Genomic DNA, 1,018,797 nt, shown 5'->3' with positions numbered 1-1,018,797 from the left:
AACTTTTACCAAAGTTTTCGCCGTTAGGAACTCGACATTATCCACATCTTCGACCATCCTTAAACTTCCCTCTCGGCAGTGTCCATCAAGCATGGTCATCAGAATTTTCTCACTATTACCGGGTATGGTTACGTCGCATGTAGTAAGTAAGCGGATGACATCTTCTTTGTCGTCGTGAAAGGGCAACTCTTCACCATTGATCTTGAGAACTCCATTTTGAACATCCAATATTGCCCCCACTTTCCTTAGTACGTCCATCCCCAATATGAATTCGTCGGAGATCTCGGCAATTAATACTTGATGTTCAACTGTGGTCTGGCCAATGGATACTGACATATTAGCCTCGCCATATGTATTAATTAGCTCACCAGTCGCTGTTCTAAGCTTTACTGTTGCAGGTGATAATTTATTGTGGTCTCGTACTACATCTGGACGTGCGATAGTTCTCGTTGCACCCGTATCCACCAAAAATGATCTACATCTATTATTGATACGACCTTCGATGTATAAGTTGTGGATTCCACCGGAGGACGTAAGGTTGACAGTTACTATGGGGGCTCTAGTTCTCGAGGTCGGCAGTTGCCCCTTGGTGTCGACCCGCTCTAGTTTTCCGACGGCTGTACGATCTTCTTACAATTACGACGAATGTGGCCTACGTCTCCACAATTCCAACATCTAGGCTCGCGTCTCTTTGGCATCTGATTACTTAATACTCTCCGTATCATTTCCTCCAGACGTTCATCGTTGTGTTCGTCACTTTCTTCAATGGTTCTTACTCTATGGCCTCGTGAAGTTTGACTAGCCGTTTCGTGTTCCAATGCAATAGCAAGTGCTTCATCTAAAACTTTCGGCCTTGCTAGTCGTAAAGCTTTCTGTAGTTCATTATCTTTCAGCCCATTGACGAAGGTATCTACTGCAATTTCTTCTAAAACGCTGTCTGGCACCTCTGGATAAGCCAACCGCACCACACGAGCCACATCTGCTTCAAATTCTTGCAGATTCTCACTTGCTCGTTGACTTCTACTTCGCAGTTGTGCTTTGTATACTTGTTGTAGATGGGCATCTCCATAGCGTTTTTCTAGACGAGTGAACAAGGTCTGGTAACAATTTTCTTGACCCTTAGGAATTGATCTTAATATATCTGCAGCATCACCTCGCAAAGCAGCAGTCAAGGAAACAGCCTTTTCCTGTTCGGTCCAATGATTGGCGGTCGCAATAGCTTCAAATTGTCTAAGATATATGGACCAAGAGGACTTTCCGTCGAATGGTGGTAATTTGAATCTCATATTATGCGACGTTTCGTCTCTCGGTAGTTCATCTTTCACTACCGGATCTAACGCTGCTGCATTAACTGATGGTTGTACTTTTGTATCGGTTATCATGCTCTCTAGTTGTTTGATCTTTTCTTCTACGGTCTCTACACTTTTCTGCATCTTATCGAATGTTCTAGAAACTTCTTCAAATTTCCCGTCATTCTGTCTACAAACGTCTTTAATTACTTGAGAAACACTTTCAAATTTCTCGTCGCTTTTTCTACTAACTTCTTCAAGTTTCTCGTTGTTCTTTATAGAAGTTTCATCGATCTTTTGAGAAATGGTTTCGAATTTCTCATTATTTATCTTAGAAATATCATCGATCGTTTGAGAAAGACTTAGACTTATCTTAGACGTTTCATCGATCTTTTGAGAAACACTTTCAAATTTCGATAAGATCGCTTGTTCTGCTGATTGGAAGTGGAACGTCTTTGGGTCATCTCCATTCTTCTTGAGGACTTCCTCGAGTCGTGATTGTAGGACTATCTTGAGCCCACTGCTGTCCACGTCCCGTTCCTCTAGCTGTTCACGGAGCTGTTTTACTGTAAGTTCTTGTAGCAACATCTTTGGTCGGCACAAACGTACTTTCCAAAAGTCTTTTAAAAGTCTTTCCGAATACCGAACAATCAACGCACTTTAACTATTCCCGACGAATAGAGTCCAAAAGTCTTTTAAAGTCTTTCCGAATACCGAACAATTAACGCACTCCGGTTATTCCCGACGAATAAAGTTCAAAAGTCTTTTAAAGTCTCTCTGTAATTCACTTATTTATATCGCACTAACTTTACCCCACACCTGACACCAACTGTAACGTGATTAGTGTAATTACTTCTAATTACAATAAAACTAGCGGTTCGTGTATTTATATACGACTTTATTATTTATTTATACAAGTTTACTTTACAAACTTTAGCTTAAGACTAACTCTATTCACAAAAATTATGCCTTATATATCCTAGTCGTTATTCTCGATCATTCCGGGCTAAGCCAGCTCTCCGACTATCGTGTGACCTTCCAACAACCGCGCATCGGTTCCACGTATAGCGTGCTTCGATCTAGACTTTTCTCGGCTTACGCCTTGCGGCTGGTGACTCATTGTTTTGCTACAATATGTATAATGGGGTATTTTTCCCGTAAATAAAATTAATTAAAAACAATATTATAATATGTATGTACCTACAATATCTACAAATAGTTTCGATTTCAAACAAATGATCTAAAACAGTGGTTCCCAACCTTTTATGTCTGGCGACCCACCTTCTCATGTTTTTTCATATTCGCGACCCATCCCTCACTCATGATGATATAGAATGTACATTATTCGGCTACTGTAAGAGCCACGCCTCGACTCACCTAAAATCCGCGCGCGACTCACTAGTGGGTCGCGACCCACCGGTTTGGAAACGCTGATCTAAAATGATCACGCCTTGAAAAGGATCCGGAAATCCTACAGCAATGCATTATGTAAACATCAAATATTTAAGTGAACTGCTAAATATTATTAAGTCAATATACGAACCAATTTTTTTACTAAAATGATTTAGTCGTTATTGTTCACACTATCATCGCCATCGCTGCCATCGTCATCGCTGTCGTCACCGTTAATTGTTATTATGATTGGGCTTATTTCGTTAATTTTATTTTCACGAATCCACCAATCCTCAATTAATTTTTCGAACTTGGATATACAGTTCCGCCATACTTCTGGAGTTGCAATTGAAAGTGCTTCTCGCCAAGTTTCCCAAACCGCTTCGTCAGTATAACCATTAGGCCCAATATGGTTATAGTAATATTGTTTTGCTGTTCCCCATATATATTTGATGGGATTAAACTGGCAGTGGTATGGTGGAAGACGTAAAACTTGATGCCCGTAACTTTCAATAACCTGATCCACCACAAAGATTTTTGGTTTCGCATGTTCTTTTGTAAAACGTAACAACTCAGACTTAAATATATGCTGTGGAATAGATATGAGTTCATTTGTTAGCCATTCTTTAATTTGATCTACATTCCACGAATTTGTTGGACTTTTGTTTAGTATTTCTGAATGGTAAGGCGCATTGTCTAAAATAATTACGCTGGGTTCACTAAATCCGGGAAGAAGTTTTTCACTCAACTATCTCACAAACATTTCCGTGTTCATATTGTCATAATAGTCACTATTTTTTTATGTAGACGAAAATATTAAATTAGCACTTTCTACATATAAAGCCTGTCTTCTATAAAGCCACTAGTATGCTTTATCGATTTTATGTTGTCATCTTGCCATATTCTCTTGGTAGCACCCTTAGAAAATATCCATGTTTCGTCTAAATATACAAGATTTGACCCTTTTTCTTTAAATTTGTTATATTTTCTCAGAAACTCAATTCTCTTGTGTACAACAGAACTTCTTTCACAAAGCGCTTTTCTGTTATCCTCTTTTTTACACTCTAACCTAGTATGATATGTATGCCAAAATATCATAATTTAAAAACAAAAATCGGAATCTTTCGGGATTTTCCCTAATATCATCGGTTTACGAAATAACGAATTTATTCTTTTCATTTGCACCCTACTGTATATACGAGTAGATGCAAAATTTACTGAATGCATTAACATTATTTAGTGGTGGCCGCATATCGAAATAACTACTCTGTGATAGACCACATAACGAATTAGCAATTAGCTACTCTGCGGTGGACCGCATATTGGATGGTATACCGCATTTCGAATCGGCACTAATCTATATATTTTTTCGTATTTAAAATATTACTTGCGGGTAAATCCTAATTGTTCTTTTAGTCAAGGAAGTTTCTTCGCTCGGGAAAATATTTTAGTCAGGTGTTTTGCATAATCTTACTCCTAAGTAAGTATTAAGTTTTTGCTAAGAAAGGTATTTCTAACAACGGTGCATTGTGTTTTATTATCCATCTTATTATTTTTCCTTAAGTTATCTTGTTTATTAAATTTTAACCAAAAAATTACTAAAAATTTAATAATTACATAGATATTGGCCCTCTACGCACCCGAGGTCTACGCTTATGCTACTGGTATACCTAAAATATTACAATCGACCTGCCGATTCGTTTGTTTCTTTATTAATCCCTAACCGTTGTAAGTTGTAAGTCAACCGAATAGACAGTACACATTATACACTCATCGGAAAATAACCGCCCACCTTAAAAATGGTCATTTTTGATTTCTCGAATTTCCTAAACCTGTTGTCCGATTTAAGTGATTTTTTAATATGTTATAGCCTTATTATTTAATAATATCGCTATAATAATATTGTTGTTACACAGGAAAATTTTCATTGTATACCGGGTGTACCAATAAAACTGTGTTTTTTTCTCAAAGTTCACCACAACGTGTGGAATATTCTAACATTTATAAAATACTGAAATTAAAACCCAACTGTAGCCTCATGTTTTCTCAACATTCTGTTTTTTGATTCATTTTTTTATGAAGCTACTTGAACAACTGGCCATGTTTTTCATCAATACGGGGCGTTTTTAAATAAAGTATGGCAAACATTAAGGGGTAATTCTGCATGAAAAATGACAGTTTACTTTATAAACGTATGTCCGCAAATACTTCGTTTTTCAGTTAGGGGTGTTGAAAGTTTTCTTAAAAACTAACGATTTTTATTTATTGCGCTAAAATCGGTTGAGATATGCAAATGAAATTTGGTAGGTTTAAGACGTAGTTATTGCGCATTTTTTGACATACAATTAAGAATTTTATATTCGTCATTAGCGCGCATAATTATTAAATTAAATATCTCTAGAATGAAACACTATAAATAGTTGTCTAACTTCACAATACAATAAAATTAATACAATAATCACATACTCCATCATAGTAAATCAGTAAAAGAGTGACAGGTGTCAATAAAGAGCGGTTTATTTAAGTGGATTTGGTTGTCACTCAGAAGAAAACATAAATCTTTTTGTTTTGAGTTTTCTCCGAATAAACACATGGATTAGATAACTGATTTATTATATATTTGATTAAATATAACATGTTTTAGCCCGATCAAAGAACAATCTGACCCCAAAAAGAAATAAAGAAGGACGAAAATTTGGGAATAGGTAGTTGAAATTGTATGTTATTATATAAGAAAAAGTTTACAATTCTGCATCCCCTCAATTTTTCAAAAATTAGGAAATACCCTCTTCTCAGGGGTGAAAAAATATACATTCAAAATAAGTCCGGAATTGGTTAAAATGACCAATTCTATGCAACTTTTGTTCTACAGAGTTTTTTCACTAAGTCAATACTGTTTGAGTTATTTGCGAGTGAATATGTTCATTTTTAACAAAAAAAAAACATGTTTTGGACGGTTTTTCGCAAATAACTCAAAAAGTAAGTATTTTATCGAAAAAATTATCTTTTAAAAATAGATTACAAAGAAGTGAAAAAAATGGTGTATGTATGAAGCCTGTAGACCCAGTAGAAGCAGAGTTGTAGCTAATGAAAAGTAGGTTCTTATTCGTCAAATTCCAAATCGAATATTTCAACGTGAAATAACCAAAAAACGGAGTAATTTTCGGGGAAAACTCATTACAACTTTATTAAAGTGTTTAAAAAAGGCTTATTTCTCTTTAAAAAAAAACTTTCAGTATTAAAAGTAAGTGAGTGACGATCAAAATATTGTTGGTCGCTTATATTTTTTGGTAAAAATAATCGCAAAAATCACCCCCTAATTAGCATCCCAAGTAAAATTAATCGTTACCGCTTCACAAGGTATTTTGCTTACCTATGTATTCTTTATATGATCTATTATAAGTTTCATCGGTTGAAAGTGCTTATTTTTGAAAAGGCTGTAGTTAAAATGGCTTGAACTAGTCACTAACCACGAATGTATGCAAATTTTGAACAGCTATAGCATAACCAATTTTTGTCTAACAGGAAAACAAATAATCCAAAATATTCAGAAAAGCAAAACGTACATTTTATTATTCTTTGAGATTTTTAGTATTACTTATAATGTTTAAATTATATTAAAAAAGAATTTTTTTTCAGAATAAAAAAAATTCCTTTAAAACCAAATTTTTTTAAAAATGAGCACTTTGAACCAAAGGCCAATTGCTTGTTTCAATCTTAAATTAGTTTCTTTCATTATGAAAAAAAGATTCCTTTTGTTATTGTTCTTTTAACTAATTCTCCATCGATGTAAGGAATTGGGGATGTGTGAATTCGTTTAAGACAGGGGTGTGTATTGTCAATTGTCACCACTACTATTCAATGCATACTCTGAAGAAATTATGAAAAGAGCTCTTAAGGGAGAAACAGCAGGAATAAAGGTCAATGGAACGCCAATTAAGAACATTAGATATGCGGACGATACTATCATAATAGCGGACAACCTCCAAGACCTCTAAAAGCTAAAGAACAAGATAGTTGAGTATGGAGAAGAATATGGATTATCAATAAACACCAAGAAAACTAAAAAATAATGATGAAAGTCGGAAAATTAACGGTAAAACTTTAGAACAAGTTGAAAACTACAACTATCTTCGCACAATAATTAATCACACAAACGATTACTCCAAATAAATCAAAGATAGAATAGGGAAAGCACGAATAAACTTCAATAAAATGAGAAAGGTACTTTGTGCAACAGAACTGAAATTAGACTTGAGAGTCATGCTGGCAAGGTGTTATATTTTCTCGACTCTGCTTTACGGGATAGAAGCATGGACACTTAACGTGTCTACTGCTAAAAAGTTGGAAACATTTGAACTGTGGGTGTATAGAAAAATCCTGAAGATATCATGGACCGAATATGTAACAAACAACGAAGTCATGAGAAGAGTCAACAAAAGAATGGAAATATTGGAAACCATCAAGACACGAAAGCTGCAATACCTAGATTATAATACAATATAATAATAGATAATTATACAAGAGAAAATCCAGGAGGCAAGAGAAGTGTAGCAAGGAGAAGAATTTCATGGTTGCGTAACTTGAGTAAATGGTACGGACTACGGATTCACATCAATCAAACTATTCAGAGCAGCAGCATCTAAGATCAGAATGGCCATAATGATTGCCAACCTCCGTCGCGGAGTAAAGAAGAAGAATTCGTTGGTGAATATAAATTAGCAATATTAAATATAAATAGGATAAATTAGCAGTATTACAAATATAAGAATTAATAAAAGGATGAATTATTAGCAATATTATTTTTTTCATCTCCAGCTTAAGTTGACCGATAATATAATTATTTCTTAAGGTAATTAATGTGTTATTATTATTAATATACTTAATCTTTAGATTATTTTAGGTGTACTAATAGTACAGATGACTAGATCAAAAAGTTTTTTGACTCACTACTTAAGACAATAAAGGTTCGTGGAACATGAAATATTGACATTAATTCAATTGACTCCATGACGACTTGTGGAGGTGATTCGAGCCTTTTTATAAGATTCATTAAATCATCAAGAACAATTACTTTCAATGAGCAGCAAAGATTTTTCTTATTTTTTAATTATACTCGAAGTAGAGGTGCTGTTAATTTAGCAAGACAGAAGAAAACACACTCACCCATACATACATTATACACTCACCGGCACGAAAAACGGAGCATTTGCATTTAAATAAAAATTTTTAAATGAATATTTAAAATGAAAACTGAAAATTTTAATTCTCTTTAAAGTTAAACGTAATAATAACGTAAACACCTACGAAACAAACTGTTTTAAGTAATTTTTTATTAAAATTTAACTTTTGAACAAAGAACTGTTCAGTAGATAACAATTTAAAGATTAAGGAAAAAAACCTTTATTTTTTAAATAAATATTTTTCTCTATTTTCTGGTAATAGTAAAATGTATTTTGAATTAAATAAACTACATAAATTCTTCAGAAATTATCAGGGTACAGAATGGGCGAAGAAATTATCTCTATACCTAGTATGCTATGCAGATGATGCCATACTTATTGCAGAGAGTGAAGATGACCTTCAAAGACTTTTATATCAATTTAATATAACAGCAAGAAAGTTCAACATGATCATCATCATTCTCTTTGCCTTATCCCTATGCGGGGTCGGCTTCCCTAATTGCATTTTTCCACACAATTCTATCTTGGGTCATATCAATGTTAATCCCCTTTACCAACATGTCCTGCCTTATCGTCTCCCCCCAGGTCTTCTTTGGTCTTCCTCTCCTCCTCCTTCCAGGGATCTGAACTTCAGCTATTCTTCGTATTGGGTGATTAACGTCTCGAGTTTGAACATGGCCAAACCATCTGAACCTATGCTCTCTCATTTTGGCATCAATTGGTGCCACACCTAGACTTCCCCTAATATACTCATTTCTAACTTTATCCTTCTTTGTCACTCCACTCATCCATCTAAGGATTTGACCAAATTTTAATTACTATTTATTATTTAGATATCATTTTTAATCATTAATATAAAATAGATTTAAAATAAACTGGATATTTTAAAACCAGACTTCCTTATTTTCGTTATTAAGATCATAATCCATTTTGACTCAAAAAAAACTTATACTTTCCATTTTGTGAAATTTTGCAAAATATGTATATTTATATTATTTTGATTTTTGAATTTTATTCAACCTATTTTAGGTACACCACTGGTAACGTCAATTTGACGTAAACAATGCGTTTAAACGAGGTAAAAATTTAAAACAGATCGGCTCCTAGATACGTAAGCCTGTAAACTATTCAATGGCCGTAACTGTACATGTAGGTGGCAAAATGAGTAGAGGCTTAGACTTCAAATCCTAAGCGCCCAAATAAACGCGGGTTCGAATCCCAATGCAAGTTTTTATTTTTTATACATTTTATGATTGTAAGTATATTTGTTATTTAATTTTTTTTCAGAAAATGCGTATTGAGTTAAAATTTTTGCCAACAATTATTGTTCAGAAATCATTTCTTTGTGGCATTTTTCAATGTGTTTGTGTGTGTTTTATTCTTTTATTTTTTTAATTTTTGGTATCGTTTAATAAAAATTTTTGGAAAGTAGTAAGTATTAAAATTACTTTAATATTTAAATAAAATATAAATAAACTGTTTAAAGTACATATTAATTTCGTTGGAATCTATAATAGAAGTATAACTTTTTACTTGCGTACAAAGTACACACACATTCTTTTTCTTTTTAACTAAGCATTAAATTGAAATTATTTTTTCCACCTACCTCTACCGAAAGTATACTTTTCCGGACCTGATTGTAGGGAGCAAAGTTGTACTTTTCCTCCCTAGGGAGGAAAAGTAAAAGTGACGTCATGGTATTTCATTCATGAAATATAACTTATTGACGCCCTGTACAATATCTATTTTCTATTACGTAACTATCTATACATTTTAACGTTTATTTATAAAACACCCTATATTTTGCAGAATGGTAAAAAACAGTAAATTGTTATTTTGATTTAGCAATGTTTACATTAATAAGTTGAATTATATTTGACAGCTGACAGTTATATTGTACCTACTTATTAGTTTTAGTTCTAATAAATTTTGTTGATTAGTTACATAAAGAAATTAAGTAAAAATTAAAAAATGACTTGTTATTTGAGGAATGTGGAAAAACCATATGTATAACATGGGAGTAAAGTGCCTTTTCCTCCCTTGAATGACTACTGCCCTCCGCTACGCGTCGGGCAGTAAACTTCATTCTCGGGAGGAAAAGTATCACTTTCCTCCCTTGTTATATAAATAGCTATTATTTATGGAGAGGTTAGATATTTTTCCACCTACCTCTACCGAAAGTATACTTTTCCGGACCTGATTGTAGGGAGCAAAGTTGTACTTTTCCTCCCTAGGGAGGAAAATATTTTTCCTCCCTAGGGAGGAAAAGTAAAAGTGACGTTATTCATGAAATATAACTTATTGACGCCCTGTACAATATCTATTTTCTATTACGTAAGTATCTATACATTTTAACGTTTATTTATAAAACACCCAGTATTTTGCAGAATGGTAAAAAACAGTAAATTGTTATTTTGATTTAACAATGTTTACATTAATAATTTGACTTATATTTGACAGTTGACAGTTATATTGTACCTACTAGTTAGTTTTAGTTTTAATAAATTTTGTTGGTTAGTTACGTACATAAATTAAGTAAAAATGAAAAATGACTTATTGTTATTAATTTGAGGAAGGTGGAAAAACCATATGTATAACATGGGAGTAAAGTGCCTTTTCCTCCCTTGAATGATTACTGCCCTCCGCTACGCGTCGGGCAGTAAACTTCATTCTCGGGAGGAAAAGTAGCACTTTCCTCCCTTGTTATACAAATAGCTATTTCTCTGAATTCATTATCTTCCTTTTGTTTTTCCTTTTTCTTTGTGAAACACAAGCGGACAAAAATATAGGTATTCAATCCACAAGAGATGACAAACAAGCATACAACAAATCAATTACTGGAACTCATCGGTATTTCTGAGAATCTTGCTCCCACATCTTTTTCAATACTCAAAGAATAAAAAGGAAATTATACACCCGATGCTGAAATGTGCGCAGCTTTAACGGAAAAGTGAACATGGTGACGTAAAGTAGGAAAGAATGGCGTGAAAAATATTCAATAAACATAACATAGTTCATGTTGTGAGGCCGCCCTCATTTGAAAAAGTTTTTGATTCGGTTTCTTTGCGGATTCCTATTCAAAAATGCCCAGAAATTGTTTAAACAATTTTTTAAATAAATTCAAAAGATCAGCTCTTTGGTACAGAAAAGATTTTTTGGATCATTCTAATCAAAAAAGGTCTCTCTTCATTTTTCTCAAAAGTTGATAGTTTTTGAGTTATAACCGATTTAAATCTTAAAAACGCAAAAAGACGCATTTTCGAAGCTTGGAAACTCATATGCAAATTATTTTACAGTAATTTACTATTCTAATTGGGAAATAAGCCACAATTTAAGTTGGAGAATGATTTTATTGACGTTCCGACTTCCACTTCGGAGGTCGTTATCGAAATACAAAATATTAATAAATTAAACAAATTCTGTTGCTTAGTAGCTGCTTAGTAAAAATAATTTAATTTAATCTGACTCATTCTTATCGGCAATTCAGACGTATATTATACATTTTAAAGTAGATGATTTTGACAATATTTATGAGTTGCGTTCCTTGGACGACTTTATTGAAAGATATTTCATTCGATTATATAAAATCAATAACTTAAGAATATAGGTCTTCTTCTTCTTGCAGTACCGTCTCCTATCGGAGGTTGGCTACCATCACAGCAATCTTAACTTTGTTGGCTGCAGCTCTGAACAACTGTATTGAACTGCACCCATACCACTCCCTTAAATTTCGCAACCAGGAAATCCTCCTACGTCCCACATTTCTCTTTCCCGAGATTTTTCCTTGGATTCTGAGTCTTAGCAGAGAGTACTTTTCTCCTCTCATTATGTGTCCTAGATATTCCAGTTTTTTCGTTTGTATGGTTTTTATGACTTCGCATTCCTTATTCCTTCCCCATCTTCAGCAAAACATCTTGATTTGTTACTCTTTCTGTCCATGGTATTTTCCACATTCTCCTGTAACACCACATCTCGAATGCCTCAACGTTTTTGATGCTTATCTTTTTCAGTGTCCAAGCTTCCATGCCGTACAGCAGAACGGAGAAAACATAGCACTTTAACATTCGTGTTCTTAAGTTTATACAGGGTGTTTCATTAACAATAATTGTCCATATCGTAACTGGAGAAACCTTAGCAAAAAAGAAGAAGATTTAGACCAAAACATTTAAATAAAATATTCTTCCTTACCGAGATACAAAGTGTTTTATTACAAAATGTTCTAAAAGGATTTTAGCCCATTGTTAAAGTACCTTTTAATATTTTTTTGTTCAAACTTGACACACAGTTTACACATGTTAGGGTACTTTAACTAGTCTTAAAATACAGTTTTCCGCTGTTACCAGAGACGTGCTGTAGGGATATATACTTCATTTTCGCCCCTTTTCCCCCTCACAATCTACGCCACTGTCGTAGTAATCATTTCAGCATATTTTTTTATTCCTTGTTACTTTTTACATAAATATCATCCTTTTTTCTCATAGCGATAAAGTAAGTAGTTTTCAAGTTATTTGCGTTTAAAGATAATGTATTCCATAAGACTATGTACTTTAAACTACATTCAATAAGATTATGTGTTTAAACTACATACCGTAAACATGGCCTACTTTGCCCAGTGGGTTCAACTTTGCCCACTGTAAAGGTTATAATATTTGTAAAAAAAATACTTAGGCAACATAGCAAAGTACCACAGACGTTTACGCGCGCACTAAGAAACCTGCAGAAATCAAGACAGTGTGATCTAACCTGTGTGACTGAAGTGTAACGCTCGTAGTAAGGTAAGAAATTTGAACACGTGTTTGTAGTTTTTTTAGGGTAAAAGCTAAGCACTGCTGGGTATACACCAGTAGGAATATTAACTAAATATTTGTTGATACGTCTTATTTAGTACTGTTTTAACTGAATTTGCGATGAAACGTTTATCAGGGATTACATGTTTCTTCTTTATAAAATAAAATCCAAGTGGGCAATGTTGTCCTGTCATTTGTCTTTCATTTTAGAATTTTTTTGTTTTTTTATATAAAATGTTTTAGAGGCACTTAAAAGGAAACGGAAGTGTGCTTTTGAGTTTAACGTCACAAAGTATTAATTTTTACGTAAAACAGCATGTCAGTATTTACCTAATTGTTTTTTTTTCGTTCAAGGACCAATCAGAATGCCAACAAAAAGCAGAAAAAAAATGGGAGCAAGGCAGTATGTAAACTACTCTGAAGCCATGCTTGAACGAGCTGTGGAAGCAGTGAGAGGAGGTTTAAGTTCTAGTCAGGCAGAAGAACGTTTTAAGGTGCCACGCCAAACCATTCTGAATAAAATTAAACGAACGCATGTTTCCTTCATTGGCCATCCCCTTACACTCACTAAAATAAAAGAACGTCATTTAGTGGATGTTGTTATAGCAAGTGTAGAATATGGTGCTCCTTTAACAAGTCTAAAGATTAGAATGCTTGTCAAACAATATTTAGATGCCAGAGGAACTCGTTGTTTATTTCTCTAACAACAATTTTCCTAGTTGTGACTGGGTCAAGGCTTTTTTGTCACGACATAAGCACATTTTAACTCAAAGGCACTGCCAAAACGTTAGAAGATCCAGGGCAGCCAACACTGAAGAAATCATAGAGGGATACTTTTATAATTTAAAAATAACACTTGAAATCATCGAACCTCAAAATATCCTAAATTATGACAAGGCAAATCTGTCAGATGACCCTGGTACCCAAAAATGTGTATTTCGACGAGGGACAAAATACCCGGAAAGATACATGAATGCCACTAAAAGCGCAGTGTCTCTAATGTTCGCAGTTACCGCAACCGGAGAACGCCTACTACTGTATGTCGTTTATAAAGCTGAAAGATTATATTATAGATGGATAACGGGTGGTCCCCCTCGTACATTGTATAATAGAACAAAATCTGGATGGTTTGATGCATCAACTTTCCAAGACTGGTTTTTAAAAGTTGTTTTACCTTGGTCAAAACGGGATAACAGCACAAAGGTTTTGATTGGGGACAACTTGTCCTCACATTTGAATATTGAGATAATAAGGGCTTGTCAAAGGGCAAATATAAGGTTTGTATTTTTGCCACCTAATTCTACAGGGCTTACACAACCACTTGATGTTGGATTTTTCCGGCCTTTAAAAAGAGCCTGGAAAAAGATCCTTACTGATTTAAAAACTAGTCAACCTAACTTAAATTCAATTGAAAAAACCATCTTTCCTCAATTGCTAACAAAACTAATAGACGCGATTGAACCAAATTTTCAAAAAAATCTTCAAAGTTTATTTCGTGCAACTGGAATTTGTCCCTTTGACCCACATGAAGTGCTAAAAAAGATGTCAAATGAGAGATTTGCCAGAAGAGTAAGTTCTGAAATTGATAATGCATTATTAAATTTTTTACAACAAAAAAAGAAAGGGGATACCATTAAAAAACGAAAGAAAAAGTTGCTTAATACTGAACCCGGTCAATCAGTTCAATTTAAAGAAATTGATCAGAATCAGGAGAAGAGTGGGAACGAGGATTTAGAAGAAGAAATAGAGATGGAGACGAGTGACAACGAAAATGTAGCAGAAGAAATGGAGATGACTAACATTGACGATGACATTGGTGGGGAGGTAGATGAATTACATGAAGAAGAGCAGGATGAAATGGTTGAAAATATCGAGTCTGATGAAAATATCGAAGTAGATGGAAATAATTTAAAAACTGATACTTTTGTGGTGGTCCAATTTCTTACAAAAAAACCGTTAAACATTTCATCGGAATTATAGTAGAAATAAACGACGACAACACATACTACACCGTAAAATTTTTAAGAAAAAATATAAATGGTTTTTTTTATCCAAATATATTCGACATATCGGACGTCAATTTTGAAGACATTATAAAAATATTAAAGGAACCATCCAAAAGTAGAAGAGAATATTTTTCTTTTAAAGAAAATTTAAGTTGTTTTCAGTTATAATTTTTCGTGTTTTTTTTTAATAAAGTGTAATATTTTTTTTTTCTATTTTTATAATAAAATTGTAATAATTTTTTTTCTAATTTTTTAATAAAAGTTTCTCCGAAATTGAAGAAAACTCTGATAAATAGAGCTTTTTTGTTCTAGTTTTTATTAAAAAATAAAATTAAAAACGTATATCGTGGGGATAGTAGACAAATTAAAACGTATGCCATGGGCAAAGTAGTCCTATTACGTTTTAATTTTGCCCTACAGTGAATTTAAAACAGGTGGGCAATGTTGAACTTTTCCGGGGCACTTTGCCCACCTTGTATTTATTTTTTTTTCTCGGCTGTGTTACAGATTTTTATAAAAAATGATAAGAACATTCTCGGTTAATATTTCGAGAGTTCTCAAAATAATTTTTGTATTTATTTATATGTGCTAAGAAAAGAAATATTTAAATAAAACTGAAATTTGCTGAGCAAAGTAGGCCATGTGTACGGTAATCTTATTGATTCCATTACATTAAAACGCAAATAACTTGAAAACTACTTACTCTATCGCATTGAAACAACGGATGATATTTACGTAAAAAGTACCGAAGAATTAAAAAACATGCTGAAATGATTATTATGACAGTGGCGTAGATTGTAAGGGGGAAATGGGCGAAAAGGAACTATATATCCCTACAGCACGCCTCTGGTAATAGCGGAAAACTATCTTTTAAGACTAGTAAAGTACCCTAGCATGTGTAAACTGTGTGTCAAGTTTGAACAAAAAATATTAAAAGGTGCCTTAACCATGGGCTAAAATCATTTTAGAACATTTGTAATAAAATACTCTGTATCTCGGTAAGGAAGAATATTTTATTTAAGTGTTTTGGGTTAAATCTTCGTATTTTGTGCTAAGGTTTCTCCAGTTACGATATGGACAATTGTTAATGAAACACCCTGTATTTATGTCCCGGCTGCATAGGAACTTTTTCATTTTGACAAACGATTGTCTCGCTATCTCTATTCGCCTCTTGATTTCTCTTGTCTGGTCATTAGTATCAGTGAAGCAAACCCTTAAATATTTGTAGGACGTAACTCTTTCAACTGGTTGATTAATTATTTACGGTTAAATTCACATTGGTATATAGGTTCTTCGTTACAATCATGAATTATGAGTTTAGTCGTTTTGATGTTCAGTTTTAGACCATACTTATTGGTATGAGTGTTTATGTTTTCCATCAAATACTGTAAATTTGCTAGGTTATCTGCTACAATTAGCGTGTCATCAGCGTATGGAATATTGTTAATTAACTCTCCGTTAATGTTCATACCAATGTTTTTTCTAGGAGCGCTTCCTGACATATTGTTTCGCTATATACATTGAATAGTAGTGGAGAAAGCACACAACCCTGACGCACACCTCGACGAATCTCAATTTCTTCGGTTAACTCATTATAAACCTTGATTTTTGCTGTTTGTCCCCAGTACAACCTGGATATGATGTTAAAGTCGCGACTGTCGATGTTTTTTCTTCTTAGGATTTCATACAGATTTTGGTGTCTGACTTTATCGAAGGCCTTCTCAAAATCTATGAAACCTATGTACAGGTCTTGGTTTACATCCAAACATCTTTGCATTAACACACTCAGACCAAACAAAGCTTCCCGTGTTCCCAGTCCACTTCTGAATCTAAATGGTGTGGCGCTTATGTCCTCTTCTAGTTTATTAAATATTTTTTGTGAATTATTTTTAAAAATACTTTTAGTGTGTGGCTCATCAATGCTATAGTTCTGTGGTCTGAACACTCTCTGGCGTTATTCGTCTTCGGGATTGTGACAAAAGTAAAGTATGATGCCTGTTCTATAAATTGTGTTAAATAGGTTCACCATTATTTTAAGTGTGTCGTCGTCTATAAGTTTCAACAATTCTACAGGAATTTCATCTGGTCCTGCAGCTTTACCCCCTTTAGTGTTCTTTATAGCATATTATATCCCGCTTTTTAGGATTTCAGGCCCTGTTGTGTCGTCTGTAGGTTCTGCCACTGCTATTTCTGGTCTTTCGTCTGCAAAAAGTTCTTCAATGTATTCTGTCCATCTTTTACCTGTACCTTTTTTGTCTTTTACGATGGATGCTTTCTTTGATCTTTTTATGCATGTTAAAGTGATCGTTCTTTCTTTCATATTCTTCTATTTCCTCGTAGTTTTCTAGAACCCACTTCTCTTTGGCTTCTCTAATTTTTCTCTTAACTTCACGGTTCACTTCTTTGTATTTTGTCTTGTTGGTTTTATTTCTTCGCCTTTCCTCCATGAGGTACAAAATTTCGTTTGTCATCCATTCGTTTTTCTTAGTTTTGCTTGGAGCTAAGGAGCCTTCACCAGCTGTCATAAGGGCCTTTTCTATCTCCATCCATTTGTTCGCTACATTGTCTCTGTTCCTATTTTTTGCAGCGAGATTTCTAAGATTGTTGTTTACCTGTTCTCTTGTCTTTTCCAGTATAGTTGCGTCTTCCAGTTGCTTAACGTCTATCTTTTGTTTAGCTGCGTTTTTCTGTAGTTTCTTGAATCTTATATTTACTACAGCCACCACCGGATTGTGATCCGATTCGGATCGCAATCGGATCACAAGAATATAGGTAGTAAAATGTTATTTGCAAATTAGGGCTGCATCCTCAGAATTATTTCCTCATATTCGATAAGCTGTTATGAAATACTTTGGAATGCCTACACAAAACCGACCTAATCCACCACTAATACTGTAAGAAAAGGAAAACCAAATATTTTGCGCACTTTGCAAATGTTGGTTATGCATGGATCCTATCGTAGCCTGCTGTGAGAAGTGTATTCACCAAAAAACTTAGAAACTGTCCTCGTGATTAAATTTTCTATTTTCTGTGTATTTAATTTTGCTGAAATATTTATGTTTTTTAGTAGAGTTTGATTATTGTTTTGATCAGGTTTTGTTAAATGGAAGAATAATTTGATTTTTTGTAAGTGTGTTAAGGTGTCAAAATTATGATGTGAAATAAACTTACGTGCATAGAAATCGGCCCACTTAAAAATTTGGTCATTTTTGAAGTCTCGTATTTCCTAAACCTGTTGGCCGATTTAAGTGACTTTTTTAATATGTTATAGCCTTATTCTTTAACAATATCTATGTAATAATATTATTGCTAAACAAGTAATTGTTATTGTATACCGGGTGTAACAATGATAGTGTGTTTTTTCCTCAAAGTTCAGAACATCCTGTGGAATATTCTAGAGTATCTATAATATTGAAATTAAAACTCAATTGTAGCCTTAGACTTTCTTAATATTTTTCTTTTTGATTCATTTGCTTATGTTGGATAATAAAAAGTTAGGTATTTTAACAACTAGCAACGTTCTTCATCAATACATGGTGTTTCTAAATAAGTGCTACAAACTTTAAGGCAAAATTGTGCATGAAAAATAATGACCGTTTCATTTATAAACATATATCCGCAAATCCTTCGTTTTAGAGATACGGGATGTTGAATTTTTTCTTACCAACTGACGATTTATTTACTGCTCTTAAACCAGTTGAGATATGCAAATAAAATTTAGTAAGTTATAAGAGGTAGTTATTGCGCATTTTTTGGCATACAACTAAGAATTTTATATTCACCATTGGCGTGCATACGGTTAATATGACCGGGTAATATGACCTGTATGCACGCCAATGGTAAATATAAAATTCTTAGTTGTATGCCAAAAAATGCACAAAAACTACTTCTTGAAACCTAAAAAATTTCATTTGCATATCTCAACCGGTTTTAGAGCAGTAAATAAATCGTCAGTTTGTAAAAAAAAATTCAACATAACGTATCTCGAAAACGAAGCATTTGCGGAGATATGTTTATAAATGAAACGGTCATTATTTTTCATGCAAAATTTCCCCTTAAAGTTTGTCGCACTTATTAGAAACACCCTGTATTGATGAAGAACGTTGCTAGTTGTTAAAATACCTAACTTTTTTATTATCCAATATAAGCGAATGAATCAAAAAGAAAAATGTTAAGAAAGCCTAAGGCTACAGTTAAGTTTTAATTTCAATATTTTATATACTCTAGAATATTCCACAGGGTGTTCCGAACTTTGAGGAAAGAACACACTATCATTGTTACACTCGGTATACAATAACACTTACACGTTTAGCAATAATATTATTACAGCGATATTGTTAAAAAATAAGGCTATAACATATTAAAAAAATCGCTTAAATCGGCCAACAGGTTTAGGAAATAGGAGACTTCAAAAATGACCAAATTTTTAAGTGGGCCGATTTCTATGTACGTAAGTTTATATGTTCACTTGTTTTTGATCTATTTTAATTTAATACAAGGTAGGCATAAACGAACAAAATATTTTCATCAGGAGGAAGAAAACAGCATATAAATAATTAGGTTCACTCAAAAACAAATAATCAAAAATAATTTAGTATTGCTTAAAATAGTTTTTTATGGTTTTCTCAAAACTTATTAAACGTAACTTGTCTCCTTTCAACAGTAGACGATTCAATTATTTATAGGCAATTTGCTTGATTATTAAAAATATTGGTGTAACTTAAACGCAATAAAACGACGGCTCGCGGCTCGAAGCAGTGATACACGTACGGGCTACGAATAAGATTTCAAACCGGTTGGATCGACGGCGTACTTAAAGTACCCGTACCTATAGACGGAGAGCTAGAGCCGAAAAATCATCGTCATAAGTAATATGGAGTTTTTCCCGTGAAATGTGTCCATTGTATATTGACAATTATGAACCCTTTCAGGCTGACACCTCAGTGGATACAGGAAGTAGCAATATGGGGATGAAAGGGGAAAGTTAGTGCAGTCATTAAAGATATTCACCTCCTATTTTGTTAAACCTCCATCGATTTGCATGAAAATTGGTGACTAGTTAGAGCATACCTCAAGAAATAAAACTGATTTGGTACCAACTTGCACTTTTACCCTGGTGGTGAATACCACCCCTTCCCGCGGGTGAAACAATTTTATTAAAAATAACCCCACAAATCGATAGAGGGACAAATTTTAAGTAAAATTTGTTATATCATGTTATTAAAATAAATTAATACTTTGTGAGTTATTAAAGATCAAAGATTTGTCTATTTAAGAGCATATGCGTGAAGTTACAAATGATAAAAAGAACATATTAATTAATTGTATGTTAGTAAAATATTATTTTTATATTATGTCGATATTTAATTGAATTTTTTCTATTAATATAAACTGAAACTGGGGGTGTCCAATAATGGGTACATTTGACATATTCGAATACACTTTTGCTAAATTTATAATATCGAAATAATATAAACATAATATTTTAGTAACATACTATTAAATAATATGTTCTTTTTATCATCCGTAACTTCACGCATGTGCTCTTAAACAGACAAATCTTTGATCTTTAATAACTCACAAAGTATTGATTTATGTTAATAACGTGATATAACAAATTTTACTTAAAATTTGTCCCTCTATCGAATGGTGGGGTTATTTTCAATAAAATAGTTTTCACCCCCGAGAAGGGCTGGTATACACCCCCTGCGTAAAAGTGCAAGTTGGCACCAAATCATTTTTATTTCTTGGGGTATGCTCTAGCTAGTCACCAATTTTCATGCAAATCAATGGAGGTTTAACAAAATAGGAAGTGAAAACCTTTAAAGACTACACTAACCTTCCCATTTCATCCCTTATTGTTACTTCCTGTATCCACTGAGGTGTCAGCCTGAAAGGAGTCATAATTATCAATATACAATACACACACACATTTCACATGCCAAACTCCATATTACTTATGACGATGATTTTTCGGCTCTAGCTCTTACACTATTACGGTGACACACGTGCTAAAAAGGTCGTCAAGCCATAACTTCGCGGATTTACTCGCGTGTCTGTCACCCCTTTTAGCATCTGTGCATGTGTATAGCCACTACAAAAGCTCACTGGTTTTAACACTCTGGTGTCCAAATCTGTTAGTACATATTTGCAAATGTACTGTTTTTCCAAAACGTCACACATTTCAACACCCTGGTGTCAACACACGCTAGCATGTGTAAATATGCCACCCGGCATTCTTCTGATTTATTTAAAATAAAGGGGATATATTTTCGATAAGGAATCCGCAAAGAAACCGAATCAGGAATTTTTTCTTGCGGTAGCGGACTCACAGCATGGACTATATCGACTTACAATTATTATTTCTCGGCGGTGGTTAAAAAAATGTCAATTGTGTTCAATAATGCGCATAAAAACACAAACATGTATTTCATTACCACAAATAAGTGCTTAAACAGCTGTTTTACGTGCATGTAAATAGTGGCCGGCATTGAATTTAATAGATCAAAATCTTTTCTTGACATGTTACATTTTTAATATTGGTTGAGCTTGATCTAGTGCTCTTGAAACTTTGCACAATTAGATTATCAGTAATTGAAAATGCAGTTGTACATTTTAATAGACCAGTAAGACCAGTCAATATATTTTTAATTTTTTAAAGAGTTCGTGGTTGCTTTTGTGGATAAGTCTAAGGCCGATGCCACATTATGCGTTTTGAACGGATGCGGTGAAAACGCATCCGTTTCCAACGCAACCGGACCGACCTGTCACACTATGCGTTTAGTCTGGTGCAGGTAGTAAGCGCGTACCGATGACTCAAAACGCATCCGCTTCCAACGCAACCGGACCGATCTGTCACACTATGCGTTTTCACCGGATGCGTCGGAAACGCATCCGGTCAAAACGCATAATGTGGCATCGGCCTAACTCCGCCATTACCTGGTCCCAAGTCCAGGATGAGAAAGGAGGGTTGTTTATTAGGGCCAAACCAGACGGGCCATTCTGCAGCGCTACTCTGTGGATCCACAGAGTGGCTGAAACAGGCGATTAGAATGGTGCGGCGTTTAATGTGATGGGTGAGAAAAAAGCAGTAAGTTTAATCAAATGATTAAAAATTTGCCGCCTAATATTTTTTTAAAAAAGTGTGTTCGTCAAAATCAGTGTTTGTAATGTCCATAGTTTTAAATATTTTATAAAATTTCAACGCTTTTGAAAAAATACCAATAAACTCCATAAGTGGAATTAAGAAGAACCAGACAAAAGCAGCTATATCACAGAAAGAAGCACATAAAAAATCAACCAGTACATCTGGTATCCTACAGCCGTAAAATAGTTTGATACAACCTGACAACTGAGTAAAAGTGAAAAACATGTTAGCTTGCAACCCCCTTTTAACTGATATCTTATCGTTTTGTTTTCAACAACAAACAATAAAACCTTTTTTTACCTAGGATGGGACCCCACTATTTAACATAAACAAACAAACAAGATTGTAAGTATTTGTTTTGTTCAGTTCAAATGCATCCAATGTACAATAAAATGTAAATATAAATAGAAAAAATATTGCTTATGGGATTTATTCTTTTCGATAGGGCTACCTTCTTTAAAATCAGAAACAAATAATTCAAAGATGACGTCCCACGCTTTTCCTTTTAATGCCCTATAAATATGCCCTCGGGTTCTTGTATCACATATATCCGGTCTGTTTTGCAGTTCAATCAAAAACCGTTCCGAATCGAAATTCATTTAAGGTGCTCACCCTATAAATTCTCGTAAACATCTGCGGCAGCTACAAAAGTGGTCCGTCTGCATGGCGTTTTCCACTAGTGGACGCCACAGCAGTGAGGCTCGGCCACTGTGGCTGGCCACAGTCGCTCGTCTGGGATGCGACGTCCACTTCACATAAGAGCCCACGGTAAATCATCGGACGCTGCTTTGTGGATCCACAAAGTAGCGCTGCAGAGTGGCCCGTCTGTTTTGGCCCTTACACTGTAACTTACAGCTCGTCCACCTGACGGCGGTTTGCCAACGTCGACGTCGTGGTTACCTGAAAAACCCAACCTCCGCGGTTCAAGTTGCCAAAGAACAAATGGAATCGTACACATGCAACCGCTCCGTCGTCAAACCGCGGCGGTTGTAAGTTACTAGGGTAGGAATGGGACCACCAGTGCACCAGCCAACCGCTCTCCTGCGTACGATACAAGTCGGCTAACCGCGGCGTCAACCGCTGGCAAACTGCCGTCATATGGACCAGGGCCCCCGCAAGGCTGATTGGCGCCCGCGTGCGGGATATATTTTAGCGCCCTTTAAATCTACTATACAGGGTGAGTGGGGAGGAACGTACCAAACTTTAAGACTGTATAATATTCGTAAAAATAATCAAAAATAACTCATATGTTGTTCTTCGATTTTCATTTGTTTCCGAGATACGGGGTGTTAAAATTTTTATTACAAACTGACGATTTATTTATTGCTCTAAAACCGGTTGAGGTGTGCAAATGAAATTTGGTGGGTTTTAAGATATAGTTGGTGCACATGTTTTGACACACAATTAAGAATTTTATATTCACCATTGGCGCGCGTACGGGTAATAGTCTAAAATTTTTGAAACGAAAAAAATAGTACGCCACGGAGATATTTCAAATTAAAAATTTATTTTTGAATTCACTGTTCAATTTCTGACAAACAATCTATCTTCATGGTTTCATACGACGCTTCATTTTCATACAAAAAATAAAATATCTTAACGCCTACAAAGTATTCGAAATAAGTCAGTTTCTACATGTTCATATAGAAACTTCGTCGAAAACAAGAAAACAAGAAGATAGATTTTTGTCACAAATTAAACGAGGAATTCAAGATTTTTAATTTGAAATATTTCAGTGGCGTACCATTTTTATCTTTAAAAAATTTCAGACTATTACCCATACGCGCGCCAATGGTGAATACAAAATTCTTAATTGTATGTCAGAACATGCGCAATAACTATGTCTTAAAACCCACCAAATTTCATTTGCACACCTCAATCTGTTTTAATTATTTATATGGGAAATTTAATTATTTATATGGGAAATAAGGAAATTAATAGAGGAGTACAAAAAAGGTGGTTTGGAAATAAACATAAAGAAGACCGAATATATGTGTATCGGTGGGACACAGCAGGACCTTACACTGGGGAATGGCGAAATTATTAAACATTGCGACGCATATAAATACCTTGGTATGACCATCACACAAGAAGGAAGCGTAGACCGGACGATAGAAGAAAGAAACAACCAGGGAAGAAAAGCAATTACCCTTCTCAATAGCATCCTCTGGGACCAGTCAATATCAAACAACAACAAACATAGAATATACAATACAATTGTTAAGAGTATAATCACTTACAGCAGTGAAGTATGGCAAATAAAAGAAAGATACAAGAGAAAACTTGAAGCAACAGAAATGGATTTCTGGAGGCGCTCAGCAGGAAAATCAAGATTAGAAAGGGTAACCAACAACAGAATTAGGGAAATAATGAATGTGAAACACACAATAGTAGATGACATTAGTACCAAACAGCTTAGATGGTATGGACACGTACAAAGAATGTCCGAAGAACGACTCCCGAAACAAATCCTAACGTGGACCCCTCATGGTAGACGAAAAAGAGGAAGACCCCGCCTGAGTTGGAGAGAAGGCATAAATCGAGAAATGAGAGAAAGAGAATTGGATCAAGACCTTTGGATGGACCGAAGTGAATGGCGACTAGGCATCGGAAGACGTAGGAGAACGTTTTAAAACCGATATATATATATATATATATATATATATATATATATATATATATATATATATATATATATATATATATATATGGGAAATAAGCCACAATTAAAATGAAAATAATAATTTTATTAACGTTTCGACGCCCAAATCGGGTGCCGTTGTCAAAATACAAAATATTACTAAGATAAACAAAAGAGTTGTTGCTAAGCAAAAAAATTCTTCTAATAATTTATTTAATCTCACTCATTTATATTGGCAATTCAGACATATATTATACATTTTAAAGTAGAAGACTTTAAAATGATATTGCTAATATTTATGAGTTGCGTAAGTATAAGGTATGTAAAGTTCCAAAAATAAATGCAATCATGAAAGGAATATTTTTGAAAGATGAAGTTTTCGATCCTAATAGCACTATTAATAATATTTAGAAAATATTAAAATATTACTAAAAGATTTTTAAATCGAAAACTTATTGGTCCATTTCCTTGGTAACACCTCCAAGTCTTCTAAAATTTGCAAGCCAAATGGATGCTGAAGCGTAGAAGACAAGAGGGAATTCAAAAAACTTACAATTCACGACCCCATCTGTTCAGCTGGTAAATTCCAACAGAAAATGGACCTAGTTACTCGCAGGAGTAAAGACCAATATAAAAATAAAATAAAATTTTTATTTTTAATTCAGTTGCAATGCGAAGGCAAAACAATCTTACTTTTCAATTACTTTATTATTTTTTTTTAATTATTTTTTTCATTTTAATTGTGGCTTATTTCCCATATAAATAATTAATCATAAAAATGCCACAAGGAAATAGCTTCAGAACAACATCAATCTGTTTTAGAGCAATAAATAAATCGTCAGTTTGTAAGAAAAATTTTAACACCCCGTATCTCGGAAACAAATGAAAATCAAATACCTAACAACATATGAGTTATTTTTGATTATTTTTACGTATATTATACAGTCTTAAAGTTTCGTGCGTTCCTCCCCACTCACCCTGTATAAAACTAATAAATATTTTTGAAAAATTTAAACCCAGAATGAAAGACTACCTTATTACTGAGGCCGAAAGTCTTCATTCTGCGTTTAAATTTTTAAAAAATTCTTAGTTTTCTCAGGATTCGAAAAAAATTAATACATTTAAAAGACATTGAAAATTTTGACAGGCGACATTTTGCGCCTTTCCCCTTAAATTTTTTGCAACATTAATGAAGCACCCTGCATACTAAAAATATACATTTAAGTAAATTAACAATAATATTTTGTCATTTCAAAGTTTTCAAACAAATTTTATACAGGGTGTCTACATAACTAGGAACCATATGGGAAACTGTTTTATTATTAATTTTACGAGAAAAAGTTATTCTTCATAAAAAGTTCTGCATTGTCTAGAACTCAGAATGCAACCATCAAATATCAAATTTTATGAATCTTATACGATGTCATGTCAAAAGATATGAATTTCGGTCAAGAGCAAAGTACGTTTAGTTTTCACAATATTGAAAAGTTGTTATGAAAAGTTGTTCAGTATTAAAAACTATGTTTCTATATGCAATTACATCCTTCTAATTGAAATATATTGTGATCTAGAAAGGCACTTTACTTTAGATCGAAACTTATATTTTTTTACATATATCTCATATAAAATTGAAAAAAATTTATAGGAATTAGTCACCCATTTATGACTTTTCAAGTTGGGTTGTTCTTTAGTAGTATTGAATTCGGCAATTTGTGGCAGGTTGTTATTCGAAAGATATTTAGGCTCAAAGTGTGATTTCATTCTAATAGTTAGTGTTTGTGCCCAGTTCGTCATTACACATAATGTTCCCCAGTTCGTCAAAAAACATCAAATAAGGGAATAAAGACCCTGAGGAAACTCTTTTGAAATGGTTTGATGAGGTAGAAGACGACATAAGCGAAGTGGAATCAATTTGTGATGAAAATATTGCCACTGACTACCATTGCTACCCTGTGCTAACTATAGTACCTGTCAGTTATTTGTTTTAACCTTTTTTAAAAACCTTTTTATTTTCATTTTTCTTACTCTTTGTTTAACTGGATTATAAATTTTTATTAGGATTCTTTAATTTGTTTAATTTTATCACACTTTTTTTCGGGAGTAAAAAGGTACACAAATAATCCTTCCATTCTTGTTATAATGTTTTTTATTCTAATAAATACAGAAAAACTAGATTAATTACTGTGTTTTTTAGATAATCAATACTTTCAGTAAGTAATCGAGATATCTTTTTGCATTAAAATATTTGACAAAAACAAAAATTACCACTAAAATGCTAAACCCGCCTGCCAGGCGGTTAGTTAGTGTTTACGTCATTGATTTAAGATGTTAGTACTTAAGGGTTAAAATAAATATTTCTTATTTACGAAACCTTCGGTTTGGCGCCCCTTTGGGGTTACGCCCGCGTGCGCCCGGTAACGGGGGCCCTGATATGGACAAGCGCTTACTTTATAACTTAAATTCTTGGAGAACAAAACACATATTCCTCTTCACGGTCTCGTTCTCCTTTATATTAAGCGTTTAAAAAGGGATGAAGTCACGTCGAACACGTTCCACGCGACGCTGGTTTTCCAATAAGCTATGAAGCAAACGCTGTAGAATGTGTATAGGCTGTTTAAATACGGGGTTAAGCAGGGGCGTCATTTGGGCGTCCAGGGGGGGGCATTTGCCCCCCCCTGGCCCTAAAAAATGACTGAAATTTACAAAAAATACATCAATATTCATCATAACATCATATATAATGTATTGTATATATAGTGCTTGCCCCCCCCAAACAAAATTTCAAATGACGCTCCTGGGGTTAAGGTAAATAAATGAATGGCCAATTCAAAAATATTTAAAGATTAAATTACCGTATATTCGTGTATTTTGGGGGAGTTTAGTACCTAATCATCACACATACACACATCGGAAAAGTCTAGGGATATTTTTAAAAAGATATTTTTAAAAAGAGACGGTATTCCTTTTTAAATCGTTTGGAATAATAATAATCGATTTTTCGTGATTACTAGTATTTAATATACAACAAAATTTGTTGAAATGTCAAAAATAACGAGAATACCTTTCATAAATGTCAAAAATATCGAGAAGGTAATATCAAAAATTAAAAAAAATCAGGTCATCCGAAAATATGATCGTACTAAAAAAAAAACAAAATTAATACACAGTATGAGAAAATGAGACTGTCCCCGTTGAGGTACGTTTGCCCATTCTTCTGTCCACCTCTGTAGGTGTAAACGTTCTGGACATTTCCAGAACTAAGCGTTCTATATTTTCAGATGGTCTCCTTACTCTTACTAGATGAGAATTTGGATCAAAAATCATATCTAGGTTCGTCCGAGAATAAAACTGTAGCTTAATCATTTGCATCCCATTTTTGATATTCTTGGCACCACTCTAATCTTGCAGCGCGATAACCTCTGGAGATAGGTGGACATCTCAATGGCCTTCTATTATGGAGATTGGCTTCATGGAGACGATTTCTTAGAGTATCACAGCCCATGGTTATCTGGTTTGCCCGCTACAGGTCGCTAACCAATTCAGGTGCCGTAACTGTTGATTGTTTTTTAGCGGGTAACACTAAAAAAGTCTTAAGCTGCATTTGTAGCATGCTCACGTCCTAGATGACGTTCGGCTGGACTTCCAGTGTCACAAAAAGGACGCCACAATTGACTTGTAACACTTTGGGAGAGTCAGGTTGCCGCATACCATATTGAAGAAGTCTTACATCCCTATTTATGTCACCCAAAGTTAAATGGCGTCGTTTCATGATAAAAAACAATATTTTCAATCTTCTTTGTCATGTACCATGTCCTTTAGAATGTTGGTTACCATCATAGCTATCTTAATTTTATTCACTGCCACCCTAAATAGCATACTTGTATCAACACCATACCAATCTCGCAAGTTCTTCAACCATGAGGCTCTTCTTCGTCCTGGACTGCGTTTGCCTGCTATTTTTCGTTGCATAATATTTTGCAGCAACTTATATTTGGGACCTCTCATTACATGTCCGAGATAAATCTTCCGGCTTTCTCTGCTTGATGCTTTTTATCATCTCAGTAGTCTTGCTGAGACGTTCTAGTATTGTGGAGTTTCGAATCTTCTCCACCCAAGAAACTTTTAAAATTCTTCTATAGCACCACATTTCGAAAGCCTTAAGGCGATTTCGAACGATTTTATTCACAGTCCAGGACTCAACACCATAAAGTAAGACCAAGAACACGTAGCAGCGAAGCAGGCGGATCTTCAATGCCAATTTTAGGTCTCTGTTACATAACACCTTGGACATCTTTCTAAAAGCGGCTCTGGCCTGCTCTATCCTAGACCTAATTTCGCCGTGACTTTCTGCATTACAATTTAATTGCTGTCCAAGGTAAACGATTTTATCAACTTGCTCAAGTTTGGTATTATTTACATATCGCACACCTAGATCTAAAGAGAGTTAAGTCAAAAATATGTGAAATTGAGTTAAGCTCACCATTTAATTCCCTGTACGGATACCTATCGATAAATAAAAGAGATTTAAAAATATGTGCAAAATTCAACGCTAGATGGCACTTAGAGTCTCTTTTGTTGAACGAGCGAGCCAGATCCCACCGCGCATAAATGGGAACAATGCTAGATGCAATCAGAATTACAAGCGCAGTGCAAGTGTCCTCCGTAAAAAGTATGGAGTTAATTTGAGTTGTACCTATTTAGTTGAAATTTGAAGCAGTATTATTTTGAGTTGTCACCTTTTAAATGGTTAGTGCTAATTACAAGGATACAACAATTTGAGTTAAACCTGTATCGCTGGCAAGGTAAGTAAAGATTTTATTTTTATTTTTAGTTGTTACCCTACTCTTGAAACATTTTCGATATTGTAGTTATGTCTGTTTTGCTGAGTCATATTTGATACTTCCTTTTTTCTGTAAAATCTTATCAAAATTAAACTTATTTCGTTATTGACGATTCGAGTTTGTAGGTCGTAGTACAGTTTAATGTTTACGTTACCATTAACAATATTGGTTTCTCTTTTACTGCCAATTTTTCAAGTTGGATCCCTTTAGATGGTTTCTGACAAATTTATCTTTACAACATAGCCAAACAGATTAAAAATGTCTGTTGTGGGCTTTCTAAATTGATTTGTGGCACATGACTCTGTAAAATAGTAAAATAAACATTGTATATTTCAGGAAAACAATGAATCGCTGGCGATTGTTAGTAAGTATGATAGAACAGATGTTATCAAGTGATAAAGTTCCATCCAAAGAAACTCATGCTGTTTCTTTGGATCAACTGACTTTTTGAGCAACTAACAGTGCTCAGCTGTTCACGTGAACTCACAATGGTTTGACGCAGCCATGTTGTAGTTTTAAACTAAAATAGAATTTAGATGTGATAAACTTTTAATTTTAAGGGCTTTATACCCGAGATCTGTGGCCTTTGCCCAGTATCCATGATTTATCATGTGAATTTTAACAATTGCTCTTCTATGAAGGATTTATAAGAGGACGTAAGTATTTTCAATCTTTTGTTTATAAAAAATCTCTTATCTTAAATGTCCTTTTAGGAAACTCTGATGATGGCACGTTATGTGTTGAAAGTACTTATCCGATTATTAAAAATTTTTTTACACACTTTCAATTTTTTTGAGAACATACACCTGTTTGCCGGTTTGACCTATTTAGGAGTGTGTACAAGTCATATAGTCTGTTTCAATTCATGCTGTTTTGACACCGGTTAATACACCTATATATAGCACATCTAAACAGCAGCCCCGAACTATTGTATTTTACTTAATTGTAGCGATGAAAGTGATATTGACAACTAAGATAAAGATCCTAATTTGCAATTGTTAAAGAAAAATGCGCATCGGTAAGTTGATCCAGCAGCAGCAGCACCAGTGCATCGGATACCGAGGATGATAGTGACAAAGTTGGCCCAGAAGGTGTTATGGTTCCTGAAACTGCTACTGAGATTGAGATAGATAAACTACCCTGTCAAAATCTAAAACACTAATTCTAGCAAGAATGGTTGGACCACCCTGTGGAGAGAAATTTCGCCTAAAATGCAAAGATAAAGTGGACAAGATGTCAAGACAACAGGACTTTGATGAATATTGGGCACTCGGTGATCTTGGAAAGCAAAAAGAATTCTAAGTACCCCACTCGCAACAAATAAAGTCTAAATATCGGTACTTAGTACACACAATTTTAGAGCTCTCAACAATCCATTTTACTTTGAGATTAATAGATTCAAAATACAAATATGCAAGGCATTTTTCAAGCCGATTTAAGAAGAAAACAATAATCATCATTCAACCAAATAGTCACTCCGTTCTAACTAAATGAACAACGCCTCTTCAAAAGAGAGGCAACTACAAACTTAATTCACCAACACAGACTTAACTCAAATTAGTATAACAAATATATATATATATATATATATATATATATATATATATATATATTAATAAGCAAAAGGGAAATAATTCAAAAATATCGATTTTTAGCCTTAAAACGTGTATTAAACATTGAAGGACTTCAACATAATATTCCGGTGTATAAATAAAACAAACCATAAAAATAAAACACTCCCGTAGTGCACATGGACCCCGAAAACAGTTTTTCGTGTTTTTTGAAAAAGTGCTTTTTTGACTTAACTCTCTTTAGATCTAGGTGTGCGATATATAGACAGTTTTATATTCTGTTGTTTACATATTACAAGTATTTTGGTTTTCCATATGTTCAGATCCAGACCTGCATCCCTACAACTCTCAAAGACACTATAAAGTAGTGTTTGCAGATCTTCTTGAGTAGAAGCTAGCAGTACTGTATCGTCCGCATACCGCAAATTATTGATGACTTCACCTTTCACAATTATGTATTCCTTCCTGTTTTTCAGAAAGTGCATTTCTGAAAATTATTTCGAAGTAAACGTTGAAAAGCAGGGGTGACAAGAGGCATCCCTGCCGTACTCCTCTTTTAATATTAAGAGCTTGTGATTCCACACCATCTACTAAAACTGATGTTGTTTGATTCCAATATAAATTTGCAATTATTCGAACATCTCTGCCGTCTAAGCCAATGTCTTTTAGAACTTCGATCAATATAGAGTGCTTAACACGATCAAATGCCTTTTGGAAGTCAATAAAACAACAGTATATGTCTACAAATATGTCTCAACATCTTTGGGCAAGTACGTTCATCCCAAACAATGGGTGGAATGCATAAAACATAGTACCTGCTAATGATTTAAGTATGCACTACATTTTTGAAGATTTTACTAAACTTACAAAGCATTACTACACTTACAAAGCATTTAAAATATTCAAAAATGTAGTACATATTTGAAGCATTAGCAGGTATTACGTTTTATGCATTCCACCCAATGCCTCCTCGTTCCAAACCCGTTACGGAAACCAAACTGTGTGTCACTTTAGGTATTCCTCGCATTTATTGTAGATACGACCATGTATTACCTTCAGAAAAACTTTCAATAAATTGTTTAACAAACTTATGGTTCTATAATCAGCACAGGTTTTCAATGCACTAAGTAAACAAGAACTTTATAGCTTGAACAAAATCGAAACGTCGAAACTAGCAGAATATTTACTGCAGTATAAAACCTATAGTTTTTTCCTCTCCTGTAAAAAGTTTTGTCAAATATTCGTTATCACTTTTGCCGTTATCTTTTACTCACAAAAATCTACAGGATGAGCAACTGTACAAATTTAATTGAAATTAGGTGATCACGAGAATTTATTTTTATTACTTTTATCATGTTATAAAAATATCCTTACACTTTTCCGATGTGTGTATGTATATAGGGTGTCAATTTAAAAAGTTGCCACCCCTATAATTTGGTCCCTATGGAAAATCTAAAAATATACAAAAACACAATATATATATATATATATATATATATATATATATATATATATATATATATACGGAATTCTGAGGTTATTGGGATATGCAGCGGTGAAATAAGTGTACTCTTTTAACTAAGTTTCAAGCTTTCGAAAATGTTTATTTTCATCATCAGGAATAACTGAAATAAAGTGCTACTGTTAGTACAGCATCCTCGAAAACATACAGTACAAGGTGTAAAGGTTTAAAAACTTACGTTATTGAGATTTGCTTTCCGTGGATGTTATACTCACAGGTGACAAATTCACGCACCACTCATTGATTGAGTCAAATATTAAAAAATACATGGTGTAAAAGACCAAATTGACAAATTATTTTCTACACTAACACATAAGAAAAAGACAATTAAAAAGGTTTACATGCCACGTGTGCCGGCAAGTGTGAAATGTGAGGTTAGAAGTCAATGTCATTCCTGGACATACGCAAATGACACCACTTCTTCTTTTTTCTTTGTCTTATGTAGTACTAATACTTTAAGAATACACATCAAAAAATTTACCAGAGTTTTGTTTGAAGTTAAAAACCAAAATTATAAATAATTTACATTTCAATGTACTGAAAGCTGGAAACTTTACAATGAATCAGTTGATAAGACATCATTGAAATGAGGATAGTTGTCCAAACATAATAGATATGAGTAAATAGAGCTTAATTGATTTATGTCACTCCTTTTGTTCATTGCATTAGAATTCTGCGAAATGAAAGCCATCTCTAAGAACAGTCTTTTAGTATAGTTGGATTCAGAAGCTAAAACTCTGACCGATTCGTAATTCATTTTGTGATGTTCTTTATTAACATGTTCGGCAAGAGCAGATCTTTCAGGATATAATCTGCTATCACTGCGGTGACTAACTAAACGACTACCTAAATTGCGTGCGGTTTGTCCAACATATACCAAATTACAGTTGTTACAGGGAATCTGGTAGACAACGTTAGAACAATCCCTAATGTCGCTCTTGTCCTTAACCTTTGAAAATATAGATCGTGAAGTTAAAGATGTTTTAAAGGCTATTTTCAAGTTAGGGATGTCTTTAAACAGTCAGATTGAAACAATAATATCAAATCAACAAATTACGATAAATTTATTGAAGGAACAACTAGATTTATTTAAATATATGCAAATAGCTGATCAGTCGCCATCTACAAAACAAAATACGAATTCAATCAACCATTCAAACAGAGACCCAAATTTTGAACGACCGAAACAGTCTAGCAGTAAAATATATCCAAAAAACGAAAACACTACACCCGCAAAAAATGTTGCTGTAAATGAAAGTCTAGTTGTTGATAAAGAAAGGAGTTCCCCAACAAAAACTCTATTTAAAAATAGTACCAATAAAAATAAACAAGTTGTTTCCTTAATCGAAAATAATAAACAATTATCAGCTGATATTTTAAGAATACAAACGGAGGCAAAATGTTCAGATATCATTAATTTAACAAACGATGAGAATTTGATAAATACTGAGAGTAAAAATTCGGTTCCAGTTCCAAATAATAATGGGCAAGAATGGAAAACTGTTAGGTATAAAAGAAGGAATGGACCTATTGTTATTGGCAATAATGAAAACTCTGAAATCAGTGGTGTCCCAAAATTTAGTCATCTTCATGTTACTAGGGTAAACCAGCATACGACGGCAGATAATCTTAAGAAGATGTTAGAAAAACACTTTCCAGAAGTGATATGTACGTCCTTAACGGCTAAGCATCCCAACATATATTCATCCTTTAAAGTCTCAATTTTTGAACAACATTTTGGTTTAGCGATGGACCCAAAACTATGGCCCGTAGGCTCTTATGTAAGCAGGTTTTTTGTGAAGCGTCCAACACATACTCAAATAAAATGAAGGATGAAGAAACGACCGTTAACCCTCCATCAAATTTTCAAAATAACCTAATTCAACAAGGCACGGTAAGCATGTTTCATGTCAATTTACAGTGTATATCAAATAAAGTCGATATGATCAATGCTTTTCTTGCGGATAAAAAGTTCTATGACGTCATATGTTTTTCAGAGCACTGGCAAACTGAAGAAAATCTAAAATTAATTAACATCTCCGGCTTTTCACTAGCTAACTTTTTCTGTAGGGTTGAAAAGAAGCAAGGTGGCGTTGCAATTTATGTAAAAGAAAATCTTATGTACTCTTCTCTTAATCTAAATGAATATAACGTAGAGCAAACTTCAGAGTTTTGTGCAATTTATATACCTTCAATGAGAACCAATGTTTTAACTGTATACAGATCAGGTAATGGTGACTGTGACTTGTTCTTGGTGAATTTTGAGAATGTTATAGCATTCTTACTTAACAAAGCAGACAAACTGATTATACTTGGGGATTTTAATATAAATTTTAAAATTAAATCTGACTCTTCTTATGATATTCAAAATCTGTTAATGTCTTTTGGTCTAGAAATAACGATAAACGATTATACTAGAATCACATCTCAATCCAGTAGTTGCATCGATAACATTATGACTAACTTTTCTGAAAATATCTACAGGGTGGGCGTATTTGAACCTTGTTTCTCTGACCATCGAGCACAATTTATATCTATTGATTCTGATCTTAAAGTTGTTGACACTAATCAATCACTTCAACGGTCTATTACTTCTTCTGGTTTGCAGAAGCTTAAATATGCACTAGCTAGTACAAAGATGGACTTTTTCTATGACACCAATAACGATCCCGATGTCTTGATGTTCTTTTTAACTGAAACTTATAACAACTTAATATTAAAGTTTTTTCCATTAAAAAAAGTACGACAAACTGCTAAAATAACACCCGTGCAATGGTTTAATGACGAATTAAGGTCTTACAGATCTAATCTTTCTCTCATTAAACACATTGCAGATGTCACTAAGGATCCCGATATTTTCAAACTATATAAACAACAAAAATATGAATATAATCGGCAGTTACAAAATGCTAAAAAGTCGGCTTACTCTGGTTTTATTGCTAACTCCAATAATAAACCTAGAGACTGCTGGAAAATATTAAACTTCGAAAGAGGCAATACAAGATCCAGTTCGGTACAACCAGATCTATCTCCAGACGAAATAAATCAATTTTTTATTACAATCGCAGAGAATATAATTACATCCCTTCCCACTATTAATAACGATATCCTCTTCAGTTACAGAAACTATCCTTCCCCGAGTAAGTCCTTTTGTTTCCGACCCGTTGTGGAAGATGAGATCTCTCAAATAATTAAATCTCTTAATAATTCCAATTGTAAGGACGTTCACGAAATTAATAGCAAAATTTTAAAAGAAACTTACCAAATAGTTTTAACACCTTTCACTCATCTTATTAACTTAATTTTATCAACTGGAGTATTTCCAGAAGCACTAAAGTACTCAAAGGTACTACCTATCTATAAAAAAGGTGATTCCTCGAAAGCTGACAATTACAGACCCATAAGCATTGTTTCTACATTCGGGAAAGTGATTGAAAAGGTGATCAAACAACAATTATATTCTTATTTTGAGTCTAAAAGTTATTTTAGCAACTCGCAATATGGATTCAGAAGTGCTCGTTCTACTACAAACGCGGTATATAATATTGTGAGCGAGGTGATTGAGGGGCTTGAACGTGGCAATCGCATAGCAATTTCTCTCTGCGATTTGTCGAAGGCTTTTGACTGCGTTTCACATGACATTTTGCTCCACAAATTAAACTATTATGGAATCAGAGGTATCCCTCTTAAGCTTATCTCTTCGTACCTATGTGGTAGACACCAGGCTGTAGTGTCTAAAGGTTATCTCTCCGATTTTCGACCCGTAAAACATGGAGTCCCACAAGGTTCGGTCTTGGGACCTCTTTTATTCATTATATATGTCAACGATTTGCCTCATTTCATATCTCCGTACAAATCAGTACAATTTGCGGATGATACGACATACATAATATCAGGTAATAAAAATGAGGATTTAAAAATGGCTTACGAGGAAGTCTCTGATAAATCTAGCACATGGTTTGCTGCGAACAAACTAAAACTCAATACTGAAAAAACGCAGGACTTGATTATATCTGCAAGTGGTTTACATGGCGATCCAGATGACAAAGACACTGCTAAACTATTAGGAATAACCATAGACAATCGATTGAACTGGTCGGCTCATATTTCACAAGTAAAGGCGAAGCTGTCTAGTTCATTGTTTCTTATTCGTCAACTAGCAAGGGTTGTCAACTTTGAGACATTGAAGGTGACATATTTTTCTTTATTTCACTCACACCTAAGCTATGGATTAATCTTATGGGGCAATTCAACAAATGCTCTTCAAATTTTCAGGATGCAAAAGAAAGCTATCCGGATTTTAGCAGGGGTTAGTTATCTGGAACATTGCCGACCTCTCTTCATCAAATTAAAAATTATGCCGCTACCTACTCTGTTGATATATCAAGTTCTGACTGAAATTCACAGAAAAAGGTCCCATTTAACAAAGCAGTCTGATGTTCACGTTCACAATACGCGATACTCTCACTATTTACGAACAAATCGCTCTAGATTGCGTCTTTCAGATAAAAATTGTCTTAATTATAACTACTACAATATTTTACCAAAAGATATTAAACAGCTAAGCTGTAACAGTTTCAAAAAAGTAATAAAAAGGTATCTGTTGAAACATTGCTTTTATTGCTCGGAAGAATATATGACTCATTGCAGAACATCTACTGAAATGCTTACCGTGACACAAAATATTTTTTGTTAATCTATATTCTTGTTTGTGATACATATTTATAAGTTGTGTTTTATATTTCTGTTTTATATACCTTGTGATTTTATATACCTTGTAATTTTTATATTCCTTATTTTGACTTTGTAATTTTGACTTGCTACAAACAATTTTTTTTTTGTAAAGTAGTTAAATAAATCTATCTATCTATCATGTCTAGCCAGTCTGGGTGTTATGCCTTTCACGTATTTTAAAGAAGTATATAAACAATTGGCATTTTGTTCTCCGCTTGTAACAGTAATTTGCAACTCATCATTATGGCGTATTATGTCAGGGGTCAAACTGAATAATATCTTGGTGACTAGGTGTTTTGGATAAGAGTTGTCGATAAAAAGGTTAGACAGGATTCTCAGGTTCTTCTGATGGCAAGAAGGATCACTGATAGCTATGATTCTAGCCTTCATTTGCTTAATCAAGTTGATTTTTATTGAGTGTCGATGATATGACCAATAGTTAAGAAAACGTCCAGAACTATGAGGTTTTCTATGCCAGTCAATTCTCAGGGAGTTGTTATGGGTTCTAATGAACCGGGTATCAAGAAAGGGGACTGAGCATAGATCATCCTCATGTTCAATTGTGAACTGTAATAGAGGGTCATAACTATTGAATACTTGCAAAATTTCAGCTGATCTATTGCTAGGAATAGCGAGGATTAAGTCATCCACATACTTTTTAACAAAAGGAATATAGAAGGACAATTCTGGGATCACCATATCCAGTAAATGATCCATCACATAACTCTCTCTCATTCTGGCCTGTTATGTAATCTCTCCCATTCTGGCCTGTTATGTGATGGATCATTTACTGGATATGGTGATCCCAGAATTGTCCTTCTAAATTCCTTTTGTTAAAAAGTATGTGGATGACTTAATCCTCGCTATTCCTAGCAATAGATCAGCTGAAATTTTGCAAGTATTCAATAGTTATGACCCTCTATTACAGTTCACAATTGAACATGAGGATGATCTATGCTCAGTCCCCTTTCTTGATACCCGGTTCATTAGAACCCATAACAACTCCCTGAGAATTGACTGGCATAGAAAACCTCATAGTTCTGGACGTTTTCTTAACTATTGGTCATATCATCGACACTCAATAAAAATCAACTTGATTAAGCAAATGAAGGCTAGAATCATAGCTATCAGTGATCCTTCTTGCCATCAGAAGAACCTGAGAATCCTGTCTAACCTTTTTATCGACAACTCTTATCCAAAACACCTAGTCACCAAGATATTATTCAGTTTGACCCCTGACATAATACGCCATAATGATGAGTTGCAAATTACTGTTACAAGCGGAGAACAAAATGCCAATTGTTTATATACTTCTTTAAAATACGTGAAAGGCATAACACCCAGACTGGCTAGACTGTTTAAAGACATCCCTAACTTGAAAATAGCCTTTAAAACATCTTTAACTTCACGATCTATATTTTCAAAGGTTAAGGACAAGAGTGACATTAGGGATTGTTCTAACGTTGTCTACCAGATTCCCTGTAACAACTGTAATTTGGTATATGTTGGACAAACCGCACGCAATTTAGGTAGTCGTTTAGTTAGTCACCGCAGTGATAGCAGATTATATCCTGAAAGATCTGCTCTTGCCGAACATGTTAATAAAGAACATCACAAAATGAATTACGAATCGGTCAGAGTTTTAGCTTCTGAATCCAACTATACTAAAAGACTGTTCTTAGAGATGGCTTTCATTTCGCAGAATTCTAATGCAATGAACAAAAGGAGTGACATAAATCAATTAAGCTCTATTTACTCATATCTATTATGTTTGGACAACTATCCTCATTTCAATGATGTCTTATCAACTGATTCATTGTAAAGTTTCCAGCTTTCAGTACATTGAAATGTAAATTATTTATAATTTTGGTTTTTAACTTCAAACAAAACTCTGGTAAATTTTTTGATGTGTATTCTTAAAGTATTAGTACTACATAAGACAAAGAAAAAAGAAGAAGTGGTGTCATTTGCGTATGTCCAGGAATGACATTGACTTCTAACCTCACATTTCACACTTGCCGGCACACGTGGCATGTAAACCTTTTTAATTGTCTTTTTCTTATGTGTTAGTGTAGAAAATAATTTGTCAATTTGGTCTTTTACACCATGTATTTTTTAATATTTGACTCAATCAATGAGTGGTGCGTGAATTTGTCACCTGTGAGTATAACATCCACGGAAAGCAAATCTCAATAACGTAAGTTTTTAAACCTTTACACCTTGTACTGTATGTTTTCGAGGATGCTGTACTAACAGTAGCACTTTATTTCAGTTATTCCTGATGATGAAAATAAACATTTTCGAAAGCTTGAAACTTAGTTAAAAGAGTACACTTATTTCACCGCTGCATATCCCAATAACCTCAGAATTCCGTTTTCTACGTTGTCAGCAAAGACTTCTTTTCCTTATATATATATATATATATATATATATATATATATATATATATATATATATATATATATATATATATATATATATAAATAAGCAAAATCATTGGCTAATACTCGTAAAGTGAATGTGAATTTAGTTGGAAATATATAAAATGATGAAGGGTCATCATTCCATACATTTCTGTGCAACTATATACACCGGTGTTTCGGCCTATTTGGGCTTCGTCAGTATAGTGTAGCAAGTTAAAAAAGTTGTTTGTTAACTTGTAAAAGGATTACTACAGGAGCAATTATATATATATATATATATATATATATATATATATATATATATATATATATATATATATATATATATATATATACAAACTATACAAAAAATGTCAAATTTATTTGCGAGGGGGATATTTTATAGACCAGTTTTCAACTAAATTACACTAACCCTCTAGTGGGGGCGGACACCCACATAACAATTTCATGTTCTTAGTAGATTCATAGAACATACTTTTCAGAAAAAGTATATACTGAGAATATGCGTAATTACCATTGCGAATGTGCAGAGCACATACTGAGTATATACTACATTACAGTACTTAAACGTTCGATGTAAATACTTAGAATGTACTACCGCACTTTTTTCAGTATATACTAAGAATATACTTTTTAGAACATTCCAAGGAAGTGCTATAAACCTTCTATTTATATACTTAGAACGTACTGCCGCACATCTTTTTAGTTTATGCTAAGAACGTACTTTTTAGAATATTCCAAGGAAGTGCTATAAACCTTCTATTTATATACTTAGAACGTACTACTGCACATCTTTGTATCAGAAGAATATATTTTTAAGGATATTCTAAGAAAATGCTATCAAGTGCTATATTGCTCAGAAGTATGTTTTCAGCATCACCTAATCTCATCTTAGGTTCTACCGGTTCTACCAAATACCTATTATTTTTACATATTTTAGTGGCAAATGAGAATGTAGTTAGTACCTACATTCTGCAATATTACTTAAAAAGTAAGTACATATTTATAAATTTTAGTTATCTATATAAACTATTATATTATAATATTTAGCTGAACTAAACTATGTATGAGTAACTAAAATTTATATACTTATATGTATGTACTTACTTATATGTATTTATTAAATAATATTGAGTTACCAAAATAGATTATACCTATTTTGAACCACCGCAAACAAAATAAAGAAATTATGTATGTTCTTTAGTCCTAGTACTTTATCATTTGTCTTCATCCTTAACACTGCATAGATACAAATAATGCCTATTTTCGATTTCATATTTTACCGTTGTTTCCTACCCTGATCCATTCAGTTAAGAAATGGTCAGAATAAGACAAGACGGGGATAGGGGGATATGTATTCTGGAATAACAACATCGGTGCACCGGTGGTTAGTGTTGCCAAACGGAGGGAAATTTCACTTTTTGCGGGAATTTTCAACATAAAAGGTAATAAAGGGAAAAGTTAACTCAAAAGGGAATTTTTGTTCCTGTCCAAATTGTATAATATTAAAAAAAATCAAAATATTTGAAAATAACTAAACATATCTTCTCAGATTTTGTAAACAGGAGGGAATTTTTTTATAAAAGTGGGAATTTTTAAGGTTGACGGAAAAAGCTTACTCGACGGTTGGCAACACCTTTGGCTGTGGGATTTGGCATGCTTTGGTCTGGAATGGCCCGTATTAAATTGAATGTACCAATTCAAATTCCAACGATGTAAAAATACTCATGATAAACTCGAAATGGTAAAGTTATTTCAATTATGAAAAGGAATTTTTAATAATAAACGTTAATACAATTAATGTTTAAACTTTTTTACCATACAACAATTTTGAAATGAAATTCATCCAATACTACCTACATACATAAATTTTATTAATTAATCTAAAATATAACGAAGTTGATAATCTATAAGGCTAATATTATACTCCCTATACATACATATTATTTTTAAGATATTTTAAAAGTATCTACTTAGTAGAGTAAAAGTATGTGTTAAGAATGTACTTATAAGTATGTGCTAAGAATATTCGATAAAGCTGTATTCTAAGAATAAACTTTTACGAATATTCCGAGTTACTACGTACACAAATGTACTCAGTATATTCGGTGCGAGAATATAATTTAAAGTATATGCAAAGAACATGAAATTTAGAATGTTTTTTAAGGTACATGCTATGCTTGTACTACGCATATACTAAAAAGAATATACTCCGACGAATGTTGGTAGTATATGCTTAGAACATGATACGAACATCATTTTTATGTGGGCACAACCCTCAAAATATTTAATGGAAAGGGGGTTGAGTGATACCCCCTTTGAGGATCATTTTAAAGGTCGTCCGATTACCTTTTCAAAAATACCACATACATTATATTTGTTTTCAGTAATTTTAATTTTTTTATAATAATTAATTTTAATAAATAAATATCGAGTTCCGAACTCCAAAATTTTTTTTGGAGTATTGAACTCCAAATTGAATTTTTTTTGGGGTGTTGAAGTATTTAGAGTATTTTTAAGTATTTTTGGAAAAATCAAGTAAAACCGTAAAGATATTAAGTATAGAGTTCAGAACTCCAAAATTTTTTAGAGTATTGAGTCCAAGATTTTTCCAAAAGTACTGAAAAGAAATATAAGGCATGTGGTATTTTTTGTGGTATTATTATCACACAGTGATAAATATTTACAGCGACTAGAAAACCACCCAAATGTGTTAGCGCTAAATTTATTAGGCAATAGTCAACAAATTAGACCCCTTAAGTAAAAATTTCCATTAGATTTATTATTCTTAACTCAAGAAACACTAATTTTAAATGTAATTGTAATACTCATGTAGAGTAAATATTTATTGAAATATTTCTCTTTGGGCCATTGTAAATTTCAACAAATGTGTTTATGGTCTGTTTTTTTAGACTGATTGCACAGTAAACAAACAATAAAAAAAATGTAGTATTTTTGAAAAGGTAATTTAATGACCTTCAAAATGAGGTATCACTCAACTCCCTTTCCATTAAAGATTTTGGGGGTTGTGTCCGCCTCTGCTATAGGGTTGATGTAATTTAGTTGAAAACTGGTCTACAAAATGTCCCCCTCACAAAATAAATTTGACGTGTTTTTGCATATTTTTAGATTTTCTATAGGGGCCAAATTATAGGGGGTGGCAACTTTTCAAATTGACACAGTGTATGTATATTATAATAGGTATAATAGGTTAAGAAAAACGAAAAGAAAACTTACAAAGTTTTATGATTTTCAACTATGTAGTTGTCAAAATTTAGGTAAACGAGGAAAAAAATATAGAAACAGGAATATGAAATGGTTTTTGAATACCTTTCAGACGAGCATTTGTAAATTAAAATCTTTCTGGATATTCGAAGATACAGCTGTTTAAAAAATAGCCAGTTTTTCGAAAATCGCATTTTTTTGTAATTTGTAAATTGATAGTACTTTTGCCTTACAACGTTAAATTGCCTAAAAATTTAGATAAAGGTAGTTCTAGATGTATACAACAATCTCTACTTATTGGATTTTTTTGGCCCAAAAATTTAACTCTATGTTTTTACCGCCAAAAAATTTAGCTTTATGCTTCATATGTAAGCCAACATACGTTGTCTTTAATGATTTCTTTCATCTGTTTGGTTATTCTGGAGTATTTAAATTCCACAAATTATTAAAATAGATAGAAAAACATAAATTTTAAACGCCTAAGCAAAGTTTTCGGTTCTCGAGAACCAAAGTTATAGTAGAAGATCCGATATAAGGTCGATTTGCACCGATCTGTTTAATTGATAAAAATTATTGATGTAATTTAGCATGTTAACAATTACAAAAACAAGGGTTGGCCGATCTAATCTTGTTCTAACTATAATTAATTAATAATTAAAAAATTACATTTTTTTTATAAATTAAAAATTTTTTTCGACCTTGGCAGATATTATTTCAGATTTTTTGGATCGTTCTAAACAAAAAAGGTCTTGTGCAATTTTTCTCTAAAATTGATCGTTTTCGAGTTATAAACAATTTAAAACTAAAAAAAGAACGAAAGATGACAATTTTCAAGGCTCAAAAACACAAGTAAAAAATATCATTTTTGTAATTATCAAGTACATAAATTCAAGTTCAAACCTTTTTCTCTCAGGTCTCGATAAGAATTTTAGGCATGTTTTGTTCTAAAACATATTTTTTTAATTGTTAATGAGGAAGGTTACTTATGGGGAGACGGGCATTAACAACTAAAAAACAATGTTTCAGAATGAAATAAGTCCAAAAGACTTATCAAGAACTGATAGAATAAGGTTTGAACTTGAATTTAGAAAATTCGTAATTTCAAAAATGATATTATATACTTATGTTTTTGGGCCTTGCAAATCGTCATATTTCGTTCTTTTTTCATTTTTAAATTGCTTATAACTAGAAAACGATCAATTTTAGAGAAAAATTACCAAAGACCTTTTTTGTTTAGAATGACCTAAAAAATCTGAAATAACATCTGCCCGGGTCGAAATTTTTTTTTTAGAATTAACATGCTAAATTACATATCCAATAATTTTTATCCATTAAACAGATCGGTGCAAATCTACCTTATATCGTATCTTAGAATATTATGGCAGTTTTAATTTTAACTTAATCTGATGTATCAAATACGTATTATACACGCTAGTATAGTCGGCTCGGAAATTCGCTAGAAAATTTAAACCGAATGTAACAAAATTCAGTTTGGCAACACTGTGTGAATACCAACTCTTCTAGGATGTCAACAAAACCGTAATTTAGTCCAGACAAATTAATATATTTTTTTACCAATAAAAATGAGGTTGTTTTAACCAAATAATGTTTCAAATATTATGTGATGTGCAAAATAATTTTAAATTCGGTTGACTTTATCGTGATTATTATTTTTGGTAAAACTAGATTTTTTAATGCTTTATATATTTCTGTTGTTTTTATTTAATCAGAAGTTTGCTTAAAACCTATGAAGATTGCGATTGTCGGTTTATTATATTATTCATGACTCTCTTACTAGTTTGTGTATTTTGTCTGTAAGCTGCGCTCCTCCATAATTTAACATTTCCGTTGTTACAGAATCACTTCCAGGACACTTGTTGTCCGTCTGTCCGTTCGTCCGTCCGTCCGTCCGTGAACACAACTCCTGTTGAGGACACAACAACACATGAGGTATCGAATGAAAGCTTATAATCCAAGGATGGTACCAAAGGTGAGAAATTTGACCTAGAACTTCCGGTTTTAGAAATGCAAGACTACAAGCATATACTACCAACATTCGTCGGAGTATATTCTTTTTAGTATATGCGTAGTACAAGCATAGCATGTACCTTAAAAAACATTCTAAATTTCATGTTCTTTGCATATACTTTAAAGTATATTCTCGCACCGAATATACTGAGTACATTTGTGTACGTAGTAACTCAGAATATTCGTAAAAGTTTATTCTAAGAATACACCTTTATAAAATGGCATTAAGACTTTTATATTGCACGAAAAGTTGAGTAAAACATTCCATATAATGCACAAAAAATTGTAAGACGATTCGTCAATTAGTTTAAATTTTATTCAATTTGTTTATCGCAAAGAGCTTATTTTTAGCTATGTTATTGTTCAGAAAATAATAATGACATAGCAATTCTGTGGAAACCACATGCAGGAATAATAGTTATATTTTTAAATATTGAAAAAATCGTTAAAAAGTCGTTTTTATCACTCCGAAAAAAGTTTAGTAAAATATAGTCGTTTTTGGCTTCTAAACAATTTGAATAACTTTGTTAATATTGACTATAGAGTAAATCTACTTTAGGATTTCAAAAGCTGGTATTTTTATACGAATTTTCAGAAAAAAAAACATTTTGCCTTGGTTAATTAGGTTCAAAGTTAGCCACTTTTATTATTTAATACGCAGTTACTTCTATATACATCAAATTCTCCTGTAACAGTGTTAGTTACATTACTACTCCGAAACGGCTTGGCCGATTTTTATAAAATTTTACACGTTTATCCTGTAGGACGTTGAAGAGGTTTTAATCTATTTTTATACCCATAAGTTACAAGGGGGGTTGCCCCCCTGATATATTTTTTTATTTTTTTGGACAAAATTATCTACCTTAATTTTATATGATGTAGAATTAAAAAATACATACCACCCTTAATTTTCAATATTTTATCACCAACCCCTATTTGTTAATAGCCATCTATATATTTACATCTATAAAATAGGGTGGTTCGAAAAAAACTTTTTTTCTTATTTCAGATCGCTATAGTGCGCAAAAGTTGCCATTGGTATAGACTTGAAAAAAGGACTAATTATTATTCTTTTATTAATTTGTCTTCCGGTCGCGCAATGCCATCAAAGTTAGCAAAAATTGTGAAAAACCTTAATTTTTCAAAAATTATTTTTGAACAGGCCAGATGGTTTTAATTGCGTTCCTATACCATGAATTAACTACTAAAAGTATGTAAAATCAATATAAATGCACTTATTATACATTTGTTTTATATCTCCCGGTCGCGCAACGTAATACAAAATGAGTAAAATTAGTAGTTTTTGAAAAATTTCAAAGTTTGACTGTTTAGTACAATTTAGTCATCAATTAAAATAATATATTTAAAATCCAAGCATCTAAGATACATTTTGATATTCAAGTGGAATTAGGTAGCGCAGCTTCGTCAAAAATAGCAGACTACCGAGAGACGAGGCGAAAGGCACAAATAGAGATACATGTGGGAAGACCTCTACAATTGAGTATTGGTCTTCTTCATTACAACGAACTGCCAATCCGCCACCTTTTCCAACACTTAGATGGAAATACGACAGGCACTATAAGATATCCGGACCGATTGGAAAGCTACCTAATTGTGAAAGACTACCAGTTGTTGTTGATTTTAATCGTTGGCATCGCTGAGCGGTGCAATAATGTGGTTCTAATATAGCCGTCTCTGGAACTGTGTCCACACACTTTACTTGAAGCTACGGTCACTAGCTTAACGCATCTTTTAACTGCCTGTGTATTGTGTATGGCATGGCAAAGTATCTATACTCATAACAGGCCTGAAGTCATTGCTCACATACTGTTTTATCTCTTCATTAGTCAATGTTATTAGCAGTAGAGGAGAGTCAGTGTACTGGTGTTCCATTTGATAATTTCGTAATACAATTTAGCTTCAAAGTTTAAGTTTGGTGGTTTAAAGATTCTGATAGAGTCACTTTCAGATATTGCTTGCTTTTCCTTCATGATACGCCTAAAGCCCAGCTCTCGGATATGGTTTCTGTCATCAGTTACCATAGCCAAAAGTAAATTTTCGGGATGGGCAAAGTCAGCATTCCGTTGTAAAACGGGATCAACAACTTGAATAAGCTCTTCTGGTAAGTACCTTGAATATTCAATGATTTTGTAATCATGTCTAGGCTCATCTGTGGATTTGTGGTTTATTTTTGTGGCAAACCACATAGGCATATTATAACATTTGAGAATGAATGTGACAATCTCTCTCAGATTTTCAGAAGGGTTGGACACACTGATGTAGAAACGCAAAACTCGGTTTGCAGTAGTAAGCCATCTTGAATGTGACGATGGGATAGGATCACGTACCCACTACAAAGTCAATGTCCTGACTTGATGACTTCTGACATCTCAAGCAAGTACAATTATTGGTGCTTGCTAAGAATACCTTTGTCAACTTTTGGAATCTCACAATCAATAGGATTAAAATCAATAAATGGTAGTCTTTCACAATCAGGTTGGGCCTTTCCAATTGGTCCGGAATATCCTATTGGGCCTGTTGTATTTTCATCCAAGTTTTGGAAAAGTTGGTGGAATGGCAGTTCATTGTAATGGAGAAGAAAAATACTCCATTGTAGAGGTATTCCCACATGTATCTTTATTTGTGGCAGCTCGCGCTTTGCTGCTGTTTTTGACGAATTGCACTTGAATATTAAAATTTATCTTATATGCTTGGATTTTAAATATATTATTGCAATTAAATTAAACTATACCATCTCTAAAATCGTTTGATTAAATCGTACCAAACAGTCCAACTTTGAAATTTTGCAAAAACTACTAATTTTACTCATTTTGTAATATGTTGCGCGACCGGAAGATATGAAACAAATGTATAATAAGTGCATTTATATTGATTTTACAGACTTTTAGTAGTTAATTCATGGTATAGAAACGCAATTAAAACCATCTGGCCTGTTAAAAAAATATATGAAAAATTAAGGTTTTTCACAATTTTTGCTAACTTCGATGGCATTGCGCGACTGGAAGACAAATTAATAAAAAAATAATAATTAGTGTTTTTTTCAAGTCTATACCAATGGCAACTTTTGCGCACTCTAGCGATCTGAAATAAGAAAAAAAGTTTTTTTCGAACCACCCTACTATAAAATTCTCCTGTCAGTGTTAGTTTCCATACTCCTCCGAGATCGCTTGACCGATTTTTGAAGTTATACTTCTTTAGACGCGATTGAGAGTAAAATTTCATAATTCTGCGCGCATGCGCACACAGACAGTATAGTATAAACGTTATACGGGATCTGATTGGGTGTTAAAATCATCTGTCAATAATTGTTCAATATGGAGATTTTGGATAAACAAATTAATGTTGTGTATATTAGTTTTTATTGTTGTGATGGCAGAGAAAAATGCAAGTTTATAATATTGTACTGACTTTTTAAATAGTTTTTAAAAGCGACAGGTACGTAATAATTGTAAATGTTTCAGTATCTTAATAAAAAATTTCATAGGTAGGAGCTACCTATTTGGAAAATTTAAAAAGAACCTACTAAAATAGTATGTAATGCTTTGATTTACATAATATGAATACCATCAAAATTTCTATCAATATTCACCTAATATATTGTTTTCTTACTCTATGTTTTGTTGTATTCTAATATTTCTTTCAATTCTAAATAATTTCAATTCAAAGTCAAAATAATTTAGTTAAATTCAGAACCGTCAAAAGTTTAATCCGTTTAATTAGTTGATCTTCGCACATGATGACACATGGTCTCCGTGGGTAAAAGTTTAAGGTGAATGAATTTCAATACTAACTGCTCTGATAAGCGGGTTTGAACCCCAATGGAAGCTTTTATTTATTTTATTTTTTGCAGTGATACTTCTTTACGATCGGGGGTGAAATTTTATAATTCCCCGGCGCATGCGCAGACAACCAGGGTCAGGGACAGGGACAGGGACAGACGCGTTACTAATCTTTCAAATTATGTATGTATCAGCGCAAATAAGTCATCAAAAGAATATATTAGTGTTATTAATCTTCACCTTCTTCTTCCTTCTTTTATGTAGGCTTTAAAGCCCGTTTCTTCTTCAATATTAGCCTCCTAAACTGTTTAAGTTATCGCACCATCTTTTTCTTGGTCTGCCAATACTTCTTCGTCCATTTGGTGACTTATCTCGTGCTATTCGTAATATCCTATCCTCTGCCATTCTACTAATGTGTTCGTTCCACACCTGTTTTCGTTTTGTCACCTATCCATTTATGTCTTCTACATTGCATGATCTTCTTATGTTTTCGTTTCTCTCCCTATCCAACAGACTTTTCCCTGATATTCGTCGGAGTATTTTCATCTCTGTTGTTTCTAGTAGTCGTCTCGTTTGAGATGTGTCAGGTCTTGTATCCGCCGTGTATGTCAATATAGGTCTAATTGCTGCTTTATAGATTCTTAGTAAATGTTCTTAGTATAGTGTTCTATTCTGGTAGACGGCAAAGAAACATACAAAATTTGCATTCAAAGAGGTGTCAGACAGGGTTGTGTGTTATCCCCAACTTTGTTTAACGTATACTCAGAAATAATTTTTAATGAAGCCTTGGAAGGACAATGTGGAGTTCGAATCGGGGGTGAAACTATTAACAACATCAGATATGATGTTGACGCCGCGATCATGGCTGAAAACATCGAAGATCTTCAATTCCTTATAGATCGAGTCACTAGAGAATGCTCCAATAACGGACTTAATATAAATGCAACAAAGACAAAGTTACTTGTGGTTAGTAAACAAGACGTCGGCCCTATGCAACTAATTGTCAGTGATGAATCAATAACAAAAGTTAACCATTTTAAATACCTAGGATGTTGGATAAACGAGACACTAAATCCGGATGAAGAAATTAAAACTCGTATAGAAATTGCAAGAGGAGCATTTATGAAACTTAGATCTATTCAGAGCAACTCTCAGCTGAACTTACAACTAAGAATCAAGTTCCTAAAATGTTATGTGTATCCTGTATTACTATATGGATGTGAAACCTGGATCATGAAGGTTAACATGATGAACAAATTAGAAGCCTTTGGGATGTGGTCATATCGTAGAATGCTCAGAATATCTTGGGTTCAACGCATTTCTAACAGAGAAGTCTTAAACAGAGTAGGTCAAGGCGAAGGTGACTTAATGAAGATGATAAAAAAGGGAAAACTTGAATATCTGGGGCATATAATGAGAGGTAGCAGATACAGGATGCTGCAGTTAATACTCAATGGAAAGATCGACGGAAAAAGAGGAATTAGTCGAAAAAAATATTCATGGCTCCGAAACCTTCGTCAATGGACTGGCTTATCAGCAGATCAATTGTTACATGCCGCACAAGATCGAGAACGATATCGGCAAATTGTTATGGAAGCTACCCACGCCTAAAAATTTGGGCACGGTACTTAAAGAAGAAGAAGATACTGTTCTTAGTAAATGTATTATTTATTATAATTTTTGTGTCTTTAGATTTGTCTTCCGCGAGCGTAAGATAATAAAATATCTATTTTTATACTTCACTTTGATCTATTTGTCACCGAGATTTGTAATTAAATCCGACACGTCAATAGCACGGGGCTTCATAGCTTGGTATAGCATTGGACCAGAGATCGAGAGATCGCGGGTTCGAATCCCGGATGATTCATATTCATATTCATTTTTTTTGGTATTGTTAAGTTTTCGTTAATTTTTGGTAATTATTGTTAATTTTTGGTATTGTAACTGTTAAGTATATTTATTTGGTTGAAATTATAAAATATAATAGAAGTATAACTTCTTAAGTGCGTACAAAGTACTCACACATTCTTTTTTATGAAATTATATATGTATATTCGGTAGGTCTTAGAATCGGTCGTAATCTATTTTTCGTATCCCTGAGTGATAAGGGGAGTTCCCCTTAACATGTTGTAATGTTAGGTGGGGTTGTGTGTACATAATGTACTCTATAAGACTACGAGTACATACAAATTAAAAAAATTATTATCAAAATCCATCAACAAGTTCCAGCGATATTAATCGCAGCATATGTTTGCAGAATCAGTTTCATTTTTTGAGTGCACGTATTTTAGTAATTACCCTCCACCGACCACGAATTAATTCCGTTCGGACGCCATTTTTAAAGCTTTATTAACCACTCTGTTGAGGTTCAAAGTTTACTCAAACTTTTACACATAATTTATGTATCTTCAACTTCAAAATGGCTCTAGTTAGGTTGCTTAATTGTTACAAACAAAGTAGCCGTCATTTAAATAAAAAAAGAATGTGTGTGTACTTTGTACGCACGTAAGAAGTTATACTTCTATTATATTATAATTTCAACGAAATAAATATACCTACTTAACAGTTACAATACAAAAAATTAACAATAATTACCAAAAATGAACCAAAACTTAACAATGCCAAATATTAAAAAAAAAAGAAAAAATATGAATCGTCCGGGATTTGAACACGCAATCTCGCGATTTTTTTATCTCGGGTCCAATGCTCTACCAACAAGGCCATCAAGCCGCATGCTAGTTACCTTTCAGATATACATAATTATACATCACGGTGACAAGTGAAATATAAAAATAGATGTTTTATTATTTTACGCCTAAGGAAGACAAATCCAAAGACACAAAATTATAATAAAAAACCTTTTAAACCACCTTTTTCAAATTGCGCAAGTTGTATTATTAATATTAATGTTAATAAATGAAATATAAATATTTTGACGTTTCACAATTTGACAATTCACTTTTAACTGTAGTGCCTTAAAAATTTTAAAGCACTATTGCCTTAAAGTAGCATTTTCAACGCTCCTATGGAGTCCTAAAAATTGCATTTTTAACACGTTTGTAGAAAAATATATTTAAAAACACTAATATATTCTTTCCACACCTTTTCTGGACTGATACATACATAAATTAAAACATTTTGAAGTATAACTTCAAAAATATAATATGAAAACTATTTAAAAAGGCAGTATAACTATTAACTAACCTTTGTTGCTTCTCTTCCCACAAATTTTAAAACGCAACAACCATACATAACCAAACCGTCAACCGTCCAAACCACAACTGCGCTACAGCTGCCATATTGGATAATTTTTGACATGTCATTTGAACATCCAATCAGAACAAAGTTATAATGCGCATGCGCCGGGATCGTAGGTTTTAACATATAAAAATTCACCCTCATATCGCGCGTAAAGAAGTATAACTTCAAAAAAGTGGCTAACTGTGACCGTAATTAATCTAGGCGAAAAGTTTTTCTAATGACTAAAATGACTCTATTTTAGTAAAATGTTTTCTGAGTGATTAAAATGACTTTTTAATGATTTTTTTAAATGCGTTGAAAATATGACTATTCTTCTTTGATGTTGTTTTCACAGAATTGCTGTGTCATTATTATTTTCTGAACAATAATATTGCGAAAAAAAGCTCTTGGGGATAAACAACTTGAATAAAATTTAAACTAATTGACACATCGTCTTAAAATTTTTTGAGCATTGTATGGACTATTTGTCTCAACTTTTCGTGCAATATGGAAGTCCTAAATTCATTTTTGCAAAAGTTATAGCAAATTTTTTATTTTCGAAATTTTAGTTTTATTTTGCAATATCCGAAGCAAAAGATAATCGGACCAAAATTCAAAAAACGCTATTTTAAACCTTGGCTCATAAGACATTTAGTTACCCTATTTTTACCTGTAGCGATTTAAATGAAAAAACTCTCCTTTTTGACTCTTATTTGTTAATATCCAAATTTCTCGTCCAAACTGTGACGGGCATTTTTGTATTTATGATGTATTAGGTATATAGTACCCAAAAAACCGATTTGCAACCTGGCTGCTCAAGTGTCCCGGACATGGTATATTTTTGCCTTAGTTCCCTGGTGTATTATTATATTATTCAAGACTTTGATCGCAGCGAACATACCTTTAAAAAAATTGCAAAATTCTCAGTTTAGAGGATTCTTGCAAAAATATTGTAAACAAAGCATTCCTAACGCAGCCATGCTTAGAAAGAAAAATGTCCATTCAGTATATGAAACGGTTTTGAATGAAATTAGACATTGTTGTTGATGAAACCACAGATGATTGCGGCAGTTGTATCGCACATCTTATGATTGGATCTTTGCAAGAAGATAAAGCACCAAAACCCATGTTTAGTAGCTTCTAAGCAGTTCGTCTTCTTCTTTAAGTACCGTGTTCAAATTTTAGGCATGGGTAGCTTCCATAACAATTTGCCGATATCGTTCTCGATCTTGTGCGGCATGTAACAAATTGATCTGCTGATAAGACAGTCCATTGACGAAGGTTTCGGAGCCATGAATATTTCTTCCGACCAATTCCTCTTTTTCCGTCGATTTTTCCGTTGAGTATTAACTGCAGCATCCAAGCAGTTAGACAAAATAATGTGACCGTAACCCGATTTATTCAGCAGTCTCTATCGAGCTTTTCCTTACCAAATTCAGTCCCAGATGAGAAGTTTTTAGTGTTTTTGAGTGATGCAGCGCCGTATATGGTAAAAGTATGCAAAAACTTAAAAATCTTTTACCCGAATATGGTATATATGACTTGTCTTTTACATGGAATAAACCGAGTCGCAGAAACCTTCAGGAATGAATATCCTTTAGTAAATAAATTAATTTCAAATGTAGAAAAAATGTTTCTAAAAGCACCTCTAGAGTGCAGATGTATAAGGAGAGATTACCAGGAGTTATTTTACCTATAGAACCTGTTATTACCAGGAGGGGCACATTTAAGGCCGCAATATTCTACGCAGCAAATTTCGAAGCCATTAAAGAACTAATTTTAGATTTAGATGATGATTCGCAATATGTTGTGCAAAGTACAGAGTTGTTAACAACATTCCCAGCAAAGTAGGAGGTCAAGTACGGAACAAATTGGATTTTACTGTAAAAAAGCCTGAAGGATTTAAATACTTATATATCTATACATTAGCACTTCGAGCCAAGCAGGCTTATGGCTTGGTTTACAATCTTCCTCCATTCTTGCTTGTTCTTCGCTTTTTCTTTCCAATTAGTTGCATTGAGATACCTCAGGTCATCATTAACTTCATGGCTGCATCTGGTTCTAGGTCTTCCTTTTCTCTTTTTACCACCTATTGTAGCGCTTAACATGATTTTAGGCATTCTAACTTGGGCCATTCTTTGGACATGTCCTAACCATCTAAGTCTTTGTGATTTTACAACTGCAATTATATTAGGCACCTTATACAATTCTTCTAACTCCTTGTTTGTTCTTCGTGTCCACTGATTGTTGATTATTTTTCCCCCAAATATCCTTCTAAGTATTTTTCTTTCCCATACTTGTAACATTGATTGCTCGGTTTTTGTCATAGTCCAGGTTTCTGAGGCATAGGTAACTATTGGTCGTATCACAGTTTTATACGTTCTTAATTTAGCTGCTTTGGATATATTTTTGCTTCTGAGTATTCTATTGAGTGCATACATGCAACGATTCCCTGACATTAGTCTTTTGTGTATTTCTTCCCGGATATTTGGTCTACTAGAAAATAAGGTCCCTAAATATTCAATCTCTCTACCTTTTCAAATGTATATATTGTTCCTTGATTCGTTGTTATCATTAAATATTGCCCTTGTTCAAATTTTTTGTCGGTTCATTCCATGTACTTAGTTTTTGTTTCATTTATATAAAGTCCTTTTTCTCGAGCTGCCTTTTCTAGTCGTTCTACTACCTCTTTTAATTGTTCCTTGCTTCTGGATAGAATTACTACATCATCCGCGAATGCCAAACATTGATGTTTTTTATGATATATATGTCCTGGTCTGCTAATATTAGCCTCTTTTATTATCATTTCCAATACCACATTAAATAACAGTGATGACAACGGATCCCCCTGTCGTACTCCTTCTTTCACTTCGAAATTTTCTGTGAGTTTGTTATTTACTTTTACTCTATTTTCTGTTTTCGTAAGTTAAGTTTTATCATTCTTATTATTTTTGGTGAAACTTTTAGATTTTTTAACGCTTTATATATTTCTTTTCTTTTTATTATATCAAAAGCTTGCTTAAAATCTAAGAAGAGTGCCATTGTTGGTTTATTATATTCATAGCTCTCAGCTTGTATTTCTCTTAAAGTAAAGATGTTGTCTATAGTACTCCTTCCTTTTCTAAAGCCACACTGGTATTCACCTATGCTATTGTTAAGACTTTAAATACTTAACTGCAGTAAAAAATATTTATGAAGGTGAAGCATCCAACGAAGTTATATATTGGCGTATTACTTTACTGCCTCAGTTGCATTTGAAAAATATTTAGTAGATAGTAAATGCCTTTTGTACCATTTCAGAGTTCAGTTTTCAGGTTAAAAAATTGTTTACTTTTATTTCTCTTTGTGTTTTTAATTTTTTTTTGCAATAATAGTTATTTATGTACCAAGTCAGTAAAGAGTCTTTACTGACGTGGTGCATACAAAATTTTATCGCCAACATAATTTGATTGGAAATCAACTTGGAATTTGCATTCCGACGATTCGCACCTTAAAGTTGTCTACTTAAGAGTTTGGGCTCTGTAATTATTTAAAAATAATGTAAAATTTATAAAATAAATTGAATAAAAATCTGTCGTTTATTTAACTTCTTTAAAATCTCATTACAACACTACACACTTTTTTTAATTTGATTATCTTCATTATTTCATAAAATTAATCATCATCAATTTTAATAATCCCTGAATGAAAAACTGGAAAATGAAGTACTGAAAGCCTGACAGCTTGAATAATGCCAAAATATATTTTATCTACAATTTCACTTTCTACAATAATTTGATATTGATTTTAACATTTACTTGCAATTTACAATTTAAGAACTTTTAAAATTTTAGACGTAATAATAATTTCATGACAGTGAATGACTAATGACTATTAGTAATAAATAATTATGCAAAAGTATCGTAAATGATTCCTTATAAACTTTTTGAAAAACTTTTTTCAAAAAAATCTATTTTTTACCGTGTTTTAGGTGCACAACTACTAAGTAAGGTTATGTATATAGTAATTGATGAAAAATTGCAATAATTTATTATATAAAAAAATAAAAAGTTTATAAGGATAATTTTACCTTACTTTTGCATAATTATTTATTACTAATAAATGCATTTTCTATTCACATTTTATAAACCAATTTGAAAATTTATCTCATTTGAAACCTGTAGAATGGTTCTAACATTATTTTTTTCTGACTTATGTTATTGCAAAAAAGCTCTCTGGGATAAACAATTTGAATAAAATTTAAACAATTGAATGAATCGCTTTGAAATTTTTGTCACATATTAAGCACTAAAGATCCCTCATTTGACAAATATTTTAAAGCTGTACACTTATTTTTACAATAGTTATTGCGAAATTAATTTTTTTGAAATTTCGACCTTTTTTCCCAATTATATTAACAATAAATGAGTATATTAAACTTCGTAGTACGCCATTTTAAAGCTTTTTCCATTCTCTCGAAGATTTTTGTACTAAGAAAACCATAAGTTCCAGTACTAAGAAATCCATTAAGTTGAAAAACGGGAATAAGGCCGTTTTTTGACACTAAATTGTTTATAAATAAAAATGGCCGCCAGATTCTACGCAGGAAATAGGTACAATTTGGTCTTATAGGTATGTATTACCTGTCGAAAAAACGCTTGAGTACCTACCCTGGTTGTTGAAGTGTCATGAAAAAAACCTTATTACCCTGGACTAGTCGTAATAAATTAACTAACAACTACAAACTAAACGCTTAGAAAAAGGAAACAGGTACATCTAACTAATAGTAATAATTAATTGGCAGTGATTTCTCGCCCAATACTAAATAAAGTGAGAATAGTATAAATTGTTAAAAAAAAATAAATAACTATGAGTATTGTATCTGAGGCTGAGGGCAAAGCTCCAAAAGAAAGCACCGGCTTAAGAGCTTAAGCGTCCATCACATCACAAGCGCAACATTTAAGTAATTAATAAAAGAATGTACACATGCACCCACAGTGTTTTTCTAATTCCGTCAGATTATGCAGTCACTGAGAGATTTCCAGTCCTCTATTATTAAATAAGACTGCGGCATGATACGATGGTCAGTGTTTAAAAGTGAATCAAACCGAAAAGATCAGAGTTCCGTTTAATGTGAATAGCGCACGCACCTCTTTCTAAAATGTTAATTGATAAAGCGAGAGTCATTTCCGATTATGGATCTTTCGGCGGTCAAAGGAAAAGCTTATTTTCCATTTTTGCCGTCTCCTTTTTGTACGTGCTAGTGGTCGTTTTGTTCGTTTTTAACTTTCTTATCATAACTAAGGTAAAAGTGTTGGAAAACGAAGTGGAAACTCTCAAACAAACCCTTTATAGCGTGAAACTGTTCGATGATAATCTGATGAAGGATTTGATTGGGTTTGAGGATGAAGAAGTGAGTATTTTTTACCCCTCTTGTATATAAATATATCTTGTATATATATTTTTATGAACCTTGAACTTATCAGATATTTCTAGAATTCTGAAAATACTGATTTTCAGTATTTATTTTTAAAATAACATTTTTATTTTTGATATTTTGCTCTAGATTAAAAATATTTAGTGCTACCTTTAAAACTGCGATTTAATATTAAAAATATAAGTTAAATATAATACAGTAAAACCTCGACAAGAATAAAAAACCGCTAAACGCCGTAAAAATGAGTAGCGCACACAATATTCCAGCTACAAAAGAGCTGTTATGAATATTACGTGCCGCAAAAATTTACTTAAGCAAGCAAGCATAGTGATTTAACCCAGCCTGAGAGACTTGCTCACCCCTGGAGAATGACATTTGGGTGATACAATTCATTGGGGCGAGGAGGATTAACTCCCGTAAGCAGGAATCACTCCACCCCGCTTCAATGCTCCAGACCATCCACTTACCCCCCAATAGCACTCTGATGCGCTATAGGGGCTCTCAATCAGCAAGCAAAGTTCTTATCATATGGGAGTCTTGGGTACACGGACTCCCATATGAAATCCTACCCCGATCAATGCAGGCCAGCGTGAGGCGCTCTATTCCCGCTATCTCTAGTGACTTATCTTCGATCTGTTTTGCTTGCTCGGGCGCCGAGTCCCCGCTCTGGGCTATGTCCAGTTCGGTGACTCGGCGCTCGAGGATGTGGGCCCCTCATGTCCGTTTTTTGGGTTTTGTTACTAATATTTTTTTGTGGCTTTCGCCTATTATTAATATTTTATTGATTTGTTTAGTGGCTGAAGCCGTTTTGAAGTTTTTGTATATTTTTTTTTGAGGGATGTCTGAAACGTATAAAAATCAACATTAATAAATATAATGAGATGCCAAAGGTGAGCAAGTTGTTTTCTTTTGATAGAGCTACGATTACCTAGCCTTTATTATATATTAACTAATATTTGCTGTTTGGGTCTCCTGTGTTTCCATCTATGGTACACATCATACCTTAATATCTCTTGCAGGATCCGGTTTGGGTGGTCTTCTAGCTCAGCAAATTTTGTTCTGGCTTTTTCCTCCATAATATCCAGTACTCTTATTTGTTTTAGGTCTCTAAATAAGAACCGTTCGGCGACATATCTGTTTGACTTGTTTGAAAGATTTATAGGTTCCAACAACTTACTTTTAACATAAAAAACATATTTTGAAAAAATTGTCACATAGACCCTTCATGCACGTGTGTCTTCAATTATTGATATTTCGTTTTGATGTGGTTTTGGTTTCCAGAAAAATAAACGGCGTATCCGTTTGCTATCAAATTACCTGTGTTTGGTTATCTTGTTTCACTCACTCCCATGCTAGTAATATTTAATTTATCAATTTCAGATAGATTTCTCAGCTTACCGGCTCCATATAAAGTTGTTACATTCCAGGTTACTATTCTGTACGGATTCTTCATTTGCATCTTATGTCTGATGATGTTTTGCTCACAGAGATTTCTCTGGCTATCTACCTGGGACCTGGGAAACCTTGTGGTTAAATTGTGTATTTCTTCCTCTGCCGGATATTGAGTTCTGCTGCCCATGATCAGTAATATTACTCGTTTCACTAATCGATGACATGATAACTTTACTAGGGACTATATTTGGGTCTTTTCCCGTTGCCTTCCCCATCGCAGTATCTTAGTCGTATCAACCTAATATGGTAATTGTCGCCTAAAAGTGTTCCTATTAAACCGTTCCGAAACTTTCTTCTCCACCTTAACAATGAAAATGTTGCTTCCCATTTTCATGTGCTAGTTTTTGTCCACCCCGAGTATTTCATTTTCTCGGGACCACCCTTATCTGATAGGCATTCCTCTATCCGCCACCTGGGAAGACGCCCGATGGTGGATTTAGTAACCACACACAAGAAAAAATCTGTCCTTTTTAGCTTGTATAGGAGAACTTCATGCTATACCTTGTAAAATGCCTGCCTAACTTCTAGAAACGCTGCTGAACCGCTTGGCCCCAAAATCGGCATTTATATGTTTTACCACTCTGTGAACTTGTTGAATTGTTGAGTGAAGAGACTGAAATCCAAACCGGTGCTCTGGAATTAGATTTTTGATCCAGGGTTCGAGTCTTTTGACTACTAGTAGTTTCTGGGATACTAATAGAACCAAAACACATAGAATAGGATACATTGATTGATTATCTAAAAAAGATCTATGCAGAGGAAGAACAAATGAAGAGTACAGGGGAAAAACAAGGAATGTCACTTTTTCATGAATTTTGGCATTTCTCGCCATGTGGTAGCAAAAACTGAGTACTATCGACTAGACTTTCGATTCAGAACAATAAAGAGAAAGATCAGTCTATATAAATTTTTTAAGAATTCGTATCCAGGCGAAGGACCAGGGTTGTCCGCACGCCACTGTAAAAAATAAGGAATGTTAGCAGTTTTTTGGTGCATTATTAAATTAATAAATTAATAGATGAAGTACTTAGTTTTCAATCCTAATAACAATATTATTAATATTTAAAAATATTAAAACATTACTAAAAGATTTTTAAATTGAAAACTTATTGGTCCATTTTCTTGGTAACACCTCCATGGCTTCTAAAATTTGAAACGCAGATGGATGCTGAAGCGAAGAAGACAAGAGGGAATTCAAAAAGTTACAATTCACGACCCCGTCTGTTCATCTGGTAAATTCCAACAGAAAATGGACCTAAGTTACTCAAAGAAGTAACGACCAATATAAAAATAAAATAAAAATTCCATTTTTTATTCAGTTGCAATGCGAAGGCAAAGCAATCTTATTTTTCACTTAAAATACGGAGAGCAGTCCAGCCCTCTGAATCGACGATTTTCGACTTTTTTTGGAGTCTCATCGGAGAGAACGTAGGCCTGCTTCTCCATACTTTAAGCGATCAACACCGAGAGTTCATCCCCCACACCGCAACTGACGGTGGAGAGTTCATCCCCCACATCGCTTAAAGTATGGAGAAGCAGGCCTACATACTCTCTGATGAGACTCCAACAAGAGTCGAAAATCGTCGATTCAGAGGGCTGGACTGCTCTCCGTATTTTAAGTGAAAAATAAGATTGTTTTGCCTTCGCATTGCAACTGAATAAAAAATGGAATTTTTATTTTATTTTTATATTGGTCTTTACTTCTTTGAGTAACTTAGCTCCATTTTCTGTTGGAATTTACCAGCTGAACAGACGGGGTAGTGAATTGTAAGTTTTTTGAATTTCCTCTTGTCTTCTTTGCTTCAGCATACATCTGGCTTGCAAATTTTAAAGCCATGGGGGTGTTACCAAGAAAATGGACCAATAAGTTTTCAGTTTAAAAATCTCTTAGTAATGTTTTAATATTTTTAAATATTAATAATATTGTTATTAGGATTGAAAACTACTTCATCTTTCAATTGCCAGATGACGCTAGTCACCTAGTCCGTTCACGTTAGTTGCGGTGTGGGGGATCAACTCACTCTCGGTGTTGATCGCTTAAAGTATGGAGAAGCAGGCCTACGTTCTCTCGGATGAGACTCCAACAAGAGTCGAAAATCGTCGATTCAGAGGGCTGGACTGCTCTCCGTATTTTAAGTGAAAAATAAGATTGTTTTGCCTTCGCATTGCAACTGAATTAAAAATGGAATTTTTATTTTATTTTTAATAAATTAATATAGATTAATATTATATTAAGATTAGAGACCAATAATTGCTAGAATTCTGCTAAGAATCTCCTAAGTAGTTTTTAGATAACATAAGAATTAAACCTTTATTGGTGTTTATCTCAATATGTATAAAATGTGACATTCCTTGTTTTCCCCCTATACTCTTCAAATGATGTTAGAACCGGAACACCAGAAATTACCACAAATGAAGATGTTAATACATATAAGTACAAAGGAAGTTCGGAAAACACTTGAAAAGCTGAAGAACAGAAAAGCTGCAGGTAAGGATGGAATACCAAACGAATTACTGAAATATTGTGGAGCAGCAATGACAGAACAATTAATAACATTAATAATTAACAAAATCATAAAACACAATAAAATACCGGAAGAATGGAGAACGAGCGAACTAATTCTACTATTCAGAAAAGGAGATAAAAAAACAGCCATAGAACTACACAGGGATCAACTTGTTAAATACTACCCTAAAACTTACAACTAAAATTTTACAAGACCTAATGAATCAGAAGATGAGTTTAGCAGATTAACAACAGGGTTTTTGTACTGGAAGATCGTGTAGAGATGCAATATTCGTCATAAAGCAAATTACTGAGAAATCACTAGAGTATAATAGGCCAGCATTTGTAAGTCCGATTGACTTGAAGAAAACATTTGACAGAGTAATGCCCGATTTCACCAACGATACCTAAATATTTAAGAATTACCTAAGTGGGTTTAGGTACTTCCTAACTCTAAAACGGATTTCACCATACGACAAGAATTGCCTAAACCGCTTAATTGCCTAAAACCCTTACGTTAGGATACGGATTTCGATCTCCCTAAACTTTAGGTATTACTTATCGTTGACAGTCAGGTTATATTTTTACAATTTTGACTAATGTACTTGTGACGTTTGTCAATAATTTGCTTCTTACTTTAATTTTTCTGTAATTCTGTTATTCTGTAATATTAGGTATATTAACTTTGTATAGTAATTTTGTATTTTCTTTTATATTATTAATATAATATGTGTTGGAAAATATAGAAAATCCTTTGGAGCTTTTTACAGGTCTATTGACAAAATTATGTAGTCTACCTACTACCTAACAAACTAGTGTTGTGTTTCAAAAACCCATTCATGATATAACTAAAAGTGTGTCATTAAAAAATTAATAATAAATAGTTATTTTCGTAACAAGTGCAGAAAGTCATTCTTTTCCGCACGCGACTGCAGTTTGCCGAACGACGCGAAGCGGGAGTTCGGCAAGCAGTCGAGTGCGGAAAAGAGACTTTCTGCAAGAGTTAGGAACAATATTTTTTCTACGAGTCTTTAAAAAATTACCAAATTTTAATCAATTAATTTAATTAATATGAAAATACATAATCAAATTAATTCTTTGACAAGGTTGTCAAAACCAAACTTTCAATATAATTAGTTAGCATGACGACGATCTTGGTTTCCATAACGATGATTCAAAATGACTGTTATTGTCTACCGATTTGACTTTCGAATATTATGTCAAAATAATTTTATTTCATCGAATTATCGCGTTAATTTCATTAAAACAGAACCACAATAAGATATATTTGAAATAAATTAGTAAATAATATCTAAATATTAGTCTATTGCATGTATTATAATAACTTAAAGCCATATTAACATATCTAAATTAACACGCGTGCGGAAAAGTAAAAACCGCGTGCGGAAAAGTAACACGCGTGCGGAAAAGTGAAACTTTCTAAACTAAAATGCGTGCGCGAAAGTAGACATTTTTGCACGCTCGTAGAAAAAAGCAATTTTCAACATATTATTTATTTTAAAATTATTTCATTAATGACAATTCAACTAACTTCAATTTTTCGTCATATGTGAAATTTACAACTCTTTTCTTTTCCTCAATTTCACTGTGCATATACAAATAACATACAAGACTAATATTTATTATATACAAACTTAATGCACAAATAACTAACTACTAAATAAAATAACTATAATAGTACAAGACTGAATAAAACCAAATTGGCAAACAAACAATAATGACAAATAATCGAAAAAGTAAGGAAATGCCATCTTATTCTTCTTTTTATTTATCAAAAATAGTTCAAACGTACCCTAGGTAATACCTAGGAAAGCATTTCCTAGATAAGCAGTTCTTTTAGTTGTGAAATGCGATTGTTTCTATTCTAAGTATTGACTTACGAAGTTCCTATCGATAGGAATTACTTAATAAGGCAACTGTTTAGGTATCGTTGGTGAAATCGGGCATAAGACTCAAAGATGTAATCCATCTTCTGTATAATAGAAAAGTCCCCCTAGATATCATAAAAACTATTGAAAACATCTACCAAAACAACAAAATGGAAGTCAGAATAGATGGACAACTTACAGAAGCTATAGATATAGACAGCGGAATAAGATAGGGCGACTCATTGAGTCCTATGCTCTTCAATTTGATCATGGGTGAAATCATCAAAACGTCAACAAAGGAAGAGGATATATAGTCCAGAGAAATAAGGTTTTTGTCGGGACACTTGAGCAGCCAGGTTGCAAGTGGATTTTTTGGGTACTAGTACTACATACCTAATACATTATAAATACAAAAATGCCCGTCACAGTTCGGACGAGAAACTTAGTTATTAACAAATAAGGGTCAAAAATGGCAGTTTTTTCGTTTAAATCGCTACAGGTAAAAATAGGGTAATTAAATATCTTATTTATAATATTCTTCTTTTTGTAGATGAGCCAAGGTTTAAAATGGCACTTTTTGAATTTTGGTCCGATCTTTTTTTGTTTCAGAAAGTGGAAAATAAGACAAAAATTACAAAAATAAAAAATGTGCTATAACTTTTGCGACAATGGCTTTATACTGCACGAAAAGTTGAGACAAACATTCCGTATAATGCACAAAAATTTTTAAGACGATTCGTCAATTAGTTTAAATTTTATTCAATTTGTTTATCGCCAAGAGCTTTTTTTCGCAATGTTATTGTTCAGAAAATAATAATGACATAGCAATTCTGTGGAAATCACATGCAAGAATTATAGTTATATTTTTAAAGTAATCATTCAGTATCATATATCTTTTAAAGTAATCATTTTAATGTAATCATAAAGTAATCATCATAAAGTAAAAAATCATTAAAAAGTCGTTTTTATCACTCCGAAAAAAGTTTAGTAAAATAGAGTCATTTTTGGCTTCTAAACAATTTGAATAACTTTGTTAATATTAACTATAGAGTAAATATACTTTAGGATTTCAAAAGCTGGTATTTTTATACGAATTTTCAGAAAAAAAAAACTTTTTGCCTAGGTTAGTTAGGTTCAAAGTTAGCCACTTTTATTATTTAATTCGCAGTTACTTCTATATACATCAAATTCTCCTGTAACAGTGTTTGTTACCATACTACTCCGAAACGGCTTGGCCCATTTTTATAAAATTTTACACGTTTATTCTGTAGGACGTTGAAGCGGTTTTAATCTATTTTTTATACCCATAAGTTATAAGGGGGTTGCCCCCATGACATTTTTTTTTATTTTTTTTTGACAAAATTATCTACCTTAATTTTATATGATGTAGAATTAAAAAATACATACAACTCTTAATTTTCACTCTTCTATCATCAACCCCTATTTGTTAATAGCCATTTATATATTTACATCTATAAAATTTGTTAATAGCCATTTATATATTTACATCTATAAAATTCTCCTGTCACAATGTTAGTTTTCATACTCCTCCGAGACCGCTTGACCGATTTTTATGAAATTATATATGTATATTCGGTAGGTCTTAGAATCGGTCGTAATCTATTTTTCATATCCCTGAGTGATAAGGGGAGTTCCCCCTAACATTTTGTAATGTTAGGTGGGGTTATCTGTACATAACGTACTCTATAAGCCTACGAGTACATACAAATTAAAAAATTATGATCAAAATCCATCAACAAGTTCCAGCGATATTAATCGCAGCATATGTTTGCAGAATCAGTTTCATTTTTTGAGTGCACGTATTTTAGTAATTCCTCTCCACCGACCACGAATTAATTCCGTTCGGACGCCATTTTTAAAGCTTTATTAACCACTCTGTTGAGTTTCAAAGTTTACTCAAACTTTTACACATAACCTATATATCTTCAACTTCAAAATGGCTTTAGTTAAGTTGCTTAGTTGTTATAAACAAAGTAGCCGTCAATTAAATAATAAAAGTGGCTAACTTTGGCCGTAATTAACCTAGGCGAAAAGTTTTTCTTTAAAAATTCGTATAAAACTACCAGTTTTTCAAATTACATTGTAGTTTTAGCCTACAGTAAATATTAACAAAGTTGTTCAAATTGTTTATAAGACAAAAATGACTCTATTTTAGTAAAATGTTTTCTGAGTGATAAAAATCACTTTTTAATGATTTTTTTAAATAAGTTGGAAACATTACTATTCTTCTTTCATGCTGTTTTTACAGAATTTCTGTATCATTATTATTTTCACAACAATAACATTGCGAAGAAAAAGCTCTTTGGGAAAAACAAATTGAATAAAATTTAAACTAATTGACGCATCGTCTTAAATTTTTTTGTGCATTGTACGGATTGTTTGACTCAACTTTTCATGCAATATGAAAGTCCTAAATTCATTTTTGCAAAAGTTATAGCAAATTTTTTATTTTCGAAATTTTAGTTTTATTTTGCAATGTCCGAAGCAACAAATAACCGGACCAAAATTCAAAAAACGTTATTTTAAACCTTGGCTCATCTACTAAAAGAAAAATATTATAAATAAGACATTTAATTACCCTATTTTTACCTGTAGCGATTTAAACGAAAAATCTCTCATTTTTGACCCTTATTTGTTAATAACTAAATTTCTCGTCCAAACTGTGACGGGCATTTTTGTATTTATAATGTATTAGGTATATAGTACCCAAAAAAACCCATTTGCAACCTGGCTGCTCAAGTGTCCCGAACATGGTATATTTTGGCCTTATTTCCCTGGTGTAATAGAATGGGAAACAAAGAGGTAAAAATACTCTGCTACGCAGACGACACAATATTTATAGCCCAAGATGAAGACAGTCTGAAAAGATTAGTCCACAGATTTAACATAAGAGCAAAATAATTCACTATGACAATTTCATCACAGAAAACTAAAACAATAGTAATCAGTAAAGAACCATTCAGATATAAAATAGAAATTGATGATATCAGTATTGAACAGGTAATGGAAGTAAAATACCTTAGAATTACATTGTCAAGTTACGGAGACCTAGACAAAGAAGTGAGAAATCAAGTACAAAACGCACTAATAGACTGGCAGGATGCCTTAATAACACTATATGACGAAACCGACATAATATTAACACTGAGATGAAGTCAAGAATTTCTAAAACCAGCGTAAGACAAATAATGCTGACATAGTAATGACATATGCATTAGAAACAAGACCACAACACAAAGACTACTAGAAACGGAAGAGATGAGAGTACTGAGAAGAATTACAGGAAATACGCAGTTCGAAAGAGGAGTGAAGACATCAGAAGGCAATGTAACGTACAGTGTATAAACGAATGGACACTAAATAGAAAAAAGTGGAATAACCACATAACTAGAATGGGGGAGACACGTGTGGTCAAAATAGCAAGAGACAAATCATCAATTGGTAGAAGAAGTATCGGCCGACCGCGCAAAAGATGGAGTGACAACCTTCCATAGAGGTATCAATCCGCCAATGAACAAGCAGAATTGCTTTTAAAGAGGAGGAAAAAGAAGTTTCTCGAATACTTTAGACATGATTGGCAAGAAGCTGGTTGGGCTGTAAGATGTAGTTTCTTCTTGAGGTTTTCCCGGTTTTAGAATTATTATCATCTCAGATACCTTCCATTTCTCGGGAAAGCAACCTATGTTTAGTATGGCATTGAATATAAACGTTTTAAGCATTTGGGAGGGGATTGTTTCAATACTTTTCCACTGATCAAGTCGTATCCTGGAGATTTTCTATCATTTAAAGTATTAATAGAATAGAATAGAATAGAACAGAATACTTTATTTGTCCTGCAAGATCATTTACATGATATAGGATACGTCAGTATAAAATACAAATATATGCATATATAAAATATCACTTAAAAATCATTATAAGATAAAATTGGAAAGAAATCCTTTGTAAAAGGTATAAATTTTTTTTATTAAAAACCCCTTAAAAGGGCTACATCACAACATGTTGTGATGTAGCCCTTTTAAGGGATTTTTAATAAAAAAATTTTATACCTTTTACAAAGGATTTCTTTCCAATTTTGTGATTGATGGTATACAGCCAACTACAGGAAAACTTTTTCTTTTCCTTGTGGATATTATAAGATAAAATACAAACAGTACATAGAATTAATTATTTACATCACCCATATATTCGCTTACACTATAGAAACAATTTTGCAATAGGTACGATTTTAGTTTGCCTCGAAATTTATTTGGGTTTATTTCAGATCTAATACCATTGGGAAGATGATTGAAAAGTCTTATACCCATATAATACTGGGAATTATCGTATCGTCCAGTATTATGTTTTGGTAGTCTTATAAAGTCATTTTGTCTAGTGGGGTATTGATGATAATAAGAGTTTGAATGAAACGTAGTTATATTAGATTTTACATACAGTCTTCTTCTTCTTTAAGTACCGTGCCCAAATTTTAGGCGTGGGTAGCTTCCATAACAATTTGCCGATATCGTTCTCGATCTTGTGCGGCATGTAACAATTGATCTGCTGATAAGCCAGTCCATTGACGAAGGTTTCGGAGCCATGAATATTTCTTTCGACCAATTCCTCTTTTTCCGTCGATCTTTCCATTGAGTATTAACTGCAGCATCCTGTATCCTTACATACATTATACATTTAAAAATATAAATAGAAGGTACTGTTAAAATGTTATATTTTTTAAAATATTGTCGACATGAAAACCTGTATGGCAAATTGAAAATTAATCTAATTATCCTTTTCTGAGAGACAAATACTCTTGTAGCACTCACAGCACTACCCCAAAGATTTATATTACAGGCCAAGTGAGAATACACAATTGCATAATAAATATTCAATAACTGTTCAATTGTAAAAAAAACTTTTTAATTGTAAAATTGCGTAATAGCTACTATTTATTTTCTTGCAAACGTGATTAATTTGAGATTCCCAGCTCATATTACTATCTAGATACAAACCCAAAAGTTTAGTGGTAGTTGTCGAATGAACCATGCTATCATTTACTTTGATAGAGAACTGATGACTTGAGTTAGATCTATAGTAGAATTGCATGCTAGTGGTCTTTTTAGCATTAACAACCAAAGCATTCTTTTTACACCATCCTGTAAAGTCTTCTGATATAACATTTAGTAAGACAGTTAATTCCTCAACACTTGAAGCAGATGTAGCAATAGTTGTGTCATCTGCATACATAAATATGTTATTTGATCTGACATATTTGGGCATATCATTAACATAGCATATGAATATTAAAGGTCCCAGTATTGAACCCTGAGGAACCCCAATATCAACATCACCATAATATGATCGACAGTCATTAAGTTTAACGAGAATTTTCCTAGAATGTAAATATGATGACAGCCATAATGAGAACTGACCCCGAAAACCAATATTTTTTAACTTCTCTATAGCAACTCTTACGTTTATAATATCAAATGCCTTTGAAAGATCAAAGAAAAGTGCACCCACAAAATCACCCCGATCCAGTGCATTGTGAATGAAACTGAGTAATTTAGCAGTAGCACCCTCTGTTGATCTTCCAGGCAGAAATCCGTGTTGGTTAGAACATAATATATTGTATTTATTAAGGAAGCTATGCATTCTTTTGTATACACAGATATAGCTAACATAACTTCAGATGATTTGAATTCCGGAGTAGGCAAACAAACTCATTTGATAAGGGCTGTTAAAAAATGAGGATACGTCTACTTCCATAGGTGAATCCATCAGATTGGACGTAAATAGTTCGAAAAAATGCCCTGGAAAACAACATGCTTTCTTTTGTGCACTTCGAGATTTCCAGCCCTCTATTATTATATAAGAGTGCGGCATGATTCGATGGTCAGTGTTTAAAAGTCAATCAAACCGAATAGATCAGAGCTCCGTTAAAAGTGAATAGCGCACGCACATCTTTCTAAAATGTTTTCCGTCCAAACGAAAGTCACTTCCGATTTTGAATCTTTCGGAGGTCAAAGAAAAAGATCATCTTTCATTTACGTTATAGCGGCCGTTTTGTTCGTTTTTAATTTGCTTATCATAACTAAGGTAATTGTGATGGAATACAAAATGGAAGCTCTCAAAGAGTGGTGCAGTGATGAAGGAGTAAGTATACTTTAATCATCTTGTACATTTTTATAGACATTAAACATACTTAGATTTATTTAATATATTTCTAGAATTTTCAAAATACTGATTTTTAGTATTTATTTTTAAAATAATATTTTTATTTTTGATATTTCTTTCTAGATTAAAAAAATGTATTGCTACCTTCTAAACTGCAATTTAATACTAAAAATATAAGTTAAATATAGGGGGTAAATAAAAAAATGTGCATTTTTTTTAAATATAGACAATAGACTTAAAAATTTGTTGTTGTTGTTTATTTGGGTTTATATGACTGCGGACACTAAATCCATTCGCCAATTTTACTATTTTTTATTTTATTAGTAATTTTTTCGTATCTTATCCTAAAACTAATACTAATATTAATCTCTAATAAACAATTCTACTAATAAATAATTATTTTTGGATTTTTTTTTTAATAATTTTTATATTATATTTTTTTTATTTTTTTTTCTAAATGATGTTCTCAGAGTTCCACAGTAAAAACTGCAACATTCTTCTTTTCTTCTTTAGCCCTCTACTTAATTCGAAAGCTTTTTACTATGGACTGTCCAAGTTCGTCATTCATTTTTTTTATTATATATTTTTTTATTATATATTTTTTCTATTATTTTTTTTTATATTTTTTTTTATATATTTTTTTTTATTTTTTTTCTTTTTTTTATTTTTTTTTCTTTTATTTTTATTATTTTTTCTTTTTTTATTTATATTTTTTTTCTTTTCTTTTTTCTTTTAATATATAACAATTTACAAGAAATACTTAAACTATATTTTACAATTACAACTTAAGTTTAATATCTAAAATATGTTTATACAATAGTCGATATACCAACTCATTATTTTCTAATGTTAATAAATAATTTAAATTAATGGGATGGTGGACATCAGACAAAGAATACAGTGAATTTAAAAATATATTAACTTTATTAGAAATAAGAGAACAGGTCAAAATTTTGTGTTGTAGGTTACCAAACTGACCACAAATACATTGAGGGCTATCAGCTATATTAAGTTTAAATATATATGATGGTGTAAGACAGTGGTTAAATCTCATTCTGCATATGGTTCTTGTCATATCCTTTGTCGACTCCATTTTAGAAAACCGAGGTTTATTTGTGATATAGTTTCTGATTGATCTGTAGTGGTTTCCTGTATTTATGTTCTCATCCATCAATATACCTTTCTTTCCATTCTTTCTTAAGCTCCTTGAATAAATCTGATTCAATATCTCCAGACGTACAAAGATAATGTGTTAATACTCCTTTTGTCACCGCGTTTTTAGCCAATTCATCTACCATTTCATTTCCAGTTATTCCAAAGTGGCTTTTAACCCATGTTAACTTAACAGACTTTCCTTGTTGCTGAAGTTCTTTAATTTTATTTATTATATATAATTCAATGTAGTTCACTTTTGATTTAGCATTTATAGCACTAATTTTACTTAGAGAACTTTTACTGTCACTATAAATTATAAACTTTGAATGATTTATATTAGATAAATATTTTAGTGCTTCCATTATCGCTATTAACTCAGCTGTGTATATACTCATAATAGAATTTAGTTTGAACATTTTGCTAATTTTATTACTGCTATCCCAATAGGCACACCCCACACCTTCAATATTTTTTGATGCATCTGTATATACCATACAACAGTCTTTGAACATTTGTGAACTGTCGGATATAAACACTAATTTTCTTAAAGATAGAGACAAATTGCTATAGTCCCTTAAAAAGTATACCTGAACTTGTTCCATAGTATTAAAGTCAATATTATAATTTGGGTTTATGTCATATTTATAAAGTTGTTTATTATATATTGTCATTTTTGAATATAAATTTATTATATTTAGAGTTTTCTTTTTTATCCAATATTTTTCTGTCAAGTCTGCTAAAAACAGTTGATGTATTTTGGTAATTAAATTTGCCTTTTTTTCATATAATCTAACTAAAAGGCTAATGCCAAGTTTTTTTCGTCTTATATCCATCGGCATTTCACAGCATTCAACTTGTAGATTATTTATCGGTGAACTTAAAAATTTAGGCTATACTGTTGTATTTTTTTAAACTTTTCACAACGCATAAAAACCCATTCATTAAATAAAACAGAATCTAAAACTACAAGATCTGAAAACGTAGTAAATTGCAAATTTCTTATAGTCTGATCTTTATAAATCTTACAGGACAGCGGAATACTTTTTATTTGGGATTGAACTTTTATAAATTTTTTGCAATACTGTCGTGGAAGTTTTTCAGCATTATTGTACAATTTTCGACTAATTTATACAGGCGCTAAAATAAGGGTAGCTTTTCAAAGAAAAATTTTTTAATTTAAAAGAATTTTACAATCTATTGAGTATACACAAAAGTAGTGACATTGAGTAATGATAAGAAATATTTTACTCACTGATCAAAGGAAAATATATTATAAAGTTATATTGGAAATAGATATACCACACGACCAAGCTTATATGGAAACATCTGATATATCTTATTATTTCGTGCGGATTTAAAAAAAACTGACACATGAAGTCAAACAATATTTATTTTAAAGCAATTTAATAACAAATACGTAACAATTAAATAACACAATAAAATATTTAAAAAACAAATTGAAACTAGTTGTTTTAAAGTCAATAGCATTAATAATTTCAATGTGACACGAATAATGTTTAAATTGTTTTTATTTATTTTTTCAGTTTTTTTGTAGTCAGTGTTATCACCTCTAGTCCTTATGCAAGTTTCAGTTTGCGTGGGCACGCTCCTAATCAAATTATCAACATTTTGTTGACGTAGGTTGCTCCATTCTGCAAGAGCAGCTTGTACTAGCCGTGCGGTGTTTTGTGGATTTTCCCGGCGAACTCTAATGTTTCTTTTAACCGTATCCCACAAATACTCAATAGGGTTAAGCTCGGGTGAGCAAGCAGGCCACTCCAAACAAGGGATAACTTCTACTTCAATTATGTCTCCAGTCACTCTAATGGTTTGTGGAGGTCCATTATCATGCATTAACATTAAAATTAAATTTTCTCCTGCTGCACCTCTCAAGATCCTAACTACAGGTTATCAACATACCTGTGAACAGTTAATTGGATGAAAATTAAAGGAGTTTTATTACGGATCACCATTCCTCTCCAGAACATTACACTTCCCTTTTTATATTTGTGACAGTTTTCGTTCTTGCTTGTCTTCCTCGACCTCTAAGTACACGATTTCGTGGGTCATCTGATTTTACACAAATCCTGACTTTTTCTGAAAATAGCACATTTTGTCAATTCCCAATGTTCCAGTTTTGGTGGTGAAGACACCAATTTAGGCCATCAATCTTGTGCTGCCTGGATAACTCGGGAACCCATAACTGTCTCCTGCTGTATGCTTCTTGGCACGAACTCCTCTTCTTATCGTTTAAACTGAAACAGTTACACATGTAGCTCCCAAAAGCTGCATTTGGAGCTGCTGGTGAGAAATGGTTGGGTTTCTTCCAGCTTATTGGACAATTAAACGATCGTGGCGAGCCTTTATTACTTTTTGGCGACTTTCCCTTCTTTATTTTTGAGTTTTCCTAGTTCCTGTTACCTAGCATAGGTTTTAGACAGAACCAGGGCCGCGTTTAAGTCAATTGGCGCCCTAGGCAATTCTCTAGTAGCCCTTCAAGCATGTACCATTTTTGAAGAATACATAAAAATTGACATTCCAGTTCGATCACATCAGATTTTTTTCTTGATTTTTCTTTGGAAAAATCATCTATAATGTCGTCATAATTTATCGCCTTTGTGACGTCACTTTCTATGGACAAAATCGACAAATTGTTAAGACGTTCTTGCGTCATACTTCATCGGAAATTATTTTCATGACTATTTTAAATTCTTAACCTTTTCGAAGATGACCTTTCAGCGGACACGTTGGTTGGCAACTAGGAGGCACAAATAAATGCGCAAAGCAATATCAAAATTAGGGAAAATATCTTTCAATCCACTCTTCTTTAAATATTTAGGTATGTCAATTATTGGTGATTGGTGATTTTACTGTGGTATCCAAATGAACCTTTAAGTGAATACATTCATGTATGAATGATGTAGGTATCTATTAGTGCAGTCAGTGAGGGTATTTGGCTCCGAATTCCATCCTACTGCATCAATTTACTTGATATTTTCACTGTAATTAGGGAATAGCTCAAGAAACAAAGTCTACGCTATATCCTATGACGCTTTTAACTTAGGGATGGTTCCCACCCGTTCTCGGGGTGTGGAAATTTTTTTTATCAAACTAACACTGGAAGTGACCAGAGAACCTAATTCTAACCAATATCTGTTTTATAAATTTTTTTGAAAACTCAATACTTTTTGAGTTATTCATGGTTAAAATTTGCCATTTCCATTGAAAAATGACACTTTTCGGAGACTGTTTTTTGGGAATACCATAAAAATTGTGCATCTAACGAAAAAAACTTTATAAAACATCTTTGTAGTTTATGAAAAATCAGAGAGATTCATTTTTCATAAATCTTCTAGTTTTAATAAAAAAAGAGATGGTAAGTGAAAAAAGATTTTTTTTTTGTGCATGCTCAAATCGGTGTATTTAACTTAAAATAACAGAGAAATTGTCGATTTTAGGGGTATAATGCTACGAATACCTTTTCTAATGCTTAAAAAGACCTTTAAAACTAGAACTGTTAAATGTCGGTTGCATTCAAACTAAGCAAAAAGACTTATGACTAATGTATTTTAAGGAAAAATGAGAAGTATATTTAGCCCCTCAACCACCAGAACTTAAATGCATCGTTTTTCTTTTAGAATACCTTCTACTATAATGTTATTTCTATATTCAAAAAGTTGGAAGGGTTTAAAATGAATGGTTTTTGAAAAGAATAAGATCAAATTATAGAGCGCATTTTTAAATTTTCTCTTCTCCATGTAATTCGAAAGTGATAAGAGATACGTAAAAAAATACCTTACAAAAATGTAGGTTTTCTTTTAGATAACAATTTTATTATTCTTTCATTACTATATCTCATTATCATTTTCGAGTTACATGGAGAAAAAGGAAGATTAAAAAAAATTTAAAAATGCTCTCTATAATTTGATCTCTTTTTTTTTCAAAAACCATACATTTTGAACCCATCCAACTTGTTGAACATAGAAATAACACTATAATAAAAGGTATTGTAGAAGCAAAACGATGTATTTAAATCTGGTGGATGAGAGGTTAAAACATACATATGTACTTTACATTTTATCTTAAAATAAATTATTCATCTTTGTTTGTTGCACCATATCTCGCTTAGTTTGAATGAATTTGAGATTTAACAGTGGGGTCGTTTTAAAGGTCTTTTCAGGCAGTACTTACAAAAGATATTGATAGCATTATACCCTTAAAATCGACCAGTTCTCTGTTATTAAGTTGAACACACCCATTTGACCATGCCCAAAAAAAATTCTTTTCACCTACCATATCTCTTTTTATGTTACCACTAGAAGACTTATGAAGGAACGAATCTCTTTGATTTTTCATAAGCTACAAAAATGTTTTATATAGTTTTTTTCGTTAGATGCATAATTTTTAAAATACTCGCAAAAAACCGTCTGAAAAGGCGACTTTTTTCAATGAAAATGGCAAATTTTCAACCACGAATAACCGAAAAGGATTCAGTTTAAAAAAAATTATAGAACAGTGCGTCCGCCGCCTCTGCGGTGCTGCCGACGGCACAATAATCCCTAAATTTACGACTTCTGTCCTTTTTGAATGAATAGTGTTAAGAAAATGCAATTTGTTTTCTAGAAATAAATGCCCACTTATATTCCATTGATAGATGTACGATGTACTTAAATGTTATTCGATTTTAATTTCTATATACAAATACTTTTTGTACAGTATTTTTGCCGCCCTCTCATAATTTTCCACCCTAGGCAACTGCCTATATTGCCTAATGGATAAAGCAGCCCTGGACAGAACGCCCTGTGTTACACCTAGCTCTGCAGCTATGTCCCTCTGAGAACATTACTTGCTCCACAAGACCAATAGTCTTTCTCCGTTGTAAGTTCTATAACCCCACATGAGGTATATTTTCGTTTTTGGACGCAAAACTTAGTTTTGTTTTATTTTTATTGAAATTGCAATTCAATCAAATAACCTATACCGTACCGAGCTGTACTATCTGATTGTCTTATCGATTTGTTTATTTTCAATAAAACCCCTTATTCTTCGCAACAATAACAAGTTTTTTAAAAGAAATAAATATTGCTTTGAAATAAATGGTGATTCCATATAAGTTCGGTTGTGTATACATGTTATAACTATTAACTAATTAGTTTACAAGTTTATTCTAACTAAAAATGAATGGGTTGCATGTGTGAGTCCATACTATTGTAGTAAAGAAAAGAGAGACGTTCTCACAAACAATTTATTTTACAACTGACGACCGGTTTCGCTGTCTACAATATTCACAGCATCTTCAGGTCACGGTAAAAGTAAAATTAAATGCTACAAATAACAAAAAACCAGAGTTAGTTAAGTGGTCTGGTTGAAATCAAAGAGTAATGATCAAGCCAATATTAAAGTATATATATTTATGCATACATATAAATACTAACATGTACGTAAATATGGTTTACAACCCTCACACTCACATACAAGCACGCATTCAAATGTAGTGGCAACAAAAGTATGTTAAGTATAAGTATAAAATATACACTTACTTTCCGGTATAAGGGAAGAATATAGTAGTATTCAATATCATACTTTTTCTCTATATTATGCTAAAGGGAGAGATGGTAGAGGGACAGATTTGAATGTAATGCATTAACAAAACAAAATAATTGGCAGGATCTTGAGAGGATTAGTAAGGAAACACGACATTAAACCGTGAAACCAAAAAAAATTGTTAGTTATATATAAAGTGATGTTATTTTTATATTTTTAAATTTTTAATTAATAGTGTATATTTTAATTTAGTTGGGATTAATAGATGTTGTTCTGGATGTTCAAGAACTAATAGATGTAAGATTGGTTGTGCAATTTTCCTAAACCAGAATTGGTCAGTTGTGTATTAGTTGTGGTGTGATTGTGAAAATGTTTTAATTTGATTTGTTGGAGATATTGAAATTAAATTGAACAATAGTAATTAGGTAAAAATTTGCTAAAATTTTTTAAAATTAAAAGTGTCAAACAATAAAATCATTAATAAATAATTCAGAATTAAATTTATACAAGTGTAAAGGTAACTGTAACTGTACATGAAATTAAATTTATAGTAATATAAAGTTATGATTATTTGTGCAGCAATGAGATTTTATGAGATATTATTAAAAAAGTTAGAAAAAGGCTAGAAAAAGGCAAATATGAAAAAATTATAATAATAGATGAAAAAATCATTCATTTATGTTAATATCTGTTGCATGTAATAAATAGTTGAGTATATTGAAAATTAATCTCAAAAGATCTTTGAAAAAGTTACCTGGTTGAGCTGAATTATATGGTTTCTTTGTAAAGTTAAAAAAAAAACAAAAAAACGACTTTAAAACAAAAAAAAATATTTCAAAAACTTTTTTTTTAACTTTACAAAGAAACCATATAATTCAGCTCAACCAGGTAACTTTTTCAAAGATCTTTTGAGATTAATTTTCAATCTACTCAACTATTTATTACATTCAACAGATATTAACATAAATGAATGATTTTTTCATCTATTATTATAATTTTTTCATATTTGCCTTTTTCTACCCTTTTTCTAACTTTTTTAGTAATATCTCATAAAATCTCATTGCTGCACAAATAATCATAACTTTATATTACTATAAATTTAATTTCATGTACAGTTAGTTACCTTTACACTTGACTTTAATTCTGAATTATTTATTAATGATTTTATTGTTTGACACTTTTAATATTAAAAAATGTTAGCAAATTTTTACCTAATTACTATTGTTCAATTTAATTTCAATATCTCCAACAAATCAAATTAAAACATTTTCTTAATCACACCACAACTAATACACAACTGACCAATTCTGGTTTAGGAAAATTGCACAACTAATCTTACATCTATTAGTTCTTGAACATCCAGAACAACATCTAATAATCCCAACTAAATTAAAATATACACTATTAATTAAAAATTTAAAAATATAAAAATAACATCACTTTATATATAACTAACAATTTTTTTGGTTTCACGGTTTAATGTCGTGTTTCCTTACTAATCCCCTCAAGATCCTGCCAATTATTTTGTTTTGTTAATGCATTACATTCAAATCTGTCCCTCTACCATCTCTCCCTTTAGCATAATATAGAGAAAAAGTATGATATTGAATACTACTATATTCTTCCCTTATACCGGAAAGTAAGTGTATATTTTATACTTATACTTAACATACTTTTGTTGTCACTACATTTGAATGCGTGCATGTATGTGAGTGTGAGGGTTGTAAACCATATTTACGTACATGTTAGTATTTATATGTATGCATAAATATATATACTTTAATATTGGCTTGATCATTACCCTTTGATTTTAACCAGACCACTTAACTAACTCTGTTTTTTTGTTATTTGTAGCATTTAATTTTACTTTTACCGTGACCTGAAGATGCTGTGAATATTGTAGACAGCGAAACCGGTCGTCAGTTGTAAAATAAATTGTTTGTGAGAACGTCTCTCTTTTCTTTACTACAATTTATTCTAACTGTTTAGAATTTATTTAACCAACTTTGTCCCTGGGAATTGGCTAGGTGCTTTTCAAAAAGTGCAAACTGTTTTTCCTGACCTTCCAGTAAATGTATTGTTCCTTGGTAATTTATGCAGTGCTCCGTTTTTTGATGACCTCCTGTACCATATCTATTTTAAGGTAACGATGAATAATATCGTTGTTCATGTACCACGATACACTGGTGATAGTTCGGAGGATTTTGATTGAAAGCGTTGAATGATTTTGATGTTGGAGTGACTGGCTGTTCCGCATATTTCCAATCCATATGTTCAGTTGTGGATTGGAACAGCAAGTATTGTCTTATAGAAGAGCAATTTGTTATCCAGGAATAACCTTGATAAACGAATTGGAGACCTAGTTGCTTTCTCTTGGTCCAAATATGTTTCCTCCATGTGAGACTTCTGTTCAAATGAATACTAAGATTTTTTATCTGATTGGCTGAAGGTAATTGATGATTATTTAAAGTTACAGGGAAGCAGGTTTTTTTTTCGTGTTGAAAATGTAAAATGAATAGATTTTTCTTCGTTGACTTTAATTTTCTATTCCAAAAGCCAATCTTGTATTCTGTTTAGATACGCTTGAAAGAAATGCGAGGCATAAGTAGTCAGCATGTGAGACTAGGATTTTAGTATCGTCGGCAAATGTTCCTAGTATCATTTCTTCTGTTGGTGGTATCTCCTCTAGTGGTTCTTCAGGAGTTGTAGGTATATCTGAGGTAAACAAGAGATACAAGGTAGGTCCCAGCACGCTACCCTGTGGTATGCCAGATTTGATAGAATAGAGTTTGGAAGTTGCATCCTGATATTGAATGAAGTAACAATTAACTGACAAATATGAGTTGAGAAAAATGTAAAAGCTGTCCGGTAATGTTCTTTTTATATTGTATAGGAGGCCTTTATGCTAACGTCCCCAAACGTTGCTGAACAGGACCTTATTTGGACAACATTGGCAAAAAATTGGTTGGTCTGTAAGATGTAGTTACCTCTTGAGGTTTTCCCGGTTTTAGAATTTTTATTATCTGAGATACTTTCCATTGATCGGGAGAATAACCTAAGTTTGGTATAGCATTGAATATAAAGGTTATAAGTTTTATGCCTTTGGGAGGTAACTGTTTCAATACTTTTCCACTGATAAAGTCATATCCTGGAGATTTTCTATCATTTAAAATAATAATAGGTAATATGACTTCAGACGATTTGAATTTCGGAATAGGCAAACTCATTTTATAGGGGGTTGAATAAGCTTTAATGCTCTTGAAGTGAGGCTACGGCTGCTTCCACATGTAAATCGATGTGATTCACATGCGATGGGAACTAATACTTCGGAGAAATGATCTGCAAAACAACATGCTTTTTCTTGTGTTCTTCTAGATGTCCAGTCCTCTATTATTAAATAAGAGTGCGCCATGATAATATGGTCAGTGTTTAAAAGTCAATCAAACCGAAAAGATCAGATCTCCGTTAAATTTGAATAGCGCACGCACATCTTTCTAAAATGTTAGTCGGCAAAGGGAAAGTCACTTCCGATTTTGGATCTTTCGGCGGTCAAAGAAAAGGCTTAATTTCTATTTTGGCCGTCTGCTTTTTGTATGTACTAGTGGTCGTTTTGTGTGTTTTTAACTTTATTATCATATCTAAGGGAAAAGTGTTGGAAAACGAAGTGGGAACTCTCAAACAAACCCTTTATGGCTTGAAAGTGTTTGATGATGATCTTATGAAGTATTTGATGGGGTTTGAGGATCAAAAAGTGAGTACTTTTTACTCTTATTGTACTTTTTTATGGACCTTGAACTTAGATTTATTTCAGATATTTCTAGAATTCTGAAAATACTGATTTTCAATATTTATTTTCAAAATAACATTTTTAATTTTGATATTTTGCTCTAGATTAAAAATATTTAGTGCTGCCTTCAAAACTGCGATTTTATATTAAAAATATTAGTTAAATATACGGGGTAACTTAAAAAAAACTGCATTCTTTTACAATATAGACATAGACAATATACTTTAAAATTTAGACTATACCGTTGTGTTTTAGTTAACTCTTCACGATTTTATGGAACAGAAAAAATAACTCCATTCAAATAAATAATCTGAAAGAATAATCTAAGATTAGTTTTCAAAACGTACCTAGTAAATTTGAAATTTGTTGGAGTCTGATCTTATAAATCTTACAGGACAGCTAAATACTTTTTATTTGGGGTTAGACTTTTAGTGATTTTTTGCAATTTGCTCGGTATTGCAAAGTTTTTCAGCATTATTGTACAATTTTTTCGACTATTTTATACAACCGTTTAAATATGGGTAGCTTTTCAAAGAAAACTGGAGTTAAAAAGGTTTAATTGTCTTATCATCATCACACAGCATTTTAAGGACTCCATTTCTAGTCTTGCCTAGGGTGTTCACTTATTTGTACTGGTAGCTAGTTTTTAAAAAATATCTTTTAAGAGTAAATTCATAACAAATTAGCAGCATTTTTGTTAACTAAATTTCATATATTTATATGAAATTAACTGAATTTTGTTGAAATTGCTGATGGCTTTGATTATTGGATTACAATTTAGCTGATGTGTAGAGTTATAATAATTCCTTTGTTCCTTTTACTCTTTCGTAGGCATCTAGAGGTATTCCTCTTTGCTCCATCTTATAAAAGCTTTTTATTTTTATTTAAGCAACTCAAAGAATCATAACTCTGATGTTTAATGACTTGCTAATGCTGTCCTACTTTTTACTGGTTTTCGGCATACATTTCTTCTTCTTTCTTCCTATTCCCCCGTTTAGTATTCTTTTGGGTAATCTCGTGTTTGGCATCCTTTGGATATGTCTCAACCATCTCAATCTTTATGATTTTATGATCCCTAGGATATTAGGTTCTCCATAATATCTTCTCTAGTTGTATACTTATTTGGTAAAGGAACTACAACATTAACGAGGTTTTATTGTTTCATATAGTCAATGAACCTCTAAATATGAAAAAACCGCGGAGTGCTGCCATTTAAAGAGGTGCGTTTTTGAGAAATGGGTGAATTAGTCCCTAGGCACAGGGTAAATTAGGATGAGTTCTATGCACGTTTGGTACAAACACGTCTACAGGAAAGTTGTTCCAGGTTAAATTTATTATCGAAATATCATATTTTAACGTCAAAAATATTTTTTTACAAAAATATGTTCAAAATAAAAGCAAGAAAAAACACGAAAGATAGCAATTTTGTTTTTTGCCTCATAACTTTTTTCCACGGGGATATAGGTATAGGCATTGCTTCGCAGGAAAAATATTTCGTTCTTTTTCTTTAAAATGGCGTTTGTTTGAACTCTCTATGGTTTACAGTTTCTTAAATATGATTATTCAAAGTTAGCCACTCACAGCGATTTTGGGCCATTTTCCTGTTACTTCGCAAACATTATTCTGTAACTTTTTTCTAAGCAACTTTGGGTATATGCAATGTTGCATTTAGAAAAGTCAATTATCTTTAAAATGGTTTATTGTATAAGGCTGTATGACTATTTTTAAGCAAGATATGGTTTTTCAAAATTTTATAGTTTTAATTATTTTTGATATATTTTACGATTATTTTTAAATATTTCATTATAACTTTTTTATTGTATATTTAGGTATATAGGTACATTTTCGAGTAAAAAAGGAAGCTTATTTTATTTACTTTAAAATGGTGTATTGTAAAAAATTCTAGGACTATTTTTAAACAAGCTATGCTTTTTCAAAGTGAGACATATACACATGCAATAGGTCCCACTAAACTGGAACCATATGGCAAAATTTTTATTATTAACTTTATGAAAAAAAAATGATTGTTTATAAAATGCTCTGCATAGTCTAAATCATCAGATATAAAATTTTATCAATAGTGTACGAGCTATGTTAAAAAATATGAATTTCGTTCTCAAGAGTAAAGTACTTTTATATTTCAAAATATCGAAAAGTGTTATTAAAAAAAGTTATTTGGAATTAAAAATTACGTTTTAATATTCAATTATATTCTTTTTTATTGAAAAAAATAAAAAATTGTAAACTTTTCTCAAATTAGGAATATCCTTGGATATCCCACGCATATTTTGTTTAAAAATAGTCCTAGAATTTTTTGCAATACACCATTTTAAAGTAAGTAAAATAAGATTTTTTTATTCCATAATGTATATACCTAAATGTACAAGACAAAAAGGCATAATGAGAAATTTAAAAAATAATCATAAAAAATATCAAAAATTATTAAAAGTATAAAATCTTGAAAAAGCATAACTTGCTTAAAAATAGTCGTACAACCTTATATGATAGACATAGACCATTTCAAAGGGAATTGACTTCTCTTTCTATTAAATGTACCATTGCATATACCTAGAAATCCGTAGAAAAAAGTGTGCAGCGCACAGCAAATGCTGTGAGCGGCGAACTTTGAAAAATCCTATTTCGGAAACTGTAAATTCTAGATACTTTTACCAAACGTCATTTTAAAGAAAAAAGATGGATGTTAGTTTTCGCTGAAGTAATGTCTATACCTGAAGAGTGTTAAAGTTGGTGTGAACACAAGTTGATTTGCTCTCTGGTGAAAAAAGTTGTTTTAGTACGGAAGTAAACATCGGTTTTTGGTGAAATTTTCACAAAGTGTGTGGTGAATTCAACATTTCAACTGTAAGTCATCTTTTTGTTAATTTGATGCACGTAAGAGAGGAGATTTGCAATAATATTATTCAGAACAATATTTTTTTAAGTTACAAATACAACAAACATTGAATATAACAAAAACGTGTATAATTAAACATTAATGAATATTTAATTACTGAAAGCCATAAATAAATTAGCAAACAGAAGTACGGCCAAATATTCTGCGACGTTGCCGGCGTGTGCAAAATATATGAGACCTTACCAAAACGTAATTAAAAATAAGATAATAATAATAATAATAATTACTATTAGACACAGGTTACATTTTCCTATTTTTTGTGTATATTATAAGCTTTAAGTGAACTAAAAATATATTTTTCTCGCATTATATTGATAAAGATTTTCAGTCTAGAAAACAAACAACAAGACAAATAGATGAACAACGAAGAAAATAAAACAGAAGGGAAAAGACACAAATCGGAGCACGACAGCTCGATTGAAGAAGACAAAGAAGAGCAACATAAAAGCAAAAAAGCTCCAGACACGCGCATAAAAAAAGTAAGTACAATATTAACGGACATGGAGGAGATTAAGATATTGCTGAGCCAGATGAGGCAAGAAAGTAAAGAAGATATTCTGGAAAGCAAAACAGAGATTAAAGATGAAATCAAGGATATGAAAAACGAACTGGAAGATATTAAGCAGAAGCTTAAGCAAAACAAAGCAGAAACAGAAAATTTAAAAAGAGAAGTAGAAAAAAAAAGAACAAAAATGGGAGAAAGAAAACGAAGAACTCAAAAAAGCGTTAACACTCATGGAGAATAGATTAGAGAAGATCGATAAAGAAAAAATACGCAATAAATTAATCATAACAGGAATTCAGGTAGATCTGGAAGATGAAGTTAGACTAAGAGAAAACATACAAAAAATGATGGAAACAGAGCTGCAATTGAAAATAGAATATCTACTTAAAGTAGATGTTTAATAAGTTCGAATCCTTGTGTGCAATCATTACACAAATGTTAAAGGTTTTTCGCTATAAAATCAATTACATACTAGTAAAAAACATATTGTCCATGAATCCCCCTGTACATATAATACATTTAACACAATAACAAATATTTTTCGCTTCCGCTGGTAAAGAAATCCAAAGTATGTGTCAGGAATTATATCAAATGATGACAATGAAAATATTTGTATAATGAATTTGATGTTTGTATAAAATAAAACTATCTCGTGTTGATAAGAATTGCAGAATTAGACATTGTGTTGCCAGATATGATTTTCCCATGAATCAAAACATCAAAGAATTTTATTAAAATATGTTATGTATTTTATGTTAAAGATGTTAAAGTTGCATTTTATGTTAAAGTGTAAATACCGATCATTATCCAGATTTAGCCATGCGGCTCACACTCCCTCTAAGGGGAAAATTCACTCATCCCAGATACCTAGGGTATCAAAAGGATTGAGCTCTGGTGGGACTCTTTCCGTGTTATCGAGCCCTAGGTAACTTGGACGCCGCAGTATCTCCCAAAAATTTTACTACGCATCTGGACATCGAGAGTAGCACAGCTTTCTGCATAGTCTTGTAAAGATGTTCATTTAGAGCCAGCTTTTTGATGTTTTCGATGAGGTTCTTCGAAATGACTCCAGTAGTAGAAAGAATAATAGATATTGTCTGGGTACTTTCCATTCTCCATTGTATCCTTATTTGTATTTCGAGATCTCTACAGGGTGATGGTTAGTGGGGTAAAGCTCAATAGATCCGCTATAGTAATAGATAGCAATATAAGTTAATAATAAAAATTGTAGTCAACCTTGAGCTTCACATTTTAAAATTAATTATAATATCACAGGGTGTTCGATAACATCGTGGCAGACCAAATTTATGTTTTTTTAAATGAAACGCCCTATATTTTATCTTATATTCGAAATCCCCTTAACTTCTCCATCACAAAAATATAAAGGTTTTTATGTTATACAGGGTATTTACAGAGTTATAACCAATTTAAATGAAAATCGTAACAAGTTCAGCTCCCTGTATAAATAAAAATAAGCACAACGGCAATGGTTTATTAGAGAGATTTTGCACCCCTTATTTTGCAATTCCGTTATGGTTATCGTTATACTACGTCTGCGCAGTATCGAATATATGATCCGTTATCGTTATTAAACATAAGGGATTCCGTAATTTACGGAGGTTTAAAGTAGTACTTATCGTTATCGTTATAGTAATGGTTACATTGCTTTGTTGCCAGAATGTAAAAAAATCAGTAAAATTACATTTACATAGATTCTAATTTTGATGACCTATAAATTAAAATATCAAAAACTGTTCAAGTATATGCTTAAAATTACAATTTAAATAACGATAACGATGACACGAAAAACCTACTTGACAGGCTGCAAAAACTCTGCTTTTTAACGTTGCCGTAATCGTTATGCTTAATAAAGTTAACCATTGCGGAGCCAAAATCAGCGGTTATTTTAAGAGGTGCAAAATCTCTCTATTGATGCCTTGTTTCTTATTTATTGTCAAAATTTTTAAAAATGATTGACATTGCTAATTTTCTTTATATCGAATACAGGGTGAGTCCAAACGCAAGTACATTATTTTATCAGTAAATTTAAATGGAACACCCTGTTTTTTATATTACTATTGAAAAGTACCATTCCATTATCAATCTTTAATTTGTATATAACATTCCCTATGTCTAAATTTATTAGTTTTCGAGATATTTTCATATTTCAATAGCGTGGCCACCCAGACCACCAAAATTTAATAAACTGGACTGATTTTTTTTTGGGGTTACGTTAAGAATGAAGGTTATAAAATTCCTCCAACAACAAGGGATGAAATGAAAAATAGAATACAAGGTGTATTTCAAAGTGTTAATTTACAAATGCTTCGTAGTGTACATATAAGTAACTCATTCACTTAACTCATTTTGAACACCTTATGTAATTAAATATATAAAATATTTTACTAAAAGTAACTTTTCAATTTTTCAAAAATGTTGTATTTTGTGTTCATGTTTTTTTGTAAAATTTTTAACTGATAAATTATTTTTTGTTCTTTATTTGTTACGTTGATACATTTACATACAAAACTAGTTTTTAATTTTGTTCTGAAGCTATTCTTAATGTCACCGTTGCATGTGGTTGTCTTTTTAAAGACATATCACATGCTATGATTTTTTTGTGACGGATATTCTTGAGTTGGGGTTGATTTCATGTAAACGAATGAACTATCTTTCAGTAAAGTCGTCCCAGGAACGCAACTCATAAATATTGGCAATATCATTTTAATTGATGGATTCGACCGTTACTTGATGGAAGTTCATTTTATCTAACAATAAAACACTGAAAACGTTTGTTTTCTATACTTCCACAAAATTTATTATAACTAAGTGACTACAGCTGTTTCGGCGGAGTGCCTTTCTCAAGTGATATAGTTTACAATGTTTACAATATCATTTTAAAGTCTTCTACTTTAAAATGTATCATATTATGTATCTGAATTGCCGATATAAATGAGTCAAATTAAATAAATTATTAGAAGAATTTTTTTACTAAGCAACAACATTTTTGTTTATGTTAGTAGTATTTTGTATTTTGACAACGGCACCCGATTTGGGCGTCGAAACGTTAATAAAAATCATTTTTTAATAATATTGTGGCTTATTTCCCATTATAATTAGTTTTTAATTGTTTTCACAAAATGTTGTATTTTGTGTTTGTTTTTTTTTGTAAAATTTATAACTAATAAATTATTTTTTTTGTTTATTTGTTACATTTACATACAAAAGTAGTTTTTATTTGTTTCAAAAATGTATGTTGCGGGTGGGTTTTTTTTTGTAAAATTTATTACTAATAAAACATTTTTCCTTCTTTATTTGCTACATTGCTCTATTGTTACATTGATTACCGGATTGATAACCAGTAATCTTAAATTATCAGTTTTAAAAAATTCAGTCATGGCTTATTTAAAATTTGGAAACATTTAGACTCCTAATTAATAATTTGCTGTGAAAAATGAAAATATCTCGAAAACTAATAAATTTAGACATAGGGAATGTTATACAAAAATTAAAGTACGGTAAAGTACGGAAAATAATGTAATTGTGTTTTGGCTCACCCTGTATTCGATATAAAGAAAATTAGCAATATCAACCATTCTTAAAAATTTTCACAATCAACAAAAAAATATGGCATCAATAAACCATTGCTGTCGTGCTTATTTTTATTTATACATAGAGCTGAACTTGTTACGATTTTCATAGAAAATTGGTTATAACTTTGTAAATACCCTGTGTAACATGACAGACTTTTATATTTTTGTAATGGGGAAGTTAAAAAGATTTCGAATATAAGCTAAAATATAGGGCGTTCCATTAAAAAAAACATAAGTTTGGTCTGCCACAATGTTATTTAACACCCTGTAACATTTTAATTAATTTTAAAATGTGAAGCTCAAGTTGGCTACAGTTTTTGTTATTAACTATTATTTCTATCTATTACTATAGCGGATCTATAGGGCTTTTCATCGATTGTCATTCGTTTCGAGCTTCTGTCATATGTTGTATAATCTTTGTATAATATTAATACACACGGATTATGCGACATATGACATAAGCTCGAAACAAATGACTGCCCCCACTTTAGCTTTACCCCACTAATCAATCACCCTGTATACTTGGCGATCTTTTAGTTTTGCTTAACACGCAGATTATTGTTGTTAGTTATCACCACCTCTATTAATGTTGTTTGTCTAGTAAGTTTATTAACTAGTATTAGATCCGGTGTATTGTGTGCCACTGTTGGCTAGCTAGTTCTTGATGAAGAATCCTTCCTGCTGAGTCGTGGCGTCCTTTATAATCAGTTCCGACAAACGCCTGGCAGCCCCCGGTAAGATGTTGGATGGATTCTTGGGCTTGACATCCATATCGGTATTTGTCGTTTTGGACCTAAGGATCTTTGACAATGTACTTCAGGTAATTTCTAGTTGGGATAACCTGATCCTGAATGGCCAGTAGGAAACCCTTTGTCTCGGGAAATATCTTTTCTGATACCAACCAATAGTTCGACGCTCTAATGCCGACATATTCTTGGTTGACTTCATTGAGATACCGCCCATGCAGAGGTTTGCCCATCCAGATGCTCATCATCAATGTATTGATTTGCGTGAAAGATTTGGTGTGCTTTGTTGAAATGCTTACATTGAGTGTCCCCGTTTAGGATTTTGTCCTCTTCAGGGTTTGTGGTGAATGTGTATTTGTAACATCGAAAAAATGGTCGCAAAAGCAAACAGTCCGAAAACACACTGGGGTAAGTGTGGTGGTCCTGGTGTTCCTGGGTTATGCCGGACGGTGGTGGTCCAGAAGACTATCAGACAACAGAGAAGAAAGAATGATGGAGTTGGTGTTGGTTTCATTGACATATGTGTGTACTGTCCGTGCTTTGCTCTAGACCAATCTCCCTAGAAACCATTGTACGCCAACTGGCAAAGCCAGCGGCCCTCGTCGGCGGTCAGGAGGTGGCTTTTGAGCGCGGCGTGGACAGTGTGAGTTCGAATGTAGAAAATAGTTGCGGCTATTTTCTTGGGACGAACAGGTATAATTGTGCAATGAAGTTGGGAAACCGCAAAAAACCAACTTCTCCCTGTTCGGGGTAAGGATGAGGATTAGATATGGAGGGTGCGGAAGGCTAGCGGGGTAGCCTCGAGGATATTTTCGTACTCAGCCGGGAGATCGTCAATGCATGATTGCATTAGAATGGACGGTGGATGTAGTTTTTTCCGTTTGGGCTTTCGGCTGCGTACGTGGCCAGAAGAAGAACAGGAACATTTTAGAGTGTTTTGGGTGTCGGATTGGGGACCGTTGATAACTTTTGTTGTGAAGTTCCTGTTCAGTGAGAGTATCCTCTCAGTGATTTTGGGGACGTTTGAAATGTTATGGATTTCGTTGTTGGGATATCTCCAGGGCTTGTAGTTCACTGCACATAGGATTATACGTTCCGCTCGCAACAAAGCGCGATTTTGAATACGATTGAATAGGCAGTAAAGGCCTGATTTGTATTCGATGACGGGTCGAATATAGGCTTTATAAGTGCGTATGAGAGTCTTTCTGTGTGTCTTGCCAATTGCCCCAGCGAGAGGATTAAGGAGTCTGGCTCTATTTCTTACCCTATTTAAAGTTGCCTTTAGGTCTGCGTCCCAGTTGAGAGTCTTGGTGAACAGGACTCCCAAGTAGTTAGCAGTCGGGCTGAGCAAGAGCCTTTCTCCCATCAAACTCAGTGGGTATTGGTCGTGATCATTTCTGATGATTTTGTGTGACACAGAGGGAGCGCGAAACACAATGGTTGTTGTTTTATTCGCGTTTAGTGTGACTCTCCACTTATTGCACCATTCTTCGACCACGTTCAACAGAGTCTGTGCTCTTCTATGAATAAGTGGTGGGTTATATCGCGAGGTTGTTGTGAGCAGAGCCGTGTCGTCAGCGTACAGGAATAGACGAGTACCTGGGATATTTTGATTTGAGAGGTCACTGTTGTAGATGATGTGCAACACTGGTGCTAGGACTGAACCCTGGGGGACTCCATCTTGTGGAGTAAAGGGGGTAGACTTGTGATCGCTTACTTTTACTCTGACAGTTCGGTTGTGAAGGTATGAGTGTACAATTTTGGTAAATTGTAATGTTAGCCCGATGTCCATAAGCTTCCGAACAAGTCCGTCGTGCCAGACCTGGTCGAAAGCTTTCTGCACATCTAGGAAGGTGGCTATGGCGAATGAACCATCGTTGATGGTTTGAGAAACTTTAGTTGTGAAATCGATTAATGCATGTTTAGTAGATTTACCGGTCTGGAATCCATATTGATATTTTGATCCAGATGCTCACTTTTTCTTGCTTATACAGGGTGTTTCATTAATAATTGTCCATATAGTAACTGGAGAAACCTTAGCACAAAATACGAATATTTAACCTAAAACACTTAAATAAAATGTGCTTCTTTACTGAGTTACAGGGTGTTTTATCTAAAAATTTAAAAACTATTTTTGCTCAGCATTCTAAAACTATTCGACGTATCCTTTTCATACTTAGCAGGAAGTATAAGTACTGTACCAACTACTAAATTATGTTAAACAAACGTTTCTGGCTATTACCAGAGGCGTACGACGGGGGAAAGTGAATGGTTGACCCTTTCCAAATTCTACGCCACTGGTGAAATTGCTATTTTAGTTCAATTTTTGGATTTTCCAATACTTTCTATGAAAATAATATACTCTTCATTCGTAACGATAAAGTCATTAGTTTTCGAGATCTTTGAAGTTAAAAATGAAACGACACGGTTATTTTGATTAATTTATTGAGTGGCTTCATTTTTAATTTCAAATATCTCGAAAACTAATCATTTTATCGGTACGAATGGAGAGTATATTATTTACATAAAAAGTATTGCAAAATCAAAAAATTAAACTAAAATAGCAATTTCGTCAGTGGCGTAGAATTTGGGAAGGGTCATCCAGCCACTATCCCCTGTCGTACGCCTCTGGTAATAGGTAGAAACGTTTATTTATCTTAATGTAGTAGGGTGTACAGTACCTACACTTTCTGCCAAGTATGATAAGGATACGCCAAATAGTTTTAAAGTACTGGGTACTAATAATTTTTAAATTTTAATCATATGAATCATATCATAAATTAATCAAAATAACTGTGCCGTTTCATATTTAACTTCAAATATCTCGAAAACTAATGACTTTATCGTTACAAATAAAGAGTATATTATTTACGTAGAAAGTATTGGAGAATCTAAAAATGGCACTAAAGTAGTAATTCCTCCAGTGGCGTAGAATTTGTGAAGCGACAACCATTCACCATCCCCTGTCGTACGCCTTTGGTAGTAACTAGAAACGTTTGTTTATCATCATTTAATAGGGTGTCTAGTAGTCGCACTTTCTGCCAAGTATGAAAAGAATACTTCGAATAGTTTTAAAATGCTGAGCAAAAATAGTTTTTAAATTTTTAGATAAAACACCCTGTAACTTAGTAAGGAACCACATTTTATTTAAGTGTTTTTGGTTAAATCTTCGTATTTTGTGCTAAGGTTTCTCCAGTTACTATATGGACAATTATTAATGAAACACCCTGTATAGGTGGTTTATGCGCATTTCTTGTTACCTCAGTTTAAGCGAGGTTGAGTCATCTACGGCGCAGATTGCACGATATAAAGTAGATGTTTCAGCCTGCGCTGGCGCCTGAAAATAAGTTTTCAAGTTAGCAACTTGTTTATCCAATTGCTCACCTATGTCCATGAGTCTTCTTCCCCTTAGATAGCGCGGTAATGTTGTTCTCTCTACTGCACTGCGGGGATGATGTTTTTGTGCCTTTGTGAGAAGTGTTCTTGATTTCCGCTGAATACTTTCTAGATCCGTTTTTAACCACCTGATAAAACCAAATGAGTAACTAAGCGCGTAAAAGGCGTACGTATTTAATGCCTTAAACAAATTTTTACTATTGAGATATGACCAATTAAGCTGCCTTGCCCTTCGTACAAACTCAGAAGTTAGTTCATACCGAATTTAGCCATACGGCTCACACTCCATCTAAGGGAAAAATTTACTCATCCCAGATACCTGCGGTATCAAAAGGATTAAGCTCTGGTGGGACTCGTTCCGTGTTATCGAGCCCTAGGTGACATGGAATGCAGGTGTATCTCCCAAAAATTTTCGTACACATCTGGCCGTTGGGAGTAGTACAGCTTCATACCGAATATTATTATTAGAGCAAAAACTGTTACTAAATAAAATAGAAGTAGGTTAAATGCTCGAGTATATAGAATTTATAGGAATAAAAGGCAGATTTCGAGCATATATTTTAATCAAATCTTGCCCAAGTATACTTTCGCTAACTTAGCATCATTAGGGACATTTCGTCAAAACAGGAAGATATCCCAACAAAGTGTAGATAGCATTTGTACGGCAACAAATTAGGTAATTTAAAGACTTATAAATAACAATAAACGCACTCTGGACGAAGGAAAAACAGATCAAAAATTAGTCAATATTTGCCGGATATTACATCTTGGCAAAAAAATGTGAGAAATCTCACATTTTCTTGCCAAGATGTAGTATCCGGCAAATATTGACTAATTTTTGATCTGTTTGTCAAGATTTCCCACATTTTTTTGCCAAGATGTAGTATCCGGCAAATATTGACTAATTTTTGATCTGTTTGTCCTTCGTCCAGTGTGCGTTTAATGTTATTTATAAGTCTTTAATTAAATTACCTAATTTCTTGCCGTACAAATGCTATCTACACTTTGCTGGGATATCTTCCTGTTTTGACGAAATGCCCCTGATGATGCTAAGTTAGCAAAAGTATACTTGGGCAAGATTTGATTAAACTATATGCTCGAAATCTGCCTTTTATTCCTATAAATTCTGTTACTAAATATTCCACTGAAACAGTTTTTTTATTGTAATTACGAGTCTATCAGATCTGCCTCATATTACAAAACAATAAATAAATGATCTGATGGTTTACCATTTTTGAGGTTTACCACATTGTGTTGTGATTATGAGTTAATCACTTCTGTTCAGTTGTCGTGGTTTTCAATTATTTATCAATCTGCAATCAAGACACTTTTTTACCGAAAAAACTTGTCTTTTGTTTGTTAAGCTACATGATTGTTAACATTATTGAGAAAGTCCGCGTACATAGGCTTTAAAGTTTTCAGTGTAGTGTTCCATTTTATTTTTCTTCTTCTTTTTCTTCTTCTTTTTATGTGGGCATGACTCTGTCTGTTTTTCAATGTGTCTCCAGTAAGTTGTCGTTATATCGTTTTCGTGGTCTTCCCACTGATCGTCTTCCTATTGGGGAACCGTCTCTCCCCGTCATTACTAATTTACTTGCTGTCATTCGGATTATGTGGTCGTTCCATTATACTTTTCCGTTTTTTACCCAGTTATTAATGTTGTCCACCTTGCATCTCCATCATATATCTGTACTTCTAGCTCTATTCCATAGTGTCTTACCATCGATTTTTCGAAGTGTTTTCATCTCTGCTGTTTCTAGTATTATTTTTGTCATCTCTATCAGGTTGTGTTTCTGCCGCGTATCTCATTATTGGTCTGATGACTGTTTTGTAAATTCTGGCTTTCATTACTTTCCCGATATTTTGATTTCTCCATATTGTTTAATTCAGGCAGCCTGCGGCTCTGTTTGCTCTATTCGCTTGATCTTCCACTTCTGTTTCCAGCCGTCCCTAGCTAGATAGTGTGATGCCAAGATATTTAAGCTCCATCACTTGTTCTATTATCTGACCTTCCAGCTCCAATTTACATCTTATCGGATCTGCTGTTATAACCATTTATCTCTGTGAGATAAATGGTTTATTTATTTAATTTTTAATTAATTAATTTATTTAATTTATTTAATTTATTTATTTAATTTTTATATTTATATTTATATATTATTTTCATTATAAATATTTCACATATCTTTTTCCTATTGTCGCATACAGGGTGTTTCATTAATAATTGTCCATATAATAACTGGAGAAACCTTAGCAGAAAATACGAGGATTTAACCTAAAACACCTAAATAAAATGTGGTTCCTTACTGAGTTACAGGGTGTTTTATCTAAAAATTTAAAATCTATTTTTGCTCAGCATTTTAAAACTATTGGACGCATCCTTTTCATACTTGGCAGAAAATATAGGTACTGTAAACACTACTAAATTATGTTAAACAAACGTTTCTGGCTATTACCAGAGGCGTACGACGGGGGAAAGTGAATGGTTGACCCTTTCCAAATTCTACGCCACTGGCGAAATTGCTATTTTAGTTCAATTTTTGGATTATCCAATACTTTCTATGAAAATAATATACTCTTCATTCGTAACGATAAAGTCATTAGTTTTCGAGATCTTTGAAGTTAAAAATGAAACGACACGGTTATTTTGATTAGTGTATTGTGTCGCTTCATTTTTAATTTCAAATATCTCGAAAACTAATAATTTTATCGTTACGAGTAAAGAGTATATTATTTACATAAAAAGTATTGCAAAATCAAAAATGTATACTAAAATAGCAATTTCGTCAGTGGAGTAGAATTTGGGAAGGGTCAACCAGCCACTATCCCCTGTCGTACGCCTCTGGTAGTAGCTAGAAAAATTTATTTATCTTAATTTAGTAGGGTGTACAGTACTTACACTTTCTGCCAAGTATTATAAGGATAATCCAAATAGTTTTAAAGTACTTTGTACAAATAATTTTTAAATTTTAATCATAAGAATCATTTTATAAATTAATCAAAATAACTGTGCCGTTTCATATTTAACTTCAAATATCTCGAAAACTAATGACTTTATCGTTACCAATGAAGAGCATATTATTTACGTAAAAAGTATTGGAGAATCTGAAAATGATACTAAAATAGTAATTCCTCCAGTGGCGTAGAATTTGAGAAGGGTCAACCATTCACCATCCCCTGTCGTACGCCTCTGGTAGTAGCTAGAAACGTTTGTTTATCGTAATTTAGTAGGGTGTCTAGTAGTCGCACTTTCTGCCAAGTATAAAAAGGATACGTCGAATAGTTTTAATATGCTAAGCAAAAATAGATTTTAAATTTTTAGATAAAACACCCTGTAACTCAGTAAGGAACCACATTTTATTTAACTGTTTTAGGTTAAATCTTCGTATTTTGTGCTAAGGTTTCTCCAATTACTATATGGACAATTATTAATGAAACACCCTGTATACCTACCATCGGAAATTATTTAGTATTTTCCATACAGCATTTTGCGATTAAAAATAATTGGTACTGTGCAAATATGATCCAAATAAGAAAACATAATAATATACGCCAGATAAAAGTTGACCGCTTGCAGGATGATTCAACAAGGTTTCTTTTACAAAAAAGGATAACAAAAGATGCAGAAACATATACACGGTGTTTCATTAATAATTGGAAATATTTTAACTCTAGATTTCTGGGCTCAAAATATTAGGATTTAACCCAAATCACCTAGTCCTAAAATGCTTCCTAGGGATCTATACTCCATCTAATTTACTTACCGTTGCACGTCATCTGCGTCATAGCCCGTGACGTCACATGATACCAACACGAAATATTTAGGGGGTTGGTGTGATCTTTTTTAAAATCACTTTGCCGAGTACACTGGCATTACATCCATTAGACATATTTTATTATATACGCCTAGAAATAATATTTAAAGATTTCTATTAATGCTAACTTAAAGAAATACACAATATTATGTTTCATTTAATTTGTATAAATGGATTGAAGCACATTTGTTCGGAATACACTGTAACTATAATCGAACGAAGGTGATATTTTGGCATAAATTGGTAACATTTATTTGACAATTGCGGTGATGACACTTCATATGTGTTTATATTCTTTACTATAAGTATTTGTTTCATTATATTTACTGTTTTTATTATGTACTTTAATGTAAGATTATAACTTAATTCTTGTTTTCTATTTCTAAAGTTTTCATTTATTTACATTGAATATTAATTTGTTTTGCTGTATAATCCACTTCCACAAAAATTGTGTGACGTATTTGATTTAAAATGAATTTAAGAATTTTTTGTAATTGGGCAACAATGTCAACTTGGATGTCTAACGTAGATAATGACGTGCAACGGTAAGTAAATTAGACGGACTCTAGAGCTCTTTGAAGATACGACTTGTAATTCGTTTTTTTTAAATACCTTCAGAACGCTTTTATTTAGAAAACCGAAAACTAGTACACCTATTTATCTTCCAAAGATAAATCGATTTCATAAATGTTGGTCTTTGTAGTACCGGTCATAGGCGTCCCTTTTAGGTAGGGCAACGGTTATTTTATCGTATAACTTTTTTGTCTTTAACTTTTAGGAATTTTTGACACTGGATTATTAAATTGTGAGGTATTTATATATTTAGTTTATATATACTAAAAGGTACTCTTGCTTTTTTAAGTCGGGAGGAGAAACTTGCTTATAGAAAAATCGATTTGAAAATTTTGCGTTTTTTGAATTTGAAAAAAATTTTCAAAAAAAAATATTTAGAAAAACGAAAACTTTTATTTGTCTTACAGAAATGAACCGATTTCATCGATTGAGAATTTCTAGTACCGCTGTCTTAATTTTTAAGCATTTTTTTGAAAAAAAATTTCAAACTCGAAAAACGCAAAATTTTCAAATTGATTTTTCTAGAAAGCTGTGTATTTTACCGACTTAAGGCAATAGTACCTTTTACTACTAGAATACCTCACAATTTAATAATCTAGTGTCAAAAATGCTTAAAAATTAGAGACAAAAATCCATATCCAAAATGGACGCCTATGACCGGTACTAGAAATTAGCAATTTATTGATCGATTTATCTCTGGAAGATAAATAGACGTACCAGTTTTTGTTTTTCTAAACAGAAGCGTTCTATAGGTATATAAAAAAACGAATTACAAGTCTCCATCTTCAAAGAGCTTTAGATCCCTTAGGAAGCATTTTCAGACTAGATGATATGGGTTTTTAATACTTTAAGCCCAGGAATCATCAGTTAAAATATTTCCAATTATTAATGAAAAGGCCTGTATATCTGATATAGAAACTGGATGGATTTCCATCAGCCGAGACGTTATAATGTTGTTATATCACCACCAGTCTACTAATATTGGTTCGGATCAGCGACGAACGCAGTGTCCAGTATCTTATGTTGGATTAGTCAGTGGTTCCCAACCTTTTATGGCTGGCGACTCACCTTCTGATGTTTTTCATATTCGCGACCCATCCCTCACCTCCATCGGTTGTAAGCCAACCAAAAAGACACATTTGGACCAATTTAGTTCCATTTTCTCCAATAAAAGGAATCGAAAATGTCTTGGCCAGTTGTAGTGTTGTTTAGTGTGTGGCAAAATGTAATTTCTTCTTCAACTGATCCATTGAAACTAAACCTTACTAAGCATAACAAATTAACTTTGTCAGCAATATCTGCACTTTGGTTTAATTGTAAAGAATTAAAGGTCGGGTGGTTCGACGCTGACATTTCTCATAAACCTTTTCCTTGATTTAAGTCGGCTGGTTTCTGGCGGTTCGTCAAACCCGTATAATTGGTGCCTTTCATCGAAAGTTTGCCTGAGCTTCTCCACACATTGTGAGGCGCATCTACGGTCGTCTGGTGATGCGAATCCAGCTGCCCGGTATAGTATGGTAGAGGGGTAGGTTTTCATACAACCGGTAGTTATTCTAAATGTTTCATTTAACGCCGTGGTGACTTTTTGGGCGCGTCTAGATCTACTCCAGACGGGACAAGCATATTCCCCTGTTGAGAAACATAAGGCCTTAGCTGTTGACTTTAAGACCTGGGGATTTGCACCCCACTTGCTCCCTACAAGTTTCCGGAGAAGGTTGTTTCTCGTACAAAGCTTTATATTATGTTAGTGACCGGTCTAGTATTACTCCAAGATATTTGGGCCTATCAGTATGTTCCAAGTGTTGTCCCTCCCAAGAAACATTCAGTTTTACATGCGCCAAATGGTTGTTGAGATGGAATGCACATACTTGAGCTTTAGTAAGGTTTAGCTTTAATGAGTTTTGTTTGAAGTAAGTTGACTTTCCATTGTCGACTCTACTTGTGTGAGTGTTTTTCCCTTTACGGCAATACCAAGGTCGTCAGCGTAAATAAAACTCTGAGTCTGTTGGTTGTTGGTGTAAATGTTACATAGGAACGGCGCCAGAACGCTTCCTTGGGGTAGGCCATTTTTTTGGGTTCTCCATCTGCTTTTCTTTTCATTTAGCATAACGTAGAAGCGTCTATTACACAACAATGAACTAATAATATTTACCAGGTCATAGACAAGAACAGTGTTATAGATATTAGTTAGCAAGGTTCTGTGGTTTATCGTATCATAGGGCGCTGTGAGGTCTATCAAGGCTACTCCCACTATCTCTTTCTGTTCAAATTCCTCCTCAATGTACTCTGTTAGGTTCAGCACTTGGCCTGTGCATGATTTACCTGGCCTAAAGCCTGGTTGTTGTGGCATTAGTTTTGCATCTAATTTTTCCTGAATGCGGTTCAAAATGAGTCGCTCGTATAATTTATACAAATGGCATAGCTGAGATATCGGACGATAGCTACTCGGTAGTTCAGGGTCTTTCTCAGGTTTCAGAATGGCTACTACTTTTGATTTACGCCACAGTTTTTAAATCTAGTAGGTAGAGCGACAGATGTTAAATAGATCGAGCACCCATTGTCTCGCTTTTTGTCCGAAGTGTTTTATCTGCTCCAATAGTACTCGTTAAGTACCCCAATGCACAACTTTGGGTGAAACACCAAAGTTGTGCGTTAGTTTTAATAAAAATTATTAACAGCAATAAAAAGAGCAATAAGATATCTGTTTGGCCTTAGAAGATCTACACATTGTACACATGGCAGAAGGTATTTCAGAAATCACGAAATTCTAACACTTCCATCTTTATATATTCTAGAAACGGTTTGCTTAATTCGTAAACACCTTCATGTCTTTCCAGCAAGGCCCAATCATATTTACTCCACCAGAAATTCAATCTTTGATATTTATTTACCGATCCCATCCACTGAGTTAGTAAAAAAATCTATATTATATTCCGCAAAAAAACTTTACAACCATCTCCCTTTACAACTTAAATCTGCAACATCTTTCCCAAAGTTCCGTAAAATGACCAAAGCCTATCTATCTAAAAGACCATATTATTCAATAGAAAAATTTCTTAATGAATACGCAGCTTAAACTGTCAATTCCTAATGTTGTATTTTATTTGTTGTAAGTATGTTCAATTTGCAATTTATATAAATTTAGCAATTAATTGTTTTTTGTCTTTGGTTTTACATCATATTTACTGTATATTGACGATTTATCTAATTTTAGTAAATTGTAGTTTTTATTTGTTATTTGTTGTTGATATTATTTTTCTTTTGACTGTATGTAAGCTTTGTCCATAAAATTGTAAAAATTTTCAGTGACAATAAAGCATATTTTTATTCTATTCTATTCTATTCTAATAAATAACGATTTTGCAGTTTCCGAAGCAACAATTTGACTTTTTAATTTAAAAAATCGACATTTTGAAGCTTTTTCAATGTTCTAAAAAACTGAATTTTGCAATATTATTTCAACTATTTTGCTTTTTAATGGAGTGACTTTTTTTTTAAAGCGTTTTTTGCACTAAACTGTTAATAATTATTAAAAAACAGCTCCAAACTCTAGACAGGAAACAGGTAGGTTTTCTTCCTATTGGTTTAAAATAACTAAAAAGTTGTCAGATACCTGCATAATTCAGTGTCCTGAGAAAATCCTTATTTTCCTGGACTACTATCCCTATCGTATTCAGACATTTTCTTAAAAATATTTAATCTTGAAATTTGTCAATTTGTCAGTTTAAATATAGTGAACTGTCAAAGCGAACGCATTTGACTTGACATTATTCATTCATTACGTATGTGTCACCTTAATACAGAACTTCATAATTGTGATTCTATTGGTTAAAAATCTCTATTATAATGAAGTCCATTTGATACAGGTATTGAAATTGTAATTGATATTTTAGAGGATGAGAGTAGAAAAATATATTTTTCAATAATCTATTTCCTGCTGCGTACTATGAAAACCACTTCCATTATTTATTATTTTAGGATTCAACTGTTATGTCGTCGGCGAAATAAGTTATTTATTTTACTGATTGAATTTTAAGTATCAACATCAAACAAAGATATTTACGTTGTCCATTTGTGATGACAATTTTAAGAGACTAAAAGCCATTTAATGCCGATGTTGATTATTGTTTATTTTTTAATTTAATATCTCCTGATTGATTTGGAACATTTTGTTATTTGTATATAATTTACTCAACGAATAAAGACGTTGGTACAACTTAATTGGATCGTTTCGTCATATCAGTTACGGAAGTAGGTACTTAGTTGGCGAAAGAAAAATAAAGTGTCCCCAAGGTTAAAACACTCTATAGTTTGTGCAGCAGTGAAGAAAAAATGTATCGCAACGATAAAAAAAATCATCATCACTTAAGGCAAGCGTCCACAGACCCGCATCGTACGCATCGGACGCATCGTACGCAACGGATTTTAGTTTGCCTTGTACAGAAACGTATGTAACCGCGTCCACTGATCCGCATCGTACGGATCGCATTATCGATTGTCAAACTAAAATCCGTTGCGTACGATGCGTACGATGCGGGTCTGTGGACGCTTGGCTTTAGAGTCCGGATTTCTAAGCATAATGCTTATGGTAAATAATACAAGCAGGACTATTTTCTTTTTAAATATGAACTAAATATGCAAAAATAAGTCATTTTGACAGCCCTTTTTTATGCTTTTTTGCTTTTTTAAAATTATTATGCCTTTTTTGAATTGTTGTGCTTATTTGGTGCTTTTTTATATACTATTATCATTTTTTGCATTTTCGAACAGCAGCTATGTAGTGCAATTGTGGACTCTGATGTCCCAATAAATAAATTGCAAAATGAAAGTTTTAAATCATTTTTGGAAAAGTACCTACTATCGAAGACATGTGCCGGATGAAAGTACTCTGCGAAAAAATATGTTAATTGCATTTACAAGAAGACCAGAAAAAAAGTAAAAACACCAGTGGGAAACAATTACATCTGGTTTGCTGTGGACGAGACTACGTATATTTGTGGAAGATACGTCGCTAATTTAATCATAGGCGTACTTCACGAAGAAACCTTGACGAAGGGTTATTTAGTGTGCTCAAAAGAACTAGAAGCAACAAATAACAATACAGTTCCAAGATTCGTAGATGACGCTTTAACAAATGTTTATCTTCCCGAGGTTGTGCCCACCAACAAAATAGTATTAAAGCTTTTCGACGCTGCACCATATATGATCAAAACAGCATCAAATCTTAAAGTGTTTTATCCAAATCTAATTCACTGTACGTGTCTAGCACATGGCCTGAATCATGTTACTGAGCCTATACGGCTGCAATTTCCACTTGTTAATGGGTTGATAAAAAATCGAAAAAAACATTATTAAAGTTCCTTTAAGGGTGCAACTTTTTAGATACAGATTCCCTAACACTCCATTACCACCGAAACCAGTGTTAACTCGGTGGGGTTGATGGTTAGATGCAGCTTTATACTACGCCGAATATTTCAAACATTTTAAAAGCTTCGTATTGGAACTTAAAGAGACTGCTAGCAAATCGATAAAATATTGTCAGGATGTTTTAGGTGAAACATAATTACAAAACAATCTTGCTTTTATCAAAAGCAACTTTTGTTCTGTGAGTGAAACAATAAAATATTTGGAGAAACAGCAAATGTCATTAGTTGAGTCGATCCAAAAAATAAACAGTTTTGAAAAGAAGATGGAAGGTATCCCTGGAAAAATTGGTCCGATAGTATTAACAAAATTCAAAGATGTATTAACAAAAAACGAAGGATTTCAAAAGATGAAGAAAATATTTTCAGTTTTAAATTGAGAACACGTTGAAGATATAAATATGGATCCGGCAGTAGTGGCAAAGTATAAGTATGCAACGACAACCAGGCCCTGGATTCCGTGCACTGTAGATATCTACAGTCGCCTTCTATCGATGTCACGTGTCATGAAAATATTTGAATTTTTAGCTTTAATTGAATTATTTTCTAGTTTTGCTAGGCTATACGCTAATTGATGCTGAAGTGACACTTAGTAAAACAAGAAAATATTTGAATTAAAACTAAAAATTCAAATATTTTCATGACAATTGCCATCGACAGAAAGCGACTGTAGATATCTACAGTGCACGGAATCTAGGCCCTGAACCAGTGTGGACGTTGAAAGAAGCTTTTAGATATACAAAAATGTTTTGAGTGATAGGTGCCGAAACTTTACGATGGAACATTTAAATGAGTAATTAGTTATTTTATGCTTTAAACAAAAATGATATATTTTCCTTCATATAAAGCGTGTCGATAAAAATTAGGTTAAAGCATTTTTGTTTTAGTTATCTATTTCTTTTTTTTGTATATTATATTTTACTATTAAATTTATAATAGGTCTTTACTAGTTCTTAAGCTAAGCCTAGAGATAATTATACAGGGTGTCCAGAAACTCTACCGACAAACGAAGACAGGAGATTTCTCAGATAATTTTAAGATAATTTAACCCAATTCACCTAGTCCGAAAATGCTTCCTAAGGGAGCTAGAGCTCTTTGAACATGGCGTCATGTAATTCGTTTTTCTTAAATAACTCCAGAACGCTTCTATTTAGAAAAACGAAAATTGGTATGCATATTTACTTTCCAGAAATGAATCGATTCCATCCATTGCGAATTTCTAGTACAACTCATAGGCGTCCGTTTTGGGTAGGGCAACGGTTATTTTATCGCCTAACTTTTTTGTCTTTAATTTTTAAGCATTTTTGACTCTGAATTATTTAATTGTGAGTTATTCTAGTACTAAAAGTTACTCTTAGTTTAAGTCGATAGGATAAACCGTTTGCTAGAAAAATCGATTTGAAAATTTTTCGTTCCTTGAATTAAAAAAAAAAGATACAAAAAAAACTATTTAGAAAGATGAAAACTGGTACATTTATTTATATTCCAGAGATTAATCGATTTCATTAATGGCGAATTTCTAGTACCGGACATAGGCGTCCGTTTTGGGTAGGTCAACAGTTATTTTATAGCATACCTTTATTGTCTTTAATTTTTAAGTATTTTTGACACTAGATTATTTAATTATGAGATATTCGAGTACTAAAAGTTACTCTTGCTTTAAGTTGGTAAAATACATCGGTTTTTTTTTAATTTTTTTTAACTTTTTTTTTCAAATTCCCAAAACTAAAAATTTTCAAATCGATTTTTCTAGAAAACGGTGTATCCTATCGACTTAAAGTAAGAGTACCTTTTAGTACTATAATACCTCACAATTTAATAATCCAGTATCAAAAATGCTTAAAAGTTGAAGACAAAAAAGTTATGCGATAAAATAACCGTTGCCCTACCCAAAACGTACGCCTATGACCGGTACTAGAAATTCGCAATGGATGGAATCGATTCATTTCAGCAAAGTAAATATGTATACCAATTTTAGTTTTTCTAAATATAAGCGTTCTGGAGGTATTTAAAAAAAACTAATTACATGGCGCCATTTTCAAAGAGCTCTAGCTCCCTTAAGAAGCATTTTCGGACTAGGTGAATTGGGTTAAATTGTCATAAAATTATCTGAGGAATCTCCTGTCTTCGTTTGTCGGTAGAATTTCTGGACACCCTGTATATATTTTCTTAAAAAAAATGGTTTGTCAAAATTTATATGCTTATTTTCATGCTTTTTTTGTAGAATAAAATGCTTTTTTTCGTAAAATTGTTATGCTTTTTAAGCGCTTATTTTGCGTTTCTTTATGCTTTTAAATCCGAACTCTACGTAGCTCGACAACCCTGGATGGGTCCTGGCTGACTGTACAACTTTCTTCCAATTTGTTCGGTCTTCCATTAACCTAGGGTCAAATGGCATGTTCATTTTCCGGAGATCTGCTTGGATGTTATCTCTCCATCTCATTCTGGGACAGAATGTTTCTCCCATACCAGTCTTACAAGTCTCTCGTTATGAAGCCTGTGCACGTGGCCTTTCCATCTTAGGCCGATGTAAGATTATGCGTTTTGACCGGATGCGTTTCCGCCGCATCCGGTGAAAACGCATAGTGTGACAGATCGGTCCGGTTGCGTTGGAAACGGATGCGTTTTGAGTCATCGGTACACGCTTACAAACTGCACCAGACTAAACGCATAGTGTGACAGGTCGGTCCGGTTGCGTTGGAAACGGATGCATTTTCACCGCATAATGTGGCATCGGCCTTAGTCGCTGTGATTTAATTTCTTGGACAATATCAGCTTCGCTGTAGAGGGAGCGTTCAAGTATTACGTAACGCGGTTTTTGAAGATGTTTGACCCCCCCTCCCCCCTACGTAACGCACCTTAATGGGGCGTTAACGTATTACGTAACGCAATTTTTGAAAATTTTTACCCCGCCCCCCCAACTTGCGTTACGTAATACTTGAACGGCCCAAGAGTACTTTTAATTCGATATTGGTTCTGATCCTATACTGGTTTGTGGTAATGTCGTGATGAGGCCCGAAAATTTTTCGTATTTTTCTCTCAAAACGTCTGAGATTTTCTTCGTTTACTTTGGTCATGGTCCACGTTTCGCATCTATATGCTAGCACAGGTCTGACTATGGATATATAGATTTTGATCTTTGAACTTCTTGTAAGATTTCAGTGCGAATAGACAGCGACTTGTTTTCTGTCTTTTATTTCTTTAGTAACATCATTGACAGCTGTGAATACAGCCCCCATATACTTAAAACGTTGTACTCTTTGAAATTGAAGATGTTGACCGTCACATTTTGTCATATCCTGTCTCTTCGTGTCGTTCTAGTTATATACATATATTTTGTCTTCTCTTCATTAATCTTCAGCCCTACTTCTCTTGTTGCTCCTTCCACCTTGTTGAGCATGTCTTTGATGGAGAGGATGGAGTCTCCAACGAGATCAATGTCATCTGCGTATGCTAGTAAAATAGCTTGGGACCTTGAACCGATAGCAATTCTCTGTTTGACTAAAACCGGCTTGATATTCTCCTAGGAGATTTTCAGCATAAGGGGTTAGTCTACATAAATGATGTTTGACAGGATTTTATGTGCCGTGTTTAGGAGTGAAATTCCTCTATAATTCGAGCATTCTGTTTGTCCCCTTTTTTGTGGATCGGCACTATGATGTTTTCCTTCTATCTTGCTGGTATCCTTTCGATAAAAAACGATAATATTTACGTGATATACACTCACCGGCACAAAAAACCGCCACCCCCAAAAATGGGTCATTTTTAATGTCTTGTATTTCCTAAACCTGATGTCCGATTTAAGTAATTCTTTTAATATGTTATAGCCTTATTCTTTAGCAATATCGCTGTAATAATATTGTTGCTAGACAGGTACATTGTCATTATATACAGGGTGTACGAATCAAACTGTGTTTTTTTCTTAAATTTTGGAACACCCTGTGGAATGTTCTAGTTTTTATAAATTACTGAAATTAAAATCCAACTATAGCTTCAGGTTTTGTTAACATTATGTTTTTTGTTTCATTCGCTTATGTTGGATAATAAAAAAGTTAGACACTTTAACAACTACCCCTGTTTTTCGTCAATATAGGGTGTTTTTAAATAAGTACGGCAAACTTTAAGGGGTAATTCTGCGTGATAAAATAATGACAGTTTGCTCTATAAACGTATGCCCGCAAATGCTTTGTTTCCGAGATAGGGGGTGTTTAAATTGTTCTTACAAACCACCGATTTATTTATTGCTCTAAAACGGTTTGTGATATGCAAATGAAATTTGGTAGATTTTAAGAAGTAGTTATTGCGCATTTTTGGCATACAATTAAGAATTTTATATTCACCATTGACGTGCATACGGGATATATCTAAAATGTTTATACCCGTATGCACGCCATTGGTGAATATAAAATTCTTAGTTGAATGCCAAAAAATGCGCAATAACTACCTCTTAAAATTTATCAAATTTCATTTGCATATCACAAACCGTTTTAGAGCAATAAATAAATCGTCAGTTTGTAAGAAAAATTTCAACACCCCCTATCTCGGAAACGAAGCATTGGCGGACATACGTTTATAAAGCAAACTGTCATTATTTTATCACGCAGAATTACCCCTTAAAGTTTGCCGTACTTATTTAGAAACACCGTGAATTGATGAAGAACATGTCTAGTTGTTAAAGTACGTAACTTTTTTATTAACCAACATAAACAAATGAATCAAAAATCAAAATATTAAGAAAACCTAAGGCTATAGTTGGGTTTTAATTTCAGTCTTTTATAAATTCTGGAATATTCCACAGGGTGATGCGAACTTTGAGAAAAAACAGTTTGATTTGTACACCCGGTATACAATGAAAATTTACCTGTTTAGCAACAACATTATTACAGTAGTATTGCTAATGAATCAGGCTATAATATGTTCAAAAAATCACTTAAATCGGCCCACAGGTTTAGGAAATATGAGACATCAAAAATGACCAAATTTTTAAGTGGGCCGATTTCTATGCACGTTAGTTTATTATTATTAACAATACATACATATACATACAATATATACAGACCAGTACTTACATACGGATGTGAATCCTGGGTACTAAATAGACAACAGAAAAGTAAGATACAGGCAGCAGAAATGAGGTATCTACGCAGAGTTCAAGGAGTCACTAGAAGGGATAGGGTAAGGAATAACTACATAAGAGAAGAACTGAAAATCGAGACAATGATGGAGTATGTTGAAAAAAGACAATTAAGTTGGTGGGGCATTTACAACGACTACAGAAAGAAGTACCAGTTAAAAAGATATGGGAAACGAAGGTGTAGGGAAAAAGAAGTAGAGGAAGGCCGAGAGAGACATGGAACGAAGTGATGGCAAGGATTCTTGACAAAAAAGGAATATCATGGAACGAAGCAAAGGCTATGGCACAAGACAGGAAGCAGTGGAAGAGATTTGTGCACTGTTAACAGAGCACACGTTAATACCTACACCCGAGAGGGTAGAAGGTCTAAAGATTGTATGTTATTAACAATCTATGTATAGATTGTTATATATAATATAACACAAAATGTTAACACATTTTGATCTGAAATATCTTTTTTATTTCATCATCAATAGTGCTATAGCCCTATGAAAGAGCCTCGACCTTCCCAAGTCACTCCTATCCATTTCCAACCGTTGCCAGTTTGCTGCGCCTATTTTTCTCCCATCCTCATCTACACCATTCTTTCATCTGAGTTTTGACCTACCCCTGTTTCTACCTCTCACAGGACGGATGTAACATAAGGATTATTCTAGAAGGGTTATTCTGCTGTGATCTTGCTAGATGTCCTGCCCATCTTAGTCTTCCTATTCTTATAAGAGTTACTACATCTTTACCACCAAATATATGTTTATATTTGTGATATACCCCGTAGTTGTACCTCCTCCACCAAACATCATTTGACATGACCGATGTTTTTGACTCTATTGTGGGGTGTTGATGCCATCATCTTAGTTTTCTCCTCATTTACTTGCAGGCCCATATTTTTTTAGACATTTGAGAAGGTGGTATACATTTCTTCTAGCTTGCGTGTTGTGCGGGCAACTAGGTCCACATAATCTGCATATGCCAAAATTTGGGATGATTTATTAAAAATATTTCGTCTGTTGTTTATTCGGGCATCTCTGACCGCCTTTTCCAGAGCTATACCTCGTCCAATTTACTTACCGTTGCACGTCATCCGCGCCATAGCCTGTGACACGATACCAACACGAAATATCTAGGCGGTAGGTGTGTTCCCCTTTAGAATCATTTTGATTCTAAAAAAGAACACACCCACCGCCTAAATATTTCGTGTTGGTATCGTGTCACAGGCTATGGCGCGGATGACGTGCAACGGTAAGTAAATTGGACGAGGTATATGTATGTTGAAAAGGAGATACGCTAGTGCATCTCCTTGTCGCAGAAAAACATGTGTTTCAAATGCCTGTGATTGTTCGCCCTGTATTTCGACTTTTTAAACAACTTTACGCCTTGTAGCTTTAACCAATTTTATTTATTTATTATTTATGGACCAATTTTGTTAATTTGGGGATTTATATAAATTATACGAGGAAAAACAAAATTATATTTATATCATCCAGTTTTAACGGTCGGTGGAATTAGTTGGTTGTTTATTTTACTGATTGAATTTTAATTATCAATATCAAACAAATATATTTTCGTTGTCTATTTATGATGAAATTTTAAGAGACCTAAAAATCTATTATTGCTGATGTTTAGATAATATTATTGTTTATTTTTTAATTTAATATCTCCTAATTGACTTCGGATGTTCTGTTATTTATACGCAATTTGTCAACGACTAAGACATTGGCATAATATCTCAATTGGATCATTTCGTTATATCAGCTAAGCAATTAGTTCGCGAAATAAAGATAAACAAAAATAAACTGTCCCCCAGGCAAGACGAAAGAAAGATAAACAAAAATAAACTGTCCTCAAGGCAAAATACTCCATAGTTCTGCGCCGCAGTAAAGAAAAAATGTTAACGTAAAGGCGAAATTACACGGCTCAACCGAATGGAATTCACTTTGGTTGAATGGAGCAGTAGTGAAAGCAATGCTATTTACATGGTATCTGGAAAGTGGACTGTTCAACATATATTCTTCGAAAGATGTTGTCGAATGAATTCATGCGTTTAGGAGTTGCATAAAAAAATTATCTAACAAGAAGCTAAGGAAATGCCGTCGTTGCTGGGTGCGATCATGGGTATTAAGAAGACAAGCCTAGGAGCCGCTTTTGGTCGATCGTTTTATCTTTGTTAACTCGTAAGTATAACGGAGTATAGTGCGTGTACTCTTTCTTCTATATTAAAACGTAGTAAAAGTGAATCGTTCAATTCTTGTGTTTACACATTCATTTCTCGTTCAACGCGTTGAAGATTGAACGCTAAAAGTGAAAATATTGAGCATGTTCAATTCTTTCAACGCCATTGAACGACAACATTTAATGACATGGAATGATTCACTTTTATATTTACATAGATCAATTTTGTTGATTCATCCAAATTGAATGGCAAAAGTGAACCGTGTAATTTCGCCTTAAGGCGAAATTCACCGAATTGTTCAATCGAATTGAATTCATCATCATCATCATCATGACTTATTCACTTCTGGCAGAGTGTTTGCCGCCCTTTTGGGCTCTCTGATTCATTTATTGCGGATAATCAGTCCGCTGTTGTCTTTTATTATTATAGCAGCGTGTGTGACTTGGCCCTCTCTATAATTTTCTTTATGTCTCCTAAGACTTGATCTCTCCGTCTTGTTTTGGGTCTTCCCTTTGGTCTCTTTGTTGTTCTTCTCCAGCCAGTTATTCGCTTTAGCGTAGAGTCTGGGTTAGCTCTCTCTGTGTGTCCCAGCCACCTGAGCCTTTGCGCCTTCGCGAACTTGATTATGTCTTCACCCTGGATGACTTCTTTAATTTCTTCATTGGTTAATCTTCTAAATTCGCCTACACTTATCCTCACCGGTCCCATTATTGGTCGAATTATTTTTCTCTCTAAGATTTCTATCCTCATTTCATCTTTTTGTGTTAGGCACATCGTCTCTGCACCATAGGTGATCACTGGCCTGATTGCAGTCTTGTAAATTTTTAATTTGGTTTTCTTACTGATATGTGCTTTTCTTTCAACAATTTTTGGTAGTTGCAGTAGGTTTTATTACCCAGTAGGATGCGTTCATTTATTTCATCCGTTCTATCATTTCTGCCATTCACCATCACTCCCAAGTATTTAAAACGGTGTACTATTTCAAATGTATATGCACCAAGCTTAATTTCTGCCTCCATGTTCGTAATCTTTCTTGAGCACTTGAGTTATTTCGTTTTGCTTTGGTTTATTATTAGCCATCTGTTCTGTGCTTTTTTATCTAGTATTAATATTATATTCTGCATGGTTTTTAAATCTCTAGTAACCAGTGCAATATCGTCTGCATACGCTATCAGTTGGGCTGAAGATTCGATAATAGGTCCCATAATTTTGGCTGCTCTTAATGCCCCCTCTATGGTAATGTTAAATAATGTTGTTGACAAGGAGTCTCCCTGTCTGACACCTACCTCCATTTGTACCTTCATCTGACGGGCTTTTCCTGAGAGATGAATTATTAAGGGTAGTCGAAGACTTCTTTTCAGAACTATACAACAGCCAAGAAAACCATGATGAGCCACTAGAAGAGTCAGGAAAAAGGTTGGTCAACCAAGGATCGGAATTGATACCTGATATATCAACAGACGAAATCAGGAACGCATTGAGAAAAATGAAAAGAAATAAAGCTCCGGGAGAAGACAATAACGTTATAGAAGCCGTTAAGATTGGAGGAGACAGACTTTTAAACAACATAAAGGTTCAACATAAACAACATAAGTTCAACTTATGTCTGCAGCAAAGTGAAACACCTACAAGATGGCACAGTGCACTTACATTACACAAAAAGGGCGATCCAACAGACCTCGAGAATTACCGGCACATAAGCCTATTAGACCACCTCTACAAGTTATTCACAAGAATAATAACAAATAGACTGGAAACAAAATTGGATTTTTACCAATCTAGACAACAGGCGGGTTTTAGGAAAAACTTTGGCACTAACGACCACCTACACTGCATAAAAGGAATTATAGAAAAATCTATCCAATACAACCGACCATTGGTCCTGCCTTTCGTAGACTTCCCAAAGCATTTGATACGATAGGAATTAACAGCATAATGAGAGCATTGGAGGAAAGTCGTATAGATTATCGGTACTAGAAACTGATAGCGAACATATACAATAATGCAACCATGACCGTCCGACTACACAAAGATACCAAATCTATAAAAATCAAACGAGGAATTAGACAGGGAGACACGTTATCTCCCAAACTCTTTACGGCAGTACTTGAACATGCTTTCAAACAATTATTGGAGTGGGACGCCAAAGGAATAAATGTCGACGATGAAAGGCTCTCCCACCTATGATTCGCAGACGACATAGTTCTTATAACAGACAACTTAAAAGAGATTAGAACTATGCTTACGAGTTAGATGCCGCCTGTAAAAAAGTTGGTTTAAACATAAATTTTGGAAAGACACAATACATGACAAACATGGTACCAAACGAAAATCCAAAAGTCGACGTCAACGAAATAGCATTGGTCCATAAATACTTAGGGCATGAAATCCAAATTGCCAGGGACATTCAAACTGCCGAATTACAGAGAAGGATCACCTTAGCATGGGCCGCATATGGAGCTCTATCAGACATCAAGAGCAACTTGCCAAATTATTTGAAAAGGAAGACGTTTAACCAATGCGTGCTTCCAGTCATGACTTACGGCGCCGAAACATTATCGTTAACCCAGGCCACAGCAACGAAACTTAGAGTTGCCCAAAGAAGAATGGAACGGTCACTTCTTGGACTGACTCTCAGAGACAGGGTCAGAAACGAAGAAATCAGAAGAAGGACAGTCGTCACAGATGCCATAGAGCGACTAGCATGGCTGAAGTGGAATTGGGCGGGCCATGTAGCCAGAATGAAGAAAGGGAGGTGGACCCAAAAAATTACAGTGTGGAGACCTAGAGCAGACAGAAGAAGTAGAGGTAGTCCACCTACACGATGGACAGACGACGTCAAAAGGTTTGCTGGGAATTGGTTGCAGAAAGCCCAAGATCGACAAAACTGGAAGAAATTAGGGGAGGCCTATGTTCAACTTTGGATGGAGAAGGCTGGATGATGATCATGATGATGATGATGATGATGATCATGATGATGATGATGATGATGATGATGATGACAGACTATTTTCTATTCACTCGCAAGTTTGAAGGATTATCTAAACAGGCGGGGTGCTAGAGAAATTAGGATAAGTGAATTTTTGTTGGTATTAATGGGACGGAAGGTGAAGGTCAGCGGATTCCTGCCCCTTTTATTCTGCTTTTACGACAAGTTTCATTGCGAACTATTTCATTGAAACGAACTTCATCACTCCAATGTAAAAACCAACTCGCAACTCATTTTTACATTATTAAATGTAATATAACTAAACAAATTACATACAAAAATATTCCATCCCATAATGTTCTTAAAAGACGCTAATTAAATCTGAGACGTTATAAAGAAGATATAGATCCCACGATGGCATTTTGCCAACCAATTAACAAATTTATCTATTAAGTAACCAATTACTTCCAATCAAATTAAGAGTAATATTAGTCCCCTCATTTAATAGCTTCTTAAAAAAGGCATAAACAGTTTTATCTGCTGCATTTTGTGTTCCATCCACTTTACTTTATTAACTTGCAATTTTCCGTAGAAAAATTCTCTTAGACAAATTAAATTAACATATCTTCTTAATAAACTGCTCGTCAAAAGTTAGGGATATAGAAAATTATGATCATTTTCATAGTTGATTTTTTCGTGAACAGAACGGATTCCGATATTTTTTTATTTTAGATTTTTCTTTGGTATTTACACAGTGGGGCAAAGGTTTACTTAAACTTATTTTTTGTACTTATACCGGGTGGAAGAAAAGAAATAGTTTTCTTATGTTAAGTTTGTGACACCCAGTAGAGAGGATGAGATACAAAAATGTTATAAAATACATCGGAATCGTATTGTAGTCTTTATTGTTTGTTTTTTAAATGTCCCTGATATCTTTAGAAAGATCTTGGGTCCTATCAATATCAATCTCCCTTACCGACATGTCCTGCCTAAGCGTCTCCCCCAGGTCTTCTTTGATCTTCCTCTTCTGCTTCTTCTCGCTCATTTTGGCATAAATTAGTGCCACCTCTGGACTTCCCCTTATACAGGGTGTTTGGTAAAGAATGGGCCATAGCTTAACCTTAGATTCCTGAGGTTAAAATAAGTCGATTTAAGCTAACTTACCTTAGTACAAAAGATGATAATAACCGAAATACAGGGTGTCAAAGTTAAACTTTTATTTTATTTATTTTTGAATAATTCCTGACAGACATGGGACAACAACACGAAATTTGGTAAGTAGTGCTGGAATTGTACACCCACCCTATTCAATTATGTTAAAAAAACGTTTCTGGCTACTACCAGAGGCGTACGACGAGGGAACGTAAATGGTTGAACCTCCCAAATTCTACGCCACTAGCGGAATTTCTATTAATATACTCTGCATTCGTAACGATAAAGCCATAAGTTTTCGAGATATTTGAAGTTAAAAATGATTACACTTATGACACTTATTTGAATTATAATTACACTTATGACACTTATCTTATTACACAAAATGAAAACACTTATTTTGATTAATGTATTATGCTCCTTCGCTTTTAGCTTCAAATATCTCGAAAACTTATGGCTTTATCGTTACGAATGAAGAGTATATTATTTGCATAGAAAATATTGGAGAATCTAAAAATTGCACTAAAATAGAAATTCCGCCAGTGGCGTAGAATTTGGGAAGGGTCAACCATTCACGTTCCCCTGTCGTACGCCTCTGGTAGTAGCCAGAAAAGTTTTTTTAAGATAATTTAGTAGATTGTACACTACCAGCACTACTTACCTTTAGTTTAGTGTTGTTGTCCCATGCCTATCAGGTAATATTCAAAAATAAATAAAATAAAAGTTTACCTTTACCCTGTATTTCGGTTATTATCAACTTTTGTACTAAGGTAAGTCAGCTTAAATCGACCTATTTTAACCTCAGGACCTCCATTCTTTACCAAAGGGCCCGTTCAAGTATTACGTAACGCAGGCAATCTTCAAAAATTGCGTTACGCAATAGTTAAATGCCCATTAGAGTGCGTTACGTAGGGGGGGAGAGGTCAAAAATCTTCAAAAATCGCGGTACGTAATACTTGAACGCTCCCAAACACCCTGTATACTAATTCCTAATTTTATCCATTTTTGCTACTCCACTCATCCATATAAGCATTCTCATTTCCGCCACATGTATTCGCTGTTTCTCTTTCTTCTTAACTGCCCAATAGTTACCTACATCATAGCCGGTCTTGTGGCTGTTTTATAGAATTTCTCCTTCAGCTTCATTGTAATTTTTCTGTCATACCACACACCACCCGTTTCCTTCCATTTTATCCATCCAACCCTAATGCTGTTGCATGCATATCGATCTATTTCCCCATTACTCTGTAATACCGATCCTAGGTATATAAAACTCCCACTTTTCACATCATTTCACATTTTCACAATATAATTTTATTTGTAGTAACTCCATCTTTAAACGAACATCCCAAATACTCCGTCTTTGTCCTACTAAATTTTCAACCTTTTTCCTCAAGAGCTTGTCTCCACTTTTCCAGTTTTAGTTCTAAGTCGCCTTCCCTATTTCGCACCAACACACCACATCATCAGCATACATTCAGTACCAGGGAATGTTACCCTATAGTTTCGCTATAAGTATCTGATCTAAAACAAATGAGAATAAATAAGGACTTAGCACTGAGCCTTGGTGCAATTCTACTTTCACATGCAATTTATCAGTCTCTCCCACACCTGTCTGTCCTAACTTTAGTTGTTACTCCCTCATACATATCTCCCACAATCTTTACATATTCACCGGGGGCCCATTTCTTTCACCTTTTATTTATTTAGTGCCCACCATAGAATCTCTCAAGGAACTCTATCATACGTTTTCTGAACATCAATGAATACCATATGAGCCTTTGTTTCTTTATTCCTGGTCCAACATTATTGAAATAAATAAGGACTAAGCACCAAGTCTTGGTGTAATCCTATTTTCACGTGAAATTTATCAGTCTCCCCCACATGTATCCTAACACTATAAGGTAGTTTTTTTGTTAGTAATAAAGAAAATGGAAAAGGAAAACGGCGACTCAAGTAAAAGGATCTGCGACAAACAAAAATATCATATTTAAAATAAGAGAAATATTTGTTCAGAAATATTTTGTTTAAGCTCCTAAAATTTAATGCAGAAGAATTGCAGAAATTTATTAGACGTGTTATTTAAGAAGAGCGGAAAATGTGGAAATGATATTTTTTATCAAAAACACCCTCCAGCTTATTTTGATTAACTTACTCAAAGACGGCGAGGCGGTTCATCAGCATTTTTCATTTCAAATGAAGATTATTATTAAAACGTGTTTACTTAACTAGATACTAGGCTAAATATAAATATAAATTTAAAATATAACACAGATGCATTAAAAACGACAGCTTTAAAATGTTAACACATTTTGATCTGAAATGAAATATCTTTATATTTATGGGCCAATTTTGATAATTTTGGGAAGAGATTGTAGAAAAATCATCGCAGATTATTTTCTGTCATTCAGATTTTCGAATACTGTTGGATTTTATGAATCATATAAGGAAAAACAAAATTATATTTGTATCAATATAATGTAAATTTATAGGGTTTTATTGATAACTTTTCACCTCAACTACTTCTATTCGTTTTTATTTTCACAACGTATTATGTTTTCCGTCTTTTGCGTTATCTTGACGCTTATTAGCGCACTCATCACATATTATTAATGCAAACTTACTGCATTTAGTTATTTTTATTACTGCATTTAGTTATAAGGAAAAACAAAATTATATTTGTATCAATATAATGTAAATTTATAGGGTTTTATTGATAATTTTTCACCTCAACTACTTCTATTCGTTTTTATTGTCACAACGTATTATGTTTTCCGTCTTTTGCGTTATCTTGACGCTTATTAGCGCACTCATCACATATTATTAATGCAAACTTACTGCATTTAGTTATTTTTATTACCACCCAGTTTTAAGACATTATAGCGATAAAGAATTTTTACAGAATTGTTACTTCACTGTGGCAAATATGCTAGGAAATGGCTGGTTGATTTCTACACAAATATCTTAAGATCAGGAGAAGTCCCCCACTCACTTAAAAAGGCCTCCAAATCAGGAAATGCAATGATCAGCCTCAAAACTACCGACCGGTTGCATTTGCATTGCTGAACTGTGTCTATAAACTGTTGGAACGCTTAATCTACACCAGAATTAGTAGAAACATTTTTGAAGTCATACTCATTGAACAATCAGGGTACAGACCTAACCGTACTTCCTATCCCAGATCCTATCCCTAACAACACATATCGAATCAAGTTTTCAAAGGAAGCTAAAAACATCCGTTGCTTTCATTGACCTATCAGCTGGATACGATATCATCTGGAGACAATGACTAATCTGAAGACTACTCCGTGTAATTTCGTGTCAAAAATAAACAAACTTATTGATAGTATCCTCACCGACAGACACTTTTAAGTCACAATGGACAATTTTAAAAGTGTTCAAATGAAGCTGAGCAATGGACTGCCGCAGGGGTATGTTTTAGCAACCTTACTCATTAATTTATATATCACGGACCTGCCCAGGAAAACTTTGCAGAAATTTGGCTACGGTGGCGTCAAAAATTTGGCTACGGGTCATTGCAGCTAGACATAATAACATGAGTGCTACAGAAACAATAATAACAGATGAACTTGCCATTATGGGAGAATACAAATGGAGGCTACGACCCAATGAAACCAAAACCAAAGTGTGTTACCTAACCTAAATGTGTAAACCTAAATGGTGACCAAGCCAACAAAAAACTCTCCTTTCACTTTGAAAACAGACTACTCTCTCATAACATAACTCAACACCAAAATATCTTGGAGTAACTCTTGACAGAACTTTCAGTTTTAAAGAAAACTTACAAAGAACGGCAACAGAATTAAAAACGCGAAATAATAAATATTAGTAAATTAACTAAACTGCTAGGCAGGCCGCACATCAAAGAAACATGAAACGTAAATTACGTTTCATGGAAATAAACCACTGCTAAACAAATATATGTCCGGCCATTTATGAAACTCTCCGAAAATAAAAATGTGTCATGAGCATGAATCACATTCGTTTCATTGGTAGGCGGACTTTGAGATTTGTTTAGCAGTGTTTTCTTTTCATGAAACATGTTTTTCGTTTCATGTTTCATGTTTTTCGTTTCATGTTTCTTTGGTGTGCGGCTTGGCCTATACATAATTGTTTTTAGTGACATCTAAAAGCTGTGTTTCACCACAGGCCACAGGTTGTCTAAACTTAGATGACAGAAACATAATATAACAAACATTTTTATAATTAAATCGAATAATATATTTGAAATGAAGAAGACGATGCAAACATATTTACCAAACTAACCTATTGCATTCCGATTATACAAATAAGGGTTAAGAATATTAACCTTTCTTTTCTTATACAGCTTACATTTCTTAGCCTATTCATTAATATAGTTCTTGATAGTTCCGGAATATTTCAAAGTCAAAATCTTGTAAAGCTGCATGCAATATTAATATTGATAAATAAATGTAACTAATCACATTGTTTCTGTTGTAAACGGATTATCAAAATTTAATGTGTTTATTTTAAAAGAATCAGTTACACAGAGAGCATAATCCCGGAAAAGATTTAATTATTTATGAACTTATCTTGTTTAATAATAAACATTAAGTACAATGAATTCTTCGTAAGGTTTTTAATGTTTGAGATTAGAATACGATTATTTTTGGTGTTTGATTTACAGAGTGGATCATAACGAATGAATCTTTTCTTCTTTTATAATTAATTATATTTGTTCAAGAAAATACCCGAAAATTTAGTACATTAAGTGATGTCATAATGGTTCATTAACCTTTAGATACTCGCATGGATTTTACATACATACATGTTCGCATGGCGTTTCACAGGCACCAAGGTTTAGTATATATGTTATAGTCAAAGCCCGAATTTCAGGCACTCCTAGGTTTGACTAGGCAATCCTCAGGTCTGACTGACGGTCTTAGTCAAAGCCCGAAATAAATTACAGTTTCGGCCTTTGATTAGTCAAGCCTAGGAGAGACTAAGTTGGTCAGGCAAAGGTCGAAATTTAATTTTATGAAATCGGGGTTTGACTAGTCAAACCCCGATCAGCTATTGAAATATCGTAATTTGTTTGATTAAGTTTAATAAAACGTAATTTTTTTAATTTTAATGTTTATTTTTTTTTTGTATTGTCGTAATTAAAATACTAAAATTAGTGTTTATTTTCACATGTTGAGGCATTGTGGCATTTAGAGTTACACAATACGTTAGACCTTTTACAATTACATAATTTTGAAGAGAATTTCTTATTGCAGTAGCATTTTATAAAGTCTTGACTTTCAATTTTAGAATCTTTTGTACTAATTTCTCTTATGCTGGGGTCACAGTAACGTCTAATGCCGTTTATTAACGAATTATTAGCCATCTCTGTAATGCAAATAATGCGTTAATTAACGGCATTAGACGTTACTGTGGCCCCAGTATTAAAGACCACTTAACGTTTGAAACATCTTCGAAATTAAGAAAATTGTCTTTGCATTCTTTTATTTGATTTCTTGAAAAAAGTGTGTTTATCGCAAACAGATTGAATGGGAATGTTATTGTCAACTGTGAAAGAAGATATTGCAATCGGAGAAAAAACTAAGGATCACCATAATACTAACGATGCCCCTTTACCGTCGTCACTAGGAGAGGAAGAAAATTGTCAAACAATTCAGATTACTTCTTTAGATGTGGTTTGTTGTATTTGCCAAAAAGAGAGCTCTGACGCACATACGTGCATAATTTGTAATCAAGTGGTACACGTGGTGTGCGCTAACAGCACACTTATTGGTGCATACTATGAAGCTTTTAAAAGAAAAGTTACATGCATGCGTTGTGCACAGACAGAAAAGATTAAAATAAATAAAGGAAAGGCGATTAAAGGTGTCCCCGGCTAATGTTATGAAAAAATTAAGTTAAAAAAAAGTTTCCCAAAGAGCCAAAGAAGATGCTCAAAATATTTTGAGTATCATACAAGATAAAATAATTGACGGTTTATATAGAGTTGGTACGGAATACGGAACAATAAACACATTTTTTCAAGAAATCAAATCAGAGAGTGCAAAGAGAATTTTCTTAATTTCGAAGATGTTCCAGACGTTAAGCTGTCTCTAAGAGAAATTAGTACAAAAGACTCTAAATTTGGAGGACAAGGCTTTATAAAATGCTAATGCAATAAGAAATTCTCTTCAAAATTATGTAAGTGTAAAAGGTCTAATGCATTGTGCAACTCTAAATGCCATAATGCCTCAACATGTGAGAATAAACTCTAATTTTAGTATTTTAATACGACAATACAAAAATAATAAACATTAGAATCAAAAAATCACGTTTTATTAAACCTAATTTAACAAATTACGACATTTTAATAGCTGATCGGGGTTTGACTAGTCAAACCCCGATTTCATAAAATTAAATTTCGACCTTTGCCTGACCAACTTAGTCTCTCCTAGGTTTGACTAGTCAAAGGCCGAAACTGTAATTTATTTCGGGCTTTGACTAAGACCGTCAGTCAGACCTGAGGATTGCCTAGTCAAACCTAGGAGTGCCTGAAATTCGGGCTTTGACTATAACATATATATACCAAGGTTTACAAACTAAAAAATAAATATCAAGAAGAAATGATACAGAGGCCGCTAGAAACAAAATGGGAAACCTTTAAAAATATTTTATTACAAGCAGCAAAGGACGCCTGTGGGACTTACAATAAAGACAAAAATAAGAAACAAACATCTTGGTGGACGAATGAAATTAAAGAACAAGTAAGAAAAAAGAAGAAAATATGGAAAGAATATTTAAATAATAGAACAGAAGCAAATTATACAAGCTACAAGGAACAGAGAAACATAGTAAAACAAATGGTAATGAGCGAGAAACAGAGAAGTTTGACAGAATTTGAAGAAAAAATGGAAAGAGATAATAAAGGTAATCAGAAGCTATTCTACAAAGTACTCAAAAATCTTAGAAAAGAAAAAGTAGATATAAATGCAAGCGCAATAAAAAACGAAGCTGGGGAGATACTGATCTGATCGAGGAGGAAGAGATAATGGAAAGATGGAAAGAATACTTCAAGAATCTACTAAACACAGAACAGAAAGCAGAAAATCAAGATGATAAAATGGAAGAGGAAGAATGGAATATAGAAAGAGAGGTAATAAATGAAGAGATAACTAGAGAAGAGTTAGAAGAAGCTATAAGGAGTCTAAAGAACGGCAAAGCACCAGGAACAGATAATATAACATCGGAAATGATAAAATATATGGGAAATAGTGGAAAACTAGTATTATTAGATATATATAGACAAGCATGGAAGGAAGAAACAACGCCTGAAGATTGGAGAATGGGCTTAATATTGTCAATACACAAGAAAGGTGATAACAAAGCACAATAACAAAAATATACGAGAAAATAATAGAGAAAAAAATGAGATTGATCATAGAAAAAACATTAACAGAATCTCAACGTGGATTTAGAGAAGGTAGAAGTACACAGGATCATATTATATTATTCACTTTGAAAGAAGTTATTAGCAGGAAGTGGATGGCAGAGAAACCCATATATTTAGCCTTTATGGACATGGAAAAGGCATTTGATAAAGTAAACAGAGCAACAATTTGGAAATGTTTAAAAAGGAAAAATGTAGATCAGAAACTAATAAGGGTAATACAAAGTTTATGTAAAGAAACAAATAACTGTGTAATAAGATATAATATGATATCAGAAAAAATTGCTACAAATGTAGGAGACAGGGAGGGGGATTGAGTCCGCTTCTATTCATAATATTTATGGATGAAATAATAAGAGAAAGGAAACAAAGAACTAAACCAATATACATAGGATATAGGAAATTAGAACAAATAGGGATGACAGAATGTGCATTTGCGGATGATGTGGTTATTACAGCAGGAAACGAGAAAAACCTGAGAGAAAGCTTGATAGTATGGAATGAGGTATTAACAAAGTACGGTATGAAATTGAATAAGAGTAAGACAAAGACAATGGCAATAGATAGAAATAGGAAAAGGATAAATGTGCAAATAGATGGAGTACAAATAGAACAAGTCAGTAAATATCAATACCTAGGAGTAATATTTGAAGAAAACGGAAAACAAGAAATAGATATAAATTTTAGGATACAAAAAACAAATAGACTATATTATGCAATAAACAGTGGATTTGTAAATAGACGAGAAATATCAAGAAAAACGAAAATTAGTGTATACAAAACTGTGTATAAACCTGTACTCATATATGGATGTGAATCGTGGATATGGACAAAAAGGGATAAAAGTAAATTGCAGGCAATAGAAATGAAATATCTAAGAAGAGTAATGGGAGTGACAAGAAGAGATAGAGTTAAGAATATAAAAATAAGAGAAGAATTAGAAATAGAACCAGTAGAAATTTATATAGAAGACAACTGGGTTGGTGGGGACACCTTCAAAGAATGGGTGATAACATACCTGTTAAACGAATCTGGGAAAGCAAAAATATATAAAGGAAAAGAGCGTGGTAGACCAAGAAAACAATGGAATGCAGTAATAATGGATATTTTGGAAAAGAGGGAAACAACATGGAACGATGCCAAAAACTAACAGAAAACAGAAAGATATGGAAGAAATTTGCGAAGAACAAAAAAGAATAAAAGAATCAGAAACAGATCCCTACACCTCAGGGTAGAAGGGATAAAGATCATATATACCAAGGTTTACATACAAATGTTTTGTTGTATAAAATAACATTTTATTTTTTAAAAAACGTTAAACGATAAACAAAAATACTAACAAAAATATAAAAGAATAAAATTAATAGATACTTTATGATTGAAAAGTACTAACATTCAATACAGATATTTTTTATTTTTTACCTGTTTAGGACGGGCGGTTTTTCTGCAGTTTAAACATATTTTTTTGAATGCTGATTTCTTGATATTGGACGTAGTATTTTTGTCTTTAACCTGTGGTCGGCAGTTCAACTGCTTCTGGCTTTAACCGTTCAGAAATTAATTTTCTAATTTTTCTTGGAAGTTGCGGACTATCCAAACGATTATTTTAATACTCTTTTACTAGCTCCCTTTCCCAGTTATTTTTAAAAAAATTTTCTCTGCATCGAGGGACTTAATTTTTATGGCTATAAATGATGATTTTTTTTGGCCAATTGCGCTATAGAGCGCAAATTTTGATCAAATGGAAAAATAGAGCCAAATTGTTCTTAAGATTCTCTAAGTTCTCTGCCAAAAATAGAGCCAAACCCTTCTTGTTCTTCTCCCCATATTATATGTAGCACATAAATTTGTCCTTTTAAAGAATGGAATTTTTATTTTTTGTTAAAAGTTTTCACAAACATTGTACCTTCATAGGAGACTCTACAAATTTTCAAAAATATAGTTCAAATGGTTACTAGGGGGAACCTACAAATCCACCGAGTTCAAATACCGAAAAAAGCAATTTCAAACTAATAATATTTTCTATATTTCCGGATCTACTCAATGGATTTTGATCTTTCTTTTTTTAATGTGCATGTAATTTCTACGTAAATTATAAATATGCAATTTGTTTATAAATTTATTAATTAATAAACAGTCTAATTTGTTTAAACAATCCTTGAAAAATGGTTTTTTTCCAAAAATCTATTTTTTTAATCATAGTATCATTAATAATTATAGAAAAAGTTAAAGTACACTTTAATAAATAAATAATTTTTAATAAATAATTATTTTTTGAAGATCATTTATTTATTAATGTATACCTTAACCTTTTCCATGATTAATAATGATAGTATGATTTAAAAAATTTTTTTGGGAAAAAAATATTTTTTCAAAAATTGTTTAAACAAATTGGACTGTTTATTAATTAATAAATGTCTAGACAAATTGCATATTTGTAATGTACACAAAAAGTACATACAAATTAAAAAGAGAAAGATCAAAAAAAGAAATTGAGTAGATCCCGATATAAATATGATAGTAGTTTTAAGTTGCTGTTTTAGTCTTTGAACTCGTGCATTTGTCGGCTCGGTACCCCGTCAAAATAGCCCCGTCAAAAAAGCTCCGACAAAATAGCCCCGACATAATATCCCGCACACAAAATAGCTCCGACAAAATAGCCTGCAGACAAAATAGCCGCGGAATAATAGCCCGCCGACAAAATAGCCCCGAAAAAATAGCCCCGACAAAATAGCCCCAACAAAAAAGCTCCCTTCAGAATTCATCATGAAATAATTCCTTAAAAATACATTTTTTCGGAAATGGTAATTATGCCCTATTCAGATGTTTATCTTAACCACATTAAATAAAAATGGTCTTTTCAGAGAACTTGAGTCCTGTCTTCCCTGCCTCTTGGAAGTTGGAACATTTAAGTTAAGCGAAAATCAATGTTTATTTATGATAAAAACATTTTTTTCTGTTTTTCGGGCAGCAGTAAAATGCATTTTAAATTAAATAAATTAAATACATTCTTCCTTTTTGTTAAATAATTTAAATTAAAAAAAGATTTTGGACACCTTGTATAAATAATTATGTAATTGTTTATAAGAGGCTGTTTTAGCCGGGGCTATTTTAGCCAGGGCTGTTTTGACCGGGGCTATTTTGTGTGCGATCTATTTTGTCGGGGCTATTTTGTTTGCGGGCTATTTTGTCGAGGCTATTTTGTGTTCGGGCTATTTTGACGGGGCTTTTTTGACGGGGCTGTTTTGACCGGGCTATTTTGACGGGTCACGTGTCGGCTCCCAGCTAGCCATTCACTTACCACAACTAGTCACCCTTTGAACCACACGTGTAAACTACACGTGAATATGTAAAAAAAAATTCTACTACTAACTAAAACTTCAACTCTAAAACTTTTCAAAAAATTGGCATTAGGATTTTTGACAATATTAAATAATTTGTTTACCTTTTTTTAATATATTTTCGTAGTGTCACCCTTCTACTTTTATTTGGCGTACGCAGAATTGTCCTATCTTCATTATTTTCTGTCTGATGTTATTGCAAACAAAGGTCTCTGGGATTGGGATAAACAAATATACATAATAACTTTTAAAGTAATTAATAGATCGGTCTCAAACTTTGAGGGTTTGTTATGTACCCCAATACCCAACTTTTGGCGAATACTAAAGTTTTAAGTTAGTTTTAGTAAAAGTTATTAACAAATAACGATTTTCACTTATTTTGCAGTTAACGAAGCAACAAATTGACTTTTTAACTTTCACAAGTCGCCATTTTGAAGGGTTTTCAATGTTCTAAAAAATTAAATTTTTGTACTTTCATGTCAACTACTTAGCCTTTTAATGGAGCGCAAAAGATAAAATCGCGTTTTTTGCACTAAATTGTTAATAATTAAAAAACGGACGCCCACTCTAGGCAGGAAACAGGTAGGTTTTCTTCCTATAGTTCTACAATAACTAAAAAAGTCAGCTATATGGATATTTCAGTGTCCCGAACTTGGTCTATTTCTTGCTTATTTCCCTGGAGTACTAGGAGTGCTGGAACTACGAGGTTTGACTATAACAGTTAACAAACTATCATACAGGGTGTTTCATTGGGAAACGGAAATACTTTAATTGTGAATAGAGGTCACCGAGGCGGTTGTAGGTATACTGCATTTTTTGCCCTACCGACTTTTATAACCGAGTTACAGGGTGTTTTATCAATTTTGCCAATTTTTTCCTAAGCCATAACTCTAGAACCACCCTGTATTTTTTTTTATATTTGGTACACATGGGTCTCATCCAAAACCCAAACGGCCGACATACTAATCACAAGAAAAATCCAGGTCCGGATTAACAAAAAATTATAAAGTAATTGTGACCTTAAAAAAACACCCTGTATATTGAAATTCTGAAAATCTGTTTGCATATTTGAAAAGAGCACAAAAACTAAGTCTAATCGTTCGCTTCAATTTTTCGGCCAGACAATTTTATGACTTTAATTTTAAAATTATATTGAATTTTTTAAGAACTCTGACATTAAAAAGAAGGTATTATTAACTTTTAATTATAAATTATTAAAGCTATTGGATAAATACTTATTTTAAAATTAATCAATACTTATTTACCACATTGGAACGACCCGATTATTAATCACAAGAAAAATCCAGGTCCGGATTAACGAAAAAAAAATAAAGTAATTGTGATCTTGAAACAACACCCTGTATATTGAAATTTTGAAAATTTGTTTGAACATTTGAAAAGACCACAAAAATCTGTGTTTATCGGTTTGCTTTAATTTTTCGTGAAGGAAATTTAATGACTTTAATTTTGAAATTAAATATATTGATAATTTTAAGAACACTGAAATTAAAAAGCAGATTTTTAAAGCACTTTTAACAATAAATTATTAAAGTTATTAAATAAATATCCATTTTAAAAATAATCAATACTTATTTACGACATTCGAATGACCCACTTACAAATCACAACAAAAATCCAGGTCCGGATTAACAAAACAATATAAAGTAATTGTAACCTTGAAACAACATCCTGTATATTGAAAGATTTTCAAAATCCGTTTGCACATAGGTATGAAAAGATCACAAAAAACTAAGTTTAATCGTTAGCTTAAATTTTTTGGCCAGACAATTTAATGAATTTAATTTTGAAATTATGTCGAAATTTTTAAGAACTCTGTGAACTCATAATAAAAATTTCGATATAATTTCAAAAGTAATGTTATTGAATTGTCTGCACAAAAAATTAAAGCGGGACATTAAACTTAGTTTTTCGTGCTCTCTTCAGGTGTGCAAACGTATTTTAAAAATTTCAATATACAGGTCTTTTCAAGGTCAGAATTACCTACTTTGTATTTTGTTGTTAATACGGACCTGGATTTTTCTTGTGATTAGTAAGTAAGTCCTTCTAATACTGTAAATAATAACTGATTATTTTTAAAATTAGTATTTATTCATTAACTTGAATGATTTATTAAGAAAAGTGCTTTAAAAACCTGCTTATTAATTTCAGGGTTCTTAAAAATTTGAATATATTTCATTTCAAAATTAAAGTTAATAAATGTTTGCACAAAAAATCAAAGTGAATCTATAAACTCGGATTATTGTGGCCTTTTCAAATGTGCAAACAATTTTTGAAAATGCCAATATACAGGGTGTTGTTTCAAGGTCACAATTACTTTATGTTTTTTTGTTAATCCGGACCTGGATTTTTCTTGTGATTAATAATTGGGTATTTCCAATGTGGTAAATAAATATTGATTCATTTTAAAATGAGTATTGATTCAATAAATTTAATAATTTATAATTAAAAGCTAATAATACCTGCTTTTTAATATGGAGTTCTCAATATAATTTCAAAATTAAAGTCAAAAAATTGTCTGGCCGAAAAATCGAAGCGAACTATTAGACTTAGTTTCTTGTGTTCTTTTTAAATATGCAAACAGATTTTCAAAATTTCAATATACAGGGTTTGTTTTAAGGTCACAATTATTTTATAATTTTTTGTTAATACGGACCTGGATTTTTCTTGTGATGATATGTCAGTCGTTTGGGTTTTGAATGAGAGATATGTGTATCAAATATTAAAAAAATATACAGGGTGGTTCTAAAGTTATGGCTTAGGAAAGAAATGAGCAAAATCGATAAAACACCCTGTAACTCGGATATAAAAGTCGGTAGGGCAAAAAACTTAGTATACCTAGAACCGCCTTGGTGACCTCTATTCGCCATTAAAGTATTTCCGTTTCCCAATGAAACACCCTGTATAATATATACAATTTACGTCCAGAAATAAGTTATTTGCGTTTAAATCGCGACTTATGATGTTTACGTCGTGTTTTAGTTGGTTTTAAAATAATTCCGACTTTTTAATATACAGAGAGAGGGAGAGAGAGAGAGTAATGTTAATTACATTTTCCCCAAGGGCCTTGTTGATTAATAAACTTTCAGTGGTAGATCATATCAAAGGTTTGTTATTCGAAATGAAACAGTTTCCTCTTTATTTTAAGCAATCAGTAACCGCATACTGTGTGGGAGATCGCTGCATATCAACTTGCTTCTCCGGACAGCTCATTTTATGTTTGGGGTCCTGACTACAAGCGATTATAGCCGATGTCCAACTCCTAAGGCCTATTTCATACTTTACGACTGCGGTCGTCACGACAAACGGTCGTACGACCGTTTGTCGTGCTCATCGGACTTTCACACCTTACGACAGTATTCATCTTATTGTCGTAGAGGGCACAGGGCGTAAAATGAATCGGGCAAAAATTTTGGCTTTATGGTTAATTTATCGCCGTAAAAAAAGACAGAGACGTAATCGCCTACATTGGGTGCATCCAATTAATGGAAGAAGAGAAGAAGTAGGTTTATATCATACCCTTTTTGGAGATTAAGAAATTACCAAAATATATTTATTAATTATTTCCGCATATCAGTGACAAAGAGTTTCTTCGTCCTTCTTATATATTGGTAGTGTTAAATTGTTTTACCAATCTTTTGGGATCCTTTTCTCCTTCCATGCATCTTTGCATATTGTCCACAGCCAGTCTTTCTCTTTCTCTCCTGAGTATTTGATCATTTCTGGTGCAATTTACCTATCTTTAATGTAATGTATAATCGGAAGTATTGCGAGAAATGAGTAAAGAATGCGAAATAATAAACATAATAAAAATAAGAAAGTTACAATATCTGGGACACGTAATGAGGGGACCGCGATATGAAATGCTACTAAGGCTGATAATACAGGGAAAGCTAAGAGGCGGAAGGAGTATAGGAAGAAGGATTCATGGTTGAAGAATTTAAGGGACTGGTTTAAATGCAGTTCTATAGAACTCTTTAGAGCAGCGGTAGATAGAGTAAAGATAGTGATGATGATATCCAACCTCCGATTAAGAGACGGCACTTGAAGAAGAAAAAGAATTTTCGTATCGCTTCTAGCAGTTCTTCTCTTGAAATCTCTCTTAATTGTTCCCTCATGTCATTTGTTTCTCTCAGCCTTTTTTGCGGTGTACATACTTCCAAATTTTTCTTCATACAAGTTATCAAAATACAAAACGTTAAATTACATAAATTTTGTTTTTGTTCGCCATGATCATTTTTGATAATCCCAGATTATTAAATTAAATGCTTGCTTTAAGGATTGTTGACCCATTTTTGTTGTCCACTAATTAAATACAATTTAATTGGTGAACTAATTACTGTTATATGGCTCAATTTTCACCTCAATATTTAAAAGATCCGTCTAAAAAACTGATTTTAGATTATTTAATATACTGATAATATTAATATCTATACTTATTTAAATAATCGTTAAGAAAACACGAAAATATATCAACGTTTATGTCAATGGACACTAAACTGTATATAAAAGAATCTTTAAATGAAATTTTAGATACTCCCGATGTAACATTTATGATTTTAATTTTTATAATAGGGTACATTGATAATAATGCATTTTATAATAGGGTCTATTCCTCGGCACATTGACAAATTCATAAAGATTTTTGTCCTCGCAATAACATAATACCAACCAGATGCTTACCTATGTATTGTATCTATGTAGGTAAAAATTACCCATCTATATTGTCTGCCATTATGTACGTGTCACTGGATTCATTGGTACTACACGACTAACTGTCGTTAAGTATGGAAGCACTAATTCATGCCCGTGGTTCACTGATAGCACGGCACGACACGAACGTCGTCCATTGCATGACATTGGACGACAGCCGAAGAGCAACGGCACGACAGTTAGTCGTGGTCGTCCTGTGTGAAAGGCTCCGTATATTGCTGTATTGGACTAATGGAATGTACGACAAACTGTCGTTACGACCGTTTGTTGTGACGACCGAAGTCGTAAAGTATGAAATAGGCCTAACTATACGCGGTCTTCTTCTTTAAGTGCCGTCTCCTAATCGGAGGTTGGATATCATCATCACTATCTTTAACTCTATCTACCGCTGCTCTGAAAAGTTCTATAGAACTGAATTTAAACCAGTCCCTTAAATTCTTCAACCATGACACTCTCCTTCTTCCTATACTCCTTCCGCCTCTTATCTTTCCCTATATTATCAGTCTTAGCATTTCATATCGCTGTCCCCTCATTACGTGTCCCAGATATTGTAACTTTCTTATTTTTATTGTGTTCATTATTTCGCATTCTTTGCCCATTTCTCGCAATACTTCCGTGTTCGTTTTCTTCTGTGTCCATGCTATTCTAAGCATCCTTCTGCATTTTCATTTCAAATGACTGTAGTTTATTTATGTGTTCTTGCTTCAATGTCCAGCTTTCAAGTCCATATTGTAGTATCGAGATCACGTAGCATCTCAAAGCTCTTACTCTCAGTTCTAATCTAAGGTCTTTGTTGCAGAGAATTGTTTTCATTTTTACAAACGCATTTCTTGCTATTTCTATCCTGATCCTTATTTCTATTGTTTAATCATTTTTCTCTGAAAGCCAGGTTCCTAGGTATTTGCATTTATCAACCCTTTCTATCAGTACATTTCCCAAAAGTATGATTGTTTGTATGTTTGTTTCCTTAGTTATTATCATGTACCCATTTGATCTTTTTTGTGTTCATTTTTAGTCCATATTCTTCACAGAAACTGTCTTGTTTAGTAGTAATTGGATATGTTCAGCAGAGCTTGCCATAATCACGGTGTCATCTGCATATCTTATTATGTTGTTAATAGATCTTTAATTATTATTCCTTCACTTTGAGATAGTAATGCTTCTTCAAAAATGGCTTCATTAAATACATTAAAGTGATTAAAAAGTAATGGCGACATCCCTGTCTAACTCCTCTCCTGATTTCAATTTCTGGACCGGATTTGTTATCTAGGTATTACAATGTGTGCTATTTGATTCCAGTAAAGGTTTTTTAACATTCGTAAGTCCCTTTTCTCTATGCTTTTTTCTTTTGAATTTGGACTAATGTTTCATGTTTTACTTTGTCAAATGCTTTCTCAAAATCAACGTAACAAACATGCACATCCACATTCATTCCATGCATCATTGAGCTAACGCATTAAAAGCAAATACGCCTCTCCGGTTCCTAGTCCGTTTCCGTTTCTGAACCCAAACTGACTATTCCTTCTATTCCTTCTTCCACTTTTTTATTTATACCACCATGTATTATTTTCAAGAATAATTTGAGAATGTGACTTATTAATGATATTGTTCTGTATTCACTGCAATCTTTAGCGGTTGTATTTTTAGGGATACTAACACAAAAGGTGGTGATTAACCATTGTCTTGGTATGTTTCCTGTTTTGTACACTGTGTTAAACAAGTCTACAATAATGTCAATGTCTAAGGTTTCATCATTCATGCATTTTAAGCTTTCTATTTGGGATTTGGTTCGGACCTACTGCTTTACCATTTTTTATATTATCTTTACTTTATATCTATGTTATTTTAAAATATATGTAAATAATATTAATAATACTTAAATATATAAATAATAATAAAATATAAACAATGTATCCTCGATATGTTGTTGACTTACTAATCGTGGTATTTTCTTTCTATTGATTTATTTTATTATTTTATTAACTTCAATAAAATTTATTGAAGTAAACCAGTAAATTATATGTTTTAAGTAATAATAATCCACAAGGAAAAAGTTTTCCTGTAGTTGGCTTTATACCATATAATACAAAAAAACCAATAAAATCCTTTATAAAAGGTATTTATTTAAAAATCCCTAGAATGGCTACATGCTACATCACAGAACTAGTTTTCGATTGGTTGACCAATCACCATCAGTGCTTACGTGATCTAACATGCTAACCACCAAAATACAATATTACAAAAATATGTGGGTAAAAAAAAAACCCTTTAAAAGTAATCCGTCAAGGAAACATCGATAAAATATGCTACATACTGTCATCATGTGAACAAGTCGAATCAGAGTTCAGATGGTACCTAGAACGTATTACATGGAATATATTTTAAACATCCATGTTTCATCGATGTTTCCTTGACGGATTACTTTTAAAGGGTTTTTACCCACATATTTTTGTAATATTGTATTTTGGTGGTTAGCATGTTAGATCACGTAAGCACTGATAATGATTGGTCAACCAATCGAAAACTAGTTCTGTGATGTAGCCCTTTTTAGGGATTTTTAAATACATACCTTTTATAATACTCCGGTCAACTTGCACATCCGAGGTTACAAAAATTACCATCAAGCTGAAAATTGGCAGAATTGTTCAAAATACCATCATAAATGAAATCTAAAAAGTCCTCATAAATCCGACCCGAGCTAAAAAATTTACGCGGGGTCAAAGGTCACCAAGTATAGTTTTTAGCGATTTTCAGCGAAACGGTAAGTTTTATCATAAAATTAGCTCTAATAAAAAATGTAGATTAGATAATTATCTATAAAAAATGTCTTATTACTTTTTTTCCTAAGAGCCACCGGTTTTGAGATACAACGATTCAAAAATTTGTAATAATATGCGCACACGTTTCCACACCCCCTTTGAGGTAGTGTACTTAGCGCATTTTTTAACGTGGTTTCCCCAGTAGGCCTATTCCACGGAGCTGTTATGATTCTGTTTAATTTGAAGCTATTGAATAATTGATATTGGCAAGGGTTAAAAATGATGAACTTATAAAAAGTGGTATAAATTAAAGAAAAGGGAAATTTATCGGTTCATAATTTTCTAATACTTCTACCTCCTCTTCTCCGTGTTCTTCTTCTTATTCTTCTTCGCCTTCTAGTTCTTCTTCTTGTTCTTCTTCTTCTTGTTCATCCCCAATCTTTTGGATCTAGCTGATAACCAAGCCACACTTGAACTTGGTAATATACCTGAAAAATATGTTGATGAGCAGCCGCTGTAAGGGCGGATCCAGGGAGGGGGCCATGGGGGCCATGGCCCCCTCCGAGAATTTAGAATAATATAAATTTAAATATTTGCAGTTCAAATATTTTTAATTTCAAACACATATATATGTACAAAACAGGGGATAAATACGTTTTCTGGACTAGAATTGAAAAAAAGAAGTATCGGAGAAGCTTCAAGAATGACTTTTGGGTTTTTTATAAATGAAAATGTTGATAATTTTACAGAGTGCCAATTGTTAGAACGATCTTGACAGCCATCAAAATCGTATAAATTTCCATATTCTATACACACAAAGAATAAAACAGAAGTGAAGCGTTACTTGGGTCACTAGCACTTAGAACAAAGGAGTTGGTTGGTATTTTCGCACAGTCAAAAGGAATTGTTTTACAAATATTACGTTTCATTTTTATAATGAAAAATATGGTCACAATAACGGGATGACAGCCCAAAGCCTTGTCACGAAACCTTTCGCCAAACTCATGAGCAGAAACGGAGTCATATAAACCCATGAAAAACATCATACCACAAGGAGTGCGTTCAGGTTGAGCTGGATTTTCTAAAAAGTTATCGCAACCCTCAAAAATCAGTCATTAACCAGATAGACTCTCAGAGGTCTAAACAGAAACAGAAAATAAAGAAAGACTACATACGACCAATAGTAGGGTCTATAGTGTTCTTAGGTCGACAAAATATTCCTCTAAGAGACCATCGTGATGATGGCCTTATGCTTCTGGACGAAGATGCTGGACCTAGGAATGAGAGGAATTGCTGTGGTACTATGTCAAAAATTATCGATTTTTCGTTTTTAATGCCAATATGTACATTGAGCGATGAAGAATGTGATGACAAAACCCTACATGGCTAAACCATCCATGTAACCAGTAGATAATAAAATTATTTCCGATATGTCCACTATTACAACAACACCGCGAACTTTTAAAATCATCTGCTGCAAAATCACGTTTTTTGACATATCGGGTTTTGCCTTAGCACCACAGTGTTAAGGTTTAAAAGCGCATCAGGAGATAAGACTCTTAAATAACACCTATCCACAGCATCTTCCTGAGCAACATGCATTAGTAGGAGCAGTCAAAATCAATTAATAACATGTTGTGGTGAAGAAATAATTGAACAAATAATATTTGACGAAACGACTGACATATCCCACGTGGAACAGCTTTCTCTAAATTTGGGATACATACACAATAACAACATTCATGACGACTTTGTCAAATTCATTGACGCTTATGAGAACCTAAAAATAATTAGTAAAAATCAAGAAAGAGGGAAAGAACAAGGCCTGACAGGAGAAGCATTGGAAAAAATAGTATTAAACTTGTTGAAAGAACTGAACTTGGATCCGAAGAAATGTGTAGGAATCGGTACTATGGCAAGAATGGTGAGTTTTAAGGCACTTCTCAAAGTGTGTGAAAAGTGATTTAAAACTCACCATTGTATCCCTAATTTTTAAAAATTACCCCCTGTACTTCTGGTACTCCTCCCCAAAAAAAGTTTATGGCCCCTCCCGAAAATCGGTCCTGGATCCGCCTTTGAGCCGCTGAGGTTGGAGGAAGACAAGATAATTGCACTTGTTTTTTATTCTGAGTATTTTTAAAGAAATATGTATATCGAAACTTCTCTAAGCACGTAGTTTTTTTAGGCGCTCCATACATAGAGAGAAGAAAGCTAATTCCGTTGGAAATAACTTCTTGTGGAGTTAAATTAGTTTTTTTTTTAAACTTCAACACATTTAAGTAAATAAATAGGTTTAACACGTATTTTCACTCCGGAGTAGTACTCAAGACTAATTAATACATCGAGGGTGTCATCTACCTGAAGGATTTCGGAAGATAACGGTGTAATTTGCATAATAGTAAACAAACTAAATTTGCATAAAGTTTATTGTATATTGAAATGTTTATTAGTACCTAGCAATAAACATTTTGCCTAGAGAGTTGGCTTTCATTATTTTGTTCAAACCCTTTTGAGAAAAGAATAGGTAGGGTGATTAGATTATCCGACGTACCGATAGAACGTGTTTATTCCGGCAAAACCCATCTTTACAAATTGAATAAGACGCATAAATAAAATAGTTATTTATGAAACAGTTTGTGAAGTATGGACTCACTGGAATTCATTTCTATTCTACAATTTTTAGAACTTTGACATTTAAAAATTCTAATTTCTTTCAAACCACAAAACTGTCAAAAATTTTTGTTGTAATGCTGTTTCTCATTATGTCATCACTTAGAATTGTATGGAAAAATGCAATTAGGGAAGCCGACTCCGCATAGGGATAAGGCAAAGAGAATGATGAATACATTGCTCATTATGTCATCACTTAGAATTGTATGGAGAAATGCAATTAGGGAAGCCGACCCCGCATAGGGACAATGCAAAGAGAATGATGAATATGTCATCACCATGACAACGTGAAAGTTAAGGATATTTGATTATATGAAAGTGTGTCAAAAACAGTGCGAAAAAGTAAATCCGATATAATATGACGTAGAGTAGATAAAGAATTATTATAAGTTAATACTTTGTCATATCAATTTACTATTTTTGTTGGGAATAAGCCGTAAAATTGAAATAATAATTCTTATTCTTTTCGCGTTACATTCACTTTGTAAAGATTTTTTTCTTGGCACTGTAATATAATATAGCTTATACATTGCATCCCTCGATAGACCGCAAGCTGTATAGTAGAAACATTATCATATTTATCATATTTGAATCGTTGTATCTCAGAAACGGTGGCTCTACGAAAAAAGTATTAAGATATTTTTTATAGATAATTATCTAATCTACATTTTTTGTTAGAACTAATTTTATGATAAAATTTACCGTTTCGCTGAAAATCGGTAAAAACCATATTTGGTGACCTTGGACCCCTCGTCAATTTTTTAGCTCGGGTCGGATTTATGAGGACATTTTAGGTTTCATTTATGATGGTATTTTGAACAATCCTGACAATTTTCAGCTTGATCGTAATTATTGTAACCTCACTCCTATTTTTGAGTCTAACTAGATCGGTCTATAAAGGATTTTATTGTTTTTTTTTTTTTAATAATAATCCATTCGTACCGCGTACAGCTGGGAGCTGGAGTCGGCTATAAACGCTTGTAGTCAGGACCCCAAAAATAAAATGAGCTGTCCGGAGATCGCTGCATATCAAACACAAGGTTTAAATAAACCGATGACGGATTTCCTAGATAAAATGCTTCTTTTAGATAAATGATGGTTAAAAATTGATAAGCCAGCAATGAAGATAAATGGTTCTGGGAACAATTATATCATAAATTACCAAGTATTGAAGTTACTATTAGACTAAGAGCTGGTATAGGTGAAATTTTCTAATCATTTTAGGCACGATAAGAGTCCTTAACTTAAATAGTAGAACCTAAAAAAAAACGTATGAAGACTGTGCCGTCACTTTTTAGTGGCACATGCGTCGACTGTAGCGCATCAAACTTTCCACTTATCGACGGGATGAATAAATTTATCGCCAACCGTCACTACAGTAATTCATTATTGTACTACTCATTTGCCCTCATTTGCGGCAGTAAAGTAATACTTTATTGTACTGAAAGAAGAATTTTACTTTACCTGCCGCGATTAATCAAATTAACCGAGATTGAATGCACCTAAGTGGTCGATGACAGTAATCGAATGGCGAGTATTTGAGTGGACTTAAAATTTATTTACTTTAATTATTAAAAATATTGTGCGCAATTTGCGATATTATCAATTAAATTTATGTCAAAAAGTGAAATTCTGTACTATTTTGTAATTATATTCATATAAAATAAACTAAAACTTTACCGATTTAGTAATTATTCAATATTGATAACTATCGATTAAAAATCGAAAGCAGCCATCTTGCAAGTTATCTGCCATCACTGCCATGAAATTATTATGACGTCTAAAATTTAAAAAGTTCTTAAATTGTAAATTGCAAGTAAGTGTTAAAACCAATATTAATTTATGTTGGCAAATATTATTTTATATCAATAAAACATATCTTAATAACCGATTGTCAAATATACCAGCAAACGAGAAGTAAACTCAATCTTCCCAGGGACATATCTGAGCTTCTTAGACACAATACAAATATGTATCAACAATATTATACAGTTTTAAACGGAAATAGGAATAAAAGACATTTAATTGTATCACAAATTTTTCAGGTATACTTTTTGTTAGTACATGTGTAAGTATCTACTTAATATTATAATCTCTTTATTTTTTATATGTATTTTCCATTGTTGTCGTTTATAACCCCAGTGGTTCGGACGGCATTAAATTAAAAAATAATATGTTGGCGATACAATTTTGTATGCACCAAGTCAGTAAAGACTCCTTATCGAACTCGTCTGTTACTCGCCTCGCACGCTACGCTTGCTCTTTCCGTGATATCAGACTCGTTCGATAACGAGTCACTTTACTGACTTGTTACATAAATAACTATAATGTACCTTCCCTCACTCCCAGAATCCCACCATAAAAAACTTCATTTTTCGTTTTAATTTTTTAGGTGGGATGCAATGAATTTTAAAATTTCAAAAAATTCACACGCATAGCTGAGGCTTTGGCAAAACATGTCTATTTTTTATAGACCCGTAGGATGAGTACACATAACCTCAAAAAAAAATATGTATTTTCTTTTTTTGGAAACAACCGTTTGCAAAAAAGTATAACTTTTTTGGAGATGGTTGCAGGTCTATTTTTTTAATCTTGTGTATTTTATTAAACCCTATATGTATTTCTAATTTTTCAGGTGTTTCCATAAAGTTCGTCACCCGTCAAAAATTCGAAAAACTGTTTTTAGGGGGTTTTGGGGGATTTTCCCTATTTTATAGACATTAAAGTAGATCAAATCCTTGTTTTTTATAGGTTATATGGAAATTGAAGTAACTGAGTCCTGTAGAACATTTAAAAATGGGATAAACACGTTCAAATCCCCAAAATGCCTCTAAAAACAGTTTTTTCGATTTTTGAAGGTGGCGAACCTTACAAAAAACCTGAAAAAATTAGAAATATAGTGTTTAATAAAATACACAAGATTAAAAAAAGTAGACCAGCAGCCATCTCCAAAAAAAGTTATACCTCCACTTTTTTCCAAAAAAAAATAAAAATTTATTTTTGAGGTTATGTACACTCAACCTACAGGTCTATAAAAATAGCACTGGCGAAGCGTCAATGTAACCACTGTTACCATTGGTAACAGTTAAAAATCTTCCAAATAAATATTTTATGACGATGAATAATTCTATTTACCAATATTTTTACCAATAGAAATATATTATTATATTATGTGGTAATAGTACCTAACTCAGTAAATAGCCAACTACAGGCTACAGTAGACACGAAAATATTGGCGAGTTTATGTGACTCAGTTGCACTTTATTATACTCTGTTACCAGACTCATTTCTGGTTTCAATGGTTATATAACCACGCTGGCGCCCGGGACCGGCTAGTGACTCAAAATTTTGAAGAAGCGACGGCATAAGCGCGCTGTGTATCAGTAGCGCTGTTACCAGATTTAAAATTGGTGACAGTACCTATAAAAAGTGTGCGTGCAGTTAACCATGGATGAGTGTCGCTTCTTAATCGATCAACTACTTGAAAAGTAATTCTCCTTGAATAATTTTGAAGAAAAAAATGAGATTAAAAATGAAAGACCTATTTTAAACAATTTAAAAAAGGAATCAACAAAAGTAGGTCGATATTTTAAATTTAGTTGGTACAGTGAAAATTCTTGGTTATATTATGGTTGCAAGAAAAATATACTGTATTGTTGGCCATGTCTTCTGGTTTCTACAGAAAAATGTGTGGACCAGGTTCACGATTTAAATAGTGTTAGATTTTTAAAAAGGAGACATGAAATTTCTCCGTTACCTACATGTAAGATGTATACCCAATTTGATTCAGTTTGGCAAAACAAAAATCAAAATTTCTCTTAACCAAGCTTTTAAAGCAAATATTGCTAAACATAATGAGTTTCAAAAATTTGAATAAATCCTTTGTAAAAGGTAAAAAATTTATTAAAATCCCTAAAGGGCTACATCAGAACAAAACGTTTTCGATTTTATTACAAAATCATCATCAGTGTAAGACAGTCTGGATGCTAGCTGAGCCACCAAAGAAATATAGGGGTAATAACCCTTCAAATATAAAATGTATGCTTTACAGATGCATATTTACTTAAAATGCCTTGTGATGGGCAAAAGGCAACAGGAATAATGCCCTAAGGTAAGGTATTTAAATTCCCAACATGTGGGATGCAAAAAAATTGAGTTTACATTTCGATGACTTTATGGCAACTGAGTATGGCAATAATGAGTTTGTTAAAAAAATTGATAGGTATATCCTTAGCACACTTATAATAGATACTGTATGTTTTTGGGCCAAACAAGAACTAGCGTTTCGTGGTCATTTTGAGTGCGACGACTCTGACAATCCAGGCAATTACAGGGAATTGTTAACATTAATTGCCAAAAAAGATCAAAAATTTTGTCAACATCATCTAGAAACATCTGTTTTTTCGAGAGTTTCAAGTGACATACAAAATGATATTATGGAAGCTATACATACATTTAGCCATATCTTCATTTTTTTAAATAAGATTTTTTGCATCTGGCTTTGGTAACACTTCAGAAAAAGTCACGAGTCGCCACTGAAAAATAGACATGTTTTATAAAAGCCTTAACTATGCGAGATAATTTTTTGAAACTCTAAAAATGATTGCATCCCACCTAAAAAAAATAAAAACAAAAAATTAAGTTTTTGATGGTGGGGAAGGGGGAAGGGGGTGGTGGGTTAAAATTAAGCTGAGTCTTATTTTTTAATCACATAGAACTTAAAAAAATGAAAAAAAAAATCTGGTAGTGAGGGAGGGTACCTTTTAATTTATTTATCCCATCCATAAGTGGAAAGTTTGATGCGCCACTGTCGACGCATGTGCCACTAAAAAGTGACGGCTTAGTGTTCATATGTTTTCTTTTAGGTTCTACTATTTAAGTTATTGACTTTTATCGTCAGGAGCCAATTACGTGTCAGGATATCTGAGGGATGTCATCTGGAAAGACAAAGATATGAGGCTGGAAGGGAAAGTAGGTATGCATATACAAATCATGTGTAAGACCGATCATGACGTACGCGATAGAAACAAGATGTGACACAGCAGAAACCAAGAGGATACTAAGATCATCATAAATGAGAACGTTGAGGTCAATAACTGGGAAAACACTGAGAGACAGAATATCGAACGACAGAATAAGAGATCTCTGTAACATACCAGATATAGTACGGTGGGGAAGACAGAGAAGGCGAGAGTGGAATCAGCATGTGACGAGAATGGACAGCGAAAGAATAACCCGTATAGCCAGGGATGTGAAGTCAACAGGCAAGAAACCAATAGGAAGGCCCTTTAAAAGGTGGCGAGATAGCTGGCAGTCAACATCACAGCTGCGAATACAAGCTCAAAATCGGTTAAGAACAGGCCAAAAGGCCTAATATAAGAAAGAAAAGCAGAAGAAGACGAAGAAGAAGAATAAGAAGAAGAAGAAAAAGAAGAAGAAGAAGAAGAAGAAGAAGAAGAAGAAGAAGAAGAAGAAGAAGAAAACTCTTATCGCGCCTAAAATGGTTAACAACTTTCACGTATACCGGCTCCTAGTCTATATTAGTTCGACTTGAATAGTTTATATCGTTTTGTGTTTGTAGACGAACACTTCCTGTAAACAATTGCCTAATTATTGAGTCCCATAAACCTCATAAATCGAAATCTATCTCTTGCTAAAAACATTACAGAAAATACAATTATGATGCAATAGAAGACCGGAACTTCACAAGAAAGTGTCCTAAATTCAGTTTAATATACCGGGGGTCCAGAAACTTTACTGACAAACCATAAGTAAGAACAGGGAGTAACTACACATAAATTGTATACCTTGGTCTTAAGATGTTGTGGATATCTTTTGTTTTTAAGCATCTAGCTCAATTTGCCAAATGCCGCTCATGTTAGTTTACCTCGTCTTTTGATCTATGCTGTTTGGTTTTCCGTGTTAAGTTTTATAATTTGACCCAGATATATAAATGGTGAACTTGTTCTATTTCATCTTGTCCGATTCTCATTGTGATGTTCTCATCTGTATTTATATTTTGGTCTTGCTGTAGTTCATATTAAGGCCTATCTTTCCAGCTTCTATGTCCAGTTATTTCATCTTTCAAACAATTCTTCTTTTTCGTCGGTTATCAATACGATTTCATCAGCGTAACTTAGATGGTTCAAGCGTTGTCCACAAATTGTTATACCTTTTTCTTCCCATTCTAATCTTTTAAAAATATATTCCAGAGCCTGATTGAAAAGTTTCGGTGATATTGTGTCACCCTGTCTCACGCCTCTATTTATTTGTATTAGTTTTGTTGCTTCATATACTTCATCTGTTGTTTTGGCTTCCTTATACTATATAATATAATATATATTGGCTATTAGATCTGAATATCTGTGGTCAATTCTGCTGTTAATCAAATAACTTTTCACTGCCCAATGTTCGACACTGTCGAAAGCCTTTTCGAAATCTATGAACTATATGTAGAGGAATGTGGTATTCATTTGCTCGTTCTATAAGGATTTTCATACTTAATAAATGGTCACTTGTGCTGAATCCCTTTCTTAAACCAGCTTGTTCTTTCGACTGGCATCGGTCGATTTTTGTCGTCAATCTATTGGTTAAAATTGCTGTTAGGAGTTTATACATTACATTGAAGAGTGTTAGTTTTTTTATATATTATGCTTTGTCATCTTTCTTGTGTACGATAATGGTTACTGATTTCTTTCAGTTGTTTGGGATTCATTTTTCTTTTATTAATTGGTTAAAAAGCAAATGGAGAGTATATAATTACCACTTTTACACCATATTTAAGCATACCTGCAGCTATTCCGTCTTTTCCAGGCGATTTCTTGTTTTTCATTTCTTTCAATGCCTTCTTTATTTCTAATTTGCTTATTTCTGACTTAGTTGGTTTTTAATTTCTTCTGGTGGTTCCTTTTTTGTTTTCTATAATTCTGAGTAGAAATAGTAGATTATATTTTTATGATGTCATCTTTAATGTGTGTTTCTAATCCGTTTACGTCTTGTATTTTGTTTATTTCAAATCTGTCTAGTTTCGGTCTTAAGCATTTCATATTCTTGTTGTTCTGTATTACTTCGTCTATTTTCATTTCTTGTTCTTTTCTCTTATTTTCTGTTATTATTTTGCTCATTGTTTTATTGATTTCTACATATTCTATAGATTTCCTTTTGTCTTCTTCGTTTAGCTTTCTACTTTTATCCATAAGCTTCTTTGTTTCTTTTGATACATCGTTGTTCTTTTTTACATCCTTTTTTGCTATTTCTTTTCCTGATGTAACTATCGTTGCTGTAAGTATGTTGTTATTTTGTCTATACCTTTATCATCACTGTTTAATTTTTGGGTAATTTGTTCTTTTAACAGGTCTTTGTATTTCTTTTTATATTTCCCTAGCTTGTTTATATCTACTAGATCCCCTTTTCTTATTATTTTTCTATTCATGTCATAGTTATCGTCGATACTAATTTTTGCTCTGACCATCCTGTGATCGCTACCTGTGGTGAATCTGTTAAGAACTGGGACATCTTGCCTATTAGTGCACCCTATGTAACGCACAGCTGAATCTTATGTTTGTGCGTCACAGTGTTGCCATGCCATTTCTTTCATAATTTCAATCAATGTTAAATGTACCTACAAGTATAATAGAATAAGAACGTTTACTTATCCGTCATTATACTAGGTAGAATGACAAATGAGGTGTCAAATGAAATCTTATAATCCAAGGATAGTACTAAAGGTGAGAAATTAGACCTAGATTGTCTGTCCCTCAAAAAATAAGCGTTATATTGGGGATTTCTAATGTCGACATTAAAAGTTGCACTATTTTTTTCTATTAAACATTTTGATCTAAAACTTACCAGAAAACTTCTTTGTACTCTCTACTTTCAAATAAACGTGATTAAGAAGCTAAATTTTAAACTTCGTCACACAACTTTTGAGATTAAACTTTGCAATGCACAAATCCGCACCTTTTTCTTTGAAAAATTCATAACCTTTATCATGATAAGAATAAAAACTTGAAACAGGTACCTTTGTCTTCAGAAATGTTAGAGCTATATACTGTAAAAATTTCAGAAAAAATATTAAAATGGAACAGAGTTGTAGCAAGGTAAACGCACAAAACGTGATTTCATTTTTTTTTTATTTTTAGGTTAAAATTGCGATTTTGACAATGTTCCCCCACATAAAATTCAAAATAAACCTCATTTTCGTTTTCAGCACCCTTAAAAATATAAAGTATGAATAAAATTAGCCATTCAGCACTCCGTGGTCAGTATCTCGAAAACTAAGCGATTTTTTGAGGGTGCCCCGCTCGTGTATAGTATCTATCACAAAAAATTGTAACGTGATAGTATGAAAAAATAGAGGATACGGCAACGGTGTTACAAGTGACGGTCGGATCCAATGCCAAAATCTGCACAGACATATTAGGGTGCACTAATATCCAAGATGTCCAAGAACTGTTAGACCTTTACTGATATATGGTTCCGTGGACAGTATGTAGTCGATCGTATTTTTTGTGGATCCATTAGGGCTGATCCAAGAGGGATATCCTACAAATATTTAAAAAGAAACGAATTACAAGGCGCCATTTTCAAAGAGCTCTAGCTCCCCTAGGAAGCATTTTCGGACTAGGCGATTTGGGTTAAAGCTTAATATCTTGAGACAGGGAATCTACAGTTTAAGTAGTTCCAATTATTAATGAATCACAAAAAAATTTGTGAAAAAATCGCCCGTTTTTCTTCAGTTTTTCATGGTTAAAACATATTTATATTTTATTTCTTGGTCAAATTGTGGTAAATTGTCACGTAAGAAACCTTCCTTTTTTAAATGTAGTACGATTTTTTTGTTTCAGATATCAGAGGACTCGAATTTGCGCCCTCTACAATATTAGTGCACGTGCATAAATGAAAAAAATATATTTCTTGTACTCTCTAAGAGTTAGATATTAATGTGTAAAAAGTTTTATGTTCATTTTTAATACAGGCTCTGAGAAAAAAATGATGATTTTTGGTCTTCTAAAATGTACTAGTACCTTAAAGTGTATACACAACGCGATTAGACAAATTCTAACCTCACTCTGATATTCGTGGTCGCGGTACCAAAAATCCCAGTCACAGTGCACGCTAAATAGTGACGTCACTGACTTGATGACGTTTAACTCACGTGTACCTAACTTTTTTATTTGCGTACACGTTAGCGTGTACCTACACACAGCGTTAAAAAAATGACTGAAATGGGGGGGGGGGGCATGAGTTGCAATTGCGGCGTCGACATGAGAGAGGGCCTCCGCTGTAAACGACGCTTAACAACGAAGGGGAGGGAGGGTATTAAAAAGTCCAAATTTTTTACGTAGTTGATGATTTTCCCCTATTAAGTGAAACTGAATTTGCTTTTTTTATTTATAGGATTTTGAAGAATACGACATTGAAGACGAGCCTCAAGTAGTAGTGCCCTACGAATACGATTCGGATCCGATCGTCCAATACGACATTAACGACTTTATTCCCGACAACGACACCATCATAGCCCATAAAAATTACTTTGCAAAATTGATGCAAAAACTTAATTGGACAGTTCCCAGCGATGACAAGTACCAGTCCGCTGCCAATCTGACAAAAGATGCATCATCACCGCAGAGATCTAAAAGAAGTGTTATAGCAGCTACTGATGATGGTGTTATTATAAACAGTGAGTCTTATGCTGAAAGGAGAGCAAAGAATCTGAGTTCAAGATATACACTTAAAGGAGGATCAGTTACACAATATCCTGCCAGACCATCATCCATAGGGTAAGTATTTTTATCTTTAAGTATAGTAATTTGTGGCTATTTTGCAAATATCTTCTAATATTTGAAGCACCGTCGAAGACAAGCAAAAATATGGTTTTAACTACACAGGTTCCGCGAGATTTAAACGGATCATATAAAATTACATGTATTTCGGGTCAACTCAACTCTAGGCGGTTGGCCAACAAAAGGTTTTCAAATAATTATATTATAAAAATTCAATACTTCAGTCGACTGCTGGATTCTGAACTAGTTCTAGGCAAACGCAAGAGCCCGCGTCACATTTCACCATTTTAGTCTGTTTTAAATTTGCCGAACGAGTCGAGAGGAGGACTAAATTGCGATAAAGTGATATTTTATGCATTGTGATTTTTATATTAGTATATTAGCATATTAGTATGTTAAACTCCGAATAAAAAGTGTTACCACTATGGACCATCATAAAATTCTACACGTGTTATTATTTTGTCTGGTCACTATTTGGGTTTGATAGAACGCTTAGCATGCCGCCAGTGCCAAACAAAAATGAAAAATTTAGTAGTTTATGGAACGTTTTTATAGAAGTGGATGATAATTATGCATCATGCAATATTTGTAAGATAAAGCTGTCTTATAAAACGAGCACATCTAATTTAAAAAATACATGCAAGTACGCAAGCAGTCAAGTGACTCTAAAATTAAAAAATATAAATGTTAAACTGATTTGACTTTTTACCGACAGTATTATCATTATCATTATCAAGTAGATACACAGGGGCGTAACAGAAGCCCCCTCTGCATGAAGCTTGCAGGGGGCCCCAATCGATCAGAGGCCCCATCTTGTCGTCTGATATTATGTAAAAATCTGTTATATATTATTTTACGTGTGTATATATCCTTTCCGGTCTCTCGAACTTTTATGATGACGACAATAAACTATAATGCTTTGTACGTGACTATTGAAAGATTTGAGAATTGCAATTTGCCGAATTTTAGAACAATATTTCTAAATCTAGAAATGGGTTTCCTCTTTAATCTCACCTACGTTTAGTATTTCGATACATACAATTATTCAGAGATACATACAATATGTCAGGGGCCCATCTTTGGTCTAATATATGTAAAAATGTATTATTCGCATACATACGTTTTTTAAGCAGTGCAGTATTGCAAATGAAGTTGCCCATCCGAATTAATAAAATTGTAGATATATTCGCTGATAGTAGTGCACGAAGAAAGTTGTTCTTCTCATAGAATAATACTATGTACTAATGTAATCATTTAGTAATTTTTGTTCTATTTTATTCTATACCAATAAAAATAAAAAATATAAGTCGTCATAAACAATGCATGGATACACCAATAGTTCAGTAAATCACAGTTTTGGAGTGAAATTATCAGCGTCACGACGGACGTATTTGATTGACAATTTGGATTTAGGTTCAAGTTACACTCAACTTCAAAGTTGGTCTTATGCCATTGGTTGCTTCTACTTCCGGGGGTGACACCACTTCTTTGGGTCAAAAACATAAGTTTAAAATAAGGCCGGAAATGTATAAATTGACTAATTATAAGCAACTTTTGTTCTATGGAGTTTCTTTATCTATGTTAATACTTTCCAAGTCATTTACGAGTGAAAATGTTTATTTTTCAACAAAAAATCACGTTTTCAGAAGGGTTTTTTTTTCGAAAATAACTCAAAAATATATCGAATTAAATATTAGATATCTAAAAATATTTGTAGCAACAATGTAGCATATAAGATACAAAAAAATGGTGTACTTATTTATGAAGTCTATCGACACAGTAAAACCACAGTTGCAGCTCATGAAAAATGATTCTTATTCTTCCAATTCCAAATCGAATATTTCAACCTAAAATAACCAAAAAATTAAGCACTTTTCTGGACAAACTCATTAAAACTTTTTTAAATGTTACAAAAAAAAGCTTTATTATTTTTTAAAAAAGTTTCTAGCACCAAAACTAGACGAGTTACGCTCAAAATAAAGTTGGTCCCTTTTTGGTAAAAAAAAAATCGTGAAAATCTCCCCCTATTTCACACCCCAAATAAAATTTATCGTTAGCGCTTTACCATTTACTTTAAATATTTATTGTTTATATGATCTGTAAGTTTGACCGTTTGAAAGTTATTATTTTTGAAAAAATTTGATTTTATAGTAAAAAAAACTTTTTTTTTATTTTGGAAAAATGCCTTTTTTTTTAAATTATTTAAAAAGTATTAGTGATACGAAAAATCTCAAAGAGTAAAGAAATGTGGATTTTGCTTTTATAAATATGTTGGCTTTATTCTTAAAGACAAAAATTGGTTAATATATGGCTGTTTAAAATTTGCATATAGTCGTGATTAGTGACTCGTTCAAGCCCTTTCAACTAGAACCCTTTCAAAAATAAGCACTTTGAACTATTGAAACAAACGGCCATAAATGCTATGAAAAAAAATTTAGACTTTTTTTAACAAATAAACGTAACATAGAATCACAAAGGAAACATAAAATAGCATTTACAAAAATTTTTACATCCATGAGAAAAAATCGGCAAGGGGTAAAATTATCACAAAATTAAATGGCAATTCCATTTTTGCCAAGTGGCCTCAAAATTTTTATCGTCAAATTTAACCTTCATTGAAGGTCCAGGATGACTTCCACAGTCATACTTTTTTCCTAAAAACTCCAAAAAATAATATAAACATTTCAGATTTACAAATATAGTACCCATATAAAAATACTTACTTAACACAGACATCCGGTAATTTTTACCGGTTAAGATTTTTTATGTGTGCTGGAAAAGAAAATATTGACAATACGCACTACACGCTTTGACTAGCATTGTTATACAAACTACCCGAGAGGTACCGAGACACATGAACTTGTAAGTGGTGAAGTTACCATGAAATCCACATTTTGGGAATGGCCGCCGGTAAAAAATACCGGATCTCTGTAGTTAAGGGTTAAACCCCATAAATGTTTGTGTACGTTCCAATTAAACCATTATTGTGGTACCATTAGTTAAACACACAGTGTTTTTAAAACTTCTATACCTCTTAGTATTTTTTCGGTAAGCCACCTTTTATCGTTTTTAATACGTTTCAAAATATTCCTATAAATCAAATTATAAATAAATTTTCAGATTATTAACAGGTCTCTATTATAATCGTACTTACATATAATATATACAAATGCATATTGTGGTATATGTTGACAAATATACAAAATATCTCGATAAACACTGGCTTATCGAAAAAGTACTAGGAGGCAAAAAGTTTTAAAATATGGTGTTGAACTAATGGTACCACAATAATAATTTAATTGGAACGTGCACAAAATTTTGGGGGGTTTAAGGGAACAAAACCCCCATAAAATTTTTATGGGGGTGCACAAATTTCACTATATTTTTTTCATGTTCCTGCCATAAGAATGCCACATGTCCATTTTCAATAAAAAATCTACAGTAGTTTTCGATTTATTGAAAAAAATCGATTTTAATTTTGTAACTTCAAAGGGCTGTAACTTTTTTTATATGCACATAAGGTAAATTAGGTTCAATTGAACTATTTTTGGTCCCAGAATATGTGATTTAATTTATGACCTGCATTTTTGTTACACCCTGTATAATAAGAGCTCGTGGTTAAATATGTTTCAAATTCATTGATTGAATTAGAATCTACTAATACTTGTAGAAAAAAAAAAGAATAGGTATTGTAAGATGTGTCTGCTTCAACAAATTTTTTGCCGTTTTTTCTCGGATGCGGAAATTAAACCCATATATTTTGTAGGTCTCCTTGGCCTGTGTATCCGTATCCTTATGCTTCAACGCCTTCCTATAATAAAGCCAGCAGATCTAATACCAAACGGACAACGAAAACTCCCAATGTATTCTCAAGACGGTCAAGGGTAAAACACCATGAGGATGGCAACCGCCCTTTCAAGAGGGTCGTGAAGGTATCGAACTTGAAGCAAATGGGATCTTATCTGGACTCATATGTGAGTAAACATGTTTTATATATAAAGCGTCGTTTAGACACAGCGATAAATCCAGCAACTTATCCATATCAGTCGAGCTGTTGCAACTTATCGTTGTGTGTAAACGGTGCATCCAGCGATTTATCAAAGTTGGAGTTGGGTTGAAGTTGGTATCGGGTTGAATCAACTTAGTATCGATCGAGTTGTTTTAAATTTATCGTCGTGTCTAAACAGTACAGCGATTTATCATTGGAGTTGGGTTGCATCAATTTAGGAGAATCTTACCGTATTAGAATTTATTTACATATCCAATTAAATGTACAGGGTGATTGATTAGTGGGGTAAAGCTACGTAGATCCGTTATAGTAATAGATAGCAATAAAAGTTAATAACAAAAATTGTATCCAACTTTGAGATTCACATTTCAAAATTAATTAGAATGTTACAGAGGGTGTTCGATAACATAGTGGCAGAACAAACTTAATTTTTTTTTATTGGAACACCCTGTATTTTATTTTATATTCAAAATCTTCTTAACTTCGCCATTACAAATGTAAAGGATTGTTATGTTATACCATTGTTATACAGGGTATTTTACACAAATATAACCAATTTTATATGAAAATTGTAACAAGTTAACTCATTGTATAAATACAAATAGGCATAAAAGCAATGGATTATTGATGCCATTTTTTTTATTTATTATCAAAATTTTCATAAATTATTCTTCTTCTTCTTTTTGTATAGACATGACTGTCTGTTTTTTCAATGTGCCTCTAGTAAGTTGTCGTTTCATCGTTTCCGTGGTCTTACCACTGATCGTCTGCCTATTGGGAAACCGTCTCTCGCTGTCCTGACTACTCTGTTGTCATTCGGTTTATGTGGTCATTCCATTCTATTCTTCTGTTTCTTACCCTGTCTTCTGTCGTATATCTGCACTTCTAGCTCTGTCCCATAGAGTCTCACCATCGATTTTTCGAAGGGTTTTCATCTTCGCTGTTTCGAGCAATCTTTTTGTCCTCTCTGTGTCGGGTCGTGTTTCTGCCGCGTATGTCATTATTGTTCTGATGACTGTTTTGTAAATTCTGCCTTTCATATCTTTTTCGATATTTTTATTTCTCTATATTGTGTCATTCAGGCAACCTGCGGCTCTGTTTGCTCTATTAACTTGATCTTCCACTTCTGTTTCGAACCTTCTGTAGCTAAATAGTTTGATGTCTAGGTATTTAAACTCCATTACTTGTTCTATTATCTGACCTTCCAGCTCCAATTTAAAGCGTCGTTTAGACACAGCGATAAATTAAGCAACTTATCCATATCAGTCGAGCTGTTGCAACTTATCGTTGTGTGTAAACGGTGCATCCAGCGATTTATCAAAGTTGGAATTGGTTTGAAGTTGGTATCGGATTGAATCAATTTGTTGTGATGATCGAGTTGTTTTAATTTATCGTCGTGTCTAAACGGTACCCCGATTTATCGAAATTGGAGTTGGATTGCATCAATATGGTAGAATAATACCGAATTAGAATTTATTTACCTATCAAATTAAATGGTTACCATTAAGGGGATGGGTACGAACTTTCGGTACGTACTTTCGGCTTCAAAGCTATTTAAATGGGATTCATTTTTGTCGAAACCTGAGAAAACTAATAAGTATTTTTGAAAAATTTAAACGCAAAGAAAAATAAAAGTAAACTAATAAATTTAGACATAGGGAATGTTGTATACAAATTAAAGTACGGTAATGGTACTTTTTAATAGTGATATAAAATACAGGGTATCCCATTTAAATTTTACTGAAAAAATAATGTACTTGAGTTTTAACTCACCCTTTATTAGATATAAAGTAAATACGCAATATCAATCATTTTTAAAAATTTTGACAATAAATAAAAAAAATGGCATTAATAAACCATTGCCCCTGTGCTTATTTTTATTTATACAGTGAGTTGAACTTGTTACGATTTTCATATAAAATTGGTTATGACTTTGTAATTACCCTGTATAACATACCCAACCTTTATATTTTTGTTATGAAAAAAGTAACAGGATCTATTTGTTTAGGATGAAAACTAGTTATAATTCATTGAAGGGTCTAAAATGTACACAATGCTCCCCTCTTCAACTTGTTGTGGTCAATCACATCCCGATAAATCCACATCAACTTATCGCAGCGTCTAAACAGCGTTTCAATCATCAAAAAATCACAGCAACTTCATCGCAACTAGTTGCTGTGACTTATCGCTGTGTCTGAATGCCGCTTAAGGCAACGTTTAGACGCCGCGATAAATGCGAGCAATTTATCGTAACGATCGAGTTGTTTCAATTTATCGTTGTGTGTAAACGGTACATCGCAGCAATTTATCGCTGGTATAAATGCGAGCAATTAATTGTTACGATCTAGTTGTTTCAATTTATAATCAATCGAGACAATATTTCGCAGCGTTTAAACAAGCTTTCAAAAGAATCAATAAAACGTAGCAATTTATCGTCACAATAAATTGTTTGCATTTATCACGGCGTCTAAACGCTACTTAACATAAATAGTCTAGGAATACCGAATGTAATTTTTGGCCTTTGTCTAGTTTACAATATACAGGGTGTCCAGAAACTCTACCGACAAACGAAGACAGGAAATTCTTCAGATAATTTTAAGACAGTTTAACCCAATTCACCTAGTCCGAAAATGCTTCTTGAGGGAGCTAGAGCTCTTTGAAGATGGCGTCTTGTAATTAGTTTTTCCTAAATACCTCCAGAATGCTTCAATTTAGAAAAACGAAAATCGGTACGTTTATTTATCTTCCAGAGGTAAATCGATTTCACCCATTGCCAATTTCTAGTACCGATCATAGGCGTCCGTTTTGGGCAGGGCAAAGGTTATTTTATCACATAACTTTTTTATTTTTAACTTTTAAGCATTTTTGAAACTGGATTATTAAATTGTGAGGTATTCTAGTACTAAAAGGTACTCTTGGTTTAAGTCGGTAGGACAAACGGTTTTCTAGGAAAATCGATTTGAAAATTTTTCGTTTTCTGAATTTGAATAAAAATTGAAAAAAATTTCAAAAAATAACGGTGTATTTTACCAACTTAAAGCAAGAATAACTTTTAGTACTAGAATACCTCATAACTTAATAAACTCGAGTCAAAAATGCTTAAAAATTAAAGGCAAAAACGTTATGCGATAAAATAATCGTTGACCTACCCAAAATGGACGCATATAACCCGTACTAGAAATTCGCAATTAATGAAATCGATTCACCTCTGAAATATAAATAAACGTACCAGATTTCGGATTCCTAAATAGTTTCTTTTTGAAATTTTTTTTGGAAATTCAAAAACAGAAAAATTTTCAAATTGATTTTTCTATAAAACGGTGTATCCTATCGACCTAAAACAAGAGTACCTTTCAGTTGTAGAATACCTCACAATTTAATAATCCAGAATCAAAAATGCTTAAAAATTAAAGATAAAAAAGTTATGCGATAAAATAACTGTTGCCCTACCTATATCGGACGCCTATGACCGGTACTAGAAATTCGCAATGCATGGAGTCGATTTATCTCTGGAAGATAAATATGTGTACCAATTTTCGTTTTTCTCAATAGAAGCGTTCTGGAGTTATTTAAGAAAAACTAATTACAAGACGCCATCTTCAAAGAGCCCTAGCTCCCTTAGGAAGCATTTTCGGACTAGGTGAATTGAGTTAAAATATCTTAAAATTATCTGAGGAATCTCCTGTCTTCGTTTTTCGGTAGAGTTTCTGGACACCCTGTATAACCTTTAACAAAACTAATATAACGAATACATATTAAATCAAAAATTATACAGCCTGTCTGCGTAACTTGAACCATACGGGGAACTTTTTTATTAAACAATTTCACGAAAAAAAGATATTTTTCATAAAATTCTCCGAACAATGCCAATAAAACGCATTTTCGAATTTTAAATCGCTTATAACTTTAAAACTGTTAACTTTTGAGAAAAATGTCAAGAAACTTATTTTATTTAGAATATCCCAAAGAATCTAGAAAAAATATCTCTCGGATGAAAACTATAGATTTTTGAAATAGAGCGCGCCGCACCGGCAAAAAAATCGGATGGACATGCATATTTAACAATTAAAAAACAACGCTTTAAATTAAGGTTAGATACAATCACTCTTCAGAATCTTGAAGCTGAATGTTTAAACTTTAATTTAAATATCTGGCAACCTCAAAAATACTAATTGAAATATCAGTTTTTAGGCCTCGAAAATGCGTATTTTCGCATTTTTCAGATATTAAATCGCCTATAACTCGAAAACTATCAATTTTTGAGAAAATTTACAAGATAAGTTTCTTGTTTATAATGACCCACAAAACTTAGAAATATATGTTCCGGAGCAAAAAACGTGATCTCTTGTATTTGCTTAAAACATTTGTTTAAACAATTTCTGCCCAAAAATTCCGCCCGGCACCCTTCAGATTTATTTAAAGGGGATATTTTTTAATAGGAATTCATAAAGAAACCGAATCAGAAATTTTTCCAGACGGGAGCGGTCTCATCACATGGACTAATTATAAAAAAGTGAAAAAAATAGTGTATGTGTGAGGTCCGTAGACCCAGTAGAAGCGGAGTTGTAACTAATAAACAGCAGGTTCATATTAGTCAAATTCCAAATCGAATATTTCAACATAAAATAACCAAAAAATTAAGCACTTTTTGAGGAAAACTAATTAAAACTTTTTTAAAGCTTTAAAAAAATTATTCTTGTTTTTTGAAAAAGTATCTAGTATCATAGTATCAAAAATAAGCAAGTTACGCTCAAAATAAAGGTGGTCCCTTTTTTTTGTAAACGAAACGGGAAAATCACTCCCTAATTAGCATCTCAAATGAAATTAATTGTTACCGCTTCACATTGCTTTACTTATGTTGTATTTATATGATCTGTAAGTTTCATCAGTACGAAAGTGCTTATAAAACCACCAAAAGCTTGGTTTTTTGTTGACAAATGAACATATTCACTCGCAAATAACACGAAAAGTATTGACTTAGTGAAAAAACTGTATAGAACAAAAGTTGCTTAGAATTAATCAGTTTATCCACTTCCGGACTTATTTTAAAGGTTTATTTTTTCATCCCCAAAAATGGGTGAAAGTCACCCCCAGTGTAAAATCACACATCGGCACAATATCAGTTGTTTTGTTTGACATGTTAACTACGTGTATGCCAAATTTCATGCCAATCCAGACCTCTTCCTGCATTTTCTCTAAATAAACCTTCGTATCTTCATATTTTTCCATTCGATTTTGAAGTTTCAAGAAATTTTCTTTTTATTGATTTTATTATCTCATTTCGTTCTACTATCTGTTCATTGTGTTGTTTTTCTTTTAAATTTTTTAAAGCGAATAAAAAATAAGGTGATTTCAAAATTTTTTTGTGTTGTCAACTAAAATCAATATGTAGGTTCAAGAAACTTCAGTCATAGAATCCATTAAAATGCGTTTTCAAGGGGTTAAATATCAAACATTTTTCCGGACCCCGCCTTCCGCTGGGGGGTAAACCAGGCAGGGGGCCCCCAGATCACCTTTGCCCCGGGGCCCCTAAAATCGTAGTTACGGCCCTGAACGGCGACCACCCTATCTGTGATTATTAATCGATCCAGTTTGCCAGAAGTTACGTTAAAAATATGCGCAATAGACAAAGTCTGCAATTTATATTTATATTTTTATACAGCGTGTCTACTTAAGTTGGAAACATATGGGAAACTTTTTTGTTATTTATTTTACGAAAAAAAGTTATTCTTTATAAAAAGTTCTGCATGCTCTAGAACCTAAGATTCAATCATCAGATATCAAATTTTGTCAATATTATACGAGGTATGTCAAAAAATATGAACTTAGTTCAAGAGTAAAGTACCTTTATTTCTCTCAATATCGAAAATTCTTATTATGAAAAGTTGTTTGGAAATAAAAACTAAGATCAAATGAAGACCTTGGGACCAGAAGGGGGCATGCCACCAAACAATATTTTGGAGAAAACATCATTTTAAACTTATTTTCAAATCCTGAAATCCAATTTTTAAATTTTTCTTGGTAGTAAGGCCCATAATCGTTTGGTAATATGATAATAAATACACAATAAAAGTAACACAAATGTTTATTTAACGGTTTTTGAGTTTTTGAACATTTTTTGAAAAAATATGAGGCTTATCCCCTTTTGTATAAAAAATTATATTCTAAAATATTGACATAAAATGCAACAATAAAATAATTCAGTTGTCAAAATTTTCAATATCTGAAAAGTCGTCCAAATATTTAATGTCTTCCAGTGGTCCATTATTCTCAATATCTGGTAGAATCTGTTGGCAAGCACCAATTTCTGCCTACACTGTTTTTTGCAACCGCAAGGTGCACCGAATTTTTTTGGTTCTATTTTCTTCCCTTTTGTATTTATATACATATTTGTAAACTAGATTTTTTTTAGTCTTGCGCTTAATTTTTATGCCGCTGGGTATCCTTGTGTCTCCGTCTAGAAGGCGCCTTTTTTCTGGAGTTGGCAAGAGAACTCGAGAAGTTTGTGGGGTATAAACCTATTCATTTTCCTATAATAAAGTAGGTATTTTACTAAAAAGGGATAAGCCACAAAAAACATTTAGAACAATCCTAATATTTTTAGGTTCGAAAAATATAACATAAGGGGACAAGCCACACGTTTAATAAACTTACTGGTCCTGAGTTTATATTTTCCCAATCACTGCTACTTCCGGATACTGTATAGTCTTTGTCATCTTCGCTTTTATTTAAAAACGAATCTTGGTCACTGTGTTCAGAATTAAACTCAGAAAAGTCTATTTTCCGTTTACATGCACGGGAATGTTCCGCCACCAAGTCGATTACTACTGTGGCTTGTCTCCTTCTGTTGAAATATAAAGTAATGGTGACACAACGGGACTTAACTACAGCTGCGCCATCTATGAGAAAACTGCTGAAATTTTCTGTTTGGGACATTAATATGGTCTTAAAGTGTGCGATTTCTACTTTAACTCATTTTTGACGAAATTGTGGCTTGTCCCCTTCTGGTCCCAAGGTCTTCAAATATGCAATTACATGCTTCTAATTGGAAAAAAATATTTTCCAAATTTTTCTCAAATTTATTGATACTTCGTTTTTATTTATTACACATACGATAACTGTTTTATTATTACTTTTACGAAAAAAAAGGTATTCTTTATAAAAAGCTCTGTATGTCCTAAGACCGAAGATGCAACCATCAGATATCACATTTTATTAATTTTATACGAGGTATGTCAAATAATATGAATTTCACTCAAGAGTAAAGTACCTTTATTTTTCACAATATTGAAAACGGTTATTAAAAAAGTTGTTTAGAATTAAGAACTGTGTTTCAATATGCAATTACATCCTTCTAATTGAAATATTGTGAAATATAAAGGTACTATAATCTTGAGCGAATTTCACATTTTTTGACACACCTCGTATAAAATTAATAAAAGTTGATATATCATGGTTGTGTCTTAGATTTTAGACCATGAAAAGTTTTTTTATGAAGAATAATTTTTTTTCGTAAAATGAATAATAAACGAGTTATCATATTTGTAATAATTAAAAACGATGTTGGGTATCCATAAATATGAGAATTTTTTTTTTTCAATTAGAAGCATGTAATTGCATATTTGATCTTAGAAATTGATCTTAGATATTGAGAGAAATAAAGGTACTTTACCCTTGACCGAAATTCATATTTTTTGACATACCTCGTATAATATTGAGAAAATTTTATATCTGATGATTGAATCTTAGGTTTTGGGGCATGCGGAACTTTTTATAAAGAATAACTTTTTTTCGTAAAATTAATAATAAAAAAGTTTCTTACATGTTTCCAACTTAAGTAGACACGCTGTATATGTAAATATATTCATGATGTATTATGTTATAAAAACCTTTGCTACTTTCAAAGCCCAAGAAAGATTCCCTACTTCTGCATTATACTGTATAATAATCTAAGTAATCTATAAATTTCATTGTTTGCTGAAGAAACATACTAAATCTTGCAAATTCAACGCAACAAGACAACATTCAAGCACAGCATTGCAGCGCTAAATCTCTCCCATTACTCATTCCATACGGAGTAGCTCGCCATTGCTCGCGTCATTGGAGAGAACGGCATTTATTCCCGTGGGAAGTAGCGAACTTGAATGGCTAACGTCGTTATGCATTATATTTATTGATCTAAACTGGGGCCTGCCTTCGAGGCTTAAAAGCTCTTAACACGCCGAACTGCACAACCGAATTGTGGAAAGTAAAATTCCACAGATGACGTCCGTAAATAGGCCAGTCGGCTGGATTTTTCGGTGTCAATGAGATCAACGGGATCTTAGGATCAAAAAATTAGCACAAACAGGTGTTTTCAAATACACTGACCTGCAAAAGTAATCAGACTCGTCAAACTTCATAGTCTTCTCCTTTTAGTTTTATTGAATTTCCCTGTACAGAGAGAGTCTGTAAAGTGGAATAAATTCAATATCTCAAATACTAATTGTTTTTTTGGAAAATGCTCAGACCCGTCGATTAGTATTTCAAATTGTCCTTTTTGACATTCAATAATAATGTATACAGGGTGTCCCAATTTAGAGATATGACGTCATCGTCGATTTTCTTAAATGGCAACACTGTCATTTTGATAGCTAATTTGATAGGGTTTGTAAAGTTATACATAACTGCAAAATATCAAATTTTTATTCTCTACCATTTACAAGATAATAGAAAATAACAAAGTTATATCTGTAATTTGGAATATATTCAATAATTAAAATACTAACTGTTTTTTTGAAAAATTCTCAGACCCGTCGATTAGTATATCAAATTGTCCTTTTTGACATATAATAATAATGTATACAGGGTGTCCCAATTTAGAGATATGACGTCATCGTTGATTTTCTTAAATGGCAACACTGTCATTTTTATAGCTATTTTGATAGGGTGTGTAAAGTTATACACAACTGCAAAATTTCAAATTTGTATTCTCTACCATTTAGATGATAATAAAAAATAACAAAGTTATGAAAAAGAAGTAATCAACTAATAATTGAATTTAATTATTTCAATAAATTAAGCAAAAACTCATAATGTTGCCCTCAATTATTGTCAAATTGTCAATGGGCAACGTTATGAGCATTTTCTTAATTGAAATAAATAAATTCAATTATTATTTGATTACTTTTTGTTCTTCATAACTTTGTTATTTTTTATTATCTTGTAAATGGTAGGGAATAAAAATTTGAAATTTTTCAGATGTGTATAACTTTACACACGATATCAAAATAGCTATCAAAATGATAGTGTTGCCATTTAAGAAAATCAACGATGACGTCATATCTCTAAATTGGGACACCCTGTATACATTATTATTATATGTCAAAAATGACAATTTGATATACTAATCGACGGGTCTGAGCATTTTTCAAAAAAACAGTTAGTATTTTAATTATTGAATATATTCCAAATTACAGATATAACTTTGTTATTTTCTCTTATCTTGTAAATGGTAGAGAATAAAAATTTGATATTTTGCAGTTATGTATAACTTTACAAACCCTATCAAATTAGCTATCAAAATGACAGTGTTGCCATTTAAGAAAATCGACGATGACGTCATATCTCTAAATTGGGACACCCTGTATACATTTTTATTGAATGTCAAAAAGGACAATTTGAAATACTAATCGACAGGTCTGAGCATTTTCCAAAAAAACAATTAGTATTTGAGATATTGAATTTATTCCACTTTACAGACTCTCTCTGTATAATAGTTACAAGAATAAAAAACCGCTAAGCGCCGTAAAAATGACTGGCGCATAAAATATTCCAGCTACAAAAGAGCTGATTATGAACATTACGTGGTGCGAAAATGTCTTTTCATTTTATGGAAAATAAAATTCTAGTTTTATTTTGAAAGATTTTTTCGATAATATTTGCTAAATTTGAAGTAAAACACGCCACAAAAGAGAACTTTGATACAGTTTTCATTTTGAGGCTATTTTGGGCGCATTTTACTTCAAAGGACATCACACACATCTTATGGAAAATATAATGTCACTCAAATTCAATAAAATTTATACGAATAGATTCGTTTTAAATTAACGGTCAAATCTTATCATTGTGTCAACTCCATATTTTCAATAATAAGAGCAGAAATTAATATAAATAAATCTGAAATCAAATGGATACGTACATAAGTTAGAGAGAGAAAAAATATTTTATAATACCCAAATTGTCGGTACTCCATAAATCAGCGGATTAGTTTCACTAATCCGCTTAGGCCCAGCGGGGATTAAGCTCTTTTGAATAGCACCCAGAGCAATAGTGATTGTAACTGACACTTTTACTGACTAAAAAATTTGATTTCGATAAACTTTAATTGCAATTTGCGACGTAATTAATCATAATTAAGAGTTGGCACAATGATAAGATTTAACCGTTAATTTAAAACGAATCTATTCGTATAAATTTTATTGAATTTGAGTGACATTATATTTTCCATAAGATGTGTGCGATGTCCTTTAGCAAATAATATGGAAAAAAAGAATGTGTGTACTTTGTACGCTCGTAAGAAGTTATACTTCTATTATATGATTTCAACGAAATCAATATACTTTAAACAGTTTCTCTACTACTTTCCAAATATTTTTATTAAAACAATACCAAAAATTAAAAAGATAAAAGAATAAAACACACACAAACACATTGAAAAATGCCACAAATGATTTCTGAACAATAATTGTTGCCAAAAATTTTAATTAAATACGTATTTTCTGAAAAAAATTATATAATAATGCATAATACAATCATAAAAATCTATAAAAAAAAATAAAAAAAATGATATAACTTGCTTTGGGCTTGAACCTACTTCCCGTGTATCCCGCCGTACGAGAGTCGAAGCGATTTCAAACTGCATCACCTTCGCGTATACGTCATGTGGGAATATAATACACAAACTGAACAACTTTTTGACATTTTGTTTGTATGAATTTTTATTGGTTTGATTTTTGTCGAATTAAAATACAACAATATATAGAGTAAGAAAACGATACATTAGATGAAAATTTGTAGAAAGTTTGTTCGTAATCAGATTATGTAAATTAAAGCATTGCCTACTAGGGGTATAGCATAGCAAGTACTAGGTAAGTACATTATTTTTTTTACATTTTCCAAATAGGTATGAAAATAATTTTTTATTGGAATACAACTGAAACATTTAAAAAGTCACTATAATTATAAATTTGATTTTATTTCTGTCCTTACAACAATAAAAACTAATATATTATACAACATTTTTGTTTACCGATAACCTCCATATTGAACAATTATTGACAGATCATTTCAACACCCAATCAGAGCCCGTATAAAGACTAATACAAAACTGTCGGTGTGCGCATGCGCGCAGATCAATATAAATTCACCCTCAATCTCAATCGCGCCTAAAGAAGTATAACTTCAAAAATCTTTCAAAATAAAACTAGAATTTTATTTTCCATCAAAATGAAAATACATTTTTGCGCCACGTAATATTCATACCAGCTTTTTTGTAAATGGAATATTTTATGCGCCACTCATTTTTACGGAGTTTAGCGGTTTTTTATTCTTGTATCAGGAGTTTTTCAAAGTTTTTTATAAATTAAATATATGAAGTTGAATGTAATGTTCCTCGATTACACGTTAAGCGTTGTAAATGGTCGCCTTTGTCACATTCTCCCCCAAATGATCTAGTTATTACGACACCAGACTTGTGATAAGACAATCCGAGTTCATATCCCAGCCATCCTAATAATTATGACCGGCAAGTGAACTCGGATTGTCCAATAAAACTTAGCGTCGTAACCACTATAACTACATAAACCATTTCGGCGATAATGTTTAAATTTATTATATTTTTGGGGCTCGATAACTTCTGAACGGCTTCACCGATTTTGATCACTAAACATGAGTTTGCAACGTATTGACAAGTAGTATCTGATGTATCCAAGGTCAAATATGATAACTGAAGGTAATACAGGAATTATTGAGCTTGAAAACCCGTTTTTCCCATAAGAAATAGATTTGATCATACTTTTAAAGCCTACAACTTAAAAATTAGAATTTTCCCAGATATGAGGTATACACAGATAGACGCGTCTAGAGTCCTCCTACAAACGCCTAGTTATTGGCACAATTCGTAGGTTAAATTTTTGAGTAATTGTCGAAAAACCAAAATTTTCAAAGTTTAATTTTTCTATTTTTCGGCTGTACTGAGCTGCGTGTAGGTACGATCTTGACCGCTTAGGCACCATTTGAAAGCTTAACTCAAAGCTATTGATTTGGTGTATTTCTGGTTTTTCTGTCTCTCCTTGAACCTAAGATATGTACGCCCAAAAAATATGCAATTTTGTATTTTCCTAGCCCTATAGCTGGCTTATAGGTGGTCAAAAGTCACAAACTACACCGGTTCTGAATCGGCCCTGACCCCCTCTTGAAACACAGAAAAAAATTCAGATCGGTGTAACTTTTCCACACACATAAATATACATACATACATACATACATATACAGAGAGAGTCTGTAAAGTGGAATAAATTCAATATCTCAAATACTAATTGTCTTTTTGGAAAATGCTCAGACCCGTCGATTAGTATTTCAAATTGTCCTTTTTGACATTCAATAATAATGTATACAGGGTGTCCCAATTTAGAGATATGACGTCATCGTCGATTTTCTTAAATGGCAACACTGTCATTTTGATAGCTAATTTGATAGGGTTTGTAAAGTTATACATAACTGCAAAATATCAAATTTTTATTCTCTACCATTTACAAGATAATAGAAAATAACAAAGTTATATCTGTAATTTGGAATATATTCAATAATTAAAATACTAACTGTTTTTTTGAAAAATGCTCAGACCCGTCGATTAGTATATCAAATTGTCCTTTTTGACATATAATAATAATGTATACAGGGTGTCCCAATTTAGAGATATGACGTCATCGTTGATTTTCTTAAATGGCAACACTGTCATTTTGATAGCTATTTTGATAGGGTGTGTAAAGTTATACACAACTGCAAAATTTCAAATTTGTATTCTCTACCATTTAGATGATAATAAAAAATAACAAAGTTATGAAAAAGAAGTAATCAACTAATAATTGAATTTAATTATTTCAATAAATTAAGCAAAAACTCATAATGTTGCCCTCAATTATTGTCAAATTGTCAATGGGCAACGTTATGAGCATTTGCTTAATTGAAATAAATAAATTCAATTATTATTTGATTACTTCTTGTTCTTCATAACTTTATTTTTTATTATCTTGTAAATGGTAGGGAATAAAATTTTGAAATTTTTCAGATGTGTATAACTTTACACACGCTATCAAAATAGCTATCAAAATGATAGTGTTGCCATTTAAGAAAATCAACGATGACGTCATATCTCTAAATTGGGACACCCTGTATACATTATTATTATATGTCAAAAATGACAATTTGATATACTAATCGACGGGTCTGAGCATTTTTCAAAAAAACAGTTAGTATTTTAATTATTGAATATATTCCAAATTACAGATATAACTTTGTTATTTTCTATTATCTTGTAAATGGTAGAGAAAAAAAATTTGATATTTTGCAGTTATGTATAACTTTACAAACCCTATCAAATTAGCTATCAAAATGACAGTGTTGCCATTTAAGAAAATCGACGATGACGTCATATCTCTAAATTGGGACACCCTGTATACATTTTTATTGAATGTCAAAAAGGACAATTTGAAATACTAATCGACGAGTCTGAGCATTTTCCAAAAAAACAATTAGTATTTGAGATATTGAATTTATTCCACTTTACAGACTCTCTCTGTATACATACATACATACATACATACATACATACATACATACATATCTACAAACATTTTCCCCTTTTTAAATAAAAATTGAGTCATACTTCTGACCTCGGTAACTTTTGAATGGTATAACCGATTTTTAAAATTAGACATGCGTTGGAAAGGTAATGATCAGTACTATCAGAAGTCGCATAGGTCGGACTTAAATTTTTGAAATTTTTGTGAGTTTTGGAGACGAGAACGAAAAACAGACCTAAATGGGAAGGGCCGTAAAATCCACCACTTGGACCAAAATGGAGGGTTGACATATGGATGGGCGAGTCTTTTCCTAAACTTCAAGATGGGATTTGGCCCAATTTTCAATTTAGTCAGATTTAGAAAATCGAAAATTTCGTGTATACAGGGTGTCCCAGACTAAATTAGCCAGGCTATTTCTCTTAAACGAATAGAGATTTTCGAATGGGACAAAAACTGATCTATTCCATTTGTAATACACTGTAATATGGCGTGGAAAAAATCATCCCCTAAATATTCATCCCTTAGTTACAACCCCTAACTTAAATTTTTTTAATAGCACCCTGTACATTTTTTTATAGTTTTGGATGTGGTCTTCGATCGTCTATTCAACACATTTTTTAAAAATAAAATCGGTTTGTAAATAATCAAGAAAGCATCAGTTTATTTTTGTTAATTATGTGTCACAGACTAATTTATCCAGTCTATATTTCTTAAACGAATAAAGATTTTCGAATGGGACAAAAACTGATCTATTCCATTTTTAATACACTTTAATATGGTGTAGAAGAATAACCATCCCCTACATATTCATCCCTTAGTTACAAGGTGCTATTCAATACAAATTAAAGTTAGGGGTTGTAACTAAGGGATGAATATTTAGGAGATGATTTTTTTCTACGCCATATTAAAGTGTATTACAAATGGAATAGATTAGTTTTTGTCCCATTCGAAAATCTTTATTCTTTTAAGAAATATAGCCTAGATAAATTAGTCTGGGACACATAATTATCAAAAACAAACTGATATTTTTCTTGATTACTTACTAACAGATTTTAGTTTTAAAAAATGTGTTGAATAGACGATCGAAGACCACCACATCCAAATTTATAAAAAATTGTACAGGCTGCTATTAAAAAAATTAAAGTGAGGGGTTGTAACTAAGGGATGAATATTTAGGGGAGAATTTTTTTCTACGCCATATTAAAGTGTATTACAAATGGAATAGATTAGTTTTCGTCCCATTCGAAAATCTTTATTCTTTTAAGAAATATAGCCTAGATAAATTAGTCTGGGACACATAATTATCAAAAACAAACTGATATTTTTCTTGATTACTTACTAACAGATTTTATTTTTAAAAAATGTGTTGAATAGACGATCGAAGACCACATCCAAAACTATAAAAAAATGTACAGGCTGCTATTAAAAAAATTAAAGTGAGGGGTTGTAACTAAGGGATGAATATTTAGGGGATGATTTTTTCTACGCCACATTACAGTGTATTACAAATGGAATAGATCAGTTTTTGTCCCATTCGAAAATCTCTATTCGTTTAAGAGATATAGCCTGGCTAAATTAGTCTGGGACACCCTGTATATAGTGTCGCATGTAGGGGTATTGTGCGCCACTGACGAGAACTGCCGTTCTCTGGTAAAATTACCGAGGCTTGTTCAATTGAAACGCATTTTTGATCCAGAAAAAAAATTATTGACAAACATCATCATTCCATCTTCGCTTGTCCACTGCTGGACATAGATCTCCCTCATAATTTTCCATCTATTTCAATCTTGTGGCTCTTGCATCCAATTCCTATGACAACGTTTTAGACCATCAGTCCAACTTGTTGGTGGACGATCTCTGCTTCAGTAGGTATCATCTCTTGGTCTCCACTTCATTATCCAATTTCTTTAGTGATACTATACTTGTTTGAAGACGCTTGTGTATAATCAAGCCGGTTCCTTCCAAGGAATTTTGTCGTCACCTACATGGTACAAATTATGTCCGGATTTTAGTTTAATTAATTGTTCGCCACGTCTTCTGACTTCGCTGAGACCGACTATGTCTCACTTTGTTTTCTAGTTGGCATTCAAGTTCAGTAAATGTCATTTTATGCGGGTAACTTTTTCCTGTCTTTGTCAATTTTTTGTCCTCCCCAGAATCCGAGTCCATGGGACAGACTGATAATTTATCAGTACAAGACTCTCGAAATAATTTCCTACTTGCCTGGGGTATTTGCTTCTTTTCAACTGACATTTTCATGAGGGGTATTTATCCTTTAAACACCACGCTGGCTAGACGTGTTGGTCAGTTTTGGTTTCAGCTGCCCATTCTGGGTCCGACGGTGTTTGCGGCCGCCCACTCTGGATCAGGCGCCGCGGTTGTGATCTTAATACTATCCCTAAAATCAAGGGTTGCCAACTCCGCCATCTTCGCCGTACCGAAAGTATTCTTCGTCGCCTTGGATGCCGTTCTGGACTTCATCCGTGACCCTGGACAAGGGACCCTTAGCAGGTGCTAGCTTCTCGAGTCAAGAGCCTCCTGGAATCTGCAAAGGGCAGGGATTGATTCACTTTCCCTGATAGGACTATCCAATAGAATCCAAAAGACTCCAAAGGAGTTCCTACCCGCTACCCATTTGTTAATAACAGCTTATTAATGTCCATACAGAAAAGTGAAAAAAAAACCTCTAGGAATAAGAGATGCCCCTTAAATACATTTGTCAATAACGATTCAAGTAAACTGTTTACCTAGGTATCTATAAAAAAAAATACCAGACGGGCGACGCTTAGGAAAATATTCCACCAGCGCATCTCAGTTTACTCATCTGAATCGTCATCTGTGTGTACTCTAATACGGAGAATAATGGTGGAATATTTTCCTAAGCGTCGCCCGTTTGGTATTGATATACCTGGGTAAACAGTTTACTTGAATCGTTATCGACGCTCATTTCCTCTTTCTCCATTAGGGGTCGTTCTAGGGGTCGTTCTAACCATACTCCGTCTGTATCCCTTCTACCCTGAGGTGTAGAGATCTGTTTCTGATTCTTTCATTATTTTTTGTTCTTCCCAAATTTCTTCCATATCTTTCTATTTTCTGTTAATTTTTTGGCATCGTCCCATGTTGTTTCCCTCTTTTCCAAAATATCTATTAATACTGCATTCCACTGTCTTCTTGGTCTACCACGTTTTTTCCTTTCTATATTTCTACTTTCCCAGATTCTTTTAACAGGTATATTATCGCTCATTCTTTGTAGCACCAACCCAGCTGTCTTTCTTCTATATAAGATTCTAATGGTTCTATTTCTAATTCTTCTATTATTTTTGTATTCTTAACTCTATCCTTTCTTGTCACTCCCATTACTCTTCTTAGATATTTCATTTCTATTGCCTGTAGTTTACTTTTATCCCTTTTTGACAATATTCACGATTCGCATTTATATGTGAGTACAGGTCTATACACAGTTTTGTATACACTCATTTTCGTTTTTCTTGATATTTCTCTTCTATTCACAAATCCATTGTTTATTGCATAATATAGTCTATTTTTTGTTGTATCCTATAGTTTATATATAATTCTTGTTTTCCGTTTTCTTCAAATATTACACCTAGGTATTAATATTTACTGACTTGCTCTATTTCTACCCCATCTATTTGTTCTATCTGTATCTATTACCATTGTCTTTGTTTTACTCTTGTTCAATTTCATACCGTATTTTGTTAATACCTCATTCCATACTATCAAGCTTTCTCTTAGGTCTTTCTCGTTTCCTGCTGTAATAGTGCACATTCTGTCATCCCTATTTGTTTTAATTTCCTATATCCTATGTATAATATTCTTCAACTTATTATGATGGGTAAAATCGAAGGACGCAGAGGAATTGGTAGAAAGCAGGCCTCTTGGTTGAAGAATATCCGGGAGTGGACAGGAATAAAGAAAGCAGAACACCTATTTAGAATAGCTCGAGACAGAGACAGTTTCGCCATGTTAATCGCCAACGTCAAGGGGACTTGATAGGGCACGTTAAGAAGAAGATATCCTATGTATATTGGGTTAGCTCTTTGTTTACTTTCTCTTATTATTTCATCCATAAATATTATGAATAGAAGTGGACTCAATCCCCCCCCCCTGCCTATAACTCCTACATTTGTAGCAAATTTCTCTGATATCATATATCTTATTACACCGTTATTTGTTTCTTTATATAAACTTTGTATTACCCTTATTAGTTTCTGATTTACAATTTTCTTTTTTAAACATTTCCAAATCGTTGCTCTATTTACTTTATCAAATGCCTTTTCCATATCCATAAAGGCTAAATATATGGGTTTCTCCGCCATCCACTTCCTGATAATAACTTCTTTCAAAGTGAATATATTATCCTGGGTACTTCTACCTTATCTAAATCCACTTTGAGATTATGTTAGTGTTTTTTCTGTGATCAGTCTCAATCTTTTCTCTATTATTTTCTCGTATATTTTTGTTATTGTGCTTAATAATGTTAGTCCCTTATAATTGTTACAATCTTTGTTGTCTCCTTTCTTGTGTATTGGCATTATTAGGCCAATTCTCCAATCTTCAGGTGTTATTTCTTCCCTCCATGCTTGTGTATATATATCCAATAATACTAGTTTTCCACTATTTCCCATATATTTTATCATTTCCGATGTTATATTACCTCTTCCTGGTGCTTTGCCTTTCTTTAGACTCCTTATTGCTTTCTTCTAACTCTTCTCTAGTTATCTCTACATTTAGTACCTCCTCTTCTATATTCCATTCTTCCTCTTCCATTTAGTTACCTTGATTGTCTGTTTTCTGTTCTGTGTTTAGTAGATTCTTTCCATCTTTCCATTATCTCTTCCTCCTCTATCAGTATCTCCCCAATTTACTTTTTCTTTTCTAAGATTTTTGAGAGCTTTGTAGAATAGCTTGTGAATTCCTTTATTATCTCTTTCCATTTTTTCTCCAAATTCTGTCCAACTTCTCTGTTTCTTCCTTATTACCATTTGTTTTACTATGTTTTTCTGTTCTTTGTAACTTGTATAATTTGTTTCTGTTCTATTATTTAAATATTCTTTCCATATTTTCTTCTTTTTTCTTACTTATTTAATTTCATTCGTCCACCAAGATGTTTGTTTCTTATTGTTGTGTTTATTGTAAGTACCACAGGCGTCCTTTGCTGCTTGTATTACAATATTTTTAAAGGTTTCCCATTTTGTTTCTAGCGGCCTCTGTATCCTTTTTTCTTGATATTTATTTATTTCTCGCGATACTAATATTTAATTATTTATACTGACCAGTCCGGTGCGTTTTGGTTCAAATCAGTTTTCTTGCAAAGCCTCTTTGATAACGGATAAACCTAGAAACACGTGCCAGGGAATGGCAAGACACTCGATTTGAATCAAAACGAAACATTATTTGCATTTAAAGATATTATAATAATACAGTTACAATTATATAGAGCGAGAATTATATTAATAATTTATGTATCTAATTTAGGAAGAATCATCCACATCTAGCCCAGACTTTACAATTGTTAGAGACACAGGCTTCACTAAAAGAAGACGACCCCTCAAACCTTTAGCATCTGTCCATTTTAACGGCGATACTTCAAGCTATGTGTATGGTCAACATTCTAATTATTTGGGTAAGTCAAAATAAACATTAAGAAACATTTAGTATTGTATTATACAGAGTGTAACAAAAAGGTAGGTCACAAATTAAATCACATATTCTGTGACCAAAAATAGTTCGATTGAACCTGAACCTAACTTACTCTAGTATCAATGTGCACATAAAAAAAGTTACAGCCCTTTGAATTAACGAAATGAAAATCGATTTTTTCCAAAATATCGAAAACTGAGATTTTATAGTAAAAATGGACATGTGGCTTTCTTATGACAGGAACATCTTAAAAAAAAATAAAAGTGAAATTTGTGCACCCCATAAAAATTTTCTGGGGGTTTTGTTCCCTTAAACTCTTAAATGTTTGTGTGTACTTTCCAATTACATTATTATTGTGGTACCGTTAGTTAACCTTTATCCGGGCAAGACATTTTACTTACGTAACCGGCCAACTCGGGTCCGTTGGACCCACCACTGTTGATTTTGTTGATTTTTTATTGAAGTTAAATTTAAATTGTCCAGATTAAAAAAAACCACAGATGAATCAATTATTTTTCTTTATTTTTGTTTATTGCAATATTCACAAACTTTTTTAATTATAGGTACACTACAGTGCTCGTTACATACATGTCTATTGCATATATCGCTTTGTTTCTGTTTCCTGTTCTTTTGTTAGGCACATGTGACACCTTTGCGTTACTAAAAGTGAAGATTTTTCTAGTTTTGGCGTTTTATTATGTGGATCAACTTCCTATACTTATTTTAATGCAGTGTTTTGTTTCCCGATATAGTCCCCATGATTTTTCTTCTTAAAATTTGAGGCAACACTAGTTGTTCTGCTGTCGTCGTAAGAAACAATATTTGCTTTTCATGTTTGTTTTCGTTCGATTTTGGATGTAAATCTGTCCAAGTAATAAATGTGACTACCCCAGCCACTTGTAAAATATTCATAAAAAATGCAAAAGGCCAGCGGTTTGTTCGTCTTTTGCATATATACATTTTTATGAACCATATCGACACCAGTGGCGGCTCGTCAGAGGAGGCAAGGGAGGCTTAGCCTCCCCATAAGTTTTTTACACACGCTACACTGTTTTGTTTATCTTGAATCGCGAAAAACAACAAGCACTCTCACTATTATACAACTGTAAATTCCATATTATCACTAAATATCCATACGCATGGATCATTAGCATTAGAGCGCATGTTTGCGTCTCAGTTTTTTATTATTATGGTAGGCAGGACCCTGGGTTATAACGAGATGCATGAACGGAGCCGAGAAGCCGGCCAGCCTCCGTTGCTAATGCTCCGCGCAGCGCAGCAGGCGTTTAAGGAAAACCGGTCTCCGAACAGTAGCATCTACGGTGCCATCACACGCTGCCCGGAGATTTACCAACGGAGGCTAACTAGCTTCTCAGCTCCGTTGCCGTTGCGTGCATCTCGGGACAACGAATTTTAGGGTCCTGACTAAAAATAATGAAAAAACTAAAAGTGTAAATTTTGTTATGAAATTTGGTATTTGGGGTTAGAATAATATTTGGAACAACTTGTTCAAAGATATTTTTCCGATATTTGTAACGCAAAACAAAATATCGGTAATTTATCATGTTTTTGGATTCGCAGTAGGCCGCGTTTAGAATTAAAAAAAATTCAGTTGAGTATCTTACAAAATGTGAGCCTTTAACCTATATGGACTGCAAAACTTCAAATCTGTATTTATTTTGATATGCATATCTACTTACAAAGATGGAATTGTTAGCAAATAAACGACACAAAATTTGGTATTAAACTTTTACAATTAGACTAATTATTTTTAAAATGATATGATATTATGAAATTATGAATTATGATGATAATATGAAATGTAAATAAAAAAAAGAATGTGTGTACTTTGTAGGCACGTAAGAAGTTATACTTCTATTATATGATTTCAAAGAAATCAATATACTTCAAACAGTTTCTCTACTACTTTCCAAAAAATTTTATTAAAACAATACCAAAAATAAAAAAAAAATAAAAGAATAAAACACACACAAACACATTGAAAAATGCCACAAATGATTTCTGAACAATAATTGTTGCCAAAAATTTTAATTAAATACGTATTTTCTGAAAAAAATTATATAATAATATACTTACAATCATAAAATCTATAAAAAAAAATAAAAAAATGATATAACTTGCATTGGGCTTGAACCTACTTCCCGTGTATCCCGCCGTACGAGAGTCGAAGCGATTTCAAACTGCACCACCTTGGCGTATACGTCATGTGGGAATATACACAAACTGAACAACTTTTTGACATTTTGTTTATATGAATTTTTATTAGTTTGATTTTTGTCGAATTAAAATACAACAATATATAGAGCAAGAAAACGATACATTAGATGAAAATTTGTAGAAAGTTTGTTCGTAATCACATTATGTAAATTAAAGCATTGCCTACTAGGGGTATAGCATAGCAAGTACTAGGTAAGTACATTATTTTTTTACATTTTCCAAATAGGTATGAAGATAATTTTTTATTGGAATACAACTGAAACATTTAGAATTACGTACCTGTGGCTTTTCAAAACTATTTAAAAAGTCACTATAATTATAAATTTGATTTTATTTCTGTCCTCACAACAATAAAAACTAATATATTATACAACATTTTTGTTTACCGATAACCTCCATATTGAACAATTATTGACAGATCATTTCAACACCCAATCAGAGCCCGTATAAAGACTAATACCAAACTGTCGGTGTGCGCATGCGCGCAGATCAATATAAATTCACCCTCAATCTCAATCGCGCCTAAAGAAGTATAACTTCAAAATGGTCAAAAAATGGGGCCTTACATTACATTTTTTTGCGCATTTTTTTGCTAGTGCAAATTTGTCTAGATATTTTAGAGTTAGGTATAGCCTCCCCTATTGTAAAAATCACGAGCCGCCACTGATCGACACCACATTTTGTACTATGATAATAGAGTATCATATCTGGTTTTTTGTTAACATCTTCACAGTCAACATTGTGATGCAAGGTAGACAGGACTAGGACCCTTCTTTGTTTTTTCGGAATGTAGGAAACAAGAGATGCTTTTGGAGCGAATCCGAAAATTGACGATTTCTCTAAAAGGTTCTTGTTTGGTAACAATTTTCGAGGAACAAATCACTTATTTTTTTCACTGTGCCCACCAGAGTTAGTGAGTTTGCCAGTAATTCATGTGCAAGAGCAAGATCAGTGAAATAGTTATCGCATGTCACATTCCTGTTGGAATTATAATAAGGCTCATTGTGCTGCTTTCCAACTTGAGATGCATGGCCTTTTGCTACTCTATTTCCGTTTTTTCCTCTATATGTTAATCCACCTAAAGGGTAATATATGTTTCCGAGTCACAGGTCCACCATCTTTTCATGCCATATTTATCTGACTTTAAAGACATATATTGCTTGAAAGGACACTACAACAAGTTGCTCATCTACCGTTATGTTTTTTCCTGGTAAATAGTATTTCTGAAAGTTCTGGTTTTGGATTCCATACATCGCGTATTGCTGCCAATTTATCGTTCCTTCTTCTTTCAGACCTCGTGTCTTTTATTAGCAAATATTAGCAAATTTTTTAATCGCATTATCCCCATGGTTACTTTAAATATCGGAGGTCCATAAAACTTACTCCAAAATTACACTCCAGATTAAATTTTGTAACAAAGATTTAGACTTTATCTACAAACACTAATAGGGTCTGACAGACCCGGGCTACCACTTTAAGTAACAAAATTATTTCGACGCATTAATTTAAAAAAGATAACGAATATTTTGAACTATGACTATGTTGGCGGAAACATACTTTTAAACAAATTCATTAATGCATAAAAGTTAATAAATTTTTTTATCAGATTATAAAAGAAGTGGCGTCTCGGGCGTATTGGACCCACCTTGTCCGGATAAGGGTTAAACAAATTATTTTTAAAACTTTTGTCTCTTAGTACTTTTTCAATAATCCAGTTTTTATCGCGATATTTTAAACATTTGTAAAATCGACCAAATATTTTTAAATGGTTCAGTAAGATTATAGAGACCTAAAATTTATTTATAATTTACATATTGTTAGGTAGGTACTCAGAAATTTTGAAAAATATTAAAAAAGAAGCCGTATCTCGATGAAAACTGACTTATTGAAAAAGTACTACGAGGCAAAAACGTTTTAAAACCATTGTGTTTAACTAATGCTACCACAATAATAATTTACTTGGATCGTGCCCAAACATTTGGGGGGTTTATGGGAAAATCCCTCATACATTTTTTACGGGAATTTTATCGCTTGGAATTATACATAATAGTGGACATTTATCATAATTTTAAAACATTTAAAGGGTTTTTAAGAATGTATCTTTATTGGCTCAGCATGTGATTATTCTGTAACAACACTGATGATGATCTTTTTAGATTGAAAACGTTCTGTGATTTTGATGTAGCCCTTTAAGGGATTTTAATAAATATATACTTTTTATAAAGGATTTTCAATAAACTTTTTTTATGTTTTCAATTATGGTTTCTCAGTTGTATTTTTAAAACTCATCATCATCTACAGTATTTTTTCTAACAAGCAGTGTATATTATTTATTACATGGCAATGGCGTAAATTTGTTGAAACCATATGTTTTTTTTATTATTTTTAGTCTGTGTTGACATCTACATGTGTTACGCTAAAATATTTTTAATATTTTTATCCTCAGTGCATACCAAAAATCATGCAGAGTTTGTTTAGCAAAAACTGGCTGTTTATACCATTAATGTTTATTTTTATTGGTTTTGGCAGCAAGTTGCTGCACTTCTAGTAAAACAGCAGTTCCAGAAATAGATTCAATGTTTATTTTTAAAAGACAATGTTTTTAGGTTTTTACGTACCGGGTGTCCCAATAAGAATGGCTCTCGGCCATATCTCAGAAACCGTTTATAGTACAGCTTTGAGAAAAGATATTTATAACAAAAGTTGCCTCGATAAAAGCCTGGAAATTATTTTCATAACTGTAGGTCCACCGCTAGAGGGCGTAATTGAATATCAAAAATTATAAAATCAAAATTTTACAAAATTTGCCTAATGAAAGGGCACTGGAAATCCAACCATCGTATTCTTCATAAAATTCTGCGCATATTTGATTTTACAAGTTTAAGTCTACCTTTGCAAATAAGAGGTGGGGGTGAGTGGGAACCTTCTTATGAAAAAATGGCTGTAAGTCCGGTTCTGCTAAATCGAATTTTGCATACTTGGTCTTGTTGAAAACAGCTCTTTTTCTTTAATGTAAGTGTCTTATTTTCGAAATAGCCTAATAAGTAATATGCAAGCTAGGAGGCGTTATTTAATTATTTTCAGAAATATAGTTTTCTTTGGAAAATATTAAATGCAAGTATGCATTTTTAATCCTATATTACAAAATAAAACCGAATTAGCAACATAAAACCGAAAACTGCATGTCGATACCTTTTTTATATCTCGAGATATCTTAAGAAATGTGTAAATTTTAAACATAGCTGTTACTGTAACCGGTAAACGAGGTTAAGGAAAAGTAGTGTGCTATGGAAAAAACAAATAAACATTTTCCAGATGTAAACGATGATCATTTTCGATGCAATCATTTACTCTTTTAAGAGTAGATTGAATAGGAACAGATTTAACTGTTTTAAACTTTTATTTATGGGGACGGATTAAAGACGTTGTTTTTGTCGCTAGGCCCACTACTCGAGGAAACATGATCTAGAATCTAGAGAATACGAAACGCCGTTCAAAGCATTGCGAAAGCAGAAATTGAGACTACTGTTCAATCTACTCTTGAAAGAGTAAATGCTTGCATAGAAAATAATGGGCAACCATTTAGGTCGTCACTAAGTAAGTAGTTGCTTTTATTTCTTTGTTATATTTTCTAATGTTGTTTGACTTATTGTTGTTGTAATTAATTATATACGTGTACATCTTGAAAATGTTTCTTTGTTTTTTCCATGGCATACTACTTTTCCTTAACTTCGTTTACTGGTGACATTAGCAGTTGTTTAAAATTTACACGTTTCTTAAGATATCTCGAGATAGAAAAAAGGTATCGACAAGCGGTTTTGGGTATTATGTTGCTAATTTGGTCTAATTTTGTAATACAGGATTAAAAATGCATACTTGTATTTAATATTCTCCAAAGAAAACTAGATTTCCAAAAATAATTAAATAACGCCTTCTAGCTTGCATATTACTTATTAGGCTATTTCGAAAATAAGACACCTACATTGACGAAAAAGAGCTGTTTTTAACAAGACCATGCATGCAAAATTCGATTTAGCAGAATCGGACTTACAGCCATTTTTTCATAAGAAGGTTCCCACTCACCCCCACCTCTTATTTGCAAAGGTAGACTTAAACTTGTGAAATCAAATAGGCGCAGAATTTTATGAAGAATACGATGATTGGATTTCCAGTGCCCTTTCATTAGGTAAATTTTGCAAAATTTTGATTTTTTAATTTTTGATTTTCAATTACGCCCTCTAGCGGTGGACCTACAATTATGAAAATAATTTCCAGGCTTTTCCCGAGGCAACTTTTGTCATAAATATTTTTTTCTCAAAGCTGTAGTATAAACGGTTCCTGAGATATGGACGAGAGCCATTCTTATTGGGACACCCGGTACAATGCTTCAAGCGAGATAAACAATTTGTCGCTAATGTCGATAGAATAAAAACGCTTTGTTTGAAGTTTTTCTTTTTTACCGACACTTTATAATAAAATCTAAGAGTAACCATAATATAATTGTACTAATTCTGACATAAATTTAATAAGTAAAAAATCCGTTATATTATATCCGTGTATAAAAGACCATCTTTAGAATGATTTATAAACATATATTATAAGACCTCTAAAATCCAGTTTAAGTTATTCAAATGATTCATAAATTTTTCTCAGAAATAATTATTATTATTCTTGTTGAAGTTGTAGTAAAGTATAATACAATAGTGTATTTTTTAATTAAAAGTTATTTCTTATTTTTCTATTTTTTAATTTTTCTATTTTTGAATTTTTCGTATTTTTGGATAATAAGTAATTTCTTTCGGTTTTTTATAGGAAATGGTCATCTAAGACATCCTCAGAGTCGATTCATAGACTGGAAGGCAGCTAATTGGGTACATTCTTTGGGAATGGACTCTCACTTCACCTTAAACAACGGATATCTTACTATTAAAGACTCTGGACTGTATTTGGTCTATTCCCAAGTAAGTTGGTTCACTTTTATTATAATATTTACAAGGTGTGTGACAAGAAGCGGAACGGTCGAATATTTCGCGAAATCAACATCGGATCGAATATACAGGGTGAGTCGCCACTAACGGGACGGAAGATTACAGCGAAATGGTAAAAAATTTGAAAATAAATTTAAATTAGTAGTTTGTAAGTTGATAAAAGCTACCTTTTAAAATTATTTTGAAATATACAGGGTGTCTCAATAAATGGCGGCGTATCAAAGTTATATTTTTTCTAATGGAACGCCCTGTATTTTATTGCATGTTTTAATTGTCCGCAAAAAATAAGGTATAGTTTCATAAGGCCTATACCTATGTACAAAGTGTTTTGAGTTATGTTGACTTTTCTTAAAATTTAAAGTTTTAAAAGAAGGCTTATTCTCAAGTTATTTAAAAAATTATAAAAAAAATTACTTTTATATCTTAATAATGGAATATTTTTTGAATGTATTTAAGGATTTATTATTACACATTTATTTACAGGGTGTTCAAAATTTACAGTTTCATTATTGGATTATTCAATGCGTCAAATCATCCTTATTTTAAATGGAATACTATGTATATTAATAAATAATTATACTAAACAAATTTACCTCTTTCGAATGGTATTTGGATGTCCTACACCTAGGTCTCATAGTTTTTGCATAATTTACAATTATTAAAATTCTTAATCTGTAAATCGATTTTAAAACAAAAGATGTACCTAGTTAATTAATGGCATTGTATGGCATTGTCATTTTATTACAGTACGGTCTGGTAATTATCTTATAATTAATGTATTAAATGATTCATTATTACACATTTATTTACGGGGTGTTCAAAATTTACAGTTTCATTATTGGATTATTGAGTATGTCATGTGATGCTTCTTTTAAATAGAAAACCATGTATATTAATAAATTATGATACTAAACACAGGTTCCTTTTTCGAATGGTATAGGGATGTTCTATAACTAGGAGTCATAGTTTTTTGCGTAATTTACAATTTTCTTAAACGGTAAATGGATTTTAAAAATAATAATTATAGTCACTCTCGATTTTTAAACCCATCATCTTGGCATAGTTGTCAGAAATGAGTGTAGTTGTAAATAAATTACTTTACTTTTAGTGCTGATTTGTAAAATAATTTTTTTCATTGAAAATAATTAAATACATAACGAGACATAAAGAATTTTATTAAAACAAATACATAAATAATACAAAATGAATCACAACTGATTATATCTTCAAATTTTTTGCTTACATTATTTAAAATAGCTGTTGTTATAGACGCAAAAAGCGTTCGAAATTCTTAATTTCCTATCATCTGGAGTAGTAGGAAATGTAACATAGATCTACAATATTTTTAATATAACCCCATCTAAAACCCCGTAAAAAATCCATGTTTGTCAATCCTGGTGACCTAGGTGACCAAATATATGGACCGCCTCTACCTATCCATTTATTTTTAAATTTTCTGTTAGGGTAGTTCTTAACATCACGTCAAAAATGAGCAGGAGCTCCGTCCAATTGGAGCCACATGTTTGTTCGGACGCTAAGTGGAAGGTTTTCAAGAAGGATCCAAAAATCTTGTTTTCAGAAATTTAAAAAGTTGTTCCATTCAAATTTTTGTCAAAAAAATACGGGTCGATAACGTACTCGCCCAGAATACCGCCCCAAACATTAACACTCTATCGGTGTTGGCGATCAACAGTGGGAAATAAATGTTTGTTTATTGTATCATAATGAAATGAATATTATGTCTATTTACTAGACCAGGGGTCACCAATTAGTTTCCCTGGGGGTCCGTTTCCGGGGTCCGGATTTATGCTGCCTGTGCCTGACTGTTCTGATTCGGTTTCTTTGTAGATTCTTGTTAAAAAATATATATATATATATATAACAGCGCTAACAGGCCTTATAGGCCTACGGCTTCTAAATTCTGGATAATATTTCTCCATTCTGTTCGGTCCTCTGCACTCTTTCTCCAGTCCTTCACCCCGATTTCTTCCAAATCCCTCTCTGCAGCCTCTAACCATCTCTTCCTTGGTCGACCTCGTCTCCTTTTTCCCAATGCTCTGTCATTCAATATTCGTTTGACGTTTCTAGTTTCTGGCATTCGAGTAATATGTCCCAGCCATCTAACTCTTTGGGCTCGTATTTTTGTCGTTATTTTTGGTCTCCCATACATCCTCATTACTTCTTCATTTGTTCGTCTCCTCCAGGTTTTCTCCGCTATCTGTATACCTCCAAAAATTTTTCTCAGGATCTTCCTTTCCCATATCTGTATCTTCTTCTCCTCTTGTTGATTCATTACCCACGTTTCGCTCGCATACAACACTGTGGGCCGTATTATCGTTTCATACATTCTGATTTTCGCGTTTATTGATACATTTTTTGCTTTTAATATCGTGTTTAAGGCACCCACAACTCGACTTCCCTTCAATAATCTTTTATCTATTTCTTTTTCTTCCCTTCCAGTACTGGTTACAGTCACTCCCAGGTATTCGAATTCTGCTACTTCCTTAAATTTATATTCATCTCCTTCTCCTTTCATTTTTATATAGTTATCCTCTTTATTTATATCTCCTTTCATTACCATGTATTGTGTTTTTCCTTGGTTGATTCTTAATCCATACCTTTTTGCTTCCGCTTCGAACTTTTGGAATATTTTTTGGAGATGTTCCTTTGTTCTTGTTAGGATGACTAGATCATCAGCGTAAGCTATAAACTGCTGTCTGTTGTTAAATATGGTACCGCTTGTATTAATTTTTATCCTTCTTACTATGTGTTCTAGTACCAAGTTAAATAAGTCTGTAGATAGAGGGTCACCCTGTTTCAGTCCTTTATTCACTGTGAATTGTTTTGAAAAATTTCCTTCCAGTGTTATCCTGTTTTTTGTATTGTTGAGCGTCATTCTCACTAATTTAACCAGCTTTCCTGAAATACCCAAGGATCTCATTGCTTCATATAGCATATCTCGGTCCACTGAGTCGTAAGCCTGTTTAAAGTCAATGAACAACATGTGTAGTCCCAAATTTTGTTCGTAGCTGTTGTTCTGTATTAGTTTTAATAAACATATTTGATCTGTTGTTGATCTTCCTGGTCTAAAACCTCCTTGGTATTCTCCAATGATCTTATTTACCTCCTTTTGCAATCTATTTCGGATGATTTTTGCAAGTATTTTATAGGCCACTTCTAATAGCGATATTCCTCTATAATTTTCGCAACTTGTTTCATCACCTTTTTTGTAGATTGGACAGATGAGTGCATTGTTCCATTGTTGCGGCATTTCCTCTTTTTGCCAGACTGTTAATATTAGTCGGAAAATTTTTTCTTGCAGCTTTTCTCCTCCTACTTTAAAAATCTCTGCCGGAATTCCGCTTTCTCCTGCGCTTTTGTTATTTTTTTGCTTCAATATTGCTTCTTTTACTTCTTGTAGTGTAGGTTCTTCTTCACGTTGTTGTTCTGTGTTATCCTGTTCATGTTGTTTTATTTCCTGGGGTTCTGCTTGTTTATTTTCATTTAATAGTTCTTCAAAATACTCCGCCCATCTGTTCAATTTTTCTGTTGTTTCTCCTAAAAGCACACCGTCTTTACCTCTACAATAACTTGTTTTACTCTTTGCAGTTCCTCGAGATTTTTTTACTTCTTGGTAGAAATTTCTTATTTCCTTGTTTACGTATGATTCTTCTATTGTTTTCAACTGTTTGTCAAGATGTTCTCTTTTCTTTTTTCTGCAGATTTGTTTTACTTCTCTTCTTGCCATTTTATATTTTTCTGTAGTATCCTGTGTATTATTTTTGTCTTTTTCTATTTTTGCTTTATTTCTACGTATCAATGCTATTTTACAATCCTCGTCAAACCAGTCTCTTCGTTTCTCTGCTTGTACTTTTCCTAGACATAGTTCCGTTGCTTCTGTCATCGCTATCTGTATATTCCTCCATTCTTCATCAATATCTTCTGCGGTGGGGTAACGAAGTCTTTTATTTATCTCTGCCACAAATTTGTTTGCCGTTTTTTCTTCTTTAAGTAATTCTATCCTGTATGTTAATCTTTCTTTTGCTGTTCTTGGGTTTCTTGGCAGCTCTTGTTTAAGTTTGGCTATCGTTAGAATATGATCGCTATTGGTATCTGCCCCTCTGTAGCTTCTGGAATCGGTAATTGCTCTGATATGTTTACTTTCTATTAATACGTGGTCTATCTGGTTTTTTGTCCTTCCATCTGGAGATATCCAAGTTATCTTATGAATATCCTTATGGTCAAATCTTGTGCTTACAATTTTCATTTTATTTTCTGTTGCAAATTCAATTAATTTTTTCCCATTTTCATTTGATTCCTTATGCAAACTTTTTCCACCCGTTATACTTCTGTAAATCTCTTCTCTTCCTATTTTGGCATTCATATCTCCTACGATTATCTTTATGTCATATTTCTGAATTTTATCCATCAAATTACTTAGCTTCTCATAGAACTCTGTCTTGGTTTCTAGGTCTTTTTCTTCAGTGGGGGCATGTGCATTAATGATGCTAATTTTTCTGTACTTTCCTCTTATTCTTAAATAACATATTCTATCTGATATTGCTTGGAAGTCTATAACTAATTTACTTATTTTTTCTGTCACCATAAATCCAACTCCAAAATATCTGTTTGTCCCGCCACTCTTAAAAAAGGTTCTTTTTCCTATTTTGACTATTTCAGTTCCCAACTGTTTTGTTTCTTGTAAGGCCAGGATGTCTACTTTGTAATTCTCCATAATATTATCTAAATTTTTTAAGGCACCCTCTTCGTACGTACTTCGTACATTCCAGGTTCCAATTTTTATTATTTCCTCATGTTTTTCTTTATTTGTATCGTTTTTTCCCTCATTTTCCAAAGTCGTTATTCCTTTTTTTGCCATGTCAATACCATATTTCAGCCGCTGTTCTTCGTTTATTAGTTTTTTGAATTTTCTATCAGCTGGTCTCTCTCCTCGTCCCATATCCAGATTTTGCCATTTACTATTAATTTCTTGTAGCCGATTTTCGTTTGCTTACCTTTGCTTCTTTCTTCCTTTGCTATTTTAGTTATTTCCTTTTGTATTTCTTTTTCTTTCGATGTCAAATCGTTGTTTATATAGATACGGTCTTTATGCTGTTTTAGTTTACTTTTCTTGTTTAGGATTTCCATTTTATCCGTGAAAGTTTCTGTCTCTATTGCGCATACTGTTTCTCCTATTTTTGTTGCACTTCTTAGTTTTATTTGTGTTTGCAACTCTTGGGCTATGAAATTTTCCATTTCTTCTTTTAATTTCTTATCATCATTTGTTTGTACTTTCAACCCAGTTACGATCAAGCTTTTCTTTTTGCTAAATTTCTCCAGTTGCTCCATTCTTTCATGTAGCAATTTTACTTCTTTTTTTAGTTTTTGATTCTCTACTTTTACATCCATTAACTCTTTATTGGTTTGTTGTTGTTCTTTTCTTATTTGTTTTATTTCCTGAAGCATTTCATCATTTTTATTCATGAGCTCTCTCATCATCGTAATCATAACATTTTCCATGTCTTCATTTTTTTCGTTGCCTGCTTTGCTTGGTGACCGTTTTGTAATTTTACTTCTATTAAAACAATCATCCAAGTTTTCTCTTTTGCGTTTCGTTTCGTCATCGGTTTCACTTCCTGTGTCATTATCCTTTCTTTCCATTTTCTAAAAGTGCCCCGCTAAATGTTACAATTAGAAAAATCTGTATAGAATACAATATAAAATATAAGGTTAGTTTAAAAAATAGACCTATATTAGACACAATCTATAAACTTAATTTAGAAATTAACTTTAAGCCAGTTCGTAATCACCGTAAAAATTAAAATTATTGATTTTTAATTCTCGCACTATTTTAGATTTATTTTATAAGTCCGACTCTGCACTGCGAAAATAAATCAAGTCTGTTTGACCCATCAAAACTTGAATTTCTTATCAGTGGTTTTATTTTATTTATATTGTTCGAATAATTATTGGCATCTAAAATACCTGTTTACAGTAAATAATGGAGAGATCTTACTTTTTCGATGCTTTGGACGATTTATTTTCACTCACTAGTGCACTTGTACTTTTATTTACACACTGTGTTAACTTGGCGATTTATCTATTCGTAATTCCAATGGAAATTGGATTATTCACGGAACAGACGTTAATCAACCTCACAATTTGCCTACCAGGACCGTTCTCCTGTTAAAAAATATCCTCTATAAACAAATCAGAAGGGTGCCGGGCGAAATTTTTGGGCAGAAATTGTTTAATTTTTTTTTAACGAATTCAAAACGTCACCTTTTTTGTCCGCGAAAATATGTTTTTAGCATTTTTGGGTCATCTTAAATAAAAAAGATCTGTCATTTTATTAAAACTTAAGAGTTTTCAAGCATCGCAAACGCATATTCTCGCATTTTTCAGATTTTAAATCGCTTAAAACTCAAAAATTATCAACTTTTCAGATATATCACAAGAGACCTTTATTGTTTATAATTACCCAAGAAACCTAAAAATACATTTTCCGAGGCAAAAAAGTAATTTGAATTTGCTTAAAAAATTGTTTTACCCGGCACCCTTCTGATTTGTTTAAAGGAGACATTTTTGAACAGGAATCCGCAAAGAAATCGAATCAGAAACATTTTTCATACGAAAGTGGCCTCACACATGGACTAATATGGAAAGGACAACTAATAATATCTGATTGTTTTTTGGTTACTGTATACTTTTCTGTAAGTTTTCCTGGTACAATAAATAAAATATAAATTCATTGTGTATTGTTTTGATGTTATTATCAGTATCTTTTGAAAACAGCAGTATTGTAAATTGTTACTGCGAATATTTTAAAAATTAGGAATTTATATTTTGAATGCGAATGAAGTTTTTAGACATCTTCAATTTTGTAGAAAGGGAACTGAGGAATTTAAAATAAATAATCATAGTACAAAATGCTAATTAACATGTTATCTTTTCTACATTAGTTTCAATGCAAGGTGACTATATAGGTATAAAACGATGAGTATAATCTTTCATAAAAGTTTTCTTTTTGTTGTTCTGAAGCTATTTTCTTGTGGCATTTTTATAATCAAGTATATTCAAATGGGAAATAAGCCACAATTTTACCTAAAAATGATTTTATTACCGTTTCGACGCCCAAGTCGGGTGTCGTTGTCAAAATACAAAATAAAACTAAATAAACAAAAATGTTGTTGCTTAGTAAAAAATTCTTCTAATAATTTATTTAATCTGACTCATTTATATCGGCAATTCAGACACGTATTATACATTTTAAAGTAGACGACTTTAAAATGATATTGCCAATATTGATGAGTTGCGTTCCTGGGACGACTTTACTAAAAGATAGTTCATTCGATTACATGAAATCAATCCCAACTCAAGAATATCCGCCACAAAAAATCATAGCATGTGATCTGTCTTTAAAAAGACAACCAAATGCAACGGTGGCACTGAAATTCTCGCGTTAGAGATTCCATAGTAAATCACGAGATAAAACCAGGAAAAACCTCGTGATACTATCCCGACATCGTAAGTATTTGGGTTTACATTTAGTTTACTCTCAAAACTAATACCAAATTCTGACTTGATATTTTAAATTTTAAATAATACTAAAATACTAAATATGTACTAACTCGATATGTTACTGATTTACTAATTGTGGTATTTTCTTTCTATTGACTTCCTCCTTTAATATGGGTAACCACATCCTACTGCATTCTACCGAGGAATTTGCGACACAATTGGTTTCATTTAGCATAATTAGAGCCGCTTCTTTGATTTTTCTCTTTTTACTATCTGCTTCTTTTAGGACTATACTTGAATCTCTCCACTTTATAAATAAATATTTATAAATAAGGAATTGTCAAGATTGGATCGAATGGAACAGAACAACTTAGAACGGGATCCTACAACATTCACAAGAAACAATACGAGGAAAATATCAATACCATATGTTTCTCGGATAGTCCTTTTACATATGGTATTGATATTTTCCTCGTATTATTTCTTGTGAATGTTGTAGGATCCCGTTCTAAGTTGTTCTGTTCCATTCGATCCAATCTTGACAATTCCTTATTTATAAATATTTATTTATAAAGTGGAGAGATTCAAGTATAGTCCTAAAAGAAGCAGATAGTAAAAAGAGAAAAATCAAAGAAGCGGCTCTAATTATGCTAAATGAAACCAATTGTGTCGCAAATTCCTCGGTAGAATGCAGTAGGATGTGGTTACCCATATTAAAGGAGGAAGTCAATAGAAAGAAAATACCACAATTAGTAAATCAGTAACATATCGAGTTAGTACATATTTAGTATTTTAGTATTATTTAAAATTTAAAATATCAAGTCAGAATTTGGTATTAGTTTTGAGAGTAAACTAAATGTAAACCCAAATACTTACGATGTCGGGCTAGTATCACGAGGTTTTTCCTGGTTTTCCCTCGTGATTTACTATGGAATCTCTAACGCGAGAATTTCAGTGCCACCGTTACATTTGGTTGTCTTTTTAAAGACAGATCACATGCTATGATTTTTTGTGGCGGATATTCTTGAGTTGGGATTGATTTCATGTAATCGAATGAACTATCTTTTAGTAAAGTCGTCCCAGGAACGCAACTCATCAATATTGGCAATATCATTTTAAAGTCGTCTACTTTAAAATGTATAATACGTGTCTGAATTGCCGATATAAATGAGTCAGATTAAATAAATTATTAGAAGAATTTTTTACTAAGCAACAACATTTTTGTTTATTTAGTATTATTTTGTATTTTGACAACGACACCCGACTTGGGCGTCGAAACGGTAATAAAATCATTTTTAGGTAAAATTGTGGCTTATTTCCCATTTAAGTTTTCTTTTATTTAAGTTATAATGTGGTATATTTTCCTCGGAAGATGTTTTGCAACTTTCTGTTTCAAATACGTCATGGGACAAGCTTTGGTTCTCAAAGCCTTACTTCCGATCAATTTCGCATACACTCCCTAGAGGCCAAACCATTAAACTTACTAGAAGTTGAGTTCTACAAAGTAATCATGCGGGAATACTTGATCAATATAAGACGAAAAGGAAATTAAGACCATAAAAATCTAAAATAGTTAAAACGAACAGGTAGAGTTCTAAAATATCAGCGATTGGTCTGATTTGTATTCATTGTTAGTTTACTTTTACAACTTTTACTTGTAAAATTAATTCTCAAATCTATAAAATACGGATTGCCCTTACTGGTCTTTTTATGCCTTTTCAATTCTGATGGACGAACTCAACGGTTTCTGATGAATTTTTGGCTGCTGATTACGAATTTCGAGAGTGGATTTCGATCCGAGTGGTCAAAACATTGTTATAAATAATTTAATTGTTCATAAATTGTTTATAAGGCTCTAGCTCATAAACTAAAAAAGATAAAAAAAAATTTCAAATTAAATTTATTCCTTAATAAAAAACAAAGAAAATAGCGTTTACCAAACTTAAATCCAATAATCAGAACTCAAGATATTATAAAATTAGTGCCTAATTCAAATTGCAAATTGTCAAATAGCTATTTTTCGAGGCTTTTTCGATCATAATTCGGCTTTTATGCTTGCAAATGAGCTTTACAAAGTCTCATTTTGAAGCTTAAGTCATAGACTTCCAAACAAAGTTGGTTAAATTACTTTGTCTTTATTTGTGTTAAAATTATACCTGTTTGAAGTAATAATTTTCTTAAAAAGGTGTACATTAATTTGTTTATAAAGATTTTAAACAAATTTGAGTAATAAACATTTTAAGTAAAATTAATAATAGAAGAACTTAAAGGGAACATTTTGAGCTTAGGAAAATTTTCGTAGGTTTTTTGGGCCAAAATATCAATATTTTAATAGCGCGCTTTGAGGCGCAAGATCGGCTCACAGCGAAAAGGTTCGGGCGCTAACCTCTCGATACAAATTATAATTTATATATGTATACGTTATCTTCATTTTTCATTTTTGAAGATCCTAATACAATTTTATTATATAATTATTTTAATTAAATAATCATAAATTGCCTGGTATCACCTTTCATTATATTTACTTTTTCTTCGATTTTTTGTACTGAATGAGAAAAGAAAACACGAAAAACATATTTCAGAAAAATAACTTAAGGAAGTTATTCTTATTTATTAGTACAATTTTTACAAACATTTTCTTTCGTACACCTTCATCGAAATATACAGGAAGTCTCAGCTTTTTTACATCTACATTAGTTTTTAGAGCAATTTTTATAGTTACATGGTACTACTAAGTCTGTTCTTGGAGTCATTAAAATTAAAACTTTTTGGGGCTTCAGAGTCTCATTATCTATATGATATCCATATAAAAATTGATATAGTTCTTTTGCAAATCAAGGCACCTTAATTGTGTGTACGCCACAAACATGAAATGCTCGTTTTATATGCAATGATGATGCTGCAAAAGAACTCGGTCCACTTTTATATGGGTTATAGATAATGAGACTCTGGAGCTCCAAAAGTTTCAATTTGAATGTCTCCAATAAGAAGAAATCTAAGATTTCCTGTATCTCAATGCAGATGCACGAACGAAAATATTTGAAAAAATAGTATTAATACATAAGAACAACTACTTTCTTTCAGATTGTATTGCTAAAATCTTAGTTTTTCATGTTTTTTTTTCTCATTTAGTACAAAAAATCTAAGAAAAAGTAAATAGAATGAAAGGTGATACGAGGTACTGTATGACGATTTAATTATAAGAATTATATGATAAAATTGTATTAGGATCTTCAAAAATGAAGATAACGTATACACATATAAATTATAATTGGTATCCAGAGGTTAGCGCGCTAACCTTTACGCTGTGCGCAGATGTTGCGCCTCAGAGCGCGCTATTAAAATATCGATATCTTGGCCAAAGTACACCTACAGACATTTTCCTAAGCTCAAAATCTTCTTTTGAGGTTTTCTATCATTACTGTTAATTAAAGTATAAATGTTTATTGCTCAAATTTGCTTAATATCTTTATAAACAAATTAATGTAAAATTTTTTTAAGAAAATTATAACTTCAAACGGGTAAAACTTTAATACAAATAAATATAACGTAATTTAATGAACTTTGGAAGTCTATGAAATAGCTTTAAAACGAGACTTTGCAACTAGTCCAGGGCGCATCTGTTTTGAGATGGACGTTGAGAGGTGACTCAAATTTTTTTGCAGAAATTGCTTGAAAATAGCTCAAATAATAATATTTGAGTTATCCTCCCACTCAAAATGGCCCGGAACATTGTTTAAATAATCAAAATGTCAAAATATGAAGGAAAAATTCGTTTTTTTTTATTAGATTTTTGATTATAACTTTAAAACTATTAATTTATGAGAAGAGTTGTACTGACGTAAAAGTTGCGTAATAAAATTTCCTATAATATAGAATTGGTTAAAAATTTAAAAAATAGTCACCCTTGTTGCAAAATAGCAATAATTGCGAAAAAACCCATTCAAAAACAAGTATTCGCATTTTACGTTTTTCAACCGTTTATGCTATACTAAGGACCTTCATATTTTACCCAGAAAAACTTTATGATATAGTTCAACAACTCTGTAAATTTCATTAAGATCGGTTTAATAGATTTTGCAAAATAAATTTTGCAATCCAGCTTTCGCAAAAAAAATTCATTTTTTTTTAATGTTGCAGGACTGAAAATAAGGCAGATAGCAAGTTGAATTTTTTTTTGCTTATAGAAGTGTACTGTACCTTTCATTTGCAATATGCAAAATTAAAATCGATTAATTATCACGGCGTCAGCAAATTTTTTAAATAAACATTAATTTGATTTCCACCAATATTTCTTCCAATCTTTATCTAATATATTATTTTCTTACTCTATATTTTGTTGTATTTTAATATTTTAATTCCACAAAAAGCAAACTAATTGTATTATTGTTTGTTAAATATTGTTTAAACAATTGCATATGTTTAAAAATAATAAACTTTTATTCTCTAAGTTAAAATATATGAAAAAGAAAGTTTTTGCTAATAAAAGTGTTATTTCAAAGGATAGAGTATGTGTTTTTATTTTGCAATAAACAAATTTATTTATTTATATCGAACTATAATAAAAATTAAAATGTATCAATCATTATCAAAGGTCATTGGAATGCAAGATCAGAGCAAACTATCCGCTGTCCTGCGCGTAGCACCAATAATTAATGTTTATTTAAAAAAATTCCTGACGCCGTGATAGTTAATCGATTTTAGTTTTGAAAATTGTGTATGAAAGGTACTGTATACTCCTATGAGCAAAAAAAAATGCTTGCTCAACTTGCTATCTAATTTATTTTTAGTCCTCTAACATTTTGAAAAAATGAATTTTATTTGCGAAAGCTGGATTGCAAAATTTATTTTGCAATATCTATTGAATTGATCTTAATGAAATTTACAGTATTGTTTTATTGTATTATAAAGTTTTTCTGGGTGAAATATGAAGGTCCTAAGTGTAGCATAAATGGTTGACAAACGTAAAATGCGAATACTTGTTTTTGTATGGTTTTTTCGCAATTATTGCTATTTTGCAACAAGGATGACTATTGTTTAAATTTTTAACCAATTTTATATTGTAGGAAATTTAATTATGCAACTTTTATGTTAGTACAACTTTTCTCTAAAATGAATACTTTTAAAGTTATAGTCAAAAAACGAAGAAAAAAATCGAATTTTTCCTTCATTTTTTGACATTTTGATTATTTAAACAATGTTCCGGACCTTTTCGCGAGGGAGGATAACTCAAATATTGTTATTTGAGTTATTTTCAAGCAATTTCTGCAAAAAAATTTGAGTCACCTCTCAACGTCCAAAAGTACTAATATTTTTACTGATGCGCCCTGGTCTAAACGCTTATTTTCATGCGTAAAAGCCGAGTTCTGATCGAAAAAGCTTCTAAAAATAATTATTTTGCAATTTGCAGTATAATGCACTAATTTTACAATATCTTAAGGTCTAATTGTTGGATTTAAGTTTAGTAAAGACCATGTTCTTTGTTTTTTATCAAGAAACAAATTTTATTTGAAAAATCTTCGTCATGGATATGTCAAATAGTTTTCAAGTATCATTTTTTTTAAATAATTTATTCTTTATGTAAAAGTTTACGAACTATTTGTATTCAGTAATTTAAAACTATTTGATATATCTGTATCATACTTGGCAGAAAGTGTAGGTGTTGTATCTACTAAATTATGTTCAATAATAGTTTCTGGCTACTACCAGAGGCGTATGACAAGGGATAGTGAATGGTTAACACTTTAAAATTCTACGCCAATGACGGAACTGCCATGTTAGAATAATTTTTAGATTTCCCAGTACTTTATATGTAAATAATATACTCTTGAAGTTAAAAACGAAGGGGCATAATACATTAATCAAAATAAATGTGCCGTTTCATTTTTAACTACAAATATCTCGAAAATATTACACTAAGTTCTTAATGAGACACCCTGTACAGGGAGTTTGGTAAAGAATGGGACATAGCTTAACTTTAGATTCCTGACCTTAAAATATGTCGATTTAAGCTAACTTACATTTACGAAAATTGATAATAACCGAAATACAGGGTGTCAAAATTAAACTTTTATTTTATTTATTCTTGAATATTTCCTGACAGGCATGGGATAACAACAGGAAATTTGGTAGGCGGGGGTTTTTTTGGAATGAGAAATCTAAATTCGCTACCAAAAATGATGTATTGCCCAGAGGGCGCCACATACGTCTTTCAGCGCTCATTTAATACGTTCAATTTTTTTATACATCACTCTACATACTTTTTGAATCAAAACTGTTATTCTCTTAATATTTTTACATAAATAAGATATACTACATTCATCTCGCTAAACTCAACCGTTTTCGAGATAAACGCAGTTTAAACTGCTATGCAACATAATTTTTTGCATAATATCATTGTAGTTACACCCGAAAAATAAACTTAAAACCATAATAATTTCCAAAAATGTATCGCAAATTCTTTTAAATGGGATTTGCGATGCAATGACATAAATATGAGAACTTGCACAATTATTATGGATTCAAGTTTATTTTTTCCGTTAATTTTATTTATTATTATAGTGTAACTACAATGATGTTATGCAAAAAATTATGTTGAACCGCAGAATTAAAATGCGTTTATCTTGAGAGCAGTTGAGTTTAGCGAGATGAATCTAGTATACCTTTTTTAAGTAAAAATATTAATAGAATAAAAGTTTTGATTCAAAAAGTATAAAGAGTGGGGGATAAAGAAAATTGAACGTATTAAATGAGCGCTGAAAGACGTATGTGGCGCCCTCTGGGCAATACATCATTTTTGGTGGCGAATTTAGATTTCTCGTCCCAAAAAACCCCACTGACCAAATTTCGTGTTGTTATCCCGTGCCTGTCAGGAAATATTCAAGAATAAATAAAATAAAAGTTTAACTATGACACCCTGTATTTCGGTTATTATCAACTTTCGTACTAAGGTAAGTTAGCATAAATCGACCTATTTTAAACTCAGGAATCCTATATATCCTTAAACACCCTGTATATTATTTTAAAAGATTCGTTTGAGATTCATTAAAACCACTGTCCTAAAGGCGGATATACATATGCGCTCTGCTCGGTGTGCGAGCCGCTCGCGCGCTGCATATTTGTTAGATTAGTACGTGTTTTCAAGTGGCACACAAACGGCTCGCACACGGCGCACCACGATCTAACTTCTGTCGGCTTTTTAACAAATGCTTTGATGGTTCGCAATACGTATTTGGACGGGTTTGCGAGTGGTTTGTTGGTTTTGGGGCGCCTGAGTTGAATATTTGTTAGTAATGGAGTGGTCGGAAGGAAATATCAAACTTATTGATGTTTACCGTGGAAAATCATTATTGTGGGATCCTCAACAAAGGACCATTTAAAAAAACAACTTAAAGCCGATATCTGAAGGGAAATAGAAGCTGAAATAGAAAATATACATGCGGACCAATGTAAAAAAGGTCATTTCATTGTTGTCTTCTTATCGGCGTGAGAAATACAGAATTAGATTTCGACTTTCACTTTGGAAATCGTTATCAATATAACAAAAACATTCATAAATTAAAAATTTAACTTTGTTTCTGGTGAAGCAAAGCAGATGGAGCAAGCAGATATATTATAATTGTGTCACCGGAAAGCGAAAAAGGTAGTCCCTAAAATTTTCAGGAAAATCCCTTAAAATTCGAAAATTTTTACGATTTTAACAAGGTAAACATTTGGTCTTAGGCCGCACCTACATTGGATCCGTTATTCTCCGATCCGATCAGATCCGATCCGATCCGATAGGCGGCACCTACATAAGGCTTTTCATTCACAGTCATTTTTTTCGAGCTTCTGTCATATATCGTATAATCCGTGTATATTAATATTATACACAGATTATACAACATATGACAGAAGCTCGAAACAAATGACAATCGATGAAAAGCCCTATTGGGTCCATATTTCTCCGATCAGATCAGATCCGATATAGGCCGATTTTCCTGCGAGGGTGCTTACATTGGTTCCGTTAACTTCCGACCACCGACCACCGACAATGAGTTCCGATGAAGATGTGTTAAGGAGATGATGACATTGAATATATTTAAACATGTTAGCTTGCAATCCCCAACATGCAACCAACTTGCAACCCCCAACATGCAACCAACTTGCAACCCCCAACTTGCAACCAACTTGCAACCATCTTACAACCAGCTTGCAACAAACTTGAAACTCAACTTGCAACCAATCGGAATGAAACCAAACATTTCTCGATGAGAATAGGAGAAGCTACTCCCGACGTCGGTCTGCCGATATCGGATCTGATCTGATCGGAGAAAAATGGATCCAATGTAGGCACCCACATTTAATACTAATTATCTACAATTACTAAATGCTCGTAAGTTTCCTCTGGATCGCGGAAGGTTCGTCAAAATGAAAAATTTTAACGGACATTAACCGCGCCACGAACGCACGGCGCGGAGTTCGCGGCGCGGATATGTATCTCCTCCTTAAGATTCTTTGGATCAGTAATAATATTTTTAAATTTTTTAATTTCAGGTTTACTATCTGGACGAGCACGATGTTACTGGCTACAGAGTTCTTAAGAACGACCAAATGATCTTCCAATGCACCAACACCATCCACTCCGCAGAGAGAAAACTCAAAGGCCACACATGCTTCACAGGGGGTGTGGAACACTTCTCAGCTAATGATAAACTCTCCATTGAAGACATAACCGAAGGAATGCTTTCAAAGTTCGAAACTGGCAAATCCTTCTTTGGCGTCATCAAGTTGGGGGACGCGAGAGTTTAATTCATTAAGTGTTTAAATGTATAGTTCCTATCAAGATATTTGAGAGATCCTGAATCTTAAGATTGTTACAAAGTCATTTGTATTTGAATAAAGTGGTTAAGTTTCCGGTAAAGGGAGAACGTAATCTCTCTATTGTAGGTACTATCTACCCAAAGTCAATTGAAAATTGAAATTTTACGAGGAGGTTCAAATATATTATTTAACAGATCTGTTTTACTGCACGAAGCACTGAACGCAACGTAACCACACGTAACCAAGCTATGCACGATATTATCGTAATTATTCTCGTTGCACGGATTGAGGTGCAGCGATAATACGAGGATCTTCTAACAGTTTGGTTACGTTGCGTAAAGCGCTTCTTGCAGTAAAACAGATCTGTTGAGTAATATTATATTTGAACCTACTCGTAAAATTTCAATTTTTAATTGATTTTGGATAGACAGTACTTTGAATTATTATATACACCTCCTATTCAGTATATTTACCTCTCTAAATTTAATGATGCTACTCAAATACAAATGACTTTGTAATAAGATTAAGATACGGTTTTATCAACTAATTTGTTGGGAAGTATATTGTTTCATTTTGTTATTTTGTTCATGTTTTGTGATTACTAATGGTTGTTTCTTAGATGTCATGAATTGACACAAGTTCGTGGTAAGAATAAACCAGGTTTTACTTAATAGTTCTGGCATTATAGGCCATGCAAGACATTTGTCTTGTTCGTATTATTCTCTTAGAGTCGTAGTTTTTTAGTTATTAGTTTTGTTCTTGTTCGTTTCGTTTCTTAGATTCTTAGTATTGTTCTTATATATCGTATTATATCCAGTAGTTGTAGTTGAATCGGCCCAGACAATTTCTTCCCTCTGGTTTGCACTGCTTTAAGTTTTTGTGTACATGACTAAAAAAATTTTATTCATAAAAGAACAAAACTTATCATCTGATTATTGATGGATCAAGTATTTAAAATTCTTTTGATCTTGAATTGTTTTGATTTAGTTTTTAGTTCGTCAACTAGGATGATTACTATGTTCTTTCGTGCTTTTTTTTGTTATATCTAGTAATCTCGGTTCCATGGCATCTCGTGACGCGACATTTCGTAACCGTACAAATGGTAACGGCTAACTCGTAACGGCTAACTCGTAACGACGACAATTCGTAACTATACAAATTCGTAACGGTACAATTCATAACGTCAAAATTGAATTATTCTGTTTATTTTTGGTAACATGGAAACTAACTATTATTAGTTATACATAATTGAAATTATGTTTATCAATTTAATGAATCAGCATCAGGATAAACATTTTTAACATATTTCATATTGCGTGTTATATATTAAAAGTATTTAAACACAAACAAATATTTAAATACTTACCAACTTTTAACAATATTTTTGCATATTTTGGAAAAGCAAAAGGAACAAGAAGAGGGATAAACTTTTAAAAGTATTTTTAAAAGTTTGTATGTAAGTATTTAAATGTTTGTTTGCGTTTAAATACTTTTAATATAATTCTGAAACACGAAATATGAAAGATGTTTCATATTTCAAGGAGAAAATTTAAAAATCTTTATCCTGATGCTGATTCGTTAAATTGACAAGTATAATCTCAATTATAACTGTAATAACAGTTAGTTTCCCCGTTAACAAAAATAAACAGAATAATTCAATTTTGACGTTACGAATTGTAAACTTACAAATTTGTATAGTTACGAACTGCCACAGTTACGAACTGTTGCCGTTACGAGTTGACCGTTACCATTTGTGCAGTTACGAACTGTCGCATTACGAGATGTCTGGTCACGATTAATCTCACCAGTTGCTCGTTTTTTTTTCAAATTTTTTCAGTGAGTTATGCCATAATGTTTTGATATTTAGTTCAGTCAATGCCCAGATCATCTGACCACATTACCAGTGCCATAATAACTATTTATAAGTTTGTAAATATAACAGTGCCATAATATAATTTATATTTTTATGTGATAAAAAGAAATTTTTTATCATTATTTTGCTACCAGTTTAGTAGAGGATTCTATGTAAGCTCGAACTGCACCGATCTGTTTAATGGATAAAAATTATTTGATTATTTAGTATGCTACCAATGATAAAAAACAAGGGGTGTCCGATATAATCTTGTTCTGATTTTAATTAATTAATAATTAAAAATTACTGTTTTTTTAGAAATAAAAAAAAATTCGGCACCGGCAGATATTATTTTAGATTTTTGGCATCATTCGAAACAAAAAAGGTCTTTTGTAATTTTACTCTTTTAAGCTGATCGTTTTCGAGTTATAAACAATCTAAAACTAAAAAAAGAGATATGACGATTTTCAAGGCTCAAAAACAAAAGTAAAAAATATTATTTTTGTAATCATCAAGTACTTAAATTCAAGTTTAAACCTTCTTCTATCAGGTCCCGATAACAGCTTTTGCCATATAATATTTTAAAATATATTTTTTTACTTTTTAATGAGGAAGCTTCCTTATGGGAAGACGGCCGATCAGGGCCGGATGGGAAGACGGTATTAACAACTAAAAAATAATATATTAAAATGAAATGAGTCCAAAATACTGATCAAGATAGAATCAATAGAATAATGTTTGAACTTGAACTTAGGTACTTCGTAATTTCAAAAATGATATTTTTACTTATGTTTGTGAGCCTCGAAAATCGTCATCTTTCGTTGTTTTCTCAATTTTAAATTCTTTATAACTCGATCACGGTCAACTTAAGAGAAAAAATACAAAAGACCTTTTTTGCTTCGAATGATCTAAAAAATCTAAAATAATACCTGTCCGAGCCGAATTTTTTTTAATTAATAAAACAAGTCATTTTTTAATTTTATTATTAATTAATTATAGTCAGAACAAAATTATATCGAGCACCCCCTGTTTTTTATAATTGTTAACATACTAAAAAATTACATATCAAATAATTTTTATCCATTAAACAGATCGGTGCAGTTCGACCATATATAGAACCTAAAGGCGCGTATCCACTATGTTCGCGAACCTCTTGCGCCCGCGCTCCCTGCATCACCTCTACTATAAACCGCCACCGATTGAAGCGCCGAGCCGGAGCGCACACTGTTGTACTATGTAGAGCAGTTGCAGGAGCGCGGAGCACAAAGGAGCGCGAACATAGTGGATACTTACTTTAGAGTAGTTAATAAACTAGTGTTTTTCCTGCTTCAGTTGGTCATTTGATCTGTTTAGAATCTTAAATTTTCAAACTGCAATTGCAAAAGAAACAAACCTGCAAAATCAGTGGAAGAAGTAACTAGCTTATTGTTTATTTTAATAAATAATACCAATGACTAGTTTTATAATAGGCCAAAATGTGTACCTTAATTTATAATCCTATGATAGGTGCCATATTTATCAAAGCTTTATCTTTATATGTTATAATGTTCTATCCTAAAGTGGATTTTTAATGTTTAAAAGAAAAATACGTTTATATTTTTGTAGTATAGTAATATATTACTATTAAACATACCTACAAGTGTTTTATTCTATAATTTTCGTTGTGAATTATATCCGTTGTGAATTTGTGATGAACTTATGATAATGAACATAGTTAAAAACTCATGATATTGTTCAAAATATTGTGAAAATTTACCAACGAAAAGAAAATTAAAGGACTAATCTCAGAGTCCGATATTACAATACAAAAACAAAGAACAATCAAGAAGAATAGAGTAAGATTAAAAGGTTGACAGAGGAAACGGCTAAGATAGATAGGAATTAAAAAAAACATCAAAGAAAAGAACTTTGGTTTGATGAAGACTATCAACAAGCAATAGACAAAAGAAATGAACTAAGTGTGCAGTCTACTCAAATAAGAACAAGAGAAAAGGGCAAAACATTTAGAGACAAACGAAAAAAAAGCAGACAAATTATGCAAAAAAAGAAGAGGAGATACGAAAACGACCAACTACTAAAAATGAAGGAAGATTTCAATCAAGGTGATCCTATAGGAGCAACTAAATTCCTGAAACAACTCTGGGAGGAATATAAACCATACACTAATCTTTTTTAAAATAGTGAAGGACAACCACATTCTTGTATATCTTTATACATGAATATGCCGACGGATCAGAAGATGGAGAAATACAGAATAGAATACGCAAGCAAACAGAGCTTATTTTGCCCTCTCCCATATATTTCGGTCTATAAGTGTCCACCGAAATACAAAGATGAGAATCTATAAAACCTTATTTCGGCCAATAGTGCTATTGGTCGAATCCATGGCAGTGAAGCATGGGTCCTGAAAGAAACATCCAAAAGTAAACTCGACACATTCGAAAGAAAAGTAATGAGGAGAATACTTGAACCTGCGAGGGAAAACGAAATCTTCTGCATTCGATACAACAACGAGCATTATCAACTACTTCATAAGGAAACACCCCTGTCACACTTCATTAGAATACAAAGATTGCAATGGGCCGGACATAAGATAAGAATGGGGGAGGATAGGCTACCAAAAATATCACTGAACGCTAGAATGCAGGAAACAGACCGGTTGGAAAGTCAAGAAAAGGCGGGGAATACTTTTAAGCAGCGATGCACAAGCACTTTTAAGAGTCCGTATATGGAGAAGGATTACATATCATCCATTATATCTGTGTCGCTGTTTGGAATTCAGGAAAATGGCCATTTGATTGGTGTACCTCAATTTATATCCCGCTACACAAAAAGGAACTACTACCAGATGTGAAAACTACCGCACACTGTCACTAATAACACATGCTAGTAAAATCTTGTTACACATCATCAAAAACAGATTAGAAACCTATCTACATTACCAAATACCTCAGGAACAAGCGGGGTTTGTAAAGGGTAAAGGTACAAGCGGGGTTTGTAAAGGGTAAAGGTACAAGCGAACAAATACTGAACCTGAGACAACTCACTGAAAAGTCTAGAGAATTTCAAGTATCTATGATTACATGCTTCGTTGACTACCAAAATGCATTTGATTGTGTAAGCTGGATAAATCTGTGGTCAATTTTAATAGAAATGGGCGCACCAATGCACCTGGTGACACTTATTAAAAATCTGTACCAGTCTAATATAGCGACAGTACGACTAGATCATAAGTTCAAACCAATTCAAGACCGAGAGAGGTTTTAGATAAGGATGCGTGTTGTCACCTGACTTATTTATCATTTATGGTGAACATGCCATGAGAATGGTTTTAGAAGGATGGGCCGGTAGAGTAACAGTAGCTGGTAGAAAAATCTAAAATTTAAGATTTGCTGATGGCACTACACTTATAGCAGCAAATGAGCAAGAAATGTTTGATCTCCTGCGAAGAGTTGAGTACGAAAGCAATAAAGTGGGTCTAAAAATCAATAAAGCTAAGACAAAAATAATGGTGGTCGACAGATTCGACACTATTCAACTGACTAACATGTTACAAGAATACCAGATAGTAATGTTACAAGAATACCAGATACCCTTATCTATCTCGGGTCTACTATAACTAACGAGGGTAACTGTGAAGCAGAAGTTCGGAGACGTATTGGTATAGCAAAAAATGCGATGAGTCGCCTAACTAAAGTTTGGAAAGACAGATCTTTTTCTCAAAATATCAAGATGAGACTGGTGAATGCCCTTGTATTCTCAATATTTCTATACGGAGCAGAGACTTGGACTCTTCCAGCGCCAAAAAATTGATGCCTTTGAGATGTGGTGCTGGAGAAGAATGCTTAGCATACCTTGGATATCTCATAGGACAAACGTTTTCATCCTAAACCAACTTAAGATTAAAACAAGGCTGTCCACAATATGTCTTCAACGAATACTGCAATTCTTTGGTCAAGTGGTTCGCAGAGGTGATGACAGTTTGGAGAGATTAATTGTTTCTGGAATCGTTCCGGGGAGAAGATCAAGAGGACGATCACCAACTAGATGGTCCGGCCAAAGAAATAATTCAGCTGGAAACTCATTCTGCGAAGCTCTTAGAGCAGCTGAAGATAAAGACCAATGGAGAAACATTGTTAGAAATATTGGAAGGAATTACGGTCCTCAGTAATGGGGAAACGACAAGAGAGAGATATATGGAGAAGAGCAGCCACACAAAGACAAGGGGGGAGGCAAAAAATAAAGGAGGCCAAGGCTCAATTTGAGCCGTAGTGCTGTAGAAGAGGAAAAGAAGAAGAAAACTCAGTAAAGAGCCTTGATGCAAACCAACCGCCACTGGAATACTTTTAGTCCATCTGAAAAGTCCAGTATCTTTGCCAAGTAATGAGCGCATCATGACACTAGCTGCTACAAGTTATTATATATGGAAAGATAATAGCAAAACGTAGCGTTGAAGCAAGATGGATGTCTTGGCTACCCAATCTCAAGGAATGGTTGGACTGATCGTCTAAGAAGCTTTCCAGAGCAGCAGTAAAAGGTGCAAATAATAATGATCACCTGATAGCATCTTCAGAATAAAAAAATATTACTATTGGGATCTAAGTGTATTGCTACCTGTTCTATTTTTTATATTATGGACCTTGTTTTGCTGGTTTATACCCATTGAATAAGTTATATTTTTATTTAAATCAGCAGAAAGCGGTCTTCAATTAAAACATAAGAATCCTGCAATACGATGTTATTCTCTGTACATGCCGCCCACTTATATTAAAGCGTAATTAGGAATTTTTTATATAGATGATATCGACCAGGGAAAAACGGCATGCGCAATGATATAAACAATCCGGTCTTTCTGGGTAATACTTCGTCAGTTGAAATCCCCTGTGCCATTCGACTATAGTAAGCAAAGTTGATAAGTTTCATGAATTACTAACTGTGAGTATCTCCTATATTACTCTTTTATTTGTTATCTTATAGAAATTTTATCATTATCATCGCTACAAAAATAAATCAGCTCATTTTTATCACGACGGCCATTCTTAGGTTCTTCCATTATTTTCTAACTTCCCCTAATAGCTAAATATGTGAGGATTCGTGCCGAATTTGCTGTTATATAAATTTGTATGTGCAAAAACTGCAAATTTTGAAGTAAAATCACGCTTTTGTGGTATATTTAAACATGCAATATAATTCAACAGGTTTGAGTAGGTGGTTTATTGATTTTGAGTGCCTTCCGAGTTCGGGTGATTATGACTGAAATCACGCATTCCAGGACGATATGATGTTCTTCGAATATCCTTTCAATAAAAAATTTAATCATAACTTTTCAGGACTATACAGAGTCTAAAATTTCAAAAAGATTTTCCTGATGTTGTTCTAAATTTATTTCTGTCTGGTATCTCAGTGTTTTCAAAAATATCATTTGGAATAAACAGCAAATATTATAATTTTTCCTCTCAACTTAAAATAGTAAGATGTTTTGAAAAGACAACTTTAAAATGAACAAGCTGTTTGTTTTGTTACGTTGGAAACAAAACAAACAAAATGTATCTCTTAATTTACTCTTAGATATATTGTCTATTATACAAAAATTTGGACGTTTTATTATAATATTAAAACAAAATATTGTTGAGGTTCGCTTCTGATACGAGCTTATTTAAGGATAATTTATTTATTTATACGAAATAAACTTTACTTTATCAGACTAACAATAATATCTTAATATTGTTCTGAAGCTATTTTCTTGTGGCATCTTATTCAAAATATACTATTTTAATTGGGAATAAGCCACAATATCAGAAATTAAATTTATTTGACGTTTCGACTTCCACTTCGGAAATCGTTATTAAAATATAAAACATTAACAAATTAAACAAGTTTTGTTTTTGTTGCTTGAAAAAAAATTCTTCTAATAATTTTATTTTATTTGATTCGTCCATATTGTCAATTCAGACATATAATACACATTTTAAAGTAGGCGGCTTTAAAATGATATTGCCAATATTTGTGAGTTGCGTTCCTGGGACGACTTTATTGCAAGATAGTTCATTCGATTACATGAAATCAACTTTCTTCTTCTTCTTGTAGTGCCTATCCGTTTCGGATGTTGGCGACCATCATGGCAATCTGTACTTTGCACACTGCTGCTCTGAAAAGATTTGTAGTGGTTGTGTTGAACCACGTACGTAGATTTTTCAGCCACGAAATCCTTCGCCTTCCTGGTCCTCGCTTTCCCTCTACTTTTCCTTGTAAGACCAGTTGCAGCAGTCCATATCTTTCACTGTTCCTCATGATGTGACCGAGGTATTCGATTTTGGCTGTTTTTATTCTGATTAACAGCTCTTTTTCTTTTTGCATTCTCAGCAAAACACCCTCATTCGTAATGTGGTCGGTATATGATATCTTCAGGATTCGACGATAAAGCCACATCTCAGAAGCCTCAATTTTCTTGCAGGTGGCGTCTGTGAGAGTCCACGACTCAACTCCGTACAACAGTATAGGAAAGATATAACATCGTAGTAATCTGACTTTTATGGGTATCGACAAATCATGACATTTGAACAACTTTGACATTTTTTGAAATGCAGATCTTGCTTTCTCTATCCTACATTTGATTTCTATAGAATGGTCCCAATTTTCATTGACGTTCGTACCAATGTAGGTATATGTTTTTACTCTTTCTATTTGTTGACCATTCACACTGATTCGTCCAAATTGCTGTTTGTTCTTAGAGATAATCATACATTTTGTTTTCTTAGTGTTTAGTGAAAGTCCGTATCTCTGACTGACCTTCGCGATTCTGTTCATTAACTCCTGCAGGGCTTCAGAACTGTCAGCGAACACCACAGTGTCATCTGCGTATCTTATGTTATTGATATATTCTCCGTTAATTCGAATTCCGGCCTCAACATCATCCACTGCTTCTTGAAAGATTTCCTCAGAGTAGATGTTAAACAGCAGTGGGGATAGTATACATCCCTGACGGACCCCACGTTTGATTTTGATATCGTCGGATTCTCCTGCCTCTGTCCGGATAGAGGATGTTTGATTCCAGTACAGATTGCTGATAATCCTTAAATCACAGGTGTTAATTCCAATATTGGTTAATATCTCCATCAGCTTGTCGTGCTTTACTGTATCGAACGCTTTATGGTAATCAATGAAACATGCATAAATATCGCAATTTACGTCTCTACATCGTTGAAATAGCACTTGTATACTAAATAGAGCCTCTCTTGTACCCACTGCATTTCGAAAACCAAACTGTGTTCGGCTGATTTTTTCTTCGCACAGTCTATATATCCTTTGATGTATAATTTTTAAAAATAGTTTTAAAATATAGCTCATTAAGCTAATGGTTCGGAAATCACTGCAGGATACGGACTTTGTTTTCTTTGGTAAAGCAACAAACGTCGACTTCAACCATGTTTTTGGTATTACTCCGCTTAAATATATGTCGTTAAATATTTTGGTTAGGCGTTGAGTACCGTCGGTGTTAAATAGTTTTATGAGTTCAGCATATGAATTGTCAGGTCCAGGAGCTTTGCCATCTTTTAGTTGTGATATTGCTCTTTCCACTTCATCTGATGTGATTGGTAAGTGGTCATCACATATGTAGGATGGAGGTTGCTCGGATCTAGTATCATCAAAGAGTTCCTATATGTATTTTGTCCATATGCTCATTTCTTGATTTCTGTCTGTGATGATATTCCCCTGTTGGTCTCGCAATTTGTTATATTGTTATGTTATGTTCCATCTTATGGAACACCCTGTAAGATTGTAACTAATTTTAAAATATGGAGATTAAAGCTGCCTAAAATTTTTGTAAATAATTTTTTTTGTAATTTTTACTATTACAGATATACTGAGCTTCCTCACACTAATCAATCACCCTGTTTATATAAATATATTATTTCCCATTATAAATAGTTAAAATTGTAAAAATGCCACAAGAAAATAGCTTCAGAACAACATATTGTTTTTCTTCTAAGAATGAATTTTCGTTAGAACAAATAATTTTGACTCTATCGTATCGTATCGGATTAGGATTTAATGATTGACGTTGCGATTTGAGTAGTAATTTAGATATCTGTTGGTGTGTGTTGGCTTTTTATACACTTGAGTCTCATATCCAGCATCCTTCTTATAACACGACTAAGATATATTATAATAATAAAAATAATATTCATACCATTTATAATATCGTATGTGTGCTACATATAATTTAAATATAAGGTTTAATAGTTTATATCTATTTATATTAATAAAATCATCAAAATAAAACTTTAGCTAGTAACTCCATTTTAACTCTTTCACCACTGATTTTTTTTTAAATCTTAGGGACTGGAACTATTCACTTTTATAATCAGAATAATTTGTCCATTTATCCATCCAAGGAGGTGAGAACTTTTACCCACAACACTAGTTTTGACTGGGATTATAAGGTCATATAACAGACATTTTTATTTAAAAATAAGGTATCATTTTAATTACAATTGCATTATGAGTGGAATGTTAAAAAACACTTTTTGCATAAAGGTACATTGCATCTATATTAAAATCACAATAAAGATGCACTAGAAATAAACAAACCAAGACACGTTGGATGTTACGAGAAGCACTCCTAAATCATGACGTACAATGTATAAACTTTGTAAATCATGATTTGGGAGTGCTCCTTATAACATTCAACGTGTCTTGATTTGTTTATTTCCAGTGCATCTTTATTGTGATTTTAGTATATCACATAAAATTGTGTACCGTTTTCCTTTTCTTTTGGGAACAACTGGAACATCTTCTTTTATTATTAATTTGTTTTGGAAAGTGATTTAAATATTTGTTATAAGTTCTTAGATTTTTGTGTGCTTTGGATCTCACCATACTTATCAGCTTTCTAGCTCTACATACTAAATAACTAAAGAGGAACTTTCTTCCTTTAATTCTGAATCTCCGAAAATATTATCCATACAAGAATTAAAGATGTCATTAAAAATGATGTCATTACAGATGTCTCTATTATAGGTGGCAATCTTTTAATCAGCCAAATCAACCTCTTCCATCTGTTAATTGTAAAATGAAGGGTGAAGGAAAAAAACAGGGAATGTCACATTTTATGCGAAATTGAGATATTGATACTTTCTAACAGATATTTTATGTATTTACTATTTACAGTAGAGTGGTAGATAATAACTTGGACCGTCCGATAAATATGCCTGTTTAAAATAGTACTGCGAAGGAAAAAAAACTGGAAATGTCCACGCGTGAAAGATAAAAACAAGGAGAGTCCACTTGAACAAAAACAAAAATTAACTAATTAATTTGTTTTTATTGCGAGTTTAATCGTTTAGTTTCCTTTGTTTATGTTTGTTAGAAAGTTTTTCTTCTTCTTCTTAAGGGTGCCAGTCCATCCGAACGTTGGTGATAATTCTGGCTATGATGACTTTGTTAGTTGCTATACGGAATAGGTGTGTTGAGATCTTTCTACACCATACTCTCATGTTAGCAAAGCAGACTATTCTTCTTCGTTTTAGGCCCTGTTTCCTTCAATTTTACCTTGTAACTGCATTGGAGTAGCTCGTATCTGCCTTGATTTCTCAAGTCCTAAGTACGGCCCTTCACGATGTTGACTAAATCTGCGGTTGTGTTCATCCTCCGTAGCTGTAGTACTTCTTCATTGGTGACTTTGTCTGTGCATGGTATCTTTAGGATCCTTCTGTACAGACGTAGCTCAAAAGCCTGAAGTGTTAGAAACGGCACGGCCTATAAAGCTAGAATTAAGCCTAATGGAGTTTCTCAAGACATTAATGTGTGTTTTAAAGCATTCGTGTCAATACATGGTGTAACAAAGGGCAAAATTGAAAACTTACAAAAAAATTTAAAAGCTACAGGAACTTCTGGACAATACAAACGTGGTAAGCATGGTCCCCAGCATAGAAAGTTGCATCCAAAATCGCGTGAAGCAGTATATAACCACATAAAGTCTTTTAAAACTAGAATATCCTATTACAGTTTACACGAATCTAAGAAAAAGTATTTACCAGAGAGTTTGAACATTACAAAAATGTTCAACTTGTTCAAAGAAAAACATCCGACTATTAAAGTTTCTTACGTTACATATCAGCAAATTTCGTTTGCCCTTTGGTTACCCAAGATCAGACACATGTTCAGCATGTGATGAATTCCAGGCGAAATTAAAATCATTAAATTATTATAAGGTTGCTGCAGAAATTCGCAAATTAATAATTCAAAATGAGTTACACAAACGTAAGACACAGATATTCTATAATTTTAAAAAGGCTGCTCTCAAAAAGTCAAAAAAATCAGGCGACCATTGCATTAAACTATCAAAAAAATAATGTATTTCCTTTTGTTATAATTTTTATTGCCATTATTATTGTCATAATTTTGTTTTCAGTCTTTCTATCAGCTGGTGCAACTAATGTTTGTAACGTAAAATATAACGTGATGTTTGGACAGTCCTTGTTTTTTTCAGATTTTATTTGTAGTTAGCTACTTTTTAATTTTTTTATCTCTGTTCTATAAAAAATTGGTTGAAATGTGTTTATGTATTAAATACAATGTACTTTAAGTTTACTAAATAAACATAATAAATAATAAATAGTATTTCTTCAGTGCAATGGTTTAAAGATATGTAGTCACAAACATTAAATTTCCTATTTTCTCAAAACAAAGATAACGTGACATTCCTTATTTTTTCCCTTACCCTTCAAATACTATAGCTTTAGGGCAATTAAAAGTACATTTTTGACATCTTTTTCGTTTTCTTTCAATCTATGATATAGATGGTGAGTGGCAGTTTGATAAACGTAGAATTTCTTTAGTATTCTGCCAGTACACCTTTACCATTTACCAGTGAATCAGATACACCTTTAGATAGTTTCTTATCGATAAAAAAGGAGAGTATTCTTTCTGTGTTTCACGTATGCACCAACGCATGGAAACTTAAAATTATTCCAAGATATAGGTACCTACTCTCATCAAGAGTCCCACCTAGTGGTATGATTTTTTTACTGGAGTAAATTTTGAAGTCGTATATAATATAACCAGTCATGGAATCGTATCGTTGGCATAATTTGTTATCCCTCTTGATTGGTTTGTTAGGTATGTTTGAGAGATGACCAGCCATCGACTTTTACCATCGTGGATGGATTGGTAAGAAGATTCACTCTTGCCTTTTGAAATCACGTTTTTAAACATTTCATGACGTCTTCTAAATCGTATGCTTTAGAACACTGTTCAGGCTATGTTGGGTCAGTAGTGAGTATAATATGTTTTTAAAGTAGGGAAGTACTTATTATCTCTATCGATAGCAACTTTTATTATATACAGCAGTAATGATAAAAACTAGACACCCCTATCACAAAAGTACAGCTAAATACAGTGTGCGGCAAAATAAAAAGTACTGGAATGAATATTGAGATGTCTATGATTATTTATATATTTAGTATACATGATATAGCCTTACAAACATTATTCAAAACATATGTTAAACATTCCCTCTGGCACGAAAAAAATCTTTAATTCTAGTCCGCAATTCCGGCGTGTCAAACGGTGGATGGGTCTGCCTTTTTCAGCATTCCCCATATGTTCGCATCAGCAGGTGGCGTTAGGTCTGGTGAGTGGTGATCTTCCAAAATGATTGAGCAGTATCTTCCTCTTCTTCTTCTTCTTGTTTTTCTTAACTCAGGCGAGATTCGTTAGTCTCTGGCACTTGGTCATAAGACCTTTGTACCAAACCCTGTTCTTCTCCTTAAACTTTAATAAGTCCTGTGGTCTCAACGAAGGCCAACAGTTTTCTTATTGGTAGTTTTAGGATCTCTTCTGGTTCAAACTTCATTTGACCAGTGAAGTCCTGCCTTACATCACCTAGCACACTGCAATGGCATAGTATGTGTAAAATGTGTATGGTAGTATCTTCTTCCATTACGCACTTTCTGCACCATGGTTAATTCACCTTACCTAGTTTGTATAGGTGATTTCTTAAACGGCAATGTCCATTCACCATTTCAGTGACCGTTTTGATCTCTCGTTTATTGAGGTTCATCAAACTGTTTGAGAATTTTTTATCAATATTCTTGAGTATTTTTTTAGTCTCGATTTGCATTTGAGTGGTTCTCCATTTATTTTGATGATTCTTTATCAGACATTTGTGAACCTCGTTTTTCATAGCATCTTTAGTGATGCCACATAAAGGTTCTGGGAGTTCAAAAGTTTCTCTCGAGCCTTGTTTCGCTAACATATCTGCTCGTTCGTTCCCATACACCCCTTCATGACACGGCACCCATATTAAAGACACTTTATTGTCTTTTACCAGGTTATTGAGTAGATCTTTGTAGATCACTAGTTTTGATTTGGTGAGAGGGTTCTTTACAGCCAGAATAGCCGATTGGTTATCTGTGTAAATGTCGATTCTCTTAGCTTTAGGCTCTTCATCAATGATTTTATCAATGCAGGCCACCAAAGCAAAAACTTCAGCCTGGAACACAGTTGTGTGTTGACCTAGGCTGTAAGATTTATTGTAGTTACATGTTTGCCCAAAGACTCTTGATCCAGTACCATGGGCAGTTTTAGATCCATCAATGAACCATATTAAGTCCCCATTAATATTTGGGACTTTTTGTTCTCTAGATGGTATAATTGTGTTAATCTTCTCAGTGAAGATTAGTTCTGGTGTCATCATATCTGAGTTCATCATAAAGTGGATTCCTCAAGTATAGTACCAGTAATGTTTGTGTGGCTATTCAATACATAATTCGACCTTCAAGTATTGTTTGCTTTTAGTCTCAGGATGATCATAAAGGTTACCGCCGAAATATATAATTCCAGCAGAGGGAGACCTGTGATAGTCTCTAATGAAGCTGTTCCTGTACTATTCAAGGCTCCTGTTATATTTAGAAGCGCTTGTCTTTGTAGGGTGGTGAGGGTGGTCACACAAGATTGCAAAGCCGTCTTTCTCCACCAGAGTACTGACCCATAAGTGACTGTCGGTCATATCACTGATGTGTATAACCAAGAGATCACCTTTGGTTTCAATCCCCAGGTTTTACCTACAACTAGTCTGCACTTCCAGAAGAGTCGCTTAGCCCGATTGGTTATATTGGTAATATGAGTATTCCAATTGAGTTTCGATTCCAGGGTTACCCGTAGATACTTAACCTCATTGGTTCTTTCCAGTACATCTCCAAATAATTTCAGCTCACTCAGTGCAGTAAGCTTCCTCTTATTTGTAAAGGTTACCAGTTTAGTTTTAGAAGGGTTAACGGAGAGATTCAAAAACTCTCGAGTAACGAGTTTAAACTAATTATATGATAAATTACCATAATACTCTAGAGGAAGACGTTTATTACACCCGCTGCAGACACCAGGTACTTTGCACACTCTCGCCGACCTCATATTCATTTTCAGCGACCCCAAAAACCCCCCGAGTTACAAGTTTGGGCCAATTATTTAACAAATTGCCATAATACTCCAGAGGAAGACGTTTATTACACACGCTGCAGGCACCAGGTAGTTTGCACACTCTCGCCGACCTCATATTCGTTTTCAGCGACCCAAAAAACCCCGGATTAAGAAAATTTACCGAGTTGCAAATTTATAATAATTCCCTATTTCAAAATGCACTTTTGAAATGCATTTTTCTTATGCACAAATGCAATTTCAGATTTCTTATTCATTACATTAGTTCACAAAATTTCCTGACATTCTCACGAATCCAACGCACCAATCCGCATTAAAATCCGTCTTACTACAAACAAAACGACACTTCAATCCTTCAATGCCTCGACTAAAATACATCTAGTTCAGATTATTGCCAGTTTAATTCCAGAAGATTTCTTTGAGCAATGTTATTCTAGGAATAAAATTTTTCGAATGTATTTTCCAAGTTACAACGTGTTTACATACGGATTCAACTTTACCATTCCCATTTCTACGTTCTTCATTCGATGAATTGAATAGCGTTCATCATCTCTGCTTATGTCTGATCCTTCAGTATCGCTGTTACCTTCCTCCTCTTATATATAGACCTTCCTCCTCAGTAATATAGTCAGACTCATCAGATTCTGTAAACGGTTCTTCTATTGAGTCAGTTACATTATTTACAGCTTATTCTAACTCTTTTTCACTAAGAAGCCGGTTTCATCTCATATCTGAAAGAGCAAAAGTTTATTACTGATAATAATTCTGATCCCACATAAAATTACGGTACCTAGGAAATAAACTGTCTCACTAGATTATTGTTTGCAGAAACACCATAAATTTCAATTACTATTTATTATACTTTACTTGTTATAATTTTAACGTCTGGCACGCTTTATTCTTTAATTTGAGTAGAAATAAGTTAAGTTCATAAATAAACAGTTTCTTGAAAGTTCATAAATAATAGTTTAGTCGGCCATGCACGTTCTACAATAAATTGATGTGACGTTCGGTAATTTCATCGTTTTTTGATACTTTTATGTTAGTGCAACTTTTCTCAGAAGTAAATACTTTTAAAGTTATAATCAAAAAAACGAAAAAAAATCGAATTTTTCGTTCATTTTTTAACATTTTGATTATTTAAACAATATTCCGGACCTTTTTGAGTGGGAGGATAACTCAATTATTATTACTCTTTCTCCATTTAGAAGGATGCCTTCGCCTATTCCGTATAGAGCATCGATAAAAATTATCTCTGACAAACAAATTTTTTACCATCAGCTTTTTCAGACTTCTTATCGGAATTTTTCTAATTATGCAAGTCATTGTATATCGCAAAGCCCCAGTATGTTAATATTCATTCTGCACATTTCCGACACAGCGTTATCCAGTTCGCCTGATTGGTATAAACTTCTTACGTTCCATGTTCAAATTTTGAGAGCTATAGAGTTATTCTTATTTGTTTGACAGACATTTGCCTTGGTGATGACCTTAGAAACCTTATCGTCTAAATCTGATTGTCGTCCCATGCCGGATCAAGGATTTTGAGCACCATGATCATTAAGATAATTATGGATTAGTGGGTCCCTGATAATACTAAGGATATCCATGCGGATCTTTAATATGGTGTCCCGTGGTTTTCCTCATATCAATGATGTTAATGCTGTGTTTCCTCATCGCTTCCGTGGAAGTGCCCTACCACGTGTCGGTTCTTCCATCCGTACCTGTTGACCATCCGGGTCTGCTGACTGGACACTGTAGACTCAATAGACACTTGAGTCTCATAGGCCTGACAGAAGAGGACACCTGTCGGTTCTGTCTAGAAGAAGAGGAAACCGCTCTACACCTTCTGTGTCATTGCCAAGGTCTCGCACGAGTGCGGTTTCTAGAACTTGGTGAGGAAAAACCGGAAGCACCAGGCTACATGAAAAGGCCACTATCAATGCTGTTAAGTCTCATTAAGAGGACTAAGCTAGATGAAGTGCTTTAAAAGAAAGGGGAAACACAATAGATCTACTAAGGTCGCAGTGTATCAGCCTCTATTGGCCGCCCCATTTTCTACATTCTACATTCTAAATTCTACCTGTTGACCAACAAGTGGGGGATTATTTATACCGGTAATCGTTCGCTTAATTTATAACCCCTTGTGTCCAATAATAGACCGATCCAGGATTATTTTCCTTACGCTCTATCCTGGTACTTATGCTGCTGCTGCTCGACATCCAAGTATATGAGAAGGAAAGCTTTGGTAAGGGAACATCCATAAACTATGTCGTTCAAAATGGGGTGGGGGGATTTTGCTTATTACGATGGTATACGACAGGGGGGAGGGGGTCGTTTGGTATATTTAAATTTGTCACTATTGTCTCTATAAATATAATTTTTTACTAGCTTCTACCAGAAAGCAGCTTTTTTTTAAAGTATCAGATAGATAATCATATAGAAACGTAAAACTTCAATGCTAGCTAAGTATATAATATTAATTTCATTATATAATATGCTGATATAAATGAAATTGAAAATAAATGAAAACAAAAGGTTCGCTAATATAAATATACCCTATTTTAGAATTAAATTTCATTGCTTATATCGCATATTTCGTTTTTATCAATCATAGCCTTAAATAATATTACTAGCACTTTTGTACAGATAGTGCCGTCGCCAGGAGGGTACAACGGCATCCTTTATTTAAATGGACTTATCCAAGTTTTTTATGTATTTTGACCCGTAGAACACGATTTTTTTGGGTAACAGTTGATCCGGATGTCGATAAGATTGTTATAAACAAAGAACTTGCAGAATTTCATAATACATAACAATTTTTCGCAAAGCAAAACTTTTTTTGTATTTTTTGGGTTATTGTAAGCAAAAATGTTCTTACAAGTTTTTTCGTAAGATGCATAGTTTTCGAGATAAACGCGGTTAAACTTTCAAAAATCGAAAACTTTTATTTTACCCGAATAACTTTTGATTAAAAAATAAAATATCAATTCTGCTTACCGCATTTGAAAGTTCAAGTCAAATTAAACCGGTTTTGATTATTTTCATTGCTAAAAATTAATTTTCTTATTGTTAAACAAAGCTATAAACAAATAGTGTTTAATGAAATGTGAAGAGCGTTTTGACCCGTACCCAATGCATGCGTTTTAATGCATGCTACGTAGAAAAAGCTTACTTGTAGGCGCTTGCACTTGTACCTACTCGTTCGATTTTAAATGAGAGATGCATTGAAAAAATCACTCAAGCACTATCTGTTTATAGCTTTGTTTAACAATAAAAAAATTAATTTTTAGCAATACAAATAATCAAAATTGTTATAATTTGACTTAAACTTTCAAATGCTGCAAGCAGAATTGCTATTTTATTTTTTAGTTAAAAGTTATTCGGGTTCAAAAGTTACAATTTTTCGATTTTTGAAAGTTCAACCGAGTTTATCTCGAATACTATGCATCCTACGAAAAAACTTACTTACTTCAAACAAAAAAATACAAAAAATACAAAAAAATGTTTTGTTTTGCGAAAAATCGCTGTTATGTAGATAGTTCTGCAAGTTCTTTGTTTATAACAATCTTATCAACATCCGGATCAACTGTTACCCAAAAAATTCGTGTTCTACGGGTCAAAATACATAAAAAAACTTGGGTAAGTCCATCTAAATAAAGGAGGCCGTTGTACCCCCACCCCCCTGGCGACAGCACTAAAAATAACGAACAACAAAACATTGTTATTTGTGTTTAAACAAACGCTTCTATACAGAACAACGTCTGGAAGCAATAAATATTAAACTGTTAGTTCATGTATTTACTGCTTACTATGTATGAAACAATTCTAAAAGAATAAATAGAAATAAAATATTCTATTCTATTTAGTTAGTACATGGTATCTATACTTATAGTCTAAGAGCTAGTGAACCCTCCGACTAACAGTCGTCCTGTAAGGCTAGAAATTTTTCTAGTGATAATTCATAGCACACCAAGGCTAAAAACCATGACCTGGCAGGCCTCAGTGGTGCACGTGTATCTACCAGGTGAATCGAAAAGTGCAAATTTAGGGGGTAAAATAAACTTTCTCCTGTAAGGTTTAAATTTAAGTATGTGTTTGAGTAAGTCATTCAGAAGAAATGTGTACAATGACAGGCGATTCTGAAGAGCATAAGACCTTGCCAGGCGAGGGGAAAGATTAGGGGGTGTTTCCTAAAATTATTCCTTTTGCATCGAACAATTTTTTTTTAGGTTTTTTGAATCATTCCAAACAGAAAACGTCTTTAGTGATTTTTCCCTTAAGTTAACAGTTTTTGTTATATAAGCGATTGAAAATTTTGAAAATTGCGAAATCGGCCATTTTTAACCCTAAATCGGACATTTATCTGAAAATTTCAATGTTGCCAAGATACGTAGATATTCTTTAAACATTGATTGATGAAATTCCGAAGAGTTTTTTGCAATAAAATATCGAAAACCCCTTTGTTTTTTAATTGCTAATCAAGCAGGTGCGACACTGTAGTATAAGTGAGGACGTTTGAGTTTGCATAAATTCATTATCTCGAGAATGGGCAAATTTCAAGAGAAATCCTCAGACAGGTCGATTTTTATTTTTAAATTAGGACTTTTTGGCATATATATAATACTAGTGACGTCATCCATCCGAGCGTGATGACGTAATCGATGATTTTTTAAATGATAGTAGGGGTTGTACGATAGCTCATTTGAAAGGTTATTGAATTTTCTATTCACTAATATAAACATTAACATAATTATTTATACAGGGTGTACAAAAATTTTTTTTTATTAAATTATTTTTGATTAAATTTGACAAATAAAAGAAAAAAATTTTTTGTACACCCTGTATAAATAATTATGTTAATGTTTATATTAGTGAATAGAAAATTCAATAACCTTTCAAATGAGCTATCGTACAACCCCTACTATCATTTAAAAAATCATCGATTACGTCATCACGCTCGGATGGATGACGTCACTAGTATTATATATATGCCAAAAAGTCCTAATTTAAAAATAAAAATCGACCTGTCTGAGGATTTCTCTTGAAATTTGCCCATTCTCGAGATAATGAATTTATGCAAACTCAAACGTCCTCACTTATACTACAGTGTCGCACCTGCTTGATTAGCAATTAAAAAAAAAACAAACGGGTTTTCGATATTTTATTGCAAAAAACTCTTCGAGATTTCATCAATCAATATTTAAAGAATATGTACGTACCTTGGCAACATTGAAATTTTTAGATAAATGTCCGATTTAGGGTTAAAAATGGCCGATTTCTCAATTTTCAAAATTTTCAATCGCTCATATAACAAAAACTATCAACTTAAGAGAAAAATCACTAAAGAAGTTTTCTGTTTGAAATGATTCAAAAAACCTAAAAAAAAGTTGTTCGATGCAAAAAGAATAATTTTAGGAAAAACCCCTAATCTTTCCCCTCGCCTGGCAAGGTCTTATGCTCTTCAGAATCGCCTGTCACTGTACACATTTCTTCTAAATGACTTACTCAAACACATACTTAAATTTAAACCTTACAGGAGAAAGTTTATTTTACCACCTAAATTTGCACTTTTCGATTCACCTGGTAGATACACGTGCACCGCTGAGGCCTGCCAGGTCATGGTTTTTAGCCTTGGTGTGCTATGAATTATCACTAGAAAAATTTTTAGCCTTACAGGACGACCGTTAGTCGGATGGTTCACTAGCTCTTAGACTATTAAAAGAAATGACATTGAAATCAAAACAAAATAAGTATTAAGATTTATATGATGCAGTTAAGAAATCTTAGGAACTCCGGTAAGTGTTATCTTTTGTCCAAATAAGGCTAATCCGTTGTCCAGTGAATTAAGAGAAAAAAGTACGCGGATATTAATGAGCTACATAATAATACTGATTTGGATACCTTCGTAAATAAAGTTTGAGAGTTAACTTAAAAAAATCCAGAAATAACACGGAATTTAAAAAAAAATCACTAAAAGGGTGTTCATGGGTTGAAATTACGTCGTCGGCATGAGGGGGGCTGACTGTAAATGAAGGTCATCACATACGACGGAAGTGAGGAAGGGTATTAAAAACTCCAAAATTTTCACGACGTAGTTTATGGATGTTCCCTAATTAGGAGGTTTTGGACATAATTCCTCCCAGGTTACAAGAGATTGGAAGATAATTTTGGCTCATGTGGGCAGGGTTGCATCCCTGAATAGATTTATCTTTTGGAACATAAAAAGTATCTACCCACTAGGGGCCGTTCAAGTATTACGTAATGCAGGTTTGGGGGGGGGGGGTCAAAAATCTTCAAATATTGCGTTAAATAATAGTTAAACGCCCATTACAGTGCGTTACGTAGGGGGAGGGGGTCAAAAATCTTCAAAAATCGCGTTACGTAATACTTGAACGCTCTCCTACCACCGTTCTATGAACGGGTCTTCTTTTTAACGACGTAGGTTGATTGCCTAAATTTCGAACACTTTTTTTATCTGGGCTCAGAACTGACTGTCCTACTATTAAGCGATTGACCTAACCCACAAGTAGAGTTATATTTTCTTTCATTTCAGCTAATTTAAAGTTAATTAAAACACTGGGGTTCTTATCCGGCGGCCATTTACTCTATCTCATATCCTATATTTTTGTTATAGGTTTTCCGTTGAACTATGCGGGCTGAGCTTTGGATACTTGTGGGAATATACCTTTGCAACACAGCGTCTGGACAAGGAGATTCTCTCCGCAGCGCTTTGAATGCAATTAATAGACGAGAAAAGGACTTAGATCGTGACTATGACGAAGGCGAATACGGTTACCCTATAGAACATCCCGAGGATGTCGTCTTTCTCAACCCTGAAGGATATGTTAGAGGTAAAATTTAATATATATGTTTAATAGTTACCGCGTTATTTTTTTCTATACTTTATTTGGTCGCAACTGGCAGCTAATTACAAATGCAAATCTTCACTAATCTGCAAACAGCAGATAAAGTGGTCAAACTGAAGTCACTCAAAATAATATCCTCTCCTCTTCAAATGTAGTTTTACAGGTTAAAAAAGGGGACTCCCATATATAAATGGGAGTTATAGGTTTAAGTTAAATCGGATACATCGTATTGATATCTATCATTTAAGCAATGTCCGTAAATTAAAAACTTACTGATTTACTTAAATTATAAATTTACATATAGGACGCTGAAGAAATGCCCCAAGATTGGCACAAGTCCATTGTAATGCCCATACACAAAAATGGAGCTAAAATTGAATGCGCAAACTACAAGGCCGTATTTACAGGGGGGCTTGAGGGGCTATAGCCCGAAGCGGCAGATTTTAAAAGGCGGCAATTTTTAGCACGAACTTTTTGGTGGCGACGGCGATCTCAAAAAATTGCGAATTTTAAAGATTTACTAACTTATCTTGTCATTCTTGACAGGCTTCTGACAGAGATGACGAAGCGAAAGGAAATATACGACGAGGTGTCTGCACGGTTTGAGCTTCTTTCTTCAGGGGTTGGCTGGGAACGTGGACAAATCACTATAAGTGCCAAAAAGCTCTGCAACGAATACACTAAAGATCTCCCAGATTTTGAAACATTTGCTAACGAATGTGTCCACTTTTTTGGTTTTGTCAAAAGTGTTGACAAAGAGCCACCAAAAACATTTGTTGAGCTTCTGCAGTTGGTTTACAACACAGGGTTACAAGAGTTGTGCCCATACATGGACATCGCACTCAGGCTATTTCTCACTACACCAGCGTCAAACTGCTCTGCAGAGAGATCGTTTTCCGTGCTGAAAAGAATTAACAATTACCTCCTATCATCACAGACACACGAACGCCTCAATGAGATGGCAGTATTAACGATCGAAAGAGAAATTACGAAGTCACTTAACTTCGACGATGTGATTGACTCGTTTGCCCAATGTAAATCACGGAGGAAGAATCTGTAATTTAATAAAACAGTTTTCAACCAAATGAATTGTTTAATTTAATTTTAAAATGTATAGGTACTTTGTTGTTTTGTAAGTAAGTAAGAACTATGCTATGAGATTCACTAAAATTATGCATCATCTGTTTCTGTTGTACATGCTCATATACCTAAAGTTATTACTTTAATTAAATTATGAATTAGCAAAATAACGTATTTTTTATTAAGTATATCATACTGTACATTACATTATGAATCAAAATAAATAGGTAGATTCAATATTGATACTTTTAGATGTACCCCAGGATTATAAAGCTGATATTGCGCTACGTATTAATGCTAGAAAATCATGAATGAGGACTTCCTGGAAGTCCAATTCCTCCGGGATGGAGAGAGTATAATTTTGCATTATTTAGCGTTTTCTATGTTTACGTTAAAAAGGCGGCAAAATCAAGATAGCCCGTAGGCGGCAAAATCGTAAATCCGGCCCTGGCAAACTATAGAGGAATATCTTTGTTAGAGATAATATACAAGGTGCTTGCCATATTAATCAAAAAACGACTAGAAAACTATGTGAAGAAGAGTCTAGGAGAATACCAGGGAGGACTTTGGTAGGGGAAGATCAACAACCGATCAAATTTTTATGCTGAAACAAATCCTGATCAATTGCAATGAATACATTTTTCCAGCACAAGTACTGGTTATTGATTACAAGGCTGCTTACGATACAATAGACAGAAGTAAAATAATAGAAACGCTAAAAGGGTTCCAAGTACCAACAACAATAATAAGATTAGTAAAAATGACACTAAGAACAACCATTTGTGCTGTAAAATGCAATGGTTGGTACAGTTTCTGAAGAACTTAAAGTGACAAGGGGGTTCGTCAAAGAGACCCATTGTCCACTTTGTTATTCAATATACCTCTGGAAAAAGTTGTGAGGGATAGTGGGATAATAGGTCCGGAACCTTTTTCTACAAGGAACACCAATGCCTGGCGTATGCTGATGATGTGGTTCTTATTGCACGAAGTGGAGAAAAACTGGCAAGCAAGGCAAAAAGGTTGTTTCTGGCTAGCGCTAAGATCGGATTAAAAGTGAATGTCAATAAATCCAAGTCAGTACATGGAAATTACGAGGAAAGAAAGAAGGAAACAGCATGGGACAGTTTAAGTTAGAGGTAGAGGTTGGATCAGAGATAGAATTTGAGAGGGTGGATGAATATATGAATTTGGGTATAGGTACCTACTTATCGATTCAGGTATCCGCAACAACAACAGACCATCCGAATGAGCAGATTGAAGACTTCTACGATGATATCTCAACGGCACTGAAAGAAACACCAACACACTACACGATTATATGCGGCGACTTTAACGCAAAGATCGGTCTAAAGCAGGATAAACAGAAAACATCACTAGGTTTTGGATCCAAAGGCAGAAACGAGCGTGGACAAACACTACTAGAATTTCTATTAAAACAAAATCTATACCAGATGAATAGTTTCTTCTCTAAAAAAGACCACAGAAGACAGACGGGGAAAAGCCCAGATGGCAAAACCAGAAACGAGATAGACTACATAATCAGTGACAAAAAATATATATTCAACGATGTCACAGTCCTTAATAGCTTTACCACAGGCAGTGATCATAGAATAGTAAAAGCCAAAGTAAAATTAGACTTAATAACAGAAAGATCCAAAATGACTAGGAAGAAAGCCAACCCAATATGGAACGACCCAACGAATTTAAATGAATACCAGGGCAATATCAATAAAATCCTACAACAAAATGAGTGCATGAATAATGTAAATGCTCTAAACGAAAATATCGTAGAAGCTATTCGAGAGGCTCAAGTAAAATGCTGCTCTAAAAGACGCCAAGATGAAAAAACAACCATTGAAACAAAGCTACTAATGGAAACTAGAAGAAAAATCAAAGGAAACGAAAGCATTGGCGGAGAAGAACTGCGAAAAATAAATAAAGAATTATCAAAAGCTATAAGGAAAGATTTAAGGAAATTTAAGAATGAAAATGTCCACCGAACTATAGAAGAGAATATATATATAATCATATCCCTTCTACCATACAATGGTGTAGGATTGCAACATTAATCTACCAAATTAACATATCTAGTTTTACATAGGTACTTACAAATATACAAATTACACTTTTACATCTAATTCTACATTTCTAAAATTAATTTCATTAATTCTATAAAAGTATCAGTTATCTATATACAAATTTTTTCCACTCTTTTCTGTCTTGTGCTATGGCTTTGGCATCTGTCCAGTTTGATCTTTTCTTTTGCAGAATGGCTCCTATTGCTTTATCCCATGTTTGTCTGGGTCTTCCTCTCTTCCTATTTTTTGATATTTTTGCTTCCCATACTCTTCGAACTGGTCTAGTTTCTTTCATTCGTTGTAGATGTCCCCACCAACATAATTGTCTTTGCTCTATATACTCCAATGTGGATGGTATTTTTAACTCTCTTCTTATGTCTACATTCCGTAGTCGGTCTAATTTAGTGACGCCTTTTACTCTTCTCAGGAACTTCATTTCCATGGCTTGGATCTTGCTTTTTTGTCGGTTTGTTAAGACCCAAGATTCGCTGCCGAAGGTTAGTACTGGTCTATAGATTGATTTGAACACTTTTATTTTTGTTTCTCTTGAAATTTCTTTTCTACTGATAAATTTTTTATTCATTGTATGGTACAGCTTTATTGTTTTGTCTATTCTATTGTTTACTTCAGCATCTTGAGTGCCTGCCTGGTCAATTATTACACCTAGATAAGAGAAAGTTTTCACTTGTTCAATTTGTGTTCCTTCAATTTCTATTCTTAGCTCCTGTCTCTCTTCACCGATCTGTAGTACTTTGGTCTTGCTTTTGTTTATTACCATTTCATTTTCGATGAATACTCTGTTCCATATTTCAATGTTGTGTTGTAAATCTTTTTCACTTCTTGCAATTAACACCAAGTCGTCTGCAAACACTCCTTCTGATATTTCTACTCTACGAAGATATCTGTGTCCAACATTTAATTTTCTGCTTTCTATTGTGCATCTTTTAATTATTTGGTCCATAAACAATATAAACAGCGTTGGGCTAAGAGCTCCGCCTTGTCTTAGTCCTCCTGTTACTGTGAAAGTGTTTGATCTATTGTTGTTACTAATCACCGAGTTCACATTCTGACTATATATTTTCTGGATGATTCGTATCATTTTATGTCCTACACCTTTCTCTCTTAGCACTTTCCACACTCTCTGTCTGGGTACTTTGTCGAAGGCCTTTTCTAGGTCTAAGAAGGCTAAGTATATGTTCTTTTTCTCTTGAAGCGCTTTTTCGCCTATTTGTTTTAGCGTGAATATATGATCTTGTATGCTCCTTCCGCTTCTGAAACCACTTTGTGACTCGTCTAGTGTATCTTCCGCGATTATTCTTATTCGTTTATCTATGATTTTCTCTAATATTTTCATGGATACACATAGCAATGTCAATCCTCTGTAGTTATTACATTCTCTTTGGTCACCTTTCTTATGTATGGGAACTATCAATGCGGTTTTCCAGTCCTCTGGTAATATTTCATCTTTCCATACTTTATTCATTATTTCTAGTAGTATTTCAGTACCTTGTTGTCCCATGTTTCTTATTATTTCCACCGTTACTTTGTCAATTCCCGGAGCTTTTCCATATTTTAGCTGTTTTATGGCTTCTTGTAGTTCTTCTAATGTTATTGGTTCTTCTACATTTTCTTCAGGTGTTTCTTCTGGTTCAGTATTGGTTTCTGTATTGTTGTCATGGTTCAATAGTTCTTCAAAGTATTCTTGCCATCTATTCATTATTTGAGTTGGTTCTGCTAATAAGTTTCCATTTTTACTCTTAATATTGTGTTCTTTTTGTTTGTTCTCTGTTCTTAATGTTTTTAGTGTTCTATAGAAGAGCTTTTGATTACTTTTACTGTCTTGTTCCATTTTATCACCAAATTTTGTCCATGTTTCCTTTTTAGCTGCAGTTACTAGTAGCTTTACTTTTTTTCTTTCATTTTTATAAATGTTGTAGTATTCGTTTGTCTTGTTTTGCAGATATTGTTTCCATGCTTTTTTCTTAGCTTTTACTTGTGTTTTTATTTGTTCTGTCCACCAAGCTGTCTGTTTTTTCGTGGGATTTGTTTTACTTATTCCGCATACTTCTTTAGCTGAGTCTAGTAATAGGTGTTTAAACCAATTCCACGCTTGGTTTATATTCTCTTCGTTCGTTTCTATTTTATTATTGAGTTTTTCGTTTACTTTCTTCTCATAGTCTCTTGCTGTTTCTTTATTTCTGAGTTTATAAGTATTAATTGTCTCCACCGTTACCATTGTTTGATTATCTGGTGGATTAACTTTTATGTCTATTGTTTTCTCTCTTATCTTTGCAACAACCATATAGTGATCACTACCTATTTCTGGGCCTCTATGTACTTTAGTATTCATAACTTTTTTTCTGTCGTTGCTTTCAACTAGTAAATAGTCAATTATGGATTTTTCGTTACGGCTCTTTACTTCTCTTGTGTACATATGGATATCTTTGTGCTTAAAAAATGTGTTAGTTATAATCAAGTTGTGGATAGTGCAAAATTCAAGCATTCTTCTCCCATTATTATTTCTAGTCTGCTCTCTATACTGTCCTATGCATCTTGTGTATAACTCATCTCTTGTTCCAACTCTACTATTGAAGTCGCCTATTATGTATATCTCTCCTTTAGCGCTTTCTGTTATCAGTGTCAACTCATGCCAAAATTCATCTTTGTTGTATGCTGTGTCGTCTTCGTTTGGGCCATAAACTACTATTACAGTTTTTATGCGATTATTCTCTGTATTATTAATTTCGATACTCAATATTCTTTCGGACCATGCTTTCCAATCACCTATTTGTTTCTCCATACTTTTATGTATTATACATCCTACTCCTGCAGCTGCTCTTTGATCTTCTCGGACTCCACTATATATCATTGTGTGTTCATTCTCTAATTTTATTTCACCTTTACCTTTTTTCTTAGTCTCAGTTATTGCTAGTATGTCTAATTCCGTTGTTTCAAATTCTTCTATTAGTTCTATTTCTTTCCCAGTTATACTTTTAATATTCCATGTTCTAATTTTCCAATATTCACCTTTATTTCTTCTTTGCTTTGATGTTTTGGTTATGTTTGTATTACTGCATGCATTTACCATTTTCTTGTCCTTGTTCATAGCCAGTTCCGTTCCTTTATTTTCGGTCCGGCAGTTAGTTAGTTTTTTGTGGCCTTATTGCTTATTAGATTTTTATTGAGCTCAAGTTTTTCTTGAGATCTATTCCAGGTCCGTAGTTCATCATTTATTATGAGTTTATTATATCTAATAATGACTTTATTACCTTTGGCTCGTTCTTCTTTTCCTTTTTCTCTTATATTTTTTTTGTATTTTCCTCTCGTTGTAAGTTAAATCATCATCAATGAATATGTTGAGTTCTTTTACTTGCTTATATTTTTTCTTATTTTGCAGTATTTTTATTTTGTCTTCGGTGGTATTCATTTCTACTTTGCAAACGTTATTTGAGAGTTTCGTAACCTTTTTAATTTCTGCCTGAACTCCTAAGTGCGATACTATATTATTGGATATTTGTTCTTTCATCTGGTTATGGTCATCTCCAATTATTTCTAATCCTTTGATAATGATATTGTTTTTTCTTTCTCTTTTTTCTGCAATTTCTATTTTCTCATGTAGTTTCTCTATCTCCTTTTTCATCTCAGCATTTTCAGTTTTAAGATTAATTATTTCTGATAAATTCCAATAATAAATTAACTAATTATCATTTGAATGAATGACAGCGCTCAGCTGTTCACGTGAACTCACAATGGTTTGACGCAGCCATGTTGTAATTTTAAACTAAAAAAGAATTTAGATGTGATAAACTTTTAATTTTAAGGGTTTTATACCCGATATCTGTGGCTTTTGCCCAGTATTCATGATTTATTATGTGAATTTTAACAATTACTCTTCTATGAAGGATTTATAAGAGGACGTAAGTTTTTCAATCTTTTGTTTATAAAAAATCTCTTATCTTAAATGTCCTTTTAGGAAGCTCTGATGATGGCACGTTATGTGTTGAAAGTACTTAGCTGATTATTAAAAATTTTTTTACACACTTTCAATTTCTTTGAGAACATACACCTGTTTGCCGGTTTGACCCTTTTTTAGAAGTGTGTACAAGTCATACCGTCTGTTTCAATTGATAAAATAATGACAGTTTGCTTTATAAACGTATGCCCGCAAATGCTTCGTTTCCGAGATAGGGGGTGTTGAAATTGTTCTTACAAACTGACGATTTATTTATTTCTCTAAAACGGTTTGTGATATGCAAATGAAATTTGGTAGATTTTAAGAGGTAGTTATTGCGCATTTTTTGGCGTACAATTAAGAATTTTATATTCACCATTGGCGTGCATACGGGTATAAATATTTTAGATATATCCCTTATGCACGCCAATGGTGAATATAAAATTCTCAATTGTATGCCAAAAAATGCGCAATAACTAGCTCTTAAAATCTACTAAATTTCATTTGCATATCACAAACGGTTTTAGAGCAATAAATAAATCGTCAGTTTGTAAGAACAATTTCAACACCCCCTATCTCAGAAACGAAGTATTTGCGGGCATAAGTTTATAAAGCAAACTGTCATTATTTTATCATGCAGAATTACCCATTAAAGCTTGCCGTACTTATTGAAAAACACCCTGTATTGACGAAAAACAGGGGTAGTTGTTAAAGTGCCTAACTTTTTTATTATCCAACATAAGCGAATGAATAAAAAAACAGAATGTTAAGAAAATCTGTGGCTATAGTTGGGTTTTAATTTTAGTATTTTATAAAAGCTAGAACATTCCACAGGGTGTTCCAAAGTTTGAGAAAAAACACAGTTTGATTCGTACACCCTGTATACAATGACAATGTACCTGTCTAGCAACAATATTATTACAGCGATATTGATAAAGAATAAGGCTATAACATATTAAAAAAATTACTTAAATCGGACATCAGGTTTAGGAAATACAAGACATTAAAAATGACCCATTTTTTGGGGTGCCCGTTTTCTCTGCCGGTGAGTGTATGTCTCGGTATTTAGCCGCTATCGCTGTGTCATCGGCATAAAGGATACGGAGCAGAAACTCTCACGCTCATAAAAACAACAGCACTAAAAATGCGAATGGCACAAAGGCGCATGAAAAGATCGATCCTCGGCGTGACAAAAAAAGACAAAATAAGGAACCAAGACCTAAGAAACAGGTATCACTGATGTCGTCGAACGTATAGCCAAGCTGAAATGGAATTGGGCAGGTCACATAGTGAGATTAAGAGAGTCAATATGGACCAGAAAACTAATTGACTGGCGCCCAAGAGAAGACAAACGCAGCAGAGGACGACCACCAACACGCTGGATGGACGACATTAAACGAATATCCAAGAAATGGCAACAAGACGCACAGAACCGTGCAAAGTGGCGAAAAATGGGAGAGACCTACGTCCAGCAGTGGACAGAAGAGGTTGCATGATGATGATAATCGATCAGACATGTAAGGAAGAAACAGAAATCCAGTTAAGACTGACCAAGAGTAACAGATGCGCTGCGGATATGAGCAAAATAATTAAGGCTAAATAAATAGCACGTAATACAAAAATAAGAGTATACAAAACGATTATTTCATTCCTAGGAGATTCTGACCAATAGAAAGCTACAGAAATCTGAATTAAATCGATAATTTTTGATAATTACCCGTCGTTAAATATATTACGTCAGATGCCCTTCGTTGCTACGAAAAAATACATTCAGTGACATTAATGACAATTAATGTTTTAAAAATTATAAAAGTGATCACTTTCAATCGTCAAATATTTATAAAAACTTTGTGTTTAATTGTACTAATTTGTACTTACATAAATAAATTAAAATAAAATTTTGGTTTTGAACAGTTTTATTCATGAAATAATCACAACAAATTGCACTCGAACTCTAAAATTAATATAGAATTTTAGAGCTCTTGTGCAATTACTACTGACAATTAGACCCACAATGCCATACGGGGCGAGACGTGGATTATGAATAAAACCATGCAGAATAGATTAGAAGCCTGGGAAATAAAGATACTTCGCAGAGTATTTGGCGGAAAAGTAGTTGAGGGAGAATGGAAAAGACGAACGATCTAAGAAGTGTACCAACTCTATGCTAACCCGCTGATATCAAAAATAGTGAGAAAACGCAGACTAGAATGGCTCGGTCATCTAGAAAGAATGCAGGATGGCAGACAAGTCAAGAATATTAGTTGAAGAGCATCGGAGGGCAAAAAAAAGACAAGAAGGAAATGGAGAGATGCAGCAATGGAAGACGTCAGTGAGTTGGCCATCAGAGATTGGACGCAGACAGCTAAGAACAGAAAACGATGGAAATTATCCATCCGGCAACGGGCCAAAAAGGCCTGTTATTGACGTTATACATACATACATAGATTTACATCCATAAATTATGGATTTCCAGCTCTTTCTCTTCTTCTGTGTCAGATTCTTTTAAGTTCTTCAATGTTATTATCAACAGTCCACAATCTTTCTTCCACTTTTTTACGTGGTTTACGGCATTAGTCCAGTTATCTTTCGTTGCGTTTTTTATAGAATTTAATAAAAGTTGTTTGACATCCTTCAATTAAAAAATGTATTTTGTCTGGACACTTCATCTTTTACTTGAGCCCATATTAACTCTATAGGACTTTTCATCGATTGTCATTTGTTTCGAACTTCTGTCACATGTTGTATAATCTGTGTATAATATTAATATACACGGATTATACGACATGTGACAGAAGCTCGAAACAAATGACTGTGAATGAAAAGCCCTATTGGATTTAGTGATAAAGTGGCAAACGTAATACCGTTATTCCTATTGTTTTTGCTGTTTCGTCGATAACAAATTTTTTATAGTACGATTTATGTTACCTTGCAATTCATAATAATTCCCTTTTAAGCCTAGTCTGATCATGTATTTATTGTTTTGCGTTGGAGCCAATCAATTATATCTACTTTTTTCCATGAGACCGTTGGTAACTTTTGAACTAATTTTGAGTGATAGCGCTATCGGAAACAACGACAACATTATTCTGGTAGAGAATTGAATACCTGAAACGAGTAATCCTCAAAAACATCGGAGTCCATTTCTTTGTGGTAATCTTTAGTGCAGAGGTTCTCAATCTGTGGTACATGTACCACTGGTGGTACATATCATAGTTTGCGGTGGAACACTAAACACAAAGACACAGCCAAAATCCAGCATATTTGTAGTTAATTATATTACCTAGCTAAGAGATAGGTATTTGTTCTCTCTTCAATCCTAACCTCCCGGAGGGAGTATAGAGGTCGACGTGACATCGTGTATTGTCCGTCTCCAAAGATCTCTGTCTCTGGTCATTTCTTTTAACTCATGCATAGGGATTTTACATATTCCTGTAAATTGATCGATCCATCTTGTTGGGGATCTTCCTCGTGATCTTCGGCATTCCAACTTTCCTTGTATAATGAGACTTTCCATGTTTTCTGTGTTTGCTCTCATAACATGTCCAAAGTATTTTAATTGTTGGAAATGGACTTTACTGGAGAGTCGTTGGCTAACTTTAAGCTCTCTTAAAATTGAATTACATATTTGTTCTATGGTCGGTCCAAGGAATTCGTAACATTCGTCTCCAACAGAACATTTCAGTGGCGTCTATCTTTCTTCTTTCCGAATTTCTCAGAGTCCAAGATTCACATCCGTAGGTCAGTATTGGGAATATTAAGCAGTTGATCAACCTCATCTTTAACGCTCTTGAAATTTGACTGTCCTACCATATTGTGGTCATTTTTGCTGTGGCAACTTTTGCTAAATCACATCTTCCTTTTTATTTCTTCCTGTAGTGACCCTGTGTTTGTGATTAATGATCCCAGATATAAGTATGAGCTCACAACCTCAAACCGGTCAATGTATTTGTTAGGTTACCAAAAATAAATAAAACGAATTTTGTGGAACATGACTCAAAAAGGTTGAGAACCACTGCTTTAATGGATTTTGAAACGAACTCAAAGAAACCATTCTCCACAAAACCATGTTCGCTACCAATGTGCGTGATTATTAATCTTCCAATTAAACCAGTAGTAATATCCTTTTAAAAATGCTTTTGGAGAACTTGTAATATTTTTATCTACCTATACTTTTGAAGCGGTATAATTTTCGTTTAGCCAGTTTTTTTTTAATAATGGCTTTGACGTAGCCAATTAGCCAGACTATTTGTTTTTTTTCTTCGTTTAAATTGACAGGTAAAGGACAATTTAGAACAATTAACTTTTCATACATTAATTTAATATTTTGTCTGTACTGTCCACACTCCAATATGAGGTGCTGTAGATCTCCCATTGCACCACATGCGCAATATGGGTTATCACTGATACCTATGCTGTGTTTGTATGCTGGGGTTAGTGCGTGATTTGACCTCATTCTGTTTATTGTTTTTATAAATAGCCTATTTGATTCTTGTTTAAACCATCTCTCATTGGGAATTAGTGGTTGGCAATTTCTAAAATTTATTCCCGTTGTACTTTGGTTATATACACGTTGCCAATTTTGTTTGCAATGGTTTTTACTGATATTATCTATATCGGTTACTGGTAGAAGTATGTTGTTTATGTTTCGTTTGGTTAAAGCTGCAGATTTAGCTAATTTGTCGACTTCTTCATTTCCAAATATTTCAGATTTTTAATGCCAGATTTTTAATGCCGGATTTATACTCAGCTATTCCCATTGCTGCTGTCGTTGACGGAAATATTGCCCGAAATATGATATCGACGCGAGTGAAGTGTTCACATCAGTTCCTCGCCAATGTCCTCACAACTCATTACCGAACGACTCACAAGAAAGGAATGTGACAACAGCATCGTCTTGCTCCCTTACTCACTTGCCGCTTTGCCGGCGGTAAGTGAGAGAGAGAGAGAGTAGCTGAATGTAAATACCCACTCGTATTGGCGCTGCCTCTCTTTTGACTTCCGCCACAAAAACCGACTCTTTGGGTATGTAGGTGCAATGGCAATAGCATGACGAGCAGCAGCGCGAGTGAGCTATTTACACATTCACGCTGCCCACTTCCCTGCCCAATTCCCTGTCCAAGAGGACTGAGTATAAATGCGGTAAAACGCATGGACTGAACTGTTTTTGATACCACGGACGGTATCAAATTCGTCACAACTTGTCCTTACTCGACCAGCAGATAGACAGGTAAAGGCCATAGATGATTTTTGTCAAATTCGTTAGTCATTAATAAAGGATTATCTCCTAATAGCCCAATAAAATAAAATAAAATCAAAATGTTATTCCGTACAGGTTGGAATAATTTTTTTATCAAAGTTTAGGTCAAAACAAAAGATATTTTTAAGTAAGTATATGATTCATATGAGGGGATCATTGTTTAAATAATTAAAAATGGGTAATTTTTGCACAAAATTTACTTTATTAACTGCTGCGGTAATTCATGTTCTTATTAAGGTTTTTATAATTTTTTTCTGCAAAGCTGAAGAATCAATCTTTAATATAAGACTTAATAAATTAAATTTAACCTTTGATTTATTAAAATAATTGTAAATCAAAATTGAAAAACAAATTTCCAAAAAAAATATTATTTGCATTATTAAATAAGCACTATAAAACATTTTATTTTGCAGAAAAAGTTGAGTTATGGTACCAGCATAAATCGAAAAAAAATTTGGTTGATAAATATTAAGTAGTTTATGAGATATTTAATTTGTTTATTAAAAATTACCACTTTTTAAATTGCAAAAACGCGGTTGTTGCCGATAGAGTACACAATTTTTTAAGGTCTCAATTTTTTTGCTTTTATATTATATTTTAGATCAATGGATTGACAAGTCAATCTACAATTTTTATTATGTGTATAAATGGCATTGTTAAGTAGTAGAGTTAATAGATGTACTAACGCAGTTTTAAATGTTAATAATTTGTCAATGCATTGATCGAAAATACACATAAAAGCAAAAAAAATGAGACCTTAAAAACTTATATACTCTGTCGCCAACAACCGCTTTTTTGCAATTGAAGAAATGGTAATTTTTAATAAACATATTCAATATCTCATAAACTACTTAATACTTAATGTTCGTCCGCTAAAACTTTTCCCATGCGTCACGATTCATTTTCAAACAAATTAAGTCAAAACATAAAGTGAAACGTACGCCGATGTGTGTATTATATACACTCACCGGCACAAAATTCCGCCACCCAAAATTTTTGATTAAGTTTGACAATTTATAACTTTATTATTTGTACTCCGATTTTCAAGATTATTGCACCAGTTTGTAGGTACATATATTGACATCTTTTGGTATTATTCCGGTAACACAAGAATTTTGCTTGCATGGCATTATACAGGGGTGAATGAAAGCGTTGTATTTTCTCCTAACTTTAAAACATTCTGTGGAAAAATTGAAGAGCTGATTTTGTTTCATAGTCCTGTCATATTATCCCGGAGGCATCACTAAAATTTTGTTTTTGAATTATCCGAATATCTCTTTTCTTGTAAGAGCTGTACCATTTTTTGTAACTAAAAACACTGATTTACTCATAAAATATAGGTTGGATTGATAAGATTAGAATGGCCCGCATGCTGCCCAGATCTTAATCCTAGGCCTTCAGAAAATTTGGTGCAGTTATGGCCTTGGTAGTGGAATATCGGGCTATTCCCCGGGCAAGGATAACACATCCTTATACGATGCCAAACAGATTGCGAACAGTCGTTGCTGCAAGAGGTGGACATACCCGCTATTGAATTGTTTTGTTTTGTTGTTAATTTTGTTTTGTTTTGTTAATTTTAGTGCGCTTGATATTTTTAATTAAAAAAACCTTCAAAGTAGTGTTTTTACTTACAACTCTTACAAGAAAAGAGATATTCGGATAATTCAAAAAAACAAAACCTTAGTGATACTTCCAGGATAATACAAAAGGAGTATGAAATAAAATTAGCCCTCCAATTTTTCCACAGAATGTTTTAAAGTTAGGAGAAAATACAACGCTTTCATTCACCCCCGTTTAATGCCATCTAAGCAAAAAAAATTTTGTTACCGAAAAAATGAAAAACACCACCAATACACTTACCTACAAACTGATGCAAGAGTTTTGAAAATCAGAGTACAAATAATAAAGTTACAGATTTTCAAACTTAATCAAAAATTTTGGGTGGCGGAATTTTGTGCCGGTGAGTGTATATAATACACACATCGGCGTACGTTTCACTTTATGTTTTGACTTAATTTGTTTGAAAATGAATCGTGACGCATGGGAAAAGTTATAGCGGACGAACAATATCAACCAATTTTGTTTTCTATTTATACTGGTACCATAGCGCAACTTTTTCTGCAAAAAAAATGTTTCATAGTGCTAATGTACCTATAATGCAAATAATATTTTTTTGGAAATTTGTTTTTACATTTTGATTTACAATTATTTAAATAAATCAAAGGTCAAGTTTAATTTATTGAGTCTTATATAAAAGATTGTTTCTTCAGCTTTGCAGAAAAAAAAATGATAAAATCCTTAATAAAAACATGAATTACCGTAGCAGTTAAAAAAGTAAATTTTGTGCAAACATTACCCATTTTTAATTATTTAAATAATGATCCCCTCATATGAATCATATACTTTCTTGAAAATATCTTTTGTTTTGACCTAAACTTTGATAAAAAATTTATTCCAACCTGTCCGGAATTACATTTTGATTTACATGTATTGTAATATTATTTGATCGGTATATAATGAGACAAAGTATTCTACTAATGTAATAGTATAGACACGTATAGATATACAGTATAAATCCAAAAGTAGTACTACTTTAAAAGAGAGTAGTAATTATCTGCTTAAGTTACAACCTTTACAAAATGTATGCTTTCTATTTTCTTATTATTATTAGTTAAGAGTTTTTAATTTAATAGGGTCTTTTTTTAAGTATATGTAACTACACAAATGAATGCATAACTCGTAATTTTTGAAGATTTGCATTTTTAACGAGCTGCCAGTTGCAAACAAATAGACTTTAGAAAGACATCAATCACTATTATTTCAGAGGACGATTATGACAAACCACTCTCTAGTGCTCTTGACAACAGATATGATGTTGGTATGAACAAAAGAATTTCTTCAGCCTTTCGTGAGAGACTAGAAGAAGACAATCAGAAACAACAACTGGAAGAAATGGCAAGGTCCATCCTTTCGCAATTAGAAAACACAGGCAGGTACAATGTGGAAAACGAAGATTACGAAGAATTACTAAGAGAATATTTTGATAAATACAGAAGACCCTACGAAATAAATAAAATAAATTCAAATCAAATAGATAAAAGATTAATGTACCCCAAGTTTGGATTAGATAGTGTTGGATTAAAGAAAAGAACAAGTGAACTGTATGAAGACGGTTATCCTCAAAAAGACGACTTTTATGACGGACAAGATATGGGTGACTATGGTTTCTTCAACAAAAAACACTTTTATCAAAGTAACAAACTTAAAAGGATCCGGCAAATGTATAGCAATCCTTATTCACCAGCCAAAAGGTTTCCAGTAACAAAAAGAAGCAGTGATTTTAAAGACTTTGACTACAAACCGTCTATTCCCAAAAAACAAACGGATCCTAAGGTAGAAAAGGAACTTAGTCATATTTTTGGTACTCCAAAACTAGAAGAAAAACCTGCAACCACAAAGAAACCGATCTCCACGAAACCAACTACTCCTAAAAAGGAGAGTGCAGTAACAAAACCTCCTAAAGAGGACAAACCTAATAAGAAGGTTGCCTCAGTAAATAAAGAAGAGTTTACTCCAGTTTCTCTGCCAACAGAAAAACCTTTACAGATAAAAAAGAAGTCCGTAGATTGGTCCGAGTATTTTGGTCTTGATAGGCGCAAGAAATCTTCTGAGCCAGATGATTTGGATAAAGAGTGGTTGATTGAACGGTATCACAAGTCCATAAAAATGTCCAATAAAAAGAGAAATGCCGAACTGCCTCTTTCATCCTTTCGTAACCACGAGGAACATAGAAAAAAAGCGACTTCAACTGAAGAAAAATCACTATCAGAAGAACAGAAAATAAATGACATGGATAGTAAACTACAAATCATGGAAGATAAGATTGTGGATGATGCTTTGAAGTATACAGGATCTCGTGAAGGAGAGTCCGATCCTAAAGAGGTCCAGGAAATTAAGGACAAAGTGATATCTAAACTTGCCGCTGCATATAGTTTGGAAAAAATGAGAACTGCGTTAGGAGAATACAGAGTAGCCGTAGCTAAAGAGAGAGAAAGACTGAGGAATAGACGCCCTATGACTGAGGATGATGACATGTTTTTAGAAGAAAAGAGATCTGTACCGAGGAAACAAGTCTCTGACAAAGATATTGAGAAACTGACCAAAGGAGATAACGATATTAAATGCGCTGAAGGAGATGAGGACTGCCATGAACAAAATTATAAAACCCCAGTAGACATTATCGAAAGCCACTACGGAACAGGTAAGCTAAATTATGGAACGGAGTGGTTTGTGCTTTAACGATTATTTTTTCTCAGAATTGTGCCCTTCAATTGTCAGAAGCTGCAACGAGTATGCTGTTGGAATGTATGGAGAACTCTTCAAGCCAGCTTGTCATTTGTACCAGATGTGTTTACTATGCGTAAGTGAAATTAAATATTCTACTATAGCAGAGTTACAGTATTGTGAAGAATTACAGCATACCGAGTCGACTGTCCACGTCCAGTATACTGGACGCAAGGGTTTCTACTGAGAGCCCACGTCCAGTTAACTGGACGCCCAAATATACTCACTTCTTCCTTTAAACAGTGGGATGTAGCGCTATACATATTTCATATTTTGAAATAGTCCAGAGAAATAAGGTTTTTGTCGGGTCACTTGAGCAGCCAGGTTGCAAATGGGATTTTTGGGTACTATGTACCTAATACATTATACATACAAAAATGCCCGTCACAGTTTGGACGAGAAACTTAGTTATTAACAAATAAGGGTTAAAAATGGCAGTTTTTTCGTTTAAATCGCTACAGGTAAAAATAGGATAATTCTAGGATAATCTTATTTATAGTATTCTTCTTTTAGTAGATGAGCCAATGTTTAAAACGGCAGTTTTTTAATTTTGGTCCGATCATTTGTTGCTTCGAAAATTGCAAAATAAAACTAAAATTTCGAAAATAAAAAATTTGTTATAACTTTCGCGAAAGTGACCTTACGACTTTTATATTTCACAAAAAGTTGAGTCAATGAGTCCATATACTGCACAAAAAATTTTAAGACGATTCGTCAATTAGTTTAAATTTTATTCAATTTGTTTATCCCAAAGAGCTTTTTTTGTAATGTTATTGTTCAGAAAATAATAATTATATAGAAATTCTGTGAAAACCACATGAAAGAACAATAGTATTGTTTTCAAATTATTGAAGAAAATCATTAAAAATAATTTTGTCACTACGAAAACATTTTACTAAAGTAGAGTCATTTTTGGCTTGTAAACAATTTGAATAGCTTTGTTAATATTGAATGTAGAGTAAATTTACCTTGGAATTTTAAAACCTGGTATTTTTACACAAATTTTCAAAAAAAAACTTTTTGCCTAGGTTAATTACGGTCAAAGTTAGCCACTTTTATTATTTAATTCACAGTTACTTCAATATACATAAAATTCTCCTGTAACAGTGTTAGTTGTCATACTCCTCCGAGACCGCTTGAACGATTTTTATGAAATTATATATGTATATTTGGTAGGTCTTAGAATCGGTCGTAATCTATTTTTCATATCCCTGAGTGCTCCCTGGAACTCCCCCTAACATTTTGAAATGTTAGGTGGGAATTTACGTACATAACGTACTCTACAAGACTACGAGTACATACAATTTAAAAAAATTATGATCAAAATCCATCAACAAGCTCTGGAGATATTAATCGCAGCATATGTTTGAAGAATCAGTTTCATTTTTTGAGTGCACGGATTTTAATATTTCATTTCCACCGACCACAAATCGATTTCGTTAGAACGTTATTTTTAAAGACTCATTAACAACTCTGTTGAAGTTTAAAGAGTACTCAAACTTTTACACATAAACTATATACCTTCAACTTCGAAATGGCGCTAGTTTGGTTGCTTAATTGTTATAAACAAAGTAGCTGTTAATTAAATAAAAAAAGTGGATAACTTTGACTGTAATTAATCTAGGCAAAAAGTGTTTTTTTGAAAATTCGTAAAAAATGCCAACTTTTCAAATCCCAAAGTAGTTTTAATCTACAGTCAATATTGAAAAAGATATTCAAATTGTTTATGAACTAAAAATGACCCTACTTTAGTAAAATGTTTTCGGAATGATTAAAACAACTTTTTAAAGATTTTTTGAAAATACTTTGAAAACATGACTTTTCTTCTTTTATGTAGTTTTCACAGAATTGCCATATCATTACTATTTTCTGAACAATAATATTGCGAAAAAAAAGCTCATTGGGATAAACAAATTGAGTAAAATTTAAATTAATTGACTAATCGTCTTAAAAAATTGTATGCATTATATGGACTGTTTGCCTCAACTTTTCATGCAATATGAAAGTCTTAAGGTCATTTTCACAAAAGTTATAGCAATTTATTTATTTTCAAAATTTTAGTCTTATTTTGCAATTTCTGAAGCAACAAATCATCGAACCGAAATTCAAAAACTTTCATTGGCTCATCTATGGCTCACCTTGGCTCATCTACTAGAAGAATAACAGTATAAATAAGATATTTAATTACCATATTTTTACCCGTAGCGATTTAAACGAAAAAACTGCCATTTTTGACACTTATTTGTTAATAACTAAATTTGTCGTCCGAACTGTGACGGGCATTTTTGTATGTATAATGTATTAGGTATATAGTACCCAACAAAACCCATTTGCAACCTGGCTGCTCAAGTGTCCCGAACATGGTATATTTTTGCCTTATTTCCCTGGAGTAAAACGGGCACTGGCCTTACATTCGTGCTAGAAATATTTTAGACAACCGATATTTTCGAACTTTGAGCTTTCTTTATTTTTTGCTCTATTTAGAACGTTATTTTTAATTTGGTTTTTATTTAAACTCTGTTAATTTCCTTAGTTTGTTTTGTTTCTTGATTAATGTTTTTTGCAAGTTCAAATAGTTGTTTTTATTTCTTGTTATACCGGGTGTCCACTTATATTTTCCCCCATTTTTAATGCCTATAACTTCTAAACGGCTCAAGATAGAAATATGCGGTTTTCGCTGAAATGTTTTATTTTATTAAAGGTTTTGTCTGAATGGATGGAATTTTTTATATCTCTTTCAAATACGAAATAAAAAATGGCGGATTTTTGAAAAAAACTTTGTTGACTTTTTATTAATGGAACATCCAGTATATTTTTTTGTAAATTGAAAGAAAAGTCATTTACCTATCCAGTGATGTAAAGTATTTTAAAATCGGTTGTCAAATCACTGAGTAATTAATTTTTAAAATGAGAGGTGCAATATGGATATCATATACCTAAATAACATAACTAAGCAAATTGATATTATGTTATGTGATTTCCACATTGCATCTCTCATTTTAAAAATTAATTGCTCAGTCATTGGACAACCGATTTTAAAAAAATTTATATCGCTGGATAGGTAAATGACCGTTTTTTCAAGTTTTTTGGTAAATGACCATTTTTTATATCGCTTTTAAAGATTTTTGAAAAAAAAAAAAAACGTTGTTGACTTTTTTATTAAAACATACAGTATATTTTTTTGTAACTTGAAAAAATGGTCATTTACCTATCCAGAGATATACAATTTTTTAAAATCGGTTGTCAAATGAGTGAGCAATTAATTTTTAAAATGAGAGATGCAATGTGGAAATCACATAACATAATATCAATTTGCTTAGTAGTTATGTTATTTAGGTATGTGATATCCACGTTGCACCTCTCATTTTAAAAATTAATTACTCAGTGATTTGACAACCGATTTTGAAAAACTTTATATCGCTGGATATGCGAATGATCTTTCTTTCAATCTACAAAAAAATATACTGGGTGTTCCATTTAAAAAAAGTCAACAACGTTTTTTTTAATCCGCCATTTTTGTTTTCGTATTTGAAAGCGATATAAAAAATTCAAATCATTCAGACAAAACTTTTACTAAAATAAAACATTTCAGCGAAAACCGCATATTTCTATCTTGAGCCGTTTAGAAGTTGTAGGCAGTTAAAATGGGGGAAAATATAAGTGAACACCCGGTATTCTAAATACTAATGAAAAAATCAGCTTTTCTATGTGTCTAGTTGGACACTGGACGCTGGTAACTGAAATGAATATTGACAAAATATACCGCCATAACTGGACAGTTGTCTAAAGCTGTCAATTTGACAGATATCTTCCAAACATGTCAAAACTAAGTCGAAGGTAAGATATTTTATACATCTATTGCAGAAATAATTATTGGGTTCTGGGTAGACATTGCTCTAACCAAGTTGGCACTGAATCTGATAATTAACTTTTAATTTCCTCATAGAAGAATGGTCCAATATGTTGTGTCTGAATATTCCTACAATCGATTTGGAAATGTATGATAGCACAATAATTTTATTAGAGAAAAAGAGTGAATAGTAGGGGTGACAAAACGTAACCCTGTCTGACTCCTTTCTCTATTGGAAAGTTATGTGTAGTTTCATTTCCCACTTTCACCGATGCTGTTTGGTTTAAGTAGAGGTTCTTAATGAACCTTAAGTCATTCTGGACTATCATTCTATCTTGTAGCAGTTTTATTAGCTCTATATGTTTGACACCGTCGAAGGCTTTCTAGTAATTAATGAAGTGTATGAAAACATTTTTGACCTGGTCTCTGCATTTTTGAAGCATTTTTGAAGAGTACTGGAAACGGCAGAGATGAGCTTATTACGAAGAATTACACAGGAAATACGATGAGAGATCGAAAGAGGAGTGAATACATTAGAAGAAAATGTAACATACAGTGAATAAACGAATGGACACTAATACAAAAAAGAATGGAATAACCTCATAAGCAGAATGTGGGAGACCCGTGTGTTCAAAATCTATCTATCTATCTAATCAGCCCTAAACATCCATCCTTGGATATAGGCCTCCTCTTCCTTCTTCCATGCCTCTCTATCTTGGGCAATTTGCATCCATTTTGACCCAGTGTGTTTTTTCAGGTCATCCGACCATCGCATCTGTGGTGTTCCCATTTTTCGTTTGTGGTTCCACGGTTTCCAATGTATAATCATCTTAGTCCATCTTTCATCCTTCTGCCGTAGGGTGTGTCCGGCAAACTTCCATTTAAGCTTTGCTACTTGGGTAGAGACATCTTTCACTTTTGTTTTGTTACGGATCCATTCGTTACTTTTCGTTACTTTTCCTGTCTGATAGTTTAATGTACAGCATTTGTTTTTCCATGGATCTTTCTGTCTTTGCTATTTTTTACATATTTTCTTTTGTAAACGTCCATGTCCATATATTAGAACAGGGAGTATGCACTGATTGAATACTCTTGTTGTTAATTATTTTATTCAGTTTTCTGAATGATGCCCAGGGCAATCTTATTCTTGTCTTTATTTCTTCGGTTTGATTTTCTTTATTTAATCTAGTGATTTGTCCTAGATAGGGCTTACAATACCGGAATTCCGGGATCCCGAATACCGGGATCCCGTACGATTTTTGTCCGGTATTCGATACCGGTATTTATAATAAAAATACCGGTATTTCGGTATTAGCTTAATTTATAAAAAGTGAATTGATGCACAATAAAACTTTCTTCTAAGATATTTTTTGCTATTACACGAAATTATTTTTGAAGATAAAAACCAATATCATTGTAAAAAATATTTATTAAACACGTTTATTACACATACAAGTCAAGTATAGCGCTTTCTAAAAGCGTGAATGTCGTTAATTTAAGGCGAAGGATGATATCAGCTTCTACAACCAAATTATTAAATCTCGTTTATAGAAATACATAAAATTAGTTATACAGGGTGCGCCAAACCTCTGGTCTTCTTTGATTACGGCTAAACTATGAGATATACAAAAACATGTTTATAACAAAACTAATGTGTATCAAAGAGGTCTATAATTTAAAATTATTTTCAATTATACAGGGTGAGTCAGAACGACGGTATGAACCAAAGTTTTATTTTTTTAAATGGAACACCCTGTATATTAAATCATTTTTGAATATATTATTTAAAAATATGAAAAATTTGTATCAAGTCTTATAGGCCTAAAGTTAATAATTTTCAAAATATTTACATCTTTATTGAGAAAAATGGTAATATTTATAGGGTTGTGGATTATGTTTCCAAGGAAATAAAAATTTAGGTGATAGGTCAAAGTTTTTAAAATACAGTGTTATTTTTAAATAATTTAATATTTTTACTTTTAGCCATAAAATATACAGTGTGATCACTATTTGCAAATACAAAATTTTCTCATTTTTTTTAAATGGGACATCCTGTATATTAGTTTTGCGTTTGGTAGTAAATATTACAACCTTTCAAGTTTGGTATAAGGTTGTATGTACCTAGCATGTTTCGTTTTGTAGATATTTAAAAAAAAACTATAGATTTTACGTTTTTGCGGATTTTTTATTTAAAAATTTTTTTGCAAAAAAAATAATTATAATCTGGTTTTAGAAACATACACTAAAATATAAAATATGAAAATAAAAACGTAATTAAAGATTAAAATAAATCGTATGCTAGTACAATTCAATTGAATTTAATAACTTTAAATTATTTTACAAAAAATATTTTACCTTATTAATGAATACATAAATTAGTTACTAAATTAAATAAACAACCAAATTTTAAATCAATCGTAGTAATTCTTCTACCGCAGCAACTTTCCTGTACCAAATTAATTGTTCGTTATATTGTATTTACGAGTAAGATCAGTTAATAACTTTTTAATTTACCTACATCTTGAGAACGTATAAAGTATGCTTTGAAACAAATGAACGTTATGGAAGTATATTAAGAAGTAAATAGTATCTATGTACCTACTCGTGTCACAAAAGCTGGTAATAATTTCTAATGGTTTCGCCCAAAACAAAAGTCATATCCAAAAATTTTTCGGTTAAAAAATTAAAATTTAAAATATAAAAAATTGTTACAAAAATTTCAACTACAAAAGTATTACCAGTTTTTGTGTCACCAGTAAATACTATTTATATTAATAAATAATTTGGATGATACATTTAACATTCATTTGTTTCAAAGGATACTTTATAATAATTTTTATATTCTCAAGATGTATGTAAGTAAATTTAAAAGGTAAATTAAAAGTTTAACTAAATACAATTTAACTAACAATTAATTTGGTACAGGAAAGTTGCTGTAGTAGAAAAATTACTACGGTTGATTTAAAATTTGGTTGTTTATTTAATTTAGTAACTAATTTATGCATTCATTAATATGGTAAAATATTTTTTGTAAAATAATTTAAAGTTATTAAATTCAATTGAGTTGTACTAGCATACGATTTATTTTAATCTTTAATTACGTTTTTATTTTCATGTTTTATATTTTAGTGTATGTCTCTAAAACCAGACTATAATTATTTTTTTTGTAAAAAAAATTTTAAATAAAAAATTCGCAAACACGTAAAATCTATAGTTTTTTTAAAATATCTACAAAACGAAACATGCTAGGTGCATACAACCTTATACCAAAAGAAAGGTTGTAATATTTACTACAAAACGCAAAACTAATATACAGGGTGTCCCATTTAAAAAAAAAATGAGAAAATTTTGTATTTGCAAATAGTGATCACACTGTATATTTTATGGCTAAAAGTAAAAAATATTAAATTATTTAAAAATAACACTATATTTTAAAAACTTTGACCTATCACGTAAATTTTTATTTCCTTGGAAACATAATCCACAACCCTATAAATATTACCATTTTTCTCAATAAAAATGTAAATATTTCGAAAATTATTAACTTTAGGCCTATAAGACCTTATACAAATTTTTCATATTTTAAATAATATATTCAAAAATGATTTAATATACAGGGTGTTCCATTTAAAAAAATACAACTTTGGTTCATACCGTCGTTCTGACTCACCCTGTATAATTGAAAATAATTTTAAATTATAGACCTCTTTGATACACATTAGTTTTGTTATAAACATTTTTTTGTATATCTCATAGTTTAGCCGTAATCAAAGAAGACCAGAGGTTTGGCGCACCCTGTATAAAAATTCTTAAATATTTAAAATTAGATTACTTTATTCTACAAATAAGCCGTAAGATTTATTAATCAGAATTGTTTTTACATTTTCAGATCTATTTTTCATTTTTTTGTGTATTGTGGTGTATAAATTAGGCTAACTTATTTTCTGAATTAATAGTAATAATTGAAAATATATAGCGGTCTAAATACAGAGTAATCTATATAAAATATTTGTCACAGTAAGCTAATCTTTGTATTAATATATTTTAAAGTTAAATTAATTTACAAATAGCAAATTTCATAAGTAAAAGTACTATCCTATTATATGCAAAATTTATCCTAGAATCAAATTATAGTTTTTCTAGTTTGCACATTTTTTGTATCTATTAGACCAGGACTAATCTGTAAAAAAACGTGTATTTTTGCATGTGAGAGGTGGCATTCGGATTTTTGCAGATAAAGTTAGGTGACACCTTCAGTAATAATAATTGACTTATGCTCCTTCTCAAATATGCCCGAAACATTAATAAAAAAATTAAAATATTTAAAAATTTCGAAAAACATCGATTTTTTTTGCTTTCTTTGCTTATAACTTTAAAACGGTTCGTTTTGGAACAAAGTCGTACAGAAATAAAATAGAGATAATTGAATTTTGTATGATATACGACTGGTCAAAAATGTCTTAAGGTATTACCTTTTCTGCAATATAGCAATAAATACAAAATAAGGGGGCAAAATACGCCTGTTGTTATTCAATGTTTCTTAACCACTTTGGTGGCACTTAGAACCTTAGTAATTCGCTTAGAAAATTCTTATAACTTACTTACATGGTCTACCAAATTTCATTAAAATCGACCTAATAGATTTTGCATAATAAATTTGCAATATAAATCTTTTTAAAAAAGTTCAAATTTTTTAAAATCTTTCTGAACAAAAAGTAGACCATTTAGAAGTTGGCTAATTTTCTTACATATAAATAGGTACTCTATATATCCTGTACACTTTACAGAATTAAAATCGGATTATTTAAGGGGCCTCAGCAATGTTTTAAAATTATAAACAATTTTTTGGCGTATAAAATACAAATAGTTTTGTTTAATACTAAAAAAATTAATTTTTAGCAATGCAAATAATTAAAACCGGTATAATTTAACTTAAACGTTCAAATGCTGTCAGCAGAATTGCTATTTTATTTTTTAATCAAAAGTTATTCTCGTTCAAAAATTGCAATTTTTCGATTTTTTGAATGTTCCACCGCGTTTATCTCGAAAACTATGCATCCTACGAAAAAACTTCTAAGAACATTTTTTGCTTAGAATTACCCAAGAAATACAAAAAAATGGTTTTTGCGAAAAATCGATGTTATGTAATTCCTCAAGTTCTTTGTTTATAACAATCTTATCGACATCCGGATCAACTGTTACCCAAAAAATTCGTGTTCTACGAGTCAAAATACATAAAAAACTTTGATAAGTCCATCTAAATAAAGAAGCCCGTAGGACCCCCTCCTGGACACAGCACTAATTTGTTTATAAGCCAAAAAATTGTTTATAACTTTAAAACATTGCTGAGGCTGCTTAGATAATCCGATTTCAATTCTGTAAAGTGTATTGGATAGGTGGAGTGCTTCTTTATATGTAAAAAAAATTGACAAATCTTTGTATGTTCTAGTTTTTGTTGTGCAAGATTTTAAAAAATTTTAATTTTTTAAAAAAGTTTAGATTGCAAAATTATTATGCAAAATCTAGTAAGTCAATTTTAATGAAATTTGGTGGACGATTTTAGCACATTACAAAAATTTTCTAAGCGAATTAGGAAGGTTCCAAGTGTAACCTAAGTGATGGAAAAACATTGAATACAGACAGGCTTGTTTTGCCCCCTTATTTTATATTTATTGCTATTTTGCCGCAAGGGTGTTAAATTAAGACATTTTTAACCAATCATATCTGATAGAAAATTTAATCATCTTCGTTTTATTCCCATACGACTTTGTTCCAAAATTAATCGTTTTAAAGTTATAAGCAAGAAAAGTAGAAAAAAAACTTTTTTGAAGAAATGTTTTGAAATTTTTAAGTATTTTATTTTTTTTATTAATGTTCCGGGCATATTAAATATGCTCAAATTTATATATCCCAAATATAATAATAAATAATATATCTCAAATTTTGAGAAGGAGCATAAGTCAATTATTATTAACGAGGTTATCACCTAACTTTATCCGCAAAAATCCGAATGCCACCTCTCACATCCACCTAAAAACAGATCCTTCCTAGTCTAATATGCCCACTCTCTATGTAATGTTATAAACAACATCTCATTTCAAAACAAAATTTAATAGGTTTCATATAATTATTATTTAATAACAAGTCGATATAACAACTGAGGATAGTATAAATATGTGTATATTTTTTATTCATAATACCGGTTTTAATACCGGGATTCCGGTATTTGAAATTTTAAATACCAAATACCGGTATTGAGATTTTGGCTCGGTATTGTAATGCATTCGCGGGAACAATACACGAATAGTCATTAAAAAAAATTTTACGTTTTTTAATTGTTTAAATAAAAAAACGATTTTAATGGAAAATACTTTAATTCTCTTGTTTTTTACAATGTAGAAACTTGAAGCTTTTACGGATTGTAGTTAATGATATTAGCTATACATAATTTCACTTTTTACGTTAATTGTTTACGTTATGCTTCATAAATCAACAATAAAGTTTCGAATTTTGAACGCTCATATATTTGTTTATATAAAAATCGGCGCTTATTCGTGTCAAATTTCAATACTATACGAAACAAAACTTCAACCAAAACTCGAATTCAAAAAATTCATGTTTTTATCGTAGTCTTAGAAAAACCACCGGTAGAGACGTTTTGTGCTACAATTAACATTAGCATTCGTTTTGTCGTATTAATTAATGAAACGCTTTTCTTTAGTTCAATCGTTTTGGTCAAATCCTTGGACGTTAATTTGACTGCCTTTTCTTCAATGCAAATGGCTAAAAATTTGCAGACATATGCATTCGCGGGAAAATACACGAACAGTCAATAAATTTTTTTTATGTTTATTAATTGTTTAAATAAAAAAAACGATTTTAACGGAAAATGCTTAAATTCTCTTGTTTTTTACAATGAAGAAACTTGAAACTTTTACAGATTGTAGCTAATTATATGATCTATACATAATTTCACTTTTTACGTTAATTGTTTACGTTATGCTTCATAAATAAACAATAAAGTTTCAAATTTTTTGCCGATTCCGACTACTTTTCCTGTTTGTTCATCATATGTTTTATACATATTTTAATAAACATGACGATATATTTTAATGTTAAAAAAGTGTAAGACTAAAAAGTAAAAAATAAAAAATATGAAAAAAAAAATTTAAGAAACGCTTTTCTTTGGTTACGAGTGACTAAAATTAAAAATATTATAAAAAATCAACTAAAAAGCAAAAAATAAAAATAATTAAAAAATCTAACACATTCGTTAAAGAAAAGCGTGGGGCGAAAACCGCTTATTCAATGAAGACGCGTCACGCTTTTCTTTGACGAATGTGTTAGAACTTTTAAATCTTTTGTATTTTTCGCTTTTTAGTTGATTTTTTTAAAATATTTTTAATTTTAGTCACTCGTAACTAAAGAAAAGCGTTTCTTCAAAAAATTTTTTTACATTTTTTATTTACTAATAGTTTTTCCTTTACAAACACTTTATACGTGATTGGCAAGAAGTTGATTGGTCTGTAAGATGTAGCTTCTTCTTGAGGTTTTCCCGGTTTTATAATTGTTTTTATCTGAGATACTTTCCATTGATCAGGAAAAAAGTTTAGTATGGCATTGAATATAAACGTTATAAGTTTTATGCATGTGGGAGGTAATTCTTTCAACACTTTTCCACTGATCAAATCATATCCTGGAGATTTTCTATCGTTTAAATTATTAATAGCTGGCATGACTTGTGTAGTTATTAGTTTAAAAATAATTATCTTTATATCCTATGTCAGTGGTCGGCAAAGTGCGGTTCCGGAGCCGCATGTGGCTCTTTGGCTCCTTAGGTGCGGCTCTAGCACAAATATCCACGGAAAGCACAATAATATTTTAATTAAAAAAAAAACTTGGTAGGAAAAACATTACCTACATCTTATTCTGATAAATTAGCTTTTATCAAACTTACAAACTTTAGCATTTGTCAAAAATCCTCTTAATTCTACGATAACCGAGTTGAAATTTTCTCCTTTTGAAATTGACGTTTTTAATAGCTTTGAAATACAATTTCTGGAATTAAGAACAAGGAGGTATAGCGCTCTAAATTAGATCGTCTTTGTGTTGATTTGGAAATATTGGAGAAGAAAAAAATGTTCACAACACAAGTAGTCTGCTTTGAATCACCTGGGGAAGGAAAACATGAATATTTTCAATGATTGGAATAGTATTCCTGATTCTTATCATTAGCTCAAAAAGCTCACGTTGCTGTTCTTTCCCTTTTCGGTTCTACATATCAACATTAAAAAAATGGATTTTGCGGGAAACAATTTTGTAAAAAATGCAGTGTTGTAGTAAATAAAACCTCATAAATAATAACCAGGAACGCCACTCATAAATATTGGCAATATCATTTTAAAGTCTTCTACTTTAAAATGTATAATATATGTCTGAATTGCCGATATAAATGAGTCAGATTAAATAAATTATTTGAAAAATTTTTTTACTAAGCAACAACATTTTTGTTTAAGAATTCATTAATATTTTTTATATTTTGACAACGGCATCCGATTTGGAAGTCGAAACGTTAATAAAATCAATTTTTTAGTAAAATTGTGGCTTATTTCCCATCAAAACCAGTTAATTACAAAAATGCCACAAGAAAATAGCTTCAGAACATGTGACGGATATTCTTGAGTTGGGGTTATAATAATAATATCGTATGGCATTTTTGCCGGGGAGATCCTTTCGGACAGTTCCGGCGCCATTTACATCGTTAACCCTGTTTCAAGTAACTAGTGCCGATGTACACTAGCCCAGGGGGACCGACGTCTTAACGTGCTCTCCGAGGCACGGTGAGACGGCTCGTGTCATTATTGGAAATGAAAATGGTTTGTCTTTAGCAGGGCTCGAACCCACGTGCACTGGCGTATGAAGCCAGCGATTATGCCGTTACTCCACGGCCGCTTGAGTTGGGGTTGATTTCATGTAATCGAATGAACTATCTATCAATAAAGTCGTCTCAGGAACGTAACTCATAAATATTGGCAATATCATTTTAAAGTCTTCTACTTTAAAATGTATGTATAATATATATCTGAATTGCCGATATAAATGAGTCAGATTAAATAAATTATTTGAAGAATTTTTTTACTAAGCATCAAGATTGTTGCTTAATTCATTAATATTTTTTGTATTTTGGCAACGACATCCGATTTGGAAGTCGAAACGTTAATAAAATCAATTTTTTAGTAAAATTGTGGCTTATTTCCCATCAAAACTAGTTAATTGCAAAAATGCCACAAGAAAATGGCTTCAGAACATAAATAAAACCTTACAAAACGAAAGAAGTTTCTACGATAATTACAAACGAAGATATTGCCAAAAAACGAAAAAGCAAGTTTTAATTTTTTGGGGGGTTATGGATGGGGCTAGGGGTTTAAAAATTTTTTTGGTGGAATACTTTTTGATGTAGAACATGTGTTTTTTTTTATTTTTGTAATATCGCTGGGAGCATTTTTCACTATCTTAACCAACTAGGCCCTTTAGTTTTATTTAGTGTAATAAGAGTTTGCTGAACAAACAGATTTGGCTCCCATTTTTTTTTAAATTGTTATAATGTTCATATTTGGCTCTTTGGCTAAAAAGTTTGCCGACCACTGCCCTATGTGAAACGTTCGCGAACGTGAATTCACGTAATTCAAATTCAAATACACGTGCGAGCTAATTCATTAAAATTATTTTTATCTTTCGACTGTCATTTTCAGAAACTCAACGTCTCTCTTTAGATTCAGATTTTCTTCATTGATGAGAAAACGTTTAATTAACTACGTAGTTAACGTGACAATGACGATGTTTGGATTCAGTTATCGAATCAAAACGAACTTCATACATGTCGTAATAGACCAGGGCGCATCTGTAAAAATATTAGTACATTTGGACGTTGAGAGGTGACTCAAATTTTTTTGCAGAAATTGCTTGAAAATAACTCAAATAATAATATTTGAGTTATCCTCCCTCTCAAAAAGGTCCGGAACATTGTTTAAATAATCAAAATGTCAAAAAATGAAGGAAAAATTCGATTTTTTTCTTCGTTTTTTGATTATAACTTTAAAAGTATTCATTTCCGAGAAAAGTTGTACTAATATAAAAGTTGCGTAATTAAATTTCCTATAATAAAGCGTTGGCCAAGAATTTATAAAATAGTCACCCTTGTTGCAAAATAGCAATAATTGCGAAAAAAACATACAAAAACAAGTATTGGCATTTTACGTTTTTTAACCATTTATGCTACACATAGGACCTTCATATTTCACCCAGAAAAATTCTATGATACATTAAAACAATACTGTAAATTTCATTAAGATTGGTTTAATAGATTTTGCAAAATAAATTTTGCAATCCAGCTTTCGCAAAAAAATTCATTTTTTCAAGATGTTACAGGACTGAAAATAAAGCAGATATCAAGTTGAAATTTTTTGGCATATAGAAGTGAACTGTACCTTTTATTTGCAATTTGCAAAATTAAAATCGATTAAATACCACGGCGTCAGGAATTTTTTTAAATAAACATTAATTATTGGTGCTACACGCAGGACAGCGGATAGTTTGCTCTGATTGGGCATTCCAATGACCTTTGATAATGATTGATACATTTTAATTTTTATTACGTTTCGATATAAATAAATAAATTTGTTTATTGCAAAATAAAAACACATACTCTATCCTTTGAAATAACACTTTTTTTAGCAAAAGCTTTCTTTGTTCATATATTTTAACTTAGAGAATAAAAGTTTATTATTTTTAAACATATTCAATTGTTTAAACAATATTTCACAAACAATAATAAAATTAGTTTGATTTTTGTGGAATTAAAATATTAAAATACAACAAAATATAGAGTAAGAAAATAATACATTAAATAAAGATTGAAAGAAATTTTGGTGGAAATCAACTTGTGTGAATCGAACACCGCTGTCCTGCGCGTAGCACCAAAAATTAATGTTTATTTAAAAAAGTTCCTGACGCCGTGGTAATTAATCGATTTTAATTTTGCAAATTGAAAATAAAAGGTACAGTACACTTCTACAAGCAAAAAACAATTTAACTTGCTATCTGCTTTATTTTCAGTCCTGCAACATTAAAAAAAAAATGATTTTTTTTTGCGAAAGCTGGATTGCAAAATTTATTTTGCAAAATCCATTAAACCGATCTTAATGAAATTTACAGTGTTATTTAACTATATCATAAAGTTTTTCTGGTTAAAATATGAAGGTCCTAACTGTAGCATAAATGGTTGAAAAACGTAAAATGCGAATACTTGCTTTTGTATGGTTTTCTTCGAAATTATTGCTATTTTGCAACAAGTGTGACTATTTTTTAAATTTTTAACCAATTGTATGTTGTAGGAAATTTAATTACGCAACTTTTATGTTAATACAACTTTTCTCAGAAATGAATAGTTTTAAAGTTATAATAAAAAAACCAATAAAAAAATCGAATTTTTCCTTCATATTTTGACATTTTGATTATTTAAACAATGTTCCGGACCATTTTGAGTGGGAGGATAACTCAAATATTATTATTTAAGTTATTTTCAAGAAATTTCTGCAAAAAAATTTGAGGCACCTCTCAACGTCCATCTCAAAACAGATGGGCCCTGGACTATAAGGACTGTCTCAAATTTACGCCCATACCGTTTGAATTTAATTTGATGCGAATTAGGCAAAGTGATGTGTTTATCGATTTATACGGCTAACTAATCTCGGGCCGTAACTAAGATGCTGGGGGCCCCGGGGCAAAGGTTATCTGGGGGCTTCTGCCAGGGGGTCTGGGGTTTACCCCCAGCGGAAGACGGGGTTCGAAAAATGTTTGATATTTAACCCATTGAAAACGCATTTTAATGGATTCTATGACTGAAGTTTCTTGAACCTACATATTGCTATTTTAGTTGACCAACACTAGTTATTGATGATATTACTAGAACATGATCTGAGTCAATATCCTGGCTTTTACATGTTTTTGTGTTCCTCAAGCACTCCAAGTGGCAAAATATATATTTTTACCAAAATTTTCTCCTACTTGATTTTTAGGGACAATCTTTATAAAGAAATCTACCATGTCTTCCAGACATTTAGCATATTTTCGTAAACCTGTTAATTAACTCATGCATGAGGGAATAATACTAAATACACTTTAATTAAACAGTTTACAAGCTTGAAGTAGTCACCTGACAAACTTTATTGAAAGCAGGAGCAAGTTGCTGGAATAATCTGCGCATTAAATCTTCCCTGAACAGCTGTTTATTGAATTTTCTTTAGTTAAACTTAGAACAATTGTGCTAGAGATCGATTTTATGCCAAATGGGGAAGAAAATTTATCATCGCTACATCAATAACATTGAACAAATCAGTACAAATTGTCGGATACGCAGACGACATAGACATCATAGGTAGCTCCACAGAATCTCTGACTGAAGCATTTCGGTCGTTAAGAGCATCTTCATAGAGAATGGGACTAAATATAAACGTTCAAAAGGACAAATATATGTGTTTTGCCCTAGGTCAAGCAACCCGACACCTACAAGAATAATAATTGACGAACTAGAACTGGAAGGTGTCGGCACCTTCATTTTCTTAGGCCTGCTGCTAACTAAAGATAACAATGTCAGTGAAGAAATTAAAAGAAGAATAGTGCTCGCCAATAAGTGTTACAATTGCTTAAGAAGACAGATGCCTCAAAAATACCTAGACAAATTGACTGTCTACATAACACTAATAAGACCAGTGCTAACATATGGTTCAGAAACTTGGGAACTTACACAGAATGACCAAGAACTGCTCAAACTTTTTGAGCGAAAAATCCTAAGATGAATATATGGAGACATAAAAGGCTTGTGGCGCAGGCGTTACAACTTTGAGTTGTATAGAAATTTTGGAGAACCTGACATTCTAAAACTCATTAAGGTAGCACGCCTTCGATATATAGGTCATGTAATCAGGCGAGAGGAAAATGCCAGAGTCAGAAAAGTTTTTGACTGAAGAGGGCCGATAGGGCAAAGAGCATGAGGAAGACCGAGACTTAGGTATCAAGACAACTTAGAAAATGATTTAAAATCTATTGGAATTAGAGCATGGAGAATAGTTGTCAGAGACAGGGGCGAATCGAGAATTGTTCTGAAGAAGGCTTTGGCTCATAAAGAGCTCTAACGCCGCTGATGATGATCTGGCCTTTACATGTTTTTGTGCTCCCCAAGCACTCCAAATGGCAAAATATATATTTTTTTCCAAAATTTCCTCCTACTTGATTTTTGGGGACAACCTTTATTAGGGACTCTACCATGTCTTCCAGATATTTAGCATATTTTCGTAAAGCTGTTAGTTAACTCATGCATGAGGGAATAATACTAAATACAATTTAATTAAACAGCTTACAAGACAAGCTTGAAGTAGTCGCCTGACAAATTTTATTGAAAGCAGGAGTAAGCTGCTGGAATAATCTGAGCATTAAGCCTTCCCTGAACAGCTGTTTATTGAATTTCCTTTAGTTAAACTTAGAACAATTGCGCTAGAGATCGATTTTATGCCAAATGGGGAAGAAAATTTATCATCGCTACATCAATAATAGCGTCAGTTTCTTGCTCAGTGATAAGATGAAAAATTTAAGGTTTTATTATGAAAGTCACGATGGATGGGAGTTTGAAATACTCTCTACAGTTTGGAGTTTAATTAGTAACACATAAAAAATGCTTTCTAACTCTTAAAGAAACATAATATTTCTTAAAATTTTCTTATGGTACGAGTTGTTCTATAAGAAACTAAAATCTATATTAATGATGATCTATGGAAAGAAAATCATGTGTCCAACTTTGGACATAGATCTCTCCCACTTTTGTTTATTCCTCTCTATGAGAGTTTACAATACCTACTCTCTACAGATTAGGGATGGCGGTTTTTGACAAAACACCGGTTTTCGGTTATACCGTTTTTTTTGCTTACGGTTTAACCTGGCGGTTACAACCGGCCAAAAAAAAACGGTTTTTGGAAAAACCGGTTTTCGGTTTTTTTTAATCCAATAGGTTACAAAGTTATATTTACAATGCACTTTAGTTTGCAATACTCCATTCGACTCGATATCAATATGATCAAAATTATATTAGTAGGTACTATCGAAAGAACATAAATATCAATATAAATAGAACACAATTTTTAATAAAACCATTTTATTCTATTAATTAATATATTTATTTATTATTTTATTATTATTATATATTTATTGATTATTATTAAATCTAATATAGCGTAATTAATATATTATATATGTTACCGTTAAAACCCGATTTCAGTTAAAACCCGAACTTACTAGGAAAAACTAGTTTTAACTAAGTGCTTTAGACAATTCTAGTTTTAACTAGTCAAAACTAGATTTGACCGCTAAATTCAGTTAAAACTAGAAATCGCGAACGGATTTCATTTAGAGTAGTTTATATGCGATTCTCTTGTGATTGCATATCGATCAAATCTACCTGACAGCGACTATTCATTTCTGAATGCAATATAGGTTTGGACACAAGACCTCTTACGTTTTGTTTTTATATTTTTACTCTTCTTCCGTTGGCAGGTTTCACACATTGGTATAAAATTATTGATCATATCAATAAAAAGTTATATTTGCTTATTTCCTGGCAGTTTCAGTCTTCAACCTATCCCGATTTCCATGAAAAATAGCAACATGCTTCAATTATGCCAAAAATATTTTCGACAGGTATATAATATTTGATGGGATCAATTTTATTTTTGAAGCTAACTTTTTTATTTCGCCAACTTCAACAATTCTAAATCATTTTAGTCTTTGATTTTGTAATGGTGTTTTCTTGGCAGACGGTTCCGCATCTTGTACTTCGACCATTAATTTATTATATATGCTTTTGGTCACAACATTGTAGTGACTTTCTTTCTTCTCTGTCTCTTCCATTTGTAAAATAATTTCCAAAACACGTACTTTTCACGTTCTTATATCTCTGCTCTCCAAAAAAAAAACTACTTTGAACTAGTATAACCTACCCCAGGGGTGGCGAACCTTTTTATATTAGAAGGCCAATTTTCATTTTACCATTTTTGAGAAGGCCGCATCCATGTATACGATTTAATTAAAGGGATTTATATGCAAAATTAAAATACATAATTTTCTTTGCAATTAAATAGTTTATTTTTTAAAATGACATACAATTAATAAATTCCAAAAAATTTGACATTTAATTTTACGATCCAGAAAATTTAATGGGATTTCTGTGGTTGTTTATTGGATGACAAAAAAGAAATATTTGGTTCAATTGACGTGGTACGTAATTTAAGTTGATCTTCCAAATGAACATCACTTATGTGACTTCTTAGACGGGTTTTAATTTGAGTCATGTATATTTTTATAATTTTTATTTTATGAAAAGGCCACAACTTGGGCAAGAAAAGGCCACATGCGGCCATAAGGCCGCACGTTCGCCACCCCTGACCTACCCTAAATGAAATCCGTTCGGGATTTCTAGTTTTAACTGAATGTAGCAGTTAAATCTAGTTTTGACAAGTTAAAACTAGAATTGTCTAAAGCGCTTAGTTAAAACTAGTTTTTCCTAGTAAATTCGGGTTTTAACTGAAATCGGGTTTTAACGGTAACATATATATTGGATCGAAAAAAAATTTGATTTGTGTGAATCCCAAAGATTTGTGAATGTCAGTAGTCAGATGTAGAGAACAGTAAACCAAAATTATTATTATTATAATACTGCTCAACAGAGAGCGCTGAAATAATTCAGGTTCTATAGTCATTGTATATTATGAGAGTAGAATATAATATGCAATTATTGTATTCAATTAATGATGCAAATGTAATTTGCCATTTAAAAATATAATCCTCTAAAATACCCACCAATTTTCCTTTCCTCAAGGGAATATACAAAGGGAAATTACAAATACCTTTTCAAGGAAATATTATAATAAAACTTATAAATAGTTTTCGGCTGATATGAGATTGCACTTTCAGTTTGCTTCTGTATTTATAAAATAAAATAAAATTTGAATTATGGTTTTGTTTGGAATAATTAGTTGAGAATAATAATTATGATTGGGTTCCAAAATAATACCTAACCTAATCCTAATCACCGTGAAAACCTAGTAACCGGTTTTTACTTTAAAAAGAAAAAACCGGTTATAACCGGGACAAAAAAAACAACCGGTGAAACCGGTTATTGCGAAGTAAAAAAACCGGTTTTAGGTTTTAACCGGTAGGTTTTTCCCATCCCTACTACAGATTGGAGTTTAATAAATTAGTGGTACATAAAAAATGTGTTTAAATCCTCAAAGAAACAGAATATCCCGTAAAATTTTCTTATCGTACGAGATGTTCTACAAGAAAATAAAATCTATGTTATTAATGGAAAGAAAATCATACATATCCATCTTTGGAGATATGTAGCTATTTCCTTCTTCTGTTTATTCCTCTCTATGGCAGTTTAAAATAATATCCATAGTTTGGAGTTTAATTAGTGGCACATAAAACATCCTTTCTAACTAGCAAAAGAAACAGAATATTCCGTAATAATTTCATATTGTACGAGATGTTCTGTAAAATCTATGTTAATGATGGAAAGAAAACGATACGTATCCATCTTTAGCCATAGATCTCTCCCTCTTTTTTATTCCCTCTATGGAAGGTTGAAATACTCTTTACAGTTTGGACTTGTAGGACATAAAAGGGTGGTACATAAAAAATGTGTTCAAACCCTCAAAAAAAAACAGAATATCCCGTAAAATGTTCTTATAGTACGAGATGTTCTATAAGAAATTATAATCTATGTTAATGATGAAAGAAAATCATACATATCCACCTTTCGATATAGATTTCGCCCTCTTTTGTTTAAATCTCTCTATGGGATTTTAAAATACTCTCTCTACAGTTTACAGTTTAATAATTAGTGGTACATAAAAACTGTTTTCTAACCATCATAGTAACAGAATATTTCGTAAAATTTTCTTGTGGTACGAGTTGTTATATAAGAAACTAAAATCTATGTTAATGATTTTTTTTAACTCCTTTATTCTGCAATCTATCAGTAATGACAATAAGCGTCTTTGTTGATAAATGATTATGACATCTACAGGATGCTCCATTAAGCACCCTGTTTTATAATGTAGCTATTGCTAACTTTGTGGCATTAGCTCTAATATTTACAGTATGTTATTATTTACAAAAATATGTATATTACTAATTACTTAAACCTATTAATTAAGTCTCTTGGTTTGAATTTTTTTAATCTTCTTTCTTCATGTTCATGTAAGTCTTCAAACAACCGCTTAGCTAACTCGTTAGGATGTTCAGACACTCTTTCGCGATATGTTGCACTATATTCACTTATCACCTCTTGCACTGTTGGAACTGCTAAGTCTCGTTGGATCACGTAGTTGGGTACGTAGTATGGGCATCAAGAATCAGCCTTATCGTCTTGTTTTGGAACCTCTGTATTATATTTAGGTTGCTATTAAAAGCTGCTCCCCAGAGCTGGATACCGTAGGTCCAAATGGGCTTTATAATGGCTTTGTAGACCAGTAGTTTGTTTTCTAGAGACAACTTCGAGTTTCTGCCGATAATCCAATATAGACGGCTTAGCTTTAGTCCTAACTGTTTGCGTTTAGTGAAAATAGGTTTTCGCCATGTTAGTCTTCTGTCTAGGCGGATTCCCAAGTATTTTACATCTTCGGCTTGAGGTAAATTGTTGTTGTTAAGTTGTACTGGTGGGCAAGTTTCTTTACGGAGTGTAAATGTTACATGTGTACATTTTAGTTGGTTAGCTTTCATGCGCCATTTCGACAGCCATTTTTGTATCTTGTTAAGGCAGATTTGAAGTTGTCTTGATGCAATCTTTGGGTCTTCGTGTGAAGAGAGAGCAGCTGTATCGTCCGCAAATGTGGCTATTGTAACCATCGGTGTAGTAGAAAGATCACTTGTGTACAACAAATACAGGATAGGTCCGGAGTACACTGCCCTGTGATACCCCTGATTTTATGGCGTTCAGAGAAGAGTATTCTTGGTTTTGTCTCACAAGGAAGTGTCTATTGGTTAGGTATGATTTTAGTAGCAGGAAGTGGGGATATGGAAGTAGCTTCTTAATTTTGTAGAAGAGTCCAATATGCCAAACTTTATCGAATGCCTGTGACATATCAATAAATGCAGCAGAACAATAACGTTTTTGTTGGAAGTCATCGTTAATCTTGTTGACTATTCTATGTAATTGTTCGATAGTGCCATGTTTGTTTCGGAATCCAAATTGGTAGTCTGGAATTAAGTGCATTATTTCTGTTATCGACTTCAGCTTTTTGACGTATATTTTCTCGAAAATTTTGGAGATAGTTGGTAGCAAGCTAATAGGTCGATAAGAGGTAACTTCTTCTAATTTTTTGCCTGGTTTAGGGATCATTATTATTTGTGCTACTTTCCAGATCTTTGGGTAGTACCCTAGTTTGAGGACGGCATTGAAGATATATGTTAGTAATTTAAAGCATTTGGGTGTTGATTCCTGAAGCACTTTTCCTGTGATAAGATCATATCCTGGTGCTTTTTTAATGTTAAGTTCATTCATTATTATATTTCTGGTTTCACTTACTAGAATTTTTTTATAGGCAGGTCCATTTGGAAGGGTGCATTAAGTGTTTCGTCTATTTCTTTATCTTCTGAATGCTGCTCTGGATCGTATGGATGGAATACTTTTTTTAAGTGTTCAGTAAAGGCTTATGATTTTTCTTTGTCATTTCTTGCCCATTTATTTCCGTTTCTAATTGGAGAATTAAACTGTTGAGGTTGTTTAAGCTTTTTTTAGCCCTCCATACTCCATAGTGCGTAGTCTGAGGCTTCCGTTGGGGTTAGAGATTCTAAATAATTCTTAATGTTTTCATTTTTACTGTTCGATAATGTCTGTTTTAATTATATGGTAGCTCTGTTATATTTTCTTCTATTTTCTAGTGTTCTGTTTTTCATCCATTGTTTTCTCAGTTTTCTCTTAATATTTTTTTTCTCTTTAATTGATTGGGGTAGTTCGTTTGCTTCTCCTTCTCGGTATATTATTGGAGTTGCGTTCCATGCTGCTTGTTGAATTTTTGTCGTTAGGTCTTGTGTCGCGACGTCTATATCATTTTCTGTTTTAAGTGGTATATTTAGTGATATCAGGTTATCTAAATTGTTTCTCTATTCATCCCAATTGGTTTTTTTATTATATAATGTAGGGGGCATTTCTTTTTTTTTAAGATCTTTGAAGGTATTGTGATTATTATCGGGGAGTGATCGGAGGACAGGTCATCAGATGTGGTCATCTTGCATTTTTTAATATCTAGGCCTTTGATAGTTGCGAAGTCTAACAAGTCTGGAAGTTTATTGATGTCTGATGGCCAGTAAATAGCTTCATTAGTAGATAGGCATTTGAGGTTATTTGCATTCATTGCCTTTAATAGTTCTCGGCCTTTAGTGGTTGTTATACGTGATCCCCAAACGGTATTTTTGGCATTGTAGTCTCCGCCGGCTAGAAATTTATTGCCCAATATCTTGAAGTATTCTTCGTATTGTTCTTGTTTATTGTTGTTAATGATGGAAAGAAAATCATATGTGTCCATCTTTGGACACAGACCTCTCCCACTTTTGTTTATTCCTCTCTATGGGAGTTTAAAATACTCTCTACAGATTGGACTTTAATGTGGTACATAAAAAATGTGTTCAAACCCTCAAAGAAACAGAATATACCGTAAAATTTTCTTATCGTACGAGATGTTCTATAAAAAACTAAAATCTATGTTAATGATGAAAAGAAAATCATATGTGTCCATCTTTGGACATAGATATCTCCCACTTTTGTTTATTCCTCTCTATGGGAGTTTAAAATACTTTCTACAGATTGGACTTATAGTACATAAAAGAGTAGTATATAAAAAATGTGTTCAAACCCTCAAAGAAACAGAATATCCCGTAAAATTTTCTTATCGTACGAAATGTACTATAAGAAACTGAAATATGTGTTAATGATGAAAGAAAATCATACATATCCATCTTTGGACATAGATTTCTCCCTCTTTTGTTTATTCCTCTCTATAGGATTTTAAAATACTCTCTACAGTTTACAGTTTAATTAGTGGTACACAAAAATTGTTTTCTAACCACCAAGGAAATAGGATATCCCGTAAAATTATCTTATCGTACGAGATGTTCTATAAGAAACTAAAATCTATGTTAATGATAAAAGAAAATCATACATATCCATCTTTAGACATAGATTTCTCCCTCTTTGGTCTATTCCTCTCTACGGGAGTTTAAAGTACTCTCTAAAGTTTACAGTTTAATTAGAGGTACATCAAAACTGTTTTCTAACCATCAAAGAAACAGAATATTCCGTAAAATTTTTGTTATCGTACGAGATATTCTATAAGAAACTAAAGTCTATGTTAATAATGGAAAGAAAATCATACGTATCCATCTTTCTTATGTTTATTCCTCTCTATGGGAGTTTAAAATAATCTCTATGGTTTGGAGTTTAATTAGTGGTACATAAAAAATGTGTTCAAACTCTCAAACAAACAGAATATCCCCGTAAAATGTTCCTATCATACGAGATGTTCTATAAGAAATTAAAATATATGTTAATGATGAAAGAAAATCATACATATTCATATTTGGACATAGATTTCTCCCTCTTTTGTATATTTCTCTGTAAGGGATTTTAAAATACTCTCTACAGTTTACAGTCTTATTAATGGTACACAAAAATTGTTTTCTAACCCCCAAAGAAATAGAATAACCCGTAAAATTTTCTTATCTTACGAGATGATCTATAAGAAACTAAAAGCGATGTTAATGATGGAAATAAAATCATACGTATCCATCTTTGGAGATAGATATCTCCTTCTTGGGTTTATTCCTCTCTATGGGAGTTTATAATAATCTCTACAGTTTGGAGTTAGTAGTGGTACATAAGGAGTGTTTTTAACCCTCAAAGAAACAGAATATCCCGTAAAATGTTCTTATCGTACGAGATGTTCTATGAGAAACTAAAATCTATGTTAATGATGAAAGAAAATCATACATATCCATCTTTGGACATAGATTTCTCCCTCTTTTGTTTATTCCTCTCTATAGGATTTTAAAATACTCTCTACAGTTTACAGTTTAATTAGTGGTACACAAAAATTGTTTTCTAACCCCCAAAGAAATAGAATATCCCATAAAATTTTCTTATCGTACGAGATGATCTACAAGAAACTAAAATTTATGTTAATGTTGAAAGAAAATCATTCATATCCATCTTTAGACATAGATTTCTTCCTCTTTCGTCTATTCCTCTCTACGGAAGTTTAAAGAACTCTCTAAAGTTTAATTGGTGGTACGTCAAAACAGTTTTCTAACCATCAAAGAACAGAATATTCCGTAAAATTTTTTTATGGTACGAGAAATTCTATAAGAAACTAAAATATATTGTTATGATTTACTTTTTATTACTTTAATATCAATTAATCTTTATTTGATTACTCCAATTAATTATTTAATCAATTATCCAATTGTCGCAAATCATACAAAAAAATTAAGAAAAAATCTCAGGGTGCCTTTTTATAATACAAAAAAATAATCTAAATTATCTTATGTTATACTTATCTTCTCTCGTGGTTTCAGTATCTCTTAGTTGGTTCTAATCGGGAAAAAATATTAGGAAAGGGAATTAAATAGAAATATAAAATAAGCATACAGAATTGTATTTTATTATCAAAATCAATACTCTAAAAATCGATCAAATTTAAAACCTGTGGACACAGCTGTCCCAATGAAATTTTTACCACTTAAATTTATTCTAGTTAAAAAACAATTTATCGGTTTGTTCCCGATGACTTTGATAAAACAAGCTAAACAAACAAATTTAGGTATTCGCAAAATTACCTATACTTCCTATTTACTTTTTGAAATATTGGAATCTTAATTCATATGCTTTTACTCAAATTTTTAGTTTCCGAACATAAAAATATCTTTCACATAAATTGACTGACCTTTTACTTCACTCAATCTGATGTCTTCTCTTGACCCAAAACAGCTCTCCCTCGTTGACTATGTTAGGCTACCTATCAAAGCCCTCTCCGTTCTCAAGCTTCAAATCTATCAGCATACCAGCACCAATTCTCCAAACGAGCCAGGCCTTTTTTAACCAGTACTCGATTCAAACAGACTCCAAAAATTCTCTCCTCTCCTTCTCACAATAATACAGAATCAAAGAGGTATTTCGTCTCAATTTGGTCTGTCTCTCGTTCCACTTTTCAGCTCTATTCTCCACTATCACACAACCACTGGTACTTGCTATCTAACTATCCACGAAAACGTTGACTGCTCTTCAGCGATGCCAATAACATAATAATCTTTTCTTTCTCAAACTGTCTCAACTTTCAAGCTTCTCTTTCCCCATTCCAAATTTCCTAGCCAATCAGAAACATTTATCTCTCCACCTTCCTCTCTTTTCATTCGAAAACAAACAGTCATTCTTTCAAAAATATTCCTACCATCATAACAATTACTTTCGGGGAATTCTACAACATTTACTCGGGGTTAAACAAAAAGTTAAAATTCCAAACTTTCTTTGAAACTATTTTTCTAGAAACTTATAATTACCTCTACCTGTAGATTCTACCTGTCCCGTAATAAACAATCTTTTTACATTATGATCCTAAACAAATCTTCCTTTCACTTTAATTATTCACAAAAGTCTTTAATTCTTCATCGAAAAGCTCATTAAAGGAGAGACCCACTTACATGCTAGCTAACTTCTAATAAATATTTACAAATCAATATACAGGGTGGATCAAATTTATGTGCCCGTGTTATACAAAAAAATAAATGTTTTATTCTATCTTTGATTGATAGATTGATCCACAATAATATGTTAAAGATGGAAAGAAAATTATAAGTATTCGTCTTTGGACATTAACGTTGTATTTCCTTTCTAAAATACAGAATCAGTAGCATAATAAAGAGAAGTAGGTGGAACATTATGTGAATTAAGAATAAGTGATAAACAGTTTTTTAAGAGGTTGTAATTTTAAATAATAGTCCCATTTTTCTCAAGAATTCTTTTAAAGATTGAAGTAATAAGCATTAAGCTTTTTAATGGTCATCACTATGTTATAAAACCAACAGATTTGTGCCTCTTTTATTCATGTTTTCAAGGTTTTATACCTGCAACTTCAGAGTTTACGATAGATCGTTATTTTAAAAGTTTTTACTTTTAGCTTTACAATGTAATCATTCTACAGCCAGTGCAGTGTATGTACTAGAGCAGTTTTTAAAGTTTTATAAAACAAGTTTGACTTGAAATACCTTTTATAGCTTTTATTTTTGCCTTTGTATACCTGGGTTGTTCGTGTTTATCACGTAAGGGTGTTTAATACTTAGCAATAGTCAGCAACTTAGCAGTAGTTGGCAACAATTACCTTTTTCATCTTTAATTAACCAATTACCCACTCAACATAAGTTTTTCCCAGAGACAACTTTGAAGTTTTTTGAATTAAAAGTAAATTTATTTGGCATTGACAGAGCCTGTATTATATCAAAGAAACTAGCAAATAAAAAAGCCTTTTTTTGTGACACTTTTTGGTTCAGGTGTCTAACAACTGCATTTGATCAATTTGATGATAACCATATTACGTAAAACAAACAAAATATAAACAAAATACAGCTTAGCTTCGCTTAAGCCGTCGTGTTATACCTTACGGTGTCGAAGTAAATGGACTTAATTTAATGGAGAAATCAGACGTTTCCATGCCTTTCGATTAGTAGCTAGTCTCTCTGCCTCCCTCCACACAATATTTCTTTTTGCGCAAGCCTTTCTAATATCTGCGTTCCATGTTCTTGCTGGCCGGCCTCTTCGTCGTTTTTGTCTGCTGCAGTTTTCCATACCCTCTTTGCAGTTCTACCTTCACTCATTCACGATAACTGTTTTCTTTCAAGTCTTTCTAAGGTTATTGCGATACCGCATATTTCACGTATTTCTTCGTTTCTAATACGATCACGTGTGGTCACCCCGATTCTTCTTCTTTAGTCCATTTCTATCCAACTTTGGCTGCGCTTTTCCAGTTAGTTCCTGCAGCTTTTACAACATCGTCCTTCCATCGCATCTGAGGTCTTCTTCTTCCTCTTCTTCCAGTTCACCGTCTCCAGTTTTGTATTTCAGCATTCCATCTTTTATCGCATTGCAAATATCTCATTTCGCATGCTTGAATTTTACTCCGAATTTTGTCGTTCGCTGTCCACATTTCACTACCGTAGAATAGCACCGGCTCGTATACAGTTTTAAATACTTTCATTTTTGTTTTCAGGTTTACTTCTTTTTTCCTAATGAAACTCTTATTTAGTGCATAGTATACTTTTGTTACACTCATTACCCTGCTATTTATTTCTGGTTCTATATTTCCTTGTCCATTCATTGTTGATCAAAGATACTTTAAGTCCTGTACTTGTGCAATAGTCTCATTATTTAGCTTTTATTGCGTTATATTTAATTGCCGATATTACTAAAGCTTCTGTTTTTTCAATATTTATTTTTATCTCGAATTTCTTAAAAACTCCGTTCCAAATATTCACAATCACTTGCTAGTCTTTTTCTGATTTGGCCACAATTACCATATCATCGGCATATGTCAACTCTAACACGTATACTTGTTGAAGCTTATTATACACCCCAACCCTAATTCTGTTTACCTTACCCCTGTATTCTTTTGCAATTTTGTCCATTAGACTGATGAATAGCAAAGGACGTAGGACACCACCTTGTCTTACACCTGTCCTTGTGTTGAATTCTAGAGATGAGCGGTTGTTCGTTGTTACATTATTACGTGTACATTCATAATATATTCTTTATTATTTGGATGAGCTTCGGTTTCACATTTCTACGGTTTAATATTTCCCAGATCTTGGTACGTGGTGCACGATCAAAGGCTTTTTCAAAGTCCACAAAACAGAGAAACAACTTACTGTTATGCTCTAAGCATTAAGCTTTTTAACGGCCACCTCTATGTTACAAAAACAAACAGATTTCTACCACTTTTATTCATGTTTGCAAGGTTTTATACTTGCCACTTTTACTTTTAGGCTTTGGCCACACGGGCGATTTTTTACGGCGCCGTTAGAGCTGCCGATAAAATGAATTCGTTTGTGACACGACACCAAAGATGGGCCGGTTCGATGTTGCTGCGCGATATTTTACAGCTCACTCTGACCATCTACTATTCTCACCGTGGGACCCATTATCGCGCTTATTTTTACGGCTCTTACGGCGCCGTAAAAAATCGCCCGTGTGGCCAAAGCCTTACAATGTAATCATTCTAAAGCCAGTGCAGTGTAGGGTAAGGAAAGGTATGTTGGTGATGAAAATGAAAAATACTAATAATATAGGAATTTGACAACTAAGCAAGAAATAAATTTTGCTTTATTATGTTACTTGTTATTATTTGAAGTAAATGTTTGGAAGAGTTAGGTAATTGAACAAAAAATTAACAATAATAATAGTAAATGTCAAATTGACATACAAACGTATGTGGGTAAGTTGGTGACACGGTAAGGTATATTGGTGATAGTGGTTAGAAAATTTGGAGACACAACCGCAATTTAAGAAATTTAACTTACCTTGGCTAAATCACAAATTCAATGAAGCTTTTTTATTGATAATTAGTTTATTGAATGGTTGTATAAAGTTTTATAAAGAAAACAGCAATTTTTCCAATAAATGTGTAACCGTCTCTCCCACTCAATAAGAAATGGCATCAATGTCGACTGTCGCACAACGCAACAGTCAAAACAGTCTTGTTTACTAAAAGCGGGTGCGAGCATAGCGAAATCGTAATACATTTTTCTCCTTGCACTCGTAACAACTTACTAGCGCTGTGTCATGAATGTGCTTGCATAGGGAACTGTGTGGTGATCTGATTAAAATATATCACCAATATACCTTTCCTTACCCTATATGTACTAGAGCACTCTTTTAAAGTTTTATAAAACAATTTTGATTTGAAATGCCTTTTATAGCTCTTATTTTTGCCTTTGTATACCTGGATTGTTCGTGTTTATCACGTAAGAGTGTTTAAAACTTAGCAATAGTCAGCAACAATTACCTTTTGCATCTTTAGTTAACCAATTACCCACTCAACATAAGTTTTTCCTGTACATCTTTGAAGTTTGAATTAAAAATAAACCGTATTTGACATTGACAGTGTGAATAATGGGTGACACTATAGTATGCGGTTTACCGTCGCGTTTCTGCTATAACTTACGATCAACCTGTTTGCACACAAGAATGAAAAGCAGCAAATCGTTTGTAGTTGAAACTTATTTCTTTACTATTATACAGAGAGGGTCAAAATTATGGAATAAATTCATTTTTTCGAGAATGGGAGACTTTGGAGAAAAATCTCGAAACAGGCCGATATTTATTTTTAAATTAGGATTTTTTGGCATATGTATCATACTAATGACGCCATCCATCTGACCGTGATGACGTAATCCTCATTTTTTTTTAAATAAGAATTAATTCTCTATTCATTAATATAAACATTAACATAATTATTTATACAGGGTGGCCCAAAAAATAATTTTTTAATTAAATTAATTCACACAAAAAGAAGAATGTATGTAATTTATTTAATTCAAAATACATTTTACTGCTGTCAGAAAACAGAACAAATGTCTATTGACAAAAAACAAATGTCTATATGAAATAAACATTGCTTTCGGCTTAAATTCAATGTTAAAGGTACACCCATCTGCCTCTTGACAGTTTAAACACTTAATGTAAGCTAAAAGCAATGTTTCTTTGTCAATAGACATTTTTCCGTTTTCTGACAACAGTAAAATGTATTTTGACTTCAATAAATTACATACATTCTTCTTTTTGTGTGAATTAATTTAATTCATAAATTTATTTTTTGGCCACCCTGTATAAATAATTATGGCAATGTTTATATTACCAAAAAGAGAATTGAATAACCTTTCAAATGAACTATCACACAATCCCTATTCTCATTTAAAAAAAATATCGATTGCGTCATCACGCCCAAATGGATGACGTCACTAGTACGATATATATGCCAAAAAATCATAATTTAAAAATTAAAAATCGACCTGTTTCGGGATTCCTCTCCAAAATCTCCCATTCTCGAAAAAATGAATTTATTTCATAATTTTGACCCTCAGTATATCAGGGTGTTTCGTTGGGAAACGGAAATACTTTAATGGTGAATAGAGGTCACCGAGCCGGTTCTAGATATAGTACATTTTTTGCCCTACTGACTTTTATAACCGAGTTACAGGGTGTTTTATCGATTTTGCCCATTTCTTTCCTAAGCCATAACTTTAGAACCACCCTGTATATTTTTTTGATATTTGGTACACATATGTCTCATTTAAAACCCAAACGACCGACATACTAACCATAAGAAAAATCCAGGTTCGGATTAACAAAAAATTATAAAGTAATTGTGACCTTAAAACAACACCCTGTATATTGAAATTTTGAAAATCTGTTTGCATATTTGAAAAAAGCAGAAAAAACTAAGTTTAATGGTTCGCTTCAATTTTTCGGCCAGATATTTTATGACTTTAATTTTGAAGTTATATTGAATTTTTGAAGAACTTTGACATTAAAAAGCAGATATTATTAACTTTTAATTATTAATTATTAAAGTTAATGAATAAATACTCATTTTAAAAATAATCAATACTTATTTACCACATTGTAACGACCCAATTACTAATGACAAGAAAAATCGAGGTCCGGATTAAGAAAAAAATACAAAGTAATTGTGGTCTTGAACCAACACCCTGTATATTGAAATTTTAAAAATTTGTCTGCGCATTTTAAAAGAGCATGAAAAATTGTGATTAAAGGCTTATTTTAATTTTTTCGCCGTTGATTTAATTACATCAATTTTGAAATTATATGGAAATTTTAAAGAACTCTGAGATTAAAAACCAGGTATTGTTAAATTTTAATAATAATTTAATGTAATGAATCAATACTTATTTTAAAAATACTTAATACTTATTTACTACGCTGGCCTCATAGATTCTCTGGATTTGTAGCTATATGCACATCATTAAAAATTAGAATTGCGAGAATTGGGATATTTTAATGATTTAGTAAAGAATTAAAAAAAACTGCTATATCTAATAAAACAAAAATTCGTTACAATTCAACAATTTAACATAAATTAAAAATGTTTGAACTATAACAGTTGCTCAAAATGTCCGCCATTTTGTTCGATGCATTTCCTTGCTAGTTTTAAAATATTTCGAATCGATTTTCTAAGTACATTGGGATTGTTCTTCATTTTTCTGGTAGCTTCTTGTGACCTTGACAGAATTAATCAATATGATTTCAAAATTGCCGTAATTAAATTATCTGCGCAAAAATTTGACATGCACCTTTTAACGCAGTTTTTATGCTCTTTTAAAATACACAAACAAATTTTAAAAATTTCAATATACAGGGTGTTGTTTCGAGGTCACAATTACTTTATATTTTTTTCTTAATCCGGTCCTGGCTTTTTCTTGTCATTAGTAATTGGGTCGTTCCAATGTGGTAAATAAGTATTGATTATTTTAAAATTAGTATTTATTCATTAACTTTAATAATTTATAACTAAAAGTTAATAATATCTGCTTTTTAATGTCAAAGTTCTTAAAAAATTCAATATAATTTCAAAATGAAAGTCATAAAATTGTCTGGCCGAAAAATTGAAGCGAACCATTAAACTTACTTTTTTCTGCTCTTTTCAAATATGCAAACAGATTTTCAAAATTTCAATATACAGGGTGTTGTTTTAAGGTCACAATTACTTTATAATTTTTTTTTAATCCGGACCTGGATTTTTCTTATGGTTAGTATGTCGGTCGTTTGAGTTTTGAATGAGACATATGTGTACCAAATATCAAAAAAATATACAAGGTGGTTCTAAAGTTATGGCTTAGGAAAGAAATGGGCAAAATCGATAAAACACCCTGTAACTCGGTTATAAAAGTCGGTAGGGCAAAAAATGTACTATATCTAGAACCGGCTAGGTGACCTCTATTCATCATTAAAGTATTTCCGTTTCCAAATGAAACACCCTGCATAAATAACACCATAATCTTCTTGGTTAGGGTACCTGCATAACTTTTTTGCGAAAAGTTTGCGATTTTAGGGTTATGCCACTAATGAAGTCGGAGTGCGATATGGTGCCAGACGAAAACGAAACACAGGCATTATTTGAGTTTAAATACTACAGGTGAAGACAGGTAAATTATATTTAAAAGTGACACAAACTATGACATTTTTTATTGGCAATAGAAGCCAAATGGTTTTAAAGCCTTGCAATTACCTATACATTAGTCGTTAAATTTTTAAATCGGTCCAGTACTTTAGTTGATTTATCTAAAAAAATAAACAATTCGACAACTCGTTGACGTAAATTTCCTAAAGACACGGGTGGTGTTTTATAGATTTTATTTTTTAGGTTTCTCCTCAAAAAAATCCAAGAGAGACAAATCTGGTAACCGAGAAGGTCACTCGATGCTGCCTCTCTTTCCAATACCATATCGTGGAACATTTTGGTCTAAATATTCACGAAGAAGTAAATCATAATGCAGTGGAGGAGCACTGTCCTCCACTGAATTGAATCTAGGTTAACATGTCATAATACTGCAACTTCACTAGGTTTATTAACTACAGCTACCTACTTTAATTTCTCGTGTTTTATTACCTACATTCCCAGCTTCCTGAAATTTTTTTACTGACTCCAAAACATACTTCTTACTGAAATGATTGTCGACACGAATCAAGTTCTCTGTTAATCCAGATATGAAAATATCAAAAGGCGCCGCTAGGAAAATATTCCAACATGCGATCTCAGAGAACCCATAGGCAACGAGTCTTTTGTACTCTAATACAGAGTATGGCATAAATAAAAATAGAAAATAGACGGTTTCGTTTTGATTTAAATCTGTCTCCTGCCATCCTCCGATAGCTATTTCTAGGTCTACCCGTTGTCAAGGAGGCTATGTAAGAAGACAAATTTACATCAAAACTTCCGATCTTCTCGGTATAAAATAAACTATTTATACCTAGTAAGGTTAGAAGTTATTTTATACCTATATCCACAAAGAAGAATTTCCTGTATATGGCTGTACTTATACCATTAATTACAAGTAAAATTTAATAAAAAAATGTTGTCCTGGTAAAAGGTATATTATCTAACAATAAAACACTGAAAACGTTTGTTTTCTATACTTCCGCAAAATTTATTATAACTATGTGACTACAGCTGTTTCGGCAGAGTGCCTTTCTCAAGTGATTTAGATTACTATGGGTTTGTCTTTTTAAAGTCTTTAACTGAAGATGTTGAGGAGTGGGGAGCTGTTTGTCTCGAGTTGGTCATTCAGAATATCTGTATTTTTCAATTTATTAATTTCCACAGATTCTAATAAAGATAGTTTAAGGCCTTTATTTTGAATATGTAGAATTTGAAACTGTGCATTAAAAGAATGATTATGATCTAGAAGGTGAAGTGCGTATGTTGAAGTGTCTGTTTTTCTATTGTTGAAAGCCCTTTTGTGTTCTGCTATCCGTTTGTCAAAGGTTCTGCCAGTTTGACCGATGTAAGTTTTCGGACAGTCACCACAAGTTAGTTTGTAAACACCACTCTCTAGTTGTTTTCTCTTTCGGCTCTTATTGTTCTTAATATATTTGCTTAAGTTGTTCTTAGTTCTGAAAGCTGGTGTTATTCCTTTTACTCCGGTCAACTTACCCATCCGAGGCTACAAAAATTACCATCAAGCTGAAAATTGGAAGGATTGTTCAAAATACCATCATAAATGAAAGCTAAAAAGTCCTCATAAATCCGACCCGAGCTAAAAAATTTACGCAGGGTCAAAGGTCACCAAATATAGTTTTTAGCGATTTTAAGCGAAACAGTAAGTTTTATGATAAAATTAGTTCTAACAAAAAATGTAGATTAGATAATTATCTATAAAAAATGTCTTATTACTTCTTTTCCTGAGAGCCACCGTTTTTGAGATGTAACGATTCAAAAAGTGGTAGTCGTCATAATATGCGCACACGTTTCCACACCACCTTTGAGGTAGTGTACATAGCGTGTTTTTTTTATCGTGGTGTTTTAACAATGGCTTTTTCACGCTCTTCATTACATTCCTGGCCGCAAAATAAGCATTAAGCATTGTTGTTTAAAACAAAAAGCTGATTCACTTACACGTGCTCTAGTAAGATGATGAGTTTTGGTCGATGTACTGGCTTCTTGTTTTTCATGTTGTCTTTTAATAGCTGCAGCAATAGAACACTTTCGAGTATAACTTTTACGACACTCCACATGTGTAGTCACAGATTTCTGCTCTTTAAGAAATTCTAAAAATGAATCAGCTCTTTCAGTACTTGCATTGATTAAAATGTTTTTATACCACTTTCAACGGTAACAATTTCACCTTCAGTTAAAATTTTAGCGCAAATAAAACAATATTCTGATATTTTTGTTATGACAATGAAAATAACACAAAATAGGTTAAAAAATATAGGTTTAACACGTATTTTCACTCCGGAGTAGTACTCAAGACTAATTAATACCTCGAGGGTGTCATCTACCTGAAGGATTTCGCCACCCAGGAAGATTACGGTGTAATTTGCATAATAGTAAACAAACTAAACTTGCATAAAGTTTATTGTATATTGAAATATTTATTAGTACTTAGCAATAAACATTTTGCCTAGAAACTTGTCTTTCATTATTATGTTCAAACTCTTCTGAGAAAAGAATAGGTAGAGTGATTAGATTAGCCAACGAACGTGTTTATTCCGACAAAACTAATCTTTACAAATTGAATTAAGGCGCATAAATAAACAGAATTATTATAAGTTAATACTTTGTCATATCAATTTACTATTTTTGTTGGGATTAAGCCGTAAAATCCAAATAATTCTTATTATTTTCACGGTACATTCACTTTGTAAAGATTTTTTTGTTGGCACTGTAATATGTATAATACATACATTGCATCCCTCGGTAGAACGCAAGCTGTATAGTAGAAACATTATCATATTTATAATCTTATATTATTATGTGTAATATAAGTTAAGTTGACCGATAGAATATTATGTTTACTTGTATTACAGCTTCAGTGATGTATATACCTGGTGTACTAATACATATTATATTATGACGATTAGACGTCTTTCAACTCTTTGAATCGTTGTATCTCAAAACGGTGGCTCTTAGTAAAAAAAGTATTAAAATATCTTTTATAGATGATAATTATCTAATCTACATTTTTGTTAGAACTAATTTTACGATAAACCGTTTTGCTGAAAATCGCTAAAAACCATATTTGGTGACCTTTGACCCCGCGTAAATTTTTTAGCACGGATCGGATTTATGAGGACTTTTTAGATTTCAATTATGATGGTATTTTGAACAATCCTGCCATTTTCAGCTTGATGGTAATTATTATAGCCTCACTCCTATTTTTCAGTCTAACTAGACCGGTCTATTTCTCTTTTATGTATCTGGCTATTTTTGTTGTTATCTTGCCAGTATACGTGATAGAGCAGAAGGTACTGGGTTCTTTCTGTGGTGGTGGATAGACTAATTTCAGGGCTTTCTTATGGAGTTTTTGGTTTAAAATTTTATTAATTGTTTGTTTGTTTGTTCGTTATAAAAATTTTAAACCAAAAACTCCATAAGAAAGCCCTGAAATTAGTCTATCCACCACCACAGAAAGAACCCAGTACCTTCTGCTTTATCACATATACTGGCAAGATAACAACAAAAATAGCCAGATATATAAAAAAGAAAGGAATAACACCAGCTTTCAGAACTAACAACAACTTAAGCAAATATATTAAGAACAATAAGAGCCGAAAGAGAAAACAACTACAGAGTGGTGTTTACAAACTAACTTGTGGTGACTGTCCGAAAACTTACATCGGTCAAACTGGCAGAACCTTTGACAAACGGATAGCAAAACACACAAAAAGGGCTTTCAACAATAGAAAAACAGACACTTCAACATACGCACTTCACCTTCTAGATCATAATCATTCTTTTAATGAACAGTTTCAAATTCTGCATATTCAAAATAAAGGCCTTAAACTATCTTTATTACAATCTATGGAAATTAATAAATTGAAAAATACAGATATAATTCTGAAGGACCAACTCGAGACAAACAGCTCCCCACTCCTCTACCTCTTCAGTTAAAGACTTTAAAAAGACAAACCCATAGTAATCTAAATCACTTGAGAAATCCACTCTGCCGAAACAGCTGTAGTCACATAGTTATAATAAATTTTGTGGAAGTTTTATTGTTAGATAAAATGAACTTCCATCAAGTAACGGTCGAATCCATCAATTAATTAAAAGGTATATTAATTTAAAAAGCCCCTATAGGGCTACAAACATAGAAACAAAACGTTTTCGCTCTGTAACAAGAGCATCATCAGTGTTACAAGAACATGGTGAGCCACCCAAAAATACAAAGGTAAAAACCTTTTAAAAATAGACTTAAAGTCTTATATGTGTAAAAACATAGTAAAATCCAATGGACATACATCTTTGTTACACATATAAGACTTTTAGTCTATTTTTAAAAGGTTTTTACGTTTGTATTTTTGGGTGGCTCACCATGTTCTTGTAACACTGATGATGCTCTTGTTACAGAGCGAAAACGTTTTGTTTCTATGTTTGTAGCCCTATAGGGGCTTTTTAAACTAATATACCTTTTACCAGGACAAAATTTTTTTTATTAAATTTTACTTATTTTATACCGTTATTTTATACCGAGAAGATCGGAAGTTTTGATGTAAATTTGTCTTCTTGCATAGCCTCCTTGAAAACGGGTAGACCTTGAAATAACTATCGGACTATGGCAGGAGACAGATTTAAATCAAAACGAAACCGTCTATTTTCTATCTTTATTTATGCCATACTCTGTATTAGAGTACAAAAGACTCGTTTTATATGGGCTCTCTGAGATCGCATGTTGGGATATTTTTCTAGCGGTGCCTTTTGATATTTTCATATCTGGGTTAACAGAGAACTTACTTCGTGTCGACATTCATTTCACTTATTCCCTGTTAGAGGTCGATCTAACCTTACTATGGTATAAATAGTTTATTTTATACCGAAAAGATCGGAAGTTTTGATGTAAATTTGTTTTCTTGCATAGCCTTCTTGACAACGGGTAGACCTAGAAATAGCTATCGGACATATATATAGCGGACATATACAGCAGGACATATATGTCGGACATATATAGCAGGAGACAGATTTAAATCAAAGCGAAACCGTCTATTTTCTATTTTTATACTTCTTACTGTCCTGGTTATCTTGATTTCGTTCATTAAATTGCTGAGCTATCATATTGGCCCATTTACTGTTCATAAAATATGTATAAATTAAAAGAGGAAACATATAAGAATAATTTCCAAAAAAAATTAGATAGATATAATTTTGAAAGGTAGGGTAAAAAATACAAATATAGAAGAAAAATGGGAATATCTCAAAACCAGCATAATCAAAGCAGCTGAGGAAACTTCCGAGGAGGCAAAAATAGCAAATACTAACATGAGGAGAACGGAATGGTGGACGGACGAATTACGAGAAAAAATAAAGAACAAAAAAGACAAATGGAAGAAATACCTAAGTACAAAGCACCCGGAAGATTACGACGGATATAACGAAAAGAGGAAAGAGGTTAAAATAGCGGCGAAAGCAGGAAAGGAAGGGTCATGGGAAAGGTTTGGCCAAAAAATGACAAAACATTATAGGGAAAACCAAAAACTCTTCCATGGCGCATTGAAACAACTCAGACAAAAGAAAAAGTACACGATGCCGAATATAAAAGACAAGAATGGAAACGTACTAACAGAAGAAAAACAAATAACTGTAAGATGGAGAAAACATTATTTCAAAGAGCTAACACGCAGACATGGACAACATAGTGGAGGTACAAAAAATAAATGAAGAAGAACAAGTGGAATCCATAACAAGAGACGAATTAGAAAAAGCAATAAAATGAGTAAAATTAGGCAAAGCACCAGGCAAGGATCATATCACCCCGGAAATGACAAAAATTCATGGGAATAGAGGGAATGAAAAAAAAACATGAGAAAGAGCTAATGAATGATATCATAAATAGAGTAGAAATACCAAAGGACTAGAAGAAAGACATCAATACACAAAAAGGGAGACAAGAGAAACTGTAATAATTTACCGAGGTATCACTATATCAAGTACCCCTGGGAATGTATTCGCAAGAATAATAGAGACAAAAATAAAAACCCGAATAGAACCAACTATGTAAGATACACAGTGTGGATTCAGGAAGGACAGAAGTACGCAAGACCTAATATTCACAATAAGATAAGTAAGTGAGATGGTAATCAATAAGAATAGAGAGATACAAATATGCGTCATCGACCTGGAAAAGGCGTTTGACAGAATATGAAGAAAGGGCGTATGGAAGACACTAAAAGAAAGGGAAGTCGGTAGGAACATAATAGAAGTAATAAAGGATATGTACAAAACTAATACAAATACAGTAAGAACCAATAACGAGGAATCCAGAGAATTTAATACAAGTCAAGGCGTCAAACTGGGATGCGTGTTAAACACTGCTATTCTCAGTGGTATTGGATGAAGCAATAAAGAAAGCCAAGAGAAGAATGAGAAAACTAACATTAGGATACTGGAAGATGAAACAGACTCTCAACTATCGTAGCTACTATTTGCAGACGTATGGTATTGATAGCAGAAAACAGAGAAACTTACAGAACAATCTTAAAAATCTTAAAAGAAGAACTATCAAACATAAATATGAAAATAAATACAGAGAAAACAAAAACAATGATAATTTCAAATACGAGGAAGACACACGCAATAGAATTAGGTGAGAAGCAAATAGAGCAAGTGGAATATTTTAAATACCTAGGAGTAATAATTGAATCACCTGGTAAACAAAACATGGAAATAAATGAGAGAATGGGACGAACAGAAAGCTTATTTAATACTATGAAAACAACATTTTTGAGGAAAATAGAGATACCGGAGAAGGTAATCAATTTTCAAAGACTACAAATTACAGATTACAACTAATATTCACATTAATGTCATGTTCATTATTTGTTTTTATCATATTATTTACTTAGTGTGACAAACGTGACAAAAAAACAGAAAGCTGGGTGACGAAAAAAATTAAAATCCAAACAATGTGCGTACTAAATCAACTAATCAAGCAGATAAATAGTTTATAAAAGTCTTTTTAAAGAAATAAAATAAAGTATTGGACTGAATTTAAAAATTTAAAGACTAATGTATGTACAGGGAATTGCAAGGACTTTAAATTGATATATTATTTGTCGCTGATTACCATTAAACAATGTTGGGGTGATTTTTACCCTAGCTTAGGGGTCAGTAGTGAAAGTAAAATAACCACAAATACCGGAAAATGTGTCCCCTTTAATCAAAAATTGACTTCTTGTTGGGTTTTTCAAAATTCTTGTTGTAATTTCCAATAATGCTTCAGTTTCGTTTTCGTCCGGCCATCCTGGTACAGCTTTACAACCTTCAACATTTTACGAATCTCGATGACCATTCCCTGTCTTTCCAAGCTTCTATCTTGTATTTCCAAATGCAAAAATGCAAAATTTCCAAATGCAAAAATTTCTGGCAATTTTTCATATACAGGGTGGGGCATTAGTGTAACAAAGTCTAATTACTCGTAAGAGATACGAAAAAAAGTTATTTAAGTAAAAGTTGGGGTATAGATAGGTCCATAATTTAAAAATATTTTCAAATATACAGGGCCACCCGTATTGGCAGGGTGGCACAAACTTAGGTTTTTTTAAATGGAACACCCTGTATATTTTTACAGTTTTGGATTCTCCTCGATGCCTTCTTTCATAAAATATAGGGTTTTGTAATATTATACGAGGTAGTTTAAAAGATAATTACGTTTTTTTGTTAATTTCTTAACAACATTCACACCCTGTAGAATTGCAGTGATTTGACATCAAAATTTTTATTTATGTTCAAACGATTTTTAATATAGTCTACAAATGTTAAACATTATTAATATAGCGAAATGTTTAATTTTAGTATACATGGTTAGTCGAAACCCGGAATGAGTATTTTCTGAGTTTTCTTAAATATAACACCCTGTATTTTAGTATTGTAATGAAATTATATTTAATTCTACTTTCTTATTTCTTAAGCATTCCCTATACCTAAGTGCTTTAATTTGTGAGTTATTCGTGATTTTCTAAGCCAAACACTAGTTGCAACAAAAATTACGTGAAATTTTATTACAGTAGGAAAAATGAAAGAATACCCATGAACGAACATATAAAACACTCTTTATTTTCCTGTCACCGTGTCACACAAAAAATTGGCCAGCGCAGGTACATGTAATAATTATTGTTACATGTACTTGCGCTGGGCAATTTTCTTTGTGACACGGTGACAGTAAAATACAGCGTGTTTTATATGTTCGTTCATGGGTATTCTTTCATTTTTCCGACTGTAGGTGGTCGTGAAAATATTTAATCAAAAATGATTTTTCAAAAAAATCTAGATCAATCTAGACTGATCCTTAATTTATTAATATTAGATGAGATATCAAAAAACCTATGTAGTTACGCTTGTTGGTGAGTAAAATATTAATACAAAAGTACAATATTCTATCTAGTTGGTTACGACACTAAATTTGCGTAAAAATTTTACATTATAATAGTATTATGGTTCCTGTTGCTTTGTTACCATTACTGATACGAATTTGTCCCATCGTTTTCCAATAAGGAACTGATTAATATGGTTTTTGTTCTAGGAGAGTATAAAAAAGTGTGCTACTAGTAATAAGAATTTATCACCAGCAATCCCCTGATAGACGACAACCAAGAAGAGAAACCTTTGAAAGTATGTATACTAAAACGGTTTCAACAGACTAGACACTTAGATTATGAGAACGGTCGTACTAATATGCAGCTCTTCAGTAACACTAAGGATTACATTTAATTCATTTTATTCATTTAATAGTTTTTTTTCGATCAGTTTTTTCTCGTAAAAGTGAGTCTAAGTGTCCAGTCCGTTGAAACCGTTCTAGCAAACTTTCAAAAGTTTCTCTTCTTGGTTATCGTCTATCAGGAAATTGCTGAAGATAATGTCTTATTGCTAGTAGTACATTTTTTTATACAGTTCTAGCACAAAAACCATATTAATCAGTTACTCATTAGAAAAATTCATATTAGTAGTGGTAACAAAGCCACTAGAACTATACAAATAGTATAATGTCAAATGTTTAAGCAAATTTAATGTCATAGCCAACTAGGTAAAATATTGTACGTTTTTATTAATATCTTAACTACGAAGGTATTTTGACATCTCAATATATATTAATATATTAAGGATCAGTCTAGATTAATATGTATTTTCTTTGCGAAAAATTATTTTTGATTTAATATTTTGACGGCCACCTAATAAAATTTCACGTAATTTTTGTTGCAATTAATATTTGGCCTAAAAGAATCACGAATAACTCACAAATTAAAGCACTTATACTTAATTCACAGTCAAGATGCAGTGGAAATAAACAAACCAAAACACTTCAATGATACGAGGAGCACCCTCGAATCATGATTAACAATGTCTAAACTTTGTAAATCATGATTTGAGATTTATACAATGTATATACGTTGAGAATTATAATTTGGGAGTGCTCCTCGTAACATTAAAGTGTCTTGGTTTGTTTATTTCTACTGCATCTTGATAGTGAATTTAGTATAGGTATAGGGAATGCTTAGGAGATAATAAAATACCATAAAATATCATTTCATTACACTACTAAAATACAGGGTGTTTCATTAAAGAAAACTCAGAAAATAGTCATTCCTAGTTTCGACCAACCCTATATAGGGCGAGGCAGATAAAGGGCCTATTAGAAATATCTCCAGAACTAAAGGTAACTGAATTATGAAAATTGGAACAAGGGGGTTTTGAAGACTGATCTATTTAATGAAAATATTTTCATCTACTTGATACTTCCGCTTATACCGGAAGTTGCTTATAACTTCGTTTTTTTTTAATGGGACACCCTGTATATTTTTTCATTTTTTGATTCTCCTCGATTTCTTCTTTCTTAAAATATAAGGTTTTGTAACATTATACAGGGTAGGTTAAAAAATAATTACGTTTTCTTATTAATTTCGTAGCAATATTCACACTCTGTAGGATTGTAGTAGTTTGACATAATAAACTCTATTTATGTTCAAATGATTTTTAATATAGTCTACTATTGTTAACAATTATTGGTATAGCTAAACTTTAATTTTAGTATACAGGGTGGGTCGAAACTCGGAATGAGTATTTTCTTAGTTTTCTTGAATGGAACACCCTATATTTTAGTATTGCAATAAAATGATATTACACGGTACTGTTTTATTTCTTAAGCATTCCCTATACCTAACTGCTTTAATTCGTGCTTAATTGTTAATCGCACCAACAATCTTAACTTCGATTGTATTTTGATAGCTCAACCATTATTGGCAATTTTAAGTATCAGTCTAGATTAATATGTATTTATTTCCAAAAACTTATTTGTAATTGAATATTTTCACGGCCAACCTAATACAATTTCACATATTTTGTGTTGCAATTAATGTTTGGCTTGAATCACCAATAACTCACAAATTAAAGCAGTTAGGTATAGGGAATGCTTAAGAAATTAAAAAGTACCATAAAATAACATTTCATTACAATACTAAAATACAGGGTGTTCCATTTAAGAAAACTTAGAAAATACTCATTCCGAGTTTCGACCAACCCTGTATACGAAAATAAAAAATTTAACTATACCAATAATTCCTAACAATAGTAGACTATATTAAAAATCATTTGAACATAAATAGAGTCTATTATGTCAAACTACTACAATCCTACAGGGTGTGAATGTTGCTACGAAATTAATAAGAAAACGTAATTATCTTTTAACCTACCCTGTATAATATTACAAAATCTTATATTTAAAGACAGAAGAAACCGAGGAAAATCCAAAAATGTGAAAATATATAGGGTGTCCCATTTAAAAAAACGAAGTTACAATCAACTTCCGGTATAACCGGAAGTAGCAAAGAGACCAAAATATTTTCATTAAATAGTTCACACCTCAAAACCCCTGTATTCCAATTTTCATGATTTTCTTACCTTTAGTTCTCGAGATATTTTTAATATGCCCTTTATCTGCCTCACCCTGTATACTAAAATTAAACGTTACGCTATATTAATAATGTTTAACAGTAGTAGACTATATTAAAAATCGTTTGAACATAAATAGAAATTCCGATATCAAATCACGGATTCTACAGGGTGTGAATATTGCTAGCAAATTAACTAAAAAACGTAATTATCTTTTAAACTACTTCGAATAATATTACAAAACCCTATATTTGTTTAAAGAAGGCGTCGAGGAGAATCCAAAAATGAAAAAATATACAGGGTGTTCTATTTAAAAACACATACCTAAGTTTGTGTCGCCCTGTCAATACGGGCCCTATCACAACATTTTTAAGTGATAGTACTATCTGTACCCCAACTTTTACCTTAATAACTTTTTTGTCGTATCTCTTACGACACACGAGTAATTGGACTTTGTCACACTAATGCCCCACCCTGTATTTAATTTAATTTTTAATATAATAATATTTAATTAAAAAGCTATTGATTTTCATTTCAGAGCAACTTCAACCTCTCACCCCCCATCCGGCCATGCCAGGCACTCTTCGTAACAAAGGTCTTCGAACTAGGCAAAGATTTAGGCGATAATCAATGACAAAATGCTACACAATATTCTCTGCGTTATCTCAATGATATCACCTACAACTTTCACGGAGAAGATCAAGAGTTAATAACAGAGTGCGATAGAAGCTGTGCAGATACCCGGTCTCTTCTATTGTTTCTTCCTCCAGTCCAGCTACAAGAACTGGACTCTGGACTGGACTGGATTACATCTCTCTTTTATTCATCTATTCCACATTTCCACAACTTCTTTTGGGTTGCCCTGGTCCTCTTCTTAATAATACTTGCCACACTTTTCAAATGGAATATATTCTTGTAATTTTTCATATGTTTTATTTAATTTTTTATTTATTTAATTAAAAAACTGTTGATTTTAATTTCAGAGCAACTACAACCGCTCACCCCCTATTCGCACATGCCAGGCATTGTTCGTAGCAAAAGCCTTCGAACTGTGTAAAGGTATCGGCGATTATCAATGCCAAAATGCTACACAATATTCTCTACGTTATCTCAATGATCTGACCTACACCTTTCACGAAGAAGATCCAGTGTTAATAGCTGAATGCGAGAGAAGCTGTCCAGAAACAGGGGCTCTATTAGGTTAAACTGACTGTCCATTTTCAGGTGGATTGTATTTCGTATCCATATATTTTTATGACAAACTTAAGGATTGTTAAAGGTTTTGATACCCATTTAATAATCTCAAACTAACATTTTTAAAGCCCTATTTCATTTTTGTCTTCTATCATCTGTAATTCATATTTTAGTTTAAGATGTCGTTCATAATTTTTAAAAGCACCAACATGATAAAACAGAAAGTGACTTTGACAATAAATACAAAAAATGAAAGCTAAGTAGTGCAAAATAATAAAAAAATGTGAATTATTTCCAAATAAAATATTCTTATCAGTGATTAAAAATAAGATTTTATTTAATAATCTGGAACAACAACAGTCCAAGTAAAAGAGGTGAGCAATGAAGCCAACAGATTGATTGTGTTTGTAAACACTGAAAAGAATATTTTAGACAAGAAAAAATATGTTTATGGTCACTAGCGTTTTGTGGTTTTCTTTAATTAGCAAAAGAATGTCAATCTTACAACCCATAAAAGCGTTTTTTTTTTCACATGCAAGGAAAAAGGATTCATAGAAAAATATGTCAAAACTATAAGTAGATCCTATAAAAAAGACTGAGCAAAGACTGAATTTTGGCAAGAGACGGAGAAAAATGTTTTTCCACCTACCTCTACCGAAAGTATACTTTTCCGGACCTGATTGTAGGGAGCAAAGTTGTACTTTTCCTCCCTAGGGAGGAAAATATTTTTCCTCCCTAGGGAGGAAAAGTAAAAGTGACGTCATGGTATTTCATTCATGAAATGTAACTTATTGACGCCCTGTACAATATCTATTTTCTATTACGTAAGTTTCTATACATTTTAACGTTTATTTATAAAACACTCTGTATTTTGCAGAATGGTAAAAAACAGTAAATTGTTATTTTGATTTAACAATGTTTACATTATTAATTTGACTTATATTTGACAGTTGACAGTTATATTGTACGTACTTGTTAGTTTTAGTTCTAATAAATTTTGTTGGTTAGTTACATAAATAAATTAAGTAAAAATGAAAAAATGACTTGTTATTTGAGGAAGGTGGAAAAACCATATGTATAACATGGGAGTAAAGTGCCTTTTCCTCCCTTGAATGATTACTGCCCTCCGCTACGCGTCGGGCAGTAAACTTCATTCTCGGGAGGAAAAGTAGCACTTTCCTCCCTTGTTATACAAATAGCTATATTCTGTTATTGGATTCGTTGAACAGGGATTATAATATGTTTACTTAGTCCAATAAATCGCATTAAAGACCATGGAAACTTTGATGACAAGAGAAGCGAATAGGTGTAAAGAAATGTATATAAGATGTGATAAAACCATATTAATCTACTACTTTCCTCTTGGTATTTTTTGGTATTTATGTCTCCCAATATCTCATCTAGCCCATCCACTTCGATTTGAGTGGTCTATGCTTCAAACCACGCGCTGGTCGTATGGAGCTGCCTAATAAATGCTTAAATTGGTGTGTAAGACCTTAGATTTTTGAAAAAATCTCTCCTGAAAGTTTTTTTAATTAGTATTTGAATATGCTTCAGCTGAAAAAGATTGAAAAATTAGGGAAAAATTTTAGAACAAAGAATTCACGTTACATTCCTCTATTTTACTATTTTATCTCGAATATCGTGGAAAGCACTATATATGTGAAAAATAGATTGAATTAAAGTTTTTCGCACATATCCAGGATAACCGGTTGACAGATAGGTCAGTAACTTCGATTCTTTTGCGCTAAAATTTTTCCTAAATTCCTAAACAGTTTCAACTGGAATTCAACTCAAATTTCAATTATAAAGAATCTTTTGGAGCCATTTTTACAAAAATTTAATGTCTCACTCACAACAATCAACATACAGCTCGCGACTGGAGACATAAAAATTTAAAAGTAGTAGTTTAAAATACATATCTGCAACTTTGGACTGGGATGGCCATAATGGATGAGCAGTACCGTAAGAAATGGGAACTTACGGCACGGTGTCACTCATTGACCCGGAATATACCGAACACCGGGATACAGATAGATATTGTTTCATACTACGATAAGCTGAAAAGTAGGTATAATGAGTTTAGAAAAAGAAGAATCAGTATTATCTTATTTTTTGTGCTGGGAATGAAAAATCACAAAAAATGCACAAATAATGTGGGCAAATTTACAATGTGGGCAAAGGTCGTAATACCAAATAAATATTTTAATTGGAAGTATACAATGAAAGGATAGTAAACAAAGGAATCCAATACAAGGAATATTAAGATATAGGCATTAATTATTTGTCATAAATTTTTCCTTTAAACTGTGTAAAACTGCTGTCAAAATACCCTCTTCAAAATACCACGTAGTTCACTTCATCTGTTAACATCACAATCATACAGTATGGTATGGTGCAAATGTCTGGAATAAATTCAATATTTCGTAAACGCGACTTTAAGAAAAAATCCCGAAACAGGTCGATTTTTATTTTTAAGTTACGATATTTTGGGGTATGTTTCATACTAGTGACGTCATCCATATGGACGTGATAACGTAATCGATGATTTTTTTAATGAGACTAGGGGTCGTGTGGTAGCTCCTTTGAAAGGGTATTCAATTATGTATTCAGTAATATAAATATTAACAGAATTGTTTATACACAGTGACAAACAAAATATTTTTTTAAGTTAAATTAATTGACAAAAAAGGAAGAATGTATGTAATTTATTTAATTCAAAATACATTTTACTATTGTCAGAAAACAGAAAAAAATGTTTATTTAAAAAATAAACATTGTTTTTCGCTTAAATTCAATTTTCAAACCAGCTCCCGCCAACCACCTGCCTCTTGGAAGTTTGAGCATTTAATTTAAGCGACAAGCCATGCTTATTTGTCAAATGAACATTTTTTTTCTGTTTTCTGACAATAGTAAAATGGATTTTGAGTTAAATAAATTACATATATATTATTTTTTTTGTCAGTTAATTTAATTTAATTTTTTTTTGGACACTGCGTATATAAACAATTATGTTAATATTTATATTACTAAATGCAGAATTGAATACCCTCTCAAATGAGCTATCATACGACCCCTAGTCTCATTTAAAAAATCATCGATTACGCCATCACGTCGATGACGTCACTCGTATGAAATATATGGCAAAATATCGTAATTTAAAAATAAAAATCGACCTGTTTCGGGATTTCTCCTTAAAGTCACCGGTTTACGAAATATCGAATTTATTCCATACATTTGCACCATACTGTATAATTTCAGTTCGTACGCTTTATACGACCAATATATTTGTTAGGTTGATGCATAAAAGCAAGCTACAAAATGCTTATAGTTCCAAAACAAATATGGAAATACATAACTGCTACCTTTAGCCAAGAGGAATAAGCAAAAAATATCCTGTTGCAGACTGATCTGGTCAAGTATTTAACATAGGGCTCCAAAACAAAAACCTTTACTTCCTGCAGAAAGTAGATAAAGATAGCATTTTTTGAATTAACATAAGAGTTGTTTTTAACATAAAAGGTTTTTGTGTAAAATCTGAGAAAGCTTGCATTTTAACGGAATCATCCGCGAAGCTTATAAACACCGAATAAAGAAATCCAAAATGACAGGATTCCACGTATAAATTACAAAAAAAAAAACAAAAATGAATAAACATTTTCAATTTCGTTGCAACACGAAACTACAGCCGCATCATTATTCCAGTTCAATCAGAGAGTGCAGCAAGCACCTCTACCGGTTTCAAAACTTATTAGTCTCTCATCAGGAGGCACATATGCTGCTCTCTCTCTGACCCAACTAGAACAAACCCAGGCGTGTAGTCACGGATTGCAACGAACGAAATGGCAGGGATGCCCTAGCGACAACTGTTATCAAAAAACTAAGTTTTCAATCTAATAGCACATAAAACAACATCCAAAAATGTTATTCTACATCCTGCCAGACTGAAAACAATGGGAACCTTCTCTAGTAACACCTCCGAGGCTTCTACAATTTCACCTTAGGCTTCTCGGAGGTATTACCAGGGAAGGCTCCCATTGTTTTCAGTCTGGTAGGATGTACAATAACATTTTTGAATGTTGTTTTATGTGCTATTAGATTGAAAACTTAGTTTTTTGATAGCCGTTGCCGCTAGGGCATCCCTGTCATTTCGTTCGTTGCAATCCGTGACTGCACGCCGGGGTTTGTCCTAGTTGGGTCAGAGAGAGCAGCATATGTGCCTTCTAATGAGAGACTAATAAGTTTCGAAACCGGTAGAGGTGCTTGCTGCACTCTCTGATTGAACTGGAATAATGATGCGGCTGTAGTTTCGTGTTGCAACGAAATTGAAAATGGTTATTCATTTTTGATTTACATGTTTACTCCGATTGGAGTACGAAGGGAACCATTCTCGTTGGAACTTTACCGCGCTGAGCAGATGGGACGTGAATTATAAATTGTAAAATTCCCTCATCTTCCTTAGTCTCAGCATCCGTTATGGCTTGCAAATTGTAGAAGTCTCGGAGGTGTTACCAGAGAAGGTTCCCATTGTTTTCAGTCTGGTAGCATGTAAAATAACATTTTTGGATGTTGTTTTATGTGTTATTAGATTGAAAACTTAGTTTCTTAGTTTTTTTTACCAAAAAAACCTTTGTAAAAGGTATATTTTTTTAAAATATCCCTTTCGGGTTACATCACAGAACGTTTTTGGAATGAATTTTCCATCTTCAGTGCTACTACAAGGTATACATGTTTAAAATCATTAAATACATGGATGAAAACACTTTAAATGTTATAAAACTGATGTTATTAGTTATATTACATTGTTGGTGATAATTTTATAGGATGTTTAAATTTTAAGATGGTTCACTTCATGGCAACTTAAAACTTCCAACTAGGGGTTTGCTGGCCCGGAAAAAACCTCTCTGCACGAACCTTAGATAGCAACTCTAGCAACTCTCAGTTGCTATCTAAGGTCCGTTTAGAGAAGTTTTCTCCAAGTTAGCAACCCCCTAGTTGGAAGTTTTACGTTACCATGAAGTGAACCACCTTAAAATTTAAACATTCTATAAAATTATCAGCAAGAATGTAATACTAGGGTCATTCCTATACCCCTGAGAAAGAGTGCGATGTGCTGGGCGAAATCTGGCAACAATGCCTTACATATCAACTCTCCCTCTCTCTTACCTCACCACTTTGGCCTCACTGCATTGCTCACTGTTGGCCTAGCAGCCTTTAAAGATGGAGTTCACGGTCGCTGTTCCCCCAATGTGAAATTCATGCTGTGATACGTTTTTTAAATTCAAAATGGATTTCACCTATTGACATTCATCATCAGTTAATCGAAATTTATGGGTAAAAGTGCATACCTGTGCAACATGTTAGCAAATGGTGTAGAGAATTTAGTGAAGGCCGAACGGAAATTCACGATGCATCTGAAGACCTTCCGCACCCATCTTCATCGTGAATTTCCTTTTGTTGCAAATATCTTGAACAGATATGCACTTTTACCCATAAACTTCGATTAACTGACAATGAATGTCATTAGGTGAAATCCGTTTTGCATTTAAAAAACGTATCACAGCATGAATTTTACATTCGCGGTAACAGCGACCGTGAACTCCATCTTCAAAGGCTGCTAGGAAGATATTGAGTAATGTAGCTCCAGGATTTGACCTGATCAAAGGCCGTCTTATTAAAAAACTCCCAAGAAAAGGTATCGTGCTAGTAACAACAATATTCAACGCACGACTATACTACGACTAGGATACTTCCCGGCCCAGTGGAAAGTCGCCGAACTTATACTTATTCTGAAACCTGGAAAACCTACAAATGAAGTAACTTCATACAGACCAATCAGCCTGCTGCCAGTCCTTGGTAAACTCCTAGGAAAACTACTCATAACCCGATTTAATCCCATAATAGACGAAAACCACCTGATTCCTGAACACCAATTCGGATTCAGAAAGGATCATAGAACAATTGAACAGATACACAGAGTAGTGGACGAAATAAATGAAACATTTAAGCAAAAAAGTTACTGCACGACTGCTTTCTTAGATGTGAGTCAAGCCTTTGATAAGGTTTGGCATGGTGGTCTACTGTTTAAATTTAAAAAATCACTCCTCCAAACACTGTACATTATTATGGAATCCTACCTAAAAGAAAGATATTTTACTGTGAGGTACAGACAGACAACATCAGAAATCACATTGATAAAGGCAGGGGTACCACAGGGCAGTGTTCTTGGTCCACTTCTCTATTTTATGTACACAGCTGAACTTCCAGTAAGCAACCCAACAATCACAGCTTCCTTTGCAGATGATAAAGCGATAAATGTCAAACACAAAGACCCAGTCATAGCTGCAAGAATTCTACAACAACATCTAGTGAAAATTCAGGATTGGACAAGAAACTGGAGAATCAAAGTCACCCAAGTAAAATCAGTGCAGGTTACATTTACCAAATGCAGAGGTACAATGGTCTTTTACACTAAATGAACAAAATCTGCCTCAATCTGACAGCGTCAAGTATTTAGAGATGCACTTAGACAAAGGACCTGGAGAAAACACCTTTTCAACAAAAAAAAACAACTTGGCTTGAAACTCAGCAAATTCTATTGGCTACTGAGACGACAGTAAAAACTTGGTTTGAAAAACAAATTATTGGTTTATAAAGTAGCCTTAAAACCAATATGGACCTATGGTGTATAACTATGGGGTACGGCCGCAAACTCAAACATAGAGGTATTGGAACGCTTTCAGTCAAAGCTACTACGGACTATAACAAATGCACCTTGGTTTATACCAAACAGAGAAGTCCTAGACGATCTTCAAGTAGCCACAATTAAGGAAATAGTAAGTGAATACAGCAGCCGCTATTTGGTAAAATTGGAAAACCACCCAAACAATCTTGCACTAAACCTGCTAGATAATAGTGAGCAGACTCGGAGACTGAAGAGGCACAAACCATTGGAGCTACCACATAAGTTCTAAGCAGCAGTGAAGTGAAATGAAGTGAAGTACCTAGCGTTAAAGGCACATTTCAACAATCAAAGAGACTAGTGAAGTTTTTTGTTTTCGCTGGATAACAAATCCAAATTTATACATAAACCCTTTTGTACAAACAAAAAACATGCTTATAATTTTTATGTATTGATTGCATGTAGTAAATAAACTTTAATAAAAAAAGGCTGCTAGGCTGACACTGAGCAATGCAGTGAGACGAAATTGATTGGTAAGAGAGAGGGAGAGTTGATGTGTAAGCCAGTGTTGCCAGATTTCTCCCAGCACTTCGCATTGTTTCTCAGCGGGATAGGGAACCTTACTTTGCGAATGACCCTCGTATAATACCAATTTTATAACATTTAAAGGGTTTTCACCCTTGTATTTAGTGGCTTTAAACACGCTTACCTTATAGCAGTACAGAAGAAAGTTTCATTCAGAAACCGTTCTATGATGTAGCCCGAAAGGGAGCTTTTAAATCAATATACCTTTAATTATTTGACGCTTGTAATTATTAATAACTAAAAACTGCAGGAAAAGTATATATTTTGTCCAAGAGGCCCATTTGCTTATAAAACTTGTTATATATGTTAAATACCTAACTGGTCAGAATTGTGGGCAGATTATTTCTCTGAGCTACTTTGTCGTTTTTATTACCTATTATATCGTTTCTTAAGTTTGGTGTAAAATATATGGAATATGCAGTATCATCTGAAGCAGCTGGAAAGATTGATCTCTTCTGAATATCACCATACCCTGTTATAAGAACTTGTTGTATCTATACAACACTGAACGCAACGTTCAGTGATATTTATTATCATTGTAACCTGTATGTACCTATATAGTTAAATGTAGCTTCACCAGAAGTACTATTTAAAAATCGTTGTCACTTGAAATATATAATCTGACTCTATGAATTATTCTTATTTACAAAACTGTTTAAATATTTATTAATGTCGAAGAATATTTTGACTTTTCAGAGTTATTAGATTTATTTTTGTAACAAGTTTTTGTTGTTAAGGTAGCATTTCCAATGTAGATTTTAAAGTTTAAAGTATTTGTCAAGAACGAAGTGCAGATGCTACTTTAAAAATAATCTATTTTTTAGTATTTTCCATAGTTACATTAAGTTTATCTAAATATTTTGTAATGTTAAACTTTTATTAAATGTGGAGAAATGCATAACTTTGTGTTTTAATTAGTACAAACTTTATTATCGTATTAACGTATCCGACAAGGTGATACGTTGTCACTTAAACTTTTCATATCGGCTCTAGAAAAAGCGATCAAAACCCTCGAATGGAGTGACAAAGGAATAAAATGTGGACAGAGAGATGCTACACCACCTAAGCTACGCAGACGATATAGCCTTGATTGCAGATAGAGCGGGCTGTATCGTCGCCCCCGTTAGCAAAATTATTCCGATTCGATTTTTTTGCACAAACTTACTCAAAAAGAGGTCCTTGTAACAAATCCACAGGGTGCCAGGCGGTGCCGTAATCGAAAAATTGTTTAAACAATTTCTTTCAAACAAATTCACAAAAATAATATTTCATTTGAAAAATGCGAAAATGCCCATTTTCAAGGCTTAAATGGATGACTGATGAAATTCTGGAATTCATTGAGCAGAGAAGAAAACTGAAAGGTAACAAGACAGAATACAAGGAAAAACAGAAACTAATTAAACAAAAAATAAAGGTGGCTAAAGAAAAATGGATGGAAGATAAATGCAAGGAATAGGAAAAGCTGTATGAAAAACATAATACGTTTAATATATTTAAAAAAGTTAGAGAAGTAGCTGGTCATTATCATAAGAAAACTCCACATACTATAACCGATTCGTCGGGAAAAATGATAATAGACGAACATGAAGTTCGAACAACCTGGTGTAATTATATAAATGAACTGTATAATGACGATAGACCCGAAGAACTGGAGACTTTAGATGAAGATGAATGACCAGAAATACTAAAATCAGAAATACTACATGCTATAAAATTGGCAAAAAACAAGAAAGCCGTTGGCCCTGACAACATACAGCCAGAGATGTTAAAGCTCATAAATGAAGAAAACATTGGAATACTGGTCAAACTTTTCAATGATGTTTATTCGAGTGGTGATATCCCTGTAGATTGGTTAAAGTCCGAATTCATAATCATACCAAAAAAGCAACGTCCGAAAAACTGTAGCGATTATAGAATGATAAGCCTTAGCGAACGGCTCCACGAGCGACAAATTTACGCCAGCAGTAGCCGTAAAACGAACTTAAGGTTCCGCGGAACGGAATAGGAATAGCCGAACTGAACCGACTACGCACAAGACCTGTAGTCGGTTCAGTTCGGCTATTCCTATTCCGTTCCGCGGAACCTTAAGTTCGTTTTACGGCTACTGCTGGCGTAAACTTGTCGCTCATGGAGCCGTTCGCTTATGAGCCACACTTTGTAAATATTTCTACGTATCATCCACAGTAAAATCAGAGATAAATGTTAAGAAGACCAGGGTAAAACACAATTTGGCTTCAGAAATGGACTGGCAACCCAGGACTCACTATTTGCACTAAATGTATTATTGCAGAAATGCCGAGATCAAAGGAAAGACGTATTTTCTGTATTTCTTGACTATGAAAAGACCTTTGATCGAGTACAACATCACAAATTAATTAAAATATTAAAGGATATAGGAGTTGATAGTAAAGACGTACGAATCATAGAAATATTATACTGGCGTCAAACAGCGACAGCTTGCATCAATGGAAAATCAACAGAAATATGTAAAATACAAGGAGGTGTCAGACAGGGTTGTATACTGTCCCCACTGTTGTTCAATTTATATTCAGATATAATATTTAAAGAAGCGCTGTATAATTTGGAATAGGGCGTGAAAGTTAATCGAATTCTGATAAATACAATCAGGTATGCAGACGATACAGTTATTTTAAGTGATGACATGAATGGATTACAATGCCTTTTAAATGCCATTGACACAGTGGAAAGAGAGTTTAGCCTAAACATAAATTGTTCAAAAACAAAATATATGGTGTTTAGCCGTTTGGCAGATCAAGTTTCACGGTTGTATGTTGATGTTGATGGTCACATAATTCAAAGAGTACCCAGTTTTAAATATCTTGATTGCCATATTACTGAACAACTAGATCCAGATAAAGAGATGAAATACAGAATCGAGATAGCCCGCACATTTTTAAAAATGAGGTCATTCTTCTGTAATGATAACTTAAAACTTCAACTTCGAAAGCGCATGATTAAATGTTACATTTGTTCAGTCATGGATATTAAAAATATACACCATTAATCGTTTGGAGGCCTTTGAAATGTGGCGTACACTAAAAATACCATGGACGGACGCGTGGAGGCCACAACAAGAAACACTACGAATCAGGGGACGCCACAACCTCAAGCGTGTTATCAGCAACTGGATACAAGCCACACAAGACAGAATCAGATGAAAAGAGCTGAGGGATACCTGTGTTCAGCGGTGGATGCGAGCTCGGGAGCCAGTTAAGGTGCGCCGATCAAAAAGTTACATATTGAACTTATTACACATAACCAAACTTATATGGAATCATCTGATATTTCTTTTTTCTTATTTCTTATTTCGTGCGAATTTAAAAAAAAACGAACACACGAAGTCAAACATAATTTAATTTAAAGCAATGTAATAACAAATACGTAACAATTAAATAAAACAATAAAGTATGTAACAAACAAAATAAAACTAGTTGTTTTAAAGTCAAAAGAATAAAAAATTTCACTGTAAAACTAATAATGTTTATTGTAGTAAAGAAAAAGAGAGACGTTCTCACAAACAATTTATTTTACAACTGACGACCGGTTTCGCTGTCTATACTTTGCACAGCATCTTCAGGTCCCAGTTAAAGTAAAATTAAATGTTTACGGTATCAGGAATGAATACCGGAAACATTTAATTTTACTTTAACCGGGACCTGAAGATGCTGTGAACGGTTAAACATAATCCGTTAATCAAACTACGGAGAACAAAGAACATCGACACACGGGATATAAGAATAATAAATAATCTGTATTATGAACAAGAAGCTGTCATAAGAAAAAAAATTTAAACACCAATAAAATCAAAATCAAAAGAGGCGTTAGACAGGGCTGTGTCTTGTCGCCATCACTCTTTAATGCATACTCAGAAGAAATATTCAAAAAAGCATTAGAAGATGAAGTAGCAGGCATAAAAATAAATGGCCTACCCCTATGTGAAATTAGATACGCCGATGACACAATACTAATAGCAGAAACTATTACAGATCTACAAAGAATTTTAGATAAGGCTGTTGCAACGAGTGAAGAATTTGGTCTATCACTAAACATAAAGAAAACGAAATTCATGGTTATATCAAAGAAAAATATTATAAACATCAATCTACACGTAAATAATAAGACGATAGAACGAGTTCAGAATTATAACTATTTAGGGACAAACATTAGTGAAACAAACGATTATACCAAAGAAATCCGAATTAGAATAGAAAAGGCTAGAAGTGCATTCACTAATATGAAACAAATATTATGTAGTAGAGACCTCAGCCTAAATCTTAGAAAGCGAGTACTAAAATGTTATGTATTTTCTGTTCTTTTGTATGGTGTGGAGACATGGACTCTCAATAAACAATGCGTCAATAGATTGGAAGCATTTGAGATGTGGACGTATCGAAGAATGCTGAGAATCTCCTGGACAGACAGAATAACCAATGAGGAAGTACTAAGGAGAATACAGAACAGCAGGGAGATACTGGATTCCATCAAAATAAGAAAACTTCAATACTTGGGTCATATAACACGTGGTGACAGATATGAACTCCTAAAATTAATTATGCAGGGAAAGATTCAAGGAAGGCGCAGCATAGGTAGGAGAAAAATGTCCTGGCTGAGAAATCTCAGAGAATGGTTTGGATGCACCTCAGCTGAACTCTTTCGGGCTGTAGTGTCAAAAGTGAGAATAGCAATGATGATTGCCAACCTTCGTCGCGGAGATGGCACGTAAAGAAGAAGAAGATGCTGTGCAAAGTATATATAGACAGCGAAACCGGTTGTCAGTTGTAAAATAAATTGTTTGTGAGAACGTCTCTCTTTTTCGTTACTACAATAGTATGGACTCACACATGCAACCCATTCATTATTTTAATAATGTTTAAATTGTTTTTATTTATTTTTTTTATTTTTTTTGTAGTCAATGTTATTACCTCTAATCCTATGTAAGCTTCAGTTTGCGTGGGCACGCTCCTAATCAAATTTCAACATTTTGTTATGGTAGGTTGCTCCATTCTTCAAAAGCAGCTTCTACTAGCCGTGCGGTGCTTTGTGGATTATCCTGGCGAGCCCTAATTTTTCTTTAAATCGTATCCCACAAATATTCTATAGGGTTAAGCTCGGGTGAGCAAGCAGTCCACTCCAAACAAGTGATACCTTCTGCTTCAATGATGTCTCTAGTCACTCTAATGGTATGTGGAGATCCATTATCATGCATAAAAATTAAATTTTTTCCTGTTGCATCTCTACGGACCCTAACTACAGGTTACTGACATACCTGTGAGCAGTTAAAGTTGATTGGATGAAAATTAAAGGAGTTTTTTTACGGATCACAATTACCAATTACTCTCCAGAACATTATACTTCCCCTTGTATATTTGTCAACAGATCTGACAGTTTTCGTTCTTGCTTGTCTTCTTCGACCTCTAAGTACCTACACGATTTCGTGGGTCATCTGATTTTACACAAATCCTGACTCTTCTTCTTATCGTTTCAACTGAAAAAGTTATACCTGTAGCTTCCAAAAGCTGCCTTTGGAGCTGCAGGTGAGAAATGGTTGGGTGTTTTCCAGCTGATTGGACAATTAAACGATCTTGGAGACCGTTATTAGTTTTTGGCGACTTTCCCTTGCTTTACTTTTAAGCTTTCCGAATTCCTGTCACCTAGCATAGGTTTTGGACAGAACGCCCTGTGTTACGCATAACTCCACAGCTATGTCCCTCGGAGAACATTACTTTCTCCACAAGACCAATATCTTTCCCCGTTGTAAGTTCTATAACCCCACATGAGGCATATTTTCGTTTTTGGGCGCAAAAGTTAGTTTATTTATTTTCGTTCAATTTGCAACTCAAGCAAATAACCTATACCGTACCTATCTATACAGGGTGTAACAAAAATACAGGTCATAAATTTAATCGCGTATTCTGGGACCAAAAATAGTTCGATTGAACCTAACTTACCTTAGTACAAATGTGCACGGAAAAAAAGTTACAGCCCTTTGAAGTTACAAAATGAAAATCGATTTTTTCTAATATATCGAAAACTATTAGAGATTTTTTATTAAAAATGGACATATGGTATTTTTATGGCAGTAATATTTTAAGAAAAAATTATAATGAAATTTGGACACCCCATAAAAATTTTATGGGGGTTTGTTTCCTTTAAACCCCCCCAAACTTTTGTGTACGTTTCAATTTAATTATTATTGTAGCGCCATTAGTTAAACACCAGTTTTTAAAAACCTTTTTGTCTCTTAGTACTTTTTCCAAAAGTTAGTTTTTATCGAGATATTTGAATATTTGTGAAATCCACCACATATTTGTATATGGGAAAGTACGATTATGGAGACTTGGTAATAATATGAAAATTTATTTATGATTTACATTATTAGGTATATTTTGAACCATCTCCAAAAAAGAAGCCACATCTCGATAAAAGATGCTTTATCAAAAAATACAAAGAGGCAAAAAAGTTTTAAAAACACTGTGTTTAAGTAATGGTACCACAGTAACAGTGGTGCACCCAGGGGGGGGGTTTGGGGGTTAAAACCCCTCCCAGAGGATATAATAAAGATATATAAAGAATAATAGTAAATCACTAAAATCGCCTAAACCTGTAACTGTTTTAAAGTAAGACGGATCCTTATGAAACCTTTTGCATTCAGGGAAATTCTTGAATACTTGGCATGAATAATTACAAATAAGAATTGCATTCTTGTAGACGGAAAATCCATTTTCCAAAGTGCATTTCAAAGTTTTTACACAATAAAAATTCACAACTTCGAAAATAATCATGAGAATGAGTTTAATTTTCATATTCGGAGGATTTTGAGGTCGCTAAACAGGAACATCGGGTCAGCGAAGCTGTAAGAGGTACCTGGTGCCAAAAATCTACGCCATCTCTACGAGTTTTATAGAAATTCGTTATTGAAAATAATTTAATTATCTCGGAGTTTTAAGATCGCTGAATAAGAATATTGCAACGAAGATGCTGTTCGAGATACCTGGTGCCCTGTATCTACGTTGTCTTTGGGAATTGTATGAAAATTCGTAATAAAATTTGTTGCCCCTTGTTATTCCGGGGTTTTAAAGGTAACTAAGTTTTAATCATATACTCGGGGTTCTGGCATCAGTATATCTAAAAAAATTATTATTAATAGTAAAAAAAAATTCGAATTATTTTTTTTTATAATTTTCGCTCTGAACTAAAATAATTTACTGGTATTGTTACTCACCGTTGAATTTTATAACGAATTTCTATAAAACTTCAGAAGACGAAGTAGAGTCCGGGCACCAGGTAACTCATACTCATACAGCATCCTCCATGCAATATTTATTGCAAAATTCCAGGAGATAATATAGATACCGGGCACCAGGTACCTCCTACAGCATCGTCGAAGCAATATTCGGGTTCAGCGACCTCAAAAACCTCGGAATAAGTTTCAATTATTTTCATAATGAATTTCCATAAAACTCCTGCCTATTGGGATACCGGGCACCAGGTACCTCTTAAAGCTTCGCCGAACCCAGATTCCTGTTTAGCAACCTCAAAACCCCCGAGTATAAAAATAGAACTCATTTCCATGATTATTTTCTGAGTTGTGAATTTTTATTTTTTGACACATTAAGAAGCACTTTGGAAATACTTATTTATGAAACAGTTCGTGAAGTATGCTTTTCGCGAACGCACGCGATGTTTAGAGAACGAGCGACAACGGAGCGAGTGCTATACATCGCGTAAATTCGCAAAAAGTACTTCACGCACAGTTTGATATGATATTTTATCTACGATAAACAAATAAAAAAACTGCAACTCTTCGTCACTCGAATTCTTTTCTATTCTACAATTTTTAGAACTTTGACATTTAAAAATTCTAATTTCTTTTAAAACACAAAACTGTCAAAATTTTTATTGTAATTTATTGCTCATTGTGTCATCACCATCACAACGCGAAAGTTAAGGATATTTGATTATATGAAAGTGTGTCAAAAACAGTGCGAAAAAGTAAATTCCATTTAAAATACATTGTTACTTCACGCACCCTGTAAACCCTTCACGAACACTTTAAACCCTTCACGCACTGCTATCTATAATGACAATTTTTACTATACAATGTATATATACAATGTATTTATCTACTATATGTCATATTATGTATAAGTTTTTAGTTTGTGAAAACTGTCATTATAGATAGCAGTGCGTGAAGTAACAATGTATTTTAAATGGGATTTACTTTTTCGCACTGGTTTTTGACACATTTTCATATAATCAAATACCCTTAACTTTCGCGTTGTCATGGTGATGACATAATGAGCAATACATTACAACAAAAGTTTTGACAGTTTTGTGGTTTGAAAGAAGTTAGAATTTTTAAATGTCAAAGTTCTAAAAATTGTAGAATAGAAATGAATTCCAGTGACGAAGAGTTACAGTTTTTTTATTTGTTTATGGTAGATAAAATATTGTATGAAACTGTACGTGAAGTACTTTTTGCGAACTTACGCGATGTATAGCACTCGCGCCGCTGTCGCTCGTGCTCTAAACATCACGTGCATTCGCAAAAGCATACTTCACGAACTGTTTCATAAATAACTATTCTGTTTACAACAATGCAATTTTTATTTGTACCTCATGCCGAGCATTCAAGAATTTTCCTAATGCTCTCTCGAATCGAACGCAAAAGGTTTCATAACGTAATGCTTTATATCCTCGCCTACAGGAAAATGTAACTTGTTTTTCACAAACAATACAAAACAAATCTGTGTCTAAGTCAACCCCTCCCAGAGGAAAATTCTCGGTGCGCCAGCGCACAGTAATAGTTTAATTGGAACGTATACAAATATTTGGGGGGTTTAAAGGAACAAAACCCTCATAAAATTTTTATGTAAACATATTAAAAAAGAAGCCGCAACTCGATAAAAACTGCCTTATCGAAAAAATACTAAGAGGCAAAAAAGTTTTAAAAATATTTAATGTAACTAATGGCACCAGAATAATAATTTATTTGAAACGGACACAAAAGTTTGGGGGGGTTTAAGGGAACAAAACCCCCATAAAATTTTTATGGGGTGCACAAATTTCACTATAATTTTTCTTTAAGATATTCTTGCCATAAGAATGCCATATGTCCATTTTCAATAAAAAAGCTCTAATAGTTTTCGACATATTCGAAAAAATCGATTTTCATTTTGTAACTTCAAAGGGCTGTAACTTTTTTTGTGTGCATATTTGTACTAAGGTAAATTAGGTGCATTCGAACTATTTTTGGTCTCAGAATATGTGATTTAATTTATGACCTGTATTTTCGTTACACCCTGTATAGTACCTATACTATCTGATTGTCTTATCGATTTGTTTATTTTCAATAAGTTTTTTTCAAAAGAAATAAATATTGCTTTGAAATACATGGTGATTCCATATAAGTGTGGCTGTGTGTATTTGATGTGTACTTTAGTATACATCAAAAGATAAAAGCCCCTTGATATCTAAAATGCGGTGACACATCTGATAAAAATTATTTACTTTTTAGATAAAAATTGAAACATATATTACAGGTAGAAAACAATGTGCTGAACTAAATTATTTTCATAGATTAGATAAATGATGACAGATTATCGATAACAACAATACCTACTTTTTCATTCTATTAGTCTTTTGTGTATTGGTTTAGTGTACTTTAGCTTGTAATTGAAAATGCAGGATGAAAATCTATACAGTAACATGGAAAGTAAGTGTCTAATTTCCTTTAAAATATCTATCGTTCGGTTCAATGTTTTCTAAGGAAAAAAAAGGTCATACGCAGTAGATTTAAATTATGTCAAGAGTGTTTTTAGATCTAATGGTTTATAGACATGTAAGAACATATCGATAACAAAGGGTTGTATTTTTGCAGATATTGAATTAGACCATTTTTCCAGACAACAAAGTAATTTGACAGGTAATGTTTTTAATTGATTTCATTTTTTTCTACTGATATTAAAACTCTAATCTTTATTAGAGTTCTAATCAAATATTATAATCATATTAGTTTCTTTTCATTAAACTATTTTTTAAACTGTCAAAATTGTGCAATACTGCAAAACGTTGTAGCGGTGTTTTCAAGACTAGAAATTGTCAAACGAAAGGAATAAAAATAAATAGAAAATATTTAAATTATGCACCATAAGTTTTCTTGGTGGAGATTATAAACAAGCATGAAATATTGACTTTAAGGTGACAATCAGAAAATGCCTATTTTTAGACATAGACACAGACCTCCTCATATTCTTCCTTACTAATATTTATGAAGTACCTACATATTGTCGTCATTCATATATTCAGTACATGTATCCATATAATATGTACTGATGTCCATCAGGGAGTGAGACAGGAATATATATGTTACCGACCAAACCCGATTTCAGGACAAACTAGTTTTACCTAGGCCAAACTGGTTTATCCTGATATTAATACGGATACTGCCGGATAAACTAGTACGGCCTATTATAAACATTATAATATACCTATACAGGGTGTTTTATTGGGAAACGGAAATACTTTAACGGTGAATAGAGGTTACCGAGCCGGTTCTATATATACTACATTTTTTGCCCTGCCAACTTTTATAACCGAGTTACAGGGTGTTTTATCGATTTTGCCCATGTCTTTCCTAAGCCATAACTTTAGAACCACCCTGTATATTTTTTTGATATTTGGTACACATATGTCTCATTCAAAACCCAAACGACCGACATACTAACCATAAGAAAAATCCAGGCCCGGAATAACAAAAAATTATAAAGTAATTGTGACCTTAAAACAACACCCTGTATATTCAAATTTTGAAAATCTGTTTGCATACAAAAAGAGCACAAAACAGTAAATTTAATGGTTCGCTTCAATTTTTCGGCCAGACAATTTTATGACTTTAATTTTGAAATTATATTGAATTTTTTAAGAATAATTCTGACATTAAAAAGCAGGTATTATTAACTTTCAGTTATAAATTATTAAAGTTAATGAATAAATACTCATTTTAAAAATAATCAATACTTATTTACCACATTGGAACGACCCAATTACTAATGACAAGAAATATCCAGGTCCGGATTAACAAAAAAATATAAAGTAATTGCGACCTTGAACCAACACCCTGTATATTGAAATTTTGAAAATTTGTCTGCACATTTTAAAAGAGCATAAAAAACTGTGATTAAAGGTTCATTTTAATTTTTTCGCCGTTGATTTAATTACATCAATTTTGAAATTATATTGACATTTTAAAGAACTCTGAGATTAAAAACCTGGTATGTATTATTAACTTTTAATAATTTAATGTTAATGAATCAATACTTATTTTAAAAATACTTAATACTTATTTACTAAGCTGGCTTCATGGATTCTCTGGATTTGTAGCTGTATGCACATCATTAAAAATTAGAATTGCGAAAATTGGTATATTTTAATGATTTAGTAAAGAATTAAAAAAATAGCTATGTTTAATGAAAAAAAAATTGTTTAAATAATTCAACAATTTAACATAAATTAAAAATATTTGAACTATAACTGTTGCTAAAATTGTCCGCCATTTTGTTAGATGCATTTCCTTGCTCGTTTAAAAAGATTTCGAATCGATTTTCTAATTACATTGGGATTGGTTTTCATTTTTTGGCAGCTTCTTGTGACCTTGACAGAATTAATCAATATGATTTCAAAGTTGCCGTAATTAAATTATCTGCGCAAAAATTTGACATGCACCCTTTAACGCAGTTTTTGATGCGCTTTTAAAATAGGCAAACAAATTTTCAAATTTTCAATATACAGAGTGTTGTTTCAAGGTCACAATTACTTTATATTTTTTGTTAATCCGGACCTGGATTTTTCTTGTCATTAGTAATTGGGTCGTTCCAATGTGGTAAATAAGTATTGATTATTTTTAAAATGAGTATTTATTCATTACCTTTAATAATTTATAACTAAAAGTTAATAATATCTGCTTTTTAATGTCAGAGTTCTTAAACAATTCAATATAATTTCAAAATTAAAGTCATAAAATTATCTGGCCGAAAAATTGAAGCAAACCATTAAATTTACTTTTTTATGCTCTTTTCAAATATGCAAACAGATTTTCAAAATTTGAATATACAGGGTGTTGATTTAAGGTCACAATTACTTTATAATTTTTTGTTAATCCGGACCTGGATTTTTCTGATGGTTAGTATGTCGTTCGTTTGGGTTTTGAATGAGATATATGTGTACCGAATATCAAAAAAATATTCAGGGTGGTTCTAAAGTTATGGCTTAGGAAAGAAATGGGCAAAATCGATAAAACACCCTGTAACTCGGTTATAAAAGTCGGTAGGTCAAAAAATGTAGTATATCTAGAACCGGCTCGGTGACGTCTATTCACCATTAAAGTATTTCCGTTTCCCAATGAAACAAATATAACCAAAATAAATAAATAAACTGAATAAAATACTGTGTACTTGGAAAATAATCATTTTTATTAAGACAATATTGATTGGTATTAAAAGTAATGGATACTTGGTAATAAAAAAATCATATCCTAAATAATAATCAATGTATTTTTTTCAAACAATCAGTGTTTTTTATAAAAGCAATAATTGTACGGCAATTATAAAAATTATTATTTATTTTTCCATGGAGTGCTTTAGTGACACTTAGAATTGCGAGTATCCTTGCCTTCTTGCACTTGCATCTGTTCGTGGAAAAGTTTTTGTTGCAGCTGCATTTGACAAAACATTGTACTAATTCAACTGAAACTCTCGTAGCAAACCCTTACTGATATTTTAGAGCCTTAGTTTATATCTGCGACCTCTAAAAAAGTTTGATGACAAATCAAATCGAATCATGTCGAATTCAAATCTGAAAAAAATATTTAAAACGTATTAGGGACCTTAGTACCCCAAAAATTTGATAAATTATTAATTAATAATTAATAAATTATTAAATAATACCCCAAAAAGGAAGAAAAAACAAAACGTTGAACATAATTTCTGAAGTACACCAAGTTTGGTGCCAACTTAGCAGGTGTGTAAACCAAGACTCTGAAATATCGTTAAGGTTTGCAGCTACGAGAGATTTAGGTCGATCGGGACAAGGTTTAATAACATAATCGGGACATAATCGATGCAACAGAAAAACGTTCTTTCTTTGATCTATACAGGGTGTCCCGAAAAGATTGGTCATAAATTATACCACAGATTCTGGGGTCAAAAATAGGTTGAGTGAACCTCACTTACCTATATACAATAGTGCACACAAAAAAAGTTACAGCCCTTTGAAGTTACAAAATGAAAATCGTTTTTTTTTAATATATCAAAAACTCTTAGAGATTTTTTATTGAAAATGGACATGTGGCATTCTTATGGCAGCAACATCTTAAAAAAAAATTAAAGTGAAATTTGTGCACACCATAAAAATTTTATGGGGGTTTTGTTCCCTTAAACCCGCCCAAACTTTTGTGTACGTTCCAATTAAATTAGTATTGTGTTACCATTAGTTAAACACAATGTTTTTAAAACTTTTTTGCCTCTTAGTACTTTTTCGATAAGCCAGTGTTTATCGAGATATTTTGAATAATTGTCGAATCCACCACATATTTGTATATGGTTAAGTACGATTATAGAGACCTGTAATAATCTGAAAATTTATTTATAATTTACATTTTTAGGTATATTTTGAAAAAGAAGCCACATCTCGATAAAAGGTGACTTATCAAAAAAAGACTAAGAGACAAAAAAGTTTTAAAAACACTGTGTTTAACTAATGGTACCACAATAATAGTTTAATTGGAACGCACACACTCATTTGGGGGGTTTAAAGGAGCAAAACCCACAGACAATTTTTATGTAAATATATTAAAAAAGAAGCCGCATCTCGATAAAAGTTGGCTTATCGAAAAAATACTAAGAGACGAAAAAGTTTTAAAAACGTTGTTTTTAACTAATGGTACCACAATAATGAATATATTGGAACGTACACAATTGTTTGGGGGGTTTAAGGGAACAAAACCCCCATAAAATTTTTATGGAGTGGACAAATTTCACTATAATTTTGTTTTAAGATGTTCCTGACATAAGAATAATACATGTTCGTTTTCAATAAAAAATCTCTAATAGTTTTCGATATATTGAAAAAAAATCGATTTTCATTTTGTAAGTTCAAAGGGCTGTAACTTTTTTTCTGAGCACATTTGTACTAAGGTAAGTTAGGTTCAATCGAACTATTTTTGACCCCATAATGTGCGGTATAATTTATGACCAATCTTTTCGTGACACCCTGTATAGTTCTGTATTAGCGTTTGCATGCTAAAGATGGCCTCTCTCATACCAAAGTAGAATATTGGATAGGATGTTAAGAGAAAAAGCAGTGTAGACATGATTTCCCCAAGGTCAAAGGTGATTGGGGAAATTCATGAGCTCGTATAGTGAGGTTTGCTATTACTGGAGTAGATATACCTTCCATCTAAATAGCAGAGGAGATTCTACCCGCTACCCGAATCTATATTTGTTATGGTCTTCAGTTAGTAGATTGTACATTAAACGGGTACTTTCTGTAAACACGGTTATAATTCATTTTTAGAAAAATCTTAACTAAATGACCCATCAACGATATTAATAGAAATCCTTAATAGACATTATTTTGCATTAGCTGTTTTTGGTATTGGAACAAATGTGGACAGCCATCCTTGAGGAATAATATCATTGTCGTCTATGGCGTTAAGAAGATGTAATATTATTGTAATAGAGTTGTCGTTCCCAAGTTTTAATAGTACTGTAGGAATTTCGTCATGCCCACTCGCTTTTCCATTTTAGTAATTTTTATTGCGCTTTCTATTTCTTCTTTTAATATATCAGGACCGGTTTCGGTTTCACTCTTTATTTGTATTATATTATTTCTATTTTCAAAAAACGATTCATTTATGTATTCAGTCCATCTAGAATAGTTTTTAAATCAGTGATTTCGAAAGAGTACAGAAAATATGCTATCTGCTAATAAAAATATATTAAGGATGCTTGGGGTGATAGCTACGAACTATAAACTCGGATTGAAAAAGCCAGAAGCACTTTTAAGAGTCTTAGGCTAAGGCTCCACGGGCGAGAAATTCACGCTAGCAGTAGCCGTAAAACGAACTTAAGGTTCCACGGAGCGGAATAGGAATAGCCGAACTGAACCGACTACGCACAAGTCCTGTAGTCGGTACAGTTCGGCTATTCCTATTCCGTTCTGCGGAACCTTAAGTTCGTTTTGCGGCTACTGCTAGCGTCAATTTCCAGCCCGTGGAGCCGTAGCCTTAGGAAGATTCTTTGCCACTTATCTTTAAGTATCAATATACGCATAAGAAATCTCAAATGTTGCGTCTTTAGTGTTCTCCTCTACGGAGTAGAAAGCCCGAAGTCTTACAGAAGATGTCATAAAACGGTTAGAGGCATTTGAAATGTGGTGCTACTACCGACGTATCTTGAGGGTCTCATACACCACACAACTAACATAACTATTCTCCAGAGACTAAGAAAAGGCAAAGAAATAATTAACACCGTAAACAACAGAAAATTGGCTTACTTCGGCCACATTATGCGTAATAATAAATACCGACTTCTACAGTAGATTCTACAAGGCAAGATTGAGGGCAAGAGAGGCTCTGGACGTAGACGTATATCCTGGCTGGCCAATCTTATTAAGTGGACTGGTCTAACGTCAACTGATCTATTTCGAGCTACTGTGAATAGAATAAGATGGGTCAATGTGGTCGCTAACATCTCCAGAAGAACCTTTAGAAGATTTCTGTCACAAAACTCAAAGGTTTGACTTTTGAAAAGCTTGTTTTCTCAGGCCCCGGGCTATAAATGGGCAGACTGAGTATTTGCTCAGGGCGCCAAATTTTTAGGAGAGCAAAATAAAAGAGATAATAAAAATGAATTAGAGAAACAAATTACCCACTAAAAATATCTGACACAAAATTTTCAAAAATTTATAGAACAGAACAAGTAAATATAATACAGGCTACCGGAAATGTAAAATAAAAATAGTAAGAAACATAATAATGATAAGTTAATATCAAGCATTATTATTCATATATTAACCCTCGTAAGGCGGTGCGGGGTGCAGCTGCACCCTAGACCTCGTTTTTCTCACCTATCTTTTTTTAAAAAAAAAATTTTATTTTTGTCCATTTTTTTATTCGTATTAAATTCAATTCTAAACGTATTCCACCCATTACAGCATTTAAAACTCTTTGCGTTTACGTGCTTTTTTCAAAAAAATGACTTTTGGGTGCATGTGATGAAAATTTCGTATCCTGAGTTGGACGTTTCTGATGTTCCAACTGGAGCTAACAGAGCTACGGGACAAGGTCGGTGTTACTTATGTCAGAGAAAAAAGACCGAAAGTCCCGGCATAACTGTATTGTGTGTAAAAACTTTGTGTTGCTCATTCTGTGAAAAATTTCATGTGTTTGTCTTGCGACTATAATAATTCTTTTTAAGAAGAAATGAGTACTTTATTGTAAAATTATGTTTCGTACTATAATAAATAAGTCCTAATTATCTTTCAAATTAATTTCCCCGACGTTCACATATAAAAAAATGGATATACAGATGGGGTGCACATGCACCCCGCACCGTTGTTTACGTAAGAATCTAAGCACCGCCTTACGAGAGGTAAATAATAATAATATTAGAGCTGGTAACACTGCAATCAGTTAATACGCTGTTGGCAGTAAGTACCAAGCAGAGAAACTTTTGCGGATGAAACCATTGGTAATGAAAATGAATCTCATCTTGATGGAAGAACAAGGTTCAAAACTTCAAAACTCTGCAAACAAACTTTATGCCTCCTACCCTAATGACATTGGAAGTGAATTTGAAAATGAATGTCTGCACTTCAAAATGTATGTGGAACAGAAAGAACTTAGTGGAATCCATGACGTGTATGAATACATAATAAAAAATGAATTGAAGAGTACTTTCCCAAATCTTGAAGTGGCTGTTAGAATTTTTCTGACCTTACCTGTCACCAACTGCTCTGCAGAGAGAGGATTTTTCGCATTGAATCGTCTGAAGAATGTTAAGAGATCTTCTCTTTCAAACAGCAAGTTAAATTTTCTCATGTTACTGTGTTGTGAAAAAGACTTAACCCTAAGCACAGATTTTTCTGATGTAGTAAACAAGCTTGCCAAATTGAAGGCTAGAAAAAAATCTGTCACTTAAAATGCTTTGTACAAAGTAGAATCTTAAAAATATAATTTTAAGTTGTAATCTTTGCTGGAAGTGTGAATTATGTAGAAATAAATGTCTACAGTTTTGTGTGTGAAAGACGTGTTTTCTTGTTATTTACTTTACTTCATAAAATATAAGTAACATAGATTATTTGCTTTTACATTATCATTATAGTAATAAAGGGGGCGCCAGTAGACCATTTGCCCAGGGCGCCAGTCACCTAAGCCCGGGGCCTGTGTTTTCTACATTATACACCTGTGAGGTTTCTAAACAGACCAAACCCAATAACAGGTGTTTTCACAATCGTTGAAGCTGTAGTAAGCATTTTTATTAGAATAAATTAATTAAACTATAAATTTTTTCTAGAAAAAACTTTAAATGCCACTGGTTTGTTATCTTTTCAGTGTATGTTTTTATTTTCTACCGTTTTCTGTTAACGTTTTTTATCTTCTCCTGATTCTGCAAAATGGCGAGAGATCTCATAAAGGGCGATTTCTTTACTTATAATTTTTTTCAGTTTATTCCCGAAACGGAGAAGAAAGTGCCATAACTCAACAACCCACAAACAATGACGGTGAGTAACATTTTAATCATTAGATTAATCGGTGTCTGTCGACAAGAGATAAAATATGTTTACCAATTTGCCAATGTTTTAAGTATTTGTGCTACCTTTATCATCTATCAGCTTTGTTTAATAAAAAAGTACTCCCTGATAAATTTAAAGTGTTTATACAGGGTGAGTCATGAGGAACTGTACATACTCCTATCTCGTATGGAGTCCCCTATGGGGAATAAGAAATGACCATTAAAAAGTGTCTGCTCCCATTGTTTAATAATATACAGGGCGAGTTTCGCATTTTGACAGAAATTTATATTCGTCATAATTTTTGAACGGTCAGATCGATGTGTCTCTTATTTTGGTCAATCGTTACACTATTACCACCTAATCAACTGATTTATTCAAACTAGAAAAAAATCAGGTCCGGTTTTAAAAAATTAGTTTGTTTGGGTCTTAGAAAAAATTTCACCCTGTATACGCTTTTTGAAAACTCTAATATTAATTTTACAGATTAGACAAATAGGCAATTAAAATGACATATTTATTTTTTTCCCCACACGATTACTTAATTTTTTATAAAAAAATCAAATTTGACTATGAATTAAAAATTTGATAAAGTGAACCATAGATTAAAAAAAAAATTAACTTTTATTACAAAAATTAATTTTTTTAAACAAATATTTGATTTATGTTACCACCCAATCAACTGATTTATTCAAACTAGACAAAGATCAGGTCCGGCTTTAAAAAATTAGTTCGTTTGGGTCTTAGAAAAATTTCACCCTGTATACGCTTTTTGAAAACTCTAATATGAATTTTACAAATTAGACAAATAGCCAATTAAAATGGCATATTTATTTTTTTCCCCACACGATTACTTAATTTTATTGTTGTTTATTGTTTTAATGATTATTAAAAAATCAAATTTGTCAAAATCGTAATTTTACCATAAAAATAAAAAAAATTAAACAACGTTTTTCTTAAAATTAAAAGTTTCACCATTTTTTTTTTTTTTTTTTCTATAACACGTCTAGATCTAAAACTCCCCATAACACTTCTTCTTGGAACACATTTTTTCACTTAATTTTTGCGATTTTTAAAAATTCATAACTTTTATGAGAAGAAGACTGAAAGTCTACAACAATTGTCATAGTCTTCACAATGGTAAGAGATATGTGCTATAAAAATTTCAGAAAAAAAAATTAAAATGGAACGTTGTAACGAGTTAAATCGTGATTTCATCTTTTTTTTTTTTCCTTTTTAGGTTAAAATTCCGATTTTGACAAATTTGATTTTGTAATAAAAAATTAAATAATTGTGTGGGGAAAAAAATAAATATGCCATTTTAATTGCCCATTTGTCTAATTTGTAAAATTCATATTATAGTTTTCAAAAAGCGTATACAGGGTGAAATTTTACTAACTGTAACGAAAATTAAGAAGAAACCTTGCGGCAATTAATCACAAATAAATGGCTGATTTTTTGGTTAAGGTTTCATTTAAGAGCAATTGCAAATTTTTTAATTACAGGGTGTTACATTTAAAAAAAAACCCTTTTTATACCATCTTAACCGCCTATGCTAGAGTAAAAAAACTTTCAGCGATTATCCATGTACTGGTGTTATTTACAAATTTGTATAATGCACCCCCATATTTTCCCCGGAACTACCCCAAAAAAGGAGAATTAATAAACAAAATAATCAAAAATTGATTTTGGGCCACCACTGTGGCTTTAGGGTGCAAAGAAAATAAAATATGAATAGGTCATAATGTGTAGCAGACAGCGTGTTCTTTTATTTTCCATAAGTACGTTATCAATAAAATGAATAGGTGACGAAAAAAAACAAAAACTGGAGCCCACCAAAGCATTTCTGAGGTTTACGGCGCCACTGTGCCGTAACGGTTGCTTATACATACCTACGAAAAAAATGCATACGACCTTATTTGTATAGAAAATAGTGGTCTTTAATTCTGTATAAGTTTTGTTTTAAAAAAATGCATAGGTAATGATAAAATCGTAAAAACATGCTCTCCAAGGGATAGGGGTAGTTTCTGCAGTTTATTTTCAAGGATAGGGGTAGTTTCCGCAGGCATGTTGCAATAATCATATGTATTTATGAAAAACCCTATTGATGGAGCATATGTCCATAAGGGTTAAAAAGCAAAAAAAATTTCTTTCAACCCCCCCCTTATTTATTTTTTTACAGGGGTTGCATCAAGAAATCGCTTTTGGTGTCCATGCATGGGTAATAAGAACGTGCACAAAATGATATAATATGAAGTATTTTAATAAAGGGCATGGTGGGTGAAGGATTCCAATAAAATCGCTTTTTTTATACATTCTCCTTTTTTTTTGGGGTGGTTCCGAAAAAAAATGGGGGTGCACTGTAGAAATTTGTAAGTAACACCAGTACATGGATAATCGCTGAAAGTTTTTTACTGTAGCATAGGCGGTTCAGATGGTCTAAAAAGGGGTTTTTAAAATGTAGCACCCTGTAATTAAAAAATTTGCAATTGCCCTTAAATGAAACCTATACCAAAAAATCAGCCAATTATTTGTGATTAATTGCCGTAAGGTTTCTTCTTAATTTTCATTACAGTTAGGGAAAAATTTTTTTTTTTGAAAATCATCTTTTTTTAAAATTTGTCAACTTTGGGGTGCCACTCCCGCTAAACAGTGGGTGATAGACATATAATAGACTGTCGGGAAATAAATAGTAGGGAATATAGTCCTCTTCATTTTACTATTAAATAAATTTTTTGCAAAACGTACATGAAGGGCTACGTTTCGCAAAAACCACAAATTACCCCCTTTAAAGGGATGAAAAGGGGGTTCCAGGGCGAATTTTTTTAAGAAAAAGTTAGTCTAATCAAATAAGCACCCCTTGATATACCAGACAAGAAAAATAAAACCAGACTTGTGTCCATTTTGCGAGGTTCAACCTCTGTTTTCTACACTACTTTGCCACTTAACAAAAAGCATATACAATGTTTCTCAGTAATTTGTTCTAGAATCTTTATATATATATATATATATATATATATATATATATATATATATATATATATATATATAACCGGTTCTATAGCGTTCTACGCCTTCCGGTACCCAATCGCCAAGCCTGTCGATCTAGCCAGTCTCTTTCTTGAAGATTTCTTTCTGACATGGCTTTTGTAATTCCTTGTTTCCAGGAGGTCGGTGGCCTTCCTCTTTTCCGTTTTTCTGGCGGTATCCATCTCATTGTAATTTTTGGTAATCTTTCATCTCCCATTCGTTGGACGTGTCCATACCAAGTAAGTTGGTTTCGTTGTACCTCGTCCACTATTGTTTTCTTCTTACCTACTTTTTCTCTGATCTGTTCATTTCGAACATGGTCCCATCTCGATATTCTGGCAGATCTTCTAAAAAAATCCATTTCAGTAGTAAGCAGCTTATTTTCGGATTTTTTTGTCATTTGCCACACTTCGGAGCCATACGGTGAAATTGGTTTCAGAATAGCGTCGTACATTCTCATTTTTGTATTTAAATTTATGTTATGTTGCCATAAGACAGGGTTAGGGCTCTAGTAACCTTTCTAGCCTTCGTCACTCTATCATCTATACTGGGTTCCGTTCTTCCACTATTTGTTAATTTAATCCCTAGATATATATATACTCTATACAACCCCTGACGTAGTCACTTCCGTCAAGATCTAGGTCCTCCTGTTGTATTTGGTTACCGATGTGCAGATATTGTGTTTTTCTTATGTTTACCTCTAAACCCCATTTCCTGTATTCTTCCATCAATTTTCTCGTCATATATTCTAAGTCTTCCTTATCTTGGGCAACTACCACCTGGTCGTCTGCGTAGTTCAAAGTGTATAATGTTATGTCTCCGATTGGTATAGCCATACCACTGCATTTCTGCTTCCAAAGTCTGAGAGCATCGTCGGTATATATATTGAAAAGAATGGGAAATAAGCAGCACCCTTGTTTAAGGCCTTTTGTTACTTGGAAGCTAGATGACAGATGGTTACCTCTCTTTACCCTTGACATAAAATCTTTATAGAGGCATTGTATGGCTTTGATGACAGTTGCAGATATGTGTGTATTGTCCAAAACCTCCCACAATTTTTTCACGGGCACTGTGTCATATGCTTTCGTTAGGTCGACAAAAATATATGTGTGTCTTGTCCACGTTCTAGTCTTTTTTCCATAACCTGTGTTAGACAGAATATATTATCAATCGTAGATCGACCTGCCCTGAAACCACACTGTTCTTCGGATTCACAGGGATGATATTCTTCGCAAATAATGGTTTTCAGTATTCTGCCATATAAACGGCTCATTGTGCTTGTTACAGTTATTCCCCTATAATTGTTGACATCACTTTTACTTCCCTTTTTGTGTATTGAAGAGATCCAGCCCTCTTTCCAGCTTTTCAGAACTTGTTCTCCGTTAATAATTCTGTGAAGGAATTCTGTGATTATTCGGATTAATTTCTTTGAAAGTGATTTTATTAGTTCTGCGGGAACATTGTCAGGGCCAGGTGCCCGACCATTTTTTAATTGCGAGATAGCTTTCTGTACCATTTCTGTTGTTATTGTTATTTCTTCACCTTCTACTATTACTGAGTAGAATTCTTCTCTAGAATCTTTGTATTATTATAATTATTATAATTATATTGCTTGATCTAGCACATCCCATAGTGAGCATCCATATGTCCATACAGGTCTCAATATTTGTCTGTAAGTAATAACTTATTAGGGATCAACAGAGTAGAGTTTCTTCCAAATAGCCAATACATGTTCTTATACTTTATGTCCTTATATCTAGTTCTTTCCTTTTTTCTTGACGTTATACCTAAATACTTAGCAATATCTGCATAATATGATACTGGATATTGTTGATTATAACTGGGATATATTTTATGTTTTGTTGGTAATATTGCACATAACCATGATTGATTTATTCAGCCTGATTCTTCATTTTTGTGTTCATTTATGGATTTGGTTAACTGCTATTTGGACTTTGTTGGTCGCCTCTTCACTAGTGGTGCCTACTGCTTGGATAGCCGTATCATCAGCAAAGGTGGCAACTATGTTATCTTCCAGTACAGGATGCAGATCCAGGGTACAACTAAATCACACGTGTGTAAGCAGGTATAGGACCGGACCCAACACACTGCCTTGTAGATACCTGCTCTCAATTCTTTCTTCTTCTTCTTATTTTATATAGGCAGTACTGCCTGTTTTTCTTCAACGGTGACTTTCATTATGCCCCTAAATTGTCATTCCATCTTTTCATTGGGCGTCCTATACTTCTCCTGCCTAACGGTGACTTGTCCCTGGCTATTCTTACTATCCTTGATTCAGACATCCTGCTTATGTGTTGATTCCTCTCTTCTTGTCTGTTCTTTACACAGGTATTTAAGTATATTGTCTTCCCCACATATGCGTCAGATTTCCTCACTTCTTACCCTGTCCTGTAGTCCTTTTCCAGCAATCCTTCTTAAGATCTTCATTTCGTTGGTCTCCAGATGTCTTCGTGTTTTGCTTGTATTTGGTCTTGTTTCGGCCGTGTAAGTCATAACTGTCCTAATAACTGACATATATTCGGGCCTTTGTTTCCAATCTAGGTGTTTGGAGGAATCTCTAAATTATTTAAGCCTTAAAAATAGTCTTTGCTTAGTTCTAAAATCCTGTTTATTTATATACAACTGTAAAAATTGTAAAAGTATTGTTTGGACAAAAAACTTTTTAATTTATAAAAAAATAAGTTTTCAATCTAATAACACATAAAACAACATCCAAAAATGTTACTCCACATTCTACCAGATTGAAAACAACGGGAACCTTCTTAATTTGCAATAACGCAAGCCATAACGGATGCTGAGACTAAGATAGATGAGGAATTTTACAATTTATAATTCACGTCCCATCTGCTCAGCGCGGTAAAGTTCCATCGAGAATGGTTCCCTTCGTACTCCAATCAGAGTAAACATGTAACTCAAAAATGAATAACCATTTTCAATTTCGTGCAACACGAAACTACAGCAGCATCATTATTCCAGTTCAATCAGAGAGTGCAGCAAGCACCTCTACCGGTTTCGAAACTTATTAGTCTCTAATCAGGAGGCACATATGTTGCTCTCTCTGACACAACTAGGACAAACCCCGGCGTGCAGTCACGGATTGCAACGAACGAAGTGGCAGGGATGCCCTAGCGGATGTGCTATTAGATGTAACATTTTTGGATGTTGTTTTATGTGCTATTAGATTGAAAACTTAGTTTTTTGCTATTTCGTTCGTTGCAATCCGTGACTGCACGCCGGGGTTTGTCCTAGTTGAGTCAGCGAAAGCAGCATATTATTATGTGCCTCTTGATGAGAGACTAATAAGTTTCGAAACCGGTAGAAGTGCTTGCTGCACTCTCTGATTGAACTGGAATAATGATGCGGCTGTAGTTTCGTGTTGCAACGAAATTGAAAATGGTTATTCATTTTTGAGTTTTTAATTTATGTATTAAACCTTCATTCTGGATGAAGTAGTTTTCAACTCTAATAGCAAAATTAATAATATTGAAAATATTAAAAACATTACTAAAAGATTTTTTAATTGAAAACTTATTGGTACACTTTCCTGGTGACACCTCCAAGGCTTCTACAATATGCAAGCACATGGATGCTGCAGTGAAAACAAAGGGAAGGAATTCTACACTATGCACTTCACATCCCCCGTCTGTAGCTTGGTAAAGTTCCAACGGAAAATGCACCTGGTTACTCTACGGAGTAATACGACTATAAAATAAACATGTATACCATTTTTATTCAGTTGCAATGCGAAGGCAAAACAATCTTACTTTTCAATTAGAATACGGAGCGCAGTCCAGTCCTCTGAATCGCGATTTTCGGCTCTTATTGGAGCCTCATCGGGAGAACGTAGGCACTGTTCTCCATACCCTAATTGACCAGCACCGAGAGCTTTTCCCACCCATTGCAACCGAAGTGAAGGTATTAGGTGACTAGCGTCATCTGGCAATTGAAAGATGAAGTAGTTTTCAATCCTAATAGCAAAATTAATAATATTGAATAGCAATATTAATAATATTAAATGTTCTCTCCGATGAGGCTCCAATAAGAGCCGAAAATCGCGATTCAGAGGACTGGACTGCGCTCCGTATTCTAATTGAAAAGTAAGATTGTTTTGCCTTCGCATTGCAACTGAATAAAAATAGTATACATTTTTATTTTATAGTCGTATTACTCCGTAGAGTAACCAGGTGCATTTTCCGTTGGAACTTTACCAAGCTGCAGACGGGGGATGTGAATTGCATAGTGTAGAATTCCTTCCCTTTGTCTTCACTGCAGCATCCATGTGCTTGCATATTGTAGAAGCCTTGGAGGTGTCACCAGGAAAGTGTACCAATAAGTTTTCAATTTAAAAATTTTTTAGTAATGTTTTTAATATTTTCAATATTATTAATTTTGCTATTAGGATTGAAAACTACTTCATCTTTCAATTGCCAGATGACGCTAGTCACCTAATACCTTCACTTCGGTTGCAATGGGTGGGAAAAGCTCTCGGTGCTGGTCAATTAGCATTAGGGTATGGAGAACAGTGCCTACGTTCTGTCCGATGAGGCTCCAATAAGAGCCGAAAATCGCGATTCAGAGGACTGGACTGCGCTCCGTATTCTAATTGAAAAGTAAGATTGTTTTGCCTCGCATTGCAACTGAATAAAAATGGTATACATTTTTACTTCATGCTAGACTTTATCGCAAGCCTGTGCAGCATCAAGGAAGATAGTTGAACAGACTTTCGTTTTTTCTGGCGATTTTTAGATAATATTTGTGATTCTGTACACCTGGTTGATTGTTGAATGCTTATCCTAAACCCGAATTGATGTGTCGAAATCAATTTTTTTGAGGAGAAGTTTCTCAAACAACTTCGATATTACAGGGGGCAGAGATGTCAGTTTGTATGACGAAACCTCATGTACTAGTTTTCCTGGTTTAAGAATCATAACTTCGGCATTTTCCATATCATTGGTACATATTTTAATCTGAATGCAGCGTTAATTAGGTTTGTTAGTTTTACGATCGCCTTTCGGGGAAGATTTTTCAGCAGATCCTTTTCGGGTTAATATTTTCCTTTTTTTCTTCAAGTACTTCTTTTGATGTAGTTAGCCGAATTTCTTTCTCTCGTTGAAGAGCTTACTTTCATCTTTCTTCATTCTCTTGACATGCATTTGGTTTGAATGTATTTTAAGATAGTATATAGCAAATAGGTCTGCTTTTTGTGCACTACATCTGGCCCAGTTTCCATTTTCTAGTTTAATAGGCAGAGAGGGAATATTATATTAGGTCTTTTTAGTCTTTTAGTACCTTTCCATAAGGAATAATCAGTGTTACAGTCATCTGTTAACTCCGGTAGGTAAGAATTAGTTGAATCATTCTTTAATTGTAGGAAAGTCCTTTTGAGTTGTTGTCTTGCAAAATTTAGTTGCCTTTTTTTTGAGGAGTTCTTGTTTGTTACCAAATTCTACACAGCTTTCTTTTCTCAATTATCCTGTTCTTTACTTCCTCTGGATAAGTGTTTCCTTTTAACCTAGGTTTCAATGTAGGAGTATTTTCCCATTCTACTTGTTCAATGTTGTTCACCAACAATTCTGCTTCTTTATAATTCCTCTGCGTTTCGTAGTGAAAAACTAGATTTATTTTCTCTTCAAGGGTGAGCTTAAAACTTGCCCCATCCGTCAATTTGTTTGTTAATGTAGGTTTACCAAGTAAAATCGTCAGGATGTTCAAAATGACTATGGATAACTCCACAAACGAAATAGCATGGAAGGGACATAAATCAAATAATTTTGAAACAAAGGAAAGATTAAGACAAGGAGACCCACTATCAACGACTCTTTTTAATGTAATACTAGAAGGAATAATTAGAAAAAGTAAAATAAACACACAGAAAACGATTTTTAAAAATGGCCATCAATGTATAGCATTCGCAGATGATCTAACACTATTAACAACAAGTAAGAAAGAGCTAAAAAAATTCATGAGCAATATAATAAAAGAAGCAAAAATTTTTGGTCTTCTCATAAATAAGGAAAAGACAAAATACATGATAATGGGAGAAACAGATAAAATAAAAAGAAGACAATTTCACATTGGAGATAGAAGGAGAAAATTCATGCGCGTTTAAAAGAGTTTCAGAATTTACTTACCTGGGTGTAAAAGTAGATGAAAAGGGACATGGGGAAGGGGAGATAAAAGCAAGAATAGCAAAAGCAAACAAAAAGTATGGAGCATTGCGTCCATTAATACAATCCAAAGATGTCTCAAGAAAAACAAAAATAAGAATCTACAAAACAGTTATCAGACCTACAGCTACATATGCATGTGAAACATGGGTGTTTAAAAAAATTAGAAATAGACCTTTTAGAAAGATGGGAGAGGAAAATACAACGAGCAATATAACGAGGGCAATGAAAGCGCAGAGAATCCGATACTTAGGACACATCGAAAGAATAGGAAAGGCGAGAATGCCAAAAATGGTTCTATTACGTAAACCAATACAAAAAAGAAGAATAGGAAGACCAAGAAGGAGAAGGAAGGACAGCGTATATGAAGACTTAAAAAAAGTAATATTGTAAACTGGAAAGAAAAAGCTTTGGACAGAAAACAATGGAAGGAAGTGGTGAAGAAATGTATGAAAAGACTATAAGGAATATTTAGTGTAGTATTAAGTGTTTTATATAAACAAATGTAATATTGTATATATTATAGTAGTATAGGATATAGCATTATATATAATATGTAATAGTAATTGTAAGGAAAAATTAAATCTTTCAGCCCTAGGCCTTCACGGCCTGTTGAGCTTAATAAATAAAAATAATAATGTAAGTTTACTTTCTTTTTTCATAATCATGTCATTCATGATTAGTACTATGGACGAAGGATCAGAATTTATGTTTCAACATTCATCAATGATAAAGAAGTATATTAGATCAAGGGTCTTGTTCTTGTTGAAGTTATACTTCTTTACGCGCGTTATGAGGGTGAATTTTTATATGTTAAAACCTATGATTCGGGCGCATGCGCATTATAACTTTGTTCTGATTGGATGTTCAAATGACATGTCAAAAATTATCCAATATGGCAGCTGTAGCACAGCTGTGGTGTGGACGGTTGACGGTTTGGTTATGTAATGTATGGTTGTTGCTTGTTAAAATTTGTGGGAAGAGAAAGAACAAAGGTTAGTTAATAGTTATACTGCCTTTTTGAAGTTATACTTCTTTAGGCGCGATTTCATTGAGGGTGAAATTTTAGTAATCTGCGCACACAGGCAGTATGGAGTTCGTTACTAAATGTTTTAATTTATGTATTTATCAGTCCAGAAAAGGTGTGGAAAGAATATATTAGTGTTTTTAAATATATTTTTCTACAAACGTGTTAAAATGCAATTTATAGCACTCCATAGGAGCATTAAAAAATGCTACTTTAAAGCACCGGTGCTTTAAAAATTTTAAGGCACTGCAGTTAAAAGTGAATTGTCCAATTGTGAAACGTCAAAATATTTATATTTCATTTAGTAACATTAATAGATATTAATAATACCTATTTACGAATGTTTCTTCTAAAATTTAGGAATATATTAATTTTATAATACATTTAAGTATGTAGTAATTTTCTTTACAATTTTTACTTATCAATTTGTTTTGTTTATACCTAATATCGCTGTTGTCTAGCAAGTGTCTGCGTAGATTAGTGGTATGTGTATTTAGCTACGGACCCGTTAGTACTTGGTTCGATTCCCACATAAGGATTTTTTTTTTGTTTATTATTAATGGTTATTGACATCTTAGACTATTATTATATGGACTTATAAATGATTAAAAATAATTAAAAATAATTAAAAATAATTAAAATAATTAATCGGGATGTTTTCTTATGCACAAATGCAATTTCAGATTTCTTATTCATTACAATAGTTCACAAAATTTCCTGACATTCTCACGAATCCAACGCACCATACTGCATTAAAATCCGTCTTACTGCGCCAAAAATCGAGAGTAAGGCCTTTTTTTGTGCTTCAATGCCTCGACTAATTCGGCCAGAGATCGAGAGGTCGTGAGTTCGAATCCAGTGCAATCCTATACTTTTTTTTATTTTTTTGAAAGCGGTAAGCACCAAATTAGTTTGGTGTTTAAAAAAAATTAAAACAAACTGTTTAAAGTATATTTATTTTTAAGAAATCATATAATAGAAGTATAACTTCTTACGTGCGTACAAAGTACACACACATTCTTTTTTTCTATCCGTAGGCCAGTAGGTTTGTCTCCCTGTTGATACTGATTCAAACCTATGTTCTATAATAGCTAATAAAAACTCCTTGCCCTTAGTAAAATTTTCTTGAACATTATGTCTCTTTTTTATTGTATAAGTATAATATTTTAACTGAACTGAAAAATGTTACCTAATTAGTCAAAGTGACTCGTAATTGGGCGCTCCTTTCTGGACAAAGATTTTATAATATTGAGAGCAGCAACAAGAAAATTAGAATATTGTACAAATTAACGCTAAAAAAACTTTGTTCTTCAGATTATCCTGGTTTCCGGAGACCCATACCAGTTTCCATTATTGACGAAGACTACAGAAGAACTATTGCTCCCACAAGTGGTCTAGGTTTCCTCCTTGATGTCAACGAGTTGATCATACAACAAACTATTGAACTTGTAGATTGTAAGTATACTTAAAATAAATTACTTAAGAAAATTAATCCATTACATAACGAGTACAATATCAACAAATGTAGCATGTAATTTTTCGAAAAAATCCTACGTTGTTTCTTTTTATTGTTGATAATGTCACGATCTATTATTCTTGTAGGTACATTTAACATTGATTGAAATTATGAAAGAAATATATAGAAAACAGCATGGCAACACTGTGACCCACAAACATAAAAATTCAGCCACATTCAGCTGTGCGTTACATAGGGTGCCTTAATTCCAAGATGTCCAAAATATGAAACTACAAACCGACTAAGGCCGATGCCACATTATGCGTTTTGACCGGATGCGTTTTTGCCGCATCCGGTGAAAACGCATAGTGTGACAGATCGGTCCGGTTGCGTTGGAAACGGATGCGTTTTGAGTCATCGGTACGCGCTTACAAACTGCACCAGAGTAAACGCATAGTGTGACAGGCCGATGCCACATTATGCGTTTTGACCGGATGCGTTTTTGCCGCATCCGGTGAAAACGCATAGTGTGACAGATCGGTCCGGTTGCGTTGGAAACAGATGCGTTTTGAGTCATCGGTACGCGCTTACAAACTGCACCAGAGTAAACGCATAGTGTGACAGGCCGATGCCACATTATGCGTTTTGACCGGATGCGGTGAAAACGCATCCGTTTCCAACGCAACCGGACCGACCTGTCACACTATGCGTTTAGTCTGGTGCAGTTTGTAAGCGCGTACCGATGACTCAAAACGCATCCGTTTCCAACGCAACCGGACCGATCTGTCACACTATGCGTTTTCACCGGATGCGGCGGAAACGCATCCGGTTAAAACGCATAATCTGACATCGGCCTAACTATAATACCTACTAATACAGCAGTTGTCAGAATGAGTAGGCTGCGTTCCAAAATACACTTGCTATGCTATCATACGCACTATGCCATCAAAGGCAACTTTCCCCTCCTCTTTCCTCCCTCCTTTTCTTAAAATATTTTAGTTATTTCTCTTGTATTGTTTTCTCTTATTAGTCCAGGGCGCATCTGTTTTGAGATGGACGTTGAGAGATGACTTAAATTTTGCAGAAATTGCTTGAAAATAAATCAAGTAACAATATTTGAGTTATCCTCCCTCTCAAAAAGGTCCGGAACATTGTTTAAATAATCAAAATGACAAAAATTGAAGGAAAAATTCGATTTTTTTCTTGCTTTTTTGATTATAACTTTAAAAGTATTCATTTCCGAGAAAAGTTGTGTTGTCATAAAAGTTGTATAATTAAATTTCCTACAATATAAAATTGGTTATAAATTTAAAAAATAGTCACCCTAGTTGCAAAATAGCAATAATTGCGAAAAAACCATACAAAAACAAGTATTCGCATTTTACGTTTTTCAACCATTTATGCTACACTTAGGACCTTCATATTTCACCCAGAAAAACCTTATGATACAGTAAAACAATACTGTAAATTTCATTAAGATCGGTTCAATAGATTTTGCAAAATAAATTTTGCAATGCAGCTTTCGCAAAAGAAATTCATTTTTTCAAAATGTTACAGGACTGAAAATAAAGCAGATAGCAAGTTGAATTTTTTTTGCTTATAGAAGTGTACTGTACCTTTCATTTGTAATTTTAAAAATTAAAGCGATTAATTACCACGGCGTCAGAAAATTTTTGAAATAAACAATAATTTTTGGTGCTACGCGCAGGACAGCGGTGTTCGATTCACACAAGTTGATTTCCATCAAAATGTCTTTTGCCATTTTGCCAATCTTTATCTAATATATTATTTTCTTACTTTATATTTTGTTGTATTTTAATATTTTAATTCCACAAAAATTAAACTAATTTTATTATTGTTTGTGAAATATTGTTTAAACAATTGCATATATTTAAAAATAATAAATTTTATTATTTAAGTTAAAATATATGATCAAAGAAAATTTTTGCTAATAAAAGTGTTATTTCAAAGGATAGAGTATGTGTTTTTATTTTGTAATAAACAAATTTATGTATTTATATCGAAATGTAATAAAAATTAAAATGTATCAATCATTATCAAAGGTCATTGGAATGCCCAATCAGAGCAAACTCTCCGCTGTCCTGCGCGTAGCACAAATAATTAATGTTTATTTAAAAAAATTCCTGACGCCGTGGTGTTAATCGATTTTAATTTTGCAACCTTGCAAATGAAAGGTACAGTATACTTCTATAAGCAAAAAAATTTTCAACTTGCTATCTGCTTTATTTTCAGTCCTATAACATTTTAAAAAATGATTTTTTTTACGAAAGCTGGATTTCAAAATTTATTTTGCAAAATCTATTAAACCTATCTTAATGAAATTTACAGTATTGTTTTATTGTATCATAAAGTTTTTCAGGGTGAAACATGAAGGTCATAAGTGTAGCATAAATGGTTGAAAAAGGTAAAATGCGAATCTTGTTTTTGTATGTTTTTTTCACAATTATTGCTATTTTGCAACAAGGGTGACTATTTTTTAAATTTTTAACCAATTCTATATTGTAGGAAATTTAATTACGCAACTTTTATATCAGTACAACTTTTTTCGGAAATGAATACTTTTAGAGTTATAATCAAAAAACCAAGAAAAAAATCGAGTTTTTCCTTAATTTTTTGACATTTTGATTATTTAAACAATGTTCCGGACCTTTTTGAGAGGGAGGATAACTCAAATATTATTATTTGATTTATTTTCAAGCAATTTCTGCAAAAAAATTTGAGTCACCTCTCAACGTCCAAATGTACTAATACTTTTACAGATGCGCCCTGGTCTATATGTCATTTCGGATTGATCGGTGGCTATCTATCTCTATTTAATGTCTTCAGTGTTGTGGAGTTGGAGTTGTATTTTTCCATCAGCTGTCTTCTTTTTCCTATTAGCTCTTTGGTATTTTGGCTTAGTTTTTCTTTATGGGTCACGACGGTCGGTCAGCACTTCCTTTTCGTTTCTTTAAGTGCCTCTAGACTCTAGACTGGTTTAAATTGGTTTTAAAAAACTTGTTAAAATCCTCGCCTCTAATAAAAGTTTTTAAATTTATAATAAAATATAAGTAATACTTACCTATTGGTTTTTTGTATTTTAGTAATTTCCAATGTTTCTTCAGAAAACAGGTATACAGTAAAAGTACCCAGAGGTGATACAATATATTACGCGACAGAAAGTTCAGCAAATTGTCACAGAACGTGTTTTGGATCTGGCAGGGCATTTAGCATGAGATTGTATGACAAAACTCAACAGGAAGCTCTTATACTTGAACGACGATTGGCATGTGGAAACTGCACATTTTGTTGTTATCTTCAGGTAAAGTTTCCTCTCATATACAACATAGACGTATACAGTGATAAGCGCGCTAATAACTTGCAAAATAACGCAAAAGAGGGAAAACATCATACATTGTGAAGTAAAAAGAGATAAAACTAGTAGAGGTGGAAATTATCGATATAAACGTATACATTAACTGATGATAATTGATGGATTCGACCGTTACTTGATGGAAGTTCATTTTATCTAACAATAAAACACTGAAAACGTTTGTTTTCTATACTTCCACAAAATTTATTACAACTATGTGACTACAGCTGTTTCGGCAGAGTGCCTTTCTCAAGTGATTTAGTTTACTATGTGTTTGTCTTTTTACAGTCTTTAACTGAAGAGGTTGAGGAGTGGGGAGCTGTTTGTCTCGAGCTGGTCATTCAGAATTATATCTTTATTTTTCAATTTATTCAACAGACACAGATCTTTATCAACAATAGAAAAACAGACACGTCTACATACGCACTTTACTTTCTAGATCATAATCATTCTTTTAATGAACAGTTTCAAATTCAAATTTCATATTCAAAATATGCATATTCAAAATAAAGGTCTTAAGCTATCTTTATTAGAATCTATGGAAATTAATAAATACTGACAAAAATTCCCATGTCAAAAAATAACTTCGAGATTGAACTGAACATCATTAAACAAATAGCAGTAAACAATGGCTATAACGAACAAACAATTAACAAAATTTTAATCCAAAAACTCCATAAGAAATCCCTGAAACTAGTTTATCCACCACCACAGAAAGAACCCAGTACCTTCTGCTCTATCACATATACTGGCAAGATAACAACAAAAATATCCAGATAGATACATAAAAAAGAAAGGAATAACACCAGATTTCAGAACTAACAACAACTTAAGCAAATATATTAAGAACAATAAGAGCCGAGGGAGAAAACAACTAAAGAGTGGTGTTTACAAACTAACTTGTGGTGACTGTCCGAAAACTTACATCGGTCAAACTGGTAGAACCTTTGACAAACGGATAGCAGAACACAAAAGGGCTTTCAACAATAGAAAAACAGACACGTCTACATACGCACTTCACCTTCTAGATCATAATCATTCTTTTAATGAACAGTTTCAAATTCTGCATATTCAAAATAAAGGCCTTAAGCTATCTTTATTAGAATCAATGGAAATTAATAAATTGAAAAATAAAGATATAATTCTGAATGACCAACTCGAGACAAACAGCTCCCCACTCCTCAACCTCTTCAGTTAAAGACTTTAAAAAGGCAAACACATAGTAAACTAAATCACTTGAGAAAGGCACTCTGCCGAAACAGCTGTAGTCACATAGTTGTAATAAATTTTGTAGAAGTATAGAAAACAGACGTTTTCAGTGTTTTATTGTTGTATAAATTAACATTACATTACATAGTTTCCCACCTTTAGACGTATCGAAGGAGTATGAGAACTGTCACTGTGACAGTAGAATTTTATAAAATACTCCTGTCACAGACGTCTAAAGGTGGGAAACTATGTAATGTAATGTTAATTATTTATACGTTGATAACGATCATTTTTACCTCCACTAGTTTCATCTCTTTTTGTTTCGTAATATAGGTATTATTTTTTCCATGCGTTCCTTTTGCGTTATTTTGCCGGTTATTAGTGCGCTCATCACTGTATACATCTATGGTATAAAATAAAAGTTTTAAATAACTCTAATCTGTCAGCTGTCACAATTTTTGGTTGGTAATACCTAACGACGCTTATGTCAAATTCAAATCTCGAGTGAAGTTTGGGATATCCATATTCTTAAATTTTTAGAAAATGGAAGTTTGGATTCCACCTGGAGAATTAATAGGTACGATAAGCCAAAAGATGTCTTTGACTATGAAAGCTAGTTTTAATGTATATAATAAGAATAACGACATAATAGCAGTGATAGAAGGACCAAGTTCGTTTGCGTGTATGTTCGGAAAAACACAAAATTTTCAGGTAAGTTTTTTTGTTAATTTCTTCAATATATTTTTCAGAATATTTTTTGAATGAATGGAAAAAAAATATGTATTTTTGAAGTGTGTAAAAGTAAAACTATTTAATTGCTAGATGAGCGCTTTCGACTTACAAAGCCGTCTTCTGACGAGTGTGCTTTTTGCTTATTGATCTATGCTACTGGCAAGGATCACCGTGTCATGGGCATGTCTTATATTGTTCGTTAACTCACCGTTTATTTTTATGCCCGCATTTCATTTTCGATACATTTTTTAAATAATTCCTCGGAATAAATATTGAATAGAAGTGGGGATAAGATACACCCCTGCCGGACACCTCTTTTGATCTCCAGACTTTCAGTAAGTTCGTTGCTAATTTTTGCTCTTGCTGTTTGACCCCATAGCCCGATCAAGGAACACAAAATTTTACGAAAACCTCCAAAAAAATAAAGAAAGGATGAAAATTTGGGAATAGTTAGTTGAAATGGTTTATTATTATATAAGAAAAAGTTTACAATTATTCTACATCCCCTCCATTTTAAAAAAATTGGGAAATACGTGGTGAAAAATATTTTCTCGGGGGTGAAGAAATATACGTTCAAAATAAGTCCGAAATTGTATAAAATGACTAATTCTAAGTAACTTTTGTTCTATAGAGTTTTTTCACTAAGTTAATACTTTTCGAGTTATTTGCGAGTGAATATGTTTATTTTTAACAACAAATGTGTTTTTCGCAGATAACTCAAAAAGTAAGTATTTTAGGGAAAAAATATTCTTAGCAAAAATATAGCTTATAAAAAACTGAAAAAATTGGTGTATGAATGAGGTCTGTAGACCCAGTAAAAACAGAGTTGTAGCTAATGAAAAGTAAGTTCTTCTTCGTCAAATTCCAAATCGAATATGTCAATTTGAAATAACCCAAAAACGGAGCACTTTTCGGGGAAAATTCATTATAAATTTTTTAAAGTGTTTTTAAAAAGGTTTATTTTTGTTTTTTAAAAAAACTTCTAACATTAAAAGTAAGTCAGTTACGCTCAAGATATTGCTGGTCTTTTTTATTTTTTGCTAAAAAAATCGCGAAAATCACCCCCTAATTAGCTTCTTAAATAAAATTAATCGTTAGCGCTTTACAATTTCCTTTACTTATGTATTGTTTAAATTATCTATAAGTTTCATTGGTTCAGAGTGCTCATTTTTGAAAAAAAAAATGGGTTTAAAATAAAACATTTTTTTTTAATTTTGAATAAAATGGAAATTTTTATGGAATTAACTTAAAAATTATTAGTAATACCAAAAATCTCAAAAAATAATAAAATGTTCGTCTTTGCTTTTCTGAATATTTTTGATTTTTTGTTTTCTTGTTAGACAAAGATTTTTTATGCTATGGCTGTTAAAAATTTGCCTAAACTAGTTACTCGTTCAAGCCATTTTAACTAGGTACAGCTTTTTCAAAAATAATCACTTTGAACCGATGAAACTTACAGATCATATAAATAATACATAAGCAAAGTAACTTGTCAAGTGGTAATAATAAAATTTATTTGTGATGCTAATTAAGGGGTGATTTTCACGATTTGTTTACCAAAAAATAAAATGGACCAACAATATTTTGAGCATAACTCACTTAATTTTAATGTTGGAATTTTTTTAAAAAAACAAAAATAAACCTTTTTTTAAACACTTTAAAAAAGTTAAAATTAATTTTCTCTGAAAAGTGCTCCGTTTTTGGGTTATTTCACATTGAAATATTCGATTTGGAATTTGACGACGAAGAATCTACTTTTCATTAGCTACAACTCTGCTTCTACTGGGTCTACAGACCTCATGCATACAAGATTTTTTTCATTTTTTTATAAGCTATATTTTTGCTAAGAATATTTTTTTCGGTAAAATGCTTACTTTTTGAGTTATCTCCGAAAAACCGTCCAAAAACATGTTTTTTTTTTGTTAAAAATGAACATATTCAATCGCAAATAACTCGAAAAGTATTGAATTAGCGAAAAAAACTCTATAGAACAAAAGTTGTTTAGAATTAGTCATTTTTTACAATTCCGGTCTTATTTTTAATGTATATTTTTCACCTTCGAGAGGGGGTATTCCCCTCCATTTTTGTAAAATGGAGAGGATGTAGAATTGTAAACTTTTTCTTATATAATAATAGACAATTTCAACTATCTATTCCCAAATTTTCATCCTTCCTTTATTTTTTTTGGGGTCAGATTGTTCCTTGATCGGGCTACCAGTATAGGTTTGCCACAATCTGAATATCCTTGTAGTCAATACCTGTCTTCCGCAGAATATCTATTAATTGTTCATGAATGACATTGTAAAACGATTTTCTAAAATCCACAAAGCACAAATACATATCCTTATCAACGTCTCTACAACCGACAACGCTGTATAAGCACCTGGATAGCGAAAACTGCCTCTCTAGTTCCAAGTGCTTTCCAAAAGCCAAACTGCGATCTGTCAATATTTGACTCACATTTATCATAATATATTCTTCTATGAATAATATTGGTGAACGCTTTGGTGATTTGATTGATCAAGCTTATAATTCGGTAGTCGTCACAGAGCTGGGCATTTGGTTTCTTCGGAATTGTAATAAATGTCGACTGCAGCCAGTTCTCCGGGATTTTACCACTATTATACAGGGTGTCCAGAAACTCTACCGACAAACGAAGACAGGAGATTTCTCAGATAATTTTCAGACGATTTAACCCAAATCACCTAGTCCGAAAATGCTTCCTAAGGGAGCTAGAGCTATTTGAAGATGGCGTCTGGTAATTAGTTTTTCTTAAATATCTCCAGAACGCTTCCATTTAGAAAAACGAAAATCGGTACGCGTATTTATCTTTCAGAGATAAATCAATTCCATGCATTGCGAATTTCTAGTACCGATCATAGGCGTCCGTTTTGTGTAGGGCAACGGTTATTTTATTCCATAACTTTTTTCTCTTTTACTTTTAATCATTTTTGACCCTGGATTATTAGATTGTGAGGTATTCTAGCACTAGAAGGTACTCTTGATCCAGTAGAACACACCTTTTCCTAGAAAAATTGATTTGAAAATTTTTCGTCTCTTGAATTTGAAAAAAAAAATCAAAAAAAAACTATTTAGAAAAATGAAAATTAGTACGTTTATTTGTACTCCAGAGATAAATCGATTTCATTAATTGCGAATTTCTAGTACCGGTCATATGCGTCCGTTTTGGATAGGTCAACGGTTATCATAACTTTTTTCTCTTTAACTTTTAAGCATTTTTGACACTAGATTATTAAATTATGAGGTATTTTAGTACTAAAAGTTACTTTTGCTTTAAGTTGGTAAAATAGGCCGTTCCTTTTTGAAATTTTTTTCAATTTTTTTCAAATTCAAGCAACGAAAAATTTTCAAATCGATTTTTTTAGGAAACGGTGTGTTCTACCGACTTAAAGCAAGAGTACCTTTTAATACTAGAATACCTCACGATTTAATAATCCAGAGTCAAAAATGCTCAAAAAATAAACAGGAAAAAGTTATTGGATAAAATAACCGTTGTTCTACCCAAAACGGACGCCTGTGACCGGTACTAGAAATTCGCAATGGATGAAATCGATTAACCTCTGAAAGATAATTATGCGTACCAATTTTCGTTTTTCTAACTAGAAGCGTTCTGGGGGTATTTAAAAAAACGAATTACAAGACGCCATTTTCAAAGAGCTCTAGCTCCCTTAGGAAGCATTTTCGTACTAGGAGAATTTGGTTCAATTGTCTTAAAATTATCTGAGGAATCTCCTGTCTTCGTTTGTCGGTAGAGTTTTTAAACACCCTGTATAAATATGTTTTAAAAAGTATAACCAGATTATCAAAGAATAGTTTGTCTGATTTACATACTAGGATCTTTAATATTTCGCAGGGTACATTGTCCAAACCTGCTGCCTTATTGTTTTTTAGTGCTGCAATGGCATCTTATATCTCCGATTTAAGGATAGAAGGTCCTGTTTCTCCTTCTCCATATATGTGATCATCAGTCCTGTCCGATGCAAATAATTTTTTGTGTAGGATTTCCATGTTTCTAAGATCCCTGATGACCAGAGCCGGATTTAAGGCAGTGGGGGCCCCTGGGCAGAATTAGTATGGGGCCCTACCTCCTACCAATAAATAAATTGTTGTTATAACTATGGTATATAGCCAAATGCAGGATTTTCCCTTTTAGAAATTAAAAAAATGCTGATCTACTTTTATAAATATATCTTTAAATAATAAGAAATACAAGAGAGAAAAAAAATAAAATTTTAAAAATAAACATAGTAATATGCAGAGGCAGGCAAATATGCAATAGTGCATATGCATTTGCATATTTTTGTAATTTCTTTTGAATTTTGCATATACTGGTATATTTAAAAATAAAGTGCATATAATCGGTCTTAAAAGCAAATTTATTTGTTTATTCATGGTTCAAATACCTTCGTTCCTGATATTTCTGTGTGGATCAAGACATCCAGAATTAGTCATTGATAGGGGAACATTATTATGCTCAGCATGCAGTAAGTAAATACAAAGTAAACCTTAATATTTTAAATTGCATAAAAATAATCAGAAAACCAAAAAATATACATTTTTAATTTAAAATGCTTTAAATATCCCCCGATCTAAAAATTATTTAGTTTACCGTAGGAATTTTTTTGCAGATTCCATGCGAAAAAAAAATACAAATAGTCCAGCATTGCAAAACTGCTTTACAGACCGGTAAAAAAAAGAATTTAGAATCGGGAGAGAAAAAGTAAGATTCGATATCTAGGTGCTTAAAATCAACTAATCGGAAATCAAGTGAGCAAGAGACATTTAACCATGATTTGTTCGAAGCATTGTTAAACTAAAATATATCTTTGTCCAAATTATCAAACGAAAATTTGCGAATGTTTCTTGGAAAATACTGCAAATGGAATATTCCAAGTGAATGAAGCTTAAGAAGAAACGAGGCCGATTCTGTAGGTATATTCTGCGGTACTGAGTAAAATACACTTAGATATAGGAGACAATTATTATTATGTATGTGTGGATGAAACAATTGATTCTTCTGGACGTTACATCGCACATTTATTAATCGGATCTCTTAAAAATGAGCAAGCTTGTAAATCGCATTTAATTGCATCCAAGCAGTTGAATAAAATCAACACACTAGGCAACAGTTTTAAGGGTTTTGCAAGACAGTTTAGCTTTTCTTCCTTTAGCTGTTCCCAACGAAATTTTTTTCTTTTTCTTTCAGATGCTGCACCTTACATGGTTAAAGTAGGAAACAATTTGAAAAATTTTTATCCACGTTTAGTACGGGTCTACTAAAAACTTGCCTAGCACATGGTTTAAATAGGGTCGCAGAAGAAATTAGAAATAAATTTCCTCTTGTTAATAATCTTATTTCAAATATGAACAAATTATTTCTTAAAGCACCTATAAGATATCAATTGTATATTTGTAAAGAACATTTGCCGAATTTTCCTCTTCCACCAAAACCTATTGTTACTAGATGAGAACTTAATTAGTGGCTGCAATGTTTCATGCAGAAATTTTTGCTGAATTGAAGCCAGTAGACTCTTCCGAACCACTTATACTTTTCAAAGAATATGGTGAAAAATAAAATTGTACCACAGCAACTTTCATACTTAAAATATTATGTACAGGGTTATTCACTATATTTTGACCCCCCTGTCAAACTGCTTCATTTACAGAATTAGAAAAAAATGTTAAATACAAAAGTTATTCGATTTTAATATTATGATTTTCTGACATATATATCATACTAGTGACATATATATCATACTAGTGACATACTAGTGATATTGCTTGTATTCAAGAAACTAGGTGGAAAGGACAAAGGGCGAAAGAACTAGGTGAAGGATACAAATTGTGGTATGTAGGGAGTAGTAACACTAGAAATGGAGTTGGTATAATTGCTGATAGTGAAATGAAAGGTAACGTAGTAGAAGTTGTAAGAACGAGTGATAGAATGATGTCAGTGAAATTTGTAATTGATAAAGAGGTATTGAATGTTGTTTGTGTGTATGCTCCCCAAACAGGTCTGGGTGAGAATGAAAGAAGAGCTTTCTATGATCAATTAGGAGACGTACTGAGTGATATTCCAGCAGAGGAGAAAGTTATAATAGGAGGTGATTTCAATGCACATGTGGGCCAAACCAAGACAGGATATGAAACAATACATGGGGGATTAGGCTTTGGAACTAGAAATGAAGCTGGAGATGACATGCTTGAATTAGCAACAGCATTGGATATGGCGATTGTTAACACATTCTTTAAAAAGAGAGAAACTCAACTTATTACCTACAAAAGTGGACAACATCAATCCCAAATAGACTACTTCATGATAAGAAAAGAAGACATACGTGAATGCAAGGACTGCAAGGTAATAGTGAGTGAGACAGTAAGCCAACAACATAAGCTGCTTGTTCTGGACATCGAAGTAAAAAGCGAAACTAAACAAAAATATCGTAGAGGACCACAAAAAATCAAATGGTGGCTGCTGAAAGGTGAGAAAGAAGGTCTATTCAGGAGAAGAATAGTAGAAAAAATATGTTGGAACATGAAAGGAAGCCCTAATACAATTTGGAGAAAAATGGCCAGTAGTATTAGAGAGACTGCTATTGAAATACTTGGGAAAACGTCAGGAAAAAAGTTTGAGGATAAAGAGACTTGGTGGTGGTCAAACGAAGTACAAGGAAAAATAAAAGAGAAGAGAAAATTATATAAAAAGTGGCAAGAAACCAGATCCGACACAGATCTTCAAAACTATATGGTGGCGAAAAAGGAAGCGAAAGTAGCAGTAGCAAAAGCCAAAGCAGAAGCGTATTCAAACCTATATGATCAACTTGATACCAGGGAAGGCGAAACGAAGATATATAAAATAGCCAAACAGAGAGCAAGGAAAGCAAAAGATTTTAATCAGATTAGATGTATCCGAGATGAAAATAATAAAATACTAGTTCACGAAAGGGAAGTCAAAAAGAGATGGAGAAAGTACTTTGACAGCTTATTAAATGAAGAATTTGACAGACAGCCTGTAGAGTCAACGGAGACAGTAGCAGCAATGGTCACCAAAATAACCAACGAGGAAGTGGCTCAAGCGCTTCAAAAAATAAAGAAAGGAAAAGCGGTAGGACCAGATGATATTCCTGGGGAAGTATGGAGAGCATTGGGAGAGACAGGAACAAGGTGGCTAGCAGGTCTATTTAATAGAATTATGGAAGTCGGACAAATGCCAGACGAATGGAGAAGCAGTATACTCGTACCTGTTTACAAAAACAAGGGAGATATACAACAATGTACAAACTACAGGGCTATAAAACTGCTTAACCACACCATGAAAATATGGGAAAGAGTAGTTGACAGACGGATACGTGAAGAGACCGAAATATCCGAGAATCAATTTGGCTTTATGCAGGGTAGATCAACAACAGATGCAATTTTCATTATAAGGCAGTTGATGGAAAAATACAGGAGTAAAGAAACAAACGCTCATATGGTATTCATTGATCTTGAGAAAGCATATGATAGAGTTCCTCGAGAGATTCTGTGGTGGGCACTCAATAAGAAAGGAGTCCCTGGTGAATATGTAAAGATTGTGAGGGATATGTATGAGGGAGTAACGACTAGTGTTAGGACAGGTGTGGGAGAGACTGATAAATTTCATGTGAAAGTAGGATTGCACCAAGGCTCTGTGCTTAGTCCGTATTTATTCTCATTAGTTTTGGACCAGATAACAGCGAAACTACAGGGTAACATTCCATGGTGCTTAATGTATGCTGATGATGTCGTGTTAGTAGGAAATAGTGAAAGAGACTTAGAACAAAAACTGGAACAGTGGAGACAAGCTCTGGAGGAAAAAGGTTTAAAACTTAGTAGGACAAAAACAGAGTATTTGGAATGTTCATTTAAAGATGGAGCTACTACAAATAAAATGGTATCTTTGGATGGTGAAATGATTGTGAAAAGCAATAGTTTTAAGTACCTAGGATCGGTATTACAGAGTAATGGAGAAATAGATGGAGATGCATGCAGTAGAATTAGGGCTGGATGGATGAAGTGGAAAGAAGCGAGTGGTGTGTTGTGTGACAGAAAAATTCCAATGAAGCTGAAGGGAAAATTCTATAAAACAGCCATAAGACCGGCTATGATGTACGGAACTGAATGTTGGGCAGTGAAAAAGAAAGAGGAACAACGAATGCATGTGGCGGAAATGAGAATGCTTAGATGGATGAGTGGAGTGAGAAAGAAGGATAAAATTAGAAATGAGTATATTAGGGGAAGTCTAGGTGTGGCACCAATTGATGCCAAAATGAGAGAGCATAGGTTAAGATGGTTCGGTCATGTTCAACGTCGAGACGTTAATCACCCAATACGAAGAATAGCTGAAGTGCAGATTCCTGGAAGGAGTAGGAGAGGAAGACCAAAGAAGACCTGGGGGGAGGCGATAAGGCAGGACATGTTGGTAAAGGGGATTAACATTGATATGACCCAAGACAGAATTGTGTGGAGAAATGCAATTAGGGAAGCCGACCCCGCATAGGGATAAGGCAAAGAGAATGATGATGATATCATACTAGTGACGTCATCCACCTGAGCGTGATGACGTAATAGACTATTTTTTTAAATAAGAATAGAGATCGTGTGCTAGCTCATTTGAAAGGTTATTCAATTCTCTATTCAATAATATAAACATTAAGATAATTATTTATACAGGGTGTCCAAAAAAATTTTTTTAAATTAAATTAATTGACAAAAAGAAGAATGTATGTAATTTATTTAATTCAAAATACATTCTACTGCTGTCAGAAAACAGAAATTAATGTTTATTGAACAAATAAACATTACTTTTAACTTAAATTCAATGTTCAAGCTGCCACCCATCTGCCTCTTAGCAGTTTAAACATTGAATTTAAGCAAAAAGCAATGTTTATTTGTGCAATAAACTTTTATTTCTGTTTTCTAACAGCAGTAGAAGATATTTTGAAATAAATAAATTACATACATTCTTCTTTTTGTGTCAATTAATTTAATTTAAAAAAATTTGGACACCCTGTATAAATAATTATCTTAATGTTTATATTACTGAATATATATATATATATATATATATATATATATATATATATATATATATATATATATATATATATATATATATATAAATAAGCAAAATCATTGGCTAATACTCGTAAAGTGAATGCGAATTTAGTTGGAAATATATAAAATGATGAAAGGTCATCATTTGCGACTGCGGGTCTTCTAACAACCTGACCAAAATTGGTAACCTTGCTCCTGTAGTAATCCTTTTACAAGTTAACAAACAACTTTTTTAACTTGCTACACTATACTGACGAAGCCCAAATAGGCCGAAACACCGGTGTATATAGTTGCACAGAAATGTATGGAATGATGACCTTTCATCATTTTATATATTTCCAACTAAATTCGCATTCACTTTACGAGTATTAGCCAATGATTTTGCTTATTTATTTTTATATTTGTACTCGATTATCCAACATCATTTTATTTAATAATGTTATGGCTTTTCATTTCCTCAGGTAGCTTTACCTCCTTGGCAATGTTAGTTGTAGCCTTGCGACTGCGGGTCTTCTAACAACCTGACCAAAATTGGTAACCTTGCTCCTGTAGTAATCCTTTTACAAGTTAACAAACAACTTTTTTAACTTGCTACACTATACTGACGAAGCCCAAATAGGCCGAAACACCGGTGTATATAGTTGCACAGAAATGTATGGAATGATGACCTTTCATCATTTTATATATTTCCAACTAAATTCGCATTCACTTTACGAGTATTAGCCAATGATTTTACTTATTTATTTTTATATTTGTACTCGATTATCCAACATCATTTTATATATATATATATATATATATATATATATATATATATATATATATATATATATATATACAGAACTGGATTCGAAATCCGATGTATTTATCGACCGTGCAAGTATATTCTATAACACTATAAAACAGTGTTGAAATTATCGGGAATTGCGGTCTGTGGCTTAGATTGAAACTACATTTAATTCTGTTGAATTCGATATTTCGATGAGTATTTATTAATTTTTCATCTTCATCAGGAACAAACTACAAAATTAACTAACAGTTAGGTACAAACATAATATTACAATGATATAACTTACGAATTGTTGTAGGTATGTTATATAAAGCAATTTAACTTAAAGCTATGCATGTCGTTTCACGAGAACGTCGAGGGCGCCACTGAGTCAGGTATCTTTTCTCACATGTGTTAAGGGTCAAAAGTTCCAATATCGAGCCCTCTGTTTAATATTCTGCTATTTTTCGAATTTTAAAACATTGCAGTAAATTTCGCTTAATCTACTTGTGTCTGATTTGTAATTAATTGAACGTTTATTACTGTTTATGTGGTACATCTCGAGAAACAATCTTTTCTTATAATTGCTTTCTGAATCTAAGATCTTGATATCTGACAAATTAAATTGGTGTCCTGTTGTTATGGAATGGTGTGCTGCTGCACAAGTATTTCTGTGTGTTTTACAATCACTTTTGTGCTGCGTTATTCTTTGTTTCAACCATTGCGATGTTTGTCCTATATACTGCCCATCACATTCGAGACAAGAAAGTTGATAGATGATATGACTCTGATTTAGAAGCGGTGTCTGGTCTTTAAGCTTCGAGAATAAGCTATAGTTGGATATGCTATTGTATTTCGCTATTTTGATTTTAGGAATTCCGTTCAGCAGCTTGATTATATTGTTGGTTAAGCCATTTATGAAGGGCAACTTTTTGTAAATCACGGGATCTGATGGTCTGTTGTCACGTTGCCCGTCGTATAAGTCTGAGTTATATATCAGTTGCTTAAGAATTTTACTTGGATAGCCGTTGTTCAAGAATATGTTATAGAGTGTTTTTAAATTCTTTTGAGTGAACAGGTCATTGCTGATGTGTAAAATTCTGTTTTTCATTGCCACAACAGTGTTGTGTTTTTGGCTTTTCGAGTGCTGAGAGAAATAATTTATATATCTTTCAGAGTCAGTTGGTTTCTGATACCAATCCAAAATTATCTTGTTCTCTGTTGTTCTTATCACCTTAGTGTCTAAAAAGGGCACACTTTTTTCTTTCTCCTCCTCAACGGTAAATTGTACGTGTTTGTGAAATCCATTGAAGAGGTCCAGTGTAGTTTGAATAGAGTCCTCGGGGATCGCACTTATCACATCATCCACATATTTGTATATAAACGGTAACTTGAACGGTAGTCGTGGAATTACTATATTAAATAGATGATCTAAAACTATGGTGGCTAGAATGGGGCTGATAGGAGAGCCCATGGGAGTGCCAATGTTCCTCTTCGCCCTATCATCAGCTCAATCAACTCCACTACATACAACATCTCGAAATACTTGGCAAACATTCTAACTGCCACTTTTGAATATCAAACTAATTATAATGTGAAAGATACATTTACGTTTGTAGAACTAATTAAGAATGTTACAATTCCTCAAACCTATGTGCTTATATCCTTAGATGCGGTATCGCTTTTCACGAATATTCCTCTCAACTTGATTATTGAAATTTTAGAGCAAAATTGGCACTTAATAGAACCCAACACCACACTAAGTAAGAATAACTTCTTCAAACTAATCGATTTTATTTTTTCTAATGTTTACTTTTCTTTCGGTGGAACTTTTTACTCACAAATCTTTGGTACATGGTTCGCAGACTGAAGCGTTATAAACCAACTGACCCATCAAGTAGATTTTATAAAAATTATAACTATTACAAACGGTAATTTTATTAAGTACTATCTATACATTAGTTGGTAATTTAGAAAGGCTACATCCCCTCCATTTTACAGAAATGGAGGGGTATACCCCCTTCTCGGGGGTGAAAAATATACATTCAAAATAAGTCCGGAATTGGATAAAATGACGAATTCTAAGCAACTTTCGTTCTATATAGTTTTTTCACTAAGTTAATACTTCTCGAGTTATTTGTGAGTGAAAATTTTCATTTTTAACAGAGAAAAACATGTTTTTGGACGGTTTTTCGCAAATAAATCAAAAAGTAGATAAGTACCTATGTTGTCAGAAAAATATTCTTAACAAAAATATAGCTTATAAAAAAGTGAAAAAAATTGTGTAAGAATGAAGTCTATAGAACCAGTAGAAGCAGAGTTGTAGCAAATGAAAAGTAAGTTCTTCTTCGTCAAATTTCAAATCAAATATTTCAACATGAAATAATCAAAAAACGGAGCACTTTTCGGGGAAAACTCATTACAACTTTATTTAAGTGTTAAAAAAAGGTTTCTTTTGGTTTTTAAAAAAACTTCGAACATTAAAAGTAAGTGACTTATGCTCAAAATATTGTTGGTCCCTTTTATTTTTTGGTAAAAATAATCGCGAACGTCGCGAAAATCTAATTAGCATCCAAATAAAATTAATCGTTACCGCTTCACAGGTTACTTTCCTTATGTATTGTTTATATGATCTATAAGCTTCATTGGTTCAAAGTGCTCCATTTTGAAAAAAAAAATGGTTTTAAAATAAAAAAAAAATTAGTTTTGAAAAAATGTCCAATTTTTGTTCAAAATAACTTAAAAATTATTAGTGATACCAAAAATCTCAAAGAGTAATAGAATTATTATTTTGCTTTACTGAAAATTTGGATTTCCTGTTAGACAAAAATTGGTTATGCTATGGCTGTTCAAAATTTGCATAAACTCGTGATTAGTGACTCGTTAAAGCAATTTTAACGACAGCCTTTTCAAAAATAAGCACTTTGAACCGATGACACTTACAGATCATATAAAGAATACATAAGCAAAGTAACTTGTGAAGCGGTAACGATTAATTTTATTTGGGATGCTAATTAGGGGGTGATTTTCGCGATCCTTTTACCAAAAAATAAACAGGAAGAAAAATATTTTGAGCGTAACTCACTTACTTTTAATGTTAGAAGTTTTTTAAAAACCAAAAATAAACCTTTTTTAAAACATTTTAAAAAAGTTGTAATGAGTTTTCCCCGAATAGTGCTCCGTTCTTTTGGTTATTTCACGTTGAAATATTCGATTTGGAATTTGACGAAAAATAACCTACTTTTGGTTAGCTACAACTCTGCTTCTGCTGGGTCTACGGACTTCATGCATACACCATTTTTTTCACTTTTTTATAAGCTATATTTTTGCTAAGAACATTGTTTTCGATAAAATACTTACTTTTTGAGTTATTTGCGAAAAACCGTCCAAAAACATGTTTTTCTTTGTTAAAAATGAACATATTCACTCGCAAATAACTCGAAAAGTATTGACTTTAAGTGAAAAAACTCTATAGAACAAAAGTTGCTTAGAATTAGTCATTTTATCCAATTCCGGACTTATTTTGAATGTATATTTTTCACCCCCGAGAAGGGGTATACCCCTCCGTTTCTGTAAAATGGAGGGGATGTAGAATTGTAAACTTTTTCTTATATAATAATAGACAATTTCAACTACCTATTTCCAAATTTTCATCCTTCCTTTATTTTTTTTGAGGTTTTCGTAAAGTTTTGTGTTCATTGATCGGGCTATGAGAGTTACCTTTTAATACTTTTTTTTTCAGATTTACAGCCCTGATCGCTCAACTCAAGTAGGAAGTATCATTTATCAGTGGGACCAGGTTCAAGTCTCTTATAACATTCTATTAAAAATGATGGGTCATATTACTGAAACAAAGCACAAAGCCCTTTTATTGGGATGTGCGTTTTTGTTGGTAAGTACTTTAGTCTTTATATAAGTATCATACATGTCATTAGTCCAGAGAAATAAGGTTTTTGTCGGGACACTTGAGCAACCAGGTTGCAAATGGATTTTTTGGGTACTATATACCTAATATATTATAAATACAAAAATGTCCGTCACAGTTCGGACGAGAAACTTAGTTATTAACAAATAAGGGTCAAAAATCGCAGTTTTTTCGTTTAAATTGCTACAGGTACAAATAGGGTAATTATATATATTATTTAGAGTATTCGTATTTTAGCAGATCAGCCAAGGTTTAAAATGGCACTTTTTGAATTTTGGTCCAATCATTTTTTACTTCGGAAATTGTAATATAAGACAAAAATTTCAAAAATAAAAAATGTGCTATAACTTTTGCAAAAATGGCCTTAAAACTTTCATATTGCACGAAAAGTTGAGTCAAACATTCCATATAATGCACAAAAAATTTTAAGACGATTCGTCAATTAGTTTAAATTTTATTCAATTTGTTTATCGCAAAGAGCTTTTTTTCGCAATGTTATTGCTCAGAAAATAATAATGAAATAACAATTCTGTGTAAACCACATGCAAGAAAAATAGGTATATTTTCAAAGTGTTGAAAAAAATCATTAAAAAGTTGTTTTTATCACTCCGAAAAAAGTTTAGCAAAATAGAGTCATTTTTGGCTTATAAATAAATTGAATAGCTTTGTTAATATTGTCTATAGAGTAAATCTACTTTAGGATTTCAAAAGCTGGTATTTTTACACGAATTTTTAGAAAAAACTTTTTGCCTAGGTTAATTAGGCTCAAAGTTAGCCACTTTTATTATTTAATTCGAAGTTACTTCATATACATCAAATTCTCCTGTTACAGTGTTAGTTACCATACTACTCCGAAACGGCTTGACCGATTTTTATGAAATTTTACACGTATATCCTATAGGACGGAGAAGAGGTTTTAACCTATTTTTGTACCCATAAGCAATAATATACAGCGTGTCTACTTAAGTTGGAAACATATGGGAAACTTTTTTGTTATTCATTTTACGAAAAAAAGTTATTCTTTATAAAAAGTTCTGCATGCTCTTAAACCTAAGATTCAATCACCAGATATCAAATTTTGTCAATATTATACGAGGTATGTCAAAAAATATAAACTTCGTTCAAGAGTAAAGTACCTTTATTTCTCTCAATATCGAAAATTCTTATTATGAAAAGTTGTTTGGAAATAAAAACTAAGATCAAATATGGAATTACATGCTTCTAATTGGAAAAAAATATTTTCCAAATTTTTCTCAAATTTATTGATACCAACTTCGTTTTTATTTATTACACATACGATAACTCTTTTATTATTACTTTTACGAAAAAAAGGTATTCTTTATAAAAAGCTTTGTATGTCCTAAGACCGAAGATGCAACCATCAGATATCACATTTTATTAATTTTATACGAGGTATGTCAAAAAATATGAATTTCACTCAGGAGTAAAGTACCTTTATTTTTCACAATATTGAAAAGCGTTATTAAAAAAGTTGTTTAGAATTAAAAACTATGTTTCAATATGCAATTACATCCTTCTAATTGAAATATTGTGAAATATAAAGGTACAGTGGAACCTCGATAACTCGGATTAATCGGGACCGCGGCCGATCCGGGTTATCGAAAATCCGGGTTAGCCGGAGAATATAGTAAAAATTAATAAATAACCTCCATTACAATTACAAAAACATGAAACACATATGCACAGTACACATCTAAATTACGTATAGTTGTATAGAGTGTAGAGTTTTGTTCATTTCTTGGTAAAAAACTCAGTCATACTGTAGAGATGTACCGACACCATAATATGGTAGGTCTGGATCCTGCGTACAAAAAAAAATTGATAAATAGCAAGCTGAAAATTTGTTATTAGCTTAAGGGTGTCTAGTCGGACAAACATTAATATATGGGAACACTGGAACAGGGGAAGTTTTAACTATGGAACAGGTTAAAAATTTGGAACGGTCAGACCACGAAAACGGCACATGTATTTTTTCCGACAGAACAGACTTAAACTCTCCGAACAGAGATTAAACTCTCATGCAAAAATCAGACTGCTATTTATCACCAAATTGGCGTTTTAATGAGTGGAACATGTAGAATATGTCAAATGACAGGAATTATGACAGGTGATAAATAGCAGTCTGATTTTTGCATGAGAGTTTAATCTCTGTTCGGAGAGTTTATGTCTGTTCTGTCGGACAAAACAAATGTGCCATTTTCGTGTTCTGACCGTTCCAAATTTTTGACCTGTTCCACAATTAAAACTGCCCCTGTTCCAGTGTTCTCATATATCAAAGTTTATCCGACTAGACACTCTTAAGCTATTAATAAATTTTTAGCTTGCTATTAATCAACTTTTTTTTCATACGCGGGATCCAGACCTATGGTAGCATAATATCATATTATGATGCTGCAATAAATTTATTTTAAAGATTCGTCTTTATCAATCCTACCTAATGTTTCTAGTTTCTTTTCCATTGTCACTGCAACATTTTTACGTTTTGTTACCATTACGTAGACAAAGCAAACACAATCTGAAGCACGATTACATTACAGAACGGAAGTGATTAATAGGCTGTACTACACACAATAGTCACGTCTTTTTTAAACAATGCTAAGACAGTTTGACATAAATAAAGAAAAAGGAATACAGACAGGTGTCTGTTCTTTCCGATAAGCTGAGACGGTCGCTCTGGCTGCCGCCGTGTGCATGAATCATTTTTACTATTGTACTTATGTGTTCAAATTACACAAATACACATTATCTCTGAAATATTATTTGGCCTACATACATTTTTATTTGATAAAATTGTTAAATTGTTTATTTGTTAAATTTTTGTCTGATGAAAATCGGTCCGGGTTAGCCGGACTTCCGGGTTATCGGGGGCCGACTTATCGGGGTTCCACTGTACTATAATCTTGAGAGAATTTCATATTTTTTGACACACCTCGTATAAAGTTAATAAAAGTTGATATATCATGGTTGTGTCTTAGGTTTTAGACCATGCAAAGCTCTTTATGAAGAATAACTTTTTTTCGTAAAATGAATAATAAACGAGTTATCATATTTGTAATATTTAAAAACGATGTTGGGTATCCATAAATTCGAGAAAAAATTTTTATTTCAATAAGAAGCATGTAATTGCATATTTGATCTTAGTTTTTAATTCCAAACAACTTTTATCATAAGAATTTTCGATATTGAGAGAAATAAAGTTACTTTACCCTTGACCGAAATTCATATTTTTTGACATACCTCGTATAATATTGAGAAAACTTGATATCTGATGATTGAATCTCAGGTTTTGGGACATGCAGAACTTTTTATAAAGAATAACTTTTTTTCGTAAAATTAATAATAAAAAAGTTTCCCATATGTTTCCAACTTAAGTAGACACGCCTGACATTTTTTTTAATTTTTTTTGGATAAAATTATTTACCTTTATTTTATATGATGTAGAATTAAAAAATACATTCAACCCTTAATTTTCACTCTTTTATCACCAACCCCTATTTGTTAATAGCCATCTTTATATTTACATCTATAAAATTCTCCTGTCACAGTGTTAGTTTCCATACTCCTCCGACACCGCTTTACCAATTTTTATGAAATTATATATGTATATTCGGTAGGTCTTAGAAACGGTCGTAATCTATTTTTCATATCTCTGAGTGATAAGGGGAGTTCCCCCTTAAACTTGTAATGTTAGGTGGGGATGTGTGTACATAACGTACTCTATAAGACTACGAGTACATACAAATTTAAAAAATTATAATCAAAATCCATCAACAAGCTCCGGCGATATTAATCTCAGCATATGTTTGCAGAATCAATTTCATTTTTTGAGTGCACGGATTTTATTAATTCCCCTCCACCTACCACGAATTAATTCCGTTCGGAGCCACTTTTAAAACTTCATTAACCACTCTGTTGAGGTGCAAAGTTTACTCAAACTTTTACACATAAGCTATATATCTTCAAATTCAAAATAGCTCAAGTTAGGTTGCTTAATTATTATAAACAGTGCCGGATTTACCACTAGGCCGAGTAGGCCGCGGCCTAGGGCCGCAAGCAAAAGGGGGCCGCAGCGTTTTGTAAAAAAACTTTTTTGGTAAAAAAAATGTGTTAAAAATCCGTGTCCGAATATGGACACGGCTTTGCGCATTCTACTATGCATGATGACATCTAATGCATCTGGAAAAAGATCATTCAGCGTGTTGAAAAGAATCAAAAATTGACGAAGATTCTAGATTGTCTAGTTTGGTTAGTTTTGTTTCAAATGCTAAGAGCTTTTTCAAGTCCTTAGACTTTAAGGTCATCGGTACATAATTCGCAAATATTTTACGGCAATCCCTATTTTTACGGCTATTCTGTCTTTACAAGGCAAATTACGTGTGGTAAAATTCTCACTGGTATGGATATGTAAATATTGCTACTTGACAATGTCATCATTAACTTTAAAGAGATGGCTTTTGAATGTTCTTAGATAACTGTTACTTGTATAATTGCAAATTATTAATTCAGTTAATAAATATGATTATTTTTTCACTAATTATGTATTCAGTGATTGTAATAATTTATATACTGTACAACAAAAACCAATACTCAATCGAGAAAAGAGAAAAAGTGTTAGTGATTTTTTAATAATATATTGTTACTATGGAACGCTTACAATTTTGAACATCTTTAACAACAAAATACTTACATCACAGATTATATCCTTGTCAATTCTCTGCTTGGATCGTCCATAAATAACAAACAATTCACTTTTTATTAAGTTCACGTCTTGAATCAATTATTTATCAAATACACTATCAATATTAGGTATTTAATCAACAACTCAAAATAGTCCCGATGCCATGTCAAATATTTAAAATTGTCACTGTCTTATCATCATATTCTATTTGACTCAGTGTGTTGTATGACAAAGATAGCGAATGTTCGATTTGGAAAATATCACCACGGACATGGTGTCCATTTTTTTCAAATCCTGAAAAAACTAATAAATATTTTTAAAAAATTTAAACGCAGAATGAAAGACTTAATTATTATCGAGGGCCGAAAGTCCCTTAGAATAAATAAAGAGCTTCTTTGAAACGAGATATTTGAAATGAATAATCACACTACATTTTCTCTTAGTTTTTCACCCCTGTAACTTATTAAAATAAACATTACAGAAGTTTTCAGGGACTTTCGGCTCTCGGTAAGAACGTAATCTTTCATTCTGCGTTTAAATTTTTCAAAAATACTTATTAGTTTTCTCAGGATTTGAAAAAAATTAATCCCATTTAAATAGCATTAGAGCCCAAACTACGTACTCATCCCCTTAACTATTTGCAGCAAAAAAGCTAGAAAAGTGAGTGTTTAGAGTTTAGATATTATGAGATTTATTATGAGTATGGACTGGAGTGAGTGTCAATGTTAATCACTAATCCAACTTTATCCAAATTAAGAACATGACATTGACGTTTTTCATTATAAGAGAATATTGTGACAATTTAAGATCTAAAAGTTTATTTGTGGTATGTATTCTTAATATTTTTATTTTTCAGTACCGTAGCCTATTACTGTTATACAGTTCATATTATTTTGCTTGTTCTTTTACTTATAATGTCTTTTCAACTCGGCTTTTTTAGTCTTTTGCTGTCATCTGTATCTACTTTTCCCCCAGATGAAACAAATGCTATTTAATTTTAACATAAAAGGGCAGAGGCGCAAAATGTCGCCTGTCAAAATGTTCAATGTGATTTGCCAATGTACTTTTTGTAGTACTAGTGTTGTACCAATTTTAAAAAGTAAAATTAAAATAAACGTTATGTATTAATATTATGTGCTTTATGCTTTAATTACATAATCGTGAAGTTATCGGGGGCCGCTCGCGGTAATTTGGCCTAGGGCCGCAAGTACTCTAAATCCGACACTGATTATAAACAAAGTAGCCGTCAATTAAATAAAAAAAAAGTGGCTAACTTTGACCGTAATTAACCTAGGCGAAAAGTTTTTTTTTGAAAATTCGTATAAAAATACCAGTTTTTCAAATCCCAGTGTAGTTTTAGCGTACAGTCAATATTAACAAAGTTATTCAGATTGTTTATAAGCCAAAAATGACTCTATTTTAAAAATGACTTTTTAATGATTTTTTTAAATGCGTTGAAAATATGACTATTGTTATTTCATATTGTTTTCACAGAATTGCTATATCATTATTATTTTCTGAACAATAATATTGCGAAAAAAAGCTCTTTGCGATAAACAAATTGAATAAAATTTAAACTAATTGACGAATCGTCTTAAAATTTTTTGTGCATTGTGCAGACTGTTTGACTCAACTTTTCATGCAATATGAAAGTCTTAAATTCATTTTGGCAAAAGTTAAAGCAAATTTTTTATTTTCGAAATTTTAGTTTTATTTTGCAATATCCGAAGCAAAAAATGATTGGACCAAAATTCAAAAAGCGCTATTTTAAACCTTGGCTCATCTACTAAAAGAAAAATATTATAAATAAGATATTTAAACACCCTATTTTTACCTGTAGCGATTTAAACGAAAAAACTCCCATTTTTGACCCTTATTTGTTAATAACTAAATTTCTCGTCCAAACTGTGACGGGCATTTTTGTATTTATAATCGTATAGGTATATAGTACACAAAAACCCCATTTGCAACCTGGCTGCTCAAGTGTCCCGAACATGGTATATTTTTGCCTTATTTCCCTGGTGTACATATGTTAGAAGACGATCCATATTTTTCAACTTGATAAAACAAGAATGGGTAATAAAAAATTATGTTCTTGTTCCGGTTCTTATTTTCGTGTCATACATCTGGATGGGTCTTTACCTGTCTGGCTATGTCCTTCCATTCAGACTTCTCTTGTGCTCTTCTCCTCCATTGTCCTATATTAATGGTTGTCATGTCGTTTTCCACGTCATCCAACAATCTCGTTTTGGGCCTTCCTTTTTTTCGTCTTTCTATCGGTTTCCATTGTAATATTTTCTTTGTTTTTGTACCTTAATTCTTGCCTCTGAACATGTCCCAGCCATGACAGTCTTTGAATTTTCACAAATCTTACAATAGTGTAGGTACCCCTAATTCATTAATTTCGTCCGTTCTACTGATTCTCCGTGTGTCGTCTCCCTCTTGCACCAGGCTGTATACTTTTCCTTTGAGTTCCTAGTTCTTCATTTCATGGTTTATGCATCTATCTATGTAATCAGCCCTAAACATCCAGCCTTGGATATAGGCCTCCTCTTCCTTTTTCCATGCCTCTCTATCTTGGGCAATTTGCATCCATTTTGACCCAGTGTGTATTTTCAGGTCATCCATTTTTTGGTTAATAGTTTGTACATAACATTTAGTAAAGTTAAGGGTCTGTAATTCTTTAGATCCTTTTTATCTCCTTTCTTAAATAGTAACAGTGTTATTGCTTCGTTCCAAGTGTTGGGTATTTGTTTTGTCATTAATATTTTATTCATCTTCTTCTTCTTCAGGTGCCATCTCCGCTACGGAGGTTGGCAATCATCATAGCTATTTTAATTTTTGAGGCAGTAGCTCTAAATAGTTGTTTCGAGCTGCATCCAAACCACTCTCTCAGGTTCTTCAACCATGAAATTCGTCTTCTTCCGATGCTTCTTCTGCCATCTATCTTTCCCTGCATTATGAGTCGTAGGGTACCATACTTCTCGCCCCGCATCACATGTCCGAGATACTGTAGCTTCTTTTCTTTAATTGTAAGTTCAACTTCCTTTTCTTTACCTATTCTTCTCAGTACTTCATTGTTTGTAACTCTATCTACCCAGGAAACCCTCATAATTTTTCTATAGGTCCACATTTCAAAGGCGTTAAGTCGTCTCATTGTCTCTACATTTAACGTCCATGATTCCACTCCATAGTATAGAACACTGTAGACGTAACATTTTGTTAGGCGTACTTTAAGAGCTAATGTTAAATCTTTGCTACATAGGACCTTTTTCATTTTTATAAAATTAGAACGTGCTTTTTCGATTCTGACTTTTATTTCTGCAGTGTAGTCATTATTTTCTGTTATAAGTGTTCCTAGGTAAGTGTACTTTTTTACTCTTTCGATCTGCTGGCCCTCTACTATCAAGATTTCGTTAGTATTATGGTTGTTTTTACTAATTTTCATAAACTTCGTCTTTTTGATATTGAGAGAGAGTCCGTACTCCCTACTACACCTTACTATTTTACTCATGAGTCTTTGCAGGTCTTGTAAACTATCGGTTATTATTACTGTATCATCTGCATATCTGATGTTGTTAACTAAGACTCCATTTACTCTTATGCCGACTGTTTCATCTTCCAGAGTTTCTCGCATTACCTCTTCAGAATAAGCGTTAAATAATAGAGGTGATAGTATGCAGCCTTGCCTGACTCCTCTCTTTATTTCCATTTCTTCAGATGTTTCTTTTTCAATTCTTACTATTGCTCGCTAATTGTAATAGAGGTGTGTTATTAGTCTTAAATCTCTTTCATCTAGGTTTTTATTTTTTTAGGATTTCCATGAGTCGATCATGTTTTACTTTATCAAACGCCTTATTGTAGTCTATAAAACAGACGTAAAGAGGATGGTTAACATCCAAACATCTCTGTGTCAGCACGTTGAAGGAGAATAATGCCTCTCTGGTACCCATACCATTGCGGAACCCATATTGAGTGTCACTAATATCCAGCTCCAGTTTAGAGTGTATTCTGGCGTGGATAATTTTCAATAGAATTTTCAAGGTATGTGACATTAAGCTTATGGTTCGGTAGTCACTGCATTCTTTTGCATTCACCTTCTTTGGCAAACACACAAAGGCTGATGTCAACATTTCTCTAGGGATGATTCCAGTAGTATAGATAGCGTTGAACAGTTCTACTATTATGTCCAGGTTTTTCTCGTTGACCAACTTTATCAGCTCGCTAGGCAATTCATCTGGACCAGCAGATTTATTGGTTTTCATAGAGTTTATTGCCTGACTAACCTCTGATTTGGTTATCTCTGGGCCTACATCTCCCGTTTGGCTATCTACGGATGTACTAGCTTCTCTCTGGTCATGAAATAGTTCCTCGATATACTCTTTCCATCGTCGTAGTTTTCGTTTTGTCTCCATTATAATATTTCCATTTTTGTCGAGCAATATATTTGAGGTTCTTCTATTTCCTATTCCGGCTAGTTCTTTGACTTTTTTATGTAGGTTGAAGTTGTCATATGTGTTTTGCAGTTCTTCTATTTCTTTACATTTTTCAGAGAAGTAGGTTTCTTTAGCCTCCCTAATTTTTCTTCTTATTTGATTTTGAAGCTGTTTATAGCGGGTCTTATTAATGGTTTTGTTTTTTCTTCTTTCATTCATCAAGTCTAGAGTTTCCTCCGTCATCCATTCTTCTTTCTTACATTTGGTTGTAGTAAGTACTTTCTTACTTGGTTCTAATATAGAGGTTTTGAAGAATTGCCACTGCTGTTCTACGTTGCAATTATTTCCTGGGTTTCTGTCTAGATTTGTGTTGATTTCGTGTTTCAGATTTTCTTTTGTTTCTTCTGACTTTAGTTTCTGTATGTTAAGTTTATTGTTGTTGCGGCTTTTTTGCGTCTTTTTTAGTTGAAGTTGAAACCTAGCAATAAGAAGACTGTGATCAGAGGATACGTCTGCTCCTGGATATGCCTTTACTGCCTGAATTGAGTTTCGATATCTGTGCTTTATTAGGATGTAGTCAATTTGATTTCTGACAATTTTGTGCTCTTTGTCAGCTGGTGATTTCCATGTATACAGGCGTCGCTTGGGTAATTTAAAGAATGTATTTGCGGCTATAACATTATGCTCCTGGCAAAATTCTATTAGGCGATCTCCTCTGTCGTTTCGTTCGCCAAGCCCATATGATCCTACATTAGGGTAGCATTTTCCTTCGCCAATTTTTGCGTTGAAATCACCCATGATCACTGTTATGTCTCTAGATGCTGTGAGATGTAATGTTTTCTGGAGTTCGCTATAAAAGTTTTCTATTTCTTCTTCATTTTTGTCAGCAGTTGGCGCATAAATCTGGATTAGGTTCATTTTTCCATGGGTTGTCAATAACTGCAACATTATTATTCTTTCGGACATCGGAACGAAGCCTGTTACTGATCTCGTTACTTTTTCGCTGAGGATCATAGCAACTCCATATCTGTGTTGGGTGTCGCTGCTTCCAGAGTAATAGATTCGTCCATTGTCTGTATTGAGTTCGCCAGAGCTGACCCATCTTGTATCGCTTATTCCTAATATATCGATATCTAGTCGCATCATCTCTTGCTGTATATTCTTCAGTTTCCCAGGTTCATACATACTTCTTACATTCCATGTAGCGATTTTGTAGGTGGATTTGTATATATTTAGTGAACAGGGATTTCGCTGACTAACGGCCTGGGAAGCCCTGTCGTTACTGTTGTTTCTTCCCCTGCCGAATCTTGGCATCCGAGAACCATGATTAGTAGGTTGTTGGTTGTCATTTCTGTGAGCCATGACGATTTCTAGGGATACTCCATGAGTCTTTAATGCAGTGGTTTCCCGTTGCCTTCTGCATCCTTATACCGTTGACCATTCTGTAGGGTTCATCCGCCTTCGAGACCGATTTCTCAGTCTCAGGACAAAAGAGTGCCCTGCCACTTACCAACTCATCCGCCCGAAGCCGTTGGTCAGTAAGTGGGGGGATTGCTTATACCGGCAATCATTCGGTGAAGAGTAGGTATGTAGTAGAAAGAAATATAGTGACCCGTCTGCCCTCGGAAACCTAATAGCCATTCGGGGTCGGAAGAACAAGAGGTAGCCAAGAGAGGCCGATAGGAAAGATTAAAGACATTTTACTCAAGACTAGTTGAAAAAGAGTAAAATGTGAAGGCCCTTATGATCCGCCAGGTGCGTTTCATAAGCGTATGAGTATTAGTACACTTTGTATTCCCGCTCATACTTCGGGGTGTTGACTACAGGCTGTATGGCTCGTCCAGCATGCCATAGCATGGAGGATAGGGTGCACGCCATTTTACAATGTAAACACCCCAACTCCATGGCCTGACCGGTCATTCATAACCGGATTTTATTCATAAGTATGTACAAAACTTCTCTAGTTGTTTTCCCACCATTTTTTAGCATTTCTACAGTTATCCCGTCTTTTTCTGACGATTTATTATTCTTCGTCTCCTTGAGTGCTTTGTTTATCTCATTCTTACTGATTTTCTGGTTATTAGTCGGAATTGACATTTTTTATTTGTAGTTGCTTAAGGATTTCTTGTGTTGGTTACTGTTTTGTATTGTAGAGGTTTTTATAATATTCTTGCGTTACATGTACCTATAATTTCTTCTATATTATTGGTCTCTGTGCCTTCTTTGTTCTTTATACTATTAATCTGTATGCTTCCAAGCTGTGGTTTTAAGCACTTCATATTTCTATTTTGTTCAATGGTTTTTTCTATTTTTTCTTCCTGTACTCTCCTTGATATTGCTTTGTTTACCTCTTCGTAATCTACTATGTTTCTCTTATCTTGTTCTATTAATGTTTTTCTTTTGCTCATGAGGTTTTTTGTTTCCTGGGATACATAGTTCTCCTTTTTTATTCTTGTTTGTGCTACCTCTTTTCCAGCATTTGAAAATGTATCGGTTAATAGCTGATTTATTTCATCGATATGTTTGTTTTCCAAATCTCTAGTGACCGGTATACTTTCCCTTATTTTTTGTTTATATTCCTCTTTTCTTGCTTAAGTTTTTCCATATCTAGTTTCGATCTATTTTCAATTTTCATTTTTGTTTCGAATTGGCTATTAATGCTGAGTTTGGCTCTGCCAAGTCTATGAAAACTACCGGTTCAGTACTGTAACATCTTTGATGATGGCTTTTTGTGTTGTAAGGATTTAATCTATTTCGTTTTTAGTATTACCTTGGGACTTATTCATATCCATTTTCTTTGCGGTTTTTTGTTAAAAAACGAGTTCATAGCAAAAAATTGTCTCTCCTCCAAGTAGTTCATTAATGTATCTCCTCTATTATGGTTTATGGATATAATGCCAAATTTTCCTCCAATTTATCATAGTAGTCCTACGCCTCTTCTTCCTTTCTGTATTTTTTTACTTATTTGGTTAGTCGATTTTCTTCTTCATCATCTTAATCTTTTTTTCGACAATCTTCTATAGATCCTTTATCCCAAAAGATCTACAATTCTCTCCCTGTATCCTAACATTTGCGTTTAAGTTAGACATTGTCATTCCCGTTAATAAAATAAAAAATATGAAAAAAAAATTTTAAGAAACGCTTTTCTTTAGGTACGAGTGACTAAAATTAAAAATATTATAAAAAAAAATCAACTAAAAAGCAAAAAATAAAAAAAAATTGAAAAAATCTAACACATCCGTCAAAGAAAAGCATCGAATAAACGGTTTTCGCCCCACGCTTTTCTTTAACGAATGTGTTAGATTTTTTCAATTTTTTTTTATTTTTTACTTTTTAGTTGTTTTTTTTATAATGTTTTTAATTTTAGTCACTCGTACCTAAAGAAAAGCGTTTCTTAAAAAAATTTTTTTTCATATTTTTTTATTTTTTACCTTTTAGTCTTACACTTTTCAAACATTAAAACATATCGTCATGTTAATCAAAATATGTTTAAAACATATGATGTACTAACATGAAAAATAGTCGGAATCGGCAAAAAAAATTGAAACTTTATTATTTATTAATGCAGCATAACGTAAACAATTAACGTAAAAAGTGAAATTATGTATTGTTCATATCATTAGCTATACAATCCGTAAAAGTTTCAAGTTTTACATTGTAAAAAACAAGAGAATTTAAGCGTTTTCCATTAAAATCTTTTTTTTTTATTTAAACAATTAATAAACATAAAAAAAAAATTTTATTGACTATTCGTGTATTGTTCCCGCGAATGCATATGTCTGCAAAATTTCATTCATTTGCATTGAAGAAAAGGCAGTCAAATTAACGTCTAAAGATTTGACGCAAACTATTGAACTAAATAAAAGCGTTTAATAAGCTGTTCTTTTATACAAACTCACGCATTTATTGGTATAGTATCTACTATTCTCTATAGTAACATTTTGCCAGAAAAGAAGTAAAAGTGCAATGCAGTGTCTGTAGCAGTGCGTCACCACCATTCTTGTAAAGCTCACTGCAACTTTGATCAGGTCTTGATTATTATATTTAAGCTTTTTAATGGATTTACCAACCTCCTTTTGTTTGGGTTGAATAGATTCTAATCAGTCCGATCTACTAGTGTGTTATCTACTTCTTCGATACGATGGCCATTAAATTTTGCGTCAAAAGTTCAAGCCATCAACTTTTCCCATGCTTGTTGATATGTTTGCTTATAATTCTTTCTATTTAACGTACGTTTTCGTGCAGGGCCCCCGTAAGGGTTACTGGCGCCTGTGTGCAAAAGAGGATTTTGGCGCCCCTAAGCCCCTTAACCCTTAAACGCCCAAGGGTGGGTAAAAAATGTCCACCTAATGCGTATTCCCTTGTTACATATTTATTACGTGTTTAAAAATTTTTTAAAAATTATTTATTGTTAAAAAGACAGCCCTTTATCGAATGTTAATTTGGTTCTACCGATATTTTTGAAAATAAAAGTAGCATCTTGAGTTAAATATGGGTGGGCATAAAAAATACACCCTTGGTAAAACTTGATACTAAAGGTTTCTATATAATTTCTCGTTGGCAGGAAGATCATCCATATAATTATCGACGTATAATTACATAATCTACATAATTATCTGCCAATGAGGAGGTTTAAAAGAACAATGTGGAGAAAATCGACAAATTTGAATCACTGGCTTTTATTGGTATGTTAATTTTGAAATACATTGTAATTTTGTTGTAAGATTTGTAAATTATTCATATTTGTATTTTAAAAGTTGCTGGGTTTATTAAGCATAAGATTCTTAAGTTTAATCCATTTCCAACAACTCTCAATAAATATATTAGCTATTTTCAAGGTGGACATTTTTTACCCACCCTTGGGCGTACATGGAACCTAAAAAAGGTTGGGCGTTTAAGGGTTAAGGCATTTTGGATCGTGTTATTTATTTATTTTTTGAAGTTAGGTAGGTGCTTGAAATAAACCAGAAAACTGAACTTTGGAATGTGAGTTTCGCCCCTTCTCGGGGGTGAAAAAACAAGTTCAAAAAAGTACGGAATTGGATAAAATGACTAATTTTAAATAACTTTTCTTCTATAAAGATTTTTCTCTGTACACTTTTCAATAGTTTTCAAGTTATGAGTCAATTTATGTTAATTTTTCAACAAAAAAAAAATAAGTTTTTAAACGGATTTTCGTAAATAACTCAAAAAGTTAGTATTTTATCAAAAAAAATATAGCACTAGAAGCAGAGTTCTAGCTGATGGAAAGGAGGTTCTTATTCGTCAAATTACAAATCAAATATTTCAACGCGAAATAACGAAAAAATCAAGCACTTATCAGGGAAAACTCATTACAACTTTAAAGTGTTCAAAAGAAGCTATATTTTTTTAATATCAAAAGTAAGTAAGTTAAAAATAATGTTGGTCCCTTTTTTTGGTAAAAAAATCATGAAACCCACCCCCTAATTAGCATCCCAAATGAAATTAATCGTTACCACTTCACCACAAGTTACTTTACTAATGTATTGTTTATATATGATCTGAAGTTTCATCGGTTCAAAGTGCTTATTTTTGAAAAGGCTGTAGTGAAATGGGCGAAAGGGCTGAACCAGTCACTAATCATGAGTGTATGCAAAATTTAAACAGCCGTATCTTCCAATTTTTGTCTTACAGGAAAACTAAACATCCTAAATACTCAGAAAAGCAAAAGCTACATTTCTTACTGTTGAGATTTTTGGTATCACTAATTAATTTTAAAGTTATGTGGAAAAAGAAATTTTTTTAAGATTGAAAAAAAATTACTTTAAAACCAAATTGTTTCAAAAATGAGCACTTTAAACCGATGAAACTTACAGGTCATATAAATAAAGTTTTTCTTAAACATTTTAAAGAAGTTATAATGACATTCGATTTGGAATTTGACGAATAAGAACCTACTTTTCATTAGCTACAACTCTGCTTCTACTGGGTTTTGCAGACTTCATATAAATTATTTTTTTCACTTTCTTGTAAGCTATATTTTTGCTAAGAGTAGTATTTTTTCGATAAAATAATTATTTTTAATTGCGAAAAACCGTCTAAAAACGGGGTTTTTTGTTGAAAAATGAACATACTCACTCGCAAATACGAGTAACTCGAAAAGAATTGACTTAGTGAAAATCTCTATACAACAAAAGTTACTTAGAATTAGTCAGTTTATCCAATTCCGGACTTATTTTGAACGAATGTTTTCTCACCCGCGAGAGTACCCCATCCCATCGGCACAGTAGGTATCATTTCTTTTCTTGTTAGCTATGTGTATGACAAATTTTATGTCAATATAAGCGGTTCTTTAAAATCTACAACAAAAACCGTGAAAAAACCATCGAAGGACGTCCGTTTATAGTCCGTGGCCGTTAGGACTAAACCTGGAACTATTTTGGGCAACTTCAAAAAGATGCGTTCAAATGCTGAGTCCGAAGGACGTCCGTTTATAGTCCATGGACGATAGGAACAAAAATGGACCTAGTTTGGACGTCCAGTGTGCTATTAGGGTTCTTTTCAACTAGGTACTACATTTTCCGCTTGTTGATTACATCGTCGTAATTCTTTCTTTTAATCTTATGTATATTTGCTTCTCAAGTTTTTACTTATTAAATAATATTTATTTTTTAGGAGTACATGTATTTTGAGTATTCGAAGAAGAAGACTGCTTGTAGGTGCATATGTTAATAGATTTTAGGAAATGTAGGATTTACTAATATTTTTTATGAAATGGATTTATATTATAAGAAACATAATAATATATTGTTTGGTTATTGTGTTTTATTTCTTAAAAAGCAGGTAGGTACCTCATATCCAAACCACTAGATGGAAATCAGTATATTGTACTGTAATTCTAATAAACTAATTTGGAGATATTCTCACTCTTGAGGGATAAACAAGGATTTCCAATAACATGTGTATTTGATGCTATCTCCGGAAAAACCGGTGTTAAACAGCATGCTTCTTGAATCGAAACCTGATCGACGCGAATAATTGTTTCAACCGTGTGACTATTTCTAGAGACTGTCAAGTTACTCTGTATAATATATTGTTACAGCCCTGAATATTCAGCATATACATCTGGCAACACTGTAAATGAAGAACAAATGAACAGGAAATGAAGAATTTGACAGAAAACCAGTTGAGTTAACGGAGGCAGTAACAGCAATGATCAAAATGACAAACAAAGTGGAAACACTTCAAAAAATAAAGAAAAGAAAAGCGGTTGGATCTGATGATATTCCTGAGGACACGTGGACAGCATTAAGAGTGACAGGAACAAGTTGGCTAATAGGTTTATTTAATAGCGCCATAAAAGGAGACAAGTGCCAGTCGAATGGAGAAGCAGTATATTAGTAACTTTATAAAAACTAAGGTTCATATACAACAATAAACAAACTACATGGCCCTAAAATTACTTGACCCATGGGAAAATATGGGAGAGAGTAAAGACCGCGTCCCACCATCAAATAATTTGATCAAACTGGTTTGAGCAAACTGAAAGTGACAGTTAGTGACGTTATATCCTGAGTGTTCATTGTGGATAATAATGAAAAATTTTAATTTTAAATAAAGTACAAACAAGTTAGACAACTCAATACAAAAAATTTGATCAAACTAGACTGATAGTCTAGACTGATAGCGATCGGACCAGATGGGATTTACGTAGAAACACTAAAGCTTTTAGGTGCCGAGGGCGGCGGGCGTAATTTCGGCCGGTAATCTCTTGGCCTACCCGCATAAATCAAGGGGTACCATTTATGACAGGGGTAATTTCGGCCGAGGGGTTGATGTTTACGATGAGATTAAAATATTGGTAATTACACTCCTGGGGTACTCTACACTCTAATACCCGAAAGTTAGGTTTTGACGAACGTTAGGTCTTCCTCCTTTGAAAATTGTACTGTGTAATATATAATATAATATATTAATTTTTTAAAATTAGCAAAATTTCGGTTCAAAACGAATAAGAAGTAATTAAGAAGCAACTTAAAACCTCCGGCCGAATTTACCTACCGGCTTTTAGTACCTGCCCTTTTTCCGGCCGAAATTACATCCGCCCGCCGAGGGCATTAAGATACTTACGAAATTGTTCAACTTAATCTACGAAAGCGGAAAAATTCCTAAAGATTGGCTTAAATCCTCATTTGTTGTACTACCAAAAAAACACAGAGCCACAAAATGCAGCGACTATCGCACCATCAGCCATGTATTGAAAACGTTTCTCAGAATAATTCATCAAAGAACATATAGAAGAATTGAGGAAAGAATCTCAAGTACTCAATTCGGTTTTCGCTGTGGCCTTGGAACGCGTGATGCACTATTCGCAACTCAAGTTTTAATTCAAAGATGCAGAGATGTAAATCATGACGTTTTCATGTGCGCGATTGATTTTGAAAAGGCCTTTGATAAAGTTCGCCATGAAAAAATGCTACATATTCTCAAAACTACCGGTCTGGACGGTAGGGACATTAGAATAATCGCAAATTTGTATTGGGGCCAGGCTGCATGTATTAGGGTTGCGAATCAGTGCTCTGAAGAAGTAAAAATCAAGCGCGGAGTTCGACAAGGCTGTATATTGTCACCAATGTTGTTTAATCTTTACGCTGAAACAATCTTAAATGAAGTGTTGGAAAACGCAAAAGAGGGAATACTCAGTAATGGTATGCTTATGAACAATATCAGATACGCAGATGACACCTTGTTGCTGACTGGATCAATTGAACATCTTCAAGCGTTATTGAACCGAATGGTGGCATTCTGCGCGATATATGGACTCAAACTCAACGCAAGAAAAACAAAGTTTATGGTTATTAGTAAACAGGCAGCCGTAAATAATAATAACTATAACGTAACAATCGGTAATGACTCAATTGAACGAGTAAGTAATCTTGTATATCTGGGTAAGTACTCATATTAATGAAAGCTGGAACCCTAGTACAGAAATAAAAAGTAGAATTGCCAAAGCAAGAACAAGTCTTATGAAATTTAAGAAAATCCTGTGCAGTCATGATCTAAATTTGGAACTTCGCATAAGAATGGTCCGATGTTATATATTCCCAGTACTACTTTACGGGGTCGAAGCATGGACACTGACAGAATCGCTTTTAAAAAACCTAGAAGCATTTGAAATGTGGGTCTACCGCCGTATCCTGAAGATCAGTTGGGTAGAAAGAGTCACAAACGAAAGGGTTTTGCAACGTTTGAATAAAAGTTGCGAAGTAGTGAACACGGTTAAAAGGCGCAAATTGGAATACTTTGGTCATATAATGCGTCACCCAGAAAAATATGATATACTTCACCTTGTCATGCAAGGTAAAATAATGGGAAAAAGAAGTGTGGGCCGCCGTACAACTTCTTGGCTTAAAAACCTACGCCAATGGTTTGGGAAAACTAGCACTGAACTATTTCGTGCGGCTGTAAATAAGACAATGATTGTTAATATGCTGGGCAACATGAGAGCCAACGATCGACAAGCGGTCTCGGCACCTTAAGAAGAAGAAGACTGATAGTGAGAGCACAGATTTTTAGAATTTCAAAAAAACTGCAATTGTGACGTCACTTTGACGTACTTCCGGAGTTTGCTCAAACTGTTTGATCAAATTATTTGATGGTGAGACGCGGCCTTAACTGATAGACGGATACGTAAAGAAACCGAAATATCCGATAATCAGTTTAGCTTTATGCAAGGCAGACCAACAACAGATGAAATTTTCCTTCTAAGGTAATTTCATATGAAACTAGGATTGTACCAATAGTCCAGGCTGTATCGTCGCCCCCGTTAGGTAAATTATTCCAATCGATTTTTTTTTTCAAAAACTTACTCAAAAAGAGTTCCTTATAACAAATACACAGGGTGCCAGGCGGTACCGTAGTCGAAAAATTGTTTAAACAATTTTTTTTAAACAAATTCACCGAAATATTTTTTTACTTCGAACAATTTTTTTTAGATCATTAGATCATTCTGAGCAAAGTCTCTTGTGATTTTTCTCTACAATTGATTGTTATACGCGATTTAACATTTGAAAAATGCGAAAATGGCCATTTTCAAGCCTTAATAACTCGGTTAAAATTAATTATTATGAAAGTCAAAAAGTGACCAAATCAAAGTTTAAAGCCCCCTCTACAAGATTGTATAATCCTAGGGCTCAGTGGAGGCTGTTCTTCAGATAAGGGAAACACCAATAGCGATAAAAGAATTTATTTATAAAACCGACACTAGGGTAATTACCCCGGGAGAACTTTGAATACTGACTTGTTACTGGTACACGTTTAGTTGAAGACTCTAATGATACTACATAGTGATTGAAGTTAAAGGTACCTCTGGCCTGGTCGAAGTGATTCTTGAGAATGATTCTAAATTGTATTATTTCTTGTTGGCAACATGAATTGGGTCATGGGCCACACGACAACAAAGTTAATTAGTCAGCTAATTTAATGTTCATTGCCAAAATATAGTTTATAAATTACGACAAATAAACAAATGAAATATCCCGCACATGGTTGAATATGATAACAAATTGGTTAATATAATGTACGGGGTGATAAAAATATACTGTTCAATATCGAATATGAATTCTGAATATTTCTTATTGGACAAGATCCTGAAGAAACTTTTGTCATTATTTTATTACTAAGCTGTTATTTTTAATTATTAACAATGAGCGCTAAGTGCGTATTAGGCGGCCATCAATCGTGAGTGCGAAAGAGATGGACTATTCCGGCAGTCAAACGGTACATCTCACTCACATTGACGGCCACGATTTGCCATTGACACGTTTAGCGCTCATTGTTGATAATTAAAAATCACGTCTTAGTAATGAAATAATGACAAACATTTCTTCAGGATCTTATAGAAGGGGCTTTAATATTTGATTTAGTCAGTTTCTGACTTTCATAATAATTCTTTTAACTGAGTTATTAAGTCTTGAAACTGGTTATTTTCACGTTTCTTAAATTTTAAATCTCATATAACTTGACAACAATCAATTTTAGAGAATAATCACAAGAGACCTTTTTTGCTCAGAATGATCCATAGGATCTAAAAAAATTGTCCGAAGTGAAAAAATTATTTTTGTGAATTTGCTTTAAAAAAATGTTTAAACCATTTTTCGACCACGGTACCGCCTGGTACCTTGTGGATTTGTTATAAGGATATCTTTTTGAGTAAGTTTATGCAAAAAAATCGAATCGGAATAATTTACCTAACGGGGCCGGAGATATAGATAACATCGAAACTACAGTGTAATATTCCCTAATGTTTAATGTATGCTCTGATGATATGGTATTACTAGGAAACAGTAATAGCTATTTAGAACAAAAACTGGAACATTGGAGACAAGCTCTTGAGATAAATGGTTTAAAACTTAGTATTACAAATACACAGTATGGAGTTACTACAAATAAAATGATATCGTCCCTGCCATTTCCAACTATCGAATGTGAAAAGTGGTACTTTTCAGAAGAGCAAAATAACTCTTTTTTAGAGACTCCTAAATCAGCTCACTGACAAATGGGAAAATTTTTATATTTTTTGTATGTAATGTTATATTGATAACAAATTTGAACTGCTTATCATTTTTTTTTCTTTCCAAAAAATCACATTCGTTACTTTGCTTTTTGTATTAATCAAAGATTTGTTTCGTTCCGATGATTCAAAGGAGCGAATGTATAATAGCGAATAACTGTACATATAATCAAATAATGAAAATCCGTTAAAATGAAATCATAAACTGCCTCACAAGAATTTCTTGGAAGCGATACTCAAACAAAATTCGCACTAATTGTAAACACGTGCATTTTATTCTTCTCAGCAGTTTAGCATTATCGACAGTTTACAGATTATAATTGAATAACTGTTGAATAAATTACAACACCAACTAACGAATGTGACACATTCGACATTTAGTTATATTTATACAAGGGACCGTTCAAGTATTACGTAACGCAGGTTGGGGGGGTCCAAAATCTTAAAAAATTGCGTTACGCAATAGTTAAACGCCCATTAGAGTGCGTTACGTAGGGGGGGTCAAAAATCTTCAAAAATCGCGTTACGTAATACTTGAACGCTCCCCAAAACAAAATATCGAATATAACCATTTTCGTCAGTTTGCAGTCAACCAAATGAAAAAATGTTCATATTCGATGGTTTAAACAGCATATTTCCCGCGCTCCTAATCAAGCTACAATAACGAGAATTTGTCACAAGATGTATCACGTATAATGCGAGGGCAAGGTATCGAATCTGAAAAACCCGATTTTTCACATTTGATCGTTGGAAATGGTAGGGACGAATATGATATAAAAAAATATTGTGAAAAGTAATAGTTGTAAGTACCTACCTAGGATCGGTATTACAGAGTAATGGGCAAATAGGTGGAGATGCAAGCAGAGAATTAATTGGGTGGAAGTGGAAGGAAGCGAGTGGCGTTTTGTGTGATAGAAACATTCCACTAAAGCTGAAGGGAAAATTCTATAAAACCGCCATAAGACCGGCTATGATGTACAGATCTTAATGATGGGCAGTTAAAAAGAAAAAGGAACAACAGATGCATGTGGCCGAAATGAGCATACTTACATGGATGAGTAGAGTGACAAACAACGCTAAAATTAAGAACATAATTAGACAGATTTCTGTCTGTTGCCTCAACTCCATCCAGATGGTTGGGAGCTTGCACCTGTACCATGAACAAAATGGTATTTGTGGAGTCTCTAATCAACTATTTTCAATGGGAAATAAGCCACAATTTTACCAAAAAAATGATTTTATTAACGTTTCGACGCCCAAGTCGGGAATCGTTGTCAAAATACAGAATAATACTAAATTAAACAAAAATGTTGTTGCTCAGTAAAAAATTCTTTTTTTTTTTATTAACTCCATCGAGTACAACAATCTGCCCATTGGGCATTAAGCATTTGTTATGGTAAAAATACAGACATGTAGAGAGTTACTCCAGTGAGTAGCCTCTTTACAATTCTAAAACTAAAATTTTATCAGTCTGAATACACTTTTGATTACATTCAGTTGGTTAAGTCGGACGGCAGTTGCCGTTTTACTCTACGCACTTCAAAGACGTCCCCACATTTAATTGTCTGGCAAACGCATTAGGATGCACTAACACTCGTTCAAAGTATTTAACACTAAAACGTTGTATGGCTTCTTTCACGGATTCTAGGGGGATGTCGTGTTGAATCACCTCGTTGGATACATAGTATGGCGCATTGACTATGGAACGCAGCACCTTGTTTTGAAATCTCTGTAAGATGTTTGTATTGGAGACGCTAGCAGTGCCCCATAGCTGAATCCCATAAGTCCATATGGGCTTGAGGATGGACTTGTAGAGTAAAATTTTGTTATCCAGAGATAGTTTGGAATTGCGTCCAATGAGCCAATACATATTTCTCAATTTAAGTCCAAGCTGTTTTCTTTTTGTAAAGATATGTTTTTTCCAAGTAAGGCGGCGGTCCAAGTGCATGCCAAGATATTTGGCGTCCTCGGATTGAGGAATTAGACAATTATCAATATATACAGGGGGCATGTTTTTCTGCGTAGCGTGAATGTTACATGTAATGATTTAGTTCCATTAGATTTGATGCGCCATACTTTCATCCATTGCTGAATTCTATTTAGGTTTGATTGAAGATTCCTTGATGCTGTTGTTGGATCTGTGTGGGATGCCAGGATTGCAGTGTCATCTGCATACGTTGCAACTGTAGTTGTACTAGATGTTGGAATGTCCGCTGTGTATAAAAGATACAGAATTGGGCCGAGAACGCTGCCTTGTGGGATGCCTGAGTGAATAGGATATATCTTAGTGTGCTCGGTCCGTGCTTCACAAGGAAGTGTCTATTTTCTATGTAGGATTTTAAGAGCTGGAAGTGAGGATAGGGTAGGAGCTTCTTTAATTTTATTTGTAGCCCTATGTGCCATACCTTGTCAAAAGCCTGAGATATGTCAAGGAAAGCAGCAGAACAGTATCTTTTGGAGTTAAAATCCTTGTTTATTTGGTTGACTAGCCTATGCACTTGTTCTATGGTTCCGTGTTTGTCTCGGAAACCGAATTGGTGTTCTGGAATCATTTTATTTTCGTCTATTATCGTTTTCAACCTTTTTACGTACATTTTTTCAAAGACTTTGCTAATCATAGGCAAAAGGCTTATAGGCCGGTATGAAGATGCATTTTCCGGTCTTTTTTCCTGGTTTAAGGATCATTAGGATTTGTGCCACTTTCCATGAACTAGGGAAGTAGTTTAGGCGCAGAATTGCATTAAATATAAAGGTGATTAGTTTTATGCACTTATCCGAGACTTCTTTTAAAATCTTGCCAGAGATTAGGTTCAGATTAGAAAAATTCTTCTAATAATTTATTGATTCTGACTAATTTATATCGGCAAGTCAGACATGTATTTATACATTTTAAAGTAGAAGACTTTAAAATCATATTGCCAATATTGATGAGTAGACTTAGGCAAATATGCAAATTGCATATTTTGCATATTATGCATAAAAAATGCAAAAATTTCCAATTTTGCATATTTTTATATAAGTGTGCATAAAGTGCATATAATTTGTAATTTTGGTTGTAACTATAAATATACCCTATTCCACGAATATACGACGCTGTTGGATTATTTCGACAACGAATATTTTATTGTGCAAAATATGAAGAACGAAAATAAATTGCAAATTACATTGCTGTTTATTGGACTAATTATCAGTAGTAATTGCACAAGAGCTCTAAAAGTATTGAATTTTTCCCGAGTGTCACTTTGGCAGTTTTAATTTCATGAGCCGAAGGCGAGTGAAATTATATCAAAGTGTCACGAGGGCCAAAATTCTATATTAATTTTAGAGTTCGAGTGCAATTTGTTGCGATTATTTCATGAATTATTTCCTCCCTAGGGAGGAAAATATTTTTCCTCCCTAGGGAGGAAAAGTAAAAGTGACGTAATGGTATTTCATTCATGAAATATAACTTATTGACGCCCTGTACAATATCTATTTTCTATTACGAAGTATCTATACATTTTAACGTTTATTTATAAAACATCCTGTATTTTGCAGACTGGTAAAAAACAGTAAATTGTTATTTTGATTTAACAATGTTTACATTAATAATTTGACTTATATTTGACAGTTGACAGTTATATTGTACCTACTTGTTAGTTTTAGTTCTAATAAATTTTGTTGGTTAGTTACATAAATAAAGTAAAAATGAAAAAATTACTTGTTATTTGAGGAAGGTGGAAAAACCATATGTATAACATGGGAGTAAAGTGCCTTTTCCTCCCTTGAATGATTACTGCCCTCCGCTACGCGTCGGGCAGTAAACTTCATTCTCGGGAGGAAAAGTAACACTTTCCTCCCTTGTTATACAAATAGCTATTATTTTGACGATTTCATTTTTGTTGTAAAATAAGCACTGTCTTTGTAATTGTGAATAATTAATGTGCTTTGAAAATGCCGAAAATATACAGTTCAGTACCATTCATAAAATCAAACTATAGTTTTGTCAGAAAACTATTACCCAATTAGAATCTTCCGAATTATCATAGTTTTCGACAGTTTCATTTTTAATAAAAGTATTGGAATCATTGTGTCAAAACATTAAAAGTAATACATATTGGGAAGGAAATTTTCCAAAAATTTAAAGCAACCATGGAAATACTCAGTAGTTACCAGGTTCTTTCTGAAGTGATACAAGTACAAGCTGGAACATTTTCCAAACCACTTAATTTAGAACCACCTGTTATCTTCAATTTAAAAAGAAAATTTTTGAACAGCATTTGATAATTTGTTGTTACCACAATTCGAAATAATATTATTTATTTGTTGAAATACTTAAATATTTAATTACATAAGCTTGGTTTGTAAAATCCATAGGTAGGTACATGTTAATTAATAAAACATGTAAAGATATTGTAAATATTTTTGTAAATAAAACAATATTGGTTTTATTACATGCATATTTTCTAGATAAATATGCATATTTTTGGGTAAAATACTGCATATTTATGCGCATATTTTATAATTTTTTATTTGCATATTTGCCTAAGTCTATTGATGAGTTACGTTCCTGGGACGACTTTACTAAAAGATAGTTCATTTGATTACATGAAATCAACCTAACTCAAGAATATCCGCCACAAAAAAATCCTAGCATGTGATCTGTCTTTAAAAAGACAACCAAATGCAACGGTGGCAGTAAAATTCTCGGGCTAGAGACTCCATAGTAAATCACGAGGGAAAACCAGGAAAAAACCTCGTGACAATAAAAATACTTACGATGTCGGGATAGTATCACGAGGTTTTTTCCTGGTTTTCCCTCGTGATTTACTATGGAGTCTCTAGCGTGAGAATTTTACTGGCACCGTTGCATTTGGTTGTCTTTTTAAAGACAGATCACATGCTATGATTTTTTGTGGCGGATATTCTTGAGTTAGGTTGATTTCATGTAATCAAATGATATTTTAGTAAAGTCGTCCCAGGAACCAGAGGCGGCTCTAGCCCATGTAGCGCCCGTGTGCAGTTGATGCCCTGGCGCCCTTTTAGTCCTTGGGCCCACATATAAAATTATGACCACACCGTCGAAACTTTTTGTACTTGTTATTTGGGTGGAGTCGGCAAATTTGGAGCTTGGCGCATTATGGTAGTGGGGCGTTTGTCTGTCAAGCTGTCACGAAGTTATCAATTTTATGCAAGAAAAAAATGTGTAACCACATTGGTCATTTTATTTTAATCAATGGTTTTTATCATATAAACAGCGAAAACAATTTTGCCGGACAAAAATATTGGGCCATATATGACGCGTTGGACACGCTAAATTAAATGTCAATTTATGAAAATAATAAATTTATTATCACATGACTAACTTTAACACAATGTAACAAACACAATCCAAAAATAATGGGTCCAAAATTTTCAAAAAATTTTCCGAAATTTTCCCTTTTGTCGGATTTTTTTTTTTGAAAGTTCGAGAAAAGAAACTACAGAACGATGTTCGTCATTGTTCAAGGAGTATGTAAACAAATTTTCAGATCAAGATTTTTCCAAAATTTTCCCTCTTGTCGGAAAATTTTTTGGAAAATTTTGTGTACAACTCTATGTCACGCTCTTTTAAATGTTGTACTTAGTGTGTGTACCAATTTTCAGCTAAATCGATTCAAAAGTAACCGAGAAAAACTGTTTTAAAAAATTTTTTGACAATGCCTCCTCTTAAGGGCGTTGATAACCTAAAAGAATTAAGTTTTCTGTTCGTTTGCATAACATTTTTGTCACACAATTACATTTTTAGTTTAAGAATATATTTACTTGTAACCTACTTCTTTTGTCGGAAAAATGGTTGTGAAGATAAGATGCAAGAATCTAGCATAGTTTAAAAGTATAGTTTACTAATAAAAATTAAACTTTTTGTCCGACTGTCGATTTGCTCCAATATTTTTGTCGGACACTTAGATTTTTGAGTTAGAATATAATTACTTATAACCTCCTATTTTTGTCGGAAAAATGGTTGTAAATAAAAAATTCCACGAAATTGACATCTTCGGCGCATCCGACTGCGCATAAGCCCCGTGAAAATTGTCCGACAAGGTATTGTAGAAATGTTTTATGGTGGATTCTGTTAAAAATAGCCATGTGGTAATAAATTTATTATTTTCATAAATTTTACATATTTAGCGTGTCCGACGCCTCATATGGCCCAATATTTTTGTCCGACAAAATTGTTTTCGCTGTTTATATGATAAAAACCATTGATTAAAATAAAATGACCAATGTGGTTATACATTTTTTTCTTGCATAAAATTGACAACTTCGTGACAGCCTGACAGACAAACGCCCCACTACCATAATGCGCCAAGCTCCAAATTTGTCCGACCCCACCCAAATAACAAGTAAAAAAAATTTCGACGGTGTGGTCATAAATAATAATTTTATATGTGGGCCCGAGGACTATTTGGTAGACGCGCAGTCAAAATGGAATAGTGTACAGAGAGTGTTATGTACGTTTATAATGTACACAAAAATCCAGATGCAAATAGTGCAATATAAATGATGTAGGGAGCCAATCTACGATGAACTACGTATTTTCAGTATTACTAAAAAAAACCATCAGCAAATTGTTAATACGGATAATTTTTGAGAAGCTCTGACTCTGCTGAAAGTCGCAATAATTGTGGTAGTAATAAAAGAAAATCTTCCTTTTAAATAATTTTAATCAAAAGAAAAGCCGCTTTACTCTATATTTACATGTTAACTTAAATATAATACACAATCCATTCCGTCAGCGCTTATTTCGCAAAATTACCCCGCGGCACGTGTACAAACGCCTTTGAAAATGCCCGGCAAGTTCCAAGCAATTTGACCTTTATAGGTTCCACAACCTATTTCGAAATTATTGTCGATATGTCTTCAAATGAATCAAAAGATTGTCCATTGGAGCGTTGGACGGACAGACGGGCGGGCGGCAATCTATAAATCGCGCCTAATTGCCAATGTAATTTTTCATTCATCGTTTTAAAGCCCATTTTATGTTGAAACAAAGTAAAGGACCCGCTCTATGGCGCTCGGAGCCCCCAACATGCCGGCGCCCGTGTGCACCGCACACCCTGCACAATAGGTAAAGCCGCCTCTGCCAGGAACGCAACTCATCAATATTGGCAATATCATTTTAAAGTCTTCTACTTTAAAATGTATAATACATGTCTGAATCGCCGATATAAATGAGTCAGATTAAATAAATTATTAGAATTTTTTACTAAGCAATAACATTTTTGTGTAATTTAGTATTATTTTGTATTTTGACAACGACACCCGACTTGGGCGTCGAAACGTTAATAAAATCATTTTTTTTTTTTGGTAAAACTGTGGCTTATTTCCCATTGAAAATAGTTGATTATAAAAATGACGCAAGGAAATAGCTTCAGTCTCTAATGTACTGTATTAGATATTTTTTCGATAACTTTCTAAGTTACTTGTTCTACCTGTTCAGGTGTACCGTACCTAATAGCGAGTCTATGTACCAATGCTTAAGCATTGTCAGTCTTTGTTAGCTTATATTTTTTTTCACGTACCGAGGAGCTAACGCATCATGACATTTCGCGTAGTAACGCGAAACCTCCCTGACGTTTTTGTGTAGGGGAAAAGGGTAGTAGTATTAAAGAAAACAACTTGAATCAATGTTTTATTTAATTGCTTGTAGGACCACAGCTACAAATAAACTTTAAAAACTATCAAAATATGAGGTTAAAATAATTTAAGGTAAACAACAAAAATGTACATATATATAAAATATTTTTAACTATTTTTTTTTTCTAAATTACATAAAAAACAACAAACCCATATTGAGTGAAAACAAAAAGCAAGTTTTTTAGAATGACCAAAATTATTTAATGATGGTTTGTATTTACATGCTAATGTACAGTGTATTACAGAACGACCAAAAAACTACCTCTAAGTAACTGACAAAGAAATCATATTTACAGGGTGATCAAACCATATTTCCGAGTCTTATATCTCACTTGTGAAGAGAGATACAAAAAGAGTTGTGGATAGATATATTGATCAATTGTGTCTATAATTTTCCTATAAAACTATTTTTCTCCGTCATTAAAACGGAGATGCCAATCTCAGAGTATAAGTTGCTCATCCTGTTCTATTTTTAAAAGAGTATATTTGTATTTTATATTTCACAACATTATAATTACATATATTAGCGGCTACTTTTTTGGCCTATTCTGTATATATTTGAATCCACTATGTAATTATACAGAATGTAAAGATAGTTAAAGCCTTTGTTTGCAGAGCTCAGATGATATTTAAGTCGTTAAGAGATAAAACTTAAATATAATGATATAAATTCTTAGTGGTGTATTTATTGGGACATACATTACAAAAAGTGAAATATTTTACAGTCAAAATGTATCCTAGTTAATAAAGACTTTTCAAAAGTGTTGTCACAAGATTTTTTTAACTACTAGACTTATAATGCCATTAGGATCTTTAGAGATTGTGTCAAATTAAGTGACTTGAGCGTTTAGTGTGTATGATTTCAATTTTTTTAAATAACATTATCGTCTTTACTACCCAAACCAATTTTGTGCTGTCTTGTTTAGTTCAGTATTTTTAGAAGAATACGTCGTTCGGTTTGCTTGCATTGAATATTTTGCTCCTGCTTCTAAACTACTGGGAAGTGCAGAGAGAACAGTCCAGGTAAAAAGTGCGTTGGTTATCCTAAACTAAAGAATTTTCTATTAAAAAAAATAAATGGACTGCAAACACTGTCACGATTTTTAAAAAACTATGGGCACGTACTATACAATCACAGATGTATGAAGACTATTTCTTAACATAATAGGGTTCTGATAAGGGTTAAATGAAAGATCTGGCTCTAAATCTGGATCTAGATCTGAAAGATCTACAATTGAACGTCGCGATAACCAAGTATCTTAAAAAATGTCATAAAAGATCTCTTTACACGAATATCACACTGAACAGTAACCATTTCGAATTCTTAACTCCTCTTAAGATCTTTGAAGCTAACTAAGTTGGGTGTTGCTCCCTGAGCAAAAACTCTGAAGTTGAATAAAGGGGAGTCAAGATCTCCGAGAAAATGAGAGTTTAAGAAAGGTAATCATGGTGTTTAGAGAGCCTAAACTAGTAAATAAAATGAAGGCAGCTAGGCTACGATGCGCCAGTCACATAGGAAGAACGTCACAAGTCTGTACTAGGCACATATGAGTAAAAACACTAATAACATATTCAAGAGGCGAGGTCAACTAAGTTTGATCTGCCGATTGCTGATTCACCTCCATTTTGCATTCGTCTGTTACAAAATATCTTGTTCCAAACTTTTTTGAAGCCTTAAACATGGATGTTTTGCACTTATACAACAAAATTTCAACCGTTGTCTGCAACTAAAACTCACATATTTGGATTTACAAATGGTTATTGCTCATAATTTATTTTTAGATTTCAACGAAAAGCAGGTGTTGGTAATACAACAAAACCAAACGTTACTTTGTGGTTACGGTTGTTGAAAGTTGGTTGTACAATTGAAAACTGGCGGAACTGATTTGTATCCTTCGAGCATTGGTGAATATATTGATTGTAGTTGACATGCGCTGATTTAATTTTTGTACAAATCATTTCTTATTAAAATGAATGTTGTCAGATTAATATAATACACTATATTATATATAACAAATTGGACAGAATGATTTAAATTGGACAGGAAAAGGTCTAGTATTTTATTTTGTTGACTGGGATCACTGACGGAGGTTATGAGAATGATAAGTTATATAAAACTCAAACTTGAGCAGGGTTTGATGTGTTAAGATATTTATTTCTCAATCAAATCAAAGATGGCAATTAATTACTTCTTTTCCTAACTATTAACCCATTCGCTGTCTATTGACAAGGATGGAACTTGGCTAAGGAACCATTCTGTTGAACAGCACCTGACTGAAGTAACCATACCACGCGCTGGCGCGTGAACGGCACCTGACTAAAGTAACCATATCACGAGCTGGCGCGTGATCGGCAGCGAATGTGTTAAAACAGCTAAAAATGAATAAAACCTACCATGGTTAGATAAACAATAGGAATATTGTTCAATTGTCTGTGATATATAAGTTTTTAATGATGTTTACAACTTACGTAGAGGAAATAAAAGTTTTATTAACAATTTGACTTGAAAATTGATTGATTTTAAGAACTCTAGTTCTGATGGTGTTCTCGCTCTTATTTCTGTATTGTAGAGCTGAAATCAGCACTGATTTCATATAAATATAGTTTTTTCTTCACTCATATGATAATATGATTATAATGTATCAAAAGATTTATTCAATGCACGTGGTCTCATGTTCTTTCCCTTTTTTTCGGGTTTTTGGTTTTGATTGCCAACTTTCTTTCATTATTTTTTCTTTCTTGATTTTATTAAGTTCAGACCTAAAATTTAGCCACGATACAACAATTGTTTGTCATCATCATCATCATCATCATCTTGGTGCTACAGCCCTTAGATGGTCTCGACCTTCTCAAGCTTTCTACGCCATTCTGTTCTGTCCCTTGCTTGCATTTTCTAGTTGACAACTACAAACAATAATTGTTTGTAGGCTTTTATTTTTCTTCGCCGTTCTTTTTTATAAATACACTGCGGTGCAAAAAAATCGATCCACTAAAAATTTTGTCATTTTTGAAGTTTCGAATTTCCTAAACCTGTTGTTGGATTTAAGTGATTTTTTTACCACGTTATAGCTTTATTCATTGACAATATCGCTGTAATAATATTGTTGCTAGACAGTCAAACTGTGATTGTATACCGGGTGTACGAATCAAACTGTGCCTTTTTCTCAAAGTTCGCATCACCCTGTGGACTATTCTATCATTTATAAAATACTGAAATTAAAACCTAACTATAGCCCCAGGTTTTCTTAACATTTTGTCTTTCGATTTATTCGCTTATATTGGATAATGAAAAAGTTTGGTACTTTAACAACTGGCCATGTTCGTCATCAGTACAGGGTGTTTCTAAATAAGTGTGACAATCTTTAGGGGGTAATTTTACATGAGAAAATAATCACAATTTGCTTTATAATCATAATGTCCGCAAACGCTTCCATTCCGAGATACGGGATGTTCCAATATTTTTTTACAAACTGACGGGTATTATGACCCATAATATTACCCGTACGCACGCCAATGGTGAATATAAAATTCTTAATTGTATGTCAAAAAATGTGCAATAACTACGTCTTAAAACCCACCAAATTTGATTTGCATATCTCAACTGGTTTTAAAGCAATAAATAGTCAGTTTGTAAAAAAAATATTGCCGCTTGGCAACATTGACTTTGGGCGGCGTTATGGGCTGTGGCCCTCTGAAAAGGAGACAGATAGTTGAACGATATTTTATACAATGTGTATTAACCTGGTATGGATATCTGTGTGTCGAAGTTTTATATTGGCCCACTATTTTAAATGCAGTTCAACTCAATGCAATGTTCCGAAATTTTCTCGTTTATTCTGTATACATTTACCAAAGTTGGTAAATCAAAATGATGGAATTACTTTCAAACAAAGTTGCTGATAGGTGAAAAAATTACAATTTTATTAAACTGTAGTCAGACGCGGATACAGGGTGGGGGGGTCAACGGGTCCATGGACCCCCTATTGTATTTAGTCTATAAGTATTTTTTTATTATTTATTATTTTTTCTATCAACTCTAAACTTTAAGCCATCAGTAGAACACTAAATTACACAACCGCTTCCAAAGAATTGAAAGAAGCCATAAAATCTAATAAAACATCCTCCTCTGAAAAATAAACTGCAGGCGCATTTGATTGGGTACCGATGGAACCATAAACAACGGAACTATTTTTCTCAGTTCAAAGAATAACAAAAATGATATTTTAAAATGCAAATACATTACACAGGGTATAAACCTTATCCCATGAAAAGTCACGTTTCAAATTTGCGATACAATAAAGATATACAAATTTGAATTTTACTAGATATTCCAGGCGTACCTACCCATTGATGGTAAAAAGGTTAATCTTTACACCTACAGTTGGTAAAGAGCGACAAGTGAGATTAATAGTCGTGAATTGTTGTCTTTCAATCGATGGCTATCAATCCTTTTGATACCGTAGGTATCTGTGATTATATAGTGTATTTTATCCTTAGAGTAAGTGTGAGTCGTATGGCTAAATCTGGACATATAATATTTGAGGTAAGTCTGCCCCGCCCCCTATTATGAATTTCTAGATCCGCGCCTGCCTGTAGTTATATCTATCCAGAATCAGTCCAGCTAAATAGCTGATAATATATTAAGTGAGCCAATTGAGCTTGTATTTTTCAATACATAATTCTCTATACAGGGTGTTTCATTAATAATTATCCATATAATAAATGGAGAAACCTTAGCACAAAATACGAAGATTTAACCTAAAACACTTAAATAAAATGTGGTTCCTTACTGAGTTGCAGGGTGTTTTATTTAAAAATTTAAAAACTATTTTTGTTCAGAATTTTAAAACTATTCGACGTATCCTTTTCATACTTGGCAGGTAGTATAGGTACTGTACAAACTACTAAATTATGTTAAACAAAGGTTTCTGGCTATTACCAGAGGCGTATGACGGGGGAAAGTGGATAGTTGACCCTTTCCAAATTCTACGCCAGTGGCGAAATTGCTATTTTAGTTCAATTTTTGGATTCTCCAATACTTTCTATAAAAATAATATACTCTTCATTCCTAACGATAAAGTCATTAGTTTTCGAGATCTTTGAAGTTAAAAATGAAACGATGTGTCGCTTCATTTTTAATTTCAAATATCTCGAAAACTAATCATTTTATCGTTACGAATGAAGTGTAAAATATTTACATAAAAAGTATTGAAAAATCAAAAAATTACACTAAAATAGCAATTTCGTCAGTGGCGTAGAATTTCGTAAGGGTCAACCAGCCACTATACCCTGTCGTACGCCTCTGGTAGTAGCTAGAAACGTTAATTTATCTTAATTTAGTAGGGTGTACAGTACCTACACTTTCTGCCAAGTATGATAAGGATACGCCAAATAGTTTTAAAGTACTGGGTACAAATAATTTTTAAATTTTAATCATATGAATCATATCATAAATTAATCAAAATAACTGTGCCGTTTCATATTAAACTTCAAATATCTCGAAAATTAATAACTTTGTCGTTACCAATGAACAGTATATTATTTACGTAGAACGTATTGGAGAATCTAAAAATGGCACTAAAAGAGTAATTCCCCCAGTGGCGTAGAATTTGAGAAGGGTCAACCATTCACCATCCCCTGTCGTACGCCTCTGGTAGTAGCTAGAAACGTTTGTTTATCATAATTTAGTAGGGTGTCTAGTAGTCGCACTTTCTGCCAAGTATGAAAAGGATACGTCGAATTGTTTTAAAATACTGAGCAAAAATAGTTTTTAAATTTTTAGATAAAACACCCTGTAACTCAATAAGGAACCACATTTTATTTAAACGTTTTAGGTTAAATCTTCGTATTTTGTGCTAAGGTTTCTTCAGTTACTATATGGACAATTATTAATGAAACACCCTGTATAAATTAGCAAAGTTCTCAAGCTTAAATATCTAAGAAATTATTAAAATCACATATAAGGGTGCCAATTCCAAAGTAAGTTTTATATTTCCACAAAAATGTCTAATGAATACATTTAAGTTCTTGGAACTGAACCTAAACTCTAAATGCTGCTGTTTGCAGTGAGTGAACTACCTTACTACCACTGGATAATCGATATCGACATTCTAACGTCTTCGAAGGCGTCCTGTAGAATGCAAAGATTTTTTCAACACTTTTGTAGAAATGCTGGTTTCTCCTTCGAGTGTTTTGTCTGAGAAAAAAGTTTAATGATCATGTCACTGCTGTCTTTCTTTGGTCTTCTTCTTGTTGGCATCATAACACTGGATGGGTCTTTGCCTGTCTATCTATGTCCTTTCATTCAAATCCTCCATTGTCTTATATTCATGGGTTTCAGGTCATCTTCCACGCCATTCAACTATCTCGTTCTGGGCCTTCCTTTTTTTCGTCTTCTTATCGGCTTCCATTGTCAGCAATCTTCTATTATCATAGTATGTACAATTCCTGCTGGAAATATTCTTCTAAATACTTAAGGAATTCTTCTGATTGATTTCTGTGCACGGATATGTGAAGGCATCCACATGTTCAATGGTAGGTATAGAGTTGTTTATTGCGATAATATTTTTATTGTCAGGTGTTCTTTTGACGGACTTTCATGTTGTACAGGATTTATATTAGCATTCGAAAATAAGAGCAATTTATATCGATTTAATTTTTAAAGGTCTTAAACAAATATTATTGTTTATAGTAAAATAACTGGGTGACATTTATTTCATACTGTAGGCCAATCGGTTCGAGAACACCTCAGTCAGCCATTTTGATATTATGAGTATTTCACGGTCACAATCGTGTCGTCAAAATCAAAACAAAACAATTACGAGTTTATTTATAGATACGGAGTAAGTATTGCACAGATCATTCTTTATTCATCATTCATTATTTAGACATCAAGTAGTTAGAACATAGACTTTCGTCCACCAACTAGTTACTAGCGTATATAGTGATTAAATAAACATAGTATGAGTAATTAGTGTATTCCTGATATCCAACCCCTAGCAGAGGGACGTTCATCTCTCTTACAACGACATATTATGTTATAATGTACTTCGCTTTTGTTTTGTTTATTTTAAGCTCTCTTTTTTGTGCTTCAGGATCAACTTCCTTGAACGCTTCCATTAGTCGTTACTTACTCCTACTAATGATAGCTACATCGTCTGCATACGCAGTAATTTATACTGTTTTGTTGTTTCGTTTTCACCCACTACAATTCTTCATTTCTGTTGTCACACACTCATTGGAATGCAGTTATTTCTCGACTACTTCTTTGTTTTCATTCACAGAGTATCCATTCTAAGTTCCTGTTGTAATACTGTTCAAACTCTACCTAAACTTTAGATAAGGCTATGCGTTTATTAAATTTACTTAATATAACCTTGCCACCTTTTTGCGATTGTTAAATTGACAGTCTTTATCATTCTTATTACTTCGGCCACAGTCAATGGACGACTAAACCTCACAATCACTGAGCAATAAATAAACCATAGACTAGATTATATTGCAATTCTACAATTAGATAATTCTTTTGGAATGTTAAAATTTTTGAGTAAATTAAACTGAAGTGACACGGTTTAAAATGTCTGCTAGTCTATTATGGAATGTTAATTAGTAAAACAAGCTTTGGTCAAAACAGCGTCAAAACTTCTGTATAAAGTAGGAAAGTCTCAAAAATTAAGTACTATAATACTCTGTAAAATCAGTCATATAGGCCTGGCGCATATTGAACCCAGTACAGACCCAGAACACGCAGAGGCCATGCATGTGTTCCCCATGATTTTTTAGCGCAACTCATATTGAACCCAACCCATGACGTTGGCATGGTGACTTCAATGGAGGACTATTTGTTGTTAATAGATTCTGAATCTGAAGATGAAATCATACTCTTTGAGAAAAGCAGTAGAAGGATATCACCATCGGTATTGCTAATTATTTGACAAATTTTCCCTCACAAACTATCCTTCAATTTATACAGGGTGTCCCCGAAAATACTGCGTTCCCTTAAGATATGGATATAATACACAATTTACAACAAAAAAGTCCTATAACATTTTTTTCTAAAGTTAACCGTTTCCAAGAAAAAAATTACATTGTTCTGCATATAAGCGAACTTTTATTTTCATAAATTTTAATGACATGGCAACGTAGCCTAGAAGAACTTGCTGTGACTGTGGAAATTTAACCTAATAACCCCTTGTTTATTTACTTTGAGGTGTGATTTTTTGGGTTGTTGACATCATCATTCTCTTTGCCTTATCCCTATGCGGGGTCGGCTTCCCTAATTGCATTTCTCCACACAATTCTATCTTGGGCCATATCAATGTTAATCCCCTTTACCAACATGTCCTGCCTTATCGTCTCCCCCCAGGTCTTCTTTGGTCTTCCTCTCCTACTCCTTCCAGGAATCTGCACTTCAGCTATTCTTAGTATTGGGTGGTTAACGTCTCGACGTTGAACATGACCAAACCATCTTAACCTATGCTCTCTCATTTTGGCATCAATTGGTGCCACACCTAGACTTCCCCTAATATACTCATTTCTAATTTTATCCTTCTTTGTCACTCCACTCATCCATCTAAGCATTCTCATTTCCGCCACATGCATTCGCTGTTCCTCTTTCTTTTTCACTGCCCAACATTCAGTTCCGTACATCATAGCTGGTCTTATGGCTGTTTTATAGAATTTTCCCTTCAGCTTCATTGGAATTTTTCTGTCACACAACACACCACTCGCTTCTTTCCACTTCATCCATCCAGTCCTAATTCTACTGCATGCATCTCCATCTATTTCTCCATTACTCTGTAATACCGATCCTAGGTACTTAAAACTATTGCTTTTTACAATCATTTCACCATCCAAAGATACCATTTTATTTGTAGTAGCTCCATCTTTAAATGAACATTCCAAATACTCTGTTTTTGTCCTACTAAGTTTTAAACCTTTTTCCTCCAGAGCTTGTCTCCACTGTTCCAGTTTTTGTTCTAAGTCTCTTTCACTATTTCCTACTAACACGACATCATCAGCATACATTAAGCACCATGGAATGTTACCCTGTATTTTCGCTGTTATCTGGTCCAAAACTAATGAGAATAAATACGGACTAAGCACAGAACCTTGATGCAATCCTACTTTCACATGAAATTTATCAGTCTCTCCCACACCTGTCCTAACACTAGTCGTTACTCCCTCATACATATCCCTCACAATCTTTACATATTCACCAGGGACTCCTTTCTTATTGAGTGCCCACCACAGAATCTCTCGAGGAACTCTATCATATGCTTTCTCAAGATCAATGAATACCATATGAGCGTTTGTTTCTTTACTCCTGTATTTTTCCATCAACTGCCTTATAATGAAAATTGCATCTGTTGTTGATCTACCCTGCATAAAGCCAAATTGATTCTCGGATATTTCGGTCTCTTCACGTATCCGTCTATCAATTACTCTTTCCCATATTTTCATGGTGTGGCTAAGCAGTTTTATAGCCCTGTAGTTTGTACATTGTTGTATATCTCCCTTGTTTTTGTAAACAGGTACCAGTATACTGCTTCTCCATTCGTCTGGCATTTGTCCAACTTCCATAATTCTATTAAATAGACCTGCTAGCCACCTTGTTCCTGTCTCTCCCAATGCTCTCCATACTTCCCCAGGAATATCATCTGGTCCTACCGCTTTTCCTTTCTTTATTTTTTGAAGCGCTTGAGCCACTTCCTCGTTGGTTATTTTGGTGACCATTGCTGCTACTGTCTCCGTTGACTCTACAGGCTGTCTGTCAAATTCTTCATTTAATAAGCTGTCAAAGTACTTTCTCCATCTCTTTTTGACATCCTTTTCGTGAACTAGTATTTTATTATTTTCATCTCGGATACATCTAATCTGATTAAAATCTTTTGCTTTCTTTGCTCTCTGTTTGGCTATTTTATATATCTTCGTTTCGCCTTCCCTGGTATCCAGTTGATCGTATAGGTTTGAATACGCTTCTGCTTTGGCTTTTGCTACTGCTACTTTCGCTTCCTTTTTTGCCACCATATAGTTTTGAAGATCTGTGTCGGATCTGGTTTCTTGCCACCTTTTATATAATTTTCCCTTCACTTTTATTTTTCCTTGTACTCCGTTTGACCACCACCAAGTCTCTTTATCTTCAAACTTCTTTCCTGACGTTTTCCCAAGTATTTCAATAGCCGTCTCTCTAATAATATTGGCCATTTTTCTCCAAATTGTGTTAGGGCTTCCTTTCATAGGTACCTACCTTAAAAATAATGGATATGGGTTTGGTTGCAAGATGCAACTGACCTACAAACCTACTTTTTTAATCTTTAGATTTTTGAGTTGCGCGTTGTTGCCAGACTTCAATTTGCATATCAAAATGTATTTTCGTTTTTTGGTCAAAGGGATCAATTTAGAAAAAAATGTTTTATAAGACTTTTTTGCTCTACATTGTGCCTTTTACCTATACCTTTAAGGAACGCACTATTTTCGGGGACTTATAGTGAGGATAACTAGTATCATCATGATTATTTCTCAGAAGTTCGATTAACCTTTCTAAATTAGTATTACTTTTTCACTGTTTGATGTATGTTGAAACCTCTCTGCCCATGTGCTGCTAAAACTGTGCTCTATTTACAAACGTGGAGCCCGCATGGGCGGGACATGGATTGAATTCGCTCTATCCTATCCTCTACCCGTGCTTCACAAGACAGTCAACGCGTGGCCTCGGCGTGTGCTGGGTCTCGGTTGTGTTCAATATGTGCCGACCATATTTTCGTATACCAATAAAAATAAACATATTGCAAATAATATATGTCATCACGATCTCTTAATGAATTTATGGGTACAAATTAGTACGCAACAGACAATAATTCACATTTGCATAAGCAGCCAAACGACTGAACGTATTGGATGCTCATGCATGCCCAAGAATCCAGTTCAGTAATAAAAAAAACCTTATAAAAAAAAAGTTATAGACAAAAGAGAATAAATTTGTATTGCTGTGAAAATGAGATAGTATAAATGAACACGTTCAACCTATAATATGTTGTATACGTTTGTTCAATTGAAAATCACCTTTGGTCAGGGTGCCCTTGGAAATAATTGTAATGCCTCAACTGACAATGTTAGTTGTTTGTAAACGTCATGAGTCCAATGTCTATTCCTTCAATGTGCCTCTAGTAAGTTGTCGTTCCATCGTTTTCGTGGTCTTCCCACTGATCGTCTTCCTATTGGGGAACCGTCTCTCGCCGTCCTTACTACTCTATTTGTTGTCATTCGGCTTATGTGGTCATTCCATTCTATTCTTCTGTTTCTTACCCAGTTATTAATGTTGTCCACCTTGCACCTCCGTCGTATATCTGTACTTCTAGCTCTGTCCCATAGAGTCTTGCCATCGATTTTTCGGAGGGTTTTCATTTCTGTTGTTTCGAGCAATCTTTTTGTCCTCTCTGTGCTGGGTCGTGTTTCTGCCGCATATGTCTTTATTGGTCTGATGACTGTTTTGTAAATTCTGTCTTTCATTTCTTTTCCAATATTTTTATTTCGCCATATTGTGTCATTCAGGCAACCTGCGGCTCTGTTTGCTCTATTCACTTGATCTTCCACTTCTGTTTCGAGCCTTCCGTAGCTAGATAGTGTGATACCTAGATATTTAAACTCCATCACTTGTTTTATTATTTGACCCTCCAGCTCCAATTTACATCTTATTAGATTTGCTGTTATAACCATTAATTTTGTCTTTTTTGGGAAAATTAACATGTTAAATTTTCTGGCGGTTTTGTTACATTGGTGCAACATACGTTGTAAATCATGTTCACTTTCAGAGATTAGTATTGCATCGTCTGCATAGCACATTATTTTAAGTTGTTTTTCTCCCATTTGGTATCCTTTTTTAGTTCTTACTTTTTTTATTATTTCATTCATGATCAGGTTGAACAATAAAGGACTCAAGGAATCCCCCTGTCTTATCCCATTGCCAGCTTCAATTCGGTCAGTTAGCTCATCTTCTACTTTTACTTTTATTGTGTTGTTCTGGTAGATGTTTTCGATCGTTTTAATTATTCCTAGCCTAATTATTCCTTAGCCTTAATTATTCCTAAATATTCATAAAAATGCGTTAAAAGATAATCGTTTTCAGTTGGATGAAGAAGTACAAAATGCCGTAAAAGAATTCTTCAAAAAACAGCCACACGAATTCTTTATGCAAGGTATAAATCGGTTAGTGAAACAATGGAATATATAAATAATAAAAGAAAAAAAGAAAAAGAGTGTATGACTTGTACACACTTCTATATAAGTCAAAACGGCAACATGTGTATGTTTTCAAAAACTGATAGTGTGTAAAGTATTTATTAAAATCACCTAAGTACTTTCGGCATAGAGACTACCATCATCAGAGCTTCGTCTTATACGTATAAAAACGTCATAGAAGAGTAATTGTTGACAAACAACATATTAAATTTAAAATTGATACAGAACTAGCCCTCTGATCTTAGCTAATAACCCTTAAAAATATTAGATTTTTAATTATTAGATTATTTATTAATTAATATTTTAATAAAATATGAATTAATTAATATTTTAATTTAAATAATTAATATTTTAAGGGGTTTTTACCCAAGATCAGATGCCTAGCCCTGTATCAATTTTAAATTTAATATGTTGTTTGTCAACAATTACTCTTCTATGAGGTTTTTATACCTATACGACGAAGCTCTGATGATGGCATTGCTATGCCGAAAGTAGTTAGCTGATTTTAATAAATACTTTACACACTATCAGTTTTTGAAAACATACACCTGTTGCCGTATTAACTTAATGGGATATATCCTGAATTGTAGCGGTAACTATTTGTAAATATATTTGCCAATAAAGTTTTTCTGGAACAAAGATGTGCTCCAATTGAACAAGTCTCGTATTAAGCTTCTGAATCTTAAGAGGATAGAAAGGTCTAAGAAAACATGGGACAATATTAGGTTAGGTATAATAATAATGATCAATTCGTTAGTTTAAATTAGCAAAGCGCACACCTTACTGTAAGCCGTAACTGTATTGTACCCATAAAATATGAAGAGTGTTTTGTTTTAAAGATTTCGTCAAAGGATAAAATTATTCGGATATCAAATGCAGTAGAATAATAAGGCCGGCCGTAAGTTAACACGTTGCTTGGTGAGGTGAGAAAAAACTGCTAGTGACTTGTTTCTTTCCTGCAGAATTCGTGGATCTTACCTCCACACACCGTGACAATCTGTGGAATGAGAACTGCCTAGCGCAGGATCACAGACGGTCAAAACTGCGTCACGTCACTCTGCGAGGGAACTTGCAGTGTTATAGTCCAAGAGGCGCGCTGAAAAATCTCTTTGAATTTACTAAAGCGAAAAGTAATACAGGGGTTACTGAGAGGGTATCAAAGTTGCTTTCCTACGAAGGTAATTAAATTCATTTATACTGAACACAGTTGAAACACACAGGCTGAACACATAGGCTGAAAATCAGTACACACATTCTAAATTCAATATAAATAAAAGTTATTATAGTCGGTCAGCTGTGTGACGGGACAGAGCCGGTCGGTCGGCCCCAGTGAATGTACAGGGTTTTTCACTATATTTTGACCCCCTTATAAACAGCTTTATTTACAGAATTAGAAAAAAATGTAAAATCCAAAAGTTATTCGATTTTTAAATTGTGATTTTTTGACATATATATCGTACTAGTGACGTCATCCATTTTGGCGTGATGACGTAATCGACTATTTTTTTAAATGGGAATAGGGTCGAGTGCTAGCTCATTTGAAAGGTCATTCAATTCCCTATTCAGTAATATAAACATTAACATGATTAATTATACAGGGTGTCCAAAAAAATTATATTAAATTAATTGTTTAATTAATAATTCAAAAAAAATTTTTGGACACCCTGGATGACGTCACTAGTACGATATAATATGTCAAAAAATCATAATTAAAAAATCGAATAACTTTTGTATTTTACATTTTTTTCTAATTCTGTAAATAAAGCAGTTTACAAGGGGGTCAAAATATAGTGAATTCATTCATTCATTGGGGCCGACCGACCCGCTCTGTCACGTCATACAGCTGACCGACTATAATAACTTTTATTTATATTGAATTTAGAATGTGTGTACTGATTTTCAGCCTTAGTAAATGGATTTAATTACCTTTGTAAGAAAGCAACTTTGATACCCTCTCAGTAAGCCCTGTTCTACGTTTCGCTTGACCGACCGCAGTATGTTTCTCTATACAATCACAGTAATCAACTGTGAAAAATTTAGCTTTAGTAAATTCAAAGAGATTTTTCAGCGCTGCATCTCCGTCTATTAGTATCATTTCTGTGTTTCACAGAATTTCACCGTGCTTCAGCCTGCGTCACTTCACGAAGCTGCAAGTCAACTTGCGGCAGGCCTATAATCTTATAACTTGAACAGTCACCAAATTTAAACCGAGGCGTTCACTGCAGTTTATTTCGTAAAATTAGAAATGGTCTAAACAAATGTTTACCGCTATTGAATCTACGCTTTATCTTAGAATCTAATTTCATTTTTCTAAATACACACAGAAGTTAAATACTCGTAAGCTACAGGTTGCCTATTACAGATACATATTCCTATTTTAAATCTGTTCAAGTTTACAGCACGCAAAAAATGTTTATTAATTCACATATGTTAGAACCAAACTGCTCTGTGTACACTAATTATATCACAGAAAGAAATGCTTAAATTATAAAATAATGTTGCATCGAGGAAACTAGACAACATATTTAGTGCGCAAGACCTGGTTTAGCGTCGCTCTGGCTGCGTTATTTCCGAAAAATAACGAGCAGAACGCGTTGGAACTTTTCAATCATCAGGCAAGGAATATTATATATAATTTTAATGATTATAAGAGTGTGTATGATAAGTAGGGATAAAGTAATATTCTTGGGAGGCTCACGTCTAATACAAAAATGCTGCTACCACAAAATATCGTGTCATAAATTAATTGTTTTATAAAAAATACTTTGTATATATATAATCATTAGCACATCAATATGAACAAGTCTATTCAGTATCTGTGGTAGCATTTCTTGCATTTCAATCACAGCACTACTATTTTGTGCAGTTTCCTTTATATTATTGAGGAAAAATTATAAGGTATCAGACAATCTCTGACCTGAAGATTGATTTCAGGTAATGGATTATACAGGAGGTAGATATTTGGCTGAACTTAATATACTCCTGATGTGCAACAGAGCCTGAATATATATAAAACAAAAAACATTATTCATGACTACAAATTACAACGAGAGATTGGGTATAAAATTATATCTTTTTTTCAAAAAATATAGTGTCTCGCTGTAAATTTCAATACATGAAGGCATTTGTGTGTAGAAATTGCTATAAAATGACAATACCAAGCCAAGTGCTCGCTGTTTTTAAAAGTGCAACCAAATACGCGTACTACAGTCATCTATTTCAAAACTTCTCTTCATTACATACATCATTATGTTTCTCAGATGTAGATGATTGTTCAATGTATATACAGTGCGCGCAAACTATGGAAACAAAAATATCTGTGACACCCCGTATGATATAGTAACAAAATGTTGGTTATGTATATTAGATTGACCAGAGTTTTAAAATGTTATATTTTTGATTGCCAAAGGTACAGTTTCTGAGATATAGGGATAATATGCGTATTTTTAAATAGGACCAACAGTATCTTTTAAAATCGTTTGTTACAGATTTTTATTGCCGATACAGCATATATCCTGTAAATTGAAATTAGTAAAAATATTGTTATTACAACCGTTACGTTGATATTAAAACTAAATTTATGAGGATATCAAAAACCCAAAATAATGATGAAAGCCTGACAATTTAAAAATAAGCATATTATCCGTATATATCAGAAACTCTACATTTGACCACGTCGAAAATTTAAAATTTTTAATCACTGTTCCATCTAATATACATAACCAACATTTTGTTATTATATCATAGAGGGTGTCACAGATATCTTCCTGTTTCTATACTTTACGCGAGCACTGTATAATAGATGAGATCGAATAGATGACCCTGTACAGTGAGACGCTATGTATATATGAAATGGCAAGGATAAATAACACTACGCCATGTAAATGGACGGCACAGTTTGTGTCGTTAAACACGGCAAATGGCAATAAATAGGGTGGATTAATGAAAAGATGGTCGAAATGTTCTCCTCTTCTATTTAGCTTTCGAAATTGCTCTGGTACCAGTTGTGTTTAAACCATTCCCTCGAGATCGGCTTTTTGAATCTGAAAATATTTTAGATTAGCCTATTAACACTCAAATTATTTTTTTCCAAATTCAAAAATTTTATTTATACATAATTATTTAAAAAATGTTTAATTTATTAAAAATGTACCTAGCACATTTTGATAACGCTAAGTACGAGTGCCCTATTTATAGACCAGTAAAATAAAACATAATGACGATTCAACAATTTTTATTTCTGAGAGTTATTCATCAACATAGTTTATAATAAACATTACTCAACAAGAATAAACCAGTAAACGACAAAAAAATTAAAATAATATTAAAAGCTGAAAAAAATTTAATTTTCAGTGTTCTATAAATAGGACGCTGGCCTAGAATGGGAAAACGTTAGGCGTGAACTAATATTTCAAGGTCATTACGTCACATACTCTGATATCATAGTACTACTTCTGATTATTTAATATGGGGTGTAAAGGTGCGACAAACGATAATCCAGTGCATCGTATTGGGTAATACATGAGGCTCTGGGGATTTGAGCATCTCAATTGTCTAATTCCCGAAGATATGCCACGCTAACATCTTTCCATTTTCACGCTGTAGCTTTCTCCTCTTGTGATGTATTTGGCAAGCATTGTTTTTGTCACCTTTGTCTATTACTTTTACTTATTCTTGATGTCTAGATCGCCTACTGCTCAATCTTTCCTCCTGTCTTCTAATTACTCATTTCAACTGCGTGGATCCAGTGGCGGATCCAAGGGGGTGTCACGGGGGGAGTCATAACCCCCCCCCCCCAGACGAAAATAAATGTCGATTCAATAATTCTAAAAAAAGAAAAACCAAGAGCCGTCAAAAAAATTGTAGGCTCATCCAAAAAAATATTAAAAACCCACTTATCCTAGGGGTGGTATGACTAAGTCACCTTGCATCAGAGAAAAGTAATTAAATCACCCTCAAGATCCATGATCCTCCACCCCCAAAATCCGCGGATCTTTCAAATCCAGTATAACTTTAAAAAATGTGACATGTGAGTAGTATACGTCGACTTGTCTGACTTGTAGATGTCGTCGATTTGTCTGATGTGGAGATTGTGGGTTTCCCTCGGTGACCATGAAGAAGTACAAGATGTCGGCAATGAGTACAATGTTAATGATGACAAGGACCCCCTGAATAATTATGTATAAAAGAAGAGATGAAGAGATAACCCATGGGTTCTACAGCTACCATCTCTTCAACCTTCTGGTCATTGTTGACAGCATCTTGCACTTCTTCGCCTACCCTCTAGCCATTGTCAACTAGTTCTTGCAATGCTTGACTCGCCTTCTGGTCATTGTTAAACAATTCTTCAACGACCGAAGATCACCCACCACTTCCACATCGTAAAATTCAAAGCGATCCAAAACCCAGCGTACTATACCACTGACATTTAAACACAATATTATTAAACCACCTTAGAATAGTTAATTCTAAGGGCCAGTTGTTCGAACGCTAATCAAAAATGGAATCCACTGATCATTATCAAATATTTAATTACAATTATATTTGATTAAGCAACGCCCCTGTGGTGACAAATGGGTGGATCGAGTAGCTCAGGAGTCACCATTGCCGGTCCTAAGCCCGGATGAAGGAGGAAGGTTGGGCAGTGGGCTGACAACCCACTCCCGGAAAAAACACACTGTTACGAAACCTGAACATTTGCCTCGGAATACAGGACGGAACTTTCGGAAACGACTCAAGCTACGAAACATGGACTATGCATTTGGAAACTGAAATGTGAGGACGCTAAATAGACCAGGAGCTCAAACTGCACTTCTGCAAGAACTAAAAAGATATAAGCTCATGGTTACTGCTCTTCAGGAGACAAGATGGCTGGGGAAAGGTGTCAGGGACACTAAAACGCACACAATTCTATATGGTGGGAAGGAACAAGGAAGCAAAGAATGTGGAGTCGCATTTGTAGTGGATAATGATTTTAAGTCAAAAATCATCGACTTCCAGGCAGTCAGTGAAAGGATTTGCAAGTTGAGAATTTGCACCCACTTCTTCATCCTAACAATGATAAACATTCACTGTCCAACATAAGATCAAGAGCAACATACAAAGGAAAGCTTTTACCAACAGCTGGAGATAGTATATGATAATGCGCCAAAAAATGACATCAAGATTATAATGGGTGATATGAATGCTAAAATAGGCAAGGAACCGCAGTTCTATGGCATAATAGGAAAACACTCTCTGCACAATGAAACAAGCGAGAATGGGGAGTTTTTGATAACTTTTGCCACGAGTAAAAACATAAGTTCCACATGCTTCCCACATAAAGACATACACAAAATGACATGGATTTCACCAGATGGGACCACAACCAATCACATTGACCATGTGCTGATATACAAAAGGGCAGCCAGTAGTATCTCCGATGTGAAAACACGACGAGGAGCATGCTGTGGATCAGACCATCTTTTAGTACAAACTAAATTTAGATGCAGAGTTAACAGGGAAAGAAACGAAAAACAACAAAGAACAAACAAACTGGACCTGAAAAAACTGAAGATTCAGGAATGTAAAGAGAAGTTCGAACAAGAAGTCGCAAATGAGTTAAGGACGCTAGAACTGCACTCCATAGAGGGCAAATGGACTAATATTAAAACAGCAGTACTGACAGTAGCAGCGTCCACCCTGGGAAACAAGAAAAAGGAGAGAAGAGCAACATTGTTTGATGACGAGTGCAGACAAGCAATAGAGGAAAGAAATGAGGCACACAAAATGTACATACCAAGAAGAACACGGGAAAGACGAACATTATTTGAAGTCGCAAGACGGAAAGCAGACAAGACATGTAGAAATAAAAAGAGAGCCTATGAAAATGGACAAATAGAAAAAACGGAAGAAAATTTCAAAAACAACGAAATTAGAGGGGCTTACGAATACCTAAAAAAGATAAAAAGTGGGTATAAACCTCAAACAAGTCTATGTAAAGATGAAAGTGGGCAAATAATCAGTGACCAACAGAAAGTCACAGAAACCTGGAAGCATTATTTTTAGACACTACTTGGAACTCAAGTAGACATGGAAGATGAAATGGGTATGATCTACGTAGAAGAGAATGGAGTAGAAGCTCCCACCACAGAGGAAGTTCTCGAAGCCATTAAGGCCCAGAAAAACAATAAAGCTCCGGAAGTTGACGAAATACCAGCAGAACTATATAAGGTAGGTGGCGACCACCTAGCAAGTCACATCCACGCGCTCATCAAAGACGTATGGCAAAAAGAGAAAATACCGGACCACTGGAAGAAAAGTATAGTGTGCCCATAAAAAAGGAGACAAACTCCAGTGCAAGTGGAATCTCTCTACTATGTACAGCATATAAAGTCCTCACGTACATTATAAACCAGCGGCTCCAACCACTAGCAGAAAATATTATTGGAGAGTATCAGACGGGCTTCCGACGGGGAAGATCGACACTGGATCAAATATTTACAGTCAAACAGATCTTGAGCAAAGCATGGGAACACGATGTTGATGTTCACAACGTGTTTGTAGACTTCAAACAGGCATACGACTAAGTCAAAAGGAACAAACTATACCATATATTGGCTGAATTGGCAATACCACACAAGCTAATAAGACTCATTAAAGCCACAATGGATGAAACTCAGGCATGTGTACGAATACAAAACCACCGGACAGACTTTTTCAACATTTCGCAGGGACTAAAGCAGGGAGATGGGCTGGCCCCAACATTGTTTAACCTGGCACTGGAGTATGCGGTTAGGCAAATGCAAACTGGACGAGAAAATCTACTGACCAACCGAACGGTTCAACTGGCCGCTTATGCTGATGATATTAATATTATGAGTAGAACATCAACAGGAGCACAGGAAACATATGCAGAGTTAAAACACAAACAAAAATGCAAGGTCTGGAAATTAACACAGAAAAAACAAAAATAATGACTCAGACGAGAAGAAATATAGTGCGAGAAAACATTATACATGAAGATGACATTGAAACGGTTGAAAAGTTTACATACTTGGGAGTAGAAATATATGCCGACGGATCAGAAGATGGAGAAATACGGAATATTTCGGTCTAAAAGTGTCCACCGAAATACAAAGACGAGAATCTATAAAACCTTAATTCGACCAATAACATGCTATGGCAGTGAAGCCTGGGTCCTGAAAGAAACATCCAAAAACAAACTCGACACATTCGAAAGGAAAGTACTTAGGAGAATACTAGGACCCGTGAGGTAAAACGGAATCTTCAGAAGTCGATACAACAACGAGCTTTATCAACTTTATCAGGAAACGCCCCTGTCAGACTTCATTAGAATACAAAGATTGCAATGGGCCGGGCATGTGATAAGAATGGGAGAGGATAGGCTACCAAAACGGGACTGAATGCTAGAATGCAAGGAAAGAGACCGGTTGGGAAGCCACTAAATCGCTGGGAAGACACAGTAAACAGCGACGCACAAGCCCTTTTAGGAGTCCGTGTATGGAGAAGAACAGCCACAGACAGGCAAGGTTGGAGGCGAAAAATAAAGGAGGCCAAGGCTCAATTTGGGCTGTAGTGCCGTAGAAGAAGAAGAATGTTTTGATTAAGCGTACTTCTGACAGATGTCACATTTTGAGGTTATGTTGACATTGTTGACTGATTTATTTTATTATTTTGGCTTTAATCTGAAATAAACCATAATTAAACTCTTTCTGGTGTTAATTTCTTGTTTTTACTTACAAATCAATAATAATAATAATAAGCAATTTTTAATAATTTAACAGCTGCGGCTATATTTTAATTACTGCTTTACCTACAATCAATGAATGATTAGTGTTTTACATGTATTTTTGATGTCTCGATATGATTCACGTCAAGAAAATTGATTACAATAAACTGATAATCAACTTCTTGATTAGCGTTCGAACAACCGGCCCTTAATGATACACATTATTAGATTTGTAAAAAAAAAGTAAGAAACACTCACAATCTGTGACGTGAAATAGAGAACTCTAATTCGACGCATGCAACGAAAACTGTACTAAGTCATTTTTTTAAGTTTTCGAATAAAGCAAGATAAAGTTTTGATTAATGCAAAAAATCAGGGGTTTTTATTTACTAAATTGTTTTTATATTTATCCATTTTGTTTACCGTATTGTTCCACTTGTGCTTTTGAACATGTCATTTTTTTTTCTTTATATGGTTTTTGAATGAGTTAGTACAGTATTCGCTGGAAAAAATCGGGAAAATCCTGGATAGTACATCCTGGATACTTATTTATACTTATAAAATACACCTTCTATTCACATGTATTATTTTTAATAGAAATTTATACGCTGTACAACTTTTATAACGTAAACAATGTTGTTCATGTAGGCGTACTTTACTTAACCTTAAAATGCGAAAACTATACTAACTCACGAGACAACGATGCTTCCTTCGGAATGCCGAGGAAGACTATACTAACTTTGAGATAGCATAGTTTTCGTTAGATAATGTAAAGATATATAAGTTAGTACAATATCTAAGTGCAAAATTGGTTGCCTAAACGTGAACAAATTAACTTAGAACTTTGTTCGTTGAAAGGCATCACAGTTATCTAATTTTTCAGGGGTGTAACTCAAAAACGCCAAATATTGAGTTAGTACAGTCTTCGTTGGACGAGTCGAATTGACAATTTATGCTTACTATTAGATACCATGCAACCAATCGATTCGTCAAACTTAAGATTTGTCAAATTTTAAATTTCCGAAAGTGAATAAAATGTAAAAATGTCAAATAGTAAATTTACCTTTGCTGAGAGAACATTTATTACTGTTGGCAAGAGCTTCAGCCTTATCAAGCCTCATAGCTCGACCTCGTCTGTCAAGGATTAGTTTGTCTGCTCTTACAAACATACCATATTTTGGTTTACAAGTGAAATACCGTACTCCTTTTATGCTGCCATCATTTTTACCTGAAACATAATATATTCAAGTATATAAGGTGGGAATTTGTCAAATACACACAACTAAACTTATATGGAATCATCCTATATTTCTTATTATTTTAAGCGGATTTTTAAAAACCAACATACGAAATGAAACAATATTTATTTTAAGGCAATCTAATCACCAATACATAAAAATTAAAGAAAACAAGAAAGTCTTGAAATAACAAATTGAAACTACATTGAAACAAATTTGTTTTAAAGTCAATAGCATAAAAATTTCAATGTAAAATGAATAATGTTTAAATTGTTTTTATTTATTTAGGCTTTTTTAGTAGTCAATGTTACCACACATAGGGCCGGTTGTTCGAACGCTAATTAACAATGATCACTATCAAATATTTAATTACTGTCACCAAAGCTGTCAATGTCAACTTTTATTGGGTTGCTGAAAACATAATTGATTATAATTATGAGATTAGTTAATCAATTAACATAACAATTATTAACATAATTGATTAAGTAATTTCATAATTGTAATCAATTATGTTTTCAGCAACCCAAACAAAGTTGACATTGACAGTTGGTGACAGTAATTAAATATTTGATAATGATCATTGTTGATTAGCGTTCGAACAACCGGCCCTTAGTCTACCTTAGACAAGCTTCAATTTGAATCTAATAAAATTTTATTGTGGTAGGTTGTCTCACATTCAAGATGCCCTCAAAAATATAAAAAATAATTTAGCTCTAGGAGAAGATGGTGTAGTCATTGAGACAATTAAACTAGGAGGTCCACTTTTGATGTCACGAATCCAAACACTTTTTAATCTATGTCTGCATAATGAAAACATTCCACATAAATCGAAGAATTCGGCTACAATCCTCCTTCATAAAAGATGAGATAAAGAATGCAGAATTAATAGACCACAGGTATGCGAATATTATTCGAAATATACAGGGTGTCCCCGAAAATAGTGCGTTCCTTAAAGGTATAGGTAGAAGGCACCATGTAGAGCAAAAAAGTCTTATAACATTTTTTTCTAAACTCAACCGTTTGGCCAAAAAATGAAAATATATTTTGGTATGCAAATTGAAATCTGACAACTATGTATACAAAATCTAAAGATAGACACAGTGGCAATTCAAAAATAGTTGCCCCATGGGCCTTTACTATTTAGGTCTTCCTCCTCAACAAACAAACAAATTCTTGTTTTGTTTGATTTTCACACATAGGTTGGTATAACTATTTTGCAGGTGTCTACTGTCTGACCTACAATGCTGATGTCAATCACCTAGTCACAAACAGTTCTTGTACAGTGATGTCAGATTAGTTAATTTTATGAAAATAAAAGTTCGCTTATATGGACAACAATGTAATTTTTTTTGGAAACCGTTACTTTAGAAAAAATGTTCTACATTGTGTATTATATAGGACTTTTTGTTCTACATTGTGTATTATATCCATACCTTTAAGGAACGCACTTTTTTCGGGGACACCCTGTATACGAAAATGCGACAACTGTTAATCTTCATTGCATGACTGAGAAGATACAAATTGGCAGAGGGATGCGACAGGGAGATACCTTGTCGCCAAAACTATTTATGACAGTCACGGAGTACGCATTTAAACGACTAGAGTGGGAATCAAAGGGTATTAACATCGACGGAAAGATATTAAATCACCTCCGATATGCCAATGACATTGTTCTCTTAACAGATGACTTAGGAATTATGCTACAACAACTACAGCAGGTAACACAGAGAGTCGGTTTGAAGATAAATTATGGAAAAACAAAAATAATGACCAATCTCGTCCCAATAAGCTGATAGAAATCGAGAAAATCGCCCGAACTTGTGGAAAAATACGTGTACTTGTACAGCTGGTTCCAAAAAAAACTGATACGACTCTTATAGCGTATTTTGTAGAAAATTGAGCAGTGTACTTTCTTCTTCTTCTTCTTTTTGTTTTTGGTCTCGCTGCAAGGCAATTACCAGTACGATTTATAGGCGATCTTGATGTAGTCTGGCTCTAAGCCATATCAAAATCGCTGACTATGTTCTTGTAAAAAGCTTTTGATGAGGTGTGACATAATAAATATGAGTTTAATTATATTTAATTTATTATATTTTGAAGGATAAATACTTATTATTTACATATTGTCACCGTCACTGCCAAATTTTAAAATTTGTCAGATAACTTCAACCTCAAAAAAAGGCTGTTTGTTTGTTTATTTTATTATTTGTCTGTCATAATAAATATAATATAATGTCAGACCAATCATACACTGCTCAAAATGATCAAATCTTACTAAGAGTCATATCAGTTTTTTTAGGAACCAGCTGTACGTCCGATATCCCCATATAAGGCATATTTTCGTTTTTGAACGCCAAAGTTAGTTTATTTATTTTAGTTCAATTTACAACTAAAGCAAATAATTTATAACGTACCGAGCTGAGTTATCTGATTGTTTTATTTGTTTTTCTTTTCTACGAGTATAAATACCTTTATTCTTCGAAACAATCACGAAGTTTTTTCAAAAGAAATAAATATTGGTTTTAAATGCAGTATGAGGTAAAATAAACAGTACTGAAATAAATATTGAAATATTTATGATTATTTATATATCTTGTACACATGATATAGCCTTGCAGACATTATTCACGACAACGCACGTTCCCGATAAAACAAATTTTAAAGATACCCTCTGGCCAGTGGCCAGACGGGGGCCTACGGGGATGGAAAATGAGAAAGTTTACCTGCCTAACAAGGTTCAAAATTAAAGAAAAAAAATTGTTCAAACATAAAAATATATTAGCTGACATAAAACCGAAACCACAGAAAGACAAATTCAATCCAATAAACACGCTAGTTAGGAAAATTAATGGAACTTAATACCTATAAGTTATTACTTATGTCTTTTATGTAATCCGAGTTTATCTTTTTTATGTTTTTTGGTTTCATCTTGGTAAAATCTTTAATTCTAGTCCGCAATTCCGAAATGACAGACGGAGAATCTGTCTGACTCCTTCAGCATTCCCCAAATGTACGCATCTGGTGGCGTTAGTTCTGGTGAGTGGCAACTCCCAAAATAATCGCGCTGTATTCGAAGAGACTCCCTGGCAATGTGACAGGTTGTTCCGTCCTTCTGAAACCATTGTTGATTTTAAGTTTGGACCGTTTTCGTGACCTTTTCCGTAGACCGAGAATAGTACTTCAATATAAAAAAAATTTCTGCAAAACTGAGAACCACTCTGAAGCACCTAACATTATCACGACATTCACATACGTTATAACGACGTTCGGAAACCACTCAGTACGTTTCGGCGCCTGACACATACAAATTTGAGGCATACGAATTTCAGTGCTGTTTATTTTGCCGCATACCGTACATGCTGATTCCGTATGTAAGTTTGGTTGTGTATAAATACTTGTTTTTACCTTTAGGAGCATCAAGTTCGACGCCTATCCAAGTCCCAGTCGAAAATTCGGTTTCTCCCATGAATGCCACAACTCCAGAAGAATTGTAAGGTCTAATAAGAACACTTTCTCCTAGCACTACCCAATCGGGGACGGGAACATCATGGAACTTTGACAAATCAGGACGAGAACCGAAACTACTTTCATGGTCATCTACAAATAGTTCGAACATTTTTAAAAAAGAGTTTGAATGAATGAAGGGATTTTAAAGAATGTAAAGTACTACAAATAGTCCAGAGAAATAAGGTTTTTGTCTGGAAACTTGACCAGCCAGGTTGCAAATGGGTCTTTTGGGTACTATATACCTAATGCATTATAAATAAAAAATGCCCGTCACAGTTCCTACAATAATTTTAGTTATTAACAAATAAGTGTCAAAAATGGCAGTTCTATCGTTTAAATCGCTTCGGATAAAAATACGATAATTAAATATCTATTTTGGAGTATTCATCTTTTAGTAGATGAGCAAAGGTTTAAAATGGCAGTTTTGGAATTTTGGTCCGATCATTTGTTGCTTCGGAAATTGCAAAATAAGACTAAAATTTCGGAAAATCAAAAATTTGCTATAACTTTTGCGAAAATGACCTTAAGACTTTGATATTGCATGAAAAGTTGAGTCAAACAGTCCTTATAATGCACAAATTTCAAGACGATTCGCCGATTAGTTTAAATTTTATTCAATTTGTTTATCCCAAAGACCTTTTTTTGCAATATTATTGCTCACAAAATAATAACGATACAGCAATCTTGTGGAAACCACATGAAAAAAAAACACTTATATTTTCAAAGTATGTTTTTAAAAAATCAATAATTCATTTTTACCATTCCGAAAACAGTATACTAAAGTAGAGTCATTTTTGGTTTATAAATAAATTGAATAACTTCGTTAATATTGACTGTGGACTAAATCTACTTTGGGATTTGAAAAGCTTTATTTTTACACGAACTTTCAAGAATAAAACTTTTCGCCTAGGTTAATTACGGTCAAAGTTAGCCACTTTTTTATTTAATTTACAATTACTTCTATATACATAAAATTCTCCTGTAACAGTGTTAGTTACCATACTCCTCCGAAACGGCTTGACACAATTTTATGAAATTTTACACGTATATCCTGTAGGTCTGTGAATGGGTTGTAATCTATTTTTCATACCCCTTACTGGGTTGCCCCCTTACAATTTTTTAATTTTTTTGGACAAAATAGTCCATCTTAATTTTATATGATGCAGCATTAAAAAATACATGCAACCGTTAATTTTCACCCTTCTATCACCAACCTCTATTTTTTAATAGCCATCTATATATTTACATCTATAAAATTCTTCTGTTACAGTGTTAGTTGGCATACTCCAGACGGCTTGACCGATTTTTATGAAATATATATACAGGGTGTCCCCGAAAATAGTGCGTTCCTTAAAAGTATAGGTGGAAGGCACCATGTAGAGCAAAAAAGTCTTATAATATTTTTTATAAATGCAACCGTTTGGCTAAAAAACCAAAATACATTTTGATATGCAAATTGAAATCTGACAACTATGTATACAAAAATCTAAACATAGACAATCACAATTCAAAAAATTTTTAGCCATAAGTATTTACATTAAACCCTGTCTTCATCCTAAACAAACAAACAAATTCTTGTTTTGTTGAATTTTCAATCATGGGGTGTTACAATTATTTTGCAGGTGTACCTATCTGACCTACATTTGTGGTGTCAATAAACTAAATCACAAACAGTTCTTGTACAGTGATGCCAAATTAGTTAATGGGCATGAATTTTATGAAAATAAAAGTTCGCTTGTATGGCGAACAATGTAATTTTTTTTGGAAACCGTAAACTTTAGAAAAAAATGTTATAGGACTTTTTTGTTCTACATTGTGTATTATATGCATACCTTAAAGAAACGCACTATTTTCGGGGACACCCATGTATATTCGGTAGGTCTGAGAATCGGTCGGAATCTATTTTTCATATCCCTGAGTGATAAGGGGTTACCCCCTTACATTTTGTAATGTTAAATGGTGATATGTGTATATAACGTACTCTACAAGACTACGAGTACATACAAATTAAAAAAAATAATGATAGAAAACCATCAATAAGCTTCGGAAATATTAATCGCAGCATATGTTTGAAGAATCAAATTCATTTTTTGATTGCACGGATTTTAATCACTCCCCTCAACCGACCTCGAGCCGATTTCGCTAAGACGTCATTTTTAAAGCGTTATTAACAACTCTGTTGAAGTTCAAAGTTTACTCAAACTTTTACACATAAACTATATACCTTGAACTTCAAAATGACGCTAGTTCGGTTGCTTAATTGTTATAAACAAAATAGCTGTAAATTAAATAAAAAATGTTCTTAACTTTGACCTTAATTGACCTAGGCGAATTTTTTTTTGTGATTTGTGTAAAAATATCAGTTTTACAAATAATAAAGTCGATTTGCTCTAGAGTTAATATTATATTCAAATTATTTATAAGCCAAAAATGACTTTACTTTTTGTGCATTGTATGGACTGTTTGACTTAACTTTTCATGCAATATCAAAGTCGTAAGTTAATTTTCGCCAATTTTATAGCAAATTTTTTATTTTCGAAATGTTAGTCTTATTTTGCAATTTCCGAAGCAACAAATGACCGGACCAAAATTCAAAAACTGCCATTTTAAACCTTTGCTCATCTTCTAAAAGATGAATGCTCTAAATAAGGTTCAACATTTTAACGTATTCAACATTTTAAGATATTTAATTACATTATTTTTACCCGTAGCGATTTAAAGGAAAAAACTGTCGTTTTTGACCCTTTTTGTTAATAACTAAAATTCTCGTCCGAACTGTGACGGGCATTTTTGTATTTATAATGTATTCGGTATATAGTACCCAAAAATCCCATTTGCAACCTTGCTGGTCAAGTGTCCCGAACATGGTACATTTTTGCCTAATTTCCCTGGAGTAAAAACAAAGTACAAACTACATTCTTTGGAAATAAGCACATTATCAACCAGTCTATCTTACCTTCTAGTCGATCGGTAGAACTATCCATACTATCCTCTTCAGACAACACCAAGTTGTTTTTACTTCCTAAGTTATGAGCTGATTTACTTTCCGACATAACTGATCGAGCTTGTGGAAATGATGCTCTGTGGGACTGGCTTCTGGTGCTTTGTTTTTTCCTTCTCACAACTCTCCCTGGGGATAAATTCGTTTTTACAACGGAATTTGATTCGTTAAGGTCACTTCCAGTTTGATTTGGGTTTGAGTCGCTGTCCCCCCCATTCACGATGTCGTCTGAGCTTTCGTCGTTGTTAGTGGAGTGTTGTTCTTCTTCAATGGATAGTCTCTGCAATAAAAATATTATCTATGTAAATGGAAAATTGGTAAATAGACAAGACAGATCTTAACAATTCTTTTTGCATTCGATTTGTGAATGCGCCAAGAAACTTTGTGACTCATAGCCATGAGATAATATTGAAAAACTGTGTTGATACAAAAAAAAGCATTCTTAAAGTCATCTCAAACAGAAAATAAAAAATATTCAGAACTAATTTTTTAATGAATTTGCTGAAACTCCAGAAGACGAGTTAAACAGTAAGTACCCTGGGCACCAGGTACTCCGGAGATCACTTCCAACGTCATATTCGTTTTCAGCGACCCCAAAAACCACCGAGTAATGATTTTTGACTATTTTCTTAATGAATTTGCCGAAAACTCCAGAAGACGAGGTAAGCAGTAGATACCCTGGGCACCAGGTACTCCGGAGACCACTTCCAACGTCATATTCGTTTTCAGCGTCTCCAAAAACCCCCGAGTAACAAAATTGAACTCACTTCCGCCGATAATTGACGAGTTCTGAATATTTTTTTATTTTCTGAGATGACTTTAAGAATGGATTTTTTGTATGCACAAATGCAGTTTTTCAATATTATCTCATGGCTATGAGTCACAAAGTTTCCTGGCGCATTCACGAATCGAATGCAAAAAGAATTATTAAGATCCGTCTTTTTTTTTCGGAGGTTCAGTTCTTTATTGCCTCGACTAAAACCTCGACTAAAGAAGTATTTACCTCCACTTCTTTAGAAATATCCGTTACTTCTGATACTGGTTCTAGATCGTTGTTCATTTTACCATCAAAATCCGGAGTTTCATCAACGCTCATACTTTTCATCGACAGGGAATCATCACAAGAAAGATTTGTCGTTGAAACAGCTTGTGATCCATATCCACTGGAACTCGAAGATGGAGTGTTGGGTTTTGGTGCAAATTCCGTCAAAGAATCTAAAGTACGTGACATTGGCAGATATTTCTTGGCGTAAGTTTTCTTCCTTTGAACATACTGAAATGATCGTTAAAAATAAGTATAAGAAACTACGTGCACAGCATGACATGAACAATTGAATCGCTTATTGTATAAAGGGAATAAGTCAACTTCCGTACGAAATTAAAGTGAGATATACATTTTGTTAAACCAACTTCGACGGATCGATGAGTCTATAAAGGAAATTTGTATCTCTCACCATACGCGAAATATCGCAGAATAAAATTTTTGTTGAGCGTATAAAGGGAACTAGTCCGGGACTGATTAGCTTTATACAATAATTCTTGTGACGCGACCATCGTTTGTGTCATTTTGTTTACAGAGTCGTTTACTTTATTACTTCGGTTAGCTTACGTTAGTTAGGGTGTATTTTAGGTCTTGTTTGTAATAATAAACCTTTTTTTATAAATAAATTAATAATTTAACTGTAGAGAAACAGCAATGTTTCGTCTTTTATTCATTGATTGTATAAAGGAAACAAGTCCCAGCCTTTAAAAAAGTACTTTTTGGCCTTAATAATTTTCAAAGCCCAGTTTGCTGTATCACATGTCACTTTACTAGTCTCCTTCTACATTTCATCTGTAGGACAAAATTTGATAGGTCATCAAGTTTCTAAACTAAATAGTTTTTTTCGTTTTTCTCAAAACTAAGTATTGTGGACTTATACCCTTTATACAATAAGCGCTTCAATTAAATGTCGTGAAATTAAATAAAATGGGCAGTGCCTATCTCGGCTCAAGAAACAAGTAGGTTTTTTAAAAATTTTCCAAGTCGGCTCAAAGATTAAAACTGCCCAATATAAAATATACCAGCTCGGCTCATTGGATATTAATTGTTACTATCAAATAATTTTACATCTCAATGGAAAAAAATACATCTATAGAATAACTTTATTAAATAGATATATAATTATACATAGCCCAATAAAAATAAAAACTAATATCAAATAATTTTTAATACTAATAGAAAGTCTTTCTAATAGGTTTTCTGATTCTAGATCATGATTATGATTATTGTTTATACTAGTTGTAATTCGATTCGTATTTTTTTCAATTTTTTTGATGAAAGCAGTGGCGTAGCAGATACCCAAACAGTCAATATGTCTCAAAAATCTAACCAAGCTTTATCCTATGTATCATTAGCGAAATCGATTCCACGGTCAACATTTCCAACCAAGAAAAACTGTTTCTTAAATTAGCAAAGAACCCAAAATTTCTGTAAAATATTGAAGAAAGGGGTCTTGAGGGTGGATGTTTTTCTATGTTAATAAGAAATGTTCCCTAACCTATAATTCCAAGATAAAATTATTATTATACCTAGTAATACTAAAAAAGGTACTAAAAGGGTACTAATACCTACCTGTTAACTTTCGAGCCGCCCTGGGGGGTTTTTTAAATGTACCTGAGGTATTATAAAGGACTAAAGGATTATAGTGAGCCGAAATGGGAATACCCCAATGAAATACACTTCAATGACCTCAGGATCATATCGAATTTATACTATAAGCCGCGAGCAAAACTACGTGTTAACGAACAGCTGCCAGAGGAAATTGAAATCATACGCGGGGTGAGACAGGGATGAGTATTGTTGCTAATTCTTTTAATGCCAACTCGGAAGAGATCCTCAAAAAAGCTCTTGAAGGTGAAACAGCGGGAATAAAGGTAAATGGAGTTCCCATTAACAACATTACATATGCAAATGACAATATCTTCAGTCGAAAACATTGAAGATCTTTAGATACAGGTGACCAGAATAGAATGGAAAAGAATACGGTCTACAACGAATGTCAAGAAGACAAAATTCATGAGAATATCGAAAACTCAAAGAATGCATTAACGAAGAAACACTGCATATACTTTTAGATCTGTTCAATTGGTTGCTGTCCACGTTTGTAACACTACCAAAGTCAGTACTTGCGACAGAATGCTCCCAGTACAAAACAATTTCCTTAATAAGCCACACATTACTCAACATAATATATGGAAAATCATACAAAAAAATAGAAGATATAGATAACACCCAGTTTGGATTCAGAGGAGGACTACGAACGAGAGAGGCTCTGTTCGCTTTTAACGTTCTCGCGCAAAGACAACTAGATATGAACCAGGATCTCTGTCTGCTTTATATATTATCAAAAGGTTGTTGATAGAGTACGACATCAGAAACTCATAGAACTGTTAATAGAAAAGAACGTGGACAGACGAGATATACGGGTTACTGTCAATCTGTACTGGAATCAAAAAGCAAAGGTTAGAATCAAAAATGTCGAAACAGAAATTATAGAAATCAAAAGAAGTGTTAGACAGGGTTGCGTGCTGTCCCCATTGTTATTCAATATGTACAGCGAGGCATTTTTAAGGAAGCAATATCAGAGGAAAAGCAGGATATATCAATAAACGGAAAAATCTTAAACAACATAAGATTCACAGACGACACCGCAATTTTTGTAGACAATCTAGATAGAGTCTAGAAGAACTGCAACGCTTAGTAAAGAGAATTACATCAAGTCAGTATAAACAAAAGTTGAAAACAAAAACGAGGATCCTAGTACAAAAAGTAATAAATGAAACACTTACACGAGATAAATGTCCATATTTTGGTACAAAAAAAAACCAACCATAAATTTAAAAATTTATTACACTGGAAAATAGGAATAAAACTAAATTTGCGTTGTTCATTCAAGAAGAGGTAATCTTGACCTACAAATAGGCCAAATCTCTCTGCGAAATTTCACCTAATAATATGGTAAATAGACTAAGATGCGCACGCAATTTGTTGGCTCCATATAGTACCCGTAGGCGTTAATGGGTTAAGTTGGACGTTTTCTCGCTTCAGTTTTATGGAATGGAAGCTTGGACCTTGAAGACGACATCAATGAAAAAACTGGAATTATTCGAGTTGTGAGTGTATAGAAGATTCTGAAAATATCGTGAACAGAACACGTCATAAACAAGTAGGATCTGAGAAGAATGAAGAAAACAAGAAAATCGGAGTATCTCGGACATATTACACGTGGAGAAAGATACAATTTGCTCCAAGTGATTATGCAAGGAAAGATCCAAGAAAAGAGAAACATAGGAATACGTAGAATATCATGACTGCGCAACCTGAGAGAATGGTATGGATGAACATCAAATGAACTTTTCAGAGCAGCCGACTCTAAAGTCGAAATAGCTACGGTGATTTCCGGCCTCCATCGTGGAGATAGCACTTGAAGAAGATGTGCACAGTGGTATACTTACGTGGATTTCCGATTTTCCGTTTAATCCTTCTTCGCTCTGTTCTTCGATTGGATCATCCATTAGTAGATCAAAGGAATGCTTCCTTGGTAATGCTTTGGTTGGTTCTTCATGTAAAGTAGTCATCCTTAACCCCAATTTGGTGTTGGCTGGTGATACCATTCCAGGGAAAACTAAATAGATTTATAATTAGGATAATAGAATAACAATTTATAGTTGGCGATCAAATTGTTTGTCAAATTATTAAAAAGAAATAGGATTTGACATTACATATCTAGAACTGTGCAGCGCCCGACACTCTTTTACTAGTATGTGCTTCCTATAACTTCCATTAAACGAAGGATCAACAGATGCTTGGTATCAAAACCAGGGGTAATAATAGGCGGTTGAAGCGTAGCACTGGCCCTGTTACCTTCATTGTATACCGTAGGCCCAAGAGATACCAGACTACCCTGCTATAATCCCAAAGCCGCGTCAGCGGTATAAAAGGGAGACCATTATTATTTAATTTCTTCACAACAAAAGGGAAGTGGCTGAAAGTTGCTATAGAAGAATTAGTCCAGGGTAATAAGGATTTTCTCGGGACACTCAAAGATCCAGGTAGCTGACTACTTTTTTAGTTATTGTAGACCTATAGGAAGAAATCCTACCTGTGTAATGCCTGGAGTTCGCATCCGTTTTTTAATTATTAACAATTTAGTATAAAAACCGCGATTTTTTGCACCCCATTCAATAGCTGACATAAAATTACAAAATTCAATATTTTAGAACATTGAAAAACCTTCAAAATGCCGATTTTTTAAAGTTCAAAAGTTAATCTGTTACTACGAGCAAAATCTGCAAAATAACTGCAAAATAAGCGAAAATCGTTATTTATTAATAACTTTTACAAAAACTACCTTAGAACTTTAGTGTTTCATCCAAAGTTGGATATTGGGCTACTTAACAAACCTTTAAAATTTGAGACCGATCCATTAATTAGTTTAAGAGTTATTCTATTTGTTTATCCCAGAGACCTTTATTTTGCAATAACATAAGACAGAAAATAATGAAGATAGGGCAATTCTGAGTAACCCAAATGAAAGTAGAAGAGTGATAGTATCAAAATGTATTAAAAAAAGATAAAAAAAATTAATCAATATAATCAAAAATCCTAATGCCAAATTTTTGAAATTTTGTAGTTTATAAACATTTAGAATAACTTTACAAATATTGTCCGTAGGAACAATCTTTTTATACAGGGTGTTTCATTAATAATTGTCCATATAGTAACTGGAGAAACCTTAGCACAAAATACGAAGATTTAACCTAAAACACTTAAATAAAAATGTGGTTCCTTACTGAGTTACAGGGTGTTTTATCTAAAAATTTTAAAACTATTTTTGCTCAGCATTTTAAAACTATTCGACTTATCCTTTTCATACTTTGCAGGAAGTATAGGCACTGTACAAACTACTAAATTATGTTAAACAAACGTTTCTGGCTATTACCATAGGCGTACGACGGGGGAAAGTGAATGATTGACCGTTTCCAAATTCTACGCCACTGGCGGAATTGCTATTTTAGTTCAATTTTAGGATTCTCCAATACTTTCTATGAAAATAATATACTCTTCATTCGTACCGATAAAGTCATTAGTTTTCGAGATCTTTGGAGTTAAAAATGAAACGACACGGTTATTTTGATTAATGTATTGTGTCGCTTCATTTTTAATTTCAAATATCTCGAAAACTAATCGCTTTATCGTTACGAATGAAGAATATATTATTTACATAAAAAGTATTGTAAAATCCAAAAATTACACTAAAATAGCAATTTCGTGAGTGGCGTAGAATTTGAGAAGGGTCAACTATTCACTATCCCCTGTCGTACGCCTCTGGTAGTAGCTAGAAACGTTTGTTTATCATAATTTAGTAGTGTGTATAGTAATCGCACTTTCTGCCTAGTATCAAAAGGATACGTCGAATAGTTTTAAAATGCTGAGCAAAAATAGTTTTAAAATTTTTAGATAAAACATCCTGTAACTCAGTAAGGAACCACATTTTATTTAAGTGTTTTAGGTTAAATCTTCGTATTTTGTGCTAAGGTTTCTCCAGTTACTATATGGACAATTATTAATGAAACACCCTGTATATTCGAAAAGCTAGTATTTTAACACGAATTTTCAAATAAAAAAATTTAGCCTGGGTTCATTAGGGACAAAGTTAGCCATGTGTTTTTTCAATTCACAGCTAATTTGTTTATAATAATTAAGGAATTTCATTGATGCCATTTTAAATAATGGGATTTGTTTTTTTTTGTTAAAAAATTTGCATAAACATTGCATCTTCACAGCACCCTCAACGATTTTTCAAAATTGTAGTTCAAACGGTTACTAGGGGGAACCTACGAATATACCGAGTTAAAATACCGAAAAAGCAATTTCAAACTAAAACAATTTTCTGTATCTCCGGATCAACTCAATGGATTTTCATCTTTCTTTTTTTTTAATTTTTATGTAATTTCTACGTACATTACAAATATGCAATTTTTTTATAAATTTATTATTTAATAATCAGCCTATTTTGTTTAAACAATTCTTGAAAAAATATTTTTTTACAAAAATCCATTTTTTTAATCATAGTATCATTAATGATCATACAAAAAGTTAAAGTTCACTTTAACAAATAAATTATTTTTATTAGGTAATTATTTATTGAAGATAATTTTTATTTATTAAAGTATACCTTAACTGTTTGTATGATTAATAATGATAGTCTGATTAACAACATGGATTTTTGGGAAAAAATGATTTTTTCAAAAATTGTTTAAACAAATTAAACTTTTTATTAATTAATAAATGTCAAATTGCAAATAGACAAATTACATATTTGTAACGTACAGAAAAATTACATACAAATTAAAAAAAGAAAGATCAAAATATATTCAGATCCCGAGACATAGAAAATGATAGTAGTTTTAAGTTGCCTTTTTTAGTTTTTGAACTCGTGCTTTTGTCGGCTCCCAGCTCCCCCTTCACTTACCACGCCTAGTCACCAACTGAACAACATTTTTAAAAATTCGTTTAAAATACCAACTTTTCAAATATGTACAATGATTTTTTCTGCGAAGAATATTTTTAAAGTTGTTCTAAATGTTTATAAACTACAAAATTTCAAAAATTTGGCATTAGTATTTTTGACTACATTAGATCATTTTTTTATCTCTTTTTAGTACATTTTGATAGTATCGCTTTTCTACTTTCATGTGACATACGCAGAGTTGCCTTGTCTTCATTATTTTCTGTCTTATGTTATTGCAAAATAAAGGTCTCTGGGATAAACAAATAGAATAACTTTTAAACTAATTAATGGATCGGTCTCAAATTTTGAGGGTTTGTTAAGTACCCCAATACACAACTTTTTGTGAAACACTAAAGTTCTAAAGTAGTTTTAGTAAAATTTATTAACAAATAACAATTTTCACTTATTTTGCAGTTTGTGTAGCAACAAATTAATTTTTAAACTTTCAAAAATCGGCATTTTGAAGGTTTTTCAATGTTCTAAAAAATTAAATTTTGTAGATTTATGTCACCTATTTAACTTTTGAATGGGGTGCAAAAAATCGAAAAAATCGCGATTTTTTCACTAAATTGTTAATAATTAAAAAACGGACGCGAACTCTAGGCAGGAAACAGGTAGGTTTTCTTCCTATAGGTCTACAATAACTAAAAAAGTAGTCAGCTACCTGGATCTTTGAGTGTCCCGAACATGGTCTATTTCTAACTTATTACCCTGGAGTAAATGAAAGTTGCTATTTTTGCAGATTCGCAACTTTATATAAATATTAATTAAATAATAATTGAAATTACTTCTACGTCGTACCGACAACCCCATTTGATTGTTGGTAGTATGAATCAATTTTTTCCCTGGTTTGCCGAAGAAGACAATCGTGTGTTTAGTCGTCCTCTACTTCTTCAGTCCTCTGGTTTTGAAAATGTTAATCTCTTCGTGTATTTGTGACCTGACATCGTATCCTAGCAATGTGTCCAGCCCATCTAAGTCTTTACACTTTAATGAATTTCACAATATCTGGATCGGTGTACAACTGATATACCTAGTTCAAAGTTGTATCTTCGACGCCATAGCCCATTTTTATTGACGGCCCCAAAAATCTTAAGAATTCTTATTTCATAACTATTCAGAAGTGAAATGAATTTCGACTTAATTCAAGTTCTCTGTTTAACCCAGGTATGACAATACCAAAAGGCACCGTTAGGAAAATATTCCAATTTACGGTTCAGAGAACCTGTATGAAACGAGTCTGTGTACTCTAATACAGAGTATGGCATTAGTAAAATAAGAAAATCTACGGTTTCGTTTTGATTTAAATCTATTCAGAAGTCTTCTGAAGTCTTTCATCATTTTGAGATAAGGTCCACGTTTCAGCCCCATACATCAAAACCGGTCTTATTAAGGTCTTGTATATATTGAGCTTTCCTGCACGTTTTATATTTTTATTTTTTATATGTTTCTGGAAACCGCAAACAGTTCTGTTTCTGATATTCTCATAAATTATATACGGATACAGGTCATCGTATCTACAGAGAGCAACACTCACAGCAAATATTAATTGTAACAAAGTAAAAAAATATTCACATTCAGTTTATCAACAAAATACAACTGCTTTAAAAAGCGAAAACTGTTCAATTTTACAAATAATTTGATCGCCTCCCGAATTTAGTAGTTTCAAACAAAAACAAAATAAAACCAACACACAAAATTATTTACAATAAATCAAAAAACTATTTTATATAAAATCAAATATCGTAATTCTCCTAATGAGATCCGATCGTCTGTGTTTATATAATTATTTACAACTAAGGCTTCGTCTGTAATAACTTTAAATTATTGAATTACGTAAGGTTTATGCAACTGACAGAAGCTTTTTATAGAATCGGATCTCACAAAAAATAACACAATGAGGGATGTGTTAACACATAAGCAAAATATAAAACATGCTGGCCAATTAATTAAATAAAAAGAACAAATAATTGTGAACAATTCTACTTAAGTGAAAATGAAAGACAAATTATGTTTCCTTTCGATTCAGGGGCGATACACAATCTCCAGACAGCTGTTTCTATCTCACGACGTCCTCAGTGGAGCTGCGTGCACATCTCTGAATCAAAACGAAACCAAACTGTCTTTTTAAGTGGAATTTCAAAAATAGTTTAAAATCCACTTTTAGGACGCTCTAGCGACATCTCTTAAAGAAAAGAGAAAACTCCCTGATACAAAATTCACCATTAAAATAATAGTATATAATTAGTTAAATCTGAAACGTTTCTTATTGGAACCCCTTTCTGGTAACATTCTTAATCTCTGACTTTTACAATTTATAAGACAGGAGACGACGAATAAAGAAAGCGAAAAGGGCTCTACAATATGCAGTAACATTCACTCTACTTAAATAAATTTTAAAGTCACAAATTAAATTGTAACTATCTGATTGATGAGGAAAGATTGAAAAACAAAATTTCAGAACTGGTGAGAATGCGTTCTATAAGATGAGGACGAAAGAAATGTTACTTACGATCAATTAGGATTTACATTTTGAGATAAATAAAAGGAAAACATGGTAGTAATTATTCTTCTTCTTCTAAAGGTGCCTATCTTCTAGAGATGTTGGGGACGACATTGGCTCATTTTGTTTCATGTTCTATTCACAGCAGTTCGAAATATATCAGTTGACGTTAGACCATTTCTTAAGATTGGCTAGCCAGTATACGTCCAGGACCTCTCTTGCCCCCAATTTTACCTCGATGAATCAACTGTAAGAAGTCGGTATTTATTATTATGCATGATGTAGCCGAAGTAAGCCAATTTTCTGTTTTTTAAGGTGTTTATAATTTCTCTGTCTTTTCTTATCTCTTTTTTGTCGTTTCCCCATTACTGAGGATCGCGATTTCTTCCAATATTCCTAACAATGTTTCTCCATTGGTCTCTATCTTCAGCTGCTCTAAGAGCTTCGCAGAATGAGTTTCCAGCTGAATGCTTTATTTGTCAGACCATCTAGTTGGTGATCGTCTTCTTGATCTTCTCCCCGGAACGTTTCCAGAAACAATTAATCTCTCCAAACTGTCGTCACCTCTGCGAACCACGTGACCAAAGAATTGCAGAATTCGTTGCAGACATATTGTGGACAGCCTTTTTTTAATATTGAGTTGGTTCAGAATGGAAACGTTTGTCCTATGAACTGTCCAAGGTATGCGCAGCATTCTTCTCCAGCACCACATCTCAAAGGCATCGATTTTTTGCGCTCGCATGCGCGAGGAGTCCAGGTCTCTGCTCTGTATAGAAATATTGAGAATATAAGGGCATTCGCCAGCCTCATCTTGATATTTTGAATTAATCGACTCATCGCATTTTTTGCCATACCAATACGTCTCCGAACTTCTGCTTCACAGTTACCATCGTTAGTTATACTAGACCCGAGATAGATAAAGGTGTTTACTATCTGGTATTCCTGTAACATGTTAGTCAGTTGAATAGTGACGAATCTGTCGACCAGCATTATTTTTGTCTTAGCTTTATTGATTTTCAGACCAACTTTATTGCTTTCGTACTCAACTCTTCGCAGAAGATCAAACATTTCTTGCTCATTTGCTGCTATAAGTGTAGTGTCATCAGCAAATCTTAAATTGGAGATTTTCCTACCAGCTACTGTTACTCCACCGGCCCATCCTTCTAAAACCATCCTCATGACATGTTCACCATAAATGTTAAATAAGTCAGGTGACAACACGCATCCTTGTCTAACACTTCTCTCAGTCTTGAATTGGTTTGAGAACTTCTGATCTAGTCGTACTGTCGCTGTATTAGACTGGTACAGATTTTTAAAAAGTGTTACCAGGTGCATTGGTGCGCCCATTTCTATTAAAATTGACCACAGATTTATCCAGCTTACACAATCAAATGCCTTTTGGTAGTCAACGAGCATATAATCATAGGTACTTGAAATTCTCTAGACTTTTCAACGAGTTGTCTCAGGTTCAGGATTTGTTCACTTGTACCTTTACCCTTTACAAACCCCGCTTATTCCTGAGGTATTTGGTAATGTAGATAGGTTTTTAATCTGTTTTTGATGATGTGTAACAAGATTTTATTAGCATGTGTTATTAGTGACAGTGTGAGGTAGTTTTCACATCTGGTAGTAGTTCGTTTTTTGTGTAGTGGGATATAAATTGAGGTACACCAATCAGATGGCCATTTTCCTGAATTCCAAACAGCGACATAGATAGAATGGATGACATGTAATCCTTTGTCACCTAGTAACTGTAGTATTTCACATGGCATTGAATCAATGCCTGGGGATTTATTTCTCTTTAGTGATTTAATTGCATCTTTGACTTCAGCGAGTAAGACAGTAGGTTCTCTAGGGTAGTCAGAAGGCCACTGATTTTCTGCTGATACCTCGTTATTTTTATATAGCTCGCCACAGTAGTTTCGCCATGTTTCCAATATTTCATCAGTATTGGTCTGTAAATTACCTTCCTTATCTATTACAGACCACGTTTGAGGTTTAAATTCTCTGGTAAGGAGTTTGATCTTCTGGAAAAGTCCCTCGGTTCATTTCGACAGCCATGTTCCTCTATCTCTCATGCATATTTAAGAGATGTTATCAGCTTTATCTTTGCGGCACTGTTTTCTTATTTCTCTCGATAACGCTCTATATTCATCGTTTGTTCCGTATCTAGCTTTATGTTCTTTTCTGCGTTGAATCACAGTCCACGTATTATCGGATATCCATGGCTTACGGCCAGTGGAAACCGCTGCCTCACAGTCTTTCGCAGCCTCGATTACCTTATCTTTGAGATAGATCCAAGTGCTCTCAGGGTCACTATCTACTTGGTCTAAAGAAAGAGCTTCTTCTAGGTTTTGTTGGAAGTCAAGTGTTTTAGAGACATGACTTTTCTCTGGGGTCTTCTTTTGGGGACTTTAAAACGAAGTCGAAAGTTCAATACCAGGAGTTGATGATCGCTTCCACAGTCTGCACCAGGATATGTTTTACAGTTGATGGACGACGACTTCCATCTTGATCTTATTCGGATGTAGTCTATTTGATTCCTTGTTCGTCCATCTGGGCTGCGCCATGTGTATAATCTCCGTGGATGATGTTGATATAACGTGTTTGTAATTGTAAGATGTTGTTCTACACAGAACTCCACTAGACGGTCGCCATTCTCATTTCTCTGTCCCAGTCCATTTTTGCCCAGCACTCCTTCAATATTTTCATTAGATGACCCCACTTTGGCGTTAAAATCTCCTAAAATTATGACGAGTTCACGATTCGGAATAGCGCGAACAGTTCCTTCTAGACGACCATAGAACCTGTTGATGTCTTCTTCTTGTGCAGCTGTTGTAGGAGCGTATACCTGGACAAGGTGTAGGGTATTGGTGGATATTCTCATTTTAAGGGATATTATCCTGTCATAATGTCTTTTCTTAGCCTCTTACGTTAGTTGTATGGTGTATATATGAGACTCTAAACATACGTCGGTAGCACATTTCAAATGATTCTAATCGTTTTATGGCATCTTCTGTACGACTCCAGATTTCTACTCCGTAGAGGAGGGTACTACAGACGTAAAATCTAAGAATGCTGATGCGTATATTCATACTTAAAGACAAGTTGCAGACAATCTCCTAAGACCGTTAAAATAGCTTTGGTATTTTTAAATACGAGCTTTTATTTCGTGGTTGTAATCCTCGGTATACTTAATATTGCAGCCAAAAGAGCTCATTTTCTCCATTCCTTTTTTTCTAACGATGATTGGAGGAGATTTTGATTTTTTAGAATTCACATCACTTTGGGTTTCTTAATGTTTATTTTCATACCAAACTGCTCACAGACTGAGTTGATTCTGTCGATAAGTCGTTGTAGACGTACCATCCAGTGCCTCTTTAAATAGAAACTCGGAATGAGGATTAAATAACAGGGGTGACAAAACACATCCTTGTCTAACTTAACAAATCCTTGGAACCTTCGATCTTAGTACCTTTTCGTTTCAGTACACGTTTTTTAGTAGTTTGATGTCCTTCCCATCTAACCCAACTTCTTGCAAAAGTTCCAATAGTAGGTCGTGCCTTACTCTATCAAATGCTTTTTCGAAGTCTATGAAGACGAAGTCAATCTGATCGTCTTCGATTTTTACAGATTCGGTTATGTTTAACAGGACTTTTACTGCATAAGGCTTGTCAGAGTAAGGAATTCGTTGCAGTGTTGCGGGTTTGACTTTTTCGGTAGTGGGATGAATATTGAGATGAATATTGATTCTAGCCAGTCTTGGGGTATTCTTCCTGTATCATAAATGCGATGGAATAAAAGGACAAATATTTCGATGTTTCGCTGATTAATTTTAACGTTTCTGGGTATATTCTATATTGACTTGGGTTTTTAGTTGATTAATGGCATTTATAATTTCAGTTTTCAGAATTCCTAGTTCTTCGGTGTTGTTGTCCAATCTTCTTGGTTCTTCTTGGTTTCTTTCTTGGTTTCTTCTTGACTTCTCTTCTGTGCCGTTAAAAAGTATTTTCATATAGATTTCCCATTTTTTCAGTTCATCTTCGGCCGAATCGGGCAGTTTGCCATCCGTGTTCAGCATGATACGGAAGGTTGTTCTCTTGTTATTCGATGTGAACTCTTTTCCCTTGTTATGTAAATTAAAAGATCGTGCCTTTGTTGCAGTTATTCTATTTCGACGAATTTTGTTTCCAGCCACTTCCCTTTTGCACCGGTTATTTTTTTAAATTATTCTCTTTATTCTTTTGTATTTTCCCTCCTTGTCATTTTTTCTTTTGGATTCTCTTCGTTTGTCCATTAATTGTAAAATCTCTCCTGTTTTACATAATTCCTGTCTGCTATTTCTTGAAGTTTTGCTATTACGTTGTTCATTTGCTCTCTAATAGTTTTCCACAGGACGTTTACGTCATCGAACTCAATAATTCTATGGTTGTCAATATTTTCTTAATGTTTGTTTAATTCTTTGTGTACCGTCTGTTGTATTTGTCGTTTTTTTGTTTCTTTATTTATTAGTTGCCATCTTGCGCGCACTTTTACAACAGGATAATGATTAAAATTGATGTCATTTCCTGGATATGTTTTTCCGCTGATAGTGTTGTGACATCTTTTGTTGACCAATATAATCTATTTAGTTACGAATTACTCTGTTTTCAGTAAGTTGTGGTAAAGTCCAAGTTTATAATCTGCGGGGATGTAATTTAAACGGGTCTAGGACGTTTCATCGCCGCCGTTTCGATGCCGCCAGTTCGATGCCGATGCCGGCCGAATCATCGCCAGTCAATTAATCGCTATCTGATATATTTCCGAATTTTCGACAGTTACAATTATTAGTTATTTTTAGTATTAATTAGGAATTCTAGGAAATGCAAGATATGACGGCGATGAAATGGACTGGCGATGAACCGGCGGCATCGAAACGGCCGGCGATGAACCGGCGGCATCGAAACGTCCCATTCCGAATTTAAACAATGTATTTGTCGGTACCATGTTGTGTTGTTGGCAGAATTGGCTTGGTTAAGGAAATAAAATAAAGGAAAGGACAGAGCAACGAAAGAGTGATCGCTTTCAGTGAACTTTTGTAGTTCATAATGGAGCGGATTGGATTAGACGCCATGGAGAGCAGACGAGGGAGTGGAAGAAGAGTGGTTACTAGTAGACGTGGAAGTACTATAACGGTTCTCTACCAATTCCTCATCGGCTGGAGCCTTTTAGGGTCGATTTCTCATACCTGCGTTAATCTATGGTTCAGTTGAACCAGGTTCACCCGTGATCTGTGGTTTTGTTTGAAATGCATTTCTCATTGCGCGTTCATGTCAGCGCTCGTTCTACAGCTTTCGAGAAATGCCAATAGATGGCAAAAGGTAAAAAACTGTCGCGATTTTGAACTACCATTTTTATGCTGTTTTTGAATAAAGTTAAATTTAAGTATTTATAGTCAAATAGTCATTTTAATAATTATAAATAAATATTATAAAAACAAAAATAATGTTATCGTTTATCGTTAGGCTTAATGTAATAAAATAGGATATATTTATATTATGACAACGTTTCGTGTTAATACAACGCATGCGTAGTCCATGGAATCATCTGAACTGAGTTCTGAAATCTTTGAACGGCCGAATTCCACCGTTCAAGCATCGTTCAAGTTTAAACTGCCATCGGTTGAACGTGAATTGAGAAAGACGATTTTGACTTTAAACTGACGTTTACTAGAAGTTCAGGTTAAACTGGAGTTGAACTCGATATGAGAAATTGGCCCTTAGTGTATAGAAATCCCAACTCAGTAAAATGATAGATGAAATTGAAGGAAATAATTGTATAATGTTTCTGAAAGGAGCAGAAACAACAACAAAGAAAACACAGCGTGAAATGCTCTTTCTAGGGCGTAGTGTAGTTCACAAACTATTTGTTCTACTAACCCAAATAAACAAAACCAAACAAAAATAAAAAAAAAATCAACGTATCCAGCTTTTAACAATAACATACGTTTGGTACTTGTCGGCTGTTGCAATCTCAATGAGTTCAAGTTTAAATTGAGATTTAAGAACGTGGGTCGGGCTGAAATATCAAAGTTTTGGTTTTAGTACACATAAAGGATACCGTAGTTAACGTGCTTGGACATAACGATTACCATTTTTTCTACATTTAATTTGAAGTCATGATACAAAAGGTAAGTTAGTTATTTTAAAGCCACAAGAGACATAGTACTGGTCTAACAAAAACAGAACATGCAGGTTAGCCAATTGTAAAACGATAACGATCTAATTTTGTAAACATACAAGACTTTATTTATACAGTCCGTTCATATTGCATATTCCCAACTATAAACAAACGCACGTGTTGGTATTCGCCTTCTCATTCGACAAGAGACTATTAAATATGATTTATCGCCAACCGTCACTAAAGTCACTCATTATTGTACTCAGTTGCCCTCATTTCCGGCAGTAAAGTAACACTTTATTGTACTGAAAGAAGAATTTTACTTTACCTGCCGCGATTCTTAATCAAATTAACCGAGATTGAATGTAAGTGGTAGATGGCAGTAATCGATTATTTATTTGAATGAACATAAAATTTATTTACTTTAATTATTAAAAATATTGTACAAAATTTACGTTACTATTAATTAAATTGATAGCCAACCGTCACTAAGTCATTCATTATTGTACTTCATTTGCCCTAATTTGCGGCAGTAAAGTAACACTTTATTGTACTGAAAGAAGAATTTTACTTTATCTGCCGCGATTAATCAAATTAACCCAGATTGAATGTAAGTGGTCGATGGCAGTAATCAAATGGCGAGAATTTGAGTGTACTTAAAATTTATTTACTTTAATTATTAAAAATATTGTACACAATTTGCGTTATTAACAATTCAATTTATGTCAAAAAGTGAAATTCTGTAGTATTTTGTAAATATATTCATACAAAATAAATTAAAACTTTACCGATTTAGTTATTATTCAATATTGATAACTATCGATTAAAAATCGAAAGCGGCCATATTGCAAAATTTATCTGTCATCACTGTCATGAAATTATTATGACGTCTAAATTTTAAAAAGTTCTTAAATTGTAAATTTCAAGTAAGTGTTAAAACCAATATCAAATTATTGTAGAAAGTGAAATTGTAGATAAAATATATTTTGGCATTATCCAAGCTGTCAAGCTTTCAGTATTTCATTTTTCAGTTTTTCATTCAGGGATTATTAAAATTAAAGATGATTAATTTTATGAAATAATGAAGATAATCAAATTTAAAAAATTGTATAGTGTTATAATGAGATTTTAAAGAAGGTAAATAAACGACAGGTTTTTATTCAATTTATTTTAGAAATTTTATATTATTTTTAAATTATTACAGAGCCCAAACTCTCACGTAGTCAACTTTAAGGTGCGAATCATCGGAATTCAAATTCCAAGTTGATTTCCAATCAAATTATGTTGGCGATAAAATTTTGTATGCACCACGTCAGTAAAGACTCTTTATCGAACTCGTCTGTTAGTCGCCTCGCTTGCTTCGCTCCCTCCGCTCGTAATATCAGACTCGTTCGATAAAGAGTCACTTTACTGACTTGGTACATACATAACATAGAAAATACTTAATTATAAAAATGCCACAAGGAAATAGCTTCAGAACAACATAACTATTATCGCATTGAACGAGAATTATTCTCATTTTACAGTTTCGAACTGCTCAGTCTGATTATATTCGAATTCACGAAAATTGCATTCGATATGGACTAAAAATAAACAAGAAAAAAACTAAATTCATGATTGTCTCAAAAACACAACATGGAAATGAAAGGTTAATGATAGAGCAAACCAAATAAAAAAGTAGAGACATACAAATATCTGGGAACCTGGGTTGATGACAAAAATGATCAAAGCAAAGAAATTAAAGTCCGAATTGAAACTGCAAGGTAAGCATTTATAGAAATGAAGACAATGCTTACAAACAAAGACTTACAGTTGCCTCTCAGATTGAGGGCTGTAAGATGCTACATATTTTCTATATTAATATACGGAATGAAAGCTTGGACATCGAAGAGACAACAAATAAGAACAATAGAAGAGTTCGAAATGTGGTGTTACAGAAGAATATTGAAAATTCAGTGGGTTCAAAGGATTACCAATGTTGAAGTGCTACGACGTTTAAATAAGGAGTTAGAAATTATGAACACTATAAAAACAAGAAAACTGGAATATTTGGGTCACATAACTAGAGGAGAAAAATATGAGTTGCTGAGAATTATTATGCAAGGAAGAATCCAAAGAAGAACAAGCATAGGAAGAAAACACATCTCCTGGCTGAAGAACCTTAGAGAATGGTTTAACTGTAGTTCACTACAACTATTCAGAGCAGCAGCCAACAAAATGATCATAACCATTATGATATCCAATCTCCGACTGGAGATGGAACTTTAAGAAGAAGTAGACAACACCAGTGATAACAGTGATATAATGTGCGACAGTGATTCTGAATAGAGTTGTAAGTAATTAGAAATAGATCTTTATTTACTGTAGTATTTATACTTGGTTTAATATATTTTTCTATTTGATACTCATAAGACTTTCCAGATGTTTCATATAAAAGGGAAAATATACATAGTACATGGTTTTCTATTTAAAATTATAACTTTTTTTTATTTTAATTGGAGCAACATTGATAAAATAAACATTGTAAGAGAATAATTTACGCAATTTAAAATTTTAAATCATAATACGGTCCTGTTGATAGGACTCCGGGATTAAGCACTTTAATAACATCTGCACATTCTGACAGAATTCCGTTTGTACTATAAATATTTTAAAAATCATATTACGATACACCTTTGGCTTTCGGTACGTTTGTTTATAGTTGTGAATTTGCAATATGAATGGACTGTTAGCGTTTTATATCAGTCTCTAAAACATTGTATTTATTATACGCCGATAAAAAAATCCAAATCAAACCAGTCTTGTAAATATTTTTAAAATGTCCATGTCTATGTTCACTACACATGCTCACGATGCACCCGGTATATTTTAGGATTGATTTGAGTTGTCTAGGTCTCTGTGACTTTATTACAGTTATATGAGATTTGTACAATAATGGGATGTTGGCAATTACTGTCTTTAACAAGCACAGTACCGTACTGCCCCAAAATACGCAGATAAATATTATTGCAATTTCAGAATTACTTTCTAAGACACATCTTTTGATTAATAACATAATAAATTGATAATTCATTTGGAAATTACATCAAAATTAAAAAATCAGTAAAAAAAAAGGAATAATACTGAGTACATTTCTCCATATAGAGGGAGCAATAGACAACACCTACCAAGCAATCGTAAGGGCGATTCGGCGCTGAAATAGACGAAACTAACTAGATGTTTGTTTCGTCTATTTCGTCTATCTCTTTGTCTTCGTCGTTCTATTTCTTTTTCGTCTTAGACCAGACACAAATAGAAAATCACAATTGATGAGAACAGTTGAAATGAGAAGACTACGAAGCATACAAGGCAAAACTCTATGTGACAGAATAAGAATTGAAGACATCAGACAACATCAGACTACTAAGTGCCTAGTAATTTCCAAAGAACCGATAAGATGCAAATTGGAAATTGACTACAAAACTGTGGAACAGGTGAATCACTTCAAATATCTTGGAGCGGAAATAACAAGCTACGGAAATCTTTCAAAAGAGTTCAGAGAACAAACAATGAAAGCAGCTATAATCTCGGGATGCCTGAAAGAAATCGTATGGAAGAACAAATATCTAAATACTGAAAGCAAGGACAAAATATACAGGGTGTCCCGAAAATATTGGTCATAAATTATACCACACATTCTGGGGTCAAAAATAGTTCGATTGAACCTAACTTACCTTAGTACAAATGTGCTCATAAAAAAAGTTACAGCCCTTTGAAGTTACAAAATGAAAATCGATTTTTTTCAATATATCGAAAACTATTTAAGATATTTTACTGAAAATGGACATGTATCATTCTTATGGCAGGAATATCTTAAAATTATAGTGAAATTTGTCCACCCTATAAAAATTTTATGGGGGTTTTGTTCCCTTAAACTGTTGTATGCGTTCCAATTAATTCATTATTGTGGTACCATTAGTTAAACACAACATTTCTAAAACTTTTCTGCCTCTTAGTATTTTTTCGATAAGTCAGTTTTTATCGAGATGCGCCTTCTTTTTGAATATGTTTACATAAAAATTTTATGTGGGTTTTGTTCCTTTAAACCCCCCAAATGTTTGTGTACGTTCCAATTAAACTATTATTGCGGTACCATTAGTTCAACACAGTGTTTTTAAAACTTTTTTGCCTCTTAGTCTTTTTTTGATAAGCCACCTTTTATTGAGATGTGACTTATTCAAAAATATACCTAAAAATATAAATTATAAATAAATTTTCAGATTATTAACAAGTTTCTATTCTATAATCGTACTTAACCATATACAAATATGTGGTGGATTCGACAAATATTCAAAATATCATCGATAAAAACTGGCTTATCGAAAAAGTACTAGAGGCAAAAAAGTTTTAAAAACATTGTGTTTAACTAATGGTGCCACAATAATAATTTAATTGGAACGTACACAAAAGTTTGGGGGGATTTAAGGGAACAAAAACCCCCATAAAATTTTTATGGGGTGCACAAATTTCAGTTTATTTTTTTTTAAGATATTGCTTGTCCATTTTCAATAAAAAATCTCAAAGAGTTTTCGATATATGAAAATAAAACGATTTTCATTTTGTAACTTCAAAGGGTTGTAACTTTTTGTGTGTGCACTATTGTATATAGGTAAGTCAGGTTCAATCAACCTATTTTTGACCCCAGAATTTGTGGTATAATTTATTACCAATCTTTTCGGGACACCCTGTATAAAACAACAATAAGACCTATTATAACATATGCGGCAGAAACAAGACCAGACACAAATGTGACGTTACAAATGATGAGAACAGTTGAAATGAGAACACGTATACAAGGCAAAACTACGTGACAAAATAAGACGTGAAGACATCAGACAAAACTGTGGAATACAGGACATAGAAAGGTGGGTCAGATAAAGACGAAGATATTGGAAAAAACATATAAAACGTTTATTCCGACACGACCGAGAACCGTCACGAAACGGTAACGCTCCTGCGCAGTAAACAAAATCCGTTCCAACAAAAATATAATCGTCATCGGATCGTCCTTCCCACTGTTCCAACAATAATTGTGATCTTTCGGTGACGGTTTCGTGATGATCATTTTAGTAATTGGGCAAATGCATAATGTGCTGGTTGGATTGACTTGCGCACTAGGATTTTATTCTTTAAATTTTTTAAGCCTTTGATCGACTAAAAGCACACGAGCTGTCACCAACAAAAATGACAAATTATAATGATAGATAAATCAGTTATCAGTCAAATAACCGTTCCAACATCGGTTTCCAAATTAACGTCATGGGACGATAACTGGGCGATACAATTACGAACATGCGACAACAAACGGTACAAGTAGTTTCGTGACGGTTTCTGGACCGTCCAAAAGTTATTGTTGGAACAAACCTAAAGAGAATGGAGGACAGCAGACTCGTTAAAAGCGCAAAAACGAATAACCCAGTAGGTAAAAGACCACAGGGTAAACCACCAAAACGATGGTGAGAATGCTGGACCTCATCGTCCGGGGAATACTTGATGGTAATGAACAGGCAGTAGCCTACTGGCATGATCGTTCACGCTAGAAAGAAGAAGAAACTAGAGGTGGATAGGTTGCACGTCGAAGAAGCGTTAACGCAACGTTATTGGAGGATGCTGGTCAGCAGGGGAAGTCTTATCTAATGTAGAGGGTCTTATCCATAAGTTTTCTCCCTATTTACCATTTATAAGCCTTGCATGTGAGGTTTTAAGTAGTGAAAAAGAGTTCTGCAAGTTATGTATCATCTTAGAGTAATTACCCTTTCGACAGAATTACATAAATTATCAATTCATTAGTCCCTTATACGGGTGTTTCATTAATAATTGTCCATATAGTAACTGGAGAAACCTTAGCACAAAATACGAAGATTTAACCTAAAACACTTAATATGTTGTTCCTTACTGAGTTACAGGGTGTTTTATCTTAAAATTTAAAAACTATTTTTGCTAAACATTTTAAAACTATTCGACGTATCCTTTTCATACTTGGCAGGAAGTATTGGTACTGTACAAACTACTAAATTATGTTAAACAAGCGTTTGTGGCTATTACCATAGGCGTACGACGGGGGAAAGTGAATGATTGACCGTTTCCAAATTCTACGCCACTGGCGGAATTGCTATTTTAGTTCAATTTTAGGATTCTCCAATACTTTCTATGAAAATAATATACTCTTCATTCGTACCGATAAAGTCATTAGTTTTCGAGATCTTTGGAGTTAAAAATGAAACGACACGGTTATTTTGATTAATGTATTGTGTCGTTTCATTTTTATTTCCAAATATCTCGAAAATTAATCAGTTTATCGTTAGGAATGAAGAGTATATTATTTACATAAAAAGTATTGCAAAATCAAAAAATTACATTAAAATAGCAATTTTGTCAGTGGCGTAGAATTTGGGAAAGGTCAACCAGCCACTATCCCCTGTCGTACGCCTCAGGTAGTAGCTAGAAACGTTTATTTATCTTAATTTAGTAGGGTGTACAGTACCTACACTTTCTGCCAAGTATGATAAGGATACGCCAAATAGTTTGAAAGTACTGGGTACAAATAATTTTTAAATTTTAATCATATAAATCATATCATAAATTAGTCAAAATAATCAACTATTTTTAATGGGAAATAAGCCACAATTTTACCAAAAAAATGATTTTATTAACGTTTCGAAAATTTTGGTAAAATTGTGGCTTATTTCACATTAAAAATAGTTGATTATAAAAATGCCACAAGGAAATAGCTTCAGAACAACATTAATCAAAACAACTGTGCTGTTTCATATTTAACTTCCAATATCTCGAAAACTAATGACTTTATCGTTACCAATGAAGAGTATACTATTTACGCAGAAAGTATTGGAGAATCCAAAAATGGCACTAAAATAGTAATTCCTCCAGTGGCGTAGAAATTGATAAGGGTCAACCATTCACCATCCCCTGTTGTACGCCTCTGGTAGTAGCTAGAAACGTTTGTTTATCATAATTTAGTAGTGTGTCTAGTAGTCGCACTTTCTGCCAAGTATGAAAAGGATACAATAGTTTTAAAATGCTGAGCAAAAATAGTTTTTAATATTTTAGATAAAACACCCTGTAACTCAGTAAGGAACCACATTTTATTTAAGTGTTTTAGGTTAAATCTTCGTATTTTGTGCTAAGGTTTCTCCAGTTACTATATGGACAATTATTAATGAAACACCCTGTATAACATGTGTTTTTAAAACATTGTAAAATTTCAATCTTATAAAGAAATAAAAGAGACGAAATTATGAAAAAAAAAGTGGAAAATATAGGTGGAGCTGGACATTATATTAAATATAAATTATAAAACTTCCATGGGGTGAGACTTTATTTGTTTGACTTTGACGCCGAACTGTCAAACAAACAATTTTATAATTTGTGGTTTATTCACAAAACATTTGAAGCAGGCATAGATGACGATGAAATGATATATTAAATATCTAAATTATACAAAAATCGTCATGTATTTAAACAATTAGTAATTTCATTAGCTATATTTTCCTGTCATCTAAATTAGCAGTAAAATTTTCATTGTATTGGGGCTTGCCAAAATAATTATATCTATCTGATCTGAATTGATTCAATTCAAGCTAAACTAAAATGGCAACTTATATCCATAACATGCTATTGATTTTTATCTACAATAGACCTGACACAAAAAGTTGAAGGTGTGGCTTTTTATGAGGTTTTAGATTTTTGTTAAAAATGAACAATTTTCTAACGCAAACAAACATTTTTATAGCTTTTGAAATATACAAAATTTTGAAGTATAAAAGCTTTTAAAATGAATTGGTGGGTAATTGTAGACAAAATTCTGACGAAATCTGCCAAAATAAAACAAGAAAATTATAAATGTAAACATTAATTGGAGTCTAATTTTAGATTATATGCCAAAATAGAATAAAAACGCACAAGCTCAATAATGAGAACCACTTTAAAAAACATTGTCTTTTACTAGTCATTGATATAAAAAATAAGAAAAAGATTGAGTGCGAGCATATTTAGTTTACGCTATATATGAAGTAGAAGCATGTACACTAGAAGTCTCAAAAATAAATCAAATCAATATAGCACCAAAATACACCCACCGGTGCACAATTAACCGCCAACCTTGTATTTCTTTTAATTTGCAGAAATTATCAATCTTGGACGACATTTTATGAAAGATACGGTGAAAACTACCTTTGGAGGAAAAGAAAACAATAAAATATATGTAATAGAAAAAAGTCGTTTATCAAGGGATGTTTAGAAAAAATCTAATGTTTAAAAATCTTCGAATAAAAGTCGAACAAACATAAATTTGAAAATCATAGTCTTTTTTTAAAAAAATATGAGTATTAATAATGGTTGTTGATGTCTTGGCCTTCGGCCAATTCTTGGAGCCGGTTCGGCAAGCTGATCATGATATCCTGGATATCCGATTGGAAAATATTGTGACACTCCTCTACTGCAGTCATCTTGAGATCTCCGAAGGATGTATGGGCTGGTACTCTTGCTCTTATTCGTTTTTTGAGGTTGTCCCAAATGTGTTCAAGTAGGTTAAGATCGAGACTGCGTGTCGGCCATGGTAAAACGTGGTTCCCGACCTCATTAAGGTACTCACGGGTGAATCTTTCGGTGTGGCAACATGCACTTCTTCTTCTTTTGCCCTTTAATTCGTCCAATTTTGAACATAGGCTTCCCCCAGTTTCCTCCATTCGCTTCTGTTTAGTGCTTTCTGTTTCCAGTGCGTTCCTCCTATCTTTTTAATGTCGTCTCCCCATCTCATCTGGGGTCGTCCTCTTGCTCTCTTTCCTGTCCATGGTCTCCATTGTTGTATCGTGGTATTCCACCTATTGTCCGTTTGTCTAGCGTTATGACCTACGAAGCTCCATTTTAGCCTGGTTATATGTTGTCCTGCGTCTCTGACTTTTGTTTTATTTCTCATTATTTTATCCATGTTTGCCTTGGCCAAGGTCCATGTTTGGCATGCGTATGTGAGAATTGGGAGTATGCCCTGGTCAAATACTCTTGTTTTTAAGTATTTTTATATTTTTTTATTCTTTAGGACCCATTTTAATTTCCTAAATCCTGCCCAGGCTAATCTGACCCTTCTTTTTACCTCCGCTGTTTGATTTTCCTTATTTATTTTTATTATCTGTCCCAAATATATATAATCATTAACCGCTTCTATTGTGGTGTCGTTTAGTATTACGTTTCTATTATCTTGTGTGTTTGTCATTGTTTTTGTTTTGGCAAAATTCATTTTTAGACCTATTTGTTCGGATTCATTTGCTAATTCGGTTAGCATGGTTTGTAGTTCTTCAAAACTTGATGCTATTACTACTACATCGTCTGCATATCTTAGGTGGTTTAGTTTCTTTCCATTTATGTTTATTCCCATGTTTGTCCATTCCATTGTTTTGAAAACATCTTCCAGTGCTAATGCAAATAGTTTAGGAGGAATAACATCTCCCTGTCGCACTCCTCTGTTAATTGGTATGGGTTTTGTGGTTTCTTCCAATTGTACTGTCATTGTTGCTTTCTTATATATATTATGTATTAGCATTCTGTATCTGGAATCTATTCTACAGTTGTTTATAGCTTTTTCTATTGCCCACATTTCCACGCTGTCAAATGCTTTTCCGTAGTCAACGAACGCTAAGTGCAGATCTATATGGTATTCGTTAGCTTTCTCTATTAGTGTCCTAATTGTTAGAAGATAGTCAGTGGTGCTATATCCCTTTCGGAATCCTGCCTGCTCTACTGGTTGATACGAGTCCAATTTGTGTGTTAGCCTGTTGTTGATAATCCTCATGAATAGTTTATACGTTTGCGACAGCAGTGATATGGGTCTGTAATTGTTTACGTCCTCTCTGTCCCTTTTTTAAATAGCAGGATTGTAAGACTTTCGTTCCATGCGTCGGGTATTTCTCCTTTATGTAGACACTGATTAAATAGATTTCTTAATGTTTGTAAGATTTCTTCTTTCCCTTCTTTCAACATTTCAGCAAGGATTCCATCTGGTCCCGGTGCTTTGTTGTTCTCTTTAATTGTGATAGTGCTGCTTCTATTTCATAATTTTCTATTTTTGGTAATGTTTCTGAGTTTACATTTGTGATTGTTTTCTTGATATATTCCTGAGTGTTGAGGTTTGCGTTTTTCTTTGAGGTGTATAGTGCTTTATAAAACTTTCTACTTCTTCTGATATCTTATCTTTTCTCCTCTCTTCCCGTTTTGTTTCTCCTAATAAGTTTGTTTAGTAGTACGTATTCTACTGTGTTTCTTTTGTTTTCGCTTATTAGTTTTCGTCTACTTTCCATTAATTTAACTGTCCCGCTACTTAATCTATTTTCTTTTGTTCTTAGCTTTTTGACAGTTTTCATTCCCGCTTCTAAGAGTTTTCATGTGCACTACCATGCATTAATCTAAAGTTTTCACCACTCAAAGATACGTGGAAGAAGTTCTCCAAGACCATGTCATGCCTTTCGCACCAAACGGTGTGAAAGGCATGACATGGTTTTGTAGAACTTCTTCCACTTATCTTTGAGCATTCACACTACCTCCATCGAACACAAGATCAGTACGAGCTTCATAAGAGATTCCTTTCCAAATCATTATTGACCCTCCTCGGTAAGCCACTGTTTCGGTTATAGTGCATGGAGCACACCTTTTATTTTGACGCCATTAGACACGCTGACGTCCATCTGGACCTCTTAGGGCTCTCATCTAAGAGCAGTATGTTCTTCCATTGCGCCACAGTGCAGTCAGCATATTCTCGCACAAAACCAAGTCTAGCTCTATGGAGTTGTGGGAGCAGCTGTGTGACGCGAGTTGGACAGAAAGCCCTAAAATTTCTTTCTGCCAGTTTTCTTCTAACGGTACGTTCACTCGCACTAACATTTTTCAACTCAAACAAACGCGTAAGATCTTCAGGAGCGGTGCAAAAGCGATTTCTCAACACGTTGCTGACAATAAAGCCGTCATCTCGAATTGTAGTGCATCGATGTCGGCCTTGACCTGGCCTGCGGGTGTATGATCCTGTCTTCATAGCATCCCGTACCGTAGTTCAGCCCCTAAATCCTCTGGAGAGCTCAAGATGGCTGCGGTAGAGGATTGGCACAATATTCCCCAATCGGATATCCAGGATATCATGAATGGATTGCCGAACCGGTCATAAGAAGTCCTAAGGGTCAGAGGCGGCAACACTCATATTTTTTTTATTAGACTATGATTTTCAAAATCATGTTTATTTGAGTTTTCTTCGAAGATTTTTATACATTGGATTTTTGCTAAGCATCCCTTGATAATTGACTTTTTTCAATAATTGTATTGTTTTCTTTTCCTCACAAGCAGTTTTCACCGTATCGTTCATAAAATCTAGTCCAAGATTGACAATTTCTGCAAATTGAAAGAAATACAAGGTGGGCGGCTAATTGTGCCGGTGAGTGTAGAACAACAGAAAAAATTCTACAACCATTATATATCTATAATCCTAAATTAATTTGTATAGTTACGTTTCAGAAAATTGTCTGTCCTGTTCCTAATATATTGCTGAAACCTTGGTAAAAGCCTGAACCTTTCTTTTTGTGAAGCAGCCTCTTCTAACTACAGATTTAACATAGATTTGAGACGCAGAACACAATCTCAAACCTTGTTTCGAATATATAATTCAAGCAGGTGACTGTATCACTTGTCACATCAGAATTTCCACCTAATATAGCAATCTTAGTATGCAAGCCTCCATTTTACCTGAGAGAATGGAGCCTTGTGGATGCACGAAGGAAATTGAATGAAATATTAGTCACATTATGGAATTATAATGCTACACCAATAAATCTCAGATAACACAGACCGAAAACCCTGAGATCCAGAAAACAGTATACTATTCCGAAGGTTTTTGGCTCTGGTGAGATATTCTAATCCAAAGGTGCAAAAATAGCTGTTTGAATCTCAGCTTTCCTGCTTGTGGTTTCAGAGGGGTCGGTTGGGAATGAGTTTTGTGTAATTTTTTTTTTAGATAAATTGGTAAACTAGTTTCATGAGAAAGTTGGATTTCATAATGAGCAATTTAATTTTTGCATAAAAATGCGTTTTATATTGCAATTCTAAGGGTTTAGTAAGTATGCCTGCTTGTAGTTAATAAGAGCGGTAAATGGATTAATAATAGGTTTGTTCTAGTAAACAGTAAAACTAGTCAGAAACCGTCAGCAAACAGTTGGTCAGTGAGAGAACATAATACAGTCACCAGTGCTATCCCACCAGTCTACTCGCGCTGGTCCACTATTCGCTGATGGTTTCAAACCGTTTGACACTGATGCTAGAACAAACCTAATACTATTAATCTTCCAATTTCCAGGGTTCAAGGGTCAAGATCTAGTAACAGACTAGCATTTCTATGTGTGATTGACTTGACGAAAGCATTTGATCTAATACATCTTCTGTATAATAGACAAGTTCCCCTAGATATCATAAAAACATTGAAAACATCTACCAAAACAACAAAATAGAAGTCAGAATAGATGAACAACTTACACAACCTACAGACATAGGCAAAGGAATAAGACAGGGGAGGGGGACTCGTTGAGCCATATCCTCTTCAATTTAATCTTGGATCATCAAAAGCGTCAACAAAGGAAGAGGATACAGAATGGGCAACAAAGACGCAGAAGATGCAATATTGATAGCCCAAGATGTAAAGATTAGTCCACAGATTTAACATAAGAGCAAAAGAATTCAATATGACAAGATCATCTTAGAAAACTAAAACAATAGTAGTCAGTAAAGAACCAATCAGATGTAAAATAGATATTGATGGCATTAGTATTGAACAAGTAATGGAAATAAAATACTTTGGAATTGCACTGTCCAGCTACGGAGACCTAGCCAAAGAAGTGAGAAATCAAGTACAAAAAGCAAAACTTAATAATATATGGTGAAAACGACATATTAACACTGAGATGAAGTCCAGAATTTATAAAGCCAGTGTAAGTCCTTCTTCTTTAGGTGCCGTGTCTGTATTCAGACGTTGGCCGTCATCATGTTTACAATTTCCTGAAATCTCTCTCTATCGGCTGCTGCGCGAAATAATTATTCTACTGTGCAGCCAGACCATTGTCTAATATTACGCAGCCATGAAAGCTTCTTTCGACCAATCCATCTCTTTCCCTCCACTTTTCCTTGTATTATAAGGCGAAGCAGATGGTATTTAGGTCCTCTAATTATATGGCCGAAGTATTCTGTTTTTCTCCTCTTTATGATGCTTATGAGCAGACGTTTTGAATTCATCATTTGAAGAACATCTTCATTGGAAGTGTGCGAAACCCACGATATCTTTAGGATTCGTCGATAGCACCACAATTCGAATGCTTCTATTTTGTTTAGCATTGTGGTTTTTAACGTCCATGTCTCACAACCATACAACAGGATAGACCACACATAACATTTCAGCACCTTCTTTCGAATATTCATTGACAGGTTTCTATTACATAAAACTGGTTTCCAGGTCATAAAAGCCTTCCATGATATTTCGATCCTAGTTATTATCTCTTCATCAGAGTCACAATTTACATTTAACCAGCTGCCAAGGTACTTGAAATGATTTACCCGTTCTAACTCCTCTCCATCAAGAGAAAGCTGACCTTGATCTATATTAATCTTTCCAACTGCCATCCACTTTGTTTTTGAAATGTTGATTTTAAGGCCTCTCCGATAGCTTGCTTCACTGACTAGATTTAGTAGTGTCTGAAGATCTTGTAAATTTTCAGCAAGAATGGCTGTATCGTCAGCGTATCTAATATTGTTGATTACTTCTCCGCCTAGCCTTACTTCCTCTTGTCTGTCATCCAAAGCCTCCCTAAAGATTTCTTCAGAGTACAGATTAAAAAGGGTGGGTGATAAAACACAACCTTGTCGTACTCCACGTTTTATCGGCAGTTTTTCAGTACGACTGTCTCCAATTTGGATAGAGGCTACTTGATTGTAATATAAGTATTTCAGCAGTCTTATATCGTAGTGGTCAAGTCCTGCTGCTTGCAGGCAATCGAAAAGTGTATCATGTTGTACTCGGTCGAATGCCTTCTCGAAGTCGATGAAACAAACATAAACGTTCTTTCGGAATTCACAACTTTTTTGTAATAGAACGCGCATACAAAATAGTGCTTCTCTAGTTCCTAGACCATTTCTAAATCCAAATTGCTTATTACCCATTCTAGTTTCGCACAGAAGGAATACTAGGTTTTGTATAATACGTAAAAGTATCTTAAGTGTGTGACTCATCAAACTGATTAGTCTAAAATCGCTGCATTTGGTGGGCCTGCTTTTCTTTGGTAATGTTATAAACAGTGACTCCAACCAATGATGTGGTAATTTTCCTTCATGTGTAAGTCCAATAATCACTTATTCATGAGAAACAAGACCCGATAGAGTCACAACACAAAGACTACTGGAAACGACAGGGATGGTAGTAGTGAGAAGAATGAATTACAGGAAATACACTGAGAGATCGAAAGAGGAGTGAAGACATTAGAAGAAAACGTAACGTACAGTGTATAAACGAATAGGCACTAAATAAAAAAAGAATGGAATAACCACATACGTAGACTGGGGAGACACGTGTGGTCAAAATAGCATGAGATACAGACCGTCCAATTGCGCAAAAAATGGAGTGACAACCTTCCATAGAGGAATCAATCCGCCAATGAACAAGCAGAATTGCTTATAAAGAGGAAGGAGAAGAATTTCCAGGTCTGCCTGAATGTGGACTGAAAGGTGGTTTGTAGGGTTTGGTTGGTTTAACTGTGTATTGGTTTGACGAATAAACTGGCTTGCTGTGCGTGATTTCCTTTTAATACAAAAACTTAGCAATTAATCTTATCGATTCTGAGGAATAACTGTTACCTGCTCAATAGGGAGGTTGTACGGTCGAATAATAAAAGAAAGAATAGAATCAGAATACGAAGACATGGAAGAACAAAGTGGACTTCGTGCAGGAAGATCGTGAACTGATAATATATTCGTTCTGCAGCAGGTAATAGAAAAACGGAAGGCAAGGAATCTATCTACCCACCTATTGTTTGTAGATTTAGAGAAGGCATACGATACGGTACCTTTGAAAAAATTGTTTCAAACATAGACGAAAGTGGGTCTTAGTAGAGAATATGTGGATGCTATGGTAAATATATACAAAAATGCAAGAAGTGTCGTTAAAGAAGGAAACTTTATATCTGAATCATTTCCAATAACAAAGGGGCTTAAACAAGGATGTTGCCTGTCTCAGACTTTATTTAAAATATATATTCAATCATCGCTAGAGCAGTGGAGGAAACAAGTATCCGGAATGGGAATAGACATAGTCGGTGGTAAATGTCTAACAACTTTGTTCTTCGCAGATGATCAGGTAGCGAATTATGAGGAAGACATGGACTACATATTTAGAAAACTAAAGAAAGAATATGAAAAATGGGACCTCAATATGAATATGTCAAAGACAGAGTATCTTAAAATTGGGGATGATGAAGAAGATCTAGATTTAGAAATTAAAACCACAAAAACATGTAAAGAATATAAATATCTCGGATCTATAATATCTAAAGAAGGCACTACCAAAAGAGACATGGAAAACAGAACGCAGCAGGGTAAAAAAGCGGTGAACATTCTAGACTCTCTACTATGATCTAAAGATATAAGAAAAAAAACGAAATTGACAATCTATCGTACCTTGGTAGAGCCTATTATGACTTATGGGTCAGAAGTTTGGAATAGAAGTAGTAGAAATGGATTATCTAAGGAGAGCATGAGGTATATCCAAAAAAGATCACATCAGGAATGAAGATATTAGAAGGAGGACAAATACTGTATATTCCAGTGTAGATAGAATTGAAACGAGACAACTAGTGTGGTAGGGTCACGTGAAACGAATGAATGAAGATAGACGGCCAAAGAAAGCTTTAAATTACATACCACAACAAAGAAGAAAAAGGGGAAGGCCTTCAGTTGCCTGGAAAGAAAACTTACGGCACATCATGAGAGATAGAGCCATCAAAGAAGAATAATGCATGGACAGAAAAAGATGGCGGTCGCAATGCGAGAAGCGGCAGAGGCTGTAGGAACCTCGCTTATAGACAGATAGATCTTATCGATTCTACGGTTATGTGGGTTTTCCTGCTTCTGGAAAGAGATTGTTTGTAGGCGGTTGATACGGTTAGAGGTATCTCGTTTAGATCAGTAAACACAATTCTGTATATGATTTTATTTTAATATAATACAATAAGCAATTAATCTTAGGGATTTCAGGGTTAGGTGGGTGTGCCTGCTTTTTTGTGGACTGAAAGGAATGGTTTCTATGGGTTGGTTGGATTCGGGGTGTGTAGGTTTGAGATTTTTGGATTTCGGGTTATTTGATTTAGATTGTCAGGTTTGAGGTTTTTAGAATAAGGTTTTATGAGTTCGGAATTTCTCAATTTAGATTTTCCGTTACACCGTATAATCATATGGTTTGTAGGTTTTTTAAAACTAAGAAACTAACACGTTGACGGACAGTTGTGACACTATATGTATTTTGCAAAGAAGAATAGGGAAATTCTTTTAGCGCTTATAGTTTATGGAAACAATGAGATTTGTAAACATGTGGACGACGACCATGGACATCGTGTCACATTTAATATGCATCGTAGATGTAATGTGACATTTTTTGACACCGATTTTTTGTCAAAACTCGTTATTTTAAAAATTTCGTCTATAGACGTTGTGTAATATTGCATCAATGGAAGTTAGACGTCTATAGACGTTCTGTCTGTCAACGTGTTAAAAGGCGATATCTCAGAGAAAAAAAGGAGGTATCTGAGAGAATTCAACGCCATTTAAAAAATTTAGACTTACCTACTATACTTTAAGATGATTATGCCAGGGAAAAATTATATTACGATCCTACGTAACCTCAAAAATAACCAAAAACAGCCTATTTTTGCACTGTAATATTAGTTTATCTCAGAAACAAGACCTAATTTGATAATTTGGAGCTCAGATTCGGATTTAGTGCACAAAAACCTTCTAAAAAGTATATTCTGATCTCTGGGTTCGAATATTCGTGAAATTTTGTCGGCCTGTGTAATTGACGTTTTAAAATTTGAATAAATAGGGAGAATTTAAATCTCCTTTAAGCTAATTTTGTTTTTTTCATCTGTTTTATTAATATATAGGGTACCCCAAAGTTCACACAAGATTTCAACATCGTAAAATGTTACAACAGAAATTATGATAGTACGAAAGAAAGAAACTGAAGAGATTTCGGCAAAAACAGCTAACAAATGTCTATTTTTAATCAAACTCAGTAATAAAGCTTATTTTTATCTCTTTATCGTTCTTTATCATCCTGGTTATTGTATGTGGAATGCAACAAATTCAGAACTTGTAGAATTAAATTGTAAGATTAGCACATAAAAATTGCTGCGTGAATAATTTCTTCATCATCGTTCTGGCTTTACAACAGGCTTTACAAGGAGCCGAAGAAGCCTTTTTCTAGCTGAGTCAGTTTATTCAGTGAATTATTTCTTGCTTGTCTAATTTCCATGTTTATCTCTCCGTCTCTTTGAAGTCAACAATTCGTGCCATCAAGCCAAGGTCTTGAAAAAAGAAATTAAGTACTGTACCGAGATATTCAATCACATTTATGCAAACCAATTATGGAATATTTTTTAATAAAAATCTCTATGATTTTTGGGGCACCCTACACCGAAATCGTTATGTCATTTAATATTTAGTGTCGATAATGTTAAATAATGTATCACAAACTCCTGATAATCGGAGTCATCATATATAGAAATGTTAGTACCCCAACCGAATCGAGCAAATAATAAATTATTTGTCTTTTCTGTTATATCCACTTTTGTCTTTAGTTATATCCATTCATCCTCTTTGGTACCTTTGTAAACGAGATTCCTGGAACCAATGTTCTTGTAGGTGGTCGGTTCGAAGTCTTCTTTTCTTTGAAATATCCATTCATTGTTCTTCTTCCAATCCTTTCCTTGTTTAGTTTCCCATACAGATCTTTGATTATTTAAAAATATTCATCTCGAGTTTTGGACCTTTTTTGTAGGGTAGCTAACTCTGTTTCGTTAAAAAGTAGGGAAATGCAATGAGTACTCAATGTTTCAGTGCACAAATCGGAAATTTATATAGAGTATAACATGTCAAATGTATTGATTTGTTAACTTTTACTAGACTTCTTTTAAATTACTTTACACAGATGAGCAAGCGAGTTCTGGTACTAAAGATGAACTGGTACTGAAGATAATTGAACAATTACTTTTACACACTATAACTCTAGGATAACTCACCAACACTATGATATATACACTTAACTTTGCAGATAATCAAGTAATAGTGGCTCAAGAGTATGACGATTTAAACTACACTGCGGTGCAAAAAAATCGATCCACTAAAAATTGGGTCATTTTTGATGTTTCGAATTTCCTAAACCTGCTGTCGGATTTAAGTGATTTTTTACCACGTGATAGCCTTATTCATTGACAATATCGCTGTAATAATATTGTCGTGGACAGTCAAACTGTCATTGTATACCGGGTGTACGAATCAAACTGTGCTTATTTCTCAAAGTTCGCATCACCCTGTGGATTATTCTAACATTTATAAAATATTGAAATTAAAACCCAACTATAGCCTCAGGTTTTCTTAACATTTTGTCTTTCGATTCATTCGCTTATGTTGGAGAATAAAAAAGTTAGGTACTTTAACAACTGGCCATGTTCGTCATCAGTACAGGGTGTTTCTAAATAAGTGTGACAAACTTTAAGGGGTAATTTTACATGAGAAAATAAGGACAATTTGCTTTATAATCATATGTCCGCTAACGATTCGTTTCCGAGATACGGGATGTTCAATTTTTTTACAAACTGACGATTTATTTATTGCTTTCAAACAAGTTGAGATATGCAAATCAAATTTGGTGGGTTTTAGGACGTAGTTATTGCACATTTTTTGACATACAATTACGAATTTAATATTCACCATTGGCGCGCAAACGGGTATTATGACCGATAATATTACCCGTACGCAGGCCAAAGCTGAATATATAATTTTTAATTGTATGTTAAAAAATGTGCAATAACTACGTCTTAAAACCCACCAAATTTGATTTGCATATTTTAACTGGTTTTAAGGCAATAAGTAAATCGTCAGTTTGTAAAAAAAATTGAACATCGCGTATCTTGGAAACGAAGCGTTTGCGGACATATGATTATAAAGCAAATTGTCATTATTTTCTCATGTAAAATAACTCCTTAAAGTTTGTCGCACTTATTTAGAAACACCCTGTACTGATGACGAACATGGCCAGTTGTTAAAGTACCTAACTTTTTTATTATCCAACATAAGCGAATGAATCGAAAGACAAAATGTTAAGAAAACCTGATGCTATAGTTGGGTTTTAATTTCAGTATTTTATAAATGATAGAATAATCCACAGGGTGACTCGAACTTTGAGAAAAAAGCACAGTTTGATTCGTACACCCGGTATACAATGACAGTTTGACTGTCTAGCAACAATTTTATTACAGTGATATTGTCAATGAATAAGGCTATAACGTGGTAAAAAATGTCTTAAATCCGACAACAGGTTTAGGATATTCGAAACATCAAAAATGACCAAATTTTTAGTGGATCGATTTTTTTGCACCGCAGTGTATATGGCCTTCAAGTTAATTGAATAGTACGATATATGTGGTCTAGGAATCAATAAAAAAGAAACTGAATACTTGTGCATTGGAGAACAAAAAAAAGGCATTATATTAGACCACAGAGCCACAATAAAGCACTGATTCGACTAAAAATATCTAGGTATCGAAATAAAGCCATAAGAGCAAGGAATATGACAGGTAGAAAAGCCATTACAGTGTTAAACAGTATTTTATGGAACCAATCCATCAGCAAAGGAAATAAAAGAGGATAATCAGAGTATAGTGAAAAGTGTCACTCTATACATCTGTGAGGTATGGCCACTGAAAGAAAGAACACTGGCAACGCTGAGAGCAACGGAAATTAATTTTAGATGAAGAACGGCAGGAAGATCTAAAAGAGAAAGGAGTACCAACGAATGCATTAGAGAAATAATGGGAATCAAACGAGCAATCACATATGACGTATCAACAAACCAACTTATCTGGTTCGGACATATACAAAGAATGGATGAATAACGAATACCAATGGAAATAATAAAATTGCAATTAAAAGGAACGAGAAAACGAGGTCGATCGCAAACAAGTTGGAGAGAAGGAATAGAGAAGGAGGTGAGAGAATGAAACATAGATCTGTGAGGTATGGCCACTGAAAGAAAGAACACTGGCAACGCTGAGAGCAACGGAAATTAATTTTAGAAGAAGAACGGCAGGAAGATCTAAAAGAGAAAGGAGTACCAACGAATGCATTAGAGAAATAATGGGAATCAAACGAGCAATCACATATGACGTATCAACCAAACAACTTATCTGGTTCGGACATATACAAAGAATGGATGAATAACGAATACCAATGGAAATAATAAAATAGCAATTAAAAGGAACGAGAAAACGAGGTAGATAGCAAACAAGTTGGAGAGAAGGAATAGAGAAGGAGGTGAGAGAATGAAACATAGAAGGGTGCCTATAGAACGACCGGATTACGTTGCAATTGAAGTCGGAAACCGGCGAAAAACGTTACAAACTGACATGTAGTAGCAATTCTAAGATTCTTAGAAGTTAAAAAATACAAAAAGCCAGTATTTAAGGCTGAAATGAGGATGCATCGGTGAAAATATATGTGAGGATATATCGAAAATGTCGATGTCGTAGCTTTCGTAGCTACAGTGTGTCTGCGTATCTTGGAACCATATGGGAAACGTTTTTAATATCAATTTCACGAAAAAAAGTTATTCTTTATAAAGTGCTCTGCATAGTCCAAAACCTAAGACGCAATCATCAGATATCAAATTTTATCAACAGTATACGAGGTATGTCAAAAAATATGAATTTTGCTCAAGAGTAAAGTGCCTTTATATTTCACAATATCGAAAATTGTCATTAATAAAAGTTGTTTGTAATTAAAAATTATGTTATAATCTGCATTTACACTCTTCTAATTGAAATAAATTTTTTGAAAATTTTCCTCAAATCACGGACACCCAACATCATTTTTATTTATGATAGTTGTTATTAATTTTAACTGTTAACTGAGATACAATTATAAGATATTAAATTTTGTCAATTTTATATGAGGTATGTAAAAAAATTTGTTATTATAAAAAGTTGTTCAGAATTAAAACTATGTTTCAATATGCAATTGTATCCTTCTAGTTGAAATATTGTGAACTATAAAGGTATTTTACTCTTGAGCGAAATTCATATTTTTTGACATGACTCGTATTAAATTGAAAATCTTATGACTACATCTTAGTTTTTTGATTATTCAAACATTTTTACAAAATAAATTTTTTTTTCGCAAAATTAATAATAACGGATTTATCTTAAATAAAAATTATGTTGGGTATCCGTAATTTGAGAAAAATTAAAAAAAAATTAATTAGAAGAGTGTAAATGCATATTATAACATAGTTTTTAGTTACAAACAACTTTTCTTAATAACACTTTTTGATATTGTGAAATATAAAGACACTTCACTCTTGAGAGAAATTTATATTTTTGGACATACCTAGTATATTATTGATAAAATTTGAAATCTGATGATTGCATCTTAGGTTTTAGACTATGCAGAGCACTTTATGAAGAATAACTTTTTTCCCATATGGTTGCAAGTTACGCAGACACACTGTAGATGCAAACAATATTTTATAAGTCAACATAATCTGTTATTTAACAGACTCCTTCGTTCCTCTCCTCCTAATTGGATATATTTCTTACAACGAACCTGTAACGCTTCTAAATCTTTCAAAAATTGTTTTTATATTGCTCTGGAAACCACGGCTCAACAGCTTCCACCACCTCTTTGTTGGAAGACAATTTACGCCCTTTTAAACTTTTTTCTCTTGAGGAAAGACAGGATAGTCAGACGGAGTAAAATCTACTGAACAACAAAGGCGTTACGGAGGGTGCCATGTCGATAGGCTTCGTAATAACTGTCTTACTAAGTTAATCTGGGAGGAAGCCCCGGCAGGGAGAAGGCCCTTATGATGTCCACGAATGCTTTGGATAGATAACATATGGTCAGATTTAGTGTTGCCCAAATGCAAGACCAAGACGAGACTTAGACAGTCTTGGTCTTGCGCCAGTACACCTGGTCTTGGTCTTGGTATTGCGCTCCCGGTCTTGGTCTTGGTCTTGCAGCAAGAGTCTTGCAAGTCTCGCAGTTGCCCATTAGCCTATTGCATATCTTTTAACAACGCAACAGAGAGGTACATTTTAAGCTTGAATATCATAGCCGTAGTAAAGGCCAGTCAAATTAATAAATATCTAGACCAGCGGTTCTCAATCTGTGGTGCATGTACCACTGGTGGTACATATCATTATTTGCGGTGGTACACAAAACGCAAAAACAGACAAAATTAGCACCACAACTATTATAGTTAATTAGATTACCTAGCATACTCTATATCAGTTAGATGGTAACAAAAATAATAAAAAGTACTTTGTGGTTCATGACTCAAAAAGATTGAGAATTACTGATCTAGACAACTGACACCGGGTGGGGTTTGAACCCACGATCTACGTGATCCGTGCCTTTGTTCTAACTAACTAGAGGTTATTAGAAACTTACGTATTTTATATTTTATTATCACTTAATGAATAAGAAAATATCAATGTTAAGAAAATATGAAGCTATCGTTTTAATTTTAGTACTTATTTTACAAATGCTAGAATATTTCACAGAGTGATGCTAGCTCTGAGAAAAAACACAGTTTGATTGGTACACCCGGTGTACAATGACAATAATTGACCTGTCTAGCAAAAATATTATTAGAGCGATATTAATAAAAATAAGACAACATATTAAAAAAATTGGACAACAGGTTTAGGAAATTCGAGACATTAACAATGACCGGTTTTTAAGGTGGTGTGTAAATTTTTTGGAGAAGTGTATATCGTTATTAAATAATATTTTGGTATTTTGTTTACATTTTTACACCGTATCCGGCATTATCTGTTCTTTTGTCTCGTTATCAAACTTTTAAATATTAGCCGCGCTGTTTCGGCAATTTTGTTGGGTGATCTCATAGCACATTCAGCAAAAACAATACATAACAGTCTTACTATTCTATAGAACGATAAGATTTGTGGGATTTAATTTCCTAGAAAGCTAATAACGAAAAAAATTAATTACTTATTAGGTATATTTTTTATCAGCTAAGATGACATAGTTTTAAAAAGTTTGGATACGATACTCGATATTACTATCGGCGTCGCAAAACAAGAATGTTATGTTATGATTAGAAGGCGACTTTTATCATCACCCGGACAATTAATTTCAGAGAAGTCGCCTGCTGGGAAGGAATGTACAAAATATTTTATTTTTACATTGTTTTACATTATTTTTACAATTTTTTTGTTTCTCATAGAGTATCTAAGAATATAGCCGAACTAATATACTCCCTAAAACGACCCTCAGTTCCAACTGCAAGACGCAAGAGTCTCGCAGGCTGTCTTGTTCTTGTTCAAGCCTTGCAGGGTAAGTCTTGGTCTTGCTAAAATTAGGCGGTCTTGGTCTTGGTCTTGCGAAAACGCAAGAACACGACCAAGACTGCAAGACCAAGACCGATTTTGGGCAACACTAGTCAAATTTAAGAACAATGGGGCTTCCACTGACTCAACTGTCATGGACGACCGTTCGAGATGGCCAAGACCCACCCCGGGTTGTAGTGCTACGAAAAGAATTAAATTGATGATACGGTAACACCGCACTCGAATAAAGTTCACCTAAAACATATTCTATCTTCTAGAATATTTGTGCTGACATAACCTGCCAGCTCTCGCTTGTTAATCTGTAAGAAATCAATAAACATTTTTTTTCAACAATTCAACAATCAAGGTGGTTCATTTCGTTAATCATTTAAAAATCCTATAATCTAGTGTATTTTCTCTAAACACAACCTTCATCTAAAGAAAGTTCAACCGTACAAACATACCATATTAGTAAACTATGCTAACTGATATCTGATTTCCTAATACACCAATTTTTTACCACACTCATATCTACCTTTGCTTCTCGCTCTAATGCTATAAACTATGTAGACAAAATATTATCAATAATTAATTTTAAACGCAACTTTGTTAATATATTCGACAAAACAATAGAGCTACTTACCCAATCCTCCGAATTTGGGAGGAGTCACTTCATTGTCCTTCCCGAAGGATGAACGTCCTCTCAACGGGGTCAATCCTAACTCACTGTTGAGTTCTGAGACGCTTTCCGATCGTGACATGTGCAAAGATTCACTGCTGAGGTCAAGTCTCATCAACTGAAAGAATGTTTGAATAAGTAAAGGGCGTGGTAAAGTGGTGCACCACCAGTGGCGTACTGAGCAGGGTTCCGCGGAACCAGGGCCCGGACCCCGCAGGGGCCCGCTCTAACGCGTTTTTTGCTTCTGTTGTTTCTAATTTGATGGGAACATTTTGAACTACACAAGTACACACAACCAGACTTACATGGAATCAAAGCATTATTTATTTCTATTGAAAAACCTTGTTGCCAAGTGTATAATCTTCGGGCTCAGCTGGTGATCTTTCGCCTTTTAATGAAACACCAAATGCACGTAGATGATTTATTAATGTAGAATGATACCAGGTTAAACTCCGGGAGACGTTGCTTTACCGATATGCTTCGTATGAAATTTAAACTGAGACTACTCAGATGATGCTACATGTTGAATGTATGAGGTGACTCGAAGGAATATATTTATAAGCACATCTTGCCTCGTTGAGTTGACTCTAGTGAATGATTCTAAATGTATACTCTTTATCAGCGGTGGCACTAGTATTGGTGTCCGGCCACGCGCTGAGTATATTTACAAAATGTTGAGAACAAAGAAATACAGTGGTACCTCGATATACGAGCGCCCTAATATACGAGTGTTTTGAGATACGAGCCGCCGAGCGAGCGATGTTTTGCTTTGAGATGAGAGCAAAATTTGAGATACGAGCAACCGCTTTTTATTAAAATTCATGCCTCTTTTTGACTACCTACTTCTAACTTGAAGAAGGTTATAAAGGGTATAATGTCAGCTAAGGACGTTACAATAATTTCCAAGCTCCGGACCTCTCTAAATGAAAATATGGAGAAACTAATGATGGTGTGGGTGACAGAGAAGCAGCTTCAAGGAGGAGCCTTAACACAGAGCATCGTATGTGAGAAGGCACGAGCGATTTATGAAAGCGAGGAAGAAACAAACCTCTTTGGACAGTTTTTTTTAAATGAGCTGCAGATGAAGATGAGCAAAGTGTGACGAAAAAAGCTAAGACCACTGACGAAAATTAAGCGCTTCCGTAAGCACCTCACTTTTTCTTATGTTTTTACAGAATATGTATGTATTTTTTGTTATTTATAAATAAATGTTCTTCTTGTAAAAGCATTTTTCTTCTTTAAAAACGCTTAACAAAAACAACTAAAGTGACTATTTTTTTTGGGACTGGAACGGATTAATGATATTTCAGTTGATTTCAATGGGGAAAATTGCTTTGACATACGAGCAATTTGACATACGAGCAAGGTTACGGAACGAATTACCCTCGTATGTCGAGGTACCACTGTATATTCGATCATCAAATTAAATATGCAATTGCCCGAATTATTGTTTACACTTTATAATTCGTTAACTAAATTAGAAGCCCGCACACGTAATTATACAATAACAATTGCGTTCATATAATATACGGAGTGATAAATATATACTGTTTAATATCCGATATGAATGATGAATATTTGAGATGAAACAAAAAGAATAATGGTTTTCATTGAAAATAAACAAATCGATAAGACAATCAGATAATACAGCTCGGTAAGGTATAGGTTATTTGCTTGAGTTGCAAATTGAACGAAAATAAATAAACTAACTTTTGCGTCCAAAAACGAAAATATGCCTCAAGTGGGGTTATAGAACTTACAACGGGGAAAGATATTGGTCTTGTGGAGAAAGTAATGTTATCAGAGGGACACAGCTGTAGAGCTATGCGTAACACAGGGCGGTCTGTCCAAAACCTATGCTAGGTAACAGGAACTAGGAAAGCTTAAAAATAAAGCAAGGGAAAGTCGCCAAAAAGTAATAACGGCTCGCCATGATCGTTTAATTGTCCAATAAGCTGAAAGACACCCAACCATTTTGTTACCGCAGCTTTAAAGGCAGCGTTTGAAAGCTACAGGTGTGTAACTGTTTCAGTTGAAACGATAAGAAGAAGAGTTCGTGCCAAGAAGTTATAGCAGGAGACAGTTATGAGTTCCCGAGTTATCCAGACCAGCACGAGGTTGATCGCCTAAATTGGTGTCTTCACCACCAAAACTGGACCATTGGGAATTGACAAAATGTGCTATTTTCAGAAAAAGTCAGGATTGATATAAAATCAGATGACCCACAAAATCGTGTAGTTAGAGGTCGAAGAAGACAAGCAAGAACGAAAGCTGTCAGATCTGTTCACAAATATACACAAGGGCAAGTATAATGTTCTGGAGAGAAATTGTGATCCGTAAAAAAACTCCTTTAATTTTCATCCAATCAACTTTTAACTGTTCACAGGTATGTTGATAACCTGTAGTTAGGCTCTGGAGAGGACTGCTTGCTCACCCGAGCTTAACCCTATAGAGTATTTGTGGGATATGCTTATAAGAAAAATTAGAGCTCGCCGGGATAATCCACAAAACACCGCACGGCTAGTACAAGCTGTTCTTGAAGGATGGAGCAACCTACCACAACAAAATGTTGATAATTTGATTAGGAGCGTGCCCACGCAAACTGAATGAGAGGTGATAACACTGACTACCAAAAAAAAATAAAAAAAAGAAATAAAAACAATTTAAACATTATTAGTTTCACATTGAAATTTTTTATTCTATTGACTTTAAAACAACTATGTAGTTCCAATTTGTTTGTTAAATACTGTATTGTTTTATTTAATTGTTATGTATTTGTTATTAAATTGCTTTAAAATAAATTATGTTTGACTTCGTGTGTTCGTTTTTTTAAATTCGCACGAAATAATAAGAAATATCAGATGATTCCATATAAGTTTAGTTGTATGTACACACTAATAGGAAACGTAACTGCTTAATAAATTTTATTTTTTGTATAGGTACTTATAAATAAAAACGAAGAATACCTATTCATCAAAAAATTTGAAAACAAAATTTATTGAAACACACGGAACGCTTTTGTAAGGTTCCTTACTCGTTTTACCTGCTTACCGAAGCGTTTGTTTCAACATTTGTTTATTTACCTGCTTACTGAAGCTTTTGTTTCAACATTTGTTTAAAGACTAACCGCCGGTGCCTGCCTACACGTGCTAACTCAAACATTTGTATTTTTTTATATTAGCTCGATCCATGTATAAGTTGTTGATAAACTACAAAGTTGAAGAAACTCGGAAACTGATCAATGCAAGTTTTATAAGGTGGGTCATAAAATGTTTATAGCACCCTTATCCGTCAGCCTGTACTTTTAGCTAATTCTTAATAACTGAAATTAAATTCTAAATATAGACAATATGTAGTGATAAGGATTAATATAGACACTAATTTCTTTTTAAGAAAATCTCGTCGTTTGATAAACTATATCAACACCACCGTTATCCAAGGTTTTTTTTTGATATTTTTTTATTTAACAGTTTTGCCTCCCTAGATGTTGGTATGTAATTATTTAATTTATTTATAGATGTAGCGTATATGCAATTTGAGAATCTATTTTGTTGATATAAATTTCATTCCAATGTTCATTTTTTAAAAGCTGTTCTAGATTTCCGCTATTAACGTTTTTAATTATTATGACTGGAGATTTAGATGTAGAAAATTTTTGAGTTTCATTATTTGTAAAAACGGCTGGCGTAAAGTGATCAGTCATGTCAGTAAGAAAAACGATAGGATTAATATTAACTTACTATTTTAATATTCCATTGTATTTAAAAAAAGTTTCTAACATCAAAAGTAAATAAGTTACGATCAAAATAGTATCTCTTTTTTGGTTGATAAAATAAATTGTGAAAATCACCCTCTAATTAGTATCCGAAGTGAAATTAATCGTTACCGCTTCACAAATTATTTTACTTAAACACTTGAACCGATAAAACTTACAGATCACATAAACAATACATCAGTCAAGTCACTTGTGAAGCGGTAACAATTAATTTCATTTGATATGCTAATTCGGGGGGTGAGTTTTACGATTTTTTTTTACCAAAAAAAAAGACCAACTTTATTTTGAGCGTTACATACTTAATATTGATGCTAGAAACTAAAAAAAAAAACTTTTGAAAGTACACTAAAACGCTTTCAACAGTCTAGGTCTAGATAGTTAGATTATAAGAACGTTCTTCCTAATATGCAGATCCTCAGTTACACTAAGGATTACATTTATTTCATTTTATTCATTTACAATAGTTTTTATTCGATCAGGTTTCTGGTAATAGTATCCAGTCCGTTGAAACCGTTTTAGTATACTTTCAATTTCTCTTCTTGGTTTTCGTGTATCAGGGAATTGCTGATGAAAAATTCTTATTGCTAGTAGCACATTTTTGTTATACTCTCCTAGCACAAAAACCATTTTAGTCAGTTACTCATTAGTTACTTATTAAAAAATTAATATTAGTAATGGTAACAAAGCAAGTGGAACTATAAAAATAGTATAATGTCAAATGTTTTAGCCAACTTATTGTCATAGCCAACTAGGTAGAATCTTGTATGTTTTTATTCATATTTTACGCAACAACAATCTTAACTACGTAGGTATTTGGATATCTCATCCAAGATTAATAAATTAAGTATCAGTCTAGATTAATATCTACTTTTTTTTCGAAAAATTTATTTTTGATTGAATATTTGCACAGCCACCTAGTAAAATTTCACGTAATTTTTGTTGCAATTAATGTTTGGATTAAATAATCACGAATAACTCAAAAATTAAAGCACTTAGGTATAGGGAATGCTTAAGAAATAAAAAAGTACCATAAAATATCATTTCAATAGAATACTAAAATACAGGGTGTTCCATTTAAGAAAACTCAGAAAATACTCATTTCGAGTTTTGACCAACCCTGTATATTAATATTAAATTTTTTGCTATATTATTAATGTTTAACAATAGTAGACTATATTAAAAATCGTTTGACCATAAATAGAAACTTTGATGTCAAATCACTACAATTCTACAGGGTGTTAATATTGCTACGAAATTAAAAATAAAACGTAATTATCTTTTAAACTACCTCGTATAATATTACAAAACCCTATATTTTGAGAAAGAAGACATCGAGGAGAATCCAAAAATGTAAAAATATACAGGGTGTTCCATTTAAAAAAACATAATGTTTGTGTCACCCTGCACAATACGGGTGGCCCTGTATATCTAAAAATATTTTTAGATTATGGTCCTATCCGTGCCTCAACTTTTACCTAAATAACTTTTTTTGTATCTCTTACGACAAACGAGTAATTGGACTTTGTCACACTAATGCCCCACCCTGTATGATACATGATGCCAGGATGAGCTCCCGCATCTCAACTGGAACCAGGGCCGTTGATCTATCGGTACGCCACTGTGCACCACTATCATTTGCAGCTTTTAAATAGCTATAGGTATTGCGACATGCTTCAGGTAGGTAATACACATCGTTTATTAGCTTCGTAGGAAATCTTGAAAAAGTTTTAAGCAAAAATCTTTAAAAAGTCAATTTTAAATTTTTATTGGCCATAAATTGCTATACAGCATGATGCAAATGAAAGGAATAAATCCGTTATTTCGTAAACCGGTGGCTTTAAGTAAAAATCCCGAAACAGGTCGATTTTTATTTTTAAATTATGATTTTTAGCATATACACTCACCGGCACAAAATTCCGCCACTAAAAATTTTTGATTCAGTTTGACAATTTATAACCAGTGGCGTAGCGTAAGTGTGGGCCGCCCGGGGCGGAAGACAATTTTGCCGCCCTCTTATTTGATTATTTTAATTTATTGTATAACATTACATACATTAATTATAGAGAACTTTTCGGCAAGAACAGTCATCATTATTTTGCATTATACAGGTTGGATTTTAAACAAAAAAGTTTATATAAGTTTTACAATCACGTTTATTAATACAAAAATTCTTTTACTTTAACCAATTAGATACATTGATATAACTTAGGTACCTAACACTTAAGATTAGGTACACCTTGACGATCGACAAAATTAAATAAAATAAATTTTTAATTAGAACTAGAACGATACTATAATGATATATTTTTATTTCTATTGAAAAGTAATATGAGTATTTGTTAGAATTAAAAACAAAACTTCCGTCTTCAATTAAAAATTTATACGTCTACCTTTTTTAAGAGCAAAGTCTTTTATTGCACCATCAATGTCTATCGCATCACACACCTCTTGCTCAATAGACAAAATAGCCAAATTAGTTAGTCTTAGAGTACTAATTATTGTCGATCTTAAATAATTTTTAATCATTTTCAATTTTGAATAACTCCTCTCACAGCTGGCCTTGCTTATAGCAACTGTGAAAAATATTCGGAACAATCTTCCAGCTTGGACTTAACAATACATTTAAATAATTCAAGTGAGTCTGCATTAATTAATTTCGTTGCCTCTAGCAGCAACGAAAGTACGCAGTCGAAGTTTTTCCAGCTTGAAACCCTGCTCGTCAATTTCGTCAGATGCCTAGTGTAGATTACATTCAGTGTTGTCTGGATCTAATAATATAGCCGGCGTAAGATAAACAAACGTATCCGTTAAATTCTGTTGCTGTTGAAAATGCTCACGAATTTCTACAATAACTCTATCTAACGAAGAAAACAGCTTTCGTCTCAACTCATTTTTCCGTCATCGAAAATATGCTTTCTTGGTATGCGCCTCCGAGGTTTAATGGGAATTCCAAGTTCTTCATACATTATTTTTGCATACCCTACAGCGCAATTTGCCCATTCCTCTCTTTTCTCTGTTAATATCATCTGCAAAGCATTATTTACTTTCTGAGCGCACGATCTTATGTCAAGTCTCCTTGTTTGTATTTTTGTGCATCATTCACTTCATGTAGCACCGGTTGCCACAGGCCCAAAAAACAAAGAAAGGAAAATGGCTGCATCGAAACTAGGAAAGCACCTGCATCTGTCCTAGTGTATAAGCTTTCACCTGCCTCTGTCAGTTTTTCCAAAGTGACGAAGTGTCTTTGTAATGATGCCATGTCACATTTACGGCATCGCTTCTTGCACTCCACCGCGTGTCTTGAATCCTTCTTTTGCCTGTAGCTGCTATCAGAACTTCCCAACGATGTGTCGATGAGAAAAAAAAAAGAATAGCAACGTTCTAAAGTGCCGAAAAAACTTGTGCTGATTTTTAGTCATAAACGGGGAATTCCCACAAGTCAGTATAGACGTTGTTGCCAGTCGCTACAAAATATCATTCGAAGAAAAGGAATTCCCCGAATTCGTCACAAAATAAGTATGTAATGAAAAGTTCCGTGCTCCTTTCAATCGGTCCGAATTTGTAGTTGCGATAAAAATATAAAATGGTTCAAAATTGACAAAATATTTTTATTATTCATTGTTAAATTTTGCCGCCCCTAAAAAGTGCCGCCCGGGGCGGACCGCCCCTGCCGCCCCCACTACGCTACGCCGCTGTTTATAACTCTATTATTTGTACTCAAATTTTCAAGATTTTTGCATCAGTTTGTAGGTACATGCATTGATATCGTTTGTTATTATTCCGGTAATAAATTTCTTTTACTTAGATGGCATTATACGGGGGTTAATGGAAGCGTTGTATTTTCTGCTAAGTTTAAAAAATTCTGTGGAAAAATTGAAGGGCTGATTTTGTTTCGTATACTCCATTCCGAAGGAGCATACTCCTTTCGTATCTCGGAGGCATTACTAAGATGTTGTTTTTTGAATTATCCGATCTCTTTTCTTTTAAAAGCTGTAAATAAAAACACTGCTTTGAAGGTTTATTTAATTAAAAATATCAAACGCACTAAAATTAACAATACAAAACAAAATTAATAACAAAACAATTCAATGGCGTGTATGTCCACCTCTGGCAGCAACGACTGCTCGCAATCTGTTTGGCATCGAATAAATAAGATGTAACGTTACAAACGTCACATCTTTGCTATTTTATTTTTAAATAATTATTTTATTCTATCTTCTTTATTTATTTATTATTAATAATCTTCTTCTATCTGTTTTACCTGTTTTCCCCGTTAAAAATTGGTTGGCGCCCTGTTTCTTTATTTATAGGCATATCTCAACATTATTGTTCTATCTCAGCATAAAAGATTCTTAATCAATCATTCTGTGGTTCATGACAATGACATCTAACTGTCGTTTCTCGTTTCAAATTTTAAGCCCCCCCACTCACGAAGTCTGTCAATGTCAAGTGAAACATCTTGTAAAATGGGCGAATATTTTTTTCTTTCAATTTTAAAATCTACTTAAGGCCTCATAGCCACATTTTCAAACAGACGTTCTTATTTGGGTTTTTGAAGTTATACTTCTTTAGGCGCGATTGAGAGTAAAATTTCATATTCTGCGCGCGTGCGCACACAGACAGTATGGCGTTTAGTTGATAAAATATTTCTAGTTATGTATATATCAGTGCAAGAAAAGGTGTGAAAAGAATATATTAGTGTTTTTAGTAAATATATTTATTATAATTTTTGTGTCTTTGGATTTGTCTTCCTCAGGAGTAAGATAAGTATTATTAAAACATTTTATTGTATATTTATTCACCTTGTCTGTTTGTTACCGTGAATTGTCATTAGGTACGTCCGAACCGATACAGACACAGTCCTCGTAGCGTATAATTTGGTATAGCATTTAGTCGAGGCACTGAAGGATTGAAGTGTCGATTTTTCGAATGTTTTGTATAAATGTACCTATTTACGAATGTTTCTTCTAAAATTTAGGAATATATTAATTTTATAATACATTTAAGTATGTAGTAATTTTCTTTACAATTTTTACTTATCTATTTGTTTTTGTTTATACCTAATATCGCCCGTGTCTAGCAAGTGTCTGCGTAGGCTAGCGGTATGTGTATCTAGTTACGGACGTGTTAGTACTTGGTTCGATTCCCCATAAGGAAAAAGTTTTTGTTTATTATTAATGGTTATTGACATCTTATACTATTATTATATGGACTTAAAAATGATTAAAAATAATTAAAATAATTAATCGGGATGCTGCCCAACTATTTACCGATCTGCAAATTTATAATAATTGCCTATTTCAAAATGCACTTTTGAAATGCATTTTTCTTTGCACAAATGTAATTTCAGATTTCTTATTCATTACATTAGTTCACAAAATTTCCTGACATTCTCACGAATCCAACGCACCAAACTGCATTAAAATCCGTCTTACTGCGCTACTCTTTTTTTGTGCTTCAATGCCTCGACTAATTCGGCCAGAGATCGAGAGGTCTTGAGTTCGAATCCAGTGCAATCCTATACTTTTTTTTCTATTTTTTTGAAAGCGGTAAGCACAAAATTAGTTTGGTGTTTAAAAAAAATTAAAACCAACTGTTTAAAGTATATTTATTTTTAAGAAATCATATAATAGAAATATAACTTCTTACGTGCGTACAAAGTACACAGACATTCTTTTTCTGTATAAATAACCAACATATGAACAACCCTTTACTCCGTGGGAGGACTTCCTCAAGCTGGAGCCCCCAATGTCGTCGGCGATGCAGCGATAGCACATATACACCTAGCAACCGACGAACACCTTTAGACCTGGTGGCCAGAACATCCACGTCGCCAGAGCCAGTGTAGAACAACAGAAAGGCACCAAGAACCCGCAGACAGATACCAAGTGCCATCCAATAAGTATAATCTCTGATCTGTTAAGTTTCGGCAAGGTCTTGTATATTATCTTTTAATACATTAACTGTTTTTTATGAAAAATGAACATGGTTAGTTAGATTATTGTTTTATTTGCTCCATTCTGGATTTTCACTGTTCATGTTATTGATTAGGACAAGGTGGACTCACAACTTGGGAGATTGAGCTAGTCTAGGGTAGACGATAACTATCATAGTTGATTGAAATATTATTCTTCAATATTATTTCAATTATCTGGGGTAGTTTATTGTATCAATGTGTTATACTTTCCTGGTGAATAGCCCGATATAACATAGCTACCAGGGCCATAACAGTACCAAATTTTCTTGAGGCCTAGGATGACGGCGAATAGCTATTTTCAATTCATCCCATAAATGCTCGATAGTATTGAGATCTGGGCTGCATACGGATCATTCTGATCTTATCAATCCAATCTCTATTTAAGATATTTATATGTTTATGAGCCAATCAGTGTTTTTATTTACAAAGAATTGTGCAACTTTTACAAGAAAAGAGATGTCCCGACAATTCCAAAAATAAAATCTTTGTGATGCCTTCAGGATAATACGAAAGGACTATGAAACAAAATCAGCTCTTCAATTTTTACACAGATTTTTGAAGTGAAAACTTCTTTAGGGGCGTTGTGCGATTTTTGGACAGGGGAAAAAGCATTAAATTCGCGACCGTCATTGCGACCGTCATCGCGACCGTCATTGCGACCGTCATCGCTTATGCTATATATTATTTGTATGTATATATAAATTGTAGAAGTATTTAAATTTAAAATAAATGTAAAACCTATTTTAGGATGGGGAAAAAAGATTTATTTCGCGACCGTCATAGCGACCATCATCTCTTCGACGAAATAAATTTTGTACGTATCTATATTATGTGTATCTATACATATATTGTATAGAAGTATTTAAATTAAAAATAAATGTAAAACCTATTTTTCGATAGGGAAAAAGAATTTATTTCGCGACCGTCATCGCGACCGTCATCTCTTCGGCGAAATAAATTTTGTACGTATATGTATTGAAGTGAAAACTTCTTTAGGGACGTTGTGCACTTTTTGGATGGTAAAAAGTATTAAATTGGCGACCGTCATCGCTTAGAAGAAATACATTTTTGAAGTGAAAATTTCTTTAGGGACGTTGTGCACTTTTTAGATAGGGAAAAAGTATTGAATTAGCGAACGTCATCGCGACCGTCATCGCTTCGGCAAAATAAATTTTTGAAGTGAAAACTTCTTTAGAGATGTTTTGCACTTTTTGGATGGGTAATAATTATTAAATTTGGATGGGGAGAAAGTAATAAATAAGCGACCGTCATCGCTTCGATGAAATAAATTCGTGAAGTGAGAACTTCTTGATGGACGTTTTGCACTTTTTGGATGGGGGAAAAGTATTGAATTATGGACCGTCATCGCTTCGACGAAATAAATATTTGAAGTGAACCTTCTTTAGGGACGTTGTGCACTTTTTCGATGGAAAAAAAGCATTAAATTAGCGACCGTCATCGCTTCGATGAAATAAATTTTTGAAGTGGAAACTTCTTGAGGGACGTTGTGCACTTTTTGGATGGGGATAAATATAAATTAGCCACCTTTATCGCTTCGACGAAATAAATGTTTGAAGTGAAAACTTCTTTAGGGACGTTGTGCACTTTTTGGATGGAAAAAAATTATTAAATTAGCGACCGTCATCGCTTCGACGAAATACATTTTTGAAGTGAAAACTTTTTTAGGAACATTGTGCACTTTTTGGATGGGGAAAAGTATTGAATTAGAGACCGTCATCGCTTCGACGAAATAAATATTTGAAGTGAAACTTATTTATTGACGTTGTGCACTTTTTCGATGTAAAAAAGTATTAAATTAGCGACCGTCATCGCTTCGATGAAATCAGTTTTTGAAGTGGAAACTTCTTGAGGGACGTTGTGCACTTTTTGGATGGGGAAAATATTATATTAGCGAACCTTCATCGCTTCGAAGAAATAAATTTTTGAAGTAAAAACTTCTTGAGGGGCGTTGTGCAATTTTTGGATAAGGAAAAATTATTAAATTAGCGACCGTCATCGCTTCGACGAAATAATTTTTTTAAGTGAAAACTTTTATAGGGACGTTGTGCACTTTTTGTACGGAGGAAAAGTATTGAATTAGGGCCGTAATCGCTTCGACGAAATAAATATTTGAAGTGAAACTTATTTAAGGACGTTGTGCACTTTTTGATGTAAAAAAGTATTAAATTAGCGACCATCATCTCTTCGAAGAAATAAATATTTGAAGTGAAAACTTCTTGAGGGACGTTGTGCACTTTTTGGATGGGGAAAAAGTAGTAAATTAGCGACCGTTATCGCTTCGACGAAATAAATTTTTGAATTGAAAATTTCTTTAGGGACGTTGTGCACTTCTTGGATGGGGAAAAAGTATTGAATTTGCGACCGTCATCACTTCGCTGAAATAAATTTTGTACATATATAAATTATGTGTATGTATACGTAAATAGCATAGGGCATACGCATCGCATATTTATATGGTATATGGTATAAGTATAGCACTTCTTTTAGGCATGGGGTGAAAGCATTGAGCTCGTAATTTATATACTATAAGAAGTTTTCACTTCTGTCGGCACTCCCACGAGTGCCTTTAATTTTTTTTTAAGTTAGGAGAAAATACAACGCCGTATAAGCAGCGTTCAGCCCCCTATAATGACATCTAAGAAAAATTTTTTTGTTACCGGAATAATAACAAACGATGTCAATACATGTACCTACAAACTGATGCAAGAATTTTGAAAATCAGAGTACAAATAATAAAGTTGTCAAACTTAATCAAAAATTGTCAGTGGCGACATTTTGTGCCGGTTAGTGTATATTAGCTCAAGGTTATTCAATTCTCTATTCAGTAACATAAACATTAACATAATTATTTATACAGGGTGTCTAGAAAAAAAAATTGAATTAAATTATTTGACGCAAAAAGAAGAATGTTTGTAATTTATTTAATTCAAAATACATTTTACTACAACAAAAAATGTTTATTTGCCAAATAAACATCGATTTTCGTTTAATATCAATGTTCAAGCCAGCTCCTGCCAGCCACCTGCCTTTTGGAAGTTTGAATATTTAATTTAAGCGAAAAGCAATGTTAATTTGTGAAATAAACATTTTTTTCAACGTGGAATGAAGTAAACACTTCTGTTGTATGTAGGCATATGAGTTTATTAAAATTCTTAAAATTTATCCACAAGGGAGTGGAAGTACAAAACGTTTTCGGTCAAACTGACCATCATCAGTATAAACGTCCAGTGTACAAGTAATTGTAACTAGCCACTTCAATAGGTGTAAAAACCTTTGAGGTTCCTTTCAACGATGAAATACATTCACATATGATCTTTAAAATCTTAAGACATCGACTTAATGTCGACTACTTTTTAATATAGAATGTAACAATAATGTAATTTTTTTTGACCCCCCTGTATAAATAATTATGTTAATGTTTATATTACTATATAGGTAAGTGACTAACCTTTTAAATGAGCTAGCACACGACCCTTATTCTCATTTAGAAAAAATCATCGATTACGTCATCACGCCCAGATGGATGACGTCAAGAGTATAGGTAATATAATTATATTTCCAAGCAATGTCTGCAAAAAAATACGAGTCACCTCTCAACAACCATCTCACAACAGAAGGGCGCATCTAATATGACATCGACAATTTTCGACTAAAGCCACCTGTCTATTAGTGTAACAGTGGCTTTATACTACTCGTATATGTGGAATACGATGCATCAAAACATAAAATTTAGAAGATTAGATCAATAATTTATCCCACGTTTATGACTAAATGTACTATGTGTTTATGACTAAATATACGTTGAATGATCTGTAATAAATTGTTTAATGTCATTAACTTTATTAAAAAGAATGCCAATAAAAACATCATAAAAGGTAATTGAAAGAATTCTGTAGTATGGAATACTTATAATAGGAGTAGTACAGTAAAAACCCGGTATGTGCATGATCTACCTAATTACTTTAAAAGCATAGAAAGCGTGATATCCATAGACGTACCCCATTTTTGTTTTCCAAAGTCTATGCAGCAAAAATAAATAATATATTATTACCTACTATACAAAATAACGGTGTCAAGACAAGCAAATTGTTTTTTAAACATATTTCAAATACAGTTTCTTTATCAAACTCTTGTGAATACTGTGTAATACAAGGTGCAGCTGAGAAATAACGAATTGAAGGGAATTCATAGACAAATCATACAACCTACAAGTTGTCGATTATTTTACTATGAAGATTCATTCCATACGCAGAACAAATAATAGGTGATTACCTATTATTTGTTCCGACCGGGAAGATCAGCAATAGACCAGATCTTTATCTTTACCAGATTACCAAATCTAGACCAAATTTTAGAAAAGAGAATACAACAAAGTTACACACCAAACTTTTGTAGATTTTAAACAATCGTATGACTCTGTGAACAGGGATACACTTAGAAGGTAATGGTGGGAATGGAAGTACCTAGAAAGCTGTAGGATTAGCCCAGATGTGTGTGCAGAATTCATGTGTACGTATCAGAATTGCCAGCAGTACATCAGATGAGTTTCAAATCGAAACTGATCTAAGACAAGGCGGTCCATTTTTTCCTTTGTTATTCACCATCTCTTTAGAATACGCAATTAGCAAAGCACAACCAGAATTAACAAATGGCTTCGTAGGCCAGGGAGCGAAGGCACTGTTAGTTTTTGCTGACGATATCCACACATAATTGGACAATCCATTAGAGATGCGAAAGAAGTTTTTACCCGTTTTTATTTAGTTTATTTACTTTTAGCATTAGTTCATAAATTTAAATACTTAGGTCATGAAATCCAAATTACAAGGAACAACGAAACCGATGAATTACAAAGAAGAATCACTTTAACATGACTCGCATATGGAGCTCTAGCAGATATCTACAACATCAGCATCCAAATTGTTTGAAAAAGACGCCGTTTGACCAATTTGTGCTTCCAGTCATGACTTACCACAGCAACAAAACTCACGAGTTGCTCAAATAAGAATGGAATGGACTCTCAGAGACAGGTCGGTCCTGTGCCACTAATTCCCATTGTCTCATCCCGTTTTCTCCAGATCTTCTTTGACTGCATCTGTCCAACTTTTTCTAGGCCGTCCTACAGACCTTCTTCCATCTGACCTTTCCCAAAACACATTGTTTATAAGGCGATTGTCGTTATTGCGTATCACATGCCCTGCCCATCTGAGTCTGTTGGCCTTTATATATCTGACTAGATTTTCCTTTCCGCATAGAGACTCTCTCTCTCTCTCTCTCCTGTCGTTTCCCCATTACTGAGGATCGTGATTTCTTCCAATATTCCTAACAATGTTTCTCTATTGGTCTCTATCTTCAGCTGCTCTAAGAGCTTCGCAGAATGAGTTTCCAGCTGAATGCTTTATTTGGTCAGACCATCTAGTTGGTGATCGTCCTCTTGATCTTCTCCCCGGAACGTTTCCAGAAACAGTTAATCTCTCCAAACTGTCGTCACCTCTGCGAACCACGTGACCAAAGAATTGCAGAATTCGTTGCAGACATAATGTGGACAGCCTTTTTTTAATATTGAGTTGGTTTAGAATGGAAACGTTTGTCCTATGAGCTGTCCAAGGTATGCGCAGCATTCTTCTCCAGCACCACATCTCAAAGGCATAAATTTTTTGGCGCTCGCATGCGCGAAGAATCCAAGTCTCTGCTCCGTATAGAAATATTGAGAATACAAGGGCATTCACCAGTCTCATCTTGATATTTTGAGATAGATCTGTCTTTCCAAACTTTAGTTAGGCGACTCATCGCATTTTTTGCCATACCAATACGTCTCCGAACTTCTGTTTCACAGTTACCATCGTTAGTTATACTAGACCCGAGATAGACAAAGGTGTTTACTATCTGGTATTCCTGTAATATGTTAGTCAGTTGAATAGTGTCAAATCTGTCGACCACCATTATTTTTGTCTTAGCTTTATTGATTTTCAGATCAACTTTATTGCTTTCGTACTCAACTCTTCGCAGAAGATCAAACATTTCTTGCTCATTTGCTGCTATAAGTGTAGTGTCATCAGCAAATCTTAAATTGGAGATTTTCCTACCAACTACTGTTACTCCACCGGCCCATCCTTCTAAAACCATCCTCATGACATGTTCACCATAATAAGTCAGGTGACAACACGCATCCTTGTCTAACACCTCTCTCAGTCTTGAATTGGTTTGAGAACTTCTGATCTAGTCGTACTGTCGCTATATTAGACTGGTACAGATTTTTAATAAGTGCCACCAGGTGCATTGGTGCGCCCATTTCTATTAAAATTGACCACAGATTTATCCAGCTTACACAATCAAATGCCTTTTGGTAGTCAACGAAGCATATAATCATAGGTACTTGAAATTCTCTAGACTTTTCAATGAGTTGTCTCAGGTTCAGGATTTGTTCCATTGTACCTTTACCCTTTACAAACCCCGCTTGTTCCTGAGGTATTTGGTAATGTAGATAGGTTTTTAATCTGTTTTTGATGATATGCAACAAGATTTTACTAGCATGTGTTATTAGTGACAGTGTGCGGTAGTTTTCACATCTGGTAGTAGTTCCTTTTTTGTGTAGTGGGATATAAATTCAGGTACACCAATCAGATGGCCATTTTCCTGAATTCCAAACAGCGACACAGATAGAATGGATGATATGTAATCTTTTGTCACCTAGTAACTGTAGTATTTCACATGGTATTGAATCAATACCTGGCGATTTATTTATCTTTAGTGATTTAATTGCATCTTTGACTTCAGCGAGTAAAACAGTAGGTTCTCTAGGGTAGTCAGAAGGCCGCTGATTTTCTGCTGATACCTCGTTATTTTTATATAGCTCGCCACAGTAGTTTCGCCATGTTTCCAATATTTCATCAGTATCGGTCTTTAAATTACCTTCCTTATCTATTACAGACCACGTTTGAGGTTTAAATTCTCTGGTAAGGAGTTTGATCTTCTGGAATAAGTCCCTCGGTTCATTTCGACAGCCATGTTCCTCTATCTCTCTGCATATTTGAGAGATGTAATCAGCTTTATCTTTGCGGCACTGTTTTCTGATTTCTCTCGATAACGCTCTGTATTCATCGTTTGTTCCGTATCTAGTTTTATGTTCTTTTCTGCGTTGAATCACAGTCCACGTATTATCGGATATCCATGGCTTACGGCCAGTAGAAACCGCTGCCTCACAGTCTTTTGCAGCCTCGATTACCTTATCTTTCAGATAGATCCAAGTGCTCTCAGGGTCACTATCTACTTGGTCTAAAGAAAGAGCATCTTCTAGGTGTTGTTGGAAGTCATTGATTTTTGATGGAGTTAGAGACATGACTTTTCTCTGGGGTCTTCTTTTGGGGACTTTAAAACGAAGTCGAACGTTCAATACCAGGAGTTGATGATCGCTTCCACAGTCTGCGCCAGGATATGTTTCACAGTTGATGGACGACGACTTCCATCTTGATCTTATTATGGATGTAGTCTATTTGATTCCTTGTTCGTCCATCTGGGCTGCGCCATGTGTATAATCTCGGTGGATGATGTTGATATAACGTGTTTGTAATTGTAAGATATTGTTCTACACAGAACTCCACTAGACGGTCGCCATTCTCATTTCTCTGTCCCAGTCCATTTTTGCCCAGCACTCCTTCAATATTTTCATTAGATGACCCCACTTTGGCGTTAAAATCTCCTAAAATTATGACGAGTTCACGATTCGGAATAGCGCGAACAGTTTCTTCTAGACGACCATAGAACCTGTTGATGTCTTCTTCTTATGCAGCTGTTGTAGGAGCGTATACCTGGACAAGGTGTAGGGTATTGGTGGATATTCTCATTTTAAGGGATATTATCCTGTCATCAATAGTATTATATCCAATTACGCAGTCGTTAAGTTTAGAGGGTACAATTATTGCGACGCCATTTGTACTTTTGTTATCAGGGCCTGAAAAATAGACGACTCGTTATTATATCTGCGCCTCCATTCGTTTGTCACGCTGTCTCTGCAAGGGCCATATATCATTCGAAGGATTTTACGTTTCCACACCAGCAATTTATTTACTTCTCTTTTTGGTCCATATTTCGCTTCCATACGCGACTGCTGGTTGTATCAGGGTCTTATACATCTGGATTTTTGCACCTCGTGAAAGAAGTTTTGACTTCATTAGATGTTGACTTGCAAAGAAAGATCTGTTTCCTGCCATTATTCGCATTTCAACTTCTCGCTCTATTTTGTTGTCATTTGTGATTGTTGCTCATAGATATTTAAATTCTTTAACCACTTCGAAGTTATGATCGTTTATAGTAATGTTTTGCCTTATTCGCCGTCGTTCTTGTTTTGAGACGACCATGTATTTTGTTTTGTCTTCATTTATTTTTAGACCGATGTTTAATGCAGCTTCTTCAAAGAGACAGGATTAGAAACGAGGTAATCAGAAGGACAGGCGTCACAGATGTCATAGAGCACATGGCGTGACTGAAGGTGAATCGGGTGGAACATGTGGCCAGATTGAATGACGGGCGTTGGACCCAAAAAATTACAGTGTAGATACCACGAGAAGATAGAAGAAGCAGAGGTAGACCACCTACAAAATGAACAAATGACGTCAACAGAATCGCTGGGAATTGCTTGCAGGAAGCTCACGGAAGAAATTAGGGAAGGTCTATTTCCAACTTTGGATGCAGAAGGCCGGATGCTGGTGATGAATACCTCGAACTTTAAGGTGTTATTATAGTACGACAGTATTGGAAATTGCACTAAACTATGACTTTATTGCCATAATAACTGCAGATTTGACTAATACAATCTTAAAACTATAGAAGTCTACTTATGTAAACTGCCTTATGATGCCTTCAACACCTAAAATATTGGCCTTCTAATGTAGAATCATCCTTGCAGAATAGCTCAAAGTGAAAAGGTGCCAGGACAGGCCGAAAAGGATGGCATTTATATTCATTATCTTCAAGAACCAAATTCGTTATTTGTAGCCACATCTTGTATATTGATAAAAATACAATAAAAGCGTGTGTGATAGGTTTAAATACTTGTGTAGATATCAATTTGGAAAGCTTGGTTTTACAAGAGAAGACTAAAGAGTATCTTCTTACCTGTGAGAAATTTGGTACGCTGACTGTTTTCCTCATTAACGGTTGTCCTCTGGCTTGCAGCAGTTCTTTTACTGCCACATTTTGTCGTAAACGGTCCAGGGTTAGAATGCTCTCAACAGCGCTCACTCCTCTTGTGTATTTTTCTGTTAAAACAAGAGATATATACGTTTTTAATAATAAGGAGCTCTAAAAATTTGCATTTGTACTCACCGATATATGTTTCTCCATCGCACATCGAAGAATTTTCTCCAGAAGCTGCCAATTGCGCAAGGCTTTCCCTGCCTTCCAGTTCCTCGCTGGCTTTAGGTACATTAGAAACTACTAAATATGTCACACCGCAAGATGTCACCATATCAGTACGAACGATTTTTGATTTGATTTGGTTTTTGATTATATCAGTAAACTTCTGTCGTTTATAAACGTTTATCGCCAGGCGTTTTCTCAACACAAGATCCATCGGTGCTGGATGAGACAACCGTACCGTTACACGTAGTATCATGTAAACTCTTTCGTTGGCTGAAATTTTAAGTTAGTTCAGTAAAAACTATACAAATATTATAACTAAAGGTAAAAATCAACTATTACCTCTGATTTCAGCGAACCTTCATCGATTTTCATGAAAATTGGTGAGTGGTTAGAGGATAGCTCAAGAAACAAAAGTGCTTTTCCCCTAGGGGTGGAGGCCACCCCTTCTCGTGGGTGAAAATTATTGTTTTTAAATAATGCCATAAATCGATAGAGGGACAAATTCTAAGCCAAATTTGTTGTATAAAGTCATCAAAATATATCAATACTTTTTGAGGTATTAAAGATCAAAGATTTTAATTTTTCGTGAAAACAAAATGCATGTTTTAAAGCGGTTTTTCATAAATAACTCAAAAACTGTAAGTTTTTACAAAAAAATTGTTATTACCAAAATTGAAGTTAATAAAAAATAGAATAAAGTTCTTACTTAATAAAGCTTTTAGTATTAATTCAAAGTGAGTTTATACTTAACTAAATTTGTTTTTTTAATGAGTACTTAAATTTAAGTATTTAAGCTTAAATATCGGGGAAGGATGCATTTTAGATCATATACTATACTTACTAAACACTTTCCAAAGTACCTACTCAGAAATACCTATCAAATGAGCTCCAGAAGATGCTGTTAGCATCAAAGTTTATGTTCCAAAATTTTCCCCAAAAATTTTATAGTTTTAACTCCATTAACTTTTATGATTTAGGTTCATCAACAACCGTTTGAAAGGTAATTTCAAGGGCTATAAAATCGTATTAAATCTAATCTTTTAAATCCCTTATTTTTTAAGATAAAAGGTTAAAGGGCTCCGGTTAAATGGTTCTCGCAGTGAAATTTAGGCTTTAAACGTTTCTATCTCGGTTATGTTTATCCTACAAATAAAAAAATAAAAAGAAAGATCTTTGAAAACAAAAGCACAAATTTCGTTCTGTATTATTTTTTACATAATTATATCGAGTATTTTTGTAGTTATTATCAAAACAAAATGAAATTTTTTAAATCATATTTTTTTTTAAAAAATATGCATTCTAAACCGTTTAAAATGTTTGAGATCATTACTTATGCTAAAATAAAGAAAGTCTCATAGAGATTACTAAAGATTTTAATTATTTGTGGAAATGGCGCATATTTAATTTTTCACCTTTTCCAAAAAAATTCGAAAGGTTCCTCTTATTTTCATCATAACTTGCTTAATTTTAATGCTATCAACTTCTTCTGAAGCTCACTTGACAGGTATTCCTAAATCTGAACATTCAGACAAGTGTTTAGTAAGTATATTGTATAAAATGCATCGTGTTCCCGTTATTTAAGCTTGAATACTTAGATTTTACTTAGATTACACTTTGAATTAATAGTAAAAGGGTTTTCAAATAAAGAGTTTATAAGATTTTTTATTAGCCTCAATTTGGGTAATAACATCTTTTTGAAGTTATACTTCTTTAGGCGCGATTGAGAGTGAATTTTTATTATTCTGCGCGCATGCGCACACAGACAGTATGGTGTTAGTCGCTAAATCTTTTAACTTATGTAGCGCAAATAAGGTATGCGTGAAAAGAATATATTAGTGGTTTTAGTAAATATATTTATTATCATTTTTGTGTCTTTGGATTTCTCTTCCTCGGAAGTAAGATTGTAACGGTCTGATACGTTACGGAATCACTTTTGAATTCTTTAAATATTTTTATAATTATTTTCTCTTGATCTCTTAATTAATTTCTCTAATTTTCGCGTAACTAACTATTTCTAATTATTATCTTGTTACCGGCTCGTATTACCGGATATGGGTGTACGTAGACCTGATTTGTTTATGTGGTTTAGTGTTGGTGTGAATTGGTCCATAAATCTTCCTGGTCGTTCTTCTTTGGATATGCTTTTATGAATCTGGTGTCCATGGATAGTCCTACTTTGGATTCAGTGTCCGATTCCACATTTATTTTAGTTATTGAGTTTTGTATTCCTTTGGTATGTTTGGTATTTGTATTATTTGGCATTGGTGAGAATTGTTCCCTAGATCTTCCCGATTGTTCTTCTCTGGATATACTATTATGAATCTGGTGTCCATTGTTAGTTCAATTTTGGATTAAGTGTTCAATTCTTTACTTATTTTTACTGTTTTTTTTATTCACTTTGGTATATTTACTTGTGATATGGTCCGAATTGGCTCACACCTTTTCCTGGTTGTTGCGTCCTTGGATATACCCTTTATAAACCTGATGTCCATGGATAGTTTAATTTCGGTTTTAGTGCCCAATTCGACACTTAGTTATTATTATAAACTTTAGTACAATATTTAGTTTCGTTTTGACTTTTAAGCAATATTATGTCAATATTTGGTAGCAGAGAGTAACATAGTAACATTTTAATATGAGTTTGAATCATATATTTATTTCTTTTTCCTTGGTCATTGGTTTATGTTTAGTGCTAATCTTGCGAATCAACGTGGATTGTTAGACTATTGTCAATTTGATTGTTAATATTTTGATGTATAAAAAAAATTTTTTGATAATTTTTTTTCTCCTAGTAGAGGGGGATTGTAACGGTCTGATACGTAACGGAATCACTTTAGAATTCTTTAAATATTTTTATATTTTCTCTTGATCTCTTAATTAATTTCTCTAATTTTCGCGTAACTAACTTTCTAATTATTATCTTTTATATTTAAAATTTCTTGCAACGATGCCACACCTATTATGTTGTGGTATCACTGGTTGATTTGTAATATACGCCATACCTCAACACACTTAAAACTACCTGTTAGTTTCGTGGGTTGGTATTGGTGAATATTCTTTCGTGTTCTGAGAGAATTTGACGTTTACCTTGGCGGAGAAACGCATTTTGCTCGTCACTTGACTTTTGAGCCGGAATAGTGTAGTACCAGTACCCAAAATGGCGGAGAATATCTCCATAAATTAATTAAGCATTTGTGTCTACAGTTCCCAGTTTGTCTATAAAATAATATTATAGTATCCAGCTGTGTCTTAAACCAGGGAAAATGGCAGTCCACTAGGAGTTTATTCCCGGTAATAATTATTCACTTTTTATATAGTCAGGTTTGTATATGACGACTTATATTGTTTTTGTAAAATACTAGATTCTCACTGTTGGATTCAAATCAATTTCTATTTGGATATTATATAGATTAATCGATGTTTATTTAAGGTTCCGTCCAGGAAAATTCTATATTTTTTTTCTAATATTTTTACCATAATCAAACATATGAATTTCTAAATTAAAGTTGGAAATAATCCAATTTGCACATCCAATATATCTATAGATAATATTCACTCAGAGAAAATTCTAATAGTTTTAATTTTTTGGTTATACTAAAGTTACTCCCAATATCATTAATAAATATCCTATAATTATTTTAAAGAAATCATATTTATTCTTTACTTAAATCCCAAATCCACGTGTCTGTAATTAGGAATTCTCACATAAATTCTTGTCAAGGTCAAGTAGTTCAGTAATTAGAGATTTCTTTTTGTGTGTAACTAATGGTTTTTTTTACATTACAATCTATACTAAAAACACTTCCCTAGTTTCTCTTTTGCTCCTTGGATGTTTTTTCTTACACTTTTACATTGAAGCTAAGACTGGGTAAATATTTGTTTTAGTCTTTTGGGGAAGTAATATAAAACGAACATGAGAAATCGTAGACCCTCGCCCACCTGAGAGAAACCTATTCCGGCTACATAGTCGTCACCTGGGAGCAAGCGAAGCGTTCCAGCTTCATTTTCGGTCTCTACACCTGTGCTTACAGGAAGCATGGTTTGGCACTATCCTAGTGCTCATTTTCTGGGAACATTTTGGTTATTCATTTGAGGAATGGGTTTGTTTGGGAACAATCAGTTTGGTGATATTAGTAACTATTGTGTTTTATATTTCAGACATTTGGTTAATGCACTATGTTCGTTAATTTTTTCAGATTTAGCTTACCTTTGTTTTTTATATAACATATTTGTACATTAGTGTATTTAGTTCCCAAACTATTGTATCTACGGTAAGTTCTTGTGCACAGGAATAAGCCTAGAAAATTAGGTTTTATACTTTATTATTGGTTTGATATTTATTGTGTAGCTTGTTTCCCAAATATTCTATTGTTTATTCACTTTACTCCATTTGTTCGGTTAATCTAGGTCGTTGTTTAGGTATTTATCGTAACTTCAATTTATCTCACATTCATCGGTATATTTAACTTTGCTTAATTCATTTATTATTTTCTCTTAGTCAGGCTTATGCCTATTTATTTATCATTTTTTCATATTTGTCGGGTTTTAATTTAGTTGTACGTAGCAAGCGTACTATAACCATTTGGTAAAGGGTCTCATGTGAGTTGTACCCTATATGTAAGTAAGAGGTATATCATTTTGTAACATACATATAACAGGACTGTTGTTATATTGTATGTCCTGTTTAACGATAACTTTTGTCATGTTATAGTCACTTAATAATTCGATGTGGTTTAACTCAGGGATTGTGCAAATCTAGGTAGTTATTTTTAATAAATATTTACTTATTTTGTGTATCAGTTATTTTTATTATTCCTTTATGTTCACATTTACTGATTTAATATATTTAATATTTGACAGCAGTGTAAGATACCTGGGAGAATGATCGAAGATCATTTTCTTGGCGCCCATGATTTGTTAGTGTTATTTAATTTGTTCTTCTTTAGCAATTATTCTCCTTTATTTATTTTCAGAACATTATTCTTATCTTAGTATATACCTTTTCTAGTCATCATTATCTACTTTGAGCTACTGTTCTTCGACAAGCATGCAAACGAGCCGTATCCATCCTTGAGTGTCAAGTTGTTCTCTTGCATCTCTTGCTAGCCAACTCTATTCAGTTTGCCTCTGTCTCTTCATACTTCTACTTCTATCCCTTTTAATTCCCCTTTCCTCAACTTCATCATCTTATCATTATCCCCCCGTACAAGTACTACTGCACAAAGTAGTATTTTGTTACAAAATAATAAGTATTATTGAAAATGTTTATTCAATTGATCTATTTGTCACCGTGATTGTAATTAGGTCCGAGAAATGATCGTACGTAAATAGAACGGTGGTAGCTCATCGGTAGAGCATTCGCCTACAAATCGAGAGGTCTTGCGTTCAAATCCGGACAATTCATTTTTTTTTTAATTTTTGGTATTCTTTTAGTTCTTTCTAAAATTAGTTTAATATTTAAATACAACATAAAAAACTGTTTAAAGTATGTTATATGATTTCGTTGAAATCATATAATAGAAGTATAACTTCTTACGTACGTATAAAGTACACACACATTCTTTTTTTGTAAAAACTTATAGTTTTTGAGTTATTTATGAAAAACCGCTTTAAAACGTGCATTTTTTGACGAAAAATTAAAATCTTTGATCTTTAATAACTCAAAAAGTATTGATTCAGTTGTATAATTTGATATAACAAATTTTGCTTAGAATTTGTCTCTCTATCGATTTATGGGGTTATTTTTAATAAAATAATTTTCTCCTCCGAGAAGGCAAGTTGGCACCATGTCACTTTTGTTTCTTGGGGTATCCTCTAACTACTCGCCAATTGTCATGAAAATCGATGTAGGTTCAACTAAATCGGAGGTGAAAACCTTCAGTGACTGCATTACATGTAAACTTGTAAACTCACCTTCAGTTACTTTGTTAAGATTGGGGCTATCATGAATTGAAGAATCCCACGCCGCCACTGCACACACATCTTTTTCCAAATGACTGAGTATCCGCAAAGTATAAAACTCTTTTCCATCTTCCTTTGGCAAAATAGAGTTTACTCCCGCAGTTGTCACTCCTTCTCCAGCAGGGTTTGTTGATAGATCGTCAGCTAAAAAGATCGCAATGGGATATAGTCCAGGGTAATAAGGTTTTTCCATGACACTTCAACAGCCAAGGTACTGAAGCGTTTTTTTGACAGGTAATACATATAATAACGAATTGTAACTATTTCCTACGTAGGATCTGGCGGCCATTTTTATTTGTAAACAATTTAGTGTCAAAGTACCTTTTCTCCTTTTTTTTTTCAAATTAATGGAAAACAGTAAGGTTTATGGTTGTCTTAGTACAAACATCTTCGAGAGAATGGAAAAAGCTTGATATAAATCTTAATATACTCATTTATTGTTAACATAATTGCGAAAAAAGGTCGAAATTTCGAAAAAATTAATTTCGCAATAAATATTGTAAAAATAAGTGTACAGCTTTGAAATTTTTGTCAAATGTTCTTTTGTCAAAAATTGTGAAAAATATCAAAGCGATTAATTCAATTGTTTAAATCTTATTCAAATTGTTTATCCCAGAGAGCTTTTTTGCAACAACGTAAGTCAGAAAAAAATCATGTTCGAACTATTCTACAGGTGTCAAATTAAAGGGCATGAGCTAGATTTTCAAATTTGTTTAAAAAAAGTGAATAAAAATGCATTTATTAGTAATAAATAATTATGCAAAAGTATGGTTAATTTTTCCTTATAAACTTTTTATTTTTTATATATATAAAATTATGTATATTTTTTACAATTTTTCATCAATTATCATATACAAACCATTACTTGGTAGTTGTACAACTAAAATACGGTAAAAATAGGTGTTTTTGAAAAATTTTATTCAAAAAGTTTGTAAGGAAAAATTGACGATACTTTTGCATAAATATTTGTTACTAATAAACGCATTTTTTATTCACTTTTTTTTAAACCAATTTGAAAAATTAGGTCATGCTCTTTCATTTGACACCTGTAGAATGGTTCTAAAATCATTTTTTTCTGACTTATGTTATTGCAAAAAAAGCTCTCTGGAATAAACAATTTGAATAAAATTTAAACGCTTTGAAATTAATCGCTTTGAAATTTGTATCACGTATTAAGCACCAAAGAACCCTCATTTGATAAAAAATTCACAGCTGTACGGGAACATCCATAAACTACGTCGTTGAAAAGGTGGAGGGGGGTATTTGCTTATTACGACGGTATACGACAGTGGGGAGGGGGCCATGAGTGCACATCCGACGTCGTTTGATGTTCACGAATATAAAAAATATACCCTACTGTAGGATTAAAAAGAATTAGTAAGTATATTACTTTTATCGCATACTTTTCATTTCGTTTTTATCACTCACAGTAGTGATGTTGAAAAAGTAACTATTCGTTACAAAGTACTCGTTACTTGCGATTACCGAAAGTAACGATTACTATTCAGAGAAACAAATCGTTACTTTGATTACTCTGATTACTTCGTTACATCGTACCAATCGTTGATTACTTTGATTACTCTGATTACTTTGATTACTATGATTACTTTGATTACTCTGATTACTTTGATTACTCTGATTACTTTGATTACTCTCATTACTTTGATTACTCTGATTACTTTGATTACTCTGATTACTTTGATTACTCTGATTACTTTGATTACTCTGATTACTTTGATTACTCTGATTACTTTGATTACTCTGATTACTTTGATTACTCTGATTACTTTGATTACTCTGATTACTTTGATTACTCTGATTACTTCGATTACTCTGATTACTCTGATTACTTTGATTACTCTGATTACTTTGATTACTCGGATTACTTCGTACCAATCGTTGATTACTTTGATTACTTTGATTACTCTGGTTACTCTGATTACTTCGTTACTTCGTACCAATCGTATCAGAGCGAGTAGTGACTATTGTATCTACTTTGATTACTCTGATTACTTCGTTACTTCGTACCAATCGTTGATTACTTTGATTACTCTGATTACTTTGATTACTCTGATTACTTTGATTACTCTGATTACTTCGGTACTTCGTACCAATCGTATCAGAGCGACTAATGACTATTGTATCTACTTTGATTACTCTGATTACTTCGTTACTTCTTACCAATCGTATCAGAAGAGCGAGTAACGATTATTGTATCTACAATCTACAACCATCACTTTACTTACATACTTTCTAGACTGACCGTAAAAATGTGGAAATGATTATGTTTCTACAGTATGAGTATGATCAATGATCAACAACTTTAATTTTGTATGCATTGCATTGGTTTTATTAGAATTAGACCAGGGCATTTAGCACTAAAAGCACCAGAATAAATAGATTTTTAAATAGAGCACCTAGACTTGCAACTTTTTGCGTTGTGTTCAGGATGAACTCAAGAAAAAGGTTACAATAGAAAAATGGGTGGAAATGCATAAGCGCATTTTAAAATGTATAAAATGCATCCAAAAGTTCATAAACATGTCAAAATCAGTATACGGTCAGATTTTGTTATTCGGGGGGTTTTTGGGGTCACTGAATACGAATATGCAATCAGAACCGACCTCCGAAGCACCTCTGGTATCCAGGGTTATTCAAAGGTACGTCATCTAGAGTTTAGAGGGTTTTTGCCACTTAATTGATGCAAACAGATTACTCGAGGGTTTTTAGGATCTTCTTCTTTAAGTGCCATCTCCGCTGCGGAGGCGGCAATCAACATAGCTATTCGTATTTTAGAGACGGTTGCTCTGAAAAGTTCATGCGCAGCCATGATATTCTGCGTCTCCCTATGCTTCCCTTTCCTTGAATATTTCCCTGCATAATCAATTTAAGCAAGCTGTATCTCTCTCCACGTGAAATATGTCCGAGATATTCCAATTTTCTTATTTTGATGGTATTTAGGATTTCCATCTCTTTATTCATCTTTCTCAGAACCTCTTTGTTTGTGACGTGTTCTGTCCACGATATTTTCAGAATTCTTCTGTACACCCACAGCTCGAATGATTTTAGTTTTTTCATTGATGCAGCATTCAAGGTCCAAGCTTCCATTCCATAAAGCAAAGTCGAGAAAACGTAGCATCTAGCCAACCTAACTCTTAGCTCCAACTTTAAAGCTGTTGTTCAGAGCACTTTTCGCATTTTGTTAAAATTTACTCTAGCCTTTTCTATTCTGATTTTGATTTCCTGTAAGTAATCTCCTGTGGAGTTGGATCATTGTTCCAAGATATGCATATTGGTCGACTCGTTCGATATTCGATCCGTTTTTGAATAGATTTTCGTTATTTCTTTGAGTTTTCGATATTCTCATAAACTTTGTCTTCTTGACATTCATTGGTAGCCCGTATTCTTGTCCAAACTCCTATATTCTGGTCACCAGCCTCTGAAAATCCCCAATATTTTCAGCTAAGATGACAGTGTCATCCGCATATCTAATGTTGTTAATGGGAACTCCATTTACTTTTATTCCACCTGTTTCACCCTCAAGAGCTTTTTTTAAGATCGCTTCCGAGTAGACATTAAAAAGAATTGGCGACAACACGCATCCCTGTCTCACTCCACGTCTGATTTCAATTTCCTCTGACAACTGATTGTTAACACGTACTTTTGCTCAATGCTTATAGTATAAATTCGATATAATCCTGAGGTCATTTGTAGTCTATGTTCTTTGATTCCCGGACATGCATTAATAATTGTTAATGTCGTACTTTATCGAATGATTTATTATAGTCAATAAAACACGCATACAGTAGGAAAATGAAAGAATACCCATGAACGAACATATAAACACGCTGTATTTTCCTGTCACCGTGTTACACAAAAAATTGGCCAGCGCAAGTACATGTAATAATTATTGTTACACGTACTTGCACTGGACAATTTTCTTTGTGACACGGTAACAGGAAAATACAGCGTATTTTGTATGTTCGTTCATAGGTATTCTTTCATTTTTCCGACTGTACAGTCGGAAAAATGAAAGAATACCCATCAACGAACATATAAAACACGCTGTATTTTCCTTTCACCGTGTCACAAAGAAAATTGTCCAGTGCAAGTACATGTAACAATAATTATTAAATGTACTTGCGCTGGCCAATTTTTTGTGTGACACGGTGACAGGAAAATACAGCGTGTTTTATATGTTCGTTCATGGGTATTCTTTCATTTTTCCTACTGTATATATCTTGATTGACGTCCAGGCACCTTTGTATAAGTATGTTAAGTGAAAAAAGAACTTCACGAGTTCCCAGGCCTTTGTGAAACCCAAATTGCGTATCATTTTACCAGTACCAGTTTATGATATAGGTACAAGTACATATTCTAACAGAACATATTCATATAGGTACAAGTGTACATGTACAACTATACGCTTTCAGTCGAAGGTACTAGGGACCATAACAAATGCACCTTCTTGGTTTATACCAAACAGGGAAATCCGAGACGATCCCAAGTAGGCACAGTTAAGGAAATAGTAAGTGAATACAGCAGCCGCTATTTGGTGGAATTGAAAAACCACCCAAACAATCTTGCACTAATCCTGATAGATAATAGTGAGCACTGAGCAGACTCGGAGACTGAAGAGCCACAAACCACTGGAGCTACCGTATAGGTTCTTAGGTTCTAAGCAGCAGTGAAGTGCAGTGAAGTACTTAGCGTTAAAGGCACATTTCAATAATCTAAGAGACTATTGGAGTTTTTGTTATCACTGGATAACAGATCTAAATTTATACATAGGTACACCCTTTTGTACAAACAAAAAAACATGTTTGTAATTTTTATGTATGGATTCACTCACCATAGATAAAACCCTTATTCACCACCAACCCTTCTTCTATACCTCTATGTACGTTTAGTTTAAAAATATTTACCTTATTTTAACTTCGCCAAAAATTAATAAGTAAACGTCTATGAGGCAGTTAACGTGTTAAAATAGTTTAGTACCGCGAAATTGCGAGTAATTAAGTTCCAGGAACTTCCTTGACACGTTCTTGTGTTGAGTTAAATATCTACTTTTAATGGTTACGCATTTAACAAAAGGCATGGTTTTTGAAAATTCAAAAGCCCCTCATAAATTTCTCTTACAACATAATGGACTTACAACTGAGCGACAAGTCTAATTGTGGAAATGAAGTACTTTTTTGAAATGTGTGTGATAAAGTAATTTGTCTTGTCTTGTCAATTGTGTATTATTCCGAATTTCGAGATAAGTTGTAACGAACGAGGTTTCCGTAATATGGAACCATATGTGTGCTTTTTGACCATCGAGATTCAATGGACAAAAGGATAAAGGATTTAACTTTCTACTTCTGGATAGAAGGAAGGGGTAGAAGGAAACTACGATGCTCCGAAGATTTCAATTTCATTTCAGTGTTTCAGATTCTAATTAACGCTCAAACAAGCAATACGTTACGTACCCTTGTGCTAAGTGCTAAGAAGAAGAAGCCGTTTCAGTTTCAACTCTTCACTCTTCAAAAGACGTATCTTTGCTATTGCTACTTGCTACGAAAGTAGCTATCGGTAAGTGGAAATTTGAATATTATGCTAATTATTGTGTAAAGTGTAGCCTATTATTATTTTATTTAAATAATAATATGCATTTTATTTAATTACGTTATTTTTTTTAATCATTTATCTTACTTAATCAGTAGACATATTGATAACTTTCAGTGTAGGGCCATTCATAATTTAAAAACATACCCGTTCATTGCATTTTTTACAAAAATTTTTGCATTATTTTTTATATCATTCATTCAAACTTAATCAGTCCTCGTCTAAGGTGTCGAAAGTTGCGTCTAGACTCAAGTGCTTAATGAACTTTTTCCATTCTTTCCTATTCATTGCCATTTGTGTTGCTTCTTGCCAAGTTTTACCCTTACTTTGTAGTATCTGCGAGATGCCACTATTCCATTGCATAATGGGTCGCCCTCTTCTGTTGTTCTGTTCTTCCTTATTGGATTTGCTTCCCACACTCCTTTCACTTGTCTGTTATTGTCCATCCGGGTTAAATTTCCGAAACATGCCAATTTTTTCTCCTTAATTGAGTCGAGTATCGGTTTGATTTTAAGTTTTTCTCTTATTTCGTCATTTCTTATTCTATCTGTTCTTCTTTGGTTCTTTTGAAGTACTTCATCTCTGCTGCATGAATTCTGCTCTAATGTCTTTTGTTTAAAATCCAGTTTTTGTCTAGTTTCATTGTGTAGTTTCAAATGGTTCTGATTGCATATTTAGCATTTTATTGTATTTGTTTTTTTTTTTCATGTATGTATATACTTTTTGTTGCTTCGATCAGTTTTTCACTTACTTGTTTCTTCTTTAGGCTTACCCATATATCTTTCTTTTGATTGAGTCGAATGCTTTTTTCTTGTCTATACAGCTCAGATATATTTCTCTATTTTTCTTTAAGGCTTTTTCTAATGCTTATTGGATGGTGTTATGTCATTTCCTGAATCCACTTTGTACGTACTTTAAGTTGTGTTCTATTTCTGTTCTAATTGTCCTTTCTATTACAGTTTCGTATAATTTTGCTGCTACATATAGTAGTGATATACATCTACAGTTCTTACAGTCTCTTGTGTTTTCTATTCCTTTCTTGTGTATACATACGTATAATTATTGCATTCGTCCATTCTCTGGGTATTATTTTTCTCTTCCAGATTAGATTATTTGTATACTTAACAATTTTTCTTTTCCTTTTACTACTATATATTTCAACATTTGTGGTGCTACCTCATCGGTTCCTGGTGCTTTTCAAATCTTTATCTTATTGCTTCTTCCAGTTCTTCTTTTTCTACAGTTTCTGAATTTTCCATGTTTCTCGTTTATTCTCTGTTGATATGGCTTTCTTTTTCCATTATATTCCCTTGCTTTCCATTCAGTATCAGCTCGAAATTTTCCCTCCATCTTTCCATTATTTTCTATTCGTCGTTTATTATTGTTCCTTCGTTCATTCCCTGTTTATTATTTGTTTTAGTTTTGTTTCTTTGATACGTCTTAGGTTTTTCAGGTGCTATAAAATAATTTTACATTCTCTGTGCTTTTTCATCCATTTTTTCTCCGAATGTGTCCCAACTGTTCTTTTTCTCTTTCTTAACTGTCTCTTTAACTAGAGAATTACTACTTGCTCTTGCTGCGAAAATGGGTAAATGGAAATTTGACTGTTATGCTAAGTATTGTGTAAAGTAATGTGCATTTTATTTAATTAAGTTATTTTTTAATCATATACGTTTTTTTTTAATTCTTAATTACTTACGTAATCAATCAGCTACCTCCGCATTATTTGATTTAGGATTAATCATCTATAGTAGAGAATCCGATATAAGGACGACCTGCGCCGATCTCTGTTTAATTGATAAAAATTATTATTTGATATGTAATTTAGTATGTTACTTACTCTTAGTCCTAAGGCTTTCTACCTTCAGGTGTAAGGCTGGTGGAGTTGAGTTTGGCATTGTAGTCTCCATGCTTTCCGATCCTGTGTTAAGTTTCTTGCACTTTCCAGTGCCAATCGTTTCTTTTTGAGTTCTTTCCTGATTTCATCTACGCACATAACTCTTTGCTATTTTCCTCATTACCTCATTTCCGTAGCATTGACTCTGGATTTTTGTCTCCCCGTCAATGTGTATTGTGTATGCCTCGCTGCTATACATGATTGTTGATCTAACTACTGATCTAACTAACTACTCCCGTTTTTATTTTCTCTGGTATCTGGTATATTTTCGTAGTGTTAAATAACCTTCCTGTTCGTCCCATTCCATCGTTTATTTCCATGTCTTGTTTACCATTTGATTCAATTATTATTACTAGGTATTTAAAATATTACACTTGCTCTAGTTGTTTTCCGTCTAATTCTATTGCTTGTGTCTTCCTGGTATTTGAGATTATCATTGTTTTTGTTTTATCTATATTAATTTTCATATTTATGTTTGTGATAGTTTTTCTTCTGGGATTTCAAGATTTTTCTGTAAGTCTCCTCTGTTTTCTGCTATAAATACCATGTCGTCTGCAAATAGTAGCTCCAATAGTTCATTTGCCAATATCCTAATGTTAGTTTTCTCATTCTTCTCTTGGCTTTCTTAATTGCATCATCCAGTACCACTGAGAATAGCAGTGGACTCAACACGCATCCCTGTTTGACGCCTTGACTTGTAGTAAATTCTCTGGATTCCTCGTTATTAGTTCTTACTGTCTTTGTATTATTTTTGTACATATCCTTTATTACTTCTATTAGAAGCCTGTCGACTCCTCTTTCATTTACTGTCTTCCATACGTCCTTTCTTCGGATTCTGCCAAACGCCTTTTCCAGGTCGATGAAGCATATATGTACCTATCTCTTTATTCCTATTGATTACCTTCTCACTTACTTGTCCTATTGTGAATATTAGGTCTTGCGTGCTTCTGTTCTTCCTGAATCCACACTGTGTATCTTCCATAGTTGTTTTATTTGGGTTTCTATTCTTGTATCTATTATTCCTGCGAATAACTTCCCAGGGATGCTTGATATGGTGATACCTAGTTATTATTACTGTCTCTCTTGTCTCCCTTTTTGTGTATTGGTAATTGGTAATTTAATGTCTTTCTTCCAGTCCTTTGGTATTTCTGCTCTACTTAAGATATCATTCATTAGTTCTTTCATGCTGTCCATTTCCTCTATTCCCATGAATTTGATCATTTCCGGGGTGATATGATCCTTACCTGGTGATTATTTGCCTAATTTTACTCTATTGCTTTGTCTAATTCCTCTCTTGTTATGGATTCCACTTGTTGTTCTTCATTCATTGTATCTCCACTATGTTGTCCTTGTCTGCATGTGTTTGCTCTTTGAAATGTTCTCTCCATTTTACCATTATTTGTTTTTCTTCTTTTAGTACGTTTCCATTCTTCTCTTTTATATTCGGCATCTTGTGCTCTTTCTTTTGTCGGTTGCTTTAATGCGCCGTAGAAGAGTTTTCCCTATAATTTGTTGTCCAAACAGCTCCCATGACCTTTCCTTTCCTACTTTCACTGCTAGTTTAATCTCTTTCCTTTTTTATTTATATGCCTCGTAATCTTCCGGGTTCTTTGTGCTTACGTGTCTCTTCCATTTGTCTTTTTTGTTCTTTATTTTCTCTCGTATTTCGTCCGTCCACCAATCCGTATTCCTCATGTCAGTATTTGCTATTTTTGTCTTCCCTCAAGTTTCCTCAGCATGTATGTAAGTATATTAACAATATTATATAGAAAACAAGATGTGCCGATCTAATTTTGTCCTGACTATAATTATTAATTAACAATTAAAAAATGACTTTTATTTATAAATTCTACTACATATTTTCCACCCGGGCAGATATTATTTTAGATTTTTTGGATCTTTGTGAAACAAAAAACGTCTTTTGTAATTATTTTTCTATTAAGTTGATCGTTTTCCAACTGTAAACAATTTAAAACTAAAAAAGACCGAAGAATGAGAATTTTCAAAGCTCAAAAACACAATTAAAAAATATTTTTTCTACGGCCGTGCTAAAAGAGCCACTTTCACGCACGCATTTCGTTTCCGAAAGTTGCACTTTCCCGCACGGCGTGCGTGAAAGTAAATTTTCCCGCACGGCGTGCGGGAAAGTAAAATACCTTGTAATATGGCCGTATAATACAGTGTGTCCACGGATGGGGTGCCCAAGAGGAAAAACTTTTTTATTTTCAATTTTAGCGAAAAATGTCATTCTTCATAAAAAGTTTTGCTTATTTTAAAACGCCATAAAACGAAATAAAATTCAAGTTTTTCAAAACCTGCTTAATTTGGTAGCCAATTTTATGTAATCGCTATAAATTTTTGCACTAACTTCGAAATCATAACAATAATCTAGTGTTGCCAAGCTACAATGTAGGTTAGTAATTGTCAACTCCGATAAATAATTTGCGAATTGTCATTTTTTTTCGACAACTTTAAGCGTTCAACAAAGAATTTATCTTGTGAATGTCATTATTGATCAATATTTTGTTTAACATTGTCGAAAAAAAAATGCCAATTCGCAAAATATTTATCGGAGTTGACAGTTACTAAGCTACATTGTAGCTTACCAACACTAGATTATTGTTATGATTTCGAACTTAGTGCAAAAATTTATAGATTTACTGAAAATTGGCTACAAAATTAAGCAGGTTTTGAAAAACTTGAATTTTATTTCGTTTTATGGGGTTTTAGAACAAGCAAAACTTATCAAGAATGACATTTTTCGCTAAAATTGAAAATAAAAAGTTTTTCCTCTTAGGAACCCCATCTGTGGACACACTGTATATTATAATACATACAATAAACTAATATTTAGATATTATTTACTAATTTATTTCAAATTTATCTTACTGTCTTCATGTTTTAATGAAATTTGCGAGATAATTCGATGAAATTAAATTATTTTGACGTATTATTTAAACGTCAGATCAGTAGAAAATTACAATGGTTTTGAATCGTCGTCATGGAAAACCAATATCGTCGTCGTGGTAACCCATTATATTGAAAGTTTGGTTTTGACAACCTTGTGAAAGAATTAATTTGTGTATTTTCACTTCTAAATAAAAATTGATGTAACTCTATTTTTGTGGCGTTTTTTCCAAACGTACGGTCCTAGAAAAAATATTGTTCCTAACTCATGCGGAAAGTGTCTTCCCCGCACTCGACTGCTTGCCCGAATTCCGCTGTCGCGTCGTTCGGGTCAACGGCAGTCTCTTTTTTCTAGGGCCGTACGTTTGGAAAAAAACCACAAAAAATAGAGGCATATCAATTTTTATTTAGGAGTAAAAATACACTAATTAATTCTTTAACAAGGTTGTCAAAACCAAACTTTTAATTTAATGGCTTACCATGCCGACGACATTAGTTTCCATGACGACGATTTAAAACCATTGTAATTTTCTACTGATGTGACTTTTATATATTATGTCAAAATAATTTTATTTCATCGAATTATTGCAATAATTTCATTATAACATGAACACAATAAGATACATTTGAAATAAATTAGTAAATAATATCTCAATATTAGTTTATTCTATGTATTATAGTATAATATTAGAAGGTATTCTACTTTCCCGCACGCCGTGCGGGAAAGTGCAACTTTCGGTAACGAAATGCGTGCGGGAAAGTGGCTGTTTAAGCACGGCCGTAGAAAAATAACTATTTTTTGAATTCATCAAGTCATGATTTTGTTCTGAAGCTATTTCCTTGTGGTATTTTTATAATTAACTATTTTAATTGGGAAATAAGCCACAATTAAATTGAAAAAATTATTTTATTAACGTTTCGACGCCCAAATCGGATGTCGTTGTCAAAATACAAAATATTGCTAAATTAAACAAAAATGTTGTTGCTCAGTAAAAAATTCTTCTATTTTATTTAATCTGACTAATTTATATCGGCAATGCAGACAAAGTAGAAGACTAAAATGGTATTGCTAAAATTAAAGAGTTGCGTTTTTGGGACGACTTTACTGAAAGATAGTTCATTCGATTACATGAAATCAACCCAACTCAAGAATATCCGTCACAAAAAAATCGTAGCATGTGATCTGTCTTTAAAAAGACAACCAAATGCAACGGTGACAGTAAAATTCTCGTGTTAGAGATTCCATACGCGAGGTTTTTTCCTGGTTTTCCCTCGTGATTTACTATGAAATCTTTAACACGAGAATTTTACTGTGACCGTTGCATGTGGTTGTCTTTTTAAATACAGATCACATGCTATGATTTTTTTGTGACAAATATTCTTGAGTTGGGTTGATTTCACGTAATCGAATGAACTATCTTTCAGTAAAGTCGTCTCAGGAAAACAACTGATAAATATTGGCAATATCATTTTAGTCTTCTACTTTAAAATGTATAATATAATATGTCTGAATTGCCGATGTAAATTAGTGAGATTAAATAAATTATTAGAAGAATTTTTACTAAGAAACACCATTTTTGTTTAATTTAATAATTTTTTGTATTTTGACAACGACATTCGATTTGACAATGACAATTATTTTTTCAATTGTGGCTTATTTCGTAATCAAAATAGTTAAATTAATGATTTGATAATAAGCACTAATTGTTAATGAGGAAAGTTCCTTATGGGAAGACGGGTGATGGGCCTACATTAACAACTAAAAATCAATGTTTGAAAATGAAATAAGTCCAAAATAGTTATAAAGAACTGGTAGACATAAGGAACAAAAATGATATTTTTACTTGTTTTTGAGCCGTGAAAATCGTTATTTTTCGTTTTTTTTTTATTTTAATTGTTATAACTAAAAAACGGTCAACTAAGAGAAAAATTACAGAATTGTTTGTTTTGAATGATCCAAAAAATTTAAAATAATATCTGCCATAGCCGAAAAAATTTTAGTAAAATTTACAAAAAAAGTGATATTTTTTAATCAGTCAGGACAAAATTATATCAGGCACTCCTTGTATTTTATAATAATTTTTAACATACTAAATTACATTTATAATTTTTATCCATTAAACAGATCAGTGCGCATGAGTGCAGGTCGTCCTTATATCGGATCATTTCTGTGTTTTCACTGGTACACGTAGAATTTAACAATTTTTGAAAATTTTTTGAAGTAGGTACTGTTCAATTTTAAAATTGTTTCGGTTAATTTTAATTTTTGGTTAGAAGAAGATTTTTTGTGTCATTCAAAACAAAAAAGGTCGTTTGTAATTTTTCTCTTAAGTTGAGTGATTGAGTGGACTAGTGGACCACACACACATGAGAAATTTTGAGTGATGATGACACGTGCGATTAGTAAAAAGGACAAACACGAACACATGCCATTTTAAGAAGTTCCTGTCTATTTTTGAGTTCAATGTCCAAGGTACAGTTTGTAGGGAGACTTTATTTTATACCTACTTTCTGATTCTGTTTCTTTTTATTTGCGGATTCCTGTTCAAAAATGTTCCCTTTCAAAAAATTATAAGGGCGAAGAGTGATTTGGTCATTGGTGCCGGGAGAAATTTTTGGGCAGAAATTGTTTAAACAATTATTTTATTGTTTATTGTGTATTTGAAAATATTTTTAAATCATGGTAATATATATGTCCCAACTTTTACCTTAATACATTTTTTCGTATCTCTTACACCAAACGAGTAATTGGACTTCCTCGCACTAATGCCGCACCCTGTTTTTATGTACTGACCACTGGATCTTCTCTGGCTTGATATATGATTTTTCTCCACCCCTTTCTCTTATTCATTTTTCTTTTCTGATCTTCTAGTCCCAATATTTCCATATCTTTTTTGACCTCTTGCTTCCATATATTTTTTGGTCTCCTTTTTGGTCTTTTCTCTTTTTTGAGGCTATAGCGTAGTTTAGTACCCTTTTAAGAGTCCTCATGTTCGGAATCCTTTCTAGACGACGTCGCCATATAAGTCTCTGTGCCTTTATCACTCATATTATATTAGGTTGGTTGTATAAATCATTTAACTCAGCTTTTCATCTTATCCATAAACTGTCCTTTATTATCTCTCCATATATCTTCTTCAGTATTTTCCTTTCCCAGATCTCCAGTAAATATTGTTCATTTTTTGTCATTGTCCATGTCTTACTGCAGTATGTTATTATTGGTTGTATACTTGTTTTGTATACCTATATAACTATATTTTTGCCTTTCTTGATAAAAACTTGCTTTTTAACATTCCATTAACCGCATGTATACTTCTATTCTATTGCCTGGCATTATTCTAGCTTGTATTTCTTTTTTAATGTTCAGTTTACGTAATATTATTGCTTCTAGGTACGTAAATCTTTATACCATTTCGAATTCGTATGATTTTAGTTATTCTAATTCTACTTTAAAACTGTTATCCCTTTTTGTTCTGACCATCTGTTCATTCCATACTCTTTGTGTTAGTTTCATTTATCTACAGTCCCATTTTCTCTGCTGCTTTTACTATTCTCTGTACCTACCATCTTCTGTAGCTCTTTTTTCCTGTTGCCGGCAACACCACATCATCCGCAAACGACAAAACTTAGGGTCTTTTTTGATACAGGAGTCATTTATTGATGACTAATAAGAGCAGTGATGACAAAGGATCGCCCTGCCTTAATCCTTCGTTTACTATAAATTTGTTTGATGGTTGATTGTTTATTTGGCTTTGTTTTATGTATTCTCTAAATTAAGAGGTATCATGGTGCGTAACTTTCTGCTAACTCCCGATTTCTCAAGCGCCTCTTTTCATGTTTTCTTCTTTATTATATCGTATGCTAGTATGTTTGCGTTTGCTGGAAGTCGATAAATAGTGCTATTAGTTGTATTCAATGAACACTGTTCATAGTTTTCTGCTTCGAATGTTTGGTCCTTTGTGTTTCTCCCTCGGCTAAACCAGTACCTATATTCGTCTATTATACTAGATGTTCAACTTCTTTTCCACGTTTATATTTTATGAATTTTGATAGGATTTTATATAGATACAGTATTTATTAATGCTACTTCTCTGTAGTTACTGCTACTGCATTATTTTTGGTTGCCTTTTTTGTGTAATGGATAAATACTAATTGCTTCCTTCCAATTTTCTGTTATTCGTTATTTTATCCATATCTCCCTTTATGATTTTGTATATCCATTTAGCATAGCAATTCTCCACCCATATAAGTGAATTGTCTTTGCTGCTATGTTATCGCTTTCAGGGCATTTGTTATTTTTAAGATTTTTTATTATTTACTCGATTCGTTCTTTGCTGGGCGATTTATCTTGTATGTCTTCTAAGTGTTCATTTACTGCTTTTGCTTTCACGCATTTTCTTTGACAACTTGCCCTTTAGTAATTCGTCAAAATATCCTTTCCACCTCTCTACTATTTCTGCTTCCCCGCTTTATTTTTAATGCATATGGGTTTTTGTTGGTATCCTCTTTTCTCATTTCTGGCACCTTGATACAGTAGTTATAGTTATGTATTTCTGCTTTCCTGCTTTATTTTTAACGGATATGGGTTGTTGTTGGTATCCTCTTTTCTGTTACTTAGTTATGTAAACAAAACCTTACATGCAAGTGTAGCATTATGAAATGTAAATATCATTGTGTACAAATTTAAAAAGCCATAAATTTTTTAGGTTAATATGGAAGAAACATATAAAAGAAGTGAAATTTGGTTACATTTCTCACCTTCATCTGATGGGAAGGCCAAGTGTAATATATGTGGAATAATATATTCCTATAAAGGCGGTTCAACGTCAAATTTGAAGAAACACATATCAATCAAACATCACACCTTTTTAAATAAACATGCTAGTTCCAATACAGGTGCATCATCATTGAAACGATTAAGTAAGTTCACATTTAAGGCAGATTATTGTAGATACTTTTTTAATCTTTACGTTGCATAAAATTAATATACTTTAAAAAATAGTTAATCAATATTGTTCTGAAGCTATTTCTTTGTGGTATCATTATTATGTCTGAATTGTCAATATGAATGAGTCAGATTAAATTAAATTAGAAGAACTTTTCTATTAAGCAACATAAACAGGATTTGTTTAATTTATTTATATTTTGTATTTCGATAACGATTTCCTAAGTAGAAGTCGAAACGTCAATAAGTATGTATAATTTCCCACTTAGGTAAATTTTTACTTCTTTTTCGAATAAAATAGTAAATTGTAATTAATCAATGTTTGTTCTTAAAAATTTCTTATTTTTTGTTTGTTTTTAATTCTTGGGAAAAGTTTTATAGTTAAGGTATTTTATTGCTGGAATTGAATCTTACCCCATTAACGCCCAAGATATTTTTTTTTCAAATTTCAAAATTTTAATTAGGTATACATAATTATCTGTAATCTTGTTAATCAGGAAATATACATGAAATTAATTTACATCTTTGCATCTTTGAAATTAATTTACATAAATAGGACGCTGGGCGTTACAGTTATTACATATAATCGAAGGTATGTATGAATGGGTTTAAATCGGTTGCGAGAATTAAAATTTTTATTCACGTCTAATAAAATCAAGTTTATTTTTATGATACTGTAGTAGAAAACAATTTTTACATAATGTTACAGTACATTTTCCACAGTATGTTGGCTTTACAATTTTCCCCCTGACATCGCCTCTGCTTTTCACGTTTTCCATGAAGGGTTCTTTCCCATATATCTAATCTTACATCCATAGAAACTTTTGCTGATGATGTACTCGGTCTTCCTATACACTTCTTGAACTAAGAGTCAATTTTAGGTAGGGAACTGCTACAGTTCGACGAAAATCTAATAAAGTAATATTTGACTTATTGACTCGTTGTAGAGAAGTTCTATTACTAGTTCATTTACTAATGCCAAATCAATGAATCGTGTGAATATTGACCAATACCACTTCTTGGCTCTGATTTTAGTGGAACATTTTCCAACAAACCATAGCACTCAAACCAGTCGTGTTGATCAACGCCTGCCATGTAATTATGTATTAGAATTTTTTATACTTGTGTTTGAGAAATTAAACGTTTTCTTTTGAACTTACGGTTCAATATAATGTAGTAGCTTAGTAGGTTCCATATTGTCAAAATTAGATGCTATAGTAACACACCTATTACCTCAATTTTACAAAAAATATTTCTCTATTTAGGTACATCAAACTGAAAATCATATGAACTACGAGCTTCTTTTCGTATCTTGTATATGACACTTCGATAATATTATATTTTCCCGCAATATTCGTATTGCTCGGTATCCACATTTTTGTAAATGAATTGACAAATCTCTGCTGTTAAATAAGTTGTCAAAAAATACCCAGTGAGTTGCACATTGCAGATTCAGCAATTATAACAATGTCCGCTACTTCAACAAAGAGCCCAAAATTTATAGCCGAATCGATAGGCTTTCCACGTATAAATTGCTTCAATGAGTTATGTCCATATAGTATTTCGCAATCATTTTTTCAATGGACAAAATGTTTTTCAAAAATATTTGTTAAATTCAGTATTTATCACATTGAGAACGAGGCTTCCTTTGTATCATCTGTCGTCTTTATCTATACAGGCATTATCAGTGAAAAGTATAAATTTCTTGTGAAAGGACACCGCACGCATGTTATGGAAAATTTAATATCACTCAAATACAATAAAAGGACATCGCACACATCTTATGGAAAATATAATGTCACTCAAATTCAATAAAATTTATACGAATAGATTCGTTTTAAATTAACGTTCAAATCTTATCATTGCGCCAACTCTTAATTATGATTAATTACGGCGCAAATTGCAATTAAAGTTTATCGAAATCACATTTTTTGAGTCAGTAAAAGTGTCAGTTACAATTACTATTGCTCTGGGTGCTATTCACAAGAGCTTAAACCCCGCTGGGTCTAAGCGGATTAGTGAAACTAATCCGCTGATTTATGGAGTACCGACAATTTGGGTATTTTAAAATATTTTTTCTCTCTCTAACTTAATGTTGTTCTGAAGCTATTTCCTTGTGGCATTTTTATAATTACGTATTTTTTATGGGAAATAAGCCACAATTTTACTAAAAAATGAATTTATTAACGATTCGAAGTATATATTAACTCTAACTTATGTACGTACCCATTTGATTTCAAATTTATTTATATCAATTTCTGCTCTTATTATTGAAAATATAGAGTTGGCGCAATGATAAGATTTGACCGTTAATTTAAAACGCATCTATTCGTATAAATTTTATTGAATTTGAGTGACATTATATTTTCCATAATATGTGTACGATGTCCTTTACATCAGTAGATTGCACCAACTCTGAATTTCAATTAATAACGAAAATTGATACACATAAATAAATTTAAAATCATATCCATATCATATGGGTATGTAAATACCTACATAGATAGAAAGAATAAAAATATTTTGTGAAAAGGAACTGTAAATCTTTCTCCGGGTATTAAAGTATTTTTTATAGATGACCTTACAGTCATAGCGTACAGTACGACAGAACGACAGTGCACTTCCACCGACCCACCCCAAAGTAAGGGTTAGTCTCATGCTGTGTTAATCTTTTTTCAATAGTGACAATATAATAATTATACTAATAATTTTTATGAAGAGGACAGTTTTATGGACTTCAAAAATGTGATTTCCGTAAACTTTGATTCAGAGACGAATCTATTCATGTAAATTTTATTGCATTTGAGTGACATTCAATTTATCATAAGATGTGTGCGTGCGGTGTCTAATTGTCTAAGTCTTAGCGACTTATTTATAGAACACTAAAGACTAAAACAAAAATAAGGGCCATTCAGAAATGTATATTTACGAGGTTTATTTAAGACTCGGATATAATAAACCTTATTCAACAATAATAACCTATGGAAAGGTAAAAAAACTGCCGAAATGAATCATTATTATAATGTCTAATAGTTTAATGTGTATATGTAAATCTAGACTAGGTCAAGAAATGTGTCCATTGTTAATAATTTTTATCGCCAACAGTCACTAAAATAATTCATTATTGTACTCATTTGCCCTCATTTGCGGCAGTACATTAACACTTTATTGTACTGAAAGCAGAATTTTACTTTACCTGCCGCGATTAATCAAATTAAACCAGATTGAATGTAAATGATCGATGGCAGTAATCGAATTGCGAGAATTTAAGTGAACTTAAAATTTATTTACTTTAATTATTTAATTTGCGCTATTAACTATTAAATTTATGTCAAACAGTGAAATTCTGTAGTATTTTGTAATTATATTCATATAAAATAAATTAAAACTTTACCGATTTAGTAATTATTCAATACTGATAACAGTGATAACTATCGATTAAAAATCGAAAGCGGCCATCTTGCAAGTTATCTGTCATCACTGCCATGAAATTGTTTATTATGACATCTAAAATTTCAAAAGATCTTAAATTGTAAATTGCAAGTAAGTATCAAAAACCAATATCCAATTTTTGTAGAAACTGAAATTGTAGATAAAATATATTTTGGCATTATATCCAAGCTTTCAGTACTTCATTTTCCAGTTTTTAATTCAGGGATTATTAAAATTAAAGATGATTAATTTTATGAATAATGAAGATAATCAAATTAACAAAATTGTGTAGTGTTATAAGTTGTAATGAGATTTTAAAGAAGTTAGATAAATGACAGGTTTTTATTCAATTTATTTTATAAATTTTTAATTATTTTTAAATTATTGCAGAGCCCAAACTCTTACGTAGTCAACTTTAAGGTGCGAATCATCGGAATTCAATTTCTAAGTTGATTTCCAACCAAATTATGTTGGCGATAAAATTTTGTATGCACCACGTCAGTAAAGACTTTACTGACTTGGTATATAAATAACTATTTTACGGAATGGGTGTTTGTAATACATATTATAATCAATCAAAATATATTATTCAGTTTACTAGTTTTACTACATCATAAAATATACAGGATATTTTTTTTCTTAACACAAATTTTAATAATTGAAGAAAAAATATATTTTTTAGCTATTTTGTTAAAAAGTGTACTATTTTGTTTATTGACAAATTAGAGCTCCGAAATTTTGTTTTTTTTTTCGATTATTGCTCTGTAACTCCGAAGGGTTTAGCTTTAAACCAAAAACCCCCCGAATTAAAATCTACTGTAATTTAATTCTGCACAGAGGTATTTTTTTCCGATTTCCTTCGACGAAAATTTTCCTCGGAAAATCTGGGTTTTTCCAACAAAATCTTTTACTTTCAACTAAATTGTAGAATAAATTATTCATCGATAATTAAATAAATTGATAGTCCAATTTCAATTCTATAAAGTACATTAGACAGGTATACGAGTAGTGCCTTTTTATACAAAATTCATAGTTACTCTGGTGTACCACAATGAATCTGGTTATTATTGCGACCGTAAATTTATAATTAACTTAATTGACTTAATTTATATTCAATATAGTATTAATTAACAATTTAATTGTTGTTAAACTATTTTTTGTTCCATTTTCGCCGGCTTCTGAAAATATAATGAATAATTGCTTCCCTAAAATTTTAGTTGAAAATAAAAAGTTTTATTGAGAATACCCGAATTTCCGAGAAAAATTTTTATCAAAGGAAAGCGGAAAAATCTGTGTCCAATTAAATTACTATGAATTTTAATTCGGGTAGTTTTGGTTTAAAATTAAAATCTTGGTTACAGAGCAATAACTGAAAAATAGAAGATTTTGGAGCGCTAATTTGTCAATAAACAAAATAGCACCCTTTCTGTTAGCTCTATAAACTTATATTACTGATGCAATCTTAAGATTCGATTCCAGCAATCCAATAATTACTAAATAATTTTTCCTTGTATTTTTCTAATTTGCCTTGAGTATTAATAGATATTTTTCGATGACGGCTAATCGACATTTTTTACTTGTAGAGCCAAATGATGATGAAGATGCTCAATCCATTGCTTCAACTTCAAGTCAGATTACGACGCTAACAAGTGTATCTGAATCTGCATTGCCTTTGTCGTCTAAAAAATTAAAACAACCCTCTCAAACATCAATATTAAGTCACCTAAATAGACCTTGTTCACTACGACGACAGCAAGAACTCAATGACTTAATTTTACATATGATTGTACATGATTTGCAACCAATTTCATTTGTTGAAAATGGCGGATTCAGGGACCTAATGGCGGGCGTTGAACCATCTTATGTCATTCCCAGTCGTTTTACATTTACCTATTCATTTTTGCCCCAAAAATTCAGCCAAAAAACTGAAAAGTTGAAAGGTTTGTTGTCCACCGCTAGTTCAGTTTCCATTACCACCGATGGTTGGACTGCTCAACACAGTCAAACGAGTTATTTAGCTTATACAGTCCATTTCATTACAAAAGATTGGACGCTTTATTCCACTCTATTAAAATGTCATCAGTTTGATGATAGTAAAACCGCGCAACATTTAAAAGATGACTTATACAGTGTTGTGAATGAATGGGATATCTTAGAAAAAGTCTTCTCGGTAACTTCAGATAATGCTTCAAATATCAAGGCAGCAATAAAGTTGACTGAGTGGGGTCACATTGGATGTTTTGCTCACACGATTAATTTAATTGTTCAAAGTGGGTTAGAAATTTCTGATGTGTCCCCATTACGAAAAAAAGTTAAGGCGATAGTAGAGTACTTTCATAGAAGTACAAAAGCTAACACTAAATTTAAGGCTATGCAAGGTCAGATGAATGAGGGTCAAAGATCATTAAAATTAAAAAACGATGTAGCGACCAGATGGAACTCTACATATTTTATGATTGAGCGTTTTCTAAAAGTTCGCGAGCCTCTAACTGCAACTATAGGAATTCTGCAGATTCCTGTAGAACTGTTGACGGAATCCGAATGGGTTGCTTTAAAAGAAATGTGTTGCGTTTTAAAGCCGTTTGAACAGCTCACTACAGAGATGAGTGCAGAACAAAATGTAACCTTATCGAAGGTAATTGTCATTGTAAAGGGCCTGCTTTCAGCTGTCCATAAAATTGAACAGAGTACAACAAGTGACAAAATTAAGAATCTTATCTATCATTACGAAAAAGAGATAGGGACAAGATTCGGTTCTGCTGAATCAAACACTTTAATGGCAAGATGTGCTTTTTTTGGATCCAAGGTTCAAAACCAAAGTGTTTGATTCAGACTATAACTCCAATAGTACCAAAGAGCATATTCAACATGAGGTAGCTAAACTAATCATTTCGGAACGACGGTCGGAAGATATTATTCATGACCATGACAATGACGAAGTGAATACCGGAGAAGAAACGGCCGCATATGACGATCAAAATTTAGTTTGGGAAGACTTTGATAAGGCCGTAGAGACACCAAAAGACATCGACTCAAAAGCAGCAGCAATCATCGAAGTAAGGGCATATTTAGCCGAAAGTCTAATTCCTAGAAAAGAAAACCCTCTGGAATGGTGGAAAACCAGAGCTTTCTTATATCCGCATTTAGCGCAATTGGCCAAAAAATATTTATGCATAATGTCAACATCAGTACCATCAGAGAGGGTATTTTCAACGGCTGGTCAATTAATTTCTGACAGAAGAAATCGATTGACCGGAGAAAATGTGGAAATGATAATGTTTCTACATGAAAATGAAAATCTTTGATTTTACATGTACGACATTGTTTTTATATATTTTATTGTTTCATTATATCATATTCTTTTTCTTCTTAAAGTGCCCTCTCCTTTGAAGGTAAAGGTTGGCTACTACAATTTTATTGCAAACTCTTGTCTGTCTCGTATCAGTTCTTATTAGCTATTCAAAATTTAGCCCTGTCCATTGTCGGATGTTTCTTAGCCACGATAGTCTTTTCCTTCCTAGGCCTCTCTTTCCCTCGATCTTTCCTTTCACTGTCAGTTGAGCATATATATTAGTGCTTATTCTTTCTCAGTACATATGTAGCTTAGGTATGATGTTTTTCTAACTTTCACTGTGTTGTTGAAAAGTTATCGTGCTTTGCATATTCCGTGCAGCACTTCTTCGTTTGAGGTATGCGATGTCTAACAAATTTTGAGAATTCTCCGGTCGATCCACATGTCAAAGGTCTCCAATTTATTAATGGTTGCAGTTTTAAGGATCCACATTTCAACTGCATAGAATAGAGAAGAGTCAACCAAACGTAGGTTTTTGATAAACGTAGTAGAATTTCGAATTTATTTCGAGAATCATATAGCAGTCTTTTAACTTTTTCGAAAGATTTTCTGGCCTGTTCTATTCTAGATCTTATTTCTAGATTAGGATTTAGACTGCTATCGATCCAATAACCCGAGGTACTTAAATTAAATGACCTCTTCTGTCCGTTTATTGTACAAGGTTGAGGTAAAATCGCCTCCATATTTCTATCGCATATTACATTAGTACAGTTAAAATAATTAGACGATAAATATGAATCAAGAGAAATTAAACTTTTTCAACTTTTAAGTTAAGGACAAAAAGAAAGGTCATTAGCGGAACCGAATTCAAAATTATTCTGTACATCGTATTTGAAGCATTATTTGGTGAGAACACCTCATTTTTTGTTGTACTAAACCTCTACCTCTGTTGTTGTACTAAACATTGATATAATTTTAATACATCGAACTGCTCTGCGTACAGACAAATTAAAATTTTCAAATTTTTAAAATTGTTTTGGTCAAATTGCGTTAAGGGAACGGGTACGAACTTTCGGTTTCAATGCTATTTAAATGGGATTCATTTTTTTCGAATCCTGAGAAAACTAAGTAATAATTATTTTTGAAAAATTGAAACGCAGAATGAAAGATTACGTTATTACCGAAGGCGAAGTCCCTGAAAACTTCTATAATGTTTATTTTAATAAGTTACAAGGGTGAAAAAAAAAGAGAAAATTTGGTGTGATTTTTAATTTCAAATATCTCATCCAAAAGAAACTATATTCATTCTAAGGGACTTTCGGCTCTCGGTAATAAAGTAATCTTTTATACGAGTACTGCGTTTAAATTTTTCAAAAATACTTATTAGTTTTCTCAAGATTCGAAAAAAATGATTACATTTAAAATGCATTGAACATTTTGACAGGCGTCAAAATTTTGCATTTTCTTTCTTTCCCCTTAATAAATTTTTTAATGAACTATCCATCCGTAAATGGTTTGTTATGTTAAGCAATCTATTTTGAAATATTTGATTACTTAATGCTGAATTGCGTTCTTTACATTTTTTAAAAGCGCTTTGTTGTCCGTCTAATGATTTTTGTAAAGAGCCAATTTTATTTTGTCTGAACTGAGATTCAAATTTATCACATTCACTTTTGTGTTTCATGTAGGTGTGAGACAAGCTAATTTCTTTGAATAGGTACTCTTATAGATTCTTTGCAAATTAAGCATAGTGCTTTAATAAAATTATTAATAAAGAAATTAACTTTTCATTAAATTCACACTTTTTCTCATTAATTTTTTTTTCTGTTGCATTTTATTTATTTTTTCTATGATAAGACCTGAATTATTTTACCAAATTAAAAATAACTTGTATTTCTCATTAAGTATCTACTGTTGTTGTAGTGAAATACACCTTCCCATTATTCTGTTAGCCCGCATTTTTGTCATCGGCCACATTTCGGCACGACACTAAGTTTTTTGATTTTTTCTAAAATTATATTGATGCTTTGGCGGGCCCTCAAAAAGAGGATAGCATGCGGCCCGCGGGCCAAAGTTGCCGACCCCTGCATATTGTATCGTATTGTATTATTATTATTGTATTATATTGTATTATTGTATTTTATTGTATTGTATTATATTATTGTATTTTATTGTTTTTATTTTTGTATTATAAATAGCTTAAATAAAAATAAAAAACTTAAAATATGTTTACATTTGTTAAAAAACCTAATTTAATTTAAAACCGGTTTAATATTCAACAATAATTGATATAGAATTTATGCTGTTAAAAATTATAAAAAGCAAAATGTTCCCGATATAATTTTATACAGACAATAATTAATTAATAATCAAAAAATGACTTTTTTTAATAAATTCTACTATACCCTATTCCACGAGCATACGCCTGTTTTGGATTATTTCGACAACGAATATTTTACTGTGCAAAATAAGAAGAACGAAAGTAAATTTCAAATTACATTGTTGTGTATTGGAATAATTATTAGCGCCATTTACTTTCGTACTTCTTATGTTGCACAGTAAAATATTCGTTGTCGAAGTAATCCAAAACAGGCGTATGTTCGTGGAATGGCCCATAAATTGTTTTCGGCTCGTTAAGATATTATTTTAAATTTTCTGGATCATTCGAAACAAAAAAGGTATTTTGTAATTTTTCTCTTAAGGTGATACAGTAGCGATCAACAGGTAGCTAAAACGCGTTCCAAGATTGCGGCTATAATTTTGAATATTTTTTCGAGATATTTGGCACACATATTCTTAATATAATAAAGAATGGCGGTACAGAGCCCAATTTAAAAAATTTACTAATATGTGGAAATTACTCTGTAATTAAATACAATATTAAAAAAACAAGCCTGTACCTCCATTAAGAAGAACAAAAAAATAAACTTTCTTCAAATAAACTTTTTTATCCGATGCCTAGATTTTGTGTCATTTTGGAACTACTAATGAAATAAAAAATTTTAGTAGTTCCAAAATGACACAAAATCTAGGCATCGGATAAAAAAGTTTATTTGAAGAAAGTGTATTTTTTTGTTCTTCTTAATGGCGGTACAGGCTCGTTTTTTTAATGTTGTATTTAATTACAGAGTAATTTCCACATATTAATATATTTTTCAAATTGGGCTCTGTACCGCCATTTTTTATTATAATACGAATATGTGTGCCAAATATCTCGAAAAAATATTCAAAATTACAGCCGCAATCTTGGAACGCGTTTTCGCTACCTGTTGATCGCTACTGTTTCCTCTTAAGTTGATCGTTTTCGAGTTATAAACAATTTAAAACTGAAAAAAAAAACAAAAATGACGATTTTCAAGACCCAAAAACACAAGTAAAATATATTATTTTTGTAATCATTAAGTATCTAAATTCAAATTACTTAAACTTTCTTCTATCGGGTCTCAATAAGAATTTTTGGTAAGTTTTATTCTAAAATATATATTTTTTAATTGTTACGAACACGAAGCGGTCTTAAGGGAAGACGGGCCTGCATTAATAACTAAAAAACAAAGTTTTAAAATGAAATAAGCATAAAATCCTTTCGAGAACTGATAGAAGAAGGTTTGAATTCAATTTAGGTACTTCGTAATTTCAAAAATGTTATTTTTTAACTATGTTTTTTAGCCTTAAAAATTGTCATTTTCCTTTTTTTTTTGGTTTTAATTTGTGTATAACTCGAAAATGACCAACAAGAGAAAAATTACAAAACACCTTTTTTGTTTCGAATGATCCAAAAATCTAAAATCCTAATAGATATCTGCACGGGCCGATAAAATTTATCAAAACATCTGGTCAATATTATATCAGGCGCCCCTATTGTTATTTGTAATTTTTAAAATCATAAATTACATATCAAATTTATGGAAATAAAAGGCAAATATCGAGCAACTAGGTGATATCTGCCTTTTATTTCCATAAATTTCAAATATTCGAGCATTCAATCATCTCCTATTTTACATATAAAATCATTTTTATCCATTAAACAGATCGGTGAAGGTCATTGTTATATCGAAATACCTATACAAAATACCTACCTACTGAGAAATACAATTCTCGATATGATTACCGGTACTCAAATACAAAACTAATCATAGTAATCAAAGTAACGAATACTGTAAATGATTACTTGTTATATCGGAATACCTGTACAAAATACCTACCTCTTCTGAGAAATACGATTCTCGATATGATTACCGGTACTCAAATACAAAAGTAATCATAGTAATCAAAGTAACGAATACTGTAAATGATTACTTGTTATATCCGAATACCTATACAAAATACCTATCTACCGAGAAATACGATTCTATATATGATTACCGGTACTCAAATTAATACAAGAGTAACGAAAGTAATCATAGTAATCAAAGTAACGAATACTGTAAATGATTACTTGTTATATCCGAATACCTGTACAAAATACCTATCTACCGAGAAATACGATTCTATATATGATTACCGGTACTCAAATACAAGAGTAACGAAAGTAATGATAGTAATCAAAGTAACGAATACTGCAAATGATACAAAAGTAACGAAAGTAATCATAGTAATCAAAGTAACGAATACTGTAAATAATACAGAAGTAACGAAAGTAATCATAGTAAGCAAAGTAACGAATACTGTAAATGATTACTTGTTATATCCGAATACCTATACAAAATACCTATCTACCGAGAAATACGATTCTCGATATGATTACCGGTACTCAAATACAAAAGTAACGAAAGTAATCATAGTAATCAAAGTAACGAATACTGTAAATGATACAAAAGTAACGAAAGTAATCATAGTAATCAAAGTAACGAGTACTGTAAATGATACAAAAGTAACGAAAGTAATCATAGTAATCAAAGTAACGAATACTGTAAATGATACAAAAGTAACGAAAGTAATCATAGTAATCAAAGTAACGAGTACTGTAAATGATACAAAAGTAACGAAAGTAATCATAGTAATCAAAGTAACGAATACTGTAAATGATTACTTGTTATATCCGAATACCTACACAAAATACCTATCTACCGAGAAATACTCAATACAAAAGTAATCAAAGTAATCAAAGTAACGAATACTTTAAATGATTACTTTATTCAAAAGTAACGATTTGTATCGATTACTCGAAAGTAACTATAATCAACATCACTAACTCACAGCCTTAATAATATCGCTAGCAGTTTTGTACAGGATAATAAACAATAAAACATTGTTCTATTTATTTAAATAAACGCTTCTATACAGAACAACGTCTGGAAGCAATAAATATTAAACTGTTCATTTATTTACTGAATACTCTGTGTGAAACAATTACTCTAGAAGAATGAATAGAAATAAAATATTCTATTTTATTTAGTTAGTACATTGTATTTATACTTAATAAAAGAAATGGTATTGAAATCAAAACAAAATAAGTATCAAGATTTATATGATGCAGTTAAGAAAGCATAGGAACTCCGATAAAAGTATTGTCTTTTGTCCCAATAAAGCTAATTAGTTGTACAGTGAATTGAGAGAAAAAAGTAGGCGAATATTAATGAGCTCCATAGTAATACTGATTTGGATACATTCGTAAATAAACTTTGACAGCTAACTTTAAAAAATCCAGAAATAACATAGAATTTTAAAAAAATCACTAAAAAGGGGGGACATGAGTTGCAATTGCGACGTCGGTATGAGGGGGGTTCAACTGTAAACGATGCTTTACGACGGAAGGGGGGGAGGGCATTAAAAAGTCCAAAATCTTCAAAATCTTTACGACGTAGTTTATGGATGTTCCCTACACTTATTGTACGATAGTTATTGCGAAATAAATTTCTTTGCAATTTCGACCTTTTTTCTCAATTATATTAACAATAAATGAGTATATCAAACTTTGCAATACGCCATTTTAAAGCTTTTAACATTCTCTCGAAGATGTTTGTACTAAGAAAACCGTAACACTTAATATTTTCAATTGATTTGAAAAAAAAGGAAAAAGGCCGTTTTTTGACAATAAATTGTTTATAAATAAAAATGGCCGCCAGATCCTATGCAGTAAATACAGTGCGTCCATAAAGTAACGCATAAATTCATTATTTCGTAAAACGGCGATATTAAGGATAAATCCCGAAACAGGTCGATTTTATTTTTAAATTCCGATTTTTTGGCACATATATCATACTAGTGACGTCATCCATCTGGACATGATGACGTAATCGATGATTTTTTTAAATGAGAATATGGGTCATGTGATAGCTCATTTGAAAGGGTATTCAATTCTCTATTCACTTATATAAACACTAACATATTTATTTATACAAGGTGTTTAAAAAAAACATTTTTTTAATTAAAATAATTGAGACAAAAAGAAGAATGTATGTAATTTATTTAATTCAAACTACGTTTTACTGTTGTCAGAAAACAGGAAAAAATGTTTATTTGACAAATAAATATTGTTTTTTGCTTAAATTTAATGTTAAAGCTGCCACCCACCTGTCTCTTGGCAGTTTGAACATTTCGTTTAAACGAAAATCAATGTTTATTTGTCAGATACATTTTTTTTCTCTTTACTGACAGTAGTAAAATGCATTTTGAATTAAAATAAATTACATATATTCTTCTTTTTGTCTCACTTATTTTAAATAAAAAAATGTTTTTTTAACACCCTGTATAAATAATAATGTTAATGTTTATATTATTGGATAGAGAATTGAGTAAACTTTTAAATGAGCTATCACATGACCCCTGTTCCTATTTAAAAAAAGCATCGATTACGTCATCACGCCCAGATGGATGACGTCACTAGTATGATATATATGCTAAAAAATCGTAATTTAAAAATAAAAATCGACCTATTTCGGGATTTTTCCTTAAAGTCGCCGGTTTACGAAATAACGAGTTTATGCGTTACTTTATGGACGCACTGTAGTTACAATTTGTTCTTATGGGTATTACCTACCTGTTGAAAAAACGTTTCAGTACCCTGGCTGTTGAAGTGTCACGAACAGGGTATATTTTTGTCTTATTACCCTGGCCTAACAAAGAAATACATATCTTCATACATACTGTTTAGTTTTCAATTAGATATACGCACTATAAATGGCAACACTGCTTACCTGCTGCCCACCTAATGTCGCGTGGATTCATTCAGTCATTCAGTCATTCTACAGTGACAATGAAACTCATTGTCAGCATAAGCAATGCTGCCGATTTTAGCGCTTTCTTCATTGGGGTATATCTAATCAAACACTAAAAAGTCTGTATAACTCCATAAATTCTCTTAAAATTTTTCTCTTTTTTAGGTTATAATGAATTCAATTCCTAGAAGTAATATTTTTCATTTCTTTACGTTCTGTGATTAAAAAATAAGACTCAGCGCAATTTTAACCGTCCACCCCCCTTTCCTCCAAATCAAAAACGTCATTTTTCGTTTTATTTTTTTTTAGGCAGGATACAATATATTTAAAAGTTTCAAAAAATTTATACGTTTGTACGAAACATATTGATTTTTTATAGACCCGTGGTTTAGTGTACATAACCTCAAAATGCATTGTTATTTTGATGCATCGAAAAACTGGCTTTTTTTGGACATTTTCACCATTGTATAGACTTCAAAATAGATCAGATCAGATCAAAATCATTTTTTTAGATTATTTATAATTTGAAGTAACTGAGACCTTAAGCACATTCAAAATGGGAGAAATCCGTTTAAACCCCCTCCCCCAAAACCCCCCACCACCCACCGCTTTTGGGGAGTTTGAACATGTTACTCCCATTTTTGAATGTCTTAAGGACTCAACTACTTAAATTATATTATTATATTATATTTTATTTATATAACCTATAAAAAACCCTGATTTGATGTATTTTAAAGTCTATAAAATGGGGAAAACCCCCAAAAACACCCTAAAAAATCAGTTTTTCGGAATTTTTAAAGTGGCGCACCGAACGGAAAAATATATTTTTTTTTCACTCATTTCGTCATTCCCCGTTAGAGGACAGTCTAACCACACTCCGCTGCAAATATTTTAATATATGCAGTTCTTCTTCGTTTCGTTATGGTTCAATCGGAATGGGACATTTCGATGCCGCCGGTTCATCGCCGGCCGTTTCGATGCCGCCGGTTCATCGCCAGTCCATTTCATCGCCGTCATATCTCGCATTTCCTAGAATTCCTAATTAATACTAAAAATAACTAATAATTGTAACTGTCGAAAATTCGGAAATATATCAGATAGCGATTAATTGACTGGCGATGAATCGGCCGGCATCGGCATCGAACTGGCGGCATCGAAACGGCGGCGATGAAACGTCCTAGACCCTGGTTCAATTCAGTCTCCTTGCAAAGCCTCTTTGAAAAAGGGTAGACCCCAAAACACGGTGTCAGAGGATGGCAAGAGACTCGAATTGAATCAAAACGAAAACGATTATTTTCTTTTCATATATTTTTTTATTTTAAACAACACCGAGGCGGTGCCTTGGTTATTTACAAGTAGTCACAAAATATTACACTAACGAGCAAATTCTCTCTATTAACAATATTAAAACTAATGTTTGTTGAGTTCTTCAATGGTATTCCTTAATTATTTTTAGCCAGATTAAACACAGCTCTTAACACGCACATGACTCTATTTTTAGACATTTACTATTTACACTAACTCGAAAGGTTTAGTTCTCTCAAGTCTTCTCACTATTCCATGCTGATCCAGGAGTTGAACAGCCTCTACGTTTTCATGGTTATGAGGTCTGTGTTCATGCTTTTTTGCGAATTCTTTAATTAAATCTGCCACCATTTCCACACCTAGGTCTCTGTGTAGGTCGCTACTTCTTATGTACCAGGGAGCATTTACAATGTCCCTTAGTACTTTATTCTGAAAACTTGGAATCATTTTGATGTTACTCGCACTGGCACATCCGCAGAGCTGTATGCCATATGTCCTTGTTTATATACAGTGCTAGTCAAAAGTCCTTACCCCCCCCCCCCATCGTATCTTTTGAACGGTTATATGTACCTATAATAGTGAAATTTTAAGGGAGGAAATAAACGGACGTAAGCTTCTTAACTATTCATGACAAGTGACGTAATTATGACAGATGACATTACAGCGCCACTGTGACAGATAATTTTAAATGGGACATTATGGCAAGTGATACCTAGTTTAAAAGGTATTGAAAATATCTATTCAGTCATACTAATTTTGTTTGAGTTTAAGCTAATTTTGACGAATAAATGAAATAAATATAAAATTGTAGTTTCGCATTTAATTAATAAAAATTCAAAATTCCGCATATGATTACTTGTCAAAACGGTTAACGTTGACGTAAAAACTACTAGAGAATTGAAAAACGTCAAATTTTTTGACAAAAAAACCATAGGTGGACATTTGAATTTTTATTAATTAAATGCGAAACTACAATATTATATTTCTTTAATTTATTCACCAAAATCAAAATCAACTAAAACCCAAAAAAAATAGTATGACTGAATAGGTATTTTGAATACCTTTCACACGAGGTATCACTTGCCATAAGGTCCCATTTAAAATGATCGGTCACAGTGGCTCTGTAACGTCTTCTGTCACTATTGCGTCACCTGTCATGACTAGTTAAGAAGCTTACGTTCGTTTATTTCCTCCCTCCAAATTTCACTATTATGGGTATGACCGTTCAAAAAAAGATACGAGGGGGGTAAGGACTTTTGACTAGCACTGTATATCATGATGAGCTCATTATGTACTGGCAGTTCTGAATTTCTTCCGAGGAGCCAGTACAATTTTCTATATTTGATGTTCAATTCTATTTTTGTCTTTTTGATGTGTTCTTTCCATCTCAGCCTGACATCTAGGTTCATAACCAAATATTTTGCTGTATTGGCATGGTAAGTAGTGCCATTTAGTACTATTGGTGTTTTATTTATTTTTTTTGTTGGTGAAATCTACGTCATGTACCTATTCATTTAGTCTCATTGAGTTTAATACGCCATTTCTTGGTCCATGCATTAACCTCATTGATGCAATTTTACTTTTGCTTCAATGTCATCATCATCAACTGCTAATATATTTGTTTCATCAGCAAACGTAGCAGTTGTGGTTGTGTTTAATACTGATATATCGTAGGTGTACAGCAGATAAAGTAATGGACCTAAAACACTACCTTGGGGTACTCCAGCACGAATTGTTCTCAATAATAACTAATAACGGAATAATATGAAAAAAATTAGTAATACAGTTTTTGATAAAATACACAAAATAAAAAATCAGGCCTACAGTGATCTCAAAAGAAAAAAGTTATACGCTTTGTTCCCACGTGTCTATAAAAAATATACATTGTTTTGTAAAACTTCAACTATAGGTTTTGAAATTGATTGCATCCCACCATAAAAATTAAAGAGGAAAAAATGACTTTTGCTGGCGGGGAGGGGGGTGGAGGATTAAAATGGAACTGAGTCTTATATTTTATTCACATAGAAAAAAATTAATTCGGGGAGTGGGAAAATGGGCATTTTACCTATCTTAACGGGTGGTACCGTTTGTCTCTTGATATATCATAGTCATATCTCACATTTAGGCCCGTTCAAAATAAAAATTGAGAATTTTTGGCATTTTACTAGTACGTTACTTACCATTCAAATCCAAAAATAGAACTGGCACGTGTGGTTCCATTCCAGGTGGTGGGCTCCACATGGCAGGCGCACCAGGTATGCTAGAACCGGGTTGTGGGACATACACAGCATTGCTCTCTTCAGTCAAATTCACCAACTGTTCCATCAAACTCTTTTCTCTTTCGAGATCTTGTTCAGTTTTGTTCGTCTTTTCCGAGAGATTTTGCAGCTGCTGGTGCAGATATTGTTTCCTCTTAGATAGAGCGTCACTCCATTTTTCTCTTAGTATAGTTAAGTCTTCTTCTTGATACGAGTCTAAGGGTAGTAGTAGTCTACTTCTATCGGTAACTCCGCCTACTTCTATTTTGATAATTTCTTGGCAAATTATCGGTAGAGTACCCGATTTTTGCACTGGTTTTACTCTAACTTGAATTCTTCGTTGTTGGCCTTGTCTCAGCTGATAAATACCCCCTGTTAACATGTCAGTTCTCATAGCAACTTCCACAGCGCCATATTCACCTTGATCGTTAAGTTCCTGAATTTCTACCCACAATTCTATTTTTCTAGTTAACTCCGACCACCTGTCTAATAATGATCTAGCTGTAGCCAGCTGCTGTTCTACCACCTCCCATCCAGGTTTGTACGAAGAAAATCCAGAGCTTCTGTTACCCCACACCTCTATTGAAAGCGCCCCTTCTGCACAATGCTCCATAAACTCTTCTGAAAGATTCACGACAAAATCTTGGGTATGGCCAAATTTCACAGTTGTTGGTTGACCGTTACAATTGCCCGTGTTATCAGGTACTACTACGGCTTCAGGGTGGCCCCAGAAGGAATACTGACAAAACACAAAGTTAGCAAGAGACAGAGGTAAACCAGATGCTTGCTTGATATTGACTCGAATCGTAACTTGTGATGTACCTTGCTCATCTTCATCGTGACTGCATTCTGATGAATTGTCTGATGCTGCCTCACATATTCTATCTTGAGGAAATTGTCCAGCTATTCTACTTAATTCAACCTACAAGAATGTAAATATAAATGTATGCACAATTGCGCAGAAATATCTGACTCCGCGAAGGTCACTGATCAAGTAGCAAATCAAGGAGGGGACTTCAGTTGAAGCCGTTAGTTCAAAGAGTAAACATCCATTTAAAATGCATTGTGCACGAAATCAGTGGTTTTGCGACATTGCTAAATAAAACAGATTTTGACAGAGTGCGACTAAGAGCCAAACCAGACGCTACTGCACCGCTACTCTGTCAGCCTACCATCCACAGTGGCCGAGCCTCACTGCTAGTGGCGTCCACTAGTGGCAAAACTCATTCAGACGGACCACTTTTGTAGCTGCCACAAATATTGACGATAGTTTACACGGTGAGCACGTAAAATGAATTTTGATTCCGAAAGATTTTTAATGGAATTCCAAAACAGACCTATATGGGATATGGGATATATGGGATATAATAAAACGAGGGTTTAGTTATAGGGCATTGAAAAGAAAAGCGTGGGACGAGATCTTTGAATTATTTGTACCTGATTTTAAAGAAGGTAGCCCTATCGAAAAGAATAAATCCGGTAAGCAATGTTTTCTCTATTTATATTTACATTTTATTATACATTCTGACGAGAAAGAAGACTTTCCTCGTCTGAATCCATCATTGAACTGAACAAAACAAATACTCACAATCTTGTTTGTTTATTTATGTTAAATAGTGGGGTCCCATCCTCTGCCAAAAAAGAATTTACTGTTTGTTGTAGAAAACAAAACCATAGATATCAGTTAAAAGAGGGTTGCAAGTTAACATGTTTACATTATATTTAATGTGATCATCTCCTTAAAAACAGGACCTCGTTTACTCAGTTGTAATGGGAATCTTGCTATTTGTGTGTGTTTTTTGTGTTGAAAATTGTATCAAACTTTTTTACGGCTGTAGGATACCAGATGTACTGGTTAATTTTTTATGTGCTTCTTTCTGTGATATAGCTGCTTTTGTCTGGTTCTTCTTAATTCTATTTGTGGAGTTTATTGGTATTTTTTCAAAAGGGTAGAAATTTTATAAAATATTTAAAACTATGGACATTGCAAACACTGACTTTGACGAACACACTTTTTTAAAAGATTATTAGCCGGCAAGTTTTTAATCATTTGAACAAGCTTACTTTTTTTCTCACTCATTACATTAAACGCCGCATCCTTCCAAACGATCCACTTCGCAGCGTAGTCGCCGGCTAGAAAATCGCCTGTTTCAGCCACTCTGTGGATCCACAGAGTAGCGCTGCAGCGTGGTCCGTGTGGTTTGGGCCTAAAGGACGTGTTAGAAATAATGGGAGAAAAAGGGCTAAACTACCGGCTAATTAACCTAGTACACGATATTAACAAACAATGTAAAAAAAATAAGAGTAAGACATTTGACAACAGAAGACATAGTTATACACACAGGAATCCGTCAAGGCGATCCCTTTCATATTTAATTTAATAATGGACAAAATAATAGAAAACCTTCCCAGAACAGCTGGGTTTACGATGGGTAACACATTCTTTAGAGTCGTTTGCGACGATGACGATGCTGTCCTTATCGCCGATTCTGAAGATCTCCATAAGGCTACTGCATGCATTTAATACTAAAGCTAACGAACTAATTATGCTCATCAACACCGAGAAGACGTAAGTGCCTAATAATTTCCAAAGAACCGATAAGATGCAAATTGGAAATTGACTCCAAAACTGTGGAACAGGTGAATGACTTCAAATATCTTGGAGCGGAAATAACAAGTTATGGAAATCTTTCAAAAGAGGTCAGAGAACAAACAATGAAAGCAGCTAGAACCTCAGGATACCTGAAAGAAATCGTATGGAATAACAAATATCTAAATACTGAAAGCAAAGTCAAAATATACAGGGTGAGTCACCACTAACGCGACGGAAAATTACAGCGAAATGGTAAAAGATTTGAAAAAAATTTAAATTGAATAGTGTGTAAGTTGATAAAAGCTACATTTTAAAATTATTTTGAAATATACAGGGTGTCCCAATAAATGACGGCATATCAAAGTTATATTTTTTGTGATGGAACACTCTGTATTTTATTGAATTTTTTAATTGTACGCAAAAAATAAGGTATAGTTTCACAAGGCTTCCCTATACCTATGTAGAGAGTGTTCTGAGTTATGTTGACTTTTCTTAAAATGTAAAGTTTTAAAAGAAAAACATTACTTTTACATCTAAATAGTTGGATATTGGTTGAATGTATTCCATGATTAATTATTACACATTTGTCTACAGTGTGTTCAAAACTTACAGTTTCATTAGTGGAGTATTCAATGCGTCATATGATGCTTATTTTAAATGGAACAACATGTATATTAATAAATAATTATTGTAAACAAATTTATCTCTTTCGAATGGTATATGGATGTCCTATACATAGGTGTCATAGTTTTTGCGTAATTTACAATTATTTAAATTCTTAATCTGTAAATCGATTTTAAAACAAAAGATGAAGTTAATTAATGTCATTGTATGACATTGTCATTTTATGGCAATACCGACTGGTAACTATCTTATAATTAATGCATTCCATGCTTGATTATTACACATTTATTTACAGGGTGTTCAAAATTTACAGTTTCATTATTGGATTATTTAATGTAGCATAATATGATGGTTATTTTATTAGAACACCATGTATATTAATCAAGGATTATACTAAACACAGGTTGTTCCTCTTTCGAATAGTATATGGTATATGTTCTATAACTAGGAGTCATAGTTTTTGCGTAATTTATAATGTTCTTAAACAGTACATCGATATTAAATATTTATAGTCACTCTCGATTTTTAAACCCATCATCTTGGCATAGTTGTTATAGAGTGTAGTTGTAAATAATTATAGAGTGTAGTTGTAAATAATTATAGAGTGTAGTTGTAAATAAATATGTAGATATATTTTTATTTGCTATTTTTTCGTTATTAAATAATAATATTAAGAAAATAACTAAATACAAAATGAACCACAACTTACTAAGTAAAAAATTATCAGTTATGTAATACATGTTCAAAATGTTTATACAACAAGCGATTTTAAATGATTTGTTTACATTATTTAACATAGCTCGTGTTATAGACGCAAAAGCGTTCAAAATTCTTAATTTCATAAAAATATCATCTAAAGTAGTAGGGTAGAAAGTGTAGCATTTACAAATATTTTTAATATAACCCCAGTTAAAAAAATTCATCTTGGTCAATCCTGGTGACCTAGGTGGCCAAATATATGGACCGAATCTATCTATCCATTTATTTCTAAATTTTAGGTTGAGGTTGTTCTTAACATCACGTCAAAAATAAGCAGGAGCTCCGTCCAATTGGAGCCACATGTTTGTTCGCACGCTAAGTGGAAGGTTTTAAGAAGGATCCAAAAAACTTGTTTTAAGAAATTTAAAAAAGCTGCTCTATTCAGATTTTCGTCAAAAAAATATGGATCGATAACGTACTCGCTCAGAATACTGCCCCAAACATTAACACTTCATCGGTGTTGGTGATCAACAGTAAAATGTTTGTTTACTGTATCATAATAAAATGAAAGCTATGTCTATTAACTATACGATTATTATGAAAAGTAGGTAGACTCGTCTGTACACAATACATTCTTAAAAAAAATCAGAATCTTCTCCAAATTCTTAAGTCTATAAACGAAAAGTTAAACGTTCCTGTTCTGTCTAGTGCTGGTGTAGTTAAGTTTTATACGGATGATGGTGGTTTTCTTATGTATTCTACATACACTTGTTTGACTGATTTCCAATTGACTCAAAATATTTCACATACCAGTATTTAGAATAGAATAGAATAGAAATATGCTTTATTGCCATGAAAATTTTTACAATTTTATCGACAAAGCTTATAAATAGTCAAAAAAAAAACAAAACAGTAACAATCCAATTTACTAAAATTACATAAATCGTCAATATATTTAAATAATAATAATAATAATGAAGTTAGAACAGAAATAATCAATTGCAAAAATTTAAATAAATTGCAAATGCATAATGCATTTGGGTTTTCCGTAACAGAAAGCAGGACATCAAGTTCGTTGACGTCATTAAAAAAAATGGTTTATTTTTATTTAACCTTTCGTACCTATGCAACATTACCAGTAGCACGGAATCTATCGAGAAATCTCTCCAAAAAGTCCTTTTTGGTTGTCTTCTATCAGGATACATTTAAGCGTAAACTTTAGAAGCTAAGAGACAATTTTAAAAATATTCCCCAATGAAAAGTAGCATGTCTACTCTTTCATAGATATCGTGATTATTCATTTTTAGGAACAATTAAATTTGAATGTAATTGGCTCTGCCAAAGCCATTTTTAGGTAAAAAAAAATTGAATATAATACACCGATGTTTATAGTTTTGATAATTACCAGACCGTACTGTCATAAACTGACAATGTCATACAATGACATTAATAAACTACATCTTTTGTTTTAAAATCGATTTACAGATTAAGAATTTAAATAATTGTAAATTACGCAAAAACTATGACACCTAGGTATAGGACATCCATATACCATTCGAAAGAGGTAAGTTTGTTTAGTATAATTATTTATTAATATACATGGTGTTCCATTTAAAATAAGCATCATATGACACATTGAATACTCCACTAATGAAACTGTAAATTTTGAACACCCTGTAGACAAATGTGTAATAATTAATCATGGAATACATTCAACCAATATCCAACTATTTAGATGTAAAAGTAATGTTTTTATAATTTCGTAAATAACTTGAGAATAAGCCTTTTAAAACTTTACATTTTAAGAAAAGTCAACATAACTCAGAACGCTCTGTACATAGGTATAGGGAAGCCTTATGAAACTATACCTTATTTTTTGCGGACAATTAAAAAATTCAATAAAATACAGGGTGTTCCATAAGAAAAAATATAACTTTGATACGCCGCCATTTATTGGGACAACCTGTATATTTCAAAATAATTTTAAAATGTAGCTTTTATCAACTTACAAACTATTCAATTTAAATTTTTTTCAAATCTTTTACCATTTCGCTGTAATCTTCCGTCGCGTTAGTGGTGATTCACCCTGTATAAAACAACAATAAGACATCTATTATAACATAATATGCGGCAGAAACAAGACCAGACATAAATACATAGAACGTTACAAATGATGAGAACAGTTGAAATGAGAACACTACGAAGCATACAAGGCAAAACTACGTGACAGAATAAGAAGTGAAGACATCAGACAAAACTGTGGAATACGGGACATAGAAAGGTGGGTCAAACAGAAACGAAGATATTGGAACAAACAAATAAAGAGAATGGAGCACAGCAGACTCGTTAAAAGGGCAAAAACGAATAAACCAGTAGATAAAAGACCACAGGGTAGACCACCAAAACGATGGCGAGAATGCTGGACCTCATCGTCCGGGGAAGACTTGATGGTAATGAACAGGCAGTAGCCTACTAACATGACCGGTCATGCTAGAAAGAAGAAGAAGAGCCAGATAAAAGAGTTGTTTATTTAGAATACATTTAATATTTTTTAATATAAGTTATTTAATATAATATTATAAATTTAATATTATAAGTGTCATAAAAAATAGGCTAATAGGCAAGGACTGGTTCCGAACTCGCAGTTCGGTTACCGCGAACGACAAATCTGACAAAATCCCGGACTAGGAGTTCAGAACTCGATTACCGCGAACGCTCTTTTTTAAAGTGCGCATGCGAAGTAATCCTGGACTAGTTCAGGATCGTTACCGCGAACGATACTATAGACTGACGGTGATCTCCCAGACTTCGGCAACCCATTACACAGTGCCTGAATGGGTTGCCCCTTGCCTTGACTGCGATTTGATTGTGACCTGACGGTATCGTGACTGTTGATCTGAATCAACCTTTATTTTACTCTTATTGTAATAATTAAGTATTTAGTCTGAATACGTACCTGTAACCTACCAGCTACTTCCCCTTGTTGGCTGATAATGGGTGTATGGTAATCTAAGGATACGTCATGAAACAAAGACTCCAGAAATATATTAGCTACTCCTATTAGATTATGTTCCTCTTGCGATTCGTAAAACGGACCTGGTCCTTTAACTTCATTGTTATTTTCTTGATCTTGGCCTTGACCTTGATCCATGTCTCTATTCTCTTCGTAAAACTCTCTCATATCTATAATTTTATTCTCTAATTTTTCCATCGACCACACCTGACTATTATTATTTCGTTTTACTAATATTGCAGGTTCACTCACAAAAGCGCCTTTCTGCAAGGAAATAAAAACGTGACAGCAAAAGAAATTTATTTATTTAGTCATATTTTGAAAACAATTTTTAATTATCCCCTCGTATGTGTACACTTGTGCTACGGGGGGTATCGCATATGAATTGACCCTTGTTAATAGCTTTTTACGGAATTATCATTTCAATAAATGAATAGTTTTAATTACATGTATAAGGTGTGTCAAAAAAGTGGGACGGTCGATTATTTCGCGAAATTTACATCGCATTGAAAATGTAATGTTTGGTAGAGCCTATTATGACTGATGGGGCAGAAGTTTGGCAGATCACGAAAAAAGATACAAAAAGGATGGAAGTAGTGGAAATGGATTATCTAAGGAGACCGTGTGGTATATCCAAAAAAGATCACATCAGAAATGAAAATATTGGAAACAGGAGAAATACTGTATATTCCAGTGTAGACAGAATTGAAACGAGACAACTAGTGTGGCATGGTCACGTGAAACGAATGAATGAAGATAGATGGCCAAAGAAAGCTTTAAATTACATACCAGAACAAAGAAGAAGGGGAAGGCCTTCAGTTGCCTGGGAAGAAAATGTACGGCACATTTTCAATGAGAGATAGAGCCATCAAAGAGGGCGAATGGATGGACAGAAAACGATGGCGGTCGAAGTGCGAGAAGGGGCAGAGGCTGTAGGAACCTCTCTTAGATAGATTAAAAATGTAGTGAATGACACCAAACAGATCCCACCTACTGAGTGTGGGGCGGTCGTACCCAACTCATCGAATCTCAACTACCATACTCCCAAACCGCATACGCACCCAATCGTATACGACCCTATTTATATACACATAAACTCACATATGCAAGGTGTTTGGTAAAAAATGAGCCACAGATTAACCGTAGATTCCTGAGGTTAAAATGGGTCGATTTAAGCTGACTTACCTTAGTACAAAAGTTGATAATGACCTAAATACAGGGTGTCAAAGTTAAACTTTTATCTTATATATTTTTGAATATTTCCTGACAGGCATGGGACAACAACACGAAATTTGGTAAGTGGTGCTGGTATTGTACAATCTGCTGAATTATGTTAAACAAACGTTTCTGGGTACTACCAGAGGCGTACGATGGGGGAACGTGAATGATTGACCCTTCCCAAATTCTACGCCACTGGCGGAATTGCTATTTTAGTGCAATTTTTTGATTCTCCAATACTTTCTATGTAAAAAACATACTTTTCATTCGTAACGATAAAGCTATTAGTTTTCGAGATATTTGAAGCTAAAAACGAAGAAGCGATACATTAGTTAAAATAAGTGTGCCTTTTCATTTTTAACTTCAAATATCTCGAAAACTAATGACTTTATCGTTACGAATGAAGAGTATATTATTTGCATAGAAGGTATTGGAGAATCTAAAAATTATGCTAAAATAGCAGTTTCATCAGTGGCATAGAATTTGGGATGGGTCAACTATTCACTTTCCCCTGTCGTACGCCTCTGGTATTAACCACAAACGATTATTTAACATAATTTAGTAGGGTGTACAGTACCTACACTTTCTGCCAAGTACCATAAGGATATGTCAAACAATTTTATTGTACCGGACACACATAATTCTTAAAGTTTTAAATAAAGAATAGATTAATAAAAAAAGAATATACTTTAAAATAATTTGACATATACTTGTGATACTTGGCAGAAAGTGTAGGCACTGTACGCCCTACTAAATTATGTTAAATAATCGTTTCTGGCTACTACCAGAGGCGTACGACAGGGGAAAGTGAATGGTTGACCCTTCCCAAATTCTACGCCACTGATGAAACTGCTATTTTAGCATAATTTTTAGATTCTCCAATACTTTCTCTGTAAATAATTCACTCTTCATTCGTAACGATAAAGTCATTAGTTTTCGAGATATTTGAAGTTAAATATGAAAAGGCACACTTATGTTGATTAATGTATTATGCTCCTTCGTTTTAGCTTCAAATATCTCGAAAACGAATGGCTTTATCGTTACGAATGAGGAGTATATTTTTTACATAGAAAGTAGAATAAAAAAATTGCACTAAAATAGCAATTCCGCCAGTGGCGTAGAATTTGGGAAGGGTCAACCATTCACGTTTCCCCGTCGTACGCCTCTGGTAGTAGTCAGAAACGTTTGTTTAACATAATTTAGTAGATTGTACAATACCAGCACCACTTACCAAATTTCGTGTTGTTGTCGCATGTCTGTCAGGAAATATTCAAAAATAAATAAAATAAAAGTTTAACTTTGACAACTTGTATTTCGGTTATTATCAACTTTTGTACTAAGGTAAGTTAGCTTAAAGCTACCTATTTTAATCTCAGAAACCTAAGGTTAAGCTATGGCCCATTCTTTACCAAACACCCTGTACATATGACGTATTAATTAATTTATAATTAATGATGTCATGATATTACATGTATTATACGTGGATGGTCCGATAAGTACTTAAGCTCTCTGTCCGATGGCGTTACTGTCGCAATATAAGTTTACTATCGTGTAGTTCTTGTAGACGGATTATGTCAAAATCTCAGCCGAATCGGACTTGTAGTTTTGTTTTGACCGTATGTGTAAGCGGGCGTGTCTGGAGATTTTAGAAAAATAAAAACAAGCAATATCAGTCGGTAATTAGACTCTTGTTTTTAGAAGGGAAATCTCGCAGCGAAATCAAAGAGCGCTTGGATGCTGTGTATGGTGACTCTTCTCCTTCGATGGACACTGTCAAAAATTGGTTTAACGACTTTCAACGTGGTCCTACTTCGGTATTTGCTAAGTCACGCCTAGGTGCCCCAAAAACGGTTACCACGGAGGAGAACGTCACACGTGACAGATATCCACGATCTCGTATTAGAAGACCGCCGACTGAAGGTGTGCGAGATAGCTGAGACAGTAGGCATATCCAAAGATCGCGTGGCATTCTGCATTCAATTTTGGGCATAAGAAAGCTGTCGGCGGGATGGTTGTCGCATTTGCTCACTTCGGACAAAAAGCGCAAACATGAAACCAATTCACAGCAGTGTCAGAGGCTGTTTAAGCGTAATCCAAAGGAGTTTCTACTAGGGGTCGACAAGACAAGAATTCTTGTATTGATAACAACTTCTTGTCTTGTCTTGAGAAATAATCAAGAAATTTTAAAAACTCCTGTCTTGCCGTTTTCTTGACATCTTATATCTTGTCTTGACTCAAGAAATTTCAAGATCTTGAAATTTCTTGACTACCCAGTCTGTTGATTCCCTGGCGAACTTTTTATTGCGTTGCGTGTTAATAAAATAAGCATTTTGTATGCTTCGCAGTCTTCGCACATATTCTAAACTTAGTCGTCCAGGATATCATAACAGTTGTTGAACCAAATCGCAACAGTTTAGACATCGAAAAGGATTTTGATTATTTGAAGGATGAGATCGAAGTATAAAATGATATAAATGATACTGCTTTAGATTTCAACTCATCTCCTGTAAGTAGAATTAAATACCTTGTCAAAAAATTAAAAACTCAGAGCAAATACAACTTAAACTTAACAGTGCTTGCGAGGTCATAAATTATGCCAAAATTAGATGAGCCTACAAGCTGTCATTTAACTTTCGAGATGCTAACATGAGGTCTAAGTATAAAAAATGCTTTGACTATATTTTGCGATAACATCGAAAATTTAAATCATTGCAAGATATTAGATAAAGAATGGGTTCTGATCAGTAATTTTGTCAGCATTTGAGAAGCTTCAATGATTGTCAACTTTCTTCAATGATTGTTGGAGAAGACACGCAAATGTCTACCTGTCATTAAGAAAATTGCCAAGAATTTTCTCGGAACGCCAGCAACATCTGCACCTGTGGAAAGGCTATTTTCAAGTTGTTCTGAAGCTATTTTCTTGTGGTATTTTTGTACTAACTATTTGTATTAACTATTTTTAATGGGAAATAAGCCACAATTTTACTAAAAAATGATTTTATTATAAAATAAAACGTTAATAATATTTTTTAACGTCGAAACGTTAATAAAATCATTTTTTTTTAATAAAATTGTGGCTTATTTCCCATTAAAAATAGTTAGCTATTTTCAAGAGCAGCTTTAACAATAACAAAGCCAAAAAATCGGCTAGACGTTGACTCCATAAGAAGTGTTATCTGCCTTCTTATTCATGGCTTATCAATTCCGAGATACGTTCTGGAGATTTCATTATTAGTCTAGATATTTCAAGATTTCTTGTTTTCTTGACAAGAAATCTTGGCAATGACATAAAATTTCTTGTCTTGTCTTGAAATCGAAAATTACTTCTTGTCTTGGTCTTGTCTTGAAATCAAGACAAGATCAAGACAAGATCTTGAAATTTTCAAGAATTTGGCGACCCGTAGTTTCTACGTTGTTGCATAACCGTCGACGAAACATGGTTCCACTGGTACACACCAGAGACCAAAAAACAGTCGATACAGTGGGTATCTATCACTCCGCTAACGTGCTCCGAAGAGGGTGAAGATTGTCAAATTGACCGGAAAGGTGATGGTTAGCATTTTCTGGAATTCACAAGGCGTGGTCTTTATCAACTTCGATGCCGAATTAGAGAAAAAACAGCCCCAATTGGGGAAAAAGTTCTCTTCGACCATGACAACACACTCGCGCACACGTCCGCCACTGCCATGGCCAAATTGGTCGAATTGGGCTACGAACTGTTGTCCCATCCACCGTATTCTCCAGATTTGGCCCCGTGCGACTACTATTTGTTTCCAAACTTGAAAATGACACTCCCAGGCAGAAATTTAATAATACCTGTTGAGACAGCTCTCTGGAAACAACAACCGAGCTATGGTGCGCGTTGATGAGATTATAAGGATGTACCCAGTATTTTCTTTTTCTTCTCATTTTGCGAGTAAACCAATAAGCCACTACGGCTTCATCACTTGAGCTCATAATTTTATTGTAACTAAAGAGAATTGTGCTTCCATCATCATCATGAACGTCCGTTCTCTTTGAACCTTCCTATCAATATATCGTGGCAATAAAATGTCGCTTATCGGATATCGTCCGAGTGGTAACGCCGCCTAAGATTTAAAAGTTGCCTCCTGTCCAATGCCCAAGGGGTAGTGGTGTGGAGTCGTGTTTGGTGTCATATGATAGATTTTTGAAAAATATTAAACACGTGTTTTTTTGTTTTTTTTTTAACAGTGTACTTCTCGGGATTTGAGATATTAGACCGTTTGCATCAGTAAGCATACAGTAAGGTCAACAAACCCTAAGTTAAAAATCAATTGCAATTATTAATTAACTTAAGGGTTTGTTTCCCTTACTCTACAATCATACCAACCTGTCTTCAATTACCTTTTTCCCCTAAGGCAAAATTACACGGTTCACTTTTGCCATTCAATTTGGATGAAGCAACCAAATTGATCCATGTAAACATAAAAGTGAATCATTCCAAGTCATTGAATGTTGTCGTTCAATGGCGTTGAAAGAATTGAACATGCTCAATATTTTTACTTTTAGCGTTCAATCTTCAACACGTTGAACGAGAAATGAATGTGTAAACACAAGAATTGAACGATTCACTTTTACAGCGTATTATTATGGAAGAAAGAGCACACGCCTCTGTTCTTGGAACATTTGAAAAAGTATTCGTACCGATCTATGGGATTATAAAAGAAAACGAATACAGTACAACCTGCCATATCCGGACCTGTCATATCCGGACCTCCCCACGGTTCTGCGCCGTCCGGATCTACCGAAATCTACCGAGAAAGGCAGTCCTGCTGTTGGACAACGCACTAAAAGAAGAACTAAAAGATGGCGAAATAATGTATTATAGAATCTATAAAACGTGTCTATCGAAGAAAGTTATTGACAGCGTTGATTACTGGAATGTATAAATGAGAAAACGTTTCAGAGGCTGTAAAAGAAGTAGTGGTCTTGATATCCGGATTTTTTCATATCCGGATCGGACTGTCGCCACATTGATCCGGATATGGCAGGTTTGACTGTAGTTATAAAAACCGAGATTGTCGTGGAAATGCTATTAAACCGCCTGGCACCTATAACCGAAGAAGACATAAAATTGAAGATTAAAAGTATGCGTACTCGTTATACTTGTGAGTTAACAAATATACAACGATCAACCAAAAGCGGCTTCAAAGGGCTGTTTCACATTATAAGAATTTTGAACTTGCGAGGGTTTTCTCGTGCGGTAGTTTTGACGCACTTGTCCTTTTCACACAATAAGAATTGAGTCGCACGAAGATATTTTGCTGGGTTGTGTGGTATATTAGTTTTATTTACACTTTGTGGCTGAGGTAGGTACATGATACGATGTATGATATGTATCATTAAGATGTATCATTACAAATGGGTATTTTTTGTCCATACTTTTGTCCTAATGTACTGTAATGCGTATTTAATTCATTTGCAATTTCTATTTTGTCAGTTATTATTTCTTATGTTTTTAATTAAAAGTCTTAATTTGTTTTTATAATCGTTGTTCTACTAAGTTATTTGTGGGACCTTGGATTAGCCCATCTAATTAGCTCATACAAGCTATGTAATAAACTATTCTTAATGTGAAATAAGCCACAATTTAACTAAAAAAAAATGATTTTATTATCGTTTCGACATCCGATTTGGGCGTCGAAATGTTAATAAAATCATTTTTTTAGTTAAATTGTGGCTTATTTCCCATTTAGAATAGTTTATTACAAAAATTCCACAAGGAAATAGCTTCAGAACAACATTACAATCTATGTTTTTCATGTACAGAATTTAAAAGACCCTCCGTCATCCACTCGTTTTTAAACGTTGTTCCCCTCGTTTTAAATGTTGTTTTTAGATAATTTCACACGGCCGCCCTACTCCAGTCTTCACCGAGTCGTTTACCCTATAAAACTAAATATAATTTCGTAGAAAAAAGGTAGTTATATTATATGGAGCGAAATCAAATTACAGCGTTGTGGTTACTTTATCGTCGAAGAAAGAGAAATAATAAGAGGAACCGAATTCATTGGGTCCATCCTATGAACGCAAAAAGATACGATTTTGTATATTTTTATATTCACACATATTGATGGAACACCCTCTATACTCAACGTTAATTACAACTATGTAAAATAAAGTTTATTATAATATACTTAGTAGTTTTAATTACTGTTGTTATCAGTAACATATTATTAATTTTGCTGTACATAATTAATTCACTGTTAAGTGCACGGCATACACCATTCCAAGCATTGCTCGTCAAGTTTCTATCTTTATATATTTCTATTGTTTTGTCCCAAAGAGCAGGTCTCGCTTCAATCTGAGACATCATAATATAAAATATATGCACCTACTTCAAACAGCCACAAAGTGTAAATGAAAATAATGTACCAAATAATCAAGGAAACTACCTTCGTGCGACTGAACGACAGTATCATATGAAAGGATGCATTTAGTCCCCTATGCTACTGAGTGAGTAAAGACGGCACGGCTGCCGTCTGTTGTTGTAAGCGAGGGACGACATAAACATGGCGACTTCACCTAACGTTCCAACCACCCTCTAGTGAGAAAGGCTCCATATGATTACATGAACCACCATGGTATGGTGGTATGTGGAGATTTAAACTGCTCTGGTGATGATGGGATTGATATCAGGAATACACTATATACTCATAACTCCTTTATTTGGTTAAACTAATACCATATAATTGTATTCAGTTGATAGGTAATTACATTATTCTGCTCTAACGGCAGCAACCTCCCAAACCTAACTAACTAATTCGACTGACCAACTAATGCTCAAATCTGACTGTGTTCCCATATTTATCAAATACTTCGTTTTGTAAATATGTTTGTATATATTCTCGTTGGTGTCTCAAAATGAATAATCGACCTTGTTGATCTAAGCAAAACGTGGACTTTAACTAAGGTGTTCTACTTTGCAATTATTATAACAAATATGCGTAATGTTTATTGTTTTATAAATAAATATCTAACGAATACTTTAAGGTAATTTAAGGATTTCTAAAATATCTAAATAATGAGATAAATCCCATTATAATGGGAATGTCGTCGTGCGTTCTAACTCTCGCACGTTTAAATTCTTATAATGTGAAACAGCGCTAGGGCTTGTCTTCTTAATACCCACGATCGCACCCTTTTTCGATAATTCTTTTATGCAACTCCTAAACGCATCACTTCATTCGACAACATGTTTCGAAAAATATGTGTTGAACAGTTAGTTCACTTTTCAGATACCGTGTAAATAGCATTGCTTTCATCTTTGCTCCATTCAACCAAAGTGATTCAATTTGGTTGAACCGTGTAATTTCGCCAGTATGTGCTACTAGCTAGATAAAAAAAGTAAAGTCATATTTGATGCACCCTCGTAACACCAAAACTAAACTGTGTGAGGAATTTTTAATCATCTCGACATAAAGTTTATCCAATCACTCGACTATTACCGTTCCAAGTTACAGTTCGCGTAAATTACCCCACCTGAAGTATAAAATAAAATTACACTTACCCTTCTGTTGGGACTCAAATTAGCCGGAGGAATTTGTAAGGTAACACTAAACTTAGTTTGTCGAGCCATTTCCTCTGCGAGAAAATTGGCCTCTTTAACTAAGGCATTCGCTCTAAGGATATCGTCTTTTAATTGACATATACTTCTTCTGAACATCTCGTCTCTTTCATGCGCCCATCTTTCTACCTTCATTTGTGTTGTTGGTGTACAGGGGGCAGTCTTGCTTAAGCCTATTCTAAGAGGGTCGTAGGAATATGGGGAGTAGGGCGTGGAGGGGGACACCATGTTTCGTAGCTGCTGGAATTGTCTTTCGTATTCCACGCGTTGTTTCTCCAAGGCAACTGTAATAAAAATAATACAAATTTAACACAAAAATAGCATAATAGATTCACTGGTCAATATAAATCTTGAGTCTGAGTTCTGTAAAGTTTGTTTAGCAGTAAATGGTTGATTTCAAATAGTACCGACTATAAACATCCTGGATTAACCGATATTAGTATAAAAGGCCCAGTTTCAGGTAAAATTTAAATATGTTTGAACGTTTGTTTTTCTACAATCTTAGCATTTAAAATAGATTTAATTTATTTTAAAACTCATTTGAAAACAGTAATTTCGGGTATATAAGGCAAAGCAATATATTTTACATCCGTTTTTTTGTTTTTGTCGTCGTAATTATTGTAAATTTTGTGGATCCTTTGCTTTATTATAGGAGGACCGTCTAGTGAGTGTTAATTGCCAAAAGACCAACTCTGCCTACCTTGTTTGCTTATCGCTTCGGACCGGTCTTAATGGGCCAAGTCAGATAAATTTAATAATATTTACGACCGCACTAATTGAAGTCAACCATTTACTGCTAAACAAACTTTACCTTTGATTTTGATTACTTATGCCTAACTAAAGAAAGAAAAAATATTTTTGTCTAATAAAGTTTGCTTTTGTAGTTACTAGAACGAACTTTCAAATGTTATAAAAAGCTCGATTTTTTAACTTATGTAAATTATTTTTAAAAGTAAACAAATTTTGAATTATATATTTTTATTAACTTTAATTATAAAAGACGGCATATATAAAACCCATAAATACAAAAAACAATACAAATAAAAATTTTAAAACATGAACAGTTTTGGTATTTCTATTGTGTAAACAAGGAGTGTCTCGTAGGAGCCCCCAAACGTATTACCATCATGTTCTCATTATATTGTCCGCGTATACTACCATATCAGTGTGCCACTTCACATCCACAGTCCCCACTCCTTTCTGGTATCGTAAATACACGGGATCCTCAAAAAATCTGCCAAAACATGGTATTTTTATTTTTTATTATCTAAGAGCCCGTTCACATGAAAGGCGCTTAACGCGCGTTTTCATAACGCGCGATTACAACTACATACATTTGACTTGAGACCGTTCACATGCTAACGCGCGTTTTATGTCATTAAAACTTTATAACTAACTTTACATAATATACCAGGGGTGGCTCTTTGAAGGATTACTTGTGGCTCTCGATTGTACCCGAGTTATTTTTCAATTTTGTATTCGATATGATTTAAAAAAATTATTATCGTTCCATAATATGTGTTTCAACATGTCTTTTAATTTACTGACAACAAACATGAAAGACTTTGTAACAAATTCCATTTCCATCCAAGATAAGAATGATATGACACATCGAAAACTGCGCTAACGAACATTACATAAGAGTGGCGCAATGTAAAAGTCAGTAATCAACCGAATCTAGACCGATTTTTGTATAACTCTTGCTACAGATGTACAGTATTTCTCATGATCATCTTTCAGTGCGTCACAGTTTTTCGATTTCTTTCTAACGCATTAAATTGTATGTGACAGAAAAAAAGGCACGTCGGTGACATTTTTATAACATTTATTCTAGTTATTCTAGTTTTCGATAGATGGCGCCATAATAAAAAAATATTTTTTTTTAATTAGATAATAATATGACAAATATAATCTGTATAATTTATAAGACTATACAAATCAAAGAAAATACCATTTTATAAATGCAAGAAACACATTTGATTTGTTGTTATTCCAAATTGAAAATAAAATGTGACAACTGTCAGATTTAATTAAAATGTCGTTAGAATAAATGTCATAAATGTGTATTATCACGGACTTACCCTTTTTCCTATCATTTGTTACGCACTGAAAAATGATCACGAAAAGGACAATAATTTGTAATTTGTATTAGGTGCACATTTTGCATTTAAGTCATTTTACTCGACTTAAAAAAATTTTTTTTACCATATTATACTAGAAAAACTTAACGAGTAGGTATATAAAAAAGCCGGAAGGAATATTGACCGAACTCCAAAATAGATTTGAAGACTTAAAATATGTTAAATCGTCTCTTCATTTTTTTCCGAATTCATTTGAAATGAACATAGTTCATAAGGTGAATTTTTTATTTTTACCAATATATGACCCAAACAACATCTGGAGAATTAAAATTAATAGAGACGCAAGAAGATCAAGCTCGAAAATAAAACTATAAGTCGACGCCGAATACCGAATTTTGGAAATTTGTACCAGAATCCAAGAAGGTACCCTAAAAAAGAATGTTTGTCGAATTATTTCCATATTAGGAACAACGTACTTGTGTGGACCATTTTATTCCATTTTATAATTCGTGAAATCCTAACACCGATCAATATTACCTAACCAGCATCTAAAAGAATTACTGAGAAGTCACATATTAATCACCAAATTCTAAAGAATTATCAAAAGAAGGAAAACAAAAATGTAATTAAGTTTAAATATTTCGTAATTGTATTTCGGTTTTCAGTAAGTAAAAGTTCTGTTAAAAAAATTGTAAATACCTTCTATACATAGATTGATACTTTTTGAATAAGTATTTTATTGCGGCTCGCGAAAAACTTCAACTTGTGAAAAGTGGCTCGGACTATTAAGAAGCTTGGCCACCCCTGTAATATACCAAAAAATGTTTGTCCGACAAATATTTTGGGTATTTTAATAAGTCCGAGATAATGTTGGTGGTAAATAGCAGTCTGATTTTTGCACGAGAGTTTAATGAAAGGATAACAAATCAATTGGAAGTTCTGTCCGACAAAATACATGGGACGTTTTCGTAGTCTAACGTTAGAAACCTGTTACCTGTTCCACAATTAAAACTTCCCCTGTTCCAGTGTTCCCGTACATCAAAGTTTGTCCGACTAGACACCGTTAAGCTATTAAAAAATTTGCAGCATGCTATTAAAAAACTTTTTTTTGGTACGCGGGATCCAGGCCTATTGATCCCAAACCCTTTTTTAGTGCGTCATTAATTTTGAAGTCATATCAAGATTTTAAAAATGTCGCGAATCACTGCATGACATTTTAGTTAAATTTGACAGTTGTCAGAATATGTATATTTATGTTTATATAAATATCAATATTTATATAAATATTTGCCAGAATATTAATATTTAAAATATTAAAAAAAAAATAAATAAATATAGAATACAATTTCACTATACAATGTCCTAATATACCAATGACATAAAATATTTATATTTACGTCGTTGACAAATTTCTAACCTAGAATTACAATTGTCATTTTATCCGTTAACATTGTGAAAATACTGTCTTGATAGATTACTTCTGTTTCAAATTATCTTTGTTCATATCATGGGTTGGTTACGTATTTAAAGTATTGTAATTGTCAACCAATTATACATATATTCTATAAGTATAAGTATCTCTCTCGTTCCATCCCTCCTTGTGGAGTATTGGGCGCTTATGCGTTTCTTGGCCAGAAGTTTAAGATTGCTGTCTGGCCGGGACAGCGCATCTTCTTTTGTTTCTATTCTCTGGATAAATTGTGAACTAATTCCCTCCACTCTCTTCTATCTTTTGCTCTCTTTTTGACTTCGCCCCATCTTAGTCCAATTTTTTCGAGTTCTCTCGTTGTTGTTCTTTTCCAGCTGTTGTCTGGTCTGCCCCTCTTTCTTTTCCCCTCTGGTTGGTATTCAAGTGCTTGTCTTGCTATGCTGCTTTGGTCTTTCCTCAAAGTGTGGCCGATCCATTTCCATTTTTTTTCCTTGACTGTAGTAGATACGTTAGTTTGCTTTGTCCTTTCCCATAGTTCTGTATTAGTTATTTTGTTTAGCCAGTATATTTTCAGGATTTTTCTTAGAGATTTGTTTACAAATGTGTTTTTGTAAGTACAAACTTACAGATTTGTAGTTTTTTAGTTGTATTTTCGTCCTGTTTCCATGTTTCTGCTCCATAGAGCAGTATACTTTTAATGCAACTATTAAAGATTTTAATTTTTGTTGTTTCTGATATTTCGTTTGTTTGCCAAATTCTATTTAAAGCGTTGAATGCGTGTTGCGCCTTTGTTATTCTCGTCTGTATATCCTTTTTGCACCCCCCGCTCCTTTCCATGATCGATCCCAGATATGTGAACTTGTCTACCTCTTCTACTTCTTTACCGTTTATCATTATTTTATTATTTGGATAGTTATTATTTTTTAGGAGATTAGTTTTTTCTGTGTTTATTCGAAGTCCGATCGTGTCGGAGTACTGTGCCAATTTGTCAATTTTTACTTGCATATGATTTCGGTGTTCAGTTATCAGGCAGATGTCATCTGCAAATTCTAGATCTTTTAACTGTTTGAAAAGGTTCCACCTGATGCCTGTTCGATCGTTGATTACTTTTCTCATTACCCAATCTATCATAATAAGGAATAGGGTAGGGGATAGTACACAACCCTGTTTGACTCCAATTTCTATGGATATTTCTTCTGTTACTTCACCTGAATGTTCTAGTTTGGCTTTGTATCCTTCGTAGAAGAGTTTAATAAAGTTTATGATTTTTAGTGGTATTCCATATAATCTAAGGATTTTCCACATCTGTGCCCTATTTACACAGTCAAAGGCCTTTTCGAAGTCGATAAAACTCATATCTATATCTTTATTCCATTCATTTATTTGTTCCAAGATAATTCTAAGGGTGCAGATGTGATCAATAGTGGAATTGTTGAAACGGAAGCCTGCTTGGTTGTTTCTCAGTTTTTTATCTAGTTCCGGCTTCAATCTTTCCAATATGATTTTGGTCAGCACTTTGGATGTGGCACTTAGTAGTGTTATTGCACGCCAATTGTTGCATTTGCTCAGGTCTCCTTTTTTGGGTATTTTTATAATCAATCCCTCTTTCCACTCCTTTGGCAATTCTTCGTCCGTCCATATTTTATTCAAAAGTGTATGTAGTATCTCTACTGACTGCTCGGTGTCTGCTTTTATTTAATAAAATATAGTATAGAATAAGTATAAGTATAAGTCGCTTTAATATGGAAATATCCTTCAACGAATACATCATTTTCGAAGGTATATGTATAATGATCACGGACATACGTTTTTTCTGTCACGTATATCTTAATGCGTTGGAGCGAATTCGACAAACTATGACGCACTTAAAAAGGGTTTGGGATCAACTGTGTATCGTTTTACACTGTAAAAGACCAACACACAGAGGTCTTTTAGTATCCTGATGTCGAATTTTTAAAAATCAATTATAAATTGTCGAGTATGCATTTGCAAGAGAGAACAATAGTTATTTATGTACCAAGTCAGTAAAGTGACTCTTCATCGAACGAGTCTGATATTACGAGAAGAGCGAGCGTTGAGAGCGAGGCGAGTAACAGACGAGTTCGATAAGGAATCTTGACTGACGTGGTGCATACACAATTTTATCGCCAATATATTTTTTTTAATTTAATGTCATCCGAACCACTGGGGTTATAAACGACAACAATGGAAAATACATATTAAAAATAAAAAGAGATTATAATATTAAGTAGATACATATGTACTAACAAAAAGTATACCTGAAAAATTTGTGATACAATTAAATGTCTTTTATTCCTATTTCCGTTAAAAACTGTATGATATTGTTGATATTTGTATTGTCTCTAACGGCCGGTTTCACAAAGTAAAGTTACCTTGTGGTTAAGAGATAACCTCAAAATTACCCCAAAATATGCGTTTCAGTTTCATAATTGTTACCCTTCTGGGTATACCCATAAGGGTAACCCACTCCAACTTCTGGTTAAAAATTCTGTGAGTTAACCATACTTCGCCGTTGACCTGAAACTAAAACGCATATTTTGGGGTAACCTCTGGTTATCTCTTAACCACAAGTTAACTTTACTTTGTGAAACCGGCCGTAAGAAGCTCAGATATGTCCCTGGGAAGGATGAGTTTACTTCTCGTTTGCTGGTATATTTGACAATCGGTTAAGACATGTTTTATTGATATAAAATATTTGCCAACATAATTTAATATTGGTTTTAACACTTACTTGCAATTTACAATTTAAGAACTTCTTAAATTTTAGACGTCATAAAATAATTTCATGGCAGTGATGGCAGATAACTTGCAAGATGGCCGCTTTCGATTTTTAATCGATAGTTATCAATATTGAATAATTACTAAATCGGTAAAGTTTTAGTTATTTTATATGAATAGAATTACAAAATACTACAGAATTTCACTTTTTGACATAAAATTAATTGATAATATGGCAAATTGCGTACAATATTTTTAATAATTAAAGTAAATAAATTTTAAGTCTACTCAAATACTCGCCATTCGATTATGTACTGTCATCGACCACTTACATTCAATATCGGTTAATTTGATTAATCACGGCAGGTAAAGTAAAATTCTTCTTTCAGTACAATAAAGTGTTACTTTACTGCCGCAAATGAGGGCAAATGAGTACAATAATGAATGAGTTTAGTGACGGTTGGCGATAAAATAAAGATTCCCGTCCTCTATGTCTATAGAATATAGAATATATAGAATACGTATTTTTCAATTTATTTCCAAGAAATCGGAAGAAAACAATCTGAATTCCAGTAGATGTTTCCTTCAATTCCATTTCCTTGAAAATGTGTGTATTTGTACAGTTTGTCATGCTATACGTATCGGAAACTGTTCCATACGCACAAACATTATCAGAAACATCACGGCAAGGTTGACTACATATTTTCCGAGTTTTACTTTCTTTCGCAGAAAATATGTAAAATAAATTTTCCAAAATAAAATTGAATGCCTCAGGTGGTAATTTTTTACATTTTGACGTTATTACTTAAACACAAACTTTCCTCTACAGTGATTACATTTTTATCAAAGAGGAAAAATAAAAAAAGAACGTTTCAATTCGGTTATTTATTTTCCATGTCACTTTCATTCGCTGGCAAATAAGGTTATCCAGATTGCCTGAATTTTGTTATACAACAAGGCCTTTGATCTTTGATTAAAGGATAGAAAAAAATTCACAAAAGAATTTTTCAGTTGAACGAATATTTTTACTAAAAAATTTTATATGTATTTGTATTTGAGGTGCAGTAATATGTTTAAAGATTTTCAGTATTTGGAAATAAAAATTGAGGTATATACAGCGTGTCTACTTAAGTTGGAAACATATGGGAAACTTTTTTATTATTAATTTTACGAAAAAAAGTTATTCTTCATAAAAAGTTCTGCATGCTCTAAAACCTAAGATTCAATCATCATATATAAAATTTTATTAATATTGTACGAGGTCTGTCAAAAAATATGAATTTCGTTCAAGGGTAAAGTACCTTTATTTCTCTGATTTCTCTGAATATCGAAAATTCTTATTATGAAAAGTTGTTTGGAATTTAAAACTAAGATCAAATATGTAATTACATGCTTCTAATTGAAACAAAAAATATTTTACAAATTTTTCTCTTTATGAATACTAAACGTCATTTTTATTTATTACAAATTAATATGATAATTCTTTTATTATTCATTTTACGATAAAAAGTTATTCTTAATAAAAAGCTTTGCATGGTTTAAAATCTGAGATGCAACTATGATATATCAACTTTTATTAATTTTATACGAGGTGTGTCAAAAAATATGAATTTCGCTCATGAGTATAGTACCTTTATATTTCACAATATTTTAATTAGAAGGATGTAATTACATATTGAAACATAGTTTTTAATTTTAAACAACTTTTTTAATAACAATTTTCAATATTGTGAAAAATAAAGGTACTTTACTCCTGAGTGAAATTCATATTTTTTGACATACCTCGTATAAAATTAACAAAATGTGATATCTGATGGTTGCATCTTAGGTTTTAGAGCGTGCAAAACTTTTTATGAAGAATAACTCTATATAGTTTTTTGGTAAAATTAATAATAAAAGAGTTATAATATCAGTAATAAATAAAATCGAAGTTAAATATCCATAAATTTAAGGATAATTTGGAAATTTTTTTTAATCGGAAGCATGTAATTGGATATTTGATCTTGGTTTTAAATTCCAAACAACTTTTCATAATAAGAATTTTCGATATTCAGAGAAATAAAGGTACTTTACCCTTGAACGAAATTCATATTTTTTGACAGACCTCGTATAATATTGACAAAATTTGATATATGATGATCGAATCTTAGGTTTTAGAGCATGCAGAACTTTTTATAAAGAATAACTTTTTTTCGTAAAATTAATAATAAAAAAGTTTCCCATATGTTTCCAACTTAAGTAGACACGCTGTAGAATCAAAACCTGCTAGATGGAAATTTTGGAAATTTTTAAGAAGACTAAAAAAACATAAAAAATGTAAATTTTCCAAAAAGTATCCGGCATTTCTCAATCAAAGGGGCATCAATAAATGTCATAATATGGCACACTAATTTGGTATAGTCATTTTTATGCATGCCCGTACATCTTCGGAAATTTGTACTTTTAGTTTGGATTTAGCAACTTTTGATTCGAAGCCCACATAATATTGTGCAGGTTCCTCAGTTCAACTGCTTTTAGGCGCAATTAATGCACTTTAAGTGGGTATTGAACCATTTTGATAGGAAAACATACAAAATATACAAGAAAAAGAAGTATTTTATTGTTCATAAAAGTAATGGACATAGCAGGGTTTGATTCTAACGTCAACATTCCACTGGTATTTAATGCAGATTTAGAAGATTTTTAGCCTAAACCTTATGTCTGTAGATTAATATACACTGCGATGCAAAAAAATCGATCCACTAAAAATTTGCTCATTTTTAGAGTTTCGAACTAACCCTGTTGTTCGATTTAAGTGATTTTTTTACCACTGGAACACTGGAACAGGGGAAGTTTTAATTGCAGAACAGTTTAAAAATTTGGAACGTCAGATTACGAAGACGCCCCATGTATTTTGTCGGACAGAACCTCCAATTGATTTGTTACCCTTTCATTAAACTGTCATGCAAATATCAGACTGCTATTACTAACCAACATGATTCCTGTCATTTGACATGTTCTTCGCGTTCCACTCATTAAAATGCCTAGTTGGTAATAAACACCAGTCTGATTTTTGCATGAGAGTTTAATCAAATGGTAACAAATCAATTGGAAGTTCTGTCCGACAAAATACATGGAACGCTTTCATAGTCTGACGTTCCAAATTTTTAACCTGTTCCACAATTCCCCGTTTCCAGTGTTTATATCAATGTTTGTCCGACTAGACACCGTTAAGCTATTCACAAATTTTCAGCTTGTTTTTAATCGAAATTTTTTTGGTACGCGTTCGTCGAAAGACATTTTGTCTTTCGATTCATTCGCTTATGTTGGATAATAAAAAAGTTAGGTACTTTAACAACTGGCCATGTTCGTCATCAGTACAGGGTTTTTTTGAAATAAGTGCGGCAAATTTTAAGGGGTAATTTTACACATGAAAATAATGGCAGTTTGCTTAATAATCATATGTCCGCAAACGCTTCGTTTCCGAAATACGGGATGTTCAATATTTTTTTACAAACTGACAATCTATTTATTGCTTTAAAACCAGTTGAGATATGCAAATCAAATTTGGTGGGTTTTAAGACGTAGTTATTGCACATTTTTTGACATACAATTAAGAATTTTATATTCACCATTGGCGTGCGTGCGGGTAATATTATGGGTCATAATACCCGTTTGCGCGCCAATGGTGAATATAAAATTCTTAATTGTATGTCAAAAAATGTGCACTAACTACGTCTTAAAACCCACCAAATTTGATTTGCATATCTCAACTCGTTTTAAAGCAATAAATAAATCGTCAGTTTGTAAAAAAATATTGAACATCCCGTATCTCGCAATCGAAGCGTTTTCGGACATTATGATTATAAAGCAAATTGTGATTATTTTCTCATGTAAAATTACCCCCTAAAGTTTGTCACACTTATTTAGAAACACCCTGTACTGATGACGAGCATGGCCAGTTGTTAAAGTACCTAACTTTTTCATTATCCACTACAAGCGAATGAATCGAAAGACAAAATGTTAAGAAAACCTGGGGCTATAGTTACGTTTTAATTTCAGTATTTTATAAATGCTAGAATAGTCCACAGGGTGATGCGAACTTTGAGAAAAAGGCACAGTTTGATTCGTACACCCGGTATACAATGACAGTTTGACTGTCTATCAACAATATTATTACAGCGATATTGTCAATGAATAAGGCTATTATAGCGTGATAAAAAAATCACTTAAATCCAACAACAGGTTTAGGACATTCGAAACTTCAAAAATGACCAAATTTTTAGTGTATCGATTTTTTTGCATCTGAGTGTATATTTGTGGCAACTTTGAAAATGTGTCAAAAAGGGAAAACGAAAAATTTAGGATTTAGCAGGTTTTGATTCTGATGGGCTCAATTATAGAGGTACTTCCAAATGTACAAACCTGTTATATGTGTGCTAATAGTGCTAGATACATGGGACAAGGTAGTACTTATACAAGCACTGGACAACGAGCAATATTTCACCGAATAGTCGAGTAGAAGTTATTTTGAAGAGAACAATCCATTATTTTTTTGAATAAGTGACAGTTCAATTCGAAGACGAAGATATTAAAAATTTCCATTGGGGCATGTTAAAAACGAGATTTTATGGTAATGTGTGGAAAAATCTTTTGAAGATACTAATAACTAAAATAAATAAAACGGGATAATTCAGACCTAACAACAAAAAATACGTTAACGTAGAGCATCATGTTGCTGAAAGCAATCCTTTGGCATCCACTTTAAGCCAAACTATTTTATAATGAAGAGGAGCATGGTTTGATGACGAGTGCAGACAAGCAATAGAGGAAAGAAATGAAGCACACAAAATGTACATAACAAGAAGAACACGGTAAAGATGAACATTATTTGAAGTCGCAAGACGGAAAGCAAACAAGATATGTAGAAATAAAAAGAGAGCCTATGAAAATGGACAAATAGAAAAAAATGGAAGAAAATTTCAAAAACAACGAAATTAGAGGGGCTTACGAATACCTAAAAAAGATAAAAAGTGGGTATAAACCTCAAACAAGTCTATGTAAAGATGAAAGTGGGCAAATAATCAGTGACCAACAGAAAGTCACAGAAACCTGGAAGCATTATTTTCAGACCCTACTTGGAACATAAGTAGACATGGAAGTTGAAATGGGTATGAACTACGTAGAAGAGAATGGAGTAGAAGCTCCAACCATAGAGGAAGTTCTCGAAGCCATTAAAGCCCAGAAAAACAATAAAGCTCCGGGAGTTGACGAAATACCAGCAGAACTACTGTATAAGGTAGGTGGCGACCACCTAGCAAGTCACATCCACTCGCTCATAAAAGACATATGGCAAGAAGGGAACATACCCGACGACTGGAAGAAAAGTATAGTATGCCAGATCTATAAAAAAGGATACAAACTCCAGTGCAAAAACTACCGTGGAATCTCTACTATGTACAGCATATAAAGTCCTCACGTATATTATAGACCAGCGGCTCCAACCACTAGCAGAAAATATTATTGGAGAGTATCAGACGGGCTTCCGACGGGGAAGATCGATACTGGATCAAATATTTACAGTCAAACAGATCTTGAGCAAATCATGGGAACATGATATTGATGTTCACAACGTGTTTGTAGACTTCAAACAGGCATACGACTCAGTCAAAAGGAACAAACTATACTATATATTGGCTGAATTGGCAATACCACACAAGCTAATAAGACTCATTAAAGCAACAATGGATGAAACTCAGGAATGTGTACGAAAACAAAACCACCGGACACACTTTTTCAAAATTTCGCAGGGACTAAAGCAGGGAGATGGGCTAGCTCCAAGATTGTTTAACCTGGCACTGGAGTATGCGGCATATTGCAATGGGCCGGACATGTGATAAGAATGGGAGAGGATAGGCTACCAAAAAGAGCACTGAATGGTAGAATGTAGGGAAAGAGACCGGTTGGAAAGCCAAGAAAGCGCTGTGAAGACACAGTAAACAGCGACGCACAAGCCCCTTTAGGAGTCCGTGTATGGAGAAGAGCAGCCACAGACAAGGAAGGGTGGAGGCAAAAAATAAAGGAGGTCAAGGCTCAATTTGGGCTGTAGTGCCGTAGAAGAAGAAGAAGAGCAATGTTGCTGGAAGTTATCCTTTGGCATCCACTTTAAGCCAAACTTTTTTATAATTTTTGCTACTTATGTAGTTAGAACATTTAACCTAACCAGTGTTTGGACACGTTCGTTGGATATGCTGAGGTCAGTCTGGCCCCCTATTATGAATTTCTAGATCCGCGCCTGGACAACATCACACTACACTTACAGAAATAGTGTAAAACAGTGTAAAAGTAAAGATGTGCGAGTAACAAAACATATACAATGGAATCAACATTATGTGGTATTTTTAAAGAATAGTAACATACCTTGCTTATCTTCTTCATGTTGTTTCTCTAGACGAGCAATGGCCGTTTGAATAGGATCATTGCTCAGCTCGTTCGTCATCAATTCATCTCTGGCGAAGTTGTAATCGATGTTTTGTGCTGGTGTTTGAGGCTCAGAAGCAGCGGCTGGAAAAATAATGTTACTCGTTAAAACTACTTTCAAAAACTAATAACAAATATATTTTATGAATTTTTTCACGCTATACTCGGTGCAGAGTACAAAATGATAGCGGTTTAGATGGGTAAACTGCTGATGCTTTAGTTGAATAGATTCCTAGAATCGCCCGAAGAGACTCGGATGGAATCAAAACGAAACCGTCTAGTTTTATTATATTTTATGAACTTTCCTGCGTTTGACACTGTTTTATAGAAGATACGTCAAAGAAAAAATTGTTATAGGCAAGTAAATACTTACATATTGATCTAGGACAGTTGACTCTGAAGTAATGGTGGTTCCCCCATACAATTCTATCACCGTGACGTAATGGCGTCTTTTGACTAACTTGAGATCCATTCACGCAAGACCTAGCATTGGCAAGAGGCTCCAGGAACAAACCGTTATCTTCTATGGTTATAATACAATGCTCAGGCTGTATACCCAAACCCGACAGTTGTATGTCAGGTTCTTTGCCAGAACCACTACTACTAGCACCTACCACCGTTTCATTCTTTAAATAATATACTAACAATTCGTTTAAGTAAGGATCTGCGTTTAAATTCACTAAATAATATTTATTTTTCTCTACTTTAATACCCGAATCTTGTACACTAATGCCCATTTTTTCTAATGCTTGTTGCCGTTCATTTTGTATCCGTTCTGTTTTCATCAGTTTCTCCTCCCAAGTCTGCGACATTTCCTTGTATAGTTTCTCACTCTCGCTTAATTTTTGATGGATGTCCACTCGTTGTACGTCTCCCACTGGCGATCCCTACATCAAGATATAAATTTAGTCCATAGAATTAATCAGAAATGTTTTAAAATCGAACAAAATAAATATTTCTATTTGATTGTGTTGAAATATTTTAAGAAATTGTAATAAAGACACTGTTCTCTTCTTCACTGGCGAAGCGTCCATGTAACCACTGTTACCATTGGTAACAGTTAAAAATCTTGCAAATAAATATTTTATGACGATGAATAATTCCATTTACCAATATTTTTACCAATAGAAATATATTATTATATTATATGGTAATAGTACCTAACTCAGTAAATAGCCAACTACTCGTAGACACACGAAAATATTGGCGAGTTTAAGTGACTTGCAGTTTATTATACTCTGTTACCAGTCTCATTTGTGGTTACAATGGTTATACCTGCGCTGGCGCTCGGGACCGGTTAGTGTCTGAAAATTTTGAAAGAGCGACGGCGTAAGCGCGCTGTGTATACCAGTAGCCCTGTTACCAGATTTAAAATTGGTTACAGTACCTATAAAAAGTGTGCGTGCAGTTAACCAAAGACGAGTGTAGCTGCGTAATCGATCAACTACTCGAAAAGTGATTCTCCTTGTATAATTTTGAAGAAAAAATTAGTTTATTGAAAATTCAAGACCTATTTTAAACAATTTAAAAAAGGAATCAAAAAAAGTAGTTTGATATTTTAAATTTAGTTGGTAGCTACAGTGAAAATCCTTGGTTATGTGGTTGTAAGAAAAATATACTGTATTGTTGGCCATGTCTTCTGGTTTCTACAGAAAAATGGGTGAACCAGGTTCACGATTTAAATAGTGTTAGAGTTTTAAAAAGGAGACATGAAATTTCTCCGTTACCTACATGTAAGATGTATACCCAATTTAATTCAGTTTGGCAAAACAAGAATCGAAAGTTCTCTTAACCAAGCTTTTAAAGCAAATATTGCTAAACATAATGAGTTTGTTAAAAAAAAAATAGATAGGTATATCCTTAGAACACTTATAATAGATACCGTATGTTTTATGGGCAAACAAGAACTAGCGTTTCGGAGTCATTTTGAGGGCGACGACTCTGACAATCTAGGCAATTACAGGGAATTGTTTAACATTAATTGCCAAAAAAGATCAAAAATTTTGCCAACATCTAGAAACATCTGTTTTTTCGAGAGTTTCAGGTGATATACAAAATGATATTATTGATGAAGCTATATATACATTTAGCCATATCTTCATTTTTTTAAATAAGATTTTTTGCATCTGGTTTTGGTAACACTTCAGAAAAAGTCACGCGTCGCCACTGCTTCTTCTTCTTAAGGTACCTTCTCCGTTACTGAAGGTTGGCTATAACTACAGTAAACTGCTCTCTATCTTGAGCAATTTGCCCTCTTGAAAGACACTGTTCAGTCAACAGTATCTTATTAGCTAAGGAGAAGAGTCAAAATAATAAATTTAACAAGGAACATCGATCACTCTAATAGAAAAATAGCATAAGCTACTAAAGGTTAAAGGGAATTGCTGACCAAATAAAACCACGGAATGGAAGAAGATATTGCCTCAACAAACAGACATAATGCTGGTGGAATTAATAACAAATACGATGCAGAAATCTGGCGAAACATTTATCAATCTCATGAAGAGGACGCAGCACAGTAGATCACATTTTTCTGCTGACGAAATACATGTAAAAAGCTACGAATATGGGAAATCTACAGTGGCCATATTCATTGACTTTAAACAAGCTTTTGATAGAGTAAAACGGACAGAAATATACAAGGCACTACGTGAAATAAGAATTAGTGAAACATTTGTAACAATGATAAAAGTGACAGAAAAACAGAGAATAGTGTTCAAATAAATGGAAAAGTAACAGATAAGTTTGAAGTCAGTGAGGAGGTGCGATAAGGGGCCCACTGTTATCATTGTTGTTAAGTATCCTTCTTAAAATTGTCGTTTCGTGAAGAAGCCGGATTCAACAGGACAAGACTTGTATACCAACGAAAACACCAATGTCTGGCATTCACTGATGACATAGTACTGATTGTCAGAAGAAATACTAAAAAGACTACAAGAGAAAGCGAGTAAGAAAGGGATATACGGACCTAGGAAAGTTGGTCATGAACACTTCGTCGACGGAAAATTAGTCGACAACATTTGGTCGACAAACAGTTGGTCGAATGCACAATTCAACTCATAAATTTCCTAGCCAAATAGTCGCTTCCTCTCTGCCTATTTAATTTTGTTGCGTTTTTTTGCTATTAGCATCGTTACAATATTATATCTACACAAAATTGCTTCGATAAAATGCAAATTTAAATTCCCCGTTGGATATATCGGCGGTTTTAAATTTGCTAGTTGCGTGCAAAATCAAATGGACAATATTATCCAAGTTGATTAAAATTTCAAATTTATTACAAAGTTCATATAAGCTCAAAAGCCCCAGGGATTACGCTCATATATTTTGTCATTAATTTTTTCAGTATTTTTCCGTAATAAAACCGCTTAAGTTAAGAAACCGCTTAGAAAATAGTATTCTAGAAGAAACATTAGTGTAGTGCTGAAAACAAATTTTGATTATTCGTTTTATATTTGTACTTTATAATAAGCTGTAAATTGGAGCTGGAAGGTCAGATAATAGAACAAGTGATGGAGTTTAAATACCTAGGCATCACACTATCTAGCTACGGAAGGTTCGAAACAGAACTGGAAGATCAAGTGAATAGAGCAAACAGAGCCGCATGTTGCCTGTATGACATAATATGGAGAAATAAAAATATCAGAAAAGAAATGAAAGGAAGAATTTACAAAACAGTCATCAGACCAATAATGACATACGCGGCAGAAACACGACCCGACACAGAGAGGACAAAAAGATTGCTCGAAACAGCGGAGATGAAAACCCTTTGAAAAATCGATGGTAAGACTCTATGGGGCAGAGCTAGAAATACAGATATACGACGGAGATGCAAGGTGGATAACATTAATAACTGGGTAAGAAACAGAAGAATAGAATGGAATGACCACATAAGACGAAAGACAACAAATATGGTAGTCAGGACAGCGAGAGACGGTTCCCCAATAGGAAGAAGATCAGTGGGAAGACCACGAAAACGATGGAACGACAACTTACTAGAGGCACATTGAAAAAAACAGACAGAGTCATGTCTATGTCATGTTTGTTATTTTATGGAATGGAGTCTTCCACTTTTTTTCGAATTATCTGTTTTACAATATCTATTTGCTGAGCGTTTTCGGTGCTTTTGTAATAGTTCCTTGCTTTCGTTGTTACAGAAGTCCACAAATTGTCGCTTCTCTAACTACAGCTACGGTCATAGTTAAACACTTGCTGGGGCCACAGTAACGTCTAATGCCGTTAATGAACGCATTATTTGTCATCTCTGTAATGCAAATAATGCGTTAATTAACGGCATTAGACGTTACTGTGGCCCCAGCATTAGAAATGTATTCCGAACAGTACTCATAGTATGGTATTCATGAACAATAGCGTTATGTACGTTAAACACTACCGTCTTGAAATGCGCTGTTACATGATACTTTAGCTTCACATGATTAAAACTGGAAGTTAGACGCACAAATCCACAATAGGGGAATGTATGTGAAGTACATTTGGCAAAAACACATAATAAATAAAATAAAATTGCACATTTATGATTGCCTTGTTTAAATTTACTCATATCGTTAGCTTAGTGTGAAAACCTCGTATCTTATTTTTTTTTCGAAAATAACATTTTGGTGGTTTTAGTTTGAAAACCTTGTATCTCACGATTTACAACTGTTAGAAAAAATCTAAATACACTAGACTATTTTCTACAGCCGAAAAAAGAAACCACGTATACCAATTGCTGTCTTGATTTAGTGTGAATACCACGTATATTTATAACCAAGAATTTGGTACTTAATTTGGAGTGTTTGTTTGAGAGATTCGACTTGGAGAAATGTTTTTTGTGAACAATAAAAGGTAGTCCGGCATATAGAAACATTTTATGAACCTTAAATCAAAATATTTGTACTGTATCAACCTAGTATTTGGAAGTGTGCCATAAGGCCCATAAGCTATGAAAAATGAAAACCTCGTAAATAATAATAAACACAACCTCATTTTAGATGAAAAACACGTATATCAAGATATACCAGGTTATCATAGTAACTTGGGCAAAGGTTCTATATACTGCAAGGATATTTATGTGTTTTTCATAGTTAATTTTATTGTATGTCCAATTTAATAGCAACATTTAACACTTTTAGCTCTGGGCCAATATCAGATATTTGTCTCAATGTGCTCAAATTAAAAATACGTAACGGTAATTGTTGTTTTTAGGTTATATTATGCAGAAAATCGGTTTTTTGCCTCTCCTGTAAAATTGCAATTTAATGAGATACGAGGTTTTCACACTAAGCCATCAATATAGACAAGCCAGTGTGGTCCTAAAGAAGTGACCAGTTTTAGCATCAAAATGCTGAACGAATACTTCAACACAATCATGATTGTGAAAATGATAAGAAATGTATAAAAACTGATAACTTACAGTGGCGTGTTTAAGCATCTCCCTCAATGCTTCGACTTCTTGGGTGAGCTCTCTGATGATTCTGGCATTAGGATCTTCATTAACAACAGCATGGTTAACGATTCTCTTAGCTCGGTCAGCGTATCTCAAGGTAGAAAGAGTTTCCTCGTAATTATCAGCTGCCGGAGATATAGTAGCAACCATCACCGTTTTACTATTTCCTCCTAAATTATCTTTGAGTAACCACGTTAGTACCGAATCTCTATATGGCACAAACTTATTATCCTTATTCTTGCCCGAAGACTGATCTGCTAATTTTGAAATGACTAGACCTAGGGTCGTTAACGACTTATTTATATTAGAGCCTTCTTTGAGCCTGTCCCCAACCGCTCCAGTTTTCACAGCCCGCTCTGATCCTGCTAAATCTACTAGTGACATTCTACTAACTTTTTCACCTGTTACTCCCGTTTTTCGGTCTATTAATGTTTGGGTTAGGATGACAGTAAAAACTGCATGAGATCTGGATGATTCACTATTCATGTTTGTAGCTGCTACTGTTCGTGATTTGTTTCCCTCCGCCATAAGATTGTCGATGTCCTGAAATTATATAAGCAAACAAAATATACAGGGTGTTTCATTGGGAAACGGAAATACTTGAATGGTGAATAGAGTTATAGGGTGTTTTATCGTAATTGTCCATTTCTTTCTGGAACCATAACTTTAGAACCGCCTTGTATATATTTTTTGATATTTGGTACACATATGTCTATAATGGTACCTGGTATGCAGGTTAGGATTACCAAAAAAATATAAAGTAATTGTTAACTTGAAACAACACCCTGTATATTGAAATTTTTAAAATTCGTTTGCACATTTGGAAAGAGCACAAGAAACAAAGTTTAATGGTTTACTTCAATTTTTTGCGCAGACAATTGAATGACTTTAATTTTGAAATTATGTCGAAAATCAAGAACTCAAAAATTAACAAAAATTTCAATATAATTTCAAAATTAAAGTAATTAAATCACAGTTACTTTACTTATTTCAGTTATTTTTTTGTTAATCCGGATCTGAATTTTTCTTGTGATTAGTAAGTGATTCGTTCCAATGTAGTAAATAAGTATTGATTATTTTTAAAATGAGTATTTATTTATTCATTCTTCTTCTTCTTCTTCTTCTATTAGGCCTCTTGACCTGTTCTTAACCGATTTTGAGCTTGTATTCGTAGCTGTGATGTTGACTGCCAGCTATCTCGCCACCTTTTAAAGGGCCTTCCTATTGATCTCTTGCCTATTGGCTTTGAATCTCGGGCGATTCTCTCGACGTCCATTCTCGTCACATGCTGATTCCACTCTCGTCTTCTCTGTCTTCCCCACCGTTTATTTATTCATTAACTTTAATAATTTATTATTAAAAGTTAATAATACCTGCTTTTTAATCTCAGAGTTGTTAAAAATTTCAATATAATTTCAAAATTAAAGTCATTAAATAACCTGGCCTAAAATTGAAGCAAACCATTAAACTTAGTTTTTGTGCTCTTTTCAAATATGCAAACGGATTTTGAAAATTTCATTATACAAGGTGTTGTTTTGAGGCCACAATGACTTTATATATTTTTTTTGGTAATCCGGACCTGGATTTTTCTCATGATTAGTAGTTGGGTGGTTTGAGTGCCAAATGAGACATCTGTACCAAATACCAAAAAAATATACAAGGTGGTTTTAAAGTTATGGATCCAGAAAGAAATGGACAAAATAAATAAACTCGTAACTCGTTTATAAAAATTAGTAAATGTAGTATATCTAGAACCGCCTCAGTGACCTCTATTCACCATTCAAGTATTTCCGTTTCCCAATGAAACACCCTGTATAATCACAAAGAAACAAGAAGAGAGTTGACATAGGTCACTTCTTCTGTAGAATCCAACAAACGAGTTCAGACAGTTAACGTCAGTTTAGAAATAGTACACAAGCTTAGTAAATTAGTAGCTTTTACTGCAAACTAAAGAGTAGATACAGCTTGTCAAATATATGGTGACACTTGGCCGTATCGATAAACCCTTTCAGTTATGACTTTTTGTTTTTATAGATAAAATTTTTTTAATGTGCACAATGAAATAATTGATTTTTTTAAAGATTTTTTGTAGCAAAAAAAAAATAAAATATTTTAGTTGACAGCTGACATATAAAATGTGCTACCCGTAGTACACTGTGAGCCAAAGGTAAAAAAAAATAATTTAAGCATGTTTTATTTGAATGTATTAAAATTTCTTTTACATTACTTTGAGTGGTACAATAAAAAACAATTTTGTTTTTTTTTTTGGATACATAGATGTACTTTACATTTAATGCAAAAAATGTGTGTTTTTCCAGCACATTTTGGCAATTTACACCTGGTTTGGGAATGTGTAGGTTTATCGTCAAAGTCAGGAAAGTGTCCTATAACATCTAATCGAACTTCTCTGATAGGTCCATATTCTTGACACCATTTTTTGCTAGGTGGAGGAGATGAACTGGGTGAATTATCAGTTGAAGATGGTCGTCCAAGCTTCTTGCCTATTTGTCCACAATATATGTCTCAGAAACTCTGTGGAACTCTTCCACATCAGAAAGTCCAGCCTCTATCAACTCATACAGTTCTTTTTCACTCAATGGCTTATTTTTCTTATATTGACTCATTTTTAAAAGTATATATCTGCAAAAAAATTAAAAAAAGTAAGTAGCTGAGGTTTTTCTTTGAATCACATTGTACTAGTAGTAGTACAACTTGAATATCTCTTATGTCACCATGTACTATCCGTAGTACATTGAAAAATACGTTGTGTTTACGATAAAAAAAGATCTATTGGTTAAGAATTAATATTTAAGTCAATAAAACAAAGTATAAACTTGTAACAAAAAATTAAAACTTACCTTTCAATCGTTTTTTACTGCAAAAAATGTCATCCGAAAATTAGGAAATAAAGAAAGCAGCCGTTTCTCAGGACACGAGGTTGTCAACTGGTACTAAAACTTTTAGAACTACAGACATCGTTATTGGCTACCATTTTACTAAATGGGTAAATCTGCTATTAAGCTATAGATGGCACCACGCAGCATAAATCGTTCATTTAGCATTACAAAAGTGCACTTCTAGTCGGTGTACTATATGTAGTACGCCATGAGCGAAAGGGTTAAGACCCACCTACGATGCGCAGTCAACAGCAACACAGAGTTCATCGAATGGGTTCCCGCATATTTTTCCATACAAGTGGACAAAATCGCCATGTATAGTTCTGCAATCAAACTAAGAGAGTCATTAATATTCAGTTCAGCGGGACGCTATTCTTCGAGGTGTGAAATTCTATCAACAAGTGATTTACCTGTTTTATGGAATGTTCTCTTGTTTATTTAAGTACACATTTCCAGAAATAGTACCCCGCTTACCTGAATATTACATACTCTTAGTTCGATTGCAAAACTATATCATCATATGTTTGGCAAGCTGTAGGTATATAGTCGAAGCAATAAAGCACTGAACCTAAGAAAAAAAAAACGACAATAATTCTTTTTGCATTCGATTCGTGAATGCGCCAGGAAACTTTGTGACGCCTAGCCATGAGATAATATTGAAAAACTGCATACAAAAAATGCATTCTTAAAGTGCATCTCAAACAGACAATAAAAAAAAAATCAGAACTCATCAATCGGCGGAAATGAGTTTAATTTTGTTACTAGTGGGTTTTTGGGGTCACTAAAAACGAATATGACGTCGTAGGTGATCTCCGGAGTGCCTGATGCCCAGGGTATAGTTTATCCACCAATATTTTCCAACATAATCAGCACTCATATTAATATCAAAGAGACTAGCTTTCGAATCAAGGTTGTCAGATATATTTCCTAAAATTCCAAGTTTATATATTCTGAAAATGTTTTCTCTATTTTAGTATTCAATTGTTAGTCAATGACACTGTTAGAAAGATAATATGAAAATATTCTTAAAAAATATATAAATTAATTAACTAGGTACTTAAAATTTCAATGGGCCTTCACTAATAAATTGAAGCAACTTTGTATATATTATACTTAAAGGAAATTTTGGAGTATCAGCAACACTGTAGTCTGGGCAGAATTAAGTAGCGGGTTTTAAATTGACGTTGCCATATTGATGATTTTAACACGATATTAAGAATTTTGTTTTAATGTTAAAACAAATTTAAACATTTAAAGTATCAAATTTTAAGTAATAAAAAACCAAATTGTGATGGTCACATCCAGTACTTCTAGTCCGTTTCAATTCAACCACAAAAGAACACTATTACTTAGTTAGTTCTTCCCTCTCTGCCTAACGTTAAATTGGTATCGTATTTTATGAACACGGCAACACCGCGTTCATAATTTTACACCTGTGTGTCACCAAACAAAATTCTTTGTGATTCGTTTATTTGAACAGTGGCGGAGTTACTGGAGAGTTATATGTAATTTTGCTACCAAATAATTAATCGAATTAAAAAAAAACAAATATTTGCATGTTGAATGTGAACGCATTGTTTCAAAAATGAATATACTTGAATGACTGATAATTCAATTGTTTCGAGAATTCATGAATTAATAAAAATCGGGTATAAGACGATATAATATAGGTACAATTATTGTTTAATTAGGTACTGTTACATAATCATTCCTTAAAACAGAAGCGAAGAAATCAAAAATGCGGTAGGAGGATTGACACTGTTGCAAAGGACGTTTATCAATAAACAGTTTATATCTTATTAGTTTATTACAAAGAAAATAGATAGTCAATATTGTGAAGACGTTCCAGTCTGAAAAAATTTATGATTCGCTTGCTTTGGAGATTGCTATTCAAAAATAGCCCCCTTAAACAAATCTGAAGAGTGAAGAGCTATTTTTTTTGTCAGAAATTGTTAAAACAATTTTTTAAAACAAATTCAAAACATCCCCTTTTTGCACTAAAAATTTTTTTTGGGTTTTTTGGATCATTCTAAACATGAAAGGTATCTTGTAATTTTTCTCAAAAGTTGATAATCTTCGAGTTATAGGCGATTTAATATCTGAAAAATGCGAAAATACGCATTTTCGAGGCTTAAAAACTCATATTTAAATTGTTATTTTTGAGGTTTCCAAGAGCTTAAATTGAAGCCTAAGCAATCATCTTTAGGATTCTGAAGAGTAATCGGGTCTAACTTTGATTTATACCCTTGTTTCTTAATTGTTAATTATGCGCGTCCATCTGATTTTTATGGCTTAGGCTATTTCAAAATCTCCGATTTTGCCCCGAAAAACATTTTTTTAGGTTTTTTGAGCAATTATAAACAAAAATGGTTTTATCATTTTTCTAAGAAGATTAATAAGTTTTCGAGTTATAAGCGATTTAAAATCTGAAAAATGCGAAAATACACTACACGTATTTTCACATTTTGCATATTTAACTCGAAAACTATTAGCCTCTCAGAAACATGACAAGAAACCGTTTTTGTTTGGAATGAGCGAGAAAATCTAAAAAAATGTTTTTCGGAGCAAAAGAAGATTTTTCTGAAATAGTATACATACGGCATAAAAATCGGATGGACTCGTGTAATTAACAATTAAAGAATTACAGACTAAATGGAAGTTAGACCCGATTACTCTTCAGAATCCTAAAGATGAATGCATAAGCTTCAATTTAAGCTCACGGACACCTCAAAAATAATAATTTGAATATGAGTTTTTAAGTCCCAAAAATGCGTATTTTTGCATTTTTCATATTTTAAATCGCTTATAACTCGAAAACTATTAATTTCTCAGAAAAATAACAAGAGACCTTTTTTGTTTAGAATGAGCCAGAAAATCTAAAAAAAATGTTTTTCAGAGCAAAATATGAGATTTTTGAAATAGTATACGGCATAAAAATCGGATGGACCCGTATAATTAACAATTAAAGAATAACGGTCTAAATGGAAGTTAGACCCGATTATCCTTCAGAATCCTGAAAATGAATGGCAATCTAAAAAGAATAATTTAAATATGAGTTTTTAAGTCTCGAAAATGTGTATGTTCGCCTTTTTCATATTTTAAATCCCTTATAATTCAAAACTATTAACTTCTCAAAAAAATGACAAGATATCTTGTTTGTTTAGAATCACAAAAAAAAACAAAAAAAAGTTTTCAGGGGCAACATAGGAGATTGTTGAAATAGAGCGCCACCGCACCGGCGTACAAATCGGATGGACGTGCATTATTAGCAATTAAAAAACAAAGGTCTAAATTGAAGTTAGACCAGACTACTCTTCAGAATCTTGAAAATGAATGTTAAAACTTTAACACTTTAACTTTTAAGCACTTGGCAACCTTAAAAATAATAATTTAAATATGAGTTTTTAACCTTCAAAAACAGCAATTTTCGCATTTTTCCGATTTTAAATCGCGTATAACTCAAAAACTATCAACTTTTGAGAAAAATGACAGAATAACTTTCTTGTTTAGAATGACCCAAAAAACCTAAAACATATTTTCCGGAACACAAAAGATAATCTTTTGAATTTGTTTAAAAAATTATTTAATTGATATAAAAAAAATATACAGATACAAAAACCGTGTGTGTTTCTTTTTAAAGTTAAAACACAAATTAAATAAGATTTTTCTCGAAATATGCGTTTGATGAACTGACCGACCCTTTTTCTTCATTTCCACGCCAATGGTCGGCACTGTCATCAAAGAGACTAAAGAGCCGACAGTTGGCAAATTCTCGATGGAAACACTATACCTACTGTTTACCTCGTCTTGTGGAGTTTTCGGCAAAAACTTTATTAAAAAATTAGTCAAAAATCATTACTCGGGGGGTTTTTGGGGTCGCTAACGACGAATATGCATCGGAAGTGATCTCCGGAGTACCTGGTGTCCAGGGTACCTACTATTTACCTCGTCTTCTGGACTTTTCGGCAAATTCATTAAAAATTTAGTCAAAATTCATTACTTAGGAAGTTTTTGGGGTCGCTGACGACGAATATGACATCGGAAGAGATCTCCGGAGTACCTGGTGCCCAGGTTACCTACTGTTTATCTCGTGACTAATGATTTTTGACTAATTTTTTAATGAATTTGCCGAAAACTCCAGAAAACGAGGTAAACAGTAGGTACCCTGGGCGCCAGGTACTCCGGAGATCACTTCCGATGTCATATTCGTCGTTAGCGACACCAAAAACCCCCGAGTAACAAAATTTAACTTATTTCCGCCGATAATTGACAAGTTCTGAATGTTTTTTATTGTCTGTTTAAGATGCACTTTAAGAATGCATTTTTTGTATGTAGTTTTTCAATATTATCTCATGGCTAGGGGTCACAAAGTTTCCTGGCGCATTTACGAATTGAATGCAAAAAAAATTCTTAAGATCCGTCTTGTCGTTTCTTTTTCGGAAGTCGATTTTAGTGGTTTATTGCTTCGCTTAACAAGGGAATTTATTAAAAAGTATATATTTCCTTGATGGGAGTTAATTTTATATAACAATAAAACACTGAAAACCTTTGTATTCAATACTTCCACAAAATTTATTACAACTTAATGTCACTACAGCTATTTCAGCTAAGTGCCTTTCTCAAGTGATATATTTTACTGTGTCTTCACTTTAGAAACAGCTGTAATGACATTAAGTTGTAATAAATTTTGTGGAAGTATTGAATACAAAGGTTTTCAGTGTTTGATTGTTATAATATATTAGGTATATTTACTAGCTTCACAATAACGTGAAACACTGATTAGTCCAGAAAGCCACTGCGCATCCGCTAGGAAAAATATTTTAATTCGGATTCTTTGCACAATCTTACTCAAAAAGGACTCCTTTTAACAAATTTGCATGTTGCCAGGACCAAAAAGTGGTCAAAAATTTTTTAAACGTTTTTTTTTTGTTTTTTTCCTAAAATTTTTTTTTGCACGGAAAAAAGCTGGGGGAAGACGAAATTGCACCAGAAATTAAGTATCTAGGTGGGAAGGGAAAGGAATTGCTGTGGACAATCTGCAAAGAAGCTTGGACAAATCAAAAGATGCCCGAGGAATGGAAAAAATTTAATTGTACCAATACATAAAAAAGGAGAAGAATCCCAATAAAAAAACTACAGAGCAATATGCATAGCCCAAGTTAGCTATAAACTACATAAGTACAACGATAATAGAGAAAAGACTCAAGAAATGCGTTGAACCAAAACTGAAAGAAAAATAGACAGCAGTTAGTCCAGATAGGCAGACAAATTACAACATATGCATATGCATATAAAGAAATATAATAGAATTAAAAATAGAAGAATTAGATGAACTATACTTGACCTTTATTGACCTAAAGGCAGCTTTGCTATATCGAAATAAATGGGAATGGCTGGAACAACTAGAAAACATTAATCAGAATCATAGAGTACATACAAGACAGTCAGAGGTAAAATACAAGTGGGGGGCCAAAGATCCAATGAATACAAATTAACAAAGGAATAAAAGAGGGAGATAGTTTAAGCCCATTGTTGTTCGTCATAATAATTGACAGAATTATAAAAAAAACTAAAAGCTTAAGAAGAAAACCTAAATACAATAATTGGATACAGGAACTTGGAATCACTAAAATTACATAGTTTACTCTACACTCTACGCAGCGCACAATAAAAATAAAATGCAAAGGCTGGTGAATTCGAGGAATGAAGAAATACAAAAATGAAAATGTAGGTGAATATAAATAAAATAAAAACGATGATAGTTACAAAAGGAAGATCAAAACAATTAGGAGATTAGATGTAATAGAACAATTTAAGAACAAATATCGAAATTATTTCGACAAGTAACGAAAATTAAAGAAAGAAATTGTTGAAACCTGTAGAAATTAAGAGAAGTACCTATTAAAAAAAATACAAGATTCTTTGTAAAAGGTATATTTAAAAGACCCCAATAAGGGTTACATCACAAAACAAAACGTTTTCGGATTGATAGGCAATCCATCATCAGTGTTAAGCCCTAAAATAGTAAGTATAACCTAATGACCTAATTAATAATAGACAATGTTATAAAAGTTGACTAATGTTAAGAATTGACAGAGGCCATACTTGCAATAGCATGCATGCGTGAGCCACCAAAAGGTTATGGGTAAGAACCCTTTAAAAGTTTCAAGATCTTAAATGATATGGATATCCAACAGATGGATGTTGCAAATATTCCTGGATATAACCCAGGGCAACACAGGACTCTAACCCACGTGGATGTGATATGCAAGGAATTAACCTCACATATTGAAAATTGAGTGTCAACTGAACTGAAAGGTGAAAGAACTTTAGAAGTATGACAGTGACAGATTGTCAATGCGACGTTATGAATTATTTTGTTACTTCAGGCAAGGAATTTAAAGTTTATGTTGATGTTGAAAATAAAACATTATCAAATATCCATATATTGGTGTTAGAAATATTCGAACATAAATGTAAAATTGTGAAATATTTGATGATTAAATATATGAACATGACAAATGATAAATAGGTACTAGGAGTTATGCAGTCAGCAACACATTAGGATCCTACAGAAGTGGTAATAGACTTAGAATTATTAAAAAGGCCTTTTACGAAATACGTCTAGGATATCAGAATTTGTTTAATATGTACATAAATGTACAATTCTAAGTTATTGATTAATGTGTGAGGGTTTTGATGACTGATAAATTAATAATATAAAAAAATATGGCGATTAACACAATTAGGACTTTTCTGCTTCTGTTTAACTATTTCTAAGTCCTTATACAGGTCCAATTTTAGTAAGTTTTTTTGAGGGATGTTATGTAACAATGAGACGTCTTCTGGGATGTTGAGAGTATGTTTATTTTGAATAAGATGTTGTGAGAAAGTTGAAATGTTCTCTCTTTTGGTATGTTCTAAGGAACGAGAAGCTAGTGATCTACAGGTTCTTCCTATATATGTAGCATCACAATTGGAGCATTGTAATCTACAGACTCCACTACGATTCATATAGTTAATAGGGTCTTTAGAATTGGTAAGACACTGTCCTAGATTATTTGGTACTTTAAAAGAAATGTGAGTGTTATCAACTGCTCTTTTAAGAAGGTATCTGCTATCACCGGAAAGACGTTCATGATGATACGGTGGGGAAGCAAAGAGGGGTTTAAGGCAAGCGTCCACAGACCCGCATCGTACGCATCGGACGCATCGTACGCAACGGATTTTAGTTTGCCTTGTACAGAAACTTATGTAACCGCGTCCACTGATCCGCATCGTACGGATCGCATTATTGATTGTCAAACTAAAATCCGTTGCGTACGATGCGTACGATGCGGGTCTGTGGACGCTTGGCTTTAATGGTCAAGTCTCTGGGGAAAGCAGTCTCTCTCAAGACTCTAAGGTGTCTCTTTCGGATGAGTTTGTTTATAAGATTAGGGCCGTAACCGTTGTTAAATGCTATTTGACCGAGGATATTGAGTTCATTATTATAGTTAGATGAAGATAATGGAATTGTCTCTAGTCAGAAGTACCTATTATACAAGGTGTCCCAAAAGTAGTGGAACGGTCGAATATTTCGCGAACTAAACATCGGATCGAAAAACTGAAAAATACGTGTTCAATCATTTTCAAAAATCTATCCAATGACACCAAACACCAACCTCCACTACACCCCCTGGAGGTGGGGTGGGGGGTAACTTTAAAATCTCAAATGGAAACCCCTAGATTTTCTTGCAGATTTGGATTCGTTACGTAAAAGTAAGCAACTTTTATTCAAGGCATTTTTTCGAACTGTGGATAGATGGCGCTATAATTGGGAAAAACGATTTATCCTGATACCATGGGTAAATTATAGAAACGGTCTAATATCTCGAGAAATACACTGCGAAACATTTTTTTTGCAATTCCGACCTTTTTTCGCAATTATATTAACAATAAATGAGTATATCAAACTTTGTAATACGTCATTTTAAAGCTTTTTCCATAATCTAAAAGATATTTGTACTAAGAAAACCATAAGTTTCACTGTTTTCCATTAATTTGAAAATAAAAGGGAAAAATGCCATTTTTGACACTTAATTGTTTATAAATAAAAATGGCCGCCAGATCCTACGCAGGAAATAGTTACAATTTGCTCTTATAGGTATTACCTGTCGAAAAAACGCTTCAGTACCCTGGCTGCTGAAGTGTCACGAACAGGGTATATTTTTGTCATATTACCCTGGCCTATAAGTCAATACATAAATATGTACTAACAAAAAGTATACCTGAAAAATTTGTGATACAATTAAATGTCTTTTATTCCTATTTCCGGTAAAAACTGTATGATTTTGTTGATATTTGTATTGTCTCTAATAAGCTCAGATATGTCCCTGGGAAGGTTGAGTTCTCGTTTGCTGGTATATTTGACAAATCGATTAAGATATGTTTTATTGATATAAAATAATATTTGCCAACATAATTTGAAATTGGTTTTAACACTTATAATAATTTCATGGCAGTGATGACAGATAACTTGCAAGATGGCCGCTTTCGATTTTTAATCGATAGTTATCAATATTGAATAATTACTAAATCGGTAAAATTTTAATTTATTTTATATGAATATAATTACAAAATACTACAGAATTTCACTTTTTGACATAAATTTAATTGATAATATCGCAAATTGCGTGCAATATTTTTAATAATTAAAGTAAATAAATTGTAAGTCCGCTCAAATACTCGCCATTCGATTATTGCCATCGACCACTTTACATTCAATCTCGGTTAATTTGATTAATCGCGGCAAGTAAAGTAAAATTCTTCTTTCAGTACAATAAAGTGTTACTTTACTGCCGCAAATGAGGACAAATGAGTACAATAATGAATGACTTTAGTGACGGTTGGCGATAAACAACATTATTAGAAATTCCCGAAACAGATCGATTTTTATTTTTAAATTAAGATTTTTTGGCGTACATATCATACTAGGGGCGGCATCAACTTGGGAGTGATTACGTAATCGATGATTTTTTTAATGAGAATAGGGATCGTGTGATAGCTTATTTGAAACGGCATTCAATTCTCTATTCAGTAATATATACATTAACATAATTATTTAGGACAGGGTGTCCAAACATTTTTTTAATTAAATTAATTGAGACAAAAAGAAGAATGCATGTACTTTATTTAATTCAAAATACATTTTAATGTTACCAGAAAACAGGAAAAAAATGTTTATTTGACAAATAAATAATATTGTTTTTCACTTAAATTCAATGTTAAAGCTGTCACCCACAAAAACTGAAGAGAAATCTTCTGCGTAAAAGGTATATTTATTTAAAAAAGAAACCCAAAAAAGGGCTACAAATAAAAGACAGAACGTTTTCGCTCTAAAGAGAGCATCATCAGTGTTCTTTGCAAGCTCTACATGCTAAGCCACCAAAAATACATCGGTAAAACCGTTAAAATGTCAACTAAATGTCTAACATTAGAATATTAAATGCTAAATCCTGATGATGGATGAAATTACAAAGGATCTACCGTAAGGCATAATATGACCTTCCACGAAGCACGTGGGTTGTTGAGTTGAATTATCTGTCTAACTGAAGACCTGTTAGGTCAAAAACCTTTCTCTATGTGAAGACAGAGAATTAACTCAACAACCCACGTGTTTCGTGGAAGGTCAGATAATGCCTTAGGTTAGATCCTTTGTAATTTCATCCATCATTAGGATTTAGCAATATTCTAATGTTAGACATTTAGTCGACATTCTAACGGTTTTACCGATGTATTTTTGGTGGCTTAGCATGTAGAGCTTGCAAATAACACTGATGATGTTCTCTTTAGAGCGAAAACGTTCTGTATTGTATTTGTAGCCCTTTTTTGAATTTTTAAAAAATAAATATACCTTTTACGCAGAAGATTTTTCTTCAATTTTTGTAATTAATGGTGTACAGCCAGCTACAGGAAATTCTTCCGTGTGAATTCTGTCACCCACCTGCATCTTGGCAGTTTGGATATTTCATTTAAGCGAAAATCAGTATTTTTTCTGTTTCTGACAGCAGTTAAATGTATTTAGAATTAATTTTTTTTTATTAACCCCACATTTATTACAATCTATCTATACAATCTAAACCTAAATGTTTAGGTCGATAACAGACAATAAGTAATAGGACTGACAATAATTAGGAATGACATGTAGGGAGGCATCCAGTGATGTACCCCTTTTTTAAAACTTAGCCTACAACACTGACTATTACTGACATAAACTTATACACATTAATTTAGTACATGACGGCATATAAAGCAACATAATGTTACTCTACATCCCACCAGACTGAAAACAATGGGAACCTTCTCTGGTTACACCTCCGAGGCTTCTACAATTTGCAAGCCATACGGATGCTGAGACTAAGGAAGATGAGGGAATTTTACAATTTATAATTCACGTCCCATCTGCTCAGCGCGGTAAAGTTCCAACGAGAATGGTTCCCTTATCCCATTATATACCGTTAGAGTGAAAACTTAGTCTTTTAGTAGCAGTTGCCGCTAGGGCATCTATGCCATTTCGTTCGTTGCAATCCGGGACTGCACGCCGGGGTTTGTTTTAGTTAGATCAGAGAGAGCAGCATATGTGCCTCCTGATGAGAGACTAATAAGTTTTGAAACGGGTAGAGGTGCTTGATGCACTCTCTGATTGGACTGGAATATGTTGCGGCTGTATTTTCGTTTTGCAACGAAATTGAAAATGGTTATTCATTTTTTAATTTAGTACCTATTGTTCACTTAACTCTAACGGAATTTTTCGTTTTAACCTACGAACAGTACGCGGTTTATTCACTAATTTTTTTGCTAACACGTTTGGATGCACTTTAAGTTTCTCTGTATGTTTTTTCGCGCACTTTTTGATGTCATCTTTGACGTATGGTAGTCCGGCGTCCCGATGGATGGCTTCATTGGTTATGAACCATGGAACTCCCAGTATTGATCTCAATATTTTGGACTGAAATCTTTGTATGATTTCAATGTTGGAATGTGCGGCGGTTCCCCATAATTTTATCCCATAAGTCCACACTGGTTTTAGGATGGATTTGTAGATTAATATTTTATTTTCAGTTGATAGTTTTGATTTTTTGCCCAACAGCCAATATATGGTTCTTAACTTATGACCCAGTTGTTTTCGCTTAGTAAATATATGCTTCCTCCAGTTTAATCTTCTGTCCAAGTACGTACCTAGATATTTGACTTCATCCCCTTGTGGGATTCCTTTACCGTTTAAGTATAAAGCCGGACATGTTTCCCTACGCGTGGTAAATGTTGGGTGTAGCGATTTGTTTTCATTAATTTTGACTCTCCATTTTGTCATCCATTGTTGAATTTTATTTAGATTATTTTGTAAGATTTCTGAGGCTATTTTCGGATTTTTGTTCGATGATAGTATTGCCGTATCATCCGCAAATGTGGCTGTAGTGATATGTGTATCTGTCGGTAAGTCAGCAGTGAATATAAGGTATAATATAGGTCCTAGTACACTTCCTTGGGGCACCCCAGCGAGAATTTGTTGTATGTTTGTGTATTCATTCTCATACTTTACCTGGAAGTTTCTGTTGGTGATATATGACTTTAAAAGTATATAGTAATTTGTAGGTAAATTCTGTTTTAGTTTACATAATAGGCCTTTATGCCAGACTTTATCAAATGCCTGACTTACGTCCAGAAATACCGCCGAGCAGTACCTATTATTTTCAAAGTCCTCGTTGTTTCTCTCTACAATTCTATGTACCTGTTGTATTGTTGAATGTTGTTTTATAAACCCAAATTGGTGTGGTGGTATTAGTTCTTTGTTTTCTAGTATAGGCATTAGCTTAGTAAGTGTCAGCTTTTCAAAAACTTTGGATACCACTGGAAGAAGACTAATAGGACGGTAGGACTGTACACTTTCTGGTTCTTCTCCTGGCTTTAGTATCATTGTTATTTGTGCTAGTTTCCATTGTGATGGGAAATGACCTAGTCTCATTATAGAGTTAAATAACTGTCAGAAATTGGAAACCTTTCTCTGGGAGTTGCTGAAGAGTTTTTCCTGTAATCAGGTCGTATCCTGGAGCCTTTTTTGGATCGATGTTGTGTTGTACAATATTTTTTACCTCATTTTTTGTGAATCTTTTTTCAGGAAGTTCTAGTTGATAAGGTTTTGTGAGTATCGAAATAATTTCTTCTTCAGTTTGTATTGAGTAATTTCCCTCATTTGGTGTAGACTTTTTTAAGGTGTGTCGCAAATGTTTCGGCCTTTTCTAGAGGACTTCTCGCCCATTGTCCTGTTTGTGTTCTTAGTGGTGGGACTGTATAGTTCTGCCTTCGTAGAGTCCTTGTAGCCTTCCATAACGAGTAGTCAGTGGCTTGAGTTGCATCTAGTTTTTGTAGGTATTCTTGAAAGCTTGCATTTTCTTCTGCTATTATCAACTTGTTTAGGTCTTTTTGTGCTTTATTGAGGTTTGTTTTACTTTGAGGTGATCTTGATAATTGCCATTGTTTTCTGAGTCTTATTTTCTCAATTATTTTTTCATGTATTGTATTGGAACAGTGTTTGTTCATATGTCGATTTGTAGGTAATGGTGTTGAGTTCCATGCTGCTTCCTTTAAAACTGTGTTAAAATGTTCTACTGCTTGTTCGATTTGTTTATCGGTCTTTAGTGGGATGTCTAAATTGATTTGATTATTTACTTGATATCTAAAATAAATTAAATAAATTGCATATTATACTCTTCTTTTTGTGTCAATTAATTTAATTAAAAAAACTCTTTTTTGGACACCCTATATAAATAATTGTGTTAATGTTTATATTACTGAATATATAATTGAATATCCTTTCAAATGAGCTATCACATGGTCCCTATTCTCATTTAAAAAAATCATCGATTACGTCATCACGCCCAGATGGACGACGTCACTAGTAATACATATATGCCAAAAAATCGCAATTTAAAAATAAAAATCGACCTGTTTCGGGAATTTCTAATAATGTTGATTATTTAGCTAATAACGAATTTAGGCGTTACTTCATGGACGCACTGTTGTACAAACAACCAAACTTGTATGGAATCACCATGTATTTCAAATCAATATTTATTTCTTTTGAAAAAACTTGTTATTGTTACGAAGAATAAAGGTTTTTATTGAAAATAAACAAATCTATAAGACAATCAGATAGTACAGCTCGGTACGGTATAGGTTATTTGCTTAAGTTGCAAACTGAACGAAAATAAATAATCTAACTTTTGCGTCCAAAAACGAAAATATGCCTCATGTGGGGTTATAGAACTTACAACGGGGAAAGATTATTGGTCTTGTGGAGCAAGTAATGTTTTCAGAGGGACATAGCCACAGAACTAGGCGTAACACAGTGTGTTCTGTCCAAAACCTATGCTAGGTAACAGGAACTAGGAAAGCTCAAAAATAAAGCAAGGGAAAGTCGCCAAAAAGTAATAACGGCTCGCCACGATCGTTTAATTGTCCAATCAGCTGGAAGACACCCACCATTTCTCATCTGCAGCTCCAAAGGCAGTTTTTGGAAGCTACAGGTGTAACTGTTTCAGTTGAAACGATAATAAGAAGAGTTCGTATCAAGCAGTATACAGCAGGAGACAGTTATGGGTTCCCGAGTTATCCAGGCAGCACAAGATTGATCGCCTAAATTGGTGTCTTCACCACCAAAACTGGAACATTGGGAATTGACAAAATGTGCTATTTTCAGAAAAAGTCAGGATTTTTGTAAAAAATCAGATGACCAACGGAATTGTGTACTTAGAGGTCGAGGAAGACAAGCAAGAACGAAAACTGTCGGATCTGTTCACAAATATAAAAGGCGAAGTGTAATGTTCTGGAGAGGAATTGTGATCCGTAAAAAAACTCCTTTAATTTTCACCCAATCAACTTTAACTACTCACAGGTATGTTGATATCCTGTAGTTAGGCTCTGGAGAGGTACAACAGGAGAAAATTTAATTTTCATGCATGATAATGGACCTCCTCATACCATTAGATTGACTAGAGCAGCGTTTCCCAAACTTATTTTTCCGTGGCCCGGTTATTTCTGTGCTTATCTTTCGTGGCCCACTAATTTTTTGCATAGCCTGGTGTGTGTACAAGAAAACATATTTAAATATTTATTACAGTTTTATATATTTTAATAAAGAACCATTTGCTCAAACACTCAAAACACAAATGTAATATAACAAAATAATAATCAAATATTAATCACAATGGTTTGATGATAATGGTTTGTGATATTAATGAGAAGTAGATGTTAATTTTATCCTCAGCTCCGGTTCGACTTCCAAATGGTTCCAATATTTATTTTTAAGGAAAAGCAGTGTTAAAAACCCTATCTGACACTTATAGGTCGTAACAAGGAATTAGAAATGTTATCGGTTTTTCTGCTAAAACTGGGTACCTACTCCTGGCGGCAAAACAGCCAAAAATCTATTAATGGTATTTTTTCTAATATGTCTTTGAGTGCTTTATCACACGATAGTTCAATTACTGACTCAACATACGTCCATTGTACATGGATACCTTATTCACGCTTTGTTGCTGTGGATGGGGGAAAGTATTCCTTCAGATTTGCCTCTTGCAGGACCTCCAGTCCTAGCAGGTGTTTCTTGAAAGCAGCTGAAATCTCATCCGACAATGAATTTACGATATTATTTTTTTTTAGTTCTGTTACCTTTGCAAAAGCTTTGTAATTTACTGCTTCCGCGCGACGTGTCTACAAATTAAGTTTTTTTGTTGCAGCTTCCACCTTCTCTTGTACTTTAAATACAGTTACATTGCTACCTTGTAATGTCATATTTAAATTGTTCAAGAAGTCAAAAATATCACAAAGGTAGGCTGCCTTGATTAACCAATTGACATCATGTCTTTAAATTGAAATATTGCATTCCTAGCCGTTGGTGGATGTGCTTCTAAGAATATTGAAATTTCTTCCTTCAATTCAATAGGTCTTTCTAAAACATTCCCTTTTGATAGTCAACGCACTTCGTAGTGCAAAATAAGATCTTCATGTTCACTTCCCATTTCTCTGCACAAAGCAGAGAATACTTTGTGAGTTCAGTGGTCGAGATTTTATGAAGTTTAAAAAATGTACACTCTTCATCATAGATTCGGTTAATAAAATCAGTGGCATTTTTTTGACAGTCAATACCTCTCTGTGGATGCTAAATGCACCCAAATACATTCTGGTGCTAAGGCTTTGATCCCCGGAAAAAGTACAGTATGAGTGCCTGCCATTGTCCGTGATCCATAGCTACTAAGTCCCACACATTTATTCTATTCAATTCCATTATCACTAATGTAGCTCTAGCAATTAGATTAAATATTTCTTCAGCTGTTGTTCTTGTTGACAAAGATTTACAAAATAGAAATTCTTCGTGAATAGTATTTTCAAAATCGTCTTTTACAAAACATATTAGATTAGCATTATCTGATATGTCTGTACTTTCATCGAGTTGCAAGGAAAAATAGTTATAGTCCTTTAAGTAACATATAATAGTTTCTTCAATATTATCTGCCATCTCCACAATCCTACGCTTTGATGTGTTATTTTATAGAGCCAGCGAATTCACTTCTTGCTTTTCCTGCTTTTCATGACATATTATCCGAGATGCTGCTATTTTCATTGCTAGAACTATTAATTTCTTGGCAATTGTGTGTGGATAACCTGTTTCAGCAATTAATTTTGATATTTCATAAGAAGCCAGTACAAGGTTTTCAGATTGAGCGTTCTGAAAAAATTCAAAAACATATTCTTTATGGTAGCTATTAATTCTCTCTTTTTATTTATAAAAAAAACCTATTCGTCAAAGCCAGGCGACCCGGCATTTTGCTTTCGTGGCCCGGTACCGGGTCGCGACCCACTATTTGAGAAACGCTGGACTAGAGACATCATTGAAGCAGAAGGTATCACTTGTTTGGAGTGGCCTGCTTGCTCACCCAAACTTAACCCTATAGAGTATTTGTGGGATATGCTTAAAAGAAAAATTGGAGCTTGCCGGGATAATCCACAAAACACCGCGCGGCTAGTATTGTCGAAGCGAAGATCGGTGGAATATGCGCATTTTATCAATGAAATTCGATATTTTTAAGATATTCCAGAAGCCGCTAGAGATAAAATGTTTTAACGACCTATTAATCATTCATAAATACTCAACGGATATTAGTACAGTTAAAATAATTAAGACGATAACCGGACAACATTGATTTAATGAGTAAAATTTAGTTTTTTTTTACTTTAATGACAAAAAAAGCAAGCCCATTAGCAGAAACCAATTAAAAATTATTTTGCACATCATATTTGAAACATTATTTGGTTGAAAAATCTCATTTTTGTTTGCAAAAAAAATATATTAATTTGTTTGGACTAAATTACAGTTGTGCTTATCTTAAAAAGGATATGCTACTATCAACATTCGCACAGTGTTGCCAAACTGAATTTTGGTATTTTGGGTGTAAATTTTTTCCACGGATCTCCGAGGGTACTTTACAAGCTGCTCTTGAACGATGGAGCAACCTATCACAACAAAATGTTGATAATTCGATTAGGAGCGTGCCCAGGCAAATTGAAGCTTGCATAAGGACTAGAGGTGATAATACTGACTACCAAAAAAAAAACAAAAAAAAAATAAAAACCATTTAAATATTATTCGTTTTACATTGAAATTTTTTATGCGATTGTCTTTAAAACAACTAGTTTCAATTTGTTTTTTAAATACTTTAATTGTTTTATTTAATTGTTATGTATTTGTTGTTAAATAAATATTGTTTGACTTCGTGTGTTCGTTTTTTTAAATTCACACGAAATAATAAGAAATATCAGATGATTTCATATAAGCTTGGTTGTGTGTATTATATTATATTTATATACAAAAATTATCCAAAATTCACACTGTTGCAATAACTAACAAAAAGAGACAATTTACCTGAAACGAGGTTACAGCCAATTGCGACAAACCATCAACATACGGCCCAAGGACATTGTGTTCTCTTACTTTTAATGATTGTTTGTTTGTTTGAGGATCCAGCAAATCGTGCACCTGCAAAAAACAGCGACGAATTAGGTTTTACACAAACAAATTTTCAGTTAATTTAGGTGAAGTGGCACGTTCTAAAGCTTAGCGATGGGAAATCGTTTTGTTTCCGTGAAATTTTAGTTTAAAAATAATAAAATAATATAATTATCATTGTTGCATTATTAAATGAAGAGTGGAGATATATAACGGGCCAAGTGACAAAAATACACAATCGAGAAAAATGAGTTTTTATCAGGAAATGGAACACTATACTGGCGGACGCTATCTGTTGAATTTATTTAAGAGCTTTTTATAATGCAACTGTCACTTGGCCCATAACACAGGTTAACGGCATTGTTGCATAGCATAGACCATTATAATGGAAAAAAAAACAGAAATATTGATTTTTTTGTCACTTGGCCCGTTATACAGGGTGTAACAAAAATGCAGGTCATAAATTAAAACAAGTATTCTGGGACCAAAAATAGTTCGATTAAATTTAACTTACCTTAGTCCAAATGTGCACCTAAAAAGAGTTACAGCCCTTTGGAGTTACAAAATGAAAATCGATTTTTTTCAATATATCGAAAACTATTAGAGATTTTTTATCGAAACTGGACATGTGGCATTCTTATTGCAGGGGTATCTTAGAAAAAAATGCCAGTGAAATTTGTACACGCCTTGTTTTGTTCCCTTAACCGCCCCCCCCCCCAAACTGTTGTGTACGTTCCAATTAAATTATTATTGTGATAACATTAGTTAAACACAATGTTTTTAAAACTTTTTTCCCTCTTAGTAGTTTTTCGATAACTCAGTTTTTATCGAGATGCGTCTTCTTTTTTAATATGTTTACATACAAATTGTATGGGGGTTTTGTTCCTTTAAACCCTCCAAATGTTCCCATTAAACTATTATTGTGGTACCATTAGTTAAACACAGTATTTTTAAAACTTTTTTGCCTCTTAGTATTTTTTAGATAAGCGACCTTTTATCGAGATGTGGCTTCTTTTTTAAAATGTTTAAAAATATACCTAAAAATGTAAATTATAAAATAAACTTTCAGATATTAACAGGTCTTTCCAATCGTAATTAACCATATAGAAATATGTGGTAGATTCGACAAATATTCAGAATATCTCGATAAACACTGGCTTATCGAAAAAGTACTAAGAGGCAAAAACGTTTTAAAAATATTGTGTTTAACTAATGTTACCGCAATAATTATTTAATTGGAACGTACACAAAAGTTTGGAGGGGTTTAAAGGAACAAAACCACCATAAAATTTTTATGGGGTGCACAAATTTCACTATAATTTTTTTTAAAGATGTTCCTAGCATAAGAATGCCACATGTCCATTTTCGATAAAAAATCTCAAATAGTTTTCGATATATTGAAAAAAATCGATTTTCATTTTATAACTTCAAAGGGCTGTAACTTTTTTTATGTGCACATTTGTACTAAGGTAAGTTAGGTTGAATCGAACTATTTTTGGTCCTTATATGATTTAATTTATTACCTGCATTTTTGTTACACCCTGTATACAGGGTGTTTGGTAAAGAATGGACCATAGCTTAACCTTAGATTCCTGAGGTTAAAATAGGTCGATTTAAGCTAACCTACCTTAGTACAAGAATTGATAATAACCGAAATACAGGGTGTCAAAGTTAAACTTTTATTTTATATATTTTTGAATATTTCCTGACAGGCATGGGACAACAACACGAAATTTGGTAAGTGGTGCTGGTACTGTATACCCTACTAAATTATGTTAAACAAACGTTTCTGGCAACTACCAGAGGCGTTGACTCTACTACGACGGGGGAACGTGAATGGCTGACCCTTCCTAAATTCTACGCCACTGGCGGAATTTCTATTTTAGTGCGAGTTTTTGATTCTCCAGTACTTTCTATGTAAATAACATACTCTTCATTCGTAACGATGAAGCCATTAGTTTTCGAGATATTTGAAGCTAAAAAACGAATTAGAATAATACATTAATCAAAATAAGTGTGCTTTTTCATTTTTAACTTCAAATATCTCGAAAACTAATGACTTTATCGTTACGAATAAGGAGTGTATTATTTGCATAGAAAGTATTGGAGAATCTAAAAATTATGCTAGAATAGCTGTTTCATCAGTGGCGTAGAATTTGGGAAGGTTCAACCATTCACTTTCCCCTGTCGTACGTCTCTGGTATTAACCAGAAACGAACATAATTTAGTAGGGTGTACAGTACCTACACTTTCTGCCAAGTATCACAAGGATATGTCAAATAGTTTTATAGTAACGGGCACACATGTTTCTTAAAGTTTTAAATACAGACTAAATTATTAAAAAAAAATGAATACTTTAAAATAATTTGACATACCCGTGTCATACTTGGCAGAAAGTGTAGGCACTCTACTAAATTATGGTAAATAATCGTTTCTGGCTACTACCAGAGGCGTACGACAGGGGAAAGTGAATGGTTGACCCTTCCCAAATTCTACGCCACTGATAAAGCTGCTATTTTAGCATAATTTTTATATTCTTCAATACCATCTATGCAAATAATATACTCTGCATTCGTAACGATAAAGTGATTAGTTTTCGAGATATTTGAAGTTAAAAATGAAAAGGCACACTTATTTTCATTAATGTTTTATGCTCCTTCGTTTTTAGCTTCAAATATCTCGAAAACTAATGGCTTTATCGTTACAAATGAAGAGTATGTCATTTACATAGAAAGTATTGGAGAATCAAAAAATTGCACCAAAATAGCAATTCCGCCAGTGGCGTAGAATTTGGGAAGGGTCAACTATTCACGTTCCCCTGTCGTACGCCTCTGGTAATTGCCAGAAACGTTTGTTTAACATAATTTAGTAGGGTGTACGTGTACAGTACCAGCACCACTTACCAAATTTCGTGATGTTGTCCCATGCCTGTCAGGAAATATTCAAAAATAAATAAAATAAATGTTTAACTTTGACACCCTGTATTTCGGTTATTATCAACTTTTGTACTAAGGTAACTTAGCTTAAATCGACATATTTTAACCCCAGGAATCTAAGGTTAAGCTATGGCCCATTCTTTACCAAACACCCTGTATATCCACTCTTCAAATATATATCTCGCATTCTTCTCTGAGCGACTTTAATCGAGTTTGTTCCCAATCTATTTGTATCATTTGTCGAAAAGAAGTTTTTTTTATTCAACGTTCTTTGTCAGTTCTATGGATGTATTTTTCCACCTATCATTAATGCAGGGTGTTTCATTGGAAAAGTAACATGCGTTAACGGTAGAAAGGGGACACTTGGGCGGTCTCAAAAATACAATACTTAATGGGCCTTACTTCATCAATAACAAAGTTACTGACTTGGTGTTTTATCTATTTTGCCATTTTCTTATTTCGTCCATAACTTTTTAACCAAACTGTATATTTATTTTATATTTGGCACGCGAATATTCTTTACGGTGTTCAATCAATTGCTTTATTTATAATTACAAAAATCCAGGTCCGGATTAAAAAATAATGGAAAAATACTCCGACCTAAAAACAACACCCTGTACATTAAATTTAAAAAAAAAAAGGATTCTGCACTTAAAAAGAGGATAAAAACCTAAATTTAGTGGTATACTTTCAATTTTCGGCAAAAAGTTTTTTCTGGTAAAATTTTGAATTTGAATTCTGAAATTATGTGAATTGAAAGAGCTAGAGGTAGAAAAAAATTGAAATACGGCTTACAACTTTTTAACCGCACTGTATATTTATTTATATTTGAAACGCGAATATTCTTTAAGGTTGCAATGAAGTAATTTATTTATAATTATAAAAAATCCAGGTCAGGATTAACAAATATTGGAAAAATGCTCCGACCAAAAAGAAACACCCTGTACATTACATTTTTTAAAAATAGATTCTGCACTTAAAATGAGACGAAAAACTAAATTTAGTGGTATACATTGAATTTTCGGCAAGATATTTTTCTGGTAAAATTTTGAATTTGAATTCTAAAATTATGTGAATTGCAAGTGCTTGAAGTAGGAAAAAATTGAAATACGACTTACAACTTTTTAACCACACTGTATATTGATTTTATATTTGGCACGCGAATATTCTTTAAGGTGTCCAATCAATTAATTTTTATGGCCCGGATTAAAAAAAAATTGCTCCGGCCCAAAAACAACACCCTGTAAGAGGACGAAAAACTAAATTTAGTGGTATATTAACGAATACATAATAAAAAGTTCACAAAAAATACAAAACTTTAATCAACGAATAGTCGAGCCTGTATCGTCGCCTCCGTTAGGTAAATTATTCCGATTCGTTTTTTTTTGCACAAACTTACTCAAAAAGAGATCCTTATAACAAATCCACATGGTGCCGAGAGGTGCCGCGATCGAAAAATGCTTTTGTTTTAAACAAATTCAAAAAATCAATTTTTTCACTTCGGACAATTTTATTTTCTATTTGACACTCAGAATTGATTTTAGTAGGTGGACCACCCGAAATCCAAGGATTGTAAGTGAATGTAATCCAAAGATTGTAAAGAGATCTTTATTCACGGATGAAGCAAAATTTAAAAAATATGGGATATACAATTTCAGAGACTCACACGCTTGGACAGAGCAACGCGTGGAATATTTGTTAACACATTAATAGGACCATATAATTTATCTCCTACTCTAACCGGTGAAGTGTATACAGGGTGTTTCATAAATAATTGTCCATATAGTAACTGGAGAAACCTTAGCACAAAATACGAAGATTTAACCTAAAACACTTAAATGTGTTTCCTTACTGAGTTACAGGGTGTTTTATCTAAAAATTTAAAAACTATTTTTGCTCAGCATTTTAAAACTATTCGACGTATCCTTTTCATACTTGGCAGGAAGTATAGGTACTATACAAACCACTAAATTATGTTAAACAAAAGTTTTTGGCTATTACCAGAGGCGTACGACGGGGGAAAGTGAATGGTTGATCCTTTTCAAATTCTACGTCACTGGCGGAATTGCTATTTTAGTTCAATTTTTCAATACCTTCTATGAAAATAATATACTCTTTGTTCGTAACGATAAAGTTATTAGTTTTCGAGATCTTTGAAGTTAAAAATGAAACGACACGGTTATTTTGATTAATATATTGTGTCGCTTCATTTTTAATTTCAAATAGCTCGAAAACTAATCGTTTTATCGTTACAAATATATACTATGTAGTATATTATTTACATAAAAATGATTGGAAAATCAAAAGATTGCACTAAAATGGCAATTTCGTCAGTGGCGTAGAATTTGGGACCGTTCAACCAGCCACTATCCCCTGTCGTACGCCTCTGGTAGTAGTTAGAAACGTTTATTTATCTTAATTTATTAGGGTGTACAGTACCTACACTTTCTGACAAGTATGATAAGGATACGCCAAATAGTTTTAAAGTACTGGGTACAAATAATTTTTAAATTTTAATGATATGAATCATACACCATAAAATTAATCAAAATAACTGTGCCGTTTTATATTTAACTTAAAATATCTCAAAAACTAATGACTTTATCGTTTCCAATGAAGACTATATTATTTACGTAGAAAGTATTGGAGAATCTAAAAATGGCACTAAAATAGTAATTCCTCCAGTGGCGTAGAATTTGAGAGAGGTCAACCAGTAACTATCCCCTGTCGTACGCCTCTGGTAGTAGCTAGAAACGTTTGTGTACCATAATTTAGTAGGGTGTATAGTAGTCGCACTGTCTGCCAAGTATGAAAAGGATACGTCGAATAGTATTAAAATGCTGAGCAAAAATAGTTTATAAATTTTTAGATAAAACACCCTGTAACTCAGTAAGGAACCACATTTTATTTAAGTGTTTTAGGTTAAATCTTCGTATTTTGTGCTGAGGTTTCTCCAGTTACTATATGGACAATTATTAATGAAACACCCTGTATAAATTTTTTAGAAAATATTTTACCAGTACTGCTAGATGATGTAGATGATGTATCAATACAGGTGGAACATACTTTCATGACGGTGCTGCACCACACTACAGGCGCATAATTAGAGATTTTTTATCCGACAATTTTCCCAATAGATGGATTGGTAGAGGCGGTCCTCATGTCTGGCCTTCACGATCATGTGATTTTAATCCTATCGACGATTATGTTTGGGGATATTTAAAATCCAAGGTTTACAACGATGAAATACATAGTAGGGAAGAACTTCTTGAACAGATTTGAGACGCCTTCCAAGAAATGAAAAATAACACAGACGAGATTAGGAAGTAAGTCAGACAAATTACAAAAAGAGCAAGACTGCATTCAACAAGGTGTGGTCATTTTGAACAACTACTTAAGTTTTAATAAGTTATTTGTAAGCAAATTTTTTATTTTTTTTTATTTTTAAGATACTTCTAGCCCAGGCTGTATCGTCGCCCCCGTTAGGTAAATTATTCCGATTTGATTTTTTTGCGCAAACTTACTCAAAAAGAGTTCCTTATAACAAATCCACAGGGTGCCGAGAGGTGCCGCGGTCGAAAAATTGTTAAAACAATTTTTTTAAACAAATTCAAAAAATCAATTTTTTCACTTCGTAAAATTTTTTTTTCGATTCTTTGGATCATTATGACCCAAACAGGTCTCTTGTAATTTTTCTCTAAATTGACTGTCGTTGAGATATGTGCGGTTTAATATTGGAACAACGTGAAAATGGCCATTTTCAAGGCTTAATAACTCGGGTTAAAAATTATTATTATGAAAGTCAGAAAGTGGCCATTCAAAGTTTACAGCCCCCCCTACAAAATCCTGAAGAAATTTTTGTCAATACATATTTTATTACTAAGCTGTTATTTTTAATTATCAACAATGGGCGCTAAGTGCGTATTGAGTCGGCGGTCAATGTAAGTGCAAGTGATATGCACCAGTGGACGGCCGGAATGGTGCATCTCTTTCGCACTCACCATTGACGGCCGCCTAATACGCAGTTAGCGCTCATTGTTAATAATTAAAAATAGCAACTTAGTAATAACATAATGACAAACATTTCTGCAGGATCTTGAAGGGGGGAGGGGGCTTCAAACTTTTTGATTTGGTCACTTTCTAATGTTTATAGTAATAATTTTTAACCTAGTTATTAAGCCTTGAAAATGGCGATTTTCGCGTTTTTCAAATTTTAAATCGCGTAAACTCAACAACAATCAATTTTAGAGAAAAATCACACCAGACCTTTTTTGGTCATAATGACTCAAAGAATCTAAAAAAAATGTACGAAGTGAAAAAATTGATTTTTTGAATTTGTTTAAAACAATTATTTAAAGAATTTTCCGACCGCGGCACCTCTCGGCACAATGTGGATTTGTTATAAGGACCTCTTTTTGAGTAAGTTTGTATACAAAAAATGAATCGGAATAATTTACTTAACGGGGGTGATGATACAGCCTGGACTATTCGTTGATTAATTAAAGTTTTGAACTTTTTATTATGTATTCATTATTATACCACTAAATTTAGTTTTTCGTCCTCTTTTGAAGTGCAGAATCCATTTAAAAAAATTAATGTACAGGGTGTTGTTTTTGGGTAGGAGCATTTTTCCAATATTATTTAATCCGTGCCATAAAAAATAATTGATTGGACACCTTAAAGAATATTCGCGTGCCAAATATAAAATAAATATACTGTGTGGTTAAAAAGTTGTAAATCATTTCATTTTCATTTTTAAAATTTAGTTTTTTATCCTCTTTTTAAGTGCAGAATCCGTTTTTAAAAAATTTAATGTACACGGCGTTGTTTTTTGGTTAGAGTATTTTTCCATAATTTTTTTAATCCGGACCTGGAGTTTTTATAATTACATATAAATAAATTAATTGATTGGACACCAAAGAATATTTGCGTGCCAAATATAAAATAAATACACAGTGTGGGTAAAAAGTTATGAACCAAGTAAGAAAATGACAAAATAGATAAAACACCCAGTAGCTTTTTTATTGATGAAGTAAGACCCATTAAGTATGGTATTTGAGACCGCCTAAGTGTCCCCTTTCTACAGTTAACGTATGTTACTTTGCCAATGAAACACCCAATGTATATACAGAGAGGTTCAAAATTATGAAATACATACATTAATTTTTTTCAAGAATATGCCACTTGAGAGAAAAATCCCGAGACAGGTCGATTTTTATTTTTAAATTATGATTTTTTTGGCATATTATATACTAGTGACGTCATCCATCTGGGCGTGATTACGTAAACAATGATTTTTTAAAATGAGAATAGGGTCGTGTGCAAACCTACTTGAAATTTAATTCAATCATCTATTCAGTAATATAAACATTAACATAATTATTTATACAGGCTGTCAAAAAAACATTAAATTAATTGAAACAAAAAGAAGAATGTGCGTAATTTCTTTAATTCAAAATGCATTTTCCTGCTGTCATAAAACAGAAATAACTTGTTTATTTGACAAATAAACATTACTTTTCGCTTCAATTCACTGTTCAAGTTGCCACCCACCTGCCTCTTTAGTTTGGACATTTAATTTACGCAAAAAGCAATGTATATTTGTCAAATAAACATTTCTGTTTTCTGACAGCAGTAAAATGTATGTTGTTAAATAAATTACGCACATTCTTCTTTTTGTGTCAATTAATTTGATTAAATTTTTTGCACACCCTGTATAAATATGTTAATGTTTATATTACTGACTAGATAATACTGAGTAAAAAATCATCGATTACGTCATGACGCCCAGACGGATGACGTCATTAGTATGCTATATATGCCAAAAAACACCTGTTTCGGGATTTCTCTCCAAAATCGTCCGTTGTCGAGAAAATTCATTTATTCCAACCTAAACATCCTCACTGTATACTTTCTAGCTTGATTTTACTATTAACTCGCATAAACCTGTATGGATATATATTTAATTGACTTTTGTTTTGTAACCCTATCAGGAATCGGAAGATAAATCCATTACGATACGTTTTGTTATATGCTACACATCAGTTCATTAAATGGACATTCTTTGTGCTGTAACACAAGCTATAACTTCCCAATAAATCACAAAAATCGATAAAACCCGAGAACGCTCCTGAAACGAACCAAGCAACCCTAATTATTGCATTCTCTTTTTTGTCTTGTTTCCTTGAAAAATCGCAATAATACAGTTGTATTACTGCTATTTTCCATGCAATTTACTCATGAACGGAACATACTCCAGGGAAATAAGCAAGAAATAGACCATGTTCGGGACGCGAATTTACAAAAGCTATACTAATAATTCACTCATGGGGGCGACTGAATTCGAGTAGGTTTTGTATGCAGAATATTAGTTATATATTCTATTCTTACGTATTTTTTATGGGAAATAAGCCACAATTTTACTAAAAAATGAATTTATTAACGTTTCGAAGCCCACAATATTGGCTAATATATTTATGGAGGATTTCGAAACTAATATCATTTCTAAACAAAATTTAAAACCCACAGTATGGTGGAGATATGTAGATGATGTGTTTTCAATATGGCCTCATAGATCAGAATTGTTGGATACATTCCTGAATATTATAAACGATCAAGAAGAGACAATAAAATTTACAATGGAAAAGAAATACAATAACACTTTGCCTTTCCTCGATGTTTTAGTCTCAAAGAAGGATACTGGATATGAGACTCAAGTGTATAGAAAACCAACACACACCAACAGATATCTCAATTACAAATCAAATCACAACATCAACGTTAAAAAGGGAATCATTAAATCCTTATATGATATAGCCAAAATTACTTGTTCTAACGAAAATTCATTTTTAGAAGAAAAACAATTGTTAACATCTGTTTTATTAAAAAATGATTATCCTTTATCGTTTATAAATAAGGAATTGACAAGATTAGATCGAATGGAACAGAACAACTTAGAACGGGATCCTACAACATTCACAAGAAATAATACGAGGAAAATAACAATACCATATATAAAAGGACTATCCGAGAAACTTAAAACGATAGGAAATAAATTCAACATTTCAACAACATTCAAAACAACAAACACATTGAGATCTATTCTATCTAAAACTTAACCTAACAATGAACAAGAAAGAACAAAGAATTGCATTTATAGAATACCTTGTGAATGCGAACAATTTTATTTAGGTGAAACATCAAGACCATTAAACGTTAGAATAAGTGAACATCAGTCTTATATTAAAAACAGAGAATTTGATAGATCTCAGATATGTCAACACGCATGGGATAATGAACATAGAGTTCAGTGGAGAGATTCAAGTATAGTCCTGAAAGAATCAGATAGTAAAAAGAGAAAAATCAAAGAAGCGGCTCTAATTATGCTAAATGAAACCAATTGTGTCGCAAATTCCTCGGTAGAATGCAGTAGGATGTGGTTACCCATACTGAAAGAGGAAGTCAATAGAAAGAAAATACCACGATTAGTAAGTCAATAACATATCGAGTTAGTACAAATTTTATATTTTAGTATTACTTATTGTATATCTATGTAATATTAATATTATTTATAATTTAAACATATTTAAGTCAGAATTTGGTATTAGTTTTTTGAAGGTAGATTAAATGTAAGACCAAATACTTACGATGCCGGGATAGTATCACGAGGTTTTTTCCTGGTTTTCCCTCGTGATTTACTATGGAATCTCTAACGCGAGAATTTTACTGTCATCGTTGCATTGGTTGTCTTTTTAAAGACAGATCACATGCTATGATTTTTTTGCGACGGATACTCTTGAGTTGGGATTGATTTCATGTAATCGAATGAACTATCTTTTAGTAAAGTCGTCCCAGGAACGCAAATCATAAATATTGGCCGTATAATATACGTCTGAATTGCCAATATAAATGAGTCAGATTAAATAAATTATTAGAAGAATTTTCTTACTTAGCAACAACATGTTTGTTTTATTTTAATAGTATTTTGTATTTTGACAACGAAACCCGATTTGGGCTTCGAAACGTTAATAAATTCATTTTTTAGTAAAATTGTGGCTTATTTCCCATAAAAAATACGTAATTATAAAAATGCCACAAGGAAATAGCTTCAGAACAATATTCTATTCTATTTTGGTCCAGAAATTAACTGTATTGGTGTAGGATTTGTGAGCGAAATTTTTGATTATTATTGAGTAAATGTCTATACTTTTTCAGTCATGTAAGTAAAACTAATCAAGTATTTACTTAAGTGGATTTATTTATTATATCATAAAATTTAGATATATTTTGAAAATTAAAATGAATAATATATATTTGGATATGATTAAAAATTAAAAACAAATGAATAACTACTAATGTACGAGTATATACAATATGTCCCTGTAAGTTGGAACCATATGGAAATACCTATTTGTATAACAAGGGAGGAAAGTGCTACTTTTCCTCCTGAAAATGAAGTTTACTGCCCGACGCGTAGCGGAGGGCAGTAATCATTCAAGGGAGAAAAAAGGCACTTTACTCCCATGTTATACATATGGTTTTTCCACCTTCCTCAAATAACAAGTCATTTTTTTATTTTTACTTAATTTATTTATGTATCTAAGCAACAAAATTTATTAGAACTAAAACTAACAAGTAGGTACAATATAACTGTCAACTGTCAAATTATTAATGTAAACATTGTTAAATCAGAATAACAATTTACTGTTTTTTACCATTCTGCAAAATACAAAGTGTTTTTAAATAACCGTTAAAATGTATAGATACTTACGTAATAGAAAATAGATATTGTACAGGGCGTCAATAAGTTATATTTCATGAATGAAAGACCATGACGTCACTTTTACTTTTCCTCCCTAGGGAGGAAAAGTACAACTTTGCTCCCTACAATCAGGTCCGGAAAAGTATACTTTCGGTAGACGTAGGTGGAAAACTTTTTTATTATTGATTTTACGAAAACCAGTTATACTTAAAAAGTTCTGCGTGATCTAAAACCTAAGATTCAATCATCTGATATCAAGTTCTATCAATAGGATACGAGGAATGTCAAAAAATATGAATTTATCTCAAGAGTAAAGTACCTTTATATACAAGATTGAAAATTGTTATTACGAAAATTTGTTTGGACTTAAAAATAATGTTCTAATACGCAATTACATTCTTCTAATTGAAAGAAAAATAGAAATTTTTTCTCAAATTAGGTACAGAAACCCAACATCATTTTCATTTATGATAACTCCGACATTATTAGTTTTACGAAAAAAAGTTACTCTTTATAAAAAGTTTTGTATGGTCTGGAAACTAAGATACAATCATACTTTATCAATTTTATACGAGGTTTGTCAAAAAATATGAATTTCGTTCAAGAGTTCACAATATTTCAATTTAAAAGACGTAGTTGTATACTCATTATATGCTTTTTAATTCTGAACAACTTTTTATAATAAAATTTTTCAATATTGTGCAAACTGAAGGTACTTTACTATTGAGCGAAATTCATTTTTGACATACCCCGTATAAAATTGATAAAATGTGAAATATTATGATTGACGCTTATTTTGTAGAACTTGCAAAACTTTTTATAAAGAATAACTTTTTTTGGTAAAATTAATCATTTCGGAGTTATCATACTTAAATAAAAATGATGTTTTGTTTCTTCAAAATTTCTTTTTCAATTATTAGAAGAATGTAATTGCGCATTAGAACATAATTTTTAATTCCAAACAACTTTCGATAATAACAATTTTCAATATTGTGGAATATAAAGGTGCTTTACTCTTGAGAGAAAATTATATTTTTGACATTTTATATTTTGACTGAAACAGTATAGACATTTACTCAATAATAATCAAAAATTTCGCTTACAAATCCTACACCAATACAGTTAATTTGTGGACCGTAATATTATAGAATATGTAACTGATATTCTGCATACAAAACCTACTCGAATTCAGTCGCCCTCATGACTGAATTAGTATAGCTTTTGTAAATTCGCGTTCGGGACACTGAAATATCCGGGTAGCTGACAACTTTTTTAGTTATTGTGGATCTATAAGGATGAAAACCTACCTGTTCACTATATTGTTACAATAAAAATATATAGAAAAGATTCCAATGGAACTCAAACGAAAATTCCATAAAGACTGCTATGTCTGACTGCAAAAAAAGAACAACTAAAGAAAATATTTGAAAGAAAATGACACAGTTGTATTTATAAAAAATATTTGACCTACTTTAAAGTAGACCCGGTATACCTACTTAGTGTGACCAACTAGTCCGAAAAATCCGGGACATGGCTTTTCAACGTTTTGATAAAATTGTATTTTGAAATTTTGAAAACGTTAATCTTCTAATAATTCACGTCAAATTGAATTGGTGGGACGAAAAAAAAAGTCGAGTGTAATACTGATACCTCATCCAAAACGCATATATCGTGGTATTATAGTTCTATGGAAATTCAAACTGTGGACGTTTTTTCGTATTTCTATTTTAAGTATCGTCGTCTAAAAAGAAAATTGAGTTGATCTTCTAATTTTTTCTCTTTTAAGGACGATTTTCGGATTGGAAATCGAAACGTCAAAAACTAACTAGAATGTAATTATCAGAACCAATTGTGGCTTAATCTTACCAAAAATATCACTGCCAACATAAAAACGTTTAATAATCAATAAAATGATGATAAAGTTCTATATTTAAAAAAATTACCCGATTTTGATTGAAAAGTCCCAGATTTCAGGTATTTTTTAAGCTTGTCCCGAATTCGACTGAACTGGAGTTGGTCACACTAAAGGTTCACACGCACCGAATCGGCATAGAGCGATCGGCTCGGCTAAGAGCAATCGACAGATTTTGCTATATATGTAAATAAATAACCCACCGCGCACCGTCTAAGAACGTTCGACAGTAGGGATGGGAAAAACCTACCGGTTTAAACCTAAAACCGGTTTTTTTAATTCGCAATAACCGGTTTTACCGATTGTTTTTTGTCCCGGTTATAACCGGTTTTTCTTTTTAAAGTAAAAACCGGTTATTAGGTTTTTACGGTGATTAGGATTAGGTTAGGTATTATTTTGGATCCCAATCATAATTATTATTCTCAAGTAATTATTCCAAATAAAACCATAATTCAAATTTTATTTTATTTTATAAAATACAGAAGCAAACTGAAAGTGCAATTTCACATCAGCCAGAAACAATTATTAAGATTTATTATAATATTTCCTTGAAAAGGTATTTGTAATCATAATATTTACATAAGAAGTGATCTGGTTGAATTAGACGCAAACATCATCTATTTTTCACACTTAACTCTTGACATTGAAAGTGGGTGAATGACTTTTTCTGATTACCAAAAATAATGCTCTGACTATGAATATCGAATTCCTGATTACGAATACGAATCTCCAAGAATTTCGCTACCTACGTTTTCAAAACGATACACTCATACTTACAGGAAGTATTAAATGAGTTAAAATGTACCTGTTCTACAAATATACAAACGTGTTAAAAGTAATACATGTTCTTTCGATAGTATTACTAATTTTGATCATATTGATATCGAGTCGAATGGAGTATCGCAAACTAAAGTGTATTGTAAATATAACTTTGTAACGTATTGGATTAAAAAAACTGAAAACCGTTTTTTCCAAAAACCGGTTTTTTTTGGCCGGTTATAACCGCCAGGTTAAACCGTAAGCAAAAAAACCGGTATAACCGAAAACCGGTGTTTTGTCAAAAACCGCCATCCCTATTCGACAGTCGAACGTTCTTAAGCGGTGCGCGGTGGGTCATTTATTTACATGCAAGTATACTCTAATTAGTCTAGGCGCCAAAGGGGTCACCGTGTCCTTTTCAATTCTGATGGATAAACTCAACGGTTTCTTATGGATTTTTGGCTGCTGATTACGAATTTCGAGGGTGGATTTCGATCCGAGTGGTCAAAAAATTGTTATAAACAACTTAATTGTTTATACATTGTTTATAAGGCTCTGGCTCATAAACTAAAAGAGATAAAAAATAATGTTTCAAATAAAATTTGTTCGTTAATAAAAAACGAAAAAACGTTTACTAAACTAAAATCCAACAGTTAGAACTCAAGATATTGTAAAATTAGTGCACAATGCAAATTGCAAAATAAGTATTTTTCGAAGCTTTATCGATCGTAACTTAACTTCTACGCTTGCAAATGAGCCTTATAAGGTCTCATTTTATAGCTTCGTTAATAGGCTTCCAAACAAAGTTTGTCAAATTACTTTATCTTCATTTGTTTTAAAGTTATACCCGTTTGAAGTTATAATTTTCTTAAAAAAATTGTACATTAATTTGTTTATAAGGGTTTCAAGTAAATTTGAGCTATAAACATTTATACTTTAATTAACAATAATGATAGAAGAACTGAAAAGGAACATTTTGAGCTTTTTAAAATGTTCGTAAGTTTATTTTTGGTCAAGACATCGATATTTTAATGGCGCGCTATGGGGCGCAAAATCGGCTCACAGTCAAGTATGTAAGTATTTTTCGACGCTTTATCGATCGCAACTCGGCTTCTACGCATGCAAATGAGCCAATATGTGATATCCATATAAAAATGGATCGAGTTCTTTTACAGCATCATCATTTCATATAAAACGAGCATTTATGTTGTGGCGGCATACACACAATTGACGTGCCTTGATGATGTTGCAAAAGAACTAGATCCACTTTATATGGATATCATATAGATAATTAGACTCTGAAGCCCCAGAAAGTTTTAGTTTTACTGCCTACAAGAACAGACTTGACCACCATGTGACTGTAAAAATTGCTCTAAGAACTTATGCAGATGTAAAAAAGCTGAGATTCTCTGTATATCTCGATGCAGATGCACGAAAGATAATGTTTGTAAAAATATGTAGTACTAATAAATAATATCAACTTACTTTTTAGTTATATTTCTGAAATATTAGTTTTTAATGTTTTTTTTCTCATTTAGTACAAAAAATAGAAGACAAAGTAAATAGAATGAAAGGTGATGCGAGGTACAGTATGATGATTTAATTATAAGAATTATATGATCAAATTTTATTAGGATCTTCAAAAATGAAAAATGAAGATAACGTATATGTATATACAGTAAAACCTGACAATAACGGTCACTAAAAATGACAGAACCATTGGCCGATATAAAAAGGTGGCCGCTAATACCAGGTTTTGTAGTCCACAAATATTGGTTTGAAGAACTTTGAAATTGGCCGGCTAGTTCAGGTGGCCGGTTTTGACAGGTGGCCGTTAACACAGGTTTTACTGTACATAGAAATTATAATTTGCATCGAGAAGTTAGCGCGTGAACCTGTACGCGGTGAGCCAATCTCGCGCCTCAGAGCGCGCTATTAAAATATCGATATCTTGGCTAAAAATAAACATACGAACATTTTATTAAGCTCAAAATGTTCCTTTTGAGTTCTTCTATCATTATTGTTAATTAAAGTATAACTGTTTACAGCTCAAATTAGCTTGAAACCCTTATAAAAAAATTAATGTACAATTTTTTTAAGAAAATTTTAACTTCAAACGGATATAACTTTAAAACAAATGAAGACAAAGTAATTTAACAAACTTTGTTTGGAAGCATATTCATTAAACTTATAGACCAAGAAGACTGGAAAATAAAACTGGTAGTTTGAGCTTGGAAAAACTGGGAAATTTTAGAGACCAAAAAAAATTTGTTGCCGAAGAGTATAGATGGTTTTATGAAAACGCGATAGAGGAAAATAAAGAAAATCCCAAAAAGAAAAGAAGAACCTACTAAAAAATGTTTTTATTAATTTTACAGTTCGTATTGCAATTTCTTTTGACAATAAATGCCCATTTTTGACACTTAACTCTTTTATCCACTTAACCCTAACATTTTTTAATTATTTTTACTATGTGGATAAAGGTAATATGTCCACAAAATTTAAAATATTTGGCTTAAAGTTACCTTTTTTAAATTCAATTTAAAGTGTGAAAAAGGTACCTTCAAATAACTGTTTAAAAAAGTGTAGCAATGCAAATTTCTAAAATAAATAACTAACTTGGAACAAAAGACACTAAAATGCTCATTACTCAAAAATATTATTTTGTGACATATGCCCTTTATCCACTTATGTCTTCAATTGTGCTAGTGTGGACGTGTTCGTCGCATAAATCGGACGCAAGAATTTTCGACGCACACGCTTCATCGGTTATCGTTTTCGAGCGAAGATCAAATGATTTGAGCACCGCGTCCTCACTGGTAAAAATTTGCGCCGCAAATTCTTGCGACGAACCGTCAGTTCAATACACACGAAAAATTTACCAATGCGGACGCGCCATAATATAAAGAAGATATGTTAATTTAATTTGTCTAAAAGAATTTTTATATGGTAAATTGCAAGCTAATAAAGTGAAGTGGCTGGAACACAAAATGCAGCAGATAAAACTGTTTATAACCTTTTTAATAACCTATTAAATGAGGAGACTAATAAATGTGTTTTTATATAACCAGCAACTTCTTTTGCCTTTTTTAAGAAGCTATTAAATGAGGTGACTAATATTACTCTAATTTGATTGGAAGTAATTGATTATTTAATCAATAAATTTGTTTTTCTCAAATATCTGCTTAAATTGAGGTCAAATCTCAATGTAAAAAATTATAAAGAAAATGCAAAAAACAGGAAATTAGTAATATTGTAAACAATGCCCTGAGCCTGCTTAATTATTATTATTAACCAGATTTAGCCATACGATTCTCACTCACTCTAATGGGAAAATTCACTCTTACTCCAGGGAAATAAGCAAGAAATAGACCACGTTCGGGACACTGAAATATCCAGGTAGGTGACAACTTTTTTAGTTATTGTAGATCTATCTACCTGTTTCCTGCCTAGACTTCGAAGCCGTCTTTTGATTATTAACAATTTAGTGCAAAAAACGCGATTTTTTCCATTTTTTACACCCCATTAACAAACTAAATAATTGACATAAAACTACAAAATTTAATTTTTTAGATTATTGAAAAACCTTCAAATTGCCGATTTTTAGAAGTTAAAAAGTCAATTTGTTACTTTACAAACTGCAAAATATGTAAAAGTTGTTGTTTGTTAACAACTTTTACTAAAACTAACTTATAACTTTAGTGTTTCACCCAAAGTTGGGTATTGGGGTACTTAACAAACCCTCAAAGTTTGGGACCGATCCATTAATTAGTTTAAAAGTTATTCTATTTGTTTATCACAGAGACGTTTGTTTTGCAATAACATAAGACAGAACATAATGAAGATATGACAATAATTCTGCGTATGCCAAATGAAAGTAGGGTGATACTATAAAAATGTATTAAAAAAAGATAAAAAAAATATTTTATAGTCAAAAATCTTAATGCCAAATTCTTGATTTTTCTTACATATTCGAAAAGATATTATTTTACACAAATTTTTAAACATGTAGTTCAAGTAGTTACTGGCCTGGTAAGTGACGGAGGAGCTGGGAGCTGACAAATACACGAGTTCAAAAACTAAAAAAAAAATAGCTTAAAACTACTATCATTTTCTATATCTCGGGATCTACTCAATAAATTTTAATCTTTTTTTTTATTTGTATGTACTTTTTTTGTACATTACAAATAAGCAAATTTATCTAGACACTTATTAATTAATAAACAGTCTAATTTGTTTAAAAAAATTTTTGAAAAAATATTTTTTTCCCAAAAATCTTTTTTTTTAATCATACAATTATTAGTATTCATAAAAAGTTAAGGTATACTTTAATAAATAAATTATCTCAATAAATAATTACTTATTCAAAATAATTTATTTATTAAAGTGTACTTTATCTTTCTCTGATTATTAATGATACTATGATTAAAAAATTCGATTTTAAAAAAATATATTTTTTCAAGAATTGTTTAAACAAATTAAACTGTTTATTAATTATTAAATTTTTAAACAAACTGTATATTTGTAATGTACGTAAAAATTACATACAAATTAAGACAAGAAAGATAAAAATCCATTCAGTAGATCCGGAGATATAGAAAATTTTATTAATTTGAAATTGCTTTCTCGGTATTTGAACTCGGTGGATTTGTAGGTTCCCCCTAAGTAGTAACAATTTAAACTACATTTTTTAAAATCCTTAGAGGGTCCTGTGAAGGTACAATGTTTGTGAAAATTGTTTAACACAACATACAAATCCCATTCTTTAAAATGGCATCAATGAGGTTCCTTAATTATTATAAACAAAATAGCTGTTAATTAAAAAAAGCACATGGCTAACTTTGGCCCAAATTAAATAATATTTTTAAAGTTATTCTAAATTTTATAAACTACAAACTTTCAAAAATTCCATATTAGGATTTTTGACTATATTAAATAATTTTTTTATCTTTTTTTAATACATTTTGATAGTCTCTTCTACTTTCATTTGGCATACGCAGAATTGCCCCATCTGCATTATTTTCTGTCTTATGTTATTGTAAAACAAAGGTCTCTGGGATAAATAAATCAAATAACTTTTTAAATAATTAATGGATCGGACTCTTTTGAGGGTTTGTTAAGTACCCCAGTACCCAACTTTGGGCGAAACACTAAAGTTCTAAATTATTTTTAGTAAAAGTTATTAACAAATAACAATTTTCACAGTTTGCGAAGCAACAAATTGACTTTTTAACTTTAAAATATCGACATTTTGAAGGTTTTGTAAAAAATTTAATTTTATAATTTTATGTCAACTATATATTTAACTTCTTAATGGAGTGCAAAAAATCAAAAAAAAATCGCGATTTTCCACTAAAAAACTCACGTTTTCCACTATATTGATAATGATTAAAAACGGTTCCGAACTCGGCAGGAAAAGGTGGGTTTTCTTCCTATAGGTCCACATTAACTAAAAACGTTGTCAGCTACCTCCATATTTCAGTGTCCCGAGAGAATCCTTATTTCCCTGGACTATCATGAACGGAACAATTCAAACCCCGCCAAGGCTCATAAAATGACGGAAGCCTCTACTGACCTTTTCATTGTAGATTTCCATGTAGCTCACTTCTACTTTGTATGTTAATTCTGAACTTTGTTGTTTTGCTATTAGGCCAAAAAGTGAGTCGCACAACCTTGGAATGATACCTTTGCTGTCTTGCGAGCCCATCATGGTGTACGATTTTCCAGATCCTGAAACAAAAATACACCGTTAGAGACATAACTACAGTTACCTAAAATTGTTAGTGTACATAACACAGGAAGACCAAATATTACAATTTGGTAGGTTACCTCGATTGTTAACTCAAAAAATACATTCGAAAATTGTGTTCGGTACATTCCATGTCAAATCACTCAGGCAAAAACTTTTGGATCTCCGATTTTTCGGAAACTTGGTGTATAACTTCTGCGTGTAGAAAACGTTAAAATACCGTTTTTTACATTTTCCTCCATCCTCAAAATACATCATAATTGATTTGGCTGAAAATTTTCCCACAGATAGTCAAAACATAGGACTTTAAGCGGTTAGAAGGATTTGAATTATATTACAATACCAAAAAAGTTACATGCAATCATATCAGACTCAAAAGTATATTGACCTTGCATGTCGAGCTGCCCAAAATTTTATTTTTCTAATCTTTGGCGGGGTCAATAGTAGCCTAAATTTAAAATCGCGAATTAATTCCTCCGTTACGTTAGCCGACATCTTGATTTTAAAGGAGAACCGTTTTTGTTCAATATCTCCGCCATTTTTAACTTTTTCTTTTTAACAATTTTTGTCGTGAGGTCGACATTTTCCGAGTTAACTGTACTTACAGTAGACGCCTATATTTTTGACTATGATATTTCATGTAACTTTTTTGGTATTGTAATATAATTCAAATCCTTCTAACCACTTAAAGTCCTATGTTTTGGCTATCCGTTGGCAAGTTTCAGTCAAATCGATTATGATGTATTTTGGGAACGGAGGAAAATGGAGGAAAAAAATGGAGGAAAACGGTATTTTAACGTTTGCTACACTATAAAATTTGATCAAAAACTTGTCTTGAATCAAATTAACTTGTTATAATGCCATATAAACACATTTTTAAGTCCCTTCTATTAATATATTATGTTTTCCATTGATACTTTACGATAGAAAATGCAAATTTGTTTAAATAAATACCAAATCACTGTAAAATCGCTTAAAATAACATTTTGAGAAAAAGAAGAAGACAATTCGACCTTAATTGTTTTATTTCTACAAATCGGAGATCCAAAATTGAGTGAATTGAAATGGAATCACCCGTTCTAATATTCTAAGGCAAGCCGCACACCAACGAAACATGAAACGAAAAACATGTAACATAAAACGTAAAACACGTTTCATGAAAATTAAACACGGCTAAACAAATCTTGAAGTCCGCCTACCAATGAAACGAGTGTGATTCAAGCTCATAACACATTTTTATTTTCGGAAAGTTTCATAAATGGCCGGACGTCTATTTGTTTAGCAGTGTTTTATTTACATGAAACGTGATTTACGTTTCATGTTTCTTTGATGTGCGGCCTGCCTAAAAGTTCTAATTTATTTATAAAATATAGCCTCTAAAAAGTTGAAGTTCTTTCACAGCTCATATTGTTCTCTTGACGCTTATTTTGAAAACGTAATAAAATACCTATTAAACGTGTGGATTCCTTCACATATCTGGGCACAGAAATCCATCAGAAGTATTCCGTAAGTAGCGAAATTATTGCACGTATTTCCAGTGGAAATCGTACATACTATGCTAATAAAAGATTAAAGACATCGAAATTATTAGACAAAAAAACTAAAATGACTATCTACAGACCATTGATTAGACCCGTAGTAACCTATGGTTATGAAACCTGGGCAATGAAGAAAAAAGATGAGAAACAACTCGGGACATTCCAAAGAAAAATACTGAGAAAAGTAGATGGCCCGGTGGCGAATTTACAAAAGCTATACCATTTCACTCATGGGGGCGACTGAATTCTAGTAGGTTTTGTATGCAGAAAATTAGTTACATATTGTATTCTATTTCGGTCCAGAAATTAACTGTATTGGTGTTGGATTTGTAAGCGAAATTTTTTATTATTATTGAGCAAATTTCTATACTGTTTCAGTCATGTAAGTAAAACTAATCAAATACTTACTTAAGTGGATTTATTATTATATCATAAAATTTAGATATGTTTTGAAAATTTAAATGAATAATATATAAATATTTGGATAATTGGAAAACTTTTTTATTACCTATTGATTTTACAAAAAAAGTTATTCTTCATAAAAAGTTCTGTATGGTCTAAAACCGAACTCTATGGACATCAAGTTTTATCAATAGTATACGAGGGATGTCAAAAAATATGAATTTGTCTCAAGAGTAAAGTACCTTAAAATTTGTTTAGACTTAAAAATAATGTTCTAATATACAACTACATTCTTTTAATGGAAAAAAATTGAATTTTTTTCTCAAATTACAGATACCCAACATAATTTTTATTTATAATAACTCCGATATTTTTAGTTTTACGAAAAAAAAAGTTATTACATGAATTAAATATATTTTAAGTGAAATATTGTGAACTATAGGTAAAAGTATTTTACTCTTGAACAAAATTCATATTTTTTAACAAACCTCGTACAAAATTGATAAAATTTGATAAATTATGGTTGTATCTTAGTTTCTAGACCATGCAAAATTTTTATAAAGAATAACTTTTTTTCGTAAAACTAATAATATCGAGATAATTTGAGATAATTTAAGAAACATTTTTATTTTTTTTTTCAATAAGAAGAATGTAGTTGCATATTAGAACATTATTTTTAAGTCCAAATAAATTTTCGTAATAACAATTTTCAATCTTGTGAAATATATAAAGATACTTTACTCTTGACAGAAATTCATATTTTTTTTGACATCTCTCATATACTATTGATAAAACTTTATATCAGATGATTGCATTTTAGACCATGCAGAACTTTTTATAAAGAATAACTTTTTTTCGTAAAATCAATAATAAAAAAGCTTTCCATATAGTTCCAACTTACAGGGACATACTGTATATACTTGTACATTAGTAGTTATTCATTTGTTTTTAATTTTTAATCATATCCAAATATATATTATTCATTTTAATTTTCAAAATATATCTAAATTTTATGATATAATAAATAAATCCACTTAAGTAAATACTTGATTAGTTTTACTTACATGACTGAAAAAGTATAGACATTTACTCAATAATAATCAAAAATTTCGCTTACAAATCCTACACCAATACAGTTAATTTCTGGACCGAAATAGAATAGGATATGTAAATAATATTCTGCATACAAAACCTACTCGAATTCAGTCGCCTCCATGAGTGAAATGGTATAGCTTTTGTAAATTCGCGGACCGGTACAGGAGGAAGACAGCACATGGAGATTCAGAAGCGACGAGGTTGATACAAAAAGTCAAAGACTCATGGCTGGGACATGACAATGCAAAAACCAAAGAAAATATTACAATAGAAGCCGATAGGAAGGCGGAAAAAAGGAAGGTTCAGAACGAGATGGTTGGATGACGTGGAAGACGACCTGAAAACCATGAACATAAGACAATGGAGAAGAAGGGCACAATAGATCTGAATGGAAGGACATAGCCAGACAGGCAAAGACCCATCCAAGGTTATGATGCTAAAAAAAAAGAAAGAAGAAGAAGAAAGAAATAAAAGACCGGGATATTAATAATCGGGGACATCCAAGGGCGTAACAGAGGCCCCCGCAGCATGAAGCTTGCGGGGGCCCAATATATCAGGGGCCCCATCTTGCCGTCTAATACAGTGGAGCCTCGATTATCCGTCTCTCCATTAACCGTCACCTCTGTTAACCGTCAGGGTCCGTACATTTTTATTGACTACATAAGCAAAAATTGAAGCATCAATTCATTTTGTATGAGCATGCGATAAGCCAGACTATTGGTTAATTTGTGATGAGGATGCAAACGGCTATCGATTGCTGAGATAAATGATGAAATCGTTGAAATGGCAACAGAGTCGGACGAAACAGATTAAGAAGCTGACACAGACTTGGAATTTGACGGTGGCGATGTCGATGATGCTATTGTAACCGACAAAGGTTTGAAGAAGCTAGATTTGAGTAAAGAAGCTAGAGAAGCTGCTGCAATAATTCATCGAGTGGTATTCTCAACAAGAAGAAGCCAATAAGGTAGATTGCGAGGTCTTGCGCCGATTAAGAAATTCGGCAGTTGCAAAATGTGAAGCAACATTAAAACAAACAAAGATTTTAGAATATTTTAAACCAAACTGATTCGATTGTACGTACACGAATCCTTATATTGTCAAATAAAACATACAAATAAAATTTGAGAGTTACAAACTTTTATTTTTTTTAATGTTCTGTTAACCGTCTTTTCGATTATCCGTCATACCGTTGGTCCGGTGCCCTGACGGATAATCGAGGTTCCACTGTATATGTAAAAATGTGTTATTGATATATTATTTTACGCTTGCATTTAAGCAGTGCCTGGAAATCTTCAAAAACTTCCCTCGATTCGATTTACCAAAGAATGCAGAAAAAGGTCCAACCAAAATCGCTTACTCTAGAAACGTTATCGGTGACTAGGTGGGCATCCAGATTTCAAACTCTGCTTAGTGTAAAGCAGAACTACATGAAAATTTTAAAAACACTGTCTAAAATAATATTAACTACCACAGATCGTGAGTAGAGAATGACAACTAATAATTTAAAAAGTAAAATGGAACAATTTGAATAGGTATGTCTTCGCATCTATTTTACAAAATAGTAGTAGGTACTTTTACATAACTCAAGAATTTTTTTTTTGCAAGAATCCAAAGATTTTGCTACTAATTGTGACTTTCCCTGTACTTTTAAAATCAAAAGGTTTGGTAGAGTTAAGAAATATTTTGATGAATTATTAGGTCTGTTCGTAGAACGATCAGCAACCGTTTCCAACTATCAGACGCATGCGTGTTCGAAGTCTACGATCTCTAACTGGTAACTGCGCAGCGCTAATTGGTAACTGCGCATGCGTCTGATGGTTGGCAACGGTTGCTGATCGTTTGGATCGTACTACGAACAAACCTATTACATAATCAACGCATCTCAAACCCTGAAGAAATATAATATTATAATATTTTAGAGTATGCGTGTTTTTCGGAAATCTCGATGTAGTCATTGAACAAATTCAAGCTGGATTTATAAGTATGTACAAAGTGAACAACGACTTTAAAGTCTTACATATTAGAAGTGGGTATCTTTTCAAATCGGATTCAGAAGTTTTTGCAGGAGCCAGTAAATTAGTTGCTGCGTACCCGTCAGATTTAAGTAATAAGTTTTTGGAGCAACTGCAATTTGTTAGAAAATCATTAAGGAAATACGGACTAAGCACAGAGCCTTGATGCAATCCCACTTTCACATGAAATTTATCAGTCTCTCCCACACCTGTCCTAATACTAGTCGTTACTCCCTCATACATATCCCTCACAATCTTTACATTTTCACCAGGGAGTCCTTTGTTATTGAGTGCCCACCACAGAATCTCTCGAGGAACTCATCATATGCTTTCTCAAGATCAATGAATACCACATGAGCGTTTGTTTCTTTACTCCTGTCTTTTCCATCAACTGCCTTATAATGAAAATTGCATCTGTTGTTGATCTGCCCTGCATAAAGCCAAATTGATTCTCGGATATTTCGGTCTCTTCACGTATCCGTCTATTAATTACTCTTTTCCATATTTTCATGGTGTGGCTAAGCAGTTTTATAGCCCTGTCGTTTGTGCATTGTTCTATATCTCCCTTGTTTTTGTATACAGGTACCAGTATACTGCTTCTCCATTCGTCTGGCAATTGTCCAACTTCCATAATTCTATTAAATAGACCTGCTAGCCACCTTGTTCCTGTCTCTCCCAATGCTCTCCATACTTCCCCAGGAATATCATCTGGTCCTACCGCTTTTCCTTTCTTTACAGTTCGGGAGCCGAACTGTATGCGAACGCTATATAGACAAGGCGAAAACGGCGGGATCTTTGGAGAAAATATTCCCATGAGATTTTTTTGCGTAATCACATTCGTGAGACATTCCAGAATAAGATTCAAGAAGTAGTCCAAATTTTTTTTAACAATTTCTTTTTAATCAAATTGCAAAAATCAATATTTTTTTCCAAAACAAATTTTTTTTTATGTTTTTTGGACTATTCTGGATAGAAAAGGTCTCTTACAATTTTTCTCCAAAGTTTTCGAGGTAAAAGCATTTTAAAATTGAAAAAAAACGAAAAATTGCGATTTTCAAGGCTTAATAACTCGGTTAAAAGTTATTACTATGAAAGTCAAAAAGTAACTAAATCAAAGTTTAAAGCCCTCCCTACAAGATCCTGAAGAAATTTTGGTCATTATTTAATTACTCAGCTGTTATTTTTAAGTAAAAATAATGAGCGCGATGCACGTGTTAAGCGGCCGTCCATGATGAGTGCGAAAGAGATGCAATTCAGGCAGTCCAATGACGCATCTCACTCGCACTCACTTTTACAGCCGCGTCAATACGATCTTACCACTAATTATTAATAATTAAAAATAACAGCTTAGTAACACATTAATGACACAAATTTCTTCAGGAACATGAAAGGGGGGCTTTCTGACTTTCATAATAATCATTTTTAACCGAGTTATTAAGTCTTAAAAATGGCCATTTTCGTGTTTTTCAAATTTTAAATTGCTTATAACTCGAACACCATCAACTTTAGGGAAAAATTATAAGAACTACTAGAACAGCAGAACACACTAAACGTGACAATACATCAGCTTTCTCTCACCATCTCAAAGTCAACAAACACCACCTTAACATCCCAGATGGTGTGACTTTGATTCATAACATCCAAGATAAGAATACCCTTCGTTTAGATCTATATGAGGATTTAGAGATTGTCAGGGACGCAAGGACAAGTCCAAACTGTGTTAACCGTCAACTTTCTCTTAACCGTGATTTCACCCCAATTCATAGACAATTATTTCCATAATTCTATATTTTATCCACCTTCACATTGGCCTTCTTTCCTATACATACCACTACAAACCTAAAATAAACAAAAACCCAAACAATATACCCAATCAAATATTCTTTTGTATCTTTCAGTTTCTTTCACTCTGTGCTCCAGGCAAGACTCTATCTCTTTCATCTCATTCTCTAATTATTTTCACTTAACATAATCATTTTCTCATTATATCAAAATCACACCATGGAACCCTTGATCTTTTCAGATATGACATTCTAATATAGATAATATAGACAATAACCAAAAAAAAGAAAAAAGAAAAATTTTGTTGCATTTCCAACATTTTTAATTGATTCACTCTATTTTTTCATTTAGATTAAAATTAAAAAATAAATCTTAGCTATCAGCATTTAATAAATTTACTTCATATCAACTTTGGTCAATACAATATTCAATCTAGAATTTCAATAGTTTAATATATGTGACATATTCTTTTTCATTTAGAGCTTACAATCTAAATTAATTTTTTTTTTCTTTGATCAAAACATGTACATTTCTTTCAGCGCAATTTTCCTAATTTAATATCAGTCTTTATCCATTTAACAATTCACACAATTTATTTTCAAAACAGTAATTATATTTCATTTATTTGTCCACTGAACACAGGCAACTTACCTTATCACCCGTTTTAATAATTTTTCTACATTTAGAATTTCAATAGTTCTATATGCGACAAACTTTTTATATTCAGTCATAACAAAAATTTTTTAAAAATTTCTTGATCAAAATATGTACATAGGTTTTTCCAATTCCACTTCCTCATTCAATACCATTTCCTTTAATACCTCCAATAATTTACATTACAGATCTATAGATTGGTATTTCCTCATTATATTCGTTGGTTCCCTGAAACATATGCAACCGACCATTCCCTATTAGCATTTCTTCCAACTCTACAGCTGCTACTCTATTAAGATGTCATATTTAAAAAATTTTCTATATAAAAAAAAATTTTTCCATATAATTTTCAATAATATTCATTCATTATAACTTTACTCAAATAAATATAATTATTCTTAGTCCTATACAGTTGACAAACAGTCTATGACGTCACAGCATATGAGTAGAATTTTGCCTTTGTTTTCGGTGCATTAATGAATATATTATTACAGCTTATTAACCTTTATTTACAACTTAGAATTCATAACAAACATTTCTAATAGTGGCATATTCCCAATTTAATAATTAAGTTAAATATTAATTCACTCTGTCAAATTTTCCGGTTGACATTTGAGAAATCCACCTATCTTCTTTGACATCTTGTCATGAATTTTCAGGCACCAATCTGTCTAATCGGTTGGTTGTTAACCTCTCACCTGATCACAACCTTGTGCAAATTCCGAGCAAGGATGACATACATTCACATGTGATATATTTTTAATCTTAAGACATCGACTTATTGTCGATTACTACACAGCTCATAATGTAGCAATAATGTTATTTTGAGGTTTTACACCTATTCAAGTGGCTAGTTTCAATTACTTGTACACTGGACGTAAGTAACCACATTTTCTTTTTCTAATTGTCAAAATTTCACCCTTTTGCATTACAATCTAAGTGGTTCACTTATTTCCAGGTTTACACTGAGGATGGTCAGTTTGACCGAAAACGTTTTGTTGTACTTCCACTCCCTTGTGGATAAATTTTAAGAATTTTTTAATAAATTATATACCTACATACAACAGAAGTGTTAACTTCATTCTACGTTGTCTTAACAAAGGTATACAGCCAACTACAGGGTTTACCCTTTTAAAGTTTTAAAAATTATAAGACACCTTTTCTGTCCGGAATGGTCCGAAAAATCTAAAAAATTCTCTGGGCCGAAAATTTTGATTTTTGTAATTTGATTTAAAAAAAAAGTGTTAAAAAAAATTGGACCAGTTTTCGCGTGGGCGACTTCTTGAATCTTATTCTGGAATGTCTCACGAATGTGATTATGCAAAAAAATCTCATGGGAATATTTTTTCCAACGAACCCGCCGTTTTCGCCTTGTCTAATATTCGTATAATGTGTACGGCATGATGAACCGCTTACGAGCTGTTCATTCGTCGCTCGTCACGAACCACGGCCTGTCGGTTTTTGAGACGAACACATGATATTCGTAGTCGTAGTTCAGTTTGGACCGCGTACGCAGCGATATTGCCTGTTTGTGTTGTCACGTCGAGATTGAGCGAATGACGTGTTCCTAGAGATAAGAAACGTGAGACCACAATGCAATCAATTTTTATTTTATAGTTGATAAACAAATAATTGCTGTCTTTATTTATATTCAGAACGTGACTTTGAGATAAAATTACAAAGTCAATGAATTATTTACATAAATTTCGCACAAGTGCGATGAGTTCGCTGTAAATATATTTTCAACGAACTGTACGCGAGCAGTTCGCAAACAATTCGGCTCTCATATGTGTACCCAGCTTAATGTTCGTTCAACAAAAATGCTTGGTGTTACTACTTGTTATGCGTCAAATAAAAAAAAAATGTTTTGTAAATAACAAAAATTGTTCTCACAAAATATGTAGCTATAACACTTTGCTGTGTCTCGTAGCTTCAATACATCAGGTTTTTATGGCCTTAATCATGCCAACCTATTCTCTCCCCACGTTTTTATTATCCATATAACCTTAATTTCAGAAAATTACGGTTGTTTTCAAAGTACTCATCTGTTTTTATTTATATTTAACGATGATATAACGGCATAGACTGCAAAATTGTTAAAAGTTCTCGAATTTCATTTAAAAGAAAAGCTCTAAAGCCCACGCAAATTTTATTCGACTTCTTCAAACTTTTTCTATTACTTATACTTTGTCGGGATGGAAGGACAGACCTTGTATTCACTTTGATTAAACTTGGAAAATGATTGGAAACATGGAAGATTCTATCAGTTACCGATTTTGTCGAACGAATTTTGAAACAAAATTACGATAATTGCGCCAACGAAATACTAACTTTGATAGGTTGGTAAATACACCAGGGAAATAAGGCAAACATATACCATGTTCGGGACACTTTAGCAGCCAGGTTGCAAATGGGTTTGTTGGGTACTATACATTATATATTCAAAAATGCCCGTCACAGTTTGGACGAGAAATTTAGTTATTAACAAATAAGGGTCAAAAATGAGAGTTTTTTCGTTTAAATCGCTACAGGTAAAAATAGGGTAATTAAATGTCTTATTTATAATATTTTTCTTTTAGTACATGAGCCAAGGTTTAAAATAGCGTTTGTTGAATTTTGGTCCGATTATTTGTTGCTTCGGATATTGCAAAATAAAACTAAAATTTCGAAAATTAAAAATTTGCTGTAACTTTTGCGAAAATGAATTTAGGACTTTCATATTGCATGAAAACTTGAGCCTAACAGTCCATACAATGCACAAAAAAAATTTAAGACTATGCGTCAGTTAGTTTAAATTTTATTCAATTTGTTTATCCCAAAGAGCTTGATTTTCGCAATATTATTGTTCAGAAAATAATAACGATACAGCAATTCTGTGATAATAACATGAAAGAAGAATAGTCATATTTTCAATGCATTTAAAAAAATCATTAAAAAGTCATTTTTATCACTCAGAAAACATTTTACTAAAATAGCGTCATATTTGGCTTATAAACAATTTGAATAACTTTGTTAATATTGACTGTAGGCTAAAACTACAATGGAATTTGAAAAACTGGTATTTTTATACGAATTTTCAGAAGAAAACTTTTCGGCTAGGTTAATTACGGTCAAAGTTAGCCACTTTGAGAAAAGTGCAAGTTGGCACCAAATCAGTTTTATTTCTTGAGGTATGCTCTAACTAGTCACCAATTTTCATGCAAATCGATGAAATTTTAACAAAATAGGAGGTGAAAACCTTTAATGACTGCACTAACTTTCCCCTTTCATCCCTTATTACTACTTCCTGTATCCACTGAGGTGTCAGCCTGAAAGAGGTCATAATTGTCAATATACAATGGACACATTTCACAGGAAAAACTCCATATTACTTATGACGATGATTTTTCGGCTCTAGCTTTCCGTCTATTAGCTCACTGTCCCTGAAAACCCGACGTGCTGAAAAAACTAGGCACAGATTCGTGATCAGCATACTCCATTTACTGTAAAACACCTATTGAAACACTTTTTCATGAAAAAAATCTGTTTTAATTGCTTTATTTTAACACGAAACAAAAACTTTCCCGATGATGTATAACGAACTGGGTCAAAACTTTTTAACCGTTTCTAAACCAATACATTCCTCCATTATCTTCGTTTTTGCGAACAAATCATTCCCTTTTGTCTTATAGCTCTTTGTGAAACACTAAACTTATTTTATTGACATGTCAGCATTTTGCGCATTCATAAGCTGCCATAATCTGATACAGATGTTCAATAAAAACGTATTCAAAGGGCACGTTACAGCTACAAATAGGTCTAATGGGTTTCTGACATTTATTCTTTATACATCTCACATATAGCGGACGTGGAAATGATGGTAAATTGAAAAAATGTGGTGGCGTAATCGAGCCAGAAATGGCTGAATTTCAGGGTTGTAACGGCATTTATAGATATATAACCCGTCTGTCAATAAGTCCTGGGCCCAAGGGCACAACCAAGGAGGGGGCCAAGGGGGCCCAAGCTCCCCCCCCCATGGCAACAGTTTCTTTTTAATAAACAAATTTTATAACTTACAATGTGCTTTCTGGTAATACAAAAAATCTAAAGACTACCTATTTGATTCGACTATTTTTCTATCATATTTTTTAAAAAATCAAGTAGCCAATTGTAACGTCGACTTTGTTTAAATTCGCCTGTTAACTATGTTAATATTATTTATTATAAAAAAATAATGAACCAAGTGGAAATAAAATTCATATATTCAGAGGAATCTTTTATAATGTCTTCATACGAGCAGCCTAGAAGCCAAGGAGTACAAGTGACTAAATATTGATAATGAGAAAAAGAAGGTTGAAGTTTATCTCTTTTTTAAAATTATAAGTAATTGTTTTATACACATGAAACACTTTTTAAAATAACTTAGGAGTGTTACATAAGCTGTAGAATAAGTTTTAGATCTTGTTTTTTTGCCCTTATTTTACAATCCTTGATAAGGTGATAAGAGTGATCACTTGTACCCCTTGGCTTCCAAAAAAAGAACCAGATATTGACTGAACCCTTTGGGTTTGTTTTGTATATGAAAATTTGGATTGAGTAAAAAATACAAATGTGGTGAAAATAATGTAATTTAACACAAAATCATTAACAAAATGAGTTACAAAATTGTTTAAATCAGTTTAATACTACCATTCCTGAAGTATAACTAATCAGTTTCTGACTCACTATCAAAAATGTTTTCTGGCTCTTCGGCATCTGGGGGAACAATAGCATTCTGGTTAACTTCGACAGGAACATTGTTAGGCCCAATAACGGAAGTTCGTTGAGAGGTCGACCAGCTCTTGAGGACTTCATGTTTAGCTGGTAAAAAGTAGGAAGGTTGACGCTTTCTGTGTAAAACAGTGTGTATGAATATGCTTTCTCAAAATGCATACGCTGCATTTTACTGATACCTGGTACATTTTTCCTAAAGTAAGGTTCTAGTGAATCTAAAGACACAAAGTCATCATCCTCCATTTGCGTCACCATGAACTTCCTACTAGATTTCACCATGACGTCGGCCCACATACTTGGTACATAAACCTGCTGATGGTTTCTGTTTTTCGCTTTTTCGATAATTCCGAAATCTTGGTCACATTCCATGAATGAATGTCCCACTACCAGAAACCTGTGGTCAACAGTATCAATTTGTGTCTTTTGGACGACATAATGCCAGAACTTTGCAATATAATGACTTTTGTTTTGGCCACCACAGTTGTCACTGTACAGAATTATGCGCTTAACGGTTGGTGGCAGCGTCTGGATGTATTTCCAAAGGCAGGAAGCAATTTCGTTGCAACCACGATTACCTTGGCCTTCATCATCATCATCATCATCATCATGGTGCTACAGCCCTTAGAGGGCCTCGACCTTCTCAAGCGTTCTACGCCATTCTGTTCTGTCCCTTGCCTGCACTTTCCAGTTGCCGACTCCAATCTTCTCGGCATCTTGTGTTACCCCGTCCATCCATCTCAACTTTGGTCTACCCCGTCTTCTCATTCCCACGGGTTGAGCTGTTAAAATCCTTTTTATACCTTGGCCTTCATGCCACATAAGAATCTGTGCCTGTCCAGTGCAAACATTGTGCACACAAAAATTATAAGTCCAAAGTTGACGGCTATAGTATGCTTTTTTGCAGGTCAAGGGATACAAGTGTTCTACCTCTTGGCTTCTCAGGAAAACAGCCGATATTTGAGGTAGTACTTATACCATCCGCTAGATTGCAGCACTGTACAGTGATGCGCTTCTATCCCTTTGCCACAACAAAATTTGACTCCATAGAAACTACTTAGTGCACTTACCTCCATTTTGTTTAAAATTGCACTTGTACCCCTTGGCTTCTAGGCTCCTAACTCCTACAGCGAAAATAAATAAAATGTTTTTCTGCATTTGTTAAATCGTACAAATTATTCTAAGCGAAACGGGTTGACTTGTTTATTTATTAAGTCTTCCACCGTATTTGACGAGTAAAGAGTGTTAACACCTAGAAAGTTTCATAGCGATCCTAAAGTAAGTTTATTTTAAGTGCTTTAAATATGAAGAGACAAAATACTACCCTCCTAAATTTTTTCTCATCAAATAAGAAGAGTAGGGAAAGTACGGAAGAAGAATGCTCGGCAGCTGCGTTTCCAGAAACTGGCATAATTATTTCGGAAAAAAATATAAATACAAATGAGTCAATTGAGAAGTCATCGATAGCTTTAAATAACATTGAATCAACGAGCTCAATGGACATTTCTTCTTTAATAGACGTTTAACTGATGCTAAGAAAAAGGATTTTTTACAAAATAAGTGGACACCTGATGTGAGTTTTATATTTCCATATCGAATTTGTGGTGAACGTAGACGTTAATTTATGTACTCGTGGTTAAAATTCCCTTGGCTTTGTTATTCCCTTAACCTTTAACTACACGCGCTGGCGTATTTTGTACGCCAGATATAAGAATTCGACTGCAAATATATTTAAAAATTTAATTTTTGACCTTGCTTATCTCTCTAACACTCTAACCTATACACTGGAATGTGCTTTACAATTTGGTTTTAGTTTCGTTATAATCGGCGTTCTGGGAAGATCGTAATTTACAGTTTATTATTTGTTGTTACCGGTTGTGGACAATATACGCCACGATTATATTAATATAAGTAGTAATATAAGTATATATTTCAATTGTTTTTTAGTCATTATGGCACAAAACATATTTTTCTTTATAAACAATACTTTTTCTCCTGTAAAAAATCACATTTCAAAAACTTTTTTATTAATAATTTTATTTATCATGGAATCCAGTTATTCAATGATTCCAGTTGTAAATCCCAATTGGCTTACTGAGAAGGAACTCCAAGTATTCACTGATGCCGAATAAGGTTTATACAAACAACTAAGTGTATTTTTTTAAATAAAAAATAAACAAATCCGCTGTTTTTAAGTGTATTTTCTTGTGGCGTATAAAGTACGCCACGCGTGTAGTTATGTTATAACTTGATGCGCGGGTAGTTAAAGGTTAAAGAAGATTCAGTATATTGTGTGTATTGTGTCTTGTTTGCTCAAGAGTGTGTTGGAGTTAATTCGAACTTTGATCGCATTATGAGTGGTGAGTTGAAAGGGATTGATAGAGTGATTGATGTTGCAAGCGAGAATCAAGCAAAGGAAAATGCCGAAAGAATTAAGCCAATCGTAGAATGTGTACTTTTCTGTGGAAGACAAGGTATCGCTCTAAGAGGCAAGAGGCCATCGTGATTCTGGTGAATTTGATTTGAAATGTGCACCTATTGAAAACGAAGGAAATCTACGTGCTCTGCTACGATTACGTGTTTAAGGTAATGATAAATATCTTATCGACCATTTTCAAAATTGTGGAAAAAATCTACCTACATAAGCTGGAAAATTCACAATGAAATATACACATTGTGCCAGTTCTCAAATTTATGTCATTGCATCGCAAATTCCATTTGAAGAAATTTGCGATACATTTTTGGATAATTTTATGGTTGTAAGTTATTTTTCGGGTGTAACTACAATGATATTATGCTAAAAATTATGGTGTATCGCAGATTTAAAATGCGTTTATCTCGAAAACGGTTGAGTTTAGGGAGATGAAAGAAGTATAGCTTTTTAAGTAAAACTAATAGGAGAATAAAAATTTTAATGTTAAAATTATACAGAGTGAGGGATAAAAAAATTGAACGTAATAAATGAGTGCTGAAAGGCGTATGTGGCGCTCTCTGGGCAATACATAATTTTTGGTATGGAATTTAGTTTTCTCGACCCAAAAAAACCCCACATACCAAATTTCATGTTGTTCTCTCATACCTGTCAGGAAATATTCAATAATAAATAAAAACAGTTTAACTTTGACACCCTGTATCTCCGTTATTATAAACTTTGTACTAAGGTAAGTTAGCTTAAATCGGCATATTTTAACCTCAGGAACCTGAGGTTAAGCTATGGCCCATTCTTTACCAAACACCCTGTATATATTATATATTCATAATCCCTCCTGCCGTAAGGTGTAGGGAATTGTAGGTTGATAAACATCTGTGAGCAAATTTTGTAGGTTATAAGAGGTAGTTATTGCGCATTTGTTGACATACAATTAAGAATTTTATATTCACCATTGGCATGCATACCGGTCATAATATGACCCTTAAATATGACCAGTGACTTTAATTATTAAAAATATTGTACAAAATTTAAGTTATTATTAATTAAGTTTATGCCAAAAAGTTAAATTCTGTAGTATTTTGTAATTATATTCATTTAAAATAAATCAAAACTTTACCGATTTAGTAATTACCTATTCAATGTTGATAACTATCGATTAAAAATCGAAAGCGGCCATCGTGCAAAAGTCATCTGTCATCACTGTCATAAGAAATTTTTATTTAAAAAGATTAAACAAAATATTTGTTAATGTTTTTATGGCTGGCGATAAAATTTTATTTGCACCACGTCAGTAAAGACTCTTTATCGAACTCGTCTGTTACTCGCCTGACTCGTTTCGGTCGCTCTGCTCGTAATATCAGACTCGTTCGATAAAGAGTCGTTTTACTGACTTGATACATAAATAACTACTATTATCTACTTACTCAATAGAAATACAACTTGTTTCAGGCAAATTCAAACAAATTACTAACCTTTAAACGACTGCATATCTGAACGACTGCATATCTGACGCCTGAAGACGTCATACGCACTCAGCAGTATAACGGTATGAGGTCCTTACATAAACGTCATCAGCGTTGAAAGGGTCAATAGAAAATTTTGTAAGGAAATGATTCTCTTTTTAGATACGAAAAACCCCCCAAGTTTTGTGGAAAAACCGAAATCAAAACATATTGCCTTACAACTTGCCCACATGTCTTTTTTAATATTTCCAGTCCAGCTCTGTTGAAGTCTTAAAACATCTTCAGGAAGACGCGGAAAGAGACTTATCGAACGGGATATTTACGTGAGAGACGGAACTCGGTCGAATGCTGATAAAAATATCTGCTCTTTAATATCTTGTAATATCCCTTTTAGACGAAGGTTGACGTGAACCTTTTGTTTGCATATTTTATTGAATTTAAAGGTTACGATTAAAAGTGGAGATTTAATATTATTTATACTGACAAAAAGGGGCAACTGTGTATATTGTACGAGGTCTACTAAATAAATTTTGGACATTTGGGAAGTAAGGACATTTACAAATTTGTAATTTAATAATATAATGTAAATGTAAAGTGAAATCAAAAATATCGATATGTTTAAATTATATCTAAGCACTTTTTTCTATATTCTACATTTAAAGAACACTTTATTTAGCCTATCTCTATACAGGGTGATTGATTAGTGGGGTAAAGCCCAATATATCCGCTATAGTAATGGATAGGAATAAAAGTTAATAACAAAAATTTTAGTCACCTTTGAGCTTCATATTATAAAATTAGTTAGAATGTTACAGGGTGTTCGATAACACAGTGGCAGACCAAATGTTTTTTTGAAATAGAACACCCTATATTTTATTTTAAATTCGAAATCCTGTTAACTTCTCCATCACAAAAATATAATGGTTTGTTATGTTATACAGGGTATTTACAAAGTTATAACCAATTTTATATGAAAATCGTAACAAGTTTAACTCCCTGTATAAATAAAAATAAGCAAAACAGCAATGGTTTATTAATGCCATATTTTTTACGCATTGTCAAAATTTTCAAGAATGATTGATATTGCTAATTTTCTTTATATCAAATACAGGGTGAGTCAAAACGCAAGTAGGTACATTATTTTAAATGGAACACCCTGTATTTTATATCACTATAGAAAAGTACCATTACCGTACTCTAATTTTTAGATAACATTCCCTATGTCTATATTTATTAGTTTTCGAGATAATTTAATTTTTCAATGGGCCAGTAGAGTGGCCACCCAAATCACAAGAATTTAATAAACTGGACTGATTTTCTTGGGGTTACGTTAATAATGAAGTTTATAACATACCTCGAACAACAAGGGATGAGATGAAAAATAGAATACAAAGTGTATTTCGATGTGGTAATTTACAAATGCTTCTTAGAGTAAGTAGCTCATGTAATGATCGTTTTTAGGCGTGCATAAATGTTTTAGGAGGTAATTTTGAACACCTTATGTAATTAGATATTAAAAATATTTTATTAAAAGTAGGTTCTAATATTTTCAAACATGTTTTTTTTGCAAAATGTATTACTGACAAATTATTTTTCGTTCTTATTTGTTACATTATTACATTTACATACAAAAGTAGTGTTTAATTGTCTTCACAAAATGTTGTATTTTGTGTTTGTGTGTTTTTTTTAGTAAAATTTATTACTAATTTTCTTACTTTATTTGTTACATTTACATAAAACAGTAGTTTTTAATTGTTTCAAACATGTTGCATGTTGTGGTTGTGTTTTTTATTGTAAAATATATTACTAACAAATTATTTTTATTTCTTTATTTGATACATTGTTACATTGATTACCGGATTGATAATCAGTAATCGTCAATTGTTAATTCAGTCATGGCTCATGGCTTACTTAAAATTTAGACAAATTTAGAGACCTAAAATAATTTGCTCTGAAAAATGAAAATATCTCGAAAATGAAGAGCATCACAATCACATTACAAGAACGTGTACTATATAGAGTACAGACACAAACAGCTTTCCCAAGGAGGTAACAATCTGCCAATGGACAAGCAAAAGTGCTCATAGTGAGGAATCAGAAAAAAGGACAATGGAAAAAGCAAAATAACTAGGATATATTTTCGATTAAAGATTCCAACTGAAAACATTTCACTGTGGTAAATATTAAGTATGTATTTCTCAACAAAGTATATATCTTATACAATCAAGGACAAAAAAATTGCATGAACTTATCGGAAATATAGGTGATACAATTTCTGTGTCTAAATTGTGCAAATTATTGATAATAGTTTAGTTTACTTCATTGTAATTTCGTATTTAGGTAATCTATATGATGCAAAACGGTATGCCGGCATTGCGTGCTTGAAATTATGCCTGCAATGCTCTGATTGTCAAAACTAGTCTTTTATATTGTTCGTTGTGTAAGTATTTATTTAACGCCTGGCGGCGTTTTTGCTTGACATTGAAGAAACGCCGAGTATTCTCTATTAAAGACGATATCAGCGGCTTCCACAAATTGTGAGGGTTAATATTTCCAATGGTTAATCAATAATTATTATTGTACTCAGATTTAGCCATACGGCCCACACTCCCTCTAACGGGGAAAATTCACTCATCCCAGATACCTAGGGTATCAAAAGGATTGAGCTCTGGTGGAACTCTTTCCATGTTACCGAACCCTAGGTGACTTGGTATGCCGGAGTATCTCCCAAAAATTTTCGTACGCATCTGAAAGTCGAGAGTAGCACAGCTTTCTGCATAGTCTTGTAAAGATGTTCATTTAGACCCAGCTTTTTGATATTTTCTATGAGGATCTTCGGAATGACTCCAGTAGTAGAAAGAATAATAGGTATTGTCTGGGTACTTTCCATTCTCCATTGTCTCCTTATTTGTATTTCGAGATCTCTATACTTGGCGATCTTTTCGTTGTGCTTAACACGCAAATTATTGTTGTTAAGTATCGCCACCTCTATTAATGTTGTTTGCCTAGTAAGTTTATTAACTAGTATGAGCAGAGCCGTGCGGTACATTTTTTCAATATGATGCAAGTCTTCGAAATGCCGCCCCTTAAATATATAACTTAACTTTTATTTTTATGAAATGCTTCTTCTGCTTCTTCCTTCTGGTATGTAGTCTGTAAAGCCTGTTTCTTCTTCAATATTAGCCTCCTAAATTGTTAAAGTTATCGCACCATATTTTTCTTGGTCTGCCAATACTTCTTCGTCCATTTGGTGACCCTTCTCGTGCTATTCGTGCTATCATATCCTCTGCCATTCTACTAATGTATTCGTTCCACTCCTGTTTGCGTTTTGTCACCCATCCATTTATGTCTTCTATATTGCATAATCTTCTTGTTTTCGCTTCTCTTCCTATCCAACAGACTCTTCCCTGATATTCGTCGGAGTATTTTCATCTCTGTTGTTTCTAGAAGTCGTATCGCTTTAGATGTGTCAGGTCTTGTCTCCGCCGTGTATGTCAATATAGGTCTAATTGCTGCTTTATAGATTCTTGCTTCTGTGTCTTGTCTTAGGTGTTTGTTCTTCCACATTGTGTCCTTAAGAGATCCCGCCGCTTTACTTGTGTTCTTCCACATTGTGTCATTAAGACGTCTTCGACTTGGATATGATCGAAAGCCTTTGTCAGGTCTATAAAACATAGATATGCTAGTTTATTGTACTCAATGGCCTTTTCTGTGATTTGTCTCAGTACAAATACGGCGTTTATTAAATGCAACTGCACAAAATGAACACACTTTTATTTTAAAAACAAAACATAATTTAAATTCAATGAAATACGTATTAAAATTAAATACTATTTACAAAAATTACAATTTTACCCTTCTGACTTTAATTTTGGCAAATTCGTCAATCAGATTGGTGTAGTCTAAAGTAGCAGCCAGTTAGGACTCTATTGAAATGAGTGCTAATTTTTTTAGTTTTGTTTGTTTTATGGAGCTTCGTAAACAGTTTTTAATAATTTTTAATTTTGAAAAACTTTCCTCACCCACTACCTAGTGTTAATAAAATTCTTAGCGATACAACTACATTTGGTTGTACAGAAATAGTTCAAGACTTCTAAGGTTTCATGGACTATGTTATCATTTGGGATATATCACACAATTCTTCTAGCTAGAAGATCATTTGCCTGTACATATATGTATCCGTTTTTTTTTCTATTGAAAATGTTGAATGAATATATTCATACAATATTTTTTTAGTGTTTATCTATTTCCCCCAATTTAAAAATATCATTAAAAATTTATTTATTTATGAATTTCTAGAAGCGAAAATCGAACAATCAAAGAATTAATGACAGTGACTAAAATATAGTTGAAAAAAATTATTTTAAATTTATCTTCTTCTGTTAAGAGCTCATTCATAGATTTTTCGTCATCAAATTCACGCTTTTTTCTCCTGGCTCGAGTTTCATTTTTCGCTGGAAATTCGGAGCTTATATCAAGATTTTCTGCAATTTCATTAGCAGAAATTTTCGTTTGATCATAGCCAGATTGTCTGTAACTTTTAATTTTTTTTATTGTTTCTGACAACCTTTTTGCGCAATCTGACAAATTTATAGTTACATGTTGTAACATCTTCATATAAACATATAACACCGCATATAAATTTATAATTTGTAATATTTTTGGCTAATCCTCGTGCTTTGACTTTAGTTTCTGTATCTTTGTTGACTTCTTCTATTATTTCGAATAAGGCATCATATTTCACAAAATTGAGATCTTAAAGGTTTCAATGCATCTATTCGACTTGACCATCTACTAGTATCGCTTAACGGTTTTAAACTTAGTTATGAAACATGTTTTTCAGAGCTTCATAACGCTTTCTTGAACTGAAAAAAAAAGTGTAGGTAGAGTTCTTGTATAATACAAAAAACGGTTATTGTTTCTGTAGAAGAAGACGATTTTACTTTTAAAACTAAGTTTACAGAGTGGTAAGGTCAGACAAGCGATAATTTACGGCGCCGCAAGAGTAGTAAAATGAAGCGCGAAAATTGGCCCCACGGTGAGAGTAGTGGGAACATAGCAACATAGGATAGGACCCATTTTTCGCTGTTTATTTTATTGCTCTTACGGCAACGTAAATTATCGCTTGTCTGGCCTTAGCCTTAAACTCGAGTGACATACACCATCGGTTATTTTTCAAATATTTTGCTCATCCTTTCTTATTCCTATGATTATTTTGATGTATTTTCATTTTACTGATTATGCCGCCTCCTTGTGATGCCGCCTGATGCGACTGCCTCACCGCATCATAGCACCACACGGCCCTGAGTAAGAGATCCGGTCTATTGTGTGCCACGGATTTGTTGGATGGATTCCTGGGCTTGACATCCATATCGGCATTTGTCGTTTTGGACTTGAAGATCTTTCACAATTTACTTCAGGTAATTTCTAGTTGGAATAACCTGATCCTGAATGGCAAGTAGGAAACCCTCTGTCTCGGTAAACATCTTTCCTGATACAAACCAATAGTTCGACGCTCTATTGTCGACATATTCCTGGTTAACCTCATTGACATGCCGCCCATGCAGGGGTTTGCCCATCCAGATGTTCATTTTTTCTTGCTTAGATAGATGATTTATGCGCATTTCTTGTTCCTTCAGTTTAAGCGGCGTTGAGTCATCTACTGCGCAGATTGCACGATGTAAAGTTGATGTTTCAGCCTGCGCCTGAAAATAACTTCTCAAGTTAGCAACTTGTTTATCTAATTGCTCGCCTATGTCCAAGAGTCCTCTTCCCCCTAGATACCGCGGTAAGGTTGTTCTCTCTACTGCACTGCGAGGATGATGTTTTTGTGCATTTGTGAGAAGTGTTCTTGCTTTCCGCTGAAGACTTTCTATATCCGTTTTTGACCACCTGATAATACCAAATGAGTAGCTAAGCGCGGAAAATGCATATGTATTTAATGCCTTAAACAAATTTTTACTATTTGGATATGACCAATTAAGCTGTCTTACCCTTCGTACAAACTCAAAAGTTAGTTCGGTTTTCATTTGTTTATGATCAATTTTCCGCGCTTGCTTTACACCGAGATATGTATACATGTCATTTTCACCCATGGCCTCAACGTTCTGGCCATTTTGTATATCGAAACCACCGGGCTGAACCTGTCCTCTGACTATATTTAAGATACGGCACTTGTCTAGACCGAAGTGCATACTAATATCATTAGAGAAGGTTTCTACAGTTTTTAGCTTCTGATCTAGGTGTTTTCTAGTTGAAGCCATTAATTTTAAATCATCCATATACAACAAATGATTAAGCTTCGCTACAACAGTATTATTATTTTTGATGCTAAAGCCTGAGTCAGGGAATTCAGTAGATGAGATAGTGGGTTCATTGCTAGGCAGAACCAAAGTGGACTCAAGGAGTCCCCCTGGAAAAGCCCCCGGTTAATTGGGATGTCTTCAGTCTCGATATTGTTTTCACCAGGTATTTGAAGGTGAATTTTTGTCTTCCACTCAGTCATTATATGCTTTAAAAAGGTCACTATTATCATCGATTTTATATATTTTCAATATATCTATAAGCCATTCATGCGGCACTGAATCAAACGCTTTCTTGTAATCAATGAAAGCAGTAAAGATATTTCGTTTTTTGATATATGCCTGGTTAGAAATGACCGAGTCGATAATAAGTTGTTCTTTACAGCCCATGGAGCCCTTAGCGCATCCTTTCTGTTGAGGCTCTATGATATTGTTTAGAGCAGTGTTGGTAGATACGCCGGGCTACACAGAATGTGACCAATTTGTACAAAGTAAGTAGACAAGTTACGGACCAAACATACTACACGGACGGTAAAGTACGGACCAAACATATTACATGAGATATTGGTTCAACTATTTAATAAATGCTTAAAAGGACAAAATATCCCTGATGATTGGAATGTTGGATACATCAGCTCAGTATTCAAGAAAGGCGATAAACGCATATGCTCTAATTATAGAGGAATAACTGTTACCAGCTTAGTAGGGAGGTTGTACGGTCGAATAATAAAGAAAAGAATAGAATCAGAATACGAAGACATGGAACAACAAAGTGGATTTCGTGCAGGAAGATCGTGCACTGATAATATATTCGTTCTGCAGCAGGTAATAGAAAAACGGAAGGCAAGGAATCTATCTACCCACCTATTGTTTGTAGATTTGGAGAATGCATACGATACGGTACCTTTGAAAAAACTGTTTCAAACATTGACGAAGGTAGGTCTCAGTAGAGAGTATGTGGATGCTATCGCAAATATATACAAAAATGCAAGAAGTGTCGTTAAAGAAGGAAACTTTATATCTGAATCATTCGCTATATCAAAGGGGCTTAAACAAGGATGTTGTCTGTCTCCGACTTTATTTAAAATATATATTCAATCATCGCTAGAGCAGTGGAGGAAACAAGTATCCGGAATGGGAATAGACATAGGCAGTGGTAAATGTCTAACAACTTTGTTTTTTGCAGATGATCAGGTAGTCGTAGCGAATGATGAGGAAGACATGGACATGTTTAGAAAACTAAAGAAAGAATATGAAAAATGGGGCCTCAATATGAATATGTCAAAGACAGAGTATCTTAAAATAGGGGATGATGAAGAAGATCCAGAGTTAGAAATTAGAACCACGAAAAGATGTAATGAATATAAATATCTCGGATCTATAATATCTAAAGAAGGCACTACCAAAAGAGACATCGAAAAGAGAACGCAGCAGGGCAAAAAAGCGGTAAACATTCTGAGCTCTCTACTGTGGTCTAAAGATATAAGGCAAGAAACGAAATTGACAATCTATCGTACCTTGGTAGAGCCTATTATGACTTATGGGGCAGAAGTTTGGCAGATCACAAAAAAAGATAGGAAAAGAATAGAAGTAGTAGAAATGGATTATCTAAGGAGAGCGTGTGGTATATCTAAAAAAGATCACATCAGGAATGAAGATATTAGAAGGAGGACACATACTGTATATTCCAGTGTAGATAAAATTGAAACTAGACAACTAGTGTGGTATGGTCACGTGAAACGAATGAATGAAGATAGATGGCCAAAGAAAGCTTTAAATTACATACCACACCAAAGAAGAAGAAGGGGAAGACCTTCAGTTGCCTGGGAAGAAAATGTACGGCACATCATGAAAGATAGAGCCATCAAAGAAGACGAATGGATGGACAGAAAACGATGGCGGTCGAAATGCGAGAAGCGGCAGAGGCTGTAAGAACCTCGCTGATAGATAGATAGAGAAGTAGACAAGTAATTGGGCGGTACTTGGCTGGATCTTGGGTGTTATTTTGATCCTTCGGTATTAGATAAGTGGTTCCCTTTGTAAGGAATGACGGTATTTCCTGCGGATTAGAAATAATTATTTTTATTAAATTATTATATCATCATAGTCATTAACATCTTAGTAGATGTGTTGTGGTTCATAATTGGGCTTCAGCAGCTCGGACAGTTTGATTGATAATATTTCTCCACTGGTCGCGGTCATCAGTTACATGTATTGCCTCAGTATACTGTTTGTTGAGAAGCTTTTTAGTAATGTCCGCCCATCGCTGTGGAGATCTTCCGCGTTGGCGTTGAGTCTGAGGCCTTCCTTGGACCACCAACCGCTCCATTTTGTGATCACTCCGATGGATATGACCAAAGAACTTTAAAATTCTAGAGTAAACGGTACTGGAGAGACGCTGATCCGGTTTAATTTCATCCAGAACCGAGACATTTGTACGGCGAGCCGTCCATGGAATTCGAAGCAGGCGTCTCCATGTCCACATTTCAAAGGCGTCTATACGTCGTCTATCTGATTCTTTGACTGTCCATGTCTCGCATGCATAGTAAAATATGGAAAAGACCAGAGTTGAAACGAGTCTCTTTTTGTTTGTCATAGTAATGTGAAGATCACGCCAGACCCCGTTTAGTTCACTCATTGCTGCTCTTGCTAGTTGAATTCGTCTTCTAATTTCGGGTTCACAACTGCCTGTGTTGTTAACTAGAGCTCCAAGATATATCATAGATGAGACTACCTCGCATCCCGCAATAGTTTGGGTTTCAGGAAACTGTTGTTGGCGATCAATAACCATGATTTTGGTTTTGTTGTAGTTAACCATGAGTCCAAATTTAGCACTTTCTTCCTCGAGTTTTTTTAATAATTCAATAATTTCTTCTGGAGTAGAGGCTAGAAGTGTAGTGTCGTCTGCGAAACGCAAGTTAGATATCTTAACACCACCTAGGTTTACTCCTCCCTCCCAACCATCCAAGACTCTGCGCATTATGAACTCCGAATAGATGTTAAATAACAAGGGAGATAAAACGCATCCTTGGCGTACTCCCTTCTCCAAAGTGCATTTGTCAGACAGGTATCCGTCCATTCGAATATATGCCAGGTTATCTTGGTACAGTTTGCTAATAAGGTGAGTCAAGTGTTTAGGTACACCCATTGTCGTCAATATGTTCCATAGTTTGTCCCATCTAACATTATCAAAGGCCTTTGTATAATCGACGAAACATATAAATATCGGGATCTGGTATTCTCTGGCTTTTTCTATGATGTTTCTTACATTAAGGATTTGTTCTCTAGTACCTCTGCCCTTTACAAATCCAGCCTGCTCAGGTGCTATTTGCCAACTTATGAAGTTTTCTAGACGCCGTTGCAGTATGTAGAGGATCACCTTACTGGCGTGTGATATTAGAGCTAATAGCCTGTAGTTGTTACAATTATTTGTTGAACCTTTCTTATGAAGAGGTATGATTATGGTCTTTCTCCAATCCTCAGGCCAAACGCCTGTGTGCCATATTTCATTACACAATCGATGTAATATTTTCACTCCACATTCCGGAAGATGCTTCAAGACGTCTGCAGTAATGAGATCATTATATATCCAATTATTATATACTTATATAGTAATAGAATATAGTAATATAGAAATATTATTGTACTTATTAATACAATAATTATTATTGTACTTAACTTAATTTATTAACTTGGTTAAGAAATTTGTTTAATAGAATTGTGGAAGTGTGACCAATATCATACGAATGAACAATAATTCTCCGGGTATATGCACTGGTTCAGATACTTTGTTCCTCTTAAGCTGTTTACATACATTTTTTACTTTCTCCTATTGTTAATCTTATTGGCGAACATACTATTGCCATTGGATCTTGTTTTGGTTTACATGTTCTTGAAATTAGACTCTATTATCTACCAAAAGTTCTTTGAAGTACTCTTCCCACTCCCAGTCTTATGTTTTTATGCTCTATCATATGGACATGAATATGCATATGGAGCTCTATCAGACATCTTCAAGAGCAACATGCAAAATTATCTAAAAAAGAAGACGTTCGACCAATGTGTGCTTCCAGTCATAACTTACGGCGCCTAAACACTATCGTTAACCCAGGTCACAGCAACCAAATTTAGAGTGGCCCAAAGAAGAATGGAACAGTCACTACTTGGATTGACTCTCAGAGACAAGGATAGAAACGAGGAAATCAAAAGAAGGACAGGCGTCACAGATGTCATAGAGCGTATAGCATGGCTGAAGTGGAATTGGGCGAGCCATGTAGCCAGAATGAAGGACGGGAGGTGGACCCAAAAAATTACAATGTGCAGACTACGAGCCGACAGAAGAAGTAGAGATAGACCACCTACACGATGGACAGAAGGACAGACGACGTCAAAAGGATTGCTGGGAATTGGTTGCAAGAAGCCCAACACAGAGAGAACTGGAAGAAATTAGGGGAGGCCTATTTCCAACTTTGGATGCAGAAGGCTGGATGATGATGATGATGATGATGATGATGATGATGCTTATTTCTTTATTTTCTCAAGTTTTTTTATTAATTTCCAACTTTCTGTGCTTCTAGTTCCTCCAAGATAAGTATTTATTCGTTGGCAGTTTCTTTTCCAAGACTAGTTCTTCTTAGAAAATTTTCTTCGTACATCCGCTTGTTTTGCTTTTTATTTTATTTTGTCTTGTAATGATTTGGAGCTTAAATATTGTTGGTATACTTGTCTTTTACATTTTATTCTTTTTTTATTTCGTTATCCCACCAATATAGTTCGATAACGATTTCCGGATCGGATATCGAAACGTAAAGTATTTTTGAAGTAAAAATGTAATTGCCATTACAACCTAACTGTGTCTAATTCCATATAAACATAACACTTAACTTAAACGTGTCATAAGTTTTACTTCTAACTTAAACAGTTTTAGAACCCTGTTTAAAGTATATGTTCCGTGGTGTGGTTGAGTTGCGTGTGTGATAACCTTATTGTCCACGGAAACAATAAATAATATTAAGTAAAACGGTCAATAATATATTTATTTATTTTTGGTAAAAAAAGGCGTGCTTTGTTTATATCTCGTAAGGGTTTGTTATTCTAGCGAGGGTGTGACCGCACAGGGTGCCCGCTGTGACTCTACTGAACTAGACCACAAACACTAATCTGTCATTATGTGGTTCTACCATATGGTCAGACAGGCGACAATTTATTAGATCTGGTGTTTTTAAAACTGCAAAGGCATTTTACCTGAAATAGGGATATATTTCGTTTCTTAAAACTTAACAGGCCCTTCTATGCATATGGTTTGTATATTAGGAACGAAAAACATGTGAATTTTAAATGACCCATATTATTTCGTTTAGAAAGGAAAGTTAATATTTAAAATTAGCAATTAAAAAAATAGTAAAATAGTAATTGAAGCGTGTCACCACATATATTTCACTAATTTGTGACTATTTTGGATTAGGGATTAAAGCTTTGACTTAAATCATCCGCTTCTTCTTACGGTTCCTTATCCTTAAGGACGTTAGCCATTACATTTGCTCATTTAATCTTATTTGCAGCCGGCCTAAATAGTTCTATGGAGATTATATTCGTCCATTGTCGTAGGTTTTTAAGCCAAGTGTTGCGTCTTCTTCCTGGTCCCCTTTTGCTATTGATTTTGCCTTCGATTATAAGTTGGGGCAGTTCATACTTTTGATTTCTTACGATGTGACCAAAATATTGTGTTTTCCGTTCTTTTATTCCGTTCTTTTATTCTCTTTTATTCACAACAGGCATACAACCACTACAAACGAATCAGAAACGAAACGAACACTTTAGTGAGACAGATAAAAAGGGAGCACTGGCAGAGTTTCTCAAAACAGATAAAACACGACTTCTACGGAACACAAAAAGAAGTATGGAGAATGATCAGAGGGCGAAGAAAGGAGATGAACGAATTAATAAAAGCGAAACACATTGAGAAGGAAACATGGGCAGACTACTTCCGATCTCTATTTGCTAAAGGCGACGACAATGAACCACCAACACCTGAAGTTACGACAAACGAAGAAATAAACATCGAGGAGGGAGAGGTAAAGGAAGCATTAAGAAGATTAAAAAATAGAAAATCTCCAGGAGAGGACAGAATACCGAACGAACTCCTAAAGTACGGAGGACAAGATCTAACTAAACAACTATTAAAACTAATACAAAAAGTAATAGAACAAAACAGAGTACCACAAGAATGGAGACCAAGCATCCTAATACCTCTCTTCAAAAAAGGAGACAAATCAGACCCGGAGAATTACAGAGGGATTAACTTATTAAACACAACATTAAAATTAACAACAAAAGTGATAACAAACAAAATTGAATGAAATTATAACATTAGCAGAAGAACAACAAGTTTTTAGGTCGTTATAAATATAGCGTCATGCACTGACGCTATATTTATAACGAGGCAAGTTCAAGAGAAATCGTTGGAATACAACAAACCGGCATATTTATGTTTCGTGGACCTTAAGAAAGCATTTGACAGGGTCACATTAAAGGACGTTATCCACTTGTTATACTCGAGAGAGGTACCTCTGGGAATAATTAAAACTGACCCAATTGAAGCCGGCAATGGGATAAGACAGTGGGATTCCTTGAGTCCCTTATTGTTCAACCTGATCATGAACGAAATAATAAAAAAAGTAAGAACTAAAAAAGGATACCAAATGGGAGAAAAACAACTTAAAATAATCTGCTATGCGAACGATGCAATACTAATCTCTCAAAGTGAAGACGATTTACAACGTATGCTGCACCAATTCAACATAATGGTCAGAAAATTTAACATGTTAATTTCCTCAAAAAAGACAAAATGCATGGTTATAACAGCAGATCCAATAAGATGTAAATTGGAGCTGGAAGGTCAGATAATAGAACAAGTGATGGAGTTTAAATATCTAGGCATCACACTATCTAGCTACGGAAGACTCGAAACAGAAGTGGAAGATCAAGTGAATAGAGCAAAGAGAGCTGCAGGTTGCCTGAATGACACAATATGGAGAAATAAAAATATCGGAAAAGAACTGAAAGGCAGAATTTACAAAACAGTCATCAGACGAATAATGACATACGCGGCAGAAACACGACCCGACACAGAGAGGACAAAAATATTGCTCGAAACAGCGGAGATGAAAACCCTTCGGAAAATCGATGGTAAGACTCTATGGGACGAGTTAGAAGTACAGATATACGACGGAGATACAAGGTGAATAACATTAATAACTGGGTAAGAAACAGAAGAATAGAATGGAATGACCACATAAGCCGAATGACAACAAATATGGTAGTCAGGACAGCGAGAGACGGTTCCCCAATAGGAAGACGATCAGTGGGAAGACCACGAAAACGATGGAACGACAACTTACTAGAGGCACATTGAAAAAACAGACAGAGTCATGTCTATACAAAAAGAAGAAGAAGAAGAAGAAGTTCTTTTATTATAAGCATAAGCTTTCTTTCCTTGTCTATCCTCCGCAAGACTTCCTCATTTGTCGTATGGCTCATGTAGGATATTCTGAGCATTTTACGGTCCATTAGGCATTTCAGTGCTTCAGCATTATCTGCCAGAATGACTGTGAAATTGCCCGTTTGTAATTATACCATCCGAGGTGCTTTCCAAAGCTTTTTTAAATATCTTCTCAGAGTAAACGTTGAACAGCAAAGGTTGATACTCTGTCTTACTCCCTTCTCGATATTGATTTTTCCGGATGTTTCGCTTTTTATTCTGATTTTAGCCTTTTGTTCTTGGTAGAGGTTTGAAATGATTCTTAAGTCTTTATTGTCGATATTACATGAGCGGTCGTATTTTTTATGTAATTGATAATATCACGCATTGAGACATTCACAGAGCATGGTCTCATTTTGCCAGACCAGAAGCAAAAAGGTTTTGCGGTGTCTGTAGTAGAACTCACTCTAAATTTAATCAGTTCCTGGTGATTTATTGTTTTTAAGCTTTAATGACTTGGACAACCTCTTCAATGGTAGGTGGTCTTTTGTTTGGGTTGAATAGATTCCAATGACTTCGATATGCTAGAGTGTTATCTGCTCCCCGATATAACCAGTAAATTTTGCGTTGAAAAATTCAACCCATCTATGCAAGTTTGAGGTTGTACCTATCTGCCTTTTAAATGTCTCAAGTTCTTCCAATATTCCATTTTCAAAAGTTCGCTTTTTTCTTCTGTGTAAGTCTTTCAAACAATATCCATCTTCTGAAAAAAGCCACTTTATGTTTTATTTTATTATTGAACATGAATATTCATTAAAAAACTATCTTTTTTGCAAACGTGGACATTTTCTGTTACAACACTGACGTATTTAATTTAAATTGCGGAAATTAATTTAATAATTTTAGTAGTTAGTTCTAAAATGGAGTGGAATTTATTGACACGTTAATAAAATGTTTTACGGCATACCGCGTATCGTTTTCAATTATGATAATATAATAAACCTCATGGATATTAAAGCCTTTTATCAAAACTGTGCAAATAGGTAATTTTGCGATATGCGAAATATTAAATGAAAAATTATTATTGAAACAATTATTATATTTTACTCTGTATTCTATTTAAAGGTAAAATCATTACCAATTAATAAATATACATATACATATAGTACGATGTAAAATTAGGGAATAAATTTATTATTTCAGAAACAGACAACTTAAAAAAAATCTTGAAACACGTCAATTTTAATGTTTAAATGGCCATCAATTGCTATACAGGGTGATTGATTAGTGGGGTAAAGCTCCCTAGATCCGTTATAGTAATAGATCGAGATAAAATTTAATAACAAAAATTGTAACCATCTTTGAGCTTCATATTTTAAAATTAATTAGAATGTTACAGGGTGTTCGATAACATAGTGGCATACCAAACTTATGTTTTTTTTAATGGAACACTCTGTATTTTATTTTATTTTCGAAATTTTCTTAACTTCTCCATGACAAAAATATAAAGGTTTGTTATGTTATACAGGGTATTTACAAAGTTATAAGCAATTTTATATGAAAATCGTAAGTTCAACTCACTGTATAAATAAAAATAAGTACAAAACAATGGATTATTGATGCCATATTTTTTATTTATTGTCAAAATTTTCATAAACCAATGATATTGCTAGTTTTCTTTATATTAAATACAGGGTGAGTCAAAACGCAAGTACATTATTTTATCAGTAATTTTAAATGGAACACCCTGTATTTTATATCTCTATCGAAAAGTCCATTACCGCACTTTAATTTTTATATAACATTCCCTATGCCTAAATTTATTAGTTTTCGAGATCTTTTAATTTTTCAGAGCAAATTATTAATTACGGGTCTAAATCTTTCCAAATTTTAAGTAAACCATGAATAATTTGTCTAAAACTGACAATTTAAAATTACTGATTATCAATTTGGTAATAAATGTACCAATGTAGCAAATAAAGAAAGAAATATAATATATTAGTAACAAATTTTACAAAAAAAAAACACAACCACACCATACAACATTTTTGAAAACATTAAAAACTACTTTTGTATGTAAGTGTAACAAATAAAGAAAGAAAAATAATTTATGAGTTATAAATTTTACAAAAAAAAAACACAAACACAAAATGCAACATTTTGCGAAAACAATTAAAAAACTACTATTGTATGTAAATGTAACAATGTAACAAATAAAGAACGAAAAATAATTTATCAGTAAAAAATTTTACAAAAAAAAAACATGAACACAAAATACAACATTTTTGAGAAAATTAAAAGCTACTTTTAATAAAATATTTTAAATATTTGATTACGTAAGTTGTTCAAAATGACTTCCTAACACATTTATGCATGCCTAAAAACGGTCATTGAATGAGTTATTTACTTACACTAGGAAGCATTTGTAAATTATCACTTCAAAATACACTTTGTGTTCTATTTTTCATCTCACCTCTTGTTAACGGAGACATTTTATAATCTTCATTCTTAAAGTAACCCCAAAAAATCGGTCCGGTTTATTAAATTCTGGTAATCTGAGTGGCCAGGCTACTGGTCCATGGAAAAATGAAAATATCTCGAAAACTAATAAATTTAGACATAGGGGATGTTATACAAATTAAAATACGGTAATGGTACTTTTCTATAGTGATATAAAATACAGGGTGGTCCATTTAAAATTACTGAAAAAATAATGTACTTGCGTTTTTACTCACCCTGTATTCAATATAAAGAAGATTAGCAATATCAATCATTTATGAAAATTTTGACAATAAATAAAAAAATATATCGCATCAACAAACCATTGCCGTTGTGCTTATTAAACGCTTTTCTTTACTTCAATAGTTTGCATCAAATCTTTAGACGTTAATTTGACTGACTTTTCTTCAATGCAAATGAATGAAAATTTGCAGACATATGCATTCGCGAGAACAATACACGAATAGTCAATAAAAAAAGTTTTTATGTTTATTAATTGTTTAAAAAAACGATTTTAAGGGAAAATGCTTAAATTCTCTTGTTTTTACAATGTAGAAACTTAAAACTTTTAAGGATTGTAGCTAATGATATGAACTATACATAATTTCACTTTTTACGTTAATTGTTTACGTTATGCTTCATAAATAAACAATAAAGTTTCAAATTTTTTGCCGATTCCGACTACTTTTCATGTTAGTACATCATATGTTTTATACATATTTTAATACACATGAAGAGATATTTAATGTTTGAAAAGTGTAAGACTAAAAAGTAAAAAATAAAAAAATATGAAAAAAATATTTTTAAGAAACGCTTTTCTTTAGTTACGAGTGACTAAAATTAAACATAAAAAAATCAACTAAAAAGCAAAAAATAAAAACAATTGAAAAATCTAACACGTTCATTAAAGAAAAGCGTGGTGCGAAAACCGTTTATTCGATGAAGACGCGCCACGCTTTTCTTTAACGAATGTGTTAGATTTTTTCAATTTTTTTTATTTTTTGCTTTTTAGTTGATTTTTTTATAATATGTTTAATTTTAGTCACTCGTAACTAAAGAAAAGCGTTTCTTAAAAATATTGTTTTCATATTTTTTTATTTTTATTTATACAGGGACTTGAACTTATTGCGATTTTCATATAAAATTGGTTCTAACTTTGTAAATACCCTGTATAACATACCAAACATTTATATTTTTGTAATGGAGAAGTTAAGAAGATTTCGAATATAAAATAAAATACAGTGTGTTCAATTTAAAAAAAAAATAAGTTTGGTCTGCCACTATGTTATCGAACACCCTGTAACATTCTAACTAATTTTGTAATGTGAAGCTCAAAGCTGGCTACAATTTTTGTTATTAACTTTTATCGCTATCGATTACTATAACGGATTTACGGAGCTTTACCCCACTATTCAATCACCCTGTATAGTGATGAGTGCACTAAGAACCGGCAAAATAACGCAAAAGATGAAAAACATAATTAAGTTGTGAAGTAGTATGAGCTAAAGCTAGTTCTTATTCTTATATATGGCTAGTTGACTTCGGTCATAATTATTCCTTGAGAAAACCTTAGAATTTAACATTGAAACCCACCTATTCGTCGACTTCAAGGCCACATACGATAGTGTCCAGAGAACAGTACTATACCAATTGTGACACAATTATGTCACCTTACTGTTTTCAGCTCCTGGACTAACAGGCGCCGAAGGTGTTTACCAAGAACCTTTTTTTTATACAATGATTTATGCACCTTTATGTGGTTGATTGATTTATGAGTGACCCTATTTAAAGAAAGATCTCGACCGAGTTGTACCTTTTTCTAATAATTTTTCTTGTGTTATTGTACTAGAAAATTCGATTTTACGTGCTTTAAGTTATTATGTAAATACTCGTTTATTCTGGATCCTTCTTTTGTATTCGAGATGATTAAGCATTGTATAAATAAGAGGGATTTTGAAATTATCAGTTAGTGGTGAATTTGAATACGTCGGTGTACTTGATATGTATCGGGCGCGATATTCTTGAACTTGTAATTATGTAAATAAATTATTAGATTTAATGTAATACATAAATTAGATATCGTAGTTTGTAAAATACAAGATATAAATTCAGCGTCTTTCATTTGTGTAGAAGTAAGTCATTAAAAAATAAATAAAATCAACTAAAATTAAACTTAGTGCCTAAAAACATAAATAATAAAATAGTAAAGTCAACCGCGTGAAGTCAGTTTTGTAACACAATGAATGCGTGAGTTTGATATAAGTACCTAAAAACTTATCCGATTAACCAGAACGACAATGTCTATCTTAAAAGCCAGTATTAGGATACAGGGAGATAATTCTAGAACCTTCGAAATAAAGAATGGACTCAGACAAGGGGATATCCTAGCTTTCCTCCTATTTAATATTGCCTTGGAAAAGGCAGTCCGAGACACACGAATTAGAGACTGCGGTACTACAAATTTACTATATACGACTACTATGTATAAGGATCAATACAAATTTTAGCATACGATGACATTGACATAGTAGGGCATAGCAAAGCAAGTAAGATGTTCAACAATATTTCCTATCATTGAAAAAGACGATGAAAGGTGAAACAGATCGGTCTAGTCATCAACGAAGATAAAGCCAAGTACATGTTGATAACCAAGGATCCTATAACCAATAAGGAATGGGATACAGTTTTTAAAATCATATCTTTGAACGTGTTAACATCTTCTCATACCATCATCCGATGCCATCATCCTACAGGAACACATGTAGGAAGAAACAGCAGAGGCCGACCGCGAATTAGGTGATTAGCTAGAGTTGAAACAAACTTATGGGACATTAAAAATCAGAAGATGGCAACGGGTCGCTAAAAACTAAACAAAATGACGACGAATCTTGGAGCAAACCATGATCCACGATGGATTGTCGAGCTAAAGATCATGATTAAGATAAGGGGTTGAACCTTGAGGGAGGCAAAAATATTTACTTTAAAGAAAGTTTTCCTTCTTCTTCTAAAGGTGCCTATCTTCTAGTGATGTTGGAGACCACATTGACCCACACATCTTATTCTATTCACAGCAGCTCGAAATAGATCAGTTGACGTTAAACCACTCCACTTTCTAAGACTGGCCAGCCAGGATATACGTCTACGTCCAGGGCCTCTCCTGCCCTCAATCTTGCCTTGTAGAATCAACTGTAGAAGTCGGTATTTACTATTACGCATAATGTAGCCGAAGTAAGTCAATTTTTTGTTCTTTACGGTGTTAATACGAGTAATTTGTCTTTTCTTAGCCTCTGGAGAACAGTTATGTTAGCTGTGTGGTGTATACCCAAGTAGCACCGAACGGGTTTATTAAGTCTTTTAAGGATGCTTTAAAACTGTAGAATAAAACTAAAATTAAAACCAATTGGTTTTTCAGTAAACCTTAAGGTTGCAATAAAACCGCTTTCAGCATAAAAGGGCCCACTCTGAAAGAGGTCAATAAAACCAAAAATAAAAACCTTTTTAAAACTTAATTTTCTTAAGCAACTGGTTTTAAAGCGGCTGTAAAGGTGCTTTTAAAACCATGTTAAAAGACACTTTAAGTGCAGGCAGTTTTATAGCAAACTTAAAAAGGTTTCTTAGATGGAGACTTTTAAAGACAATTTACCATATTAAATGATTCTTTAAACCCATATACTGTATATGAGCCAACAAATTTTTACATGTGTTATGATAGGTAGATACGTACTTGTAGCCATAAAATAATAAAAAGTACTTGCTAATTTCGGACTGTCAAGGTAGAAAAACACTTGCGCATCCAACTTGATTGATAATGTTAACAAAAATAGGTCTAAACAACTCACGCGCCCTAAAATTTCTGACTTTTGGCGATTAAAAATAATAATAATAAAAAAATTTAAATCCGAAAAATATTAATTTGAAAGAAAAATCATTTTATCTACAATTTTAATGTTTTAATGTTAAAATAAATCGAATTTATGTCTTTAAGTCGCTTATTTTTTTTATATAAGCCTTATATTGTAATTATCATGGCTTTCTCTTCGCATCTTTCTATTCTTTCTATCGCGATTTCTATCGCATCTTTTTTTACTGTTATAATTATTATTAAAGGTGAATAGTCTTATAAAATTCAAGCAATCTTTAATGAATTGGTTTTAGCCCAACATCTTCCAGAAATAAAAATGTTATTTTTGTTCGTCAAACGACGAACAGAATAGCCCCATCTCTTGTTGAATGACAAAACGATGTTTATGTCTGCATGTTGTCTTTATTTACACTATCACACAAAATATCATCCTTCTGTTTACAAGTTCCTAAACGAGCTATGTAAACTTTATACGGAAGAGCTACAAATTTTCAAGTTCGCAGTACTATGCTCAAATATTGACAAAAATAAAACTTTCCCAGTAAAGTATAGTTCAGACATTGAAAACTTCTGCAAACTTTTGTTAGTTTACTCAACAGATTCTCGTTTACTGGATCAAATCAGCCGCAAAAAGCTTCTTTTGTGGTTACACCAGGGCGCATCAGTAAAAATATTAGCACATTTGGATGTTGAGAGGTGACTCATATTTTTTTGCAGAAATTGCTTAAAAATAACTTAAAATTGCTTAAAATAATATTTGAGTTATCCTCCCACTCAAAAAGGTCCGGAACATTGTTTAAATAATCAAAATGTCAAAAAATTAAGGAAAAAGTTGATTTTTTCTTCGTTTTTTTGATTATAACTTTAAAAGTATTAATTCCGAGGAAAGTTGCACCGACATAAAAGTTGCGTAATTAAATTTCCTACAACATAGGATTAGATCAAAATTTTAAAAATTGTCACCCTTGTTGCAATATAGCAATAATTGCGAAAAAAAAAACATAAAAAAACAAGTATTCCTTCATATTTAGAACCTTCATATTTCACTTAGAAAAACTTTTATGATATAATAAAACAATACTGTAAATTTCATTAAGATCGGTTTAAATTTTGCAAAATAAATTTTGCAATCCAGCTTTCGCAAAAAAAGTTCCATGTTTTGAAAATACTGCACGACTGAAAATAAAGCAGACAGCAAGTTGAATTTTTTTACTACATATAGAAGAATACTGTACCTTTCATTTGCAACTTGCAAAATTAAAATCTGTTAACTACCACGGCGTCAGGCATTTTTTTAAATAAACATTAATTTTTGGTGCTACGCGCAGGACAGCGGATACGTAAACTTTATTCTCTTAAAAGTAGCACTTTCCTCCGTTGTTATACACATAGCTATTTCATCAATGACATAGCATGACGTCACTTTTACTCCCTAGGGAGGAAAAGTACAACTTTGCTCCCTACAATCAGGTCAAGAAAAGTATACTTTGGGTAGAGGTAAGTGGAAATAAAAGTTTATTATTTTTCAACATTGCAATTGTTTAAACAATATTTCACAAACAATAATCAAATTAGTTTGATTTTTGTGGAATTAAAATATTAAAATACAACAAAATATAGTGTAATACAATAATATATTAGATAAAGATTGGACAAGTGGAAATCAACTTGTGTGAATCGAGCACCGCTGACCTGCGCGTAGCACCAAAAATTAATGTTTATTTAAAAAAATTCCTGACGCCGCGCGCCGTGGTAGTTAACCGATTTTAATATTGCAAATTGTAAATTAATGGTACAGTATTCTTCTATATGTAAAAAAAATTAACTTGCTATCTACTTTATTTTCAGTCCTGCTCCATTTTGAAAAAATTAATTTCTTTTATTGCTTGATTGCAAAATTTATTTTGCAAAATCTATTGAACCAATCTTAATGAAATTTACAGTATGTATTGTTTTATTATATCATACAGTTTTTCTGGGTAAGATATGAAGGTCCTAAGTGTAGCACAAATGGTTGAAAAACGTAAAATGCGAATACTTGTATTTTATGTTTTTTTGCAATTATTGCTAGTTTGTAACAAGGGTAAAAATTTTAAAATTTTTAACCAATCTTTGTGCAACTTTTCTCGGAAGTGAATATGTACTTTTAAAATTATAATCAAAAAAACGAAGAAAAAAGTCGAATTTTTCCTTAATTTTTTGACATTTTGATTATTTAAACAATGTTCCGGACCTTTTTGAGTGTGAGGATAACTCAATTATTATTATATGAGTTATTTCCAAGCAATTTTTGCAAAAAAATATGAGTCACCTCTCAACGTCCATCTTAAAACAGATGCGCCCCGGACTAGGCAGAAAACTGATTTAGCAGAGACTTATTTCCTTGAATAGCTTTAGTACAAAGTTTAGATTAAATAGGAAATTTATGTACAGAACGGATACACCAGGGAAATAAGACAAAAATATACCATGTTCGGGACACTTGAGCAGCCAGGTTGCAAATGGGTTTTTTGGGTACTATATACCTAATACATTACAAATACAAAAATGCCCGTCACAGTTTGGACGAGTTTAGTTATTAACAAACAAGGGTCAAAGATGAGAGTTTTTTCGTTTAAATCGCTACAGGTAAAAATAGGGTAATTAAATGTCTCATTTATAATATTTTTCTTTTAGTAGATGAGCCAAGGTTTAAAATAGCGTTTTTTGAATTTTGGTCCGATTATTTGTTGCTTCGGATATTGCAAAATAAAACTAAAATTTCGAAAATAAAAAATTTGCTATAAACTTTTGCAAAAATTTAGGACTTTCATATTGCATGAAAAGTTGAGTCAAACATTCCATATAATGCACAAAAAAATTTAAGACGATGCGTCAGTTAGTTTAAATTTTAGTCAATTTGTTTATCCCAAAGAGCTTTTTTTTCGCATGTTATTGTTCAGAAAATAATAATGATACAGCAATTCTGTGAAAACAACCTGAAAGAAGAATAGTCATATTTTCAAAGCATTTACAAAAATCATTAAAAAGTCATTTTTATCACTCAGAAAACATTTTACTAAAATAGAGTCATTTTTGGCTTATAAACAATTTGAATAACTTTGTTAATATTGACTGTAGGCTAAAACTACAATGGAATTTGAAAAACTGGTATTTTTATACGAATTTTCAAAGAAAAACTTTTCGCCTAGGTTTATTACGGTCAAAGTTAGCCACTTTTTTTTATATAATTGACGGCTACTTTGTTTATAACAATTAAGCAACCTAACTAGAGCCATTTTGAAGTTGAAGATATATAGGTTATCTGCAAAAGTTTGAGTAAACTTTGAACCTCAACAGAGTGGTTAATAAAGCTTTAAAAATGGCGTCCGAACGGAATTAATTCGTGGTCGGTGGAGGGGAATTACTAAAATACGTGCACTCAAAAAATGAAACTGATTCTGCAAACATATGCTGCGATAATATCGCTGGAACTTGTTGATGGATTTTGATCATAATTTTTTTAATTTGTATGTACTCGTAGTCTTATAGATTACGTTATGTACACACAACCCCACCTAACATTACAAAATGTTAGGGGGAACTCCCCTTATCACTCAGGGATATGAAAAATAGATTACGACCGATTCTAAGACCTACCGAATATACATATATAATTTCATAAAAATCGGTCAAGCGGTCTCGGAAGAGTATGGAAACTAACACTGTGACAGGAGAATTTTATAGATGTAAATATAGAGATGGCTATTAACAAATAGGGGTTAGTGATAGAAGAGTGAAAATTAAGGGTTGTATGTATTTTTTAATTCTACATCATATAAAATTAAGGTAGATAATTTTGTCCAAAAAAAAATTTAAAAAAAACGTATCTGTATGTAATCTTGATCATTGATGCAATTACGTTTAAATTTGTTGAAGACCTACCTGGCTGCAGTAGAGGAACTATTACAAATATTATGTATACATTGTTAATCGTTATGTATGAAACTTTGTTCATCCAACTAATAAAAAATATACCATCACAACTTAAAAATAAATTATGTTCACCTACTAGTTTACAGCAATTTTACATAATATTGTGGATTGTACAGAAGTGACATACCAAAGCCAACATTAATGGCACATCAAAAACCAACTTATAGGTTTATAAACACATAAATAGTTTCAAAGGTTTGTTCGCTGTAGCTCCTAATGGAGTAGTAGCGTTTTGTAGTGATTTTTACATCGTACAAAAAAATGTCCAGGATGGTGGTATTGTGCATCAAATGAGACCTGGTGATTTAATTCTTGCAGATAAGGGATTTTTACTAGCTAACGTATTATGTACCACCAGCTGTTAGTTTTCATCACTTCATTTCTAAAACCATACCACAGTTTACTAAAGAACAAGTAACTTCTTGTATTAGGGCAGTGACCAGAGGAAGAATTCATGTAGAACAAGCACAGAAGAATTAAATGTTTTTCAATTCATGATAATATTTCAACTTCGCTTTATTTTTCAAGTTTGTGCAGCACTCACAAATTTGCAGTACCCTCTAATAGCAGAGGAGAATTAATGGTAGATGAATGAAATATCCTGGTAGTTATATTAGTGAATAATCACAATACTTTTTTTAATTAGGGGTACCTATATGAATAAAATATCTTTGTAGTTAAATTTGCAAATAATCACAATACATATTTTAAATATTTTATTAATAAACTACTATATTGTGATTTTTAAAGACATACAAACACATAACAATATCAAGGATTAAAGTACAATAATAAACCTTCGACTACAAGACAAGATCCCCTTTAAATGCACCTTAATTAATTAAAAATTTCAGTTGAAATGAAAGTTGAAGTGTTGAACCATAGTATTAACACAGAATACATTGGGTGATGTATTCTGTAAAATTTGGGACATCTTGGATATTAGTGCACCCTAATAATGTCTGTGTAGATTTTGGCATTGGATCCGACCATCACTTGTAACACCGTTGCCGTATCCTCTATTTTTTCATACTATCACGTTACAATTTTTTGTGATATTGTATGTACACCCTCAAAAAAGCGCTTAGTTTTCGAGTTACTGACCACGGAGGTGCGAATGGCTAATTTTATTCATACGGTATATTTTCGAGGGTGCTGAAAACGAAAATGAGGTTTATTTTGAATTTTATGTGGGGGAACATTGTCAAAATCGCAATTTTAACCTAAAAATAAAAAAAAATGAAATCACGTTTTTTGCGTTTACCTCGCTACAACTCTGTTCCATTTTAATCTTTTTTTCTGAAATTTCTACAGTAGATATCTCTAACATTTCTGAAGACAAAGGTACCTGCTTTAAGTTTTTATTCTTATCATGATAAAGGTTATGAATTTTTCAAAGAAAAAGGTGCGGATTTGTGCATTGCAAAGTTTAATCGCAAAAGTTGTGTGACGAAGTTTAAAATTTAGCTTCTTAATCACGTTTGGTTGAAAGTAGAGAGTACAAAGAAGTTTTCTGGTAAGTTTGAGTTCAAAATATTTTATAGAAAAAAAAATAGTGCAACTTTTAATGTCGACATTAGAAATCCCCAATATAACGCTTATTTTTTGAGAGACAGACAATCTAGGTCTAATTTCTCACCTTTAGTACTATCCTTGGATTATAAGCTTTCATTTGACACCTCATTTGTCATTCTACCTAGTATAATGACGGAGAAGTAAACGTTCCTATTCTATTATTCTTGTAGGTACATTTAACATTGATTGAAATTATGAAAGAAATGGCATGGCAACACTGTTCCACACAAACATAAGATTCAGCTGTGCGTTACATAGGGTGCATTAATATCCATGTCCAAAATTTGTTATCCCTTATCTATGGTACTGTGGTTTGACCAGGGTTTGACACATTCAAACTGCTTCGCCTCACACATGCGCAGTTTACGGACATTTGACGGATCGGGTCCCTGTAATTAATCGTACCTGTAAAATTTCAATATCGAAGCAGTGCGTGAGAGTGTTGGTGAAACTCCAGGAACATCAATTCGGCGTTGTAGAAATGAATAGAGAGATATCGCAAAGGCACACGTTATTACCGTGTCAAGAGGTAAATAACGGATAACGGTCTATTTCAACACATGCATCAAGAGAGTTATCGCAAATGTTCTAGGGCGGGGTTTAACGTTATTATGACAACCGACGTTTTGTAAGCCAGCGTAGCTGGCTAAAAAACTCTAAACTTCAAGTTTAGAGTTTTCAACTCTCGCGTATTTTGTATAGTTATTGTGTGTATGTGTACTTTAAAAGCTACATGTTTCGCAAACGCTTATTAATAATCAAGTTTATTAATACTAAAGAAAAAATCCTTGTTCATGTGCGAATTGGTGACATTTAAATTGAAACAGTGCTCCCGTCTGGTGTGTCGCGGACTAGCGGATTTACTTTGCCATTAGGTTCTACCAGTTGGGAGGAAATTTTGTAAGACGAAATTGAAATGCTTTTTAAAACTCACACAAAATGGTTTGAAAATTTTGCTTTTTAACACATTTTCTATGAAAGTTCTAACGCTTTGTATCTTTAAAAATTGCAAGCAATCGAGGCCGGTTTTTTGTTTCCAGCTGTGTACTTACAGTTACGTGTAGTTTCTAATTATCCACGGTAAAAGTTACTCTACCGAAATGGATTCGTTTGTTGACAATCGGACAAGCCTAATATCATGAGCAAAGTACACATCATTACTGCGTTCAATCGAATATTGGAGTAAACATACAATATCGTGTCTGTCGGAAATTAAATGCAAATGTTATATGAACCCCTTCCGAGTTGGAGTAGTTAGTAGTTATAATTTACTGGAAATAGAGTTTGACTTCCATATTGAGTAATTGTTAATAATCAGGAAATTTGAGGTGTAGTTCGTAAAAAACTTTCAATAATTGTACTTCACAGGGTAGAGGTTCTACTGGCAAATCCCAAACCTTGAAAAAGGTCTGTCAATAAAACCATCTATCCGAATATAAACACATACAATATATGGAAATATACAGAGGATTTAAATCCGACGATTGATGAGGCCAATGTTTTGTACCTTCCCCCACCAATCCAACGATTACTTGTCAGTTTACGTCAACTTTGACTTTTCGAGTTGTAGTAATAGTTATTTATGTACCAAGTCAGTAAAGTTACTTTTTATCGAACGAGTCTGATATTATGAGCAGAGCGAGCGTTAGCGAGCGAGGCGAATAACAGACGAGTTCGATAAAGAGTATTTACTGACGTGGTGCATACAAAATTTTATCGCCAATCATAAAAAACATAAAACTTACTTAACACTTACTTAATTACATCCTAATGAAAAAAGACTACTAAAGAAAAAAAAAAGAAATAAATATATTCTAAACAATTTAATCGTATTTTTATTTAAATAATAAACCAATTTTAATACTCAAAATAAAATACCAAAAATTAAAAATACCGTTCAGTGGCGGCCGGTCAGGGTCGGCAGAGCCGACCCACACATTTATTATATATAGATTTTTTTAATATTTGTATCTGTGAAGTAAAAAAAATCTGTCAGATAATACAGACTAAATTTTATTCATGGTTTTTAAAATAATTTGATCAATCCGAGCGTTAAAGTGATCCCTGCGCATAACAGACTTCTCAAAAAATGAATGATCCGAGCCATTCATCTGACTTTTCGGCTAGCCGTACCCAACTCGTCCGTAGCTTGTCGATTTACACGTAAAACTCAACGAAATAACAAGTCCATGAGGAAGCGAACATACATTCTCTCCGCAGGCATTAAGCGGCAGGCACGGCAAAGGCGGATCCAGGACCGATTTTCGGGAGGGGCCATGAACTTTTTTTGATAGGGGGTATCGGGGGGTCTGGGGGTAATTTTAAAAAATTAGGGTTACAATGGTGACTTTTAAGGCACTTTTCACACACTTTTGATTGCCATAAAGTTATTCAAAACTTATCATTATTAAAGTATTATTAAAGTCAGTAGCGATTCCTACACATTTCTTCAGATCCAAGTGCAGTTCTTTAAATAAGTTTAATACTATTTTCCCAATGCTTCTCCTGTCAGGCCTTGTTCTTCCCTTCTTTCTTGATTTTCACTAATTATTTTTATGATCTCATAAGCCTCAATGGACTTGACAAATCTTCACGAATGTTGTTATTGTGTATGTATCTCAAATTTAGAGAAAGCTGTTTCACGTGAGACACGTCGGTCGTTTCGTTAAATATTACAGAGTAATAATTTGCACTTTGAACCTGATTCATTATTTGTTCAATTATTTCTTCACCACAACATGTTATCAATTGATTTTGACTGGTGCTACTAATGTATGTTGTTTGGGAAGATGCTGTGGATAGGTGTTGTTTAAGAGTCTTATCTCCTGATGCGATTTTAAACCTTCACAATTATTCCCCTCATTGCTATATCCAGCATCTTCGTCCAGAAGCAGAAGGCCATCTACACGATGGCCTCTTAAGAGGAATATTTTGTCGACTTTCTCTATTTTCTTGTATCTGTTTAGACTTCTAAGGGTCTATCTGGTTAATGACTGTCTTTTGCGGGCTGCGACAACTTTGTAGAAAATCTATCTCAACCTGAACGCACTCCTTGTGCGTCTGATGTTTTTTCATGGGATTGTATGACTCCGTCGTTGCCCCTTAGTTTGGCGAAAGATGTTAAAGGTTTCGTAACAAGGCTTTGGGCTGTCATCCCCTTTATTATGAGCATATTTTTCATTAGAAAAATAAAACGCAATAAGTACTTGCAAAACAATCCTTTTTGAATGTGCGAAAGTACCAATCAACTCGTTTGTTCTAAGTGCTGGTGACCCAAGTAACGCATCATTTCTTTTTTAGTATTTGTGTGTATAGAGTATAGAAATTGATACGATTTTGATGACTGCCAAGGTTGTTATAACCATTGGCACTTTGTAAAATTATCAACACTTTGATTTACACAACATCCTATGTCATTCTTTAAGCTTCCGTTACTGCTTTTGTTCAATTCTAGTCCAAAAGATATATTTATCCCCTGTTTTGTGCATAATATATATGTGTTTTAAACTAGAAACATTTGAACTGCAAATATTTAAATTTATATTTCTTTTTATTCTCGGAGCCCTCCCTGGGTCCGCCTCCCTGGATCCGCCCTTGAGGCACGGCATATTTAAATCTGCCGGTCGGTGTTTCGTTTGGAGTTTGGAAGCATCGCGCATCGGCAGAAATTGTCAAAAATAATCACGCCGTTTTACGTCGTTTAATTGATATTGTAATTTTTTTAAGTTGTCAGAAATGATTAGTTTTTTTAAGTTGTCATTTAGTGGACATGATGGATCGAAGCATTTTGTTAAAAATCAAAGTAATTATAGAGAATTAATAAAATTGTTTTAGAAATATTTACTTTCTGATTCGAAGTGAATTCGTAATACAGAATGAACTAATATAATCAAATAGTTAGTTTTTGAAAAACGTTATTTAATTTGAGATTTAGAAAACCATTATTTGCTTTTCGCTGGAAGTAGATGAAACTTCTGATTATCATGTCATTCACAATTATCAATTATTGTTGTTCGATACGCGTTACGTGGTAATATTTATGAGTGGTTTTTAAGTTTTAGAGACGTGAGTAAAAGCAATAAGGCAGAATATGTTTTTGGTATTTTAAAGAACAGATTAAAATTTTTTGATATCAAAAAAAATTGGTAGGACAAACTGAGGCAATTTTATGACGGCGTTGCTGTGATGTGTGGTGAATTGAATGGTCTCCAGGCAAAAGTTAAAACTATTGCATCACAAGCTTTATTTACTCACTATTATGCGCATATAATGAATTTAGTTTTGCATGATACGTGTAAAAAAATAAAGAATATCGTCTTTTCTTGCCAGTTTAGCTCACCTAAACGGATTAGGTACTGCTTTAGAACAAATTTGTTTCGAAAAAAAAAGCGAACAGTTTGTCAGACGCGATGAAATTTTAAATCTCGGTTAGTTTTATCTAAGCAGATTATCTCTGGTAGTTTTAGGATCTGTAGCAGATTTTCGTGAACAGCTTTTGGAAGTTTTTGATTTTATTATCGAAGGCGACGAATTTGAAAGTGGCGATACCTCGATCCGTGAAGCAATCGGTTTGAGAACTTTATTAAATAATTATTCTTTTAATATTCTTTTAAATATTTTTAAGACAAGAGTTTGCCCAAGATTATTCAAAAAATAGAATACGAAAGCTGGTGCAAAATCTCAGAGATTTTCGTAATGATAGTAGTTTCCAATATATACGCAGTGACGTTTTGGATTCGCTTGATATTTCCGAACCATCCCAAAAAAGACAACAACATGATACATATCTCGAAAAACGAGTAGGTATATTATCTTGAAATTTTGGATACCTACTATTATATGCAAATAGATACTCGTTTTTCGAATTTTGAAGATTTGCAAATGTTTGACCTCTTTGACGATTCAAAATTTAAAAGTTACCTTCGCCAAAGAATTTCCAATATATTTATTATTACAAGTTAGGTACTTAAAAATTATGCCGATCCAAATATTTTCAGAAAGTGGGATAAGTTACAAAATATGTATGTATAATTCTATGTAGTAAGTACTGCAATTCATTACAACAAACTGTTCATCAATTTTCTTATTACCACTACCACCAATTTCTGCCTCAAGCCTCAAATAAACGGGATTTATCTTGTTTCAAAAGAATCAACACGTATTGTCGAGACACCATGAAACAAAGAGAGTACATCAAATAAAAAAAAACAAAAAACAACAAAATCTCCTATGATGATTTAAGCCTTTTAGTTTGATGGTATACCTATATGAGGAGACAAAAAACCTTGCCGACCCTGTCTCCAAGGCCACGAGCCGCCACTGATACCGTTATTAGTTACGTTCATGTTTATGAAGTGTAGCCTTCCGTAGCGCAGTTGCTTTTTCCTTGATGCATAGTAGAAAATCTAAATAATTATATTTGCTAACAAATTATCAAATTAATACAAAACTTAAAAGATTTAAGAATTTTATTAATTTTAGACGAAATAAACATTTCGTGTGACAGTAATGACGATGACAGAATTCTTTTCATTGATGGCCGATTTCGATGTTTAATCGATAGTTGTTCAAGTAATCAATATTGAATAAGTACCTAATTACTAAATCTGTAAAGTTTCGATTTATGCTTTATGAATATAATTGCAAAATACTACAGAATTTCACTTTCTGACATAAATTTAATTAATAATAACGTAAATATTTGTACAATATTTTTAATAATTAAAGTAAATAAATTTTAAGTTCACTCAAATAAATAATAATCTATTACTGCCATCGACCGCATACATTCAATCTCACTTAATTTGATTAATCGCGGCAGGTAAAGTAAAATTCTTCTTTCAGTACAATAAAGTGTTACTTTACTGCCGCAAATGGCGTCAAATGAGTACAATAATGAATGACTTTATTGACGGTTGGCGATAAACGAAATTATTATAAAAAATGGTGTTCACAGATGAATCAAAGCGATCTATATGCTCGAAATGTATTTTAGAAATGGCCAAAGAATTAACGGAGAATGGGTATACTCCAACCGAGATGCTTTTGAAGATTTCGTGGAACAATTTCTCAATGTTGCGGTCCGTTATGACGTCTTTTGCAGAACTATTCGTCGCGTTGTAGATGTTTATAGACAGAGGAACAGAAAGCGTAAGGGTTTGCTCACTACGGAGACCAAAGGATGGTATCCTAGCCTACAGCTTAGTATCCTACTCTTCATTTTGGTGAACGCTCGCATTTAAAATAATGCATCTGGCGATCGATAATATGGTACTAGCAGTACTAGGGATAGCGAGGATAGGGAAGCGAGGGTCGGCGCCTCGTTGTGAGCACAACTTACTCACACGCGAGGGGCAGGCAGGTCTAAAGTAGTGATGTTGACTATAGTTACTTTCGAATATTCGTTACAAATCGTTACTTTTGTATAAAGTAATCATTTACAGTATTCGTTACTTTCATTACTATGATTACTTTTGTTACTTTTGTGTTTGAGTACCGGTAATCATATCGAGAATCGTATTTCTTAGTAGATAGGTATTTTGTATAAAGTAATCATTTTTTACAGTATTCGTTACTTTGATTACTATGATTACTTTTGTATTTGAGTACCGGTAATCATATCGATAATCGTATTTCTCAGTAGGTAGGTATTTTGTATAGGTATTCCGATATAACAACTACAATAGTCGTAGTCGTTACTCGCTCTGATACGATTGGTACGAAGTAAGGAAATAATCAGAGTAATCAAAGTAATCAAAGTAGATACAATAGTCGTTACTCGCTCTGGTACGATTGGTACGAAGTAATCAGAGTAATCAAAGTAACGATTTGCCTCTCTGTATAGTAATCGTTACTTTCGGTATTCGTAAGTAACGAGTACTTTGTAACGAATAGTTACTTTTTCAACATCACTAGCCTAAAGGGCGAACTGGCGAAATTTAGAAAGTAATTTAAAAGAAGAAAAGAACTTGCCAGCGTATTCTTAAGCAAGATTTACATTTTCATCTGAAAGATTTACAAGCCTTCCATGAAATTACCCTAGTCGACTATCCCCAAAGGCTAGTCGATGAGGTAAAGTCAGCGACGCGTACGACAGGGTAAAATGAAGGGTTGACCATTCCCAAATTCTACGCCGCTGACGAGCATACTATTGTAGAATAATATTTAGATTCTCCAATACTTTCTACGTAAATAATGTATTCTTCATTCGTAACGATAACATCATTAGTTTTTTGAAATTTTTGAAGTTAAAAATGACGGGGCACAATAAATTCATCAAAATAACTATGCCGTTTTATTTTTAATTTCAAATATTTTGAAAACTAATGACTTTATCTTTATCGTTACGAATGAAGGGTATATTATTTACCTAGATAGCATTGATGAATTGAAAAATTGCGCTAAAGTAGCAATTTCGCCAGTGGCATAGAATTTGGGAAGGGTCAACTATACACTGTCCCCTACTACGTCCCTACTACGCCTCAGGTAGTAGCCAGAAACGTTTATGTATCATAATTTAGTAGGCTGTAGGCATAATTCCACAATGACAAACTGATGTTTGTAGTTCAGTAGAGTCACAGTAGGCACCCTGTGCGGTCACACCCTCGCTAGAATAACAAACGATCTTTCGAGACATTTTCACGTTATTGACAGACAGACATTAATATATTATTGATAGACAGATTGTTGTTTTTACATGTACTTTAATTTCATTTAATCGTTTCCGTGGACAATAAGATCGCACACGCAACTCAACCACCACACCACGGAACAAATAAATTTAGAGAACGAATTGAGAAGTCCCAGAAGTATACAATTCTCTGAAAGTTCTCGTGGAATTAATTTCTGGCAACATCCTTAATCTCCGCCTTTTACAACTTATAAGGCAAGGAGACGAAGAATAAATGAGACGAAAGGGACTCTATAATATGCAGCCACATTCCGCGTATTCGTCTAGAAAAAATTCCAATGAAAGTTGATTCCTCACCGAAACGAAAGTGTACTCAAAATATGAGTAAAATGAAAAATTAAAAACAGCTTATGTCTCTTTCGGTTCAGAGATGATACACACCATCAACATATGTCCGTTTTAGTCGTAAATAAAAATAATAGGCAGATTGTTGATATTTCGTTCAGAGTTGTGACTGCATAGCTTCACTGAGGATGCATGAGGATGCTGAAATAGCTATATGGAGATGGTGGTCCAACTCTGAATCAAATATAAATAAAAACTACCTTTATCTTTTTCATTTTTACTCAGTTTTGAGTATTTAGAAACTGTCTTTCGATCCTTTTCCTAGACGAAGAGAAGGTAAATGCGTGGCCTCTATTTGCTTTCTCCTATTTTCGTCGTCTCTGTGCTTATATCGTCGTTTCTGTAGTGGATACTTTTATCGGTTTGTCCTGTCTGTATCCCAAATAAAATAAAATAAAATAAAATATATTGTAAAAGCCGGAGATACAGGATGCAGCCAAAAGCAGTTTATTAACGAAAAGTCTTAGATTTAAAATATTGTTTATTATATTTTTATTTCAATTATTCTAATTGTTTAAAAAGTAGTAAACTTTGTATCTAGGGCTTTTCGTTGTTTTCCTCGTAATACGAGAGATGTCGCTAGATTGCGTCTCAAAAGGTGGAATCATTGTATCGCGATGGTTTCCCTTAAATAGGCAAATTGTTGATATTTATTTCCGAGTTGTGACTGCATAGCTTCACTGAGGATGCATGAGGATGCTGAAATAGCTATATGGAGATGGTGGTCCAACTCTGAATCAAATATAAACAAAAACTGCCTTTATCTTTTTAAAAATAATATAATCATAAAGCAAATTAGTGCAAAACTACGAACATCTTTATAAGCGGCTCCTTTTTCGTTTTGATCACTTTATATTACATTATATTTATTGATCGTTTAATTTCACTTTTAACGGAATAAAAGGCTAAACTTTCATTATATAAAGCAAAGCAATTTAAGACGAGAAGCGATGTAGTCGAACATCTTATAACTTCCGAAAGTATATCGACTTGAACTGTCATCGACGTCCGATCCATTATCGCCAAGATACGGCTCTTTATACCTCAGCCTCCGCGATTGTTGCAATCCAAGATCCGTTTTTACGTGTTGGCTGGCGCCCAACCTTGTCGCAATTTGTGCGCTTTATGGCGAACATTTAAAAAAATTGAAATATCATTTTGAGAAAGATTTTTGAGGTGGATTTGACATTTAAAAATAAGGAGCTGTTCACAATTATTGAAGTTATACTTCTTTAGGCGCGATTGGGAGTGAATTTTCATAATACTGCGCGCATGCGCACACAGACAGTATGGCGTTTAGTTGCTAAATCTTTCAAGTTATGTATAAATATATCAGTGTAAAAAAAGGTTTGAAAAGAATATATTAGGGTTTTTAGTAAATATATTTATTATAGTTTTTGTGTCTTTGGATTTGTCTTCCTCAGGAGTAATATAAGTATTATTAAAACATTTATATTTATGTATTGTACTTCACTTCGTCTGTTTGTTACCGTGAATTGTCATTATTTTCGAGATGATACAAACACAGACCTCGTAGCATGATTGGTATAGCATTCGGCTATAGATCGAGAGGTCTTGAGTTCAAATCCGGACCACTCCTATTGTTTTTTTTTTTATTTTTGGAAAGTGGTAAGCATTAAAATTAGTTTAGTATTTAAATAAAATAAAAAAAACCGTTTAAAGTATATTTATTTCGTTGAAATCATAATATATAATAGTGATGTTGAAAAAGTAACTATTCGTTACAAAGTACCCGTTACTTACGAATACCGAAAGTAACGATTACTATACACAGAGGTAAATCGTTACTTTGATTACTCTGATTACTTCTTTACTTCGTACCAATCGCATCAGAGCTAGTAACGACTATTGTATCTACTTTGATTACTTTGATTACTCTGATTACTTCGTTACTTCATACCAATCGTATTAGAGTGAGTAATGACTATTGTATCTACTTTGATTACTCTGATTACTTCATTATTTCGTACCAATCGTATCAGAGAGTAACGACTATTATATCTACTTTGATTACTTTGATTACTCTGATTACTTCGTACCAATCGTAACAAAGCGAGTAACGACTATTCTATCTACTTTGATTACTCTGATTACTTCGTACTTCGTGAAGGTCGTTATTATATCGGAATACCTATACAAAATACCTACCTACTGAGAAATACGATTCTCGATATGATTACCGGTACTCAAATGCAAAAGTAACAATAGTAATCATAGTAATCAAATCATTTTAATCCCTTAAACAGATTGGTGAAGGTCGTTGTTATATCGGATTACCTATAGGTACCGGTAATCATATCGAGAATCGTATTTCTCAGTAGGTAGGTATTTTGTATAAAGTAATCATTTACAGTATTCGTTACTTTGATTACTATTATTACTTTTGTTACTTTTGTATTTGAGTACCGGTAATAATATCGAGAATCTTATTTCTCAGTAGGTAGGTATTTTGTATGCACTACAATACAACATACAAAATAACATACCCAGTGCATACTCCCAATTCTCACATACGCATGCCAAACATGGACCTTGACCAAGGCAAACATGGATAAAATAATAAAGACACAAAGAGCCATGGAGGGAGCAATGTTAGGAGTAAAATTGACAGACAAAAAGCAAAACAACTGGGTCAGAAATAGAACAAGAGTCAAAGACGCAGGTCAACATATAACCAGGCTAAAATGGAGCTTCGCAGGTCATAACGCTAGACAAACGGACAATAGGTGGAATAGCACGATACAACAATAGAGACCATGGACAGGAAAGAGAGCAAGAGGACGACCCCAGATGAGATGGGGAGACGACATTAAAAAGATAGGAGGAACGCACTGGAAACAGAAAGCACTAAACAGAAGCGAATGGAGGAAACTGGGGGAAGCCTATGTTCAGAATTGGACGAATTAAAGGGCAAAAGAAGAAGAAGAAGGTATTTTGTATAAAGTAATCATTTACAGTATTCGATACTTTGATTACTATGATTACTTTTGTTACTTTTGTATTTGAGTACCGGTAATCATATCGAGAATCGTATTTCTCAGTAGGTACGTATTTTGTATAGGTATTCCGATATAACAACGACCTTCACCGATCTCTTTAAGAGATAAAAATGATTTGATTACTATGCTTACTTTTGTTACTTTTGTATTTTGAGTACCGGTAATCATATCGAGAATCGTATTTCTCAGTAGGTATGTTTGTACCTACTCAAATACAAAAGTAACGATTTGGAACGAATACTCGAAAGTAACTATAATCAACATCACTAATATATAATAAAAGTATAACTTCTTAAATGCGTACAAAGTACACACACATTCTTTTATTTTCATCAAAGCTATCCGAGCAAAAAATTACGTTGTCTTTTTTTATAAAATTATTAAGTAACAATAATAAATAAAATAAAAGAAGATGCTATATATGTCTACCACAAATATGTCTACATAACGTAACTCTTCTTCTCATTGAGTCTATAACATTCTTTAGGACCCACCACGGTTCCCGGGACGGGGGGTTATCGTGGGAGGTCTTGTCACTGGGAATTTTCCGGCGGCTACTTATTTTTCAATGATTCTTTAGTCAAAATTCACTGAGAGCGAAATCGCAGCACGTTCTTTTTTTAAGTAAGCGAAAAATGAATTTTTTGTGCACAAAGCTCTACTATTCCCTAAGTATTTTACATGGTTTGAAATTCATATTGTATTACCAATATTTTTTTTCTTTCAAAAACTATCAGAAGTAGTTTTGGGGACATTAATACATTAGCCTGAATTTTTTCAGATTTTTCTGACTACTCTAAGACCACTTTTTGAGACTTTGAAAATTATTTTTTCACTTTTTTGACACTTTTAAAATTCGCGAGTTCCGGACTAAATAAACTTACGCAGGCTTATGGATATTCATCCAAAAATATCAATTGAGTAGTACACCAGAATGATAAGTCGGTAAAAACCACTTTTTAGTATTCAATTATTATAGCCCAAATCACTCGAAACTTATACTTTGTGAAGTTAACAACTAATTTTTGATACAGCATTTATAAATTTTTAAAATTGATATTTAGTTATTCAAAATCAACAATAATTTAATTTTACACCATGGGAAAAACACATTATGTTTCACACGAATTAAATAGACTCAAAATTTGTTTGTATTGTCTGGGTAAAACAAAAAAATGTACCCAATCGCAGGTGATTTAAAAGAAAAGTTATTACAACTCTCACCATGGTTTAAAAGTAAAGTTAATGATAATAGTTTACCTAGTGCTATTTGTTCATCTGATAAAGCTAATCGTCAAAATGAATTCGATCGATTACCTTAACTAGATACTTCTTTTACAAGCCAAAACAAAATTACGCGTGATAATTAAGTGTGTGATTGTTATTTATGTAAACTTGTGCGAAAATCAAAATGCAACTCTTCTAAAATAATTAAAAAAAATCAAATAAAAAAATTAGTGCAGAGAAAGTTTGTGTCAAATGTTTTCAAATAATAGGCAAAGGTATTTCGCACAAGTGCACTTCATGCTCTGAAGTTATGAATTTATATAATAAAATTTCAAGCATAGATATAAATAAGAAAGAACAGATAGTATCGGAGGTAATAAAAAAAAACAATTATTACCAGCAGATAATGCCACTAAAAAAACAAAAATAATACAACTTTGTCATTGAAAATACCAAACGGTGGTAAGAATTTGGAAATAATTGTGAAGCCAAAAATAAAAGAAACTTTTGTTAGTACAACTGACTTTTGTGATCTTAGTACAGAGTTGGGTTGGATTAATAACGTAACTCGGCAGGTTGCGTCGGCTCTCCGTAAGCGCAGTGGTAACAGAAATATTATTGGATCACATATTGATGAAACTATGATTGAGAAAGGTCATCAAGTGGATGAATTCTTTGCAGTGAAAAAAAATACATACTCACACCCGGAAAAATATACTTACTACCTCAAAAGCGTTTAAAAGTGTCAAAAAAGTGAAAACATCATTTTCAAAGCCTCAAAAAGTGGTCTTAGAGTATGAATTTCAAACCATGTAAAATACTCAGGGAATAGTAGGGCTTTGTGCAGAAAAAATGCATTTTTCGCTTACTTAAAAAAAGAACGTGCTGCGATTTTGCTCTCAGTGAATTTTGACTAAAGAATCATTGAAAAATAAGTAGTCGCCGGCAAATTCCCAGTGACAAGACCTCCCACGATAACCCACCTTCCCGGGAACCGTGCCACTAAGTATCATTTAATTCGTCAATATGATTATCTATTCTTTGTCTAAGATCTTCCAAATCCGCTACAGGAGTTTTAAAAAACTAATTTTTTGAATGCGGCCACAGAAAGAAATCGAAGGGAGTCTAATCACAGAATCGAGGGGGCCATTTAATAGGCGTATGTAAACTTATCATTAATAAAATTCAAACTTTGCAGCGTTGTATGAATTAGAACCCCGTCTGGCTGAAAATATTCTTATATTAATTATTATTCATCATCCATCAATTGATTCATGAATGAAGTTAAAATCTCTTGACGGTGAATTTCAGCATTTAAAATATCTTCGAAAAATATGGGTTCTGCAATACGTCGTTTGCTTATGGCAGCCTAAACTCACAAGTTTCTGTGGATATAAAGGACAATAAAATAATGCCGGCTTTTTGCACTCCACATCTTCATATTCTAAGAATTTAACCGGTCTATATAGACATTTCAAATAACAAAAATTGCCGGAGAGCCAAATTTTGGTGGAGAGCTAGGGTATACCATACCAAATAAAGTTTAAAAAGTCCCCATCGATCCCATGTGTGCGTGAAAAGTTATTCATGGTCAAAGGTCAAAATTTGAGATTTTTTGGATTTTTTTCGAAAACGGTCAGTTTTATCAAAAAAAACCTTAAACCAAAGTTGTAGATCTTAAAATTCTCTACAAAAATAGTCCTTACTATTTTTTTCCTAAGAGTTGCCATTCCTGAGATATCGTGATTCAAAGAGTCACATTATACATGATATGCACACGTTTCCACACCACCTGTGAGGTAGTGTACTCGGCTCGTTTTTTTACCGTGGTTTCCCCTGTAGGCCTTCTCCACTAACTGTTTTGACAATTTTAGGATAATTTAAGGAAACAATACCGGTCAAGTTCTAGATATTACCTTATTATTGATATTCATTATTGATATTGCTATTGATTATTAGGTTAACTATTGTTTTGATTTCTTTAGATATTTTAATCAGATTCTTATTCTTGAAAGTCTACTTCAACAGTCAAGTCTTCTTCGATTTCATCTTCTTCCTCTTCCTCTTGCTGGATGTTCAAAAATTGTTCAAATGTGACTGAGTCATTGGTCTCTTCATTAAAATCACATGAGTCTTCCTCTGTTGTACTAAACTGGACATTTGAGCAAGACTGACCTTGGCAGTTGGTACACACTAGAGAACACAGCAACCCGACTTTTTTACATCCACATTTGGCACTACAACCTTTTTTGCAATTGCAAAAAATAGTGTTAAGGAGTTTTTCTGGAGCAGGTGGGAGTAAGGTTTTAATCGGTTCCAGAGTATTATCTATTAATTTCCAACCCCAGTCTTCTGGATTCAGTTCATTGCCTAGCCATGTTTGAACTTTGAGCTCGCGCTCAGAAAATTTGCTCAGAAAAAAATAAAAATACTAATATGTTGAAAAATAACACTAGCAACTTTTTCACGCTATTAGATATAATATTTCCAACTTTTATTTTTTCGATGCACCCTAGTGTACAACATCTACATACATTTTCTACCAAGTATGACAAGGATACGTCAAATACTTGTAAATTACTATGTATAAATAGTTTTTAAATGTTTAAATAAAACCCCCTGTAATTCAGTAAGAAGCCACATTTTATTAAGTAATTTACGTTAGATCTTAATAGTTTGAGGTCTAGAATCTACAACTCAAAGATTGGACATTCTTAATGGATCACCCTGTGTATATTGACAACTAATCTGCAAGCCTGTTAAGACTTTTATAAGTTCTCTGTGGTTTCTAGTGAGCTTAAGTCATGAGACTTTGCTGGTTTCGGAATTTTTACGGTTCTGTGATTGTCCATCTTTACCGAAAGTGATCTTTGAGTAAAACCCTGTAAAATATCATTGTAATGACACGAAAGTCGCCATCCGTCGCAGAAAGTTTTCGTCCATCTTATTTATTACATTTCAACCCCATTACGTGAAATTTCTAGACCCAATTTTCTCCGTTTCTTTTCAAATTGAATCCTTGTTATGCACTCCAAATCCCTTATAATGTAGTATGAAATTGAATCCGCTTCTACCTACCACAACTTCGTAGTAACTATCGATTTTATTTCGCCCTTTGACCTTGTGTATACTGTAATGAATTACATCGCTTTTTGCAACAGGAGTAGCACGAAAACTGAGATAACCTGACTTGTAAATCACGCGGGACATAAACACCTGCAAAATATAAAGCGTGCTAGACTGCAGACTTCATTAATTTTAAATTGTAAACCAAACGAAAAGTACCAAAAACTAGTAAATTCGAAACAATAGACGAATAAAAATTAAATTTAAACTGAAAGTCAAAGTTTTCAACCTAATAGAAGATCTAATCTATTAGGTCCAAAACTTTGACTTTCAGTTGCCAGATGTCGCTAGACACCTACTCCATAGAAATCTATTAGATCTTCTATTAGGTTGAAAACTTTGACTTTCAGTTGCCAGATGTCACTAGACACCTACTCCATAGAAATCTATTAGATCTTCTATTAGGTTGAAAACTTTGACTTTCAGTTGCCAGATGTCGCTAGACACCTACTCCATAAACGTCAGTTGCAATGCAGGGATAAGCTCACGGAGTTTCTTCACTTGGGGCAGAGAGCAGCAAACCAACGCCTCACTGATGATGACTCCAATTAGAGTCGAAAATCGTCGATTTAGAGTGCTGGTTTGCGCTCTCTTTACTCTGTACTAAGTGAAAAATAAGTCCTGAAAAATAAGTTTTGCATTCGCATTGCTACTGAATACAGATGGTATACATTTTTATTTTATTTTAAATTTAAACTATTTGTAACAACAAAAAAAGAAGAAACCAAGTACAAAAAAAAAAGAGGCATGAAAAAAAACAAAAGAAGGTTGTGGCGAGCTAGATTAGCCAAATGACTATATGGAAGAAGTATCACGAAAAGTAGAAGATGCATCCAGAGCAACAGGGGATGTGGAGGCTTAAATGACTCTGTTTTGGTGATACCCTCTGCGGTTAGTCCAGGGTAATAAGGTTTTTTCCATGACACTTCAACATCCACTATACTGAAGCGTTTTTTCGACAGGTAATACTTATAAAAACAAATTGTAACTATTTCCTGCGTAGAATCTGGCCTCCATTTGTATTTATAAATAATTTATTGTCAAAAAACGGCATTTCTTTCCTATTTTTTCAAACCAATGGAAAACAGTGAAACTTGTGGTTTTTTTAGTACAAACATCTTTGAGAGTATGGAAAAAGATTTAAAATTACGTAGATATTACAAAGTTTGATATACTAATTTATTATTAATATAATTGCGAAAAAAGGTCAAAATTGCAAAAAAAAATAATTTCGCAATTACTATTGCAAAAATTAGTGTACTTACATCTTTGAAATTTTTGTCAAATGAGGGTTCTTTGGTGCTTAATATGTGATAAAAATATCAAAGCGATTAATTAAATTGTTTAAATTTTATTCAAATTGTTTATCCCAGGTGTCAAATGAAAGAGCATGAGTTATACTTTCAACTTGGTTTAAAAAAAGTGAATACAAAATGCATTTATTAGTAATAAATAATTATGAAAAAGTATCGTCAATCCTTCCTTATAAACTTTTTATTTTTTTATATAATAAATTATATATACATATTTACTACAATTTTTTATCAATTATTATACAACGTGTCTACTTGAGTTGGAAACATATGGGAAACTTTTTTATTATTAATTTTACGAAAAAAAGTTATTCTTTATAAAAAGTTCTGCATGCCCCAAAACCTAAGATTCAATTATCAGATATCAAATTTTCTCAATATTATACGAGGTATGTCAAAAAATATGAATTTCGGCTAAGGGTAAAGTACCTTTATTTCTCTCAATATCGAAAATTCTTATGATAAAAAGTTGTTTGGAATTAAAAACTAAGATGAAATATGCAATTACATGCTTCTTAATGAAAAAAAAAATATTTTTCTCAAATTTATGGATACCCAACATCGTTTTTAATTATTACAAATATCATAACTCGTTTATTATTCATTTTACGAAAAAAAGTTATTCTTCATAAAAAACTTTGCATGGTCTAAAATCTAAGACACAACCATGATATATCAACTTTTATTAATTTTATACGAGGTGTGTCAAAAAATATGAAATTCGCTCAATATTACAGCACCTTTAAATTTCTCAGTATTTCAATTAGAAGGATGTAATTGCATATTGACACATAGTTTTTAATTCTAAACAACTTTTTTAATAACCGTTTTCAATATTGTGAAAAATAAAGGTACTTTACTCTTGAGTGAAATTCATATTTTTTGACATAACTCGTATAAAATTAATAAAATGTCATATCTGTTGGTTGAATCTTCGGTCTTAGGACATACAGAGATTTTTATAAAGAATACCTTTTTTTCGTAAAAGTAATAATAAAAGAGTTATCGTATGTGTAATGAATAAAAACGAAGTTAGTATCAATAAATTTGAGAAAAATTTGGAAAATATTTTTTTCCAATTAGAAGCATGTAATTACATATTTGAGCTTGGTTTTTATTTCCAAACAACTTTTCATAATAAGAATTTTCGATATTGAGAGAAATAAAGGGACTTTACCCTTAGCCGAAATTCATATTTTTTGACATACCTCGTATAATATTGAGAAAATTTGATATCTGATAATTGAATCTTAGGTTTTGGGTCATGCAGAACTTTTTATAAAGAATAACTTTTTTTCGTAAAATTAATAATAAAAAAGTTTCCCATATGTTTCCAACTCAAGTAGACACGCTGTATAAATAACATTACTTGGTATTTGTGCACCTAAAACAGGGTAAAAAAATTGATTTTTGAAGTTATACTTCTTTAGGCACGAGGGTAAATTTTTATTTGTACTGGGCGCATTCGCACACTGACAGTATGGTATGAAACGTTATACGGGATCTGATTGGGTGTTAAAATCATCTGTCAATAATTGTTCAAATGGAGATTCTGGATAAACAAAATGTTGTGTATATTAGTTTTTATTGTTGTGAGGACAGAGATAAAAAGCAAGTTCACAATTATTGTAGTGACTTTTTAAATAGTTTTTAAAAGCAACAGGTACGTACCTTATTTTAAATGTTTCAGTATTGTAATAAAAAATTACAAATTAGGTAAATACCTATTTGGAAAATGTACCTACCTAGCTAGTAGGTAATGCTGTGATTTACATAATTTGATTACCAACAAAAATCGCCATCTAATATATTGCTTTTTTAGTCTATATTTTGTCGTATTTTAATTCCACAAGAATCAAACTTATTTGATTGAATTAACAGAATAAGCAACAAACTGTCAAAAAAATTTTAAAACGTTTAGTTGCTAGGTATTTCTTCCCACGTCATTTACAATGTCTTGGTAGTTAAATTCTGCGTGGGGTGAGTTCAAAATAATCTAAACGTGATAGACGCAGGTTCAATTCCCAATGGAAATTTTTATTTTTTTTATACATTTTATGATTGTAAGTATATTTATTATATTTTTTTAGAAAATACGTATTTTGTTAAAATTTTCTCAACAATTGTTCAGAAATAATTTCTTTGGTTTCATTTTTCAATGTGTTTGCGTGTGTTTTATTCTGTTATTTTTTTACATCTTCGTATTGTTTTAATAAACATTTTTGGAAAGTAGTAAGTATTAAAATTAGTTTCATAATTAGTTTAATAATAGAAGTATAACTTCTTATGTGAGTACAAAGTACACACACAATCTTTTTTTTTTCAAGTTATTCAAAAGTTTATAAGAGAAAAATTGACGACACTTTTGCATAATTATTTATTACTGATCAATGCATTTTTTATCACTTTTTTGAAACCAATTTAAAAGTTTAGCTCATGCTCTTACGCTCATTCTACGCTCCGTAGAATGGTTCTAAAATTATTTTTTTCTGACTTATGATATTGCAAAAAAAGCTCTCTCGGATAAACAATTTGAATAAAATTTAAACAATTGAATGAATCGCTTTGAAATTTTTATCACATATTAAGCACCAAAGAACCCTCATTTGACAAAAATTTCAAAGCTGTACAGTAATTTTTACAATAGTTATTGCGAAATAATTTTTTTTTGCAATTTCGACCTTTTATCAATTATATTAACAGAAAATAAGTATATCAAACTTTGTAATATGCAGTTTTAAAGCTTTTTATGCCCTCGAAGATGTTTGTTGTTTGTTGTTTGTGCCCTCGAAGATGAAAAAAAACCATCAGTTTCACTGTTTTCCATAGATTTGAAAAGAAAGCAAAAAGGCCGTTTTTTGACACTAAATTGTTTATAAATAAAAATGGCCGCCAGATCCTACGCAGGAAATAGTAATAATTTGTTCTTACAGGTATTAGCTGTCAAAAACCGCTTCAGTACCCTGGCTGCTGAAGTGTCACGGAAAGGGTATATTTTTGTCTTATTACCCTGGCCTAGGTAGTGATAATCAGCCGTATTCTGTAACTTTTAACAAATCGAATAGAAATGACCAAGTCGAATCGTAATTACCCAAAATCGGAATTTTTGATCTCTATCGCGTCATTTTTGTGTTTGGATTGGTATTCTGTAACTCATATCGTAATCGAAACCTCTGACTTCTATCTCACGCGCTTCTGAGGTGGTGGCAACCCCGCATTAACCAGAGAAATTATTGTTCTGTGACTGGATCTAAATTTAAAATTTGACACCGTTGCCATATCCTCAATGTTTTCATACTTTCTTCATACTATCCTCAAGTTTTGAAAAGTAAATAAAGTATTAGTGTAAATACTGGATGCTAAAAGCTCAAAAGAAGATAAATGGTTTTAAATTAAAGTTAATTAAAATTGATATAAAAAAAGATAAATTGATAAATAAAAAAGATAAGTGAAGATAAGAAGTATAAATGGTTTTAAATCAAAGATATTTAAATTGATGTTATTAATTCATTATTATTAATCTATAATTTAAAATCGATATTACTAATAATATGCAATCTTTAAGATTCGATTAGAGCTGAAATAACTGCTAAACAACTTTTCCCAAAAATGGCATCTTTTCTATAATTTGTTCAGACTATGAGCGTTGACTGATAAATATACAAGTATACTGGCATTGTTTAAGAAAGGAGTCTAGTTATACAATGATACTGGTATAATATATTTATCCATCAACGCATCAGAAGGCTATCGTATGCTATTCTTGTACATTATACCCTTGATTGAAATTGTACAAGAAATAACCAAAGAATACTCCATCCAACGTTGGATGGAGTATTCTTTGAAATAACTAACAAAATTATGGCAACACTGCGAGGGGCAAACGTTCATTCATGTGCCAAGCCAAATAGCAAATAAATAAGGTTAGGTCCAAGATCCAATTCATACTCGTACAACATGTCTAAATTAAATATATAATTACAAATAACACCACTGACTAAAAATTACGCAGCTAAAAAAGGTACAAACACTATAAATAATTATAAAATAAGTAGTAATCAATTATTTTTATATATAAAATATAAACGTCAAAACAAAACAAAATGCGCTTGCGTCAACCACAATTCCGATAATCGAAATCTCATTTCGACAGGGTAAATGCTGTCGAAGTGATTTCTATTCACTATTACGATTGTAGAGATTCCGAAGTAGTTATGGAATACGGATTTGGACTATTTCTATTCGACTTGGCCACTTCTATTCGATTTTACTGACTTCTATCATCGAAATGAGTTACAGAATAGGCGTGATTATTGTCTATTAACACTGCAGTACTCGCGTGGGATATCAGCGTATCCCACTTGCCGGAAAACCGCGAATGTGTTCTTGCATAGTGCATGTGACACACCAGATTCTAGGTAAGCTTTAAGGCCCTGATCGACAGGCGAGTAAAACCGCGGTTTTGTGGCTCGTCGGTAAAGCTCGCCAGTGTATCATTGCAATACCGCGGTTTTACATACCGAGGAGCCTGGCTCGTGGCTCGTCAATTTGTTTTATTTTTTACTCGGCTTATTAGCAAGAATAAATGCCTTAGTCCATATCAATAATTCGAATACTCGGAAGAAGCTTCGACTTCTGCAGAAACAACTATGTACCTCCAACCAAAGGGGGCCAAAACAGAAAATGGAAGATACTATATTATGTTGTAAAAGAGACAAAATAAAAATAAGAGACTATTGTTTCTCCCGCAATAATTGGATCTACAAAGAGCACCAGAAAAATCACCGGCCGTCTGCTTAAAATGCGCAACAAAAGAAGATAAATGATATGGTTACTATTTCATCCAACTTTAATTTTTGAAATATATTTATTCGAAAAATGTGAAATATATTTATTCGCTTTTAACAAAATATAAGGTTGTCTAATAAATATTTCATAAAAACAAACTTTGTTTAATATTAACACGGCAATTGAATACAGTGGAACCTCGATAACTCGGATTAATCGGGACCGCGGTCGATCCGGGTTATCGAAAATCCGGGATAGCCGGAGAATATGGTAAAAATTAATAAAATACGGTATACTTACAGATAAACTCCGTTAGAATTGAAATAACATGAAATATATTTATAAATATGCACAGTACCTACACATCAAAATTACTAAAAAAAAACACCAAACACAAACGTAAGCAAACGGAAGCGAACAATACAAGACACACAATACAGTCACAACCATGTTATGTTATTTAAGAACAGTGAAAACTAAAGACCATTGTTTATAAAAGAATTTTTTAAATAGTCTTTCCTAAACAATGCTAAGACAGTTTGAAATAAAAAGGAATAGGTACTACAGACAGGTGCCTGTTGTTTCTGCGGCGTGTGCTATGAGTCATTTTTACTATCGTATAGTTCAAATTACACACATACACATTATCTCTCAAAAATATTATCTTACATACATTTTTATTGTTGAAAGGTTTGTCTGATAATTAACTATTTTGATGGAAAATAAGCCACAATTAAATTGAAAAATAATTTTATGAACGTTTCGACGCCCAAATCGGGTCGTTGTCAAAATACAAAATATTGAAAATCAAAATGTTTATCTGATGAAAATCGGTCCGGGTTAGCCGGACTTCCGGGTTATCGGGGGCCGACTTATCGGGGTTCCACTGTACATATTTTACGCGACACACGTGTATTCTACGCGACCACTCATGAACATTTTGCTACGCGAGTAATCTAGGGTTAACAGTACTTCAGCTCTTTTGTTGAGTCCGGCAACGAGCAGTCTGTTTCGCGAAGTTTCGCGAAGAATTTTCTGAAGAGACCGATTTGTAAGGTCCGGCTGGTACCTACAGAAATTTGAGTTATTATTCAGTCTCCTTGTGTTCAGTGTAAGAAAATGCCCCGAGTCCGAAGACAACAAAATTACCACCATGTTAGCGATTTTGACAGAGGTAGAATTATTGCCTATAGATATTCAGCCCTATTCTGTAACTTTTAACAAATCGAATAGAAATGACCAAGTCGAATCGTAATTACCCAAAATCGGAATGTTTGATATCTATCGCGTCATTTTTGTGTTTGGATTGGTATTCTGTAACTCATATCGTAATCGAAACCTCTGACTTCTATTTCACGCGGTTCTGAGGTGGTGGCAACCCCGCATTAACCAGAGAAATTATTGTTCTGTGACTGGATCTAAATTTAAAATTTGACACCGTTGCCATATCCTCAATGTTTTCATACTTTCTTCATACTATCCTCAAGTTTTGAAAAGTAAATAAAGTATTAGTGTAAATACTGGATGCAAAAAGCTCAAAAGAGGATAAATGGTTTTAAATTAAAGTTAATTAAAATTGATATAAAAAAAGATAAACTGATAAATAAAAAAGATAAGTGAAGATAAGAAGTATAAATGGTTTTAAATCAAAGATATTTAAATTGATGTTATTAATGCATTATTATTAATCTATAATTTAAAATCGATATTACTAATAATATGCAATCTTTAAGATTCGATTAGAGCTGAAATAACTGCTAAACAACTTTTCCCAAAAATGGCATCTTTTCTATAATTTGTTCAGACTATGAGCGTTGACTGATAAATATACAAGTATACTGGCATTGTTTTATTGTTTAAGAAAGGAGTCTAGTTATACAATGATACTGGTATAATATATTTATCCATCAACGCATCAGAAGTCTATCGTATGCTATTCTTGTACATTATACCGTTGATTGAAATTGTACAAGAAATAACTAACAAAATTATGGCAACACTGCGAGGGGCAAACGTTCATTCATGTGCCAAGCCAAAGCCAAATAGCAAAGCAAATAAATAAGGTTAGGTCCAAGGTCCAATTCATACTCGTACAACATGTCCAAATTAAATATATAATTACAAATAACACCACAGACTAAAAATTACGCAGCTAAAAAAGGTACAAACACTATAAATAATTATAAAATAAGTAGTAATCAATTATTTTTATATATAAAATATAAACGTCAAAACAAAACAAAATGCGCCTGCGTCAACCACAATTCCGATAATCGAAATCTCATTTCGACAGGATAAATGCTGTCGAAGTGATTTCTATTCACTATTACGATTTTAGAGATTCCGAAGTAGTTATGGAATACGGATTTGGATTATTTCTATTCGACTTGGCCACTTCTATTCGATTTTACTGACTTCTATCATCGAAATGAGTTACAGAATAGGCGTGATTATATGAGTTTGTCGTATCGCGAAATTGGCCGTGCGTCGCGTCGCGTTAAATGTACGGCAATGACGGTTATGCACGTGTGTCGTGTGTGAACAAACGAAGGTAGAGGAACACCAAGAAGACAAACTGGTCAACCGAGGCCTACCACAGAGCGTCATGATAGTCACTTTAGATTACTGACTCTGCAAGACCGTTTTGCTACTATGCCTCAAATCGCTGATCAATGTTTGAAGTAGTAAGTAAACTGTTACTACGTGTATGCTATACCGTCGCATTCGAGCCTTTGGACTGGGTTTCATTCTGTCCACGATTAGTGCTTCCTTGGACTGCGGACCACTGTCATCAACATTTGAATTGGTGCAGAGAACGGCAGCATTGGGTGGCAGAAAGGTATAATATAGCATTCGGCGATGAGTCGCGATTTTGTTTAGGAATGCATAATGGTCGTAGGATGGTAAGACACCACCGTGGAGAGCGATGAGATATACGGTTTGCTGTTGAGATGCATGTAGGCAAAACAATTGAAGTAATAGTTTGGGGGGCTATTGCTTATGGTAGCCGATCACCACTTGTGTTTATTCGAAGGAGTGTGACAGCTGCGCATTATGTTGACGATATCTTACAAACCACTTTACTTCCTTATCTAGCCGGCCGTCGATACGTCCTTATTCGGCAAGACAACGCGCGTCCCAACATTAGTAGTTGAACCATTGACTTTCAACAAGAAGCTGGCGTGAATGTTTTGCCATAGCCACCCCGTTCGTCGAACATGTGTGGGATACTAGGGGAAGGAGACTTTCCACTTTGCACCATCCGCCATAGACTCTGGCACAGTTAATCCATAAAGTTCAAGTTGCTTGGAACGAGGTGCCAAACGCAGACATCGATCATCTCATTTTGTCAATGCCTAGACGTATACAGGATTGTATTCAGCTAGGGGGTCTCCAAACATATTATTGTTATTTTTTATTTTCCTAAGAAGACTAGAGCCTATCTTAGATAGCAGCAATGTTTTACCTTATTATCAGTCTGGTTTTAGAAAACAACACGGTACCATCGAGCAAATTCATAGAGTGGTAAAAACTATCAGAAATTCGCTCGGACACAAAAATTACTGTACATCTGCATTTCTAGATATTTCACAGGCATTCGACAAAGTTTGGCATGTAGGTCTTATCCCCAAAATTAAATCCGTATTTCCTTATCCCATAAGTTCTCTATTATTAAGATCCTATCTGAAAGATAGATTATTTCAAGTCAAAAGAGGTGGGGAAATTGCCAACTTGTTTCCAATATGTTCTGGAGTTCCACAAGGAAGCATATTAGGACCAACACTCTACTTAATATACACATCAGATCTCCCAACCACCAATAATACAACAATTGCTACATATGCGGATGACACAGTTATCATAGCTTCAAATTCTATAGCAACGGAAGCATCTGAGGTATTACAAAATCATCTGCTTAAACTAGAGAGCTGGCTTAAACTGTGGCGAGTCCAAGTCAACAGTTTGAAATCAACACAGATAACATTTACTCTAAAAAAAGGTGTCGTGCCACCTGTTTCTATAAATAACACTCCACTACCAATCAATACAGTCGTAAAATACCTCGGAATTCATTTGGACAGTAAACTTAATTGGATATTGCACCCACATTTGGGAAAAACATCTTCAACTCAGCTTAATCTACAGGAAAATGTACTCGTACATGAGTTGAAAATCAAATCTCAGCCTGGAGAACAAACTTCTGATTTATAAATGTATTTTAAAACCGGTATGGCTATATGCAACACAAATATGGGGAACAGCAAGTAACACCAACATTCAAAAACTTCAACGATTTCAATCAAAAGTATTGCGCCAGATCTGCAATGCTCCTTGGTATGTTACGAACCACAGATTACACCACGACCTACAGCTACCAACTGTTAGCGAAGCAATATCTGCTGTTACCTCTACGTACAAGACCAGACTATCTTGCCATCCAAATCCGCTCGCCACGGGCCTGCTCAACATCTCACATGAAAGAAGACTAAAAAGACCTGACCCTTTGGACCTCTAGTACATCTGGAGAAACAGAGTGCAGTGTCATAGTGCGGTGAAATAATCAAGTGTTAGTTTCCGTGAGTTTTTAAACTTTTTTCGGATTTCTATTCTTTTTTTTTTTATTTACAACAATCCGCTTCAACCTAATAAGGTTATTAGCGGGATAGTTAACAGTTTATTACACTTTGTTTAAATAATTACAGTCTTTGAGATACAAAAGTAGTTTATTAGTGTTGTTATTGTCTAAAATGTCTTTAAGATTGTTTGCTAAATGGTATTTAATTCTATGTCTATTGAATTTTTTACACTTTTCCACTAGCACATGCTTCACTGTAAGGGGTGAACCGCACTCATCACAAATTGGAGATTCTTCATTTTTTAGACAAATGTTCATGAGAGAACTGGGTATGTCCAAGTCGTAAACGGGAAATAATTGTTTGCTGTCATCTGGATACCTCGGGTGGTTGCCATGGTTCAACCTTATTTTTTACCTCCTGAAGCTTTGATGGTGTGGATCAGGTTGTGTGTTGAGTTATTTTTTAAGTGGGTTTCTTGTAGCGAAATAAAATCTGGTGCATATTCTGAGATAAGAAGTTGTGACATGCTTAAATGGGTGTAATACCCATTTAAATTCCATTGTAATATACTATTGAAAATTATTTATTATTTAGTTGAAGCAGATGAACCACTATCGGGTTCAGACGCTTCAACTTGTAATAGTTTTTCTAGTTTTTTGCGTAGTCGTGTGATTCGATTTTTTAATTTTGAGTGAGTAAAATGAGGATGAGTGTCTGTAAGCATTTTAATGAGTGATGTTAAATCTGGTGTATAATCCTTAACAATATTAAAGACATCTTTAGCTCTGTATGTCTCATTTAGTAAATCCCGAAATTCATCGTAATTTAAGACATATGATTTTGAATGTTTGTTGATAAATCTTTTAGCAGCTTCTTCGGTTTCTATTGTTACTTTAGCTGCTGTGTGAATTTGATTTTGAGATTTCTGGTCTACTTGTATCTGCTGTTCTTGGGGTGAGTCTTGAATGGATGTTATTATGATTTTTTCGAGTTCAGAATTGGTGTCGGCTCTTATTTTTTTTGGATGTAGGATTATTTTTATTACCTTCTGTGTTAAATACATTGGATGCTAGCTCTTCTGTTGGAGATGGGGTTTCTGATAAATGCCTTTTGGTTGATGTTTCTGTTGTTGGAAGGTTCATATTTGACACCTCCATCGAATTGATTGGAAGATAGGTATTTGGTGATCTGTTTTGGTAGCCTGTGAAGTAATACTTTGAGGTGGATTAGAAGTTGGAGTAGTATTTGACATATCAGAATTGGTTAGGGGAGAGGTTTCTGATGAACATTGTGAGGCAAGATGGCCATTTTGTTTGCATTTGAAGCAAAGCGATTGGTCGCTGGACAAAAATATTTTGTAGCTAACATTATCATGATTAACCATGATAAAATCAGGTATGGCTATATTATTTAGGGGTTCTATGTATACTTGACGCCTAAAACTAAGTATGTGGCTATATACAGGATTTGTAGCTCCAATTCTCAAACATGTTATTGGTGACATCAATTTCAAGCCTAGGTTCTGGAGAAGATTGCTCAACATTTCCTGTGGTATTGTTGGATGAACATTAGATAAGAGAAGACGTTCTGATGGAGTAACTAATCTATGTGCTAGAAGTACTTTATTATTTATTTTTATGGATCCTGTTTTATTTAGAAAGTCATCAACTACAGCTTTACTTGAAAGATAAATGCATACTCGGTTATTAGAGATTCTTGACGAATAAATAATACTTTTTGGTTGAACGAGTGATCCTAGTTGCAATAGATAATCTTGCAATTTTGCGCCATTGATTGAACTGAAGATGATGGCTTCTTCTTTTAGTGGAGTTTTTGGACTAGCTTGTTGAGATGCAATAGTAGAGTAAATTGGATTGTTTTGAGAAGTGGTAGGAGTTTCCATTGTTGATAAATTATTATTCATCATTTAATTTTACTTGAACTATTTATTTTAATTATTATCATATTCAAGTAGGGCCCTGGTTTTAATTGTTGTTAATAAAAAACCAGTCCGGTGTTGTGTTGATATGAAGATTTTATTTGGTTAGATTTCCAAAATAAAAATATTATTTCAATATAATTAATGTTCTTCTACTCACGTTTTTAGGTCTTCTTATAACACTAAGTCTATTGAACAGGTATATCACTTTAGTTAATTTACTTTGGTGAAAATACTCATATAAAATGTGTTTCGGAACCAGGTCCGGTCTCCAATTTCTATTCTTGTTTTTAAACTTCTAATAATTATATTTATTGCCTGTGCTGTCTACTATACTAAATTTTATCTACTATGTTCCACTGTTATGTAGTGTTTTAAAATTATAATTTTATATGTCTTACAGGGTGCTCGCCACTAGGCAGCTTCCCTCTATGTTATTTTACAATAATTATGCATATTTCTTATTGTTTGTGATGAGACAGATTGCAATAAACATTGGATGTTATTAAAAAAAATTTATTAAGTACATGTTAATAAAAAGTCTTGTCAATGTTATCGTTTCATTCTTGATGTAAATGTACCATGTTGCCAAAAAATTAAGTTCAAGAATCTATTCCTTCTGGATGTAACACTTCTAGAGTGTCACTGATTACCTAATATGTGAATAAGTAGAAAATATTTGAAAATACGCAAGGAACGAAAGTTGACATCAATGTTAATAATGGTAAAGAACATTCGCTCCAGTTGTTCCATGGATATCCGTCTTTCCATTTCTCGTCTCTCATCCCTTATTTTAAGACGGTTTGGTCAACTTCAGGGTTTTCTAGATTGACCTTTTATCCATTTTCGTTACTTTTTATCTATTTCCTGTGACTGGTTCTTCTGTCGCTGAGTATAGTTTGTTGATTAAACCTAATTGTCGATCAAGCAATAGTTCAAATACTAGCCTTGACCTATCTCCGCAGACGACTCAACTGAAAGCTATAATTAATAAAGTTTTCATTTACACGGTCACAGATCCAGCAAATTAATTATACCTTTTATGTAATAGCTGTAATACTGTTATATTATTAACTTTCTTAATTCTCCGCGTTACAAAAATAAAAATAACTATCGCTTGAAATTCTCAACCTCCAGTAGATCGGTTGCATAATGCGCACATCCGGATTGTTTTAGAAATTGAGTTCAAATTCACGAACCATTACCGATTTTGTATTTATTAATCCGTACAAGTAAAATCTATTGTGCAATATTACTATGCCAAGATATTTCTTATCTGATAAGCTGCTGCTGATACGTTTGCCAATGGACGGTAAAATCAATAGGATACGAGATGTAGCAATTAAATAACCGGAGTGATGCTACAAAATATTTTATTGATCCCCAATTACATTAAAAGCATGTCTCTTTATCCTTACAATGCTCCAGGAATTTTCCAGTTTTTAAAGCAGTGCTGGATTTCTCGAGAATCCTCGATTCACTGCTCGCACACCTTCTTCTTTTTGTATATATGTGATGTCTGTTTTTTCAATGTGCCTCTAGTAAGTTGTCGTTCCATCGTTTTCGTGGTCTTCCAACTGATAGTCTTCCTATTGGGGAACCGTCTCTTGCTGTCCTTACTACTCTATTTGTTGTCATTCGGCTTATGTGGTCATTCCATTCTATTCTTCTGTTTCTTACCCAGTTATTAGTGTTGTCCAATTTGCATCTCCGTCGTACATCTGTACACCTAGCTCTGTCCCATAGAGTCTTACCATCAATTTTTCGAAGAGTTTTCATCTCCGCTGTTTCAAGCAATCTTCTTGTCCTCTCTCTGTCGGGTCGTGTTTCTGCCACGTATGTCATTATTAGTCTGATGACTGTTTTGTAAATTCTGCCTTTCATTTCTTTTCCGATATTTTTATTTCTCCATACTGTGTTATTCAGGCAACCTGCGACTCTGTTTGCTCTATCCACTTGGTCTTCCACTTCTGTTTTGAGTCTTCCGTAGCTAGATAGTGTTATGCCTAGATATTTAAACTCCATAACTTGTTCTATTATCTGACCCTCCAGCTCCAATTTACATCTTATTGGATTTGCTGTTATAACCCTGCATTTTGCCTTTTTTGGGGAAATTAACATGTTAAATTTTCTGGCGGTTATATTAAATTGGTGCAGCATACGTTATAAATCATCTTTACTTTGAGAGATTAGTATTGCATCGTCTGCATAGCAGATTAGTTTAAGTTGTTTTTCTCCCGCTCGCACACCGTGTAATTAATAATCCTATAAAGGTCCAGTTTTAGCTTACGAAATAACAAAACTCACAAGAAGGCAGGTCGGGCGAATAGGATGGAGTAAATAAAAGTTACAAAGCCAAGTGTACAATGGAAGTGACAAAGACAACCAGATCTCCTCTAAATATACCAATGTTTACACAAAATTATTGGCTTTGAGGAAGTGCTGTTTTTGATTTAAGAAAGGATGTAAAAACTTCATGAATTAAACAACTTCTAATGTACAATAAGACGGTGAAAGAAATTTACTGATAATTTGTTAACAAATATATTTATTTAGATTTTCTACCATTCATAAAGGGAAAAGTAACTGCGGTGAGGCTACAGTTTATAAAAAATGACGTAACTATTACGTTATTTCTAATTTTTGGTATTATTTTAGGTATTAAAATTAGTTTAATATTTAAATAAAAATACAATATTAAACTGCTTAAAATATATTTATTTCGTTGAAATAATAATAATGGAAGTATAACTTATGTGTTATGTGCGAAGTACACAACCTCTTTTTTCATTAGAAGGATGGAATTAAGTAAGTGTTAAGTAAGTGTTAATGTTTGTTATGATTGGCGATAAAATTTTGTATGCACCACGTCAGTAAATAATCTTTATCGAACTCGTCTGTTACTCGCTTCGCTCTCTCTGCTCGTAATATCAAACTCGTTCGATAAAGAATCACTTTACTGACTTGTTACATAAATAACCATTATCGCCAACCGTCACTAAAGTCATTCATTATTGTACTTATTTGCCCTCATTTGCGGCAGTAAAGTAACACTTTATTGTACTGAAAGAAGAATTTTACTTTACCTGCCGCGATTAATCTAGATTGAATGCAAGTGGTCGATGGCAGTAATCGATTATTTATTTGAGTTAACTTACAATTTATTTACTTTAATTATTAAAAATATTGTACAAAATTTACGACATTGTTAATTAAATTGATGTCGAAAAGTGAACTTCTGTAGTATTTTGTAATTATATTCATATAAGATAAATCAACACTTTACCGATTTAGAATTATTCAATATTGATAACTATAAAAAAGATATAACGATAAAGCGGCCATCATGCAGAATTCACCTGTCATCACTGTCATGAAATTTTTATTACGTCTAAAATTTTAAAAAATTCTTAAATTGTAAATTGTAAGTAAGTATTAAAACCAATATCAAATTGCTGGCGATAAAATCTTGTATGCACCACGTCAGTAAAGACTCTTTATCGAACTCATCTGTTATTCGCCTCACTCACTAGGCTCGCTCTAATCATAATATCAGACTCGTTCGATTAAGAGTAACTTTACTGACTTGGTACATAAATAACTATTATAATAGAGTCCCAAAAAGGAAATTTGATAAAGGCATTTTCGAATGTAACACCTTCAACAAATTAATTAGGACTAACGAGGGCTCAACATACAAACACAGCTCAAACGTTTGTAAAATATATATATCGAACTACGACATGGACATGCGTTGGCGTGTGTCCTTTGTACACAGTCCTGGACAAAGCGACAAGGGATAACAATTTAGACAACTGGGAACGCTTTTTAATCAGCCTTCTCACATTATGGCCTAAGCAGACAATTTAGATGTAACTACTAAACATTGTAACGTTATAAACGTCATGTTTATTAATATATAGGGTGAGGCAGATAAAGGGCCTATTAGAAATATCTCGAGAACTAAAGGTAAGAGAATCATAAAAATTGGAATACAGGGGTTTTGAGGTATGAACTATTTAATGAAAATATTTTGGTCTCTTTGCTACTTCTGGTTATACCGGAAGTTGATTGTAACTTCGTTTTTTTTTTAAATGGGACACCTTGTATATTTTTACATTTTTGAATTTTGCTCGATGTCTTCTTTCTTAAAATATAAGGCTTTGTAATATTATATGTACAGGGTGGTTTAAAAGATAATTACGGTTTTTTATAAATTTTGTAGCAAACTTCACACCCTCTAGAATTGTACTGATTTGATACCAAAAACTCCATTTATGTTCAAGTGATTTTTAATATAGTCTATTATTATTAAAAAATATTAATATAACGAATTGTTTAATTTTAGTATACAGGGTTGGTCGAAACTCGGAATGATCATTTTCTGAGTTTTCTTAAATGGAACATCCTGTATTTTAGTATAGTAGTGAAATGATATTTTATAGTACTTTTTTATTTCTTAAGCATTCCCTATACATAACTGCTTTAATTTGTAAGTTATTCGTAGTTCTTTAAGCCAGACATTAATGGCAACAAAAATTACGTGAAATTTTATTAGGATTGCCGTGAAAATATTCAATCATAAATCATTTTTTGAAAATAAATCTAGAATGATACTTAATTTATTAATATTGGATGTGATACCAAAATGCCTACGTTGTTAATATTGTTGGTGCATAAAATATTAATAAAAACAAACCATATTCTACCTAGTTGGCTATGGCTTTGACACTAAACTTGATTAAATAATAGACATTATGTATATTATTTTTATAGCTCCAGTTGCTTTGTTACCATTACTAATATAAATTTTTGTAATGGGGAACTGATTAGTAAAGTTTTTGTTCTAGGAGAGTATAACAAAAATGTACTACTAGCAATAAGAATTTATCATCTGCAACTCCCTGATAGACGACAACCAAGAAGAGAAACTATTCAAAGTTTACTAGAATATTTTCGACGTACTAGACACTTAGATTACGAGAACGTTCATACTAATATGCAGATTCTCAGTGACACCAACATTTAATTAATTTTAATCATTTACAATAGTTTTTGTTCGATCAGATTTCTCGTAATCTAAATGTCCAGTTCGTTGAAACCGCTCTAGTAAATTTTGAAAAGTTTCTCTTTTTGGTTGTCATTTATCATGGAATTGCAGATGATAAACTATTGCAAGTAGCACATTTTTATTTGTTATACTCTCCTAGAACAAAAAACATCATATTAGTAATAGTTGCAAAGCAACTGGAAATTCAAAAATAGTAGAATGTTTAAGCAAAGCAAATGTTTAAGCATATTTAATGTCAAAGTCATAGCCAACTAGATAGAATATTGTATGTTTTTATTAATATTAAACACACCAACAATCTTAACTACGTAGGCATTTTGATATATCAACCGGTATTAATAAATTAAGGGTCAGTCGAGATTAATATGTGTTTATTTTCGAAAAATTATTTACGATTGAATATTTTCACGGCAAACCTAATAAAATTTCACGTAATTTTTGTTGCCATTAATGTTTGGCTTAAAGAACTACGAATACTTTACAAATTAAAGCAGTTAGGTATAGGGAATGCTTAAGAAATAAGAAAGTACTATAAAATATCATTTCATTACAATACAAAAATACAGGGTGTTCTATTTAAGAAAACTCAGAAAATACTCATTCCGAGTTTCGACCAACCCTGTATACTAAAATTAAACATTTCGCTATATTATTCATTTTTAATAATAATAGACTATACTAAAAATAACTTGATCATAAATGCAATTTTTCATATCCAATCAGTACAATTCTACAGGGTGTGAAGTTTGCTACAAAATTGATAAAAAACCGTAATTATCTTTTAAACTACCCTGTATAATATTACAAAACATCATATTTTATGAAAGAACACATCGAGCACAATTTAAAAATGTAAAAATATACAGGGTGTCCCATAGAAGTAGCAAAGAGACCAAAATATTTTCATTAAATAGTTCACATCTCAAAACCCCTGTATTCCAATTTTCATGATTCTCTTACCTTTATTTCTCGAGATATTTCTGATAGGCCCTTTATCTGTCTCACCCTGTATATAGTACAGACTGTATGCGTTTCCCGCATCCTAGATGTTTATTAATTTATTAATTTATATTTAAATAATTACTTTATTCCAATTTCTAGTGATTTTATCTATTTTTTAGCCATCTATTTTGTTTTACTATTTTTCTTATAAAAATAGTTGATGCTAAATAAATATTCGGTCCTTATCTTTTCAATTCGCCCAACCAGTTCGAGTTCATAAATTCTGTTGGTACGAGAGAGGCTTTGTATCAATACAAGGCTTATTCCAGAGATGCAGAGACGTCAATTGTGACGTATACGCATGTCTGGTTGATTACGAGAAAGCATATGGCCCGGTGCAAGAGGAAGACGGCAAGTGGAAAATCAGAAGAAACGACGAGGTTAATGAATTGAATAAAGGTTATGATTAAAGCTCGGATTATAGGCAAAATGCCTTTTTTTTGTCTATTTTGCCTATTATAATTGTTTTTTGCACTTTTTGCCTTTTTTCGTAAATTCCGCCTATTTGTGCCTTTTTTAAAATTTCATGGTACTACCCATGATATTATTCTATTACTAAACCAATCTATAATAAAATTTTGGGTCAATAATAAAACATCAATGGTTTGTTTATATAACAGATTTCTAGGAAAATGTACCTGATCGAGACTTGAGGGTTAACTATTTGGAAATCCCTAAGCTTTATTAGTTTATTATCAGTTGTACAGTCGGTTACTGTATCAGAGTTTAGTCACAAATTGCTATATCCTAGTTTAGTTTTGTTGCGTATACCGAAAAGCAAAGAACACGTTTTAAAACGTTTCAGACATTTGTGTGAAAATATGACATCTAAATTAAGGCTATGGATCGCACCTTATTCGGAACTTTCTCTAGAAGGAGATGGAGCATTTTGTAAACCATGCGGCAAATCGGTAAGTTTTATTTTTTCTCTTTTTTTCTCGTCCCACAACATAACTAAATTCTAAAGCGGTTTTAGAATTCCAATTATTTTTTTTTAATTCTCAGATTTCAAGTAGAAAAAAGTACTTTATTGACCAGCATTGTGGAACCCCACTTCATAAACGTAATTTGGAAAAATTAAATTCCTCTAAGTTAGCCCAAATATCTCTGCGGGATAGTTTAAGCAGTTCAAAAAAAAAAGGAGGAAGACGCATTTAAATTTGATTTATGACAGATGATGATTGCATCCAACATTCCTCTATATAAAGTTAATAACCCTAGTTTTAAATGCTTTTTCGAAAAATATCTTAATAAATCCTTACCGGACGAGAGTACATTAAGAAAACATACTGTGGAAAAATGTTATGTGGAATGTATTTCAAAAATTAAGCAGGAGTTAGAGGGCAATTTTTTGTATATTATCGTGGATGAAACGACAGATGTATGCGGCAGGTATATAGCTAATTTAATGATTTGAATTTTCAACGAAAACTTTGCGAGAAAACCTTATTTAGTTGCCGTTAAAGAATTGGAAAAAACAAACAATTTAACAATAAGTCGATTTATACAAGATAGTTTAACAAACCTCTTTTTACCCAACCCTATACCAGTGAATAAAATAGTTTTAATGCTTTCAGATGCTGCGGCATATATGTTAAAAGCTGCTGTTAATTTAAAGATCTTTTATCCTAATTTAATTCATTGCACTTGTGTAGCCCACGGGGTAAATAGAATTGCTGAAGAAATAAGAAATCTGTTTCCGTTGGTAAATAATTTTATAAATTTTATGAAAAAAGTTTTTGTAAAGGCTTCGTTGAGGGTGCAAATATATAAAAAAAGACTTCCCGGTGTCCCTTTGCCACCTAAACCAGTAATTACAAGGTGGGGAACCTGGCTCGAAGCAGTTTTTTTTACTTTGAACACTGCAATGAAATAGAATTAGTTATGTCAGAATTTGATGATGATATTTCCGAAGCCATTCGAGAAGCAAAAAAAATATTAAAAAATCCCAAATTGAAACAGGAACTCGCTTATATCAATGACAATTATAAATTAATAGTTACCACAATTACCTTATTAGAAAAACAAGAGATAAATTTATGTGAGTCAGTAAAATTAATAGATAATTTAAAGACGAAAATTAAATCGGCACCTGGAAGTAACGGTCAATTAATTTAAAAAAAAATGAAATATGTTTTCGACAAGAATGAAGGTTTTTCGTTTTATCTAATGTTGCTAAAGTTTTGAATGGGACATTTTCCGAGGAATTACAAATTATGCCAGATTTATTATCCGCTCTGAAATATGCTCCAATTACATCTGTCGATGTCGAACGTTCGTTTTCAATGTACAAATTAATTTTAAGTGATCGAAGACATAGTTTTAAGACCGAAAATATTGAAAAACATTTAGTTGTTTCTATTAATGATAAAATTTTAAGTGGTTATAAATAATAAGTTATATTCCTTTATTGCCTATATTTTGCCTAAATGTTAATATTCCTGCATTTTTTAATAAAAATCTTTGCCTATATAGGCGCCTTTTTCTTCAATTTTTGTTGCCTATAAATCCGAGCTTTAGTTAGGATATTGTAAGATTTCTGAAAAGTCAAATACTCTCATGGCTGTGACATGTCCACTCTCAAGGTCCAGAACAAGATGCTTGGATGACGTGGAAGACGGCCTGAAAACCATGAACATAAAACAATGGAGAACAAAGGCACAAGAGAGATCTGAATGGAAGGACATAGCCAAACAGGCAAAGACCAACCAGGGTTATGATGCCAAAAGAAGAAGAAGAATATACTAGGCTAGTTGGCAAAATCTAAGGAAATCTGATTAATATGTACTTCAATTTAGTATCTATTGTATCCACGAAACATACTTTTGTGTTTAAATCGTGCAATTATGTTATGTATTTGAAACAATAAAACCAAAAGCACGCTACGAACAGCCAAAATAAAGACACTAAGAGCAATAATTGCAGGAAAGACAAGAAGGGATAGAATACGAAACAACATCAGCAGGGGGCAATGTGTCGTGCAAGATGTAGAAAGATGGGGTGGGCAAAGACGAAGAGAATGGTTCAGCAATGTAAAAAGAATGGAGGAGCACACACTACCAATAATTGCACTAGAAGGAAAACCAGCTGGCAAGCGTCCACCGAGGAGACCGCCAAAAAGATGGAGAGATAGCTGGCAGTCTACTTCTCAAGAAATACTTCAACGTCGGAATTAACAGATCGACAGATCAACAACAAGTATAAGAAGAAGAAGATTTTGAAACGCTCAGGATGTCATGGCGTTTGGAGTGACGTCTCGGCGAGTGAAACAAACATATGTAGATATAATAACAAGTAGATTGGCCAGTTCCGAAAAATCGCGTAACGCTGAGCAGTTCAGGTCGGTGGTCTATCTATCTATGTCTCTCTCTACCAGCGCTTAGCTTTCTCTCTCTAGCATACGATGACCGCTGCCTGTGTGTCTGTGTCGTTCCATTACTCCCACCTCTTGGTAGATACGCTCACACTGGCACGACAGACAAAGATATCTAGACCACCGTACTTGATATTGACGTTACACCCCGACGCATTGAGTGGCATATAACTAGCCTGGTCTATTGGTAACATGTCTCTGGAAACAGATCAATCGTATCTGTGTATAACTATGACAGTTAAAAGTCCTAGTTTGATGTGTTTTATTTCAAAAATTAATTCCTCGCAATGTAAGTACTATTTTAAATCCTCAGTGTCAAAGAGAGAATAAAAAACGGCCATTTTTATGGTAATATTAAAAAGGCACAGGTCGATTTATCTCCTCTTACCTTCATGCTTAACGTACGCATATCCTTTTGGCAGCCATAGATTTTTTTCGGGCTACGATATTTTTGTGAATATGGCACAAGACCGCCACTATTTCTTCGTGTTCCCGACGCAGGTATTCGTACGATATTATACTTCAACAATAAGATCAGAAAAATTGTTTTCAGGATTAGAATACATAAATCATGAAATTTAATAATGAAGCGATATTGAACATTCATATTTTTCACTTTTATACAATATGTCGCAAAAGTATTGAATAAATTCATTATTTCTGAAACAGACAATACACTGTGGGCCGAAATAAAGGAGTACGTTTTTTAGTTGAAAATAACGTTTTTGTTTTTTGAGCGATTTAATTTCTTTTTGCAGGACTAATAACCTAACATGTCCTCAACATGACTGCAAATTTTGAAGTAAAAACAACGTACAGGGTCGGACTCATAAAACATTTATGTAACGGTGCATTTGAGCTCGTTGCAAATGAAAACTGTCTTAGCTAAAATTGAATGGATATGCGCTTTTAGTAGGTTAACTATCCAGAACACTTCAGTGAAGCGAAAATTTTTCAAAATTAGCGGATTCGCAAAATATCATTTTTTTTATTAAATTAGGAAGATATAACATTTTAACAAATAACACATTTATAAAAACAGTTTAATAATTTTAAAACTTATACTAAAATATTATGAACGTGGCCATCATTATTGTTTACCATTTCTTGAAGTCGTCTGCGTCATAAATTGATAGCACCATTTATTACACCCTGTCCAAAATTGTTCCAAGCATTCCTTCTTAGAGCTGTTCGATGGTTTCAAATTGTTGCCCGTCATACAAATTTTGTTCGAAAATTTCCCAAATTAAATAGTCAACCGGATTTAATTCTGGGCTGTTAGGTGGCCACATCTCTGGCTGGGCAATTTTCAATCAAGAATATCCTTGTATTGTGGGAAATATGCGAAGCAGCACCATCCTGCTGGAAAGTATAATCATAACATACTTCTTCAATTTCTGGTAATAGGTGCTGCAAGATTTTTTCTTACTCCGGCATCAACAATAATCAGACGATATTTTCCCAACATGAATACTGCAACAGAGACCATTACACCTTTTGAGAAATGACTTTTGTCAATTAAAAGATGCTCTCGAGGAATTTCTCTCTTAAATTGTATGTACGTCAGAATACACCCTATTATTTTGGGTATTTTTAGGAGACCGTAAATAAAACATTTTTTCATCTGAAAGTCATATTTTTCTAATTCTTCACGAGAGCGGAATCTTTGCGGAGAGTCGCAAATTACATCTGTCCAGTCGTTTTTCTGTTACATTGGCAGTAAGTCTTTGACAGTAAACTTTTTTAAATACTTTAAGATGACAATCTTCTTTATTGTTCTTCGAACTGATGTGCAGGAAATCCTAGTTTCTTTTGCGATTTTCCTTGTTCCAACAGATTGGCCAGGTTGCAAATTTCCTAAAACAACCCCAAGCAGAAGTCGTACAAACATAAAAGTCCTCATTCATTTCGCGTAGTTTTAAAAGCGCTAAAAAAATCCCTTTTATACTTTAATTCTCGCCACGTAAGAGATTGTGCGACTAAATTGTGCCTCGGGACTCAGTCCCAAAACTCGTGCTTTACTAAATTTTATTTTGTAAAGACATACAAAAAGAATAGAGCCTTGTACAACCCTACAAAAAATATATGCAGCCCTAAATTTTCACTTTTCTATCTAATAATAATAGCAACTCATTGACCATCAATAAGTCCCAAGGCCAAACAATGTCCGTTTATAGCATAGATTTATGGACAGCATGCTTTTCACACATTTAGTTATACGTGGCATGCTCTCGAGTGGGCAAACCATCCAATTTGTTCGTGTTTACTAAAGATGGACTAACGAAAAATATCGTGCACACTCTAGCATTCAATGATTGATACTGTTTGTTAGTGTTACTGTCATAATTAATTAAATGATGTGACTGAATTAGCCTCCAAACCTGCCTGATGCGATAAAAAGTTGTTTTTGAAAGGTATATGTTTGTTCATTGTTATAAAATGGAGTTAACATAATTTAAAAAACGACTTATAATATTTTCAAATCTGAGTTTTTAACCCGGTCTATATAGACATTTCAAATAACAAAAATTGCCGGAGAGCCAAATTTTGGTGGAGAGCTAGGGTATACCATAACAAATAAAGTTTAAAAAGTCCCCATCGATCCCATGTGTGCGTCAAAAGTTATTCGGGGTCAAAGGTCAAAAATTGAGATTTTTTGGTTTTTTTTTCGAAAACGGTAAGTTTTATCAAAAAATAACCTTAAACCAAAGTTGTAGATCTTAAAATTCTCTACAAAAATAGTCCTTACTATTTTTTTCCTAAGAGTTGCCATTCCTGAGATATCGCGATTCAAAGAGTCACATTATACATGATATGCACACGTTTCCACACCACACCTGTGAGGTAGTGTACTCGGCGCGTTTTTTTTACCGTGGTTTCCCCTGTAGGCCTACTCCACTAACTGTTTTGACAATTTTAGGATAATTTAAGGAAACAATACCGGTCAAGTTCTAGATATTACCTTATTATTGATATTGATTATTGATATTGCTATTGATTATTAGGTTAAGTATTGTTTTGATTTCTTTAGATATTTTAATCAGATTCATATTCTTGAAAGTCTACTTCAACAGTCAAATCTTCTTCGATTTCATCTTCTTCCTCTTCCTCTTGCTAGATGTTCAAAAATTGTTCAAATGTGACCGAGTCATTGGTCTCTTCATTAAAATCACAGGAGTCTTCCTCTGTTGTACTAAACTGGACATTTGAGCAAGACTGACCTTGGCAGTTGGTACACACTAGAGAACACAGCAACCCGACTTTTTTACATCCACATTTGGACTACAACCTTTTTTGCAATTGCAAAAAATAGTGTTAAGAAGTTTTTCTGGAGCAGGTGGGAGTAAGGTTTTAATCAGTTCCAGAGTATTATCTATTAATTTCCAACCCCAGTCTTCTGGATTCAGTTCATTGCCTAGCCATGTTTGAACTTGATAATATACTCGATACAAATGTTAAAAAGCAGATGCTGATGTTGGAGGAAGACATGATAGTTGTACTTGTTTCTTGTTTCGTGTATTTTTTACAAAAGTTAAGTATCGGTATTTATCAAAACAAATAATTTTTTTTGGAGCTCCATAAACCGCAAGAAGAAAGCTGAAATGTTTTTTTTATGGCATAGACTTGGGTGTCATTTAGCCAGTCACAACTTTTTTTGTTCTCTGTTCACACATAAGGAAGGCAATGAGGTCCATAGAGTTCCATAGCAAGCTGAAATGTTAACTGACAAATTAACAGTTGCGAATATTAAAGTGAAACAAGCTAAAAATGGCGCAGATGTCCTTATAATTGAGACAGCAATTGAAAAATTTAAGGCAACAAACACAACAATTGTAGTTGGTGAAGGTGTTGATTTGTTGGTACTGATTACTGCAAGGACTCCAGTAGATAAAGATATTTATTTTCTGAAACCTGGAAGGGCTCAACAGCGAACAGAGATATATTCTTCGAATAGTTTATCGGCTTATCCCAAATGCCAAAAGTACATTTTATTTTTACATGCGATAACCGGCTGCGACACTACGTCCGCAATGTACAGAAGGGACAAAACGTCAGTACTTAAATTATTCGAAAAAAAAGATTTGACTGACTGCTGTAAAGTTTTTACAGAACTTGATTCTACACCGCAAATAATAATTACGGAAGGAATTCGCTTTCTTCTTGCGGTTTATGGAGCTCCAAAAAGAGACCAATGACTCAGTCACATTTGAACAATTTTTGAACATCTAGCAAGAGGAAGAGGAAGAAGATGAAATCGAAGAAGACTTGACTGTTGAAGTAGACTTTCAAGAATATGAATCTGATTAAAATATCGAAAGATATCAAAACAACAGTTAATCTAATAATCAATAGCAATATATCAATAATCAATATCAATAATAAGGTAATATCTAGAACTTGACCGGTATTGTTTCCTTAAATTATCCTAAAATTGTCAAAACAGTTAGTGGAGTAGGCCTACAGGGGAAACCACGGTAAAAAAAACGCGCCGAGTACACTACCTCACAGGTGGTGTGGAAACGTGTGCATATCATGTATAATGTGACTCTTTGAATCGCGATATCTCAGGAATGGCAACTCTTAGGAAAAAAATAGTAAGGACTATTTTTGTAGAGAATTTTAAGATCTACAACTTTGGTTTAAGGTTTTTTTTTGATAAAACTTACCGTTTCGAAAAAAATCCAAAAAATCTCAAATTTTGACCTTTGACCCCGAATAACTTTTGACGCACACATGGGATCGATGGGGACTTTTTAAACTTTATTTGTTATGGTATACCCTAGCTCTCCACCAAAATTTGGCTCTCCGGCAATTTTTGTTATTTGACAAGCATTTTGGTGTCTAAGTTGACCGGATTATTTGTCGCATTTTTAATTTGGAACAAATCGTCTGCTTCCAACGCATTCAATATTCCATTTCCACGAGCAATTATGCTAAATCATTGTACAATTCGCCGTGATATTAAATTTTTCAGAGTACCTAACTAGGTCAAAAAATGTTTTGATTTAAAAAGGTGGTTCAAAAACGAGAGCAGAAGTCGTACAAACATAAAAGTCCTCATTCATTTCGACGTAGCGTTAAAAGCGTTGAAAAAAATCCCTTTTATATTTTAAACTTTCTCGCCACGTAAGAGATTGTACGACTAAATTGTGCCTCGGGACTCAATCCCAAAACTTGTGCTTTTCAAAATTTATCAGAAAGCTGTATTTTATTTTGTAAAGGCATTGAAAAGCATTGCTTACAAAAAGAATAGAGCCTTATAATAAAACTAACGAGAAATATAGGTTCACAGCGTGTGTTAGCAGCTTTCAAAGGAGGTAATTTAAGTCTTGTGTGATCTCTAAACGATAGGGGAGCTTTAAATAAGCGTCTGGTGTATATTCAATATAAACTCGCGGATCCAATAACGCTTTTAAATATATTTAACAGCAGAGATAACTTTTTATGTAATTCGTCTTTGAGACACTTTCAGAGTCTTCTATAAAGATTTAGAGATGTTATTTCACTGTCTAGATCAAGTAATTTTGTCACGGACCTACTACAATGGAATCAATCTAAAAATGAAATCCGACGGAACGTGGCGCGGCAGGCTGCGTGAAATAGCAAAATGTAACAGAAAAAGATAAAAACTGAAGACGGGATTCAACGCAACGTGAAATAGCGAAATTTTCTCTCAAAATTTGATATTTATGATCCAAGCTAATACCGATCTCCAATTTATGGCCTTTATACCCTATTTTTATTATTCTGTGGAACGTCGATCTTTTTCTCGCGAATTGTCGGTAAAATGACACGGTTCAAAGAAATTTAACATATAAGTAGTACTAAAGCGTCTCCCTTTCGACTGAGCTAGGGAACTGATACGATCAGAGCCGTGGTAATTTTACTGTGTAGTGGTCTAACTACGTTGTGTTAGCCAAGCCGCACACCAAAGAAACATGAAACGAAAAACATGAAACATGAAACGAAAAACATGTTTCATGAAAAGAAAACACTGCTAAACAAATCTCAAAGTCCGCCTACCAATGAAACGAGTGTGATTCATGCTCATGACACATTTTTATTTTCGGAGAGTTTCATAAATGGCCGGACATATATTTGTTTAGCAGTGGTTTATTTCCATGAAACGTAATTTACGTTTCATGTTTCTTTGATGTGCGGCCTGCCTTAAGATTTTTTATCATTGTATGAATTAGCAAACTTATCAAATTTCTATCGTCTACACTGACGGTGTACCTTGATATTATTGGGGACATGATCAGGCACGGATCTAGAATTTCATAATAGGGGGGTCCAGACTTACTTACTGATCGTTTAAAAATAAGAGTTGACAGAAAAAAATAATACATAATAAAAAAATGCTTATACACTAAATACAATAGGGGGTCCATGGACCCGTTGACCCCCCTCTGTATCCACGCCTGGACATGATGGCCCGACTGATTTTATCATAAAAGCAAATAAACTGCTCATCAAAAGTTAGGGATATAGAAAATTATACTCATGTTCATAGTTTATTTTTTCGTAAACAAATTAACGAATTTCGCTTTTTATTATTTTAGATTTGTCTTTGGTTTTTCCACATTTGTGCAAAGGTTTACTTAAACTTATTTTTTGTACTTGTACAGGGTGGAAGAAAAGAAATGTTTTTCTTATGTTAAGTTTGTGACACCCTGTAGGGAGGACGAAGTGCAATTGTTAGTATACATCGGAATCATATTCTTTTTCTTCTTCGCGCGACTAGGATTACTCCTGTTTGTCTGCCTCTTATTCTGTTTCAGTTGTTGTTGACTGTACATTGTCTTTCCACCTTTTCGGCGGCCTTCCAACGGGTCTTCTGCTATACGGCTTGTTGTGTTTACAGATGTTCGCTAATCTATCTGGTTCCATTCGGTTTACATCTTCGTTCCAGTTTTTCTTTCTTGTTTTTATCCACCTGTTAATATTTTGAATTTTGCATCGTTCTCGTATACTTCTGTTGCTTTGTCTGTCTCTTAATGATATGCCCGCTATTGATCTTAATACTTTCATTTCGATATTGTTGATTTGTTGTTTCGTCTTTCTTGTATCGGTCCTTGTCTGCGCTGCATATGTTAGGATAGGTCTTACTGTTGTCTTGTATACATTTATTTTGCTTTCCGTGGTCAGATATTTGTTTCTCCATATGGTTTCTCGGGGGCAACCCCTTACTCTTGCCGCTTTTGTTGCTTTAGACCAGGACGCATCTGTAAAAATATTAGTACATTTGGACGTTGAGAGGGGACTCAAATTTTTTTGCAGAAATTGCTTGAAAATAAATCAAATAATAATATTTGAGTTATCCTCCCTCTCAAAAAGGTCCGGAACATTGTTTAAATAATCAAAATGTCAAAAAATTAAGGAAAAATTCGATTTTTTTCTTCGTTTTTTTATTATAACTTTAAAAGTATTCATTTCCGAGAAAAGTTGTACTAACATAAAAGTTGCGTATATAAATTTCCTACAATATAGAATTGGTTAAAAATTTAAAAAATAGTCACCCTTGTTACAAAATAGCAATGATTGCGAAAAAACCATACAAAAACAAGTATTCGCATTTTACGTTTTTAAACCATTTATGCTACACTTAGGACCTTCATATTTCATCCAGAAAAACTTTATGATACAGTAAAATAATACGGTAAATTTCATTAAGATCGGTTCAATAGATTTTGCAAAATAAATTTCGCAATCCAGCTTTCGCAAAAAAATTCATTTTTTCAAAATGTTACAGGACTGAAAATAAAGCAGATAGCAAGTTGAATTTTTTTTTGCTTATAGAAATGTACTGTACCTTTCATTTGCAATTTGTCAGAATTAAAATCGATTAACACCACGGCGTCAGGAATTTTTTTAAATAAACATTAATTATTGGTGCTACGCGCAGGACAGCGGATAGTTTGCTCTGATTGGTCATTCCAATGACCTTTGATAATGATTGAAACATTTTAATTTTTATTACATTTCGATATAAATAAATAAATTTGTTTATTGCAAAATAAAAACACATTCTCTATCCTTTGTAATAACACTTTTATTAGCAAACACTTTCTTTGTTCATATATTTTAGCTTAGAGAACAAAAGTTTATTATTTTTAAATATATGCAATTGTTTCAACAATATTTCACAAACAATAATAAAATTAGTTTGATTTTTGTGGAATTAAAATATTAAAATACAAGAAAATATAGAGTAAGAAAATAATATATTAGATAAAGATTGGAAGAAATTTTGGTGGAAATCAACTTGTGTGAATCGAACACCGCTGTCCTGCGCGTAGCACCAAAAATTAATGTTTATTTAAAAAATTTCCTGACGCCGTGGTAATTAATAGATTTTAATTTTGAAAATTGCAAATGAAAGGTACAGTACACTTTTATAAGCAAAAAAAATTCAACTTGCCATCTGCTTTATTTTCGGTCCTGTAACATTTTGAAAAAATGAATTTTTTTTGCGAAAGCTGGATTGCGAAATTTATTTTGCAAAATCTATTGAACTGATCTTAATGAAATTTACAGTATTGTTTTAGTGTATCATAAAGTTTTTCTGGGTGAAATATGAAGGTCCTAAGTGTAGCATAAATGGTTGAAAAACGTAAAATGCCAATACTAGATTTTGTATGTTTTTTTCGCAATTATTGCTATTTTGCAACTAGGGTGACTATTTTTTAAATTTTTAACCAATTGTATATTGTAGGAAATTTAATTACGCAACTTTTATGTTAGTACAACTTTTTTCGGAAATGAAAACTTTTAAAGTTATAATCAAAAAACGAAGAATAAAATCGAATTTTTCCTTCATTTTTTGCCATTTTGATTATTTAAACAATGTTCTGGACCATTTTGAGAGGGAGGATAACTCAAATATTATTATTTGATTTATTTTCAAGCAATTTCTGCAAAAAAATTTGAGTCACCTCTCAACGTCCATCTCAAAACAGATGCGCCCTGGACTAATTGTGTTGTGGTCTCTGTTCTTATATTCCTGTCACTAGTGATCTCTACTCCTAGGTAATTGAATTTCATTACTTGCTCTACAATTTTGCCGTCTATTTCTAACTTGCATCGACGAGGCTCTTTACTTATCACTATACATTTAGTTTTTTTCTACTGATATTCTCATATTAAGTTTATTTGCTGTGATATTAAAAGTGTGGAGCTGCCTTTGTAGGTCATCCTCGTTATCAGCAATTAGTACTGCATCATCGTCATAGCATAGTATCGTGATTTTAGGCGCTCCCATGTGGCATCCATGTCGTTTTCTTACTTCGTGAATCATTTGATTCATCACCATATTGAATAACAATGGACTGAGCGAGTCTCCTTGGCGGATTCCTCCTTTCAGTTCTATGCGTTCTGTTTCTCCTGTTGACATTATAACTCTCGTCTTGTTGTTCTTGTTAATTTCATTAATTAACCTTATTATCTGGTGGTCTATTTGTTCAGCTTGTAATAAATTTAAGATATCATTTCGCCTCACCCTGTCAAAAGCACTTTTTAAATCTACAAAGCACATGTATGCTGGTTTTCCATATTCAATAGACTTTTCTACTATTTGCCTGATAACAAAAATTACATCTATTGTGCTGCGGTTCTTCCGAAAGCCTTGTTGTTCATCTGCCATGTTCGATTTTTCCTCGATTTTATCTTTTATGACTGCCGTCAACAATTTTAATGTGCTGTTCATCAGACTAATGCCTCTATAATTTTCAGGATTTTTCGAGTCTCCCTTTTTGAGTATCGGTAGCAGGAGACTTTCCTTCAATTCCGCTGGTACTACTCCGATATTTATTATATCGACAAATAATTTTAGGAGCCATTTGAGCAGTGTTCCTCCTCCATATTTTAGCAGTTCATTATTTATCTGATCAGGACCAGGTGCTTTTCTATTTTTTAATTTTTTTATTCGTTCTTGTAGCTCTTCTTCTGATATTAGTACTCTATCGTGGGTTTCATTAATGTTTATTTCTCTGTTCTCTTCTTCTCCTTCTCCATATAATTTCGTGAAATGCTCAGTCCATTGTGTCTCCGTAATGTTATCTATCCGTACAAATTCATTCATTTCTGTTTTTTGTCTCCTTATCATCTTCCACACCTTTTTCTGGGATCCATAGAGGTCGTATTCCATATCTTTGGTAAATTTCTCCCAGTGTTCTTTTTTGATGTTATCTATTTCTTGGTTTACTCTATTCCTGATTGTCACGTAGTCGTCTCGTGCCTCCGGTGTCTTCACTCTTTTGTATGTTAGGAAAGCTTGTTTCTTTTGATTTGCTAGTGCTTTCACCCTTTCGTCGTACCATGGAGTTTTGTATTCCCGTTTATTTCTGTTGACTTTTCTTTTACCTAAAGCTTCTTCTGCTGCTTGTAGGATACTTTTTCTAATAATTTTCCAGGTTTCTTCTATATCCTTTTTAGTCTCTAGGTTATGGTTGTTTAGCTTTTCTGTTAATCTGTTTCTATATAAGTTTTGTGTCCCTTCGTCTTCTAAGCTTTCTATGTTTAACTTTTCTTCGACTTTTGTATTTCGCTTGCGTTGTGTGTTGATTTCTATATTTATTTTCCCTAGTACCAGGCCATGGTCAGATCCTACATTGGCGGACGATAGAGTGCGCACATCTATTATATCCCTGGGGTGTATTTGTCATGGAGAATCATAGTGTAGTAGTCTTATGTTTTGTGAACATTTTGTTTTTTGAATGTCCCTGATATTTTTAGAAATAAAGAAGATAGGTGATTTCACTCTTTAACATGTGTTTTACCTGGAACAAAACTAAATTAACAATAAAAAATAACAGTTAACAGAACTATAAAAACAGAAAGGCACCTAAGGTAAACAGTTCTTATCGACACCTATGAGTTATTTGTCGACCAGGTAAGCAGTATGCACAGCGCAACATAAGAGATACGAGATTGTTTAATGGATGCTCTATGATGTTTTGGGGTGGAATTTCCTTGAGAATAAGTACGGATTTGGTGTCTACGTGGAGGCCCTTCAAATGGCGAGAGGTAAATTACACAGATTTTTTTCTTTAAGCTCTCTGTTTCTTTAGCACTATACAGGGTGATTGGTTAGTAGGGTAAAGCTCAATAGCTCCGCTATAGCAATAGATAGCAATAAAATATAATAACAAAAATTTTAGTCACCTTTGAGCTTCACATTACAAAATTAGTTAGAATGTTACAGGGTGTTCGATAACACAGTGGCAGACCTAACTTATGTTTTTTTTTAATGGAACACCCTATATTTTATTTTATATTCGAAATCCTGTTAACTTCTCCATCACAAAAATATAAAGGTTTGTAATGTTATACAGGGTATTTACAAAGTTATAACCAATTCTGTATGAAAATCGTAACAAGTTCAACTCCCTGTATAAATAAAAATAAGCACAACAGCAGGTTTATTAATGCCATATTTTATTATTTATTGTCAAAATTTTTAAGAATTATTGATATTGCTAATTTTCTTTATATCAAATACAGGGTGAGTCAAAACGCAAGTACATTATTTTCTCAGTAATGTTAAATGGAACACCCTGTATTTGATATCATTATTGAAAAGTAACATTAACGTACTTTAATTTTTATATAACATGAACGATCATATCAATCACTTATTTTGTATTTGCTGTCTTTTTCTATAACGAACGCTTGTCATTTATAGAAAACGACAGCAAATATAAAATAAGTGATTGATGTGATCGTTCATGGGTATTCTTTCATTTTTCCGACTGTACATGATATGTACCTATCATAAAAAGATTACAGAAAAAATAAATCTTTCATTATGAGTCTCCTTTTCTGACTCGATTTATAGTGACTCTATTTTGATAAAACCTCAAAAATTCAATTTGAGTAATCATAGCACGGATAATCTGCACACGGATCAGGGTTCTACTGTAGTTGTATAGGCTAATTTACAAGAATGTTAGTTTGTTTTTATAGATTTTACTTGATTCATAATATTGTGAAACTTCTTATAAGATTATATTTATGTATGCATACTTAATTTAGGTCTGAATTTTAAAGAATTGTTAAGTAATGATGTTATTTTATAGACAGCATTATATACTAGAGTTGTACTTTTAAAATCAAAATATACTGGGTCCCAGGCGGGGTTTAGAGGGGGTTTTACCTTCGCCATTGCACCAATAAGAGCCTCCCCTCCTTTGATTTCCCAGATTTTTAATAAAGAATAAAAAAATTTAAACATTAGGTATTTAGTGTTTTATTTAGTTTGTATTTCTAGTAAACATTTTTTATTATTGTATATTTATGGTGAAAACAAAATTTAGTGGAAGGTTCTAGAAATTAAAGTCATTTTGAATTTATGCAAGGCAGGTCCACAACAGCAATTTTTATTTTAAGACAGCTAATGGAAAAACTTGAGAAAGAGAAAATGAAAAACTTGCACATAGTATTTATTAATCGTGAGAAACATATGCCAAAGTTACTGGAAACCTACTGGTACTAAGTAGGAAATGAATGTCGGCTGAATATGTGAGTGCTGCTAGACATGTATGAGATGGTAACAATCAGAGTTACAGCAACGAAAACAGAATATTCTTTTAAAGATGGTATTACAAATCCACATAGAGTAGTTAGCTGGTATAAACAAGAGCTCCACAGGATGATAGTTTTATGTATGTAGGATCGATATTACTGAGCAACGAGAAAGTACATGGAGATACTAGATACAAGTAATAGACCTGGATACTGCGTATGAACAAAAAGTTGATTAATAGCAAGCTGAAAATTTGTTAATGGCTTAACGGTGTCTAGTCGGACAAACTTTGATGTACAGGAACAGGGGAAGTTTTAATTGTGGAACAGTTTAAAAATTTGGAACGTCAGATTACGAAAACGTCCCTGTATTTTGTTCGAAAAAACATCCAATTAATTTGTTAACATTTCGTTAAACTCTCATGAAAAAATCAGACTGGTGTTTATCACCAACTGGGCATTTTAGTGAGTGGAACACGAAGAACATGTCAAATGACAGGAATCATGTTAGTAATAGCAATCTGATTTTTGCATCGAGTTTAATGAAAGGGTAACAAATCAATTGGATGTTTTGTCGGACAAAATACAGCTTGCTATTAATCAAGTTTTTTTTCATACGCGGGATCCAGGGCTAAATGGATGAAATGAGAAGGGGTAAGTGTAGTACTGTGTAATAGAAAGGTACCAATAAAACTCAAAAGTAAGTTCTATATGACTTCATTAAGACTAGTTATGATGTATGGTACTGAATGTTTGGCAGTAAAACATTGGGATGAACAGAAATTGTATATTGGTGAGATGCGAATGCTTTGTTATTTGTTGGCCGAGTGGAGTAACTGGAAAAGATAAAGTTAGGAATGAGTATACATAAAAGGAAATTGGGTGTGGATTCTATTGGAAACAAAATAAGAAACAGGTTAATGTGGTTACGTTATGAGCAACATAAGAGATGAGGACCATCCCATACAAATAGCAGAGAGATGCTTAATCCCTGGAGGAAATAGAAGAGGAAGACTGAAAAAGACGTGGTGGGCGACAGTTGGTCAGGATATGGGTGTAAAAGGTATTCACTTTGATATGATACAAAAAAGTTTGGAGGAAAATAAATAGAAAGCCGACAAGAGGTAAGGCAAAGAGAGTAATAATAATATTCTAGAAATAAAAGTAATAACAGGAAGAACCCTCTAACAAAACCTACCTAAATAATAAAAAATTTACAAAAACAAAAATTTTGGATTTAAAGTTACACATTCGCATATAAGTAGGATATTTTTACCTACATATCACCAAAGGACAAAGGAAAAAATTTTTGCACCTACCTCTACCGAAAGTATACTTTTCCGGACCTGATTGTAGGGAGCAAAGTTGTACTTTTCCTCCATAGGGAGGAAAAGTAAAAGTGACGTCATGGTATTTCATTCATGAAATATAACTTATTGACGCCCTGTACAATACCTATTTTCTATTAAGTAAGTATCTATACATTTTAACGTTTATTTAAAAACACTCTGTATTTTGCAGAATGGTAAAAAAACAGTAAATTGTTATTCTGGTTTAACAATGTTTACATTAATAATTTGACTTATATTTGACAGTTGACAGTTATATTGTACCTACTTGTTAGTTTAAGTTCTAATAAATTTTGTTGGCTAGTTACATAAATAAAGTAAAATTGAAAAAATGACTTGTTATTTGAGGAAGGTGGAAAAACCATATGTATAACATGGGAGTAAAGTGCCCTTTCCTCCCTTGAATGATTACTGCCCTCCGCTACGCGTCGGGCAGCTAACTTCATTCTCGGGAGGAAAAGTAGCACTTTCCTCCCTTGTTATACAAATAGCTATTTATTGTACTTAATAATTTAATACATAATTATATTTACTGTCAACTTGTCAACCCAAACAAAACAATTAAAAACACTAGAATAATATTTACTCTCTTTAAAATGTGTTGCAAACAAAGATAACAGATTAGAAATATCATATTTAGGTTGTAATCGGAGCAGAGAGACCGGGACATACCGAAGCGCCTATGTCAAAATCAGATGACGATGACTGCCAATCACAGCAAACGTCCGTGTTCAGCTTAGTGTAGTCTCTTCTAGAACCGTCTATACAGGGTGTTTCATTAATAATTGTCCATATAATAACTGGAGAAACTTTAGCACAAAATACGAAGATTTAACCTAAAACACTTAAATAAAATGTGGTTCCTTACTGAGTTACAGGGTGTTTTATCTAAAAATTTAAAAATTATTTTTGTTCAGCATTTTAAAACTATTCGACGTATACTTTTCATACTTGGCAGGTAGTATAGATACTGTACAAACTACTAAATTATGTTAAACAAACGTTTCTGGCTATTACCAGAGGCGTACGACGGGGGAAAGTGAATGGTTGACCCTTTCCAAATTCTACGCCACTGGCAAAATTGCTATTTTAGTTCAATTTTTGTATTCTCCAATACTTTCTATGCAAATAATATACTCTTCATTCCTAACGATTAAGTCATTACTTTTCGAGATTTTTGAAGTTAAAAATGAAACGACACGGTTATTTTGATTAATGTATTTTGTCGCTTCATTTTTAATTTCAAATATCTCGAAAACTAATAATTTTATCGTTACGAATGAAGAGTACATTATTTTCATAAAAAGTATTGCAAAATAAAAAAATTACACTAAAATAGCAATTTCGTCAGTGGCGTAGAATTTGGGAAGGGTCAACCAGCCACTATCCCTTGTCGTACGCCTCTGGTAGTAGCTAGAAACGGTAATTTATCTTAATTTAGTACGATTCACAGTACCTGTACTTTCTGCCAAGTATGATAAGGATACGCCAAATAGTTTTAAAGTACTGGGTACAAATAATTTTTATATTTTAATCGTATGAATCATATCATAAAATAATCAAAATAACTGTGTTGTTTCATATTTAACTTCAAATATCTCGAAAACTAATGACTTTATCGTTACCACTGAAGAGTATATTATTTACGTATAAAGTATTGGAGAATCTAAAAATGGCATTAAAATAGTAATTCCTCCAGTGGCGTACAATTTGAGAAGGGTCAACCATTCACCATCCCCTGTCGTACGCCTCTGGTAGTAGCTAGAAAAGTTTGTTTATCATAATTTAGTAGGGTGTCTAGTAGTCGCACTTTATGCCAAGTATGGTAGTGATACGTCGAATAGTTTCAAAATGCTGAGCAAAAATAGTGTTTAAATTTTTAGATAAAACACCCTGTAACTCGGTAAGGAACCACATTTTATTTAAGTTATTTAGGTTAAATCTTCGTATTTTGTGCTAAGGTTTCTCCAGTTACTATATGGACAATTATTAATGAAACACCCTGTATTCCTTGTAGTCCAGGGCGCATCTGTTTTGAGACGGACGTTGAGAGGTGACTGAAATTTTTTTGCAGAAATTGCTTGAAAATAAATCAAATAATAATATTTGAGTTATCCTCCCTCTCAAAAAGGCCCGGAACATTGTTTAAATAATCAAAATGTCAAAAATTGAAGGAAAAATTCGATTTTTTTCTTCGTTTTTTGATTATAACTTTAAAAGTATTCATTTCCGAGAAAAGTTGTACTGACATAAAAGTTGCGTAATTAAATTTCCTATAATATAGAATTGGTTAGAAATTTAAAAAATAGTCACCCTAGTTGCAAAATAGCAATAATTGCGAAAAAACCATACAAAAACAAGTATTCGCATTTTACGTTTTTCAACCATTTATGCTACACTTAGGACCTTCATATTTCACCCAGAAAAACTTTATGATACAGTAAAACAATATTGTAAATTTCATTAAGATCGGTTCAAGAGATTTTTGACATGTGTTAAACACTTGTGTTATTGACATGAATAAACGAATCTGAATCTGATTTTGCAAAATAAATTTTGCAATCCAGCTTTCGCAAAAAAAATTCATTTTTTCAAAATGTTACAGGACTGAAAATAAAGCAGATAGCAAGTTGAATTTTTTTTTGCTTATAGAAGTGTACTGTACCTTTCATTTGCAATTTTCAAAATTAAAATCGATCAATTACCACGGCTTCAGAAAATTTTTGAAATAAACAATAATTTTTGGTGCTACGCGCAGGACAGCGGTGTTCGATTCACACAAGTTGATTCCCACCAAAATTTCTTCCAATCTTTATTTAATATATTATGTTCTTACTCTATATTTTGTTGTATTTTAACATTTTAATACCACAAAAATCAAACTAATTTTATTATTGTTTGTGAAATATTGTTTAAACAATTGCATATGTTTAAAAATAATAAACTTTTATTATTTAAGTTAAAATATATTAACAAAGAAAGTTTTTGCTAATAAAAGTGTTATTTCAAAAGATAGAGTATGTGTTTTTATTTTGCAATAAACAATTTATTTATTTATATCGAAATGTAATAAAAATTAAAATGTATCAATCATTATCAAAGGTCATTCGAATGCCCAATCAACACAAACTATCCGATGTCCTGCGCGTAGCACCAATAATTAATGTTTATTTTAAAAAAATTCCTGACGCCGTGGTGTTAATCGATTTTAATTTTAAAAAATTGCAAATGAAAGGTACAGTACACTTTTATACGCAAAAAAATTTTCAACTTGCTATCTGCTTTATTTTCAGTCCTGTAACATTTTGAAAAAATGATTTTTTTTTACGAAAGCTGGATTGCAAAATTTATTTTGCAAAATCTATTGAACCGATCTTAATGAAATATACAGTATTGTTTAACTGTATCATATAGTTTTTCAGGGTGAAATATGAAGGTCCTAAGTGTAGCATAAATGGTTGAAAAACGTATAATGCGAATACTTGCTTTTGTATGTTTTTTTCACAATTATTGTTATTTGGCAACAAGGGTGACTATTTTTTAAATTTTTAACCAATTCTATATTGTAGGAAATTTAATTACGCAACTTTTATGTCAGTACAACTTTTCTCGAAAATGAATACTTTTAAAGTTATAATCAAAAATCCAAGAAGAAAATCGAAGTTTTCCTTAATTTTTTGACATTGTGATTATTTAAACAATGTTCCGGACCTTTTTGAGAGGGAGGATAACTCAAATATTATTATTTGATTTATTTTCAAGCAATTTCTGCAAAAAAATATAAGTCACCTCTCAACGTCCAAATGTACTAATATTTTTACAGATGCGCCCTGGTCTATTGAGAATACGATCGAATCATGCGATCGAATAATACGATAATGCACGTAGTCCCAATGCTGTTGATTTCTGCTTTTTTGACGACAATTTCAAGAAGGATACTGAACAATACTGATGAGAGTGGATCACCTTCTCGAACCCACTTACTGACTTCAAACTTATATGTTTATTTTTAATTTATTTGATCCGTAACCTTTTCTGAGTGTTACTTTTATCATTCTTAATAATGGTTCACTTATTCCCATTTCACGTAGTACCTTGTACATTTCTTTGTGTTTACTCTGGCAAAAGCTTGTTTGAAGTCGATGAGTAGTGCCACTATAGAATAGAATAGAAATATGCTTTATTGCCATGAAAAATTTTACAATTTTATCGACAAAGCTTATAAATAGTAAAAAAAAATCCAATTTACTAAAATTATATAAATCGTCAATATATTTAAATAATAATAATAATGAAGTTAAAACAGAAATAATCAATTGCAAAAATTTAAATAAATTGCAAATGCATAGTGTACCTAATAATTAATAAAAAAGGTTTAAAAGTTAAAAAGTTAAAGTTAAGCTGCTGCATATGACACCCAAATATAGATAAAAAAATAATAAAAATACTACTTGTGCAAAGGGTACTGTAATTTCTTAGTTATTGACTAAAAAAATCTTCTACTGAATATGGTCTTTCAGACAGGTAGGTTTTTGTCAGTTTACCGAATTTACGGAAGTTTACGGAAGTTTACGGAGTTTACGGAATTTTACGGAGTTTACTATAGATTTCCCATATTCGTAACTTTCTGCTTGTATTTGGTTCAACAGGAAAATTTGACTACAATTCTGCGTCCTCTTGTTAATCAAGATTAAAATTGTCCTGTTATTATCTACATTTTGTGATATTTTATACCTACTGCAAATATTTTATATGCAACATTTAGTAGCGCTATTCCTTTGTATGGCAGTTGTCCACCAAATCCTACAAATAAATTGCCCAATTATTTGACACCAACTGGATGGAAATTGAAAGAAAAATCAAAAACATAATTTACAATATAATATTAACCCGAAACATGGAATTACAAGAAAAAATAAAGAAATGTGGCGCAGGGCAGAATTTTACACCTAAGTGGTTTGGTTCCAATGCAAGTTTCATGCATGGCACAAATCCCTTTTTCCAAGGAATTCAGTATCGACTAGGCATGTTCAAGAATAAAAATCTTTCCTGAATATGTTGATTGGTTATTGAAGAAAAAACTGTAGGTACTTGAGTTCTTCGTGACAACCAGTACAGTGGAAAAGGACCGAAAACAAAATTAAATAAAATGTTACATAATGGAAAGAAGAGTTTTGATTTTGTCCCAGTTTTGTTTTTATTTTCCGAGTTCTAGAAAACAAAGTCAAAACACACATTCAACTGTATGTTTAGTGGAAAACAGCCATTATATAATGAGAAAAAAAAACTAAAATGTCATAAGGAACCATTTGAACACTAAAGAGCTATACAACTCTATATTGCTAAATTAAAAAAATCACCGCAGGGAAAACAAATGTGCGAGTTAAATGAACTCCTTACTTTTACCATTTCCGTAAGTGGTGTAATTTTAATTTGCACATGCAAAACATCAGTCTGTGCTAGATTATCAATTTCTTTCGTGTTTATTTACACTGAGGTAATGAACTTCTCCAGAAAGATAAACGATCACGTCGTTAAACTATTCGCCTCGAATGGCAAACATATGTACCATATAAAATTATACTTCCGATGCGAGCGACGGCTCAAAACAAATCTATTATTATTTTCTCTACAAAAATAATCGTCTAAAAGTCTAAACTTCTAAACAATTTGAATCCCGTGAACCCTTATAAAACTAAACTGACAGCCTTTACAAAATAAGAGGAAGTTTACTGGACTGAGTGAGCTGAAATTATTTGGAGAGGTATTGGAAAGAACCAATGAGGGTTAAGTATCTAGGGGTAACCCTGGATTTGAAACTCAATTGCAATACTCATATTAACGATATAACCAATAGAGCTAAGCGACTTTTCTGGAACTGCGAGTTGTAGGTGAAACCTGGGGATTAAAACTAAAGGTAATCTGTTGGTTATACATGTCATATCATCAGTGATCCGACCGACACACAGTGGTGAATTTCGCCGAAAACCTGGCCAAAATGTAAAAATTTAAGTTGAATGGTATACCCCGAGAAATTTATATGAACCTTGCTCTGTAGGCTTTTGAGAATCATAAACTGCCGTTAAGGGTAGAACAATACATGCAGATCATGCATGGGCGCCCATCTATAATAAAAAAATTTTAGGGAATGGGCCAGACGTGAAGATGTTGCACATTACATTTTGTATACTTTGGATGACAATATAATGTAGTTTAAAGCAACAGAAAAGCTAGGGGGGCCGTGGCCGTACCCATGGATATGGACGCCTGTGAGATCATATATTTATATTAGTGTAAAGGTGTGATTGAACGACTGCGGACCAAATAAAAATTAAGTGTGTTATATATTGGGGCATTGATTGGTTTTTATTTAGAACTATAGACGTGTATTATTTTGTTAGTTTATAGCATATGCTATATCTGGAGGTAAGTGGAGTATTTTAATATACTTTTTAGACTTTTTTTTCGTAAAATAGACTTTATTTACACCATATTTGCAAAATATTGGCAAGAATCTTCAATCGTTTTAAGTTTTCCAAGTTTTAAAAAGGGAAAAGTAAAAAAGTCTACTTAAATTAGCAAAGATATTTTGCTTAATAAATAGTTCAAAATGTATTTAAATATTCCTTAAAAAAACATCTGCAACCAGGTGCATCCTTAGCGGAATTTTTCATTTTAAAAAAATATTACATGCTAGAGAATTTCTACATTAAGAGACTTCAATGTTATATGGTCAGTTAATAAAATAAGAACAAAACATTAAGCATCTGATCCAGAAAATTTACAGTTTTTTTACACAAGAGCCGCCGTTTTTTGTTATTTATTTTGCTTTCTTCTTCTCTTTCTTAACCTTTAAGTCCTTTTACTCTTATGTATAATCCTATGTTTTTGCTTCCTTACTTTTATATTTTTTAATAATTTTGGTCGTGTTAGTCAAAAATATTAACTTTTTAAAAATGAAATGTATAAACGAAACTTTGTGTTAAAAAGCCACACATTGGTAGGTAATAATTATAATTAATCGGATCCATTTACAAAACAATTAAAATGTATTAAGAGTTGACCTACCTATTTTTGGCTTCTAAAGTATCGTTTATGCATTTTATTTTAAAAAAAAGGGCAAAATTTTTGGACTCACACGACCAACATTTTTAAAAAATATAAAAATAAGAAAGCAAAATGATATAGCTATACATAAAGGTAAAAGGACTTAAAGATTTAAAAAAAAGAAGAAGAAAGCAAAAAAAATACTAAGAGTTCTAAGAGTACTAAAAAATAAGAGTTCCTGTTACCTAGCATAGGTTTTGGACAATTGATCCGAATTAAAAAAATTTATTTTTTGAATTTGTTTAAAAAAATTGTTTACACAATTTTCCGACCGCGGCACCTTTCGGCACCCTGTGGATTTGTTATAAGGACCTCTTTTTAAATAAGTTTGTGCAAAAAAAATCGAATCCGAAATATTTACCCAACGGGGGCGACGATACAGCCTAGTCCCTAGTCTATCATGATGATGAAAAAATTATGGCCACAATAACAAAATTTATTTTATTTCATTTCAAATTAATATCAAAGTCGGGATATTAATATTATCTTAATTGTATTCAATTTGTACAAACTTCGACTATTTCTGGGGTAAAATATTCGTTTGATCATTATCAATTTTGTTAAGCATTGTATTTGTATTGAATTAGTTCTACAGTCGGACAGACGGTAATGGATGAACTGTTTCAGATAATACTCATTTTGTATTTATTGTTCTTCATTTGCGAATTCGCACACATTTATTACGTAGACCTTGTTATAATAATATGTACATGCCAGGAATTCCCTCAGCGGTGATGATTATACACATAATAGCTCATAGTTGTCTAATATCTCTTTGACATAATTGAGTGAATTTGTGTGGAGCATTTGTAGTGGTTCGAGCAAACAAATCAAACGGAGTTACATAATGGATATGTCGATACATTTAGAGGATATGAACAAAAATTTCCAAAGTTTTTAATAATTTCCTTGTTATCTACTATGTAAACCCCGAATAGATAAAATAAATAAAAATAAACTGCAAATATTAAAATACAGACGACAGTAAAACTGCCGTCCTCAATTAAAACGCGGTATCTGCAAAAAAATTGAAAATTGAGTTTTTGCTATATGTGGTTTCCTTGTGACCTTATTTATGCTTTTGCAATGTCTGAAAGCCGTATTATTTTAGTTACTACCAAAATAAACAAATTGGAATATGCCGTACGTGCTAAATTTCAATAGTTGCTTAATTAAAATGCGGTATCTACAGAGTACTCAACTAAAAAGCGGTATGTGCTAGCTAGTATCATGTACTTGCCGCGTTTTAATTGAGCACAGCGCATTTACCGCGTTTTTATCGAGACTCGTGTTGCGACCTCGTATTTTGAACATTTTTGACATGTAGGTATTTTGCGTATACAGTGCTAGTCAAAAGTCCGTACCCCCCTCGTAACTTTTGAACGGTTATACCTATAATAGTGAAATTTGGAGGGAGGAAATAAACGGACGTCGGTTTCTTAACTAGTCATGACAGGTGACGTAATAGTAACAGATGACATTACAGAGCCACTGTGACCAATAATTTTAAAAGGGTCCTTATGGCAAGTGATACCTCGTTTGAAAGGTATTCAAAATACCTATTCAGTCATACTAATTTTTTGGGGTTTAAGTTGATTTTGATTTTGGTGAATAAATTAAATAAATATAATGTAGTTTCGCATTTAATTATTAAAAATTCAAATGTCCGCCAATGTTTTTTTTTTGTCAAAAAAGTTGACGTTTTTCAATTCTCTAGTAGTTTTTACGTCAACGTCAACCTTTTTGATAAGGAACCATAGGCGAAATTTTGAATTTTTATCAATTAAATGCGAAACTACAATTTTATATTTATTTCATTTATTCATCAAAATGAGCTTAAAGTCAAACAAAATTAGTACAGCTTAATAGGTATTTTGAATACCTTTAAAACGAGTTATCACTTGCCATAAGGTCCCATTTAAAATTATTGGTCACAGTGGCTCTGTAACGTCATCTGTCACTATTACGTCACTTGTAATGACTAGTTAAGAAGCATACGTCCGTTTATTTCCTCCCTCCAAATTTCACTATTATAGGTATAACCGTTCAAAAGTTACGAGGGGGGGGTACGGACTTTGGTAACTATTATTCCTTGTAAAAAATCCTATTTGTAAATAAAAGTAATATGTCCTCTGCTCAATTAAAACGCGGTATATGACTTTTTATTTACAGTATTGATAAAAACATGATTTTTTTAAGAATATATTTTTAAATAATGTTCAACTATCATTAGAACATCTTTTGCGTTAAAAAGTTCTCAAAACATAAAGAGTCCTGAGAAAAAACTTTGAGAGCCGATTTCTCGGTTTTAAGTTGGCTGCACATACCGCGTTTTATTTGAAGACGGCAGAAAACGAAACAAACTTATCAAACAAGAAGGATACTCAATCGCCGACGTCAGAGCATCTGGTGCTCAGTGTCACTACTAATTCACGTCATCTATGAGTTTCGAGGGTTTTCTGCCTTAAATTGCATGCCCACGCAAACTGAAGCTTGCATAAGGACTAGAGGTGATAACAGTGACTCCCACAAAATAAAAACAAAAAAATAAAATAATTTAAACATTATTCGTATTATATTGAAATTTTGTATGCTATTGACTTTATAACAACTACTTTCAATTTGTTTGTTAAATTCTTTATTGTTTTATTTAATTGTTATGTATTTGTTATTAAATTGCTTTAAAATAAATATTGTTTGACTTAGTGTGTTCGTTTTTTTACATTCGCACGAAATAGTAAGAAATGTCAGATGATTCCATGTAAGTTTGGGTATGTGTATTATCGAGATCTGCTAAATTTTGTCGATTTCGCATTCTTGGCACACTATATTACTACGCCTCTTCCAGCTGTTCTTCCTATGTATCCCAACAAGTCCCCACACCTGAGTTAATTTTAATATTTCACAAAATCTCCGAGACGCTTTTAATCTCCTTAATGTGCGCGTTATTGTTTAACCGTAATTATGAGGCGAACTTGCAGAAATGTGGAATGCCGCGTTGAGATAAAAACATATTTATCCTCTCTAAAAAAGGTTGAATATGTGCCAGCTCTGAATACCGTTTTGAGGTTTAACCAGGATTTTAGTGTAAGGAACTAATCTCTTTGATACACAGTCGAAAACGAAAAAATAATCTCGGCACGCTCTTAACAGCGTAACACACTTTTTATTTCTCTCTCTTTCTCTCTCTATCCACAGATAAAGCCTCAGCTTTTGTGTAGGTAATACATGTCCTTGCTTTTATGTATTCCTGTGGAAATACGCAGAATTGGGATTCTCCGGACCGTGCAAGGTTTTGCTGTATTTTTTGATGTACAACGTCTCGTTAAACCAAATGTGCCGAACAGAATGAAACAAGAAAGGAAAAATATAACACGATTTTTAACGCAACGAGCGAGCGTATGAGGGGTTTTGTGCCAATTTCTTTTCTCAAAAACTAAAACACAAATTCTTTATACAAGGTGTAGAAAGAAATAAATAAACGTTTTACCTGTATTTACAGTCTATTTATTTGTTTGCCTAGTCTTATGTCCTATGTTTATGATACTCGTTCACCGTTTTCTGTATTTCCTTTTCTTTCGTATTTTAAATCTGAATATGAATCTACTATGTACAGCATATAAAGTCATCGCGTATATTATAAACCAGCAGCTCTACTACCAGACTACTACTGCAACCACTAGCAAAAAATATTATTGGAGAGTATCAGACGGGCTTCCGACGGGGAAGATCGACACTGGATTAGATATTTACAGTCAAGCAGATCTTGAGCAAATCATGAGAACACGACACAACGTGTTTGTAGACTTCCAACAGGCATACGAACTCAGTCAAAAGGAACAAACTATACTATATATTAGCTGAATTGGCAATACCACACAAGCTAATTAGACTCATTAAAGCCACAATGGATGAAACTCAGACATGCGTACGAAGTACGAATACACAACCACCGGACAGACTTTTTCAAAATTTCGCAGGGATTGAAGCAGGAAGATGGGCTGGCCCCAACATTGTTTAACCTGGCACTGGAGTATGCGATTACGTCATTAGGCAAATGCGAAGTGGACGAGGAAACCTACTGACCAACAGAAGGGTTCAACTGGCCGCTTATGCTGATGCTACTAATATTATGAGTAGAACATCAACAGCAGCACAGGAAACATATGCAGAGTTAAAAACGCAAACAAAAAGGCTAGGTCTGGAAATTAACACAGAAAAAACAAAAATAATGATACTTAAGAAGAAATATGATCCCAGAAAACATTACACATAAAGATGACATGGAAACGGTTGAAAAGTTTACATACCTGGGAGTAGAAATATATGCCGAGGCATCAGAAGGTGGAGAAATACGGAAGAGAATAACGCAGGCAAACAGAGCTTATTTTGCCTTGCCCATCCATTTCGGTCTAAAAGTGTCCACCGAAATACAAAGATGAGAATCTATAAAAGCTTAATAATTCGACCAATAACCTATGGCAGTAAAGCATAGGTCCCAAAAGAAACATCCAAAAACAAACTCAACACATTTGAAAGGAAAGTACTAAGGAGAATACTAGGATCTGTGAGGGAAAACGGAATCTTCAGAAGATTCGACAACGAGCTTTATCAACTTTATAAGGAAACACCCCTGTCAGACTTCATTAGAATACCAATATTGCAATGGGCCGGACATGTGATAAGAATGGGAGAGGATAGGCTACCAAAAAGAGCACTGAATGCTAAAATGCTGGAAAAGAAATCGGTTGGAAAGCCAAAAAACGCTGGGAAGACACATTAAACAGCGACGTCCAAGCCCTTTTAGGAGTCCGTGTATGGAGAAGAGCTGCCACAGACAAACAAGGGTGGAGCCAAAAAATAAGGGAGGCCAAGGATCAATTTGGGTTGTAGTGTCGTAGAAGAAGAAGAAATCATGATTCGGAAGTGCTCCTCGTAACATTCAACGTGACTTGGTCTATTTATTTCTAGTGCATCTTTATTGTGATTTTAGTATAGAATTTTATTCAAATTGTAATCTCTTTTATTTTATTTAACTAGATACTATGCAAGATTTAATCACAGCCATTTCTTGTCGTATTATGCAAAAATTACTCAACAAATAATCTAAAACTGTCCACATTTCTATATAGTCTGTTCGCTAAACTCAGACGCAACTTTCTAGATATTTTAGTCGATAATTTTGCCAAATTTAGCAAAATTGGCAAAAAATAATTTTTAAATAGTTAATAATCACTAAATATTTAGTAATTTTGCCAATTTTTGCAAAATTTGCAAAAAACAAAAAAAACATCGAATAAAATATCTAGCCAGTTGCGTCTGAGTTTAGCGAACCGACTATACCCTCTAATTATTATTTTCTTCAAGGAAGATGCGGGGCTTTTGTGCCAGCGAAAAATGTTTTGAAGTACGGACTTTCAACTAAGGGGATGTTTTGCATCCCTTCTTGAGGGCACTGTTCGCCTTCAGCAAAATATGTGACGACGAACTCTTATAGAACTTTTATATAACGAGTGCAAAGTTTTTTAATAAGCAACCAATACAACGGAATGATGCACAGAAAAATATTTTTCTTATTACATACTTTGTACTTACTAAATCCACAAAAGGACAGTAGTTCATGGTACATACCTGAAAGAAAAATGATCTGGTTAGTATTTTTATTGTAAATGCAGATTTTTATTGTACAATATTTAAATATTATATAGTATTGATTCAGGCGCATTAGAATAACACGATAAAAAGTAACAAAAAAAAATTACCTAAAGAATGGCTATCAACATTCGAGACTATACCGAAAGAGAAACGCCAATGTTGCGAACACCGTACCATCAGTCTAAAAGGGTTTGCTTACTACTGAGACCAAAGGATGGTATCCTCGCCTAGAACAGAGTATCCTACTTTTCATATTCGTGAATTCTCGTATTTAAAATAATATATTTATTTTACCTGGCGATCGAAACTATATTATCGATCGCTATGTAAAATAAATACATTATTTTAAATGCGAGAATTCACGAATATAAAGAGTAGGATACTCTGTTCTAGGCGAGGATACCATCCTTCGGTCTCCGTAGTGAACGCACCCTAATGTGCCACATACTAAAATAGTCCAGGGTAATAAGGTTTTTTCCACGACACTTCAACAGCCAGGGTACTGAAGCGTTTTTTCGACAGGTCATACCTCTAAGAACAAATTGTAACTATTTCCTGCGTAGGATCTGGCGGCCATTTTTATTGATAAACAATTTAGTGTCAAAAAACGGTCTTTTTCCTTTTTTCTTTCAAATCAATGAAAAACGATAAGACTTGTGGTTTTCTTAGTACAAACATCTTCGAGAGAATGGAAAAAGCTTTAAAAGGACATATTACAAAGTTTGATATACTCATTTATTGTTAATATAATTGCGAAAAAAGGTCGAAATTTCAAAAAAATTAATTTCGCAATAACTATTGTAAAAATAAGTGTACAGCTTTGAAATATTTGTCAAATGAGGGCTCTTTGGTGCTTAATATGTGACAAAAATTTAAAAACGATTCATTCAATTGTTTAAATTTTATTCAAATTGTTTATCCCAGAGAGCTTTTTTTTGCAGTAACATAAGTCAGAAAAAAATAATGTTAGAACCATTCTACAGGTGTCAAATGAAAGAGCATGAGCTAAACTTTCAAATTTGTTTAAAAAAAGTGAATAAAAAATGCATTTATTAGCAATAAATAATTATGCAAAAGTAGGTTCAATTTTTCGTTATAAACTTTTTATTTTTTTATATAATAAATTATATATAGGTACTTAGTACAATTTTTCCGCAATTGTCATATACATAACATTACTTGGCAGTTGTACATCTAAAAACGGTAAAAAATAGATTTTTTTGAAAAAAGTTATTCAAAAAGTTTATAAGGAAAAATTGACGATACTTTTGCATAATTATTTATTACTAATAAATGCATTTTTTGTTCACTTTTTTAAACGATTTTGAAAATTTAATTCATGCTCTTTCATTTGACACCTGTAGAATGGTTCTAACAATATTTTTTCCTGACTTATGTTATCGCAAAAAAAGCCCTCTGGAATAAACAATTTGAATAAGATTTAAACAATTGAATGAATCCCTTTGAAATTTTTGTCATAGATTAAGCACCAAAGAGCCGTCATTTGACAAAAATTTCGAAGCTGTATACTTATTTTTACAATAGTTATTGCGAAATTATTATTTTTTTAAATCTCGACCTTTTTTTGCAATTATATTAACAAATAATAAGTGAATTAAACTTTGCAATACGCCATTTTAAAGCTTTTTCCATTCTCTAGAATATGTCTGTACTAAGAAAACCATAAGTCTTACTGTTTTCCATTAATTTGAAAAAAAAAGGAAAAAAGGCCGTCAGATCGTACCCAGGAAATAGTTACAATTTGTTCTTATAGGTCAGAGGTTCTCAATCTGTGGTACATGTACCATTAGTGGTACATATCATTACTGGCGGTGCGGTGGTACACAAAACACAGAAAAAACTAAAATAGTAGTACTTAGTAAGTATTGCTAATACAATTTAAAAATATAGGTGGTACCAAAAATAATAAAAATAACTGTAGGTGGTACATCACCCAAAAAGGTTGAGAACAGCTGTTATAGGTATTACCTGTCACAAAAACGCGAATTATCACGATCAGGGTATATTTTTGTGTTATTACCCTGGCCTAAAAGTATTTCTAAAGATTATTCATCGTAGAATATTAGTACTTCTTTCTAAACCATCTTCGCAGGTTATGCAGCCAGAATATCCTTTTTCGTCCTGGACCTCTTTTCCCATGCACTTCGGACCATACTTCCAGGTAAAGTGCATGGGAAAAGAGGTCCAGGACGAAGAAGGATATCCTGGCTGCATAACCTGCGAAAATGGTTTAGTTTAACCACTACCGGACTTTTCAGGGCAGCAGTCAACAAAGTCAGAATAGCCATGTTAGTGTCCAACATCCGTAACGGATAGGCACCATAAGAAGAAGAATATTAGTCCAGGGTAATAAGGTTTTTTCCATGACACTCGAGCAGCCAGGGTACTGAAGCGTTTTTTCGACAGGTAATACCTATAAGAGCAATTTGTAATTATTTCCTGCGTAGGATCTGGCGGCCATTTTTATTTATAAACGATTAAGTGTCAAAAAATGGCATTTTTCCCTTTTTTTTCAAATCAATGGAAACCAGTGAAACTTATGGTTTTTTAGTACAAATATCTTTGAGATTATGGAAAAAGCTTTAAAATGACGTATTACAAAGTTTGATACACTCATTTATTGTTAATATAACTGCGAAAAAAGGTCGGAATTGCAAAAAAAAAAATTTGCAATATCTATTGTAAAAATTAGTGTATAGTTTTGAAATTTTTGTCATATAAGGGTTCTTTGGTGCTTAATATGTGATAAAAATTTCAAAGCGATTCATTCAATTGTTTAAATTTTATTCAAAATGTTTATCCCAGAGAGCATTTTTTTTTGCAATAACATAAGTCAGAAAAAATGACGTAGAACCATTCCACAGGTGTCAAATGAAAGAGCATGAACTATATTTTCAACTTGGTTTAAAAAAGCGAATAAAAATGCATTTATTAGTAATAAATAATTATGCAAAAGTATCGTAAATCTTTCCTTATAAACTTTTTATTTTGTTATATAAGAAATTATTTATATTTATTATAATTTTTTATCAATTATGATATAAATAACATTACTCGGTAGTTGTGCACTTAAAACAGGGTAAAAAAGCAAATTTTTTTGGAAAAAGTTATTTAAAAAGTTTATAAGGAAAGATTTACGATACTTTTGCATAATTATTTATTATTAATAAATGCATTTTTTATTCGCTTTTTTTAAATCAAGTTGAAAATATAGCTCATGCTCTTCCATTTGACACCTGTGGAATGGTTCTAATGTCATTTTTTTCTGACTTATTGCAAAAAAATGCTGTCTGAGATAAACAATTCGAATAAAATTTAAACAATTGAATGAATCGCTTTGAAATTTTTATCACATATTAAGCACCAAAGAAACCTCATTTGACAAAAATTTCAAACCTGTACACTAATTTTTACAACAGTTATTGCAAAAATAATTTTTTTTGCAATTCCGACCTATTTTCGCAATTATATTAACAATAAATGAGTACATCAACCTTTGTAATATGTCATTTTAAAGCTTTTTCCATAATCTCAAAGATATTTGTACTAAAAAATCATAAGTTTCACTGGTTTCCATTGATTTGAAAAAAAAAGGGAAAATGCCAGTTTTTTGACAGTTAATTAATTATAAATAAAAATGGCCGCCAGATCCTACGCAGGAAATAGTTACAATTTGTTCTTATAGGTATTACTTGTCGAAAAAACGCTTCAGTACCCTGGCTGCTGAAGTGTCACGAACAGGGTATATTTTTGTCATATTACCCTGGCCTATATATAAAAAGTTAGAACAAGACATGGGAATGGGACCAACTCAGTTCGGATTTAGAAATGCTCAAGGAACCAGAGAAGCATTATTTGCAGTAAATGTGCTAATACAGAGATGTTTAGTTGTAATCCAGGACATCTATGTCTGCTTCCTAGATTATAACAAGGCATTCGATACGGTGAAACATAATCCGTTAATAAAACTACTGAGAACAAAGAACATCGACACACGGGATATAAGAATAATAAATAATCTGTATTATGAACAAGAAGCTGTCACAAGAATAAATAATTTAAACACCAACAAAATAAAAATCAAAAAAAGCGTTAGACACGGCTGTGTCTTGTCGCCATCACTGTTTAATGCATACTGATGATTTTTACTGCTCTTACGGCGGCCGTAAAAAACCGCCCGTGTGGCCAAACGCTTATAATAAATTTTGTAGAAGTATTGAAAAAAAAAAAAAGAATGTGTGTGTACTTTGTAGGCACGTAAGAAGTTATACTTCTATTATTATGATTTCAACGAAATTAATATACTTTAAAAAGTTTATTTATATTCCATTTAAATATTAAACTAATTTTAATACTTACTACTTTTCAAAAATTTTTATTAAAACAATACCAAAAATTAAAAAAATAAAAGAATAAAACACACACAAACACATTGAAAAATGCCACAAATGATTTCTGAACATTAATTGTTGGAAAAATTTTAACTAAATACGTATTTTCTGAAAAAAAAATTTATATAATAATATACTTAGAATCATAAAATGTATAAAAAAAATAAAAAATAAAAGTTTGTATTGGGGATTGAATCCGCGGACCATGGGCGCGGTTAGTTTTGAAATTCAAGTATTTTTAGATTTTGGCTACGGAGACATATGCATTATGTTGGAAGATAGACCAACTGAACGTTTTAAACTTTTGACAGTTCTGAATTGAACCAAATTACTTAGTTTGATTTTTGTGGAATTTAAATATTAAAATACAACAAAACATAGAGCAAGAAAACAATATTAGATGAATATTGGTAGAAATTTTGTTGGTAGTAATCAAATTATGTAAATCAAAGCATTACATACTAGGTATAGGCCAGGGTAATAAGACAAAAATATATCATGTTCGTGACACTTCAGCAGCCAGGGTAATGAAGCGTTTTTTCGACAGGTAATACCTATAGGAACAAATTGTAACTGTTTCCTGCTTAGGATCTGGCGGCCATTGTTATTTATAAACAATTAACTGTCAAAAAATGGCATTTCCCCCTTTTTTTCAAATCAACGAAAAACAGTGAAACTTATTATTTTTTTAGTACAAATATCTTCGAGATTATGGAAAAGGCTTTAAAATGACGTATTACAAACTTTGATATACTCATTTATTGTTAATATAATTGCGAAAAAAGGTCGGAATTGCAAAAAAAATATTTTTGCAATAACTGTTGTAAAAATTAGTGTACAGTTTTGAAATTTTTGTCAAATGAGGTTTCTTTGGTGCTTAATATGTGATAAAAATTTCAAAGCGATTCATTCAATTGTTTATATTTTATTCAAATTGTTTATCCAAGAGAGCTTTTTTTTGAAAATAACATAAGTCAGAAAAAAATGAAGTTAGAACCATTCCACAGGTGTCCAATGAAAGACCATGAGCTACATTTTCAACATGGTTTAAAAAAGTGAATAAAAAATGCATTTATTAGTAATAAATAATTATGCAAAAGTATCGTCAATTTTTCTTTATAAACTTTTTGAATAACTTTTTCCAAAAAAATTAACTTTTTTACCCTGTTTTAAGTGCACAACTACCAAGTAATGTTATTTATATCATAATTGATAAAAAAATTGTAATAAATATATATAATTTCTTATATAACAAAATAAAAAGTTTATAAGGAAAGATTAACGATACTTTTGCATAATTATTTATTACTAATAATTGCATTGTTTATTAACTTTTTTAAACCAAGTTCAAAATATAGCCCATGCTCTTTCATTTGACACCTGTGGAATGATTCTAACGTCATTTTTTTCTGACTTATGTTATTGCAAAAAAAAATGCTCTCTGGGATAAACAATTTGAATCAAATTTAACCAATTGAATGAATCGCTTTGAAATTTTTATCACATATTATGCACCAAAGAACCCTTATTTGACAAAAATTTCAAAGCTGTGTACTAATTTTTACAACAGTTATTGCGAAAATAATTTTTTTTGCAATTCCGACCTTTTTTCACAATTATATTAACAACAAATGAGTATATCAAACTTTGTAATACGCCATTTTAAAGCTTTTTCCATAATCTCGAATATATTTGTACTAAAAAACCATAAGTTTCCCTGTTTTTCATTGATTTGAGAAAAAAAGTGAAAAATGCCATTTTTTGACACTTAATTGTTTATAAATAAAAATTGCCGCCAGATCCTACGCAGGAAATAGTTACAATTTGCTCTTATAGGTATTACCTGTCGAAAAAACGCTTCAGTATCCTGACTGAACAGTGTCATGGAAAAAACCTTATTACCCTGGACTAGTAGGTTTATTTTACATTTTGCAAATAGGTAGGTAGGTAACTAAGTAATTTTTTACTACGATACTGAAATATTTAGAATTACGTAGCTATTGCTTTTAAAAACTATTTAAAAAGTCACTACAATTTTAATCTTGCTTTTTTCTCTGCCCTCACAACAATAAAAACTAATATATCCAACATGTGTTTACTCATAACCGGCATATTGAACAATCATTGACAGTTCATTGTAATGGCAGCTATGTACGCCGTTGCTCCCGCTTGGCGGCGCTAGCATAGTTGGGGGTCAACGTTTTGACAATTCGTGAAGTTTGTATATGGTGTTTTGGTTCACGATTTAATAAATAATAAATTATGGCACAAAAATACGGATCTTGGACTGTTTGTACGTTGAAAACGAATTGAGGAGAAGGAATGCGAGAGTTACTGGAAAAAAGGAAGCCCTTTAACAGCCTCCACTGTTTATATAGCCATCTATTTTCTAACTGCCCTGTCCCAGTTTCTTAGTCTCTTGTTGCCACAAGATCAAATTTATATTTTTTGGCTTCGTTTACTAGAGGCTTCAGTTTTACTTCCTGGAATGATCCTCTTATATTCCACGTCGGTATTTTAACTAGTTCTTCTTTATTGCCATTATCTCGTTTATTATTTGATTCTTGTTTCCGTCTTCTTTGCTGGGTCATCTTTGTTGGGTCTCCTAATACTGCATTCAATTCTAGTTTTTTGCAATGTCTTCCTCTATTTTTTCCAGCTGCTCCTTTTCTTTATTCCATTTCCATAATTCATTGTTTATTGTCAGTCTTTGGTATCCTGTTTTTGTGCTATTTCCTTTGATTTTCTCTTCCTTAGCAATTCTTATTTTGGCCATTATTTCCCTTTCCGCATTTATGTATATTTTTTCTCTCAGTTGCTTGAGTTTCATCTTATTTTGCATTACTTTGGTCTTTTCTGTCTTGCTATCCATCTCTACCACATATATTTTGTCTCCCAGCTTTCTTGCTTCATTAACGTTTACTTTTACTCGCATTCCCTTTTCTGTGAATTTTTCTACCTTATTCCCTAACAAGAGTGGTTGATCGGTGTCAATTTGCAGTCCTTGAATCAAAATATTTTTCCTTCTTCCCTCTCTTTCTAATTTTTGTACCCTTTCGTTGGAGATCTTTAATTTATTTCGTAATTGATTAATATCTTGAAGCGCTTTTTCATTAGGGATGGCGGTTTTTGACAAAACACCGGTTTTCGGTTATACCGGTTTTTTTACTTACGGTTTAACCTTACTGTTAGAACCGTACAAAAAAACCGGTTGTTCCAAAAACCGGTTTTCGGTTTTTTTAATCAATAGACAATACCCATTAGGTAACAATGTTACATTTAAATTGCACTTTAGTTTGCGATAAATTGCAAACTTTAAATTGCACTTTAGTTTCATTCAAATCGATATAAATATTAATCATATTGGTACTATCAAAAGAATATATCGATACCAAGATAATCAATCGATATATAAACGGCATTGGGATCGTACCCAATTGGGATCGAAAATAGAAATCAGTCATCAGTGTTGTCAAATCGGTAAGCTTAAAATTTCTTCATCACGCACCCGAATGCAAAATATTTCCCCAGTTTTTCTTCGAATTCATTATTTTTTTAGAAGTAGCAAATTATCCGGTTTTTCACCGGGACAAAAAAAAACAACCGGAAAAACCGATTATTGCAGAGTAAAAAACCGGTTTTCGGTCATAACCGGTAGGTTTTTCCCATCCCTGCTTTTCATTAATAAGTTTCAGTTCTTCCATTTTCTTTCGATATTATTTTTGCTGGAATGCGAGAGTTAATGGAAAAAAGGAAGCCCTCATCGAAGGGTAAGCTATATTAATCATCGTCTTAATATTTTATTTCTATAGCTCAGACCAAAATAAAATATTTATGTTGATCTGAGTTTGATAAATAGTGAAGTATTCGATTTTTTACAGTCGAATCTAGGGGCAATACGTAATCTGTTTCAACAAATTTGTTATTGCAGATACGTGCATTTATTGTCGGCAGATATTTATCCCTTCTTATTGCTACAATCCACTTTTTTCTCATCAGAATATCTTTGGGAAACCTGTATCCTGATGTTTTCAATAAGCACAAAGGCACAGCACAACATTGAGGCATTTTATTTTCTCAAGTTAAATTCACACAGCCAAACAAATATTCAATATTTACTTAGAAATATATTGATTTGAATAGTTGACGTAAGTTGACGTGACCTCCAACTACACAAGCGCCACCTACGTTGAGCTTTCCAGATTAGCTGCCATTACCCAATCAGAGCACGTATAACGTTTGAGCTGCGCCCAGGACCAATACTTTTGATGAATTCGCGCACATATACAGGGTGTAACGAAAATACAGGTCATAAATTTAAACACATATCCTGGGACCAAAAATAGTTTGATTGAACCTAACTTACCTTAGTACAAATGTGCATATAAAAAAAGTTACAACCCTTTGAAGTTACAAAATGAAAATCCTTTTTTTTTTAATATATCGAAAACTATTAAAGTTTTTTTATTGAAAATGGACATATAATATTCTTATGATAGTGGCATCTTAAGAAAAAATTATAGGGAAATTTGGACACCCTATAAAAATTTTATGGGGGTTCCTTAGTTCCTTTAAACCCCCCCCCCCAAACTTTTGTGTACGTGCCAATTAAATTATTATTGTAGTACCATTACTTAAACACAATAGTTCTAAAACTTTTTTGGCTCTTATTACTTTTTCGAAAAGTCAGTTTTTATCGAGATATTTTGAATATTTGTCAAATCCACCACATATTTGTATAAATATGGTTAAGTACGATTATGGAGACTTGGTAATAATATGAAAATTTATGTATGATTTACATTTTTAGGTATATTTTGAAACGTATTAAAAAATAAGCCATATCTCGATAAAAGGTGCCTTCTCGAAAAAATACTAAGAGGCAAAAAAGTTTTAAAAACATTTTGTTTAACTAATGGTATCGCAGTAATAGTTTAATTGGAGAGTACACAAACATTTGGGGGGTTTAAAGGAACAAAACCCCCATAAAATTTTTATGTAAACATATTAAAAAAGAAGCTGCAACTCGATAAAAACTGCCATATCGAAAAAATACTAAGAGCCGAAAAAGTTTTAAAAATATTGAATTTAACTAATGGTATCACAATAATAATTTAATTGGAACGTACAGAAAAGTTTGGGGCGGTTTAAAGGAACAAAACCCCCATAAAATTTTTATGGGAAGCACAAATTGCACTATAATTTTTCTTTAAGATGCTCCTGTCATAAGAATGCCACATATTCATTTTCGATAAAAAATCTCCTAATAGTTTTCGATATATTCGAAAAAATCAATTTTTATTTTGTAACTTCAAAGGGCTATAACTTTTTTTCTGTGCATATTTGTACTAAGGTAAGTTAGGTTCATTCGAACTATTTTTGGTCCCAAAATATGTGATTTAATTTATGACCTGTATTTTTGTTACACCCTGTATATTTACTCCCAAACGCGCATAAAGAAGTATAACTTCAAAAAAAAGTTTTCAGTGTTTTAATGTTAGATAAACCCACTATAATCATACTGAACACTTACTTGTAACAAAACATTAAATTTTATTAGGGTATTGACAGTATGAACAGTGCTATTAGCCGTAAGACGTAAGAGATGAGCTTTCCTCGAAAACAGTAATTTTCCTCGAAGCTAAAGTGCTGCTGAAGATCGGAGCGGAGATTAAATCAGTAAATTTTACAAAGTTACGTTCATTTATGGGTCGCTGTAGCTTTTACCGAAATATATAACAAGTGGCGTAAAAGGGTAAGAATTTTGTAGGAGTCGATATCCAATTAACGCTCAACTTCAATCACCTCGTTGCCGGAGTACCTAATAGCCTCGGACAAGGAAAAAGCCTTAAGAACTTACCACCGGCTTATAAACTTGGAGCTTCTGTGTTTCACAGCTTTTTGTCGCAAGAACGCAACGGAGAAACTTTTGGGGGATACGAGTGCTACGATCGTTTTCAAACAACGAAACGGCTTTAAAAGTTTCATTAACGAAAGGGCTGGGGGCGACAGATTTCTCTTCAAGCTCTTCTTTATCTCCTTTAAATTACTTTAATTTTTAATCCTTAAATAAATACTAGTGTAGAAGATGATTAAATACGGGTTTGAAGGGCCCGATCATTTTATGTCTGGGTGTTTCCATCTACACCGAAGAAGACTGTTTTTTACTTTATGTCCAAGTTATAAGCTTTAGGGTAGTATTTAACAGGTTTATATATCTGTACTTTCCTGGCGATTTTTTATCTCCTTTTTTAAATTAGTTCTCTAGTTCTCAACTCTTAATTTTGATAATTAATGACATTAATAATTGTTCTGTCATTGCTGCTTCAGAATATTTCAGTAATTCGTTTTAGACAAGTCGAAAACGGCGGGTTCGTTGGAAAAAATATTCTTATGAGATTTTTTTGCATAATCACAGTCGTGAGACAATCCAGAATAAGATTCAAGAAGTCGCCCATGGGAAAAGTGGTCCAAATTTTTTTTAACGATTTTTTTATTCAAATTGCAAAAACCAATGTTTTTGGCACGGACAATTTTTTTTTAGATATTTCGGACCATTCCAGATAAAAAAGGTCTCTTGTAATTTTTCTCTAAAGTTGATCGCGTTCGAGTTATAAGCAATTTAAAATTTGAAAAACGCGAAAATGGTCATTTTTAAGACTTAATAACTCGGTTAAAAATTATTATTAAGAAAGTCAGAAACTGACTAAATCAAATTTAAAGCCCCCCTACATGATGATCCTGAAGAAATTTGTGTCATTAATTTATTACTAAGCTATCATCATCATCATTTGGTTCTACAACTCATGTGAGTCTTGGCCGTGTTTACTATTTCTCTCCATTGTTGTCGGTCCTGAGCAGCTATTTCCCATTGCTGTACTCCCATTTTTCATCCAAAATAATATGTCATCAATATGTCACAATATAACATCCAAAAAATGTTTCTTTGTTTTTTCCACAGCACACTACCTTTCCTTAACTTCGTTTACTGGTGACAGTAGCGGTTAAGTTTAAAATTTACACGTTTTTTAAGATATCTCGAAACAGAAAAAAGGTATCGACATGCTGTTTTCGCTATTCTGTTGCTAATTTGATCTTATTTTGTAATACAAGATTAAAAATGCATACTTGTATTTAATACTTTCCAAAGAAACCTAGATTTCTGAAATTAATTAAATAACGCCTCCTAGCTGCCATATTACTTAATAAGCTGTTTCGAAATTATAACTCTTACATTGACGAAAAAGAGCTGTTTTCAACAAGAACAAGCTTGCAAAATTCGATTTAGCAGAACCGGACTCACAGCCATTTTTTCATAACAACGTTCCCACTCACCACCACCTCTTAATTGCAAAGGAAGACTTAAACTTGTGAAATCAAACATGCGCAGAATTTTATGAAGAATACGATAATCTGATTTCCAGTGCCCTTTCATTAGGCAAATTTTGTAAAATTTTAATTTTTTAGTTTTTGATATTCAATTACGCCCTCTAGCGGTGAACCTACAATTATGAAAATAATTTCCAGGCTTTTCCCGAGGCAACTTTTGTTATAAATATTTTTTCTCAAAGCTGTACTATAAACGGTTCCTGAGATATGGCCGAGAGCCATTCTTATTGGGACACCCGGTACTTATAGCAGCGAGAAATTGGCATTGACGAGGAGACAAAATAAAAAATCCAGAGTCAATGCTCAGGAATTGAGGTTCGTGCACAGAAAAAGCATAGACAAAATATGAAACGAAAGAATCAGACAAAACCTAAAACTAGAGTCAATCAATGAAAAAATAGTAGCGGGACAACTTAGATGGTTTGGGCACGTGCGTAGAATGTTGAACGAGAGACTAACAAAACGAGTGTTCGAAACGAGAGTGCAGGGGAAATCAAAAGAGGAAGACCAAGAATTATGTGGGTAGATGAAATCAGAAAGTAAGTCGAGAAAAAAGGATTGACATTGGAAAGTGCAAGAAGCCTAACATAAGATTGGACAGCATGGAGACAACAAAGCAAAACTTAACTCCACTAGCCTTACACCTAAAGGTCGAAAGGCTTAGAACTAAGTAAGTAAGATCTTATAATTATAACGAAACTTATTTTTTTTATACACAAATATGTATAATTGATTCTTCGGACCGTTAAACTTTTCCTGTGTATTATCTACAACTGTCTTCCTTAGCCCGACCGCACATCAAAGAAACATGAAACGTAAATTACGTTTCATGGAAATAAACCACTGCTAAACAAATATACGTCCGGCCATTTATGAAACTCTCCGAAAATAAAAATGTGTCATGAGCATGAATCACACTCGTTTCATTGGTAGGCGGACTTTGAGGTTTGTTTAGCAGTGTTTTAGTTTCATGAAACATGTTTTTCGTTTCATGTTTCATGTTTTTCGTTTCATGTTTCTTTGGTGTGCGGCTTGGCTTATAGTTGAGCAAGGCGATATAAATAATTGAACTGAAAAATTATCACTTTGTCACGGATCGTTATTTTTAGTTGTGTAGAAAGTTCTTAATGCAATCAGCATTATTGCAAGAGTTGCTTGTACAAAATATACAAAAATCAGCATGGAAAAGTATCCCTACTATAAGATCAAATGTCAAAGGAAACAACTATCCAAAAGAAATTAAAAAGTTAATAAAACCTGCCTCGTAAAGCCATAGTCAAATTGACCAACATCATCAATGCTGCATTTAGATTGAGATATGTTCCAAATTTATGGAAAATAGCCGAGGTTATACATAATGATACCAAAACCAGGAAAATCACCAAATGAAGTGTCTTCATATGTCTTCATTATCACTTTTACCAGTGATGTCAAAGCCTTTTGAGAAACTTCTGCTAAAAAGAATGAAACCAATAATAGAAGAGAAAAACCACCATGATTCCAAACCACCAATTTGGCTTCAGGAATAAGCATTCTAAATACGATTGATCACGTACACAAATTGAAAAATCATAACAAAAAAGAAAGTCTGTTCTACAATCTTTTTAGACGTAGCTAAGACCTTCGACAAAGTCTGGCATGAACGTTTAGTCTACAAATTCTTATGCCTAAACAATATTCAGAAATTTTGCATTCATATATATATATATATATATATCTGACAGATATTTCAGAATTAAGCAAGAAGACGTGTACACTGATCTAAAAGAAATCAGAGCAGGAGTCCCTCAAGGAAGCGTATTAGGTCCTGTCCTCTACCTGTGTTATACACATACGACATACCTGAAATGGAAATGATACTATAACCACATTTGCAGGTGATACTGCTATCCTAGCAGTAGGTGATACCAGCGAAGAAGCAACAGAAAAATTACAGTTGTCAATAAATAAAATACATAACTGGACTAAAAAATGGAAAATCAAATTAAATGAATCTAAATATATTCATGTTAATTTTACAAATAAAAAAAAATAGAAAGCATTCCAATTCCAATTAGAATAAATGAAGCCCAAATACCATATGCATATTCTGCAAAATATTTAGGTATCACACTTGATGCAAGACTTCGTTGGAAAGTCCACATTAAAAAGAAAAGGGAAGAATTATTAGGCATCCGTTGCAAAAAAAATGTATTGGCTGATGGGAAGAAACTGTGCATTGTCCACACATAACAAAATACTTCTATACAAACAAATATTGAGACCAGTATGGATGGATGGTTGCTAACTCTGGGGCTGTGCCAATTCAAGTAATATCCAGATTATCCAGAGATTCCAGAATAAAGTGTTAAGGAACATCGTTGATGATCTCCACAAGAACCTTGAGATGGAAGATGTAGACAAAGTTATCAAGAAGATGGCACGAAGACACGAACAACGGCTCCATAGTCATGTAAACATCGATGGCATCCAGCTCCTTGATAATACTGGGTTAGAAAGAAGACTCAAACGAAGAAAACCATTTGAGTTAGTGTAAAGTGTTAGTGTAAAAGCAAAGCATAGTGTTGTATTGTGTGTTAGTTTTAAAGTGTATACTTCTTAAAAAAATAAGAGGACACCATAGGGTTAAGATCTTAGATTATCTATGATTTAGTAATTTAAGTTCATGAAGAACTGATAATTGGTCAACTGATGACCAGATTGCAGTAGTGTAAACACAGCTTGTGTTTAATAAAAAAAAAAAATACATAATTATACAGGGTGGTTCATCTTATTCGCCTCGGTCTCCGTACGGAAAACCACTTGATATTTTAAAAAAATTTCTTCACAGAAATATACAGGGCCATTAATACTACAATCTAAAGATAATGTGAATTATACAGGTTGCTCCAAAAACGAGTGGTATATCAAAGTTATATTTTTCTTATGGAATATCCTATACCTGATGACATTATTGAATTGATCTTAAAAAATAAGCTATACTTTCATAAGGGTTTCCTATACCTAAATACAGGGTGTTTTGATTTATTTCGATTTTTATAAAAATGTAAGGTTTTAGAAAAAAATAAATATCTACGAATCTAAGAATCAGTAACATTTTTTTTCTTGGATCTTAATAATAGACTATTCACAATATTTAAACATATATTTATTGTAACAAAATTATTTACAGGGTGGTGAAAATATGGCATTGTTCTATTAACAAATTCAAGCTGTAATAACGTACGTATTTTAAATGGAACACCCTGTATCGTATTAATCGATCGTTTAGAAAATTTACTTAGAATTTAATTTCTATTAGGGTTTCCTATACCTATCTTTGTACAGAGTGGTCAAAATATTAGATTTTTCTATTAACAAATTCAAACTGTAATAACGTACCTATTTTAAATGAAACAGCCTGTATTTTATTAGTCTATCGTGTAGAAAATTTGCTAAGATTTCAATATGTATTAGGGTTTTTTTATATCTATCTCCCTTCGTTTTTGAAATATTTAAAGATTTCCTAATTTTTAATCCATAACAAATATTATTAGAATCCAGTATGTCGTGGTTATGCACAACACAGCACCAAACATCGGCGATATACTTAGATATCTTAGTCAAGATACTTTCATTAATAAAATTCACATTTTTATCATTTAATCACAGAGTGTTCTTATTTTAAATGACATACTCGATATTCTATTCTTTATAATGGAAGATATTTAAAATCTCTTCAATTCCATGTAAACATTCTCAATACACATGTTATTCTGTAAATAAAAATTTCCACATTATTCTGTAAAAACTCATTTTTACATATTTTTGTACAATAGGCTCGTTTTCGTCAAAGTAGCCATTGCATTTAATTGTTGGTAATTGCGATTCAAACATTCAAACAAAAAGTGGTGTTCTTAAATTTACTTAATAACCGTTGGGTTAAGATATGTAAAACACTTATACGGAATCAAATATAATTTAAATATCTTCCAGAATACGGCATCTAATATAGGGTATGCAGTTTAATATAAACATATTATTCAATGTCACATGTAGCCCAAAATCAACTAAAATAATACAACACTCTGTGTGATTACATGGTAACAATGAAAATTTTATTAATGACAGTCAGTATCTTGTCTAAGTATATTGGCGGTGTTGGTGATATGTTGTACATAATCACGACCAATTTGTTACTGATTCTTAGATTCGTAGATATTTATTTTTTTCTAAAACTGTACATTTTTAGAAAAACCGAAATAAATCAAAACACCCTCTATTTAGGTATAGGGAACCCTTATGAAAGTATAGCTCATTTTTTAAGGTCAATTCAATAATGTCATCAGATATAGGGCATTCCATAAGAAAAAATATAACTTTGATATACCACTCTTTTTTGGAGCACCCTGTATAATTCACATTATTATTAGATTATAGTATTAATGGCCCTGTATATTTCTGTAAAGAAATTTTTTTAAAATATCAAGTGGTTTTCCGTACAGAGACCGAGGCGAATAAGATGAACCACCCTGTACATTTAATTGATACTTCAGACCGTTAAACTTTTCCTGTATTATCTACAACTGTCTTCCTTATAGTTGAGCAAGGCGATACAATAAATAATTTAACTGAAAAATTATCACTTTGTCACGGATCGTTATTTTTATTTGTGTAGAAAGTTCTTAATGCAATCAGTATCATTTTATGACCGTAATAATCAACTGTATTTTGGCCATTAAATATGCACATCGCTACTCTAGCTGACCTCCTATAATCAATATTGTTTTGGAGAGTAGATTTTATACAAGAAATTGAATCGTTTATATTATCTTCTAATAAACAACCAAAGAGGAAATGGGATGACGATTTGAAATATTTGATTTTTTATAAGATATAGCCTGAATACTATATTATACTATATTACTTTTAATGGGAAATAACTTTTCCTGTATTATCTACAACTGTCTTCCTTATAGTTGAGCAAGGCGATACAATAAATAATTTAACTGAAAAATTATCACTTTGTCACGGATCGTTATTTTTATTTGTGTAGAAAGTTCTTAATGCAATCAGTATCATTTTATGACCGTAATAATCAACTGTATTTTGGCCATTAAATATGCACATCGCTACTCTAGCTGACCTCCTATAATCAATATTGTTTTGGAGAGTAGATTTTATACAAGAAATTGAATCGTTTATATTATCTTCTAATAAACAACCAAAGAGGAAATGGGATGACGATTTGAAATATTTGATTTTTTATAAGATATAGCCTGAATACTATATTATACTATATTACTTTTAATGGGAAATAAGCCACAATTTTACCAAAAAAATGATTTTATTAACGTTTCGAAGCCCAAATCGGGTTTCGTTGTCAAAATACAAAATACTACTAAAATAAACAAAAATGTTGTTGCTAAGTAAAAAAATTCTTCTAATAATTTATTTAATCTGACTCATTTATATTGGAAATTCAGACGTATATTATACATTTTAAAGTAGAAGACTTTAAAATGATATCGCCAATATTTATGAGTTGCGTTCCTGGGACGACTTTACTAAAAGATAGTTTATTCGATTACATGAAATCAATCCCAACTCAAGAATATCCGTCACAAAAAAATCATAGATCACATGCTATGACGTTCTCATAAGATAAAAATTTTTTACAATAGCAATGCCACCTTTTCTACTTGTCTTCATTTCCCATATTATAATATGTAATATTATGTCATAATATAGTTAAAAATTACTTTATCCTTTTCAATCAAACACAACATTTCAATATTAATTCTTTATTATTTCACATACTTCTCATGGTGTCACTACCCGGTAACACGTTCAAATACACTTACTAATTTTAAATAGTAATTTTGTCACTGAATCAGTGTAGGTCTTCATTATTATTGTAACATCTTGTGGCAGAACCGTGGTAATACCTATACTCTCACCTAATAACTTTATACACTGAGTCTATATACTCTTCTACTTCAAATACTTCTGAGTGAGCTGGGTGTTGGTACAGTTTTGTTGAACCTTTCAATGAAACAGAAAACTGTGATTTATATATTTTATAGGTTACATTTACATAACTTTACTGTGATAGCTAGTTCTGAATGACTTTTTTAATGTATTTTATATCGAGCTACCTTAATATGTTTTGTCCTGATTTAATCTTTTTTCTTAAACTGCCCTACTTCTTTTTAAACTTTGATTGGTCTCGTCCACCTCAGTAATTACTTATCAAATATTAACGGTTATTGCTATTTATCATTGTTTTTAGACATTTCCTCGTCGTTTTAATCCCCTACACATTCAATATTCTCATATTTATGTTTCCTCTGTTCATTCACCTTACAAATTAAATCTGACGTTTAATCTTCTTCTTTTTTCTTTTCCTAGTCTGTGGGGTCTTCTAGTTACAAAGTTTACCACCTAACGACAAATTTATCCTAGAGTACTACATGTCATCGATCATCACTGACAGTAATTTGACATTTCACCGGAAAGTTCCTTACACCTGATCTGTTCGCAAGATGGTTCCTCCCAACGTCTTAAAATTTTTTTTTTAAATTTTTACATTCAAATTTAACTAAATGTTAATACAATATATAAAAAAACTTTAATAATGAAGTCTATAGAACCATAAAAATGTAATCTAGTAGATTCTTCCTCCTTCCTGGTCTGGTAAGTTCCTTTACTGAGGTGGGCGTTATCTCCACATGCTTAAAATTTCCATTTTACATTGTAGGTCAGTTTCGTCTTTGCTCCTGTATTTTTAAGCTGATGATGGCTCGTGAAGAGCCGAAACGCGTCCTTATATGACCATTTTATTAATATATACATTATGTGGTACTTCTTTGAGTTTTGTACTTCCTTACCTCGAGACCACATTTGAGAATGGATACTTCTCTTCATGTTTTTTATATATTATATGGTTAAAAATAAAGACTTATAATAATTAGTAATTAGAATTAGGGACTCCTACCTCCGATATTGATAAAGGCAAAGCAAAGAGAATGATAATGAAAGCTATTTACAGGACTTAGATTGAGAGAGTACATAATTTCGTACAATACCCATTTCAGTGCAGTTTTTATTCCCAGAAAACCAGTGGCAGTAATATGCCAGTTGTAATGTAAGTTATTGATTTACATCAGTGAAATTGGCCGACGTGATGGAAGTTACTATATTTTATGGTATTGATTAACCACATGCTGTAAAATATACAACACCACGGAAGGTAAATTACGATCGGCAAAATAATAGAATATGCTGTAATTCTCGTTTTGCCCTTTTAATATATTTATGTTTATATTCGTTTTAGGTCAGGGCGCGTCTGTAAAAATATGAGAACATTTTTGGATGTTGAGAGGTGACTTAAATTTTTTTGCAGAAATTGCTTGGAAATAACTCATAATAATAATTGAGTTATCCGCCCACTCAAAAGGTCCGGCACATTGTTTAAATAATCAAAATGTCAAAAAATGAAGAAGAAATTCGATTTTTTTCTTCGTTTTTTTGATTATAACTTTAAAATTATTCCTTTCCGAGAAAAGTTGCACTGACATCAAAGTTGCGTAATTAAATTTCCTACAAGATAGGATTGGTCAGAAATTTTAAAAATTGTCATCCTTGTTGAAAAATAGCAATAATTGCGAAAAAAAAACCATAAAAAACAAGTATTCGCACTTTACATTTTTCAACCATTTATGCTACACTTAGCACCTTCATATTTCACCCAGAAAAACTTTATGATACAATATTATGATATAATATCAAACAATACTGTAAATTTCATTAAGATCGGTTCAACAGATTTAAAAAAAAATTTGCAATCCAGCTTTCGCATAAAAATGGAGTTTTTCAAAAATTTTTGCACGACTGAAAATAAAGCAGATAGCAAGTTGAAATCTTTTTTACATAAGAAGAACATTGTACCTTTCATTTTCAATTTGCAAAATTAAAATCGGTTAATTAGCACGGCTTCAGGATTTTTTTTAAATAAACATTCATTTTTGGTGCATTGGTAATTTTTTTGATTGGGCATTTCAATGACCTGTCAAAAATGATCGAATATTGCGGCTGTGGACAAACAAATGTGTTGTTGTTAATAATAATAATTGTTAAGTTGGTGTTTTAGTTTTTATTGTTGTGAGAACAGAGACAAAAAGTAAGTTCATACTTGTAGTGACTTTTAAAATAGTTTTTAAAAGCAACAGGTACTTAAGTGTAAATATTACATAATTTAATCATTATTTTCATTTTTTATAAACGAAAAAAAATGTTGTACTTTAATTTTCGTTTTTTGTGGTAGCGGGTAGGAACTCCTTTAGAGTCCTTTAGATTCTATTGGATAGTCCTATCAGGGAAAGTGAATCAATCCCTGCCCTCCGCAGATTCCAGGAGCTTCTTGACCCGGGAAGCTAGCACCTGCTAGGGGTCCCTTGTCCAGGGTTACGGATGAAGTCCAGAACGTATTCCAAGGCGACGAAGACTACTTTTTGGTACGGCGAAGGTGGCGGAGCTGGCAACCCTTGATTTTAGGGATAGTATCAGATCAGGGTAGGTGGGACTCTCTAGCTGTAGTGGAAGCAACTCGCATAGGAGAAGGATACTCCGATGTAAAATCCCTGGCCCTCCAGGTTGGGGGTTAAGGCACCGAGCTAACTCCTCGGTACTTATAAAACACGTACAATGTTAAAAAGCCTAACCAAAGCCTCGGAGCACAAGATTGGAAACACAGTAGACGGAAACTGCAAAGAAAACGGTTAATGAATTTTGGTACATGGAATGTGCAAGGTATCTCCCGAAAAACACCAGAAATCATGTCAGAACTCAAAAATGCAGAGATAGATATCGCGGTGCTTACGGAAACTAAAAAGAAGGGTAGTGGTTCCGAAAAGTGGGGTCACTATGACATGTTCTATAGTGGAATAACTAAAGACCAAAGAGCACAACAAGGAGTTGCTATTGTTATTCGCAAAACTTTAAGAACATATATTACCTCTTGGGAAGCAATTAATCAGAGGTTTATAAAAATGAACATCACGATAAAAGGAAGCAGAATAGCCATACTAGGAGTATATGGTATTAATGAGGACGCATTGATCAACAATAAAGATGAATTCTTCGAACAACTGAACGATGAAATTATAAAAGTAGGAACATCTAGAGAGATCATACTTCTAGGAAACTTCAATAGCAGAGTTGGACGGGAATTTAACAACAAAGTGGTTGGAGCACACGGTGAAAATACCAGAAACGATAATGGAACCAGATTAATATCAACATGCACACAAAATAACTTAAAAATATTAAATGGATTTTATCCACACCGTGATATACATAAGTACACCTGGATACAACAGACCAGAAATCTGAAATCTATAATAGATTATAGCGTTGTAAGACAGAGAACTACAATTAAAATACAAGATGTGCGAGAAGCCAGAGGGCCATCATGTGGCACCGATCATCATCTGCTAAAAGTTAAAGCGGTACTCCCAAACAGATATGAAAAAGAAAAGGAGCACATCGAATCAAATCAGTTAATAAAACAAGTACGGTACAATCTATACAGTCTAAACCATGAGAGTGTAAAGCTATTGTATAAAAAACGTTTAGACGAAAAATTAGAAAGTGGTAGTTTTGAAAATACCGAAGAACACTACGAACACATCAAAAAGTCCATTCATTTGGCAGCAGAAGAAGCACTGGGGAAATGTGACGAAAACCATAAAGGAATAAAACCGTACTGGTGGGATGAAGAAGTAGAAAAGGAAATTACAGATAAACGTCGGAAATACTAAACGTTCCTATCAACAAAAACAGACAACGATAAAATAATTTACAAAGAAGCCCAAGCCAAAGTAAGAAAGAAGATAACTCAAAAAAAGAACGAATCATGGGAAAAGAACTGCCAAAAAATCAACACTTACATAGGAGGTAGAAGAAGCACAGAGAGTTGGAGACTCTCTGGAGACAGACAAAGAAAGGTTTTGGGGATTTTCCCTATTTTATAGACTTCATAATATATCAAATCAATTTTATTTTTATAGGTTATATGTAACTTAAAGTAATTGAGTCCTTTAGAATATTTAAAAATCAGAAAAACACGTTCAAACCCCCCCCCCAAAAACCCCCTTAAAAAACAGTTTTTTGGATTTTTGAAGGTGACCAGCGTTACAGAAAAATCTGAAAAAAATTAGAAATATAGTGTTTGATAAAATACACAAGACTAATAAAAAATTAGATCTGCAGCTATCCCCAAAAAAAAAGTTATATACTTTTTTCCAAAAAAAAGAAAAAATTAAAAATTTTTTGAGGTTATGTACACTCAACCTACAGGTCTATAAAAAATAGACGTGTTTTATAAAACCCTTAACTATGCTTGTGAATTTTTTGAAATTTTAAAATTGATTGCATCCCACCAAAAAAAAAATAAAATCGAAAAATAAAGTTTTTGATGGTGGGGGCAGGGAGAAGGAGGTGGTGGGTTAAAATTACGATGAATCTTGTCTTAATCACATAGAACTTAAAAAAATGAAAAAAATTAAATTCTGGTAATGAGGGAGGGTATTTTTTAATTTATGTATCCCGTCCATAAGTGGAAAGTTTGATGCGCCACTGTAGGTAGACGCATGTGCCACTGAAAAGTGACGGCACAGTGCTCAAACGTTTTCTTTTAGGTTCTTCTATTTAAGTTATAGGGTCCCGTCGTGCCTAAAATGATTAAGAAATTTCACCTATATAGCGGCTCTTAGTCTATTTCTAGTACCGGTCGTAGGGGTCCGTTTTGGGTAGGGCAACGGCTATTTTATCGCATAACTTTTTTGTCTTTATTTAAGCCTTTTTGACACTAGATTATTAATTATGAGGTATTCTATTCATAGTACTACATGTTAATCTTGCTTTAAGTAGGTAAAATACACCGTTTTGTTTTTAAATATTTCTTCAGTTTTTTTCAAATTCAAAAAACGAAAAATTTTTTAATCGATTTCTCTAGAAAGCGGTTCTTCCTAACGACTTAAAGCAAGAGTACAGCACAACCAGTTTCGCTTTGTATTTGTGATTTAAATGCGAAGTGGTGTTAACGTTCGGTTTTTCCAAATTTTTTAAATTTAATTTTGGTAACGTTTGGCCAAGTAAAAGACCTGTACGGTACCAAAATAAAATTCAAAAAATATGGAAAAACCGAAAGTCAACAACAGTGCGCATCCAAATCTCAAATACAAAGTGAATCTGGTCGTGCTGTACCTTTTAATACTACTATAGTAGCTCACAACTTAATAATCCAGTGTCAAAAATACTAAAAAGTTAAAGACAAAAAGTTATGCCATACAATAACCGTTGCCCTACCCAAAACGGACGCATATGACCGGTACTAGAAATTCGTAACTGACAGAATCGATTTATCTCTGGAAGATAAATAGGCGTACTAGTTTTCCTTTTTCCAAATAAAAGCATTCTGGAGATACTAAGGAAAACTAGTTACAAGGCGTCATCTTTAACGACCTCCAGCACCTTCTCAGCATCTTGTTGTTGGTCACGTAGTCTGTCCAAGAGATCTTCAGCATCCTTTGAAAAACCCATATCTCAAAGGTTTCTACAATACTCTTCATACTTGTAATTCCGGGAGAAACTGGCACCAAATAGAACAAAACAGAGAAGAGTGGAGAACCCATGTAGGCTTATGTCCAGCAGTGGACGCAAACAGGAGAATGAAACAATATGGAGAAATAAAAATATCGGGAAAGAAATGAAACACAGAATTTACAAAACAGGTATCAGAGACATACGCGACAGACCTGACACGGAGAGAACAAAAAGAATGCTATACTAAATTTACAATCGAGATGCAGTAGAAATAAACAAACCAAGACACGTTAAATGCTACGAGGAGCACTCCCGAATCATAATTTTGGTGGACGTTTGTCCACCAAAAATTGTGTCTTTGATGTTTTTTTTTTCTTCATTGGGCCAAATAAAATCTTAAAGAAGAAATTAAAAACGCAGACTAACAATATTGAGATTGCAAAAACCTCTTCTAATGGAGCAGAAAACTTTACGACACTTACTTAAATCTTTCAATCCAGAAAACAAAATGTGCTGTTTATTATACTGCAACTTAAAATCAGCAACATTTAAATTTAATTTCAAAACAATTACAGGTTATATACACATACCCAAAGTTATATGGAATCATCTGATATTTCTTACTATTCCGTGCGAATTTAAAAAAAAACGAACACACGAAGTCAAACAATATTTATTTTAAAGCAATTTAATAAAAAAAACATAACAATTAAACAAAACAATAAAGTATTTAACAAACAAATTGAAAGTAGTTGTTTTAAAGTCAATAGCATACAAAATTTCAATGTAAAACGAATAATGTTTAACTTGTTTTTATTTTTTTTTGTATTTTGTGGTATTCAGTGTTATCACCTCTAGTCCTTATGCAAGCTTCAGTTTGCGTGGGCACGCTCCTAATCAAATTATCAACATTTTGTTGTGGTAGGTTGCTCCATCCTTTAAAAGCAGCTTGTACTAGCCGTGCGGTGTTTTGTGGATTATCCCGGCGAGCTCTAATTTTTCTTTTAAGCATATCCCACAAATACTCTATGGGATTAAGCTCGGGTGAGCAAGCAGGCCACTACAAACAAGGGATACCTTCTGCTTCAATGTTGTCTGTAGTCACTCTAATGGTATGGAGAGGTCCATTATCATGCAATAAAATTAAATTTTCTCCTGTTGCGCCTCTCCAGAGCCTGACTACAGGTTATCAATATACCTGTGAGCAGTTAAAGTTGATTGGGTGAAAATTAAAGGAGTTTTTTTACGGATCACAATTCCTCTCCAGAACATTACACTTCCCCTTGTATATTTGTGAACAGATCTGACAGTTTTCGTTCGTGCTTGTCTTCCTCGACTAGAGTTGCACAAGTTTGACTTGAATGTTTGAATTTGACTTGAGTTTGACTTAATTTCAAGTCAAACTCAAGTCAATCCTTCTGACAAATAATTCAAGTCAAGTCAAACTGGTCAATCGTACAGGTTTGAAAATTCAAACTGTTTGTCAAACTAGTTTGAAAGAGTTTGAAAAATAATTAATTTCGTAGATATAATTTTTTAACAATCCACGAGAAAAATAAAATTCCTGTAGCTGACTGTATACCATAAATCACAAAAATACGGGATCCTTCGTAAAAGGTATATTTAAAAGACCCTAATAATGGTTGCATCACAAAACAAAACGTTTTCGGATTAACAAGTAATCCATCATCAGTGTTAAGCCAATAACATGCATGCGTGAGCCACCAAAAGTTATGGGTAAAAACCCTTTAAAAGGTATAAGATCTTATATTATACTACATATTATGTTTAAAATAGTCAGATGTTGCAAATATTCCTGGATATTACCCAGGGCAACACAGGACTCTAACCCACGTTAATGTGATATGAAAGGGATGAACCTCACATATTGAAAATTGAGTGTCAACTATATCTTTTAAAGGGTTTTTAACCATAACTTTTTGGTGGCTCACGCATGCATGTTATTGGCTTAACACTGATGATGGATTACTTGTTAACCCGAAAACGTTTTGTTTTGTGACGTAACCATTATTAGGGTCTTTTAAATATACCTTTTACAAAGGATCCTGTATTTTATTTTTTTAAATTTTTTTATATACTTTTTTGTTGAGATAGACATGTCAGTTGCCAATTAAGATAAGAAATTTAATAATACATTTAGTGCCATATAAATCATCCTTTAGTTCCAATAATTTTAGTATTTGTTTCCCTCTACTCATTTTTAAAAATCATGTACAATAGAACACTGACACTTTCACAGTAAACTATTTTTTAGCACGCACAACAAAATTAAATAAAAAAATACTAAATGAACAGTTTTTGGTTTAAATGGGATCTAGCTATTTTTATAATTTTCTGCTTTTATAACCGATAACAATAAACATCGGCACCGTATTCAACGACACAACGAAAGTCATAAAAAAAGGTTTAGGAAAGTTAAAAAGGAAGAAAACAAAGAACCTCAAAAATCTGTTTCCGTACCAACCCGTTTTTAAGGATGTTAATTCCTTGAAATTTTATGGTCAAATTTGGATTATCTACATTTTTTCAATACAAGCGCCCTAGAATCTCATAACATGTGGTGTGTACTAAAAGTATAAGTCAAGCTGCGTAAGTGAAAGCAGAAGGTACTAACAGTAGAAGTTGACCTGTACCTTACAAAGCAGACTTTTGAAATTAAAAGTTGTACTGTTGGAATAAAATCAATATTTATACATGAAAAACAGGCTACTGATTTATACTCTTAGTAAGAAATGATTAATAGACATTCAAAATTCAAAATATAGAAGAATCCCGAAAGGTCCATTTTATGACTTATACTATATTCATTGTACATAGCACGTTAGACATAATAAAAAGATTTTATTAAGATTATTTGTATTTTTCAATTTAATTACATATATATAAACACAACATTTTCACTTTAAAAAAATTCCATCATTTTTTGACGGAAACTTCAAAATTAATGTGTACATTAATGAGGACAAAACTGTTATTCTGGCCAAACGCTTAGTTTAGCATAAACAGACCAAAGTCGGCGCTTAGTCTACAATTGCGAAACTGTTATGAATGGCAGTTATGGATATATGGCAGTTATGAATGGTAGTTATGAATGGCAGTTAAGAATGGCAGTTAAGAATGGCAGTTATGAATATAGTCTTGTTATGCAAAACTAAAAACCCTTAATAGACAGAATGTCGCTTGGTTTATTTTTGTTTTTCTTAGTAACCGTTAACGTGACAATAACAGGGATTTTTCCGAGATAGTTTTAGCTATGTGTCACCAGAATCCGCTGTTATCTCGATTTTAAAGAAATGGCGCTTGGTCGAGTTATGCATAACGCTGTCCTTTTAAAGAATTAGTTCACTGTTTGTGATTTTATAACGCTGTTCTTTATTTTTACATAATAGAAGTATGTATGCACTTTGCAATTTTCATTGTTTTGAAATCACCTGCCGCAACATCAAATAAATCAGTATATTTATTTTTCTTAATTAATACTGCTTCGACTACAGATTGTTTCCCTTAATTTTTGCAGTGGGAATACCTTCAATATCAGACTCAATTTGTTCTGGTACTTATTCTGAACCGAAAAATATCCACATTCAGATATTATTATCTCCCAAAGCCACACACTTCAAAACGAACGTATTAAACAAGCCAAACATGGACGTCTAAATGTGAACTACAAACTAATTTGCGGAGTAGCAGAATACCGATTCAGACCTATAAAAATAAGTCACAACAAAATCCGTACGCTCTCGATTAGAATTGGAAATAAACACGTTGCCAATATGACATTCAAACTTCAAACTGTTTGAAAAAGTTTGATTTCAAGTCAAACCTAAAGATATCGAAATCAAGTCAAGTCAAATTTTTTTACAAAAAAAGTTTGATTTTCAAGTCAAGTTTGTTCAATAAAATCAAACTAGTTTGACTTGATGCATCTCTATCCTCGACCTCTAAGTACACGATTTCGTGGGTCATCTGATTTTCCATCTGATTACATTAAATCCTGACTGTTTTGTGAAAATAGCACATTTCGTCAATTCCCAATGTTCCAGTTTTGGTGGTGAAGACACCAATTTAGGAGATCAATCTTGTGCTGCCTGGATAACTCGGGAACCCATAACTGTCTCCTGCTGTATACTTCTTGGTACGAACTCTTCTTCTTATCAATTGAAACAGTTACACTTGTAGCTTCCAAAAGCTGCCTTTGGAGCTGCAGGTGAGAAATGGTTGGGTGTCTTCCAGCTGATTAGACAATTAAACGATCGTGGAGAGCCGTTATTACTTTTGGCGACTTTCCCTTGCTTTATTTTTGACCTTTCCTAGTTCCTGTTACTTAGCATATTATGATTTGGACAGAACGCCCTGTATTACGCCTAGCTCTGCAGCTATGTTCATCTGAGAACATTAATTTCTCCACAAGACCAATAATCTTTCCTCGTTGTAAGTTTTATAACCCCACATGAGGCATATTTTCGTTTTTGGACGCAAAAGTAAGTTTATTTATTTTCGATCAACTTGCAACTCAAGCAAATAATCTACACCGTACCGGGCTGTACTATCTGATTGTCTTATGTATTTGTTTATTTTCACTAAAAACCTTTTAGTCCTGTCGCCAGGGGGGGTACAACGGCCTCTTGTATTCAGATGGACTTACCCAAGTTTTTTTTATGTATTTTGACCTGTAGAACACGAATTTTTTGGGTAACAGTTGATCCGGATGTCGATAAGATTGTTATAAACCAAGAAGTTGAGGAATCACATAACAGCGATTTCTCGCAAAACAAAACAGATTTTTGTATTTTTTGGGCCATTCTAACCAAAAAATGTTCCTACAAATTTTTTCGTAGAATGCATAGTTTTCGAGATAAACGCGGTTGAACTTTCAAAAAATCGAAAAATTGCAATTTTTGAACCCGAATAACTTTTGATTAAAAAATAAAATAGCAATTCTGCTTACCGCATTTGAAAGTTCAAGTCAAATTATATCGGTTTCAATTATTTGTATTGCTAAAAATTTATTATTTTATTGTTAAAAAAAGCTATAAACACCTAGTGCTTGAGTGATGTTTTCAATGGTTTCTCATTTAAAATCGAACGAGTAGGTAGAAGAGGTAAAAGTGCAAGCGGGGCTATTTCTACGTAGCATGCATTAAAACGCATGTATTAGGCACGGGAAACACTATGTGTTTATAGCTTTTTTTAACAATCAAAAAATAAATTTTTAGCAATGCAAATATTCAAAACAGATATAATTTGACTCAAACTTTTAAAGGCGGTAAGCAGAATTGCTATTTTATTTTTTATTCAAAGGTTATCCGGGTTCAAAAATTGCAATTTTTCGATTTTTTGAAAGTTCAACCGCGTTTATCTCGAAAACTATGCATCCTACGAAAAAACTTGTAGGAACATTTTTTGGTTAGAATGACACAAAAAATACAAAAAAAATGTTTTGTTTTGCGAGAAATCGCTGTTATGTAATTCCTCAAGTTCTTTGTTTATAACAATCTTATCGACATCCGGATCAACTGTTACCCAAAAAATTCGTGTTCTACGGGCCAAAATACATAAAAAAAACTTGGGTAAGTCCATCTGAATTAAGAAGGCCGTTGTACCCCCCCTGGCGACAGGACTATTTAATATTTGCAACAATAACAAGTTTTTTCAAAAGAAATAAATATTACTTTGAAATACATGGTGATTCCATATAAGTGTGTAGGTCTGGATCCCGCGTATGAAAAAAAAGTTGATTAATAGCAAGCTGAAAATTTGTTAATAGCTTAAGGGTGTCTAGTCGGACAAACTTTGATATATGGGAACACTGAAACAGGGGAAGTTTTAATTGTGGAACAGGTTAAAAATTTGGAACGGTCAGACCACGAAAACGTCACATGTATTTTGTCCGACAGAGACAGAACTTCCAACTGATTTGTTACCCTTTCATTAAACTCTCTCGCAAAAATCAGACTGCTATTTATTACCTGTCGTTATTCCTGTCATTTGACATGTTCTACGTGTTCCACTCATTAAAATGCCCATTTGGTGATAAATAGCAGTCTGATTTTTGCATTGGACTTTAATGAAAGGGTAACAAATCAATTGGAAGTTCTGTCGAACAAAATACATGTGACGTTTTCGTGGTATGACCGTTCCAAATTTTTAACCTGTTCCACAATTAAAATTTCCCCTGTTCCAGTGTTCCCATATATCAAAGTTTGTCCGACTAGACACCCTTAAGCTATTAACAAATTTTCAGCTTGCTATTAATCAACTTTTTTTATACGCGGGATCCAGACCTAATACCTTTCAATGCGAAATTCAGATTGATATAATAGCTGCATGGTACATCATATTATAACAAGGGAAATAACCGAATGGCAAACTCTCAGACTACTGGATGGGAATAGTTAATATTAATTATACTAATTGTTAATAATAGACATTTTGAATGAAATAGCAACCGCATAACGTCGAAATCGCATAAAAATAATCCGCATAAAAAGAGACCTTACTGTACATTGTAAATCCCAAATCATGATTTCCAAAATTTATACATTGTAAATTATGATTCGGGAGTGCTCCTAGTAGCATTTAACGTGTCTTGGTTTGTTTATTTCTACTGCATCGTGATTGTAAATTTAGTATAGAAATAGTAGAGATGAAAACTTTTAGAAAAATCGATGGCAAGACACTATGTGACAGAACTAGAAATACAGATATACGATGATACAAAAACTGGGTAAGCAGTAAGCAGAACATAACAGAAGAATAGAATGATCATAATATAAGATGAATGACAACAAATAGAGTAGTAAGGACGGTGGGAGCAGAGCCGTGCGGTACATCTTTTCAATATGATGCAAGTCTTCGAAATGCCGCCCCTTAAATATTATTGAAACTTGAATTTTATTTTTATTAAACGCAACTGCATAAAATGAACTAAAACTTTTATTTTAAAAACAACACATAATCTAAATTTAATGAAATATGTATTGCCATTAAATAATATTTAAAAAAATTTCAATTTTATCCTTCTTATTATAATTTTGGTAAATTCGTCAGATTGATGTAGTCTAATAAGTAGCAGCTAGTGAGGACTCTTGAAATGAGTGCCAAATTTTTTAGTTGTGTTTGTCTTATGGAGCTTCGTAAATAATTTTTAATTTTGAAAGACTTCTTTCACCACTAGCTACCGAGACAGGGAGTGTTAATAAAATTCTTAGTGATACAACTTATTAGTTCCTATATGTTTGTATTTTATTATGTTGTATGTTTAATTTGCAATTTATATTAATTTTGTAATACATGCATATATTGGTTTTGTTTTTTATTTTAATTTTGTTTTAATTTAATAACTTGTTTTTTAATATTGACGATTTATCTAATTTCAGAAAATTGTATGTGGTATTGTTATTTTTTACTCTATGTAAGCTTTGTCTACAAAATTGTAAAATAGTTTGTAATTTATGGAAGACTATGTACTGGGCCTGATGATGAGGCAACGAAAATGTAAGCCTCGAAACCGGTTGCTCCACATTTTTTAAAATCAATTAAATACAAACTCAAATACTGAGAGTATTGACTTAATTTATATCCAATGGTATAATTGACACGCATTGACGACCCTTTCATGATTTATCTTCCTCTGTTAATAGCTCATCCATAGATTTTTCGTAATCAAATTGACGCTTTTTTCTCCTGGTTCGAATTTTATTTTCAGCTGAAAATTCGAATTTATATCAAGATTTTCTTCAATTTCATTAGCAGTAATTTTCGTTAAGTCATGGCCAGACTGTCTACGACTTTTCATTTATTTTCTATAGTTTGTGACAACATTTTTACATAATCTGACAAATTTATAGTTACTTGTTGCAACATCTTCGAGACTGAATTTATATGAAATAAAATATCATGCCAAAGAACTACACCGCATATAAATTTATATTTTTTGCTAATCCTAGTGCTTTAGTTTCTGATTTCTGAATCTTTGTTGACTTCTTCTATTATTTCGAATGAGGTATCATATATTTCACAAACTTGAAATCTTAAAGCCTTAAATGTTTCAATGCATCTATTTGACTTGACCATCTAGTATTATCACTCAACGGTTTTAGAGTTGTGAAACATGTTTTTTCGAAACTTCCCAACGCTTTGTATAATTAGAAAAAAAAAGTGTGCAGTTCTTGTGTAATACAAAAAGAGTTGTTGTTTCTGTAGAAGAAGAAGCGTTCTTTACTTTTAAAACTAAGGTTAAAGAGTTTTTCAAGTGTTCTATTTTGCACACCCTATCTTATTCCTATGATTATTTTTATGTATTTTGATTTTACTGATTATGCCGCCCCCCTTATGATGCCGCCTGATGCGACTGCCTCACCGCATCATAGCACCGCACGGCCCTGGGTGGGAGACGGTTCCCCAATAGGAAGACGATCAGTGGGAAGACCACGAAAAAGATGGAACGACAACTTATTGGAGTCACATTGAAAAAACTGACAGTCATGTCTACATAAAAAGAAGAAGACGAAGAAGAAATTGATTTTTACGATGAATTGCCATTTATTTTACTTTTAGGAGTTTTATCTATATCTATCTTGTATATGTTTGGATATTATCATCTGTATTTTACAAATCCAACTGCTTTGCAAGTAGGTACTCTTTATTTTTGCCTTAAAGGGGAACTACACCATTCAATTCGGTTGAACAATGTGTATTTCCGCCTTTATAGAGATCGACATAATCTTCTTCTGTTTTTTGTTAAATTCCAAAACGATTTTACTTTAATTATAAAAGATTTGATAATCTTAGTGACATTTTAAAAGCGGGCCATCAAGGAAAACAAGATAATAAAAAAATCAATCCAACCACTTCCTACTGATACTCATTTCAATGATGATGATTCAAGTAAATATGATTTATGCCACCGCAAAGCGGTTTTTATCAAAATATAATGAAATGAATAAAGCCGGTATGCAGATTGTATTATTTTTGGTACACTATCGACTCATTTACAACAATTATTCTTCAAATTGACATTAACATATTCCATTCACCAAACAGATGCTGTTTTCTAAAAATAGCAGGTTGAGGTGGTCTTCAACATGTCACCTAAAGAACCAAGATATCTCGCCAGAACCGGGCTAGTGTAACAATATTTTAATAAAAGAAATTAGTAAAATCCTCTATAAAAGGTATGTCCCTTCATCATTTAAAACCATCAGTGCTGTTTACAGGTTCTTTGACATGATTGAGGTACCAAAACATCTGGGTCAATAGTTTTCGAGTTATTTGCGAGTAAATATGTTAATTTTTCAACAAAATAACCACGTTTTTAGACGGTCTTTAGCAAATAACTCAAAAAGTAAATATTTTGTCGAAAAAAACATTCTTAACAAAAATATAGCCTGTAAAAAACTGAAAAAAAATGGTGTATATATTAGATAGAAGTATAGCCTCCTCAGTCTATAGGTCCAGCCAGCTGGACAATGTTTACTAATTTATTACACGGTGACTATTCAGGTTGGGCATCGCTGCGTCCTATATTTCAGCATATTGGACTTCCTATTTATCAGTCAAATTCACTCATTTAAAAAATTCGACAACAGCGCCTACATCAGTAGTTTGTTGTTACATGTGGTGAAACTTTTTAAGTTATGATGGTGGCTCCACAAAAATACAGTAAGTTGTAGTGTTTTTCTGTACTTTAAAGTATTGATTGTTTTTAATGTATGTTACTTGATGATTGGACGTATTTGTGGTAAATATATATTTGAAAATAATTACAACTGGACACGTTAGCGGTCCTCTAAACTTTTTGTCCAGCATTTTGGACATTGGGGTTAGCTAAATATGTTACCATACTCACATTTTTTAAGTTTAGTTACAGATAGTAAAAGGATATTGATGGAAAGTGCATTGGAGGCTATTTTGACAGATAACGATTTTTTCGTCAGTGAAGATAACGATAATGATTAAAGAAAATGGATTTACAGGAATTTAAGTTGTATGTTGGAAGGTCACTAGCTTTAGGTGGTAAGACTGCAAGTGATAGACAAGCTAGTGCGTCTATTTCAAGAAAACCGGAGACATCTGAAGATGACGTGCCCATAATTCCTGTAAAAAGATCTACAGTTTTTCAGTTACCGCCTATAGATGTAAGAAAAACCAGTAATGACCATTTGCCAATATGCTCTGTCAGCAATAGAAGTTCTTATCGCGTTACCTAATCCTCTTGAATGCATTAAGAAGAAGAGATTATTTTGAACAAAATGCAAAATGTATATGTGTATTTCTCCTGAACCAGAATGTTTTTTCAGTTTCATACTTAAATTATATGAAAGCTAAGTCCTGATGTCCATTATGCTGGACCTGTCATATTATGTCTGTCAAATAATTTTTTTATAGTTTTTATAGATTTTCGTTTAATGTTTTCACAAATGAGGAGAGAAAATAGAAAATATTGTTAAAATAATAAAAACTTTTTTTCTTGGGGCTGAAGAGGTTATTTATAGCTAATGAAAAATAGGTTCATATTCGTCAAATTCCAAATCGAATATTTTAACGGGAAATAATCAAAAAATGAAGCACTTTTCGGGGAAAACTTATTACAACTTTCTTAAAGTGTTGAAAAAAAGCTTTATTTTTGTTTTATACAAAAAATTTCTAGCATCAAAAGTAAATCAGTTACGATCAAAATAAAGTTGATCCCTTTTTTTTTGGTAAAAAATTCAAGAAAATCCCTCCCTAATTAGCATCTCAAATTAACTTAATCGTTACAACTTCACAAGTTGCTTGACTCGTGTATGTGTTGTTTATATGATCTGTAAGTTTCTTCGGTTCAAAGTCCTTATTTTTGAAAGGGCTGTAATTGAAAGGGCTTGTAGTTGAAAGAGTGTATGCACATTTTGAACAGTCATATCTTAACCAATTTTTGTCTTACAGAAAAACAAAAAAATCCAAAATATTCAGAAAAGCAAATCCAACTTTTCTTACTGTATGAGATTTTGGTTTTTCGAGTAAGTTATTTTGAAAAAAAGTATTTTTTTCAAAAAAATTTATTTAAAAAATTTTACTTTGAAACCAAATTCTTTCAAAAATAAGCACTTTGAATCGATGACACTCACAGTTCATATAAATAGAATATACTTAAGTAAAGCAACTTGTGAAGCGGTAACGATTAATTTCATTTTAGTTGCTAATTGGGGGTGATTTTCCCGATTTTTTTTGCTAAAGCAAAAGGGACCAACTTTATTTTTAGCGTAATGTGCTTACATTTCATTTGATGCTAGAAACTTTTTATAAAAACAGATATAAAGCTTTTTAACACTTTAAAAAAGTTGTAACGAGTTTTATTCAAAAAGGGCTTAATTTTCTGGATACTTTACGTTGAAATATTCTATTTGAAATTTGGCGAATACAGTAGAACCTCGATTATCCATGCGCGGATTATCCGGGCTGCGGATTATCCGTGTTAAGATTTTCCATTACCCAAAATGCATTTTTGAGGTTTTATCGAAACATCGCTAACGTAAATCGCTCTACCGAAACTGTATACACCGTACAATATAGAGATTTTAAGCAGAATTGGAAACATGAAAATGTCAATGTCATATCAATATCAGGAGTCTATGAAATTGGCAAGTAAACAATACAAAATTTCATTCAGTCTAACTCTTTAAAAATATACGTGCAAGAAAATAATTTAAAGAATCGACTTTAATAACTCGATGACACTTTCCAACCAAGTGCTTTCTGCAGAAAAGATCTGGGGACGGGACGTAACAATCTCTGGGCCAATGTGTGCTAAGAAAGCGGAGATTTTTCACAGACACTTGAAAATAAAAGAACATTTCAAAGTGACCTAAGATGAGAGTTGAAACTAAGAAAATGTTGGTAGCAATCAAAAGAATAACTAATCAGGTGGCTGAGGAAACTGCCAATATGTATTCTACTAGACTTAAGCAACGAGAACCTTCGAAGCTTGTCGATCTTTTGAATTTGCGGAGAATACATCAAGAGTTAGTTTAAACATATGAGATTTATTTTTTCTATTATCTTTTGATAGTAGGTACACAAGTATGTATGTATTAGAACTGGATAACGCGTACCAAAAAAGTTGATTAATAGCAAGCTGAAAATTTGTTAATTGCTTAACGGTGTCTAGTCGGACAAACTTTGATGTATTGGAACACTGGAACAGGGAAAGTTTTAATTGTGGAACAGGTTAAAAATTTGGAACGTCAGACTATGAAAACGTTCCATGTATTTTATCGGACAGAACTTCCAATTGATTTGTTACCATTTCATTAAACTCTCATGCAAAAATCAGACTGGTGTTTATCACCAACTGGGCATTTTAATGAGTGGAACACGAACAACATGTCAAATGAGAGGAATTATATTGGTGATAAATAGCAGTCCGATTTTTGCATGAGAGTTTAATGAAACGGTAACAACTCAATTGGAAGTTCTGTCAGACAAAATACATGGGGCGTTTTCGTAATCTGACGTTCCAAATTTTTACACTGTTCCACAACTAAAACTTCCCTTGTTCCAGTGTTCCTATACATCAAAGTTTGTCCGACTAGACACCGTTAAGCTAGATATTAACAAATTTTCAGCATACTATTAATCAACTTTGTTTGGTACGCGGGATCCAGGCCTATATGTACATATGGGTCCACTAGATGCAAAACTCTGTATTTGCAAAAATTGAGTTTCAGCTGACAGTTATTTGTTACATGTTATATGTTACATGTTATCTGCTGATGTAGAAATTCACCTGCAAATTAAGGTATTTGCTAAGCGTACGTTCAGAGTGGACGAGCAAAGAGCAAAGAGCAAAGAGCAAAGCGGAGAAATCAAACTCATACTGGCAAACGGAGGTGCACAGAGTGCTAGCAAAGAGCAAAGCGGCGAAACCAAACAAGTTTGATTTCTTTGGTCCATGTAGTGAGACCGCTCCCGTCTGAAAAAATTTTTGATTCGGTTTCTTTGTCAATTCCTATTCAAAAATGTCCCCTTTAAACAAATCTGAAGAGCACCGGGCGGAATTTTTGGGCAGAAATTGTTTAAACAATTTTATCTACTCTATGTTATGTTACGTGTAAGTTTTTAGTTTGTGAAAACTGTCATTATAGATAGCAGTGCGTGAAGTGTTTAAAGTGAGCGTGAAGTAACAATGTATTTTAAATGGGACTTACTTTTTCGCACTGTTTTTAACACACTTTCATATAATCAAATATCCTTAACTTTGGCGTTGTCATGATGATGACATAATGAGCAATAAATTACGACAAAAGTTTTTACAGTTTTGTGGTTTGAAAGAAGTTAGAATTTTTAAATGTCAAAGTTCTAAAAATTGTAGAATAGAAATGAATTCCAGTGACGAAGAGTTACAGTTTTTTTTATTTGTTTATGGTAGAGTAGATAAAATATTGTATGAAACTGTGCATGAAGTACTTTTTGCGAACTTACGCGATGTATAGCACTCGCTCCGCTGTCGCTCGTGCTCTAAATATCGCGTGCGTTCGCAAAAAGCATACTTCACGAACTGTTTCATAAATACCTATTTTTAAACAAATACAAAAGATCACGTTTTTTGCTCCGGAACATATATTTTTAGACGAAGTAGTTTTCAATCCTAATAGTAAATTATTAATATTGAAAATATTAAAAATATTACTAAAAGATTTTTAAATTGAAAACTTATTGGTACACTTTCCTGGTGACACCTCCAAGACCAATTTGCAAGTCAAATGGATGCTGCAGTGAAGACGAGAGGGAAGGAATTCTACACTATGCAATTCACATCCCCCGTCTGCAGCTGGTAAAGTTCCAACGGAAAAATGCACCAAGTTAGGCCGCACCTACATTTGATCCGATTTTCTCCGATCAGATCAGATCCGACGTCGGCCGACGTCGGAATAGAAAATAAACCCATAGTATTAAATGGGGGTGCCTACATTGGATCCGTTTTCTCCGATCCGATCAGATCAGATCAGATCCGACGTCGGCCGACGTCGAAATAAAAAATAAACCCATAGTATTAAATAAGAGTGCCTACATTGGATCCGTTTTTCTCCGATCCGATCAGATCAGATCAGATCCGATATCGGCCGACGTCGGGAGTAGCTTCTCCTATTCTCATCGAGAAGTGTTTGGTTTCATTCCGATTGGTTGCAAGTTGAGTTGCAATTTTAGTTGCAAGTTGGTTGCAAGTTGGTTGCAAATTGGTTGCAAGTTGGTTGCAAGATGGTTGCAAGTTGGTTGCAAATTGGTTGCAAACTGGTTGCAAACTGGTTGCAAACTGGTTGCAAGTTGGTTGCAAACTGGTTGCAAGTTTGTTGCAAGTTGGGGGTTGCAAGCTAACATGTTTAAATATATTCAATGTCATCATCTCAACACATCTTCATCGGAACTTATTGTCGGTGGTCGGTGGTCGGAAGATTACTGAACCAATGTAGGCACCCTCGCCGGAAAACCGGTCTGATCGGATCTGATCTGATCGGAGAAAGACGGATCCAATAGGGCTTTTCATCGACTGTCATTTGTTTCGAGCTTCTGTCATGTGTCACATAATATTGATATATCTACGCCATACGTCTTTGGTTTGTATTGTTTATATACCAATAACGTATGACGTAGATAAATTAATATTATGTGACACATGACAGAAGCTCGAAACAAATGACTGTGAATGAAAAACCCTATGTAGGCACTGCCTGTCGGATCGGATCGGATCTGATCTGATCTGATCTGATCGGAGAAAATCGGATCCAATGTAGGCAATGTAGGTGTGCACTAGGGATGGCGGTTTTTGTCAAAACACCGGTTTTCGGTTATACCGGTTTTTTTTGCTTACGGTTTAACCTGGCGGTTATAACCGGCCAAAAAAAAACGGTTTTTGGAAAAACCGGTTTTCGGTTTTTTTTAATCCAATAGGTTACAAAGTTACATTTACAATAAATACACTTTAGTTTACGATACTCCATTCGACTCGATATCAATATGATCAAAATTAGTACTATCGAAAGAACATGTATTACTTTTAACACGTTTGTATATTTGTAGAATAGATACATTTTAACTAATTTAATACTTCCTGTACGAGTGTATCGTTTTGAAAACGTAGCGAAATTCTTGGAGATTCGTATTCGTAATCAGTAATTCGATATTCATAGTCAGAGCATTATTTTTGGTAATCAGAAAAAGTCATTCATCTACTTTCAATGCCAAGAGTTAAGTGTGAAAAATAGATGATGTTTGCATCTAATTCAACCAGACACTTCTTATGTAAATATTATGATTACAAATACCTTTTCAAGGAAATATTATAATAAAACTTAATAATTTTTTCTGGGAGATGTGGGATTGCACTTTCAGTTTGCTTCTGTATTTTATAAAATAAAATAAAATTTGAGTTATGGTTTTGTTTGGAATAATTACTTGAGAATATTAATTATGATTGGGATCCGAAATAATACCTAACCTAATCCTAATCACCGTAAAAACCTAATAACCGGTTTTTACTTTAAAAAGAAAAAAACCGGTTATAACCGGGACAAAAAAACAACCGGTACAACCGGTTATTGCGAACTAAAAAAACCGGTTTTAGGTTTAAACCGGTAGGTTTTTCCCATCCCTAGTGTGCACTTACTCTACGGAGTAATACGACTATAAAATAAAAATGTATACCATTTTTATTATTATATATTTTTAGGTTTTTTGGATTATTCTAAACAAAAAAGGTATCTTGTAATTTTTCCCAAAAATTAATAGTGTTCGAGTTATAGGCGATTTAAAATCTGAAAATGCGAAAATACGCATTTTCGAGGCTTAAAAATTTATATTTCAATTAGTATTTTTGAGGTTACCAGATACTTAAATTGATGATTAAACATTCAGCTTCGATTCTGAAGAGTGATCGCGTCTAACCTTAATTTATACCGTTGTTTTTTAATTGTTAAATATGCGTGTTTATCAGATTTTTTTGCCGGTGCGGCGCGCTCTGTTTCAAAAATCTCCTATTTCCTCCGAAAATTATTTTTTCTAGATTTTTTGGGATATTCTAAATAGAATAAGTTTCTTGACATTTTTCTCAAAAGTTAATAGTTTTAAAGTTATAAGCGATTTAAAATCCAAAAAATGACAAAAAAACTCATTTTTGGATTTTAAATCGCTTATAACTTTAAAACTGTTAACTTTTGAGAAAAATGTCAAGAAACTTATTTTATTTAGAAAATCCCAAAAAATCTAGAAAAAATAATTTTCGGAGGAAAATAGGAGATTTTTGAAATAGAGCGCGCCACACCGGCAAAAAATCGAATAAACACGCATATTTAACAATTAAAAAACAACGGTATAAATTAAGGTTAGACGCGATCACTCTTCAGAGTCTTGAGGCTCAATGTTTAAACTTCAATTTAAGTATCTGGCAACCTCAAAAATACTAATTTAAATATGAGTATTTAGGCCTCGAAAATGGGTATTTTCGCATTTTTCAGATTTTATATTGCCTATAACTCGAAAACTATCAATTTTTGAGAACATTTACAAGATACCTTTGTTGTTTAGAATGACCCACAAAACTTAAAAATATATGTTCCAGAGCAAAAAACGTGATCTTTTGTATTTGTTTAAAAAAATTGTTTAAACAATTTCTGCCCAAAAATTCCGCCCGGCACCCTTCAGATTTGTTTAAAGGAAATTTTAAAATATTTTTAAATAGGAATCCACAAAGAGACCGAATCGGAAATTTTTTCAGACGGGAGCGGTCTCACTACATGGACTACTGTGAGAGTAAAGAGCAAATATCCTACCGCTCCTATCCACACTGCCGAGTGGAAAAGAACTAAACTCTCGTCTAGCGTAACTACCCGCTATTAGCACTTCTTTGCTCTTTGCTCGTCCACTCTGAACGTGCACTTTTTGCTCTTTGCTCTTTGCTCGTTGCTCTTTGCTCTTTGCTCTTTGCTCTTTGCTCGTCCACTCTGAACGCGGCCTAAGATATAGCCATTAGAAATCTTGAGTCAGATGCGTAACTGTGTAATTGCAATTGATCAATCGCTTACATTGTTTGAGTTTTTGAGTCACATGACACGTCACATGTGCCCATGTCAATTACTCCTTCATACGCCATTCTGACATAGGGTTCAACAAGTCTATAATATGAAAAGGGAAAAAAGTTTCTTTATTGAAACTTAAGTTACAATAGATTGGATGTTCATTGAAAGGAGATAAATCGTCCATAGACACTCTCCTTAGAAAACATTTTGGTGAAAATTGGAGAGACCAGCCGGATCTCACATTTTATAAAATAATGGATGCTGGCGTACAGACTCATACTGATGAGAGTGCTGAAAATGATCATATTGACGATGAGGACCCAGAGCTTATTTAGGAATTGATATAAATATATCCACATAATTTGTAAGACCTTTTGTACTTTGGATAAAAAACTGTTTACTCAAAGTTTACTTCCACATGCCTTCTTCTTTATTCGTAACACATTAGGTTTCGAAAACAGACTAATCCAAGAACAACTAATATCGTTAATGGTTAATTATTATCATGTATTTGCAAATGTTAGTTGCATACATATGTATTTATATAGTTCACTTGCAAAACTCGGTATTTTCAATTTTTTCTTCCTCTCCTAGCAAAAACAATAACTTTCTAAGAAAAAAATCATTATATTTTACCTAATAAAGCATTTATTTATCTCCAAAAAGTACCATTTATTAAATCTAAGGTTTGTTGCAAAAGTTACCAGTTTTTTGCAAATAACTCAGTTTGACTTATACAGTAAATACAAAATTTTGCATCTAGCGGACTCATATATCATATATGTATATAAGAAATATAATATGTTCGGATTATCCGTACTTTTCAATTATCCGTGCCATGTCCAGTCCCGTGGAGCACGGATAATCGAGGTTCTACTGTATAAACCTATTTTTCATTAGCAATAACTCTGCTTCTAGGAGGTCCAGAGACCTCATTCACTCACCATTTTTTCACTTTTTTCCAGGCTATATTCTTGCTAAGAATTTTTTTTTCGATAAAATACTTTCTTTTTGAGTTATTTGCGAAAAACCATCTGAAAACGTGGTTATTTTGTTAAAAATGAACATATTCACTCGCAAATAACTCGAAAAGTATTGACTGAATGAAAAAACTCTATAAAACAAAAGTTGCTTAAAATTAGTCAATTTATCCATTTCCGGACGTCCGGAGCTATTTTAAAAGTATATTTTTTTACCCCCCACACGGGGTGAAACTTGCCCCCAGGGCAAAAGCACGCATCGGCATACATCGGTATAATATCACTTTTTTCATTGACATGTTAGCTATGCGTATGCCAAATTTCATGTCAATCCAATGGGTTGTTTAAAATTTAAAGTAAAAACCGTGAAAGAATGTACTACTATTGGATATCGCTCAAAGGGCACTAATTCGCAGAAATCCACTCAATTATATAACTATATCAAAAATAATTGAAAAAAACTGTAAAATAAAAATTTTAAAATAAAAAAATTAAAAAAAAATTAAAAAAAAACAAAAAAAAATAAAAAATATTTTACCCCTTGCAGGGTTTGAACCATAATCTGAAATAAATGAGTTTTCATCCGTAAGGGATTAAAATATAAATTTTTAATTGTTTAAAATGATATTTAATCATTTTTATTGACGAAAACTACACATAAGTAGATAAATAATATAAAAAAATACAAGAAGAATTACACCATCTAATTAAACTGTGTAAGGCATGCTGCTACTCTTTCAAATGAGCAGCGCCTCAGACCGTTTGGCTAGATGGAGTAGTTCAAGTAAGCTTCAAATTTTCTGGTATATATGCAACATATTTTAGACGTATGATAAATTTAATAAAAAAAACAACATAAAAAGATTCATTCAAAATGTCCAATCTTTGAGGTGTAGATTCTAGACCTCAAAATATTAACATTTAACCCAAATCACTTAAATAAAATGTGCCTCGTTATTGAGTTACAGGGTGTTTTATTTAAAAATTTAATAACTATTTTTACCCAATACTTTAAAACTATTTGACATATCCTTGTGATACTTTGCAGAAAGTATAGTTACCGTACACCCTACTAAATTATGATAAACAAACGTTTCTGGCTAATACCAGAGGCGTACGACAGGGGACAGTGAATGGTTTATCCTTCCAAAATTCTACGTCACTGGCGGAATTGTTATTTTAGCACAATATTTCGATTCTACAATACTTTCTAGGTAGATAATATACTCTTTACTCGTAACGATAAAGTCATTACATTTCGAGATATTTGAAGTTGAAAATGAAACGGCACAGCTTGTTTTGATTAATGTATTGCGCTTTTTCATTTTTAACTTCAAATATGTCGAAAACTAATAATTCTATAGTTACAAATAAAGAGTATATTATCTACAAAGAAAGAATTGGGTAATAGAAAAATTATGCTTAAATAGCAATACCTTCAGTGGCGTAGAGTTTGGGAAGGGTCAACCATTCACTTTCCCCTGTACGCCTCTGGTAGTAGCCAGAAACGTTTATTTACATAAATTAGTAGGGTGTACAGTACCTACACGTTTTGGCAAGCATCATAAGGATATTTCAAATACTTTTAAAGTACTGAATACAAAAAATTTTTAAATTCTTAAATCGAACATCCCTATTACATATAAATATTAACTATTTGTATCCAGTACCTTAAAATTGTTTGAGATATCCTTATCATACTCGGCAGAAAGTGTAGGTACTGTACACCCTACTACAATAGGTTAAATAAAACTTTCTGGCTAGGACCAGAGGCGTACGACCGGGGAAAATGAATGGTTGGTATTATACCGTTCATTATTTCATCAAAATTAAACGATTTATGAGCCATCTGCTGACACAGTGAAAAAAACATAGCTCCACTGCTGCAGTGATTGGGACTATTAACAGAGATCTTGAAACATAAAATTTTAAAGTGAAAATTGAAATATAAGTTATTTCCTATACCAGCAACTAAGATTTTTAAAAAATATTAAAATTTAGGAAAATGACGAGGTGTCATTTTCAAAAAAGAAAAATTTTTAAAATTAGGTAAAAAATTCTCAGTTTCAAAACAGCCAAATTGACATTTTTTTATCCAATCAAAAAACCCGAGTTAATGGTATAGGAAATAAATTATATTTCAATAATCACTTTGAATTTTTATGTTTCAGTATCTCCATTAGCTCCAATCACTGCAGCAGTGGAACTATGCATTATTTTTTCACGGTGCTAGCAGGTGACTCATAAACCGTTTAATTTTCAATATTTTTTATGAAAACTTATTAACGTGTAGGCACTTCTTTTTATAATAAATGCTCATCCAAATTTTCAATTGGTACAGTATTTTTTATTTTAGAAATTTCCAAAAAAGTATATGAATTTAGTATTTTTACACTAGGAAAGCAAAAAATAATATTTTGATATTCCCTTTACAAAATTTCCCAAATTCACTTAGTTAACTTAAGTGAAGTTATCAAAATGGTTTTTGAAAGCTATTCTCTTCTTCTCTACGCAAAGATAACAGCGATTGACATAACAAAGAATATTCGACTTACAAAAATTTTGAAAATTTTCGGTATTTTTCCATTTTTGTATTTCGCAAAACTGGACTAGTCACTGGACTATTTATCCTTCTAATTCCACAAGCAGATTGTGATAGACAATTTAATTGTGAACAAGTTTACTTCTATCCGTTTTTGTTGTATATTTAATAATTTCCGAGATATTCAAGATAAAAAGTTGAAAAATACGGAATTTGGACTGAAATTTTTCATTCTAAAATTTTTTCCGAATTTTCTACAATGTCCATAGTAGACTAAGAGCCGCTATAGGTGAAATTTCTTAATCATTTTAGGCACGATGGGACCCTATAACTTAAATATTAGAACCTAAAAGAAAACGTTTGAACACTGTGCCGTCACTTTTTAGTGGCACATGCGTGGACAGTGGCGCATCAAACTTTCCACTTATGGACGGGATAAATAAATTAAAAGTTACCCTCCCTTACTAACAGAATTAATTTTTTTTATTTTTTTAAGTTCTATGTGATTAACACATAGGATTCAGCGCAATTTTAACCCACCGCCCCCTTCCCCCTGCCCCCACCATCAAAAACTTCATTTTTCATTTTTATTTTTTTTTGGTGGGATGCAATCAATTTTAAAATTTCAAAAAATTCACACGCATAGCTGAGGCTTTTATAAAACATGCCTATTTTTTATAGACCAATAGGTAGAGTGTACATAACCTCAAAAAATTAAAAGAAATTTTTTTCTTCAAAAAAGCGTATAACTTTTTTTTGAGGAATAGCTGCAAGTCTAATTTTTTCTTAATATTGTGTGTTTTATCAAACACTATATTTTTAAATTTTTTTCAGATTTTCCGTAAGGCTTCCCACCTTCAAAAATCCGAAAAACTGTTTTTTGGGGGGTTTTGGGGGATTTTCCCCATTTTATAGACTTCATAATATATCAAATCAATTTTGATTTTATAGGTTATATGTAACTTGAAGTAACTGAGTCCTTTAGAATATTTAAAAATCAGAAAAACACGTTCAAACCCCCCAAAACCCCCTTAAAAAACAGTTTTTTGGATTTCTGAAGGTGACCAGCGTTACAGAAAAATCTGAAAAAAATTAGAAATATAGTGCTTGATAAAATACACAAGACTAAGAAAAAATTAGATCTGAAGCTATCCCCCAAAAAAAGTTATATACTTTTTTCCAAAAAACAAATTTTAAAATTTTTTTGAGGTTATGTACACTCAACCTACAGGTCTATAAAAAATAGACGAGTTTTATAAAAGCCTTAACTATGCGTGTGAATTTTTTGAAATTTTAAAATTGATTGCATCCCACCAAAAAAAGTAAAATCGGAAAATAAAGTTTTTGATGGTGGGGGCAGGGAGAAGGGGGTGGTGAGTTAAAATTACGATGAATCTTATGTCTTAATCACGTAGAACTTAAAAAAATGAAAAAAATTAAATTCTGGTAATGAGGGAGGGTATTTTTTAATTTATGTATCGCGTCCATAAGTGGAAAGTTTGATGCGCCACTGTAAGTAGACGCATGTGCCACTGAAAAGTGACGGCACAGTGCTCAAACGTTTTCTTTTAGGTTCTTCTATTTAAGTTATAGGGTCCCGTCGTGCCTAAAATGATTAAGAAATTTCACCTATAGCGGCTCTTAGTCTATAGTCTATAGTATAACTGTATCAAAATTCTAGTTAAAAACAGCCTTCCGGAAATAGTTTATATTAAAATCTACTATCAAATTAACTAAAATGAATTTTAAGTGGATCTTTTGTTGCTAACCCCCCTATAGTACGTTCTTTAACGGTAGAATATTGCAAAACCTCTGAATTTTAAAGAACCGCTTGGATTTACATCAAATTTGGCTATATAATATAGCTGACAAGTCAAAGAAAAAAGTGATATTGTGCCGATGGAGGTTAATTTCACCGCTTCTCGGAGGTGAAAAAATATACCTAGGTCCAAAGTTCGGAAATGAATAAACTGACTAATTTTAAGTAACTTTTGTTCTACAAAGTTTTTTCATTAAGTCAATACTTTTCGAGTTATTTGCGAGTGAATATGTTCATTTTTTAACAAAATAACCACGTTTTTCGACGGTTTCTCGCAAATAACTCAAAAAGTAAGTATTTTGTCGAAAAAACCATTCTTAACAAAAATATGACCTATAAAAAAACTGAAAAAAAAATGGTGTATACATTAGGTCTCTAGACCAAGTAGTTATATAGCTGATGAAAAATAGGTTCATCATCAAATTTCAAATCGAATATTGTAACGGGAAAAAATCAAAAATGAAGCACTTTACTGGTAAAACTCATTATAACTTTTTTAGAGAGTTTAAAAAGCTTTAAATTTTGTTTTACAAAAAAATTTTTAGTAAACAAGTTACGCTCAAAATAAAGTAAGTCCCTTTCTTTTGCTTAAAAAATCAAGAAAATCACTCCCTAACTAGCATATCACATGAACTTAATCGTTACCACCTCACAAGTTGCTTTACTCGTGTATGTATTGTTTATGATCTGTAAGTTTCTTCGGTTCAAAGTCCTTATTTTTGAAAGGGCTGTAGTTAAAAGGGATTGAAGCAGTCATTAATCACGAGTTTATGCACATTTTGAACAGTCATATCTTAACCAATTTTTGTCTTACAGAAAAACAAAAAAATACAAAATATTCAGAAAAGCAAATCCAACTTTTTTTATTCTATGAGATTTTTGGACAATTTTTAAGTTATTTTGAAAAAAAGAATTTTTTCAAAATAAATTTTTTAAAAATATTACTTTAAAACCAAATTTTTTCAAAAATAAGCACTTTGAATCGATGAAACTTACAGATCATATAAACACAACACCTATATGTAAAGCAACTTGTGAAGCGGTAACGATTAATTTTATTTTAGTTGCTAATTAGGGGTGATTTTCCAGTTTTTTTTTTGGCTAAGCAAAAGGGACCAACTTTAGTTTGAGCGTAATGTGCTTACATTTGATGCTAGAAACCTTTTTTTATAAATACAGAAATAAAGCTTTTTTAAACACTTTGAAAAAGTTGTAATGAGTTTTATTCACAAATGACTTATATTTTTTGGATATTTCACGTTGAAATATTCTATTTTAAATTTGGCAAATATGAACCTATTTTTCATTAACAATAACTCTGCTTCTACGAGGTCTAGAGACTCCATTTTTTTAATTTTTTTTGCAGGTTATATTTTTGCTAAGAATATTTTTTTCGATAAAATACTTACTTTTTGAGTTATTTGCGAAAAACCGTATAAAAACGTGGTTATTTTGTTAAAAAATGAACATATTCACTCGCAAATAACTAGAAAAGTATTGATTTAATGAAAAAACTCTATTGCTTTTTCTATTCTCATACTATAATAAATACACCAATTATGATGTCATAATGAACTTCATTATGATACAGATTTTCATTAAGATACTGATGTTGTTTTATTTCCTGGGGTTCTGCCTACCACAAGTTGATTAACCTCGTTTAGGCTATGGAGCCTCTTCAAGGGACAGATACCCCCTTTTTTTTTGGCGGGGGTTTTGAGAAGTTGTGCTGTGGGTGCAATACTAATGACTGACATGTTGGAATTTTGTCCAGACGAATAGATTGGGTTGTTTGGCTAGAGGTGTAGGCATGCCACTACTATTTACGTTTTGTTGTTTTGGTTTGTTGATTTTGTGCTGCTACTATCGCACGAGTTCAGTTTTCTAGGAACGGCTCTTTGAATCAGCGTTTGGAGTGTAGACGATTATTGTCTAAGATAAAATAGGGGGATAGTTTCTAGGACGTTCCAATACTCATCAGGAAGTTCGTTGCCTGCTATGTCTAGAAGTTTAGCAGATGTGTGTGTCCTATCGGATTTCTTGACTGTGGACTTAATCCATTAGCCGAACTAAATTTGGTTACAAACTAAAATCTTATGAGCTTATGAGATATCTGTTATACTCTCATTATATTTTTGAATATGAATGATGTAAAATACCTAGGTATGCACTTAGACCGCAGATTAACGTGGAAGAAACACATATTCACGAAAAGAAAACAGTTGGGTCTGAAACTCAATAAAATGTACTGGCTGATAGAAAAAATGTCACAACTGAGTTTGTACAATGAAATTTTAGTATACAAGGCAGTGATTAAGCCAATACGGAGCTATGGTATCCAACTGTGGGGATCTGCGTCGAGATCCAATATCGACATCCTAGAGAGATTCCAATTGAAGACCTTGCGCATTATCACAAATGCACCGTGGTAAATGCCCAATGAATACATCAATCGTAATTTTCAAATGAAGACTGTCAAAGAAGAAATTGCCTGTTACGCCCAAAAATACGACATCCGACTACAAAACCACCCCAACAGGCTAGCGAAGAACCTAATGAGACCCCAGGCAAACAGAAGGCTAAAGCGCCACACACCAAGCGATCTACCAACTTCTTCTTCTTCATGTGCCGTGCTCGATTATCGAACGTTGGCTATCAAATTGGCTATAGCAATTTTGTTAACGGCAGCTCGGAAAAGGGATGCAGAGGACCTGTTATACCATTCTCTCAGGTTTTTAAGCCATGACGTTCTTCTTCGACCTGGCCCTCTTCTTCCGTCTACCTTGCCTTTTATTATTAAATGGAGTATATTATATCTCTCTGGGTGTCGCATAACATGGCCAAAGCATTCAAGTTTTCGATTTTTAACTGTTCTGACGACTTCCGTAACTAATCTGACCAACGTGACGGATCTACCAACAAGATTTTAAATTTTAAATTTTCAAAAATATTTTATTTATTAGAGTTTTATTTATAGGGTTTTATTTATTAGAGTCACAAATAATTTTGTTAAGTACTAAAATTATGATTTCATAGGTTATTGTCACTGGACAGTCTCCTGTACGTCTCTTTTAATTGTTAAACAATTTACTTATTGTAATCATTATTACAGATTGTAAATAAATGGGATATTAAAAAAAACTTGTTTGAAAATGAAACGTGAGCATGGGAAAAGTTAGAGTGGAGGAACAATATAAGACTACAATATAACAAGCCTACACTAATAAAGTTTCCATATAATATAATAAAATTGTTATAATTCTGTACAGGATTACCTGAATTTCAATAAAGCGATGAATGTATGTACAGTGGAACCCCGATAAGTCGGCCCCCGATAACCCGGAAATCCGGCTAACGCGGATCGATTTTCATCAGATAAACATTTTGATTTTCAGTATTTTGTATTTTGACAACGACACCCCATTTTGGCGTCGAAACGTTAATAAAATTATTTTTCAATTTAATAGTGGCTTATTGCCCATCAAAATAGTTAATTATCATATAAACATTTCAACAATAAAAATGTATGTAATATAATATTTGAGAGATAATGTGTATTTGTGTAATTTGAACTATAAATTAGTAAAAATGACTCATGGCACACGCCGGTAGAAATAACAGGCACCTGTCTGTAGTATTCCTTTATTCATTTCAAACAACATTGTTTAAAAAAGACTAAAAGACTATTTAAAAAATTCTTTTTTAAACAATGGTCTTAGTTTTCACTGTTCTTAAATCATTCCGATTGTGACTGTATTGTGTGTAGTAGTAGAGTCTTGTATTGTTCCCTTCCGTTTGCTTACGTTTGTGTTTTCGTGTTTTTAGTAATTTAGATGTGTAGGTACTGTGCATATTTATATACATTTTATGTTATTGCAATTCTAACGGAGTTTATCTGTAAGTATACCGTATTTTATTAATTTTTACCATATTCTCCGGCTAACCCGGATTTTCGATAACCCGGATCGGCCGCGGTCCCGATTAATCCGAGTTATCGAGGTTTCACTGTATCACAATTTAAAGTAGAGCGTTCCAAAGTGATTTATCCCTTCTGTCCACCTATAAAGCCTTCAACATGTTCTTAAAAAGTAAAATATTGATCTTTATGAACTCTCCGACTAGTTGAGTTACGTGACTGCTATACCTGAACAGACTGAGTGCATTTTCCGCCACATATTTCTTTCAATACTCTGCGAGATTTGATCAAATGAGTGATAATTTGATTTCTTCCTTTTCCTAAAGTATTTGAGTCAAGTTTTAACTTATTTATGTAGTATCGAGAGGTTATTAAGTATTGGTATATGTTATTCAGAGGAAATTAAGAATAATGATATGCCGAAACATGAAAAGAGCAATAACTCATAACCCAAACCGTTAAAACTCCCGCTAAATAAAAAGATTTTAGATGATGTCAAAACCTACCCGCTAAATTTTTAGCAGTCCGTTAAATGTGGTTTGATTATTTTTGTTTGGTTATGTTTATGTGAATAGTAGTTTGTTATTTATGTATTATAATGGAGATAAACATTTAAAAATGGCAAATGGCTTTTTATACTGTATTTGGTGAAGAAGTAATAAATAATAACGAAAGGTAAGTGTCAGTTTACTTTACAATGGACACACTACACCTCACACACTACAACTGACGATTTAATTATTGCTCTAAAACCGGTTAAGATATGCAAATTAAATTTGGTGGGTTTTAAGAAGTGGTTATTGCGCATTTTTTGACATGCAATTGAGAATTTTATAGTTACCATTGGCATGCATACGGGTAATCTGATCTGTCTGCGCGCCAATGGAGAATATAAAATTCAATTGTGTGCCAAAAAATTCGCAATAACTACCTCTTAAAACCTACCAAATTTCATTTGCATATCTCAACCAGTTTTAGAGCAATAAATAAATCGTCTCTCTCTCCTATGGCGCTACAGCCCAAGTTGGGCCGTATCCTGGCCTCCCAGTTATCCACCCTCAGTTTGTAAAAACAATTCCAACATCCCGTATCTCGGAAACGAAGCATTTGCGGACATATATTTCTATAGCAAACTGTCATTTTTTTTTATGCAGATACCTCTTAAAGTTTGTCACACTTAATTAGAAACACCCTGTATTGATGAAGAACATGGCTAGTTGTTAAAGTATCTAACTTTTTTATTATTAAACCTAAGCGAATGAACCAAAAACCAGAATGTTAGGAAAACATGAGGCTACAGTTGGGTTTTAATTTCAGTATTTTATAAATGCTAGGTACCTAGCCCCCCCGTACCTACACCCGGTATACCTTGACAATTTACCTGTCTAGCAACAATATTATTACATCGCTATTGTTAAATAATAAAGCTACAACATATTAAAAAATCACTTAAATAGGACAACAGGTTTAGGAAATTCGAGACATCAAAAATGACCCAGATTTAAGGTGGTGCGTTAATTTCTTGGAGTACCTAGTGTATATTTATTATTATACCACATGACAATAATGTATTATTCTCTCGCTCTCTCAATCCCAAGTAAAGTGTACACGTCTAATATGGTGTATTCCACGAATATACGACTGTTTTGGATTATCGCGAAAATGAATACACACACCCAAACTTATAACCCGGTCTATATAGACATTTCAAATAACAAAAATTGCCGGAAAGCCAAATTTTGGTGGAGAGCTAGGGTATACCATAACAAATAAAGTTTAAAAAGTCCCCATCGATACCATGTGTGCGTCAAAAGTTATTCGGGGTCAAAGGTCAAAATTTGAGATTTTTTGGATTTTTCTCGAAAACGGTAAGTTTTATCAAAAAAAACCTTAAACCAAAGTTGTAGATCTTAAAATTCTCTACAAAAATAGTCCTTACTATTTTTTTCCTAAGAGTTGCCATTCCTGAGATATAGCGATTCAAAGAGTCACATTATACATGATATGCACACGTTTCCACACCACCTGTGAGGTAGTGTACTCGGCGCGTTTTTTTACCGTGGTTTCCCCTGTAGGCCTACTCCACTAACTGTTTTGACAATTTTAGGATAATTTAAGGAAACAATACCGGTCAAGTTCTAGATATTACCTTATTATTGATATTGATTATTGATATTGCTATTGATTATTAGGTTAACTATTGTTTTGATTTCTTTAGATATTTTAATCAGATTCATATTCTTGAAAGTCTACTTCAGTAGTCAAGTCTTCTTCGATTTCATCTTCTTCCTCTTCCTCTTGCTGGATGTTCAAAAATTGTTCAAATGTGACTGAGTCATTGGTCTCTTCATTAAAATCACAGGAGTCTTCCTCTGTTGTACTAAACTGGACATTTGAGCAAGACTGACCTTGGCAGTTGGTACTCACTAGAGAACACAGCAACCCGACTTTTTTACATCAACATTTGGCACTACAACCTTTTTTGTAATTGCAAAAAATAGTGTTAAGGAGTTTTTCTGGAGCAGGTGGGAGTAAGGTTTTAATCGGTTCCAGAGTATTATCTATTCATTTCCAACCCCAGTCTTCTGGATTCAGTTCATTGCCTAGACATGTTTGAACTTGATAATATATTCGATACAAATGTTGAAAAGCAGATGCTGATGTTGGAGGAAGACATGATAGTTGTACTTGCTTCTTGTTTCGCGTATTTTTTACAAAAGTTAAGTATCGGTATTTATCAAGACAAATAATTTTTTTTGGAGCTCCATAAACCGCAAGAAGAAAGCGAATTCCTTCCGTAATTATTGTTTGCGGTGTAGAATCAAGTTCTGTAAAAACTTTACAGCAGTCAGTCAAATCTTTTTTTTCGAATAATTTAAGTACTGACGTTTTGCCCCTTCTGTACATTGCGGACGTAGTGTCGCAGCCGGTTATAGCATGTAAAAATAAAATGTACTTTTGGCATTTGGGATAAGCCGATAAACTATTTGAAGAATATATCTCTGTTCGCTGTTGAGCCCTTCCATGTTTCAGAAAATAAATAACTTTATCTACTGGAGTCCTTGCAGTAATCAGTACCAACAAATCAACATCTTCACCAACTACAAAATTGTTGTGTTTGTTGCCTTACATTTTTCAATTGCTGTCTCAATTATAAGGACATCTGCGTCATTTTTAGCTTGTTTCACTTCAATATTCAATATGTAAAAGTTTATTGCAAATAAAGCAAAACTGAGACATTTTTAAAACTATAAAATTGTACAAATAACGGTAACGGTACTAAATGGTAGACGCTTGTAATAAGTACTTATATTCACTTGAACTGAACCTTTAGCACTTAAAGAAACAGATAATATTATGAACCAGACCTACGGACAATACTGTAGCCATTGCCTATAATAGATAATCTGTTCTTTTTTAAACAATGGTATAGCCAAATGTTTTTCAAGGCCACGTGGATAGAGGAAATTCAGTTTGGGACTGATTACCTTTTGAAGAAATATTTTCAGAATAGTATAATATACTATATAAAAGAGACACAAATAGGCATTTATACTTCTTGTCTTAAGGGCCACATATGTATATACGCGGCTTACATGTGCATATAATGTATAAAGTAACTTTTTAAAATCGCGATATCTCAGGAATGGTAACTCTTAGAAAAAAAATTGTAAGGACAATTTTTGTAGAGAATGTTAAGATCTAAAACTTTGGTTTGAAGTTTTTTTTGATAAAACTTACCGTTTTCGAAAAAAAATCCAAAAAATCTCAAATTTTCACCTTTGACCCCGAATAACTTTTGACGCACAGATGGGATCGATGGGGACTTTTTAAACTTTATTTGTTATGGTATACCCTAGCTCTCCACCAAAATTTGGCTCTCCGGCAATTTTTGTTATTTGCCAAGCATTTTGATGTCTAAGTTGACCGGATTATTATATGGAATCACCATGTATTTCAAAGTAATATTTATTTCTTTTGAAAAAACTTGTTATTGTTGCGAAGAATAAAGTTTTTATTTAAAATAAACAAATATATAAGACAATTGGATAGTACAGCTCGGTACGGTATTTGAGTTGCAAATTGAACGAAAATAAATAAACTAACTTTTGCGTCCAAAAACGAAAATACGCCTGATGTGGGGTTATAGAACCTACAACGAGGAAAGATTATTGGTCTTGCGGAGAAAGTAATGTTCTCAGAGGGACATAGCTGTAGAGCTAGGCGTAATACAGGGCGTTCTGTCCAAAACCTATGCTAGGTAACAGGAACTAGGAAAGCTCAAAAATAAAGCAAGGGAAAGTCGCCAAAAGTAATAACGGCTCTCCAAGATCGTTTAATTGTCCAATCAGCTGGAAGACACCCAACCATTTCTCACCTGAAGCTCCAAAGGCAGCTTTTGGAAGCTACAGGTGTAGCTGTTTCAGTTGAAACGATAAGAAGAAGAGTTCGTACCAAGAAGTATATAGCAGGAAACAGTAATGGGTTCCCGAGTTATCCAGGCAGCACAAGCTGCTTTATTTTCAAAAAAAAGTCAGGATTTGTGTAAAATCGGATCACCCATGAAATCGTGTACTTAGAAGTGTAATGTTCTGGAGAGGAATTGTGATCCGTAAAAAACTCCTTTAATTTTCATACAATCAACTTTAATTGCTCACAGGTATGTTGTTAACCTGTAGTCAGGCTCTGGAGAGGTGCAACAGGAGAAAATTAAATTTTATTGGATGATAACGGACCTTTACATACCATTAGAGTGACTACATACATCATTGAAGCAGAAGATATCCCTTGTTTGGAGTGGCCTGCTTGCTCACCCGAGCTTAATCCTATAGAGTATTTGTGAGATATGCTTAAAAGAAAAATTAGAGCTCGCCGGGATAATCCACAAAACACCGCACGGCTAGTACAAGCTGCTCTTAAAGGATGGAGCACCCTACCACAACAAAATGTTGATAATTTGATTAGGAGCGTGCCCACGCAAACTGAGGCTTGCATAAGGACTAGAGGTGATAACACTGACTATCACAAAATACAAAAAAAAAATAAATAAAAACAATTTAAACATCATTCGCTTTAAATTGAAATTTTGTATGCTATTGACTTTAAAACAACTACAGTGGAACCTCGATTATCCGTCAGGGCACCGGACCAAGGGTATGACGGATAATCGAAAAGACGGTTAACAGAACATTAGAAAAAAAATTAAAAATTCATAGTACAACTCTTAAATTGTATTTGTATGTCGGTTCGCTAAACTCAGACACAACTGGCTAGTGATTGTAGTAGGTAATTTTTTTGTTTTTGGCCAATTTTGTCAAAATTGGCAAAATTACTAAATTATTTAGTAATTATTAACTATTTAGTAATTATTTTTTTTTGTCAATTTTACCAAATTGGCAAAATTACTTACTAAAATCACTAGCCAGTTGTGTCTGAGTTTAGCGAACCGCCATGTTTTTTTTTTAATATAAGAGGTATTTGTGTTTGTACACTCAAATCAATTTGGATAAAACCCAATGGAAATTTTTGTTTGCTTTACTGTTGCTTCACATTTTGCAACGGCTGAATTTTTTAATCGGCATGAGATCATACAATCTACTTCATTGGCTTCTTCATCCCGAGTACTTACTCAAGAATACCACTCGATGAATTATTGTTGCATTTGTGTTGCAGCTTTTCTAGTTTCTTTACGTAAATTCCAAGTCTGTATCAGCTTCTCAATCTGTTTCATCCGCCTCTGTTGCCATTTCATCGATCATTTGTCAGCAATCGATAGCCGTTTGTCTCCTTATCACAAATTAACGATTCGTTTGACTTGTCGCAATGCTCAAACAAAATGAATTGATGACTCAATTTTTGCTTATGTAGGCAATACAACTTATGTACGGACCCTGACGGTTAACAGAGGTGACGGTTAATGGAGAGACGGATAATCGAGGTTCTACTGTACTTTTAATTTGTTTGTTAAATACTTTATGGTTTTATTTAATTGTTATGTATTTGTTATTAAATTGCTTTAAAATAAATATTGTTTGACTTCGTGTATTCATTTTTTTTAAATTCGCACGAAATGGTAAGAAATATCAGATGATTCCATATAAGTTTGGGTGTGTGTATTTTAGTGTGCAACGTAAGAAATACGAAAGTATTTTGCTCTAATAATTACTCCAGTAAACAACAATATAATTTGCAATTAACTTTCGTTTTTCATATTTTGCACAGTAAAATATTCGTTGTCGCGATAATCCAAGAGGGTCGTATATTCGTGGAATGGGGTATAGCAGCAGATAATCGAATCATTACAAGGAGCGTTATAGCCACGTACTGCTCTGAGATGGATTCGCTCTTAGATGTTTTCTTTTTTAATTTATGTCTGCCAGTAATTTGCCTTTTTGTTGTGAATTTAATTATCGGGCGAGTTAGCTGCTCTGTCGACTGAACGTGAGTTATGCCTCAACTTGTCTCTTCTATGTCCGCACAGCGCCTAGGATTATAACCGAACCGACTACAAGCACAAGCCGATTTCAGATCCTAGCTTTCTACGCATACGCGGTACGAATGGATTATTATAAGTTTATGGATATGTACTTAAAACATATAACTTCACATAGAATACATCAAAATTTTAATAAATTTATATTTAGGTACATTAACTCCTTCAGTCATAATCGTCCCAGATCTTTACATAATTATATGAAACTTCGTAAAAAGTCATGTTATTAGATTGAAATCTTTACCATTTATAAAAAATTTCATTAATCCCTTTTAGAGAAAAACTTTTAAATAGAAAGTTGTAGTAAATTAAAAAAGCCACAATTTGAGCTATGGCAAGTTTAATTTTGTTAATTTGTTTTTGCAAAACAGCCCGCGAAAAGTCCAAAATGGCCGTTTTTTGCAATTGCATTATTTATTGTAACAATTATTTTTTTATTTTTTAAGTCCTTAAGCCTCAAGAATAGGCTACTTTGAAGACAAATCCCGAAACACGCCGATTTTTATTTTTAAATGATGATTTTTTGGCATATATATCACACTAGTGACGTCATCCATCAGGGCGTGATGACGTAATCAATGATTTTTTAAACGAGAATAGCGGTCATGTGCTAGCTCATTTGAAAGGTTATTCAATTCTCTATTCAGTAATAAAAAATATTAATATAAATATTTAGACAGGGTGGTCAAAAATAGTTATATTCATTAAATTATTTAACACAAACAAAAGTTTTTTTTGTAAATTCAAAATACATTCTACTGCCGTCTTCTTCTTCTTCATGTGCCGTGCTCGATTATCGAACGTTGGCTATCAAATTGGCTATAGCAACTTTGTTAACGGCAGCTCGGAAAAGGGATGCAGAGGATCTGTTATACCATTCTCTCAGGTTTTTAAGCCATGACGTTCTTCTTCGACCTGGCCCTCTTCTTCCGTCTACCTTGCCTTGTATTATTAAATGGAGTATATTATATCTCTCTGGGTGTCGCATAACATGGCCAAAATATTCAAGTTTTCGATTTTTAACTGTTCTGACGACTTCTGTGACTTTTCCCATCCGGTGCAAAACAACTTCGTTACGAACTCTATCCACCCAACTTATTCGTAGGATTCTTCGGTATACCCAAATTTCAAAGGCTTCCAATTTCTTGAGAAGAGTATCTGTTAAAGTCCAACCTTCGACACCGTACAAAAGAGTAGAGAACACATAACATCTCACTAATCTAATTTTAAGATTCAAAGTAATGTTGTTTCCACATAAAAGTTTCTTTATCTTAAAGAATGCAGCTCTGGTTCTGACTGCCGTCAGAAGACAGAATAAACTGCTCGTCAAAAGTCAGGGATATAGAAAATTACGCTGATTTTCATACTTAATTTTTTCGCGAACAGACGGATTCCGCTATTTTTTTTATTTTAGCCTTTTCTTTAGTATTTACACAGTTGTGCAAAGGTTTACTCAACTTATTTTTTGTACTTTTGTACTGAAAAAAATATGTTTTTCTTGTGTTAAGTTTGAGACACCTTGTAGGGAGAACAAGGTACAAATGTGAGTATACATCAGAATAATATTGTAGTCTTATGTTTTCTGAACATGCTGTTGTTTGAATGTCCCTGATATCTTTAGAAAAAAAAATAGACGGTTTTGTAATTTAACATGTGTTTTAACCGAAACAAAAGTTTGAGACACCTTGTAGGGAGAAAAAGGCACAAAGGAGAGTATACCCCGATATTATGTTGTAGTCTCATATTTTTTGAATATTTTATTTTTTTAATTTCTCTGATATCTTTAATAACAAAGAAACTAGACGGTATTACTCTTTAATATGTTTTTCTATGTTTCACATGTGTGATGTGACGCATGTCGTCAGTTAAAACACATATTAAAGAATAATATCGTCTAGTTTCTTTGTTATTAAAGATATCAGAGAAATTAAAAAAATAAAATATTCACAGAATATGAGACTACAACAAAATATCGAGGTATACTCACCTTTGTGCCTTTTTCTCCCTACAAGGTGTCTCAAACTTTTGTTTCGGTTAAAACACATGTTAAATTACAAAACCGTCTATTTTTTTATTTCTAAAGATATCAGGGACATTGAAAAAAACCAAATGTTCACAAAACATAAGACTACATTACGATTTCGACATATACTCCCATTTGTACCTCGTCCTCCCTATAGGGCGTCTCAAACTTAACATAAGAAAAACATTTCTTTTCTTCCACCCGGTATAAGTACAAAAAAAAAAGTTTGAGTAAGCCTTTGCATAACTGTGTAAATACTAAAGAAAAGTCTAAAATAATAAAAAAAATTAGCGGAATCCGTTAATCTGTTCACGAAAAAATCTACTATAAAAATTCAGCAGAATTTTCTATATCCCTAACTTTTGACGAGCAGTTTATAAATATTTATTTGACAAAATAAACATTCCTTTTCGCTTAAATTAAATATTCAAATTCAAACAAAAATGTGGATAGTATGTAGTTTGAACATTTAATTTAGGCGAAAAGCAATGTTTATTTGTGAAATAAACATTTTTTCTCTCTTCTTCTCTGACAGAAGTGAAATGTATTTTGAATTAAAGAAATTACAAAAAAACTGTTTTTGAGTTAGTTAATTAAGTTAAAATAATTTTTGGCCGCCCTGTATAAATAATTATATTAATATTTATATAACTGAATAGAGAATTGAATAACCTTTCAAATGAGTTATCACACGACCCCTATTCTCATTAACAAAAAGCAATTATTACGTCATCATGACGTCAGATCAATGACGTAACTAGTGTGATATATATGCCGAAAAATCATAATTTAAAAATAAAAATCGACGTGTTTCGGGATTTGTCTCCAAAGTAGCCTATTCTGGAGGCTTAAGGACTTAAAGAATAAAAAAAGTTATTTTTACAATAAATAATGCAATTACAAAAAACGGCCATTTTGGACCTCTCTTTTGTTGTTTTGCAACAACAAATTAACGAAATTTAACTTGCCGTAGCTCACATTATGGCTTTTTTAACTTACTACAACTTTCTATTTAAACGTTTTTCTTTAAAATCGATTAATGAATATTTTTATAAAAAATGGTAAAGATTTCAAACTATTAACATGACTTTACGAAGTTTCATATAATTGAGGGGATTACATGCTAAGGGGTAGAAGTGATAAAATGGTTTAATGGAGAAAAACGAAAATATAAGTGAAATTTACATAGTAAATTCAACAGCGAATTAATCACTGATGGACTTATTCTGAATTAATTTTATACCTTTCATTTAGCTAATTGTAAAAGCTTTTGTAAAGTTAGTATTTATTTTTATTCAAAATATTTGAAATTTGGAAAAAAACGTTCGCACTTGTACTACTCTGCTTCAAATTTTGCACTTGTTTCTCTTTGCCACTTAAGTACCCTACGAATTTCTTAAATTCTTAAACTAAAATCAAAGAAAAATGAAGTAAAAATTAAACGTTTTTATTTATGAAAAATTAGTTGGTACATTTTTTGTTATTATTTCACTTATTGTGAATACTTTTTTAAGAGCTTGATTTGCAAAGATACTAAACAATTCACCAAAAATAATATCCAACACCTTAAAGGCCAAGGGATACAAGTGAAGTTATACCTGTTTGCCGCAACTGTTTTTAAATAATTCGTAAGTAGTCAAACTACAACCTGCGATATGTCGCCACCAGTAGGTTAATTCACCTGTATCTCTTTGCCAATAAATTTTTAGTACTATCTAGTATTATTTTGTGCACTTAACTCAATTTACAATAGTTTGTCACTTGTACCCCTTAGCATTTAATCCCTTCAATTATGTAAAGATCTGCGACGACTATGACTAAAGGAGTCAATGTACCTATGTATTATTGTGTATCAATTTATCAATCAAAGATAGAATAAAAATTTATTTTTTTTGATTTAACGCGGGCACATAAATTTGATACACCCTGTATATTGATTTGTAACTAGTTATTAGACGGTAGCTTTTAGCAGTGGGTTTCTCCTTAATGAGTTTTTCCCTGAAGAATTAAAGACATTTGTAAATAAGTGAAGTGAAAGACAATTTATTTCGGATTATAATTTTAAAAAGATTGTTTGTTACGGGAAAGGTAAAATCCACAGGTAATTTTAATTAGTAGTTTTTAGAAAAATAAAGGTAGAGAGATTTGGAATTTTAAGTCTATTTGTTTAAACACAAGAATTTTTGTATAATTTCCGAAAAGTGATTAGTTTGAGTAGAAGTATTGTTTGAAAGAATGCCTGGGTTTTTCGAATGGAAAAGAGAAATGTTTCTGATTGGCGTGGCAATTTGGAAGGGGGAAAGAGAGGTTTTGAATGTTCGGACAGTTTGGAAAAGAAAGAGGATTGTGTGGTCGGTATCCGAGAAAGGCAGTCGAAAGTTTTCGCGTATAGTTCCGAAGCAAGTACTAGTGGTTGTTTGATAGTGGAGAGTAGCTGAAAAGTGGAACGAGAGACAAATCAAATTGAGAAGAAAAACCTCTTTGATTCTGTAAAGTCCAAGAGAGTAAGTTACAAGAACTATAGTTATTAAAATTATTTATGACACCAAGTAAAAAAGATACTTGGGTCTCAGGAGATTATTATTGAGAGAAACAGATGAGAGAGTTTTGGAGTTTATTGAACGAGTACTGGTCAAAAGCGGCCTGGCTTGTGTTTTGGAGAAATAGTTGCTGGTATGCTGCTGGATTGATGCTGAGAACGGAGAGGGCTTTGATTGGTAGCCTAACATAATCAACAAGGAAGAGCTGTTTGGGTCAAGAGGAGACATCATTGTGTGTGAATAAAAAATGTCAGTCAATAACTTATGTGATAGATGTTCTTTATAATCAGAAGTTAAAATATTTGCGTAAAAGCATATGAATTAAGGTTCCAACATTTCAATAATTTAATAGGAAGTATAAGTAGTTTTGCAAATACCTAAATTTGTTTTGTTTAGTTTATTTTATAAATGGTATCAGCAACAAAGCGATAAATATTTGTTTAAATTAGATTAATTATATGGTAAAAGTTTCATTTGGACAATTATGCCCACAGGATTTAATTGATAGATTTTCAGAACATTGCTATTGATAATAAAGGTATTTGTATGTGCTTATTTATGATTTTTCTATTTATTTCCTTTTCCTATTTTATCCCGATAAGGATCAACTTTGGTACCCAACCAGAACATCAGTATTGGTGGGAAGGAAATAGAACTCGTAGATAGATATAAATACCTGGGACATGAAATTACGATTGGCAGGGATAACCAGACTCATGAGCTGAAGAGAAGAATCGGTCTTGAGTGGGCAGCATTTAGAAAACTGAGAGAAACTTTTAAAAGTGAGTTACCCACATGTCTAAAGAGAAAGGTATTCGATCAGTGTGTCCTCCCAGTCTTGACGTACGGATCAGAAACACTTACCTTAACTAAAGCCTCGGCTACCAAACTAAGAGTCACGCAGAGAAGATTGGAGCGGTCAATGTTAGGAATAACTCTGCGAGACAAAATCAGAAACGAAGAAATCAGGAGAAGAACAAAGGTGACTGACGTCATCGAGAGGATAGCCAGGTTGAAGTGGAGATGGGCAGGACACGTAGCCAGAATGACAGATGGGCGATGGACGAAGAGGTTATTGGAATGGAGGCCAAGAGAAGACAAGAGAAGCGTCGGTCGACCGCCTACAAGATGGACTGACGACTTGAGAAAGGTAAATAAAAACTGGATGAGGGCGGCGCAGGATAGATGGGGCTGGAAACGATGGGAGGAGGCCTATGTTCAGCAGTGGACTTTTGAGGCTGGATGATGATGATGAAGGATCAACTAAGAGATACTGAAGCCACGAGAAAGGATAAGTATAACCTAAGATAATTTTAGTTAATTTGTATGACAAAAAGGCACCCTGAGAATTTTTATTAATTGTTTATGTATGATTTGCGTCAATTCAATAATTAAGTAAATAAATACTCAATTAAAATAAAAGTAATATAAAGCAGATCATAACAGTATATTATATAAAATTATTAAAATTTTGATGTATTTTAGCTAAAATTATAATGTTTTAAGTACACATCCATAAACTTATAATAATTCATTCGTACCGCGTTTGCGTAGAAAGCTAGGATCTGCAATCGGCTTGTGCTTGTAGTCGGTTCGGTTATAATCCTTCGCGTTGTGCGGACATGGAAGTCAACTTGTCTTTCTCTAATTAATACTTAACAATAAACGGCCGAATACCGAGAAACTGGCGGAAGCAAAGAAGATTATTTGTATCGGAAGAAATATATCTCTTAACGGCCGACTGAGCAAGACGGCGCGAAAACCTTGATTTTTCTATTTTTACTTAAGGAGTGAGAATTTCTTGTGTGCCGTAGAGCGCACAAAAGAGTTCCTTGTGATTTCAAGGAAAATCTGCCGGAAATAATATTATTTTCTATTTCTGGGGAGCTGTCGAAGTAAATACTTGGATATTGTTAATTGTTTACCAGCAGACAATGACCTGAAAATAATATTCCACAAAGAAATAAGGAGCCACATATAAAAGTCATGCCCCATTTTTGTTGTCCAGCATATGGCATATAGGCATAATTCTCATTGTGAAGACATAATTAGTAAATTATAAAATGAAAATGAGAGACAGTTTATATTTCATCCGTTCAAAGGCGACAGTTTCACCCTTCAAGAGATCTTCAGAGTACGGTCTACTCATCATCATCATTCTCTTTGCCTTATCCCTATGCGGGGTCGGCTTCCCTAATTGCATTTCTCCACACAATTCTATCTTGGGTCATATCAATGTTAATCCCCTTTACCAACATGTCCTGCCTTATCGTCTCCCCCCAGGTCTTCTTTGGTCTTCCTCTCCTACTCCTTCCAGGAATCTGCACTTCAGCTATTCTTCGTATTGGGTGATTAACGTCTCGACGTTGAACATGACCAAACTATCTTAACCTATGCTCTCTCATTTTGGCATCAATTGGTGCCACACCTAGACTTCCCCTAATATACTCATTTCTAATTTTATCCTTCTTTGTCACTCCACTCATCCATCTAAGCATTCTCATTTCCGCCACATGCATTCGTTGTTCCTCTTTCTTTTTCACTGCCCAACATTCAGTTCCGTGCATCATAGCCGGTCTTATGGCTGTTTTATAGAATTTTCCCTTCAGCTTCATTGGAATTTTTCTGTCACACAACACACCACTCGCTTCTTTCCACTTCATCCATCCAGCCCTAATTCTACTGCATGCATCTCCATCTATTTCTCCATTACTCTGTAATACCGATCCTAGGTACTTGAAAACTATTGCTTTTCACAATCATTTCACCATCCAAAGATACCATTTTATTTGTAGTAACTCCATCTTTAAATGAACATTCCAAATACTCTGTTTTTGTCCTACTAAGTTTTAAACCTTTTTCCTCCAGAGCTTGTCTCCACTGTTCCAGTTTTTGTTCTAAGTCTCTTTCACTATTTCATATTAACACTACATCATCAGCATACATTAGGCACCATGGAATACTACCCTGTAGTTTCGCTGTTATCTGGTCCAAAACTAATGAGAATAAATAAGGACTAAGCACCGAGCCTTGGTGCAATACTACTTTCACCTGAAATTTATCAGTCTCTCCCACACCTGTTCTAACACTAGTCGTTACTCCCTCATACATATCTCTCACAATCTTTACATATTCGCCAGGGACTCCTTTCTTATTGAGTGCCCACCACAGAATCTCTCGAGGAACTCTATCATATGCTTTCTCAAGATCAATGAATACCATATGAGCGTTGGTCTCTTTATTCCTGTATTTTTCCATCAGTTGCCTTACAATGAAAATTGCATCTGTTGTTGATCTGCCCTGCATAAAGCCAAATTGATTATCAGATATTTCGGTTTCTTCACGTATCCGTCTATCAATACTCTCTCCCATATTTTCATGGTGTGGCTAAGTAGTTTTATAGCCCTGTAGTTTGTGCATTGTTGTATGTCTCCCTTGTTTTTGTACACAGGTACCAATACACTGCTTCTCCATTCGTCTGGCATTTGTCCAACTTCCATAATTCTATTAAATAGACCTGCTAGCCAACTTATTCCTGTCTCTCCCAATGCTCTCCATACTTCCCCAGGAATATCATCTGGTCCGACTGCTATTCCTTTCTTTATTTTTTGAAGCGCTTGAACCACTTCCCCGTTTGTTATTCTGGTAACCATTGCTGTTACTGTCTCCGTTAACTCCACAGGCTGTCTGTCAAATTCTTCATTTAATAAACTGTCAAAATACTTTCTCCATCTCTTTTTGACATCCTTTTCGTGAATTAGTATTTTATTATTTTCATCTCGGATACATCTAATCTGATTAAAATCTCTTGCTTTCTTTGCTCTCTGTTTGGCTATTTTATATATCTTTGCTTCGCCTTCCCTGGTATCAAGTTGATCGTATAGGTTTGAATACGTTTCTGCTTTAGCTTTTGCTACTGCTACTTTCGCTTCCTTTTTGGCGATCATATAGTTTTGAAGATCTGTGTCCGATCTGGTTTCCTGCCACTTTTTATATAATTTTCTCTTCTCTTTTATTTTTCCTTGTACTTCCTATAAGCCAATGTATTGTTGCCCGTATCCCGCCACTAGGAGGCACGTACTTCATTCGGGATACAGAGTATGGTCTACTATGAATTGAAAAAAATTAAATACTAAAAAAAAATAATATTAAAAAACAGAGATGGATGACTTCAGAAATCCTAGAGCTAATGGGAGGAAAGAAGGAAATATAAAGGCAGGAGTAAGGCCAAATACAAGGAAATCCAGAGATTAATAGGAAAGAAAATAAAAGAGGCCAAATCCACCTAGCTGGCAAATCAATGTAGTGAAATAGAAGAATATTATAAAAAGTATGATAGCTTTAACATGCACAAGAAAATAAAGGAAATCACAAATACACAGCGAAAAAAGAAAGATGGCCTTCTTAAAGACATAAATGGAAAAATTATTATATAAGTCAAAGGGAAATTAAAAAAGTGAAAGACATACATAACAGATCGGTTTGAAGATAACAGAAAAGAACCGGAAGAAATCGACAGCGAAACGGGACCAGAGATCATAATGGAGGAAATCGAACAAGCAATACGAAATGCAAAAAACGGAAAAACTGTAGGTCCAGACGAAATACCTGCGGAATTACTGAAATGTCTAGGTCTAGACGATCAAACTCTACCGGTACTAGTGGATCTGTTTAATGAAGTATATAAAACCGGAAAAATCACTCAGGAATGGTTGGTGTCCACCTTTGTAACAATACCAAAAACAATATATGACAAATATTGTTCGGACTATAGGACAATATCACTAATAAGCCATACCCTCAAAATATTTCTAAAGGTGATTCATGGAAGATTATACAGAAAGTTGGAATATGATATGGATGATACCCAATTTGGGTTCCGCAAAGGACTTGGAACAAAAGAGGCATTGTTTGCGTTTAATATCCTCTCTCAAAGATGCTTAGATATGAACCTGGATATTTATTCATGTTTCATAGACTTCGAAAAAGCGTTCGACAGGGTCCGACATGAAAAACTAATAGAATTATTGAAAAACAGAGATATAGACAGACGAGATTTACGAATTATCATCAATCTGTATTGGAATCAAAAGGCCAATATTAAGATAGAAGAACAAGAATCCGAGAATATTGATTTAAAGAGAGGAGTAAGACAGGGTTGTGTTATGTCGCCGCTACTGTTTAACCTGTACAGTGAAGCCATATTTCAGGAAGCGATAGCGGAGCTAAGTGATGGAATCTCTATAAACGGAAGGATAGTAAATAACATAAGATTTAGTAGTATAATAACATAAGGATAGTAAATAACAATATAATAATATAAAAAATACACTTGAACGAATACTTGATTTGATAGCATCCAATATAAAATGTACTGTGTCTCACGATGATTTGCCTCTTGTAGCTGAGGATGATCATCATCCGGCTCTACTAATAAATTTTAATAACATATTTTCTAAAGAAGTAACGTTTATTCCAAATTCACTTGATAAAGCTTATAATTTTAGGAATGCAGATTTTGTTAACTTATATTCAAGTACCCTACAGAGTGATTGGAGTTTTATCGAATGCTGCGACGAAGTAGATATTGCTGTACAAACTTTTTATAATAAAATTTATGACATTTTTGATAAGCATATTCCGGTTTACAAAAATCATGCTCATAAATATCCACCTTGGTTTGATTCCGAGATTATAAAAAACATAAAACTAAAAGTTAAATTCCGACGCAAATATAAAAAATCTAAGATTCATTCCGATTTTATTGAGTTTAAAAGATTACGACGACTAATAAAATATCAGGTCAAGGTGGCATATGACAATTACTTGGAGGATATTCAAACAAATATTTCTCAAGACAAAACTAAGTTCTGGTCTTACATTCACTCTAGAAATAAATCATCACGAATTCCTGGAAACATGAGTTTTGAGGGAAGTGATTACAAAGATCCGCAAGCCATAGTGAATGCTTTTGCGGAATTTTTTAGTAGTGTTTATTTAGTTTCTGATGAAGAAGGTGGTTGCAATTATCCAATAAATCCATATATGACATCAATTAATTTTCAATCGGTTACAGAGGATGAAATAAATGCTGCTATCAGAAAGTTAAAAGATAAGATGAGATCAGGCCCTGACAAGATTTCCTCGTTTCTTATTAAAGATTGCGCTGGTGCATTTGTCATACCTTTAACCAAGATTATAAACTTATCTATACAACAAATGAAGTATCCAGAACTATGGAAGGAAGCAAGGGTGTGTCCGATATTTAAGGCTGGGGTGAAGTCAGAAATAAAAAACTATAGAGCTGTCTCTATTTTATCTAATTTTTCAAAGGTTTTCGAAATCGTATTATATAATAGGATCTTATCTTCTGTTCAACTTTATATTTCATCTCATCAGCATGGTTTTGTTAATAAAAGATCAACTGTAACCAACTTGGTTTATTTTACCCAATATCTTTCTGAAGTTATTGACGATAATGGCCAAGTTGATGTTATATATACCGATTTTTCGAAGGCTTTTGACAGAATTGATCATGAAGTATTACTTAGCAAGCTTTCAACATTTGGTTTTACTGACAGTGCTCTTTTATTGTTAAAATCGTATCTTCAGGGAAGGATGCAGTTTGTAGCATATAATGGTTATGTCTCAGAAAAATATCTTGCTGCGTCTGGTGTGCCTCAAGGTTCCAATCTCGGTCCATTGCTCTTTCTACTATTTATTAATGACCTTCTTGAAAATATTTCATGCGAAAGATTGGGCTTTGCTGACGATTTGAAAATATTTTCTACTATTAGGGAGCTGGATGATTGTAACCAACTTCAGCAGAATATAGAAATATTGGAAAATTGGTGCAACAGCAACAAATTACAACTTAACACAAAAAAATGTAAAGTAGTCACTTTTTCTAGAAAATCAAGTTTATTTGTATTTAACTATAGTTGTCACGATAGAATATTAGAAAGGCAGAACACGGTTAAGGATTTGGGTGTAATTTTTGACACAAAACTCACTTTTGTGGAACATATTATGTGTGTTAAAGTTTCTGAAGCGTTGAAGGCTTATGGGTTTTTAATTCGCAATTGTAAGTCATTTAATAATATAAAGTCATTAACATTGCTATATTATACTTATGTCCGCTCTAAACTTGAATATGCCAGTATTGTATGGAGTCCTTTCTATGATTGTCATAACATTGCAATTGAAAGCGTTCAGAGAAAATTTCTAAAATTTTTAATGTTTAAAGTAAATGGTCTTTATCCGGCTAGAGGTATAGATAATAATTACTTGTGTGATCGTTTTAGTATGTGTAGTTTAGAATTAAGAAGAAAAGTTGCATCTTTAATTTTTTTGTACAAACTTGTTAATAATGCAATTGATTGTATTTCAATATTACAAAACATTAATTTTAATATTCCAAGGTCAAATTTAAGAACAAATGTATTATTTAGGTGTACAAGAGCTCGTACAAATATTCTATGTAAGGCTCCTATTAATGTAATGTGTAGAAATTTTAATGTTATTGGTAAGCATTGTGACATTTTTTCATGTTCTCAAAGGAACTTTATAAAAGTAGCTATTGAGTGTCTGAAATAAGCACTAATTTTTTATTTTATTTTTTTTATTAATTTATCTTCTTTTTCGGTTTGAATTTATATTAATTTTAGTCTAACTTGTATTATTATTGTTATTTTTTTGGTACTACTGCTTAAATCTTACCTATAGGTGTTATAAATTATGTAATATTTTTATCATTGTCCTGTAAATGGGAAACTGTTGGGCAATAAAGCTATTATTATTATAAGCTATTATTATTATAAGATTCGCTGATGACACCGTGACACCGTTATAATGGCAGACACCCTGGAATCGCTACAAGAATTGCTAAATAGAATTAACGATTATTGCATTCGATACGGACTAAAAATAAACAAGAAAAAAAACTAAATTTATCATTGTCTCAAAAACAGAACATGGAAATGAAAGGTTAATGATAGAGCAAACCCAAATAGAAAAAGTTAAGACATACAAATATCTGGGAACCTGGGTTGATGACAAAAATTACCAAAGCAAAGAAATTAAAGTCCGAAGTGAAACTGCAAGGCAAGCATTTATAAAAATAAAGACACTGCTTACAAACAAAGACCTTCAGTTGCCTCTTAGATTGAGGGCTCTAAGATGCTACATATTTTCTATATTGCTATACGGAATGGAAGCTTGGACATTGAAGAGACAACACATAAGAAGAATAGAATCGTTCGAAATGTGGTGTTACAGCAGAATATTGAAAATTCAGTGGGCTCAAAGGATTACCAATGTTAAAGTGCTACGACGTTTAAATAAGGAGTTAGAAATTATGAAGAGTATAAAAACTAGAAAACTGGAATATTTGGGTCACATTACCAGAGGAGAAAAATATGAGTTGCTGAAAATTATTATGCAAGGAAGGATCCAAGGAAGAAGAAGCATAGGAAGAAGACGCATCTCTGAGGAACCTTAGAGAATGGTTTAACTGTAGTTCATTACAACTATTCAGAGCAGCAGCCAACAAAGTGACCATAGCCATTATGATATTCAACCTCCAATAGGAGAGGGAACTTTAAGAAGAAGAATGAATTGAAAAGAAAACAAACTGTCTATTTAAGCAAAATTACAACAATAATTCGCTTTTTGGGCGCTGTAGCGATATCTGTTAACATAATGAGAAGTCCCAGGGCCTGATTCTAATTCATTTCGACAGTCGCAATTTCATTTCGACACCGCGCGATTCTTGGGGATATTAACCTTATTATGTTGAGACTGCTCAGAATTTGGGTTGGCGCTTCGGTTTCTTGGATTTTGTTGATAGTCTGGGAAAATTATCGAAAAAATACCATTTTTGGGAAAAATTATTTACCAGCTATTTTATTGCTAAAATCGAATCTTAAGATTGCATATATTAGTAATATGGGGTATGACAAGTCCGCAGAAAGTGTGTTATTTTATTTATAAACAAATTAGCACTCCTAAATCTTCTTTTTTTTTTCAATTAGTGGTCTGTAACTCCTATATTTTTTCCTTTGAGCCAAAAACACTCAAATAAAAATTCACCGTAATTTAGTTCTGCACAAAGTTATTTTTTTTCCGATTTCCTTCAACAAAAATTTTACTCAGAAAATCCGAGTTTTCCCAAAAAATCTGCCATTTTCAATTAAAATTTTAGGGAAGTACCTAATTATTTATCAATAATTAAATAATTGAAGACATGAAAGATTTATTATAGTAGATTATACAGAGGGGCTAAATTATGGAATAAATTCATTTCTTTAAAACGGACGATTTTGGAGCAAAATCCCGAAAGAGGTCGATTTTTATTTTTAAATTACAATTTTTTGGCATATATTTCATACTAGTGACGTCATCCATCTGAGCGTGATGACGTAATCGATAATTTTGTTAATGGGAATAGGGGTCGTGTGGTAGGTCATTTGAAAGGGCGTTTAATTCTCTATTCAGTAATATAAACATTAATATCATTAGGTATTTATACATGGTTGCCAAAAAAAAATTTTGAATTAAATTAATTGGCGCAAAAAGAAGAATGTATGTAATTTATTTAACTCAAAATACATTGTACTGCTGTCAGAAAATAGAAAAAAAGGTTTATTTCACAAATAAACATTTCTTTTCGCTTAAATTAAATCACAAACAGACTCCCTCCTACCTATTGGCAGTTTGAACTTTTAATTTAAGCTAAAAGCAATGTTTATTTGCAAAATAAACATTTTTTTCTATTTTCTGACAGCAATACAATGTATTTTGAGTTAAATAAATTACATGCATTCTTCTTCTTGCGTCAATTAATTTAATTCAAAATTTTTCTTGGCCTCCCTGTATAAATAATGAAACTTATGTTTATAATACTGAATAGAGAATTGAACGCCTTTGTAAATGAGCTACAACACGAACCCATATTCCTATTTAAAAAAATAATTACGTCATCACGCTCGGATGGATGACGTCACTAGTTTGAAATATATGCCAAGAAATTTAATTTAAAAATAAAAATCGACCTGTTTCGGGATTTTTCTCTAAAATCGTCCATTTTAGAGAAAATGAATTTATTCCATAATTTAGCCCCTCTCTGTATATCAGGAGACCGGCGACAATCTAACCAATAGTTTAGCAATAATTAAAATGTTAATTAAAAAATTTCGGTCGAAATAATAACCAGAAAGATTATGATACACCAGAATAACTATGATTTTCATATAAAAAAGCACTATACCTATTCAACGTACCTTACAGGATTGAAATTGGACCATTTGAGCGGTCTCGGGAATGTTATAAAGAAACAATTTTTTGGCTTATAAACAAATAGAACCCCTCAGAAAATATTAGATTAAATTAAATTAAGTTAACGCTGTTGAAAAGAGCACGGCTTCTGTGTCCTTTTCGAAGAAAAACAAATTGAATTGCGAGGAGTGATTCCAGGTATAACCGGTCAAATTTGACCGGCATTTGCGACAGAGTTATAAACAACAGGATTTTAATCTTTGAACCATTAGATACCTTTTAATTCCGGTCTTCTTTGTACATAAAAATTTTCATATCTTCAAGACACTCATAACAAAAAAGATTTATGTCACTGTCACCAAATTATTTAATTATTGATAAATAATTACTTCCCTCAAATTTTAGTTGAAAATTAAAGATTTTGTTTGGAAAACCCGAATTTTCCGAAGAAAATTTCCGTCGAAGGAAATTGGAATAAATTATTAATGTGCAGAATTAAATTACTGTCAATTTTTATGTGAGTGTTTTGGTTTAAAGTTAAAATTTTCGGAGTTTTAGAGCAATAATAAAAAAAAAGATTTCGGAGCGCTAATTTGTTTATAAACAAAATAGCACACTTTCTGTGGACTTTGCACAGCTATATTACTAATATAGGAAATCTTGAAGATTTTATTTCAGCATGTCCAGCAATAAAATAGCTGGTAATTAATTTTCCTTGTTTTTTACTAATTTTCCCAGATTATTACCTCACATCTTTCATTGAGTTGATGATTCATGTTGTGGACATTCTCAATTATTATATTTCTAATTTAATACTATTCTATCTAATTCCTCAAAACAAGCAAATTTCAATTAAACCCAGCTATATTATAATACCTTTTGATTTAGTTTTCCTTGCAAGAAATAAACAAAACACATCTAAACTAAACCTAACCTCGCTTTTGGCCATTCATTCATCTCCGTGTCAAATAATTTCGACAGTCGCCATCGCCATATTGAAAGCGACTTGTTTAGTGTCGAAATTTGATTTAGAATCAGGGCCCCAGTTTCGAAAATCTAAAGACCTATAGCAACCTCTGGCTATAACTTCAATCTGTGCTTTCTACAATTTATAAAGCCTGCAGACGATGAATAAAACAGATGAAAGGGACTCTACAATATTCAGTCACCTATCGTCCATTCATCTAGGTAAAAATTCCAACAAAAGTTGATTCCGTGTACTCAAAATATGAGTAAACAGAGAGAAAATTGAAGACAGTTTATATTTCATTCCGGTTCAGAGGTGGATATTAGATGTCTGCGTGTCACCCTCTCGGGGATCTAAAGGCCTTGTTCATGTAAGGCGATTTGCCAACGTCGACGTCGCGGTTTACCTGTTTTCCCCCTGTTTATCTTGGTGACTTGAAAGGCGGCATTAGGGTGAGATCAAGTAAAACAGGGGGAAAACAGGTAAATCGCGGCGTCGACGTTGGCAAATCGCCTGCATATAAACAAGCCCTAACGCTTTGTCCACATGTCCGCATCTACATGTCTTTCCACCAAGACCTAATCATGACTACTTCACGAGAAATTCTACGTTTGACGTCTATTTGCCGACCCCGTCCTCGGAGTTAGTAAAGAAATCGATATTATATTCCGCAAAAAAAAATGTACAACCATCTCCCCCTACAACTAAAATCGGCACCATCTTTCCACAAATTCCGTAAACTGACAAAAGCCTACCTGTCTGAAAAACCATATTATTCAGTAGAAGATTTTTTAGTCAATAACTAAGAAATTACAGTACCCTTTGCACAAGTAGTATTTTTATTATTTTTTTATCTATATTTGGGTGTCACATGCATCAGCTTAACTTTTTAACTTTTAAACCTTTTTTATTAATTATTAGATACACTATGCATTTGCAATTTATTTAAATTTTTGCAATTGATTATTTCTGTTTTAACTTCATTATTATTATTATTATTTAAATATATTGACGATTTATGTAATTTTAGTAAATTGGATTGTTACTGTTTTGTTTTTTTGACTATTTATAAGCTTTGTCGATAAAATTGTAAAACTTTTCATGACAATAAAGCATATTTCTATTCTATTCTATTCTAAATTTTATATTTTAAACAACTAAAACTTGGAAGAAAACATTGTTTAAATTAAATTTTTTTAAACATATATTAATTGAAAGTGTTTGATCTATTATTCTACTAAATAATAGATGAGAAAACCAATTGCAAAATTAGGAGCTATTGTCTGGAGAACCCCAGACTATTTACTATTTATAAAGTGTAATTGCAAGTTGGCTATTGCAATAACGTCTACTGTCAGTTATTTTGTGGTGTAACCCCTTGAAAACGCATTTTCCCTCCTGTGTGAAGACCACACTCTCTTCTTTCTTTTTTTTTCAGCATGTCTTGCAATAATTATAGAATTAGCAGCGCTAATGAATACATCTTCATCTGTATCTGACATTGTGGACGGATCATCAACGAATACGTTCGTACGCTACAATGTAAACGGTCTTACTTTGTAGCGAACGAATAACCAAGTGAACTACCAAGCAAACGTAAATGCACCTTAAGGTGCCTTAAGCAACTGCAATGTGAGCCAAACACAGTCAGTGAAGCTGGTCAGTGTAGTGGTGGGACTGATCCTAATGTGCTCATTATATCTTACCCTTACCCCTCTTTTCAAAATGTGGTACCATGTGGTTCCTTTCACATACCAAGATGTGGTCTGGGAAAATTGGTAAGACAAAGTAGCTGGGCTGGGACCTGGGGCCCCTATTCCGGTTGCATTTTAATTTTTATTTCGCCAAAATATCTAATTTCCTCAGCAACAATTTATATCTTTACGAAAAGTCTCGGTGGCCCAGCTTAGCCCGGGTCCCCTCTTCCAATGGCATTTTAGGTTTTGTTACGCCGAAATAACTAATTTTCCAACTAATAATTTAAATTTTATGTTAAGGTCTCCCCGGTCCCAGCTTAGCTCAGGCCTCAGGGCTCCTGTTCTGTTCCAATTGCATTTTAGTCGAAAAGACTAATTTCCCCAGTGAAAAATTAAGACTTTATGTTGCTGTCTTTTTAAAATTGTGTCACTTGAGAATATTTCGTTGATATCGGCTTTTAAATTACATATTTTTATTTTCCTCGTTAAAATCAATGCACGGCCAACCAAAAGGAGGCCCCTTGGCCGGGGGACCCGTGGCACTACCCCGGTTGCCCCAATGGTAGTTACGGCCCTGCTTTAAACCATACGTTTTCTAAACATCTAATTGAGAATGTAAAACCATTGGAATGGTGGCGCTCTAAGAAAAATATAAATACACAGCATTGAAACTTGCTCAACAGCTTCACACAGCTATTGCATCGTCAGCCAACATAGAAAGAATAATCTTATCATACGGTTTACCATTCCAAAACTATGTAATCGAGGCAATGTCAAAGTTGCTAAGTTGGTTTCAATTTTTAAATGGCTTACTTTCATCAGTGTTGACGTGACTGATCAGATTGATGATTTAGATTACACGATTGATTACTATAGGTATGTTCCAACATGAACTTTTGGACGGTCCAGAAACCGTCACGAAACTACTTGTACCATTTGTTGTGCGCATGTTCGTAATTGTATCGCCCAGTTATCGTCCCATGACGGTAATTTGGAAACCGATGTTGGAACGGTTATCTGACTGATAACTGATATCTATCATTATCATTTGTCATTTTTGTTGGTGACAGCTTGTGTGCTTTTAGTCGATCACGATTTACGCTTTCGATTTGCAAAAAGGCTCAAAATTTGCAAGGCTCAAAAAATTTAAAGAATTAAATCCTAGTGCTCAAGTCCGATTACTGAAATGATCATCACGAAACCGTCACCGAAAGAACACAATTCTTGTTGGAACAGTGGGAAGGACGATCCGATGACGATCATATTTTTTCCACCTACCTCTACCGAAAGTATACTTTTCCGGACCTGATTGTAGGGAGCAAAGTTGTACTTTTCCTCCCTAGAGAGGAAAATATTTTTCCGCCCTAAGGAGAAAAAGTAAAAGTGACGTCATGGTATTTCATTCATGATATATAACTTACTGACGCCCTGTACAATATCTATTTTCTATTACGTAAGTATCTATACATTTTAACGTTTATTTATAAAACACCCTGTATTTGGAGAATGGTAAAAAACAGTAAATTGTTATTCCAATTTAACAATGTTTACATTAATAATTTGACTTATATTTGACAGTTGACAAAATAATATTGTACCTACTTGTTAGTTTTAGTTCTAATAAATTTTGTTGGTTAGTTACATAAATAAATTAAGTAAAAATTACTTGTATTTGAGGAAGGTGGAAAAATCATATGTATAACATGGGAGTAAAGTGCCTTTTCCTCCCTTGAATGATTACTGCCCTCCGCTAGGCGTCGGGCAGTAAACTTCATTCTCGGGAGGAAAAGTAGCACTTTCCTCCCTTGTTATACAAATAGCTATTATTGGAACGGTTTCTGTTTACTGCGCAAGAGCGTTACCGTTTCGTGACGGTTCTCGGTCGTATTGGAACAAACCTAATGAGACTGAAAGAGTTTTGAGAAATTGATTAACTCTTGTATGCAAAATGTTTTAAGTTTTCCAATTTTTTTTGTGTTCTGATTATTAATAAATAAACAATATGTATGTTAAAAAGTTTATATAATGTATTTGATAATTTTGTTATGTTTATTATAAATAAAGAAAATAAAAAATACTTATTTAATTTAGGTGTTTTAAACATGTTTTCAACATAAACAAATGTTTGTTTAAAACAGTTGATTAAAACAAAATGTTTAAAACGAAACAACCCTGTTAGGTATTGCAGCCTGGTTGGATCAGTGTCCCGAACATGGTAAATTTTTGCCTTATTTTCCAGGAGTATAGACTTTATTCTACAAACTGTGAAAATTCTTCAGTTGGATACTACACTTCTTATTGTACATTTTTAAACCCGTATGAATATAACATTCGGTAGTTTACTTTTTGTTTGATTAATTACCATTTTTTTATTAATTGTTCCAATAATGTTTTGATAGATTGGCCACAAAACTTTTACGACCTCCTCTCAAGTATTTTTAAAACGCAGCGTTATTTTTTATCGATTACTTCTTATCGCGGCCGTAATCAGTCGGTGGAGAGATAATTGTTCGGATATTAACCCCTGGTTTCGTTTTTCACGAATTTATCTGTTGTATCATGATAAGGCAGATTAAGATATTACAAAATGTGTTTGAAATGAACCTATTTTTCAAGAGTTTTTAGTTTATTGGCTTCAATTATGTAATGTAGGCAATAATCATTAAAAATAATATCAGATATGTAACATAATTCGTTGATAAGGCTATAAGCATTTGTTTAAAGTTGAAACAGGTGGGCAGAATTCAAAGACAGATATTAAAAGGGGAGATTTTTCTTCTTCATTCCAGAGTTTAGGCATTTCTTCTTCCTTTCAGGAATATCTTATATCAGGCCACCGACTACTTCAGTCTATATATCTACAGACTATTATATTATACATTCTGAAGGTAATAATCATTTATCCTTGTCTTCCGTTTGTTTTACTGTTTTTCAACATTTGATATCAGTAGTTTATTTAATATTATCGCATTTCCAATCCTAATGGAATGGCAGTCAGAATAGATGGACAACTTACAGAATTTATAGGCAGCGGAATAAGACTCATTGAGCCCTTCATTTTAATCATGGATGAAATCATCAAAAGTGTCAACAAAGGAAGAGGATACAAAATGGGAAACTAAGAAGTAAAAAATACTCTGTTACGTAACCGACGCAACATTGACAGCCAAGACGCAGATAGTCTACAAAGATTAGTGATTGATGAAGAAGTGAGAAATCAAGTATAAAACGAAAATAAACTGGCAGGATGCCTAACACTATATGGCGAAGCCGACATATTAACGCCAAGATGAAGTCAAAAATTTATAAAAGCAAAAGCAGTATAAAAAAAATAATGGCATATGCATAGAAAACAAGACTCGATACAGTGACAACACAAAGACTAGATACTAATATGTTAGAAACGGCAGAGATGAGAGAAATGAGAAGAATTACTAAGAATTGATGAGAAGAAGAAGATGAGAAGAATTACTAATAAGAATTATTATTTTTTCTTTATTTGCTACATTGTTACATTTATTACCAGACTGATAATGGTAGGGGAGCCCAAGCGGGGATTTTTGCAGTTACTCGAGCGCGTCAGATTATCATATGGGGAGAAACCTGGTACCCTGAAGATGTACCTCAACCATATATTGGCTCTTAACACAGGGGAGTTCGTTAAGGGGGGGCCCGAAAAAAAAAATCTATCTTTAAAAATACTCGAAATTATCCCATTAGGATAAGGTAAGTTAAGTACATGCAAAAGAGTGTATATTTAAAAAATCTGACGATTTCAGAGAAAAAAAAGAGAATTGTTTCACAAAAAAACTAATATTTCACGAAATGAACGTCAAATCGAAAAACTAAAAACTACATTTTCCACATTTTTCAAAAATCTATCGAATGATACCAAACATGACCCCTCACTGACAGGGGTGGGGGGTAAATTTAAAATTTTAATTACAAATGCCGCGATATTTAGCAAAATAAACATCAGATCGAAAAACTGCAAAATAAATTTATTCTATATTTTTAAAAAATCTATCGAATGGTACCAAACACGACCCCCCACCGAGGTGGGATGGGGGGTTACTTTAAAATCTTAAATAGGAGTCCCAAATTTTTATTACAGATTTGGATTCTCTACGTAAAAATAAGCAACTTTTATTCAAAACATTTTTTCGAATTATGGATAGATGGCGCTATAACCGGAAAAAACGATTGTGGGAAATGAAAAATTAAATTAAAAAATGGCAAGTCCCCACTAACATGTAAAATTTTACTTAACTTCTTTTGGTTTTAGGACCTAATAATCACAACCCAATAGGTCCCCACAGCGCTTGAGTGACTGCACATTTAGCATACTTTGCTCCCCTACCATAAACAGTAATCGTAAATTGTCAGTTTTAGACAACCCAGTCATGGCTTACTCAAAATTTGGAAAGTTTTAGACCCGTAATTAATAATTTGCTATGAAAAATGAAAATATCTCGAAAACTGATAAATTTAGACATAGGGAATGTTTTATAAAAATTAAAGTAGATACGGTAATGATACTTTTCGATAGTGACATAAAATATCATTTCCATTTAAAATTCCTGAGAAAATAATGTACTTACTTGCGTTTTGACTCACCCTGTATACAATATAAAGAAAATTAGCAATATCAATCCTTTATGAAAATTTTGACAATAAATAAAAAAATATGGCATCAATAATCCATTGCTTTTGTGTTTATTTTTATTTATACAGTGAGCTGAACTTGTTACGATTTTCATATAAAATTGGTTATAATTTTTGAAAGTACCCTGTATAACCGTTGTGTAACATAACAAACCTTTATATTTTTGTAATGGTTAAGATGATTTCGAGTATAAAATAAAATAGAGGGTGTTCCATTAAAAAAAAACATAAGTTTGGTCGGCCACTATGTTATCGAACACCCTGTAACATTCTAATTAATTTTGAAATGTGAATCTCAAAGTTGGCTACAATTTTTGTTATTAACTTGTATTAATTGCTATCTATTACTATAACGGATCTACGGAGCTTTACCCCACTAATCAATCACCCTGTACATAATAATTCTTATAGTTGATAAAAGTATTATATTATTGTTGATTAATTGGCAAAACCACATAGTATCAAATTATAAGCATTATCAAATAAATGGTATCCATTTAATTGGATATGTAAATAAATTCTAATTCTGTAAGATTCTCCTAAATTGATGCAATCCAACTTCAATTCCGATAGATCGCTGTACCGTTTAGTCACGACGATAAATTGAAACAACTCGATCGTTACAATAAATTGATGCAATCCGATACCAACTTCAATCCAACTCCAACTTTGATAAATCGCTGCGATGCACCGTTTACACACAACGATAAATTGCAACAACTCGATTGATATCGATAAATTGTTTGATTTATCGCTGTGTCTACACGCCGCTTTATATCGATCACTTTAAAAACTCGTTTCATAAAGGTCTGATGACTCCGACAATATAAATATTGTTTATTTAAGAGGGAGTTTTATCACCAGGTATTGAATGGTATCTAGTATATACCTAATTATAAAATATAATCATATCCCTTCTACCATACAATGGTGTAGGGTTGCAACATTAATCTACCAAATTAACATCTAGTTTCACATAGGTACTTACAAATATACAAATTACACTTTTACATCTAATTCTACATTTCTAAAATTAATTTCATCAATTCTATAAAAGTATCAGTTATCTATATACAAATGTTTTTCACTCTTTTCTGTCTTGTGCTATCGCTTTGGCATCTATCCAGTTTGATCTTTTCTTTTGAAATCTCTACCTAATTATAGAAGAATAGATAATTTTAAAAACCGGTCAATACCTGGCGCTAAAACTCCCTGTTAAATAAACAATACAAATCGATTGGTTCTTTTATATCGAGAACCCTCGCGTGTTCGGTTTGTCACTTGAAACAAATTGAATTATTAAGAAAGCATGCTGGAATAGAGCTGGGCAAATCGTTGCATTTACTGATTCGATCCCGAGGTATTTGCTCAGAGTCTATTCGTTCGTACAAATGTAATAGCAAGTAATAGATTTGGTATACTTGCAATTTACAAAAAAATATGTTGCACTGAACATAATAATCTACGAGCTTGATATAAACCAACAATCTCCAACATCGAAATCATTCAAAGCTTCCAATCAAAAACCCTCAGAACCATCACTAATGCACCTTGGTACATCAACAACAGAATTATTCATCGAGACCTTGAAATGGATAGGTACGGTACAGGAAGTCATCAAACAACGTAGCGCTGCATACATTGCCAAATTCATGAAGGAGGATCATGAAAACCAGTTTGCACTTAACCTCTTAGACAATTCCCAAGAACAACGTAGGATAAAGAGGTTCAAACCACTGGTCTTCCTCAGGAGTAAGATGAGTATTATTAAAACATTTTATTGTATATTTATTATACTTCACCTTGTCTGTTTGTTACCGTGAATTGTCATTAGGTACGTCCGAACCGATACAGACGCAGTCCTCGTAGCGTATTTGGTATAGCATTCGGCCAGAGATCGAGAGGTCTTGGGTTCGAATCCGGAGCAATCCTATACTTTTTTTTTTTATTTTTTTGAAAGCGGTAAACACAAAATTAGTTTGGTGTTTAAAAAAAATTAAAACAAACTGTTTAAAGTATATTTATTTTTAAGAAATCATATAATAGAAGTACGTTCTTACGTGCGTACAAAGTACACATACATTCTTTTTTTAATATAAAAGGAGCGATGGCATGGCTTTCTCGGGAAATAGAAGTCAAATACCCAAATTCAACCAGGTACAAGAAAGCTATTGCTACCGTTTCCATGTTCATATTTAACTGAATGTAGATTTAGTGCAGTAAATGATTTAGGTACTGGTAAAAGAAAAAGAAATCGGCTCGATATAATACAACGTGAAGACTTAAGACTGAAGTTAAGGAAATTGAAACCTAATATAAAATATTTGAACAGCCAGAATCAAGCTCAAGAATCTCACTAAATTAAAAAAAAAATTAATTAAAAAAATCTGGAAAATTAATTTTGGAATTTGAATTCGAAATTATCACGTATTAAAAATTTACTTACTTTACTTACTCTGTTTCGTTATAAACCTAGTGATTTCTTCATAAAACCTAACATATTCAATTTTTTAATATTAAAAATTGTGTATGTTACATAGGGGGGCATAGAAATTTTAGAAAGACTATGGTGGGACATGACACAAAAAAGGTTGGGAAACACTGGTGTAGAGTCTTTGTTTGCTTTGTACGTATTTTTTCCATGATGGAAATCCATGATTTTGATGGATCCATGTTTCAAAGATTGTAAATTATTAACCAACGCAAAATCTGCGACTTATTCCAATTAAACATGTCCAACCCTTTCTCATATCCAAATATTATGTTTTAGGGACTCATTTGGCCTTCAAGAGCACTCAGCATCCTTGGTGTCGGTACGACCGCGAATGCATTCAGCAAACCGTCGTTTAATGGTTGTAATCTATGGAACAGTTTTTGAGACATTGCTCAGTTTGCACGGTATTTTTTTTTCATCAAATAATACTAATAAATCAATACAAGACATTTGTCTCATTCAGGAGACTAAAAAGTGGAGCGAAGCGTTCACAAGACGAAATACAAAATTTTTACCGCTCCATCGGGAACTGCTCCCTCACTTTTTCGTCTCCTGAGTGCGACCAATGATTTAAATCCATGATATAATAATAATATCCCGTTTTATACCGCTGACGCGGCTTTGGGATTATAGCAGGGTAGTCTACTATATCTAGGGCCTACAGTATACAAGGCAGGTAACAGAGCCAGTGCTACGCTTCAACCGCCTATTATTACCCTGATTTTACCCAAGGTACTCATTTTATTCAGGCTGAGTCGACCTGGGGCCTATATAGACATTTTAAAAACGTCTAGATGTTCTTGCCGGCGCTGGGGTTCGAACCCCGGCATACCTGCATGGAGGTCAGACATCCTACCGCCTGAGCTACTCCGACCCTATGTATTTAAATCCGTTATTTTTATAAAAATCTAAAGTAGCGTCACTTTAAGCACGGTAACTCAGTAAATAATCATTCGAATGACATGAAATGTTGACAGTATGATTTTAAAGGTTAGTACTACAGAAATGTCATATGGAAATTCATTAGAGTCGCCAATACATGATTAGGCTCGTGACTTATTGACCGACTTATTAGTTGACTTTGATATGATATACATATTTATCCCAGGAGTAGTCGCGCTCACTTTTGTAACGTGAATAGTCGCGTGTTAGATTTTATCTCACAATACGAATTTAAATACGAATTTACAACAAATTTTTATTTTATAGTATTTTTATTTACTTGTTATGTTTTTTTTCTTTCCTTATTGGCTTTGGATTACTTGATCCATTCAGCCACGATAGATACTAAATTACTGTTTGCTACAATATTCCAAATATAATAAGATTACGTACATATGCGCACATATAATACTTATGAACGCACATACATACATAGGTAGATACTGAAATCAATAAAAAGCAAAAAACCAAAAAGGGGGGTGGAACCATTAAATTCACTGGCAGGTATACCCTTCATTCATGACCCTAACCAACTTAAATTAATTTACAAATAATAAAATTGACAAAAAAACTAAATGCTAATACTTAATACTAATAAATATATAAATTTTTTTTTGACACAGCGCTAAGGCTTCAACCCGGTTTACTTGTTATGTTAGAAATATTATTTCTAACAATTATTAAAGCTAATTGGCTCTCCCCAAAGCCATAAATTCCACAAAAAGAAGAAGAAAAAAAAGTTTCTACGCATTACTACACCCTTTCTCGAGGCACTTACGAAATTTTTTCAAAATTGCAAAAATGTTTATCAAGTTATCGCTAAAAAGGATAAAATGTGAGATTCTATCTAACGGCGCGACTACTCGCGGGTTATTATAGCTTCAGCTTACTTCCTAAATTGTTTTATGAGACAAAGACCTCTGAACGTTTTTACAACTGAAATTATATTCCTCATCATTGGTTCGACAACCCCTTTTACCCCTTGACCAGTAAAATAATTCTCTACTCTAATATATTTAGTGACCTGCTTTTAATTTTTTTTATTTTTAACATTGAGATATTTTGTTCTGTTTATTCCTTATATTTCGGCTTCGGTCTTCACTGGTTATAGGTATTTCTTAATAACATTTATTTGTTTATTTTGGTTAGTATTTCATTTTCTTCCATCCTATCTACATGTCCCATCCACCGTAGCCGTCCAGTTTTATGAATGTTATTGCAGGTCGTGATATGCTTTGTAAATTATAATAATATAATTCAAAATTGCACCTTCTTCGTCAGATGCAATTTTCTTTTAAGCCTTAGTGCTCGTACATATGAGGCCGGTTTGCCAGCGGTTGACGCCGCGGTTAGCCGACGTTTGTACCGTATACATGACAGCGTTTGGCTGGCGGTCCCATTCCTCCTCTAGTAACTTACAACCGCCGCGGTTTGACGACGTTGAGCGGTTGCATGTGTACGATACTATGCGGTTAAATTTGTTCCTTGGTAACTTGAAGCGCAGCGTTTGAGTTTTTCGGGTAAACCGCGGCGTAACCGCCTGTTCGAATGCTTAGGCCTTGTTCATATAGGGCGGTTTGCCAACGTCGACGTCGCGGTTTACCTGTTTTCCCCCTGTTTATCTTGGTGACTGGCGGCATTAGGGTGAGATCAAGTAAAACAGGTAAATCGAGGCGTCGACGTTGGCAAACCGTCTGCATATAAACAAGCCCTTAGGCTTCGTAAACCCAAAGGCCAAGGAACAAATGCAACCGCTGAACCACCAGTCAAACGCTGTAATGTGTACGGTACAAACGTCGGCTAACCGCGGCGTCAACCACTGACAAACCGCTCTTATATGTACAGGCTTACTGCGAATACATACGTAAAATATAAGTTATTTCCACTGTGATATCGTTCCTACTCGTCGCTTTCAATGAAGTTACTCACCTCTAACTTAACAAGTTAACACTTTTTTGTTCATTGACGAAAATGGAGATTGTTAGGGAGTTGTTCGGTTATATCGGTTGCTCAACGTGGATAGTTTCTTCCTGAATAAATAAAGGACTGAAGCTGCTGTTTAGTACAATAAGGATATGTACATTTGTGGTGAGGTTTAGTGCATACAGTCGACTCTCGTTAATTCGAAACTCGAGGGACTCTTAAAATATTACGAATTATTGTGTGTTTGAAATATCATATGGTTCGAAATTTGTGAGAGAAAATAAATAAATCTTCGAATTATTAAGTGTTGATCAATTATTATTTATTAACTGCTATTCTATAACGATGACAAAGCTTTAGAAGTACATTCGTGTACATACATGTATGTATTCATAATGTGAATTAATCAATCTTTCGAAAGAACTGTATTAGACTGGTTTGCTTCAAAGCACATTGCTGCTGTATATGTATATTTTTAGAAGAATAATTTGATTGGTAATTACTATCAAATGTTTAGTCTGTATCTAAATTGTAAATAATACAGCAATAATCTTTAATAAAGTTCTTTCGGAGGGATTTTTTGGTGACCTATTTATTTCTACTTCGTTTAGTTGGAAGCGAGAAAAAACACTGTATTTCGGTGATTATTTTCCCAGACAAAATCAATATTATATTCATATATTCAGGATACATATTTATATACAGATATTTTATTGATTGATAGTCATAATCCAGCTGTTATTTTCTCTAGTCTTACTTGTGCTTCTTTGAACATGTCTCCTTTCAATCCCCTAAGAACTTTTCCTTAAGTCCCCATCAAGTTCCTATCCGTACTCTTTGTCACTTCATACGAATTAGTACTTAAAGAAACATCTCTAAATAAACTTTCAATTTTAGACAAGGTTAGTAGTATGTAAATAGTCACTAGGATGCACGTAATATAAAAAAAGAGTATTCAGTACTTACTAAATCCACAAAAATAAACTGTTCTGAGATCTTACCTGTAATAAAAATAAGATGGTTACTAATTGTGTATTTTAACATGTAAATATTGGAAAATATGATAAATAAATAAAAATTATACCCATATTACCCAAAGCAACGTTTTTATGTGTTATTAAAACGTTACTTTGCAGAATCAACCGTTTATTAGAAACAACGAGCACCAAGGGGGGGGGGGTCAATAAATGTCCACATATAAATTAACCAAAAACGTGCTTCTTTATTTACCTAGACGTTAATGGAACAGTGAAAAGATAAAAATTTATAATTTACCCGGAGCCTTCGTCTTCAGTGGAATTGGTATCATCGTTGGATACAGAAACATTTGACTTTTTGCTGTGCTTACCGCATACATATTTCTGGGATGTTGAACAAACTATGTTTATTTGTGCCCACTTATTGATATTTTTTCTTTTAGATTTTGCTAATTTACAACATGAATGGTATCGTCCGGAACATTGATTCGAACTGTAGTAACCTATGGTTGTGAAACCTGGGTAATGACGAAAAGGGACGAAGCCCAACTCAGAACATTCGAGAGAAAAATCCTGAGAAAAGTATATGGCAAGGTAGACGAGAAAGACGGCACAGAGAATCATGAGAAACAACGAGGTTAATGCATTCAATAAAGGTTGCGATAATGACAATCCTGCTATTTAAGAAAGGCAACAGAAAGGACATAAAAAATTACAGACCCATCTCACTGCTGTCGCAAACGTATAAACTATTCATGAGGATTATCAACAACAGGCTAACACACAAATTGGACTCGTATCAACCAGTAGAGCAGGCAGGATTCCGAAAGGGATATAGCACCACTGACCATCTTCTAACAATTAGGACACTAATAGAAAAAGGTAACGAATACCATATAAATCTGCACTTAGCGTTCGTTGACTACGAAAAAGCATTTGACAGCGTGGAAATGTGGGCAATAGAAAAAGCTATAAACAACTGTAGAATAGATTCCAGATACAGAATGCTAATACATAATATATACAGGAAAGCAACAATGACAGTACAATTGGAAGAAACCACATACCAATTAACAGAGGAGTGCGACAGGGAGATGTTATTTCTCCTAAACTATTTACATTAGCACTGGAAGATGTTTTCAAAACAATGGAATGGACAAACATGGGAATAAACATAAATGGAAAGAAACTAAACCACCTAAGATATGCAGACGATGTAGTAGTCATAGCATCAAGTTTTAAAGAATTACGAACCATGCTAACCGAACTAGCAAATGAATCCGAACAAATAGGTCTAAAAATGAATTTTGCCAAAACAAAAACAATGACAAACACACAAGACAATAGAAACGTAATACTAAACGACACCACAATAGAAGCGGTTAATGATTATATATATTTGGGACAGATGATAAAAATAAATAAGGAAAACCAAACAGCGGAGGTAAAAAGAAGGGTCAGATTGGCCTGGGCAGGATTTGGAAAATTAAAATGGGTCCTAAAGAATAAAAAAATACAACAATACTTAAAAACAAGAGTGTTTGACCAGTGCATACTCCCAATTCTCACATACGCATGCCAAACATGGACCTTGACCAAGGCAAACATGGATAAAATAATGAAGACACAAAGAGCCATGGAGAGAGCAATGTTAGGAGTAAAATTGACAGACAAAAAGCAAAACAACTGGGTCAGAAATAGAAAAAAGTGAAAGACGCAGGCCAACATATAGCCAGGCTAAAATGGAGCTTCGCAGGTCATAACGCTAGACAAACGGACAATAGGTGGAATAGCACGATACAACAATGGAGACCATGGACAGGAAAGAGAGCAAGAGGACGACCCCAGATGAGATGGGGAGACGACATTAAAAAGATAGGAGGAACGGACTGGAAACAGAAAGCACTAAACAGAAGCGAATGGAGGAAACTGGGGGAAGCCTATGTTTAAAACTGGACGAATTAAAGGGCAAAAGAAGAATGACCGATTTGTGAAAAGTCAAAGACTGTCATAGCTGGGACATGTGCAGAGACAAGACGATGAAAAAACAACAAAGAAAATATTACAATGGAAGCCGATAGGAAGGCCCAGAACAGGATGGTTGGATGACGTGGAAGACGACCTGAAAACCATGAACATAAGATAATGTAGAAGAAGGGCATAAGCTAGATCCGAATGAAAGGACATAGCCAGACAAGCAAAGACCCATTCAGGGTTATGGGGTTTAGTAAAGTTGGTCGAGAACACTTCGTCGACGGAAAATTAGTTGACATTTGGTCGACAAACAGTTGGTCGAATGCACAATTCATCGAATGTACAATTCGTCGACGAACATTTGTTCGAAAGGATTTTTCGTCGACAAACTGTTATTCATCTTTAAGATAAAGGGATTAATGGTGACAAACGACGGATTATTGGTTTTTATTTTGTTCACTGGAATATTGTATTATACATATCTGAATTTATTTTTTTTTGGGGTTTTGTTAATTTTTTTTCTAAATCTTAATTATTTTTAAATTTAATGAAAAAAATTGGCTGCGGTGGGAGAGTAGACAGCAAATATAAACCGATTTTTAATTAGTGTTGTTGTGCCGTTCTTCTTTTTGGTGTCGGCGCACTTGCGAACGGAGCATTTCCGGACAAGTCAAATTGGACATCTTGGTTATTAGTGCACCCTATGTAATGCACAGCTGAATTTTCTTTCATAATTTCAATCAATGTTTAATGTACCTACAAGAATTAAGAACGTTTACTTCTCCGTCATTATACTAGATAGAATGACAAATGAGGTGTCAAATGAAAGCTTATAATCCAAGGATAATACTAAAGGTGAGGAAATTAGACCTAGATTGTCTGTCCCTCAAAAAATAAGCGTTATATTGGGGATTTCTAATGTCGACATTAAAAGTTGCACTATTTTTTTCTATAGAATATTTTGATCTAAAACTTACCAGAAAACTTCTTTGTACTCTCTACTTTCAAATAAACGTAATTAAGAAGCTAAATTTTAAACTTCGTCACACAACTTTTGTGATTAAACTTTGCAATGCACAAATCCGCACCTTTTTCTTTGAAAAATTCATAACCTTTATCATGATAAGAATAAAAACTTGAAGCAGGTACCTTTGTCTTCAGAAATGTTAGAGCTATATACTGTAAAAATTTCAGAAAAAAAGATTAAAATGGAACAGAGTTGTAGCGAGGTAAACGCAAAAAACGTGATTTCATTTTTTTTATTTTTAGGTTAAAATTGCGATTTTGACAATGTTCCCCACATAAAATTCAAAATAAACCTCATTTTCGTTTTCAGCACCCTCGAAAATATAAAGTATGAATAAAATTAACCATTCACCCTTCCGTGGTCAGTATCTCGAAAACTAAGCGCTTTTTTGAGGGTGTATAATATCACAAAAAATTGTAACGTGATAGTATGAAAATATAGAGGATACGGCAACGGTGTTACAAGTGATGGTCGGATCCAATGCCAAAATCTACACAGACATATTAGGGTGCAGTAATATCCAAGATGTCCAGTCAAATTTGGGGGCACTTGCGGACAAGACGAAATATGCGAGATGCTGAGGTAAATAAATTGTTAGTACTCCGGTCAACTTGCACATCCGAGGGTACAAAAATTACCATCAAGCTGAAAATTGGCAGGATTGTTCAAAATACCATCATAAATGAAATCTAAAAAGTCCTCATAAATCCGACCCGAGCTAAAAAATTTACGCGGGTTCAAAGGTCAGAAAATATAGTTTTAGCGGTTTTCAGCGAAACGGTAAGTTTTATCATAAACTTAGTTCTAACAAAAAATGTAGATTAGATAATTATCTATAAAAAATGTCTTATTAATTTTTTTTAAGAGCCACCGTTTTTGAGATACAACGATTCAAAAAGTTGTAATCGTCATAATATGCGCACACGTTTCCGCACCACCTTTGAGGTAGTGCACTTAGCGCGTTTTTTAACGTGGTTTCCCCAGTAGGCCTATACCACGGATCAGTTATGATTCTGTTTAATTTGAAGCTATTGAATAATTGATATTGGCAAGGGTTAAAAATGATAAAAGTTATAAAAAGCAGTATAAATTAAAAAAAAAGGGAAGTTCATCAGACTGGTTCATAATTTTCTAATACTTCTGCTTCCTCTTCTCCTTGTTCTTTTTCTTCTTGTTCTTATTATTCTTGTTCTTCTTCTTGTTCATCCTGGGTGCAAGTAAATTGCCACAATAATGACACATCGCATGGCTCCTCGATAGAATCAAATGAATCCTCAATTGTTGTTGATTCAACATTGGAGCACGACCGGTTTTGACAATTAGTGCATGCTACCGAACAAAACAGTCAAACTTTTTTGCAACCACATTTAGCGCTACATCTCTTTTTACAGTTGCAAAAAATTGTGTTCAGGAGTTTTCCGGCGCAGGTGAGAGTAAAGTTTGAATTGGTTCTAATGAACTGTCGACTAATTTCCATCACCAGTCTTTTGGATCTAGCTGATAACCAAGCCACACTTGAACTTGGTAATATACTCGAAAAAGATGTTGATGAGCAGCCGCTGAGGTTGGAGGAAGACAAGATAATTACACTAGTTTTTTATTTCGAGTATTTTTAAAGAAACTTGCATATCCAAGCTTATCTAAGCACGTAGTTTTTTTAGGTGCTCCATACATAGAGAGAAGAAAGCTAATTCCGTTGGAAATAACTTCTTGTGGAGTTGAATTAGTTTTTTTAAACTTCAGCACATTTAAGTAAAATTAGGTTTAACACGTATATTCACTCCGGAGTAGTACTTAAGACTAAATAATACCTCGAGGGTTTCATCTACCTGAAGGATTTCGTCACCCAGGAAGATACCGGTGTAATTTGCATAATAATAAACAAACTAAATTTGCATAAAGTTTATTGTATATTGAAATGTTTATTAGTACTTAGCAATAAACATTTTGCCTAGAAAGTTGGCTTTCATTATTATGTTCAAACACTTCTGAGAAAAGAATAGGTAGGATGATTAGATTAGCCGACTAACCTATAGAACATGTTTATTCCGACAAAACCCATCTTTACAAATTGAATAAGACTCATAAGTAAGAAGAATTATTATAAGTTAATACTTTGTCATATCAATTTACTATTTTTGTTGGGAATATGCCGTAAAATTGAAATAATAATTCTTATTACTTTCGCGTTATATTCACTTTGTAACGATTTTTTTGTTGGCACTGTAATATAATACAGCTTATACATTGCACCCCTCGGTAGACCGCAAGCTGTATAGTAGAAACATTATCTTATAATATCTTATATTATTATGTGTAATATAAGTTAGGTTGACCGATAGAATATTATGTTAACTTGTATTACAGCTTCAGTGATGTATAATGTATATACGTGGGGTACTAATACATAAATATGACGATTAGAACTCTTTCAACTCTGAATCGTTGTATCTCAAAAACGGTGGCTCTTACGAAAAAAAGTGTTAAGATATTTTTTATAGATAATTATCTTAATGTTGTTCTGAATCTATTTTCTTGTGGCATTTTTACAATTTTAACTATTTATAATGGGAAATAAGCCACAATATTATTAAAAAATGATTTTTATTAACTTTTCGACGACCAAATCGGGAAAAAATTTTATATTAAAAAGAGAAAAATCAAAGAAGCGGCTCTAATTATGCTAAACGAAACCAATTTTGTCGCAAATTCCTCAGTGGAATGCAGTAGAATGTGGATACCCATACTGAAAGAGGAAGTCAATAGAAAGAAAATACCGCAATTAGTAAGTCAATAGTAGAGTTAGTACTTATTTTATATTTTAGTATTACTTATATATCCATGTATTATTGATATTATTTATGGCCTCATAGATCAGAATTGTTGGATACATTCCTGAATATTATAAACGATCAAGAAGAGACAATAAAATTTACAATGGAAAAGGAATATAATAACACCCTGCCTTTCCTCAATGTTTTAGTCTCAAAGAAGGATACTGGATATGAGACTCAAGTGTATAGAAAACCAACACATACCAACAGATATCTCAATTACAAATCAAATCACAACATCAACGTTAAAAAGGGAATCATAAAATCCTTATATGATAGAGCCAAAATTAATTGTTCTAACGAAAATTCATTTTTAGAAGAAAAACAATTCTTAACATCTGTTTTATTAAAAAATGATTATCCTTTATCGTTTATAAATAAGGAATTGTCAAGATTGGATCGAATGGAATAGAACAACATAGAACGGGATCCTATAACATTCACAAGAAATAATACGAGGAAAATATCAATCCATCCATCCAATGGCACTACAGCCCAAATCGAGCCTTGGCCTCCTTCAATAAGCTTCTCCAAGGAAAATATCAATACCATACATAAAAGGACTATCCGAGAAACTTAAAACAATAGGAAATAAATTCAACCTTTCAACAATATTCAAAACAACCAACACATTGAGATCTATTCTATCTAAAACTAAACCTAACAATGAACAAGAAAGGACAAAGAATTGTATTTATAAAATACCTTGTGAATGCGAAGAGTTTTATATAGGTGAAACATCAAGACCATTAAACGTTAGAATAAGTGAACATCAATCTTATATTAAAAATAGAGAATTTGATAGATCTCAAATATGTCAACACGCATGGGATAATGAACATAGAGTTCAGTGGAGAGATTCAAGTATAGTCCTGAAAGAAACAGATAGTAAAAAGAGAAAAATCAAAGAAGCGGATCTAATTATGATAAACGAAACCAATTGTGTCGCAAATTCCTCAGTGGAATGCAGCAGGATGTGGATACCCATACTGAAAGAGGAAGTCAATAGAAAGAAAATACCACAATTAGTAAGTCAATAGTATAGTTAGTACTTATTTTATATTTTAGTATTACTTATATATCCATGTATTATTGATATTATTTATAATTTGAACAAAATTATAGTAAAGTCAGAATTTGGTATTAATTTTGAGAGTAAATTAAATGTAAGACCAAATACTTACGATGTCGGGATAGTATCACGAGGTTTTTCCTGGTTTTCCCTTGTGATTTAATATGAGATCTCTAACGCGAGAATTTTAATGTCACCGTTGCATGTGGTTGTCTTTTTAAAGACAGATCACATGCTATGATTTTTTTGTGACGGATATTCTTGAGTTGGGGTTGATTTCATGTAATCGAATGAACTATCTTTCAGTAAAGTCGTCCCAGGAACGCAACTCATAAATATTGGCAATATCATTTTAAAGTCTTCTACTTTAAAATGTATTATATGTATCTGAATTGCCGATATAAATGAGTCAAATTAAATAAATTATTAGAAGAATTTTTTTACTAAGCAACAACATTTTTGTTTATGTTAGTAGTATTTTGTATTTTGACAACGGCATCCGATTTGGGCGTCGAAACGTTAATAAAAATCATTTTTTAATAATATTGTGGCTTATTTCCCATTATAAATAGTTAAGATAATTATCTAATCTACATTTTTTTAGAACTAATTTTATGATAAAACTTACCGTTTCGCCGAAAATCGCTGAAAACCATATTTGGTGACCTTTGACCCCACGTAAATTTTTTAGCAGGGGTCGGATTTATGAGGACTTTTTAGATTTCATTTATGATGGTATTTTGAACAATCCTGCCAATTTTCAGGTTGATGGTAATCATTGTAACCTCACTCCTATTTTTGAGTCTAACTAGACCGATCTATAGGGAATCGAGGCATTTCCGTACAATGTTTTCGACTGCAATAATCAGTCAATATCAATAAAAAAGTAAAGAAATCATGAGAATAAACTTCCCTTCACACTTTATCCAAGGCTTAGGACTGGCAATCTATAAAATATTTTTTTTGATATGGTACAAAGAAATTAACTTTATACAGGGTGTCCCGAAAAGATTGGTCATAAATTATACCACAGATTCTGGGGTTAAAAATAGGTTGATTGAACCTCACTTCCCTATATACAATAGTGCACACAAAAAAAGTTACAGCCCTTTGAAGTTACAAAATGAAAATCGATTTTTTTTCATATATCGAAAACTCTCAGAGATTTTTTATTGAAAATTGACATGTGGCATTTTTACGACAGCAATATCTTAAAAAAAATTAAGTAAAATTTGTACACCCCATACAAATTTTATGGGGGTTTTGTTCCCTTAAACCCCCCCAAACTTTTGTGTACGTTCCAATTAAATTATTATTGTGGCACTATTAGTTAAACACATTATTTTTAAAACTTTTTGGCCTCTTAGTACTTTTTCGATAAGCCAGTGTTTATCGAGATATTTTGAATATTTGTCGAATCCACCACATATTTGTATATGGTTAAGTACGGTTATAGAGACCTGTTAATAATCTGAAAATTTATTTATAATTTACATTTTTAGGTATATTTTGAAAAAGAAGCTACATCTCGATAAAAGGTGACTTATGAACAAAAGACTAAGAGACAAAAGTTTTAAAAACACTGTGTTTAACTAATGGTACCACAATAATAGTTTAATTTGAACGTATACAAACATTAGGGGGTTTAAAGGAACAAAACCCCCATAAAAATTTTACGTAAATATATTGAAAAAGAAGCCGCATCTCAATAAAAACTGGCTTATCGAAAAAATACTAAGAGGAAAAAAAGTTTTAAAAACGTTGTGTTTAACTAATGGTACCACAATAATGAATTAATTGGAACGTACACAAAAGTTTGGGGGGGGGGGGGGTTTAACACGTTAAGCCCCGGACCATCATGACATAATTTTTCTGTCAGACCGGAACATTTTTTTAATAATTTTGAAATAAGAATGTGTATAACTATTTATTTCTATTCTAAAATAAAAACAAAATACATTTTTTAAGTAAAAAAACAGCATGTACCAACAGGGTACACACGGTCTATTTATAATTATTTTTGTAATTTGTTTTAATGTGGACCATGTGTGCCATATTGGCTCACACCAGGAAGATAATCAAATACCTTCTCCCTAAGATATTTTAAGTTTAAAAATACAAAAACAATTTATTTTTTCAAAGAACATGTATGAATATTCACAAAACACTTAACACACATATATGCGGTATTAACGGCACATGCCGGACAAAAAGTGTATACCCTTTTGGCATTCTTCATCGCTGATGCTCTTCCTTCACGGTTCGAAAAGTTCTTGTAACATGCTGAACACCTTCCCCTTTTCTCTTTCTCGTCCAACGTATGCAGAGTTGTTAAAGAGTTCTCAGAAGTTGTTAAAGAGTTTTCAGAAGTTGTTTGAGGCATTAAAAGACTTTGAACAATCTGTTCACGGAACTCAGTAATTGAGAGATGTTTGCCAGTAACAGATTTGTAGAGAACTAAAGAGTTCACAAGTGCGGTATTTGTTAGTAATTCCACAGCCAATTTACGATACCACTTCATACTTCGTCGAACAGGGGAATTATATGCAGCCTTTTGATCCGACACATCGATAAAAGATTTTGCAGAATTATAGTCAACAATGGTCGATGGTTTGGGAACAGGTCCACGTTTTGTTTGAACATCTATCATCAAAGGAATATCCTTGGTCGTTAAAAACAAAACGTCCCGTTTATCTTTCCATTTTCCGATAACAACTTTTGTATTACTCTGTAGATACTTCATGTCACCTCTTTTTAATTTTGCATTGACTACCGCTTTGGGATTATGTTTCCTATTGGAACGTAATGTTCCGACTAAATGGGTTTTCCTATTATTTAAATCATGAGCCAAGTCAACACTCGTATAAAAATTATCAGTATATAAACTTCTGCCTGTATCTAGAAGCGGTTGCATAAGTTTTATCACCACTCTGGATGCTAACGACTTTTCAGATGGTTGCATCTCTTTTCCACCGTACACTTTAACGGCGTATGTATATCCATCTGCGACGCAAAGTTTAAACAATTTGACTCCATATTTGTGTCTTTTTCCAGGAATGTATTGCAAAAAACTAAGTCTACCACGAAATGGCACCATAGTTTCGTCAATACATAACGATTCTCTAGGAGTACACATTTTCTGAAACTTTTCATTTAGTATTTGTACAAGAGGAGAAATTTTGTAGAGTCTGTTTCCAGGTGGGCAGCTCTCGTTATCTGAAATGTGAAAGAAGTGTAATAATATTTCAAATCGACTTCTACTTATTTCACACATTTTAGAAACTTCATTTTTGTAAAGTAAATTGTTACTCCAATAATTTCTGAGTTTCGGTTTTCTGTCTAACCCCATCCAAATAATGAGAGCCAAAAATCGAAGCAATTCTTTTCTGTCAATTGGTCTCCAGTTACTCATAAGCGAATGTTTCGTTATTGACTCATTTACAATACCAGCGATTATGGTTTGTTCGGCGTATTTATTAGTTTCAGTAACCAACAAATCTTGCACTTGACGGTCGATAAACAGTAGGTAGAAATCTATTGGTTTGTGGTCTGTAAGTTTTGCGAGTTCTTCCTGATTTATTCCTGAAGTAAATGATAGTTCGAACTTATTGAGATCATCTGGATTTGGCACATCGCTCCATGTTATTTTATTTCTTGATACAACATCGTCAATAACAGCTTCCAGGCTAACGTTTGCAGATTCAGCTTTTTCTACAAAGCAAAAAAAAAGTAAACTACAAACAGAATTTGTGCATTCCTAAATAACTTACCTATCCTTCTTGTATCAGCCTCCTTTTGGATACAACTAGGACCTGCAGTTATTTTATTTCTTGATACATCGTCAATAACAGCTTCCAGGCTAACGTTTGCAGATTCAGCTTTTTCTACAAAGCAAAAAAAAAAGTAAAGTACAAACCGAATTTGTGCATTCTTAAATAATTTACCTATCCTTCTTGTATCAGCCTCCTTTTGGTTAGAACTAGAACCTGCAGTAAATTCTTTGCAATTTTGTGTTTGTTTGCAAATTTTAGCTTTTTTTCTACGAGACTCATATTCACTACTGTATGAGTCTGAAGAACCATCAGTAACGTTTTCATTGTACACTGGATCGGCATCAGAATCATAAAACGTACTTTCAGACATACTACTATCACTAAAGTCACTCTCCTCAGCAAGTCTGCGAAGTTCGTCTTCCGATAGTCCTTTACGGAACATTATCTTATTTTTTAGTTCCACTTTTTAACAAAAAACTGAAGAGAAAATAGTGTTAGCCTCGTTAGACGTTCGAACCGATACTGACTGAAGCATGTTAGAAATTATAACCTAACCTGTTTGTGAACACGTGGTTTAACGGACCAACCTCTGATTTTGTTTACCACAGACCGTTTACACACATTTATACATAAGAAAGCACGGCAAATGCGATCCTCGACGAGCCACGGCATTAGGAACACGACACTTCGCTGTGGCCTGATAGGTACACACGGTCCCAGATAAAACTAGAGTGTGTGCCAGTGTGGTACACATGGGGCTTAACGTGTTAAGGGAACAAAATCCCCATAAATTTTTTATGGGGTGGACAAATTTCACTATAATTTTGTTTTAAGATGTTCCTGACATAAGAATTAAACATGTCCATTTTCAATAAAAAATCTCTAATAGTTTTCGATATATTGAAAAAAATCGATTTTCATTTTGTAACTTCAAAGGGCTGTAACTTTTTTTGTGAGCACATTTGTACTAAGGTAAGTTAGGTTCAATCGAACTATTTTTGACCCCAGAATGTGTGGTATAATTTATGACCGTTCTTTTCGGGACACCCTGTATATTGGCGTGTTTCCGCCATGTATCATTCCCTTTGGGTCTTTGTCGACGAAAAATCCATTCGATCAAAAATGTTCGTCGACGAATTGTGCATTCGACCAACTGTTTGTCGACCAAATGTTGTCGACTAATTTTCCGTCGACCAACTTTCCGGCACCGAGGGTTATGATGCCAAAAGAAGAAGTTGAAAGTATTCAAGGGGGATTATAGTCCACTGTCAAGTTTTTATAAAAGTATGAGGAAATGAAATAAATTAGAAATGCTAATTAAAGCATCTAATAGGGCAGTAGTACGCCGACAACTACTAATATTTGAGATTTTTGGGAACAAAGGTATTTAGAAAATCGGATGTAATGCAATGTTATGGATACTTTTTAACCCTCCTTGATGCATCAAGGGTTAATGGCGCCAAATCAATGCCGTTGATAATTTATTTCACTTTTTACTTCGCTAAAACCTAATGAGACCAGATACTGAAATCTCCAACATTTTGGATTTTAGTTTAGTCGATTTTCATTAGAAAACGTTTCGTTGATGACACTTATTGAAACGGTCTTTTTAGTCCCATCATTTTCATTAAGCCTGTAAAGATGTCGGCAGTCATTTTACTTAAAGAAGGATTGTACACACTCTGTTGGGGAAAAGCCTAGATAACTTTATTTAATATTGGAACTTTAAAATTAATATTCATGGTGGATATGTCTCTTTAACTTTTGTATGTTACTAGATTGAGATAGGTAGTATCCAAAATAAAAATTTCCATTAATAAAAAAAGATGAGACAAAAGACAAAGAAGTAATTCTCATAACAAGAAATATAAGTAATGCAAAAATTAGTAATAAATTGAACTAAATTGATAAATCAAATTGGAACATAAAAAATGTAGACTTCAGGACAACTTGCAAACCAACAACAAATAATTATAGATATAACAAACCGAGCTCTAATCAAGCCCGTCCTCAGAGCAAAAAAGGAATGGGGCTACACGTTAATACTAAGTATATTATGAAGATAACAAATAATAATCAAGTAGCAAAAACCGAAGATCTAACGGTTGGGGCATATACGTCCCAAGGAATAAGACAGTTCATATTATCTAGTAGCAGAGGATACGATATAAGGTCGAACTGCACCGATCTGTTTAATGGAAAAAAATTATTTTATATGTAAATTAGTATGTTAAACATTATAAAAAACAAGGGGTGCCTGATATAATCCTGTTCTGACTATAATTAATTATAATTAAAAAATGATTTTTTTTCATAAATTTGACTGACGTGTTTAACAAAAAAAATTAACACTATCTGTAAGTGCAAAGCCTATAGGATATGTAAACATAGGGGTGCCTATTCTTATCCTGTCAAAACGATTAGGTTGCCAGGTTTAAACAGGTGTCTTGTTCATAGGTATTTGCACCTACTTGTTTAATCTATCTGTTATAGTCAAAGCCCGAATTTCAGGCACTCCTAGGTTTGACTAGGCAATCCTCAGGTCTGACTGACGGTCTTAGTCAAAGCCCGAAATAAATTACAGTTTCCGGCCTTTGACTAGTCAAACCTAGGAGAGACTACGTTGGTCAGGCAAAGGTCGAAATTTAATTTTATGAAATCGGGGTTTGACTAGTCAATATTAGAACAGCACTTCTAATTGCAGTGGTATTTTATAAATCCTTGTCCTCCAAATTTAGAATCTTTTGTACTAATTTCTCTTAGAGACAGCTTAACGTCTGTAACATCTTCGAAATTAGGAAAATTCTCTTTGCATTCGCTTATTTGATTTCTTGAAAAAAGTGTGTTTATTGTTCCGTATTTCACACCAACTCTATATAAACCGTCAATAATTATTGTTTTATCTTGTATGATACCCAAAATATTTCGAGCATCTCCTTGGCACGCGTTCGAGCATGCGTTGTGCACAAAGAGAAAAGATTAAAATAAATAAAGAAATGCGATTGAAGGTCTTCATGCCCAGGCTAATGCTATGAAACAATTAAGTGAAAAAAAAATGTCCTCCAATTTCGATCGGAAAAACTATCACAATACTTATCCCCAGCTTTGATAGAGCCAAAGGAGATGCTGGAAATATTTTGGGTATCATACAAGATAAAACAATTGACGGTTTATAGAGAGTTGGTACGAAATACGGAACAATAAACACACTTTTTCAAGAAATCAAATAAGAGAATGCAAAGAGAAATTTCCTAATTTCGAATATGTTCCAGACGTTAAGCTGTCTCTGTCTCTAAGAGAAATTAGTACAAAAGGTTCTAAATTTGGAGGACAAGGTTTTATAAAATGCTACTTCAATAAGAAATGCTCTTTCAAATTACGTAAGTGTAAAAGGTCAAACGTATTGTGCAACTCTAAATGTCATAATGCCTCAACAAGTGAGAATAAACACTAATTTTTTTATATCAATTACGACAATATAAAAATAATAAACATTAAAATTAAAAAATGACGTTTTATTAAACCTAATCTAACAAATTGCGACATTTTAATAGCTGATCGGGGTTTGACTAGTCCAAACCCCGATTTCATAAAATTAAATTTCAACCTTTGCCTGACCAACGTAGTCTCTCCTAGGTTTGATTAGTCAAAGGCCGAAACTGTAATTTATTTCGGGCTTTGACTAAGACCGTCAGTCAGACTTGAGGATTGCCTAGTCAAACCTAAGAGTGCCTGAAATTCGGGCTTTGACTATAACATATCAACCAAACACAAAAATAAGCACTGTTTAATTGCAAATACGATGATATAGGGTTGTCCGTAAAAAGCCTGTTCTAAATGAGGGTTGCCTAATTTTTTAAATTTTACAGCGTCTACTTATGGATAATTGAACATATGTAAAACTTTGTTATTACTAATTTTACGAAAAAAAGTTATTCTTTATAAAAATTTCTGCATGATGTAAATCCTATGATTCAAGCATCAGATGTCAAAATTTGTCAATTTTATACGAGTTATGTAAAAAAAAATGTTAATTTCGGTCAAGAGTGACTTCGGCCTTTATTTTTCACAAATCGAAAATTGTTATTATGAAAAGGTATTAATAATCAAAAAATATGTTTTAGTGCGCAATTATATCATTATAATTGGAAAAAAAATTGCAAATTTTTCTGAAATTAGATTCCAAACTTCATTTTTATTTCTTACAAGTAGGATAACTCTTTCATTATTAAATTTGCGAAAAAATCAATTATTGTTCATAAAGAGCTTTGAATTGTCTAAAACCTAAGGTGCAGCCATCATCAATTTTATAAATTTTATAAGAGGTATGTCAAAAAATATGAATTTCGCTCCGGAGAAAAGTTATGCAGCATTAAAAATATGTTGCAATATAGAATTATATCTTTATAATTGGAATATTCTGAAATATAAAGGTATAAAAAAACTCTTGAGCGAAATTCATTAGCAAAATTGGCAAAAAAGGAAAATCACTGGCAAAAACTCGCAATATATCTATTGTATATTGTATATTATAAGTATATTGCAACTATTACAATAATTATAATAGGTACCATGAAATATCCAATAATTTGGAAATTTATTTATATTAGATTAATTTAAAAAACTGTAAACATTAAATATTTAAATATATTATAATATATTATTCAATATAAATGCAGCATTTAGATGTCGTTATAAATTGCAACCAGAAAGCAACACATAGTTACTTGAAACTTTTATGTTTTTTCAAGAATGTAAATAAAAATGAACAAAGTGAGTCTTCGAAAATTTTGAATTAAAAAATAAAAAAACTAAAGGTACTAAAGGTATTTTTTCGAAAATCGGTCAGGAATTTCGACATTTTTGACAACTTTTTTGAAAGAAACGTTCGATATTTTTTCATACTTAGATGTTGTCTGGAAACGAAAATATCTGGATGGAAATATTATTTCCTTACTGTAAGGAATAGTATATTGTACAACAAGTGAGAAAAAAGACATATTTCTCACGAGCGCAGAAATTTGTTGGCTAGCCGAGGGCCGCAAATCAAGCGAGGGAGAAATATATCATTTTCTCATGTATTGTACACTGTACTTTTTCTATGGATGCGGTTTTGTCAAGAGTTCAAACTTCAAAATTAAATAACTTAGGTGTTTTTAGGTATATTATATGCATAAATTGAAATAAAATATATATACATGTAGTTATTTAATATTGTTTAAAATTTCTATACGTTATTTATTTGAAATTCTAATTAACAGTTATTTTTAAGCAGTTTTGAAAGGTGATTCCTGGTAAGTTTTGCCATTTTGCTTTAACAAATTTTGTTTGACAACATTAATTGTGTTTGTATTGTACATGTTACCATGGAAACGGCGATCATATGTATGTAAACCGTAGGAGAACTCCTGAGAAAAAATATTTCTCACTGCAATGGCCGACTTTTCTAACTGCATGAGAAATTGTTCGTTTTGAACGTATGTAAGTAGTGAGAAGTTTCACATTGTATAGCATCCATACAAAAATATTTTTACCTTACAGCAGATTCGAAATACTGCCAAAAATAAGCAAATGCGTCACACACAATTCAATATTTTTGTTTCTATAGTTAAAAAACCTGTATTTTGTGGCAACACGAATATTTGAGTTAAAATAATAATATGTATATTTAAAATGTTCGATTTTCGGAAAATAGTATGTATACCTTGTATGAAAAGCCACATTCCCGGACGCATATTTACACATGCTAGCGTGTGTAGACACCAGGGTGTTGAAATCAGTTAGGGTTTGGAAAAACAGTACATTTACAAATACTAACAGATTTGGACACCAGAGTGTTGAAACCAGCTAGCTTTTTTAGTGGAATTTATATACCTACTGGTGTAGAAAAATATTTAAGTGATTTAGGTATTAATAAATAATTAAACGTTGTTGGGATATAAACATTAATATATTAACACAAAAGAACAACATAAAAAATAATGTTGTTCTGAGGCTATTTCCTTGTGGCATTTTTATAATAATTAACTATTTAGATGGGAAATATGAATAGATAATAACACCCAAGACTTTACCCGTGAGGACTACTTCATTACTCACGGGTCATTACTCACGGGCTGAAGTAAGGTTTAAGTAGTGCATGCCACTTTTAGTATATTAGTTGTATATAAACCGCAGATAATAGTATATTATTCAACGAGCTTCATCATGTAATGATGGCTATTACTTACGATGATGAAGTTTGAGGCACGAGCCGAATTCGAGTGTCGTAATTCATCAGAGTGAATAATAGCCATTACGTGCGAGTATAATCCTATACTTTTTCTACGACCTTTTTTATTTTAATTAGTAAAAACATGATTATCAACTACTCGAGATTAAAATTATACAGAATTATAAAAAATGTAACAATGGTTGAGTATACTTTTACGTTTATACCTTGTTTAATATGTATGAATTTTGACCTTTATCATTTTTAGTGAAAGTGACATTAGCGCATTTGCTGTGTTTATTGGAATTTATAACTTACACTTATTATGTTTATTTTATAAAGTTATATTGTCTTAAATATATTATAACATAGTTATATTATTATATTATATAGTTAAATTTAAAAACGTACATTATAACTTCATAACATACGTCCACCAATAATAGCTATTTCTTATTTATTACATTGACAATAGGTACAAAGTGTTTAAAATTTTCGTAAACGAATAGAACTTGAATTGACTATTTCTTGTTGTATTTTTACAATACATAAGACAGTATTTGCCGTTTTTTTTTAAATTTTATAAAGCAACATTTATTTTTGTATATTATAATTTTAATCTCGAGTACCTAGCTGAAAATATTATTTTTTTACTAATTAAAATAAAAAATGTCGTAGACAAAGTATAGTATTCTACTCTCATGTAATGGCAATTACTCACTCTGATGAATTACGACACTCGCCTTCGGCTCGTACCGCAAACTTCATCGTGAGTAGTAGCTGTCTATCAATGCATGCTCGTTGAATAATATATACTATGAAGACCTAAGTGGAAGAAGGGGGTATGTAACATTTTCTAAAATTTTGAGTTTCTTAGTGAATCAATTTGGTATGTAACTTCACTATCATATGACACTTATACTGTATCTCTAAAAAGCTTAATAAGAGATATTCTAGTGGATGAAGGAGGTATGTAACATTTAAAATACGATTCTTGAATGGAAGGAGGTATGAAATATTTTTCGTCTTTTTCAGGTTTAAATTGTTTATAACTCAAAAATATTAACTTTAGAGAAAAATTACAAAAGACCTTTTTTGTTTCCAATGATCAAAATAACCTAAAATAATGTACCCGGGTTGAAAAAATTGATTTTTTTTAATTTGTTTAAATTTTTTTTTTTATTAAATGTAGCTAAATAGCTACGAAATTATGGTATTTAGATATAGGGAATATAACACGAAAAATAATCAGCATTTCTGAAGGACTTCAAAACGCAAAAATATACAGGGTGTTCCATTTGAAAAAATAAAATTCATTAGATTTACAGAAAAACGGAAGTTCTGACAACAATGTAATTATCACTATTATATCGGCCGCATTAGAAAACCCTTTGTCACCAAAATCTATAAAAAATCGTGCATGCCGTTTCCGAGATAATTGAAGCTTTCCATATATAAAACTCAGTCTGTGTAATATACTCCATTTTAATAATACAAGGCAAGGTATACGGAAGAAGGAAGGTCAGGTCGAATAAGATCGTCATGGCTTAGACACCTGTGAGAATGGTTTAACATATCCTCTCCATCCCTTTACCGAGCTGCCATTAACAAAATTACTATAGCCTTGCCAATATAAATAAGTCAGATTAAATAAATTATTACAAGAATTTTTTACTAAGCAACAACATTTTTGTTTAATTTGATAGTATTTTGTATTTTGACAACGACACCTGATTTGGGCATCGAAACGTTAATAAAATTATTTTTTTCAATTTAATTGTGGCTTATTTTCTAGTTTTTCCTATCTAAATAGTTAATTATAAAAATGCCACAAGGAAATAGCCTAAGAACAACATTATTTTGTATGTTGTTCTTTTGTGTTAATGTATTATTGTTTATATCCCAACAACGTTTAATTATTTATTAATACCTAAATCACTTAAATATTTTTCCACAGCAGTAGGTATATAAAATCAGTGTCAATAGCCGTTAGCATATATGCACGTATAACCACTAAAAAATCTAGCTGCTTTCAACACTCTGGTGTCCAAATCTGTTAGTATTTGTAAATGTACTGTTTTTCCAAACCCTAACTGATTTCAACACCCTAGTGTCAACACACGCTAGCATCTGTAAACGTACTGTTTTTCCAAACCCTAACTGATTTTAACACCGCGGCACACCGTGGTGTCAACACGCGCTAGCATCTGTAAATGTCCTGTTTTTCCAAACCCTAACTGATTTCAACACCCTAGTGTCTACACACGCTAGCATCTGTAAATATGCTTCCCGGACTCTGTATTGCCTTGTCTCGGCTTGCGCCTCGACGGCAATATTTACATCGTCCGGGAATGTTAAGCTTTTCCTACTAGGTATACAATGTACTATTATTCAGTAGAAAGATTTTATTATTCTAAACCATAAGTATAAATATTACATTTGTAAAACATTTGTTCCAGTGATTTTTATTCTACATCAGATTCATTGGAACTAAAATTTTCAATATTGCCTTCACTACATTCTCCATTATCTTCCGTCATTTCCAGAATATCCTGCACTTTCAAAGGCGTTTGGTCCCCCATAAATCCTGTTGGTTTTAAATAATCATCTAGATGCCAACCACAGTTTTCAGGCTGGAGTTTTGTACATTCCGACTCAGTTGCATTAAGCCACATAAAATTAACAAAAATCGTTCGTGAAATTTTTTGTTCTAAATATTCCCAGCATGGTGGTATAGTGTTGGAGTCAAAACTTTTAATTTTTTTTCAAAAACTGTTCGCTGTCTTCTTTAGCAGTATCAGTTTTCATAAAAATACGATTTCTTGCATCATTTACTTTGTTGCAGTTATTCACGGCATACATTTTAGCGGTAAACTCTAAAAAACATAAAAGTTTCAAGTAACTATTTGTTGCTTTCTGGTTGCAATTTATAACGACATTTAAATGCTGCATTTATATTGAATGATATATTATAATATATTTAAATATTTAATGTTTACAGTTTTTTTATCAATCTAATATAAATAAATTTCCAAATTATTGGATATTTCATAGTACCTATATTGGATTCAGTTGTAGATTTCAGCGTTGGCTCTAATGCACAACGTAAATCAAATGGAAGAAAACGCTGCACTGTTGTGAGTTCGTCGTCTGACTTACCGTGGCAGAGTCGGCTTCAGAAGAGCTTTCATAAGAAGTGCACTGAAATTTACTCGTGAATCCGAGTATACATATATGTATACATTATATTGCGAGTTTTTGCCAGTGATTTTCCTTTTTTGCCAATTTGGCCATTGAATTTCGCTCAAGAGCTTTTTTTTATATCTTTATATTTCAGAATATTTCAATTATAAGGATATAATTCTATATGGCAACATATTTTTAATGCTGAATAAATTTTCTCCGGAGCGAAATTCATATTTTCTGACATACCTCGTATAAAATTTATAAAATTGATGATGGCTGCACCTTAGGTTTTAGACCATTCAAAGCTCTTTATGAACAATTGCTTTTTTTTCGCAAAATTAATAATAAAAGAGTTATCCTACTTGTAAGAAATAAAAATGAAGTTTGGAATCTAATTTCAGAAAAAATTGCAATTTTTTTTCCAATTATAATGATGTAAATGCGCACTAAAACATATTTTTTTAATTAATAACACCTTTTCATAATAACAATTTTCGATTTGTGAAAAATAAAGGCCGAAGTCACTCTTGACCGAAATTAACATTTTTTTGACATAACTCGTATAAAATTGACAAAATTTGACATTTGATGGTCGAATCATAGGATGTACATCATGCAGAAATTTTTATAAAGAATAAGTTTTTTGCGTAAAATTAGTAATAACAAAGTTTTACATATTATGTTCAATTATCCATAAGTAGACGCTGTAAAATTTTAAAAATTAGGCAACCCTCATCTAGAACAGGCTTTTTACGGGCAACCCTATATCATCGTATTTGCAATTAAACAGTGCTTATTTTTGTGTTTGGTTGATGGATTAAACAAGTAGATGCAAATACCTATGAACAAGACACCTGTTTAAACCTGTCAACCCAATCGTTTTGACAGGATAAAAATAGGCACCCCTATGTTTACATATCCTATAGGCTTTGCACTTACCGATAGTGTTAATTTTTTTTGTTAAACACGTCAGTCAAATTTATGAAAAAAAAAATTATTTTTTAATTATTAATTAATTACAGTCAGAACAGGATTATATCAGGCACCCCTTGTTTTTTATATTGTTTAACATACTAATTTACATATAAAATATTTTTTTCCATTAAACAGATCGGTGCAGTTCGACCTTATATCGTATCCTCTACTATTAGATTGTCATAATGTCCTGACAAGGGCTCAAGGACTGAGGAAGAGCAGAGTCTTTGAAGATGTAGAATAAATATTTTAGAACGCTAGAAAATAACTTAATGAACAGCAAGAGTACACACTCTGTTCTAAAACCGAAATATAACAGACCCGAGCTAGGAATAACGAAAAAGCTTTTGCTGAACACTTACCAAAAGTTTTTGACGACTATTTAGTAAAAGTTTTTTAAACAAAGCCAAAAAAATTCTAATAGCAATTAAGTAGAGCCAAATTCGCTGTTTTTAAGAATCTCATTTCAAGTAAACTTTTGAATAAAACCTCTCAAAAGTTAAAAATAAAATTATGACAGAGGAGAAAAATTCTCATCGTGATGGAAACAAATTAATAAACTTCTACTATACATTCAACAAAAAACTTATTTTATAAATCTGAAAACAGATATTCGAAATAGTCCAGGCTGTATGCTCAGGCGACTACCACGCTACCTAGATTTTAATGGGTTCAGTTTTATAGTAGGATTAAAAGCGACTACGAACTGCCCCACGCTACCTAGGTACTTAGATAATATTTTTGTGAACATAATATGTTCACATGTTCATAATATGTGAACATAATATGTATATATTATATAGTTTTTATTTTACTTTATTGTATTCAAAAAGGAACCCAATTCCCAAAGCATGAGCGAAAATTTTAAATGATTAAATAATGAAACTATAACAATATAATCGAATGAAGTTTATTTATAAATCTACATTAACTTATATACAATAACAAAAACTACAGTTAAACAATAACAATGCTTAATTCGAATGTCTGATTAGTGATTAAAATAAGTAAGAGTGAACACTATATGTATTTTAGATTTTAAAAGTTAGCTGCATAATAATTGCAAACTGACTTAATGAAGTCCAACTTAGTAATGTTTTAATTAACGTAATATTCATTTAGCCTATTTTCAATAAAATCAACTTTTCTTTTTGTCGGGCCACACTAACTTGGCTGCATTTTGAATTGCTATTTCAAAATCAGAAATTATTCGCTTCGGTTTGAAATTTAAATTCAAATCTGTACATATTGTTATTAATGTATCAAAAGTACTTTTGTACGATTGCTGTGATTTATTTGGTAACAAACAAAATACTAGAGGAACATAAAAACCATTGTAGCCATGTATAGTAAACACCTGACAAAAATATTTAGAACAGTATTGAAAAGTTCCATCTACATACAAAGAATCTAAACTATAAAAAAAAAAGTAAAGATTTGTGAAACAAATAAAAATTGCGGAATTATTTTTCGCAGTTAATAAAAAGTTTTCACCTGTATTTGTTTTTAAATTTAAGTTTACTAACACTTGTAGAACTTCTTCCTGTGACTTCGGCAATGATGGTGTGGATTTTCGTCTTGCAGCATAGATATTTCTTCGAACGCAAGAAATGTCTTTCGTCGTCAGCGGTAAATTGCTGAAATTTTCCTTCCTCAATTCCTTGTGGACAATCTTTAAAGGTCTTTCACATATATTTTCTACAGTTTTCCTCTTTGTAGAATTACTAAAAATTTGCCGGTCAACGTGGATATCTGGAGCATGATTTTGCTCCACCGATGCTTTTTCAAGAATAACGTAATTTTCATCACCTTCCTTTGTGTACACTTTTTGTTGACACCCTTTTTTGATGCATCGCCCTTTAACTTCTCCATCTTTGGAGACATGGGCCTTTGAATATTTATATTCATTAATTATTAATAAAAGTTCTCCCCTTTGACTAAACATAGTCGTTGGATTCGCCATTTAAAAGTTAAACACTAACGGACAAAACCGGACACTATACCGCAATACTTGCAACTGAAGTGAATAACTGAAAATATTTATATTCTTACTTTCAAATATAATCAAATTTGAAATTTCTGGTCATTAAGACTTAATCCCCAACTTTCTCGGCGATGGGGCAGCAGGTACTTGGGATTAATGGGCCCAGGTAGTTCGTGGGGCAGTTAAATAACGCCGGTATGCTCGCCCCCGCCAGGTAAATTATTACGATTCGATTTATTTGCATAAACTTACTCAAAAAGAGGTCCTTATAACAAATCCACAGGGTGCCAGGCGGTGCCGCGGTCGGAAAACAAATTCAAAAAATCAAGTTTTTCACTTTCGACAAATTTTTCTTAGATTCTTTGGGTCATTCTGCGCAAAAAAGGTCTCGCGTGATTTTTCACTAAAATTGATTGTTGTCGAGTTATACCCGATTTAAAATTGGAAAAACGTGAAAGTAGCCATTTTTAAGGCTTAATAACTTGGTTAAAAATTATTATTATGAAAGTCAGAAAGTGACCAAAAAAGTGACCAAAGTTTAAAGCCCCCTACAATATCCTGGAGAAAATTTTGTCATTATTTTATTATAAATCTGTTATTTTTAATTATTAACAATGAGCGCTAAGCGTGTATTGAGGCGGCCGTTCACTGGTGAGTACGGAAGAGATACACCATTCCGGCCGTCCAATGGTCCGAAGTAAAAAAAAATAATTTTTTGAATTTGGTTAAATAAAATTGTTTAAACAATTTTTCGACCACGGTACCGTCTGGCACCATGCGGATTTGTTATAAGGATCTCTTTTTGAGTTTTGCAAGTTTGTGCAAAAAAAACGAATCGGAATAATTTATCTAACGGGAGTGAGCATATAGCCTGGTCTATTTAAATTAATAACTTTCTTAATAAAAGTTATAAGTAAGAAAGCCCAGTATACAGCTAACTGAGTAATTCTCACGAAACAGTAACTCTAAATATGCACGAACAACTTTTGAGTACTTTATTAGACATTTTGGAATTAATATTTTGAGAATTCTCACCAAACACTTCAAATACCATTTACTACAAGGGTTTTACCGGTTCTCAGTTCTATTAAAGTCCTCATTTAATTACGTCATCCCCTTATTCCTATTGAGACGTATTCTTGACTCGAAAAATTGGACTGCAGATACAGAAATCCTCGAGAACTATGTAAGGCATTGCCAGGGTTTCTCAATTCTCCAGTTTAATTTCCTTGGCGGAGAAAATGTACAGGGTTCAGGGTACTTGGGGCTGTAATTAGAACATTTTCCGGATTGTTTCTTGTAAATACCACAATATTGTTTAAGTACGTTTTAATATATGATAAAAATAATGAAGAACGCATACAAAAATTCCTTCAGCAGCGTGTACAGTTAAAAAAGACAATTCAGTTTTTACGAAAAAAATTTTATATATACAGTGTGAGTCATGACTCATGAGGAACTGTACATAGTCCTACCAAGTACGGAGGCACCTATGGAAAATAAATCAAGAACTACTGCTAGCTACTATTGATATCACAAAAGTACCAGAAAAGGAAAAAAGACTGGATAAAGACTGGAGACAAAATACTTAAGTTAATGGAGAAAAAAAATTACTAAAACTGTAGACAAAACAAGATATACCAATATACACAGAGAAATACAAAATAAAGTACGGGAAACAAAGGAAAAGTGGTTGATTAAGAGAGGCTGTGAAACAGAAAATCTACAAAAAATACATGGCTCGATTAACTTACATAGGAATATTAGAGAAATTACCGAAAGCTACAGATGCAGGCATGGAAATAAACTAATTTACGGCAATGGGCTGATAGCAGCAGACAACTAAATAAAAATACGCATTGAAAGGATATAATATTGAAGTCCTCTTTCAAGATGAAAGACTCGGTCCAACAATATCAAAAGAACCAGACAATGGACCAATGATAATCAATGAAGCGGTACTATATGCGGTCAAGAATATGAAAAATGGAAAGGCTCTTGGTCCGGATGAGATTCGTGTTAAACTACTAAAGTTGTTAACCAAGACAACATACATGTGCTTACTAAACTTTTTAATACAGTCTATGAAAAATACCGGATGATTGGCTGACTTCTACTTTCCAGTTTCCACTTCAAGGATTTCCACAGTTTTTACTGTATTCCTTCACTCACATTTCCATCACATTCTTTGTATATTCCTGTTCCAGTTTTCTCATCATAAAACTTAGGATATATAGATAACATTGCAATTCATAAAAAAACAACGAAAATAATGTTAAGATAATAAACAATAAGTCTAATGAGCCATACACTGCCATTATTTTTAAAAATTGTACACAACCGTATTTACAAAAAATAGATCCTAGCATGAGTAATACATAGTTGGGATTTCGCAATGGAATTAGAACTAAGGAGGTGTTATTCTGTTTAAGCGTATTAATGCAACACTGTTTGGACGTAATGTGTATGCCTGCTTTATAGATTATGAAAAAGCGTTTGACAGAGTAAGGTACGACCAACTCATAACAATTTTGAAACAAAAGCAAATAGGCAAGCGAGATATAAGGATAATAGAACACTTGGCATTTCATACTGTTCTTCTTTGGCTTTTACTATTAGCGCAACATCATCGGCAAATCTCAGATGGTTCTGGTTTTCGCCGTCTATCGTCACTCCGTTATTTGCCAATTCTAAAGTTCGAAACATATCTTCTAGATTCTAGAGCTAAGCTAAGAGTAATTTATTACTATAAAAAAGTGGAAAATACTTAAAAAAACTTTTTTAAGTTTTATTACTTAATTACTTTTTATAGTAGCTCTCTTTTTTACTCACAATAAGTTATAGATAAATAACTAAATAAAGTTATAATAAATAAAATAAATAATAAATAAATAAAGTTTTATTATAACTATAATAAATACCCATAGACACCACAATAAGTTAAACAAGGATGAACAATACTGCATGTCTTTATAGTCTGAGCAGATTATCGGAGAATATTCCATTTTTGGGAAAAGTTATTTACCAGCAATTTTATTACTGAAATCGAATCTTATGATTGTATATATTAATAATATAGGTATGCAAAGTCCGCAGATAGTGTGTTACTTTTTTTATAAACAAAATGGCGCCCGAAAATAGTGTTTTTCTCAATTTTTGCTCTATAACTCCAAAGATTTTAACTTTAAGCCGAAAACACCCAAATAAAAATTCACCGCAATTAAATTCTGCATAAAAACGTTTTTCCCGATTTACTTCGAGGAAAATTTTTCCCGGAAAATGCGGGGTTTTCCAACAAAATCTTTAATTTTCAACTAAAATTTTAGATAAGTAATTGGCTATCAATAATTAAATAACTTGGTAATATAAAAGCTCTTTTTGTATAGATTATAATTCCAGAAGCCGATTGAAACTGAATGAACAGTTTAGCAACAATTAAATTGTTAATTAAAAATTTACGGTCACTATAATAACCACAATAAGCACGATACATAAGAATAGCTATGATTTTTGTATAAAAAGACACTGTATACCTATCTAATGTACTGTACAGAATTGAAATTGGACTATTTAAGCAGCCTCAGGAATACTTTAAAATTATAAACAATTTTTTGGCTTATAAATAAACAAATAAAATATCTCGGGAGATATTAAAATAAATTAAATCATGAAAACGGTATTGGAAGAAAAGCGGCAGGATGCTTCTTTTAAAAGAAAAAACGTTTAATTGTGATGACTGGTTCCTGAGATACAACCCGTCAAAGTTGACCGGCATTTACGGCAAAGATATAAACAATAGGGGCATAATTTTCAAACCATCCCTTTTTGTTTCGGTCTTCTTTCTCCACACCAATTTTCATATCTTTAAAATACTCATGACATATATTATTATAATAAAAACTATCGATATTACGAGTGAAAATTGCCAAAATAGCAAAATTCCAATCAAAAATTAAGTTGGAGAAAATGTAATCTCAAAGTTCAAAATCGGTATACGTTAAAAAAATGCATTTTCTCGGTTTCCCATGGAGAAATTTTCTTCATTCTTTTTTTGTTCCCAAGTAACTCGAGTAGAGCCATCTAACTAATGCATTATTAAATGTCAAAGTTGCTTTTGTTTTGTTATAATAAATTAATTTATTTATTACAACAAAATTTTTTAATTTGTTTAAATAAATATTGTTTAAATAATTATACAGCTTTCAAATGAGAATATTTGTGTTTTTAACGTTAAAAGGTACACTTGTAGTAAGTTTATCTAAAGAAAGTCTACAACTGGCAAAGAATGGAGTTTTCTTTTCTTGTAAATAAATTAATCTATTATAACAAAACAAAAGCAAGTTTGACATTTAATAATGCGTTAGTTTGATGGCTCTACTCGAGTTACTTGGGAACAAAAAAATAATGAAGAAAATTGCTCCATTGGAAGCCGAGAAAATGCATTTTTTAACGTATACCGATTTTGAACTTTAAAATTACGTTTTCTCCAACCTAATTTTTGATTGGAATTTTGCTATTTTTGACAATTTTTACTCATAATATCGATAGTTTTTATTATTATAATATATGTTATGAGTATTTTAAAGATATGAAAATTGGTGTAAGATCAAAAAAGACCAAAATAAAAAGGTAATGGTTTGAAAATTATGATCCTATTGTTTATATTTTTGCCGTAAATGCGGTCAACTTTGACCGGTTGTATCTCAGGAACCACTCATCACAATGAAACGTTTTTCTTTTAAAAGAAGCATCCTGCCGCTTTTTTCCAATACCGTTTTCATGATTTAATTTAATTTAATATTTTCCGAGATATTCTATTTGTTTATAAGCCAAAAAGTTGTTTATAATTTTAAAATATTCCTGAGGCCGCTTAAATAGTCCCATTTTAATTCTGTAAAGTACATTAGATAGGTACAGTGTCTTTTTATACAAAAATCATAGCTATTCTTATGTGTCGTGATTATTGTGGTTATTATAGCTACCGTAAATTTTTATTTAACAATTCAATTGTTGCTAAACTGTTCATTCAATTTCCATCGGCTTCTGGAATTATAATTTATACGAAAAGAGCTTTTATATCACCAAGTTATTTAATTATTGATAAACAATTACTTATCTAAAATTTTAATTGAAAATTAAAGATTTTTTTGAAAAATCCCGCATTTTCCGAGGAAAATTTTCGTCGAAATAAATCGGGAAAACACGTCTCTATGCAGAATTTAATTACGGTGAATTTCTATTTGGGTATTTTTGCTGTAAAGTTAAAATCTTTGGAGTTATAGAGCAAAAACTGAAAAAATACACGATTTTCGGGCGTCATTTTGTTTATAAAAAAAGTAGCACACTATTTGCGGACTTTGCATACCTATATTATTAATATATAGAATCATAAGATTCGATTCCAGTAATAAAATTGCTGGTAAATGATTTTTCCTTATAAGTATGTATTTTGCTAATTAGCCCAGAGTATTAATACTTTATATGTTTACTATGAATTTTGACGTTTATCATTTTCAGTGACAGTGACTTTAGCGCACAAAGTTATTTTGTGTTAAATATAATATTATAACATAGTTAAATATGAATTTTGTACAAAGATAAAATGGAACAACTATATTAGACGTTAACAAACTCAGATCGTCAAGAAAATTTCATCTATTTAAATATAATTGAACTGTTCTTGGCGTATATGTACATTAAAGGGTTATTTTCTTTTATCGCACTGGAATCGAATACTTACATCTTCTTACGTATGTGTCGAAGGCTTATTGTTAGAAAACGTGAAAATGGCCGGAAAAGCGTCAACCGGAGTCTCTAAAATACGGAACTGGAGATATTTTAAAAGCATGTAAAGCTCCTTACTGGTACTTTGGATTTTAAAACGAATGTGTATGAGGAATATGATAGGTTTTGCTTAAGCTTTGAGAGAGACGAATAAAAGCAAGACTTTTAACTTTAGCGTGTCTGCTCTATAGTATGGGACGAAGATGTTTGATAGCTATATTGCCTTACATTAATGGAAATATGTCTTTGCCAACTTTATCAAATATCAATAATCCTAGATGTATTAAGGCTCTATTTAAACTACGCCAAGGATCGAAAAGTCCTGAACAGGTCGAAGGAGTTAAATTTCACCAGGGAAGTGAGTAGTTTAGAATTGTAGTCACGTAATTACATTTTTATTGAATTGGAAGCTAAAAGCAACATTTGAGAAAACTAATCGTGTATCAAGGTAAATATTTTGGAATATTAGAGGGAATTAATGGGAATTAAAAAAATAATTTCTACTTTCTATCTAACCGTCCCAGAATAACTCAATTTCTTTCAATTTTGTGGAAAAATTATCATTTTTTCGAATATTTAAAAATATTTTTTCTACAGATAATATTTTTGAAGTTATTCTACATGTTTGTAAATTAAAAATGTCAATAATTTTGCATTAATTATAGACTACTATAATAAATATTTTTTTATCTGTTTTTAATTTATACTGATAGTATACATGTTACGGGCTATAACGTAAATCCGGTCAATAGCGTTAATAACCGGTCAATATCGACAATATCCTGTTGAATTAGTCATTGTCGAAAACTCTAATTTTAGGTTATTTTTTTTACAACATTGGCGAATAGCTAATGTTATTGTCGTTAATGGCCGGGCATTGTCGTTAATAACCAGGAGAAATGGACATTCACGACAATGCCCGGTCTTTAACGTCAATGGCCAATTTACATAATTGTCAGTGACATACACACACCCAAACTTATATGGAATCACCATGCATTTCAAAACAATATTTATTTCTTTTGAAAAAAGTTGTTATTGTTGTGAAGAATAAAGGTTTTTATTGAAAATAAACAAATCGATAAGACAATCAGATAGTACAGCTCGGTACGGTATAGGTTATTTGCGTGAGTTGCAAATTGAACGAAAATAAATAAATTAACTTTTTCGCCCAAAAACGAAAATATGCCTCATGTGGGGTTATACAGTTTACAACGGGGAAATATTATTGGTCTTGTGGAGCAAGTAATGTTCTCAGAGGGACATAGCTGCAGAGATAGGCGTAACAGAGGGCGTTCTGTCCAAAACCTATGCTACGTAACAGGAGCTAGGAAAACTCAAAAATAAAGCAGGGGAAAGTCACCAAAAAGTAATAACGGCTCGCAACGATCGTTTAATTGACCAATCAGCTGGAAGATACCCAACCTTTTTTCACCAGCAGCTCCAAAGGCAGCTTTGGAAACAAATACGGCGTCTACGCAGGATCTTCCGGATCTGAATCCTTGTTGTTCATCTGGTAAAGTTGTTAGTTTATTCATTTTGTTGGTTAGGACTTTTGCCGTTAGCTTAAGTGCGGTGTTCAGTAGATTTATACCTCTATAATTGTTGAGGTCTTCTTTGTCTCCTTTCTTGAACATTGGTATCATTATGCTGTTCCTCCATGCGTCTGGTATCTTGCAGTGCAATATTAGTTTTTGTATAAGTTTTGTCATCTCTAGGGTTATACTTTCTCCTCGTGACCCGTCTAAATGGCCCGGTCAAAACAGCCCCGTCAAAATAGCCCGGATACAAAATAGCCTCGACAAAATAACCCGTAAACAAAATAGCCCCGGTCAAGACAGCCCCGGCTAAAACAGCCCCGGCGACAACACCCCAATAAAAATTTTAACTTTTAACGAAGTACCATTTATTTTAAATCACTATTCTAATTGGGAAATCAGCCACAATTTAACTTAAAAAAAATTATTTTATTAACGTTTCGACTTCCACTTCGGACGTCGTTGTCAAAATACAAAATATTAATAAATTAACAAAAATGTTGTTGTTTAGTAAAAAAATTCTTCTAATAATTCAATTTAATCTGACTCATTCACATCGGTAATTCAGACATACAGTATGGTGCAAATGAAAGGAATAAATTCGTTATTTCGTAAACCCGCGACGTTTAGGAAAAATACTGAAACAGGTCAATTTTTATTTTTAAATTACGATATTTTGGTATATTACGCTTTAATTACTATTTTTGCTAATTTTAATTTTAATATTTTTTCTCAAAACGAAATAGTATGGGTCATATAAAGTCACCGTTAATATACAAAACAGACGCTAAGAAAGACATGGTTTTACGAAACGAATGCATCCCCTGACCATATGTTTTTGGAGTGGCAGTTTAACAAACTGAAGTCCTCATAAATTAATTACCATATCAGACCATTATGTCAACAACTCACTTTGGGACATGGCATTCGTTTCTAAAACTGCAGAAGTGTGTCTGTTTTTATGCGTCAGATCGGAGTGATTTATTGTCCTCTCCGGACCATATTGTAGGAAGGCAGAACATCGATATAATCGATTGTGGCTTTTCTTAACAATCACGACACAGCGGGTGAACGAATCACAAACAAATCGTTCGGCCCTTTTTCGAGAGAGACCTAAGCGCAAATACCTTTTGTTACGAAAATAAATAAATATTTACCGTTCGTTTTATTATATTCATTTAAATTAATTCCAGCAACACACCCACCGGAATAGGTATATAATATGTCATACTAGTGACGTCCTCTATCTGGGCGTGATGATGTAATCGATGATTTTTTGAAATGAGAATAGGGGTCGTGTGCTACCTCATTTGAAAGGTTATTTAATTTTCTATTTAGTAATATAAACATTTACATAATTATTAATACAAGGTGTTCAAAAACTTTTTTTTAAGTTAAATTATTTGACAAAAAAAAAGAAGAATGTATGTAATTTATTTAATTCAAAATACATTTTACTGCTGTCAGAAATCACGACAAAAATGTCTATATCAAAAATAAACATTCATTTTCGCTTAAATTAAACAACCTTCCAACAGGCAGGTGGCTGGCTGAATTTAATCGAAACAGAAGACAGGGTTCGAGTTCTCTGAAAAGACCATTTTTATTTAATGTGGTTAAGATAAACATTTGAATAGAGGATAATTACCATTTCCGAGAAGATGTATTTTTAAGGGATTATTTCATGATGAATTCTGAAAGGAGCTTTTTTGTCGGGAGTATTTCGTCGGGGCTATTTTGTGCGGCGGGTGTATTTTCCTCACCAAAATACACACAACGCAAAAGTCTAGGGATATTTTTATAAATAGACGTATTCTGTTTATCTGTAATCAACTTAAAAAAAAGTAATACAAAATTTGTAGTTTAAATTGTTGTTTAATATGTCGAAAACCATAAATTGCAAAAAAAAAAACAGAAAATTGGAGCAAAAAAAAATATATTGCAAATCACCCATGTTTCACATACCACCATAAAATGTCAAAAATACGAAATATAAACTTAAAATAAAGTATGGCCACCACGTTGGTTTATCACAGCTCTACATCTACTGTTCATGCTCCGAATCACATTGTTAATGTCTGCTTGAGGTAGTTATGTCCATTGTTCCCTCAGAAGCTCTTTTAATTGAAACTCATTGTAGATATTGCCCATATGTGGAGTAATTCTTCGTTGAAGCATGTCCCATACATGCTCAATGGGATTCAAGTCCGGTGATTGTGCTGGCCACGGCATTACATCAATACCCTCGTTATCCAATCAGTTTGTTACAATATGCGCAACATGTGGTCGAGCGTTATCATGGATAAAGTAACAATTTTCTCCAACAGCAGCAGCAAACGGGCGCACAACAGGTTCAAGAATAGTGTCCAAATATTGGTGACTTCTGAGAAAGCCACGTGGGAAAATGAGGTCAGTTCTTCCGTCAATAATGATTCCGCCCCATACCATTAATGTACCACCTCTGTATGCATACACTTCTTGAAGATGTCGTAATCGTTCTCCATTTCCGGGTCGTCTCCAAACTCTTGTCCGACGAGAATCTGGATGAAATCCATATCTAGACTCGTCACTAAACAAAACTGTGGCCCAGTCATTGTCAGTCCAATTCTGAAAGTCTTGAACCAGGTTAATCTTGCAGCGCGATTGCCTCTAGATAGAGGTGGACATCTCAGTGGTCGCCGACTACGAAGATTGGCTTCATGGAGACGATTCCTCACAGTACTGCGGCTAATTGTTACATTATGTGCAAGCTGTAATTCATTAACCAGCTCGGGTGCTGTGATTGTTGACTGCCTTCTGGCATTTAAAATTAAATATCGGTCTTGAGCGACGGTTGTAGAGCGACCACGTCCTGGATGTTGCTGACGCCACAAACGACTTACTACGCTTTGGGAGACACCAGCTGGTCAGCAACTTGAGTTTGTCGCATACCAGCTTGAAGGAGGCCCACGGCTCTATTCATCTCGTCCAACGTTAAATGTTGTCGTTGCATGGTAAAAAGACAATATCTTTAACTCACCCATTAAGCAAGAATGGTATAAAGTGACTAAAATTAAAAATAAACAAAACATAAAAATGTCGATTTGTTGTCCCTTATAAAAAACATTCTAAAACACGTCTTGCTATCAGTTTTACCATTTTTTTTTATAAGAAGTGAGTGTCTGTATCAACAATTATAGTACAAGCAAATTTATATGGTCATGAAATTTCTGTCATTGGTATTGTCAAATTATTAAAATATCCTTAGACTTTTGCGTTGTGTGTAATTCTTTACCTGCGTTTGGAAGGGTATATCATAATCCCACAGGTATTTTCCTCACCAAAACCGAAATGGTTCTTTCAGGTAGATTTTACTAAAAGGCATTCAGGGAATTATTTATCTACTATAAAATTACAGTAGGTACCTATAATACTAATTAGTTAGTTGATTATAGTATTTTATTTTGAGTCACAATTGGAATTTTGACAAAAATGGCATGTTTAATAGAAAGTAATTGCGGTAAACCTTTACTGTTATTTGAAAATTTTATTTTTTATAAAATGAAAGTTTTAAGAAGTGAAGAAGTGTTCTGGAGGTGTAATAAAACAACTTGTAGTGCGAAATTGTTTACTATTGGTGCAAATTTTACAATATCTCGAAGTAGCCTACAACATAATCATGAACCAGATCGTCAGAAGATATATCTAAAAATTGTTTCTAACTCTTGTAAACGTAAATCCGAAGAGAATCTAACTGAAAAACCAGCAAAAATTATACGCCAAGAGCTTGCAGGTAATTTGACTGAAACAATTACTACGATTGATGTCAGTTACATAAGAAAATATATTTATTTATCGACGAAAAATGATGCCTGGTCAACCTCCTTCCAATATTGATGAGGTTCAAGAATTTGTGAAGAGCTGTGCTCAAAAAACAACCAAGGGGAAAATTTTTCTGTGCCAAAAGTAAGATAATTGTATTTAGTTGTGAAACAAATATAAGACTTTTAGCAACATTGAATTTTATACAGAGAGGGTAAAAATTATGGAATAAATTCATTTTCTCTAAAATGGACGATTTTGGAAAAAAATTCCGAAACAGGTCGGTTTTTATTTTTAAATTAAAATTTTGTGGCATATATTTCATACTAGTCACGTTTGGTAGTTCATTTGAAAGGTAAAATAATTCTCTATTCAATAATATAAACATTAACATCATTATTTATATAGGGTGACCAAAAGAATAATTTTTGAATTGAATTAATTGACGCAGAAAAAGAATGTAGGTATGTACCTACTTTATTTAATAGGCCAGGAACCGAAGCTTTTCACCTCGCAATTTTTACAGAATGGATAGATTGGCTTGAAAATTTGAAAATAAGTAGTAGATAGACCCAAGGATCAAAATCTATATGATGCCGACAGGCGCTTTTAGCATGGGGGTGGTTGTCACCCCATCACGGGGGTGGAAATTTTTTATTATATTTTGACCGCAAAAGCTGATAAAAACATTCATTCTAAGCAAAAAATGTTCTATACATTTTTTTGATAAAATTAACAGTTTTCGATTTATTTGCCATCCATTTATATAAATTAATAAATTTAATAAATTCATTTTTTAGTAAAATTGTGGCTTATTTCCCAGAGAAAATACTTAATTATAAAAATGTCACAAGGAAATAGCTTCAGAACAACATCGAAAATGTTAGTTAGAAAAAATAAAATTCTGTAAAAGTACCCCGCACAAACCTTATGGAAATTAGGTCCCAGTGGATTTCGTTCATACTTTGGGAAAATACTCTTTGAAGCATCCTGATAAAAAGTTCTCATAGGTACAACTCAATCGTATTAAGGATTTTTAAGATATAGAGGCACAAACTCGGAAAATTATAAGATTTACTGGGTATTCCAATTCCCTGAGTTACTGGTTATCTGGCAACATGTAGAAGTTTGGATCAAGGAAAAGTACTATTAGTCTAGGATTTTTTCCTGGCTGTCCAATGGCAACCTTTACTTTGACCTTGACCTTCAACGGACGTCATCTTCTAGAGTTTCGAGGGTTTTCGGCATTAAATTGATATAAATGGGTTTTTGAGATCGCTAAACACGAATATGCCATCAGAATTGACCTCCTGAGGACGTGGTGGCCAGGGCTACTGCAAGAGACGTCATCTTCTAGAGTTTCGATGGTTTTCGGCATTTCATTGATGCAAATGAATTACTGGAGGGTTTTTTGAGGTCGCTAAACACGAATATGCCACCAGAACCGACTCCCGGAGCACCTGCTTTCCAAGGTCAATCAAAGGCGCTCCTGGAGTTTCGAGGGTCTTTGGTACTACATTAATGCAAACGGATTAGTTATAGGTTTTTGTGGTTGCTGAATACGAATGCGTGATCAGCACAGACACAGGTGCACCTGGTGCCTAAGACAGGCTATCTCCTGGAGTTAAAAACCTAAGAGTAATCTATTTGATTCCTCCATTTGATTTCTCCGAAACTCCAGAAGATAACCTGTCTTAGGCACCAGGTGCTCCTGTGTCTGTGTTGATCACGTATTCGTGTTTAGCAACCCCAAAAACTATAACTAATAATCCGTTTGCATTAATGTAGTACCAAAGACCCTCGAAACTCCAGGAGCGCCTTTCATTGACCTTGGAAACCAGGTGCTCCGGGAGTCGGTTCTGGTGGCATATTCGTGTTTAGCGACTTCAAAAAACCCTGCAGTAATTCATTTGCATCGATTAAATGCCGAAAACATCGAAACTTTAGAAGATGACGTCCCTTGCAGTGGCCCTTGCCACCACGTCCTCCGTAGGTCAATTCTGATGGCATATTCGTGTTTAGCGATCCCAGAAACCCATGAGTAATCTGTTTATATCAATTTAAGGCCGAAAACCCTCGAAACTCTAGAAGATGACCCGTTGAAGGTCAAGGTCAAAGTAAAGGTCGTCAATGGATAGCCAGGAAAAAATCCTAGACTACTAGTACTTTTCTTTGATCCAAACTTGTACATGTTGCCAGAGAACTAGTAACTCAGGGAATTATAATACCCAGTAAATCTTTTAATTTTCCGAGTTTGTGCCTTTAAAAATCCTTCATACGATTGAGTTGTGCCCATGAGAACTTTTTATCAGGATGCAAAGAGTATTTTTCCAAAGTATGAACGAAATCCACTGGGACCTAATTTCCATAAGATTTGTGCGGGGTACTTTATGGCAATTATTTAAATCGCCTTTTTTACACTAAACTGTTAATAATTAAAAATGACTCCGAACTGTTGGCAGGAAACAGGTAGGTTTTCTTTCTGTAGGTCTTCAATAACTAAAGAAGCTGTCAGATACCTGGATTATTAAAAGGCCTGAAAAAAATGTTACTTACCTGGACTATTTCGCTGTATGCCAAATAAAGTTTAATTACGGTTTGAGATTTTGTTAGATTTTTTTGTTGTTCAAGTAGATGGTATAAATTTTCCTCCCAGATTTCTGTTATTGGATTTATTGGAAACATCTACCGTGAAAATCGGTAGGGAGAAGGAATGGATTATTCCCAATAGATACGTTTTATCGAACAACTGATCCGATAAGAGCCCGATAATGTAATCTCTGAAAATGGGACTGCAAAAGCAAAGAGAAGATTATGTTTCTGATGGGAATACATATATAGGTATAATACAAACAATACGAAGGACTTAGTTTAAATTTAAGGATGGTATGGTAAAATTCCCTGTAGTAAAATTATCTATCAAGAAGAAAAAAGAAAAGACATTCATGGTTTAAAGTATTTTGGATAAAATTTGTTTTTTAATACTTGATTAGCTGAAAGTTGCTCAAGGCAATCTCATAAATCTTTTTATGTTGCTGTTCTTGTGTTAAAGTGCATACTAGCTACACCGAGAACAATTTCTTTTCTCCTAAAACACTGATTTCTTTGAGCCATCTTTCTTAAAATTAACATATTATTTTCATATTAACCTTAAACATACCGGTACACGTATAAAGAAACGAGTTTTTTAAACAGAACTCAATAATTTCTTACAGATAATTTCTTCAATACTAAGAAATGCATTAATCGTTACATTTTTATTTTCTTATCCTAAAGTTTCTTTTTCTTAAATTGAAATCTATAAATAATTTTCAGTATAAGAAATATATATGTTAAGTTAATCTTTAATTATGTTTGTGAACAAGAAATTTTCTTGCAATCAAATAAATATTTTAAACCACAAGAAATAATTCTTCAGAAATACCCTCTGTAGTAACTGTGGTTATAAAATAAAAACTTTATCATTAAGCCGAAATGTTACTTGCAAATAGATTTTCTTCCACAAAAGAATTGCGCAGATTAACTATTTATGATTTCAGTCAGATTTATGATCGTCAGTGTTTGTCAAGATGGCGTGACATTAGTTCATGTTCATATAGATGGATTTTGGATTTGTTGGTGTTCTTTAAAAATTAAAGGATGTTTTGAAGGTACGTACATATACAGGTATTAAATAAACGTAAATTGAGTAATTTGAGATGTAATAATAATATTGTTGCGTATCCTAATGGTTATAAAAGAAACATAATAGTATCTTTATATGCTTTTTAAGTATAATGATGGACAACTCTGAAAGAAAGGAGCTTATTATTCTAACAGGGAAATAAGCCACAATTTAAAGCTGGGAGAGAATGATATAATACATAGCTTCAAAATAATATTAAGAAAGGGGCTCTTAACCAACTGCGGGGCCTTCCAGAAATGGTAGAGCTTTGTACATCTAAGTACCTTTTTAAAAATGTGTATACTTATGTATCAACTATAATAGGTTTCTTGAATGTATCGTCTTCTATAAAAATATACAATACAAGGCTATATCAAACATGGCGGGTGCAACGTTGAGGATGTTTTCTGTTCATTTATTTGTGATAAAGAAATCAGTTAGCCTAAAAGAAATATTTTAATGGTTAAGAAATTTTATTGCCGAAAACTGTGAATTAGTTAATATGTATTAAATGACTTAAGATGTAAACTAATAATACTTCCCCGTAATAAAATTTCTTAATGATTAGGTATGCTGTCTCTTTTAGATTATAAAAATAAAGAAAATTACACATGGGGCCCTTAGAACAGAAGGGGTATAAGTGCCAAGTTTTGAGAAAACTTTATTGAAAGTTCTAGAGGAATTTAAAAAATCTAGGTAGGTAGGTACTATTTAGCATGTTTTCAATGGCATGTCATTTTTGATTATTTTATTATTAGTTTATGTATAGAAAGTTTGAAGCCACCATATTTGGTAGTCCATTTTTGTATTTAAAACTCACTTTTCTAAAATTGTCACTTATACTCCTTGTGTTCTAAGCGCCTCAATATTATGTCTGCTTTAATGTTTTACATTGGTTGTATTTTCCCCTTTTGTTTTAGCTACTGGGCACTGGAAATCCAATCATCGTATTCTTCATACAATTCTGTGTATATTTTATTTCACAAGTGTAAGTCTACCTGTGCAAATAAGAAGTGGGGGTGAGTGGGAACCTTGTTATGAAAAAATAGCTGTAAGTCCGGTTCTGCTTAATCGATTTTTACAAACTTGGTCTTGTTGAAAACAGCTTTCTTTCGTCAATGTAATAGTTATAATTTGGAAACAGTCTATTACGTAATATGCCGGCTAGAAGGCGCTATTTATTTTTTTTTAGAAATCTAGTTTTCTTTGGAAAATATTAAATACAAGTATGTATTTTTTTTCCTGTATTACAAAATTAGACCAAATTAGCAACAGAATACCGAAAACCGCATGTCGATACCTTTTTTCTATCTCGAGATATCTTAAGAAACGTGTAAATTTTAAACATAACTGTTGCTGTCATATAAGTGGAAATATATAGAAGCACGTAGTGTGCTATGAAAAAAAAAACAAAGGAACATTGTCCAGATATCACCGTATATAATGAATCAAAACAACAATAAGACAAATAACACTATAAAATATACCAAAAAAGAGTGTGTGTAATTTGTACGCGAGTAAGAAGTTATACTTCTATTATTATGATTTTAACGAAATAAATATATTTTAAACAGTTTAATTTTATTTTTATTTAAATATTACACTAATTTTAATACTTAAAATAATACCAAAAAAATAGCGTTAATATGTAAATTTTTATGAATTGTTGCCTCCGCGCATTTGCTTTTCTCTCGATGAATCGTAGAAAATGTAAAAACGTCAGATTTTCTACACAAATTTTTAATTTTTATTTCATTATATTTTAATATCACGTATCCTATTCCCAGCTAAGATAAATACATAACTGTTATTGTCACCGGTAAACTAAGTTAAGGAAGTCAAAGTGGAAACAAGTAGTGTGCTATGGAAAAAAATAGAACTATTAGAAGTATCAACTTCAAAAAGTCATCATGTGTCAAATTATGTGTCAAATCAGTAAAACATAAAAATTTGTTCATTGGTGGTTTGTTGCGGTTTGTTTCTATTAAATTTTATATAAAATTTATACAGAGTGAAATTCAAGATGATTCTTACAAACTAAGAAGCATTTGACATGATAGCCACATTCTTTGAATGCATAAGAAATGCAACTGTTGCGGCAAGAATATATGCAATGAAATATCCCCAAGACGTCACCCCAGTAGTAGAGTTTTTCATATTTTGTTTCGATTTATTATATACGGTGACATCTGGAAAATGTTTCTTTGTTTTTTCCATAGCACACTACTTGCTTCTATATATTTCCACTTATATGACAGCAACAGTTATGTTTAAAATTTACACGTTTCTTAAGATATCTCGAGATAGAAAAAAGGTATAGACATGAGGTTTTCGGTTTTCTGTTGCGAATTTGGTCTAATTTTGTAATACAGAAAAAAAATACATACTTGTATTTAATATTTTTCAAAGAAAACTAGATTTCTAAAAATAAATAAATAGCGCCTCCTAGCCGGCATATTACGTAATAGGCTGTTTCCAAATTATTAGTATTATTATTATATTGTATTCCAGAACCGGACTTACAGCGATTTTTTCATAACAAGGTTCCCACTCACCCCCACCTCTTATTTGCACAGCTAGACTTAAACTTGTAAAATAAAATATGCGCAGAATTTTATGAAGAATACGATAATCGGATTTTCAGTGCCGTTTCATTAGGCAAATTTTGTAAAATTTCGGTTTTTTAATTTTTGATATTCAATTACGCCCTCTAGCGGTGGACTTAAAATTATGAAAATAATTTCCAGGCTTTTCTCGAGGCAACTTTTGTTATAAAATTTGTTTTCCCAAAGCTGTACTATAAACGGTTCCTGAGATATGGCCGGGGGCCATTCTTATTGGGACACCCGGTACATTCGCATTTGAGAACATCCGTTTATAAAGCAAACAGTTATTATTTTTTCATGCAGAATTACCCCTTAAAGTTTGCCATACTTATTTAAAAACACCCTATATTGACGAAAAACAACGTTAGTTGTTAAGATACCTAACTTTTTTATTATCCAATGAATCAAAAAACAGATCGTTAAGAAAACATGAGGCTATAGTTGGGTTTTAATTTTAGTATTTTATAAATGCTAGAATATTCCACCGAAGTCACGGGTGAAAAACTTTGGGAAAAAATCACAGTATGATTGGTACACCCGGTATTCAATGACAATTTACCTGTCTAGCAACAATATTATTACAGAGATATTGTTAAAGAATGAGGCTATAACATGTTAAACAATCACTTAAATCGGACGACAGGTTTAGGAAATTCAAGACATAAAAAATGACCGATTTTTAAGGTGGTGCTTTCATTTTTTGGAGAAGTGTAGAATCGAATTAAAATTGTTTGATGCGGTAGAAATGAAAAAAAAAATTGTCGGTATATTCCGTTTCTAAGCGTCTTTTTAGGGGTAAACCTATTGCCTTTCAGAAGACTTGCGATACATAATGAAAAATATGTATCTCAAGTCGATTTGATACAGTTTCGGGGCTATTAAATCTCTCTGGAAGATATTATGTTGGAAAAGGGATCGAAAACGGAAACCAACACAACGTAAATGAAACTGATCGAAGTAAAGGTTTTCTCTCGGATTGTTTTATTGTTTTTTGTTTCCCGAAGCCCAAGTATAAATGTAAATGGATAACGCCGCATACAAATCGCTTTGTTTTGTAATCCCACCAGTTTTGCATAAAATATACAAACGGATCATCGTGGTACCTTTTGCAACATTAATTTACATCATGTTCCTTCTAAGGCCCTAGTTAAATATTTTAGAAAGATGGTTTATTCCATGTTTTAGTGTAGTGGAATTCGAATATCCCTGCAAGAGACTGTTATATTAAGTTTCTCTACGACGACGTTTACTCCATTTCAACAAACACATGAAATTTATAGTCTCTCCCACATCTGCCCTAATACTAGTTATTACCTCATAAATATATCTCATAATCTTCACAAACGTATCCTGACTCTATAGAAAAGCATGGATTCAAGAGTCTCAAGCAGCAGCAAAAAAACTTCAACCTAACTGTAGTTTTTTAACAAGTATACATGAATTTATATACAGTATGTCCCTGTAAGCTTTATCCATATGGAAAACTTTTTTATTATTAATTTTACGAAAAAAAGTTATTCCTCATAAAAAGTTCTGCATGGTCCAAACTTAAGATTTAACCAGCAAATATCAAATTTTTTGAATATTATACTATACGAGGTATGTCAAAAAATTTGAATTTCACTCAAGAGTAAAGTAGCTTTATTTTTCACAATATTGAAAATTGTTATTATGAAAAGTTGTTTGGAATTAAAAACTATATTCTAATATGCAATTACATCCTTCTTTATAGTTCAGAATATTTCAATTAGAAGGATGTAATTACATACTGAAATATAGTTTTTAATTCTAAATAACTTTTCATAATAACAATTTTCGATATTGTGAAAAATAAACGTACATATTTTACTCTTGAGCTAAATTCGCATTTTTTGACATACCTCGTATAAAATTGATAAACTTTGACATAAGATGGTTGTATTTTAGGTTTTAGACCATGCAGAACTTTTTATTAAGAATCACTTTTCTTCGTAAAATTAATAATAAAAGAGTTATCTGAATTGAAATAACTGAAAATAATGTTAGTTACCCATAATTTTTCAAAAAAATAATTTTTCAATTAGAAGGATGTAATTGCATACTAGAATATAGTTTTTAATTCCAAACAACTTTTCATAATAGCAATTTTCAATATTGTGAAAAATAAAGCTACTTTACTCTTGAGTGAAATTCAAACTTATTGGTGACCCCTGTTATACGAGGTATGTCAAAAAGTTTGAATTTCACTCAAGAGTAAAGTAGCTTTATTTTTCACAATATTGAAAATTGTTATTATGAAAAGTTGTTTGGAATTAAAAACTATATTCTAATACGCAATTACATCCTTCTAATTAAAAACAATTTTTTTTAGAAAAATTATGGATACCGTAATTTGGGGTAACTTGAGACGATGGGATTACTTGAGACAATTTAGAGACACTATTATTTTTCGTCGATTTGGCATCCCGGTTAACATTGTTAGTGTTGTTTTGATAGCAAAAGGTAGCAAACGTGTGGTTGTTGACCGTTAGTAATTAAATTATTTTGTCTTATCTAAGGTAAGTTGATAATTTTTTAATAAACGTCAACTTTAAAACTGCCAAATTTCATAATATAGTACATAACTTATATAATAATTCTATGACTAATATCCGAAAACAAGCAATTATTGTAGAAAATGTAACCTCTAATATTAATATTGGTGTGCCGTAAATTTCATTGCGGCGTTGCGAAGTTTATGGCTGCTATAAAATATGAATTCTCAGCCTGACCTTGCCTACCTACTTACCTACCTACCTACTTACCTATCTACTTACCATTTTTTCATTATATTGTTTCAAGCTCAGGTATGGTACGAACCCAAAAAAGAATTTTGGGATCTAGAAAATACCGAAATTTCTCGGAGGAGCAACTTCATAAAGCAAAGGAAGCTGTTAGGTCCGGGATTTCTTTGAGGAAAGCCGAAGAAAAATTTGGAATACCACGATGTTCTATAAATAGAGCAATAAATGGAAATAACACAGGAAAGGTCGGTAGACCATTTGTTTTAAATGAAGTTGACCAAAATGCTTTAGTAATGTGTCTATGTTCAGCTGGGGATTGGGGCTTTCCTCTCACACTATACGATATTAGACTTATTGTCAAAGCATTCCTCGACCGTTCTGGAAGAAATGAACATAGATTTAAAAACAACATGCCAGGTAGAGATTTTGTCATGTCTTTCTTGAAGCGTCACCAGAACACTTTGAGTAATAAAATGTTCCAAAACATAAAGAGATCTCGAGCCAAAGTCGACCATAACGCCATAAATATTTACTTTGATGAGGTAAATCTGTCAATGGTGGAAGTTCTTTCTCATTCTGTCATTAATTATGATGAAACAAATATGACAGACGATCCTGGTCGTAAAAAAGTTGTTGTTAGAAGAGGGTGTCGACATCCTGAAAGGATTATTGACTTTTCTAAGTCAAGTACGTCTGTAATGTTTGCCGCTGCCGGAGACGGGACACTTCTCTGACCTCTCGCTCCATATGTAACATACAAAGCTGAGAATCTTTATAATACCTGGACCGAACATGGCCCTAAGGGGACAGTTTATAATAGAAGTAAGAGTGGGTGGTTCACTTTGGAGGTATTCGAAGATTGATTTCGAAAAATTGCCTTGCCTTATTTCTCGAAGCAAGATAAAGAAGAGAAAAAAATAATGATTGAGGATAATTTGACGAGCCATATATCCCCATATATAATAAAGGAATGTAAAAAAAACAACATAATCTTCATCCTACTTCCCCCAAATAGCACTGGATTTACTCAGCCGTTAGATGTCGCATTTTTCCGCCCACTTAAATTTAAGTGGCGTGAAACTCTAGATTCTTGGAAAACAAAAAATGCCTGGAGGCAATGGGAGAGAAAAATCTTTCACAAAACGTAATAAGTGGATTTAAAGGAGCAGGATTAATTCCACTAAATCGAGGAAAGGTCTTGAAGAGGCTTCCAAGTAAACAGGCAGTAGAGGATGGCAAAGAAAGTGAGAATACCGTTGCCTGGGTAACTACATTTCAAGAATATTTAGAAGAATGTAGAAGGAAAGAGACAGATGGTTTAAGAAAACAAACAAAAAAGAAATTGAATGTTCCTGCTGGTAGAGGAATCTGTGAAGAGGATATAGTAATTTTGGAAGACAAACCAAAGCCAGAAAAAAGAAAAGAAGCCAATTAATGGAAAAAAATAGAGAAAAACCATCATCCAGTAAGAAAAGGCAAAAGACAAGTAAAGTAATTATGTCTAGTGAAAGTGACGAAAACAGTTGCAATGAGGTTGTATTCGACAACAGTTCAGATGATGACTGGGATTCATTTCAAGCAAAACAGATTGACAATATTGAAGACAATATTACTGAAGAGACTAATGACCAGGATAATATTTACTCTCATCAAGAAAAACATCCTCTGCAGCCAATAACTAAACAAGTTGGATGCTTTGTCATAATTAGTTATGACTCAAATTTTTATCCTGTGGTACCTAATTGAAAAGATTGACGGTAAATGCGCAATAATAAGTGCAATGGCAAAGACTTCACGGGAAAACTGGAAATGGCCCAAACCTAAGGATGAACTGTATTATTGCTGGCAGGACATTGTAGGTGGTATTAAACCGCCTAAAGCCCTAAATAATAGAGGTATTTTTTCAGTACCCGAACTAAAATTGCTGTAATTAATTGTTTTTAAATAAAAGTTTTGAGCTCTCTGTCTTTTTTATTAACCCAAAAAAATATTCTGAATGTCTCAATTTAACATAACACTTTATAATTATATTTTCGGTGTCCCCAGTTACTTTATCAAGGCGTAATTTGAGTCACTTGTTGAATTTATACGGCTGTCTCAAGTTACCCCATTCTAGTGTGTAACTTGAGACAGACATAAAAAAAAATTGAAAAAACTACTTACGACAAAATAAACAGAAATATTCTATAAACATATCATAATAGTTACCTATGCAACTGTTTTCAAATAGTTTTTGAACATTAATTTTTTCTCGGTATGTAATAAACTTCAGGTATAAGTTAAAAAGTTTCTCGAGTTACCCCAAATTACGGTAACTAACATTATTTTCAGTTATTTCAATTCTGATAACTCTTTTATTATTAATTTTACGAAAAAAGTGATTCTTAATAAAAAGTTATGGATGGTCTAAACCCTAAAATGCAACCATCTTATATCAAATTTTATCAATTTTATATGAGGTATGTCAAGAAAGATAAATTTAGATCAAAAGTAAAGTACCTTTATAGTTCAGAATATTTCAATTAGAAGGATGTAATTACATACTGAAATATAGTTTTTAATTCTAAAATAACTTTTCATAATAACAATTTTCGATATTGTGAAAAATAAACGTACATATTTTACTCTTGAGCGAAATTCGTATTTTTTGACATACCTCGTATAAAATTGATAAACTTTGACATAAGATGGTTGTATTTTAGGTTTTACACCATGCAGAACTTTTTATTAAGAATCACTTTTCTTCGTAAAATTAATAATAAAAGAGTTATCTGAATTGAAATAACTGAAAATAATGTTAGTTACCCATAATTTTTCAAAAAAATAATTTTTCAATTAGAAGGATGTAATTGCATACTAGAATATAGTTTTTAATTCCAAACAACTTTTCATAATAGCAATTTTCAATATTGTGAAAAATAAAGCTACTTTACTCTTGAGTGAAATTCAAACTTTTTGACATACCTCGTATAATATTCAAAAAATTTGATATTTGCTGGTTAAATCTTAGGTTTTGGACCATGCAGAGCTTTTTATGAAGAATAACTTTTTTTCGTAAAATTAATAATAAAAAAGTTTTCCATATGGATACAACTTACAGGGACATACTGTATATTAAAAAACTTGTATTAAGTGGGGTGGATTCTTGTCCAATCATGCTCCTTGCCCCTACTAAATTGATTTACTATTCTCCTCTATTCGTCCCTGTTTGTTACTCTTTCTTCTTAACCAATAATTCCCTCATTTCCGAGATTTTCCTGGACGCTATCAAACCATTTCTTTCCTTCTTTTACGATTTGGCCCTGTTTTAGGATCATCTCTGGCATCCTCTTTCTTTCCAGTCTATTCACGTGCCCTATTCTGTTTTTATGTTATACGGGGTATTTACAAAGTGATAACCAATATTTGTCATAAGTTTATTGGTGCCATATTTTTTGTTGATTATCAAAATTTATAAAAATTGTTGATATTGCTAATTTTCTTTATATCGAATACAGGGCGAGTAAAAACGCAAGTACATTATTTTATCAGTAATTTTAAATAGAACACCCTAATTAATAGCTCTGAAAAATGAAAATATCTCGAAAACTAACAAATTTAGATTGTGGTATGTGGAAAAATTAAAGTACGGTAATGGTACTTTTCGACAGCGATATAAAATACAGGGTGTTCCATTTAAAATTTCTGAGAAAAGTAAATACTTGCGTTTCGACTCACCCTGTATTCAATATAAAGAAAATTAGCAATATAAACAATTCTTAAAAATTTTCAGAATTAACAAAAAAATATGGCACCAATAAACCATTGCTGTTGTGCTTATTTTTAAATACACATATAGGGAGCTGAACTTGTTACGATTTTCATAGAACATTGGTTATAACTTTGTAAAAGCCCCATATAACATGACAAACCTTTATATTTTTGTGATGGGGAAGTTAAGAGGATGTCGAATATAAAATAAAATATAGGGCATTCCATTTAAAAAAAAACATAAGTTTGGTCTGCCACTATGTTATCGAGCACCCTGTAACACTCTCGCTAATTTTGTAATGTGAAGCTGAAAGTTGGCTACAATTTTTGTTAATAAATTTTATTGTTATCTATTACTATAGCGGATCTACTGAGCTTTATCACACTAATCAATCACCCTGTATTTTGAATTTAAAATTATTTTAAGACGAAAAATGTTTTTGTCATTACTTTTTTAAACCACAGAAATGCCTGGCAATTATAATTCATATTTCTAATAATGTTTAAAAAGTAATGACAACAAAATTTTTCGTCTTAAAATAATTTTCAATTTGATATTTATTTACTTGTACAGATGTGCTGCGCAGTAATGGACGCAACCTGTATCAGTAGCCAGATGGCCGGTACGGTGTTCGAGGAAGCATAGGGAATAATATATTAAAGAACCAGTTGTCTTAAAATACTTTTTTTTCGACGTTGCTAGCTCTTGGTCCAAATGGTGAGCAGCCAGCGCGTCGAGAGTCCTGGCGAGCAGCGTGTTGAGATGAATGGCGAACAGCGTGTTGAGATGAATGGCGAGCAGCGAGTCTTCACTATATTCTTGCGCTTACAAACCTTCTAGACCAGGGGTTCCCAAACTTTTTTGTACCACGCCCCCTTTTGTTGAAATGAAAGCTTCTTGCGCCCCCCCTTTACAATAAATTTTATGCGCCTTAATAGGAACAAAACAAAAACAAATAAGTATTAGCTTGAAAACGAAACATTTATTTATTCTGCCATAAGATACAATGATATCAGTTTCCATAAAATACAAAAATTATTAATAGAAGAAAAATATATTAGGTTGGTTAGTGAGATGGATGTGCTTGCATTTTATTTACTAGTGAGCCTATTCGTGGCTGAGTTTTAGTAAGTGCACAGCACAAGTCACTAGCAACATCAAGTTTATTCCGATAGTTTTGTTTTAATTGCCACAAGTTTTGACTTAGTTAAAGTATTTGTAAATCACACAAATAGTTACTTGAAAAAGGTAAATATAAATGAAGAGCTTCCTGTGATACACTAAGATACACTTTGAAATATTTTAACCAAAATGAAGGTTTGTCCATTATAACAAAGTATTTAGCAGAGGAATCATTCAAAAAATAATTTGGATTTATTTGCAAAGCATCTTCTTGAACTGATTCAGACAAGGAGTCTATGTTGACATGGAATGGATCAGTTGACATTCTGTAAATAAAATTGTCGCAAGTGTTTGAGAAGTATTTCTGGAACCCTTCAATTAGGCTCTCCAAATGGTTTGATATTTGGATATTCAAACTTGATCCTTCTTAAATGTCCTTGAAGCGTGTTTCTTCTGAGATTGGCTCTACTTTAGAGAAATTTGAATAATTTTAGGGGTTTGCTGATATTTTACGCCTCCAAAGTTGAATTACTAAGCCTCCATCACAATGAGTAACTACTATATTTGAGTCTCCACCCTGCAGTTTTCGGTTAAGGCTGTTCAACGAGTCAAAGATGTCTGACAAATAAGCCAATATTACTTGGGTACAATGTTTTTGAAGGCCATGTTTAGCTCATTAGCCATTTGCTTTTAATGTTCCAAGGTGATTACTTCATCTCAAAGGTCAAATAATCTTGGCAACATGTTTCCTTTTGAGAGCCATCGTACTTCTGTATAAAGTAGCAGTGTTTTGTGCTCACTTTATAATTCTTCACAAAGAGTTTTAAACAGTCGAGTATTCAACGCACTGTTTTTTTATGTACTTTACTATTTTAATACACAACTTCAAGACAGCCATAAATTCATTTGGAAGGGTTTTTGCTGACAAGGCTTGTCGATGTATAAAACAATGTATCCCAATCACATCAGCATTTTTCTCTATTACTAATTGCAAATAGCCTGAGCGAAAACAAAGCATTGAAGGCGCGCCATTTGTACATAAACTGATCAGTTTTTGCCCAGAGAGTTCATGTTCGTCAAAAAGCTCTCACACTGCTTTCATAACATTAATAGCTTTTGTCGTGGACTCCCGTCTCCAACTCTGTAGAAAAGAGTAGCTTGTCTTTCATTCTTTCGTTTTGAATATACCGAACAACAATTAACTGATAACATTGTGCTATGTCAGTACCCTGGTCTAGCTGAATAGTAAAAAATTTTATTATTTAGGCGATTATTTTACTGCATCAACTACCTGGTTTTGTATGCCTTCGGTCATATTATCAATGTTATCAAAATCAATCACAGTGTTGTCAAAAAGAGGTATTTGAGATAACTTTTACTTACTCTGCGTTACTAGACACAGTTTAACAAGCGGTTAATTTTGAATTTTAGAAAAATAACTAAATTTAATTTAATGTTCAACTTGTCTCGCGCCCCCCTTGATATGTCCTTACGCCCCCCAGGGGGGGCGCGCCCCCTAGTTTGGGAACCCCTGTTCTAGACTCTAGACCAGGTGTCACCAATTAGTTTCCATGGGGGTCCGTTTCGAAAACCTATGACACTTCCGGGGTCCGGATTTATGCTGCCTGTGTCTGGCTGTTCTGATTCGGTTTCTTTTCGGATTCTTGTTAAAAAATATCCCCTATAAACAAATCAGAAGGGTGCCGGGCGAAATTTTTGGGCAGAAATTGTTTAACATTTTTTTTAACAAATTCAAAAATCACCTTTCTTCCCCCGAAAATATGTTTTTAGCATTTTTGGGTGATCTTAAACAAAAAATATCTGTCACTTTATTAAAACTTGAGAGTTTTCAAGCATCGCAAATGCATATTTTTGCATTTTTCAGATTTTAAATCGCTTATAACTCGAAAACTACTTATCAACTTTTCAGAAATATGACAAGAGACCTTTTTTGTTTACAATTACCCAAGAAACCTAAAAATACATCTTTCGAGGCAAAAAAGTAATTTTTAATTTGCTTAAAAAATGTTTCACCGTTCTGATTTGTTTAAAGGGGACATTTTTTGACAGGAACCCGCAAAGAAATCGAGTCAGAAACATTTTTGATACAAAAGTGGCCTCACACATGGACTAATATGGAAAGGAAAACTAATAATATCTGATTGTTTTTTGGTTACTGTATACTTTCCTTAAAGTTTACTTAATTTCAAAATTAATGATTAGTAAGTATAACAATAAGGGAACTCTTTACAAAATTAAATTATCAGAGAGAAAAATGACATTTTTTTATGTACAACCTGTCTTCGGAGTGAGTTTAGTGCAACTGAGTCTCATTAGGGAGTTGAGATATTCATCTGTTAAATGAGATCTCTACTGATTATTAAGTTCATTCTTGATAAAGCGGCTTCGCACACATAAGTTGAGCCAAACATAGTACAAAATTTCATGGCCAAACATTTTCAAAATTGCCAAACACTAGGTATATTCTGAATTTAGTGACGGTCCGCATAAAACTAGCCCACGGTCCGGATGCGGACCGCGGTCCTCTAATTGGTGACTCCTGCTCTAGACGCTAGAAACGTATAATGCCCCAGTTTAATTTAGCATAACAATTCTAACTAAACGTCTGCAAAACTTTACTAAACTGTAACTCCTTCATCAACAAAAACAAGAACTCCTTAGTTTGCTTTGTATAAGTTAACAATTCTAAAATTCAGCTCAGATTTCTAATTCGTAGACTGAGATAAAATTATTCAGTTTTGTTACGGAGCTGCTCGTAAAACTCGTCATAACTTTGCTCCGTATTTCTGCAAGTTTAGATAAAGACAATCTCAAACACCGACAGTCTTGTCCAATTTATATTTAAAATCAAAGAGAGTTTGAGAACTATGTGAAATTTCGTTCTTTGCTTAATGTTATCATGTTTAGAATGCGTTATTTTTATTTTATCTCAAAAAGTAGGTTTTAAACAAAACCGCTCTGACAAAAGCACCTGACTGTTGGGGCCGACAAAGTTAGGTCTGAATGTTGGAGCGTATGTAGGCTCGTCGCACGACAAAAATTAGTAATCCTGACAGTCAGGCTGACCGATTTTGTCATGTGCTTTTGCTATTCCCACATCCTGACAATTTTATCGTGTCACGACGCACTGTGGTTCCAAATGCCAAAAACGTGGTCATGAACCTTAAGGCTACGGCTCCACGGGCGAGAAATTGACGCTAGCAGTAGCCGTAAAACGAACTTAAGGTTCCGCGGAACGGAATAGGAATAGCCGAACTGTACCGACTACAGGACTTGTGCGTAGTCGGTTCAGTTCGGCTATTCCTATTCCGTTCCGAGGAATCTTAAGTTCGTTTTACGGCTACTGCTAGCGTCAATTTCTCGCCCGTGGAGCCGTAGCCTTAGGCTTTGGTCACACGGGCGATTTTTTATGGCGCCGTAAGAGCCGTAAATATAAGCGCGAAAATGGGTCCCACGGTGAGAATAGTAGATGGCCAGACTGAGCTGTAAAATATCGCGCAGCAACATCCAACCAGCCCATCTTTGGCGCCGTAAGGCTACGGCTACACGGGCGAGAAATTGAAGCTAGTAGTAGCAGTAAAATGAAGAGTGATAAATGAAATCAACAGCGATAATACTGGCGGCTCCACGATGCTGTAAACTATCGCTCAAGATCGGTAAAAGACGCGTCGTCAAGGTCATGTCGCAGATCGATAGGTCCAGACCTATTTTTACAGTAATTTACAGGGGCGGAGGTAAATTGAGTCCCATAAATATATCTAAATTAAGAAGGGTCAAAATATTTAGATGGTCGAATTGAATCCCGGGCATTGTAATCCTTCTAATTACCTTTTAATAGCTTTTAATTTGTAAGTATTTTATTGGTTATGCATTTATGATCAAATATAAAATGTAATACATACAGTGCGCTGGAATAAGTGTTACTCCCTTATTAACTTATTTATTTTTAGCACATAAGCAAAACGCAGGGACAGGTCGATTTTTAAAATAATCATAGTATATTATAGCATCAATGTTTCGAACTTTACGCGATCCCTCTTCAGGTGACAGGCATAACTTTGATTTTTTTAAATGGGAAAGTACATCATGTGACAACTCATTTAAAAGCTTTTGAAATACTGATTACAAAAATGGATAATACTTTAATCATATCTGAGACCGTAGGCGCAAAATTTCGATCGAAGTCTTTTTAAACGCATTAATTTTTTTTAAATCCTGAGAAAACCAATAAGTATTTTTGAAAAATTTAAACACTGAATGAAAGATTACATTAATATGGAGGGCTGAAAGTCCTTAGAATAAACAAGAAGTTTCATTTAAATGATATATTTGAAATTAAAAATCAGACTATATTTTCTCTTTTTTTTACCCTGTGACTTATTAAAATAAACATTATAGAAGTTGTCATAGGCTTTTGACCCTCGATAATGCTGTAATATTTAATTCTGCGTTTAAATTTTTCAAAAATACTTATTAGTCTTCTCAGGATTGGAAAAAAATGAATGCATTTAAAAAGAATTCGATCGAAATTTTGCACCTACGCTTTTAAAACGGATTAAAGTATCATACATTTTTTTAATCAGTATTTCAAAAGATTTTAAATGAGGTGTCACATGATGTACTTTCCCATTAAAAAAAAAATCAAATTTATGCCTGTCACCTGAAGAGGGATCGCGTAAAGTTCGAAACACTGATGCTATAATATACTATGATTATTTTAAAATTCGACCTGTCCGAGCGTTTTGCCTATATGCTAAAAATAAATAAGTTTATAAGGAAGGGTAACACTATAGAGCTCGATCTATCTGTATACGATACGGTTTGAGTTGATTGCCAAAATGAATTCTGTGAAAGTTGTTCTTAGTGAAAAAGGAAAACAATTGATTGTGTTGAATGGCTTCAAATATCGTTTTCACAAATCTTTAAAAAATGACGGCATGATGACAAGCGTTGAATTTGTTGTGCGCAGACGAAAGAAAAATGTAAAGCAATTTTAAAAACCCAAGGGGACAACGTAGTGACGGAAATTATGGATGACCACAATCATTGTGAATTAAACGAAGATGTACTCAATCGTCAAATGTTAAGTAACTACTTGAAGTGAAAGACCGTAGAAGATGTCAGTGGACCTATGAAAATAGGTGATATGAAGTCCCGTCTGCAAAATTAGCATAGACGCCCTTCGGTTTTTTTAATTAGTACAATATTTTGTTTAACATGTATACAGAAAAAAGCTCATATTGGAGCCCCTCAAATAGGAGCGCCCGCCTGCAGTGCATCCATCGCAGGCCCGTTATCGCCGACCCTGCATGGAGCCACTACAAACCAAGATGCGGCGCTATGCATGTTGTAAATTGTCGTTTTCGCGGAGCCAAGATTTTACAGCTGTGCTGCTGCCGTAATTTTACCGCTACTGCTAGCGTCAATTTCTCGCCCGTGGAGCCGTAGCCTAAGAGCCGTAAAAATAAGCGCGAAAATGGGTCCCACGCTGAGAATAGTAGATGGCCAGACTGAGCTGTAAAATATCGCGCAGCAACATCTAACCGGCCCATCTTTGATGCCGTAAGAGCCGTAAAAATAAGCGAGAAAATGGGTCCCACGCTGAGAATAGTAGATGGTCAGACTGAGCTGTAAAATATTGCGCAGCAACATCGAACCGGCCCATCTTTGGCGTCGTGTCACAAACGAAGGGACACATTCATTTTATTGGCCGTCGCGTTGTGCGTGGTCAGACAAGCGTGTTTGACTGCGAGCTACATTTTCGTTAAAAAATTAACTAAACCCATTTCGCCGGAATTATTTTGTTTTCAAATTTTAAAATTTTACTTATACATAATTTATTATCAGTAATCTTGTTCTTAATAAAGAAATATCCATGAAATTATTTTACTTTTTGAATTATAACCAGTCCTATAAACAGGACTCTGGGCGTTATAGTTATCATAATATTGAAAGTATGTATGAATGAGTTTAAAACAGTTACGAGAATTAAAATTTTTATTTACATCTATTCCTGTTTTCATTTTCCACAGTATGTTAGTGCCACAACAAGTATCTAGCCACAACAACGACTAAAAACCTGTATTTTTATCTCGCGACACGCCGTAATTTACATCCTCGTGTGGCCATGCTTTTTACAGCGCTTACTGCAGCGTAATTTTACGGCTCTTCTCTTACTGCTCTGACGGCGCCGTAAAAAAACGCCCGTGTGGCCAAATCCTTAAAAGCGCATATTGTTTATACACTTCGGAGTTACTTTCGTTCTTAAGGGTTTTTGGCATCGCATCGCTGATTATTAATATGACATTATTTTTTCTGAAAAACAAAATGGTGGATCCAACATGGCGGAAAGAAATTGAAATTATCAATCAAACTGCAATTTTTTTTGTCAAATTTGGTAGTTTAAGGTTGCTGATTACAAATCTAACAGTACTTTTGTTAAAACAAAATGGCCCATCCAGTATGGCCGAAACAAATTCGAAAATTTTATTTTAAACCCATATTTGTTTAAAATTTTATATTATAAGGGACTTTTGAAATTGCTGATTACCAATACATTTTCTTTGTGAAGTACAATATTCAGAACCTATTACTTATGTACATCCGCCCATAGGTACATACTCAACAATCGCCAGAATCATGTAATATGCGTCATTTCCCACTTTTGCATTCAAACAACTGCCAGCAATGCATAGGCAGTTATAGGCAACTAAACCAAAGTGATTCTGTATCTTATTACTATATATTTTAAGATTAATAAGCATTAGTCGCAGAATTATGTAGAATTTTGTAATTTTTAAATGTATCTTTACAAAATTGTAATTATGTATTATACGTATATTTTCATTATTTATGCATTAACAAATTTAAGGCATTTATTGTTAATAAATCTCAAGTTAACTTTCATCTTACATTACTATATACTTAAAAAAGAAGAATATGCTTTACAACGATAAAATTGATATACTACAAAACGTTTTACAGCATTTTCAATATACGCGTTATTTTTCACTTTCTCTGTCGACCAAAGTAACCTCGGACATGGCTCACTTGTTCCTGAGCTATGAACCAGAATACATCCAGTCTGATCCTTATACGGCGTATTACGACTCTACGATAGTATGAGAAAACAACTGTAAACATAAAAATCCCTGGATAGGGACTTTTCTTTCGCCTCATGACCACGTTTTCAGCATTTAAAACCTCTGTGCGATGTGTGTAGCGTTGTTGGCCTGATTTCTGACTCCAACACGAATGAATAATTGTTAATAATCTATACAGATTGCTTTTGTAAAGCGGTGGACACAAATTACATGTTAACTATGCTAAGGTCTATAATATAGAGTACATGATTTACTACCTAGTGCTGTATATTTTAACATGCTGCATTTTTTTACTCCAATTATGACGTTAGAAATTTAAAAATACGGCTTATACACATTAGATTAAAAAAATGTAAGTAAAATGATAATTTTACATAATATACCATTTTCCATAAATTCGTAATACGTTGTCTATTTTGTCCTTTCAATTATGACCTTAAAAATTAAAAGAAAATACGGCTTATACACATTATGTTTAGACAAAATGTAAGTAAAATAATAATAATTTATGTTTTGTCAGATACTTTTGTCAGGGCATGTGTAGAGCAGACCCCGAGAAAATTGGTCGGGGAGTTTTGTCGTGTCAGGGTCAGGAGGTGAGGTTGTCAGGGCGTGTGTAGACAGTTTTAGCCGTTTGTTATTTACTAAAAAACACTTTTTATTCTTGATTTGAAGCGATTATTAATGTATAGTCAGCATGTCTTTGGTTACTTACTGATTTTCTTTCCTTCAACTGATATTGCAATAATTATACTAACAGCTTTATTATCTGTAAACTTGCATGTACAAGTAGCCATATTTTAAAAAGGATAAGTGTTTCTATTTACACTAAATTCCAATAAGCGATGCAGTGCATGTAAACAACGATTTAACTTGTTAAAGATGTTGAAAATTTATCTACTCGTTCCATAATAACAGTATATTATTAAAGTTACTTTATCACCGTTTCTCTTTTCTCGATTATTAATTTTAATTGTATAGTATGTATATAAATTATTGTAATCACTGAATACATAGATAGTGAAAAAAAATCCTATTAATTAAATAAATGAATAATTTCTGCGAATATACAAGTAGCTGTTATCCAAAAATATTAAAAACTGAAATAAATCGTCATCTCGTTCGTTGCTGATGACGACATCGCTGTCAACTTATGTTTACATCTAATGCATAGCTTATGTGATTTTTAAAGAAAGATTTCTATGCGCCGCGCGCCTGTATCTCCGTGACAGCTTAAACACTTAGCTACACTAGTGGCAGACTGCCCAAAAGGTACTTTTAACAAATTTGGATCCATGTTTTAAGCTAGATAGAAACCATTATCCTCGTCAAAATATTCTTATTTGTACTTAAAAGTTTAAAAATTTATAAAGATTTTTATAGAATTACAATTCATTTAGTAGTTTTTTAGGAAAAAATCACAAAAATCCCTGATGGTAAATAACGCAACAAGGAACTATATTTCGAAAAAAAATATATATCGAGAGAAAAATTGTTTATTTCGATGAGATATGTCTAAAAAATTGATTCCGAAGTGATTTGGTGAAACTGATTTTTTTTTAAATTATTTCTTAATAACAAGTTCCAGTCCAATTGAAAGAAATAATAGAAAATACATTTAAACTTTGAAAAATATTTAAAATCGAATAAAAAAAGTTTAGTGCAGTATAAATCCAAAAAAAAAATTGTTAGGTTTATTCTCTGGTTATGGAGAAAACTGCTTACCTATAATAACAATTGCCATTTTCATTGGTAGAGTTTTGCATATGAGTCACGCATTGTTTTTCTTTTAAATTGGTATCAATAATAGCCATGACGACAACCACCATCGTCCAGGGGCGTTACATAATATTTTTATTTAAAAAGTGGTGTTGGTAAAATGAAGGGAATTAGACCAAAAGAATATCCAAACACGTCCATTAGTATGGCGGAGTGATTAAATACTTTAGTACTTGACTGATTTGAACACATTCTATGTCCAAACACGTGTTTATGTGTAGTAAACGTCGAATGTAGTATCTAATTGTCTGATTCTCCTTTGCCGATTGGGGCACTGCGATCTCCGAAAAAAACATTTAGTTCTAGAAAGTTTAACCTTTTTTAGGTATACATTATACATATCAAATTTTAACGCTATACGGCCATTAGTATAGTTTTGACAGCTGCATAAAGTTGACGTGTTTGGAAAAATGACGCATATGGATAAAAACGATTTTTGATCTCTCATTAAATATTACTAATTAGACCAGGGAGCATCTGTAAAAATTTTAGTACATTTGGATTTTGAGAGGTGATTCACATTTTTTGCAGGAATTGCTTGAAAATAACTCATATAATAATATTTGAGTTATCCTCCCACTCAAATAGGTCCGGAACATTGTTTAAATAATCAAAATGTCAAAAACTGAAGGACAAATTCGATGTTTTTCTTCGTTTTTTGATTATAACTTTAAAAGTTTTCATTTCCGACAAAAGTTGAACTAACATAAAAGTTACGTAATTAAATTTTCTACAATAAAGGATTAGTTAAAATTTTTAAAAATTGTCAGACTTGTTGCAAAATAGCAATAATTGTGAAAAAATCATAAAAAACAGGTATTCGCATTTTACGTTTTTCAACCATTTATGCTACATTTAGGACCTTCATATTTTACCCAGAAAAACTTTATGATATAATAAAATGATACTGTAAATTTCATTAAGATCGGTTTAATAGATTTTGCAAAATAAATTTTTCCAGCTTTCGCAAAAAATATTCATTTTTTCAAAATGTTGCAGGACTGAAAATAAAGCAGACAGCAAGATTATTTTTTTACATATAGAAGAATACTGTAGGTACCTTTCATTTGCAATTTGCAAAATTAAAATCGGTTAACTACCACGACGTCAAGAATTTTTTTAAATAAACATTAATTTTTGGTGCTACGCGCAGGACAGCGGACACGTTTGCTCTGATTGGGCATTCCAGTGACCTTTGATAATGATTGATAAATTTTAATTTTTAGTACATTTCGAAATAAATTTGTTTATTGCAAAATAAAAACACATACTCTGTCGTTTGAAATAACACTTTTTAGCAAAAACTTTCTTTATTCATATATTTTATCTTAGAGAATAAGTTTATTATTTTTGAACATATGCAATTGTTTAAACAATATTTCACAAACAATGATCAAATTAGTTTGATCTTTGTGGAATTAAAATATTAAAATACAACAAAATATAGAGCAATAAAATAATATTAGATAAAGATTGGAAGAAATTTTGGTGGAAATCAACTTAACCGATTTTAATTTTGCAAATTTCAACTAAAAGGTACAGTATTCTTCTATATGTAAAAAAAATTTCAACTTGCTCTCTGCTTTATTTTCAGTCCTGCAACATTTTGAAAAAATAATTTTTTTTTGCGAAAGTTGAATTGCAAAAAATTAAATTTGCATAATCTATTGAACCGATCTTAATGAAATTTACAATATTGTTTTATCATATCATACAGTTTTTCTGGGTAAAATATGAAGGTCCTAAGTGTAGCATAAATGGTCGAAAAATGTAAAATGCGAATATGTACATCTTTTTTATGGTTTTTTTTCGCAATTATTGCTATTTTGCAAGAAGGGTGACAATTATTAAAATTTTTATCCAATCCTATATTGTAGAAAATTTAATTACGCAACTTTTATGTTAGTTACAACGTTTCTCGAAAGTGAATACTTTTAAAGTTATAATAAAAAAAACAAAGAAAAAAATTGGATTTTTCCTTTATTTTTTGACATTTTGATTATTTAAACAATGTTCCGGACCTTTTTGAGTGGAACTCAATTATTATTATACACACATCAAAATAATCTAGGGGACAAAAACAAAATGCGAGATTACAGACGGATTTCAAATAATTTATTTCAAATATTTAAAAAAAGAGGTTATAAACAAGTGTCCCTAATATAAAATAAACATTTTTTCTTAGAATTATCGCATTAGCTCTTAGAAAAATTAAGAGAGAACTCCATAAGTCAAAAAATGCTAACATAAAAAAATTAAAAAACTAATTTATTGCCCCTTCACTCCTAACAAAGTAGTCTTTAGGTTAAGTTAGTATAGTGTATGACCTCCACGGTTGTTGATTACTGCCCTACATCTGTTAGTCTAACTTATGATCAGATGGTCAGTGTTTTTCTGCGGTATTGTGCTCCACTCCATTGAAAGGCCCTCAAAACAGTTACTGTCTTGTATTGAACGCTATATTTTGTTGTAAAATGCATCTACCCAATATGTCCCATATATGCTCAATTGGGTTTAAATCTGGCGAATGTGTAGGCCATGATAAAACCTCAATTTCATTATCTTCGAGGAATGATTGCAAGACCCTGGCATTATGTGGATGCGCATTGTCGTGCACTAATTGAAATTGGGAACCAGCTTGTTATGCAAAGGGTACAACAATAGGTTTTAGAGTAATATCGTGGTAGTCTGTTGTATTTATAAACCGTTCCAGACAAACGAGATTGGTTATTACACCAAGAGTGATGCCACCCATACCATTATGCTGCCGCCTTGCTGACTATGAACTTCCTGCGCGGCGACCAATCGTTAAGCATTGCCAGATCGTCTTCAAATTCTTGTCAGTCTCGTATCTGGTGCAAATCCAAATCGAGACTCATCTGTGAACAGAGTTAGACCAGGGCGCATCTGTAAAAATATTAGTACATTTGGACGTTGAGAGGTGACTCAATTTTTTTTGCAGAAATTGCTTGAAAATAAATCAAATAATAATATTTGAGTTATCCTCCCTCTCAAAAAGGTCCGGAACATTGTTTAAATAATCAAAATGTCAAAAAATTAAGGAAAAATTCGATTTTTTTCTTGGTTTTTTGATTATAACTTAAAAGTATTCATTTCCGAGAAAAGTTGTACTAACATAAAAGTTGCGTAATTAAATTTCTTACAATATAGAATTGGTTAAAAATTTAAAAAATAGTCACCCTTGTTGCAAAATAGCAATAATTGTGAAAAAAACATACAAAAACAAGTATTCGCATTTTACGTTTTTCAACCATTTATGCTACACTTAGGACCTTCATATTTCACCCTGAAAAACTTTATGATACACTAAAACAATACTGTAAATTTCATTAAGATCGGTTCAACAGATTTTGCAAAATAAATTTTGCAATCCAGCTTTCGTAAAAAAAATTCATTTTTTCAAAATGTTACAGGACTAAAAATAAAGCAGATAGCAAGTTGAAAATTTTTTTGCGTATAGAAATGTACAATTTGCAATTTTGCAAAATTAAAATCGATTAACACCACGGCGTCAGGAATTTTTTTAAATAAACATTAATTATTGGTGCTACGCGCAGGACAGCGGATAGTTTGCTCTGATTGGGCATTCCAATGACCTTTGATAATGATTGATACATTTTAATTTTTATTACATTTCGATATAAATAAATAAATTTGTTTATTGCAAAATAAAAACACATACTCTATCCTTTGAAATAACACTTTTATTAGCAAAAACTTTCTTTGTTCATATATTTTAACTTAATTAATAAAAGTTTATTATTTTTAAACATAGGCAATTGTTTAAACAATATTTCACAAACAATAATAAAATTAGTTTGATTTTTGTGGAATTAAAATATTAAAATACAACAAAATATAGAGTAAGAAAATAATATATTAGATAAAGATTGGAAGAAATTTTGGTGGAAATCAACTTGTGTGAATCGAACACCGCTGTCCTGCGCGTAGCACCAAAAATTATTGTTTATTTCAAAAATTTTCTGACGCCATGGTAATTAATCGATTTTAATTTTGAAAATTGCAAATGAAAGGTACAGTACACTTCTATAAGCAAAAAAAAGTTTCAACTTGCTATCTGCTTTATTTTCAGTCCGATAACATTTTGAAAAAATGAATTTTTTTGCGAAAGCTGGATTGCAAAATTTATTTTGCAAAATCTATTGAACCGATCTTAATGAAATTTACAGTATTGTTTTACTGTATCATAAAGTTTTTCTGGGTGAAATATGAAGGTCCTAAGTGTAGCATAAATGGTTGAAAAACGTAAAATGCAATACTTGTTTTTGTATGGTTTTTTCGCAATTATTGCTATTTTGCAACTAGGGTGACTATTTTTTAAATTTTTAACCAATTCTATATTGTAGGAAATTTAATTACGCAACTTTTATGTCAGTACAACTTTTCTCGAAAATGAATACTTTTAAAGTTATCAGAAAACGAAGAAAAAAAATCGAATTTTTGACATTTTGATTATTTAAACAATATTCCGGACCTTTTTGAGAGGGAGGATAACTCAAATATTATTATTTGATTTATTTCAAGCAATTTCTGCAAAAAAATTTGAGTCACCTCTCAACGTCCATCTCAAAACAGATGCGCCCTGGACTAAGTAGAGACCCACTCACGTCTAATCCAATTTGCGTGTTCTTGTGCCCACTGAACGCGACGAGCGCGATTTCCTCTGGACAACACAGACACTCTCACAGGTCTATGAGCATCAAAAGCTACTTCATGCAGTTTATTTCTAATAGTTTGGCAACTTACAAACACCTGATAAGTCTCTTGCAGCCGTATTTGTAATTGTGATGCAGTTATAATGAGATCTCGCAAAGCCTGCAACCTAAGAAAACGGTCTTCAATCTGGTTGGTTAGCCTTATACGGGCTATATGACGTTCAGCAACGTCACCAGTTTCATGAAACCTTAACCACAAACAATTAATGACATTACTGTTCGTGTGGAGGACCTCAGCAACGTCTCTTTGACTTCTGCCAGGTCTAAGCATCCCGACAGCACGCCACTGAATTTCGCGATATATTGCAAAACTAAATAAAAATCCACATAGACATCGAAAATCAAGTATCAATAAAGAAATATTACTTCTTAGCTTATACACAAAAACGCATACTGAAGTTTTGTTTTATTTTTTATAGCCATTCTTCTCGGCGTTACCGTACAAGTTCTTCTTCAGCATTACCATAATCGAAAAACCAACAATAAAAATTAAAATCATAAATTTATTTTTGTATTTGTAGCTAACATTGATTTAAAGCTGTTAATATACGTGTCCCCTAGGCCCTAGATTGTTTTGATGTGTGTATGAGTTAATTCCAAGGAATTTCTGCAAAAAAATATGAGTCACCTCTCAACGTCCATCTCAAAACAGATGCGCCCTGGACTAAATTGAGAAATAAAATGGTACAGAAAACAAAAGAAAAGCTCGACAAAGATTATGGGACTAATGCTCCTTCAGACTACACTGTCAAATTTTGTTTTCCAAGGAAAGTTCAAGAAATAGTTCTGGCTGATCGTAAAGTGAAGGTGCGTAAATTGGCAGAGGCTATAAGAATTAGTAAAGAGCACATTAGTCATATTTTTAACGAAGTCTTGAAAATGAAAAATTATCCTGCGATGGGTGCCGTGCCTGCTGACCATTGACCAAAACCATGATCGTGTAACCAGTTTTCAGCAGTATTTGGACCTTATGAAGCACAATCCGACGAACTTTTGGCGTCGATTGAAAACCGTTGACGAAACCTGTTTATAATACTACACAACAGAGAGCAGAATGAACACAAGACAGTGGACTGAAGCCGACAAAAGTGTCAGCGGCCATCTTGCATGTTATCTGTCATCACTGTCATGAATTTATTATGACGTCTAAAATTTAAAAAGTTTTTAAATTGTAAATTGCAAGTACCTAAGTGTTAAAACCAATATCAAATTATGTTGGCAAACATTATTTTATATCAATAAAACATATCTTAACCGATTGTCAAATATACCAGCAAACGAGAAGTAAACTCAACCTTCCCAGGGACATATCTGAGCTTCTTGGAGACAATACACATATCAACAATATCATACAGTTTTTAACGGAAATAGGAATAAAAGACATTTAATTGTATCACAAATTTTTCAGGTATACTTTTTGTTAGTACATATGTATTTACTTAATGCATTTTCCATTGTTGTCGTTTATAACCCCAGTGGTTCGGACGACATTGAATTTAAAAAATATATGTTGGCGATAAAATTTTGTATGCACCACGTCAGTAAAGACTCCTTATCGAACTCGTCTGTTACTCGCCTCGCCCGCTACGCTCGCTCTTCTCGTAGTATCAGATTCGTTCGATAAAGAGTCACTTTACTGACTTAGTACATAAAGAACTACTGTAGTAGTTACACCCGAAAAATCAACTTGAAACCATAGTAATTGTGCTAGTTCTCATATTCTTGTCATTGCATCTCAAATTGCATTTGAAGAATACGTTTTTGGAAATGCGATATATTTTTGGAAATTTTTATGGTTTTAAGTTATTTTTAACTACAATATTATGCAAACAATTAGGTTGTCTCATAGATTTAAAATGCGTTTATCTTAAAAACGGTTGAGTTTAGCGAAATGAATGTAGTATATCTTTTTTAAGTAAAAATGTTAAGAGAATAAAAGTTTTGATTCAAAAAGTATGTAGAGTGTGAGATAAAAAAATTGAATGAATGAACGCTGAAAGCCATACGTGGCGCCCTCTGGGTAATACATAATTTTTGGTGGCTAATTTTGATTTCTCATCCCAAAAAACCCCTGCTTACCAAATTCCGTGTTATTATCACATGCCTGCTAGGAAATATTTAAGAATAAATATAATACAAATTTAACTTTCACACCCTGTAATTCGGTTATTATCAACTTTCGTACTAAGGTAAGTTAGCTTAAATCGAAATATTTTAAGCTCAGGAATCTAAGGTTGAGCTATGGCCCATTCTCTACCAAACACCCTATATACGTTGAATACACCGTTGTATATACGTAAAAAAAGTTTTCTAAAATTTTGTTATTTTTATTCTTCCCCTTTAGCAGCTTAAATTTAGTGGAGTGGTCCGCCTATGGTTGCGTGTGGTTTTATTTTATTTCATTGATCATTTTGCGTGTCTAGAGTTCCGAAAAGGGTTTTATCATGTACACGTAATTAACGACAAGGGCAAGGCTACCCTGGGATTATGCGTAACTTTAATCAACTATTCCTAATAACAAAGAGTATAACACATTTTATTGGTTGTTGCTTCAAAACTACTCAAAAGAATTTAAGACGTGTGCAATTTGAATCATTTGTTTGAATAGTTTTCCTACTTATTGGAAACTGTATTTAAGAATGCAGTTTTTGAATAAGGATTATTACCAAAAAAAGGAACTGTTCCATCAGGAGCGGGAAAATAGTGAAAGGGTTCCATCAGGGCATGGATGAAGGAGAAAGGGAGAAACAAGTATAGAAAAAACTGCAATAAAAGTAAGTACAGAACAGCGATACGAATGCTACGATGCTACGTCTTCTCTCCCCTCTTTTATGGTGTTGAATTGTGGACCTTGAACGAAGATACGGGCAGCAAATTATAATCATTTGAGATGTAGCTATATCGGAGAGTACTTAAAAGCCCGTGGACTAACCGAGTCACAAATGATGAGGCCCTCAGAAGAATGAATAATAACCGAGAAGTAATAGTCCAGAGTAATAAGGATTTTCTCGGGACACTCAAAGATCCAGGTATCTGACTGCTTTTTTAGTTATTGTAGACCTATAGGAAGAAAACCTACCTGTTTCCTGCCTAGAGTTTGCGGCCGTTTTTTAATTATTAACAATTTAGTGCAAAAATCAGATTCTTTTGATTTTTTGCACTGCGTTCAAAAGCTAAATAGTTGACATAAAATTACAAAATTCAGTTTTTTAGAACATTGAAACCCCTTCAAAATGCCGATTTTTGAAAGTTAAAAAGTTAATTTGTTGCTACGAAAACTGCAAAATAAGTGAAAATCGTTATTTGTTAATAACTTTTACTGAAACTACCTTAGAACTTTAGGGTTTCACCCAAAGTTGGGTATTGGCGTACTTAACAAACTTTTAAAATTTGAGACCGATCCATTAATTAGTTTAAGAGTTATTCTATTTGTTTATCCCAGAGACCTTTATTTTGCAATAAGATAAGACAGAAAATAATGAAGATAGGGCAACTCTGAGTATGCTAAATGAAAGCAGAAGAGTGATAGTATCAAAATGTATTAAAAAAAGATAAAAAATAATTAATATAGTCAAAAATTTTAATGCCAAATTTTTGAAATTTTGTAGTTTATAAACATTTAGAATAACTTTAAAAATGTTGTCCGTAGAAACAATCTTTTTATATACATATTCGAAAAGATTTTAAGTATTTTAACACGAATTTTAAAATAAAAAAAATTAGCCTGGGTTCATTTGGGACAAAGTTAGCCATATGTTTTTTATAATTCACAGCTAATTTGTTTATAATAATTAAGGAATCTCATTAATGCCATTTTAAAGAATGGGATTTGCATTTTTTTCTTAAAAAAATTGCACAAACATTGTACCATCACAGCACCCTCTACGATTTTTCAGAAACGTAGTTCAAACGATTACTAGGGCCTATAAATCCACTGAGCTAAAATACCGAAAAAGCAATTTCAAACGAATATAATTTTCTGTATCTCCGGATCAACTCAATGGATTTTGATCTTTCTTTTTTTAATTTGTATGTAATTTCTACGTACATTACAAATATGCAATTTGTTTATAAATTTATTAATTAATAGAATTAATAAACAGTCTAATTTGTTTAAACAATTTTTGAAAAACTATTTTTTTTACAAAAATCTATTTTTTAATCATAGTATCATTAATGATCATAGAAAAAGTTAAAGTACACTTTAATAAATAAATGATTTTTATTAGACAATTATTTATTGAAGATAATTTATTTATTAATTAAAGTATACCGTAACTTTTTCTATGATTAATAACGATAGTATGATTAAAATCATGGATTTTTGGAAAAAAATTATTTTTTCAAAAATTGTTTAAACAAATTAGACTGTTTATTAATTAATAAATGTTTAGACAAATTGCATATTTGCAATGTACAGAAAAATTACATACAAATTAAAAAAAGAACGATCAAAATATATTCAGTAGATCCCGAGATATAGAAAATGATAGTAGTTTTAAGTTGCCTTTTTTAGTTTTTGAACTCGTGCATTTGTCGGCTCCCAGCTCCCCCTTTACTTACCACGAATATAGTCACCAATTAAACTACATTTTTAAAAATTCGTGTAAAATATCAGCGTTTCTAATATGTAAAATGATTTTGTTTACGGAGAATATTTTTAAAGTTATTCTAAATGTCTATAAACTACAAAATTTCACAAATTTGGCATTAGGATTTTTGACTATATTAGATAATTTAGATTCATTCGCTTATATTGGATAATAAAAAAGTTTGCTTTATAATCGTATGTCCGCAAACGAGATACGGGATGTTCATTTTTTTTACAAACTGATAATTTATTTATTGCTTTAAAACCAGTTGAGATATGCAAATCAAATTTGGTGAGTTTTAAGACGTAGTTATTGCACATTTTTTGACATACAATTAATAATTTTGCATTCACCATTGGCGTGCATACGGGTAATATGATCGGTCATAATACTCGTTTGCGCGCCAATGGTGAATATATCTAATATAAATCTAAACACTCTGTGTAATATGCAGCACTAAATAATAAACTGACCATTTAAGGATGCGAGTGCCCAAATAGCAAGGGCTTGGTTAATATCACAATAAAATCAGAATAAGTATCTTGCATCAAGACGAAATAGCTTATAGAGCTACATTTAATTGAAACAATAAGCTATTGTGCGGAAGGCCCTTTATAACTGGCACTTCTGGGTAGAAATAGCGGTAGGGCCACCATAAACATTTAAAATGTATTAACCTCTAAGGGTGCCATAATAAAAGGGTTGATAAAAGAGATAATATAAAATTTCTCGTCGCTCCAGAAAGTTACGTAATAAGGAATGACGGTTTTCTCCTTTTTATATTCAGGGAGAGTGGAACTTCTCGGAGCCTCTAATTTGATATGCTTTTGGGATCTTTTATTCACGGAAATAAACAGGATCCGGCTAATGAAAAAGCTGAAAGAGTACACTCGACTTTCAGACGTTTATCTTTACCTCCGCCATTTTTAAATTTAAATCACATTTTCGATACAAAATATTCCTTCTTTTGATTATCTACTTTTGAATATTTGGTGGGAAATATAATAACAGATGATGGGAAAACGGACATGGCAATAAATAATAAAATGAAGAAAGCTGCTAAGATATTTTAGCCAGATAGTCTCAGATCTAAACAATAAATCTGAAACTTCTCGTGGAACCACTTTCTGGTAACATCCTTAATATCTGCCTTTTACCATTTATAAGGCAAAGAGACGACGAAGAAGACGAAAGGGACTCTACAATATGCAGTTCATCATCATCATCATCCTCCTCCAGCCCTTTGCGACCACTGCTCCCTCATTTTTGTCCATTGTGCTCTATTTTGAGCACTTTGCATCCAATTTCTTGAGATCGTCAGTCCAACGAGTAGGTGGTCTTCCTCTACTTCTTTTGTCTAATCTCGGCCTCCACTCAAGTAATCTCTTCGTCCACCTCCCATCACTGATTCGGGCGACGTGTCCGGCCCAGTTCCATTTCAGGTTGGCAATTCGGGACATTACATCGGTAACTCCTGTTCTTCGTCTTAAGTCTTCATTTCTAACTCGGTCACGAAGCGATATACTCAGCATTGACCTTTCCATTTTCCTCTGGGCTATTTGCAGCATTTTAGAAGTTGTAGCTGTCAATGTCAAAGTTTCGGCACCATAAGTCATCACAGGCAACACACATTGGTCAAATGTTTTACGTTTTAAAGAAATTGGTATATCGCTTTTAAAGATATCTTTGAGTTTTCCATAGGCTGCCCATGCTAGGTTTATTCTTCTTCGTAGTTCGCATGTTTGGTTGTCTCTTGTGATACTAGGTACTAGGTTTGTCATGAATTTTGTTTTGGAGATGTTTATTTTAAGACATACACTGGCACACACTAACTGAAGTTCATGTAGCATTCTTTTTTTCGTGGAATTTCAAAGAAACATGAAACGTAAATCACGTTTTATGGAAATAAAACACTGCTAAACAAATAGACGTCCGGCCATTTATGAAACTTTCCGAAAATAAAAATGTGTTATGACCATGAATCACACTCGTTTCATTGGTAGGCTGACTTTAAGATTTGTTTAGCCGTGTTTAATTTTCATGAAACGTGTTTTACGTTTCATGTTTCGTTGGTGTGCGGCTTGTCTAAGGAATTATGCCCTTAGGTAAAGTTGCCATGCAAGCAGTTGCCATCTAACTGTCATAATGTAGAGACAAAACAACTCACTTTATTACATCCTATGTCATGGGATGATTCATACTTTACCTAAGGGCATAATTCCTTATAAATTATATCCATCCTATGGAATTTCAAACAAATATGTATTTAGAAAATAACTATATAATCTCTTTCTCATGGGCACTTTTCAGTGCGTCACAATTTTTCGATTTCTTTCTAACGCATTAAGTTGGAAGTGACAGAAAAAATGTACTTCCGTGATTACAGTAATTTCTAACATTTATTCTAGCTGTTGATAGATGGCGCTATAATCTAACAAAAAATGATTTACGAATTCTATATAAGACTATAATCTGTACAATTTATAAGACTATAATACAAATCAAAGAAAATACCATTTTATAAATGCAATAAACAGAATTGATTTGTTTTTATACCAAATTGCAAATAAAAGGGTTATACTGCAATACCCTTTTCATATTTGGCTGATTACGATTCTGACAACTGTGACTGTCAGATTAACTAAAATGTCATGTTATAAATGTGTATTATCACGGACTTACCTTTTTTTCTCTCACTTGTGACGCACTGAAAAATGCCTGTGAAAAGAACCATACCATTTAATTAAAGGGTTCTCACTCTCACTCTGGTATTTCTTTGGTGGCTCAGCTAGCATTCCACCTGTTTATTTTAACACTGATGATAATTTTGCAAGAAAATCGAAAACGTTCTGTTGTGAGGTAGCCTTAAAGGGATTTAAATAAAAATTTTTATAATTATGATAATTTTAACGCCAATATAAACATATTTTCAATATGATATAAATAGATAATAAAGTTACACTATTGCCATAACCTGTAAGTATATCCCTAGTTTTGGTATTAATCCAGTGTTATATGAACATTTAATTTTGTGAAGGGTAAAGGTATGAACCTTGTTGCTCAATCATATATAACGTTGGTTCGAACTTGATGCGTATTGCTTTGCAAGCGATTTGTGTTTGTAGGTGATTGTGCGATGATAATATATAATTGCATAAGCCGTGAAGTATGGTTAAAAGTGATATTCAAAAAGTAATTATTATATATGGACGTAGTTAAGCAGAAAACGTCCAACCCACAAATTGTCAAAAATGAGGTTTTAATACCAGCGAGTACAAAATTTCTGTTTCTATAATGTGCAGAAACCGTCCCATCGAAAACAGTACCTCTTTCTAATAAAATCGTCAATGATCTAACCCTAACCCACAATCATGCCTAACTGAGATTTTTAATATGGATAATAAGTTCAAGTGGTTTGAGCGTTTTCTAAAAATCATAAATTTATTTCAACACCTTATTAAAACAACCGTTGAAACGTGCCAAGTGGTTTGAATCATTTCAACGCTTCACGATAGACTAAAATTAGTATGTATTTTTTTGGATTAAAAACGTTCAAGTGGGTTGGACGTTTTCTACCTATAAATTTCAATGTAAATATTAGAAATAAGAATACAATCAGAAATCGTCCAAACCACTTGGTATCATTTTGTAGTTTGTGTTTAGCTAATATCAACACCCACATCGAACAAGGTTGTAACTCAGTTTTAGCGATTTTACAGGAGAGGCAAAAAACGAAAACATGACTTTTTAAAAATTTGTAGCGAAATGATTAGACTCTTTTACACTAATGTGATATGATATTTATAACATAATAAGGGATTACTGTGAGATGTATGTTTTGTAATTTTAATAACTATTGAAAATCTTGAGTTTGATGGAGATACAACCTTGAGATTAAACATGAGTATTCATAGAAAAAGGTTGTAAGTCGCCTAACAACCATTTTACACTCTCTGTGTTAATTATTTTTCCCGTTTAACTATTAAAAGGTTGTATGTTTAGAGTTATTTGCAATATAGCTAGGAGAAAATGAATTTTTATGGGATATTTAAACAAAATATCACTAACAGTTTTCACAATTTTAATTGGAAATTATAAATTTTACAATAACAATAATATTCTATTACTATGAAAAAATCATGGTATAAAATATCTCAAATATTTCGCATTTTTATTGCATATCTGTAAATATTTAATTCTATACCATTTTACTTGATTACTTTAGTCTTTTACTATAAATATCTACTTCAAAATTAACATGTGTGTCCTTAAATAGGTTAAAATTTAGAATTTGGTTCTGATTTAATTCAGTTACGGATTTAGGCTTAGGCTTGCCTGATGCTTTGGCATATCGTATCATGGTTATCCATTGGTCTGGAGCCTATACGACTTAATGTTTTTCCGTTTTTCTGTAAGGGCATGCATTGAATCACCCTCGTTTTGTGAATGTGCTATTTCGAAAAACACATGTGTAATGTTTATATTACACTGTTTCACTATATAAAAGTATTTAGCAAAAACTATAAACTATTCTATATTTATTTTGTCCACCGCAACTATCAAAATGGAAAAAAGTCCTTAAATCCTTTTTTTATTTTCATTTCGATAAATTGACTTATAAGGTACACCATATGTTTAAATACTTAATAAATTAAAAATACGCGCATCAAAGTTGTAACTCTTTAACAACCTTGTTAATCGTCAAGTATAAAGAAAGTAAATATTTAACATAGGGAGTATCCAGTGTTACTGCCATTTTCACGGTAAAATGGCACACGTAAGTTAAAATACAACTTTTTTCAATGGAGTATTATTAGCCAAACTATTGAGAATTAAACTATGTCGTTTATATTGACGTGTGCGCAATTTTTTGCTGAATTCGCCTGTGTTGAAATCTGAAAATAGATGTAACTTGAGTTACAACCTTGTTCGATTGAGGTGTCGATATGTTAAAACAATTTTTACTAGAAGATATTATATTATTACGTTGTAATATCGGTGAATCACCATTGTAATATGGGTTAATCACAGAGTACGAAATTAGGTGTTTATTCTTCAATTTCAAGTTTAAGGTTCCCAAGAAGGACACTTGCCAGTTTTGTGATTCGTTTAAAATAAAACTACAGAGTGAATCGGATGAGCATAACAAACAGTTACTAGAAATACATTTCAACACGCATCAAGAGTTGGCCCAAAAGTCAACGGAAGCGCTTAAAAAAGATCTAAATAAAGCTAGACATGAAAACAACATAGAATTTTTAACATATAATTAAAAAAACTCTTCCACTACCTAGAATTCCAACTATAATATCTTATATTATAAGAGGCAAGTATACTTATACAATTTTGGAATATTCTCAGGTAAACACACGAAAACGTATTCTTATGTATGGCTTGAAGAAACTGCCAGAAGGGGAGCTCAGGAAGTTGGCTCTTGTATTTTAAAATATTTAGAAAATATACCGAATACTGTTGATAGACTAAGAGCCGCTATAGGTGAAATTTCTTAATCATTTTATGCACGATGGGACCCTATAACTTAAGTAGTAGAACCTAAAATAAAACGTTTGAACACTGTGCCGTCACTTTTCAACTGCACATGCGTCGACAGTGGCGCATCAAACTTTCCACTTATGGACGGGATAAATAAATTAAAAGTTACCCTCTCTTACTAACAGAATTTATTTTTTTTATTTTTTTAAGTTCTATGTGATTAACACATAGGATTCAGCGTAATTTTTACCCACCACCCCCTTCCCCCTGCCCCCACCATAAAAAACTTAATTTTTCGTTTTTATTTTTTTTGGTGGGATGCAATCAATTTTAAAATTTCAAAAAATTCACAAGCATAGCTGAGGCTTTTATAAAAATGCCTATTTTGACCCATAGGTAGAGTGTACATAACCTCAAAAAATTAAAAGAAATTTTTTTTTTTTTTCATAAAAGCGTATAACTTTTTTGAGGAATAGTTGCAGGTCTAATTTTTTCTTAATCTTGTGTGTTTTATCAAACACTACATTTTTAATTTTTTCAGATTTTTCCGTACGGCTCCCCACCTTCAAAAATCTGAAAAACTGTTTTTTAGGGGGTTTTGGGGGATTTTACCTATTTTATAGACTTCATAATATATCAAATCAATTTTGTTTTTATAGGTTATATGTAACTTGAAGTAGCTGAGTCCTTTAGAATATTTAAAAATCAGAAAAAAACGTTCAAACCCCCCAAAACCCCCTTAAAAACCAGTTATTTGGATTTTTGAAGGCGACCAGCGTTACAGAAAAATCTGAAATATAGTGTTTGATAAAATACACAAGACTAAGAAAAAATTAGATCTGCAGCTATCCCCAAAAAAAAGTTATATACTTTTTTCCAAAAAAATTTTTTTAAAAATTTTTTGAGGTTATGTACACTCAACCTACAGGTCTATAAAAATAGACGTGTTTTATAAAAGCCTTAACTATGTGTGTGAATTTTTTGAAATTTTAAAATTGATTGCATCCCACCAAAAAAAAAATAAAATCGAAAAATAAAATTTTTGATCGTGGGGACAGGGAGAAGGGGGTGGTGGGTTAAAATTACGATGAATCTTATGTCTTAATCACATAGAACTTAAAAAAATGAAAAAAACTAAATTCTGGTAATGAGGGAGGGTATTTTTTAATTTATGTATTCCGTCCATAAGTGGAAAGTTTGATGCGCCACTGTAGACGCATGTGCCACTGAAAAGTGACGGCACAGTGCTCAAACGTTTTCTTTTAGGTTCTACTATTTAAGTTATAGGGTCCCGTCGTGCCTAAAATGATTAAGAAATTTCACCTATAGCGGCTCTTAGTCTAGAGCATTTGATATTGTAGTCTGATTCCTGTGGAGGTCAGAATCGCAATATCAAACTTACTCTGCTTATGGCCAGTTTTCTTCAAATCAATGTTGCCTTAAAAACTGTAACTCTAAAATTTCTGGTTTCAAGAAATAGTTTCCTGCTTAACGGTAACGATTTTGGGGGCATTGAATGTCAGTTAAAAAATTCTATAAAACAGCCATAAGACCGGCTATGATGTACGGAACTGAATGTTGGGCAGTGAAAAAGAAAGAGGAACAACGAATGCATGTGGCGGAAATGAGAATGCTTAGATGGATGAGTAGAGTGACAAAGAGGGATAAAATTAGAAATGAGTATATTAGGGAAAGTCTAGGTGTGGCACCAATTGATGCCAAAATGAGAGAGCATAGGTTTAGATGGTGTGGTCATGTTCAACGTCGAGACGTTAATATCCCATTACGAAGAATAGCTGAAGTGCAGATTCCTGGAAGGAGTAGGAGAGGAAGACCATGTTGGTAAAGGGGATTAACATTGATATGACCCAAGATAGAATTCTGTGGAGAAATGCAATTAGGGATGCCGACCCCGCATAGGGATAAGGCAAAGAGAATGATGATGATGAATGTCAGTTAAAACGTCATGAGAGAACATATTATACTCCTATAGACTATTTAAATATCCGGTCATGCCGCATAAAACGTGCTTTTACGGTTCTAGAAAAATGAAGAAAGAGTGGCTTTTCAGTACAGAAAAAATTGAAAAAGTTACAGTGAACAGAAAAATTAGTATTAACAAATAAAAATCAACTGATTAAACACCAGACAAATAGTGTTAAAGAAAGAAAACCCATATTATATCTATATGATGCCTAATTTTAATGATGAATGCAGCCGCGGATCTAGAAATTCATAATAGGGAGCCAGGATTACCGGAAATATTATTATCATTATCCAGATTCAGCCATACGGCTCACGTTCCCTCTATAGCTCTGAGCACAGTGCGGTTCCAGTATAGCTTATAGTTGTCGTTTTCAAGCTTGATAACAAGGAAGATGGTCGGTTTGGAGAAGTCCCAGTTTACTGGCTAATACCTGGTGCATAATATTTCCTACTGAGTCATGGCGTTCTTTATAATCGGTATCAACTAACAGCTCTGGGAGCCCGCTTTAAGATGTTGGATAGTTTCTTTTTGCTTGACATCCATATCGCCATTTGTCATTTTGGACTTGAGCGTGTTTGACTACATATTTCTGGTAATTTTTAGTTCGAATAACCTGATCTTGAATGCTCAGTAGGAAACCTTCTGTTTCGGCAAATATCCTGAAGTCAACCAATAGTTCGACACTATATTGCCGACATATTTTTGGCTGATCTCATTGAGATGTCGCCCATGCAGAGGTTTACTCATCCAGGTTAGCATTTTTCTCTGGCTTAGAAAGGTGGTTTATGCTCATTGCTTGTTCCATCAGTTTAAGCAGCGCTGTTTCATCTACTGCGCAAATTGCGCTATTTAAAGTAGATGGTAGTGGCGCGGTAATGTTATTCTCTCTACTGCACTGAGGGGATGATATTTTTGTGCCTTTGTGAAAGGTGTTCTTGTTTTCTTCTAAAGAGTTTCTATATCCGTTTTTGACCATAAGGGGAAAATTCACTCATTCCAGATACTTACGGTATCAAAAGGATTGAGCTCTAGTGACGTTCTTTCCGTGCTATCGAGCCCTAGGTGACTTGGAATGCTGGAGTATCTCCCAAAAATTTTCGTGTATTGTTCAAAAAGTGGTACAGCTTTCAATATGGTCTATCTATAGATATGTTCATTCAAACCCAACTATTTTTTGGTTTCTAGAATGTTCTTCGGAATGATTCCAGTAGTAGAGAGAATATGTTAGAGGTGTTGTCTGGTACTTCCAAATCTACGTAGTTGGCGATCTTTTCGTTATATTTGACACGCAGATTATTTTTGTTAGGTATCGCTATATCAATTAGTGTTGTTTGTCTCATGAATTTATTGACTAATACGGAATATGTTGAATTATTTGACACCGTTTGGTCTGCAATCCCAGTTTTGTAATTGTCCTTCTCAAGCATACTCTCAGGAACGTATTGATAATATAGGAGATGGAGGAGTCCCACTTTGATAGATATCTCTTAATGAATGATCTTTCCTACTGAGCCATGCCGTTCCATATATTCAGTAGCAGCAAACGCATAAACTAATAATTGCATAAATTAATAATTTAAATAAAGCATTCTGCATAAAATAGTTACACAAATTGATAATTTATAGTAGTAATGTTTCTCTGTTGAAGTCGGGTTAATTGTAAAACTGTAAAAAAAAATAAGAGACTAAATGCAATAGGGGGGTCCATGGACCCGTTGACCCCCTTCTGTATCTGCGCCTGGATGAATGTGTATTGTTTGGACGTGGAAGGTCAAATATAGAAAATTTTTCGACATTACTTGTATAGCTCTGGCCCAAAGGTAATAACCGTTAGCAGATGCAAAAGTGAAAGACATAGAAAGTTATAATATGCGCCTTATTCCAGATGTCGCTAAACTTTTTACAATAATTTTGTTGGTGCTGTCAATCTGATAGAAGATGTTGATGCAATGTTCCGGGCTTAGATTTTGAAATCGATGTTGGTAATATAAATGAGTAACATGGTTTTGTTAATTTCAAGTTACAGTGGAACCTCGATTATCCGTCAGGGCACCGGACCAAGGGTATGACGGATAATCGAAAAGACGGTTAACAGAACATTAAAAAAATTCAAAATTCATAGTACAGCTCTCAAATTTTATTTGTATGTTGTTTTTGACAATATAAGAGAGATTTGTGTTCGTACAATCTAATCAATTTGTCAGCTGTAGTCTGTGTCAGCTTCTGAATCTGCTTCCTCCGCCTCTGTTGCCATTTCAACGATTTCATCATCTGTCAACAATGGATAGCTTTTTGCGTCCTCATCAGAAATTAACCATTCTTTTATGTCATCTTTAGGCCACGAAAACAAAACAGTTAATTCATTCTTAAAATATGGTGATAGCAAAACTGTACATTTCAGCGAATTTCACTTGGCCTATCGACTTATCGCAATGCTCAAACAAAATGAATTTATGACTCATTTTTTACTTCTGTAGTCAATACAACTTATGTACGGACCCTGACGGTAACAGAGGTGACGGTTAATGGAGAGACGGATAATCGAGGTTCCACTGTATTATAATACTTTATTCAAAACTACCAATTTTTATTTATCTAAAACATTCCAACCCACATAACCATGTTCCTCTTATGACTATTTTGGCAGAATACGTCCAACCCGTAATTTTGAATATATCTTTTTTAAAAATTACGCTTTTGAAAAATTACCTAAATAAAATCTTCATACAATTAATATCAAGTATTATAGTCATTGTCACAGTAATCAAAACGATTGTGTTTTAGTGGGGTACGATAGTAATACTTAAATTCAATTTCTCAACAATTGCTATTTGGGGGTTGGACTTATTCTGCTACGTCCATATAGTACTACATCTTTCTAAGAGACTCATTAATATTAGCTCAGCGATGTGCTACTGTGCGAGGTGTGAAATTATATAAACAAGACATCATTTCATAAAACCGGTAGATCCCTTGTTTATGGCATTTCACACCTCGAACCGCCGCGCCCCGCTGAGCTGAATGTTAATTAATCTCGTATAAAGATGGAAATACTATAAATTAAGAACCAAAACTTTTTGTGAAAATAATAATTGTTGAATAAGTTTTAGGAAAAGTATATAGAAATCTCCAAAAATTTTTATATAATATTTACATGGACATATCTTACCTGTCTGACCATAGGCGAAGATACATGCATTGTACCCCTGAAATGCATTGTGGAGGATGTCTTGGCCCAAACAATCAAACACAACCTCCTGCGAAGCGAAGTCTTTCTTACTGGGATCCACGGAACAAAAGCAATGGTCAAAAGCAAACGATTTTGGTTGCTTTCTGTAACAAGTAAAAAGAAGTTATTCAAACACTATTATAATGAAAGGAATAGTAGTATCAGCTATCAAATAAACAGGTAATATGACCCGTATGCGCGCCAATGGTGTATATAAAATTCTTAATTGTATGTCAAAAAATGCGCAATAACTACGTCTTAGAACCCACCAAATTTCATTTGCATATCTCAACCGGTTTTAGAGCAATAATAAATCTTCAGTTTGTAAGAAAAATTTCAACAGCCCCGATTTAAACGAAGCATTTGCGGACATTCGTTTATAAAGCAAATTGTCATTATTTTTTCATGCAGATTTATCCCTTAAAGCTCGTTATACTTATTTAAAAACACCCTGTATTGATGAAAAACATGACTAGTTGTTAAAGTACCTAATTTTTTATGGTCCAACATAAGCGAATGAATCAAAAAACAGAATGGTGAGAAAACATGCGGCTATAGTTGGGTTGTAATTCCAGTATTTTACAAATGCTAGAATATTCCACAGGATGATGCGAACTTTGAGAAAAAACACTGTTTGATTGGTATGCCCGGTATACAATGAAAATTTACCTGTTTAGCAACAGTATTATTCTGTAACAAGTAAAAAGAAGTTATTCAAACACTATTATAATGAAAGGAATAGTAGTACCAGCTATCAAATAAACAGGTAATATGACCCGTATGCGCGCCAATGGTGTATATAAAATTCTTAATTGTATGTCAAAAAATGCGCAATAACTACGTCTTAGAACCCACCAAATTTCATTTGCATATCTCAACTGGTTTTAGAGCAATAATAAATCTTCAGTTTGTAAGAAAAATTTCAACAGCCCCGATTTAAACGAAGCATTTGCAGACATTCGTTTATAAAGCAAATTGTCATTATTTTTTCATGCAGATTTATCCCTTAAAGCTCGTTATACTTATTTAAAAACACCCTGTATTGATGAAAAACATGACTAGTTGTTAAAGTACCTAATTTTTTTATGGTCCAACATAAGCGATTGAATCAAAAAACAGAATGGTGAGAAAACATGCGGCTATAGTTGGGTTGTAATTCCAGTATTTTACAAATGCTAGAATATTCCACAGGATGATGCGAACTTTGAGAAAAAAACACAGTTTGATTGGTACGCCCGGTATACAATGAAAATTTACCTGTTTAGCAACAGTATTATTACAGCAATATTGTTAAGATGAAACATTTATCTAGTTCGGAACGAAAAGTGGAAGATGCAATCATCTTCTTCTTCTCTTCTTCTTCTTCTTTTTCTTCTTATATTAGGCCTCGGAATTGTCAAAAATAGATTGTTTTGTGTGGGGCTCCACAAAAAAACTTGTGCACCAGAAGCGTCAACAACGCCAGCTGATATGAAAACTAGAATAAGAGAAGCTTTTAATAATATTGACATACACATAAGGGTGGTGCGAAAAAAGTCAAGTTGATAATTCCGTATCGCTATAGTGCGGAAAAGTTGCGATTGGTAATTACAAGAAAAACAAAAAAAGAATTATTCAAATCGGACTTTATCTTCCGATCCCGCAACGGGCCTAAAGATTATGAAAAAAATGAAATTTTACCTTTTTTAAAAAAAAATTTATTTATCCTTCGTGTACGTTTTAGTTATCGCTATAGTAAAATTTATTTACACTTTGCATGGTTGAATACTAAAAAAATTGTTTTACGCATTTAACGGATATTTTCCGATCCCGCAAGGTCAATCAAAATCTATAAAAATTTGAAATTTTTGATGATTTTGAAAAATTACAAAACATTTAGTTATCTCATTTTTTTTTGTTACATTGTGAAGCTCTTCGCTTGTTTAGATATTGTATGACAATATTTAAACAACCCAGATCTCAAAAACGAGGGGGTAGTTGCACTTTTAGCTCCACACGTACCCTTCTCTCCAACCAACCAATAAGTGTGTGTTTTTTACATTATTTACATATGTACATTTATTTTTCATGTGTTTGTGTCCAGCTCTTAAACACCAACTTTGCATTGTGATTTCTTGGTAAATCTGGCAGCATGGACCTTGATTTAAGTGTTGTCCTGATGCATCCATCTCTTGATTGAGGCCCAAAACAACCCAGATCTCAAAAACGAGGGGGTAGTTGCACTTTTAGCTCCACACGTACCCTTCTCTCCAACCAACCAATAAGTGTGTGTTTTTTACATCATTTACATATGTACATTTATTTTTCATGTGTTTGTGTCCAGCTCTTAAACACCAACTTTGCATTGTGATTTCTTGGTAAAATCTGGCAGCATGGACCTTGATTTAAGTGTTGTCCTGATGCATCCATCTCTTGATTGAGGCCCACATACATTAGCATTAAACGATGCTTCCGTCGCCAACTTTAGACACCGCTCATCAGCTGGCTTGTGGCAGGGATAGTTTTGTACATTCCAGTCTGACATGTTTCCCTATGTAATTCAAGGAGTTATATCTTTATTTGAAACTCTTCGAGGAAGTGGTGGAGAAGATAGTTTTGCAACATTCCAGTCTATTATTTTAATTTAGTCCTGTGCTTCAAAATTTCAAGTAGTAGGGAGAAAGGAAACACATTAGAGAGCTAGGGCCAAGGAGAGTGTTAAAAGCCGGACAGACTAAAGCCAAGGGCAAAAGTATTAGAAATTTCATCTCTCCTACTTTAAATTTTTAAGCACAAGACTACACTGAAATAATAGACTGGCATGTTACAAAACTATCTTCTCCACCAGTTCTTCGAAGAGTTTTAAATGAAGATATAATTTCTTGCATTACATCGGGAGACATGCCAGACTGGAATGTACAAAACTATCTCTGACACATGCAAGCTGACGAGCGGTGTCTAAAGTTGTATGCTAATGTACTATGTGGGCCCCAATCAACAGATGGATTCATCAGGAAAACATTTAAATCAAGGTCCATGTTGCCAGATTTTACCAAGAAATCACAATACAAAGTTGATGTTTAAGAGCTGGACACAAACAGATGAAAAAGAAATGTACATAATATATGTAAATAATGTAAAAAGCACACACTCATTGGTTGGCTGGAGAGAGGGGTGCGTGTGGAGCTAGAACTGGAACCACCCCCTCGTTTTGAGTTCTGGGTCGTTTAAATATTGTCATACAATATCTAAACAAGCCAAGAGCTTCACAATGTAACAGAAAAATGAGATAACTAATCGTTTTTTAATTTATCAAAATGATCAAAAATTTCAAATTTTTATAGATTTTGATTGACCTTGCGGGATCGGAAGATATTCGTTAAATGCGTAACTCATTTTTTTTATTACTCTACCATGCAAACTGTAAATAAATTTTACTATAGCGATAAATAAAACGTACACGAAGGATAAATAATTTTTTTTTTTTTTTTGAAAAAAGGTAATATTTCATTTTTGATAATCTTTAGGCCTGTTGCGGGATCGGAAGATAAAGTCCGATTTGAATAATTCTTTTTTTGTTTTTCTTGTAATTACCAATCGCAACTTTTCCGCACTATAGCGACACGGAATTATCAACTTGACTTTTTTCGCACCACCCTAATACACATGTTAAGAAATGTGGTTCTGTCATTTGCATATCGGTTATAAAGTTGCATAGACGTTGAAGGTGGACATTTTGAACATTTGGTATCAGTTATGTAGTTCTACTTACAAAAATTAAAGGTATTTCCGAAATTTGAAGAAAACTAAAATTATCTGCCCACCATAAAAATGAGTCATTTTTGATGTCTCGAAGTTCCTAAACCTGTTGTTCGATTTAAGTGATTTTTTTAATATTTTATAGCCTTATTCTTTAAAATAATCGCTGAACGTAGGTATTCACATCATAAAATAAAAACGAGGACAATAATTTAAATACATTTATTATTTCACTAATCAAGCCTTGAATGTGAAAGAAGTGTGACTCGTAATGGTTGACTAACCATCACAAAGAACACGCGGTCTACAGTTATAAAAATAATGGCAATTTTATGAAATTAAAAATAGAAAGCATATCAATATTTTTATTGCTCTTGCCTGCTACTCGATTATTTTTAGATTTAAACTAAAACCGGAAGAAAAAAAGTCTGCTGAAGGTGAAAGAAGAATTAAGATTTTTGAAGTTATACTTCTTTAGGCGCGATTGAGATTGAGGGTGAATTTATATTGATCTGCGCACATGCGCACACCGACAGTATGGTATTAGTCGTTATACGGGTTCTGATTGGGTGTTGAAATAATCTGTCAATAATAAATAATTGTTCAATATGAAGGTAAACAAATGTATAATATATTAGTTTTATTGTTGTGAGGAGAGAAACAAAAAAGTTTATAATTGTAGTGACATTTAAATAGTTTTTAAAAGCAACAGGTACGTAATAATTGTAAATGTATCATAGGTACCTACCTATTTGAACCTACCAAAATACATAGTATGTAATACTTTTATTTACATAATTTGATTACCATCAAAATTTCTATCAATGTTCACCTAATACACTAAGCACCAAAATTAACGCACCACCTTAAAAATGGGACATTTTTGATGTCTCGTATTTCCTAAACCACTTGTCCGATTTGAGTGATTTTTTTAGTATAATATAGCTTTATTTTTCAAGAATATCCACGTAATAATACTATTGCTAAAGAGGTAAGTGTCATTTTATACCGGGTGTAACAATGATAGTGTGTTTTTTCCTCAAAGTTTGGAACACCCTGTGGAATATTCTAGCGTATATAAAATATTAAAATTAGAACTTAACTATAACCTTAGGCTTTCTTAACATTTTGCTTTTTGATTCATTCGCTTATGTGGGATAATAAAAAAGTTAGGTACTTTAACAACTAGCAATGTTATTTGTCAATACAGGGTGTTTCTAAATAAGTGCGACAAACTTTAAGGGGTAATTCTGCATGAAAAAATAATGACCGTTTGCTTTATAAACAAATGTCCGCAAATGCTTTGTTTCCGAGATACGGGATGCTGAATTTTTTCTTACAAACTGACGATTTATTTATTGCTCTAAAACCGGTTGAGATATGTAAATGAATTTTGGAAGTTTTTAAGAGGCAGTTATTGCGCATTTTTGACATAGAATTAAGAATTTTATATTAACCATTGGCGTGCATACGGGATGTACCTAAAATGTTTATACCCGTATACACGCCAATGGTCAATATCAAATTCTTAGTTGTATGTCAAAAAATGCCCAATAACTACCTCTTAAAACCTACCAAATTTCATATGCATATCTTAACCAGTTTTAGAGCAATAAATAAATCGTCAGTTTGTAAGAAAAAATTCAACATCCCGTATCTCGGAAACAAAGCATTTGCGGACATATGTTTATAAAGCAAACGGTCATTATTTCTTCATGTAGAATTATCCCTTAAAGTTTGTCGTACTTATTTAGAAACACCCTGTATTGATGAATAACATTGCTAGTTGTTAAAGTACCTAACTTTTTTATTATCCAACATAAGCGAATGAGCCAAAAAGCAAAATGTTAAGAAAGCCTAAGGCTACAGTTGAGTTTTAATTTCATTGTTTTATATACGCTAGAATTTTCCACAGGATGTTCCAAACTTTGAGGAATAAACACACTATCATTGTTACACCCGGTATACAATGACACTTACCTCTTTAGCAATAATATTATTACAACGATATTCTTGAGAAATAAAGCTATAATATACTAAAAAATCACTCAAATCGGACAACAGGTTTAGGAAATACGAGACATCAAATATGTCCCATTTTTAAGGTGGTGCGTTAATTTTGGTGCTTAGTGTATATTGTTTTCTTACTTTACGTTTTGTTGTATTTTTTTCAATTCTAAATCATTTCAATTCAAAATCAAAATAATTTAATTTAATTTAAAAATGTCAAAAGCTTAATCCATTTAGTTAGTCGATCTTCGCACACAATGACACATTGCCTCCGTGACGAAGCGTTTAAGGCGAATGAACCCCAATATACCAACCGCGCTGATAGCTGGTTCGAATCCCAATAAAAACTTTTATTTTTTTATTTTTTTTTTATACATTTTATGCTCGATTTTATGATTGTAAGTATATTTATTATATAATTTTATTTTCAGAAAATACGTATTTAGTTAAAAAAATTTCCGACAATTAATGTTCAGAAATCATTTGTGCCATTTTTAATGTGTTTGTGTGTGTTTTATTATTTTAATTTTTGGCACTGTTTTAATAAAAATGTTTGAGAAGTAGTAAGTATAAATTAGTTTAATATTTAAATAACATATAAATAAAAAGTATATTAATTTCGTTTAAATCATATAATAGAAGTATAACTTCTTACGTGCGTACAAAGTACACACACATTCTTTTTTTGTGTTAGAATGAAATACAAATACAAAAAATTAACATCGAAACGGGACACAGTTGTTTAGGAACAAAAATTTAAATCTACAAGTCAGTTGTAGAACCTATTTTGACGTACGGATTTGAATGTTGCAAATGACGATGAAAAAGAAGAAAAAAACTGGCTGGAAGTTGTAGAAATGTACTATCTAAGAAGAGCGTATCGTATATCCAGACTTGATTACATCCCAAATGAAGCAATAAGAAGAATAACAGGAAGAATTTATAATACCGTAGATACAATATAAAATATATAGAATCCAAACAACTTTTATACAGGGTGAGTCATGAGGAACTGTACATACTCCTACCTCGTACGGAGGCCCCTATGGGGAATAACAAATGACCATTAAAAAGTGTCTGCTCCCATTGTTCAATAATATACAGGGCGAGTTGTTAATTTTTACAGAAATTTGTATTCGTCATAATTTTTGAACGGTAAGATCGATGTGTCTCTTATTTTGGTCAATCGTTACACTATTACCACCCAATCAACTGATTTATTCAAACTAGAAAAAAAGCAGGTCCGGCTATAAAAAATTAGTTCGTTTTGGTCTTAGAAAAAATTTCACCCTGTATACGGTTCTTGAAAACTCTAATAAGAATTTTACAAATTAGACAAATAGGCAATTAAAATGGCATCTTTATTTTTCCCCACACGATTACTTAATTTTTTATAAAAAAATCAAATTTGACTATGAAATAAAAGTTTGGTGAAGTGAACCGTTGATTTTAAAAAATAAACTTTTATTACAAAAATTTATTTTTTTAACAAATATTTAATTTATTAGTTACCACCCAATCAACTGATTTATTAAAACTAGAAAAAAATCAGGTCCGGTATTAGAAAATTAGTTCGTTTTGGTTTTAGAAAAAATTTCACCCTGTATACGGTTCTTGAAATCTCTAATAAGAATTTTACAAATTAGACAAATAGGCAATTAAAATGGCATTTTTATTTTTTTTCCCACACGTTTACTTAATTTTTTATAAAAAAATCAAATTTGACTATGAATTAAAAGTTTGGTGAAGTGAACCATAGAATTAAAAAAAAATAACTTTTGCAAAATCTATTTTTCTTTAACAAATATCTAATTTATACATATGTATTAATACTTCCACAGCTTGTGATATACGTTGTAAATAATAAAACCATTTTTAGACCAGGGCGCATCTGTAAAAATATTAGTACATTTGGACGTTGAGAGGTGACTCAATTTTTTTTGCAGAAATTGCTTGAAAATAACTCAAGTAATAATATTTGAGTTATCCCAAATGGTCCGGAACATTATCGGTGCTACGCGCAGGATAGCGGATAGTTTGCTCTGATTGGGCATTCCAATGACCTTTGATAATGATTGATACATTTTAATTTTTATTATATTTCGATATCAATAAATAAATTTGTTTATTGCAAAATAAAAACACATACTCTATCCCTTGAAATAACACTTTTTTTTTAGCAAAAACTTTCTTTGTCCTATATTTTAACTAAGAGAATAAAAGTTTATTATTTTTAAACATATGCAATTGTTTAAACAATATTTCACAAACAATGATAAAATTAGTTTTATTTTTGTGAAATTAAAATATTAAAATACAACAAAATATAAAGCAAGAAAATAATATATTAGATAAAGATTGAAAGAAATTTTGGTGGAAATCAACTTGTGTGAATCGAACACCGCTGTCCTGCGTGTAGCACCAAAAATTAATGTTTATTTAAAAAATTTCCTGACGCCGTGGTAATTAATCGATTTTAATTTTGTGAATTGTAAATGAAAGGTACAGTACACTTCTATTAGCAAAAAAAAATTCAACTTGCTATCTGCTTTATTTTCAGCCGTGCAACATTTTTAAAAAATGAATTTTTTTTGCGAAAGCTGGATTGCAAAATTTATTTTGCAAAATCTATTAAACCGATTTTAATAAAATTTACAGTGTTGTTTTACTATATCATAAAGTTTTTCTGGGTAAAATATGAAGGTCCTAAGTGTAGCATAAATGGTTGAACAACGTAAAATGCGAATACTTGTTTTTGTATGGTTTTCTTCGCAATTTTTGCTATTTTGCAACAAGGGTGACTATTTTTTAAATTTTTAAAAAATTCTATATTGTAGGAAATTTAATTACGCAACTTTTATGTTAGTACAACTTTTCTTATAAATGAATAGTTTTAAAGTTATAATAAAAAAAACAATAGAAAAATAGAATTTTTCCTTCATATTTTGACATTTTGATTATTTAAACCATGTTTGATTATTTAAACAAAATGGGGACCATTTTGAGTGGGAGGATAACTCAAATATTATTATTTGAGTTATTTTCAAGCAACTTCTGCAAAAAAATTTGAGTAACCTCTCAACGTCTATCCTAAAACAGATGCGCCCTGGACTATTTAGCTAATTTCCAGAATTTCAAAAGGAAGAGGTTGTTTTGAATACTACTAAAGCATCGCCCTGTATAGTATTTCTTTAGTGATTCGTAGGTAGTGTCGTTTTATTGAATTCTTAGAATTTTATTTCAAAAAGCAAAATACAGTACTTTTATTTTCAAATTAACGAAAAGAAAATACATAGATATGTAGAACATTGAACATAAACGGATTTATTAACATGTTTAAGTAAAAAGAATATGCATGTGTGTACAACAATAATTATTGTATACATACATAAAAGAAATTAAGAAACAAATAAAACAATAAAACAAATTTTTTTGAGATTTATACGAGATTTTCAAAATTAAATCCACCTTTGTCGGACCATCAACTGTCTAATAGACCTCTTGAAAGTTAAGGGATCATTTCTAATAATGTTACAAGAATCAATAATTTTATCAATTACTTAGTTCTTGTCGCGTATTGCTATTTTTTCGATAAACCATTTCTTTTAATCGACCTCATAGGGAATAGTCGACAGGGTTAAAATCAGGTGATCTAGGTGGTCATGCATGAGGCCCTCCGCGTCCTATCCACCTATTTCCATAAGTTACATGAAGATGTTGACGAACAGCAACTGAGAAATGTGGTGATGCCCATCGTGCATAAAGTACATACCTCGGGCGGCTACATTGGCAAGTAGATTAGGCAAAATATTTTATAAAATATGATAATTCAAAAAAGTACAAAAATAGTGTAAGAAACACAAATAAATAATAACGATGGCGAACGAAAAGTCAAATTATGTAGGTACTATGTACTCAAACAACGAAAATGTCAAATTATCATTTTTAAACACCTACATAGTATTAATACATGGTGAGAAGGTAGTGATGCAAAAAACGACGGGGAAATATTTCTTTTTGTTTTTGTTTAATTTAGGTTTATTTGTTTATCTCCTTTTTGACAAACAAATATTATACAGGATGATGTTTTAGTATTATTCAAAACAACCTGTTCCTTTTGAAATTCTGGAAATTGGCTAAAACGGTTGTATTATATAAAGTGTATAGAGCAGTGGTAGTATTATTACTTATAAATTAGATATTTGTTAAAAAAATAATTTTTGTAATAAAAGTTAATTTTTTTAAATCTATGGTTCACTTCACCAAACTTTTAAGTCATAGTCAAATTTGATTTTTTTATAAAAAATTAAGTAATCGTGTGGGGAAAAATAAATATGCCATTTTAATTGCTTATTTGTCTAATTTGTAAAATTCTTATTAGAATTTTCAAAAACCGTATACAGGGTGAAATTTTTTCTAAGACCAAAACGAACTAATTTTTTAAAGCCGACCTGATTTTTTTCTAGTTTGAATAAATCAGTTGATTGGGTGGTAATAGTGTAACGATTGACCAAAATAAGAGACACATCGATCTTACCGTTCAAAAAATATGACGTATAAAAATTTCTGTAATAAAAAAGGTAAGGCAAATGCAGAAGAGTTGAGTATGTATTTAACACTCAGAAAAAATATAAAATTTCAAACAAAAAATGATTACAAATTATATAAACAAAATATAGAAAAGAACCTAACAAATGATCCCAGTAGTTTTTGGGGATTTTTAAAAGGAAAAGCAGGTCTTAGTGGGGTACCAATGAAGATGGTATTTGGCACCGAGAGCTACGAGGGTTCTCAGAATATAGCTAACGCTTTTGCACAGTTTTTTCAGTCTGTATATGCAGAAACTGATGACACTGATTATAGTTCAAATAAAGAAAGCTGGGGGCTTTTTAAGTTTCCTAGAGTTGTAGATTCTGATATATTAAATAGCATTAAAAAATTAAAACCAAAAAAGTCCACAGGACCTGATGAGATACCGTCTTATATTTATAAAGGTTGTGCTGAGTTTATAATTAAGCCTTTAGTTTTTATATTTAATTTAGCAATTGAACAAAATCGATTTCCTAGCTATTTAAAAAATGCTGTGATCTCTCCTGTACATAAAAATGGTAAAAAATGTGACATATGTAATTATAGATCAATTAGTATCTTGAATGGAGTCGCTAAAATTTTTGAAAATATTTTATATTTAAATATATATATAATTTTATAAAAGAATCAATAACAATTTCACAACATGGTTGTCTCCCAGATGAATCTACAGTTACTAATCTTTGCCTATTTTCAGAACATGCGTGTAATGCAATAGTCAATGAAAAACAGCTAGATGTCATATATACAGACTGCGCAAAAGCTTTTGATCGGGTGGACCATGGCATACTTTTAAATAAGTTGGTTGAATATGGTTTCTCTGAGAATGTATATAACTTATGAAATCTTACCTGCTTCGCAGATCACAGATAGTAAAGGTGGGAGGAACATTTTCAGGTCAGTTTAATGCCATGTCAGGTGTCCCACAGGGTAGTAATTTAGGCCCTTTACTATTCCTACTTTTTATCAACGATTTACCAGCATCAGTAACTGTTTCAACCAGCCTACTGTATGCTGATGACTCGATGACTTTAAACTTTTTAGAACAATCTCATGTAATGAAGACTGTCATATGTTACAGTCTGATCTAAGTCATGTGGCTGGTTGGTTTAGAATTAATAAGATGTCACTTAATATTAGCAAATGTTCAGTTGTCACATTTACTCGTAAATTAAATTTCATCATTGAAGATTATCATATAGATGGTGTAGTTATAGACAGGAAAAATGAATTTAGGGATCTGGGGGTCAATTTTGAGTCAAACATGAGCTTTCATAAACATCTTTATAGTATTGTAAATAAGGCATATAAAATATTAGGTTTTATTATACGTAATTCTAGGGACTTTGATATTGACACAATTATAAGGCTCTACAATGCCATTGTAAGACCAAATCTAGAATATGCGTCAGTCATATGGTCCCAACAACAGCTTTTAAAACGGATTTAATTGAAAAGGTTCAAAAGCGTTTTTTAAGATATCTTTATTTCAGAAAATATAGAGTGTACCCTTATATGATCTCATATTATTCAATGCTAAGGTATTTCAAAGTCGAAAGACTCTCTGCTAGAAGGGATCGGCAGTCTGTGATGTTCATATAATATAATATTGTAAATAATTTTAAGTATAAAAGCTGTGGAATGGTGAATTTTGTACATTTTAAGATACCAAAGATTAGGCTGAGAATTATAAATAGGAAACCTTTTTTTGTATGGAACAGTTTATCTCCTATCAATAATATGCTCAGAGTTTGTAATGAATTTTTAGACCAGCATCCAGAACTGGATTTTTTCGATGCAAGTTGTAAAGATATTCAGAAACTTCTGGTGGGCTGGGATAATTTTCAGATGCAACTAGAAGTTATATAACATATAGATCTATATCATATATATATATATATATATATATATATATATATATATATGTATTTTCTTTTGTTATTGTTAGTTTGTTGTTTTGTTTGTTAGTTTGTAAGTTGCCATCACCTGTGATTACCATTGTAACATTTTTTTTTTGTTTATTACTGGTGTTTGTGATGTGTACCAATAAATAAATAAATAAATAAATAAATAAATTCCGGTAACTTTCTCTTAATTATTTAGATGCTTAAAATTGTTAACATCGAGTTAAACAATATACACCTCTAGAATAATCATGTAGCTAGGCTTTAAAATTAGAGCACACATGCGAAACAATGACTGGATTATAGTCTCCAAAACATAAGCTTTGTTTCCGATATAATTGCTAATTTACGAAGTACATAAGTGAATGGGGGAATTTGATCGCCGACATGTTACAGAGCAACACGTAATTGGATGAAAGACTTTAAGAGCTAAACGGATTGGGATAAGATAAATTAGACATGAAACATATTACATTAGGAAGTCAACGATATACGAGGTCGAAGTGAAAGATTTGACAGCAATGAAACAAATTCAAAAGGTCTATATTACACACATCAAAATAATCTAAGGGACAAAAACAAAACGCGAGATTACAGAAGGATTTCAAGTATGTATTAAAAAAAAGTTATAGACAAGTGTCTTGAATATAAAATAATAGTATATTATTCAACGAGCATGTAATGATGGCTATTACTCAAGATGATGAAGTTTGCGACACGAGCCAAAGGCGAGTGTCGTAATTCATCAGAGTGAGTAATAGCCATTACATGCAAGTAGAATACTATACTTTTTTTACGACCTTTCTTTCTTCTTTCTTTATTAGTAGAAAAATTATTGTAATCTCGTCAGTTTATTAATAATTGTAACCCAACTAAATTAAAATAATTTTTATTGCTTTTTTATTTACTAGCCGAACTATCTGTTAATCAAAAAATCACTTTATTTATCATTTTATGTATTATATAGTCTAAGTGACGTGTTATACCATACCTTTCTTAAGTTATATAAATATTTCATAAATATATCAGAGTTAGTACTGAGTAATAGCCGTTAACTACATGCGAGTAGAATACTATACTTTTTCTACGACCTTGTTTTATTGGTAAAAATATTATGGTACTTTAAATTACATGGTTTGCTTATGTAAAACCATGCAATCAATATAAATCAATTATATCAATAAGCAAACAATGCAATTTAAAGTTAGCCCAGTCGGGATAGCATTTGACCTTGCATTAGGAGCTGCCCCAAATTTTATTTTTCTAACCTTTAGGGAGGGTCAATATTAGTATAAATTTAAAATCTCGACTGAATTCCGCTGTTGCGTTAGCCGCCATCTTGATTTTAAACGAGAACCGTTTTTGCTTAATATTTCCGCCATTTTCAGTTTTTTGACAAAAAGTGTAGAAACTGAAATTGTTGAAAATGTGATTTTCTATAATTTCATATATTATAATTTTTTACGTGCGGTCGATATTTTCCGAGTTATGAGGGGAAAATAGTGACAGTTGTAGCATAATTATTGAATCATTAAATTATCTCGTTTATTATTAGTTTTACAACAAATATATACCTATACAAAAATGAAGAGAATTAAATTTTGTACAATTTTGATGCCGTACATTTTTTTAATAAAATCAATATTTAAGGTAGTACGTATGTGGTAAAGGTGCGAGCGTAAGACCGGATTGATTTTGTAGCAATTGTTTTTGTTCAATATCTCCGCCATTTTCAACTTTTCGACAAAAAGTGTAAGAACTGAAATTGTTGCAATTAAGATTTACTACAATTTTTCGAGAGAACCAGTGGCGGGTCTACAAGGGGGGGAAATGGGAAAATTCCCCCCAACAGGGTCCAAAATTTAAAAAAAAATTGATGAAACATCACGATATATTAGCTGACATTAAACTTAAAATATCGACAGACAAATTCAACCAATAAAACCCGCTAGTTAATAAAAATAAGTGAGCTTAATGCATATAATGTCTTTTTATGTCTTTTATATATTTAGTTTGGTTGATGTTTCATTGGAAGTGTCAAAAATTGTATAAAATATAATTCTCTTTATTTTTGTTTATGTACAATTATGTCGTAAAGTTAATAATAAATGAGACAATTCAATAATTATGCTTCCCCTCCGCTTCCATTATTTTCCCCCTTAACTCGGAGAATATTGATCGTATAAAAAAATTGTACCAAAAAAATTGTAGGAAATTGCATTTCCAACCATTTTCTTTCCCACCATTTATGTCGAAAAGTTGAAAATGGCGAAGATATTAAGCAACAACCGTTCTCATTTAAAATCAATATGGCGGCTAATGCAAACCGCGGAATTCAGTCGAGATTTTAAATTTACACTACTACTGATCTCTCCTAAAGGATAGAATTATAAAATTTGGGGCAGCTCGGAAACAAAATTCAATTCAATAATTATGCTCCCCCACCACTTTTTACTATTTTCCCATGTAACTCGGAAAATATCAACCGCATGAAAAAAATTGTTAAAAATAAATTGTAGGAAATTATATTTTGAACAATTTTAGTTGAAAATGGCGTAGATATTGAACAAAATCAATTGCTATAAAATCAATCCGGTCTTACGCTCGCGCCATTACCGCATACGTACTACCTTAAATATTAATTTTAGCAAAAAAATGAAAGAGAAAAAAATTGTGTAGAATTTAATTCTCTTCAGTTTTGTATAGGTACATATTTGTTGTAAAACTAATAATAAACGAGATAATTCAATAATTCAATAATTATGCTCCAACTCTCACTATTTTCCCCTCATAACTCGGAAAATATTGACCGCACGACAAAAATTATAATAAATGAAATTATATAAAATCGTATTTTCAACAGTTTCAGTTTCTACAATTTTTGTCAAAAAAATTGAAAATGGCGGAGATATTGAGCAAAAACGGTTCTCGTTTAAAATCAAGATGGCGGCTAACGCAACGGTGGAATTCAGTCGAGATTTTAAATTTATACTAATATTGACCCTCCCTAAAGATTAGAAAAATAAAATTTGGGGCAGCTCCTAATGCAAGGTTAGGCCTGTTATTCGTCTAACCCGACTGGACTAAGTACCATAGAAAAAACAAGTGTTGAAAGGGTAATAGGTTTTGACAAGAGCTATGATGACCTTAAAAATGTCACAAAGAATATAACTAAATATCTCTTTTCTTACTTAGAACTCTTTGAAAGTATTTTAGTATATTTTAGAATCAAAATATTTAGTTATATTATTAAGGTATTGGATTTTGTCAAGAGCTATGAATCATGCCAATTTAGTACACAAGTCTATGTGAAATTTTCAAGGTCATAGCTCTTGACAAAATCCAACACATAAGATAAAAATTTACCTTAGTTGCTAGATGATCTTTATCCGGTGCTTCATTTAAACATTTTTGAATTTCCTCTTAGGTAAATATTTTTGCTTTTTTGCATGGTATCCCTCTGATTTCCTTTTCAAAAAAGCTCTAAGTCTCGGATAGTTTTCTATATGAATATTATTTTTTATTGCGAGAGTACTTTTCAACATAGAATAATGAGCCAACAAGGAAGAGGATTTATATTTCTGTGAAAGTTGTTGAAAATATACTAGCAGTACGTTTTCAGAAAATGCATTAGCATTTTGGCTCTGCTTCCAGTCCATAAATGACTGAAAAACGGCTTCATACTTTCCTCGTGATTTCTCCGGTACTAAGTTGTATGTTGCCTCATTTGCAGCTTCGGTAATTTCAGATGGTGTGCAAGTTTCAAATTCGTCGCCACTTAATTCTGCCATAATATTATTCTGAGTAGAATAATAATATTACGATAACAAAACGTAAAACTAAACGTGAAAATTGCAAAATACCTGAATACAGACGCGTCAATGACAATTGATAATTTTTTAGAATGGCGTTATTTGCTATCGTTATTTATTGTCGTTGCCTAGCAACGGGACAACACACACAAACCGGCAAGACAATAAGCTACTTGATGCAGAAATTACTAATACGTCGCGGTCGCGTTGGACGGCATCTAAACGTTTATATTTACCTTTTAATAACCTCAACTTAACTGTTCAAATGATAAAATTTACACGTAAAAAAATATCGAACCATTGTTACAGTTAAAAATCCGTAAACATTTTTCGAAGTTAATTATTGATATAAATTACAATAATTATTGTATAAAATAAACAAGTTTAAGTAATTTCATTTATTAAAACTGATATTCAGTACTTGAACCAAACTTCAGCCCGTGAGTAATGACCCGTGAGTAACTTCAGCCCGTGAGTAATGAATTATTACTCACGGGTACAGTAATGGGTGCTATTATCTATGAAAAAATAGCTAATAATGAGCATGTTATTAAACGGTCGTAGAAAAACATATTTTTATTAGAATTATCGCAACAGCTCTTAAGAAAGTTACAAAAGAACTCCATAAGTTAAAAAATGGTAACAAAACAAAAATAAAAAACTAAATTGTTGCCCTCAACTCCCAATAAAATAGCCTTTAGATTAAGTCAGTATAGTGTATGAATTCCCCGATTGTTGATTACTGTCCTACATCTGTTAAGCAAAACCATGATCAGTTGGTCAATGTCTTGCTGCGGTATTCTGTTCCATTCCATTTAAAGGCCCTCAAAGAGTTGTTGTCTTGTACTGAACGCAATATTTTGTTCTGTTGTGTACAATGCGTCTGTCCAATATGTCCCATACCTCTATTCGGTTTAAATCTGGCGATTGTGCAGGCCATGGTAAAACCTCAATTTCATTATCTTCGAGGAATATTTGCACGACCCTGGCAGTATACGGACGCGCATTGTAATGCATTAATTGAAATTGGGGACCAGCTTGTTGTGCAAATGGTACAACAATAGGTTCGAGAATAACATCGCGGTAGTCCCCTAGATTATTTTGATGGTGGAATATGGTGCAAAGTGGACAGTCTTAGAACACACACCTTGACAGACTGAGCTAAGCTAGGGTGAACGATGGCTATCTTAGTTAGTTGAAGTATTATTTTCGAATGGTATTTCAATTAGCTGGGGTAGTTCATCGTATTCGCTTCAACTTCAGATGACGTGCCTTCGCAGTGAACCTGGGCACCAGGTGCACCGGTTGTTGGTTCTGATATCGTATTCGTCTACAGCGGCCCCAAAAAACTCCTTAAGTAACAAAATCTGGCCCTTAATACACCTATTTTGACATGTTTATGCACTTTAAAATGCACCTCCACCCATTTTTCTATGGTAGACTTTTTTCTGACACCATCCTGAAGATAATGCAAAAAGTTGCAAGTCTCTAGGTGCTGTATTTCAAAATCGATTTATTTTTTGCTAAATGCCCTGGTCTGAAAGAATGTGTGTGTGTGTACTTTGTACGCACGTAAGAAGTTATACTTCTATTATATAACTTCAAAGAGATAAATATACTTAACAGGTTATTTGTATTTTATTTAAATATTAAACTAACTTTCTTACCTACCACTTTTAAAAAAAATTATTAAAACGATACCAAAAATTAAAAAAAAAGAATATGAATCGTCCGGGATTTGAACCCGGGACCTCTCGATCTCCGGTGACATGCTCTACCACTGAGCTATATTCCCTTTGCTTTGACAGGTTACAAGATTTCTCATACATATGTACTGACAAATTTAATAGACCAAGTGAAGTATACAAAAATACTTTAAATATACTTACTATTATTATAACATATCTTATTCCCGAGGAAGACAAATCCAAATACACAAAAATTATAATAAATAATACATTTTTACTAAAAACACTAATATATCCTTTTAATGACTTATATTGCGCTCACAGCGCTGATACATAAATATCTTGAAATATTAGCAACGAACTACATACTGTCTGTGTGCGCATGCGCCCGGGATTATAGAATTTCACTCTCGATCACAAACCATACATACTCATAGACGTTTCACGGCCATGTTAATCTTTCGGATCGAATTAACGCCATCTCTTGATTGGAATGGGAACTAAATTGACAAATTTTAGTTACGTGGGAATTTCAAATTATAAATTTTGCGGGATTTTTGATGAAATTTCGCAGGAAATTAAAACAACAGAAAGACAATTCAATGTTTTATTCAATGTTTTACTGAAAACTTCAAATATTCCAATTTGTTTTCAAAATGCTATAAACACTACTGCCATGTGTCACGTGAAAGCACTGATGTGTAATATTGAGTTGAATGAAAATTTTTGAAATAATCTTGTAGGATGATTGTTTAGATAAATACCTTAGATCTAATCTTTCACAAACTTCCAAAAATATATAGGCCCGAAATGTTGATGACACACTTGTATATTGGAATAAACTGTTCCAGGATCTATTATATTGTTTTTTTAAATGTGGAGAAACACAACACGGGATGATCAATGTAAACTAAAAATTCTACTCACAAAAACGGAGAGGAGGTTAATACAATTGATTAAAATTGTGATTAAATCTAATTAAAAACGTAACACCACTATAATAAAATATTTAAGCCACAAACTGTAAAATAAAAAGTAAATAACAAATTAATTTAATTGTCAACTGTCAGTTGTTAAATATGACAAGAGAATTGACTGACAGCGACATCTCTGGATTGGAATGGTAACTAATTTGCTGTCTTGACCTTGACAATTTACGTGAAACGTCTATAAGTATGTATGGTTTGTGCTCTCGATCGCAAAGAAGTATAACTTCAAAAATATATAACATTGATATTGTTATCATAGCATGCTTTAAATATAGTCATTCTGTTGCAGCAAGAAATGTTTGATCTTCTGCGGAGAGTTGAGTACGAAAGCAATCCAATTGGTCTGAAAATCAATAAAGCTACGACAAAAATAATGGTGGTCGACAGATTCGACACTATTCAACTGACTAACATGTTGCAGGAATACCAGATAGTAAACACCTTTGTCTATCTCGGGTCTAGTATAACTAACGATGGTAACTGTGAAGCAGAAGTTCGGATACGTATTGGTATGGCAAAAAATGCGATGAGTCGCCCAACTTAAGTTTGGAAAGACATATCTATCTCTCAAAATATCAAGATGAGACTGGTGAATGCCCTTGTATTCTCAATATTTCTATACGGAGCAGAGACTTGGACTCTTCGCGCATGCGAGCGCCAAAAAATTGATGCCTTTGAGATGTGGTGCTGGAGAAGAATGCTGCGCATACCTTGGACAGCTCATAGGACAAACGTTTCCATTCTAAACCAACTCAATATTAAAAAAAGGCTGTCCACAATATGTCTGCAACGAATTCTACAATTCTTTGGTCACGTGATTCGCAGAGGTGACGACAGTTTGGAGAGATTAATTGTTTCTGGAAGCGTTCCGGGGAGAAGATTAAGAGGACGATGACCAACTAGATGGTCCGACCAAATAAAGAATTCAGCTGGAAACTCATTCTGCGAAGCTCTTAGAGCAGCTGAAAATAGAGACCAATGGACAAACATTGTTAGGAATATTGGAAGAAATCACGATCCTCAGTAATGAGGAAACCACAAGAGAGAGAGAGAGAGAGAGAGAGAGAGAGAGAGAGAGAGAGAGAGAGATTCTGTTGCAAGTTCAAGACATTATTCCTTCTGAGTGTAACACTTTTAATGTCACTGAGTATGTATTGATATTAACAACCTATGGAACCAGATATAAAATACGAATGGGAGAATTTGAGAACATCTACTGAAAAAGCAGCATCTAATACGCTGGACAAGAAAACTCAAATGACAAGCAGGAAAGAATAATTAAGTCACTAGAAAGACTGCTCATTTGCATTTTATGTTGGACTTTATTGAAAGTTTGTCGGTGTACAGTGCCGGCAAAAAAAATCTTTACATTGCCAAATAAATCACCAAATTTGAAGACAATTTGCATGCGTTCTGTCTGCGCTTAGAGGGGAAGGCAGGGGAGGGAGATAGCGTATTGCGACGGCAATTATCTGTAGTTTGCCGACCGCTTGGCTTATTTGGGGTATTCTCCGCGTTTGCACTGTAAACAGTTGGCTTTGTGTGGGTAGTCAGTATTAAACTTCTTCTCATTTACCGCGTAAAGTTTGAGATCGTCAAATTCTAAAATTTAACTGACAAATATGGGTCGAAAGAAACTCACAAAAGAGGAGAAGGTTCGTGCTTTAACATTACCGGAGAAAGGAGACTCCGTAGCACGTGATATTGGTGCTTCAAGAGGGACTATTTATCAACTGAAACGTTGCAGCCGAACGTTTCAGTTGATAAATAGCCCCTCTTTAAGCACCAATATCACGTGCTACGATAATTACAGAGTCTAATTTCTCCAGTATTGTTAAAGCACGAGCCTTCTCCTCTTTTGTGAGTCTCTTCCGACTCATATTTTTCAGTTCAATTTAAAATTTGACAATCTCAAACTTTACGCGGTAAATGAGAAGAAGTTTAACACTGACTACCCACACAAAGCCAACTGTTTACAGTGCAAACGCGCAGAATACCCTAAATATGCCAAACGGTCCGTAAACTACAGATAATTTCCGTCGCAAGTACGCTATCCCCCTCCCCTACGCTCCCCTCCAAGCGCAGACAGAACGCATGCAAATTGTCTTCAAATTTGGTGATTTATTAGGCAATGTAAAGATTTTTTTTGCCGGCACTGTAGTCAGTAGTCATATTATTTTTATAAATGCTTGTACAAAAATGAGACAAAGTCCTGTATAAAAACTGTTATAATATTATGTCATAACAACTGTGCAATCATGCCTTTCCAAATCATGAATAACAACTTTCTGTCAAATTTTTTTGCATGACACCTAATCATCGAATGAGTTAATAATTAATAACGCATCCATTCATTGCATAGTTAACGTGAATGTCATAAATAGTCAACACCTCAAATGAAGTAATTTCTCTTTTAAAAACCAAACCAAACCAAACAAAACTTTGTTATATAAATATGATCATTTCCGCAAATGATACATGCGATGCTCTAATCACAAACCACACGCAGACGGAAATATTTTTGCAGATTGTATGTAAACATGTATTGGAATGAAGATAATATTATTAATATTATTATCTTAACAAAATAAATAAATAATATGCAGGGTAAGTGCTGTTTCACATTATAAGACTTTTGAACGTGCGAGAGTTTTCTCGTGCGGTAGTTTTGACGCACCTATCCTTTTCACACAATAAGAATTGAGTCGCACTAAGATATTTTGCTGTGTTGTTTGGATATTATTTTTATTTACACTTTGTGGCTGAGGTAGGTACAGAATACGATGTCTGATATGTATCATTGCGATGTATCATTACAAATGGGTATTTATTGTCTATACTTTTGTCCTAATGTACTGTAATGCGTATTTATTCATTTGCAATTTTTATTTTGTCAGTTATTATTTTTTATGTTTTTAATTAAGTCTTAATTTGTTTTTATAATCTGCATATCATTGTTTTACTAAGATATTTGTGGGATCTTGGATTAGCTCATACAATCGTTTTTCATGTACAGAATTTAAAAGACCCTCTGTCATCTACTCGTTTTTAAATGATGTTCCACTCGTTTTAAATGTTGTTTTTAGATAATTTCACACAAGATGTGACGGTCGCCCTTCTCCAGTCTTGTTGGTCCATTCATTCTTCATTCGTTATGGTGCCGAGGTAGCTGTAGATACTGGGGTTTGGTTGAAGTAGATTTGGCCTTCTATTATCTTTTTCTTGCTAATTATTATAAGATTTGTGCTCTATATTTACAATAATCCACTATTTTGTCACACTGATGAAAAGACAATCGATATGTTCTATTAAAATCCGTTTTTGTCGTCCAGCTAAATGTATATTTTAAGAATAATATACAGGGTGTCCAGAAACTCTACCGACAAACGACGACAGAAGATTCTTCAGATAATTGTAAGATAATTTAACCCAATTCACTTAGTCCGAAAATGCTTCCTAAGGGAGCTAGAGCTCTTTGAAGATGGCGTCTTGTAATTAGTTTTTCTTAAATACCTCAAGAACGCTTCTATTTAGAAAAACAAAAATTGGTACGCGTATTTATCTACAAGATATAAATCTAATCCATTCATTGCAAATTTCTAGTACCGATCATAGGCGTCCGTTTTGGGTAGGGCAACGGTTATTTTATCGCATAACTTTTTTATCTTTAACTTTTATGCATTTCTGACACTGCATTATGAAATTGTGAAGTATTGTAGTACTAAAAGGTGCCCTTGTTTTAAATCGGTAGGACACACCGTTTTCTAGAAAAATCGATTTGAAAATTTTTCGCTTTTTAAATAAAAAAAAAATTTCAAAAAAAACTGTTTAGAAAGACGAAAACTGGTACATTTATTTATATTCCAGAGATAAATCAATTTCATTAATTGCGAATTTCTAGTACTGGTCATAGGCGTCCGTTTTGGGTAGGTCAACAGTTATTTTATAGCATGACTTTTTGTCTTGAATTTTTGAGCATTTTTGACACTAGATTATTAAATTATGAGGTATTCGAGTACTAAAAGTTACTCTTACTTTATATTGGTAAAATACTTCGTTTTTTGTTGAAAAGTTCTTTCAATTTTTATTTCAAATTAAAAACACGAAAAACTTTCAAATCGATTTTTCTAAAAAACGGTGTGTCCTACCGACCTTAAGCAAGAGTACCTTTTAGTACTAGAATACCCCACAATTTAATAATCCGGTGTCAAAAATGCTTAAAAGTTAAGGACAAAAAAGTTATGCGATAAAATACCCGTTGCTCTACCCAAAACGGACGCCTATGACCGGTACAAGAAATTCGCAACGGATGGAATCGATTCACCTCTGAAAAGTAAATATGCACACCAATTTTCGTTTTTCTAAATAGAAGCGTTCTGGAGGTATTTAAGAAAAACTAATGTCATGGCGTCATCTTCAAAGAGCTCTAGCTCCCTTAAGAAGCATTTTCGGACTAGGTGAATTGGGTTATATTGTCTTAAAATTATCTGAGGAATCTCCTGTCTTCGTTTGTCGGTAGAGTTTCTGGACACCCTGTATATGTATTAGCTGTCTGGCTAATAGATGCTTTTTGCTTTTATATCAGATTATAGACATTTAACCCCATAATAGACCCCATAATAAAAAAACTTCCCCATTTTTTCTTTAATTATTTTTTTCACAAGTAACTTCCGAAATCCGGTTTTTTACCGGTTATTACTTTAAAAAGAAAAAACCGGTTATAACCGGGACAAAAAAACAACCGGCAAAAAAGATTATTGCGTGGGAAAAAAAACCGGTTTTAGGTTATAACCGGTAGGTTTTTCCCATCCCTGGACCGAAACGGACGTATGGGGATGGTAGATCATCTCTGAACCTAAATGAAACATAAGCTGTCTTTAATTTTTAAAATTTTGTTATAGTATCAACTAAAAACAATCGAAATTGAAGAAAAATCGTACTTTCTCTCTCATTCTCATTCACTAAAAATGCAGCGTTGACAATATCACCACGTTATAACTTATAACAAGATAAGTATTTGATTGTCAACACCTCTAGAGGTCAAATCCATTGTCAAAAAGTAACGACGCACGTAACTCATTTAATAGGAGCACCTTTCAATTAAATTCACCGAGATTGAAGTTTACAAACGTAATATACACGGTGAGGTCGGGCTCGGGCTCGGGCATTTGATACAAAGATCGAAAATGGAATAAGTTTTCAAGGTGAATTCAGTAAACAACAGTTTATATAATCAATACCTACTAGTTTTAGCGGCGTTTTGCAGAATATTTAAATAGGGTAAAAAACCAGTCTATTTGTGAAAATATCATCAATTTCTCGTAAAAATATTATACAGATATTTTAAGGTTTTTTTTAGCATTTGGGCTCAAGTGCCCATTAAAGAACATTAAAGAAGGGTTAAAAGAACAATGCGCAGAAATAGAAGAACACCAGAAAAGACATGATAATTTTAACACACATAAAAAAATTAAGGAATTAACGCAGATCAACAGAAAAAGAAAACCGGGAATACTAAAAGATATAGATGGGAAACTTGTGTTGAGTACTAACGAAAAATTAAAGAGATGGACAGAATACATAAATGAATTGTTCAAAGACAATAGAACAGAGCAGATGGAAGTCGAAGTAGAAGATGATACGGTTTTGAAGATATTAAAAGAAGAAATTAAATCGGCATTAAAAAACAGCAAAAATGGTAAAGCAGTAGGTCCAGACCAAATCCCAGTAGAAAGCTTAAAATGTATAAATGATGAAACCTTAGACATTATCGTAGACTTGTTTAACACAGTGTACAAAACAGGAAACATACCAAAACAATGGTTACTCTCAACCTTTTGTGCTATCCCTAAAAATACAAACGCTAAAGATTGCAGTGAATACAGAACAATATCATTAATAAGTCACATTCTCAAATTATTCTTGAAAATAATACATGGTCGTATAAACAAAAAACTAGAAGAAGGAATAGATGATAGTCAGTTTGGGTTCAGAAACGGACTAGGAACCAGAGAGGCGTTATTTGCTTTTAATGTGTTAGCTCAAAGATGCATGGACATGAATGTGGATGTGCATGTTTGTTACGTTGATTTTGAGAAGGCTTTTGACAAAGTAAGACATGAAAAATTAGTCCAAATTCTAAAGACAAAAAACATAGACAAAAGGGACTTACGAATAATAACAAACCTTTACTGGAATCAAAGAGCACAAATTGTAATAGATAACGAACCCAGTCCAGAAATTGAAATCAGGAGAGGAGTTCGGCAGGGATGTATTATGTCTCCATTACTCTTTAATGCATATAGTGAAGCCATTTTTGAAGAAGCATTGCTATCTCAAAGTGAAGGAATAATAATTAACGGAAGATCTATTAACAACATAAGATATGCAGATGACACCGTGATTATAGCAAGCTCTGCTGAACAACTCCAACTACTACTGAACAAAACAAACAATTTCTGTAAAGAATATGGACTAAAAATGAATATAAAAAAGACCAAATACATGATAATAACTAAGAAAACAAACATACAAACAAGCATACATTTGGGAAATGTACCGATAGAAAGGGTTGATAAATACAAATACCTAGGAACCTGGATTTCAGAGAAAAATGATCAAACAACAGAAATAAGGACCAGGATAGAAATAGCAAGAAATGCGTTTGTAAAAATGAAAACAGTTCTCTGCAACAAAGACCTTAGCTTAGAACTGAGAGCAAGAGCTTTGAGATGCTACGTGTTCTCGATACTACAATATGGACTTGAAAGCTGGACATTAAAGCAAGAACATATAAATAAGCTACAGTCATTTGAAATGTGGTGTTACAGAAGAATGCTTAGAATAGCATGGACACAGAGGAAAACGAACACGGAAGTACTGCGAGAAATGGGTAAAGAATGCGAAATAATAAACACAATAAAAATAAGAAAGTTACAATATATGGGACACGTAATGAGGGAACCGCGATATGAAATGCTAAGACTGATAATACAGGGAAAGATAAGAGGCGGAAGGAGTATAGGAAGAAGGAGAGTGTCATGGTTAAAGAATTTAAGGGACTGGTTTAGATGCAGTTCTATAGAACTCATTAGAGCAGCGGTGGATAGAGTAAAGATAGTAATGATGATATCCAACCTCCGATTAGGAGACGGCACTTGAAGAAGAAGCCCATTCAGCCAGTAGCAAATGTGTAACCTAATGTCCTTTCCGACATTGCCTTCTGAATGCCGCCTAGCCAGGATTGTTTCGGCTTTCCTCTCTTCCTTCTTTCCCTTGGCGTCCATTTTAGAATTTGTTTTAGCAGTCTGTAGTCGTCCATTCTTTCTACATGACCATACCAGATAAGTTATCTCCTGTGAATTTCGTCTATGATGGTTGACTTGACTCCCATTATATTTATGATTAATTTGGTCATTTTGTATTCATTCAAGCCTTGATTTTCTAGCTGATCTTCTCCAGAAGTCCATTTCCAATGCAAGTAGGCGTCGTTCCAGGGATATAGCAAGTTGCCATGTTTCGCATCCGTAGAGCACTACACTTTTAAAGATGGAGTTAAAGATGAGATGTTTTCTTTGATTAGATAGTTCTTTTGACCATAGCATCGGGTTTAGGCATCCGATCACCCTTTTTCCTCTCACGATTCTTTGCTCTATCTCTTTTTCGGTGCGCCCACTCTTGTTGATTGTTGTTCCCAAATATACATATTCCTCACAGTTCCCGATTGTTTTTTGTTCGTTAACTATTAGATCTTCTACTTCAGTCCCGATGCAGTCCCCAAGTATTGCGTTTTGTTTCTATTTACAAAAAGGCCCCACTCTTCATATGTTTGAAATAACCGTCTCAAGATCGTCTCCAGTGTTTCAGTGCTTCATTTAAATAGATCTTAAATATTATTGGGGAGAGGCAGCATCCTTGTCGTAATCCTTTTGTTACTGGAAATTCTTCTGATAAGGTGTTGTTTAGTTTGATTTTTGATGTTGCTTTATTGTATAATTGTTTGACTGCGGCGATGATCGTGTTATTTAAGGAAGATCGTTCAAGAGACTGACACAGCTTTCTCACAGGAATCGTGTCATATGCTTTTGTGAGATCCACAACTAAAAGATGTATTTCCTGGCTTCTTGCAACTTTCTTTTCATTAAGTTGTGTTAGGGTAAATATGTGGTCTACCATAGCCACCTTTACTTTACAAGCCATGAAGAGAAAAAGGCAACGTCGCAATTGATGACGTCGGTAGTCTGACTTTCGGACTACCGCTTTCGAAACTACGATTTTAAAGTACAAATTCTGGTAAAATTTATAGTATTTTTTGAGTCAAACAAGAAAATATTATTCATTAGAAGTTTGTACAAAATAATATTAAAAGTAATTCCTTGTAAGTAACGTTTATTATACAAAAAAAAACCAATAACAAGAATATAAACGGGATTCATTTTTTTCGAATCCTAAGAAAACTAATAAGTATTTTTCAAAAATTTAAACGCAGAATGAAAGATTACGTTAGGACCGAGGGCCGAAAGTCCCTGAAAACTTCTATGTTTATTTTAATAAGTTACAGGGGTGAAAAACTAAGAAAATTTAGTGTGATTTTTAGTTTCAAATATGTCATTAAAAAAACTTTTTATTCATTCTAAGGGACTCTCGGCCCTCGGTAATAAAGTAATCTTTCATTCTGCGTTTAAATTTTTCAAAAATACTTATTAGTTTTCTCAGGATTCGAAAAAAATGATTAAATTTAAAATACAGGCGTCAAAATTTTGCATTTTGTTCCTTTCCACTTAAATTTTGTCGCACTTATTTAGAAACACCCTGAATTGATAAAGAACAAATCTAGTTGTTAAACCTAAGCGAATTAATCAAAAAAACAGAATGTTAAGAAAACCGGAGTCTATAGTTGGGTTTTAATTTCAGTATTTTATAAATGCCCGGTACACCATAAAAATTTAACTGGTTAGCAACAATATTATTACAGCGGTATTGTAAAAGAATTAGGCTATAACATATTTATAAAATCACTTAAATCTGCCAACAGGTTTAGGAAATATAAGACATTAAAATGACAAAAATTTTAAGTGGACGGATTTCTATATGCACGTAAGTTTATATAAAAATATTATTATATTGAACTAAAATCATCTTAATAACATACCTTTTAATGTTCTTTATAATTTGGAGCACGAAATATTGTAAAATATTTCAGTTTCTCTGTAAATACAGTGAAAATTATTTAAAAACAAATGAGAACTGTCAGAATTAATCGGTCTACCAATATATGTTGCCAAGTTTCAACTTCATGGCTTGTTAAGTAAAGGTGGCTATGGGTCTACGCAAGATCTTCCAGCTCTATAAAACCTGCTTGCTGTTCAATTTCACGAGGTTCGTATTCTTGCTCAATCATTATTTTTAAGATTTTACCAAACAGCCTGCTAAAGGTACTAATGACCGAGATACACCTGTAGTTTCCTCAGATATCTTTTGGACCATTTTTTGTGAATTGGATTCCCCATTCAAGTATCTTGTGAATAGCACTTTAGCAAGTTTTAAGTTACACATTTTAATAAACTTAAGAATTATTTTGTATACCTGATACATATTTAATGATAGAAAATGGAGCAGATTGAAAGGGGGGTATAAGTTTTGCAATAATAAACTATTAATAAATTCCTGTCTTTGTATTTCAAATTTACTGCAAACATAAAAAATGTGATCTAAGTCGCTCATCACATTGCAGGTTTCACAAAGTTCGGAATTGACTACACCGATTCTATATAAATGTTGAGGAAAGCTTGCCATGCCCGAATTTAAGCCTACAAATGATGGAGCCCCTGTGACAGACCGGGGAGGTTGACGATTAATTCTATATTCCATACATACAGTGGAGCAAATAATTCAAAAATCGAGAGAATACAACAGAGATCTAATAACACAGAACCATAAATTTGAAACTGTATCCACCTTTAGCTACTTAGGAGTAACAAAATGCAAAACCGAAAAAGAGAGAACAGAGGAAAGAATTCTGAAAGGCAAAAAAACATATGGAATGAATAGAAATCTGCTGAGAAGCAAGACTCATATCCTCACTCATATCGAGGTCCGATTTCTCATATCGAGTTCCCAGTTTAACCTGAACTTCTAGTGAACGTCAGTTTAAACTACATGTGTACAACGACCATGGACGTCGTGTCACATTTCATAATATGGATATGTAGATCTATCGATTTTTTGTCACAACTCGTTATTTTAAAAATGTCGTCTATAGACGTTGTGTCACATTACATCAAAGGAAATTAGACGTCTATAGACGTTCTGTCCGTCAACGTGTTAAGCTGTAGAACGTGAACTGGCAATGAGAATTGCATTTCCAAACAAAACCAAGTTCAAGGATGAACGTCAGTCAATTGAATTGTAGATTAACTCAGGTATGAAAAATCGACCATAAGTAAGAGAACGAAGATGAACCTATATAAGACCTTAATAAGACCTGTTGTTACATATGGGATGGAAACAACCACCATTAACAAGAAAGAGGAAGACAGCCTTCTGAAATTTGAAAGAAAAATAATGAGAACAATTAATACTGGGCCATAAGAAGGGAGGAGAGGGCCAGAAGGAGAAATAAGAATGAAAACAAAAGCCGAAATTGAAGAAGAACTAAAGAGAGAAAATATAGTCAGATACACAAAATCAACCCAACGTAAATACGGGACATTTAGGCGTCCCGAGAGACTTTTTCGGAACCCCGGGACAAATCGTTAAAAAACGGGACAATCCCGCTTTTACGGGACGTTTGGTCACCCTAGTGGAGGGGGACAAGGAGCTCCCAACATAAAATGGACATAATATTATGTTGTTCAATTAAGCGAATAATTTTTGAATGATTCACTAACTCAGACCTAGTAGAGATTCTTATTGTATTAAAATAAACAAACTAGGTTTATAAATATCGCAATTGTCTAGCGATATTTCATCGACCTCCGTTCTTTATCTATAAAACTTCCTTTGGTATCAAGGTTACACGTTGTGCAAAATATTTATGTATTAATAAAACCTTCCACGAAATAATCTACCTATTAAGATTTAATCTATTTTAAGTAGTTTGGGGATTTATTAATAAAGTTAAATGCTGTGAAAGGTGCATTCGAGGTAGTTTTCTAGTTTGGTTGAAAGTAGTAATAGAAACCTTTAAAATGTTGAGGTTTATTGAGAGCGTGAATTTACATAATATACTATAATAAATTATTATGTAAGTTGCTTGAGCTGAATATTTTCTGTTATAAAACTTTCCAGTCACTTTACGAAAATATCAGATTTGGATTTTATGCAAGACTGATCAGGAATAGATGAAATTTTCATTATAATGTAATTAATTGAGAAAAAGGTAGGAATGAAGTAACCAAAGCATCATTGCCATTCATTAATCTTAACAAAGCATGTGAGGAGTTTCTCGAGGGATTCTGTGGTGGGCACTCAATAAAAAAGTAGACCTCAGTGAATATGTAAAGATTGTGAGAGATACTTATGAGGGAGTAACAACTGATGTTAGAGCAGGTGTGGGAGAGACTGATAAATTTTACGTACAGTTGCCAACAAATTATTGCAGGATACCTAATCTTAGGTACGCTTATTAAACTTTGAAATTTTTTTGCATAATCTTTGAATTGTACTGGAAATGCTTATTTCATTTAAAAATAAGTCACCAGGACCAGACGGAATAATCAATGAGCTTCTAAAATAAGGAGGAGAAAGTATAACACTAGAGATGACGAAACTTCAACAAAAACTAATATTGCACTGCAAAAAACCAGACGGATGGAGAAACAGCATAATGATACCAATGTTCAAGAAAAGAGATAAAGAAGACCCCAACAATTATAGAGGTATAAGTCTACTGAACACCCAACTTAAGCTAACTACAGAACTCCTAACCAACAAAATCAATAAACTAACAACTTTATCAGATAAACAACAAGGATTCAGATCCGGAAGATCCTGCGTAGACGCCGTATTTGTACTAAGACAAATCACAGAAAATGCCATCGAGTACAATAAACCAGCATATCTATGTTTTATAGACCTGACAAAGGCTTCCGATCGCATCCAAAGACGTCTTACACCTACTGTATAGAAGAAACATACCAATCAATATTATACAAAGCATCGAAAACATCTACTTCCATAATCGAATACAGGCAAAGGTAAATGGAAAACTAAAACAGTTTATAACCAGTACAAAGCGGAGTCAGACAAGGTGACTCGTTAAGTCCACTGCTCTTAATATAATAATGGGCGAAATAATAGAAGCAGTACATAAAGGTCATGGTTACAGAATGGGGAACAAAGAAATCCAAATATGTATTATGTTATGCAGATGACGCCGCATTAATCGCCGAGACAGAAGACGATCTCCAAAGATTAACACACATCATACAACAGCCAAGAAATACAATATGATAATATCAGCAGAAAAAACCAAATGTATGACATCTAAATACCCACCACGATGTAAAATCGAAATTGATGGGAAAATAATGAAGCAGGAAGCAAAGTTTAGATATCTGGGAATAGATATAACCAGTTAAGGGGATGTTAATAAGGGGATATAATATATAACCTCTTAATGACACAATCTGGAAGAACAAACACCTAAGACAAGACACAAAAACAAGAATCTATAAAGCAGCAATTAGACCTATATTGATATACACGGCGGAGACAAGACCTGACACATCTAAAACGAGACGACTACTAGAAACAACAGAGATGAAAAAATACTTCGACGAATATCAGGGAAAAGTCTGTTGGATAGAGAGAGAGAAACTAAAACATAAGAAGAGCATGCAATGTAAAAGAAATAAATGGATGGGTGACAAAACGGAAAGAGGAGTGGAACGAACACATTAGTAGAATAGCAGAGGATAGGATAGTACCAATAGCACGAGATAAGTCACCAAATGGACGAAGAAGTATTGGCAGACCAAGAAAAGGATGGTACGATAATTTAAACAATTTAGAAGGCTGAAGAAGAATTGAATGAAGATTGAAGAAGATATTGAAGAACAAACAGGCTTTAAAGCCTACATACAAGAAGGAAGAAGAAGAATTGAAAAATAATAAAATTCTACCATAGTTTCATAAAGAATTCACAAAAATGTACTTGAAATGTTGATTTCAAAACCCCTGAATATGTGAAATCTTTTTTATTTTATTTTTCAATACGCGAGAAATATTTAACAAGCACTTTTACATTTAGCAAATCCGTATAACACTGCGATTTTGCAGTATCACAACGTAAAAATGAAGGTGTAAACTAATCAGTGACCGCTGCTATACATATAAACCGTAATACAATTAAAAAGTTTAGAATAATGCAATTTCACCAGCCACGAAACTATTATCTCAACACCATTTTCCTCCCACCTGCTTTTGTTGTTTCAAAAGCCATTGTTTTCTCGGGAATTCTAAAGGGATAACACCAAACGAAATGTTTTTGTCTTACCTTTCCATTTTGTCCAGAGAGGTAGGTTGGTGTATGATTGTTTGATCCTTCTCCATTTCCACCACACTCTGTGCCCTCATTTCAAGTTCTGAAATAAAAGTCGTCTTTTAGATTGTGAAATAGTAAAATTAGTACATTGTTTATGTCTAACGTATGTTGAGAGGAAAAAAATAACTCATACTGAACAAAAAAGTGAAAAAACTATTATAAACTATATGGCAAAAATTACGCTAATTGTTACGTTTTTAAATTCAAAAATCATTCAAACGTGTTTTATTCTTGCAGCTCAAGGCTGTATGACACTATGCATTTTCTTGTATCATTTCTATCGATTCTGATATATGTCAAAAAAATGTATAGTGTCATACACAGATACAAGAAACGATATCAGAAACGATACAAGAATTTGTGCCAGACACAGATTCTTGTACAAGAACTGCGCCAATTTCTGCGCAAAGAGCAAAAACGTATAACCTGCTGGTAAAACATCTAAATGCCATAATGGCGGCTGAAAATCGGATCATATGATTTATGTCTTGATGAATTTATTTGTGTTTTTGTAGGTATTATTTATAAATATTTTATTGATATTTAATATATGGACTACGTAGTCCAGTACAGTACTGTTCTAACTACTAATATTTAGCTCCTAGTAAGGCTGAAACTATAACCAACCCAATTAACTATAGTTTTGGCTTTCATTGTGTTGCATAATTTTTTAATAGAGGAAAATACAATAATTCCTAATTTGGATTAACCTGAAGATAATTGTAATGCACATATTTAGCACAAATATCAAAACAAAATAAAAACACAAATAATCAATCTCAAAGGGTCAACGTAAAATTTCTGGTTGGTTAACATTAAAATGTTATTTACAAGTTTTTAAAAGTTTATGAATTCCTTAAATAAAATCCTCAAAATCAGCTGTAGACGCAGTATTACCACAGTATATAGAGGTTCCCTCTTTATACTGTGGTACTACCATACCAATGTAACGTGACACAGAATTTCGACCAATCACGTGCCGAATTCCATTCAATTTTCGATACAAGAACTTGCATAGTGTCATACCACAACAAATGTATGTACAAGAAACGATACAAGAAAATGTATTTAACTTTCTAATATCAGAAACGATATTAGAAATGATACAAGAAAATGCATAGTGTCATACAGCCTTTAGATGCTCTTCAGTACTGAATATAATAAACAACTAGCTTTAATATTTATGGACTATGAAAAGGCCTTTGACGCCATAAATCAACAAAACATATTGGAAGCCAGAATGCCGAATTGACTATCGGTATATGAATATAATTAAACACATATACCAAAACGCAACAGCTAGTGTTATGCTGGGGCCACAGTAACGTTAACGTCTAACGTCCATTATTGTATTAATTAACACACCAAAAATGATGGAATAAACTTCGCGTTAAAGTGACTGGCCACACTTATTTTAGCGCGTAGTCAGCAAAAAACGGGTTTTTAATCCAATAATTTTAAAATGGAAGTCGAAGCTGCTACGTTGTTATATTTTATGAGTGCTAATTATTATTTTTTATAAAAATAAAAATGTATACCATTTTTATTCGGTCGCAATGCGAAGGCAAAACAATCTTACTTTTCAATTAGAATACGGAGTGCAGTCCAGCCCCTTGAACCGCGATTTTCAGCTCTTATTGGAGCTTCATCGGAAGGAACGTAGGCACTGTTCTCCATTTTATTTTTCTCCACTACTTCGTCTATTATTTTTTATTTTATAAACGGATCAAGCAAAAACCAAGACTCAAAAGAAAATGGTTAATGATAAAAATGAACAGAAAACCACGGTAATGACTGTTACGGGTTAAAGTCGCTAAGCAATTAGAAACGATTCTTATAAATCAGATTGTCATAAATTTTAGTTTATTGTCACAAGTACTGGCCTAAATAATTATAAAAATCAGGCTTCTATATTGTCTTGAACATTAGCTGCTATCAAGCCATTTTTAAGTCCGAAATCATATAGAAATCAGGCATGAAGTAGGCTTTAGGTATACATTGCTACCTGTCTAGTAAGTGTCATCTCTTTGTCTTTACCTGTCTAGTGTCATATCTTGTTCACTTTTGATTTACACTTCATGAGGACAAGTTAGTGTTGTCCTATGAAACTCCTTCAGGATATTTAATCAGAAGTAATCCAGATAACTAATTAAGAAATATTCAATTTGATGAAGTTGAAGATTGTCTTGCTCAGCAAGGATTTAAAATATCTGGATATTTAGGTCCTCAAGACCTTTCTTTTTGGCCATGCGCTATCTTTAAGGTAAGATTTGTTTTTTTAACACCTGATTCGTTGTCTAAAGGGAAACCTTTAGTAATTTTAATTTATACCTTTTGCTCTGCTTGCATGCTGATGTATCTATTCATTTCAGGCCAACAATTTTTCTTTCTCTCCAATTCATTTTGATGTTGTGAGTTTTTTTTGAAACACCCTTGTCCAGGGTCGATATTTATATAACCTGTATATCTGTGAAGTATCCAAGTATATAAATGCAGTACGACATCATCCACGTGTATAACATCGACGAAAAAAAACATAAGGTAGGATCAAACCAATACTTCTCTTAAAAGAACGTTGTTTTGCCTGTCTAAGCCACCACACCATACAGCAGTCTGACAAATATCTCGGTTTTGTATTTTTTTCTTGTAAATAGTACCTAAATATAATATTACATAGTTTTAAGAATTATAATATGGGTGTACGCTGAAAAGAATATTCTTAGAGGCAAATATAAACTTTAGTTGAGCTTTTTACCTTTTCCTTTTGGGTTTTTTTATATTTTCAATTAAGATTAATATGAATTTTTTTAGTTTTGGTTAATAAGAATAAATAGTTGTGAATTCTCCAATTTTTTTGATTTCTTATTATTATTTTTTTGTTTGGTAGAAAATAAAACTAGTTATTTACCTTCGCATACCTTCAATAAAAACCGGTAACATCGGCGAAGAGTAACATGACATCAAATGCAAACCAGCTTGTTTTATATTCATTCGTTCCCATGACAGATTTTAACGATTTTTTATATTTATTTAAATGGATCCTATAGTATCCCATAAGTGTGTATTTTCTTTATCAAATCTTCTGCCGTCGCTGGAAAAGATAATGACTGCACAATTCGACGCCACGCGTCACCATGAACATCACGATTTTAATGTGATTTTTGTCGGGGATCTCATAAACAAGGTTATGTTTCAAACACTGTTAAAAATTTAATTATTTTCTCATTACTCCACTCCATTTTCGTAGAATAGTATCTATGTAACCTATTTCACAAAACAAATTACTCTGCTGCGCTGTAAGCTAGAACTTGTTGAAACAGTGCAAGTGTAGCCACAACAACGTGGCAAAGTCATGGCTACACCAAACGCGTTAGTCAAATAACGCGTTAATTAACGGCATTAGACGTTACTGTGGCTTCAGCATTAGAGTGGGTGATCGTCAAACCCAGAAATCTCCGATACAACGTGGAGTACGTCAGGGGACACCATATCGCCGAAACTGTTCACTACGCTTTTGGAATATATACAGGGTGTACCAGACTAATTTACCCACGCTATATCTCTTAAACAAATAAAGATTTTCGAATGGGACACAAGGTGATATATTCTACTTGTAATACACTTTAATATGGCGTACAAAAAAATCATCCCCTAAATAATCATCCCTTAGTTACAACCCCTAACTTTAATTTTTTTAATAGCACCCTGTATATTTTTTTATAGTTTTGGATGTGGTCTTTTATCGTCTATTTAACACATTTTTTGAAAATAAAATCGGTTCGTAAATAACCTAGAAACTATCAGTTTATTTTTGTTAAATTGTGTGTCCCAGATTAATTTATCCAGGCTATATTTCTTAAACGAATAGAGATTTTCGAATGGCACAAAAACTATTACATTTGTAATACACTTTCATATGGCGTAGAAAAAATTCATCCCCTAAATATTCATCCCTTAGTTACAACCCCTAACTTTATTTTCTTTTAAATAGCACCCTGTAAGTTAGGGATGAATATTTAGGGGATGAATTTTTTCTACGCCATATGAAAGTGTATTACAAATGGAATAGATCAGTTTTTGTGCCATTCGAAAATCTCTATTCGTTTAAGAAATAAGCCTGGATAAATTAGTCTGGGACACACAGTTTAACAAAAATAAACTGATAGTTTCTAGGTTATTTACGCACCGATTTTATTTTCAAAAAATGTGTTGAATAGGCGATAAAAGACCACATTCAAAACTATAAAAAAATATACAGGGTGCTATTAAAAAAATTAAAGTTAGGTGTTGTAACTAAGGGATGATTATTTAGGGGATGATTTTTTTGTACGGCATATTAAAGTGTATTACAAGTAGAATATATCACCTTTTGTCCCATTCGAAAATCTCTATTAGTTTAAGAGATATAGCGTGGGTAAATTAGTCTGGGACACCCTGTATATGTAAAAGCGCAAAACTGATCGACAAGGGCATAAACATAAACGCAGAAAAGCTTAGCCATCTGAAATTTGCAGATGATATTGTGCTAATATCATCTGATTATAGATGGTTAGAGCTCTAACAACAATTATCAAATTGTTGTTAGAGCTGTTCTGCAATGACGGTTTAAGGCATCATGGGGCCCTAGGCAGCCATAAGAAGTAGGCATATAAATACCTAGGTCATGAGATTCGCATGGGAAAAGATAACCAAACCGTTGAGCTTCTCCGTCGTATAAGAGTGACTTGGGCAGCCTTCGGCAAGCTGAACCATATTTTCAAATCGTCTGACCTACCAATATGCCTTAAAAAAAACCTTTAATCAGTGTGTTTTGCCAGTGCTGACTTACGGAGCGGAAACCTTGACCATGACAAGGAGAAAAGTGGAAAAGATCCGTGTCTTTCAGAGGGCGATGGGGCGTGCTATGTTGGACATTTCACTAGGAGATTTTGTATCTATTTCAAATACTATTCGCATACCTATGTGGTCTATTCTGCATTCTGATAGTGCTTTTAAGATAGCAACTATTTCTACTGTGTCAAATCTTTAAGGAAGTCGACAAAGATAAAAGCAAGTGGTCTATTATATTCAATAGACTTTCCGACTAGAGTTTTAAGATATTGCACGTGGTCGTTTCCGTTTGTTCCGTGTCCCGATCGAAATCCTGCCCCTTCTTCTGACTGATAAAAATTGAGTTTTGTTTCCAATCTGTTTGTCAGTATTCGAGGATAGAGCTTGTATAGGTGGCATAGCAAGCTAATTGGCCTATAGTTTTCAAGATCTAATTTATCTTCTTTTTGTGAAGGAGGATTGTAACCGAATTCTTTCATTTATTTGAAATGTTTTCATTATGCAGACATATACTAAAGTGTTTGGATTCATGACATCAAAAGTGGACCTCCTGGTTTAATTGTCTCAATGACTACACCATCTTGCCCCGGAGCTCTATCATTTTTCATATTTGTGAGGGCATGTTGAATTTCCTCCCGTGATATATCTAATAGTATCCTCCGATTCTATATTCTGTACCTTTTGTATTGGTTGTTCGGAATGGATACCACCAGGTAAAAGAATTAGAGGCAGGCCTAAACTGAGACGTAGACAACAAGTGGAAGAAGACTTAAGAAGTATGAAAATTAGAAATATAGGAAGGACAATCAAAGAGAGAAGAATAGAGAAAAGTAATGGAAACAGCGAAGTCACACCAGAAACTCTAAAACCAAACAAAACACCAAATAGTTAATGTTCAAAATACGTGTAAAAATAATGTTATATGTACACTTGTAATCACTAGTTAAGAATCGTAGTTAAACAAAACCAAATAGAGGAAGTGAATGAATACATATACTTGGGACAAATAATAAAATTGAATAGAGACAACCAAACAGCAGAAATAAAGAGACGAATGAAGTTAGCGTGGGCCTCGTTTGGTAAGCTCAGCTTCATATTGAAGAATAAAAAATACCCTCAATATCTAAAAACGAAAATCTACGACCAATGTATTCTTCCGGTCCTTACATATGGATGTCAAACATGGACGTTCACAAAAGCGAATATGGACAGAACTGCGAAAACACAAAGAGCAATGGAAAGACAAATGATCAACGTAAGACTGTCAGATAGAAAAAGGAATTCCTGGGTAAGAAATATCACAAAAGTTAAAGATGCTACTCGTCAAACAGCTAAACGAAAATGGAAATTCGCCGGTCATACGATTAGACAAAAAGACGAAAGATGGAATAAAATTATTGCAGAGTGGAGACCATGGACATATAAATGAAAGAGAGGGAGACCACAGATGAGATGGGTAGATGACCTAAAACACCAAGCCTGCTCAAAATGGATGCACATGGCTCAGGATAGAGAAAGATGGAGGAGCGGAGGGGAGGCAATATTGGATGTGGCAAGGCTAATAGATAGAATCACTTATTTCATTCGAGGCCCTGAAGGGCACTGAGGATTATAAGAAGAAGAAGAAGAAGAAGAAGTAATCACTTATTTTGATATTTTTGCATACAAAAAAAGTAGGAAAGTCTAATTGTTTTTGCATATTTATTTATCGTGTAAAATTTCTAACTGAACTGAACATTTCGGCAAAAGTCTTTAGAACTTTGTATTTAACGATATAAGTACTAATTTACACGGAGTAATGGGCAATTACATGGTTGTTACCTTATCGACAATGGGTAATAAAAATCTCTTAGCATGTATTACACTATGCATATAAAATTTTACTTGTACTCGTGAGTTTATTAGTAAACCGGGCAGTATCGTCGCCCCCGCTAGCGAAATTATTCCGATTCGATTTTTTTGCACAAACTTACTCAAAAACAGGTCCTTATAACATATCCACAGGGTGCCAAGCCGTGCCGTGGTCAAAAAATTGTTTAAACAATTTTTTTTTAACAAATGCACAAAAATAATTTTTTCATTTCGAACAATATTTTTTTAGATAAGTTGGGTCATTGTGAGCAAAAAAGGTATCTTGTTATTTTTCTCTAAAACTGATTGTTGTCGAGTTATATGCGATTAAAAATTTGAAAAATGCGAAAATTGCCATTTTCAGGGCTTAATAACTCAATTAAAATTTATTATTATGAAATTCAAAAAGTGACCAAATCAAGTTTCAAACCCCTTCTTCAAGGTCCTGAAGAGATTTGTGTCATTATTTCATTACAAGGCTGCTATTTTTAATTATTAACAATTAGCGCTATAGTCCAACTATATCGTCGCCCCCGCTAGCGAAATTATTCCGATTCGATTTTTTTGCACAAACTTACTCAAAACGAGGTCCTTATAACATATCCACAGGGTGCCGTGGTCGAAAAATTGTATAAACATTTTTTTTTAGATAATTTGGGTTATTCCGAGCAAAAAAGGTCTCTTGTGATTTTTCTCTAAAATTTATTGTTGTCGAGTTATATGGCCATTTTCGCATTTTTCAAATTTTAAATCGCGTATAACTCGACAACAATCAATTTTAGAGAAAAATCACAAGAGACTTTTTTTGCTGAGAATATCCCAAATTATCTAAAAAAAATTTGTTCGAAGGAAAAAAAATATTTTTGTGAATTTGTTTAAAAAAAATTGTTTAAACAATTTATCGACCAAGGCACCGCCTGGCACCCTGTGGATATGTTATAAGGACCTCTTTTTGAGTAAGTTTGAGTAAAAAAATCGAATCGGAATAATTTCATTAACGGGGGCGACGATACAACCTGGACTATAGCGCTAATTGTTAATAATTAAAAATAACAGCTTTATAATAAAATAATGACAAAAATCTCTTCAGGACCTTAAAGACGGGATTTGAAACTTGATTTGGTCACTTTTTGAATTTCATAATAATAATTTTTCATCGAGTTATTAAGCCTTGAAAATGGCCATTTTCGCATTTTTCAAATTTTTAATCGCATGAACTTTTCGCAACAATCAATTTTAGAAAAAAATTACAAAATACATTTTTTGCTCAGAATGATCCAAATTATTTAAAAAACATTATTTGAAATGAAAAAAATATTTTTGTGAATTTGTTTAAAAAAAATTGTTTAAGGGTCATTCCATTTCAAATCACTCAATTTGGGAGCAAAAAAAATTTTGGACCACCGATTTGTTTGAAAATTGGTATATAGCTTCTGCGGGACGTAAAAATAAGATATTTAAGGTCAAAAATCTTCTTCTTCTTTTTTTCTCAAAATGTTATTTTATGCGATTTTACAGTGATTTGGTGTTTATTTATACAAATTTGCATTTTCTATCGTAAAGTATCAATGGAAAACATAATATTTTAATAGAAGGGACTCAAAAATGTCATTATATGGCATTATAACAAGTTACTTTGATCAAAACAAGCTTTTGATCAAATTTTATAGTGTAGAAAACGTTAAAATACCGTTTTTTACATTTTTCTCCATTCCCAAAATACATCATGATCGATTTGGCTGAAAATTTGCCCACAGATAGACAAAACATAGGACTTCAAGTGGTGAGAAGGATTTGAATTATATTACAATACCAAAAAAGTTACATGTAATATTATAGTCAAAAATATAGGCGTCTACTGTAAGTACAATTAACTCGAAAATATCGACCTCACGACAAAAATTGTTAAAAAGAAATTGTAATAATTGTAAATACGATTTATTTGGAACAATTTCAGTTCCTACCATTTTTGTCGAAAAGTTAAAAATGGCGGAGATATTGAGCAAAACAGGTTCTCCTTTAAAATCAAGATGGCAGCTAACGTAACGGAGTAATTCATTCGTGATTTTAAATTTAGGCTACTATTGACTCCCCTAAAGAGCAGAAAAATAAAATTTTGTGCAGCTCGGCATTCAAGGTCAAATGCTATCCCGGTTGGACTAATATATACTTTTGAGTCTGATATTACTGCATGTAACTTTTTTGGTATTGTAATATAATTCAAATCCTTCTAACCACTTAAAGTCCTATCTATTGGCTATCTGTGGGCAAATTTTCAGCCAAATCGATGATGATGTATTTTGGGAATGGAGGAAAATGTAAAAAACGGTATTTTAACGTTTCTTACACTATAAAATTTGATCAAAAACTTGTTTTGATTCAAAATAACTTGTTATAATGCCATATAATGATATTTGTGAGTCCTTTCTATTAAAATATTATTTTTTTCATTGATACTTTACGACAGAAAATGCAAATTTGTTTAAATAAACACCAAATCACTGTAAAATCGCATAAAATAACATTTTAAGAAAAAAAGAAGAAGAAGATTTTTGACCTTAAATATCTTATTTTTACGTCCCGCAGAAGCTATATACCAATTTTCAGACAAATCGGAGATCCAAAATTTTTTGCCTGAGTGATTTGACATGGAATCTACCTTAAACAATTTTTCGACCACGGCACCGCCCGGCACCCTGTGGATATGTTATAAGGACCTCTTTTTGAGTAAGTTTGTGCAAAAAAATCGAATCGGAATAATTTACCTTACGGGGGCGACGATACAGTTGGACTATAGCGCTAATTGTTAATAATTAAAAATAGCAGCTTTGTAATAAAATAATGACAAAAATCTCTTCAGGACCTTAAAGACGGGATTTGAAACTTGATTTGGTCACTTTTTGAATTTCATAATAATAATTTTTAATCGAGTTATTAAGCCTTGAAAATGGCCATTTTCGCATTTTTCAAATTTTTAATCGCATGAACTTTTCGCAACAATCAATTTTAGAAAAAAAAAGACAAAATACATTTTTTTCTCAGAATGACCCAATTTATTTAAAAAACATTGTTTGAAATGAAAAAAATATTTTTGTGAATTTGTTTAAAAAAAATTGTTTAAACAATTTTTCGACCACGGCGCCGCCCGGCACCCTTTGGATATGGTATAAGGACCTCTTTTTGAGTAAGTTTGTGCAAAAAAATCGAATCGGAATAATTTCGCTAGATCATTTCACGTAATTCATTGAGGCTGTTTGTTATTAACACAGTATCGTTTGCATATTTTATATGATTTATTAATAATTGAAGCGCTTATTGTATAAAGGGTGTAAGTCTACAATACTTAGTTTTGAGAAAAACGAAACAAACTATTTAGTTTAGAAACTTGATGACCTATCAAATTTTGTTCTACAGATGAAATGTAGAAGGAGACTAGTAGAGTGACATGTGATACAGCAAACTTGGCTTTGAAAACTATTAAGGCCAAAACGTCGTTTTTAAAGGCTGGGACTTGTTTCCTTTGTACAATCAATGAATAAAAGACAAAATAATGCTGCTTCTCGACAGTTAAATTATTAATTTATTTATAAAAAAAAAAGGTTTATTATTACGACTCTGTAAACAAAATGACACAAACGATGGTGGCGCCACAAGAATTATTGTATAAAGGTAATAAGTCCCGGACTAGTTCCCTTTATACGTTCAACAAAAATTTTATCGTGCGATATTTCGCGTATGGTGAGAGATATAAATTTCCTTTATAAATCCATCGATCCGTCGAAGTTGGTTTAACAAAATGTATATCTCACTTTAATTTCGTATGGAAGTGGACTTATTCCCTTTATACAATAAGCGATTCAATCGTACAGAAATTTTAATGCTTTTTGATGTATCTTCTTGCCTGAACCAATTATTTATTGGTATCTGCTCTGTTCCTTCGTATATTTTCATTTTTGAGGCTTTATTCAATGCGCTTTTAATCCCGTCATGCCCGAATAAAAGCCTTAACGTAAAGTTCACACTGGGATTTCAGTATGGTTAAGATAGGAATGCGCATTCAGTGTTGCCACAGTTCCTGTGCGACGCTCTTGAGAGAGCAATCAACAACTGGTGAAGACCGACAACCCTGTGCGTTTATTCCCCATTAGAAATGTATTGCCCTATCTTAATCGTACTGCATTCTCGGTGTGAATTTCTCAATAGACAGCTACACACTATCAGAAGCCTCGACGTTGAACATGCCCGAACCATCTTAAACTATGCTCTCTCACATTGGTACCACCCCTACACTTACTCATTCACGTACTTACTCATTCTTAATTTTATCCTTTTTGTCACTCCACTCATCTATGTAAGCATTCTCATTTCGGTCACATGCATTCGTTGTTCATCTTTCCTTTTAACATTCTTTGATTCTATGTGTACATTAACTCCTGCAAAGCTGCATAACTGTCAGCGAATAGCACAGAGTCATCCACGTATCTGATGTTATTGATATATTAATTCAAATTCCGGCTTCAACATCCTCTACTGCTTCCTGAAAGATTTCCTCAGAGTATATGTTGAACAGCAGGGGTGATAGTATACATCCCTGTCAGACCCCACGTTTGATTGTAATACTGCAATCTGATTGCAGCATCTGATCTGATTAGAGTCGCCATTATTATGTAGGATGGAGGTTGTTTGGACCTATTATCATTAAAGATTTCTTTATGTTTTTGGTCCATGTGCAAATTTCTTGATTTTTATCTGTGGTGATGTTGCCTTCTTAATCTTAAAATTTGCTAGCTGTGTTGGATTTCTGAAGACCAACTGCTTGTTTAACCTTTTTATGCATATTAAATGTATAGTGTTTTTATTTCAAAAACTCTATCTCTTCACAAAGATATTTTAACAAATTTCTTTTGGCATTTGGTATTTCGGTTTTATTTGTCTCTGAATATTGTGGTACATTCTTTTGTTGTTCTTTAATTTTCTTCTATATTCCATGAGCTGCAGTATATTGTCATTCATCTAACTTTTCGTCGTGTCTTTCTTTTTTATTAGATATTCTTCTCTGATGTTGTTAAAGGCAAAATAAGACATAAAAACAAACAAAATTAACCTGAAAAGTTGGGAAAAATTTATTAGCCAGGTATGATTTACATGGAAGACAACTTTAGCTTACAAAATAATCAAACAAATTATTAGAACAGAAAAAAATACGAAAATAAAGATGAAAGCTAATAATTACTCTTGAATTTGAAAAATTCATTACACTTTAATATTTAATTTAAAGAGTAGTTTTACGTTTGTACGCCCTCATAAGTTTATCGGAGTCTAGTGATTCATTTGTTTGGCGGTAAATGGAGCTAAATATAGATTTGAACGAAGCATGCATTATATTAGGATTTATAAAAGCATCCGGTGCTTTCACACAGCTATTAAAAATTCATTTTATATCAATTCTTTACATGCTTTACTAACAAACAAAAATTCTGTAGATTTTTATTCAAACACTGTATTTTACGAAGCCTAATAAGGTAGTCGGATATTTCTTGGGATTATGGTAACAATTGGGCGTCAATTGTCCCATAAAACATAAGAAAAGTACAAAAGGTGTGCTCATTTCTTTCATGCTGAGGCATCCACATATTGCAATAATATTAGATGTTTAAAAAAGGCTTTGCCTAGAGATGCATCAAGTCAAACTAGTTTGATTTTATTTAACAAACTTGACTTGACTTGAGAATCAAACTTTTTTTGTAAAAAAGTTTGACTTTTTTTGTAAAAAAGTTTGACTTGACTTGATTTCGATATCTTTAGGTTTGACTTGAAATCAAACTTTTTCAAACAGTTTGAAGTTTGAATGTCATATTGGCAACGTGTTCATTTCCAATTCTAATCGAGAGCGTACGGATTTTGTTGTGACTTCTTTGGATAGGTCTGAATCGGTATTCTGCTACTCCGCAAATTAGTTTGTAGTTCACATTTAGACGTCCATGTTTGGCTTGTTTAATACGTTCGTTTTGAAGTGTGTGGCTTTGGGAGATAATATCTGAACGTGGATATTTTTCGGTTCAGAATAAGTACCAGAACAAATTGAGTCTGATATTGAAGGTATTCCCACTGCAAAAATTAAGAGAAACAATCTGTAGTCGAAGCAGTATTAATTAAGAAAAATAAATATACTGATTTATTTGATGTTGCGGCAGGTGATTTCAAAACAATGAAAATTGCAAAGTGAATACATACTTCTATTATGTAAAACTAAAGAACAGCGTTATAAAATCACAAACAGTGAACTAATTCTTTAAAAGGACAGCGTTATGCATAACTCGACCAAGCGCCATTTCTTTAAAATCGAGATAACAGCGGATTCTGGTGACACATAGCTAAAACTATCTTGGAAAAATCCCTGTTATTGTCACGTTAACGGTTACTAAGAAAAACAAAAATAAACCAAGCGACATTCTGTCTATTAAGGGTTTTTAGTTTTGCATAACAAGACTATATTCATAACTGCCATTCATAACTACCATTCATAACTGCCATATATCCATAACTGCCATTCATAACAGTTTCGCAATTGTAGACTAAACGCCGACTTTGGTCTGTTTATGCTAAACTAAGCGTTTGGCCAGAATAACAGTTTTGTCCTCATTAATGTACACATTAATTTTGAAGTTTCCGTCAAAAAATGATGGAATTTTTTTAAAGTGAAAATGTTGTGTTTATATATATGTAATTAAATTGAACAATACAAATAATCTTTATAAAATCTTTTTATTATGTCTAACGTGCTATGTACTAAGAATATAGTATAAGTCATAAAATGGACCTTTCGGGATTCTTCTATATTTTGAATTTTGAATGTCTATTAATCATTTCTGTACTAAGAGTATAAATCAATAGCCTGTTTTTCATGTATAAATATTGATTTTATTCCAACAGTACAACTTTTAATTTCAAAAGTCTGCTTTGTAAGGTACAGGTCAACTTCTACTGTTAGTACCTTCTGCTTTCACTTACGCAGCTTGACTTATACTTTTAGTACACACCACATGTTATGAGATTCTAGGGCGCTTGTATTGAAAAAATGTAGATAATCCAAATTTGACCATAAAATTTCAAGGAATTAACATCCTTAAAAAGGGGTTGGTACGGAAACAGATTTTTGAGGTTCTTTGTTTTCTTCCTTTTTAACTTTCCTAAACCTTTTTTTATGACTTTCGTTCTGTCGTTGAATACGGTGCCGATGTTTATTGTTATCGGTTATAAAAGCAGAAAATTATAAAAATAGCTAGATCCCATTTAAACCAAAAACTGTTCATTTAGTATTTTTTTATTTAATTTTGTTGTGCGTGCTAAAAAATAGTTTACTGTGAAAGTGTCAGTGTTCTATTGTACATGATTTTTAAAAATGAGTAGAGGGAAACAAATACTAAAATTATTGGAACTAAAGGATGATTTATATGGCACTAAATGTATTATTAAATTTCTTATCTTAATTGGCAACTGACATGTCTATCTCAACAAAAAAGTATATAAAAAAATTTTAAAAAATAAAATACAGGATCCTTTGTAAAAGGTATATTTAAAAGACCCTAATAATGGTTACATCACAAAACAAAACGTTTTCGGATTAACAAGTAATCCATCATCAGTGTTAAGCCAATAACATGCATGCGTGAGCCACCAAAAAGTTATGGTTAAAAACCCTTTAAAAGATATAGTTGACACTCAATTTTCAATATGTGAGGTTCATCCCTTTCATATCACATTAACGTGGGTTAGAGTCCTGTGTTGCCCTGGGTAATATTCAGGAATATTTGCAACATCTGACTATTTTAAACATAATATGTAGTAGGTATAATATAAGATCTTATACCTTTTAAAGGGTTTTTACCCATAACTTTTGGTGACTCACGCATGCATGTTATTGGCTTAACACTGATGATGGATTACTTGTTAATCCGAAAACGTTTTGTTTTGTGATGCAACCCTTATTAGGGTCTTTTAAATATACCTTTTACGAAGTGCTGGTGACCCAAGTAACGCTTCATTTCTTTTTTGTTCTTTATATGTACAGAGTACAGAGTATAGAAATTGATACGAATTTGATGGCTGCCAAGGTCGTTCTAACCATTGGCACTTTGTAAAATTATCAACATTTTGATTTACACAACATCCTATGTCATTCTTGAAGCTTCCATTACTGCTTTTGTTCAATTCTAGTCCAGAAAATATATTTATCCCCTGTTTTGTACATACATTATGTGTTTGAAACTGAAAACATTTGAACTGCAAATATTTAAATTTATATTTTTTTATTCTCGGAGGGAGCCATGGCCCCCTCCCTGGATCCGCCCTTGATACTTCGCAATTTACGTCTTTGTATCTCTGGAATAAGAATTATATTGAAAACAAAGCCTCTCTCGTACCAACAGCATTTATGAACCCGAACTGGTTGGGAGAAATTTGACTTTCACACAGCTTGGAAATTCTTTCATGGATTATATTTAAGAACGGTTTTAGGAGTGACTCATCAGGCTTTTATTTTTTCATATTTCTTAGTTCAATAGTAAATTTACAAAGGATCAAATTTTTTCCCTCTCTCTTAAGTGAATAACTTTTTCCAGTAATTCTTGCATTTCTTCTCAATTCGTTTTCAATTCACAAACAGTTCATGATCCGTATTTTTAAATCCCTAATTTATTAAATTGCAATAATTAAAACAAAACTACCATACAAGCTGAAAGAACTGTCAAAACGTTGACCCCCAACTACACTATCGCCGCCAAGAGGGAGCAACGGCGTACGTAGCTGCCATTCTAACATCTTATTGTTGTTTCATTAATCAATAAAAATTACAGGTAAGGTGGAATTTTCCCACTTTCTATAACCCTGTATAGATGCATTTTGTTAATTGATCCTTAGAGTATAGCATTAACTGTTTATTTCATTAATTTAAGTGATAATAAACATCCAATAATTTAATCAAAAGTGTCTGTCTCTAAAAATAGAGAAAGAAGTAAATGGCATGTCAAAGGGGTGTTCTGTTTGTTTTAGTGGTTTATTTAATATCTCAATAAATTTATGAGCACCTTAAAGAGTCATAGAATAGTGTAGCTTTAATTAGGTTTTGATAATGAAGGAGTGGAATGATACTGAAAATTCTGTTCATAAATTTTCACAACAAAAGGTCATGATATATTTTGGTATATATAAAAATAATAATATACTTAATACAACAGGCCACACTGGTTACATGTGCATCAACAGACAAAAGGGACGAGATAGAATAGGTAGGTCAAAATGTTACGATAGACCCATATAACTTGCAACAATCACTGCAGATAACGATATCACGAAAGAGATTAAAGGGAGATAGTTCAGAGAAATAAGGAAAAAAATATCGTGTTGGTGACACATCCCCCTCCAGGCTGAAACCAAATTTTTCGAGTAATATGGTTATCTATAATAATAACCTATATGTTTCCTGCAGCCGATTTTGATGATATACATAATTATAAACAAATGAAGATCAAAAAACGGTAAATTTTCGCTTTTTTCGTCTATTACTAAAAAATTGGGCATTTTAAACAAATTTGAGAGCAATATAAACTCATAAACCGTATAAAAAACTTCAATATGGCGTTCGCTGAATATGTCTATCCTTATTGGTTACTTAGAAAATTGCCAAATAAATCATAAATTTTGAGTTTTTATAAATATTCATAACTTTTGTAAAAATTAACTTAGAACCTTCTTATTACACGGAATGCTGAGACTTATGGTGCTTAAATTATACCCTAAATTTCAAAGCAATTGGTCAAATAGTTTAAAAGTTATTTAATTTGTTTATCCAAAATTAATTTTTTTTGCAACACTGTAAGTCAGAAAATGATGAAGTTACAGTAATATTTTGGATAGTTTATAAAAGAAGAAAATTTACAGTATTAATTTAATTTAAAAAAAATGACAAAAAATAATTATAAATAATGCAAAATAATTTTGCAAAAACATGTGAATTAAAAAAATGGGGGGCCTAACTTTGTCCCTAAATCTCCTAGAACAGTTGTTTTTCTTTCTAAATGTGTATAAAAATTCAGTCTTTCTAAATATGAAAAAATAATTTTTCTACGGGTAACGGTTAAAAAGTTATTCTAATTGTTTATAAGTAAGCAAATCGACATGTTTTTGCAAAATAATTTTACACTGTTTAAAATTATTTTTTGTCATTTATTTTTAATTAAGGTAATAGTATAAATGTTCTTCTTTCATAAACTGTCCGAAGTATTATTGTAACCTCATAATTTTCTGACTTATAGTGTAGCAAAAAAAATTAATTTGGGAAAAACAAATTAAATAACTTTTAAACTATTTGACCAATTGCTTTGAAATTTAAAATATAATTTAAGTACAAGAAGTCTCGGCATTCCGTGTAATAAGAAGATTCTAAGTTAATTTTTACCTAAGTTATGCATATTTATATAAACTCAATATTTATGATTTATTTTGCAATTTTCTAAGCAACCAATAAGGATGGACATATTTAGCGAATGCCATATTGAAGTTTTTTATACGATTTATAAGTTTCTTACTCTCAAATTTGTTTAAAGTGCTTAACTTTTTGGTAATAGACGAAAAAAGCGAAAATTTAGCGTTTTTTGATCTTCATTTGTTTATAACTATGTATATCATCAAAATCGGCTGCAGGAAACATATAGGTTAATAATATAGATGTCCATACTACTCAAAAAATTTGGTTTCGACCTGGAGGGGGATGTGTCACGAGAAAAACCTTATTTCTCTGGACTAAGAATTCAGGCAGCAAACAGATGTACAGTAGAACGTCGATAATCCGGACGTCAAAAATCCGGACCGTCAATAATCCGGATTTGTATCTAGCAAAAATATCTTATTCTTTTTTTTAATGGCATGGACTTGATGTCATTCAGCCAGTCACAACATGAGGTACTTAGTGTCATGTGTAGTGTGTGTGTGTGTGTTGAGTAAGTGTCTTGTTACTTTGCAAAGTCGACGTCATTGTCTTTGTAAAGAGACGCTAATTGTATCCGAACGTCTGCGGTCTATCTTATTATTTTAAAACGAATAATTAAGAACTTAGCTGCAAAAAAAACGAATTGCAGTTCAAAAACCTTTTAAACATTTTTTTAAAAGCTCAAATAGTGTCTGATGTTTGTACTGTACACATGTTGCTATAAATAAATTATAATACAGTGTTTGAACATAAAAAATGTTTTGATTAATTTCACCTCTAGACACTTTACAGTATAAAAGAAAATATAAAGTTTTAAAATGTTTGTTGTAGGTACTTAAATGTCTATTCTAGCCTTTTTTAAGGTAATTTCGATAATCCGGATAATTTGATAATCCGGATGAGGTCCGGTCCCAATTAATCCGGATTATTGACGTTCTACTGTATGTATAGCCTCCACAATACTAGTAAATCTAAGAGCTTAACACGAGCATCAAAGATCAGAATATATAAAACAGTATCGCTATAGTGCGGAAAAGTTGCGATTGGTAATTACAATAAAAACAAAACAAAAATTATTCAAATCGGACTTTATCTTCCGATCCCGCAACGGGCCTAAAGATTATGAACAAATGAAATTTTACCTTTTTTTCGGAAATTTTTATTTATTCTCCATGTACATTATATTTATCGCTATAGTAAAATTTATTTACAGTTTGCATGGTTGAGTAATAAAAACAACAGTTTTACGCATCTAACGAATATCTTCCGATACCGCAAAATCAATCACAATCTATAAAAATTTGAAATTGTTGATGATTTTGATAAATTAAAAAACATTTAGTTATCTCATTTTTCTGTTACATTGTAAAGCTCTTCGCTTGTTTAGATATTGTATAATAATATTTAAACGACCCAGAACAAGAAGGTGGTTGCACTTTTTACTCCACCCACACCCTTCTCTCCATACAACCAATGAGTGTGTGTTTTTTACATTATTTACATAGTATGTACATTTCTTTTTCTTTTGTTTGTGTCCAGCTTTTAAACGTCAACTTTGAATTTTTATTTGGTGGTAAAATCTGGCAGCATGGACCTTGATTTAAGTGTTGCCTTGATGAATCCATCTCTTGATTGGGTCCTACATACATTAGCATTAGACGATACTTCCGTGACCAACTCTACGTACCGCTAGACAGCTTGCGTATGGCAGGGATGGTTTTGTACATTCCAGTCTGGCGTGCCTGATATAATGTAGGAACTTATATCTTCATTCGAAACGCTTTGAAGAACTGGTGAAGAAGATAGTTTGCAACATTCCAATCTAATATTTCAGTGTAGTCCTGTGCTTCAAAATTTAAAGTAGGAGGGATGAAATTTCTAATAAGTTTGCCCTTAACTTTAGTCTATCCGGCTTTTAATACTCTCCTTAGCTCTCTAATGTGTTTCCTTTTTCCCTACTACTTGAAATTTTGAAGCACGGGACTAAACTGAAATTATACACTGGAATATAATGTTGCAAAACTATTGCAGACTGTTGCAAAACTATCTTCCCCACCACTTCTTCGATGTGTCAAATACAGATATAAGTTCTTGCATTACATTGGGCGACATACCAGACTGGAATGTACAAAACTATCCCTGACACACGCAAGCTGATGAGAGGTGCCTAAAGTTGGTCACGGAAGCATTGTCTAATGCAGGGGAGGCCAACCCATCGATCGCGACCCCTAGGTCAGTCGATCGATGACAAGAAAAAATTATCTACCTACCTACCTATTCCTGTCCTAAATATTACGAAAATTCCTAGTCGGTAGATCGCAGCGAATTAGAAAGGCAGACAGTAGACCTCGAGTCTGATTAAGTTGGTCACCTCTGGTCTAATGTATGTGGGCCCCAATCAAGAGATGGATTCATAAGGACAACACTTAAACCAATAAGGTCCATGCTGCCAGATTCTACCACCAAATCACAATACCAAGTTGACGTTTAAAAGCTGGACACAAGCATGAAAAAGAAATTTACTATGTAAATAATGTAAAAATCACTCATTGGTTGGTTGGAAAGAAGGGTATGTGCGGAGCTAGAAGTGCAACCACCTCCGCGTTGTGAGTTCTGGGTTGTTTAAGTATTGTCATACAATATATAAAAAAGCGAAAAACTTCACAATGTAGGAGAAAAATGAAATAACTAAATGTTTTTTAATTCATCAAAATCATCGAAAATTTCAAATTTTTATAGATTTTGATTGAACTTGCAGGATCGGAAGATATTCGTTAGATGCGTAAAACTGTTGTTTTTATTACTCAACCATGCAAACTGTAAATAAATTTTACTATAGCGATAAATAAAACGTACATGGAGGATAAATAAAAATTTCCGAAAAAAAGATAAAATTTCATTTTTTTTCATAATCTTTAGGCCCGTTGCGGGATCGGAAGATAAAGTCCGATTTTAATAATTTTTGTTTTGTTTTTCTTGTAATTACCAATCGCAACTTTTCCGCACTATAGCGATACGGGATTATCAATTTGACTTTTTTCGCACCACCCTACTGGCCATGTCCATAGACTCCCTAATAACCGCCTTACCAACCCGATCTGGGAGGAAGCCCCCACAGGAAGAAGGCCCTTAGGACGCCCACGAATGCGATGGAGAGACAATTATATGGTCAGATCTAAGAACAATGGGGCTACCCACTGACCCAACTATCATGGACGACCGTTAAAGATGGAAGCGAGTTGTGCAGTCAGCCAAGACCCACCCCGGGTTGTAGTACTATAGCGGTACGCTTTAATTATTATTTTTGCTAATTTTATTTTCTGAATTTTTAATAACTTTTCTCAAAACGAAATAATATGGGTCATATAAATTCACATGTAAAATACAAACCAGATGCTAAGAGGGACACAGTTTTACAAAACGGAATGTATCCTTAACCATATGTTTTTGGTGTGTTCAGTTTAACAAACTGAATTCCCCATAAATTAATTACATTATCAGACCTTATGTCAATAACTCACAATTGGACATGCATTCGAAAACGTAAAACTGCAGAACATGTTGCGATGTTTCAACCTTTAAACGCCAGATCTAAATAATGTATTGCCCATCTGGTCAGATGGTAAAACACAAACAGATTAGCGTCTGTGGTTTCTTTTCAGCCACTCAGTCAGTCGGTCACAACACCCCAGAGACATCGGCCGCTCGCTGGTCCGAAAACAATAACAAACCCTCTTACGCGATGTATAAGCAAAACACTTTTTGTTACCCAAATAAATAAATATATTACTGATCGTTGTTACACTTATTTTTTATTAATTCCGTCAACCACACCACCGGAATAGTACTACCAGAAGAAGAAGCCACACTGGATGACAGCCAATGCGGCTTTAGGCAAGGGCGAGGTACAACCGATCTCATATTCACGGTGAGACAGTTATCAGAAAAAGCCCTAGAGCATAACATTATGTTGTTTCTTCTCTGTTTTGTGGACTTGGAAAAAGCATTTGATCGTGCGCCACGTAACATAAGATCAGGGAAATATTAAATTCTAGAAATGTGAAACCAAAGCTAACCCAAGCAATAAAGAGTATATATTATGTATTATGAATGTACACGTAATAATGTAAGAATGAACAACCGCTTATCTCTAGAATTCTACACAAGGAGACGTGTAAGACAAGGTGTTGTTATGAGTCCCTTGTTATTCATCACTCTAATGGACGAACTTGCAAAAGAATCCAGGGGTAAGATAAACAGAATTAGGGTTGGGGTGTATAAACTTCATGTACGTATACGTAACATGTAGTATACGTGTCAGAGTTGATATTTGCCGATGACCTGGTAATTGTGCAAAATCAGAGAAAGACTTGCAAGTGAATGTGAATGTTTGGAATAAAGCTTTTAAGAAATTCGGGATGAAAATAAATATTGAAAAAAACAGAAGTTTTAGTAATATCGAAAACGCAAGAAAATATAAATGTAAAGCTAAATAATGAGACCATTACACAAGTAAAGGACTACAAGTATCTAGGATCAACAACAAATGGACAAGAAAATATAGAACCAGAAATAAACAGCAGGGTAATGAGTGCAAAAAAATGTAGGTACATACTATGTACTAAATAAAAGTTTTATTATGAAGAAGAAAGTAAGCCTGAAAAAGAAAAATGAAAGTATTTTAAACTGTATACGAGCTGGCGCTACGGTCTACGGTAGTGAAACGTGGACAGTGAACGACAATACGATAACGGCGATATCCCCGTCGTTTAAAGAGGAAGGTAATAGATTGCTGCGTGGTGCCTGTTTTCACATATATTATTATATGAAGCCACACTGAGCGACATAAAAAAATGCAGCCCAAATAAAGACAGACAAAAATAAAGGTTTTAGGAATATTCTCGCAAAGTGGACAGGACTTATCACCAGACTCATGGATATCAAGTGGATATGTTACAGTTCAAGTTGATTATCCAGTTGGAGTTGACTCCAACTAGTTGGAGTCAACTAGCTGGAGTCAACTCTAACGGCTGGTTTCAGTAAAAGTTGATTATAAATATAAAATGAAGATTTATATTCAACATTTACTAGTAAAAGTATACTCCAACTAGGAAAAGTATACTCTTCCCAATGTCATTTAGTAAAATTTGATTCTGCCTCACACAAACAGCCGATTCTAGAAATTAAATGTTACTGAATATGTTCAAATTAGTCTAGCTGTATTGTCGCCCCCGTTAGGTAAATTACTCCGATTCGAATTTTTTGCACGAACTTACTCAAAAAGACATCCTTATAACAAATCTACTGGGTGCCAGGCAGTACCTTGATCGATAAATTGTTTAAACAATTTTTTTAGACAAATTCACAAAAATAATTTTTTTACTTCGAACAATTTTTTTTTAGATCATTTGGGTTAGTCTGAGCAAAAAAGGTATTTTGTGATTTTTCTCTAAAATTCATTGTTGTCGAGTTATACGTGATTTAAAATTTGAAAAATGCGAAAATAGCCGTTTTCAAGGCTTAATAACTCGGTTAAAATCCATTATTATGAAAGTCAGAAAGTGACCAAATCAAAGTTTATAACCCCCTCTACAAGATCCAGCAGAAATTTTTGTCACTACAGTAGTCTCTCTTTATAACGATTCCCTATATAACGATAATTCCTCTATAACGATCAAAATACTAAACATTGTTTGGTTCGTCATAAGGACAATTCTTTCTCTATACCGATATCGTTATCTCTTTATAACGATAACTTTTCAACATTCGATGACCTCACTTTTCAAGAAACAACTGATAACCATTTGCGTTTGGCAATAACTAAGATAACTAAACCGTGAGAATTTTACCCATTAAAGATAACACTTAATTGAAACACAAGGAATAACTGAAAAAGCTCTTGCGTAGGTGTAACTTGATAAAAGGTGATTAGTGAGTGATTTATTTTGTGGCTCCAATTTAGCAAAAATTTGGTGGTTCAAATTTCAATCCAATATGCAGAAAGTTGAGTAGTACACGCTTTTATCGTTCGGGCGGTGTGCCTTAACTGTTTTCACACAGATGTTGTCCTCTATTGACGACTTCTAAGTTTCAATTTCGGTTGTATCTCGGTCTGTGAACAGTCAAGATGTTTTTGAAAAAGCCTAGAGTACTCTCGGTTAAAGAAAAGTTATCGATAACTCGGGCAATAGAGAAAATTAACATAAGTTATTTAGTACAGTATGATTATAGAGAGATATATCGTTATAGAGAGAGAGAGGACTGTATTTTATTACTAAGCTTTATCTTTAATTATTAACAATGAGCGCTAAGTGCGTATTAGGCGGACGTCAATGGTGAGTGCTAAAGAGATGCACCATTCCGGCCGTCCAATGGTGAATCTCACTCGCACTCACATTGACGGCCGCCTCAATACACGCTTAGCTCTCATTGTTGATAATTAAAAATAATATCTTATTAATGAAATAATGACAAAAATTTCTTCAGGATCTTATAGAGGTAGCTTTAATTTTTGATTTTTTTTAGTTTCTGACTTTCATAATATATAATATCGTATGGCATTTTTGCCTTTCGGACAGTTCCGGCGCCAATTACATCTTTAACCCTGTTTCAAGTAATAACTAGTGACGATGTACACTAGCCCAAGGGGACCGACGGCTTAACGTGCTCTCCGAGGCACGGTGAGACGGCTCGTGTCATTATTGGAAATGAAAATGGTTTGTCTTTGGCAGGACCGCAAATAATGATATGTACCACCAGTGGTACATGTACCACAGATTGAGAACCGCTGACTTTACATAATATGAGATAGAGTAGATAAAAATTATTTTTGTGAATTTGGTTAACAAAAATTGGTTAAACAATTTTTCGATCGCGGTACCGCGTGACACCCTGTGTATTTGTTATAAGGATTGTTATACGGATGTATTTCTTTGAGTAAGTTTTGTGCAAAAAATCGAATCAGAATAATTTACCTAACGGGGGCGACGTTACAGGCAATACTAATAAGTAGTTGAAACGGTCAAAACAAAGAAACGCACACTCATCAAAAATGCACTTGAGATTCTCGTATAATCAACATTTACTGAATCGATCCAGGAAGAGTCAACTCCAACTAGTAAAAGTTGATTTAAATTTTTAAAACTAGTTGGAGTCAACTCCAACTGAGAATCAACTTGAACTGTAACAGATACACAATGTGTTGGAATACAATGGAAAACGACCACTAAGGGTTTGCTCAATACGGAGAGCAATGGATTGTATCCTCGCTCCGACTCTTGCTCCCTGGTATTTATATTCGTTAATTCTCGCATTTAAAATAATGTATTTATTTTACATAGCGATCGAAACTATATTATCGATCGCTATGTAAAATAAATACACATTATTTTAAATGCGAGAATTCACGAATATAACGAATATAAATACCAGGGAGCAAGGGTCGGAGCGAGTATACAATCCATTGCTCTCCGTATTGAGCACAACTTAACGCGTTGGATTTATGACATGAAAATAATGGATCAGGATCGAGATGGATGGATTAAATTTTCCCTACGGGACGACCACACGTACTCTTATCAGTACTACTATCGTCGGCAAACTTCATCGCCTTATTCAATCCATTTTTAAACATAGGATACTACAGAAATACCGACTTTTGGTATTTCTAGGAAAGCTAAATAGTTTGCTATGTTTATTAAGCGGGTAGGTACTTACTACAAACATAAAAAAGGAAAAAATAAGTGGGAAAAAACTCGCAACGTAAATACAAAGGAAAGAAGATAGATATTTGACCATTTTTCAGACTCTGTCAGTAACGGGTATGTAACGACTTGGCGGGAATGAAAAGTATGTCACCACAATTGGATGCCGCATGTGGACAAATGGGGCCCTTAAATCATTTTAAAAAGAGTAAATTTATAAGAAGGCGTGTCGTTCAATCAAAACTTTGGAAAAACAAATTGAATTGGTCAAAAAAAAAATAAGAAATGAGAATCGGCAGGAACAGGACAGAGAGATGACAATGAGAATAAATCTGGTCTTGGTTGCATATGGAGCATTAAGAGATGCGTTCGTTCATGGGCGATATTCATATTCCCGTCGCGTCGTTTAAAGAGGAAGGTAATAGATTATGGATGCGTGGTGCCTGTTTTCACATATATATGAAGCCACACTCAGCGACATAAAAAATGCAGCCCAAATAAAGACAGACAAAAATAAAGGTTTTAGGAATATTCTCGCAAAATAGACAGGACTTATCGCCAGACTCATGGATATCAAGTGGACACACAATGCGTTGGAATACAATGGAAAACGACCACTAACGCGTTGGATTTATGACATGAAAATAATGGCTCAGGATCGAGATAATTTTCCCTACGGGACGACCAAAGGTACTCTTATCAGTACTACACGGTACTACCATCGTCGGCAAATGCGCTGCATGATTTATCTAGATGACGCCTTATCCAATCAATTTTTAAACAGAGGTACTACAGAAATAAAGACTTTTGGTATTTCTAGGAAAGCTAAATCGTTTGCTGTTTATTAAGTGGGTCGGTGGTACTACTATAAACATAAAAAAGGAAAAAATAATTGGCAATAAGTAAAAAAAGGTGAAAGGCAATGATTTTTTTACGTTTATAACGTTTTGGCTTTACTTTCCTCAGGTAGTACCGTGTACCGTCGTGGCTGTTAGCCGTACCTCTGAAAGACAGAGTCTTCTTACATTATAGCCACAAATGGTCCCATTGTTCCTGTAGTGATCCTTTCCCAAGTTAATTTGCTCCTGTTTCTAACTTAGCTACACCATACTGATGATGACCAAATATTCGGAAATGCGTATTTACGGTTGCCTTCCACATTTTTAACTATTTCCCTTTGAATTCACGTTGTGAGTTTTTTAACAACGATTTTTTCTTTTCTATGTTTTATAGTAGTACTCTGACGAAATCTGGATATTGTGAAAAATGTCTCTTTTCAATTTTCCACGAAAATATCAGCAAATATTTGAATAGTTAATTTCGTTTTCAAACAAATCATTGAATTTAAAAAATATGGGCTGATATAAATATTTTACATTTTTATAAATATCTCTACTTCCAGTGTGTTTATATGAATAACAATAACAGTTATCTTATCCAATTGACTACATTATTAGGAATGTATTTACATTGCAAAAAACTCTTTAAAATGCAGATTTAATCACAGAAAAGTGCTCTTAAAACTGGATACAAGATAAATAGCAGCAAAAACATTGAAATTGGTTACGACGGTACTTGTCGTAAAACGACGAGATATTATGAAATTGCTATAGAGTTTTACAATATAGGTAAAATCAATTTTGACCATGAATTAGTCAACACTGTATATAAAAGGTGTTTTATTTACATTTTATATAAATAGTTAACTTCATGTGATTTTTATTTCAATACCAAAATGTTATCCTTGTTCTATTATTTTCATGAAAATAAAAATTTTATGAGTCAAATATGTATATAATTTTGAGCTGACAGGTTTTGATGTCAAAATGACAATACCATGAATCATCGGGGGTACCTCAGCACATCAGCATTCAGCAATAGACAAGGTCTTAAAAATGAAAACAAAGACTGGCAGTTTTTATAAAACAATAATAATGAAGAAAATAGTTTTATAAAATTATTTAGCAATAAAAAACATACCTCTTCTGTTAAAAGGACGGAGCCGAACAGCAACTTTAATTTTGTCTGTAGACATTTTTGTTTCTTTTCACTAAATTAACAACAGATACGTATATTTACACTATTATCACACTTTCTTTGTATAAATAATTGCTTAACTATCCATTTTCAAACATAGTAAGTCACAAGGTAGCACTTATCACAACACGTAAATTCACTACTTTCGCCATATTCGAGAACACAATATTGGACATTGCGCTGTAACACTCATTTTCTGTGGACTGCGCAAATTTTGTCTATAGTCACTACTTCTCATTCTTTAATAATTCCCTTCCCAGACACCTCTGCCCTCTATCGATTCAACTTAATGTTCCGTCAGAAAAGTCTGTAAGCACATTGATCGTTCTGCGCCATCTCACGGTACGTAACATAGTTAAGAGAAGATCTAGTATAAATTCCTTGTTTCATATCATGTCGCGCCATCTGTTGATTGAAATCACATAAACCAAGTTTTAAAGACAGCAAATTAGTTACCATTCCAATCCAGAGATGTCGCTGTCAGTTAATTTTCTCGTCATATTTAACAACTGACAGTTGACAATTAAATTAATTTGTTTTTTACTTTTTATTTTACAGTTTGTGGCTTAATTATTGTATTATAGTGGTGTTACGTTTTTAATTAGATTTAATCACAATTTTAATCAATTTTATTAACCTCCTCTCCGTTTTTATGAGTAGAATTTTTAGTTTACATTGATCATCCCCTGTTGTTTCTCCACATTTAAAAAAACAATATAAAGTCGACTTTACACTACATGATTTATCATGTGATTTGTCATGTGATTTTTCCCATGACGAGCCGCATGACAATGCTTATGACAAAACGAGCCGTATAAACAATGCAAAATCATATGACAAATCACACAGTGTAAACATGTAAATTTCACTCCATGACCAAATCATATGACAAATCACATGATAAATCATGTAATGTAAAGTCGACTTAATAGATCCTGAAACAGTTTACTCTAATAGACAAGTGTGTCATCAACATTTCGGGCCTATATATTTTTGGAAGTTTGTATAAGATTATTAGGTATTTATCTAAACAATCATTCTACAAAATTCTTTCAAAAATTTTCATTCAACTCAATATTACACATCAGTGCTTTCACGTGACACATTATGGCAGTAGTGTTTACCATTTTGAAAACAAATTGGAATATTTGAAGTTTTCATTAAAACTATGATTTTTGATTATATTGGTATTTCAGCCCCGATTAGAACACTACATACTAACAGAACTTTAAAGGCAATACTTTTAGTAGGTAGGTATTTTTTATGTAGATGGAACTTTTAAGTTAATTTTAACTCATAGTATAATTATTGAATAAAACATTGAATTGTCTTTCTGTTGTTTTAATTTCCTGTGAAATTTCATCAAAAATCCCGCAAAATTTATAATTTAAAATTTCCACCTAACTAAAATTTGTCAATTTAGTTCCCATTCCAATCAAGAGATGGCGTTAATTCGATCCGAAAGATTAACATGGTCGTGAAACGTCTAGAGTATATATGGTTTGTGATCCATAGATAGAGCTGCTGTCGAAAATTCATAATGGGCGTAACCCGCATAGAAAATACTTACCGCAGACAGGACAGGCTTTGCTCAAATAAAAACAAATATTAAAAATAATATCAAACAATAGGGAACTTGTACATAAAAATATTTTTGCATAAAATTGTTAATTTATGTTTAACAAGCTGAAAATGCGAGCATTATCATAACGAAAACTTTGTTGATTTACGTATTTTAATTCATAATATGGAAAATTGCTATTATGAAAAGTAGTTTAGAATTAACAATTATGTTTTATTGTGCAATTATGTCACAGCTACCGTCATTGCTTTGACGAAATAATGTTTTGAAATGAAAACTTCTTTAGGGACGTTTTGACCTTTTTAGATGGGGAAAAAGTATTGAATTAGCGACCGTCATCGCGAACGTCATTGCTTCGACAAAAATAAATTTTTGAAGTGAAAACTTCCTTAGGTACGTAGTGCCCTTTTTAGATGGGGAAAAAGTATTAAATTAGCGACCGTCATTCCTTCGACGAAATAAATTGTTGAAGTGAAAACTTCTTTAGGGACGTTTTGACCTTTTTAGATGGGGAAAAAGTATTGAATTAGCGACCGTCATCGCGACCGTCATTCCTTCGACAAAAATAAATTTTTGAAGTGAAAACTTCCTTAGGTACGTAGTGCCCTTTTAAGATGGGGAAAAAGTATTGAATTAGCGACCGTCATAGCTACCGTCATTGCTTCGACAAAAATAAATTTTTGAAGTGAAAACTTCTTTAGGTACGTAGTGACCTTTGAGATGGGAGAAAGTATTAAATTAGCGACCGTCATTGCTTCGACGAAATAAATTTTTGAAGTGAAAACTTCTTTAGGGACCTTGTGCAATTTTTAGATGGGGAAAATGTTGAATTAGCGACCATCATCGCTTCGGCGAAATAAATTTTTGAAGTGAAAGCCTCTGTAGAAATGACGAAAAAGTATCGAATTAGAAACCATCATCCCGACCGTCATTGCTTCAACGAAATAAATTTTTGAAGTGAAAACTTCTTAAGTGACGTTGTGCCCTTTTTAGATGGAGAAAAAGTATTGAATTAGCGACCGTCATCGCGCCCGTCATTGCTTCGACGAAATAAATTTTTGAAGCGAAATTTTTTAGGGGGGGTATACACTTTTTAGATGGGAAAAAGTGCCTGAATTAGCGGCCGTCATCGCTTCGGCGAAATAAATTTTTGAAATAAAAATTTCTTGAGGAACGTTGTGCAGTTTTTGGACGAGGAAGAATTATTGAATTAGCGACTGTCATCGCTTCGGCGAAATAAATTTTTGAAGTGAAAACATCTTTAGGGACGTTGTGCACTTTTTAGATGAGGAAAAATTATTGAATTAGCGACCGTCATCGCTTCTTAAAAATAAATTTTTGAAGTGAAAACTTCTTTTGAGACGTTTTGCACTTTTTCGATGGGGAAAAAGTATTAAATTAGTGAGCGTCATTGCTTCAACGAAATAAATTTTTGAAGGGAAAACTTCTTTAGGCAACCGTCATTGCTTCGAAGAAATTTTTTAGGGACATTATACACTTTTAGATGGGGAAAAAGTGTTGAATTAGCGACCGTCATCGCATCGGCGAAATATATTTTTGAAATGAAAATTTCTTGAGGAACGTTGTGAACTTTTTAGATGGGGAAAAGTATTGAGTTTGCGACCGTCATCACTTTGCCGAACTAGATTTCGTACGTATATACATTATGTGTATGTAGATGATACTAAAAATAACCAGATAGTATCTTCCCGTAGCCCAAATACGTCCGAGTTCGCGCATGATGACGTAACTGGAGACCAATTTGAATTTGAATTCATGTTGAAGTTAAATGGGATTTGTATGCGTTCTGTCATGAAATTATTCAATTAGCAAAATAACATTAAGCGACTTTTTTGTGTTATTTGGTTATAAAAAACATCTCACTTTTACAAAGATAACATATAAAATACACTTATCTTACAACCGCGAACTATTCAAACTAATCGGACGTTACGAACCATTACGAACGTGCCGGTCTCCAATTGCGTCACGACTCCCCCTCCCTTCAGGATGCGCAATATATTTTCTTCTTATTTATACTATCATGCAAGCGCGGCTCCTCCTTAGGGTCAATTGGTCAATGACCCCCCTAAAATAATCTCATAAAAATACCAATTTTATTAAAAATATCTTTTATCTAAAACTTCACTCTGAAATATAAAATTCTCTCTCAGCAGTCTGCATTGGCAAAACAAATATAATAGATATAATAACGTCGCGCCTCGCGCTATACACAAGCCCGTGGCTGGGCCGTATTTTAAATTGTCTATATACAGTTCTTATGGCTTATGGACAAATGCATGTAAAATAGAAAAGAGACGGCAGATAGCAATTTCGTGGGCGAGAGTGGGAGTGACCTTTCCGTCGTATACCTCTAGTAGAGTCGACGGCCTCACGTTTAGTTAGTTACCGTCTGCTGACCGCACTTCACGGCAGGTCTATATCGATCGCGGCGTATTTGCGTAATTTATTTTGTTTTGTTGGATTTTTTTGTGATTGTAACAAAAACAAGATGAGTGTTGTTGACGAAATAATTGCCTTAAAATCTGCTGGAACACTAAATTATGAACGGCGGCTTGAGAAAAAAGAAAGTGGTCGACCAAAACCAAACATGAATTTAAAACAAACAACAAAGGATAGGGGTAAGGACATTCAAAGATATTTTAAAGAATCAATGTACAATTTGTGTGATTGGATTTGTGGCTGCAGTGTGAGAAATGCATTTTTTTGCTATCCGTGTTTACTGTTTTCGAATGACGCTGTATGGGCGAAAAATGGAGTAACTGACATTAAGCATTTAAAAGTGAAAATTACAAAACATGCCTCTTCAACTACTCATATAAATTCATCAATGAGTTACGCAAGTTTAGGACGTGTTAACATAAGACAGCAACTTGATAGTGTATATCGTAAATCTGTGCATGACTTTAATGAATTGGTATCTAAAAATAGGTATATTTTAAACAAACTAATCGACTGTGTAAAATTTTGTGGAGTTTTCGAAATTGCATTGCGCGGTCATGACGAAAGTGACAGCTCCAATAATCGTGGAATTTTTCTGGGCCTTATCGATTTTGTTTCTGAACTGGATTTAATGTTTAAAGAACACATTGAAAAAAGTACAGTATTTAAAGGAACATCGAAAACAATTCAGAACGATATTTTAGAATCAATGTTAGCCATTGTGCATACTCATATCATGAAGGAGATTGGCCAGACAAATTTTGTGGCCATTCAAGTAGATGAGACCACAGACAGCTCCAATAAAACGCAGATGATTATCATATTGCGATATGTATTAACTGGTATTGTACATGAAAGATTTTGGAAATTTGTTAACCCCCTAGGTACTACAGCACAACATTTAACTAATGTAATATTGGAAGAACTTCAATTATTAAAAATTAATGAAGCACCTGAAAAATTGATTGCCCAAAGTTACGATGGTGCATCAGTCATGAGCGGTAAACTGGGAGGAGTACAAACAAAAATTAAAGAAATATACCCAAATGCACACTTCATTCACTGCTATGCCCATCAATTTAATCTTATCCTCCAAAAAGCGGCGAGTCAACACAAACCGATAAAAATATTTTTTGCAAATTTACACGGATTTTCGTCCTTTTTCGGCCGATCTCCAAAACGTACGATGGTTCTGGATAGAGTGGTTAAAGTAAGGCTACCTAAAGCTGCGCCTACTCGATGGGCTTTCAATACAAAATGTGTTGAAATTGTATACACTTATAAAGATGATTTAAAATCTTGCTTAGAGGAAATTATTGATGAGGAGCAAGATGGTAACAATATAAATCAAGCAACTGGTTTAAAAAGACATTTGGAAGATGAGCATTTTTTATTTTGGTTAAATTTTTTCCATAAAATAATGCCCCATGTTGATATATTGTTTAAACAATTGCAAATGCGAGACATTGATGTTATATCTGTCAAAAATTGTATCCTGTCTTTTAACAACAATATCCAAATAATTAGAAATACTATTTTGGAATCAGAAGTACCAAGCACATCAACAGCAAAAAAAAGAAAAACTACTGCAGAGGATCCAAAGCGACGAACTGCACTTGAAATTTGTGATATTATTATATCTGAAATAAATCACAGGTTTAGTTTCAATGATCATCTCATGATTTCACAGTTATTCTACATAGAGAAATTTGAAGCATACACTACCAACTTTCCGCAAAATATTTTAAAAATGGTGACGGCTAATTATCCCACAGTGAATATTTCCAAACTAAAATCGGAACTTGAAGTCTTATATTGTCGTGAGGATTTTCGCAATAGTGCTGGTGCAGTAGCCATACTTCAGCTTTTTATTAACATGAATTTGTCTGAAACATTTTCTGAAGCAGTGAAGTTATTAAATATTTTGTGCACACTCCCTATGACAACCGTGGAAAGTGAGAGATGTTTTTCTACTTTAAAAAGAGTAAAAACATTCCTGCGTAATACGATGGGACAACCTAGACTTAGTGCCTTGTCTATGCTGAGCATCGAGAAAACGCTTGTCAAGAGCATTCCAAATTTCAATGAGAAGGTCATAGACTATTTTGCAGAACTAAAGGATAGAAGAATTGACTTAAAATATAAAAATATTTAAAGTAAGTTTCGTTTTAATAAATTTACAATTTATTATACTATAAATATTCCTATCTATATATCAGTCAATAACCTGTTCATACCATTTTTCCTATATTTTTTAAAAGATTTACTCTAAAAAAAGACAAATTTAATTTTCGGAAAACTAGGGTAAATAGTATTGAGTTTTATCTAAGTCTGTATTTTTTATCTAAAATATAAATGCTAAAAGATCTTTTAAATACTTTAAAAAATCAACAGTTTGAAGTTTTCAAACCAAAATGACCCCCCTGAAGATTGACCCACGAGCCGCCGCTGCTATCATGTGTATGTATGTATACATAAGTAGCAAAGAACGTACGAAACTCATATATAATAGAGGTATAACACTTCTTTTTGGATGGGGAAAAAGCATTGAGCTCGTAATTTATATAATATAAGAAGTTTTCACTTCTGTCGGCACTCCCATGAGTGCTTTAATTTTTTATTATTTTATTTGCAATTGTTTGTACTTGCAATGTTCACTAATCTATATAAAAATGAACAGTTACTTGTACCACTAGAACACACATACGATACCAGAAGTAGATCTCAGTCCTTTATTAGAACAAACTTAACAAAGAAAGTAGTTGGACAAAGAAACTTTGAATACCTTCAAATAAAAATATATAATTTGCTTCCTCAAACATACAAAACCTACTTAATTACTATAAATTCCTTTAAATTAATAAAGTGCATATTTCAGACGTATCTAAAAATAAATAATAGAAAAATGTTTAACCATCTTTTTGAATAGATAAATAATATAAACCTGTAAACCTATAATTAAACACAAAAAAAAATAAACGCTCAAAAATTGATAGACTTCACTTCATACCATGTTCTTTTTGTTTATATTAATTTGTATTGTTCTTGCATGTAAAAATTTTACTTCTTAAAAAAAATTATTATTATATCCAACACAATAAAATAATTGTTATGTTGTATATCTAACACAACTATACTAAAATGGCCCATGCACAACTTAATTGTTTTAATGGGTTTTATGGTTTGTTTGCGTTGAATACATAACAACATATCTAAAACACATAGATATTATATTGCATCATAATAATTATATATTTTTTTATATGTGTATATTTTTCAAGTGAATAAACGTTATTATTATTATTATATTATTATTATTATTTATGTTAAAGTAGATGTTCTCGTTATCTCACTTACAAATATATTTACAATATAGTTTCCAATATGTTCAATATACTTTGTTTAATATTTATAGCATCAGTTTGACCATCGGTTTGGATTGAGTTTTTGAAAATTCTGAAATTTGCATATTTTACATTATTCTTCCCACTGTTTTAATGTTAAATAATTTATTTATATGGGAATAAATCACAAATGATTCTAATAAAAATTAAGTTTTTCGTTTGTTTTGACGTTTTAATGTTCGATCAGGAAATTGTTTTCAAAAAAGATTTTTCAAAAAGTTTGATTATTATCTATAGAAATATGCTTTATTGTCATGAAAAATTTAACAATTTTATAGACAAAGTTTACAAGAATCATAAATAAAAACAAGAACAAATACAATTTACTAAAATTATACAAATCGTCAATATAAATCAAACATAATAAAGTGAAATAAAAATCAGTAACAATCTATTGCAATTTAAAAAAAAAATTGCAAATTGCGTAATCTACCTTAAGAAATTTAATAAGTAATTTAAGAAGTTATGCTGCTGCATATGACACTCAAATATAGATTAAGATTCTACTTATACATAAGAATACTGTAATTTCTTAGTTATTGGTTAACAAACTCTGCTATTGAATAATATGGTCTTTCAGATAAATAGGCTTTTGTCATTTTACGGAACTTGGGGAAAGATGTTGCAGATTTAAGTTGTAGAGGGAGATGGTTGTATAGTTTTTTTGCAGGATATAATATAGATTTCTTTACGAACTCACTGGACGGGATCGGTAAATAGATGTCAAAGGTAGAATTTCTGATGGAATAGTCATGTCTAGGTCTTGTTGGAAAGACATGTAGATGTTTACGAATTAAGCAAACAGTTTCTAAAATAAATAAAGAAGGTAGTGTTAGAATCCTGTGATCTTTGATTGGGCATCAAATAACATCGGATTGGGCATCTGTACCAGAACCCCAAAAAGGCAGACCATATCGAAGATGGGACTCGAACAATGAAAAGTATGTTATTTTGGAAGAGGCTAAATTCATTTTCTTCGAAACAGATCTTATTGCAAAGCAAGCTGAGGATAGTTTCTTGCTTAACACATCGATATGAAGGGACCATTTAAGGTTGCTATCTAAAAAAATACCAAGAAACTTTACAGAATCAACGATACTGATCTGGCTCTTATGAAGAGGTAAGGGTTCAAGAGTTCCTTTATAGGATAATGCTACTGTTTTATCTACGTTAAAAGAGAGTAAATTAGAATCGGACCAGGATTTTATTGTGAGTAGATCAGAAGTTATAGTAGCATGAAGAGTTGCGATATTTGAGTTGCTCCAAGTGATACTGGTATCGTCAGCAAAAAGAAAAACTTTTCTATCGATTTTTAAACTAGTGATGTCACTAATAAAGATAAGGAAAAGTAGAGGACCCAATACTGAACCTTGTGGTACCCCACATACAACATTTTTGAGACTAGAGTCTGTATCATTTGCTCTAACCAGTTGTTTCCTATTGTCCAAGTAAGATTGAAACCAGTTCATAGAAATACCTCGAATTCCATAGAAATGTAGTTTTTTTTTATCAAAATGTCGTGATTTACACAATCAAAAGCTTTGGCATAATCACAAAAAACAGTGGCAGTGTGCAGATTATTGTTTAATGCTTGATAAACCTCATGTAGTACAGAAATATGGCATCGGTGGTACATTTATTATTTAAAAAGCAGAACTGATTTTGTGATAAAATCTTGTTATCAACGAGAAAGGACATAAGTCGGGCTTTCATGAGCCTCTTAATAATTTTGGAGAGTACCGATAGTAATGCAATAGGTCTATAATTGCAGGCATTAGATTTTTCACCACCCTTATGGAGAGGAATAATGATGGCCGTCTTTAGACACTCTGGAAATTTACCTTTCTCAAAAGAATCATTAATTAGAGAAATGAGGACTCCCAACACATTGTCTGGGAGATTTGAGAAATTTTTTATGGACAGTCCATCGGTACTACAGGAAGATTTGCTTTTGATACTATTGATTGTTTGGCTCAGTTCAGATTTATCAACCGGTCTTATAAAGAATGAATTCGAAACCTTTCTTGAATTAGGGAGATTCTATAAAATAAAGAATTGTCATCATTGTCAATTTTCATTCTGGAAACAAAAGTACACTTCGCGTCATATAAAACTGGTACACTTTTTTTCCCATTGTAAACCTGTGTTCAGACTGACAATTATTGTTAGTGAATCACTTCGTTGTTGCCATCACAGATAACGGAATTGCACTAAATCTAAATACAAAAAAAAATAACGTTTAAAATGTATATCTCGAATTGTAATACATATATTTAAATTACACACTTGTTCACTGTAAAAGTTATTCATTTTGTATTAATTTCAAATTTAATTTTTAATTTTTCCAGTGTGTTTTATTTATTCTACACAACTTAATGCAGTTTTGTCATACAATTTACGAGAAACCAATCACACCTCTCGATTTGACATTAAACATAATAATTTAAAGTCATATCAAGATTTATTATCTATCATTATTTTTGAATTGAAATATTTTCATAAATTATAATAAAAAACGAATCAATGTATTGTTATGATCTGCTTCTTATTAATTTTATATTAATTATTATTTATTTGAATAATTATTTAATTGTCGCAAATCATACATAAAAATTGAATAAAAAATCTCAGGGTGCCTTTTTATACTATTAAAAAAAATCCAAATTATCTCACGTTATACTTATCTTCTCTCGTGGGTTCAGTATCTCTTAGTTGATCCTAATCGGGATAAAATAGGGAAAAGAAATAAAGCAAAATATTAAAATAAAAATACAGAATTGTCTTTTATTTATCAAAATCAATACTCTGAAATCTATCGAATCTAAAAACCTGTGGACACAGATGTCCGAATGAAATTTTTACCACTTAAATTTATTATAGTTAAAAAAAAACAATTTATCGGTCTGTTCCCGATGATTTTGGTAAAACAAACTAAACAAAACAAATTTATGTATTCGCAAGATTACCTATAGTTACTATTTACTTTTTGAAATATTGGAATTTTAATTCATATGATTTTTACTCAAAAATTTAGTTGCCGAACATAAAAATCTCTTTCACATAAATTGACTGACCTTTTGCTTCACTCACTCTGATGTCTTCTCGTGACCCAAAACAGCTCTCCCTCGTTGACTATGTTAACGGCTACTCATCAAAGCCCTCTCCGTTCTCCAGCTTCAAAACTACCAGCATACCAGCACCAATTCTCCAACAAGCCGGGCCTCTTTTGGCACGTACTCGATTCAAACAAAACTCCAAAAATTCTCTGCTCTCCTTCTCACAATAATACAGAATCAAAGAGGTATTTCGTCTCAATTTGATCTGTCTCTCATTCCACTTTTCAACACTATTCTCCACTATCAAACAACCACTGGTATTTGCTAACTACTTATCCACCAACACGTCGAACTGCTCCTCAACGATGCCAAAAACATAATGCCTTCCTTTTCAAACTCTCTCAATCATTCTAACTACTTTTCCCCTTCCACATTGCCAAGCATCAGAAACCTCGACTTTTCCATTCGACAAACAAAACAGTCATTTTCAAAATTCTTCCGACAATCCTAATTACTTTCGGAGAAACTCTCCAACATATACTCGTGTTGAAATAAAGATATTAAAATTCCAACTTTCTTTTCAATTATTAATTTCGAGAAATTTATAATTACCTATACCCTAAACAATCTTTTTCCATTTTAAATCTAAATAAATCGTTATTTTCACTTTAATTATTCACAAAAGTCTTTAATGGTTCATCGGAAAGCTCATTAAAAGAGAAACCTACTTACATCCAAACTACATTCTAAGAAATATCTACAGCTCAATATACAGGGTGTATCAAATTTATGTGCCCGCGTTATTTAAAAAAAAATTTAATTTAATTTTTATTTTGCTTTTGATTGATAAAATTGAAAACACAATAGTATGGATACTTAATTTAGATGACGGAAAATTACAATTGTTTTAGTTTTTAGTGTATTAAAAAATGCGGTCTGTCGCACACCCGTTTTTACCTAGTTTGATATAATATTTTCGTTGAACTGGCAACTTTGCCCTAGAAATTGGAATGACACTTGTGACAAGATCAACTTACACAACTTGAAAAACACGATTTTCGGTTATAAGAGTTGTACCAGTTTTTTTTGACGCGAAGTGTCCTAAGTGAAAACGAAAGAAGACCCTGGATGAACAACGAAATATAGCAATGGATGGAAGGAGAAAACGTAGTGAAAGAAGCAAAATCACGAAGACTGTGTTTCTCCTATTAGTTTTACTTAAAAAATGTATACTTTTTCATCTCCCTAAACTCAACCGTTTTCGAGATAAACGCATTTTAAATCTGCGATACACCATCATTTTTAGCATAATATCATTGTAGTTACACCCGAAAAATAACTTAAAACCATAAAATTATCCAAAAATGTATCGCAAATTTCTTCAAATGAAATTTGCGATGCAATGACATAAATTTGAGAACTGGCACAATTATTATGGTTTTAAGTTATTTTTCGGGTGTAACTATAATGATATTATGCTAAAAATGATGGTGTATCGCATATTTAAAATGCGTTTATCTCGAAAACGGTTAAGTTTAGGGAGATGAAAGATATATACCTTTTTTAAGTAAAACTAAGAGGAGAATAAAAATTTTAATGTCAAAATTATACAGAGTGAGGAATAAAAAAAATTGAACGTAATAAATGAGTGCTGAAAGGCGTAGGTATGTGGGCCCTCTGGGCAATACATACTTTTTGGTAGGGAATTTAGCTTTCTCGACCCAAAAAACCCCCATATACCAAATTTTATGTTGTTATCTCATACCTGTCAGGAAGTATTCAATAATAAATTAAAAAAAGTTCAACTTTGACACCCTGTATCTCGGTTATTATAAACTTTGTACTAAGGTAAGTTAGCTTAAATCGGCCTATTTTAACCTCAGGAACCTGAGGTTAAGCTATGGCCTATTCTTTACCAAACACCCTGTATAGGGCGAGGCAGATTAACGGCCTATTAGAAATATCTCGAGAACTAAACGCAACAGAATTTTTAAAATTGGAATGAAGGGGTTATGAAGAGCGATCTATTTAATGAAGATATTTTCATCTATTTGCTACTTCCGGTTATACTGGGAGCTGCTTATAACTTCATTTTTTTAAATGGGACACCCTATATATTTTTACATTTTTGGATTCTGCTCAATGTTTTATTTCTTAAAATAAAAGGTTTTGTAATGTTATATAGGGTAGTTTAAAAGATAATTACGTTTTTTTATTAATTTCATAGCAAATTTCACACCCTGTAGAATTGTAGTAGTTTGACATCAAACACTCTATTTATGTTTAAATGATTTTTATTATAGCCCACTATTGTTAAAAATTATTAGTATAGCTAAACGTTACATTTTAGTCTACAAGGTTGGTTGAAACTCGGAATGAGTATTTTCTGAGTTTTCTTAAATAAAACACCCTATAATTTAGTATTGTAATTAAATGATATTTTATGGTATCTTTTTATTTCTTAAGCATTCCCTATAACTAACTGCTTTAATTTGGGCTTAATTGTTAATCGTATCAACAATCTTAACCACGTAGGTATTTTGATAGCTTAACTATTATAGGCAATTTTAAGGATCAGTCTAGATTAATATGTATCTATTGCCTAAAGCTTGTTTGTGATTGAATATTTTCACGGCCAACCTAATAAAATTTCACGTATTTTTTGTTGCAATTAATGTTTGGCTTGAATCACCAATAACTCACAAATTAAAGCAGTTAGGTATAGGAAATTATTAAGAAATAAAAAAGTACCATAAAATATCATTTCATTACAATACTAAAATACAGGGTGTTCCATTTAAGAAAACTCAGAAAATACTCATTCCGATTTTCGACCAACCCTGTATACTAAAATTAAAAACTTAGCTATACCAACAATTTTTGACAATAGTAGACTATATTAAAAATCATCAATACAGTTTTTGCTGTCCAACTACTACAATTCTACAGGGTGTGAATATTGCTACGAAATTAAGAAAAAAAAAACGTAATTATCTTTTAAACTACCCTGTGTAACATTACAAAACCTTATATTTTAAGAACGAAGACATCCAGGAGAATAAAAAAATGTAAAATATACACAAACAATTTCAAGACGATTCGTCAATTAGTTTAAATTTTATTCAATTTGTTTATCCCACAGAGTTTTTTGCAATGTTATTGCTCAGAAAATAATAATGGTACACCAATTCTGTGGAAACCACATAAAAGAAGAATATTTATATTTCCAACGTATTAAAAAAATTAATAAAAAGTCATTTTTACCATTCCGAAAACATTTTACTAAATTAGAGTCATTTATGGCATATAAATAATTTGAATAACTTTGTTAATATTGACTATAGTCTAAATCTACTTTGGGATTTGAAGAGCTTGTATTTTGGCAAGAATTTTTGAAAAAAATGTTTGGCCTATTTAATTACGGTCAAAGTTAGCCACTTTTTTTTATTTAATTTACAGTTATTTCTATAAATATTCTCCTCTAACAGTGTTACATATTCCTTATGTCATACTCCGAAACGGATTTACCGATTTTTATGAAATTTTACATTTACATATGAGAATAGGTTGTAATCTCTTTTTCATACTCATAAGTTATAGGGGCGGTTGCCCCCCCCCGACATATCTTTTTATTTTTTCGGACAAAATTATCTACCTTAATGTTATATGATGCTGAAAACGAATTAACTATAAGAGTTTTGCAAAATAATCGACTATATAATAGTAACTACCATTACAAATAATGGCTTACAGGGATCTTTGCTAGCGCTTGACCTCAGCTGTCAAATGTCATGCGCAAAATTGTACCAATGGTATACTCCGATGATGTTCAGGCCTTTCTTTTCCATTCTACTGATCACTGTGACAATTTTTTCCGATATATATTGACACTCTTTGATGTGATTTTGGAATTTTTGATGTATTAGTAATGCTAAACTTTCCTTGACCCTTTTTTCTTTTGCTACTCCATTGTAGATTAGTATATATTCGCCTAATCTTGATTGTCATTTTCCATTCTTTTTTGTTTCCTGTAGAGCGCATATATCTATTTGTTTCTCTTTTAATACTTGGGTGATTTCTTGATCTCTAGTGTTGAGTGATCTGATGTTCCATGTGGTAATTCTCATCAATGTTTTTCTTTTGTCCTTATTTCTAACCATGGTCGTCTTCATATGATCAATCCGGTTCCGAGGCTTCACATTGTTTCTTTGAGCAGTATTCGTTTTTCCGATTGGTAGATTGCTAACCTTGCCAATGAACCCTCCACATTTTATCCGGTCTTGAGACCAGCTGTGGTCTGTGGTAACAGCAGAGCTATTCGATCCACTCCGCAACTATCCCAGGCAGTGTTAAAACCTTTGCTCATCTACTACAAGATGAATACTCTAAATAAGCTATTTAATTACCCCTAATAAGGCAAACTTCCCCTCCCAAGGCAAATGTCTAGATCCGCCACTGGATACTCTTAGATGACATTGACAAATAATTGGTTAAATCAGTAAACAACCTCAAATTTTACAGAGGTGTCTCCAGTCTAAATGGGTCACACTGTATATACGTATTTATTATTGTTCACTATTTACTATCAAAAGAAATCTAAAGTAATCAATACTTTCATTTTATTTAAAATGTTTTCTCTAAAAATAGAGCAAAAACAAGTAAATACAAGATACATTTTTCCCAAATGAAAATATTTTTTCTTGTTTCAATGAGCTCCAACTTCAAGAATTAGGTTTCTAACCGGTTCAATAAATTCTGGTTCAATCATGGACCAATACAAAATATTTGAGTTTCTGTGAATTTATCGCAAAAAGAGATAGAATCCTCGAGAAAAACTTCTAAACCTTATCAGTGGGAGTCGAGGGAAAGAAGGAAACTAATGACACGAAAAAAGGAACGTGAACTTTAATTTTCTTCAGGATTTCATCACTATAAATCTACTTTAACCAAAAGTAAATGCGGTAACGTATTATTCTTTTTACTTTAAATGACTACGCATTCTACGGAATGTAATAGTATGCTAAAATAATATTTGTATATTTTTATATACAGTGTGGAAGGCACTTATGGAATAAAATTATTTCTATCCTTGTTTCAAAAAATTATAAAATCCGTCGATTTTTATATACAGGGTGTAACGAAAATACAGGTCATAAATTAAATCACATATTTTGGGACCAAAAATAGTTCGAATGAACCTAATTTACCTTAGTACAAATATGCACATAAAAAAAGTTATAGCCCTTTGAAATTACAAAATAAAAATCGATTTTTTCGAATATATCGAAACCTATTAGAGATTTTTTATTGAAAATGGATATGTGGCATTCTTATGGCAGGAGCATCTTAAAGAAAAATTATAGTGAAATTTGTGCTCCCCATAAAAATTTTATGGGGGTTTTGTTCCCTTAAACCCCCCCAAACTTTTCTGTACGTTCCAATTAAATTATTATTGTGGTACAATTAGTTAAATTTAATATTTTTAAAACTTTTTTGGCTCTTAGTATTTTTTCGATAAGGTAGTTTTTATCGAGTTGCGGCTTCTTTTTTAATATGTTTACATAAAAATTTTATGGGGTTTTGTTCCTTTAAACCCCCCAAATGTTTGTGTACGCTCCAATTAAACTATTACTGCGATACCCTTAGTTAAACACAATGTTTTAAAACTTTTTTGCTTCTTTGTATTTTTTCGAGAAGGCACCTTTTATCGAGATATGGCTTCTTTTTAATACGGTTCAAAATATACCTAAAAATGTAAATCATACATAAATTTTCATATTATTACAGTCTCCATAATCGTACTTAACCATATACAAATATGTGGTGGATTTGACAAATATTCAAAATATCTGGATAAAAACTGACTTTTCGAAAAAGTACTAAGAGCCAAAAAAGTTTTAAAAATATTGTGTTTAAGTAATGGTACTACAATAATAATTGAATTGGAACGTACACAAAAGTTTGGGGGGTTTAAAGGAACTAAACCCCCATAAAATTTTTATAAGGTGTCCAAATTTCACTATAATTTTTTCTTAAGATGCTAGTGTCATAATAATGCCATATGTCCATTTTCAATAAAAAATTTTTAATAGTTTTCGATATATTGGAAGAAATCGATTTTCATTTGGTAACTTCAAAGGGTTGTAACTTTTTTTATATGCACATTTGTACTAAGGTAAGTTAGGTTCAATCAAACTATTTTTGATCCCAGAATATGTGATTAAATTTATGACCTGTATTTTCATTACACCCTGTATAAATGTGCACTTTTTAAACATGCTCATGCAAGTCTAGCATAGTCCATAAGCTTTATTTTTAATGGAACACCCTATATATTTTTATATTTTTAAAAGCTCCTTAAGAACCTGATCTCAACGAACTATATCATAAAGGGTGTATAATGAATAATACAGGGTGAAATTTTGGAATTATAAAGTATGGAAAGCACTTATGGAATAAAATTGTTTGTGCCCTTATTTTAGAAAATTCTAAAAAAATATTGGGAAACGCCAACTTTTAAATTTAAATGGGCGCTTCATAAACATAAATCTAAATATAAAGGGTTATTCACGCAAGTGTAGCATAGTCCATGATCTTTAGTTTTAACGAATCACTTTGTATATTTTTATACTCTTATAAGCTACTTAACAACCTCAGCTCAAAAATTGTATTATGTAGGATTCGTTAGTAATAACAAAGGTGAAATTATAAAATTATTTTTAAACTTCGTCAATATATTTAATACAAAATCCAATATATTGATACTTAGTTTAGCAAATGTATGTCGTTATTTAGCTAATTTAAAAAATAATACCATTTGTAATGTATTAGCCCTAGCTATTCTGCTAACACACACACGTGCTCGAGACGTTACAACTTTAAATAAAAGCCGGACATTTAACAGTCTAGTTTTATTGTACAGTTGAAGTAACATACAAGAGGTCGATATAAATAAAATAAAATAAAATAAAATAAAAATAAAAATAAAAATAAAAATAAAAATAAAAATAAAAATAAAAATAAAAATAAAAATAAAAATAAAAATAAAAATAAAAATAAAAATAAAAATAAAAATAAAAATAAAAATAAAAATAAAAATAAAAATAAAAATAAAAATAAAAATAAAAATAAAAATAAAAATAAAAATAAAAATAAAAATAAAAATAAAAATAAAAATAAAAATAAAAATAAAAATAAAAATAAAAATAAAAATAAAAATAAAAATAAAAATAAAAATAAAAATAAAAATAAAAATAAAAATAAAAATAAAAATAAAAATAAAAATAAAAATAAAAACATTTATTGCCTAATAATATTTACATTTCATTCTAAAACTTAAGATATTTTATTTCCTCATCCAGTGTTCCGCTATGTGCACCACCTCCTTTGAACTGCCTCCTTGGTCCTTGATTCTTCACTCGTTGATTGTTTCCTGGACGTCTTCTTCTGTAGGTACTTTTTCTGGCTTCGTACCTACTTTCCTGACCGGTTTGCAACCACCTGGCTATCGTCTGATCATGTGGTCGATCAGACGGTGTTTTTCTCGTAACATCCTCTGGATCCTGTTATTCTCGAGGATGTTCCTGGTCTTTAGGAGTCTTCTTGTGGCCTGGTGGAAGAAGTAGTGTGTCCTTTTCTCAGCCACCTCCCTCAGTGGTGTGTACTGGAGCCTTTCCTGGATGGTTGCATTTGTCAGCCGGTCCTGCCATGCTGATCCTTCGATGATTCTGTAGCATGACGTTTCGGTGCCTTCTAACCTTTACCAATTGGCGTTGGTTGTGGAACTCCAAACTGGTACTGCATATAACATCATGGACCTCACGTATGCCTGGTATAGTTGTATCTTCTTCTTCTTTGATAGTGGAGATGTCCTGAAAATATAAGGTAAAATTAGTCTTTTTACCGCAGTGGCTTTTTCTTTGATTTTCTTTGTATGCAGGCTGAAGTTGAGTCTACTGTCCAGGTGAACGCCTAGATACTTCACTGATGGAGTTGCTTGGATGATGTTTCCTCTCATCGTTAGTTCAGTTGGAGGTGGTCCGCTTTGTTGTGTGAAGATGATGAATTGCGTCTTCTCGGTGTTGATTTTTATTTTCCATTTATCAGTGAAGTCGGCTATTCCCTCCAGGTGGTTTTCTAGTGTTTGGACTATTCTTCTTTCCTGTTTTCCTGAAGTGTAGACTGCTGTATCATCTGCATACAAAGTTGTGCTGGTTCTGGCATCGGTTGGTAAATCTGAAACAAAAATGTTATATAATAATGGGGATAGTATACTGCCTTGTGGCATCCCTTCCTGGACTTCTTGTATCCTGGACATCTTTTTGTCAGCTGAGACCTGAAAAGTTCTGTTAGTTAAATATTTATCACAAATGTTAACTAAATAATGAGGTAGCCTAGCCTTGTCCATCTTGAAGATTAGAGCTTTCTTCCAGACCGTGTCGTAGGCTTTTTCTATGTCTAGAATAGCCATTCCTGTTTTTTGTTTCCTGTTGAACCGTATTTTGGTGTCGCTGACAACTCTTGCCAGTTGTAGTTCGCAGTTTCTTCCTTTTCTGAATCCGAATTGGTCTTCTTGTATGATTCTTCTTCTTTCTGCGTGTTTCGTCAGCCTCTTGTTGATGATTTTTTCCAATATTTTTCCTAAGGGTTCCAGTAGGGATATTAGCCTGTAGTTTTCTGGTCTCATTTGAAAATGTAGTACAATTGTACTATCATTTTCTTAGATAGTTCCTTGAGGACGATGTTGTGTATTCCTTCCATTCCTGGAGCTCTGGATCCTTTGAGCCTTTTGATGATTTTGTGGACTTCTGTTGGGTGTAGTTGGTCTTCTTCTTCTATGATGAACTGGTTTCTTCCTATTATCCTGTCGTATTCTCTGTTGACTTCGTCGATTGTTTGTTGGTCCGACATATCCTGATTTTGTCTGTGTGTTGCTTCTAGTCTTCTTGCTATGGCATCCACTTTTTATTGTGCTTCGTAGTGTGTTCCTTCTTCGTCTGTTATTGGAGGCATCTTCTGTTTTACTCTTTTTCTGGCTTTCATCATTTTCCAGACGTTTCCTTGGTTTTCTTCTAAGAGGTCGATACAAGTTACAATTGCCTTATATACTACTACAGTGTAGTGGGATGGTCACTGATGTCAAAATGGGCATGTCAAACCGCGCGAAATACGAATAACCTAAACCTAGTATATCACATCATTCCTCCCCTTAAAAAAATATGCAAATATTTCATACTTTAACATACCATAAAAAAATAATTATTACCTACTTAATTCTTTAATAAGAGTGGAATGAAATTTTTATAATGTTACACTTTATATTAATTTCAGAGCCTGTAAATACAAAAAAAATATATGCCTATCCTTCACCTATATAAATTTTACTTTATCCTATAACTTTATCAGCCTAATATAATACATAACTAGGTACAGTTTCGTAACAAAAACAAAATATATTATAAACATCAAATTTTAACAAGTTTCAGCAATCATTTATTTTTATTACGTTTAGAGCGTCTTAAAATTGGCGTGTTTTGATTGTCGTGTTCATTAAAGTTATTTTCTAAGAAAGGCTGTGAAATTTGATGAATGGCTTTAGCAAAATTTTCAGTAAGGTTTTCTTTTAATTGAACCTTTTGACATTCGTCAGATTTATTGCCTTCTTGAACGTCGTTAGCTGAAATGTTTGATTTTATTGGAATGTGTGGTACTTTATTACTAACAACTTCAAACTTTTTGATTTGATTGGTGTGCCTTTTTAAAGTTTTTTGCAAATCGATCAGTTCAACTAAGTAAGTTCGCTTACCTAAAATTTTTACAATTTTTCCCTTAATATAACAAGGATAATTAACATTTCTATAGTTTTTGACTAAAGCTGTTTCTCCTATTTCAAAATTAATATTTTTTTACCACCTTTATATTCTGCTTGCTTATTCTGTACGTTTTCGACCCTTTTGCGTATGTCAACAGTGTTTAAGCCTTTATTTTTGTAATTGTATATTCTGATGGCAAAAGAGTTGAAAACTTATTTCTTAACTGTCTACCGAACATGAGGATCGCTGGGCTAACACCAGTAGAAACATGCGGTGCGTTACGGTAGTCAAACAAAAATCTAACTAATGCCAAATGAGTATCTCCATTGTTACGGGATTCAAGAGCTTTTTTAATAGCGCTTTTAACAGTTTTTACAGAATTTTCTGCAGCCCTGTTGGAGGAGGGAGAGTACGGAGCACTAGTTAAGTGTTTAATGTTATTTTGTGTCAAAAAATACTCAAATTCTTCAGAAACTAAAGATCTACCATTATCTGAAACTGACGTTAATGGCAGGCCGAACCTAGCAAATACACTTCTAAGTACTTAAATTGTGCACACAGAATTTATACTTGACATTTCGAAAACTTTCAACCATTTTGAGAATGCATCTACAACGACTAAGTAATATTTTCGTTTTAGCTCAAAATAATCTAGATGTATTCTTTCCCATGGACCTTTTGGCCACGACTAGGGTATTATTTCCGCTTTTTGGGGATTGTTAGAATGAAGCGTACAAGCTTCGCATGACTTGCTAATTTTTTCAATTTCTTTGTCTAAATTTGGAAACCAAACATAACATCTAGCAAAATTTTTCATTTTAAAAATACCCATAATATGTGTATTATGAAGTTGCTTTAAAACTTCGTTTTGTAACTTATAAGGGATAATAATTCTATGATTCCAAAAAATGCAATCTTGTTTAATACAAAAATCATATCTATTAACAAAAAATGGATTTAACTGAGCATCCTTTACTTTCTTAGGCCATCCATTTGTAATAAATTTTTTTACTTTAGTAACCAGAGCATCCGCATTGGTAGCTGGCCTAATATTTTCGAAATTTAATTTTAAATCTTGACTTGACTCTACAAAACTATAGTAATCAAATTCAACCGAATCACTTAATAAAAAATCTTTACTATTTTTAATCGGTAAACGTGATAGCCAATCTGCACTGTTTTTTCCACTTGAAACGTACTCTATCTCGTATTGATATCCCGATAAAATAATTGCCCATCGCCTTAGACGATTTGCTGAAAATTGTGCTATTGCTTTTTTCGGGCAAAAAATAGTTAACAGTGGCCTCATATCAGTAACTAAAATAAATTTTTTATTATATAAATATTGACTAAATTTTAAAATTCCAAAAATTATTGCTAATTCCTCTTTTTCGATTTCAGATAGCGTTCTGGACGCAAAGGTAATAGGTTTTTCTTCCGAATTTGGGAACTTATGACTTAACACAGCCCCAACACCTTCTATAGAAGCATCCAGCATCCACTGTTAGTCTAAGCTCCAAATTCGGATCAAAATGTACTAAAACTTGAGAAGATTTTAAAATTTCTTTAATTTTATTGAATACTATCTCACATTCTTCAGTCCAATTCCAAGAAACATTCTTTTGTAACAATCTATATAGAGGATTTAAAATAGTCGACATATTTTTAACAAACTTACTATAAAAATTAATGCTTCCTGAAAATGATTTAACTTTAGTTGTTGGCCTCGGTGCCTTATCAATGGCTAGAGTCTTATCTTTAGATGGGTGTAACCCCTCAGAATAAATAACAAATCCTAAATATTCAACACTTTTTGAAAATAAAATATATTTATCATAATTTAATTTAATTCCTGCATTTTGTAAAATAGATAAAACTCTCTCTAAATTTTTTAAATTACTTTTTTATCTCTTCCCGTTATTAAAATATCATCTTGAAAAACTGCACAACCCGCAACACCATTAAATAATGCATCCATAATTTTTTGAAATTTACTTGGTGCGCATGCTATGCCAGAAGTTAAACGATTAAATTTAAAAAGACCTAAATGAGTAGAAATAGTTAATAATATTTTACTGCCCTCAGCCAGACTTATTTGCTGAAAAGCTTGTGACAAATCTAACTTGGTGAACTCCCTGCCTCCTTGAAGCTTTGCAAACAATTCTTCTATTCTTGGCATATAGTGCTGATCGATCTCTATTTCAGGGTTGACTGTTACTTTGAAGTCACCGCAGATCCTAATTTGCCCATTTTTCTTGAATACCGGTACTATCGGTGTAGCCCATGGACTGTAATCCGTCGGTGATATAATACCTAAAGACAAAAGACGATTTAGTTCTTGTTCAACTTGTTGCCTAATGGCAAAAGGTATAGGTCTTGCCTTTACAAATTTTGGAGTTACATTGGGGTTTTTTAAGTTCATTTTCACTAATCCTTTTTTAAAATTACCTAATCCAGGCGAAAAAACGTCATTCTATATATACTTCTTTACTAAACTTTCAATATTTTTGTCATTTAAGTTACCTTGTTTAATATTATTTATGACTGAACTTGATGAAGTTAAATTTTGTTTATTATTATAAATGGAAAGAAAAAAATAATTTAAATTTGTTCATCGTTAATTGGAAGAACAGCAATTTTTTGACAGAGCGTAAGTATGTTCCCTTTTTATTTTTTACTACCACCACTCTTACCTTTCCGTCTTTACCAGGAATAACTTTATTAATCCTTGCTATAGGCACCCAAAAGAAGAAACATTGTCCTCCTTTACAAGCACAAGCATGCCTTCTTGTAAATTTGGCAACGGTTTTGTCCATTTAGGTCTCTTTTAAAGTTGTGTTAGATAATCTTGGTACCACCTTTGCCAAAAATGCTGCTGCATTTGAACACACAACCTCCAAAGTTTTAATCTGTTTTCAGGAATCTCTGTCAAATTAGTTTCAGGGAAAGTTGTCAAAGGAGCACCTATTAGAAAATGACCTGGTGTCAAATATTCTAAGTCAGGGAATCATTATTAATTGCCATAAAAGGCCTTGAATTTAATATTCCTTGACCTTGAGTAATCAAAGTATTAAACTCCTCATATGTCAAAATGTTATTTCCCATCACCCTTTTTATATGATATTTAGCACTCTTTACCCCGGCCTCCCATAGACCCCCAAATACTGGAGAATAACTTGGGATGAAGCAAAATTCAATTTTATCATCAAGGCAAAAGTTATTTAACTTAATGTTATCGTTTAGAAGTTTTTGAAGTTGATTCTGACAAACAAACAATGCTGTATGCCTTCATCGTTATAGACTTTCTAATTCATGACTGTTTAATTTGGAAGGGACTACAGAAGTCTATACCAACATTGTGAAAGACCAACGATGAACGTTCCCTTTGTTTAAGAGATCCCATTAGCTGTTCACTACACCTGGCCTTAAATTTAAAACAGGTTACGCATTTATGCAAAATCCTTTTAATTTTTAGTGGCACTAGTGGTTAATTGTTTCGGACCTGCATGTAAAAGTCTTAAGTGCTCTCTGTGAATCAAAAGATCAGTGATATGATTGGGTTTGGGAACGATTAAAGGATGTTTTTTATTAAACGAAATGTCTGAGTTCTCCAGTCTACCACCAACTCTTAACAGTCCCTCAGAGTCCAAGAAAAAATATAAAGAATTTAAATTAGATTAACTTAAAAAAATACAATTTAAATTTAGTCTGATATAGGAAAAGGGTTACTGGGTAAGCTCTCAAGATGTATCAGTCGGTTTTGTAATTATCTTCTTCTTATAGAAAATGGCTCGTATACACTGGAGTACGACGGAAAAATGAAGGCGAAAGCCCCCAAAATCGTTAAATAAAGATTTTATGAAAGAAAGTAATATTTTATGCAGCTATGCTTATTTCTGTAAGAATATACCATTTTGGGTAGTCTTCTCTTATGTTGATAAAAGAGACATCTGTCTATGTAGGCATATTATGTGAAAACATGGAGCTCATGTGTGGAAGCGGATAAAAAATCATTATGTTGACATGGAAAAAATGAAGAAAAGACAGAAGAATGTAGGAAATGCCAAGATTGTGTTCAAAAGCAGAATAGATTTTTGAAGTTTAACGGAGAAGACACGGCTACATATTGGAAAGTTTTGTCAACATGAAGGCCGGTTTAAATCAACTCCGACGCAATTGATATTTTACCTATTTTTCATGTTTTTCTGTTGTAGTTTATATCAAAATAGAAGTGTTTTGTATAGTTTTATTACATACCAATTTTTATTTAACTGTTACGATCATAAATTTCAATTAACAGAGAATTACGTCAACACCGTGGACACTTAGTCAACTCCGAAGTCACAACATTTCCGTTTTTCGGAAAATATTTAAAAATGATCTCTGCTGGTATCATGGGTAAGTTGAATAGCTCATTTTATAAAAAATATTTAAAAATGAACTAATTCTAAACCATGTTTTGAATTAAATTTCTCTACCTCGAAATTGCCGTTTATTTTGGCGAATCCTCCATATCCGGCTCGAAGGACCAATTTAATGTTGGGTTTTTTCAACATTAAGGAATAATTTTTCACTGATTTTGAATTTCGAAAGCTAGGAATAACTAAAAGCACTTTTCACTAATTGACTTTATTACAATAATACAAAGTTTTGGTATTACCGTAATAACTTTTGTGGGATCGGACACAAGCCCTACTTTGCCGTTTTTATATTTTTTTTAACAAAACCTTAGTAACGAACTTTTTTGTTTTGAATATTGCGCCTTTGTGTAAACTTTGAATCATAGAACATTAAAACATAGAAAAACTTTGTGACGTGTACACAAGGAGCAAACCACTAAACAAAATATTTAAATAAAGTATGGTTTTACTAAATATTGTTTACTAAACAATATACTAACTTACATTTACTAAAATGAAAATCCTTTTAGGTGATGCATAACTTTTGAAACTATGTATATGTATATTCATGACTATTTCTCGTATAAAATACAGTGCAGCAAAGGTAAGAATAAATTGTCACATATTATTTTTTATAGTTTATTATAATGTATAATAAATGTTTAATGTTTTTATATTTATCAGCATTTAGTGTAAATTTGCCTCAGAAATCATCATTAAATGGATTTCTTATCGCAAAACAGTTTTTGCTCTTTAACAAGACGAACTGCGAGAGATGTCGAGATTCCTTATCGCTCTTCTCAAGTTTCCAAGCCTACTCCTTACTTTGCAGGTCTGGTTATTTCTCCAGACTAAGAAATCCTTTTACACAAATGTGAGACAATCGCTTGCTAAAGATTTTGAGGTATTTCGAAGGTTTATAATAGAAATGTCTGTCAGATCAAGAAAATCTGTCTTGCGTGTTCAAAATATGTAGGGGAATTTTTAAGAAGAGATTCTTGTTACTTTAAACTATATTTAAATATACAGGGTGAAATATTCTAAAAATGATTTATAAGTTTCTGTATATTCGGCCAGAAAAATAGAATTAAATATGATATATTTTTGTTGTATATCATGTATTACGTTTTAATATCATTTTTATTTTTAAGCAGATGTTTCTAAGAGAGCTTTTCGATCTAGAATTTGAAACGTCAACAATTGTTAAATTCCATTACAATTATTACAATAAAATAGTTTCAGAATAACCTGTATGCCATTGTTCAGTTTTCACATGTAAAAAATATTATTATATTTTTTACTGTGTTAAATCTGTAATACAACCCTTAATTTTGAATAAATCTCAAGCCAACACTGTCCTGCCAGTACTACCTAATTCATCCCCACTTAATTTATCCCGTCCAATATACAATAATATTTGGACGTTTTGCGAAATTGAGGGAAAAAGAATGACCTCTTCTTCAACAGCCGGTCGAACGGTCAACAAGTACCACTCGCCACGCGTGAGGGTACAACCTCTTTTCTCTTTGCCTAGCGCCCACTCAAGGGTCAACTTGTATAATCTCGTGCCATCCAACACGCGTTGGAGGTACATGAATTCTTCTCTTACGACCGCTAAGTCGCCAACACATCTCCGCAAAATAAGACAATATAAGTAGATAGTCATAACCGTTAACCGATACGAACAATAGCAATTCGTGCACGAACAGTAATTCGCGAGTGTTACGGCATACACGAGTTCGCAGTAGTTCAAACGAGAGACACGTGAACAGTAAATTCGTGTGTGACCATCTTTAGTGCTCGAGACAAGGTTTCACTGTTTGGTAAAACTTTTTATATACATATGAATATTGTCTGTTTATATTCCTACTTGAATCTAGCAATCCTCATACAGTCCAACCCTGAGATTATATTTATACTCTCACATATGTACAAGCTTTATCGTACATCCATGTTGAGTGGAAGACATCAACAATAATTTTGTTCTTCTTGTTTCGGTGTCATATTAGTTCACCCTAACGCTGTTAACTGTATTGGCGAGTTGTTCACGATCCTCAGTTACTTACTTACTTACTTAGTCCTAAGCCTTTCTACCTTTAGGTGTAAGGCTGGTGGAGTTGAGTTTGGCATTGTAGTCTCCATGCTATCCGATCTTGCGTTAGGTTTCTTGCACTTTCCAATGTCAATCCCTTCTTCTCGACTTCTGTCCTGATTTCATCTACCCACATAACTCTTGGTCTTCCTCTTTTGTTTTTCCCCTGCACTCTCGTTTCGAACACTCGTTTTGTTAGCCTCTCGTTCGACATTCTACACACGTGCCCGAACCATCTAAGTTGTCCCTCTACTATTTTTTCATTGGTTGGTTCTAGTTTTAGGTTTTGTCTAATTGTTTCGTTTCTTATTTTGTCTGTCCTCTTTCTGTTTGCCATTTTCCTCAGGAACCTCATTTCCATAGCATTGACTCTGGATTTTTCTCTCCCGGTCAATGTCCATGTCTCGCTGCTATACAAGATTGTTGGTCTAACTACTGATTTAACGACTGCCGTTTTTACCTTCTCCGGTATCTCTTTTTTCCCCAAAAATGTTGTTTTCATAGTGTTAAATAAGCTTCCTGTTCGTCCCATTCTCTCGTTTATTTCCATGTCTTGTTTACCACTTGATTCGATTATTACTCCTAGGTATTTAAAATATTCCACTTGCTCTAGTTGTTTCCCGTCTAATTTTATTGCGTGTGTCTTCCTCGTATTTGAAATTATTATTGTTTTTGCTTTCTCTGCATTAATTTTCATATTTATGTTTGATAGTTCTTCTTCTAGGATTTCAAGATTGTTCTGTAAGTCTTCTCTGTTTTCTGCTATCAATACCATCTCGTCTACAAATAGTAGCTCCGATAGTTGAGTCCGTTTCATTTGCCAGTAATCCTAATGTTAGTTTTCTCATTCTTCTCTTGGATTTCTTTATCGCTTCATCCAGTACCACCGAGAATAACAGTGGACTCAGCACGCATCCCTGTTTGACGCCTTGACTTGACTTGTAGAAAATTCTTTGGATTCCTCGTTATTGGTTTTTACCGTATTTGTATTATTTTTGTACATATCCTTTATTACTTCTATTCTGTGTCTGCTCTTTCTTTTAGTGTCTTCCATAGGTCCTTTCTTCGGATTCTGTCAAACGCCTTTTTCAGGTCAATGAAGCACATATGTATCTCTCTATTCTTCTTGATTACCTTCTCACTTACTTGTCTTAATGTGAATATTAGGTCTTGCGTGCTTCTGTCCTTCCTGAATCCACACTGTGCGTCTTCCATAGTTGTTTCTATTTGGGTTTTTATTCTTGTCTCTATTATTCTTGCAAATACCTTCCCAGGGTTACTTGATATGGTGATACCTCGGTAATTATTACAGTTTCTCTTGTCTCCCTTTTTGTGTATTGGTAATATAATGTCTTTCTTCCAGTCCTTTGGTAATTCTGCTCTATTTATGTTATCATTCATTAGTTCTTTCTTGCTATCCATTCCCTCTGTCTCCATGAATTTTATCATTTCCGGGGTGATATGATCCATGCCTGGTGCTTTGCCCAATTTTACTCTTTCTATTGCTTTCTCTAATTCGTCTCTTGTTATGGATTCCACTTGTTGTTCTTCATTCCCTTCTTGTATCTCCTCTATGTCTTCTGCCATATAATTAGAGCACCTAAATACCATCTACTTCACCTTATAATACAAGGAAACGTGGAGGGAAAGAGATGGATTGGTCGAAAGAAACTTTCATGGTTGCGTAATATTAGACAATGGTGTGGAACCACAGCAGCCGATACAGAAAGGTTTCAGGAACTTCTAAACATGATGACGGCCAACGTTTGAATACGGACACGGCACCTAAAGAAGAAGAATAAAAACTATAGAAATAAGCTTAATAGTTTGTTAAAAAAACCAAAAACGACTTTTACCAAAATAAAATTCATGAAGCAGGTGCAAACACAAAAAATGTGGAATGCTATAAATGACATCTCTGGTCGGAAGCAAACATCTAATAATATTGAACACATCAATGATCAGAGCTCTACTCACCTAACATTTATTGATCTGAAAAAAGCTTACGGCACGGAACCTTTGAAGAAACTCTGAAATTTTGACGACGATAGGCATAAGTGAAGCATATGTGCGAGCAATTCAAAATATGTAACAAAACCCGAAACGCTGTATTAGACAGGGAAAATCTTTGTCGAAACCATTCCCTGTTACAAAAGGGTTAAGGCAAGGGTGCTGCGTATCGCCAACACTATTTAAAATATACATCCAGAAAGTTCTGGAGCAATGGAGGAAAACAGTTGCTGGGATGGGAATAATGATTGAATAAAACTGCTTAACAACTTTGTTTTTTGCTGATGACCAAGTAATTCTGCCCAACGATGAATATGATATGGATTATATGCTAAGAAAGTTACAGATCGAATATGAAAAATGAGGACTATGTATGAACATAGAGAAAACGGAATATTTGAGAATAGAAGAGGAAACCGAAGATCCGGAACTAGAGTTAAGAAGTATAAGAAAATGTAAGGGATATAGATATTTAGGAATCATAATATCCGAAGAAGGAACTACAAAAAGAGACATACAGCATAGGATACAGCAAGGAAGGAAAGCAACTCGTATTTTAAATGGCCTGCTATGGTCTAACAAGGTGAATCTGGACACAAAATTAACAATCTACAGAACAATTGTGGAACTTATTATAACTTATGGAGCAGAGTGTTGACAACTCACAGGAAAGGAAAGAGAAAAATATAGAAGCAGAGATAGATTACTAACGTAGAGCATGCAGGGTATCTAGATTAGAACACGTACCAAATGAGGAAATAAGAGGACGGACAAAGAGTGTATATTCCACGGTTGACCATATAGAAACAAAGAAATTGCTATGGTATGGTCATGTTATGAGGATGTCAGAGGAAGGATGGCCAAAAAGAGTATTAAATTACACATCCATAAATAGAAGAAGAAGAGAAAGGCCTACAGAAATGGAGAAAATATAATATCGAAAAAAAAATGGAGATGCATTAATATTATGAAATAGTTTACTTTTAATTATGTTTCTAAGCAAATCTATCACCTTATTATGAAATTAAGAATTTTTGAAGTTATACTTCTTTACGATCGAGGGTGAAATTTTATAATTTCCTGGCGCATGCGCAGACAGACAGTATGTAGTTCGTTGCTAATCTTTCAAATTCTTTCAAATAAGTCATTAAAAGAATATATTAGTGTTCTTAGTAAATGTATTATTTATTATAATTTTTGTGTCTTTGGATTTGTCTTCCTCGGGCGTAAATATCTATTTTTATACTTCATTTTGATCTATTTGTCACCGAAATGTGTAATTATACTCTACACGTCAAAAGCACGGGGCTTGATAGCTCGGTTGGTATAGCATTGGACCAGAGATCAAGAGATCGCGGGTTCAAATCCCGGACGATTCATATTCATTTTTTTTAATTCTTGGTATTGTTAAGTTTTGGTTAATTTTTGGTAATTATTGTTAATTTTTGGTATTGTAACTGTTAAGTATATTTATTTCTTTGAAATTATATAATAGAAGTATAACTGCTTACGTGCGTACAAAGTACACACACATTCTTTTTTCTTCCTTCTTCGAAGCAAAAGTCGCGTTAGAGCGGGCCCCTGTGGGGCCCGGGCCCTGGTTCCACGGAACCCCCGCAACCATGCTCAGTACGCCACTGGTGGTAATAATAATAATCATCAAGCACACTTTAGCCCAAACAGAAGTGACTCGCTGACCTCTAAAATGATCTTTCGCATCAAATGTCCAACACATAATATAGTAATTGATGCCCTTTCAAAAATCAAAATGGACGTGTTTTAAGATTTTTTTAAAAAGTCGTCTGTTTCAGAAATAATGAATTTATTTCATACTTCTGCAACATACTGTATAGTTAATTTTTTATATTATACAGCATATTAATTTTAAAATATATTTTGCAGTGCATGGCCGCCACAGTATTCACCAAAGCCAATTTGCATGATTCCATAAAGTTTAGTCATTTCCCATATGCCGTTCGGAATATAGAATCCGATGTCCGGATCAGATATGACGGAAGGAGACTTATGTTTTCATTCAATGAATTTTATGAAATGAAACGGTACCCCGTAGAACTGAAACTGATTTAAAAAGTCAAAGTTCAGAATTACTTAACCGCAGATGTGACCACTCATACCCCAAACTTCGAAGACAACGAATGCAGCACGTCCAGGTCATTTGTATCAGTTGAAGTAAAGGAGAGATTTTGAGTATTATTTTTATCTTTGCATTATTTTATACTTTTATTAATATTGGTCTGATTATTAATTGTAACTAGAAGAAAAACATAAGAAAATCTTTAAGTTTGATAAATAGGGAAGCGAGGGGCAATTTTTAGGATAAAAACTATATATTCAGGGGTGGCCAAACTGTGGCTCGCGAGTCACATGTGGGCTCTTTGAAGGATTATTTTCGACTCTCAATAAATATCTGAATTACTTTTAGTTTTTGTCTTTTAAAATGTCTTAAATAATTTAAGTTAGTAATTATTACTGACAACAAAAAATATAAAAGACTAAGTGTAACATCATGACTTTGACAGGGAGACCCCTTATCACCGTTGCTATTCAATTTGGCCTTAGAATATGTAATAAGTAAAATATCATCTAAGATGACAAAGGGATTTGCGACTCGATGATCAAAACTATTGTTGGCCTTTGTTGATGATCTAGGTGCAGTTACTCATTCTACAAGAGACGTGGGAGAGTATTTTCACAATTCTCTTACGAAACAAGTAGTTAGTAGGAAGAGAGTGGGAAGCCTGGTCCTTCGAATAAATGAAGAGAAGACGAAATACATGCTAATAACCAAAAATCCAAGATCAACAGTTAGGCAGAACATAACTATTATTACTGACCACAACTTCAAAGTAGTAAAAGAGTTTAAATATCTAGAGGCTGTAATCACAGTGAAAGATAAGTGAAATCCTCACAGTGAGGATAAGTGAAAAATAAGATAGTTTTGCCTTCGCATTGCAACTGAATAAAAATGGTATACATTTTTATTTATATTTATATTAGTATTACTCCTATAGAGTAACTAGGTCCATTTTCCGTTGGAACTTTACCAAGCTGCAGACGGGGGTTGTGAATTGCATAGTGTAGAATTCCTTCCCTTTTTTATTCACTGCAGCATCCATCTGGCTTGCATACTTTAGAAGCATTGGAGGTGTCACCAGGAAAATTGACCAATAAGTTTTCAATTTAAAAAAATATTTTAGTAATATTTTTAATATTTTTCAATATTATTAATGTTTTTATTAGGATTGAAAATTTTCCCTTTAAAAACCAGATACTTGGAAGAAATATGTGGAAGTAACTTTTGTAGATGTAAGGCAGAATACCATTAAAGACACTGAATGCCAAACACGACCCCTGATTACCATTGAAGAAGTCTCTTCTTCTTCTTCTTCTTCTTCTTCTTCTTCTTCTTCTTCTTCTTCTTAACTCAGGCGAGACTCGTTAGTCTCTGGCACTTGGTCATAAGACCTTTGTACCAAACCCTGTTCTTCTCCTTAAACTTTAATAAGTCCTGTGGCCTCAACGAAGACCAACAGTTTTCTTATTGGTAGTTTTAGGATCTCTTCTGGTTCAAACCTCATTTGACCATTGAAGTGCTGCCTTACATCACCCAGCACACTGCAATGGCATAGTATGTATATGGCAGTCTCTTCTTCCATTTCGCACTTTCTGCACCATGGTTCATTTACCTTACCTAGTTTGTATAGGTGATTTCTTAAACGGCAATGTCCAGTCACCATTTAAGTTACCGTTTTGATCTCTCATTTATTGAGGTTCATCAAACTGTTCGAGAATTTTTTATCAATATTCTTGATTATTTTTTTAGTCTGGATTTGCCCTTGCTTCTCCATTTATTTTGATGATTCTTTATCAGCCATTTCTGAACCTCGTTTTTCATAGCATCTTTAGTGATGCCACAGAAAGGTTCTGGGCCTTTAAAAGTTTCTCTCGAGCCTTATTTCGCTAACATATCTGCTCGTTCGTTCCCATACACCCCTTTATGGCCCGGCACCCATATTAAAGACACTTTATTGTTTTTTGCCAGGTTATTGAGGAGATCTTTGCAGTTTATCACCAGTTTTGATTTGGTGAAAGGGTTCTTTACAGCCAGAATAGACGATTGGCTATCTCTATAAATGTTGATACTCTTAGCTTTAGGGTCTTCATTAATGATTTCATCAATGCAGGCAACCAAAGCAAAAACTTCAGCCTGGAACACCGTTGCGTGTTAACCTAGGCTGTAAGATTTATTACAGTTGCATGTTTGCCCAAAGACTCCTGATCCAGTAGCATGGGCAGTTTTAGATCCATCAGTGAACCATATTAAGTCCCCATTAATATTTGGGACTTTTTGTTCTCTAGATGGTATAATTGTGTTAATCTTCTCAGTGAAGATTAGTTCTGGTGTCATCATATCTGAGTTCATCATAAAGATGGATTCCTCAAGTATAGTCCCAGTAATGTTTGTGTGGCTATTCAATACATAATTCGGCCTCCAAGTATTGTTTGCTTTGAGTCTCAGGGTGGTCATAAAGGCTACAGCCGAAATATATAATTTCAGCGGAGGGAGACCTGCGATAGCCTATAATGAAGCCGTTCTTGTACTATTCAAGGCTCCTGTTATATTTAGATGCGCTTGCCTTGTAGGGCGGTGAGAGTGGTCACACAAGATTGCAAAGTCGTCTTTCTCCACCAGAGTACTGACCCATAATAAAGTGACTGTAGGTCGTCTCACTGATGTGTATAACCAATAGATCACCCTTGGTTTCAATCCCCAGGTTTTACCTACAACTCGTCTGCAGTTCCAGAAAAGTCGCTTAGCCCTATTGGTTATATTGGTAATATGAGTATTCCAATTGAGTTTCGAATCCAGTGTTACCCTTAGATACTTAACCTCATTGGTTCTTTCCAGTACCTCTCCAAATAATTTCAGCTCACTCAGTCCAGTAGAAGACGTCACGTCAGCTATTAAAAAAACTAAAGATGGTAAAGCTGTATACAGGGTGTCCAGAAACTCTACCGACAAACGAAGACAGGAGATTCCTCAGATAATTTTAAGACAATTTAACCCAATTCACCTAGTCCGAAAATGCTTTCTAAGGGAGCTAGAGCTCTTTGAAGATGGCGTCATGTAATTAGTTTTTCTTAAATACCTCCAGAACGTTTCTATTTAGAAAAACGAAAATTGGTATGCTTATTTACTTTCCAGAAATGAATCTATTCAATCTATTGTGAATTTCTATTACCGGTCATAGGCGTCCGTTTTGGGTAGGGCAATGGTTATTTTATCGCCTAACTTTTTTGTATTTAATTTTTAAGCATTTTTGACTCTGAATTATTAAATTGTGAGGTATTCTAGTACTAAAAGGTACTCTTACTTTAAGTCGATAGGATACACCGTTTTCTAGAAAAATCGATTTGAAAATTGGTTCTTTGAATTAAAAAAAACAGATTTCATTGTTGGCGAATTTCTAGAAACGGTCATAGGCGTCCGTTTTGGGTAGGTCAACAGTTATTTTATAGCATAACTTTATTGTCTTTAATTTTTAAGTATTTTTGACACTAGATCATTCAATTATGAGATATTCGAGTACTAAAAGTTACTCTTGCTTTAAGTTGGTAAAATACATCGTTTTTTTTAATTTTTTTCAATTTTTTTTTCAAATTCCCAAAACTAAAAACATTCAAATCGATTTTTCTAGAAAACGGTGTATCCTACCGACTTAAAGTAAGAGTACCTTTTAGTACTAGAATACCTCAAAATTTAATAATCCAGTATCAAGAATGTTTAAAAGTTGAAGACAAAAAAGTTATGCGATAAAATAACCGTTGTTCTACCCAAAACGGACGCCTATGACCGGTACTAGAAATTCGCAATGAATGGAATCGATTCATTTCTGGAAAGTAAATATGTATACAAATTTTCGTTTTTCTAGATAGAAGCGTTCTGGAGGTATTTAAGAAAAACTAATTACATGGCGCCATCTTCAAAGAGCTCTAGCTCCCTTAGGAAGCATTTTCGCACTAGGTGAATTGAGTTAAATTGTCTTAAAATTATCTGAGCCATCTCCTGTCTTCGTTTGTCGGTAGAGTTTCTGGACACCCTGTATTTTGCTAAAACCAAATTGCTATGAACAATTTTTGTATTCAACACAATATACGGAACTGGAAAAATACCCCAAAGCTGGTTTAAGTCGACCTTCGTAACTATACCAAAAAAAGTAAATGCCAAAACATGCGAAGATTACAGAACAATTAGTTTAATGAGCCACTTACTTAACCCTTATCTTGGCAAACCAAAATTAAAATGTGAAAAGTGTGTTTTCTTTCTATTAATGCCCTTCTAGAATAATTATTTAAAAATATATGAAATAGATATTTAACCTTTAATTTATTGCTATGTACTAAATTTGAATTTATTACAAATTTGTTACATTGCTAAATATGCGTCGTTTTTTGATAGTTGAATAAACAAAAAACAACTAAAACGTACACTCTCTATTCATAGGATAATTGCACAATATAAAGTAATCACCAAAAAAAACACACTATTTCTTACAAAAAATTTAAAGTTTGTAAAAACAGTCAAGGACCTTCTCAAAAATGCGTCAGATACATCAACGAGTGACAGATGGATCAATTAGAAATTATCAGAAATCGGTAATAATAAAAATATAAGGTAAGTATTGCCATTTAGGGATAGTTTTATATTATTACTACAAAATATGACTAACAGAATATACCTTAAGTTACCTAGAACTCACCTATAGGACCTAAAATGAAAATTTGTTACATTGTCTAGAAAAGGGTTAAAACGTTTTTGAAAGTGATATACGGCAGAATATATAGGGTGGAAAGAACTTATGAAATAAAAGTATTTCTGTCCTTGTTTTAAAAAATTATAAAAAACGCTGGGACCCGTCGATTTTTAAATAAAAATGTGCACTATTTAAACTTAAATTTGAATGTACAAGGTGATTCACGCAAGCCTATCATAGTCCATAAGCTTTATTTTTAATGTAACAGCCTGTATATTTTAATGTTTTTAGAATCTGCTAAACAACCTCATATCAAAAATCTGCTAAACAACCTCATATCATGGCCACATGCCATGTGGCACCTACTAAATATGAATAATATAAGGTGACATTTTAAAATTAAGTATACGTAATTTTCGTCAAGATATTAAATACCTAAATAACATTTTGAAATTAATAATTTATCATACTTTAAATAATGGTATTATTTTTTAAATTAGCGAAATAAAGACATACATTTTCTAAACTAAGTCTAAATATATTGGGTTTTGTATTTAATGTCTTGACGAAATTTATAAATAATTGCAAAATTTAAAATCATAAACATAAAATATATAAATATATACAATATATCCATTAGGATAAAGAGACTTGGTGGTGGTCAAACGAAGTACAAGGAAAAATAAAAAAGAAGAGAAAATTATATAAAAAGTGGCAAGAAACCAGATCCGACACAGATCTTCAAAACTTTATGGGGGCGAAAAAGGAAGCGAAAGTAGCAGTAGCAAAAGCCAAAGCAGAAGCGTATTCAAACCTATACGATCAATTTGATACCAGGGAAGGCGAAACGAAGATATATAAAATAGCCAAACAGAGAGCAAAGAAAACAAACGATTTTAATCAGATTAGATGTATCCGAGGTAAAAATTATAAAATACTAGTTCACGAAAGGGATGTCAAAAAGAGATGGAGAAAGTACTTTGACAGCTTATTAAATGAAGAATTTGACAGACAGCCTGTAGAGTCAACGAAGACAGTAGCAGCAATGGTCACCAAAATAACAAACGAAGAAGTGGCTCAAGCGCTTCAAAAAATAAAGAAAGGAAAAGCGGTAGGACCAGATGATATTCTTGGGGAAGTATGGAGCGCATTGGGAGAGACAGGAACAAGGTGGCTAGCAGGTCTATTTAATAGAATTATGGAAGTTGGACAAATGTCAGACGAATGGAGAAGCAGTATACTGGTACCTGTTTACAAAAACAAGGGAGATATACAACAATGTTCAAACTACAGGGCTATAAAACAGCCACATCATGAAAATATGGGAAAGAGTAATTGATAAACGGATACGTGAAGAGAACGAAATATCCGAGAATCAATTTGGCTTTATGCAGGGCAGATCAATAACAGATGCAATTTTCATTATAAGGCAGTTGATGAAAAATACAGGAGTAAAGAAACAAACGCTCATATGGTATTCATTGATCTTGAGAAAGCATATGATAGAGTTCCTCGAGAGATTCTATGGTGGGCACTCAATAAGAAAGGAGTCCCTGGTGAATATGTAAAGATTGTGAGGGATATGTATGAGGGAGTAACGACTAGTGTTAGGACAGGTGTGGGAGAGACTGATAAATTTCATGTAAAAGTAGGATTGCACCAAGGCTCTGTGCTTAGTCCGTATTTATTCTCATTAGTTTTGGACCAGATAACAGCGAAACTATAGTGTAACATTCCATGGTGCTTAATGTGTGCTGATGATGTCGTGTTAGTAGGAAATAGTGAAAGACACTTAGAACAAAAACTGGAACAGTGGAGGCAAGCTCTGGAGGAAAAAGGTTTAAAACTTAGTAGGACAAAAACAGAGTATTTGGAATGTTCATTGAAAGATGGAGTTACTACAAATAAAATGGTATCTTTGGATGGTGAACTGATTGTAAAAAAGCAATAGTTTTAAGTACCTGGGATCGGTATTACAGAGTAATGGAGAAGTAGATGGAGATGCTTGCAGTATAATTAGGGCTGGATGGATGAAGTGGAAAGAAGCGAGTGGTGTGTTGTGTGACAGAAAAATTCCAATGAAACTGAAGGGAAAATTCTATAAAACAGCCATAAGACCGGCTATGATGCACGGAACTGAATGTTGGGTAGTGAAGAAGAAAGAGGAACAACGAATGCATGTGGCGGAAATGAGAATGCTTAGATGGATGAGTGGAGTGACAAAGAAGAATAAAATTAGAAATGAGTAAATTAGGGGAAGTCTAGGTGTGGCACCAATTGATGCCAAAATGAGAGAGCATAGGTTAAGATGGTTTGGTCATGTTCAACGTCGAGACGTTAATCACCCAATACGAAGAATAGCTGAAGTGCAGATTCCTGGAAGGAGTAGGAGAGGAAGACCAAAGAAGACCTGGGGGGAGACGATAAGGCAGGACATGATGGTAAAGGGGATTGAAATTGATATGACCCAAGATAGAATTGTGTGGAGAAATGCAATTAGGGAAGCCGACCCCGTATAGGGATAAGACAAAGAGAATGATGATGGTACAATATATCCATTAAAACTAAAGATCATGGACTATGCTGTACTTGCGTGGATCACCCTTTATATTTAAATTTATGTTTGTAAAGTGCCTATATGAATTTAAAAGTGGACGTGTCCCAGTATTTTTTATAATTATTTCTAAAATATGGACACAAACAATTTTATTCCATAAGAGGTTTCCATACTTTATAATTTCAAAATTTCACCCTGTATTATTCATAATAGACTCTACATGATTAGTTAGTTGAAATCAGGTTGTTAAGCAGCTTTTTATAAAAATATACAGGGTGCTCCATTAAAAATAAAGCTTATGGACTCTGCTAAACTTGCATGAATCTCCCTGCACATTTAAATTTATGTTTACAAAGTTCACATTTTTATTTAAAAATCGACGGGTTTAGGTGTGTTTTATAATTGTTTTAAACAAGGACAGAAATAATTTTATTCCATAAGTGCCTTCCACTGTATAAAAAATACAGTCCAAATATACAGTCCACTGTATAAAAAATGCAAGGAACGGGTATTATGGACACAGTTTGGATTCCACGATACCTTAGGTACCCGAGAGGCTCTACTCTATTTGCTGTCCAAGTGCTTATGCAAAGATACAGGGATGTTAACTGTGACGTGTATATTTGTTTTATAGACTACAAAAAGGCATTTGATAGAGTAAAACATGATAAACTCATAACCATTTTGAAAGAAGCGGGATTAGATGATAGAGACTTAAGAATGATAATATATCATTTATATTACAACCAAACTGTCAATATTAAAGCGGATAACCAATTGACAGAGGCAGTCTCCATAGATAGAGGAGTGAGGTAAGGATGCATTCTGTCCCTGGTGTTGTTTAATATATACTCTGAATATATCTTCGATCAAGCGCTGGGAGAACTACAGGAAGGCGTATTAATCAACGGAATGCTTGTAAACAACATTAGATATGCCGACGACGCAGTAGTTTTTGTAGATAGCCTCAGTCCCGGATTAACCAATAGGCAAAGTAGGCAGTTGCCTAGGGGCCTCGGCCTCAAAAGGGGCCTCGCAGGGCCACAAATGAAAAAATAATAATATGTTGAAAAATTCAAATATCGCACAATACCATAAAAGTGATGGTGGGCGTTTAAAACTACATTACAATGCATACTTTTGTTCACATAGAAATCTGTATTGTGAGAATAAGTGGCTAATGAATGCCGTTTGGTAGAAGGAACAGTACTGCCTATCAGTCTGCACAGTTTCTTAGAACAGTAGTAAGAGCAAGAGTAAGAAATAACTCAGAGCCAGAAACACAATGGTCTCCAGGCTCATTCATCTAAGATTAACAAAATTCCAATTTACATTTTTTGTGCCGCACACTCGCTTTTGTTGGAGTCAGTGCTGCTAAAAGTTGCGTTGGACCCGTATTTTGGATTTTGGAGCAATATCGTATTTTGGATTTGTTTAGTCCGTGTACAACTTTTTTTCAGCCTCGACCCACCTTTGGGAAGCTACGATCAAATGCTTAAATGAAACTCAACTAAGCGATCCCATTCGCCACCATCTAAACCTTGTGGGAACAAGCAGCACTCGATGGACTGCAAGGCTGATGCAACAAGAGCTTGGTCTAACGCCTTACAACGCCTTCAAATCTGCTCTTCATACTCTTGCTGAGGACCCTAATCAGATAGCTGAAACAGTTCATGAGGCTAAGTGTTTGTTGGAAGAAATGTCAAAACAGAAACATTCATAATGAATGAGTTTCGGACAACAATTTTAGAACTCATCAACGCTGTCAGTAAATCATTACAAAGAGAAGAGATTAAACTTGAAACTGCAGTTCAGCTTCTAAAATTAAAATCCCAAAGAGATAATTTTGCTTGCTCCGAGCAGAAGCTCTGCGATCTACAGTAGGTACTCTGAATATACCGACGATAGTAAACAAACGCGAGCAAGAAAACTACATTTTGATGATGCTAATTCCAATAAGGTTTTTGTACAGGTGAAGAAAAATTAAAGGTTGAAACGAATCTACCGATTTTGGATAAGCTAAGTATTGAGCTGAGTCGTCAGTTGACAGCGTACGAGTCAGTAACTCCGGTAATTGAGTGATACTCAAATAAAATAGTGTGCTTCAAAACTACATGAAAACTAATGCAGTTCAAATAGTTTTACCTAACTTTTCCTTGATGAAAGTGGAATTTGAAGATAGTCAAGTATCAGCTGCTCCCTGAATTCTAAGTACGTATTTTTTTTTCCTTAGCAACATTATGCAAATAGGTACCATTCCATAAGCATACATCGACAAAATGAAAAAGTAATTTTAGGTACCATCTAATAGTTTTTCTGGGTGTCGTATAATATGAGAGCATTTGGTCGCTTCTATCAACACCGGACATACGTTTGTTATAGTCGACTACTATACTGGGTTTTTCTTGTTCTATTCCTCGTTTATTAGTTGTTTTTTGAGATCCAGGTCCATGCAATGTTGATATCATAAGCACATCGCGCTTGTCCTTCCACTTCAAAACCATCAAATTTTTCCTTTTTCTGAAAGTGCTCTCTCCTTTGCGTAATTTGTAGTCAATTACCACTTTTGGGTTTCCTTTCCGGTTTTTTCTCAATGTTCCTACCACATGAGTCTTTGAGTCTTGTTTTTATAAAGGAATTCTGCAAGTTTTACACTATTGTAATAATTATCTAAGTACAATGTGTGACCTTTTCCAAAATATCGCTCCGCAAGTTTTGTAACTACAGCTTGTGCATGGCCAATCTCATTGTTCACTGTGTCCTTTCCGGTATACACTAGACACTCCAAAACAAAGCCCTCTGGGGTGCAAAGTTCATACAGCTTTATTCCGTATTTCGCACTCTTATTAGGAATATATTGCCGAAATATTAATCGTCCACGCCAAAGCAGCAAGGCTTCGTCTAAGGAGAGATCTCTTCCAGGATATAAAACTTTACGCATGTTTTTAAAAACATGGTCTGCAACTTTTTCAATTTTGTGCAAACGGGAAGTTTTTATAGCATCTTTCTTGGTAAAACACAAACACCGTAGATTCTGTTCGAATCTATTCCTCGACATGATATTTCCAAATATTGGGTGGGAATATAGTGGATTCGTACTCCAGTAGCACTTAATGTTTGGCATTTTTATGTTTCCCATTAGCATGTATAATGCGAGAAAACGGCGGAATTCATGTGGAGTAGTTGGTTTCCATTTATTCATTGTAGAATGCTTCGGTATTACATTGCCAATAACTGACAGTGCACGTAAATTAATCCACTCGCAAATTTTTTGAAACAAGTCGTCATCAAACAATAGTTCAAATATATCTTTGGGAGTACATTCTTTTGATATATCTATTTTCAAACGTTCAATTTCTGAAAAATCAAACACCTCCGGTTCATCGTCGATTTCGAGCCAGTCGCTGTCATCTTGATTATTTACTGGTGCACTGTCCATTTCAGGAACATTTTCATCAAGGTCACTAACTGCTTCATCACTGGTATGTTCCGAGTCACTAACTGGATTTTGTTCTACACTAGAACCCGATTCTGATGAAGGCTTGTAGCTACTGCCGGAATCTAAAAACATTTCAGGAATTTCATCAGGTTCTAGTATATCAGAAAGACTGTCATCATTTTCTGAGTTCATAATTCGGGCCGCCTCTTCTTGAAACTCCTTCTCTGTTAGAATAGTTCTTTTATACATCACAGCAAAACCCTGAAAAAGTTATTCTCTAGCAACATTCAAAGGGGTTTTACTACGTATGTTACGTGTAAATATGAAATAACAATACGAAGCTTCTTACCTACGAAATCTAGTAATCGCAACAGCATATGTACAAAATCTTTATTTAGAGACTATGCGGTTCATATATATGACGACTTTTTTTAGGCTTATTACTACTATTTAGAATTGGCAATAAAATAATAAGCTGGTGTAGTATTTTATTTTAGTAAACACAGCCTTTTATGATTTTCTTTCTTTGAAATAGACCATGCACCTGAAATAAGAAATATTTCGTAACATAACCTTACTTTTTAAGTTTAGACCGACAGCGTTTTGTTTTATTTGTAGTAATAATCGTTGTATTGTAGTGGAATATCATACAAAATACCATACATAATACTAGGTAAAACAAACATACTTACATGGACTAAAAACAACAAAAAAACACAGCACAATTCAGAGACAATGTTGCACACGTGCTCGCTAAATTTCTACTAAGGGTCGATTTCTCATACCTGCGTTAATCTATGGTTCAGTTGAACCAGGTTCACCGGTGATCTGTGGTTTTGTTTGGAATGCATTTCTCATTTCACGTTCATGTCAGCGCTCGTCCTACAACTTTCGAGAAATGCCAATAGATGGCAAAAGGTAAAAAACTGTCGCCATTTTGAACTACCTTTTTTATGCTGTTCTTGAATAAAGTTAAATTTAACTATTTATAGTCAAATAGTCATTTTAATAATTATAAATAAATGTTATAAAAACAAAAATAATGTTATCGTTTATCGTTAGGCTTAATATAATAAAATAGGATATATTAATATTATGACAGCGTTTCGTGTTAATACAACGCATGCGTAGTCCATGAAATCATCTGAACTGAGTTCTGAAATCTTTGAACGGCCGAATTCCACCGTTCAAGCATCGTTCAAGTTTAAACTGCCATCGGTTGAACGTGCGAATTGAGAAAGACGATTTTGACTTTAAACTGACGTTTACTATAGAAGTTCAGGTTAAACTGGAGTTGAACTCGATATGAGAAATTGGCCCTAAACGGTAGGAGCTGCACACAGACCATCTGACTCATATATGCGCCGCACTTTTCTATAGACCACGTCCAAAACGCAATACGCTATCTGCGAACGTAACTATTTTATTCGACATTTCGAGCGGTGGGATCTCCGGCTCAAGTGTGTGACGCTGGTCTGTGCGAAAAATCCGTGTGGCTCATATATGAGCCGCTTGGTAGCGAATGTATTAAACTTAAAATAAGAAAAACATTTCTTGTCTTCCACCCGGTATAAGTTCAAAAATGGAGTTTGAGTAAACATTTGCTCAACTGTGTAAATACCCAAGAAAAATCTAAAATAATAAAAAACATTAGGGGAATCCGTCAATCTGTTTAAGAAAAAATCAACTATGAAAATCAGCATAATTTTAGGTGATGCATAACTTTTGAAGCTATGTGTATAATAAGGGAGAAATATCTAGAGACAAGTTCAGAAAACATAAAGATCGCAAATACATAAACAGTTTTATAATAACTTAATAACTTATATTATTATAACTTACTATTTTAACTTTATAATAACTTAATTTTTAACTGTTTAGAAATTTGGCAAACACTCGGTAGATCTATATCACGTATAAAACACACAAGAGCTAACTGGTCGTAGTTTGAGACAGGAAATTGAAATGCCCTATATCTCTTCGGTTCGAGGGTCTCTACTCTTGATTGTACCAATCGATCTATTTCTTTTTTGGCCTTTGGTTTTACCATGTATGCCTAATTTAATAGGGGAAATTGAAGAGAGACCTTGACAGGTAAATGCAATGACACAGAAATATACTCAAAATATGCATATTCAAAGAGTACATGAAACGATACTTAGAGAAAACAACCAAGAAATTTATTAGAGCCAGTCTTTCGTGCTTTTAATTTATGATTTCAATATTTAAGTTAAGTAATATTTAAATGGCACTTACAAGTTAACAGTTTTCTATAGACACTTAGAATACGTTACTGTACATGATGTTACAGGATATTATTTATTTATTAAAGTTTACATAATAATTTTAGTTCTGTCTTACAAGTTTCAAAATGAGTTTATTCGCGCTTCATTTTGGCTAGATAACGCAAATGTCGAATTCTAGAGAAAATATCCACCTTTGGATGCAAAAAACATGGATTTCGAAATTTGAGGACACTATCGTAGTTCTGAAAAAAAAATATCCGTAGAAATCAATAAGAAACGTGTAATATTTTTAATAATTTATACCCTAACGTAAACCCCATAACAAGATCTATTGTCAGTAAATTAGTAAAAAAGTTCAGTATCAATCGAAAACAAATCTTTATAGCTGTATGCCGGAGGTAAAGGGCACTATGTCCATTTTTGTCAATATTGGGATTATACTGCAGTTATAATGAGCTTTTAATTCTCCACACAGGTATAGAGCACTATGTCCTACTTTACAAAATAACAAAGATAAGCACTTTGTAAAAAGTATTATGTCACATTTTGTTTAGAGGTAGAGGGCACCATGTGGACATGAAACTCTATACCTCTGTGTACATTGCTTTATAAATCCAGTATTAAACAAGCAGGGTAAAGTATTACACTTTACCCTGTAATATTTGTCATGAAGGAGAAACAAATTAAAATTTAACATTGTATAATGCATTTTTAGTAAGCAGCTAGTACCATGACCGAAAAGATCTTGAAGAGGTAAACAGCACTATGTCCACTACATTGTGTTTTATTTATTTTTTATTAAAAATAAATCAAGTTTATTATCACAATATGCGTTTAAATAATACAATTTTGAAAGAATAATCTGAAGAATAAATTAGACAAGGGATTGTGACATAATGTGTATTAACATACATCCTGTGAATAAAGAAACACTAAAATAAACTTAAAACGCTTCTCCTGTTAAATTACAAATTTATGACATAGTGCCCTTTACCTCCGGCATACATCTATTATATGTTTATTCCTGTTAGAAGACAATCCACATTTAAAGTGGTTTGTTGTAATACCTCAAACATTTTTTCTCTGGGAACGGTATCGTATGCTTTTTTTAAGTCTACAAATACCATGTCAGTTTCTAGATTTCTAGCAGAACGTTTTTCTAGTAATTGCCTTATGCAGAAAATGTTATCGGTGCATGATCTACCTGCCCTAAATCCACTTTGTTTTTCGGAATCTTGCCACTCCTTTTCTATCCGTTTCTTTATTATTCGTCCGTACAGTCTTCCAACTGAGCTGGTCACACGAATGCCTCTGTAATTATTACAATTTTTTCTACCAACCTTTTTGTATATAGGGGTAGTTATGGAGTTTTTCCACTCAGAGGGGACGCCACTATTGCCTGAAAGGCATCCGTTGAATATTTCAACTAAAATTTCTTTTGCCTGTGTCGTGCTGTGCTTAATGAGTTCAACTGGAATACCTCCGGGACCAGGAGCTTTATTGTTTTTCATTTCTCTTAACGTTAGTTCTAGTTCTTGAATAGTTATATCTTCTAGTTGTTCCAGGTTGTTTGGGGCGATGATGGTTTGCCTTACATATTCCTGTCTATTCTCTTGCAATAGGTTTCTAAAGTATGTTTCCCACTCGTTTATATTTATAAGGGATATCTGGCATCTTTCTTGTACGTTTTTTCTTGTATTTGATATTGTTCTCCAAGCTTCTCTGCTTTTTGTTCCTCCCATAAGAGTGTCTATTTCTTCACATTTCTTCAGCCACATATTTTCTTTGGTTTTAATCACTTCTTTTTTTGTTTCCATTCTTATTCTTGCGTAGGTTTTTCGGTCTTCTGAGCAATTGGTACTAAGCCATTTTTGATATTCTTCTTTTTTTTCCTCGTCTTTTCTTTTAAAGAATCTGTAAACCAAGGGTGATGAGTGTTATTTGAGGATTTTTCCCCTAACGCTTCGAATGCAGCTTCATGTAAGCACTTTTTTAGCCGATCATATTTTTTATCTGCTGTTCTTGTATTAAACTGTGTATTGGTTATCTTTTGGCTCAGCCTTAATTTAAAAAGAAAGGAGATTGAATTATCTTTCAGTGCGTCGATGTTGTATTTGTACTGAGGCGGGTGTTCTTCTGTAATCTCTTCCTGGGTTTCTTCAATTTTGTTGTTCAAGATATATGGAAAGTATAGATCTGCTCTGAGTAAAAAGTGGTCAGTTCCACATTCTGCACCTCTATAGACTCGTACATCTTTGCTGATTTTTGAGATAGTGTCCGCTAGGCTTTCCTCAAATTTATCTTTTACATCCTGGTTTGAATCATCGGTAGGAGCATATACAACAAATATTTCTAATTCTCTGTTATAGAGTTTTAGACCTACTCTTAAAATTCGTTCATTTACGTATTCCCAATCTTTTATACTTTTTTTATATTTCTTGCGTATTGCAAATGATACTCCTGACTTTGCTCTGTTCTCCTTCTTCACTCCGCTGTAGATATGAATGTAGTTTTTCTTTTGTTCCATTCCAGTTCCTTTCCAGAAACAAAACAACTCAAAAGTACCTAGTGATAATAATAATAATTTAGCAGACAAATTTAACCACCATTTTGTTGAAATGGCTCCAAAGTTACTTGCCGCTTTAGATCCTACTAAAATAGGTGGGTTTACATCAGCATCAAAAAACCGTAATAGTTGTTCTATGTTTTTATATCCAACTAACCCACAAGAAATAACTAGTATAGTCGGAAGTTTTAAATCCAAACACAGTTGTGGTTTTGATCAGATTTCCCCTAAGTTATTAAAACAATGCATTCACGCTCTCGCAGATCCACTGACGGATATTTGTAATGCCTCTTTTCAACAAGGAATATTTCCTAGTATGTTTAAACTATCTATTGTAATCCCTTTATTCAAAAGTGGTGATAAAGATGACCTTAACAACTACCGTCCCATAAGTCTTTTATCTGTGTTTTCAAAGATAATTGAAACTCTGGTTTATACTAGAATAAACGCATTCCTAAAAGAGCATAGTGTCTTGCATAATTTTCAACATGGTTTTACATCTTCTAAGTCTACAACTACAGCTCTTGCAAATTTCGTCAGCTTAGTGTTGGATGCTTTGGACAGACGAGAGAAGGCATGTGGTTTATTTCTCGATTTGTCCAAGGCTTTTGATACTTTGGATCATAATTTGTTGCTAACAAAACTTGAGAGGATTGGTATTCGTGGTGTAGTTCTAAAATGGTTTACTTCCTACCTAGAAAATAGAAGACAAAAAGTAAAGATAACATCTAATGGACTTGTAAACGAATCAAACACATTGGATATCCATTATGGTGTCCCTCAGGGTAGTGTATTGGGTCCTCTACTTTTTATAGTATATATTAATGATATAGCTTTGGTAACTAATTCACTGAGTGGAGTTAACATCATCAGTTATGCGGATGATACCAACATTCTAGTCACAGCAACATCCGATCAAAATTTGCAAAATAAAACTACACAGATACTATCCACCATCAACAGTTATTTCTTATCCAACAAACTAGTTTTAAATGAAGAGAAATCAAAGTATATGATTTTCACGTCAAATAATTTATTAAATCATCAAGCCACTATACAAGCAGCAATAGATAAAACAGACTGCACGAAGTTGCTGGCGGTCCTGTTAGACAGTAATTTTAAATGGTCAAACCACATTTCTAATTTGAAATCCAGATTAAGTAGCGCATGTTATGCATTGAGAATTCTTTCACGTCTCTTTAATAGGGATGGCGGTTTTTGATAAAACATCGGTTTTCGGTTATAACGTTTTTGTTTGCTTACGGTTTAACCTGGCGGTTATAACCGACCAAAAAAACCGGTTTTTCCAAAAACCGGTTTTCGGTTTTTTTAATCCAATGCTCTTTAGTTTTCGATACTCCACTCGACTCGATACTCGATATCAATATGATCAAAATTAGTATTATCTAAAGAACATCAATATCAATATAAACAAAACACAATTTTTAATAAAACCATTTTATTCTATTAATTATTATATTTATTTATTATTTTATTATTATAATATATTTATTGATTATTATTAAATATAATTATATAGCGTAAGATTAATATATACATAGTATACAATTTAAACCAACCATTTCAACCTATAAAAAATTTCCCAGACTCTTTCAAATGGGATTTAAAAAAAATAATATCAACATAAATATTTTACTTAAAAATAAATTGGATAATGCAATTTATTTTTTATTTTTACTACCATCAAAAAAATTAATCGTGTATTTCTTTTAAAACGTTTGTATATTTTTGTGTAATAGGTACATTTTAACTCATTACTTCCTGTATGGGTATCGATTTGAAAACGTAGGGAAATCCTTGGAGATTCGCATTCGTAATCGGTAATTCGATATTCATAATCAGAACATTATGTTTGGTAATCAGAAAAAGTCATTCACCCACTTTCAATGTTAAGAGTCAATTGTGAAAAATAGATGATATTTGCGACTACTTCAACCAGATCACTTCTTATGTAAATATTATGATTACAAATACCTTTTCAACGAAATATTATAATAAAACTTAATTGTTTCTGGCTGATGTGAGTTTGCACTTTCAGTTTGCTTCTGTATTTATAAAATAAAATTTGAATTATGGTTTCGTTTGGAATAATTACTTGAGAATTATAATTATGATTGGGATCCAAAATAATACCTAACCTAATCCTAATCACCGTAAAAACCTAATAACCGGTTTTTACTTTAAAAAGAAAAAACCGGTTATAACCGGGACAAAAAAACCGGTAAAACCGGTTATTGCGAAGTAAAAAAACCGGTTTTAGGTTAAACCGGTAGGTTTTTCCCATCCCTACTCTTTAATACATCAATATTAAAAACAGTATATTTTGCCCATTTTTACTCAATAGCCAAATATGGCATTGAAGTCTGGGGTTGTACCTCTGAATTAGAGCAGATATTCATACTTCAGAAAAGAGCTATTAGGATAATTTATAAAATGAAATTTAGAGATTCTTGTAGAGGCATCTTTAGACAAAACAATATTCTTACTATTCCTGGTCTGTATATATTTTCGTGTATAATGTATTTACATTGCAAAATTTATGAATTCAATAAATTTCAATTTAACCATGTTTATTCAACAAGATTCAGAGACAATCACTTTATGCTTCCACAACATCGTTCTGTTTTGTTGGAAGGTAGCACACATTATGCAGCCATAATTTTCTTTAACAAATTGCCAATAGATATACGAATGAATTTACATCAGCCAAACTTTCGGAGGTGTGTACATCAATATGTACATTCGTGAGCTAGAGCCATATTCTAAAAATAACTTTTAAGTATGTTTTGTCATATTTATTAATTTATATACTTTTGTATGTCTGTAACTTTGACTTATCTCATACATGTACTTTGTACAATGTCGCATGTGAAGAATAAATTTGACTTGACTTGACCTTTCTTTTTTGTTTCTGTTAGAGCGCAGACATCTATGCGATTCATTTTTAGTTCTTCAAAAATATTATGTTTTGAAATCCATTTTGAATTTAAAAAACCAATCACAGCATAAATTTCAAATTGGCGGTAAAAGCGACCGGGACCTCAATCTTCGAAGGCTGTTAGGCCGATACTAAGTAATGCAGCGAGGCGAAACTGGCGGGGTAAGAGACAAGGAGAGTTGATCTGTAAGGTAGTGTTGATAGATTTTTCCCGACACGTCGCACTCAGCGACATAGGGAACCTTTTTTTACGAACGACCTTGGAGGTAACAGTGACCGGGACCTCCATCTTCGAAGGCTGCTAGGCCGACACTGAGCAATGCAGAGGCGAAAGTGGTGGGGTGAGAGTTGAAATTTAGGCAATGTTGCCAGTTTTCTCCCAGCACGTCGCATTATTTCTCAGCGGCGTAGGTAATCTTATTTTACAAATGACCCTAGCAATAATCTATGTCAAAAATTTTGACAACTACATCTTTTAGGTAAGATGAATTTTCTGAAGTCACTGTAATAAGAACCCCCGCAAACTGCAGACTTTTTATCGGCCGATAGTTTAGCCGGGTTGGGCTGTTAGTGCGCATACCGAGCCAAGTAAACAGTCAAGTGCCAAGTAAAATATTAGTACATTTGGACGTTGAGAGGTGACTCAAATTTTTTTGCAGAAATTGCTTGAAAATAACTCAAATAATAATATTTGAGTTATCCTCCCTCTCAAAAAGGTCCGGAACATTGTTTAAATAATCAAAATGTCAAAAAATTTAGGAAAAATTCGATTTTTTTCTTCGTTTTTTGATTATAACTTTAAAAGTATTCATTTCCGAGAAAAGTTGTACTAAGATAAAAGTTGCGTAATTAAATTTCCTACAATATACAATTGGTCAAAAATTTAAAAAATAGTCACCCTTGTTGCAAAATAGCCCTAATTGCGAAAAAACCAAACAAAAACAAGTATTCGCATTTTACGTTTTTCAACCATTTATGCTACACTTAGGACCTTCATATTTCACCCACACAAAGTTTATGATACAGTAAAACAATACTGTAAATTTCATTGAGATCGATCCAATACATTTTGCAAAATAAATTTTTCAATCAAGCTTTCGCAAAAAAAAATTCATTTTTTCAAAATTTTACAGGACTGAAAATAAAGCAGATAGTAAGTTGAAATTTTTTTTTGCATATAGAAGTGTATTGTATCTTTCATTCACAGTTTGCAAAATTAAAATCGATTAACTACCACGGCGTCAGGAATTTTTTAAATAAACATTAATTATTGGTGCTACGCGCAGGACAGCGGATAGTTTGCTCTGATTGAGCATTCCAATAACCTTTGATAATGATTGATACATTTTAATTTTTATTGCATTTCGATATAAATAAATAAATTTGTTTATTGCAAAATAAAAACACATACTCTATCCTTTGAAATAACACTTTTTTTAGCAAAAACTTTCTTTGTTCATATATTTTAACTTGGAGAATAAAAGTTTATTATTTTTAAACATATACAATTGTTTAAACAATATTTGACAAACATTAATAAAATTAGTTTGATTTTTGTGGAATTAAAATATTAAAATACAACAAAATATGGAGTAAGAAAATAATATATTAGATACAGATTGGAAGAAATTTTGGTGGAAATCAACTTGTGTGAATCGAACACCGCTGTCCTGCGCGTAGCACCAAAAAATAATGTTTATTTAAAAAATTTCCTGACGCCGTGGTAATTAATCAATTTTAATTTTGCAAATTGCAAATGAAAGGTACAGTATACTTCTATAAGCAAAAAAAAATTAAACTTGCTATCTGCTTTATTTTCAGTCCTGCAACATTTTAAAAAAATTAATTTTTTTTTTGCGAAAGCTGGATTGCAAAATTTATTTTGCAAAATCTATTAAACCGATCTTAATAAAATTTACAGTGTTGTTTTACTATATCATAAAGTTTTTCTGGGTAAAATATGAAGGTCCTAAGTGTAGCATAAATGGTTGAAAAATGTAAAATGCAAACACTTGTTTTTGTATGTTTTTTTTTCGCAATTATTTCTATTTTGCAACAAGGGTGACTATTTTTTAAATTTTTGACCAATTCTATATTGTAGGAAATTTAATTACGCAACTTTTATCTCAGTACAATTTTTCTCAGAAATGATTAGTTTTAAAGTTATAATCAAAAAACCAATAAAAAAAAATCGAATTTTTCCTTCATTTTTTGACATTTTGATTATTTAAACAATGTTCCGGACCTTTTTGAGAGGGAGGATAACTCAAATATTATTATTTGAGTTATTTTCAAGCAATTTCTGCAAAAAAATTTGAGTCACCTCTCAACGTCCACCTCAAAACAGATGCGCCCTGGACTAGACTAGCAACAACTGTCGGCCAACTATTCTCGAACGATTTACTAAAGTTCGTATTTGACTGTTGAAGTGAGTGGTTGCATAATGAAAAAATTCTCCAGAAATGTGATTATTTCTCTTATACAACGGAGAAGGAAAACCAAGAAAAGGTTCCGAGAGTATTGGGTGTATCCAATTCTCAGTGATAGATTATTGAGTGGAAAATTTTACACGATGCATACTAAATTACTTGATTACCCAAAAAAGTTTTTCGCCTTTTATCGAAGTTAGGCAGTATGTATTATGTCTCCATTACTCTTTAATGCATATTAATGAAGCCATTTTTGAAGAAGAATTACTATCTCAAAGTGAAGGAATAATAATTAACGGAAGATCTATTAACAACATAATATATGCAGATAACACCGTGATTATGGCAAGCTCTGCTGAACAACTCCAATTACTACTAAACAAAACAAACAGTTTCTGTGAAGAATATGAACTAAAAATAAATATAAAAAGACCAAATACATGAAAATAACTAAGAATAAAGCAAACATACAAACAAGCATACATTTGGGAAATAGGCGGATAGAAAGTGTTGACAATACAAATACCTAGGAACCTGGATTTCAGAGAAAAATGATCAAACGACAGAAATAAGGACCAGGATAGGAATACCAAGAAATGAGTTTGTAAAAATGAAAACAATTCTCTGCAACAAAGACTTTAGATCCGAACTGAGAGTAAGAGCAATATGGATTGGAATGCTGGACATTGAAGCAAGAATACATAAATAAGCTACTAATCCGGTCAACTTAGACATCAAAATAGTTGGCAAATAACAAAAATTGCTGGAGGGCCAAATTTTGGTGGAGAGCTAGAGTTTACCATAACAAATAAAGTTTTAAAAGTCCTTATCGATCCCATGTGTGCAACAAAAGTTATTCGCGGTCAAAGGTCAAAATTTGAGATTTTTTGGATTTTTCTCGAAAACGGTAAGTTTTATCAAAAAAAAACATCAAACCAAAGTTGTAGATCTTAACATTCTCTACAAAAATAGTCCTTACAATTTTTTTCCTAAGAGTTACCATTCCTGAGATATCGCGATTTTAAAAGTTACTTTATACATTATATTCACATAAGCCACGTATATACATATTGTGGCACTTAAGACAAGTATAAATGCCTATTTATGTCTCTTTTATATAATATATTATACTATTCTGAAAATATTTCTTCAAAAGATAATCAGTCCCAAACTGAATTTCTTCTAACCACGTGGCCTTGAAAAACATTTGGCTATATCATTGTTTAAAAAAGAACAGATTGTCTATTTTAAACAATGGCTACAGTATTGTCCGTGGGTCTTGTTCATATTTTCTGTTTTTTTAGTGCTAAAGGTTCAGTTCAAGTGAATATAAGTACTTATTACAAGCGTCTACCATTTAGCAGACATTGCGGGCTTACAGTGACAGTGGTATTTGACGGCTACAGTGACTCGACAAAGAATATTAAAGCTGCAGAACAACGTCGTCGAACTAAAAAACATCATCGGTTTCAGAGATTATCTTTGGTGAAAATATAACAGTTCCAGCGAATCAACAACAATTTTTCCATTTCCATTTCCATGTTAACTGACAAATTAACAGCTGCGAATATTGATGTGAAACAAGCTAAAAATGACGCAGATGTCCTTATAATTGAGACAACAATTGAAAAATTTAAGGCAGGCCGCACATCAAAGAAACATGAAACGTAAATTACGTTTCATGGAAATAAACCACTGCTAAACAAATATACGTCCAGCCATTTATGAAACTCTCCGAAAATAAAAATGTGTCATGAGCATGAATCACACTCGTTTAATTGGTAGGCATACTTTGAGATTTGTTTAGCAGTGTTTTAGTTTCATGAAACATGTTTTTCGTTTCATGTTTCATGTTTTTCGTTTCATGTTTCTTTGGTGTGCGGCTTGGCTAAGGCAACAAACACAACAATTGTAGTTGTTGAAGATGTTGATTTTTTAGTACTGCTTACTGCAACTGCAAGGACTCCAGTAGATAAAGTTATTTATTTTCTGAAACCTGGAAGGGCTCAACAGCGAACATAGATATATTCTTCGAAATATTTATATGCTTATCCCAAATGCCAAAAGTACATTTTATTTTTACATGCGATAACCGGCTGCGACACTACGTCAGCAATGTACAGAAGGGACAAAACGTCAGTATGTACTTAAATTATCCGAAAAAAAAAAAGATTTGACTGACTGCTGTAAAGTTTTTACAGAACTTGATTCCACACCGCAAACAATAATTACGGAAGGAATTCGTTTTTTTCTTGCGGTTTATAGAGCTCCAAAAAAATTTAGTTGTCTTGATAAATACCGATACTTAACTTTGGTAAAAAATACGCCAAACAAGAAACAAGTACAGCTATCATGTCTTCCTCCAACATCAGCATCTGCTTTTCAACATTTGTATCGAGTATATCATCAAGTTCAAACATGGCTAGGCAATGAACTGAATCCAGAAGACTGGGGTTGGAAATTAATAGGTAATACTCTGGAACCGATTAAAACCTTACTCCCACCTGCTCCAGAAAAACTCCTTAACACTATTTTTTGCAATGGCAAAAAAGGTTGTAGTGCCAAATGTGGATGTAAAAAAGTCGGATTGCTGTGTTCTCTAGCGTGTACCAACTGCCAATGTCAGTCTTGCTCAAATGTCCAGTTTAGTACAACAGAGGAAGACTCCTGTGATTTTAATGAATAGACCAATGAATCAGTCACCTTTGAACAATTTTTGAACATTCAGCAAGAGGAAGAGGAAGAAGATGAAATCGAAATCGTTGAAGTAGACTTTCAAGAATACGAATCTGATTAAAATATCTAAAGAAATCAAAACAATACTTACCCTAATAATCAATAGCAATATCAATAATCAATATCAATGATAAGGTAATATCTAGAACTTGACCGGTATTGTTTACTTAAATTATCTTAAAATTGTCAAAACAGTTAGTAGAGGAGGCCTACAGGGGAAACCACGGTAAAAAAACGCGCCGAGTACACTACCTCACAGGTGGTGTGGAAATGTGTGCATATCATATTTATATAATGTAATTCTTAGAATCGCGATATCTCAGGAATGGCAACTCTTAGGAAAAAAATAGTAAGGACTATTTTTGTAGAGAATTTTAAGATATACAACTTTGGTCTAAGGTTCTTTTTTGATAAAACTTACCGTTTTCGAGAAAAATCCAAAAAATCTCAAATTTTGACCTTTGACCCCGAATAACTCTTGTTGCACACATGGGATCGATGGGGACTGTTGAAACTTTATTTGTTATGGTATACCCTAGCTCTCCACCAAAATTTGGCTCTCCGGCAATTTTTGTTATTTCAAATGTCTATATAGACCGGGTTATACAGTCATTTGAAATGTGGTGTCACAGAAGGATGCTTAGAATAGAAAGGACACAGAAGAAAAGGAACACGGAAGTATTGCGGGAAATGGGCAAAGAATGCGAAATAATAAACACAATAAAAATAAGAAAATTACAATATCTGCGATACGTAATGAGGGGGCAGCGTTATGAAATGCTAAGACTGATAATACAGGGAAAGATAAGAGGCTGAGGAGTGTAGGAAGAAGGAGAGTGTCATGGTTGAAGGATTTAAGGGACTAGTTTAAATGCAGTTCTACAGAACTCTTTAGAGCAGCGGTAGATAGAGTAAAAATAGTAATGATGCTATCCAACCTCTGATTAGGAGACGGCACTTAAAGAAAAAGAAGGAGCCAACTTCGGTAGACCTACCGAAATTTTGGTAGCCCTAAACCATATTTCTATTCTTTTCTCTACGAAAATTTAATGGGAATTTTGGCGTGGAATCGTGGAAATACTAAATTATATTGTCAAAGCAAAAGACGCTAATACATTTTCTAAAGAAAGGCTACATCAGTGGCGACGCGTGACTTTTTCTAAAGTGTTACCAAAACCAGATGCAAAAAATCTTATTTAAAAAAATAAAGATATGGCTAAATGTATATATTATAGCTTCAATAATATCATTTTGTTATATTACTTGAAACTCTCGAAAAAACAGTTGATGTTTCTAGATGTTGGCAAAATTTTTGATCTTTTTTGGCAATTAATGTTAACAATTCCCTGTAATTGTCTGGATTGTCAGAGTCGTCGCCCTCAAAATGACCACGAAACGCTAGTTCTTGTTTGACCAAAAAACATACGGTATCTATTATAAGTGTGCTAAGGATATACCTATCTATTTTTGAACAAACTCATTATGTTTAGCAATATTTTCTTTAAAAGCTTGGTTAAGAGAACTTTCGATTCTTGTTTTGCCAAACTGAATCAAATTGGGTATACATCTTACATGTAGGTAACGGAGAAATTTCATGTCTCCTTTTTAAAACTCTAAAACTATTTAAACCGTGAAACTGGTCCACCCATTTTTCTGTAGAAATCAGAAGACATGGCCAACAATACAGTCTATTTTTCTTACAACCACATAACCAAGGATTTTCACTGTATCAACTAAATTAAAATATTAAACTACTTTTTTTGATTCCTTTTTTAAATTGTTTAAAATAGGTCTTTAATTTTCAATAATCTCATTTTTTTCTTCAAAATTATACAAGGAGAATTACTTTTCAAGTAGTTGATCGATTACACAGCGACAATTATCCATGCTTAACTGCACGCACACTTTTTATAGGTACTGTAACCAAATTTAAATCTGGTAACAGGGCTACTGATATACACAGCGCGCTTACGGGCTTACGCCGTCGCTCCTTCAAAATTTTCAGGCACTAGCCGGTCCCGAGCGACAGCGAGGATATAACCATTGTAACCACAAATGAGACTGGTAACAGAGTATAATAAGGTGCAACTGAGTCACATACACTCGGCAATATTTTCATCTGTCTACGAGTAGTTGGCTATTTACTGAATTAGGTACTATTAAAATATAATAATATATTTCCATTGGTAAATGGAATTATTCATCGTCATAAAATATTTATTTGCAAGATTTTTAACTGTTACCAATGGTAACAGTGGTTACATGGACGCTTCGCCAGTGGGCTACATTTTCTTATCCATTGCCTGCTGCTATTCTCTTTGTTATTTCTATTTATATTGTTAACATACATGACTTACAACAATGGAATGGATATTAATATAAACTGCTCGTCAAAAGTTAGGGATGTAGAAAATTCTGCTGAATTTTTATAGTAGATTTTTTCGTGAACAGATTAACGGATTCCGCTAATTTTTTGGAGTTATACTTCTTTACGTGCAATATGAGGGTGAATTTTAATAGGATTAAAACCTTTGATCCCGGCGCAGTCGCATTACAACTTTGTTCTGATTGGATGCTCAAATGACATGACAAAAATTATCCAATATGGCAGCTCTGGCACAGCTGTGGGACTGTGGTTTGGTTATGTATGGTTGTTGCGTTTTAAAATTTGTAGGAAGAGAAACAACAAACAAAAAGTTAGTTGATGGTTTTACTGCCTTTTTAAATAGTTTTCATATTATATTTTTGGACTTATTAACATAGAAGAGATGATTGTTGCATGCCAATGTGAAAGCCCATCAAACTGTGACTAGTATCAGTGCCGCAAAATTACTGATAAAAAACCTATTAGCTCGAAGGCGTAGAGAACTGTGGATAACAACAATCAACCGGGACGATCTACGATCTCGCTTATTCAAAGCTAAAGAATCTTACACTGGTAAGTGTTTTAAAAATAGTTGATCAAATTTTGTTATGATATTTGAACATAGCCACTTTGCACGATGCAAGTGATTGCGAAATTTATTTGTCGTTATACGGGCTCTGATTGGGTGTTGAAATGATCTCTCAATAATAAATACTTGTTCAATATGAAGGTAAACAAAATGTATAATATATTAGTTTTATTGTTGTGAGGACAGAAACAAAAAAGTTTATAATTGTAGTGATTTTTAAATAGTTTTTAAAGCAACAGGTACGTAATAATTGTAAATGTATCATAGGTACCTACCTATTTGAACCTACCAAAATACATAGTATGTAATACTTTTATTTACATAATTTGATTACCATCAAAATTTCTATCATTATTCACCTAATATATTGTTTTCTTACTCTATGTTTTGTTGTATTTTTTCAATTCTAAATCATTTCAATTCAAAATCAAAATAATTTGATTTACATAATTCAAAAATGTCAAAAGTTTAATCCGTTTAGTTAGTCGATCTTCGCACATAATGACACACTGTCTCCGTGGCGAAGAATTTAATGCGAGTGAACCCCAATACAACGCCAATACCAGCGGCGCTGGTAAGTTGGTTCGAATCCCAATAGAAACTTTTATTTTTTTATTTTTTTTATAGATTTTATGATTGTAAGTATATTTATTGTATAATTTTATTTTCAGAAAATACGTATTTAGTTAAAAAAATTTCCGACAATTAATGTTCAGAAATCATTTGTGGCATTTTTAATGTGTTTGTGTGTGTGTTATATTCTTTTATTATTTTAATTTTTGGCACTGTTTAAATAAAAATGTTTGAGAAGTAGTAAGTATAAATTAGTTTAATATTTAAATAAAATATAAATAAAAAGTATATTAATTTCGTTTATAATCATATAATCATATAATAGAAGTATAACTTCTTACCTGCGTACAAAGTACACACACATTCATTTTTTTTATTATTTTAGACTTTTCTTTAGTATTTACACAGTTATGCAAAGTTTTACACAAACTTTTTTTTGTACTTATACCGTGTGGAAGAAAAGAAATGTTTTACTTATGTTAAGTTTGAGACACCTTGTAGGGAGGACGAGGTACAAATGGGGGTATATATCGAAATCGTATTGTAGTCTTATGTTTCGTGAACATTTTGTTTTTTGAATGTCCCTGATATCTTTAGAAATAAAAAATAGACGGTTTTGTAATTTAACATGTGTTTTAACCGAAACAAAAGTTTGAGACACCTTGTAGGGAGAAAAAGGCACAGAGGTGAGTATACCTCGATATTTTGTTGTAGTCTCATATTTTGTGAATATTTTTAATTTCTCTGATATCTTTAATAACAAAGAAACTAGACGATATTACTCTTTAATATGTGTTTTAACTGGCGACATGCGTCACATCACACATGTGAAACATAGAAAAACATATTAAAGAGTAATACCGTCTAGTTTCTTTGTTATTAAAGATATCAGAGATATTAAAAAAATAAAATATTCAAAAAATATGAGACTACAACATAATATCGGGGTATACTCACCTTTGTGCCTTTTTCTCCCTTCAAGGTGTCTCAAACTTTTGTTTCGGTTAAAACACATATTAAATTACAAAAACCGTCTATTTTTTGTTTCTAAAGATATCAGGGACATTCAAACAATGGTGTCTCAAACTTAACACAAGAAAAACATATTTTTTTCTTCCAGCCGGTATAAGTACAAAAAATAAGTTTGAGTAAACCTTTGCACAACTGTGTACATACTAAAGAAAAGGCTAAAATAAAAAAAAAAAACGGAATCCGTCTGTTCGCGAAAGAATCAACTATGAAAATCAGCTTAATTTTCTATATCCCTAACTTTTGACGAGCAGTTTATTTGCATTTTTGTTTACATTACTGTAGTTCTCTGCTCCTCTGAAAGGATAACAAAAGGCTACCTTCCTTCATTGTCTTAAACATGACTGTATTCAAAAATTCAAACCGTCATTTACATTCCGAATCCGAAAATTATTCGAGAATTCTCCAAACTGAACTATTGGTCGATAAAACAATCGTCGTGTGTGCACACTTTGTAGTTAGCCAATACTGATTAAACAGTCGGCCGACTTTTTAGTTTGAATGCAGTCGGGAAGCCCATCAAACTTTTTGTCGGCAGAGACTGAATCGGTGTAAACTATAACTTTAACTTTAACCATAACCATAACTTTATTGATATTATTTTACCTTTATGACCAATTAAATGCCCTATATGAACACTTATGTAGCAGCCTTCTAATTTGTTTCTGCAAAATCAAACCAACATTTTTAAAACACTATCATTTTATATTTCACAAAATAGAAAATCTCCAAAGTTAGACATACTTTTCTAAAAGAGTTTAAGAGCAGTTTAAAAATGGTTGGCTTTGTAAAATCGTTTCAATGATTAAACCCTAAAAGAACTTGAAATTTCCTCAGGGCAACTTTTAAAGTTTTCACTAATCTCGGAGTATATCTGGACTTTCTCAATAAGAAAATCCCATCTTTTAAACACCCACGTCTCCCAAATAAAATATTTTTAATGCTCCCTACTCCATAATTAACCACGGATAAGATTCTAATAAATGCCTTGTTAAATTAGAGCGTAAAATTTTTCTTTTATAAATTATTCTTAATCCACTTCAAAATCACGAAAGTTTTATTTGAAAACTTCGACAAGCATGTCTTAATATTACGTATTTTTACGAGTAAAAAGAGCCCTAATTAGGTACTTACATTTGTAGGGTTAATTCATAGCCAAAGCTTTAGACTCATCATATTTTTCATATTTTTCGATTATGCATATTACGGTTAACATCACAAATAAATTTATTTATTTAATTAAAGGACTTTTGGTAAAAAAAAAAATAAGTAAAAAGACGTACAATAAATTTATTCTACCGTGGACGACCGGTTTCGCATACTTTAAATTGCTATGCATTGTCAGGTCTCCGGAAAAGTAATTAAGTGATAAAAATACAAATTGTCAATATTAGGGTTCATCGGCTCTATATCGTTCATTCTCTCTAAGTGATCCAGCGACCGCAGCCTGTTTATTTTGATGAAACTACCAATACTAGGTTCACTATAAAGGCGGTAAGGCTCCGAATTACAGCGTCTACGCCATAATCTGATATCCTGCACGTCATTATGTTTGAAGATTTTATGTACAAAATAGCCCAAACGTTCTTCATCGCTTTCCATGTTTTGTGACTCGTAAGTGAGGACGGTCTTGATAAGAGTTCAGTACATAATATATCAATATTTTCGTTTATTTTGTGACGGTGTTTGATGTTAAAAGTTTATTTAATCATTAATATGATCTATTTGTTAATTATATACGTCTGTTGATACGTCTGTTATTGTGTTACTTTGGTAGATTTATGAGTCTAGATACAGGGTGGGGCATTAGTATGACAAAGTCCAATTACTCGTTTGTCGTAAGAGATACGGAAAAAAGTTATTTATGTAAAAGTTGGGGCACTGATAGGACCATAATTTAAAAATATCTTCAAATATACAGGGGCATGCGTATTGACAGGGTGACACAAATTTATGTTTTTTTTAAATAGAACACCCGTATATTTTTACATTTTTGGATTCTCCTCAATGTTTCCATTCTTAAAATATATGGTTTTGTAATATTATACGAGGTAGTTTAACAGATAATTACGTTTTTTTGTTAATTTAGTAGCAATATTTACACCCGGTAGAATTGTAGTGATTTGACATCAAATTTTTATTTTACGTTCAAACGATTTTTAATATAGTCTACTATTGTTAAACATTAACAGTGTAGGGAAATGTTAAATTTTAGTATACAGGGTTGGTCGAAACTCGGATTGAGTTAGTTTTCTCAAATGGAACACCCTGTATTTTAGTATTGTAATGAAATGATATTTTATGGTACTTTTTTATTTCTTAAGCATTCCCTATACCTAAGTGTTTTAATTTGTAAGTTATTCGTGATTATTTAAGCCAAACCTTTGCAAGAAAAATTACTTGAAATTTTATTAGGTGGCCGTGAAAATATTCAATTAAAAATAATTTTTCCAAAAAAAAAATACATCATAATCTGGCCTGATCCTTAATTTATTAATATTGGATGAGATATCCAAATAAATTCGTAGAAGATTGTTGGTGCGCAAAATATTAATAAAAACATACAATATTCTACCTAGTCGGCTATGACACTAAATTTCCTTAAAAATTTGATATTGTACTATTTTTATAGTTCCAGTTGCTTTGTTACCATTACTAATATGAATTTTTCTAACGAGGAACTGATTAATAAGATTTTTGTGCTAGTGGAGTATAACAAAAATGTGCTACTAGCAATAAGAATTTTTCATCAGAAATTCCCTGATAGACGACAACTAAGAAAAGAAACGTTTAAAAATATACTAGAACGGTTTCAACGGACTGGACACTTAGATTATGATAAATCTGATCGAACAAAAACTATTGTAAGTAAAGAAAACAGGAATTAAATCTGTGGCTTGGTTCTAAAAGGGCCAATGTCAAATTTTTGTTTTTTTGTACATCTCTCTTTTTTAATTTAATATTGACCAAACAAAATGCAAAAAGTTGACACTGGCCCTTTTAGCATTAAGCCACATTATGTGACTTGATGTTAAAATGGCCAATTTCAATTTTTTTCATTTTGTTTGGTCAATATTAAGTTCAAAAGAGAGCTGTACAAAAAAACAAAAAATTGGCATTGGCCCTTTTAGAACCAAGCCACAGAAATGTAATCCTTAGTGTCACTGAGGATCTGCATATTAGTACATACAACCGTTCTTACAATCCAAGTATCTAGTATGTTAAAACCGTTTTAGTTTACTTCTAAAAGATTCTCTTTTTGGTTGTCGTCTATAAGGGAATTGCTGGTGATAAATTTTATTGCAAGTAGCTCATTTTTGTTATACTCTCCTAGCACAAAGCCAATTTAATCAGTTCCTCATTAGAAAAATTAATATTAGTAATGATAACAAATCAACTGGAACTAAGTATAATGTCAAATGTTTAAGCAAATTTTGTGTCATAGCCAACTAGGGAGAATTTTGTATGTTTGATTAATATTTTAAGCACCAACAACCTTAACTACGAATGTATTTGGATATCTCATCCAACAGTAATAAATTAAGGATCAGACTAGATTATTATTTATTTTTTTTCAGAAAATTATTTTTGATTGGATATTTTCACGGCCTCCTAATAAAATTTCACGTAATTTTTGTTGCAATTAATGTTTGGCTTAAAGAATCACGAATAACTTACAAATTAAAGCACGTATAGGGAATGCTTAAGAAATAAAAAAGTACCATAAAATATCATTTCATTACAATACTAAAATACAGGGTGTTCTATTTAAGAAAAGTCAGATAATACTCATTCCGAGTTTCGACCCACCCTGTATACTAAAATTAAACATTTAGCTATACTGTTATTGATTAACAGTAGTAGACTATATTAAAAATCGTTTGAATATAAATAGAAAATTTGATGTCAAATCACTACAATTCTACAGGGTGTAGATGTTGCTACGAAATTAACAAAAAAACGTAATTAACTTTTAAACTACCTCGTATAATATTACAAAAACATACATTTTAAGAAAGGAAACACTGAGGAGAATCAAAAAATGAAAAATATACAGGGTGTTCCATTTAAAAAAACATAAATTTGTGTCACCCTGTCAACACGGACGTCCCAGTATATTTGAAAATATTTTTATATTATGGTACTATGTGTGCCCCAACTTTTACCTAAATAACTTTTTTTCGTATCTCTTACGACAAACGAGTAATTTGACTTTGTCCCACTAATGCCCCACACTGTATATCGCTGATACCTATGATTAATGTGATTCCTAATACATTTTCAGTGAAAATAATAACTCTTTGATAAGTGTTGGCGATACAATTCTTTTATATGCATGTCCGCGAAGATCATAACTCCCAAAATATTTATGACGAAAACATCTAGTTCTTAATAGATGACGACGAATATAATTATTTACGTTTCTGTTCTTGCGAAAAAACTCCTCGAAGATTTACATTAAACAAAAATTATTTTCCAGTAGAGTAGCTACGAAAGAAATTTGCCGTCGCTTATTTAGGATTATTCTTTTCGCCGCGCATTATTAGGATTCATAATCTTCGCAAACATAGAAATAGAAATGATTTTTTTGCTGTAATTCATCGAAGAGTAATTATTTTTGCCGACAAATTTTTAGTAATATTAATTTTCGTGGAAACATAATCAGAAATAATTCTTTTTACAGGTAATTATTGTGAACTTTTTCTTATCACCGCACCGTATTAGAAGTTGGTTTTCGAAAGTATAGAACAGAAAAAATATTTTTTGCTCTCATTCATACTTTTCACCGCGCATTATTAGGGGTTATAATCTTCATGAATACATAATTAAAAATAATTCTTTTCAATGTTATGGATCGAAGAATAATTATTTTCAATGAGAACTTTTTAGTAATTATAATTTTCGTGGACCCACAAACAGAAATGATGTTTTTTGCTGATATTCCTCAAAAAATAATTTTTTTCCCTAACACTTTATTAGGGATTATAATTTTCATGATGATATAATCGAAAATAATATTTTTCACGGCGTTCATTGAAAGTTATACTGTTAACGGCATTTTTCGGAGTTATACTTTTCGTAGGCGGCGGCGATACCTATATGAACTTACTTAATCCTTCGAAAATATATCTTCCAACCGTTAGATCTTCGGGTTTTGCTACTTGCTTATTTTTTGTCACCTTCATTCATTTACAGTAGAACCCCGCAAATCCGAACTAATTGGGGGGACAGCCTGTTCGGATTCCGAAAAGTTCGGATTATCCGAAAGTTAGCCTTAACTAGTAGTTCAAAGCTTTCATTGTGATTTTGAGTAGCCAAACGTTCTCGCAAGAGTGTGGACAATATTTTTGGACTCAAGTTGACTACGAGAGAACCAAAGTAAGTTTGTGTTTAACCTTTATAAACACTTTATAAACCTCTATATTAAAGTATAATATTTATTTTTAAGAAATTTTAAATGTCAAAGTCCTAGTAATCCTACATTGTCCAAATTTCTGGCTTTACTCTGTATAATAAACATGTTTTCAAGTTTTTGTCCTGAATTTTTAAATTTTTTTCACTTTCCGTTGGTTCGGATTTGCCGAAAGTTCGGATTCGCGGGGTTCGGATTTACGGGGTTCTACTGTACTTTGTTTTACTAGTATTAATGTGTAGCCTCCTTCCTTTTACTGCTGCTTCTAATGCCGTGAACTATTATTGAACTAGGTCCTCCCAGAGCCGTGCGGTACATCTTTTCAATATGATGCAAGTCTTCCAAATGCCGCCCCTTAAGGGAGTAGACGCAAAATTTCGGCTCCAATGCTTTTCAAATGCATTAATTTTTTTAGAATCCTGAGAAAACTAATAAGTATTTTTAAAAAATTTAAAAGCGGAATGAATATACCTGGATCCCGTGTACCAAAAAAAGTAGATTAATAGCAAGCTGAAAATTTTAATAGCTTAACGGTGTCTAGTCGGACAAACTTTGATATATGGGAACACTGGAACAGGGGAATTTTTAATTGTGGAACAGGTTATAAATTTGGAACGTCAGACTACGAAAACGTTCCATGTATTTTGTCGGACAGAACTTCCAATTGATTTGTTATCATTTCATTAAACTCTCATGCAAAAATCAGACTGGTGTTTATCACCAACTGGGCATTTTAATGAGTGGAACACGAAGAACATGTCAAATGAGAGAAATTATATTGGTGATAAATAGTAGTCTGTTTTTTAACGAAACGGTAAAATCAATTGAAAGTTCTGTCCGACAAAATACATGGGACGTTTTCGTAATCTGACGTTCTAAATTTTTAAACTGTTCCAGAATTAAAACGTCACCAGTTCCAGTCTTCCCGTACATCAAAGTTTGTCCGACTAGACACCGTTAAGCTATTAACAAATTTTCAGCTTGCTATTAATCTACTTTTTTTGGTACGGGGGATCCAGGCCTAGAAAGGTTACATTATTATCGAGGGCCGAAAGTCCCTGAAAATTCTATAATGTTTATTTTAATAAGTAACAGGGGTGAACAAAAAAAGAGAAAATTCTAAGAAACTTTCGGCCTCGGTAATAATATAATCTCTCATTCTGCGTCTAAATTTTTCAAAAATATTTATTACTTTTCTCAGGATTCGAAAAAATGAAAGCTCTTAAAAAGAATTGGAGCCGAAATGTTGCGCCTACGCCCTTAAGTATTATTGAAACTTAAATTTTATTTTTACTAAACGAAACTACACAAAATGAAAAGAAACTTTTATTTTAAAAACAAATCATACTTTAAATTAAATGAAAATTAATATATTTTATGTATTAACATTACATATAACATTTACAAAAATTACAATTTACCCTTTTGACTTTAATTTTGGCAAACTCGTCAATCAGAATGATGTAGTCTTATGGAGCTTCGTAAATAGTTTTTAATAATTTTTAATTTTGAAAAACTTCTTTCCCTACTAGCTACCTAGACAGGGAGTGTTGATAAAATTCAGTGATACCACTATATTTAGATACATAGGTTATTTTGAAATATAAAGAAACTAGGTTATTTTGGCACAAAAAGTTCAAAACCCCTAAAGATTTCGTGGAGTATGGTATTAGACCGGACAGTATAGTCGCCCCCGCTAGTGAAATTATTCCGATTCGAGTTTTTTGCTCAAAAAGAGGTCGTTATAACATATCCACAGGGTGCCGGGCGGTGCCGTGGTCGAAAAATTGTTTAAACAATTTTTTTTTAAACAAATTCACAATAATATTTTTTTCATTTTGAACAAAATTTTTTTAGATAAATTGGCTTATTCTGAGCAAAAAAGGTCTCTTGTCATTTTTTTCTAAAATTGATTGTTGTCGAGTTATATGCGAATAAAAATTGAAAAAATGCGAAATGGCCATTTTCAAGGCTTAATAACTCGATTAAACATTATTATTATGAAATTCAAAAAGTCACCAAATCAAGTATTAAATCCCTTCTTCAAGGTTCTGAAGAGATTTTTGTCATTATTTTATTAGAAAGCTGTTATTTTGAATTATTAACAATTAGCGCTATAGTCCAGGATGTATCGTCGCTCCCGTTAGTGAAATTATTCTGATTCCATTTTTTTGCAGAAATTTACTCAAAACGAGGTCCTTATAACATATCCTCATGGTGCCGGGCGGTGACGTGGTCGAAAAATTGTTTAAACAATTTTTTTTAAACAAATTCACAAAAATAATTTTTTCACGTCCAACAATTTTTTTAGATAATTTGGGACATTCTGAGCAAAAAATGTCTCTTGTGATTTTTTTCTAAAATTGATTGTTGCCGAATTATACGCGATTTATAATTTGAAAAATGCGAAAATGGCCATATAACTCGACAACAATCAATTTTAGAGAAAAATCACAAGAGACCTTTTTTGCTCAGAATAACCCAAATTATCTAAAAAAATATTTTTGTGAATTTGTTTAAAAAAATTGTTTAAAAAATTTTTCGACCACGACACCGCCTGTCACCCTGTGGATATGCTATAAGGACCCCGTTTTGAGTAAGTTTCTGCAAAAAAATGGAATCGGAATAATTTCATTAACGGGGGCGACGGATACATCTTGAACTATAACGCTAATTGTTAATAATTAAAAATATCAGCTTTGTAATAAAATAATGGCAAAGATCTCTTCAGGACCTTGAAGAAGGGAATTGAAACCTAATTTGGTCACTTTTTGAATTTCATAATAATAATGTTTACTCGAGTTATTAAGCCTTGAAAATGACCATTTCCGCATTTTTCAAATTTTTAATCGCATATAACTCGACAGCAATCAATTTTAGAAAAAAATGACAAGAGACCTTTTTTTGCTCAGAATAAGCCAATTTATCTAAAAAAATTTTGGTCGAAATGAAAAAATTATTTTTGTGAGTTTGTTAAAAAAAATTTTTTTTAAACAATTTTTCGACCACGGCACCCTGTGGATATGTTATAAGGACCTCTTTTTGAGTAAGTTTGTGCAAAAAAATCGAATCGGAATAATTTCGCTAGCGGGGGCGACGATACTGGCCGGTCTATATACTGGTCCAGCGCACGGCTCTGGGTCCTCCTTTCTTCTTGCTATTATATCAATGTCGTCTGCATACGCTAGTATTTGTACGCTCCTATTAATAATGGTTCCTCATGTTGTTATTCCAGACTCTCTAATAACTTTCTCTAGGGCAACGTTGAATAGAAAGCACGATAGGCTACCTACCTGTCCAACTCCTATTTGTGTCTGGAAAATTTATGATACTCCGATCGGCACTCTAACCTTACACTCGACTGCTGAGAGGGAATCGCTTTCACCAATTTCACTAAATAACTTGGGATATTGAATACTACCATTGCTTTGTATAGTGCTTTTCTGTCTACATAGACGCATCTAAAATCCACGATCGCTTCTTGTACAGGACTCTATTCGAGAACTGCAGGACTCTATTCGAGGACTGTATACTTGAGAATCAGATTCGAGAATTACGTTCGCAATATAGATTTTCAAAGAATGTTTGGATATGAATAATAGAAAGACAACTAATAAGTCTTTATTTCTTTAATACACCATTGGCAGGTGCTATTTATTTTGTACATTGATTTCGTACAAAATATTTTGCTGAACCTACTAGCCAAAGTAGCTGCCCCAGGCTTGTACTTTATGCAAGATGGGGCCTCATATATGGCCACCTTGGTCACCTGATTTTTACCCTGTTAATTATACCATAATATGTGCTCGATTGAAAGAAAAATTTATTGAGAAAATACAGCTAATTTTTAAAGAATATCACACAAAGACAACTGCAAAACTTAGCACACGAAATATTATTCTACAAAAGTTATGCGGTACCACATGGGGCTACTACTCAGCTAATACACTTAGGTCGACAGTATAGGCGTAACCAGGGGTGGTTTTTGGGGTTATAACTTCCCCCCTTTTGGATGTACTTTGAGCTCTATACGCTTAACACCATTATTATTCCATACCCCCAGAGACCTTCAAGTAGACGTAACCCCCCTTAGGATCATCCTGGTTACACCTCTGGCCGACAGTACTGGGACTCGTGTATACCATTGCGGCGTACTGTGCACCAATATGGCTGAACTAAATATGGCATACTAAAAGTGTTGACGCCCAGCTAAACCAGGGTTTGCGTATTACATCAGTAGAATCAAGACCATGCCAACGTACTGTCTACCAGCACTAAGCCATAAAGCTCCCTCACATGCCCGCCGAAACATGCCTTTGTCAGGGAGTATAGAAAAATTAACGCCGATCCTGTGCTCCGCTCCCACGTTGGTAGCACCGACAGTTTCGCTAAAAAAAAAAGAATGTGTGTGTACTTTGTACGCACGTAAGAAGTTATACTTCTATTATAATATAATCTAACTTCATATTATGATTTCAACGAATTCGATATACCTATTTACTTTAAACAGTTTTTTTGTATTGTATTTAAATATTAAACTAATTTTAGAAAGAACAAAAAGAATACCAAAAATTAAAAAAAAGGATATGACTTTGTCTGGATTCGAACAGGGGACCTCTCGATCCCTAGGCGAATGCTCTAGCGATCAGCTACCACCGCTTTTGTATTCTACTTATTAGGAGGAAGACAAATCCACAGACATAAAAATTATAATAAATATATTTACTAAAAACACTAATAATATATTCTTTTCATGCACACCTTATTTGCGCTACATAACTTAAAAGATGTAGCGACTAACACCATACTGTCGGTGTGCGCATGCGCCATGGAATGTAAAAATTCACCCTCGTGTCTAAAGAAATATAACTTCAAAAAATACAAATGTCTAAATTCCGCAAAGTTACTAATTGAAAGGAGTTTGAGAGAAGATTTGGCGAAGAATGCACCGGCTTACAAACGGAATTACATGCCATATATGACAAGCAAGCCAGAGGGTTTCGACCAATCAAGACGAATCTGTTCCACACTGAATATAATCAGAACAAACTGTTATAGGTGCCCCGACTTACTTTTCAGATGGGCAAAATACCCTCTTCAAATTCCAGATTGTGGAGATACAGGGTGAGTCATGAGGAACTGTACATGCTCCTACCTCGTATAGAGGCTCCTATGGGGAATAACAAATGACCATTAAAAAGTGTCTGCTCCCATTGTTTAATAATATACAGGGCGAGTTTCGCATTTTGACAGAAATTTGTATTCGTCACAATTTTTGAACGGTCAGATCGATGTGTCTCTTATTTTGGCCAATCGTTACACTATTACCACCTAATCAACTAATTTATTCAAACTAGAAAAAAATCAGGTCCGGCTTTAAAAAAATTAGTTCGTTTGGGTCTTAGAAAAAATTTCACCCTGTATACGCTTTCTGAAAACTCTAATATGAATTTTTCAAATTAGACAAATAGGCAATTAAAATGGCATATTTATTTTTTTCCGCACACGAATACTTAATTTTTTATAAAAAAATCAAATTTCACTATGAATTAATAGTTTCGTAAAGTAAATTTTTATTACAAAAATTAATTTTTTTTGCACAAATAAGTAATTTATGTTACCATCCAATCAACTGATTTATTCAAACTAGAGAAAAATCAGGTCCGGATTTAAAAAATTAGTTCGTTTTGGTCTTAGAAAAAATTTCACCCTGTATGGTCCGGATTTAAAAAATTAGTTCGTTTTGGTCTTGGAAAAAATTTCACCCTGTATACGCTTTTTGAAAACTCTAATATGAATTTTAAAAATAAGACAAATAGGCAATTAAAATGGCATATTTATTTTTTCCCCACACGATAACTTAATTTTTTATTAAAAAATCAAATTTGTCAAAATCGGAATTTTAACCTAAAAATGAAAAAAAAAAATGAACTCACGGTTTAACTCGCTACAACTCTGTTCCATTTTAATATTTTTTTTCTGAAATTTTTACAGCACATACCTCTTACCATTGTGAAGACTATGAAAATTGTTGTAGACTTTCAGTCTTCTTCTTGTAAAAGTAGCAAACTTGTAAATCGCAAAAATTAGGTGGAAAAATTTAAAATTTATCAACTTGATCACGTCTATGTTAAACTATAGAGTCCAAAAGAAGTGTTATGGGAAGTTTTAGATCTAGACGTGTTATAGAAAAAAAAAATCGTAAAACTTTTAATTTCAACAAAAACGTTGTTTTTGTAAATTAATTTTTGTAAAAAAAGTTAATTTTTTTAAATCTATGCAAAAACTTTGCCAAACTTTTTATGGCATAGTCAAATTTGATTTTTTAATAAAAAAAATAAGTAATCGTGTGGGGAAAAATAAATATGCCATTTTAATTGCCTATTTGTCTTATTTGTAAAATTCATATTAGAGTTTTCAAAAAACGTATACAAGGTGAAATTTTTTCTAAGACCCAAACAAACTAATTTTTTAAATCCGGGCCTGATTTTTTTCTAGTTTGAATAAATCAGTTGATTGGGTGATAACATAAATTAAATATTTGTTCAAAAACAATTCATTTTTGTAATAAAAGTTATTTTTTTTAATCTATGGTTCACTTTACCAAACATTCATAGTCAAATTTGATTTTTTTTTTATAAAAAATTAAGTAATCGTGTGGGGAAAAAATAAATATGCCATTTTAATTGCCCATTTGTCTAATTTGTAAAAATCATATTAGAGTTTTCAAAAAGCGTATACAGGGTGAAATTTTTTCTAAGACCCAAACGAACTTATTTTTTAAATCCGGACCTGATTTTTTTCTTGTTTGAATAAATCGGTTAATTGGTGGTAACTTTAATTAAATATTTGTTCAAAAAAAATTAATTTTGGTAATAAAAGTTAATTTTGTTAAATCTATGGTTCACTTTACCAAACTTTTAATTCATAATCAAATTTGATTTTTTTATAAAAAATTAAGCAATCGTGTGCGGAAAAAAATAAATATGTTATTTTAATTGCCTATTTGTCTTATTTGTAAAATTCATATTAGAGTTTTCAAAAAGCTTATACAGGGTGAAATTTTTTCTAAGACCCAAACGAACTAATTTCTTTAAAGCCGGACCTGATTTTTTCTAGTTTGAATAAATCAGTTGATTAGGTGGCAATAGTGTAACGATTGACCAAAATAAGAGACACATCGATCTGACCGTTCAAAAATTATGACTAATACAAATTTCTGTCAAAATGCGAAACTCGCCCTGTATATTATTAAACAATGGGAGCAGACACTTTTTAATGGTCATTTGTTATTCCCCATAGGGGCCTCTATGCGAGGTAGGAGTATGTACAGTTCCTCATGACTCACCCTGTATAAGGCAAACATTTAAACAGCTAGTGGAGGAATGCCCAATCAGATCCTACAATGGAAATTCGCCGATTTCTTAGTGGCGACCAAAGAGTCAATTGAGTACATTTTTGTTAACTAAATGTTTAAGTTTTATTAAGTTTTGCCCAAGTATACGTTCACTCCTAGAGCATTTTCAGGAACATTTCATCAAAAAAAGTAGGTATCCTCGAATGCCATTAACATTTGTCTGAATAGTGGCAACCTAAATTAACATATATCGTCGGTGATGTGACAGTACCTCCTATCTGCTTTTTCATGAATTTTGTAACAGAGTAAGTTTTGACTTGTTTTGTAGTAAATAAATAGTTAAATTTACTATAAAACAAGTCAAAAAAATCATATGAAAACAGGAGGTGACCCTAAAAAAGTTTGAAATCTCTCTTACAAAATTCATGAAAAAGCAGATAGATCACCGACGATATAACAAATACTTAACATACACTACACGAAGGACAAACAGAAAATTTGATGGCCGGTACTTTGGTACTACTACATTTTGAAGATGGAGGTACAATCCTCCAAGTTTTATTGGAGGTATTACTAGGTCAATTAGGCCCCTTAGGAGGTCAATTATGCGTTTGATGGTCTAGTTGAAATATATGTAGACAAGGAATGAAAGTATTTTTACATATATTAAAGATGATGAGTGACATGCAAAATAGAAACTCTATGGAAATCTACGGCCAATTATTTTGCCTTTAATGATCAGTTGTAGTATTCCATATCGATTTCTACTCAGATAAGAAAATTTTTGATGTTTAACAGTCTTTAGCAGCTATCTATCTTTGCTAATCGTCCTTAGTACTTCTTCATCAGTTTTTCTTGCTGTCCAAAGTATCTTCAGCATCCATTTATGAATCTACATTTCCAATGCTCCAATTCTGTTTATGGTCGATACTTTCAGTGTCCACACTTCTGCACCATGCAAAAGTACGGACCAAATATAGCACTTAACCATTCTTTGTTTTAGTTCTAAAGTGTGATACACTAAATAGTCGAATAACAGCGGGGTTTCTGAATTACATGGATGAAATGCGCCTTTTACAGCTCATACCCGCCATAACCTAAATTTCCGTGAAAATGTTACAGGGTTTCTGAAATATGTGATTCATTTAGCACAAAACGTGCCTCTCTGCTTCCCATAGCATTTCTAAAACCAAACTGAGTATCTTCGACATCTTCTTCGCATTTGCGTCTAATTCTGTTGGTAAGTATTCTTAAGAAAATCTTAAGAGTGAATTGTGAAGAGTGAAGAGAGTCATTAGGCTATTTAGTGGATATTCTGAGAATTTTCTAGTACTTATTCCGTTTTTTTTGGTATTGCGACAAAGATGAACTTAAACCTGTCTATGGGAATTATTTCGATGTTATTTCATTAAAAAATTTTACTACTACTTTTATGTTATCTTTATCTATTAGCTTCAGTAACTCGGTGAATCACCTGAACCACAAGCTTTCCTAAATTTACCATTTTTTATAGCGACCTCTGATTTCATAATTTCAGGGACGTCAGTACAATTTTGCTAGAATTCAGTGATAGGGGAAAGGAGGGTAAGATGGAGGGATAGGGCAAGATGGAACTTACATATAAAACCCGAACTGCGCAATGAAGCGCCCGGATCCACACTCACACAGATGCAGGCGAACCTCTTCCATTTACAAACGACGGCTCAATCAGTTCAGGTCAGCTAATGAGTGTACACGCTGCCTTCTTATTTTCGCAGTTAAATATTACGCAATTATTGAATTTTTGAAATACGATTATTTAAACAAGGTTTAAACATTTATTATTATTATGCATTTATACAAAGTATCTATTAGGTACAGGTTATCTGAATTGATATTTAAATAAGAGAAATAATAAAGCATTTTTAAAATATTGATATTATTATTGGAAAGGGGCATATGGGCAAGATGGAAAATTGCAACTTAGGGCAAGTTGGACGATAATAGTTAGGCAAAATTAAAAGCAAGGAAATAGGAACCTGCGAGAATAAAAGAAAAGGTAAAGGAAAAGGGACAAAAACAGAAAAAGTTAAAAATATTGTACAACATTTAGAACAGTCTTCACAAAATGATGTGTTCTGTGTATGTGGTGAACGTTATGTGGAACCGCCCACGGAGGACTGGGTACAATGTCCTGTATGTAATGGTTGGGCACATGAATTGTGTACCGACACAGAAGATGGCAGTTTTATGTGTGTAAACTGTAAAATTTAGTGCTTTCCTCTACATTCCATCTTGCCCGAACAAGCTTTCCATCCTGCCCTCAGGGTAAGGGCAAGATGGAATTTTTGACATTATTTTTTAATTACTCATAAAAAATTTCTACTTATTATTAACAATATTTAATGGCTGACTTTTGTAACTGTATAAGGTCTCTTTCAAGAATGATTAAAATGAAAGTTTTGTATTACGTTGTTTTATTTTTTTACACATCATAAAGTTAAGCCTTCCATCTTGTCCTTCCTTCCCCTATTGTCATTAATATTCGGTAATAGATACTGCTTTAGGCGCGATATGAGGGTGAATTTTAATATGATTAAAACCTTCAATCTGGGCGCAGCCGCATTATAACTTTATTCTGATTGGATGTTCAAATGACATGTCAAAACTTATCCAATATGGCAGCTGTGGCACAGCTGTGGTTTGGTTATGTATGGTTGTTGCGTTTTAAAATTTGTAGGAAGAGAAACAACAAACAAAAATTAGTTAATAGTTATACTGCCTTTTTAAATAATTTTCATATTATACTTTTGGACTTATTAACATAGAAGATATGCCTGTTGCATGCCATTGTGGAAGGCCATCAAACTGTGACTAATGTGAGTGCGATTTTCAATCGCAAAATTACTGATAAAAACCTATTAGCTCGAAGATGTAGAGAACTGTGGATAACATCAATCAACCGGGACGATCTACGATCTCACTTATTCAAAACTAAAGAATTGTAGAGTCCAGTACTTGAGTCTTTTATTACTGGTAAGTGTTTTAAAAATAGTTGATCAAATTTTGTTATGACATTTAAACATAGCCACTTTACACGAAGCAAGTAATTGCGAAATTTATTGCACAAGTTCTTGCAATAAGTTGCAACTAGCTTTCTGCAATAAAATGATTACAGGGTGCAAGTAATTGCATAAACTGACATGAAATAGACAGAAACTTTGACCTACCATAAATATTAGGTTATGTTGTTTTTATAAATTAAATGTAATTTTTTGAGTAGAGTTATCAGATATTAGATTTAAAAAGTTAGATTATTGAGAAAATTATAATATATATTATATATAACAAAATCAATTAATACCTAATGAAAGTATTACCTATAATACATTATTCATTTACAAAAGGAAACAAGTTGTTACAAAGGAAATAAAAATAGAAAATAGTTTCTTTAATTCCTATGCTGTATAATACTTACTTACTTTCCGTGTCCGGAACACCAACAACTTTAAATTCTGTATTTCCAATGGTTGGCCACATAGATGGCCCTGTCATTTGCTATAATTAAGTCTTGTTCTGTGCAGGTCTCTCTCATCTCTGTGCATGATAGTAGATGCCGGCTGGTCTGAACCGCGCCACAGTCGCAGGTATCGTCCTCCTGGTATCCCCATTTTTTCAGGTTAGTAGCACAACGTGAAACGCCGGTTCTTAGTCTGTTTAGCGCTTTCCAAGTCGGATACAGTAAATTGTGTCCAGCAGCCATTTCCTCCGAGGGAGGAAAATGTGTCGCGGTAGCTGACGCTTGCCATAGGTGTATTCGGCGCGTCTCTGGCGCTTCGGGGATGGATCTTGATGTTTTCAGGAAGCTTTTCCGAGATCTCAGTCTGCTTGGCTGAGTTTGGTGGTCATATAAGGGGTGTCTTCGGTCCGTCTCCTGCTTTTTCCGTTCTACCTCTGACGTGACCTTCCTCCTGATAGGTGGTGGAGCAATTCCAGCAATGGGGTATACCTCTTCGATAGGTGTCGGTTTCAGGCAACCCGATATTATACGGACCGTTTCATTTAGAGCCACGTCGACGTTCTTTGCGTGAGCAGAGTTTGCCCATACTGGTGCTCCAAACTCCCCGGCCGAAAAACATAATGCCAAGGCAGAAGTGCGGAGAGTGTGTGCTTGTGCTCCCCATTTTGTATTAGTTAGCTTGCGGATGATATTATTTCTGGCACTTACTTTCTTCTTGACATCTTGACAGTGGTATCGGTAAGACAGAGTTCTATCCAGATGGACGCCAAGGTATTTTGGCCGGTAGCCGATATCTAAAGATGCTGGAAATTGAACACAATGTACGTGGGTTCAATCCCCAATACAAACTTTTATTTTTTTTACTTTTTTTATACATTTTGTGATTGTAAGTATATTATTATATAATTTTTTTTAAGAAAATACGTATTTAATTAAATTTTTCCAACAATTATTGTTCAGAAATCATTTGTGACATTTTTCAATGTGTTTGTGTGTGTTTAATTCTGTTAAAAGTATAACTTCTTACGTGCGTACAAAGTACACACACATTCTTTTTTTAGGTATTGCGACAAAGATGAACTTAAGCCTGTCTATGGGAATTATTTCGGTGTTATTTCATTAAAAAATTTTACTACCACTTTTATGTTATCTTCATCTATTGGCTTCAGCAACTCGGTGAATCACCTGAACCACAAGCTTTCCTAAATTTACCATTTTTTATAGCGACCTCTGATTTCATAATTTCAGGGACGTCAGTACAATTTTGCTAGAATTCGGTGATATTATCATTAATATTCGATAATATATCATTTTATTTATTAAACATTTAATTTAAAACTTTAATTAAACTTGTTACATGAATGAGTCCCTCCCACGTGCCGCATTTTGTTTTCCCCATTGGCTTATATTATTTCATTGAGTTTTATCATTGGTTCTAGCATCAATAAGGGCGCACGTTCAAAGCTGCAAATTTTCCGAATTCTGGATTCCGGTATCAACCGCCAGTACAAACCGGGCTATCATAAAGGGCACTTGTAACGTTCTTCTCCTCAATCAGGGAGCCACGCGGTCGTTGGAATATAAATTTGTACAATGGACCACGATTCTGAATTGATGTTTGTGGCAACAAAATGACTGGAATACTAGTGCTGGTGATTTTACCCATTCTGTGTTACCCCATACAATCAGCTAGTCTTAGTTCTTTGGGTGGTAAGTTAAATTTTCGGTCTTCTGCAAAATTCTACTGGCGTAGGTGACCAGCTATAATTATTTAAATATTTTTTTATGAACTATTTTTAATAAGAAATAAATGAAAACATTTGGAAATTTGTTAGAGTAAATTACAGGAAAATGCTCGCCAGCGTAGTGCAAAATTACAATTATGCGCTGCTTACAAATAAAAATATGAAATTTAGTTTTATTTAACGCCTAATTATAATTTAAATTTAAATTATATAAAAACTTCTTTTACCCTGATTAAATAAAATACAAACCAAATATAATTCGGTACATATTGGAACATACTTTATTTCAAAGTTTAGGTGAAAACAAAAGATATTTTCAAGAAGATAAGTATATGATTTATATAAGAAAATCATTGTTTAAATAATGAAACATGGGTCATATTTGCACTCAATTTTCTTCATTTTTAACTGTTGCGGTAATTCATATTTTTTTACGATTTTTTTTTGCAAAGTTAAAGGAAAAAGCTTTTTTTTAAGAATTGCTAAAATAAATTTCATTTTATTTTATTCATCTTTTTAAATAAAGCTTCAAAAACAAATTTGCAAAAGTTTATTACATATTTGCATTATAAATAGAACTACAAATATTTTATTTTGCAGGAAAAGTTGCGTTATACCGGGTGTCCACTTATATTTTCTCCATTTTAACTGCCTATAACTTCTAAACGGCTCAAGATAAAAATATGCGGTTTTCACTGAAATGTTTTACTTTAGTAAAAGTTTTGTCTGAATGGATTGAGTTTTTTATATCGGTTTCAAATACGAAATAAAATATGGCGGATTTTTGAAAAAAACGTTGTTGACTTTTTTAATGGAACACCCAGTATATTCTTTTGTAAATTGAAAGAAAGGTCATTCACCTTTCTAGCGATATAAATTCTTTCAAAATCGGTTGTAAAATCACTGAGTAATTAATTTTTAAAATGAGAGGTGCAACGTGGATATCACATACCTAAATAACATAACTAACCAAGTTCTGTGATTTCCACATTGCATCTCTCATTTTAAAAATTAATTGCTCAGTCATTTGACAACCAATTTTAAAAATTTTTATATCGCTGGATAGATAAATGTCCGTTGTTTTAAGTTTTTAGGTAAGTGACTATTTTTTATATCGCTTTTAAATAAAAAATGGCGGATTTTTGAAAAAAAAAACGTTGTTGACTTTTTTTATTAAAACACCCAGTATATTTTTTTGTATCTTGAAAAAACGGTCATTTACCTATCCAGCGATATAAAAATTTTTAATATCGGTTGCCAAATAACTGAGCAATTAGTTTTTAAAATGAGAGATGCAATGTGGAATTCACATAACATAATATCATTTTGCTCAGTTATGTTATTTAGGTATGTGATATCCACGTTGCACCCCTCATTTTAAAAATTAATTACTCAGTGATTTGACAACCGATTTTGAAAGAATTTATATCGCTAGAAAGGTGAATGACCTTTCTTTCAATTTACAAAAGAATATACTGGGTGTTCCATTAAAAAAGTCAACAACGTTTTTTTCAAAAATCCGCCATTTTATTTTTCGTATTTGAAAGCGATATAAAAAATTAAATCCATTTAGACAAAACTTTTACTAAAATAAAACATTTCAGCGAAAACCGTATATTTCTATCTTGAGCCGTTTAGAAGTTATAGGCAGTTAAAATGGGGGAAAATATAAGTGGACACCCGGTATTACCTACACAAAGTAAAAAGTTTAAAATTTTGAAATGCTGTTCCGATATTTGTGTTCGTGACAATTTTTCACACATTAAAAAATATTTTCTAGAAATTTGAAGATTTTGAATTGTTTTAATAAAAAAAATGAAATATTTCATAAACTATTTAAATATTTTTCAACCAATTTTTTGCTTTATATTCGTGACATAACGCAACTTTTCCTGCAAAATAAAATATTTAGTGTTTATTTATAATGCATATAATTTTTTTTGCAAATTTGTTTTTGAAATATTGTTGTAATTATTTAAATAAAGGTCAAATTGAATTTAGCAAGTCTTAAGTGAAAGCTTTTCCCTTCAACTTTTCGTAAAAAAATCTTAAAAAAAACATGAGCTACCGCAGCAGTTAGACAAGTAAATTGTGTGCAAAAATGACCGATTTTTCATTATTTACACAATGATCCCGTTATATAAATCATATAGTTTCTTGAACACATCTTTTGTTTTCGCCTAAACCTTTTTTTAAATCATAATTTATTTAACAATCAGAATTTACATTATGTAAGTTAAAATGTTGATTTGCGAGCTGGGCTGCTCATTGGTGCGAAGGGATTCGTTCCAATGAAGGAGTCCTAGGTTTTCTTCGTGCCAGCTGGCCGTAATCTTTTCAACCTCCGGGCAATTTGTGGTTGTACTAGCGGCTTAAAGACTGCCTTGGGGTGTGTTTCCATTTACTCGTGGTGTTTGTTGTACCTACTTTTAATGACATCGTATGTGATGACTAGACTTAGGCAAATATGCAAATAAAAAGGTATGAAATATGCGCATAAATATGCAGCATTTTACTCAAAAATATGCAAGTTTATCTAGAAAATATGCATGTAAAAAATATTTACAGCATTTTTTAATTTATAAAAATATTTAAAATACCTTCACATATTGTATTAATTATTAACATGTGTATGTATTTTATAAACTAAGCTTATGTAATTAAATATTTAATAATTTTAACAAATAAATGATATTATTTCGAATTATGGTAACAACAAAATTATCAAATGCTGTTTTTTTTTCTAACCTTATATGGCTTCTATCTGAGTACATAGAAAAACTTCTTCCGACATCAACTGATGTCACTGGAGCTTTTTCAAATTCACCATAATAGTTGGCTCTAAATTAAGTGGTTCGGAAAATGGCCAAGCTACTACTTGAACTACTTCAGAAAGAACCTGGTAACCATTGTTTCTTTCGATGGTTGTTGGAAAATGTTTGGAAAGTTTTCTTTTCTTTCCAATATGTATTACTTTTAGCGTTTTGACACAATGATTCAAATTGTTTTATAAAAAATGTACTGTCTAACAATGATAATTTGGAGGAATACAATTGGGTAATAGTTTTCTGAACGAAAGTACAGTTTGATTTTATGAATGACACTGAACACATGTTCACGGCTTATTTTACAACAAAAGTGAAAATGATCGTCAAACTAAAAATTTTTACCTAGTGATTTTGGAACCCTTGTATCAAGGACAAAACGTGACAAAATTATGTCTGTATAATCCGCTATCTTTTGTTAGTTCCGATACCAAAAATTTGAATACCAAGAGATTATAAAACAAAATTAAATATTGAGATTTCCAAGCTATTTGTTACATGAATATAAAAACATACATACAACCAAAATTTTAAATTATGTGCACTTTATGCACATTTATATAAAAATATGCAAAATTGAATATTTTTGCATCTTTTATGCATAATATGCAAAATATGCAATTTGCATATTTGCGTAAGTCTAGTGATGACGAATGTGACTACTGTGATGAATGGAACCATCAGATTTTCATGTATTGTTGCATTCGACATGGATCAATGTGCATTTGTGGTCATAGGTATTATTTTTAACTGGTACCTTTGTATGATAGCCATATCAATACCAAGATTTGCTTGCACATCCCTAGACTTGGACACCATACATCCATATTGTTTTAATTATGGTATTTAATATCAATAGTTTGGTTTCCAAACTTAATTTTGATTTTCATCCTATTAACCAGTAGAGTTCTTTTGCTTTCATGTTGAGTTTTTTCTCTCATCAGTAGATATGAATCGTCAGTACAAACCGACTATCACTAAGGGCACTTGTAACGGTCTTCTCCGCAGCCACTACGTCGTTGGAATATAAATTTGTACAATGGACCACGATTCTGAATTGATGTTTGTGACAACAAAATGACTGGAATGCTAGTACTGGTGATTTTATTTATTCTGTATTATCCCATACAATTGCGTATTTCGTGACAATTGTACACACTTTAAAAAAAGTTTTTCTAGGAATTTCAAAATTTTTAATACCCGCGACGTTAATAGAAAACAAGTTATAATCAAATTAGACCAATATTCAAACTACATTTTGGAGGGGAGTTAAATTGAAATTTTGATTTTTCAATGCATTTATTGAAAATATACTGAAACGAAATAGCGATGGACTACCCCAGCTAATTGAAACAATATTCGAAAATATTACCTCAACTAACCAAGATAGCCATCGTTACACCCTTAGCTTAGCTCAGTCACTCAGGTGTGTGTTCGTCTTGTCCTAACCTCAGATATGAACTATGAAAATTGGAATGGAAGCAAACAAAACATAGTTTTTAACTAATCATGTTTATTGTTCATAAAGATATAATAAATAAAATGACTTAGTAAATTGCATTAACAAATGTATTTAAATTCTTGCCAAAAACTAACAATTCTGGATTATACTTATGGCTTTTGGTAGCTGATGGTATCTTCTTGATGTCGTATGGTACTGCTGTTGTAGACTTCTCGTAGGCCTGGGCGGATCTTCGGCGCAAGGCCCCTGCAGCTAGAGGTGGTGGTTGTGCAGTCTGGATGTCATTGTCTTTGCCTTCAAGTGTGCATCACCGGTGATGTGAGGCTTAAGTTCCCGAAGAGGGAAAGGTTGATCTCTTTCCAAAAAACTATAAAATAGAGACACATATCAATCATCAAGAAGAAAAACCAAAATATACCTTTGCCAAATAGTATTCAGAAATAGTAATTGGCAAGGGTAAATTACATAGAATTTAGATGAGAATAGTTAAAATTCTGATTACCAAACGTGCATATTAATAGATGAAAAGAAATATAGAAATCAAACACATGTAAATTAAAAAGATTTGAAACTAAAATATTAGAATACATGGTCTGACATTGGAAGTTAGGTTAGATATTTATAAAAAATGTTATAAGAAGGAATGGAATGGATGGAATATAATGACTGTAAGAAATTATTAAAAAAAACTATTTGTAGCTCACCCCAAGAGGAAGATGATTTGTTGAAATAAAATGATTTATTTTTGAAGCTGCTTTGCTTTTTAAAACATTTCCACCTCCATTTTGAGAATGAGATATGGGGGTTGTCATTGTCATTAAAATGACATGACAACGAACCTTGGACGAAATTTGAAATCACGAACATGGAACACAAGAGATGATACAATGTAAATAGGGTTGCCTATTACAGAACGAGCGCCAACCGATTTTTATTAAAGGGGAAAATGGGTAAACCAAATAGAAGAAGATAATGATTAATGAAATATTAAAGAAAATAAGATAAAATAATTATTTAAAAATAAAATATCAAAGATGTGACGTTTGTAACGTCAAAATAAACAATATCGGCAACAACCGTGTTTTTGCAATTGAAACAATAGTAACATTTAATAACAAATTAAATATCTCATAAACTATTGCATATTTTTCAACCAATTTTTTTGATTTCTATTCGTAACATAAAGCAACTTTTCCTGCAAAATATAGTATATTATTCAACGAGCATGTAATGATGGCTATTACTCACGATGATGAAGTCCCTTTTGTCTATGTTTTTGTCTTTAGAATTTTTGTGTTTGTTGTACCTAGTTTTAATGACATCTGTGATGAATGGAACCATAAAATCTCCATGTATTGTTACACACAACATAAAAGAAAAATATTATTTTATAATTTTGTAGCAAATAAATAAATGGAGTAAGTAAAAACAATCATGCATTTTGTTTTATCTAAAAAATTATAAGTTTTATATTCCAGTAGAATAAAGACAACGTTTACTACACACTCTGAATTTTATACTTATTTTCATATATTCGTCAGTCACTCAATTAAAACTTGTAATTAAAAAAACTGCCAACATGTAAAGCCAACGGATCAGCATTAACAATTGACTTCTACAACATAACAATTTCAAGCGAAAATTACAAATTTTTATCCTGTAGAGCGTGATTCCAAATTCGTTTCACATTCCATTAAGTTTTTTTTTCAGTTGCCACGTCGCCGTCGTATATAGTTATTTTTCATATGCCGTATAGCTTTCTTGCTTTAAAGATGAATAATTAAAAACAAACATATATTTAGCACAAAAGTAAAGAGACGTTCAGACCGCTGAAATATAAGACGTTTAATCTAATTTAATCTAGTTTAATCGAGTTTAATCTAATCTATCGTTTAAAATAAGAGGTTTGTCACTGCTTTTTATTGTCATCTATAGTGTGGCTGGACTGGAAAGTCCCTTTACATTAATGAATTGCTGTTGTTGTACTACAGAGCGAAAAACCACTAACAAATTTTTGTACGTAAGTTATTTATTACTTATTTATTTATCAGAAACATCGGTGTACATATCTCCATTGTCGCAACACAACTTGATACGACGCCATGTTCGTATGCTCATTAGTGTTGCCCAAAATCGGTCTTGGTCTTGCAGTCTTGGTCTTGTTCTTGCGTTTTCGCAAGACCAAGACCAAGACCAAGACCGCTTTATTTTAGCAAGACCAAGACCAAGACTGACCGTGCAAGACCTGAGCAAGAACAATACTAAGCCTGCGAGACTCTTGCGTCTTGAAGTTAGGATTGAGTGTCATTTTAGGGAATATAGTAGTTCGGGTATATGCTTAGAGACTATGAGACGCAAAAAGATATGTAGGTAACAAAAATACAATAAACATACATAGCGAATCAAAATATTCATTAGAAGAATACATGACATATTTATTTGACACGTACTCAGAGGTCATAATAAATTATTACAATGTAAAAATAAAATATTTTGTAATAAATTCTTTCCTAGCAGACGACGGCGACGGACGCCTTCGCTCTGAAATTAATTGTATGTTAATTGTCTAGATTTTCAGAATAGCTATCCTTTCATAAAATAATCTGTGTTGTGACGCCGGCAGTAATATCCTATTGAAACTTTTAAAGATATGTCGTCTAAGTTGATAAAACAGATAATAGGATACACACTCAATTGTTTTTCCTTATCAGTTAGTAGGATTCTAAATACCACATCGTATAAAGATTAAACATTGTACTTGTAAACTTTCTGCAGACTGTACAATTTTATATCAATGTCATTTATTTGGTTTTTTGTGTTTTAACCATGTTTTAGCACATTATGTAATATAAGGTTATTAAATGCAAATGTTTAAAGAAACAGACTGACTCCCGTGGGATATGGTAGATAGCTCAGTTAGTGAGAGTATGGGCAGGGATAGTTTAGATCGTGGGTTCAAACCCCACCCGATGTGAGTTGTTTAGACATTTATTCATTTGGTTGGTTTTTACTATGTCTACAGGGTGAGGCAGATAAATGTCTTTAGAAATGTCATTAGAAATATCTCGAAAACTAAAGGCAACAGAATAATTAAAATGGGAACGAAAGGGTTTTAAAGAGTGATCTATTTAATGAAAGTATGTTCATCTATTTCCTACTTCCGATTATACCGGATGTTGCTTATAACTTCATTTTTTTGAATGGGCACCCTGTATATTTTTACATTTTTAAATTCTTCTCGATGTCTTCGTTATTAAAATATAAGGTTTTGTAATGTTATATAGGGTAGTTTAAAAGAGATTAATTTCGTAGCAATATTCACACCCTGTAGAATTGTAGTAGTTTGACATCAAAAACTCTATTTACGTTCATATGATTTTTAATATAGTCTACTATTGTTAAGAATTGTTAGTACAGCTAAATTTGTTAATTTTACAGTAAGTGGTTGGTCGAAACTCGGAATGAGTATTTTCTGAGTTTTTTTAAATGGAACACCCTGTATTTTAGTATTGTAATGAAATGATATGTTATGGTACTTTTTTATTTCCTAAGCATTCTCTATACCTAACTGCTTTAGTGTGTGAGTTATTGGTGATCCAAGCCAAATATTAACTGAAACAAAAAATAAGTGAAATTTTATTAGGTTGGTCGTGAACATATTCAATCGCAAATAATTTTTCGGAAATAGATACATGTTAATCTAGACTGATCCTAAAAATTACCAATAATGGTTGAGCTATCAAAATACCTACGTAGTTAACATTGTTGGCGCGATTAACAATTAAGCACAAATTAAAGCAGTTAGGTATAGGGAATACGGAATACAGGATGTTCAATTTAAGAAAATTCAGAAAATACTCATTCCGAGTCTCGACCAACCCTGTATATCAAATGCAACATTTAGATATACATAGTAATAATTTTTAACAATAGTAGAATATATTAAAAATCATTTGAACATAAATAAAGTTTTTGATGTCAAATAACTACAATTCTACAGGGTGTGAAAATTTCTACGAAATTAATAAGAAAACGTAAATATCTTTTAAACTACCCTACATAACATTACAAAACCTCATACTTTTAGAAAGAAGACATGGAAGAGAATGCAGAAATGTAAAAATATATAGGGTGTCCCATTTTAAAAAACGAAGTTATATGCAACTTCCAGTATAACTTGAAGTTGGAAATATATAAAAATATTTTCATTAAATAGATTACTCTTTAAAACCCCTTTATTTCAATTTTCATGATTCTGTTGTCTTTAGTTCTCGAGATTTTTCTAATAGGAAGGTTATCTGCCTCACCCTGTCTGTTAAGTCAAGCTGAAAATGTATCTATACTGTTACGTTTTTCTAAGATCTAAAGTAACGTTTAATAAATAGCAATATGCTAGTGGGTAACTGCGAGACTTGCAAGACTCTTGCTGCAAGACCAAGACCAAGACCAAGACCAAGACCGGGAGTGCAATACCAAGACCAAGAACAAGACCAGGTGTATTGGTGCAACACCAAGACCAAGACTCTCTAAGTCTCGTCTTGGTCTTGCATTTGGGCAACTCTAATGCTCATCTGTCCCAGCATATCCCGAGTTACTGACGTAAAATCTTGGCCACCTTCGTTTCGCAAGTCATCATTTGAAACATATATCTGTATTTTCTAATCTCCTCTTTAATGAAACCCCACAGTGCATTATTCGGCGTTGTCAAATCTGGACTTATTGCAGGCCAAGAAGTTGGAGAGCCTCGCCCAATCCAGCGGTCCGGTAAAATTTCATTTAGGCAATTGCGAACAGCGAGAGCAAAATGAGGTGAGGCGCCATCTTGTTGAAAATATAGAAGGCCTTCACTTGTTAATCCCTTCGCATGTGATCTTGCGTTGTTGACCGTGCAATACCAAACTCTGCAGAGCGTTTCCGCGTCGACTTTTATCGATGAACTTAATGGAATCCTCAATGCCAGCACCTGTTTTCGATTGCTTGGTCTTCCACTTATTGGTGCTTCGAGGACGGCTTTTGATAAAAAAGTCTTCTTCTCCCACGACAGCAAAGTTGGTCTGGATGGTGAATTTGGAATTTGGATCTGGATTTTAAAACCAACAACAAAATCATTCATAATGTCGGCAATGGTTTATTGTTATGACGACGTTCGTGTATCGACACTGCAGCGATTAAACTTTCTTCAATTGTATACTCATTTGTGTCCGCCGTTACGTTTCGATCGAAACTATTGTTGTCTGTCTGTGTGACCAGACATGTGCTCTTGATGATGCTCATGCACCGGAATATCAACAAACGTTGTGGTGGTGTTGAAGCATTATTAATTTTAGTGTAAAGGGACTTTTCGGGCACCCTATAGAAGGAAATAATGATTATGATCTAGAAGGTGAACTGCGTACGTAGAACCTGGTTTTCTATTATTGAAAGTCTTTTTGTCTTCTGTTGTATGTTTGTTAAAGATTCTACCAATTTGACCGATGTAAGTTTTTGGGCAGCCACCACATGTAAGTTTGTATACGCCACTGTGTAAGTGCTTTTTCTTTTGGCTCTTGTTGTTCTTAATATATTTGCTTAGGTTATTGTTTGTTCTGAAAGCTGATGTTATTCCTTTCTTTTCATATGTTTGGATATGTTTTGATATCTTGCCTATACAGGGTGTCCAGAAACTCTACCGACAAACGAAGACAGGAGATTCCTCAGATAATTTTAAGATAATTTAACTCAATTCACCTAGTCCGAAAATGCTTCTTAAGGGAGCTAGAGCTCTTTGAAGATGGCGTCTTGTAATTAGTTTTTCTTAAATGCCTCCAGAACAATTCCAGTTAGAAAAACAAAAATTAGTACGCATATTTATCTCCCAGATATAAATCGAGTCCATCTATTGCGAATTTTTAGTACCGGTCATAGGCGCCGTTCTGGGTAGAGCAACGGTTATTTTATCGCATAATTTTTTTATCTTTAACTTTTGAACATTTTTTACTCTGGATTATTAAATTCTGAGGTATTCTAGTACTAAAAGATACTTTTGCTTTAAATAGGTAGGACACACCGTTTTCTAAAAAAATCGATTTGAAAATTTTTCGTTTTTTCAATTAAAAAAAAAATGAAAAAAAAATTCCAAAAATAATGGCGTATCTTCCAATTTAAAGCAAGAGTAACTTTTAGTACTAGAATAGCTCAGAATTTAATAATCCAGTGTTAAAAATGCTTATAAATTAAAGACAAAAAAATTATGCGACAAAATAATCGTTGACCTACCCAAAACGGACGCATTTGACCGGTACTAGAAATTCGCAATTATTGAAATCGATTATTCTCTGGAATATAAATAAACGTACCAGTTTTAGTTTTTCTAAATAGATTTTTTTCAATTTTCTTTTAATTCGAAAAACGAAAAAAAAGTTTTTTAAATCGATTTTTCTAGAACCATCCTATCTGGTGTACCTCAGCTGTGTGTCGTGATGCTTTGGTCACTGGACCTTACATCTTTTTGTCATTGTAAAGACAAACAATTTTACTTATTGTTTTCATTGTAAAACAGATTGTAAAAAATCTTGGATGTTAATAAAAAAAATTTCTAGAAAATGGTGCGTCCTACCTACTTAAGTACCTTTTAGAACTAGAATACCTCAGAATTTAAAAATCCAGAGTCACAATAAATGCTTAAAAGTTGAAGAAAAAAGTTATGCGATAAAATAATAGTTGCCCTACCCAAAACGGACGCCTATGACCGGTACTAGAAATTCGCACTGGTTGGAATAGGTTTATCTCTGGAAGATAAATATGCGTACCAATTTTTGCTTTTCTAACTAGAATCGTTCTGGAGGCATTTAGGAAAAACTAATTACAAGACGCCATCTTCAAAGAGCTCTAGCTTCCTTAGGAAGCATTTTCGGACTAGGTGAATTGGGCTAAATTGTCTTAAAATTATCTGAGGGATCTCCTGTCTTCTTTTGTTGGTAGAGTTTCTGGACACCCTGTATATGTAATCGAACAGAAGGTACTGATTTTCCTCTTTGTTGGCGGAAAGACGAATTTTAGGGCTTTCTTATTTAGTTCTTGGTTTAGAATTTTGTTTATTGTTTGTTCATTGTTCCCATTGTTTATTACTATTTGCTTAATGAAATCATTGGTTAGTAATAATACATGGCTCTATACTAAAAGCACTAATCCAGCATGCTATTTACGCTGATGATCTCTTACTATTTTGTCAAGGAAGGAGCATAATATGCAGTACATGTCTTACTTCAAAAACACTACACAGTATTAATATTTGGTCTGCCATAGAGGGATGATTTACATCTTCACTGTCTAAATTAGAAGTAATCCAGGAATTTCTCTTCGTGTACCTATTAGATAATCATAAATCATAGGTATAAAGTTTTAAAGTTCTTTACTGTCGTAGCGAAACCATATACAACACACTAAGGCTAATTGTTTAAAAATAATTAACTAATATAATTAAATCACTTACTATCACTTCCGAACTTGAATCAGATCCAAATTTGATTGACTCCAAACTCAGAACTTGATGACAATGCAATATTCAACAGCTTTTACATAGATGCATCGAGTTTTATTATTCCAAAAAATCATACTTATTTTAATATGTTGCACTAGAACTTACATGCCAAGTATTTATCTCAGTACTTAATTAACATCCAATATGGTCTAGCAGGGATCAACAATTAGCGGACCGCGGTCCACATCCGGACCGTGAGCTACTTTTGTGCGGACCGTCATTAAATTCAGAATATAGCGTTTCGCAATTTTGAAAATGTTTGGCCATGAAATTGTATATTATGTTTGACTCAACTTATGTGTGCGAAGCCGCTTTATCAAGAATGAACTTTATTAAAAATCGGTACAAATCTCAGCTAACAGATGAATATCTCAACTCCCCAATGAGAATCAGTTGCACCAAACTCACTCCAAACGTCAGACAGGTTGTACGGTTCCATGACATCTCGTAACGCGACAATTCGTAACCGGACAGTTGGTAACGGACAACTCGTAACAGCCACAGTTCGTAACGACGACATTTCGTAACAGCGACAGTTCGTAACTATACAAATTCGTAACGGACAATTCGTAACGTTCAAATTAAATTATTCTGTTTATTGTTGTTAACGTGGAAACTAACTGTTATTACAGTTATAAATGAAATTATGTTTATCAATTTAACGAATCAGTATTAGGATAAAATTTTTTAAGGCATTTCATATTTCGTGTTTCAGAATATAATAAAAGTATTTAAACCAAGTATTAAAGTATTACAAGCCATCCCTCTTATCAACTATAACCGTTGGTTGAATACCCCAAAGCTATTACCAATTACAAGGCTTATTATAATAACAAGTAATTAGAATCTTTTCTTTACAAAATGTTTATTTAATAAGATCGGAATGTCTAAAGACGATCGTCAGATTAAAAATTTCAGGAATTAAGTACTTTAATATTCCTTTGTCTAGGCATATGCAAATTTAAGGAACAATAAGAGGAATAAACTTTTAAGAATATTGTTAAAAGTTTGTATGTATTTAAATATTTGTTTGTGTTTAAAGACTTTTAATATATTCTGAAACACGAAATATAAATTATAATTATTAAAAATCGGTACAGATCTCAGCTAACAGATGAATATCTCAACTCGCCAATGAGAATCAGTTGCACCAAACACACTCCAAACGTCAGGCAGGTTGTACGGTTCCATGACATCTCGTAACGCGACAATTCGTAACCGGACAGTTGGTAGCGGACAATTCGTAACAGCGACAGTTCGTAACGACGATATTTCGTAACTGCGACAGTTCGTAACCATACAAATTCGTAACGGACAATTCGTAACGTTCAATTTAAATTATTCTGTTTATTGTTGTTAACGTGGAAACTAACTGTTATTACAGTTATAAATGAAATTATGTTTATCAATTTAACGAATCAGTATTAGGATAAAAATTTTTAAGGCATTTCATATTTCGTGTTTCAGAATATAATAAAAGTATTTAAACCAAGTATTAAAGTATTAAAAGCCATCCCTCTTATCAACTATAACCGTTGGTTGAATACCCCAAAGCTATTACCAATTACAAGGTTTATTATAATAACAGGTAATTATAATCTTTTCTTTACAAAATGTTTATTTAATAAGTTCGGAATGTCTAAAAACGATTGTCAGATTAAAAATTTCAGTAATTAAGTACTTCAATATTCCCTTGTCTAGGCATATGCAAATTTAAGGAACAATAAGAGGAATAAACTTTTAAGAATATTGTTAAAAGTTTGTATGTATTTAAATATTTGTTTGTGTTTAAAGACTTTTAATATACTCTGAAACACGAACTATAAAAAAGTGTTAAACAATGTTTAACACCTGTCATATTTATCCCTGTACTGATTTGTTAAATTGATAAACATAATTTCAGTTATAACGGTAATAATAGTTAGTTTACACGTTAACAAAAATAAACAGAATAATTCAATTTGGACGTTACGAATTGTCCGTTACGAATTTGTATAGTTACGAACTGTCGCCGGTACCAAGTGTCCCCGTTACGAACTGTCGCTGTTACGAATTGTCCGTTACCAACTGTCCGGTTACGAACTGTCGCGTTACGAGGTGTCTGGTCACGAGGTTGTACATAATAAAAAATGTAATTTTTCTCACTGATAATTTAATTTCGTAAAGAATGACAAATTTTCTGATTCGGTTTTTTTTTGTGGATTCCTGTTCAAAAATGCCCCCTTAAACAAATCAGAAGGGGCCCGGGATGCCGGGCAAAACAATATTTTTATACAAATTCAAACTTACCTTTTAGCCCCGAAAATTGTATTTAAAAAAAGGTCTCTTGTCATTTTTTTCAAAAGTTGATGGTTTTCGAGTTATAAGCGATTTAAAATATGAAAAATGTGAAAATACCTACGCATTTTCGAGGCTTGAAAAATCATATGTAAATGATTAGTTTTCAGGTTGCAAAGTGCTTAAATTGAAGTTTATAAATTCAATTTCAAGATTCTATCGAGTAATCGGGTATTCTTACTTCAATATAGACCGTTGTTTTTTAATTGTTAATTATGCGAGTCCACTCGACTTTTAAGTCGCCGCACATCGCAATTTATGGTGTGTCTCTGTCGCACGTATTATACATATTATACGTACTTATGCAAAAAATGCCCAACAAATACTCCACATTTATTAAAATTTTATAATTTATTATTAACATATTTTTTTCTTAATGATTTATTTATTTATTCAATTAATTATTGGCAATGTGCTAATTAAATACTCCAATAAAAACAAATGGTCGAAATTAAAATAAACCCCGAAAACTCATCAGAATCTTGAAATTGAATGTTTAAACTTCAATTTAGGCACTTAACAACCGCAGAAATAATAATGTACACATGAATGTTCAAGCTTCGAAAATGCTTATTTTCGCATTTTTCAGTTTATAAATCGCTTAAAACTTGAAATCTATCAAGTTTTGAGAAAAATGACAGAATATCTTTTTTGTTTAAGATGACCCAAAAATGCTAAAACATATTTTCGGAAGCAAAAAGGTGATGTTTTGGATTTATTAAAAAACGGTTAAAAACAATTTCTGCCTAAAAATTTCGCACTGCACCCTTCTGATTTGTTTACCGAATTTGAACAACCAGACAGGTAGTGGTAACTCCGGACCCGGGAAGTGTCATAGGTTTTCGAAACGAACCCTCAGGAAATATAATTGGTGACCCCTGGAGACTCTAGTGGCTAGGATACCTGGCTTTCATCCAGGAGGCTCGGGCTCGATCCTTATTATGCTTTTTCATTCTTTGTAAATCTATATATTATAATGTAAGCTTACTAAATAAATATTTCAGATTTAGACATACAGCTCACCCTCCCTCTAAAGGGAAAATTGACTCATCCCAGACACCTACGGTATCAAAAGGATTGAGCTCTGGTGGGACTCTTTCCATGTTATCGCGCCCTAGGTGATTTGGTATGCTGGAGTACCTATCTCCCAAAAATTTTCGTAGACATCTGTCCGTCGAGAGTAGTATAGCTTTCTGCATGGTCTTATAAAGATGTTCATTTAGACCAGAGATCTAACGATGGAAATTAGCGTCGCGGGTGAGTTCCAACCCTAAATCCATCATCATCATTCATCATCACCCAGTTTTTTGCGTCTACTGCTGGACCTAGGCCTCCCTCATTTTTGTCCATTGTGCTCTATTTTGGGCACTTTGCATCCAATTCCTTGACATTTTCTTGAGATCGTCAGTCCAACGAGTAGGTGGTCTTCCTCTACTTCTTTTGTCTAATCTCGACCTCCACTAAAGTAATCTCTTCGTCCACCCCCCATCACTGATTCGGGCGACGTGTCCGGCCCAGTTCCATTTCAGGGTGACAATTCGGGAAATTACATCGGTAACTCCTGTTCTTCGTCTTCGAAAATAGTGCCAAATTCGGAGTGGTAAAAATAAAGTAAAAATAGTAGGTTTATTTTCTTACGATCTATTTATTAAAATGATAATGATAACAGACTTAAAAGAATTAAAATGAAGCACTAATAACGTTACGTAACTTTAAATATACAAATGAATAATGAAAAAATACCCATAATTTTAATGGGAGGGATATACTTGATGGATTGACAGCAAATTATCAATATTTGGATTCAGTTTTCTAAGGATTAACCGCAAATCTCCCCGTTCTGTGATGTTTAATGCGCTCCTTCTTTTTGTTAATAGGTTTGACACTAAAACTTTTTTTCGACAAGGTATGACGAGGGAAACGCTATCAAAAGTTTTCTCGCAATTGCTCACAGCCCAGGATATTTTTCAGGTATTTCTGCCTGCAGCCAAAATGTTTGATAGCCTTTTTTTAAATTGCACCTTTAGTTCTTCGTTGGTGCTGAGCTCTAGTAGTTCCTCTTCTAATACCACATCCGCCACTTTCGTTTCATCAAATGGATTTATGACCCATGGTGGTACATATTTACATCATAAAATATCTTCAAATCTGTTTTTGAAGTCATCATGCAGCGCATTTAAATGTTGAACGTATGTCTCAATATCTTCATCAAGCTGTATGTGACAAGTTTGGAAACTGTGAGAATTCGCGTCGACTAATATTTTGCTTCAAATTTGCATTTTTTATCGTAAAGTATCAATGGAAAAGAATGAATGAAAATGAATAGAAGGGACTCAAAAATGTGATTATTAGTCATTATAACAAACTTTTTTATTTAAAACAAGTTTTTGATCAAATTTTAGTGTAAGAAACGTTAAAATACTGTTTATACATTTTTCTCCATTCCCAAAATACGTGTTCTTCTATTTGGCTAATAATTTGCCCACAGATAGAAAAAATACAGGACTTTAAGTAGTTATAGTATATTGTGCAACAAGTGCAGAAAGGTACTAATTTCTCACGAGTTTGAAAAGTTGCGGTACGAGCGCAAGCGAGTGCCGCAATTCAAACGAGTGAGAAATTACCTTTCTGCACGTGTTTCACACTATACTTTTTCTACAAGCACAGTTTTTCCTAAAAATAAAAATCACAATTTCCAAACGACGATTAATTATAATAGGTACCTATGTGATAAATTTTAAACTGTATTTAATTAATACCTACTAATCAATTTAAATTCCTTATACCTAAATAAATTGCACAGAAATCAGTTAAAAAATTAATGCACTGCCTTAATTTGTTTAAATTTAAACAATTATTACACATTATTGACATTATATTTATGCAGTCGCGGATTTACACAAAACCTACTTCATTCGACGTCTCTTGCACAGGTTGCTAAATCCTTATTGGTTATTTGATAATTATAAAATGTTTAATAAGAATAAAATTGTAAAATAAAACAGTTGTAACATCCATAATTTAGTTTCTATGCTATAGTTAAATATAATAATTGTCTTATAGGTTATATATTTGTCTAAGGTTTAACCACGGATGTAAACAGAATATAACGTTACTCAGAATGCGGTAGTCCACGGATGTAAACAGAATATAACGTTACTCAGAATGAGGTAGTCAACTGTGCAGAAAAGAACTTTGCGGCACAGAAACGTCACTTTGCGGCACAGAAACGTCACTTTTCTGCACACTAATGTCAAATATCTTATACTGTGAGAAACTATCAAGTTTGCTAACATAAAACCGTGCAGAAAAGTGCACTTTGAATAGTGGTTGTAGAAAAAAAGAATTTGTGTAGTTTTACAATACAAGAAAAGTTACACGAAATAATACCTGAGTCAAAATTATATAGTCCAGTCGGATTAGCATTTGATCTTGCATGCCCAGGCTACTCCAGCAAGATTCTACTCTGTTTTGAGTGATTTTGTTAAAAATATGATTTCCATAATTTCTTTTATTATAATTTTTTTTGTGCCGTCGATATTTTACGAGTTATGGGGCGAAAATAGTGACAGTTAGAGCATAATTATGTACCTATGTACATGTAATTATGTACCTATGTATATGCAAAAATGTACCTATACAAAAGTGGAGAGAATTAAATTTTATACAATTTTGATTTTTTCATTTTTTGCTAAAATCAATATTTCAGGTAGTACGTATGCGGTAAAGGTGCGAGCATAAGACCTGATTGGTTTGATAGCAGTGGTTTTTGTTCAATATCTTCTTCATTCTCAACTGTTCGACAAATATGGTAGAAATTGAAATTGTTCCAAATAAATCATCTTTACAATAATTATTACAATTTTTTTAACCATTTTTTTTTCATAGGGTCGATATTTTCCTAATTAATTGTACCTAATTACAGTTGCCGCCTATATTTTTGACACTGATATTATTCCACGTATTTTTTTGTATTGTAAAACTATACAAACTCTTTTAACACTTAAAGTCATGTATTTTGGTTATCTGTGGGCAAATTTTCAGTCAAATCGAAAGACATGTATTTTGGGAATGGAGGAAAATGCAAAAAACGGCATTTTAAAGTTTTCTACATTAAAATTTGATCAAAAACTTGTTTTTAATAAAAATAACTTGTTATAATATATTTTAATGACATTTTTAAGTCTCTACTACATATTAAAATATTATTTTTCCCATTGATATTATATGATAAAAAATGCAAATTTGTTTAAATAAAAACCAAATTACTATAAAATTTTCGTGGACTTCCACTTACAACTTGTGAACCCCCATTTTTATTTCACGCCAACGTAGACCCTCGCTGAGTCTCTCGTGGACCCCTGGGGGTCCACCTGGACCCCTTTGGGAATCACTGATTTAGACCAAGCTTTTTTATGTTTTCGAGGAGGTTCTTCGGAATAACTCCAGGGGTCGCATTTTCGAATTCAATAGAATATTTTCGCATACGTGTTAACTCGAATGAAAAATTTCGTATACGAACGTGAATGTGTATTTTTGAACGTCCTTCGAAATTTTATACGTATACGAGCAGAATTTGCACCGGCAACACTGCAAATTCGAATAACATTGAACTTATTTGTCATCTGAAGAGTCACAATGTTGCCATATTTGTTTGGTCTATTTCTTGTATAATGTACAAGACTGTCTTAACTGGGGTATAATGTATAAGAATAAGATTGTATAAGAACGTTTAATGTATAAATATAACGACTTATAGTCTGAACAAATTATAAAAAAGGGTCATTTTTGGGAGAAAAGTTGTTTAGAAGTTATTTTAAATGTAATCGAGTATTAAGAATGCATAGGTATACAGTAGAACCCCGATTATCCGTGCTCCTCGGGACCGAAGGGTGGCACCGATAATTGAAAAGCACGGATAATCCGAACATGTATTCCTTATGTATAATACATATGTACGTATACACATACATATGTACCTACCATAAAAAATTACAGAAAAAAATAAATCTTTCATTATGAGTCTCTCTTTCGTCATATAGAGTTTCTGTCAAGTGATTTACGATAACGCTATTTTAATAAAACCTCAAAAACGCAACTTAAGTAATAGAAAATCATAGCACGGATAATCCGCACCCGGATAATCGAGGTTCTACTGTATTAATAATATCAATTTGCAAAGTCCGCAGAAAGTGTGCCGTTTTGTTTAATATTGTTTTATATCCAGTATTTACACTGATACTTTACTATTTACGTTTCAATACTTTACTTCAAAGCGATTTTTTAAATGCAACTTTATGTAATGTGATAGTGTGAAAAAATTGAGGATCTGGCAACGGTGTCATATGTCAAGTTTGGAGCTTAGATCCAATGCTAAAATGCGTAAATAAAGTTAGGTTAGGTTATATTTTCAAGGCATAATCGTACAACATGTCCTTTCTTTCTATCAAAGAATTATTTAAACCAGCCATTGAAAATAAATTTCAATGTAAAAATATTGTAGACAACAACACAATTAACACTCAGCTAAAACTATCATGACAGCTGAAATGACCTTGAAATGAAACAATAATTCGTATACGAGCATCACGATTCGAATGGTTCATACCCATTCGAGTCGCCGTATACGAAAAAATTCGTACACGAAGTATTCGAAAATACAAGACACCGGATTTCAAGCGAAATTCTTCTAATTTCGTATACGAAATATGCTCGAATGAATTCGAAAATAGGACCCCAGTAGTAGACACAATAATAGGTATCGTCTGGGTACTTTGCATTCTCCATTGTCTTCATATGTGAATTTCCAGATCTCTGTTCTTGGCGAGCTTTTGAGTAAATTTAATACGTATATTATTGTTGTTAGGTATCGCCACATCAATTAGTGTTGTTTGTCTTGTTAATTTATTAACTAGTACGAGATCTGGTCTATTATTCTAGTTTTATTTTGAAAGATTTTTTCACAAAAACTGAGGCACAAAAGAGCCCCCATACTGCAAACTTTATTAAACTCTTTTGTGGCGTGTTTTACTTCAAATTTAGCAAAAATATTGTAGAAAAATTTTTCAAAATAAAAAGAGAATTTTATTTTCCATCAATATGAAAATACATTTTTGCATCACTGTAATATTCATATCGGGCTATTTTTTAGCTGGAATATTGGGCGCCACTCATTTTTACCGTGTATAGCGATTTTTTATTCTGGTGCACTTTTACACTAACATAAAGCTCTTTCAAACCACATGTGCGTATAGATAATATTCCTCCTACATTAGTCATCTTTATCAGTTTCATATTTCGGTGTCACTTGTTTGCTGAGAGATGAAAATGTGTGATTTCTTTCAGACAATAAATTGTTTTCGCAGATATCTGGTCATTTTATTCCCTAATCCCATATTGCAACCCTCAGCTAGTAAGAAAAAGGGTGCCGTACACTCGTAAAATATATCCTAGTTCTTAAACTAGAATGACAGATATTGCTAAAAAATGTAAAGCTAAGGAAAATAGGTGAAATGAGATTTTATTCTCCTACACTAAAAAAAAAATGAATGACTTTTAGATAACTGTAAAGGCGCATTTAAATCAAAGCGAACACGAACGAACGAACGAATTCGTTCGTTAACTTTATTGTATTTGTACAGCGAATCGAGCACGACCGAACTAATTCGTTCGCATTCGCACATGTTCCAACCGATGTCGGTAAGTAAGCGAATCATCAAAGGAAATCGTTGTTCAATGTGGACAGTGGATAGACGGTAGCGAACGAATTCGTTTAGAAGTACTTATTTAATTTATTTACAAACATTAGTTTGAGAGGGTTGTTTATTGTGTAGTTGTGAAAACATAATTTTGCAATATGAAATGGACCAATGAAAAGATACTTAAATTAATTGAGTTATATAGAAATGAAGAATGCCTATGAAACCCAAAACCGAAGCTATGTAAAATAATAAACAGAAAAACTGATGCTTGTTTTAACATTTCTATAGGAATGGGTTGTGATGTCTCTGAACTAAAAAAATGAATTAGCTTCTAGCATCATTTAAACGAGAAAGGCAAAAAGAGGATTCGAAGTGGTTTGCTTTTAAAAGCCTAATGTTTTTATTGGATAAATTTCAACCCAGAAATACTAATGAGTTAACCAAATCAAATTCATTGCTAAAATTAATTAAAAGCAAATTTATTTTGATACACCAATTTTACAATTTATTATTTGAACATAATATAGTCATAATATCAAGAGCAAGTAACTTTTTCGAGGAAGAATTTTAAGAAAGCTGGTTCTTTATTATGTTATTCTCTAAGCTCCCTCAAACAGCGTATAATACCTGCTACCTGGCTGCTGATACAGATTGCGTTCATTAGTTCGAAGCACATTACAGGTACCTACCTAAATATATTGAATTCAAAATTATTTTAAGAAGATAATTTTTTTTGTCATTACTTTTGTCAATATTAGAAATATGAATACAAATATTTTATCCGTAATTTATATGCTAAAAAGTGTTACGTTTGAACTGTACTCTTGTGCGGAATGGAAGCAAGGACATTAAAGGGCAGTTCCATTAACAAATTTGAAGTGTTTGAAATGTGGTGCCTACGTTGACTGCTTTGACTATCATGGACAGACAGAGTCAGAAATGATTAAGTACTAAGAAGAGCGGGTTTACAGGAAAGGGAACTTTTTAATTATGTTAAAAGTAAGAAGACTGCATACTTGGGGCACATATTACGAGGGGAACGATAAACTGTTCAGCAACATACTCGACAGAAAGATAGAGGGTAAGAGGGGTCTGGGAAAAAGATGTCATGGCTGCGTAATCGTCACCGCCAGTGGACAAGAATCCACGGCTATGAAATGCTTTGCAATGCTGCTAAAAACAGTAATATTTTATAAATCACGGCATCTTAAGATGAAGAATAAATATGAATTTATAATTGCTAGACATTTTTGGACGTTTTATATGTCTCAAACCAAAACTTATCAAAATTTTCAACAAAATAATAAAAAATACCTATATAAATTATTTTGAGTCTGGAAATAATTTCTATTTTATTTTATTTATTAAAATCAATTTTTTTTAAATGAAAAAATTATAGAATAGAAAGAGGACAAAATGAAATTATTGAAGTCGTATCAAAATTTATACTTTTATTTATGAATATGACATATTTTTTTTCTTACAGAACACACATTGTATTTTTGTAAGCTATTATTGTATTAAAATTTACCCAGAAAGAAACACGACAATAAACTTAACCTTTAACTACACGCGCTGGCGTATTTTGTACGCAATATATAAGAATTCTACTACAAATATATTTAAAAATTTAATTTTTGACCTTGTTTATGTCTCTAACCTATCACTGGAATGTGCTTTACAATTTGGTTTTAGTTTCGTTATAATCGTCGTTCTGGGAAGATCGTAATTTACAGTTTATTATTTGTTGTTTCCGGTGGGGGACAATATACGCCACGATTATATTAATATAAGTAGTAATATAAGTACATATTTCAATTGTTTTTTAGTTATTATGGCACAAAATATATTTTTCTTTATAAACAATACTTTTTCTCCCGTGAGATATCATATTTCAAAAAAAAAATTTATTAGCAATTTTATTTATCATGGAATTCAGTTATTCCATGATTCCAGTTATAAATCCTAATTGGCTTACTGAGAAGGAACTCCAAGTATTCACTGATGCCGAATAAGGTTTATAACAAACAACTAAGTGTATTTAAAAAAAATAAACAAATCCGCTGTTATTGTGTATTTTCTTGTGGCGTATAAAGTACGCCACGCGTGTAGTTATGTCATAACATGATGCGCGGGTAGTTAAAGGTTAAACACAATGTGTGACTGAAACTGGTCCATCTTAAAAATATCTGCGGGCAATATGCACTCCCGATCATCAACGAATGTGAACGTTCGCTTCAATGTAAATGGCCCTACTCTGTAGCGAACGAATGACCAAGCGAACACCTACGAATTCGTTCCTTCGTTCGTTCGTTCGTGTTCGCTTTGATTTAAATGCGCCTTAGAATGTTAACTTTGTAAATGTGTTTGTGTTACTGATTATATAAGATTTTGGAATTTCCTCAAAGCAAAACACAATGTGATTCTCATCTAAAAACAAAGTTTATTTAATTTTCACATAACTAATATCAACTGATAAAATACTAGCCTAAAAACAAAGAATCGACAAATAAATGTTCATGCTTTACAATTATTATAAAAACTTAAATCGTCTGTTGAACTTCTAAAAACTTTTTAATATTAAAGCAAATTCATTTATATGAAAATAATGACAAATTTCCAATGTCAGTGTCGACACAAAGCTTACATCACCCCCCTTCGAAGAGCAAATTTTCTTCATAAAATTTAGTCGCTAAAATTAAGAGTCAGTGATCATGGGAATGAGCTTTGTGACATGATACGAGTACAATCCAATTGATCTTGTTCCACGACCGGTATTTACTTTAAAAACTGAATCCGATATTTTTTCTTCTATTTCAAAGGGACCAATTCTAATTTCATCCATTTTCTTTTTCCACAAGGAAAAGAAAATGTTTTTCCTGTAGTTGGCTGTATACCATCAATCACAAAATTAGAAAGAAATCCCTTGTAAAAGGTATAAAATTTTTTTTATTAAAATCCCTTAAAAGGGCTACATCACAACAAAACGTTTTCGATTTTTATAAAAAATCATCATCAGTGTTCGATAAACTGGATGCTAGCTGAGCCACAAAATAAAAATATCCGGGTAAAAACCCTTTACATATAATATAGATGCCTTAAAAGTGCATACTTTAATAAAAAGCCCTGTGATGGTCACATGGCAGCCAGGATAATGCCCTAAGGTAATGTATTGAGATTTCCCAACACGTGGGATCCAAATTGAGTTGATTATTGAGTTGCCATCTTAGGGCATTATCCTGGTTGCTATGTGACCATCACAGGGCTTTTTATTGAAATATGCACTTTTAAGGCATCTATATTTATGTAAAGGGTTTTTACCCGGATATTTTTCTTTTGTGGCTCAGTTAGCATCCAGTTTATCGAACACTAATGATGATTTTTTATAAAAATCGAAAACATTTTGTTGTGATGTAGCCCTTTTAAGGGATTTTAATAAAAAAAATTTTATACCTTTTACAAAGGATTTCTTTCCAATTTTCTTTTTATTTAATTTGTTTCCATAGTCAACAAATACCTTATCTCCTTTTATAAAATCATACTGCAACCTGTTCTTATCAAATAGGGATTTATGATATTCGTGTGATTTTATTGACCTTTGGAGTGCTATTTTCCTGTCTTCTTCCAAACTGTTTGTTAATACAAGCTTTTCTTTTAGTTCATGGGGTAACAAGTCTGTAGACTCATCAGATAGCAAATATTTAGAAGAAAATCCTGTTACAGAATGGTTTGTTTTTGTTTGATCGTGAGAAAACAGTTTGTAATTATTTTAATACTGCTTTTTTATGCTAAAAAACTTCCCCGTTTTTCTTTTATGAAGAAAGAAGCTTTTATTATAAGGTTAATATTGGTACATAGGCAAATTATTTAAATTTTAATCAACTTGTGACGCCCGAGATATTCACAGTGTATATTTGAACTATTATAGTGTATGATAAACAGAACAAACAAAGTCAACCGAAGATAACACCTGTTTTATTCTGGGGAGCATCTTTCCGACCCTCCATACCTTACCTCGACATCTTTACAGCCTGAAACCCCTTAATATTCGCAATATTTACATTAACCTAATTTTAATATCTTCCGTTCTCCTCCGGTCTTGCTAAACATCAACAAATTATAACGCAAAAGTTACAGCAAAAGTCCAGGGACACTACAATACCCGACAATATACAGGGTAATTAAGAATTGTCCATATAGACCAGGGCGCATCTGTAAAAATATTAGTACTTTTGGACGTTGAGAGGTGACTCATATTTTTTTGCAGAAATTGCTTGAAATAACTCATATAATAATATTTGAGTTATCCTCCTACTCAAAAAGGTCCGGAACATTGTTTAAATAATCAAAATGTCAAAAAATGAAGGAAAATTTCGATTTTTTTATTCGTTTTTTGATTATAACTTTAAAAGTATTCATTTCCGTAAAAAGTTATACTGACATAAAAGTTGCGGAATTAAATTTACTACAATATGGGATTCGTTAAAATTTTTTTAAAATTGTCACTTTTGTTGCAAAATAGCAATAATTGCAAAAAAAACGATAAAAAACAAGTATTCGCATTTTACGTTTTTCAACCACTTATGCTACACTTAGGACTTTCATATTTTACCCAGAAAAACTTTATGATATAAGAAAACAATACTTTGAATTTCATTAAGATCACTTCAATAGATTTTGCAAAATCAATTTTGCAATCCAGCTTTCGCAAAAAAAATCATTTTTTCAAAATGTTGCAGAAACTGAAAATAAAGCAGACAACAAGTTAATTTTTTTACATATAGAAGAGCACTGTACCTTTTATCTGCAATTTTCAAAATTAAAATCGGTTAATTACTACGGCGTCAGGAATTTTTTTAAATAAACATTATTTTTTGGTGCCACGCGCAGGACAGCATTTTTAGTATATTTCGATATAAATAAATAAATTTGTTTATTGCAAAATAAAAACACATACTCTGCCCTTTGAAATAACATTTTTTTTGCAAAAACTTTCTTTGTTCATATATTTTAAGTTAGAGAATAAAAGTTTATTATTTTTAAACATATGCAATTGTTTAAACAATATTTCACAAACAATACTCAAATTAGTTTGATTTTTGTGGAATTAAAATATTAAAATACAACAAAATATAAAGTAAGAAACTAATATATTAGATAATGATTGGAAGAAATTTTGGTGGAAATCAACTTGTGTGAATCGAACACCGCTGTCCTGCGCGTAGCACCAAAAATTAATGTTTATTTAAAAAAAATCCTGACGCCGTGGTAGTTAATGAATTTGAATTTTAAAAATTGTAAATGCAAAGTTTATCATAGTATATCATAAAGTTTTTCTGGATAAAATATGAAGGTCTTAAGTGTAGCATAAATGGTTGAAAAACGTAAAATGCAAATACTTGTTTTTTTATGATTCTTTGACAATTTTTAAAATTTGTAACTAATCCTATATTGTAGGAAATTTAATTTCGCAACTTTTATGTCACAACAACTTTTCTCGGCAGTGAATACTTTAAAAGTTATAATAAAAAGACGAAGAATTTAATCGAATTTTTCCTTTATTTTTTGACATTTTGATTATTTAAAGAATGTTCCGGACATTTTTGAGTGGGAGGATAACTCAATAATTATTATAGGAGTTAATTTCAAGAAATTTTTGCAAAAAAATATGAGTCACCTCTCAACACCCATCTCAAAACAGATGCGCCCTAGACTAATAGACGGAGAGCTAGAGCCGAAAATTATCGTCATAAGTAATATGGAGTTTTTCCTGTGAAATATGCCCATTGTATATTGACAATTATGACCCCTTTTAGGCTGACACCTCAGTGGATACAGGAAGTAGCAATAAGGGATGAAAGAGGAAAGTTAGTGCAGTCATTAAAGGTTTTCACCTCCTATTTTGTTAAACCTCCATCGATTTGCATGAAAATTGGTAACTAGCTAGAGCATACCTCAAGAAACAAAACTGATTTGGTGCCAACTTGCACTTTTACCCTGGTGGTGGATACCACCCCTTACCGCGGGTGAAAAATATTTTATTAAAAATAACCCCACAAATCGATAGAGGGACAAATTTTAAGTAAAATTTGTTATATCATGTTATTAAAACAAATCAATACTTTTTGAGTTAGATATTAAAAATCAAAGATTTGTCTATTTAAGAGCATATGCGTGAAGTTACGGATGATAAAAAGAACATATTAATTAATTGTATGTTAGTAAAATATTATTTTTATATTATTTGGATATTTAATTAAATTTTTTCTATCAATATAAACTGAATATGTCCAGAATCTGGGAGGTCCAATAATGGGAACATTTGACATATTCGAATACACTTTTGCTAAATTTATAATATCGAAATAATATAAAAATATTATTTTAGTAACATGCAATTAATTAAATTTGTTCTTTTTATCATCCGTAACTTCACGCATGTGCTCTTAAACAGACAAATCTTTGATCTTTAATAACTCAAAAAGTATTAATATATTTTAATAACATGATATAACAAATTTAACTTATAATTTGTCCCCCTATCGATTTGTGGGGTTATTTTTAATAAAATAGTTTTCACCTACGAGAAGGAGTGGTATCCACCCCAAGGTAAAAGTGCAAGTTGGCACCAAATCATTTTTATTTCTTGTGGTATGCTTTAACTAGTCACCAATTTTCATCCAAATCGATGGAGGTTTAACAAAATAGGAGGTGAAAACCTTTAAAGACTACATTAACTTTCACCTTTCATCCCTTATTGCTACTTCCTGTATCCACTGAGGTGTCAACCTGAAAGGGGTCATAATTATCAATATACAATAGACACATTTCACATGTCAATCTCCATATTACTTATGACGATGATTTTTCGGCTCTAGCTCTTAGACTATAATATAGTAACTCGAGAAACCATAGCACAAGATAACAAGATTTAATTTAAAACACTTAAATACAATATTTATCCTTACCGAGATACAGAGGGTTTTATTAACGCTTAAGTACTAACATCTTAAATCAATGACGTAAACATTAACTAACCGCCTGACAGACGGGTTTAACATTTTAGTGGTAATTTTTGTTTTTGTTAAATATTTTAATGCAAAAAATATCTCGCTGACTTACTGAAAGTATTGATTATTTAAAATATATAGTAATTAATCTAGTTTTTCTGTCTTTATTAAAATAAAAAATATTATAACAAAAATCGAAGGATTACTTTTGTGCCTTGTTACTCCTGAAAAAAAGTGTGATGAAAGTTAAACATATTCAAGAATCTTGATAAAAATATATAATCGAGTTAAACAAAGAGTAAGAAACATGAAAATAGAAAGGTTTTTAAAAAATGTTAAAAAAAAACTGACAGGTACTATAGTTAGTACACTGTAGCAATGGTAGGCAGTGGCAAAATTTTCATCACAAATTGATTCCACTTCGCTTATGTCGTCTACTACCTCATCAAACCATTTCAAAAGAGTTTCCTCATAGTCTTTATTCCCTTATTTGATATTTTTCTACAAACTGGGGCACATTATGTTTAATGACGAACTGGGCACAAACCCCGTCTATTATACGGAAATCACACTTTGAGCCTAAATATCTTTCGAATAACAACCTGCCGCAAATTGCCGAATTCAGTACTACCAAAGAACAACCCAACTTAAAAAGTCATAAACGGGTGACCTTCAAAATTTTCTAGGAAGGGAAATATCCCACTTTCAACAAGCGATGCCGTCTGAGAGACGGGGTGTTAGTACTTAAGGGTTAAAAATATTCTAAAATTCTACTAATTTTAGCCCATTGTCTTAACAACTTTCAATATCTTTGGTTCCAACTCAAATGACAGTTACATGTTAGGATACTTTACCTAATACTGTTAAAAGATAGTTTTCCGGTGTTACAAGAGGCGCGCTGTAGGGATATACACTTCCTTTTTCTCCCACACAATCTACGCCACTGCACTATAATAATTTCAGCATATTTTCTTGTTTTTTATTCTTTGTTACTTTTTACGTAAATATTAGATACCTTTTGGTCTCAATCCGATGAAGTAAGTAGTTTTCAAGTTATTTGCGTTTAAAGGTAATGTTTAAAATGCATTCTTCTTCTTATGGTGCCTATTCGTTCCGGATGTTGGCGATCAGCATGGCTATCCTAACTTTGCTTGCTGCCATTCTGAATAGTCAGGTTGTCGATGTGTTAAACCACCTTCTCAGGTTATGAAGTCAAGAAATTGTTCTTCTCTCTGGTCCTCTCTTTCCAAATACCTTGCCCTGAAGAATGACTTGCAACAAGCTCTATCTCTATTCATCCCTTCTAACATGACCAAGATATTCTAGTTTGCGCTCTTTGATGGTGTTATTTATCTCGCATTCCTTGCCCATTCTACGTAGGACCTCAACATTAGTCACACGATCCACCCACGAAATTCTTAGCATGCATCTGTAACACCACAAAATTTAAGTAAAATACATATACATATACTAAAATACACCTTATTTTTTGCCTATTTCACATGAGTGCTTTTAATAATTTAATCAAGTTGCTGATATATTTTGTTAATTCTAATCGTCAAGTTTTTTGTGAAAATGCCTCGTCATAATAATTTTTCAAAAGCGGAAATACGGGATATGGTTTGTGGCTATTCACAAGCAAATATACAGGACATGATGCTGCTCAAAAATATCTACAATTGAATCGGTGATTTTAAAAACGACATATCCACATTTTGTCAAAAATTCCTTTATAACATTTTCATGGAGTTCGTACCAGCCTCTACAATTTTGGAAAAAAAAATCAAACTAATCCGACCCACGAAGGAGTTGTATATATTATATCTATTATATCTATAGTAATTACGAGGCAACAAAAATTGCCCCCTTAAACAATATATTGCATTTAAAATGGTTTTTCTCAAAAGTAGGTACTTCAATGGATATACCTAATGTCGTTTTTAAAATAACCGATCCAATTATATCCCAAAACAGACGACAACACCATTACATGACTTTTAATAGCTATTTGTATAACAAGGGAGGAAAGTGCTACTTTTCCTCCCGAGAATGAAGTTTACTGCCCGACGCGTAGCGGAGGGCAGTAATCATTCAAGGAAGGAAAATGCACTTTACTCCCATGTTATACAAATAGCTATTAAAAGTCATGTAATGGTGTTGTCGTCTGTTTTGGGATATAATTGTTAGTGACAATGGAAAAGAAATTAGAAGCATTAGGTAGAATTGATAAAGGCGAATCTTAAAAAAAAATTGCAGCATCATATGGTGTCGGTACATCTACAGTATCGGATTGGAAGAAAAATAGAAGTAAACTTGAAGAATTTTGTTTCAATATGGTAACAAAAGACAGTTTGGACAATCGGTGCAAAGCTAATAAAGTTAAAAATGAGACTCTCGACGACGCTTTGTCTGTGTGGTTTTGTGCGGAACGCGAACGTGGTTTACCAGTGTCTGGACCAATTATTCAAAAATCAGCGCTCAAGCTGAATAAGGGAAATGAACAATACTCTATACTCTATACAACTATACGTAATTTAGATGTGTACTGTGCATATATATTTCATGTTATTTCAATTATAACGGAGTTTATCTGTAAGTATACCGTATTTTATTAATTTTTACCATTTTCTCCGGCTAACCCGGATTTTCGATAACCAGGATCGGCCGCGATCCCAATTAATCCGAGTTAACGAGGTTCCACTGTAACTGGAAAACTACTTACTCCATGGTATTGAGACAAAAGGATATTTACGTAAAAACATGCGGAAATGTTTATTACAACAGTGGCGTAGACTGTGGGGGGAAAAGGAAGTATTAATTTCTACAGCACACCTCTGGTAACAACAGAAAACTATATTTAACACTAGTTAAAGTAATCATAACTTGTGTAAAGTGTTTGTCAATTTTGAACAAAAAATATTGGAAGGTGTTAAAATAATGGGCTAAAATCATTTTAGAATATTTATAATAAAACACTCTGTATCTCGGTAAGGAGGAATATTTTGTTTAAGTGTTTTAAGTTAAATCTTCGTATTTTGTGCTAAGGTCTATCCAGATACTACACTTCTCCAAGAAAATAAAACACCACCTTAAAATGGGTTATTTTTATGTCTCGAATTTCCTAAATGTACCGTCCGATTTAAGTGATTTTATTAGTACGTTATAGGCTTACTCTTTAACATTATTGCTGTAATAATATTGTTGCCAGACAGGTAAATTGTCATTGTATACTGGGTGTACCAATCAAACTGTGACTTTTGTCAAAGTTCTCGTGACCCTGTGAAATAATCTAGCATTTATAAAATACTGAAATTAAAACCCAACTATAGCCTCGTGTTTTCTTAACATTCTGTTTTTTTATTCATTCGCTTATGTTGGATAATAAAAAAGTTAGGTATTTTAACAACCAACCTAATTTTTCGTCAATACGTGGTGTTTTAAATAAGTATGGCAAACTTTAATGAGTAATTCTGAATGAAAAAATAATGACAGTTTTCTTTATAAACGTATGTCAAGCAAATGCTTGACATACGTCAAGCAAATGCGTGAAGACGTGATTGGGGGTGTTTTTTTTCTTGCAAATTGACGATTTATTTACTGCTCTAAAACCGGTTAAAATATGCCAATGAAATTTGGTGGGTTTTAAGAGATAATTATTGCGCATTTTTTGATATACAATTAGGAATGTAATATTCGCCATTGTCGCGCATACGGGTAATATGACCCTTATGTGCCCCAATGGTGAACATAAAATCCTTAATTGTATGTCAAATAATGCGCAATAACTAGATACGTCTTAAAACCCACCAAATTTAATTTGCTTATCTCAACAGGTTTTATAGTAATAAATAAATCGTCAGTTTGTAGGAAAAAATTTAACAACCCCTATCTCGGAAATTAAGCATTTATGGACATACGTTTATTAGGCAAACTGTTATTATTTTTTCATGTAGAATTACCCCTTAAAGTTTGTCGCACTTATTTAGAAACACCCTGTATTGATGAAGAACATAGCTAAATAGCTAGTTGTTAAAGTACCTAACTTTTTTATCATCATACATAAGCGAATGAATACAAAAAACAGAGTGTTAAGAAAACATGAGGCTATAGTTGAGTTTTCATTTCAGTATTTTATAAATACTAGATACAATATTCCACAGGGTGGCGAGAACTTTGAGAAAAATCACAGTTTGATTGGTACATCCGCTATACAAAGACAATTTACCTGAATAGCAACAATACAGCATTATTGTTAAAGAATAAGGCTATAACATATCACATGTTTTAAAAATAACTTGAATCGGACAACAGGTGTAGGAAATTCGAGACAGTAAAAATTACTAATTTTTAAGGTGGTGCGTAAATTTCTTGGAGAAGTGTATATATGTAGACTATTCTTAATGAAACAGCCTGTATACTTAACTGAGTATAGAGTGAACAAAAAATCAACTTTTTTAAAATGAAAACAATCTGCTTATTTAAAAGCTCATGCAATCACCTCATCCACTGATTTCAATTTTGAAATCTTATCAACAGCAGTTTGGTTTCACAAAAGGGACCGGAGGTTAAAGTGAACGAATAACAACCCCGTTTAAGACCAAAATGCGAGACAAGAACGTCAACGAATACGAAATGACGGCGTAGATGAGAAATAGAAATGTAGGATTTTGTAATAAACATAAAACTCCTTGCTAAATCCTAACGAATTCAATTATAAATGCATGTTAAACTGGCATTAAAGAAAACGTTTAGATGGCAGGTCCGGGTAGACTTACGAAGTTTTTTTATTTAAATAAAATAAATAAACTTAACTGAAACGCAACTAACGAACAACATATTTTTACCACAAACACCAACACAAATATACATTCACAATAACACCCGTCGACAATGATAGCTTATGTTGTAACCAAGATCTTTGCCAACAGAGATATACATACATACATCCATCAAAATTAATCGACGTAAGATGCCTCATTTTACCAGATGTAGGCAGCAACCATAGCCTTATATTATATAAAATAAGAATCACAATGAAATACTTCATACACAAGAGAGCGGCACCAATAAAAACAAAAATCAGGGTCTTCTTCTTTTTGTATAGACATGACTCTGTCTGTTTTTTCAATTTGCCTCTACTAAGTTGTCGTTCCATCGTTTTCGTGGTCTTCCCGCTGATCGTCATCCTATTGGGGAACCGTCTTTCGCTTTCCTGACTACTATATTTGTTGTCATTCGGCTTATGTTCAATCCACCTTGCATCTCCGTCGTATATCGTACTTCTAGCTCTCTCCCATAGTGTCTTACCATCGATTTTTCAAAGGGTTTTCATCTCCGCTGTTTCGAGCAATATTTTTGTCATCTTTCTGTCAGGTCGTGTTTCTACCGCGTATATTGGTCTTATAACTGTTTTGTAAATTCTGCCATTAATTTATTTTCCGATCTTTTTATTTCTCCATATTGTGTCATTCAAGCAACCTGCGGCTCTATTCACTTGATCTTCTACTTCGGTTTCGAGCTTTCCGTAGCTAGATAGTGTGATACCTAGATATTTAAATTCCATCACTTGTTCTATTATCTGACCCTCCAGCTCCAATTTACATCTTTGATTGTTTTACATTGGATTTACTGTTATTATGCATTTTGTCTTTTTTTTTGGGAAATTGGCATGTTAAATTTTCTGGCGGTTATATTAAATTGGTGCAGCATACGTTGTAAATCATCTTCACTTTGAGAGATTAGTATTGCATCGTCTGCATAGCAGATTGTTTTAAGTTGTTTTTCTCCGATTTGGTATCCTTTTTTAGTTCTTACTGTCTTTATTATTTCATCCATGATCAGGTTGAACAATAAAGGACTCAGGAAATCTTCCTGTCTTATCCCATTGCCAGCATTGTTTGGGTCAGTTAGTTCATCTCCTACTTCAATCAGGGTCGCAGGACTAAATTCGGAATCAACAATACTGAATCCGCGGAATGTTTATACAGAAAAAGAATATCAGCGAAGATTGCTGAGAATGAAATAATAGATCACGATAACGTCTAGGAAAGCTGGAAAAAACTCAAAAATAACATAATAGACGCAGCAACAGAATCATCTTAAACAGAATAGTAATATATTTGACTTGAAACAATTATACTTTCTTTGGGTGTCTTTAAAATATCACACCATGAAAACAGACAACAATTTACCATCACATGAGCATGATACAAGAGGCAAACACCTCTATATGATTCCGAAAATGACAAAGTCCTTCTGTCAAAGAAGTTTTCTATTTCTAGCCCCAAAAATATATAATCATATCCCCAGTAATATCAAAAATACTAAGAATGTTCCTCTATTTAAAAAGAATTAAAATCATTTCTGATGGAACAAACAAGAAATTTTTGTGACATCATTATAGTAGCTTAAATTTACACACATTAAAAAACAAAAAAAAAATAAATGAAACTCTAGAGTCACTACCAATTTTTATACCTATATTTCAAATTTTATATTGTTTTAAACCGATTTATTTTGCTTATTATTTTTATCATATTTAATAAAACATGCGTATATACACCATTCTTCAAAAATATTACTAACTAATTAAGCCATACATAATTGTTTTAAAAAAAAATTAAATATTCGTGCTTTATTGTTAAACTAAGTATTTATTTTATTGTTTTCATTATATTATTTATTCTACGTATCATATTTACTAAAACATAACTGTGTATTTACAAAAAAAACGTACCTATCTATTTATTGTATTATATTATATTGTATTATGTTGCTATTTATGTTATTTATGTTATTTACGTTAGTATGTTATTATTTATTATTTTATATCCTATTTACCGAAACAGGTGTATCCACACCTCTCGGAGACTTTCGGGATTTATTCACTTTATATGTAAATATCTAAAAAGATTGTACCTGTTATTGTTGAATAAATTATTATTATCTGGAGAGAAGGAAGTAACAAACACTATCATATCAAAAAAGAAAACCCCATGGTATAGAGAGGAAATGAACATAAAATATTAAGAAAAGAAGTAGGCGTTTTATAATACAGAATAAAACAAACACAAAGGGCATACAACCATTATAGACAAATCAGAAATGAAACGAATTTTTTAGTCAGACAAATAAAAAGGAAACACTGTCAGAGCTTCTCAAATCAGATGGAACACGATATCTACGGAACACTAAAAAAGATATGGCGCATGATCAGAGGACAAATGAAAGATATGAACGATCTAATAAAAACGAAACACATACAGAAGGAAACATGGGGAAACAACATCTCTAAATACCTTTCACCCGTCACAGTACCGTCAAAAAAATACGGTCCTACAATGGTATTCCTAACAATCCCAGCCCATTCATTTACTTTTTGGAATATTGTTTATAAACTTCCATTGTCCAATTGGGATTTTCTGTTGCTCAATAACGACAATGTTGCCTATTAAGAGTAACATTTAAACAAAAAGTGGCGCCGTTGGAAAACAAGATATTATATTCAAAATCAATATTTCGATTACACAATTCCTGCATATTTTCGCAAAACTCCATGCGTCTATCAAAGTCGTTTTCATTGAGTTCATGTATAAGTTTAATTTAATATGTTTGGCGTGCATAGGCTCTATTCACAAAAATTAGACAAAAAAAATGTAAAAAAGAATGTGTGTGTACTTTGTACGCACATAAGAAGTTATACCTCTATTCGTGACCCGTCAAAATAGCCCGGTCAAAACAGCCTCGTCAAAAAAGCCCCGTCAAAATAGCCCGAACACAAAATAGCCTCGACAAAATAGCCCGCAACCAAAATAGCCCCGACAAAATAGATCGCACACAAAATAGCCCCGGTCAAAACAGCCCCGGCTAAAATAGCCCCGGCTAAAACAGCCTCTTATAAACAATTACATTATTGTACAAGGTAAAACAATTATTTATACAAGGTGTCCAAAAACTTTTTTTAATTTAAATTATTTGACAAAAAGGAAGAATGTATTTAATTTAAAATGCATTTTGCTGTTGCCCGAAAACAGAAAAAAATGTTAATATCATAAATAAACATTGATTTTCGCTTAACTTAAATGTTCAAACTTCCAAGAGGCAGGGAAGACAGGACTCGAGTTCTCTGAAAGGACCGTTTTTATTTAATGTAGTTAAGATAAACATCTGAATAGAGGATAATTACCATTTCCGAAAAAATTTATTTTTAAGGAATTATTTCATGATGAATTCTGAAGAGAGCTTTTTTGTCGGGGCTATTTTGTCAAGGCTATTTTATCGGGGCTATTTTGTCGGCGGGCTATTATTCCGCGGCTATTTTGTCTGCAGGCTACTTTGTCGGAGCTATTTTGTGTGCGGGATATTATGTCGGGGCTATTTTGTCGGAGCTTTTTTGACGGGGCTATTTTGACGGGGTACCACTTCTATTATATGATTTCAACGAAATCAATATACTTTAAGCAGTTTATTTATATTTAATTTAAATATTAAACTAATTTTAATACTTACTACTTTCCAAACATTTTTATTAAAACAATACCAAAAATTAAAAACATAAAAGAATAAAGCACACACAAACACATTGAAAAATGCCCCAAGAAATGATTTCTGAACAATAATTGTTGCCAAAAATTTTAACTAAACACGTATTTTCTGAAAAAAATTATATAATAATATACTTACAATCATAAAATGTATAAAATAAAATAAAAAAATAATATCTTGCATTGGGGATCGAACCCGCTTCCCGTCGATCCCGCCGCCCGATCGAAAATCAAAGTGCTTTCCCATTGCGCCACCTTCGCGTATTTGTCATGTGGGAATATACACCAACTGAACGTTTACATCATAAACTTGACAGTTGTTTATTACTTATATGAATTATATCAAAGGACCCCGCAGAAACCTTATGAGAAATGGCTCTCTGTCAAATGCTCTGAAACTTTGGGTTCTGGTAGTCGTTGATGTGTAGAACAAAAGACTCAATGGGCGCGTAGCTCCAAAAAATCATGGTTTTAAGATATAAGCCTCGGAAGTTATAGGTACAGTGAGGACGTTTGAGTTGAAATAAATTCATTTTCTCGAGAATGGGCGACTCTGGAGATAAATTACGAATCAGATCAATTTTTATTTTTAAATTATAATTTTTGGCATATATATATCATACTAGTGACGTCATCCATCTGGGCGTGATGACGCAATCGATGATGTTTTTTAAATGCGAATAGGGGTCGTGTGATAGCTGATTTGAAAGGTTATACAATTTTCTATTCACTAATATAAACATTAACATAATTATTTATACAGGGTGCCCAAAAAATTTTGTTAATTAAATTAATTGAGACAAAAAGAAGAATGTATATAATTTATTTAATTCGAAATACATTTTACTGCTGTCAGAACAGATAACAGACAAAATATTAATTTGAAAAATAAACATTGATTTTCGCTTAAATTAAATGTTCAAACTGCTAAGAGGAAGGTGGGTGGTACCTTTAATATTAAATTTAAGCGAAAAACAACATTTATTTGTCGAATAAACATTTTTTTCCTATTTTTGGACAACAGTAAAATGTATTTAAAATTAAATAAATTATTTACATTCTTCTTTTTGTCTCAATTAATTTAATTCAAAGAAATTTTTTGGGTACCCTGTATAAATAATTATGTTAATGTTTATATTAGTGAATAGAGAATTGAATAACCTTTCAAATGAGCTACCACACGATCCCTATTCTTATTTAAAAAAAAATCATCGATTGCGTCATCACGCCCAGATGGATGACGTCACTAGTATGATATATATGCCAAAAAATTATAATTTAAAAATAAAAATCGACCTGATTCGTAATTTATCTCCAGAATGGCCCATTCTCGAGAAAATGAATTAATTTCAACTCAAACGTCCTCACTGTACCTGTATTCAGAGGCATATATCTTGAAACAATGATTTTTTGGAGCTACGCGCCCATTGAGTCTTTTGTTCTACACATCAAGGACTACCAGAACCCAAAGTTTCAGAGCATTTGACAGAGAGCCATTTCCCATAAGGTGTCAGCGGGTCCTTAGTTTGATTTTTGTGGAATTAGAGAAATATTTTGTGGAAGAACAATATATTAGGCGAATATTGGTAGAAATTTTGATGGTAATCAAATTATGTAAATCAATGCATTAGCATTACATACTATTTTGGTAGGTTCATTTTAAATTTTCCAAATAGGTAGGTACCTATGTAATTTTTTATTAGGATACTGAAACATTTACAATTATTACGTACCTTTCGCTTTTAAAAACTATTTAAAAAGTCACTACTTGCTTGCTTTTTTTCTCTGCCATTACAACAATAAAAGCTAATATACACAACATTTGTTTATCCATAATCTCCATATTGAACAATTATTGACAGATGATTTTAACACCCAATCAGATCTCGTATAAAGTTTGAGCGACTAATACCATACTGTCGGTGTGCGCATGCGCCCGGGAAAATAAAAATTCCCCCTCGTGCCTAAAGAAGTATAACTTCAAAAATTACAGAGGTATAAGCGTTATTAGCTCATTGGGGAGGTTGTACGGCCGATTGATAAAAGAACGAATCGAAAACCAATATGAGGAAATAGAAGATCAAAGTGGATTCCGTGCTGGCAGATCTTGTGTTGATAATATATTTGTACTTCAACAAATTATACAGAAACGAACAGCCAGAAATTTACGGACTCATTTAGTGTTCGTTGACTTAGAGAAGGCCTATGATACAATACCCTTAAAAAGATTATTTGAAGTATTCAAGAAGGCAGGCCTAAGTAATGCATACATCAACGCCATAGCGAACATGTGCATAAATGCAAAGTGCGATTAAAATGGAAAATAAAATTTCAGGCCCGTTTCCTGTAACAAAAGGCTTAAGACAAGGATGTTGTTTGTCCCCAACTTTATTTAAAATCTATATTCAGAAAGTATTAAACACCTGGAGGAGAAAATGCACAGGAATGGGAATAGAACATGGAAACAAGTACCTAACAACTCTTTTGTTCGCAGACGATCAAGTGATTATGGCAAATGATGAGGAAGACATGGATTGTATGATTCGAAATTTAACCGAAGAATACGAAAATTGGGAACTCACAATCAATATAAACAAAACAGAATATCTTAGAATAAAAGACGAAGAAAGATACCCAGAACTCTCGATTAGAGATATAAAGCAATGCGAAGAATTTAAATACTTAAGGACAACTATAACGAAGGAAGGAACATCGAAACGGACATCCAGCAGAAAATTCAACAGGGTCGAAATGTGGTACAAACACTAAACTCGTTACTTTGGTCTCCTAAAATTAGTTTACAAACCAAAATGACAATCTACAAGTCGGTTGTAGAACCAATTTTTACGTACGGATCTCAATGTTCGACAAATGTTACCGCAAATGACAATGACAATGAATGAAAAGAAAAAACTGGAAGTAGTAGAAATGGACTATCTAAGAAGAGTGTGTCGGATATCTAGACTTAAACGCATCCCAAATGAAGAAATAAGAAGAAGAACAGGAAGAATCTACAATACCGTAGATACAATAGAATCCAAACAGCTTTTATGGTAAGGGCATGTAATGCGAATGAATAATAAACGATGGCCAAAACAGGCTTTAAACTATGTTCCATGGAATAAAAGAAGGAGAGGAAGACCAACACAGAGGAAGGAATTAGAGGAATAATGAGAGATAGAGCCATATATGAGGAAAAATTGACCGACCGAAAGAGGTGGAGATTGAAATGCGGGATGCGGCAGAGGCTGTAGGACCCCCGTAGATAGGTATATACAGGGTGATTGATTAGTAGGGTAAAGCTCAATAGCTCCGCTATAGTAATAGATAGCAATAAAAATTAATGACAAAAATTTTAGCCACCTTTGAGCTTCACATTACAAAATTAGTTAGAATGTTACAGGGTGTTCGATAACACAGTGGCAGTCCTAACTTGTGTTGTTTTAAATGGAACACCCTATATTTTATTTTATATTCGAAATCCCGTTAACTTCTCCATCACAAAAATATAAAGGTTTGTAATGTTATACAGGGTATTTACAAAGTTATAACCAATTTTGTATGAAATTCGTAACAAGTTCAACTCTCTGTATAAATAAAAATAAGCACAGCAGCAATGGTTTATTAATGCCATATTTTTTATTTATTGTCAAAACTTTTAAGAACTATTGATATTGCTAATTTTCTTTATATCAAATACAGGGTGAGTCAAAACGCAAGTACATTATTTTCTCAGTAATGTTAAATGAAACACCCTGTATTTTATATCATTATTGAAAAGTAACATTAACGTACTTTAATTTTTATATAACATTCCCTATGCCCAAATTTATTAGTTTTCGAGATATTTTCATTTTTCAGAGCAAAATATTTTAGGTGTTTAAATTTATCTAAATTTTAAGTAGGCCATGACTGAATTGACAATTGAAGATTACCGATTATCAATCCGGTAATCAATGTAACACTGTAGCAAATAAAGAAATAAAAATAATTTATTAGTAATACATTTTACAAACAAAAACACAACCACTACATGCAATATTTTTGAAACAATTAAAAACTATATAAAAATAAAATAAAATTTTTATTTTTAATTCAGTTGCAATGCGAAGGCAAAACAATCTTACTTTTCAATTAGAATACGGAGCGCAGTCCAGTCCCTTGAATTGCAATTTTCGGCTCTTATTGGAGCTTCATCGGAAAGAACGTAGGCTTGTTCTCCATAAAAAAACCATCCATCTTTTAAAAACTATCTTTTTATGTAAATGCAACAAATAAACAAAGTAAAATTAGTAATAAATTTTACAAAAAACACACAAACACAAAATACAATATTTTGTGAAGACAATTAAACACTACTTTTGTATGTAAATGTAACAATGTAACAAATAAAGAACGAAACATAATTTATCAGTAATACATTTTGCAAAAAACATGTTTGAAAAAATTGGAAGCTACTTTTAATAAAATATTTTTAATATTTAATTACATAAGGTGTTCAAAATTATCTCCTAACATATTTATGTACGCCTAAAAACGATCATTGAATGAGCTACTTACTCTACGGAGCATTTGTAAATTAACACATCGAAATACACTTTGTATTCTATTTTTCATCTCATCCCTTGTTGTTGGAGGTAATGTATAAACTTCATTATTAACGTAACCCCAAAAAAATCAGTCCAGTTTATTAAATTCTGGTGATTTGGGTGGCCACGCTACTGGTCCATTGAAAAATGAAAATATCTCGAAAACTAATAAATTTAGACATAGGGAATGTTATCTAAAAATTAAAGGACGGCAATGGTACTTTTCCATAGTAATATAAAATACAGGGTGTTCCATTTAAAATTACTGAGAAAATAATGTACTTGCGTTTTGACTCACCCTGTATTTGATATAAAGAATATTATCAATATCGACCATTCTTGAAAATTTTGACAATACGTTAAAAAATATGGCATTAATAAACCATTGTTGTTTTGCTTATTTTTATTTATACAGGGAGTTGAAATTGTTACGATTTTCATATAAAATTGGTTATAACTTTGCAAATACCCTGTATAACATAACAAACCTTTATATATTTTTGTGATGAAGAAGTTAACAGGATTTCGAATTTAAAATAAAATATAGGGTGTTCCATTTAAAAAAACAAAATTTTGGTCTGCCACTGTGTTATCGAACACCCTGTAACATTCTAACTAATTTTGTAATGTGAAACTCAAAGGTGGCTAAAATTTTTGTCATTAACTTTTATTGCTATCTATTACTATAGCGGAGCTATTGAGCTTTACCCTACTAATCAATCACCCTGACCCTGTATAATATGGATGTAATTTGGACTTTTTTAGAATTTTATAAACAGCACCACGACAGATCTCATTGTTAGTTGATAAAGTTGTAATTGAAGAATGAGGATTTACTTAAATTTCAAGTAATCCTAAATGGAGTCGATTGAGTGTCGTCGAAAACAGTGGGTCTGCTAATCTTGGGCTTATCTCTAACATTGACAATATCGTTAAAATTATGTAATATTTTGCTTACCGTTGCTTTACTTATTGGTACCTACTCGATTAGGATATTTTTCATTAAAGATATCGCATACTTTCGCCATACTTCTTTTACGATCGTCGTAACCTAACATCATCAAAACTTCCATTCGCTGTTTTTGTGACAGCACCATCGTAACTTCAAATAAGTTCTTCTTCTTCTTTGGATGCCGTCTTCTTAGCGAAGGTTGGCGATGACTTCTGCAAAGTCTTCTCTATTTTGGACTTTTCTTATTAGACTTTGAAAGTCTAATTCTGTTCATTCTTTGATGTTGCGCAGCCAGGGTATTTGTCGTCTACCCGGGCGGTAAAATAATTTCTATTAGGGTAATATTTCTCAAAAAGATACTAGTGCAGACTTCTAAATCGATGTGATGCAACAAATCAGTTTAATATTGACATATCCAATGGTAACTACGAACTTACTGTCTGGTTGATAAGGAATTTGACATGTCTTCACAGTCTACTTAATTTTTGGCAATATACTGAGTAAAATCGTAACCACTTTATCAGTGGCGTACCGATAGATCCGCAGGCCCTGGTTCCAGTTGGGATGCAGGCCCGCCCGTCCTATTCAAACACACACTGTATATCAAAAGTTTTTAATAAACATTAAATATAAATCATCACATATATATTATGTCATATTTTTATAAAAACAAGCAAATTTTAAACAGTAAATTAATATTAATTCTATCATTTTTCATACTGACATGACTGATCACTTTACTCCAGCAGTTTTTATAAATAATTAAACTTAAAAATTTTCTACTTCTAAATCTCCAGTCATAATAAAAAAACTTAATATTGGAAAACTAAAATAGCTTTTTAAAAATGGACATTGGAATGATATGTATATGAACACAATAGATTCTTAAATTGTATAATATTATGATACATTTAAAAATAAGTTAAATAATTACATACCAACCTTTAGGGAGATACAACGCTTAAATAAAAAAATATCAAAAATAAATCTTGGATAACGATGGGGTTGATATTTTTAGTCAAACGATGAGATTTTCTTAAAAAGAAATTAATAAAGAAATTTCGCTAACACTTAATGTTGATTATAAGAACTATAGTAATAAGCTTAATAGTTTGTTAAGAAAACCCAAAAACGACTTTTATCAAAATAAAATTCATGAAGCTGGTGCAAGCACAAAAAAATGTGAAATAAACATTCTAAAAATATTGAACACATATCAATGATCATAGTAAAGATTATTATACCGGGTGTCCATTTATATTTTCCCCCATTTTAACTGCCTATAACTTCTAAACGGCTCAAGATAAAAATATGCGGTTTTCACTGAAATGTTTTATTTTAAGTAAAAGTTTTGTTTGTATATGGCGGATTTTTGAAAAAAACGTTGTTGACATTTTTTTAATGGAACACCCAGCATATTTTTGTAAATTGAAAGAAAGGTCATTCACCTATCTAGCGATATAAAGTTTTTCAAAATCAGTTGTCAAAGCACTGAGTAATTAATTTTTAAAATGAGAGGTGCAACGTGGATATCACATACCTAAATAACATAAGTAACCAAGTTATGTGATCTCCACATTGCATCTCTCATTTTAAAAATTAATTGCTCAGTAATTTGACAACCGATTTTAAAAAATTTTATATCTCCGAATAGATAAATGACCGTTTTTTTAAGTTTTTAGGTAAGTGACCATTTTTATATCGCTTTCAAATAAAAAATGGCGGATTTAAAAAAAAAACGTTGTTGACTTTTTTTTATTAAAACACCCAGTATATTTTTTTGTATCTTGAAAAAACGGTCATTTACCTAACCAGCGATATAAATTGTTTTAAAATCGGTTGCTAAATGACTGAGCAATTAATTTTTAAAATGAGAGATGCAATGTGGAAATCACATAACATAATATCATTTTGCTCAGTTATGTTATTTAGGTATGTGATATCCACGTTGCACCCCTCATTTTAAAAATTAATTACTCAGTGATTTGACAACCGATTTTGAAAAACTTTATATCGCTGGCTAGGTGAATGACCTTTCTTTCAATTTACAAAAAAATATACTGGGTGTTCCATTAAAAAAAGTTAACAACGTTTTTTCAAAAATCCGCCATTTTTTTTCGTATTTGAAAGCGATATAAAAAATTCAATCCATTCAGACAAAACTTTTACTAAAATAAAACATTTCAGCGAAAACCGCATATTTCTATCTTGTGCCGTTTAGAAGTTATAGGCAGTTAAAATGGGGGAAAATATAAGTGGACACCCGGTATTTTCGACTGAATCATTTAAAACTAAGTTAACACTTTAAGACTACATGAAGCGCAGTGAACATATTTTTTCGAAATTTTGGCTTGGACGCCATTATAAACGCCACTCATGTTTGCTGCGCAATCACATCCCTGACCTCGCAGTTTGTCCATTCTATATTTAGTTCAGTTATTTCGGCCAATATTTTATTGCTAAGTGTACACGCAGTTTCGTCAGCTATAGGAACAAATATTAAAAATGATCCGTTAATTACAACATCCAAGACATTTTTTTCCGCATATATAATTTCTACATATCCAAAACTAACTAAATTGGTCTGTTTTTGAAATGTCATGAGATGCATCTATTTATTTAAAAACATGGAGATGCACTAATATTATGAAGTAGTTCACTTTTAATTGAGTTTCCAAGCAAATCTATCACCTGATGTTGAATTTTCGAGCTAAGATATGTGACCGATTTTCTTCTTTGATTTTTTCTTTTTTCTTCGAAGTAAAAAACGCGTTAAAGCGGGCCCCTACGGGGCCCGGGCCCTGGTTCTACGGAATCCGCGGAACCATGCTCAGTACGCCACTGCACTTTATTTTATTGTATTGTTGATATACAGCCCCTTATCCATTATCCCCCCACCATTCGTTTGAATGGAATTGGTTATCTACAATCTACCTTCTATATCGTACAACAATAGGCCACTCAATTCGAGAATTTGTTGTAATTATGTTATTTGTTTGTCTTTAGAAATGACTTCTTTAATAATTTTCTTTGTAAAATAAATTTTGAATTAAATTTTAAGAAATACGAGCATTGGTTTCCTTTACACTGGTTTAAGTTTGAATGTGATGAGTTTAATACGGTTATACTCAGGAAAATATGGGCTTTCAATTTTTTAGATAAAAATATGCCCTTTCTATTTAAAAAAATGTCGATGACGTCACATCTGCTAAGATAGTGGGGGTAAAAGTTATTTTTTCGAAAAAGGTTATAAAACAAAAATAAAAATCGACCTGTCAGGGCTTAAACTCTGAAAATAATTAAGTCATGAGATAATAGACCATTTCCACACTTTATGAATGCACTGTATAATTTCATTGAATCTCAAACCGGCTCTGGACAATGGATCAGCTGCTCTTAAAATGGGGATAAAGAAATGGGAGCGGGCCTAAGGAAAAGTTCACAACGTAGATATTTCGGTCTTGTTAATACGTCTGAATATTTTCCAAATATGATTAATGGTGCAATAAGCCTTTAAGTTGATAATAAGTGATGGTAAAAAGAATTTCCTGCAAGGCCAATTTCGTAATTCACTTTATTTATCATTTTATAATTTTATTAAAAAAATCGATTTAGTTTGATTAATGAGAAAGAAAAAATGGTTTTTCTAATTGACTAGTTCTTTATGTTTCAGGAACCATACTATCTATACTGCACTACAAATTAAGTTACAACTTTTCAAAATTAAAAATCATAGTGGTAGGTTGTATACTGTAAGTTTAAATAGACCTTACAATGAAGTATAGACCGGTCTAATTACTCAAAAATAGGAGTGAGGTTAAAATAAGTACCATCAAGCTGAAAATTGGCAGGATTGTTCAAAATATCATCATAAATGAAATCTAAAAAATCCTCATGAATCCGATCCGAGCTAAAAAATTTACGCGGGGTCAAAAGTCACCAGATATGGTTTTTAGCGATTTTCAGCGAAACGGTAAGTTTTATCATAAAATTAGTTCTAACAAAAAATGTATATTAGATAATTATCTATAAAACATATCTTAATACTTTTTTTCGTAAGAGCCACCGTTTTTTAGATACAACGATTCAAAGAGTTGAAAGAGTTCTAATCGTCATAATATGTATTAGTACACCACGTATATCACTGAAGCTGTAATACAAGTAAACATAATATTCTATCGGTCAACGTAACTTATATTGCACATAATAATGTAAAATATTATGAATATGATAATGTTTCTACTATACAGCTTGCGGTCTACCGAGGGATGCAATGTATAAGCTATATTATATAACAGTGCCAACAAAAAAATCTTTACAAACTGAATGTAACGCGAAAATAATAAGAATTATTATTTCAACAAAAATAGTAAATTGATATGATAAAGTATTAACTTATAAATAATAATTCTTCTTACTTATGCATCTTGTTAAATTTGTAAAGATGGGTTTTGTCGGAATAAACACGTTCTATCTAATCACCTACCTATTCTTTTCTCAGAAGGGTTCGAACATAATAATGACAGCCAACTTTCTAAGTAAAATGTTTATTGCTAAGTACTAATAAACATTTCAATATAAGTACAATAAACTTTATGCAGATTAAGTTTGTTTACTATTATGCAAATTACGGAGTAACCTAGTTGAGTCCCAGAATTTATAATCCGTATTTCTAATAGCCGAGTTGAGTCCCGAAGATGGGTAAATTGCGTCCCGTGTCTACCCGGGGCTTAGTCGGTGTACGTAATGTTTCTAGGAATTAGAAAACAATAATTTATTTTAGAGCATATAATTTTATTACAAACATGTATACCTACAGTATTTACAAAAAGCAATATAAGCTAGAATTACATGCTAATTCATTTATTTAATTATTCTAAATTTTTCACCTACACTTTTGAGGTAATCAAATTTGGATATTAATCTATTATTTAATTTTAAAATTTGTTCATCTACAAATTTTTTTGATGTAAGGGTTTGTGCAGTATAATTTTTTTACTTTTTTTTGTACACTTCTAATTTTAATATACGTTTCACTTTGAAAGTCTATTAAAACTGTTAAAAATTGAAAAATATGAGGACGAGAAAAATAAAATGACGAGTTAAACCTGGAATGAAAACTCTCACATGCGTTCGTCGTCCGTTGTAAACTGCTTGACATCTCCACCCATATTTCTGGCGGAAACTTAGCCGATTCTGAGACATAATTATCGACCAGATAGTCCGCAAATTCTACTATTCTATGATTTTGTGGCTGTATTGATGATAAAGCTTCAACAAAACAATCTCCTACATCTTCTGGATTGAGAAATGGCATTCCAAAGCAGTATGTTAAATATTTTCCTACATCACTCTCTTTGTCTTTGTATAAGGATGTTAAACCTAGTGCCTGAATTTTGCGCCACCTGAAAAAAGAAAAAAACATCATTAGAATTACAACAGTATGACATATGGAAAATAAGTAAAAAACACCGGAAAACAAAAAGCATATATACACATCATCATCATCATCAAAAATTTAATTCAAATACTCGTATGTTAAATAGGACTACTTATCAGGACCAGGAAAATTACAACAACGTGGCATATGGGAAATCAGTAAAAAACACCAAAAAACAAAAAGTTTACATACACATCATCATCATCATCATCATCAAAAAAATATTCAAATATGTCAAATATGACTACTTACCAGGAAAATTACAACAGCGTGGCATATGGGAAATCAGTACAAAAAAACCAAAAAACAAAAAGCACACATACACATCATCATCATTCAAAAAAGTATTCAAATATGACTACTTACCAGGATTGTCCTAAATGGAATCGGCAGCCCTTCAATGAAACATTAGTCCAAACTTCAGCGACACTTTGCTAAATTGCTTCTTCAAAATTTTGCAAATACCGTTCTTAAAGCGAGTTTTTTATTGCATTTCTCAACTTGTTCTGTTAGGTATTTAAGTGCCAGTGTATATATATGTTTTTGTTTATTTGGCAATAAGAAGAAAACCAAAGGTATATAATGATCTTCTTTTAGACCATGGATGGAGAACATTTGCTTAAAAAACTTTGGGCAATATTCAAAAGTTCCACCTATATAAATGGTGTCCAAATCTGCTAAAAATTCTAAATTGCTGCTACAGGAAAACATAATAATTTGGTTTTCTATGTCGTTCACTTTCAAGGTACTAACATCTCCATTTCGTAATTCCTTTTGCAAAATTTTCATAGGTCTTTCACCGATGTCTTCTACGGCCTTTCGTCTCAAGGAGTTACTTAACATTTGACGGTTAATTGCATCTTCGTTTAATTCGCTATGGTTGTGTTCATCCCGAATTTCCGTCACTACGTTGTCACCTTGGGTTTTTAAAAATGCTTTACATTTTTCTCTCGTCTACGCACAACACATCCAACGCTTGTCGTTATTCTTTAAAGATTTGAGAAAACGATATTTGAAGCCATTTAACACAATCAATTGTTTTCCTTTTTCACTAAGAACAATTTTCTCTGAACTCATTTTGGCAATCAACTTAACACCGTATCGTATACAGATAGATCGCACCATACTAAATATTTTGTAGGATATTGCTTTTTTATATTTGATTACCATAAATGCATAACCAATAAAATCATTTCATTCCTCTATTGTTATTCCAGGTAATAACAATATTTCTAAATATGCTTAAGTACAAATTAGAAAGTACTTACAAATTAGAAACCTATTAAAAGGTAATTAGAAGGATTACGATGCCCGGGACTCAATTCGACCATCTAAATATTTTGACCATTCTTAATTCAGGTATATGGGACTCAATTTACCTATGCCCGCAAATTACACCGTAATCTTCCTGGGTGGCGAAATCCTTCAGGTAGATGACACCCTCGAGGTATTCTTGAGGTATTCTTGAGGTAATCTTGAGAACTACTCCGGAGGGAAAATACGTGTTAAACCTAATTTTACTGAAATGTGCTGAAGTTTTAAAAAAAAACTAATTCAACTCCACAAGAAGTTATTTCCAACGGAATTACCTTTCTTCTCTCTATGTATGTAGCGCCTAAAAAAACTACCTGCTTAGATAAATTTCGATATGCATGTTTCTTTAAAAATACTCGAAATAAAATACAAGTACAATTATATTGTCTTCCTACAACCTCAGCGGCTGCTCATCAACATCTTTTTCCGGTATATTACCAAGTTCAAGTGTGGCTTGGTTATCAGCTAGATCCAAAAGACGGGATGGAAATTAGTCGACAGTTCATTAGAACCAATTCAAACTTTACTCCTGCCTGCGCCGGAAAACTCCTGAACACAATTTTTTGCAACTGTAAAAAGGGATGTAGCTGTAAATTTGGTTACAAAAACGTTGTACTGTTTTGTTCGGTAGCATGCACTAATTGTCAAAACCGATCGTGCTCCAGTGTTGAATCACCAACAATTGAGGATTCATTTGATTCTATCGAGGAGCCATGAATGTGTCATTATTGGGGCAATTTACTTGCACCCAGGATAAACAAGAAGAAGAAGAACAAGAAGAAGAAGAAGAAGAAGAAGAATAACTAGAAGGTGAAGAAAAAGAAGAAGAACAAGGAGAAGATGAAGCAGAAATATTAGAAAATTATGAACCAGTTGGATAAACTTCCCTTTTTTTTTTAATTTATACCGCTTTTTATAACTTTTATCATTTTTAACCCTTGCCAATATCAATTATTCAATAGCTTCAAATTAAACAGAATCATAACAGATCCGTGGAATAGGCCTTACTGGGGAAACCACCAAATGGGGTCTTTACCACCAAATTTTTGTTTATATCTTTGCTAAACCTCGTAATTGTACCTCCTCCTCCAAACACAATTTTCACAGATGCCACCGAATATTCCTCTCAGGATCCTTCGTTCAATTATAAGCAGAAGGTTTTCATCTGTCTTGAAGATGGCCCATGCCTCTGATCCATATGTCAACACAGGTTGTATAAGGGTTTTGTATATGGTTATTTTTGTTTTTTGGCTCAAGTTTCTGCTTCTAATATGTCTACTCATTCCAAAATAGCATTTGTTTGCTAGAATTATTTCCGTTATGACGTTCTCCTTGGTAATCAGGGAGCCGAAGTATGTGAATTTGTTCACCACTTCAAAGGTAGAGTTATCAACCGTGAATTGGTGACCGATGTTTCTGGCTCTATTGTTGATGCCACCATCTTAGTTTTCTCCTCGTTTACTTGCAGGCCCATATTTTTTGAGGCATTTGAGAAGGTGGTATACATTTCTTCTAGCTTGCGTGCAACTTGGTCCACGTCATCTGCATATGCCAAAATTTGGGATGATTTATTAAAAATATTTCCTCTGTTGTCTATTCTGACCGCCTTTTTCAGAGCTATGTTGAAGAAGAGACACGCCAGCGCATCTCCCTGTCGCAGTCCAACATGCGTTTCAAACGCCTGTGATTGTTCGCCCTGTATTTCGACTTTGCAAACAACTTTACACATTGTAGCCATAACCAATGTTATTAGTTTTTCAGGGATGTGGAACTCACCCATGGCTTCATACAATTTATTTCTTAGAAACAATCATAGGCCGATTTAAAATCTACGAAAAGATGGTATGTGTCGATATTGAATTCATTGGTTTTTCCAGTATTTGCCTTAGTACAAAGATCTGTTCTGTCGTTGATCGACCAGGCCTAAAACCACTTTGATTTTCTCCAAGAAGCTCCTCTGAATGTGCACATAGGCGACTATATAAGATACTCGAAAATATTTTGTAGGCTGTATTTAGGAGGGTTATTCCCCTATAGTTTCTACATTCCAATTGATCACCCTTTTTGTGTAGTGGGCAAACGATTCCAATACACCACTCTTCCGGGATTTGTTCCTCATTCCAGGCTCTCAGTATTATTTTATATATGTGATTACCCAGAGTAGCACCTCCATAATACACCACTGAGTAAATACTAAAGAAAACCCTAAAATAACAAAGAAAATAAGCGGAATCCGCTAATCTGTTCACGAAATAATCAACACTATGAAAATGAACATAATTTTCTAAATATATCCCTAACTTATGCATCGCAGTATATTATTTGAAGTATCAGGCTGGCATTTCAAATAAGTATTCTTAAATTTCGGAAATCATTTTCACCAAACCAGATTTTCGTCAAAAATGTAGGCAGTAAAAACAATAATTAGCATGGATCTAAGCGGACAATGAAACCGGGGTACCGATTATCCGGAGCAAAAGTAAATAGCCCAAAAAATATTCAAAAAGTACGTTACAGGAATTCATTAAACATTCAGATTTATAGTCGGAAAGTTAAGAAATATTAGCAAGATTTGCATAATGTGTGAATAATACTTCGGAACATATTCGCTGTGCAATGATTTACCTAATCAAAAGTTTTTATAAGACTGATTTTTTAAGCAAATCTACCTTGGCAGGAATGGGAATAAATTTTTATATTAACATTTTTTTAATATAAATATTTACTTATTATATGCATATTGGAATAAAAGAATTAAAATGGAATTTATAAAACAGTTTTTAGTTTTAATCCTAAAATAATAATAATTTAAATTAAATGGCATTGCGATGAAGGAGCACTATGTCAATCAGTGGCATAGCGTGAAAAAATAACTAGGGTAGTAAATAAAATTGATAAAACGTAGGGGAAAGGCGGGCAAAATGGGGTACTTAAGGTTTAAATTAGTATTTAAGAAAAATATGTAACTTTTAAGGTCTAATAATAAGACAAATATCATTGTTATAGTAGTAACTATTTATTAACGTAATTTAAAGTTAAAAAAAGTAAAAGTGTTTTTTATTATATGAAAAAACAGAAACTAATGTAAATTACCCCATTATGCCCGTCGTATAGGGTAAAATGGGGTACCAAATTAAAACCAAGGAAAACCTATTGACAAAATTCGCATATAAGTACTGCTTCATCATCCTCATCTTCAACACTTGTACATGAATTTTCAGCCCATTTATGGCAACTGGATCAGCTTATCCATCCTTCTGTGGAACTTGAATAAAAGTTTCCGCAGAACCAGTCAGTGTCATTATCTTCGCCTTCTGAATCTGACTCTACTTTTTTAGTTTTTTTTTTCAATTGCGATTTTTTGCTCTTCTGTGATTTGGTTTGATCATCAGCTATCTTACTTGGTATGGTAAAAAGCGTAAAGACTACCAATAGGTATGGTAAAAAGGGTACCCCATTTTACCCTACCTATTGGTACCCATTTTGCCCAAAGAGCAGATTTTGAGATTATGACCTGTTTAAATTATTGCAAGTTTTTATTTTTCAACATAATGAATACTCTAGAACACATTCACTGTTAGTTGGAAGTAATGATATTAAATAATAAATTGATTTAGTAATACTAACGATGGATTATTTTTCGGCCGATATTATAACTTGGTTAACTAAAAACGCACATGTACTGTTTACAACAATCGACTAACAGCTAATTATATCTGCTTTATGACAGAAGCCGTAAACAGGCGTCTATAATATAATTTCATTAACGTCGTATAGATGGAGCGAGTGATATTGAAAAAAGGGGGTACCCCGTTTTAGGCAGCTACCCCGTTTTGCCCGCCTTTCCCCTAATTAATAGCCCGATTATTGGGCTGATGAAAAGATATAGCTAGGATAGACCAAAAGGGACATAATAAGAAATGAGGCAATAAGAGGGATAACTAAACAGGAACCAATAATGAATAAAATAATAAAGAGAGTATTAAACTGCTATGGACATCTGATAAGAATGAAACATAGTAGACTAACAAGGAAAATTCACGAAACAAGGAATATTACAAAAAAGAAAAAGGTAGATCGAGGAAATAATGGATACAGCAAATAGTAGAAGCAGGGAAAATTAAACAGAAAACGCTAGAAGAAATAAAACTAATAGCACAAGACAGAAAAGAATGGAAGAGATGGGTGAATATGTCGGCGGGTGTAATTTCTTCACCAAAATAATCTTTTACCTGCGTTTAGAAGGGTATGTCATAATCCCACAGGTATTTTCCTCACCAAGACCGAAATGGTTATTTCAGTTAGTTCAGGTAGATTTTACTAAAAGGTATTCAATTGAATTATTTATCTACTATTAAATTACAGTAGGTACCTATAACAATTAATTAATTAATTATATTACATTATTTTTAGTCACAATTGGAATTTTGACAAAAATGGAATGTTTAATAGAAAGTGAAAGCGGTAAACCTTACGCGGTATTGGTATTTGAAAATTTTATTTTTTATAAAGTGAAAGTTTTAAAAAGTGCAGAAGTGTTCTGGAAGATAAAACAACTTGTAGTGCGAAATTTTTTACTATTGGTGCCACTTTTACAATATCTAGAAGTAGCCTACAACATAATCATGAACCAGATTGTCAGAAGTTAGATCGAAAAATTATTTCTAACTATTGTAAACGTAAAGCCAAAGAGAATATTGAAAAACCAGCAAAAATTATACGCCAAGCGCTTGCAGCTAATTTGTCTGAAACAAATACTACGATTGTTATCAGTTACATAAGAAATAAAAAAATATGGAAAAAAACGTTTTAAGAAACGCTTTTCTTTAGTTACGAGTGACTAAAATTAAAAATATTATAAAAAATCAACTAAAAAGCTAAAAATAAAAAAATTGAAAAAATCTAAACACATTCGTTAGAAAAGCGTGGCTTCATCGAATAAACGGTTTTTGCCCTACGCTTTTCTTTAACGAATGTGTTAGATTTTTTCAATTTTTTTATTTTTAGCTTTTTAGTTGATTTTTTATATTTTTAATTTTAGACACTCGTAACTAAAGAAAAGCGTTTCTTAAAAAAATTTTTTTCATATTTTTTTATTTTTTACTTTTTAGTCTTACTTTTCAAACATTAAAATATATCGTCATGTTTAGTAAAATATGTATAAAACATATGATGTAGGTACAAACATGAAAAGTAGTCGGAACCGGCAAAAAAATTGAAACTTTATTGCATAACGTAAACAATTAACGTAAAAAGTGAAATTGTGTATAGTTCATATAATTAGCTACAATCTGTAAAAGTTTCTTCATTGTAAAAAACAAGAGATTTTAATCATTTTCCGTTAAAATCGTTTTTTTTTTATTTAGACAATTAATAAACATAAACATTTTTTTATTTATTATTCGTGTATTGTTTCCGCGAATGCATATGTCTGCAAATTTTTAGTCATTTGCATTGAGCAAAAGGCAGTCAAATTACCGTAAAAAGATTTGACCCAAACGATTGAACTAAAGAAAAGGTTTTAATTAACACGCCAAAACGAATGCGTTAATGTTAATTGTAGCACAAAACCTCTCTACCGGTGGTTTTTCTAAGACTACGATAAAAACAGGAATTTTTTTAAGTCGAGGTTTGGTTGAACGATGGCTTAGTGTGAAAACCTCGTATCTTATTGTACAGAAAATTTTCCATGACGAGTGACTTTAAACTGAATTTCTGCATACTCTAACTCAAAATATATATGAAAAATGTATGTGTAATGATCTAAACATACCCAGAATAAAAAATATGTAAACATAGTTTTTTTGTTTTAAGTTATAGTATGCCGATATTAAGTTTAAAGTCTCTCCTGTAAAATTTTCTGTGAAATGAGATACGAGGTTTTCATACTAAGCTATCGTGAAGTTTTGTTTCGTATCATATTGAAATTTGACACTAATAGTAAGGGAGCAAAGTATGCCAAATTTGCAGTCACTCGAGCGTTATGGGGACCTATTGGGTTGTGATTATTAGGTCCTAAAACCAAAAAAAGTTAAGTAAAATTTTCCATTTTAGTGGGAACTTTCCACTTTTTAATTTAATTTTCCATTTCCAATAATCGTTTTTTCCGATTATAGCGCCATCTATCCATAGCTCGAAATAATGTCTCGAATAAAAGTTGCCTATTTTTACGTAAAGAATCCAAATCTGCAGTAAAACTTTGGGGCTTCCATTTAAGATTTTTTAAGTAACCTCCAACCCCACCTCCGTGGGAGGTCATGTTTGATACCATTCGATAGATTTTTCAAAAACACAATGAAATTGTATTTTGCAGTTTTTCGATCTGATGTTTATTTTGCGAAATATCGCGGGTTTGAGTTTAAAATTTTAAATTTACCCTCCAACCCTCTCAGTGGGGGTCATGTTTGGTACCATTCAATCAATTTTTGAAAAATATTGAAGACGTATTTTTTAGTTTTTCGATCTGACGTTCATTTCGCGAAATATTCGCTTTTTTCTTGTGAAACTTTGGGACTCACCCATTTCCTTACGCCCGGCTCAAATCGTCAGATTTTTGAAACATACACTCTTTTGCATGTACTTAACTTACCTTATCTTAATCTGACAATTTCGAGTATTTCTAAGTATAGATTTTTTTTCGGGCCCCCGATAACGAACTTCCCTGTGTTAAGAGCCAATATATGTCAGAGGTACATCTGCAGGGTACCAGGTTTCTCCCCATATGATAATCTGACGC

At 32.9% G+C, this 1,018,797-nt stretch overlaps 5 protein-coding genes and 1 long non-coding RNA gene across 12 annotated transcripts; 4 read left to right on the top strand and 2 right to left on the bottom strand.

The window, feature by feature from the left end:
* Positions 1–34,204: 34,204 nt before the first annotated feature.
* Positions 34,205–38,935, top strand: LOC126878597 (uncharacterized). The gene is made up of 2 exons (XM_050641407.1): positions 34,205–35,725; positions 38,540–38,935. Exons 1-2 carry the CDS (start codon positions 34,205–34,207, stop codon positions 38,933–38,935), a joined length of 1,917 nt encoding a protein of 638 aa, XP_050497364.1.
* Positions 38,936–44,724: 5,789 nt separating this feature from the next.
* On the top strand, positions 44,725–193,370 carry LOC126878529 (protein eiger). Of its 4 annotated transcripts, none has more exons than XM_050641288.1 (6): positions 44,725–44,751; positions 142,438–142,820; positions 146,590–146,797; positions 166,173–166,320; positions 173,388–173,536; positions 189,620–193,370. In XM_050641288.1, exons 1-6 carry the CDS (start codon positions 44,740–44,742, stop codon positions 189,872–189,874), a joined length of 1,155 nt encoding a protein of 384 aa, XP_050497245.1. In that variant the 5' UTR covers positions 44,725–44,739; the 3' UTR covers positions 189,875–193,370. The 4 variants fall into 4 exon arrangements, with proteins under 4 accessions (XP_050497245.1, XP_050497242.1, XP_050497244.1 ...); XM_050641285.1 differs by lacking the exon at positions 44,725–44,751 and adding an exon at positions 56,876–57,221; XM_050641287.1 differs by lacking the exon at positions 44,725–44,751 and adding an exon at positions 69,067–69,248.
* A 3,208-nt stretch (positions 193,371–196,578) lies between these two features.
* Positions 196,579–345,870, top strand: LOC114332052 (uncharacterized). The gene is made up of 13 exons (XM_050641406.1): positions 196,579–196,673; positions 211,813–212,029; positions 227,239–228,675; positions 228,731–228,834; positions 273,863–274,079; positions 291,041–291,076; positions 291,242–291,286; positions 299,086–299,142; positions 310,711–310,851; positions 313,957–314,174; positions 315,975–316,145; positions 329,774–329,923; positions 345,728–345,870. Exons 2-13 carry the CDS (start codon positions 211,828–211,830, stop codon positions 345,782–345,784), a joined length of 2,835 nt encoding a protein of 944 aa, XP_050497363.1. The 5' UTR covers positions 196,579–196,673; positions 211,813–211,827; the 3' UTR covers positions 345,785–345,870.
* A 25,127-nt stretch (positions 345,871–370,997) lies between these two features.
* On the bottom strand, positions 370,998–886,514 carry LOC114332050 (kinesin-like protein KIF13A). Of its 4 annotated transcripts, XM_028281754.2 has the most exons (23): positions 886,216–886,514; positions 859,318–859,405; positions 827,029–827,192; positions 559,252–559,406; positions 539,225–539,338; positions 519,335–519,910; positions 514,295–514,808; positions 513,862–514,005; positions 501,157–501,497; positions 492,351–492,671; positions 485,401–486,400; positions 452,631–452,822; positions 446,682–446,987; positions 446,472–446,614; positions 441,359–441,379; positions 427,552–427,705; positions 403,045–403,116; positions 391,498–391,667; positions 388,004–388,273; positions 386,956–387,280; positions 383,898–384,089; positions 380,318–380,482; positions 370,998–374,566 (listed from the first exon to the last, which is right to left on the bottom strand). In XM_028281754.2, exons 1-23 carry the CDS (start codon positions 886,268–886,270, stop codon positions 374,496–374,498), a joined length of 5,553 nt encoding a protein of 1,850 aa, XP_028137555.2. In that variant the 5' UTR covers positions 886,271–886,514; the 3' UTR covers positions 370,998–374,495. The 4 variants fall into 4 exon arrangements, with proteins under 4 accessions (XP_028137555.2, XP_028137557.2, XP_050497240.1 ...); XM_028281756.2 differs by lacking the exon at positions 403,045–403,116 and having other exon boundaries at positions 886,216–886,513; XM_050641283.1 differs by lacking the exon at positions 441,359–441,379 and having other exon boundaries at positions 886,216–886,513.
* Positions 456,823–476,982, top strand: LOC126878528 (E3 SUMO-protein ligase ZBED1-like). The gene is made up of 3 exons (XM_050641284.1): positions 456,823–458,252; positions 467,796–468,009; positions 473,050–476,982. Exons 2-3 carry the CDS (start codon positions 467,802–467,804, stop codon positions 474,291–474,293), a joined length of 1,452 nt encoding a protein of 483 aa, XP_050497241.1. The 5' UTR covers positions 456,823–458,252; positions 467,796–467,801; the 3' UTR covers positions 474,294–476,982.
* Positions 886,515–967,687: 81,173 nt separating the features above from the next.
* On the bottom strand, positions 967,688–968,700 carry LOC126878527 (uncharacterized). Its single transcript, XR_007695691.1, has 2 exons — positions 968,361–968,700; positions 967,688–968,023 (listed from the first exon to the last, which is right to left on the bottom strand). It is a non-coding gene; the product is annotated as an uncharacterized LOC126878527 (long non-coding RNA).
* Between the last annotated feature and the right edge of the window lie 50,097 nt (positions 968,701–1,018,797).

This window comes from Diabrotica virgifera, chromosome 10, assembly GCF_917563875.1.
Source record: "Diabrotica virgifera virgifera chromosome 10, PGI_DIABVI_V3a".
NCBI lineage: Eukaryota > Metazoa > Arthropoda > Insecta > Coleoptera > Chrysomelidae > Diabrotica > Diabrotica virgifera.
Note: the sequence above shows the minus strand (reverse complement) of the source record. Positions and strands in the feature narration are given on the sequence as shown.

Coding starts and splice junctions, on each gene's coding strand:
- LOC126878597 (XM_050641407.1), top strand. CDS start 34,205: ATGAAGGATGAAGAAACGACCGTTAACCCTCCATCAAATTTTCAAAAT. Junction 35,726..38,539: donor AAGCACTAAAGTACTCAAAG/GTACTACCTATC, acceptor ATATTTTCAAAG/GTTAAGGACAAGAGTGACAT.
- LOC126878529 (XM_050641285.1), top strand. CDS start 56,970: ATGTTAATTGATAAAGCGAGAGTCATTTCCGATTATGGATCTTTCGGC. Junction 166,321..173,387: donor TCAACATTCTAATTATTTGG/GTAAGTCAAAAT, acceptor GGTTTTTTATAG/GAAATGGTCATCTAAGACAT. Junction 173,537..189,619: donor TGTATTTGGTCTATTCCCAA/GTAAGTTGGTTC, acceptor TTTTAATTTCAG/GTTTACTATCTGGACGAGCA.
- LOC126878528 (XM_050641284.1), top strand. CDS start 467,802: ATGGAAGAAACATATAAAAGAAGTGAAATTTGGTTACATTTCTCACCT. Junction 468,010..473,049: donor ATCATCATTGAAACGATTAA/GTAAGTTCACAT, acceptor TTTTACTTGTAG/AGCCAAATGATGATGAAGAT.
- LOC114332052 (XM_050641406.1), top strand. CDS start 211,828: ATGCGGGCTGAGCTTTGGATACTTGTGGGAATATACCTTTGCAACACA. Junction 212,030..227,238: donor CCCTGAAGGATATGTTAGAG/GTAAAATTTAAT, acceptor CTATTATTTCAG/AGGACGATTATGACAAACCA. Junction 228,835..273,862: donor ACCAGATGTGTTTACTATGC/GTAAGTGAAATT, acceptor TTTTAATTTCAG/AGCAACTACAACCGCTCACC.
- LOC114332050 (XM_028281754.2), bottom strand. CDS start 886,270: ATGTCTACAGACAAAATTAAAGTTGCTGTTCGGCTCCGTCCTTTTAAC. Junction 859,406..886,215: donor CCGTCCTTTTAACAGAAGAG/GTATGTTTTTTA, acceptor CTTTTATTTCAG/AACTTGAAATGAGGGCACAG. Junction 486,401..492,350: donor AAGTAGCTGGTAGGTTACAG/GTACGTATTCAG, acceptor ACATTCTTGTAG/GTTGAATTAAGTAGAATAGC.